The sequence below is a fragment of the Drosophila takahashii genome, chromosome 2R, assembly GCF_030179915.1.
Source record: "Drosophila takahashii strain IR98-3 E-12201 chromosome 2R, DtakHiC1v2, whole genome shotgun sequence".
NCBI lineage: Eukaryota > Metazoa > Arthropoda > Insecta > Diptera > Drosophilidae > Drosophila > Drosophila takahashii.
The window spans coordinates 32032682-33020659 of record NC_091679.1 but is presented as its reverse complement, the minus strand read 5'-3'; the positions used below and the strand labels follow the sequence as shown (position 1 = coordinate 33020659).

At 41.8% G+C, this 987978-nt stretch overlaps 177 protein-coding genes, 13 long non-coding RNA genes, 2 other non-coding genes and 2 pseudogenes across 300 annotated transcripts; 83 read left to right on the top strand and 111 right to left on the bottom strand.

Moving 5' to 3' along the window:
* Positions 1 to 27918: 27918 nt before the first annotated feature.
* Positions 27919 to 38192, bottom strand: inaC (inactivation no afterpotential C). Of its 3 annotated transcripts, XM_070212221.1 has the most exons (13): positions 38176 to 38192; positions 32317 to 32584; positions 30704 to 31029; positions 30509 to 30540; positions 30107 to 30301; positions 29927 to 30055; positions 29710 to 29866; positions 29416 to 29644; positions 28959 to 29356; positions 28695 to 28896; positions 28447 to 28635; positions 28244 to 28384; positions 27919 to 28181 (listed from the first exon to the last, which is right to left on the bottom strand). In XM_070212221.1, exons 3-13 carry the CDS (start codon positions 30991 to 30993, stop codon positions 28029 to 28031), a joined length of 2115 nt encoding a protein of 704 aa, XP_070068322.1. In that variant the 5' UTR covers positions 30994 to 31029; positions 32317 to 32584; positions 38176 to 38192; the 3' UTR covers positions 27919 to 28028. The 3 variants fall into 3 exon arrangements, with proteins under 3 accessions (XP_070068322.1, XP_070068324.1, XP_016999458.3); XM_070212223.1 differs by lacking the exons at positions 30509 to 30540; positions 30704 to 31029 and having other exon boundaries at positions 38176 to 38191; XM_017143969.3 differs by lacking the exons at positions 32317 to 32584; positions 38176 to 38192 and having other exon boundaries at positions 30704 to 31190.
* LOC108060679 (uncharacterized) lies at positions 34197 to 60340 on the top strand. 4 transcript variants are annotated; one of them, XM_017146477.3, is made up of 6 exons: positions 34197 to 34465; positions 35461 to 35990; positions 57731 to 58752; positions 58809 to 59242; positions 59407 to 59498; positions 59858 to 60340. In XM_017146477.3, the coding sequence occupies exons 2-6, from the start codon at positions 35841 to 35843 to the stop codon at positions 59981 to 59983; spliced, it is 1824 nt and encodes a 607-aa protein (XP_017001966.3). In that variant the 5' UTR covers positions 34197 to 34465; positions 35461 to 35840; the 3' UTR covers positions 59984 to 60340. The 4 variants fall into 4 exon arrangements, with proteins under 4 accessions (XP_017001966.3, XP_017001968.3, XP_017001965.3 ...); XM_017146479.3 differs by having other exon boundaries at positions 35420 to 35990; XM_017146476.3 differs by having other exon boundaries at positions 34197 to 34942.
* Positions 49427 to 53854, bottom strand: LOC108060680 (pancreatic lipase-related protein 2). Its single transcript, XM_017146483.3, has 6 exons — positions 53587 to 53854; positions 51299 to 51398; positions 51063 to 51217; positions 50522 to 50992; positions 49941 to 50097; positions 49427 to 49884 (listed from the first exon to the last, which is right to left on the bottom strand). The coding sequence occupies exons 1-6, from the start codon at positions 53636 to 53638 to the stop codon at positions 49632 to 49634; spliced, it is 1188 nt and encodes a 395-aa protein (XP_017001972.2). The 5' UTR covers positions 53639 to 53854; the 3' UTR covers positions 49427 to 49631.
* A 571-nt stretch (positions 60341 to 60911) lies between the features above and the next one.
* Positions 60912 to 62170, bottom strand: LOC108060681 (lysozyme 2). The gene is made up of 3 exons (XM_017146484.3): positions 62026 to 62170; positions 61449 to 61625; positions 60912 to 61395 (listed from the first exon to the last, which is right to left on the bottom strand). Exons 1-3 carry the CDS (start codon positions 62090 to 62092, stop codon positions 61139 to 61141), a joined length of 501 nt encoding a protein of 166 aa, XP_017001973.2. The 5' UTR covers positions 62093 to 62170; the 3' UTR covers positions 60912 to 61138.
* Positions 62162 to 62913, bottom strand: LOC108060683 (lysozyme). Its single transcript, XM_017146486.3, has 2 exons — positions 62596 to 62913; positions 62162 to 62532 (listed from the first exon to the last, which is right to left on the bottom strand). The coding sequence occupies exons 1-2, from the start codon at positions 62837 to 62839 to the stop codon at positions 62297 to 62299; spliced, it is 480 nt and encodes a 159-aa protein (XP_017001975.2). The 5' UTR covers positions 62840 to 62913; the 3' UTR covers positions 62162 to 62296.
* Positions 62914 to 63117: 204 nt separating this feature from the next.
* On the bottom strand, positions 63118 to 63743 carry LOC108060682 (lysozyme). Its single transcript, XM_017146485.3, has 2 exons — positions 63592 to 63743; positions 63118 to 63535 (listed from the first exon to the last, which is right to left on the bottom strand). The coding sequence occupies exons 1-2, from the start codon at positions 63659 to 63661 to the stop codon at positions 63120 to 63122; spliced, it is 486 nt and encodes a 161-aa protein (XP_017001974.1). The 5' UTR covers positions 63662 to 63743; the 3' UTR covers positions 63118 to 63119.
* A 546-nt stretch (positions 63744 to 64289) lies between these two features.
* LOC108060689 (lysozyme) lies at positions 64290 to 66669 on the bottom strand. The gene is made up of 3 exons (XM_017146492.3): positions 66503 to 66669; positions 64732 to 64902; positions 64290 to 64660 (listed from the first exon to the last, which is right to left on the bottom strand). The coding sequence occupies exons 1-3, from the start codon at positions 66582 to 66584 to the stop codon at positions 64428 to 64430; spliced, it is 486 nt and encodes a 161-aa protein (XP_017001981.1). The 5' UTR covers positions 66585 to 66669; the 3' UTR covers positions 64290 to 64427.
* Positions 66670 to 67092: 423 nt separating this feature from the next.
* Positions 67093 to 68013, bottom strand: eEF1beta (elongation factor 1-beta). Its single transcript, XM_017146493.3, has 2 exons — positions 67841 to 68013; positions 67093 to 67731 (listed from the first exon to the last, which is right to left on the bottom strand). Exons 1-2 carry the CDS (start codon positions 67918 to 67920, stop codon positions 67149 to 67151), a joined length of 663 nt encoding a protein of 220 aa, XP_017001982.2. The 5' UTR covers positions 67921 to 68013; the 3' UTR covers positions 67093 to 67148.
* Positions 68014 to 70193: 2180 nt separating this feature from the next.
* Positions 70194 to 76274, top strand: LOC108060650 (phenoloxidase 3-like). Its single transcript, XM_017146436.3, is given in 4 exon segments — positions 70194 to 71177; positions 71245 to 71340; positions 74922 to 75695; positions 75754 to 76274. Coding segments are annotated over 4 exon segments (2085 nt in total). The 3' UTR covers positions 75985 to 76274.
* LOC138912798 (uncharacterized) lies at positions 72490 to 74492 on the bottom strand. Of its 4 annotated transcripts, none has more exons than XR_011418353.1 (4): positions 74203 to 74492; positions 73335 to 73456; positions 73095 to 73264; positions 72490 to 73043 (listed from the first exon to the last, which is right to left on the bottom strand). It is a non-coding gene; the product is annotated as an uncharacterized lncRNA (long non-coding RNA). The 4 variants fall into 4 exon arrangements; XR_011418352.1 differs by having other exon boundaries at positions 72491 to 73043; positions 73335 to 73417; positions 74203 to 74491; XR_011418350.1 differs by having other exon boundaries at positions 72492 to 73043; positions 73095 to 73456; positions 74203 to 74490.
* A 146-nt stretch (positions 76275 to 76420) lies between the features above and the next one.
* Psi (P-element somatic inhibitor) lies at positions 76421 to 81867 on the top strand. Of its 2 annotated transcripts, none has more exons than XM_017146474.3 (8): positions 76421 to 76563; positions 76757 to 76842; positions 76952 to 78088; positions 78300 to 78461; positions 78525 to 79057; positions 79115 to 79376; positions 79433 to 79900; positions 80400 to 81867. In XM_017146474.3, exons 2-7 carry the CDS (start codon positions 76768 to 76770, stop codon positions 79784 to 79786), a joined length of 2523 nt encoding a protein of 840 aa, XP_017001963.3. In that variant the 5' UTR covers positions 76421 to 76563; positions 76757 to 76767; the 3' UTR covers positions 79787 to 79900; positions 80400 to 81867. The 2 variants fall into 2 exon arrangements, with proteins under 2 accessions (XP_017001963.3, XP_017001962.3); XM_017146473.3 differs by having other exon boundaries at positions 80350 to 81867.
* A 2196-nt stretch (positions 81868 to 84063) lies between these two features.
* Positions 84064 to 88799, bottom strand: Dek (protein). Of its 3 annotated transcripts, none has more exons than XM_017146450.3 (11): positions 88704 to 88799; positions 87964 to 88213; positions 86900 to 87381; positions 86418 to 86835; positions 86250 to 86350; positions 86013 to 86189; positions 85764 to 85952; positions 85619 to 85703; positions 85441 to 85562; positions 85229 to 85381; positions 84064 to 85163 (listed from the first exon to the last, which is right to left on the bottom strand). In XM_017146450.3, exons 1-11 carry the CDS (start codon positions 88704 to 88706, stop codon positions 85149 to 85151), a joined length of 1995 nt encoding a protein of 664 aa, XP_017001939.2. In that variant the 5' UTR covers positions 88707 to 88799; the 3' UTR covers positions 84064 to 85148. The 3 variants fall into 3 exon arrangements, with proteins under 3 accessions (XP_017001939.2, XP_017001940.2, XP_017001938.2); XM_017146451.3 differs by lacking the exon at positions 88704 to 88799 and adding an exon at positions 88291 to 88427; XM_017146449.3 differs by lacking the exon at positions 88704 to 88799 and having other exon boundaries at positions 87964 to 88234.
* Positions 88800 to 88899: 100 nt separating this feature from the next.
* Fen1 (flap endonuclease 1) lies at positions 88900 to 90366 on the top strand. Its single transcript, XM_017146456.3, has 2 exons — positions 88900 to 89117; positions 89180 to 90366. The coding sequence occupies exons 1-2, from the start codon at positions 89036 to 89038 to the stop codon at positions 90262 to 90264; spliced, it is 1167 nt and encodes a 388-aa protein (XP_017001945.3). The 5' UTR covers positions 88900 to 89035; the 3' UTR covers positions 90265 to 90366.
* On the bottom strand, positions 90283 to 94363 carry IntS8 (integrator complex subunit 8). The gene is made up of 7 exons (XM_044395805.2): positions 94112 to 94363; positions 93625 to 94050; positions 93450 to 93567; positions 92471 to 93393; positions 91547 to 92411; positions 91027 to 91489; positions 90283 to 90571 (listed from the first exon to the last, which is right to left on the bottom strand). The coding sequence occupies exons 1-7, from the start codon at positions 94224 to 94226 to the stop codon at positions 90452 to 90454; spliced, it is 3030 nt and encodes a 1009-aa protein (XP_044251740.1). The 5' UTR covers positions 94227 to 94363; the 3' UTR covers positions 90283 to 90451.
* A 13311-nt stretch (positions 94364 to 107674) lies between these two features.
* LOC108060670 (amine sulfotransferase-like) lies at positions 107675 to 108587 on the top strand. Its single transcript, XM_044395976.2, has 3 exons — positions 107675 to 108142; positions 108208 to 108271; positions 108329 to 108587. Exons 1-3 carry the CDS (start codon positions 107782 to 107784, stop codon positions 108462 to 108464), a joined length of 561 nt encoding a protein of 186 aa, XP_044251911.1. The 5' UTR covers positions 107675 to 107781; the 3' UTR covers positions 108465 to 108587.
* Positions 108588 to 110638: 2051 nt separating this feature from the next.
* On the top strand, positions 110639 to 112295 carry LOC108060665 (UDP-glucosyltransferase 2-like). The gene has a single exon (XM_017146453.3). It carries the CDS (start codon positions 110639 to 110641, stop codon positions 112202 to 112204), a length of 1566 nt encoding a protein of 521 aa, XP_017001942.2. The 3' UTR covers positions 112205 to 112295.
* Positions 112296 to 113226: 931 nt separating this feature from the next.
* On the top strand, positions 113227 to 114961 carry LOC108060666 (UDP-glucosyltransferase 2-like). The gene has a single exon (XM_017146454.3). It carries the CDS (start codon positions 113239 to 113241, stop codon positions 114880 to 114882), a length of 1644 nt encoding a protein of 547 aa, XP_017001943.3. The 5' UTR covers positions 113227 to 113238; the 3' UTR covers positions 114883 to 114961.
* Positions 114962 to 115653: 692 nt separating this feature from the next.
* On the top strand, positions 115654 to 116925 carry LOC108060669 (luciferin sulfotransferase-like). Of its 2 annotated transcripts, none has more exons than XM_070214090.1 (4): positions 115654 to 116024; positions 116098 to 116591; positions 116662 to 116725; positions 116782 to 116925. In XM_070214090.1, the coding sequence occupies exons 1-4, from the start codon at positions 115699 to 115701 to the stop codon at positions 116915 to 116917; spliced, it is 1020 nt and encodes a 339-aa protein (XP_070070191.1). In that variant the 5' UTR covers positions 115654 to 115698; the 3' UTR covers positions 116918 to 116925. The 2 variants fall into 2 exon arrangements, with proteins under 2 accessions (XP_070070191.1, XP_044251860.2); XM_044395925.2 differs by having other exon boundaries at positions 115658 to 116024; positions 116131 to 116591.
* Positions 116926 to 137819: 20894 nt separating this feature from the next.
* On the bottom strand, positions 137820 to 138765 carry LOC108060698 (uncharacterized). The gene is made up of 3 exons (XM_017146506.3): positions 138616 to 138765; positions 138435 to 138552; positions 137820 to 138369 (listed from the first exon to the last, which is right to left on the bottom strand). The coding sequence occupies exons 1-3, from the start codon at positions 138701 to 138703 to the stop codon at positions 137943 to 137945; spliced, it is 633 nt and encodes a 210-aa protein (XP_017001995.3). The 5' UTR covers positions 138704 to 138765; the 3' UTR covers positions 137820 to 137942.
* A 241-nt stretch (positions 138766 to 139006) lies between these two features.
* Positions 139007 to 140151, bottom strand: LOC108060697 (uncharacterized protein CG45076). Its single transcript, XM_044395964.2, has one exon. The coding sequence runs from the start codon at positions 140060 to 140062 to the stop codon at positions 139115 to 139117; it is 948 nt and encodes a 315-aa protein (XP_044251899.1). The 5' UTR covers positions 140063 to 140151; the 3' UTR covers positions 139007 to 139114.
* Positions 140152 to 140459: 308 nt separating this feature from the next.
* LOC108060699 (venom peptide MmKTx1-like) lies at positions 140460 to 142125 on the top strand. Of its 2 annotated transcripts, none has more exons than XM_017146509.3 (3): positions 140460 to 140593; positions 140654 to 140774; positions 140844 to 142125. In XM_017146509.3, the coding sequence occupies exons 1-3, from the start codon at positions 140503 to 140505 to the stop codon at positions 141157 to 141159; spliced, it is 528 nt and encodes a 175-aa protein (XP_017001998.2). In that variant the 5' UTR covers positions 140460 to 140502; the 3' UTR covers positions 141160 to 142125. The 2 variants fall into 2 exon arrangements, with proteins under 2 accessions (XP_017001998.2, XP_070069944.1); XM_070213843.1 differs by having other exon boundaries at positions 140826 to 140966.
* An 8698-nt stretch (positions 142126 to 150823) lies between these two features.
* On the bottom strand, positions 150824 to 151735 carry LOC108060649 (ficolin-2). The gene is made up of 2 exons (XM_017146435.3): positions 151098 to 151735; positions 150824 to 151036 (listed from the first exon to the last, which is right to left on the bottom strand). The coding sequence occupies exons 1-2, from the start codon at positions 151706 to 151708 to the stop codon at positions 150904 to 150906; spliced, it is 744 nt and encodes a 247-aa protein (XP_017001924.2). The 5' UTR covers positions 151709 to 151735; the 3' UTR covers positions 150824 to 150903.
* A 5581-nt stretch (positions 151736 to 157316) lies between these two features.
* On the bottom strand, positions 157317 to 158851 carry LOC108060658 (uncharacterized). The gene is made up of 2 exons (XR_001770108.3): positions 157651 to 158851; positions 157317 to 157596 (listed from the first exon to the last, which is right to left on the bottom strand). It is a non-coding gene; the product is annotated as an uncharacterized lncRNA (long non-coding RNA).
* Positions 158852 to 170577: 11726 nt separating this feature from the next.
* chn (zinc finger transcriptional factor charlatan) lies at positions 170578 to 192594 on the top strand. Of its 7 annotated transcripts, none has more exons than XM_070212774.1 (7): positions 170578 to 171055; positions 185361 to 185698; positions 185806 to 186281; positions 186735 to 187769; positions 188218 to 188430; positions 188703 to 189026; positions 189692 to 192594. In XM_070212774.1, exons 2-7 carry the CDS (start codon positions 185477 to 185479, stop codon positions 191298 to 191300), a joined length of 3879 nt encoding a protein of 1292 aa, XP_070068875.1. In that variant the 5' UTR covers positions 170578 to 171055; positions 185361 to 185476; the 3' UTR covers positions 191301 to 192594. The 7 variants fall into 7 exon arrangements, with proteins under 7 accessions (XP_070068875.1, XP_017001955.3, XP_070068877.1 ...); XM_017146466.3 differs by having other exon boundaries at positions 188694 to 189026; XM_070212773.1 differs by lacking the exon at positions 170578 to 171055 and adding an exon at positions 176075 to 176415 and having other exon boundaries at positions 188694 to 189026.
* Positions 192446 to 193349, bottom strand: Polr2K (DNA-directed RNA polymerases I, II, and III subunit Rpb12). The gene is made up of 3 exons (XM_070212779.1): positions 193187 to 193349; positions 192969 to 193061; positions 192446 to 192886 (listed from the first exon to the last, which is right to left on the bottom strand). Exons 1-3 carry the CDS (start codon positions 193242 to 193244, stop codon positions 192864 to 192866), a joined length of 174 nt encoding a protein of 57 aa, XP_070068880.1. The 5' UTR covers positions 193245 to 193349; the 3' UTR covers positions 192446 to 192863.
* A 138-nt stretch (positions 193350 to 193487) lies between these two features.
* LOC108060656 (zinc finger protein 117) lies at positions 193488 to 195534 on the bottom strand. The gene has a single exon (XM_017146443.3). The coding sequence runs from the start codon at positions 195475 to 195477 to the stop codon at positions 193591 to 193593; it is 1887 nt and encodes a 628-aa protein (XP_017001932.2). The 5' UTR covers positions 195478 to 195534; the 3' UTR covers positions 193488 to 193590.
* A 94-nt stretch (positions 195535 to 195628) lies between these two features.
* Positions 195629 to 197681, top strand: LOC108060657 (U6 small nuclear RNA (adenine-(43)-N(6))-methyltransferase). The gene is made up of 4 exons (XM_017146444.3): positions 195629 to 195826; positions 195891 to 196101; positions 196154 to 196565; positions 196627 to 197681. Exons 1-4 carry the CDS (start codon positions 195704 to 195706, stop codon positions 196802 to 196804), a joined length of 924 nt encoding a protein of 307 aa, XP_017001933.2. The 5' UTR covers positions 195629 to 195703; the 3' UTR covers positions 196805 to 197681.
* Positions 197682 to 204232: 6551 nt separating this feature from the next.
* On the top strand, positions 204233 to 248118 carry igl (igloo). Of its 3 annotated transcripts, none has more exons than XM_017146500.3 (3): positions 204233 to 205012; positions 231073 to 231270; positions 246583 to 248118. In XM_017146500.3, exons 1-3 carry the CDS (start codon positions 204715 to 204717, stop codon positions 246807 to 246809), a joined length of 723 nt encoding a protein of 240 aa, XP_017001989.1. In that variant the 5' UTR covers positions 204233 to 204714; the 3' UTR covers positions 246810 to 248118. The 3 variants fall into 3 exon arrangements, with proteins under 3 accessions (XP_017001989.1, XP_017001990.1, XP_017001991.1); XM_017146501.2 differs by lacking the exon at positions 246583 to 248118 and adding an exon at positions 213442 to 213582 and having other exon boundaries at positions 231073 to 231154; XM_017146502.3 differs by lacking the exon at positions 204233 to 205012 and adding an exon at positions 214468 to 214643.
* LOC138912547 (uncharacterized) lies at positions 224909 to 226502 on the bottom strand. Its single transcript, XM_070213604.1, has 3 exons — positions 226003 to 226502; positions 225390 to 225531; positions 224909 to 225338 (listed from the first exon to the last, which is right to left on the bottom strand). The coding sequence occupies exons 1-3, from the start codon at positions 226021 to 226023 to the stop codon at positions 225184 to 225186; spliced, it is 318 nt and encodes a 105-aa protein (XP_070069705.1). The 5' UTR covers positions 226024 to 226502; the 3' UTR covers positions 224909 to 225183.
* LOC138912543 (uncharacterized) lies at positions 231570 to 236634 on the bottom strand. Its single transcript, XM_070213598.1, has 2 exons — positions 235387 to 236634; positions 231570 to 235331 (listed from the first exon to the last, which is right to left on the bottom strand). Exons 1-2 carry the CDS (start codon positions 236632 to 236634, stop codon positions 235323 to 235325), a joined length of 1257 nt encoding a protein of 418 aa, XP_070069699.1. The 3' UTR covers positions 231570 to 235322.
* LOC108060696 (uncharacterized) lies at positions 242704 to 243429 on the top strand. Its single transcript, XM_017146504.3, has one exon. It carries the CDS (start codon positions 242784 to 242786, stop codon positions 243405 to 243407), a length of 624 nt encoding a protein of 207 aa, XP_017001993.2. The 5' UTR covers positions 242704 to 242783; the 3' UTR covers positions 243408 to 243429.
* A 2689-nt stretch (positions 248119 to 250807) lies between the features above and the next one.
* Sfp51E (Seminal fluid protein 51E) lies at positions 250808 to 251337 on the bottom strand. The gene is made up of 2 exons (XM_017146445.3): positions 251169 to 251337; positions 250808 to 251083 (listed from the first exon to the last, which is right to left on the bottom strand). Exons 1-2 carry the CDS (start codon positions 251314 to 251316, stop codon positions 250827 to 250829), a joined length of 405 nt encoding a protein of 134 aa, XP_017001934.2. The 5' UTR covers positions 251317 to 251337; the 3' UTR covers positions 250808 to 250826.
* Positions 251338 to 252467: 1130 nt separating this feature from the next.
* LOC108060648 (uncharacterized) lies at positions 252468 to 253223 on the bottom strand. Its single transcript, XM_017146434.3, is given in 2 exon segments — positions 252468 to 252558; positions 252618 to 253223. Coding segments are annotated over 2 exon segments (216 nt in total). The 5' UTR covers positions 252743 to 253223.
* Positions 253224 to 254176: 953 nt separating this feature from the next.
* Positions 254177 to 256044, bottom strand: LOC138912753 (uncharacterized). 6 transcript variants are annotated; one of them, XR_011418312.1, is made up of 5 exons: positions 255759 to 256044; positions 255039 to 255686; positions 254802 to 254985; positions 254560 to 254722; positions 254177 to 254499 (listed from the first exon to the last, which is right to left on the bottom strand). It is a non-coding gene; the product is annotated as an uncharacterized lncRNA (long non-coding RNA). The 6 variants fall into 6 exon arrangements; XR_011418313.1 differs by having other exon boundaries at positions 254802 to 254945; XR_011418310.1 differs by having other exon boundaries at positions 254178 to 254499; positions 254802 to 254945; positions 255035 to 255718; positions 255802 to 256044.
* Positions 256045 to 258286: 2242 nt separating this feature from the next.
* Positions 258287 to 260448, bottom strand: GPHR (golgi pH regulator). The gene is made up of 7 exons (XM_070212674.1): positions 260226 to 260448; positions 259894 to 260164; positions 259610 to 259835; positions 259357 to 259541; positions 259117 to 259298; positions 258871 to 259056; positions 258287 to 258817 (listed from the first exon to the last, which is right to left on the bottom strand). The coding sequence occupies exons 1-7, from the start codon at positions 260265 to 260267 to the stop codon at positions 258542 to 258544; spliced, it is 1368 nt and encodes a 455-aa protein (XP_070068775.1). The 5' UTR covers positions 260268 to 260448; the 3' UTR covers positions 258287 to 258541.
* A 226-nt stretch (positions 260449 to 260674) lies between these two features.
* Positions 260675 to 263703, top strand: LOC108060711 (nischarin). 3 transcript variants are annotated; one of them, XM_017146522.3, is made up of 4 exons: positions 260675 to 261041; positions 261099 to 261332; positions 262243 to 263122; positions 263185 to 263703. In XM_017146522.3, exons 1-4 carry the CDS (start codon positions 260829 to 260831, stop codon positions 263328 to 263330), a joined length of 1473 nt encoding a protein of 490 aa, XP_017002011.2. In that variant the 5' UTR covers positions 260675 to 260828; the 3' UTR covers positions 263331 to 263703. The 3 variants fall into 3 exon arrangements, with proteins under 3 accessions (XP_017002011.2, XP_070068774.1, XP_070068773.1); XM_070212673.1 differs by lacking the exons at positions 260675 to 261041; positions 261099 to 261332 and adding an exon at positions 261353 to 261481; XM_070212672.1 differs by lacking the exons at positions 260675 to 261041; positions 261099 to 261332 and adding an exon at positions 261413 to 261499.
* Positions 261397 to 262193, top strand: LOC108060643 (ankyrin repeat and LEM domain-containing protein 1). Its single transcript, XM_017146429.3, has one exon. It carries the CDS (start codon positions 261397 to 261399, stop codon positions 262174 to 262176), a length of 780 nt encoding a protein of 259 aa, XP_017001918.3. The 3' UTR covers positions 262177 to 262193.
* A 135-nt stretch (positions 263704 to 263838) lies between the features above and the next one.
* On the top strand, positions 263839 to 265635 carry LOC108060647 (uncharacterized). The gene has a single exon (XM_017146432.2). It carries the CDS (start codon positions 263839 to 263841, stop codon positions 265633 to 265635), a length of 1797 nt encoding a protein of 598 aa, XP_017001921.2.
* A 211-nt stretch (positions 265636 to 265846) lies between these two features.
* Positions 265847 to 273148, bottom strand: row (relative of woc). Its single transcript, XM_017146487.3, has 7 exons — positions 272114 to 273148; positions 271750 to 272054; positions 271162 to 271686; positions 271015 to 271105; positions 269621 to 270480; positions 269188 to 269555; positions 265847 to 267158 (listed from the first exon to the last, which is right to left on the bottom strand). The coding sequence occupies exons 1-7, from the start codon at positions 273000 to 273002 to the stop codon at positions 266306 to 266308; spliced, it is 3891 nt and encodes a 1296-aa protein (XP_017001976.3). The 5' UTR covers positions 273003 to 273148; the 3' UTR covers positions 265847 to 266305.
* Positions 267297 to 269179, top strand: Ir51b (Ionotropic receptor 51b). Its single transcript, XM_017146488.3, has one exon. It carries the CDS (start codon positions 267366 to 267368, stop codon positions 269154 to 269156), a length of 1791 nt encoding a protein of 596 aa, XP_017001977.3. The 5' UTR covers positions 267297 to 267365; the 3' UTR covers positions 269157 to 269179.
* A 669-nt stretch (positions 273149 to 273817) lies between the features above and the next one.
* On the bottom strand, positions 273818 to 275240 carry LOC108060652 (lipase 3). The gene is made up of 2 exons (XM_017146438.3): positions 275018 to 275240; positions 273818 to 274962 (listed from the first exon to the last, which is right to left on the bottom strand). The coding sequence occupies exons 1-2, from the start codon at positions 275108 to 275110 to the stop codon at positions 273859 to 273861; spliced, it is 1197 nt and encodes a 398-aa protein (XP_017001927.2). The 5' UTR covers positions 275111 to 275240; the 3' UTR covers positions 273818 to 273858.
* A 438-nt stretch (positions 275241 to 275678) lies between these two features.
* LOC108060655 (protein-L-histidine N-pros-methyltransferase) lies at positions 275679 to 277003 on the top strand. Its single transcript, XM_017146442.3, has 3 exons — positions 275679 to 275857; positions 275914 to 276198; positions 276255 to 277003. The coding sequence occupies exons 1-3, from the start codon at positions 275765 to 275767 to the stop codon at positions 276792 to 276794; spliced, it is 918 nt and encodes a 305-aa protein (XP_017001931.2). The 5' UTR covers positions 275679 to 275764; the 3' UTR covers positions 276795 to 277003.
* Positions 276893 to 279107, bottom strand: LOC108060646 (uncharacterized). Its single transcript, XM_017146431.3, has 2 exons — positions 278998 to 279107; positions 276893 to 278934 (listed from the first exon to the last, which is right to left on the bottom strand). Exon 2 carries the CDS (start codon positions 278914 to 278916, stop codon positions 277501 to 277503), a length of 1416 nt encoding a protein of 471 aa, XP_017001920.3. The 5' UTR covers positions 278917 to 278934; positions 278998 to 279107; the 3' UTR covers positions 276893 to 277500.
* Positions 279108 to 279223: 116 nt separating this feature from the next.
* Positions 279224 to 281097, top strand: Upf3 (UPF3 regulator of nonsense mediated mRNA decay). Its single transcript, XM_017146495.3, has 3 exons — positions 279224 to 279501; positions 279563 to 280681; positions 280738 to 281097. The coding sequence occupies exons 1-3, from the start codon at positions 279409 to 279411 to the stop codon at positions 280984 to 280986; spliced, it is 1461 nt and encodes a 486-aa protein (XP_017001984.2). The 5' UTR covers positions 279224 to 279408; the 3' UTR covers positions 280987 to 281097.
* Positions 280984 to 283720, bottom strand: DNAlig1 (DNA ligase 1). Its single transcript, XM_017146494.3, has 7 exons — positions 283601 to 283720; positions 283479 to 283541; positions 283128 to 283418; positions 282443 to 283075; positions 281764 to 282389; positions 281465 to 281710; positions 280984 to 281409 (listed from the first exon to the last, which is right to left on the bottom strand). Exons 1-7 carry the CDS (start codon positions 283615 to 283617, stop codon positions 281042 to 281044), a joined length of 2244 nt encoding a protein of 747 aa, XP_017001983.2. The 5' UTR covers positions 283618 to 283720; the 3' UTR covers positions 280984 to 281041.
* A 634-nt stretch (positions 283721 to 284354) lies between these two features.
* Positions 284355 to 285607, top strand: DCP1 (decapping protein 1). The gene has a single exon (XM_017146512.3). The coding sequence runs from the start codon at positions 284466 to 284468 to the stop codon at positions 285579 to 285581; it is 1116 nt and encodes a 371-aa protein (XP_017002001.2). The 5' UTR covers positions 284355 to 284465; the 3' UTR covers positions 285582 to 285607.
* A 130-nt stretch (positions 285608 to 285737) lies between these two features.
* Positions 285738 to 287665, bottom strand: LOC108060703 (uncharacterized). Its single transcript, XM_017146513.3, has 4 exons — positions 287507 to 287665; positions 286525 to 286715; positions 286193 to 286470; positions 285738 to 286134 (listed from the first exon to the last, which is right to left on the bottom strand). Exons 1-4 carry the CDS (start codon positions 287553 to 287555, stop codon positions 285870 to 285872), a joined length of 783 nt encoding a protein of 260 aa, XP_017002002.2. The 5' UTR covers positions 287556 to 287665; the 3' UTR covers positions 285738 to 285869.
* Positions 287666 to 288744: 1079 nt separating this feature from the next.
* On the bottom strand, positions 288745 to 289400 carry LOC138912218 (uncharacterized). The gene is made up of 4 exons (XM_070212104.1): positions 289295 to 289400; positions 289063 to 289236; positions 288890 to 289006; positions 288745 to 288753 (listed from the first exon to the last, which is right to left on the bottom strand). Exons 1-4 carry the CDS (start codon positions 289346 to 289348, stop codon positions 288745 to 288747), a joined length of 354 nt encoding a protein of 117 aa, XP_070068205.1. The 5' UTR covers positions 289349 to 289400.
* Positions 289401 to 290016: 616 nt separating this feature from the next.
* On the bottom strand, positions 290017 to 290999 carry LOC138912217 (hemolin-like). The gene is made up of 4 exons (XM_070212103.1): positions 290951 to 290999; positions 290648 to 290841; positions 290315 to 290592; positions 290017 to 290253 (listed from the first exon to the last, which is right to left on the bottom strand). Exons 1-4 carry the CDS (start codon positions 290997 to 290999, stop codon positions 290076 to 290078), a joined length of 699 nt encoding a protein of 232 aa, XP_070068204.1. The 3' UTR covers positions 290017 to 290075.
* A 1938-nt stretch (positions 291000 to 292937) lies between these two features.
* PHDP (Putative homeodomain protein) lies at positions 292938 to 294186 on the top strand. Its single transcript, XM_017146446.3, has 3 exons — positions 292938 to 293211; positions 293300 to 293493; positions 293917 to 294186. The coding sequence occupies exons 1-3, from the start codon at positions 292938 to 292940 to the stop codon at positions 294106 to 294108; spliced, it is 660 nt and encodes a 219-aa protein (XP_017001935.1). The 3' UTR covers positions 294109 to 294186.
* Positions 294187 to 295655: 1469 nt separating this feature from the next.
* LOC108060700 (uncharacterized) lies at positions 295656 to 297360 on the top strand. Its single transcript, XM_017146510.3, has 3 exons — positions 295656 to 295950; positions 296009 to 296348; positions 296612 to 297360. The coding sequence occupies exons 1-3, from the start codon at positions 295748 to 295750 to the stop codon at positions 297287 to 297289; spliced, it is 1221 nt and encodes a 406-aa protein (XP_017001999.2). The 5' UTR covers positions 295656 to 295747; the 3' UTR covers positions 297290 to 297360.
* Positions 297361 to 297413: 53 nt separating this feature from the next.
* Positions 297414 to 299764, bottom strand: TM4SF (Transmembrane 4 superfamily). The gene is made up of 5 exons (XM_017146511.3): positions 299338 to 299764; positions 298491 to 298679; positions 298244 to 298429; positions 297810 to 298010; positions 297414 to 297747 (listed from the first exon to the last, which is right to left on the bottom strand). Exons 1-5 carry the CDS (start codon positions 299401 to 299403, stop codon positions 297529 to 297531), a joined length of 861 nt encoding a protein of 286 aa, XP_017002000.1. The 5' UTR covers positions 299404 to 299764; the 3' UTR covers positions 297414 to 297528.
* Positions 299765 to 300417: 653 nt separating this feature from the next.
* Positions 300418 to 307593, bottom strand: ken (ken and barbie). The gene is made up of 3 exons (XM_017146460.3): positions 307017 to 307593; positions 302797 to 302966; positions 300418 to 302739 (listed from the first exon to the last, which is right to left on the bottom strand). Exons 1-3 carry the CDS (start codon positions 307023 to 307025, stop codon positions 301110 to 301112), a joined length of 1809 nt encoding a protein of 602 aa, XP_017001949.2. The 5' UTR covers positions 307026 to 307593; the 3' UTR covers positions 300418 to 301109.
* A 5768-nt stretch (positions 307594 to 313361) lies between these two features.
* Mtpbeta (mitochondrial trifunctional protein beta subunit) lies at positions 313362 to 315364 on the top strand. The gene is made up of 4 exons (XM_017146461.3): positions 313362 to 313519; positions 313782 to 313941; positions 314006 to 314180; positions 314240 to 315364. Exons 1-4 carry the CDS (start codon positions 313456 to 313458, stop codon positions 315248 to 315250), a joined length of 1410 nt encoding a protein of 469 aa, XP_017001950.3. The 5' UTR covers positions 313362 to 313455; the 3' UTR covers positions 315251 to 315364.
* LOC108060675 (NADH dehydrogenase [ubiquinone] 1 alpha subcomplex assembly factor 3) lies at positions 315284 to 316688 on the bottom strand. Its single transcript, XM_017146465.3, has 3 exons — positions 316309 to 316688; positions 315619 to 315817; positions 315284 to 315566 (listed from the first exon to the last, which is right to left on the bottom strand). Exons 1-3 carry the CDS (start codon positions 316557 to 316559, stop codon positions 315426 to 315428), a joined length of 591 nt encoding a protein of 196 aa, XP_017001954.1. The 5' UTR covers positions 316560 to 316688; the 3' UTR covers positions 315284 to 315425.
* A 22-nt stretch (positions 316689 to 316710) lies between these two features.
* Cpes (Ceramide phosphoethanolamine synthase) lies at positions 316711 to 319270 on the top strand. The gene is made up of 2 exons (XM_017146462.3): positions 316711 to 316978; positions 317835 to 319270. The coding sequence occupies exon 2, from the start codon at positions 317895 to 317897 to the stop codon at positions 319044 to 319046; it is 1152 nt and encodes a 383-aa protein (XP_017001951.2). The 5' UTR covers positions 316711 to 316978; positions 317835 to 317894; the 3' UTR covers positions 319047 to 319270.
* A 625-nt stretch (positions 319271 to 319895) lies between these two features.
* Positions 319896 to 323913, top strand: TBPH (TAR DNA-binding protein-43 homolog). 5 transcript variants are annotated; one of them, XM_017146497.3, is made up of 7 exons: positions 319896 to 320237; positions 321410 to 321661; positions 321723 to 322033; positions 322091 to 322295; positions 322696 to 323330; positions 323390 to 323536; positions 323602 to 323913. In XM_017146497.3, the coding sequence occupies exons 2-7, from the start codon at positions 321421 to 321423 to the stop codon at positions 323671 to 323673; spliced, it is 1611 nt and encodes a 536-aa protein (XP_017001986.1). In that variant the 5' UTR covers positions 319896 to 320237; positions 321410 to 321420; the 3' UTR covers positions 323674 to 323913. The 5 variants fall into 5 exon arrangements, with proteins under 5 accessions (XP_017001986.1, XP_070069240.1, XP_070069241.1 ...); XM_070213139.1 differs by having other exon boundaries at positions 321407 to 321661; XM_070213140.1 differs by having other exon boundaries at positions 319925 to 319979; positions 321407 to 321661.
* Positions 323914 to 324392: 479 nt separating this feature from the next.
* Positions 324393 to 331768, top strand: bgcn (benign gonial cell neoplasm). Its single transcript, XM_017146515.3, has 5 exons — positions 324393 to 326019; positions 328363 to 328716; positions 329281 to 330246; positions 330707 to 331397; positions 331455 to 331768. Exons 1-5 carry the CDS (start codon positions 324525 to 324527, stop codon positions 331588 to 331590), a joined length of 3642 nt encoding a protein of 1213 aa, XP_017002004.3. The 5' UTR covers positions 324393 to 324524; the 3' UTR covers positions 331591 to 331768.
* Positions 327309 to 328315, top strand: Pym (partner of Y14 and mago). Its single transcript, XM_017146516.3, has one exon. It carries the CDS (start codon positions 327439 to 327441, stop codon positions 328003 to 328005), a length of 567 nt encoding a protein of 188 aa, XP_017002005.3. The 5' UTR covers positions 327309 to 327438; the 3' UTR covers positions 328006 to 328315.
* A 218-nt stretch (positions 331769 to 331986) lies between the features above and the next one.
* On the bottom strand, positions 331987 to 333644 carry gbb (glass bottom boat). The gene has a single exon (XM_017146517.3). It carries the CDS (start codon positions 333479 to 333481, stop codon positions 332111 to 332113), a length of 1371 nt encoding a protein of 456 aa, XP_017002006.3. The 5' UTR covers positions 333482 to 333644; the 3' UTR covers positions 331987 to 332110.
* A 659-nt stretch (positions 333645 to 334303) lies between these two features.
* Positions 334304 to 338483, top strand: ytr (U4/U6.U5 small nuclear ribonucleoprotein 27 kDa protein yantar). The gene is made up of 3 exons (XM_017146491.3): positions 334304 to 334445; positions 334504 to 334792; positions 336967 to 338483. Exons 2-3 carry the CDS (start codon positions 334557 to 334559, stop codon positions 337289 to 337291), a joined length of 561 nt encoding a protein of 186 aa, XP_017001980.2. The 5' UTR covers positions 334304 to 334445; positions 334504 to 334556; the 3' UTR covers positions 337292 to 338483.
* Positions 334966 to 336028, top strand: eIF6 (eukaryotic translation initiation factor 6). The gene has a single exon (XM_017146489.3). The coding sequence runs from the start codon at positions 335181 to 335183 to the stop codon at positions 335916 to 335918; it is 738 nt and encodes a 245-aa protein (XP_017001978.1). The 5' UTR covers positions 334966 to 335180; the 3' UTR covers positions 335919 to 336028.
* A 244-nt stretch (positions 338484 to 338727) lies between the features above and the next one.
* On the bottom strand, positions 338728 to 340737 carry LOC108060712 (thioredoxin-related transmembrane protein 1). 2 transcript variants are annotated; one of them, XM_017146523.3, is made up of 4 exons: positions 340407 to 340737; positions 340032 to 340193; positions 339801 to 339975; positions 338728 to 339647 (listed from the first exon to the last, which is right to left on the bottom strand). In XM_017146523.3, exons 1-4 carry the CDS (start codon positions 340577 to 340579, stop codon positions 339159 to 339161), a joined length of 999 nt encoding a protein of 332 aa, XP_017002012.1. In that variant the 5' UTR covers positions 340580 to 340737; the 3' UTR covers positions 338728 to 339158. The 2 variants fall into 2 exon arrangements, with proteins under 2 accessions (XP_017002012.1, XP_017002013.1); XM_017146524.3 differs by having other exon boundaries at positions 338728 to 339626; positions 340407 to 340734.
* A 293-nt stretch (positions 340738 to 341030) lies between these two features.
* On the top strand, positions 341031 to 342306 carry LOC108060709 (synaptosomal-associated protein 29-like). Its single transcript, XM_017146519.3, has 2 exons — positions 341031 to 341398; positions 341471 to 342306. The coding sequence occupies exons 1-2, from the start codon at positions 341131 to 341133 to the stop codon at positions 342058 to 342060; spliced, it is 858 nt and encodes a 285-aa protein (XP_017002008.1). The 5' UTR covers positions 341031 to 341130; the 3' UTR covers positions 342061 to 342306.
* Positions 342286 to 343495, top strand: LOC108060710 (soluble NSF attachment protein 29-like). 2 transcript variants are annotated; one of them, XM_070212653.1, is made up of 3 exons: positions 342286 to 342401; positions 342460 to 342703; positions 342761 to 343495. In XM_070212653.1, exons 2-3 carry the CDS (start codon positions 342469 to 342471, stop codon positions 343318 to 343320), a joined length of 795 nt encoding a protein of 264 aa, XP_070068754.1. In that variant the 5' UTR covers positions 342286 to 342401; positions 342460 to 342468; the 3' UTR covers positions 343321 to 343495. The 2 variants fall into 2 exon arrangements, with proteins under 2 accessions (XP_070068754.1, XP_044251858.1); XM_044395923.2 differs by lacking the exon at positions 342286 to 342401 and having other exon boundaries at positions 342414 to 342703.
* Positions 343496 to 343797: 302 nt separating this feature from the next.
* On the top strand, positions 343798 to 345675 carry shu (shutdown). Its single transcript, XM_017146440.3, has 3 exons — positions 343798 to 343965; positions 344045 to 344792; positions 344849 to 345675. The coding sequence occupies exons 1-3, from the start codon at positions 343907 to 343909 to the stop codon at positions 345404 to 345406; spliced, it is 1365 nt and encodes a 454-aa protein (XP_017001929.2). The 5' UTR covers positions 343798 to 343906; the 3' UTR covers positions 345407 to 345675.
* Positions 345676 to 345682: 7 nt separating this feature from the next.
* Positions 345683 to 346617, bottom strand: LOC123003451 (uncharacterized). Of its 2 annotated transcripts, XM_070212657.1 has the most exons (3): positions 346377 to 346616; positions 345966 to 346284; positions 345683 to 345895 (listed from the first exon to the last, which is right to left on the bottom strand). In XM_070212657.1, exons 2-3 carry the CDS (start codon positions 346111 to 346113, stop codon positions 345702 to 345704), a joined length of 342 nt encoding a protein of 113 aa, XP_070068758.1. In that variant the 5' UTR covers positions 346114 to 346284; positions 346377 to 346616; the 3' UTR covers positions 345683 to 345701. The 2 variants fall into 2 exon arrangements, with proteins under 2 accessions (XP_070068758.1, XP_044251948.2); XM_044396013.2 differs by having other exon boundaries at positions 345966 to 346617.
* Positions 346618 to 347404: 787 nt separating this feature from the next.
* On the bottom strand, positions 347405 to 370018 carry GlyT (Glycine transporter). The gene is made up of 9 exons (XM_044395847.2): positions 369815 to 370018; positions 358175 to 358455; positions 357652 to 357930; positions 353582 to 353735; positions 352722 to 352989; positions 352558 to 352661; positions 352011 to 352377; positions 351742 to 351951; positions 347405 to 351676 (listed from the first exon to the last, which is right to left on the bottom strand). The coding sequence occupies exons 2-9, from the start codon at positions 358440 to 358442 to the stop codon at positions 349898 to 349900; spliced, it is 3429 nt and encodes a 1142-aa protein (XP_044251782.1). The 5' UTR covers positions 358443 to 358455; positions 369815 to 370018; the 3' UTR covers positions 347405 to 349897.
* On the top strand, positions 360487 to 366565 carry LOC108060645 (uncharacterized). The gene is made up of 5 exons (XM_070212656.1): positions 360487 to 360675; positions 365139 to 365327; positions 365406 to 365672; positions 365735 to 365971; positions 366141 to 366565. The coding sequence occupies exons 2-5, from the start codon at positions 365228 to 365230 to the stop codon at positions 366347 to 366349; spliced, it is 813 nt and encodes a 270-aa protein (XP_070068757.1). The 5' UTR covers positions 360487 to 360675; positions 365139 to 365227; the 3' UTR covers positions 366350 to 366565.
* Positions 370019 to 372207: 2189 nt separating the features above from the next.
* LOC138912541 (uncharacterized) lies at positions 372208 to 372615 on the top strand. The gene is made up of 2 exons (XR_011418088.1): positions 372208 to 372394; positions 372448 to 372615. It is a non-coding gene; the product is annotated as an uncharacterized lncRNA (long non-coding RNA).
* A 1113-nt stretch (positions 372616 to 373728) lies between these two features.
* On the top strand, positions 373729 to 380525 carry pippin. Its single transcript, XM_017147482.3, has 5 exons — positions 373729 to 373996; positions 376622 to 376781; positions 377509 to 377647; positions 377715 to 377923; positions 379253 to 380525. Exons 1-5 carry the CDS (start codon positions 373983 to 373985, stop codon positions 380330 to 380332), a joined length of 1602 nt encoding a protein of 533 aa, XP_017002971.2. The 5' UTR covers positions 373729 to 373982; the 3' UTR covers positions 380333 to 380525.
* Positions 380526 to 381073: 548 nt separating this feature from the next.
* On the top strand, positions 381074 to 381805 carry Nxt1 (NTF2-related export protein 1). Its single transcript, XM_017147628.3, has 3 exons — positions 381074 to 381161; positions 381224 to 381310; positions 381381 to 381805. Exons 1-3 carry the CDS (start codon positions 381153 to 381155, stop codon positions 381690 to 381692), a joined length of 408 nt encoding a protein of 135 aa, XP_017003117.3. The 5' UTR covers positions 381074 to 381152; the 3' UTR covers positions 381693 to 381805.
* Positions 381745 to 383842, bottom strand: LOC108061448 (gastrulation defective protein 1 homolog). The gene has a single exon (XM_017147627.3). The coding sequence runs from the start codon at positions 383762 to 383764 to the stop codon at positions 381803 to 381805; it is 1962 nt and encodes a 653-aa protein (XP_017003116.2). The 5' UTR covers positions 383765 to 383842; the 3' UTR covers positions 381745 to 381802.
* A 257-nt stretch (positions 383843 to 384099) lies between these two features.
* Positions 384100 to 386741, top strand: Ssrp (structure specific recognition protein). Its single transcript, XM_017147622.3, has 3 exons — positions 384100 to 384303; positions 384380 to 385960; positions 386016 to 386741. The coding sequence occupies exons 1-3, from the start codon at positions 384250 to 384252 to the stop codon at positions 386583 to 386585; spliced, it is 2205 nt and encodes a 734-aa protein (XP_017003111.2). The 5' UTR covers positions 384100 to 384249; the 3' UTR covers positions 386586 to 386741.
* A 63-nt stretch (positions 386742 to 386804) lies between these two features.
* Positions 386805 to 389109, top strand: LOC108061377 (uncharacterized). The gene is made up of 4 exons (XM_017147497.3): positions 386805 to 386934; positions 386991 to 387146; positions 388618 to 388782; positions 388843 to 389109. The coding sequence occupies exons 1-4, from the start codon at positions 386881 to 386883 to the stop codon at positions 388996 to 388998; spliced, it is 531 nt and encodes a 176-aa protein (XP_017002986.1). The 5' UTR covers positions 386805 to 386880; the 3' UTR covers positions 388999 to 389109.
* On the bottom strand, positions 387216 to 388414 carry LOC108061376 (receptor expression-enhancing protein 1). The gene has a single exon (XM_017147496.3). The coding sequence runs from the start codon at positions 388238 to 388240 to the stop codon at positions 387314 to 387316; it is 927 nt and encodes a 308-aa protein (XP_017002985.3). The 5' UTR covers positions 388241 to 388414; the 3' UTR covers positions 387216 to 387313.
* A 1917-nt stretch (positions 389110 to 391026) lies between the features above and the next one.
* LOC108061384 (uncharacterized) lies at positions 391027 to 391900 on the bottom strand. The gene has a single exon (XM_017147506.3). It carries the CDS (start codon positions 391767 to 391769, stop codon positions 391137 to 391139), a length of 633 nt encoding a protein of 210 aa, XP_017002995.2. The 5' UTR covers positions 391770 to 391900; the 3' UTR covers positions 391027 to 391136.
* Positions 391901 to 394926: 3026 nt separating this feature from the next.
* On the top strand, positions 394927 to 441751 carry sona (sol narae). Of its 5 annotated transcripts, none has more exons than XM_070212492.1 (15): positions 394927 to 395979; positions 401418 to 401538; positions 407500 to 407952; positions 415377 to 415472; positions 426234 to 426363; positions 426871 to 427133; positions 427878 to 427982; positions 434687 to 434829; positions 435843 to 435898; positions 437289 to 437415; positions 437821 to 437985; positions 438043 to 438274; positions 438580 to 438659; positions 439556 to 440499; positions 441612 to 441751. In XM_070212492.1, exons 2-14 carry the CDS (start codon positions 401470 to 401472, stop codon positions 440256 to 440258), a joined length of 2622 nt encoding a protein of 873 aa, XP_070068593.1. In that variant the 5' UTR covers positions 394927 to 395979; positions 401418 to 401469; the 3' UTR covers positions 440259 to 440499; positions 441612 to 441751. The 5 variants fall into 5 exon arrangements, with proteins under 5 accessions (XP_070068593.1, XP_070068590.1, XP_017003025.3 ...); XM_070212489.1 differs by having other exon boundaries at positions 439544 to 440499; XM_017147536.3 differs by having other exon boundaries at positions 438914 to 440499.
* Positions 402331 to 403088, top strand: LOC108061405 (S-phase kinase-associated protein 1). The gene has a single exon (XM_017147543.3). It carries the CDS (start codon positions 402397 to 402399, stop codon positions 402880 to 402882), a length of 486 nt encoding a protein of 161 aa, XP_017003032.2. The 5' UTR covers positions 402331 to 402396; the 3' UTR covers positions 402883 to 403088.
* On the bottom strand, positions 405567 to 407603 carry LOC138912282 (uncharacterized). Its single transcript, XR_011417804.1, has 3 exons — positions 407468 to 407603; positions 406355 to 406539; positions 405567 to 406299 (listed from the first exon to the last, which is right to left on the bottom strand). It is a non-coding gene; the product is annotated as an uncharacterized lncRNA (long non-coding RNA).
* Positions 441752 to 442503: 752 nt separating the features above from the next.
* On the bottom strand, positions 442504 to 443225 carry LOC108061406 (transmembrane protein 14 homolog). Its single transcript, XM_017147544.3, has 2 exons — positions 443070 to 443225; positions 442504 to 443003 (listed from the first exon to the last, which is right to left on the bottom strand). Exons 1-2 carry the CDS (start codon positions 443143 to 443145, stop codon positions 442741 to 442743), a joined length of 339 nt encoding a protein of 112 aa, XP_017003033.2. The 5' UTR covers positions 443146 to 443225; the 3' UTR covers positions 442504 to 442740.
* A 676-nt stretch (positions 443226 to 443901) lies between these two features.
* Positions 443902 to 444417, bottom strand: LOC108061385 (uncharacterized). Its single transcript, XM_017147508.3, has one exon. The coding sequence runs from the start codon at positions 444376 to 444378 to the stop codon at positions 443902 to 443904; it is 477 nt and encodes a 158-aa protein (XP_017002997.2). The 5' UTR covers positions 444379 to 444417.
* Positions 444418 to 446076: 1659 nt separating this feature from the next.
* Positions 446077 to 446544, bottom strand: LOC108061390 (uncharacterized). Its single transcript, XM_017147513.3, has one exon. It carries the CDS (start codon positions 446542 to 446544, stop codon positions 446077 to 446079), a length of 468 nt encoding a protein of 155 aa, XP_017003002.2.
* A 1712-nt stretch (positions 446545 to 448256) lies between these two features.
* On the bottom strand, positions 448257 to 448688 carry LOC108061364 (zinc finger CCHC domain-containing protein 10-like). Its single transcript, XM_017147481.3, has one exon. The coding sequence runs from the start codon at positions 448686 to 448688 to the stop codon at positions 448257 to 448259; it is 432 nt and encodes a 143-aa protein (XP_017002970.3).
* Positions 448689 to 449605: 917 nt separating this feature from the next.
* Positions 449606 to 450055, top strand: LOC108061363 (zinc finger CCHC domain-containing protein 10-like). The gene has a single exon (XM_017147480.3). It carries the CDS (start codon positions 449606 to 449608, stop codon positions 450053 to 450055), a length of 450 nt encoding a protein of 149 aa, XP_017002969.3.
* A 3022-nt stretch (positions 450056 to 453077) lies between these two features.
* LOC138912749 (osteocalcin 2-like) lies at positions 453078 to 453678 on the top strand. Its single transcript, XM_070214043.1, has one exon. The coding sequence runs from the start codon at positions 453121 to 453123 to the stop codon at positions 453628 to 453630; it is 510 nt and encodes a 169-aa protein (XP_070070144.1). The 5' UTR covers positions 453078 to 453120; the 3' UTR covers positions 453631 to 453678.
* Positions 453679 to 455486: 1808 nt separating this feature from the next.
* On the top strand, positions 455487 to 456018 carry LOC108061386 (uncharacterized). The gene has a single exon (XM_017147509.3). It carries the CDS (start codon positions 455515 to 455517, stop codon positions 456016 to 456018), a length of 504 nt encoding a protein of 167 aa, XP_017002998.2. The 5' UTR covers positions 455487 to 455514.
* Positions 456019 to 457960: 1942 nt separating this feature from the next.
* Positions 457961 to 458491, bottom strand: LOC108061392 (uncharacterized). Its single transcript, XM_017147516.3, has one exon. The coding sequence runs from the start codon at positions 458489 to 458491 to the stop codon at positions 457961 to 457963; it is 531 nt and encodes a 176-aa protein (XP_017003005.2).
* A 1433-nt stretch (positions 458492 to 459924) lies between these two features.
* Positions 459925 to 460927, top strand: LOC108061380 (omega-amidase NIT2 pseudogene; annotated as a pseudogene).
* A 2150-nt stretch (positions 460928 to 463077) lies between these two features.
* On the top strand, positions 463078 to 478448 carry egl (Egl_like_exo domain-containing protein). 2 transcript variants are annotated; one of them, XM_070212803.1, is made up of 8 exons: positions 463078 to 463545; positions 465568 to 465857; positions 472399 to 472644; positions 474864 to 476814; positions 476872 to 476970; positions 477032 to 477281; positions 477339 to 477427; positions 477491 to 478448. In XM_070212803.1, exons 2-8 carry the CDS (start codon positions 465692 to 465694, stop codon positions 477702 to 477704), a joined length of 3015 nt encoding a protein of 1004 aa, XP_070068904.1. In that variant the 5' UTR covers positions 463078 to 463545; positions 465568 to 465691; the 3' UTR covers positions 477705 to 478448. The 2 variants fall into 2 exon arrangements, with proteins under 2 accessions (XP_070068904.1, XP_017003060.3); XM_017147571.3 differs by having other exon boundaries at positions 463078 to 463641.
* LOC138912324 (uncharacterized) lies at positions 471752 to 474928 on the bottom strand. Its single transcript, XR_011417846.1, has 3 exons — positions 474788 to 474928; positions 472235 to 472650; positions 471752 to 472177 (listed from the first exon to the last, which is right to left on the bottom strand). It is a non-coding gene; the product is annotated as an uncharacterized lncRNA (long non-coding RNA).
* Positions 478449 to 480517: 2069 nt separating the features above from the next.
* On the bottom strand, positions 480518 to 494406 carry Sesn (Sestrin). Of its 2 annotated transcripts, XM_044396055.2 has the most exons (8): positions 494271 to 494406; positions 486001 to 486186; positions 483488 to 483670; positions 483019 to 483421; positions 482386 to 482704; positions 482138 to 482321; positions 481215 to 481325; positions 480518 to 481138 (listed from the first exon to the last, which is right to left on the bottom strand). In XM_044396055.2, exons 1-8 carry the CDS (start codon positions 494319 to 494321, stop codon positions 481052 to 481054), a joined length of 1524 nt encoding a protein of 507 aa, XP_044251990.1. In that variant the 5' UTR covers positions 494322 to 494406; the 3' UTR covers positions 480518 to 481051. The 2 variants fall into 2 exon arrangements, with proteins under 2 accessions (XP_044251990.1, XP_070069237.1); XM_070213136.1 differs by lacking the exons at positions 482138 to 482321; positions 482386 to 482704.
* Positions 494407 to 494694: 288 nt separating this feature from the next.
* On the bottom strand, positions 494695 to 503907 carry LOC123003470 (uncharacterized). 3 transcript variants are annotated; one of them, XM_044396057.2, is made up of 3 exons: positions 503699 to 503907; positions 502862 to 503097; positions 494695 to 494939 (listed from the first exon to the last, which is right to left on the bottom strand). In XM_044396057.2, the coding sequence occupies exon 3, from the start codon at positions 494854 to 494856 to the stop codon at positions 494695 to 494697; it is 162 nt and encodes a 53-aa protein (XP_044251992.1). In that variant the 5' UTR covers positions 494857 to 494939; positions 502862 to 503097; positions 503699 to 503907. The 3 variants fall into 3 exon arrangements, with proteins under 3 accessions (XP_044251992.1, XP_044251991.1, XP_044251993.1); XM_044396056.2 differs by having other exon boundaries at positions 502862 to 503907; XM_044396058.2 differs by lacking the exons at positions 502862 to 503097; positions 503699 to 503907 and adding an exon at positions 495600 to 495701.
* LOC108061402 (purine nucleoside phosphorylase 1) lies at positions 497296 to 498470 on the top strand. Its single transcript, XM_017147535.3, has one exon. The coding sequence runs from the start codon at positions 497422 to 497424 to the stop codon at positions 498433 to 498435; it is 1014 nt and encodes a 337-aa protein (XP_017003024.2). The 5' UTR covers positions 497296 to 497421; the 3' UTR covers positions 498436 to 498470.
* A 4573-nt stretch (positions 503908 to 508480) lies between the features above and the next one.
* Positions 508481 to 513955, top strand: Alg3 (Alg3, alpha-1,3- mannosyltransferase). Its single transcript, XM_017147580.3, has 2 exons — positions 508481 to 508848; positions 512655 to 513955. Exons 1-2 carry the CDS (start codon positions 508563 to 508565, stop codon positions 513893 to 513895), a joined length of 1527 nt encoding a protein of 508 aa, XP_017003069.3. The 5' UTR covers positions 508481 to 508562; the 3' UTR covers positions 513896 to 513955.
* On the bottom strand, positions 509548 to 511497 carry LOC108061422 (protein tumorous imaginal discs, mitochondrial). 4 transcript variants are annotated; one of them, XM_017147577.3, is made up of 2 exons: positions 510067 to 511497; positions 509548 to 509901 (listed from the first exon to the last, which is right to left on the bottom strand). In XM_017147577.3, the coding sequence occupies exons 1-2, from the start codon at positions 511391 to 511393 to the stop codon at positions 509693 to 509695; spliced, it is 1536 nt and encodes a 511-aa protein (XP_017003066.3). In that variant the 5' UTR covers positions 511394 to 511497; the 3' UTR covers positions 509548 to 509692. The 4 variants fall into 4 exon arrangements, with proteins under 4 accessions (XP_017003066.3, XP_017003067.3, XP_017003065.3 ...); XM_017147578.3 differs by having other exon boundaries at positions 509548 to 509906; positions 510067 to 511496; XM_017147576.3 differs by having other exon boundaries at positions 509548 to 509906; positions 510054 to 511493.
* Positions 513956 to 514588: 633 nt separating the features above from the next.
* l(2)dtl (WD40 domain-containing protein denticleless) lies at positions 514589 to 517504 on the bottom strand. The gene is made up of 2 exons (XM_017147626.3): positions 517310 to 517504; positions 514589 to 517038 (listed from the first exon to the last, which is right to left on the bottom strand). Exons 1-2 carry the CDS (start codon positions 517350 to 517352, stop codon positions 514772 to 514774), a joined length of 2310 nt encoding a protein of 769 aa, XP_017003115.3. The 5' UTR covers positions 517353 to 517504; the 3' UTR covers positions 514589 to 514771.
* Positions 517505 to 518302: 798 nt separating this feature from the next.
* Positions 518303 to 521858, top strand: sigmar (Tumor necrosis factor alpha-induced protein 8-like protein sigmar). 2 transcript variants are annotated; one of them, XM_070213349.1, is made up of 4 exons: positions 518303 to 518556; positions 519949 to 520017; positions 520208 to 520500; positions 520563 to 521858. In XM_070213349.1, the coding sequence occupies exons 2-4, from the start codon at positions 519954 to 519956 to the stop codon at positions 520836 to 520838; spliced, it is 633 nt and encodes a 210-aa protein (XP_070069450.1). In that variant the 5' UTR covers positions 518303 to 518556; positions 519949 to 519953; the 3' UTR covers positions 520839 to 521858. The 2 variants fall into 2 exon arrangements, with proteins under 2 accessions (XP_070069450.1, XP_017003098.2); XM_017147609.3 differs by lacking the exon at positions 519949 to 520017 and having other exon boundaries at positions 518305 to 518556.
* Positions 521859 to 523016: 1158 nt separating this feature from the next.
* LOC108061413 (trypsin-1) lies at positions 523017 to 525098 on the bottom strand. Its single transcript, XM_017147561.3, has 3 exons — positions 524694 to 525098; positions 524426 to 524633; positions 523017 to 523863 (listed from the first exon to the last, which is right to left on the bottom strand). The coding sequence occupies exons 1-3, from the start codon at positions 524944 to 524946 to the stop codon at positions 523245 to 523247; spliced, it is 1080 nt and encodes a 359-aa protein (XP_017003050.2). The 5' UTR covers positions 524947 to 525098; the 3' UTR covers positions 523017 to 523244.
* Positions 525099 to 525141: 43 nt separating this feature from the next.
* Positions 525142 to 530498, bottom strand: MED23 (mediator complex subunit 23). Its single transcript, XM_017147560.3, has 14 exons — positions 530367 to 530498; positions 530214 to 530307; positions 529196 to 530160; positions 529053 to 529139; positions 528795 to 528997; positions 528362 to 528738; positions 528122 to 528296; positions 527575 to 528063; positions 527188 to 527514; positions 526825 to 527131; positions 526621 to 526768; positions 525895 to 526552; positions 525692 to 525832; positions 525142 to 525633 (listed from the first exon to the last, which is right to left on the bottom strand). The coding sequence occupies exons 1-14, from the start codon at positions 530409 to 530411 to the stop codon at positions 525321 to 525323; spliced, it is 4329 nt and encodes a 1442-aa protein (XP_017003049.2). The 5' UTR covers positions 530412 to 530498; the 3' UTR covers positions 525142 to 525320.
* A 215-nt stretch (positions 530499 to 530713) lies between these two features.
* Gmer (GDP-L-fucose synthase-like protein) lies at positions 530714 to 531973 on the top strand. Its single transcript, XM_017147562.3, has 4 exons — positions 530714 to 530914; positions 530972 to 531086; positions 531144 to 531701; positions 531755 to 531973. The coding sequence occupies exons 1-4, from the start codon at positions 530790 to 530792 to the stop codon at positions 531920 to 531922; spliced, it is 966 nt and encodes a 321-aa protein (XP_017003051.3). The 5' UTR covers positions 530714 to 530789; the 3' UTR covers positions 531923 to 531973.
* Positions 531963 to 533021, bottom strand: asrij (OCIA domain-containing protein asrij). 2 transcript variants are annotated; one of them, XM_017147564.3, is made up of 3 exons: positions 532862 to 533021; positions 532310 to 532805; positions 531963 to 532250 (listed from the first exon to the last, which is right to left on the bottom strand). In XM_017147564.3, the coding sequence occupies exons 1-3, from the start codon at positions 532919 to 532921 to the stop codon at positions 532024 to 532026; spliced, it is 783 nt and encodes a 260-aa protein (XP_017003053.2). In that variant the 5' UTR covers positions 532922 to 533021; the 3' UTR covers positions 531963 to 532023. The 2 variants fall into 2 exon arrangements, with proteins under 2 accessions (XP_017003053.2, XP_017003054.2); XM_017147565.3 differs by having other exon boundaries at positions 531963 to 532247.
* A 5146-nt stretch (positions 533022 to 538167) lies between these two features.
* On the top strand, positions 538168 to 541682 carry YME1L (ATP-dependent zinc metalloprotease YME1L). 4 transcript variants are annotated; one of them, XM_017147613.3, is made up of 9 exons: positions 538168 to 538649; positions 538775 to 539178; positions 539242 to 539301; positions 539358 to 539547; positions 539602 to 539694; positions 539809 to 539882; positions 539936 to 540252; positions 540309 to 540699; positions 540767 to 541682. In XM_017147613.3, the coding sequence occupies exons 1-9, from the start codon at positions 538623 to 538625 to the stop codon at positions 541428 to 541430; spliced, it is 2220 nt and encodes a 739-aa protein (XP_017003102.3). In that variant the 5' UTR covers positions 538168 to 538622; the 3' UTR covers positions 541431 to 541682. The 4 variants fall into 4 exon arrangements, with proteins under 4 accessions (XP_017003102.3, XP_017003101.3, XP_017003100.3 ...); XM_017147612.3 differs by having other exon boundaries at positions 539800 to 539882; positions 539939 to 540252; XM_017147611.3 differs by having other exon boundaries at positions 539800 to 539882.
* Positions 541683 to 541951: 269 nt separating this feature from the next.
* On the top strand, positions 541952 to 543423 carry EMC8-9 (ER membrane protein complex subunit 8/9). Its single transcript, XM_017147588.3, has 2 exons — positions 541952 to 542234; positions 542825 to 543423. The coding sequence occupies exons 1-2, from the start codon at positions 542037 to 542039 to the stop codon at positions 543236 to 543238; spliced, it is 612 nt and encodes a 203-aa protein (XP_017003077.2). The 5' UTR covers positions 541952 to 542036; the 3' UTR covers positions 543239 to 543423.
* On the bottom strand, positions 543304 to 551731 carry PIP5K59B (Phosphatidylinositol 4-phosphate 5-kinase 59B). 2 transcript variants are annotated; one of them, XM_017147585.3, is made up of 16 exons: positions 551612 to 551731; positions 551255 to 551289; positions 551013 to 551162; positions 550634 to 550831; positions 550435 to 550577; positions 549851 to 550372; positions 549689 to 549781; positions 549502 to 549634; positions 549106 to 549193; positions 548665 to 548727; positions 548246 to 548332; positions 547603 to 547884; positions 546449 to 546665; positions 544658 to 544830; positions 544482 to 544567; positions 543304 to 544225 (listed from the first exon to the last, which is right to left on the bottom strand). In XM_017147585.3, exons 1-16 carry the CDS (start codon positions 551697 to 551699, stop codon positions 544217 to 544219), a joined length of 2367 nt encoding a protein of 788 aa, XP_017003074.2. In that variant the 5' UTR covers positions 551700 to 551731; the 3' UTR covers positions 543304 to 544216. The 2 variants fall into 2 exon arrangements, with proteins under 2 accessions (XP_017003074.2, XP_044251771.2); XM_044395836.2 differs by lacking the exons at positions 543304 to 544225; positions 544482 to 544567; positions 544658 to 544830; positions 546449 to 546665 and having other exon boundaries at positions 546782 to 547884.
* A 798-nt stretch (positions 551732 to 552529) lies between these two features.
* On the bottom strand, positions 552530 to 555350 carry LOC108061452 (uncharacterized). The gene is made up of 6 exons (XM_017147635.3): positions 555135 to 555350; positions 554877 to 555070; positions 554628 to 554790; positions 553405 to 553513; positions 553153 to 553334; positions 552530 to 552980 (listed from the first exon to the last, which is right to left on the bottom strand). Exons 1-6 carry the CDS (start codon positions 555196 to 555198, stop codon positions 552901 to 552903), a joined length of 792 nt encoding a protein of 263 aa, XP_017003124.1. The 5' UTR covers positions 555199 to 555350; the 3' UTR covers positions 552530 to 552900.
* Positions 555351 to 556354: 1004 nt separating this feature from the next.
* Positions 556355 to 559399, bottom strand: fd59A (forkhead domain 59A). The gene is made up of 2 exons (XM_017147488.3): positions 558571 to 559399; positions 556355 to 557852 (listed from the first exon to the last, which is right to left on the bottom strand). Exons 1-2 carry the CDS (start codon positions 558912 to 558914, stop codon positions 556829 to 556831), a joined length of 1368 nt encoding a protein of 455 aa, XP_017002977.3. The 5' UTR covers positions 558915 to 559399; the 3' UTR covers positions 556355 to 556828.
* An 11960-nt stretch (positions 559400 to 571359) lies between these two features.
* Positions 571360 to 573891, top strand: inaD (inactivation no afterpotential D). Its single transcript, XM_017147603.3, has 8 exons — positions 571360 to 571952; positions 572017 to 572107; positions 572167 to 572522; positions 572641 to 572865; positions 572923 to 573034; positions 573094 to 573233; positions 573292 to 573588; positions 573651 to 573891. The coding sequence occupies exons 1-8, from the start codon at positions 571383 to 571385 to the stop codon at positions 573840 to 573842; spliced, it is 1983 nt and encodes a 660-aa protein (XP_017003092.3). The 5' UTR covers positions 571360 to 571382; the 3' UTR covers positions 573843 to 573891.
* Positions 573892 to 573901: 10 nt separating this feature from the next.
* RpL23 (ribosomal protein L23) lies at positions 573902 to 575593 on the bottom strand. Its single transcript, XM_070213292.1, has 4 exons — positions 575575 to 575593; positions 575458 to 575507; positions 575142 to 575353; positions 573902 to 574155 (listed from the first exon to the last, which is right to left on the bottom strand). The coding sequence occupies exons 2-4, from the start codon at positions 575468 to 575470 to the stop codon at positions 573958 to 573960; spliced, it is 423 nt and encodes a 140-aa protein (XP_070069393.1). The 5' UTR covers positions 575471 to 575507; positions 575575 to 575593; the 3' UTR covers positions 573902 to 573957.
* Positions 575594 to 576987: 1394 nt separating this feature from the next.
* LOC123003447 (uncharacterized) lies at positions 576988 to 577643 on the bottom strand. The gene is made up of 2 exons (XR_006412596.2): positions 577464 to 577643; positions 576988 to 577388 (listed from the first exon to the last, which is right to left on the bottom strand). It is a non-coding gene; the product is annotated as an uncharacterized lncRNA (long non-coding RNA).
* A 2594-nt stretch (positions 577644 to 580237) lies between these two features.
* Positions 580238 to 581005, bottom strand: LOC138912273 (uncharacterized). The gene is made up of 2 exons (XR_011417790.1): positions 580855 to 581005; positions 580238 to 580701 (listed from the first exon to the last, which is right to left on the bottom strand). It is a non-coding gene; the product is annotated as an uncharacterized lncRNA (long non-coding RNA).
* Positions 581006 to 581407: 402 nt separating this feature from the next.
* Positions 581408 to 587590, top strand: LOC108061410 (spatacsin). The gene is made up of 6 exons (XM_017147558.3): positions 581408 to 582687; positions 582861 to 584333; positions 584394 to 585866; positions 585930 to 586987; positions 587047 to 587208; positions 587277 to 587590. The coding sequence occupies exons 1-6, from the start codon at positions 581626 to 581628 to the stop codon at positions 587494 to 587496; spliced, it is 5448 nt and encodes a 1815-aa protein (XP_017003047.3). The 5' UTR covers positions 581408 to 581625; the 3' UTR covers positions 587497 to 587590.
* Positions 587572 to 589463, bottom strand: LOC108061411 (putative inorganic phosphate cotransporter). Its single transcript, XM_017147559.3, has 4 exons — positions 589355 to 589463; positions 588749 to 589294; positions 587863 to 588527; positions 587572 to 587787 (listed from the first exon to the last, which is right to left on the bottom strand). Exons 1-4 carry the CDS (start codon positions 589386 to 589388, stop codon positions 587572 to 587574), a joined length of 1461 nt encoding a protein of 486 aa, XP_017003048.3. The 5' UTR covers positions 589389 to 589463.
* A 1739-nt stretch (positions 589464 to 591202) lies between these two features.
* Positions 591203 to 593139, bottom strand: LOC108061371 (putative inorganic phosphate cotransporter). Its single transcript, XM_017147490.3, has 3 exons — positions 592916 to 593139; positions 591784 to 592857; positions 591203 to 591698 (listed from the first exon to the last, which is right to left on the bottom strand). The coding sequence occupies exons 1-3, from the start codon at positions 593072 to 593074 to the stop codon at positions 591438 to 591440; spliced, it is 1494 nt and encodes a 497-aa protein (XP_017002979.2). The 5' UTR covers positions 593075 to 593139; the 3' UTR covers positions 591203 to 591437.
* Positions 593140 to 594657: 1518 nt separating this feature from the next.
* Positions 594658 to 596672, bottom strand: LOC108061373 (putative inorganic phosphate cotransporter). Its single transcript, XM_017147493.3, has 4 exons — positions 596648 to 596672; positions 596239 to 596375; positions 595111 to 596184; positions 594658 to 595050 (listed from the first exon to the last, which is right to left on the bottom strand). The coding sequence occupies exons 1-4, from the start codon at positions 596670 to 596672 to the stop codon at positions 594811 to 594813; spliced, it is 1476 nt and encodes a 491-aa protein (XP_017002982.2). The 3' UTR covers positions 594658 to 594810.
* Positions 596673 to 597056: 384 nt separating this feature from the next.
* LOC108061361 (putative inorganic phosphate cotransporter) lies at positions 597057 to 598794 on the bottom strand (annotated as a pseudogene).
* Positions 598795 to 599127: 333 nt separating this feature from the next.
* On the bottom strand, positions 599128 to 601130 carry LOC108061383 (putative inorganic phosphate cotransporter). 3 transcript variants are annotated; one of them, XM_017147505.3, is made up of 4 exons: positions 601028 to 601130; positions 600570 to 600706; positions 599442 to 600515; positions 599128 to 599382 (listed from the first exon to the last, which is right to left on the bottom strand). In XM_017147505.3, exons 1-4 carry the CDS (start codon positions 601047 to 601049, stop codon positions 599158 to 599160), a joined length of 1458 nt encoding a protein of 485 aa, XP_017002994.2. In that variant the 5' UTR covers positions 601050 to 601130; the 3' UTR covers positions 599128 to 599157. The 3 variants fall into 3 exon arrangements, with proteins under 3 accessions (XP_017002994.2, XP_070069246.1, XP_070069245.1); XM_070213145.1 differs by lacking the exon at positions 601028 to 601130 and adding an exon at positions 600919 to 600969 and having other exon boundaries at positions 599130 to 599382; XM_070213144.1 differs by lacking the exon at positions 601028 to 601130 and adding an exon at positions 600782 to 600867 and having other exon boundaries at positions 599131 to 599382.
* Positions 601131 to 601783: 653 nt separating this feature from the next.
* Positions 601784 to 664628, bottom strand: LOC108061444 (putative inorganic phosphate cotransporter). Of its 2 annotated transcripts, none has more exons than XM_070214023.1 (4): positions 664469 to 664628; positions 603468 to 603604; positions 602315 to 603406; positions 601784 to 602253 (listed from the first exon to the last, which is right to left on the bottom strand). In XM_070214023.1, exons 2-4 carry the CDS (start codon positions 603597 to 603599, stop codon positions 601957 to 601959), a joined length of 1521 nt encoding a protein of 506 aa, XP_070070124.1. In that variant the 5' UTR covers positions 603600 to 603604; positions 664469 to 664628; the 3' UTR covers positions 601784 to 601956. The 2 variants fall into 2 exon arrangements, with proteins under 2 accessions (XP_070070124.1, XP_017003113.3); XM_017147624.3 differs by lacking the exon at positions 664469 to 664628 and adding an exon at positions 603817 to 604157.
* On the bottom strand, positions 604612 to 607995 carry MFS1 (Major Facilitator Superfamily Transporter 1). Its single transcript, XM_017147625.2, has 4 exons — positions 607885 to 607995; positions 607197 to 607333; positions 606056 to 607138; positions 604612 to 605035 (listed from the first exon to the last, which is right to left on the bottom strand). Exons 1-4 carry the CDS (start codon positions 607904 to 607906, stop codon positions 604757 to 604759), a joined length of 1521 nt encoding a protein of 506 aa, XP_017003114.2. The 5' UTR covers positions 607907 to 607995; the 3' UTR covers positions 604612 to 604756.
* Positions 608357 to 619394, bottom strand: LOC108061450 (arginine kinase). 5 transcript variants are annotated; one of them, XM_017147633.3, is made up of 17 exons: positions 619188 to 619394; positions 618564 to 618724; positions 618191 to 618502; positions 617438 to 617611; positions 617282 to 617373; positions 616909 to 617065; positions 616170 to 616562; positions 614508 to 614687; positions 614109 to 614255; positions 613863 to 614016; positions 613619 to 613776; positions 612802 to 612922; positions 610161 to 610232; positions 609164 to 609697; positions 608839 to 609102; positions 608680 to 608777; positions 608357 to 608625 (listed from the first exon to the last, which is right to left on the bottom strand). In XM_017147633.3, exons 1-17 carry the CDS (start codon positions 619264 to 619266, stop codon positions 608443 to 608445), a joined length of 3279 nt encoding a protein of 1092 aa, XP_017003122.3. In that variant the 5' UTR covers positions 619267 to 619394; the 3' UTR covers positions 608357 to 608442. The 5 variants fall into 5 exon arrangements, with proteins under 5 accessions (XP_017003122.3, XP_017003121.2, XP_070069205.1 ...); XM_070213104.1 differs by lacking the exons at positions 608357 to 608625; positions 608680 to 608777; positions 608839 to 609102; ... (2 more) ...; positions 614508 to 614687; positions 616170 to 616562 and having other exon boundaries at positions 610200 to 610232; positions 619188 to 619389; XM_070213105.1 differs by lacking the exons at positions 608357 to 608625; positions 608680 to 608777; positions 608839 to 609102; ... (6 more) ...; positions 614508 to 614687; positions 616170 to 616562 and adding an exon at positions 616806 to 616841 and having other exon boundaries at positions 619188 to 619384.
* stl (stall) lies at positions 622021 to 633968 on the bottom strand. Its single transcript, XM_017147623.3, has 10 exons — positions 632794 to 633968; positions 629926 to 630004; positions 629160 to 629291; positions 628781 to 629031; positions 626279 to 627123; positions 626096 to 626224; positions 625391 to 625640; positions 624534 to 625329; positions 622302 to 623003; positions 622021 to 622231 (listed from the first exon to the last, which is right to left on the bottom strand). Exons 1-10 carry the CDS (start codon positions 632962 to 632964, stop codon positions 622155 to 622157), a joined length of 3432 nt encoding a protein of 1143 aa, XP_017003112.2. The 5' UTR covers positions 632965 to 633968; the 3' UTR covers positions 622021 to 622154.
* On the top strand, positions 634952 to 638820 carry CycB (Cyclin B). 2 transcript variants are annotated; one of them, XM_017147606.3, is made up of 5 exons: positions 634952 to 635245; positions 635848 to 635993; positions 636052 to 636257; positions 636474 to 637375; positions 637764 to 638820. In XM_017147606.3, the coding sequence occupies exons 1-5, from the start codon at positions 635210 to 635212 to the stop codon at positions 638055 to 638057; spliced, it is 1584 nt and encodes a 527-aa protein (XP_017003095.2). In that variant the 5' UTR covers positions 634952 to 635209; the 3' UTR covers positions 638058 to 638820. The 2 variants fall into 2 exon arrangements, with proteins under 2 accessions (XP_017003095.2, XP_017003094.2); XM_017147605.3 differs by having other exon boundaries at positions 636468 to 637375.
* Positions 640514 to 641120, top strand: LOC138912308 (uncharacterized). The gene is made up of 2 exons (XR_011417834.1): positions 640514 to 640656; positions 640711 to 641120. It is a non-coding gene; the product is annotated as an uncharacterized lncRNA (long non-coding RNA).
* Positions 640744 to 644298, bottom strand: blw (ATP synthase subunit alpha blw, mitochondrial). Its single transcript, XM_017147596.3, has 4 exons — positions 644140 to 644298; positions 642910 to 643490; positions 641502 to 642303; positions 640744 to 641442 (listed from the first exon to the last, which is right to left on the bottom strand). The coding sequence occupies exons 1-4, from the start codon at positions 644203 to 644205 to the stop codon at positions 641233 to 641235; spliced, it is 1659 nt and encodes a 552-aa protein (XP_017003085.1). The 5' UTR covers positions 644206 to 644298; the 3' UTR covers positions 640744 to 641232.
* LOC108062252 (cyclic nucleotide-gated channel rod photoreceptor subunit alpha) lies at positions 648033 to 716451 on the top strand. 5 transcript variants are annotated; one of them, XM_070214020.1, is made up of 11 exons: positions 648033 to 648427; positions 672296 to 672564; positions 693633 to 693987; positions 694836 to 695908; positions 709510 to 709661; positions 709769 to 709910; positions 709990 to 710127; positions 711728 to 711895; positions 712154 to 712397; positions 713096 to 713241; positions 713309 to 716451. In XM_070214020.1, exons 2-11 carry the CDS (start codon positions 672345 to 672347, stop codon positions 713617 to 713619), a joined length of 2949 nt encoding a protein of 982 aa, XP_070070121.1. In that variant the 5' UTR covers positions 648033 to 648427; positions 672296 to 672344; the 3' UTR covers positions 713620 to 716451. The 5 variants fall into 5 exon arrangements, with proteins under 5 accessions (XP_070070121.1, XP_070070122.1, XP_070070120.1 ...); XM_070214021.1 differs by having other exon boundaries at positions 709990 to 710139; positions 712172 to 712397; XM_070214019.1 differs by having other exon boundaries at positions 709990 to 710139; positions 713105 to 713241.
* On the bottom strand, positions 661073 to 661852 carry LOC108061375 (uncharacterized). Its single transcript, XM_017147495.3, has 2 exons — positions 661663 to 661852; positions 661073 to 661606 (listed from the first exon to the last, which is right to left on the bottom strand). The coding sequence occupies exons 1-2, from the start codon at positions 661705 to 661707 to the stop codon at positions 661136 to 661138; spliced, it is 516 nt and encodes a 171-aa protein (XP_017002984.3). The 5' UTR covers positions 661708 to 661852; the 3' UTR covers positions 661073 to 661135.
* On the bottom strand, positions 662964 to 663586 carry LOC108061391 (uncharacterized). The gene is made up of 2 exons (XM_017147514.3): positions 663437 to 663586; positions 662964 to 663380 (listed from the first exon to the last, which is right to left on the bottom strand). Exons 1-2 carry the CDS (start codon positions 663485 to 663487, stop codon positions 663033 to 663035), a joined length of 399 nt encoding a protein of 132 aa, XP_017003003.1. The 5' UTR covers positions 663488 to 663586; the 3' UTR covers positions 662964 to 663032.
* On the bottom strand, positions 687615 to 689187 carry LOC108062253 (trypsin). Its single transcript, XM_017148842.3, has 3 exons — positions 688843 to 689187; positions 688498 to 688774; positions 687615 to 688100 (listed from the first exon to the last, which is right to left on the bottom strand). The coding sequence occupies exons 1-3, from the start codon at positions 689082 to 689084 to the stop codon at positions 687723 to 687725; spliced, it is 897 nt and encodes a 298-aa protein (XP_017004331.2). The 5' UTR covers positions 689085 to 689187; the 3' UTR covers positions 687615 to 687722.
* On the bottom strand, positions 700249 to 700922 carry LOC108062254 (uncharacterized). Its single transcript, XM_017148843.3, has one exon. It carries the CDS (start codon positions 700829 to 700831, stop codon positions 700367 to 700369), a length of 465 nt encoding a protein of 154 aa, XP_017004332.1. The 5' UTR covers positions 700832 to 700922; the 3' UTR covers positions 700249 to 700366.
* A 495-nt stretch (positions 716452 to 716946) lies between the features above and the next one.
* jbug (filamin-type immunoglobulin domains fbug) lies at positions 716947 to 743608 on the top strand. 9 transcript variants are annotated; one of them, XM_070214002.1, is made up of 17 exons: positions 716947 to 717027; positions 720540 to 720847; positions 723175 to 723825; positions 724020 to 724325; positions 724900 to 725636; positions 725702 to 725957; positions 726124 to 726465; positions 726589 to 726786; positions 726948 to 727375; positions 727603 to 728021; positions 734488 to 735499; positions 736079 to 736299; positions 738378 to 738526; positions 739145 to 741242; positions 741299 to 742791; positions 742856 to 743035; positions 743093 to 743608. In XM_070214002.1, the coding sequence occupies exons 2-17, from the start codon at positions 720611 to 720613 to the stop codon at positions 743222 to 743224; spliced, it is 8859 nt and encodes a 2952-aa protein (XP_070070103.1). In that variant the 5' UTR covers positions 716947 to 717027; positions 720540 to 720610; the 3' UTR covers positions 743225 to 743608. The 9 variants fall into 9 exon arrangements, with proteins under 9 accessions (XP_070070103.1, XP_070070104.1, XP_017004324.2 ...); XM_070214003.1 differs by lacking the exon at positions 726124 to 726465; XM_017148830.3 differs by lacking the exon at positions 716947 to 717027 and having other exon boundaries at positions 720395 to 720847.
* Positions 743609 to 743687: 79 nt separating this feature from the next.
* Positions 743688 to 748234, bottom strand: LOC108062250 (cilia- and flagella-associated protein 61). 2 transcript variants are annotated; one of them, XM_017148839.3, is made up of 13 exons: positions 747957 to 748234; positions 747602 to 747901; positions 747244 to 747549; positions 747042 to 747187; positions 746690 to 746985; positions 746285 to 746628; positions 746034 to 746226; positions 745689 to 745972; positions 745400 to 745636; positions 744671 to 745233; positions 744448 to 744611; positions 744148 to 744393; positions 743688 to 744093 (listed from the first exon to the last, which is right to left on the bottom strand). In XM_017148839.3, exons 1-13 carry the CDS (start codon positions 748232 to 748234, stop codon positions 743740 to 743742), a joined length of 3711 nt encoding a protein of 1236 aa, XP_017004328.3. In that variant the 3' UTR covers positions 743688 to 743739. The 2 variants fall into 2 exon arrangements, with proteins under 2 accessions (XP_017004328.3, XP_070070118.1); XM_070214017.1 differs by lacking the exons at positions 747042 to 747187; positions 747244 to 747549; positions 747602 to 747901; positions 747957 to 748234 and having other exon boundaries at positions 746285 to 746605; positions 746690 to 746813.
* A 95-nt stretch (positions 748235 to 748329) lies between these two features.
* On the bottom strand, positions 748330 to 753588 carry LOC108062249 (cilia- and flagella-associated protein 61). Of its 6 annotated transcripts, XM_017148837.3 has the most exons (13): positions 753270 to 753586; positions 752898 to 753212; positions 752500 to 752802; positions 752330 to 752437; positions 751830 to 751957; positions 751497 to 751777; positions 750761 to 751318; positions 750421 to 750704; positions 750028 to 750264; positions 749396 to 749970; positions 749152 to 749315; positions 748628 to 749086; positions 748330 to 748563 (listed from the first exon to the last, which is right to left on the bottom strand). In XM_017148837.3, exons 1-13 carry the CDS (start codon positions 753536 to 753538, stop codon positions 748330 to 748332), a joined length of 3915 nt encoding a protein of 1304 aa, XP_017004326.2. In that variant the 5' UTR covers positions 753539 to 753586. The 6 variants fall into 6 exon arrangements, 3 of the variants coding, with proteins under 3 accessions (XP_017004326.2, XP_070070116.1, XP_070070117.1); XR_011418296.1 differs by lacking the exon at positions 748330 to 748563 and having other exon boundaries at positions 748947 to 749086; positions 749152 to 749346; positions 753270 to 753588; XM_070214015.1 differs by lacking the exons at positions 752500 to 752802; positions 752898 to 753212; positions 753270 to 753586 and having other exon boundaries at positions 752337 to 752430.
* Positions 753589 to 753642: 54 nt separating this feature from the next.
* Positions 753643 to 754766, bottom strand: Obp58d (Odorant-binding protein 58d). Its single transcript, XM_017148836.3, has 3 exons — positions 754325 to 754766; positions 754142 to 754270; positions 753643 to 754088 (listed from the first exon to the last, which is right to left on the bottom strand). The coding sequence occupies exons 1-3, from the start codon at positions 754451 to 754453 to the stop codon at positions 753690 to 753692; spliced, it is 657 nt and encodes a 218-aa protein (XP_017004325.2). The 5' UTR covers positions 754454 to 754766; the 3' UTR covers positions 753643 to 753689.
* Obp58c (Odorant-binding protein 58c) lies at positions 754659 to 755501 on the top strand. The gene is made up of 3 exons (XM_017148829.3): positions 754659 to 754785; positions 754839 to 755187; positions 755247 to 755501. The coding sequence occupies exons 1-3, from the start codon at positions 754744 to 754746 to the stop codon at positions 755453 to 755455; spliced, it is 600 nt and encodes a 199-aa protein (XP_017004318.3). The 5' UTR covers positions 754659 to 754743; the 3' UTR covers positions 755456 to 755501.
* Positions 755502 to 755915: 414 nt separating this feature from the next.
* Positions 755916 to 756796, bottom strand: Obp58b (Odorant-binding protein 58b). Its single transcript, XM_017148827.3, has 3 exons — positions 756660 to 756796; positions 756240 to 756591; positions 755916 to 756182 (listed from the first exon to the last, which is right to left on the bottom strand). Exons 1-3 carry the CDS (start codon positions 756705 to 756707, stop codon positions 755971 to 755973), a joined length of 612 nt encoding a protein of 203 aa, XP_017004316.2. The 5' UTR covers positions 756708 to 756796; the 3' UTR covers positions 755916 to 755970.
* An 85-nt stretch (positions 756797 to 756881) lies between these two features.
* On the top strand, positions 756882 to 760449 carry LOC108062244 (dynein regulatory complex subunit 2). Its single transcript, XM_017148826.3, has 5 exons — positions 756882 to 757168; positions 757232 to 757484; positions 757733 to 757956; positions 759384 to 759962; positions 760022 to 760449. Exons 1-5 carry the CDS (start codon positions 757028 to 757030, stop codon positions 760430 to 760432), a joined length of 1608 nt encoding a protein of 535 aa, XP_017004315.2. The 5' UTR covers positions 756882 to 757027; the 3' UTR covers positions 760433 to 760449.
* Positions 757960 to 759011, bottom strand: Obp59a (Odorant-binding protein 59a). The gene is made up of 2 exons (XM_017148825.3): positions 758619 to 759011; positions 757960 to 758217 (listed from the first exon to the last, which is right to left on the bottom strand). The coding sequence occupies exons 1-2, from the start codon at positions 759009 to 759011 to the stop codon at positions 757969 to 757971; spliced, it is 642 nt and encodes a 213-aa protein (XP_017004314.2). The 3' UTR covers positions 757960 to 757968.
* A 668-nt stretch (positions 760450 to 761117) lies between the features above and the next one.
* Positions 761118 to 770732, top strand: robo1 (roundabout 1). The gene is made up of 18 exons (XM_017148840.3): positions 761118 to 761225; positions 762067 to 762296; positions 762384 to 762505; positions 763230 to 763410; positions 763525 to 763643; positions 763716 to 764169; positions 764236 to 764715; positions 764775 to 764857; positions 764923 to 765083; positions 765147 to 765228; positions 765293 to 765463; positions 765523 to 765615; positions 765684 to 765882; positions 765942 to 766216; positions 766278 to 766569; positions 766713 to 766945; positions 767007 to 767338; positions 767886 to 770732. Exons 2-18 carry the CDS (start codon positions 762146 to 762148, stop codon positions 768649 to 768651), a joined length of 4194 nt encoding a protein of 1397 aa, XP_017004329.2. The 5' UTR covers positions 761118 to 761225; positions 762067 to 762145; the 3' UTR covers positions 768652 to 770732.
* A 4131-nt stretch (positions 770733 to 774863) lies between these two features.
* Positions 774864 to 779041, top strand: Ppa (Partner of paired). Its single transcript, XM_017148844.3, has one exon. The coding sequence runs from the start codon at positions 775186 to 775188 to the stop codon at positions 776803 to 776805; it is 1620 nt and encodes a 539-aa protein (XP_017004333.1). The 5' UTR covers positions 774864 to 775185; the 3' UTR covers positions 776806 to 779041.
* Positions 779042 to 794304: 15263 nt separating this feature from the next.
* Positions 794305 to 797008, bottom strand: RYBP (ring and YY1 binding protein). Of its 2 annotated transcripts, XR_011417943.1 has the most exons (3): positions 796519 to 797008; positions 795141 to 795905; positions 794305 to 795078 (listed from the first exon to the last, which is right to left on the bottom strand). XR_011417943.1 is itself a non-coding variant. In XM_017148845.3 (2 exons), exons 1-2 carry the CDS (start codon positions 796655 to 796657, stop codon positions 795592 to 795594), a joined length of 453 nt encoding a protein of 150 aa, XP_017004334.1. In that variant the 5' UTR covers positions 796658 to 797008; the 3' UTR covers positions 795099 to 795591. The 2 variants fall into 2 exon arrangements, 1 of the variants encoding a protein (XP_017004334.1); XM_017148845.3 differs by lacking the exon at positions 794305 to 795078 and having other exon boundaries at positions 795099 to 795905.
* Positions 797009 to 797817: 809 nt separating this feature from the next.
* LOC108060090 (lipopolysaccharide-induced tumor necrosis factor-alpha factor homolog) lies at positions 797818 to 799198 on the bottom strand. Its single transcript, XM_070213082.1, has 3 exons — positions 798696 to 799198; positions 798503 to 798632; positions 797818 to 798319 (listed from the first exon to the last, which is right to left on the bottom strand). Exons 1-3 carry the CDS (start codon positions 798940 to 798942, stop codon positions 798199 to 798201), a joined length of 498 nt encoding a protein of 165 aa, XP_070069183.1. The 5' UTR covers positions 798943 to 799198; the 3' UTR covers positions 797818 to 798198.
* Positions 799199 to 799622: 424 nt separating this feature from the next.
* LOC108060091 (lipopolysaccharide-induced tumor necrosis factor-alpha factor homolog) lies at positions 799623 to 800916 on the bottom strand. Its single transcript, XM_017145668.3, has 2 exons — positions 800571 to 800916; positions 799623 to 799891 (listed from the first exon to the last, which is right to left on the bottom strand). The coding sequence occupies exons 1-2, from the start codon at positions 800906 to 800908 to the stop codon at positions 799786 to 799788; spliced, it is 444 nt and encodes a 147-aa protein (XP_017001157.3). The 5' UTR covers positions 800909 to 800916; the 3' UTR covers positions 799623 to 799785.
* Positions 800917 to 801137: 221 nt separating this feature from the next.
* LOC108060092 (lipopolysaccharide-induced tumor necrosis factor-alpha factor homolog) lies at positions 801138 to 801724 on the bottom strand. The gene is made up of 3 exons (XM_017145669.3): positions 801560 to 801724; positions 801355 to 801490; positions 801138 to 801278 (listed from the first exon to the last, which is right to left on the bottom strand). Exons 1-3 carry the CDS (start codon positions 801699 to 801701, stop codon positions 801173 to 801175), a joined length of 384 nt encoding a protein of 127 aa, XP_017001158.2. The 5' UTR covers positions 801702 to 801724; the 3' UTR covers positions 801138 to 801172.
* A 526-nt stretch (positions 801725 to 802250) lies between these two features.
* Positions 802251 to 803111, bottom strand: LOC138912682 (uncharacterized). Its single transcript, XR_011418241.1, has 2 exons — positions 802548 to 803111; positions 802251 to 802489 (listed from the first exon to the last, which is right to left on the bottom strand). It is a non-coding gene; the product is annotated as an uncharacterized lncRNA (long non-coding RNA).
* Positions 803112 to 809357: 6246 nt separating this feature from the next.
* LOC108059994 (cell death-inducing p53-target protein 1-like) lies at positions 809358 to 811745 on the bottom strand. Its single transcript, XM_017145492.3, has 3 exons — positions 811576 to 811745; positions 809543 to 809675; positions 809358 to 809483 (listed from the first exon to the last, which is right to left on the bottom strand). Exons 1-3 carry the CDS (start codon positions 811700 to 811702, stop codon positions 809381 to 809383), a joined length of 363 nt encoding a protein of 120 aa, XP_017000981.2. The 5' UTR covers positions 811703 to 811745; the 3' UTR covers positions 809358 to 809380.
* Positions 811746 to 812570: 825 nt separating this feature from the next.
* Positions 812571 to 812988, bottom strand: LOC108059995 (lipopolysaccharide-induced tumor necrosis factor-alpha factor homolog). The gene is made up of 2 exons (XM_017145493.3): positions 812879 to 812988; positions 812571 to 812819 (listed from the first exon to the last, which is right to left on the bottom strand). The coding sequence occupies exons 1-2, from the start codon at positions 812977 to 812979 to the stop codon at positions 812717 to 812719; spliced, it is 204 nt and encodes a 67-aa protein (XP_017000982.3). The 5' UTR covers positions 812980 to 812988; the 3' UTR covers positions 812571 to 812716.
* Positions 812989 to 813763: 775 nt separating this feature from the next.
* Positions 813764 to 814928, bottom strand: LOC108060009 (uncharacterized). Its single transcript, XM_017145508.3, has 3 exons — positions 814671 to 814928; positions 814162 to 814590; positions 813764 to 814103 (listed from the first exon to the last, which is right to left on the bottom strand). Exons 2-3 carry the CDS (start codon positions 814260 to 814262, stop codon positions 814001 to 814003), a joined length of 204 nt encoding a protein of 67 aa, XP_017000997.2. The 5' UTR covers positions 814263 to 814590; positions 814671 to 814928; the 3' UTR covers positions 813764 to 814000.
* Positions 814929 to 816083: 1155 nt separating this feature from the next.
* On the bottom strand, positions 816084 to 816674 carry LOC123003448 (lipopolysaccharide-induced tumor necrosis factor-alpha factor-like). Of its 2 annotated transcripts, none has more exons than XM_070211877.1 (3): positions 816523 to 816674; positions 816300 to 816432; positions 816084 to 816243 (listed from the first exon to the last, which is right to left on the bottom strand). In XM_070211877.1, the coding sequence occupies exons 1-3, from the start codon at positions 816656 to 816658 to the stop codon at positions 816138 to 816140; spliced, it is 375 nt and encodes a 124-aa protein (XP_070067978.1). In that variant the 5' UTR covers positions 816659 to 816674; the 3' UTR covers positions 816084 to 816137. The 2 variants fall into 2 exon arrangements, with proteins under 2 accessions (XP_070067978.1, XP_044251942.1); XM_044396007.2 differs by having other exon boundaries at positions 816538 to 816674.
* Positions 816675 to 817640: 966 nt separating this feature from the next.
* Positions 817641 to 818665, bottom strand: LOC108059999 (cell death-inducing p53-target protein 1). Of its 2 annotated transcripts, none has more exons than XM_017145499.3 (3): positions 818451 to 818665; positions 818041 to 818170; positions 817641 to 817981 (listed from the first exon to the last, which is right to left on the bottom strand). In XM_017145499.3, the coding sequence occupies exons 1-3, from the start codon at positions 818596 to 818598 to the stop codon at positions 817879 to 817881; spliced, it is 381 nt and encodes a 126-aa protein (XP_017000988.2). In that variant the 5' UTR covers positions 818599 to 818665; the 3' UTR covers positions 817641 to 817878. The 2 variants fall into 2 exon arrangements, with proteins under 2 accessions (XP_017000988.2, XP_017000987.2); XM_017145498.2 differs by having other exon boundaries at positions 818041 to 818173; positions 818451 to 818664.
* Positions 818666 to 819385: 720 nt separating this feature from the next.
* LOC108060010 (lipopolysaccharide-induced tumor necrosis factor-alpha factor homolog) lies at positions 819386 to 820744 on the bottom strand. Of its 2 annotated transcripts, XM_070213867.1 has the most exons (3): positions 820634 to 820744; positions 819740 to 819883; positions 819387 to 819617 (listed from the first exon to the last, which is right to left on the bottom strand). In XM_070213867.1, the coding sequence occupies exons 2-3, from the start codon at positions 819868 to 819870 to the stop codon at positions 819515 to 819517; spliced, it is 234 nt and encodes a 77-aa protein (XP_070069968.1). In that variant the 5' UTR covers positions 819871 to 819883; positions 820634 to 820744; the 3' UTR covers positions 819387 to 819514. The 2 variants fall into 2 exon arrangements, with proteins under 2 accessions (XP_017001000.1, XP_070069968.1); XM_017145511.3 differs by lacking the exon at positions 820634 to 820744 and having other exon boundaries at positions 819386 to 819617.
* Positions 820745 to 823866: 3122 nt separating this feature from the next.
* On the bottom strand, positions 823867 to 824250 carry LOC108060011 (lipopolysaccharide-induced tumor necrosis factor-alpha factor homolog). Its single transcript, XM_044395939.1, has 2 exons — positions 824113 to 824250; positions 823867 to 824004 (listed from the first exon to the last, which is right to left on the bottom strand). Exons 1-2 carry the CDS (start codon positions 824241 to 824243, stop codon positions 823902 to 823904), a joined length of 234 nt encoding a protein of 77 aa, XP_044251874.1. The 5' UTR covers positions 824244 to 824250; the 3' UTR covers positions 823867 to 823901.
* Positions 824251 to 825225: 975 nt separating this feature from the next.
* LOC108060098 (lipopolysaccharide-induced tumor necrosis factor-alpha factor homolog) lies at positions 825226 to 826419 on the bottom strand. The gene is made up of 2 exons (XM_017145680.3): positions 825981 to 826419; positions 825226 to 825680 (listed from the first exon to the last, which is right to left on the bottom strand). The coding sequence occupies exons 1-2, from the start codon at positions 826292 to 826294 to the stop codon at positions 825584 to 825586; spliced, it is 411 nt and encodes a 136-aa protein (XP_017001169.2). The 5' UTR covers positions 826295 to 826419; the 3' UTR covers positions 825226 to 825583.
* On the bottom strand, positions 826316 to 827815 carry LOC108060099 (lipopolysaccharide-induced tumor necrosis factor-alpha factor homolog). Its single transcript, XM_017145681.3, has 3 exons — positions 827044 to 827815; positions 826850 to 826978; positions 826316 to 826419 (listed from the first exon to the last, which is right to left on the bottom strand). The coding sequence occupies exons 1-2, from the start codon at positions 827346 to 827348 to the stop codon at positions 826876 to 826878; spliced, it is 408 nt and encodes a 135-aa protein (XP_017001170.1). The 5' UTR covers positions 827349 to 827815; the 3' UTR covers positions 826316 to 826419; positions 826850 to 826875.
* Positions 827816 to 827970: 155 nt separating this feature from the next.
* On the bottom strand, positions 827971 to 829509 carry LOC108060100 (lipopolysaccharide-induced tumor necrosis factor-alpha factor homolog). The gene is made up of 2 exons (XM_017145683.3): positions 828949 to 829509; positions 827971 to 828196 (listed from the first exon to the last, which is right to left on the bottom strand). The coding sequence occupies exons 1-2, from the start codon at positions 829233 to 829235 to the stop codon at positions 828094 to 828096; spliced, it is 390 nt and encodes a 129-aa protein (XP_017001172.1). The 5' UTR covers positions 829236 to 829509; the 3' UTR covers positions 827971 to 828093.
* Positions 829510 to 830958: 1449 nt separating this feature from the next.
* On the top strand, positions 830959 to 832283 carry LOC108059985 (uncharacterized). Its single transcript, XM_017145481.3, has 2 exons — positions 830959 to 831414; positions 832012 to 832283. Exons 1-2 carry the CDS (start codon positions 831053 to 831055, stop codon positions 832121 to 832123), a joined length of 474 nt encoding a protein of 157 aa, XP_017000970.2. The 5' UTR covers positions 830959 to 831052; the 3' UTR covers positions 832124 to 832283.
* Positions 832284 to 832397: 114 nt separating this feature from the next.
* On the top strand, positions 832398 to 832922 carry LOC108059987 (uncharacterized). The gene is made up of 2 exons (XM_017145484.3): positions 832398 to 832647; positions 832716 to 832922. The coding sequence occupies exons 1-2, from the start codon at positions 832403 to 832405 to the stop codon at positions 832834 to 832836; spliced, it is 366 nt and encodes a 121-aa protein (XP_017000973.2). The 5' UTR covers positions 832398 to 832402; the 3' UTR covers positions 832837 to 832922.
* Positions 832923 to 832967: 45 nt separating this feature from the next.
* On the top strand, positions 832968 to 833829 carry LOC108059986 (uncharacterized). Its single transcript, XM_017145483.3, has 2 exons — positions 832968 to 833293; positions 833562 to 833829. Exons 1-2 carry the CDS (start codon positions 833097 to 833099, stop codon positions 833806 to 833808), a joined length of 444 nt encoding a protein of 147 aa, XP_017000972.2. The 5' UTR covers positions 832968 to 833096; the 3' UTR covers positions 833809 to 833829.
* A 308-nt stretch (positions 833830 to 834137) lies between these two features.
* Positions 834138 to 836662, top strand: Cyp6d2 (Cytochrome P450 6d2). The gene is made up of 4 exons (XM_017145478.3): positions 834138 to 834954; positions 835533 to 835978; positions 836040 to 836288; positions 836353 to 836662. Exons 1-4 carry the CDS (start codon positions 834275 to 834277, stop codon positions 836514 to 836516), a joined length of 1539 nt encoding a protein of 512 aa, XP_017000967.3. The 5' UTR covers positions 834138 to 834274; the 3' UTR covers positions 836517 to 836662.
* A 673-nt stretch (positions 836663 to 837335) lies between these two features.
* LOC108059981 (uncharacterized) lies at positions 837336 to 837977 on the top strand. Its single transcript, XM_017145477.3, has 2 exons — positions 837336 to 837685; positions 837745 to 837977. Exons 1-2 carry the CDS (start codon positions 837351 to 837353, stop codon positions 837869 to 837871), a joined length of 462 nt encoding a protein of 153 aa, XP_017000966.2. The 5' UTR covers positions 837336 to 837350; the 3' UTR covers positions 837872 to 837977.
* Positions 837978 to 838268: 291 nt separating this feature from the next.
* LOC108060059 (uncharacterized) lies at positions 838269 to 838853 on the top strand. Its single transcript, XM_017145619.3, has 2 exons — positions 838269 to 838548; positions 838612 to 838853. The coding sequence occupies exons 1-2, from the start codon at positions 838295 to 838297 to the stop codon at positions 838754 to 838756; spliced, it is 399 nt and encodes a 132-aa protein (XP_017001108.2). The 5' UTR covers positions 838269 to 838294; the 3' UTR covers positions 838757 to 838853.
* Positions 838854 to 838933: 80 nt separating this feature from the next.
* Positions 838934 to 839324, top strand: LOC108060060 (uncharacterized). The gene has a single exon (XM_017145620.3). It carries the CDS (start codon positions 838985 to 838987, stop codon positions 839168 to 839170), a length of 186 nt encoding a protein of 61 aa, XP_017001109.2. The 5' UTR covers positions 838934 to 838984; the 3' UTR covers positions 839171 to 839324.
* Positions 839325 to 839497: 173 nt separating this feature from the next.
* LOC108060056 (uncharacterized) lies at positions 839498 to 840085 on the top strand. The gene is made up of 2 exons (XM_044395978.2): positions 839498 to 839712; positions 839783 to 840085. Exons 1-2 carry the CDS (start codon positions 839534 to 839536, stop codon positions 840063 to 840065), a joined length of 462 nt encoding a protein of 153 aa, XP_044251913.1. The 5' UTR covers positions 839498 to 839533; the 3' UTR covers positions 840066 to 840085.
* A 1616-nt stretch (positions 840086 to 841701) lies between these two features.
* Positions 841702 to 842193, top strand: LOC108060057 (uncharacterized). Its single transcript, XM_017145617.3, has one exon. The coding sequence runs from the start codon at positions 841762 to 841764 to the stop codon at positions 842182 to 842184; it is 423 nt and encodes a 140-aa protein (XP_017001106.2). The 5' UTR covers positions 841702 to 841761; the 3' UTR covers positions 842185 to 842193.
* Positions 842193 to 847159, bottom strand: gcl (germ cell-less). Of its 2 annotated transcripts, none has more exons than XM_070212654.1 (4): positions 846954 to 847159; positions 844420 to 844589; positions 843418 to 844365; positions 842193 to 843353 (listed from the first exon to the last, which is right to left on the bottom strand). In XM_070212654.1, the coding sequence occupies exons 2-4, from the start codon at positions 844551 to 844553 to the stop codon at positions 842726 to 842728; spliced, it is 1710 nt and encodes a 569-aa protein (XP_070068755.1). In that variant the 5' UTR covers positions 844554 to 844589; positions 846954 to 847159; the 3' UTR covers positions 842193 to 842725. The 2 variants fall into 2 exon arrangements, with proteins under 2 accessions (XP_070068755.1, XP_017001104.1); XM_017145615.3 differs by having other exon boundaries at positions 844420 to 844577.
* Positions 847160 to 847665: 506 nt separating this feature from the next.
* LOC108060078 (tetraspanning orphan receptor) lies at positions 847666 to 853343 on the top strand. Of its 2 annotated transcripts, none has more exons than XM_017145650.3 (5): positions 847666 to 847819; positions 848042 to 848243; positions 851410 to 851587; positions 851658 to 851796; positions 851865 to 853343. In XM_017145650.3, exons 2-5 carry the CDS (start codon positions 848061 to 848063, stop codon positions 852664 to 852666), a joined length of 1302 nt encoding a protein of 433 aa, XP_017001139.1. In that variant the 5' UTR covers positions 847666 to 847819; positions 848042 to 848060; the 3' UTR covers positions 852667 to 853343. The 2 variants fall into 2 exon arrangements, with proteins under 2 accessions (XP_017001139.1, XP_017001138.1); XM_017145649.3 differs by having other exon boundaries at positions 851410 to 851599.
* Positions 848873 to 851335, top strand: LOC108060077 (kelch-like protein 26). Its single transcript, XM_017145648.3, has one exon. It carries the CDS (start codon positions 849949 to 849951, stop codon positions 851272 to 851274), a length of 1326 nt encoding a protein of 441 aa, XP_017001137.2. The 5' UTR covers positions 848873 to 849948; the 3' UTR covers positions 851275 to 851335.
* A 761-nt stretch (positions 853344 to 854104) lies between the features above and the next one.
* PGRP-SC2 (Peptidoglycan recognition protein SC2) lies at positions 854105 to 854724 on the bottom strand. Its single transcript, XM_017145494.3, has one exon. It carries the CDS (start codon positions 854720 to 854722, stop codon positions 854168 to 854170), a length of 555 nt encoding a protein of 184 aa, XP_017000983.3. The 5' UTR covers positions 854723 to 854724; the 3' UTR covers positions 854105 to 854167.
* Positions 854725 to 858217: 3493 nt separating this feature from the next.
* On the bottom strand, positions 858218 to 858859 carry LOC138912380 (peptidoglycan-recognition protein SC1a-like). The gene has a single exon (XM_070213124.1). The coding sequence runs from the start codon at positions 858815 to 858817 to the stop codon at positions 858260 to 858262; it is 558 nt and encodes a 185-aa protein (XP_070069225.1). The 5' UTR covers positions 858818 to 858859; the 3' UTR covers positions 858218 to 858259.
* Positions 858860 to 859148: 289 nt separating this feature from the next.
* Positions 859149 to 862046, top strand: LOC108059990 (mitochondrial sodium/calcium exchanger protein). The gene is made up of 9 exons (XM_017145487.3): positions 859149 to 859290; positions 859348 to 859379; positions 859439 to 859659; positions 859953 to 860278; positions 860336 to 860410; positions 860469 to 860954; positions 861218 to 861357; positions 861408 to 861642; positions 861751 to 862046. Exons 1-9 carry the CDS (start codon positions 859266 to 859268, stop codon positions 862044 to 862046), a joined length of 1836 nt encoding a protein of 611 aa, XP_017000976.1. The 5' UTR covers positions 859149 to 859265.
* Positions 862047 to 862052: 6 nt separating this feature from the next.
* PGRP-SC1a (Peptidoglycan recognition protein SC1a) lies at positions 862053 to 862726 on the bottom strand. Its single transcript, XM_017145488.3, has one exon. It carries the CDS (start codon positions 862685 to 862687, stop codon positions 862130 to 862132), a length of 558 nt encoding a protein of 185 aa, XP_017000977.2. The 5' UTR covers positions 862688 to 862726; the 3' UTR covers positions 862053 to 862129.
* On the top strand, positions 862722 to 865479 carry LOC108060014 (mitochondrial sodium/calcium exchanger protein). Of its 8 annotated transcripts, none has more exons than XR_011417906.1 (8): positions 862722 to 863139; positions 863204 to 863424; positions 863482 to 863810; positions 863868 to 863942; positions 864003 to 864509; positions 864565 to 864704; positions 864784 to 864992; positions 865045 to 865184. XR_011417906.1 is itself a non-coding variant. In XM_070213120.1 (8 exons), the coding sequence occupies exons 1-8, from the start codon at positions 863065 to 863067 to the stop codon at positions 865326 to 865328; spliced, it is 1857 nt and encodes a 618-aa protein (XP_070069221.1). In that variant the 5' UTR covers positions 862852 to 863064; the 3' UTR covers positions 865329 to 865479. The 8 variants fall into 8 exon arrangements, 5 of the variants coding, with proteins under 5 accessions (XP_070069224.1, XP_070069221.1, XP_044251937.2 ...); XM_070213120.1 differs by having other exon boundaries at positions 862852 to 863139; positions 864758 to 864992; positions 865054 to 865479; XR_011417905.1 differs by having other exon boundaries at positions 862953 to 863139; positions 864003 to 864513; positions 864758 to 864992; positions 865054 to 865193.
* Positions 865480 to 867829: 2350 nt separating this feature from the next.
* Positions 867830 to 870500, bottom strand: LOC108059980 (mitochondrial sodium/calcium exchanger protein). Of its 2 annotated transcripts, XM_017145476.3 has the most exons (7): positions 870138 to 870498; positions 869455 to 869780; positions 869316 to 869390; positions 868776 to 869261; positions 868573 to 868721; positions 868278 to 868512; positions 867830 to 868217 (listed from the first exon to the last, which is right to left on the bottom strand). In XM_017145476.3, exons 1-7 carry the CDS (start codon positions 870428 to 870430, stop codon positions 867922 to 867924), a joined length of 1860 nt encoding a protein of 619 aa, XP_017000965.2. In that variant the 5' UTR covers positions 870431 to 870498; the 3' UTR covers positions 867830 to 867921. The 2 variants fall into 2 exon arrangements, with proteins under 2 accessions (XP_017000965.2, XP_070069211.1); XM_070213110.1 differs by lacking the exons at positions 867830 to 868217; positions 868278 to 868512 and having other exon boundaries at positions 868580 to 868721; positions 868915 to 869261; positions 870138 to 870500.
* Positions 870501 to 870528: 28 nt separating this feature from the next.
* LOC108060007 (CTD nuclear envelope phosphatase 1) lies at positions 870529 to 871709 on the top strand. The gene has a single exon (XM_017145506.3). The coding sequence runs from the start codon at positions 870719 to 870721 to the stop codon at positions 871604 to 871606; it is 888 nt and encodes a 295-aa protein (XP_017000995.2). The 5' UTR covers positions 870529 to 870718; the 3' UTR covers positions 871607 to 871709.
* Positions 871710 to 874005: 2296 nt separating this feature from the next.
* Positions 874006 to 875462, bottom strand: LOC108060096 (hydroxysteroid dehydrogenase-like protein 2). The gene is made up of 4 exons (XM_017145674.3): positions 875221 to 875462; positions 875000 to 875163; positions 874721 to 874934; positions 874006 to 874649 (listed from the first exon to the last, which is right to left on the bottom strand). The coding sequence occupies exons 1-4, from the start codon at positions 875232 to 875234 to the stop codon at positions 874181 to 874183; spliced, it is 861 nt and encodes a 286-aa protein (XP_017001163.2). The 5' UTR covers positions 875235 to 875462; the 3' UTR covers positions 874006 to 874180.
* Positions 875463 to 875863: 401 nt separating this feature from the next.
* LOC108060095 (phenoloxidase-activating factor 2) lies at positions 875864 to 878204 on the bottom strand. Its single transcript, XM_017145672.3, has 2 exons — positions 877440 to 878204; positions 875864 to 876931 (listed from the first exon to the last, which is right to left on the bottom strand). The coding sequence occupies exons 1-2, from the start codon at positions 877947 to 877949 to the stop codon at positions 876056 to 876058; spliced, it is 1386 nt and encodes a 461-aa protein (XP_017001161.3). The 5' UTR covers positions 877950 to 878204; the 3' UTR covers positions 875864 to 876055.
* Positions 878205 to 878317: 113 nt separating this feature from the next.
* LOC138912563 (uncharacterized) lies at positions 878318 to 879656 on the top strand. 2 transcript variants are annotated; one of them, XR_011418111.1, is made up of 3 exons: positions 878318 to 878393; positions 879152 to 879451; positions 879509 to 879656. It is a non-coding gene; the product is annotated as an uncharacterized lncRNA (long non-coding RNA). The 2 variants fall into 2 exon arrangements; XR_011418112.1 differs by having other exon boundaries at positions 878324 to 878393; positions 879143 to 879451.
* A 204-nt stretch (positions 879657 to 879860) lies between these two features.
* Positions 879861 to 882070, top strand: LOC108060086 (phenoloxidase-activating factor 2). Its single transcript, XM_044395830.2, has 3 exons — positions 879861 to 879926; positions 880490 to 880958; positions 881017 to 882070. Exons 2-3 carry the CDS (start codon positions 880503 to 880505, stop codon positions 881890 to 881892), a joined length of 1332 nt encoding a protein of 443 aa, XP_044251765.1. The 5' UTR covers positions 879861 to 879926; positions 880490 to 880502; the 3' UTR covers positions 881893 to 882070.
* A 1004-nt stretch (positions 882071 to 883074) lies between these two features.
* On the top strand, positions 883075 to 885887 carry LOC108060087 (phenoloxidase-activating factor 2-like). Its single transcript, XM_017145662.3, has 3 exons — positions 883075 to 883285; positions 884646 to 884945; positions 885001 to 885887. The coding sequence occupies exons 2-3, from the start codon at positions 884667 to 884669 to the stop codon at positions 885865 to 885867; spliced, it is 1146 nt and encodes a 381-aa protein (XP_017001151.2). The 5' UTR covers positions 883075 to 883285; positions 884646 to 884666; the 3' UTR covers positions 885868 to 885887.
* A 1466-nt stretch (positions 885888 to 887353) lies between these two features.
* On the bottom strand, positions 887354 to 888253 carry Jon44E (Jonah 44E). Its single transcript, XM_017145479.3, has one exon. The coding sequence runs from the start codon at positions 888225 to 888227 to the stop codon at positions 887412 to 887414; it is 816 nt and encodes a 271-aa protein (XP_017000968.2). The 5' UTR covers positions 888228 to 888253; the 3' UTR covers positions 887354 to 887411.
* Positions 888254 to 898451: 10198 nt separating this feature from the next.
* Positions 898452 to 898534, bottom strand: TRNAL-CAG (transfer RNA leucine (anticodon CAG)). Its single transcript has one exon. It is a non-coding gene; the product is annotated as a tRNA-Leu (tRNA).
* Positions 898535 to 899402: 868 nt separating this feature from the next.
* On the bottom strand, positions 899403 to 918376 carry Acsl (Acyl-CoA synthetase long-chain). Of its 9 annotated transcripts, none has more exons than XM_070214189.1 (12): positions 918294 to 918311; positions 917530 to 917566; positions 906990 to 907231; positions 905172 to 905307; positions 903697 to 903759; positions 902873 to 903311; positions 902605 to 902811; positions 901258 to 901732; positions 901023 to 901195; positions 900697 to 900960; positions 900364 to 900639; positions 899403 to 900297 (listed from the first exon to the last, which is right to left on the bottom strand). In XM_070214189.1, the coding sequence occupies exons 3-12, from the start codon at positions 907010 to 907012 to the stop codon at positions 900143 to 900145; spliced, it is 2211 nt and encodes a 736-aa protein (XP_070070290.1). In that variant the 5' UTR covers positions 907013 to 907231; positions 917530 to 917566; positions 918294 to 918311; the 3' UTR covers positions 899403 to 900142. The 9 variants fall into 9 exon arrangements, with proteins under 9 accessions (XP_070070290.1, XP_017001086.1, XP_070070291.1 ...); XM_017145597.3 differs by lacking the exon at positions 918294 to 918311 and adding an exon at positions 917981 to 918094; XM_070214190.1 differs by lacking the exons at positions 917530 to 917566; positions 918294 to 918311 and adding an exon at positions 918359 to 918376.
* LOC108060046 (uncharacterized) lies at positions 901821 to 902563 on the top strand. The gene is made up of 2 exons (XM_017145605.3): positions 901821 to 902259; positions 902314 to 902563. Exons 1-2 carry the CDS (start codon positions 901925 to 901927, stop codon positions 902528 to 902530), a joined length of 552 nt encoding a protein of 183 aa, XP_017001094.2. The 5' UTR covers positions 901821 to 901924; the 3' UTR covers positions 902531 to 902563.
* Positions 904148 to 904579, bottom strand: UQCR-11L (Ubiquinol-cytochrome c reductase 11 kDa subunit-like). Its single transcript, XM_017145606.3, has one exon. The coding sequence runs from the start codon at positions 904474 to 904476 to the stop codon at positions 904216 to 904218; it is 261 nt and encodes an 86-aa protein (XP_017001095.2). The 5' UTR covers positions 904477 to 904579; the 3' UTR covers positions 904148 to 904215.
* Positions 918377 to 921062: 2686 nt separating the features above from the next.
* On the bottom strand, positions 921063 to 937306 carry ptc (protein patched). Its single transcript, XM_017145625.3, has 6 exons — positions 936400 to 937306; positions 926377 to 926930; positions 923874 to 925806; positions 923093 to 923300; positions 922759 to 923030; positions 921063 to 922665 (listed from the first exon to the last, which is right to left on the bottom strand). The coding sequence occupies exons 1-6, from the start codon at positions 936526 to 936528 to the stop codon at positions 921919 to 921921; spliced, it is 3843 nt and encodes a 1280-aa protein (XP_017001114.2). The 5' UTR covers positions 936529 to 937306; the 3' UTR covers positions 921063 to 921918.
* An 18885-nt stretch (positions 937307 to 956191) lies between these two features.
* Positions 956192 to 956817, bottom strand: LOC138912591 (uncharacterized). The gene is made up of 2 exons (XR_011418140.1): positions 956574 to 956817; positions 956192 to 956487 (listed from the first exon to the last, which is right to left on the bottom strand). It is a non-coding gene; the product is annotated as an uncharacterized lncRNA (long non-coding RNA).
* Positions 956818 to 957881: 1064 nt separating this feature from the next.
* On the top strand, positions 957882 to 959509 carry LOC108060083 (zinc finger CCCH domain-containing protein 15 homolog). The gene is made up of 3 exons (XM_017145656.3): positions 957882 to 958049; positions 958189 to 958623; positions 958685 to 959509. The coding sequence occupies exons 1-3, from the start codon at positions 957978 to 957980 to the stop codon at positions 959396 to 959398; spliced, it is 1221 nt and encodes a 406-aa protein (XP_017001145.1). The 5' UTR covers positions 957882 to 957977; the 3' UTR covers positions 959399 to 959509.
* Gle1 (nucleoporin GLE1) lies at positions 959482 to 961802 on the bottom strand. Its single transcript, XM_017145654.3, has one exon. It carries the CDS (start codon positions 961575 to 961577, stop codon positions 959592 to 959594), a length of 1986 nt encoding a protein of 661 aa, XP_017001143.3. The 5' UTR covers positions 961578 to 961802; the 3' UTR covers positions 959482 to 959591.
* A 318-nt stretch (positions 961803 to 962120) lies between these two features.
* Vps25 (vacuolar protein sorting 25) lies at positions 962121 to 963030 on the bottom strand. The gene is made up of 2 exons (XM_017145500.3): positions 962725 to 963030; positions 962121 to 962671 (listed from the first exon to the last, which is right to left on the bottom strand). Exons 1-2 carry the CDS (start codon positions 962772 to 962774, stop codon positions 962197 to 962199), a joined length of 525 nt encoding a protein of 174 aa, XP_017000989.2. The 5' UTR covers positions 962775 to 963030; the 3' UTR covers positions 962121 to 962196.
* A 1435-nt stretch (positions 963031 to 964465) lies between these two features.
* link lies at positions 964466 to 965891 on the bottom strand. The gene has a single exon (XM_017145691.3). It carries the CDS (start codon positions 965669 to 965671, stop codon positions 964523 to 964525), a length of 1149 nt encoding a protein of 382 aa, XP_017001180.3. The 5' UTR covers positions 965672 to 965891; the 3' UTR covers positions 964466 to 964522.
* A 128-nt stretch (positions 965892 to 966019) lies between these two features.
* Roe1 (grpE protein homolog, mitochondrial Roe1) lies at positions 966020 to 967828 on the bottom strand. The gene is made up of 3 exons (XM_017145692.3): positions 967643 to 967828; positions 967217 to 967538; positions 966020 to 966604 (listed from the first exon to the last, which is right to left on the bottom strand). Exons 1-3 carry the CDS (start codon positions 967726 to 967728, stop codon positions 966344 to 966346), a joined length of 669 nt encoding a protein of 222 aa, XP_017001181.2. The 5' UTR covers positions 967729 to 967828; the 3' UTR covers positions 966020 to 966343.
* A 1090-nt stretch (positions 967829 to 968918) lies between these two features.
* Nadk1b (NAD kinase 1b) lies at positions 968919 to 973869 on the top strand. 4 transcript variants are annotated; one of them, XM_017145679.3, is made up of 4 exons: positions 968919 to 969370; positions 972256 to 972573; positions 972635 to 973217; positions 973275 to 973869. In XM_017145679.3, exons 1-4 carry the CDS (start codon positions 969042 to 969044, stop codon positions 973560 to 973562), a joined length of 1518 nt encoding a protein of 505 aa, XP_017001168.3. In that variant the 5' UTR covers positions 968919 to 969041; the 3' UTR covers positions 973563 to 973869. The 4 variants fall into 4 exon arrangements, with proteins under 4 accessions (XP_017001168.3, XP_017001167.1, XP_017001165.1 ...); XM_017145678.3 differs by lacking the exon at positions 968919 to 969370 and adding an exon at positions 969857 to 970161; XM_017145676.3 differs by lacking the exon at positions 968919 to 969370 and adding an exon at positions 970806 to 971547.
* Nadk1a (NAD kinase 1a) lies at positions 973442 to 984555 on the top strand. Of its 5 annotated transcripts, none has more exons than XM_070214128.1 (5): positions 975498 to 975622; positions 979671 to 980075; positions 982423 to 982800; positions 983072 to 983729; positions 983883 to 984555. In XM_070214128.1, exons 2-5 carry the CDS (start codon positions 979750 to 979752, stop codon positions 984168 to 984170), a joined length of 1650 nt encoding a protein of 549 aa, XP_070070229.1. In that variant the 5' UTR covers positions 975498 to 975622; positions 979671 to 979749; the 3' UTR covers positions 984171 to 984555. The 5 variants fall into 5 exon arrangements, with proteins under 5 accessions (XP_070070230.1, XP_017001111.1, XP_070070229.1 ...); XM_017145621.3 differs by lacking the exon at positions 975498 to 975622 and adding an exon at positions 976927 to 977067; XM_070214129.1 differs by lacking the exons at positions 975498 to 975622; positions 979671 to 980075 and adding an exon at positions 973442 to 973565.
* On the bottom strand, positions 975155 to 976503 carry LOC138912801 (uncharacterized). Its single transcript, XR_011418357.1, has 2 exons — positions 976073 to 976503; positions 975155 to 976009 (listed from the first exon to the last, which is right to left on the bottom strand). It is a non-coding gene; the product is annotated as an uncharacterized lncRNA (long non-coding RNA).
* Positions 984556 to 985740: 1185 nt separating the features above from the next.
* Positions 985741 to 985813, top strand: TRNAK-CUU (transfer RNA lysine (anticodon CUU)). The gene has a single exon. It is a non-coding gene; the product is annotated as a tRNA-Lys (tRNA).
* The last annotated feature ends 2165 nt before the right edge of the window (positions 985814 to 987978 follow it).

The window sequence follows — 987978 nt, the reverse complement described above, 5'->3', positions numbered from 1 at the left end:
TATCTTACCTCTGAGGCAATAAGGCTAATCATTTCATTTTAAAAAATTTAAATCCACGTTATCATAAACTTTATTATGATAATAAAATTGATTGGAATACATTTTAAAATACGGGTTCATATGATGTAAACAAAAATAAATAAAAACTTGATATAAGTACCTATCTTAAAAATCTCAAAAGTCCAGCATCACCCTCTTGAACTTAAAATTTGTAATTTATCGCCGTAATTAATGTATTTACCACTCCATTATTTATTGCTAATTTTGCTAGCCCCCGAACTGGAGGATAAGAGATTCGTTCTCGATGTGGGCGGATCTCCGCTTACATCTGCCCAACCGCAACCTTCGGCGCGGTTACCTGTTACCTGTTACGTGCCACATGCCCCCCGCGCTTTTTAGCCATGGTGCCACATCTGATAGCCAAGTGTCACGTTTCGCGGCCCGGCTTAAAATCAAGCTGGGGCGTTGCTACGAAACGAATCGAGAGCGGCTCGACATTTTCGCGGCTAATGCAATAATTATTTATCTGCCAGAGACACGGACAGACCATAAACTATCACAACATTTTCGCTTTTCGGTTAGTCGAGCGATTTAGCTCTAATAGAAATACCAAATATTTGGGCGGGCAAATAAATAACCCCTGCACATGTACGCTCGCCCGAATTGGAGATAAAATATTGTGGTAAATTCCCATTGCCAATTGCTTCGAAAGCCATTTGCCGGTCGACATGTAAATGGGCATGTTGAAAGCCATCGGAATCCGGTTGCATAGATAAAGCGGAATATTGTACAGTAGATAGCTGATAATGTTGGCGTCACTCGGCCAAGTAGATAGTAATTTATGAATAATTTGCTTTAGATATCACAAACACTAGGCAATAAATTTCAATTGCAAGCAGGGCAATTAAAACTCATTGAATTTTTTCTCTGCGGCAAACCATTTTATACATCGTACAGTATTTTTGGGGTAGATAGTTTTTTCCAAGGTTGTTGATTTGGTGAGACCAGAAATATGAAGAATTCGAAATTAGAGAGCATCGTGCAGTCGACTTTCCCCTAATACATTGACTATAATTTTGCCTGACACTTTGCTTCAATTATTCACGACTGGAAATGCAGTTTTATATTTTTTTCACTATGTGCTCGTTAATTAATGCGAACTAGGACAGGAAACACTTTAGTAACACTTTTAAATATTTGAAAAATATTATTTTGGGAAAGACTTGCATGGAATCCGATACAACACAACCCTTTTTTTAAATGCTTCACACATTTTTTTAAAACTTCCGTCTCGGGTGATTGCTTTGAACTTCATTATGCATGTTATTACTCATAAGTTTATTTGTTTTCATGATAACACTTTCCTGCTTCTGGCTTGCTTGAAATAATTTTTAATATTTTAATAATATTTCTCTTTCGAAACTCTTTAATTTGTAAATCATAGGGTACACCAAAGTGCGAATCCTCCTCATTTGTAAACCAATAAATTACACCGACACTTGGCTCATTTCTGAGTATCTTTCCAGTGCACTTAGCCCACATCCGAACACTTTGCCAGAGTCTCATGTGCGGTGGCTGCTGCTAACTCAAACCTGCTAAATCATCATTAAATCGATTCGTATCTTCCAATGGTAATTTCCAACCAGAATCCCATACTTTCACTCGGCTGCTCTGCTTTTTTTCGTTTGTGTTATTTTGCCCTCAGGGCGCCGCTCCGCCTTCGTCTCCGTTTTTGTTATTGCCTCTGCTTGACTGCCCTTGCCGCTTTCCCCGCCATTTTCCGCCTTCGAGAGCTTTGTGCAGCTTTAATTTTCTTTATCAGCGCAAACTGAGCATTTTTCGCACGCACACAAGACACGAAAAACCGGCAGAAACGACAAAAAACAGGCAAATTTCAATTAAAAGCGTGGGCGGTGGTACAAAGGGCGTGTCACTCACGCATAATTGACACAAATTGTGGCAATCAAGCTCGCAATCAAAATAACAAAGCCAATCTTATCGCGCATTTCACATTTCACCACTGATGGTGATTAACGATTTGTTTACTACAAATATTTTAATTTATGCCAACGCGTATTTGTGACGATTTTTCACTACTGCTGGCTATCGTTGATGTGCATAATAAATATTTAAAATATTTCACTGTGGTTGTTTAATAAAAATAGTGATATTGATAACTTTATTATTTACTGATTAACACTTCATTTTCGTTGTTTGGTGAATAATTTAATGTATGCTAATGTGAAAATTGTAATCAAATATGTATAATTCTTTGTTGAAATGCGGAAGAACTAATTGATTGCGTTGCGTTTTTATATTCAAATGTTCCAGCTGTTGTCCAAACAATTGGACTGCCAGTGAGAGTTTACATTCGTTTTTATTTTTACTCTTTTTTCCGGTTATGTTATATTTTTCGGCACTTTTCAATCGGTAGCCCGAAACCGATGGCCCCTTGCCATTTGCCGCAGAAAAGCAACAAAAATAACGCTACCGGCGACCCGATCACTCGAACTTTTGGACTGCCTGCGTACTCGTATCTCTCAGATACAATTCGCGTCTGTCTGCCCCACAAAAGCGATCGCAGTCGCGTCGCAGCCGCTGCTCTTTTGACGGTCGTGAAATCGGCGCAGCCCCACCGATTTGCCGACCGATCAGGCCCACTGTGCAGCCGGCTGCGATTGGTTTTTGTTTGCGTCTTAATTGATCGCGGCGGTGGGGCGGCGGCCGAATGGAAATGCTGATCTATTTGGTGCACGAGGAAAAAAATTCACGAAAATCCACCGTTAATTGCCAGCATTACTTTTAATTACCGCTCGCCGACGGACATAAAGCCGGCGCAATGGTTTTTCGCTTATTTAAATTATACATTTAACGTTTTGTCTTTATAGTGTGTCAACACTTAATTGTATACTGTTGTCACCATTAGGTAGTGTAATTGGATAATATTTCATAATTAGGAAATATGTGTTTCTAGCTTTAAGCGATCAACAAAAAATATAAATCTTAAATTGGTTAAAAACTGATTATAATAAATATGAATTACAGGGCCGTGATATTTTAAATGTTTACAGAACCAAAAAAAAAAGGATTGATATATAATTAAAATCTTAAAATCATAATATAAATGTAATTTTGATTAATACAATTAATTTTAACTATATCCAGATTCCTTTTCCAGGTAGATCGAATTTTACTTTTTCTGTTGAGGGTATTTCCATATCGACTTGGTCCGCATTGTGGCCCCTTCCGTTTTTGTCTGCCTTTGCGAGAATTTATTGCATTTTCTTATTACATTCAATTTGGACTGCTGCCGCACCGCTCCCGCTACAGTGGCGCTGGAACTTGTCCGCCGATCCCTCGAATCCGCGGCTAATTGCGTTTTCCCCCTTTTCCCCACCTGGGTAACAATAAAGCGATTTTAAGTGCTTGTTTTTCGTGCAGTTTTTTTTCGAGTGTGGGCCTCTTTGTTTTCCTTTCGGTTTTCGGCCTCGAACAGATGTGCAAATGCAAATGTATCTCTGCATCTGCATACGTTTCCTCCTCCTCCCACTTCGCTTTTTTCCGCTGGCCGAGTACCAAAAATCCATGAAGTGGTTGTGGCTAAAAAATCAGCATCGGTTGAAATAACAACCTATCCCAATTCGACATTGGAACGTCATCACATGTGGTGATTGTCAAGGTCTGCGCCTAAATAAAAAGGGAATCCCAATCGAAATGCGAAATACATGCAAATGAAATCTCTTTACTCACTGTACTTTTTATCTCCCTGCGCACATTAATTCCCTGGGATCGGGGCAAAGTGTTGGCTGCTGTTTGATAGCTCGGCTTTTTTATGAAGTGCAGATTGCCCAGTTCGCGTGTAGAGTTATCAGCTAAAAAAAAAGCAGCTTCATGTAAATACAAAAAAAGTCGGCTATAAATAATTCAACGAAATTCATTCCGCGTTCCCAATTCGCCTGGGGAAGTGCTCGTACATTCTGGGCGGTTTGTCGTGTATCGAATTGGGGATCGAGGGAATTGGTTTCACTGAGCTCTTTGATTTCGCTCGTAATTTCGTGCTTGCTTCTTTTGGAGACATACTTTTTGGGATGTCGGGCAAAAGCTTTGTCAGGAAGTGGACAGTTGGCAAACATTTACATGGAAATTGTTCAACCAGAAAACGAACAAAACCTAAAACGTCACTTAACATACAGCTCTTATAAATTGCATTAATTAAATGCTTCATTTTAAAGTTTTCTTGCCTGACTAGGCCAAATTTAAAAGTTATAAGAATTTAATGAAAAATTGTTCCGCTTTATTTCGCTTTTGTGAATGTCCAAACTTGTCAGTTGTCAGAAAGTTGGCCCAAACTTTTGGATCGCTGGCACGGCACGACTTTCTCTTATTTAATTGGATGAAAACAGAGGGTGGTGAAATAAAGTTAAAGCAGTGGACTGTTAAATTTTTTAAATACATATTGACGCTTTAAAAAAATATTTGTGCATAAAACATCCTGTAGTTTTTCAAAAGTGGGAATTAAATATTTTTTCATATTCCGTATGTTTATTTTCCTTTAATACATAAATTATAGATTTTTTAATTAAGAAAACATTGTTTTTTAAGCAGAATCACTGTCTATTCTGAGGTGTCCTACTGGAGGATGAACAGATCTGTTCCCCAGTTAAGTTTGGCATGTGTCTCCTCCATCAATGTGCGTGACCTCCACTCACTTTGCCCGTCCGCTCATCCAATTCGCACAATTCGCAGGCATCGGGCACAAAGAGCAAGCGTTGAGGCCACTTGGCCCGGCCAGAAACTGGCTAGAACAATGAGACCCTCATTGGCATGAATGGTTAAAGGGGGTGGCTCAGTGGGCTGAGGTAACAGATGGGTGGGTAGGTGGCCAAGGGGGCGGAGCAGCAACAATCGAACTGCGGGCAACCAAAGGCCGCCGCAGCTTTTGTTGCCATGGGGATGACACTTTGGTGTCCTGTATGTGGCAGCTCCTAGTGCTTTGCCCAGCTGCAAATGCCCGAGAAGATGCTGCTGCCGCTGATAATGAGGAATGAGCCGAGGGTATGGATGAAAGTCGGGTTCCTGGAACAAAGGATAATCAACTGGATGTGGGTCAACTTTGAGCTGGGAACGAACAATGACTGCAAAACATAATTGGAAGTCAGAAAAACCTGAGTATTATAATTAAGCCTTTCCAGGAAATCATCTCTGGTAAAACTCAGGTTTATCTGTTGCCTACTAATGAACTGCCATCAATCATTATCACGGGCTTCCATTTAATCATTATGCCATATTATTTTTATTCAAGTTTAATGTAGTTGGTTATTTTACATAATAATATTGGATTACGATTAAATAATATTAGTTTTAAATTTATATTTTTTAAATGTTTGATATTTAAGTAGAAATTTACTGTTATAAAGCTTTGATAAAAACTAACTGACAGTTTATCTATTGGGATGCCTTTTTTAATTATTCATCTAGGGGCTGTGATTTTCTAAGAAATTCCTCCAATGTCGTAGCTGTATCTGTAAACCCCTAAACTACCTTAAATAGTGGCATTTCGAAAATTAATCTCAGCTTAATCACGGGTTTACCTCTACCTGCTGCCCGCTAATTGACTGCCATCAATCTTAATTCCCCATCGAATGTCCTTTGCCCGATTACGTCTCAATGAGTCGACAGTGAGAGCGATTAAGGATAATATCCCCGCTGTCACTGCTGCAAAGGCATAACAGTGACTGCAATAAGTGGGTTCTCAAACATATGCGGTACACACTTGATCGCCATCAACAAGCTGGATTACAATAAACACACAATAAACACACAATCAATACTTGCACAATCGAAAGGCTGATTGCACACACGCACATTTCCATCGGCCATTTACATTTACATTCTTATTGCATTCCATGGTCAATTGGGTGTTGCAAAGTGGTTACTTCCCCTCATTACAAAACTGAATATTTACTGCATATTTACCCGGACAGATTGGTTTTCGGACGACCTGTAAGGATTTGGGAGCTCCCTTTAAACAAGCAATTTGTATGCAAAGTTTTCCGTTTAAAGCCAGAGATTTGCGCAACAAATTAACGCAAAATAATTTTCATTTAGACCAGGCAAGTGCGGTGGAATGTTAAAGTGCCCCGGACTACGACTTCCCATATTCGTTGGTAACGGATCCCTAGGCATGTTTATGGTCGCCTCTGTCTCCCGACGGTCGTAAAGGATTCAACACGTGGCATCACAGGCCCCACTGGCTGAGGGGCTGAGTAAGCAAAATCCTCATTTATCGTTTGCCAGCTACTAATTTACACTCAAAGCACTCAAAATGGGCTGAGCAGTCGACGACTGTGGTCGTGTAATTAAAATGGAATTGTAGCGCGTGCAAAGGCGCACTAAATGGAGACGAAACGAGACAAATGAGAAATGCCAGGGACTAACTGGGCCACCGGGCGAATACGTAATGCCGAAATGCAGGGACTATCACGTATACGCAGCGTAAACACGCATAAATTTCGAAAAGGGACCCGGAGACATCTGCACTGCTGCGCCGAAAATGAAAGGGACTGCTTTCATTTTCCCTTAATTCAGCTCAGTAGCTTCGATTGAAAGTTCTGTTCCCTGTGGTCAAGTGAAACAGCGCTCTAATTCCATTGCCATTTCCCCAGCAGCGGTCAAAAGTTTCAATGGTTTTTAATTACTTTCGATAGAGTGAAAAAACCAACTCTTCTGAAATAAATAAACCAACCGAAAGTTTGCAGCGGGTTGTGCAAGTGAAATAATGAAATCCCTCAACTTCCAAAGGAATTAAATGGGAGACGAGTTAAAAGGTTGAAAAAGTTTCAACAATTGCGCGTGTTTTTCCTGAAATGTCTTTTTTGCAATTAATCTGTCTTTCTCCGTAAATAAATAAATATATTTGGAAATTTTATTACCCAGCTTGTAATTTTGCTTTTTTAAGACCACAATTGTGTTTAGATTATCTGCATTTATTTCCTCAATATTTGTTAATACCACTATATCAATACCTACATTCATCCGCAAAAGCCCCTGTAGATCTGCTCATATTCAAAACCATCATTTGTGCCACTACAAAAGTAATTAATTAATGTCCTAATTGTGGTCGTTTCTTGGCCAACGGATAGTTAATGTATCCACGTCGTGACCACTGTTTGTAAATGAATTCCAGCTGAACACGCTGGCCAAGATATTATTGACCTTGAATCAGTCAGGTGCTTTAATTACATACGTGTGCAAACGTCAAGTAGTTCAGTGTTAAATTAGGCATATAAATCGGAAGAGAAATTTTGACTTTCAATCAGATTTGAATAAAGTTATGCTAATCGAATATTTGTACTATTTTTTAAGTAGCTAGTTTAACAATTTTCCATAATTCTAGTGTATTATTCACCCATTTGATTGTGTTTTCAATGAATAATTAAATGTTTTCCTGTGCTTTCACAGCTGGCGCAATTCGGGAAAGCGAAAGTCAAAAGCCCCGCAAAGATGCCTAAGCAGAGGCGTAACCATCGCATTGTTTTCATGGCAAATTTCACCTTCACTTTCGACAACGTCCCTCTGTCTGTCTCTGGCATTTGCCTTCATCGGCTCTGCTTTCTTAGCGCTGTTGTTTTTCGCCTCTCGCCTTTGTTATTTTCACTTTCCCTTTTCTTTTCGCCCTGTGTCAAGCGGCAGTTAAACGGCAGTCGAAGCTTTTCCTGTATGAAAAGCGAGGGGTTTCGGCCGAAAAGCGGAGGCTGAAACAAATGCCTAATGCCCGAAAGCAGGCAACACAGCTGTGTGGGTGTTCCAGAACCTCTGTGTGCTTATCCTTGTTTGCATGCCTCTTTGTCTGTCTGCCAGGCCATCCGTCAATATATCCACAAAAAAATTCCGATTCCTTAAAACATTATTTAATGTAAAATAATATATTGAAAATTTAAAAATATATACCCTTTAAAATTTTGCCTACATTTTCCTATGATTCTTAAATAATAAAAATTTATTGATTTTCATAGCATTTCAATTTTTAAATATCTAAATAAAAGTGAAAAGCGTTTCAATCGACATGATAAATTATTTATTAAATACTCCTCATCAATTTATTAAAGTATCAATAAAAATCCCAGTGTATCTTCTCTTGTTAGCTTTCTATCTCTGCGTCAGTTCCGCCTTTTCTTTACAATTTTTTGGCCAGCGTTTAAGAGGAAGGAAAAATTGCCCAAGAGCGGTAATATTTAAGATAAATAAAAATCCAACTCAAATCAAGCAGAAGACAGGAAAACAACGGGAAAATGGCAAAGTAATTAAGTATGCTCCCTGCCCCCGAAAACATTTCTGCATATATATTTACGAAAATCTCTCTTTTCATTTTTACAATATTTTGCACTTAACAGACCGAAACCAACATCGTTGCGGCTGCCATTCTCATTCTCAGCAGACTAATTATGATTATGATGATGCCCACTCATCCGTCCACCGCCCACCGTGACCCCGGGCCTCGATTCGGCTCTTGAATTTCGTTTGGCAGCTGACTGACATGGAATTCGGTGGGTCCTTGCTGGGGGATGTGTAAGGTGGGTGGTTGGGTGGCGAACTGGGCGTAGCTGTCGCATATTTGTTGCACGGCACGTTTATCACATCGTTACCTGTGCGTAAGTGGGTGGGTGGTTCAGTTCGGTAACGGCGGTTGGATGGTTGGGGGGTGGTGCTGCCTGACAAATCAATATCAACAGGCCAAAAATGGTGCTCCGAACTCATTGTCCTGGCGGTTATGCGGTTACGAGGCCCGGATGCTGTGTTGCGGTTTTCACATGTCACATTAGTTGCACAGAAAAAAGGACCTAACTACTATATGGGTAATGTAGCCTCTAAAATGTAAAACCACATTTTTTGGGTGCCTGAAAGTAAACAGGTTATGTTTGTATTTCCGAAACACACTCATCGTATTAATTTAAAATTCAAAATATGGTCAAATTGTATTGATTGGTCTAGCCAAAATTATTTTTTTTAACTGTACACTATTAATTAAAGTCTAAGAGTAAATTCTTGATTTTCCATTTAAGGGATAACACAATTTCCCTAAAAAAAAACTAAATATAAAAAATTAAAAATTCATTGTTTTTAGAGATTAAATGGAATTTTTATATTATTATCTACAATGTCACTCGAATTTTGCGCAAACATCTTAAGATTGTGTATTCGAATGTCGCCTCGCGAACTGGGACAGTTCATTAAACTGCAGGAACCGCCAGATGGGTAAATGGCACGTATCGCATTTCCGCCGCGGTCTAAATTGTGCATATCAATATTTATAGTCGTCGGCCCCCAGCCGCTCCCATTTTCCACCCACTCCCTTAATTCTCTGGATTGCCCTGCAGTATTAACACAAAATCAATAAAACCGTTTTAGAGCTCATTGAATCGTTAAAGGACAAATAACGAACCCAATGACTTATAAATACCAGTACAGGCCAACACTTGGGGACACACACACACACATACACACATACAAACGTATTTCGAAGCATAAACCATTAATCATATATTCGCAACAAAGACAGCATTAAAAATACATCAAAATGCTGGAAAACTCCATAAGCATTTGTATAAACGAGTGTGTATAAACAATTTATTATTGTTCAGTTTTCTGCAGGGGAATTTCCATCGAAGAGATCCCGGGAAAGCCCCGTAATCCTTCTTGGCGACTTCTGATGATGAATGGCTTAGACATGCACGTCCCTCCAATATTCGCTTAATTAAAGCTATTAATTTGTGTCCTCCCATCAATCATGACGGGAGGACGGGACCCTAACTTCTGGCGCCAACTGTGAGCTCCGCTGGAACATCATTAGGTCAGCCATCATCATCGGGGAACCTGTTGATGTTGTAGTGGTTGATGTTCAATATGTTGGAGATGTAGCAGATGCAAGCCCTACAAGGACGAATGGCCCTGAGCAAGGACCTCCTCGAAAGATGCGAAAGTCTTGTTGCTTGAGAAATGTTTTTGGGCTGGGGAAACGGGGGAGGGAAAAGTACAAGTACTATTGTCTTACCTCTTCAGCCTTCGCATCCCTCTTAGTCAACTTTTGTGAGCTTGCCACAAGTTTGTCAGTTCTCCGATAATTGGCATTCGATAAAGCCCTACGATGCATTATAATCTTAATTAAGCTAAGAGGTACACTGAGAAGGAGAAGGATTCACTCGCTGCTATATTTCTTACTACTGAATGTTATAACAATATTTTTCTCGCCTTTAAGAATTTTAAAAAATTCTTTTTTAGCATTTTCGTATTCCACTTGATCTTGGCATTAAAACACCTTGAGTGTTAGTTTGGCGTAAAGATCAAAAAGGAAATCGAGTTGGTTCACCTGGAAACTTAAAGTAGCTTTCATCTCCTGACGGCATTGAAAATCTTACGAGCTGCCTCGTTAGCATCACATTGTTGGGCCATGTGTGGCACCCCCTCAGATCTCACGATTCATGCACCACTCGTGTCGCTAACTCACTTTCCGTACAACACAAACTCGGATACAGATATATAGATACAGATAAAGATACGGATAAATCGAGGGCCTGGCGGAGGAGGAGAAATCAGTCACTCGGCAGTGGCTTCCATTGTCATTATTTATTATGCCAATTTGGCTGTGAGCAACAAGCAGAGCCAACCGGGAAAACGCAGGAAAACCAACAGCTAACTGGGCTAACGCATTTTGGCCTGGTGGAAAATTCGAAAATGATGTTTTCCCTCGTGTCTGTCTTTGGGCGAAGAGGAGGCAGCAAAAAAATTAATAACACAAACGAGGCTGAGAGAACATACATTCAATGAAATGCCTTCGAGCAGCCACTGAAACACATATCGGAAATTCAAATGTTTGCTGATGAAACCGAAAAAAATGGTTGTGAAAGAACAGGGCACAAAGAAAGCTTTTGCACAACAAATTTGCAAATCGTTATCCCTCATCCTTTTTCATTTTTTCAGTTTTTTCATTTTTTTCCCACAAAACCGGCAGCTGCATATGCAACCCGATAGAGGCAAACAAAAGTCAATGCAATCTGTTGGGGCGACAATGGGTTCGGTTTAGTTGTTGGCATAAATCAAATTTATTTTCCATTTTTACCCCGACGCACACAAAAAGCAGCAGAAACTTGAACTTTCTATCGGTCGAAGAAGAGAGGAGAAAGTTCCGAGCTAAATAAATATTGAAGGAGTGAGGAAAACTTTCTCCACTCAAGGATGGGTAAGCAGCAGGCCAAGCAAATCTTGCTCAAACATATTGAATTGAAATGTAAACGCTTCCCGAGATTCCAGTTGCCCAGCTTTTCCCATTTTGATTTATTTAAATCCCCTAAGGATGCTTTTGTGGAGATTTTTCGCAGCTATGGCCATTTGCTAATTAGAAACCAGAATGATGCAATCCTTTCACCTCAATACTCTGCAGAGATAGTTAGGGAAAAACATTTATTTTGAAAGCTTAAATTGGCCAAACTAAGTTTAAAATTTATATACCAACTCTTTACTTTTACTTGAAATAAAATCACATCGAAGGTGTTGAATAGCTGGGTATATTTACCCATTTATAATTGCTTAATTTCCCACCTGAACTTGAGGGTATCTCAAGTGTCGGTTAAGTATCTTCAAGGCCTGAACAAGTGCTTATGTAGATGTGAGTGCGCTCAATAAGACAAATGAATGTGGGGAACGAGGGCTGGGATGTAAGGGATGGGCATGAGGAGGCTCCTGCCAGCCTGTCACCTGTCCATCTGCCCTGTGTTTCCTCCGCCAACAACCCTCCTTTTCCGGCCACCTCTTGAATCCTCCGACAGAGGGTCATTTATAACCAGCCCAAGGCCAGATGCAGGCAACAAAAGTCAGGCGAATCACTTAAAGTGTTTGCCAAACATCCATCCATCCAGCCAACTTTCTGAGATTAAGCAAAACTTTCCAAATGGCCAAGTAATTGGCCCGAAAGAACTCAATCTGGGGCCTCTCAATCGGCGGATCGCAGCGACATCTCATTTCCCTGCGAGGCTCATTATGACGCGATTGGAATTGGAATCGAAATTGAATTTGCCAACCATTAAGCGAGTGTTCCATTTCAGGTTCTTTCCTCGATATTGAACCGCTGTCATCGGCAGAGCGATGAGCACTGGGGATTTGCTTAGCCGCCTGATTGCAGTCGCTCTGTAATCAAATTGCCCGCCACTGTAGCGAGAAACGACGGCTAATGAATGTGAATCCATCTGGATCTGGATTGGGATCCGTATCGGAATCCGAAACTGAATGACTCCTTGAGGAGGAGAAGGCTTTTAGTCAGTGATTCGCCGGATGAAACTATCCCAGCCACCGCACCCATTGAACCCATCAGCAACAGATTGAGGCCCCGATGTCCGAGTTAAAGCAAACTTTGCTTTGGGGTCAAACATCTATCGATCGGGTCCCCGGTCCTTTTTACACTTTGCCGACTTTAAGTGTCCGCCCTTCCCGCTGCCTAAGCGCCGTCGTTGTCCTGCTCGTTATCCTGCCTCCCCGGTCGCTCGCTCCTGACCCTCAGTAATTGCATGGCCCGGACTATTATTATGTGCTAAAAGTGTTATGGCGGGGAACCGTCTGAGGGCTGCAGGAGGACAGCAACAAAGAGCACAGCAGAGCAGCAGCATTAACATTATAAATTGTGCGATGTGCTGGCAACTTAACTGCCAGCCCTACTGAGATAGGGATAAAAGGGAACGGAGCGGAGGAGTCGACCGCCTGTTGGCCTATTTTGCCCTAATGAATCACTTTTCGTCATTAGAACATTGTGAAATTAGCAATCTAAAAATCTTTAAAAAAAAGTCCTGTGGTTTTTATGAGTGTTTAATATACATTTACTCTTAGACTAAATAGTTTTAGGTATAAAAATAATTTAATAACCTTGTCTTTGCTACTTTAATTATTTTTCCATAATTTATAAGGAATTAAAAAAAAATTGTATTCATAAAATATGATTATTAATAGCCCTGCATACTTCTTAATACCCTGTACTTTCGGCCTGGCTGGCATATGTGTGTGCGGGGGCCGGACTCTGCTTTTATCTAGCAATTTCAGGCACTTGATTTGAATTTACGATTGCCGCTTATTACTTTCTTTTCGTGGGTCGACTTCTAGGCTCAACAGTTGCCTGCTGGGATGGGATAGCCCTTCCCCCTGCGAAACCCCAGCAGTCTGGGATTGATTACGAGCCCATAATTACGCATGCTGAGCATGGAGCCGCTGAGCAATGTCCCTGCGCCACATCGGCTGACTTATGGCTTGTGACGGAGCTGATTCACGGCGCATTCCCTTCCATTCCACACCATATTCAGATCCACATCCATCTCGCTCGTGGAGGCTGCAGCATACCTGATTACTTCCCTCACCTGTTTGCTCTCGTCCTTGGCATTATTTAATTGTTCATTTATAAGATAAGGCTGGCGGAATGAGGTCCTGCGCCCTGGAGCTCCTGCCGCACTCGGCAAGTTTGCGCTGAGGTCAGCACAAAACTGTCTATGGCCAAAAAGTAATTAACAAATGTGGCAGGGCCGAGGCAACGACCAAATCTCATTTAGTTCGACACCGAGAGAAAAATTGGCCAAGCAACAATTACCAAGATAGTAATTAAGGTATTTTGTTTTTATATTTTTTTTACACTTAATTAAAAAGCCACTTATTTTCTTTAGTTGATTTTCTCTGGCAATCATCTTTCTAAATATTTTGTTTTGTGACCCTTCACATTTTTAAATGCTAAATAAAATACCAGGGTTTAAATAAAAATAAACTTTTGTACACTTCTTTCTTATTCACTTAAATCAAAATATTTTTCGACAAATGCATGTTTGCTTGTGCGGTTGAATTTGGGGCTTGGAAAGAAGAGTGAAGCTAAAGCTGAGTTGAAAGCATTTCATTTTCATCTCAGCTCTGTTTAGCAGCAACATGAAAGTAGTTTCGGTTAATCCATCGTGCTGCCACTCAAGTGGCCCATATGAATTTATTGATTTTCTTGCCAAAAATATTTTTCTCTCGCCGTTTTCTTGCTGAAATTGTGTGTAAAATTTGTGCGAGCATCCGGTGGAAACGGGGGCAACTTGGGATAAGCATCTGGATATTGACAGGCTGCCAACATTCTTCGTTCGCTCGGTTTCCTCCACTTCCTTGACCTGTCATACACACGCACACCTATCGGCACTGCCGATCCCATCCCAGCTTATTATGCCGATTATTGATTTCATATGTTGCCCACCGAAAGCGGAAGCACTTAAATTCCTGCGGTGCTTCCGTCGAGCAACACGCTTCACGTCACCATCCTGACCACGTGCTCCTTGGGACCCGATTCCCTCGGCGTCCTGGTGGTTTCTCCTCGCCACGGGCCAAAAATCAAGGCTACCATTCGAACTCATTGTCACAGTGCCTTTGAGCATTGATTGGTCTGATTCCTTCCGCCAGGAACCAGAAGCATCGGACTGGATTGGAGAGCTGGGATCGCGGAGGTCCGAGGAGGATGATGCCACATGCGGTGCACCGCAAATGAACATCATGCTGGCAGAAAGCCGGCCAAAAGTTGGCATTGGCAACGCCTTTGGACGCTTCTCACGCTGCTGCCAGGGCAATTGTTTCGGCTCGGAAATGGATTTATGCCACATCCTGGTGATAAGTAAGATAAACTAAGATTAAAATGATGACGATGAGCTTGGAGCTCACATAAGTCAATTTTATAAGCTTACTCCATTTTTTTTTTTTTTTTAGTGTAACTCATTTAATTTTACATTGATCAGCCAAATTAATGGCTATAAAACGTATAGTACAAATAGGAACAAATAACTTGAAAACATAACAGGATGGCGAGTAACAAATCTTATAACTTATAATAGAAAACTAAAGCAACAAATCAAAAACGCATTACTGCTTCAGGACACGTGAGACATGACGTCCTCTTGTAAGCTTACTCCAGCAATAAAATAGTAGGTAACACAAATAATTTCTCTGCTCAAATTACGACATCTAGACATTTTAGTTTCCCATTTTATTTGATTTAAGAATTTAATTAAGTTCTTATGAAAGTTCCTTTACCTTATGGAATATTTATTTATACCTCAACTTCATTAAAAGTATTCTGAGAAATGGCATTAATAAAATCAATTTTAACTGAACTACAGCTAAGACTTTAGATTTTAAATATTGATTCCCTGAAGTTAAGTTTAAGCTTTGTTTGAATAAGATTTGCTTCTGGTCTTCATCTTGTACAATAATTATTTTACACTTGGCTTGGCATCGCTTTTCCCAAGTTGTGGTTTGTGATTCAGTTAGTTTTCCAGGCCCAGCAAGCGTTGGAGAACACTCATTCATACTGACAGGCATTCTTTGAAGTGTTTCCCCCTGGCAATAGTTGGCTTAGCAGCTGTGGCCTCTCCAGTTTTTTCTGGTTCGGTTTTCCTGGTTTTCCCTTCCCCCATTCTCGCTCGGCCTTGAAGCGTTCGGTTTTCGTTTTTCGCTTCCATTTTCCCTTCATTTTTTCCCAGCTCCGACTCTGACTTGACACAAGCTAACATGTTTTGCTTACTAACTGGGCTTGTACGTTGTTGGCCGTTGTTTGCCCACAGCCACACACAAATAACGTGCGGTGGAAACTTGCGTCCTTGTTACGGTGCCTGTCCTTGTGCCACCCACTTCCCCCCTTCCCCTCTGCTTCTGTTTCTGGTTCTCCCTTGCTGGGCCTCATTTTCATTTAATGTTTTACAGTTGAACTGTTGCTTCGTCGAATGCCCGTCTCACTTTCTCCGCCGTTTCCGCTTTCTTTTGCGACCTGCCTCCCAGTTACTCGCTACTCATTTCCGTTTCCGCTCGGCCGAGCTGTTGGCAACCGTTATTGTTGCCTCTTTACCCCGAATCGTGGTATCTCGTTTGGTAGCTGTAGCTGCCACCTGCTCCTTCCGCTTTTCCCTCCGCCTTCCGCCCTTCCCCTTAATTAACTAGAAAGTCATTTAATTTTGGCCCCTTCTTGCAATTATTTATTGCAATATTGCAAGCCCCTTCTTTTCGACAGACCAAAAACATTTTTAATATTATGTCGAACGTTGGCCATGACTGTAAAGATTTCTTATTGATTTTCGCATGGAGCGGGGAAAGTTAAATTTATTCAGTTTTGTTTGCAGTGGGGCTTTTCATTTTGGATCCCAGCACGTTTTCATATACTTCAATTGTTGCTTCCTCGCTGCCAAGGACACACGTATACTCCTTATTGGTGATGGCAACGTGAAAGGAGTTGGACACGATGTGTAATTTAAACTTCGAATTAAATATATTTCTTCACATTTCTATTAACATCATAATTATCTACAATCTTAATGATTCTGTGATAATAAGGATAATTCAGAGGAAAATTTAACTAAAAACAGAAACCAATTTTATTCATCGAAATTTAAAACATGGAAAGAATAAAGAATAGTTTAATGATATTTTAACTCATGAATATAAAGTGCTTCATCGCAAGGGTTTTTCGTGAAAAATTTGATCACGAGCTTTCCTCCAATTCATACACTTGCACACCCACACGCTTGCAGCAGGAAAAAAAACTTTCCTATTTCCGAAAGGAAAACTTTTCCGTTTTTTCAGTGAAAGGTCGTCGCTGGCTGCTGCCGTTTTCGCTTTCAATTGAGCAATTTCTGCTTATAAAAGCCAAGAGAAAAGAGGACGCCAAAAAAAGACAACCGAAATTCCGAATTTGGCTTCAATCACAGCGCCAGCAGCTGAGGCTGCCGTCCCAATTTTTTCACTTCTTCCCTTTGACAGCGACGATGATCAGGATTCATATTCAATTCCGATTTCAGTTGAAAGTTTTTATAGTTGCTGGCAGCGATTTGTTGCGGGAAACTTGGCAATTGCTCTTTAAGCGATTTATGCAGGAAAATTGCAGATTATCCTTGATGGACGTAAACTTTTATCGTATGGATGGGGACAGGAATGGGAAAATTCCAGCATAAACACCTCATACCAGAAGCTTTTCATTGCTTGGGCAATGAGGGAAAATTGGCTCTGGCATACCTTTGGCTTGGGTCAATAAAGGCCCTTTTTTATGGAATTTCCCTGCCATCTCGTGCTAATATTTAAATATTTGCTTTAGCTCTCTTTTCATCTCTGCCTTTCCTTTTGCAATTATGCCAGACAAATAGAGCGATTTTCCCGGTGATTTCCCCCTCCCTTTCATCGAGTATTTGTGTTTGTTTTTACACTTGACCTTTTTGCCACTTCTCGATTTTTGGGCTCGAGCCTTTGGATTATTTGCACGCAACATTTGGCCAGAGTCAGGGATAATTATTTGAATCCAAACTCACTGCTCGGCTAATTCCGTGAGGGATACACTTGGGCACACAATTCCCTGGAAATGCCAGTATGCTTAGTTCCGGCACAACTTTCGTTATATGACATGAATTTTTAATCAAAAGGAACACAATCAACATCAGCAGATGTGGCACGTGTTTCTGTCAGTGGGAGGGGTTAAATGAGAGTTATGTGGCTTATTGGGAAGAGTCGCTTATTCCACTCACTTATTACGCCCACTTTTTCCCCTGCCAAATTACTTATGTGGGTTTCGCATGTCTATTTGAATGTGTCGAAAAAATATGCTAAGGATGTTCCAGTTTTCGTTTTAACGTTAAACAATGTCCTTTCGTAAACATGCAGTTTTGGATTTTTTTAAATATTTTGAGAATATGCTCTGCAGTAAGCTGTATAAAATGTTACTCATATCACGCTTTCAGTGTCTGCCCCTCAGTTTCATATATTTTATTATTATTCACATATATTAGCATTTTTTCCATAAATGTATTCCTCAAAAATTCAACTTTCCTTTGAAATCTAATTTATTTATTTATTCTTTCAATTGGCCAATGACACATTCGAGTTGCCAAACTAACCCTTAAGTTGGGCCATCTGCAAACTGATTTATAGTACCATTATCACTTAATCCCGCCCCAAATCTCCTCAATAGAAGTAAACCAGAACAATTTATTTACCCTCCGCTCATTTGTATGCACTGCACGAAGCACTGACTCAACTCGGTATTCTCCCTGAAGAGATTCCTCGCTCCTTGGGGGAAAACGTACGCGAAATTGAAAAAAATGGTCTAGCTCCGTGTCATTTTTGTCAACGGCAAATTGGCAGCCCGGCTTAAATGAAGTGCACGATGGGGAAGAAGTGATGCGAACTCAAGTGCACGGCAGGGAGTAATTAGGTCCCTGTCCTTGCCCCTGTCAATTTGCAAATAATGCGAATAAACGATTTTCGCGAACGGATCCTTGGAATTTATGGCCAGCAATGCATAATGTGGCATCATCAACGCTGCCGCTTGGCACAGTGGCAATAAACGTCAAACAATTGGCCATTTAAGCGACTGGGAATGCCGGAAAGGCACTCATGTCCATGTTGAAGGCTCCGTTTTTGGTTCGGAAACCTTCTGCCCTCCTGCTGAGCGCCAGAATTTATGTGCATTTTTATTAAACTGTTTAGCTGGAGCTGCTGCCAGGCATATCCACGTTTTTCGGCCCCAGCTGAAGGTCTCAGGCAACCAAAAATATCTTTGTTTTTGCGCTTGATTAGGCTCTTCCGGGGGAAATTAAAAACAAACGTTGTTTATCCTGGATAACCTGATGGAACATTGGAATAACCTGTAAGCCTTAAGTAATTTAAGAGATTATTATAAAATAATTTTACCACGTTTTTCCAACTACTTGAACGAAATAAGGAGTTGTGTTTTGAAATTAAATTAAAAGAGATAAAAAAAGTTAAGATAAGATAAAAGTTTGTAACTGCAAAATATAAAAATTTTTAAGTTTTTATGGTTTCTATTTAGGAGACAACATTTTTTATTTTTGCCGGCTTTTGGGTTTTTTAAAGTTCTTACCTTATGTGTATATTATTTATCAAATAAAAACACCTCTTAACGAGGTAAAAAACTAGTGACGATCGCACCTTCAACGTACAAAAGTTCTGATATCAACATTTGTGACGAAAAATTATTACACTCGTCATTAAATACACTTTCTAATATTTTCTCATTCGGCCCGCCCTAGCATACTATTTTAGCCTTTTTACTTTCATAGGCATTTTCTATTGCAGCGTGCCGAATGAGAAAATATTAGAAAGTCTATTTAATGACGAGTGTAATAATTTTTCGTCACAAATGTTGATATCAGAACTTTTGTACGTTGAATGTGCGATCGTCACTAGTTTTTTACCTCGTTAAGAGGTGTTTTTATTTGATATCAGAAGTTTTTGTTTGTTTACATTTGCTCTCATAGGAGCTAATATATACATTTAAATTAAAATTGGTCAATCATAATTTGTAAGCCATTGTATTTAAACAAATAAAGTTAAAAAGGCGTTTAAGTATTTCAAAATACCTTTTAAACGAGGTTTATCATATGTCGGTACCTTTAGTAGTGCAGAACTTACAAACTAACGAAATTTAGCTATTTTTAGCTTTTTCCCGCTAAAGTAGCGGCTTTTTCCAAAAGTCGTAGAACAAAAGATTCCTATATGGATTTCTTAAGTGCAAATTTACTGATTCCATGACCCTAAAATACAGTTCGGATACCCTCCCACAAAATTCAATACTCAGGGAGCGTTAATTGCTCGAGCTGGCAACAGTGGCTATTTTCGTATAAAAATAACTTTTAAACGTGACTTTTTACAGTAATGTGTTATATACCAAAATTTAAGGAATCTCAAGGGCTATACAGTTTAAGGTTTTAAAAAAAATCGTTAGAGCCGTTTTTGAGAAAAATAAAAAAAAGCTAAAAAAAAAGTTGTAAAAAATTGTCTTTTGTTCATATTTTTTTAACTATTACATTTACACAAATTGCATATAGAAGGCGTTTATAGCATTTAAAAATACCTTTCAAACAAGATGCAGCACAAGTCTGTAGCTTTAGTAGTATAGAAGTTATGGCTTTCCGAATTTTAGCTATTTATAGCAGGGAACGTAACTGTTATAAGTTTTATTTTAAAAATCACACTTTAACAGTTATTTTCTGATTTGTAAAGTAAAACTCAAAGAATAACTGTTATTTTTTGAGTTTTATAATAAAAGTTGACAAATAACAGTTATTCGTCGTGATCAAAATAAAACTCAAACTTGATTTATGGCGATTTTGTGGGTAAACAAAATTTTAACAAAGTATAGGTATAAAGTATGCGCGGTTGCCTTTTTTAACAAATTTTTAGTAAGTTATAAAAAGCACGGGTATTATGTTTTTTTTAATTATTTCATTTTTTCAAAAATGTCAAGGGAATAACTGTTATTCATAAAAATCAAAAAATAACAGTTATTTTTTGAGTTTTATTATAAAAATCAAAAAATAAAAATCATTACGGATTTGTAAACTACAATGGCTAATAAAAATTGTGGTGTATTTAAAAAATTTTTAGGACCCTTCTAAGTGCGTGATTTTTTTGTATGAAAAATTTACAATAACAGTTATTTTCGTTCCCTGATTTATAGCTGTTTTCCCGCTAAACTAGCGAGTTTTTCCAAAAGTGGTAGAAGAAAAGTTTTTTATATCGATGTGATGAACGTCATATCAAATTTTCAAAACATAAAAAACATGTTTTGGACAAACTGACAAACTGACAAACTGACAAACTGACAAACTGACAAACAGAATTAAATTTTCATTTTGGGAAGACGAAGAAAATCTTATTTTTGCTATAACTTTTGAACGGAGCGTCGGATTTCGACAAATGACCCCTCATTCGACGGGTATTTTCAAAAGGAATACAACTAAAACATTGCGAGGGGGCATTTATCCCCACCGGCCCCAACAGCTCCAAATTTCGAAATTTTCACTTTTTTACTTTCACCGCTCTCTCTCCCAAGCCAATTGATTTTCTTAAAGTCTTGGTATGCAATCCTGTTAGTTTTCGCAATACCTTTCGATAGGTGTATTATTCATTATGATCGGACCATCACAGTAGATTTTCATTTCTTCGTGTATATATAGTAGTCGCCTTCGCACACTCTCCTGGTGCGCTTCGTCACTACATGGACTGCCGTCCATAGTGATTGGGAACGAAAATGTTTAATACAATTTGTCCATCATTTGTAGATAGGTCTTCATACAAAAAATTATAAGTTTTAAGACACACTGCATTATTTATAAGAAAGTCTTGTTTTTAATGAAAAGGAATTCCTGGTTCCACAAGCCCTAGCAACCCCGAATCCATGCTCTCTGGAAATCAAAATAAAATGAAAGCTGAGCTTCGAAGGACTTTTCTTTGATGCATGCCATAACTGGAAAGAAGCAGTGCGGAGCGGAGCGGTACACTTTAACCGTTAGGTGGAAGACAATCAGAAGGACACACTCACGCGCACACACACACTGCGCTTTTGAATTGCACTGAAGCGGAACGAGCGCAACGACCGGCAGAGAAAGTAAAAGCTGAAGCGGCAGTGAAAGGGAAAGGATGCGAGAGGTGCGAGAAATGCGGGGGCAGGAGGAAAGCGGAGGAAGCGACCGACTTAAGCGATTTACTTTGTCTATTTTATTGGACAAAAGCCTGCGTCGACGCGCAACAGTTTTATCTCTATCTTTATTTTTATTTTCATTTTCATTGTAGTTTACGGCGCGAGGCAGCGGACTGTGCTGTAAAAGACCCTTACCGCCAGGACCTCGTTTCATCACTTATTATATTATGGCATCGCATCCCCGCTTTCGCGATTTTACTCATTGACCAGATATTAAATATTATTAGATCTTGTGCTCCGGAATTAATAAATAAAATTATATTTTTTAAGTGATCTGTATTAAAGAATTTAAAAAAATTAAAAAGATAGTGTTAATGTAACGTTTTCCAGTTCTTTAAAAGTCATTAAAAAATTAATTGTGAAATATATGTGTTTAAGATTTGCTTTATAACTTTAATTAAATCCGAATTAAAGTTTTATACTTTTTTCTGAAATAAAAACCACAGTGTATTAACTCTCGAGCTTTAGAATTGCTAAAATTTAAACTCGTTTTTCCGTGTAGCTGAGCACTTCTTCAGCTTAAAGGGAGAGTTGTAAAAAATCATGAGTGCTTATGCGAGGAAGCGAAGGCAGAACTTAACATTAAAAATAAATACCCCAATATACATATATTTCGTATGGCACTACTAGATGTCCGTCGAAGGGGGACATTCACCTGTCCCCCACGGAGTGGAATCCATTTGGAGGACGAGAGTCGGAATAATTATTTCATGCGCGCTGTTTGCATTGGGAATAGCCAAACTCCAGTGAACCAAATGGAGAAGGTGGGTGGAAATCGGAAGGACTAGAGCCTGGCCAATATGCATGGCTCTGGCTAGTGTGCGTGAAAGTTTTGTGGTGTAGCCGCAAAATGTTTTTGCTGGGGGCTGTAAAAAAGTTGTAAACTTAAAGTTTTTACCTTTTCGAGACCAGCAAGTTTTTGTATGAAGTTTCTTCTAATGGATCTTAAACATTGGATTCACCCCCTATTGCCGCTACGCCCCTGGATCTCTGATTCTCACTCAACCATCACGTTTGCTCTATAAAAGCAGCTTTCCCCAGCGGGAACATTCCTCTGGAAAATAACATATTTTCAAGAGGTTTCTCCATACAAGCGGAAGGGACAAAACCTCATTCACCCCTTACATTTCTTCCGTCTCTGGTTTCAAAATACACGGGGGTGACACAAAAAGTAAGGGGGAAATGAGGTTTCTATGTGGTTTTCCTAGGGAATTTACATTTTCCCTACACCGTCGCCTGCTGAAAGAAACAGGATTTCCAACACTTTCTGCTAAAAGGAACAGGATTTTCAGCACACAAAGAACCACCTTCTCACTTTCCCGGTGGGTCGCCGTGTGTTTCGTGTATATACGTACATATATGCATACGTTTTCCCTCTTTCTATTTGTGTATTTTGTTTGTGTTTATTAGTCGCCTGTGTGTCTAGAGATTGATGGCATGTGCCAGAGGATTTTTCCCAGCAGATTCGCTTTAAATGGAAATCCACCTTTTCAGAGCTTGTAAAAGTCTTTAACAATATGTATTCACTCTTGTAAGCAAACATTTCTTTATTGTTTTTGGAATTAAACGAGAAAATTTACGGCCCTGTTTAAATATAAGTATATTTGAAAAGTTTTCATTAAAACTTCAACTTTAAAGTCGACACTTGAAGTCGAGTTGGCAAATCACTTAAATACCAAGTAGAATACTTGCAAAAGTAAGCCAATCTTTAAATAACTTTGTTTCATTTTACTGAAATCACAAAAAATACATATTTTTATTACAATTATATTGATACTACTTTCAATGGTTCTCCTTTAATTAACAGTTTTGCTTGGACTTGAAAATAAATTTTGAAATCATTGAATCCCGTTGCTTGAATCATTTTACAAATATTTGAGGAATCAATAAAAGCTTTTTTATTCTTTAGTTTTATAATAATTTAAAAAAGACAGTAATATATTTTTTTCACATTTAAATGTTATTGTGTAAAAGTTTACTGATTTATTTCATGTTTTTATACCCGTTACTCGTAGAGTAAAAGGGTATATTGTATTCGTGCAAAAGTATGTAACAGGGAGAAGGAAGCGTTTCCGACCCCATAAAGTATATATATTGTTGATCAGGATCACTAGCCGAGTCGATCTAGCCATGTCCGTCTGTCCGTCTGTCCGTCTGTCTGTCCGTCTGTCCGTCTGTCCGTCTGTCCGTCTGTCTGTCTGTATGAACGCTGAGATCTCAGAAACTATAAAAGCTAGAAGATTGGCATTTTGCATGCAGATTTTAGGAGTTCCTACGCAGCGCAAGTTTGTTTCAAAATGGTGCCACGCCCCCTCTAACGCCCACAATCGCTAATTTACGATTTTAAAAATTTTAATATTTTGGAAAAGTAAAAATGCAGTTTTATTGTGTTTATCAATACCTATCGAAATGTAGAAGAAATTTTTCAAATCGGACCATTCGTTAAAAAGTTATGCGTGATCAACGTTTTCTATCTCTATCTCCATCACCCTCGCACTCCCTTTACCTGAGTAACGGGTATCTGATAGTCGGGGCACCCGACTATTACGTTCTCTCTTGTTTCTTTCTTCAAAAGCCTGTTTTCAAGTACTTAAGCCATAAAAGCGATCACATCTCGGGAACTGCGGTTGTAAACATTTCACACATCGACGGACTAGCGATCTGGCTCTATTTTTTATAGTGGCTCATTTTAAATTTGTTTTTATTTTGGTACATTTTATTGCGGGTCCCCTGGATTATGTAAATATATAGGTATTTATTTTAGTGCTCGGTTCTGAGCGCTTCCTTTTTTATTTCGCTCATTTCAGCTGTGCGCTTGACTGGGTCCGTAATTTATTTGATTATGGATGGAAATGGGAATGTAACGCCAGCTGGGGAATGTGGAGAAGAAAACTAAATTTCCTCAGCCCGCACTCTAAATCATTGAAGCCAGAAAATGGCTTAAATTGTTGCCTGCACTTTGCATCTGGGCGACTGCCAAATGGCACACAGCTGTGAAATAGCAACACTTCGAAAGGATACGTGAAAGGACGGACAATGACTGGCACACAGAAACACATACCCATAAACGGGGGGCAACAGATTGTTTGTTTAAGTGCTCGAAACTGGCGCCACGTGCAGCTGCCAACAGCTCCACGGGCCATGTTTGCATTTTGAATGAGTTCCCGGGCCGAGGAAGTGCAACAGGAGGAGCTCACCTGCCCACCTGGCCACCTGGGAAGCAGGTTAAATATTTAGCCCGGCCGAGAGACTCACTTAGCTGATAAATCCACGCCGGTTGGCGGCACAACAATGAAATTAGGCGTAAGCGGAATTCATCCGAAGATTACACTTCGCGAGAAAAGTAAAGACAGAAAATTCAATTTATTATCTGAGGTTTCATATATTTATCAGTTTTTGAAATAACTCTTAATAGTGTTGTAATATAGTTTCGATCATTATTTTGTTGCTTCAAACCGCTCATATTAAACTTAAAGATTATTTGTTAAATTTCTATTAATGTAATTAAGGAGCAATATATGTTTATGTTTAAGTTAAATGGTTAATTTCTTATAAATAGTAAGTAATCTAATTAAAAACTACATAAATTCTGAAATATTGCTGATACTCGGAGCTCGCAATTACCAAAACCGAAATATCTTTGCTTATCTTCCTGATACTTTTCGCACAGTGCCTATCTCGTTTACCAGCTTGCAGCTAATTCATGACAATATTCAGCGGCTTTTGTGGCTTTTATGAGCCCAGGCAACGGGCCAAACCATATGCATGTCATTGCCGTCCGTCCGTCCTCCTGGCCCAAATGGCCATCAGCAGCTCATAAGACCGAGGGATTCCGGGCGAGGAGTGGCCAAGTGCCAAAGCAGTTAGTGGCAGCAAAAAAATGTGGCCAACGGTGGGTGGCATTCACATTCATTATGGGTGCTCGGGCGGAAGCGGAAGTAACAGTGTATGAAACAGACAGATAGCGAAGGAATGCGAGAGGGTCCTGGCAAGGAGAAGAAGGACCAAGAGCAGGGGCGAGGACATCGGGCAACCACAGGTATTAGGTGCACGAGAGCAGCACAAAATAGACATGAATAAGAAACGCACTTGCTAAAGCGTAACGATTTCATCGTTATCGCGTTAGGACTGTCAACGCACAGCCCTATATATTTATTGTATATATAAATTTGCATTGAAATTGAGGCAACACAACGGCCAACGAAGTGTGGCAAACAGATTGGCAAGGACCCGGCATAAATAACTTAGCTCAAGGAGTTGATTGTTTTGGGGTAGAAATTGCGGTTGTCTTTGAGTCTTTAATGTTGGCCAATTTGTAAGCCGAACCCATTTAATGGCAGACATTGACAGACTGCTGGAATAAGTTAAAAGGGAATTTCGAGGTCAAGAGTTGAGGCCAATTAGAATGTTTTGCCAGAGATATTTTACAACACAAATAGTTGAAAGGCCTTTCAAAGATTTTATTTGAATAAAATATTCTAGTTTTGTGTATGGTATAGTCATTTATTGATAAGATTATGATGGACTAATGAGCTTATGGGCTAAAAGCAATTGTAACTGTCATCTAAAATTATTCTGGTCTAGAATTATAAAATTATCTGATAGTCAATTAAAAGAGGTAGAACATTTGCCATACAAAAAGCTTTACTAAAACATTGTAACAACATTTTATCAATAAAAAAATATTTAATGACACAGATAAGATTATCATTAAACGCTACATTTAAATTGAGCTGGCAAAGTCTCTGAAATAAATTGACCAACCTATTTACCGAAGTTTTAAATTATAGGGCCAGGGAGTGACACTCGTTTACAACTTAGACTCGAATGTTAAATTATTGGGGTCACTTGGCCGGCACATTTTTCAACTTAAAAAGTCTGATAATAGTTCACACGAAGTTACAAAAAACGCCCAAGGAGGATATTTAAATAATGTATATACCAAAGAAAGGAATCGGGGTCACCAGCAGTTAAAAACCACAAACTTTCGTTCCACCACCCACTTCCCTAATCATCCGCCATTGAATGGCTCATTTTTAGAGCTTTCCTTTCATGCTTATCGAGATCCTAGTCGGCTGATTTATAAGCTGACAATTTAGCCACTCAACGGCATCCTCTTCTTTCGGCCCGGAACCAAGGACACTGTTCATAGCTTCATTATCCGGCGGAGAGAGAGAGAGATCAGCAAGGACATGGACAAACTATGCGAGCCGATGATACTAGCTGCGTTTTATTACGCCGCAAAATATACATCTCCGCCCGTTCGGGCCATTATTTATATTGTGTTAAGCACTTTGGTACATCCTAATGCCTGAGCCAAACTCCAAACGGGGCCAAAACGAAACCAACCAGCGACCAAGGAGCAGAGGCCAAGGACACATGTCGCGGTGATGGTGGCGGTGACGTTGGGACAGGAAGCGCTGATTGGAGATGGATAGAGATAGAGATGGAAATAGTGACAGAAATAGAGGAAGCGCTCCGCAAGGACATCGTCGGCTGCACTGGGCAACCAGCACGGCCAGAGACATTGGAACGTGTCTAAAAGCCGTGAAAAGTGCACGTAAACCCGCAAATTGCCGCTAATAGAGTGCAAACAGTTTCGAGCAGGATGTTGCCTTCGAAGAAGGATGCTGCGATTGGAGGAAATTCATTTAAAGCCAGGGCAGCGGAAAATTGCATTCACCGTGAAATGCTTTTGACAGCCGATTAGATGAGCGCCCCCAAATCGCAAATATCCTGCGAATTCCCGCTCGACGGAATTTCTTATTAAAATATGTCCTTTTGGAGATCCCTTAGACATACTTTCCCTGCCACCGAAAAACTACATAGTTGGCAACCCGTTAAACCGCCTTTCACCCCGTTGAACGATTTTTGAGACAATTTTACGCTTGACACAGTAGATGGATTTGGGCAAATACCTTGTGCAGAAATTTCAGCAAAACCCACATGAGCGGCAACAAGTTTCGCCTTTATGAGTAACTTTTGCTTTCGACATACATAAAGCAAAACTTCAAGCCTGTTGATGAGTTTAGATTTTAACCGAAGTTGGCTAGCTAGCCCGGTGGCAATCTTGAAACTTCCTGACAGGGTTTCCTTGAGTGGTGTACACGCGGCGTATGCGTAACTAATTCAGGTGCTCTCGAGTGGTGAGTTTCCCGAACGTTTCCCCTCCGCGAAAAGAGCAAAAAACACGCATGGTTAGAGAGTGAAAGGGAGAAAGCAGTCAGCTGCTGGTCCGGAACTTTCTCTGTTTTCTTTTACTATCTGGGCTTCACTGGCAATGTTAATGCTAACATTAAAAGAGAAAATAAAGAGCTTTTCCTTAAAAGAGAAAAAGCTCAAAGGAAAATCCTTCCGTGTAGATATAACAATTTAAAAGCAAAGCATTTAAACTTCAAAGCTTTTACATAAACTTTACTAGGCCTCAAGCACAGGACACAACAAATTCAATATGGTAAACTTAAAGCCTCTGGTTCAAAACTTTTTTAGAACACTTTTAAATAATGGTTATGAACTCGGGATTCATGTAGGAGAATCCAATAAAATCATTCTGGTCCAGATTCATCATGAAAAGCTTATCCGTGGGTGTCAAATCCGTTTTCTCCTTGGTAAAGGCATCATCAAAGTTGCTGATGTCCTTGCGGTGTTTCTGAAATATGTCCAAGAATATAATGAAATGATTGTTTAGGGCCAGGTTTAGGTATTGCCTACAATCTTTGGTTTAATGGGTGGCTCCATTTCGCCAGCCTCTGCCTTGTCCCAGTCGATATCCCGGAAGAAAGGATGCGTTGTGATCTCCTGCCTGGCATAGCGTCCTGCGCCCAAACGATTGTTGGGTTTCTTGGTCAGAAACTTTGGAGCAACAAGACATTACAATAATAAGTCATGATAGGTATTCGAAATCCAATACTCACGCTGGTTATTATATCCATGGCCTCTACGCTGAAATGCTTTGGAAACACGGCCTTCTTGTCCTTGATGTTCCTGAATACAGCGTTATCATCATCTCCTTCGAATGGAGCCTGTCCTGCCATGAACTCGAAGAGCAAAACACCGAAGGACCACCAGTCAGCGGCGATGGAGTAGGGATCGTAGCTAACAATCTGGAGTTATAACGAAATTATGGAGTCTTGGCACGAAAGTTTTACAGCAGATTACTAACTTCTGGCGCCATATAGTTGGGAGTGCCACAGAAGGTGCGCGTAGACTGGCGCTCGGTGACGCCCTCCTTGCTCAACCCAAAGTCCACCAGCTTTACATGTCCTTCGCCGTCGAGCAAAATGTTATCCAGCTTCAGATCTCTATAGATAATGTCACGCTCGTGGAGGAAAAATAGGGCAATAGCCACTTCCACTGCATAGAAACTTGAAACAAGAGAATATATTATGGTTTTCCGAAAAGGAAATTCTTTGAAATATAATCTCACATGGCCACGGACTCCTTGAACCTTCCGTACTGCTGCATATGATACATAAGATCGCCACCCTTGCAGTATTCCATTACGAAGAATAAGCGATCCATGGTTTGGAAACAGGAGTGCATGGAAACGAGGAATGGCGGACGACCGGAGAGAGCTAGAATTCTCTTCTCATTCATGGGGAGTTCCATGTCGTCAGTTTGGATAATGACATCCTTTCGCAGGACCTTCACGGCATACAGCTCATCGGTGCCACGACGCTCGGCCAGCAGGACCTTGCCGAAGGATCCCTTGCCAATTGTTTTGACAAAGTTGAAGTCGGCAGCTCGAATCATGTCGCGTTTGCTCATGTTATGCGGCATGTCCTTGTTGTCCATGCGACGCTTTTCATTCGGACGGCGATCGTGCTGGAAGTTAGGGATGTTATTTATGTGGATTATCTGATTAGGATAATAAATTTTCTCACCTTCACTTCATCGCGTAGTCGAGCTATATCGTTGAAGGCATCCACACAGGGTATATTGTAGTGTTCACCCTCCACTTGCGAGAGAAACTTGTACCAGCCATCGACGGGCTCCTTTTGCAGCTCCTCGAGACTGAACGAGAATGAGCCCATAAAGTCATTGCGAGAAGTTCGATCCCAATCCCACACCTCGATGAGCAAACGCTTGTCACGATCCTGCGGTTGCAGTTCACTAATAGTTAAGAAAGTTATTACTAGTTTTGTAAATCGAATACACCTAAGATGCTGCTAATTTACAAAGTAAAGGTCTCATTGAAGACTGGATTTAGGTTCTTCTGAATGGTCTTGGTCTTCTTCTTGGTGCGTCCCGATCGATCCGGATGCATTTGCACTGCCACATAGGGATCGCTGAAGCCATTGGTGTCCATGGGAATAAGGTTGGCCGCCTCTTTGACTGCATTATGAAATTCCCTTTAACCGGGAAGTATGTAAAGCTTAAATCCTAACCACTTACTGTCCACTTTCAAGTTGTTGCCCTTGAGCTCCACGTAGAGCAGTAGTTTGCCTCGCACCTCACTTATATCCGCTCCGCACATCGGAGGCACCGTTTCCTGGCACGACTGGTGCACATTGAGGTTGCAATCTAAAGTACTTGGGTAAATAGAGCTTATAGAGTTTTTATCCCACAACTCACTTTCGCACTTTACACCCTGATGGGCCACTCCATGGAGCAGCAGTCCGCACTCATCGCAGAATGTTGGTGTCGTATAGGTGGTGGAGATCCAGCCGTGCTTCACCTTGGCACAGTCGGCATCGAAGTCCGTGTCCTTTCCAGGACACTTGAACACCACAAACTTGCAGCACTTCTGATGGATGTTGAAGCGGCATTCTGGGGAACCAAAAATGTGGTAAGATCTTATCGCAAAAGAAAAAAAATGCCACAGAAATCTCTTATGATTGTGGATTTGGTGAAATACTTGTTATTAAATTACTTCTTTTTATTTAATGGAAATTTTCGCAATTTGTTCAAAACCAATAGAGATATCTGTGACACCTTTATTATCAATATTGACCGATAATGGACTTTAAAACCTACCCTCGCACTGAAAACCTTGCTTGCCAAAGCCCCTAATCCCGGCACGAATCCGCGAATGCAACAATGCAAAACGGAAGAACAGCGCAGAAAAAGTGAAAGAAAAACAACGAAAAGTGTGTCAGCAACGCGAGCACTAATTAAATTAACGATGGCGATGTAAAAGTGCCAGGAAAAATCGAAATCAGAACTGCTCACCAGATGAAATCCTTGCAGTGGCCGCAGTAAGTCGGATTCTTGAAGAACCGCACTCCGAACCGATGGCCATTAACCATCTCGAGACCCTTACGCTTCATGGCGCCCTTTCGCAATCGATTCTTCATATAGTTGACGATATTCGCCTCGCCCGTGATCTCCAGGAGGTTTCCCGGTCCCTTGGCAGCTCCGGCAGCTCCTCCAGCCGGTGGAGCCTTGGCTCCTTGAGGAGCACTGGGTGCCGAGGAGGGAAGCACAGTGGCTCCCGGTGTGGCAACAGCAGCCGCAGCCATCACAAGATTAAATTAGGGAAATGCACACCGAGTGAACTGAAAAAGCTGACTCAGACCGCACGCTCTCAAGCCCGTCCAACAACTGACCTGGTCGGTCAGGTGGAGACCCCAAAACAAGCCACCGGGCAGCCAACAAAGTGCACACACAAAGTTGAAGGCGAGAAAATGACAAAAAGGTATGAGTACAAGACGCAGAGACCTGGCGACAGCAAAGAATTTCTAAAATGACTAAAATTCTACCCTGTAAACTAAATTGTTATTAGATAAAAATTATATAGCTTTAATAATACAAATAAATACTAGAGTTACTCCGAGTTAATTAGTATATTTAAACCATTTTCATAATGACTTCTAGTTGTAACAGTAATATTACAAAGTCAATGTGGATTTAAAACTGTTTATATACATTACATATTTCTCCTAAGCAAGACAAAGCCGATAAGCCCATAAACTTTTAACTGTTAGCAATAAATAACTAAAAGAAGAGTATATTTGTTTTTCAAGTGATTTAAAGCCATAAAATATGTAAGGTTTTAATATAATAACTTTATTAGAAAACCATTGAACAAGTAGTACGATAAAAAAAAAATAAAGACATCTAAAAAGTCAGTAAATTAGTACCAAATATAGCTGCCAAATACAGCAGTGCAAAATGAATCTGCAATAAATATGAAAACCGAACTTCCTAAGTGATAATTTCGCACATAATATTTATAAAGCACTTAAATGAAATTGCATTATTAAACCCTTTCCATTAAGATTTTAAATATTCAATCATTAATTTTTTTCATAGCTATGTACGCATCAATTAACTATGCTCAATTATGGGACAATTTAACATAATTTCATTGTGCCGTAATTAGTGGGAGATATTTTTATTATAAACAAAAACCAGTAATGTGAACTATAGTATAAACGTAATTGGTGTTTGGTATTTAATATATGGAAAAACTAAAATCATTACTTTTAAAGTTGCATTTATACATACATTTTATAAAAAAACATTGCCAACTCATTATTCTGTTTAATGGCATTAGTTGTGACGACTAACTTGCGCAATAATAATACAATTATAATTGTAAGGAATTCTCAGGTACCCCTTTGGGGTAATCAGCACTTAATATCCCTTGCTCCATGCTGATTCGGTTAGCAGTGCCCCCATCACAAGAGCCTCCCAGGGCAACCCGCTCGATGGCTGCCTGTCAATCGAACGGAGGACCCAAGAACTGGCAACTGAAAGCCCAGAGAGCCAAGAACCCTCGACTGCGAGCCCTTACCAGCGATAAGTGTAAACAGTTTGGGGAAGGTCAAGAAGGTGCTTACCTGGCCAGAAGACAAACATAATCATCATCATCAGAGGCATCGCTCCGGACAACTGCAGTGGTGACGTCAATGCAGGAGGGGCGGGAAAAGTGGGCAAAGGGGGTTTGTGATGTGCGGAAGCTTGTGTGTGACTATTGTCGATTGAGTATTTATACTCTGTGGCAGTTTTGATTAATTTATGCAATTGCAGGCAGGGCAGGTTTTCCGTAAAACCCCCACACCCACAGCTCGCCGCCCCTGAAACCCAGCTGGCTTGTAGTGCATGGGGCTAAAAATAGAAATAGAAAACGCAGAATTGAGCACAAAGTGCACACAGGACACAGAAGGACACACTGGCTGGCAGGGCAAACAAAGTGAAAGCGGTTAGCTGAAATCCAAGCCGAAACAACTCAAAACGCTTGAAGATGGATGAAATGGGTTGGAAAATGCATTTAAGCGGAAATGGAAGAGCTTTGTCAGGGAAAAATGTCATTAGATCCAACAGCAGGTCCAACAGAAAGTCAAATTATCTGCAACTGCAGCGGCACGCGTATCTGTATCTCAGAAGTGCACTCAGTGAGTCGACAAATATGCACTCGGAGATTGCCCAGAACAACTGCACACCTGTCGGTTGAAAAGGGATTGAAGGGGCGAGAGGGGTCTGCAAGCAGCGGGGAATTGCAAATAGATTCCGTTGCCGTGGCAGCTTTGGCTTTCAATTTACGTCATCATTTCCATGGCGTCGCCAAACAATTTTCCCCTCCATTTTTCCCTCCTGGCCGTTTCACAAAAGCAGGCCAAGCCACAAAAGAGCCAGAGAGCCGGCTCTCTCCGTATAACACCTCTTGTTTGGCTTTACTTCCAGTTATTTACTTTGGCTTTTCCCTTATTTTACTTTACTTTACTTTGGTTTCGTTTGCTTTTAGCCTAGTCTCTGTTTTTCGCCATTTCAACATTTGGCAATTCCGCCTGGCTACTTGTTAGCCGACTGTGTTCTTTTTTTTTGACCTGCGCCCTTAACACCTATTGATCTGCTGCGCACCTGTCGTGAGTTACTAACTGTATAACGACCTTTGGAGCAGGGATTTTATGATCGCAACTTGGGGGAAAGTCTTTGGATTCAAGTTTGGATCATTGTAAACCCTTCTTCATTTATAATTTACAAAATAAAAATTAATAAGTAAAGGTTTTTATTTATGTGAAATTTTTGTAATACCAATCTTTAAAGAGAAATCATACAATATACATAATAATGCTTTTAAGGTTTCTTAGTTCAGTATATCGAATTATGTTCAATTAAATGGGTATTTGTTGACACTTTATATTTCTAAATAAAAATTTAATCAAACCCAGCTTTAAGTGTTATAATTATAAACGCAAATTGTAGTTTCACTAAAATTAATTCGTTTTAAATGCATTTTAAATAAATATCAAAACCAAATAAACTTTGGCAAAGAACAATTAAGCAAAATAATTAAAATAAAATTGTCACCCAAATGTGGACATCAGCAAGTGACGATAGATAACATTTTAATAGCCAGCCCCACAAATTGTTCTGCTAAAACGCGCCCAATATCCAAACTATTTGACAATTGTTGTCTCTTCCAAATGCAAATATTCGGCTAAACTGCAAATCACACATACACACATATCGTGGTAAAAACCGCAGCAATTAGCCAAACAAGGGGCAAATGGCCGACCATAATTAACAGTGGCACATAAAGTTGAGCGGACACAATTGTGCGAGCTGACAAAACCGCAACAAAACGGCCAACTGGACAATATCCATTGACCAGTGGGGATGAGCTGGGAAAACTGCCCCCGAACTTTGTGATTTGTTTATACGGCTCTCAGCAGTGTCATGACGTTTGGCCCTGCGAACGGAGAGAGGAAATGAAACAGCAGAGTGACGGACTAAACAACAAATTGGCAACATGCTCGAGGAAGGCGGCGAACGGCGAACGGGTCGTATACGCAATCTGTTATACCAAAAAGTCGCCGGCAAGGGCTGAAGAGCGCCTGCGCCGTCCAGCCAGTGGGAAAACTATCCCAAAAACTGGCTCTGGAAAATCCTTGCAGCCAGTCGCACTCGCAGGCGCTACGGGGAAGGTTGTTCGAAACGGCAGCATACGCCGCGTATACGTAACGTGGAAAAGGACACGATTATTTCGTGAGTCGAGTGAAGGTGTACGGCTGTCTTTTAACAAACACTGCAGTCGCCACCCATTTCCTGATCAATTAGAAAATCAAACTGAACGACTGACTTACCTGTTTCTCGAGCCAAACTTATTCGATTCGTGCAAAAAACGGCTGGCGTAAACAAAACGTGTCCGAGGCACTGGAAGACTATCATCTATCGCTCTGCTCTGCCTGGAAGTTGCGTCAGGCTCACGCAGCTTCCAAAAAGGTTTCGTGGGAAACTGTCGAAGCTGCCCTGCGACATTCACCGTTCTGAGTTGGCCCCAACTGCACGTGGGCCAGCTTTCAGTTTCGGTGACATTTCACCCCGACAAACACCAAAGGCAGACTATATAGAATATACCATAAATAAATTCAAAACGGCAGCCCCTAATCAGAGAGGCAATTTTACCCATCCTCCAGTGCGTGTCGAGCCCTGTGATTCGGCTTTTGTGCAACATTCTACCGTGTAATTGAAATTAATGATCATTGTGTGCGGGTGGCTCTGTAATTCCGGTTCCGCCGTTCGCAAATAACTCTAATGCCTTGCATTGAATCTTAAAAGAATCGCGGCACTCTGCTTTATTAAAGTCTCACCCTGGGGACGAATATCACTCAAAGTTTAGCGAAATTCATCTTGCAAATGTGTGATGTGCGACAGCCAGGTGTGAAATATTGTCCAGGGAAAATAGCGAATGTGTTTTCCTTAGAGAATCAAGTGAGATCCACTCCCCAGGGCACTGATCTATTTATTTATTTGTGTTGGAAAATATATCAATTTGTTTTCACAAGTTTTTTATTTTCTTTTCCTTAATCAAACCAGTATATCAGTTATTTTGTTCCTATGATTTAACTCTATTTTGTTCTCAGAAAACTTTTCTTTTTCCTCATTTAATTTGATTAAAACCAATATGGTTCCTAACTATGCTACATCCCCTTTGGGTAGCATAAAATATAGTTTAATTAAAAACACCCGTTTGCACCCAGATTTGCAATCATCGAACTCCTTTCACAGAATGCAAAATTGATTGCAGCTCATCAGCAGCAATTTAGAAAACAGAAAACAGCATGCGAAGGAAAAAGAAAAGTGTGATGATAGCGACAAGGAAGCCCAATCGACTTTAGTGCCAATAGTGCCGTGCGAAATGCTGTTAGTGCCGTGTTGTTCGTGTTCATGTTGTGATTACATAATGAGACGCTGCTGAAAGTCAAAGTCAAAGGAGAAGTTGCCCAGTCGCCGAGCCAAGAAAGCCAGCAATATCTCAACTTGCCGCAACTAACTCAGCCGAGCCGAAGCAGAGGGAAAACATTCGCAGAAGGACGGGCCATCCATCCGCAGGACCCCGAGGAGCGAAAGGAGCCGGAGGATGCCCTTCGGCCGCAAGTCCCCGCTGGAGGCTCTGGCCCTTCCCGGCGTGATGCTCGCCTACAAGTACAGCCAGTTCCGCCAGCGCCGCCGGGAGGCCGCCAGCCGACGGGTCACCGAGCGCGAACTCTCGGCGCTGCACCATAAAATCGTGAGTACAAATGGCGAGCATCGAAAAACAAAGTCATTTCAACACCCCAGCGGCTGGGTATATTCATTTTTCTTAGCCCCTAAAAAAGGATTCATGATTAGCACTTAAGGGGGTATTTTACGATGTCAGTAATTTTCTCTGACTATCTCTCACTTCCTCTGGCAAAGAAGCTGATATTTTCATATTTTGACATTAAGAAAAAAAAACCGGACTCACCTGATATAGTTTTCTAAATGGTTTACCTTTTTCACGTTAAATATAAAATTGAAGTTGCCTGATACTTGGCTATTTGATTTAAATGTTAACTATAAAATGTTTAAAAAATAATTTAAATTTTTAAAGAAATTGCAAAATGTGTTCCTTAAACCTTTAGGAAAAGGTTATACAAGTTTACATAACATTTTGTTAATAATTATTTTTGAAACACAAAAAATTACATATGAAATTTTCTGTATGTTAAAATATTTTCATTTTCATTAATTTGTATTGGGGTACAAATTGGGTTATCTTTATTTGTTTGATCTACAAATGCAAGTTTTTAAAAATATATACTTTTATTGAAAAAATCAAAAAATTGGAATACAGGGTATTTATCCTTCAGCCTCCGAATTTATTCTTCCTTTTTGTTTATGTACCGGTTTGGTTCTTTCGGCTTCTTCGTTTTCGCCTTCGCCTGCGACCCATAAAACGTAACGCAATAAAAGAAGCGAAACGGAAAAAACAGAGGCGGGCGTTTATCAAAAGCAGGCGAAAGGCGGTCGAAAGTCGGGCATCATTAGCCGCATGGGGCAATGGTAAAACACCCACCCACAAAAAAACACCTCGGCTCTTGAGCCTTTTTAAAGTGCCGCTCTTCCTGCTACTTGTGTTCTGTTTGTTTTGGCTCCGGCCTCTCACATTTACAGCTGGCAAATAGTTATAAAAATAAAAGGCACACACAACACATCAAACACATCAAAACAAGGTGAAGCTCTCGGCTAAGCTCGGCTTGTCATGGCCCGCAAAAGTAGGCAATAAAAAACGCCATAACTTGTACGATAGTTGACATGTGTGTGTCGCTCTAAACTTATTTGCATTTTAAGGGTCAATAAAAAGTGTTCAAGGAAGCAGGAAGGCAGAGTCAAAAGAAAAGTTTTACAATCGAGATTTCTTTGGCCATTTGCCGTAACATTTGGCTATTTTTATGAGATAGATACTTCGATCTTGGCCACAAAAAGAGCAAGATGACCATTAAAGATTGTCATTGCGGATAAGCCCCTAAAATAATTCGGCACAGATTTTAAATAAATGCATTAATCGCCCCACTAGTACTTTGTCCAAAATAGTTAGCATCATTAAGTTTTCCAAGCATATGAACAGCATTATGGTGGAAAATATTAAGTTATAAAACCCAACTCATTTGCATTTGCTACAGGACCGAAATGTGCAACGCGGCCGACTGCAAAGTGCTAAGTTCACTTGGGATTTTACGAGACTTGTTTAAAATTTATGACTTTCAAAGCCATAGACGGCCACGCCCACTTGCCAAACACACTCATACCCAGTCGCCCAAACATCCACACTCTCTTGTCCGCACTTGGGCACTTACATAAGAAGAGCAGCAGCAACAACAATTGCCAAGTGCACAAACAGGGAAAAAATGCTGGCAGTACTAAGCCGGGCTCAACTGTTTTGCATAAAATCTGATGCGTGACTGTAATTTCTCTACGGCGACCTTGAAAAGCAGCTCACACACACTGCCACACACGCACACCAATACCCCGATACATTAGCAAAAATGGGCAAGCACACGAAAAATGCTTTTATGCAACATTAAAATTCACAAAAGCCTGACCAGCCTGCCTTTTGAAAAATACTTTCTCAATTAAATGGCCCTTAGTTGGCAATTTCGCTACCACTTTTGGCTGGCTGAATAGGGAAGTAGGGCTGAAATTCTGAGTCAGAATAATTACATAGAATGTGAACCTTTAAATAAAACCTATCAAAGTGGTAAAACCATTTGAATAAATTAAAAAAACTATTATTTATTCGTGGCCACTTTACAAAATGAAAATATGTCATGGATTCGCAAACTTCATAAATAAATTAAGGTTAATGTTTTCAAACTAAGTCAAGCTTAATAAAATATATTTTCTAGTTTAGTTAAATATTATTTGTTGTTTTCACTCAGTTGAGTGATTACTACCTTGAATTGTAAAGATATAAAACAAGTATATATTTATTTATAATCAGGGACCGTAAATAATCATTATTTGAGATTTTTATTTTAAAAAGACTACTGTGATATTTTGTTTTAAACGTCAAAAATAACGTTCTTTTTACTCTTGTTCACAACGTATATGCATTTCAACAAATTTGGAAAGCAAATTAACTGTTATTTGTTCATGTCTATAAAGTGCATAAAAACCAGTTAAATTGTTGATTAAAACTTGTAAAAACCTCAGTAGGCCTTTTAAAATAAAAATCTCAAATAATGATTATTTACGGTCCCTGTTTATAATTCATTGTAGCTATAAGTTTAAAACTTTTGAATTGTAAAGATAAAAAACAAGTATATATTTATTTGAAATTCACTGTAGCTATAAGTTCAAAACTTTTGGTATCGAGAGGGAATTGGTAGCGCTTGGATATAAATGGATTATTTGTAAAAGACCTTTAAATATATTGTTTAATATTTGTAAATTGGCCATTACCAATCGAAATTTTCCACATTATCAACTGATAATTCGGTATAAAAAGCCGTTCTACTTTCAAACTTAACCAACTGAAATAAGTCAATATGAAGTCCCCTCTGGTTGTCTTGGCCATGATCTGCATCGCAATACAATTACCTTACAGCCCAAAAGGCGGAAAATGATGACCAATGTGCGATACAATTGTAAGACATCAAAACGATGTAATTTACCCCAATAAATTATGAATAAATAAATTTTCTGGCAATTAATTTTCACCAAAAATAGTTTATTCCAATAATTCGATCCAAATAGTTTGGAATCAATTCCAAATAAAAAAGAAGTCAGAAACAAATATGCATATTAAGTAAATGTATCCAAAAAGGAATAAAATAATTAAGTACATTCAAGATAAAAAAAAACAGTTAAAAAATGCATTTAAATTGCACTTTGGACTTTAATTTTACTTGCAACAAAATCAATTTAACGATATAATTAAACTGTAATGAGGTTATATCCATTGCGAATTGGAGTGTTCCACTTTTGCTACAATATAAACCCTTAAACTGCATACTGTTGGAATTTGGAAAAAAAATGGAGCTACCGCTATCCAAAATGAAGTTATCACTGGTTATTCTCTCCATTCTGCTTATACAAATGTGGTGGGGGAAGAAACCAACGAATCAATAATAAAGAAATATTTCAAAAAATCTAGTTTCCTATTAACTTTAATTCAATGTATTTAAAAAGTTCACCTGTTCAGATCAGGACTTCGTAAAAATCTGATATATATCTGTATCGAAATTCGATGGTTATGCCAAATAAGCTACAGATCCTGGTCATAAACATGTTCCAAAGAACCTGACACATACCACAGAAGTATTCCGGCTGAGCCCAGCTAAGCCCATGTAATCCCGCCGAGAAGAGGACCCCGCACTTGTACACCCATGGAAATCCACCCACACAAAGGCGAAACACGCACACTTGGTGTCGTTTCGTAATCCCCAAAAGTATGCAGCGACAAAATTGTCATTTACTCCGTGCTGAGAGGACCGAAAGAAGCGGGACCCGAAAAACGGGGCGCAGAAGCGCGCCTTTCGCGATATGTTATTAATGCAAATACGCATAATATATAACAAGTTGATTAGCTGGGCGCAAGGGGAATACGGCTGGAAATGGGGCGAAAAATGGGACTGGGCTCGAGCAGACAATCCTTTCGGCGGCTAAAAGGAAAATGCTGTCAAAACTAACCCCAGCCCGGAAAAAAAGTCGCGTGACTATCCAACATCAGGGCGAAAAAACACGAAAACTGGAAAACCCAAAGCGAGACCTCAAAGACGGACCCCCAACTGGACATTTTCGGTCAGGCAAGGGAAATAAAATTTATAATTTACTTTGCAGAAAGGACAGCGGGCGGAAGTTGTCACCTGGCGTGGCATTGGAAATAGGTGCAAATTAATGAATCCTCAGTCTGCGGCAAAGGTCAAGCTCTGCCCTTTGGCTGCTATTTTTTTCTTCCCCCTTTTGCTGTGAGCCCAAATTGAAATGTAGCCAAGCTGATACATGATTATTAGCTGCTGCTGCAGTTCCTGCATTTCGAATGCCCTTTGCATTTTTCTCTGTCTCCGTCTCGCTCCCTCCCCAGCTGCCGCTTGACCTCCCGCCAGCCGTCTCTTTCTACGCCCCCCTTCTATCCTTTGTGGGTCTTTAGCAATAAATGACCGCACAATTTGACTTGGCACTTGCAACGTGCACACAAAAATTGGAAAAAAGAAATCCAGCTTAGTCATCCGAATGCCAAAACAGTTGCTTTGGCCGACACTGGTTTTGGGCTTGGCTTTGGTCTACGGGTTCCTTTTGAGGTCCTTCCTAAGTCGCCTTGGCATTGGCTGGCGGTCTTGAATGGGGTGTGGTGTCAGGCTAAATTGAGTGAGTATATTTCGATCCTACATCGTACCACATCGAAGAATATAAAGAAAAGTAGTTATTTAAAACTTATATTGTTTTAAACATTGAATGAAGTTCAGGAAGTTTAGTAATTTTTTGCTATTAAGGATATAGAATAAATACAATATTACTGTAGGTAAATAAAATCCATTGTTCCGAAATTTCATAGCTCCACCAGTTACCAATAGGATTCTTCAGTCGTCATATAGTTACAAAAAATAAATCCTCCTTAGCTATTTGTGTACTAAAAAGACTTTATCTTGTTAATCTATAATTAAAATGTAAATAAAATTAATACAATAAGTTTATTCTAAGATATTTAAGGTTAGAGTAAGATACAAAAAATGTTGAGCTTTTATATCAATTTAAATGAAAGGAAATCCAAAAGAGGGATATACCTTAAGTACCTCCCCTTTTTCGTTGCTCTTTCTTTGTGGTCAGCAACACAAATATTTGCCATTGCATTTTACCACCCGCCCGGAATCGCTTGACCATAAATCAGACACAAAAAGCATTTGAAAGTAATTCCATTTTGAGTGCCCGCTTTCCGAGTGCTCGACATAGCGCCTTGGGTGTCGTTTCGGATCAGTTTGCCTTGCACTAAACCAGCGCCAATCAGAAGCTGTCACTGCCACCTGGCCACCTGGCCACTTGCCCCTTTTGCGCCAGCGATTTCCATGGCTGGACACTTGAAATGAATCATTAAGATCGGGCATTAGTCAATTTGATGGCCTCTGAGCCATTGCCATTTAGCGGGAAATGGTCATTAAAGAGAACGCGGAGGTTCCTGGTTTTGGCACGCAATGCGGGAGCCGGATATCCGCTGGGTGGCTTGGCCCAACTCCCCCTTTCCAAGAAGTAATTGAACTTTTGTGTCGCAGCAGACACGCAACTTTCTGCAGGATAATGGCAAACGACAACGACGCCGTCTCCCTGAAATACATTCAACTTTATATGCGAAAATGTCAGCGAGTGCTTCCTTTGTCGTCTACGAACTTCCGCTTTCTTTTCCCCGCAACTCCTCCCTTGCAATTAGAGTGCATTAAACTTTAGTGTTTACGCATTGGTTTTGTTGTTCCCTTTGTTGCTGCCAGATTTCCTTGGGCCATCACGTGCTGCACCGAAAGAAGGGTTGTTTCCACCCATCCTCCGTCTTTTGGGGCGCGGCCATGCATTAGCGCAGGTCACGCGATGTCTGCACCATTATACTATATGTATACATATATGTACAGGACTAGCTGGAATCAGGGTATCACTATGGACGGCAGTCCATGTAGTGACGAAGCGCACCAGGAGGGTGTGCGAAGGCGACTACTATATATACACGAAGAAATGAAAATCTACTGTGATGGTCCGATCATAATGAATGATACACCTATCGAAAGGTATTGCGAAAACTAACAGGATTGCATACCAAGACTCTAAGAAAATTAATTGGCTTGGGAGAGAGAGCGGTGAAAGTAAAAAAGTGAATATTTCGAAATTTGGAGCTGTTGGGGCCGGTGGGGATAATTGCCCCCTCTCAATGTTTTAGTTGTATTCCTTTTGAAAATACCCGTCGAATGAGGGGTCATTTGTCAAAATCCGACGCTCCGTTCAAAAGTTATAGCCAAAATAAGATTTTCTTCGTCTTCCCAAAATGAAAATTTAATTCTGTTTGTCAGTTTGTCAGTTTGTCAGTTTGTCAGTTTGTCAGTTTGTCAGTTTGTCAGTTTGTCAGTTTGTCAGTTTGTCCAAAACATGTTTTCTAAGTTTTGAAAATTTGATATGACGTTCATCACATCGATATAAAAAACTTTTGTTCTACCACTTTTGGAAAAACTCGCTAGTTTAGCGGGAAAACAGCTATAAGTAGCTAAAATTCGGAAAGCCGTAACTTCTATACTACTAAAGCTACAGACTTGTGCTGCATCTCGTTTGAAAGGTATTTTGAAATGCTATAAACGCCATTTATATGCAACTTGTGTAAATGTAATAGTTAAAAAAATATGAACAAAAGACAATTTTTTAAAACTTTTTTTTTAGCTTTTTTTTATTTTTTTCAAAAACGGCTCTAACGATTTTCTTTAAAACTTTAAACTGTATAGCCCTTGAGATTCCTTAAATTTTGGTATATAACACATTACTGTAAAAAGTCACGTTTAAAAGTTATTTTTATACGAAAATAGCCACTTTTGCAAGCTCGAACTACTAACGCTCCCTGAGTATTGAAATTTGTGTGAGGGTATCCGAACTGTATTTTAGGGTCATGGAATCAGTAAATTTGCACTTAAGTGTTTCATATAGGAATCTTTTGTTCTACGACTTTTGGAAAAAGCCGCTACTTTAGCGGGAAAAAGCTAAAAATAGCTACATTTCGTTAGTTTGTAAGTTCTACACTACTAAAGGTACAGACATGTGCTATACCTCGTTTAAAAGGTATTTTGAAATACTTCAACGCCTTTTTAACTGAATTCGTTAAAATACAATAGTTTAAAAATTATGATTTATGACCAATTTAAATTTAAATGTTTATATTAGCACCTATGAGAGCAAAAGTAAACAAACAAAAACTTCTGATATCAAATAAAAACACCTCTTAACGAGGTAAAAAACTAGTGACGAACGCACCTTCAACATACAAAAGTTCTGATATCAACATTTGTGACGAAAAATTATTACACTCGTCATTAAATAGACTTTCTAATATTTTCTCATTCGGCACGCTGCAATAGAAAATGCCTGTGAAGGGAAAAAGGCTGGAATAGTTTGCTAGGGCGGGCCGAATGAGAAAATATTAGAAAGTCTATTTAATGACGAGTGTAATAATTTTTCGTCACAAATGTTGATATCAGAACTTTTGTATGTTGAAGGTGCGTTCGTCACTAGTTTTTTACCTCGTTAAGAGGTGTTTTTATTTGATATGGTATATTTATAAGGGGGGATTTTTCAATGTACCCAGCAGACGTTTACCTTAATTGCATTGATTGAAGCATTTAGAGTGGCCAGTCGATGTAGAGCACGATACGATATGCATATGTAATTATTTTCGAAGGTTTTTGTAAGTTACACATTAGGATTATAGTTATGTACAGAGGGAATTTTTTGTACAAATTGGAAAAGAATTTAACTTATTTAAAGATTATTAATTTCTGTCATATTACAGTTAACTAATTTAACATAAGCCAACCCCAACAGCAGCATCAGTTTTTAAGGTAATTATACCCTTGCAGAGGGTATTATGACTTCAGTCAGAAGTTTGCAACGCAGTGAAGGAGACGTTTCCGACCCCATAAAGTATATATATTCTTGATCAGCATCACAAGACGAGTCGATCTAGCCATGTCCGTCTGTCCGTCCGTCCGTCTGTCCGTCTGTCCGTCTGTCCGTCTGCCCGTCTGTCTGTTTCTACGCAAACTAGTCTCTCAGTTTTTGAGCTATCGGGACAAAACTTTCGCAAAAGTCTTCTTTCTATTGCAGGTAGTATATATGTCGGAGCCGACCGGATCGGACAACTATATCTTATAGCTCCCATAGGAACAATCGGAAAAAAAAAACTTTAAAAAATTCTAGCTTCGGTGTTTTTTGAAATATTACCTTCTACTTTTGGGGATGTTATTTTTTAAATGTTTCTGAATTTCGAATTAATTATTTAAAAAATCGGACTACTATATCATATAGCTGCCATAGGAACGATCGGAAAATTAATGGAAAAGTAATAGGAAATAAATTCTAGCTTCTTTGGTTTTTATTGTATTATCTTCTACTCTAGGATATGACTCTTTTTAAATATTTCCGAATTTCAATTTTAATTTAATCAAAATCGGACGACTATATCATATAGCTGCCATAGGAACGATCGAAAAATTAATGAGAAATATTAGAAAATTGAACATTTTTGCGATTTGTTAATTAATAGGAATGATCTGCAAGGGTATATAAGCTTCGGCTGGCCGAAGCTAGCTTCCTTTCTTGTTTTCTTCTAAAATTGGTTTATATTTAAGCACACAAAATGGGTTGAGGCCAAAGCACTTTGTTCAATATCCCTGGTCGGTTACACAATCTCACTTACATAGATTTTCCAAACTCTTTGCTTTAACCATTGTCACATTTCATTACGCGCCAGTTGCGATAAGCCCGCAAAAAGTTGTATCCCCTGCCGAGCGGCTTCTATGCCAGAAAGAATAAATAAAAATTCAGGCAAGATAATAAAAAACGGCAGGGACAGCGAAAAATGTGGCAGCAAAAAGTACAATATATCGCAAAGGAGGAACACAGGGGGCGGATGCGAAATTGGAACTGGGCCCATTGCACCAACACAATTGCGAACACACGCACACACAGTGAATCGACCACGCCCACCACCCACCAGCACACACACACAAACTCCCGCCTCGGGCGATGCGTTTCGGTTTTAGCCCAAGGCCAGATTTCAATTAAAATTTATTGTTTGTGCCAAAGCGAAAGCGAAATAAATTGAAATATAATAATAAATTGAAATGCGAGATTTATTTTTAAATGGCGCCCAACGCAATAGTTTTTCTTCGCCCCACACTCATCAGAAACACTCGGTTTTCAACAGTTACTAAATACTCGCCACTCAATAGACCCTTTGCCATGTGTATACATATATTCGTGGGAGAAATCGCTTTACAGCCCAACACTTCATCCGGGAACTCTTCTCAATAAACTGAAAAGGGGAAAAGGGGCGATCCACCACGGCCACTGAACATTAATAAAAGCACAAAAAACAACACAAAAAAAGAGGAAAAACGAAAACAACTTGTTCCACACATGAGCTGCCCTGAAAGCAGCCTGGAAATATAAATAGCCAAAGTGAAACTTTCAAAGGGATTCCCCTCCCTCACAATCGCTGGCTTTTCACCTGCCCAACTGCATTTTTTACCCGCCCCCTCGCCGCCTGTCATTTTGATTTCAATGAGTTTCCATCCGAAAATGGCATCGCTTCGGTTTCACTTTACACGTTTGTGTTAAAAGCCCTAATTACACTCTCAGCAGCTATCCACCTACCTACAACCACCCGCCGCCCACACATCTTGGCCCACATGTGTCTAGTTGGCAAATTTGACACTTTTCTCATAATTTTGTATGGCTGGCAAACAACTATGATGCAGAGAAAAAAAAACGGGATATAGATATGGTTTCTTAAAGAAATTTTAGAGAATCTCTACTTCCATTTAATCTACCAAAAATAATACTATTTTTTGGAAAATTAACTTTATTTTTATAATATTTACTCCAATTTTTCAATACCTTTTTTTACAGTAGTGAAAAATGTATTTAATTAGATAACGTTTTTTTACAAACACCTAAATGCTTAAGATGGTAATAAGAAAATATCAAAAGGCAAAATATCTTTTTTATCAAAGTTTTTAAATATGAAATTTTATTCACCATTTTTTACCTTTTTTCTTTCCGGTGTACTTGAGCCGAGAGTGTCCTGTGCTCCTGTGGTTTTTGTTGCTATTGTGGTGGGGACACAGCAGCTGCAGCCATGGGAGTGTGTTGCCTGTTTGTGTTGGCCAGAGTTTTGCAATTAGCCCCAGAGCCTGACAATTGATGGCAGGCGGAGGATGAGCACTCCGGTGCTCCCTGGAAAGCCATACAAGCATAGATTGCCTGTCCCCAATTAGTTGTCGACAAGCCATTTCTCCCCGCACATACATATTGTTTGATTTGACTTTTATGGTTTATAATTGGTTTTTAATGTGGTCGGCAATTAGCAGCCAGCAGTGGGAACTAGAGGATCTTAAAGATTTAATCCGCCCCATATTGCAATTTTATATCCTTCAGTGGCCGCCATAAAGTTGTCTCCATAAAATCGCTTGATTTATGCTCAGCCATTGAGAAGTGACACGAAGAACATATTAAATGCAATAAATTCACTTAGCGGCAGCATGGGCAAAAAAAAAAAAGGAAACACATATATACACTCAGAAAAACTCACTGACACGTAAACGACGCCTGATATAAATGCAATTTCTCTTCATGACAATATTTTCCCGGCGAGCATGCTTCAAATAAAGAAGTCAAGAGCTGCGGAATGAGGCGGGAAAATGGGTGTTTGGCTGGGAAAATGGTAGGAGAAACGGGCAAGGGGTTGTGGAAAGTAAGGTAGGTGGGTTGTGCACAGCCCTTAATGGAATTGTTGCCTCCTCTTCGCAATTATCGGTGCATGAAAAGGAAAGTGCAGCGGCGCGATAATAAAGAACAACAGTAACATCAGCAGGAAAGTCATATGCCAGCACTTTCCCACAGAATCGTTGAGTTGCAGTGGGCGGAACGAAGGGCGTACAAAGTCCCATATCGATTTAATTAATTTTTCTTTCCCTTAAAGTCTGAAGGATTGAATGGCTGACTGACTGATTGCAGTATGTACGAACATGCAGGCTGTTGTAGGGTATTATGTTTCATGGGGTCACCTACTTTCAGGTGTCAAAGTGCCTGAAGTGGTTTACAAAACAGAGTGGCCAGAAAGTCGGAAAATATATTAAACCAAACACTCACTGAAAATGCGGATAACATATTTATGCATTTTCTCTCTAAAATTTATATTATAATCACCGCACTTGTTGTCCGCTAACGATTTTAATTAAATATTTAATAGTCTAATATGTAATTTCATCATCATTCTTTCATTTTACTCGCCTTTTCTCTTTTATAAATGGCGTGTTTATAGCTATTTTAGATCTTTGTTAGATTAAAGTGCAGACCCCACTCGAAGCTACTGCCCTTTATACACACATGTGTTTAAGTTAGAGCAAACAAGAATAGAGACCAGTCACGGTATTAATAATCAATTCCAACCTCAATCAATCAGCAAGCGCTCATTGACAGCTCCAGGAATTTCTCCTCGAACCCACGATAATCCCCCTTATCCGTATCCCTCCTTTTGGTTGTTCCTTTCCAAACCTCATTAGCCACCGCATTTTTATTGTGAGTCAGCAGCGAGTCGTTCGCACGTGTCTCGCGCAGTTGTCGCCTGGTTTTCCATCCATGGCATGCCTAACAACCATAGAGGGGCGAATTCCGGAACAGGGGCGTCGAGGGGTTAAGCAAGGCTAAGGAGTGTCTTTATTATTGGCCTACTTTACCTGGCCACCCGCCGCGAAAATGTCCATAATTGACAGTCGGACAGAAATGCGCTGGAAATTACGAAGGGAAGTAAGCGAATGCTCAATCACAGTGAATTTATTTGATTGCTCAATAGGTAAATTGAATGGTATTTATATACATTTTCCATGGCATATTGCCGCATTTCTTCTTATTTCTTAACGGAATATTTTCTAAAATACTCAAGCATTATTGGAATACTATAAGGAATATTTAGTTGGCCAATTAATTTGGAAAATATTTACGGCCCATTTAGGCCACCAATCTTAACTAGAAATTCCCATTTGAAGGCTATGATAGAGTCGTAAAAAAGATTAATTTTTACAGCCAATTACTCAAACCTTAAACATCAGTCTAACATGGACTTTCAGCGGGTCTCCTTCCCAACCTGCGCCCCAGGGATTGTGCAACTCTTTATCGATTCGACCGAAACCATTTAGATGTGTCCGCTCATCAAGGCCTGGCGGCCATTAAATATAAATTCGACAGGCACTCGGCCATCTGCAGTTGACCCAAAAAGCCACTCGACTGGGGACCTGTGCCAGGAGGCCCAAAAACTAAAACTCACAAATCATTGAGCGGTTCGAAGTGCAGGCGGTGGTTATCGGCGATGAGTGATGGGGAAATTGCATCTGCATTCGGTGCAGGACGAAAGTCTGGTTCATTAATAATGCAGCCGGCATATGGGGCTTCATTTACCCGAGCGGAGCGCCATTCGCCCTTCCGGCTGGCCACACCAACTTCCACTTCCACATCCACTTCCCGAACTTCCCCAACTTCCGCCGCTCGTTAGGCGATGGCTCGTGAAGTGAGCTCCGACGTTCATTGCACATTATGGCCCATGTCCTGTATGGCTTCTGTTGCTCCTTTCGAGTCCTGTTTTTTCCCTTCTTTTTATTCCAGTCCTTGCATAATTACAGGCGGCGGCTGCAACCCAAGTTAATAAACAATTTGCACTCCATGGAGGGAAGGCGCCTACTTGGCAGCGTATTATTCATTAATTACTTTTTAATTGCACTGGCAATAGCTCAACTTCGAGCCCAATTTTGTTTCGCTTTTTTCGCTCTGTCCTCGGAGCGTATACTTGATATTTCGCTTGGTATACATATATTTCGGGTGTTTCTTTCTAAGGTTTCCCCTTGCGTCATAGGCGTATCCACTTTGCATGTCCCTTTGGCTCGGCAGGGTGTTTTTTTCGGAGGGTTTGGGCCAACTAAATTAAATTACTTGCCTTTTAGAGCGATTGTCATGATGAGTCACGGCTAAATGTGTGCAAATTGAGCCTCCTCTGGTGCCGCCTTTTTTGCTACTTTTTTTTCGGCTATGACGAGGGTTCTGCTGATTGTCGCGTTGCTACCTGAATTTTCAATGATGTTTCACGAGTGGAGAAAATGCAGCTTTAAAAGTTTAAAAAGTGAAAGAGAAAAGTTTATCTTAGCTTCCCTCTCAAATGGCCAATTAAAAGTTAGCTTTAATAATTTTCCCAGCTTGTTATAGCCTGATTATCTTTTCTATAAAAACTAAAGCTAAGAAGTGGAATTCTTTATAAAATCTTTTCTTTGACACTTCTCTAAAAACTTCGGCGTAAATTCAGTTTTAGTTAGCCACTATAACGCCGTCTGCAAAGTCATAGTTGAAAGTCCTTTGGAGCATCTTTTCCAATTTCCTTTTTATCAAAAGATACCCACTTTCAACTATTTATACTTAAGGATATTTATTTAAACGGCTTACAAGCGCCCTGATTACGTGCTAGAAATACTTAAGAGGAAGATCACAAGAACTGTTGCCCACGAGTGCAACATGGGGCTGAATAGCTATAGCTGCCCACATAAATCTCAACCGATGTCGGAGGACGCCCTTGGGAGTGGGGGATGGTAAATCACCCCACGCCGCAACTCGGTAAATTCCATCACGTCAGTGAGAACCTGTCAATGTTGTTGCTCAGCGCGTTGTTGTCCTCGTCCTCGTTGTCCTCGCCGGCTTCTGCTCCCTGCTCCCTTTGGCCCAAAACCCAGCGACTGACAGATGTCTGTCTGGTGGCATTAGGTGGCAATTTGTAGGCAATGGGCAGCCGAGGAGCCAGCGAGACAATTGCCTTCGGCCGGCTGCTCCTTCCAAATGGCTTGGCATCGTTCGTATCCAGAAAGAATTTGCCACGAATCCTGTAAGCAGGGTTATCAGATGGATTTGCAGAGATTCAGCGATTGAGCCAACTCACCTGGGATCCGCCCCCATGCCCATGAAGGCGGGCCCGTTTCCTGGCTCCCGACAGATGCCGAACATTTCGGAGGGCTCGCAACGCTGGGCGGGAAATCCTCGGGGCTGGGCCACACTCTCCACAAAGTACTCCCAAGCACGCTGGTGACTGCAGCCGACTGCAAGGGAAATTTAAATTGTAGATTTGTGATTGGAAAATATATTTTTTACATAAAAAAGTCTACTATTATAAATCTATGTCTCTGGCATCAGGCGGTGCTTTTTAAAAATATAATTCCAACTAAATTAAAGTAAATGTTAAGTAAATCTATTAAAAAATAAAAATAATAATAATAAATATAAACAATATCTTTTCGGATTAAACGGAGGCTCAATTTTAATTTAATTTTTGTTATAAAACGCAATCATTTTGGAAACGTACTTAAATCCTATGTCGTATTTTTTTACAAAAATGTTGTAGTTATATCAATCAAAGAAAGTTTAACACCAATCAACACCAAAAGTCCATGATTAAATTACGAAGTTATATATTTGAATATGAGTGGGTATTTTCTTTCAATATCAATCTCAGCAAGTGCTCACCAATTATTCCCAGCCAGTTATTGGCGATATTCTGCTTGGCGCAGCCCGGCTGCAGGGGTCGTCCCCCATTCGGATAGAAGTCCGCATGACCCATGGCCGCCGGGTTGCCCAGCAGTCCTCCGTCCGTGTGGATGACGTCCACGAATCTGGCATCGCTGGGACTCAGGCGGCGGTTGGAGCTGTTGCCCTCGAAAAGGGGCAGGGCCGGATCGAGGGCCGTTATCCTGGGCAGCTTGATGCCCCACTCCTGCAGCTGTTTGCCAGCGAATCCGGCCACCTCGGCGCCCAGGCTAAAGCCAATCAAGTGGATGTACTTCGCTGGATAGCCCTTGTCCACCAGGAAACGCAGGAACCTGGCCAAATAGCGGGCCGTCACCGGCAGATTCTCGACGGCATTCGAGTACCAGGGCACCGCTGTCATCGCGCTCCAGTCGATGAGGATGACATTGTAGTTGCCCCGCCTCAGAAATGCTGCCAGCGGAAATGAGCGGTCAGGGTGGCTTTTTGACAAAAAAAAAGGAAGTCCTTCATCCCAACTCACCATCCTTTAGCTCCTGGCTGCTCTGCCTTTCGCCGGTGGCCGATTCCGAGAAGCCGTGCAGATAGATGGCCAGCGGGTAATTGAAATTGAAATTGCTCTGCGCCAGCCGGGCATCGTCGCTCAGGTGGAGCAGTTGGGCGGAATTGCGGTTCCGGCTGCAAAAAGGTGGGCCCAATTTTTGATGGCCCCTCAATATGCATGAGCTGGGATCGAAAGGTGGGTCGCCGTTGGCTTACCTGGTGTACAGCATGAACTTTATGTCCTCACGCTCCTTAATCGCACAGCAAGTGGAGCAGGATCCGCGCGGAGCGGCACTGTAGAAAATGGGCGAGCCAGCTGGGCAATAAAAATATGTATTTCGAAACAGGAATTTAATTTATGCAAGAATCAGGAAAGTAAGTGATTGTTTCTTAAATTAAAAGTAATTTTATTGAGGAAAAAAGAAATGAAACCTGAAGCATTAATATTTTCTAACCGAAATTTGATTAATATCTAAGTAAAACATATAAATCACCAATTAATTAAATGTTTGCCAACAAAACGTTGGACATTAAATAACTTCTTACCACATCCGCACAAACTTTGGTCGGAAATCGAAATTTGTCAAGTGGCAAACACGAGCGAATTTATTTAGAGCTTGGAATACAAAACTAATTGATTCATTAGCTTCATTAACTGGCTGGCAACGCGTCGAAATGCCAGGTAGCCATAACCATAACATAACAATAACTATAACCAGCCGTAATAACAGCGACCAAAATCCAAACAAAAACAGTGGCAAAGAAAACGAAACTGAAACTGGCCCAACGAAGAACGACTTGGCCGTGAACTTGAGGGGAGTTAAATGAAATCAAGTGGAATGGTATGTGGCTGTGGTATATGGTATATGGTATATGGGCAACGAATGTACAAGTGGCAGTAGCAGTAGCGGTAGCCCCAAAGACAGCACGTGACGCATACGCCGCGTGTTACGTAGCGGAGGCAAATAAAAACAAGTTTTCATTTCCATCAGGTTTCCGAAGTTCACACGGCCAAGATTTTAATCGGAGTGATGGGTGGGTGGGTGAGTGGGTTGGTTGGAGAGGCAGCACCACTGTCAGTGGGTCAACCACATTCGGATGTCAATGTGGATGGCTTTTTTCGCTCTTTTTGTTTTGCTACACATTTTTATCGGCCGCTGCGAATGCATACGGATAATACACTTGATTAGATGCCAAGTAACAATGACGTTGACCTTAGCCAATGCCGGACTCATTTGCAATTCTGTCCACTTATCACCTTCCGTTTTGTTGGCGGAAAAAATACTATATCAACTTTTAAATGGTCTACTGAGAGTATATTCATTTTTATTGGATCACAGAAATGTCACCTTCTTTAATCTCAAAATAAATCTTTACTTTTAAATAAACAAATTTTAGATCATTAACAATAAAGATCCGATAGACTGAACCGATATCACCACTTCAATAGATTTTATTTAAATTTATTTATTTAAGGACGGTTAAGAATATTTAACAGAAAAAGGGAAAATATTTATTCAGTTCAGCTTTAGTATTAAAACTTCTAACAACAATTGAACTAAAACCATTTAAAATTGCTATCTAAACAATTCACTAATTAAGAGATAAACTGCAAGTTAGAGTATTTCAACTTCGTTTTCCGCAATCTTTTTATGGCTTTAACCATACTCCAAATATTATGTATGTAGCTTAAATATCTTTTATTTATGTAAATATGCTGGCTGCGTTAATTTTTTGCTGCAGAGCGGAAGAGTTTGTCGCGCTTTTCGTGAGGAATGTTCCGTGGTTGTTGCTGGAATTGCCATTTAATATTTTTTCTCGTATTCTTTGTTTTGCTTGGCTCGGCTTTGTTTCCACGTTGTTTTGCGACGTCATGCCGTGCATTTAATTTGTATTTCTTTTTTTTAATTATCGCTCTGCCAGCTTTAATTTAAATGTACGTGCGGCTAGCAGTTAATTAGCGGCTTCAAGCCATGGCGATTGTTATGGTTGCACTAAGAACTTTACGGGTACCGGCTTTATGCTTCTAGCCGAGTGATTCCCCGACTGACATTGAAATCGGTGTGAATTACGCCATTAAGAATGTCGTAAAGTGCGGCGCGTAATGATCTATATGAGTGGTGTAAGGAGATTGGAAGATAAAGAGGGGACTTCACAGTGATATGCGATACGTTGATGATTTGTTTGGCCAGCAAATATCTCTTTTGTTCCCACCCCCAATTTTTCTGGGCAGCCTTCCTTCACGGCTCACTGGCCATCTCAGCTGACTTACCCCAAGACAAATATCGCCGATGGTCAACAATTGAATCTTTTGAGTGCGCGTATCAACAAAGACGTCAGCCTGTTTGGTTTACAAGCCATTCCGCCTTGAACTTATGTGCATAGTGACGCCCCAACCGCCCACTTGGGACACGATTTTCCAGCTGACATTGAGTCAGAATCAATGCTAATGGATGCCACTTTCCGTTTTGGCCTCAGTTTTCAATCGCGATGTCTCAACTCACCCAGCAGAAATGTAAATACGTTGCATAATGTCGAGGTGGCCGGCAACACCATGGCAAATATAATAAATTAGTTTAAATATTGGCTCAAGTTCTGCGGTGATTTGCGTTCAATGAACCGCCGTTTTGGGCGTGCTATTCCAATTCACTTTCGTACGCGAAAATCAACATTCAAATCGGTTTCCGCATTTGTTTTATGTTGTTACTATTGCTGTTTGGCCAAAACAAATCACGATTGCGATCGATAAAGAAAACGCTCTGTTCTCGACGAGCTGCGAATACTGACTGAACGATCGGAACTCCCGATCCGTCGAGCTAGACTCTCTGCCTCAGTCGACGTCGCTGCCGGCGACGCTGGCAATCTGATAAAACAGAATTTGCGAGGCCCTAAAACGAAAGACTCAGGCAACAAACTAAAGCGCGTCGTCTGTAAGCTATATTGCGTTCCGTATTTAAATGAATCAATCAGGCATGCAGAAGAGAGAACGGCTGGGGTCGTAAAATAGTTATCAGTTTCCTGATTGTCGCGCGTCCAACACTACACACCGACCCACCACCACCCACTCCATGCCGGGCATTCGAAATGAGCACCAGCCCACCCAAGTGATCTGTGGCGGGGAAAAGGCAATCGAAAAGTTCAGCCGGATCCATCTGACAGGCGGCTCACCTTGACCAGATGCGACTTTCCGTTTCGATTCACTTATCGCCCCTCGATCGGATCGAACATCCACATCCGACAGCCATAAAGGGGCCGGCACATCTTGAGCAAAAACAAATCGTTATAAATCGTTAGTATAAGCAATCAAGAATATGCCGTTAAATGTTTACCAAGTAAACTTCTGTAAGCATTATTTTGCATTATTTGTTGTTCTAAAAACAATCCCAATTTAAGATAAACGACTGATTTATGCTTTAGAAGTGAGAGGAGACCCTTGGGTTCGTTTTATTTCTGACCAATCCTTTGTGAGTCGGAACTCTTAAGTCTGGTCAGGTCAATTAGCATGGCGCTGATATGTCCATTAATCACACAAAATATAAGCAAAGGAGAAAAGAAGAAAAATAAAAAACTAAGGGCATTTTAACTTCGGTCCAAAGATATCTGAAATACTTTTGTAGCGGGCGTACGATTTCGCGGCTTTTCGCGCTCTCGTCCCAGCTATCGATAAATGCATCACAGTCAGTGGCAGCTAAAGGGGTTTTATAATATTTAATTAAATAGAATTTATTTTTAAAATTTATAACCGATTTATGTTTCTCGAGGTAAGCTAAGATATTGATTTTAAATGAAACTACCAAAGTTTAAAATGAAAATACCCCTCCGATTTTATTTCAGCCATTACCATAGTCGCCAAATCAATCTCCACTCAACCAGAGAACCCTCAGCTGTTTACAAAGACAGTAAGAGATAATTGCATAAAGATTCTTTGGACATTTGTGGTTGCCAATCGAACACTTGATTGATTTGCCGCTGCTTGCATAAGCCACAAAACACCAATTAAATGTATACCTTGCATATGGGCACTTCCAAAATGTCGCTCGGGACATTTGCACACCTTTAAAGTTGAAAAAAAATTGTAAAACAATGGATTTTAATTTTAATTATGGGCTTTTCTTTTCACTCTTCCCAAGCTCTATTTTTGGTAAAAATCTTGATTTTGTACCACTTTTAGTTTTTAAGATATCGGTAAAAAACTGCCGTATTCGCTCGGGACAAAAATAGAAGTGGATTTCGGGGAAGTTTATACAACACCAGAAATTAGCGAATTCTGATGGAATATTTGAATGCGATTTTTTTTAGAATGTTGTTTAAACATGTCGCTGTGAAATGCTTTTGGTTTCACTCAAAAATTCTTTGCCGTTTTTTTTTTATGCAGTTTCAACCACATTCGCTCGGGACATGTCGCTCGGGACATTTTTTCCGACTGTTTTGTAAAGCGGATTTCTTTACCTCTATCTCTCAATTGCTGGATGTTTTGCTTTTAACTTAATAGTTTAGCATGTGAATGAATCATTCAGTACAGAAAAATGTCACATATTAGCATTCCTATAGGATAAATTTACAACAGAACACAGGTCCAAAAAATAACAAAAAAATAGCCAAAAACTGATTTTTGCGTATATTGGTGGGGTTTGTCATAAAAATAATCAAACTATACTCCAAATTTGTAGTTAAGCTCAGTATCCAACTAATTAGAAACTAATATCGGGGCAAAATCATGTGGAAATATGTTTTATTCAAGTTTTAAGGTTTTTGGCTTGGTGGACTTTTTTTTGGAAGTGCCCATATACGTAATTAAACCGCAGAAACCTTCGCTGGCGAACAATTTGCACGACTTTCAAAGTGACATTGAGGAACCATCAAGTGCAAGGGCTTGGGCTTCAACTCAAAACCACATAGTCAAGGAAATCCATAGACAATGTAGGTATTCCAAGTTCTAAATCAAGAACAAATTCAACAGGGGTAGTAACACTTAAAGTTCTGCGAAAAAAGAAAATGGAAATATATAATGCGATAAAGAAATCTTTACAACTTCCTCAAGCCTTGCCAAGTTAATGGCTCGCAAATAATAAATACAATTGGTTTTGCAACAAAGGGAGCAGTACCCAAAAATAGCCATATTAACTATTAATAGCTTAATACGATCGTTAACCAGTTCATTCAATCAGCGCTTAAAAAGCTGCTGAATCACAAAATTAATTAATGGTCAACAATGGGGCAGTTCTTATAAATGGAAAGATTCGAAATCAATAGCAAGTATCATATGTTCAACGATCTGCCAGTCTGAGGTCGAACACCCAAACTGACCTCAGAAGGCGTCTATGCAGATATTAAGATTAATATTTTGAGATACAAACATGCCCAGATACAAAGCAAAAAATAGTTCAGCTCATCATAAATTTGCATAATCACTCGTTGATTCGAAAGGAAATCAGACCGTTAGGCAATGCGTAGATTGCAATCGATGGCTAATTTAGCATTTTACAAATTTCATCTTTATAGCTCAAAGTGTCGGCTGCGAAAGATACTTTGTCTGATCTTTATGGACATGTCAAACCGCTTCTGGCAAAGGCCTTGAACGGTTGCTTCCATAATTTACAGCTAAGTAGCTGTAAATTTAGTTGTTGTCATCACAATAGGCCAAGTTTATAATTTTTCGAAACAGGCTTGGGCAAGGGACTTTCATTAGGGCAGGTGAATACGGACAAAGTTGCTTAAATTAAATTCAGAGCTCATTATTTAAATTAACCGTTTCTAATAATAATCATATGTGATTTTCTTAAAATTAATTAAGAACTCATCAATTACCTAAAAGTGGTTTCGAACTAATTTCAATACTCCATGGGACAACACCGCGGTGTATAATTATATTTTGGATACATTTGAAAAAAATTTGATTGCCTGTCAATTATAGGAAGAAAAACTTTAAGAATCTGTTATTTTAAAATAGTAGAATAGAGTGAGAAGCACTGTTAAAACAAAGTTTTAAGAATTAACGCACACCCGATTTTTGAAAATTTTGTGACTGCTATCGACCGGTTTAAAAAAATGCTAAGCTTGACCGTATCTTTAGCACTTAAACTTTGTAACCAAATTTCTTGTGTTTGTATTTTGTTTTTTATCACGTACTAAAATGTAATTTCCTAAGCCATATTTGTTTAATGACAAATACTTTAAGTAGGACTTCTGCGAGAGTATCTTAATCACCATCAGCTCTTAGACAATTAAAACAAAAGAAGTGAATGTTCTTTTATAACTGGCAGCACAATTAAGTTTTAATAATCCGTTATCATCACTTGCCAGTTTAAATCAGCAGCTGCTAAAAATATTTTTATGCATCAAAATTTACTTAATGCAGTTGGATGTTTTCACTACTTATTCTTTACTACCAAAAAAAGTAATTTCCTTGCTATAAGCTTCTAGGAAAAATGCGAAAATGTGTGATAATGAGCTTATCATCTTAAACACTGTGGGGCTTTAACCATCTTATCTTATTTAATGCTCCTAGCAGCAATTTTTTTGTTTTACACAGCTTTTAACTGAATTACATGTATACTTTATGGCTGAAAATTTGAAAGAAATCTTTAAAAACATTCCTAGACTATTTAAGGGCTGACTAGATTTAATATCTACCAATTTTATTTGCAGGACAAACTGCTGAGCAAACTGGAGGAGGAGAGCGAGCCGGATCCGCCCACCTCGCAGGAGGATGAGTGCGTGATCTGCATCAATGCCCGGGCCACCATGCAGACCTCTCCGTGTGGCCACCGCGTCGTCTGCCGCCGATGCTTTGTGAAGACGATCCAGAGTGCGGTGGCCCAGCGGCTGCTGCCCCTGCGCTGCGTCATCTGCCGGGCGCGGGTGAACCGGCTCACCTCGTCCTCGGGCACCTGGCGCATCCAGGAGTCGGCCAGCAGCTACTCGATGGGCGCCAAGAGCTGGTCCTCGGCCGGAGTGGCCGCCGGCGGGGTGGTGCCCTCGGCCAGCTCCTACTCGATGAACGACGCGCACAGCGGACACCACTCGTTCCACCAGCCCACGTTGCACAAGTCGGCGGTGGGGCGCCACCATTACACGCCCCGCGGATCGACGCCCCATGCGCGGGTCTCCCAGTCGGACAGCCTGTACTCGATGAGCTCGACGGGATCGGCGGCCTCGTCGGCCTCCGGCTACTCGCACTACTCCAAGACGTCTTCCATATCGAGCAACGGTCCCTGCTCACCGGCCCTGCCGCCCGTGGCTTCCAGCTCCAATCACCTGGCCCCTCCCTCGCCCACCACCCACCATCACGCCCACGGTCTGGCCTCGCCCACGCCCTCGGGATCCTCCGGCAGCTCCCTGTCACCGCGGGAAAACGGATCGTCGCACTCGCATTCGCATTCGCATGGTGGTGGCTGCCCGATTGGTTGCTCCGGTGCCGTGCCAAGGAAGCCGCTGCACACGCTGCAAAACAGCTGCTCCACTCCCGTTTCCGGCTCATCCTCCAGCGGAAGTGGAAACGGAGTGGGGGCCAGTGGAATGATGACGCCAACGCACACGTATCCGGGTCGAAGGCACGTGAAGAACCGGCTGATGGACATTCAGAACCGCCTGCCGCCCATCAAGGAGTTCCGCAGTCCGGCCAAGGTTCCGCATCCCTCACCCGTGCACGTCAGCAATCCCCGATTTCGGTGAGTGGAACTCAGGTTTATGGAGTATATATAGTAATCCAATCCATTCCTTGCAGCTACTCCACTTACACAAAGTCCAGCGCCCATGAACTGGCTCCATTGCTGCGGGAGAACGGAGGCTCTCCGCCGCCACGTCGCCCCAGTCCGATGAACATCCAGCTGAGCTGCTCCGCACTGGCCCCGCCCCCCTTGAAGGCGGGCGGGGCAAAGATCTGCCCGCTGACCTCGAAGAACTCGCTGCCCAAAAACGCTTACGTGATGCCCAAGGACAAGAAGCCGCCAGCTTCGGTTCCGCAGGGGAAAACCACTGGTACTGCCTCCTCCTCTTCAAGGAGCTCAACTCCGCAAGGAGCCGGATGCTCGAGGGCCTCGGCAGGATGCGCTGCCTCGAACTCGGGATCAACTGGCTCTGGATCGGCTAGCAATCCCAAGCCCAGTTCAAGCTCTTCCAGTCGCAGTTTTCCGCTCTTCTCCGCCGCCAGCAATCAGAGTGAGTTTTGTATTAACTTTTAGATTTGAGATTGATATAAAAATATAATATTAAAAAATAACTTAAGAAAGATAATATAAATTTTATATATTATTAAAATATCAAAGAAATAGTTCACTTTAGCTTATAACCTGCCTAATAATTCGACACCTTTTCTATTCCAGGAGAGAAGGCTGACAATAAGAAGAACGAGTCCGTTGAGCGCAAGAAAAAGGAGGAAAAGCTCAAGCTGAAGGCTGAGAAGGAAGCCAGAAAGGTGGGTGAAAGTGCAGGGAATTCGGTGAGGCCCGGCTTTCTCTTTGTTTGGAAGATGCATTGTTTTCCCCGCGGAACCCCTGAACCAGGCTGTGCATATTTGTATTGTTTGTAATTGGCCTCGTTCCGTTTTTCCTCCTTTTTTGTTGCCAACTGTTTTGGAAAAGTTTTTCATTAATCGCAGGCGAAGGGACTTCGGAAAGTGGGTGGGAAATGCTGAAGCTTTTGTGCCGGCAGAGCATAAATTTCCAAACTTATGAGCACGGGTGGCTCATAAAGCGCAAGCAATTCCGATTTTCTTGCTTATGATTTCAGCTGCATGCAAAGCAAGTTATTCATTTTGCATTTTCCCCTTTGCAGGAGGAGAAGCGACTGGCCAAGGAGGAGGAGCGTCTGGCCAAGCTGCATGCCAAGGAGGAGAAGAAACGGGGCAAGAAGGAGGCCAAGGAGCTGCTGTTGGCCAACGATGGGAACAGCAAGAAGTGAAGTGACGTCAAGACAAGTGAAGTGAAGTAAAGGAACCCAATTAGCCAGCGAAAGCGCATATTTCCAGTTGCAATTCTAGCCCTAAGACCATCACCAAGTACCCGTGCCTCGAGTACCCGTACTATATCAGAACAGATCGGATCGTATCGAATCAGATCCCCAACTCACACACCTCAACACCCCCACATGAAACGAGCTTGATTGTATTCTAGGATAATAATTTGTCAGTTAGCCATTAATCGTTTCTATAAGTTTCGTACAGAACTGGAAAGGAGCAGAGCCAAATATTATAAAATGAATTTCTTAGAAAAACAGGAACATCGCCATAACATTTTTTTTTCATCTTTAGATCTTAAATCGGTTTTTGATACTTTTTTCATTATTTCAACGAGCGTAAAATCACCTGATTAGTTAGACTGCATTCTTGGCATTATAAGCTTTTTAATACAAGTATGCCAATCCTTTGTATGAATGATAAACTTTTGGCAAGCACTGATTTATTCTTGTTTTAAGCTGAAACTTCCACTTAGTTCTCTTTAGGTTTACTGCCCACTTTCATAACTCTTCACCGTCTAGAGATATGATAAGAATATGATGATATCGCTGCCTTTCGTTCTCAGTCTCAGCTCATCTGTATCATTATCAACTAAAAGGTTGTTGAAACAATTTCAATTTGAACAGAATCTGATAGAAATATCCGTAATAGACCTTCTTACATTCAAGTTTCCGAGTAGTAGTAGACTACCAAACAGGCTACCCCTAAATAGAGAGATCCCCGTCTCGAGATATAGAACCATGACCACTCTAAGGCAAGCCAATGTTAGAGCCAAGCTTTAGCAAACGAAGGCCAGAATCCGGATATATTAATAAATATGTACTACCAGTATGTTAACATGTTGACTAACAAATTACAAAAAGCGAGAGCAAATTAACGTAGTTTTCATATACCCCTCTATATATATTATATATATATATGTATCTTTATCTGTAACTCTAAATCTATAGAATCCATACCTATATATTGGAAACTGTTCAAACGGCAAACATAAGCAATGTTTCGATGTATGTATGTGTATATGTGTTACCAGGATTGTTTTAAAAACAGAAAAAGATATCCCCGCCAAAGGGGGAGCAAAGAAACCAATAAAGAATCAATTATGTTGAAGTCGTCTCCTGCTTTTTGATGATCTTCCCCTCTGCCAATCGCTCCTTGTCCTTTAGGCATCGGTTGAAGGGCTTGGCGAAGAAATAGGGCAACTCCTCCCGGCACTGAAGATTTCCCAGTTTATGGAGAGCTCCAAAGTCCAGGCAATCGATGTGATCGTCTCCATTGCAATCCTGACCATGCTTAAACATATAGTTCTGGACCGTGTTGGCTGCACAGTGGGGCTGATTCACGCAGTTGGTGAAGGCTAATTGAAGGATACTTAAGTTTGGATTTATAAAGTGAAGAGCTTTACCCTACCATCGTCGGAAAGGGCCGTATCTGTGGGCAGTGTTAGTTGGCCCGCCTCCACCCAATAGCCCCAAGTAATCCGGAATATACCGCAGGCCCCATTTACACAAATGGCGGATGCATTGCAGCCACTCATTGTTTCGCACAGACAGTCCAGGCAATCTTCCGTGACGGGTTTGTTTTCCACTAAATACACACAAGAAAACAAAATCTGATAATTTGGATTCAAAATTTGCAAGTTTCTACAAGTTTAATATTTTTTGAGTAAGTAATAATTATTTTTGCACACTAAAAAACAAATAAAATAAATAAATTGTCAAAAATTTTTAAACAATCGACATCTTATTAATATTAAATGAAATTTTAAAAATAATTCCCAGAAAATAATTCCTAACTCAGTGTACGAGAAAAGTAGAAATGGGCGGATGCAACGGCCGGCTTTATAATATAAAGCTATTCCGATAAACTGGCTTCGGTTTACAGCGAAACGTAAATGGATTACCATAATTATAGAGCACTCTCTACTACGTACTACACCTCAATTAGCACAGTGGTTAGCGCACTTGAATAGATCGAAATGACATACCCTCATAGCTGAACCCACTGTCCACCAGAAGCCACAAACAAGTCAAACCGACGAGTAATCGAAGCATATCTGAGCTTTGGATCCGATCGAGAATTGAGAACCCGACCTGTTGCCGCCGTGTTGACCACACAACTGATTTCAGTTGGCTGCCAGCCGCTTGTTTATTAATCAAAATTAACGCCTACATTAGCTATGCAATCTTCGCACATAAATTACGCGGGCTCTTCCTCATAAGTTAGTTACTAAACACTAGTTAGAATGCAATCGAAGATTAGCCGGATTTCTGACGCTTCGCAGCCCGGATAGCGCTACTCAAGCAGCGTTTAAAGGTATCCTCGTAGGTAAAGGGCATTTCGGCTTTGCAGTTAAAAGGACCCATATAATGGATGGCTCCATAATCGTAGCAGTCCTCCGTCTCATCATCGTTACAATCCTGCCCGTATTTCACCATATAACTCTGCAAAGTATCAGCTGCACAGTAAGGATCATTCGCACAGTTGGTAAAAGCTAAAGATGGTATAATAGGAGATTAATGTGTGATATTATTTGGAAGATAATCGTAATGCTTACAACTATCTGTTAAAGGTGAGTCGCCTGGTATGGTCAATCTTCCTGAATCCACCCACTGATCCCAGGTGAGCCTGAAGATGCCACATGCCCCATTCACACACACGGCCGTGGCGTTGCAGCCACTCAAGGCCTCACACATACAAACCAGACACTGTTCTGTAATGGGTTTCGCGTTCTCAGCTTTCACCCAGATCCCACCAATTGTTAGGCCCAGTAACAAAAGCAATATATGTGTATTATGCATAGCTTAGCTGAGATATCTGAATTCACTTCCGATTCGATGCGTTCCGCGATTGTTTAGCAACTGAAATGATTTCAGCGGTGACTACTGAGTTTTATTAAACACTGCACCGAGAACAAGCTCTATCAAAAGTGACTAATTGCTGTAATAGGAAGTGCACCGGTCTAGTTTTAAATCTCAGGTGATTCCCGGAAAATATTTATTTACCAAAGAAATTATTACTTTATTAGCATATATTTTAGGTTGAAAAAACTAAAACTTTAACACATAACGTGAAATAAGTTTATTTAAATCCCTCATCTTCGAATTTCTCGATGCAATTTTCGAACGCCGTCTGGAATTTATAAGGCGGGTCCGCTTGACAGCCATAGGCCCCCAGTTTGTGGATTTTGGCATAATCAAGGCAATCCATCTCACCATCATCATTGCAGTCCTGATTGAACTTCTTCATGTAGTTCTGCACCGAATCAGCGGCGCAGTGCGGATCGTTAGCACAGTTGATAAAGGCCTTTTCCGAGTCGGGTTGGTCCCCATTAATAGTCAGCTTTCCCGCATCCACCCAGTAGGCCCAGGTGATGCGGAAAATGCCGCAGGCCCCCTTTTCCGGACTGGTGCAAATCGCGGTGGCATTGCAACCGCTGATGGCCTCACAAATGCAGGTGAGGCACATCTCTGTTACGGGTTTGTCCAGCACATGACCTGTTCATAAATGAATATTTAGGCATATATCTTAAAAATGTTTAACGAAAACCCACCTTGACCTTGCACTAATGACGGCGACAGCACCAGCAGTAAATAAAGAAAATATCCCAGGAAAATTCTCATCTTCCGGCTGATTAAAGAGCTTGCATCTAACACCTCTGCACTTGGAATTGCAAATGGTACTGCGAATCCGATGAACTGAGTACTTGCCCGGTAAATCCGCCAATCTAGCGGGTAATACCGGTTTCTAGGGCGCATCCAAATCCATACAAACCGATAACGATACCTACCCAGCACAGCTCACCCTTAGTTTTTAAAACCGAACCCGTTAAAATCTTTTATAAGGCTGGATCTAATACAATTTAGGACTTTTAGTGAATCTACAAGAAAAATTAATTTTGTACATGTATATATAATTAACTCTTTGCCAATTTTTTAGTAGGAAGAAATTGTTTAAAAAGAATTATTTAAGTATTTTTTTTTAACTGTCAGCAAAAAGTATGCAATATTCAAGTGTTCACACATTTTATAGCATGCGATAAGGCTGCTGAAAATCATATTGAAATTGTGTAGTTTAAATGTAAATAATAAAACATAATTATTTAGTTGTGCAACACAAAGTATATTATATAAAATCGTTTAACTACTTGCTGAATTTTTAAAATTCTAAGAAAAAGTTGTAACTAACAAAACTTATATTCCCCCTTTAACAGTTTGTATGCAATTATTAAAATTTTAATTAACAACCATGTTTATTCCCTTTTCGTAATGTCATTTATTATCAATCTCAATAGCGCAATCTTAATCGAACTCAAATGCATTGCCATAAATTATTAATTATTACAATATTTAATTTTAATTAGAACATAAATTTAGCAAGATAATGGGATTATTTGCTGTTGCGAACGTCGATATGCTGGAACGAATTGAGGCAGTTGGTCAGCTGCGTCTGGTACTGGTAGCTCAGCTCGCCCTTGCAGCCGTAGCCGCCCAACTTGTGGATAGCAGCAAAGTCGTAGCAATCGATAGCGTTATCATTATTGCAGTCCTGACCGAACTTGGTCATGTAATTCTGGATCGTATTGGCGGCGCAATAAGGATCGTTCACGCAGTTGGCATAGGCTGAGGGAAGATTAATTCAAGATTATATATATATGAAAAATAAAAAATGAAAAGAGTGTTGCAGTACTCACCTTCCTCCGACTGGGGACTCTCGTTGCCCAAGGTCAGCTTGCCGCCGTCAGACCAGTAAGCCCATGTGATGCGAAACAGGCCACAGACTCCGCCGCCACAGTAACGGGTCTGGTTGCATCCACTGATGGCCTCGCAGATGCATCCCAGGCACACATCAGTTACCGGCTTATCTGTTTCGGGGTAAGAGATCATTCAAATCAAATCAGTTCAGTTCAGATTGCTGATTAGCCCCGCGAACGTAAGCAATTCAAAGCAAAAACTCGAATTGTGTCACACATATTTGACCAGATCATGTCATCGCTTTATTTAGAGCATTTGGTAATGTTTTGAATTTTGAGAGTTATAACAAGTTAAAGACTTTGGAATTTCAACAGAGCACAAACAACAAATCAGAACTTAGGAAATACCTACACAACAAGTCTATATCTTACTTATCTTATCGTATTTATTACAGGTATTCGAATAAATCCTAAATTATTATTTGTGTTTTCCCGCTTTAGGCTTCTTCATAAACTTTTAAAAATTCATAAATATAATAAAATAAATCCAAGGAACGAAAAGCAATTCCGATGGTTGCACGCCCATGAACCTGAAATCTGTCAGCCTCACGTCCCCATCTCATTTTTTACCGAACTAGTTTTGCAACTTTCAATGGCAACATTGAAGCATCTCCGTAGAACAAATCCGGCAGGCCGTAGGCGAGGATGAGTCAATAAATTGGCGTTATCAAGACCTTGTTCTTGTAATTAAATTTTGTATTTTTAACGAGTATTGGCACTTTGCAAAGCCGAGAAGATTGGCTAACAATCGAGCACAGCATGCCTTCTAGCCTTTTGCCTCACCCACACACGCGTAAGTCTTGGAGGTTTCTAAGTTCACTGACCTATGCAAAGCAATCTTCTTAAAAATTGGGTCAAGATTAAAAATGGATTTTATACCCTTCTTTCTTCTACATTATTTAAATATTTATTTATTTCATATTTACCCTTTATAAATGGGTTTTCTTTGCCCTGAGATAACCGACACGCAGGCAGAGGTTTTTCCAACTTTTTGCTTATAATCAAACGTCACCGAAGCAAATTGTCACGAAGGTGGGATTTTTATCGGGCTGAACAATAGAGTATCAAATTGCACTACAAAATTCCATTCCGGATTCGGGGAAATTTTGAAACAAAACTACATCCTTTTCACGATTCGATTTGTGTTAATTAGCCAGTTAAACAATTAGTTTATTAAACAGAAATGTTATGAGCTCACTGCAAATTACTCTGAATGATTAATAGATAATTTTCAAAGATACTATTATTAATTTCCGCTTAATGTAATAGGCATACGTATAAAAATCGGAAGTAATTTCAATGGCAACGATACGTTATTGAAAGCCAACGCAGTCAACGGCCCGTGTATCAAATGATAGATGCGCGATTATCAAATCTCAAACCGATCCGAAACCCCCGAGATTCAATGGACGTTTGACGTTTGTCAACTTCCAGATACTTCTTGTATGCAAATGCGAACCAAGACGATGGATGGATAAATGTATCTGGGAAATCCGTTCAAGAACGAAACATGTCTTGGGGCAGAACAAAAGAAACAAACGTCTCTACAATTGCTAATTAATGTTAATGAATGCAGACGATCAGGTATTTGTATTTCGTGTTAAAAGCAAATCTCAGCAAATGCGTAACAAATCCGTCTCGAGAACAATAACAAGAACGGAAATGTTCTCGCCAATATAATATACAATATATTTCGATTTATTTAACTCACCCTGAGCTTGAATGAGAGCCGCGAATCCCAGGCACAATAGAGCGCCGATAGCTAAAGTGCAGCACAGTTTGTTGGCAGCCATTATGAGCAGTACTTTTGTCCGAAAAATATGTTTTAAAATGCAATTTCTAGAAACGCTTCACAGTTTTTGCAACCTGTCTATAGAACCGAACTGTGTCGAGCTGCGCGATCAACTGAGCTGGAATTGTTTGAGCTTGCCTCTTTTGTTGACTCAAGCTCTGAAAGCTCAAAAACGAAAGACTTAAACAGAGAACTTGTGAGAGCCAAATCATAAACTTAAGAGATCCATAACTTGCAATTAAAAGTATGCTTTGTTTTACTGGTTTTTAAAGTTACTTATTTGTAAATTGCTTTCGAGATACTTTATGGTCCTAAATAATAGCTGATTATGAGTTCTTGGATCTTATAAAGCTATTTCAGTATCTAGTTATTGAAGATTTGCCGATTGTAAAATGATGTGCCTCTTAAATCTTTTAGTCCAGTTTTTTAACCTATTTAACTGCATTTATGTTTAAATTTTAAATGAACTTTAAAGTTTTCCAATCATACACACAAGTGAAAACGGCTGATTATTTTCTTAGTTCGCTTTGCTCAAGTTTATTCAAAATATAAAAATCTCAGATGTTTAGATCTTGTTGAAGGCAGCAATGTCGACGGACTGGACAAAGTCCTCGAACTCCTCGATCTTCTCCTGCAGCAGGTCGATGGAGACCTTGTCGTCCTCGATGACGCACATGATCTGCAGCTTGTTGATGCCATAGCCCACGGGGACCAGCTTGGAGGCGCCCCACAGCAGACCGTCCATCTCGATGGTGCGGACATTGTTCTCCATCTCCTTCATGTCGGTCTCGTCATCCCAGGGCTTGACATCGAGCAGCACCGATGACTTGGCGATGAGGGCGGGCTTCTTGGACTTCTTGGCGGCGTAGGCGGCAACGCGCTCCTGCTTGATGCGCTCGGCCTCCTCATCCTCCTCATCGTCGGATCCGAATAGATCCACATCGTCGTCATCGTCGGCGGCTGGCTTGGCAGCCACTGTGGGCTTGCCACCGGCCAGCTGGGGCAGAGGAGCACCGGTCCAGGCGGCGCGCTCGGCGGCCTCGAAGGAGGCGATGTGACGGTACCAACGGGCCACATTCACATTGTCGGCAGAGGGGGCCTTGCCCAGAGCCTCGAACACGGACAGATCGGCCTTGCTGGGTGTGTATCTGGCGGGGTCAGAGGGTAAATCCCATTAATATTTGCTCAAATTAAATAAATCTGCTCTGCCGACGTGGTAAGGCCGTGCCTAACCTCACTTTTGCGCCGCGTGCTTACCCGCTGATGTAGCTGTTGTCGGCCAGGAAGTTGTTCAACTCCTTCAGTCCCTGCGGGGTCTTTACATCACCGAAAGCCATTTTAAATGCGTTTTTTGTGGGGTAAATTCGCGTTTAACAAGTCTGTAGCCGTGCTCTGCGCAACGTTGCCGACGAAAGAAGAACTAGGTGAAACGGTCACTTTGAAGTGAAATCTAAAAATACTAACCCGAATAAGGTATTAAAAAATACCAAACCACAAACTTTCAAAAAATATCAAATAAAAAGGCGCGCTTTTTTAAACCCGTTAATAAAATTTTTTAATTTATTTGCAAATTATAACATTTTTTATAACAAAGTTTGGGTTGTTTTGTGCTTGATCTTTAATACAAAAGTTAAAATTCTGTACAAAGCTCCAATAAATAAATAAATAATTTTAAACTATTTGACTTTCGCGGTAGTAAAGTAAAGTAAAAGAAGGATCCACCAGTTGCACTTCAACTTACTCCTCGTTGTCTAAAAGGGAATAATCATTACAACAATCACAAGTAAACGTTATTACTTTTTAACTTACCCGCAGAATTCTCCGTTTTAGAAAGCAATATCACGCAGATGAGGGGATTAGGTTTATTACTAATGTATTTGGATTTTCCGTCTCTGAACTGAAGATGCTGGAGGCAGTAGTTTGGCCTATTCAGGGTCATGCCGTAATTCTGGCGAACAAAGGTTCCATTCTAAAGATTGAGATACCGATTATTTACTATACTCAATAAGTAAATAAACCTCGAATAAAGTGTAATCATCCAATTTTTCCCGGCTGTCTAGGTAGATCATTTGGTCACAGCGCAATGGCAAATCCCACTGCACGATTAGATCGGTTTTAGAGTGCCTTCTGGACACTAACCCATCGCTGAGAGTCACGATTAAATAAGGATCAATCTGGGTTAGGTCTTCAATGTTCAAGTAGCACACTGCATTATCCTTAATGTAGTTCTCTCGAGGGCAACAAACCCTAGCGCAGGACCTCAGTTTGCACGCACATCCTCTTGTGTGGTTTGCCACCATATCTTTCTGGCCATTAGGCAAAATCCTGTAGTTATATTCACCCGTTAAATGGGCGGGAATGAGAAGGCCCTCGTATAAATATGAACCATTCCAGAGCCGTCGAGCTGCCGAGAGATCTACAGTGCCGAAGAAATCGCAATCCCAAATCTGTGCTCTGGTTTTTTGCACCATTAGCAAGAGAACTGTGACAATAGATCCTAGAAACAGCCTCATTGTATCGCAAATAAGCGACAATTTTAACGAATCCTTAATTAGGTTTAAAAACACAAGAGACTTTAGCTTGTGGGACTGACCACGGCTTCCTTAAGACTGATCCGTGTTTCTACATCAGAATTAATTTCAAATGAATCCAACTAATTGTTTTGTTATTCCGTAAATGAAAATATGAGTCAAAATGACATTATGACGTAGAACAAATCTGTTGAGCAAAAGGAAATGCGTTTTAAAAAAGCAAAAAAATCATTTTTTAGATCTCTAATCCATTACCATTACTGTGAGTCATCGGAAAGGCACCTATATTACTCTCTTACGCTCTTTAATTTTCAAAAAACTTTAGAAGTAATCAGCTCTATTTCTTTGAAATTATAACACAAAATGTACATACATATTTCGTAAGACTAAACCATTTTTTCCAAACGTTTTTCGAAACCGACTTTCAGAAGAAAAGCTAAACCAAACCAAGCTAAAAGCAAACCGTCTTTGGTTGAAAGAGATTTCTGTGAAATCCCCGATTTAGTTTCATTTCCTTCCCAATAGATATTTCCTTTACCCTGGCTATATGAAAAGCGAAGACTTAACGACATCATCATCCTAAAATTTAGAATACAAATACTTAATTTCAAAACGTCATAATTCTCTATGCTTAAACATGTGGTATCAAAAAATCTGTAGCAAAATCAATTTTAAACTGTATGACGAAAATATTAGTCGGATTGGAAATGTCTTCTTTAATCTACAGACTTTAAATGCTTAATTTCCTTTTTGTATTAAACATGTAGCCCCCATCGGAATAAACTGCAAAGGTATATAACCCCCAACTTGCTTCCTTTCTTGTTATCTCTTCTTGTGGTCTCTAAAAAATATTTACAAACATTGTCAATATCATTATTTCAATTATAAATTCTCCGTAACCGCATTAAATCTTCAACTTTCATTGTGGTGGCCACAATCAATTCTTCATTTTTGATTTTGTTTGTGGTCGTTGGGTATAAATAGTTTGGTCCCTTTGTTGGATAATCACAGTAGTGAAGTTTCTGTAGAGAGTATATGTACCCCACCACCACATCCAGCAAGAGTATTATTCAAATGAAATGGCCGACAAAAAGGACCTTCTCCTGCTGTTCGATCATCCCACGGAGCCCGTCTTTATGGACAAGGGTGGCAATGGTACCGTGTTCCAAGTTCCCGACTCCTATGTGACCAATCGGTACAACAAGATCTGGAAGATGATTCAGGGGCGCGTCTGTGGTGGGAATGATAAGTGCGTTCCGGTAAAGGAAATCTCCGTTCCCGATCTCAGTTACCCCATGTCGTTGGGCCGAACCGAACAGTTCTCGCTGTTCCTGAAATCCCACCACCAGATGGCGGGGCGCTTGATCGAAGTCTTTATGAAAATGGAGACTGTGGATGACCTGCTGAGCGTGGCGGTGTATGCCCGGGATCGGGTTAACCCGGTGATGTTTAACTATGCTTTATCGGTGACACTGCTCCATCGACCGGACACCCAGGACCTTATTCCGCCCTCCTTATCGCAAGTTTTTCCGGATCGTTTCATCGACTCGCAGTTGTTTCCTAATATGCGAAGGGAATCGTTCGTGGTTGAGGGCTCCGACTCTTGTGGACCCAAATGTATGTCCGTCAAACATACCGCCTGCGATCTGGATGTGGAACACCGTCTGTGGTACTTTCGCGAGGATGTGGGCATCAACCTGCACCACTGGCACTGGCATCTGGTCTATCCTTTCGAAAGCGCCATCCGCAGCATTGTCGATAAGGATCGCCGTGGCGAGTTGTTCTACTATATGCACCAGCAAATTATTGCCCGCTACAATGCCGAGCGATTGAGTAACCATATGGCCCGGGTTCTTCCGATCCACAATTTAGATGAGCCCATTGCGGAGGGCTACTTTCCAAAGATGCACTCCTCGGTGGCTTGTCGGACCTATCCGCCGCGCTTTGAGAACACCCGGCTGCGGGATGTTCACCGACATGACCAGGAAAGAGTTGGGATCGACGACATAAAGCGTTGGCGGGAACGCATCTATGAGGCCATTCACCAGGGCTACGTTTTGGATGTGAGCTAACTGACCCATTTGTCCTGCTTTATCAGGAGATAATCGACATTTTCTTTAAATTATTTAGGATAATAATAAAAGGATTGTCCTAGACGAAGTGAAGGGAATCGACATCCTGGGCAAGCTGATTGAGGCCTCCGATCTTTCGGTCAACAGGACACTGGTAAAGCTTTAATTTAATCCAAAATAGGTGTTCGGGGAAAAAATAGATTGTAACCTGTACTATCATCAAAAAACATTCAGGTGTGTCCCTGAAAACTCTAACAACCAAAAAGCAACCTCAAAGCAATTGTTGGGTTCCTAGATTTTTTTTTGGGTTGCTTTCAAATGTATATACATTTTCATCGACGTTTTTGTTGATCCATAACAAAGTAGGTTTGTTACGGCTCTTAGAGTGTCAAACTTATGTTTAACTGAATAAATTCGTCAATTCGTTTGGACAACATGTAAGTTAAGTTTAAGTATTTTCTTGCAATCTATGTGCATTTTGCCAACTTTTTAGGGGAAAGCATAGAACTCCAGAACAGGAAGAGTTGCTGGTCCAATTCATGGAGAAGCACCTAGATATAGCCAAAGGTTACACCAGAGGTGACAGGGTAATGGTTACCAAGGCATGGTCTGATCTGGGAGCTTCTCTAAATTCGATTGGCCCGCCCCAAAAAACAGTTGACGAATGGCGTCGGGTATGTACTCGAAGGACTTTATAGTTATAGTTTTGTAATTAAAGATTTAGATTTGGAAAGACTGGAAGCAAAGTATCCGCGCCAAGATTTCAAAAAATAAAAGAGAGCTACATGGTACTGGAGGAGGTCCGTTCAAGTTTGAGGCGCTCACTGCTACGGAAGAAGTAGTGGCCACAGTGAGTGGCCTTTATTCGATGGTAGATGGAGTTCCAGGTGCCAGTACTTTTGGGCTTAAGAGGGCACCTTCAACCAATCCCAATTTGAATGGTAGGAAATAAAACGATCGAAGCATATAGTTTAACACCCACTTCAATTTAGATACCGCTTCACCAGAAGTTCTTGAGGTCGAAGACGAGGAAGCTCCTTGCACTTCCAGCAGCCAGACAGCGTCAAGCTCAAAATGCAAGCAAAGCCGCACAGCAAATGTTCAGCATCTTTTGGAGGAACAAAATAAGATATTTGGGCAAATAGCATCGGAGCTTCGGGTCATCAGTGCTCAACATGAGCGCACTGCTGAAGCAGTCGTTGAAATAGGTAAAATAATGAAGGAACTGGTGGAAGAAAAAAAAAAATTCAATACATTTGCTGACAATTTGCTAAAAAAATTTGATTAAATGATAAAAGCGATTTAGCAGTTTTGCCTATTATTTATTACAAAGTATTAGATTGCTAGGGTGTTCGCAATTTCATCGCGAATTCTGGATTGAGCAGTGTTAGCAATATCTACTGTAATGTCGCCATCCCCGTTGTGATACATATATGGATTGCCCAAAACTTCTTCGGAAAAGTTTTGATCATTGTGGTCAAGGCAAAGATTGTGGAGAGCGCAACAAACATTTACGATTTTTGACACTTTGGTCGGGTGGTACATTAAACAACCTTGAATTGCACGAAATCTGCTTTTAACAACACCAATTGTGCGTTCAACCACATTCCGCGCAGAAGCATGCCTGAGATTAAACACATGTTGCATTGAGTTTGGCCTAGGGTTTCTGTACGGCGTCATTAAAAATGGCTCCAGAGGGTACCCAGAGTCCCCTAGAAGCCAAGCGTTCCGACAGCCTTCATCCCACTTTTGATTTAAGAAGTTTCTGGCCTCAGCAGAATTCCATACAAAAGAATCGTGCGATGCCCCAGGTTTGGACGAGTCGACATATAAAATCCGCATTTCGTAATCGCAAATCTATTAAAATAAGTATGTACAAAAAATTAAATCTTGAGGCATTTAACTTACTATCATAACATTTATACTAAAATATCCTTTACGGTTTAGATACTGGTTTTCGTCTTGACTTGGCTTAATTATTTTAACATGAGTCCCATCAATGCATCCAATAGTTCCGGGAATTCCAAACTTCGTAAAAAAATGCAATTTTGAAGAGGCAATTCGATCCGCTGTTTGCTCTAGTTTTATAAATAGAGGACACAGATGACTTTCTAGAATCGGAAGTATTTTCCACAAAGTTTTGCATACGACTTGTCTTGAGATTGAAATATCAAAGTCCTTTCCAATGACTTTTTGAAATGAGCCGACACCTAAGAATCTAAGTGCAGTAGCTAGTTGCAGGATTGGCGGAATAGAATTTTTGGGAATATCTTCTTGAATCAAGTTAAAAACAAGAGAGAACGCTATAGTCGGGTTGGTGTCCCGACTATCTAATACCCGTCACTCAGCTAAAGGGAGTGCGAACGCTGTGTCGGGTTGGTGTCCCGACTAATAATCGTAACTCAGCTAAAGGGAGTGCGAGGGAGATAGATATATGTTGACAATTTATAAAGCGTATAACTTTTTAATGAATGGTCCGATTTGAAAAATGTCTTCTACATTTCGATAGGTATAAATATACACAACAAAATTGCATTTATACTTCTCGGAAATCTTTAAAGATGTGGGCGCAGGGCCCATTTTAAAATCGTTAGTGGGCGATTGTGGGCGTTAAAGGGGGCGTGGCGCTCGGCTAAAATAAACTTGCGCTGCGTAGGAAGCCAAAGAATATGTGTGGGAAATCTCAACCTTCTAGCTTTTGTAGTTTCTGAGATCTCAGCGTTCATACAGACGGACAGACGGACAGACGGACAGACGGACAGACGGACAGACGGACAGACGGACATGGCTAGATCGACTCGGCTAGTGACCCTGATCAAGAATATATATACTTTATGGGGTCGGAAACGCTTCCTTCTAGCTGTTACATACTTTTGCACGAATCTAGTATACCCTTTTACTCTACGAGTAACGGGTATAATAAAGATGAATGCATTTTTGTCAATGCGGTAGTTGTAACGAAAACTGTAAATTGACAAGCATGTATTTATGTACCACAAGTATAAGCAATACTCACGCTTCATCAGAGGTTGAAAGCGGATTAGATCTATCTCTTAGGCGGCTACGGTTTACTTTCTCCTGCATTAAAGCCCTCCTCCTTTCATCATTTAAGGCTATTATTCCCGCTGCAGGCATTGAAGGTTCTTTGCGCAGTTTTTTCTTTTTCTAAATTTATTTATCAACCAGATGTAGGATTTTTTTTTCTTTTCAAGTACCTGACATTTGAGTTGCTAAAAACAACCGCTTAAAATGTCGGTGTCCCCGAAAAAATTGAGGTTTAAGTTTGCTTTTTGACACGCACTTGTATGAAAAACAACATGAAGCCTACTCAGTTTTATCCGATACATTTGAAATTCTTTTGATCAGCATTTTAAATTAAGCCGCTGAACACATAATCCAATGCAGTTTGTTAAATCTTCTTCAACATTAATTCGAAAAAAGGTTAACGAAGCCTTGGACATTTATGAAAATTATGCAGATATTTGCAAACTCACAAACTGAACCAAATGTAGGAAAAAAAAATACACATTTGAAAGCATCAAAATCAGATTTTAGGGAACCCGACAATTGTTTTTGTGTTGCTTTTGATTGAGTAAACAAGGAAAACAAGGGAGTTTTTTTTTTGTTGTTTGTTGTTTTTGAAAGCAACTCTCTGAAAAAACTCTAGTGTTTTCTGGGACACACCTGATTGTTAAAGTTTTCTTAGTATTATTTATATTTTATCTCAATCCCCAGTATGGTAGCATTCACAATAAGGGACACATTCTGATCGCTTACTGCCACGATCCAGCTAACAAGCATCTGGAGCAAGCTGGTGTGATGGCCGAAACGGCCACCGCCATGCGCGATCCGGTCTTCTACAGGTGGCACGCTTTCATCGACAGCTTGTTCCAGGAGCACAAGCGACTTCTGCCCGCTTATAGCGCGGAGGAGCTCAGCTATCCGGACATCCAGGTGCAGAGCATCAGTGTGGAGAGCCAGGATCAGACCAACCAATTGACCACCTTCTGGCAGGAGTCCGATGTAGACATGTCCCGCGGCATGGACTTTTCGCCCCGCGGAAAGGTCTCTGCTCGATTCACCCACCTGCAGCACCACCCATTCACCTACACCATCAAGGTGGAGAACTCTAGTAAGGACAAACGAAAGGGATTCGTTCGCATCTTCCTGGCCCCAAAGTTGGACGATCGTAATGCTACCATGTCGTTCGAGGAACAGCGTCTGATGATGGTGGAGATGGACAAGTTTGTGATCACCATGCCACCAGGAAGCTCTACGTTTACTCGGAACTCCATAGATTCGAATGTTACCATTCCATTTGAGCGCACTTTCCGCAATCAGGATAGCAATGAAAAAGATGATACAAATTCTCCTGAAAATCTGATAAGCGGATGATAAGCGGACTTCTGCGGATGTGGCTGGCCCCATCACATGCTGGTGCCCAGGGGTCGTCCTGAGGGTCTGAGCTTTAAGCTATTCGTCATGGTTTCCAACTATGACGATGAAAGGGTAGGCTTTCATAGGGATATTACGGACCTATTGATCTTCACTCTTAATTCTCCACCAGGTTGACCAAACAACTCAGTGTGCCTGCGGCGATGCCGCTTCATACTGCGGACTCCACGATAGTCTCTATCCGGATCGAAGGTCCATGGGCTTTCCCTTCGATCGCCAGTCCCGCAAGGGTGTCCGATTATTGGAACACTTCCTTACACCCAACATGGGCACCGTGGAGGTTACCATTACCCATGACAATTGGACCAAAAAGCTTCTGGAAAAGACGACATTACCATCTTAGTCCAGATGGAACTACCCGAACCTACTTTGGAAGTCTACTTTCTATTGCAGATGGAATATCTTCCAGCTATTTCTTATTTCATCATAATTTGTTTAACTCTTATTTCACAACTTTTTGGTTTACATTACTTTTACTTTTGGGAAAGAGACAGACAGACAGACGGACAGACGAACATGGCTAGATGGAGTCGGCTATTCCAGTCAAAGAAGTAGACTTCGAAAAAACGTAAATGAACAAAACGAGATGTCAGTGTACTAAGGCACAAAAATAAAACAAAAATTAAATTTTAAACAGTTTAATTAAATCTCTTCGGATTCTATTGATGTTTGTAATAGATCCTACCGAAATCCTTTATGAAAAGCGAAGGTTCAAACCGTGAGCGAAAACTTGGCTAGGTCGCCGACCCTGGTGCGCAGTGTTACCGTTCACCGAATGCCGTGAAAATCCCGGGGGCGAAAAAACGCCACCAACATAGTTATAATGCTATACAAGTTTTTTGCAGACGCATAATTTTCACCGCAAAGCCGAAAGAAAAGTGCAAAAAGGTGTTAAAAGAGCAGAAAAAGGACAGCTAAACAAGTAAGCAACGAAAGCGTTTGGAAAACGATTGAGAAAAAGTCAAACGGAGCGGTGAAAAACGCGTGAACGCAAGCCGCGGCTTTTGTGAAAAACTCGCTCGCCCCTTACGGCTATTGAATTTTCAACTCGTGCAGGGGCTTCGTTTGGCACAAGAAAAGAGCGTAAATCGAATCGAATTCTATCTACATTGTAGATCACACCGAGATGAGCGAGTTCCAACAACAGGCGGGCATTAATCATTCGCAGGCACTCGCGCAAGCAATCCAGCGTGCCAAGCAGGTGAGTTCTTTCGGTCCCGGGAAAAGAAAGAAGAAGAAGAAGAAGAAGAGCGAGAGGCGGAAGTGTATATGTATGTATTCCCATTTCGATTCCCCTTCGTTTTTCCAAGATTGCGGCCAAGATTCAACCTAGCCAGGGCGGCGCTACAGCGGGCCCCTCACCACCGTCCTCAGGCGGCGGAGCACCCAACTTCAAGCGGCACAACGACGACGGCGACAGCGGCCCCGAGTGCAAGCGCTCCTTCGGCAGTCCCGAGTACGGCAACAACAGCTCCAACATGAGCAGCGGCAGCGGTGGAGGAGGAGGCGGTGGAGGGGGAGGCGGTGGAGGGGGAGGCGGTGGTCCCGGCGGCGCCAGCATCACCCAGGCCATTGCCCAGGCGGCTGCTGTGGCCGCCCGCTTGGCCGCCTCGGCGGGCACTAGCTGCGAGGAGCAGCTTCGACTGCCCGACTCCGTGGCCGGCGCCTTTATGGGCCGCTCCAGCAACGACACCATCACCCACATCCAGGCAGAGTCCGGTGTGAAGGTGCAGGTCATGCAGGATCAGGATCGCGTGATCATGCTGCGCGGCCAGCGGGATACGGTGACCAAGGGTCGCGAAATGATCCAGAGCATGGCCAATCGGGCTGGCGGCGGCCAGGTGGAGGTGCTGCTGACCATCAATATGCCGCCACCGGGTCCCAGCGGCTATCCGCCGTACCAGGAGATCATGATACCGGGCGCCAAGGTGGGCCTGGTCATTGGCAAGGGCGGCGATACGATTAAACAGCTGCAGGAGAAGACCGGCGCCAAGATGATCATCATCCAGGATGGTCCCAACCAGGAGCTGATCAAGCCGCTGCGCATTTCCGGCGAGGCGCAGAAGATCGAGCACGCCAAGCAGATGGTGCTCGACCTGATTGCCCAGAAGGATGCTCAGTCGCAGCAGCAGGGCGGTCGAGGAGGCGGCGGCGGCGGCGGTGGAGGAGGAGGTGGCGGCGGTGGTCCGGGCATGGGATTCAATAACTTCAACAACGGCAACGGCGGTGAGAGCGTCGAGGTCTTTGTGCCCAAAATCGCGGTGGGCGTGGTCATCGGCAAGGGCGGCGACATGATCCGAAAGATCCAAACCGAATGCGGCTGCAAGCTGCAGTTCATCCAGGGAAAGAACGACGAGATGGGCGATCGGAGGTGCGTCATCCAGGGCACTCGGCAGCAGGTCGAGGATGCCAAGCGAACAATTGATGGACTGATTGAGAATGTAATGGTAAGTTGGTAATTTTTCAAAGCAAATCAAATATCAAGCCGTTTTGTTAACCAAACAAACTTTCATCGTTTAAACCAGTTGTAAACTAAATGCTGAATTAATACAACTGATTCAGAGATATTCTTACTAATTTTAAGTCATTTTTGATTTATTTATTATAAACCCTTGAAGATTTCAACACAAAAAACTAAAAACCTTCCTGATTTTATAGCAACGCAACGGCATGAACCGAAACGGCAACGGAGGAGGCGGCGGTGGAGGCAGCCAAGGCGGTGACTCCGGCAACTCGAACTACGGCTATGGATACGGCGTTAATCACGCTCAAGGAGGACGGGAGGAAATCACATTCCTAGTGCCCGCTTCCAAGTGTGGAGTAGGTTCACAGCTAACCACATCAAGTTATCAAACCCTCTAAATGTAACTCCTCCCCCTGTAGATTGTAATTGGTCGCGGTGGTGAGACCATTAAGCTGATCAACCAGCAGTCTGGAGCCCACACCGAAATGGATCGCAATGCCAGCAATCCGCCCAATGAGAAGCTCTTCAAATCCAAGGGCACCACCGATCAGGTGGAGGCAGCCCGCCAAATGATCTCCGAGAAGATAAACATGGAGCTGAACATCATTTCCCGCAAGCCCATCGGCGGCGGTGGAGGTGGTGGTGGCTCCGGCGGCGGTGGTGGTGGAGGCGGAAATTCTGGCGGTGGCCAAAACAACTCGCACCACAGTCAGCAGCAGGGCGGCTATGGCGGCCAGAATCAAATGCAGGGCGGTGATCCCAATTCGGGAGCGGGCTACCAGCAGCAACAGCAGCCGTGGGGCGGACCCTACGGCCAGCAGGGTTGGGATCCGTCCGGTCAGCAGCAACAACAGCAGCAGCAAATGGCCATGGCCAATCAGGGAGGCGGCGCTGCGGCGGGAGGAGCAGCCGCTGGTCAAGATTACTCGGCACAGTGGATAGAGTACTACAAGTAAGCAATAACAGGATAATATTTTTTGTTATACTAAACAATTCATGTCTTACCTAGACAAATGGGATGCCATCGAGAGGCCGAAATGATTGAGCAGCAAATGAAGGCCAAGCAGGGAGGCGGCTCCTCAGGTCCTGGCCAGCCGCAACAGCAGCAGCAATCCCAGCAGCAGCAGCCACAGCAGCAACAATCCCAACAGCAGCAGGGAGGCGCCGGTGGTGCCGGAGGAGCCGACTATAGTGCACAGTGGGCGGAGTACTATCGCAGCGTGGGCAAGATCGAAGAAGCCGAGGCCATCGAAAAGACTTTAAAAAACAAGGTGGGTAAATTATAAAACCCTCAGTAGAAACTCACTAATAAAATCTGATACTTTAGCCACAGAATGGAGCATCGGGTGGCCAGAATAACGCTAGCAATCCCAGCCAGGGCGGTCCCAATCCCGGCCAGCAGCCCAATCCCGCGGCGGCGGCGGCTGCAGCAGCTGCTGCTGCAGCGGCAGCCGGCGGTTATGGCCAAAGCATGACGCCCAGCCAGTACGCACAGTATTCGCAGTATTATGCGGCGGCGGCTGCAGCTGGCGGTCAGCCACAAGGAGCGCCTCAGCCTGGCGGCGGACAGGGCGGTGGTCCGCCGGCTGGCTATCCGGGCGGCTATCCAGGAGCAGGAGGCTACGGCGGTTATCCTGGTGCGCCGGGACAGCAGAAATCGCACAAAAACGACAAACACTGAGGACGCTCGGACGGATCGGGATCGGGAGCGGGGAGGAGATGTATGTGGGAGTGGAAGCGAACACCGAAGTGGAAGATGCTGCGGTCGGAGGACGATGCAGGTGCCTTGCATGGGGTGAGTTCTAAAGTTCCAAGACATCCCCAGTAGTTGTCAGTGGAGTGTGTTTATGGATCGATTTGAATTATATTGCCGCCTTGAATTTTGCTTTACGTATTTTTTGCTTTACCCATCTGCTTGAATAGATTGCTTCAATTTATAAATCAATTTCCCTTCTCTACTTTACAAACATTTTTTTACACAATATATATTCGGGTCAGCATTTTTCAACTAAGCGAATACAAATTTTTATTTTGGGTAAAGACATTGATAAACATCTGTAACAGTTGTTATTGAATTTCCTATCCATTATCTACCATTAGATTGCTTTCAGATGATTATCATTTACGTCCAAATCTAAATTCGTTGGCATATTTGGAAAATGATCTGATCCATTGTTTATAATGACATAATGACCTGTGATATCCTAACCAAATCTTGTTTACCATGCGTAAAACTCTTTGCAGTGATCTATTGTTCTACTATGTCCTATGTCTTTTATCCCCCACAATACTAGCAAATCAGAACAGAAATGCAAGGGCAAATGATTTTTAATTGCAATAACAGCAGCATCAACAACAACAGCAGCGGACAGACAACACACGGCAGAATGGAGGCGAAGATCAGACGAGGACCCAGATCACTCAGCCAATCAATCAATCGGGGAGTGAACATTGAACGTTTAGCTTGTGGCGTCACTCTTTTGCATAAATGTAAATTAATATGATTAACACTGTCTATTATTTGGATATTGCCTATAATTTCTCCACTAGTTTGTAAGCGATTTCCCCGAGAAACTAAGTCTACTTTTACATACTATCTATGCATAAACCCGACCGAATGAAAGATAATGCTCTTGCTGTTTATGATCACCACTTGCACAGACATTTCAACACAAGGGGAAGCTAATTGAATCCGTTTTGGGTGTTTTGTTTCCTTTTTTTGTACACACATCTGCATCTATATCTATCGCATATTTAATTTTGTTCACAGTCAATTCAGGCAAATCAAGTGAGCGCAGACCTGAACAATCAGCTATGGGTGTTTTACTTTTGAAAGACACCAGTCTTGAAAATTCTCAATTGCAATAACTGAAACACTATAATGTTAGTAGCATACGCATATATTTACAGCATTAAATATAACGAACGTTTTTAATACATGAACCCATTTTCACGTACTTAGCTTAGCTTAGATGTAATTAAAAACAATTGAACAAGATATGATCGACATTTACACATGATCAACTATGTCTGCTGATCTGGTAAGATTTCCAAAACTTAATCAACACGTTTATAAAATCTGAGTCGAGTCAGGGACTTGTTTAAAGGTGTTCTTTATCAATTGATCTGACATTTTGCATAACAATATTTTCACCTTTCAGTTCTGGAGACAAATCATTAGCAGTAAGCCGGCAATGAATTGATTTTTAAATTATTCCCTGTTCTATATTTGTACACTTTCAATTTTAAACCTGGTAAAACCATATTTTCAATATTTACCTTTGGACGAACTTTTTATGAGCAGGATTACATGCCTATTTAATATCTATATCACCAAATGCAATCGTAAAGTATGTACTTTCAGAGGCCGCCCTTCAGTCCAGTTCATAACAGAATTACGAAATCAAACCCCAAAACTTTTTCACAAAACAAACATGAAGAAATACAAACCATTTATTGTAAAAGTGTCAAACTTGGTAAGATCGTGTGTTGTTATTACTATATATGAAATTAAACATATTGCAAATCAAACAATGAAAACTTACCCAAATGAATGTAGGTCTACCATAATTTATAATCTTAACTTTGACATATAATCTAAACTAAGTTTTACGTCTCCCCAAATATCTGATTGTTGCAACAGCAGATGAACCATATTGTAACCGTTGTCCGACAAGGCAGGCTCAGATCGGGACACGATCCAGATCCTGATCCGCCCTGCAGTCGGCAAAGCATTGAATAAACATTTAATATACCGTATAATATATCCATATACATATTGCCAGCACAAAGCACTTCGGTGCTTATTGCCCTATTGCGTTTCTATTGATTATATTTATACCCGTTACTTGTATTGGCAGAAGGTAAAGTATATGAATTGTTTCTAAAGTTTCAGTTTCTAAAGCTCGTCTGTTTCTATACTTCCATATTTGGAACTTTAAGGGGGTATTCCTTTTCAGAATCATACAAAATAGCCAAATATTCAGTAGGATAGAAATCTAGAAAGAAAAAACTCTAAAATTAAAATCATATTCAAAAGTTTGAATACTATTATGCGTGAACGAACATCCTTTAAAGTAGTAGCGGGTATCTCACAGTCGGGACTTCGACTGTATCGATCTTACTTGATATATTTTGTCAGCTGTTTATTGCCACATTTGAAAATCGTTTATTGAGCGTATTTTCAGAGGTTCTGGGCCTTGGTCGTGGAAGAGATCTTGGGGATCGGGACGGGCGTTTAACTTTTCCCAGTGATCGGTCGAATGATTGCCACATTAGGTATGCTTTGAACCATATTGGAGTAACATTTTTATATCAAACTGCACATATATTATACCCATAATTGACTATTCTGAATATTCTATATACTATATACTATTCTGTGAAAATGACAATATATATTTATATGTATTTCTAAATATTTTCCTAGCAACAGCAACGATATTTAATTTCCCGAACAGTGCTCCCTATTGATCAATTCAGTGCTGTATATTTGTAAAATATCGTTTCAAGGTATCATTTGCTTGCTATATAAGCGGTTTACATTGGCTCCCAAGCCTATCCTATATTTATAGTGTTCGATTTCGTGTACTATATATTGACTATATATTATAACTCATATAATAAGAGTGTCTCAGGTCTAGTATTAGGAAATTATCCGAGCAATATTTCAATGTTATTACTATGGCAGTTTGAAGAAGTATAGTCCAATTTTACATGGTTGTGGGAAGTCGATTTCCTTTTTTTCATTCTAGCAAAGGTACCCGAGAAAATCCGTGTTCTATCAACAAAGGTAAGTATGTCCTAACCATAAATTATTATTAGTAGTACATTCAATAACCCATTCCGTTGAGCATTTCTTTTGGGTCCAATGTCAAGCCGTTTATTTTGCAATCAAATGATATTTTTGAAATTCACATTTCTGCATACATTTCCATTTATTTGATTTAAATTACGTGCTTTGATCTATTTTCAGGACCAATTGAGAGAAAAGTTCATTACTACTCCTGTATTATCCATATTATGATAAATGTATTTTTGTCCCGAAATTGTCGCAAATGTTTTTTCTTCAATTTTTTTTTATTTACACATATATTATCCATGATGCTTTATTTATTTGTAACAATATATTATATCTGAATCATAACTGACTATCTGTATGTTTCAGCCTTTTATCTGCGTGATAGCTACCAATTTTCCCCGGTCAAAACCTTGACAAATTAGTTTAATCTTCTACTTATAGTAGATTTAAAATCATTTAAATTCAATTAAGTGTATTATAAGTAATACTCTTTAAATGTCACAATTGAACAATTAAATTTTACAAATAAATTTTCCTATCTATCAACACAAAATAATACCTTTATTTGTCGTATTTAAAATGCAGCGTTTCCTCTGTACTAGGAGTGTGTTTTGACGTCCTGATTACCCTAGTATACAAAATTTAATCCATGAAATGTTGTTTCCAAGCCGTGAATGTTAGTTTCGATTAGCGTTGGACATCCAGGATCTAAAAATTCTAGTTTCAGGTTATAGCACAGTACATTTTTTTAGATTTAAGAAATATATTCAGTTTTCATATTTAGGTTTTAGAATTGTTTCACTTCCCGTTCTCAACATTTGGATAACATCAATTGATATTAACCGGAAGCAAATAGGAGTTCAAAGTCATACACTTACGCGTTACTGTAATGTAATTACCTCTTTTTCCGGCAGAAGGGCTTCGCCTCCACGTCCACAATTTTTACCAAACCTCCATCACCAATATTCCAACCCAGTCCAGAATAATAGATTTCTCTTAATTTTTAGCACTTTATTACTGATACACTGCATTCTTTTTTACCCCTTTCGCACTTTGCAACGAATATTTAAAGTTGAACAGAACAGAATAAACTAGAATACACAGTTTAGTTGCCAATGTCTGAGGCTTTACTGATATACTTCATTTAGTGGGTGTAGTTAAGCTGTTTTGTTTTTGATATTTATTTAAGAGTTTACTACAAGAAAACTTACATTGAGATGCGGCTGTGAAAATATTCAACCGGATTTTGTTCTTCTTTTATTTTTCTCTAGCTGGCAATTAAACTTTCGTTTGATATCCAACTTTTTTCTATTCCTTTTTCTCATTTAAAATTAACATACATCTAGTTTTACCTTGTAAATATCTAATATTTATAATATTTAACTTTATTCTTTTTCAATCTTGTGTTTGTTTATTTTACTCACATTTTTGTTGTGAGCTTGTCTCTAGTTAATTAGCCGCGAAACCTTCCTATCCTCAATCACACGGGGCCCGAGCACTTGAGTAAGTTGAAGAGGGTAAGGGATGTGGGATATCGAAATGGGATTACAATTATTTTGGGGAATATCTGCTAATCATTTCAATCACGTCAATCACTAGCTCCGCTTTAGTGTGCCTTAAAATTACTCGCCCAAAAGATGCATTTTTACATTGCCAAAAACGTTTTGCAATCGTGTAAATTTAAAAAGTTTCTTCCATTTTCGTGTGTTTTTGTACTGCTGCCAGTGTGTGAATTTTAGATAATTCCAAGCCTTTATCAACTTTTAATTTCGCTTTTTGTTTATTATTTCTTGTGTCTTAATTTTAAATACATAATTTCTTGTTGAACGTCAAATCAAAATGCACTACAGTTTAGTTTCTTTTTAATCGGATTTTTACAAGTTTCTCTTTTCTTAATTTACACACTTTTTGCAGAGCTGTCGAGAGCACATACCTTCAAGAAAATAGAAAATGATGTGTGTGTACGGTTGGACAAACAAAAAGTTATATATACAAATGAATATATATAAGAATGGATATTCTACTGCCGCTGACGTTAGGATTAAGGTAAACTGTAGATAGCTTTTAGGATAGGAGTACAAATCATTAACTTATAGGACAACTACTAAGAGTTACATTTTGCCCAACGTTGTTCTGTCTTGGCAAACAACATGCTGACTTTGCCGTCGCGGTTTGTTTTTTTTTGTATGTCTACAGAACCTGGACCCTCCCCGTCTCAAAGTGCCTTCATCTCTACTTGGTTTTATGTCGCAATTAACTGGAAAGACAGAAATTAATAGAAATTAAGTAGGGACAAGTAGCATGGGTGTGTCTGTAGCTTACCGCTTTGACTGTGGCCTTAATGAAGTCTTTCTTGTCAGTTAGATCAAAGTCTGGATATTTCGCATACACCTGCTTGCACACTGTTTTCATGGTAATCTCCTCCAGATTGGCTTTATCCAAGATCTCTTTGACATAGCCGCGTATTTGTTCATCCTGTAATTGCAAGTTTGATTAGGCCCTTACATTTTAGATTTTAACTATTGGCTACCGACCGTTGGGAATGCCAGTTTGCCCTTTTTGGTTAGTGGCTCGTCCTCGTCAGATTCATCTTTGTCATCGACATCATCCTCTTCCTCAGAGGACTCTTTCTTTGATTTTTTCGATCGACCGTCGGCTAGGGATTGAAATAATGATTAAATTGCTCGATTTAGTTAGTTTTTATTTATTTACCCTTTCCAGCTGGTTTTGACTTGTTGTTAGCTTTGCTATTTTTCGCAGGCGTAGTGGGCTTCTTACTCTTTTTGGGACGTTCCTCCTTTAAGGCAGGAAAAATAGGTTATAAGACACAAATGGTTGACTCTAATTATAGTCATACCTCGCTTTGATCGCTGCCAAACTCTGAGACCTCCTCCTCCTCTTCATCATCGGATATATCGTCTTCTTCACTATCTGAATCCTTGCGCTTTCGTGAAGCTGCTCCCCGCCCTCTACCCCTTCGTCCTGCTGACGCAGGAGCTGCCGGTCGTCCACGTTTTCCTGCGGAACCACGTTTGCGTTTTGGGACCTGTGGGTTAAGATATGTTTAAACACGAATTTGCTATTATAACTTCATAGAAAAACCTACATCACTATCGGCTTCGGATACTTCGGATTCCTCCTCCTCCTCGGAATCAGAGTTTCTTCGACGACTTTTGCGCGCCGGACGACCACGACTGCCGCGACTTGGGACTTTGCGACCTGCTGCACCAGCACCTCCGCCACCACGACCGCCATCAGAGTCAGAATTGCCGGAGGGATTGTACTGTAAACAGGAGAAAATATATGCAAATCTATTTTTGGTTTCTTGATGAAGAATACTCACATCTGAGCCCGACTCCGAGTCATCATTTCGCCTCCTCTTCGGCACTGCGACTTTCTGCTCGCTTTCCCCAGAGCTGGAGAAATCCACATAAGCGGACATTTCTGCAAGTCGGACATTAAAAATGGTTATATTAAAAAGCACTTTTTAAAAATCTATATATGAACATACTTTTTCCCGCCGTGGAACGCCTGGGACGACCGGTGGAATTGCGAGCCGAGCCTCTGCCTGCGCCGCCGCCCGACTTTCCGGTCTTGCGTTTCTTGTCCTCCTCGCTGGGCGGATCTTCCTCATCCTCGTCCACATCCTCGTCCTCGGGATCTTCTTCCTCCTCGTCGCCCTGCTCCAAGCAGAGCGATTCGTCGGGTTCCATCAGGAATTTGAGCACTCGCAGCACCGTCTCATTCTTGCTGCCCTTGCGATCGAGCGTAAGGATCTCGCAGATGCTGCGCAGACCCTTGTTATCCACCTTTTTGATGGCCTCCAGCTTTTTGTTGTACTCTGCCGAGTCCTTGGCGAACTCAAAGCCGGCAAAGGAACGCAAGTTCTTCTTCACCACATTGTTCTTGCCCTGGGCCCCAAAACAGAGCTGTAAGAGTGGATTGAGATGAATGAAAAATGTTTGGGATAAAGAGGTTTCTGTGTAAGCTTACTGCATGCAAGGTTTGCAGGCCATCCACGCGAGTCTTGTTGATATTCTCGTTGATGCGATCGATCTCGGCCAGGGCCACCACGTTCTCATCATCCTCGGCCACCTCGTTGTTCTTGTCCAAGCCATCGTTCTCGTCTCCGTCAGCGTCTTCGGCATCCTCATCTTCCTCCTCCTCCTCGTCGTCCTCGTCCTCGTCCTTAGCCACCTTACCATTCTTGGCCTTCGGCTCAGGCTTCTTGCTCTTTTCCGATCCGGACTTTGGCTTGGCCTCATCGGTGGCCTCCTTCTTCTTGTCCTCTGCTTCTGGTTTTGATTTCTTTTTCTCACTCTCTGCATCACTGGCCTTCTCATCGTCTTCCTCCGGTTCTTCGCCATCTTCCGTGTTCTCCTCTTCCTTTTCGGAATCTTCGTCCTTCTTGGCGTCCTTACTATTGGATTTCTTTACTGCCGGCGAGGGGGATTTCTCCTTTTTGTCGTCCGCAGCTTAAAATAGGAAGCATTTTTTCAATAATAATAAAAAACATTAGCTTGTAAATACAAAAAAAAATTTTAGAAAAAAAAATATCTTCATGCTTGGGAAGTCCAATGCTAATTGTTTGGAGCGCAAGGAACTATGAAAATTGAAGTTTTGCTGTACCTCGGCATTTACTACGCAGAACCCATTTAAAGGATTTAGCATGAACAATAGCCAAGGAAAGAAATAGAAATAGAAGAGTCCTAAAAGCCCGAAAGAAGAATTCGTTTTGTAAACATTATCGCCCGGAGAGGATTCGAACCACATGCCAACATAGCATAATAAACAAGACCCTGAGAACGACGCTTTAGACCGCAGCGCCACTGCAGAGCTCTCCCAACAAGTAGCCGAAATCCAACAAGAAAGGGGGTGAGAGAAGGAGAGAGCAGAGAGCTTTTCCGAAAAGAGAGCGAGACGAAAAGTTCGGCGGGTTTTTGAAACGCGCGCAAAATAATTTCATGATTTTTGTTTTTCTCTCTCGTTCTTCACACACACACTACTAGACTGGTTGCGGCTGTGTGCGCGTGGCTTTGGTTTTTTTCTTTATTTACCTGCATCCGATTCGGGATTTGAAACGGCCGTTGCGTCTCCTTTGGTTTTTTTATCAGCGACGTCATCAGTGGCGGCGGCAGTGGCGTCGACCTCGGCAGCGGCAGGGGGTTCGGCTGCATCTTTGGGCCCCTTCTCCGACACCCCCTCGACTTTCGCCGCCTCCCCCGCTGCGACCGTTGCGTTTTCCACCTCGCTTACCTTATCGGCGGCATTTTCTTTGGCTGCCGCTTCTGTCGCTTTGCTAGCATCCTTTTGGGGCGGCGACGGCATGAAAAGATACAAAGTCACAGTTGGATTACACTTGCTAATTTTTTGGCGGCCTCTACCATGGATTTCGGTGCGCTTTTTTAATCGCAATATGAGTGTGAGTTTCTTCAGCGATTCGAACGCGAGTTTGTGTATGCGTGTCTTCTCCGCCGAGCGAGCGAGCGAGAGAGGGCGAGAGCGAAACGAGAGAGGCGATAGAAAAAACAACATTGCAAATCTATGAGGCGCAGGCACACGCACTAGTCGTCCCGCTCGCACCCACTCGTTTCGGCATCTCGAGCCACAACGACGCCATGTTTATACACACAACCGAACGGCGGGAGAGAACCGATAGTCGGGCACTTTGCCTCGCGGACAATTTGTTGCGCTCTATTTACACACAAAACACGTTGGCCATCCAGCCGTTTTCCATTCGCCCCGCCGGCACACGCTTTCCGGCGCCTTTTCCCACATTTTCCACCTATTTACATACCATATTTCTAATGGTTTTTCTGTTTTTCCGTCAGCCGACACACATTCAATCTGGCCACAGTGTGTGACCGCGCAATTATACCGTGGCGACTCTAGGAAATATACCAATTGGTCTCTCTGAAAAATACCAAAAATACGGTCTCCTAACGCTAAGTAGCCGTGTTAGCCACCCTCAAACAATCTGGCAGCACTGGTTTCACTATAGCCGGTCACACTAATTGCCAAAAAAAAGCGCGCGGCGTGTTTAGCAAACAAAATTTGGCAATCGCTGGCGTTTGCCTTCAAATAATATTGTTTAATTAATTACAAGTAATCAGGAAACATCCAACCGCCATGGGAATTCTGGGCTTATCCAAGCTCATTGCCGACCTGGCGCCCCAGGCGATTCGCGAAAGCGAGATGAAAAACTTTTTCGGTGCGTCACTGCTCTAAAGTTAAACATAGAATGTAATTCTAATGTATTCCTGAATTTAACAGGTCGCAAGGTGGCCATCGATGCCAGCATGTGCCTGTACCAGTTCCTCATTGCGGTGCGCTCCGAGGGCGCCCAGTTGGCCACCGTGAACGGGGATCCCACGTCCCATCTGATGGGCATGTTCTACCGCACCATCCGATTGCTGGACAACGGAATCAAGCCCGTCTACGTTTTCGACGGCAAGCCGCCGGATCTGAAGTCCGGTGAGCTGGCCAAGCGTGCCGAGCGGCGGGAGGAGGCGGAGAAGGCCCTGAAAGCGGCCACCGATGCCGGAGATGATGCCGGGATCGAGAAGTTCAATCGTAGATTGGTCCGCGTGACCAAGGAGCACGCCAAGGAGGCCAAGGAGCTGCTCTCGCTGATGGGTGTGCCCTATGTGGACGCTCCCTGCGAGGCGGAGGCCCAGTGCGCGGCTCTGGTCAAGGCGGGAAAGGTCTACGCGACCGCAACGGAGGATATGGATGCCCTCACCTTCGGGTCCACGAAACTTCTGCGCTATCTCACCTACAGCGAGGCCCGCAAGATGCCCGTCAAGGAGTTCAGCTACGAGAAGCTCCTAGAAGGTCTCTCGATCAACAGCCGGGAGTTCATTGATCTCTGCATCCTGCTGGGCTGCGACTACTGCGAGAGCATCAAGGGCATCGGACCCAAGCGGGCCATCGAGCTGATCAACAACTACCGGGACATTGAGACGATTCTGGACAACCTGGACACCAGCAAGTACACGGTGCCCGAGAACTGGAACTACAAGGTGGCGAGGGAGCTGTTCATCGAACCGGAGGTGGCCAATGCCGAGGAAATCGATCTCAAGTGGGTGGAGCCGGATGAGGAGGGCCTGGTGAAGTTCCTCTGCGGCGACCGGCAGTTCAGCGAGGAGCGCGTTCGCAACGGCGCCAAGAAGCTGATGAAATCCAAGCAGGCCCAGACGCAGGTGCGACTCGATAGCTTCTTCAAGACCCTGCCCAGCACACCGAACGCCACGAATGCCGCCAAACGGAAGGCCGAGGAGGCCAAGAAGAGCGCCAACAACAAGAAGGCCAAGACCAGCGGAGGCGGCGGCGGGGGGCGTGGCAGGCGACCCAAGTAGAAGATCCAGTGGAAGATCTGAAAAATCGTACAATTCTTTAATCTTAATCTTAAACGTATTTAAAGCCTATGCATATAATAAAATCTACATCTTTGAGCTTAAGGCTAGTTGGTCTGCTTGTGGGTGAGGTTTGGATTTTGGATATTGGATTTTGAATTAGAGTTGGGTCTGTGTGGTTGGGCTGCGACTACAGCAAATACTGTTTGGCCAGGGCGCGCAGGAAGCGGGATTTGCGCACCATGGCGCATTCTCGCTTGATCTCCTCGTTGTTATTCGCATTCAGCTCCAGAGTGCCCATCATAGAGATCTGTTTTGGCGGGAGATAAGAAAGGGTTAGGATTTTTCTAAAAAATTAATAGTACAAATTAGAGCCCTGGGTGAATCATTCAATTTTTGTTTTATCATAGTATGCCATGAAATTTCTGATTTGTTTTGTGTGAAATAAATTGAATGTTTTTCTAATTCATTTCAAATTGAATGAATGAATGAATAATTATTATAAATTTACTAGATTTTTTTGTGCTTCCTTTTGAGAACAAAAAATGGAAAATATTAAACCAATCAATGTTAACTGCTTAGAAAATAAAATTCATGCAGATTCTTCATAAGAAATTGTCTTTTGAAATATTTCGGAATTCAAGCAATTCATTCATTCAATTCTATCAAACTCAAAATTGAAATTCACTCAATTCTATTAAACTCAAAATTTAAAATAATTCCTTGAATCCATTTATGCAGGGCTCTAGTAAAAATATCCCCTACCGCTTCAAGTTTCCGGCTGTGTTCGCCTCTTTTCGCATGCAGATTGACAATGAACTCGAGCAGCGTGGTATCCCAAATACAGCTGTAGTACGCATCCATGGCGTCTGTGAAATTCGACGATTTCTCGCTGAGATTCTTGAACACAATGCCGTAGTCGATCTCCTCGAGGAACTGACACAGAACGGTGGCCTGCATGTGGCAGCCGAGATTGGCGGCGCATCGAATCATCTTGCGGATGACATAGTCGTCGGCCACATTCCTCTGCAGCGGCATGGTGCAGTAATCGGTGCCGGTGACCAGAGCATTAACATAGCAACGCATGGCGGACTCATTGTTGCCGATCGCCAGGTCCAGATCTCCCTTCATTTTCAGCCAGGAAATGGTCTGCGGATAGTAGGATAGAGCCTCGGACAGCAGCCACTGGAGGGTCTCACAGACACTCCGCAAACTGTAGCTGATGGGGCTGAAAAATGGATTGAAATGGTGATTCAAGAACCACTTACTAACAATCCATACTCACTTGTTTATGCTGGTGGGCCACAGCTGCATGTACTCGCAGCTCAAGTCATGGTTGGGGTCGTCCTTCAGGATGTTGTGGATCTTTCCAATCATGGAAATGGCCAGCCCAAAGACGCTCTGGTGGCGCACTCGCTGCAGGAAGGCCTGCAGGGAGCTAATACCGCCCACTCCTGAGGAGCCGCGCTTCGGTACGTTCAAGAACATGCTCAGCATCAGTTCCCAGGCATCGCGACACACCTTCTTGGGACCCTTCATCTTCTCCATTTCTATAAAAGTGGCGGCAAAGGCGAGGGGCAGTTCCAGGGGACCCGCCCGCTTGTCCAGGTAAAGGAGTGGTGGGAATTCCGTCAGGTTAAGCAGCATAATGGCGCAACTCTCTAGGATATCCGGCCGCGGGATCATCGAATCACCCGCCTGCAGGGCTCCCAAGCATTGCTTGCATCTTCCGCCCAGCGACTGCAGATCCAGTGGCTTCTGGTGCCACTCCTCCAGGCATTGTGTTATCTGGATGTGCAGGATTTCCCAGGTGAGCAGCTTGCACATCAGCTGCACATTGGCCGCCATCTCCTGGCGCTGCGTTTCCGACTTTAGGACACTCAGCATGGAGACGGCATCGATGTAGTTGCCTCTTGTGGCCAACTCCCGCGCCTTTCCCAGCAGAACATAGCTGAAGTCTTGCAGAAAGCTCACGGGCATGGCCATAATAAGAGTTTTCAGAGGCTGCGGCACATCCCAACTGGGATTGATGGCCCACAAAGGTTTTCCTGGCGCCGTGCCACAGAGTTTGACCAGCAGAATACGCACTGTATTGGCATTTGTGCAGCTGATCAGTTGTCGTTCGAGGGCGGCCACATCCACTCGATTCACTAGAAAGCGGGAATCAGAAGATTAGATGTATAAGTGAATATAGATTAGACTTCCTTACTCTTTGAGTGGCACATCCAGTCGGAAAGCGAGGCCAGCGAGTTCGTGGGCACCGACGGCGCCGCCTGCAGCATCTGTTCGTCCAAATCCTGCAGTTCATCGGCCGAGAAGAGTCCAAATCCCCGCACAGTTTGCAGTAATTGCCGCGACTGCCCGCCCTGATGCAGCAAACAGTCGATGAGGAAGTGCTTGAGGGCCGCCTGTTCCCTGAGACTGCAGTGCGGCAGCACTTCCTGCAGAGCCTCCACCAGCGGCGGCAGGCAGTCCAGTTCCCTGTACTTTTCAAAGTACTCCACGCTGCCGAAGATGCTGCCCCACTCGAAGATATTTCGCACCACATTCAAGGCGGCCACCTGCAATTGCAGCTGAACTGTTTCCTTTAGAATGCCCGTCGAGAGGGAGCCCTCGATGTCCAGTTCCAGTTGCCGGCGGCTCATCAAGGGGATCTCCCGCGCTCGGTTGTCCAACCGCAGGATGGGCACAATGTCTGCGTAGTTGTTGAGCAGCGATTGCTGGAACTTTTCCAAGAGCGTCTGCTCCTGGGCGCTGATGCCACACGCTTGCAGCAGGCCCTCCAGCTCTGCCGGTCGTATGTGGCAGAAATAGAGCGTCGTCTGTGGCGGAACGGCCTGCAGATTGCTATTGCAGGCGGCGGCCGCTTCGCGGGCCAAAACATACTGCTTGGTGTACAGGTAATATTGGGCCAGTTCATACTGCAGCTGCGCCCTCAGCTCCTGGGGCGTAATCAGGTGCATGAGGTCGTAGTTCTGGCCAGTGCCCAGATCATCGCACTGCAGCGTGACAAAGCTGTCGTAGTGGAACACGTAGAAGGGCTTGGCCGAGCCGCAGAGCTGCTGTAAATACTCGATGGAGGGTTGCGTGGGTGTGTCCAGAAACTGCTGCAGTTGGTCCACAGTTTGGTACCTGAAAGGGGCAATCTCTAGAGCGGGCTGGTCAGGATAAGTGTGTCCACATCTTACATGGTATTTGGAGGACGTGGCGTTTTCAGGGCCTGTTCCTTGATCAGTTGCAGGCGCAGCAGCAGGCGGTGGTAAATGGTCAGGGCGAATCTCGCTGCCCTCTCGTTGCCAGCAGTGGCTGAAAGGATTAACAGAGGTTAAAAAAAGAAAAAGCGTGGCCCAGATATCAACTCACAAATCTTCAGATCAAAGTCACTGGGCAGGGGAATACTCAAAGGACAGCCGTAGCTGATGGTGCACAGGTCGCGCAGCAGGGCCAGCTGCATAATCACAGGCAGGTGCTTCTCCAGCGCATCCAGGTCCCACTTCAGCCAGGTGGCCACCTTGAGCTCCAGGATCTTGAGTGCCAGCTGCTTGCGGGTCAATTGCAGGCCACTCTCCGCGGGTCTCTGTGGACTATGCGGCATGCCCACTCCGCCGGAGGCATTGGGCGCTGTGGGCGGGGTGGTGGCGCCACCACCAACCACGCCGGGAATGGGACCCGCAGGGGGAGGAGGCTGATTTAGGGTCTGCAGGTCGCTGCCGGGCGTAACCACCGATGCCAACGCCGTGTCCGGCGTCATGCTGATGAACTGCATGATCAGCTCCATGGCGCTGGGCTCTGCAAGTGCAGGGGGAAGCATTACGATCTTGGCCTGATTCCACAAGTGATTCGCACTTACCGGGATGCGGCCGCTGCAGGTGCTGCGTTATCTTGTGCGGATCGAGCAGGAACTCGAACCACAGCACCGTTTCGGCGGCCAGCGGCACTGGCTTCGGCTTGAGCGGATCGTCCATGCTAGTCCCGGCCAAAATTCATCTAAATCCAGAAAATCCTATTTTATTTGGCTCTCAACTAGAGGTGGCGAAACATCGATGTTTTTGTACGTTTTGGAAACATCGGTGTTTGGTTTTTGTCTTCGCTGAGATAGAGATGTGCGCCAATATATCAATTGACAAATGGTTCGAGGCCATTTCTGCATGCATCGATAGTGTCTATCGATTGCTTCGACAGGACTTTTTTATTAGTAAGACCATGCTTCATAGGAACTCTGAAAACATCGGGCACACTACAAAAGAATAATAGGGGGATTCCCTAAACTGTTGAATTGCTGAATTGTTGAAAATTCAACAAAAAATTTCAGCAATTAAGGGAACGACCCAAAATAGTTCCTGTTGAATTTTCAAACAGCTGTTATTTGTTGAAAAGTTTCACGGAACTTAAAGCATGTAAAATTTGATTTATTATTGCTATTTACTGTCTAAAAGTGTTACCAAGGTAAGTTGATGTTAAAAAAAGTAATGCGTACTGGTGATACTAAAATGTTACAGAGTTGCCACGACTTTTAAAAAAAGGTGACAACTCTGGCTTTTCAGCAATTCAACAAAATTTTCAACAGTCCCGAGGCTGTTGAATTGCTGAAATTTCTGAAAGTTGACTTTGTATGGAACAGCTGATTAACAGCTGACCAAAATTCAACAATTCAGCAATTCAACAGTTTAGGGAATCCCCCTGCTGGCACATGAATGTTGTATTAATAAATGAGCTGAACCATGTCGTGGAATACCCGCATTGAAAATTATAAAAATTTTGGATATTTGTAGCTTCCCAATTTTAGTTATTATCAGTATTAAATTATCGTTTTGTGAATATTTCTTCCTAACTCAGCTGATCGTTTTAAAGCTCCATCAATTGTTCATTCATATACAATACAAGTCCCTACTGTTTATTTAAAAATGCAATTTCGATTTACGATTTAGGGACAACTTTTATTAAATACGTAGCCGAGCATCGCCACCAATGTATTTTTGGCGCGCGGCAGCCGATCCTGGTTCTCGGGCTGGCGTAGAAAGAGGCAGCTCCTCGTGGTCCTCCACTCCTGGGCCCAGGATACGCCCAACAGCTCCAAGGCGTTCAGAACAAACTTTTCCTCCAGGATCTCGCCCATCAGAACGATGATTAAAAATGTTCAAAAATGTGCCAATGGTATAATAGATTTTGTATTGCTTTTTGAATCCTGCTCTGATCAACCCTGGAATAATAAAAGGTTATTAAATGTACGGTTCTCAATCAGCGAACGTTAACATTTTTTCAGAATACGGTAATGCTTTCTGCGAATTCCAAAATGTTTTAAAACAAACAATTTTTTTTTTTAATTTACTTTCCGTTAAAAAGAAGATTGTGAAGAAAAATTATAATAAGGAATGTTTCCAACAAAAAACCACAGAAAAAGCTATAGTCGGGTGCACCGACTATCAGATACCCGTTACTCAGCTAAAGGGAGTGCGAGAGAGATGGAGATTTAAAACTTTGAATGGGCAGAACTTATTAACAAATGGTCCGATTTGAACAATTGTTTTCTACATTTCGATAGGTATTAGTAAACACAAAAAACTGAATTTTTACTTTTCCGGTGTGGGCGCCAGAACCTTTTAAAATCGTTTAAGGCGATGCTGGGCGTTAGAGGGGGCGTGGACCTCGGCTGAAACAAACTTGCGCTGCGTAGGAAGCCCAAGAATATATTTGGGTAATCCCAACTTTCTAGCTTTTGTAGTTTCTGAGATCTCAGCGTTCAAACTAGAGCCCTGCATGAATGGATTCAATGATCTATTTTGAATGTTTTGAATTTGAATTTGAATTTTGAGTTTAATAGAATTGAATGAATGAATGGCATGAATTCCAAAATAATTCAAACGACCTTTTTTTTTTTAAAGAAGAAAGGGCCATAATTTTGTGATTAAATCTGCATGAATTCTATTTACCACTTTTTTTTCTAAAAAGAAAACAAACAAATTTGGAAAATTCAAAAAATTAAACAAATTATTCATTCATTCATTCAATTCGAAATGAATTAGAACAAGAGAGAACGTTATAGTCGGGTGCCCCGACTATCAGATACCCGTTACTCAGGTAAAGGGAGTGCGAGGGAGATGGAGATATAGATTGAAAACTTTGATCACGCATAACTTTTTAACGAATGGTCTGATTTGAAAAATTTCTTCTACATTTCGATAGGTATTGATAAACACAATAAAACTGCATTTTTAGTTTTCCAAAATATTAAAGTTTTTAAAATCGTATATAAGCGATTGTGGGCGTTAGAGGGGGCGTGGCACCATTTTGAAACAAACTTGCGCTGCGTAGGAACTCCTAAAATCTGCATGCAAAATGCCAATCTTCTAGCTTTTATAGTTTCCGAGATCTCAGCGTTCATACAGACAGACAGACGGACAGACGGACAGACAGACGGACAGACGGACATGGCTAGATCGACTCGGCTAGTGATCCTGATCAAGAATATATATACTTTATGGGGTCGGAAACGCTTCCTTCTCCCTGTTACATACTTTTGCACGAATACAATATACCCTTTTACTCTACGAGTAACGGGTATAAAAATATTCAATTTATTTCACATAGAATTGAATTAAACAAATCAGAAATTTCATGGCATAATATGATAAAACAAAAATTGAATGTATCACGCAGGTCTCTAGTTCATACAGACGGACAGACGGACAGACAGACAGACATGGCTATATCGACTCGGCTAGTGCCCCTAATCAAGAATATATATACTTTATAGGGTCGGAAAACCTTCCTTCTAATTGTTTCATACTTTTGCACGAATACAATATACCCTTTTACTCTACGAGTAACGCGTATAAAAAGTTCTTGGAAAAGTGTTGGTTTAGTGGCCGCAATACGGGAGTTCAAAAAGAATATTAACTTAAAAAATTCTGTTTTTGGCGAATTCCTGTGTTTTGGCGAATAAATAAAAAATATATATATATATTTAGTTTAGTTTTTACAACTCTAAAAAAACTAAATTTAAAGAATTTTAAACAATTTAATTTTTTTAAATTTTAAATTATAAATTCCAGTTATCAGCAGAGTATGACATTTTTATTTTATTTTTCTTGATTGAAATTCCTTTATTTTATCCATCATCTAAATACTAATTAAAACCTTCTTTTATTTGTGCTTGTGAGTTGACACACTTCTCATTTTATCCTATGCCCCATTGGATGTCATAAAATTCTAATTTATATCGCCTTTACACATAAATAAATGGAAATAAAAAAAAACGATCAAAGGGGAGTACCTAATCATTTCATAATGCCTAAGACAGTTTCTGTTGTTGTTCATTAAAAATGTAAAATAGTTTGAAAGACTATTCGAGTAATTTATGCAAATATTTATGTTTGTTGAATATTGAGTCAGGTGCTCTAAAGTTGGGCTATCTCTCTTTTCTGCTGTATTTCGATGTCGACACTGGGAAAAATGTATTACAAAACGATCCATCATATATGGATGGTTTACAATATTTTTTTGGGATTTTTTGTACAGTGTGCTTCTCCCAATTTTATTGTACCCCTTTTTTTAAGAGCCGTCTGGTGGTAAACTTTATGAGCATTTCTTGACTGCATAATCTGAAACTTAAAAAATATTTAACGTTCAATCAGGTGATTTTATGCAAATTACACGTTTCCATTTAATGTGTGTTTATGGCATTTTTCATCTTCTTATGAAGATTTGTTTTTGTCAGGCAGAGTGTTGGGCCCGTCAAATCTTCTATAAAAAATACCAACAGTATAGAATTTTAGAATAAAAATATATTTTATTTCTGGGGTCAAGACGTGCGATAATCTTTTTACTTTGTTGTCTCGCCATTTTTCCTATAATTATGCAATAAATAACGCAACAAAGAGACTTAATTTTCAAACGTTTCTTCTCATAAGAATCGGTACAAATCTTTTTTAGTTGTCTTCTTTTTGTGGAAAATGGGGGCAGAAAGGCGTTTAGGGGAAGGCCCATAAAAACGTCAAATGCGTAAAAGTATTATTCCGATTTTCGTGTTAATATCGTCATAAATTTTAATAATAAATTGACATCGAAAAAGAATAAACCTTTGGCTAAAATTAGCTTTCGCCTTGAAGTCTTAGGGAAATTTTCTCGATATAGCTATAGCTATTCATTCATGGTTTTTTGACGCACCTAAAATTCCTAAGGAAAGATCCGATTTACTTGGCACTTTCAATAGTTTCGAATCAGCTAAATTTCTTATCTCTTCCAGGTTCAAAGTTGCTCGTTGGAATGCGTCTGTTTTGACGATTCGACTTGGGACTATTTAATGGTAGACGTTAGCTAAGTCATTGCTAAATAACACTGATTAGGAGAATGATTTGGGAAGCGAGTCATCCGGGTTATCGTTCAGTTGAAAAATCACTTATAGATTTCGATCAGTTGCGTTTCCAACTTAATTTTGAGGGTTATTTTAGGCTGATATTGGAAAATAAGAATGGTTGATGGTGTGTTTAAGAAGTAATTCCTATGTCGATTGCCTAAAAAAATTCGACAAAAAAGTTCTAATTTAGTTGCTAAGGGAAATGCCATAGGTTGGAGTCTTTCAAATATTTGCATAATATGCCATACTTTGCTCACAAATTAAGGTAAATTTCGGTTCGGCTAGTGGAACACCTCTGGTCGTAGAAAACCAGAAATCTCTTAAAGTTAGTGAGGCTCAAACAAACCGAAAAGAGGGAAACAAAGGCAGAAAACAGCTTTTCGAAGTCTATTGATTGGGTCGTAAATTTGTTTGGTTTTGGGGGTTTCTGGCGCGTCTTTTGTCGGGCTCATTTACATTTTATGCAGGTTGATGTTGAGCTCGTGCCATTCAGAAACATCGATACACACAGGCCCAAGTATTTATGGCTTTGGCCTAGCTATCATTCAATAATCTCCGCATAACTAAGCTGACCTAGTGAAATTTTCCTCTGCGTTCGGGAGGCATCTTCGAAGTTGTGTGAACACTTCGATATGAATATACCTTAATGAGATCTCTGCTAGACCCAATGGTCACACACAAAATATGTATTATGTGAAATACATTTATTTCAAATGGTCTCATGACTTGCGATTACGCATGGAACGAAACTAATACACTTTCAAAACGGTCTTGAAATTAATAAAGCACTTTAACTATATAGCCAATTAAAAAAGAATATTTTAAAAATATTTTGAATTATTTTAAGTTGTATGGTAAGTGTTTGGGGCAAATAACAATATTGCAACAAATATTCCTACATATTGGGTTAATTTAATAAGGGTATTTTCCCGCACTCCTATTTTTTTTAATATCATATATATTATATTGAAACATTTTTGTGAGTTCCTTTCTTTTTTATTTTCTTGCATGGTTCCTCCTCTTCATGATGTTATTAATAATGCCATAAATTAACTAAATTCATTGCTATTGCTAAATCTTTTTACGTACGCACCGCGACACCACGAAGAAAATTTCAACGAAAAATACAAAAAAATTAAAGGAATGGGGAAAAGTTTTCGAAATGTGTGTTTTCTGGCCGAAAGAATTCATGTCTGTCGTCTGCTGGCAGGCGGGATGGAAACAACGACACGAAAATCTTTCAGCAGCAGTTGACACAACCGGACGGACACCTACGCAACTACTTCGTAAAGTCGGGGACGGGCTGATGTTATATTCGGGGGATGTGGTTCGTAGAGCATCTCCCCCAGCTGAAAATTAAAAGAAAATTGTGGCAAGCTTTTCGGCCGCCGTGTCGCCGCTGATGGCTCATGAAATAATGCAAAACCGAATTTTTGGAAGCTCTCCCCCTAATTTCGAGACACGTTTATAAAGAGAAACAAATCATCCAGCCGAACAAGAAATACCCTGCATTTCTAGCCTATAAGAAATTTTTAGGAAAAATCCGAAGTGATTTCATCTCTTCATCTTAGTTGGTTCTGGAAAATCAGCTGTAATTTATCCCTTCTAAGGAACTTTATCTGTTCGAGAAATGTTATCCGGCACTCGAGGATGAATTACATTAGTTAGCTAATATTATAGAATTATGAATTTAGAAATTTTATAAAGTTAGAAGAGCAGTTTTTTCCCATCAAGACGTTTAAGATAAACTAATATCACTCCACTGACCATATGAGTATAAATAGAATATCTTTGTCGCCGCCATGGTTTCTTGCTAACATGTTCTTTGGAAAAGAATTTCAAAATTTGAAGGCATTTTTTTAGAATTTCATCGCTGTCGCCACAATGAGAATTGTTAAATATCCGAAAACAAAGTCATGCACCGGATTGCCCCAGGCTGTTTATTGGAATCATTTACCACGTAATGGCTTCAATAGAGCGTTTTCCATTTGCGACAAATGTGTCACTGAGATGTGTCCCCAAAAATGCTATAGAATTCACGCGGAAATGTGTATCAAAAAAACTGTCAACGTGGCTTAGGTGAAAGAGATTAAAGACTTCTCTCCAAACCTATACACTATACTAATTTAGAAAATATCTTTAGGATAAATGGAAGCGGATTGCTGAGACCTTTTGTAACGAAGACCACTCACACTCAATGAATTTCCATTCATTGAAAGTTTCTTTGGAATCGAATGCTTTTTGTTGATCTCGATGATGATGACGATCATCTTTAGATTGCCAGTCACTTGACTCGGTTTTACCGTTTGCGGCATCATTAATAGCGCCAAAATACACCTTGCCTTGCCAAACAAAATCGAATCCGGAGAGCAAAAGACTCCAACGATCGTGTCTTTTGATGGCCCAGCAATGACACACATTTGTCAAAACGGGTTCACTTCAAAAGATCCCGCGAGAAAGGGAAAGACGAGAGAGAGAGGGGTAGTTTCACAATAAAAGAGATGGGCTGATGAAGGTGCAAGACAAGACGGCAAGGCGACAAGTGAAAGACAAATGTGCGGGTCATCAATTGTCAAACGCTGAACAGGAGGCGATCGTATTGAAAATTTAAAAGTAACAACACACAAAAAAAAATTTTAATACCGCTGATGATGAAATAATAAAATAAATTAAAATTTATCATTAAGGCGACTAACAACATAATACGAATTTATATATTAAATCAAAACAATAGTGCTCGACGACTTTTAAAACTATATTAAGTAAGTATCCTTTAATATTTTAAATTACGTTGACAAATTTTTGTGCCGTGTAAAAACTGCTTCCTAACCCAACCTGATGAATTTCCCGCTGATGGTGTGGAAATTGTTGCACAATTGTTGCTCTCGCCATACATCATCCATCCAAATCCATCGCCTTTCCCCTCCATTTCAGCTTCTTGGCCTTGTTAAGTCACGAGTCTCGGTTTCTTTTTATTTCGGGGAGCCTTCAAGTATTTCGATTGTTCTGTTCGCTTTTTGTTTGCGAGCAAATATTACGCTAGACCCTGAGACTAGGTACCAACTACAATTCATTTAATTCGGAACCCACTGACAAGCCACCCAAAAACATCTGGGGGCAAACAAACGAAGGAGCCAATTTATTTGTTTAATCTTTATTGAAACAGTTGGTTTGGGACAGTTCGGTTCTGTTCCCTTGAGTTAACCCGGCTGTCGATGAACCTGTTCGATCAGAATCTACTATCCAACGTGTATTTTTCAGAAGTGAGTTCAAGTGGCTTACATTTTAGGAATTCGGAAAATGGAATATCGGTTTATTGGTTATTAAAAGGATTTGGAAAAATCAATCTACATCAGCGATTAAAATCAGGGGCTGCAAACACGAGTTATGAGTTACATAAAATTGAAGCCAAAAACTGCGTCCAAAAATACCTCTTGCTCAGTTTGGTTAGGCAAATAAACCATTATTTTAAATGCATTTTATAATAAAAATTAAATTTATGTAATTTTTTAATTTTGTATAAAAATTGATTATAACAATTTTAAGCAAATATTTTTTGAACAAATTGGTAAAACAAGATTTAAAAACAAGATTTATTTAATAATTTCGTTTACTGTTTTGGTTACAGTTTTGATTGGGTTATAACATAAAAAACGGTTACACAAATGGTTGTCAAAAATAAGGCAGTTCGGTTGGCAACGTCAAAGGAGAGAGACGTATGCCGCACGCTCACAAGCCAACAAGTTCATTTTATAATTTGTGTTCTTAAATATATTGATTAAAACTTTGTCAATAAAGACTTTAAACCATCCTGAACAAACGCAGAGGTATTTTTGACAAATCAGAAGTGGGATACGAGCCACATATATCAATAAAATGATATAAAAAGTTGAATTTTATTCACGAAGATAAGATAATGAAGGAATGCAAAAATTGACAAAACGGCAGCGCCAAAACGGGCTAAGCAAAACGGTCAAAGGAAAGAGGTGGCAAAACGGCAATTTTGCAAAACGGCCACACTTTTTAAGAAGCGTCGCTACGAAAAGCGAAAAGACACGGAAAAAGAAAGGAAAAAAAGAAAAAGAAGCACCAAGAGTGGGAAACAGAGAAGACGCCACGGACCACGAAGTTAACTAAAATGTTAGTTAAACTAAGTCAACTTAAGGTTCCCGAACTGGATATTATTCTACGCACGAATAATCTTCCAGTCGTCGGAAACAAATCGGCAAAAATCGACGAACTCACACGGATCTTGGGATGCGACGAAATTGAACGAGATGACTACGAATTGGATACAAATTCGGTACAATCGCAAATTGACGAACTGAAGCAGTTGATGATCAGTTTATCGCAAACTGTTCAGGCCTTGAGTGTTCAACAAGGGGCTTCAACTTCTGGCCAATCTAACGGAAGGAACGCAGAAGCATCACCGGCTGTTGTAGAGCAGCAGAGCCTGGCGAACACGGTAGGCGCACCACCACCAGGTGAAGAACAACGGCACCAACGGATCAGAGAGAGCCCCGAACGCACAGTTTACACTAACGCCATCATCAAGGATGTGATAGGTGTGTTGCCTGAGTATGATCCAGTTAGGGGCAACATAACGTCACAACAGTTTATAAGCAAAACCGAGCAGTTGCAGAGCGTTTACGAATGGAACGATGGGACAGTGTTGTTTGCTGTACAGCACAAAATGAAAGGTGTCGCCAAGGAATGGTTAGATGCACAGTCTGTATTCCAAACGTGGGGACAGTTTAAGAGTTCCCTGTTACTGGATTTTCCAAGCGTGGTGAACACAGCAGATGTTCACAGGGAATTGATGCGGCGCAAAAGAAAGCTCAACGAATCATTCAGCGAGTATTTCTACATCATGATGGCAATTGGAAGAAGAGCAAATATCGATGAGCCATCCATCAATTCGTACATTATTAACGGACTTAACCAAAATGATTGTACGAAGGCTTTGTTGGCCATGAACCTACAAACCTGCTCAGAACTATTCAGGTCTCTGGAGAATATGAAGACAGTGCAAGCGTTGCATCAACAAAGTACTCCTTTTCAGTCTGTGTACATGAAAGGACAAGAGATAGCGGGTGGCGAGGCTAAAGCCAAAGGACCAAAGTGCTTTAACTGTAACCAAATGGGTCACATAGCTGCTAAGTGTCCTGACCCGCAGAAAAAGCCACGCTGTTCAATCTGCTCGAAGATTGGGCATGAAGCAAAAGATTGCAGGGTTAAGGTATCATCGGTCGCTCAAGTAGACGCAGCAATTACTAAAGAGTATCCACCCATAATGAAGACAATTCAGCTCGGAGGAAAAGAGTTTTCTGCATTCGTCGATACTGGCAGCGATCATACCCTTATAAGAGAATCGGCGGTTCCAGATGGATCAATTCGACAGTCATCACTGAAACACTTGCAAGGATTTGGAGGATCAATAGTGGAGACTAAGGAATGTATACTGACTTCGGTAAAGACAGATCGCAGCGAGATGTATGTACGCATTCCTATTGTACCCGATGACGTACTTCCGTACAACGTACTGATGGGCAGAGATTTACTGTGCAAGAAGGACTACGATCAAATCGACAATTCAGGATCGATAATGCTAGCAGTGGAGGAAGAAATCAACTTCAACATAAGCGCCGATATCAATAGTTCCCAGCGCAATGAGGTGACCGATATGTTAAACAGCTATTCAGATTGCTTTGCAGAAGGCCTTTCCAATATTGGCAGATGCAATACCACTGTTATGGACATCGAGGTGACTTCAGCAACTCCGATACTGGGTCGTCGATACCAAGTTGCATTTGCCAAAAGGGATGCACTCCGATCTCAGTTAGAACTTCTACTTAAGCACAATATCATCAGTAAGAGCACCTCACCTCACGCGTCATCGGCTATATTAGTTCCGAAGGCTAATGGAGAGAGTCGCTTGTGCATCGACTACAGAGCGCTCAACGCAGTCACTGTGAAGAAACGATATCCAATGCCAATTGTAGAGGAACAATTAGGAAAGTTGTCTGGAAACACGTACTTTACAACTCTGGACATGACTTCAGGATACTACCAGATTCCTATGGGCCAGGAAAGCAAGAGATTCACGGCATTTATGACTCCGGATGGACTTTACGAGTTTAATGTAATGCCATTTGGCTTGGTAAACGCACCAATGGTATTTCAGGAGGTCATCATGGATTTGTTACGTCAGCTAGAACACCAACGCAACATAATAAGTTATGTAGATGAAGTCATCATTCCATCAAAAACGGTTGAAGAAGGACTTGTCGTTTTAAACGAGTTTCTGCAAGCAATTCGATCGGTTGGACTAACTTTACGTCCATCCAAATGTTCCTTCTTGCAGACTAAGGTCAAATTTTTGGGTCACCTAATAACTGCAAACGGTATTCAGCCAGGAATCGAGAAAACCATATGCATCAGCGATTATGGAACGCCCCAAAACGATGCTGATGTACGCAGATTCCTTGGAATCACTGGATTCTTTCGCAAGTTCGTCAAGGAATACAGCATGATGGCAGCACCTTTAAGTAAGCTTCTGAAGAAAAACCAAGATTTCCTGTGGGAAGCTGAACAAGAAACAGCATTCCGAAACTTGAAGGAGGCTATTGTATCGCAACCTGTATTGACCCTTTACGATCCAGCAAGGCGTCACGAAGTACACACGGATGCAAGCAGCAAAGGAATCGCAGGAGTTCTACTACAAGAAGAAGACGAAGGACTTAGGCCGGTATTCTATTTCAGCAGGCTTTGCTCGGAAGCTGAGAGTCGCTACTCAAGTTATGCACTGGAAGTACTAGCTATCACTGAGTCATTGGAAAGATTCCGCATTTATCTCGTCGGATCCGAGTTCGTAGTGGTGACCGATTGCAATGCTGTGGCAACCCTCAAGGAGTCGACGGCATTACAACCTCCAATCGCACGCTGGTGGCTGAGACTACAAGAATTCGACTTTAAATGCAAACATCGGCCTGGAGAGCAAATGCCTCACGTAGATGGAATGAGTAGGCATCCAGTACTTCCACCAGAGGACAGTTCAATAACCGTGGCAGACAACGTGTTGAAGATAGTTCCCATTGACGAAGATTGGATTTACACGATGCAGATGCAGGATCCAAAAATAAAAGACATCTTCGAGGTTTTTCGTATCAAGGACGCCAGTAACCAATGGAGCCAAATAAAAACCGACTACGTTATCAATAAAAACAGATTGTACCGGAAAACTGATGATGGCAACAAGTTGGTAGTACCCCAAGCAATCAGATGGCGTGTGACCAAGTCCAACCATGATGACGCAGGACATTTTGGAACGGAAAAAACTCTGGAAAGGCTAAGGAAGTATTTCTGGTTCCCAAGGATGCGCGGATACATCAAGTCCTACATTGCGTCATGCCCAGAATGCTGTGTGAATAAGGTAAAAGGTGGAAAATCTGATGGTGAACTACACTTGCAAGAAGTAGTCCCTATTCCGTTCCGATCAATTAACATTGATCACATTGGGCCATTCATCAAAAGTAAAACCGGAAATTGTCACATACTGGTGGTTGTGTGTGCTTTTACGAAATACACCTTTCTAATACCAACACGTAATACAAAAACGACACCTGTAATCAAAGCTTTAAAACAAATTTTTTCCGTTTTTGGGCAACCTGTACGCCTAATTTCGGATAGAGGTACATCGTTCACATCAAAGGAGTTCGACAATTTTATAAATGAAAATGGAATTCAGCACATCAAAACAGCAGTTCGCACGCCCCGCGCTAATGGCCAGGCTGAAAGAATGAATAAAACTTTACTCAGTGCATTAAAAACGAGCACTGCCATCGATAAGGATTGGGATCAAAACTTAGGAAAAATTCAGTGGAGCATGAATACAAACACAAATTCCACTACAAAGTTTACCCCAAATGATCTGGTATTCAACTTCAATCCACGAGATGTGTCCAAAAATCGCCTAATTCAAGCATTAACTCAGGAATACGAACCAGAACTTAATGTTGAATTGAATCGCCAGCAAGCAGAACAAAATATAAAAACGGAGCAGCAAAAATGGAAGATCCGATACGATGCCAAACATATTTCTCCAAAGAAATTCAGTGTGGACGATCTGGTTATGACTGACTTTGTTCCAGCTGCTACAGGAGAGACACATAAATTGGATCCAGCTTTCAAAGGACCTTATATCGTTACTAAGATTCTTGGTAACGACCGATACATAATTGAGGACCTACCAGATTATTCTGTTTCTCAAAGACGATACAGCAACGTAGTATCCATTGATCACATGAAGCCGTGGTGTGCTTTAATCCCAGATCTGGATACCAATGATGACGACTACGATTACTCAACAGAAGACTAACTCTCGTCAGGAAAGGCCGAGTTGTCAAAAATAAGGCAGTTCGGTTGGCAACGTCAAAGGAGAGAGACGTATGCCGCACGCTCACAAGCCAACAAGTTCATTTTATAATTTGTGTTCTTAAATATATTGATTAAAACTTTGTCAATAAAGACTTTAAACCATCCTGAACAAACGCAGAGGTATTTTTGACATGGTTGGATACTCTGCACAAGGCCCTATAAAAGTGGCACAAAGACTCCAAACGCAGCATATGCGACAAAAGACTCGCGAGGCTCTTCCATAATGTACGAATTTAAGACCATTAAGTACTCCCATGTGAGCAGAGCACCGATCCAGGTCCGGTGTAAAGGACCCAATGGGCTTGGACCTGAGTGGATTCCCTTAAAGGAGGATTGGAGCAATCGCTGGTGCACATTATCTATGCAATATACGATGGACTTTGCGAATCGGATCGGGAACTTTAAAACCCGGGAAACTGATGTTTTTTTGGTGTCTTCTGCAAAGACAGGTTCAACATGGATGCTGGAGTTGTCTTGGCTTTTGTTAAATAATCTTGACTACCAGAAAGCTCAGCAAACCTATGGTGGCCTGCGTAGTTCCTATCTTGAGTGAGTACTTAAAAAATCACTCAAAATATTAATATTTGGAGCAATTCATTATCCTTAATAACGCTTGCTAAAAATGTTGGCATTCAGGCGTTGACCCTGAGTGGAAAGCTGATTCAATAGATGCTTGTGAACAAATTCAAGAAAATCCCCGGCTGATCAAGACCCATTTACCAGCGCATATGCTGCCCCGTGAACTTTGGACTCATGGGCGAAAAACTATTTATGTGGCTCGGAATCCAAAGGATGTTATGGTGTCAACATATCACTTCTTTACTGATTTAAGAGAATCTAAATGCACTATGGATGAATTTGTAGATGACTTTGTTGCCGATAAGACTCCATTTTCCTCGTACTGGGAGCACTTGATGGACTTTTATAGGCTGCGCAATGAGAAAAACATTTTCTTTGTTACATACGAGGAAATGAAGCGAGACCTTAAAGATGTGGTTAGGAGGCTATCGCGCTTCTTGGATTTCAAGGATTTAACCGATCTTGAAATGGAAAAACTCTTAAACCACTTAAGTTTTGAGAACATGAAAAGTAAGTATCTGGTAATAATTTTGAGTTTAAAGTATATTCAATTCATTAATGACGTTATGCTTTAGAAAGTCAATTTGGAAACCACAAAAATTTTTTGAATTCTTTTCGTAAAACTTCGGATAATTTTGAGTAAGTTTTTTTTACCACTTGGCAATTTAGAAGTAACTCATATTTCTTTACCTTTAGGTTTCTACGTCGTGGTATTATTGGTTCATACAAAGATGAGTTAAGTGCTGACAACATGGAAAAGATTGATAAAAAGTCCAGCACTTTCTTTGATAAATATGGCATCAGTGAATCCGATATTTTTGGTAGTGTGTAAGCGTAGAGATTGAATAAAAATTCTCCGTAATGAGAAGAAACATGAAAAAGAAAAGAAGTTAACTTGGGTCAGCCGAAGTTTATAACCCCTTGCTGAAACTTTCCTATTAAATTAAAAATTGTAATTAAAGTTTAAATTGAGATTTATTTACAAAAAAATGTTTGCTGTTTTTGTTTTATTTTGACATTACATTTTCGATCCTTCCTCTGGAGCCGATATTCAGAAATATTAAAAAGAAGGTACATATGTATATCCGAAAGTAGAAGAGTTTACGATAATTTTTGTACAATGAATGTCCTATTAATTTTCCTATTGTTCTAGGGCAGCTATATGATATAGTCATAATATTATATAATATATTTAAAATATTTAAAAAATTGTATTCCCAAAAGTAGAAGAAAAAATTTGCAAGCAACACCAAAGCAAATATTTTTTTCCTTTCTAAGAGCCAAGGATCCGCGCATGAATATACCCTTTCACTCTACCACTAACGGGTACAATCACGCTCTAGTCGAGTGTATGTCATTTGTATGTGTTGGAGTACCTTATCGGGCCATGGCCTCATAGGTGGAACGCAATTTTTAGGATGCTTGCAAATTATAATCATTTGAAATCAGACTTTCGCCTTCGCCAATTCTATTCTTGCAGTATGGTCAAGTTGTGCACTTATATTTTGTGAGCGATAATCGTACAACATCTTTATAGATCCATGGCATACTCTCTGGAAACAGAAATTTGACGGTCCTTTATGGTTTCAACCTCTGGTTCCTGCAATTATTGAAATCGAAGGCATTCAGGTGAAGGAGATGCCCGATTCGTTTCCCGAGGATATTGCATTGTTTTTAGTTAAGTCTTCCCAGGGAGCAATCCTTCCCTCGTTTGGCTCTAACATCGGGCTTATAAGAAAACATTGTGTGGATATTGATCATGCTGGGACTCAACCTTTCAGTGGGTACGAGGAACTAATAAATAGTTAAAAAGAGTTTCCATTGTATTTAAAATGATGTCCCGAAAATGACAAATAGGGGATCCTAAATTATCCCCTATAAGTAAAGATACAAGTTTTAAAACTGATCAATAAAAGTATTGTTGTGTTTAAATTCAATATTCCATAATAAGCTAAAATTAAAAAATAGCCTGCTGTTCCAAAATGCAGCAGACTCTGCAGCCACCTCTTTTGCACTTGAGAATAACCCCAAGATAATACATCAAGGCCAGGATATGGTTATAAATTTCTGCCATGCGCTCGTTTCCTAATCTCTGTGTTTAAATTAAAATTTTTTTTTCAGTTTAAGACATCTGCACTTTTACGGCCATGCTATCGGTAACCAATTAGACCTGCAACTTAGCAACAATATTTTCTTTTTATTTCCAGACATCTTTACTTTCATGGCCATGCTATCGGTAAAAAAAAAAAGAGTCTTGCAACTTATCAACAATATAAACAAGAAATAAGAATTCAGTAGACTGCCTCGACCAGATACCCTTTCTTATAAATATTCTGAATAAATATAACTTCTTAGCCAGGGGCGAATCCAGGGCTTTAAAAATGAGTTATACTTTTTGAATAAATTGACCATCTGTGGCAATGTAAACCAATTTAAAAATAATCTGCGGACATTTTCGAAAATATTAATTTTCTAAATTAATTTAAAACAGTTTTTAAAAAGTCAATGGGTACCGACCAAAATTTTATAAAATGTTGTAACTTTCAATGTTTTAGCCGAAATCGCCTTCAGATTGTTTATGATTTGGTTGGTTTCAAGTTATATACTACCTGCAATCAAAATACGACTTTTGCAATAAATTCATCCCGAATGCTTTTAAACTGAGAGACGGTCATGGCTAGCGACTCTTTTAATGAGTAGTGAAGAATAAATATACTTTTAGGGTCAAAAATGTCTCCTTCTCTGCGTTGCAAACTTCTGACTGAAATCATTATACCCTCTGCAGAGGGAATAATTTCGCATGAGTGGGCGAATTGCCAATTTATGATACTTTATGTTCTAATGAACACGTGAATAAAGATAAGGTTATCGTTCAAGATCAAGAGAGACGATTATTTTCTTATTTTTGCAATGGCCAAGTTAACCAATAAATAGTTTGCACCAATCCCGATTCCCACCAGTTTTAATTTGATATTTACCGGAGGAGTTCATGAAAAAAATCATATTATGTTCTCGGTTAACTTCGTTGTTTTATTACTACTCGCAATAGTGGCCTCCACTAACGGAGCCAATATACTGGGGCTCTTTAGCAGTCACAGTCCCTCGCATCTGATAATCCATATGTCGACGGCCAAAGCCTTGGCCGAGGCAGGACATAATGTTACAGTGGTGTCAATGCTGAAGCCCAAGGTAATGCACAAGAACATCCACCTTATTGTGGTTCCGATGAAGCAGGAACAGGAGCTCATTGTGAATAGCCAAATGACCGAAATGGCCGGGCAGAAGAACTCCATTATTAGCACTTTGAATCGATTCCTGAACGGCATGGATGTCTTAATCGATTCCCAGGCTGATCTAGTCTCTGACCCGAGGTTCATGCGCATTTACGAGACCAAATTCGATTTGATGATACTGGGTTACTTCCTCAACGACTTCCAATTGGGAATTGCAGCCAAGCTGAAGGTTCCTGTTATTATTGACTGGATGATTCCGTCCAACAACATGGTTGATCAGTTATTATCTAATCCATCGGAGATCTCTTATGTGCCTAATACAGCCACTTCTGCCGAGCTTCCCATGACCTTCCTAAAACGGGTTGAGAATATGATCAATCACCTGCTTCTCAAGTACTTGGCCTTACAATTCGATTACAAATTGACCCGAATTTATAATGAAATCTTTACGGAAAAAGACATGCCAACCCTGAATGAAATGAGAAGGAATATCTCACTTGCATTTGTCGGCTCCCATTTAAATAGTGAGGGTCCCATTCGACCCCTGGTGCCTGGCATTGTTGAAATTGGAGGTATACAGGTGAAGGACGAGGCGGATCCTCTGCCAAAGGATATTGATCAGTTTCTGAGTAACTCTTCCCAAGGAGCTATCTTCCTCTCATTTGGTTCCAACATCAAGATCTCTTCGGTGAGCACGGAAATTGTCCAGACTCTCTTTAAAGTCTTATCGGGACTGAAATATAACGTTATCTGGAAGTGGGAGGACCTGCAGGACACACCCGGAAATTCATCAAACATTCTCTATAAGAGCTGGCTGCCCCAAGACGATATCTTAGCCCACCCAAAAATAAAACTTTTTATTACACATGCCGGAAAAGGTGGCATTACTGAATCCCAGTATCACGGAGTTCCAATGGTGGCTCTACCCATTTTCGGGGATCAACCCCGAAACGCTGCTCTTATGGAACAATCGGGATATGGCCTGTCCCTCGATTTGCTTTCTATAACGGAAGAAAGTTTCAGGAAAGCCATTACAGAAGTCTTGGAAAATGAAAAGTATAGCCAAGCAGTTAAAAAATTCTCCACCTTGTTCAGGGATCGGCCCCTAACCGCTAAACAGACGGTGGTTTTCTGGACGGAGTACGTCTTGAGGCATCGTGGTGCTTCGAACCTTCAAAGTCCAGCAGTGCACATGAGCTTTATTGAAATACACAACCTGGATATCTACGCTCTTATATTAGCTATCCTGGTCTTGTTTGTCCTCCAACTAGTTGTGTGGGGAAGGCAGCTGGGCAAAGCAAAATTATCAAGGGCAAAAAAAATCAGTAAACTAAGTTAAGGATGCTTGTAGTAGTAAAAATAGATTTAAGAAGAGTAAATGTACAAATAACGCAAATCGCATATCTAATAAATAAGTGTGCTCATTTTTATATTTCTTTTATTTCATGTAATTCATGTCATACCTCATTGTGGGTGCTCTTGACCATGAACACAGAACAAGAAATACAGCTATTATCTCTATTACTCTGTTGAGGAATTTAAAAATTCATCGATTTTTATTATCACCAGAATCTGCATGGCTAGTCCCAACCCTTTAGCTCATTTTGTTCATGAGATCTCGACATTTGTACACAAAGTCGTACAGACAAACATACATGGTTAGATCGATCCTGATCAAGAATATATATATATCTTTTTTCTACGGAATGCCATACCGCGTTGGGTTCGCTTTGGTTAAAATTCCCAATCGAATGGGGGGACTTATCGCCCAAAACACCACTAAAGATACGCGAATGAATATACCCTTTAACTCTACAATTAATCACGCTCTAGTCGAGTGTAAGTTATTTGTATGTGTGGGAGTACCTTATCAGGCTAAACCTCAAGAGTTGGAACCATTTTTTGGGGTTCTTGAAAATTAGAATCAGTTCAAATCAGCATTTCGCCTTCGACAATTCTATTCTTGCAGTATGATCAAGCTGTGTACTTATATTTTGAGTGCGAGAATGGTACAACATCTTTATGGATCCACGGCAAACTCCCAGGAGACAGGACACTTTCAACCCTTTATGTCCCCCCTTAATATACAGGGAAGTGGAATTGGATAACCGAGGCAACATACACAAAGCATCAGGAGCTGTACGTTATCATGACACATCAAACCGAAGGGGTCAAGATATATATCTGAAGTGAAGTGGCAATACTAAAGGACTTTTATTTTCATTACTTATCGTTTCAAAAATTGATCTACTTTTTATACCCTCAACTTTACTTTAGGTATCAATGTAACAGACAAGCAAGTCGTGTAGAATCTTGATTTCCGGCGAAGCTGCGGGTGACCTTGGTAGACGGTGGCAGTCGTCAATATATTGTATGCTAAATACGCCGACTATCATCAGTTTCAATTCAATATTGCGTGGAGAAGTTAACCAAAAACTTTATAAGATGCTCGCGGCTTGCCCACTGATTTTATGGATTCTCGCCGCCGTAGCTTCCACCGATGGTGCAAATATCCTGGGGTTATACAGTGACCTCAGTCCGTCGCATCTGATTATTTACATGTCGACGGCAAATGCTCTCGCCGAAGCAGGACACAATGTGACTGTGGTGTCGATACTTGAACCCAAGGTTGTGTACAAGGATATCCATCTGATAGTGGTGCCTTTGACAAAGGAACAAGAACTCACTTTAGATAACCAAATGTCCAGTATGGCAAAAAGCAAGCATGACGTCATAAGCATCATGTCTCTCCTTCTAAATGATCAGAGTGTAATGGTTAATTCCCAGGCTGATCTTCTCTCTGACTCGAGGTTCCTGCGCATTTACGAGACTAAATTTGATTTGATGATATTGGGCTCTTTCTTCAACGACTTCCAACTGGGAGTAGCAGCCAAGCTGAAGGTTCCTGTTATCATTGACTGGACGACACCGTCCAACATCAGGGTTGATGAGTTTGTCGGTAATCCCTCGGAGATCTCATATGTGCCCAATGAATCTACTTATGCAGCGGTACCGATGAACTTTATTAAACGAGCTGAGAACATGGTCAAACAAATAATTCTCCAGTACTTGACGTTGCTATTTGATTACAAGTTTACACGAATTTATAATAAAATCTTTACGGAAAAAGATATACCGACTCTTAGTGAAATGAGAAAGAATATCTCAGTGGCATTTGTAGGTTCTCATTTAATCACCGACGGCAGTATTCGACCTCTGGTTCCCGCTATCATTGAAGTCGGTGGCATTCACGTCAAGGAGAATCCCGATCCGTTGCCCGAGGATATTGGCCAGTTTTTGGATAAGTCTACGCAGGGAGCAATATTTCTCTCATTGGGCTCGAACGTTAAAAGCCATATGGTGAAGCCAGAAATCGTCAAAACAATGTTTAAAGTCTTATCAGGCCTAAGAGAAAATATTGTCTGGAAATGGGAGGATTTGAAAAACACACCAGGCAATGCCTCAAATATTCTGTACAAGGACTGGCTGCCCCAGGATGATATCCTGGCTCATTCAAACACCAAACTGTTTATCACACATGCCGGAAAGAACAGCATGACCGAATCTCAGTACCACGGAGTTCCAATGGTGGCCATGCCCATGTTTTATGATCAACCTGTAAATGCTGATGTGATGGTGAAATCAGGAAGTGGCGTCGCCATTGATTTCTTTACTCTTACAGAACGCAGTTTCAGAGAAGCCATTAAAGAAGTCTTGGAAAACGCTAAGTACAGGCAAGCAGCTGAAAAACTCTCCGCCCTGTACAGGGATCGACCCCTTACTCCAAAACAGTCAGTTATTTACTGGACGGACTACGTCTTGAGACATCATGGTGCTCCACATATGCAAAGTCCTGCGGTGCATATGAGCATTATTGAGTTACACAATCTGGATATCTACGCTCTATTTCTTTCGGCCATGGTCTTGTTAGTTCTTCTTACCCGACTGATTGGAAAACTCGTGCTAAGCAAGGTGTTTGGCAAAGCCAAAATCTTAATGTCAAAAAAGGAACAGTAAACATAATTGATCATTAAGCCAAGTTTCCTATTTTCTGATGAAATAAATTTTGTAAAATTTTTTGATATATATATTGATTAAAAAACTGACCAGAGGCAATATTGCAATAGGGGAAAATGGGCGATATCTAGTCTATCCATAAGAGAGTTTAATTATTTTAAAATAATTAATTTTTGTGTCGAAGTTGACAGAAGAAATGCAAGAGTCTAGGGCCGTTTTTATCGGCCGTCTATTTAATTTAAAATAGGGTTAAAACTCTGATTTCCCATACGATTTTAAGGTTTCAACCGGCCCTAAGACTCTTTAGGCAGCTTTCTTGTCTGCATGTTTAACGAAAAGTAGATACTAGGTTTAACATTTCTACACTTTTATGTTAAACCCTACTTAAGTTCAGCGGTCGGCAGAGTTTTTCCAAAAGTCGTACAACTAAATTCGAATTTAATAGGTTTTTACATTTTCCTTGCTCCCACGATGGATTTTTACGACGCAAAATATCGTGACGATCGCGACATCAACGATTATGTAAATATCACGCGAAAACAGAGTAAGCAGATGTCTTTGTATACGTCTATATCAACATAATTTAATTCTAATATGACTGGCCCAAAAACACTACTGAACAGTATTATTGTAAGCTTTATCATTAGAATTTTGTTTGTGTCTGTTTCACACGGAAATAGGATTACGATAAGTTTTTTCAATAATCAAAATTAACTTGCAAATTATAATCATTATTACCACAAGGTATCTATAAAAGAGGCAACAAAGACTACATATCAAGCAGTTACAAAAAGAGCCTCGTGAGGTTGTGTCATAATGTACGATTTTAAAACCATTAAGTGTTCCCACATAAGCGAAATACCAATTCAGGTCCGGTGCAAAGGGCCCAATGGGCTTGGCCCTGAGTGGATTCCCTTAAAGGAGGATTGGAGCAATCGCTGGTGCACTTTACCTTTGAATTACACGATGGACTTTGCGAATCGGATCGCGAGCTTTAAGAGCAGGGATACTGATGTTTTCTTGGTGTCTTCTGCAAAGACAGGTTCAACTTGGATGTTGGAGTTGTCCTGGCTTCTGTTAAATAATCTTGACTACCAGAAAGCTCAGCAAAGCTATGGTATGGTGCGCAGCCCCTATCTTGAGTGAGTGGATTTTTGTTTCATACTTCCTGATCTCAACATTTTTGAAAAGATTTCACCAATATATTTGTGAAAGCTATTACCTTAATATAACTTGCTTAAAATGTAGGCATTCAGGAGTGGACTCCATGTGGAAAGCTGATTCAATAGATGCTTGTGAACAAATTCAAGACAATCCCAGGTTGATCAAGTCCCATTTACCAGCGCATATGCTGCCCCGAGAAATTTTCACGCATGGGAGGAAAACTATTTACGTGGCTCGAAATCCAAAGGATGTTGTGGTGTCAACATATCACTTCTTTAGTGATATAAAGTACTGGAAATGCTCTATTGACGAATTTGTAGATGACTTTGTTGCTGATAAGACTCCATTTAGCTCTTACTGGGGGCACTTAGTCGACTTTTATAGGCTGCGCAATGAGAAGAATATTTTCTTTGTTACCTACGAGGAAATGAAGCGAGACCTTAAAGGTGTGGTTAGGAGACTATCTCGTTTCTTAAATTTCAAGGATTTGACCGATAATGAAATGGAAAAACTCTTAAGCCACTTAAGTTTTGAGAACATGAAAAGTAAGTAAACTGCTAATAATTTTGAATGCAAAGTACCTATATTTAATTCTCCAATGTCGTTATGCTTTAGAAAGTCAATTTGGAAACCACAAACATTTTTTGAAAACATTTCATGAAACTACCGATAATTTTGAGTAAGTTTGTGTTTGAGTTTCAGCAATTTGAAAGTAATTTATATTTTTAACATTAGATTTCTACGACGTGGTATTATTGGATCATACAAAGACGAGTTGAGTGCTGACAGCATAAACAAAATTAATACAAAATCCCGCCTCTTTTTTGACAAATATGGCATCATTGAATCCGATATTTTTGGTATTGTGTAAAATAAAAATTTAATAAAAGAAATGTGCAGAAACTTAGTTAATTGGATTTTGTTGAATATTATTATTATAAATGGCTCGTTTCTACATGAGGAACGTACAAATTAATAACTTCATGCGTCATTATTAGGTCATACATTTTTTAAAATATTTTTAAAAGGTTGTGTATTTACTCCATATTCTTTTTTATTAGCAAATAGATAATTAGTAATACTATTTTTCAGGGACCGTAAATAACACTAGTTTACAAAATAATATTCTTGGTGTGCTCCCCAGCAATTGATGGCAAATTCTGTTAGTGCTAGACCCCTAGATCACAAAAATAGCACTTATTTTTTTTTCGATGGCACAGTTTTTTTTAAAGATTTTTTAAAGTTTGAAATGTTAAATTTCGGACTTTTTTCGAATTTTTTCTTATATCTCGGCAGATATCCACTCGGTTGGGCCAGTTTTAGTTTTATTTTAAAGTCAATAGATCAGAGCTTAACTTTGCCATACAGATCAATACGATTGGATGAGTAATGGCAGCGCAGAAGCTCGACAAAGATGAAAAATGTGTTTTTTGGTCGTCTGTAAGTCGGCTGTATATATCGTAAAAACTCGAAATAAATCCGTTGAAAAATCATAATGGGTACAAACTTAAAGTTTACATCCTACTGAATAAAACAAGCCGGATATGGCCCAAATCCATGGAAAACTGGATTTATGGTGGATTTTTAAAGTTCGGATTTTTCCACTTTTTTCGGTTGACAGAGTCCAAATTTAAGATTTATCATAGGCGGCGACATGTAAACAAAAATGAGTGGTGACGGCAGCCGGGTCAAAAAATAGCTAAATTTAAAATCTAGAAAATTATAAAATAAATTTAATTTCTGAAAATTCCTTTAAAAATATAAAATTGCTTGCGTTATGACTGTGAGTATTTTTAACTAAGTACTATCCATTTGGATAGTTCATTCTTTTGAAAAAAGTAACCCTAATTAAAAAATTAAATTCACTTTAATAATTTTCTAGCTTTTAAATATCTGATTTAGCTATTTAGTGACCCGGCTGCCAACACCAATTATTTTTGTTTACATGTCGCCGCCTATGATAAATCTTAAATTTGGACTTTGTCAACCGAAAAAAGTGGAAAAATCCGAACTTTAAAAATCCACCATAAATCCAGTTTTCCATGGATTTGGGCCATATCCGGCTTGTTTTATTCGGTAGGATGTAAACTTTAAGTTTGTACCCATTATGATTTTTCAACGGATTTATTTCGAGTTTTTACGATATATACAGCCGACTTACAGATGACCAAAAAACACATTTTTCCTCTTTGTCGAGCTTCTGCGCTGCCATTACTCATCCAATCGTATTGATCTGTATGGCAAAGTTAAGCTCTGATCTATTGACTTTAAAATAAAACTAAAACTGGCCCAACCGAGTGGATATCTGCCGAGATATAAGAAAAAATTCGAAAAAAGTCCGAAATTTAACATTTCAAACTTTAAAAAACCTTTTAAAAAAAACTGTGCCATCGAAAAAAAATTTAGTGCTATTTTCGTGATCTAGGGGTCTAAATCTAACAGAATTTGCCATCAATTGCTGGGGAGCATTTCGGCTGTAAACTAGTGTAATCATTATTTGAGATTTTTATTTTAAAAGGCCTACTAAGGTTTTTACAAGTTTTAATCAACAATTTAACTGGTTTTTATGCACTTTATAGACATGAACAAATAACAGTTAATTTGCTTTCCAGATTTGTTGAAATGCATATACTTTGTGGACAAGAGTAAAAAGAACATTATTTTTGACGTTTAAAATAAAATATCACAGTAGTCTTTTTAAATTAAAAATCTCAAATAACACTAGTTTACAAAATAATATTCTTGGTGTGCTCCCCAGCAATTGATGGCAAATTCTGTTAGTGTTGGACCCCTAGATCACAAAAATAGGAATTATTTTTTTTTCGATGGCACAGTTTTTTTTTAAAGATTTTTTAAAGTTCGAAATGTTAAATTTCGGACTTTTTTCGAATTTCTTCTTATATTTCGGCAGATATCCACTTGGTTGAGCCAGTTTTAGTTTTATTTTAAAGTCAATAGATCAGAGCTTAACTTTGCCATACAGATCAATATGATTGGATGAGTAATGGCAGCGCAGAAGCTTGACAAAGATGAAAAATGTGTTTTTTGGTCGTCTGTAAGTCGGCTGTATATATCGTAAAAACTCGAAATAAATCCGTTGAAAAATCATAATGGGTACAAACTTAAAGTGTACATCCTACCGAATAGAACAAGCTGGATATGGCCCAAATCCATGGAAAACTGGATTTATGGTGGATTTTTAAAGTTCGGATTTTTCCACTTTTTTCGGTTGACAGAGTCCAAATTTAAGATTTATCATAGGCGGCGTCATGTATACAAAAATGAGTGGTGACGGCAGCCGGATCAAAAAATAGCTAAATTTAAAAGCTAGAAAATTATAAAATAAATTTAATTTCTGAAAATTCCTTTAAAAATATAAAATTGCTTGCGTTATGACTGTGAGTATTTTTAATTAAGTACTATCCATTTGGATAGTTCATTCTTATGAAAAAAGTAACCTTAATTTCAAAAATTAAATTCACTTTAATAATTTTCTAGCTTTTAAATATCTGATTTAGCTATTTAGTGACCCGGCTGCCAACACCAATTATTTTTGTTTACATGTCGCCGCCTATGATAAATCTTAAATTTGGACTCTGTCAACCGAAAAAAGTGGAAAAATCCGAACTTTAAAAATCCACCATAAATCCAGTTTTCCATGGATTTGGGCCATATCCAGCTTGTTCTATTCGGTAGGATGTAAACTTTAAGTTTGTACCCATTATGATTTTTCAACGGATTTATTTCGAGTTTTTACGATATATACAGCCGACTTACAGACGACCAAAAAACACATTTTTCATCTTTGTCAAGCCTCTGCGCTGCCATTACTCATCCAATCATATTAATCTGTATGGCAAAGTTAAGCTCTGATCTATTGACTTCAAAATAAAACTAAAACTGGCTCAACCAAGTGGATATCTGCCGAGATATAAGAAGAAATTCGAAAAAAGTCCGAAATTTAACATTTCAAACTTTAAAAAATCTTTAAAAAAAAACTGTGCCATCGAAAAAAAAATTAGTGCTATTTTCGTGATCTAGGGGTCTAAAACTAACAGAATTTGCCATCAATTGCTGGGGAGCATTTCGGCTGTAAACTAGTGTAATGATTATTTACGGTCCCTGCTATTTTTATAAAAGTTTTTACAAGATGCAACAAGCAATTTTTTGAAAATTTTATAGCGATTTCAGTCACTCTATAAAAATGGTACAAATCTAAAGAAATCTAACATTTTTGGCATCAAAAAAGTTTTCTTAAGAACCACGGAAGGGAACATAAATCAGGTTATATGTTCTTTAGTTGCGGCAGGTTACTTATTAACCAGTTGATCAAAATATTTGAAAATGGGAATTCTTATCTATTAGGTTCCTATCTACCAATCCTGATCTAAAATTTTGTAATATAGCAGTTTTCCCAGGCTTGTTCAGCTATGCCTTTTAACTTAAATTACAAAATTCAAGGGAATAAATATGTGAAAATTTTTTTAATGTTTTGAAGAAAATAAAATTAGATTATATACTTCATCAAATAACTTTAATACATTTCTATGAAAGGTCGCAATGAATAACTTTTTAAATAATATATCTGCTAATTTTAAAAATAAATACATTTTTTCTCAGTCTAACTAAGATTTTTAAGTCAAAGATTATTTTTGTCCCGTTCGTGGCAATAAATAGAAATCAAGACGGAAACTTTCCCGGTCATGCGTTGTCCGTTAAAAATTTAAATAAAACTTAGGCTGACAAAAGAGCAGGTAAGAACAGGTAGTAAAAGCAGCCCCGCCCCACACTTTTGCCAGTCTGTCGTCATATGAATATGTTTGCAGGGAGAGCCGCACTTATTAGTCTGTTAGTCTGTCTGCACTTAAATAAATCCTTCAGCAGGCTCGTCAGAAACTGTTTACCATGAAGAGCGTAAGTGGATTTGACAACTGTCAACTGGTTAGTGGTGTCTTCTCGGTGGATCTGGCTGTGGTTGCCTTTCGCATGCTAATGACTTCGGGAACAGGGATAAGGGGGGTTTATTGGGGAGACATGTTGCACTTGCCACTTGACATTCCTGTCCCTGTCTCCGCTTATTTTCTTGGCTTCTTTCCCCCGGCAACTCCGTCATAATTTGTATTTACCTCATTAAAATCCAATAACGATGGGTGCAGAGAAACAGGATTTGGAGAACTGGAACTAACCTGTTTTTCCTAAAATCCTGTACCTTACAATTCTTTGATTAGTGTTTATTTGATAAAGTTTTCTGTATATTTCAGTAAGTATTTAACTTCGTTTTTATTATTACACTCATAGAAATTTTTACCCTAAATCGCCCTAAAAAACTGACTTTTCGCCCGTGGATTTAGAAAATCGCCCATAAATCGTATCCGCTGGCGATTCGCCCGTGTATTTAGAAAAATTTTCTAAAAAATCCCGATGAAAATTTGGTTTAATTTAGGGTGATTTTTCTTGAAATAAGAAATATTTTCCTGTTTTTAGGGTGATTTGCCCTAATTTTAAGGTGTATTTTTCTAAAATTAAGGGCGAATTTTCTGATTTTATAGGCAAATGCCCTAAAAAATTAGACAAATTAAAAAAAATCGTGTTTGAGCATGCTTAACTGAATTTAGGAAGCATGTTTTTTTTTTAATCGTCTATATTCTGGGACTGCTGCTTTAATTAAACAACACCGGCGGAGGACACCGTTTCATATTATTGTATTGGTGTGTAGCTTATATGGGAGCTGCGTTAAGAGGGGGGCCCGATCTATACAACACAGCCGTTAGAACTGAAAAATCATGTTTGTAAACGAATTAGAGAAATAAATATGAGGAGAAAAAACAACTTACTTTTTTTGGTCGTTGCGAGAATCGAACCCACGACCTCTCGGTTTAGAGTCTAACGTCCTACCGCTGCACCACAGACCCATCGCGCAAGACAACGAACAAACTCTGCAGACATCTTATTTTCTTGAGGTCTACGTTATATTTTGACTAAAGGCAACTAAACCGTATATTTTTTCCTGACGATTGTGACAATTAGTCCCGTTTTCTTGCCAGCAAACACAAAGATGCTTTTAACTCAGAACTCCCATACGTTTTAAAGGTTTAAAGACTACTTTAATTTAAAATTCGGACGAAAAAATGTCCTTAGTATTATAACGTTTACAAAAAAAAAAAATAAATAAAAATCAAGTTGAATCACACAGGGTTCGAACCCACAACCCCACGACCTTAGTCCTCATATAGCAAAGTTGAAAGCGCAAGTGATTAGACCGCTGGGCTACCGAATTTCACACTTTTGGAGTGATTTTTAAGGCGAATCGCCCTTGTATTTAGACAAATGTTAGAAAAAAAATTAGGGCAATTCGCCGTTGGATTTAGAAAAGGTCAAATCGAAGCATATCGAAAAAATCGCCTTAATTATTAGAAAAATAGAAAAATTAACCCTAAAAATATTTTTTTATGGTCACCTGCCTTGAATTTATGGCAAAATTGTCGTGAAAATAGAAAATTTTTCTCAGTTCAAGGGCGAAAATTTTTTTAGGGCAATTTTCTAAAATGTAGAAAATTATTTTTATGAGTGTATTATTTCCACCTAACAGCAAGTGTTTTTGAAAATTGTTTAAGAAATTATAATTAAATTGTTAGTATTGTTGTATTCTAGAGTTTTCAGTTAGTTAGATTTAACTTTAATCTCTCTGTATCTATTAACCATTAACCCCATTCAACCTACAATTTGGCCGGCTTGATCAACTTTGACCCTACTCAAAACACTTTATAGTTCAAAGAATTGGTCACACACACTAACGCTTAATAGACGATCAACAGGTGGCTGGAGTTTGGGAATTTATGAAACTTTTTAATTAGGCCCCGTCTAGAGAACGACTAATGAATCGACTCGAAGCGCACTGGCCATAAATTTTAATTATGCCTGGAGCAGCCGAAAAAGAATATCTCACCGAGAGAGGGGGTTATTTCGGTTTGAAGGACCGCCCGAGTGCCACGGAATTAAATATTCAAAATAGTCAGAAGAAGAATCGTTGGCTGCCCGACTCTCGGGACTCACCGAGCGACTCGTAAATAAGTAGAGTCACAGTCCCAGAGCTCTGATCTGTCGATGATAGTATCGACTGCGATGCGGACCAACGACCTGCTTCTCCCCGATTCTCCAATTGCTCCCCTCTCCACAAATCATGCGTGTCCTGCCTCATGTTCTTCTTTCCACAGCCTAATCTTCCACCTAGACACTTGTCCTAGGCAATGTCTCGAAGGTGTCAAATTACTCCGACCAGGCTGGGTTCCCTCTCCCCATCGCTCCCAGTTATCGGCGATGGGTATATGAGAGGACTCGGATGGGTTTTGGTTTGGGATTATACTCTTCTTGGCTGCGTGAGAAACTCTTTGAGGCCGCGACAGATGTCGAATAAATAATAAGGGAGTGGGTAATCAATAGGCATAACATGGTAAATCCAACATCTTAGGGAAACTACAATTTTGCTAGGACGTTCAGTTCCTTGTAAAAGTACAAATCTAACAAAATGGTAAATTAATATCACACAATTTACAATTGACTTTAAAATGGTGTAGGAAAATGTTATAGCCAAAAAAACATCCTAGTCTAACCAAACTTACTATCCTTGCCCCACTATCCCCTTTTTAACGATTGTCCAATCATATATTTGTGATTCTTTTTCCTTTTACCTCAATCAACCTGTTCTTCCATTTAAACCTTCTCGCATTATTGTTTTCATTACGAAACGTAAATCAAACAATTTGTCCTAAATAAGTCACGTCTGCATATTTAAGTTTCGATCTGCGGATGCCGTCTGCGGTTTGGCTTCATCCCTGGGATTGCGATTCGAAAGGCCTTGTGGTCCATTGTTTGGGCCCTTTTCGAGGCTTTTGCCATCTTTTATTTATGAACTCCGAATCGGCTCCTTGCGGATCCTTTTTTGGACATGTGGCGCGTTCCTCTTGCGGTTTTATTTCCTCTTTTGTCTGTTTGTTTCGGCCTTTGTTATCGAGCGTGTTGCATCTCGGGCGCTTGTAGCTTTTAACCAATTGCCTGGCACTTGGCGGCGGACGTTTTAACAGGCCATAAATCTGCTCGACCTGACCAAAAGACTAGTGGGGCTGACAGCCCAGCTGAGGCACTTAGCCAGTTTGATGACTCAAGCCGTTGCCAATCCATCCATCCATCGATCTGTTAAAACACAAATCAAAAGTTCTGGGAGTTTCACTTGTTCTGACAAAGAAATGCAGATACATTAGGGTGTCTCATATTATCTGGAGCTGGATTTATTTAAACCGTCTAGAATGTTTTGGATACGATATATTATTTTATATTTTAAAAATAGCACGGTTTACATATATAGCATTTGGATTGTTTTTTAATGTTTAAAAAATTTGTTTTACCCTAAATAAAAAATCCAATTAAATGTAAATAAAACTTTTTACCTATGGTTTTGAACAAACACCCAAAGAACTATCTATCTGTGTTCTACTCTCCGCCGTAACTTAATTGTGGATTTCTTCTTCGTTTTCAAACATAAAATCATCCCACCCTTATGCAGATTCATATATATTCATTATGCTGTCAGATTCTGCGGCGCTTCGGTAAGCTTTTTCCTGGCTTTGGCTGGGCTTTTTAGTTCTGCGCGTGCGCGGCGGCGGCTCCCATAAATTTTTCACACCCCATGATTATCGTGCAGATTGGCCATCGTCTGCCGGCCACTTGGGAGAGTCGCAATTTAATAAATACTTAAATAATCTTCAGTGCCAGTGCCAGCTCTTCTTGTTCTTTTCACCCGGTGCAAGACTGTTGCGTGAACTGGAGTTCAAATAAACTCGACTTACGGACCGGTTCCGGGGTCCCGGGAATATTTATGCTTATGAATAAATTCCCGGCTCATTCGCCGCGTATTTGCGATAAGCCAAACGGAATTACTAACCTCTTCTCGTCCATTTTTTCTTCTCTTCCACAGCGTAGCGCCGTTTGGATTTTCTTCATTTGTTTTATCGACGTCGCGCTTGGCAGCCTTTGGGCATTTATCAGCAAAGACCCCCCATTCCTACCGATCGAGTACCCCTTGCTTTCCCGTGGCACTTCGATATTTAAATGGATTTCTGTTCGAAGTTTCTCCGGCTCCGTTGTGGGTCCCAATTGATTTCCAATTTCAGTTGAATTTGTTATCAGTTTTTTTGTTTGGCTTAATTTCAGGGCTTTTGAACAATCTAACAATCTCCAGAGTCAAAGGCAGCATACCAACTTCTCTAAAAAGTTTTTAAGTTTATCCTGATAAAAAGCAGAGAACAACAGGCCAAACAAGAGAAAAATAACTTTGGAAAACTGACCCTTTTCGATCAAGAAATATAATTTAGTTTGTAGATAAATAAAACATTAAATGTCTGATCAATAAAAAAAAATTTTTCCAATGAGGGAAGAACAGTCATTATTGTCCCGTTTTAAATGTAATTTTAGATTTTTTTAAATGAAACTGAAAACTGAGTACCGCCAGTATCCACATTAAGTGCATGCACTTAATTAAAACCATTTATGATGATCCTAGTCCTAGTCTGACATGAACTGTCTGTGTCCACGGAGGCAGCTGTCGGCCGGCGTCATAAGAAGACAACCAAGAACCCTCGCAGATCCAGAACGCTCCGCCGACCCCTCCTGCCCTTCATTATCTCTGTCTGTCTCTTGGTTTGGGGAGCCATTGAAACCCTTTATTTGTTCGCTGCTTTTAAGCAAATTACAGCCTTGCCCTTACCTCAGGTCTCTTGAGCAGGTTGTTCATTCATTTGGCTACCTGCAATGCCACTGGCGACGGTATTATATGGTTCGCATGCAATCGACTCGCTGGAAAGCGATTGTCCAGCATTTGCATAAGTCCCTGCTATTTCTGGAGCGGATCTTGGGGTTTTCTCTTTCCTTGCACTAACATAATCTGCTATAGAACAGGAATTCCAGCATGTCCTAACTAAAATCAACCTAAAACATCTTTCTAACTTATGTACCTTTCTTGATGTTTTGCATGAAAAGTATTAATCAGAAAATAAATAAAAAAATAGTGAGCTATTTTACGGCAAATTAAATCTAATACCCAAAAAAGAAATCAAGCTTTGTCAAACTCAACAAATTAGTGACCCGATCATAACTTTTTTCCTATGCAGCAACAGCAACCGCTTTGGCATGTGCACAAAGTCCAACCAGGGGCCACTGAGGCCAATTGGAGTCGAGCTTGGGGAGCTGGGTCTCGCACACAGCATGTAAATACAAAAACAATTACAGTATTGTACAATATTTTAAGCTTTTACTTAGGAAATACAAAATTTGTCTTAAAATAAATGTTTTTTAATCTTAATCGTCAAGTTAAGTGAAATCTGTTTACCTTATTAATAGAACTCAATGATATTGAAATAAAATTGCATTTGTTAAGAGAGTCATTTAATTTTCATTGCCATGACCTGTAAAAATGCATAATTTATGCCTAATTTGTGAGTTTTCCTCCGTGCTTTCCGAGGAGCAAAAGCCAAAGCCAAATCCCTAGCCTCAGAGTCTCACAGTTAAACGCTTCACCTGTTCGCGCAAGGCGTGTGCTTGGCATGTCTTGCCATGGCCATAACTCTACAACCTGCCCTCCCCCCGCCAAACCACTCCACTCCACTCCTTGATTTTTGAGGCCCCCTTCGCGGGGAGAGGCGTTAGTTATTAAAGCAGCCGAGAGCCAGGTTGCGAGTCTGGCTCGCAAGACGCTTCCTTGCCTGACTGCCGACTGCCGCTCGAAAACTCGTTTCGATTATGAAAATTCCAAGCATTAATAACTCTGTTGCTGTTGCCCTGGCTGCGACTTCGCATATCCCATACGACTTGGTCTTGACTTGGACTCCTCGACGGCGGCAAACTTGCTACAGAATTCTGCGCTATAAATAACAGGCGAAAAAATACAATATAAAAAACAATTTGGCTGTTTGGGCCAGGCCAAAATGCATCATACACTGACCAACGGTAGCTGGCCGCAGTGAGTGAACAATTTTTGTTTAATTTCACTCGCTTTATTTTCCATTTAAAATACACTTGCGGTGGGTTTGTATTCGTTAAGAGTCAGCGGGTTCAAAAGTCTGCTGTTGCCAACAACAACTAGCATGCTAATAATTACAATAACTGCTTGAGCGACTACTACTTAATGGTTACACTAGACAGCAGGAAAAACAAAAATTTTTTACTGAACAAGTGACAAATTTTTACATACTTGGATCGCTTGACATTATTTTGTTTCTTAAAAATAATTTTTAAAAACATGTTTATTAAACCTTTGTTTTCATAAAATTTTAAATATTCATCAAGAGTATCTCACTGCTAACCTTTGTCACAACCTTTTTTATATATCCCCCTTTATATGGGTGTTTAACCTCAACTTACTGGCTGGCTAGTGTTACCATTAACCTGTTGCTTAGATGTTCTTCCACATTCGAGTTAAGGTTCATTGCAATTTCTATGCAAATTTATATAATTTTTAACGTGTTAAACGAATACGTACATAGCCGCAGTTGATGGCTGTTAGGCGACTGAGTTTGCAGCTATGTGTGTATATAATCGTTTGGCATATACATATAGCCAGATGCTATATAGTGAGGGGCGTAGAGTTCACTTATAAAGCAGTTGTCCATGCATATTCATGACCATGCTTGGACCAGCCTCCGGATCATTTTCCTCGCTGCTAATTGCTCAGTGAGCTTGCCAGCGAATCGGGAAAAATATCCGACATATTTCGCTGGAGTGCCCGTAGCCATCAGCTTGTGTCAGGCCAAGATAAAAATTAGTTTAACCACGTTAAGGCTAATTATTCCATTAGTTCGGGAGATACGAGGATGTCGGGGGGAGCGGAAAACGAGCTGGAAAAGTGAACTTTTTTAATTACCAGACTGAACGGACGGGGCCGATTAGCCACACACGCGGGGCACCGCCAGGTGGCGCTAGTGTGGCCCCAATCCATAAATATATCAACATGTATTGGATAACGAATGCAAATTGCAGGCCGGGTTATTAATGCCCGACTTCGTGAAGTATATTTTGCAACAATAATGGAAGTTTTAACTTGAACTATGCCTCCCCATGTAATTGGAATAATCCATTTGAGAACCATTTTACATCGTAAAATCATTTGACAATAATTGTTTTTGAGACCTCCTTTTTTTACTAGAAACAAATTCTTGGCATTCAATCCCTAGTATCAGTTTCCATCATCATCCTAATCTTGATTGCTTTTGCTCTGATAGTCTAGTAACCATCAAGAGGATTAATTACCCTAATAAAGAGTTGTAGATTTTAGTCTACCATTATATGGCTAAGTTTTTCAGTAAATTATCAAATGCGCAAAGATTTTTATGGCTAGATCTTAAATTCCTGCAAATGTCGCCAACAAAATTCGAGTTCTCTTGCGCTAAAAGACGGTCACTTCCCTACAGTTTCCTGCCAGACTTTAAAGCTCAGTGGCTCTGGGAACAATGCTAATTTGATGCACCCCAACGATGCTGAATCAGCGGACCGATGCGCATGCCCATTCCACTTGTAAGTGCAATTCCACACAGAACAATTTTCTCTTAACTTTTTTGAAGTTATACCTTAAAAAGTTGTTTATTTAATTTAAGATTAGATCCGCTTACATCAACAAATTATTTGAAATTATGATAATTTTTAAAGATACAAGAGTAGTCCTTACTTATAATTTTAAATGGTTACATCCCTTTTCTTCCTGTGCACTGTAGACCAACGCTAAAGAGCAGGCGTGCCACAGAACCATGGGTTCGGGACACACAGTAGCTCAGGTGGAGTTTGTAGAGTGAGGCCAGCGTTCAATTACCTGTGGCCGAGAGGCGCTGAGTTAGTTGCGCTAGCTCTATAAACTGGGAACTTGAAACTGGGAGACCCTTCCTTGCGGCATTGTTTCGGCGGCACGAGTCACCAGTCTGGAGAACTCCTTCTTTTGGTTTTACCTGTCGGTGCGGGCAATCAATGCAATCAAGTTGGGCCAGCAGGAAATAGCTTTCATTGCCCTTGATTATGAGCTTGCACTTCGAGTTCCACTTCCCCTTCCCCGGCTTACTACTAGATCAATTTAGATAACGGTTGGGAATTCAATTAAATTCTCTATATAAATTGGGAACAAGTCGTATAATACATATCATTATTTTTACAATGTAAGATTATAAAATTGTTTAGAATGCGTTTAGCATTCAATTAACTTTTGCAAATAAAGATATAGGTTCTAAAGACAAGAGTGAAAATGGAAAAACCTACAGTATGTTCGTAGGACCAAGACCTAGGCAGTTCCTAGAGTAACTACATGTCTTTGCCAAGCTGTGTTATTTTTTACACCACACTTACAAATTATTTAAGCCCAAAGATTCCAGCTTGTCGCTGCCTAAAGTATATAAATGAGCTAGCTGAGAAGATCATTAATGCACAGTTAAAAGCCCGGGGCTCTGGAGAGGCTCGAGTTTCACAAGATCGCAGAGTCAGCAGAGTCGCAAAGGTAACGCCACAATAACCATGTGTGTGTATTGGTTGCATATCTTTTACGAGTTTTGGACCCGGCTAGTTAAGGTTTTGAACCTGTTCTTTCGGCTATAGTTGTCGTAGCCACGCTCCACTCCTGCTGCCCCTTTCGGTATTATTAACGATCATTATGAAGTTTTAACTTAAGTGGTCAATTAACATTTGCATGACTGAAATCGGAATTGGAAATTAGTGTATAACTAATTAATGCACAGAAAAGAGGAAAAATCCGGAGATGAAGAGAGCCGAACTAAAGTTACTTTCCAGCAGCACTCCAGTTACCAATCTTTGGGTATCCAACATGGTAAGTTCATTAGGAGACACCCAAACTGAATGAGTGAGAAACAATCACGTTCAATTTGAGGGGTTATCGAATGCATTTTCGGGAGTTCCCCTTGACTGTGACACAATCAATTAAAAGGGTGACATGGCATGACTTCGCATAAGCCGTTTATGATACTTCCTCCATACCCATACCGAGCCTTCGATATTATTAATATAGCTTGATTGCTTTGTTAGGTCTTAATTGATTTACGCCCATTTGTTGCCCCCTCCTTAACCTTTCAATCCTATCTCGCTGCAGTTCATCGCCTCTAGGCTGCCTTTCTTTCTCCCATTGGTCTCGCTTTTATTATCATGTCAAGGCGTATTATATTACAGCCCGTAATTTATAAATCATGCTCAATATTTTGATTTGAGCTCATTTCCAGTGGCCGGCCACAATCTTTCTACCCCTTCCCATTCAACTGTTACCGTGGAAGATATGATGATTGAAAGACAAACATAGAAAGTGATATATAGTGGGTATAAAAGTTTTTTTTTATTGATAGATTGAAATGTAAAATTAAGAGTACAGTCATTACTTAAAGGTATCTTATTCAATTATTTTTAAGTATTTATTGAAAGAAATTAAGTTTAATTCAATTAAAGCTAATTCAAATCACTAAAGAAATATTTTTGTTAATTTGCAGGCTAAATCCTTTCTTTTTCTTGAGAATAGCCTAATGCCTGAAAAATAATATTTAGGTATATTTCTGGCTGTCCACTTATAGTATCTGCTACCCCTGGACGATTAGATACTCTCCTCACGCACTTGATTAGATACACTCGCCTTGGGGTTTGATTAGATATAATAGCTCTCCTCATAGCATATAAAGTACTTGAACACGGTGACGCTTAGGACTTTTCTTCTTCCGATTTTCAGAGTAGTTGGAACTGCCCAAAGAAAACTTATTTGCGGCCCTTTCCCACCAGTCTTTGGGGAATTTTATTGGCTAAAGCTGATTAGATTTTCAGAGGTCTAGCTGAAGACGGTAAATTTAAAGCCCATCCTATCCCTGTACACTTTTTATTGGTCAGCGTTGATTAGTTTTCCAATCAGTAACAAATAATTAGTGAGCCAAACCCAGGTGAAACGCAGACGGTTGAGGTATCTCACTCCACAAACCCACACCTGACCAACACAAATCAGATGTCGGAGGTGAGATATGCGGCCATATGAAATTAATTTCAACATTTTAGCCCCTAGCCACTGAAAAAATCGATTGTCTAGCTGGGCTGCCTGAAATGGTTTGGCTCCGCGCGACTTTCAACCGATCGTTATTGTTTTTTTGCTCCTATTGAGCTCAAGTGGGGGTGTTCTGGGTCTGTGGTGTGAACGCGACATTATCATGTAGAGCCATGTGGATATCAAGTGTTCTCGTCGCTTTTTCGATTAACACTCGCGCCATCGGCACACCCGGCACTTCTCTTTCAGCGATTCAGCGTCGCTGGGTCGGCGGTGGTTAAGTGTTTCCCTATCAAAACTGGACCCTCTATTGGCCGATTTAAATTGTAGATTGGCCAACACACACTCTGGCATTCAGTTGTTGCTTGTGAAATTGTCACACGATTGCTGACTATGCAGTTTTTATTAGTTTATATGACCGTTAGACTGCTAAGAATGTTCCATGGAATTATGAAATAGTGAAATCTATAGGAGATCCAATGAAATAGACTCCATTCAGGTGGTTTTAAGCACCAATGTTCCTTGATATGTATGATTCATTACTTCAGGTTATATTACTACGAACTTTAAACTGGAATATATTACGGGGTATTTAAAGCAGTGGATCAACTAGTTATGCATTATTCAAGGGGCTTTGACTGGGAGGGGTTTTGTATCCCGTGGATTTAATTGATTTATGCAGCCTTTTATTGAAAGAGTCCGAATGGGTTTATGTTTATGACCCAAGAAGGGAATGGGGAGCCCAAGCTGAAGGTGTACACATTTCATTAGAGTCACTGCTAAGTTCATTAACAGGTGCTATATTCGTTCTGGTTACGTTGGTCGTTCCGCCTTACGGGGATCGTTTCGACCAGGCCAGACCGCGACTAACGCATTTTTCGTTTTCCTGATTAGATTAACCCCCCGCCACCCCAGCGGCCTAGAAACGAGAAACTATACCCACTGGGGCAAGAAACTGTAAAATTTTAAAGCCCTGTAAACGCTTTTACGATCCCTATTCCTTCGTCGCTCGTACAAGTCTCGGGGTTTTGCGTCATATATCTCTGCGTTGTCGGTGGGTCTCTATATAAACACAGAGTTTCTCTCGTGTGTGGGCTTAACCACATATCATATATATTCGTATAAATATAGGCATGCCTGTAACTCTGGACACTCTTGACAATTAAGTCGGTTGTTTGCCAGGTGGCACTCGCTGGAATTTGTATTTGTTTTTCTCTGTTATTACAGACTAAACGGATTGATGTTGTCACTTAAAGAGAGAGATAAAGATGGTTTTGAAAACCTTAAATACAATCTCTGCTTGGGATCAGCTTCCAAGTTCTTATCTTGTCAGGCGGAGTCTTATCAATTACTTTGAATATAAGAAACAAAGTGGATGACTTAAGGGGAAATTAGCTAAGCAGAAATATAGAATTTTTTCGACTTGGTAAAGTTTTATAAAAAAAACGAATAAAATAGATTGAGTATGTGGGGTAATTAATGTATTAGAGATTACAGAATAAAAAAGCTTTACTGTCTGACAGTTATTAATAAGTGATTTATATGATCGTTAACTATATAATGTTAATAACAGTTGATAATAAAAAAATAAAAATAGAAAAGATAATTAAACGGCTCTAATAGCCAATAATAATAATAAAAACTTTCAATTATAAGACATAATTATTCCGAACAATTATTGTTTTGCTTAACTATGTTAAATGCTCAACTTCCTACTAAAGTCCCGGTTTTTTTTAAATCTGTAGTTAATGTCTAACAGGTGCGATAACTTCTCTGTGTATAACTGAAAGTTCCGACCAATTACTCGAGCACATGTCCTCGTATAAATCATATTAACTGAGCTGCGTTTTCCCCGATCACGTTTCGGCGATTTATAAGCATTTAATTGTTTGATTGTGGCAAGCTTTTGCTGAGGTTTCTTATTTCACATTTCTCTAATTTCAAATTATGAGCATTTAACGGCCACGAAAGGGGGAAAAGATGGGAAACGAAACGAACCGAAATGAAACTCAACCAACCTGCTGCTTTGGCTAGTTGACTATAATCGTAAATTTGTGGATATAGAGATGAGGCGGAGGTTTACGGAGAGCTATCATAAAAGAAGACGATTTTTGTCACTAAACGCTGCTGCCGCGATGAAATTAAGAACCAGCGAGCAGCCTCCGAAGCGAGCGGAACCATAAAATATATTCTTTATGCGATCTCTGTTCTTTTCTGGTGTTGTGTGGCTCTCTGTCTTTTTCTATAGTGCTTAGTGGTTACCTGCAAACTCTGTCGGGGTCCGGGAATGGTAAAATAATGGGAATTGGGAACGATCTCGCCTCTCGTTTTTTTAATATTTTTTCAACTGATGTCATCCCAAAACGCGTCGTTCTGCCGCTGCAAAAAATAAGAATTTATGACCAATTTTCTGCCGCTTGTCTCCGCATTATCCACTCTTTTCCTTCCAGCTCCTCTCACGTCCTTCCGATCTTTTTTACTCGACGCACAATTGAAAAACTTGTTTTTTCCTTGGAGTTTTATGATTTGTTTGGTTTTTTTTGTTAGTTGTACTGAAGGTTAAGGACACGGACGACATCTTTACCTGACAGTATTAGAGTTACAAAAACGGATCTAATGCTGCCCGGTAAGATGTGAACAGATGTCCTTGCTAATTAGCAAGTTTTGGTATTCCATTTTGTTGAACTGGTTATTTTTATAATATTTTATAATCTCCTTTTCCAGAGGAAGCTCAAAGTTCTCAGGCAAAAACCTTGGAACATTGGCCCCTTGGCGATAAGAAATTCTTTGCAAGTTTATTTAAATCGTTTTTTTTTTGTTTTTGGTTTGTCGTCGTGCTTTCCGCTTTGTAAATTTAATCCCATAACGAATATTGATTTTTTTCTCTGTTTCCAAGTGGGTTGAAAATGAAACAAAAACAAAGCCAGGCTCCATTAGTTCATTGAAATGTGTGTGCGTGTGTGTGTGCGTTACCCAACAAACTTTAACTTTGAACCGGCGCGCGTGATTTTCCGGAGGAGCGGTTGAGAGGGCGGATGATATACATAACTAAAACGCCTACTTTGACGCAGGGAAAAGCGCAGAAAAAGTTGAACATGTTATTTATAATTAAACTGAAGCTGGCGCCATCCGATAAATGCAATTATTATTGTTACGCGAGATGCACACACACACTATGGCACACTCTTTATCGTGTGGCTGTTATTATTCTTGATGTATTATTTTATTTTATTTTTCTTTTTTCGGCCACCGGAAACATGCACAATAACGCCCGCACACACATGCAGAAATGAGCGCGCAGCGGAGAGCGAGCAAACCGTCACGATCGAGCACCAAAAAAGAATTGAAAGCTGCGGCGCCGGCGAGTGCCGCCGACGGCTGCGCTGCCCCGCGGCTAGAGATGGGAGTGGGCAGCGATGATTTCGGCGCAACACGAACACGCTGCCGACCACGTGTGCTTGAATTTTATTAGGTTGGTATGGGATCATGTTAGTTTACACAACTTGAAAAGTTTTTTGTTTCGTTTGGAGTAGTAGAAGATCTCTTAAAATAATACTTGTGTTTTAAAGTAGATTACTAAACTTTTGTAACAAACAGCGCGAAACTATAACCTAGCGAAGCGAATACCAATTTGAATCTAATCGTGTTTGCGGCACGCGACCATCCCTAGCCGCGATCTTCTGCAACCGCTGACGTCGGCAGCGCTGCTTCAAACATGTTGCATCGGCCGCGCCGCGGTTGCGCTGCCGTTACGTTAACGTGTGATTTGATTTTTAACTGTGACACATTCCTTTGTCGCGTATAATGTAACGGTTTCTCGGCTTCCTTTTTGGCGCTCTGCTTTTTCTCTGCCGCAGCGCTGCCACCACTATTGCTGCTATCAATTAGCCGACCCGCTCCTTCCCTCCCCTACCGCCCTATTCCGCCTCTTCACGCGCCCTCTGCTTTGCTTTCCCGCCTCTTTTTACTTTTAGTGGCTTTCATTGATTAATCAAATTGAAATTGAGCTACGAAAAAGAGGGGCTTGAAAATCTTAAAAGATATGAATATTTTTATTTCTCCGAATTTTAGAGAATTTTGTATTTATTATGGTTTCTTTATAATTTTGATTTTTATGATTGCAGGCTAGACTAATAAACTAAACTTAAAAGGGTCATTTTTATTATATGGGCATAAGTGTGAATGAAACAAATTGTTTATGGTAAAAGTTACTTTTAACATACAATTTAAAAGGCAAACCTAAACCAATCCAATGTCTCACATTTATATTTCTTTCTGAGCAGATGATAAAATTGGTAGTTTTAAAAAACTATATTCACAATTTGGAGAGCTGAAGTAAAATTTGTCCTAGTACGTTTATACGTATTAATCAATCAATCAAGGTCGATATTTTTGAATTTTTCTCTGGTTAAAAAACCCAATCTTTCCAAATTTTTCGTTAATATTTAAGTTTTAGTTTTTATTTAAGTTTAGTTAACAACTGTTACCTTGGCGACTTCGTTTTTCCTTGGCGATCATGACGTGAAGTTTGGCTCCCGTCAACGATTACAGAATTCTTTGTTCTTTTTCGGCTGCGGCTGTTATTAACACATTCGGTTGGCATTGCCTAATTTCAATGTTAATCAATTGTGGAAAATTTGCTTAATTGCCTTTAATTTTTGGGCATACGGCAAATCAGTGAGTCAGCGATCGAGACACGTGTAAAAGTTCTGGGAGCCGGGGCTTTGATTCGCGCGTTTATTTCCTCTATTTTTTCAGTGAAGCTACGATGGGTGAATGATCGGATCCGAATCCGTCGGTGCTGGCAATGTGTGAAACACGCGTAAAGCCCGGTAGGTGTTAAAAATATCGTTTGGCTCCCGATCGGCACACACACACTCGTCACGAATTAGAATTCATTAGAACTTATTTGGAATTTCTCTTAACACTTGACCGAGTTTCGACGTAGGCACTTGTCCGCTCCTCTTGACTTTTGATTTCCTCAAGGGTTCAGGTTTAGCTTTGCTTTATTTACTGATTTCTGTTTGCTTTGTGTTTTTTTTCCATTTTCCTGGAACTTTGCGTCCGTTGGCCCACGAGGCCCACGATCAACTGTGTTCATAATAACGCTCAGATTTGGGGATTTGCTCTGCTCCAAAGTTTTGCCGGCCTTATGCTATATGTTCGACGCGGCGTCGAGCTTGTTGCATCTCGCACAGCTGTTCCCCCGTCTCTCTCTCTCCCGCTCACTCTCGCGGGCCACCACTCTTTTTATTTGTTGTCGCATTTCTATTAGCCATCGCCGGTCGGTAGTGCCGTCCTGCTCTCGGCCACGGCTCACCGGCCTGTTGCGCCTAATCCTGTTGGCATCTCGCTCGCACCGAACATGTTGCAACCGCATGGTTTTTTTTGTCACGTTTCCGCTTACGTGTTTGACTGGTTACGTTACTCCTGACAAAGACGTAAGCCAAGTATGATTTCAGTCTGTTACTGTTTTTTTTAAGAAACTGGATTGTTATTTAGTTCTTTTTAATCATACTGTAATTTCTTTTCCGATTTCCCCACCCCTCTGGCGGGCTGTCCCCAAAATGGACATGTTCACTCAATTAATAAGAGCAGCGCAGCGGCAGAGCAGCCGGTACCCTACACAGAAAATTTCGATTTACTTAGTTTTAAAAATTATACTATACTCTTTTAATCTTACTTAATATGTATGAAAGTTTTTAAAATTTTCAGCTTAAAATACCCAATAAGTAAAGATAGTTAGAACTGTAGTTCTGCGAGATCTTTGACTGAGTACCTGAATTAACCAGTTCGCTGTCAGGATCAAAGTCGCCTCAGGATGTAGGTTTGTATGTAGTAATTATGTGCATATTGGCCGCACCGTAGGGGTCTTTCAGTTACTGTGTTTATACGATGCCGAATTCACGCTATCATTTCACGCTTTCGGCCGATTCGTGCTGTATAAACGCCATTTCGTGAATTCGGCAACACACGAAAGTTGACTATGATTTCAGCCCAAAAGCGTGATTTGATGATATGCAGTATGGTAACTCTGTAAAAAATGATCGACGTTGCCAGATCGCTAGAAATTGAAGGCCTTTTATAGGCTATATCTTTAATCAGTGGTATTAAAAATTAGATATTTTTGCCGGTCCGGCATCCCTATCAGCTGAGAGTGAATAAAAGCATGAATTCTCGGCTGTCGTATAAACAGGGGTTATTTCTATTTCGCGCTTTTAAGAAATCGTGATTGCTATCGTATAAACATAGTAAGTGTCAACTGCAGCCGCACTCACAAATTGTAAGGCTGAAAAAGCTTTCGGGATTTCTGTGGCTCATTTCATTTTTTGTTCGGAGGTTATTCTTGTCTTTCCCGTTTAATGTACATCATGCCGAATCTCTTTTACTCCAGGGTGGAGTGTTCTGGAGAAGGGAACGCTCCCTACCTGCCCAAGCTCTCGCCCAGTCCAAGTCCAATCCCATGCCCATTCCCATACCGAAACTCGCGAGGAGATCTGGTTTTCAATTTTTCTTGTACTTCGTTTTCTTCGCTTTATAATTTTGAAATTTTTTCACTCGGGTTGAAGGACCCGACTGAAACCCTTTTCCTGTTTTTCGAGCCGATTTGCTCGCCAGCGGCGGCTAATTAAAAAAACCAAGAAAAAGTCCAGCAGGGGGAACGAAAATCGAATGAAAACCAGAAATATGCTGGCAAAGATATCACTCCCGATCTGACGTGTGTATATGTGGGTCAGCTTTGCGAGATGTGCACATTGTCGTGTCATTTATTTATGGTCGAAATCTACCAATGTCGAGGCTTAAAATTAATAAATACCACGGGTACTTTCTGCAGTCAAATTTATATGCTGTCTTCACCGAACTTTGAGATCGGAGATCCACCGCCGAACTTAATATTTATATTTTCCTCAGGAAAGTCAGATTCATCAGGTTTGGTAGTGCTTCGTTTGGAGCCTCCTTTTCCTTTGGTGCGGGGCTTTCCGCCTTCAGTCGTAGTAGCCGGAGTAGTAGTAGTTTCCCCAGCAACAGTAGTAGTAGGCGCTTTAGTAGGTTTATCAGCGGATCTTTCTGCCGGAGCACCTCCTCCTTCTCCTGCACCTTCGCCTGTATTACCTTCGCCTGTATCACCTTCTCCTGCTCCTGCATCACCACCAGATCCTGCACCGCAATTCGTCCAAGCGGCACACGTCCAGCAGCATTGCGGAAAATCTACGTCCGTCAAAACAGCCGATTCAACACACTCCGCAAAAGTTGCTGGTATCTGGCAACTGATTGATTTGGATTTGGAAACCTCTCATTTTTACTGATTTCTAATTATTATAATTTCACTTACAAGTGAACAAAAGCATCTCCTTCTTTACTTTGACATGCATAAGCTCCGCAAGTCTTATCATCCTGCTCGATGTCGCCCACAGCCATCTCTGTACCTTTGGGAGATTTGCAGCCGTTCTCTGAAAAAAATTCCAGGGATCCGTATTGATTTTTTGAGCGGTGTTATTAATAGCTTTTCATACGGCCTTTCTCCAGTTTTATGTAGTGCACCAAGGCACTCACGCTGAAGCAACTGATCACCCAGGCAATCGTTACCAGGAGGCACTTCATCTCAGTTGGAGAAATGGATTTACTTTGGGCACTTTTCCTCCTGAATGAACCTTTTATAGCACCCATTAAGTGTTATCCAATCCTATTTCACACCTGCTGATCTCGTTGAGAGTAAGCAGAATTCAGTGTTTATCGGTTCTCTATAACAATGTTTATGTCTTGGGATCAAGAAAGAATCATTGTATATGAACAGTATTGATTCTTAATGGAGAAAAGGTACTAAGGTTCGGGTAATAAGAAAGTTTTCAAATTTCAAAGACAGATATATTTGATTTTAGGTGATTTCTTTATAGAATATCTGTTATATATTTTTAAATAAAATCCAATTAAAACTAAAACTGTGTTTCTAATTACCTGGAATATTTTTAGAAGGCATGGAAGAATTAACTGAACAATTAAAGTAATAAAATTTTAAAAAATATAATATGGTGCGAGGGCGGGACCCGCCCTTTGTTTGGCCTCCACGGCGGCACAGGCTGCCTTGTAAGCCGCCTGCTTGGTCTGCTCGTAGTCGTCGTGGGCACTCAGCAGCTGTTTCTGGAGCAGGGCCATCCGATTGCGAGCGGCTTCCAGGAGCTGCGTCTTGGCGGCCATTTCCTGTTGCGTCCCGAGGGCCACCGTCTGGATATTGACCAGAGCCTCCTTGGCGGTCTTCTGCAGCTCACTGATCGTCTCGAATTGCTGGGTGGCCACTTTCACCGCATCAACTGCGGCATTCATATTGGCCTCCGTGTGGTGGATGGAGTTGGTCTCCTCCTCCACCACGGCATCCGCTTCCTGGACCTCCTGCTCCAGCTGATCGACCATCATCTGCTTGCCCATCAGAGCGGCCTCGGCGGCCTTGGCCGATTGGAAAGCCTTCTCCGCGAGCTCCATCTTAATATGATGGGCTGCCGCCTGGCCAGCCGCCGATTGCGCCTCACTGGCCGCCTTGGCATCCTGGGCAGCTTTCATGGCTATCATCGAGGATTTCTGCTTGGGATCGCCGGGCGTGATGACCGTCTTAATATTGCACTTTGTGTGCACCTCGCAGTCCTTTTCGGAGGGCGTCTTGGACTTAGGATCTGCTCCTGCTCCCGTTCCCGTTCCTGGCAACGCTCCTCCAGTTTCATAAAAAGAAGTTGCACGGTCAGCGGATCTAGCAGTATTTTTAAGAGCAGCTCCACCGGTCCCTGCTCCCTTGATTGCAGCAAAATCGTTGAGAAGCTCACGCGGATTGACCATTCGTTTGTGCAGGCGGCAGTTCCTCTGTGGTTGATCTAGTGAATCACTTGCCTTAACCACAATGTGGCCGGTCGTGCAGTGAAACAGCAGGCGGTGGAACAGCAGGTACATAGCCAAAAATCCTAGCATTCGCATCAAGAATGTTGGGATAAATGGTTTGTTTTTCGATATGGGTTTTATGCGATTAGAGATTGAATTTTAGCTCATAGCTGTCTGTTGATTTTCTTATTAAAATGGATGCCAATATTTGTTGTGCGTATCTCTTTTTCAGATAAATAGTGTTAATGAAATCCTCTATAAAACTAGTCCGTAGATATATAGTCCAGGTATATATAAGAATATCAGTAAAATTTCAGTTACCGTATCAAGTTTCAATTGATAGTACACCCTTTTTGCAAGCCAAAACCCTTTCACTACTAGGAATTTGATGCGACTTTAAGTTTCAATGGAATCCCGGCCTGATGGACAGCTGTTTGGTGCGACTGAATTTAAATATCAATGTGGCTATAAAAGCGAGGATTGTCCCCATACGGTAATTCATTAACTGTTGAATTTGTTAACGGACTAGGCTGGTCATGAATAGTTTTGAGATCGGTCTGATCCTGCTGGGACTCTTTACACCTTATGGACACGGTCTTGTGCATTTCAAGAAACTTGAACCTGGAGGTAGGATATTCGAATATCATATATGATATATCATATCAAATCACCGTTTCGTATTTTTAGCGGAAGGTGGTTGCAAGGGCGTAACGGGAAATGACTTAAAGGTGGGCGAGACGGAAAAGGACGAAAATACGTGCGGAGTTTACGTTTGCCAGAACGATCGGGGTGATGCATTGATCCACTAGTAAGTTTTGTAAACTCGTTCTATCACAACCAAGTGGCTAGTCCAATTGAGATGCTCTCCCTTTCTCAGCTGCCAAATGCCGGCCACTTTTCAGGAGTGCGCCGAGGAAGGAGTTTCCACCGTGCGGCCATTTCCCGAGTGCTGTTGGATCTGTGTAGAATGGCACGATTGCGATGGAGGGGGCGATGATGGGGAAGATGGAAATGCGAACGATGGTGAAGAAAGGGGCTTGGATGGTGGTGACGCAAACGAGGGAGGTGGTGAAGGAAACAAGAAAGGTGGGGAAGGATCAGGGGAAAATGGTGAAGGAAACAAGAAAGATGGGGAAGGAGCAGGGGAGAGTGGAAAAGAAAGCAAAAGAAAATACAAACATAAACTATTCTAGATAATTACTAAAAAATTAGCTAAAAACATAAATAAATAATAAGGAGTAGGTCCTTTGAAATTGGTTAAAATAAAGATAGATACTATCTTAAGATCAATGCCGATCCAGTAAAAACTTGCGACATCTAATCCCCAAAATCAGTGAATCTCCATTGGTACTCCCCCCGTGATTTTCGCCACTCAAGATCCGTCTGCTCCATCCATCGATCGCATCTCACAGATACTAGCTGCATTCTAAAGTGTCTGCGAGTGATGAGCACGCGGCATTTACGGACCCGGACCCATAACAAAGAGAGCACCGAATAGAATATATAGAATGCGACGACAAAGGGAGCGGCACGAGGTGGAAACAAACCATATAGACACGAATTGCTACAAAAATGCCAGCTATGCTAGAAGTAAATGCTAAATCTAAAGGCGCACCGCAAACTGACGGCTAGACAGAGGTGGACACAAACGAATCCGGACGGACCAATCGACTGACTAACTGACGGACGGACGGACGCGGGAGACATATTCGCGGACAAAAGGACAATTGGTCGGACGGAGGGAAAAAATAGTTTTGGGAGCGCCATTTAAGAGGGAATGGAACGTCTTTTCGACGCCGCCGATTCTCGGTTCACATTGTCTCCTCGCCAAAATGTCAGAGTTTTAAAAATAAAAGTTAAATGGAACGCCAAAAAATGTATACAATATCAAAGTTCAGCCATATGCAAGAAGCAAAGTATTTATTAAGGAAATCCACCAAGATTATAAGTTTATTTATATTCAAGCTGATATAGGATTGTACATGACCTTAGTCTGCGCAGTATTCATAAAAAGTTTATAATTTAAAAATGTAAGAAATCAAAATAAAATGTAGTAACTTAAAAATGCCCCTCTTTTTTTGGGACACACTTAAATGCCTCATAATGATTTGTAGTCATCATAATCTAAATATAAATGAAATGTTTCTCTAGTACTTGAATTAGTTGCATTTTCTAGCTCAAAGTTCAGCAGGGTTCAAGAATTGACTACATCTCATTTCTCGATGGGATTCATGCGCTCGAAACATGCTCGATTTTTGGGGAAGGGAGGTGGGGCGAGGATCGGAGGGTTTCAGAGATTAGAGGCTTCACTGTGTGGAAATGAATGATAACGTTGGAAGTCATCGGTTGTCGGGCGATTCGATTGCATAAGTGAGCCAGTGCCTGCCCAACTGTGTCAAATGGCACATAAAGATTCCGATTCTGTCGGTTGAAAAATAACACCAGCTTGCATTGGGTGGATTTTAGGGAATCGATAACACTCACGTCGAGGTCATGTCAACTGATAATCCTCCGAAGGCATCGAAGTCGGGCACGAGCATTTATTTTAAATGCCCTATTAAAATAGAATTTCGAAATGTGATTACGGGTCTTCAAAATTCAATTTGCTTATCGCCTCGGAGGAGGAGAACTGTTGCCTAGAGCGCGGATAATGGGTATGTCAAAGTTCACATTCCCCACCCTCCATGCCAGTAAAGTGCCGAGATAATGGGCAATCTCATTGCCCTGATTAGCCCGAATCGGGAGAACTGTTTCGGGTTTCAATGGAGTGAAACGAACAGTTCCGCAGGCACGGTTTCCAATGGATCCCGACCAACCGCATCGAATCTATTGGAGAAGGATCCCAAACCTTTAAAAATCGAAAAAAAGATACCGTAATACCCTAAACCAATTTTGAACATATTTTTCAAATTATTTTAAATCTGTTAAAGTTAAACTACCATAAAAACATTTTACAAAGTAATTGCAGTAGTTCAAATTTCTTTACTTAGTGTTAACTGTAGCTCTCTATTTTCTAATAGGTTCTGGGTGGTTTCTTGAATATAACCCCATCACTTCAAATTCTGCTGTCAAGCGCAGTTACTCGTTTAGAATCCTCCCTGTCCACATTTCTTGCCCATTATAATGCAATCAATATTCCTATAAGAAAGCGCTCCAATTACACTAGTTTACAAAATAATATTCTTGGTGTGCTCCCCAGCAATTGATGGCAAATTCTGTTAGTGTTGGACCCCTAGATCACAAAAATAGCAATTATTTTTTTTTCGATGGCAAAGTTTTTTTTTAAAGATTTTTTAAAGTTTGAAATGTTAAATTTCGGACTTTTTTCGAATTTCTTCTTATATCTCGGCAGATATCCACTTGGTTGAGCCAGTTTTAGTTTTATTTTAAAGTCAATAGATCAGAGCTTAACTTTGCCATACAGATCAATATGATTGGATGAGTAATGGCAGCGCAGAAGCTTGACAAAGATGAAAAATGTGTTTTTTGGTCGTCTGTAAGTCGGCTGTATATATCGTGAAAACTCGAAATAAATCCGTTGAAAAATCATAATGGGTACAAACTTAAAGTGTACATCCTACCGAATAGAACAAGCTGGATATGGCCCAAATCCATGGAAAACTGGATTTATGGTGGATTTTTAAAGTTCGGATTTTTCCACTTTTTTCGGTTGACAGAGTCCAAATTTAAGATTTATCATAGGCGGCGTCATGTAAACAAAAATGAGTGGTGACGGCAGCCGGATCAAAAAATAGATAAATTTAAAAGCTAGAAAATTATAAAATAAATTTAATTTCTGAAAATTCCTTTAAAAATATAAAATTGCTTGCGTTATGACTGTGAGTATTTTTAATTAAGTACTATCCATTTGGATAGTTCATTCTTATGAAAAAAGTAACCTTAATTTCAAAAATTAAATTCACTTTAATAATTTTCTAGCTTTTAAATATCTGATTTAGCTATTTAGTGACCCGGCTGCCAACACCAATTATTTTTGTTTACATGTCGCCGCCTATGATAAATCTTAAATTTGGACTCTGTCAACCGAAAAAAGTGGAAAAATCCGAACTTTAAAAATCCACCATAAATCCAGTTTTCCATGGATTTGGGCCATATCCAGCTTGTTCTATTCGGTAGGATGTACACTTTAAGTTTGTACCCATTATGATTTTTCAACGGATTTATTTCGAGTTTTTACGATATATACAGCCGACTTACAGACGACCAAAAAACACATTTTTCATCTTTGTCAAGCTTCTGCGCTGCCATTACTCATCCAATCATATTAATCTGTATGGCAAAGTTAAGCTCTGATCTATTGACTTTAAAATAAAACTAAAACTGGCTCAACCAAGTGGATATCCGCCGAGATATAAGAAGAAATTCGAAAAAAGTCCGAAATTTAACATTTTAAACTTTAAAAAATCTTTAAAAAAAAACTGTGCCATCGAAAAAAAAATTAGTGCTATTTTCGTGATCTAGGGGTCTAAAACTAACAGAATTTGCCATCAATTGCTGGGGAGCATTTCGGCTGTAAACTAGTGTTATATGATGTCACAGAGAATCTTGGACTCAACCTGCTGCGCCACCCAGTCAAGTTGTTGGAACGAGATTTTCCTCGACCACTTCAACATCAACTTTACTTCGATCTGCTTTATTTGTGGCTCTCCTTCTCGCAAGTAACGGTCGGGTGACAAGCGTAACGAGATGGGCAGCAGAGGATGCTGGGGAACCGATTTTAATTACACGTAATCTTTATAAATAGAAGCAGCAGGCAGAAGGCAATAACCGGCGAGGATCCTCGGCGATCCAATAAAAAAGAGCAGCACACGAACCCAAGTACAAGTCGAAATCAATGGGTGCACAGAAAAAAATGTTAATCGTTAAACAGAGGTTAATTGAAAATTATAGAAAATAGTTATTTCCTCAATATAAGAAAATATAAAAAATTAATGAATGATTGAATTAAATGAATAAATTTATATTTTGCCTTTTACATGAGCTAATATTACCTAAAAAGTTTTGATACCTATCACAGCTGATTTCCCATTAATTAAAGGGATCCCAAATAATAAACAAATTATATATTCTTTCAGTGTTTGAGCTGTGGAAGGCTGTAAACACAGATACCAGCTCACACAGAAGCCGAGAGCGAGAAATGCCGGGACCAGCCATAAATGAGTAATTGCTGACAACGCTGCAGACCTTGTCCAGTAGCCTTGGCTTCTTGGGTCTTCTTAGCCTCCATCTAAGATGGGTCCAGTGCCATTTTCAGCCAGGACAACAAACCATAAATGTACGCCTAGTCAAACAAAACCCAAAAAGAATTAAGAGCTGCAGATGTACAAGATCGACTAATGCATACCTTAAAATACATGGGATGTAATGTCTTGAAAATAGCAATAGAAATATTTAAAATTCTTGATATAATCTGGCAGTGCAGCTTAATAATTTAATTTTCGACAGGCAACTTGGAATGATTGTAAAGTAATAATTATAGTTCAAATATTTCCGAAAATTTATTCTATAAACTAAGGGAAATTCTTATAGTTTATTATTATTTTGATACAGCCACAAACATTTTAATACAAGTTTTGATAAAATAGTTCAACTTTTGCTTAGCTAATTCGTAGCCGACAAAATGTTCATAAAGTGCCAACAAACAAGCATAATCCCAGCGTTGAGGGTATGCCAATGTAAACATGGTGGAAGTGGTGGAAAAGATGAGTATGCCAGGTATTCAATTACAATGCCCATGTCCCCCACTTTTGCCCCCGTCATGATCTGGCCTCCTCCTTCCCAATCGTCGCAGTCGTCATTCCGAGCCAAACGAAAAGTTCTGCAGAAAAATACTTGGAGTTATGGAGTTTTTGGAGTCGGCTTCCAGGTAAAGATGCCACCAACTCCAGCTCGAATGCATGCCTCTCTAACGGTTTGGGCATTGCGTTAATGATACTTGTTTGTATCGGCATTCGTATTCGTATTCGTATCTGTATCTGGCTTTTGTCTGGTTCTGCGATGCACACGCCTCATGTTGACAAACTCACTTTACAAACAGTAATTTTTCTCGCTTCATTGGCGTCCCGTCTCGTCTGGAAAGCCCCCAGCCCCATGGCCCCCAAATGGCCCCAAGCCCAAACCCTCCCCTCCCCTCAATATATTTTTTCCGTGGTAAAAAGAAGCCTGTAAAGCGAGCGTGCATGCGGTTTGTTGGCCGACTCAAGTCTGCTGCCACTGCCAGTTAAATAAATAGAAAATGAAAAGTACAACTAAAAATATTGTTTGAAAGCCGCAGCGGCGGCAAAAAGCTACTCGTACTCGCACTTGGCATTTTCATTGTCGCTGGCCGATTGTTCCATGTTTGACTTGCTCTACAGTTCGATAGCCAAACGGATCGAGGGGATCGGATCGATGGGTGCGGCCCACTCGATAAGAACACAAATAAAATATGGAAAAATAGAAACTAATTGAAATACACTCTGTGCAGACTGGACACTTTGCTCTTAAATAGGTTTTCTGGTATAAATATATAAAAAAGATAGTGAGTAAGTAGATCTGAAAATCGGTAAATAAAAACTGCAATAGCAGAGATGAATATTTCTTTTGAGTGTTTGTGGACTTGTTTGTTTTTCATTTTACACTTTTATTTTTTGTTTTGTATGCGAGTATGTCAACCGAGGCGGCTGCAAAATCTAGAAAATTACATGCAAGCTGCGACACATTATGCGCGACGCGACAATAATATTTCTATTGGCGAAAAACTTCACACTTAATGTACTCTGCAAAGAGTCGCTGAACAAAAATGACAGAACAACGAAAATAAGAATACTCTTATATATAAGATGTACAATATTTGGTGGCAAATAAAAAATACCTCTTTTCGTACCTAGTTCCGATTTAGGTATATTAAAGTTGTTTTGGTAGTTCCAACTTTAGATTAGCCTGAAATACAAACAAAGTGATGAGGGATATTCTGATTACCAAAACTTAACAACATTTATTTATGGGTTTATTGTGCTGATGATTGTCATGATTCATATTTTTTAATGTAAAGATTTTTATTAAGGAAATAAACGTCATTTTTTAGGCAGGGCTCTAGATTCCAGGAATATACATTATTTCTCGCTTATCACAATGATTATTCAGAGGCTTATATTCTTTTGTGGAAAATTGAAATACCATTTGAGAGGGTGCTACAAAAAAAGGAGCATACAAAATATGGAGCAAACCAAAGTCTAACAGAGAAAACCTCGAAAGTAGTTGCATGTGTGGCACACCCCCGGTTTTTTTTGGAATTGTGGGTGAAGGGGGAGTAGCCCCGGGGGGGCAGGGCCAGCCAGCAGACGGAGACGCCGACTAGTCAACGCTTTAAGGAATATGCCAGCAAATAATTAAAACATATTTAAAAATAGTTTGCCATATGGATGACGACTGCGACGACGACGACGACGCTGAAGATGAGGCCCGGCTGGGTGACGTGGTCAGACCGCCCAAGCCCCAACCCCCAACCCACCGCCCACTGCCCCTCGTACTACCCACCCACCCCACCGATGACAAAGCCAACAAAAAGCAAACAAATATTTGTCTGGCCGTCTACGTCGCTGTGCATTGACCGTACCGCACTTACTACAGACATGCAGATACGCGTACTCGCAGATGCAGATGCATTTGCATCGTAACCAGCTATCTGGGTGCACCCGAAAATCCACTCCCATCCACTCTCTGTTGTTCTCCTCGTGCCTCGTGCCAAGTTCAAAACTGTATGCTTTGCACTTTCAGTTTTTAGTTTTCAGCTTTCAGTTTTCCGCTCCCTTCCCCCCCATTTTCCCTTAGACATTTTTTCCAAAACAAAACCAAACTAAAATCAAATACATTTTCAATTTGTACGTTTTTTTTTCTGTTGGCCAAAAATAGTTGCGCCAGCCGAGCGCTAATGTTATTGCTTTAGTCAAAGTGGCTAAAAAGTATCTGCCAACATGACTGTCTGTGCTTCGTATCTGTATTTCCCTGTTGCGATGCCGCCGAGCAAATTTATTTTCATTTTGATTATATTTTTGGCACTTTTTGTTTGGGTGTGCGAAAAAAACTTACAAATGAAAAGTGTAATATTTTCGACAGCAAACAAATTCCCGTTGTCTGTGTAAAGTTTGTAGGATAATTTATTAAAAGATGCTGCGATCTGGACCAAGCACCAGGAATGTTTTTTTAAGTATAAGCAACTGAAGAGAGTAGATGGACTTGGGACTCAAGATTGAGAAAAACTATCAGTATTAAATAAATAAAAAGTTAGTTATCTATATTCTATGGATTATTTAAAAAATCTTAATATAAAATAAATCTAAATTATTAAATACTAAAGTTTTAAAATCAATAAAAACCGTACCCTTTTAGTAGGAAAAAACTAATCTAATAAATCTAATCAAATTCAAACTCAATTTTTCCGTCAATATCACCTCACTTAGCTTCACTTTGTATTTAATCAATGTCAAATCAAAGTAGAAATACATTGAGCTAATGCCATCGATCAATTATACTTACTAACCACTAAGTGATAAACATACCTACACCTCACCCCTAGAATCCGCACTTTGTGCTGCACTTTGGCGGAAATTCATTTTGAAAACATGCGGCGGCGACATTTGGCGCCACCTCAACTCAGACCCCCATCTCCCAGCCCCCAAAAGGGGCGTAGATCAAAAGGGGAGGCTGGTTTTGTGTATTCGCCGAGCGTAGCGCAAATCGCGGCACTATGTAATGGTCAATAAATTACTTAGACAACGCAGAATTACAAATCGTTTTGATTAGCAATTAAAATGGAAAAAAAAATAAAAAACAAAACCAGCTGAGTCGGAGAATAAAGCTGAGTGCATCTGGGCCAGGCTGGCCGGCAAATCTCTTAATTACTTGGCAGTTTGCACTCGTCGACGGCAACAGGTGCTCTCGGGCAGCGCTTATTAACTCATTATAAAAGCATTTCAGAGCAGTTCGATTCGCCTTTGCTGAAAAGCATTTCAATTGCCTCCGACACTCGCACATTTCGAAATGCGTGCTCAGTTGCTGTTGCTTTTGATTTTGATTTTGCTTTTTCTGCCCTGCCGCCGATCTTGCTGCCGTGTCCGGCTGCTGCGACCTTCAATTGCTCTGCCAGCGAAAAGGGTGACTCAAGCGGGCAATTCGAAAATAATTAGAAATTAAAAAAAAAAGTATAATTTTAACTAACATCTAGTCACCAGAATATCATATTACACATCATCCCCTTTTGAAGAATAAATTGAAATAATATGATGGTACATACAAAATCGGGACTCGAGTTCGAACCCTATACAAGAATTTCATATAGATTTTCAGGAACTACAATTCTAAAATCGGTTCTATCGATTTTAATATGGTACATTAATTTACTAGCTATTGAATTAAATACCTATAAATTTTGGTTATTAAACAATATTAAAATGAATTTTAAATAGTTTATTGAAAAATGTTCCCATGAATTTCTCCCAATTGATCTGCTTAATACATCTAATTGTAAAGATTAATTTGCTTTGTTCACCAAACCAATTTTCAAATAAAAGAACTTATCAATTTCATATTTAATAATTCGACCAATGAAATTCCCATCGCACTGACTCACCCCTCTAAAAATTTCTCAAAGCCCCACGTCTTCTTTCGCTGCTTCTTGCTCTTTTGCCTTATACAAACACTTTGTGAGATGCAAATTTAATTTGCTAAATGATTTTGCCGGGACGGGCAGATATCTGGGAAACTTGTTTTGCGTGAGTATGCAATTAATGCCCGTCAGCCGTATATTCCATCTATCATAATTTTATTTAGTTAATGAGAATTTTTTCCAACGATTCCCCAGTGAGTGTACTTTTATATATGCGATGGCGATGGCGATTCCACGCTTGTGTGGCAGATGCAAATGTCACAAAAGCCTAGTCACGGGGATTGGGATTGAGCTGAGCTTGGTCTCTAACGGGAGGCCCAGACCTTCTGAAAATTCCGTTGCATATCCCAGCAGTCGTGTAACCTTAATCGCAAAGACTGTGAATAATTCCGAGGAAAATTCCTGAGGGAAATTCAACCCAGGGGCTCCAATAACGCATCGATACTTCCGCAGCAAAACGAAAAAATGAAATTAATTTAAAATAAAGTCCCCAACACGAACGGTTCCCACCAACAGTCTCAGACCCAAAAGTGTGGTATATGGCATATCTGTAAGTGCCGACTATCGGGGTTTCGCACACAATGACCGGCGAGCGATATGCGATACATTTGTCATACTCCATACGCCGTGAGCGGGGAAACTGCCGAGATCAGCTGATTCTCCGGGGTCCCGTCCCAACATGAATATGAATGGGCAGAACTTGATATGATATTTCGCCTTTAATTCCTCCACTTGAAAGTTATCCATTGTCCGTCAATTGAGTCATCGTCATTATCCCTGCACCAGAGTCCGGAGGCCCGATAATAAATAACAAAAGCATTTGGGGGCTACGCTGCGGTTATTCTATACACCAGCGGATATACAATACTCCCCAGCAGAACCAGAACTTTGATGAAAAGAGGGCGGGCACAGGAACTGGGTTGCCCGACAAATGTTTCTCATAAACCACAATATGATATGTGCAAACAGAACATGAGAACTTGAACTTGAACGGCGAAACAAATGCGAGGAAAACGTTCTTATCAGCAATATGCCATTTCATCATCAGCAATAATAATATCCCCAACCTTATGGCGATCAAATTGATGGACACGGTAAAGGGGCTTGGCTCTTGTAACTTTAAATAAAACAAAAAATATTTGATTGTAATTTCGCTAATCTTTTTCAGATTTTTATTTAATTACGATCTCATTAGAACTACTAATACATTTTCATTTTTTATAAAGAATTGTTAAAGTCTTTTACAAAATATTCCTTGAACTATAGGGTTTTACAATGGTCGCACCATAATGTTAACAGTCTTGTAGCTATACGAGTATCCCTTCCAATCCCCCCAAACGATTCCAGTGCCAAAGAGATCGGGTGCAGTGTAGTTACCACCCAGATAGGCACCATTGAGATTGCTGCAAAGGATGGGGGGTTATTGTCAGGATCCTAAAGCCAGAGAATGTTTAAAAACCTTACCTGGAAAGGCAATCCTTGTACCACCAGGCTCCCATGTACCTGGCGGCGCAATTGAGGGTGCTATTATCGTTATCCTTGTCAAAGGTGCTGAAGGGCTGGTACAGATGATATCTTAGGCTGTCTCCGGCAGATCCACTGTAGACACCAAGCTGCGTGAGCGAGTAGTTACTGTACACGTTGCCCACATTGAACAGACTGTAGTGGGCATATCGCTTCTCTCCGGCGAAATCAACCATTTGAATATACAGTTCCTGAGGTTCGAGGGCCGTAATCTTGTTCAGATTACTCAGACCGAGGAAGAAGTTTCCCTTGAGGTCTCCGAAACCCGCCTGATAGGAGGTCCAATTGCGGAAGAAGTTCTCCTCGACACTGACCCTTCGCTGGACGACCAACCAACCTTTTCCGGCGATTGTCACATCGCAGTACACTTCGATTACATCATTGCCCACTTGGATCTTCTGAACGCCGCTTTTCTTGGGGTTTAAGGCCTTGCAGGACGATGAATACTTCGACTTGAACGTCTGGATCTCCACATTATCACCTATTTCGGCACTAGCCAAATAAATTAGGCACAGCGAAAACACGCAGAGTACAAAGCAAATGGGTTTCATTTCGTTTGCTCTAATCAACTATGAATTCAGTTGGCTAAGACAGGCCGTTTTATATCACTTGTTTTACCTCTTATCACCTTTGCGAAATAAAGAAGAAGTCTATTGATAAAGCCCTTCTAGATTAAATCGCTTGACGAATCTGCTAGTAACACAATTTTTTGATAGATAAGAAACTAATATAAAAGTGGTTACTCATTTATAGGGGGACTTTTCTTCGGAATATATTATCTGCAATCTCGAAATTCGGACAACGGAAAGTTGTTCGCCGAAACTGATTTGGGCCTCAATTCGAAGTAGCATTTAAAAGCAAAAAAAAATTACCAATAAAAAATGGGAACTTTTCTTTGGAGTAATTTATTGGGTTGTAGTAAAAAATGTCAGGAAATAAAAGCTATGTTAAACGAATTTTTCTAATTATAATTTTATCGGACCTTCATTTAAACAGTTTTAAGGATATTTCCTGTCTGATGGGCACCGTTTAAATAACTGAAAGAGATTATGCTTGAGAATCGTATATGCTCAACGGACTATTAAGATGCAATAATGGTAAAACCAGCAGTCTCATTTTAAGCGTCCAGTTGGATAAGCGAGTAGTTACTGCACATGTTGCCCACGCTGAACAGATCGTAAAAAGCATATCGTGACACTCCAGGTGGATTAAATCGATTATTATTAATTGCCACGTAAAATAATAAGGTTATCATGACTTTCATTTTCATTAATTGAAACTGAGTTTAAGGAGCTTAATAATAGTTATTCAATATCATAGAAGAAATAATTCTAAATGGAGTCTTTTTCAAACAACCATAAACTTGTATAAATTCCATGTTCATATCTTTAAGCAAACAACCAAGTTTCGGTAGAGATCGACTGCTGATATACTCACTTATATTGCCAGGGAATATCATTGTACATATAACATTGCAGACTCGGAAACACTTCGTTCTTAGCGTTACACAAATATTTACGGAGAATCCATTGCCAGAGGGCCACCCATTTCCTGTGTCTTGGCAGTTGGATGCACTTTGGACAAGTGTCAAAAGGTGTCACCGAAGGTGCTACACCACTCCCCCTCCATCCCACTTTTCTTATTATTTTTTTTTTTTTTTGGTTTTTGACAACTTTTGGAATAATGTGACAAGGCCTGTCGGCTACCAAAGTTGGCTTTTTGTCTCAGCAACGCCGCGAGACAGCAACAACCATCGAGAGGTGACAACTCGAACGACAGCAGAAATAAGAGCCACCTACAAAGAGTACACAGAAACCCTACTCCCACTCCTACTGGTTCCTACTCCCATATCCCGTACCCCCGACATATGCCACACCATTATTCCAAGCAACAAACAAACAAACAAATGAACAAATATTTGCCACAAAGAGCGAGGAAGACAAACCCAAGAGGAAGACGACTGGGAGCCTGAAGAACGATAAAATGGCATTTATGATAAATACATAATACTCGATGTTTACCCACTCATTCAGTAACACATATAGAGCACTGAAAGAAAAGTAGGATTCATGTAAAATAGGACATTCTTTTTGTAATTTTAATATAAAGAATAGAAATCTTTACTTTTTATGAGACAAATTTTAACTATTTTTAGAAACTCTGGATTTAATTAGGATCCATCACATTCCTACTTTTCTCAGTGCATGATAAATGGGCTATAGACGTGTTGTCTACGGCATTTGGCACAGCGATCAAGAATGGAGGCGAATGGAGTGGGAACAGGAGTTGGGTAGCCAGAGAAACAGAACAGAATTCAAGTGTCAAAGTGACAAAGTGACAGTTTCGAAATTGATTGCAGCAGCGACCATTGTGTGTGAGTTTGTCTGATAAATAAGGCAGCTTTAAACCGACTTAACCGAGAGCCATTGGGGTTATCTAATAGAGCCAGGCCAGAGATAGACACCCAGATAGCATACCCCTGCTCCATATCAATATCAACTTGTTCAGATGATTGACAGGCGACACGTGGTCAGCTCCCTGGAGTTTAGCCGCTTTCGATTATCGCGATCACGTCGCACCCCTGGCATAAACGATATTTGCCCCATAGACCCGGCCTACCTAGCCCATTTTCAGTTCTACCGATGACAACGGAATATAAATTGGTAATGGAAAATTGCATAAATTCTTGGCATGCCTACGCGTATGAGAAATGAATCGATACCAATCAACCAGACCCGCAACCAAAGCCAGGTAAACCCAGGCAAAGACCAAAAATTATTGAAAGTACGGGACGCCGCCTGTCAAATATCGCCAAACAAATTGACAAAAAGGGGAGTGCGGAACTAACGAACGTTACGAATGGCACAGAACAGGAAAATAAAGGAAATTTATGGTTAGGTCCCCCAACAAGAGCATAAGGTGACCAGGCCGCCCCAAACACCTGGGAGCATACGATACATGAGAAAAAATTATGTTCTATAGCCAAACATCGAGAGCATAATTTTTAAAACAAAGTAGGTTTCAAATTCTAAATATTTAGATTTAAAAACAGATTTAACATGCGAGAAAACGCACCCCATATAATTTAATATTTAAAACTTACAAAACTTATTCTCAACGAATCTAAATATTACCAAGTCTTTGTACACTTAATTTGTTCTCAAATAATCCCAAAATTAAACGCGTGATATAAGCAACTATCGCAGAATTCTATTTTATGTTGAAGTATTTTTTTTTATCGCAGTGCTGGAGTAAATAAATGAAGTGCCATGTGAAAATATTTCACACGTGCTAGGGAAAAAAATTCTCTGTGGGCCACAATTTGCGATTGCGCTGCTCGGTTAGGTCTTGGATTGTTGAATCGCTGGATTGCTGGGCTGTTTAGTGGTTGTTGGGCTATTTGGTCTCCATTAGATACAAATCGGCGGTGCTGTTGCGGTTCATTAATTCCGCGGCGTTTGACAAATGCAGCGCCAGGAAACGACAACCACAAAACCAAGGCGACCGATGGACTGATTTGAATACATCGCTGCCAGCGTTGTGCGGGCCATTTGCATTTTTAAACGATTTTCTCATTTGGGTTCTTTGGTTTTCTGTTTTGTATTTTTTTTTTCGTTTGTTGTTGCTTTTCGAATTTCTTGTTACCGCTTCAATTATGTAAAGAGCGGTCGACATTTTTTTCTTTCGTTTGGGGTCGCCGGATTTCGGGGACTGTAGCCCCCACATTTGAACCCACCGCCGAGTGATGATAAGGGGATTTCGGGTGGGAGATGTGTATGTACTCACATAACTGCACATGTTTCTCTTTCTTTTTTTTTACCACGCCCCGTACATAATTCCCAAATGCCTCAGATGGACGGCGAAAAAATAAAAAAAGGAGCACGACTGCAAAAGACACGGGGGTTATTTATTTGGGGGCAGGGGCTGGTTGTTTCGGTGGCCTGGATAGAGACCCCCAACACTTGCGGGCCCCGCAATGTATGAAAATTAATGTTGGCAATCTGTAAAATCCTGTAAAGCGTAACTCAAACTCGCCACTAAAAAAACACAGAAAAAGACACGCGAATTAATAAGCAACGGGGATGCCCCAGTGATGGGAACTTGGCCAATCGTATCGACGAGGATGTTCTGGTTCTGGTTCATCCATGTTCAAAATTAGCCTTAAAAACTATACGATCACTTCCAGCTTGGGGAAACTTTTAAAACTCTTTCCTCTCTTACTGACATCTTTCTTAATATTTCTTACCCCATTTAAATGCCATCACTAGGCGGGAACTGCCAAAAGCATTTCTTGTTTTATTCATTTATTTTTGTTTGTTGCCAAGCATTAAGTCTATTACAAAGTTTTATTTTTATATGGCGAAACTCTTACAATCCAGGGAATTACTTCTGAGAAAATAGAAGAATATTCTATATGCTCTATAAAATTTATTTTTAATGAGATATTCGGCAGAAATGTTTTGTAGAATTGTAATTTAGTATTTGTAAATTATTTAAAAATGCTTATGTAGCGTTCTATATTTTGGAATAACTCTATACAAAAGAGCGCATTAAAAGTTCGTTGTTGGCCGTCATCAAAGTTTTTGAAAATTTTAATTAAAATTGTGGCCGCGGAAATTTGTGCGCGCTTCGGTGTGGAAGGAAACCCCGTTCCATCGTTCTCCTGGCCGCCTCCTCCGATCCTCCCTGCCCTCCCCCTTCATCCTCATGCAGGCATTGCTGCGCTGCCGCTGCAAGTTGCATGTTGCATGTGTTGCAGGTTTTACAAGACGGGCGACAACGCTTGTTCAACATGCCTGTTTCTCCTTTTCCTCATCTTGCACTCACACTCGCATCCCAACGAAATGATCGACGACGTTGCAAAGTATTAAAGTCAGCGCGACACAATCTGCATATTAAAGGAAAATGAAAAAAATACAGCAACAGCAACTTGTTGCACAAATACCAACGAATGAAGTCAGGGTACAGTGGTGATTCGGGAACGGGAATATTCTTATTTTGCTATTTAAAAAATGTTTAAGAATTATTTTTCGCTATTTTTCTACACCGTACAATTTTTTAGAATTAAGGTTTCATTACTTTATTTCAATTTATTAAAAAAATTGAAATAAAATAATAAAATAAAATAAAATAAATAAAAAAATAGAAATAAGTTCTATACATTCGAATATATGTTTATACAAACATTTTGTTAACTATCTATATAAAACTCGGAAAGAGACCTTTATTTTTCGTCGGACCACGAAAGTTTAACCCAAAATGTTGCTTATATTTTAATAAAATAACAAAAATATTTCAGAAAAATTTAAATATTTTGAAATGTTTCCTTTCGACTTTCCCCTGTAGTTGCGCACATGCAGAAATTAATACACGCCTGACGGGCTCACAATCAAATGAAACGGCCACTGCGAACCGGCCAAGACTGGACGGGATCGGATCGGCGGGTCTGGGGAGGGTATTGTGGGAGAGGGGGACTGGACCCGGCCCAAACCGCTTGCAGGTGTTTGGCCCGGCCTAGAGAACCGGAAGAGACTGGCCCCGGGGACAGGACATTGCTCCCCGGAGCCCCAGCTGATTGGATTAGCTGTGAATTGCGAATTGTGCCAATTCATGCTGCAGTGTGCAATCCGCAAACATTTCATAAGCATTTCATTTGGTTTTATTTCACTTTTCCGTCGCTCACCACGTCTCATATGCATTCTGCTGAACTTTTGCCACAACTTCCGCTGCGGACGACGCAGAGACAAATTCAAATTAAATGTTGCATATGTAACATATGCACAAAAACCCCGTCGCCTTCGCCTTCTCCTTCTGCTGTAAGAAATTTATTGATAGGCTTGGGCCCCAGTTTCAGTACCCAGTTCCTCGGCACTCTACCCCTTGACTCTAAGCCAGTTGTTTGTGTTTCGCATTTTGTTCGGGCTTTACTGCGGCAGTTGCCAGGCAAAGGTCGCCAAAGGTCGCATATTTATGGGGCTGGCTTATGTTTTTTGTAAGTGGAGCAGAAACGAAAACAAGCAAAGTCCAAAGCTCCCCATGCAACGAAAAAATCAGCACATTTCATTTAAGATTATCTATTTTTTAGTACGACACATTATTTTTTTATCCGTTATCGGTGCACCTTTTGTTCAGGAAAAAATTAGAAATTAAATTGGAATCTTGTTTTTCGTTGTAAAATTTTATTTTTTTTATAAAATTCCTGATTTTACGAATATCTTTGAATCCCAGTACTTAACGGTTTTTTTTTATTATTTTTTAAGAAAACAAAGTTTGCTTTAAATTTGATTGTTTAACCCCATGGGCCACATGTCCAAGTGCATCGCTTTTGTCTCTTAAGGTCCCTTTTAAAGCGATTAATAAACTCATAATCAACATAATCGTCATATTCACACCAGCAATCCAGGGCCATAGCAGTGGCAAATAAAAGGAAAAGGACAATCTAAAGCAAAAAACCATAATGTATTGAAAACTTTTCACTGACTTGCCCACTCACCAGTAATTTCATGTTGACTTTAATTTTGGAACTGGCGTGGATTTTGAGGTCTCACTATATTATACCCCACCAAGTCTAAATCTCTTGACCTCGGCACAATCGAGCACGATTAAAATTTAAAATGGGGTTATTCGATTTGTAAAAAAACAACAAAAAATTAAATTGAAAAATTTAAATAATTATTATTATAATCAACATAGTGACTATGAGATTTAAATTAAAATACTGTTGTCCAACGGTTCGCAGTTCGCTGTAACACCTCAAAACGGCTCAAAAAAAAAAAGAAAAATAAAATATATGTTTACAAGCGATAAGAAAAGACACTTGTTAATTTTAATATTGGGAATTTACTTATGAATTCATTTTCAAAATAGCCTGTACTTTAGTTCTTGGAATGTAATTAGCTGTTTAGCAATAATCTCAGTATGGAATAATGGCTAAATGCTGATTCCTTTGGGATCTTTTCAGTTATCCTTTGTCTAAATAGAGAAACCGAAAGCCAAAGATCTCTGTATTTATTCTGGGCGTCGATAGTGAGTCACTGAGGACTGTGCTGGGCTGTCCAAGAAGATTGCCAAGAAGTCGTCAAGGTGGACGGGGGTGGGGGGGGCAAAAGCAAAAGTATCTCGGCATGGCCGGTGACAAGATACAAGTCAAACCGCGTGAGTGATTCAAGTCGAAAGGTATTTTCTCCGTCGCCATTGTGTGTTTGTTGTGCTGATGACGCCGTCGCCACTTTTGCTACTTTTTCCACTTTTGCAAATATGCGAGATCCGAGCTGCAGATGCTGATGCGAGAGAGCAGATACATTTCGGCGTTACAATTTCCGAAATACTTTTCAATAGAATGTCAACAGTTGAAATAGCTGTTGCCGCTGAATAGCAATGTTTTCGGTTTGATTTGTGTAGAGTAGAGTGGTGTAGTGTTGAGTAGTGTATCGTGGTGTTTGGGTCTTTTTATAAATGTATCTCTCAATCTGTGCATCTGTATCTTTTGTAATGCAATTGAACTAAATGTGGCGACTGCGTGTGACATTTTTTCTCCTGCAGCCATAGAAAAACGGCAGCAGCTGTATCTGTATCTGAATCTGAATGTGAATCTGTATCTGTATCTGTAGCCGTAGCTGAAACTGAGGCACCAACTCTGAGGCTGATGGGCATGTACGAGTATCTGTATCTATCAGAGCGTCGCGTCGCTGTTGCTGTCGCTGCCTTGTGGCCAATGTAGCGCAACCATTGATGAAAGCTGAAAGCGACCCAAGAGTTGGTCATTGAACTGGCTATGGCTATCCCCCCACCCATTCTCAATCCCCCCCATCCCCTTCCCTTTTCCCCTGGCTTTTCTGTGATTTTCTTGAAGAAACTAAAGCATTTAAGTAGTTCGATGGGGACAACGGCAAATGGCTCTTTCGCCGCTTATCTGCTCGTTAATTGTTTTGGGTCTTTTTCGATGCTGTCGCTGTTCGTTTTGCTGTCCTCCCCAGAACCGAAACCGTACCAAACCATTCCGAACCGAAGTGAAACAAAAATAAAAATAAATATAAAACGAAATGGGAAAGAAATTTAAATATCTATGCAGTTGGCATCGCTGACATACCCTAGACCAAAAAAAAAAAAAGAAAACTTGGCAACGTTGCGTTTGAAGTGTCAATTTTGAAATGTGACTCGTTTCCAACGACTTTTCGGCTTCTTCTTCCCTTTTCCTTTACTTTTTCTGTTGGCAAACTAACAAAAATGTATGAATAACATTCTGGCGAAATCGGGGTGGGGGGAAGGTGCCCTTTTTTTTCTTTTCTTTTCTTTTAAAGGCGAGTGAAAAGCGGAAACTGAACGCCACATATTCGGGTGGAGTTCAGAAAGCTCGAGGAAAACCTTTGCACTCGATGTTTGCCTAATTCGATGCAACGACGAAATGTTTTAATGCACTGCTCGACGCGAAATCATTTAACATTTCAATGAACAGTGAACTATTCGCCGTTTCTCTCTTCGTTTCTGTTGGCATATCAATTATTCGGCGGCCCAGTATTTTAAAATACATTTCAAAACTCTGCATACGCAATGGGATGGTACCCTACATCTTCGTAGGACCGGGCATATAGGTTATCTTAGAGTTCTTCAGTTTGAAATCTTTTAAGCTAAAAATTACAAACACTATAATAATGGGTACGTGGGTAATGGGTTATGGGTAAGTTTAGTTAAATGATCTTTTTCATAACATTTTAAATATGATTCATTATATTACAGAACTTACTATCTATACATATAGAGGATTCATGGGTATACAAGACCCGAACTCCACTACTCATTGATTCATTGCGGTATTTTGGTTTCATAGCTTTTGGTCGATTGAAAGGCAAGAATCACCCGAAGGTGGGGGGCTCTTTGGGGACCGAGGACAGAGACCTGGAATCCAATGGAACCCAGGGGGACCGACCTGGACTGAGACAAATTTCGATTCCACACCGCGTGAGTGTGCGTTATAAATTGCGTATGCAGGCCCACTTGGTCAGTTTGTGAATACAAATCTACGCGTTTTACATAAGCAACGAGAGGGGCACCCAGCCCCTCTGGATTTATGGTAAATGAGCTGAATGTGTAATCAATTCTAAGCCAGGTTGTCCAAAGTATTTGTGGGCCCTTTTTCTGGCGAACCCGAACCATAATTAAGATTCAATTCAATGCAATTGCAGGGCCATAAAACACGGTCACCAAATTGCATTTTAGGCTAAGAATTGCGTATGCAAAGCGGCAGCTGAACTTGCTGGTTAATAAAACGAAATTGAATTGAATCGAATTGAATTGAATTGCATTGAGCCCCATTTCGAATCGGATTTGCTCCGGTCAAAACGATTGGGAACATGACAGGCCGAATGTAGGTATCTGTATCTCTAACTGACCGAATGTATCTGGCCGAGAAGAGAAGAAAGTTCCGCGGCAATTGTGCTGTGTGCGCTGTGCTAATTGTCTGAATTGATTAGGCCGATTGTCACAAATTGTCATATGATCCAATTGGAATATGAAATGAATAGTTAATGCTTTAATGGGATCGTCATTATAGCGCCGCCGCCGGTCGAGTCAACTTTCGAAAATATGTGGCATTTGGCTACCTCAATTATGTGGCTCCAACTCGTATTAACTTTGCTTCTACGCGGGGCCCCTGAGGTTGGGCACTTGTGGGTTTTCACTTTCACAATATGCTCGCAGATACTCCGCACTCGGATACAGATACTGCTACTAATAGATGGCAGAACAGTCGGTCAATAATAACAACAGTTTTATCTGCAGCTCAAAATGTATCTGTAACTGTGGCTTTGGCTAGAGGTGTGGGAGTTCGACACTAGGTATTTATAGAGTTTTGAAATCATCAAAAAAAGGTGTCGAAAAGTATGCTATAATAAATAAAAAATTTACTTTTGGCACATTTCCTTTGAACTTTCACACTGTAGTATTATCGTAGCATACTTTTAGACACCTTTTTTGACATTTTCTCACTATAAACCCCGTGTCACACCGAACAATTCACATCACGCGCCCATCTCCACTGCTAACAATAACTGCAGCTGTCAACCAGACGTGCGGTTCATTGGCTTCTTGGCTGCATTCGCCACCAATAATAACAACAATAAGCAGCAGAATAAAAGTAATGAAAATACCTAATAGTTGGCTAGTAACTGGGTATCCGAGTATTTGCTTTTTTTCGTGTCCATGAGCCAAGAGAATTATGACCGTGCAAGTTATTAATCATCTACGTGTGACGTTGTAAATGTTTTCTAGCCCCCCTCGCCCATTTTCCTCTGGAGCCCGGGGCGTGAAAGTCATAATAATTTACTCAGCATAGACACATAATTTTTAGCTCTTTAACAAAGCCAAACAAAGAGACAGGGTCAGTTGAACGTATCTGCTGGGCTCATAAAATACTTTTGGCTTTAAAATCAGCCTCAGCACGTGCTCTTCGGCACGCTATGTCCATAAATAACAAATAAATAACTTACTACAAAATGACCAAAAAATGTCCATAAATTGTACTCGACACCAATTAAAAGAAGTCCCATACCTAAGCTATTTAAATTGGACCCTAAATAGTTGTAAAGGCATGCGGCCTATTTACGTGTTGAAATTTTATAAAGAAATATTTTCTAATAATTTTAGATCTATACAAAATCATTTTCTTATATACCAATTAATAGTGTGGTCTTTAATTTTCAACGTATAATCATTATAAAGTGTGTTTCGCTCCGGTAATCATAAAAATGTGTTAAAAATAATAAATGTAAACGGTTTATTTGCAATCAGAAGTAATTGATCTATTTTTAGATTAGAACAAATAATAATCTAGTAACGATTGATACCTGAAACAGGTGGCAATCGAACCACTTGCATTTCGAATGTGACAAATTAGCAATCAGGTGGTAGACTTTTTACCCACTAACCCCCGACATCTGAACAATCCACAAGCTACTGTTGCAGCTGCTTCTTGCCAAGTATCTGAAACCGTATCTAGGCAGCGTCGAGGCAATTAGAATAAATTAAAGAAACAGCTTTTGATACAGGTGAAGTGCGGGGGGAGGTGGAGGGGGCGGGAGGCGAAAAGGTGCCACAGACCACAAAATGTAAATGAAAGAAATACCGAAAAGCCACGAGATACAGATACCAGATATATTGAGCACAAAATCTGAATTCGAACCGTTTGAATCCAAATTGAGGTTTAATTTTCTTTGTTAGGCGAAGGAAATAGAAACAGAAACAAAACCCGTTCTGATTTTGAGATCAGCTAGGTCTCGGTTCTCCAAACCCAAAACTCAAACCCCCCTCCACCCATTCGATTTCCCCTCCTATTAGTTGTTTTTTATAGCGGTCCGCTTTCGTTGGTCACTTTTGTTGACTTAATTTATTGACATTAGTGTTTCTTTTTCCATTTCGTTGTGTATTTTTGATTCCTGCTTTATTTTATTCGATTATAGCTCTTGATTTGCCTTTTATGTAAAAATATTTTCGTGTTCATGCATTCTTGACACAAACACCTGACTCTGTCTAAAACTAAACCGGTTGGCACTTTAGTTCGATTCGCTTTCCTAACAGCTGTTTGGAGCTGGCAGAGTAGTTCGAGATCCCAGATACCAGCGAAGATAAGACTAATGAGATTATGTCCCCCAGATATGATGTTGATTTAGTCATGGACCACAGATAAATATAGATGCAATGGCGAAAGAGATGGTGGAAACGACACTCGTATCATAAATTTATATCCCCAGAGTAATTAATTTTATATGATTCATAAAATTGCACAATGCTTTGATGAAAGCTATCAAATAGCCAATTTCCCTCACCTGATCGCATGTTTTACCAACCACAAACAGTTCGTTTTTCCGTCGTTTTAGTGGGTCTCTATAAATACGCACAGACATAAAACTTTGGGACTTGATAATAAATGTTTTTAGTGTTTATGAAATGAAAACTAAATTTTCTGAGGGAGGGAGAGTTTTGGTAAGTGCCCCGGTGATTGGTTTTTGAAATACCCCTTGCTTTTACAGTTCTCTAATGACTTGTTTTTATCTGTAATAAATAATAGCTTTTTATATGATAGAAAAAATAAATATTTTCATTGGGAAATTAAATTAATTTTTCAACTTGTTTTTCAGGTTTCTGCCGCTTTCATCATACCCCAAAAAAGAGGAACATTTTATAGGAAAAGAATGCAACAAGAGAATCACCTCACCACGCACAACGCCCACATGGCGGCTTTAATAGTTGAGGGAAATTAAAAGTGAAACAAGAAAATGTCAAATTTATTTATATTATAAACTTTACTCACCTCTGGAATTCTGCGCGGCCCCAAAGGCAGGAAACGGCCAAAACTATTCGAGATTTTCGTCCAAACAGCTTTTTCATCTTTGCCTCTGTGGGCTGCTGGTTTTTGTTATTGTTGAAATTATTTCGGTTTGACAATTTATTAGCATAGATTAGTTGCTGGTATTTGTTGTTTTTATGTTTTGCTTTTGTGTATTATTTTAGCTTGATTTTCGTTTATTTGCCAGCGATTTTGATTGTCACAGGAGGGATTTGCACAGTGTTTGCCAGAAGACAGAAGAATCTCTTGAAAAATGTGTCTGGTCTCTGGTCTTCTTTGTGGTGACATAATTAGGCAGCAATTTGCTTGGAATTTGTCAGGATGGATACTTTTTCCTGAGGTTGCTTTTCAAGTTCAGATGGGTCGGCAACTTCGAGTAGTGCACACTGCCTTTCTGGGCTCAGTTCAGCCAGGTGGATCTGCGGCGACTGACTGACATGCTGCCAACTGTCCAGGCACGAAGTCTTTTTCCATCAGGCCCAAGGACTCGTTCAAGTTCCGCATGCAATATAATTTTATTCGCCAAGAGCCCGGGGCAAAAACGATGACGAGTACTTCGGACAGGTTGCGATGGTATGTGGCTGCTTTTCCCGGGGCGGTTTCGACGCCTGCGCACGGAGAATTCAGAGGACTCCCCCCCGATTGCCAACATTTATTTGCATTTGCAATACGGGAAAATTTCCGCATATCATGTTAATCGCCCAGTTACACGCAATTGTTTTACCTGGGCCCAGAAAGTATGTCGCATTTATATTTCCTTTGGCGCTGCGTCGCCCCTGTCGTTTCCTCTATTTAACAGTTGTTTTTGGCAACACCGGGCCTCCTTGGCCGTCCTATCCTTTTGGCCACAAAAAGCACAGCTCTTGGCTGAAATTACCCTATGGCCTGTAATTAATTTTTGGGGCTGGCTTACATTTAAGCACCGCCGAAAACGCATTTGAATTTATTTCGTTTGTCGCGCGTTTTGTTTTGCATATCTTGGCCTTTGAACTCCCCTTTTAGACCAATTTCCTGAAGGCCTTGGCAGGAGTTGTTGACCCTGTGGAAACATGTTCATGTGGATTGCCTGAAAGAAGGCAATGATTTCGGGCTGCCAATATGAATTTATGCAAATCAATTTGCAATGGCGAGGACTCGTAATTGAAAGCCAATTTTCGGGTTTACTATTCGGAATTAGTATGTATTATGCTTAAGTAAGGTGCGTGTTGTTGAAATAAATCATAACTTGTGGGTTTCTGTGACAAATGTCAAAGATAATTGGTTGAAATGGCAAGAAGTTTGCAACAATATGAAATTCCAAACTTCTGAACGGTAATTTAAGTTTTCAACAAATTATAATGTAAGAAAGAAAGAAATAAATCTCAAATGTAAGTTGAATATTAAGAATTATTTTTATACAAAATAAAGTTCTGCAGCGGCAATAAAATATTTAAAAAGTATAATTAAAATAGAAAATATAAATACTATTTTCAGACCAAAATATATGATATAAAATATAAGAAAATATATCAAATAAATTCGAAATAAGTCCCCTGTAGCTATAGCTAAGTTTAAGTTCGTCTGTAAATTTTACATTATAGTCGAACACTTTATAATAATAATAATAATAATAAATTCGAAAAAAAAAGAATATTTTGGCCTTAGTCACAAAATCCTGACTAAAAGGAGGACCATCCAGCCAAAGCCTAGATTACATTGCTCGACATTTTGACTGTTAAATTGTCGTAATTAGTTTAATTAAAGTCAGAGCCGCACAAAAGAATTATAGGCCAGTGTAACTAGTCCATAAAGAGAGCGTCGAATAACGGTCATTAGCGTTGGCTAAGTAAGAGAGATGATGCCGAGTGGCCCATGATTAGCATAAATTGCGTTGGCCTTTCGTGCGGGCGAAATGTGGCCAAAAATTTGGGTCAGCAAATGGATATTCCCTTTACTCGAGGTCCTGGGGGAAATTACGCAGAAAGTGTTGGATGATTTCTCATCCAAGTCGCAGGATTTCTACGTTATGCTGACAGGCCATGTCCTGTGAAGGATGACGTTTTTTCTTTTTTCCACTAAATATATACATTTTTGTGGGCTTTCCGATTCCTTTGTGTGGCTTCGCTGGGTTCCAATTATCGATGGCCTGCCGCGGAGTCTCTCCACTTCCGCTTCCAATTTCAATTCCAACTCCCAACTCAGGCATTAAACGCCTGCGAGTGCAACTCCCAGCTACACAACTTTTTTATTCCATGTCCCAAATTAATTAAGCAGAAGGATAAGATACCCACCATGAGAATGACAGCGAGGACCTGGGCGTGTATGTGTTTGCAATGCAGAGTACTCCAACTGTTGACTCCCTACGCATCATTTAATTACGTTAATTGGCAGCGGGTGGCGGGTCAGTGGGTGGGGCTAGTGGCTTGGCTACTTCGCTAGTTGGCGACGATGACGTTGTCGCCGAGCAGAGTTCAGCTGAATATGAAATTACAGGCGCGAAGTTGACCCTGATGTGCATAGAAACAGCGAAATAGTTGGAAAATAATAAAGGCAAAAATAAAATAATATAACTCAATAACCTAAAAATGTTTTGTAGAATTTGTGGTTAAAAGGTTTTAAAATTCGTTAGATATTCTTGAAGATTGATTTTAATAAGAAATAATTCCATTAATTTTTTCTGAAATTTTTTTTTGTAATATTATTAATATTATTTACAAATTTTACTTATTTTGGTTATAGAATTATTTTGAATCAACATTTTTAATATTTCAGTTGACATTTATTTTGAAAAATTGTAAAATTAGTTAGTAAAAATGTAAAACCGTTGGGCTAAGCAAACTGTTCATAAAAATGGGCAAACAAAATGGCTAACATCCGGAAACCATTTTGCAACATATCTCCTGTAAATCAGCATCCCCTTCTGTGATTTTGGGTACGCTACTGCGCAGCATCCTTGGATGGAAATTCAACCCCCTGCAGCAGAAACACCCTTCTAAAGCACCCAAAATCACCTCAATGGAAGCCCCAACCAGAGAAGGCCATTAAATGCCCCGACTTATGGCCAACGGCAACCGAGTGAGACATTCACGAATTCCTTAGCCACACACAAAATCGTACAAGGCGCAGACAATAAGTTGTGGCCCCCACAGCCACCACCACCCACTGAACCAGCCACCCCCATCCCCTATTCCCCATCAAAGTTGAGCTAAACATTTCTAATTTATTGATGTTTCCGTCGCCGGGAAAGTTCTTGTCCAACTGCCAAATGTCTTTGGCTCTCTTCGTGTCGCTGCTTTTTGCCGTGGAGGCAACACAAATTTATGATGATTAAGAAAAATCACAGAATACTTAGGCAATCTATAGATAGTACGATATATGGCCCTGTCTATGGGCAACGTGTGCGCCTGAATCTCGAATCTCGAATCTCTGTCGCCCATTTTCACTCTCATTCTCATAATTTGTTTGTTGTTTCAAAAATAGACAGCAAGCCAACACGACAAAAAAGAAAAGAAAGGAATGGAACGGAACGGATTTCTGCCTGGGGTGTGTGGGCGGCATTTGGATGGCTCTATATAGTAGGTACTCCTGGATCCGCCCTCGCAGGGATCCATCAATTACACGGCGAACAGCTGGAAATGTAATCAGGCATGGCAGGGCTGGGATTTAGTACCTTCTCGAGCGACATTGGAAATAAGATAAAGAGTTCTCGGATGATTCAGCCGCAATTAAGTTAATGCTCAAAGCATATTCTTTTATTTTTTTGCAACCTTCGCATTCCGTTGCCCATTTCCATTTCCCCTTGAGGAAAGTTGTCAGCAAAACCGAAGGCAGCAACAAAAATTTGTCATTAAAAATGTCAACTGATTTATGTGTACACTGTTGGCCAGCATTTACGGTTCAAGTGTGCGTGAGTTTCCTTAAATATGTGGTATTCCGCAGCTTTGCCTATTTCTTAATGACCCGTGCGAGCGGGGAAACCTATTAAAAGATTTTAGCAACTGACTGAATCAATAAATAACTGAATGGACTGGATTTGGATGAAAACCGAAGGCGACAAACAAAAGACGGCAAACAGAGTTTTTAATTTTTTTCCAGACCGTAAAGTAGGTTTATGGGTAGAAAAACACAAACACGGCAAATGAGTGTAGATAAACTTTAACTACCCTAGACCCAAATGCGGCACGAGCAAATGAAACAAAATGAAACAGAAATAAAAATAAAACAAAACAGGGCAAAATCAACAAACCGAACCGGGCTCAAACCTGCAAATGGAGTTGCCAAAGCGCCCAAGCCACTTATTTCGAACAGATGTCAAACAGTTGCCCCTCTGTTTTGCTTCGGCCCTAAAAAACACCTTCCTCATAAGCATTTAAGGTTTTATTTGGGTGTTAAAAAACCTTGGTTCAGTATCTCTAATGTGAAATGCATTTGTTTAATGTAATAAATTAATAAGTAATATCTGCAGCATTTTAATCTAAATTTATTGTTTAAACCCGTACCTTTTTTCTTATTAATTGAAAGCTGTAAATGCAAAGTTTTTAATTCTCATCTGATATTCGCTAGCCTAAATTTAGCAACCTCCCTTATATTATAAATGGCTTAACAAGCTGATTCCATCTGCCATTTCGATTGATAAAGCTATGAAAGTAGAGTTTCCATGTCATGACTACGATATTCAGTCAAATTGCATGCCAACCGATTTTTATTTAAACGATCCGACTAGCTCTGCTCCATCTCCTCACCCCTAGAAAACCCAATCCCGAAGCCAAAACGTTGACATAGTTTTATCCCCCCTCCCTCCAAAAATAAAAACCTCGCTGGGTAGCTAATTTCGAACACAGTTTTTCAGTTATAGCGGGTTGAATAGAAGCCGCCCCTAATCGCGTTCGCCTCGCTTTGCATGTTCAGCGTGCATATTGGCCAGGACTTTGCAGCAAGGATATAAAAGTAACGAAAAACAACGTCGACTGCCAGTTGTCAACGCATATCCATTTTGGGGCTGGAAAATTCACCCCCCCAAGAACAAAGAACCCCCTCTTGTTTGGCCTGGCCAAATAGCAACAAACGAAGCCAGTTAAGTGTCCCCACTTTTTGGTTTTCCGAGCCACCACCACCACCGCCACTGAGTTTTCCACTGGGTTTTCCGCCGGTTTTAGCCCCCAAACCCACCCTCCATGTCCTCTGGCATACACAAATTTTCAACATTTTCGCTAATATTTCCGCTGCCGTTCATTTTAATGTGAGCCATTTGTTTGTTTTGCTGGTGTGTCGGAAAGTCGCTTCTATGCGGGTCAGTTGGTTTCCTGTCCACTGTGGGTTCTCTTGGGCGGTTCGAGCCACCCCTTTATGTTGCGGCGCTTATCGGCAGTTTGCGGTTTTGTTTTTGTTGATTTAGTGGGGCAGCCTGTTGAACTTTTCGCTCCAGTGCGGCGACACTAGACAGGACACACCCAAGGCCCAAGGGACAGAGGGGCGGTGTCACCCCCTTTGGTACCACCCCACCACCCCGATCCACTCCGCTGTAACCCCTTTTTATTTGAATGGTCATATTTTGTTGGTTGCAGAGAGGGCAAATAATTTTATTAGGTTTCCAGAAATTATTATACCCTTGCAGAGGGAATTATAATTTTAGTCAGGAGCTTGCAACGCAGTGATGGAGAATTTGGCACAAGAAGACTGCAAGAATTTTGTTTCTGTTTTATAAATCGGCACAAGTCCCCAAAAAGCACAAAAAAAAATCAAAAATAAAATCAGCCACCATGTTTCTATGTTCACCATTCCGTTTTTGTTGTTAACTCATCGCTGGTAATTTAACGGACATAATTCAATTAATAATATCGAGTTTAGTCGTATGATTCGACTATCAGATACCCATTACTCAGCTGAAGAACGTGTGAGGGAGACGAATTCAATATACCCTTTTACTCTTTAGATAGCGACATCTATTGTCTTATTAAATGTATAGAAACTCCACTAATGCAATAGCGCCAGCTATCAGAGTCAAACGTCACTAGATAAAGTGGTGCGAAGAACGGCTAAGCAAAGACACGAACCTGACTGTCTTACATTCTACATTACATTCTGTTTACGCGTAGAAAACGTCCTCTACTTTTAACATTTTTTTTTAACAGCTGTTAAACGTCCGCAAAAATGTTAACTTAACAGTTACGTAACAGCGGTGAGGCAAAAAGCATAGGGCACCTTGCTACTCTGTTTGTTCACGAATCACCCTGTGTACCAGTGTGGTTCGAGTATTTGACGCCAAAATTGAATTCAATTTGAATTGATGGCACACCCTGTTAACCAGTTTGGTTCTATGGTTTGGCGCCAAATTTGAACTAAAAGACAATTGGTTGCAAGGAAGAACTTACTGTGCTACAAAATTTGAGCTTTATTTATTTACCTCGTTGGCTACTAGGAAAACTTAATCGCTTTGAATAACCATTTTGGGGTTTGTCCATGCGCGGGTCCACGGGATATGGGGAATAAATAAATCAATAAAAAGAACGTGGTACTCAAAATGTATGCAACAAAAAAATTTGTTCTGAAATTTGTGACGTGCTCGAAATAATTTCCATACTATGCGTTAGAAATTTTCGTTTTTGTTATTGTTTTCCGAGCCCTAGCTGAAACTTAATGTAGGATCTTATTTTGTATCTTATCAATGTATCTTACATACCGATACAGTCTCGATATTCTCTGTCATTATTGGGAGCAACATCTTTTAATCCAAATTTAAAAGGATTTTTTTATAAAAAATATTTTCAAGCTCCTTATTTATACTTCGTACTCAAAGTACCAAAACGCTATACAAAGTCGCAAGGACCTCACTCGTAGCTCATTCCGAATACCGCTAAACTTTTTGTAAATAAACATGGCCGCCAGGGGATGAGTCAACTAGCCGGAGAGTCAGAAATCCGGAAGAGAGAGCGGCCAAAGAGAGCAGGAGACTCACTTGTTATGCGTGGGAGCGTTGCGGAATGCGCGCGCTTTTTGTAATTGTGGAAAGCGGAAAAGCGGAGAGGACCAAGGAGAAGAAGAGGCAGGGGCAGGGCGGCGCAGACAGGAAGCTTTTCCCACAATTGCACAACGTCGGAGCGGTATTATTATTACGCGACAGGCAATCGGCGCGACAACAACAGCAAACTAAGCAACGCATCGCAGGCGCAACAACAGAACTACATATTACAACATATTTACTCGGCAAAAAAAGGGGAGGGACAGGATATTTTCCTCCCACACCCGCCCAGCCACCCCCGAAAAGTGGGTGGCGAAGAATCGCCGTAGGATCCGCTCCTCCGCGACCATTCATTCTGTCACGAAATCTCATTCGGTGTGTGAGTGTTGATGAGGTTAGTTGTGAATCGCGGTCTGTCGACGACAAATCTAAAAACCGAAAAAGTGCATCTTAAAGGTAATTTAACAAATCAGTGAAGTAATTTAATTTCCGGCGGAAGAGAAAAACACAAAAAAACAGTGGTGCCCCGTGAAAAGAGGCGAAAAGTGTTGCATTCTTCGGGGCTCTCCACAAAAAATTGAATTCAATTCAAATCTGGCTGAAATCTCCGCTAACATGTTGGTAAGTACCGGAATAATATATGAAAACTAATCAAAGAAAACTATCTACTAATTGATTTTCCTGGGGGCCTTTGGAAATATTTTCCCAGTCAAGTGATTTATTGATTTTTCCGCAATGCGTTGTGTGTGTGTGTGCGTATCTTTTTCGGTATGCACTTTTTCCAGAGAAACACCCCACTGGGGGCAGCAACCCCCAACTAAAAAGCGCCAACTTCTATTTTTCCATCATCAATACTTCACACAAACACACGCACACAGAGGAATAAAAACAAATGGTATTGGTGTGTGGAGCAGGCGCTCTATGCAACGGTATAGCAACCCCCAAACAATGCACAACCCACCCTCTCTCTCTCGTTTTGAAGGGTATTACTATCCCGCTCTCGCGACAATAGCTCAACTGTTTTGGCATTTGAAAACTAACTGCCCCCGCCGCCCCCTCCCGCTTTTGGTTTTCTCATTTCTGGGTGGGTGGTTGTTTTTCACAGCCGGAGCACATCATAAATTTTGTGTCTATAACAATTTTTGTTATATCCACCCAACCCCCATCGAACCCACCACCCCAAAAACGACCCACACCCCGCATCAAAAAAGTGCAAAGGAATTGTGTTGCACTTTCGAGAGTTCAACTTCCGTTCGTTCACTCTCGCGCTCTCTGGGAAAATAACGGCACAGGCTTGCGCTCTCTCCGAAAAGAGAGAGAGCTGCATTTTCATTTCGATTTTACGGGGGGTTTTTGCATATGGTTTTTTGGGGTTTCGGTTTTTATGCAACATATGCGACTACATATATGTATGCATTATATAATTTGTATTTGATTATTTTGGCTTTGACGAATTCCGTTTGTGGAATGGTGCTTCAAATGGAAACTAAAAATGTATGGTTTTTTGTTGCCACGGGCAATATGGTGAAAATTTGTGGGTGGCAATGTCTGCTGCAGAATGCAAATAACTGCATTCGAGTGCTTTGTACGTGTACATATATATATTTTATACATTTATATATTATATGGAAAATGCAATTTATATGCACTCGAATTGCATTCGCCCGGGATTAAGCCTATATAAATAAATTCTATGTACGGAGTGGGGGGAATGCCGGCAACGGAATTTTGTTTGATGGCGTCTCCATGGATTATATATAGAAATTAGTTGTGTATTTGAAACTGCTTACATAGACTGACAGCTTAATTGCTTTTTACTTGACGACAAAAATTGATTTTAAGCCCGAGTTTAAAGAGGCAAAGCACTGGAAACTGTCAAGAATTGCCATGCACATTCCTTCAGATTGGAAAGTGTGCGATGGAAAACGGATACAAACTATAAATTACCGTCATTTTTGAAAACTAAAAAAACTGTATTAGAAATTATTTTTTAATTAAGAACGTCATAAGAAATGATAGCAAAACCAGTCTCAGTTAATAAACTAATCCTAGTTTAAAATTAATTCCTCCTTTTCGCATCTATGGTGAAATTCACAGACATCTAAAGTTCTTTAAATTTATCATTAAAAACCGAAACCGAATAAAGTAACAAAAAATCAGCGTAGCGATCGTTTGAATTTATTCTTAGCCACAAAATGACTATTTCCTGTTGACTTCATTTCATTCACACTCCCCACGCTGCTGATGATGAGGAAAAAAATCACCCAGGGGCCAAGACCCAGTGACTCACCCGACCGCAAGGCAAGCCAAGCGGAGACTGTACCCAACCCAGTACTGAAACAAACCCAGACTCGAAAACACACACATTTACCTACCCACCCACTCAGACAAAGCGGATTGAAGTTGGGAGTTCGGAGGGAGTTGCGCATGCGTGGCCGTGTCCCACGCCCACTCTCCAAGGGGTGTCTCCACACAGAGAAAAAACATATTTCCTGATCTGTAGGTCAAACGAAATTGCGTTGCAAATCCACTTGACCTGAAAACAGTAAAGGTGAAATATTATGTATAAAATACGATCACTTAAAGTTGAGAAATACAATAATTAGGAAACCATTACCAAAACACTAATATTTTTAGATATTTTCGAAACTCTTATCTGTAAAAAATAGGTAGATCCAAATGTCATCTGTTAATACGCCACTTAACCCCTTATTTTTCTCGGTGCACGTTGGATGTGGGATAGTGCTCGTTTATAGAGGGTGGGTGAGAGCTCTGCAATGGGAACCAGCGATCGCACATCCACCCCGGGGTCCCTAAGTTAAATGAGACGTGACAAAGTGCAAGAATTTCGACCCCTTTGAGAGGGGCAGGCAGATTTCCTCTTTACAAGTGGCGCCCAAAATGGGAAGCCGTATCCCAGCGATGAGACTTTCTCCAAAATGCGAGGAAGGGCTTCGTCTTCAGGGGCAACAGGTTTTGCTGGCCAAAGGAAGCCATGTGCTGCTGTAATTGGCCTGGCTCATTAGGGGGATTGTTGGTTATATCACAGCTTGCACCGGTCCAAGGATGGACTAACGGGTCCACCCAGGCCCAGTGAGCCCTGCCTCCGAAAGAACCTCTCAGGGGGATTCGAGGTGGCCCACATGTTGGCCACTGACGGCTGCTCGCGAACCGGTTCCAGTCCCCAGGCAGCTCCTTTATCCGAGATCATCATCATTGTCATCATCATCATCATCGCTTTGGCCAGCCAGCCACTTCCACTTGAGTGGCAATGAAGGCAAAGTAGGGTGTTCAGGCTGCTCCATTTCGAGGGTTAACCTGTTTGCAGTTGCCCTACGAATGAGGCATGTGGGTTGCAGGGAAAGGCATATTTTAATAGTAATATTTTAGTATTTAATATTTTAATTTTATTCAATCTGTGGGGCCTTAATAAGTACACACAAAAAAGCATGTCACCGTAAAATCGATATGGCCATGTAAATTAAAGGTCATGCAAAACCCAGGTCGTTTTTATATGAAGTACCCTTTTCGACCAGGTCAAATTTACCTGAGGCTAGGACAAATTAAAATTGATCTTAAATAAGGTAAAATTTACCTACGATTCATATCGATTTTTTTTTGGTAATACAGATTAACATAGCAAGAAATTCCCTTGGGACTGTTTGGGGTCACCATACTTTTATAGGTTAGCGCACTTGATGGTCTATTTGGCCGAATGCATCTTCTCCACCTTATGGCACTATATGCATTTTTGCAACCACACATCGGGGGATTTGCAGGAGTTGTTCGATCAAAATCAAAGCAACAACAACCTGGCGACGAAGATGCACTAGAGTCCATTGATTGCCTTTAACTTTCAATTTCATTGACTTTATATAGTTGTCGTTGTTGTTGCACCGGGAGTTTCCCATTTATGAGTCATGCATATTTGCATGGCAATTGTATCAGAGATAGTACAAATTTATAGGCCAGCCAACCAAAGGTTGAATGGCAAGTCTTGAACCCGAAATCGAATTCTGCTATAAATCAGCCCACGCCAAAAATCGGCGGGCAAAGCCACCCAATTGACTCTGTAATGTGGGTGAATGTGTTTATAAATACAGTAAGGCATCTTTTTGGTGAACCATTTGAATTAACTAGCTATATTTTACACTAGTAAATAAAAGAATCACAGTTAATATTTCAAGTTTTCTTTTATTAATAATTTGAAGGTTTTAGATTAAAACACTGCATTCTATGGTTTTTTGGGTTTTAAGAAATCTGAAAACAAAAAATGTATAAAAACATTCAAATCAGAAGACAAGAAATTGTCAAAGAATACTTTAATATCAAATTAAAACTCTTGATTTGATTTCCGGGGTATTCAATTAGTAAAAATTCGGCTTATAGGAGTTAGACTGTGGGTTCATTATGTGTCTACCTGGACCATGTATCGCACGCCCTCCTTCTGGCCATATACCATATAACAAACCCAAAAAGCCTCGGCCCCGCTAATGAACGCAACAGTCGCAGTCGCCTCCTCCTCCACCAGCAACAATAAAAACAACAACGAAAGCAACCCACATGCACGAAGATCATTACCAAGCCGAGCGGCGCATAAAAAAACGTAAGCCAACAACAACAACAGCAAAATCAAGTTGCGCCGTCGCAAACTGACCTGGTCCGAAAATTCTACTCTCAACCAACCACCCTACGCGGCGATCCGCTCTTCACCCCACCTCTCTCTCCCATTCCATTTCCCACTCCCACTCTCGCTCTTGCGCTGCTGCCCACAGTGGGTGATTTTCGCTTCCCGCCAGACAGTGTTTGGTTTTTAATAACAGTACTTGTGACTTGTACAAATTAGTCCAGGATTTTGTTGATTTTTTATAATTAATTTAAGTTATTTTATTGTATATTATAAATTACATGACTTAAAGATTTTGAAATCTTGTCTATGGGGTACGTTTAAATAAGCAAACGTTTAACTGAATCTTCAATATTATTTAATTTAATATTAAATGGTCAAATTATTAATTTAAAATTAATAAAACGATTTTAAAAAACGGAGGATTGGTTAACTTTGGCTCAAATCTCCCACTGTGCGTCGCCGGCCCACACAACTGAAAAAATGAGCGGGTGGCTTGCCTTGCCACGCTGCCGGGGCTCTGCCGACGCCTCTGCTGACGCCGTCGCGCCGCTTGTTTGTTGCAATTTCTCTTTTATGCGATCATTCGTTTGTAAGGTGGCCACTTGCACAGTGGGACCAGCAAATAAATGCGATTTTGTGGTTCTAAATTAAACATATTTTAATATTAATGTCGTTTTATGTTACAAGATAGGTTAAAGTCGAATCAATATGTGAAATAAAAATATTTGTAAAGTTTTTTGAGGCATTATTTAGTCAGCTTATAGTTATAAAATTTAAATATCGCGACTTTGTAGACAGCGCGAAGACAAAATCAGAGTTTTAACCCTACTTTAAATTTAAGAGGCGGACGAGAAAACGGCCCTAACTTGCTTAATCAAAAGGAAACTACGAATTCAAAACCCCATTCCAGTGACATTCGCCCCACTGTGCGCTGCTTTGTGCGTCGGCATTGCCGCCAGAGCCGAGCAGCGCCCGTCGCTGCGCGTCATCGCTTGTTGTCTCCATTCTGTTGGAATTTCTCGTGGTGTGCGGTTCGTTCGCTCTCGCTTCTCCCTCTCTTCGTGCTTGGAACTGACTTTGTGCGGCATTTTCGTGCGAAACGGTGCAACGCGTGGTTTTCCTGCGAATTTTGGCACAAGTTCTTATTAAAATATAGAAAAAACCCTGATTGTGCGTGCTGCATTTCGATTGCAAATCGGCTGTATTAAACAGAAGTGAACAAATTGTGAGGAAAATAGCAACTGTTATCCGGGGAAATAAACACAAGCCGGCTGGAAGGCACAAATCTGAACAGGAGAGCAATGGCCAGAGGGCCAACTGGAAACAACTAACAGTGTTCCAACATAAAAAGGTATAATATGATTGCTTGTGGCTCCAAAATAAGAGGGGATTAATTATTTCCCAGGAACTCTGCTGCATATAATTAATTAACCAGACCCAAAACTCAAAACCGAACCCACACAATCTGCGAGCCATCGAGAAATCACCTCGAAGGCCATGTGCAGAGACAAGCCCAGCAACCCACAGGTAGCTAGGCCCAGAACCGGTTACCCAATTTCCAATTATAAACCAAAAAACACAGCCACTCCAACGCCCCACAAAAAAGAGGAAAAAAGCGGTGGGCACCCCTTTCCTGAAAAAAAGAGACAAAAGATTCCAAATGCGACGCCGCGAGGTGCTCAGAAAAGAAAAGAAATCGAAAGAAACCCAAACCCACCACCACCACCAACAATCCTTGCTCCTACTCCCCCTCCTCGCTCGCCTCCTTGCCTCCTCCCTCATTATCCTACTTTCTTCGCTGCCGCTGCTTATCATCTTCGCACACACACACACTGAGAAATCTGGCCTGCCTTGGAAAGCCGCCTACTCACATGCTCTCTCTCCTATTCGTTCTGCTTTGTCACATGTTCCTCTTCCTTTCCCTTTCACCCTGTTGCGCAGGAGGAGGAAAAAGAAGAGAGGGGAGGGAGAGGGAGGCGACTGACCGTCGCGACGCCCGCTGTTTCAAATGGTGATTTCTTGTAGGTTCTCATTTTGGCGTGGCTTTCGCCCTCTCCCTGTCCCGCTGCTTTATCACTTCGTCTGCCTCTCCCACCCTTTCCTTCGCGTTCTGATGAATTTTTTACACCCACCCATCGATAGCAACTTTTGCATTCAACCTACTCCGCCTCCTCCTTCTTTCCCCCCTCCTCTTTGCCTCTCCCCCTCTTGTCGCTGAGTTGCCGCCCCCACTGACAGTCGCCCTTTATTATTTGCTTGTTTATTATGGACTCATCTTCTTGGCTGGCTCGCCTTCCAAGGAGTTGTCATTGGAACGATCGCTTGGAAAAAGGGTTGCCGTAAGAAAACTAAATATTCCCTTAGGGGGAAATTTAGTTCAACTCACTTACAGTACGATCTCGATAAAATATACATACATACACAGATGATTCAATTGTTTTTCATATTTATTAAGGAAAGAAATTAATTTTGTAAAATCTCAAATTGGAAACATTTTGATTTTATTTCTCTAAAATACTTTTCCTGTTATAAATACTTGTTGATAATGCTGGAGCTAAGAAATTACTAGAACTCTACAGTCATTGAGTCATCTGCCATCTTATTTATGTATGTATTCCCCGACCCCCCCGATTTTTTACTGCCAACCCACGCTTGGCTTCCTCCCCCCGTCGCTTAACTTCGACATTCCCATGGAAAAAGCGACCCCAAAAAAAGGGCAAAAATAAATTACGCACTTCCCGTCGTCGGTGGTAGAGCAATTTCATGCAGCCTAGTAGGGGAGGGAGAAAGAGGGGTTGCGGCGGCGGAGGTACCTGCCCGTGTCGCAAAGAGGGTTGATGCGCTGCACCGATCCCGATCCCGATTCGAAATCCCTAAACCGATCCTATATTCCATTCGAGTCGATGATGCGACCCCAGTTGGCAGAGGGCAGCTTGTGCAGCAATCTCACCGAAAATCACATAGGAATTTCCTGTTACACCCGCCCCCTGGCCAAAAGGCCCCTGCCCCGTTCCCGAAAGTTACCTGCCCTCTCAGTCCTCGCTTACCTGTTTTCTCCCTCCCGCTCTCTACAGCAGCTGTTTGTTTTGCGGCTTTCAAGGTTTCTACTTTTTACCTGTTGGCGTCAGTCAGTTCGATTTGGATTCGGCATCGGCATCGGCGTTCGGAGTTCGTCCCCTTTCGCAGCACAGCCACCCCATTGCGTAGGACTCATTCCGTTTCTTATGTGTACATCTCTCGCTTCTTTGTTCGCTTTGTGGGAGTGGGGTGAATTCGGCGGGGGGAGAGAATACCAGGGGGTGGGGGGTTCGGTAGACTTACTCACATCTTCTTCATTTCTTTTGTTGGCCCAAAACTCGAGCCGAAAATCTTTTGGGCGTCTTGAGTTTTGGTTGGTCTCGTTTTTGCTTTTGTGCCCGGCGATCATCATTATCTCCGTTTCGCTGGCTCATTCTATGGCACCACCACCAACCACTCCTCCTACTACAATTTGCCTAAAAAAACCCCAACCGTTTCGACCGTTTTTCAATATTCAACGCAACAAAAAAAAAAAAAAAACAGAAAATGATGGTGGCAAAGAGGAAGAGCACGACAGACGGCGACGATGTCTGTTTGAAGGTTGTTGTGAAATTTCATTATGGGTCTGGGTCTGTCTCCTCACCTCCACCTCCCACTTCTTCCTCCTGGTACCCGAACTCCTCCCCCACCCCCACCTCCGCCTCCTACTCTTCTGATTGCCTGCTGCTGTGTATGTGGTTGTTGTTATTTTTAAGAGGCGTCCAGCGTCAACATTTCAGCGCGGGGTTTTCAGTTTTGGGTTGGGTTGGGTTGTCTTGGGTATACGTATTGTACATATACATATACGGATAGGCTGGCCCATGGATTGGGTTGGTACGCTATGGTATAGTATGGCATGGGATGGGATATGGGATGATGATGGTGGCGGCAGCAGCTTGGGCTGTGGCATTTCTCGTGTGTAGGTAGGTGGTTTCTCGGAAATCCATTTGTTCATATGATAACCCAAAGAGTACAACACGAAACCCAAATGGCTCTGAGGCGAAGGAAGCGCAGTCATTTGCTGACGACGAGTTAAAGCTTTCAACCCGATCGCCATTCCAAAAGGGGAGGGAGTATGTTGGTGCCCTATAAAGATCAGTATCTCCCATCTATGAAAGATTGTGTGTCATGAATGAAATTAGAATACAGAAGGAATTTATCTTTAGGCCATTACAATCTGTAAATAAACCAAGACAAGAATAATTGATCTATTATTTACGTGCTGAATCTACTAGAAAGTCACACATAAATGCATTACCTCCCTCAAAATTGAGAATACAGATCCATTTATCATGCTCGTCTGTATGTATTCTGGAACCTCCTCCTCCTCCTCCGCTCAAGGATCGCATCCGTTGGTCCGCAACAAAAGCAACAGGATCGGCACTTAAACCCCACTCCACCCCGCAGAAACCATCCCCTCGACCACCCCAACCACCGGCGAACGGCAGCTGCAACCTGCAGCCCAACGGGGCAACCCTAAAAGTGATCTGTACTCTGGGCAGCAGGTTGTTGGTCTGGGTCTGGATTGCAGTTGAGAAAGAAAGAATACGAAAAACCACCCCTGAAAAGGGAATGGAAAACATGGCACAAATTGCTACCCCATGGATGATCGGACACCGAGCACATGTTGCATGCGGCAAAGATTTCACCAGAAAGGAGCAGATCAGGGAGGGTGCAACTGACACTGCTCGGACTTAGGTCTCAGGACCCCGTCCTCAAGACGAAGGACAGGCGAACATGTGCAACGTCTCTGCGCCTGCATTTCTGTATCTTGTGAATGTGTTTTCTTCGTTTTCTCATTTTTTGCTGGCCATTTTATGAGGGCGCGCACCTGCCAACAGCTGCCGCCGCCGCAAAAGATGAGGAAAAAGTAAAGGCGGGCAATCATAGCCAAAAGCTATGGTCGCTGACTCGTTTCTGGGCCTGCCCTTGAAGCAGTCGAACGCCCACCGCCAGCAGATGAACCACCCAAAAAATTGAAGTATGGTATGAGGCAACAAACGAAACCAGCTCCGAAGACTTTGGGCCGAAAGCAATTTGCTTTTGTTGTCTGCTGGCTTGGCCATCCGCCTCAAAAACCTAAAAACAAGCTTAAAGAGAAGACGCCAAAAAAAGTAAGAAAAATAAAGTAGAAACAGCAGCTGCCGTCGCATCGTGGCCACAAAAAGTACCACCTGCCGCCCATATACATGTCGCTGTAGCTGCTGTCCTTTGTTTGCCGCTAGCCCCATTAACCCAAGGATATGCCGCCACCATGGGAATGGAAAAAAGGAAGTGTTGAAAAAAACGTGCTCCTTAAGATACAGTTCTATTTATCAGGGAGAGATGTGAAAGCATTAACTTACATATTAAAGGTGGTAGTGGGCTGGTCTTGAAAGCAAAGTGGTATAAGTAGGACACAGTAGTTTGGTCTTTAAAAAATCTGAAAAGATTTTGGCATTGAACTTCTGACACGAAAAAACAGTTAATAGAAATAATCAAAATCATGACGTTGTTTAACATGGTACTTTAACAATAGAAGAGCTATGGGTTTTTTCTAAGAAACTAAGACGTCTTAGATATTATAGATTTTATGATCGATACAAATTGTCTTTAAATTTAACAACAAGGAACTGATAATACAGTTGTTTTAAAAACCTCTGTTTCAAAGAAACATTGACCCACGCAGCGAATTGGCCAACGAATGCAATCGATGACAACAGCTGCGGCCCACACATGCTTAGCTCACCTCGCCTCATCCCAGCGACCCACCCACTCTCCACCCCGTAACCCCCATAACCCCCCTCTCGAATGCTAGCCACCCAGCTGCGCCTGCGTCGCTGTCGCCGTCGAATTTTGTGATTGTGGGCGTTTAAAGGCGAGGGAAACTGAAATAAACAGTGAGAATACCGTTGGCAGTCGCCGTTGCTTTAGCTTTTGTTGGGGCCTTTGCTGTTCGGTGTTAATTTGGCTCGCATATAAAATCTTCGATTTTATTTCGTTGTCGGTGGAATCGGTTGGATCATTGGGACAGCTGCGGTCAGTTGGATATATGGTGGTGGTGGGCTGTGCTGTGCGGTGGTGCCATGTTGCTAGACACCCACCCACTTTGATGATTAGTTGTTGCTGCCAAATACTAATGGCACAGTGGTTTGGGCTTCTTGCTTTACAACTTAAAAATTACAGAAGTAGTATTACTAATACAATTTTTTAGAATGGTTGTAATAAAATAATTCTGCGAACCTATTTTGTAGGATTTTCTTGAGTGGTGACGTTTTCTGGAAAATTCCCACTCCCAAGCGATTGAATAATTGACCGCTGCACCGGGATGCGAATAACTTCCCCTTGCAGCTCCACCAGTCCCACTGTGCGTCATCGGCCAAAGCGTTTTTTAATAACTGCGTGCTGGTCGCTTGCAAAGTTGGGTTTACCGTGGGGTTTCAGGGGGGTGGGGGTATTTCGAGGAAGAGGGTGGCTCAGCGGAGAGACTGTGGCGTTAACATGTCATTAGCTGGTGGCTTCGTACACTGTTGTTTCTGCCGCTGCTGGTACTCCGCCCCCATCCCGTGGGCCCCCTCCCCCTCCCACCGGAACGCCCCCCTCTGCGGTCGCGCTTGTGGCCTTTCACCGCAACAACAAGTAAATGTTGTGGCTCACCCTGAGCTGCCAGGTCGCCAGATTGCCAGATCGCTTGGCCCAACCCACGGGTGTTAAAAGTTGTACGTATAACTCTACAGACCGACTTCTAAAACTTGCCAAAAAATGCGAATGATAAACAAATTTTAAGGCCAAATCATTTAATCGCAAATCAGAATTTAAAGATTCTTGAAACTGATGGTTATTAATATAATATTTGTAAAAATATGTCAAATATTATTAAGCTCAAAAGTTCAATTTAGGGAATCTGCACTGTAACTGTGTGTTTTGTAATTTGCACTTTGATGACCGCCCTCGAATAGAGGCAATAACTTTTGATTAGCCTAGGCTTTTAGATAATTATTGCAAATACCCAAAAACCCCAAAAAAAGATCCAACAAAAACACCCCACTAGCCCCACAAAAAAAGGGGGAGAGGCTATAATGCGTTTACCGTTAACAGTTGCCCGGCATCTGCGAAAATGCGACATCTGCCAAGTGGAAAAAAGAGGGGGGAGCGGGAGAGAGGGAGAAACGACGATCAAGCGCGCTCTCACTTATTACGTGAGAGCCGAAGCAGCGAAAATTCCCCCAACCGGCATTTTTCAGCTGCCCAACCGGTTTCTCTGCCGCGCTCTCTCGCTCTCACAACTCCCCCAAGTTGGCGTCTGTTTGCACACCCACCACAAATTGGCGTCGACAGCGCTGCCGGCGTCGCTGCCGACGTCCACTTCGACTGATCGCTGTTCTGATGTGCGCGTGGTGTATTTTTGTTGTTGCTCCTCTGTTGTTGTAAATTGATTTTGTTGCTGGCTTGCGCGCCCATTTTCAGCCCACTCCTGTCGTTGTTGTTATTTTTTGTTGGGTTTTTTTTTGCTGCCGTCTGTTATTAGCAAAGCGGATGTTGTTGTTGCTGCCATCAGCAGCAGCAGCAGAAAAAAAAGCAGAAAAGGGGGAGGCACAGCACCCACACGCGCGCTCTTGCTGTTGGCAACGCATGACACTTTCCGCTTTTTTTGTTTTTTATTTTCTATATAGTGTTGTGGCTCGCCCACAACAGTTGACCCCTCGGCGGCGGCTTATCAAATTCAGGGGGCGGCGGTGGGGTGGCGCAAGTTGATAGAAATCTTGGGAGCGGTTGGAAGTGTAACCATATCATCATCAACATTAAGTAAACTCAACATTATTAAAAGGAATAAAAATAATTTTAAAATCGGTTTACAAACTATGGAAAAAACAATCATTATTTTTTGCAAAAATAGATTATTTATTTATTTTAAACATACGGTCATAACAAGAATAGGTATATTCTACTTTTAATCATCCCGAACTCAACATTTTTAAGTCCTAATAGATCAATAGCTAAGAGACGTAATAATTTAATTATTTAAATTTATAATAGAGCTAGGGGAAGTAATTCCTGTATCCTTCGCTTTGTTATTCAAAACTTGCACTTTTCTTCCTCTCGAAACCCCATATCCCAAATGGAGGTTATGGTGCGGCATGATCTTGAGAGCGTGACCAAAGTCAAGCGGCAACCACTACAACGGCAACAACAAAGACTTGCCCTTGGCTTGAGAAACCACACGCAGAGAACTGAGTGAGTGAGGCCAAGCCAGCAGATTAGGGCAGAGCCCCGAGATCCCCGAACCGAACCGAACTGAGCCGCAGCAGAGCCCCAGACCCCCAGACCTCCCGAAACACTCGAACTTAAACAAACAACGAACGCAGCACCAACAACAAGAGGAACAACAACAAACGAACGCCCCCATGGAGGCAGAAAACACCAGCAACACCCCACTGTAAAAAGCACACGAAGCATAAAAATCAAATATGCAAAACTCAGATACGAAATATGAACTGAAAAGAGAAGAAAGAAACAGGCTGTGGATCGGATTGGATTGGATCGGTTCGGATCGTATCGGAACGGATCTCGGGACTGGGAACGGTCGTGGCTGTGTGGGTGTTGGGGTGTTTGGGTGGTGGTCTGGTATTGGTGTTGGTGCGGTGACTTGGTAGCTGGGCGACTTGGGTTGGGGCCACCAGTGGGTGTGTGGGTGGGCGCAGCCGTTGGCGCTGGGCCATAGAACGTGCCCAGGGCCCAGCAGCAAACCAAACAGACGATTTTGTCGCCACAAAGTGGCAGAAAAAAAAACGTTTCTTCTGAAAAAAAGCAGGGCGCAGCAACATGTGGCCAAGAAAAATAAAAACACAGAGAAAAATGTTTGCATTGTTGTGGATTTTCATTAAAATATTTAGTTATTTTGTTAGGATCGTAAAATATTAAACATTTTTTTGGGTAATTTGTAATGTGCTTTAAATTTTAAAAATGTTTAATACATTTTCATTTGAATATTTTTAAAAGGCTTTTATGGTTAGCCTTTTTCCCAGTGCAAAGAAAGAGGGACGTCTATCACAACCCCACACCCTCACAGAACAAAAGCGCCGCCAAAAAAATTGCCGCGATCGTTGGCAATTTGTCTTTCTATGAGGATGATGCTGGGCTAGTGATGAAGATGCTGATGATAAAGCCGTCGGGAGGAAGGCGATCAATGGGTTTTTGGGTTGGTTCGTTAGTTGGGCACGTCAAGGTGGTAAATTTATTAATATATGCAGCTGGGACCCCAAAAAAGAGACGAGTGTGTGAGTCTTTTTGTGCATTAAATAACTTGTTCAGGCGACGAATTTGTCAATTTGATTTCTTTATTAGGTCATTATTTTACATAAGAGGATATTACTTTTATTTCGACAGAAATTAAACACCAAAACATTTACTGGGTTTTATATATACCGAAATTCTGAACAAATTGTGTATATAAAATCTCTATTGACTTCCCGTTTCATTATTTGTTTATTCTTCATTGAAAAGTTCTTAAAAATCAAATCAAAAATTAAGGATTAATTACATTCGAGACCATAAAATTCACGCAACCACTTGAAGTTCAAGTTCTGAACCAAAACGGTTTCCTTGCTTTTGTGACCTGACACCCGACATCGGTGGTCCAAAAAAATCGGAGATTCGTAAACAAAAAGCGCGCTCAAAAGCACTGTCTGGCTGACTCAGCGATGCTGCGCCGACGTCAAATCGAAACCCAAGCCCGAGTTCAAGCCCAATCCCCAACCGAAACCAAAAGCAAAACCCCCCACGCAAGCGCCCCCAAGGCAGACCGGTACCACCCCTTCTCCGCCCGCCACTGCTCCCCCTTTCCCCATAAAATCAGAGTTGGATGTGTCAGCACTCGTTTCCCACAAGTGACGTCGTCGGCGGGAGGCGCTGGGTATTTCGGTACCGGATGTTGCTCTAAGATAGTTGGATTTATTAAATCCCCATTGCACACAAAGTATATTTCGCCAGATGCCTGCTTAGTTTTCAAAATATATAAAATATTTTTAAGGCAAGGAACTGACTTTACAAAAGTGTCTTTTAAAAAATATATTTAAACTTTTTATTATTTATATTTCTGGAAAATTTATTAAATTATTATTTTCTGTTGTCCAAATAATACTTCTTAAGGTCAAGATCTAGGCTTGTACTTTGTTCAAATGGACAGTCGGTTTCTATAAATTCAAAAAAAAAGTTTATCGCATACTCACGTATTTCCGCTCTCTCCCTGCTTTTTTGCAGTTCTCGGCGAGTGGACGTGGAGGCAACAGCAAGAGCAGCAGCCTCCGCCCCCTGAAAGCAGCAGCAGCAGCAGCACGCCCGCTAGCCAAGGCCGACGGCAACGTGAAGCACCTGCAATGGCCACACTAATACCAGTGAACGGCGGCCATCCAGCAGCGAGCGGACAATCCTCCAATGTGGAGGCGACATACGAAGATATGTTCAAGGAAATCACACGCAAATTGTACGGCGAGGAGACCGGAAACGGTTTGCATACGCTCGGCACGCCGGTGGCTCAGGTGGCCACCAGCGGGCCAACGGCGGTGCCCGAGGGCGAGCAGCGATCCTTTACGAACCTGGTAAGTAAAAAAGTGGAAATATGTCTTGATATAATAATTATCTTCTGTAATAATACCTCCTAAAAATGTTGAATTTATTAACAACCCTCTACTTTTCCCCCCTTTAGCAACAACTCGATCGCTCGGCAGCGCCCAGCATTGAATACGAGTCCAGTGGGCCAGGTGCCTCCGGCAACAACGTGGCCACCACCCAGGCCAATGTAATCCAGCAACAACAGCAGCAGCAGCAACAGCAGGCGGAGTCGGGCAACTCCGTGGTGGTGACGGCCAGCAGTGGGGCGACTGTGGTGCCGGCACCCAGTGTGGCGGCCGTCGGTGGCTTCAAGTCCGAGGATCATCTGAGCACCGCCTTCGGGCTGGCGGCCCTGATGCAGAACGGCTTTGCAGCGGGCCAGGCGGGTCTCCTCAAGGCCGGCGAGCAGCAGCAGCGTTGGGCGCAGGACGGATCGGGTTTGGTGGCGGCAGCGACCGCGGAACCGCAACTCGTACAGTGGACCTCGGGCGGAAAGCTCCAGAGCTACGCTCACGTCAACCAACAGCAGCAGCAGCAACAACAGCCGCTTCAGAGCACACCCAAGTCCAAGTAAGAATCTAAAGATTTTATTATAGTTGAATAACCATTAGAGCCCTGCGTGAATCATTCAATTTTTGTTTGATCATATTTGCCATAATATTTCTAATTTGTTTAATTCAATTCTATGTGAAATACATTGAATGTTTTTCTAATTCATTTCAAGTTGAATGAATGAATGATTAATTTTTATAAACAAAAAGTGAAAAATTTTTAACAAATCAATGCTAACTGCTTAGAAAATAAAATTTATGCTGATTTAATCACAAAATTATGGCCATTTCTTCTTCAAAAGAAATTGTCGTTTGATTTATTTCGGAATTCATGCCATTCAAACTCAAAATTCTAATTAAAAAACAAAAAATTCTAAATAATTCATTGAATCTATTCATGCATGGCTCTAGTAACCATTTAAATTTGTTAAAGAGTGTTACTAACTTTATCACTTCATCCATTTACTTTTAGAAAACACCGTCAGGAGCATGCGGCTGAGTTGATTTACGCCAGCCCCTCGACCTCGGCCAATGCGGCTCAGAATCTGGCCCAATCCACACCCACCTCAGCGCCCAGCAACAGCAGTGGCGGCAGCACCAGTTCCTCCGGCGGCGGCGGAGGAGGAGGCGGTCGTAAGAAGGCCGCTCAAGCGGCAGCGGCTGCCGCTGCCGCGAACGGAGTGCACATCCAGAAGCGGTACGCCTGCACCCACTGTCCGTACTCGACGGACCGGCGGGATCTGTACACTCGGCACGAGAACATCCACAAGGACGAGAAGCCCTTCCAGTGCTACGCCTGCCTCAAGCAGTTCAACCGTGCCGATCATGTCAAGAAGCACTTCCTACGCATGCATCGTGAGCTGCAGTACGACATAAACAAGACGCGTCGCCATGTCTCGGCGGGCAGCGGCTCCTCGGGCAGCGGATCCTCCGGCAGTGGATCCCATCACTCCGGCGGACGCGGCAACGTGACCATTAACTCGGCGGGCGTGAACATAGACAATGCCTTCCTGGAGGCCCAACGACATCCCACCTCGACCAGCATGAGCATCGTGGAGACGATCGAGGCGGTGGCCTCGGCAACGGACATGCCGCTGGCGCAGCTCAAGCAGGAGAAAATGGACGACGGCGGCGGCGGAGTGGTCTTGCCCCTGCATGTCGGCGTCATGCAGCAGCCGGTGGCCAGCTCGAGTTCCGGCAGCAGTGGCAGTCATGGCGGCAATGGAAACAACGGTGGCAGCAACAACTCTGGTCTGCTGAAACCGAAGCGCGAGAAGCGCTTCACCTGCTGCTACTGCCCGTGGTCCGGAGCGGACAAGTGGGGACTCAAGCGGCACCTCAACACGCACACAAAGCCCTTCGTCTGCCTGCTCTGCGACTACAAGGCGGCGCGATCCGAGCGCCTGGCCACCCACGTGCTGAAGGTGCACAACAAGCGGGCCTGCAGCAAGTGCTCCTATCTGGCGGACACGCAGGAGGAGTACCAGGCTCACATGAGCGATGTGCAGTAAGTATTTGCTACTATAAGGGGTTCCCTATGTATTACCCTTGCAGGGAAGTGCGAAATAGGTTTTTAGAAAAAAGGATATATATTATAAATATAATCTGCGTATCTTGTCCGTTCCGTTTCGTTTGTCCGTATAAACTGTAATATATGAATATCAAAGTTGTGTGTTAGAAATAGAAGAGTGCCATTTAAATGTGAATATTTTTTTTATTATAAGATACTATCTGTCAAGTTATAGCCTAATCCGATTACCTTCTCTTCCTTCTGCAAGGGTACTTAGAGCTTCGGATGTCCGAATCTAGCCTGTTCCCCCTCATTTGCCCCGGGAATTACGAAAAACTCTAAACAGCTTTTGAACTCTCTTTCGCCCCACTTCTCTCGCCACCCCCAAAAAAAAACCCCCGGACGTTCTCTATATACCTGACCAAATATACCCTGATCTGATCAGTCCGCACGATAATCGGCCGGCGCGCAGCGGCAACGGCAACCAGAGCGGCGGCAGCAGCAGCGGCAATAGCAACGGCAACGGCGGCGGCAATGGCAACAACAATGCCAATGCCGGGGGCCACAGCCACAGCCAGAACCTCAATGTGCTGCGAACCATTGGCAACAGCCTGGTGGCCAACAACCAGCTGAACACCTATGCCGGCAATGCTTTTGGGTAACATTCTCAGACCGCCCTGCCCCATAAAAAAAAAAATATATATATATGAAAACCAAAAACCCCTCCCGAAAACAAAACCAACACAAAACATCCCAAAAAAAAACCAAATAAAAACCCAACCGAGCGCGCACAACGTTCCTAACTCTAGTTACTACCCTCGTTCTCTCGTTCTCTCGACTCTCGATTCCCACGACATCCCAACCATGATCACCACATCTCCACATCACCATCGACCACCACTTCACCACCATTTCGGTTAGCTCGTCCAGTGGCAATGTGGGAAATGCGAATGGAGGCGGCGGTGCCGTAACCATCTACACCACCACCACCAATGAGGGCGTGGCCGGCGGCGGCGGAGGCGGCGGTGGCGGCGGCGGCATTAGCGGCAACATATCCGGCGGCGGACCGCTCCAGGAGATCATCGTGAATCCCTCGTCGATGGTCGGCTGGCGGCTGAGCGCCAACGGGTCGTTGATCCCGCCCCACGATCTGCTCACCGGCGGATTGCCGAACGCAGCCACGCAGAAGCGCGGCTCGGAGCGATTGTTTCAGTACCTCGAGGCCGAGGGCAGCGATCCGGAGGACTATGCGCGGTATTTGCATAACCAACATGCCCCAGTTCCTTTGCCTTTTCGTTGGTTTTCGTTTTTGGTTTCCCTTTTTGCTAATTTAATATATCATGTATTATTATCATGTGTTATTATTATGTCATTATTAAATTTGACATGCAAATGTTAATTTTTTTTAATTTCACAACCAGTTGGTTATTTCTTTGAATCTGAATTTTGGTTCTGATCGCTTGTGTTCTTCCTTACACCCATTTCATATTGTTTACAAATCCCTTTTTTCGAATATTAACTTTTATTTGTTAATTGTTAAGAAATAACTGTTTATTAATCTATCGTTGTGCTTTGTAAGTTCTTTCCAATAATTTTAAATTTCCTCACCGCTTGTTTCATTGTTTTCACTTTATGTTTATTTTGTGAATTTGGTTTCAGATTACACTGTTTGTTAGAAAATATTCTCGCATTTTTCTTAGCAGTGTTTCGATTTATATATTTGTATATATTGGCCTAAAATTGTTTTCTCATTTTGCACTGTTTTGCAATATTTATTGGTTTTTACCCAATTGTTCCCCTGTTTTCACCTTCAATTGCTGTTTATTTGCCACTTGATTTCTTGTCCTTTGTTTAATCACCAATCAATCACAATCAATTCTTAAATAATCTAACCCCTTTCCATTTGCCTATCCTTGCAGTCTGCTGAAAATGGACGCCATTAGTCGCAACACCGCTTCGGTCGCTCAGGATTTTCATAAGGCGGGAGGCGTGCACGAGTTGAAAATACCAGCCAATCATCAACTCCTGTTTAACAATAAACTGCCTTCGCAATGGACGACACGAGAGGCTGCTGCACTGCTGTACAGCCTGAGCAACATGGGCGGCTCCGTTTCCGGTTCCCAGCGCCAGAAGTTCGGCATGCGGGCGCGACAACATTCCACCGGCGAGGATGACGAGAATACACCATCGTCCGCCTCCTCGTCGAGCTTCTCCGGCGATGAGTTCAACATGAGCGCCACATCGCCCCTGAAGCTGTCGCGTCATGCCGTCAAGCTGGAGAAGATGGAGGAGATGGAGGCCAAGGACATGCCCACCAAGGCGATGATGGCAACGGCATTTCTAGAGGCGGCCAACTACGAGCAGACGGCCATCGAGCTGCTGGCCAGCAAACGGAAGATCAAGGTCGAGGACGACGAGAACGACGAGGACCAAGAGAACCAGCAGCAGCATCAGCCACATCAGCAGCAGCAGCGATTGCAGCTTATTAAATCGTCTCCCGCGTACAAATTGAACAACAACAATAGCAACAGCAATAACAACAACAACAACAACTACTACAAGGACAAGTCATCGCACAGAAATGCCGTTCACCATCATCGCCAGGATGATAAGGAGAACAACAAGACCAAGTCGCCAGGATCAGCAGCAGCAGCGAGTGTTGCAGCTGCAGCAGCAACATCGCCTCCCAGCGGCAGCGGCAACAACAGCCAGACACCGTTTCTCACCCAAATGGAGTACCAGAATCTCAATCGCATTGGCACCCAGTTTCAGAACTACGTCAAGGACATTATCAACAAGTACTACGCGGCGGAGACACCTCTGATGCTGGCCGCTGCAGCAGCAGCCTTGCCCACGGCCACGACTACGGGTCAGCAGCAGCAGCAGCAACATCCGGAACTGGATATCGAGAATATGTCGCCCAGCAAGCGGCGTCGTCTGCTCAGCGAAACGGAGGAGTACATCGAGTATCTGCGCAACAAGGAGGATATTACGCTGACCATTGCTCCTAAGGTCCAGGGCCCACCGCCAGTGACGTCTCTGCTCAAGCGCCAGTTGGATCTCAGCACGCCGCGTCGCAGTCCCAAGAAGGCGGCTCCGGCGCACAGCAACAGCGCCTCGAATGCCGCCCGAAAGTCGCTCAACCAGCTGGCCACCCTGCTGCCACTGCTGGCGGATGCGGCCAGCCAGCAGGAGTATCTGGCTGCACCGCTGGACTTCAGCAAGAAGTCCAGCTCGCGCAAGCAGGCCCAGCCCAAGAAGATCCGTCTGACGCCCGAGGCGGTGGTCACATTGCTGAGGGACAAGTATCTCAATCGGATGGTGCGTCAGCGCTTGGGCTGCCTCAAGTGCAACCAGTCGCGAAAGAACAGCTCCATCAGCTTCAACTATCACACGCTGGGATCGCTGGCCCTCCACAAGTACTGGCGACATGGCCAGGAGGGAGCCTCCTCCTCAACGGGGCGACAAAAGCTGCAGGCAGCTCTGCAGAAGAGGATTCGCCGGGGACAGGCGGACAACAAATGCTAATGTGGCCGTGTTGTTTCGGTTCCATTTTTATTCGCTTAAGATTAGAAAATGTTTGCTTGCCATATATGGAATGCATTAGGCATTTGACATTGAAAATCATTTAAAAAATTGCATTTAATTTTTTAAATTTTAAGTTGTGATGTACCTGAAATATGATTTCTCTTAAACAAACAAAAAATACTTAAAAACAAACAAACACAATTCATGCGAACGGTCTCGAAAGCGCTTTTGCAGCCCAGCCGACTGCAAATGAATTTCATTATCTTAGTTGTACAAGTGAGCGCCATCTCACAAACACACCCCACTCACAATTAACATTTACATACGAATATTTAACTATTTAGTAATTTACCTGGAATGAGCATTTATCAAATGTGTCCCAGACCCTGATTTCCTCCATTTGTATTTGTATTCGATTGAATGAAATGTGAAGTAAAAGCTTTAATTTGCCATTTACAAAGCTTCAGTTTAGTTACGAGTAATGATTGCCATCTTTTTACACCTAGCATTTAGTCGTCTAGTTACCTTAGTTTTCGGATTAATTTATGAACTGCAAACGCGAACCTCATCGAACCCTTTGCCTTACTTATCATTTAAGCTTTAACGTGAATATAAATTTAGTTTTAGTTGATTTAGTTACTCTTCGGAGCAGCAGTCACGCCCACAATGCCCACGAAAACAAAATCCATTCTTACGCGAAACGTTTTAAATATGGAAAAACAAACGTCTATAAATATTAACAAAACAACTATATTACTGTACGTGTAGATGTATTCATGATTTTATCAGAAGGAAAAGGAATAGGAAGTCGGCGAGAAGGAAACACAAGAACAACTTACAAAATACTCAAAGAACATGGCTAGAATACAACTTCTTACCACACTGAACAAGAAATATTTGACTGAAAAGTGTCGGGGGAAGATATGGTATATATGAATAAAGGTATAAACAATTTTAGTGTAAAATGTGTGTTTTTGCTAAATGTGGTAAACTAAAAAAAACCGTAAATTTATTACACAAAACTAAACTAAAGCGTAAACGAAGAGAAAATTCTTAAGTAAAGTAAATTTTTGGATGACAAGCCATTTAGACAAAATTTTTGAGACGAAAAAAGACATTTATAAGAAAGGAAACAAAAAAGAACAAACCGAATTACTTTAAATTTTATTTAAGCAATGAAATTTGCAAAAAATAAAAGCTATAATTACAATAACTGTAATGTGAGTGTTTTTAGTTTAAAATTATATATTTCCAAAACATTCAAAATAAAATATAATTAGTTTAAAATATAAAACCAAGTTTTTTAATTAATTTTCTTTGGGTTGGGATCACTTGTTTTAAGCTGTTAAACTGAAATGTGGAAAAGGTTTTAAAAAAGTATACATTTTCAAAAATTTGACAATGTGCGAATTTTTTAACGGCAAGAATTTTACCTTACTTTTAACATTATGAAAGACATCATTTTTGAGTTATAAAAGGACTTTTATTGATAAGCCTTATGGAGTTACAAACTAGTTCCTTAAAAATATTGTTTAGACGGGTGTCGATTACTTTTCAGGGTTTTTAACGGGCATCGAAGACAACAACTGCAAATAAAACGGAAGATTTCATCAGTACAGTTTGAGAGTCATTGGAGGCTTCTGGGGGCAGAAGGAAAGGATTACTTACGACGCTTGGTGCGCTTCTTGTACATGATACGATATCCGCACTCGCGACAACGGATTGGATCCCTGGGCCGCATCTCATTTTCGTGATGGCACTCTAAAAGATAGTAGTAATATATTAATTAAACCTTATTCCAAAACGATTATGTTGCTATTCCGGCAAACCATGTGCCCGCTGAGAAAATGCGTTTTTCTATTGAAGGATATTATCCACCAACTTACCACCGCAAATATACGTCATTGCCGTCTTGACATTGTCCTTGGAGCTAGTTTCCGACATTATTAGTCGATATTATTTAAATAAAACCAAGTTTTCTGTAAAAATGTGTTGTTTTGGAAAACGAATTCTTCTTCTTCGATTTCAGAGGCGTTATTGGTCGAAACCTATCGATACACGATTTTTAAAGTGACAGTGATAAACAAAAAATACTAGTTGACTGTTTTGGTATATATCTGCAGTTTTATTTTACCCGCGTATTTTGAAATCAAGCTAGGATAGATAATTGATTAATTAGAAATGAAATATAAATTATATATTTAACGATATTTTATTGTCAGGTCTTTAAAAGTGCATACCCAAAAAAGGATTTACACGCAGTTACTATGAACTTGCAAAATATATAATATTAGCACTTTCTCCGATCCTTTTTTTTGTACAAAATCAAGTTACGCTTATGTTTAGTAGACTTATAATGCCGTTGCATATTTCCCACAATTGAATTTCCACAGGGTTCGCAAAAAGTAAATTTTTCTGGTTTCTGAAATCTGCAAGCGGTTTTCGATCTGAGCTGTCTATCTTCGGAATTCTCGTTTCTAGATGCCCCATCTTTGTATATTGCAGTACATTCTGAATTTGTTTCCATATCTTGCATATCTGTTGTAGATTGCATTGTTATATTTATATGATTATCGCTTTGAGTGCTTTCCTCACATTTTTCGTGATCTTTTCCTAATTTTAACGAATTATCCTTATGGCTTTGAGATTTCAAGTGTCTCAGGTAATTGCCCTTGGATTTAATGGTAAGATCACAAACTTCGCATTTAATTGTCTGCTTCAAAAGATGCACTGATTTTCGATGGGTTTGCATGGTGCCTTGACTGTAGAAATTCGCTCCGCAGATTTCACAGGTGAAATTTCTCCTGTTTAAATGCTTCTTGTTCAAGTGCTCCGTGAGGAAAAATTTATTTGCAAAGTCTTTTTCACAGATTTCGCATTTTGGTTTGGGCTTTTTCTTGCAGCCACCTCTCGGTGGTCCCCTCAAAAGTCTTTGTTTTTCCCGGTGTTTTTTGACGGCTTCTCTGCATTCCTTGGCGGTGTGAGCTGGGCAACATCGACTCAAGGTGGGAAGTTGGCAAATCAGACACAGATTTTTTCGTGTATGTATTTGAATTATATGCGTTTTAAGGGTAGACCACAATTGGAATCTCCGCGGACAATTTCGACACTTGAAAGGACGATAAAGTAGATTACTGGAAGTTCTAACTCTGCTCTGATGCTTACGCAAGAATTTACGGGTGAGAAAGGTCCTGAAACAGTAGGAGCAGGGAAAAAGCTTAGGTTTTAACCGATGCCTTCTATGCTTAACCATATGCAGCTGATGGCTAAAGGAGAAGCTATATTTCTGATCGCAAAGCGGACACTTGGTGTGCACAGAAGTCTTTCGTTTCTGAACAGGAAGTGTTCTTTCCTTCCTAAAGTAGCATTCTATGTTTTTTGGTACCTGCACCACTATATCCTCAACTGTGTCAGCTGATATTTGCAATTCTTCTCGTTCCCTTGACTTCTGTTTCTCCAGTAACCTTTTGTATCTCTCGTTTTCATAAAGATCTTCAGGATTGGAAGTTATTCCTGTTTTCCTGCTTAAATGAGAGGTTAGTGAGTGCTGCAAGTAAAAGCGTCTATAGCAAATCTGACAGTGAAAGTTGTCCGAATAGCGATGAATCCTTTGGTGATCCTCCACATCCTGCAGCTTTTTCCACGGAAGATGCTCACATTTATGGCAAACGCAACGAAATCCTGGTAAGATTATAGCTGCAAATTTTGGGCGTAGCGCTCCCTGGGCTTCTTGACCTGTCAATTGGCTAACTGCTCGTCTATAGCCAGTGGTCACTGTATCCAGAATATCCCCAAGAGTTTCCAACTGAACTTTTCGGTTTCTGTCTTTAAAAGCATCCAAAATAGCTTGATAATCCTCCTGTAAATCGGCTTTAAAATATTGATTGCTCCAGAAATTATCCCGTAACTGCGCTGCCTGCAGTAAAAGCAACATATCTGAGCTACGAAAGCGCATAATTTTCTGGATATCGTCTCCTTCGGAAAACTGATTGGGAAATTCCGAGCCCAATACGTTTTCCCCATTGAATGCCACGTATTTCTCCGCGAATCCTCGACAGCATTTGCACTTGCAGTTGCAGAAACCGGCGCATCCTTCGGTTTTCTTGTCAATTTGTAGAGCTGGCAAGTCGGCGGTAAAGTCCTTGTAGGTAGTTAAGAGTTTTCCCGGCCAAGACATGAATTTATTGTTTTGTTTACAAAATAAAAAAATCGACAAGTGGTTGTAGGACCAGTCACTGATGCTATAAAGAAACCAAAAAATACTAGATTGCCAATAAAAGTTATCGAAAAAGTGTCATCCTTTGTTTTTGGAACAAGGGCTGCCAGACTGCTGCACTAAACAGCTGTTCGAAATTCGGCGGCATTTAATTTTATAAAGAATTGTAATTGTTTTTAACAAAATCATGGGAAAAACTAAAGGAAACGCCAAAAAATTTGGCATGCATCCGCGCAATGTATTACGCCAGCCGCCTGACTATACCAAATTGGCAATTAAATACAAGGATTTTCGCAAAGAGTGCGAATTGGTGAGTGCGGAATCTTAAGACAGCTAAAAAATCTTAATTTACTTTACGATTTTTATTAAATCAGGAACTCAATGGCAAAGTCTCTGTGAATTTTCGCAATGAAAAGACCTTGCGCGAATTGACCAAAATGCTTTTAAAAGAATACTACGATTTGGATGTGGATTTTGCCCCTGGAAGTTTGGTGCCCACTTTGGCCCTGCGCTTGAATTACATCTTATGGCTCGAGGATCTAATGGAACCCCTGAAATTGCAGGACATAAGGGGTATAGACATAGGTAAGACAGGTTAAGATCTGTTAAAAAGATTTACTTATAGAACTCCATACAGGTTGCGGTTCCTCGTGCATTTATTCCTTGCTGGGAGCCAAGAAAAATGGCTGGCACATGTTGGCGCTGGAATCGAAACCCCAAAACATAGAATACGCCAGGGAGAATGTGAAGAAAAACCAGTTGGAAAACCTCATTGAAGTCTATGCCCAACCAGATAAAATGAGCATATTCAAAAGCTACTTTCAGAAGGATCAGCAAGAGCTGCAGTACCACTTCTGTCTGTGTAATCCACCTTTCTTCGATTCCAACTTGCCAAATCCCTTCGGCGGTAATACCAGGAATCCCGAAAGACGTCCCGCACCGAATAATGCCAGAACTGGAAGCCAGGAGGAACTCACCTGCGAGGGTGGCGAGGTGCAATTTGTGCAACGCATCATAGACGAGAGTCTGGAAAACAAGATGCGCGTGCGGTGAGTCAATCTTGATTACCGCCTGAAATTGAATTAACTTTGGTTTTCCTCGCTGCGCCAGAATCTTCACTACAATGTTGGGCGTCAAGGCCAATGTGCCAAGGATACTGGACTACCTTAAGGAGCGGCAGGTGGCGAGTGTCAGCACCACGGAATTCCATCAGGGACACACCACTCGCTGGGCGGTGGCCTGGAGCTTCCATTCAGAGCCGCTAAGCCAGGAGACAGTGTGTAATTGAGTTACACCTTAGACTTTATGGGGTAACTTTAAGCTGGTTGCAGGTGTGTTGAAGCACAGGTTTTTGTTTTCAGTAGAATTCGTTTAAGTTTCGCGCTTTCATTAAGAAGCTTTCGTAATAACTAACAAAAGAGTGACATAGACAAATCTAGTTCTTAAACACTACAAGAATCAATAAGAACATCTCAATTTTACGTTATTGTAAATTGTTTATTTTATTTTTTAAATAAACAAATCAAAACATTGCAAGCGGAATATAAATTAATTCATATATATTAACCAGTTATTCAGAAAGTGTTGTCTTTCCATTACTGTCTTCATAATATAAATAGAGTTGAGCTACAGGAAGCTGCACAAGCAATTGAACTCTGACCTTCCAGTGCGACTCCGTTCCGTGCTGTCAGAAAGCTTTTGCCCTAAATGGAAATTTGCATGTCAATGGTCACTTTGCCGCCCAGGTCCACGAACGGAAATTATCGTTTCGGTTTTATCATTGACCACAGCTGACCACACACTTCGACAGAAAAAGGCAAACAGAATCAGAAAGGCAACCGAAATGGAGGCAAACACGCGCACTAAGCACAAGTCAGCACACCGGCATTTCCACACCTTTGAGCCGGGGAATTCGGGCGATTCGCTCGTCCGCCATGTGGGATAGCAAATAGCTACTTTTAATTGCTGCCCACGAATGTCCTGGTTTTTCGCGAGGTCTCGCCATGAAAATTCCCATGAATAGACACAGGAAAATTCAAATTAATTGAAGTGGTATCCTCATTTTTTGTTGTTTGGCTTAAATTTGAAAATTAATTATAGAGAAAAATATTATGGTAGAATTATTAACTTCAAGATATTAATTGGCTTATATAATTAAATACAACTAAGCAATGATAAAATGTTTCCATAAAATGAATATTTTGTGATTATTTAATAACAAAATCCTAAAAGGAATTTAGAAAATATTATTTAATTTATTTCAGATTCCTTTCATGAAACTTCTGTAAATTCTTTAAAGGATATCCCGACTCTTAACCCCCGTCGACCACTATGCTCCACTTTTCTTTTGCCTTTTGAGCCATTTCACGACTTGGCTGTTGCTGCCCTTTGTTGGCTTGGTTGCTTTTGTTGTCTTTTATGGCATTTCAACACGTTAAGGTGTAAAGAACAACGTAATTAAAATGCAAGCCGTTGGTTTTTAAGCCCGGAAAGATGGGTGCCCGGCTGCGTCATGCGTTTAGGTGCGGTCTGGTGTGCTTTCTGTTTTCCGTTCATGTTGTGGATTTTGTAGCCACCCGCGCTCCGAAATTAGAAACAAGAGTCAGTGGCGGGCTGCCCTCTCCACTGATTTCGGCTGGGGCCCTAGTTGCCGAGGGACCGTTCTCTAATTTTCCAGCTATTATCTTAATTTTAGGCACCCAAGGCCCCAAGGTAACCCACAGAATTCGACACGTGTTCCTGGGCTTGTCCTGATGTGGTAATTGTTAATTAAAAACGCTTTTTGGCCACGTAGAGAGTGTGTTAAAGGTGCCCCATTAAAGTCATAAAAACCGATACATTCGAGCCGCAGGGTTCGACTCTTTTATTGGACGTCGTTAAATGGTTTAGAAAACATGTTTATGTGGAACCATAACTACAAATATAATGCTTGTCCATGGAATTGAGTTTGTAATACATTTTTAATGATCCCATCGAAGGATTGCTGTGGGGGAAGATAAGTAATTGCTTTGTTTATACACTGCAAAAAGAAAATAAAACGTTTGGTTTCTGATTAAGAAAATCATTTAATTTTGGCTGGAAAATAAATTTTTCATAAATGTACTGACGGAAAATGGATCTTTTTAAATGGTTAGTTTACAAAGGTGTGCATAAAATAAAGCTAGAATACATAATTCATAAAAATTGGATGGTATAATATTGTTGTTTAATAAATAAATATTTTTGTAATTCTTAAAAACGCTATTCTTCGTGCAGAGAGTTTAAAAGGAGTCCTGACATAAGAAGAGATGTTTATTCCATTATTAACCCATTAATGTGGGGGCTAGTTATGCCGCAAAATGGACACGTGTTCGCTAGTTTCCTGTGGGACCTGAAATCTTTGTCAACTTTGTAAAATTCGTACATCAATCAATTGGCCAAAAATCATCCATCAAGCAATCTGAGCGGTGGCTAACCGAAAAGGCAGGAAGCGCGTGTGCCCAAAAAAGTAGGCAATGACCCAACACAAAAAGTCGAACTTAAATCGGAAAGAGTAGGTCTTTAAGAGGGGGTTCGATCGGGGAACTCCGGTTGGAAGTTGGGAGCGAATGGGGGGCCTTTCGTGATGGCACGTAACGAGCTGCCAGACGGCGGCGTCTGTTGCAATTGGCAGCGGGCCGGTCCCGTTTCCCTCTTCTAAATACACGGCTATTGTCGTGTCGCATATGCATGCAGATACATTCACTTAATGCAATGAAAAGCAACCAAAAAGGAACGAATCAAAGGGGATACCAACAGACAATGCAAATGCTCCTATGCGCGTGAGATGGGTTCAGGGGCTGACATAAGGGGGTTATGTCCTCTATAAAAACTAATTCTGTATCTAGTAATATAATAATGATACGGTAAGAAAATATATAAAAAAAAGTTGTTTTGATTATAGGACTTAACAATTGTTGTTAGAGTAATATTTTTTCACCAATGTGGATATAATATTATTAGCAGTAAGCTATTATTTCGGGACGAAAGTATATTTATAAAATCATTAAAAATCAAAAACGAATACCTCCGCTCCGAAACCTCTTCAATTTTATTTCGTTCCAGCCTTTTAATATATACTAATTAATTAATTGGAATATAATTAAATGGGCCTTTTTACCTCGAAATCCCCATCCCTTTACAAACTCTCTCGCACGCCTCTGAGTGAGTGTGTGTCTGCGGTCGATGTCAGTCTGTGTGGGTGCTTCAGTTTTTGTGGCGTGTGTGTCATTCATGTAACCTTTCAATAAACATGCCCGTGTGGGTGAGCGGGCGGTGGGTGGTGGAAGGGGAGTTCACAGGGTAGGTAGGCGTGGCAGGCGGTGCATGCATGCAGCAGGGAGTCGTGTAATTGAACTGCTTATATGTACGGGTCCAGTTGAGTGTGCGGAGCGAACTCTTGAATGTGATTTTAAAGTCAACGTCGAGCACTCCTGACATCCGAACTGTCATTTTTTGGTTTGCCGCTTGTCTGCCAGACAAACCGATCCGATCCGATCCGCCGTGCCCTTGGCCATCTATTGCTGCTCATATTCCCGGTTAATATTGGCTTGGCACTTGGCCAAGAGCTGGGTTATCGGATATGAATGCTGCTAGCCATGCAATGAGTGTGGCTCCTTTAAAGTTGTTGTGACATTCTGCAAGTAAAACCCCTATTATTTCCAATAATAAATGCAAAGTCGAAAGAAATTCACATATGACAGTAACGATACATTTTTAAATCCGACAACAAATAGTGCCTTTCTTAAGCAGACGCTTGAATTTTTTCTGGATTGTAAAAGGCATTTTTATAAACACCATTTAGCAGTGTGTGTTTTTTTTGCCTAGCTTTAGCATGTTTCATCATTAATAACAAGTAATTAATTAAATCACACGTACGGTAGATATTTCATTTCAACGCCTTTTCAACGTTGCGTATGATTAATTGGCATTGTCACGGGAACAGCAAGGAATATCCTTACATATATCATTTCGGTCCTAATTCAATTACCGCTAGCGACTTTCCCTGTTGCCACAAATCAACGCGGCAGATGAAGTCGGCCGGCAAATGAAGGTGACAAAAGACACGCTTCTATCGGCGACATGACATCAGATATTCAGATATGAGGGACGTGAGATAAAGGACGCGGTCAAGGTGAAAAAGTCGAATAAATAATGAGACAGGAATGTGAATAAATTGCTTTGCAAAAAAGTGTCGGCTAGGAAAATAATAACCAACAAAAGAGTGGAAGCGGAGGAGTTAAGCCGCGGAAACGGAATACAGATAAATTACTCGCTAAGTTTCCGCTCTTTTCAAGTACTTTTGAGAATCGGATTCTGCGTCTGCAAAAGCCTAAAGTCTAATATCTCAAGAGCACATAGAGAATTTCGCTTTAAATTTATTTGTTCGCTGTCAGTTTTTCTAGTAGACCTGAAAATTGTTGCGCACCGTTGAACTTCAGACTTGAAAAAGACGCAAAAAAGGACGCGAAAAACTTTCCATTTGGCAGAAGTCCCGGGAGGGAGGCTCACCAGAAAAAAAAGGAGAAAAATAAATAAATAAAATAGACCCGAAGTAAGGAGGCGGCAAATGAGCTGGGAGGAGGCGGAACAAAGAGCAAAGGGCAAGCCAGAGTTCGCAGCCACGCGGCGTATACGTATTTTGCCTGTTTCTTATGCCCATTCACAAAGGAACAAGAAAAACACAAGAAAAATCGAAAAGCCAAACATTTTTATCCGAAAAACAAAGCTATTTATATCTTTTGGGCAACATAATGACCTGGCATTTCTGCTGGCAAATGATGCGCAAAGTTTTCGGGCCTAAGACTCTCGGGCTCTCGAGTATAGAGCCCCGCGTTGTCAGTCATTTTATCAGCCCCCGAAAGGGTTTATGTGTCGCCGGCGCGTTTCTGCCATCATGAAGTAGCAGTCGAGTGCCAAGGGACTTTGGAATTCTCGCCCATGAATTTCGCCACCCGGCTGGGGGCTCTTCTGTTTGCCCCGACATTTTTGGGGTGTGCGAATTCACGCTTTCAAGGATGTTTTTCCATCAGTTTTGGAGCAGCGACAATTTTTGGCACTTGTTTGCCAGAGTGCAACTGCCGAAAAGGAGGCGAGACGGTCGCAGTTGTATGCTGGTCCTTCGCACTTAATTGTTGGCCTTTTTGGCATCCTTCCGGCTAAAGAATTTACCAAACTTTAAAGGAATTGTGGCAAATTTAATTATTTTAAAACGGCAATACTGTTTTTTTTCCAATTTTTGGTCGCTTTTTTATCCAATCAATATTTATTTTTCGTTGTCCTTTTGGTAAATTTATTTTATATATGAATGGAAATTTAGCGGGAATTCACAAAAGCCTTGTTGGAATTTATGTCCATTTTAATTCAATTAATTTGTACAAATTGATTTTACTGTCATGTTCTTTTTTAAGCTTGAATGACGCTTTTGTCAAGGTTTTACTCTCCATGGACATTTAAATTAAATTAAAACTGTCTCTTTTTAATTAATATTTTTTTGTGTTCAAAAAAGAGAAGCATTCAGATATTGGTGCATATTTACCATTGCCATACAGTGAGTTTCTGCTCAATTTGGACTTGTTTATTCTGGCTTTTTATGCCACATTGGCATTGTGAAGCTAATTTGCATATGCTCAGACATCTGCAGCTATATAATAACATATGTATGTGGGTCCCAACCTGCGGCCAACCGAGGGAAGTTTTGATTAAAATTGCCACAAGCTTTACATAAGTAACCCCCACTTTACGATTACTCGTGGCTTGCACTTTAACTAGACTAAACGCACTTTGGCTTTATTATTATGGTTCTACCTTTAGGGTGATTTAAAATAATATACACTCAAAGAATTTTTTACTAGGAACGCAAAAACATAAGAATACATTTTCCTATAAATATCAAAAATTGTTTCTTTAAATTTTTAACTATCTACTGAGATTTTTGCTAATTTAAAACTATTGATGTTGAAATTCCTTACATACTTTTTTTCTATTTGTTTAAAATTATTACTAAAGTTTTGATTTCAAGAAGTGATTTAAGATTTTACTAAGGTTATTAATTTATATATTTTTATTTTAATCATTAATGTACAAATCTCTAAAAAGGGGCTTAGGATGTATAGTGAGAGATGAGGATATAATTAGGCTGCCAAAGAGGGAACTTGAGAGGAATCCCATCCACAATAAAAGCTAACCAATTCATTTGTCTCACGCACACTCTCACAGATATTAGAGCACATTCGGAGTCGAAGAGCCAACTCCCAAAAATAAATACCAACAAGAAAACAGAAAAGGAAGCCAGATGATGACAGCTGAGCTAAAAGAGATGTACAAGCTAGTTGCTTTTATGAATTGGTAGGTATACTTATATGGCTAAAAGGAGCGGCCTGTATTCATTGATATTTTTATGGGCCAGGTTTTTAGCTGGGTAATATTCCTTTTATTTGCATTCCCTTTGGCTGGGCCTTCATTCAGCTGCTTACGCCCGGGTACACGCAATGTGCGCGAGTGTGTGTGTGTGTGCGAGAGTCCTTTGGCCTCCGCTTGTGTGTGTGAGTCTGTGCTTCCATTGGGTGGCCATTGCTTCCTCGATGATGATGCCATTGCCATGGCTGCCTTTGCCGCTCTTCGGATTCTGCTGCCACCGCAACGGTTTCTGCGGCTCCTCTAAGCCACATTGTGCGGACGGCTGTGTGCGTGCGTATCGGTGAGTCGGCTTTGGCTGTCGGTTTGTTTATTTGCGAAAAAGTTCGCAGCCAGAGCTGGCTAACAACAACAGAGGCAGCTGCTGCTGTTGCCGCCTGGCTGAAAGCCACTCTCTTCTGGGGCTCTCTTCTGGTCCTTTACTAATAGCAGTCGTTAAACAGTGTTTACCCTTCTTGTTTATTTTGAAAAGAACATGAGATATAATTAACATAACATAACATATATATTAAATTTAATGTTGTATAATTTAAAAAAAGTATTTAAGAGAATACTCTAGTTTTATTTTTCAAAATTTTCGAGTAAATTGATTAATTTATTTCAGGGACCGTAAATAATCATTATTTGAGTTTTTTATTTTAAAGAGACTTCTGTGATATTTGGTTTTAAACGTCAAAAATAACGTTCTTTTTACTCTTGTCCGCAAAGTATATGCATTTCAACAAATCTGGAAAGCAAATTAACTGTTATTTGTTCATGCCTATAAAGTCCATAAAAACCAGTTAAATTGTTGATTAAAACTTGTAAAAACCTCAGTAGGCCTTTTTAAAATAAAAAAATCTCAAATAATGATTATTTACGGTCCCTGATTTATTTGTCTATTTTTTTCCCCTATAAAGAAGATTGAAAAATGTAGGACATCGTATACATTTGTAGGACATTTTTGAAAACGTAGTACCCATAAATAATACTAAATTACAATATTTGAGGGTTTTTAAAAATATGTATAACAAGATAAATTAAAACTTTAATTACTGATTCTACTTTAAAATCATTTTATGATTTTTACCAAATCTATAAATCCATATTAGACATTCCACTGTGAGTCCTGCGAGAGAGAGAGCTCTCTCTTTCGCTCTCTTGGAGGTCCTGGCTCTCTGTTTCCCTGGGCTTTGCGAGTCGTTGACTGCCGGCTGGCGCGTCGCTGCTTGTTGAGCTCGAAACTCCAGCTCCTGCAGGATACGGGCATTTCGGGGCACTCAGGCATTCGGGGTCCGTGGCATCCGCAGTGAGGACGCGTCGCCGGCGCCGTTCAGTGTCAAAGTCAGTTGTGCCTGAGCTTGTGCCAGAGACAGTCAGTTTCGCTGCGAGTCTGCCATCCAGCTAGTTTCCGCTTCCGGTTCCGTGCGAGTTCTTTGGCCAGTAACCTGTGGTTGTGCACCTTTTTCTAACGACTTTTGTAAACACCCAGCATTTTTGAAGAAACGAGATCCCCAAGCACAACGTATTTTTGTAAACATTTTATGCAAAAAGGTTTCGGCTCGTGAAAGTCAAAGTGCAAATTGGCCCAGAAACAACAAGTATAGTTCATAAACTAGTTTCCAACTCGGCTGTGTGTGTTTGTGTGTGCGAGTGGTGTGTGTGTGCAATTGATTAAACAAAATAGGGGTAACCTAGGCCAACTGGAAGCGAAGAGACCCCACCAAAAGCCGCGGACTAAATTGCCAAAGCCAAAGCCGAAACCGAAATCCAAGATCCAGTGAGATGGGCTGCAACACCAGCCAGGAGCTGAAGACGAAGGATGGCGCCGCCATCGATGCGGTCAGCAATGGCGAACCGGAGCCGAGTGCTCCTCCCTTGGAGGGCGAGTCCTCCAAGTCCTCCGCGGGCAATCATTCAAATCACGCCAAATCAAACTCAATTATCTCCAATGGCGATGCAAAGGCGGCCAACGGGGGCGGCGGATTGGGCGGGGGGAGTGGCAAGTCGGAAGCAACAAATGGCATCGACCGACCCTGCGACAAGGCGGCAATCACGGAGCTCAACGACGATGAGGACGAAGGTAAGGCCCGTTCAATATCCGATTGCCAATACATTCATATTAACACCTATTCAACATTCGGTGCGTGTGTGTGTGTGGATGCACTCGGAAAAAATAGATACCTTAGTACTTGGTTTAAACATGTCCTGAAGAATTCCCACATTTAATTTTTTATTTTTCCATACTAAATGAAATTGAAACTACAAAAATCGTAGACTATAAAAAAAGGTTTGAAGAAGAAGATTCTTAAAATTTTACATAAAATTTCTAAAAAAGTCCAAAATTAATCAATATTTAAAATAAAATGTACAATTTAAAATATTTTTAAAATTAATAAACAATAAAAAAATATATATACTTTAAATTTAAGGTAGAGATTTTTAGACAAAGAATAAAAAATAATTAATATTCTTTTTTTTTCCTATTCACAATTTATTTAAAACATTTAGAAGGTATAGTCATTTTCACACCTTTATTTTTCCGAGTGTGTTGTGTGAGCGGATGAAAGGAAATCCTGTGACCAGGGGCTTTAGTATTATTTACTGTATCAACACGCTGGGCGTACGTCGTTATCGCAGTTGCCTTTTTGCTCGCGCTTTTCCATTTTCCCCAGTTTTCCCCGGTCCCCACGCCTCCCCTGGTTAATGGTGTCGCAAATATGAATTGTTTAACTGTTCACGAGTATATATACAGATATGTATACATTTGTGTGTATACACTGCACTCCATTACGCGCCACTACATCCGCAAGCATTTCTGTGCGCCCAATGGCAAATTTGTGTAAGATCCTTAACTTTGTTAAGTAGCCGCCTCGTTGCCGGCCAGTCGCCTCGGGCTCACTTTTTTTCCTAATGCACGTTAACGTAGTTCATGCTTCTGTTTATGTTATCTAATAAGCCTAGCCGGAATTTTCTTTTATGGCCAGCGATATGGGCAATATCGTAATACAAATTCCACAGCTTTCTTTTTGGGGGCACAAGTTGAGTTTACGACATATGAATCGGTGATAATAACATTTACTTTGGCTAAGAGAAAAGCTGTAAATATTAAAGATGGAACAGAAAATATCCTAAAGAATGTAAGGTAATAGGCATACTATTAGGGCCTGATTATTTAGCGTAAATAATGTTTTTAGAATAATTGAATTTTATTAAAACAACATATGCCCCATTTCACATAATAATATGCACAATATATTATTTTCAGTAGGTTCACCAAAAAGTATGAACCACAACTTTTATTTAAAATTATTTTCAATTTACTTGAAAATTCATTTAAATTATTACCACAATAACTTTTTACTCAACGCAAAACTCGGACGCAAAGTTCGGGTAATGCCATTGGCAAACCTCAAAAAAAAAGAGAGAAGCGAGTGCCCCAAACATTTAATTCATCTTTTTGGGGAACTTTGTGCGGTTTATTTGCTCCTTTTTGAAATAATGAAAATATGAAAAACCAACGAAGCCAAAACGAGAGCACACAGCGTTTCCAGAGAATGACTCATAAATTACCACAGCCAGCTTTCCCTTGTGGCAGGTGCAGCAGCAGTGGCAGTGGCAGTAACTGTTTGTTTAGCCGCCGTTTTCCGCACATTTTCCTGCTCGCCCCGCTTTTCATTTCCCAGTTCCCCGAAGGGAGTGCTGATAAATTGTATAGCGACACTTTATCAATGGCTGGTTGCACGGCAAAAGTTAGCCAGAAAATTTCGTTTCCTGTTAATGCCGCAAATTATGATTATTGCTTAGCAATTTCCCAGCTGCTTGCTGCTTTTAATTTGCGAATATATGTAAGCGTTTTTCACGGCAACTGCTCCCTTTGTTTTCCCCGTAATATTTTACCTAAGGTTTTGCTCAGGTAATTGGGGCTTTAGCGAAAAATCTTCTGGAATATGATGAGTAAAATAATCCTCGGAAGTTGAAGCGTAGTTGGGAAATTGTATAATGAGTTCTTGAAGTCAAGCAGACTTTTCAATATTCAATTTCATTTGGGGTATAGTGTTCCATAAATATTTACCAGCAGTCTTATCTTTTCGCTCTTACCATAAAGTTACTTACTATAAAGTTTAGGCCGCTCTTCAAACTTTTTTGATTTTCCGCGGCAGAGGCATAAAAGAAAAGCGTAATAAAAAGAAACTAAAGAAAAGAGGGGAAACCCAAATCAACCATAAAACTGCCGCTCACTTGCGTCATTTATTTGGCCACCCAGAAGATTTGGTATTACGAACACGTAGGCTGTATTTCAATTTTATTCCGGTTGCCAGTGAAACAAAATTAAAAACATAAATCCGCTAAAGTTTAATTCGAAGCTGCGTTTAGTCATTACACTTTTTTTGCGGCCTGTTAACTAATTAAGAAATGGTGATGACGAGGTTCATTTTATTTCCTTTCGCTTCCCTGTGAACTTGGCCACGCCCAAAGCGGAATTACCTGCGAATTGCGAATGGGCCAGAAAGGACATAAATTGCCAATAAAGATGTCAACTCATGCAAAGTATAAGCCTAAGCAAACAGACACGAGACGAAGGGCGGCGGAACATGCTAAGTCCTTGCAAAGCTCCTCTTCAGATGCCTTTGCCTAATGTGAAAGGCAAATAAGTGCCATCCAGTGTTTGTTGTTCCTGCTAAAGACAAGCAATTAAACTCTGCACACACCCCGACGGGCAATAAGGAATTATCCCTACTTTAAGATGCTCTCTAAAAGATGTTTGAAGTTCAAGTTGTGGGGGAAACATTTAGTTAAGTGTTTGTGTTTAATGATTTGTTTCTTAAAAATGTTTTTTTTTTTATATTTTATTAAGAACCTTAAAACTTTTTACTTTTAATTTTCCATAAAATATTGAAATATTTTTTTAAAACTTATTTTGTAATATTTAATGTTTACGTGATTCTTAAAAATTCGAAGTTGTAATTGTTAAAAAAATCAACTGATTGACTCATTTGGTTAAAGGCAATCGTTTTATTTTAATCTTCTTATTTTACGATCAACAAAAACGTTTCCCCAGGATTTAAATCCATGAAATCAATGTTCTTGAGCTGCTAAAATATTCTATAATCCCTGTATAAGAGTATCAAAATCCGATTTCCCACGCACAAAAGCGGGCATTAGCGGCAGATTAAAAAGACTGCGGGCTCCTTCAAAGACATACGGCAGGGACATAAGCTTAATACTTGCGTTTATAGCGGAAATTTGCATAATTTTAATTAAATTTTTGACAAGACGTGAGGCGTTTTCAATTCCCGCCTGTGGAGTGGTCGTTACATCTTTCACTTTGTTAATTATGTGGCAACTTGTTTGCTGCCCCAAACGTTCTGCTAATGTTCAACTAATTGAGAGTAAATATGGTGTTCTACTTGCCATTGAGCAGTCAATTTGATTTATTGAGCAAATGATTTTCCGTGGAAATACGTATTCTGTTTACACTTGTCGTAAGGTGGGTGCGGCATTTGCTTCATCGGAAAAGGTGGAAAGGTGGTCGTGTTGATGGGGTGCGTGGCTGTTGTCGGTCTAATTAGCGCAATTCCTGTTCCAGGGTGTGCCCTGTTGATAAGCTGTTGGCCAAGAGTGCGGGCAAGGTGTTGGCGTGGCCAAGGGTTAAGCAAGGATTCAATTAGGCAAACAGAATTAATAATAATATTAAAAAATTGTTACTTAAGATTAATTTCTTAAATTCATTTTTAAAATATTTTGCTTTAATGAACATTAATTTTTAAATAACCGGTTTTAGTAATAGCACATTTAAAATTATATTTTATGGTCCTGACATTGTTAATTAATTTATTTTCCCACTAATGAAAATATTTTACTGTTTGTATGACCATCCAAATTATGTTTTAATCGTCTTTGTATCTATCTGAAATATATTTCAATTTCGAGTAAATTTCGATGTAAAACTTTATTTTTCAACGCATTTATTTATTATCCAATCGTTTTGAAGATATAAAAAAACACCTTTGCTCACTAATGAAAATATTTGACTGTTTGTATGACCATCCCAATTATGTTTCAATCGTCTTTGTATCTATCTGAAATATATTTCAATATTGAGGATATAAAACTTTATTTTTCAACGCATTTATTTATTATCCAATCGTTTTAAAGACATAAAAAAACACCTTTTCCTCCTCCATTTTGCGTTGACAGGCTGAAAATCAATAACTATAAAATATTTTCACGCCAAGATATCGAAACTCGTTAAATTTTTCCAGCCAAAAGCATTAAAATTCAAATTTAGCAGAACGTTCACAGTCCATTTGGTTTTCCTGGGCGGTTGGCAAGTCAGCCGTACCAATAACACGTATCCGCCGCGTTGGCCCAACGCATTAATTTCAATTTGACGCTGGCGAGAGAGAGGATTGTTCGGCACGGACGTCCTGGCCTGTCCTGTCCTGGACTAAAAATACTTTTTGGCAATGGCCTTGCCCACAAATATGAATAATATTATATGAGGGCACTGGGGGCGGGGGGAAAGCGGCATATTTACACGAAAGAAATGCATAAAATGGGACACTGGGGCGGCATTAAAGAGCCGGACAAATGCCAGAAATGCGTGCCCGAATGATATTTAATATCTGTGTCCGACTCCAGGATGGCCACAAATTGAAGAAAGCCGGCGCCAAGACAGAGAAAATTATGCATACCACAAATGGCGTGGGATAGCGAGGGGTGGGACAAAAGGGGCACAGGGCCATTAGTGCCCATTTATATGGATGGTGATGTGTGCGGCGGGTCTAATGTCTGCGTGTTTGCCCTGTTAAAATGCCTTTTAAACAGGCGCGCAAAGTATTTCCTAAGCTCTGCAATTTGCGTCGCCTCACCAGCGGAAATGATAAATTGACATTTGCTGAGGCTTCCCGCCCGCTCGCTGACTGGATATCCGGTGCTTCCATCCCACGTCCAACAGTCTAACGGAATAACATCCAACTCTTCGGTTCAGGTTGGGTCGTTATTATTGTCATTGTTCTGTTTTTATTGAAGCGCTTCCGCACTGACTGTTGATGCTCCCTCTGGGATTGGATTGCCGCGGCATTCTTATGCCGCACAGCGTTCCGCAAAAGGATTTCGCTTATTGTACTTCAGCTGTATTTCTCTTCTGAATTCTTAACATCGTTTGGTTTAAGCTGGAATTTGTAGAGTTTTCTAAATATATTTTTAATAATTTTCCAAAATATATTCTTGTTTTTTGCATACCCATTCAGTTATTTATTTTCTTTTATTCAGCCACCCCCCTGCGATTTCCATTTTAAGAAAAAGTAGACAAGCGTAGAATTTGCTTACTCCGACTTTGTGGACTGGCTTATGAATTTCTTATATAGCAATTGATATGCCCACATTATTTATGATGCTTATCGGTGGAGTTTGACACATCTCTCTGCTTTTGTCCTGGCTTTTGTCACTTGATGTAAATGTATGCGCATATAATTTGTATTTGTGCTGATATACATTTCAGGGATATCAGGGCTTTTGAATAAACCAAGAAGAGAAGAGGAGTATATATATACATTTGTACTTTTCTGTGGCCTGTTAGCTGTGAATAATTGGAAACGATTATTTGTTATCGTCTTGCCTATGGAATCGATGCTTTATGGCATGGAAGGGAATTTTTAAAGCCGAATTTATGGTGTCTTGAATTTGGTTCAGCGACCTTATGACTCATCAATTTCGGAAATGGGTAATGTCAAGATAATGTCTTATTTATTCGGGTGATTTCCCAATTTCTAATTAGGCCAAGGCAACCGAAAATAGGCTGATATTTCTTATTTATAGAACTCTTCAAAAACTACCCCCTAACAAATCAGGCACGCAGAGCACAATGAAGAGCCTAACAAATTGGAAAATATTTCTGTGACTGCTCTACTTTTCGTGTGGGAGTGTGTGTGTGTGTCTCAATCAAGAGCACACAACATAAAGGCTAATTGCACAAAGCCAATGCCAGACATCCCCTACTAGCCACATTCCCAACCAAAAACCAAACCGAGCCGAAGCGGTGAAATGGCCCCGAGCAGCCAAACAGGCGACTAATGAAGTGCCATCCATTGTTATCCTCAAACACGATAATGGATATTACGTCCATACGTATATATATATCTCCGTATAATAGCAAATTTAATTAAAAATTGTGTGCTCTGTACTTAACAAGTTGGGTGGCTTCGATGGGCTGGGTGGCGTACGTAACGTATACGTCATGTTTGAACGATATTGGCAGCTGAGCTGTTGCTTCCGCTTACCAAACAACAACGATAACAACCAGGGCGCGGAAATAAGTCAAAGCACTGGGCCACTTTCACGTTCCTTCGCCGCCAAGTTTCCTTGACAAACAAAGCGGAAATTGATTGTATTACCAGCAACAGCAGAGGCAAAAGCAAAAGCAGCAGCAACGACAAGATACGTTGAGGGCAGCAAAGCATAAAGTAGCAATCGAGCATACAACCCCAGTACATGTTTTCGACGCCAGGGACAATAAACGTGGCGCCGATTTACCCTATCAGCCCAAGTTCCTCGTAAGCTGCAAAAGGGACGGGGTCCATAAGTTGGGCATACTTTGGCATGGTTGAGCATTCACAAATTGATGTAAAATTCGATTGGCAACAAAGGTTGTAATCCCCCGAAATGCTTGATGAGCTGATAAGAAGGGGCACATATAATCCCCGATTGCCTGCTGCTCGGATTTAATACCGAAGTTGATTTGTATTTAAACTTGGTTCAGTCTTTTTTACCAAGTTTGCTGAATTAGGATGAATAAGATAAAACACCTAAGCCTAAGTCAAAAATTTAACTAATTTAGAACATGTATTATGGAACTAGTTATCTTCCCTTTTGGGAGTAAAAGTTAGTATAACAGATTTTAAATACCTCATTAAAAATTCAATGAGTATCAGATAGTCTATCAATTTCATCTAAGACTAGTAATTCTTCGTATCCCGTCAGGTTGCCGTTGATTTTCTTTTCTTTTTTGTGCATAGCTCTCTTTATGCAATTAAGTTGATTATGTTTTTGTTGCTCAGCAAATTTGGCTATAATTGCGCCACACAAAAGAGGGTTCAGGACTTCAGCCGCTCGCTTTTTTCGGGGCTGATTAAAAGTTTAGGGAAACAAGTTGAGGCAGGCAGGCCACGCCGTCTGTGCGATGTCTAACTTTGAGTAGACTTTACTTAGTGCTGTCAGTGCTCGAGTGTGTGTGTGTATGTTTCGGTGCACTTGTGTTGGTGCCTTGTCATTGGCAGCCCGGCTCATGCTCATAATGCTTTTATATTCCAGCCGCCGGCATGCACAGGGAAATGAAAACTGTTGGAGCCAAGCTAATTCCATAATGAATTTCTCAAGTCTGGCCGCAGGCAAAACTCGCCTATGTGCACAAGTATATAATTTATAAACACATAATCGATATTGTTTCGAAATTTATTGGTGGCAACGTTGGGGTAATGGCTGTTGGTTGGCCGACAAACTTATTCGGGGATAGAATGGCAGCTAAATGGAAAAGTTTGAATGACCCCAACAGAAAAGCCCCAATTGTGGTCTAATCCACTTAGGAAGAAACCGAAAATAGACAAACGAACAGGGTTTAAAGATTTATTAGAACTAAAAATCACCAAAGAGGTTTCATTTGAATTAATTTTAATAAATCATCTCAAAATATATCTGCCTTATCTGCGTTATTAAGTTGGCATATCCACTTCACAGGTATGCAAACTTTTATTGCCTACTGAGGAACGCACTTATCCCAAGTTTAAGTTTCGCAACTCCACTTGGCAATTCTTTTATGCCATAACTCCACCCCCAAATGCTACTTCACACGGATACAACCCCACAAAAGGCATTCGCAGGCACAAAGTATCTTGACTTCAAGAGCTCACATTTCATTTCGGTAGTTTCCTTATTCTTTCCCCCAGACAAAGCCAAAATAAAACGAAACTTTTCGTTATAACCAGCGACTCGCACTTTATGGCTATTTATATGATTAAAAAGTTGAGTGTGCAGAAAATTAGCTGAAAATTTATGATATTGCCGGGCGTTGATGAGTGGGGCGGAATTCTGGCCAAAGAGAGCTGGGGAAAATTGTGACAAAAGGCACTTCTAATGCGAATGGTCGTCAAGCTGGCAGGGAGTGCGTGTTTCGTTGAAATTGACTTGTATAAACAAATATCGCGTATACGCAACGTTTTCATTTGATACATTTATGATTGCGTGTGTCTTGTCAATGTGAATGTGCAACCGTGTTCGACTTTCACTCTGCTTCAATACACATTTAATTCACCCACTTCATTAGCCTATTCGCTGTCTCTCTTCTGATTGCATAACTTTACATTAATAAATATATACCCAAACCAAAATATTTTTCCATATTATTGATGGCATATTTTAATGGATTTTCTTCTTTCGTATTTATCTCTTAAAAAAACACCCAAAATCTTGATAAATGATTCGAAAAACTAATAATAACCAAAACCGATGAAGAACCGGAGGTGGAGATACACATACCACATCACCATCATCATCATGGCAGCAAAAAATTCCGTCGAAATCCCTTGAAAAATTTGGATCTCGATTTTAAATTCGATGTCAATTCGTTTTAGCCAACAACAAATCCCTCGACTGGTGTGTGATTATCCCAAAATAGCCGCCTTCGTTGTTGTCATTTCAGAGACAACGAATGGAGACTCTAGCGAATAAATGTTTTAGCTAGATATTATTTCTAAGTGTGTTGCTGTTGTTGTTAATGCTTATGCAATTTTTGGTGTTCCTTGTTGATACTAATACAAACCGTTGAACTCCTCGTTAAAGTAGTCGAGAAATAGGCAGTTGTTTCCTATATGAATGCACGTACTTACACCGTTTTCTTAGATTTTCGAATTCTACTAACAATGTATTTTATTCGTAACAATTGGCATGTTTTCACTCTAAAGACTTTCTAAAAAATCCTTCTTTAAAAATTCTAACTAACATTTAAGCTGGCAACACTTTTCCTTACCGAAAAGCTTTTCGATAAGCTTTTTTGTGTTCCTTTCCATAACTAACCAAAGCTTGAAAAAGTTTATATGTCTATCCTATAAAATAAAATCCCTCTATTAGCGCGTTTATTGTTACTTGTGATTTTTTTGTGTGTCTTAGCCTGGCTCTTACTTTTACTTTGACTGATTCAAATTTTATTTGTATATTTTCAGGTAATTATCTGCATTTAACACTTTACCAAAATCAGCATACTACTTGTAAGACCAACAGGTATTTAAAGTCACTCTTTTGGCCTTGATTAAATATGGGGACATTTTGGGGAAAAGCTTTCGAAAGCTAAAAGAGTAGAGCTTTGCGAAATTCACTCAAGGCCTCGATTAATTTCCCACTCAGACCTACTTTCGGCTCGTTTCCCGGAACGTTTTAGTTAACAGTGGCCCAAAGACAACATCGGCCGATGTCGGCCACCCGAACGGTTAACAGGGCCACAAGAATCACGTTTTTAACCAAACCCACTGGCCAAACGAGGCCAGTTTCACAAATCAAGCGGAGCGTTCGGTTCGATAGGTTGCCCCAAAGAAAGTCCAAGCGGAAGTCCTTTCAGCCCAAAAAAGGGAAAGTGCGCGCGAATTTAAATATTAATAGAAAAGAAGCAAGCTATCGGTTTGCCCGTGTTTTGTGCTGAGCCTTTCTGAAGAAAAGCTAAGGTAATTTAAAAAATCTTACATCTATTTTAGAACTTTAAATCAAGGACCGTAAATAATCATTATTTGAGATTTTTATTTTAAAAGGCTTACTGAGGTTTTTACAAGTTTTAATCAACAATTTAACTGGTTTTTATGCACTTTATAGACATGAACAAATAACAGTTAATTTGCTTTCCAGATTTGTTGAAATGCATATACTTTGTGGACAACAGGAAAAAGAACGTGGTTTTTGACGTTTAAATCAAAATATCACAGTAGTCTTTTTAAAATAAAAATCTCAAATAATGATTATTTACGGTCCCTGCTTTAAATTGTAAGTTACTAGAGAATAGAGAATTCAGCATTTTTCTGTTGCTCGCTTAACGACTTTCAGGTGTGCCAAACAGAGGGCATAAAAATCTGAAGCATTCGGATAGTAAAATAAATATTCCTCGGCATCCAGTTGGGTAACACATCTCAGCCGCTAACTCCTGGTGACGCACACCAGTCCTCCGTGCCCATGAATAAACAAAACTTTTGTGTGTTCCGCCTCCGCACCTCTTGGCAGGCCAAAGTCACAGTCCTTTGGCTCCTTCGCTGGTCCCCTATTTTTAACATAAAAATAACATAAAATCTGCCTGGGCTTTGCAATTTTTTCCCTCTTGCGCTGTGTAGTTTGTTTTGAAGTGTCATCATCGGAGGTCGGATGAGTGCGGGCTGGGGCCGAGTAACGACTTAGTTGGATATTGATTTGGTATTTTTATCTTTATCACAGCCATTTGCATCTAATCAGCTTAAAATTGACGCCCAAACTTGGCATATTTGATTTTATTATTATGTACATCAGCATACAATGGTAATTATAGGTTTGCTCGATGGGCTGAGTGAAATATTTATTCAGATTTTCAGCTGTGACCCGATTCGCTTTGTCATTTTTTTGTGCGACCTTAATGATTGAGTGTTGATGCTCTCGGGTGGATTTTCCTTTCGGGCCTTTTAGTCCATTTTTATTTATTTGCAGCTGAGCCGCGCTCTTTTAGCCAAGCGTCCAATTTAATTAAGTGGATGAGAGCAGAAGGGCGGTAAGGATTAAAATGCCAGCAGGCAGAGGAAGTAGAAAGATCCTTTAGGATATTCTTTAATGGATAGGCCAAAAATTGTTGAACCAAAATGTAAAATTTGATTAGTGTCAACAAATTTTAATTTAGTTAGAAACTTTTAAAAATTCTGTTTAATTAAAAATTACTTTTAAAAACTCATAAATAAAATATAATAAACTTAAAACTTGATTTAAAAGTTTTATTAAAACCCTTCCCTTTTTTATGATTTTAAGTCCGTTTTTATAAAAATCTGAGAAATCTCAAGATTTTCATTTTTATCAGAGATAGAAACATATTTTATTTATAAATTTGTTTTATTTATTACACATAATTCTTTAGTTTAAATTTGTTTTAAATGCATATTATTAAATATATTAATAAAAAAAGGAAAATATAAGTACCTTACCAATATAAGAAGCAGGTATTATAAAAAGTTCCCTCATTCCTTAACTTTTCACAGCAAAATATTTCTATCATATTGTGTGATAAAATTGAAATTCCAAAAGGACAACATCCTGTACCCTGAAACTAAGACAAAGTTATTTCAAATACTTGCGCCCCACCACCATTTACGGGATCATCTGCTCCCGTGCATCAGCTGTCCAAACTTTGCAGGAATTTCATTAATGCCTTACTTTGTTGCCCACACCCCGGCGAGAATTGGTTTCAATGTGCGACAAAGTAGAAATTAAATATTCAGATTGGGCCCGTGGCAGCCACGACACAAAATTGTTCTGTGTTAAGGTTCGTCGCACCCGGAGCTGAATGGTATATGGTATATGGGCTTTATATCCCGACGGAGTGCAAACAAACATGCCACATGCAATATGAGCCGCCGTGCGAAACAAAACAAAGCGGAACTCAGGACTCTGCGGATGACACATGACCTACAACGTTTTGTTATTTCGGCTCGGCTCTTTTCACTTTTTATTGTTTGGTGAAATATTTTTATGACTTGCTTTACGTGAGCCCGGCTCGGGATCCCGCCAAGGATATGGGGCTAATGTCGTGCCGCCTCTCTGGCCAATCAATCATTGGCAAGTCCCGCTTAGCGCATAATTTGAAAAAATAAATAAACGAGAGGAGTTATGCAAATGCAGACACGCCAGAGTTCCTGCAACCGAAATGAAATTAAACAAATGTGATGGATGGCAGGGCCTGAAACGGAAATAACATGTAAAAAATGTTTTCCCTCATTGGCACCGTGATAAATGTTTATTAAAAGTACTTCGAATGAGAAACACATTTTTTTCTGAGCTTGTGAGTTGTTGGATAAATCTTTTATGGATGAGTAAAATTGATACCAATATGTTAAAAGCAGACAAGAATTTTATTCTCGACTTTTTCTGACTTAATTGACAGGAATACCTTTTTATTATGAAAATTAATGACTTTTCTCAAGCTTCACTGCAAGCGCCATAAGTTATCATCACTGTCTAAATCTGCTGAAGTATGTACTTTAAAAAAAGCTCTTATCTCACCACATGACTGCTAAATATTTTCCCAATGACAATACCAAAAAAATGTATATCCACAAAGTCCCCTGTCAGAGTTTTGCTGGCCCTGGAGCCCTACACAACTTTAATTTGTTATAATCCACAGGCCTTGAGGCAGCACACAATGCCAGGCTGGATCTGAAGCATTTTAAACCATCTCGCATACAGGACATCCCCTCGCACACACACACTTGTACAGTATAGTATAGCATATACAGAGTTATCAATTTCACAAAAGAAATCATTCAGGCGCATAACAACAAAACAGAGAGGAAAATGGGCGACATGAATGTCCTGGCAGCATTTCATATTCCATATTCCACCCGCCCCTTCTGTTTATACAGATGTCAAGTGACGTATTCGTATCGCCACCCCCATCCCCTTTTGCCTTTTGCATACGGATACAGATACAGATACTCCCACAAGTATGCTACACCCATTTATTCCCAACAAATTGGAAACGTGTTTGCTCGTCTGTTGACACTGACTTTGACTTTTGTGCTGCGCATTCAGTTTGTCATAATTCAATTTCATATATACGTATTCCCCGACAACAGCAGAGGTCGTTTTGTGGCGCACCTTTGTCGTTTCAACTCTGGTTTATTCTGTGGCCACACACTGTTATTTTCAAATCAATGGCCAGCCAACGTACACATTTCACAACTCCGACACGTCATATTATAATGCAAAACTAGTCCAACACTCGTGACAAGTTGTCCATTTCATCGCATACCCATTTATATTCCCATTCTGCTTGCTATCAAGAGGGGGAACTCTTGACTCTGCCACATAATTAATGCCATTGACAAACAGTTATTTTCCTGGCCAACTGCAGGCTGCTCGCAGCCTTCCTTAGTGTGTTTGCCCGTCAATCAGCGCGTTAAATTGTCGCACCACCAGCTGCGTTGCTCATACGCCGCGTGTTCAGGCCAAGTTTTCGGGCCATTCCGCTACAAGAAATCGGGCCGCTTGTGTTGACTTTGCATCTTTGATGGTTAGTTGGGCTTTCATGCCAAGCCCCCGGGCTTCGCATCGCATAAATTTGACTTTCACTTCGGTTTGAGCACAAGTTTGCGACTACTTTGCCATGGTTAGCTGATGAAGTGTTTAATAAGAGTTAAACCACAGATCTGCGACAAGGCTGATAGTCAAAGTTTTACTTCTCAAGTGCAAAGTTTAAATGGAAGCGACACTAAAGAATATTGGTATTTGATTAAAAATAATACAGGTAACTTTTGCAACTTTTCTGATTAGATTTGCTAATCTAGAAACTAAGAGGGGTTGCAAGACTTTTATTCACAGAATATTCTCACTCGAGGTAGGAATATTTATTTGCTCCACATCTGTCAACTGCCCACACAGACCGGGGCTCTTAAGCTCATATCTATTTTAATCCGGGCTGTTCAATTTTCCGAATATCCCGCTCTCTGGCAGGCTGACAGTCCAAATTGTGCTGCTATTAATAAACCCACGAAGGCCGCCTGCTGACCAGGCTGACCAGGACTGCTGGCCTGCAATTTAGTGGAGCACTTTTCACGGCACGCATCGCCAGCTGGGGCAGCAGTGTTGGCCATTTGTCTAACGCTGCGACACCGTATTCAATTAAATATTGAAAGACGTGGCTAATAAATTACCCAACGCAAACGCAAAGGCAAACACAAATGCCGAAGGGCCAGTGAAAGTCCAGAACCGATCCGAAGAAGGTGAATTATTCAGGCCGTGCTCATAAATATAGGCCCACATTAGGGCCAAATCGTTATAGATCTACAAATTGCCTAAATATTTAATGGCAGTGGGTCTGGTTGCGGCACGAGCACTTTTAATGGCTGGCAGTCATCGGGATTGAGTAGCTGAAAAGATTTATACGCACCGTTGACAAGGAACACGCAATTGGAAAGGGGTTGGTTTGCCTTGGTGTTGGTATAAAGGAAATCCCTCTTTTTTCCTGTTTGGCCACATCATAATTCATTTGTTTCGGCCCCCGAACAATGAGGCCCGAAAATGTAATTTCCTAAATCAAACCCAGGCCCATTGTCTGGCGAATTCAAATCGTGTTCTCCGCCGCTGAATCCTGATTCGCAGTCAATAAAATCAAATTTATTTCAGTTAGGGATTTTCGGTCATTAAATGGAATTTGTATGCCGTGAGTTTTCCTGTTTTGAGCTTCGCTGTGCTTCCCCCATTAAGTCATTCCAGTCAGGAAATTGAAAGCGGTGGAGTGTGTGCGTAGGGGAAGATATATCCAAGATGGAAATGTATCTTTTTGGGCATCATTATTATTGTGAAGGGAGAGGGAGGTTTCAAAATGTCGATGTGACAGGCGGTTCAACCTTTATCTACTCGCTTAGGAGGACACAAGGTAAGTCAGTGATCCCATCAATAATTCCTTGGCTATTTCAGGCCGCCTTGAACCAATTTTGTGAGCAGTTTGTAAATCTTTTCCTGGGCCAGCTAATCTCTCCGAAGTCCTTTATCCCCACATGCACTTTCATGCTTTTGCCAAGACATCCTGTCGATACTTTTGACTTCTTGGTTTGACAACATCGACAAACAGCTATTCGTATATGTATACTGTGTATTGGACGGGCCAAAGTTCAAAGTATGCAAAGTCAGTGAGTGGTGAAGCAGCAAAGTTGCCACAGTAACCAACTGCCAGCCAACCCAATCCCGATTTCCCCACCAAAACCAAGATCAGATAAGCTGTCCCGGGGACATTGCATTGGCTGGCATTCAATACAGTTAGTAGGGAGCTCCAGGAGCAGTCCGTCAGTGGCTCAATACACACTCCTCCCGCTCGTCCTGCACGTCCTTCGTCCTTCTTGCCCGTCAGACAGCCAGTCGAGCATGTATTTCCTTCCTTTTCTGCGCTGCAGCGCAGAATTTCCGTTCCAATGCACTCTGATTGAAAGTCTTACGGGCTATGTATATTGGTATTGGTATTGGTATTCGTCTTGCTGTATTGGTGCTCTGCCTGAAGGACCTCCACGCCCAAGAGCCACTCGACTGTGTCGTATTTTTTGCAATTTTAATGTGCAATGACGTAGATGCATGAGCTGATAATGTCGAAACGCCCCCATTTTCGATAAGGCGGCAACTCAAATAAAATTCACAGACAGAAAGGGAAAGCGATTGGGGATAGTGAAACGACCTGGGCAATACCTTACAAGTAATCAGTTACTAAGATTTTACAACTCATTATAATCATAATCTTAAAATGATACTCCAATTATGTTTGTGGCGGATTAACTACTTGGGCTGTGGGGAGTTTTCAGAACCCTTTCTTTGTTGCATACTTTTTTAATACCACATGTCCATATATTTTTTACCCAAACCCTTGGATTCGCGCATGATAAAACTAAACTTTGCATAAACGAGATTAAATATTTTAAAGATTAAATCGTCTTATTAACATAATGTAAGTAACATTATCTCAATTATTCTTCCTACAAAACAATTATCTTAATAAATAATATAAAATATAACAAATTATCAGCTAAAATTCTTTTAATTTACGAAACAAATAAATAAAATACAAATAATTTCAATATTCTTGTTGTAGCCCCAAAAAGACATAGTTAAAATTCCTAGAAATGTTTTGGTGCTATACTTTGCCATTAGCTGTACAATACCCAACGATTTGGGCACTCCAGGTCTCGTCAGCGCCGCCATTGAATGGTGGCGAATATGCCCCTCCAATCGTCAAGTGCATTAAGTGTGTCACTCGGCGATGGCCTCGCCTTTGTGCCCCGGAGAAACCCTTTGTTGCACGTGCAGCGCTGACAATGCAACTGTCCACGAAACCCTTCAGCTGGGACAATGCGAGACAAAACGCTTTTCACTGCTTTTGGCCTTTGTTAATCGGTTTCCCCCAAGAGCTCTTGGCACCTCCCCCCTCCCCCGGCACGTCATCGAATACGAGTTCGAGTATCTAATTAAAACGAGCGCTCTACTTAGACGCTATCAAATGTATCTCTCGCTTTTAAGAAGACTTCAAGGCTGGCTTTGGGTTTTTCGAGAAATTGCTTTCGCTTTAATTGGATTGGGGTCGTTGGTCGTGGGACGCGGATTGCAGATTGCGGGTCGTGTTTATCCAGGACGAAGGACCAAGGGCCAAAGGGCCGCGGGCCAAGGTCCTGAAAATACGAGAATTTACCACCTTCGCTCGGATTTCTTCTCGCATTTATTTGCTTTACGGCATGTTTGTGCTCATAACTGTAAATCCGTTTTTATTATCCGCTTTTAAATTGCGAGAGAGCTCCCGGCCAAAATGCTAGCGAGTCCTTTCTGCGCATACTTTTCAATGTTGTATTTCATTTCGTTATTTCGCCTTTCCTCTGCAAATTGTTGGGGCTACAAATTTGAGGCTCACTATTCTCCCCTTTTGCATATAATCCGAAATACTCAACTACAAAAGGGAGCTCCGAGAATCGCTCCGTCAGCCCACTCCACATCATTGCTATTCGGAGTATTCCTTTTGTTGTCCTACTTTGCCATGTTTGACTTTTACAACACGAACTATTGGGGTGCAGCAAAAATAGCCAACATTCCTTGGAAATATGAAATATGTGGCGTTGGGGGGAAATCATACTGAAAAGCTAGCGAAAGGACCTTGGTTTACGACCCTGATTGGAGTGTGGGAAAATCCCATTTAATTGGAAGGAATTTCGTTAGAACTCAAATGTTCGGGAATGTTTTTAAAATTATTATTTATTTTGATGTCGATTGGTCTGCCAAGAGCAAATATAATGTTTGATTTATTCATTCAAAATTTATTTTATTGATCTTCTGTAAATCCTTTCAATTTTTCAGAAACCTTAAATTTTTATTTATTAATTTTTTAGGTTTTTTAACTTTTAGCACTATCGAATTTAATTTTAGATTGGTTGTTCTATAAATAAATCTCCTTCCAAGCCATTTCTGATCGATTTAAGGCCCATTTCCCATCAAAATTAATCCTTCATCTCAATTATCGTAAGCTCCAGTCGGTTTTAATCTCTCATCCGTGCATATAAGCTCCTTGTTTCTAGCTGTTCGTATTTATAATTAAACCACCGCCACGGGCTGCATATTCTCATTACACTCAAGAACCGCCTCGGGGGGATCAGGAAAAATGTTGTTTGGCAAACAGGCGACTTTCAGATACCTGGCGAAAAATCTCGGAATCTGGAAACGAAAACCAGAGACGCGTGGCTCAGCTGCCCGGGGCTTTAATTGATTTTAATATTTAATTGCGACAACATGGAAATGCAAATATGCTCAGAGAGTTTCGGCATAAAATCAATTTGGCAAACTGCATAATAGAAAGGAAGAGGGGTAGTGCAATCGAATAAATTTCAAATAAGCTTGTACGTCATTCGACATGAACGAATTTGATGTCTACATATATCGCCAGAGAGTCTAACCAATTTGGATATGCATAACAGTCTTAGCCAGAATATGTGATACCATGGCATCCATTAAAATAAATCTAACGACGGGAAAGTCGTTTCCCCACTTGATTTTCCTCGAATTGCCATTTCGGAATTCATTCTCTCGCCCTGCTAAACAACTCGGTTGTCACTTTGCAAACATTTCTGAGTGACAAACAATTTGATAAGCTTCTTTTCAGCTGAGCTGCTTTTTCTCTGTTGACTTTGCCACACAAACAAATACACATAAATACGAATTCCAGCTGGCTTAGAGTTTCCTCTGCAGCTTCTGCAGAATTTAAAGCTTGCTATTTTAGGGCTCATATTTGCTGGACTCTTGAAGAATCCCACCCTTGTTTTGCTAATCAACTACACAAGGAGTCACTGGGTCCTTTGTGTTGTAATCTGCTGTAGTAATTTGTAACAAGTTTTGTGTAAAATTAGTTCCTTGGGCTAGGAACATTTATGTTGCTTACAGTGGGTGGTAAGCTGGAATCTGAAGCTAAGATTTAAAGATCAAAATTAGTTGTTAATGTAACTGTTAATGTAACTGGAAAGTTATAAATAAATCCTCCGATCTTATATACTCACAATAAATTTCAATTTCAAGATTATAATAATGATTAAAGAATCATTTTTCTCGGTGTTACCATTTTGTTGCCTGGTTCCAGCTCTCTAGATCATCGTTATGGCCTGCCACTTTATGTCCGCCGAGCGAGTTGTTGTGGGAACGGTTAGTGTTGTCTATTGATGAGCTTGTTGTTCTTTCATTTCCTCTGCTGCAACAAGCACCGAAATGCCACAAAATGACACTCGAGACCAGGCGTCTCGGTTTCATTTTCACTCAGTGTTTACATTTGCATGTTTGCTCAGGGCCATACCATACCAAACCATCCTGTATATAAGGAGTGCGGGTACAATGTGTTCCGGGGACCTTCGCTTTGGTTATGGCTCTTTTGGGGCAGCCACCAGTTAATTTAATTCAGTATTCCCTTCTCCTGTCTAATTGAGTGGTTGGTCAAGCTTTCTTTGCGCTCGGCGGGGTAAATGGAGGAGATATGTTTAGACCACTTGGACAACGTCTCCTTGGGGTCTGGGTCTCCGAAACAGAGACACACACACGACAAGCTACTTAATTTGAGTCAGCTGGTTTTATGTCATTTATTTTGTGACACTGACAGTGGAATTAGTTCAATTGCGATACGAAGGCAGCTGGATGGCATAGAGAATTATGAGTGTGTATACGAAATGGGGTTAGGCTCTCGACAAGATCTAATAAATTGTCTGAGCTTATTTTGGTTAATGGAAATTATGCAAGAATCGTTTTATCAAGAATACAGAATTTATGGAAGTGCAAATAGTTGTGCGTATAATTATTATAATAATTTTCCAGTTCAATAAACTTTTCTATTTCGTAAAACAAACTTATTGCGACACTTTTCAACTGTCAGATAAAATTCAAAAGCTGACTCTACTTCTCCAACATTCCGCCATTTATTCTGCTCATGAGCCGACAGTTTTGTTAATTTTTACTGACATTTAAATGCGCACACACACACACCCACAAATTAAACACTTCTGCATAACCATAACAATAACCATCGCACTTTGGAACAAATAAAAGGTGACAGCCATAAACAAAAGGGGCAACAGTACACAACAAAAACGAAATCCTTCTGCGTGGGCACAAGTTTAAGTATAAATTACCACAATAAATATAACAAAAACCAAAAACAAAAAACAACAGCCATAATGTGAAGCACTTTGCACAACAACAGCAGTAACAAACAAACAATGCCAGTCAATAGCTCACGCATCAGTGGCAAACAAAAAGGAAAGCGAGGAAACCGGGAAAAGCCAGAAAAGGCAGCGGAAACTGCTGCACAGCAAAATAATGAAAACGAAAAAGCGAATGGGAACGTGGCCAAAGCAGGCAGGAAAAGTAAAAGATTTCCTCGTAAGCATGACGCTTCGTTAAGTTTTTTAATGGCCTGTTTTACGGGCGACCATATATAAAAGGTGAAAATTAATTTTTCGCATGTCAGCATGCAATTAATTGCAAAACTTTACAGGGCTGCGAAAAATAACAGTAATTTTAGCAATACAATAAACAAAAGAAAACCATCGATTTTATTTTTTATTTTAACTGATGTATTAAATTTACGACCAATTCAAAGAAACATATTTTTCAATGTATGAAATAAAATCGAATTTTCCATCTCGATGAAATATAAATAAAAAATCATTTTTAAAATCCTTATATTTCCACAATATTCGTTTCATTTGTAAAGAAAGAATATCCAACATATTTTTATCCAATCAGGATATGATTAAATTGAAAATCCGCTTTTAAGCGCCCTTTAAATTGAATGGCAAACCCGTTTTAATCCTAGTTCCATACTCGGCTCGTTCAATTCATGATTAAAACCCAACTCAATGACCCGCCGTGCTCGAGCATCAAAGGCCTCGAAAATTATTGGACCTCTGACCTGGAACCTGGAGAGAAGCGGGCAGCAAATTGCCATTTGGCATGCTAGCCAAGGCAGTTACCGTTAGCTCAGCATGAACTGTGGCCTTTGCAGAAGCCAAAGGACCACAGGCCGATCCCATTGCACTTGCACTTGGGCTTTATGGTCCTGGTAGCTGGTAGCTTGTTGCTCCTCTTCGCTGCTATCCGCGTCATCGACGTAATAAGTTTCAATTTCAATTGTACTGCACAAAAGGAGGGCAATTCGAGGACCAGATGGCAAGAGATATACATACCCTCATAGAAAGGGAATCCGTTTCGCCCCGTGCAAGTGGATTCTTTATTAATAAATGTAACTTTTGAAGGTCTCTGAAGCCCTGGCGTTCTGGTCCTGCCTTTGGCCACATAGTTTTGCCGAAACTCTTTCTGTTTCTGTATCTGGAAAAAATAAAAGGGTGAATGGGACTGACTGGTGGTGGAACGGAATTTTTCGCCATAGTTTTCCGGCAACTTTTTGTGCTGCGTTGGCTCGCTTTGGTTGTTTTAATTTTGTTGGCGAAAGTTGCTGGCGAATTTTGAGTAGCATTTTAATAATAAATATTGCACACGCTAGCAACTTTTCGTGGAGGCAAGTAAAGTAAAGAGGGAAGCACGCGTGGAGTATTCGGTGTACTGAGTGTTTTCATAAATACACCGGAAATATGCTAATGGAGGAGTGGGCAAAACAGTAACATAAAGCGTAAACACAGCTCAACACATCCGGCATGCTTGCAGACCTCAGATTCAGGCAGTAGTTACACAATGAATATAACAAATGGGTTCTCTAAAAAGATACAAATTTCCATTAATGTTATTAAATATTTTCGCACTCGATTCCGGGAAATCTAATTTTTAAACTGTCAAACTTACAGGAATAGTTTGGACGTTCATAAATTGAATTGTAAAGTTTCCTGCATTGCAGCTAATTCGTCTTCTAATTAGTGCTTTTCCACAGCAGTTGTGAATGTCAGTCAGTGAAAATATTTAATCAAACTTAACAGTTTGGTCAGCGGGTAGTGAAATAAAATTCTGTCCGGCACGTAAGCAAATTGTCAACAAATGGAATTATTTATTTCTCATTCTCTTAAGCGGAACGTGACTAGATTATGGTTCATCGCCGAATTCCCAATTGGGACTTAAACTCAATGGTGTCATCAGCTTGTTCGTCTTCATAATTTTCTCGGTTGCGCCATCTTGCATATCAAATAGTTCAACTTTTCCTTGTCCTTTTCCAGGCCTACGGAGCGTATGCGCAACATTTTACAATTTGAATTTTAAACTGGCAGTGACTGTTGGTCGCCAAATAAAAATTTAAATTTCCATTCCAAATAAAATTAATGATATAGAAATTCATGGTAGTCTTTCCGCAATTTAATCTACGAAAAACAATTAAGGCAGGCAATCAATCGGAGTTATGTGGATAAAAAGATTAACATGAACACAGTGCGAATTGAATTTGAAATATGAATGGCCAACAAAAATGAAGATATAAATTTAAATAGAAATAAATGGTACACTTGGGCGCTTTTATTTTAATTGGATTTTATCGCAGACCATACTCATGAATGATGTTTCCTCATTGCTACCCTTTTTCGCTGCCTTTTCCTACATGTCCTTCATAGAAAGTTGTGGTTGGCCTGAGTTTAATTATGCAAAGCCTGTTCATTATGGGCAATCTGATTGTGAGTGCCAGCAGTCAGTGTTGGTAAGTCACATTTAACTCAGATAAGAGTTCCTAATTTATGATACATTCTGACCGTTTGGGCTCTGCACATAATTTCCTCGGGCTAAGCCTAACAATTAGGTGGGTCCAGTTAAGCAAATCGCACTGCATAAACCAAAATTGTTTATTTCCGCAAGGAGCTAAAATAGAAGAGGCATTTGATTGGGCATGGATAACTTCAATGTAGCAATCGATAAACCACAACTGTTTCGGAGTGGCATAGTGCGGTTTCTCTCCCATTGCGCTGCATTACAATTTATCAGATATTTTGCCATTCCCATTTGTGGTTGCCAGCACGTGCGACAAACATTTCCATTTCGTGAGCCCCCCCGAAGAAGCAACAAACACGAAACTTTCGCCTGATAAATGTTGTCGTTTTACAAAACCGTAATCAACCAAGGTCACGGCCTGAAAACCGTCGGGCGATATTTGCCACGCACACTGAAAATACTATTTAAATGGAAGAAATTAGAGCGCAAACAAACGGACATGGCAGTCGTTCAGAAACAGTCACGGAAATAAATAATATAAATCAACAGACTAAATTATGACTGCACAAAGCACTGGGTGTCTGCTGGATAACAGTTGAATTACAGCTGGCTCAACCAGCCAAGAAAGGTCATAAATAACTAATTTTATTTGTGTGCTATTAATTTGCCACCGAAATATGACATACAAGCATTATAGCAGCCACAAATAGATCATATAAACTCAACTCAAAGGTGTTGGTGTGGTGAGTGAAGCTCATCATCCTCCCAGTCCACATGGTGTAAACGATGGACCTAAGTGACTAGATAAGTGAATGCGAATGGGAAAAAGTTTGCCAAGCTGTATATGAACGTTTAATGGAGATTGTCAAGCTTAAATGGCTGTCAGGGGTGAATGTGGAACCACCTGACAGGCAGTCAGGTTAATGAGTCTTGTGTGGTCATGGGAACCCCAAAAAGTATACCATGAAAATGGCTCGTATTAAAGCTTATGAAGCGTTCTGGGTTGATATTAAATGTGGCTAAGTGATTGATATATTTTTAACTCTTACCCCAATCCAAAAAAATAGGGAAAGAAAACAAATACAACCAGAAGCAAAATTCTGAATTATAAATCTATGAAAATGTCCATGTTGGGCGCCATATTTATGGCCAGGTCTAAAAAACTGTAACGAAAAGAGTTGAGTAAAAGCAAAAATAAATGTAGACTAAACTAATTTTATTCCAACCGCTCACATTACGTCTTATTGTTCGCTTAACTTACACAGTTCAGAAAGGAAATAAGGAAATCTTTATAAATTAAATTGCAAACGGAGAGAAATCCCAGATACTGCCTGCTGTTATGGCTTCGCTGTTTGCCGTTTTGCTTATTTATTTAAGTTCTGGCTCGACTGAGCCCGCTGTTTATGTTGCTAAGGCCAAGAAGCAGCTGGGCCAAGTTTTTCCTGCTGCTCTTCTGCCTGCGGACTCGTGCATAACTCATTCGTTTTAATATTCTCCAGGCATTGTTCACCCTCCGGTTAGCATTTTATTATTTCGTTTTTACGAAAAAACTGGGCCACCTGAGTATACGTTTTAATGCCAAGTAAAATTCAAATAAAATTGCAGCAACCGGCTGACAACCAACAATTTAATTAAAATAATAAATTGTATGTAATTTGCTGCAGGCGATGCCGAGCAGTAGAGATTGAGTTTAAATAGGTACAAGTATTATAGGATGGCTTTTTTGAATTACAAAAAAATTAAAAGAGAAGCCAGAAACTATCAGAGTAATTGCTTTCAGTAAGAAGACAACCACATTCCAGCTGTCCAAGCTTTCACAAAACCGAATGCTGGAATTGCATTAATTAGGAAAGAAAATATTTTTCAGATTCCCAACAGAACAAACGACAATTGTCAACCTGCAGGCATAAGGACGGGGCAAAAGAAAGGAAAATGAACAGGAATAAGAGCCCTCAGCTAATGAATTTTAATTGCGTAAATAACTTACTTGGTCATTGTGGCCCGAACTCGCACTCGAATCCTGCGAAGGAGCTCAGAATGGAGCAGAAATGGGAAAAACCGAGGAGCTTGACAAATTTAATCATATTTTTCCTGCCGGAAGCGGAAATGATTCCGGGTTATGACCTGGAAAATGGCGAATTATGAATGAATTAAGTGGGAAGATGGCGTTACACGTGCCGAGGATTCAGTTCTGTTCCTGGCACCATATTGAGAGTACGTCGTGGGTAATTGGGTGCGTGTTGCGTTTAGTGTCAGGCACTTTATATGCCTGCGAGATTCAGGTGCGAAGGTTCACCCTCATTTGCCACTTGCCGTCTGCGGTTATTCAATTTTAGTTGCCATTGGGACCCTTTGGTATGTTTCTTCTGGCTAAAATTTATTTTTCCGCGGCTGTCAGGTTTAATGAGCCACATGCAAAATTTATTTAATAACCTTGCCGCGCATAATTCACTGCATTTTATAGTCATACTAAAGCCGGGGCCATTAGGCGCCACTTTCGAATGGGCTGTATAAATTTTCATTTTCCCGCTGTTAGTTTCTAATTATAAATTATTGATGTTTTCGTGCTTATTTAAAGCAGAACAAGCGATTAAAAAACAAAATGGAAAACCAATTAAATAAAACAAGGAGGCGGCTGCAAATTAAACCCATAAACAAAACAATGTTTGGCAATTGCATTTGAAATTTACCAGACAAGCATATATTTATTTAAACGCTTTAAATATTTAAACCAATCCTTGTAGGCCTTTAAATTGTTGTGGTTTTGTTTGTTTTATTAAAAATCGTGTAGCCCCTAGAATCTAGTACGCATGTGGCGCAGATGGCAGATTAATAAATCCAATTCAGCGTTAAATTTGCATTTTTTCTCGAGCGGAAAACAAATAAAGATTTTAACGGTTTTGTGGGAATTTATTAAAAAAACGTTCGTGCAATATATATGAGATATTTACGAGGGCCTGAGAGCCCTCAGTTCCCACGCAGGAAGCAAATATGTTTTCACTCGATGCGAATTCGATAAAAGGGAAACCATTCGAAAGCGGAATAATCCTTAAAGCGTAACTAGAACTCAATGCCGTTTGGGCGGCATCTTGATAAGGGGATATTCGATGATTTAATAGCAGGGCCAGCAGAGTGGGCAGCTATTAAAAGCATAGCACTCGCCACTTGACAGCGCAACCTTGCCACACCCTACCGTTAGCACTTATCGCCCACCTCCCACCTCCAACCACCTACCTTCAACCACCGATTGGGGGAGCAACCTTGTGCCAAGCACAAACAACTATTTTTTAGCCACGCTTTCTCTTTTGGCTTCGCTCTGCCTTATTGATAGTGTTTGGCAGGAATAGCATACCGAAAACCGAGAACCGAATACCGAACCGAAAGCCTTACGTGTCAATTTATTATAACTTATTCAAGGCCGCCGGTGTTTTTTTTCTCCTTCGGTATCTGCGTGAAAAATGCCATAAAAAATGAATGCTGACCCAGGCAGTGGGCCACAAAATGGGGGAGGGGAACAGGAACATGCTCACTATATTTCTGTTTATTGCACATAGCCCTCTTCCTCGTCCTCATTGACTTCCTTCCATTTTGCCGGCGAAACTTGGGCTTCAAGTTTATTAGCACAGCAGAATTTGCCCTTTGCTATCGCCCCCTTCGCCCTCCCTTTAAGCCAACTCCTCTGGCAGGGTTCCAAAAAATTCCGAGAGCTCGCTCAACTCGATTCAAAATCGATTGAGTGGCTCAGGGGAGGATATTTGGCCGGGGGAATGCAGGACGACCCCTTTGAAGTTAATTGTTTGAAAGCTGCAACCGAAGTTTTAGGAACTGTCGATGATGTGCCAAAGCAAAAGTTGGCCCGTCATTGAAGCTCGCAACACATGATAGCCTGGCCATAAAACTCATTTCTTTCGATTCGAAGTATACCAAACTTATGTCTCTCTATCATAAGTTTGGTATAATATAAATATTTTAAAGAGAGCCCATCAAGGGGAAAGTCATAAAACTGGGCGACAGTTTTAAATTCCTACTATTGCTTTTTAGAAGCTGATGGCTTAGATTTGGTATTATTTTGAACAACTTTTTATTAAAGAAAATATTTCACAAAGGCAAAGAAAAAATGTTCACATTTACTAAAAAGCAATAAATACCATTGGTATGATATTTTTTCCATTCACCTATGAGCCCCTTATAATTTCTCGTGTCTTTTGTCTCCACTTTTAATTGCAGCAAAAGCCGCAACAAAAATCCAAGCCGTCTTTCGAGGCCACAAAGTAAGAGAAACCATGAAAAAATCGGAAACCAAAACTGTGACCAACAACGGCAGTGCCGCCGGTGCCGCTCCATCGGCAGCAGCCGCCGAGGCAGCCGCATCCGCGGAGCCAACCAAAGCCGAACTAGAGGCTGAATTCGATCCCAACGACAAGGGTAAGTTCCCACGTTACAGTAATAAAAGCCGTGCGAAAGGTGCGGCTGCTGGGGTCCGTGATCTAATAAAAGCCTAAAGCGAAAGTCCCCACACTTTGATAAAAACTCCAGAAGATCTCTAAACTGTGTAAAAAAAAACTATAATAATCTGCAAATGTATACAAAAATATCCTTAAAATAAATGGAAATTGTTATAAATTATTTTTGGCACGGCTTATTATCTCTAAATTTATTTATTTATTTGAACTAAATATTTTTGTTATTTTGTAATGTAGACAGCCGATTTGTGTGCTTCTTGTTTGATGGTCGCAGCAAAAGTGATCTTTATTAAGCAGAACTCTGCACGCTTAGCCTATTTCACAAGGGTTGGGTACATCGTGTGTGTGAGTGAGACAAGTATAGTGTTACTTGGAGTAACAGGGATGTATATATGTACAAATAGTGTGACCTAACTTAAAGTAAGTGTATGTATGTATAAACAGCTGCTTAGGAATATATATGTATGTATATGTATGTGTGTGTAACTTATTGCTACAATTCGGCCATCCTGACCGGAGAGCTCCTGATCTCTTAACTATTTACATTTTGTATCCATGGCCGCATATTTGCTACTGCCCAAACTCCCTTATAAGGAAGCCTAGATTGTTGGAACCCTTCAACATCCTCCAAGACATATCTATCGTTACGCAAAACTTTAGTCACTCTATAAGGGCCTTTAAATTTCGGTATTAATTTTTTAGATACGCCTACATGACAGTCGAAATTTTTTATCATAACTAAATCATCTTTCTCATACTCATTAGGGTTTTTTCTTTTAAGATCTGTACGTAATTTATTATATTCTTGTAACTTTTCAATACTCTTACTGGCTTTCTCTCTTATTATTTCTAAATTTCTACTTTCGCTATCTTTATTTAACTCATCTAATTTCTCTTTTAAGCTATCTATAACTTTTCCCTTCTGAGATACTCCGAACAAAACTTGACTTGGATGTTGATTGATTGACCTTTGCATCGTATTATTAAGTGCGTGTTCCACTGTTTCTAAAACTGTGTCCCAAAACAATCCTTTGTCTGGTTCGGTCAACTTAGCGATCATGGGACCTATGCTTCTATTCACCCTTTCGACTTGCCCATTTGCCTGCGGGGATCCGGTTGCTATCTTTATGTGTTTCACATCGTTTTCCTCTAAAAAGTCATGAAATTCTTTGGACGTGAAGCATGTCCCTCGGTCTGAAATCACACATCTTGGCCTACTATATGACCTGAAATAATTCTTTAATGCTACTATTGCTTCTCTTGACTTTGTGGTTTTTGCCGGATAAAGTCTTACGAATTTTGTGAATGCGTCTATAATTACTAAAACATGTTTGTTAGCTCTACTCTTATCTACCGGACCATAGTGGTCTATGTGTATAACATCAAAGGGAATGCTTACTTTGGGGATATTATGTAGAAAACCTTCATCTTTTCCAGACTTATCAGAATAGGCGATACATTTTAAACAATTATTAATGTGTTGCTTGCATTTTTCACGAACTTTGGGGAACCAGTAACTTTTTGAAATAACTTCTACCATTTTATCTATTCCTACGTGTCCTAACTGATCATGATAACTAAACATAACATGACTCTCCATTTCGTTTGGCACATAAAATAAAAGAGAATCCCTATCCTTTTTCCTGTAAACTATTCCATTGCGCATTTCATAATCCTTAAGTTCTGTCTGTTGAAGTTGCTCTACTATACTTTTTATTTTTTCATCTCTACTTTGACAAATAACTAAGTTTTCCTCAAACGAATTAGAATCAATCGTTAGTATGTGTGTGTTTCTACTAAGTGCATCGACATGTTGCATACGCTTACCGGCTCTATGTTCTAAAGTATAGTCATAATCTTGAAGAAAAAGCGCCCATCGAGCTATTCTTGGGCATAGTTCCTTTTTATTTAACGCGAGAGTAAAAGCACTACAATCTGTAACTATTTTGAATTCTATTCCCTGAAGATATATCCTAAAACGTTTTAACGCGTAAACTACTGCGAGCGTTTCTAGTTCGAAGCTATGGTATTTCGCCTCCACATCTGTCGTGCGTTTTGAAAAATAGAATACTGGGTGAAACTTATTATCTTTCTTTTTCTGCATTAAAATTGAGCCAAAACCTAGGGAGCTAGCATCACAGTGTAGCTCTGTCGGATCTGTTGGGTTATACAACGCCAAAATAGGGGATTCTAAAAGATTTACTTTTAACATCTCAAAACACTCTAACTCTTTTGCACCAAATTCGAACTTTCTGTCCTTTCTCACAAGATCATATAACGGCTTAGCTTTTGTTGAGAAGTCTTTAACGAATCGTCTGAAATAGGAGCACAATCCAAGGAAACTTTGAACTTCATGCGTTTTTGTCGGAATAGGAAAATCTTTAACAGCTTGCATGCCTTTTGAATCTGGTTTAATACCCTCTCCTGATATTATGTATCCTAAATATTTTATTTCACCTTGGAGAAACTCGCACTTGTCTAACCTAAGCTCTAACTTGTTATCTACCAATCGCTTAAATACCTCCGTTAATATTTCTATGTGACTCTTACTATCTTTCGTTGCTATCAAAATATCGTCCATATAAATAAGTACCTTGTCGTCTCTAACTAAATCAGCAAAAATTTTATTCACGAACCTTTGAAAAATTGCAGGGGCGTTTCGTAAGCCAAACGGCATTCTAAGCCATTCATATTGACCCATAGGTGTTGTAAAAGCAGTATATTTAATTGAATCTTCGTGCATGTGCACGTGGAAGAACCCATTTTTAAGATCTAACTTGGTAAAAATAATTTTTTCGGAAAGTTTATCAATAAGGTCGTCTATAAGGGGGGTGGGGTAATTATCTTTCAACATGTTCTTATTTAATGTTCTGTAATCTACGCACATTCTTAACTCTCCAGACTTTTTCTTAACTAGGACTATTGGTGACGCATACTCGGACTCGCTTACTCGAATAATACCGTTTTGAATGTAATCATCTAACAAATTCTGGACTTGACTTTTCTCTGCGTATGATAAACGCCTTGGAGGGTAATTGAACGGTTTAGTATTGTCAAAATTCAGTTTCATTTCCCATTTAACTACAGGTATCTCCGGTCGTTTTGGTTTCGTATAAAACTTATCAAATATGTCTATCAATTTGTTCTTTAAATTAAATTCACACGTATCGCTTATGTTTAACTGATTGCTATCTGTTGGATCAGGATATTCAATTGACATTATTTCTGACTCAAAATTATCGCTGGGCTGACATTTTGCACTCGGACTTAACTCTATCGTTTTGCAAGAATTGCCTAATTTTCGTTTGCTTTCATTACATTGCTCTTTATTTTGGAACTTCAAATTATCTTGACTACACATTTTTACCAATTTAGTACTATCTGTATTCCCATCCGTTTTAATTCTATCGTTATTGTAATCGTGATCATCTCTATTTATAAACCGAACCTTTTTAATAGATTTAACTGCGCGATCATTCCTAACTTCCTTGTTATAACCACTAATATCAATACTCTCATTTAAACAATCATTTTCTATACCGCTATTAATAACACAATCGTTTGTAGTCCAACCAATATTCGAGCGATCATTTTCAACACCACTATCACCGAGGCAGTCATTTTTAAGACTACTATCGTTAGAACTATCATTTTCACAACCACTATCATTTGAGCGATCTTTTTCAACATATCGATCATTTAAACACCTATCATTTTCACAATCATTTGGACAATCATTTTCCCTAACAATCTTAAAGTTACAAATATTCATAAAATCTCTTCCTAAAACAGTACTATATGCCATCGATTTGTTTGCCACAATTAATAAATCAAAATTAAATTTCACTTTATTCATAATAATAAAACAGGATACTTTTCCATATATATCTAAAGGGCTGTGATTTAAGCCAACGTAATTCGTATTATTGTTTTCACTAAACTTAATGCTGTTGCTTCTCAGAATATTTTCAACGCAGGATAACTTTGTAAAACTAATTGGGCTCCCAGAATCGATTAGGCATTCTAAAGACAAACATTGATTACGTTCTGAATTAAAGAAAATTTTAAACGGTCTCACATATTCGTTGTTGGTTATGTTTTTCTTCTCGGTGCAATGGGATACAAGGTGCTCCAGACTTCCGCATCCGTAGCAAGCTCCGTATGCGCGTTTAGGTTTGCGGCAGTCGGCCGCGAAGTGTCCAATGGAGTTACAGTTGAAGCATCTTATAGCGGGTCCGGGTTGGTTTCCGGGTGAAACTTTGGGGCGTCCAGATGCGAAGGATGGTTTTCGCAAAGAAACTTTGGCGAACGCCTGCAACAGCTGTGCAGACGAATTGAAGCAATGCATGTGTGCCTGTTGTCGTAGAAGGGTATCCGGTATTCCTTCGATAATACTGTCGATTAGCTCCTCGTCGTCAATCCGGATGTGCGCAGCCAAAAGTGTTTTGTTGTTGAAATAAGTGGCGAAGTCTTCAGAGTATTGCCACTTTCGCTCCTGAAACTTACGGCGGGACATTATCTTGCTCTCCTTTGAGTGAAAGGCTTCTGCGAGTTGTGTTAAGAGTTCCGGTACTGGTAGGGCGAGCAGATTATCAGAAGAGTGAAACCAAATTTGTGCGCGATCTTTCAGCTTTGACATGACCAGCATGCGAGTCACGTCATCACTCAGATTGTACATTTTGATAATTGCATTAAGTTGTGCGATCCAAGTACTAACTGGTACCTTGTTGTTGGCAGCACCGTCAAAAACTGGAAGCATTTCCTTGACCATGGTCAGCAAAGAATTGTTGTTAGAAAATGCTGTGTTTGATCTGGCAACTTCTGCAACAATATTTCCCGAATCCGATGGGGCAACATTGTTTGGATTTGGTGTGGCAACGCTGTTTTGGAGTTCTGGCAAATTGCTTGTCGAAGATGTGGTCACTCTAATAGATGGCTGACGGCGCGAAACTTCCAACTTGAGCAACTCATTTTCCAATTGGATCATTTCCAAGTGACGCTTCAGAGATTCCAATTCCAGCGAAACTTCTGGAACGTTCATGATATTTGAGACATCGGCGTTGTTGTGGGCATCCAGCGATGAGGTGCCGGCGCCATCTTGTTCTGCTACGTTGTCGGTAGATGTGTTTGGCCTTTCCTCGGATCCAACTTCAGCATCGGATAAATCCTTGGGATCCGGTACTGGGCAAACTCCACGGGCTTCGGGGGGCACGCCATTTAAACGAGCAGCGAGAGTTGCCTTGTTTCCACTTTTTGGCAGCCCAAGCTTTTCTAGCCAGCCCCGAAGTTCTGCTGCTGAATACTCGTCTGCACCGATGATTTCCATGATTTTATTCACTAACTAACAAGTTTCACTAGTGTACTTTTAACTTTTGGTTTTGTTTTTTTTATTGTAGGCAGAGTTTGATATGCGAAAAAAAAATTTTCGCAGTGATCCCACTTCTGAAATTGTAGACAGCCGATTTGTGTGCTTCTTGTTTGATGGTCGCAGCAAAAGTGATCTTTATTAAGCAGAACTCTGCACGCTTAGCCTATTTCACAAGGGTTGGGTACATCGTGTGTGTGAGTGAGACAAGTATAGTGTTACTTGGAGTAACAGGGATGTATATATGTACAAATAGTGTGACCTAACTTAAAGTAAGTGTATGTATGTATAAACAGCTGCTTAGGAATATATATGTATGTATATGTATGTGTGTGTAACTTATTGCTACAGTAATGAATGTTTTTGGTAAATAGCATGAAGCAAGATCAATATAATTTTATAGTTACATTTTATTGGTTAATTTTTGAACAAAGATCATTTTCTTTTACAATATTTTTCTGAGTGCCTCCGAAGGTGTCGCACTTCCGAGATGAAAAGGACAAACTTTCTCGAAAATCGTCTTTGGAGTTTCTGAGCTTCAGCGGCATCTGATCCCGTTGAGCATTGTAGATTCCCCTGCGCACATTGTCGTCGAATCAGCGGGTTTACACAACTTCGGCTTCCAGTTGGGGTTACAAGCTGAAATTACAGTTGGCCCCCGCCTGCCAACCGGAATACAAACTTTCCGTGTTACGCAATATACGAGTATTTTCAGCAAAAATTATTTGTCACTTGGCAACGACTGGCGGGGAAACTTTGTGGCTCCCTGCGAAGGAATAATGATGGGGTTTTTGGTATTGAGATGGGGCTGCATCTGGAGCTGGCGTTGTCAGCCATTGGTTATTTAATCGCTGGCCCAAAAGATCCGCCACGCGCATAAATAATGAAAATCTTGAAGACAGCTTAACCCTATTAAGACGTTTCAGGCGTTGACAGTTTTCTGCTATAATTTGCCTAGGGCACAATGAGTCGAGGGCACAGCCAGGCGAGAAGGAAGTCGTCCCCGGCTCATTAAAAAGTCAGAGGCTGTCATCGGGGCGTATACGCAACCGCATTAGGGACTCTCGGCTCCTCAGCCAGACAACAGTGCTCACGTGTGAGGAGCCGCCTCCACGGGCTTAATTATAGTGCCGGGGTGGGTCTCGAAAGGCGTATCCTTCTTATGTGGCATGCCATTCATACGTACATTTGTGCGACGGCTAATTAGACTCGCCTGAGAACTCAAAGGATGCGATGAGTACGTGAAGAGCCTTTCTCTTTGGCCACCGAGCACATACTCAATTAGAGGCGTTGAATGGAAGTGGCGAGAATGGCTTTCTGGGGGTGAGTTAATTTTGAAATTTGGACCGAATAAGTCCTAATCAGGACCAGCTCATAAATCTCAAATGATTTTTTGGTGGCGTTAGGGATTTTAATAATTCATAGTCATAATCAGGGGGATGATCTAGACTTTCATATATTTAGGTTTTCATTTCTGAGATTAAACTAAACACGGCGAAAGTCTATGTAATATCATTTCACGAGGTACCTAAACTTAAAGTAATTTGTACTAACATTTTTTATTATTTTTCAACAACGCTTTAGCACAAGGAACTTCTTTTTTTTATGAATACAAAAGAGTATATAAAATCCAGAGGACTTCCCAATCAGATTACTGAACTCTTTTGTACTCCATAATTAGATCCACTTCATGGCCTTATCCCATATTTAAACAACACACATGGCAGACACGCCCGGCTTATCCGAAGTAAACCAGTTAGAACTTCATCATTATTCACAGTTATCGCTCGCAGCCAACAACGACAAGCTAATGGTGTTGGCCTAGTTGTAAACTCGCCGTCGGCATATTGCGAAATTGTAAAGCAATAAAAACAACGGCCACAAAGAACTTTGTTAAGTTGGGGGGGGAAAAAAATGAGGCACACACATATGGCCGAGCAAAAGCAATTTCTGAGCCCAAAACTGCGATTTGGCCCATTTGGTATGCAAATGCGGACAAGCACATGCACGTACGAACGCACACAAAGGACACTCTGCATGTGCACGAAAAACGAAATCGAAAGCCATTTAAGGATATTTTCTTGTACGTGTGTGCAGTTTGCATTTCGCATTTCGCATTTGCGGCTTTGCCTGGGGTTTTGACTTACAATCCTTGCCTTTGTGCCGAAAGTGCACAGACCATCCGGAGCCATGTGTATGCGAAGATACAACTCACCTACGCATTTGGCCCAAAGCCTTCCTGACCAATTTGTTTGTGGGTCCTGGTTTCTAGTCCTGTTTTGCCCCCAATTCTGTTTGCATAATCGCGATCCCACTAATTATAGTTCTTGGGCCACACGCCCACCAACAAGTCAGCATTCCGCCGCCCCCCAAAACAGCACTGGGGCTAAAATCCGACCCAAAGAGCATGGTAATTGAACTGCATCCGGATGGTTGTCTGCGTTAATTGTTGGCGGATTCCATTCGATTATGATGAATTATGAACGAACATTAGGCTTGGTTTGCTTAATTTATTGGAAATTCGATATATGTTCGTTGTTGTTTGCCGAAACTTAATTGGATTGCGAGTGCAGTTGATTTATAGAGACTAAAAATACCACTTCGTGGCGTTTTTCCAAATATAGGATAATCTTCACATTCACGGCACATATTTTAATTAATTATAATCAACAGTAAAAGTTGTTATATCTTGAGAGCACATAAGCCCCCTTGTCATCTTGGGGATATCAAAGGCATGACCGTAAATTCATGTGTCATTTTTAAAGACCTGTTCGTGATGTTGCTGCTAGTTCTCCCAGCAGCAACACGACCAGGAGCAACATCAACTACATCAGCAACTGCGATAAAACAGCAGCGCAGCGCGTTCTCCTAATTGGATTTTCGGTTTTAAGCAAGCTTGTAATTCCATTTACACCGCCGGGAGACCCACAAAAAACCAACAATGTCGGGCCAAGCCATTTAAGTATAATGTTAAGTGCTCCCTCCGCCTGTTGTCGGCCGAACAAAAAGGCGGATCCAGAAAAAACATGCGACAAAACAGAAGAAAAAACAAAAATGCGAAACAAAAGGAGAGACGACAGCATTGACATGAAACACGCAATAAGCAGCAAGCCAGCTAAAAACAATGTTTTTGGCCGCTGAATTGGCGATTTTTTGCTAGCCCCAAGAAACCCCGACAAGCATACTATATATATTTAGATATATACAGGTGCTGCCCGCAAAGCAGGTCAAAATAGACAGGAAAATGTGGGAGGCAGGCAGCTTGGACCCCGTATTTATATCGTCCAGTGGCCACAATATGCTTGTATACCTAGTATACCTTTATATATATGGACTTTCACGGGTGACAGGTGGAGGTCAGGTATTTATTTAGCTACTGCTAAACGTTTAGCAAGTGCCGACTTTGTTGGTCCTTTTAAATATTTCAACAATGCTAGCACCTTTTCGTGGCCCTTATCCAACGTGTTTATTGAGGCCCCAATAAAATTCACTTGCTTAATATTTAATTGCCCGTTTGAATGCCATTTGCTTTGCTTGTCGAGGCATGCAAATTTCACCGGAGGCTCACGGTAAACAATTAATAGAGCCACACATTTAAATGTTTTCAAATTACACGGATTCTAAAGTGTGCCACACTAATTTCAATTTCAATCCGTTGAATAATTAACGCATCGCTCTAATCCAGTTAATTATGGCCAGGATTAACTTGAATTCAAGCAAAGTTTTAATGAGTTTTACGGCAAGGTTTGGCCATATTGTATAATCAGCTTTTGTGCAAAGGATTAATATTAATTAAAGTTGTGTTTGAATTTCTGGGCAAGGAGCCCATCTGTATTCGAGTATTGGTGTAAAATACATATTATCCAGAGTTGGTTTAAGTACGTCATAGACAAATTTGCACAAAATCTAGAAAGGTACACAGAGGGGAGAAACCAATAAGTATTTCTCAACGGGTCTGTGTTTGTCCTTCCAGGAGATTTATTTGCCCCAATAACAGCCCCATGGAAATGGGGAAAAACCCTAGAAGATGGAGAAACCCAAAGTGGACGAAAACTGAGCATTGCGGTGGGCAAACCACAAGACTTTGTTCTGTCGGAAATTGAAAAATGGGCTTAGTCCTTATGGCCGCTGGGTCGCAAGCAAGAAGCAAAAGTAGATGGCCAAAAGTGAAATGGCAAAATCTTGGCAACCGCAAAGGCTCCATCTCCGTTTGCGTAGGAAAAGCGTTTGGCTTAAAAATGCCATTTAATGGCTTACTATCGTGCTTCATTTGTCACAATTTGTCGTTATTCGGAAGTGCCCCCGAAAGTAGGCAACGGTAAACAGTGCGTTTGGCATGTGACATTTCGGACGGCCATTTTGCATGATTTAAATCAAAATGGAGTCGCAGCTGTCAGATGTTGCATGACGATGTCCGGTGGCGAAGTGCAAAGCGTCCGGGATGGGTAATTAAAATGTATATTTACGACAGCAACTTAACAACGTAATTATGACAGTGACAAACGCAGGCCCCAACAACACTCTCTGCAAGAAAATGTGGTACACGTAATAAATTACCAAGTTTTTCCGAGATTTCAGGGGATAAGTATTTATGTTGAAATTTATTTACAGCCATTTGTTACTTCCTTTTCCTTACTTACTTTTTAAAACTTCCATAAAAAAATATATAGTGCTGGGCTAAAAACGTCATTCTTGAAGTTTATATTATACGATAAAATTATTCCTTGATTGAAAGTTTTTCTATTGATTTTTCTTTTGCTATTTTGATAATAACACAGGCCAACAGTGTTTTTGGTGCAGCCCTATGGGCATTAAATTGTGTTAATATAGACGGATATAAGCATATCTGCATACTTAGTTTTCGAGTTTAACGGGTGGTATTTGTGCAATCGCGGTTTGAAAAAAGTAGCAACATTTTATATTTTCATTTAAGATATCTTCGAGGGTCTGTGCTCAGTTGTAATAAAACCAATGCCAAAAAATTGCTTAGATGCCCTTCTACATAATTGCATTTAAGGTTCCATCATTATTTGAGTTAATAAAAGCCTATGAGCCATTGAAGTAATTTGTTCACCTCTATTTACAACCAACTTGATGCGGTGAACAGGCTTAAAAAAATACAAGGAAAAATATGTGCCCTAAAATATTTTACATGCATCTAGAGGCGTCTTTTCCCGAATTTTTGAGATAAATCCCACTATTGTACTTCAAAAAATGGAATTTATAGAATTATTTCCGTAAGAATGGGAAAAGTAACAAGTATTTTAGAGTCACTCTTACGTAACGAGTTTGTCGTGATTTTACACAGTAGGCTTTTTAAAGATAACAGTGGCGTCGCCTTAAAATTGTGGTGGGGATTTTTTTTAAGGCATATTAACCCCTTAAAAATATAATTTGTCTATGTTCGGCGCCTACTGCTAACCAAATTGAAAGGCACATTTTTACGAATGTGTCAGATATTTATGTAAAACGGGATTTAAAAATAGTTGTTACTTTTTAAGTTCTTACGGAAAAAATTCTATAAATTCCATCCTTCAACGTACAATGGTCTTATTTGTCTTAAAAATTCGGTGAAAGACGCCTCTAGATGCCTGTAAAATATTTTAGGGCATATATTTTTCCTTGTATTTTTTTAAGCGTGTTCACCGCATCAAGTTGGTTGGGAATAGAGGTGAACAAATTACTTCAATGGCTCATAGGCTGTGATTGACTCAAATTATGATGGAAACTTAAATGCAATAATGTAGAAGGGCATCTAAGCAATTTTTTGGCATAGGTATTATTACAACTGAGCACAGACCCTCGAAGATATCTTAAATCAAAAAATTAAATGTTGCTATTTTTTTCAAATCGCGATTGCCCAAATACCACCCGTTAAACGCTAAAACTAAGTATGCAGATATGCTTATATACGTCTATATTAACATGTTTTAATGCCAATAGGCCTGCACCTTTTAATAAAGTCCATTTTGTTGACCTGTGTAATCTATTCAAGAATCCTTTACATTAAGAGTACACCCTAGGATGCACTGGAATATGTGTCATACGCTTTCTACTTTTGCTATCGCAGAAATTCATTATTACGTTTTATTTTCTGAATCAGTTCCAAAATGCCTGGACAATATACAAACTACCATTACACCCGTTCGATAATGGTGCTGCTGCGCTGCCTGTGGGCCACTTTCTATCTCTGGGCGATGATGCACGCGGCAGCCATCCTGCCGATTCCTCTAGAGCGTTGGGAGGCAAATTTCTGGTCCAAGAAACTGAAGTACATATTGACCTATAAGAGCATGTTTGAGTACAAAATGAAGAACGAGATGTACATCTACGTCATGGTGCTCGTGCTGCTGTACAGTCTGTTCCGCTGTTGCCGTTGCAGCTTCGTTGGAGTCCGATATTTTACGGCAGAAGTGGATAAGCCCCTGGGATATCGTCTCCTGATCTTTAAGACTCCTTACTGTGTGTCCTTCCTCTACTGCTGGGCCTTCAGCATCGCGAGCACAACATGCGCCATTTTTGACGTGGCTCAGCTGGATGAGAGTGGCAAAACCCATATTGTGTTTTGCCAACTGGTCACAGCCCTGATCTTCAAGCTTCTGGTTCTGGCCAATGCCTTCTCGGTCACTCTCCGCATTTGGGGCTACTTGAAGATATTCGAGGCGGAGTCGGCTGAGAATCAACTCATATACCACAATTTCGGCGATCACTTAAATTTATTCTTTCGCGTTTAAAAATCGTTTATTTTAGGCGAAAAATAAAGGTCTGTTAAAAGTTACATTGCTTGAAGGTTACAAATTCTTTGAAGAATCAATTTTTTTTTTATATTTTCCAAACCTAAGTAAGAGCATTCCTGAATACATGCTTTGCAAATCAAAACATCTTGTTTGTTCACCTAGGCTCATTATGTGCGTGTCTGGGACGCCTTTTGTTTATTATTTCTGACACAATTACTAAGCACACGTCACGGATTTGCACTTTCGCTAATGGAACTCACACACACACAGTCGCTTTGTTTTTATTTTCCTTCTGTTTTAATATAAATTTGCATTGTTGCGAGAAATGTGGGTCAAGAGCGTCGAGTCCCCCGCACACAGAGACAAATGCAAATGCGGGGAAAAATGATACACGTGTGCTGCAGTTCCCTGCCGCTGTCCCCACTCAATATTCGCAATAAAAGGATGGCGAAGGACAGGTGAAAAGCGCAGTTGATGTGGCTTATGATTGATTTCATATCCTTTGGGGATTACCGCTCGATGGAAGCTGCCAATTGGGTTATAAAAATAAAACCAAAAGAGCACGAAAAAAACCTTGAATTGAAAGTAGTGTTCGGGAGCATGCAAATTAAGCAAAGTCCGGGGAGAGCGAAAAGCGGACAGCGTGTTAGTCAGTCAATCAGGGCGACGTGACCGATTGCCCCGAAGCTCTGCACATGCAAATCCAAATCCGAATCCCTTGGCCAACATCGGCCAAGGTGTGCAGCCCCGCCCCCCGGGAAGTGCATGCAAGGCCCACACAGAAGCAGTGACATTTTGCCAGAAAGAAAAGCAAACTCAATTTGTATGCCCCGCCAGCAGGCAGAAAATCATGGACACCGAGACTTCAAGCAGATACCAGGACAAACCCAGTTACGCCGAAGCGAAGGCACAGTACTGAAAAAGCAACATGCATGCGGCCTGCTGACAACTTTTCCGACACTGTAGCTCAGATTTTGGACTTATGCGGTCCTGTGACAGGACACGCAGCGTACGTGATCGGCTTTTAACATGTGTTGCATGGCCGGCGACATGTGTAAATCTCTCGCAAAAAAGTTTTCACTAAGAAAAAGCACTACAGAGTAATTGGTGCTACGGAAATGTTACTGCTTTGTGATGGAGTGAGAAATGAGACGATGAGAATGTATACTTATTTTTTCAGCATCTTAGAAAATAAATAAATGTCCAATGGTCGCAGAACAAAAAAAAAATTTTAATGTACTATAAACATAGAATTTTCCACATTGAGTTTGTTTCAGGCGTCTGGCGTCCACACCTTCATAGATTTCAGAAAAGTAATTAGTTGTATTTAAAAACAAGAAACACATATTTTTTCCAAATTCCTTTTTTTGGTGCTATAAAACGCAAGCTTTTCTTAGGGGATTTTTCTATGTGTATTTTTTGGCAGGGCTTTCAAGACCAAAAAAAAACAAAGAGGAAAAGATAACGAATTTTTCTACAGGTAGCAGAAAAACCCTTGGAAAGAGTTACACATTCTATTTGCGGAACTGCCGAGAACAGGTTGATTACTGACCAGGCAGCCGCAGCAGCTCAGCTCGGCTTAGCCAGGCTAACTAGTTGGCCCCTGCAGATCCTGCGTCCCTGTAAATGTCACAGCACGGCTGTTGGCGCTACACAGCTATTTGCACGTCTTGCTGATATTTTTAAATATTTTATAAATAAACATAAATGCAGCAGTGGCGCATGGCACGTGCCGTTCGGCCGGGTCACGTTGCGTAGCCGCCGTGTGTGCGTAATTTGATAAAATAGCACATGCCATAAGTCCTGGCGCAGGACCCTTCGTGGGCCTCTTTCAAATGCTTATCTTGGCCCAACTCCAATTACGCTTAGCGAATTAACACAGGCCCACTTCCCGTTCTGCCCCCTGGAAATATTTGCATGGCCAAGTGGGCTAACTCGGCCCGCAGGCGAACGCGAGATTTCGTAGCGGAAATTGGCCAAGTTAAATGTATGCACTTTCGCAGCGGCAAAATCTCAACAAAAAAGGGAAATTTTAAATGAGAATTTTCTCGGAATTTGCATAAATGCACAAGAGCAATGGGAAAAGATGACAAAACTGGTAGAACGACAGCTGCAATGATGTAATCTTTCCGCTGACAACGCAGAAAAAGCGCGTTCTCGAAAGACTCCCACAAAGCTATGCAAATTTTAATGGTTTTTCCTGTGGTTCCAAGCACACGTATTTCCTGCGCATTTTTACACAATTACTGGCTAATTAGAATGAGCTTGTTCTGGGCAAAAACCCGAGTTAAGGTATGCAGCACGTAGTGGGAGACACGCGTGACTTAACCGCAACCACATGCATCCTGGGCAGCTGGAAGCTTAATTTTGTGGTCAGTTGCCATCCATCTCGCCAGCACTTGGTGTGGATTATACATGCAGGAAATATGCGTCCCGCTGCGCCCCACACTGCGTATACGTAATGAGATTAGCCGGGGAAAACGTGGTCGAAAGCGGCGGATACTAAACACTTTGAAGAGAGCCGGGGGAATAATTCGCTTCGTGATTTCGATTATTTCCCCTTTTTACAAGCAATCTGGGAGCCGTGGAAAAATGATGGCCAGTGCTGGGCTATAAAGTACGAAGCGGCGGTCAGATACACTCAAAAAAAAATTTTAGAAAATCGCCTATGGATTTGCTTTACTGGCGATTTTTTTCTATATTTCTGGAATATTTCTTGAATTTAATGAATTTTGATTAATTGGAAGAAAATTTTCTTTACCAGTAGAAAATTTTTTTATTTTAAAGAAAAAAATCGCCAGTGAAGCAAATCCATAGGCGATTTTCTAAAATTCAGGGCGATTCATTTTCTGAGTGTAGGGAATTTAATAGTGTGGAGGGGAAACTATAACAATAAATTAGAGCGAACACCATACAAACTCTGTTGAAGCCAGCATAAGGACCGGAGCTAATTGAAAAAAGTTTACAACAAATTCAGGGGAATGTTTGAGTATCATCTAAAGTTTCAATTGGCCAAGGAACACCAGACAAGTTTCGGAACTTTTTTATATATATTTCAGTTTTCAGCTTCTTTGTTTCTTTGTTTTTTCGGGGCGTTGGCCAAGTGGCCACTTAAGCGGAACTGGAACACTAATTTACACAAACTATCCGTTTCCATCTCCTTTCGCCGTAGATCTGTGCCACGCTGCTTTGAAGATTCAGTCCACTTTCCGTGGTCACTTGGCACGCAAGCTGGTCAACAAGGATGCGCCCGAGGACGAGGACATCCAGGAGATCACCAAGAAGGTGGCCGAGGAGCTGGACATAGATTTAACCGATCCCGAGCTTAACAAGGCTGCCACCAAGATCCAGGCCTCGTTCCGCGGCCACAAGACCCGCAAGGATGCCAACCCGGAGTAAGGAGCTCGCCAGTGGAATTTTGTTGGTCCTGGCTGAAGCTTAATTGATTAATTAACGCATATGCAAGTGAATAAAAAATTTGGTAAATTGTAAATGTGTAAAAGGCCAGTCGAGATGAGGGCACACAGTTGTAAACTTTTTAGTGAATATATTTTAGCCCCAATGGCAAACCCAAATGATTCTCATAATATTTAAATAAATTAAGTCGAGGGCATAGTTACATTTCGTTTGCAAAGCTTTAATAAATTAATAAAAAGAGATCACATTTTGCGGATAACTATTCGACATAAGATGATATTTACAGAAAAATACCTGCGGCTTGTCTTGTTTAATTACTAACCATTAGAATCGTAATTTGCGTTAGTTAATGTTTAATTAAATCCTACTTCGTTTTTGGACTTTCCCATTAAACCCAAGGCAGTAACTAAACCAAAACGAAAGTAAACTAAAGTTAAATTTTCAAAGAAAAACCTAATGTTACAAAAAGATAAATAAAAGGCACGATGTTCCATAAAATTTATTGTAGGAAAATGCGAAACCAAACAAACCAAAAAGACAAATGCAAGGAAAATGCTGAACAATTTTTGGGAAATCATTTCCATTTTGTCTGGCCAATGCCAAAAGTAAAAAGTAATTGTACCTACATGCGTATGAATATGAATATGAAAATGAAGTAAAAACCAAAGAAACTCAATGTTGTTTCAAATTAAGGCAAATTAGGGGTACCCAAGCAACATGATGCAGCTTCGAGACGTCAACTCAACAATTTTTTCGGCCCACGGGCTCTATATTAACTGAAAGTCAATGAACATGAAGATAACTAATCTGGTGGCACAATTTTCGTTTTTCTACCAAGTGTATTACATATTTGTCTACTTAACAATTGATCCTCGAGAGGGAAACTGAAATACACATATATATATACATACCTATACAAAAGCAAAAGCAAAGAAATGTATTAGAGCGAGTTGAATTGGAAAATATTTTTTTTCGGCCGCGGCTGAGAAAATTGTTACCATGTGGCGAGCAAAGGCCACTAAAGAAATATTTAAAATTCAAATCAATTAACTACAATGAATTAATAACAAGCTAATGCAGATAATTGAAATTATATTAGAGATCAAAGTCAAATTCAAATAAATTGCATAAAATTATTACATTTAAAAAGCAAATGGGTAAAACCAGTTATATGTGGATAAAAGAAAGAAAAAAACCAAATATGAAAGCAAACCATATACAAGCCGAAGAAACCAAAACAAAGAATGTCCCAACTAAATTTTAATTGAGTAATAAAAATAAATACAATAAACAGGCCAAGTCTTGTTATTTTCCATGACTAAATGAGAGGTGAGTAATAAAAATTAAGATTTTATGGAACTGAAAATCTAGCAAAATCTGGTCTTTTGTTAAAATTCGTTAGCCTCAAGAATATACCAATAAAAATCTATCCTACGAATATTTAGAGATTTCAAAGCCCTCGAGAACTAGCACTTAATCTTCATGGCATCATCACATAATCATAACCATTTGCTGCCCAGTTTGGCATTAGTTCTTAGCCATTCTCAACCACTCGCTGCACATGGCCAACATTTAACGATTTTTTGTTGCCACCTCAAGAGGTGGAGGAGAGCTCAACCCACAAAACAGAGGCTTCCTGCGGCGGTGGTGCTGCCACTGTAACTGTCAGTCGTCAAGGACATTTGAACATTTTAAAGGATGGTGGGCCAAAAATACTCAAAAATCACTGCTGGATTTCGCAAGTATTTGCCTCAGAGTTTCGGTTCATTTTGCTGATGGCTCGGGAACCACACTTTTCAGGTGGCCTGCGGCCCACTGTGCCAGTCGACTGACATGAACTTCAGTGACAGTTTTAGCACGAGAAATTTTCATGACAATGACGTTGATGTGGCTGACTCTGACAATACTTGACCTAGATGGGCCTGTGTAAATTCCGTAGTGGAGGTAAGTCCCGGGCACTTGAGACGTCAGAGGGCCAGTAAAGGGACTTTCAGCGCATTATCCTTTGCGCCGGTGTTTACAGTTTGCAGGCGCAGTCAAAGGCATCAAATATTTGAGTTCGCCCTCCCCAAGGAGATGTGAAACATGGCGAAGCGGAAAATTCTCAATGAAATTTCCCCCAAATCCGCGGAGAGTGCATCATCAGAATTTGGTGCCAGTGTAGGTGTGACTTTCAAATTGAACATGCCACCAAAAAGACAGAGAGATAGCGCGGGAAATTTGCATTCCATAGCATGGTGCATGTCAATTGGGAATCCTCGCTCCTCTGGCGCACCACGTGGATGGTCTAAAGTGCTTCGGAGCATTCAGTTAACTGCTGTTTGTGCTGTGCTTTTTTCCTCGCTTTTTTGCGGCGTCACTTCACGGTTCGCAAATATTTCACCCGTTGAATTTATGCGTGCTGAAAGAGAGAAGCCATGCGGCTTGCTGGTGCAACATGGCGTATGCGCAATTTATGAGGCTTTTAAAACAAAGCGTTGTGCAAGTGAACAGCAACACTGAACACTGAACAGTGTTAAAATGGAGCAATCGCTGGTGCATTGAGTGCCCCCTAAAAGGGAAACAAATGTCAGTTTAATAGCAGTTTGCAACGCGTCTTTGACGAGAGCTCAATTTATTGCTGGAACCACTTTATTTGTGTTGGCTGAAGGAAAATGCAATAGAGGTTTTAAAATTTCCTGTTTTTTTTCTCTCCACCCATAAAATCCCACAACAATTCCTTTCATTCACTGCACCCGTACATTTATCGCACATTTGCAGTGGCGCACACATCAACTTTCCATTTCTAAAAACCTCTTTTGCGCGGTGACAGCCGCCAGCAGAGGCAACGCCACCAAATCCGTGCCAAATAAGCAACAAACCCATCCAATCGGCAGCGCCGGATCCCAGCCACTTCCCATCCCATCCCGCATCTGCATCTGCTTTAGCTGCTAAAGTTCGCACCTTTTGTGCAGATTTCAACCGCAAAATACGCCATGGAGACGTAGAGCCCTTGCAAACCCAGAGTGCTTTCAAAATTCGCAATGGTTACGATTATTACCACACAGCTTCTGCCATTTGCAGTTCGTAAATGTTGCCTGCAACTTACTTATTCAATTTATTTCACTATGTCGTGAATTTAATTGTTTATGCCAGCACGTCAAGACGTTTTCTAGAAAGAGGAGAAGACTATGGTACTCAATCTATTACAAAATATGCAGCCTACCTGAAATTAAAGCTTAATTTGGCCATTTCCAGTTTATGAATATGAAAACAAAACCATCTGAATAGCAAAAACTTTTTCTCATTAGTTTACATAAATTTGAAATGAAAACTTTCAAGTGAATAAGGGCTGAGAAAAGTTGTTGTTAAACGAATATCATGTTTGCGCCCAGGTGTCCCACGAAGTTTTGTGTAGATTTATAAAAAGGTTTAAAGGGGACTGACATTTTGATATTCAGAGTTGTAAAAACTATATTGAATTTTTAAAGTAGCACTTTTGGTATTTATTTGTATCCTAGCGTCTTCTTTTAAATTTTAAAATCAGAATAGTTGTCGCTAGTTTAATATTCAGTATGACAATTGTCATTTCTTCGGGCTTTCAATTTGTTGCCCAACAGCCATGACATTCCTTTTGACTTTCAGCTTGTAGACAACTTGTTTTCCATCACTTTTCCCTGTCCCATATTTCTCCCATTGATTGCTGTGGTTCATTATAACAATCGCCGGATAAATTCGCTCTAAGCTGTTTATTGTTCTATCTTTTTTTCAATTTTTGTCTCGCAGTTAAACAAGGTTGGTTAAAATGCTTTTTTGGTTTTTTTTAGGTCCTGATATTTGACTTTATTAAATCATATTAAATCGTAAATTAAAAAAAAAACAATATAACAGCGGATTTTGATTTGTAAACTTTTCTCATAATTGATTTTTAAAATTTTATCATAACATGATAATAGCTTCATAACATGAAGCAATCAAATTTTAAAATCATTAGGAAAAAGCAGGAACTGTCCAACAAACTTAATGCTTTGCTTTTATGAAAATTTGATACTTGGAACCCTTCGGTTCCAAAAACATCGTTTTTTCTGTAGTCTCGGTATTATTTTTTTTCCTGATTGATTCCTTTACACAAAGTTTTCCCAAAGGTAAGGTGCCCTTAGGACATGGAAGTTTCAAGCCACTATGGGTTGAGTTATGATGTGTTTCGGGGTAAAATCCTGAAATAATTTTTCGTAGCTTGACGCACTTTTTCTTCGCTGGAACCCAGTACCTTCCACCTAAAGCGATTTAGTTACGTATTATTATTAAAATACTATAAATATTATATTATCTTATTTAAATACTGATAAATATTATACGTACGTCGACATTTTGGTGGTGCTTCTGTGGCCGGTGCTGCTTCACATTTTTCCCGTTTCGGATTGAAAATAAAACCTTCCTTGCACTGACGAGCCCAACTGAAGGCAAGGAACCCCAGGGCGAGTAGTAAAAATATATAGATTCGATTCATGAGGAATCCCAAATAGAAGTGAAGTTTAGTATTGCGATTTTGGAGACACTTTAGCTATGCCAAATTGCATTGGCTATGGTGGCTATTGCCAGCACACAGACAAATGTTTGAATTTTCAATGGATATTATGATAATATTATAAAAAAAAAACAATTCATAATATAACAATTTTTAATTTTAATTTTATTTAAAGGTAGAAATATTATTTCATATTACTTTTTTTTTCTTTGCTCGGCATTATTAAAATTGTACATTTTGTAAAATATCCAAACATTGAATAAAGTCGCCATGGATCTATAACTCCCCGTAAGAGCTGTCAATCATGGATTTTTGTCATTTTATTTAATTATCGGGCGGAATGAGGCCACATTTGTATGTAGGTACACATGTAATCGGGTTGGGGGTGGGTGGTCTGCATTTTGCATGGCCAGCTTTCCACCTGTCTGTAATTACTTTTACTCAATCCAGAACGGAACGGGGCGGTAAATTTAATTTACCGCTCTATTATCCAATTTGCACACGACAGACGGAAATTCACAGATAATAATAATAAAACTAAAGCGAGGCAAAAAAAATCGATGAGCATTCAAGAATTTTTCATGCACACGTACTGCCGTTTTGCAGATATTTTGACAGGCAATCTTGATTATATTTTGTTGCACTGCTCGCTCGTTTATATTTATTTTTGTGCTGCCTGAATGCATAAATGTAATGAAAATTTGTGTTCTTTCAATGGGCATTGACTGGTCAGCAAACAATTTTCACACAATAGTTGTTTGTTTTCCTTTCATTTCGATGCCTGCTTAAAATAAAGTGGCTTTCAATGATTAATGAAAAGTCTTGAGGGAAGGCCCCGACACGAACCCTTTTCCAACTTCAATATTTCAGGCACTTCTTGAACTTTATAAGAGTTTTGATTGAGGCACAAATTGTTGTCCATTTTGTGTAACCAAAGGCATCGAAACAAGTCAATAAAGGGAAGCCCAAAGAAGCCCAAAAGGTTATTCTACACCATTGCCAGAAGTATCGCTTTGTTTTGCCAGGACAAACCCAACTCAACCCAACAGAATGGCATTTAATTTTTCACACTTTTTGCCTTCTTTTTATTTGTCTGGAAATCCTTTTATTTTCGTAAATGTTATAAATTATGTTTATGCTTTGTGGGCTTTGCCGGGATTAAACTAAAAATTAGTTGTCATTACTTTTAATAGTCTCGCCTCACCTTTTTTATAGTTGTTAATGCTGCAGACCTTAATGGGCTCTTTGGGTTCATTAAGTCCGATAGCATTCTATTGTCTGACTATGAGCCGAAATAATATTTTATACACCTTTTTGTCATTGGGCTCCACTGCTTGCCCGATGGGCATTTCCCACCAGCGGCATTGAAAATCATAATCAATACGACAATCATTGGAGAAAGTTCCATTTCGAGTAATCCGTTCTTTCAGTTTCGTGCCCCACTCGCCACAACTTATCGATTAGCCACGGTATGGGGTCTTTCAGCTCCGAGGCGATTGTCACACAACTGGCAGGTTCCTTCGCTCCAGAGGGAGCAGTAGCAGTAGCCTTCGGAAAGAAAAATGACAAATTATTGCGCCACCACACCTGTGGCAAATCGAAGCGGGCAAAATGAAAATTTGGCCACGAACACATCATTGGCCGCAGGCCCAGTAAAATGATTGCAATGATAAGCTTGGGTTCTGGGATATTTTTTAAAATTTATTGCCTTAACTTAAATTACTCCAAATAAAATCATTTATAACAACAAAAAACTTCCTGATTTGGATTAAATATTTCGCTTTTTTTTCTTGAAGAAAAATACTGAAAAATTACTGTTTGGCTTTCGTTAAACCTTGAATTCTATAATTCATGTGTTCAACTCTAAAGTTTCCAAGTAAAGCCTTCAAATACTGCCCTACTTTTACTATATACGCAACACAGTTATTAATTTAAAGAAAAGGTCGTGCGTTAAGGGGGCGTTCACATGATATTTGCTTAAAAGCTATTTAAAAGGTTCTTCTTTTACTCAAATTCTTTTTTCGAATTTTATTTTATCAATATCAGAACACCTTTTCAGACGGAAGAACCAAAGAAAAAACCGGCACACTTATGAAAGATATTTTTAATTATTTGTACAATTTTCCGCTCACCGCGGAGATGCCGAAATCCCGTCAAAGGCTAAGTTAAACATATCTAAGCCCTTAAAGACTACTCCAGTCTCTTGAGAGATTCCTAATCTTCACGGAATTCGTAAATAAACACCTTCGCAGTGAGAAAACAACTTAAATACCGCTTAATGGGCCTCAGGCAGGCTCGGCGAAAGTCAATTCAATTTGCATAATTTCCATATTAATAGCACTGGATGGCCCCACAAAAGAGATACAAAACTCAACCGATGGAAGTGTCACTTGTTCTCTTCCTCAATCCCCCCCTTCGTCCGCCTCGCTGGCATCCTGAAAGTATCCTGCATATCCTGCCCTGTCGATGGACCATCGTGTAGCCACGGGTTCACACAGACGGAAGGACACAGCCGCTGTTTATGACAGCTCTGATTGAGGCCATCACTGACAGCGTCAGCTGCTCCCTGGAAATGGCCAGTTGGCGGTACAATCACAATCATGGGTTGTTCTTTCGCTAATGGAAAAATGGCTGCAATTTCACTGTAAGAGAAATTAGTGGTCACACAGAAAAAAAAGATATAGTATATTTCAAAGTTGATCACAGTTTGGTCCCCAAACTTCCTAGAAACTTTAAATTGGTTTTGTTTCACTATGAGAAAGTATATTTTGTGGATGTCTGCAATTAAAAATCTAAATGATAAAAATGTATGTTATTTTATTTATTTTTCAAAAAAGCAATATTAATAATACAATTTTTTTATTGATGTTTTCCATTTTGCCTATGCACAAATACTACTAAGCGAAAAATCTCCTTGATGTCTCACCGCTTCCTTCGGTAGTAAAGATGGCTTTTGAGCCCCGTCTAATAAGCTGACAAATTGGCATGCAAATCATAAATCCCCGCAAATACATAGCTCAGCTCAGCAGCCACATTGTGCTCGCTGGGAGGGTAATAAAGCAATCTGCGGAATATTGGGTCGACCAACTACTTGGCACTTTGGTGCTCTTCCTCCGCCAGGACAATCTTGCAGGTGCAGCCAGAGGTGCTGACACACAGTCTCACCTATGACAAACATGCCTTATCAACATTTATGACACTTTTATGGGGCGACGGCACACTTACGTGCCCGTTAAACTTTGGCGTGAGTTCTGCGAAAAGCATTGGAGCGCAAAATGGAGCAATAATCCTCGCAAAGTTTGCAGATAAAAATGCGAGGCTGTGGGAAAGGCACCTGCATCACAAATACCTTCGCTGGGGGTCACTCGTTAATTTCACACGCTGTGTCCTTTTTTATTTCGTATGTTTAAATTGAACGCTCATTTAATTATTACATCGCTATACAGATATTTGCCCCCTGTACTCACCTCACTCACAGTATCAGCAGCATCATGATTATCCACGATGATGGCGCACAGCTGAGTTCTGATGGGGATACAAAAAGTGCCATGTTTCACATACATCAAGGCTGGGCAGCAAAAAACGTTAATACGTTTACAGAAACAGGGTGTCTGCTCAGTATTATAGAATAAATAGGTTTAAAAGCCGTAGCTAATTAGAAATTTTAATGATTTGTCTGTAACTACACTTATATACTTACATACCCCTTAAATCCTTTTAAATATTAATAACCTGGTTAGGAACCCTGTTCGACTGTCAATTTCAATTGCCCTGCTATCATTACCCACGGCCTGGGAACGTTGCAGAACTTTTAAATATTTTATAGAGCAAATAATTTGATTGCGAATCGGCACTGAGTGGTGGTATTTCGTATTCAGCTTTGAAACTTTAAGAGTGGAACGACTAGGTGGATAATCCTCTCATGTCAGGACTAATGAATTCGATATTGCTACCTATACAAGAGACTCTCTTTTCATTTCCTCTGTGGACTGACCATCGCGTCCTTCGGGCATTTATGGCTTTCATCTGGTAATCAATGTAATAATTGCCAAGTGCTTTGATTACTGTGCTGTTGCATTCTCGCCCGTCGGAACCGCTGCTTTAATTATGTGGAGCCGTCCGCTAATGAGTCGCTCAGCTCGTCGATGGGGATGGGTGTCCTAATTAGTTGGTTCGTTGCTAGGTGGGAACACTTGGACCGAGGCAATCGACGCGGTTAAATGGACCAGAGCGAAGGCAAAAGGTTAAATGGATGGCGAACGATGGTCATTAAGCCAGATCCAGTTGACTGCGGATGAGGAAAAAATATCTGATCGAGCTAATGTCGATTTCAACCAATCTTTGCCACTTGTCTATTTAAGAGTTTCAGAAAATGAAGATTTTGCTACAAAAATTATTCAAGAATTTCTTTGTAATAAACTAACCTTTTTTGAACTCAACCAGCTTTGAAACCATTTATCTGCTCACCTGATTAAAGGAAAAAAATACATTTTTTCCAAGCTCCAACAAAATCCCCCACGTGCTCTTATCCCTGGCACATTTATCTCACGGGGAATCGTATGTAAATCTAACTGAAGACCTATTGCATAACTTGTCACAAATTCGTCGGCAATCTGAACAAATGCCGCCTGCTTATGCTAATGTCTTTCTCCTGTCCCGAGGCGAGACTCAGACAGATAACCGCAGTCGGAACAAACGCCAGTTGCTACCTCACGCTAAACCGAAACTGAAACTGAAAGTCAGGCGTTGCGAATCTGACGCAATGCAAGAGAAAAGGTCAAATGTCAAGACGGAAATATGCTAAATATGCATAGGGCCATCAAGAGATGAGGGAAAAGGGGTGGGGGATTTTGTTGGCAATGGATTTTAATTTTAATTATGGGCTTTTCTTTTCACTCTTCCCAAGCTCTATTTTTTGTAAAAATCTTGATTTTGTACCACTTTTAGTTTTTAAGATATCGGTAAAAAACTGCCGTATTCGCTCGGGACAAAAATAGAAGTGGATTTCGGGGAAGTTCATACAACACCAGAAATTAGCGAATTCTGATGGAATATTTTAATGCGATTTTTTTAAGAATGTTGTTCAAACATGTCGCTGTAAAATGCTTTTGGTTTTACTCAAAAATTCTTTGCCGTTTTTTTTGTATGCAGTTTCAACCACATTCGCTCGGGACATGTCGCTCGGGACATTTTTTCCGACTGTTTTGTAAAGCGGATTTCTTTACCTCTATCTCTCAATTGCTGGATGTTTTGCTTTTAACTTAATAGTTTAGTATGTGAATGAAGCATTCAGTACAGAAAAATGTCACATATTAGCATTCCTATAGGATAAATTAACAACAGAAGACAGGTCCAAAAAATAACAAAAAAATAGCCAAAAACTGATTTTTGCGTATATTGGTGGAGTTTGTCATAAAAATAATCAAACTATACTCCAAATTTGTAGTTAAGCTCAGTATCCAACTAATTGGAAACTAATATCGGGGCGAAATCATGTGGAAATATGTTTTATTCAAGTTTCAAGGTTTTTGGCTTGGTGGACTTTTTTTTGGAAGTGCCCATATGTTTCCTGTCAATAAGATCAGCTAGATATATTATATGGGAAAGGATGGAGGGGCAACTTTGGAAACTAGACTTCGGAGACAACCGAAGGTGCAAACAAGGACACTAATTGAATTTATGCTAATTAGCCCACCGTGACTGGGGCATGCAGCGTTAATTATGCCAACGGTGGCATAGGGGGCGTATGCGTAATGTAAGTGAAATTCTAATCAATTGCTCGGCAAATTTGCATAATGGCCATGAAGTCGACCCAGGCCGAGCAAGTGGAGCAGGCCAGCACACATTATCAATCACTAATCGATGAAATCGATAAGGTTAAAAGTAAACACGCAAAAGGGGGGCAAACGGAGCCCCATTTTACCTGCTATTTTCTGTCTAATTAAGCAAAGCGTTGTCTTTTTACCGTGTTTGGTTACCGATTCATTGGGCTTCCAGCTGATTGATTCCCCGCCATATATTGCGCTTTTGACTGCAGTTTTGGGTCCGCAACCTTCTCGGCTTCTCCACACTCGCTTTCTGTCGCCCTTTGGGAACCCTTCAATCATTTTTATTCCATGATTTATTCATCTAGACACTCGAAATGCTTTTCGCTCGGTTGGATCTGCGGCACCCGCAACATTTTAATGGCATTTTTACCCAGCAAATGCGCACATGGTTATATCTTTATCCGGGCGGCCTGGGACCGTAGACAGTTGACAATTTTTATCTTTCTGTGCTGTAACATCTCGTTTTTTCGGGACTTTTAAAAAGTTGCCCATCTTTAATTGTAATTGCAATTTTATGTTGCCGTTTGTCCTGTTCTTTTAAGAGCCCCTAAGTAGCAGGAAATGGAATTGAGCGCTTAAGAAGTTCCTTTAAAAATGGCCTCAGGTGTTAGCGAGTAATGATGGGGAATATTTTTCCAGTAAACCTAGGCCGCACTTCTTAAAGGGCGTTATTATTTAAAAGGAAAACTACATGTAGGTATGTATGAATTACTCATTCATAGCTGATAATATTTAAGTATGCCAACGGGCGGAAAATATTATTTTAAAACAATATTTACATTTATTATTTGTGGTACACAAATTTTCTACCCGTCCCAAACTAGCAGCCCATTACAACTTCCCTCTCTAAGCTTACGCCCACTTAGTTACCCAACAATTCCTTACAGTTTACCTCAAGAAGCTACAGAGCAATATATTGAGTTAGGGGAATGTTGGGAATGAAATATTGTAGTAATTTTAACTGCTCAAATGTTAGGACGTGACTCACTCAACATTGAGCTAACCTTGTTGTGGCAGGCAACTGGTAACCGTAACCTAAAGACCTAAATCAAACAGCTAAAGAGCTTTTTGAAAGCTGGAGTTAGGATATTCGTATAAATTCCCCATATTTTAAGCAGGGAATATTTCCCAGTACTTTTCTAGAGAGTAACAGTTCGTTGCTTTATTTCACTTAAAGAAACATATGTAACTTTGATTTTTGTGCATCGCTATAGAGTTAAATATCTTATTCTGCATTACATACATATATACACACTGGTATGTATATACACGGATTTACATAACTTAAAGCTTGCAATAATTAGGCTAACTGATTCTAAATCAATTCTGCTTATCCTAAAAGAAGAGCTGCAGGGCTCTCCCAAGCGCTCAAGCTTGAATCAGTGCAGATCGGAATCGTCCACGCGAACTGGCTTGCGAGACAGATAGAGAACAATGATGGTGGTCAAAGCACTGACCAGGAATATGACGTCGAACCAACGGTGATAGAAGTTGAAGTGAAGATTTCCTAGAACTTCCGTGATGATCACCCGATACTCGGCTGGCATATTCATGCGCATCAGCAGCACCGAGGAACAGAAGTACATGCCCATGATCTGTCCCAAAATCAGCACGATAATGTTGCTCGACTTGCTCGATGAAATGCGGTAGAAGAACTGTAAGAAGTTAAACTTAGCTTTTGTAAAATCTTAAAATTTTATCAACCCACCTTTGTGAGAGTAAGCAACAAACCCCTTATAGAGGTGACCACAATGCAGCCGACGAGCAGAAATGATATGTGCTGATTCCAAAAGGCAAAGTCTATGTCAAAGCCACACCAATGAATGGCAATCTCTAGGCCACGTGTCACTGGATCCTTGCGACCCACTCTATCGAAGATGATGTTGATGCAACACTAAGATAATAAAGTAGCTATTAGTAAAGGGGAAAAATATTTTATAAATATTTGACATACCATAAATATCTTATAGACACAATAAACACTGAAAAAGTGTCCCAGGACATTGAAATACTTTCCCTTCAACGTTTGAGACCACCTTTGGCGTTCTTCCATGTTTTTCAAGGAACTTAATTCCAAGAAAACAGAGCGTAACAGCTCCTCCAAGCCGTAAACTTCCTGCTTTAACTGATTGATGTCTGAAAGAGTGCATGGCATGAGTAAACAAATATATTTTGTGATTGCATATATAACAACCTTCGCCATTGCTCGTGTTGCGTTGCACTGCCGAGGTTAGCATATCCCAAATTCTAGGTTTGGCTGGATGCAGCTTGTTGTGATTATAGACGGCCAGGGCAATCCTACGCTTCTTGGCCGTCAGCATGTCTACCGTCAGGGCCAATCGTCGCTCGAAGCAGATGATGTCATTTCGAGACACTGGCCTGCCAAAAACGAGAATTAAGTGCATGTCACACAGAGATAAGAGGGAATTTTATAGCAATTCGATTACTTGATGAAGTAGGCCATGCTGGTGTAGGGATAGTTGACGGCACCGAAGCCGGAGAGTATGGCCATTACGGTGACCCCAATCACACTAATCCGGGAAACGCCCTGTTCGATCGTAAAGATGCCATGGGAGGCGCTCAGCAAGGGAAAGGGCTCGCCAATCCGCCACAGTCCGTAGAGAAAGACAAACCAACAGAATGTGGTCAGAATTCTGACCCATCTATCGGAAACTGGAAAGAAAAGCTAAAGTTACAGGCGTCACTTGAGCTTATATAGAGGTCCGCTTACAGAAGGAAATGCTGTGTATCACAGAATAGCAAATGTATATAGGTATCACAGCCGTCGTCATAAGGAGCAGCAACGTGAGGCCCAGTCGCCAATGGAAGTATCTCGAACTGGACTCCAGAACGTCGATGATTTCGAATATGATCAATTCAAACATGGTTATGGACAAGGCGAATGTGGATGAAAAGATCAGCTGAACGGATATGTGGCGTATCTCATAGTGCTTGAAGAGCTCCTTGTTGAAGAAGAGCCAGCCGCCGGCAAAGAATACCATCTGCAATTAAGTAAACAGGAGTTATTCTAACTCCCATATCCAAATTAAGAGTCCCACTTGCCTGCGACACAAACACGATCACACAATCGCCCAGGAAGGCCATTTTTAGGCCTCGTCTCCCTGCAGCTCGGATATGTCAATTACTTTTTAGTTCGCCTGTTTACTGGCATTGCTTAGTTAAACTAATTAACTTAAAGAACGTTCTTTAAAATGCCAACAAGGAAATATAAACAAAAAAGCCGAATGCCCAACAATCGATTATTCGATAGCACTTGAGGACGGGCTGCTGATATACTGAAAATATACCATTTGGTACTTAATTGAAGCGCGAGACAGTGTTGTCAATTTTCCTGTAGCTATATTCTCATAATTCTTATTTACAGCTTATAAAAATAAACTATTTATTATACGGCATATTTTAAATTGATAAGTTAAAACAGGAGATTAAAATAAAAACACCAATTTGGTAATTTCCTTTCGACACAGCCGGTCGTAACTTATTATTGGCTATAGCCAGTTCTAGCTATTTCTCCGTTTTACTTTCTCTCTCGATTTTGGCACCACCACTAGCAACACTGGCTGATTGATGATGTTTATCAATGATTACCTGCTGGATGCGGATCCGGATGCTTGACAAAATCTCAGGGACGCGGAAAGGACAGCAATGGCTTGCTATTATCGCCAGCACGAGGACACCGCGGTGACGATACCGAAGTTCACGAACGAGAACTCCAGCGGGACAACCTACTACGACATCAAGTTGCGAGTGGGCAAGGTGGAGTGGGTGGTGGAGAGGCGCTATAGGGATTTTGCAAGTCTCCACGAGAAGCTGGTCGGGGAGATCTCCATCAGCAAGAAGCTGCTGCCGCCGAAGAAGGTACGCCCCCAAATAATTATGAGGGATCCACTTATGCAAATAATACCCTTTTCCCAGCTGGTCGGGAATAAACAGCCTTCGTTTCTGGAGCAGCGCCGCGAACAGTTGGAAACATATCTCCAGGAACTCCTCATCTACTTCCGGACAGAACTGCCGCGGGCTCTGGCCGAATTCCTGGACTTCAACAAGTACGACATCATATATCTCCTGCAGGATCTTGCCAAGCTGTTCAACGAAAGCGGGGATGCACTGCTCAGCTCCAAGAAGGAGTACAACCTGTCGGCCCTGGAGGTGAGTTGAAAATATATGTAATCCCCTTGAGTTTCTTGTTAAGTTCACGATCCTACACTGAAACATGTCTAAATTATTAGTATTTGGTTTGATCCAAACGAGCCCATTGCAGCTTAGAAATATCTTCGACAGCCTAGTCAATGCTAGAGGTATTAACTATTCGCTGGGTACGCTCCACAGACATCAGACCAACTTCTCTGCAGAGCTGGAAAAGACCATCAATTCCGAAATCAATTTTAAAAAGATCAGTCACCTTGAAAAGTTTGTCCGACAGCATAGTAAATGGTATCGAGATAATGACTGCATCAATCGGCATTACTTCAACTATTTGCTGCTGGATCCTCGAGTTACGAATAAGCTGAGGGAACGAGCTGGTCGTCTTCATCTCATGGATGTTTGGTATACCTTTCTCAGAGCCATTTTCTATGTAGGAAAAGGCAAGGCTACCCGCCCTTATGTTCATTTAAAAAAAGCCCAGAAATTTCTGAATGAAAGCAACAGCATTACGTTAGTTAAGGACCCGAAATTGGCATTAATAGTGTCCATCTGGAGGGCGAATCGTGGGGTCTTGCTAGTCCGAGCTTTCCAAGGGATTTCGTCACAAGATGCGCAAACTCGTGAGGCATCTGTTATTGATGCCCTAAGTATGAATCATCTGACCAACCGGCGGTTGGGTGTTTACTGCGGTCCAGCTCGAAGTAGTTTATCAAGTAAGGAGCGAAAGTATCTGGGAATAGCTTTGCTCCACAAATTGATGTTGAAATTCCTAGCAAGCGAAGAGAAAGAACTTTTTCCGTTGAAGAAAACAAAAACTGAAGAACTCAAAGCTGCAATGGCAGCTTAATATAACTTAAATATATTTTAAAATAGTACAATACTTAATGTTTTTACTTTTACCCTCGATTCGCAGGTCTTTGCCATTAGTGAGCGGCTAAGTCTTCCCTGTCCACCAAACCTGGATCGTGGTGGTAAATACGACTTCTCGCATGTTCTGGACTTTTGCACACAGCTTGTGGCCTTGGTGGTTACCCCGGTCAAGGACAATTGCAGCTATGCCCAGGACTACAACACGGTGGACGTGCCAATCGGTCGCAGTAATATCATTCCGAACAGACTAAACTTCAATCTGAATGCCTTTCGCAATCTCAAGATGCTCAAGTTTTCGGCCTTGTCCACGGAGAACATTGTGGACATCGAGCTTCTGAAGCCCACTCTCCAGACAATCTGTGTGCATAACACAACCATACAAAACATAAACCAAGTGCTGCTGTGCGACAATCTGCACAAGCACTGTGATGTGCCAAGCCTGCTGCCAGAGGCAATCATTGCATCCACCTCCGGTTCTGGTTCCTCCTCCTCGAACGGCAGTGCCTTGGTTAGTGCGGACGCGTGGCAGGAGATAACCGAGCTGGATCTGACTGGCAACCTGCTCACCCAAATCGATGGCAGTGTGAGAACTGCTCCTAAGCTGAAACGCCTAATTCTCGAACAGAATCGTATACGCACCGTCCAGAATCTAGCCGAACTTCCTCACCTTCAGTTGCTTTCGCTGTCCGGAAATCTGATAGCAGAGTGCGTTGACTGGCACCTGACGATGGGAAATCTTGTCACACTGAAGCTGGCTCAGAATAAAATCAAGACCCTAAGTGGTCTGCGGAAGTTGCTTTCTCTGGTCAATCTCGATCTTAGCTCCAATCAAATCGAAGAGCTCGACGAGGTCGATCATGTCGCCAATCTTCCGCTTCTAGAAACTCTACGGCTCACTGGAAATCCACTAGCGGGTAGTGTGGGTAAGTTTTACACGTTTATATTTTGAAATAGTTATTATAAAGAAAATCTCACAACCCTTCAGATTATCGTTCCCGCGTCTTGGCTCGATTCCACGAACGTGCTGCTGAAATATCTCTGGACAATGAGCCTGGTAATCAGCAGGAACTAGATACTGCTTTGGTTTTGTCTGCTCTACTGAAGTCGAAGCAACGACAGCAACAAAAGTGATCCTTCGCAGACTGCAAGGTTCTATATTCCAAAACATCACAAATCTCTTCGTGAAATTTCAAAAGTATTACTGGTTGATTTTTCTTGCGATAACCCCCAATAGCAAATATTCCGTAAAGGTTGTGGACTTTTAAAAATTTCAAAGATTTCGTGCAATGATATTTCCCATGTTTAGCCGTAATTATAATTTATTTTACGTGTTTTGTGTATTTCCATACTTTTTCAAAATAATATAATGTATGAATGTTTAATATTTTTTGTCCACTCGAAGTGCAATAAATCAATGCTCACCTCCAAAAAAAAAATAGTTAAATAAAAAACGTGATTATATATCCTGACAAATCATTGAATAAAATCCTAAATAAAGAAGTAATGCAATATCTTTTTTTCCTTCCTTCTGATCAGTGATAAGGGCAATCAACACTTATTATATTTAATTACTTCAATTATTTACTACCATATAAGTCTGATGCAAGGACTCAATGAAATCATAGCGTAATCAACCACCATGCGCATAACTGTTGTAATCCTCTTGCTGCTTTCTACCCGCGCCCAGTTGCAACTCATCCGAGGAGGTCACAATATGACTTTGGTGAAATCCGTGCTGACAGCCCTTCGCGGCAGGGAGAATTGGAAAAATACCCCCATTTTTTTGGGGGCCAACACGAATTCATATGACCTGAATGGCCTGATGATTTGGCTTCAACTGACAATGGAGGTAACTTGCCACACGGTAGATACAGCTATTCCAGCCCACAAGCAACATCCTCTGGGTTACTATAATATAAATGCGGACAATTCGGTCAGCTTGTTATTTTGCCAAAGCACCCAGGAATTGATTTGGTTCAATGCGGACAAGGGTCTTCGAAGACTACATAGTATTCGTCTAATTGTCGTTTTACCCACCAAACGAAGTGCATCTTACAACGCCATAATGGGCATATTCAGGAGACTATGGCACTTTCAGTTCATCAATGTTCTTGTTCTTCACAGGGATCAGATTTACTCGTACACTCCATATCCGGTAATTCGATTCTTTAAGCTGGATCTTCAATCCGATCCGCTTTTTCCGCCAAGTACAACTGATTTCCAGGGCTATGTGGTATCCACACCAGTGGAGAATGATGTTCCTCGTGTCTTCTTTGTGCGGGATCAGAAGACTGGAAGCAAGCAGATAAGAGGATTTGGATATCGCACATTCGTGGAGTATCTGCATCGTCACAATGCCTCGTTGCATGTGAGTAACCCCCAGCAGGACCATGCGACCAATAGTAGTGTGAATATGGGACGGATGATGCAGCACATAATGGATGGCCAGCTGGAGATATCATTGCATCCTTATGTGGACGTGCCGGAGACAATGGGCGATCACAGCTATCCGTTGCTAGTGGCCACCAATTGCCTAATAGTCCCTGTTCGAAATGAAATATCCCGTCACATGTATCTGCTGCTGCCCCTCAACCAGTGGAGCTGGATTCTTCTGCTCGGATCTGTAATCTACATTAGCGGAGTACTCTACTGGATTCAACCTGGACTGGATCATCGCAGCTGGGATCAGCGGATTGGATTTAACATCCTGGATAGCATCAGCCGAATAATATATATTTGCTCTCCCTCGAGGGTTTACCGCCCATCACTGAGGTATATTCTGGTTTCATTGCAGCTCACTGTTTTGGGATTTGTGGTCACCAACCTGTATAGCATTCAGTTGAGCAGTTTTTTCACCACTTTGGTGGTGGGTGAGCAGGTGGATAGCATGGAGCAGCTTATCCAGCAACAACAAAAAGTTCTGGTCAAACATTACGAAGTCAGTACTCTCCTGCGGCATGTGGAACCCCATTTGGTTGACGGAGTAGCCCGACTTTTGGTGGGCGTAAATGCCAGTGAACAGGTGTCCGCTCTGCTAGGATTCAATCGCAGCTACGCCTACCCCTTCACCCTTGAAAGATGGGAGTTTTTCTCTCTCCAACAGCAATATGCCTTCAAGCCGATCTTTCGCTTCTCATCGGCATGCCTGGGATCCCCGATTATTGGTTATCCGATGCGGAGTAACTGTCACCTGCAATCGTCTCTCAACATATTCATCATGCGGATCCAGGCGGCAGGACTCCTGCAGCACTGGTTCGTCTCCGATTTCAACGATGCCATGCGCGCTGGATACGTTAGACTCCTGGACAACGTCCTGGGATTTCATTCCCTGGATATCGATTCCTTGCGCCTGGGTTGGGCAACCCTTGGATGTGGATGGCTATTGTCCGCTATAATTTTCCTTTGCGAACGCTGGCGGTTTTACCATCGGCACTAATTTATCCAATTCACGTTATAATAATCCAATTATATTTCTATTTAATTCAGCCTGTCAATAAAAATTGAGCATTCCAATTATACCATAATTTGTCATTACCAATTACTAGAAATAGGATGATGATGTAGGCGATAAGTATCAATTAAGCTTGGTCCTTCGAGCACAATATATATTTAATTTTAATTGAAACATCTAATATAAAAGGCTATGGTTTAAGGACAAGTAGATTTATTAAAATTACAATGTATTTGTGTAATTTACAAATGATTAGTTACCAATATCCAAGTGAATTATGTAATGTATAAAAGAGATATTTAAAATGTAAAGATGCAGATCCCATTGTAAAGGAGTTCTTATGCCGCGGTAAACGGATCTCTGCTTACTTTTTCGTGAAAGTACGAAATTCCGGTAGAATAGGCCTTTGTGCAATTGAGATTTCATTCAAGATGGATCATTAATGTCACAAGTACTTAATTAGATGCTATACAATTTTCGTATTTCGTATTGTATTGTTCGTGCCTGGATATTGCATGCTACAGTCAGTTGCAATGTCATTTATGAGTCCGGGATATGGCCAGTGTGCAATCAAATTGTCAGGGATGAACTCCAATTAGTAGTTCTGCCAGTGGAGAGTGTAGTCGCGTGATTTCAGCTTTCCGGGTGGCCTGTATCATTGCGGGTGGTGATGGTGCTGGGCGTGATAGTGCTGCTGCTCGGCGGCGGCCACTGCATCGAACATGGGCGTGTGCACCTCGCCCAGGAACTGGGGCGTCGGCGGAGCATTTGGCTCAGAGAGCTCTCCAATCAGCGGCATGTCGATATCCGTGGCCAGGGAGCTCTGGCCGTAGTTGCTCAGTCCGTAGGGCTGCTGCTGCTGCTGGTGCTGCTGCACCACCGACACTTGTGCGTAATCCGGCGTGGCCTGCACCTGCTGCACCTGGGGATCCAGCATTACGGGAGCAGCCTCCATTTCCCCAAACTGTATGGGCCCACTCTGCTGCACTGGCATGCTCTGATGAACTGGCAGATTCTGCACGGGTTCATGCTCCACTGGCGCCGACAGGTATTCCTGCTGCAGCTCAGCTTGAGGCTCACTCTGCATTTGCTGCTGGTGCTCCACTTCATGATGATGCTGCTGCTGCTGCAACTGATGATCTTCCTGCGGTGGCAACAGGTCGCTGCTCTGGTCCGCAACATCGTCGGCAGCCTCGCTGATCTCGGCACCCTCACCCGAGGTTTCGCCATCGCGTCGAACCAGGCCCAACATGTCTAGCATATTGCGCTTCACGGCATTCTCGCTGGCCGCCTCCAAGCTGGGATAGCAGGTGCTCAGGCCACAGTTGGCCAAGTGCTGAGCCATCTTGTTGCCGTTGCCGGTAGCAAAACCGCAGATGCAGTGCATCTCTTGCGGCATATTCACCTCCATGGCATCCACAAAGTTTCCATTACAATCGACACCATGACGGAATTGAGCTCGCTCGCAACAGGTCTGATAATTGCACTTGACGCAGTGCAGCCAACCGCTAAAAATATAAAAGAAAGTATTTTTAATGAGGGGTTACATACAAGGCTTACAGCAAAACCCTATCTTAAAACTTATTACCTTACCCTTACTAATGAATTTCACCGATAAGACCAATCAGGCTCTATTAAAGCAAATTAAATAAATTACCTGCTGGCTTATAAACCATATCCTTGCCTTCTCACCTGCCATAATCGAGTTGACCACCATGTTCAAAGTGCTAACAATTCTCTTCCTGTTTCTAGTATCACAGCCAACAAGAGGTGCTTACAATGTGTCATTGTTGAAATCTATTCTAAGCTGCATCTCTACTCGGGAGCAGTGGATAAATACCCCAATCTTCGTGGGACACAATACGAAAAGGGAGGATCTAAATGACCTGATTATTTGGCTTCACCAAACAATGGGAGTTACTAGCCTAATGATGAACGCATTTCTCCAACCAGAAAGGCTCAAGCCCCTTGGCCACTTTAGAATGACTAGAAACAATGCCATCGGTTTATTCTTTTGTCATGGTAGACAAGATGTTGTGTGGTTTACTCTGGATAGAAGTCTACAAAAATTGCGTCGCATTCGTCTGATCATCATGCTGCGTTCCCAAAGAAGTGGTTCCCACAAGGCTATTCAATCCATATTCAACACTCTCTGGCAGTTTCAATTCCTCAACGTTCTCGTCCTGCACAAAGATCACATTTACTCCTACACTCCGTATCCTGTGGTGCGTTTTTTCAAGTTGGATATTCATTCGAATCCGCTTTTTCCACCTGCAGCGAGGAATTTCCAGGGATATGTGGTGTCCACTCCAGCGGAGAATGATATTCCAAGAGTATTTCATGTCCAGGAACCTGGCACTGGGCGGAAGACGGTGCGGGGATATGCCTATCGCGCGTTTGTGGAGTATCTGAATCATCATAACGCCTCGCTACACCTCACAAATCCCGACCAGAGTCTTGACCCTACGACTAGTGTGAATATGAGCGGCATTTTGCAGTTAATAATGGACGGACAACTGGAGATCTCCATGCACCCGTACGTAAGCACACCGCAGAGGACAGTCAAGAGTTACCCCTTGGGAATATACAGAAATTGCCTGATTGTGCCAGTGCGAAATGAGATCCCCAGACATATGTACCTCCTGCGACCATTCCATTTGTACAGCTGGTATATTCTGTCGTTCGCAGTTGTATACATCACGGGAATTCTCTATTTGATGAGTCCAAAACCAGGTACTTCCTGGCCCCAGCGCTTGGGTTTGAACTTTCTGGATGCCGTAAGCAAGATCCTCTTCATCAGCTCACCCGTAGTAACTTACAGACCATCGTGGCGCTACTACATGGTTTTCCTACAACTTTCTGTCCTTGGATTCATTACCACAAGTTGGTACAACATTGAGTTGGACAGCTTTTTCACAACCATGGTCGTGGGCGAGCAAGTGAATAGCGTGGAACAGCTCATCCAGCAGCAACAAAAGGTTCTGTCCAAGGAGTATGAAATTAGCACTATTCTGCGCCATGTTGAACCTCGTTTGGTGGACAAAGTGAGTCGGCTTTTGGTGGGGGTAAATGCCAGTGAACAGGTGTCCGCCCTGCTCAGTTTCAATCGCAGCTACGCCTACCCTTTCACCGAAGAACGCTGGCAGTTCTTTGCCATGCAACAGCAGTATGCCTTTAAGCCGATATTTCGCTTCTCAACCGCTTGCCTGGGATCCCCACACATCGGTTATCCAATGCGCATAGACAGCCATTTGGAGTCGACCCTCAACATGTTCATTATGAGGATTCAGGATGCTGGTCTGCTGCAGCACTGGCTGGTCTCCGACTTCAATGATGCCATGCGCGCTGGATATGTGAGATTTCTGGACAATGTCCTGGGCTATCAACCTATTGATGTGAATACTTTGCGACTGGGCTGGTGTGTTTTGGGAATTGGTTGGTTGCTGTCTGCCCTGGTTTTCGCTGTCGAGCGCTGGCATCTTTACCCCTGGCGTCTTTCTGCCTAACTTAGTAAATAAATACAAATTCTATACTCACGTGTAATGCGTCTCCTCGCTGGCGTAATCCGTGTTGCACTCGGCGCAAGTCTTGCCCTCCAGGAAGGCAAAGAATACTGGGCGCTTGTAGGTGGAGAAGGGCGGCTGCTCGCGGTGATGGGTGCGAATCTTTGGCGGCGGAATCAACAGCGAATTGTTGAGCAGGAGACGCACCGGTTTGTTGGTCTTGATCATGCTGACATGATGTTGCACCGCGTGCTGCTTAAGATCACCCTTCTCGAGGAAGGTAAGCGAGCACTTCTGGCAGCGCAGCGAGGGATCTCGCTTGTTGATGTGCTCGTCCAAATGCAGGAAATAGTGTTCGATGCGCAGCTGATTGACAACGCCGCGCTTTGAGAAGTAGAATATCTGAAAAAGAAGGGAATGATTTGAATGAAAACATCAAGAAGGGATTACTAATCAAAGCTACTCACATCCAAGCAATAAGGACACTGCAGGAAGTTCTGGTGCTTGTGGTCGTCATAGAAATGCCTGACCAAATCGCGGTGTGATGACGAACGATAGCCGCAGGAGTGGCACCAATAGGGCAGCTCCAGCGTGCTGTGCGCCTTCTGCAGATGGGCCGTCAGCAGGTGCAGGGAATTGTGACGCTGCTGGCAGATCAGGCAGTAGTACGAGGGAGAGCCCTCGGTCTTCGTCTCGGTTGGATGCATGATCTGATTGTGCTTGGCCAGAACCGATTCGGTGGGGTGCTTTTCCAGGCAGAAGAGGCACTGGAACTGATGCTGCTTGCCCTCGGGCGAGATGTGCGACACCAAGTGGGTCTGCAGTTTCTCATTGGAATCGAAGGAGTCGCCGTTCAGGCATATTGGACACTCCACCGTCTTGGCCAGATTGTTGTGAGCGGTTCGGGGCGTGCTGAATGGAAAGATCTCATAGTACTCGTCCGTGCCATCGCTAATGCCGTAGTAGAGCTCCTCCAGACCCCTAAGATCCTCATCCTCCTTCTTAATGACCAGCGAGACCTTCACATCCTTTTCCCTCGGTTTTTTACCAGGAGTCTTAATGGCAAGTGCCTTGGCTGCCAGTGATTTGGACAGTGCCTTTGATGATGCAGGTCCGGCCTTGGAGGTCGAAGCTTTGTCTCCTTTCGGCTGGTTGGTACTGCCAGGTGGACGACCTGGACCCTTCTTAACTGGCACCTGGGGCGGTGGAGTGTTCAACGAGTTTGGTGGACGGCCACGCTTCGGTCCAGTGGGAATTACATCCTTCTCGCGATCCTTTTCCTTCTTTGGAACCTTGTTGGAGACAACGTAGTCGGCATCGTTGATTGCTGAAAACAAATAAGGAATCGGTTTAAAATGCTGTCTTTTTAAGAGATATACAAATAATTCACGCAGCATTTTCGTCCATTTTTTATGGGAAATCTGGTAGAACAGCTTAATTAGTACTTGCTTTTTTACGTTTTGTCACTCCAAATGAAAAAGTAATTCAAATAAAAACAGTTAATAAATTTCTTGCAAGTTTATTGGTTTTTATCTCACAAGAGATTGCTTTAAAATAAGTTAACACGAATGATGCCAGAGAGTAGAACTTAAATTTTATGTGCGCCATGTGAGTGCATATTGATAATACACTTCACATCCAATGATTGCGTAAATTCACAATTCACACAACACAATCAGAGGACAAAGGCTTTGACCTGAGCTCATCATTTGGCTTCGATTATAAGAATGTAGTTAAACAAAACGAAAACATTTCACTTTGGAGTGAGAAACGCAGGCACTTGCTTAGTGGATTATCATTACGAATTATTCTATTCACTGCCTATATTGAAAACTGGCTAGAAAAGTACGAAAGTACTAACGTTTCTTAAGGCGCTTGGGAGCCGCATTGGCCGGGGTCTCCTTGTAGTTGGCGGGCAGGACACTCCAGTCCTTGAACGGATTGGTGGCGACCTAAACGAAAGAGGCATTAGGTGCTGATTAGATACTTATTTTGATTTTTTATTTACCTGATACAGGCGCTGGGTGATGGTTTCATTGGTGGTAACCCTCGTCTGCTCGGCGATATGTATGATAATATTGTTGAATGCCTGCAAGGCATATGTGCCGAATGATTCCCGCCAGACCAGCTCGTCGAGGAACTGCTGGATCATCTGGCGAGAGAGCAGCGACAGGGTGTTCTGGAACATGCGCGGCACAATCCGTCGCAAGTACTCCATTACCGCTGAGTTGTTGTGCTTGGCCGTGTTGTCGGTGGCTGCTGCCTGAACGATATTCTTGAAGCCCATGCTGAAGAGCGTGATCTTGTCCACGGTCAGATCAATGCAAATGGTGCTGTCCTTGTGCACCCAGCGCGACAGGGGCTCCAGAATGGCCTGGAAACGCTTCTTGTAGTTGCGATCGCCATCGGTGATTGGCTCCACTGCCCGCAGGCGAATGGATTTCTCCGCGTAGTCATAGACGCCAAGAACCTCCACTTTGACCTGCCGCTGGGAGCCGTCCTGTGAGGTGGTTCCCAGGGAAATTACGCCCACCTTGAATTAGTAATAATAAAAACTGTGATTAAAGGCTCTTTTCAAGTGACATGTAATAGTTACCTCGACAAACTTGCCGGGACCGCCCAACTTCTTGCACTTCTGATGCACTGCCAAGGTGCAAATGGCTCTTAGCCAGGTGTAGATGCCCTTGATGTACACACTGTCCACCTTGACCCACTGCACCACATTCTGAATGCTGGTCTGGCAGGCCCAGTGGTAGATCAGCTTCAGCAGGAATGTGGGCGGGTGCTGGGCTCCCTCGAAAATGGAATTGTTGAATACGGACACGAAGCGATAGGGGCAGCAATCGCTGATCCACACATAGCCACCAGTGTAGGGGAACTTGGTTACATCCGAATAAATGCCTAAATAAGAAAAGAATTCAATTAGATTTTATGAGAGTAAGGAATCTTTTACTACTTACCCAGCTTCAGTTCGTTGTTGCGGTGGTTAATGCAGTGCTGCTGAGCGCGGAGCAGTCCCTCCTGGAGCAGCCACTCGCAGAACTTGTTGGGCGTCAGCATGAGCACCAGTTTGACCTTGGAGTCCAGCTTGCTGCGTGTGGCAGCCATGTCCTTGATCTTCAGGAACGGCTTGGCCAGCACCACCAGCGATGGATAGGTCTTGCCCTGCATTTTGTTGTCCTTGCCATCCTTGCCGTCCTTGCTGTCCTTGCTCTCGTCGGTGCTGCCCACCACCAGACCGCCCACCGAATTAACCTCGGCGGGTCGGTAGTTCTTGGGCGGCGACTCGATGTCCGGTTTGGATTCCTTGGGCGATTTGCCGCTGCCCTTGGGCACGGGTGATGACTTGCCGGAGGAGGAGGCTGCAGCAGCCGCTGCACCTGCCTTCTTGCCGGGCTTTGGAGAGGATGCGGCATTGGCCACGGCCACCGCCTTCTTGCCCGCCGACAGGGCCAGTCGCTTGGCCAGCGGCACATCGTCGTCGCCCTCGTCGGAGGACTCCAGGTAGGCGATGTTGGAGGGCTGCCTGGGCGGTCGGCCACGACCACGCCCCGTTCCACTGGCCGGCGCAGTGGGCGTGGGCGGGGGATCCGCTGCCTTGGGAGGCTTCTTGGGCAGCGTGGCCTCCTTGAGCTCCTGCAGCACCTTGCCCTTGAAGGAGTACGCCTGGAAGACCTGGCCGCTGAAGAGCTCCTTGCCCTCGTTGGCGCTCACGGCGCTCTTGAGAGCACCCTTCACCGCGTTGTGCTCGTTGGTGATCTTCTCGTAGTACGCCAACTGAGCCGGCGACAGCTCCTCCACCCAGAACTCCATGTCCAGGGAGATTTCACTTCTCGTTACGCGCGTCATCTTGGAGCTCACGAATACCCGACCACTGGGCCAGCGAGGGCGGTATTTTTCAACAATTTAGCGCCTGAAAGAATTTTTCTTCGCTGCAATTAGCTTTTTTCGCGTGGATGTACCTGCTTGAGTGAGGATGGCATCTATCGATAGTATCGGCTTGGGTCTGGCGTGTGGTATTTATTTAACAATGCCGATAGTATCGAAAAAGTAAACTATACACTTTCTAATTACAAAAAAAAAATATATAAAATTATTAAATGCTTGTGTTAAATTTTAAAAATGCCCATTTAGAGAAATATTATTGGTGCCCGGGAATCTTTAACAATGAGCAATCGAAACATGTGCATAAAATTAAAAGAATGTTATGTTATTTTTTTAATTATAATAAATTATTTATTTTTTCAATGTTTTATTGCACGACTACACTGGATTCATTGACGGAATAGCCCTGTTCGATAAGAGTGCGATAGTACTCAAAAATTATTTACAAGTATCGATGATTAGCACAAGTAATGGCAGCCCTGAAATATGGCGCGTAGTTTAAACATATACGTTTATTGCGTTTTATTTAACTGTACCTAATAAAAGTAAAGAATCAGCTTTGATAATATTTGTAGTGTATTTCCCCTAAAATAAACTTATAAATAATGACACCGGTGGGCAAGTAAAAATTACTAAACAAATACTGTGAAATGGCTAGAGGCTATTTTCGTAGTTTAGTCACGGTGAAGTGTCAGCAATTCAATTTGAATTTATGACCACTCGTAAATTATCGGCTCATTAGCTACCAAAGCCCCCGATTAAGTAGTGACCAGTGGAACTTTTCTATCACATTGTTATGTCGCTTTATTCGAAGCGCACATTATGCATTATTTATGTCGGCAATGACGCGATCATAAAGAATTTCCTTGACATTGAGTCCCCACAGGAAGTCGATGTGGTTCCACTTTTCCTCGGGCAGCCGGTATGCACTTTTGAGGGCACTCGGATTCATGGTGTACCGCAGGCGATCCACGTCGATCAGACTGGCGAAGTAGTCGTTGTCGCTGTAATACAGATAGGTGGGCACCTCGATGCCCTCCACATCGTAGTCCGGCGGGGTCTTGCTGCTGTACTCCTTCTTGTTGCGCGTCGACCCGTAGTCGAATTGCCGGAAGTAGCCGGAATTGTACTCCTGCAGGTAGTGGAAGATCTGGTTGACCGAACAGCCAGCCGGTGTGGTGGCCATAATTTCGGGCAACATGGTTTCGTTAATATACGGCGAGTTCCAGCCGCCCAGGAGGAACAGGGTGTTGGTGCACAGGGCTTGAGTGAATGCCTCATCTTTGCAGACAAGGGCTCCGAAAAGGTTCATAAGCTGCGTGTTCGGCAGGAACTCGGCGCTGCCGAAGAGCTCCACGAAGGCATTGGGCTGACCCAGCAAGGGACCGCCAACCGTGGCCAAGGGACTCTCCATGTTCTCCATCCAGGCCACAGGAGCCAACAAATGGGCCGAACTAATGCGGCTCTTGAAGCGCGGAATCATCGTGTTGAGAACGAAGAACGAGGTGGTCCCCTGAGAGTGACCGACATAAGTCACTGTAGGCTGTCCCGTGCGGTAAAGGACGTAGTCTATCATGGCGGGCAGATCGTAGATCCCTATGTCGTGCCACTCGAAGTTCCAGAACGGTTGCAGCAGCGGCGATTTGGTGGCGTGCTTCTTGGAGTAGGTATTTCCTCTGGCATTACCCATCCACACATCATAGCCCTCTTCGGACAACAAATAAGCCAACCCACTGTGGGGTCCAGCCAGGACCCAATCCGATGAGGAGCACAGCAGTCCGTGCATGAGAAAGACGACCGGACGTGGGCCATCGTAACCAGTGTTTTTGGAGTACGGTATGCGGTGCATGGTCAGGAGATAGCCATCGGAGGTCTGAACCTCGTGCTCCTCGATCTCATAGCCGTGTCCTCTGGCGATGGTGACCTTTAAAGATAGATAGATCTTAGATAGGAAGGACAAAAGTCCTCCTTAAACTTACCGTGGTCACCGAGCTGGCTCGCCCCGCATCCGCAGGCAGGGCAACGGCCAGGCCCAGACTTAAAAGAACCGCAATTAATTGAACCAGCAGCATTTTTTATTCCACAGGTGCAGGTGCTTTGACCACTGACTTGGCCGCCCGTGCCTTTTATATGCCCCCCAGGAACTTGATAAGGATTCCTAGATTTGGCTGGCTAATTTATGGCTGTTTATTTTTGCCTGAAAGTTCGTCTGATTCGACAAGACTGATAGATCGTGTGGGAATTTCGATCCCCGTTGATTTAACTGGCTAGCGGTCAACGGCGATAAGGCTTTCCTATCATTTCGTTAATCTTGATGGCTTATGATTACGTATAATTGCTGTGAGTTTGGGAGCAATTAGTATTTCCTGTTTCTACTCAAGGTGTTCCAATGAACTGGACAAGATTAAACTTTGAATCAGTATGCTAGCACTGACCTTAACTTGTATTATCAGTGAGCAAGAATAGAGTTATTTAATAACTCTTGTAACTCGACTATCAGATACCCGTTATTTTGTTAACCAGTTTGAAAATAAATGTACCTCCAGGTGGCGCCACATTCAGCTGTTCCCAATGCAACCCTGCTAGAACACGCTTTTCAGCCCTGGAAATAAATACCATGAAAAATACCACACACCAGTTCTTCAAACACGAAAAATCACAATCACAATCACAATCCCAATCATAAAATGTAAATAAAAGATAATTAAATTAGAATTTTGTATAAAATGGCTACCTATCGTCCCCGCGGCACTTTGGCCAGAGTGATCCATGCCAAATTTCACAACGACAACTCGCTGGAGGACATAGACACCCGAAAGGTAAACCTCGATTTTGATTTGTGCTGCAGAATCCCATGCATATGGTTCCATTTCAGTGGTACTGCTTGAACCATGAGCTGCCCCCCAGATTCCAGGCCAGATTCGTGCCCCTGGAGCCGGACGCCACCACGGTGAGCTGGCTGGAGCGCACCAAGGCGCTGTCGGCGAACATCTGGACCCACTTGTGGCACGCCCTCGCCAGGTCGATTCTCCAGTTCTTCATGACCCAGACGGACATCAATGGATTCCTGAAGCGCGGCTCCATGTTCATCCTGTCCGAGGACCAGTTCCGCCAGTTGCTGGTGGCGGGAGGCTTTCAACCTGCCAGTGGCGACGAACCGGTAGGAGAAGAATCCTCCATAGATTGTCATTACTCACCCGCTTTCATCTTTCTTAGGTTACGTTACTGGACATTGGAGCCGGCGATGGCGAGATATCGCTGCGAGTGGCCAACACCGTCTCCGAGCTGAGTGGCAGTGCTGGTCTGCGGGTTTTCGCCACCGAAGCCAGTTGGACCATGCGGGACAGGCTGAAGAAGCTCAACTTCAACGTAATCACCGAGATCGAAGGCCTGCAGAACCTCGAGTTAATTCTATGCCTAAACGTGCTGGACCGGTGCTTCGATTCGTTCAAGCTGCTCGAGGACATTCACGTGGCTCTAGCTCCCAATGGCCGAGCCGTGGTCGCATTAGTTCTGCCCTACATGCACTATGTGGAGACCAACACCTCGCATTTACCCCTGCGCCCGCTGCTGGAGAACAACGGACGGCAGGCGTCGTTCGAGGAGGAGGCTGCCCGGTTCATGGAGCTGCTGGAGAACTGCGGCTTCCGCGTGGAGTCCTGGACCAAGGCACCGTACTTGTGCGAGGGCGATCTTCACCAGTCGTTCTACTGGCTAATCGACCTAATCGTTGTCATTTCAAAGAAATCCTTTTAGATCAAAGCTTCCAAGCCCTCTGAAATATTTGTAACCGTTTTCCTCCTAGAGCTAAGTGGCTGCATTGATAAACTGAGCATTTATACTTATTACAAATGTAGGCTATAAATTAGGTAAACAATTTATTCTTAAACAATTACCAAAAATGTAAATGGATAAACATGTTTAAATTAAATGGCGCGAGTTCTAAGCCGCATTCGAAACGAAACCATAGTACTTGTTGTTTTTCTTATAGTCTTGAGTAGTTTGAAGTTATTTCTTTTATACTTCTTAAAGTAGCGAGGTAGCTTAAGTTGTATCGGTTGTCGATATACTTTGTTTAACCTTTAAGTCGCGTGTTCTAAGCCGCATTCCAAGAAAAATAATAATATTGTCAAGTTGTTTTCGGTATTTTCCTATAGCCTTCTGAAGCTTGAAATTAATTGTTTATACTTCTTAAAGTAGCGAGGTAGCTTAAGTTGTAAAACCAGGAACTTCTTAATATCGGTTGTCGATATACTTTGTAAATGTTTTAATTATAAATCGTGAGTTGTAAGTTTTCGGTATTTTCCTATAGCCTTCTGAAGCTTGAAATGAATGTTGTATACTTCTTAAAGTATCTTAAATTGTAAGACCAGAAACTTCTTAATATCGTCATTAGATATAGTCTTTGGTTCTCTTAATTACTTTTAACTAATCATATTATTTAGTCTTTGGTAGTATTTAACTAATACTTTTTGATTCCGGTAAAAACAACCTCCAGGTAGTTATTGACATATACAATCCTTTCAGGATCCAGTGGAGCGGGATTGTGGATTGGTAATATCTCACGATAGGGATTGTCGGTTATGTTGTAGGCCCTCTTAATGTCAATATTATTACTCCTGGCCATCTTATTGATGGCTGTGAAGTCGGACATTGCCTGGAGCTTTGAGATCGACGTATAGCAAATGGGAACACCAAAACTTCGGATAATACTTGAAAGACAATCCTGCCAGTCATCAAGTGTGTCCTTTTTTTGTAAAAAATTGGCAATATTCTGGGTTATAGTCCCAGTGCCGATGAAATCGGGTTGCAGTATAAGAATCAAAGTGGGATCCACATGAAGAATGCTTGAAAATTGGAAGAAAGACAGGGGATAAAAGTGTTTTATCACCTGCTGTTTAGGGAATGAAATTTCGATTTTCCCGAATTGACCAATTGTTTTCCCGATGAAGTGCAACTCCAAGTGGCGAATGTTTGGATACTGCAGAAACAGGAAATTCAAGTGCATATCCTGGAAGTATATTAACGTTTCCTTGGTGGCGCCCACCACGTAAACGATGACAGCTTTATCCGGATGAGGGATCCAGGAAATGTGGGTGAGGGCCAGGCAAAGGCTGCCGATGCCGCTGAAGGAGGAACAGGTGGCGAATAGCTGGTACGATTCCAGATCGGACCAAGGTGTCGGGCTAATCCTCACGTTGGTGGCTTTGCGGAAGGCCTCAATGAGATGGCTCTCCTTAATTCTACATCCTTTGTAGAAGTGCCTGATATTCACAATGCTGTCCAATTGACGGAAAGGAGTTGCGATCATGGCCAGAGTTCGACAATCCTTTGGAGTGTGATATTCCCCGATTAGTTTGTGGTGCTCGGCGGAGCAGAAGGCCACTCCGGCACATCCATCGCAGTCCTGCAAAGCTCCAGTACTGAAGCAGATATCGCAAACGGCGGGTTCCCCCAGAAGTTGATGCTCCCGCGGGAGGAGCGGTCTGCCCAACTTGGTCCACACAAACAGCTTAAGCTGGGAAATGACGAACTGCAGCATTCGGCGATCGGAGATCCTGCCGTGCAGCAGCAGCGGATGATCGATCTTCCTGAACTTCTGCAGATCCCTTAGCACCTGGCAGACGGGTTGGTGTTCCGGACGATCTTTCAGGAGATGGGATACGCTGCAATAACGCTGCATTTTGCATCCCCTGCAAATAACTTTGGGCGGCACACTTTCCTTCTCCAGAAGTTTCTGTAGACTCACAAGGGTTTCTTCTAGGTCATTCGATTTTTCGGTACTACATAGCATAACTTTTTTCCAGATCTTGCCTTCAGTTGAGACGCAAACATGGCATTTGAGGAACGATCCCGAAGGTGGGTTTACCGACATCATATTTAAAGGCGTAAATTCCTAAAAGGCATGTAACTAATACATGTATTAAGCTCTACAATGCGTAATGGTGAATATTCTTACCCAATATTTTTGTTAACTGACTTTTAATTCATCGTATTATGGCATTTTCAGGGCCTCTTGGCCAAACACTTTTCAAAGTTTGACAGAAATAGTGAAATGGTTAAAAAAAGCGCTCGACTAAAATGAACTAGTTCACTGGTTCTTATTTGACAAGTGTTTAAATCTACTGTTGTTTATTGTAACTACGTATCGATTTCGCTGAACATAAACATATCCATTAATTTCCTTTGTTTATTTACAAATATAAGCTTTAAAAATAACCTAAATTATTTAATTTAAAAGCTTTCGAACTCTACTAGTCCCGAACCGAAAGTGCCATCTCTATCGGCTCCACATCATGTTTGCATTTGTCCGCATTTTGGGTTTGTTTTGATTTTGATTCTGCTCTGATAAAAACAAAAGCAACCGAAAATGGCCGAAGCAATGGCCGAGGAAAAGCCAAAGGATAAGCCGCGGGGCAACCGGCGCAAGGACAAGAAGGACAAGACCAGCCAGGTCGTCAAGGTAATCTCTAGATCCTTTGGTTATTCGTGGCTTCCCACTGATTCTCGATCCCCCCAACCAGATTGTGATGCGGCATCTGCCGCCCACCATGACAGAAACCGAGTTCCTGGAACAGGTGGGTCCCCTGCCGGAGAACGACTCCTACTACTACTGCCAGGCGGACTGGTCCCTGGGCCACGAGGCCACCTGTCGCGCCTACATCGACATGTCCCTGAAGGACATCGCCGACGTGCTGCAGTTCCGCGACCGATTCGACGGCTACGTCTTCGTGGACCAGAAGGGCGTCGAGTACATGGCCATCGTGGAGTACGCCCCCTTCCAGTGCTTCCTCAAGAACAAGGCGCGCAACGACGACAGCAAGGTGAACTCAATCGAGAGCGAAGCCCACTACCAGGAGTTCGTCCAGCGGCTGGCCGACGAGCGCGAGGAGGCGAGTCGCGCTGGCGACGTCAAGCTGGACTTCTCCTTCGACCGGCGGGCGGACGAGAAGGTCAAGTCCACACCCCTGCTGCAGTACCTGGCCAACAAGAAGGAGAAGCGCCGCGAGGAGGCGCGCAAGCGGAACGAGGAGAAGCGCAAGCAGCGGGAGGAGCAGAAGCAGGTGCGTCTGGCGGAGCTATCAGATCCCAGCAAAGCCAAGGAAGTTGGAGGTGCTACCGGTGGAGGTGATAACAAGAAGCCTGCCGGCAACAATGCCAAGAAGGATCTCAAGGATCCTCCACCTTCCGCTGCCCAAGGCAACGATCCTTCCAAGACCTCGCGCTCCAAGCGCCGAACTGAGCGCGACCAGCGGCGACGGGAGGAGCACGAACTGCGGAAACTGGCCAAGCGGGATAAGAAAAAGGACGAAGGCCCGCCCAAGCAAGAGAAGGGCAAACAAACCGGTGGAAAGCAGAACAGAAAGCCAGACAAGGACATCGTTATTCTCAAGAAGGAAAACAAACCGGAGCCAAAAGATTACTCCGAATTGCCATCAACTTCAAAGGCAGCTGCCGAAGCCAGGGAAAAAACCAGGACTGAGAACAGCGAGATTCCAGAAGCTGTGAAGACTTTCATACAGGCTGCCAGCGGTCAGAAGGATAAGGAAGCTGGTGCAGCTACCTCCCACGACACAGCTGCCGAGGAAGCCATCAAGGCGGCGCAGTTCCGAGCCTCAGAGGAGCGACGCATCCGCAACAAGGTACGTCTTACAAAATCCCCTATCTTCTACTCTACAAGTTTCATTAAACCAAACAGGATCGCCCCTCGATTGCCATTTACCAACCCAAGGCTCGTGTGCGCATAGGATCAGATGATTTGCCACAAGGTGCAGGTACGGGAAAAGATGGTTCAGATGGCGAGGCTTCGGTGGTCGAAGAGAAGGCGGCCAAGAAAAACAAGCGGTCCAACCGGCGCAACAAATCAAAGCCCAAGGAGGTCAGGGAGAGTCAACAGGAGGATCGACGCGTTTCGAAGTCCTCGGAGAGCAGCAACAGTGTCAAATAGCGATAACGGATTTTATTGTTAAATAAATGTGGTACACATGATTGGAGCAGCAAGGTCAATAGAACTCGTCCTCCAAGTCCATCTGTGTACTCGATTTTTGATTATTCTTAACCTGGTCCTGCGACTGGTACATGTGGGCCACCTGATTGGCGTCCGTTGCATTCTCGCTGTTCTTGTCCTCGCGGATTCGAATGAAGCGGGGGAATCTCAGGGAAATGCCGCGCTCGCCGTCCACAATGCCGATGGCCGCGCGGTGGATCGGGCTGAGGGACAGATCGGCGCACTTGACTTCCCACACCTGGACGGGCTCAAACCAGTGATCCGGCTCCAGGCTGGCGTCGTATCTGTAGTAGGACTTGGCGGCGCTGGTCACGTGCTTGCCCAGGAACTCGGAGTGCGTCTGCAGATCCTCATCGGTGAAGCCTGAAATGGATAGTAAATGATGATTTGCATACAAATTAAAAGTGCACAATCGCACCTGTTCCAATTTTGCATATGCTTTGGTACTCCTCGTTTTCGGTATCATAGCAGGCCAGTAAAAATCCTCCATACGTTCCAGTTCGCCGGCCCTTGCCTTTGTAGCCGCCTATCACCACCAGATCCAGTGAGTCGCCCACATTGGATAGGTAATCCTTCTTCAGTTTTAGCCAATTCCGGGATCTCTTCGCTATCTCATAGGTGGCCTCCTCGTCCAGAGTCTTGACCATAAGACCCTCGCAATTTCCTAGCAAATGTAGCTTTAATTAAACCGTTTTTGGGTGCGAAAATTAGACAAACCTTTGATGGATTCCTCTAGGAACTGCTGCACTTCGTCAATGTCGTTGGTGTCCAGAGCCGTGGCAAACTTCCATTCTCCCTCGACTTCCTGGAAATGCTCCAGCAGGAGTTTGCGACGCTCCGACAAGTTCTTGGTCACCAATGCAGTGCCATTGATGTAGAGGAGATCGAAAATGTAGACGCAGACTTGGACCTTGATTTCCTCGATGTCGACGTTCTTTCGCTTACGCGTGCTAAGCACCTGGAAGGGCAGAATCTGCTTGCGTTCGACATCCCAGGCCACAATTTCGCTGTCTATGATATAGGACTTCACTTCGCCCTTGAGAAGGCCACTGCTCCTGGCAATCAGATCCGGATACTTGGCCGTGTTGTTCTCCGAGTTGCGCGAAAATATGCTGATCTCCCCCTTTTCGTTGCGGTGGATTTGGGCACGCTCTCCATCGTACTTCCACTCGCAGGTGATCTGCATGCCGCCGAATCTTTCGAACACCTCGTGGACGCCCTTGGTGGGCTGGGCGAGCATAGGCCTCAGCGGCATGCCGGGATGCATGGGGCAGCGGTCCTGCAGCTCCTTGATATCGTACTTTAGAATGGCCGGAATGATGATGTCGTAGTTGGGACATTGGCTGAAATAATTAGGTTTATTATAGGTTTATTACATGCAAAAGAATGCCCCCACCTGTATGCCGTTTTCAGCAGCAGTGTGGTCTCTGCTATTTCATCCTTGTAAACCTCTGGCACCTTGCTGGCCTTGCAGTCGTCAATGTGATTCTTTTTGACCAGGCCAATGGCCAAAGCTGTGAGCAGACTCTGCTCGGCAATGCCGATGCGCAGCTTGCCAATCAAGGAGCGGATGAAGAAGCGAGCCTCCGACGATCGGCAGGCCACAAACATATTGTACACCAGATCCATTTTGGACTGGCCGGATATCTTGGCTATTTCGCGCAGCTTCCTGAACACATCCCGGACATTCAGAGGGGCAGGCTGGAACATCATGCGCTGCGAGACGCGCGACTGTTCGGCCACAATGCCCAGATCTCCGATCAGGTGCGTCTGCGATTTGATGTGAGCCAAATTCCGACCAGTGGCCTTGCAAATGGCCTTCATCAAGGTGGTCTCGGCCACGCCCAGCTCCAATCCCTCGTAGGCGGGGGCCAGTTGGTTGATGCTGAGGTAGACACTGGGCACCAGATCCTCCGGACTCACCAGCATCACCGAGCTGAAGAAATTGCTCAGCGTGTCGATCATTTTGAGACGGCCTTTGGTCTCCTCGATTACTTGAAATGTGCGAGCCAAGGCCAAGTAGGGAGTGCTGCAAATGGTTGGTAAGTATGAAAAACATAGGGAAGTTGCTGGTTTCTTACACTTTTTTCTCCTTCCAGTAGGCATTTTTGAGTGGATGGTAGGAATCGGCGGAGGGATCGTAGTTTTCCATATCCTCCTTACTGGCTGAAGTGGAGTTTAGACCTATGGTGGTGACCTTCTTATCGGTTGACTTCTCCTCGACATCCTTTGACTCCTTCTTAACTTCCTTCAATGGGCTTTTCTTATCCTCGGAGTCCACAGACATAGGTTCAACCTTTGCCTTAATTTCCGGGGAGGCACTCTCAGCCTTGATGATGGGTTCATCTGGGAGTTCAGTCTTCGCATCGATCCTGTAGTTAATTAGGGATATTTAAATAAGAAATTGGCAAAGAAACATTCGCACATCTTACTTGGGAACTTTTTTGGGCGGCGATGGACTGTCGGCGGCATCGGATTTCTTCTTGAAGAAGGATCTGAAATAAGGGATTGTCAGATGCGGAATTTATAAACACCATTATTTTCGTATATTTACGTTATGGACTTTTGCATTTTGATTATTAAGCCGCTTTTAAACAAATATAAATTGCAATGCTATTCTATCAGATTTCCCGCCAGTTTTCAGCGATGGGTTGACCACTTACGATATTATCGATATATCGATCACGAAATTGTGCGAATCTTATTGCACATACAATTTTAAATTTTTCTTACAAAATCGTAAAAAAGTTAATTTTATATTAATGAGAATTGGCTAGGGGGATTCCCTAAACTGTTGAATTGCTGAATTGTTGAATTTTGGTCAGCTGTTAATCAGCTGTTCCATACAAAGTCAACTTTCAGAAATTTCAGCAATTCAACAGCCCCGAGGCTGCTGAAAATTTTGTTGAATTGCTGAAAAGCCAGAGTTGTCACCTTTTTTAAAAGTCGTAACATTTTAGTATCATTAGTATGCATTATTTATTTTAAAATCAACTTAGAAGGCATATTTGTGGTTCTTTTTACCTTGGTAACACTTTTAGACAGTAACTAGCAATAATAAATCAAATTTTACATGCTTTAAGTTCCGTGAAACTTTTCAACAAATAACAGCTGTTTGAAAATTCAACAGGAACCATTTTGGGTCGTTCCCTTAGTTGCTGAAATTTTTTGTTGAATTTTCAACAATTCAGCAATTCAACAGTTTAGGGAATCCCCCTGCTATTTGTTGTTAATTATTAGAAATAAGAATTACAAGTAAGATATCGATATTAGTGTGTGCCATCGATACCTCAAGAACAGTGTGACCGCAGCGTTAGCGTCTTAGAATACCAACTTTTGTCAAAAGAGCAGTGAAATTGTTGAATTCACAAATAATTGCAATTCGCAATATCACGGGTATAAAATACGAAACAAATACAATGGCCGACGAAAGCATCACGCGAATGAACCTCTCGGCCATCAAGAAGATCGACCCGTACGCCAAGGAGATCGTGGACTCCTCCTCGCACGTCGCCTTCTACACGTTCAACTCGGCGCAGAACGAGTGGGAAAAGACGGATGTCGAGGGAGCCTTCTTCATATACCACCGCAACGCGGAGCCCTTCCACAGCATCTTCATCAACAACCGACTGAACACCACGTCCTTCGTGGAGCCGATCACCGGCAGCCTGGAGCTGCAGTCGCAGCCGCCGTTCCTGCTCTACCGCAACGAGCGCTCCCGCATCCGCGGCTTTTGGTTCTACAACAGCGAGGAGTGCGACCGCATCAGCGTCCTGGTGAACGGGCTGCTCAAGACCAAGGACCAGGGCACCAATGGCCAGGCCCAGCGCCTCGCCGCCGCCCCCCAGCAGCAGCAGCAGCAGCCCAAGCAGGACAACAGCCAGCCGGCCAGCATATTCAACATGCTGAGCAAGGCGCAGAAGGACTACAATGCCCAGGTGAGCGGCGGCGGCGGGCAGCCGAAGACGCCCTCGGCGGAGAACGTGACGGCCGGCAATGTGCTCAAGTTCTTCGAGTCGGCCAAGCAGGCCACAGCCGAGTCACTGTTTCACCGCGTCCAGCCGCTATCCGTGGACCAGCTGGAGAAGCAGCAGCGGGCAGTCACTCCTGGCGAGGATCTGCTGCCCTCGGCGGGCAGGGACAGCCACGAGAGCCGCCTGTCGCCGTTCCAGAAGGCCCAGCAGCTGAACACCCAGCTCCTCAGTGAGCTGAAGATCGGCAAGAGCTACGCGCCGGCCCAATCGCCAACCGGAGCCCCGTCCTCGTCGGCTCTGATGGCCAACGACGATGCTGGCAAATGCTTGCGCAGACTGCTGGCCGGGGACAAGCCCGGTCCGGCTTTAATGCCGCCCACCATGTTCGATGCGCCCAACAACGGCAACCCGGAGCCCCAGCAGCCCCTCAACTCGACGCAATTCGTCCAGGCCTTCACCTACCTTATCCAGAACGATAAGGAGTTCGCCAACAAGCTGCACAAAGCCTATCTCAACGGCTGTTCCAATCTGCTGCTGGACTCCAGCCCCACATATCAATAAACAGAAATATTCAACATTTCCGAAATTCAGCCCTTCTTTTCTTTTGTTTGCATTGGAGTTCGAGTTCAGACCCATTTAATAATCAAAATGTAATAGCTGCAATCCAACGCGGGATGATGTAGATTTCAAATCTAGAAAATCCGAGAGTTAACTTGGTTGGTTATGTGAAGTAGTCGTATTTATTTACAAAATGGATAACTAAGCCGAAGGGGCGTAGAAAAGGTAGTTGAATGGCAAACAGAATTCAATAAAAATAGTTTTAGTAACAATAAATAACAACGTTTTTATTTAGATTAAGACCTTCAGCTTGGAGAGGAAGTAGTACAGAAAACAAAAGAGCCACAAGTTGAAGTCGAGGTGGCTCACACCCGCCGACGAGGATGTGGCCTCTGTGGTCAGGTTTTTCTCGTATCCCTCGAAGGAAACCACGCACTGGTACGCGTCGGGATCGTCGTCAGTGTCGTAGGCCGCCACAATTGCACTGCCATCGAAGTAACCCTCCTCGTCCTCATCCACCATGTGCTCCCTCTTCACAACATCCTGATCGTTTGCACTGTAGAAAATACTTGGTTAAATACCTATAGTTAACTAGATAAGAGGCATGTCCTTACATGATAGTGATGGTGGGTTTGGGATAGACATTCGTCACCGTGCAATTCAGCTGAGTTTCGTTGTGTATAGTTTTGTGAGACAACTCCAGAGTGTAGTTCCTAAAGTCTATAACCTGGACCCTCTGGTGACTAGTGACAATTTTTAAGGGGGTCTGGACCACGCACTTGTAGTCGCCAGTTGTTCCTATCGTGGGATTAATCAAAGCCAAGGAGCTGTACTGTTTGATTGGTTCCGTTGACGCCTCATAGGTTGCGTCTATTTCGTTCTTAAATTCAGGCTATCATAAAAACAAATATTATTACAAATTCTATATATTTTATTATTAACTCACAATTGCATACGGTGGACTTCCAAGGATCCACTGATATAAGGCACGTTCATCTCTGTACCATTTTACGGTTATGGACTGTGGATTCTCCTCGACTTCAAAATCACAGTCCAAAATTGTGGGTTCCATCTCTTCATTTTGAAGGACTATTATCTTATCTTCGGACTCATCTCTTGTGGGATAGCAAAGCGCATCTAAATTAAAACGAATATTACTTTCTCTAAATTATGACTCACACTATAAAGCTTTTTAAAAAACAAGGTCTATACATTACAGAGTACACAGAATTGTTTGGAATATTATATAGGCAAATCCAAAACACATTTATCACCGCTTGTATTCAAAATATATAGGTACATATCTACATAAATTTTGTCGAAAAGCTTATATTTACGAAAAGCAAAAACGCGAGTGAACAGATGCCTGTTTCGTTTAAAAATAGAAACTAATAACAAACAAAAAGCAAGAAAATTTAAACATTTTTCATTTGGTAGTTTGTCATGTGTGCCAAAATGCGGCGAATTATATATATTTTTTTTAAAGTTAATTTCGCTGGACAGGTTCACTTTTTCACATTTTTTTAAATCTTCAAATGTTTTTTTTTTGTAATATCCTTTTATTTAAAGTTAAAACATCGAAAGACTTTCTTAGCAAAAAGCACTTCTCATTTTTCGCTAGGTCATAATAAATTCACTAAATATCCTTCACGGCTTTAATAATCCCAAAAAGGATAAGAGAATATTCGAAATTCACAGGAGGCAGTTGTTTATATTCCGATTTAATGCACATGTTAACTGAAAACTGTTTTTAGCTATACGTTCGTATTTATAGATATCCGATTTGTCATTATTTTTCTCAAGGTTTGTACGACGGACTTTCGCTGTATTCGCTGTATATTTTCCCGATGAAATGATTTCATTTCTTAATTTAAAAATAGTTCTCTAATGCTTAATACTCGTTACACCGCCACAGGATTGAGCTGTACCTCTCTGGAATAATCCAAATGCAAGAATGACAATGAGTAGGGGATCCATAACGGTCTATTTACACTTCCTCATATATACCACCGCGGCAGATCTGACTTTCACAACCGATCCTAACTCAACCGTCCGCTCTGCATGGTATAACTATAGCAACTGAATGGTTTTGGCCACGGGAGAACCGAGAGCTGTTGGCCAAAGCCACCCAGCGTAACCATGCATATTTGAATTTAGCCGAGATAATGCCGGCACTTCCTCTCTGGCACACGATCTTTCGATCGCTATAGCACTGTAGCCCGTGCCACTTGTACTCTCGGAGAATAATCATCATACGGACATGTGCTAGTGGGTTCGTGTTTGGGTTCGCTTTTGGGGCGATCGCTGTGCAGCTGGCGCAGTAAATAGCCCTGCATGTGTGGGGGTTGGAAAACCTTTCCGCTTCGATACTCTCCGCTGCTCCTAGCTGCCGTTGACTATTTGAAAACCAGTTCGGCTTGACTTTGGCCCACACCTACAACTAGGGACAGTCCAGTTTTTCGACCGTTAAAGGACATGCCATTGCTGACAGGGTGTCGAACCCAGTCCTTAAGGACCTTTTCTTCTTTTCAGTGTCTCCGCAAAAGTGGAGGGGCTGTTGTAACTTTAACCCCTGTAAATATTATGTCTCCATAGCAATAACGATCATTAAAATTCCTGTAATTCTATAGTTCCAGCTTTTTAAATTTTTGAATCGAATTTTTAAATTTTACTTAAAATATTTTCAAAAGGAAGAGCAAATGGCCAAGTAAACGTTGTTGTTTGCTATATTGTTATTTTTTTCAGTAAGAGTATTATGCGTTGAGTTTCTTCTAGGCTTAAGTAGAGGCAGATCCATTCGAGCTTTGTTAAACTGTAATAAGTGTACATGTATCTTGAAAGTAGATTTTTTGTAAGGGCCTGGGTGCTCGTTCCAACTCGTTGATTAACAAAAGAAACAAGAAAGGAAGGTGTCCTCGGCCAGCCGAAGCGTATATACCCTAATAGATCATTCCTATTAACTTAAAAAAACATTAATTAACATTAACTAAAGAATAGCTATATTCCAGAGAAGATGAGAATGCAATGCAAATCAACAAAGATATATTTTTTTCCTATTAATTTCCATTTTCCTTTTCGACCGATTTTCGATTTTAAAAAATTAAAATCGAAATTAAGAAATATTTAAAAAATAATATTCCCAAGGTAATATTTTTTTCCGATCTTTTTATGGGAGCTATAAGATATAAGAAGATTAATTAATTATAATCTTATAAACATAATGTCGAACGTTTAATTTTTTAGCCACTGATCTCTTTTTTTTTGCTTTTTATTGAATCCATAACTTGAAAGAAAAATCTTATAGTCCCCACATATTCGCTGTTTGTAGCATTGGAATCCGAGTATGTGAATCGGAATTGGTAGAAGCCGTGTGGAAACTGTGGAACTAGATCTGCGGGCATATATGAATTTCGTACTATTAATTGTCCCTGAAATCAGGAAATAAGAGTAATGACTTAAATAAAAAACCCAGTAGAATATATACCGAATAGGGACAGGTGTGGTTTATGTTGGAGAATCTTTTCAACAACTTCCACGTCATGACGGCATAGGGAATAAAATTCCTCTTTTCGATCACTTCGCAAAGTCTAACGACCACGTCAACTAAGAATGGTTGGTACTGGTTGCTGTAATCCTTCTTTAGGACCTGAATTCGGGTCTGGCAAAAGAAAAGGCCAATATATCCGATTGCCTGTCGAAATCGAACAATAACTTACCGTTGGGTTTATCATGGTCACAGTCAAATAGGCGTCCAGGTTCGCCTCCGCCATATTCCAATTGATTGCCTTCAAATGACAGGAAATATTTACCACTCTCGCCGGATTTCCTTCGCACTCGACTTTCTTCAACTTGAAAATCAACTGGGATTCCGTCTAACAGACAAGAAAAACATATTTTATTTAGTCCGACTCAAGATCAAGTTAGGAAGTTTACCACTTGCCACAAGAGGCAGCTGCCAAGAAGCACCTGCCACGCAAATATCATTGCTATATCTGGCATCGAGTTTTCAGTAATGAAAAGCTATATCCTCAGCAAGCATTTGTTAAATCGATTGTTAATCTCTTTATAATCGGTAAATTACATTTTTATAACGCAAATCGATTAGTTTTACAAATGAACCGAGCAGTGAAAAAACTACTATTAATGGAGCAATTTCTGAAAGTATGATTATAAATACAAGAAACAAGAGAGAACGCTATAGTCGGGTTGGTGTCCCGACTATCTAATACCCGTCACTCAGCTAAAGGGAGTGCGAGGGAGATGGATAAATAAAATTGTTTTGAATGCGCATAACTTTTTAATGAATGGTCCGATTTGAAAAATGTCTTCTACATTTCGATATGTATAAATATAAACAACAAAATTGCATTTCTACTTCTCGGAAATTTTTTAAGTTGTGGCCGCCAGGCACATTTTAAAATCGTAAGGGGGCGTGGCGCTCGGCTGAAATAAACTTGCGTTGCGTAGGAATGGACCATAATACTTGCATATGAATGCTTATTTTTGATTAAAAGTTAGATCATAAAGTTTTTGGATTTCTTTTTTAAAGAAAACCTGGCATGTATACGATCTAATTCTGGTCTCATAAACATTCACTACGGCAGTGGCATTGAAAGAACCATTCTCGTTTTCCTCTACGTTGTACTCCTCTTTTACAACATCCCCGTTATTAGATCTGAAGGTAGAAAGATAAATAAAAATAGCTGGTTAACTAGAAAAAAATATTATTTTCTTACAGGATCTTTAGGATGGGTTTGGGGTACATGTTGGTCAAGACACACTTTACTTCCGTTCCGTTAGGAATCTTATTGTGGTACTGATCCAACGAATAGTTACTCAGGTCGATGACCTGTATCCTGTGGTAGGTAGAGACCATTTTTGATTCGGTCTGAACCACACACCTGTAATCTCCAGTTGTTTCTATCGTGGGATTAATCAGAGCCAATGAGCTGTACTTTTTATTTGGATCCGAAGAACTCTCGTAGAATGTATCAATGCTGTTCCTAAACTCAAGCTGGCGTAAAAATAGGTTACATTTGTGCTCAATGAATAGAAACTTTTGGACTTACGGTTGTAACTGGAGTAATTCCACGGATCCATTGACTTATGGGTCTGTCATCTTTGTACCATTTTACGACTAGAAACGATGGATTCCCTTCAATATCAAAATCGCATTCCAAAATCGTTGGTCTCTTATCCTCATTTCTACGGAGGTACACAAGCTTGATGTTAGCCGTATCATTTTGAGGAAAGCTTAAGGCATCTGAATAAAATAAATAGGGTTTAAGCACGATTAATTACCGATAAAAAGATGTACATTTGCATATCATTAAAACAATATTTGCGGACCAAACCACATACTAAATATTTACCTATTGGGAATAATCCCATTGCCAGAATAACAAGTAATAATGGATCCATATCGGTCTATTTTCACTATCCTAAATATCAACTAAACAAAAAAGGTGAGTATAAGCGTCTGATCCCCTTGATTTAGCTGTTCCAACTGAATGTTCGACTATACAAACGAGCTTTTTAACCGATCCTATTCTTAGCGATAACAATCCTTCACATTTCAAATTATTTAAATTATAAAAGCCCAAAGCCAATAGCAATGTAATCAAAAAACAAAATACGTAGCATAATGCTTATCGCTATTTAATGAAAACAATACGACCATGGTCGTATGTGCACATATACATTATGTAGCTTTAACATATAAAGCTTATGAGGAATAACAACTAATATAATAACGCAAACCATAAAAAATAAATAAAAGTGTAGATTAAAATGTTTCTTAAACGTAAATAAGTGAACACATATGTATCTACCAACATCAAGAAAGATTTTTTTAAGGCATTGGTACTCGTTCCATCTCGATGATTATGAAAAGAAAAGAGCCTTCACTCTACCATGCAAATGTGTAAATACAATGGATGAAAGCTGATAAGGTCTTTTTTCTATAGTTTTCTATTGTTTATTTTGTATTGTGCATTTGCGTATAACTTTCAATTTATAACCTGCCTTACCAAGTTGACCTCTAAAGGTAAGATTAAGATCTATGTGTAGGTATTAACAAATTTAATTTCACCTTAAACGCCAGAAAAGTCTATACATTTCCATACAAAGTGCTTTATCTCAAACATCAGAAAAAAGTTTCAGTTAACTTAGATAATCCCAAAATAATATAACTTACAATTTTTCATAAGTATTTATCAGTAGTTTATCAGGGCGTCACTATTTCCAACTCAATATTTTCTAAGAGATTCAAAGAAAATTATGAACAACACTAATAAATATCTGGAACCTTACCAAGTTCCAATTCAAAATTAGGGTGTACAAAGATAAGCTTCGGCATAAAGCAAATACAAATTAGTTAAAACTCTGCTTACTGAAATTAACTAATCGAAATAATCCGCAAAGCAAATAATTGTTTCCGAAATAGAGGGTTGCTTTCCTGCCAGTGCTTATAAACAATTTTTCAATCAGCCTAATATTATGAACAAGAAAATATAGTAAGGTGTCTCTTTTTCATTGTGTTAGGTACAACACCATTTGTTTTATCAAATTGTTTCGCAGCTTTAATCGCGAAAGTACATTGCCAGATACCCTTCCCTTTTTCTGGTTCTTTATTAAATTACATTACGATTGTTTATTTATATTTCGTATTTATTTGAAAGTTCCAACCTTTATTGTTAATTTTCCTAATAGATTATTTTTTCATAAATATTTTTAACACTTGTGTAGGGATTTATTTCCTTTACCGTTAGTGGAAAGAACATTCAGAATTCATCCTTGCCGGATAAGCCAATTTAATCTTCTGAGTGTTGCTTTTTGAGGCCTGTGAAAATTGGTGCACTTAAAAAACAACTTTAATGAAGACTGATTTGAAAATTTATTTAATTTGAAGAATATGACAGGTTCAAAGAGGATTTAATAGCAACAGGAGGACAAGAGACGAGAAAGGTTTATATATCACTGAAATTTAAGAAACTAATGATAAGATTTTGGTACATTTTAATAAATAAATGGGCAAAAGATACAATCTTTTGCTGCAGTGCATGACACGCGCCGGAAAGTCGGATTTCCACCCTTATGGCGAGTGGAGCTCGTTAGCACCGCCTCCAAACGCGGAAACGAATGAAATTTTCCGTCCCTTTCTCCCGAGACAAGTGCAGCATCCTTTTTCGTCCTGTAGTTGATACAATCGTAATCGAAGCTTATTTATTCAAGGGCAGTTAAAATTGTGTGTTTCCGCGAGACTATTATCTATAACTATGTGTTTTATTGCCGGATGACTCATTAACGGCCAGTAAAAATTTCAATCAAGTGCTGTGTGTGAATTTACCTTCTGATGCGATGGAATTTTCATTTATCAACAAGGCGAACTTTGACAAAGATTGTATATACAATGCGAATTCCGAGTTCTATAACAATAGTGCCAATGGGGGACTGTCCGTGGCTAATCACATGAATCACTATAATCTAATGATTGACTCCAGCTATAAGCTATGTGCGAACGAGACTGCAATCAGGAGTTCTTTAAACCAGGAATCGAGCTTACTATTTTCCAAAATTACCACAGTTTCGGAATTTTATCCTGGAACTCATAACATTGCATCTTATAATTCGGGTAAAAACTTCCCAAAAATAGTGTTAATTAATAAAAAGAGTTCTCTTATAACATCTTCATTGTATGTCCAATTTTCATCTTTCCGTAGATTTCCATTTAAAGTCTTATGGAGACGATGGTTTGAGTTTGACCGATAAATCAAAACAGAGACGCATTCGAACTACTTTTACATCAAACCAACTAAATGAGCTGGAAAAAATCTTTTTAGAGACCCATTATCCAGATATCTATACTAGAGAAGAGATTGCATCAAAACTACATTTGACCGAAGCCCGAGTTCAGGTATAAATAAAAGAATCGAACACAAAATAATGGTGGAAAAAATGTTGGTTACTAAACGAATTTTGAGAAGGGAATTGGTTTTTGTAAGGATCACATTTGAGTCCATATTGCACTAAAAACACAAAAAATCCCTACTTTAAAAAATTTTTTTTTCAAGCCTGCTAAAACAATTTTTTAGAGCATATTTTAAGGCATATTAAAACAATGTCCTTTCAAACAATAGTTTTCTTTCGCTTATAACACCGTTAAAAAGTAGTTGTTCCATTTGATTGAGTTTCGACAATTTTTTAAAAGCAACCTTTTTACCAACATTAAAAATAATTTTTAAACCCTAATCTCGTTTAACTCTATCAGGTGAACTTTGGGAAAAAGATAAAAACCGAAATACAAAACAGTTGCAATTTTCCTTTCCTTTCATAACAGGTTTGGTTCCAAAACAGAAGAGCAAAATTTCGTAAGCAGGAAAGACATGCCATATACATAATGAAAGACAAGTCTATTAAAATGGATAGCCGAAAGAATGCTGCAGCCGGCTCCAAATATCTAGGTCCATCTCTCAAGGGACCGGGAACCCAGAATGCCCGTCAAATGAAATGCTTATACGATCAAATATAGAATCCACTAATATCTATGTAAATATTAGTATACAATTTGATGAATACACTTATTTTGATATTATTTTTACTAACTATTTTGGAGCGAATTTGCGTTAAATAAATAAGATCTGTGTAACACTATTTTTCTTTTTCTGGGAACCAAAAATCATATCATATGGGACAACTGACTTAGCACCCTTTTGAGGGCTCAGCTGGCTTAATCCGCGGAAAGAAAAACAAGATTCCTAATGGGGGATGAAAGGTCACTATCTACAAGTACCGAATAACACGCCTTTGAAGCGCAAATTGTTATCCTATTATCGGGTGGAAAGTGGGTTGAATCGGTATTAAAGCGTATAATAAGTTGATTGCCGGTATTCTTCGCTTCATTAAATAAATAACTGAGTTATGGAATTGCAACAGGTAAGATTTTGGGCCAAATACTTTTGCAATCTAATTGAATAGAGATATTTCCCACAACGATCAGGACATTTTTATACCCGTTAATCTTAGAGTAAAATGGTACATTGAATTCGTGCAAAAGTATGTAACAGCTAGAAGGAAGCATTTCCGACCCGATAAAGGATATATATTCTTGATCAAGGTAACTAGTCGAGTCGATATAGCCGTCTGTCCGTCTGTATGAACCCTGAGATCTCGAAAACTACAAAAGCTAGAAAGTTGAGATTACCCAAACATATTCTTGGACTTCCTACGCAGCGCAATCTTTATTTCAGCCGAGCGCCACGCCCCCTATAACGCCCACAATCGCCCACAAACGATTTTAAAATGTGTCTGGCGCCCACATTTCTGTACATTTCTACATTTGTAGAAGACATTTTTCAAATCGGATCATTCGTTAAAAAGTTATGCGCGATGAAAGTTTTATACCTCCATCTCCCTCGCACTCCCTTTAGCTGAGTAACGGGTATCTGATAGTCGGGGCATCCGACTCTCTTGTTATAATCTAAATTGCGAGATGCTAGAAATATTTTATTCCTAGGAAGATATGACAGTTTTCCCTTCCTTATTTTTTGGTCGATATTAAAGACTTTCTTTCCTTCTTAATATTGATTACAATTGTTGACATATTACGTTTTCCACAAGCGATTTTAAGATTTTATTGAGCATATTCAATGGCTTCTGAATTATTTATCCCCAGATCCCTCCGTATTTCTTTTTGTTTTTGCAAATGCGGTCTACAGTTTTATTAACAAAATAACTGATTTAAAAAGACCAACAAATCGAATCAATAATCGAAATCGTTGAGATTTTCGTACCAATTTCTTTGAAAGTCTACTCTATCTTTGCTTTATTGTACTTTACGTTATGTTAAAAGATTCCTCATTCCGAGATTATTTTTTTGGCTTGAAAACTTTCTGCAAAATTCGGATAATGGTTTTTTAGATCATAAAACCTCTTTAATTGCATACACAAAAATTAATTTATTTTATTCCATTTGTTTCATTTCCACAGTTTCTATAAAAAGAAAAGGGAATTCACTAAAACACCCTCAACGTTTTTAAAAATGAAAATACCGGCAAATGCGGTATTTTTTGAGAACGCGTTAGAGATTTTCTTGTTCTTCTGGCCAGCTGCATGTTATTTGTTAATCGGCTCGATTATAAAACTTTATGAATTAAAACTAATATTTAACCATGTTGCGATCGAGGATTTCCTGCGCACTTCAACCCAGAAGATTGGTGTCCTACTTCTCGGCGGAATTCAATAAGTTGGCGAACGAGGGACCAGCGAAATTCGCGGCATCCAGCAGTCATGCCGTAACCAATATAGATTTGGACCTGTTTGTCAATCCGGACAATCGGCCCATGGACCTAGTGGATCGACTGCTTAGGCTCAGGTGGGTATTATCCATACTGTAATAACTTGAACCACAAATAATCGACGAACCCCGACAGAAAACAAAAGGAGGCCAGTTTGGTGCCTTTGCTACCGAGTGTTCTGGTCAAGCAACTGGTGGACTCCACAAATCCCCAGGAGGCGATATCGGTGCTGCGTAATCCCACCCAGTACGGCCTGTTCGTGGACCAGTTCTCCGGCTGCTACCTGTTGGACTTCCTCCTCCACAATGGCCACGCCGTGGAGGCGGCTCAGGTGGCCACTATTCTGGTGGACAGGAACTTATGCAACAACGAGTTGATCGAGTCCCTGGCCCTCCAGTCGTTTTGGTCCTTTGCCAAGGACTTCAAGCCCTTTGAGTCCTCGCAAGTTCAACCTCCTGCCAAAAATGCTGAAGTGGTAAGATAAACTAATGTAAGCACATCTTTGATTGCTCTTAAAATTATTTTCTTATAACTTAGTTCGTCGGAAGATTTTTTTTCCTATTTCTTACATCAATATTTAAAACTGATTATAAATCGTCGTTTTTATTTGTAAAATAATTTTGGGCAATAAGTGAGCAATAATAAGCATAATATATCTTGCTATTTTAAATCGAAGTTAAACTACCCATGCCAAATTTATTTACTAACAAATTAACTGATACCTTCATTTTTTACCAGGAAAAAGTTCGCGTGAAGTTCATTCGCAATTACCCCGAAGATGCCAGCGAAAACACCGAGGAAAAGAAACTGGGTCGAGCCATGATTCGATTGGGTTCCGGCGAAGGGTCCTTGAAAGAGCTGAAGCAGAACATTGCCCTACTTGGCTATGTGATATCCGGCCAGGTGGCAGAGGCCTCCAGTTTTCTGACCAAGAACCAAGCTGCTCTCCACAAGGAAACTCTTACCGCGGCCCAAAGTGTACTTGAAAGCCTGAAGTTAGAGGGATCCGAAGAGTTGCTCAAGTCTCTTCAAGAAACTCTTGAGAAGAGTAGCAAGTCCAATGCAATCCAATCGCTACTGGAGAATAGCGTTAAATCCAGCGCCCAGAAGTTTGAACCCAAACTGTTGGCCGACTACGGTGAATCGTATCAGGAGTGGGCCAAGAAGTTTGAGAGCGCTGTTCAGTACCAACTGGAAGCCCAAAGTTTGGCGGAGCGTAAGGCCAGTATTCAGAAGACGCTCAGCGAACTGGAGGAGAAGCGCCAGAATCTCTGGTTCTTCGAGAACAGGGACGACATCGACATTCAGATCTACAAGAAGAAGGTCTACTATCCCAAGCGCTGGTTCGGCAAGAAGAAGAAGCCCAAGGCAGCCGACACCTTCTATGTGCCGCCGAATATTACGCACAACGCTTAACCCCTGACCACAAACAAGTTAGATCCAATTGTTTTTAAGCTTTAATTAAACTACTGGAGAGTTAATCCAAATTCAAATGTTGTTTCTTTTCTCGAACGTTAAATTGTTTAAAATTACCATAACGTAACATTGAGGGTCACAGTTATATTCATTCCATCTCAGTTTACAACATTTTTTTTTATACTTTTTCTTTGGAGTTTCCATAAATTTTGTTTGCAATCTTAAAAGCTAATCGTCTGTCATTTGTGCATGGCCGAGGGCAGAGCAGTTTTTAAAACCCGCTGCCCGGGTGCTGAGGGGGATAGATTGATGGGCGAGGGCATGTCGTGCCTCTTGTCCTGGATAGTTAGGGGCAAGAACTGCTGCTGTTTCTTTTTCCTGTTCATGTTAATGGGATGGGTGTTGTCGTTCTTGCCGAACAGAATGGTCAGGTGGACAGCGCAGAAGATTCCCAGGCTCTATAAAATGTATTAATCATTAGTATCCAAGGATTTGGGTGGAACTTAGTAGCAATTCTCACCTGGAAAATGGCTATAATGGCAGCTCCGAAGGCGGTGATCATCAGGCGGTTTCTGATCTGCTCCGAGACGACGGCCAGGCATCCGCGCTTGTAGTGGGTATCACATGCTGACTCGTAGGCGTGCTCAGGACGCGAGCAGCAGGACCAGGGTAGCGAAAGTCGGCGGTAATCGAGAGGTCCGTCCACGCCGCAGCATTGCAACTAAGTGGGTTTATAGGAAGGTATTTTTAAAGGCCATCGAAACATGAAATTCAGATAGGATGAAAAAATATGAAGGTATTTTATAAGGCCATCGAAACAAGAAATTCAGATATGATTCAAGAACATTATTAAGATTTGTATCACCATACATATCATATCCTTTACATATCACTACATAATCATTTGTTTTTTTCCTATAGGAATACCCCAACTTATAAGCCCTTCACACTCACCTGCGATTGCATCCGATTCCACAAATGTAGGTTATCCACCTTGGTGCGCGAAAACTTGTCCAAGAACTCGACAAAGGAGTCGTCGATGAAGATCTCCACGGAGGTCGGCAGATTCTCCCTCATGGCCAGCGACCAGCCGCAGATGATGAACTGAACACAGATGCAGGCGACCAAAAGGGCAGCAAACTGTGTGATCATACCAAAGGATATACGTTAATATTGACCCAAAAATAAGATACTCCAGTACCATTCCGAGGAGGCAGCGCTTCCGTTGGTTGGTCGCCTGGCAGCCCATCCAGCAGAGGATGAAGGTGACGGGTCCCAGGCAGAGGAGGATCGCGGCCGGGGCCCACAACTTGTTCTGCACAATTCCATAGTAGACCGAGTGTCCCCAGAGCAGGGATGTGCCCAAGAATATCTGCGCAGCTCCAGTTAGCTGCAAAGATTTCGGGAGGCTGCTGTTATCACGGGCAGATGTTTTTCATCTCAAGGCCCGCACTTTCGATGCCGTGTCCTTGGACGGGGCTTTAACTGCACTGTGTGTATTCGGGATGTACGATATACTATATATTACAGATGTTGAGGTCTACTCCCTTTTGACGTCACATGCAAAGAGGAGCCTTATGTGCACGCATGTGTGTGTGTAAGAGTGGGCATATACATACTTAGGCGCAGCTTTAAGTAGCTCAAGGTCACTCCAAGTCGGGACCAAAAACGCAAGTCTATATCCTGTCAGCGGAGTATGATTTATGCATGTATGTATGTACAATGTACACAAAGGGATGTAGAAATGCACTGGGGAATATGTATCAATAATGTTGTCTACACGGAGTAAAAGTACATCACTTGAATGGATTTACATGAAGTACATTTGACATACTTTCGTGAATGAAATAATTCATTTTGTCAGGGGAAAAACAAGAGGGAAGGGTATGTTATTGGATTTATCACAGAGGTGTCTGAAGAAAATGTTTTTTTTGAAATCTCCAGACCCGCACACATTCACACTTATGTGCGTGTAATGTAACCTTATGTAATTTGACAAGCATGTAATTATGCCCCCGTTTGGATGGACAAATACCAATGCAACTTACCGCTAGGAGCACCACATAGCTGTAAACCAAATATTTAAAACATTTTATCTTCTTTGGCAATGCCATCCTTCTCCGTTATCCTTTATCCTCTCTCACGCTATCCCCTTCCCACAATCACTGAACTACCGTTAGTAAACTGAATCCGAATGCGATTGTGTGCATATATGTTGCAGTGGTATTGGGACTCTCAAACTGATGTGGGTAATGTTGATTTTCGATCTGGAGTTGAGTTCTTCGCCCGATTCTTCTTCAGATTCCTATCTTTTGGATGCTCGTCTTTATGCACCACATAGTCGCGGATTGTAACTCGCGTTCCCGACTTATCGGATGCAATTTTTAACTAAAAATAACAGTTAACGTTAACTCCGAGCGACTCGAAATCGTCCGCAGTCGAAAATACGCATTCGACGGTCTGACCAGTTGGCTCCTTGTTTTGTTATACTTCAGCGACCAGCAGTGCGAATATTATCTATAACCGTCGCCTCGGTTGCAATCACGTTTCGATGACAGCGCCACTTGGGCGCCAAAAGTCGTTACTGTTCAAAGGGGGAGTTTAAAAAGGGCGCAAGTCTGTGGTTTTCTTCACACAAAACTTGGTTTAAAGAAGTTAATTACCTAAAAAATTTTTTTAAATGTATACTGATTTCTTTGATAAACAATTACGTAATGATTTGTGGATTGAAATGTTGCTCATAAATGCTTAAACAATTGACTTTAATATAAATCTGTTAATAAAATTTAACTTCCTTTTAAAATAGAAAATATTTGACATTTGAATACATTTTTTATTAAGCCTTGTTAAATACGAACAATTTATAAATTATTAATTATGCGACTAGGGATGCCAACTCAGGCTTTCAATAATACCAAATCAGAAAAAAAATACCCATAAAATACTAAAGTAGTAACGGATTTTCAAGTCGCCAAAATCAAAGTTAAAGCTTTATCTAAAGATTAAATTTAAATTTATTAAAATGTTTTTTTTTTTCGATATAATTAAAAACCTGCTGAAAACAACAATAAAAATTCAACCCTTTATAAATTCACCTTCCCCTATTAAATTTTACACAAAACACAGCATCGGTTTAACATAGAATATATTTCTAAAAAATGGTTGAAAGAGTATAAACAAAACGGAAATGCTTTTCTGATTTTATTACGAGCTTGCGAAATTATACTGTACACTTTACACACTTTAATTGGCGATTTTAGGAGGGAATATGTAAAATCTTAACACAAAATAGTGTAGCAAAAACTATTCAAAATGTAGGTTTAGGTGTAAGGATTAGGTAATGAAGTTCATGTAAAACGGGTTGGAAATACAATAGAAATTAAAATACCTTGCGTATAAACATATGCTTACAAATAAGTGCTCCACTGTGAATGGACCAGCCGCTTAAAAAAGAGTTGGGGGTCGTAGTGGGAGTGGTAGTGGGGTGCATTTGCTTGGATTGGATGTCGAATAAAACTTAAATGAGAAAACAACGTGAGTGGCCACCGGTTCGAGGACGTGGAGCTCCAGGCCGTTGGCGTTGGGTGAAATATGATCGAGCAGAGTCGCGTGAATGTGTTGCGTTGGTAAACTTATGATATAAATTTAGATTTTACATATTTATACAATAGGCAATTAAATCTGCTACTGCTACTATTTAAAATTCAGGTCTCTTTGCAGTTGTCCGTCCGGCGGATCGCCTTGGGATCCCAGTGGATCGTTTCGAATCGGATCGGACAGATGGGATACTCTCGGATGCGAATGCCGAATGCCCGGGACACTATTCGCGCAGATTCTTGGTCAGCAGCAGGTTGTTGTGGTGGCCGGACAGGTGGCGGACGAGCTCCTGGACCGATTCGAAGCACATGGAGCAGAAGCAGCAGCTGTATCGGTTCTCCGTGTCCGCCCCGTTGGTGGTGGTGATGACGTTTCGATGCACGGAGCACAGGTGCTTCAGCAGGTGGGCCTTCTGCTTGAACATGGCCACGCACAGGCGGCAGGCGAACGGCTTTTCGCCCGTGTGGACGCGCAGATGGGTCTTGAGGTTCCAGGACATGCCAAACTGTTTGCCGCAGTACTCGCATCGATACTCCCGCACCGAGGAGGCGTGGGTGTTGCTGCCGCCCAGATTCGATCCCGAACCCGAGGCCGACCCACTGCGCCCCTCCGGATGATCGAGATTTAGGCTGATGTGCGACAGACTAGAGAGTCGCGACTGCAGGTTGGGCATTGCGGACATGGCTGCGTTCTGGTTGGACTGCCACTGGTACACGAACTGGGGGCCCAGGTGCATCGGCATCTCGGGACTCTGGGCTCGATTGCGCTGCGCCTCCAGCAGATGCTTCCTGTCCGGCGTCAGGGTGTCCCCGTTGAGCGCTCCATCCTCCAAATGCGCCAGCATGTTCTTCTCCGATCCGAAGCCCGAAATGGGCGATGTCGTCGACTTGGCCAGGCGCAGTTCCTCCAGCAGACTGTGCGGATACGAGGTGAACGGCTGGTTGTCGCTCTGCGTGTTGTGGAATCCGGGTCGCCGCTTCCGGTGCGGCGTAACCACGTAGTTCTCCGGCGAGCTGTTGATATCCGAGCCATCCGACAGCGGCTTCATCACGTCCTTGTGCGAGTCGAAGAACAGGCCCTTGCGCTTTGTGCTCTCGCTGGCAGTCACGGCCAGATCGATGCCACTGTGTTCGGATCCGGAGCCCAGGGTTCGGCCCGCCGAGTTCTCGTTCTTTGTCCGAAGGTCGAGTGAAAGGTTGACGGGATTTATAGCTGAGCTGCTGCTGTTGTTGTTATTATTATTATTGTTGTTATTGTGGTTGTGGTGGTGGTGCTGATGCTGCTGATGCTGGTGGTTGCTGCTGCTGCTGATGTTGCTGTTGCTGCCGCTGGTTCCGCTAGGCGGGGCATTCGAGAGATTTACAATTTCGTCCGTGTCTTTGTCGCTCTTGTTGTCCTTGTGGGTGCAGTCGTCCTCGTCCTCCTCCTTGTTGTGCCCCCCGCCGCCTCCACTTCGCTCGCATTCGGGCGCACTCTCGCAATTGTCGCCGGAGTTGAAGGCGGACGAGAAGTCGGCCGCGTTGCGCGACTCATCCACGCTGTCCACCTCGTACTTTAGCGTCTGATCCGGCTCCACATTCTGCGGGCTAGTGTACTGCTGCTTTCGCCTGTCCGTCCGCTCCCGCAGACCGCCGCACTTGCTGCTCAGATAGGCGGAATCGGTGGTCTTCCAGCTGTCCGACTTGATCTGCAGCAGCAGCAGCAGGTCGTGCAGGTAGTTCACATCCCGCGAGGTGATGCACGTCTGACCGGAGTACAGAAAGTCCAGCAGGAACTTGAAGTAGGTGGCATTCACGTCGGGAAAGTACACGGTGGTCGAGCAGTCGCTCAAGTGGGTGTCCTCCAGCAGGTTCCTGAAGAATACCCAAGGAGTTAGTTTAATTTAGAGGCTTCAAATCAAGAGGGTTTACCTTATCAGCGGACTGGCGGCCGCCAGGACCAACTTGTGGGCGTGCAGCTTCACTTTGTTCTCGCAGACGATGGTCAGGTCCGCAGGGTGCTCCCCTCTGAAGGCTGCTCCGATTTCTTTGAGTATGCACTCGCCATGCTTGCTGTATTGCAACATCAACATTCTTTGAAACTGCAAGAGGAAGAGCAAGTATGCCGGGGATCGTTAGATTTCTGCTATTTCTTTGGCCCAGATTATGGGTGTCAAATTGCCCAGAGTCCCACATAAACTATAATGTATAAATTCTCTAGTTCCCTATATAGGAAAAAGTGTCTTAAAAAATGCTGATATGAACTTCAGAAGTACGCAAAAAAAAACCGCCGCAGTCGTAAATATCAACTAAAATTCATTTGTGTTAAGATTAAATCTCGTACCATATAATGACCTACGACAAGTTTAGTTATACAAATGTTATCAGTTGTTATTAGTAAGCGAACTTCTAGCACCGATAATGATTTCGAATGTTTTGGACTTAATAAAACAGTCAACAGTGTTTAACAAAAATATAAATATAACATAAATAGTTCTTAAATATCTTAAGAAATAATTTTCTAGAGAGGTAAATGCTTACATATTACAAAGTCATGTGTAGTTTTCAGAAAGTAAATTTTCCTAGCTTATCGAACTTTTTAAAGAACCCTAATTTAGAAAGAATCTAACTTAAAAATGTTGAAATATGATGAATTTGGAAATCAGTATCAGTATGGAGAAAAGTATCTTCAACCGCAACTTATGGAGATGCGCAGACGAAAAGATGAAAGTAATGGGAGTTCAAGAGTTATGGGCGTTATAAAATCCGACTTACGGAAGTTCGAGTTATAGAAGTTGAACCGTTCAACTCTTGTTTGGATATTTACGAATGTATGTGGAGCATGTGGTAAAAGTAAAGCCAGTGAAATAGAAAGTTTTGAATGGGAAGTCTGCATCTGAGTCTGTTACTTTTTTACTTTGGTATTACACAATCTGCCTTTCACCGAAAGTGTCGCCCTCTCTTTCACTCTCTCTACCTTCCTCTTGCCAACGATTGTGTCATACACGCACACAAACACACAACGCTTTGTGTTAGAAAAAGGATCGTGGAAAGATTCGAAAGTGCTTTCCATAACGGTTTAATGCGACACATTACTGGAATTTCAGCATGCGAATGGACGAGTATGTGTGTGCTGGCATTAACAAACTTCCCATAAAGCAATAGTAAATGTTTACTAATCAGGTTTTTAGGTTTTTCTGTACTTGGTGTTTTTGTAATAGTGCAACCCACAATCATCATATGCCTGAGAGTGTGTTTGTGTCTTGTTGGAAAAGATGAAAGCTTCACTTCATAGAGCCCCGCTATGTGGTTGGTTTTGTTGTTGGTGGTGTTGCCTCCAAAAAAGCTTTCCCGCTGTGATGTTTGTTGTTGTTGTTTCTTTTATGCGATGAAATTGTTACACTGAAATTCGCTGGCCTGTGCCATTGTATCGGTGTACACAGGAAGAAATTGTTATACGATATCATAATAATTGATATAAGTTTTTGAATGATATACCAATTAAATTTCAGATGTCAAAGCAAATTATCTTAAACAATTATGTTTAGTGTAATGCATTTTTTTTTATAAGCTCGGGACTTTTTATATTAGGTGAAATTAAAATTTAATTTTTGTCGTATATTGTATTCCGTCAATAATTACTCAAATGGAAAAATGTATTACATGTAATAAAAATCCTATTTTTCGTTAATCAAACTACTTTGATAATTCAAAATTTTAAACTCAAAATAACGTGATAAACCATCTCCCTAATATCGATCCGCCTATTTCTTTCTGTGTATCCGATTGTATCTGTGTAAGGTCTGCGCGCTTCTGTGTGTGTGTAGTGCAATGGGGCTTTTGCAAGTGTGGGTTTATTGGGGGGCCACCATTATTGTATTGTGCAAGAGCATGGCTTGTAAGCTCTTTTTGTGAGTGAGTGTGTGTCTGCATGGCCCCACAAAAAATAATAAACCAAAAAGCGAAGCTAAAGTTCAGCAGCAGCAGATCTCGAAAAAAAGACTTCAGAAAGATAGTCTTGCTTTTTGTTACGCTCCGCTGCTCTCCCCCCCTCGGCTCCACCGCTCTTTTTGCATGGAGACGAAACGAAACGTTCACTTTCAATAAAACTTGAATGACTGGCTTGGCGGAGAGCAAGGGAATGGAAATGGGAATGTTGTATTTTTCATGGGAATGGGAAGCGAAAGCTGAACATGGATCGTTTTTTCGCTTTTTTGCACTGGAGTGGGGGATCTGGTGTGCTCATTCTAACGCTAGATAAATTCCAAAACGGTATTGACAGAACATCTACGTGCATCCATACATATATAGAAGTAAGCATGTATGGATAATTTATGCTTCCACGAATCAGGGCCATTCACTTTCTACAAGTTTTTCAGGGGATTTCGCAACCGCTGGCGACCAAAGCATGACTAAAGATCATTACAACATTCAAGACAATCAAAAGGTGAAAGTTCATGGTAATAATTCCTTAAATTGAAGAAGGGATATGGATATATATTTCTCAACATTTCTCCTCTCTTCGCGAGACCCACACACACATACTGGCAAACTGGAAATGAGAATGAAAGGGACAAAGCAGACGGGGCGAAGGCGATCGCGAGGAGGAGCGAGACAAAACAAAACGCGCTAACTCACAATGCGCGCATAAAATCACCTTTCACAAAAAGCTTTTCTCCTCTCTATGCTTGTGTTCGTCTGTATGTCTAAAGATCGGGGTATAAAGCTAAACAACAAACCAGACACCCAGACATATAGACGGAGAACGCAATCGTTTGTGTATTTCCACACTTTCCGATTTTTGTCGTCGTCATCGTTCCCATGTAATGTAAATGTAGTTTTACAATTACTCTTTCCCCTGTGCATATATGTCCGTATGTATGAATGTAAGATTGTGTGGGATTGCAGATTGCGTGAGTGTTTACGAATATAAAGCACATGTGTCTATTTCCAAGTGGAAGAGAACGGGAACGGGAACTGGAAATGGAACTGGAACCGAACGGATCGCGTCGGATCGAAGGCCTCAAAAGAGAAAGCTACGGGGGTTTTGAAAGTATTATAAGCTCGTAAAAGGTAAAAAGTTAAAAAACAAAAGGGAGCGGGGCGGGCAAACCCGTTTTCCTCCCTCTCTGTCGCTCTCCCGCATTCTCTTCCTTTCTCGCTCTCTCCCGCTCTCTTTCCCCTTTCACGAAAGCTCTCTTGCTGAAAAAGAAGCGAGGGAAAATGGCAAAGAGTCGCCGTCTTTCGTACTTGTTGTAAATGCTACACTCGTAAAAGTGACCCAAATTTGAATTACATAACTCCATAAGCTGGGCGATACGGAGAAAGATAGGAAAGAGGTTTGCTTGGGGCTTGTAATGCGTCAGCTTTGTATTTTACATCTTGGATCGACATCTGCGTTTTAGAATATTTGTAATTCGGAGAAATCAAAGCTTTCACATGTTAGGGGAAAGGGGATTTACTAACAATTACGTTTAAGGTATATTATAAATTTCTTCTACTTAAACAACCTCTTACACCAAAACCCCTCTTGTGGAAAACCTACGCCCATGCCCCTGCTAACAGCATATTTTGTAACATCTGCGCGATCGCCCTGTAACTGTATGTGTGTATGTATGTGCGTGCTTTTTCACCTTCACTCTTATTGGAAAGCAGTTAAGTTGGTCCAATGCGTGTGTGCGTGCGCTAATGTATGTCTTCAAATTTCATGACATGCATACGATCACACAAACACACGGGGAGTATTACGCAGACAAAAGCACGCGATGAAGGTCACTAAGCCTTTCTTGTCTCCAGCGCCTGTTGTTGTTGTACTGCTAATGATGTTCAGTTCATGACGACGAAGATTGGATCGCCACGAACCGAAGCTTCGAAGCGAAGTTTTGGATACGACACAAGCCGTACAAACCGAGCTTGGAATGTTTTCAGTTTTCTGCTTTTCTGTTTTCTGTTTTCTCTACCACTATTAAGTTAGTTTCTGACCTTGGCTGCTTTGTGTGCTTAGGTGCACAAAGAGTTAAAAACACGTATCGTGCACAACAAAAAGACCTAAAACCCAAACCCGAAACCCCAACTTTTTATCTCGGCGATGTTGCAATGCCAGAGATGATGAAAATCTCGGAAAAGCTTGCCCACCAACGCGACTCACTTACCTCTTTCATTAAGTTGGTTATTCAGCAGTTAGTTAATCCCAGGACGAATATAGTCACTTCACTTTGCACTTTCTGTTCTGATCGCTTATTCCCTGCGATCGGCTATATAGTGCATAATGCTCACTGACGGCTTTCGATTTCATTGATCATCGTGTGATTTGTTTATACTTTGGCCAAATCCTATTTTTTTGCAGGAGCGGATATTGAAATTTCTCTTTGGCTTTCCCGCTGCTTCTTCTTCCTCTTCTTTTGCTCTGCGACGCAACGCAAGAAATATCCACCAACACAATGCCAAAGCACACAGACGGGAGGCGCACACTCACAAAAGTTCACTACAACAGCACGACCACAACTACAACAGCAACATTAACTTTAACTAGGTTGAAGTTTTGTTTTTTTCTTTTTGTTTTATTGCGAAATAAAAAACTTGATTGGTAAAACTTTTTCTGGCGCGAGCGCGACTGCGAGTGCGAGCGAGGGGGAGATCCGATCTCTTGCCTCTCTTTCGATTTTCGATTTCAGCTTCTGCTTTTGCTTTTCCACTGCTTTCAGTTTGCGCGCGCGCACGTCCGTTCACTCTGAGCCTTTTTTTTTGACTGCGAGCAGTGCCGCCTTTTCGAAGTGCTCTTTTCGCCGAGAGATCGCGCTGCCGACGCCTCTGCCGCTCGTCGAATATAACCGCTCGCCAGCAAAAACAACCGTCGCTGCCTACAGTGTGTCAGTGAAGTATTTTTCGAGAGAGAGCCGTCAGTTCAGCCGCGTCGGATATTTCCCGCCAAAACTTGAGCTTTCACTAGGGCACGTAATGTATGTGGTAAAGGTAAGCCCTAAAATTTTTAATTTTTAATTTATTTGTTTTATCCCGATGCGACAAGATAGGTCTTATAAATTATTACATCGGTCACTTCTTCCTTTTGAGCTTAAGACATGTTAAAAATATAAATAAGATAAGATATATGTATAATAACCCTACTGAACTTAAGCTTTCACTGAAATCAATGCATTTTTAAGAAAAGGATGTTAATGAATAGTGTACACGAGCTGAAGGCCATAGATTATATTTTACTGATAGATTTGGATCAGAGGACTCGGAATCTCCTGGTGAAAAATATTCAGGTCATGGAAACAACTTTGCCCTCTTATCGGATGAAGACATTGAAAACCCACTCCCTAATGATCGTATAGACACCCAGTCTCCTCCATCGGAGCCCCTAAACTCCTGCCAGCCCCCTGTGACTAGTAAGAGTACAATAACTTCTAGCAATAGTGGTGGAATTTCCCAAAAGTCAAAGGGTATTTCTGGTACTCCTATTCCGTCGTCTAAAGCACCCAAATCTGAACCACGTCCGCCCGCCTTTGTGATAAAGGGTGTTACTGATGTCAAGCAACTTATGAATCTGATCAAGGCCACCACAACCAATATAAGATTTAAGATTACTGGACCTGCTACAGTGAGGGTATCTCCTTTCGATGGTGATACATACAAATTAGTTCAACAACTTTTGTGGAGTAATAATATTCCGTTTAATTCTTGGCAATTGAAAAGTGATCGATCTTTCAGGATTGTCGTCAAAGGCCTACATTCGTCTACGGATCCTGAAGATATTAAAGCTGATTTAGGCGCCGCTGGGCACGTTGTCCGCAATGTTTATAATCCCCCGGGTAAGAACAATGGTCACAGGCCCAATATTTTCTTTGTTGAGCTAGAGTCATCGACAAATAATGTCAAAGTCTATGACATTAAATCATTGGCTTATCAGTCAATTACTATCGTCCCTCCTGAACGCCGAGATGAAGTTGTTAGATGTTATAACTGCCAGGAGTTTGGACACACAAAAACATACTGTTTCATACCTCCCAAATGTGCAAAATGTGGTGGTGATCATGAGTCTCGAAGTCCTGTTTGCCCTGCTACGTCTCAGGATCAATTTAAGTGCATTAATTGCGGTTTTAACCACAGTGCAGGATACCGCAAATGTCCAGCTTTTCTAGAAGCAATTGCTCGTCGCAAATCGGGAACAATAAAAAAACAACCATCAAATAAATTTGTACCTGCCCCTCTTCCTGCCCAAAGTGCTTGGGGCCCAGCTTTACCTTCCCCGGCTATTGGATCTAGCACTTCCAAGCCCATGCAACGCGTTACTGAGCCTCCTCCGCCTAGTGCTGGCTTTGAAATACTTATCTCCCGTATTGACCAGATGATGTCAATGATGTTGAAAATGATGGAACTTCTTATGAACCAGTTTACCGGCAGTTCGCCTTCTGATGCGTCTAAGATCAGGAGACATGTCTAGTTTAGGCATTCGTTTATCATTTTGGAACGCCAATGGTGTCACTGGCAAAAATCTCGAGTTAGAGCACTATCTTACGGCTAATTCAATTGACGTGATGCTAATTAACGAAACGCATTTTAACAGCCGCTCACATTTCAGAATTTTTGGATATGATTTATTGACGGCTAATCATCCCTCTGACCGTCTTCGAGGAGGTGCTGCTATTTTAATCCGCTCTCACTTGCAGTACTCCCCTTACAGTACCAACTCTACTGTAAAATGTCAAACTGCTGCAATTACCTTAAGCACGGACTTGGGAGACATCGTGATTGCTTCTATTTACTGCCCCCCCTCCTTTTTATGGACTGCTCAAGATTTTGGACAACTTTTTAGCGAATTTTCAAACCGTTTTATCATAGCTGGCGACTGGAATGCTCACAATCAATTTTGGGGTTGTATCCGCTCTTCACCCAGAGGTGTTCAGCTTTTAGATTTTATTACGTCTTCAAGTCTGCAAGTCTTAGCTACAGGAGGACCAACTCACTTTCCTTCTGATGCAAGGCGAAATCCAACGGCAATCGATTTTGCTATTTATAAGGGTATCTCGTCCAACTTTCTGACTGTACATGAATCTCATGAACTTAGTTCTGATCACATTCCGCTTGAAATACTTTTATGCGCTTCTACTTCACCCCGACTTACAACACCAAGGCTGCTGTCTCGTCGGGCTAACATTGGACGTTTTAGGGATCACCTTACAATCCTTATTGAGAATGATGAATCTGCTGATCTGAACTGTCCTCTGGATATTGATACAGCTGTTAGTGACCTTACTCTAAAGATTCAATCTGCCGCTGCCGCATCCACTGCTATCGGTAATCGCCCTGCTGTTCCACAGCCAAATAATGCCCTTTCAAACACCAGAGAAACGGCGCTGGTTAGGCAGAAGAGATCACTCCGGCGACGCTGGATGCAAACGCGTCATCCACAAGATTTAGCAATATTTAAAAGAGCTGATACTCTATTAAGAAAAGCACTTTATGATGCTAAGTCCGAATTTTTTGTCCGGAAACTTAGTGCTATCGATCCGGATGCTGATCGAGGCTTTGAACTGTGGAAATGCACTCGCGGGCTTAAACGGCAGCCTCTCCAGAAGTTTCCCTTGCTTCGATCGGACGGTACCTGGGCAAATAAAGATGATGAAATAGCTAAGGAATTCGCTGATTCTTTGGAAGAAAGATTTAAGCCTTTTGATTTGGCCACAGATGAAGAGACTGCTATTACAGAAGCCTTTGATGATGTTCCCTCTGGTCTAGCTTCTCAAATTTTACCTATTGAAGCAGAAGAAGTTAAAGACCAAATAAAGCGACTGAAGATGAACAAAGCCCCTGGCCATGACAGCATTGACGGAAAAGTAGTTAAAGCTTTGCCAGTAGCAGCTATTTCGTTCCTTACGCGTATCTTTAATGCTATGATTGTTCTTTTATATTATCCGGAGCAGTGGAAGCATGCGAATGTTGTTATGATCCCCAAGAAAGGCGTCTCTCCCCGCTGTGCAGATTCTTTTCGGCCTATAAGCCTATTGCCAACCTTCTCTAAGATTTTTGAGCGAATCTTACTAAAAAGGCTTTTTAGTGTTCATGTGTTTCAGAATGCAATTCCAAATCATCAGTTTGGTTTCAGGAGTCTGCATAACGCTGCTGAGCAAATGCATCGGGTTGTCAACCATATCCTTAAAGCATTTGAGGCGAAAAAGTATTGTTGCGCAGTATTCCTAGATGTCAAGCAAGCCTTCGATCGAGTCTGGCACTGTGGCTTGCTCTATAAGCTGAAACCCATTCTTCCCCTGACATACTTTGATCTCCTTCGCTCATTTCTAATTGGTAGAACCTTCCAGGTGGATGTTCGAGGATCCAAATCTGCCTCAAGGCCTATTCTTGCTGGAGTCCCTCAAGGAAGTGTGCTGGGTCCTGTCTTGTATACAATATTCACCTCGGACCTTCCGTCGCCCAGAGGCAGGAATGTTTTAACAGCTACCTATGCAGATGACACAGCATTTCTGGCGACAAGTGCTCTGCGAAGAGAGGCGACAGATATGGTGCAGGACATGCTAAATGAGTTTGAGGCCTGGGCGTCGAGGTGGAACATCGCAGTTAATCCTGCCAAGTCTCAGCATGCCACCTTTTCATTGAACAGGCTGAACACTTATCGCCTAACCTTAGACGGGACTCCAATAAAGCACTCGGACACGGTTAAGTACCTTGGGCTCACTCTGGACAGGCGGCTTACCTGGAAGCAGCACATTGTGGCAACCTGCGCTTCAGTAAGGCAAAAAGCGGGGAAAATGAGATGGCTTCTTCGTCCGGGCAGTGGACTATCGATCACGGCGAAAACCCGGCTCTTCAAAGCAACCTTGATGCCTAGTTTACATTGGGGTATACACTTCTGGGGCACTGCCTGTAACACTTCTATAAAAAGAGTTGAATCCTGCCAATCCAAAATTTTAAGACATATGATAAACGCCCCATATTATACAAGAAACACTACTATTTTTCGAGATCTCAAAATTAATCCTGTTTGTAAATCTATCACCAATTCTGCCACTCGCTACAGATCAAGACTCATCTCCCACACAAACAGACTTGCCCTCACACTTTCCAGACCTATGAACAGAAGAAGACTAAAAAGATTGCACCCATCTGACAATTGGATACTTGGACGGCACGCTTGTGGGAAACTCATTCCAGACTTAGACGCCTAGACTGCAACACTGCTAAACTTTTGTAACCAATCTTTTTATTCACTTTTTGTTAATTTTTATTTTTTTTTCATGGGTGAAAGTGAATTGAGTTTCACATAACACTCTTCAATAAATATTTGTTATGCATATCAAAGATAGATTTGTATCTTAAGTTATCGTTATAAAAAAAAATAAATTAGAGCAATAAAGCCTTTTGTTTTAATATTCACATTAAATAAAATTACTGAGAATAGTTTTCAATTCTGCCACTTGAGTTCTTAGCAAATTATTTTTCTAAATAACAGATCGCTTTAAAAACACACCTGCTTTCTAAAAACATAAAAATACCACTTTTTAAAAGAATATTTAAATTTTTAAATAAAAATCACTTACATACTTTCTAAAATTGAAAATAGAGCCTCATGGTTTTCACATTCCAAAAGATTTCACCTTGATCACCAATAAGTTGCTATCCTTTCATTATTTGCTTTCATTGTGAGTCCTTAACGATCGGTCATTTGAAATGCACACGCCGCCTACATTTGCATCCTACCCTTTACTATCCCATTTTGAAGAACAATCACATTCGTCCTTGAACCTAATTTCTTCCGATGGCAATGAGGCACTCACTGAAACGAATTCGTATGCAAATCATTAGTTTGAGGAAGTAATAAAGATCACAAGGCGTAGGATAGTATACATTAGTTTAAGTTATTTATTATAAACATTAAAACAGCATAGGTTAAACAGTATTGTATTATCTAAAAAAAAGGGTTTTTGAAAGAAAAATTTTTCCTTACCCATTTGCATACAGATCCTTATTCTGTTACAGTTATCATTTACGTTCATTGCGGTTCAAGGTCACTGCTAATGGTTTTCTATTATGGGAAGGGGTATGTGCACAATTCGTAGGTGACGAATGAGCGGGCAGTTGGACATCGTAAACAGTACATTTAATAGGATAATCGAGACGCAGCGAGGGTCAAGGACATTGGAGAAATCTATCCCTTTATGGGTCTTCTTAGACTTAGATTTGAATAGATAAAGGTGAAAAGTATAGAAGAAATAGCAGAAAAAAGAAATAATAAAAAAGGATAAAAGGATAATCCGATACAATATCTTAAGAGGATTTAAAATAAATTTTATATTTTTATTTATATTTTTACTTATATATACATAAATTAAAAAAAATATAATATACAAATTTTCCCTGAAAAATTAGTTTTTTTAAAAAAAGGTTTTCTATTCAAAAATAATCCCTGAAAGGGTATTCAAAACTCCCAAGCTTTTTCACCAAACTTCCGATTGTCGCACTCATTGAATATCGATAGCGCACCGCGGAATCCGGCGTCCACCTCTGGCCAAACAGCTGCAGTCCGAGCAACACCGAGAAAAGCGAGAAAAGAAATCCGAAAACTTTCGCAAAATGAGCCTACAAAATGTCTGCCGCAAGGGTAACGCCTTCAACCTGTTGAACGTTTCCAGGAAAGGTGAGTTTTTTTATAGTAATCCTGTGACCAATGTAATGATCATTACTATATGCTGCACTGGTTGGACTTTGCCTCTGATAATTCATAACGTTTTGTGGCAGCAGCCGCCGATTGAATCTGAAAGGGCCAAAGTCCAAACTCGAAATTGGCAGTGACGTCTTATGGGGGGGGAGAGATAGTAGAATAAGTACATCATGATTAAAAATAAAATGAAATTAGAAAGCACTGAAGGATAATGCCATGTAATAACCCTCTATTGCAGTTCAATGCCGCACTTTGTCGGCCGCTGTGGCGAATCCCCAACCCAAACAGAGAAACGGCCAGAATATTGTCTTGGTCGATGGAGTTCGCACACCTTTCCTGACCTCCGGAACCTCCTATTCCAAGCTGATGCCCCATGAACTGGCCAGGCACTCGCTCCTGTAGGTTTTCTATATCCTGGAGTCCTTAAAAAAAGTAGATTTCCTAACCCAATTAAATCAACAGTTCGTTGCTGCAAAAGAACCGGCTGGACAAGGAGCTCATCGACTACATTGTCTATGGCAGCGTTATCCAGGAGGTCAAGACCTCCAACATTGCCAGGGAGGCAGCCTTGGCAGCCGGGTTCAGCAACAAGACGCCCGCCCACACCGTCACCATGGCCTGCATCAGTTCCAATGCGGTAAGATCACCCTAAATTGTTCTTTAAAGTATATAATCTATATCCCAGAAACATTGCAGGCCATCACCACGGGCATGGGCCTGATTGCCACCAACACTTACGATGTGATTGTGGCCGGCGGCGTGGAGTTCATGTCGGATGTGCCCATCCGTCACTCGCGCAAGATGCGCTCCCTGCTTTTGAGAGCCAACAAGGCCAAGACCCTGGGCCAGCGATTGTCCCTGCTGTCCACCTTCAGGCCCGACTTCTTGGCCCCCGAACTGCCCGCCGTGGCGGAGTTCTCCTCCGGCGAGACCATGGGTCACTCGGCGGATCGCCTGGCCTCGGCCTTCAACGTTTCCCGCAGCGAACAGGATGAGTATGCCCTGCGTTCGCACACTCTGGCCAAGGAGGCCCAGGAGAAGGGCTACTTCACCGATCTGGTGCCGTTCAAGGTGTCTGGAGTGGATCAGATCGTGGACAAGGACAACGGCATACGTGTGTCCACTCCCGAGAGCCTGGCCAAGCTGAGGCCCGCCTTTGTGAAGCCCTACGGCACTGTGACAGCTGCGAATGCATCTTTCCTCACAGACGGTGCCTCCGCTTGCATTATCATGACCGAGGAGAAGGCCAAGCAGCTGGGCCTGAAGCCCAAGGCATATCTGCGCGACTTCCTGTACGTGTCCCAGGATCCCGTGAACCAGCTGCTGCTGGGACCCGCCTACGGAATTCCCAAGCTCCTCAAGAAGTCCGGACTCAGCCTGAAGGATATTGACTCCTGGGAGATCCACGAGGCATTCGCCGGACAGATCGTGGCCAATTTGAAGGCCCTGGACTCGGACTGGTTCTGCAAGACGTACTTGGGCCTCAGCGAGAAGGTCGGCAGCCCCGATCTCTCCAAGTGGAACAACTGGGGCGGCTCCCTGTCCATTGGCCACCCGTTCGCCGCCACCGGAGTCCGCCTCTGCATGCACACGGCCAACCGCCTGGTTCGCGAGGACGGCAAACTGGGAGTGGTTGCCGCCTGTGCGGCTGGTGGGCAGGGCGTGGCCATGCTCATCGAGCGCTATCCCGGCGCCACAGCCGACTGAACGGGGAAATAAAATCGACAAGGAGAGGAAAGTGCAGTTTGACTGCGAGATTGCTAGCTTTTATAAACTTTACAACTATGCCTTTACGAATAAAGAAATCTGAATTTTAGAAAACAGTTTAATTCCTAACAAAGCACCAGCCTTTCAAACAAGCATTAGATGTATCTAAGTAATCCTATTCGGTCTCGTAGAGCTCCTTCTTCCGCAGCTTCGCCTGCAGAATGTCGTTCTCGTTGTAGGTGAGGTGCAGTGGGGGTATCAGCGCGCAGGCCACCATTCGGCTCTCGGCATTCAGGAAGTTAAAGGTGGCACAGGCCTGGAAATAGCTTAAATTAATAGTGATTCTATAAGAGGTTGGTGTTACCTACCTGCTCAGTGCGCAGAACCTCAACGTTTATCTTGTACTTCTTCATGAATTCTATGATTCTTTTGGAGAGAGCCGGCGGCGGCGCTTGGTCACCAATGCCAATGATCAGGACGTCGATTTTGGGTTCCAGAGTGGGAAAGAGGCTCAGACTGTCCTCGTTGATGTCCTCGAAACTATTCACGTTCCACGACAGAACTGATCTGTAAAATAAACATTTTTTAGTGAGAAAAATGTTGTTCAAATTGAGATTTTAGGTAAAGACTGTTGCGCATTTCTGAAAGATTTTAGATAATTTGAAAAATTATAAAACTGTATGTAAGTTTTGAAAGTTTTTGAATTTGTAATTTGTGTTCTTAAAACATGCGATTTTTGTCTAGAGGAGATATTGTATATATTTTACAGCTTTTAATTTCGAGTTAGGAAATAAAATTATTAAAATTTTGAAACCGACTGAAAACAAGCTTATACTTCCTTAATATTACCATTTATTTAAAATTCATTTAAGAAATTTTAAATGAAAATCTATATATTTTCATAGGTTTCTAAGAGAAGTTACTGGCCTTCTACCCAATCTATTCAAAAACTGCATTTTTGAATTTCAAAACCTTAGGGATACCGAATGCTAGAGCATAAATCACATGCACTTGTTTACATAATTGGGCCGCCCATTGCATCCGCCTCTTCCACAAACCTGGGAAAAACGGTAATGGGTCCTATGAGGACCATGTCGTTGTTGAGCCTGAATCCATACTGACTGTACCCGGTGACCATGAGTCCCAGATCCGTCTCGGTGTTGAAAATAGTGACTTTTGTTTTCCCATCGTGGTCGTAGGCCTTGCTGAAGTTTGCCGGGATCGCGTGAAACGGGCGACACAAGGTGCTCCGCGGCAGCAACAGGTGGCGACCTTGCCGACCCGCGGCCCTCAGGGTCCTCGCAATCATGGTCTCGTGTTACAAAAGTAATTAATAGCTATTATTACAACAATTTAAAACTAACAAAATAGACTGAAATTGAAAAGTTTATCAGACCAGCGTGACCGGACTTGTTGAATTTGGTGAAGCCACAGAGTCATCGATAGTTCGGCGGGCCATCTCTACCAGCCGATAGTTCGCGCTGCTTTGGCCACTCTGCTCGGCTATTAATTTACGAAATTTACGAACAATTAACATAAACTTTTACATTTATCCGTGTGTTTTTAGCAATAACTATATATTTATGTGCCGTTGTTGACTACGTCTAAGTGCCACAGTGTCCGCGCGTTGAGCCTCCAACCAGTTGCTCGAAATTCCACAAATCAGAGTGATAAACACTAGAATGTTTTGATACAGTGTATATTCGTGTGCAATGATTCAGCAAGGCGGTGAGTAGAGCCCCTATAGACTCTATAAACTGCAATTGCCCCAGTTATAGGGGGTTCGATCGGCAATTCGGGGCTTATAAATGCCTGATAGTACCAGTACCATATGCCCACTTATCTTACGGTCGCAAGCACACATACGCCTGCACATACACACACCTGATTGATTGGTGCGTGCACGCACACACATGCAGCCAATTAGAAGCCCCGTTAATCGTCATTGGCAGTTAAAAGGTTACTAATAGCAGGTTTAATTCCTAGCGCCTTGCTAAGAGCTTCCGCAAATACCTGCCGATAGTATGTAGATTTAGATAGTGTGCGGGTGGGGTGACCGTTGCTGTGTATGTATGCCTACTTGGGCCGATTTAGTCATCCAATATAGGGCATATTGAGTGGTTTTCACTATTTCGTCACTGCAGTCGCTCCCTAAAATCACCTCGATAAGAATGTTAAGGTGTTGCCATGACTAAGTATTACATATTTTTAATACAGAAGGATTATAGTGTGTACTTTGGTCTTTAAGGCTAGCATCTTATCCAAACTAATTTTTAAAGATTTTTATTTTCAAATACACATCTTGCTAATTGTTCGGTATTTACTATATATACCATCCAATATTGATATACATCTCCCCCTTTCCTCGTTACAGTCGCTCCCTAAAATCACCTCGATAAGATTACATATTTCTAATATAGAAGGATTATATTGAGGTGTTGGAAAGCAATGGTTTTTGTGTACTTTGGTCTTTAAGGCTATCCGAACTAATTTTAGGAAGGGTGTTTTCAAGATTTCCAAATACACATCTTGCTAATTGTATATAGTAAACCATCCAATATTGATATACTTTTCCTCGTTACAGTCGCTCCCTGAAATCACCTCGTTAAGAATTTAGTGTTAAACGCTACCTCAAAGTGTCACCATGATCGGGCCAAGTTCGCAGATCAGCAAGATCCTGCTCACCCTGCTGTTCCTGCTGATCATCTTCTACGTTTTCATGGACGTGGAGCTCTACCTGCGCATCCACAACTACGCCATCGAGCGGAACTACCACACGAATGTCTCCCTGCCCGTTTCCGTGGGTCAGTCCACCTCGGAGTCCGGATCGGGCAGCAGTAGCAGCAGCAGCAGCAGCACGAAACTCCCCACCGCCGCCGCCGACAGGCAGCCGTCCTACGAGGACCACACCTGGATATCCTGTGATATAAACCCGCTCTGTCATATCACCGTCAAGGCCATCTTGCTGGACCACACCAACCATTATCTGTTCGCCCCGCTGGCCACCATGTTCGACAACGTGATTGGCTTCTCGCGCTCCGCCTTCATTACGCCCAACATGATATCGTTTTTCCACGTGGGCGTGGCCTGTCTGGCGGGCAAACTCGTGGCCTCCGACAGCCTGGGCTACCGGCGGCTGGGCGTGCTGCTCTTCCAGATCCGCACCTTCCTGGACGACCTGGACGGGCATGTGGCGCGCGTGCGGAAGCACATACGCGGCGAGCGCTCGGAGATCGGGACATCCGGCTACTATGTGGACGGGCTGTGCGACGGACTCGGCTGCATTGCCCTGCTGCTGGGCATATTCTTTTACCTGAAGAACAATCCGCCGCGCAGGGGCTACTCCATCATACCGATGAGCGACTCGAAGGTGCCGGAGCCCACGATGATGATACCGAAGATGAAGGCCACGACGCGGAAGGTGGCCAAGAACGTTATTAGCTTCACCGGCCAGCTGCTGTTGAGCTCGACGGCGTGGAATCGCTACATAGCCGTCTATCAGAACATGCTGGAGCGCGAGGACGTGAGCAGCGGCCAGTCGCATTGCCAGGACTACATCTTCAAGTCCACCTGGTTCTTCTGCGTCGCCTGGACGTGGCGCATCGTCAATGTCCACGCCCTGCTCCACTGCGTCCTGCTGAGCATCTTCTGCGACAAACTGTGGGACTTTCTGCGCGCGATCCGGTATAGCGGCTATATTATCCTGCTAGTTGCTATCTGCTTAACTGAAATGCACATTCTGGAGGCCCAGAACTACATTTTCAACTCTACGGCGTGCAGTAATATTTCACTGTGATTTTATTAATATTACGAGAGAATACAATAATATTTGTGTAGTGCAAATCAACGATGCCTTTTTTATTGTGTATAAATAATGTATCATAATTGTTAGACTGCTCACGTTAAAGTCGGCACCGCCAATCACTAATATTTCGAAACCAACTAATGCATTTTGTCATTCATGCAAGAGCAAACAAAAACAACTCCAGCTGTAAATAATAAATGTTATTGATTAATAAAGTCTTGGTGTTTTTATGATCTTGAATGTTCAGTGGATTGATATATGGGGTACTGGATGTTATGAAATGTTAATTTATAATTTACGTTGTTTAGTTAAAATCCAGTGAACTTGTTTGGCACTTAAATAATAACAAGATTGTATAGTTTATTTTTGTTTTTTTTCTGAATGCCAATTATATTAAAAATTTATTTAGATTTTCTTTTAAATATGGTTATAAAACTTAACAAATTAAAAAAAAAAGAAATTGTTACTTTGTCCACTTTTTTAGCCTTTATTATTATTTATTTATAATTATACAATTTTAAATTAATTCTAATGTAATTTTACTGCAAGACAGTTACAATATTTACATTTTTCCCAATGATTTCTAGAGAAGACAATATATAAACATAATTAAAAAAAATGATTTAAATATTTTTAATTTGTTACTACAATTATTTTTAAAACAATAGGTATTTATTTTCGTTTATTTTTCTATTTCAAAGCTATGTAGATCCAATGTAAGTCCATCGCGCCATGTAGAAAACCTGTACATAAATAATATCGATTTGATATTAACAATTACATCGATAAATAACCTCGCAAAATATCGGTTCTCTCGGCATCGATGTGTTCACACATCTCTGGCACGCGATACATACAGGAAAATCGAAACTGAAAGGAAAATATGGTTCACTTTTCTAAAGAAAAAATGTTGAAATATCAATTGTAAATATTACCTGTTCTTATTACGCACGGATTGAAAGTGGATGTGCATAAATAGCGTGTGTTGTGTCAAAAAACGAGCGTGGAACGTAAAGTGAATACCTGATTCTGCCTGGGTGAATCTGAGTCGTGTGAAAGAGCGTGCGAGCTAAAATCTGAAAATTCTGAATCTACTTGCCCTGTAAAGAAATCAAGAGTACCAAATACCGTGTGGGAGTGCTGTCAGATATTTAAGTGCAGCATCTAAATCCTATCAATAGTGTAAGAATTGTTGTGTAACCACCTTTTAGGACCATTTGGGTGCAACTGGGTTTTCCACTGTGTCTACCACTCGGCGTGTTTGTGTGTTTGCGGTGTATGCATACATACGTACATATGGGTGTCATACACTGGCAGACATACAGATATCGGGATTTGAAATATACAAACATGTGGGGCTTATGTACCGCCAATTGTCAGGAACTTCGACGTTTTCATTCATTGATTTAACGATTTTTTCCCTGAAGATGTTGGATTCCGATTGTCTATATCACTTAAAAGTATGGAATAATTTCAAATATGTATGCATCATCGGTTGGTTTTTTGTTTTCAATGTATGCGGTCTGTTCTGATTTTTGCTTTCTGGTTTAGAGTTCATTAAAATACTTTCATTTTAGTAAAGTTTTTTTTTAAAGATTCGAGTTAAACTACTGTTTTTTTGATTTCTTCCGTAAAGTTTTTTTTTTAACGATTCGAGTTATAACCTGGGAGATTTTTATTTTAAAAGGCCTACTGAGGTTTTTACAAGTTTTAATCAACAATTTAACTGGTTTTTATGCACTTTATAGACATGAACAAATAACAGTTAATTTGCTTTCCTGATTTGTTGAAATGCATATGCTTTGTGGACAAGAGTAAAAAAAGTGTTATTTTTGACGTTTAAAACCAAATATCACAGTAGTCTTTTAAAATAAAAGTCTCAAATTACTGTTATTTACGGTCCCTGGTTTCGAGTTATAACTATAGATTTAACTACTGTTTTTTGATTTCTTCAGTTACAGCTAGTTACAAATAAGATTAAAGGTCAAAATAGGGAAGGGTTACTAAAAATCTGATAGAATAATAGGAAGATATTATTAATTCCTAATTTATTTGGTTGAGTTATAATTTTTCGGTCAAGTCTTATAGTAAGTGATCATCATATTGAATATTTGACTGAAAACCCTTTTTGTGTTGACTGGAGGTCATTCGAATATTGTGTGTAAAAACTGGTTTCTGAAAACCAAAATGCATCTGGAAAGAACGGATGAGCTGAGTGAGTGCATTTCATGAATGCAGTTATGCAGAATATGTGGGATGCTTCAGTTGATTGAATGATATTGTGGATCATTTCTGAGCGAAGTGTGAGCCCCTTGCGGCGATCGAGATCTCTAACGTCGTGTCATTTCTAGCAGCCCCCTTGGCAATGGATTTCGTTCAAGTTTCGGAGGAGGAGGGTGACGAGCCCATCGAGCTGCCGGCTGAGGAGGATGGCACCCTGCTGCTGTCCACCCTACAGGCCCAGTTTCCCGGCTCCTGCGGTCTCAAGTATCGCAACATGGACACGAAGGCGGTGCGCGGAGTTCGCTCCAACGAGGGCAGACTGTTCCCGCCCAGCGTGGACTCGGGATGGGGAGAGTACCTGTACTTCTGTGTCTTTCCCAAGGGTAAAATTTGATTCTAACAACTTAGAGAAGTATCCCGAATTCATCCCTTAATCCTCCCCAGAAAACAAGCGCAAGAGCGACGATAACTTGGAGAACTCGACGGCCAAGACCAAACGCATCGAGACCCGTCTGCGATGCACTGATCTTATAGTTCTGGGACTGCCCTGGAAGACCACGGAGGAGAGTCTGCGGGAGTACTTTGAGACCTTTGGCGAGGTGCTGATGGCCCAGATCAAGAAGGACACCAAGTCGGGGCAGTCCAAGGGCTTTGGATTCGTGCGCTTTGGGTCTTATGACGCCCAGATGCGCGTCCTCTCCAATCGCCACCTCATCGACGGTCGCTGGTGCGAGGTTAAGGTGCCCAACTCCAAGGTAAGACCTCTAGTGAGTCCCTAAACTGTTCACCAATTAACCATAATGATTTTCCAGGGCATGGGCCACCAGGTGCCTTGCAAGGTCTTCGTGGGCCGCTGCACAGAGGACATTAACTCCGATGACTTGCGCGAGTATTTCTCCAAGTTTGGCGAGGTCACGGATGTGTTTATTCCCCGACCCTTTAGAGCCTTTAGCTTTGTCACCTTTCTCGATCCCGACGTGGCACAGTCCCTGTGCGGAGAGGATCATATAATCAAGGGTGAGTAGTTTAAGGGGGGGGGCTAGGGTCTTTGGCATCAAAAAATCAAGTAACGTTTCGATTTTTTCTTCGTGATTCTTTTTCGTGATTTTTAATTTTTTTTTAATAATTTTTTTTTGCTCTTCTAAAGTTAAAAGTGCGTTTTCACCGAAAAAAAAATTACTTTGGGCTTCAAAACGTGGTTTCGAGAAAAACGCCTAAACCTAAAGCCTTAGAAGTTAGGGTACTAATATTTTAGCATAACTTCTAAAGTTTTTGCCCGATTGACTTAAATTTTTTTTCTTAAGATGTTAATCTACAAAAAAAAAGTTTTTTTTAAATCGTTTTTTTTTGCAAGACCCTACCCCCCTTAAGTTTGAAAAGGGAATATCAGCTAACAAGATATACGTTATTTCCTCAGGTGTTTCGGTGCATGTGTCGAATGCTGCCCCGAAGGCCGAGCAAAACCGGAACCAGCAGGCACAGAGCTACAATTACAACTCGGCCAACAGCTTCGGCATGCACTCCTACCACCCGCAGGGTAACCACATGAACCCCGGGCGCAATGGACACCACAGAGGTAATAACCAACACAGCTCTCACGGCGGTGAGAGCTCAATCATCGCGAATAATCACAGCAACATTGGCACCGCCGGCTACGGCGGCATGGGTGGCAATAATTACGGCGGCAATGCGGGCGGGGGCTATCATAACAATGGCAGCAGCCACTCCAGTGGCGGCAACGCCAATCGCCAGGACCCAGGGACCCAGTACAGCAGTAGGCAGGCGAATTTCCACGGTATGAATCAGCCCCACAACGGCAACGTGGGCGGCAGCAACGGCTGGATGAACCGGGGCCACCTGGACATGCCCAATCTGCAGGCGCTGGGCATCAATTCGCAGGGATCGAGCTCCTCCAACCAGGGCCAGAACATGAGCAACCAGTCGATGCTCAATCTCAACTCCTTGCCGATCAATCCCGCACTGGTCGCTGCCGCCTTGAACCAGTGGAGTCTGGTGGGCAACCAGCTGCAGAATCAAAACCAGGACCAGCAGGCAAGCCTCCACACCTCTATCATTGTTTCAAACAAAAAACTCTTTCAGTTACTTCGCAGGGCGGCAATTTTTTATCGTGGATGGCTCAGAACGGCGGCCACAACAACGCCAACAACTTTGGCGGACGGAAGGGATCGAATAACCCGAACAATCCGGGTGCCAACGGCATGAACAAGGCCGACAACTCCGGCTGTAATGACCAACAGGTATGTAGTTTTAGCTCAGAGCCAAGAAATACATTTAAATGATACATTTACCAATTTACCAACAGAATGGAAACACCGGTTGGTCGAACCAGAGCAGCGGATCTCAAAACTCCGTGGAAAAGTCAAACTTTCTTTAAGGCGGTACCAATAGCACGATGCGGTACCAACTAATGTGGTTAATAATAACTTTGATTTAACCGAAACCTCTGTAGCTTACTTAATTATATATGTATTCTACATTTAAAGAAATTAAGAATTGTATTTAAAATGTAATAGATATTTTGATAATTGTAAGCAATGATGACACTCGATGGATAATAATACAATTTATAGAACCCTCTGCAAAATAAATTCTGCGCCAAAGCTCAATTTAAAAACTTTCTTTTGTTTCGTTTATGCACTACTTAGTTTTGATCAACATTATTAGACCAGTTACTCGTTTTTTATTATTACTTTAAAAGAGTACATTTTTATTAAGAAACTCAGCTGAAAAGAAAATGAATTAATACATTTTTTAGATACATCTGCAGATCTAGACCATTTATTTCATTCAAATACCCACATTTTTCATTCGCTAACAAAAGGAAAAATAATAAAAACCTAAACTCTTCTTTAATTTTTGATCCATATACTAGAATCAATTTCTTTAATTTCCCATTCATTGATTTTTGTATTATAATAGTTTAACGCGTTTATTACTTTTTAGTTTCAATTTATAAATGTATTTTATTTTCGATTAAATTCGTATTTTTTTAAATTTAAAGCATTTTTCTGTGCTTACAATTTTGTTTGAGTGATGTGATGGCAGAGGGAATACCCCTAACGAACAAGCTTCAACTTCAGCGAAAATACAACCCTGCGTGTTCCATTCCACCATTCCATTGTTCATACAAAGCCCGGCAAAAACGGATTTATTTTTCCCGCGACGCGTGAATTACGTCGTATAATTTGCGGAATTTCGTGGCAAACAGATGGTACAGCATCCGAAATGAACAAGATAATCCAGGATAAGTTTATTCCGCAGCAGCTGCTGTACTTTATAGCCGGCCGGCGCTGCTGCCAGCAATTTCCATGCACCTTCCGCTCCAGCGAGCACGAAGCCTTCGACAATTGCGCCCGCTCCTTGGGGCTCCGATCGCAGATAGTCAACACGAATGGGAACAGCTGCGTGAAGATCTACAAGCAGGCATGTCGCCACTACCTGGAGGAGCCCAAGATGCTGACCATGTCCTCGGCGGCCACGATGAATATGTTCACGATGCTGGGCCGCAAGTCCTTCATGGGCAAGGAGGATCTGGAGCTAAGTGCGGATGTGGTGTCCCTGAAGGCCAGTGCCTCGGACATGCCGTCATTGCACCTTCCGCTGCCCGCCATCCGTCCGCCGAATCCTCGCTTCTGGACGGAGGCACAGCGCACTTTCCTGACCACTTTTCCGGGTCACCAACTGCGCTCCGAGATTATGTGGCCATTGTACGCCAATCGGGTTGTGATTCTCAATGCCGATCTCTCGTGGGATAAGGCCCTGTTCCTGCCGCTGCTCATCCTGGACGACTGCCAGACCAAGAAGTCCAATGCCAAGATCATGTGCATCGAGAGCCATGCCATTTTGGCCACCTACAATAGCCAGCGGATGGCCGAGTTCTTTGGCGAGCAGCTGGGCGAGACGGTGGGCATCCAGTTGCCGCACTTCAGCGCCGTCAGCTCAAGCTCCTTCATCATCTTCTCGACGGCCCAGTACTTCCTGCGCTCCCTGGCCAGCCAGAAGTTCCGCAACATCAGCCATTTGGTGGTGAACGATGTTCATCTGCATGATCCCCACACCGATCTGCTCCTAAGCGAGATTCGCTTCGCCTTGAACAGCCACCCGAATCTGCGGGTGGTTCTGCTCTCGCAGATGAGCTGCGCCAAGAAGTTCACCGACTTCTTTGGCGAGGGAACCGAGATAAACAAGATGGAGCAGCAGGAGGTGGGACCGCGCATTTCCTACCTGAACGACCTGCACAGCTGCATTGCTTTGGCCGGAATTCACAAGGGTCCGGACATTTACAAGGAGATCCCGGAGAGCTTTCGCACGCAGAGCCAGCGCAACGAGCAGATGGACAAGTGCCTGCAGGCCTACGGCGAGATGGGCACGGATGCGGCCATTCGTCCATTTTTGTACGCCGTTAACTATGATTTGGTGCCGGTCAACTACCGGCACTCGCAGAACGGCAAGACCGCGGTGCATTTTGCCTCCGAGCTGAACAAGGCCAGTCACCTCCGCCTGCTGCTCTTCATGGGCGCCGATCCGTATATAGTCGATCTGTATCAGCAGAATGCCATCTCTCTGGCCGCCCTGAACGGCAACCACGAGTGCATCGATGTCCTGAACAACTACAGCCTGCATGGCTATGTGGTGAAGAGCGCCAAGCCGGATTTCGTGGACTACGATCTCATCATAGACATCATGTATCTGTTGCGCACGAAACCGGAGTATCCGAAAGGTAAGGTTATGCTAGAAACAGTAGAATTTAGAAGAGATCTTATGTTGATGTTGTAGTATCCTTTTTATACCCGTTACTCGTAGAGTAAAAGGGTATACTAGATTCGTGCAAAAGTATGTAACAGGCAGAAGGAAGCGTTTCCGACCCTATAAACTATATATATTCTTGATCAGGATCACTAGCCGAGTCGATCTAGCCATGTCCGTCTGTCCGTCTGTCCGTCTGTCTGTCTGTCTGTCTGTCCGTCTGTCCGTATGAACGCTGAGATCTCGGAAACTATAAAAGCTAGAAGATTGACACTTTGCATGCAGATTCTAGGAGTTCCTACGCAGCGCAAGTTTGTTTCAAAAGAGTGCCACGCCCCCTCTAACGCCCACAATCCCTTATATACGATTTTAAAAATTTCAATATTTCGGAAAAGTAAAAATGCAGTTTTATGGTGTTTATCAATACCTATCGAAATGTAGAAGAAATTTTTCAAATCGGTCCATTCGTTAAAAAGTTATGCGTGATCAACGTTTTCTATCTCTATCTCCATCTCCCTCGCACTCCCTTTACCTGAGTAACGGGTATCTGATAGTCGGGGCACCCGACTATAACGTTCTCTCTTGTTTTTAGTATAATTAAGATATCTTAAAGGATTTAAATAATATATCTGTAAATGGTTAACTCATCCTTAAAAGTTATCTTTCGAATAGGAATTAGGTAAAATGTAAGCATGCAATTTTTTAAAAATTATTCAGTAATGGAACTGAGCAAAAGTAGTAGTAAACATTAAGATGGCTTACAGGGTTTAAACTATATTTCTGTAATTAGTTGGCTCATTATTCATAGCCTCGACTAGTAATCTTTCGGAAGGGCTTAAGTATAAAGTAAGCATGTAAGGAATTCTTTAAAAATTATTTAGTAACGGAATTGAGCGGAGATCTCATTTAGAAGTTGTAGTATCCCTTTTTAGTTTAATTAAGATGGCTTACAGGTTTTAGTTTATATATCTTTAATAAGTTAACTCATTCTTCATAGCCTCGAATAAGAATTAGGTTTAAAGTGAGCATGCAGGGTATTTTTTCAAAATTATTCAGTAACGGAACTGAGAAAATATCTTAATTAGAAGTTGTAGCATCCTTTTTTAGTATAATGAAGATGGCTTACAGGTTTTTAACTATGTATCTATAATTAGTTGGCTCATTCTTCATAGCCTCGACTGGTAATCTTTCGACTAGGAATTAGGTAAAAAGCATTTAAGGAATTCTTTACAAATTATTCAATAACGGTCACTTCGCGACTCGTTCCGCAAACTTGAAAGCGATAAATGGCGGGAAAACACGCCTCCGCCGCGCTAAAAGTTCCATCCGCAGTGCCAGCTATCGATTAGTATCGCCTGGCGAAAGGGGCATTGTTTTTTATAGAAGCAGCAAGATGAGCACCTATCTACAGAGCAGCGAGGGCAAGTTCATCCCGGCCACCAAGCGGCCGGATGGCACCTGGCGCAAGGCGCGGCGCGTCAAGGACGGCTACGTGCCCCAGGAGGAGGTGCCGCTGTACGAGAGCAAGGGCAAGCAGTTCGTGCAGCAGCGCCAGGCCGGAGTGCCGCCTGGCATGTGTCCCCTGGTGGCCGCCGAGTCCAAGAGGGAGCGCGAGAAGCAGGAGCGGACCAGGGCCAAGAAGCAGGACAAGCAGCCCGGTGTCCTCGTAGTGCCGCCCAGCACGTGTCCGCCGCCAAAAGTCAATCAGCAGCAGGCGCAGCAGGAGCAGATCAACTCGATATCCAAGGCTTTGGAGGACACCCTACGGCTGGAGGGATCTCAGGAGGCTGATCCCGCCAAGCAGCTGAAGAAGCTGCGCAAGAAGATCCGCGAAATCGAGCAGATCGAGAGCAGGATTCAGGCGGGCGAGCAGAAGAAGCTGGACAAGGATCAGCTGGATAAGGTGAAAAAGAAGTCCGAGATCCTGCGGCAAATCAAGGAGTTGGAGCCGCGCTCATAGCCCTAGATCCACTTCACTCAGATACTGCTATATCCTCTTCACCTCGTGAACAAATCAACGACCAGATGTCGCGCCGCCTCTACACAGAAAGAAACGAAAGGAATATGTCTGTTGAATAGTTATATTAGTTGTAGCCGAAGATGTCAAAGCCATTTAGTAATATCGATCTATTTTTATTAATGTGTGTCGTCTGTCTTGAAACCTAGTTTATACGAATGGAGCAGGAGTGCCGCGTTTATTTATGTATAGGTAACTTTGTAAATCAGATTTAATAAACTAAACCCATTTGAAGCGAAAGGTTTTAGAAATACCCACTGAGTTTTAAGGCTCCTGCTCGTCACTCTTCTATCTTTGCAGGCAACATCCTCATCATTTTGCCCAGCTACTACCATCTGGTCAAGCTGAACTACATGATACTGAGCCATTGCTTGACAGGCAGCCTGCAGGAGTGCTCCATCTTCCTCCTGCACGAGAACATGCGCAAGGAGTACATCGACGCCTTGGTCAGTGCGAGCGATGACACCGTGAAGGTGGTCCTGACCACGGACATAATCGAATCGCTGCACCTGAAGGTGCGGTTCAAGTACGAAATAGACACCGCCTGCCGGCTGAACCATATTTACGATAGCACCAGCTACAGCGCGGAGGATCGCTACGAGTGGGTGGGCAAGGATTGCCTCCAGCGACGGGAGTTAATCCTGGATCTCGAAGGTAGGTGCCCGTAGTTGTGTTGGGTAAAATCTGCTCATTTGGGTGAACATGTTCACTTGTTCATTTTTCCCACTCTCTTGTTCTCTCCTTAACTTTCTCACTGGCTCTGAGAAATCAGCTGATTTACTGTAAAACCAAATGCAAAATAAATCCTAAAAGTAAAAAAAAAAATATTTTTTGAGCAAAAAACAGCAAGAGAGCAACTGATCAAGTGAACTAAAAAGATCAAATAAGAGAGCCAAACTGAACAAGTGAACAAAAAAGAGCAAGTAAGAGAGCAAAACTGAACAAGTGAACAAAAAAGAGCAAGTAAGAGAGCCAAACTAAACAAGTGAACAAAAAAGAGCAAGTAAGGGAGCCAAACTAAACAAGTGAACAAAAAGCAGCAAGTGAGCAAAAATGAACAAGAGAACAATAAAGAATAAAGTTCGAAGGAACATGTTCACTCACTCAGTTTAGTGAGCAACTCTTTTTTGTTCATTCACTCTTGTGCAACCCAACACTAACTCGTAGTATCTCCTCGAATCTGGCTAAGGTTTTTCCTATATTCCCCATTCCCCTTAGGTGGCGATGCCCAATGCTTTCGCTTGATCAACAAGGAGGCCTTTGAGGAGCTCGGGGAGACCAGTCAGCCACGCCTGCAAACCATGCCGCTGGACAAGATCTGCCTGACGGTTAAGGTGCTATCGCCCAATATGGTTATTAGCGAATATTTGGGCCTCAGCATCTCACCGCCGCCGCTGATCAATGTGCACCATGCCGTGCAGTTCCTCAAGAAAATAGACGTCCTGGACGAGGCCGAGGATGTGACCTGGCTGGGCTGCCGGCTGGCGGACATTCCGGTGCCCTGCCAGTTTGGACGCATGCTGATCTTTGGCATTTTGCTGCGCTGCCTGGACCCCGTACTCACCATAGTCAGCTCGCTGTCGACGGCCGATCCACTGGGCATTCCCTTCAACGAGGACGTCGATCGCTTGTGGGACAAATTCACCATTTACATACAGAATCGCATCAAGGGCGAGCGTGCCCGCCTGGCCGACAATCAGTTTTCCGACCACTTCATCTTCGTGCGCCTCTTTCAGGAGTGGCAGAGTCGACTGCAGAACAAGATGCCGCAGCTGCATCTCACGGATGAGTATGATTTCGTGCTCAACGGGCTGATGGAACAGCTCAGCTTTACGCGCGCCGAACTGGTGAACTCCCTGCGGGCCTCCAATTTGGTCCACAGCCGTGGTAAGCTGAGCATGCAGTGCCTCAATCAGATGTCCGGCAATTGGCACATGGTCAAAGCTGCGCTGACCGGTGGAATGTATCCCAATATTTGTGCCGTTGATGCTGGGAAACATTGCTTGAAATCCGCCTTCTCCGGCAGTGTTCACCTGCACCCGAATACGGTGCTTCGCGACTTTTTGGAGCCTTTGAACACCTCAGCACTGAACTTTCGCACACCCTGGATTGTTTGCAGCAAGCAGAAGAACCACATCATTTACGCCACCATGGTGGTTCCCCTGGCAGTTGCCTTGTTCGCTGGTATGCTGTTAAGAATTCCAAATTTATTATAACCTAACGTTTATTATACCCGTTACTCGTCCGTCTGTCTGTCTGTATGAACGCTGAGATCTCGGAAACTACAAAAGCTAGAAGGTTGAGATTTCCCACACATATTCTTGGGCTTCCTACGCAGCGCAAGGTTATTTCAGCGGAGCGCAACGCCCCCTCTAACGCCCACAATCGCCCACAAACGATTTTAAAAAGTGTCTGGGGGCCACAAGTTTTAAAAATGTAAAAATGCAATTTTATAGTCTTTATAAATACCTATCATAATGTAGAACACATTTTTTAAATCGGATCATTCATCTAAAAGTTATGCGCAATCAAAATTTTGTATATATCCATCTCCCTTGCACTCCCTTTAGCCGAGTGACGGGTATTAGACAGTCAGGACAACAACCCGACTATAGCGTTCTCTCTTGTGTTCTATTTATTTTAGGTCCTCCACGAATCCGCCTTTCTCAAATATGCGACACCCAGATACTAACAGCCGATCGCAGCGTTAATATCTTCATAGACGAATGGATTTGGATGGTTGTGTCCAAGCCCAATGTGGAGATGATCATGAGAACGCGTCAGTACTTCTTTAGGATGTACCACGAATTGGTAAAAAACTGCGACAAGCAGGAAATGTGGCGCAACGAAGCCGCTCAAAGCTGCCAATACACCGCCTTGACTGAAGCCCTATCGACCATCTTGGAGAGCGAGGAATCTTCTGTCGGCTTCCCCAAGCCTCCGCCCATAAGCTATCTTCCCTCCACTCAGCTGCCAGCCTTGTATCTTCTGAACGTCAATGCCAATTTCAGTTGGAGCCGAGAAATCGAAGAGAACCAGGGATTGTTGCAGTCATCGCAACAACAATTCAATTCGCACTTTATCGAGAGGCAGTTTTTCCTGCTCTACGCGGAGGGCGAATGCGAGGAGTTCCACAAGAAGAGCACTCCGGCTTTTATTGAAAGCGTCCTGGGTAAATTCGCCAGACCCATTGAGTCGCCCAACAGACACATCTTTGTGATCCTGTACAGAAAGGATCCAGAAGTAATGCTCAGCATAAGTCGGGCCAAAACTATCAATGGCGTTTTTACGTTGAAGGAATATTTCCGAAACTCTGTTCCGGTGTATGAAATTTTGTGAGTACCAAGAAAACAATTTAAAGACTATTTGTATCTAATTTACTTTCCTTTCAGAGAGGCTTGTGTGTCGTTAAATGTTAACGTGCCTGTGTTCGATGGTCGCCTAATGTCTTGTCTAATTGACAAACGTGTCGGAAACTTAATTATGGATCTGTTTGCCTTCCGACATCACTGGATTCACAAGCGATAAATATATTATTCCTTGTAAGCGCGCAGTCAGAATCAAAATACTTATGTATAACCGCAAATTTATTGCTGAAAGAAGTCGGATAAATTTGTTTGTGCCTATTATTGTTTTTAAGTGAATGTTGATATCATGCATTTAATGTTTTTCAATGAAGAGACAATCAAAATGAGTATGTAACTAAGCGCTGTGCAACCAAATTGTTCGTTTGCAAGTAATATTGTTTTTACCTGAATGTAGATTTTTTTTAATTATGTATCCTCAAACTTTTTGGTTGAAGTGGAAACCAATCGAAATGATGTGACAATAAAAATCCATGTTTTCCCAATGTATTACCCTAGTTTCTTGTTTTAATTTAAAATTGATTTAAACAAATTAAAGACCCAGTAATTTACACACCCATTTTCAGTTAGGTACAGCGCTGTATATTTCTATAAAAAATATTCGAGATTAGTACAGAGATGGACACAGATACAGATCTACACAGAAACGCTTTATATTGCTTAGCCTAAGTGGTAAATTGAATTCAATGGCACCCGCAGGATTTCACAATCATGTTTCTATACTTTTTCAGGTTGACATTCTCGTCGTTCAGGTGATAGAGAACCGGGAGGGCGCCCAGCCGGGTGGGAGCACAGCAGGGCTTGGGCACCTTCTTGGGCTCCAGGAGGTGGACCAGAGTCTGGACGATCGCATGGTTGGTGGCGTTCATGTGCGCGTTAAGCGGGAAATTGCACTCGCCGCTGCAGTAGAAGGCGCCGTAGCCCTCCGGCGCGATGATCCAGTCGTGCCAGCCCAGATCCTTGAAGTCTATGTAGAGGGTCTGCATCTGGCAGCTGCGCGTGTTCTCCATGGGCTCCAGCAGGGGCACGGTGTTCGGCGAGACGGACTTCTTGCGCTTGCGCGGATGGCTGGCACTCCGCTTGCTCCTGTGGTGGCTGCTGCTGTGCGCCGTCGCCTTGATCAGCTCCGGTCCGCGGAAGAAGCCGATCATGAAGGGCTGGAACTCGTCGTCCACCTTGCGGTGGATCAGTCCAATGTCGTCCAGCTTGACCTCGCGATCGGGCCGATTGACGGCATGGGCTCCGATGTAGATGCCGTGGTTCTCCTTCGACCTGACCAGCCACTCGTGCAGCCCCTCGGTCACGTTCAGCTCCAGCCAGCCCACATAGTCGCCGGTGGTGTTGACCGAGGACAGCGGCTCCATTGTTCCCGTGCCAATGGCATAGACGGTGATGGTGAACTCCCTATTGGCGGTCAGCCACTTGCCCTCGTTGGCATTCTGGTAGAGGCGCAGCTCGGCCATCACCAGGTAGTTGTCGTCGGGCACCTTGGAGACATCGAACCACAGACGCCGGCCGTGCTCGTGACGCAGCTCGTCCACGCTGTGGTGGCGCTTGTTCAGGAACGTCATGATGATGTCGCTCTCGTCGATGGCCCGCTTGTCCAGGTCGGTGATGAAGTTCTTCTGCCGATCGCTTTCGTTCTCCTCCTCCTCCTCCTCGTCGAGATCGGCGCTTCTCCGGGAGCGATGGCTGCCGTAGGAACCCTCATCCTCGTCATGGCTGAGCCCCTCCTCCGCGGTGATGCGGTGATAGACGTCCAGCAGGAACTTGGGCGCCGACTTGCGCAGCGACAACTGGTGGCTGCTCAGGTGCACGGGCCGCTCGGCGATGCCCAGGAACTCGAGGATCTCGTACGAGACGTCCAGCTTGTCGTCCTCGCTGAGCACCCTGTGCATGATCGTCTGATCCCGGCCGTTGTCTATGTAAATCCCCGACTGGGTGGCCTCCACGGCGGGCGGCGTGGTGGCCACGAAAATTAGCAAAACCAGTCCGAGTCCCAGCGAGGCGAGAACTGCAACAGCCTCCGAGGTATTTCGCACAGCAGACAACATATTGAATTGTATTTACGGCTATCTATTGCGCGTTGGCATTCACATGTACAGTAACATTTAATTGCTTATTTCGGGAGTTCCAGCGAACCGCGGGTTCTGAAAATTCTGACGCACTTACGGATTGTTGTGTGTATCTTAATCTTCAAGATGCATTTTCTTCTTGTTTTCAGGGAGTTGGCAGCGCCGTCTCTATCGATCTTTGATCGAACTCCTAGTTATTTAGCAGGTACACCCGCCTGAGACAGCGGAGACACACTCCCTCTGCCAGCCATCGTTGGGCGCGTTCAGCAGAGCAACGTAATACCTGATCACTGATGGATCAGTAATCAGTGATCAAGTTTGTTCTGCTGATAGATTTAATAACGTAAAAGTACAAAAATATATCAAACAGTGTGCGCGCAATTTAAAAAAAATGTTTTTCCTGCCTCCGCAACTGCAGCACTGCTCACAGCTATCGCAGATACATAAAAATAAAAAATGGCTGAACAATTATAAAGAATTCCACCGAATTTATGTCCTTTTTTAAATTAAAGTTTAAAAGTTTAAAAGTTTCGATATTTTATTTAGCTTACTATTTCTATTTTTACGCTACCTGATGCCTGATCACTGATGCAAAATTCTTGCATCATGATTAGTAATAAAGTGCGTTCAGCAGAACTATCGTAAGAAAACCATCAGTGGTCAGGTATCATGTTGTTCTGCTGAACGCGCCCGTTGTTTTCATCGATTTGTCTCCACCTCTAATGCTACCAATTGGTATCGATGTTTTTCGAAATCGAAATCTTAGATGCTTCTCCACCCCTAATGCACATCCCTTGCCTCCTCCTCAACTTTATCTTCATTCTGTTTTCGGCGTCGCGGCGAAATAACGCGCGTTGTTTATTTGCGTTTTAGTTTTAAGTTAGCGCGTTTCTACCCACCGCCGGTGTCGCCCAAATAATGCTAGACACAGCCTAGAGCAACGGTGAGCATGGGGATTCGGAAGGTGCTAACATTACTTAACTTGTACCATCTGCGACCAGGCAAACCAAAACCATCTAGTAATCACAAGCAGAATCGCCACATAAACGGAGAAATGGGCCGCAGCCGGAGTCCCGCCTCGCCGGCGCACAGGAGGCGCGAGAAGGAGCGCTCCGAGCGGAAGAAGCGCAGGGAGCGCCGCTCCCGGGAGCGGGAGGCCATCGGAGTGGCTCCCGCCGGAGCATCAGGAGCAGGAGGCCCCAGTCGCCGTGACCGGGAACGGGATCGCGAGCGGAGTCGCAGCCGTGATCGGGAGCGGGACCGCGATCGAGCGCGGGGCCGGCGTTCTAGGTGAATAACAAAGTGTAGTGTACCAAAAGCCAAGAAGCGATAAGTATAAAACTAGTCACTAAAACGTAGGAATAAGAAATAAGATCAGGCATTTCCACTAGTCCAACCCCCCCGGTAATCCCCACCCAGAACTTGTTTATTTACCCGCAAGTATCGATAGACCCCCTTCGATAGGCAGGCAATCGATGGCTATGCAGCTCTGGCGGCTCAACATAAAAAAAAAAATTACCACGTGAAGCGAAATTGTGCGAATTTCATCACGGCGTTTAAATAGTTTTCCGGCCTTATAAACAAAATCCAGGGGATCCCAACTTACGGGCACAGTCAGCCAGGAAATCCCAGCAGAGCAAGCCACACAGAGAAGAACCTACCGGAACATACAGAGAAAATGGCGCTGCGCGTGCAATTCGAGAACAACGACGACATCGGCGTCTTCACCAAGCTGACAAACACATACGCCCTGGTGGCCATCGGCGGATCCGAGACCTTCTACAGCGCCATCGAGGCGGAGCTGGCCGAGACCATACCGGTGGTGCACGCCAATGTGGGCGGCTGCCGGATCATCGGACGCCTCACCGTGGGCAACCGGAACGGGCTGCTGGTGCCCAACTCCACCACCGACGAGGAGCTGCAGCATCTGCGCAACAGCCTGCCCGATGCTGTCAAGATCCAGCGCGTGGAGGAGCGCCTCTCGGCGCTGGGCAACGTTATCGCCTGCAACGACTATGTGGCTTTGGTCCACCCCGATCTGGACAAGGAGACCGAGGAGATTATCGGCGATGTGCTGAAGGTCGAGGTCTTCCGGCAGACCATCGCGGACAACACGCTAGTGGGCTCGTACACCGTGCTGAGCAACCAGGGCGGCATGGTCCATCCCAAGACGAGCATACAGGACCAGGACGAGCTGTCGTCCCTGCTGCAGGTGCCCCTCGTCGCCGGCACAGTGAACCGGGGAAGCGAAGTCCTCGCCGCCGGCATGGTCGTCAACGACTGGCTCTCCTTCGTGGGCATGAACACAACGGCCACCGAGATCTCGGTGATCGAGAGCGTCTTCAAGCTGAACCAGGCCCAACCGGCCACGGTGACGACCAAGCTGCGAGCAGCCCTCATCGAGGACATGTCCTAGGCGAACTTATCCATCTTTTATACTTGATCTAAGGATTATCTGTTATCTTCTACACAATGTCAGCTAAGAAATACAACACACAAAATTAAAAGAAAGCCCCAGCAGCTGCAGCCATCTATTTTTAAAGGAGAATTGTTAGGTCTTTAACTTAAGCCCCTTGTAAGAAACTACCAAAATCGGGAGATCTTTTTCTATATTATTTGTATCTCATAAAGAAATTCTAAAATTTTGTATAAATATCCAGTTGTTTATACAACACACAAAATTAAAAGAAAGTCCCAGCAGCTGCAGCCATCTATTTTGAAGTGGAAATTGGTTAGGTTATAAGTTTAGGATCATCCAGAGGTCTTAAACTTAAGTTCATTATAAGAAACCCTACCTAAATCGGGAGATCTTAATCTAACTAAATGCGTATATTGATAAATTCATTGTTTTCATAGTAACTTGCAATATTATTCGTATCTCATAACTAAATTTTTGAGTTTTTTCTTCATATCCAGTTGTTTATTAATAGGATTTTCCCTCACAGTGATTATTAAGCGGATTTTGAGCTTCCAATTTATTCTCAAATACCCAGACATAAAGGAAAATTGTTAAGTTAGAGGTTTAGGTTCATTCAAAGGTCTTAAACTTAAACCCCTTATAAAAAAACATTACTAAAATCGGGAGATCTATATATGTTCAAGAACTTTTTATGCTTTCATAGTAACTTCTGCTATATTATTTGTATCTCATAAAGAAATTCTAGAATTTTGTATAAACATCCCCCCTCCCAGTTATTACTTAGCTGGTTTTGAGCTCCCAAATTATTGTCAAATACCCAGACATAACCGAGACCTTTAATGAAGCGAACCGACCGGTTGCAAAGTGTCGTATTTCACTTAATTAAAACTTCAAATTGCACAATCACGTGCACAGGGCCCAAGGTCGCCCCAGTTAATTCCCAGGCTCGTTGCCATTCGAATGCAATTAACTGGTCCTGTCAGTCAGTCAGCAACTGAAACGTATTGAAACTCGCCGCTCACGATGCACAATTCATGATTCACAGATCGCGGTCGAGGGGCGCCGGAGGAGGAGGCGGAAGCAGCGGCGGCAACAGCAGCTCCGGACCATCGACGTCGCGAAGGACGACGAGGAACAATGCGGCCACAGCTGCAGACCGGCCCAAGATCAACGAGGCGGACCTGGAGGGTAAATCACCGGAAGAGGTCGAGATGCTGAAGACAATGGGATTCTGCACGTTCGACACCACCAAAAACAGGAAGGTCGAGGGCAACGATGTCGGAGAAGTGCATGTAATCCTAAAGCGAAAGTACCGCCAGTACATGAATCGCAAGGGTGGCTTCAACAGGCCGCTCGATTTTGTGGCCTAGCAGTCCTTGGGCAGCAGCCATCTCCACATGCTCATCCCTGGCCCAACTAGTTTGCTACGCTTTTTTACTTGTCCGTGCCCAGTCCCAATCCCAATCCCAATTCCGATGGGCAATGGGCAATGGGCGGCGGACGAAGACCTGCAATTTTATGCAATAGACCGGTTTACGAAATTCAGCCAGCTTTTGGCCCCGTCAAAATTTCCACTCATCAAGCAAGTTCTGCAAGAGGACAGCCTCACCACACTCATACCTCAATTAGTTATTTAGTAGTTTAAGCCTGAAGTGCGCCTTTGTTATGGAGTTGGCCCCCCCAGGTTAATTTTACAACAAATATCTGGGGCTGAAAGCAATTCCAACCCCCTTCGGTTGGAGGACATGCTTTCAGCTGCAGTTGACAACGCACGACGATTGCTTTTTGAATATTTCAAAGTAATTAACAATTGTTTTTGTTGACATCTCGCCATTTTGTACGAATACGAATTAACTGAAGCCAGCCTGAAACCGCCTGAAACCGAAATTCACAACAGCTAAATTTTCAAACTCACATACAGACAATTACTTAAAGTATTTGAAAACACACCACAGCCCAAAACGAACTATCCCAATCCTTATCCAATTCCTTATCCCAATAACTACCCAACAAACTTCCTCCATACGCTGCAATAGTACAACTTTTACAACCAAACAATATATATCAAATATATATTTTATATATATAGAAAAAAATAATATACACACACACCACAAGTACCTTATCCCCCGAAAACCCCCCAGAATGAACCTTACAATAGCCATAGCAATTTGTTGAAAGAATAATTATTTGTTTAACAATCAAAATGTTGTAATTAATCCAGTTAATTCCGATTTAAATCACAAGTGCCAACAGATCAGGCAAACCAACGCTGAAGATGAATCACGTTTTTATAGAGATATTTGTATAATCATTTTGTACTCTTTTTATAAGATAGACATCAATATTTGTATGCCGCAACAAGCAAACTATTTTAAGCAACAGCTAACCACTTTTTTTTGCCTTTGGAAGACAATATGTATTTGAAAATTTTAACAATTTCGGCCAAACACCACACACCTTATAACAATTATTTGTAGTTACACCCATTACGAAATTGCAGGGATTTTTGTCTTATTTCATATTCTCTTACAATAAACTGATAATAAATTTGTAAAACCAAATATTACATTGACTCTTATTTATTAAAATTGAAGATGAATAAAATTTCCGAACTGAAAGTGGTATCGAGTTTTATTTTAAAGGAACCATTTATAAATCATTATAAACCATGAACCATTTCAATAAAATATGAAATTAAGTTAAAAATAAAATGACCGCAAAATAGATATTTTCCATTTAATTTTCAAACTCATTTTTTACACCATTTCCGAAATGTTACCCAATTAAGTGAAACACCACCCGCTTTATTTGTTTTTTGTTTATTTTGTAATACGAAAATTTAATACAATTTGCAATTTGATTGAAATACAATTACAAAGAAATGCTTAAGAGAAGATAGATGTGTAAGAAATCGATTTGAACACAAAATACAATGCTTGGCAAAAGAAAGTAAAAGTGTACGACTAAAGTTAAATTTAGTTATTGTTACGCTTGTTATCGCTTAAAGGATTATAATTTTGTTGTACATAATTAAGAAATACATGAGGTGCCGTTTGCTGGCTAGGATTAAGTGGGGGAAACAATCAGTTTTGTGCGCGAAGGCAGAGCAGAGTTAATCTGCTCGAATGATGCTTGGTAAGAGGTTGCGTTTCTCTCGATTCTGTGTGTTAGTCTTTTTGTTGCCGCTTCTGATCGCTAAGGCTGATGATCCACAGGGACTCGACCCGGCTGCACCTAATCGCCCTTGCGTGGCTTGCGCTTGCGCACCTGTTCCGTCTTCTCGGGCGCAGCATCACCGGCCTGCTTGGGCTCCGGCTTCTCCACCTTTTCCGGCTCGCTGTCGGCCTCCTTCTCCTGTGCGGCCAGATCGCCAGCCTGCTCCTCGCTGTCCTCCTCCTCCTCCTCGTCGTCCTCATCTTCCTCGGCCTCCTCGTCGCTCTCCCGCTGCTCATCCTCGTTCTCCTCAGCCTCGCCATCATCCTCGATCTCCTCGGTGGCCAGATCCTCCAGGCCCTCGGTCAGATTGTCCTGCGACTCGGAGAAGCTCTGGCGCTGTGATTTCTTTGGCGGGTAGACAAAGTCCACAAGGCACACGAGCAGCAGTCCCAGAGCGGCGCCCACAAAGATGGTGGCGATGGCGAAGAGGGCGTAGGAGCCCCACGTGGGCAGGCCGTACTCCTCCTGCAGCCGCCCGTTGAAGTCCTTAAAGAGTTTTTGCGTGTGCTATTAGTACATGACCACAACATACAAGACAACAGCAGAGAGTAATGAGTAATGGGCGGCAATCTTTGGGTCAGCGGATCAGCTCCGCTGATAAGCTTCCGCTTATGTCTCATGCAATGAACTGAGGTGATAAATGGGCATGGGTGAACGAACCTTGAGAGTGTGGGACAGCTTGAAGAAGTAGGACAGCACGGACATGTGGATGGTATCGGGCTTCTTCCAGGCGGACAGCGGTTCGATACTCTGCCACTGCTGCTTCTTCACAAAGTACAGGAGGGCATCGCCATCGCGGGCTCCACGATACTGCCGGAACTCGCCATCCTTGACGCTGGAAGGGATTTACATGGGTTAAGCTCTTATGTTGTGTAGAATTTAATGTCTCACTGGTAGATGGTGGGCAGGGCGGTCACAAAGAAGCGTCCGCTAAGCGAGGGCGAGGTGGTCACGTCGATCTTGGCCACCTGAACCTTAACATCCTTGGCCACGCGGGCAAATCGCTCCCAGGTGGGAGCAAGATTCTTGCAGGCCGGGCACCACGGAGCAAAGCTATAAGTACAGTGGAAGAATAGACACGTTTTAAACAGCTGCCAGGGGAATGAGTCATCGTGGCCACAAAGGAATGTCTGGCATTCCAGAGAAAGAGGAAAACCAGCTTGCCGGCTGAGAAAAGCCGGCGCACCACGCCCCTTTCTCGTTACGTCAGGAGCTGTGGGGTTCCACCTGGGTGGGTGGCTTGTAAGGCCCTCCTTTCGCACTCACAATTCGATCATCCACTCGCCCTGGAGCATCAGGTGCCAGTTGTCCTCGTCCAACTCGATTAACTTGCCACCTGGCTGTAATCCTGACTGCGCAGTCGCCGCCGACCGCGCTGTCGCCGCCAGCAGAAGCAGCGCCGCACATGACGCGGCCACAAAGAGCGATGTGCAATGCATGTGGGTGGTGTTTCCTTCGCCCGATGGGTGTCCTGAAACCTCTGACGTTCGGCTGCTACAATTTGCTAAATTAAACTAAAGTTTCCGTCCAATTCAGGGTCCAAAAAGCTACAAAAAACTGCGACGCCTGCTGGAAAATTGATAGAAACGAAACGCTGGTTCGATATCCAACAGGGATGGCAACCTGCTTTTTTTCCGCCAAATATCCGGCAGGGGTATTCGTGGAGATGAGGTAAAATGGCTAGATATCTAAATATTTGTAGTTCTATGTAGAAAAATCTTAATGAGCTAAATACATTTTCAAGAAATTTGTATTTTTTCTAATAGATCCTGGTAAATGCTTCCGTTTTTGTGGCTTGTTAAATTATCCCTGTTTTAAAACTATGTCTAGCTTTTATTAGACATTTTACATCTAGCTACTTTTAGCTACTAATCATGCACCACCCCCATTGCAATCGATAACTTCCAATCAGCGAGCAACAACAAAGAAAATAAAAGTTTATGAAAACACAACAAAATTGAACGATTTGGAAACTTATCTGTCCCAAAAGATGGCCCACAATTATCTGCAGCCCGTGCATGACCACTTCGACGATGTGAATAGATTCGATGACGTGGACGATGAGCTGTTCCTGCAGAACAAGCGAACGGGAGCACCCAAGATGCCGCAGCAGAGGAGCACCAATCCCTTCGAGATGGAGGACGATGACGACGAGGAGATAACCTCGTCGCCATCGGTGGCTGCCCAGCGACTGGCCTACGCGGAGAAACGGAGGGCCATCGAGCAGCGAACTCTGGACTCCACCAACAAGAGCTTGGGTAACCATGGGGGTCAATTGCCAGCCAATTAAGGGGCGTTATCTAAACATGTACCCCATTGAAAACCCACAGGTCTGCTCTACGAAACCCAGGAGGTGGGCAAGGCCACTGCTGTGGAACTGGCCAAGCAGCGGGAGCAGCTGGAAAAGACGTCGCACCAGCTGGACGAGATCAACTCCACGCTGCGCTTCAGCCAGCGTCATCTGACTGGCCTGAAAAGTGTCTTTGGCGGCCTGAAGAACTACCTCTCCGGCAACCGGGATCAGCCCTCCACTGCCGCCGGTTCGCCCACGGCCAGTCAGTCGTCCCAGGAGGCCAATAGCAACATTGATATGGGCGGAGCTTATGGAGGAGCTAGCCCTCCGGCTCCACTTTCACCAGCGGATCGCTACGACAGCCATCCAGTTAGCCAGCTGCGTGGCGATCCCAGCAGCACCTATCAGCCCCAGCGGCAGGCGGCCAATCCCTTCCAGGCCCAGATAGACGCCAATCTGGAGGAGATGTGCAGCAATCTGTCGGTGCTCAAGATGCTGGCCACCGATCTGGGCGGCGAAATCGAGTCGCAGAACGAGCTGCTCGATAATATGAACTACAAAATCGAGGATGTCGACTTGAAGATCCACAAGCAGAACAAGGATATGAGCAAGCTGCTGAAGAAGTGAGGGGCGGAGTCGTCGATACCATTATTTGTTTACAGCATCCCTAGAATAGCCCCTTTGAACATATATATAAATCATAGTCATACCATATCGCAAGATGAGCACCACACAAGGCCATTACGAATGCATTCCTCATTATGTTTCCTAGTTTTTTATTGTTACACACACCAAACGAAAATTCTCTCGGAGTGCTTGTAGTTGGAGAGCGATAAGTGTTCAGTTTTGAATAAAAATTCATATAAAACGGAATAGCTGTCTTGCGGGTAGGGTAATTTGTTTTCTAATGGTCTCGGATACACACAGAACTTCTCTGTTATCTTGGTTTCGAATACAGAATTTCTTAAGTACTTGAAAAAAAGGAATTATTCATTTCGCGGTTTCTATAATTTCTGGAATTTTCAGTCTATTAAGATGGCAGACGACCAATTTGATGACGTGGAAAGGGTGAAGGACGCGGATGATGGCCTATTGCAGCAGATCAAGGAAACTGAAGAATCTACGATATCGCAGCAGGGAAGCAGCAATCCAATTGAAATGCAGGACGAGATAACTTCGAAGCCCTCGGTTGCTGCCCAACTAGTGGCTTTTGCAGAAGAAAAGAGGGACATCGAACAGCGAACTCTTGAATCCACTAACAGGAGCTTGGGTAAATTACGAGTCCAAAATAGAGACATAAAATTAATGTATCCTTTAAAACCTGAAGGTCTGCTCTATGAAAGCCAGGAATTGGGCATGGCCACCGCTGTGGAGCTGTCCAAGCAGCGGGAACAGGTCGAGAATGTTACGCATCAACTGGACGAGATGGACTCCAAGCTGCGCATCAACAAAAAACGAATAAATCGCCTAAAAAGCGTATTTGGCTCCGTGAAGAACTTTCTCTCCGGTAGCAAGAAAAAGCAATTATGTGTTGCTGTTTTGCGACCAGTTAGAAGAGCCTCACAAGATTCCGATATCAACATTGATATGGAAGATAGCCCGTCGTGTAGGTTTTCACCATCGGAGTTCAACGACAATCATTCAGTGAGTCAGCAGAGTGACGATTCTAACAATGGTCAGAAGGCAGATCCTCTCGAGACTCAGATTAAAGCCAATCTGGAGGAAATGAGTACCAATGTGTCGGTGCTCAAGAAGATGGCCACCGATCTGGGTGGCGAAATTGAGTCGCAGAACGAGCTGCTGGATAATACGAAGAACAAAATGGACGATATTGACTTGCAGATCGAACAGCAGACCCAAGAATTGAGCAAGCTGCTAAATAAATGATTGGGGGAAATGCCAATTTATATTCGAATATTTAAAACATTGTCATAATCATAGCATTTCTCATTATGTTTCCCAGTTTTTATTATTCTCCGATTTGATTAACAAACGACTTCTTTGTTATCTTGGCTGCTGACGCAGCATTTGTCAAATACAAATGAATGTATATTTTAAAAGATATTATGACTCATGTCGCTTCTATATGCTTTTTTTGGGTTTTTCACTTCACAGGGTTTGGAATACAGATATTAACTTATTTAAAAAAGAACTAAATCAATGGGAGTTTTTAATTAGAATGTTGTTTTAAAAAAAGTAAAGTACTTTTAGTACGTTATCATATTATAAATGTTATTTATTTGAAATGGCGAAGGTAACAGTATTAAAAGAATCTTTATTTTGAATTTGATAACTACAAATGACAGCTACTTATCGCTGTTGCTAACCTATCGAAAAATCGAAAGCCAAAAGAGCCATCTCTAGAAAGCTCCTGTTCTTTCCAGCACTGCTGAAAAATTCCAAAAGAAAAGCGCCATTTCAGCGATTTTCGGTTAACGCACAATTCATAAACAATACTCGTTTTCTGTGAACTATGGAGGAGTCCTACCATCCCTTTGGCACCCAAATGCTCAAGGAGCCCTTCACCTATTCGTGAGTACCGAGATCGAGATCGAGATCTCCCTGCGACCGTTAGCACGTGGCCTAATCCATGATTTGGCGACTCCTGCAGCGAGCTCGTGGACAAGGGCGTTGAGTTCGAGGTGGACATGGGGCAGCGGAGCAATGGCAGCCATGAATTGGGCCTGGAGAGCGACAGCGACTACGAGGATGCCGAGGATGTGGACAACGAGGCACTGCGTTCACCGTGGACGCAGTCCTTCGACGAGCTGCGTGTCCTGATGAACAGGATCGACGACTACATGTACAAGCGGATCACCCGCGAGGGTCACGTGGAGCGGGAAGTGGTGCCCGAGAAGGCCAGGGTGTCGGTGCGCTACAGCTTCTACTGGGAGGGCAGTGGCGCCCCCTTCGACTCCTCCATGCTGCGCGGCACCAAGTTCGAGTTCGAGACTGGCCAGAAAATGGTGATCGTGGGCCTGGAGTCGGCGGTGCGCACCATGCGTCCCTACGAGCAGGCCGAGTTCATCATCTCCTACAAGCTGCTATTCGGGGAACTGGGCTGTCCGCCGAGGATCAAGCCCAAGGCGGACGGGCTGCTGAAGGTGGAGGTCATTGACTATTCGCTGATAGGCGATGCGGAGGCCATCGATGGGATCGCCAAGGAGGACCGCGACAAGTTCTGTGTGGTCTATCCAAAGGCGCAGGACATGCACCTGCACGGCAAGGATTGCGTGAAGCGCGGGCGCTATCGCGATGCGGCGACATCCTTTGAACGAGCCGTCAACTCCCTCAACTACTGTCGAATGGGCAATGACGAGGAGGAGCGCAGGCAAACCGAACTGTTGATTACCCTGAATGTAGGTATCTTATTAAAGCTATTAACTATTAAGCTAAACATTTTATTTCTTTCCAGCAAAACCTGATGATCGTCTACAACAAGCTGAACAAGCCGCAGCGCTCCTGCATCATGATGAAAGCCCTTCGTCGCCTGACTCTAAACAATCCATCCTGCAAGGCCCTCTTTCTGGAGGGACGCGCCCTGGCTGCTTTGGGCGAATACGACCGGGCTCGAGATGTCTTCCTGCAGGCTCAGGCAAAGCAGCCGGAGAACAAGGAGATCAGCGATGAGATCATCAGCATGAATAAGAGAATCAGCAAGTACAAGGAGGCCAGTCGTGAACTTTGGTCGCGGGCCTTTGCGGCAAAGAAGCCAGAGTCAAGTGGTCCAAAAACGGCAGCTCAGCAGGAGAAGGAAGCCAAGGAACAGCGGTTCAAGGACGAAATCGAAGAATTGATCAACGAGTTCGAGAGCTCTGACGAGAAATCCATGAATTTTTCCCGTAAAATGTTTTCGGACGCGCAGTTTGAAACGATTTGTAATCTGGTCAAAGATCACAATATGAAGCTGACTTTGTCGCCCATTCACGAGGATGTCTTGACTTTGTCGAAGCTGGAAGTCAAGTCAGCTTAAAATTACTGAAGAAATCAGTATTTCATATTGAAGTTTGTATTTCATAACACATTGCAAAGAAATCAAAACATTCCATGAAGGTAAATTAGACCAAGTTAATGAATAACTATAACTTTTGTTGGCTGTCACCAATCTGGAGCCATTTAAATCTTCTTAAAAGAAAGACTATTCTCACAGGTAGATTTTTATTAAAAAACCAAAGCGATATAAGGCTATGTTCTTCCTTAAATATTTTTAGTTATTACCTACAATAAACGTACATTTTGTACGGCAATAAACACAATTCTTAGTTTCCTTAGTTTCCACTTTTCAGATCCAATTCCTTGGCCAACTGACGATGCAGGCACTCCAAGCACGCACATCCTTTGTAATGTTTGAATGTGGGCTCCAGGATATGAACATCCTGCATCTCAATGCTGTTTGAGTCGTATCTGGTAAACGTTTCCGATTTCACGAACTTGCAGCACACGCATACACAAACTAAAATACCTAAGGGTATTAAGAATTAAATATAAATATAAATTAAATATAAAATTCAAGAAGTAGCCGAAATTTTTACATAGTGTGATTAACCATAGGACGAGCATCAGGAGCGGGCAGAAATAACTGCTGACCATGGGCCATTCGCCTTTATTGCTTGTGTTTCCGGCAAAAATACGCCTAACATTTTGCATAAAAGTTTCTGAATTGGATAATACATCCACCATTGCTCTAAAAAATACGATTTTGACTTAAAGCGAAATTAATTATAGTGAACTGGCGCTTTTAATGCTCATCAAACGATTTTAGTTAATCAACTGTCGATGGTTTTAAGTCCATTACTTATTCAGAGCTTCATATATTCCAAACCGCAAGAGATAAATAAACAGTTGTGTCCCCTAAAAGTTGTAAGTTGAGGTAAATGTGTTTTTACAACCACGTAACGACTACCATTTCTATTAATACTATTATTAAAAATCACGAGACTCACTTCCCTTTTCCCATCTTAATTAATAGAAGCCAGACTTTAGTTCATATTTATTTAGTTTTCAATTTGCACAGAATCCATTTCTAACCACCGTGCACCATTTGTAGCCTTCTAATCCTTTTGCACTTGATTTATAAAGGAGACTTCCCAGAAAAATCAAAATAGTATAACTTTTGAACAGCATTTTGTAGCGTTGATGTTCTGTTTGGAGTAATAATTAAAAATGATTAATGTAACTTTTGATTTTTTAAGTAATACACACCTTTGCAAATTAATTTTAACCGGTTTAAATTTATAATCAATTTTAACAGTGGCTAATCGACTCCTGCTTTAATAGACGTTACAAATTGGAAAGCAAATATTACAATGTACTTTTATAAATTAAAAAAAAAAAAAAATGTAAAAAAATAATGATACGGAGGGGATTTGAACCCACACTCTTATGCTTTGTAGTCACACGCCTTACCCCCTGCACCACGGTGCCAGCGCGCTGCGGCTAAATATAACCCGACTTGAATATGGTAGAGAATTCGGTTCTTTGGAATAGGGGGTTGTTGCTTGAAATGAAATTTGAGCAAGACATCAGCGAGTGCGTCCGTGGCGTTCTGCGTTGAGAGACGCGTCGTGTACGAGTTCTCAAACACTTATATGTAAAAAATGCCCCTCTATTTGGCCGGTTTAATTCATTTATAGTTAATACCGTTTATGCATGAGGAGAAGGTAGAGTGAGGAATGGTGGGGATTACGCCTTCGGTGCTCGAATCGGTCTTAAATCCGCGAGATAACTATCATCCTTGTTTCCCTCCACACTTTTTTTATAAAACTATACCTTTTTTTTGTTAAAACCCATAAATATTTATTCACGAATATTGGTTTTCCTTGCTTAATTTTACATTTTAACATTATTTTTTATGATTACTCGTTTAGTTATTGGCATCTGTGGAATATTTGCTTACACGATTAATTTGATATAACATATATTTTTGATTACCAGAACAGCAAAAATGGTATACATCTATTTTAATAAGATATATTGTATAGTTAGCCTCCGGTTTTTGCTTTTTAATTTTGTTCGACGAAATGGGCTGTGACTGTTTGATTTAGCATAGCTCCGATAAATTACTGTGCAGCGATTCAATTCCATCTGAAAATAACTTTTCTGATTACATAACCCAGCAAAGAACTTCTGATTCTTTGAATTCTTTGCAACAGAAAAAGGATTCTCACTGAATATGTAATTTGCAGGAAAACTATAAATGTTTTCCGTTTCGACTGAAAGCATTGCTTAAATTATGACTTCGGTTATCTACTCTTAATTATTTTTTCGCTTAAAATGCATACATTGAATAGATTTCCTGCTCTTTATACTTTATTGGTGATCATGCAGCTGGTGGGTTTTCCGGTTGATGGGCTTAATTTTGGACTATATACTCGTTTTCGGTTTACAGGGATATGAATTGCAATTGTTTGATTACTTGCTTAGTTATTTGGATTTCTATTCAAACATTTTGATCTATTCCGTTAGCATTCCAAAGTTTCATATAAAATTTGAAGCTCCTCTGTTCAATGTTTAAAGTAAACGGTTCTTATCTAATTATTTTTAATGCCCATTGAATAATTTGTTATATTTTAAAATTAAAAATATCGTGTCTGAATTGACAGTTTAAGTTTCTGTGTATTCACTTGCGACTTAAGTTAAATTTGAGCAAATTGCGGCATTACATGTGTTTTTATTCATATCTTTTCGAACAGCCGGTACGTAATTCCCTATCAATATTTATTTGATAATTCTGCTTAGTTTACGTTTTCATTTTCATTTTCATTTTACAGGTACACATCCAGTTTAACTAACAAACATGCAATATTCATGGCATTTTTTATTATTTTGTACACTTAACAAATTAAATTCCGGAAAATTTGAAAAATTCTTTAATGAATATTATTCATTGAATAAAGTTTTATAACATTTTGTACTCCTTTTGTATAGTTTATGTACACTTTTTCTTTAGTAAGAGAACTTTTAAAAACTAAATTTCCCGGCAATTAATCTGTTGAGTTCAGATATCGTTATTTGTTTGATTTAGGTTTCTAGGGTCTAGGTACATATGTATGTATTTAGGCTTGTGTCACAGCTACTGCGCTAAACAATCAACAACAACAAACTCAAATTACAACAATTTCAATTCGCATATTAATATATATTCCTGTTTCCAATTTTTCACTTACGTCTAAAGTATGTTTGACACAAATTGAAAATTACATTGAGCCGGAGCAAATAATTTATCACACATTTTCATGGGTTGAATTAAAAGTTGGGGCTTTCATTGAATGCCCCTAAATTTGTTATAATATAATATCAAAATAAACAGAAAAGCAAAACTAGTAACGCATTTTCTTCAGATTAAATCGCTTCTGAATAAGTGATGTCTTTAATTATCCCAACTAACTACAGGTACAAACACATATAAATATTTACGAATATTATATTTGTTTCTATTCTTGTATATTTTAATATATTTATATAATTTATTTTCAACATGAATACACAACAATGGTTATATAAATTCTAGAAATGTACTTGTAATTATTGTTTTTTTCTGGTTTTCTTGTGAGCATTTTTTCTCCTTATTTGGCTTAGTTTCAATCTACTCCACATACATAAAACACATCTAAATACGTTGCCTTAACTATACAAATGCACACAAATAGGGATTTGATGCAACTTGATTAACATTTAGGTACATGAGTCTCTCGTTAGCACAGAAAACATAGAGTACGGTGAGCACATAGATACATTTTACATTTACAGATTGGGGTTTGCGTTTTCCGGGTGATGTATACTGGCTCTATAAACAAATGTACGCACTTATAAAACGGAAAAATACCTCCGCTCTCCGGTGTTCTTGCCCTCCAAAGTAGTCTTAAGAATATTTGCAGTAAAAAAACCAATCAAATGATCTGTCATTTGTATAAATTGATTAGTTGTAACCTTTGTATATTTGTATATAAATTTATATATTTTTAAAACTCAACGTTTTCCATTGCACTTTCAACATTGCTCTCGAATTACTTGGCGCCAAATCGAATGGGCCTCCAAGGGGATATACACATAAAACTAAACAAACACCAGGAATCCTGTCCTAAATCCTACGTTAACTTGTTCGGTAATTACAATCGAGTCTTTCCGCCATCATTTGAAATAAGGTACTAAGGAACAGCTATCCCACAGTGATGACTGATAAATAGGTACTTTCGCATAGGAAACATGAAGGTTCGATCTCCCATCTCTCTCTCGCGCCCTGACAATCCAAATTAGGTATCTATAAAATATTTGATTTTAGCTTGTGTCCGTTAACATAATTGCCTAATTAAACCCCTTACATTTACAGTTTAAGTGGGTGGCTTAGCTCGTTAGATACACATACATATACTTATAAAAATAGTTTTCGATATTGGGAACAACGCGTTGACCCTTTCTCCTTTGACCTAAATAGATCCTACATGGGGTGGGATCCTAGGTCTTATTACTTCTTAGTTGCTGTTGCTGATGCATTGCCTTTCGTTTTGGCCTGGCTGCCCGATGTTGCTGCCTTCTTGCTGCTGCTGCTTCCTGTTGCTGTTGCAGTCGCTCCTGGTTTTGTAGATGTTGCAGCCTTAGTGGGGCTGGTTGAGCCTGGCTTAATGGCTTTCACTGTTGACTTTGTAGGGCTGGTATCGCTTGGTTTTGTTTTGCCACCTTTCGCCGACTTTGCTGACATGGTGCTGCTGGCCGCGCCCTTTGCGGTCGATGGATTATCTGCCGATGTTGCTACCTTGCCACTGGTCGAAGTGGTGTGTTCGATTGGCTTTGTGTTCGAGGCAGTTTTAGCAGATGTTGCAGTGGCCGCCTGCGTCTTTGATGCTGCTGCTGCTGCCTGCTTTTGGTTAACTGCTGGCTGTCCAATTGCTGTGATATTTATTGCTGCTGTCGAGCCTCCTGCACTCGGTGTGACTTTGCCGTTTGTCACAGCAACACTAACTGTTGCTGTTGTCCCAGTGGCGGTTGCTGGTTGTTTGCCATCCGACTTAAAAGTGGATAAAGGAGCCGTTGGCTTGCTGCCAGAGTCAATATTTGCCTTCGTCACCGATGCCGTTGTAGACTTGGCTGGCTGGGCAGCAGCAACTGGTGTGATTTTTACTGCTTGTGTTATTTTTACGGGAGCAATATTTGCGGTTGTCGCGTCTTTGGTTGCAGCTGCCACACCAACAGCTGATGATATTGTCGTTTTGAGTGGAGCCTTAAGGGGAGCGGTAACATTTGAGGCTGCAGCAACACTTGTTGATATTGTCGTTTTGAGTGGAACTGATTTATCCATTTGCGAAACTTTAGCTGGAGCTCCTGGAGTGGTTTTTAAACCAGCAACTGTTGCTGTTGTAAGTGCAACATTAGCTGGTGGCGTTGTTTTGATGGCAGCAACAGTACTTGATGATATTGTCGTATTAAGTGGAGTCTTGACAGCAGCTATTGTTGTTTTTCCATTCGTCGCAGCAGCAGAAACTGTTGCTCCTAAAGTTGTTGGTGCCACACTGACTGGTGACGATGATTTGATGACAACAGTCGTGTTGCTAGTTGCCGGCGTACCTGCAATAGTTGTTGCTACTATCGCCGAATTGACCTTCATCGGATTCTTTTCCCCGCCGCCCGCAAAGGTGGACATTGTGGTGCACTCACGTCCGCTGTTCTGGGTTCCTGCAGCCAGGACTTTTGTGGTGGCCGATTTGTTATCCTTTTCAGCCGGAATAAGCGGCTGCTTGCTGGGACTAATTTCGGTTGTTGGCGACTTGTGAGTGCCACCGTTCTTGGCACTTGTCTGCAGATTGCTGCTGCTGCCCTGTTTGCCCATTGTTTTGGCATTAATCGGTCTTGGCTTGCCCACAGTTGCCAGTGGCAGGCACTCGACATCCACATCCACGTCCAGGGTCAATTGTTTGTCCTTCTTGTGCTTCGGTGAGGCATCGGCCTCGATGAGGATCTTGGTGTTGGTCACCCCATCGTAATTCTGGCTCTGGTAACGCTCGGCATGCAGATTGACGCAGGGTCTTCCAGCCGGTCCCCACTCGGCGGTGGGCTGCAGCAGGTGCTTGATGCGCTCCCGGAAGCTGAGGTTCTTAGGCGCCCGCCAGATCTCCTGGAAGGCCACCAAAAATATTACCAGCACGGGCAGCAGACCCACGATCCAGCCCACGGCATCCGCCCACATGGGATAGACATAGTGGCCGTACTTGGCCGGCTTGTATTCCACCCAGTTGAAGAACAGAATGAACTGAAAAATATTAAATACAGTTAATAAAAGCTATATAAAACCCATAAATTAGAATGAAAACTCACCAGGAGGGTGGCTGGGGTGATATAGCGCCACATGATGCTCCAGAAAAAGTTCCAGAACCACGACCGCTTGCCAATCATGCCCTGAATGTCATTCAGGAACCGCTGAGATCCATAAATCCAGGCAATTAGAATGCACTCTGAGATGGCGATCAGCAGAACCGACCAATTGGCGGCATATTTGTCCATCAGTTGCAACCAGTACATGCCGGCCTAAGGGATAAGGGATAATATTTAGTGCCTTAGCCAGATTAGATCTCAGAAATACCCACATTAGTGGTGAAGCCCAGGCCGCCGATGTAGCCGAAAATGGCTACCGAGAGGACCACCCAGATCTTGTACTGCCTCAGGTTGGGGAACCGGTCCAAAATGGCCGTGGTCACCGTCTCCATCAGGGCAAACTGCGAGTCCAGTCCTAAGGTCAGGAGCATCACGAAGAACAGAACGGCCCACACGGGCGAGACGGGCAGTCGGGTGACCACCTCCGGATAGACAATAAAGGCCAGACCGGCGCCCTGGTCCACTACCTTCTCCACATCGACGTTCAGTTCGTGGGCCAGGAAGCCAATGATGGAGAAGATCACCAGGCCGGCGAAGAACGAGGTGGCTATGTTGCAGAAGGCCACGATGAGAGAGTCCCTTTAAGAAGATTTTGGCAAGTAAGTCTCTTGTTTTACTGGCTTTCAAAAGATTTATTAATTACTAAAGACTTCTAAACACTTGTAAGCTGATTTCAAATTCTATTGTCTGAGTTTTGCAAGCTAAAAATCCTATTTTCATCACTTTCAGAAACCCACCTGAATAATCTACTTCACTTACTTGTAGCAATTGTTGGAGAATTTGTTGTAGGACGAGAGCGTGATTAAACCTCCCCAGGCCGGGCTCAGTGCAAAGAATATCTGCACCGCAGCATCGCCCCAAACCTGGAAGACAAGAAATTAAGGCCATGTTCTATGGGCAAAAGTTCAGGAGGCAACACCTACCTGGGCATTGGCCAGCTGCTTCCAATCGGGCGTCAGATAGAAGAGAATTCCCGTGCTGGCACCCGGCAGTGTGACACCTCGCACAAAGAGTATTACCAGGACGACGTAGGGAAAGAGGGCCGTGAAGTAGACCACCTTGCCGGAGGACTGGACTCCCTTGCACAGGCAGAGGAACACAATCGCCCAGGCCAGGAAAAGGCAGGCAGCCAGTGACAGCTTAATGCTGCCCGTCTCCTCGATGCCCTTGGACAGTCCGAGCACAAAGTTGCTGCAAAACCAAAGTTCAAATCGAAAATGAGGCTTACAAGAGCAGAGGCAGTGCATATGGATAAAAAAACTAAATACCAGAGTTTAAACTTGAACAGACTTTAAAATAAGTAAGGCCTTACAATATAAAGGTGAACATTTTAAAGAAAATAAAGTCGTTGTATTTAGAGCTTAAACAAATTACATTGTTCAGATAGTATTTGTTAATATTTCAGACATTTATAAAAAGTCCATCAATAGTTACTACTATTATCTCTGCTTGTTTACTATGATTAAGTTTTTATTTTAATTTCATGTTTTCGCAAAGAATTTTTGATTAAACCATAATAAGTATATCACTATTTTGTTCTTTTATTGAGTTTTTGGTACCATGATATTTTGATAATCGACCAAGAAAGTTCCAAATCCTTTTGTTTGTTATCAAAATATAATATAACTCCCAAAGGTTAAAAAATTACAATTTTATGGATTATTCAATCCTAATCCAATCCAATTCTAGATTCCTAACCAGTTTTTATAGAACAAATCGAAAAGTGCAGAGTAATAATAATAATAAAATTAAGATACATATATGCTCCAAAATAGATACCCACTTGAAGTACTCCTCGGCGGGTGGCCGCTTCAGGGCGACGAGGGCCAATGCCGTGATGTTGTTCTCCGCCGCGGAGGTGGCATTGTGGCAGGTGCGAAGGTAGTAGGTGCCATTGGTGGCCTCGCACTGATCCGCCTGGGCGTACGAGAAGCAATCTGGAAGAGAGACTTTGGCTGTCAGCAAGTTGGATCTAGACTGCTACCCCCACTTCCGCTCAATTATGCATAAAAGGCCAAAGAGCATTTTAATATTTATGAACTATTTGTCGGTCGGGCTGTGTAACTTTATTTTCTCCGCATCCGGCAACATAATTAAAAGGACAAAGTAGCAAATCAGGAGGAGAGCACAAAAGGGGCGGCTCTGGCAAACATAAAAAGGGGTCTGCGAAAGTCCATTGGCCAAAAGGGTTGCATAAAAGGTTCTCGAAACTTGTAACTTTTGCTGAGTTGACGGGGAAGGTGGGTGAAAGGTCAATACCAGAGCAATCTGTCTTGGGTTTCTCTTTTAGTAGGGATATTCTTTTACGCTTATAAAGTACATTTCAAGAGCAATTCGGTTTGCTCTGCCCTAATGAGACCCCAGCTTTAACTAAGTGTGTTTTCCTGGAAACTTGCAATAATCGCTCCTCGCGACAAACTGTGGTTACCTGAATTGGTCCGTTTATAAAGTAAATTTCTATGTGCTCTTCCCTAATGAGACCTCAACTTTAACTAAGACCTTATGTTTTCCTAGAAGTCAGCGATAAACTGTGGTTACCTTAATTTGTTCGTTTATAAAGCACATTTCGATGTACTCCTCCCTTAATGAGACCCCAACTGGACCTTATGTTTTCCTGGGAAATCGACAACAACCGTTCCTTGTAGCCAACCAAAACTGTGTTTACCTGAATTTGCCATCAAGGTCAGAGCCAGTTCCGCAATTTCCGTCGAAATTTGCAGATCTGTCTATGACATTTGACTTATGTGTGCTGGGAGTCAGGAAAAAAGTTAGTGAGTGGCTGGGAGACTGTGTCACCGCCAACGTTTTTCACCCAAATAACCGCAAAATGACTAACTGACAGTTGAGTTGAGCTTGCATGAGGATGGGTAAGTGAAAAAAGGACTTTGCCATTGGCAGCACTCAATTATGCTAGAATTCAATGGGCTTTAAAAACATTTTCCTACCCCAATCAACGCTTGTTTATCAGTTTAACTCACCCCAAGTGAAATCCGAATAAAATCACCGTAATTATAGATGAAACTCTCTGCCAGAATTAAGGTTAAATTTCGAGCAGCACCACACGCATTTATCAGAGCAATTCATCAGCTTCATTTTTCGACGGGCAAATAAATTTGAGAACAATTTCGTGTGGCTGCCGGTCGGTTGATGGTTTTGCAAAAAAACTTCAAAGTGTTTACACGCCGTTTAATTTGCCTGTCTGCCTCTGTTTGTATTGCAATTAATTTGATTACACAAACGCACACACAGTGCGTATGTGAATCGTATGAAATGAGTTTTATTTGAAAAAGAAACGAGGACTGCCTAACAAATTCGGGCGGTCTACACATTCAAAGTAAATCCTGGCGAGTGAGAGGGAGTGTGTGTTGTGTATCCTGGTTGGAAAAGGATACACACGCCCCGACTTTCTTATCCAATTTGAGTGGCCTTAAATTTTGTGACCTTTAAGTTTGAGGGCTACTTTTGATGGAACTCGAGAACTTCAGTAATTAAAATACTTATCCTCGGACAATTATCGTGAAAGAAAGCTCATCTACGTTATTAGCCACCATAAATGTCTGGACAAATATTTACTGAAAAAATATAAACACACGAGTAAGTGAAAAGCCAAACAAAGTGCGACATTCAATCCATATCCATGGACAAACAGAGTTAAACACATTTTAATCGTGACACTAAAAGTAAACATTTGTCATCTGAAACAGACGAGGACAAAGGCGGCCAACGAGGTCAGGATGCTGCCAGCTTCGAAAGGCGAATCGAAAAGTGTCAATAAATAAAATCCTTAAGAAATTGCTTGTCTGCCTCTCGCCGTCTCTTTCACTCTCTCTTCCTCTAATACTATATACATAATATTTTCCCCAACCGTACTCAACTTTCCCTCGCTTTGTATCCCGAGAGCTTAGGGAAAAGCCTGGCCCAAGGTTGAATGTCCCACAGCCAACGATTGAGTGTCAAAAACAGTTAAGACATAATTGTTTGTCATTTTAACAATTCCAAGCTGCCGTGTTCGCTACCCAGAAGGTGAAATTTGAGAAACAGACGCGACGGGGGCTTCACAATTTTCTCAATAGCATCCATTATCGATTTCAGGGCTCCCACAAAAATAGCGGAAATGGCATCCAACCTGCGACCTCTGCCTAAGTCTGATTTAATTTCCAAGTCCCTGGCGAAGACGGTGGCTTACCTTGCCTTCCTCTCGCATGAAATCATGGGTATGTAATATGGGGGCAGAAAGGGAGGCGTTGTAAAAGCTTACTTACTAAAATCATATTGAAATAAAATCTCAGGGAAATTTAAAATAGTAGAATATGAATGACTTAGGATTCATGCGAAACTCTGAATATGATATCGTGGGGGGTTTCGCTTCTTTATCTCATGCAAAACTTTCAATGGCATTACACGATGGTCCTTGTTCCATCTAATACACACCCAGTCACTTGAGAATGTGTGTGCGTGAGTGGGCATAGTATATTGCATGTGTTGATGTCCTGACAGTGCTGTTAAGTTGCCAGCCATAAAGTAAGCTAAGAAAATATATGTAAGTAATAAAAAGCCGATCAAAGAATAAGTAAGAAGTTGTATTCCGCAGTTTTAAAGATAGGCCTAGTTTTTAAATTCCCTAAAAATATTTTCAAAAAATATACCTCCTTAAGATAATCATTCTAAGATAACTAAGAATATTTGTGTATTCGGTTTAATATTAGTTCCAACACTTGACCATTTAAGTGACTTTTTCTCGGTCGTATATTAAATTTAATATAGGCTTTGAACTTTGAAAGGGTAGTGAAATACAGAGCTTAAAGCGATTTTTAAATTTAACATGCAGAAGTTAAAAACGGCCCTAAGAAATTTAATTTATGCTGAATGCCGCCCAAAAATGTGTAAAATAAATGGCTGCCATCATTTCTGACCTACATGAAAACTTTTCCACGCTTATCCGGCCAAGAATGAAAATCCACCCGTCGTCTATTGCCAGAATCCGCAAGAGTCGGCGTTCAATGCTCGTTAAAGATTTATGTGTTTCGCGTGGCGGAACGTTTTAAAGTGTCTGTGTGTCTGTTTCCGGACAAGGAAGTCAAAAGCAGCAGAGGAAACGCCTTCCCGGGCACTCATAGGCGAGTCCTTATGAGAACACACAAACGCACAGGAGCTCTCACCTTACAATGTCAAACGAGGCACAAAAACAATTGCCTACTTCAAGGCGCCTAGGATTCCTCCATGCGTTATTGTTCCGCTCCTCCATCTTGTTTATTATTATAATTCTCAGCGAAAGTTTGTTCATACTTTTTATTGTTTGCGTGTGCGTGAAGGTTGGCAGAGAATGTGAATTTTGATGTGCCTCAGGGCCAAATGAATGATGTACTTTTGATCCCCCTGGAATTAGGTTAACTTTAACTATTCGGATATTTCAGAAGCGAACATGTAGAGTTTTTTATTTAAATTTGTTTGCAATGATTTGCAAGTTTCCCTGTAACTTTCCCTGGAAAGCTGTGTGTTTATCTTTGCTTTGGTCCCTGAATCAATTGTCTCCAGGGTCTGCTGGTTACACAACCATTTTCCCCGCCCACTATCTTGCCATTTTCTTAGCCATGTGTTTTCCCAACCGAGCCACGTGCCGCCGATGGACAAAAACAAAAACAAAGCAGGGAGAAAAAAAGAGCAAAATAAAATTCCACTTTTGACAGCTTGCAATTTGCTTAATTTATTACCCGAAAAACGTAACAAAAGATAAGAATCTGGCATCCACTGTCCCCAACTGTAGGTATTTTTTTGCCCTGAGTGTTTTGGCCTATTAATTAATTGGAGCCATCATATTATATACATATTTGTGTCCCCGGGGGATAGACTCACACTTTGTGCTCCAAGCGGGTTCGCAATTCTGCCACGGAAGCACCGGGGCAAACGAGGCGAACATGTAGAAGATGGTCCAGGCGATGATCAGGTTGTAGTAGAGCATCACTATGGCGGATACCAGGATCATGCCGGTTCCCAGTCCTCTGAAGAGCGGGCAGAACCGGCGATAAACGGCCACGGGACCCAGGGCAGCATATTGGCCGAAGGAAAGTTCCATAAACATAAGCGGAAGTCCGGCAATCACCAGCATTATGGTGAAGGGGATGAGAAAGGCTCCTGAAAGGGTTTGTATTTGCATAAAAATATAAATTAGTGTAGGAAAAATAAAATAAACGATATTTCTTAGGATCATATTATATTTGATTTTTAAAATCACTTATAAAGATGCCTAAAAATATGCAGCAATTATTTTAAAACATGAAATATGCTTACTAAGATAAATTTTAAGTATTGTGATATTTTAAATAGCATATTTTTCACTCTAGATAAATATTATTTTATTAACTGTCAGGCTACCAACCTCCTCCGTTGTTGTAGCACAGGTAGGGAAAGCGCCACACATTTCCCAGGCCCACTGAATATCCCAGAAGAGATAGTAGGAAGTCGAAGCGACCCGTCCAGGTGCCACGTTCATGCTCCGATTCTCCAGCACCGCCGGCTCCTTGTCCCGATGCATCCAGTTGAATTAGTGCGGTTCCGGAGGCACAGCCAGTGATTGCCGTCGAGGGACAGACGACGCCTCCTCCTCCACCTCCACCGCCAGCTCCAGATTTACTGCTCTGGCCCATTTTGGTGGCAGTTCTGTGGAAAATGCAAATATTCAAATTTATAAGATAGTTCTTACAGGTGACAACCATTTGGCCAACTGCCAATTTTCACAGCTGGCCAAGAGCTTTTAATTAATGCTATGTAGCATACTGATGGATTATATTGACCTCGATGCCGGCTAAATGGAAACAATAAGGAAAGGTCAAGTGACAAAATCTGCATTTATATTAAATAGGCATTCCAGCAAATGTGTGAAAATAACTTTAAATGCATATTTAAAAGCAAGAATAAATTGGAAATGCTCACATAAATTCCCGACTAATAGGCTAATTAGTTGGAATAGGTTTATATGAGCCACAAATCCAATGGCTTCACTTAATTTCTCCCGGAAAATAGGATACATGTTGAATTTTATATATTCTAGCGATTTTTTATTAGTTTTCAAGGCCACTCCATTCAGTAATATTTGCAATTTCTATTTACGTTTACGTGAGGCCCAGGGTCCTATAGGTACTTTTAATGTTTTTTTTGGTCAACGCTTTTGCAGTTTTTCTACCGGCAATATTTGCACTTTTTATCGATTTTGTTTAAAGCTTTTTTTGATGTCGATTACAGATTTAGTTTGTTGCATATATTGCATTTGCCTTTTCTCATTTTCTCTCCGCTGGCTTAAATAAAATAAAGTGGAGGGGTTTTTGCATTTTATTTTATAACATACTTTAGTATGTATGATTCCCACACGCTAACAGGTTTACTAAATATTCCAATTAAGAAATTGATACAGAAACAATTGCAGCTTTAAAAGTTTTGGTCTGAAAAAATGTATGGAAAATTACTTAATTAACTTATGGGTGTGAATATTTGTATTTTTTATTGAAACAGGAAATTACGTGTAAAATATATATTACATTTCAAACTTAATTAGCATTCTCTAATTAGGTAAATTGTGAAAAATGTTTTTTTTATAAGTGGAGTGAAATAAAAGATAAATATTATTGACAATTTTATTAAATATATAAATTACTTCATTAGTTGAACTATAATTCATAAAATTTAGTTGATTCAAGTCAAGACTTTAAGTTAAACCAGAAAAAAGTTACCAAGAAAAAAATAATGTTTTATCGACTTAAGCCAGCTAATTTAAACTTGAGCCAAGTGCAATGGATTAAGTACCTGCAGGCACCCTTTCTAATTTCCGCTTCTTTAATTAAATACATAGACAGTACTGGTTTTTTTTAGACGGTGCCAACTTTTGCGCCGAGGATAAATGAGTACTCAAGAAAATGACGCGCCGTCAATGGCACTTGATGCTGGGCGCACTCACATTTGTTCACACTCACCCACACTTACAGCCACCCCACCCTATACATGTGTATACTATATAGTCCAACTGCCACACTTTCTGTAGTGGCCATAACATCGTGTGATGGGATATGTGATGAGATGTGAGAGGATTTTCCTGCTTTTCCCCACTGCTTGAGTGTTTTTTTGCCTGGTCACGTTTTTTGTGACATTTTCTTGGCCGAGATGGCGTTGTTTTTTTCATGGCAATTTGTTGACAGCCTCGTAATTAGGCAGTCAAATGTGTATTTAACCAAGTGAGTGTGCCAATGATGCTGTTAAAGTGCCAACGATGATCTCAGATCTCATATCTCAGTGAACCTGTGAAAATGGTTTAAATCGTGGAAAAGACGAGGGAATTTAATCTCCAAGTGGTGAACGCCACAAGGAAAGAGGGGGGAAAACCACAATACCCAATTCCCATTGCCATTTTCAAACAAGGTTGCTCTGCTCCTGCCCTGAATTTTTCATTCTCCCTTTTCTGCGGTCCAGCATTCCGCCTGCAACTATTTCAACCCATTCGCATCCGCAATGCCCGTGGCATTTGCTTAGTAAATAGTTCCAAATGATTCCTCCTGGCCGAAGAATGCGATTCAGCGGCGACAAACAGAAAAAAAACCGAACAAAACAGAAAGGCAAACAAACAAACAGGCGGAGAACTAACTGCAGTACAAATAAACATTTAGCTTTGTGCGAACTTTTTGGAATATTGGCGAAACACAACCGGCTGACAATGAAAAGCGAGAGGTGGCAGGCGGAAGCACTAAAGTTTCCATTGAAAAGGCGTGAAAAGTGCTAGGAAACTTTACCGTCGCTTCGGTCAGGTGAAAACGAAAGCGTTTTGGCGCCCAGAGAAAATCTTTACTATATTTAAAACGGCCGATATTCAAGCAGTCCGACAATTCGAAACACGTGAGTATGCAGCCAAAAAAATAAAATTAATATAATAATAATAAATTTAATAATTTTAACATTGAGTAATTAGAAATTTAATTGGAAGTTTGGTTTTTTTTTCGTTAAAATTAGGTAAGAGAGAAATCAACGTAGGGACCAAAATTACTTCTTAATTAAAATTTTATATTCTAGAAGACTTATTTTGTTATAGTTGCAAATATGTCCAAGGAATTCGCCCGGAATTTTTATTATAATTTTTATCGGTGTACGAGAGAACTGCACAAACAGTTGGAATTTCGGTTCGGTAAATATATGGGTTGGGTGCTGGTGTAGTTTCCCAACTGAAAAGCAAACTTTGACCAACTTACTGTTCAAATTTACGTACGTATGTGACTTGATAGGAGAAACACCCCTAGTTTAGTGCTTTTTGAGTGGAGTTATTTGCGAAATTGAAAGGCGAATGCTTGGTCAATAGATTGTGCTGATGTTTGAGTTCACAGTTGATTACATTTAACTAAACTTTTAATTGAACGAAATGAATAAACACTCACAAATATTAGAGGTGATATTTATTTATAACAAATAGTTATTTTTTTGAGCTTTTTGTTTTATTTGCAAAAATATTTTCAATGTTAATATGGCAAGTACCAAATGAATATTTATTTGTCATTTAGGTTGATAATTCCTGAAATATTATGAACTATTTTTAAAAATACCGAGCAGTTATTATTGATGACCCCGTGTTTTTTTTTTTCTTTTAAGCAATCTTTGACATCTTTTCTATGTCGGCTATGCAAAGCTGATTTTTAAGCAAACACAGAAACGCCCTTTAATAAATTTATTAATTTATACATAAACGGTTTGGCCACGTGTAGTATCAAAAAAAAATTCTAATAAAATGAGAGTTAAACTCTTTTCCTACATTCCACCCCTAATCCCTCCAACTACCCCTCTTTCCCACTTGTTATTTCTCTTGTTTATGTTTGGTGAATTCGAGTGTGAAAATGTTTTCGAGCTTCTGCCGTCGCTCGCTTGTTTACGCCTGATGAGAGCGAAGGGGCGGCGGTGGGTGAGTTGCATTTAACGACCTTGGGAATCTGCATTTCATAATTTTCCCTTTTTTGACATTTTTATGCGAAAGTTAAATTTTCCTGAGCCGGGACCCCAAGGCGAGACAAGGGACCTTCGTCATAGTCATCATGGTAATCATCATTGCCGCCCCATCTGTATTTTCTGTTGTTGCACAAGTCACGGCAATTACGAAGGGGCAAGCTCAGGGCACTTGAACTTGAACCCACGAAGGCTGCCCACAAGCGGCAAACAAAGCGAGTGGCGACCTTCGCCCCTCGGGTGAAAGTGGGTGGATTAGGTTTACGAGAATGGGTGGGCCCCAGGATAGGCCCAGCAAGCACTGCGGGAAAAATATTGTACTTAAATGTACAATACAAAGTCAGCACAACAAGCGCTTGTAAAAAAAATTGGGTGTTAAAATACCAAAAAAGACCTTAAATCTAATGTTTTTAAATAATAAACGATTAACCAATTTTTTAACAACTTTAATTGGCTAAAATATATTTATTTTTCTTTGTAAAGTGGTTATATTTGAGCACATCGTCATGGAAAACTAATAATCTACATAGATTGATGACCTAACACTTTGTCCATTTTTTTGGGTTTCAAATAGTTAAAATTCGGTTGCATAACTGCTTTGGGCATTCGTACAACCGAATTGGGATGATGAATGTCTGAGCGATGGACATGAAAGCCTTGAATAATTATGCAGTAACAAGTGTTGCCTCTTGGAAAAGTGGATGCAAATGAAACCATCGGAAGGAACAAAAAGAGCAGATGCTGCTGGCCCCTTTGTCCGTAGTCGGTCGTTGTCGCTGTTCAATGAATTATTGGTGCTATTTCAAGTGCAATATCGATTATTCAGTTTTGCGGGAGCTGTAGCTACAGCTATAGCTACATACATACATATATGTGACCATCGGCAGAGGCCAATGCACACGCATACAAATTTATCTGGATGCAACGAAGTTGCCTCCATTCCAATGCTTCCCTCGGAAAATGCTTGTGGAAAACAGATTTTCTCCTGCTCCTCGACTCACCTCAGCTCAGCTCAGCTGTGGGTCCTTCGGCTTGCCTCCCTTGGGGTCCTGTACCCCGCATTAAATATTCATCTACTTCGTCATCGTCTGGCGTCCTTCGCTGTCATCGTCCTGGTAATCGCAAATTCAGCGCTAAATCACAATCAAAATGCGCGTAAAGTGGCATTTCAAGTGATTCTCCTCTTTTTTTTATGAATTTCAAATTGCAAATCATTTTGTTGATTAAATTGTTGAAAATGGCAGAGTAAATTTGTATTGCTTGGGGCCACACTTTCTTCGATAGACGGCTAGTACTCAGAGCTTAGGGAAATCAAATACGTGGACTCTAAAAGTAGTGCAGTTTTTCCAGACACTAATTGAACTGAATTTTTAAATATTTTAAGTGGATAACAGGCCGGGTTATATGATGTCAAACGAAATTACCATATAATACAACACCAAAAAAAAAATCTTTGAAACAAAATATTAATTTTGCTCTATTGAATACTTAATATAAAATAAATAATACTGAGGATAAAATGTATATTATTATATAGTAGATTAATGTCACTTTTTTTACTACATCTAGTATATTTTTAACAAACCCTGTAGTACTATAACAGCCACTAGTCACGACTTTAATAATTAAGGGTACACAATTTCTCTATTAGGCTATTTTTAAATTAAATTGCCCTCTTTATCGATTGAAAAATACGCCAACTAAAAGCGTTTGCGTTTTTAGTTGCCTTAAGGACGTCGTTTGCCATTCAGTTTTGAATTTCGAATAGCTGAGTGGAAAAATTAATGCATGAGAGTGAGGCGTGTGAAATATGAATAAACAAGGACGGAGAGAGACATCTGGCTGTTAAGTGAATTATGTCTGCAAATGATTTTTTCTTGTTACCCAGTTTTCGCAGAATTTTCCGTTTTTCCTTTTGCACCTGCACCACCTTTGCATACATTTTCATGGTTTTGAGTGCAGCCGAGTGCCGAGTGTGTTGTGTATGCCGTATGCCTTGTTTTGTTTTTACTTTAAATTTGCAATTTAAATGTAATTTCTCAGGGCAAATGGGTTACTTTTTATTTGGTTTATGACAAATGCACACCCAGGCAAAGTACACAGATTTAATGCTTTCAGACAAGTGGGTGGAATATTGCCGAGGAGGCAAAGTGGGCGGTGGGCAACCATGAAGGGTACGTGCTCGTGTATTAAGTGAGGACATATTGGCAATCCTCGAGTGTTTTTTTTTCCGAAAATGTTCAAGGGTGCCATGGAATCATGTATTCGAAAATGGTATTCTCGATATAATATGATATGATATCATATCATATCCGATATCAGAATCTATTTTGAATTCCAAAATTCATTTAATTTTTAATCCGAGTGGGGGAGCCCCCTTTTGGATCCGAGCATGTTCTGAATCCCAAATAAGTGATGTAATATTTCCATTTTCCGTGGATGTAAAGAGAGTGGCGGGGGAATGGGTAAAATAAGCTTTATACCGATTAGCACTTGCAAAATTTTCATTTGTTATTGTTCCACGGCGATGTCGCCATCTGCTTGCAGCTGTTTTCCCTTCGTTTGTTTTCCCACTTTCGAGTTGTTTATTGCTTGCTGGAAAGCGGAAGAAACCATTAACAAAATGTCTTTTGCGTGGGGCACTCGATGCATTTCTGTCATTGTGGCACTTTTCATTTTATTGGACCAATATGATTGCAATGAGATGTTAAATAAAAGTCAGGATTCCATGTTTGCTGACGCTCAGATAAGAATCCTTCTAATGACTCTTCTGTGTATTGTCGTCCTGATTGTTTTGGGCTTCCTGGGTGAGTCTTCAAGTTAACCATCGTTCTGATCAACTCACACAGCGGATATCTCCGGTATCTTTTGGTTGTCAGGATGTATCTGTTGCTTTTGCCGGATCTCAAAGGCTGTGGAATTGACAGCTGATAGCCTCGATGTCTACGCTCCGCGAACCCAGAGCATCGTGTGGCCCACTTTGCCTCAGGAGACGGCCCGCGTCCTCGAGATGACCTTCCTGCACACGACCAAGGTCAACTGTCTCTGTCACAACTGTCGCATCGCCAGGAATTCACTGTGTTCCGAAAACTGTGGGGTCATCGCACAATGTGCATAGAAATCGTATAACAATCAACTAGATCGTAGAAAGACACACTTTACTGCCTTTATTGTAAGAGACATTTTAGTTAAATACTTTAGATGGTAAAATGTAAGTTAATACTTTTTTATTATTATTAATTGTAATAAAACTGAATTATTCTTAAGATCTTTGTTCGAAAAAGAATAGCAAATGATTATGGAAATAACGTAACTGGTATTTTAACCAGAGGTATTTATATTCAATACAAGATCAACCGACTTTATTCTAGCCCACAAACAGCTGTTCTGTTTATATGTCCCAGTTGTGCTGGAACGTTCTAAGTTTGTTCAGTTGCATTGAAACAATTGGCGGAAAACCATGAGACTGACCGGCCCGGTAAACATGACCAGGTGGATGTTGCTACTGGTCACCTCGATAACCTTTGCTCACCTGGTTAAAGCTGATGAAAACTGTACGGGTAGGTGTAAATTGAAATGCTCCTGTGGGTCGTTTGATAATTTTTTTTAAATTGGTATTTCTATGCATTCCCGGAAAGGTTTGGATTGGCTCGATGAAACGCAGCTGCTGCAAATGCGCGGGAATAATGACAAAAACAATACTCTCGAGAATTTCAGGGATCTGTACTTGTATGCTAATCTTGGGAACAATGAACAATTGGAATTTCCTAGTAAAGATCTAAGGCAATATGGTCGCATTGTCTGTATGGTTATCCTATTACACATTGGCACTATAAGCATGACCAGGTTGCTGCTGGTCACGATAGCCCTTGACCCTTTGGTCAAAGCCGATGAAAACTTTACGGGTAAGTGCACATTGCCATATGATTATTGTTGTTCTATTCGTTTTTCTATGCATTCCGGAAAGATTTTTACTGGCCCAATGAAACGCAGCTCTGGAACGATAGCGAAAACACTAATGGACAGAATTCCACTGAATTATATTTGGATACGCTGGTAGATTCCTCTACTGTTGGCCAGTCCTTTGCCAATACGACCAACAATGGACAAATTGAAACTTCAAGTAAAAATATTGGGCCACATAGGCACTATGCTCGCTTTGTCTTCATGGTTCTCCTGCTACACATTGCCGTAGTGGGAGTCGGTAAGTCAACTTAGTTTTGATTAATCTTTTCGAATTTCATCAAATTCAGACTGAAAATTGGTCTGAAACTTGTGCTAAAAAAGAAAATACTTATATAAATACGAATAGAAATTAGGACACTTTCTAGAAATTATCGATCTTATACGCCTTTCCTCTAAACAAAAATTAGGGATCACCATCTACAGCTGTGTGTACTGCAAATTCAGGACCCTAAAGAGGCGCTCAAGGAGGGAGGCGCAACGGCGCCTGCAAATGACGAACCTGCGGACAGAGCACATTCCCAATTCGCGTGATTGCCCCTGCCACGGATGCATTTTGGCCAGGGAAATGCTGCAGGGTTTGATCATGCAGCAGTTGCAGGAATTGGCGGAATGCTAACATGGATGCTTATCTAGGGCAGAGTTTTTTGACGACATCGATTCAACTGCAAGCGAGCAGATATTAGGAATTCAACTGCACTCTTATGGACCACACTCACAAAAAAAATAGTACAATTTATGTTATTTTTGGATAATATTTAAAATCGTGTTGTGAACTTTTGTAACAAAAATATTTATTTATTTTTAAAAACAGCAACATGAATTCAAATGTAAGTCAATCATTAAAAAATACAATACTATTTTTAATTTTTTTACGTTTACTTCTGAAATTGCATATCTTTAATTTTACAAAGTAATATCCCAATCTCTGTTATTTTCTCAATGAGTTTACGTAGTCTGATTTGATTCTCATGTGTTGCATAAGAGCACTATTTCCTTGAAGGAGCCCTTCGCTTAAATGGACACAAACGCCAATGTAAGCCGCAAACAATTAAGACAGTCGGCCCTTCACATGCACATCCGTATCACTACTTACATCAACGTCCATGGATATTGGCAGTTGCATTGTCAGGGAAATGCAACAACATCTGCGGCGAAGAGATAGTGAGTGAATGGAGCGGGAAGTGTCGGGTTGGGAAAGCTCTTGCTGACATGCACAGGCAGTTTAACAGCTTATTGCTGTAGTCGTGGCTAGCTTTTCTCGGCCCCCTCTCCCATAACACCTTCAGTTTGCTCCTTTCAAAGGTCAGAGTTCATAGCATTTACTGTCGCCGCACATCTAGTTAATCCCGCACGTTTGAATTAATAAATACAGGAACAATGACTTTAACTTTTGCCCCTTTACTAGGCTAGCTATTGAAATGCAGAATCTTTGTTAAAACAGGTATAGAAAAAGTATTAGCTTTATATGACCTGAATATAAACTAAACTCAACATTTAAAAAATATATCAGATTTTCTTGTGCAGCACTTCAGCTCAAAGAATTCACGGGACCTCCGGTAACATTATCAATTTACCACTTGAGCCCTCAACAAGTTTCCCGGCCGATAAGTCAACAGATCCACCACATTGCGTATACGCCGGGGCTGACACAATACACAGGCAAATCCAGCCATCCATCAGAAAACGGCTTTAAGTCTAATGCACTGGATACCACTATGTCAGCGATCATTTTTTTTAGCCAGCTCGCTGAAGTTTTTATTGTTATTTGATTGCGAATTAAATGTACATACATACGAACACAAAAGAAAAGTGCTCGAAGCCAAGCGTATAAAATAACAAATAGCGAGGAAAACGCCAAATAGCACAGAAAAAAGCCCAAAATGCTGGAAAACTGAGTCTGAGCCCTGGCAAACACGCACAAAACACGGACAGGCCAATGCCAAAAGCCCGAACGCGAAGGAAACAACGCACGTTCATGCCGAACAGGAAGGAAGGCACAAGGCACACAGGAAAAGGAACAAAAAGCGACACAAGGATGGGAGAAGGAGGAGGGGGAGGGGGCGGAAGGACCCTAGCAGAGGAAGAAAAGCGCGCGCCAAGGGCAAGGATGCTAAGGTAGCGAGAACAACGAAAACAGCCACAGCAATAACTATAACAAAAGCCACGGCAACTACAGGTGAATTCCCTCAACCAGAACTAGGATTCACGAAATAAAAAAGGTAAAAGACGGTATAATAATTTTCTAAAATGATAATGGATTTTTGAAAATTTTTTGAATTGAAAAATAAATCTAGATGTTTGCCATTTAATAGAATTCACAAAGACGCTGTTGCTTAATAACACCAAAAGTTAATTTAATAACCTTAATTTATTTATTGATTTTGTTTCTGATATTTTCTGCTGGAATCTTCAAACTAATATGTTTATGACAAGGTAGAATTCCAAAAACTGCGAAAAACTAAGAGTAAAATAAAGATTTAATCTTAAAAATTTATTTAAAAATTAATTTGGGTATCGAAAAAATAGGATTTTTTGATACAATAATAATAATACCAATAATTATAATAAAATTATCTTCATAACATTTTAAAATAATATTAACCTAATCTAATCTCTTCAAAAGATCATTTATAGTATAATCTATATTACATTGAAACTAGGGATACACCCCTTATAGAAGCTCGACTGTATAAGAACGAAAAAACTCCAATAACAATGAGGCAAGAAAGCAAAGAAAAAATCCTCAGAAAGGGGCAGAGAAAACTAAGGGCGAAGGAGAGAAAGGGTAGTAGAAGGCAGTAAAAAGTTATCGGGACTCGTGCTGAAGATGCTGCAAGGAGGCCGGGGAAATGGGTGGGGAGATGAACGAGGGACCTCAGCGGGTGGAAGCTGGAATTAATTTTGCGTTCATCCACGCTTGGCTTGAGCAGAGGGCCGGGCAGTGGGATGGGAAGGTCTACGGCTGGAGGCACCACTCTTGGCCAACTTGTGGCAAATATTTGCTCAGCCCGAAGTATCCATTCGGCCCGGAATTGGATGCACCTGATGCCCAGCCAAGCGATTGCATTTGGGAGCGACGGGGAGTGGGCTTACGACATGTACATGCAAATTTATTGAAGAAAATTCCACGATAATGAAAATTACGGTTCCAATCCGGTTTCAATTTTAGCTCAATCTAGGCATAAATTGTGGGCATCATTAAGTAGGTGCCCAAGCAGCAATTCACGTTATACGCACAAGACTTTCCAAGTAAAAAGGACATTTAATCATTTCATATATTTCCGAGAAAGGTTTAATTTCAGAATGAGGATTTCTGGAATTTCCATTCCAACGCTTGTTAAATAAATAAAATGGTTAGAAATTTCTCGGTAAACTTATTTGGCTCAATTTGCTGATTACCAAAATATGATTTCCAAGTAAGCTGAGTTTCAAGAATTAATTAAATAATGCCACCTTTTAACACGTTTATTAGCTAATATTAGCTTCCTAAGGTTCCCTTATCAGCAATTTTGAGAACCTACAATAAGTACGTTTAAACTAAAAACGGCACTTAATTACTTAAAAGTTTGCTTCACTGTGGACTTGAGCTGGATGGATTTCAATTTAAGTCTTGTTGCCAAATCCGGGAAAAGTTTCGCCTCAACCCCAAGGCTTCACTGCCACTCATAGTTTTCCTCCGAAAAAGTATGCTATGGAAAAATGCATTATCAGCGAGTTTTCATGGCCATTTCCTCTGAAGGGAAATCTGATCGTCTGATGGATTTCGGTCTGCAATGCAGGAGCAGACAGGATAACAGGTCGTTAGAATGTCGGGATGTCAGAACGGCCAGTAATTAGGCTACATTAACGGCGAATTAACCAGACAATGCAGTTATCCTGCGCGCAGGATGTTCATGTTACGGGATGCCGCCTAATTGGGCCTGCCAACGGGTCCTGTGGGACCTTGGTTCAGGCTTCGGCTTTAATTGTTTTAAATATTTACTGCCAGGCCTCGAAGGACACTCCCACCAACACACACAGACGCACACCGAGCACACACACAGACAAATACAAATACATGCGTACACTACGCGGGACTTACACAATTAAGAATTTACAATGGGTTTTCCTCTGCCTTCTTCACTTTTCAGCACTTTTGCGAGGATCTTTCTTTTTAGTATTTTTCCAGAACAGATGCCTTTAACCGAAAGTCACACAGTATATTATCTTTTAGCCAGTATCTCTAGTGTTGTTGTTTTGCCTACTCCCGTGAGTGGATCGAAATTTACGGACGCATGGAGCGTCCAATTTGGCGGACAATTTAAAAGCAACTGAAAGTGAAACGGAAGCAGAGCCAGGAAAATCCCGCTGAAAAGCGAATGCGAGTGCGGGTGCGAATTGCGAAGAGTCCGATGTGAAAAGCGAGAGAGAAAAGCCAACGCTTTTCTTTTCGGCATCGTGGAAAGCTCAGCCGTCGAAGCTCTGCCCACGCTCACTTGCCATAAAAGTTTATGGCAGCTGCTGGGCGCTGCTTTTGATTTGCAATTTGATTTACGGCATATTGGAAAGGGAAAATGGGGATCCTGGCGAAAAAAGGCGGTGGTGGTGGTAATTTATTTACGCCACTGTGCAAAAATTTAACGGAAAGTGAGAGGAAGGTCTAGGTAAATTTGTTACCTAATTAATTAATTTCATATAATAAATAAATAAAATAATAAATAAGTCAAGCTCATTATTTACAAAAACTGTTTTTTTTGCAAATATTTTATTATTAATTTTTAAGCCATATTGAAAAAGATTTTTTGAAGAAAAGGTTTCAACCCAGTTTTCACCTAAACAATTACTTTACTTTAAATAAATAAAAAATGTAAAGATAAATTCTTTTGCTTAGCATTTTTTCCAGTGATTCGCTTTCAGTGCATCCGCGAGCTTTTGATTCTTTTTGTGGGTGGTTCGGGGCAGTTAGTGAGCAGTGAATATGTCCTTGAACAATAACTCACTTAATTATCCATTTGCATGCGGCTGCATGTGGGTGTGCTGGTCTGTTGTAAGCGCGGGCTCCGATGAACAATGTGCAGATAGCCAATTAAAATGCGAATTATAATGCAATTGAATGGTTGACAAAATCATAATTCGATTTTAAAAAGGTTGCAATTTGACAATTTTAATTGGGAGACAGAAGGGCTTTTAAGGAAACAATTTAGTTGGCTCTCATTTGCCGCCTGTTTACCTTGTGAGCATCCCTGCTATCGGTCGATAGTTTTCCTCTGATTCGGCTTTTCTTCACCCCCGAAAAGGGGGATAGATCCAATACAACCACATTGAACTGTTAGCCAACCTTCAGGAAAAAAGCTGCCTCGACCTAGACACTGAAACACTGGAGCATTAAAATGGGAGAAAAATCAACGAGAGAAAGAGAGAGCGATTTTCCGACGCTCCGGGCGATACATTGGTTTACGCAAGTGTTTGAGCTTAGCGAAAGGAAACGGAAATGGGAGTGGAAGTGGAAGTGAAAGTGGGCGGGGATAGCGCTTCAGCGGCAACGGGGCGTATGAATGTCGAACAAACGTAAGCCGCTTACGAAAGCTCTCGGAAAAATGGAAATAACAAAGTTTTAAACAGTTTCGTTCCTGGATAGTTTTCACGCAATTTTTGCACCGTTTCCATGTCTCCAACACTCAAAAAATTATTTTTTCTTAAATATAGAAAAAAAAAATTTTTCTGTGCTTCAATAATATATTCTAAAAAGAGGAAAAATTTTCTAATCTTCAGAAAAATTTTCTAATCTTCAAAAAAATTCTGAATTGAACGAGTTTTTTTAGAAAATATTTTCTGAAATACAGAAAAATCAATTTTTTTCTAAATTATAAGGTTTATTTTTCTAATCATCCTTTCTTTTTTTGAGGGTTAAAATCGCCATTGATTTTAGAAAAAAAAAGACTAAACTTTTCTAAAACTAAAAAAAAATTGCCATTAAAATTATAAATATTTCTACATAATAGAAATATTGTTTTTCTAATAACAGAAAAATTTTTTGAAGATTTTTCTAACATTTTGAAAAAAATGTGTGATATTAAGAAATATTTTTCTAGAAAATAAAAAATTTAACCGTATTTGATCGATTTCCTTTCTTATAGACTTTTTAGAAAAGTTTTTTTTAGCCTAAGAAAAAATCGTTATTAATCGAAGAAAATTTCCGGGATTGGTAGCCTAGGGGTCTAACGCGTGCGTGCATGCATATGTTATTCAAGCTTGCGGCTGCAAGAGTGAGTTCAAACCGACGTCGAGACGAAAAACTCGTGGTGTCTTTTTGTTTTTTTTTTAACACTAATAGTTACATATTAATAAAAAAAATGTATTGCATTTCGTTTAAGTTTTTCAAATTTGAAACATTCAATTACTGTTACTATTGAACCATAATAAATAATAAATATATAAATATTAATATTAATCAATAAATATTTAAAAGTAAAATTAAATGATAAACTAAAAGGAATAACCAGAAGAAAGCCAGATCAATTTGAGTAAAAATAGGAGAACAAAATGTGAATAGACTTTGTACAGCGCCTCACGTGATGCTTCCGTGGCGTAGCTAGTAGAGTGCTTGACTGCAAACTGTGAGGCGCGAGCGGTTAGCGGTTCGAATCCCGCGTGCGGCGACCAAGATGTTTTTCTCAAAATAGTAAGTTATTGGGTTTTTATATTTATAATTTGTAATTTGTACACTCATTTCAGTTCCAATTTGAAACCACCCATGTGCTCAATTAAAGGAAATTAAAATAAGGTGACAAACAAGAACGAAAAAAAAAACAACACAAAGGCCGTGGCGTCACAGAAACAACCGGGTATAATTCCGAAGCCCGAAAATAGATTTTTGTATTTTCTGAATTTGAGAAATTTTTTTTTTTATTTAAAAAATATTTGTCTATATTTAAAAAAAACCGTATTTCTATTTTTTAGAAAACCTTTATTTCTAAATTCTAAGAAATAATTTTTTAATTTCTAGCAAAATATTTCTAAATTGCAGACTATTTTTTTTTGATTTTTAGAAAAAACGTCTTTGATTTTAAAAACCTACTTTCTTTAATATAGACAAAATCGCCAGTAAAGCAAATTCATAGGCGATTTTCTAAAACCAAGGGCGATTTCAGTCGATTTTTTTTTTGGGTGAAAGCTGATCCCTGTCCGCCTTTGTTTAGATATATTTTTCTCATTTCCCTGCTCCGCTTATCTTTTCCGCAAATTCACAATTCGCTGCATTTCCGCAGCCTGGCTAAGGGAAATGTTTCCATAGTTGTTCGTGCTATCCTATACCCACCATTGCTGTTGTTGTGCAAGGTTATGAATGAAAAGCTTTTTTTAATTAAGCTTTGGTCGAGCCCTCGGGTCGTTTTCACGATTGCCTTCAATGCTCGTGTCCTTAATGCTCTTTTCACTGAACATTTTCTAATGAGAGAAGTAGGAAAAACATGGGAGAGGTTTCGAGGAAAAGGTAGGTGTATTATCATTTTTAAAATTTATTATATAAATGAACTTCTCCTAGAAAATAATATTTTAATCTTAATACTAAAAACTTTTCCTAAGCCAGCAGTACATTCGAAAGTAACCAAGATTTTGACTTACAGATGTCTATTTTTCATCTTTTCCAGACTTCATAAATCTACTCGACAGATCTACATTCTGGTTTCAGTCTTAGCTAGTAAAAAAAGCTTTGTGAGAAGAGCGCAAGGGAAAGTTAAGGAGAGAGCTGAAATAACTGTTATAGTGCCTTATGGCACGATCAGCTGTGAATTTGGTCAAGCAAAGCAAGAAGCCTTTTTGCAAGCATCCTTCCGAAGCAAGGGCGAGCGAGAGAGACAGCTAAGCGGGCGGTTTGAAGGCGGCATGCAAAAAACAAAGAGAGAGTGAGAGCGCAAAATAAGTGCTACTGCTGTGTGCGTGTTGCGATCGCAGCGTCGATCGCTGCTCATAAATAAAAAGCCGCATCGGAACCACTTTGCCAGCCAGTGTGTTTTTTGTCGCTGCTCCGTGGTCGCTCGCTTTTCTTCCAGTGTTCCCTAGTGTTTTCCCAGAGATCCGCTCCAATCCGATCCGAGCCGAGATTTAAGTGAACCACGCGATCGAGTGCCTTGTTTAACAAATGCATCTGAAGCGGACGCATTAAGTCGCGACTAGTTATATAAAGGGCGCAACAGACAAAAATCGGAAGATTTCCATAAATTAATTCGCCAACTACTTGAACTAATTTGCCTACATTATAGCTGGCCAAAATGAGTGCCGAGAGGTAATATAAAAAGTCAAATCAAAACAAAAACATTGAATATTCGTGCATTTGTGTGAAACACTGTGTCCACTCATCAGCATTTTTTGCGAATTTACTGTCTGGCCAGCTAAAAATACCCCCCTCGACTTTAAACCCCAGCAACCGAAAAACAAGTTTTCGGTTCTCTTCACGCAGTTTTGTGCATTCGTGTTGCTAGGGTTCAGCCAGAAGGTTTTGAAGTACTGCCGATGCGAGATTAGGGACACTTCTTTGGGCCCCCTGTCGATAAGGGGTGTTTCAATGCCAGCTAATTGTCGATTTCCCCAAAAAACTACGAGTCTTATCTATACACCACCAACTGCTAGTCAGATCTGTCTATAAGTTTCGTGTCCAAAGTGCTCTGTGATCAGCGAAGTGGTCCCGAGGGAAAGATTTCCGTTACCTCAGAAATGATAATAAATAATTTGCTTCGCTATATATTAGTTCCAAGGGAAGATTAGATACGGGGGTATTTACCAGACAAAACACGTGTTGATTGAAAACAAAAGTACATTTCTTCGCGTTCAGCTAAATTTATTGACTTGGAATGTGCATTGTTTTGAAATGTGTATGGGCATTATTTTTAGCTTATCAAATCTCACGATGATTTGAAATATTTCTAGGCTGATTACCACATCAATCAACAAACATTTTTCATGCCTTAATTGAATGAAAATTGAATTGCTTCCTTTGGCACTTTAGGTCCTCCATTTTGCATGCATTAAATAGAAATATTGATTGATTTGGAATTACTCATCAGAAGGGGGTGGTGAAATTCTGGTTACTTTTACGCACTTCTTGGAACTTCCCTAATTGGATTGGTTAACCTCACCATTAATTGGCGATAAGCCTAGTGCTTTCGTTTTAAATTACCCTTAACCAGTTACCGAGATTCGTGCTCCTATCTTATCTCGGTTTTTGGCATCTGGCGTGGCAATTAAATTCAGTTTAGTTATTACGTATACGCCGGGTAGGCCGGAACCACCATGCCAACCAGTGATGAAATTAATCCTTGATTGGGTGCTGAACATTGGAGATGGCGCCATCAGCTGACTGAGCTCACCCTCTTTTCCACACCGATTGCCTCAATTAAGCAAAGTCATTTGTTGACTGGCCATTCGATTGGTTGCCACATGCTCCCAGATGATTGTTTTATTCTAGTGTGTGCCGATATGTGCTATAAATTATCTAATTTGTGGTGTCAACAGTGGGTGAGCAGTTCGGTTTATAGAATCCATACAGTCGTGCAGGCGACTTTTTCAATTTACACATCAGCATATTGATGGGTAAATAAAATGACATGGACTTCAGACACGCCGATTGAATGTGATTCGAAAGTTTACTCTAGAAGTTTATGGATCATTAGGAGCTTACTAATATATAAGTATAAATTGAAGATTTCTTAAAGTTAGAGTGCGTTTCATTGTTCGAGTAACTCTAAACCTGTTTGTTTTGGTACATTGAACCGTTGACTTTATCTTTTGTACTTCCTCAATCCATCGCAGACGATTTCTAACAGCGATACTGCCATTTTATTGATATTGTTCATGTCTAGCAATGTGAAATGATTTGTTTTTAAAAAAGTATTGCCAAAATCTGATTGTTTTGACTAACTTTTTAACATGCATATCACGATTAGGCGTCTTATGGAGCTATCAATGCTATGGGTAAGTTTTAGATGTCCAAGGTTTCAAGTTTATAGATCAATGACAATGCTAAGGGGAAGTTAAAAATATTTTAGGCCTATAAATGCCACTTTATTGTATTGTTTTGCAAAAATTTATTTGGTAAACTATGCCAAAAAAATGTTATATTGTGAATATCATTTATAAAAGAAGAAAGTTTTATTCGGTTCATTAAACGTGACTCCAAATTGACCTTGGCAAGCGATAAAAAATACATTAACATTATTTAAGCAGTTGAAAAACCAGCAAAACAAAAGCTTTAAAACGAAAGAGAGAGAGAAAGAGAGGGAGAGCAAAACGCTGTCAGAAAACATTAAAAATCGCAAAATGTTTTTGTTGTTTCTTATGGTTTTCTTATCGTAGCGCCAAAACAAACTCAGCTGGTTTTTAAAAAGTGACGTATTACTGCTCCCGGGCGGTTTGTTATCACTCTAAAAGTTTTTTTGTTTTTGCTATGACTCAACTATAAATTGCCCGGATTAAAGTGCAACGAAATACGGAAAAAGTAACAATGAGAATGCAGGTCGTATTATTTGAGTGGCGTGTGAAAGGGTTGCCCTATAATAGCGATCCGAAACGGTTCCCAAGTGGCCATGAAATTGCCAATAATTGCGGATCGTTAAGCCCATTAAGCTGCAAAAGTGTCGGAGCACCTTGACAATAAATGCACCTAATAATGGAATTTTTTTTATATTTCCCAATATTTGTAGATCACAACTTTTACGGGCCTTAATATTGGTTAGGCAATCTTATCTGGGTGTGAAATCGATATTTTATTATTTTATTACAACTCATTAGCAAAGAAGACTATAATTAATTAGCGCGTTTACCGTTTAGATTATAGTATTGGGTATAAAAATCGCCTCAGTATTATGATTTGATTTCTGATTTCTTACTGAATTTTTTTTTTTCTCCCAAATAGAGATGACGAATACCTCAAATTTGTGCCCCACTCAAAGTCGTATCAAGTGGTTCCAGGAGCTGAGTTTCAGTGCAAACTGGGCAACCACAATTCCAGAAAACTTTCGACCATCGATGAGCAGGATGATGATGTGGCCAATCGGAGGGGTATGATGCACCAGGTGAGTTAACGATGAACATAACAATATAATATAGGTAATATAAATCTTTGTTAGTGATTTCTAATTTCTATAGTCATATTAATTTGTCCTTCAATTAAGTGTGGGTTTTTCCTACTTGATTCCCTTTTTAAAGATCCATATTTATACTTGACAAATATCAAAAGTAGGCTCATAATCTTGTCAGCCGCTTGTCGAACATCGGACATCTCTGAGGTTTCGCTTGTTCGTGCGTGACAGATACTAAATATTCCGTGAAGGACAAAATGATAAGATACGCAATTGAACTTTCTTCGCGGAATGATTAGAAAACGCTTCTGTTCGGGGGCTACATGTGGCGGACATGTGACGGAGCCCCCGGGAATTGAGTGGAATGAAATGGCAGCGAATGACACGAAATGTCATTCAATTTCAGGGTGTCGTCCATGTCCATGGCTGGCGTCACAAATTGAACTATACATAGTAATATTTAGTAATCAATGGGCAGCGGTCACAGATCGTTTGTCACTATCAGCGCAAATCAAAATAAAGTTGTCCGTGATGCAATTGCAACTTCAATTGATGGCAATTGCTTGGCGGTCACCATTGATGATATCGGGCGATTCGATTAAATCAACCCGCGCATGGGCATATAAGAAACCATTAATAAATAGAGCTAAAACAAAGATTTTTCATAGTTATAAATAATAAAAAAAAAGTTTTTTAATCACTCAAATTCCCTTTTATTCAGATTTTGGCCACTTGTGCCGTTCTTTTACTTTCCGCTGGCTGTGGAATGCCCATTGGATTTTCGGCCATCTTGCTGCCCCAATTAATGGATACAAATAGCACTGAGATCCCCATAGATTTGGATACGGGTTCTTGGATCGGTAAGTTTAACTAGATAAATCTTAATTGCAAATGGAAACCCCTTTAACTTTTTCTTTATTCCTTCAGCCAGTGTCCACAGTTTGGCCACTCCTTTTGGTTCCCTGCTTTCGGGACCCTTGGCGGATTATTTGGGCCGCCGCAGGACCCTAATCCTTTCGGTTATTCCCCTCCTGCTGGGCTGGAGCACATTGGCGATTGCCAAGAGCCTCAATGTGGTACTCTTTGCGCGGTTCCTGTGCGGATTTGCAACCGGAATTCTGGGTGGACCCGGACAGGTGAGTGAAAACCCAATGCCACCGGTTCGTTCACACGGAACACACATAATGGCCGAAAAACCCGGAATACTCGGAGCCGTACGTGATTGTCCGAGTGACCCATTAACCGTAATCGGCGGAGCCTTGAACTCCCCACAAATGGGACTCCCGTGGGGAACGCAAAAGAGCAGTCGTGACAGGTCGTAAATTGGCCACTTGACGCTTTGTATTCTATTGTCCCGGCTTCTCTGGTCGGTTCCATTGTGTCTACAGCCGGCGCTGTTTATTTACGAGTATCTTATGGATATGTCCGTGACTTATCTTGCGGCCAAAGTGATAACGATATGGTCGTCGGCGTCATCGCTCCCGGACTTTAAATGGCCAGCGCATCATTTGCATTAGTAAAAGCGAAATAAAAAGCAAAAGCTTTCCGCATTATACAAAGTACGCGTAGTAGTTCCGGATTCTTGACCTTAGTCTATAATAACGTGGATGCGGCTTATGGGGGCTTTTCGGAACGGGTGGAATGGGGGCTTCTGGACATATGGATAGATGAATGGGTGGCTCACGGGTGGGCGTCGACTTGTTGCGCGTGTTCCCCCCGCCAGTTTCGTTTTCATTCATTAATGGGCTCGCTGACTGACGTGATTTACGATTTTATGATTACCATCCAAGAGTTCCCAGAGATTAAGATGTTGATGCCTTTGTGACCCTCAAATATATCAATTTGTTTTGTCGTTTGGCGAAAGTTCTAGCTGGGGTGAGGATTTATCTTGTTTTGGATAAATAAAGGCAATATAATTAAGATGTTTATCCCTTAGTAACTGTTATTTGAAAGTTAGGAAGCTTCAAGAACTAAGTAAAATCTGAATTGGGGAAAGTTCTTCGAACTGATAAGGATAATTATAAATGTTACACACAAAAAAAAGCACGTCGCCGTAAAATCGATAAGTCCAGGTAATTTTCTGGTTATTCCTACTCATATCGTTTTTACCTGAAATATTCATAAAATTTACATTAAATAATATCATTTTACCGAATTCTCTCTCTCGGAGATTCTCTTACTTCGAAAAAGAGCGCAAGAATCAATATGGCGAGCAAAATGACATGAGTGGAAGCGAGAAAGACGTATTCGAAATTCGAACTGACGTACTTCGAAAGCATGTTTAGTATAATGTTTAGTATAAGTTTTGGTCGACCATATCACATTTACCTGGCCCCATATCAAGTTAAAAATGATCTTAAAAAAGGTCAAATTGACCTACGATTCATATCGAGTTTTTTTTGGGTGTACCTCTGATTCAGTTTCTAATAAAAATTAATAAATAATTTTCCTTACCCATTTTCAAGGTCTACATTGCCGAAACTGCGGAGCCCAATTTAAGAAGTCTGCTGATCGGTGCTCCCTACGTGGCCTACTCCTCGGGAATCTTGCTGGTCTACTCCCTGGGGTCCATGATGTACTGGCGGAGCGTGGCCTGGTGCGCCAACATCCTTCCCCTGCTGGCCATGGTGTCCATATCCTGCATCCCAGAGACTCCTGCCTGGCTGCTTCGCAATGGCCATGAGCAGCGCGCCCTGCAGGCACTGTCCTTCCTTCGGGGCAGTGAAATTAGTGCCCAGAACGAGTTGAACGACATGAAGCAGCGATTGGCCAAGGAGCGAGTGACCACCAGGACCAATGAGAACATCTTCCAGCTGTGCTGCCAAAGGGTGGCCATTAAGCCGCTGGTCATCGTGATCGTCTTCTCCCTGCTGCAGATGTTCTCCGGCACCTTCATCGTGATCTTCTACGCCGTCGATATGATTTCGGAATTCGGAGCCGCCTTCGATTCCAAACAGGCGGCAATTGGAACGGCAGTTGTCCGGGTGATTTGCTGCATGATCTTCTGTGTGATCCTGATCTTCGTTCGCCGCCGTAGGATCATGATAGTGTCTGGAATCGGTTCGGGCCTGTTCTGCTTAGTGTTGAGTGTCTACCAGTATGCCAGACACGGTCAGCCCAAAATGTCCTACGACGTTTTGGTAGGAGGCGGTTGCCTCTTGGGTTACATTATCTTCAATACAGCACTGATGGTAATGCCGGGCATCATGATTGGTGAGCTATTCCCGGCCAGGATCCGCGGCAGGACAGCTGGCGGCGTGTTTGCCTCCATGAACGTGGCTCTCTTCATCTTCGCAAAGAAGTTCCCCGCCCTGCAGGCCATGCTCAAAATGCGCGGAGTCTTCCTGGTCTTCGGAGTGTCCAGTTTCCTGCTCACCGCCTTCATGTGCATGTTCCAGCCGGAGACGAAGGGACGCAGCTTGGAGCACATCGAGGACTACTTCAACGGGAACAACTGGCTGTGGTTCCGGAGGGATCGTGGCTATAAGACGGTCAACTTGCAGCCCCTGCAGCCGCTGAAGGAAAATCGGGGGACGGACGCATAATGCGGGGGGTATTAGCATTAAATCAGGTCTTAGCTTAGCTAGTTTTAGCCATACTCGTAGTTCTAGCCGCAGTGCCTCGTAGTCGTTGGACTCGCTCGATTTTCCAGTGCTCCCCAGTTTGGCCACTCAGACAGGGAATCCTCAAATGTTAAGTTTATTAATTCCAATTGTGATCGCTATGCTTTAAATTGAGTGTACCTAATTGTTAAATAAAATTATGATTAGGAATAAAAAAAGTAAAACATTAATCGCATTTTCCTGTTTTGGGGGTTTTAATGGGTGCCAAAAAAATTCAGTCTCAGCGATATTGTCTTTGCCAATAAACCAATCTTAAAGTAAACATAAGCAACCGTTCGAAGGCCCAAATTATTGCTTTCCAAGTTCCAACAAAATTGTATCGGTCAGCATAATTTGATCTTCAGCTTTTATTGTAAACAAAAGTAAGAGTTCTGGAAAATCAAAAAGAAAAGCTTCTGGCCGAGGTTCGTAGAATTAGATTTTGGAATTAAGAAATTAGTTTATTTCGGATTGAAGCTGCGATCGTTCGATGAATAAAGTACAATTTTTAAGTTGTCTTGATGTAATAGTAAGTGAGGTGAGTAAAATAAATAAATTCATTTGGATCCTCAAAAGATTTCAAAAGCACTGTTTTTAAAATAATACAGATTTAAACATTCATGTTTAGGGTATTCATAGAAAATTTTAACGGACATTTATCTTTTCAACCCGGAAAAAATACTGTCATCATCTCTTTGGCGCCTTCGAAGGTTATTTTTTGTACATCCGAGTACAGTCACTCTAATTTGGCGGGAACAACAAAATGAATAGCGTGAGTTGGAAATGTATTAATATTTAATAAATAATATATTAACGAATAATAAAATCTTAAAGGAACTCAAAGCTAAGATTGAAAGCTGCGCTCGCACGGCGGACACCTTCACGCGTCTTTACTACGCCTCCGTGGACAACCGACGCCATGTAAGTTGAGATCCCTGGAATGCCGGCATTTTCGTGGAAAAATGAAATAATGGAATTCGATCCCCTACAGCAAATTGGTCGCCTTTACCTGGACAACGCGACCTTCAGCTGGAATGGAAACGGGGCCACCGGTCGCGAGATGATCGAGCGCTACTTCCTGGAGCTGCCGACGTCCAGCCACCAGATGAACACCCTGGATGCTCAGCCCATTCTCGATCAGGCTGTGGCCAACCAGCTGACCTACCTAATCCTGGCCAGCGGCACCGTCAAGTTTGCCCATCAGCCCGTCCGCAACTTCCAGCAGACCTTCATCGTGACGGCCGAGAACGACAAGTGGAAGATTGCCTCCGACTGCTACCGCCTGCAGGAGGTGATGGTCTGATCTCGAGCGGCCAAAGGATTCCTCATTTGTTATAATTACAGCTAGGCTAAAGTTCTTTAACCGTAACGAGTTTATTCACATTTCTAAGCGCTTATAAATGGATGGACTATCTATTTGTCTGCCTCTGTCTTGGGCTTCTTGGTGGCCGGCTCGTCGGCGGGCAGCTTCTCGGAGAAGATGGCCTTCGGCTGGGTCTGCTTGTAGGCCGGGGCTATCCAGTAGGGATTCTCGGCCGCATCCTTGGCGTACTTCAAGATGGCCTCCCTGGGATCCTGGTCGTCGTCCACCCGCTTGCTCAGGCCAAGGTTGCGGATGACGTAGGAGGAGAGAGTGCCGCCGGAGCTGGCCACTCGGCCGCCCTGACCGCTGGTGATGGGCAGGTCGGGCCGCTTGGACTTTACGGGATCCAAGCGAGCTTTCTCCATCCTCTTGCGCGAGGTGCGCGACTTCTCCTGCCTGAACAGGGGCAGAGCATGCGGCGTGATGATCTGCGAGACTCCCACCATTTCCATGGGCTGCCGCTTGCGATGCGTCTTCACCACGCACAACTTGGCGCCTCGGATGCTGCGCGTTTCGTCGTAGTAGCATTTGATGGTGCCATTGCCGCAGCTCACGAACAGTTGGTTGAGTTTCGGGTGCCACAGGGTCTTCACCACATGCGAGTTGGCCACCGGAATGCGCTGCACTTCCTCGTAGGTCCTGGTGCTGTAGAAATACAGATTGGCCTCCGTCTGACCCTTGGGCAGGGATTCGCCGGTGACCAGCATCCGATCGTCCGGACTGAAGCAGCAGTCTGTGGTGTCGTAGCGGGAGAACAGGTTCGTCCAGGTGTGCAGCGGCTTCTTGAACTGCCGCAGATCCCAGAGCTTCATGGTTTCGTCGTTGCTCCGCGTGGCCAGCTCCTGTCCCTTGTAAGAGAACACAATGGAGGTGATCTCGGAGCCCTTCTGATGCGCATCCCTCACGCAGTGCGTTGTGTTCACGTACATTTTGCGGGTGTCCCAGGTCTGAATGGAACCATCTACACATCCAGCTGCTATCAGTGTGGCGTCCCGGTTGAAGTTGCATGAAGCCGCGTTGGTGCGCAGGCCTCCCTGTGCCCGCGTCTTGATCACCTGCACCTGCTCCTTGGCCTTCAGTCCCTGCCAGATGCGCAGGGTGCCATCCAGGGCTGCGGTCAGGAACTGCTCCCGGTTGAAGGGATGCCAGCAGCCCGAGGTTAGCTGCGCCACGTGACCCTTGGTGCGCGACATGTCCGAGATGTACTGATCGCCCTTGCAGCACTCCAGCTTCTCGAAGCCATCGCGATCGAGCACCTTGGCCTGGGCGTTTCCGGAGATGACCAGGATCATGTCGCCGGTCACGGAGTACTGCAGCGAGCGTATGGGATGGTTCTCGCACGGCTGCAGCTGCCGGAAGCTGCGCATGCCGGAGTCCATGCCGGCAAAGTCCCAGAAGCACATGTCGTAGTCAATGGAGCCGGAGACCAGGCGGGCGCCCGAAGGATCCCCGGCCAGGGCGAGCACAGCCCGGGATCCGTGCTGCATCTGGACCTCGTGGGTGTAGGGTATGCGCTTTACGAGACTCTGCTCGTCGTCCGAATCCTCATCGGAGGAGTCATCGTCGGAATCTTCCTCTTTCGAAGCCTCCTTCGTGGATTTGTCAGTATCTGTGGCTGCAGCTGGAGGTAGCGGACCTATTACGTCCCCCTCCTCCTCGGCCTCCTCCTCCTCCTGCTTAGAATCCTCCCTCTTCTTGTCCAATCCCGGGCGGGTTATCCTGGCCTTTTCAATCTGCTCGTTGATGTCGAACACTTGGGCCGCCTTGCGTCCGAATCCACTGATGCCCATCACCTCCTTCAGGTGCTGGCTCTCCAGGTCCTCGGCCACATCCTCGATCTGCCGAATCATCTGCTGTTTGTCCATCTTCTTGAATCCTCCTCCTCCACTTCCACTGGCTTCTGGGGATTCCTTGGCATCTCCTTCCTCGGCGGTTTCATTGGACTTTGGCTGGGCGGGCGCTTTGTTGATGTTCAGCTGAATTTTCCCGAAGGAGATTTTACCACGTTGCATGGCTTCTTAAGTTGGTGGAATTAATAAATTACAATTTTTTCGACTTGTTCTCTCGGAGGAAATGCGGCTTTTTTTGTAAACAAAGTAATTGTGTGCCCGTTTTACAGATTAAACTCGTATTTGGTATTTTATGGTATTTCCTTAAAAATAATTGTAAAATTTATGAATAAGATTAATATAAAAATAAATAAAATAAAAAAAAAAACGTTAAAAATAACAAAAATTTTTAAATTTTTTAAATCTAAACTAATATTAAGGCCAAAAAATGCTTCAGTATTTTGCCCCCATCAAATATACCGAATATACTGCCAGCTGCAGCCACACTCTGTTTTTGCTGTGTTTTTTGCGGCGTCTAACCTAAAATTAGGCGCGCAGTGTTGTTTTTTTGTCGGCCGGAGTTTTTTGCAAATTGTGGACAATTTCGCAAGGCGGCGTAATTTATTGTTATTCTATTTTGTTACAACGAGCAGCAGCCGAAGCGCAGAATGACGGACTCACTGGAGTACAACGACATAAACGCCGAGATGCGCGGTGTCTTGGTGAGTCGCAAATTCGCCCAGAATCTTGGCACATTTCGTCTGACTGGGATTTTCCCTCCCTTTTTGCACTACGAAGTCTTCGGGACGCCTCAAGCTGACCGACCAGAGCATCATCTTTAAGAACACAAAGACCGGCAAAGTGGAGCAGATCTCGGCGGAGGACATAGACCTGATCAACTCGCAGAAGTTCGTGGGCACCTGGGGACTGCGGGTGTTCACCAAGAGCGGGGTGCTCCACCGCTTCACGGGATTCCGCGACAGCGAGAACGAGAAGCTGGGCAAGTTCATCAAGGATGCCTACCGGCAGGAGATGGTCGAGAAGGAGATGTGCGTCAAGGGCTGGAACTGGGGCACCGCCCGCTTCATGGGCTCCGTTTTGAGCTTCGACAAGGAGTCGAAGACCATCTTCGAGGTGCCCCTGTCGCACGTTTCCCAGTGCGTCACCGGCAAGAACGAGGTGACCCTCGAGTTCCACCAGAACGATGATGCGCCAGTTGGTCTGCTGGAGATGCGGTTTCACATACCCGCCGTGGAGTCGGCCGAGGAGGATCCGGTGGACAAGTTCCACCAGAACGTGATGAGCAAGGCCTCGGTCATCTCGGCCTCCGGAGAGTCCATCGCCATATTCAGGGAGATCCAGATCCTTACGCCTCGCGGTCGCTACGACATCAAGATCTTCTCCACCTTCTTCCAGCTGCACGGCAAGACGTTCGACTACAAGATTCCCATGGACTCGGTGCTGCGGCTCTTCATGCTGCCGCACAAGGACAGTCGGCAAATGTTCTTCGTGCTCTCCCTGGATCCGCCCATCAAGCAAGGACAGACGAGGTATCACTACCTGGTCCTGCTGTTCGCTCCCGATGAGGAGACCACCATTGAGCTGCCCTTCTCCGAGTCCGAGTTGCGCGACAAGTACGAGGGCAAGCTGGAGAAGGAGATCTCCGGGCCGGTCTACGAGGTGATGGGCAAGGTGATGAAGGTGCTGATCGGCCGAAAGATCACCGGACCCGGCAACTTTATCGGACACTCTGGCACGGCGGCCGTGGGCTGCTCCTTTAAGGCCGCAGCTGGTTACTTGTATCCCCTGGAGCGGGGATTCATCTACATCCACAAGCCACCGCTGCATATTCGCTTCGAGGAGATCAGTTCGGTGAACTTTGCCCGCAGCGGCGGCTCCACGCGCTCCTTTGACTTTGAAGTCACGCTCAAAAACGGAACCGTTCACATTTTCTCCTCCATCGAGAAGGAGGAGTACGCCAAGCTCTTCGACTTCATCACACAGAAGAAGTTGCATGTGAGCAACATGGGCAAGGACAAGAGTGGCTACAAGGATGTCGACTTTGGCGACTCGGACAACGAGAACGAGCCGGATGCCTACCTGGCTCGCCTCAAGGCGGAGGCCAGGGAAAAGGAGGAGGACGACGACGATGGCGACGACTCGGATGAGGAGTCCACGGATGAGGACTTCAAGCCCAACGAAAACGAGTCGGACGTGGCCGAGGAGTACGACAGCAATGTGGAGAGCGATTCGGACGACGACAGCGATGCCAGTGGCGGAGGTGGAGATGGTGACAGCGATGCCGCCAAAAAGAAGAAGGAGAAGAAGGCCGAAAAGAAGGAGAAAAAGGAGAAGAAGCACAAGGAGAAGGAGCGAACAGTAAGAGTAAATCATGAATATTCATAGAACAATCTAACATTTCTTTTTTTTCCAGAAAAAAGCCACCAAGAAGAAGGACACCGGCAAACCCAAGAGAGCAACAACCGCCTTTATGCTCTGGCTGAACGACACGCGCGAGAGCATCAAGAAGGAGAACCCCGGCATTAAGGTAACCGAGATTGCCAAAAAGGGCGGCGAGATGTGGAAGGAGCTGAAGGACAAGTCCAAGTGGGAGGAGGCGGCGGCCAAGGACAAGCAGCGCTACCAAGACGAGATGCGCAACTACAAGCCTGAAGCAGGCGGCGGCAGCGACAACGAGAAGGGTGGAAAGGCGACGAAGAAGCGCAAGACAGAGGCTTCTCCGTCGAAAAAAGCAAATTCCTCCGGCAGCGGCTTCAAGAGCAAGGAGTACATTTCCGACGATGATTCCACCAGTTCCGACGACGACAAGGCCAAGTCCAAGGACAATGAGCCCGCCAAGAAGAAAAGTAAACCCACATCCGATGGCGATGCCAAAAAGAAAAAGTCCAAGAGCGAAAGCGAACCGGAGGAGAGCGAGGAGGCCAGCAATGCGAGCGATGAAGATGAGGAGGATGAGGATGAGGAAGATGAGGCCAGTGATTAGGCCCTTCTGAACACAAAACACAACATAATTCCATATACCAGCCTCACACACCCATGCCCCAAATCTAGTTTACATTCGCCTAGTTTAGTTAAGTGCTGCCTGTTGGATACAGACCAATATGTTTTTTTGTTTAATTAAAACTCAACAACAAATCGAGAGCTCAAGTAATTAAACAGAATTGATAATTGCTCATAATGATTGATACTTATCGGTTATTTTTTCGGATGACTTGCTCGCGCAATGGCCAAAATGACGGCATACGTCAGTCGTTAATCGTTTTTCAGAGTCCATAGTTATGGCCACGTTGACGCACCTTTTCCTTTGGATTGGGCTGTGGTACATTTCGCAGGCAAGTAGTCCATTAAGCTGGCTGGGATTATATACCGAACTTTCGCCCCACATCAGGTCCACGGAATTGCCAAATTCACAAACATTGAGTGCCTGAGTGCCGATGAGAACTTTACCAGCATTTCTTTGTGCCGACTGTACGCCGTGAAAAGGGATGTGGTGGAAATGAGTTTGAGGGCCAACATACTACGGTGGCCAAAAGGTCGAGTAGCGGTAAGTTTGAGGCTTATTCCCAGCGGTAGCAACTTAATAACTATCCATTTTAATAAGCAAAACATTCGATTAATTTCTTTAAATTTATATTTTTGAATAACTAAGTAACTAATTGAAGTTTTAAGAACTATAAACATTTTCTATCTGATTGTGCACAAAGTGGGCACTTATAGACGGCGACGGTTGGTCAGCTGACGTTGTTGACGGACTTCCTGGCCATTAGCCTCGATCCTCGCCTTGGCCAGCAGATCCTCAACATCGTCATGGAAGTCCTCCTTCTGAGCGTTCAGCTTTGCTTTGGAGGAAATACCGGTAGCAGACTCATTGTTAGGCGTCTTGGATATTCTCGGTTTGCGTTGATTGCGGCGATTAAGGATTCCAGACGACTCCATTGACATGATGTTCTTCTTTGCCAGATCGTTAACGGATTTATCCAAGTGCAGCTGGGTGGTGGCCTTTGAAATGCCCATCTGAATCTCCTCCGAATCATCGTTCACGAACATCAGGCTGTCCACGGGACTGGAGCCACTGGACAGATTTTGGGCGGATGTGCGAAGAGAGGCGGTAGGCGAATCAGTATCCTCCGAAGCCAGGCCACCAGCTCCTCCTCCAGTGGCGTCCACCAAGTCGTTGGCAGTCACAGGGTCCGGCAGAGAGGTACTCGATCTTGACCAGAGATGGGACATAAAAGGCAGCACTGTGGTTTGACTACGGGCCAAGAGATGAGTCACCGACGAGAAGGCGTCGCTCAGGAGCTTGTCCTTGCCCCTGTGCAGGAAGTGATCGATCTGCTCCTGCCGCTTGGCCAACATCGGACGCAGGATGGCGTCGAATATCCAGACATTGGCTGACGGAGCAGACAGGACGATCCACAAGACTAAAAGGAACTTGGTGGGCATGTAGAGCGGCAGCCACGACAAGAAGATGTCGGCCAGCACCTCGAAGGTGACCAGAAAGGCGTAGACTATCCAGTACTTGGCCCAGGCCAGGAACTCCTCATCCCCGCTGTTGAGTGTCTTGTAGGTGTGCCATGCCGGTCCCAAAGTGCCATAAACGAAGAACAGGAACCTCGATATACAGCTAAAGAAACACATTTCAAGGATAATACTTCTGTCTTGATCTAAATTGTATTGGTCTGCCCGAAAATGTGTTACTTTTACGGCAATTCCGAATTTAATGCATGTGGTAAAAATTTGGCAGCTCACTATCGATGTATGCACAGAAATCTTTTCGTTATAAACTGTGTTGAGGGATCTATAGCTAGATTATAAGTGTAAGGCAAAGCCTGTTATTCGTATGCTATGATATCATAGTAATTTTACAGGTTTTTAAACTTAAAATATTAAACAATAAGTTGAATATAATAAGTAGACATCCGACATTTCGGCAAATCTAATTACCTATAATTTAAAATCCTATTAATTTGTTTTTCTGTTCATATAATAATGATAATATAATGATTTTTCTACAGATGCGCATGCAGTTGTTGAAGAAGGCCAGTGGATACAAGCCTTTTCTATATAATATCTGCCAGTCGGATGTGTGCGAATATCTGGAGAAACGGAATCATCCCTTTATAAATATCATTCTGAACAGTTTCGGCAATAAAACCAATGTAAACAAGTGTCCAATTCCAGTAAGTTGTATTTAAACCTCTTAATCTGTAAAATATTTTCAGTTTTACAAGTTTTTCTAGCCCGAAATTATTTTAGAGCACTTTCGCTTCCCTTTGAAGGTCTTAGATATGATGCCCCTGCCATCTGGAGACTATGGACTATTCACCACCTTCAGTTTCCATCAAAAGGAACTAGCCCAGGTTAAGGTGTATTTCACACTTACCGAATATCGCTAAAGGCACACAAAACACATGACTCGGTTATTTGTAATAAACATCAGTCGCGGTGCAATAAACCAATTAATAAATTTGCCATAAATTTGTTAACTGACCGTTAAAGAGCTTTCCGATTTGATTATCCCTTTTGTAAACGTAATAAACGGATTTTAATTAAAATTATTAATGAGTGCATTTTATTTGAATTTAATATATAGATGGTTCTTACACGTGGGAAATAATTTTGATTATGCGCCTTTGGCTGTTTCAAGGTTAGGATCGTTGGCTTCTGATTCAGATCGATTTTCGGCCGAAATTTCTTTCACACACAGACCCAAAAAGACTCGAAAATACATTATGACCCTGCCCAAAGAGCTGAACGCTCATGACATTTTGGATAGGCATTCAAAAAGCCATCAAGAAAAGGTTCCCATACCATTCACAGAAATTTCGGCAATTGAAACCGAAACTCCGAATCAATTGTAATTGTGTCTAATAAATGAAATGTTGACGGAAATAACGCAGAAAATAATGGAGTGGCAGAGAGGGGAACGTTACGTGTGCGATTGTAAAAGGCAAAAATCACAATTACCAACATGCATGCATAATTAATTTGTGGGTCAATTGCAAAAACTTGAACTTCCATTCAAGTGGCTTTGGCTCTGAGCTCCACTGGGGTGTCATCTTTGGTTTGGCACATCGCCTAGGAAGTAATTTTTTGTGGGATTTCGGGATTTGCATAAATGCCGCCAATTAATTTTGTTATGCAAATTAATGACAATCAATTAGCGATGCGAGACAAAGCCGATTTATTAATTGCACATTATTATTATTGTTGTTTTCTTCTTATTTTTACAAAATATGTAAATGTAAATACTTATTTCGCACTCTGTTGTGTTCTTCTCATTGATGTTTTTTATCGATGCTGACAATGGCAATGCGCGCTTTATCGCTGATTAACCCAAATTTAAATGGAGCTTACCCCAGGCACTCAGTCTGAGAAGTGAGAAAACTTCGGCCAAAGGCTAAGGAACTGCGGTTCAAAGCTAATGACACTTCGATGTGGGTGCAGGCAGCTGATGGAATTATCGTTTAATGTAAATAATTAAGGATTGTACTGGAAGACTCATTGTGCCTGAAAAAATTAGAATTATAAAGATGACAAAATGTAAATGTTATTTTTTAAATTATAATATACCAAACTTTTAAGTTCAAAGCTATTTTTATGACTTAGATAATATAGCTGCAATTTAACAATCACTAAATTATATTTGTTTAAGTATTGAATAAAATAAAAAAAGGTTTGCGTTTCTGGCAATTATTTTAATGCGCTAAACAAATCCCCTTCCTGTTAAACAAAATTAACGCTTATTGTTATTTATTGTTCGGTTTAATCAAATTAAATACAGGAAATTAATAAAGTAATAAATGTTTTTTAAATGATATACTCCTTTATTGGTTCTAACGTCTGTGCTGACCCCCATCGCGATGTTGTTAAAGCCCCAACGAACTGAATCGGATCGCCGAAAGATCATCGATATACAAAATTGAAACAAATTGCTTTACAATGCGGTGACGAATGCGTCATTTACATTGCGGCTGTTATTGCGAATTTGCTGAGTTTCGGATTTTGATCAAGATTAATAGTGTGCTAATTGCATTAAGATTGCTGCCAGCAGCATTCCTCAGAAAGCCGCAACACGCGTTTTCTACTACCGCAGCAAGTTTGTTGCTTCAGTCTTTTGTTTTTATCCCCGCCGTTCTCAATTAATCAGCTGCATCCCCACGAAAAAATCCGTGTAAGTGTTCTGCTTTGCTTTCAACAATTTATCGGACACAATTTTGTTCGCCAATTTGTAATTACAATGTGGGCCATTGGCCAACAAATTGCTACTGATCGGATCGGATCGGATCATCGATTCCTGGCGCCGATCCATGAATCAATTAACAGGCCCCGTCCTCTGGCATTGAACTTTTCTAATTGAAGATTAATGGAAAGTCACGCCGGAATGTCAGCTGCTTCTGTAAACTTCCCAAAAATGAATCACATTTTAGATTTCGGATAATCCGATCAGATCAGATTCCGCATTTAATCAGTGACTTTTGCAAGGGCATAAAAACAAACAATACTAGAGTTCAAGAATTTACACGGTATGACCTTAGTGGATTCTGCTGTTGTATCGACGAGGTGGATATGCTTTCTCTTCTTGATCCCCTATTCTTTGGGATAGATACTCGATGACATTGTGCATTGAATCACGGTCCAGTCTGTCCAAATTGTATGCTTGATGACACCGCTGCTGGCATTGGTCGGCTTGATCCCTTTCGATTTCGGCCATGAGATTGGAAAGCTCTCGCTTTAATAGATGGTCATTCACCCGGGGTCTTTTTATCTGCTCATCCTGATTCTTTGGCATGATTGTTTTCACCAGTTGCGTTTGTATAAGACTGCGGAAAAGATTCCTTCCGAGTGTTTGATGCCAGCGATCACCTTGATCGAAGATTGGCTCTAACATACCCATAATGTAGTTCTTGATTATATTAAATAGCTGATTGGTGCTGTAAGGGGCACTAAACCAGAGGCATATGGACAGGATTAGCTTGAGAGCGCCGTAGAATTTCAGTCCACCTATTAGAAAATCAGTGAAGACACCAAATGCCTGCAGCAGTGCGTAGATCACCCAGTATTTTAGCCAGAGATCGATGAAGTGCCGTTGTCCATGGCCAAAGGCCCTCAAGGTGTTCCAACCGGGAAGGAGAGTTCCATAATATATATATATCAGACGCAACATATGTCCGAATTTTTTAGCAGCTCTTAATGGTAAATACTATAGAATACAAAATAGGGAACTTACAAAAAAAAAGATGAATTTGTTTTCCCTAAATGTATGTTTGATAAGCTTGGAATATGTGAAGGGAATCATTTGGGCAGACGTTTTAGTCAGAGATTGTGGGATTTATGAGTTCTTTATTTGTTAGCCATCAAATTTAATAAGCAATCGGTTCCAGTACTCTGGTTTCCCACTGAAAATGGTTTATAATGATTGTGCTAACATTCCGAAAAAAAACCGAAAGACAATCAAATAATTCCTTGTCACTTCCTAGAGTTGCCTCGCGGAGCAATCAAAAAATCTGCGGCCAGCACTTGGCCATCAGTGGCAACGGTTTAAACCGGGCTAAGTGCCTGGGGGCTTTGCCTGCGGCTTTCGCAAGACCAGGAGCCAAAAACTAAAACCATGGGTATCCGCGTGTGTGCGCCTGTCTTTAAGCCAGCTTTATGCATATTTATAGATTTGTTTGGCCGACTAACAAACCAAAATAAACTAGAAGAGCGGTGGGGAGAAAGAGACCCAGTTTATGGGCCAGATTGTATTAATGGCGGCGCCTTTTTGGCCAAAGCGACGCGAGTGCCGTTGGTCCATTGGGCATTCGGTAGTTGGTAGTCGGTTCGACCTGACATAATGGAAATAATAATATAATCGATTCGGCTGCAATTTTGTTCAACTTGTTCAGCCTGTCTGCCCCTTAAATTTACGAACATTTCTTCAGTTTAAATCGGGACTCTGTTTACTCGCTTCACTTGTTCGATACTCCTTTTTATATTCACCCCATCTTAGTTCAACCAGATTAGTTTTGTTTGTTAGGCTTATTACATCACATAAATAAAGCAAACGTTTGGTTTGACAATTTCGTAAATATTTCGTTGGCGGATTTTAAGATTTCCAAACAAAGTAGCGTGAAGTGTTGAAAATTATGCAAATTTTTTATGGCTTTTCTTTGTTTATATTTGTAGAAATATTCGGGCGAAGAGGCACACATAAATATTGAGCATCCCAGCTGGGATGTATTTTTAAATGGGTTTTTGTTTCTTTTTATGTCTTTTATGTATCATTTGTGTACGTTGACGCCTCGTTAACGGTTGCCATATAGTTTTGTGGGAGAGTAGCGGGGATTCCAAGCTGGATCCGATGATCTGCTAACCTTTTTATCGGAGATTCGTTTCTCAGCTGCGGTTGCCCAACGCTCCATCTTTCTCCACCTCTTTCGGCTTCGGATTTTTGGGTTATCGATGCGGGCAGATTGACATTGACCCTTTGACTTGACACGGATTAATATATATATGTGTGTGGGGATGGGCCACGAAAAACTTATAATTTGATTAATCGCCCAGCTGGGGAATTACACTATCTTCAATGACCCACAGACAGAAAATTTTAGTAAAATGTAACAAAAACATCGACTCATCCAGCCTCTTCCCAGGAAAAAAACTCGTTCAGGGTTCAACAATTTTTGAACCTGACAAAGAGCGAGAACAATTGCTAAAAAGCCAAGAGAAAATGTGTCAAATAATATTTAATGCATGCGATGTCAACTCAAATGCAATGCACTGTGAGAAAGGCAAGACTTGGCCAATAAACCGCGCAAATTTAAGGTAATGTAAACAAATGCAAAGTAATTAACACGAAATCCGCATAAAAGTAATGAGTTCAATTGCCAAAACGAAACCTGTTCGGCAACGCTTAAAGATCGGTGATTAGGGGGAGGCAATGGGATTGGGGGTGCCCATGGGTTGGAATTCACAGCTCATTAATAGATGGGTATCTCTGAGTTCGAGTTAAATGTCGCCTGAAATGTTACACTCAGATATGGGATCTGCATGGGCTGTATGCCGCATGTAAATGAGGTAGATGTATTGTACGGTATTGTGGGTGGGAGGATGAGTCTCGAGATCTCGGATCCCACATCTCGTGTGCCTCCGTTGAGTCATCCGAGAGATCGGTTCATTGCCGTTTCACCCAAAGAGCATTTGATTATCCTGATGATCCACAGCTGCCGGGCTTACGTAGGCGGTTCACTGTGCCCCGATTTTACTCGGAACCCGGCCCATTGAGATCTTCACATCGATCTCTCAATGTGTGACAATTACTTTTTTAATTGGCCCAGTTCGAATGGACCGATTTGATCTTAATATTTTATATGCCTCATATATTCACGTGGGAGTGTAATGAGTTTTTATCAATGCGAACATAAACAATTTCGCAGCCCCACTGCCATTGAACTTGGTGTGAATGAAACGATTTTTTCTAACACTTTTGAAAAATGGGTTTTGTTTGCTTTGTCTTGGATTTGAAGTGGGGAAGTGACTCGAATGGAATTTCAGATTAGATTGCCGAAGTTGGTTAATCATTATAAAGAGATTATGGTATAGAATTTTCAGATTAAGCCTTCAAAGTACATTAGGTCATTGAAATGGTCTGGGAAATGTTGTTGCAACACTAAAGAAACGTATTCTTAAAAATAATCTTTTGAAATCTTACGATTATTGAGTGTATTCTAATAGTTCTATCTTTTTGCTTTCCTACCATAACATATAGAGTAGACATATAGAACCCTCAGCTAATGAGTTTTTTAGTTCGACCTATCGCTGTTATATATCAACCGTTAGACACGGATCACGATTGTTGGAAGATGATTTGTTCTGTAGCCGATTTCCCGTACTAAGTGTCAGCGATGTCAATGCCCAAATGACACCTTCCTAATTAATTTTACATTCGTTTCGCCAATTAAACAATGTCAGATGTTTCAGAATGCTCGTAACATTTTCAATGCGAAGATGCCCGGCTAAAGATTAATTAAAGCGAGTCTTTACAACATTAATCAGGTGGAGGTTTCACTCAAAGAGTCATTCAACGTCGACTGAGATGGAAGTAATAGGTATGTTTAAGACTCACTCAAAAGCTGGCTCAATAGCGAAGCTCGAACTATGGAACGAAAAATGCAAGTGTTTTATGTTTTCGCTTTCGTTGGGGAGCTTTCAAGGCTTTTGGCTTATAGCCAGCAGATCTAGCAGTTCGGTTTTGGCCCCAAAGCTCCGCTCTCGGACCGCCGATAGTGCCATCCCGCTCTGACAGCCAACTTTGGATCGGTTTTGGACTCTGTGGAGCGTTCCAAGCGATCGTTAACTTTAGTGTGCGCCGACCTGTTTCCGTAGACGGCCACAAAAAACCGTCAAAGACATAGCCACCAACTTTTTTGGACTTCGATTTCGATTTCGAGAAACGGTCGCTAAAATAAGTTTTCAAAAAATTCCCAAAAGTGACTGTTAACTAGCTGAAAGAGGAATATCTGTATTCCAGCTCAGTGTCGATCGGCAAGATTGTGACGTCAGCGCAGCTCAAAAGTGCAATTATTCCCCCAACAAAACAAAGCTCAATTTGCAATCTCCCGCCCCGTTTTACCCCGTTTTCGTAATCGCATCGTGCAAAAAGAAAATCAAGAAATTATTAAAAAAGTGAATCTGGGAGTTGGCATCCCGCTCGCACTCCCAGCAACTCGTACCGCTGCAGTCGACGTCGACGTCGCTGTCGCCGCGCTCTTCATTGTTTATGTTTTTTTGTGTTCTTCCCCCCAGAAGGCGGGGAAGTAATAATAAAAGCAATGCGCTCGCAATGAAACGAAATTGAGTGAAAAATAAATTTCGTTTACAAAAAAATCAAGCGAAAATAAAGTAAAAAAATTACAAGCGAATGAGAAGAAAAAATTCACTGCCAAGCAAATTTCACGCCGTATTTAATCTTTGCTCACTGACCGCCTCCAGCTTAATCGCTGCTCGTCTTTCTTTCTGTTCCGTTCGCGATCGCGAGTGTTCTGTGCCCCGATTCTGGATATATAGCTCCGGCTTTAGTCCCAGTAACGGCCACCGATCTAATCCGACCACGATCCATCCCAATCCCATCTTTGATTCATCTCGATTCTCGATTCCACGGGCTGTGTGTTCTGGAGATATCCGCGTCGCGTTTTTTGATTCAGAACAGCACTCGGAACAGAAATCATTGAAGTTTCCCATCCTTAAACTTGAGAAATTCTCAATCACTTCGCATCGATAATGATAGTGCTCTGTGAACGCATATGAAAGTGCTGAAGAAAACTTAAAAATCACATAAAAATCCGTTTGGTTCGCATCTTTTGTTTGGCCAGTGAAGCAAACAGGAACAAACTTAGGTGAGTTCTCAGATAATATTTATAAAAACTTCTACAAAAATTAAAAAACGTGGTGATCGTTTCAAGTGATCAGATTGTTTAAATGACTGCAAAAATTATTTAGTTTTCGTCTTTTTGATCCCTTTTTGAAAGATATGTTTTATTATTATTACCTCATATAACAAAAAAGTTGTTGTGTTGGCTTTTACTAATTTGCAGACAAGTTTTGGGTCATAATTATTACTACATATGTGAGTTTGGTTTTGAACTTGCTAATTGCGGAATCAAGAAAAAAGGAAGTGAAGGAGAAATACGAAAGATATTTAAGAGGGAAAAATGCCGTAAATTGAGGGTCTGTTTTCCCTATAAAATTCCTGAACTGTAAACAAGATTTCTAGAGCAGGATCTTGAGTCTTGGTTGGGGGATATATACGTGTATACGATTGTGTACAAGACTTTTGTCTGGCTTTTAGTTCAGCCCACAAAATGGGCTTGTTTCCCAGTTTTAAGTTCAGTTGAGCTGGTTTTGTTTTATATTTTTGTTTCGCTGAAACAACTTTTCGTGCCGACTTGTTGTTGCTTTTTCGTGGGCTTATTATCTCATTGTTGTTGTGTGAGTTTTGGTTTTTGGTATGTTTTCAGTTGGCTTTTGCGAGCCTCGGATTTTGTAATATTGCTACAGTTATTATTGCCCGCCACGCTTTGCTCTCCGCACTGAATTTTAGTTATTTTTGCTGCAATTATTGCAGTTTTTTGATTTCAACAAAGAGAGTGAGAGGGCGAGAGTGAGAGAAGGCGAGAGCTTTGAGCTTTCGGATCGGCCTTTGTTCGATTATATATCCAATATCCCTCGATTTGCCACTTTCTATGCTATTGGTATTCTTTGGAAGTCTATGCAACAACAGCCCTTGTCTGGGTTTCCCATAAAGAGCCATTTATTTGTGCCATTCGATAGCGATCATTCATCAGATTTCGGAGTTCAGTTCGCTTTCAATTCATCTTTATAAACCGTATTTTATATCTTGGGATCTTTTTTTAGCTTTTTCATTGACATCGACGAAGACGAAACTCGAGTAACCTGTTTGTTTTTATTTTTTATTTGTGTTGTTTCAGTCTCCTAGCCACTCAATTTACTTAGTTGTTGTTGCTATTTCGGTTTGTTTAACATTCATGGAATAGTTTGTCAGGGTAGTCAATGTACTCTGGTTATTTGTTTTTTTATATAGGTACTCAAAAAATGTTTATGATACTAAACATTTTCATTTCATGTAATAATAGTTTTTGCTTAATTTCTTTGAATTTTTGTTAAGTCATGTGACCCCTAATTTAAGCTCAAACTCAGAATAATTTATTAATTAATTTTTTTGTGCACAAAAAGATTAGTGGCTTTCTACGTTTATTTATAAGCGTCTTTTAGCAACAATTTTAAATTAATAACATAATTCATCTTTGTAGCGCTTTATCTATTTATTCTCTACAAAAACCAAAATCCAAAAACATTCGCCAATAAAATTCAAAATCTAACGATTGCGTTACAAAAGGCAATAATCGAAAAAAAAGGCAAATACAATGGAAATAAAGTTAAAAACCCATGGAAAGCATCGCACAAATCGAAGCAAAGTTGAAGTCAAACATTTTAGCCGACGTCTTCTTCAATTTCAATTACAATTTCACTTTCATTTTCATGCGGTTTACGGCTTTTCCGACTTCGACCGCAACGTTGGCTGCGACGCCGACGCAGCACGCAATCAGTGCAAGTGTTTGTTGTTGCTATTGTTAGTTGCATGTTGTAACAGCAGCTGAAAAGAAAAAATTGTAACAAGAGCAGCAATAATTGCAAGAGCAAAAGCCAGAAAATATAAAACAACAGGGGCAAATATTTAATTCCGAAATGCTTTTTCTCGGTTTTTAATAGTAGTTTATAATATTGCATGTTCTTTGGGAATATATTTTCCTTTTTCCTGCGCTTTTTCGCTTGTCATTGCTGCGAACTCATCTTTAAATTTAATTAGTCTCGCATATTACGTATACGCAGTGCTGTTGGGTTTTGCCTCTTCTTCTCCACTGTGGCTTGCATTTTTTCAATATTTGCGCATTTTATAATGGCATTTTAATTAATATCTTGTAGTTGGGGGGACAAGAAAGAAGTCTCTTCAAACTTGTTTTCGGTGATGTATCTGCTTTGATCCCCTCCTCCAGCACATTACGTATACGCACCATGGGTCTGGTCAGGCCTTCGTTGTCTGCAGAACTCTGTTGGATGGTCTTGGCCAACAATCTAATATACATAAATGAATAATATGCTTAGGAACAGATGCCTTAGCACGGCCCTGAAACCAGTTTAGAAGCCATGATCTTCGATGGATTATGTCAGCGAACCTAGAATTCAAATTGGGCTCATTCAAATATTTGTATTTGACATTTGCTCTTCTTTATATCTTTTTGTTCCCCATTAACTCCATTTGCACAGCTGTTTCTTCAGCTCAACGTAGATTGCCGAGCTTTCAGCGGCCGACAGACGACTCAAGGTGCAGGTTCCCAGAGCCAAGCCACATTCATTGTTTTATCATTATAAAACAATGGCCAAAAGATTCGCTCGCCCTTTTCCACACAAAAAAAAAAGAAGAAAAATACACACAAATGCAAAAAGTTCAGGTCACAGACATTTTACGTAATCTCCACCTCCACTTGATCGTTGTCTGCAACTTGCAGCGGAATTGTCGGTGGAATATCAAGAAAAATTTATTATCTCTTGTGCAAAACACAGTTCACAGTTGAACTTTGTTATGTCACATTTTGGCCGATTTATGTGTGATCCAGTTTTTTTAAGTTTCGTCTGCGAAATGGGCTCGCTGCGTCACTCATACGCCATGTGATTCCTGCGTTCTGTGAACCAATGTCACTGGTGGATAGCCAAGCGATAAGTGGGGGAAATGGGTTCATTATCAAGCCGAATGACCAGCTACTGACTCAGGTGCTGACACAGGTTCCGCTCGATGACTATCTTTGCACAGAAGCCACCGAAAAACAACCAGCTGTTTGTCCGACAGTCCGGAGAGAGGTGCTGGCCAACAGCTGTCAATGTCAATTTAAACTAAAGCGCTGACGCCCTCCAAAAAACATCGAGACAACGAGCTTACAACAGACTCGGGCTCAGAGGGTTGTGTCAGCGGATTCATTAAGAAAGCCAAAGCCAAAGGCAAGACTCGGGCAACACACAAAAAATTCCCATAAACCGAAACAGACGCTGACTTTATGGTAAAAGCAAAGGCTACAAAACCCACAAGTAAGAAAAAACGGGGGAAAAAAGTAAAATATATGTGGCCAAGCGGCATAATTATGCGGAAGCTGACAATGCAACTTGCTTTGCTGTCTCCTCGTTTCGGTTTTTGGCGGCTTTTGGCACAATTCCATTTCCATTTCCACACTTTTGGGCCAGCTTCTGTTTGAAATCGGTTGACATTTGATGATGCGTATCTTTTTATTTATCAATGTTTTTTCTTTAGCCCGTAATTATATAAAAATATGAACGGGAATTATGCAAGCCTGAATATAAATCACAAAACAGTTTTGCCATAGCCATAACCTTGAGCTGGCTCAGATTCAGATTTATGCATGCCCACATATGGCAAATGATTCGACCCTAATCGACCTTAATTATGCAAATGATAGACCGAATGGCGTTGCCATCTTGCCTCATAACTGTTTCTCCGATTTGGTCTGATTTGGTGTGTATTGTAAAATATGAATCGGAATATAAACAAGATTATTTGCGGTCACGTTTCGGTTTAATAATTCATAAGTTTTCAGTTTTATTTATGTGCATTGAAAATTTCCTGATAATTTGGCTTGCAGCCACTGCACATTGGTTTTTGGTCTCATTTGAAGCTTTTCAATGCTGTTAATTCGTTTTTGATGTCAGGTGAAAGTCTTACCTTGAAGGTTGCTAAATTGCACTTTCAGTTAACTAGCTGCTTTTCTTATAGATTTATGAGGGTTGTTAGACCTTAGCAGAAGTGCATGCCCTTTGGTCAAGTTGGAGTGGGATTTTATATTTTTTTAAGGCAGCTTTAAGGTGAAACTAATGTTCTTCTATGGCTACTCATTTAAGATAAATAAAATCAGTTTGCTTTCTGAGTCTTTTGATTGTTGGTTAATGCAATATGTAGTTTAAAAAAAACTTAAAAAAGTTAACAAACCTTGCTAACATTTTTGGCCACCAATCAATACTTCACAATTGTTCATTTCGAAAATGGCACTTTCTTTGGACTGACTTACAATTTGTAGCAATCCATGAGTAAATGTTTTGGGGCATTGCCCTTGGGCTGTGTTCCACCCATTTTTGGCAATTGCTTAGCCGAACATTTCATTACGATTGATGATGATTGATTCGCCGGCGAGACTTTCTTCGACTTTAAGTGGGCCACGGCAGATCTTGCAGCATGTTGCATGCAAATTGTGCAAAACCTTCGGGGATATAAAATGTCATGCAATTTGTCGTAAATGCCGCTGAGAAGTTGCAACATGAAATTGCAGCTGCCGCTGTAGCTGCTGTTGTTGCATTTGTTGCCGTTGGTCAGTTCTGTTTGTTTTCTTGGTTGGTTTGTCAAAAGGTTTGGCCATGTTGTTGCCTGGTCGCTGGATGCGATGGATGCTGTTCGCCTCTTGCCACGCATCGCTGCATCATTATTGACAATTAGCCGCCTTCGATGCCGGGCGGATGTGCAACTGCAACAGCAGCAACACAAGCAACAACAACAGCAATCAACAGGGCCGGACAAGATTGTTTTATAGCCTCGGGGCTATGCTTCTTGGCCTTATGCAATAATTAATTACTCAGCCAGCGGGCCAGAAAACTAGGTTTTTCTTTCTACAAAAATAATAGTAAATATTAATTGAAGCAAAAACAAGCGTTAAGCGCTGCCAGTTGCAACAACCGATGCTTACTGTACTTGTCTTACAAACATAATGCCCATTTGAGCATGACCAAGACAGGTTTGTGGGCAGGGAATAATGGTTATGTGGCGATGAGGTGGTAAAACTATTATTTTGGAAATAAATATTTTGCATGCTGCAATTGCGTAGAGATATTGGGAAAGCAAGGGGATATGGTGTAGGATTTTACTGTGTTAACAGAAGGTTAATGAATAATATTATATTAAAAAGTTAAAGTAAAAAGGTCGGGCGCCCACTTCCTTAAAGATTTCGAAAAATTATAAATTACATTTTGTTGTGTTTATTAGTAGTACTATCTATCGAAATTCAGAAAAATTTTTGAACTCGTACCATTCATTAAAAGGTAAATGTACAAATAATGAAATGCAAACAGTTGCTTAGCTGCATGTATATCTCCATCTCCCTCCCACTTTATTTATTTAACGGGTATCGATAGTCGTTTAAGTTAAATTTATTTTAAACCACCTCATTAACTTTTTTTTCCCTTAATTATTTCTTTACAGTTTAAGCATTTTTAAGGATAATATTATCACCCTAGGCGAGCGGTTCAGTAAGATGTCCTCAACATTGGTCCTTATCACAGCGCTCCTCTTGGCCAGCACAATATGCCAGGCACTGCCAGATGTAAGTACCCCTGAAAACCTCCAATGCCAGTGGTTTCGGATCACGTTCAATCGGACACCAAGAACTCATCAATCAATTCAATGCGATATAAATAACCTTTGGGCCCCTATCGTAGTACTTAAAGCCAGCTGTTAACGGTTTAAATAAAAAACCCAACCAGTCAGCGGTTTCATTGTCGTTCGCATTGTGCGTAATTAGCATTTCAAGAAATACAAAAACATTTTTTGTATATTAATTAAATTACAAAACAGAGCGCAGAGTCGAAGAGAGTCGACGTTAGAAATAAAACATTGGCATTGTGCTGGGGCCCGGGTTTCTGAGTGCAATTGTATGGGTCTATCTCATTGAAATACAGCACAGCTTTTGTTTGTTTTCTTGCGCTCGGTTTTGTTTTGAAGAAAAAGCTCGGCCAGCAAAATTATGGCCAAGGTCAGACGTAAAAAGTTCTTGTAATTATTCCAAGTGAATTTCAGTCTGTCTCCCCCCCTTTTTGTTTATTTATATTTTTTATGGCCAACACTTTTTGCTGTCGTTGGTTAATTGTAAGTCGGAAGGCGACTCTCTTTCTCTTTCATTGCCACTCTATTCCGTTGTTGCGGAGGTTATGGTTTAACTTTGACTGAGAAAATGTCATGATTAAAGCTAATCCAAGGTAGATTACATTTAATTTCAACTCCGCTTTGAAAAATACAAAAAATACAATAAAAATACAAAACAATTATTACCGATAATTTTTTTGTTTTCGAAAAAGCTAGTTAAATTATCTCAGACTTTTTAATAGATTAAAGAAGGCCCTGACTTTCCCAGTTGAAGTTCATATTTATTAAAGACCGAATCGACTGCAGATTCGTTTCGAGAATGGTGCGCCTGGAGACCAGAGATGGCCGGATAATTAGGGTGAACCTGGCTCTGCTTGAGCGATCCTTGGTAATCAGTGAAATGTGCCGTTTTGGCCAGGACTCCGAGGGCGAGGATTTCATTCTCCCGCTGCACGGCATTCACAGCGGTGTCCTGCTGAAGATCCTCCTGTGGGCTGAGTACCACAAGGGCCATGAGGAACCCGCCTGGGTGGCCAAAGATGGACCTCTTCCGGCCGAGGAGATCGAGCTCCAAACTTCCGACTGGGACAAGGAGTTCCTGCGGGTAGAGATCAAAAACGTTTACGATCTGATGGAGGGCTCCAATTATCTGGACATCCGTTGGCTGTACAAGCTGTGTGCCCAGAAACTAGTTTTCCACAGCAATCGGGAGCCGGTGGCCCAGTTCAGCAAATGTTCTAAGAAGATCCCATCTTCGATCGAGTGCCAGACCGTCTTTACTGAACAGCCCTTTGAAGAATACTAAATTCACCTTTGATTTATTTCAAATGAAAAATTTATTAATACCAGTTTGGTTATCATAACGATTCAGAAATCAATTCAGATTCACATTCAATATCTAGTCAGGGCTGTATTTATTATTTCGGAAATTTAATCAAACATGAAAATACAAGACACATCTGAATACATAATACAAATATCAAAATATCAGAGACAAAATGTATTATTACAAAGCAATAAATTTCAAAGTCAAACTATCAAATCTTTTTTTCGTTTCTGTAAGCTGCATCATTAAAAATATTTATAAAACTCAAATAATATATTTTATTTATTTATTTTTTAAATCTTTGGAAAATATATATCTTGCTACCACAAAAAAATTTAAAAAAAACTCAAAGAACGATTTTATTCAAAATTTCCTTAAATTATTTTGGTTACTTTAAAATTAGATCATGATTTTTTCGGGTTGATTTTGGAGCAAGTTCGTGTTGGCGAAGACATCGACCCCTTAGCCTTGCCTTAGTCGCATAAATGGCGCTGGCGTACAAAATGTGCCCCATAAACGACTTCGTCTCCGTTTTCCACTGCAATTAAAGTTGACACGCTACACCAACAGCAACAAGAACAACAACAACGTTAAGAAACACAGCAACAACTTTGACGAGGCCCTTCAAATCCCAGCCGAGCATGAAAAAAGTGATGTAAAAAACCAACTCGAGACATGCAAAACACCACGAGAATATCGATTCGGATTCGAATGAGTCAGCAGCGATGGCTGGTTTTGTTTTTACCTTTATATTTTTGGTTTTGTTTTTTATGTGCTGTCAGAAATGCAGAAAAAATATGAGATATCCAAATGTTTGCTGGCCTATCAATTGCCGGCCAAATAAATTAAGCCTTTAATTGTGAAATCAAGAATGGTCTGTGGCACGATTTGTTGTTGTTTCCATGGATCGTTGTCGAATTTTTTTGTTTGCTACTGATCTACTCTTTCGGCTGTTGGCTACGGATTTTCCTGTTCTTTGTCACGGCTTGGGTTTTGGTTTTATTTTATTTGTAATCATTTTGGAGCTTGTGTTCTCGGGTCACGTTCTCCCCGCTGTTTTTCTTTGTGTATTGGTGAGTGCGTGGGGCTATAGGAAAATCAGGGGAATGTCAATGAATGAGTAATTGCTGGTTGATAAAAAGATTATGCAAACGAAATAAATAAATTATGTATTGAAGAGGGAAAATAAGTATAGACTGGGTTGTCATTAAACAGTTTTAAGAATTTTTTATTTAAATTTTTCTGTAGTTCTATATTTTTATGGAAATTTATTTCGTTTTCTTGGCCATTTTTACTAATTTCCTCTTTTATGTAAATTATGAAATATCTTTAAACTTGATATTTTTGTCAATATTCTCTTTGCCATACTCACCGCTATTTGGGAACGAAAAAAAATCACCCCTATTCGCCATTCGCATTAGACACAACCCATGTCGAAGGTGTCGTAACACCCTGAACTTTTCACACTTTGTTAATAAACACAAAATTCCAAAAATGAGTAAAGTAAAAACCTGAAAATTTAACGCCGACAGAAGCGGTTGCTAATTTCCGCCGCCTGTCAGCCGTGGCGACAAGGTCAACACACCCAAATCCAAATCCGAATCCAAGGAAATGGAAGGAAAAGAGACGAACGCCGACGAGTTTGCAATTTGGTGAATATTTAACAATCCGCAACCCAAGCCCAGAAACCAAAAACCAAGCTTTGAAAATCTTAACTTTGGCAAGTGAATAATTTCTTTGTGTTTGACTGACTGCGCGAAAGGTCGAGTGACACTCTTTCGAGCGTCTGCCGCGCTGTTGACTTTGACCGGCTGGGAAAAGAGGGGAAAACAATTGCACAACAAACACTGTTGGCCATAAACAGTGTATTGGCCTCAACCAGAGCCAATTTGAAGCACACTTTTTGCGTTAATATGGCGGCTACACCTTTTACTTTGACTTGACTCTGATTGCACTTGGTCGCCACCGACATCGCCATCGCCACCATCGAAGTCGGATCGTCGTCATGCCGGTTATAGCGTAGTATTGTACACCGCACACCGGGCGTATGAGTAATCTCGCACAATTTCAGTAATTGCCCGCGCACCAGCAGCCCCAGTAAATATCAACCAGCAACCCAGCTAGCCAAATAGCCATACAAATTACGAGCAGCGCCAATTTCACAATATCCGTCATTGCACTCGGCGAAAACCGAAAATAAAATCAAACTTAAGCTTGGACAAATAGCTGGGTAAACAGCAACTTAATGGCAAACTGCCGACCAATCGAATCAAATGACAATTTTAGCCAGGGCTGGATTTGCTTCGGTGGATATCTAGATGTTCTAAAAAATCTATAATTTTCTAAGAGTCTTTAGAAATACGAAACTATCTACAGAGAATCATTAATGCATTATGATTTAATGATTCAATAAAATGACTAATAACCCAGAAGGAATAATGACTATTTTTGAACTAAAGTTCGTAATAAAAATAACACCATGGAAAATCATTGAACTTTTGATTGGCAATAAATAAAAATAATTATAAGTTTCTGAAATTAAATTTTTTTTTCAAATTAATAATAAAAACGATTAGTAGCTATTCTTCAATTCATTTAAAAATATTTTAAAATTACTTTTAAAATCAAACTCATAATTATTCTGCCAACTTTTAAGCCTGGCTGATTATCTACAATTAACTCCCCGCAATTGTGTTATTTTTGTTCAATTTTTCACTTCTTTCAACACCTTTAAGTTGTAATTTCCGATGCTTATCAATGATTTACATAATGTTTTAGTCTTTTTTGGTCTTTTAAGAGCTTTTCCGGCCAAAAAGCTATGAACCCTTGGCAACCCTGGTTCTCTAATCGCCGCTGGTGATCTTGTTCATTGGATGCCGCCTTTTTTGCATAATTCGTAATTGCCGATCGTAGTTTTTTTCTCGCTCATTTGTTTTTAATTGCGATTAATTGGCCACAAGGGCCGGAGAGTTAAGTGTTGATTGGTGTTTGGGTGTGGTCGCTAAGCCAGGAGATTTGCATACAGAGAGCGAGAGCAAGAATAATTATAATTTGCTGCAGGTGCAAAACTTTCCAAATGTGGCCGGCCAAGAGCCCTAAAGCCAGGGATTGCACTCAAATCAACTCGCTTAAGCTCGCCACAATTGCACTCGAGTGGCAAACTCAACGCCTCATCGAAAGAGTAGCCGCTTTGCGTCTGTTTTCCTTTCTCAAGCCTCAGTTTCACTTTCAATGGGGCGACGACGACGACGGCGATGGCAAAAGTTGCTCAATGCGACCCCAAACAGCTGGCTCCTGTTGAAAAAACACGTTTCAAATGAAAGTAAAAACTCTTTGGCATTGTGCCGAGCGTCTGAGCCGATCGTCTGTCTGGTTTTCCTTCTGGCGTTTGTTCACCTGCCGACTTTCCGCTTGGATTTCAATTATAAAAGAATTATTGAGCTCGACTTACGGTTATGCCCGGCAGTGTCATCATCATCATTCGGCACTTCTTTGCCTCGCTTAACTGTAAAAGTGAATCTTGTACTTTGGCCAAGACAACTGGCCAGCTTGTTTACCTTCGTCTTGGTCTGGTTTTTTTCTGTTTCTTGCTTCTTTTTTGGATGTTTTTTTTTTGTCCGGCGCTGTCGTCATTTGCTGTAATTCCATTTCTGACTCATTTTAGACCATTTTGGGTAAAATAAATTCAAGAAATTTGCCTAAATTGCAGACCACTGGCAGCAAGTTCGTTGCCTGAGTCTTTTGTTTTTGCGCCTGCATCTTAGACGTTGTTTAAGGAAATTCTACTCTAGCTTTGACCCTGTAACAGATCTTGTTGGTTGTTGCTGCTGCTGCTGATTGGATTGCAAGTGAGATGCAGACTTAGGAGATAAATAAAACGGAAATGCAGTGGAAGTGCCAACAAAAAAACGAAGAACTTCAGATTGATTGATGTAGAATGTCATTCAGATGTATGTTTAAACTTTAAAGCGGTTCGTGAATGAATTTAAGCTGTTTCATTTATAAAAATAAACTCAAGTTGGAATTTCCAATCCTATCTTTGAGGCTAGGCAGGCTGAATAGAAGAATACAACTATTTATAAGCTCTGACAATAGCACACAGATTAAAAGTCCATTAATAACAATATAAAATTAATTTGATTTTAATTGAAATTCGCAATTATGGCCAACACACAATATGTTTATAAAGAAAAAGTTTACACGCAACTCGGATAAGATTGCTATTCGATATTTGTTTCTGCTTCTTGTTCGATTCGTTTCGTTTCATTCGGAAATACTTAAATACATGTGTGTCTGCGTCTGCGCACAATAAATAAATCTATCAAACGCCGAATTGACCCTGACCCAGTTGGCGAAGATACTCAAAACCCAGCCGAGTTTGGATTTGGCTTTGGCTTTGGATCTGGCTTAGTCGTTAATCTCCAGGCAGCTCTTGAGGGGTCCAATGCAAACACGAACCGGGCAAACACTCGATTATTGCATTGAATTATTGATAATTTTTCAATTATCCACTATCCATCTGACAATTGTTACAATTTGTTGTCATTGCCCATGGGCAACTAACCTGAATTGCTTTGCTCTCTCCCCTTTTTCCAGTTGCACAAACGAATGTCGCCGGAGCAGCTGCAGTCAATCTTCCACGTAGACACCCACGACGCAGTGCCCAGCTATGAGCTCGTCCAGCTCTTGCACCATGAAAACCACAACTACGACCACCAACGGCGGCGGCGGAGCATTGGCGCGGGGCCAAAGGTCAACGCCGCCCTGCCGCCCCACCACGTGAAGAAGGATCTCAGCAAGAATGCCTACTACAGCGAGCTCAAGCACGAGGCCATGGCGTCGGGTGGCAACCACCTGTTCGGGCCGGAAGTGAGTGCCATAAAGTCGCACAACGTGTCCTTCAGCGCCTTCGGCCAGCACCTGAACCTCAGCCTGCGCGCAACCCAAGGACTCTTCAAGGGCGCGCCCCACCAGCTGCGCATGTGGACGGTGGGTAGCGAACCCAACGCTACCCACGGTCTTGACCTCCAGGAGATCGCCCACCAAGAGGTAAGTTTTGTTAATCCTTTAGTTTACTTAGAAATGATGATCCGTAAATTTAAAACGAACTAAAATGTAAGAATGTTTATAACTAGAACATGAAAAGAATAGTTAGGATCACTTTGATTAAAAAAATAAAAATTAAGAAACAAATTTTAAAAATTTTAAATTTAATTTAAAAGAATAAAAGACTTTAAAATGTAGAAGGCTTAATTCTTGCTTTATTCAATCGAATCAAAAAGACAAAATGCTAATAATAACCATAAATGCAATATTAAGCAATTATTTAAAGCAGCGCACCTATTTACAAAGCTTTTAGCAATCTTGTTTTAAAAATTGGTTCCAACTGCATCTTATACGTAATCTAAAACAACGTAACCCTCCTTCATGCCCATTTTAGTTAATATTACATATTCCATTTTAATGTTTGATTGGCCCTTGTATTTATGTCACATGTTTTCCTGCCCTAAATTGGTGTTTTGCCTTACACATTTTCCTTATAAGTCTATCTTTTACTGCACTTTCGTTGGTTACATCATGGCGGGTATCGCGAAAAAATTACTACTATGGTTTTTGTTGCGTTTTGCCTTTGTACGTTTTCTGATTTGTTGATTCGCCACACTTCCGCTTGAGGTAGGCAGATATTTTGTTTCAGCTTTTATCGCGGTTTTATATATTGTTTTGTTTTTATTTTCATTTTAAAATGCTTTGCAATGTCTTATTTTTCTGGCATTTAATTGTTACTGCCTTTGCTTGTAAGACCGCTTTTATTCGTATCTAATCAAAGTTAATTGGCCACGTGATAAAAAGATTTTCTTTTATTTATACCTGCACTTGTGTGCTCGCATTTGATTACATTTCTTTGTTATGCTCGATCATAAGAAAAATAATCACGAACACGTTGGAAAATCTGGCTTGAAGTCAAGGACGGACGGAAATCGGCTTAACAGATTGCCTCCAGTACGTAACAGGTTTAAAGGCTTAACCTTATTTATTTTCTATTTCTTACTTATCATAATGCTAAGCAATTTCGAAGTTCGTGTTTGGATTAGCTTAACAATACAGGTATTAATATTTACTCTTTCCACCCACAAGTTCCAATAAAATTCAGTTAGTTGAGTTGAGCCATGAACGTGACTTCTTTGTAATTACCGATAAGGTTCACTTTCTTTTGGCGTCGAACGCCTTTTCATGGCTTGTTTGTATGTATAATTTAATTTTCCCATTTACCCATTATTCACGTTGCTTTTTTTTGCGGTGGGCGTGTTGCTTTCCTACGAAGTACAATCAATTGATCGCACTTTAAATTACGAGTTTTATATTCGGCGGATATTAACGTTGGCGGGGGAGTGCGGTGGGCAAACACGGCATAATTTTGAATGCAAGACACAGCACTTCGGAAATGAAAGTGAAATGTCATGTCAGACGACAGCCGAAAAAGAAATGAACTCGGCGATGCGAACTCTTATGGCTTTGGACTTTGCCAACTGTGTTTTTGCCTTTTTTGTGATTTATGTGTGATAACTTTAGTTTTTAAGCCCGGCTCTACGAAATGCGGAAAGATTCGTTTGACTTTTCCTTCATTTCTTGGGGGATTTTGTCTTCACTTTTAATTAAAAATGGAATAAGCTGCTGCAGCATTTTTGGGCATTTTCTGCGCAAGATTGAGTAACCCACGCGAAGGCATTTTCCCCTTTGGATCTTGTGACTTGGCAATTATTTTCAGTTCAGTTTTAGTTTTTTTCGGATTTGGACTCATGCCACAAACAAATGGCCTCAAGATATAGACCACATAACTACAACAATTTCAATGTTTTCTATGTCGGATTTTTATTTATTTTTTTTTTTTGGTAATGGCGGCACTTTGTCAGAGACCTTCCAGCAGCAGTCAAAGGAAACGAAAAATGCCATGAAAAAACATTTATTCTAATTTCCGACATTCTGTATCTTTTTTGTGCTTTATTGTTTGGCAACCGCAAAAGTACCGAAAAATAATTTTCCATTGATAGCTGGACCGAAGAATTGACCCCGTTCGGTTTTTTGTTTAAACAAAAACCGTTGAGGCCGAGGGAAAATGTTGCGTTTTTTATTTTCTGATTGAAAGCTAAAAATTAATTTTAAAATAAATGAGTAAAGTGCAATCTCTTTTTGCTTTGCGGTGAAAATTTCTCTGTTTACCCACGATGAAGGTGGAAACCTTGTTTCGCGCTGTTTTTTCCACCCCGATACTCCGAGAGTTTTATAATAAATCCAAGGCATGCCAAGGAATTAAAAGGCAAACACAAGGCGTTGCTCGGCACTCCCACTGCCGCATTCAATCGATGAAGGCGATAGGCCCCACTCAAAGGTCAGTGCAGCCGCAAAATACCAGAAATAAGGCGAAATGAAAACAAAAGTCGCGCAGGTCTCTGAAAAAATGGAAACGGCCGAAAAGGGGAGCGCTAAGTCAAGTAAATGGGACTTTTGTACCAGATGTTGTGGCTAGAAAAAATGGGAAAATTTATTGAAATTTTTAATACAATATTTAATTTAATAGAAGAAGAGAAAAGGGTTGCGCCTAACCAAATATAAACACTTACAAGTGAAAAAAACATATTAGCTATCCTTTTCAATTTCAATTAAATTATAATAACAATTAGGTATAAAAATTCAAATGTTTTCGCCTAACTTCCCTATTGGTTTGGGTATCAAAAAAACAGAAGGCAACTGATCCGGGTTTACTTGAAGTACCCAAGGTAGTTTGATAGCAATCTCCAGACAGTGGACTGTGACCAATTGCTCGTGGATCATGACTGTGGTGAGAAGAACAATCCCCTTTGGCGGAGGCTTGGCCACCTGCCCGTTTGGGACTCGCTGGCTCGACAATTAACATAAAATGGGGCCGCAAAACGAAAGACTTAGGCAACGAACGCGCATTAGCGATTCCACCCCCCCAGTCGCTTTCAATATCTCCCACTAGCCGAAGTGCAGGAAAAACTGAAAGCAAACTAATTAAGTTTTCAAAATGCATTTTTGATGGGTGCTAACGCAAAGTGCATAATTAAAAAATATTGTGTGTGTGCAGTAATGAAACTGTAAAAGCATTTGCTGCATGCCACACATATATGCCACACTGCCGCTGCTGCACTCGTTTCACAAGACGCAAAATTGTATCTTGTCATTGCAAAACGATTCCAACTTGTTGTCGGCGGCGGTGGAGAAGCATGATTAATGAGCTGGCCGATTTGGCAGCTGAATGAATTCGAAATTAGCTCAGTGTGTCCCACTCTCTCTATCTATCTATGTTTTTTAAAGCGCGGGCGATGCAAGTTGCAATTCCGCAAAAATTCAGAAAAATAAAAAAGCCACGAGGGGTAGCAGGAAAACGTTGCGGCTTAGAAAGCAGTTCGGGCTGCATTTCGCTGGCTCTCCCGCTTTTTTTCTTTTCGCGGCTGCAATCGGTTGCATAATGCCGCAAAGTTGTTGCCACGGCCTGACAGTTTCTGTGGTTGTTGTTACGCTCATGTTGCAGTTATTGTTAACGCCGAGCGGCTTGTTGCTTTGTAGCCAGCCACAAGATAGTCGTCATTAGGGCCTAAAAACGAGGAACAAGCTGGCCTATCAAAGAATCAATCCCCTAACAACTCAATGGGTCGCATAATTGGCGGAATAATGGACAAATAATGGCCAGATCCAGCCTTGGCATTGTCTCGATGGCAAAGGCGAACTGCTAACAACAAATCCAGTTCGCCGCGACTCATATACAATGCATAATGGTGCGTAATAAACAAGCTAACTGCCAAAGCAAATCCGAAGTTATTATTATGCGCAGCTCGAAGGCGGCCAATGCGGCGTATGCGTAACGACGCCAAACAAATCAGCGGGCAAACAAACCAGCAAATGGAACGAACCAACACAAAGCGACGCCCACACGTCGTCTAATGCGTTAATTGTCGGTTAACTTGGCTAAATGGCTCGTGGATTTACGGTGCGTACAAAACTGAAAGATTGTGTGGGATTTACGCTCGTATTCCATTTAAAAAGTGCCACTTTCGTTTGCCCGGCAGTTCGAACAATGGCAAATTATCGTCTTTTCGCCAGGTTAAGGGCCTGAGACTAATGCCTTAACCTTTTTCTCGCTTCGGCATCAACGAAACTACCAAAAAAAAGCAACACCAATAGAGTTCAGAGGCTAATTTTCACTTTGCCAAGTTCGCCGCTCCGGGTCATTTGTGTCTTTCTTCTTTCAACTTTTCGGCTTAATTTGCATAACAAAATTGCCAAAGAAAGAGCCAAAGAAAATGGGCTAAAAAGTTTCAGCCAGGAAGTTGTTAAGTCTTGGGGCTTTTACTTTCGTTTTTGGATATTTAGGTGGCAAAGCGTTGAAGTAAGGCATTTGAGGGGCTTGTTTTTAAATGGAAAGGGTTTTCCACACTTTTTTTTTTGCGATCCTTAAGCAAAACTCTTTTTCCTCCTCTACACCCAAAAAAAAATTAATATGAAACAAAGATAGATTTTACGTTAGTGGTATCAATTTTGACTTGATATGCTCGAAATGTAATTTAAGTTGTCACATTATTTCTTCCTCTCTTTTTCGAAGTGAAAAAATCTCCGTGAGAGACAAATCGGTATTGCACGGAAAAAATAATATGCCAGAAATTTACCATGCGCATATCACTTTGACCGCGACGTATTTTTTTTGTGTGTACACAATTTTACAGATACTAAGGCAAAAACAGTCTCCTTTCTTCGACCTTTCTGTGGTCAAACCAAAACCATTCATCTTAAAACATTTTAGGCTGAGTAAGAAAACAAATATAGGCAAAAATCAAAGCAAAACCTTTGGGGCAACCGAGAAATTCGTGGCTTACGTAAGACCAAAGTTGCAGCCAAACAATAAAAAGACACAAAACATTCCGATCAGAGCCTAATCTCAGCAAAGAGATCTGCATAATGTCTTGTAGCCATTTGTAATTAAAAAATTTACGGCGACATAAATAAAAAATTTATATATATATCGAAGTGAAAAAGTCGAAGAAAAAAATGCGCGACAGCTAACAATTTACAATTTGCAAGTCAACTAATTAAAATTGCATTCGAGAGAGGGAATAAGAGAGAACAAAGTGAGTCGAAATGAGAACAGCAATTGTCAATGGGTCCATGTCCATGCAAAGTGGAGTCAAGAGCAAACAGAGCTGTGGAATAAGTGGCCAACTGACAGTTCATAAATACTATATGGCCAAAACACTTGGCCAGGCTCCAAGCGTTGACAACTCGAGTCTCTGAATCGGATTCAGATTCGGATTTGGACTTGGATTTGGATTCGGGCTCTCGGATTCATGGTAGCCGAAATACGTGTGGTGGCGTGGGGGTCGCCACTTGCCACTTGTTGCTTTGAACTTATTTTTCCACAAGGTCGCCGTGTCCGACTAGCGAATACAACAACAAAGCTACAACAACCAACTAGCGACAACGACAGCAACAACGAATTAAGCCATAAATGCCTGCTGCACATGAAAAATTTGAGTCTGCTGACTGTTGTTGCTTTTGCGTGTCCGCACGCTTGGCGGTCAGCTAACCAACTTAAAAAACCTAACTAAAACCCCGCCCCATTCTGGACAGCTCAGTAATTCGATCAGAGCGATAAATAATTGCTCGGTTATAATAAATTTTTGGGAGTTTTCACTAGGGAAAGGATGTTTAAGAACTTAAAAGATTTTATTATAATAAAGTTTAAAATATATGGAAAATATATAAATGGAATAATAATATTTAATATATGGAATATTTTAATAATATTTAATAACAATAATATTAGGATTATTCTTTCAGATTTAGTTAAATTATAATTAATATTAATATGCACATGACAATTATTATTAAACAAATATTTCGTAACCATTTATTTTAAAGGCAAGACTGTCATGAAACTTATTTTTATAGATCTCCTGAACTTGGTTCTTTTAATACCAATCAAATTATTTTAATAAGGCCACATGAAGCACACATATCTAGATTAACTTCTGGCCGACAGCTCTCATCAAGCCAAAGGCCAATGGATTTTGGCACTTGACTCAGTTTAATGCATACGACTACATATACGTACTGCCATTTATTGCTCCGATCAGGCGTACTGCGATTAGTAACTGTATATTTGGACGCGGGCAGTTATGATTTATGCTTGTAATTTGATAGAGTGCCGGCACGACAAGTTTTTTTTTTTTGAGCTTCGGACGCGGTCCAATGCCAAATGCTATGGCCGATGTCAAGTGTCAGATTACATTTATTTCGATATTTATTACAGAACTCAATCCAATTGAATGGAAGTGAATTGAATTGGATTGAATGGTCAGGTTACGCAGCGGCAATTAATTTAATTAGTTTGACCAAAGCGGGACCAAAGATAAGCCGTTGAAATTAAAACTTATGCTAATTCGAGACTAATATCCCCGGGGTATTTGGACAACGGCTGCCTTGAATTGCGAGCACAAGAAAAATCCGAAACGAATGTCTATGTCACAGGACTGAAAAACGGTTGGACACTGAAACTCAAAGACTGAGAAACTAAGAAACTAAATCGAAACTAGAGCAGTTGGCCAAATGTCAGAAGCTTAAGCTTTAAGCCGGGCCAGCAGCACTGTTTTCATGGTCAGTCTAAAGTCTGCCGCGGCACACACGGCGTATGAGTGACGTGCATGCTGAGGCGTCACTTTGGCCCACAACGGGCATAAATCAAAGCTCAGTTTACCGCTACAGCTTCGACTGCCCCACGCTCCTCAAGTTCCTCACTAAGTGCCCGAGTCCTCCTACCTCTGCCACCTTTTTCTGGCCAAACCGTAGTTGCATTTAATTAAATTTACCCGCTAACCACGCGTTTTGTCTTGGTCAACTCAGCTGCGGTGGCCACAAAATATACATTTGTTATACAAAACAACAAAAAGCAAAACGAAAATTGCTTTACATTTTTAGTTATGGCCAGCTGCGGTTTTGGACACTCGTATTTGTTTTACATCTCGTAGAATGTGCGGAATTTAGACCCGTAAAAATGTAAAATGGCTATTTAATTGCATTTTTAAACAAATTATATTTTATCACCGCGGAGCTGTCTTACATTTATTAAAGGCACTGCGAGCATAGATTATGATTAAAAGAAGTTATTAGTTTGGTTAAAAATTAGTTACGGGTATTTTGATATCTATTGCTCATTTTCAATTTATTTTTAATTATCAACATAAATCTCGTCGAATGCTTCTAGTTTAATAACTTTTTCGACAAATTCCCAGACTACGTCATTAATACTACTTTATTAGCTTATCGCTAAATTAGTAATAAGAAATATTTAGCTCTTAATTTTTATACCTCTATAATTAAACCTAATTATTATTGGATCACTTTGGGAATATAATTAGTTGGTTTATAATTCATAATAACATAATTTTTTTCGTCTTTTACAGCATCACAAAAACGAAGTGGGGGAAGTCTTTCAGGACGAGAAAAATATGGCTGCAATCTTGATGCGGCGCCACATGGAAACTGGTGACCTGATAATGGTAAGTGGTCCAAATCTGAGATCAATAGCCCCACCTCCACCCACCTTGCAAGGTCGCCGCGTTGTACTGCAATCAATGAACGTGCCCCAAGAATTTCAATTAGCACAGACCATTAATGCTTGTTCTTGGCGTTGTTCTGTTACCGTTTCTCATTCTGATTGTTTGAGTTCTTTTTCTATTGCTCGTTTTTTTGTTATGACAGACGGCCATTGTTATGGTCAGTTTTGGAGTTGGACATGCCGGCCATGTTAACTGCTGCCTGTCGCACATTTCAATTTGTGTGTCTGTGTGTCGGTGTGCCGGGCATTACAATTAAACGCCCGTGATCGGATATTCAGAACGATGGCGGATAATTTGCGGATTTAGACAATTTCTGCTGATTAAGCATTAATTTATCGCCGCAAAATCGGCAGCTGTAAATGTAAATGGTCAACGCGAAAAGCTGTAGGAAAATTCAGGGTCGACTAATTGATACCTATTTGATTTGCACAATGTGTTTCAAGAATTTTGGATAATTCGTATAATTTTCTAGCAGTTGTAAAGCGTCGGGGAATAAATTATTTTTCCATCGATATCCTTTGTTAGCTCTCATATTTATTAACAGTCCTATATACCCTTTCAATAAATCTCACACCTTTATCGTCGTCGAGCACCTTGGACCAATTTGACAGGAGTGAAAATTGTGATGGCGTATGGGCGATAATTCCAAGATATATTGCATTAGACCATAAATGTTCATTTTGTTAGAACAAATACAATCGTTTAGAAGCTCAGATATGCTTAAAAAACTAGAGACCTTGGCAAATGGTTTGTTTAACCTCAGACCGCAAGAGTAAAGAGAATATTCTTAACCGCTGAATTTAGTACACCTCTTTTCATTCATTAAAACAGCAAATGGCAATTATCATGGCATTTCCTCACCGCCAATAATCAAGGTTGCCATAATTCTCGGGCATTTCAGTTTATGCTTTAATTTAATATCCAATTTTTATTCGGCATTTGCTATTTAACTAGCATCAGATAAATTCTTATGACGTTTAATTTAAAGACAATTGGCAATTAACATTACGCGGGCGGAAATGGAACTCAATATGCAGGAACAAGTTTTGGCATGGAGGAAGTCTGCCTTAATTACCGGCCATTGTGTGTGGGGTCTTTTCTTTTTCACGGCGGTGGAAATTGAAATTGAGATCAGGTTGGTCTTGTGGGAAAAAGAACCGAAAGAATGAAACCTTTTGAGCTTTGCCTGCATGAAGAATTGCACAACCAAATGTCACAATTCAAGCAAATTAATAATCAGCCAGTCAAACGGACAAACAAATAAGCGGCGGAATCGAAAAATGCCCAACAAATATTGGCAGACAATAAGGTCAATAAACAACCATCATAGACAAAAGTCTTGGTGCCCCTCCGCTTCATTCGGGGTCTTTATTTTTGGCAATCTTTTGAGCTTCGCTGACGTCTGCTTGGATTTAATTTGTTAAGCAAAAAGTTGGATAGGAAAAAACAAAAATGTATTTTTGATAATAATTACAGACCAAAGCCAATAAAAGGTCAAACAGCAATGTCTGGCTGGCCCGGTCCGACTTGACCGACTTGTTATGGCCAAGTGCGCCGCTGCACCGGCCGACAAACAGAAAAATTCATAAATAATATGTAGAAAATACTCGGCACACATGTGAGCATGAAAAATGTTTGCTGGCTGACATTTCGAAGCGCAAAAGCCGGCGAAAAGTTTCGCAATTGGCCAAAAAGCAGAGAGACGCAGCTGTGCTGACCAAATCCAATGGGGCTTCCGGCTTCGGTTTTGACCTTAAACGGACGGGCTCTCAAACATCTCGCCATCAAGATGCCGCTGCCAACTTGTAATTAACAAGAAGTCGAAGATGGCTGGATTACGCAAGACTTCTGGCCCGTTTGTTCGGTTCGCCATTCAAACAATGCCGACAAATTGAGAGGCTGACACCTCCACCTCCATCGCCGCGTTTATGGCCACTTAATTAGGCCCACCAAAAGGCTTTTCGACCATAAAAATGTGCGTCTTACTTAAAATAATTGTTGGCGATGACAAAACTCGATGGAAGTATTCAAACTATTTGGCCACAGTGGACTGAAACTGAAATGTTGTTAAAGGCTTTGGAAAACCAGCTATATCAAAGAACAGATCCATAAAGATAGATTTAATTTATAGGCTGTAATGGCTTCAAAAAATGTAATCCCAGGAAAACTGCCACTTGGAGTCACCCATAAAATTATTTACTTATTTCCAACAGAGCTTTTGCCAATCCACTGTATGAAAGACTTAAGACACGAACTGCTTTTAGCCCATTGCAAAACATTTTCCAAGGAAATTTCAAACCCACGTTGTTTTTTGTCGGCGATTTAATTTAATTACAGCTTACTCAAGAGTGGACTTACACGCACTATTTGATCAGATATTCCAACTTTTGTTGTTTCTACAATGGCCTGCCAGCACAAAAAGTTGAACGTGGTCCAATGTTACTTTTTTCTACATAAACTTCATTAGTGAGCTTGGAATTTAAAGGTTCTTCACGAGCCTCGATCAAAACAATTCCCACCATCAGCTGCCAAACGATATCATATTATGTATCCCATAACCAAAGATATTCATCATCAAAGATTGTGTGGGAAACGAAAACCGAAAATCGAATGTGATTTAATGTGTACATGTCAGAGGTTGAAGGTCACCCCGAATGCCCTTAGACAACCTGGACTTGAACATTATTTGTGCCACCCACTGGCAGACGCGGTAATGTATCCACTTTTGACCCAATCAATGTTGACATTGACTCGTAATCCCGCACAGAGAAACATTTACATGCGAATATTAATTTCACGGCCAATTACTCTCGGCATTTGAGGCTTGTTTCTTTGCCCTGCGAATAGTTCCAAAAATTGATGACATCCATTTTGGAGATGGCTAATTAGACTTAGACAATTACCCTAGCCTCCCCTTCTGGAAATTTATCAAAACGAAACGAGCTCAAGGCAGAACCAGACGAGCTAAACAAATTGTACTAATAACACTGCGTTTTGTCTTACTCTTCTTTGCCTTCAGTGTTTACGGTCATTTGTTTATGCACTTGAATAAATAAAGTATTTTTTACGAGGGTCTTTCGGTAACCAAGCTTGATTAATGCTAATTGCGGCCAACGTCAGTCAAATCCAAAAAAAAAAGGCGATGCGTGCGGCCGCTGATGAATTGGATGCAGGTGATGTATGCAGTTGATGCCTGGGTCTCGACTGCTAATTACCCGCTGCTCTGAAAAGTTTGGCCCTGAATCGGAAAACAAATCCACGAAAGCCATGGAGTGCATTTCAGGCACCTTTCATAACGAGAGAGCGGCTTACGTAAGGGCAATTATGCAGCACTCGTGATATGCATCTCTCTATTAATGGGCTTTCAAAAACCTTTGTGTAAGGTGCACAGATAAAGTAAAAGTATCTTTAGTTAGTTGAAAGAAATGTAGCTGTTAGAGGGAATTCGATATAAAATTGTGATTAATTATGGAAAATATTCAATAAAAATACCATTCCATTCCTAAGTAAAATAAAGTTTCTAAAGTAGGTTAGTCGTTAAAAAAGTCTTAAATAAAAAAAACTTTTTAATACACCAGTTTTTGTCAAAATACGATTTTAGCATGCCATTTCAAGTTCGCACCTTAAGTCTTTTGTTTATTAAGTCCTCAATTAAAAAAAAAACATTTCTAGTAATGGTATTTCGATCCCAGTGCTGTATTAACCTTTAGTGTTTTTTTAGTAAATCATCTTTAGATACTACACAATTGCTAAATAGTAATAATATTTAGATATTATCTTCTGGTTTTTGACCTCTTCTGAACTTTATCAGTCACACCTCAGCCACACTCCCCGCTAATGCGATTTGCCCTTTTTTCAAGCCACTTGACATTTGACAGCACTGGAAATATCAATATGTGCACTGCCATTTGAACAAACAGAAAACAGAATTCTGTAAACGGTTAGACAACAACAATGGAAACAACATGCTGAATTATTAGGTAGCACAGGCGACATTTGGACACGGCTCGCAGCATTTTGGCCAACTCTATTAGACGGCAATCGCGGCGTCATCATTAAGCAACGTTCATGTCCAAAGTGCCAAACAAGTTTTTATTCGTCTCAAGAGAGCTTCTTCTTCTCGCTCAACCAAAGTCTTCTCACCTTCCCAACTAATTGCTAGCCTTGATATTTACAAAGAGTTCACTGCATATGTACCTATGAATAAATGTTCGATAGTTGCTCTTCTTGGCGGGAAATTCTATATCTGAATACTTGGCTGACCGCTGATTTGATTTGCATTTGCCGCAACAGCAGCAGCATCATCATCAAGTGTTAAAATTGCACAATTTATGGGCCAAAGTCGGCCTGACATTCAGGCGGGAGAATTGCAATTTATGCGCCAGCGACATTTACAAATGTTATACAATTTGATGGCTATATTCGCTTCGACTTTTGGCTGATTAAAGCCGAAACTTTCAAGCCACTTGATCCGGCTCTGGTCATTGTGCAATGAGTTTTGGCCGGAGCGAAATTAATGCAAAATAGTTTTGCAAATTGCTATGGATACCCCACCCTGAATATATATTCAACGATATATATATTTTTCGGTTTTCGCGGACGACACAACCCCCAACTGACGAGTTTGTTGCCTAAGTCTTTCGGGTTTCGATTTTGGTTACCCGATAGCCGCAAGGAACTCCGAAAGGAAAACTAGAGTGAAACTAAATCGAGTCGACATAACAACGAGCGTGTTGGCAATATTCATAAGTGCCAGACAACTTTGGTTAACAGCTCATATGCAGATCTGTAGATCGGGAAACTATATGTCGGTGGCAAGAGATGGCAGCGTGACACGGTGTTGCCGATTAAAGCAGTGATAGGGAATACAGCAGTTCGAACTTATATATTTTTCATGCTCTTAGTCACTTTTTATTTAATATCACCGAATATTCAAAGTCACAAAAAGTAATAAAAATAATATTTCAATTACCAATTTAACTTTATCAAATATTATGTAAATAATTATTAAACCTATAAACACACGCTATAACACTGCTATCCATCACGATCTCCGCTCCATGAGCTACACGCATGCCCCGAATACAAAGGATTAAATACCGCCAAGTAAACCGTTTTTCAATTATACCCTGCTGCTCGCATTATTTAATCAAAATGCACATTTTTTCCCCGTTTTCCTTTTTTTGGGCTGTGGCTGCAATTTCCTCGTGAAAAATGTTTTTTAATTGGTGCAACGCGGTGTGGCAAGCCGCCAGATGATAACAACATTTCTGGCGGGTGCCGTTCCAAGACTTTGGCCGCATATTGCATTTTAATAAACGGCCATATCGGTTACGTCAAGGCATACACAAAGATATCGGCGATCGGAGTATAGTATTTTTCGGGAAGGGGTAAATGGAAGCTGGGCACGAGTCTGATATTTTCACGCTTAAGATAGTTAAATTGGGCGCCTGCCCGCTGATGGGGATTCAATTTGGGGCTTTAGTGTCCGCCAGGGGATCCAATTTCAATTAAGCGGATTAATCGGCGGCAAATGAAAGGCGACAGTCATTAATCAAGATAGCAGTTTTATTACGAAGAGAAAATAAACCTCTCACGCTTAGAACCTGGATTAGATTGATGGAGTCACTGATTCTTTCGTATATAAACGCCTCACTTAGCTTGTAAAATATTAAAATCCAGATAAGATTGGTAAAGAGATTGATTCTTTGGTATCTGAGTGGTTGTCACACACACCCAAGCCATCAACCTTGAGAGGCCTTCACTTCTGAGACACTTCTAAGTGCAAGGATAACCTGCGATCAGTCACTCAGACCCGATTGTGATGTAGATGTTGATGTCGACTCCACTTGACTTTGACATGCGACTCGAACTTCATTAGGCCAGGTTCATACGCCTGCCTGGCTACCTACCCACTTGGCCATATAGCTCGCTATCTGGCCGAAGTTATTGGAGCGGCAACTTGAAAGATCCTAACCCCAGTTCGCATTGAACTTGCTGCTGCACCAACGCACCAAACATCGCAACAAATTATACCAAAACAAGAGAGAACGCTATAGTCGGGTTGTTGTCCCGACTATCTAATACCCGTCACTCAGCTAAAGGGAGTGCGAACGCTGTGTCGGGTTGGTGTCCCGACTAATAATCGTAACTCAGCTAAAGGGAGTGCGAGGGAGATAGATATATAATTTTTGATTGCGTATAACTTTTTAATGAATGGTCCGATTTGAAAAATGTCTTCTACATTTCGATAGGTATACATATACACAACAAAATTGCATTTATACTTCTCGGAAATCTTTAAAGATGTGGGCGCAGGACCCATTTTAAAATCGTTAGTGGGCGATTGTGGGCGTTAGAGGGGGCGTGGCGCTCGGCTAAAATAAACTTGCGCTGCGTAGAAAGCCAAAGAATAAGTGTGGAAAATCTTAACCTTCTGGCTTTTGTAGTTTCTGAGATCTCAGCGTTCATACAGACGGACAGACGGACAGACGGACAGACGGACAGACGGACATGGCTAGATCGACTCGGCTAGTGACCCTGATCAAGAATATATATACTTTATGGGGTCGGAAACGCTTCCTTCTAGCTGTTACATACTTTTGCACGAATCTAGTATACCCTTTTACTCTACGAGTAACGGGTATAAAAAGTTGGCGAGAAACCGAAAAAGACATGGCTAAGTGCGTTCTAGTGGCAGATACATTTTGTGAGCAAATAAATTTTGATTGCTTGTGATTGCCGTCGAGCGAGATCCGGAGAACCCGAGAACCAAACCGCTGTGTGGGCCAAGTTCTGAAGCTGACCTGACCATGGGCGGTGGCCACTGCTGTTCGGCCGATTTTTATTCTTTTATAATATAAATATTCATTGACCAGCCGCAGCCTCAGATACAGATACAGAATCCGTGTGGCTGAGTGGGCTGCCTGAAGGTGGGTTCGGAATATTTTTAACGAGCTGCTTTATGTAAACAAACTGTTAACACGGCAGGTATCTCTCAGCCGTAATATCTGAGTATTGGTATCCGTTCTTGTTCTCATTGTCGATTCTCGACGTTTGTCGGCGCTGTAGTTTACGACTACATGCACTCGCATTGAACAGCGATCTTAAGAGCCGATTAGATTTAACCTTGACCAAGATGATAACCGAAAAAGCAAGAAAAAAATAAACGAACTACAGAGGGACCCACCTTAACGCATTTCCATTGATGCCGCATCGAAAAGAGCATAATTTGTTATTTTTTCGTATCAAGGTTTTTAGAGCGACTGCTTAGCACTTTAAACTTGCGAGATTTTCATATAAATGATGTCCAAATACGTAAATAATTTTGGTTCCATTTGCATTTGAATTAGTTTTCTGGGGGATCACATTGATAGACAACTTCTTTTCCAGTTAACAGCCATTTTCTGGCCGCTTTGGGCCGTAACACCAGCGAGTTTGGCAAACAGCAATAGTCATGACTTTAATGATGATCGCCGCTCCAACTCCTTCGAATGTTCGTGTCATGAATTTGCACAAATTATGCTAATTTCCCGAAATTACAAACCGCAAAGTGATTTTTTTGTATTGCTTTATTTGCCACTGCTGTGTTTCGGCGTCTGCCAATTTTAGGTATTTGCACATTCAAACGAGCTTTGATGCTCTGGGCTGGCCAAAATAGCAAAAAATACAAAACAAATACGAAAAGGTGTTAATTTTGATTGTAAGTAAATTTTTGGTTCAGTGAACTCTTTTTTCTGCTGTGGCGTGTCACATTATGCAACCGCCGTTTGCTGATTATCTGCGATCATGGTGGAGAAATATTATAAAATGATTTACATTTAATTGAATAAAGGAAGGAGCAAACGAAAATATCATCACAAATCAATCAAGCTCATTGTCGGTTGATTGCAATCGCTGGGCGTTTCTGCAGGTGCCAATCAAAGTTGTCTATCTGTATTTTCTGACAGATACGCGCACTTGTTCGAAATGTGTGAAAGGCCGCCAGAAACCGATGCTGAAAAAGCACCCGTTAGCGTAATTCCAAATCAGCTCTCTGCTTCTGCAGATATAACAATCGTGTTGTGGGTGATTACATAAACAAGACAACCCGAACTCGGACAACTTTATTTTGGACCAGCTGAAAGCAGATACTCGTAGCCAATGTACATTTGGTGTGTAAGCTGCGTGATTTGAAAGCAATTTGCTGTTTTCCCCCCCGGAACCCCATGCTTTTATCCCCCTGCTCCATCTGATATTGAACAACGTGTAATTGGCCTGGCAGCACTTGCCGACAGCCGGAAAATTATAAGGTCTATGATTATCGCAAAAAAATCTGGATCTTAACTTGGGCCAGCAAATGTGGAAGAATTTACTTGAGATTATTACAATTTGTACACCTGAAATAACAACAATTTATTTAAAACAATTATTGTGTCACTAAAAAAACAAAATTCGGTTCGGCTGACACTTAAATAATAAGTTTTTTACCATTTTCAATACATTTTAATTAATGCAATTCATTTAATAGATCCCTTTCTTTTATAGTTTATTTATGGCCAGAGATTCAAAATTCACTTCCTTTCCCCTTTCGACAGATTAACTATTCCCGACTGCGAATAGACAAGTAAAAGCTTTTTATTTTGCCTACAATTAAGAGGCAATTACTCGGCCAAACTTTCAACACTTAAGGCAAGGCAAATAAATCGTACTTAGGTAATTTATTAATTGGCTTTTCGCATAAATCGCGTTCAAGGCAAGGCGTTTGAAAATTACAGCCTATCACTGTGGGGCAGTTACATAACACATGTACCAGAACTCTAACAGCGAGACAAACTTAAGTCGAATAAACAAACGTTAAGTAAGTCTGAAATCAGCACAACATACGCCCAAAATGCCTTGACTAGGTGTTTTTTTTCGCTGGCTTTTCGGTGGAAATGCGGAAAACGCAACCAAAGTGGAACACGAAAAATTTGTTACTGCCACATGCCGAGAAAAATTGCAGCGAGTCGGGTAAATTAAAAGATCTGCCAAATGGCCAATACAACTAAATTCGCAACTAAAATAAATGTTATAGTATTTGTGGCGGCACATACAGAATAAATGATTAACTTAGTGAAAAGTAAAGAAATCGGAGGAAACCAATGAAGTTGTTGGCTCACCTCGTTGACACCTTCTCCGCTGTCAACTGACTTTCAATGTGAATGCCAGGCATTTAACGCGCACATTTATCATACGCACTGTGTGCCAAATCCATTTAAGTGTCGCTAACTCAAATATTGCTCATAATTCAAGTGCCCAGAGCGATGCTGCAACGGGCGAAGAGAGAGGTTGCTCGAACAATTTCCAATCGTACTCGATTTGCATTTACATATGCACAGAGATAAAAGTAGTTATGGTATTATTTAATATTTTACATAGCATTTTGTTATAATTTGCTGAATGATTTTTTTACCCAGAGAAATAAATATAAAAAACGTTAAAAAAACAGAAAATCAGTTAATTTATTTTTTGTCAAAAAAATTTGAATACTTTCAAATGTATACTTTTTTGTATAATTGAAGGTCTGCACATTAAAATTTGAAAAACACCTCATTTCTTTCAGTGCAGCGACTGTTTGGCCCATGTCATCTGTGGCAATTTGTTACTTGGCTTTGCCTGCAATTTGTTTATGGCACATGTCTTTGTTGCTTTTGCTGACATTTAACTGAAGTCGCGTGTGCGAGGACATTGAACTTTGCCGTTTTGTGTTTGTTTGAGTTTTTGGCATTTTCAATAAATGCTCAAATATATATTGAGAGCAAAATCAAGTTCGCTGCCTAAGTCATTTGGTTGCTTAATTTGTAACGTTTTTGTTTCCATTTGCTTTCATGGGAATTTCAGTTGTGCAGTAAGCCTGCATGAATTCCCATAGATTCCAGTTTGTTTAGGCATTAGCTATATATATCTGCGACTGACTCAGCTCAAGAACAATTATAGTTCCATTTCCCTTACACATTTTATGTTAAACATGATCTCAGCTGGTGGCCAGTTATCGCAGTAGCTCAAATGTCCAACCAGCTTGGCTCACTGTTAATATTTTAATTATAGCATTATGGCCGAGACTTAATTAGCCCTGATCACGCCTAGTGCCAAGTGGGTGTTCGTTCGATGATCGATAAACAAAAAGCCAATTAAAACTGAAACGAAATCGTAAGCAAATTGAATCGAAAGCATTTAGGTGTCTTAATGTTCAGTCAATTCAGTCGATTTAGCAGCTAACCTTTCTCAAGGTTACGCCTGCTGGCGCTGTTTTAGTCCAACAATAATTATTGCAATTACAGAGGCGATAAAAACGAACCGAGAGACCGAGAATAGTGTGGAAACATTGCTTATCTAGATCGCAGATTATTTGCATAAAATGTTCAACTATGCAAATTGCAGCTAATTTTTATGACTTGGCCAGCGTCATTCAAACGCAACTCATATTCATATGGCAATTCATACCGTCGAGTGCAGGCCAAGAATGCTGAGTGGAAAAGAGTTCAATAAATTATTTAAATTATCTGCCCGAAATGGAGTTCGCCGGTGTCAGTGGTTTGACAAATGTAGCTAGAAATTTAATGCTATTATGCCTGCTTGTGTTAGTTTTTAGTCAGCTGAAGAATAAATCCCCAAGAATGATATATGTTACTCTGATTAATTATCCCAACTCACTCATTTTAACCTAATTCCCATTTACAGGAGGGCAGCATCGGTCATGATCTGGTCATCAAGCCCTTGCCGCACGAACTGAGTCCCCATCCCGAGGAGTCCCATCACATCATCTACAAGCGCGAGGCTTCTGCCGCAGAAGAGCAACTGAGTGACTTTGGTAAGACAAATTTTGATACAGCCCCATCAATCCACGCCCATGAGAAGCAGGCTACGTTCTTAATGGGCGCATTGACCCATAGAAAGCCATAGAAAACCCCGGCCTAAGCCCATGGCCCATAAATCTCGGGCTAGAGATCGACGTGATGCCGATAGCATTTCCTGCTCAACGAAAAAAAAAGAGAAGATACGCTTATTCACAAAAGCCGAAGAGTTCAATGTAACATTTCGCCCTTCGCCGAATGCATTTACCTCTGCAGTTGTGGTGGCGCCAAAATTCCAGCGATAATCGCTATAAAATTATTTATTTTATGCCTGGTATTTCTCATGTGTCGACTTCTGCCGAAATGCCCCCAAAAATTATTCCCAATACAGTTAAATGCGGCGGCTACCTGACTTCAGCCAGCTTCTTATATCATAATAAAGACATTCCACCACTCGATTTTTGCTTAATTTTCGTTTAATTCGCCGTTTCCGGTTATCTTATTTTTTCGGGCATATAATACAGCCTTCATGGAACCTGATGATCTGCTGGCCAGCGAAAAGCTCGAGAGGTTGCAGCGCCGCCAGCGTCGCAGTCCACGCAGTGCGCCCAGCAGTCCCGATTTCGAGGATCTCAACGACGAGGACGAAGGAGCCCTGGAGACGGAACCTCAAGTGGCCGAGTCCCGGACTCGATCCCGTCGTCAGGCGCCGTACATCATCTATCCCGAGGTCTTGGTTATCGTCGACTACGACGGCTATCGGCTGCATGGCGGCGATAATTTGCAGGTACGTGTGCGTGACAGGGCCAGAAAAAACACAAATACGAAATGGGGAAAAAATGGGGAAAAAAGAAATTAAAAGCCATTGGCTTGAATGAAGTTGTTTCGGCAATTGCAGACAGCTGGAATTGAGTTTAGGATTGTCTCTGCGTGTGTTCGGATTTTCGATACGATACGATACCCGAACCAAACCCAACCCGGAGGGGATTTCAAAGTCTGAGGATTTTGTAAAAGTTGTTTTTTGTTGGTTTCTCGCTGGCTACATGTGTAGATGTTATGCGAGCCGAGACATGTGTTCGTATTGATAGATAGGTCTGGTTGTGAATGAGACTCGAATCCCCAAAGGGGATTATATTGGGGGAATTGCAGATTTATTAAAGCAATACATTTTATTAGAGCAATGGCTGAGGCTTTTGGAAAAGTAACTTAAATAGTTTAAACACTTCTGACTGAACTATAACTCCTTAGCCTAATCCAAACACTCAAGTTTTTGATCAGCACTCAGATATAGTTCTTGATTTGTGGCTTCTTAGATGCCCAAACACATGATATAATTGTTATGCACATCACTCTCGCTCAAGATTTATAAGTCTGCCTATTCTGGGTGCGTTGTAGCTCAAAGAATACCTAGAATACCCGGAGATGCGGCTCAGATGAAAGCCTTATAGAGATGCGAGTACCTGACAAAGACAAACGTGCACTGCGACCAAACTTTAACTGAATTGTAATTTATAAATATCTTATCACCCAGGTCAAGCGTTACTTCATCTCGTTCTGGAACGGAGTCGATCTGCGCTATCGCCTGCTGAAGGGGCCAAGAATACGTATCAGCATTGCCGGCATTATCATTTCGAGGGTAAGTAAATATGGAAAATATTATTTTAGATTATATCACTTAGATTGCCTTTTTTAATGATTTCACAAAAGTCCACTTTTTTATTTGTACATCCGAATCAAGCTCCTTTAAATACCCCTCCAGCCAGGGATCATTACACAATAGCAGCAATTCGACTTTCATTTGGCTAATTGAGTAATCCATTTTGGTAGCTAAGCTTTGACCCCTGGCCAAAATGGGTCTTGCCAATCGGGGCAGCAGCTCTCCTTCACAGTTCGAGCCCAAGTAGCCGCCAGCTAGCCCAACTCGGCCAAGTCAGCTCCAAATGAACTGTCACGATCTGGGAATCTGGCAGGGAAATACTGGCAGCAAAAACATGCAACGCATGCGCTTCGATTCGCTAGAAAAAATGTGGACAATCAATTTGGTTATTTGCTCGGCCGAAGCACACAAAAAGCTGGGACAACAAATTTTAACAAGTTTTTTACTCGTGCGCCTGCTTTGTGAAACTGGCTAAATGTTTTTCTAGAAATTAGCAACCGAAATACTTTATAGGCACGCGAATCGAGCTGGCCAACAAAGTTGGCTTTAACCTTCTGGCACATCCAAGATTTACTGTAATAGTTTATGAAGGCGAATCGGTTTAAGACACTATAAATTGGGTTAAACTGCTTTAAGGTGGCTAAAAGTTAAAATTTTATTACTCAAAAAACCACTTCAAACTGACTTAAGCCAGAAGCTAATTATTTTAGAACCCTAAAAAGAAATACGAGCAATGACCATAAAAATATGGCTTTCGCTTCCTCTTACAGCGACTTGAGCTGTCGTGAGCGATCTCTTTGATGTCTGTTAACATCTTTCACTTATCAACATTCAACTAATTTGATTGCATAAGCGAAAACCATAAAACACTTTGACAACATTATAGCATCGTGGCTTCGTTTTGTCTCAATACTGCGGGCCGAAGAGACCCGACTTTCGGTTAGACTTTCTCACACAAATCAGTTTGGCGTTGGTTCAGGAAGCCATTTGTCGTTTGGCCAAGAGAGAGAGGAGCTGGGAGAGAGGAGCGAGTGCAGTGGGCCAAGAAAGTGGAAAATTGGCACACGAAGGGGGGAGAGTGCCTCGGCTCACCTGCAGCAGCGTCAGTTGCATCAAGCTGGCTGCCCACACGACAACTCCACATCGAGGAGACAACGATGTCGACGGGTTACCCTAAGTACGTCAATTGGCTTTGGCTTTGCTTTTTCGGCTCTGGCGGCGGAGGTAAAAAGTAGAAAAAAAATTATATTCAGACCGCATAAATAATGCAACAGTGCCTGCTGCAACTGCGTGTTGGCCGTGGTTACATAATCTAATGGGCCACGCTAACTGCAGTCGCTGCAGTTGCAGTTGACTCAGATCAGATTTTTTTGGCTGGCCTGCTGTTTTTTTCTTTTCCCCTTTTTGCCCAATTTCACACACACACTCAGTAGACTTCCTCTTCTATGCCCACACACATATACGGGCAATGCGTATCTGGTGGATACAGGTGGAGATACTTTTTGTATCTAAGCATCCGTCGCTAAACATTTTTTCATTTTTTGCGACGCTAATTAATGTTGCTGCAGGCCAGGCGAGAAATGGAAGTCGGGTAATTACTCAGAATGCGAATTGGGCAACAAATTATTGGATACACATATCCGATAAGTCGACGCAATGGAAAAACAAGAAACCCGAACGGATTTATTGGATATTTGCGTCATTTTATCGGAAGAGATTGGTCTGATAAACTGTTTGGTCACCAGAAGCTCGTGCCGATCGCTTTACATATTAAACCATAAAATATGAGTGCGAATTTTGGTTCAAGAAAAAACCCAAACAACTTGACCCCAAAAGCCAATCGTTTATTTCATAAAACAAAAAGCCAGCAAATGCACGAAATCCCAAGTCACATAAATTAATCACCCATTGACAAATAACTAAGAGAATTACTTAGGAGTCGTCGAGATCTACGAGAGTTGTTCAATTAATTGATTTTGGCTGGGAGTCGAAAAATAAATAAATAAGTCGCAACAAAATGACAACAAAACGCTGCAACATTAATAAGCCATAAACTGCGTAACTCAACTGAGTGCGATTGAGGTCCGAAGGCGTTAAGAACCGCAAATCTAGCCTGGTTAAGAGCACTATTTTTTATTCCGCGGAGGCAGAACAATGAGCTGCGACCGAGTGCCAGGCCAGTTACTTTTAAAAGCAAAACTTGGCTAAATCAAAAATTCTAATCGAGTGGCCAGCGCTCAAATTACATTTTGCCAGGGGAATATTAAATGGTTTTTAACTTAGTATGAATGGGTAGGAGAAGGTGTATTAGCTAGAGGAAAAGTTATAAAAATCTCTTTAAATTATTTGATTAGATTTATTGATGGGGAATTAAATGGGGATTGGTTAAAAACTTATGCCAATAAAAATACCCATATATATATATTTAGCAACAGGCCTATAATCCCCTGCGAAACTTAATACTAAGTAACAAGCCGTCGAGCTTTGACATATTTCTCCATGTTCGCCACACGATACGCACCTAATAAATTGCGCATACGCAACGTGGCCGCCGTTGGCCGCCGCTGAAATATGTGTGTGGCGCAAGCGCAGCGCCAATGCGTTCGACACTTGTAGCTAAAACAGAAGGCAGAAATGTGGGGCGAAGACAAAGGGGGCTGGTTGTTTAACTTCTAACGGAAAGTTGCCCGCAATTAATTAAAATGTTAATTAAATGTCACAGATAAAAGTTCAAGTCAAGTCGGTAGCCGACTTAAGCTACCCCCACGCCAATTCCGATACGATACGATCCAATCCGGGCTGATCTGATATATAGTGTTGGCTTTATAAATCTATATCTATGACTTGTTATGATCACCTGCACACAGTGCTATCAGCCCAAGGAATGCCACGCAGTTGATTAATTGATCCGCTTGGGTGGAGCCAAAGAAAAGAGCCGGGTTTCCAGAATTGTGATAATCGAGACCGGGCTATCCCAATTTCAGCGCCAATCGACATTCTCCACTCGCTCTTATCTCGACGACTCTATCTAAAGTGCCACAGAAATGCCAAATAATGCACGAGCGACACACCCAAAAGTCTCGATGCCTTTTCCAGCCAGTTCTCATATTTGCCAGTTGTCATAACAAATTCCTCGGCTAACGAAGCTGGGCCACAAAAGTTCGGGATAGGGCAGGCCAGGTGTTGCCCCCAGGGCACATTTCTCGTACTCGTACTCCCAGACCCATATCCATATCCATATCCATATCCATATCCACATCCACATATGTATAAGCCAGTGGTATATAGAGTGCCGGTAGCCAAAAATGCAAGTGCCAGGCAAACATAAATTGCAATAATGCAAATGGAAACGTGAAGCGAAGCTCGGACAGAGAGCGACAAACAAACAAATAAATAAATAAACAAATGAATGTTCGCCAGCGGCGGTGTTGGAAAAGCCGGAAAAGTCGCCGGGATTTGAGGGGCACTTCAACACTCTAACGGGAAATGGCTTTTATGAAAAATGGTTTAACTGGTTGTGGCTTATATTCCACTGACATACTAACAAGAAATACTTATAGAAATACCATAGAAATATTTAAGATTTATTTCGCAAACAAAAGATAAAATATGAAAATTTCCAAATTAAAGGAGATTTTTCCAAGTTTTTATACCTTTTTGGCTTTACAAAAATAAAACTCCTAAGTCATCAGGGTACACAATTTATAAGGTACCTAAACTTTTTTAATCCCAAAAATATTAGAAATTATACATAGAAATAAGAAAATTAATTTGTGAAGTTAGAGTAGTTAGTGTTTAGTTTCTTTGATGATAGGAAAATCGACATCAGGGTATTGAAAACGAAAATAGCTGGGAATGAAAGTGCAAAGAGATTATAATGATATTTTTGAGAAACTTCTTCATCAGTTCAATATGGTTTCTTGTAGGGTATGGGAAAAGGAAAGGTATCCCCCATATCTTGACCCAAAAGCCTGTCGGCTCTGTGGGTGGTGGCCCGATCCGCCGCCTGTCGCCCAAGTCCGACTTATCCGCTGTGTGGGCGCCGAAAGTCAAAGCGTATGTCATTGGAGGGGGCGGAAGGGTGGTGGCTATAGCTTTTCGGCTTCTTGGGCTGGGTGTGTGTGTCCGAGTGGGTGTGAGCCGCCTTGGTTGTCCACCACCCTGTTGGATTGCTGGATAGTTTAGTGAGCCTTGCGAAATGCTAGAAATTACAGGCAATTGCATTGACAGTTTTTTTTTTGGGACCGCAAGATTTATATGCCCGGCCCAGGGAAAGGAGCTGGAAAACCTGAAAACTGAAAAATTAAATTAAAATATAACATTTTGCTTTTAATTACGCACAAAAGGCTATTGCAAAACTGTCGCGGGGCCTTAGTTTATTTTTAATTTTTGGGGGAAAGGCAAACCGGTCCCGGTTTTAGTGGCTTGGTTGCATTTTAGGTCCTACTGACAGTTTCTTTGATAGTCTTACGTTTTTTTTGGTCCGATTATTTGACAAATGTTTTTTCTTTTTCTTGGATCGTTGGGGTAACCACTTGCATTGTGCAATCTGTAATCAAAGATGTGCCAGGTCATCCATGGTCCAGTGGTTTCGGGAGATTGTGCCTAGACACAATATTTGTCGGTGGTCTACCTCAGTCTGGGCTTTGCTTTTTTCTCTTTCCCATGCCAACTTGTGTGACGTTGATGACCGTGTATCCCATACTGGGAATCACTGAGGTTGAGAGCTGGGCAAAGAAATAAGCCGCAAAACAATTAGTTTGCCTGCTGCCTGGATTAAGGAAGCGGTCTATTGAGTTACGCAACGAAAAACAAACAATAGTTTAAAAGTGTATATCAATATTTACCCATTTCAATTGCTTTTCGCCTTTGAACAAGTTACAATTACAGCTGATCAGCAAACAACTTGAGTGAATCTTCAAGATCTTCAGCTTGAGACAGAGACTGCTCTAATAAACCACTCAAAATGCAATTCAACAATAATTGTTTGTAATTTGGTGGATTCCAATCCAAAGCCAGTTGCCTTTCCCACTTGGCCCAAGGCCGCGGCAATCGAAGCATTTAAAATTCTTGATAGTTTTGTCTGTCGAAAATTGCCGAAAAAAATCAATTCGAATTACTGACTTCTTTCGGGAGAACGACGTGCCCGCACTTTGAAATGATCAATGTGTCAGATCGTCCGAAGAGTTGGACGGGAATGAGGCAGAAACGAAACGGATAGACTTCGAGTGCGGACTTTTAATGTTTATTTAGATTCAGATTCAGATTCAAATTCAGATACAGATACACCCAATCGAGCGGATACGTTTTGCATCTCATTTGGCAATAAACAGATTTCAAAACTGCGGTGTTTCTTGGTTTCCAGATCACTTTGTCAGACTGTGTTCATTTCCTAGACATCTGCTGTCTGTCCGACTAGTTGGTAATTTATCAAAAGTCTTGGCTCCGACTTCGGTGCGCCGGCTTAGGAATAGATACAAGCGAAGCTCAGAGACGGAGTATCTCCGAGATTGTTTTCCAGTTGGCAAATGGCCGCAAATCAAATGTGTCAACCGAGTGCGGTTTGTCACTTAACTTTGGTTTTATCACCTGCACCTCCGGTGGAAACTGGAAGTGGAAACTGCAACTGGTTCGGGCGCACAGATTAGCTCTGGATCCGCATTAACATATTGATTTGCCTAGGGCTCAAAGTGATTGACAATTGTGTTATTTTAATTTATGTAGCTGTCACTTCGGTAAATCTAAAACGCCCCTTCGGTCACGATATTAGCGCTTACGTATCCGTGGATTTACCTGGATTTACGAGTGCTGAAAGTTGCCCTCGGAGGTGCATACGGTGCATACACAGCTGATGAAATTGCCACTGCCACTGCAACTGCAACTGCAGCTCCAATTATGCAACGCACAATTGCAACTGGTTTCCACTGCGGCAGCCTAACAATCAAAAGCAACGAATTTCCAAAGGAAACCCACACGACTTTGACTTTGCTTGGCTTGATCATCATCTGTACACTCAAAAAAACAGTCTTTAAAAGGAAATTACACGCAATTAATATTTTAAATTTGTTTTCTTTTATGAAATAAGCATTATTTCCTAATAATAATCAGATCTCATGAACTTCAACATGAACTATCAACATTTTTGTTGAGTGCAACTAATGATGATCATCTGCTGCATTGGCCTTATCGCTAGGCTCGGTTTTAGCAGCACGTTTTTCACGTTCACTTGATTTCCGTTTCGACTTCGGTTTCCAGCTTCATTTTCACCGACGAATGGGCCATAAATATTTCACTCGAAGCTCTTTTCATTCGCTCAGTCAAATGCCAAATCGGTTGCATCATCGCATTGAAAGCTTCCTTGGGGCGATTTTGTCGAATATTTTGCAATTTTCACTACCTGATGATGGCCTACTGTATTCTAATGTGGGTCGCAGGGTTCAATGGGGCTTTTGGTGGGGACTTTACGAGCCATAAATGTCAGCCCCAGGGATTGAATTTAGCAGAGGCAGAGATTGAAAGGAGGGAATCCAGGTTACCAGTTGATTGCCATAAAAAAGTTAGTTTAAGTTTTGATTAAACATAAACTTGCGTCATAAGCTAATAATATTTTATATGTTTATAAATAAAAAAAAATATTCCAAAAAAAAAACTAATTTTTAACCCTAAAACTCAATCTTTTTCAGGGTCGTGATGCCACTCCCTATCTGGAACGCAATCGAGTGGGTCGGGATGCCATCGATTCGGCTGCTGCCCTCACGGACATGGGAAAATATTTGTTCCGGGAGCGTCGACTACCGGTCTACGACATTGCCGTTGCCATAACCAAGTGAGTGGTCTGGGGAATGGGCCTAGTTACCTCCTTGTGTTTTGTGTTCTCGTTGCAGCATCGACAGCAGACTTCTCCCCACGCGTTTCCCTCTATCTTACCCCTATAATTCCTTATCCACTTTACCAAAGATTTCCCAGAAAATTACCTATATATATAATGTCTACTCGTGTCTAGGTATGATATGTGTCGCAGGCGCAAAGGAGGTCGCTGCACCAAGGGCACAGCGGGTAAAAAGATTTTAAAGAAATTCCAAACAAATCCTAGACTTACCCCCACGACACTCATACATTACACATAGAACACACACCTAGAACAAATGTCATTGCGGGTGTTTAACATACTTTAGTCAGTTCTCGGTTTGCACCTTTTAAGCTACAAACAAACACCTAAAAAACAAAACCCAGTAAAGTGGACTAAAATTGCGTGTGGGTCTTAATAAATTACTACCACAATTACACGACACACATACTCACAAGAAACACCAAAATTACAACATTTGAGCAAAGAAAAAAAGTTAATCTCGAAGCGTTAAACTAATTTGAGTAGCGGATCGGTCCATAAGGCATAAAACCGGTTGATTTATTTAGTATATTGTATCTGCTTAAAGGTCTCATTGGTTGAAGCGAACATTTACATCAAGATTTAGTATTTAATTGTGGTTTATGCGCCTAAATTATTGGATACTCTTTATGGACCAAATAACCCAATTAGTTAAAGTTGAAGGAATATTGGATTTAATTTTAGATATTTTAGTTACTCTAGCCTTCGGATCTCCGAAGATAGGAATATTCTACTTTTCCCCTTGCTCTTGGCTCTAAAAATGCAACCTAGCCCCGCAATATTGGCGCGCAATTACTATTGCCTGATTGCCAATTGGGCAGGTCTACATAATGACAAAACAACTATCGATCAAGCACCGAGAGGAGATAATTGATTAAATGAAGCTGAAAACCCCCGAAAGAAACCAAATCTAAAATTTCTACGCATTTTTGAACAATTTTCGCCCGCAGACTCGATATGTGCCGTCGCACCTCCGCTTATGGCGAATGTAATCGCGGTACCGCAGGTAAAGACCCAACCAATAGCTGGCAATTTGTTAGCCAACATCTGTACAGATAAATGCAAAAAAACAAAAACAAAAAATGATACAAAAAAGAAACACAGAAGTTAAGCAAACGCGTTAAAAATAAATAACATTAAAGGCGGCCACCGCCAAACCCAAAAATGCGTCGCTCCATCATCAACCAAATCAAGCAAATTTAATTGAATTTCATGCACGTCTCTTTGTCTCTATTTTTATCCTCGCTCCCTCTCTCTCTCTGTCCACTGCTGTGCCACCTCTCTCTTTTCTGAGATCTGAAAACTATATCTTTTATATGTACTTCTTTGTGTCGCACGCGCCTTTTGTACAGCAAGAAGAACAAGAACAGGAAATCGGCTGCGCATGCGCCATCTTGGCAAATGCTCTTCAGAACTGTACAGAGTCCTACCTATTTATAAAGAGCCTCTTGAAATCTTTAGTAAAGTCCCAAGAACTTTACTGTCTTACATGACGATTATCATATTGTATATCCTCTTCTACTCTTATCGATTTATTCAATGAACAACTGTTTCAGTTATCGTATGAGCTTTGCAATCTTTTGAAGAGGTGTCTTAAAAAATTGTCTATGTTTTCGCGTACTTTTTAGACACCCTTTCAAGTAGATTTTAATAAAGCCAATACTTGAATATATGCTGTGTGTCTCAACCAAACTATTTTTCACACAAATTGTGTGTCAACTGCATGTAATATATGCATCAATAAACAATGGCTTTCGAAGTTTCCCTTCCTATCTAAATGTGAAATATCAACTCTTCAAAATATATATGTGTAATACCTAACCAAAAATGTATATTCTTTAGTTTCAGCGGCTAAACTAAAAAAAAAATGAAAAGAGCAAGAAAAAACTTACTTAAGAAAGATAAGTTTAAGTAAAGAAACGAATATCTTAAGTTTTTTATTTACTTAAATAATATCAAATTAATAAAAAACGGTTGTGGATTTACTAACATTGGTCTATTTAGAACTACACTTATGCTACCTAATAAACTTTTATGGGCAGTGGACAAACTTAGTCTAAGCGATGGTAATTGTGACTAAATTTACACATTAAATGCACCTACTAATTAATTGCTCTCTCACATCAAATCACATCCACCAAAGCGACCCGCTTCTCCCAGCGGTTACAGTTATTATGTAAAAAAAATATATTACAATGTTTGAAAGTGAAAAAGAGAAACAAATTGCTCAGTTGCGAAAAAAAACATTAGATTTTTCATTTAATAACTGCAACGGCGACGGCGGCTTGGAAAAAATTGTCAACTTCCTGTTGGACAAGAAACAAGAAAGAAAATGCAACTGAGTAAAACAACCCACTAATTGCCTAATTTCGGTCGTGTATTTTCTTTCGGAAAAGGCTTTGCTTACGTCGGTGGCGCATGCGTGGTGAACAAGCGACTGGAGAAGGTGAACAGCGTGGCCATCATCGAAGATACCGGCGGTTTCAGCGGCATCATCGTGGCTGCCCATGAAGTTGGACATCTGTAAGTAAACATCATACCCGGTAAAACAAAAAAAAATTTTTGAAAATATTTTACATTTATTTTTGAAGACTCTTTCATAAATACTTTCCAATTTAAAACTTTGTTATTGTAAAAATGATCAAATTGTGAACTTGTTGATCTGATACCTGGGCTTTTTTTACTTGTCCGTCAAAACGGAACCTTTTTTCCGCACTATTTCCATCAAACTCAAACTATTTAACGCCCCGAATCACCGATTCGAATTTCATTTGGCGCCCAAACTAATAAAAAACATGAATAATTTCCGCTGCTGTAAACTGGTCATTGAAACTCGTTTGCATTTCCGTTTGACATCATTCGGGGTGCAATTAATCAATTAACATTTTTCCCCCCTCAATCAAAATGTGTCCCATGCTCGTTTCTCAGGTTGGGAGCGGTGCATGACGGTTCGCCGCCGCCCAGTTACTTGGGTGGACCAGGTGCCCAGCGGTGCCGCTGGGAGGATGGCTACATCATGTCCGATCTGCGCCACACGGAGCGGGGCTTCAGATGGTCGGCCTGCACGGTGCAGAGCTTCCACCACTTCCTCAAGTGAGTTTTTAATTGGTTTTCTTGCCTTGAAATATGCTGATGATGATGTTTTTCCAGTGGAGATACGGCCACCTGCCTGCACAATGCCCCGCATGAGGACAGCGCCCTGGGTAGATCCCTGCCAGGAACCCTGCTCTCGCTGGACGCCCAGTGCCGCCGGGATCGGGGAACGTATGCCTGCTTCAAGGACGAGCGAGTGTGTGCCCAGCTCTTCTGCTTCGACGCCCAGACGGGATACTGTGTGGCCTACAGACCAGCGGCCGAGGGTTCGGCCTGCGGAAATGGTTACGTAAGTAGTCGGGGAAGTGTTGTGATAGAAATTCTCGTCAACGGACAGCTCCGGGTACAGACAAGCTTATTGTTCTGGGGTGTACTAAATAGAAACAAAAGTCATAATAGTTTTAGACCTCAGAAATGACCATACAATTACTTAACTCATTAAAAAAGAAAGATTTTACAATATTCTTTACAATTCATCTTGAAGGGATCTCTCCCTTGAGCGGACAAAATTTTAATTTAGCCCTCGGTCTACAATTCTTAAGCTTTAACTTTAATGTAACCCCAAATTAACCCACTACCACTTTAATCAATCAGCACTGTCTGGATGGTCGCTGCACACCACTGCCCTCGAACATCATTCCCGATTACGGACACAACTATCGTTTGGTCTACAAGTGAGTACAGTAAAATAGGTAACATAATTAGAAAAAGACTGTTTTTTCAGTAGTTTTGTTGTGTAAGCTAAGAGTTCTCTAATTACTAAAATACACGAAAGACACATAACTTTTGAGTTACAAACAAGTACACAAAAACACTCCGAAAGCAAATTTTTTAATATACAAACCTTTACACCTTTACACACCAATTCGAAACCAAACAACAATACCAACACCAAAAATCACACAACAACCAAACCAAACAACAATAGTAAAATCAACAACAAGAAAGATGCGACCGAGGATATTGAGAGTAGTAGTGAGGAGACCGAGTCCCAGGAGGACGAGAATGAGAGTAATGAGGATCAGGATGAGGGCAACACTAGTAGCGAGGAGCAGGAGGCCAATCAGCAGGACAACAAGATCGAGCAGAGCTCTGCAGCTGTCGCAGCTGCTGTGACGTCGACGACGACAACAACCGTCAAACCCACGACAACCACTGTAAGGACAACAACGACAACAACCACTGCGAGGCCCAAGTCCAAGTCCTTTGGCTATCTGCATCGCAGCCTTCCCGAACGACAGTGGATGCAGGACGATGGTGTGCTGGTCACGACGCGCATCAGCAGCAGCGTCAGCAGCAGCAGCAACTCCAATGGCAACCACAACAACGACCCCTCAGCAACATCAACACCCAAAAGCAGAACAACAACCACACAAACACCGAACCTATTCCAATTCTATACACACGAACTACGCAAACAAATCGAATACTATTTACACATGCTACAGACACAACAACATGCTACCAAATTGCAACCAGAACAACAGCAACAGCAGTCACAACAACAACAGTCGATAGTTGAAATCCCTTTGGTACAAAAACGCCTTACAAATTATAGTGTAACCAGCAGCAGCAGCAGCAGCAACGGGGCAAAGCAACAGCCACCGAGCACCAAGGACGAGAAACAGAGACAGCAGCAGCAGCAACAGCAGCAGCAACACCTTCAGGAGCAGCAGCAACTGCAGGATGGGCTGCCCGATGAGGAGAACGAGGCGACTGCCGGCATTCAGAGCAATGAAGCGATTGAGCGGCAAAAACGTAAGTTCCCCACACCACCCACAGCAGCAACCAGTGCTGCCAAGACAACGGCAGCATCAGCAACACCTGCAACACCCACATCAGCAACAACAACCACCGCCAAACCGATAACAACTTCATCATTCCTCGATGCGTACTTTAAAAAACTGCAAGCCTTGCATGATGGAGGATCGGCCAGTACAACCACCTCTGTATCATCGTCAGTCAGCTCGGCAACATTCAGCAAGCAGCAGCAACAGCAACATGTGCAGCAGCAGCAGCCAGATGGCAGCGCCTTCTTGAAACGTACGCCAAATCGGAGTAGTTTTAAGGCATACAAAACTAGTAGTAGCAGTAGTAGTAACAGCAGTAGTCAGCCACAACAGCAACAATATGCGACAAACTATATTGGCGACACCACAAACAATCTGCCAGCGGTGTTGGACAACAGTAACAGTGTGTCGAGCACCACGGAAACCGCCAAGAAACCCAAAATCAAAACACAAAAACTAATAAGGCGAACACGAGTCATGTAAAGGCGATCCGATGAGAGGCGGCCGAGAACTCTGATACCAACTATCATAAGCTACTTACTACTCACTGCTAGCCAGAAGCTGCTTGAGAAACCGAACATCCAAACGAACCGAAGGCTCCCGCTCCCCAACAACATCAACATACAAAACCACACACACTAAACAAAGCAACACGCATCACACACAAGTAAATGCCAAACCGATCGAAACCGAAACAGATACCGATTCGTTATCCTTGCGTGCGGTAAGCCCAAAACCAATCCAGCATTCAAATCGGGTTCTTAACTCCCTCTAGTAGTCTAAAGCTTTGCCCTAAAGTAGAGCATGGATGCGCGATAGTTTTTAGAAGTATTTTTATCTATTACGCTGCCTGCCCCTTAATAAATAAATATTTAATCCTGGTTGTTGAGTTTGACGAAACGAAATGCAAGTGCTGAACTCATGCGTAATGGTCCATTTAGCTGTAATATGGATTACCCTCGTATTTTAAGCATTTGGCATCTGGCATTATTGCATCGATCACCTTTAATCTCGTAGTGTGGAATCGCATTGATAGCGTTCCAAAGTAGTAGTTCTTGAATCTTAATTTTGGCATGAACTAAGAATAATCTAGTATATCATTTCAGTCCACCCAATTTGAAGCGTAATCATTGTCTCCGAAAGGCAGGCAGAGCTCGGTTAGGACATTCGCATTCACACATCCGCAGACCTCATAAAGCATGCTTAAAGAAAACCTCTCATACCACCTCCTATCGAAATCGACGATCAGAGACCCATCGCTGATTATTTCTTTTTCTGCGCGGTTAATTTCTCGCCTTATTTTCCAAAACTGCATCGAACACTCGCCCCCACACTTAGAAAAAACAATAAAATCGAACTAGAAACAAATTGGCATTGAAACATGCACACACATACCAGCATACAAACATACACGCTCTTTTTCTCACACCACCACACAAGCATACACACTGTTTGAAGGCAAGACCAAAACAAACTATATCAAAACATCTTTAACTGTAGCAATAAGTTATATATTTGATCTACAAGAATGGCATGGAATCAAAGACGCATTCTGCATACTAAAAATAAGACAGCAAAATGGCAAAAGTGAAACAGAGTAATTTGGCAAATGGAAACGCATGGAATGGAACACACGCACATACCACACAACCACCCACGCAATTCAAAATGGCCGGCGTTCGCAAAAATATCTCTTAACTGCATACAAAATAAACCTCCAAGAATAGCTCATTGTTTTTGCACGCCCCACACGAAGTGTATTTTACCATTATCACTAATTTTCTTTGTTTTTCTTTTTTGTTTCCCCCGCTTCCGTTTCGTTTCCGCATTCCGCAGTGGTTAACTGGAAGCTGTTTCCATTCTAGTGAAAGTGCAAGGCAGCAACATTGGGGAACGTTTGGAACTGGCACGCTGACGTCACTGCCATGGAAATTGGAACAAATGTTTGCAGTTAAAAGTGTTTTTAGCTAGAATTTATTACTATTATAATCTGTATGAAACCCTATTGATTTGTTGTTAGTTCTAGCCGCAACTAATTTAAAATATTGTCTGTTAAATGCAACTCAAGCAACAGCGCAAAGTTGTTATGTTCAGTACATGCATATATTATGTAATTTAACTTAATGCAAATTCTTGTAAAATAGTACATATTATTCTGTAAAAAGTTCACCTACACACGCACTTTTGGCAGACAACCTAAATTATTCTTTGATCCACAAATCAATCGAAAGGAAAATTAATAATAATCCCACTTTCCAATGTGATAAACATATATAATTTGTACTCTTTACTTAACAAAATATTTATCATTTTCTGTTAGAAAATTTCTAGAAAGGTTTAGAAGCGTTCATTTACTTACCTTGCCGCACTTTGCCTACAAGAAAACTTAAATTGTTCATTCATTATTGTATTAAATTTGTTAGAAGTCTAAATTAAAACAAAAATCATCACTCTACGTTTACCTAGCCTAATGCTCTTTTTATGCAGCAATAAAAATGTAATAGCTAAGTTTTAGTTGTAGTTAACTGAACATCGTAAAATAAATGAAACTGTAAATTTATCACACACACAAAAGAAACAAAAGCATAATTTAAGAACAAATATATATAAAGAAGATTTATTTGTACAAAATAATGATTTGTCTTTTTATTTGACGGTTTAATATACCTTCCGTGCTATGAAATATTGCAGCGATAACTGCTTTGACTAAAAAATTAAAAAGTATAAGTGTGTTTTCAGTCTAGCAAGATAGTAAAAGCATAGATGATAAAATTTATTCGCAGCCAAGAAGTACAGTTTTTCTTATCGCTAGCTTAGAAAGTGACACAGCGCTAAACCAAAGGTCCAATCACCAAAAAGTAGAAAACTAAATCAAAACAGCAATTAACAAGTTTATGTAAATGAAGTAAGGTATAAAATCTCCTGGCAAGTCCAGCATTTTGGGATCTATGGGATACAAATCCATTTAGGCACCCTTTGTGCCGGTGGGCATTAGATAGCGATTGTAGGTGGCCACATTTTTAACCAAAGCGGCCACGGAGAGCATGCAGACTACTCCGGCGGGCATTAGTTTTCCCGAACGATTCCACCTTGCGCCCATTAATCCGGCCAAGAACAGGGAGGTGCCCAGTTGCAGGAGGGGGCGTGGCGTGTCCTGGGAGTTAAGGTGGGCTCCATAGCCCAGAAGTGCTCCAAAGGCCAGACCGGCACCGAGCGAAGGAATGGAACCTGCAAATGCATGAGGTTGCACAATAGAATGTGGGAACAGATATGATCTAGGGCATCCGAACTCACCCGCCTTCGCGAATCCCACGATTCCTCCGGCGGCCACCGTTGCAGCGTAGACATATCCGAACCAATCCACCGGCATTTCGCTTTATTTTCCTTAAATTACTTGGTAACCTTTGTTTTGGTGGCAATTGTACATATGATATGACCCTTTGGTTATAGCACTATAATCTCCAAATTGAACAGACGAAAATTAAATTATCTGGCATCACTGTTATTTTGTGGCGGTCTTTTCAAACATGGTTCGTTGCATGGCAAAATAAAGATGTAGATCGTTAACACAGATGAGTCGCTCTACAAAACACTTAAATATATTATAATATTAACATGAGCATGAATGATAAAAACATGTTGTAAATAAGTCATAAGAATATTTAGTTTACAGAAAGATAATCAAATTTAATGATTTCTTCAAAAAAACACTATTCTTCATAGTAATTTTAAAGAACTCAATAGATTTGCTTTTTTTACAACAAGGAGTGGTTTATACAAAATCAACTTATCATTAAGGTTGACAAAATCAGAAAGATACAATTTTTGTAGTTATTTGTATATCTAAAATTGTTCGACTTACCAGAGAAACTTAAAGACAGTTGGCATAAAAAATCATTGCCTGTCACACGTAAAGCAGGGGTATTCAATTACATACATAGAACCACATACAGTTACGATTAAAATTATATTCCAGATCACTATAGAACGTCCATGTTATAAAATGGGAATACATATATGGTCACTATAATACCACCCAAAAACTTTTTGAATTTTTTTAATGCAGTTTATTTTATTTTGCCATTTTAATATGTGCTTTGATTTGAAATGGCGATTTTAAAGGACCTTAGAATCGGACCCTGCGTTCACGGGTTCTGATTTGTCGCCTGCGACGACGACTTCCCTGGTTTCCAGTCTGGCGACGCACCTGGTTCTGCTGGCGCTCCCGACGACAACGTCGCAACTGTTTCCTAAGCCTGCGAATCTGGCCTCGCATTCTGGTCGCCTCTTCCTCGGTGACGGAGGACGACGAGCTACTGTCACTAGGAGTGGGGGACGTACTGGGCGAAGTGGACGGTGTGGAAGGACTTGGCGAAGCTGGAGTTGTTGGGGACGTCGACGGTGAGGTGCTTGGAGTGCTAGGAGAAGTCGGAGTGGTTGGAGAGGTGCTTGGAGAGGTGCTTGGAGTGGTTGGAGAAGTGGGCGAAGTTGGAGAAGTAGATGGATCGGTTGGAGTGCTTGGCGAAGCCGGAGTCGATCCTGCGGCGTAGGCAGTCGCAGCAAGGGCCAAAAGGCCGAGGGCGAGGACGAATTGGGAACGCATCTTTAGCTCTGTCTGTCACTTAGTGGAGTACTGTGTATGTTCCGGCTTAAAGTCGAGTTTTTATAGGGGAGATCCCAATTGATCTGGTCTAATTGCTGAATCTGTGTTTGCTCTTCCTCGCCACATGTCAAATATGGCCTGTTGAGGATTCTTTATTTGCTTGCCAAGACAAACAGATTCCATTGTGTATGAGGGGTGAAAAGATGGGGCGATCTTCTTTAAAAGAGCTGAAAGCTAAATATGACTGTGGAAAGTTTCTTTGTATTTATAATTAAACAATAGCGAATTTTTGGATTGGCTGCTACTAACAATGTATTGTTAGCAAGTGTGTAAACACAGGCACCTTAGAAAACAATTAGATGAATAGCTATTGTTTACCCGCTTAAGCTACAAAACCATATTTAAATAACCGCGAGCACTGAGAAAGCTTTCATGAAAGCATGATCTTAAATTCAAGCTTTAATGTAGGCTTCAAATTTTTTTGTGGAGGAGTAAATATCTCAGCTTGTACGTCGCCAAAATTTTCCATTTAAGTTTCCAGTCTCGCCAAATGGTCATTTTTCAAATTTCATAATTTCCATAGTTCATTCAAAAACTGTACTGAATTGAGATTTTCCTTTTTAATTTCGGAACGGAGTCCTGACGTGGTAGTTCTTTTTTTAAATTACTTTAGAGAGCTGTTAAAGGAAAAGTTTAAATTTGTTTAAGTAGTGCTTACAATACAAAAAATCCACATGGAAACCCACTAAAAAGCTATTTATCAAAATTAATATTTTTTAATTTAATATCTTAACTTTTTTTTAAAAAGTTGATAGGTATAGTTGTTATAAAAAGTTAAGATGCTGAAACCCAAAATGTGTATATTTTTGTAACTCTATATTCAAAACCATTTCTTTTCATATCATCATTTTATTTGCTTGTCAATTTAATCGTAATATTTCAGAGAGTCATTTTTCGGTTACTTAACCCCAGCGTTGGCTTCTCCTTTCAGACTCCTCCTTTCTTTCTGCCTCTCTCGATAAATCTCGTGCCGCCTCACCTGGCGTTCTTCCTTGGAGAGGCGTGCTAGATACAGGTGCCAACATTAAGGTTAAGAAATCGAAAAAGGACTTCCGTGAAATCCGCGGTGAAATTGGCAAGCAATTCAAATAAAATGGATATTTGAAATGAAATTTTGGTTGTAGCCCGATTATCTCCACTTTGAACAGACGATAATTAAATTATCTGGTATCACCGTTATTATGTGGCGGTGTTTTCAAACAGGGTTCGTTTCATGGCAAAATATAGTTAACAGCCTTATTTTTGCAATATTTTTGTAGCATAACCGAACGTGATGTTAATCGTTAACATAGAGAAGTAGCTCGACAAAACAGGAATATTTAGTTTACAGGAATATAATCAAATTTAATGATTTCTTCAATAAATTTTGTTTTTTTTACAACATGAAGTGGTTTATACAAAATCAATCATTAAGATTGACAAGATCCGAAAGATAAAATTTTTTGAATTATTTGAATATCCAAAATTGTATGCTCCAGATCACTACAGATAGATAAAGCTCATTCACTATACTTTCGGAGTTGTTATTTTTAGATCAATCGAATAGTACCAGTCAAAAACTTTTTTAGTTTTTTTAATGCAGTTTATTTTATTTTTCCATTTGCTTTTCAATTGCGATTTTAATGAACCTTCAGATCTCTAGAATCGGCCCCAGCGTTCACGGAATCTGCGCTGGAATTGTCGCCTGGGACGACGATTTCTAAGTCTCCAATTTTGGCGACGGTCCTGGCGCTCCCAGCGCTGCACGCGATTCAACCGCCTCCTAAGCCTGTTAATCTGGCCTTCCAATTTGGCCACCTCCTCCTCGGTGGCATAGTTGTCACTAGGAGTGGGGGGCGCACTGGGCGGAGAGGACGGCGTGGAAGGACTCGGCGAAGGTGGAGTCGTTGGTGACGTCGGCGGCGAGGTGCTTGGAGTGCTGGGAGAAGTCGGAGTGCTTGGAGAGGTAGGCGTAGTTGGAGAGGTGGGCGAGGTCGGAGAAGTCGGCGAGGTTGGAGTGGATGGATCGGTTGGTGGGGTGGCACCCGGAGTCGATCCTGCGGCGTAGGCAGTCGCAGCAAGGGCCAAAAGACCGAGGGCGAGGGCGAGGACGAATTGATAACGCATCTTTAGCTCTGTCTGTCACTGAATGGAGTACTGTGTATATTTTGGCTTAAAGTCGAGTTTTTATAGGAGAGATTCCATTTGATCTGGTCTAATTGCTGAATCTGTATTTGCTCTTTACGCCACATGACAAATATGGCTTGTGGAGGATTCTTTATTTGCTTGCCAAGACAAACTAATTTCTTGCTGTATGCGGGGTGAAGAGATGAGGTGATCTTCTTAAAAACAGCTAAAGGCTAAATAGAATTGTGGAAAGTTTCCATGTTTTTTTAATGAAACTATAGCGAATTTTTGGATTAGCTGCTACTTATAATGTATTGATAGCAAGTGTGTAAACACAGGCACCTTGGATATTAATTACATGAGTAGTTATTGTTTATCCGCATCAAACAAAAATATATCGCCCTAACAGTAAACCATATTTATCCACCGCGAACATTGAAGCTTTTTCAGTGAAGATAAAGCTTTTGTGGTAGAAGAATAATTAAATGGCATTATAAAAATTCAAGCTTGAATGTAGGCTTCATCTTTTTTGGCATATTCCCAAAAAACACAAGAAAAAACGCCATAGTCGAGTGCCTCGACCATTAAATACCCGTTATTCCGCTAAACAACTTTAACATAAATATGGCTTCTTTTATGTTTTTTGCGCGCCCTATTTCAAATAATTCAGATTTTGCATTAACATATTGGGAATTATAGTGGCCAGAGGGTGTCATAAAAAGCAAATAGTTAAGTTAATCACGAGTTTGTCGTGATTTCACACAGTAGGTTTTTTAAAGATAACAGTGGCGTAGCCTTAAAATTGTGGGGGGAGATTTGTAATAGACATACTAACCCCTTGAAAATATAATTTTTCGATGTTCGGCGCCTACGGCTAACCAAATTGAAAGGTAAATTTTTACGAATGTGTTACATATTTATGTAAAATGGGATTTAAAAATACTTGTTACTTTTCACGTTCTTACGGAAAAAATTCTATAAATTCCATCCTTCCACGTACAATGGTCTTATTTATCTTAAAAATTCTCTTAGCCACTGTAAAATTTTCACCGGACATCGGGACATTCGAGGCGACAACATCTTGCGGGGCACCCCGCTTTTATAGTTTCCGAGATATCAGAGTTCATCCGGGCAGACAGATAGACTGACGGACATGGCTAGATCGACTCGGCTAATTATCGTGATCAAGAATATATGTGTATACGGTATAGGGTCTGTGCAACACTTTTCCAAATATCTTGCGTATTCCGTGTATATTTTCTTGAGCACATTGAAATTTGTTGTTATTAAAGTACAAATGTTTAAAAACATATTAATAAGGCTATCTACTCCACATTTATTAAAGAAGATTTAATTTTTTCTGATGGCATTTGCCTCAAACAAATATGTAGGATTGGTTGCTGGATCTTGAGACTTCAACAGAAGGTATAGCAATATTACTGTATGTGTTGCTCGTGTTTCAAAGCTGCACATCTTCGTGTAAAAAATTAATTTGTAAGGAATTTTAATTAATTTACAAAATGTAGATACCAATGCTATTTTAAAGCCAAACAAACCACAAAAGATAATAAAGACTTGACTTTTTTCAGTGTAAAATTTATTTTTCTGTTCTAAAACCAGAGAGGACAATACAGTTTCCTTTCATAAAACCATTCTATTGCATTTTCTTAAAAATGTTATCGACAAATTTCCGAAAGTCCTTTTTCGATTACTTAACCCCGACGTTGGCGCCTCTTTCCAGCACGCTTCTCCTGGCGCCTTTCCTTAATCTCCTGACGCCTTGCCCGTCGAGCCCGTCGTGCGGCTTGACGCCTCAGCCTCTGGAGCTTGTGAATCCTTTTCTTCAGTTTTTTCTCTTCCTCGGTGGTGTCGGAGGACGAGGAAGAGGAGTCGTCACTGTCACTGGGAGTGGAGGAGCTACTGCTTGTATCGGTTGAACTGGACGAAGGAGTTGATGTAGCCGGAGTGGTCGTGGAGTTCGAAGTGGAGGCAGGTGTGGTTGTGGTCGAATTGGAGGTTGTGGAGTTTGTTGTTGTGGAATTTGAGGTGGATGAATCGGAAGGTGTGGTTGTGGCAGCAGCGGCATAAGCAGCCACCGCAAGAGCCACAATACCAAAGAAGACCAGGAAGAATTGGATTCGCATCTTGAGCTCTGTCTATCTCTCACTGTACTGAAGTACTGTGCAGACTCCGGCCTGAATTTGAGTATTTATAGGGAAAATGCTAGGTGTTTTGGTCCAACACCTGAATCTGTGCCTGTTCTAAATCTTGGTGTAAATAATATGTCGCACGTGGCGCAGTAGGGTATTTGTTTAAGAAGTCTGGAAATGGCTATGGAAAGTTACTTTCTACATATATTTAGATATTTTAGCATTGGAGTATATTTAGATTTGTTTGCGCTAGTCTAATTTACCAAATGTGCAAACAATGTGTTTTATTATTTGCTATTAAGTAACTCTTAACCAAGCAAAACAGAAGGATTGTTTTAAGAGTTCATAATGACATGACGTTTTCGCCTAAAATACCAATACACATTTATAAAGATATTTGTAATTTGGTCAAAACACAAATCAACTTACAAGGAATGACATTTTTTTTTGAAGATAAGAAGTGGCTTAATAAGTAGGAAATATATTTATGCTGTTGAGGCTCTAAAACTTTTCGCCATATCGATCTCCCAATGAAATTATATGTAAGACATTCGAAGTCATACCATGTATTTTGTAACGAATTGTAATCTATAATTAAGCTGTCACTTTAAGCTTGAGGAAACGCAATTGCTTTTTGTACATATGTATGCACGCTAGACTAACACAAAAAAAAAAAACAAAAAATGGTCCATTGTGTTAATTAACTTTTAGAAACTTTCCACAACCATTTTTAGACTTGTTTAAGAACTGGCGTACTAGGCCACGTGCCGCATATTCTTTACACTTAAATTTAGAACAGGCAGAGATTCAGATATTGTCGTGGTGCACTTAAGTTTTCCCCTATAAATACTCGAATTCAGTCCAGAGTCTGCACAGTACTTCAGTACAGTGAGAGATAGACAGAGCTTAAGATGCGAATCCAATTCTTCCTGGTCTTCTGTGGTATTGTGGCTCTTGCGGTGGCTGCTTATGCCGCTGCTGCCACAACCACACCTACCGATTCATCCACCTCAAATTCCACAACAACAAACTCCACAACCTCCAATTCGACCACGACCACACCTTCCTCTACTTCGAACTCCACGACAACTCCGGCTACATCAACCCCTTCGTCCTCCTCAACCGATACAACCAGTAGCTCCTCCACTCCCAGTGACGACTCCTCTACCTCGACGTCCTCCACCTCCGACAACAGCAAGGAAGTGAAGAGGCTTGAGAAAAAGATTCGCAGGCTTCGGAGGCAGAGGCGCCAGGAAGCACGACAGCTACGACGGGCAAAGCGTCAAGAGAGGCAGCAAGAAAAACGCCACGAGAGGCGCCAGCAGAGGCGTTCTGGAAAGAGGCGCAATCGTCGTGGTTAAGTGATCCAAAAGGATCCTCGGAATTCCACATTTAAATTGACAAACAAATTAAATAAAATGGCAATATGAAATGCAAATTGTTTGAATATGGGGTACCCAAAAAAGATCAAAATTAATTTATTCATTTGGATATCCTTGCAGAGGGTATTATAGTTTCAGTCAGAAGTTTGCAACGCAGTAAAGGAGACGTTTTCGACCACATAATGGATATGAATTTTTCCGAGAATATTTAATAGTTTCCGAGATCTCAGCTTTCATCCGGTCGGAAAGACAGGCAAAGGGGCCATGGCTACATCGGCTCCGATAGTGATCCTGATCAAGAATATATATAGTTTAAAGGGTTGGAAACGCGTCCTTCTACCTGTTACACACTTTTGCACGAATACTCAACGAGTAACGGGTACACAGAGAGAATTCTGACGTTCTCATCTGAGTTGAAAATGTTCTTAAAAATATAAATGCCTTTTTTAAGTTCAAAATGTTCTAAATGTGCTTGAATTAAGTTAAATTGGTTCTTAAAATCTAGTTGAGCTTAGAATGTTCTTGAAATAAGAACGAACTGTTATTATTTTAGCACAGGGTTCTTAAATCAAATCGATTTTGTTCTCAAAAACCACAATCCCTCAAAATGTTCTCAGTTTGAGAACAAAAAGGACTAAAGAATGAACAAAAATTAAGTTGCATTTCAACTTAAAGTGATTCGAAACTCTATTCTCTAATTTTTATGGATTTCCTAGAAAGCGTTAGGATGTTTTCGTTTGACACCTAGCACGCATTAGGCCATTTTCCTTTGCTCCAATACGACCTTTCCATTAGATTTGCCCTTTTCGTCTTATTTATAATTCCCAACTGGGTCTAGCCCTTCATGAACCAAGGCCAAGTCAGATATTGAGACTTAAAGACTTTTTTCTGGCTTAGGTCTTTAATAAACTTCCGCACCTTTATAAGGTGTAGGATGATTTTACTTTTGGAAAAGGTAATTGGACAACTACCTTAATATTACATATAAATTACTTTTGATCCTAAATGACTCTTATCTTTAGCTAAAATTAAATTCAAAATGCTATAGAATTGAGAGCCAAATGTTCTGAAAATATAACAAATGAACTTGTTTTTGTATCCATTTGATTTAAAAATGTTCTTGAATTAAGGACGAAATCAACTTGAAAAAATAATGAAATGAACTCAATGTCGGATTATTAGCTAACACCATTTCGTTCTGATGTTGAGAACATTCAACTCGAAATGAGAACATTTGTGCTTACCCGGTTTTTAAGAACGAATGTTCTTGATTTGAGTGCAATGTTCTTAGTTTGTTTTTCTCTGTGTATAAACAGTATTAACTACATGGTGTAGTTATGATGTAGTGTGAGTTAAGTTATGATGGAACCTTAAATAAAAATCTATAGAATTAATAACATTGACTACCGAATTTTGAAGATAACCTTAGTTAAAACATTAAATGTTTATAATTTTTCTACAATGTACATTAGGGCGATCTATTTTTAAATTTTTAAGGTCCTACTCTCACCCGTTTATACGGTGCGCATAATGCTATTCTAATCAATGTGGCATAGATTTAAACAATTCAGTTGATGTTTTGCTCTCTCTTTTTTTTACCAATTATTCCAACGAAATTCATAATTTGACAAGACAAGAAATGGGAGAACGATTTTTTCGTCTAAATTTGAACTGTTATACATGTCGTATGAGTAATTTTAAAGCATACAAAGTAGAGGTCTGCATGAATGCATTTAAACTGACAAATGAATCACTCATTCTTAAAACTTGTATAAGTTTTTCTGTATTCATTACTTTAAATATGAGTGAATGCAGTACTTGTGACTGTATTGCCAAATACTGTACTCACTTTTCCAGACACAGTACAGTTTATTGTGAATACAGTGTTTTTGGTGTACAATAACTTATTGTACAGTGAATGAAGTTTTCCCAAAATTACAAGGCCTACTGAATTTATAAAATTTTAAAGCTTGCTTATTTCTTTGTAATATTGTAATCTATCCACTAGCAGAATAACTTAAAACCTAATGAAAGAGACGAAGTGTCGTTAGTCATAAAATATTGAGGGATTTATTAATACATTAATCGCTATTTAAGACATTTTCATTAATGCTGTCTATATTGGAGTTTAATTATTTTGTTGACCATGTCTTCAGTCGAAGCAATTTTGTAACGCTTTGCGGAAATTCGATTTTTTGCAATAGAAAACAAGCAAAGAAATAATATCGCACTCGGTATTCGTATTATTAGGCAAATCCATTCTCCGATTTAGCTACCGACAACTCTCACACTTTTTTTTCTACTCAGAGTACAGTACTATACAATAGTAATTGAGACGACACTCATAGTATTTTTCAAATTGAGAAGCATACACATAGTACTAAAAAAGTGTTGCAACTCTAAAATAGTGTACTCAGTTAAAATCGGTATTGTGGGTACTCTGTACAATATTGTATGAGTACACTAAATGTGAGTACCGTATACAGCTGTACAGTACTGTAAGTTTTGAAATTAATACATTCATGCAGGCCTTTAATACAAAGCATAACATACATTTTTTGCTTACTTTAATATACCATGTTAAGGGGTGAGAATAGAATTTCCTTTTTTGGACCGCCCTAATGTACATGTTATGATCGGAAACTAAGTATATACTTAAATACAAATATATAGTTTAATGCTCATGCCTACCCCTTAAAAAAAGGATATATTTTTGTCTAGTCTATCTATGGTTGTTGATCCCTCAACAAATCTTCTGGTTTTTGACCATTGTTTGCACACTTGCTAACAATACACTAGCGCAAACAAATCCAAAAATTCAACAATGCTAAATTAGACAAATATATAGAAAGTAACTTTCCATAGTCATTTCCAGACTTCTTAAGCAAATAAACAACCTGGGCCACGTGCCACTTAAAATGATGAAGAACAGGCACAGATTCAAATATTGGAACACATCACATAGGAGTTTTCCTATAAATACTAAACTTCAAGCTGGAGTCTGTACAGTTCTTTAGTACACTAAGCGATAGACAGAGCTAAAGATGCGATTCCAACTAGTCCTCGTCCTCGGTCTTGTGGCCCTCGTGGCGGCTGCTTATGGCACAGCCACCCCAACCGCATCGTCGACTCCCTCGTCGTCTTCAACTCCCTCGTCGTCCTCAACTCCCTCGTCGTCTTCAACTCCCTCGTCGTCCTCAACTCCCTCGACGTCTTCAACTCCCTCGACGTCTTCAACTCCCTCGACGTCCTCGACGTCCTCAACACCTTCGACCACCTCCACCAGTCCTTCCACCACTTCTTCGACTTCACCAACTACCTCAACCACGCCCACTTCGTCTAGTCCAACCAGTGACGACTCGTCTTCCTCGACCTCCGACGACAGCGAGGAGGTGGACAGGCTGAAGGAAAGGATTCGCAAGCTTCGCAGGGAGAGGCGCCAGGAGAGGCGTCGGGAGAGACGCCAGGAGAGGCGGCAGGAGATTCGTCGAGAGAGGCAGCAAGAAAGGCGCCAGGAGAGGCGTTCTGGAAGGAGGCGCCACCGTCGGGGTTAAGTAATCGGAAGAAAACTCTACAAATCCACGAAGAAATTGTCAAGCAAAATAAATAAAATGGTTATAAGAAACAAAAATTTGAGTATGGGGCTACCACAAGTTTGATATTATGGGTTTTAGCAACTTCAATTTCTTTAACATTATTATCTTACAACTTTTTAGAGGGAAGTGAAGAAACCGAATAGTAATAATTAAGTCGTCCGAAACAATAAACTTCATATGAATTATAATTATAATTTATAATTATAATAATCATATAATTTATAATTTCTTGACGTTTTTTTCATATGAAGTTTTTGGTTTTGGACGACTTTTTGCTCTTATTTGGCAATATAAAGATTGCCTTTTAAATATATATTTTCTTTAGTTTAGCTTAGCTTTTATGTGAACTAAAAGAATTTAAAAGGGTGGTCACTGAACCCTCAGTGGAGTTTGCTAGGCGAACGTGTTTATGTGTTGGCCGTTGCACTTCCCTTTTTGATTTCAAAATAGAACGGACAAGTTGACTTAAAACAAGTGAATAATAAATTGAAGATATCACTATGGACGGCAGTCCATGTAGTGACGAAGCGCACCAGGAGAGTGTGCGAAGGCGACTACTATATATACACGAAGAAATGAAAATCTACTGTGATGGTCCGATCATAATGAATAATACACCTATCGAAAGGTATTGCGAAAACTAACAGGATTGCATACCAAGACTTTAAGAAAATCAATTGGCTTGGGAGAGAGAGCGGTGAAAGTGAAAAAGTGAAAATTTCGACATTTGGAGCTGTTGGGGCCGGTGGGGATAAATGCCCCCTCGCAATGTTTTAGTTGTATTCCTTTTGAAAATACCCGTCGAATGAGGGGTCATTTGTCAAAATCCGACACTCCGTTCAAAAGTTATAGCCAAAATAAGATTTTCTTCTGATATCAGCATTTGTGACGAAAAATTATTACACTCGTCATTAAATAGACTTTCTAATCTTTTCTCATTCGTCACGCTGCAATAAGGGGAAAAAGGCTGGAATAGTTTGCTAGGGCGGGCCGAATGAGAAAAGATTAGAAAGTCTATTTAATGACGAGTGTAATAATTTTTCGTCACAAATGCTGATATCAGAACTTTTGTATGTTGAAGGTGCGGTCGTCACTAGTTTTTTACCTCGTTAAGAGGTGTTTTTATTTGATTTAACTTAAAGTAAACCAATAAGTTGTTCTTATTAAATTATGATATTTGGCTGGCCTTTTTACAACATTGGTCTTAGTGTTCTTAATCGAATTTCATAGAAATAAGTTTATCGTTTGAAATGATTCCATCTTAGCTGTGCTCGCAAGAATATTCGTCGAACAAATTCGACTGGGGATTGCCTACTTGAAATACCCGCTTCTCACTGACCCACAAAAAAAATGTGAAGCCTACATTTAAGCATGAATTTATGATTGTGATTCTTTGAATAAAGCTTTTTTAGTGATCAAAAAGCTTCAGTGCTTGCGGTTATATAAATATAGTTTACTGCCAAGAGATATTTTTGTAGCTCAAGCGGATAAACAATAGCTATTCATCTATTTGTTATCCAAGGTGCCTGTGTTTACACACTTGCTAACAACACATTATAAGTAGCAGCCAATCCAAAAATTCGCTATTGTTTCATTAGAAATACAATTCTATTTAGCCTTTAGCTGTTTTAAAGAAGATCGCCTCATCTTTTCACCCCACATAAATCTGTTTGTCTTGGCAAGCAAATAAAGAATTCTCAACAGGCCATATTTGACATGTGGCGAGGAAGAGCAAACACAGATTCAGCAATTAGACCAGATCAATTGGAATCTTCCCTATAAAAACTCGATTTAAAACCAGAACATACACAGTACTCCACTAAGTGACAGACAGAGCTGAAGATGCGTTCCCAATTCGTCCTGGCCTTCGGTCTTTTGGCCCTTGCTGCGACTGCCTACGCTGTAGGATCGACTCCGGGTGCCGCCACACCAACCGATCCATCGACTTCTCCGACCTCGCCAACTTCTCCGACCTCGCCAACCTCTCCAACCACACCAACTTCGCCCACTTCTCCAACCACTCCAAGCACCTCTCCAACCACTCCGACTTCTCCCAGCACTCCAAGCACCTCGCCGTCGACGTCACCAACGACTCCAGCTTCGCCAAGTCCTTCCACACCGTCCACTTCGCCCAGTACGTCCCCCACTTCTAGTGACAGTAGCTCACCCACCAACGCCGAACTGGAGCAGGAGGTGACCAGGATGGAGGGAGAGATGAGCACGCTTAGGAGGCGGATGCGACGTATGCAGCGTCGGGCAAGTCGGCAGCGTCGCCAGAATAGGGTCCAAGCAAATCGTCGTCGCAGGCGACAGAACCAGCGCAACTCTCGTCAACGCAGGGGCTGATTTAAGGATTGGAAGGCCCTTAATACACTCTATTGAAAACTAAGGCACATAAAATGGCTACAATTGTGAAATAAAATGCTTAAAAAATGCAAATCATTGTTACGAAAATTGTGGTCTTGGATTGAACGCTTGAATCAAGTGCACTAATATTCACAAATTAAGATTGAGAGTTTTTTTAATTAACAGATTGGAAATAATCTTATACTGAGATCTCCTTAAAACCGGAAAGAATGCTTGCATTTCAAATAGGAACGTCGTCATTCGAAAATCCAGGTAAAGTACTTGCTGTTTTGACTCTTAGGGCCGCAGCAATTAACTAACAGCAATTAATTAACAATTTAACTAAAATATAAAGTCATGACTCATGACAGCCTTTTGTAGGGGAGTGTAGGGTAATTTGACGAGTAGGGTAATGTGACGAACTCGTCGAATCTCATATATGACGTCACGCCAAAAATTTCAAATAAATGTAGTCGTCTCCCCTTATCGTGTCGACAATGTATTTACAGTAATATTAATAAGAAGTCCCGTAATTTGTTCGTGAGGTAATTTTCGCTAAAAATGTGGTGCGCAAACTAGCAAACCCATTCAATTTACATGTGTTTCAGCAGTGCCAGAGCAAAGATGAGTGGAAAATAAAATCAGGCAAATATATGCACGTATACATGAGATCTTTATCAACAGTTTTTGGTACATCGCGTTTTTTTCTTTTGCGCCGTTTGAGAGTGACACCGTTTTTGCTCCAAGTCTACCTTGTAGGGTATCGTGACGAACTTTTTGTAGGGTATTGTGACGAACTTTTTTTATTCAAGAATTTTAACTGTTATCGTTGATTATTTGTAAAAAAAATATAATAATACCAGATAACATTTACTGCTGCAGTTTTATTGTTGTTTTTAATAGTGACGTCAGTTTATTGAATTTAAAAAAAAATTTACACTTTGACCATTTTTTTTTTGTAAGTTTCGGTATTATCTTATTACTTTTTTCTTTTCCGTATCGAAAATAACCTTTCCGTAAATAATATTTAAAAAAATGTATTTTTTTGTTTGTAAAAAGGATGGTTTACACCAAACGCTGTGGGATTTGGCTACGTTGAAATTTCAAATCCCAATTTTTTTAGAAATATGCTCAGTAAATGTAAGCAACTTTCTGCTTTTACACTTTTAAAAAATATTGATTTTTGGAGAAGTTACATTAAAGAACAAATCGTTCGTCACCTTACCCTACAACTTTTGAAAGTGCAAAAAAAGTAGGGTTCACGCCAAACGCTGTGGGATTTAGCTGCATTAGAATTTCGAATTTCGAATTTTACAGGGATATGCTCAGAAGATGTAAGCAACTTTCTGCGTTTACACTTTTAAAAAATATTGATTTTTACAAAAGTTACATTCAAAAAACGAATCGTTCGTCACCTTACCCTACACTCCCCTAAATATATTTTTTGTCCCCACTGAATTTTACGCACAAAAAAACTTGACCCGCCTGCCAATAGCAATTATTTTAGTTTACCTGGGATAAAAATTAAATATGGATTCTACCGACCCAAAAATCCACCAAAAATCCTATTTTCCATTAATTTTGGCCCTAACGGGCTTCTTTTATTTGCTCTGTATGGCAAATTAAAGATCTGATCTAGTGACTTTAAAATTAAGTGAAAACTGTCCGAGTTCGGTGGTGTCTAAAATATAATTTTTGTCGATCGATTTGTCTAAAGATCAATAATATTGCGTTGCTAATCTGTGACTGAAATCACAACACCCTCTGCACAGTTATAAAGATTTCTTAAGGAATGTCTGAGACACCTTTAAAAAAGATGTATTAACCCGTTCGAATATTGGTACAACTTTTTTGCTTTTATATAAACATTTTATTTTCATTTGTGATCATTAAATTTAAACTTTTGACTTTCGAATACATTTCCGCAGGGCAAATTTCCTTTTCAACCGCGACGGTTGCGCAGGCGCTGGCGTTGCCTCCTTTCGCGACGCTTCTCGCGCTTCTCGCGCCTCTCACGGCGCTTCTCCCGCTGACGCCTGGCCCGCCGCTTGGCGGCCGCCGACTTCTTGCTGGAGTCCGAGGACGACGAGGTGGAGTCGGTGGGAGTGGAGGTCGAAGAGGTGGTGGGCGAGGTGGACGTAGTCGGTGTGGTCGAAGAGGTCGAGGGCGTTGAAGTCGAACTCGAAGGAGTTGAAGTCGAGCTCGAAGGTGTTGAAGTCGAACTCGAAGGAGTTGAAGTCGAACTCGAACTGGAAGGAGTGGAAGTTGACGAGGAAGACGAGGGAGTGGACGTGGACGAGGAAGACGAGGGTGTGGAAGTTGACGAGGAAGACGAAGGATCTGAAGTTGTCGACGAACTCGAAGGAGTTGAAGTTGAGGAGCTCGAATCGGAACCTGAACTTGTGGTACCTGCGGCATAGGCAGCCGCCACGAGAGCCACAAGACCAAAGGCCAGGACGAATTGGGATCGCATCTTAAGATCTTTCTATCGCTGAGTGAACTGAAGAACTATACCTTCTCTGACTTCCATTCCAGTTTTTATAGGGACCAACGCGAATGCTGTGGTCCATATTGACGATTCTGTGTTTGCTCCAAATCATCATATGCCGCACGTGGCTCAGTAGGGGACTCTTTTGAAAAGTCTGCAGATGGCTGTTCAAAATATCTCTGTTTGCTTAATTGACAATAGAGAAATTGTGGATTTGTTAGATCTAGTTTATTCTTAGCAAGTGTGCAAACATATATTTTTTGCTATTGTGTACAATTTGAGCTATTCTTCCAGCGCCTTAGCAGTTAAACTTATTTAAATAACCGCAAAAAACATATGCTTATTTCACCTTTGCGAGATAGCAATGCCTTGAACAAAGAAGGTTTTTTTTGCGAACTCGGTTCAAAGTTAAAGAAGGTTTTCTTATAATAAATATAATAATATTCTTTATACAAATTGGGAATAAGAATAGTTTTCTTATATATTCTTTCTTCTTATTTGTGCCAACCCGTTGCATTGCTAGCCAATTTAAAAAATTGTTTATTGTGGTGTTGTGGATCAAAGATCAACGAAAATGTGATTACGTGATATATATTGCCAGCCCCTAAGTGTATCACAAAAATGAGGCCTAACAAACAGGGAAACCAATGACATTGTCATATTGTCATTGACATAAAATATTCAATAATTATATATAAAAACATACGTATGTTCCAACAAGAGATAACACATTGATAGACGGAATTGCCTAGATCGGCTCGGTTACTGATCTTGATAAAGGGTCGCTGGTACATACTGAACAAAAACCAGAAATGTGTAAAAACCAAAAGGGGGACGCTATAGTCGAGTGCTCCGACTATCGAGTACCCGTTACTCAGTTAATGGAGTGTGAGAGAGATGTGTATTACTAATTACTAACTAATAACTTACTAATCCAAACCAAATTGCATTTACACTTTTACAAAATATGTGGGAATGTGGGTGGCAGGATTTTTTTATGGTTCTTTAACGCGATTTTGGGGGTTAGAGTGGGCATGCCCTGCGAAAAAGAAGTGATCATAATTCTTAACTATTGACTTTCGAACATAACTTAAAAAGAAAAGTATTAGACTAATACTTGAATAATAGGAAGAAGAATGATTAATATATTAACTTTATAGGGTACAATATACCCCTTTACTCCAAGGTATACAAATGATTTGAATGTGATTTCCAGACCATTGACCAAATTTACGCGTGGTTTAGTTTGTAAGTGAATCTTTTTGCGATAGGGTGTGTTTAGTTCTCACTCCATTAACATTTAATTATTATTATTTTAAAATATAAAACCATTTAATATGAATAAATCAAGCCGATGTAAGCAGTTATGTAGCATTCTGTGACTCTAAAATAATTCAAAATCCCTGAAATAGATATGCGTTTGGCTCTGCTTCAATGGAAGCGGTTAGATAACCGAGTGGACAATATGGAGGTCGTGACCAGAAAAATCGAAGCTGTCATGAAGGATCAAAAGCCGCGATTGATTTGCCTGCCCGAGCACTTCTCCAAAAAATCAGGCTATCACAGAGACCCCGAAACCGTCAAGGATGGATACTGCTCGCAACGACTTTCTGAGCTGGCCAGGAAACATGAAGTTTACATCGTGGGCGGGACCGTGCCAGAGAAGGGCAAGGACGATGCTGTTTACAGTATGTGCACCGTGTGGTCACCCAAGGGTCACCTGGTGGCGAAGTACCGCAAAGTGCACCTCTTCGACGTGAACGTCAAGGGCGGTATTACCTACTCGGAGTCCGCTAGGTTTACGCCGGGCAGTGAGTTCAGCATTTTTGAGGTGGACGGCCATAAAATCGGACTTGGTGTCTGTCACGACATTCGCTTCGAGGAGATGGCTCGCGTATATCGCAATGCGGGCTGCGAGATGATCATCTATCCGTCCGACTTTGCCGTTTACACGGGTCTCATTCACGTGGAACTCCTGCAGCGGTCACGCGCCAATGACAACCAGCTCTTCGTGGTGACCAGCTCACCAGCCAGGGATAATACCGAGAAACACGTTAGCTTTGCCCACTCCATGGTGGTCGATCCCTGGGCCAGGGTTCAGGCGTGTGCCGGCGAGGGCGAGGCTACTGTTGTGACGGACATCGATTTTTCCATGGTGGCGAAAGTGCGCGAGGAACTCCCAATCTACAGGCAACGTCGCCTGGATCTGTATCCGGATCAAGAATATTTAATATGAACTATATATTCGTAAAAGATAAGGGGGTGTCCATATATTACGTAATCACAATTTCGGCGATTTTTGACCCCCCCATGTAATCAATTCTTCATACAAATAAAATTGCTCTAGAGTAATCATTTCGTGAACCCCCCCTTCGCCCCCTAGATGATTACGTAATATATGTTTCAGAACAAATTATTGTATAGGACATACTTCTACGCAATGTTTTGCATAACACTTCACCCAAAAAGAATGGGTCTCAAAATAAGTTTCTTAATAATTAGCTGATTTAAAAATGTCTATTGGTTATAATAAATGCATTTCAAATAAAATGCGTTTTTAACATAAGCAATTTTGTCATTTGTGGGGGATATAAAACATTACATTTGAAACAAACACGTATTAACTTAGATTGTGTTTAAACAAAAAGTCAGAAAACTCTAACTTATAGAAGTTTGAATTTAAGCGTTCTACAATTGCTATGTTTAAAATAAGAAAATATTAAGCTGGGTGACAAAACATAATAGTAGGCGAGCCCTTGTAGATAAGAAGGGCGCTTAAACTGAAAAAAACAATCACTTCATAATCGTTATCTCTTAGACTTTTGATTGAAACTGTTAGAAATTGTGTCATATTAACAACTAAGTATAGTTGCCAAGCGATTTTGCAATCAGTTTAGATTGCCGGGCTTGCCACTCTCGCACTCTGAAATTTCTCACTCCTTTCCTCCTCACAAGGTGCAAGTCTTCCAACAAAAAGAAAAAGAAAGGAAGCTAGCTTCGGCCAGCCGAAGCTTATATACCTATTCCTTCCTATTAGTTTACAAATCGCAAAAATGTTAAATTTCCTATTATTTCTCATTTATTTTCCGATCGTTCCTATGACAGCTATTTAATATAGTAGTTAAATTTTTATCAAATTAAAATCGAAATTCCGAAATATTTAAAAAGAGTCATATCCTAGAGTAGAATAGAATACAATAAAAACCAATGAAGCAATAATTTACTTCCTATTATTTTACCATTAATTTTCCGATCGTTTCTATGGCAGCTATATGATATAGTCATCTGATTTTGAAACAAATTAATTCGAAATTCAAAACTAGATAAAAAATGGTATTTCCAAAAGTTGGAGGTTATATGTTAAAAAACATTCAAGATATATTTTTTTTTATTTTTTTTCTCGCATTTATACCTCTGGGATAGATATGATATAGGCTCGTTCCGACATATATGATTACTAACTGCAAAAGAAAGAATACTTTTGGAAAAGTTTAGCCGGATAGCTTTGCGTAGAAACAGACGGACAGACGGACATGGCTAGATCGACTCGTCTAGTGATGCTGATCAAGAATGTCGGAAACGCCTCCTTCACTGCGTTGCAAACTTCTGACTGAAATCATAATACCCTCTGCAAGGGTATAAAAAGAACAACTTTTTTCTTGCATTCTTTTTGAATACACAAAGTTTTTAACCGAGTGGGACAGGATTTATTTGCGCATGGCTAAGGATCTGAAAATACTCAGAGAGAGTATAAGGAACGACAATCTGTGTTGCGGAAATTAAATAAAATTAGGAACGTGAAGCCGATGAATCGACGAAATGGATTTACTATTAGTTAAAGCAAATTTATTTCATTTAATCAGTTTATAATTCGCTATTATCGCACCCAAAAATATCATTTTATGTAAAAGTATGTAGGTATATTTATTAACTAGATGTTACTGTGCATTTGGCAGTAAAATAACCGAATCGGCTTCTAAGCTCTTAAACTTCACTTTGATTATTTAATCCTTATTCATGAAATCCAACTTTGTTAAATATATTACACTGATAAAAAGTGATTTTACGTAAACATTGTTTTTCTAGTGAGGTGAGTTTAAACAGTTGTTTTTGACAGTAACGTATTTAAATGTAAGGGTGTTTCGATTTATAATTTTAATATTAGTTTAGTTGGGCATCAGTTCTAGATGATTTTACGATGACTTTGTCAGTTGCTTTCAAGGCTTCGAATTTTGTAATAGTATAAGCCAGGAACATATTTTGTTGATGTTTTAAAAAACGGTTAACTTGACATGAAATCTAACAGCGCTGCCACCTGCCATTTTTGGCGCCCATTTTCAAAGATACTCGATAAAATCCGATAAATTAGCATGGTCTCACTAAAATGTACCAAGGGTTAGCCGAGACACAAACTATATTCTGCGTTCATTTTCGCTGGACCGCACTGGTCACACTACGGTTTGACTACGTAACCCAAAACTAGAGGTGGAAGAAACAACGATATTTCTTGCCTGCTAAAACATCGGAAACTTCGATTGCTTCCCAACTCACCGCCCCCGCGATTCCGTTGGGGCTCTGTGTTTGTGTTCGTGTGTTCGCGTTGGCGCTGTCATCATCATATCGCATCGCTCCGTGCCAATTGTATACGTTTTTACCCCGCCAGCGAGTGTGTTTTGTCGCCCGCCGACCGCCCGGAGTTCAAACTTATCGCAAAGTTGCAAAGTGCCTTTAAAACAGTGCAACAAGTGGTTTTTACACTTTTTACAAGCCTTCAAAGTGCCTTACCGTTCACACACACACGCCTAACCTACCTGACCAGAGCGCATACGCATGTGTGTGTGTTACAGCAAAAATACCTAACTGCTTTCGTCGCAGTTTTTCTGCAAGTGTATTGGTTAATTGCGCCGAAAAAATGTTAAGCGGGGAAATTAATTGATGCCTAATTGAATTACGCTAGTGAAATACGAAAAATAAAACAAGTATCTGCCCTGATCGGAAGAGATCTGGTGAGAAATCCCCAACGCGAGGATCTGTATCGCGTATGTGTCAATTCGTTTATTTAAATATAGATTACAAGTGCACTTAAACAAACAGAAAAACAGGGGGAAAAAGAAAAACAAGTGATTAACTGGCTGGTAATTATAATTATAATATAACTGCTCTTTTTTCGCCCTCTCTTTTGCTTTTTGCATATTTCGAGAGCCTCTTTTTCCGCGTTTTCTCTCCGCAGATATTATTTTCCTTGGCTTTTATTGTTTTTACCTTTCTTTAGTCATCGTGCACTAGCTCCCTCCCTCTCTCTTCTAATAAGACTCTTCTTTTATATCGGTATGTCCGAAGTTTCTTGTTTTGCCACCTATACCACGGCACAATACCTGTGTAACACACACACGCACACACATTGTTGATTGGAATGTGTGCTGTTGCTGTTGCTGCCGTTCTCAATACATATTTGTTGTCAACGGTTTTCGCTTATCAATAGAGCAACAATAGCCACCAACACAGCTACACCTGAAATTCTTATTGGCTTCTGCAGCCCTCCTGTTGGATAATAGCAATGAGTGAGGAAATTAATAATGGAAAACAGTGAAGCTGTTTTTTCGCTGGCATTTTCCATTTCCGCTGCACCATCACCATCCACATTTTTAGCTTTCTGTGTCAATCACCTGTTCTGCAGCGCTGGCACTTTTCACATGCCAACCGGCAGAAGCAGCAGAAGCGGCAACAAACAAATTAAAACATGTTATATATAGCCAAAGCCCCGTCGAGGTGCCAACTTTTGATCGCCGATTCCCACCGAATTCCATTCGAAGAGTAGTCCAACGAAATCCCATTGTGCTTAGAGTCGTATTGCTACTAATCCCATGCAAATCCAAGTGGCGCGTTCCCATACAGTCGATCCTCGCTAACTTCGAAATCCTCTCCCATATTACGGATTAATAAACATCATTTAAAAGGCATAAGAATTGTTTATCACTTTTCTAACTGATAATAATCTTATAGCATATTTTTGTATTAACTATTTTTTTATTTTTATTATTTATGTTTATTTAAGGATGTGGATTAAAGTCATGTACGAAATATAAATAAACATAAAATGTTTAATAAATTACTTTAAAATTAGGAAAAATTAAATTTCATAGTGGTTACATATTTTGAGTTTTCCACCGATTTCTTGCCGAGTTTGCGATTTCGAAAATCGCTAGAAAACTCTTCAATGTTAACTTAATGTTAGAAAACGTCCTCTTCTTTTAACATTTTTGTGGAGGACATTTTTAACATCCACAAAAATGTTAACTTAACAGTCACGCTAACAGCGCAGTCAGCTGACCGAGTTCGCCTGTGTTTATAAACAACTGCCATTTGATTTCAAACTCTCGAGCGGCGCGCAAGGATATGCCGCAAGGATACGAAAGTCGCAGACCTCAAGAACGAACTCCTTCGTACGTGTGCCTTCGCCTGATTCTGTGCCTTTCAATTATTCACGAAGGAAAACAAAGTTTATGGCTCTGCAACTCCCCCGCCCACTTTTCCACTCTAGTTTTCCTTTTCGAATATTTTCAACTAGTGCAAGGCGAGCAACAAAAACAATGCAATAACATGAGACAAGTGTCGAGATAGAGAGTGAGCGAGAGAGGCAGAGAAGGAGAGAGCGACAGCAGCCGCTCAAGTGGCAAAGTGCAAATGTATTAAATAAATAAAGAAACGAAACGAAATGAAACTCAAGTGCACAGAAAGAAACATTTAGTTTAATATAAAACTTTAAAAAAATGTTGTCAGTTAAAAAATGTTTAGAGTTTCCATACATATCTTCAATCATTTAAAAGATTATATTTTAAAAATGATTTTTTATTAGCAAACTACATAGTACGACTTAAATCTTCGAGTTAGATAAAATCGAAATATGAAAGTGGAAGTATTTTTTCGCTGTGTGACTAAAATGTGTCTGCGGTTTGGCTAGTTTCTGCCCAGCCTTTCGGCCAGCTTTCTTGGCGCATTGCATAAGTGTTGGCCATTTCACCTCACTTACGCTCTCCCCCTCCTTTCCCGTCTCTCCGCAGATAAGCAGCCCGACGTGACGTACTCGTGTGGATTAATAATTGAGCAGATAGCCGGCAGATAGCGGATAGCAGAGACCAGATAGCAGATAGCAGATATAGGAGATATAGCTGAGCGGCCGGAGCAATGGAGTCCATGGAGTACGAGATGGCACGCAACATGACGCTGCTCTTCTTCCTGGAGCGGCTGCTGGACAAGGGCGAGCCCCGCACCGTCCACGATCTCTCCTGCCAGTTTGGCAACAAGGAGTTCACCAAGGAGATGCGACAAATCGCCGGGGGCAGTCAGTCGGGTAAGTTCAGTTGCAGTAAAACTTTGATAGAGTAAAATATTAGGAGAGACTATACTTTAAATCATATAGGAGATACTTGTAAAGTCCTTCAAAAGACACATACCTTTTATTTTATTCGTCCTAGGGCAAAGGTTAAAAAAAATGTCAATGTCACGGAATAGAAATCTCATAGAATTAAATTAAAAAATGTTTTTTCTTTAAAAAAAATCCATCCCTTTTAGGCAGACTAAAGTTAATTTTTTTCAACCATTAGTAAGTTTTTTATGTATTATTGAAAGAAGTTTTTCTTAAGAGACACTCACTTCTGAAGTTCCGTTTTTAAACTAAACCTAAAAAATACAAGTTTGAGAAAGCGGACCGTAAATACCATCACATTCAATCAGCTCTCATTTAAAATGTTGCCGGCTGAGCCTGGGAAATCGGAAACGTGTGCGGTGGAAAGCAATACTGGATACTGGACTCTTGTTCGGTTATTGAGCATACACATTTGTGCTATTTGTGCACCTGCGGGTCGTTGTTTGTCATAGTCGGCGATTGTGTTGTTGCTCCAGCCTTGTTGCATGTTGCCTTCGAGTGGTCGACGTCCAAGTGCACATGTCATTGCCGTTTCCATTGGCATTTTTCCACTGCCAGCGGGGAGTCTGCGGCAGCGCCGCCCCATTTTCCATCTCCCAGTTGATCTCTCAATGCCAAAACCACAAAAACATGCCAAGGGTTTATCGCTTTTCATTGCAGACGCCAAACTGCAATCGATAATGCACATGTTGTTGTCGGTTTTGGTCTCCCCCCATTTTGCTTTTTTCTGCAAGTGGTATGAGTATTATTTTACAACTGGTCTACGGAAAACATGGAAATAACTTGAGATTCTCAGCATACACGTGTTGTACTTCCATTGACAACCCGGCATATGAGAAACTTCAGGCCACGCTATTTATCAAAATGCACGGTTAACTCGAACGACTAAAAATAGCCGCAATAAAGAACTTTCGGTTTTTATAAATAGGTACCACTTAGCGCGGAGTTGGGAAGGTGCAATGCACTTTCCCTTCGCTAGAGATATGTGAAGACATTTGTTTGATGTTCTCACATGGGAGTGGAGAACAGAGGCGGGAACAGGAAATGGCAAACATTTGTTTACACCGCTCTCCAGGGCTTAATAGCAAATCATTTAGTTGTGGGGAATCATTATAGTCTTTAGTCAACTGGATTATCAAGTAAATTGAATGTACATAATGATCTTAGATTTAAATGCCGAGTGATGTTGGAATTTAAACAAATATTATATTTTGTTTTAAACGTTTTGATACTTTTATAAGTGATTTTCTATAACATTCTGAAGATTTATAAACTCCACTACCCAATTTGTCACATCATATACCTTGACAATAATTGCATTTACTACTTTTGCTTTTCACACTCTTTGACTTCACTAATTGCAACATGGAAACAAACATTTAACAAAATATTTATCGCATATCGCATATTTATCTCTGCCGCCAAGACAAATTGTGTTTACCTCGGGTGAGCAACATTTTCCGCTAAAATAGTTTAATCTATGACTTAAAGAGCCAGTTTTAGTTTTGGAAGTAAGAACGCAATAGAAAAAGTGGGGGTTATTCCGGAAAATATGCGCCAAACACGCAAATCACAGTTGGATTAGGAAAAAAACAGACTATCGAAAATGTTAAGGGGAAATGTCAAGGTCTGGTTTATAAATAGAAAAGCGTCAGATATGCCTGGTTGGATACAGCAAGTCCCTATCAAATATGTGATAAGGAGTTCCAATGGTCAATGGCAGCCCAATTTCACCCAATAATCCCTGTTTTCAACCCACTGGGACTGACCCAAAATCCTATAAACATATTTTATGCCTCTTCAATTTTGTCAACGTGTTGTTTGCCAACTTGTAAGCCGTTAAAGCCTGCTATACCCCTGCGAATGCCGCCCACAATAGACCCATCCAAGTCGCCCATTATGTGGTTTTTGGTCAGAAGCAGAAGCGGAAAGGGGAAAAGGCGGAAACTTTGTAATAGAAAAGTGTCGATTACGTGACAAAAATGTTCAATTGAATTTCAATAAAATTGCATGATATTCTAGAGACTTGAGCACCATATCCATTTGTTGCTTCAATAATAAATGGAGGTGTGTGTGTGCATATTCCCCAGCGATTGATGAGGGTTCTCCACAAAAAAAGCCATTGAGAAAACATTTTTGGGAAATTAACGTCAAGAGCAATTTTCTAGCCGGGGAGAAATTTAAACGCTGCCCAAACTTCTATTGGGTTAGACAAACAGTTTGAAGACTTTGCTGAGCTGTGCCCTCGTTAATGGGAAACTTAAATTTCGCTGCTAATTTAACGGCCAGCAAGAAATAAACACGACCATTTAGCCTCACTTTATCGTTTTGCCATTTTGAGTTGCCAGCGGCTTTGAATAATTGTACAAACAAAATGGGAAAAATAGAAATAAATATACGAAAAAAAACACACACACCAAAACAGGCCAAGCCTTTTGCGAAGGTTTTTTTTCTGCAACTGTTTTTCTGTGTGTGTTTATTTTGTTCGCTTTGCGTAATCGATTGCCAAAGCAAAAACACAAGCAACACAAGCCAAAATTGTCAAAGCAAATGAAATACATACTTGAGCTACACAGAAATCAATTTAAAAACAAGAGGGAACGTTATAGTCGGGTGCCCCGACTATCAGATACCCGTTACTCAGGTAAAGGGAGTGCGAGGGAGATGGAGATAGAGATAGAAAACGTTGATCACGCATAACTTTTTAACGAATGGTCCGATTTGAAAAATTTCTTCTACATTTCGATAGGTATTGATAAACACAATAAAACTGCATTTTTACTTTTCCAAAATATTAAAATTTTTAAAATCGTATATAAGCGATGGTGGGCGTTAGAGGGGGCGTGGCACCATTTTGAAACAAACTTGCGCTGCGTAGGAATTCCTAGAATCTGCATGCAAAATGCCAATCTTCTAGCTTCTATAGTTTCCGAGATCTCAGCGTTCATACGGACAGACGGACAGACAGACAGACAGACAGACGGACAGACGGACAGACGGACATGGCTAGATCGACTCGGCTAGTGATCCTGATCAAGAATATATATACTTTATGGGGTCGGAAACGCTTCCTTCTACCTGTTACATACTTTTGCACGAATCTAGTATACCCTTTTACTCTACGAGTAACGGGTATAACAAGAGAGAACGCTATAGTCGGGTGCCCCGACTATCAGATACCCGTTACTCAGCTAAAGGGAGTGCGAAAGAGATGGAGAAAAACTTTGATCCGCCGTAACTTTTTAACGAATGGTCCGATTTAAAAAATTTCTTCTACATTTCGATAGGTATTGATAAACACAATAAAACTGCATTTTTACTTTTCCAAAATATTGAAATTTTTAAAATCGTATATATGCGATTGTGGGCGTTAGAGGGGGCGTGGCACCCTTTTGAAACAAACTTGCGCTGCGTAGGAACTCCTAGAATCTGCATGCAAAATGTCAATCTTCTAGCTTTTATAGTTTCCGAGATCTCAGCGTTCATACGGACAGACGGACAGACAGACAGGCAGACAGACAGACAGACAGACAGACAGACAGACAGACAGACGGACAGACGGACATGGCTAGATCGACTCGGCTAGTGATCCTGATCAAGAATATATATACTTTATGGGGTCGGAAACGCTTCCTTCTACCTGTTACATACTTTTGCACGAATACAATATACCCTTTTACTCTACGAGTAACGGGTATAACTAACGATTGGATAGAGTTATTCGGCTAAGGACAAAGGCATGTTAAATTTAAAGGAAGCTTTAAACTCTGATTTGCTATACGATTTCAAAATTGAAAACCTACTTTAAATTTATTATACGGATGAGGAAACGGAATATTTGTTATAAAAGAACGGAAATAATTCGTAATGCTGTTGGTCATTTAGCCTGATGACAAATTGATAACAGAACCTTATACCTAAATTTTTTCTGATTATTTATTGAATGATTAGCCGATCGATCTGTCAATGGAAAGCAGCTCCTTTCGCTTGAACCTTCTGCATTTACGTTACGCATTTCAATTTCTGACGTTGTCGTAAATTTAACGATTTTATGTCGGCTGGAGGAAATCCTTTAACGCCTGCCAGCCGGTGCTTCTTAACCCCCGAAACCCCCTTAGCCCAACCAAGCCCCCTCGGAATTCCCAGGCATTGCGTGTGTGCAGCCAAGGTTTTTATGCTTTACTTTTAGTTAACTTTCCGTTTCTCGAGGAAAATGGAAGTCGCATTGATTTTTGACATTAATTGCAAAAGGCGAAACATTTCGTTTATGCTGAAAGTGAATGTGCTGCTCATTACTTGTGAACTTTGTGCCATTTGTTTCTAATTGATTGGTAACTGTTTTGACGTCCTAGATGAGGTGGAACTAATGAGTTCCTAATGAAGTCACGACTCCAAGGAGTCGCCATCCCCCTTTAAGGCTGCCATCTCTCTATTTCCCAACCCCTTGTGTGAGTCATAAAATCCCCGAGTTTACGGCCAGGCATAACCCTTTACCTGGATGTTCACTTACATTTCGATTCACAACATCCCGGGGAAATGTTTTCGTTTTCTTCAATAAGCGGAGAGGCATAAATATACATAAATTTATGGCGAGTGTCCTCGGTGCATTTGAAAATTGCCACCGCAAAAAATGTGTCCAAGTGGGTCGAGCCGTAAAATGTGGCACCCCGACCCCCTCAAACAGGCCGCAACACCTGCTCCACATCCCGAGAAAATCGGTGGTCGGTGGGCGGAAGGTGTAGCCAAAATGGTTTGCTTGCCAAGAATTGCGGCTAAGCACACAGACAAATATTGGCCCGCCAAGTGGCCGACTTGTAGATATTTGCACATTACATTACATATTCGGGCTTCGATAAATATTAATATTGAAATGCCATGAACTTCGATTTGCGGCGTCAGTTGTGCTCCACAAATTTCAATTTCTCTAAGTAAACATAAATGTGAATTACGCTCGAAAGGATTTGCCGCTCTAACCTTTTTTTGGTCCTACGGGGGTGGTGGAAATTACTAGCCATTTGTCAGTTTTGTGGCTCATTTGGCAGCTGGAAAATGGGATAACGAGATGTTTACTCGGGGATTACTTGACGATTGACTTGCCAAATCCGCTGGCAAATGCCTTGCATAATGCCAGTCCGATTCGATTAATCAACGTTCGTTTTCCTTATGCGACTTTACAGTCGAGTTATGTCAAATGCAATTGAATTAATTTATGTCTGGCATTATGAGGCTGAGTTGTGTCTTCCTCGCTGACACGCAACGTCCCCCGTAAAGACCCCTGATCTATCCATCGCAGCGCGTTTGTCTTGTCACGTCATATTACCCAAAACCAAACAATAGTGAGCACAACAGATGGAAATGTGGGCGGTGGGGGTGGCGATACTATGGGACATATGGAGTCGAGACCTCATCGCATTCCTACCAATTGCGGATGATGAGCTGGAAGTGGAAGTGGCAGTGGAGGGTTGGGCTCCGTCAATGGGTGTCCCGTTTTGGGCCGACGGCAGCAGTCAGTCAGTCAGCAAGTACGAGTATGACCTGATTTATCAAATAAATGGTTCGCTAGCTCGCTCGGTCGTTTTGCACGGCTTGAGTGCATTCACTTTTCATTCGGTTGGGCTTACACTGGAACAAATTTTATTTTTATTCTAATAAAAACCACAAAATTACAAAGGCTAGGGATCTATCGTCTTTAGTTCACTGAAGTAACTACACTATCCAGGGAAATATTCAATGAAATGAATAGTTTATTGCTCGTTTTATTGTTTAATCTTTGAATATTGTCGATCTATAATAAAGGTTATTTTATATATACTTTTTAATATTATCAGATGAGAATTCTCATTGAATTTTTTTGTAATTAAAATTAAGTTTCCATAACCATCTGCTACCAAAAATAAATAAACAAAACTACAAATCAAGTCTTTCAGTGCGCACCCACAAAGTCAAAACTCCCACAGTCCTTCCCCCATTCATGTAATTGTAAACTAACTTTGAATCCAGAAACTTTTGCCAACTTTACAAACCAAATCAACAACATAGAAACAGGCAGCAGCACAAAGCACACATGATTATTCATTCGTAGGCATCTACATATGGCACATGCATATGAATGTAAGCCCGTCATTTGATGGTTATGCGATTAAACAATGTTGTTAATTATGGGAATCCAGTCACATGTTTCCCGCTGATATGCACGAGCCAGAGAAAAGTTTTCACAATCCAGTTGTTGGAGTTGAGAGTTGAAACTATGTGGAGACAACCATTATATTCCCGGGAATTCATCGACTACAATAAGTACTTACGCGTCTTGGCGCAATTTCAGAGTTGACACATTGAAAGTAAATTAATTAAGCTGGCGCTGTTGCAACAGTTTTACTGCATTAACCACTCACTCGCAACCCATCGCAGCACCCACTAATGGTCCACCCTAATTATAATTGACGTCTTTTGCTCCCCCGCTTGACAGGTCTGAAGAAATTTCTCGCCCAATACCCGGCAATATTTCTGGTCGACGGTGATTATGTCCAGGTGAACGCCTATCAGCACCATAACGCGGATGACGGCGGCTGCGGGGGCAAGCGGGATTACATCCAAGAGGCTAAAGACTACTTCAAGAACAAGATGCTGCAGTACGGCTCGGCTGCCGAGGTCCCTGTTCGCAGTCTCCTGGGCCACAGGTCGCAGGCGTCGCCGCAAGTGCGCCACATATCGGGTGAGTCTGAAGTGGATAATTGGATAAAAGTTTACAATCACGGTTGCCACTCAAAAAAAGGAAAATTCCTAACTGAGCAAATTGCAATAGACAGTTGTTTTTAAGCAATTTATATGATTTCGTTGTCCATTGTGCCGTGGAAAATAGTTGAACACATCAGAAACCATTTAGCCCCGACTGATTGACATATTTATACCATAAAAAACTTCCTAGAATGTCAACAAAAATCCTACGATCCTACAGAGTTTGGCACTCTCAGTTGCAGACCGAAATGAAAGAGGTTTAACTTAATTATACCAATTTTTATACCCTTGCAGAGGGTATTATGATTTCAGTCAGAAGTTTGCAACGCAGTGAAGGAGACGTTTCCGACCCCATAAAGTATATATATTCTTGATCAGCATCGCATCGAGTCGATATAGCCATGTCCGTCTGTCCGTCTGTCTGTTTCTACGCAAACTAGTCTCTCGGTTTTTGAGCTATCGGGATGAAACTTTCCCAAAAGTCTTTTTTCTATTGCAGGTACACCCAAAAAAAAGTAGTCATCAATATGCCCCTATTTAGGTGTCAATGTGACACTATTGAGTGGAAAAAAATCTTTGATCCGAACGTCATTAAATTGACCCTATTCTGGTGTCACTTTAATACTTTCGAAAATATTAATTTGACCCTTTTTGGTGTCAAAGAGCCACTAGCCGGTGTCATTTTCTTAGTATTAAATAAAATTTGACATTTGCTTGAAAGCTCCTGTAACCATTCTGCCATGGGAAAAATTAATATGGGCATGGCTCAGGGGCCAAGGCGCTAGGTTCTGATATTATTTTGTGCTCGGGGGAACGAGGTTCGAATCCCGCTCGCAACACCATTATTTTTTTTTTTTTATCAGTAATCTAACACAACTTAACATTTTTGTTCTTAAAATGATACATTTGCATTTTAAAAACTTTTTACCTACTCTGATTTATCTGGGTTTCGAACCGGGGACCTCTCGCATCAGAGGCAGACGCCTTACCAACTGGGCCATCGAACCATTTTGCGCGCGAGCGAACTCTTGACAAGTATAAACGAAATCAATACTAGAGTAAAACATCGCCGAACTTCGAACTTCGAAAATCAAAAATGATAATTATTGGGATCGAAGTGAACCTAGTTTTATCAAAATGACACTATTTAGTATCAAATACGATTTTTCTGAAAACGCGGTGTACTTTTGACACTCATTTGGGAGCAAATTGACCCCAAAAATTTGATCCTAGGGGCAGTGTCATTTTAACCCACAGTTATTAAATTGACACTCAGGATTTTTTTTTTGGGTGTAGTATATATGTCGGAACCGACCGGATCGGACAACTATATCTTAAAGCTCCCATAGGAACGATCGGAAAAAAAAAACGTTAAAAAATTCTAGCTTCGGTGTTTTTTCAAGTATTACCTTCTACTCTTGGAAATATTATTTTTCATATATTTCTGAATTTCGAATTAAATATTTTAAAAATCGGATCACTATATCATATAGCTGCCATAGGAACGGTCGAAAAATTAAGAGGAAAACTAATTATATCTTTGTTGATTTTTATTACATTCTCTTCTACTCTGGGATATGACTATTTTTAAATATTTCCGAATTTCGATTTTAGTTTTAAAAAGATCGAACTACTATATCATATAGCTGCCATAGAAACGATCGAAAAATTAATGTAAAATAATAGGAAATTTAACATTTTTGCGATTTGTAAATTAATAGGAATAATCTGCAAGGGTATATAAGCTTCGGCAAGCCGAAGCTAGCTTTCTTTCTTGTTAGTCAATGCAATGGTTGAGCTGTTCAAATCAATTTGGAAACAGAAGCACATTCAAACATCGACATTGGTCGCTTAATTTCTCGCACGTCAACAAAAAATCGTAAGCTCATGAACTACAGAGTTTTACGCTCGCAGTGGCCAACCAAAATGGAAGAGCTTAAACTGAATTATTCCAACTTTTGGTGTATGGTTGAGCCTCACGGCTCTGATAAAATCAATTTTGAAACAAAAGTACATTTAAACATTAGTATTTTTCTTAAAAATTTAAATCTTAAATCCTAATTATTAAATCTTTCTTTATCAAGAAATTTGTAAAAACTTTTAAATTTGTAAAAACTTACTTTGTTTTAGAGGTCTCAACCGCAATTGTACATATTTATCAGAAGACCCCGCTAATTCTCTTCATTTTCCGCCCAGGTCAACACATCAAGGAGTTCACTGACTTTCTGATGAAGCACACGGATACCTTCAAGGTGACGGACGACTATGTGATGCTGGTGGGCTGCGAGAACATGACGGATCTGCCGGCGCGGGATCGCCTCCACCTGCCGCAATCGAACATCGACACCCGGGGAACGCAACAGATGCTCGATTTCTTTGCCCAGTGCATCGAGGTCAAGGGGCCGTTGCTGGTGGATCAACTGTTCCATCTGCTGACCACCAACTTTCCGCAGGACCAGTGGCTGCGCATGTTCAAGACGCCGGGCGATCTGAGCTCGTTTCTCAAGCTCTTTGCGGACTGCTTTCACATACAGGCCAATCTAGTCACGCTGCTGCAGAAGCCTAAGCTCAGCGATACGCACATCCAGCAGGCACAGGCTCAGACGCGGGAGCAGTTCAATGCGCTGAACAATAATAATAGTGCCAGCACTCGAAAGCAGGAATCGGGAACTGGAGTTGGAGGAGGAGCTGGAGGAGTGGGAGCCATCAGTTCGGTGCAGCAGAGATTGCAATCGCCGGCTCTGCGGAGTAATGGTCACACGAACAACAATAACGGAAGCAATGGCAGTAATAATAACAACAACAGCATAGCTTGCCCCAATTTCAAGCTGAATGCGCCCGTTTCGAATGTTATGGGTCAGAGCCAAAGCTTTGGGCAGCCGAAATCGGAGCCAAGCTCTGGCTTCGACAGCTATGTGCCCATGTCGGAGCTGAAGCTGGAGAATCTGTGCGAGAACAACTATCCCAGTGCGAACACCTGCTACGGGCCCATTAATAACTCAGCCCAACAGCAACTGCAGACGCAGCAGCAGCAGCAGCCACTGCAGACGACACAGAATCCGGCCGAGCAGCGGCTGAATAGTGTTAACCAAACCCTCAAGCAACGCATCAACACCTTAGTTATACGGACGCTGGCCGAAAATCTGGAGAAGGATAAGCAATCGCTGGCCAATCAGCAGGTGGGGTCAACTTCCCCGCACGCCAGTCCCGTGCATTCCATTGCCAATTCGAGTTCTAACCAAAATGCCAGTACGGCGGCAAACAACGCCAATAGCAACTCGAGTTCCAATCCGAATCCGAACAATGCCAACCACTCACCTAGTCATAGTTACTTTGTCGGCGACACCTGGAAGATAAAGGTGCTGCAGAACACCACGGTGATAGCGAATGTCAAGCAATCGGTGTTCGTTACCGACATCATACTCAAGTACGCGGCCAAGAACGAGAACATAGTGGTCTCCCTGGACTGCGAGGGCATTAATCTGGGCCTCAAGGGCGAGATCACCTTGATTGAGATCGGAACAACGCGCGGCGAAGCCTTTTTGTTCGATGTGCAATCCTGCCCGGCAATGGTCAGCGATGGAGGTCTTAAGACCGTGCTGGAGCACGACCAGGTGATCAAGGTGATACACGACTGCCGCAACGATGCTGCCAACTTGTACCTGCAGTTTGGCATTCTGCTGCGAAATGTGTTCGACACACAGGCCGCACATGCCATCCTGCAGTATCAGGAGAGCGGCAAGCAGGTCTACAAGGCCAAGTACATATCGCTGAACTCGCTGTGCGAGCAGTACAACGCCCCCTGCAATCCCATTAAGGATCAGCTGAAGCAGATCTACCGAAGGGATCAGAAGTTCTGGGCCAAGCGACCGCTCACGCGGGAAATGATGCTGTACGCAGCGGGAGATGTCCTGGTGCTGATTCACGACCAGTTATTTGGGAATCTGGCACGGCAAATAAAGTCGGAGAATCGAGCCCTATTTTCGGAGCTGTGCACCGAGCAGATACTCATGCAGATCAAGCCCAACGAGGTGAAGATACGCAAGAAGCAGCGAAAGGTCAGCACCGAGGTGTCCGATCTAAAGCAGAAGTTGGCCCAGACCAGCAAGAGCATTGTGCTCTCGAATCGCGAGATACGCCTGCTGCGGTAAGTTAAGCTTTGAGTTCATTTAAGTCATTTATTTAACTTGCTTATAACCCACAGCTATATGGATCTGACTGAGGACGAGAAGGAGCGCCTCAAGGGCTACTACAAGGTGGCCAAAAAGCTGGAGAAAATGGAGTCCGCCGGCAATCCCAACAAGTGGGTTAATTCAATTCCAAAATATCCAAGATCCAACTTTAATTTCTATTTACACCCTCAGAGACCAAAGTGACTCGGAGGATGAGCCAGAGCCAAATGAGAACGACACATTTCCCAGCCTGGATTCGGTGCCCTCGGACAACTCGCTATCCGGCACTTTTTCGCCACGCTTCAGTTCGGAGCCACCCAGTCTCACTGAATCTATGCAAATGCTGGAAGAGATTCTGCAGAACAAGTCCATGGATCGCATAGCACGTATTGATAAGCTGGAGGCCATTCTGACGACTGCCACTTCGCTGCCATGTGAACAAGTAAGTTAATCAAAAACTTTTCAAATGTCAGCTCGATTAATCGTTTTATATCTATAGATTATATCGTCGAATTCCATGCAAGAGCAATTGGGATCGAGCATTGCAACCACCGAGAATCTGCAAATTATTCGCGAAAAATCCAAAAAGTTAGTACCTAGTTTTGTGTAGTGCTCCCTTGAATGATAAATATTTAAATCCTTTACTTACAGCATCAAGAACTGCAATTGCCAGGGCGAGCGCAGTGTGACGCCCATTCTGCGAACGACTGACAAAAGAGTGGTGAAGCTTGTGGATGCCGAATCGCAGACACTGAGCACCGGAGACGTGGTCATCACCAAGATCTTCTTCCAGGACGAGCATGAGCGGGCTAAGGAGGCGGCCCTGCTGAGCAGCTCGCCCACGAAGCGGGTGTCTCCCACATAAACATTTCAACCTTCGAACAATGATTCCTAACAAGCAAAGCGCAGACATATTACGTATTATTATTTTGTTTTTTAATAGTTGAGCGGCTCGACAGTGGGCTTCTCGACGCTTTAACGACTATGCAATAACTTTCATACCCAATTGAGAAGCAATATATTTTGTGCCTAGATGTTGAACATTGCAATAACAATAATATATGATTTACCAATTGTTAATTACTCGCCTCCGGCTCGGATTTTTTTATATATTTCAATCGACGAACCTTGGCGAAGCAGTCTGAATCCCTCTTCTCAGAACATGGACTTGCCACTGAGAATCTTTGCGGAATTCAATGGGGCTTACGAATCACGAGCTGCGCCAAACAATCATTAAAAATGTATCTGTTAATTGACTTGTAGAGCACTCTGCTATTAATTGTAATAATGGAATTTTAATTAAATCCGCCTTGGACCAATGTGTATTAAATCCAAATGAAATTATTAAATGCAATTCAGTTTTCTAGAGGTTTCCTAATATCTTTGTCGCCATATCAAAAGTGAACTTATTGTATTTTAACCATAATACTTTGTAAACCGAATCGATTATTCAACTCAATTTAAGTTTAACCAAACCATCATCTTAAAAATTAACATAAAATTGTGTAGTCAATCTAAGTAAATGAGAATTAATTGTAATGGAAAGAATACTGAAATGGTACGATTATAAATTATATAACTAATTGAATAAAACGTGTATATACCAATATCAAAAGCGTATTTAAGTGACTTGTTTCCAGAAAATAGAGGATTTAGTTTTTTTTTAGGAGCCCCTTTATTAGACACCAAACACCAAGAAGTTAAAAACACTTATAATTTGTGCTTATATACTAGTAATACAAGTAAAAGCGAAGATCAGGTTCTCCAAAGTATAGCAGTTATCCTGATCTATCTATAGAGCATTAATTATGTAGTTGGTAAATAGTATGTTTTTTTCTCATAGTGAATATTCTGGTTTAAATTTTTTAGCCATGTAAAATTAGAGTTACTTTTATTTGTCATTCATTTGGGATTTTAGGTTGGTGCTCTCTTGTCGATTGTGTTCAACCTTCTTATAAATGGAATTGAAAGGTTTATGATTTAGACATGATTAAAGTAGACATTAAGAATCGACGGATACAACAATTTTCAGCTTGCAATTGTTTGATATAAAGTTACATAAATGTGTAAATACTAAATGTAAAACAGTAAATTTGATTTATTTTAAATATTTTTCGTTTTGTATATTTTTGTTTAACTCTATGAAGAGCAAATGCTCATAAATATGACACTCAATATTTAAATTTAACGTGCAATTGCATTTACCTTTTCAAACACACATAATATTAAATTCGATTACTTTTTCTGTGTTTAAACAGCCTTATTGAGCTTTTGTTACTGTAGAACAGTATTGTATAGTATAGTTTTCACCCACAAGTTACACTCACCGTTCCAAAAATGCAAGAACATGTAAAGTGAATTTCGTTAATCAGTGGAGTTGGGAGATATTGCCTAAGCCAAATATATATACTCGTTTTATGTACTTAATTATTTGCAAAGGAATACAAGTATATGTATATATATTTGGTAAAATCACATCTTTGAATTGCCGGAGCTCGCTAGTTATATGTACAATTGGATCTAACTCGCTTGATTGGCCTGTGAACAATTGGAGGTTGCACGATGTATTAAAATCGTTTGCTTGTATAGTTATTTGAAGGTTGTACACTTAGATTTAGATTTAGTAAATTTTACATCTTCACAACCAGAAGCGAACAGAGTAATTATTTCAATATTGCAGTACTAAACAATTTTCTATATTATGCTGGCAAAATGCGAAATATTCCCGCATTCTACAGTTTCTCACGCTTAATACAAAGTCCGAAACGCCACAAAACATTTTGAATTCGTACAATAAATTGAGTTACGTCAGACTATTATATTTAACAAGATCCTTAATAAGCTAGTATAAATTTTCACTTAAATATTTCGATTCGATTTCGGGCGAAACCTGCATCTCGACAAAAATGTCAAATATATCTACATAAATGCAAAAAGGTACTATATGAAACAGTTGATTTCTTTATCTAACCGATGTGCGTACCTCTGCTTAACCAATATTTCAACTTGGAAATGGAAAAGTGGCAAAGAAAGACCAATGAAGCTGAAGGAAATAGATTTAGTAGAGCTGAAGTGATCATCAGTTTTGGCTAATCCAGATGGTTGCCATATTATTTAAAAGCTCTTATAACCTAAGGTAAATATATTTTAAATTCGTACGTTTGTGATTGAATTCTAAGCTTAGCTCTGTGTGTGTATTCATTGATATTTGCCCTTACAGCTTAAATATCGAATTTAAAATCGTGGACATTGTATGCGTTACAATTATTTTAGATGTGGTACACACATTACAGTCATTGTTAGTTTATTTTAAATACTTTTAATATGTTTGCGGTTGAATTCTTAGCTTACCTCTGTGTGTGTATTTATTGATATTTGCCCTTATAGCCCAAATATCGAATTTAAAATCGTGGACATTGAATGCCTTACAAATATTTTAGATGCGATACACACATAACAGTCACTGGTTAGTTTATTTAAAATACTATCAAAATAGACACATATAGTTAGTACTTTATATAGTTATTATCTTTCCAGCAAAAGCTCGACGATTCCATTCACCGTTTAACTATATTTTAAAACGAACTAAAAGTCAAGAGAACGAACTTACTCAAGGGGAAATAAAAGATCATCAACTGAGAATGTCGTTAAGAGCCAAATAACAGAAAAGTCAATTAATTAAAATAAAATAGTTTTTTTATTTCGCTAAAATAATTAAACAAAACATAATACATATGTACAGTGATTATTGCTTGCACATTCACAAAAAGGAAACAGACAGAAAGTTTTGGTTTTGAGTTCAGATTAATTTAACAAACATTTTTTCATTTTTGCATTGTTTTGTACGTTTAATTTGCGTGTTGACTAACCATAGACGCAGACTATTGTAAATTGAGTAGTAAACGTTTCACATTCATTTAATTTAATGGACACCGATATTGAATGACAATTAATTTGCTGTTTGCGTGGGCTAAGCACATCTATTGACATCGAAAAGCATATATTTATTTCTCTCTGTGTTTTTCTGTGTTCTTCGTGTCTTTATAGATCCTCCGGCTTCCGTTTCCGTTTATTTCCTTTCGCTCAATTAATGCGCTCTCAAAATAACAAAATGTTTTATGCATGTATGGGTAATGTATGTGGGTTTGGGTGTTGGTGAGTTGTTTTTGTTGGACGCGTAAAATATATATATTGTTTATTCACTTAATGAGATCAAGTCATATAGCGCATTATCTCGCGCAGAGCATAGAGTAACTCGGCCTGATTACGGGCTTCCATTATCATTAGATTCACATGAACCTGTTGGCCAGATATCAGATAATAACGATTAACGGATGTATAAAAGAACCACGAAGCTTGGGAAAATTCCTCTTACCTTTTCACTGTCCTGCAGCTCGACCAGCACACTATCATAATCCTTGGTTGTAATACGCTCGGGAAAGCAGCAGGCTGTCTTTATAAACATTTTCAAAGGGCGCACGAGGAGCTAAATGAAGGAAGATTAGATATTTAGAAAATTATTTAGAAATTTAAAAAAGAAAGGAAGCTAGCTTCGGCCAACCGAAGCTTATATATCCTTGATCATCATTATATTAACTTACAAAAACATTCAATTTAGATTTACTTGCGTATATGTAACATACAAGAAAATTGTACCTGCTTTCTTGTTATTTTGGCATTAATTTGCTGATCCTTTCAATGGCAGCTATATAATATAGCCGTCAGATTTTTGTTAAATTTAATTCAAAATTTTGAAATGTCAAAGAAAAGCTATATATCAGAGAAGAAGAGAATTTAATAAAAATCAACAAAATTATACAATTTTTTCCCATTAATTTATATTTAATTTTCCAATTGTTCCTGTGGCAGATGTATGATATAATGACCCGATTTCTTAAATCGAAATTTAATTTGAAATTCAGAATTCGTAGAAACGGACAGACAGACGGACGGACAGACGGACATGCCTAGATCGACTCGTCTAGTTATGCTGATCAAGAATGTATATACTTTATGGCGTCGGAAACGTCTCCTTCACTGCGTTACAAACTTCTGAGTAAAATCATTACACCCTCTTCATATGTATAAAAATTATTGTTTTGAAACCACATATGAAATTCCAAGAGTCCAAGAGTAGGCAGTGAAAAAATTGCATTGTGTGTAGGAATTTTATCGGGTGTTCGCCTTCCAAATATAATGCTGCATACTTTTAGACACCTTAAAAAGTCCGTTTTTTCCAATCCTTGGTGACTTCTGGCACTCTAAAGTATAACTATTTTTCTAAAGCTATATTCCTACCTGATTCACTTCACCATAATCATAGTCATCGTGGCGTATGCCGTAGATGCACTGGATATAGTTCCAAATTGCCCGTCGAAACTTGGATGTGTCCACATTCTTGATGCCGCCCATGGTGCAGTAGGTAAGATTGTAGGCTGCCCGAAATTTGGCGTCCAAAAAGGTTCCCACATCGTTGTACAGCCTGATTTGAAATGAAAATATTTTCTTCAGAGCACTTCACTTGCAAACAGCGTGCCATCACTCACCCATCCACCAGCGAGTAGCCGTGATCCTCCCAGGAGTAGTCCTGAATGCGGAACGTGTTGATGCTTTCGGTTCCACGACGGGCAAAGTCCTGGTAAATGAAATTGGCATCGTCGACATAGTGCGATAAATTGGTTGGCACGGCAACCGTCGCCTCCGGAATTACGGCGGCCAACTCAGCGGTCTGCTGCTCCACCTTCTGGAAGCGGCTGCTCAGCTCGGCCTCGCTGCATTCGTCCTGATTTTGGGACAGGACCTTCATGCGCTCCATCAGCGCCTCCACGCTGATGCCGTGCTGCTGCGGCAGTTGTTGGGCCGTGGCTGTAAGTCAATCAAATTAGGCAGGGATTCGAAAGGGCGAAGAAAGTACTCCCCAATGGGCAAAACAACTGTTCAAGCCCAATCGCACTCAGAGAAATAATTGTATTTATACTCTACATTCGCATTAAGAAGCCGGTTTATTTGCGCTAGCTTACAAACGCATTTGTAAACTTTTACCGATATATTACCTTATCGTATCGAATAACAATTACTTATATCTTCAAGATTTTAATAGAAAAATTGTTTTTAAATCCTAAAATATATTTCCACAACTCCTCCAATTATATAACACAGCGACTACGGTGTACACTTACCCAAATATCCGTTGAGGGCCGTTGCATCGGCCCCGGTAGCATTTCCGGAGTCAGGGGCCGTTCCTCCATTGTTGCCCGCAGCGGTTTGGCTATTGTAATCCGGATTTGCATTGTTCAGCGAGATCTCCATTAGAACGGCTTTTCCTTTCTGCGGGTCTGTCGGCGAGGTGGGGGTGATGGTGATGGTGGTGTGGCTGACGGCGGTTGGGTGGCACAGGACTGAGAGCTCGGGGGGCGCCACCACGGCCGGCGGACTCTTCAATTTGGGACTAGACAATCCGTCCAACTTTTGAGTGAGGCCGCAGGAGAACACAAAGGAGGATAGCGAGTGGAAATGCGAGAGCAGGACCATGGCGTGCACCACCTCCGACAGCGACCAGCTGTTCTTTCCCTTGGTCAGCCGCTAAAAATCATGAACATTTTCAGGACTCCCTTTATCGGTTCTCAAAATGAAATATGAAATACACACCTCGATGTGCTCCTTGCGCAGCAGCCAGGGACGATGGGCTAATATTTTATTGATATCGTATATGGCACGTAGTTTGGGGGGTATGAAGTCCAGGCCGCCCAGCCAGGCGCTGTCTCCTCCCTGGTTGATAAACTCCTTCTCGTACCGCTTCACCAGATACGGGCACTGATGTCGGGCGGCAGCCTGGGGTTTTAATAAAAGAAGCCGGGATAAGAACACTTTTATAATTTCACTCAGGGCTTCAAATTTTAATTATTCGTTATACTAACTTTTTACTTTAAATATATTTTATGAAATATATAGGCATTGCCTCAAGGATATATCTGCCATTGGCATTACAACGAAATTCTTTATTAACATTTTTTATATATATATGTACAAAAACATATTTTGTACGACTTTAGTAGAATTCGGGATTAGTTTAAAGTTTAAACTAAACCTAAAATCAATCTTGTACTATCTTTCAATTACTTGAAAAATCATACCATGATACTATTTATATATTGGACATTAAATTGATATTTTTAGAAAATCGTAATTCTGGATTTCTGCACGATAATCGACTTTGGCTAACCATTTTTTGTGCCGTGAGGGAAGGCGGCTCAGGTAGAATTTTTCTAGGCATTACGTAACTTTTTTTGATCTTCTCACCTAACCTTGGCCCCCAGGCCTCAGCCCCCGCACTTCGAGGTGTGAGTCCGCGTGACCCACAAACGAAAATCCCCCAGGGTGCGGGCCCTGGAACCTGGGAGAGATTGACTCCAACTATGCCACCACCTGAATTTGTGCTAAAAATATGTGGAAACTGATTTTGATCGCGGTGCGTGTGTGTGTGTCTATGTTTGTGACCCAAAACAACAAATATTCGGGCATTCAGAGCAAAAGGCCCATTGTTTGTCTTGCGTTTTGCCTATGTGTTCATTTTGTTTTTTGTATTATTTTGTTGTTTGTCATTAATGAGTCTTGGGCAGGCAGCAGGCAGAATCATGGCATCATGGCATATAGCATGCCCTGACATGCCATCGTAAATCTTAAATAATTTTACATTCGCCGAGGCTCGAATCTAGACAAAGGCAGTGCCAGAATCTGCGCTCCTCTGTCGACGACTCTCGGGTGCACTTTCCCGCACAAGAACAAAAAAACAAAATCATAGCCGAAAAAACATCTCAATCTTTTGTGGAAGGCGTTCGCAATCGTTCCCAATTTGCTGGCATGAGTTAGTGTAATGTGTTTATTATTTACCGAGTCGAATGCGGAATGCCAAAGACCCTCGGCCGATATGTCAACTATAAACAGCAAATATATATGTACTTTTTATGGGGTTTACGATTATTGCACACGCACTGAGGTCATAAATTATATTCCGGCGAACAAGAAGCAAACTAATTTGCTCTGAATACGATTGGAAAACTTGTGAAATAATTGATTAATGCGCTTTATGTATTCCAGCATATAGATCTTTCAATTGCAGCTATTAAACTCGAACATTAAAAGGCATCGGCTGCGCAATGCAACGAGCTAAAATCATAAATCAATTTTAATTACTCATTTATTCTTCAATTTTATTACCGAAAATTAGAATTGAAGATCTTAATTATGATTGTAAATGAGTCAGTCAGTGGGAAAAACAATAAAGTTCCATATAAAAAGAATTTGGAAAACTGCCCATAAGATTTTCTTGAAAATATTAAAAAAGTGAACTATAAATTAATTAAATTGAAATTAAGAAATACGAAATACAAGAAAAATAAATATTTTATATAAATAAATACATAAAAGTAAGAGAAAATATTTCTCAATTCCAGGACGATTTCATTAGCAGTCAAAGGCTTAGTAATTAGAAGATAGTCATTAGCATACGACGTTGCAGATGTAAAGCAACAAGTAGCGTCGATAATATCTAGCTGTCGCTTTGAGTTAGCTCAAAGTTCGTATTAAACGTGACCCTAGGACCAACAACTCCAACCAGTTGGCTCACTGCTAAGGATACAGTATCATATTCATTTGCTGTTGGATGCTTCTGCACCTGGATTTAATTATCCTTAATGGTTTTGATATGCCACTGAGAAGAGACATAGGTATAGAAGGGATGAGGAACAGGCCTGTGGAAGTAGGAGATTTGATCTGCCTGTGCAAGACTTTGATATCAATGGTTGTATTGAGTGGTGCATGTTGGTTTACGGGAATTTAATTGTAAACAGAATGCTGAATCCTGGCCTATCATCCTGCACACAGCATTCAAGGTACGTGCTGTGAATAGGTTTGCTAACAAAAGTTCAGCTGGAACAATACGAATTTCGACAGAGCGCCACTGGCATGTCTATTGAAAGCTGTAGGTTCCCATTCACAGCAGTTTATGCCTTCTATTGGGTCAATCAATGACTATTGTTTTTCGCCCAGCATGCCAACCTGATAAATTCAGAAACATGGAAAAACGAAATTTATTGCAGCCAATTGCAGTTCGTTGTATTTTTTATGCCGGTTTCATCTTTAAACTGATTTGATTTACTCACAATTATGGCCAAATAGTATCTGTAGTCGTTAGGCAGCGGACCATCTCCCTTCATAATAAAGTTCTGGGTGCGCAGAAAGTGATCGTGGAACTGGGGATGGTAGCCGATCACCTGGGTGACCTGATCCAAATCATCCAGTTCATCCATCTCAAGGTCAGATGCTCCCGATTTTATTGCTGCGAAACACTGGAAAATACAATCAAATTTGGTTCAATCGTACGTTTTATATTATTTAAAATTTTTTTTTGTAGCACTGGGCTATTGCTTTAAACTTACACTTGCTCTTTAAAAATAAATTTAAATAAATTTAAGTAATTAAATTAATTTAATTACTTCTCGTGCACAATGAAATCTCTGTAACTTGAAATCCCACACGCAAATAATTAAAATTCAAAAGAAGTTTACAACATATGCGTTGCGTATGCGAGTCGTAGTCCTTGCCAGTTGCCAGAGGAAATAAAGCAAATCATGTGAAACTAAATTCCTCATGCTAATTTAACGTCCTGTTCAGAGCAGAAGTAATAATATAAAAACAAGAATGCGAATGGTATGCATGAGTTGGCTTTTATGCCGTTTACAGGCTTCCCTTTTCACAAAATATGCGAATTTTAGTCCCCGATTCTGTTGGGCATCACGTATACGCCCAGCTGCCATGAACATACAAAGGCTCTGCCTCATTTCGGCTCTCAGCAACAGGCGTCACTAATTGCGTTTGAAAGGGACATTTGAGGTCTCTCATTATTAAATGAGGAATTTAACAAACGATCGATAGCTGGTAGCCATGGTAGCCCAACCCTTTTCCAAATTCTCCAAATGCAGTGCAGCTGCCCAAGATAGCAACTTTGGCTTTTCGAAGCACCGGGTTTTGCTAAGGTGCTTTTAAGTTCTATTCATGAATATTGCCATAGTAGCTTATCACATTGGCAACACAAAATGCAGCAAAAGGCCGACAACAAAAGCTTGCATTTATGGTCCGGTATTTAGTTTGCCGATAACAGCAGCAAAATAGGTTTGAAAGCCAGCACGTCGTATACTTGACGACCACTGCTACACACAAAAAAAAAGTATGTAAAATCAACATAGAAAAAATATTATTAATATTCAAAAATGTTTATGTATTTTGTTCTTTTATTTTTTGGGTCTTTGAATAGTATTTAACAAATAAAATAGTAGAAAAGTTATTTACGACATGTTCATGTTTTTGTTGATTTATTCATTTGGCAAAATAATAGTAACATCTCAATTAATATTGTAGCAAAACTATTTTATTTGTTTGCATTTTTTTTGTCTTTAAAACTGATTTGATAATTGATTGATTGATTTGACTCATAATATTTTGGTTGCGATTTCAAATCCCGCTTGAGATGTTTTTTTTTTTTGAAAGTTGATTTCAAGCCATTAGATTTTTCTCTATGAAAATCATTCTCCGACCTTTGTTATGTTGTTATTTAAGTTCTATTCATGAATATTGCCATTGTAGCTTTTCACACTGGCAATGCGAAATGCAGTGAACTACTATATTTGGGCATTTTCTATTTTTTAAGGGTTGGGACAGTTCTTACTATTTAATAGTTGATTTTACATATAGGGTGTTCAATTGCGTAGCAAACTTTGTAAAGTGTAAAAGTGTAAATCAATTCCAACAACAATTTCTGTACAAAATAGTTTTAAAGGCCTACTTTTGAAAACTATTTTGTATAGAAATTGTTGTTGAAATTGATTTACACTTTTACACTTTACAAAGTTTGCAACGCAATTGAACACCCTAATAGTTTTTTTTTTGTGTATATATATAATTGGTTGTTGGCTAGTCCCAGGCCCGATTTTAAATGCTAATTATGAATATCAGGTTTGGTATTAACCTCAGCTTCCACCCACCCACAAAGCAAACAGCCAAATGGGAGATGAGCGATGAGCTATTGAAATTCAAGGTAGGATGCACCCACGCCTGCGTGTTAATTTCACATTTAATCAGATAACTGAACGATTTACTCCGACCGCTCGTATATCATTAAATTCCCCACTAAATGCCATCACTTTCACATAATTAATTAATTCTAATGTCGGAGATGTGTCTTTTGGTAGCCGCCATTCGGGGCACAACAAATGTCGAACAAGGCATAAACAAGAGTAGCGCCATTAATCAATGTGATTTATGTGCGTATATGCAGATCGAGAAACTAAAACTTTGGAACACTAAATCTTACCAATAAGGCCTCAGATCAGATGGGCAGTTACACTTGCTAATTAGAAGGGCGAGAGACGCCGAGATATGCAAATGGCACTGTGTTGACATTTCCATCATTTTATGTTCTCTTTGGGAATCCATAAATATACAAATTGGCACACTCACACCCACGCAATTGGGGAAACCCGTTTGGAAAATAAAAACTAGTTTCTGTGACATACTATAAAGCACTCGGCCGGCCCGATCCCAGTCTCAAACCCAATCCAGTCCGGCAGCCAGCGGCTTTGAACGGAGCTTAGGCCAAGTTTAATGGGCATGTACACTTATAGTGCATATCCATTTCAGAGCCTATACATATACACACACATACATTTATATACTCGTATGTGGCTTTTCACGGTTTTCTTGCTTTCCACCCCCTTTCTATCTCCACTTCTCTGTCGCCTGCGAAACCTGTTCGTCTGCCATGGCGTATACGTGATAATTGAATCGTGCCTCCCAAGCATGTGGGTGCACTTCCCAAAAGCACTCACTTTGTTAGCTTGTAAGTGTATAACCAATGCACTCTGACCTCAAGAAGTGGTTATGGTCTTTAATTTTGGGAATGTGGTATTATAGTTCATTTAGAACGTAGCTAAATACGTTTTATAAAATAAAATAATAATAAAATACTACTATACTACTATACTACTATACTACTATACAAAATAAACTTGTAAACATTTAAATATTGTTCTTTTGTATAAAACTATTATAAAATTTTTTTGTAATCCCGAATAATAATGTCAAAAAGTATGCGATTTCGAAACTAATTTTTTGGCTTGCACCAGTATTTTAAGCATTATTTTCGGGCAGAAAAATATTGAGACTTCAAAACCAACGGCAAATATGACAGGAAACGGAAACCGTTTGAATAATTAGTCGCAAGTAAAAAAAAACTCGAGTTCCCTGAGAGTGATATGGGGGTGTATTCAGCCCATTGAAAGGCCAAACTGAGGCCACTGGCCCCAATCAATCTGCTGCTGGCCGAAGACTTCCCGCGCCAACTGTTAACGTGCGAGATCATGGAGCGTGGCGATTAAAATCAAAGATAATGTAGAACCGCTGAATGCTAATGCTTCCAGTGGGGTGTGAGAAGTGGGAGGCGGAGGCAGAGATGTGCAAAGTGCTCACTGTACGTACGGTGCGACTGGCAATTTGTATCTGCCGGATGCACGAACAAACGCAACTCTTTACGCTCTTCGGCTTATGTTAATTGCCGGCAATTAATTGCTGTAAGCTAATTTTGATTTCCTCCGCTTTTTGCCAGCGCAAACTAAGCCAAATTAATAAATTAGCATAATTAGCCGCGGGAATAACAATAAATTAACTGTAATTTCAACTCCGCCCCAAATGACTCGGGAAATTCATTGTCTTTTGTGGCTCACAAGCGCGGTGAGTGTCAACACGGCCCCCAAACAGATTAAAACAAAAGCTGGTAAACAGGCAAATAAATTAGCATAAATGCTAGAGTGCCAGTGCCAGCGAGTGAGACAGAAACAGTGCAGAGAAAGAGATAGCGATTGAGAGCTCCAAACAATAAGCAAGTAAACAAGTAAAGTGGAAAAAACGTCAGGTGTTATTGAAATGCAAACTAGAAACGACGAAAGCAAACAAAATCTATGAAAGTGCGCTACGTGAAAAAACAATAAATCCAGAAAAAATGTGCAATAAGAATTTACAGAAAGTACAACTTTTTTGGACGTTTTGTGTTTTTATAATTGATTCCCCCATATCCAGTTCAGCCCTATTACAAATTGGACAAAGGAACCGATCCTAAAGTGCAGAAATAGTTCAGATTCCTTACAGCCGCAATGAGCTTCGGTTTTAATTAACTAATATTTAATATATACATATGTATGCATAAGAGCCCTACTAATTTTAAACGTATATGAATTTACTCTTGATAAGATGCTTTGCCTTGCAAAATGGGTCAAATATTCTACCCCTTGGCGACCAGATTGGAATATAGCCAATAAAGCTTATCACTGCCGTACACCTGAGCATTTTACTCATGTGCTCACTAAGCTATATATTTATACACTCACCCAACGCAAAAAATTAAATTATGAGTAAAAAACCAAGTACTTGGTGGTGTGCGTAGATAAAGAGACTTGTCTAGACGTGATAAACTATTTTTTCTATAGTTCATAACATACACGAGCACTTTTCATATGCATATATATATTTGATTTGAACGTGCGCGCAAGTGTGATATTGTTTTTGCAACTAACTCACATATTTAATGCAGTTCGGGTGGATGGAAAATTATAAATGAAACATCTGGTTACTTATATATTATTTTTTAAATAAATGTAATTAAATATGGAAGAAACCCCCTTAATTATAGAATTTAATAGGTTTTATTCTTATCAGAAAATCACTTTATCAAATCAAAGTTCTTTCCTCTGAGATAACCAGATAACCTTAATTTTATAGGGCTACTTTACTTCCTCAAGAACGCAACAAAAGATATTTTTTGTTTTCCTAACCCACGATAATTCATATTTCAGTCTTCAAGTAAGTGTGCGTGTTTTTCTCGGTCAGAGTGGGTGGTGGTACGTGTTTTTCCAACCTCGGATACCTAAATAAAAAAAAATAAAAGCTGTCTGGCACTCGAAGCGACACTTTGTCTGCTGATAAAGTGCAACAACACGACTGGCAAAAGGCAAACAATCATGACAAAGTGTGGCAAATTAGTAGGTCTACATCTACACCAACGTCTGTGTAATACTATATATGTACATCCGTATGTACGCATTGTCTGCAAATTTTGCCTTTGTATTAATAGACCTATATGGTACAGTACTCTGTCTTCAAAAGATAAGAAACCCCTTCCCACAATGCAAATCGCAGAGTGTTGTGAAGACTGAGGAACGAAGAAATAGTTCAGTTAATATAAGATAAATGGGTTAATGAACTCACCAACACGATTCTAAAAATTCGCCGTTCTTTATAATTAGATACTTAATTATAGAAAATATTTTGTTGACATTTATAAACTTGTGCCAAAGATTTATGCGCAAAATACTTTTTAGCTAACTATAAAATTAGCTTTATATTAAGGAACTGTTAACCTGTTTTGTTTTAATCCAAAATTTCAACAAAATCACTTAGAACTCTCTTACTTCCGCTTTTTAAGCTTAGACAAATCAGGATTACTTGCTGGGAGGCGGGTCATCAAAGTGCACTTCTTAATTTGACTGAGTTTTTTTTTATTGAAATCAAACCGCGTCATTCGCTCAGTCACTCAATCAGTCAATTTTGCCACTCAACCAAAGACGAAAGCCTTTTTGGACTCCTGCCAGAGTGGGAATGGCGCACATCTGTTTATTTTGATATTGCTCTCATGCCACGGTGACTGACTGAGTGACTGGCACCAGCACAACCCACATACACAGCACACACCACCCAAAATAAACGCCCACCCACCCACTTTGCCACCCCCTTTAGCCCACTCCCTCCGCTCCCGCGAACTGTGTATTTTTATACAATTTATATTTTCATTGCGTAAATAAAATTCTTTGCCTGCCACAGATGGCTGATGGCCGCGGGCTGTTTACGTTCTTTGTCATTGAGTATCGGGGAATGATAATTGAAATTATTATTATACTTTGATTCCCCTGCAAATGCAGTGCCTGATTAAAGCGCAATCACAGAAAGAAATGTCATATATTATTAAATTCTTTCATTTCAAATAATTCACAAGTCAAAAAAAAAACAAATTTTTATTAATTTCCTGATAATTTGAGAAAACGAAAACATTTTTAACCCATTGTTCTTCTTCTAATAAATTATTCCTTCACTTTATTTTATTTTGCTCAGTAATTGAATTAATTTCAAGTCGCAATTACTCGACATTTGCATCAATTCAATTTTGCTGATTAGCTGACCCAGTTTGACAATCATGTTCGCAATGAAAATAAAATACCAAAGCCGCCAGCTTTAGTGTTATCTATTTTATAGCTCTGGCTGGGTCCACATCTAAGCATATGAGAAATATAACAAAGAGAGTGGAGAAATACACCATTTTCCATGCCTGCTTATCAAAGTCTTATCGAAAGTTTCGCAAAAATTCCATCGTTTTTTCCGTATTAAAAAGTTAGCAACTAATTTTGGTTACCATGTTGTTAATTTACTATTAACCAATCTGACAGCGCTGCTGATTGTTATTTTTCCCTGCATCATATTCTTTTGTTATCAACATTTTTCCAACAAGAATGCAGACAAACTATGCGTTTTTATACCCGTTACTGATACAGTAAAAGGATATGTTGCATTCATCGGAAAGTTTGTAATAAAACTTTACCCCTCGCATAGCAAGTGGTACCACTGACTTCCGGTAGGCGGCGCTGTCGCCAATTTTAAATTTGGTTAAGGGGTAATATACCTTTTTTTTTTAAAAAAAAAACGAAATTTTTTTTTTGCTGAATCCTAAAGTATATCCCCTAGAGAACATCTCCCCAAATTTTCATACAGATCCGAATAATAGTTCGATAGGAAAACAGCGTTTTGACGCGCTCGACTTCAATAGTTGCAACGTCAACGTAAAACTTTGAATGCGTTTATCTCAAAGTCGTGTTTTTCCAAAAGGGCCTTCGCTGTGACCACGATTGCGCAAGAACTATTTGATCGATCTTCTTCAATTTTTTTTTTAAATTATTCGTAATGATTGTGCCGAGTTCGTGAACGATTCAGTTTTTATGCGCCAATTTTAATTTCGCAGATCAGAATATTTTAATACAATTTTTAGAACTTGAAAAATCAACTTTTTGGAAAAATAGTTACTGTATGCAGAAAAAGGGAAATATTCTTAAAAGTAATCGTTCACGAACTGAAAATAATACTATACTAACTAAAAATTTTTGGTTTTTTGATATCAGTTGACCTGCTGGACTTCCATCGTGGTCACCGCAAGACGCTATAAAAAAAAAAGGGTTCGGAAAGAATTGCCATAACTTCGTAAATTATTCATACTTTTTCAAGAACAAAGGCTTGTTGTTTCGATAAGAACATGTACTATCAATAAATAATAACTTCACTGTCATAAAATAATTGCTACACACCAAAAAAAAATTCAAAGTTCCCTCAATTTTTCGCTCAAAAAAGGTATATAACCCCTTAAGAGTAAGCGTTAGTTCTGCTTTTAAAGTTAGCTAACTGAGTAACGGGTATCTAATAGTCGAGGCATTCGACTATTGCGTTATCTTTTGTTCAAATTGCAAATAATGCACATGCAAATATGGATATGATTTCGCTGTCGAGAAAAATACTCTTGCAGCATCCACATTTTTACGTGCGGTTTTAGGTTTTCCTGTCCGGACAAAAGTTAATTATGCTCTTACGGAAAATATTCTCCTACGCAAATGCAAAATCATATATCACATTTCATTGTAGGTAATTAAAAAATAATTTTGGTTGCCCAGGCACAAACATATTTCATTTCATATGCGTTAATTAATACCTCAGTATGACAGACACAAAATGTAATTTTTCACCTTACCTCTTTTGCCAATGCTTGAATTTAATTTCTTGAAATACAATATGCTGCCAAGCCAATTGCAGATGCACTAATTACAAACTATTTAGGAAATAATAGAATTTATCCTGCAGATACTGAGCTAATGTCCAACAACATGTTGTGACCACATTTGTGTTTACTTCATGTCAAATGCGTAAACAGGCATATAAAATGAAGTGCTTTTTGCAAGTTATGGGTTATAAAAGCCAAGAGAGCGGCAGTGAAAAAAATATGCGAACTGCCTAATCAGCAGAAAAAAAACACGTTGAATCAGTATAAAAAAAATATGCTCGAAAAGAAAATTTTGATTTAACAAAAAAACGTTAATTGGCATGAAGTAAATTAATTTTTAAATGGATTTTTACTTCGTTTTCTATATAAATTTGTATAACTTATAAAATTTAAAAAATATTAAATAAATATATATGGTTCCTGAGAGATTAGAGTGGGTATAAAAACAAAAAAGTGGCTGACTCTGACTGTTTCCCAATTGAAAGACAGAGTGGCATGGACCTTACTTACATCTTGAGAGATTTGTCCCATATCCGCGTAGTAATCAACAGCGTAGTACATGAGTCTGCTGGAGAGTACGGGTCCAAGTTGGATGTGGATGTGAAATCGGATTCGGAGGTCGCCGTCAGTCGTTGCAGCTCCGATCGCAGTAAGAGAATAACCAGTTTTCGCCTGGCTCTTTGTTTATGGAGCCACGAAAGTGGAGCAGCCGCCAAACTGGAAATGCACCAAAGGAGGAGGCTCGTCCGCGGATCGCTGGTTTAAAAGTCCAAACCAGATTTTCTTTTCTCGGCGGTTCAGGGTCTCCCTGTGCAACGAATACAGCTGCTTTTGGTTTCGATTTTGTCAGGGCAATTAAAGTGGATTTTTGGGCGAAAATCAGCTATGGCTTTTCTTCTATATCTTCCCAGTATCCTATTTCCAATATCAAATATCAGCCGAGTATCCGAGGTCGCGGATTGTGATTCAAGCACTTGTACGTATGGCTGTGTATCCTCAGTACGTTCTTCTCATCAATAATGGCGATTCCTTGACTGGAGTGACTAAAGCATTGACACTTGGTGCTGTTGATGTTGATCTGGTTTTTGGTTTTCATTTGTCGATTTGAGTTTGGCGATCTTTCCACTCTGCACTTGGCAATTTTTCCGCTTAACTCTCAGTTGGATTTAACTTTGGTAGCTGCGGAAGAGAAAGAGAGAAATGGTCGTTAGCCAATGATCTTTATTAATTACCATATCACAGCTCTATGGCATCGCTTCCCACAGCAACAACTCGTTTCTAGCTCTCCGTCGACTTCAATTAGCATTCAAATGCCAGTCAAAATATTCACTTTTTGTCGCTTTCTTTTTTTTTTGGTTTTATTTTGAGTTTATTTTTTTTGTGGATTTTCTGTGCTGTGTATTTACCAAGCCTCCACAGACAGCGTAAAATCGCGCAATGCCAAAAATAAAAAGCAAACAAAACGCGAACAAAGCAAAAAAATTTGGTAAACAAACTCGGAACTGGGAATGGCCGAAACGAGTTTGCTCCTCTTCCTGGGGCAAGGTGAGAGTCCAGAAAAAAATAAAAAAAAACAAAAAGATAATAACAATAATGGAGCGACGTGGTAAATGAGAAACCGAAATTAATATCAACTGCAAATAGCGCACTTTTTGGCAGGCAGACGCAAAGTGACAAACAAATAGCCCACGGCAAGCCAAACAAAAAAGGAGAAGCGACGGGGAAACAACAAAGAAACATACCCAACAATGGGTACAACAAGCCGAAACAAGGCATTCAGGGTAGTAAAATAAACAAATGGTGGATTGGGTTGGCAAAACAGATGATAGAGTTACAGGCCTGGATAATCTCCTGCGGTTTTTGGCCCCGCATCGAGGCAATCGAGCCATCGTCATCAAAGCGAATTACACAAACGTGACTCTGACATTGTAGGTGGCTGCACTGGAATAACAAAATAACAAACAAATCGGAAAACAAATTAACAAAGGCTGCTTTTGTAACCCAAGCTAGTTGGCGCGCACTCGAATAACATAAACAACGTTACAAAGTTTCCTATTAATAATTTTTTATTATCGACAACGTCATGAGCATACTAAACGCTCCACCGATTCCCCATTCCCTATTCCCCATCACAATTCCAGTCCCTCAAAAGTCAAACGAATCGGCTTCGAACAGCTGGCAACTGAGACAAAGTGTCGGATTTTCACTGGTTTGTCCAACTAATTAGCGAAAATATTGAACCAAACTTCGGCCTAGTCCAGTCTATTCCAGCGCACTCCAGACATTCGGTGCACAGAGAGAAAATACTATCTATAACTGATCAAGAAACTCGTATATTCTCGGAGATTTTTTTTTAAAACTTCTCTTTGTTTAAAATTAAATACTTTTTAATATTATTTAATACCTATTATTTCTCTGTAGACCAATTGAAAATATTTTGAATCCATTTCTCTCACTGTCCCTCCGCTTCAACTCAGTCTAGTCTTGAGTGTCTTGTTTACCGTCGGCTCGGTATGGACATATTTAATTTATCCACTCACACCACTCGCATCGTGAATTATACTATGGATGCTGTAAACGAACTCTGCCGCGCGGTGACATTGAACGGCGTCCACGATACTGCATATACTATACGACGACCGGGGCGTTGACGATGTGCCGCCATGCGTATGAGCGTTATTATCACGTATACGCATGGTAAACATGGTAAACAGCTTTTTTCTCCCCCTTTGTGGGCGCAACGTGGGCGTGGCTGACCGAAAATCACTCGTTGCTTTCGCGTTAATAATTAAATTTACCTTGTACTCTCTACGAAGGCTTAAGGATTCTGATTGAATTAACAAAATAACACAAATATGGGTATGTGTATTTGCAAAAAAATTATTGTCTTTTTTTTTGATTTTACAATAAATATTTTTAATTGGCAAAGAATAGTAGCAAACGGGGCTTGCAATGAATGTTGGTCTGCATAACTCTTACTCTGCATAACTTTACTCCGCATAACTCATACTGCTCCTCATTACTTTAATTAAATATTTGACTCTACCCTTTGCAAACCTTTTCAACTATTTACAGCTGGATATCAAAATGCATTCAGAAGTCATGGCGGGCCTTTGTGACTTTGACTTTCAGCCAGACTCTGGCTTTTTGTTGTCCAGCCATATCACAGTCACACCTCGCCTTTGTCCGATGATTTTAAAACGAAGTTATAAAAAAAAACAGAATTTCATGGACAAAGAGAAAAATCTGCCACCTACTTCTGATTACAATTGAAAAGTTTAATGTTTTGCAAAGGCTTTAATCATGTATAGTAAGCTAGTTCTACAGGCAATTCAGTAAAAATGTATGGAGTTTTTCTAGTAATTATTTCTTATTAATTATTTTCACTACAGATCACAAAATCTAAAAATATCTAATACACAAAAATATATTTTAACGTGGAATGATAAACCTGTTATCAAATAAGATTATCCTTGAATTTAAAACACCTCTATAGTTAAAATCCGATTCATTTCTGCTTTCCCCCGTTTATTACTTAAAATATAGCTGTGCTCTAAAACTCATCTTTTGTTTATTTTCTTTAACATTTCTTTGGTAGCTGCTGTAAAATTTGAAGTGTTTGCTTCTCCCGCCTCCTTGGTGACCGCAATTCGCAATCAGCATGTGTAACCGGGACTGCTGCGAGGCCAGGTCTCCGATTGCCAAGCGAATGGCGGCCCGGCGGCTCTTGCAACTGGAGGAGGAGGAGCGCCGGAAGCCCAAGCTGGTAATCCCGACGCCACAGAGCCTTTTCTATCCCTTCGAGGAAGTCGAGGCCATGGCCAACTACATCATCGACGTCAGTCACATCCGTCCGAAGTACGGCTTGATTTGCGGTAGCTTCTTGGGCTTGTTAATCTCCCTGGTGGAGGAGCCCGTGGTCATTCCCTACGAGGACATCCCCAACTTCCCAGCCGGCCTGGAACCGGACTGCAACTTTGTGGTGGGCACTGTGATGGGTGCCCCCATCATGGCGATTGCCAATCGGTTCCACGTCTGCGATGGCTACAATCTGGCCACCTGTTCGCTGCCCGTTCGCGTGATGCAGTTGTGCGGGGTCAAGACCATCATGCTGACCTCCGAGGCAGCCGCTGTCAATGTGGACTTCGCCCTGGGCGACATAATGCTGATCGCCGACCACATCAACATAGTGGGCATGATGCACCAGACATCGCTGGAGGGTCCCAGTGATCCGCGCTTCGGCAGCCGATTCTTCTCGATGGTCAATGCCTACGATAAGGGTCTGTTGGCAAAGGCCCTCGAGATTGGCAAGCGGATGGGCATCCATCAGTTCCTGCACCAAGGGGTTTTCGCCTGCCTGGGAGGTCCTGTGCTCGAGACCCTGGCCGAGGAACGAATGCTGCGGACGATGCAAGTGGAGGCAGTGGGATTGTCCCTGGTGCCCGAGGTCATAGCCGCCCATCATGGTGGGCTGAAAGTTCTCGCCTTTGTGATTATCAGTTCGGTGGCAAACGAAAGGGAAAGCGAGGAAAAGGAAAAGCAAAATGACAGGGATATGGAGGGCAGAGTGGAAAAGGACGAGGCACCCGAATCCTTGGAGGTATCACCGCTAAGGCTGCAGGCCTGTTCCGATTTGATCGGTCGAATGCTCTACTCTATGCACCATGAGCTCTGACGTTCGAAAATAGATTTCTTGAAGCCCCCGCCTGATTTGTTGTATTTTTTGTGTGGTGTTGCCAACGCGGAAATAGCGACAGGTGCAGCTGTTGCCGCAAATTTCACAGGGAAGAGTTGTCGCGAGGGGGAGGTGTAAAATGCGAGATTTTAGATAGGAAATGTGAGGTGCGAGTGTGCCTGGTGTCAGCCTGTCTAACGGTCGCCCCAAATGGCTGGCAATAAAAAGCTCAGAGTGCTCGTATCGGAGCACACTGACCGTATACGTAATGCGCCCGCTTTGGTGCCCGAAATGTACAGTGTACAGTCGCCATCTGTAAAATACATTTTATGGCAATTAGCTAGAAATGAAACCCGAACTACTTTGTTGCTTTGGGCCAACACGTTTGTTTGAGACAGCGAAGGAGATACGAAAAGTGTGTAAATTCTTTTATTTAATTAAAATGTATTTATTTATTACGAATAAAAAATTGGATAATAATTTAGGTAAGTAACCTGAACACACAGAAATACCTGCTGGTCTATTTCTCTTTTAATTAATACCTTTAATTGGTAATTTAGAAGGTAATCTTTTTAGTATTTATTCACAATGGTTATTTTCATAATCTGTCAAATCAACTTATCGCCAATTAATTCACAAATAAATACCACAAAAGTGGTAAAATGTTTCGCTCCTTTATTTGGCCAATGCCTTTTGTCAACCATTTGGTTATTTCATTTATCCGTAATGCTCCCTCCAACCAACTTGCCAACGCTTAGCCCTATTCTGTAATGACAATTACAAACTTGCGCACCGACTTCTTCTTTGTTCGTCATTGTTGCTAATTTTATTATTTGCCATTGTGGCGAGGCGATGCGATGCGATGACGAGCAACGTTTGTGCTCGCTTATTGACGCTGATTGTTCAGATATAAGTGCATATATATATGGTAGGGGGAGGGGACGAATATATAGAGATAGCCACGAGCTGTTTGCCTTGCGATTTGTGTGTTACGTTTGCTCGTTGTGCGCTGCTGTTTTCTGTTTTCAGCTGTGCGATCATGCGGCTAGAAAGCGAGATTTTCCCCGGCTTGCACCGATTTCCCCCGATTTCGTCCGATTTCCCCCGATTCAGATTCGGCTTGTGGCATTACGCTAATGAGTTTGTTGCGGCCAGTTCGTTGACCCCACGGGCTGTGCTTATTTTCAATAAGCGTTGGAAAATTGAATGCAATTTGCCACCAGTTCTGACTGCGTTATATCTGTATCGCTCTATATGTACATTGTACGTATAGAATGCGGTTCTGTGGGCCAGTTCAGTGCACTGGCATTACAATTTAATTTTAAATATCAAAAGCATTTGGGGCATTTGTGCGTGAATATCGGCGTGCCAACAATTGCGCTGCCTGCTGATTCACCGATGCATATCTGCATCTCAGCGATACAAAGATGCCGAGATACGTAGGTACATAGATGCAGTGCATAGTTCTGGCATTTCAATTGACGCTGGGTGCAACATCTGGCCGTTATTTTGACAATTTAATCGTCAACAAGTATCTGACGCAATTTAAATGGCAAGCAGATGCCGACCATTCTGCGAGAAGTGCTCAATGCTCAATGCTCAATCAACTGACACTGCAAACAAATGCTAATTATAATGCCAAGAGGTGTCAGTAATCTCTACAAAATCCATCTGGGATTGTTGAAAGATATTTTCCCTTAAAATAATTTATTAAAATAGTTTAATATCAATTTATAAATATTTTAGACCAGACAAACCGTCATTTCATTTGCGTCTCATTTGATTCAATTATTTTCATGACAAATAAATCAATCACCAATTATTCCGCAAAAATAGGAATTCTATTTTCGCACACAAAATTACATTTACTATAAAATTATTATTCAATTGTAATGCGAATTGATAACTCCTGCATTTGTTACACAATTTTTGCTTGTTGCTAGGTCACTTCTGCATACGGCTTCTAATCATCTGCCACCATAAACAATATTTAAAGATTAGATTTTTTCATATATTAACTTGACTTAAGTCGATCCAATCAATTTTTATTAAGTCTGCTGATATAAACTGGGGGTTGTTTGTGCTGTTTGGGAAATCCAGGTATTGTCAGCAAACGAAGTGATTATTAAGAAACCCTGAGTAACAAACTTCGAAACCCCTTACATTAAATGTAAAAAATTAAAAACGAAGCAAAGAGGAAATCCGTAAGATGTGGAACCAACTAATATGCCCTTAGTTCGGAAGCGTAGGAAAAATGGCATGGAAGTTACTCAGTTTGTGTGTGACTACTTGTAATAAGGAAAAGTAGAAAATTGCACAAAATAAACGGCAGTCCGAGTAAGCCAGACTGTGTTGCAGTTGCCAGTGTTGCTGTTGCACTTGTTGTTGCTGCTGTTTGCCGTTGAGAGTTCAGTAACCTCGCATTGCGCCCATAGAAGTGACGATAATTTTAGCAGCAGTCGTATTGTAAGTAGTGCACATAAAACAGATAATAGTATTGTTACAATAATTATATCTTTTTATGTAAATACAAATTTCATGTCATTCGAATTAATTAATGTAAAAAATATATAAATTACTTAATAAAATAAAATAATTTGTATGGTTTTATATCTGTAGATAATTGTATTTTTATATTTTTTTTAATAACCTTTAAATAACTAATGTGAAAAGCATATTGAATAAATAATGCGAGTGGTCACAGGTAATTGCAAAGCTCTTTCCTGTTGTTCCCAAACCAAAAGGACCTTTTCAGGCGATTTGGCAAACCGTTTCAGTTGTTTTTGCCGCTCGAAAGCCGCTTAAAATTGATTGCAACATTGAAGGGGAGCACATATCAATTGGCCTCTCTATCGGGGGTTCAAGTGATTTCCCATCACACACTCACATGCTCACATACTAACGCTGCCAGCAATCTTAATGCGCCTGACAACAGCGAAACAAACAACAGCAACAGCGGCGAGCCGCGAGCAACAGTTGTTCGAGTGCACTGTGTGCGTGAGTATCTGTGTGCCGCGCGGTCGTGTGTGTAGGAGTATCTGTGTGCGAGTCGCAACGACATAGCAACCATTTATCATAATTGCCATTAACTGTCGGCCATTCCTCAATTCTTTTCGGCCCGTAGCATTGCGTATTCGCCGGGATGGCACAAAAAAAAGTGTAATTCACTTCCGAGCAGGGGTTTTATTTTTAAAGGCTTAGCACATTCTTCTTTTCCCTTGTTTTTGCATTTTACATTTCGCATTCATGTCGCTGTAATTAATTGATTCATCAGTGGCTATTGTGTAACTGTAACAATGGGCGTTGAAGACAGCAAAAAACAAGGTTCTGAACGTTTCATTTAAAACTCACTAACCAGCCACGGGTAAAAGTTAAAAAAGATGCTTAATAAGTCGAGTGATTGCCCAGATATGTGGGTCTTAAGGCCCGATAAGAGGAAGATGCTCGGCCAAGAACAACAAGAGCATGATGAAATAGCCGCGACAGGCGAGTAATGAAAACGGCAAACAAGCGGAGGCAACAAAGTGAATAAATGCCTTCAGCAATTCACCAAAAACTGCTGTGTGAAGCACCGCAGTGGGTCGAAAAGAGATGGAGAACCGCTCACCGAACGAACGGAGCTGCCCAATTTAGATTCCCGTGCGGTAGGTCAAGTGCCAATTTCCACAGCTCGAATTTGTGTGGCAAAGGCAAATCAAATGCTGTAAAATTGAATCAGAAGCACTCGACCCTCAGTCTGCTTTCCATTTGATTCCATTTCCTTAGTTCTCAGCCGAGCCGAATTGTGTGTTTCGCCCTGAAACCTGTTGCTGGCATGACAGCCTGTCAATCAGAAAAGTCCCTGGCCACAGCCAGAAAAAAAAGAAATGGTAAGAGGAATTGGCCAACTGCAGACAGCACATATGGATTCTACCTCAGCTTTGCGGGGATTTCCATGGTAGGTACTGCGAAATATTGCTAGAAAATTGAAGCAGCATCGAAAGTTAGGCTGCGAACCAAACCCACAATTCTACACAGGAAGAAGCTAGTTCCTCTTTAAGTGTGAAAATCGCTCTGAAATCTCTAGCGGTTTGAAATCTTGGCACAAGGAAAGTCTTACGGATAAATTCAAGAAAATTCCGAAAGACGATTTTTATTCGAAAATATAGTTACAATTTTGTGTTAGAGCAACGACAGGTAAATTAATAAATGGAACATTTTCGTTCTGTGCTATCGCCTTTTCGCAAACATTTCTGGTTCTGGTCAAGGCCTAATGGAACCGCACGTGTTGTCCTGAAAGCCTCTTACCGGAATCTTTGTCCTTAAAAGGACTTTTTTCATGTACAGGCTCGGGAAGGGATTAGAAAACTTTTGAAAAATGCATTCCCATTAGGAATATATAGAGGAATGCACAAGATACTTCATTGGGTTCGAATCAAAGACTTACCCTTTGCTCTCCGGAATAAAACTCTCTTCATTTGCTTGACAGCTCTAATTGTAATCTCTTTAATTGCGGTTCATTTGTTCAGGAGACTTAGTGCACAACACCGTTACTTTTCTTTTTTTGTTAGTCTTTCAAATCGTCGCTTTGGCGAGTTCTTTCATTCTACGCTCTCTCCTCTCCTCAGACAACACATAAAATGCAGCCACTAATTCTGGTTCCGAACATAGGAAGCAAAAATACTGTAGATGAAATATTGTTTTGATCAAAATAACGCTTTCGCAACGAAAAACCACACGAAATAAGTAGTCGGGCGAGTGTGAGAAGACATGCGTTTTTCGCCCGATTTCATAAATATAATTCTTGATTTACGCTCTCGCCTGCTCATTAATAATATGGTGTCCATCCCCATTACGATTACCCCAAAAAACCTAAAGAAAAAAACTGAGCTTGCATTTGGCGCGAAAAAATAGACAACAGCAAGCACACAGATAACAATAATAGTTTATATTTAAATTTGAACCGCAGCGGCAGCAACAACAATGGCCAGCATCGTTTAATTTGTTTACGCGGCTCGGGTTCGTTGTTATTCGTCTATGAGGCCAATCTAATTTATGCTCTTGCCTTGTTGTTGTTTCACTTTTGGTTTTGATTTTTTAGTGTTTGTGTTTTTTTTTGCCTCTTTGGCAGTTGCTTTTGCAAGAAATTTCTGTAGTAATTTTCCATGCAATAACAATGATTTTCGGTTTTTGTTCAGTTTTTATTTTTATTTTAGGCGCTATCTTTATCTTTGCCGCCTGCATTTATTTTTTCCCCGTGTTAGCACGAGACGATGAAAATTACCAGAACGGACGCATAAATAAAAACGAACAAATGAAGGAAATAAAAACTAAAAACGGTTATCCGAAATTTTTCGGAGTTTCCTATTTTCCCGCGATCTTCCGCTGCGAGTGGGAGGAGGTATCGGCCGTTATTATCGGGTTTTCTGTCCGCTGCTCGGTGCGCGCTAGCTAGCCGGACAACTGAACGCGGCCAGCGAAAAACTTCAACTGAATCCGAACCGAAACGAGCGGAGCAACCGAAATACGCTGCCCATACAGCTGATATCGCAGCCCCAATGCAACAACAACAGCTGACGACGGCGGAGAGCCGAAGAGCACTCGGCACACTGGGGGAAACTTTGGGTGTGTTCTAAAGAAAGAAATAAATTGTTGAGTTAATAAATTTTGAAATTAATAAATCTAATTGGTTTAAAAAACACGATAAGTATGCTATAAAATATTTTTAGTAGGGAAGCCTATTCCTTATTCGATGTTCAAAGCATACTTTCAGATACCTTTATCGGTGATTATTTATTCTAAAATATATTTGGATAGGTTTGTAAAAAAATTAAAAATTAGATTGTTTCTTTATCCAAATACATTGACTACTTGTCTTTGTTTCTTCACAAAATTATTGATTGATTTTAAATTTTATCAAAATTTATATTTGACTTAATCTTAATCTGATTTAAGTTTGGTTTTCTCGTTTTCCTCTGTGTAAGCTTATTACGAGCAACAGAGCGAAAGGGAGAGAGTGCTGGAGACCCAGTGTGTGGGACAGAGGAAGCATGCATAGCAGCAACAGGCAAAAGCAGTTAATTGGGCTGGCGGGGGCGGGACGGTGGGAGTGGCGCAGTAGGCGCATGAGAGACGTTCGCTTTGACTCTTTGTTGCTGCTGATTTGCTGCATCTATTTTGTTGCCGTTGTCAAGGGTTACATTGCATGCCAAGTGCGCTACAAAAAAATATGATCAAGATGCGTTACGCTATAAAAAATAGAAATATTGCATTTAACTTAATTATGGGCTAAAAATTAAATTTTAAAATTGTACAAGACTTAAAGTTATTAATAAAATTTTTTTTTATTTCAACTCATCCAAAATTTGTTGTCTTTTTTAAGTACATTTAAGTTTGGAAAAACTCAAAAAAATCTAAAATCATTTATAAAGGTGTCCAAAAGTAGGCAACGAAATACTTTTTGCGATTTTATTTTTCACTGCATATTCTTAGACCCCCATAATTTATTGCCATGACAACGTAAACTGTTCCACAGAATTTGGTATTTTATCAACTTGATCTCCTCAGTTAGTTTCAGCATTATTACTTCCCAAAAAATGAGTAGTATTATTATGCTTATCTTTTTGTCCCCGCTACAGAGTATCCTGAGTTCATATAGACTGAATCAAAATATACAGTTGTTTTCTGTGTTTGCCCTTTCTTCTTTTGATTTTTATTTTTTGTCCAACATATGTGGAAAGCACTGGCACAGGCAACAGCAACAGCCAACAGCAGCAACAATAACAACCATTGACAACGAAGCGACAAATGCGACGCTTCAAATGATTGAACTCTTAAATGGCTGAGGCCTATAAAAACTGGGTGTGAGTGTGTGCGTCGCAGTGCCTTTGGATGCAAATGTGTACTTTGTTATCAACACTTCTTTCTTGTGCGCCCTCCTATCCCGCCCCCTCCCCCCTCGCCCCTTTATGCAGCGTTGGGCCCATCGAAATAGTCAACATTGGCGGGCTCTCAAAGCAAACAGTTTACAGTCAAGACCCGGTAACGCAAACTAGAATAGTTCGGCGTAAGAATATTTAGATCGGGGGAAAAGTAAAATGAAGTGTGGTATTCAAAAAGTTAAAAATGATTAACAATTTTACCGATAATCGAATCATAATTCACATTAAGCGTTTTAAAAGCTAAATATTACGAACCAAAAAGTATAATTGTATAAATTTAAAAATATGCACCTGTAATAAAACCTTTAAAGATTTCTCTGGTATAATATGCAACCTCGATAACATTAAGGAACATTTTATAAAGACAAATAGTTTGATTCAAACTATAATTTACCGAATATTTACTGTACTTGAAGCTCGGCAGAAAGATTTCATAGAGACATGGCCCTGGCTTTGTTTACTCTATGAAGACATTTTCCGGCTCTAGACTCTCCGTATCTGCATCGCCCCCCTTTCTTTCTCTGAAAGTATCCAGCGAATTGCAATAAGTGGCGGCGATAAATAAAGTGCCCGTCCCCATTTTTATTTTATAGCTAAATCGTGAGACAATAAAATGCTAAGGCAATGAATGCGATGGGAAGTGAAATTAATAAGCACTCGAGTGCAAAGTACTGTTCGCCACTATTATAGGCCGAATGCTGGGGATTTGCATTAAAGTAGGGGGGGAAATGCTTATCAGTAATGGGAGCAACAGCAGCAGCGAGCTGATAACAGGGCCGATACCGAAATACTTGCGATGTCGACGTGTGCGTGCCTGTAGATTATTATTATTATTGATTAATAAACAATTTTCTCACTCACACAGAAAATAGCTAATAGCTAAAAGCTAGAGGCTGTAGATATGTACGGTATGTTTATGAGTACATATGTATGTATGTGTAAAGGCGACGCGACCGATAAGGAATGACCGATTTAGTTCTATAGTTCATATAGCGATAGCTAACATCAGACTCGATTGACCCACAAAGATGGGGCGACAAACACCAAAGGCATTCTTATGTTCACACTTATTATTGTACTAGGGTCTAAGAAAATACTCTGAGATCATTTCAAATAGCAAAAAAGGATGATTTGCCAAATTACAAACGGCGACGCTAGAACAAGAAATTTTTCTGTTTGAATTCCACATATATGTTCCTATATTTGGACAAGAAAATGTATAATCGTACAAATACTTAAAATCTCTTCCTAAAAATATTTTCTTTAATATTTAAATGCAATTTATTAAAAAGCTAAAAAATAATTATTTTACCTAGATATCAGCTTTTATATTAAACGCAACTCAGATTCCATTTTCAAAACTTATTTATTGCATTTAAATAATAACGGAAACCAGAGTAAATTCGTACGATTTTGTAAAAACTGCTATGACAGGTACAATAATATTTTAGTTCTGAAATTAATTGTACTGACTAAGTGAAGATAAAGAAAAAACAAACAATTATCCGCGGAAGGATTTAATTTTTATTTGGCAGTTAAATTACAAAATCACATAAAATATTTGTAGTTGTATTTTTGGGAAAAAATATCGTTGGCAAAAAATGGGTTATTGCAGGGGCGAACACAGGGGTGTTAAGACCTCACTCTCGGGTAAAATTCAAAAAATTCCGATTCGCAAAGAACCTTCGGCTAAATTCCTGTAAATCGTTGGGTTTTTATGTTTCTATTTTTCCCTTTTCGAATAATTGGTGGCATATCAGGGCCAATTTGTCCTTTTTTTGGAGCAAACACGTTCCAGAGGACACACTAAATGAATCACGAATCGCGGAAAAAAACGGGAAACGGATACAAGGCCGGAAGTCGGGGAAAAATTCGCATCCATGGCCTGACATTTAATTGCCTGGGGTTCAGTGGTGAGTTGATCGGTTGCAACCCGATAAACAAGCTGTGTTTGCATGAACATACCGACGACCCTTTCACCTGGATTGAGTTACAGCTCTGGCCCTTAGAAAAACCATCCTGAAACCGCCAGAGCCACCCGAAATCCCACCGACCACCACCCACTGTTTGCCAATCCGATGACGACAACGATGACCGTTAATCTGCCTCGCAGATTGGCCAGGTGCTGATTGCTTTTTTACCTGTTGCGTATTCCCACCTGCAATTCCGATATCCCCGCCGCTGGGATTGCGACCAAATAGAAGCATTCAATGCATTTGAATTCACCTAATTAGTTCATGTAGGTTTATGTAGTTCATGTTATGCTTTAATCGCCGCCGGCGTTTTACGTCCATCAGATTCAGAAACAGTCCGCTATAGAAATTGTAAATGCTAATTGGTTGTGGAAGGCAAGGGCAGGGAACCTTGAAATTGTTAAATTTTGAAAAGTTTCAGGCAAATTGCAATGCTAAACTTAAATAAAAATTAAGATAATTAAGATTTTAATCATATTAGAGTTTGGCTTAAAATGGGGTTTGGAGTAGTGTGTTCTTCTGTGACTTGGCCAAAAATAGTGAAAAGTCAAAAGCACATACTTTTTATAAACAGCGAAAAGTTAAAAAATTATTCCACGAAACTTTCTGACAAACTTTGAAAAATTAATTCTTGTTGCCAGTTCTTACATTGATTTTCCATGGTTTTTTAAAGTTTAACGACGAAGCCCCAGAATAATTTTATTAGTGAACGCGCAGCACATAAACTTGTCTTTTCTGACCTAAAGCGCAAAGGTTACTCCTCTTCTGAATAATTCACGGTTATATCATTATACAGAGCTAGTCTCAAGAACGCTTCTTAGTCAGAGATACGAATTGGCAGCTTCTTGAGATCATTCTCTAAAAAACAGTTTTCAGGTTAAGCATTGAACCGAAGGAAGGGACGGCTTTTATGGACATCAAGGTAGGTTTAAAAAGAAACTATGATAATTTTACTTTTTTAACTACCATTTAGTTTTGGAAATTCATTTTTCGCTAGCATTACTTTTAAGGACTCTAATGAGTAATATTTTCAGGGACTTTAATTTTTTTATGCACCCGGAAATGGTGGCGCCATTCGTGTCTGCTTTAGGTACTATCAATTTAAGTGCCCGAGCAATCGATAGCATTCAACGTTCCAATTGGACTGCTATCGATAAGAGGCGCAACAGCTGATTTTGATAGTTGCGTTCGTTTTGAGTTGAATTTTAGTTAATTTACGCCGGTTATCACTGAAATGGCCCCACCAAAGGCCGCCAGCCAGCGACAGGCGGTGCGGCGCAAGAAGTCCGGCACCCTGGTGGACTCCATCCTGGACAAGTACCTCAATGTGCGGTTCTTCAAGTACCTGGTGCTGGAGCCGGCCGCCCTGCCCATAGTTGGGCTTTTCGTGCTCCTCGCGGAGGCGGTGATCAACGTGGTGGTCATCCAGAGGGTTCCCTACACGGAGATCGACTGGGTGGCCTACATGCAGGAGTGCGAGGGTTTCCTCAACGGCACCACCAACTACGCCCTGCTCCGCGGTAAGTTTCCCTTCCCTTTTTCTTCGGTTTCGGGTTTATTTTTAGCGACAGGTGACCCCATTCTGGGCTTCCTTTCCCGGCACCTGCTCTTGTTTACTTTGTCAGGCGATCATGCTGTTAAACTTTCTTATTGGAAAAGGTTTAGGGCACAATATTCCCACTTTTCTGGTTTATTGCTTGAAGTTTAACAAAGAAATACATCTATATACTAATGGTTTATCTTAAAATTTGAGATATAATATATAACATAAACTCAGAAGCAATATAGAAAATGGTATTTAGAAGTCTAACAAAGAAATAAATCTATATACTAATGGTTTTTCTTAAAATTTGAGATAATATATAACATAAACTCAGAAACTTAATATTTCTTGAATACGTTTTTTATTTACAATTAATTCTCAATTTCTTAAATTTTGTGACAAAATATAACATTAACTCTGGAGCAATAAAGAAATTTGTATTTAAACTCAATACTTCATTAGTTTGAAGAAAACTTGGTATTTTGAAATAGAAAATAAAAAATATTCACAAGTACCATACTTTTGTTTTTCTAATAGATACTAGTTTTTTTATGTCTTTTTCTTTAAAAACTATAAATTTCATTACTCATAATTTTAAACGTCCAAAATGGCAAAGTTGTCTCTTGGCACAACAAATCTGAAAACCAAAACTAAATTTCAATAGAAAAAGTTTCAATTAAAATTGCTCGAATGACGGTCAATTTGGTTTATTCATCTCGAACCAACTCGTATTTGGAATACACTCCCTCGGTTCCCGCCCCTCGCTTAGATTAGCAACAATAACGTGCGTTAACTTAGACACTAACAAACAGAATCGACTGTCAGTTGAACATGGACTTGATTTTGTTTATGAAGCCTCCGCCGTCGCCTTGTCCGGATCCGGATCCGCCGCCTTCTTTCGCTTTGGTTTCGTGTTCCGTCCGCTGGTCTTTGCCTTTGCCTTCTGTTTCTGCTGCTGCTCCTTCTCCTTCTCCTGGCTTGGAGGATCGATCTTCTCCTGCTGCAGCTGCTCCTGATGCCTCACTCGCTCCTGCGCTGCAACGAGAGATGGGGGAAAGAAAAGAGAGAACACCATCATTTAACATAGCTCGCACATAAAACGCACGTATATTTCAACTACGAATTCAAGCTCCAAGCTCCTTTCATTCAGAGATTGCATTGGTAGATCTGGAGATTATTTACGTTGCTTTCTTACTGCCATCTTTGCGATTCGTGATGCCGTGGATCTGGCCCGGAGTGTCCTCCTCCAGCTCGGCGTACGCCTCGATGAGGGCCAGTCGCTGCTTGTCCAGCTTCCTGCCCGACGGCACCGCGATCTTGATGTGCACGTAGTGATCGCCGTGCCCGTGGGCGTTCACCCGCTTCAGGCCCTTGCCGCGCAGCCTGATCTTGTGGTGGGACGAGGTCCCCGGCTCCACGTTGATCCACTGGTCCTCGTAGACGCCCTGCACGCGCACCGTGCCGCCGAGCACCGACTGGGCCAGCGAGATGGCCGCATCGGTGTGCACGTCGGCGCCCTCGCGGCGGAAGTAGTCGCTGCGCTCCACGCGGAAGGTGACGAACAGCTCCTTGCTGCCCACCTGCATGCGCACCGTCTGCCCGTTCTCGATGCCCGCCGGCACCGGAACGGTGACCTTGCGCCGCTGCACGGTGCGTCCCTTGCCCTCGCACTCGCTGCACGGATACTTGATGTGCTGCCGCGTTCCCTGGCAGTAGCGGCAGGTGGAGCGCATGACGAAGGGGCCCGTGGACACCGTTTCGAAGCCGGTGCCGTTGCAGTACTGACAGCGACCCGGTTTCGTGCCCGGCTCGCACTTGGAGCCGGCGCACTTGGGGCACTGGTCGACCACATTGACGTTCACATCCTTGTTGACGCCGCGCGCCGCCTGGGCGAAGGTCAGGTCCATCACCATCTCCTGGGCCTGGCCGAAACCGAACTTGGAGTCGGCGAAGTCGTCGAAGCTGTTCGTCCGGAAGTTGTTGCCCTCGCCGAAGATCTTGCGGAACAGCTCCTCGGGATCGATGGTCGAGCGGAACTGCCAGTTCTGCGAGAAGCCCTCGGGCCCGAAGCCACCTCCTCCGCCGCCGGGGAAACCGCCGCCCTGGCGGCCCATATTCTCCGCCGTCTGGCCGTAGGTGTCGTACTCACGGCGCTTCTGCTCGTCGCTGAGCACCTCGTAGGCCTCGGAGACCTCCTGGAACTTGCGGCCCGCGTCCGGATCCTCCTTGTTCGTATCGGGATGGTACTTCTTGGCCAGCTGGTAGTAGGCCTTCTTGATGTCCTTGCCGTTGGCGTTCTTGGCCACGCCCAGCGTCGTGTAGTAGTCCTTGGCCAGGAGGCGGCGCGTGGTGTGCAGGCGGCGTTCTTGCGATGGATTTCCTGCGCTCCTCGTCGGTTTCCATGCGCTGGAGAGGCTTCGGCAGGCGATGGCACTGGGCGTGGAGCACGCGGTGGCCGCCAGGTAGCTGCGCACCGCCGGCAGGTGCCGAAATACGAATAAATTTTTACACGAAATCATCATTTTTCCATAAAAGTATCAGTTTTTCAGCTAACATGCCGTAACCTCCATGCTGCCCTACGAATGCTTCTCTCTCGCTCGCTCCTTCGCTCGGTGTTCCGTTCCCGTTGACGTTTTGACAGTCGCCCCGCAACGCGGCCCGTTACGTCAGTCGAACAGCTGATTTTGAATTTGAATGGCCAACGGCTAAAAGTGACTGAATTTAAAATATATTTTAGTTGATTTTCTAAAATTATTACTGGATAAGCCCGTTTTAAATTGTTTTTTTAATTTTTACTGGCTAACTACCATTTCAAAACAATGTTAATATTCATACATATCTCAGAACTTTTCTGTTTATTTTTCAAAATTATTACTGGTTTATTATCCCCAGTTTATCCCCAAAACCTTTTCCTTCGATTTAATTATATTTTGTCATTCTGTATTTTCAATAATTAATTTTAAAAATGTATGTCATTAGATTTAAGAACTAATTTTGTTCGAATATAAAATTGTTTATCCGTTGTGACTAGCGTTGTAATTTGTAAGTTATACAATTTATAGCTTTAGGAAGCCAAAACAATAAATAATACTAATATTTCCATTAAAATTTGTACATGTATTTAAGATATTTTCTACTATTTATACCCGTTACTCGTAGAGTAAAAGGGTATACTAGATTCGTGCAAAAGTATGTAACAGCTAGAAGGAAGCGTTTCCGACCCCATAAAGTATACATATTCTTGATCAGGGTCACTAGCCGAGTCGATCTAGCCATGTCCGTCTGTCCGTCTGTATGAACGCTGAGATCTCAGAAACTACAAAAGCTAGAAGGTTGAGATTTCCCACACATATTCTTTGGCTTCCTACGCAGCGCAAGTTTATTTTAGCCGAGCGCCACGCCCCCTCTAACGCCCACAATCGCCCACTAACGATTTTAAAATGGGTCCTGCGCCCACATCTTTAAAGATTTCCGAGAAGTATAAATGCAATTTTGTTGTGTATATTTATACCTATCGAAATGTAGAAGACATTTTTCAAATCGGACCATTCATTAAAAAGTTATACGATTTATAAATTGTCAACATATATCTATCTCCCTCGCACTCCCTTTAGCTGAGTTACGATTATTAGTCGGGACACCAACCCGACTATAGCGTTCTCTCTTGTTTTCCTAATAATTCCAATATTTATTTATTTCAAGTCTTTTCTACTTATTTTCTTTAAGTATTACTAACTTAAATCGTTTAAATATATTATTTAAATATATTTCCTTATTTTCTAGGTGACACTGGACCTCTGGTTTATCCCGCCGCCTTCGTTTACATCTACTCGGCTCTCTACTATGTGACCTCCCACGGAACGAATGTCCGCCTGGCGCAGTACATCTTCGCCGGGATCTACCTGCTCCAGCTAGCCCTGGTGCTGCGGTTATACGCGAAGAGCAGGAAGGTGCCGCCCTACGTCCTGGTGCTCAGTGCCTTCACCTCGTACCGCATCCACTCGATCTACGTGTTGCGTCTCTTCAACGATCCGGTGGCCGTGCTGCTGCTCTACGCCGCCCTCAATCTCTTCCTGGATCGCCGATGGAATCTCGGTAGCATTTTCTTTAGCCTGGCGGTGGGCGTTAAGATGAACATCCTGCTGTTTGCTCCGGCTCTACTCCTCTTCTATCTGGCCAATCTGGGACTCCTAAAGACGATCCTGCAGTTGGCCGTTTGTGGAGGGATCCAAGTGCTGCTGGGAGCTCCCTTTCTGCTCACCCACCCGGTGGAGTATCTCCGTGGGAGCTTCGATTTGGGCCGTATCTTCGAGCACAAGTGGACGGTGAACTATAGGTTTTTGAGTAGAGAGCTCTTCGAGAACCGATCCCTCCACCTTTCCCTGCTGGGCCTCCATCTGCTGCTCCTCGTGGCCTTTGCCAAGCCCACCTGGACCTTCTTCCAGAGCTACGTGCGCCTGCGCCGCATTGAGGATCAGCTGCAGCCGCAAATAGAGCAGCAGAATCGAGAGGTGAAGGCCCAGAAGAAGGCCAAGAAAGCGGAGAAGCACCAGGATCAGAAGAAGTTCACCTCCGAACAGCAGTCCTTCCTGAAGGCCTTCGAAAGGAGCCTGCAAAAGGCGTCGGGAGCGAAGGCAGCTGCAGCTCCTGTCCAAACAGAACCAGAACGCTATGGCATCCACTTTGATCGCTGCACTCAGCTGGCCCTGCTGCCCTTCTTCCTGGCCAACCTGGTGGGCATTGCCTGCTCCCGATCGCTGCACTATCAGTTCTACGTCTGGTACTTCCACTCGCTGCCCTATTTGGCTTGGTCCACGCCGTACTCGCTGGGCGTGCGCTGCCTCATCCTGGGACTCATCGAGTACTGCTGGAACACCTATCCCAGCACGAACTTCTCCAGCGCTGCCCTGCACTTCAGCCACATCGTCTTGCTGGCGGGAGTGGCCAAGCAGCTCATCCAGACCATGCGATTGAACAATGCGGCCAAAAAGGAGCAGCTGGAACAGCAGAAGAAGGTTCAGTAGGCGGAGGAACTTTCTAGCCACGTGTGCCACTTGAAAACATATTGATTATGCCAAAAAATAAAAAGTACTTACACTAAATATCAGCTAGTTTTTATATAGGATAATAATTATGGGTAGACCTCGGATTTTGCATACTTGCATATTTTTATAGGATAAAGATAGATCAATTCCGAAAACACCAAAGATCGTTTCAATAAAAATATAGTTTAAAATTAATGGAATATTTTATTTTTTTTTGCATAAAATGCATATGCATAAAATATGCAAAATATAAAATAAACTCAACTATTCAAGATTGACCATTTCATAGCCAACCTAATTTACCCGAAGAAAATTGTTTGTTCCTTTTCGTCATTTCTGAGATATCTAATTTTTTCACAAATTAAAGGAAACCCTATTTATATTTCCAACGAGTAGGCGAGAAGGGGGAAAAATAGTAAAAGGGGCAGAATAGTTTTTGGCCCTATCGGCCAAACTGCTCGTTTAAATTGCTCGCCGTGTTTACTGAAGGTTCCTTGGAATGCCAGAGGTCTGCATTAAAAATTTGAGCCTCCAGTTGTTCGCATATATTTTGCATATTTCCGATATTCATTCGAATTTATTACATTTGAAAAATATGACCTAGAAATTTAGGTAAAAATCCGAGGTCTAGTTATGCGTAATGTGTACAAATAATTTTATTACCAAGGCATGTTGAAAATTGATTTACTTTTATTTGGGTACGTTAGTCTTTTTCGTATGGGCGCTGTACAAACGGCGGTGAGTTGGTTACCAACAACCTACTATCTACATAAAATAACTTAAACAATGTCCGCTTAAAACTACAAGAGCAATAATGGTGCTGTGATTTTCCCATTGAATGTAAAAAGAAGAAAGTCAATCGCTGCCCACAGCCGCCGTGGTGGGCGTACGCAGGCTGAGGGGCGTGGCAGCGGCGACAGTCACCGTCGCCGGTGGATTGGGTGAGGATGGAGCCGCCGTCGTCGCTTCCTCCGCCGGCACACTGCTGCTCCTCTGGATGCTAAAGAATCGCAGGAGCGTCGTCTCGCTGTTTCTCCTACTGGAGGTTGGTGTTCTTGGCTGGGAATGGGAATGGGAGGAGCTGCCGGCCGGTGTACCGCCACCGCCGCCATCCGTGTGCGAGATGCGCCTGCGGGGCGTGGCCTGCAACCGGGGACTGCACTCGGATTGCCGCAGACTCTGGAGACGCGGAGAGGCCAAGACATCCGCCTGCTGCTCCTCGCTTATCTTATCGCTTAGCGTCACATGGGCCCGGCCACTCATCAGCTTCTGCTTGCGGATATTCGTCAGCCAGTCCACCTTCTCCTTGGCCTTCCGCTTGGGCGACATGATGCCCAGGTGGGGGGCCTCGCCATCCAGCACGTAGTTGGGCAGGTTGGAGGTGGGCGAGTAGATGATGGCGGAGATGGGCGGTGGGTTGGCTGCCTCAGCCGACGCCGCTGCGGCTGCTGCTGCTGCTGAAGTCGTCGGTGGGGAGGTGTACATGTGGTTTACATTCTCACTCAGCGGAGAATGACCTGGCGTGCTGAGGAGCTTGTGCAGTGGCGACACATCTTCCGCCGCCGAGTTCTCCTTCTGCCGTTTGCTTGGCGAGGCGTCCTCTTCGTTTATGGGCTGCAGTTGAATGTGGCGGCAAGTCGTTTCCTGGCTAGAGGGTCCAAAGAGCCGCCTGCCGCGAGACTCCAACGGTTTGGCTCGCTTCTGCGGCTGCTCTGTGGCCTCCGTCTCCGGATTAGCTACACCCAGCATTTCCAGAAACGATCGTTTCGTAGTCGTCGTCTTTTCCACAGAGCCGGGTGTGCGTTCATTTTGATCCATCAGCCGCTTCAGCGAACGCGGCGTGGACTCCAGATCTCGCAGATTGTACTTGTGATTGCCACTCGAAGGACCGCATGACTTCTTGCCGAATTCCCTCACGTAGGAGGCAGTTCCCCGGTACTTTTCCGCACGCTCCGCCTCGCTGAGCCCCTCCAGATCGGGTCCAATGCGCCAGATCTTGTGACGCGCATCATCGCTGCACGTGACAATGGGGCAGTCGTGACTGGAGCCCCAGGCCACACAGGTCACTTCGACTGTATGGCCAGCTAAAGCCACCAGCGGCTCCTCCGCATGCTCCAGATTCCAGATGTAGGCTCGCTCATCGCTGCTGCCGCTCAGCAGATACTTTCCATCCGGGCTGAGGCACGATTTGATGTAGAACGTCGAGTTCAGCAGGCCCTTGTAGCAGGCCAGCGGTCGCGGCGAGTAGGAGGCCAGGTTGTAGCAATAGATGGTGTTGTCCATGCAATTCGCATACAGCTTCGTGCCCGCGGCGTCCACAATGAGGTTGGTGAATCCCCGGAAGGTGGAGTGGCCGGCGTAGGGCAGCTTGTGCCTGGGCAGCGGCTCCTTCTTGTAGGCCGTGTAGTTGCGCCGCAGGTCCCACACCTTGATCACTCCATCGCCGGCGCCGCAGGAGATGAGCGTGTCGTTATCCTGGAAGGCCAAACCGGTGATGCTGCTCGACGTGGTGCCGCCTGCCATTTTGGGCGTGCGTGTGCGCTGCTTTCGCTGCGAAACCGGAGTGCCCGGCCCGCCCGTGTGGCCGCTGTAGATGCAGTTGTCCACGCGCGAGGTGAGGTCCATGTTGAGATTGGCCCTGATGTCCCAGATGAGAATGGCGCCGTCGCGACCGCCGGTGGCGAAGACAGCGGGATCGGTGCGCTTGAAGGCGGCCGATTTCACGGACCGCGTGTGGCCCACATAGGAGTTAAGGCCACGGATCCCGGAGCCCGCCACCTCCCACAGGCGGGCCGTGTGATCGCCCGAGGCGGAGACGAAGCGCATCTGGCCGGGAGCCCATTCCAGATCGAAAACGGCATTGTAGTGGCACTGCGGACCCACCAGGGACTGCTCCTCCGGCTGCTGGTTGCGCTGCGTGGTGTCCTGCAGCGTGATCTTGCCGTCCTCGTTGGCAATCGCCAGGATGTGCCGATAGCCATCGCAGTTGGCGAACTTGGCCGAGAAGATCGGCGGCTCCGGATTGAAGTCCGGGCAGTAGTTGGCCGGCGCAATGCCCCGCCAGCTGTCCTCCTTGGCCACGGAAAGGCGACGCAGGGCAAAGTCGTAGGTCCTCTCGTTGGCTGCAAAAACGGGAGGGGACAAGCGTGAAATTAGTGCCGTGGCTATGGCATAGTTTTTCGCGGATTTTCTGCTAGATCAGCAGTTTCCAAGGGAACTACTTGTGGGGTTTCTCAACCCCCTCACTGATCCTCTGTGAGAATATGCATATATCACTGATATTCTGGCATTTAAACCAGACAAACACCTTGAACCCTTTTTGAAATCAACACCTCGGCTCGCAGGAAATTCGAGCGCCAAAAGTGAGATTCTCCCGCCAAGCGATTAACTCACCGTATCCGTGCTCCCTGGCCCGCAACTTGTTGTATATGTTCATCGTGCAACCCGCTCGGCGACTGCTCCTCGAATTCCGCGTTTTCAACTATATTAATTGCTATTTCCTTTGAAATAAAACAACCTACGAAGCATCGAAAATATTTTTCAACGACGCAGCTGGGACCTTTTTGCAGTGTGACCGTGCGCGGGTAAGCGGAAGATGCCTTTTGGAGCGAAAACTCATTCGAGAACCGCCAAAAATCAAAAGCGGTATGTTTTAATTTTAAATAAATAATTCAAATAATGCACTAGGGGGATTCCCTAAACTGTTGAATTGCTGAATTGTTGAAAATTCAACAAAAAATTTCAGCAATTAAGGGAACGACCCAAAATGGTTCCTGTTGAATTTTTAAACAGCTGTTATTTGTTGAAAAATTTCACGGAATTTAAAGCATGTAAAATTTGATTTATTATTGCTAGTTACTGTCTAAAAGTGTTACCAAGGTAAAAAGAACCACAAATATGCATTCTGAGTTGATTTTAAAATAAATAATGCGTACTGGTGATACTAAAATGTTACAGAGTTGCCACGACTTTTAAAAAAAGGTGACAACTCTGGCTTTTCAGCAATTCAACAAAATTTTCAGCAGCCCCGAGGCTGATGAATTGCTGAAATTTCTGAAAGTTGACTTTGTATGGAACAGCTGATTAACACCTGACCAAAATTCAACAATTCAGCAATTCAACAGTTTAGGGAATCCCCCTACTCTTTTATAAAAGAAAACTATACTTCATTTTTATTTTTAATTATAGTCTTATTTTGTACAATTTTATATTTTTTTTATTGTCTACTTTTTAAGTTCTGTACATTACAATATGATGCATTTCAAGTATTGCAATAAAAAAATAAAACTAATGAAAACAATTAAAAATATATTTTTAAATAGCTGCTTTAAAAATACCAAGAACTTACATCTTTCCCAGTTTGTGATTTCGCGATTACACTCTCCATGGTCACACTGGCTGCGCTCATATCTTGTTTTTTGTTGCTGTTCGCTGACTTGTTTTATGTTTAATCGAAGTTGCTCATAAATTTCGCAGCAAATCGCCATCAATTTGCGCATTTAAATGCAGCCGCCCCTTTTTAGTTGCTTGTGCTAGGAATTGGAATCGCAGACAGGTCGTTGGATACACACACACACACACACGGGCAGAGCAAAGGGAGCCAAGGATACAATTCAAGGACTGCAGCAACAAAAACACAGGTGAGCGGGCAGAGCGCCAAAGTCGGATTCTATTCCTGTTTTCAGGGGGAGGGCGAAATATGCCTGTTGCAATCAATAACACCCAGAAGGCAAAGAAACCCCCTTTGGGAAAACGGAACACGCAAATGCAGGAACCCCAAAACTTTGTTGGTAAACTGAGGAGGTCGAATGAAGTTGGCTCACAGAGAAACTCAAGTGCCCAGTTGTTTTGGCTGTAGCGAACTTCCGCATACCACCGTTGTCCTTGGAGGCACACCCCCTTTTTTCGAAGGATAGGCCTCCGTTTTATTGCACTTTGCGTGACCTTAACCATTTGGAGCGGTTCGTGTCATGACACGGTTATATGCTAGACGTTATCTAGCTGGAACTGGAATTCACTTAGTTAAATTAGTAGCCAGGGATGCCTAGTTCTAGTTCTAGTTCTAGCTAATACATACGCATATGTATCTGCATGAACTCCGCTGACCCACCGCCAATCCAATGGATTGCTGGCCCGGTCTAGACTCCTTGTTTGGACAGTTGGAAAAGCTGCCGCATTTCCATTTAAGGCTCCCACACGTACGACACGCGCCACGAAGCCGTTAGAACGACCTTATAAATACGGCTAGAGAAGAACAGTTGGTCATCCATTATTTATAAGGTCGAACCTCCTTATATCGTACTGAATTCGGATTTAGCTTGTACTAACAACAGTGAGTTATGATAACCCCAATTCGTCTTTCCGAGAATTTTTTCTTTATGATTTTATTGTAAGAACGGGTTGTGACGAGTGTACGATAACGAATTTCAATTTTTGTACTCGGAACATTCTATTCTATTTAGTTTTTGATCATAATTTTATTCATACTGTTTTATAAATATGTTATGTTTTTATTTTAGGACTAAAGGTAGGCCTGTTTTATTACCCACTCCATTCCTCCTTATATCGTACTGACTTTGAATTTAGTTTGTACTAACAACAGTGAGTTATGATAACCCCAATTCGTCTTTCCGAGAATTTTTTCTTAATGATTAAACTGCCGTTTTTATTGTAAGAAAGGGGTTGTGACGAGTGTACGATAACGGATTCCAATTTTTATACTTCTATTTTGATTTTGTTCATAATTTTATTCATGCTGATTTATAAATATACAAAGTTTAAATTAAAAAGTCTGTTTAGTTTAAAACTTGTTATACTACTTAAAAACAAATGACTCATCCTAGCTAAAGGTAGGCCTGTTTTATTACCCACTCCACTTGAAACACAATGGAACACAAAGAAACAGGGTTTCTTTATCTAGAGATACCGTGCTGATGAACGTTGCCCAATCATTCATGTTACTATATCTATATCTGTAATTCCCTTATCAATGCTTGCAACTGGAATCGGTGTAATATATGTGTGATATATAGCAACGATGTCGGTGGCCGGTCTTCGACAATGTCTGCTGCTCTGGAGCGTCGACTACTGGAACTTGGAAGGTAAAGCGCTGAAAAGTGCGGAGCTGCTTTTCTTTTCAGTTGCCAGTATTCAGTATCCAGTTTTCAGTTGTTTCTCCGTTTTGTTTGGTTGCTCGATTTGCTTGAATTGCTCCACCACAATGCTTTCGTCAATGAATATGCAGCGATAATAATGCCTGAATCTCAATCGCACCCCTCCCTTCCGCTTTAGTCATGGCTGACAATGTCTTCAAGTCGCACGATATCGGCCTGCGGGCGCAGAAGAAAATCCTCTCACGCATGGCCACCAAAAACATTGCGAAGGCCTTCATCGACGGGACAACGGCCTCGCTGCTGGACAACCTGTACAGGCTCTGCAAGATGCACACCGGCAACAAGGCCAAGGCGGAGAAGCTGATCAAGAACATCATCAAGATCGTGATCAAGATCGGTGTTCTCCACCGTAACAATCAGTTCAGCGAGGAGGAGTTGCAGAAGGCGGAGAACTTTAAGAGAAAGTTTCAGGTGAGATCTAAAAACAAATACTAATCCATAAGCAGATAATGACTTATAAATTTTACTTTCAGAACACCCAGCTCTCCATCATATCATTCTACGAAGTGGACTTTACGTTCGACCTGGCCTACCTGCAAAAGTCCATAGCCGAGTCGCAGATGGCCCTCAAGTCGATTGTGCAGCCGCATCTCACAGAGAAATCTCTGGGCCGCATCGACGAGGTGTTCGATTTCTTTGGCGAGGAGGCGCTGCTGGAAACGGCTTTCCGATCGGACTCCCCCTACCGCGAGGTGATGGGAAAGATCGTGGCCGACATTAATGCCGCCATGGAAACGGGGGATATCTGAGGAGATCCGGCAAACGAACTGAGCTGTCATTGCGTGCTATGAACGAAAGGCTATCTATCGAAACCAAAAACGCAGCCAGTAGCTAGTTGCAAATGGAAAATGCTTGCTTAAGAGCTCACCCACCAACACCAAAATACAAAATCTAGATATAGCTATAGGAACAGCAACGACAGTGGGGGAAAGGCTGCGAAAAATGGAAAAAGACATGTGTTTAAACAAGAGTTTAGTTTAGTTTAACTAGTGATATACCATTGACAACAATATCAAAAGTGTAAAGACGTCCGTATTGATTATTTTGATGACAACGTTAACATTTGTGTACTCAAGGTCTATATAGTATAGGAAGAACCAAATGCATTTCGCCAAAGGAATTCACCAAACGGAAATTGTAAACTCGAGCAAAATGCTTTTATTGGTCTGTAAGTCGTTGATCGTGTGTGTGAAACTAACTTTATATGTGTAAGTCTAGGTGTTAAATGGTAAATACTTCAGCACATAAGCAATTACTAGTGGTCAACTTTTTGATACTCCAAAACTCGCTGTATCCTATCGCAATTACCTGTACGCATATGTGCCCCACAGACACCGTCTTAGTCAGACTTCTACGTACTTAACTGATCGTTGCTGATCGAAATCACCTAATACCTAACTCACCCGCAAGCGTTAGTCAAATGCTAAGTTGGTTATGCTAAGTTGTCACCAGAACCTGTTTACCCTTCGACTCCTTTTGTCTGAGAGCCAGCTCCGCACATCTATTTGTATTTCTCTATGTATTCCAAGCCTCAAAGGGGTCGATAACCTTAAGCATTATTTATGATACTCCCACAATGATATTCCAAGTACCCGAGACATATCGAAACTATCTAAAAGAAAACGAAGCTAAGGGGACAATAAGTTGTTTGAATTTTTCTAAAACTTCTGGTTCAAGCGGGGAAGCACAATTTTAGTCGTTTAGATTTTAAATATTTATTTGTTTACCAACAAAACTATGTTGACTATAAAAATAAAAGCAACAATTACCAAAAAGTCATAGTTTCTCTTACTAAATCTGCTTTTTATTCGATTACCTTCTCGCAGACAGTATGTGGTGTCTCAGAGCCTTGGATGCCTTTTTATTAAAGTATGTATCGTCCAAAAATTAAGATTAAATATACTTATAAGAATGAGACTTTCTAGTATGTTTTTGTATTATTTTTCCAGTACAAATATCCATGCAGAGGTAATCTGCACAAACACAAATTAATCAATCCATTAATATATCTTAAAAAAAACTTTTAAATCAAACACAGGTTTTTTTTTGACGGAAAAAATACTGTTAAAACAGTAGTACCCTTCGGGCATTGGAATGACAACAGTCAATCTATGATCCAGATAGCTAATTGGTAACTTTTCTACATAAACGTCATGCTGCAATATGAATGAGACGAGTATTAAAGTTTAATTACTCATTAGGATTGCTTTAAAGCTTACATTGTAAGGGCAACTGTGGTTAATATTTGAATATGGAGCAAACATGTCATAGAAGAAGGATAAGAACTGATTCTGATTTCCCTTAAGGAATTTACAGGCGTCGGCAGTAAAATCGTAAAGAAAGGGCTTATATCCACTCAGTCTCTTAAGAACTCGCACTCTTACCTTAAATTTAAAATAAAAGTAACTTTTTAGAATACTTTCATTAAAACTAAGTGTGGATGAATTCATACCGTTACATTATTAACTGGGAATTTGTGAAACTTTAGCCTTACTGTCATGTACTTATAAGTCCGGTTCACAGACTTTAAGAAGCAGTCGCCGTTATCCATGAATTCTGTGTCCAAGGAAGTACAGTTTAAGTTGGTAAACTCGAACTTGCAATATACCTAAAAACTTTTCAGATTAAATACGGGTTTTTACACCTTCGAATAGACTAGTTACCACTGGGAATAATAATATTATAACCAACACGGCTGTCCATCTAAACGCGGCCATGGCTCAATAGTTTTTAAAAAGCCCATACTGATGTTTCTCACTACTCTTTACACGACGCAAAATGGTCATAATTCCAATTAAGATTAGAGGGTCAGATAATACAGACATAATACAGTGTTAGTCGGGTCCAATAATTCATCTAATAATTTGTATAAAACTCCACAAATAATGTAATTTGAAATTTAAAAAAAAGCATATTACTTTAATACAAAACAGAGGATTGGTACAGAAAAAAAGGTATTGGAAGTTAACTACATAACATATTTGTAAAGGGCCTTATATACTACTTTTTTGTGGCCCCTTTTGAAAAATATTTGGCCATTGTTTTAAAATATTTTTTTATTTTTAGAATATTTTTGTTTGGCACTGGCTTAGTTTAAGAGAGATTATTAGTTGGTAATTAAATGGTCGTTAATTTTATAGATAGATTTACAGCTACTAATTGCCCCACACAATACTCTCGATCCAGTCCGTAAAAAGGTGCACTTTGGTGTAGACACTCGGCAGCCCTTGGGAACCACAAACCAATCCGTAAGAGACGATGCCGATCACTTGCTTTAAGCACGGATAGAGCGGATGCTGCACGAAGATGGGACCGCCGGAGTCGCCGTTGCAGGTGTCCGCTTCACTGGTCATTGACCCTGCGCAGAACTGGGTGCGCGTCTCGATGCTAAAGCGCAGGCGCTTCTGGCACTCCTCGTCGGTGAATCGCTGCAGACTGACCTTCAGAAGGTGAGAGGACTTCACGCCCTCCGCGGTGAATCCCCAGCCGGCGGTGGTCACCTGAGCGTTCTCGTTGCCGCTGCTGGGCGGCAGACAGACTGCCGCAACATGGTCATTAAACACAGCCTCCCGATCTAGTTCCACCAGAGCAATGTCGTTTTTGAAGCCACCTTCGTCCTCATTGTCACTGTCATAGCCCGGATGCACCACGTAGTTGACCACCCGAAAGTCCTGAACGTCGGCATCATCGGTAGTACTGTTATAGTCCAAGTCCCCCAGGCGAACTACAAACTTTGGCGAATCGAAATTGGGGTCCAACCGTTCGGCCTTTAATCTAGTTTAGTTTTCAAATGATTTTCAAATGAGTCATAGATAAAAACAAGAGAGAACGCTATAGTCGTATATAGTTGGTGTCCCGACTATCTGATACCCGTCACTCGGCTAAAGGGAGTGCGAGGGAGATGAATATATATTATTTTTTTGATTGCGTATAACTTTTTAATGAATTGCCCGATTTAAAAAATGTCTAAAATATACACAACAAAATTGCATTTATACTTCTCGGAAATCTTTAAAGATGTGGGCGCCAGACACATTTTAAAATCGTTAATGGGCGATTGTGGGCGTTAGAGAGGGCGTGGCGATCGGCTGAAATAAACTTGCGCTGCGTAGGAAGCCCAAGAATATGCGTGGGAAATCTCAACTTTCTAACTTTTGTAGTTTCCGAGATCTCAGCGTTCATACGGACGGACAGACAGACGGAAATGGCTATATCGACTTGGCTAGTGACCCTGATTAAGAATTTAATTTTATAGGGTCGGAAACGCTTCCTTCTCCCTGTTACATACTTTTTACTCTACGAGTAACGGGTACAATTACTAGTAAGATCTACTTACTCGTCCGTCTCCAGGCAATGGGCTGCTGTCAGAATGAATCTGGGATGCACCACAGCACCACCGCAGTCCCAACTGATTTCGGATTTGTTGAATCGATGGGTGCCGATCAGGGCCATGAAGGGGAATTCCCGACCAGACGCCTTTGTGCCGCCCACGATGAAAGGCGTGGAGCGACAGGCAGTTCTCCCCTCATTGTACTGCTTGCACTCTGAAAAATGTAGCATGAAAACGTGTATAATGGAAGGAAATCATTGCAATCTTCCCTTACGCTTCTCAAAAGGCCTCGTCTGCTCGACAGGTTTTCGATTCTGGTGATCCAGCGGTATGGGACAGCATACAATATCGTTAAACTCGTCACAGTACTTGACTTCCGATCCAATCAGGTGCTGGTTGTAGAATATCACTGGACAGTCGGTGGGGGTCAGGTCCTTGCATTCGCCGGTGCCATTGTCACAATATTCGGCCACCACGCCGACCGAAACAATCAGCAACAGCCACTGACTTCTGGAGAACGCTTGCATTGCAATGCTTTGTGCGCACAACTGAGAACGGCTGACCAGATCCACTACCTCAGCTCAGCAGCGACGAGCTTTAAGTTTAGACGAGTTCTCCCAGAATCACAGACTCCCAAAATGACTCATTGATCTAAGCTTTCGATTGAAGATGTTGTCAGGAGCAGATCTGTATACCCACTGATAACTAATAACATAAATGGATAATTTCTTAAAATGTTTCTTAGTTTCTCGCTAAACAGATCTGAGAACGGTTTACACATTACATGGAACTTGGACTTACGTAATTACTCGATGATTAATGCAAAAAACCGGTACAATATAAATACTACTTTTAAATTAAGCTTATGTTTTACATATGTCTGATTGCAGTCTGCGTAAGTCTAGTTATGTCGCATGTTTTGCATATGCTGATGTTGCTGCTGCTGCTGCATATGTTGCATGTACATTTGTTGCTGCTGTTGGTTGAGTTGCTGCTGTTGTTGCAGGCTACCACCGCTGCCCAGTGGAACGCTGGTTGTTTGCACCGCATTCACCTGTTGCTGCTGCAGTTGCATTTGCTGCTGCTGTTGTTGTTGTTGTTGCTGCTGCTGTTGTTGTTGCTGCTGATGTTGTTGCTGCGGCTGCTGCTGATGTTGTGGTTGCAGGGGCGATTGTGTTTGACTTGTTATTGCATTATTGTTGGCACTGTCGGTGCTAAAAGTATTAAATGTTAATTAGACCTGTGCCAGCTCTCATTTCATTATGTTCTCACCTCTTTTCCGAGTGAATATCCTCCAAGTTGAGATGGGTTATGAACCTTAGGCGCATTTGCAGCAATGGTCGTAGCCGCTTGATGATGGCCTCCGATTCGTTTTTGATAATATTACCCACATGTATATATTTAATGTGGTAGCTAAAAGGGATACCGAAATATTAGGTCATTCCTTATTGATTAAATTATATTATTTAACTCACAGGAAATCGCATATCTGGTCCATGTAAAGCAGTGGCTTTGGACCATGCTGCTTGTCAACAATCTCCAGGATCTCATATAACAATACGGCAATACCAGCCACTGCATTCGGTTTCTCCAGTTCAATTCGCTGCAGGAAGGGTCCAAACACGTGGCACAGGTACAGCAGCTGCTGCTCGGTTCGCACACACGGCTTAAGTTTCTCCTTAAGGTACCTGGTCATGGCGGCCAGCTTAAAAGCGCCCATGTGATGGAACACCGAGTGAGCTACTGCCAACACCACGGCGTAGGTTTTCTCCAGCATCGCCTCGCGCACTGTCTTAAAGTTGAACAACTCGAAGGCATTGAATCTGTAGGTCCAATTAAGCATATTGGGCGTATTCAGCATTTCCTGCAGGCGATCGTATATGCCACTCCAGTAGGGCTCTGGTAAGGCGGCCAGAACAATGCCCACGGCATTGATGTAGCTGTGGATATCCTTCTGCGGAATGACCGCATATCCGCTGACTATCACATCAATAAGATTGCTGGCAACCAAAGAGGGTGCCACAGGCAGACCCAGGAGCTCCACGCAGGTCACATAGAGCGCATGGGTGGGGGCATTCGGGAACTCATTAAAACGCCAGTCGGTGGAGTAGAATACATTCTTTCCACTAATGGCTGCAACAAAAAGTGTCAAGTGTCAAGTGTCAATATTGAGACACACTTTACACCATCCTTTAACTCACTGTCTGCCAGACGCCTGATCAAACTCATGTAGTAACTCAGTTCGGGGGTCCACAGCGAGTCTTGGTTTTGCAGGTAGACCTTATACGGCTCACTAACACTCCAGTTGGACGGACGAATCTCACTAAAGGCGCTGGTAATAGCGCCCACCTAAAAAATTACAATAAATTAATAAAAAGCTAAACCGCGTTGAGAACAACTCTTACCAATTTTTTCTTTAAAGCGGGCCGATCTCTTAAGATTCGTTCATAATAATGCAGAGTGTTGTAGAGGTACGTTATTGGTCTATCATGAAACTTGTAGAGTATGCTCAGATGATCCAAAATGAAGCCCAGAATTTGATGAACATTCGTGATGGTGAGCTCGATAAATCTATGGACCACCACATCCAGAACGGGCAGGAATCGCAGACAGACATTGCTGAAGTACACGGGCAGCGGAATCTGCGAGGCAGACTCGTCCAAGGCGAACTTCTCTGGATATTTTTGGTGGAACGACAAGTGCTTGTCCTGCCTAGGGAAGTAAATTACTATTACTATAATGATCTCCTAAAAAAATGAAGCACCCACCAGTTGCTCTGTTTCCAGTGATCGGGATTGTTGTCCTTGCAGAACTCCTGAACGCGATTTCTTAGCTCACTTGCCTTTAGCAGCAGCAACTGAATTATAAGGAAGCAGACTTGCGCCTCGTTTCCCTCGTGGGTTCGCAGAGCAAGGCAAAGGACAACGCGATCGATGGTCACTACATTGAACTTCCAGATCATGTTATTGATAGTGTCCACGCACTTGTGAATGAAGTCACGGCCATCCGAGGAGCTAGCCACCTCGGCCACCAGATAATCGCAGAATTTGCGCAGGTGAGTAGACAAGGCTCTAGCGCTAATGCCCTCCAGGATTCTGTAAGTAAATTAAAAATGTAGGGAATATAAAAAATAATAAAATCTAAATGCAACGCACTTGTAAGCCACTGGGCTTATGTTCTCCGTCTCCCAAATTATCTTGAACAGGAGGCAAAGGAATAAGGGGTTGGTAGTTGGTCGCAGGAAGTGCGCGATGATGTCGTTCTCGTTCGTCATCGACGTCCACGTGCGGTACTCCTCCTCGACGGCCTTCTTAAGCTGCTGCTTGTTCTCTGGCGGTTGGTTATTTTGTGTAAAATATTCATTTAAGGCGGTCGGAAAGCAGGCCAGCGATTGCATTGGCCACGAGTGCGGCGTGTGCTGAATAATGTTGGCCAGAAAGTCCTTGCACCAGCCCTGCATCTCATCGCCGCCGCCGTGGACATGCATGGAACGAGCTAGCGTAAGGATGAGGACGCGGTTCAGCTCCTCGCTCTCATTCGATGCCACCGCTCCGGGGGATTTGTCGTTGAAGTAACGCGAAAACTGAGGCTGGAACTCCGCTGATCCAATGCTGGTGATCAGTCGTAAAGCAGTAGATTCAAAACTGAGGGAAAAGGAGATTAGCAATCTCTATATATTTACTTGGCATACTTAAAGCTTACCAAAGATTCAGTTGCATCTTGTTTGTTTGCGGCACGGAGGACAAAGAGTGAAGCAGGGACAGCAATTGAACTCGGTAGTGGGTGGGCACATGGTGTAGGCGGTACGAGAACATCTCCATTAAGGTGTGCAGCATGGCCCACGCATGGTTCTTAAACACAGTGGGCATCAGTTGGCCTTATAATCAGAATAGAAGTAGATTAGATCATGAATCCTCATAAATGATTACTGCCTAGACTCACTTAGAAATCCCTTGATGCCCAGCGACTCTATTTCTGTGTAGACCAAAAGTCTGGCATATGTTTCCAGTAGCGCCGCCGCCGGAACTTGGCCTTTGGTTTGGGCCTGCTTTAGCATCTGAGTTACGAAGCTGTGGATTAGCGACATTTTGCTGTGCACAGTCAGGCTGTCCAGCACCGTGACCGAGAAAGTTACGGCTGGTATTTGACCGCCATTCGGAGATTTGGAAGTGCCATTCAGAGCATCCAGCAGTAGGCCCATGGGTCGTCCAAAGTACTCCTGATTCGTGGAATATGCATTGCAGATGAGAATGATGCGGAAGTCGTTGCCCAGAGTCATGTTCATCATGGTGTTGGGCGTGACCAGGTGCTGCAGGAAGCTAATTAAATACACCAGTTAATGTTTAAACAAATAGTAGGGAAAATAGGACTTTACTCATAATGGTTTTTCAGCGCAATGGGCAGCGGTCGGGTGATGTTCATATTCTCCACTCGCGCCTTCTTCATCAGGTGGATCCACACACAAATGGGGGCCATGTGACGGACCATCGAGGATTTATTGATGTCCGGCAGCTTAAGGGGCTCCAGCTCGGGATAGAGGAGGTCAAACAACCTGAAGACGGGCAGGAAATTGGTGATCTAAGGGGAAAAGTCATTATAAGTGGTTTAGCTAGAACGGCAATTATTCTCCTACTGGATTCTTTTGAATGCTGCCCGAGATGAACTGCAGAAGGATCCACATCAGCTGGTCGCGTCCCTTGCGGAGCTCCAGCTTCGAAAGCTAATGGGATACAACATTAAATAAGAGATTGCCTTGCAAATACTAGATCATCCTACCTTTTCGTGCAGCGCCAACACAATGTGCATAAAGCTCACAAACTGGAAGAGCACAAAGTAGATGAGCTGTGAGGAGAGATGCAGCCACACCCACTCGTAGGGCGTTATTTGCTCATCGGAGGAGTTGAAGCCACTGCCCGCAGTGGCGTCATTCGCCTCGGTCATTTCCATGGCCTGGACAATCAGGTTGACCAGCTGCTCCTCCAGGGCATTGTAGCGCTGCTTCTGGTGCTTCTGCAGGTTCAGCATCTGCGAGACCATCTCCCGCGAGTAGGGCTGCTCCAGAACGTACCGCAGCAGCGGCTTCTGCTCCTCGAGAAGCTCTGGCTCGTAGGGCAGGCTGCCCTTGAAGTTAAACTTGAGCGTGTTGTGGTCCAGCCGCCAGGAGTTCATCATGTGATCCGCGTAGCCAAAGTGCTCCACGATGGGCAGCATACTGGCATGACCGATGATCGAGACCATTTGGGCCGTGGTGCGGAACTCCTCGACAAAGTCGGTCATCAGCCGGTTGAGCTTCCAGTGGTAGGGAAACGGACGCATAATCTCGTTGGCAATGAAGTAGGCGGGCAGCAGGCAGTTGTTGCGGTCGAAGATGAAGCGCAGGATGTCCTCGACGGCCAGCAGCTGCGGCATGTAGGTGACGTTGACGTTGAGGGGGAACCACTGCGCCTTGTCGCGGCACACCTTCATGATCTCGCGCACGCCCTTGTAGTCCACCTGGACGATCACGCGCTTGATCAGCCGGAAGCTCTCGATCCAGAAGGTCCGGTGCTCGAAGTCCAGTTTCTCGCACATCAGCACCTTGTCGCAGAGCATCCTGGCGGTGATGACGTGGGCGTCCACCAGCTTGGCCAGTGCCGCCATCAGCACCTTGATGTGGTAACCCGAGGCGCCGGCTGCTCGCAGCAGGTAGAGCCGGAGTACCTGCTCCCGGTTCTCCTGGGCCACGTTCCCGAAGGCGGTGACTGGAACAGATGATGGTTACTAAAAATGCAATCCTGGCTAGCGGTTCACTTACCCAAATCATTGGCGAAACTGGTGGCTCGCTCCTGCTCGCCATTCTGCTTGAAAACAATGACGCTCACGAACGCCTCGTCAATGGAGTCCACCTTCTGCAAAGAGGGGAATACGTTAATTGGGAAGAGGTTTTCCGGATTTTCCTGGTACGCACCAAAAACTCGTTGACGGTGTCTATAACTTGGGTTTGTATATCCATTTAAATTGTTTTTCGCATTTCCGACACCGCATAAACAAAATCGCGTCTCGTCTCTTCTTCTTCTCAGTGCTGACGCGGAGAAATACACTGAAAAACACAAATAGTAAAAATAGCTAACTAAAAATTAAAAAATTAAGATATTATGAAATTACTTAATAACTCATTTGGTTTTTGGTTCAACTAAATAATTTTAAATTATTTTTCTTCTTATAAAATAAAAACCTAACGCAAATCAAAATTATTTCCAGAAATCCCGCTAACACTTAGCTAGAAACAAGCAGATATAGCAGCACTTACCAACCGGCGAATGCACAAACTGGTCACACTGAGCGGCAGATAACAAACTAGTTGATTTATCCGTGGAATCGCACAAAAACAATGAAGAAAGTGCTGGTCACAGGTGGAACCGGCCTCGTAGGCAAGGCCCTGGAGGCGGTGATTAAGGAGCAGGCCCCAGCGGATGAGCAGTGGTACTTTGCCGGCTCCAAGGACGCGGATTTGACGTGAGTTAATAGGAAACACACCGATCCAAACAGAACTGTAAACAAAGGTCTCCCCAGAAATCTGGCAGCCACGCAGGCACTCTTCGCCCAGGAGAACCCCACCCATGTCATCCACCTGGCCGCCATGGTAGGCGGTCTGTTCCACAACATGAACAACAACCTGGACTTTCTGGTGAGCTACGCAGCACATGAATCCGAACCGAAATCATAAATTTCCAATCCCCATTAGCGCAACAACCTGCTCATCAACGACAATGTCCTGCAAACGGCACACGAACAGGGCTGCAGCAAGGTCGTCTCCTGCTTGTCCACCTGCATTTTCCCGGACAAAACCAGCTACCCCATAGATGAGACCATGGTGCACAACGGGCCGCCGCACCCCTCCAACTATGGTTACTCCTACGCCAAGCGACTGATAGACGTGCAGAACCACGCCTACCACGATAAATACGGCCGGCTGTACAGCTCGGTGATTCCGTGCAACATTTTCGGTCCGCACGACAACTACAAGCCCGAGGTGAGCCACGTGATTCCGGGCATGATCAATCGGATGCACCAGCTAATCGCCGAGCAACCGGAAGTGCCGGAAAGCGAAAAGGTATTCACGGTCTTCGGCAGCGGCAAGCCACTGCGTCAGTTTGTCTACTCTCTGGATCTGGCCGAGCTGATGATCTGGGTGCTCCGCCACTACGACAGCGTGGAGCCCATCATCCTGAGCGTAGACGAAGCCCAGGAGGTGACCATCTTCGAGGTGGCCCAGGCCATTGCCAAGGCATTTAACTTTAAGGTGATTCCTTAAGATTTATAGGATATCCAAAGCCTAAACCTTGCTTATTCCAGGGAAAACTGGTCTGTGATACGACCAAAGCGGATGGTCAGTACAAGAAGACGGCGTCCAATGCCAAGCTGCGCTCCCTGCTGCCGGACTACGCATTTACAGACTTCGAAACGGCCATCGCAACGTCGGTGAAGTGGTACAAAGACAACTACGAACAGGCCAGAAAGTAATTCCATACGGCAGCCCCAACAAATGTAAATAGATGCCGTCTTTCCACAGAACTTTATGCACGTTTTATGTCCAACAAAATAACAATGATCGGTGTGGGAGCTCAGTCGGTCCAGGAGTCGCCGTATTGGTTCTTTCGGCCAGCGGGCTCACTTCGTGCTGGCTCCACGGGCCTCGGCTGAACGGCAGCTGGAGGCTCATAGGGCTTCGAGTAGGGACTCTGCTGGTGCTTCGAGTACTCCTCGCGGTTCCTCCGCCGCAGATCCTCGTACGACTGACCCGGTTTGGCCGGCTCCAAGGGCAGATCCGTGTCCAGCAACGAACTAGCTGCTGGAAGGGAAATGAAAGCTTAGAAACAGCTTAAAACCCAAGGGAATCTATGAGCTCACAGTCCAGAGTGGGCCGGTAGATGTCGTCCAGGCCGGACATAGTGGGACGCGACTCCGTGTCCAGGTTGAGGGCAGTGCTCCTCGCCGGCTGGAATGCCTCATCGCTGTACACGTCCGCCGACGACGAGCTGGGCGAGAAGGGGGCCAGGGTGAAGGCCCGGCCCAGGTTCTCGTCCGGCGTGATGGTGCTGATGACGCCGCCGCCCTGCCTTCGCTGACGCAGCAGCTCGCCCAGGTGGGAGTTGGGCAGCCGCATGATCTTCTCGGCACACTTCTGCTGGTAGCTGAACTTGCCCACAAAGTAGCCCAGGATGACGCCCATCACCACCTTGGGCACGGCGCCGTACTTGCCGTGTCCCTGGAGGTAGCCGTTCTTGACGCCAAAGTAGGCCAGCAGACCGAGTCCCGTGCCGAAGGGAAGACTCCGCTGGAAGAATGACTCTGTGTTGCACTCACGTAATGCCCTCACCTCCTCGGCGGAAAACTGGTAGTCGGCCTGAAAACGGTGTAAACAAAGCTGTAGCAGGAGTTCAAAGCCAATCAAGCACTCACCAGTGGGTGGGGGGCGTGCTGCGGAAGCTGTCGCGAGCCATCGTTCAGCGGGGAGTCCATGCTGATACAATTTAATCGGGGATTTGTGAAATGTTTAATGTATAACCGGCGAAGCCGATTGCCAACCCTGGTCGCCGGCGAAACAGCCCTGCCCTGCACTCTTAGTGATGGTCAATCCTAACGATTGTTTCGATAGTCCAAAAGTCTTTTAAATTCAAGTACCTTTTATTAATTTATTTTTAAAACCTAATGCCCTCTGCTCATTATGGACGCGTCGCGTTTGCATCCATTTACCGCTTAACGCGCCCAAATCCCATACAAAACTTGTAGGCGAGGGATGAGGAGGGGAGGGTGGAAATTTGTCGCGTTACAGGGCTGGAAAGTGAAATTTGTGGTATATTTAAGCAGTATTAACCAGGCATGAACATTTTCTGGACCCGAAACTGATAAGAGGCTGATAAGAAGCGGGAAATATTAAAACCATTTATTGTTGATATTTACATGAACTTAATTTCGTATAGATTGGTATTTGATATATGATATATGCCAAATGATCTGGCAATAGTTCAGAATTCCGAGGATGATCCAAGCGCATAAAGAGCAGTAGCAGTTCGTTTATCCAATGGAATGGCTCGGCTAGAAAGGATCGGAAGCGAAATATTGGTCGTTGCAGCGCAGCCACATGGGCTTCCCTGTCTTCATGATCTTGACGTTTGCTTCGCGTGCGCCATTCGTCCATTAAGGCGACCTCCTGGTTAGACCGTAGATGGCCATTCCATATTCAAATGACACACGTTGACAGGCGACTGCTGGAAAAGGGCACATCTCCCTCTTTCTTGCGCACAATGTTCTTGTAGGCATTTCTGCCCCGTATCAGATTCTGTTCAGTGACGTGCCGCCTCAGAAGCTACTGCTGTCGCGGGTCGTGTCAAAGAATTAATTAAATGACTGTTCAGATCTATATATATGAACGCCTTCTGCAGCAGATCCTTTTGCTTTCTGCCGTAATAAATGCTCAAGCAGCGTAACGTGGGATGTTGTTGCTTTCATCATTGCAGCAATTTTTCCACGCTGTTCAAATGCTGTTCTGCGATTACAATTATCAATAACAAATTATTTAAATCCATTGTTTACTTCAGCTCGCAAATGACAATAGCACAACAGCTGTTTTCAGACGCGTTTGCCAATGGAAACACCTCACGTCCGCCTATCGCGTTGCCAATCGAAAATACACAAAAATACCGAAAAAACCGCATAGTGGAAAAATGCCTTAATACTCACATCGACGAAAGCACGGCGGTACTCAGATGAGCTAAGAAAAAGTAAGGAAATAACCGATTTAATGGGAGAATTTCGATGAACGCTGTGTGCCAATAACAAATTAAAAATGGAAAGAAATACCCAAAAACCACTGTAAAAACGCCTGCAAGAGTTGGCAACAGCAAAATTAAAGCTTGGTGGTTACAGGTGTTCAACATTTTGTAATATTTCAAAATTGGCGCCAATTGATTAGTTTGCTTTTTGTCAGCCCTGCTGATTTACAATAATACCATGCTACATGCATTGCGGGTGAACTCTGAAAACTTTGGTCACACTACAAAGAATAATATTTCTCTACTAGTGAAACTGTCGCTCATATACGGTCCGCTCTCGTAACGATTTGATTAAAAGTTTGTCCTGATCCGAAGTTAAATAGATTTAAATTAAATAAAAATTTGCTTTCTCCCTATTTTATATGAACATATAAATTTAAAAAATAATTTAAAATTTAAACATATAATTTAACATATAATTTAAAAACTTAATAGATTTATTTATATAAAGCTAGCTTACAGCGTAAAACTATGAGCTAACTGAGAAGGCTTGAAGAGCACTAGCAACAAAGACTATCGGCTCGACTGTAAATTTTATTGAGACAATTTTCTTAAATGGTATGGATAAAAGATAAATCGCAAAATTTGTTGGAACTCTGCCATTTTGAAGAAAAACATTAAATATAAGTCATTTTAGAATTAATGATTTTGGCATTTTATCACAGGTTTAAATCTAAGCGTATGACGCCTTAAGGTTATCCGAGTATTGCCAAGTATTGCCTTATACTGTTTATCTTTGCTCGCCATTTGTGGCACCTAAATTGGTTCCTCGGCGACACCACCACGTATGGTGGACCATAGATAATTTTTGAAATGAATATAATTATTAATGTAACGAATCATTTGGCTTCGATGGTAATGGAAGTATTAAGGACGCACGCGCAAAGGTGCACCTTGTTTTTTGTCGGTGGTGTGGGGTGGTGATTTTGTCCTTCTGTCTCCACTCTTTATTCATTTCCACAAAAAATATCAACGACAAGAATTATATAGAGGAAGAATAATCGCAAACAGATACGCAGACAGGCAGAGCAAGTTTTTGGTTTTTTGGATGGCATCTGGTCCGGGTTCTGTTTCAGGATGCTTGGTGTGGTAATAATTATTAATTACAACCTTGCCGTAAAATTTTTTCGACATTTTCCAAAACACATGACTATGAGGACATGAGGATGCTTTCGATTAACGCGAATTAAATCAACAACAATAAATTTGGAGCAATTGTAGTTCTTCGCATCGAGCCCAATGCGGCTGGAGCTTGGCTGATGGCCGACACCGCCGAGGGCGTCTTCAGATTTTTTTTCGAGTTCGATAGGGCCGAGCCTTTTTTTTATATTGGTGGACGTACTGGGCCTGGGGGAACTGAGTCGCCTTCTAACATTCTTGGCGACTATGGCGGACGGGAAGAAGCCCAGAGTGCTTCCGGCGTCCTCCTTTAATCACAACCACAGTCCAGCACAGGGTCTGGATCTGGAGCTGGTCGAGGAGTTCGTTGCCGAGCAGTAGCTGAGCGCGTACTTCCTGGGCCAACATTTCAATGACGTAAAAGTAAAAAATATATCAAACTGTGCGCGCAATTATAAAAAAATATTTTTTCTGTCCCCGCAACTGCAGCACTGCTTTTTTTTACGCTACCTGATCACTGATCATGATGAAAGAATTTTGGCGTAAGAAAAAGCAGTGCTGCAGTTGCGTTGACAGGAAAAATATTTTTGATCCTTGATCATGATGCAAGAATTTTGCATCAGTGATCATGTGCGTTCAGCACAACTATAGTTATAACTGCCGTTGTCGGATTAAATCGGACTTGGATTTGAGACAGATCGTACAGAAAGTCAAACGAATTATGTTTTCGGATGGCTGACTGTCGACCGGCAGTTAATAAAAATAATAATTGGCACTTATCTGCTGGATCAATTCGGCTCGAATGTATCAAAAAATGAACGTGGGGGGCGTTGCAAGTGTTCGTCTATTGAAGGCAGCTTCGTCGGCGTTGCGGCTGTTGCACGTAGCCGGGTGGCAAGCTGTGGAAACACTTGACGATCGCGAAGCGCGAGAGAAATGAGAACACAATGGACTTTTCGGTAATAGCGCGGACCGGCCGGGCGATGTATTTCAATGCGGTTGACAATGAGAACTTATAAACTAATTGCTTTTAATATTGTTTGATGGGTTATGACTCGAATGTTCCTTTTATCTTAATTAAAAGACATATTGTGCGAATTAAAATTCGTCGCAATTGGAGGTCATCATTGAATATGGTTTCTTGCCTTGCATAAAATAATCTCATTCTTGTTTGGATATTAGTGACGAGTTCTTTAAAGGTTTTTTCCAAGATTTCGGTGATTGCATACAAAAAATTGGGAACAATTAAGTTCTGACGCATAATCAGAGCGGCTTCTTCGTATGCCAATAATTGGTTCTTTATGGTACTATGTGTGTAATTAATGTTCAATATAGCCAGCTCCGAAATTATTCTGATTTTATTCACAGTTATTCCGCGTCCTGTATTCCTCACGAACGTATCCAAAAATTGGTGGTTAATTATACCTGCTGAACGCATTGCGTCCTTCAGGTGTTTTTTATCCACAATGTGGGGAACGCTTACTATCGTTTTGAACCCAACATTGACTTTATTGTCGGTTACAAATGCGACTAATTTGGAATATTTGCCGTGGTGAATAATGGCGTCTATAGCATTATTGTAGTCCCTAGCCACATCAAGTGTTTTGGCTCCATGGGTCTTTAGTACCAGTTGAATTGAAATGATGTGTGACGAATTACCACACACATAAAAGTATGCCCGACCGTTATCCAATACTTCATCGTCTAACATTTCTAATCAGTGGCGGATCCAGGATTTTTTTGTGGGGGGTGATATCAGAACAATTTTTTTGTTGCATACTTTTTGAATACCAAAATTTCTTTTATTTTTCACCCGAGTGGGGGGTGATATATCACCCATATCACCCCCCGTGGATCCGCGCATGTTTCTAATGTTGTGTCGACGAAACCGTTAATTTGGTCGTTGAAAACCGCACGAATTAGCGCCACCTTTTTTTTCACTACGTACTCTTCACTTTTTCTTCACTTGTCACTGTACCGCTTGGCTTGGAATAAAGAGCTCTTGGAACGTTGGATAACACAAATGCCCTAAAAGATCTCGTGCATAAAGCCCCTTTTGCGGGCTATGTACGAGAAATGCTGGAATGCGCGGGAATTAAATAAATATGTATGGAAGTATACATGTAATATATATGTAATATATGGATGTAATATATGTGGAATATGTAATATGTATAATGTACAATATAAGATGTGGAGTATATAGGTAATCAAGATGGCGGAAAATTTTTATTTTAAATTTTGCCGGCGGGTATGTGTTGTGAATTTTCGATTTATTGTGGACTGTATTTGGATTTGGATTTTGAATTATGTATGCAAATATTTGTCACAGCGGATATACAATAAAAAAATCAGTATCAGTATTTGTGGGTCTAAATTGGCGGAACACTTAATTTTTCGGTTCCCTTTTTGTGGGAAATTAATTTGAATTTAATTTTGGAATTTAATTTATTTTTCACTGTTCACTGACTTTTCTTTCTCACTGTACGCTTGACTTTTTATTGCACACTTTAATTTGGATTAATATTTTGTAATTTCTTCGATTTAATTTTGGATGTATTTTTACTGGATGTACGGCCAAATGTGAATATGAAACTTGTACATCAATATGCACAAGAAAAGGATTTGGACAATTCCAATTGAAAATGGTAGAAAACATGAATGACGTTAAAATGACAATAAAAACATAACTTTCTAACATAACGTAAACTTTTCAAAGGAAAGAGTTCCGGAACGTTTCTATCACAACAAGACGGGGTATGCCAAGATTTGTTTAAACAAAGTAAGCTGATGTCATGTTGTAAACTAAAAAAATGTTTATATTTTTGTAGAAGTCAACATGCTTTTTTGTTCCCAAAATTTAATTAAAGTGTTGTCCTCAGAGTTCCTTTATTATTCGTTAGATAAATAGCTTAGTGTATGGAAAACCCCGATCCAGTCAACCAATAACCAAACTATCGGCGACATTGACTGGTCCACTGGCTTTTGAGATATACACCAAGTTTAAACTCGAATCAAGCTGAAAATCGTAGTCACCAATCAACACACAGAAAAACTTTTCAAAATTGGCCGTAGAACACGAAGACCTCGTGAGGGTTCGGAAGTTGCGCACCACTAGGGGGCTGCCACCTGTTTTTGAAATCAGCGGGGCCTGCCAACCCGATTTACATTATGACATTTTCGCTGTCAAGTAAAGTTACAGCTGTGTCGTCTGCTGGCCGCGATCCCGAGCCCGTTGTTGTAATTAACTGAAATTTGTACTTTTGGCAATGTTCTCCACCACCACACACTCCGTGGTAAGTCGCGCCCAACGGCCGCCCATTGATCCGCCCGCCTGACTGACTGCTCTCCTCTCAATCTCTCCATCTCCCACTCTCCACTTGGCCTGCTTGGAATCGGGGTGCCTCGGATGCGATGATAGCCCTACCTGTACCTCGGCAACTTTAGCAGAAAGCCGCACTACTACTCCGTGAATCGGACCAAGCTGCATGTAAGCGCCAATGCGACGCGCCTGTCCAAGTCCAAGTCCACCTCCGCGTCCAACCGGAGTCATGACCTCGTGCTGGACCTGAGGAACCTGCTCAGTCGCTCGGGCGCCAGCCTGCAGGGCATGGTGGAGAGGGCGGCACGACTGAACGGCATTCTCGACCGGCAGCTGGTCAACGAGGTGCTGGCCAAGGTGACCAGCATCCTGCCCGCCATGCGCGACGTCCGCGTCACGCTGGAGGAGCCGGCCACACAGTTCGGTCGTGTCCAGCTGCAAAATTATCAGTTCGAAGTTTCGCTAACCGGAGCAGCAGGTGCCCCGCCCACGGGCGCCAATGTGTACGTATGCCGAGTTTACCTTTGGAAGGTAATCCTCCAGTTAATCCCGGTTCGCTCTTTCAGCCAGGTGATTCCAACCACAACGCAAGGTCTTCTACGCCCGCTCTTCTCCCAGCAGCAACTGTGAGTGCACGGAACTAATTTACTAGCTATGGCTAAAGTTCAGTTCTCCCATACAGTAAACACATACGTGGCTTTAAGACGGATCGATCCATTGAGGCGGAGCAGAAGCGCAATCCCACAATGACTTCCCGGCTGAAGAATGCCCTGGCCAACTCACCGCAGCGGCTGGAGGGCGACACATCCATCCAGGCTGAGAAGCTGAGACGGTTGCTGGCCAAATCCGATGACCATGGATACAATAATTCTGTAGGATAACGCTACCTGTATATTTGTAAGCCTTACTGATGTTTTTCACTGCAGGAGAACCTGAAGATTGCCTTTGCCGAGGGCTACTTGGCCGCCGCCAACGCTGAAGATTCTCCTAAGTCCGGTAAAACTATGAAGTATCTTAAGGTAAGATTTCCTATTAGTTTCGCCTTAGTTCTCAGCAATTTTAAGACCGTAGAAGACCCTTGTCTTCTTCAGTGTTTTAAGTAATTCCTAGTAATTGTCACGCAGACTTTGCAGACTCTCGTCGTAGTCGTCGTTTTCCTGGGCATATTCCTGAGCTTCTTCACCACCTCCAACGGATCCGTCTTTCGGTGAGCCTCCACGTCACTTTCCTTACCGCTCGTCTGATTAGTTATTCTTCCAGCAGCATCCAACTGGGCAATCAGGTCGAGGTGGATCCCGAGGAGATCAACGTCACCTTCGAAGATGTCAAGGGCTGCGACGAGGCCAAGCAGGAGCTGAAGGAGGTGGTCGAGTTCCTGAAGAGTCCCGAGAAGTTCTCGAATTTGGGCGGCAAGCTGCCAAAGGGAGTGCTCTTGGTTGGTCCCCCGGGAACGGGCAAAACTCTGCTGGCCCGTGCCGTCGCCGGTGAGGCCAAAGTTCCCTTCTTCCATGCCGCCGGACCGGAATTCGACGAAGTGCTCGTTGGTCAGGGTGCCAGGCGAGTGCGCGATTTGTTCAGTAAGTGGATAATCATAGCCCTGATTTTCCAAATTAACATAACTATTCCTTTGCAGAGGCAGCAAAGGCCCGTGCCCCTTGTGTGATCTTTATCGATGAAATCGACTCGGTGGGCGCCAAGCGAACCAACTCGGTGTTGCATCCCTATGCCAATCAGACCATCAATCAGCTGCTCTCCGAAATGGATGGCTTCCATCAGAACGCCGGCGTCATCGTTTTGGGAGCCACAAACCGCCGCGACGACTTAGATCAGGCTCTGCTGCGTCCCGGTCGCTTCGATGTGGAGGTCATGGTCTCCACGCCCGACTTTACAGGTCGCAAGGAGATTTTGGGACTATATCTGACAAAGATTTTGCACGACGAAATCGATCTGGACATGCTGGCGCGTGGCACCTCTGGTTTTACAGGAGCCGACCTGGAGAACATGATCAACCAGGCAGCATTGAGGTGAGAAATCACTCTCCCTAAAACATTTTCTATTCAATTTAATTATATTAACTTATAATTTCCGCAGGGCCGCCATCGACGGCGCCGAAACCGTGAGCATGAAGCATTTGGAGACGGCACGAGACAAAGTACTTATGGGACCCGAGCGAAAGGCTCGTTTGCCGGACGAGGAGGCCAACACCATAACCGCTTACCACGAGGGCGGCCACGCAATTGTGGCCTTCTACACAAAGGAGTCGCATCCGCTGCACAAGGTGACCATTATGCCCCGCGGACCCTCCCTCGGACACACCGCCTACATACCGGAGAAGGAGCGCTACCATGTCACAAAGGCGCAGCTGCTGGCCATGATGGACACGATGATGGGCGGCCGTGCGGCGGAGGAACTGGTCTTCGGAGCGGACAAGATCACATCGGGAGCCAGCAGCGATCTCAAGCAGGCCACCTCGATTGCCACGCACATGGTCAGGGATTGGGGTATGTCCGATAAGGTGGGTCTGCGCACCATTGAGGCGGCAAAGGGCCTGGGCACCGGCGACACCCTCGGCCCCAACACCATCGAGGCCGTGGACGCGGAGATCAAGCGCATCCTCAGCGACAGCTACGAACGGGCGAAGGCCATCCTGCGGAAACACACCAAGGAGCACAAGGCGCTCGCGGAGGCGCTGCTCAAGTACGAGACGCTGGATGCCGACGACATCAAGGCAATACTGAACGAGAGCCAGACGTAGTCCCCCTTCGGGTGGTGGATGGATTGAGGATCCAGTGGGAAGACCAAGTGGTCGTCCATCGGACATTCAGCTGAACTGCTAAATATTTTTTAGTTACGATATATAAAAAGAATGGATAAAGAGCCAAGCAAGAGCGAGACGCAGACGGACAGTTAAGAAATAAAATGTTACACATATTTAGTTATGTTTTCCATCATCCACTTTAGTATTAAATATTAGTTTGAGTAATAAATTGAATTGAAGTCAAACCAACTTGAATTGCGCGCCAATCGAAATATATGTAGTGTGGCCAGATTGCAGAAACTATAAGCAAAACAATAAAAAATGTATTTTAAAATGATTAGTTTGATTAAAAAAATCGTTTGAAGTTAACAAAGCTGGCAAAGAAAACAAAGAAGTTTAATGAATTGTATAATATTTAGTGGAACCCATTTTCCTTTGTGGAATCCATTTAGTTGAAAGCTCAATGGGGCTCAGGTCTAGTATTTTCAATGGTATTTTTAAAGTACGTGGTTTATTTTAACGGTTGCAGCGCTGCCCTACTAATTGTCGAATTCCAATTCATGTTTTTTTTTGCGGAGTAAATTAAGTTAATATTCAGAGAAAATGTGCGACTACAAGATTTCGGAGCGGGCCTATACCAAGCTGATATTCCACGCGGCCAAGTATCCACACCAGGCGGTCAACGGACTGCTGCTGGCCGAGAAGACCTCGAAGGGCTCCCTGGTGGAAATCGTGGATGCGATTCCCCTTTTCCACCAGTGCCTCCATGTCACCCCCATGGCGGAGGTGGCCCTCATGCAGGTAATTGCCAATTGCCGGCTTTAAAAGAACCGACGAACTCGAATCCGGTCAGCAATGTTACGCAGAAGTACTTGGTGCCATACACATGTATTTAAAATATCCATTATCACGTACCCTTAACTAGGTCCCCGTTCTCTAGTTTGAGATAGGAACACCTTTTATGAAATCCAATCCAATGTACATAATTTATCTGACATACTTAATTTAAGTTCCATAAGGCTCAGTTGAAAAATGCAGGATATTTCCTTTAAGAACTCATTCTACGATAATTTATTTACCTTTATTTGAATTTCATCTTTTAATTACCTATTATTGACCATTTGTAGTAACCTTCTCCTATAAATATTGATCCAAGAATACCTACGTATACTTTCTTGATTTTAAATGTACCTTGTACCCCACGATGCTAAAACAATTGTATGACTACAAATTATGATATCAACTTAAGTAAACTATTTCCACTATTCACCTATCGAGTTAGCTACTACCCAGGTAAACGAAAATCCCGAAAATATTTAGCAAAATGTAGATTAGCAATTTTTTATTTTTTAAAATAAATATTTAAATTACCTTTCCACTCTCCCCTTCAGATTGATGCGTACGCCGAACGCGAGGGACTGGTGATCGGCGGCTACTACACTGCGCCGGAGAACTTCTACGACAATCAGGTGGACAAGACGCCGGCCGCCAAGATTGCGGACAAGATCCAGGAGAACTTCAAGAACGCCTGCTTTGCGGTGGTGGACAACAAGCTGATGACGCTGCAGCACGATCGTGCCGCCGTCCAGGTCTACAGCTGCGCCGGGGACTCCGGATCCCGGTGGACGAAGGCCAAGTACACGCTGTCGCAGTCGTCGCAAACCTTGGAGGGCGTATCGCTGCTGTTGAAGCGCGGAGCCATGCGCGATTTGGTGGACTTTGATAACCATCTGGACAACCCGGAGAACGACTGGACCAACGACTTCCTGAACCAGTCGCTCAACGACCTGCAGAAACTGTACTAGTCGCCCGTTTTTAACGTACGTTTGTTTTAGTCTAGCAAATTCGCATTCGAGGGAACACGCCGGAATTTCAACCTTGCAATTTAATTTATTGTAATTACATTTGGATTTCAGTAATCTTTAGAATAATGCATATAAGTTAAATAACATTCAACTAATTAATAAATAATCAATTCTTTCATCATGTATGAGTCGAATGTTGTCCGCAGTCCGTGTCCGTCCGTTGGTGTATGTAATATCCTTTTGTGAGTCATGTTCCGTTCTATGTTTTTTGTGTTGAGTAAACCTAAGCGCGTTACAATTATCGTTAATAAATACAGATGAATAATATGTATATAATTTTGCTCTTGGTTTGTCTGGCTTTTGTAAATTGAAATATTTTACAATAATATTGTAATATCGCGATTGCTGATTATACATAGGTATACATAATACGTACTTATGTGGATATATCGGAGATCGAAAGTATCGCAAAAACGTTTATTCATATAATTTCAGTGTATTGTATATTTCCATATTATCTGATCGAACGCATAACGAACTCTTTACACCGTACACTAAATGTATGGGGGATTGGGTCGGGGATAACGGATCTCGGATCTCCAACTGGATGCCATCCTGCGCACTTTACTCGTATTTGATTTGCCATTTATTTGCTTTATGCTTCTTTAGTTCTGTATATGGGGAGTATGCTCTTGTGTCGTGTATAATATCATTTGCAGTGTTGTTTAATGTCTTTGATGGGTAGTTTTCACCCCGATGTCCGCTGGAAGGGATGGGCTGGTGTGGGTGTGGACATGGCATGGGAATCTGTTCTACGTGGGCGCCTTTTGATTATATCCTAGCTATACAAGTGCGCCTGAACACGCAAGCATAATCGGTATGTAAGAGTATGAGGCATTTCTTGCTCGGACTCTGACTCTGTTCACATCGTGATATATCTGGGTTGGTGTGTCTTGTGTTCCGTCATCACATGCTATGTTAGTTGATCTATAAGAATGCAATAGAGAAGTTGAGGATCAGCGAGAAGTCGGGTGGGAATGCAGAGTGAAGAACACCCAACGGGAAAATGGTTTGCAATTTGGAAAGGTCTCAAAATGTACGATTTTACACGGGCGTGTGCAACTATCTTTGTGGTGCGGTAATGTGATGTTATGTGTGTGTCGTGGGTGCAGCGGGATCGGGACGTTTCTGTGTGTGCTTGGGTAGATATTGGTATCTAGAGTGGGCCTCCTCTGATATTTACCATTCCCGCGGACAGAGAGTTGATGGCATCTTCCACCGTCGGCTTGTGTCGATCGATTTTAGATGAGTTTATGGGCGAGAAGTTGTCTACGATTGCAAGCGTGAACGAATACACATATACAGATAGATATAGAAACACAAAAAGCGATTTCAAAGCAAATCTCAAGTGCCAATTACCGAGATCACCACTCGAACTGGAGTCCGTAAAACTGGGTGTGCCCTCTGTCCATGTGGGAGTGGAGCCCTCACCTGAAGCGGGCGGTGTCCAGGCCAATCCGCCGCGGGAACCGTACTGGCTGCTCGAAGAGGTGTCCACCGCTAGCAATGTGTCCAGATGAACTTCAGAGACGCTGGAAATAAAATTGTTTTGGTTAAGAGAAATATGGTTAAATTATGGTTATTAATTCAAAGGTTAAGAGGTTTAAAATTAAAAAGCCTTAGCTCTAAGAATAAAAGTTAATTTAAATCTAGGTTGTATTAAACAACAGAATTTTCTTATGAAACTCCACCAAGGAAATAGTTTGATTTTAGTTCCGTTTTCTCGTCCGTTTGTTAAATTTAAAGTAAGGTTAAAACCTTAAAATCGTATTGGAAACCAGAGTTTTAACCCTACTTTAAATTTAACAGGCGGACGAGAAAACTGACCTTAAAAGGTTAAAAGGAGGTTAAAAACAAGAGAGAACGCTATAATCGAGTGCCTCGACTATTAGATACCCGTTACTCAGCTAAACAACTTAATAGAAATATGCCTCCTTTTTTGTTTTTCGAAGCTGGAATTAGCTCCCGTTTTTTACCCAGGGAACTCCACGTGGAGGCCTTCTAAAACTTTCAATTCTGCCTAGCACATCTTCCGTCTCTCTCTAGCGCAGGTGAATGCACTTGTGAAAAACGAATACGAGCAAAAAGAGACAAAATGCGCGCCCTTTTCAAATAATTTAAAATTTGCAATAACATATTGTGAATTAGTGTGACCACAGAAAAAAAGGACAAAAAGTTCAAATTAACCATCTGAATAGATGGCGCTATTGTATATTGAATTGAGCCATCTACCCCAAGATATTGGTACTACTGGCCATGAAAGGCGGAAATGTAGGCGCTAGACAGGTTTAAGCGTTAAATGGGTTTTGCGGGCGTTAGAGTGGGCGTGGCAAACTTTTACTTGGCCAATCGATATGTATTGACGAAACAAATACATATCAGTTACTATTTTCATAATAGCTTCAAAACTGTGGGCGATAGAGAGGGCTAGTGGGCGTTAGAGGGGGCGTGGCACCTTTTTGAAATAAACTTGCGCTGCGTAGGAACTCCCAGAATCTGCATGCAAAATGCCAATCTTCTAGCTTTTATAGTTTCCGAGATCTCAGCGTTCATACGGACAGACGGACAGACAGACAGACGGACAGACGGACAGACGGACATGGCTAGATCGACTCGGCTAGTGATCCTGATCAAGAATATATATACTTTATGGGGTCGGAAACGCTTCCTTCTACCTGTTACATACTTTTGCACGAATACAATATACCCTTTTACTCTACGAGTAACGGGTATAATTAAAAGGCCATAGCTCTAAAAATAAAAGTTAATTTAAATCTAGGTTGTATTAAACAACAGGATTTTCTTATGAAACTCCACCGAGGAAAAAATTTAATTTTACTATTTACAAAATAATCAACAGAAAAGTATTATTTAGTAAAAGCTTATTTCTCAATGTCGTGTTAAGGTTATAGCTATCTGTTAGTTAAATTACATTGTTGGGTAAAGCTTAGTATTTTCTTCAATTGAAAGCAAACGAAACGAAAATTTCTTGAACAACATTTTGTATGGAGATTGTCAGGCTTAAGACAAATTCGTTTTCTCAATGTGAGGATAATTTACAAAACTGGCAAATTTAACTAGAACATTGCCCTTCCGTTAGATAAAACCTAACATGATATTGACAATCCTAGTACCTCCAAGACATCTTACCTCACGATGTCCTCCTTGTAAGAGCCTCGATAGGCGGGTCCAATGTTCATCTTGCGATCCAGGTAGTAGGACTGCTGCTGCTGCTGCGACTGCTGGTGGTGGTGGTGATGATGATGGGACCGGCGCCCTATCGACGAGGTGCTGTTCTTGTTCGAGCTGTCCTCGGAGATGTCGTCAAAGGCGGGGGGAGGAGTCGAGCTGCATGAGGGCGTTGTGCCTAGCGATACAATGATCAGAGCAAAATATACAACGGAATGAGTACAGATATCTATATAGTTTTTGGGGTTATGAGCTTGTGTGATGGTTTTGGTTAAGCGAGGTGCAAGCGAGAAGCTACTCCCGTCCTGGTCCGCGTCCCGTCGATCCCTGGGTTCCCTCGCTCTCCGGGATCGTGGAGGGCGCTGCCTTGGGCGCCCGCCTCTTGGCCCGTCTCGCCGGATGTGAGGGAGGTTTCTCCGCCAGCTCTACTTCATCCAGGGGATCGGTGAGCTTGGGCAGTGGCCTCTTGGGGCGATGCGTCGCCTCCAGCTCCCGTTTCACCTCCAGAAACGCACTGACCGACTGCAGCAGATTGTCCTCCTCCGGCTGGTTCTCACAATCATCGCCACCGAGCGCCAAGTCCACGTAGTGAAAGTAGCGCTTCCGCCTCTGCTGCCGCTCCAGCTTCTCCTGAATCCCGCGCCTGGGCGAACGCTGGCTGGGAATACTGCCCGAGGATCGGGATCGTCCGGTTCGATAGCTCTCCGCTCTGATCGGCGGAAAGTTCCGGACAATGGAGCCCACCGACGAGCGTTCGCTGCGGGCCACAAAGCTGTTTTGCCGCTGGAAGATGTCCACGTGGTTGAGCAGCCTCGGCTGCTGGCGCCGGAAACTGCTCTCCGATCGAGCCGTGGAGTAGGCGGAGTGCATCGAATCCCGGCGCCGCAGCGATGAGCTCCTCAGTAGAGCAACCACAGGCAACTCTGGCAAGGGAGCAGATGGAATACCACTGTTGGGGGCATCGAAGAGGTCGTGCAGCTCCAGCCAATCCTGGACATTGCTGGGCGAACGACGATCTCCGAAGCGCGGCCTGCCCTCGTTCGCTGGCACCTGCAGGGTGTGAGTGGTGTGTGCTGGTGCCGGGTTGGGATTAGTGGTTCTGTGCGGTTCTGTACCTGGTGTCGTCCGATCCTGGGCATCGCGGCGCCTGGGGGAGCCACGCGGTGGCACTGGCGGAGGCACCCGCGTCTTCAGATTACTGGCCGCCGGAGTCCGCTGCTTGACGGGCGGAGGTGCCCGCTCACTGGTGCCACTGCCGCTGGCTGGACCGAGGGCACTAGCTCCTCCTCCTCCGGCGCCTCCTCCTCCTGCCGCTCCCGCTGGCGTTGGCTCGGTGGTGGGCGGCTTGGCTGGCTGGTGAATCTTGCCACTACTGTGCGAGTGGGAGGTGTGAACCGCTGGGGATAGGAAGGATAAGCATTAGCATACACACAAAAAAAGCATGTTACCGTAAAATCGATATGGCCATGTAAAACCCATATCGTTTTTACATGAAATACTCTTTTTGACCAGGTTAAATTTACCTGGCCCCATATCAAATTAAAATTGATCTTAAATAATGTAAAATTTACCTACGTTTCATATCGATTTTTTTTGGGTGTAATAAGTAAATAAGTGAAGTATGAATAAAAAAGAAGCGCGAATTCATCAGCTTAAATCATTGAATCTGAAGAATTCGCGTCTTGTTTTTATGATTTTAATGATATAGGAACGTCGTTGCTCTTAATTATAATTATATTTTCAGGTATCGCAACTTACGCCTCGTGGCCACCTCGTTGTCGCTGTCGATGGAGCGCTGAATGGCCTTCGAAAGACTTTTTCTCTTCGAAGGCGAATGTTTAAGCGCTGGAAAAATCAAGCAAAACCATTTATTAGTTAAGGGTCGCTTTAATAAGATTAAAAATTAAGATTCAAAAAGCATAGCACTTTGAAAGCAACTATGCGAAGCCGAGAGCAATACGGTTGCCGGGATGCCAAGGAGGCCAGGATTGTGAGGTCAACTAACGTGAGATTGAGAGGCATGCTTTGGCGTCCGTTTCGAAATCATATAAAACCAAGTGGTGAATACAAAACATCGTTAATAAACTCTATAAAATACTCGTTAGGAAAGGTGTAAGTAAAACTCAAGTGAGAGATAATCAAAATTTTAAAGACATCGACCATTAGTTTTTGTTTACCTATATAGCTGGTTACCAAGGTACGAAATTTTCTGTGATTCCCTTTGATCTCTGGGAGATCCACTATATGCGTACGTAAGTGTGGGGTGAATGCATTCGAGACATGGTCAAAAAGAAAGCAGAGAACAGAGCGGTTTGTTGGTGGATATTGATATTCGATATTGATGTCGAGAGATCGCTTCGGATCGGCGTCTACTCAGGCCAAGTGTACCATATTGCATTTTTGCAGCACATCAATCGATTAACCAAAATTAGCAAGCTACGAGTGTCTAAATGGTGTTCGGTGTGTGAATGTGAATGGTGTGTATATTTTGTGTTTTTGGCTAAGAGTCTACTCAAAAATGTCTGGAACCGGAAGTGCTTGCATAACTCGGCCAACTGCACACAAAAATGCCTTACAGTACGAGTACTTAGCCCGACTTCCACGACCGGTCCACTTACGGGATGGTATCTTGCGGAACACGGTCTTGGCCATGAAGTTTTGGAATCTTTGAGCATAGAACGAGGGTCTGCAGACCGATACGGTTTCCTAGAAGAGAATGAGTTATAGTTAAGATTAGTTGGGGATGGAATTTAGAATTTAGGAAGACCCAAAAACTGTTATGCAGGGACAATTTCTCAATGTCATGTTTCTTGTGCTCTTGAGTTAATTAGCATTTTCGGAAACATTGAGAAAAACCATTTTCTGTTTCGAACAATTTAACCTGCTGTTAATTATCTCTGACAGATAAATAACTACAACCTTATCCTGACATTGAGAAATCGGAACTCAATAATAGATGTTTTAAGATACAAAATCCTAGGAATATAAAATTCCCTAAGCCTTATCTTCCTCACCCCATCGTGTATGATGCTTTTGAATGTGTGCTCCAGTTTCTTCTTTAGCCTGTAGGACTGCAGAATATCGATAATGCCGATATAGAGCAGCAGGCGTTCGCCTTTCTCACTCCTCGCTGGAATTCCACCAGGTCTGCAAAGTGATATCGTTAGATTTTTGGAAAATGTAGATATAGAAAACACTCACGGTACATCCTCCTCGTCGTCTATGGGCTCGCTCTCCGCCTGAATGCTCTCCATGGCCGTGGAATGGGCCACCAGTCGCTGTCGATTCACGGACCTGTACGCCGCACTGGGTTAGCTCTTTAGATTGCTCTGAGGGATTAACTGAAGCTACCGGGATACTCACTTATTTCTACTGATGCCCGTGGCCGCATCCCGATCCTTGCCATCGCCATCCAGTCCGTCCAGCGGATCGTCCACATCCACGTCGGAGTCCTCGGCCAGTGGAGCTCTCAGTGGTTTCCTCTGCTCACTCTGCTTCTCCTTCATCGCCACGTCCAGATTATGGACACCGAGGAGCAGGGAGTAGTCCATGATCTTGAAGGACTCCAGCACCGTGCAGTCGCGCTGAATGGTCTTTATCAGTGCGGAGTAGGTCTCGGCCTCCAGGAATATGCCGTTCGGATGCTGCTCCATGAAGTCGAGGTCCTTGTACGTGGGTGACTTCTTCGAGCGCTCCGCCTTGTTGGCCTTGCGCTTGAACGTGGAGCCCTTGAGGTCGTATTTTAAGTGCATCCTCACGGACGAGGGCAGCAGATTGTTCATGACCACCAGGCGAATATTTTTGGCATTGCTCGTCTGCAGGCAGTACAATCCGAAGAACTTTGGCAATAGCGTGCGCGGATTTTGATTTAGATTCATATAGTAACTGAAAATGTGATTATGGATTGTAGTCTTTTTTCTACGGAGGAAATGTTAAGGGTCACCTACCCAGGCAGTAGTTTCTGTAAGAATTCGCCCTCTTTGTGTTGCACCGTCTTGATGATGAACTCGTCGTCGGTTGTCAGGTAGAATATAGAGCCGGAAGCACCAGGATTGGACAGTTCCCTCAACGGGGACGTGCACATGGACATCTGTAAGAGTTATCTGTCAGATTCTTGCGGCTTATAACAAACATATTATCAATTACCATAAAATCATCTGGCTGGATGCCAAAAAGATCCCGAAAGTAACGAAAAGCAATGGGCGCGTAGATCTTGTATCGGAACTCGCTGTAGTGGTGGGCAGGTGTAAGGCTAGAACCCTCTGGCGGAAAGGTGATGCTCTCGATTTCCCAGAAGTCCATCATAAGTAGATCACGCTTCGGCTTGGAGGCTAGACTGCCGACCTGTAAATATAGTTAAAGGGATTTTAGAGCAATAATCATTTTAAATAAATTAACAATTGCGAATATTTATTGGATAAACATAAAGATAGAAGATACCAGCTATCTGAAATCACTTGAAAATCATAAAAACTAATTTTAAAATTAAAACAATCTGATAGAAAAATAAGAATATATATCTTACTGTGTGCTGGATTCCCAGTTGAATGGAGCCCATGATCTGCGACGTCTGGATCTTCTTGTACGTAATCTCGCCGCCCTCGCCGACGCGTCTGTGGCCAATCTTGCGCTCCTTGTCCGCCTTGCTGGCCGCGCGGTTCGGTCGGTTGCCCAGCTGTTCGATGAGTGAGATGGGGGGGTGGGTAAGTAATTGACCCGATTAGTTTTGAATTGAAGTGACCTCGAGGCCAAGGCGGATGTACTTACGTCGGGCGATGAGTTTCCCACATGGTCGTTGGAGGCTAAGGAAAGACGGGTGGACAGAGTTTATTATTAGGAGGAGTCATGTTTAATTCAGGCCATGACGCAGTCGCCTGGTCAATCACCGAAACTTGAACTTGGACAGGCGACTGGACAACTTTCTTTTGTTATCAATCCGAAAATATAAATATGAACCGATGGAAAAGCGGGGGTGGCTTCCCATTCACATTCACGCTTTTCCCTTCACGCGAGACACATGCGCCAGGGGCACTTCCATTCGCCAGTCATTGATTTTTTTTTTTTTCAACGCTGGGGAAAATGAGGTGACGGTGGTCGACGGGTTCGACTGTGGATAATAGTTACCATTGCTGGGCTCCCCCAGTTTGGCCTGCGACGCGGAGGAGCTGTCCATGTCGATGGTGTTGATGGTGTCGCCATCTCCGGAGGCCATCGTGCTCCTCCAGGTGTCCTGTTCGTAACTCTTCCGTCTCTTCCGTCGAGGGCTCCACTAGGACATGCTTCTTGGCTGGTTTATTTGGTCTATTCGAGGGGTGACTTCACGTTTTCCGATCTTCGGGGATTATCCAATCAATCAAAACTAACTGAGGGGCAGGAACCTTGGCTTTCGTCTGGCGTCAACGGTTTCGCTGTCTACGATGATGGTGATGTTGATGGCTCCTCTGCCACTGCTGTCATTTTCACTGCATACTCATAGGCACACTGGAAGGCCTGGAAGGTCGGCCGTTCTGGAAGGGTGTGCGCAGGAACGCGCGCAGGGTTGCATTCACAGGGAGTCTAAAGTGCGGAGCTTCCGCAGTATTTTTAGATCCGCGAAGAATTTGAAATATTTGTGAATTTTTGTAATTTTGTATTTACAATGTCTTAATGATTTTGTCTTCATAAATTATTATTTAATTTTTATATTTTATTATACAAACTTACTCTCAGATCAATTATGATTCACGGTTTTCTTAAATCACAAAAATACGGACACTATAGCAGATTTTTAGGAAATATCTCCAATGGATGGCTGTCCTTCACAGTTCGTATTGAATGTTTGACCCGTTTACAATCACCGTGAATGCAAGAGAATTTTCATCCAATTTTAAATAACTATGCTCTATTTGATTTTACCCACATTAATTTTGGAAAATGTTAAACTTATAAATCGTGCTATTATTTATTAATTAGTTGTTTTGAATTTAATCTCGAATTAATAATTTTACAATAAATATACATTTTTTAATTTTTTTGAAGCAAAGGAAAACAACGACGAAGGCGGTTGGTTTAATGCACTTTTCTTTTCGGTTTTTATTAGCGTTTCCGTACTCATTTAGATCTATACATCATATATAACTATAATATATATTTTATTTATTTGGTAAATATATGAATACAAGAATTTCTTGTTATGTGTTACTGTTGTCGTATTAGTTTTTATGGGTTCGTTTGCTTACGCATTGTGGTGTTTGTTTCTGTTTTGTGTTTCATTATCCTTACAATTACATGCATGTACAAAATAAGCGCTTTTTTTAAAAATACCGCAAAAAATTACGTTTATCCGTTAAAAGTCTATTAAAAATTAAAGAGTATCAAAGTTTCTAGTCCAAACTTAAAAACAAATATAGCCTACATTGAAGGACACTACCAAACTAACTGCTTAGAGCTAAGGATGCTATGGACATGACTACGGCGACCGTTGTCCACTTGCGTTGTATAGTTGAGGCCTTATCTGGAAGGTAGAAAAATATTGCAAAATCAGTACATATTATTTATTAATTAAATAATTCTAAGAATTATTTCTCGATTTAACCGAAACTTAACCTCGAGTTAGCTAGAGTCTTTATAACTGGGTAAAGTACCAGCAAAGGGAAATGTTATCATTAAATCGTACCTGTACTTACCATAGAATATAGTCTCCCGGCGCTTGGTGTAGTTGGTGCCAACCAGGTAGAAAGCACAGGTGATCGGGGTGGGGGACTCGAGCTGATCTCTAGGAATGCGGGTGCGTACGGTCATGCTGTAGAGGCCACTGGGGTCCTGGTCCAACTGCGTCAGTACCGAATCCAGTGTGTGGGTGTCAAACCTGCAAAGGGCAGTGATTGAATCCTGGTACTATTCAATTTCACCGGCCACAAAAGCTAGGCTCATCTTACATGACCGACACTTTGGGTTGCGGAAATACGTGCTGGACCACACACATAATGTCCACCTCCATACGCGAGCCGCTCATCCGCGCTTCCAGCATGAAATCCGACTCAGGAACTGTCGGCATTGGACGGTGGTGCAGAGTGGTGCAGAGTGGAACAGAGTGTGGCAGAGCCGGCAGACAGGAGCCAAAAAAACACAAAGTCGTGAGAATTAATCAAGTGTCAAACTAAACAACGAATGCAAAACAACACAAAACAAAACAGTGTCCCAAAGAAAAGCACAAAACAGCACAAACAAGCCATGGTTCCGGACACCGCAGAGACTGCCACCTGACACGCATGCAAATATGAAAGCGAATCACACGTGCCACACAGACGGGGCCCCACACCTGCACCGGAAGAAAAAAGGGTCAGCCCGCAGACTGGCAAGGATTGAACTTAATTGAGCTCTCATAAACCTAATAAAATACACTTGGAATAAGAACACTTAAAACCACTTCAGAGAAAATTCTTATTCCTATCTAAATGAAATATTGAGCAGGTTAAGTTTCCAATCAAATCCTACAGCTTTATAAACCTGTTGGGTTAACACATATTAATTATAACTTATAAATGACATGGGACTATTTTTCACAGAAAATTCCCATTTAAAGAAAATTGATTCTTAAACTATCATATGTTCAATAAAAAAAAAATTGCATTATTTATCAATTTTAACAGATTTTTTACATTAACAAAACGTTCCCAGTTTTAAATACAAAATTTAACTGAATTACCCTTTTCTCACTTGAAGCTTCTTAAATAAATATTGCTGACGCATTGGGACAGAGTAAAAAAACCCGATTGGGCTAACTGATATTAATTAGAATTTATAAATGACATGGACGTTTTTCTTGCAGTCCTAACAAACCAAAAAAGGCCCATTGCTAGGGTCCACAAAAGGCTAATGGGGAAAAATAATAAAAGGAGAGCGTATTAAGGTAAGGCTTTCTTGGCTTTTGCAAATGGCTTTAAAGTACATAAATCATAATTTTGTCTCCCTGTGTAAACACCGACCCAAACACCTATGCAAACACAAGGGGGCCGAATCAAGATGGGGGGAGGTGGGCAGGTGGGCGGGCAGGTCACCCGCCAGAACCACCACCTTAGACCTCTTACCAACCCCCATCCCCCACCGCACATCTTTCGACGCCGATCCTTTTCCTTTTCGCTGTGGTCGTGACACCCACCGATTATTTGCAAGCGGGCACTCCGCTTATCCGTCGACTCAAAGGTCTGCACCGCACAGGTATACTCCCCCGTCATGTTCCAGTCGGGATTCTTTATCGATATAACACCGGGACTGCCTTTCATACTGAATATCTTGGTGTCTATCTTCGACTTCATGAAGCCCTGCAAGTCGCAAGAATAAGACAAAGACACGGCGCAATGTTCGATTAATCTTAATTAATTGGCGACAGCGACCCCGGATGACTCACCATGGCGAACCCCTTGACCGAGGGTATCCATTGGTAGATGGAGTGGTTGTTGAACAGCCACTTCAGAACGAATCCCTGCTCGCCTGGCCCGATCTCCACCTCGCAGTCGAGGACCAGAGGATCGGGTTCGTGGTCGCGGAAGAGCGTGTAGGTGCGTGGCACCCGCAGGTTGGTGATGCGCACCGAATGGGTAACTGGGGGTTAAGTTGGGGTTAAACTTGTAGCGTTTTTTTGGAGTTTTTTAGAAGCAGATCTCACCCGAGAGTAACGTCAGCACGGCTAAAAGCGTAGCACACAGCCCACGCCCCCGCCAGCCCGCCATTAGGCTGACTACTTTGCGACCTGGTCCACGGCTTTCTCTCCTGGACACTCCAGCTTCAGCTCCAGTTGCTCCTGATCCTGATCCTTCCGTTCGTTGTGTGTGTGTGTGGCAGTTAATACTTGTTTGGTTGGACGTTAATACTTATCGTTGCGTACTTTGCTTTCGCAAACTTTTAAATGAATAATTGGGGGTATTTAATTTCGGTTGCACTCATTATCACCAATCTCATCACAGCAGCAGCAGCGGAAGCAGGGGGATGGGATGCTTTTTCCTGGGGATACGGGCACTGACTGGTGGAAAACTTTTCTCGGCCCGCTGAACTCAGCACCTCAGCCGCAGCAGCTCCTTGCAGGACATCTCGGTCTGCAAGTCGCAACTATTGCAATCTCCCTTTATGGCCCGGGCCATTTAAAGTTTTGCCCACATAGACCACTTTTTGTTAGAGAAAAATCGACTTTTTGCAGCCCACATAGGTACATATCCTATAACCGTGTGACTGAGATTGCGATAGTGTGTGCACTAGTGTGTGCCTGTGTGCGATTGGAGTCCGCGGGGGCGAACTGTGCCAAAAAAGGAGTTCGTACTCTCGGCGTAGCGCGTGAGTTCTGCTGGCGACTACGGATACCAATAGTTGGAGTTGGTATCTTCCATGGCACACACTGTTGTCGTTGTTGTGGCCGCTTCCAGGCGCAGCTTTTAATGTTTTAACACTGGAAAACAACGGAGAGTGGAGCTTTCATTTGGTAGAGCGGCGCTCGATGGCGTCCTATGGCCAAAGAACTTCGTCCTGCGCCAAATCAGCTGAGCGACGACCAATGCGCAGGCGCTAAAGCGGAACTGATTTCCAGTCAGGGGTGCCATATCATATTTTAACTGCGCGCTACATTCAAATTGTTTAAATTTTTGATTTATAAAATTGATATGATATTTTCAATTTCTCACTATAAGCACCTCAATTATTATTATTTTAATTTAGTTTAAACTGCAAATAAGATTAAATAAAATTTTAATGTTTGTTCCAACACAAACTGAAGATTAAGGATTAACAGAAACACTTTCTAAAACTTATCTTATCTGTATCTTAAGTACTTACCACTCAAATATAGCAGCTCCAATTCCTAATTGCAATGCAAACTATTGTTATGTTGTTGTTTATTCAATTTTCAATAACATCAGCAAAATTCTTAGTCTAATTTATAGTTAATAGTGTTCCTCTTGCTTGGATGTGTTACAGTTACACGCACACACACGCACACTTACACATGATTAGTACTTGCATGATAGATATAGATAGGTCCAGAGTCCAGACATCCGGATCTCTAGAATTCGCGTTAAAAGTATGCTATAAATGTGCAATGCATCAGATTTACATAGATATACGCGCCGATATATGTTTAGTACGTAAGTGGACTGGCAACTATAGCGTTGGCTTTGATTTGGTCGCATTTAAAAACTCGTGTGCTGGCTCCTACATCCTACAGATACACCAACTGATCACTACTTGCTGCTCGGATTTCTGGATTTTCGGGGATGAGTGGTGGTGGGGGAGTGGGGGAGGTGAAGTGTTAAAACGTGCTTAGATCAAAACTGAAATCACCATTCAATGGACTGTACACAAGAGAATCGACACCTAGTCGCTGGCCTCCTCCTGGCTGGCACTGCGATGCAGGTGGTGGCCAATCAGGGTCTCGATGCGGAAGTCCTTGGCGCTGCTCTGCTTGCTGGTCCTCAGCATTAGGGGCTCACTCTCGAAACGTGTCCTCGGACTGGTTCTGTCCGCCGCCTCTGCACTCTCGAAGATCAGCACCTCGGGCGGCGCATCCAGGCGATTGGTGCAGGCACTGTCCACCGAATCCGAGATATGTGAATCCTCCTGCTCATTGCCGCTCTCCACGTCGATCTTGTCCTCGCAGGAGTCGTCGTCGCCCTCCGCCTCCGCATCCGCATCGGCCTCTGTGTCCGCATCGTCGTTGTACACATTGAGATCCATGTAGCCACCGCTTGAAAGTCTATCTGCGTAATCCCTGTGGCTGGAAATACCCGCTGCACTGGCCACAGTCGCCGCATCGAAGGCGTAGGGGCTTTTGTACTTGGTGGCTCTGCTGCCCTCCGACTGACCCACACTACCTCCTCCTCCAGAGCCACTGCTGTGCGGCAGTGCATCCAGAGCATCCACTCCTCGACCGCGATTGATGAAGGGCAGCCGGTCGAACTTGTCACCCGACTGACTTCCCTGGTAAAAGGATGCCTCCGCGTTGGCAAAGAAGTTAAACTTCTTGTCCGCCCGTAGAGCGGAGTCAAAGACATCCGCCGGGTTGTGAACCACATCGAAATCCCGGCTGCCATTGAAATTGGGCACATTAAAGTGCACCGGAACGAGGGGCACGGGCTTGCGGATCCAGAACGGAGACAGCGTGCCAAAGACCGCCGGAAAGGAGAAGCGCTGCATGGTGGGAGCTCGTTTGTATCGCTTCCGGCGCCGCAGGAAACTGCCGTTGTCGAACATGTCCTCCGCCAGCGGGTCCAGCGTCCAGAAGTTTCCCTTCCCCGGATTCCCTGGCTCACGGGGCACCTTTATGAAGCAGTCGTTCAGGCTGAGATTGTGCCGGATCGAGTTCTGCCAGGCGGGGAACTTGTCTTTGTAGTATGGGAAGCTATAATTAAATTAGATAGTACATTTAGAACCCTTACTTTAATTTTTATAAGCTTTTTGACCTGCTCAAGATTTTTAGCAATATAACTCAAATAGAACTGACCAAATAACTATATGTTGGATCCACGAAACTACAATAATAAGATCACTTTTTAATATTTATTTCCAAACAACTATACATTTACATCTACACAAAAAATATACAGTTTAGAGCTCCCCAAAATCTTTTAAATATGTCTTTGTTACATTTTTTATCAGTCACAAGTTGTGTTACATGCGAGTATACATAAACTTTTATTTAATTTACTTGTCTTTCTTCTAATATTAATGTTTTTGTATTTTCCTGGTCAATGTTTGGTAGCATAACGCGGAGAGAAATTAATTACGGTTTTTTTATAACCCGAAAAGATTCTTTTTAAGTAAGCTGGCAAACATTTAAGAAAATAATTCAATAAGGCAATTGTACCTGGAGCAAAAAAATAGTTTTAAAGGTACAAAACTTAAAGGATTTTTACATGGGTATCTTTTATCTTTCAAATATGGTTATTGCTTATAAATTCAAAGTTTATGGCATTCTCATCAATACAAAAAATCAAACTGGTATGGTAAAAAAGTAATCGTAAAGTTATCGTAAAGGATTTTTTGACCTCTCAAGTTGGCTTTTTTGTTTAATGTTGAGATTAGACTATGAAACACCAAAGTTTTTGAGGTCCACTCACCGCGACATGATGAAGTCACAGATTCCGCTGAGCGTAAGCTTCTTGTGCGGCGACTGAAGAATGGCCATGGTGATGAGGGCGATGTAGGAGTAGGGTGGCTTCACCAATGGACCGCCGGTGGAACCGTCCCCAACGCCGCCGGAACTACTTCCGCCGATGGCCGACGGCTCAATGTCGCTGTCATCGCAGCCCATGGACATGGCATCTGCGGCGGCGGCGCGCGAGGAGGCACTGCATCCGATTCCGTTGCCGCCGGAGGAGCCGCCTCTGGAGCTTTTGATGAGCGGCGGCGAGAGGGAAACACTGTCGTGCAGAGTGTGCATGGGATCCGTGCTGGTGTGCATTCTTGCGGGTGTTCACTGAAGTCTATTGGAGTTGAAATTCTCTTTTAACTTAATTTAGAGGACGCAACACTGTGTTATTTGACTATTTTGCTCAGGAACTGTGTTCGTTTTGGCGCTTCACTAGCTTCACTTGGCATTTGCTTTTGCATTTAAATATACGTATGTAAATTTTGATTTCTATCTTTGGTTTTTTCTACCGTTATCCTTCACCGTTAACCGTTAACTACTGTCACTGGCGATTCCGTTTCCGTTTTGGCTCTTGGGCAAACTGTACATATGGCCAGCAGAGGAATGGAATGTGAAAAGTGGCAACTTGACTGAGCGCGTCCGTCGTCGTGTCCGTTGAGGGCGGAATCCGCTGGCCAAATGTTAACTGAATCGCAACGAAAACGAAAATCTTCTCGCCCAAAATGTTTTTCTACATAACTCAAACATTTATTTATGAAAAACCGCTGCCATTGCCGCTGCCGCTGACGTTTCCCTGAGCTTTTGTGTCGCCGTTGCTGTGTTTTCGTATCTCGAATAACTGTGATTCTACTGCCGACGTCGGCGTCGAAGCCGACGCAGCATCCTGGCAGCGGAAGAGAGGGATAGAGAGAGATAGAGCCAAGCTAACCCTCTCTCTCTAACGGGGGATGAGACGATATCCTGCGAACCAATCTATGGCGCCCTCGCTCTTGCCATCCCACTCTCTCTCACTCTCGTGAGAGTGTGTGTGTGAGTGGGCACAAAATGGTGGAGTGTGCTGCCCGTAAATGTGATATTTGTGTTTTCCTCTCTCCAAACGGCGGCAAATTGGCAGCGACTGCAGAAGCCAACATCCACGGGGGTGGGGGGGATAAACATTTTGCGCAAATTTAGATACCTTTTGCCGCTTTGACGTCGTGGCTCTTAATAATGTTTCATTATGTCAGCCACATGGAGGCGGGCGTCCTCCTCCTTCTCTTTCTCTCTTCTCCCTCTCCCTTTCATTCCCTCCGCTCCTCTGCCCCAAATGTTATGCTTCAAATGTTGGCATTTTTATGTGCGAATGTTTTTCTAACCGTATGTCGACGTTTCTTGGTTTCTCTCGGTTTCGCATTCCCATTCCCGCTCTCCATCCCTATACACAGAAAGAAAAATGTATGGGTCTTAATGAGCCATTTAATTATTGAGGAGTTCTTTGAGGTTTGAGTTTGACTAGTTTTATTGACATTTTGTGAATTAAATACATTTTTCATATAGGCAATATAAAAAAGTTTAGTATTTTAATTAATTTTGCATTATTAACATTACACCCAGAAAAATTATGGACAACATTTTAGGTCATGCATAGCCTAAAACATTTTAAATGGACTAAAAGTTCCTTTTTAGGTCTGGTACTGCCTAAAAATTTAAATTTTTGGTATATTTGCCCTACTATTTAGGTCCCGTATAGCCTAATATTTTAGGTCAGCGTGGGCCTTAAAAATAATGCCTTTTACCTAAATAAATTTGCACGGAACTCTGATACCGTTTTGGCGACGCTATAATTCCCAACCAGTTATAGCGCGGCTTGCATGGTAACCCACTTCGATCGTTGAATAAGACAGCGATTTCACTGCTGAACTGTGAAGCCTCCTCGCTCCTTTTTGTGTGTTGGCATAATGACGACTTCTTGAAGACTATGCCCGACATTGACCCCGAGTTAGCTATAAACTTTTCTGTATTTACTTTATAATATTATAAAATTTTGGATAGGGGTTTTCTCATATTTTTAGGCAGCCAATTACCTAAAATCTAGGCCAAAAATTACCCCCATTTTAGGCCTTTAATGGCCTAACATTTTAGGTCACGGTATCCTAAATTTTAGGCCATTCAAGGACTTAGCTCCAGTTTTAGGCCAATTTTACCTAAATTCTAGGCCATTTTTTGACATTTTAGGTCATTTTTTTTCCTGGGTGTATGTTGATTTAACTAAAAAAAAAACGTGTTCTTTTTGCAGCATCGTTGTTTGTTTTCTTATTTATTTATTAACGTTGTGAAATGAAATTAATGTGGTCAAAAATTATTAATGGTTTTTTTAGGGAGTGAATTAATAAAATATAATTGTCAGCCAACCAATGGGATAAAAAAATATTTAATGCTAACCACTAACAAAAAAACATGTATTGAGTTTTTCTATGTGCCCATTTTTTTTTTTGGGGTGTGTAAGTGAGAGGGAATTAAATGCGCCATTTTTGCCAACATCCTAAACACAATGGGGGATACAAGAGTAAGAGAGAGAGAGGGTGATGAAGGGGGCTCGAGGGGGAGCAGACTGTACATGTGTTTGCTGCATTTGTACTTGTATCCAAGTGAGTTTTGTATTATTTCTCTTTTTCATTTTCGCTGTTTTTGTTCTCCAGTTGTTAGACATTGTTGTTGTTTCTGCTGTTGTTGTTCGGCATTCAGTGTTTGGAGCCTTCCCTTTTCAAATTAAACATTCAGTAGTCACTTTTATTTGTTGTACTTTGTTCAAATTAGTTTTCCAGTTTTGCGGAAGTTACTCACACACACACACCCCCACACACCCACACAGAGCGACATGGAAACAGACACAAGCACAATAATGGCCGCCATTTTCGCTTTCAGGACAATATTGATATCGCTTCTTCTACTCTTGGCATCGTTTTCATTATTCTATTTCAGCTTTGCCACCCCAAATCTCCCATTTTCCATTTCCCTCGCCCCCTTTTCCGCACTGTTACACTTACGAATCAATGATTTTTTGGCCAGATTTTTAGGGGCGTGGCATCGCCAATCGGTATGTATCTTTATCCCCGCTTAGTAGTGTTGGTATTATCAAGGGGGCGGATAAATAGAAGGGGGTACATACATATATGGGGGACTTTTCGGAACTGTCTGTTGAGCAATTTAGATACGAAAATTTATTGCGGCTTTCCTTTGTCTTTTTTATGAGCAAACAGAAGATTTTATGGCTGCCAACCGAAATGGTTCGGACAAAAATGTAATCAACTTTTCCGGGGCACACATGAACTCTGCAAACATCTGAGAACATTATTAACAGGTAAGTCCGTTGTATGGATCTAACGAAATGTTACCAAGCCTCAATCAAATCAAGTGAGAAACCTAAACGTATGTTTATAAACATCTTTACAAGTTACATCGGAATTTCACCAAAAGAGAATTCTGCTTCACCACTGAATATGTCTCTTTAATACCTTTTAAAATTGTTTTAAAACAAAATAAAAGTAGAGAAAATGAATAATTTGTTCAGTTATGAACGATTTCTTTTATTCACTTGATCAGGACTTAAGTACACCTTTAACAATTAATAAAGGTAATATAATATACATAAGTAGATTTGAATCCATCCTTTTAAATTATATAAGTTTTTTTAACTGATAGTTAACTTTAAATTATTTATATTTTCCTTAATTCAGACTTCAGTCACCACAAATAATCAATAACGCTATTGGTAGAATGTTTCAAATCTTTAGAAATATTATCGGTTCTTATCGTTATCCTTAATCCCTCCCCTCAGCAGTTCCTTCTTATATATCAAAAATATTTGCTCTTTCAATCCACTTTTCATTACTCATCCGTGTGTTCAATAGTTTCCATGGCAATTAAACGATTCCGACTAGTTTCACCCCCCAACCCGCCCACCACTATCCTGCGCCAATCCGTGGCCAAAGCCGTATCCATGTCCCCTGACAGACTACGGTTAATCACCGCTTAAGCACAGCATGAGTCCGGGTGAAGGACGAAGGACCCTGGCGGCCAGTTGAGCGTAAGGAAGCGGTGCACTGAAGCTTTCGCAGGGGAACAATTAACTTATGGCCAAACAATAACGCCCAGGAATGCACGCTGACAGGAACCAGCCACCAGGAGCACATCCTGCTCAGCTCCAGCTTCAGGTTTTCGTACATCCATACGCACACATCCTTCGTCCTCATCCCGGGTTGCAGCAACAGCGGCATGATCCAGCAATAATCCCTCTTTTGTCAGCAAATTTATTGCACACAAACAAACGACCAAAGGATATGCCGAGCGGATAAATCGGAGTGCTCAAACGGGAGGGGAGATTCGGATTCGGGATTGGGATTGGTCTTTGGCTTGGATGAGCGCAGACTTTTGACAATACAAATTTTTATTGCGAAATCTGCAAAAGGCAAATAAAAGATTTGACACTTGAATTGCTTTGACTGCAAGGATTCGGCGGCAAGGACAATCACTTCTTTTGGCACAAACAAAAGCGACAGTTGCCAGCCCCAAACGATGTCCCGTCTTCTACGCTCTACACTCGGAAAAACAGTTTAAGTCAATGACGAATAAACTAGCTAGGTACCTTAGTCTAATACATATATATACTGAGATATTATTTTTTATTTTTCTATAGTTGGGCATTCTTTCTTTTCATTTTATTGAGAGCTAAAAAATATTTTAATAAATTGGTAGTAAAAAATATAATATTTGTGAGGGTAAACACGTAATTAAATGTAGTGTATTTAAGCGAAGTGCCGCTCCTGTAAGGGGATATTACTAATTCTTCTTTTGAGCAACGCTTACATGGCTAACTTTCCCCAAGTGTACATCATAGAATGGGGATCCCCCACTAATTTGCGCTTGAGCTGCCGCATCCTGTCGCATCCTGCATCGATGCTCGGGCATCTGGCTGGCTGAGGCACCTGCTGGATGGCAAAGGCAAACACTTGAGGCCCCATAAGAAGTTCTTCGAGATGTCGAGGGATGGCAGGTATAATAGCTTCACTTCTTATGTCATTATTAAATCTTTGAAGTATCTGAAGCGCAGAAAACGAGGCGCAAGGCTCTGGTCATGAGAGATACACATACAGGCACTTGAATACTTGAGTGACGCTCAATTTGATGGACAAGGACGTCGGGAATCAGCCAGCAAACCACCCCAGGATTGCCGGGACAATGGGAAAAATCACAGCAGGCAGCGAACGAATTGCACAACTGCAGCCGCAAATTTTGTTTCAGGATCTCCAACCTGCCAACAAGTGGCAAGCACAACAATGGATTCGATTTAACCAACCTCCCGCCCCTCCGACTCTCAGTCCTCTGGACGAGCCGGAATATTTCACGCTCGATTTATCCCGGTTGATTTTTTCCAGAGGGTTGGGACCGAACAGCAAGTGCCACACACCAATGTTTCGTGGCTCATTTCATTCAGTTTTGTTCATTTGATGTGGATGTGGCTGCGGATGATGATGATGATGGTGGTGGTGATGCCATTGCCTAAGCCTCTTGTTTGGCGGCAATAAAAATCGAGAACCGTGTGCCTAAGCCTCCTCAGGAACCCATCCCCCTCTTCCCTGCACACAGGATGTCAATTTCTCAATTCATAAATAAAACGCAAAGCCCTTTCAATGTGTCAGCACAAGTGTGGAAATTACTGGGCGGGTGGAAATGTGGAATTGTGGAAAAAGTGGAAAAGTGGGCATCGCTGTTATTGTTGTTTATTTGCTGATGGATCTGCCTGAGCCACCTATAACCACAGCCGCAGCCAAAGGATTTCCGTACATCACCCCCTTATCGCCGTGCCTTTTCCTCTCAATTTTGAATTGCTCTGCATCCTCGAGGAACTCAACTGGGTACTTGGATCGCATTAAGTTGATTTATTATGCAGCGCAGAATTCAATTAAGTGGGATGATTGTCACTTGTCCGTATGCCACGAAAGCAAAACTCTCTGAATATGGGATTGGTTTCCCACTTTGCCTCTTGCTCTCTTAACTGTTGGGGCGTGGCAGCAATTTGGACAGTTGGTAATAACCATCTCGGATACTGATCCGCTCCCCACCCGTGGTTTTCCCCCTTTTCCCCTTTTTGCAACGCGGTCACGCACAAGCCGTGAACGATAATCGTTTATTTGTTTTGGTTTCGAGGATTATGAAGTCAAAATGAGAAGGGATTTTCTATAATTTGTTCGGGTTGATTGAACTCTAAATCTTGCAAAAGTTAAATAAAATCAGTGGTGACGGTAGAGCATCTGCTATAGTTTTTTAGAGAAATAACTATCTCTTGTTATTGAATAACTGGTAGGGAAATTAATATTTTTATTAAAGATAAATGCATTCTCAAATAAATCATTAACAGGAACTGCAAGTCAACAGAGCGTATACGCAATACTCCGTTTTCTCCAATCGGTTTCCAATACCTCTCTTTGAAATCACGGGAAATCTTCATTACTTGCTCATCCGTAAGCATGGCAACAGTCCACAAAAGGAATAACACATCACACCCAGCGCCTCTTGAGCGAAACGAGTTTAAATCAAACCAAAAAGAATCAAATAGTGAAAAGTTTCGAAAGGAAAATAAGAGGATGGTGCTAAACACGCCTAATAAGTTGTTCGGGGGCACGTGTGGCACGTGGATGAGTCCTTTGTGGATGTGCATGGGTGTCGGGTAATTCACACTTCCTGCCAGGACATCATCGCACGGGGTGGGAAAGCGGAGTGCCGCTCGGGGAATTTCATTAAATAATCGTTAGTGTAAATCAATTTGATAGATCAAAGCTATGTGGGCGACATGGCGACAAATGAAAAGAAAATAGAGGACACAATGCCCGGATATGGATACGGCGATTCCCGTAATACCAACCTTCGATGGATGCTGGCCATGGATATTACCAATTTGCGCTGCAAATAAAATGCGAACAATAAATATTTGCCTGCACTGATGAGGATATCACAAACAAGTTAACACGTGGCCGAAGGACCGCGAAGTGCGAACACGTGCGGGACGGTGTCGAGGGGCTATCAGTGTCCAAAATCAACAATATTGAATGTGCAATCTTCTGGGCCAGGAGCACGAGCTGGGGAAAGAGACAATTTGTGAGACGATTTAATTGCTGAGGATGATCATAATTTCTTTCAGAAATAAATAGAATAGTTTTTATGTATAAATAAATATTAATATTACCTATTAAACTATTTTGGTATTAAATAAAATAATAACTTGATCTTTGAACTTAAAAAACCAATTATATTTATATTTATGATGTTTTTAAAATCTACAAAAAGAGCACAAACTGAGCAGTGGACAAATAAAGAATGGCTTGTTTATAGACGTTGATACAAAATATAATAGGAAACATTTTTGGGCGCGCTTAACAAAATTCCGAAAAATCCTTTCTAAAAAAACGATATACATTATATCAACTGTACGCTTAAGGGAATAAAAAGTCGATATAAGTTTTGAATGTTGCTCTCAAAAGAATATATATATTTTTAAAATAATATATATATAAAATATAGCATTTTAATGGTGCATAAAAAAGTAAATTAAATATTTCACAAACGATATAGTTTACTTAATAACTTCAAGAATATTTTAATCGGCTCTGATTTTCCTCGAATTAGAATTTTACTTTGTTTCCTTGTTTTATATTTTTCCCTGCGCCATTCGCCATACGAAACCGGGCAAATCTTTTTTCCCATAATCGCATTAGGTCGCCAGCCGGATGAGCACTAAATCAAAATCGTCAGCCACTACCCACTCAATAAAAGCCGGCGAAAGCACCCATCCAGCCATTTGATTGTCATTGTCCTTCAGCTGGAGTACAAGCGTTTGAAATTTAATTTAACGCATTTACATGCAGCTTAAGATCTCCGGCTCGGCCTCGGGCCATGGTAAACAAATCAAATGTATTTAGAGGAGTGAACCGAGCCCAACTCAAACAAAGGGAAGCGAATGAAATTTCGAGTCCGGTGAGAAGAAGGAGGAGGAATTTGCGGATCGGATCGGATAGGAGGGTGGTTCGGCTCGGTTCGCCCGCTTCGAGCGAGTTGAAAAACTCAATATTTGAATAACTTACTACCGTGTGGAGAGCAAACTTTCAAGTGAAGACCGAGGACAGTGGCGGGTCGCAAAAGGACAATTATTTGCTTACGCGTTGTCATTCAAATTGAGTTTTAATGTTGGGCGGCGCGCGTAATCCAGTAAATCCCATTCCCGTTCTGTCCCGGTTCTCAGATGCAAGTGAACGGATTCCTGGCGGCCATGTGGGCACCATTATTTGCTCTATCACGTTCACGTACTAAAAGTTATGAGGACATTATATGTACAGCCGTAGTAAACACAAATATCTATAATCTTTATGCCCTCCCCCCGCGGGCATTCCGTGCGTCATTCCGGCCGAGTTGGAAGTTCGGAGTTCAGAGTGTTCGAACTCGAACTGAGTACACATGTACGGGCGTAATTGTTTGCCGATGTCCTTAAATGTCGTGAGAATATTCAGTTGGTTGGCCTTTGTTTTGTGTATCTTAGGAGGAGAATGCCTGTTGCGCCCCTTGATACCGATTATAAGTTTCAAAATGTGTTGTCAATGAATTTCAATGATCAACTAATCGTTATTATATAGATACTCTATTTTAACTACGGAAATAATCTGTGATCGGAATCGTTTTCCTAAAAAATCCACAGATTTAAGAACTTTAGTGCCAAAAAGTCTTATAAAGCTGTTTATCTAGTTCTATAAAATTACATTTTCATAAAATCTTGTTTATGCTATTTCTGACATAATTGTAATTTTTATCTAGTTCTATAAAATTACATTTTCATAAAATCTTGTTTATGCTATTTCTGACATAATTGTAATTTTTATACCCTTGTAGAGGGTATTATAATTTCAGTCAGATGTTTGCAACGCAGTGAAGGAGACGTTTCCGACCACATAAAGTATATATATTCTTGATCAGCACCAATAGCCGAGTCTATCTAGCCATGTCCGTCTGTCCGTCTGTCCGTTTCTATGCGAACTAGTCTCTCAGTTTTAAAGCTATCGCGATGAAACTTTCCCAAAAGTCTTCTTTCTATTGCAGGTAGTACATATGTCGGAGCCAGCCGGATCGGACCACTATATCTTAAGGCTCCCATAGGAATATTCAAACATATCTAAGAAAATTCATTGTTACTTTGTAGGAAGTAGGCGTTTTAATTCTTGACTACTTAAAAACAAAATTCAAAAATAGAAACGCTGAATCTGGAATCCCTGGAACTGCAACGAGTGAGTATTACTTTATCTGCAAGGGTATATAAGCTTCGGATGGCCGAAGGTAGCTTCCTTTCTTGTTCAATATATTTTTACCTAAATTATACCTTTCGAAACAAATAAATACAGCCTTTATAAAAAGTTGTACAAAAAATTATTTTTTAATATTGAAATTATTTTTTTAAGTTATTTTCATTTTGGTCCTGAGAACCTATTTATCTTTTGGAAGTATTTTACAATATATTTCAAAAACTTTTTATTAATATAACGGTTTCAGCCAGAAAAAAAAACAAAAACTCAGCTCATCTTAACCGAAATTAGACCGCTTTTAGTATTAGAAGTACGGTAAAACTCACCAAAGTGCAATTATTTCGAATTAAATTAAAAGTCGACGGTTAAGTATGAGAAAATGGTTGGCTTAACGAGAGCTTTCAATTAATGTTACCAACAAATCTGTCGGCAGCTGCAACTGCATAGTGAAACCTAGTCCCTTCTCACTTGAGGATTTGTGGTTTTCCATATTACCCAGTCCCCTGGTTACTGAACAATTTCCATATTATTCCAAATCCGAATCGTTGCCTCAAGTGTTTTTGCGCAAAAAACTGTAATTTTTATTCATTTCCAGGACGCAGTCTGAAGTGCCTGCTAAACGATTATTAGCAATTTGATATAACTGCATGTAAGTACAACACGAGAACAAGTCAACAACGGATTCGCCTACACACACACCCACGCACGTGCGGCCACTTACATAAGAGGATGTCTGTGTGGGTGTGTGTGCGACAGCTAACAGTGGAAAATCACTTCAGTTAACTAAATCCTCGCAACAACCATGCGCCGACTGCGACGCAGCAGCGCAGCTTCCTCAGAGAGAGCGAAAGAGAGGGGGAGAGAGAGAGAACAGCCAAAAAGGACACTGCCAAAAGCAGCCATTACGGGGGGCGTGGCTGAGCCAAGAGAGCCAATCAGAAGGCGAGGTCCTGCGAGCAGAGGCGTCGACAGCAGCAGAGGCTGCATAACGACGAAGGGGGGATGCAGGACGAAACCAAAAAGGAGGCGGGAGAGTTAAGCTCATTGCCATATTTTCGCTATGCTCTCTTTTGAATTTACTTTACTAACAAAACATGACTGTTGGGAGGCAAAAAGGAAATTGTTTTATCAAATGGGTTTCCTTACGCTTTTTTATTATGAAATTAATTTCCAACATCGTTTCGCAGTCGTTGACGTTCCACTTCCCCACATCTCCACTCGTTGGCCATTTTCCAGTCGCACTCCTCCCCCCTTTCACCATTTTTCCCTCCCGCCTTTGAGCATGTGTTTACTCTAGTTTTCCTTTGGAGCTGCCTTAGCGTTCCTACTTTCGTTTCATTTCGTTCGAGCATTTAATGGAAATGTTTGCATAGCCATCTTCCCCTCTTCCGTTCCTTTCCTTTCCCTTCTCTTCGCCCCCCTCCGTTTTGTTTTTTCCCCCACTCCTCTGGCAAAGGCATTATTATGCAAATCTTGATTATGAATTTAAGCTCGGCAGACAAATTAAATTCATTTGCCACTCGAATGGCAGAGATCCTCAAACTTTTATTTGATTACCTTTGCCTTCATTTAGCTATAAAGTTCAAAATGAAACGTAGTAAAAATAAAATTTATAAAATAATGAAACTGAAACTGTTGCCTACATTTTGGGGCAATAATGTCAAGATTTTGAAAGTTTTTTATTTAGTAGTTTTCTTGGGACCAAAAAATTAAATTGTTTGTTTTAGTCTAGAAAATTAATTTCTTATCTCGGTTCACGACAATTAAAAATGTATTCTAACTAATTTTTTCAGCCATAGCTATTAGGCCTTAAGCCAGCTACGGGTATTTATAGAAAAATATAAATCGATCTCCGATCCCAATATTCAACATTGCAACATTTTGTTCCACAATTTTGTATTATTTGTATAGCCAATAGACAAGCATTTGCGTAGCTAAGAGTATGTGTGACATATGTTATTTAGTTGTAAGTGCAATGAAAGAAAAAGATAAAATCGATGGGCATTTCTGGTCAACACTTGATGGGCTTCTCCTCGCGGAGTGTTGAGTTCAGCATTGGCCAAATCGCAACAACAAATTAATAACTTGATAGGGGCAATAAAGGCACTTGAGTACAACCTTATCCCTTGTCGCCTTCATACCTGCGGATGTAACCCATATTTTGACCGTCTTGGGGGAGCTCCGTAATATGTGAGTGGTGTCATAACAGACAGTGAAAGTTACTCAATGCAATGGAAGCACCTCCGGCAAATCGATAGCACTGAACTGCAAGGGTATCAATTAAGAAGTCTTTCAATAAATGTAACAATAAAAAAAAAAAATTAACCACTAAACCATTCAACGTAATAAAAATCATTTTATTCTATTCCGAATTTTTTTAATTTTCGGAGAAATGGCACTAAATGGCCAGGTAAAACCAGCTAGAACCAGGTGGTTTTCTCTGCCCTCTTTTAAGCCAAACCATGCAGACCAGTGTAATCGATACGAAAATCATACTCAAAATAGAATGGCCACTAAGTCAGTTAGCAAGAATGTTCGCCCGCTAATTGTAAAATCAGTTTAGGCGCACTTTTCAATGGACTCAAATCGGGCGCTGCCAACGCGGAATATTCACAAATAAGAAATTATTAAAAAAAATTGATTTATAAACTTTTAATTGATTTTTTGCGTTTAATGTCCGGTCAGTGAGGCGTGAGTTTGGCTTGGATTACAAAGCAGTCGATCCCAACCTGAGAGGATGGTTCAGTTCCTGGGAAAACAGAGCGCCGCTGGTGGTCAGTGTCCATTATGTGATTTCATGACCAACTGCTAATCAAATTTGCAGCTAATCCGGAGGGAACATGACCTTGATGGAGGATTTAATGATCTATAAACGGAATACTTCTTGGATATAAATAATAATTTTTAAGATTTCAGAAATACATGTTTATGACTCAAAAAAATTTTTTTTTTATATTAAAATTTTATTTCTAGCCTAATTCTTTTTTCATTATAAATAAATAAAATTTTGTTAATTTTTTTTTGTTAGCATAAATTTTATCGATTTTCAAGGTGCAAAAAAAGGGTCAAAACATTTTTAAAAATAAAATCAGTAAGAATATTTTACTTTTTTTTATTGCATAGCATAGCATTGTTTAGTTTCAATTCAATTTAATTCAACTATTTTGATTTATTTTATTTTTTGAAAATTAAATGTGATTGTAACCCAGCCGACACATTCTGATCAAAAAAGGAGTTAAAAATCAACTTTTTAGAGTCGGCCGTTAAAAAAAAATGGTCCTTTCTTCTTCTAAAAAGTTATAAGGCGTCACTGTGCGAAAGTTATTTTGTTAAAACGAATTTTGTTCATAAGAACGATTTAAATGCTATATTTGGATTATGAACAGGACATCTTTTTTAATTTTTCTAATTTATTTTTTTTTAAACCACTTATATTCCATTCGCAGAACTAATTCACATGGTGACGCTGGACAAGACGGGCAAAAAGTCCTTCGGCATCTGCATAGTGCGCGGAGAGGTTAAGGACTCGCCCAACACCAAGACCACCGGCATCTTCATCAAGGGCATTGTGCCTGACAGTCCGGCGCACCTGTGTGGTCGCCTCAAGGTGGGCGATCGCATCCTCTCGCTCAACGGAAAGGATGTACGCAACTCCACTGAGCAGGCGGTCATCGATCTCATCAAGGAGGCAGACTTCAAGATCGACCTGGAGATCCAGACATTCGACAAGAGCGATGACCAGCAGGCAAAGTCAGATCCGCGGAGCAATGGCTACATGCAGGCCAAGAACAAGTTCAACCAGGAGCAGACCCCCAGCAACAATGCGTCCGGAGGTCAGGGAATGGGCCAAGGTCAGACTCAGGGTCAGGGCATGGGTATGGGTGGCATGAACCGGCAGCAAACGATGCAGAAGCGAAATACCACATTCACGGCTTCGATGCGTCAAAAGCACAGCAACTATGCTGATGAGGATGACGAGGATACCCGCGACATGACCGGTCGCATTCGCACGGAGTCAGGCTATGAGGTGGGTTAACTTATACTCCATTAAATTTCCAAGTCAGCATACATGACTAATAACCCTCCTTTAGATTGATCGCGCCTCCGCCGGTAACTGCAAACTAAACAAGCAGGAGAAGGATCGCGACAAGGAGCAGGAAGATGACTTTGGCTACACGATGGGTAAGCATCCTCTGGCCATAAAATCCTATATTCACACAGCACGTAAATGCCATTCCCAGCTAAGATCAACAAGCGGTACAACATGATGAAGGACCTGCGTAGAATCGAGGTCCAGCGCGATCCCAGCAAGCCACTAGGACTCGCCCTCGCTGGGCACAAGGATCGCCAGAAGATGGCCTGCTTCGTGGCCGGCGTGGATCCCAATGGAGTTTTGGCCAGTGTGGATATCAAGCCGGGCGACGAGATCGTCGAGGTGAACGGCAATGTGCTGAAGAATCGCTGCCACTTGAACGCCTCCGCGGTGTTCAAGAACGTGGATGGAGACAAGCTGGTGATGGTCACCTCCAGACGCAAGCCCAACGACGAGGGCATGTGCGTAAAGCCCATCAAAAAGTTCCCCTCCTCGTCTGATGAGGTATGATATTATAAATTGTATAAATGATAATTTTTCTCAAATATTTACCTGATATAATAATTAATTAAGTAAGTAAATTAGGTTCTCCTCTGATTGAGTGTTCTTCTCCTTTCCACAGACCAAGTTCATCTTCGACCAGTTCCCGAAGGCGCGCACGGTACAGGTGCGCAAGGAGGGATTCCTGGGCATCATGGTCATCTATGGCAAGCACGCCGAAGTGGGCAACGGCATTTTCATCTCGGATCTGAGAGAGGGCTCGAATGCCGAGTTGGCGGGCGTTAAAGTTGGCGACATGCTGTTGGCCGTTAATCAAGATGTAACACTGGAATCCAACTACGATGATGTGAGTCTTGAAACTATCTAATCCAATAGTTTTTATCCCTTGACTTCTTGACCTTAGGCAACTGGACTGCTAAAACGAGCCGAGGGCGTTGTGACCATGATTCTATTGACTCTCAAGAGCGAGGAGTCCATCAGGGCCGACAAGGAGGCGGAGGAGAAAAAGAAAGAGGGTGAGCATTGGCTTTAAGAAAGGTCATCTAGACAACTCTTTAAGCCTGATAACCCACAGAGGCCAAGAAAGAGGAGGAGAAGCCTCAGGAACCCGCCACAGCCGAGATCAAGCCCAACAAGAAGATTCTCATTGAGTTGAAGGTGGAGAAGAAGCCGCTGGGCGTAATTGTCTGCGGCGGCAAGAACAACCATGTCACGGTGGGATTTCTTCGTTTTGACAATAATTTAAATAAATACCTAAACTTAATCTTGACAGACTGGCTGTGTGATTACCCACATTTATCCGGAAGGAGTAGTGGCAGCCGACAAGCGACTGAAGATCTTCGACCATATTTGCGATGTGAATGGTAATGCAACCCACGTGGGCGCCATGACGACACTGAAGGTCCATCAGCTGTTCCACACCACATACGAGAAGACGGTCAACTTGACGGTCTACCGCGCCGATCCGCCGGAGCTGGAAAAGTTCAACGTGGACTTTATGAAGAAACCCGGGAAGGAGCTGGGCCTCTCGCTGTCGCCCAACGAACTTGGATGCACCATTGCGGACGTAGTACGTATTTGACATGAACAAGCAACTAGTATCTCATCACTGAGATTGCTTTCTTTGTATAGATACAAGGACAGTACCCGGAGATCGACAACAAACTGCAACGCGGCGATATTATAACCAAGTTCAATGGCGACTCGCTAGAGGGCCTCACGTTCCAGGTGTGCTACGCCTTGTTCAAGGGAGCCAACGGCAAGATATCGATGGAGGTGACCCGGCCCAAGCCCACTCTGCGCACCGAGGCACCCAAGGCCTAGAGACGATCCTCCTCCTCCGATTTCGAAGCAGTGTAGCATTCAATAAAACGATCCGAAAGTTCTAATTCAAAACAATCTTGTTTTCCGTTCTGGGTTTATTTGAAAAGGAAACTCCTTAGGCTATAGAGCTTGCATTGGATGCGATACGGGGCCACAGATCAGCGCATTCCTTGGCCACGGGACCAGTGATGGCCGAGCCCTTCATTTCGCCCTTGTTGTTCACTATCACCCCGGCATTGTCCTCAAAGTATATAAACACCCCGTCCCTCCTCCTGAACGGTTTGCGCTGCCGAATCACCACGGCAGGCATGACCTGAAAATAGAAGGAGATATGAATTAGTTATTTTGTCATAGAGTGAGATCTAAAGAAAGGTTAGGAAAAAATTATTAGCTAACCAAAGTTAGTTAAATAATTTCAGTTGATAGTGTTTCTTAAATGATAATTTTCTGGTAAATCCAATTAATTTTGATTAAACAACAAAAATGTAATATTTTCATGGGTAAGAGACATTTTGTGGCACGATAAATTAAGACTACAGTTTAAGCCATGAAAATGTACGGGAATTCAGAGCTTATGCCTACTTTAGATGAGTAAAAGGCCCTGAAAAGTGGTATGCTTTTTTGTCTCATAAAAATATTAATTTAAATTATCGTAAATTTACTAACTTATAGCATTCTAAAATATAAAGCAAAAAAACAAAACATTATATTTAACTTTTAATTTACTATTTGTAATCATTGATTAAAAAAATATATATAAAAGTGAGGCAAAAACGTGTTTTTAAGAGATAAGCTATCTATGCCGGCAAAATAACATGTGGAAGATACTATAGGTGAACATTTTTATTAAAGGAAAATAATAAGCTGTCCATACTACCCTATAAATTACTTAAATATTTAACAAAAATAAATAACAATTTGTAATACTAGAAACAATTAGATGAAAGATTTTATTTCTGAACAGTTTTGTAAATTCAAATAAAAAACTAAAAATGTTGGCATTTAGCCATATGAAAATCTGGCCGGTAAAAATAATAATAAATCAAAGGAAAATATGTTTAAAAAACAACCTTATTTTACGCTCTAATCATAGATAGCAGTTAAATAAATTTAAGTTAGTTGAGATAGTTGCTAGATTAATTTCTTTCATTCAAAAACAAAGCAAATTTCATTCACGAAAAAGCACAAAAACAAAGTGGGAAAAAACGTGTTCACTAGGTGGGTTGTTGGCTCGTAGCACGCCTAATGGCTAGCGGGTTTTGGGTATACTAAATTTGCAATCCCCGGAACGACACTCACCTTTTTCCGGAGCTCGGGCTTTCCCTTCTTGACGGTGGCCACGAACATGTCGCCGACGCCAGCGGCGGGCAGACGGTTCAGGCGACCGCGAATTCCGTGCACGGCGATCACGTACAGGTTCTTGGCTCCGGTGTTGTCGGCACAGTTCATCACGGCGCCCACGGGCAAACCGAGGGAGATGCGGAACTTGCCTCCCGCGGTACCTCCACGTCCTAAATGGAGACACAGAAACACACAAATTAGTCTGGTACTCTCCACCACTCGGCGGCGTCACATTTTTCACGCCTCAACCGCACGTTCCGAATCGGATTTTTACCTCTCTTCGACATTTTGCTGCTCGCGGGCTGGTTATTCCAAGATTATTCGCTAGTTTGCCAATGGGATGGTTCAGTTATTAGCATTAAGAAAAACGTGGAGAATTTATTCTACTTACTTCGCCGGAAACGAAAACGAAAAGGAGGGAAATACGGTGTGACCGGGCGTCTACCGTCAAAATATACCGCGAAATATCGACAAAATAACCTAATTATAACCAAGAATATGTGGGAAATGGAGGATAGCTTGGCTAGAAATCTAGCGTAGACTCAAACCGTCTTCGTTTCTGGGCAAAAGAAAACAAGTTGGCACGGCTGGTCATTCTAATGGCTTGTTCACACCACGCACCGCAGCATAATCAGCGTTTAAAAGTAAAAACGGGCCAAAATTGTCTTACGTGTGCTCAAAATAATTATACCCGTTACTCGTAGAGTAAAAGGGTATATTAGATTCGTGCACAAGTATGTAACAGGTAGAAGGAAGCGTTTCCGACCCTATAAACTATATATATTCTTGATCAAGATCACTAGCCGAGTCGATCTAGCCATGTCCGTCTGTCCGTCCGTATGTCTGTCCGTTTCTACGCAAACTAGTCTCTCAGTTTTGAAGCTATCTGCTTGAAACTTTCCCAAAAGTCTTCTTTCTATTGCAAGTATAAGTCGGAACCGACCGGATCGGACAACTATATCTTATATAGGAAAGATAAAAAAAAAGTTAAAAAATTCTAGCTTCGGTTTTTTTTAAAGTATTACCTTCTACTCTTGGGGATATTAAATTTTAAATATTTCTGAATTTCGAATTAAATATTTAAAAAATCGGACGACTATATCATATAGCTGCCATAGGAACGATAGGAAAATGAATGGGAAAGTAATAGGAAATAAATTTGAGCTTCTTTGCTTTTTATTGTATTCTCTTCTACTCTAGGACATGGCTCTTTTTGAATGTTACCGAATTTTAATTTTATAGCTTATAGCTGCCATACACTCAGAAAATGAATCGCCCTGAATTTTAGAAAATCGCCTATGGATTTGCTTCACTGGCGATTTTTTTCTTTAAAATAAAAAAATTTTCTACTGGTAAAGAAAATTTTCTTCCAATTAATCAAAATTCATTAAATTCAAGAAATATTCCAGAAATATAGAAAAAAATCGCCAGTAAAGCAAATCCATAGGCGATTTTCTAAAATTTTTTTTTGAGTGTAGGAACGATCGAAAAAATAATGGGAAATTATTTTGAAACAAATTATAGCTCCGTTGGTTTCTATTGTATTCTATTCTACTCTAGGATATGATTTTTTTTAATATATCCAAATTTCTAATTAAATTTTACAAAAATCGGACGACTATATTATATAGATGCCATAGGGAAGGATAGAAAAAATAATGTTAAAATAATACGAAATTTAATATTTTTGTGATTTGTAAGTTAATAGGAATGATCTGCAAGCGTATATAAGCTTCGGCTGGCCGAAGCTAGCTTCCTTCATTGTTTTATAATAAAATTTCTAGTTTTGTACTCCTGCGAAATATATTTTTTTTGCTTTAAAAATTGGTTTTTTATTTGTTGTGAATTGTGTTACATTTTTATTGCGGATTTAAACAGAGTATCTATATTATTATCCTTTTGCTCCTTGTACTGGCGCTTGATGGCAGGACACAACGGCATGGGACACTTCTCCGCCTGACACTTTACAGCATGATAGCAGCAGAGGGCGGCCACTTTTCTGCAATGATGGCACGTTTTTTTGCTCTGACAGTTCTTCCAGTGCTGCAGGAGGCGTTTTATGGTCTTGCAAGAGGGTCGAGGGCAGTTTTTGCATTGGGAAGCGTGAATCAACGAGTGGATACATTTGTCATAAAATATTCTCCGTTGCTGGTGAGCCGAGGCGTGATAGGCTTTAGAAATCCCGTTTGCCATATTTTGCAGTTCCTTAAAATCAAACAGAATTAAAAATGTTACGGTCGATTGAATTTTTTTTTAAATGTATTTAAATTAAATACTAACCACCAATAATTGTAGCCAAAATCAACAATTGTTACTGAACGTTTTTAAAGTCCGTATCGTCTACGCTTGTTGAATTCTGAATTGAAACTGAATTCCTTTCTTCAAGTCCTGACTTGGGATACTATTGTGAAATGTTTTTTACGGCCTGGACAGGGATCAAACTGCTACCTGAGCGGATCAAACAACACCACATGTAAGCGATACCATTTTGGGTTAGACACGCTTGTGTATTTGTTTAGCACAGCGTCCTTTTAGGATTTTAGATATTTATGGTTCTTGAGTATAGATTGCAGAGTCTAGACTCTAGAGTCTATGTACATAGATAAGTACATATGTACATGAACGGAGCTCATAAAATTGAGTAGTTTATGGCCGGTTTGACTGGGGCTCATGTGGTGGGCATTTCAGAGAAATCTACGTAACATTAGTTGCATCCTGAAGTCCTGCCGTCCCTGTAACCAAAAATTCATCAGTAAATCATCGAATTTAATAATTTAATAATCCTCAGTGAGGAAATAATGTATTCAAACGTTTTTCAAATTTTCTTTCCACCTATGTATTTACCCCAGTCAATAATGTGCCCAAGAAATTAGGAATTTATGAATTGGTGTACAAATATTAAACCGCCGTGTGGGACATAATTTTTTTTTCCAATTTATTACAGTCATATAGACCTTGTTTTTATGCTTACACATAACAAAAGGTTACCAAGCATAATTAAGATTATTTTTTAATGTGTAATCTCTCCTGGCCTGCAGCAACTCCCGCTCAGCCTTCAGTCAGTTGGTTTATCAGTTCGTGGCACTAGCTAAAACCTCACAGTTGGAAATCTTATTGTTTTTCTGCTCGAGAATAAGTTTAATCTTCGCGCAAAACCAAACGGGACACTCCTTCTCCACACAATGTTTTGCGTGATAGCAGCAGACTATTATGAAGTGATTGCAGAGGGTGCAACCTCCCTTCGCCTTGCGCCGACACTCCTCCACATGATGAATCACGCGCTTCATCTTGTTGCACTTGGTCAGAACGCAGTAGTAGCATTTCCTGGCGTGGTCCAAAGACTGGATAACGTTCTCGATATCCGAATGTCTCTCGTGGATCCTTCCGCGTTGCGCCCGAGCTGAGTCTCGATAGCCGTGAGAAACCCCGTCTGCCATAGTTTTTGGAACCTTAAAATTAAAGAGAATAAGATAGATACTCATATGTATTAAATGATGGTCCATTGGATATTCAATATTGCATTTCCCGTTGGTGTTTTCATAACATTAAATGCTAACCAAAATAACATGCTAACATCAACCAATTCTACAATAAATATGCTTTATGACTCATGCGAAGAACTTTTTTGGTGAGCATCAGAATAGAAATTGCGTTTCACAAATTTTGTTCGGTATGTACAATGTACATTGTACATATGTACATTAGGGTGGACTTCTTTAAGGTCAACTGAGCTCAGCATCTTAAATGGTAGGTTTCTGTGTCCAATAAATTTATGCGAAAACAGAAAAATTTTATTTCATCGTTTAGGCGGTGCGCAATGGCCCTAAAGTTTCGCTAAAAATTAAGTGTAAAACTAGGAATTTACCCCATTTCATTTCTTGTCAGATTTTAACATGTCAACTTTTTGGTTTCGCTCAAATAACAGAGTCAAGTAGAAGTTTATTTCAGAAATATTAACAGTTGGACGTAGCCTAGCCAGTAGAGCTTCTGTCTCCGAACAAATAGGACCGAGTTCGATCCCCGGCTCACCATTTATTTTTATGACTCACAATAAAATAGAGATTCTATTTTACAATTTTGAAGATTAACTATCACTTTTGCGTTCGCCAATAAAAATTTTCGTCAAAGGATACAACGATATTGACTCTTATTTTTCACAGACCGTAATATTTATAAGTTGTACTCTAAAAATCCTTGATTATTCGTTATTATTGTTATTTTTAAGTTGTAATTGTCTCTTAGGGACTCGAATTTTATCAACAACTTCATCCCTTGTTAAAAAGCTCTGGAAAGTGATTAAGATACTTTTTAAAATACTGTCAAAGTATAAAATTAAGTCTACGGCATCTAGATGAATCTGAAATATGCGTTATAAACTTTAAACCCGTTGCGCACCGCCTAGAACTAATTATTTTTTACTTTTTCTTTTTTTAATGGATTAAGGATACAAAAAGGCTATATATGAAGGGGTGAAAGCATGGCCTTAGAAATTTCATACAAAATAAGTCCACCCTAATGTACATACAATGTACTTACTTGTAAAGGAAATGAGATTTTATTTCATAAATTGTTGAAAATAATTGGAGCAGCCGTGTATGACTCAGATTTTTTTTATGAGAATAAATTCTTATATTGAGAACCGCACTTTTAAGTGGTCCACAGTCAACTAATTCAAAAATGCCCCTAAGTCAAGCTTTTTGTCATATGCCATATTCTCCTTATCTTTTTCTTTTGCTTACTTTTTTCTGATATTTTTTTTGCGCTCTTAAAGTTGACTTTTTTTTCAATTTCATCTGCTTATCAGTTCTATCCATGGTGGAACTATACAAGGTGATCTCGTCGCGAGAGCTGCCCTCTTTTGAGGACGTTATTTGTGTCAGTCTCTATCTAGCTATCTCATTCTATCGCCTAAGAGAGACAGAGAGGTAAACATATTTAACGTCCTCAGCAGAGCTGACGAGACCACCTTGTATAGTTCCACCATGGTTCTATCAAAAATGTATAATTTAGGCAGAAACATGGATGTATCCTCAAGTACTGTAGACAAAGGAAAATCAGTAGATCATTAAAAAACGTACGTTTTATTTATGAATTGCCTTATTGGCAATAAATATAATATTTATTCCGTGGGAATAGTAGTCAACTGAGTGAGATGTATTTACATATACGGCATTACACAATATTCTTATTTTGTGGCTGCTTGGTTTTCTGCTTAATACGATACTTAATGTTGGCGCAAAACGGCATGGGACACTTATTCTCCTGGCAACTTTTTGAGTGATAGCAGCAGAGGGCAATGAGTTGCTTGCATAGGGAGCATCCTCCAATCGTCCCGCGCTGACACTTCTTCGAGTGCTGCACCACGCGCTTCATCTTGTTGCATTTGGTCAGGATGCAGTTGGAGCATTGTACGGTGCACATCAATGACTGGATACAACTTTCGATCGACTTCATGCGTTGCGCGCGAGCTGCGTCTTCATAGCCGTGAGAAACCCCGTTTGCCATTATTTTTGGATTCCTATAATTAAAGATAATAAACGATATTTACTGTTCAATTTATTTATTTTAAATTCAAAGTATTTGCAACACAGAATGCTTCTATGACTCATGCACAGAGCATCAGAATAACAATAAGAACATGTGTAATTGCGTTTCAAACACTTGTACTTACGCACAAAATCAGATTTATTTTTAAGAATTGGTTAAAATGCTTTGATCCACAGTTTTTGAGCCGGATTTATTCTATGAAAATAGGTAGATATTTAATACCGCCTTTTTGAGTGGCAGTCTCATTATCTTTGTTTGCTAAGTATTACTGCATGCTAGAGTGTGCGAAACATATGTTGTTTTCAAGACATACTCATACATAATAACCTGTTTCCACTGGTACGACCAGCTGATCCAAGTTTCTTGACCATTAAAATGTCACGCAATGAAACAAAGTTAAAAAAGTTAATAAAATTTTATTTTAATTTAGTTCTTTCTTTATCCATGCTACTACAAAGACTTGATTAAATAAAATTAATTAAAAAAACAAACGGGATACTCTATAACTTATAAGTTACAAGGCAATTAATATATTTTAACCTTTTTGTTGTGTTCAGGGAATCTGATCAGTTGCATACTGAAAATTATTGGGAGATTAATCTATGTATTTTGATGATAATATTTCTTTGAATTGTATTTTTTATTTTATTTTCTCCTTGCTCCAGTTCACTTGAGGAGCTCACTAACTTTTGCGCTCACTGTACTCGGAACTAGTTCAGCTGCATACATCTATGTATGCTCCCTGGAAGAAGAAGCACAGAACCAGCTGTTTCTTCGCTATTATCAACTGTTGATTGCATTGCATTGTTCGAGTCACTTCGCCCATTCGGAGGCGAGACAAAGAGATGTGAAAAGGCCCGCAGAACATTCCAAAACCTGAACTCCGCCCACCAAAATGCATTCCGCCCAGGCGCAGGCTCAGGCCCGCGATAAGATATTCAAGAATTGGAGGGGGATCAGCGAGGTGACCATCATCAAGGAGGTGGCCACCAAGGGCGAGCACATCGACCTGTGCATCGAGTACTGGGCGCAGAAGAGGAAGATCCCCGTCCCGGAGTACCGCCACTACTTCTACGACGTGGTGCAGGCCTATGTGCAGCGCCTGCTCTCCGAGCGACTCGTTTGCAAGGCGGAGGATGTGATCCGAAATGTGGACCGGGATGTCAAGTGCTTCTTCTTCCAGTTCGCCTGCGAGTGCCAGGACGAGGAGTTGTGTGAATTTGTGCTGGATCACCTACGCAGTCGGGAGCCCTTGATGTACGAGCAGGAGGAGCCAGTGCTCGCCTATCACTGGTCCCTCGTCCAGCAGCTACGGGAGTGCGGCTCCCTGGTGGCCAAGCACCGGGCGCAGCTGCCCCGTGTCCACATAGAAGCCTTGATGACTCTACCGGAGGACGCACTCCAATTGCTCCTCGTCGAACTGTACTTCGCCAATGGCAATGAATCTCTGCTGGGCTCGCTGTCCAAGAAAATGGTCTGGCAACACTTGGTGGATAGTGACCAACAGGCGGAGCTCCAACGCTGGTGTCGCTGCCAGGAGGAGGGTTTCGAGGCCCAGGAAGAGCTGACTCCTTTGGAACAAAGCTTTGCCGCCTGGAAAATAGATGACACAATGTACGAGTACGCCCTGGAGCAACTGCAGCAGCCCGGCGAAGTGCTGAGAAACTTCTTTGCCCGCGCGGGATACTTTTTCACCGATGAGTCCGGGGACATTCCAACTCTGCTGCGTCGCCTTTGCACCATGGAGTGCTTGGGAAAGCACGCTGATCTCCTCAGCCGTCAGCCTCTGGCTAAATATCTGCTGGATCGCGGCCAATACCCGCTGCTTCTCATGGAATGTGTGCCTGTCGCCGCGCTGGAACAGCTGGCCGGCACTGAGACCCACCAGGAATCCCTCATCAACCTAATCGTCGATTTAAAAACATATTCGCTGACCGAGAATGAGGGATTCGAGTTGGTAAGCTAAATATTTTTCTAATATTAAGTCGAAAAAAATCAGGAATGTGGTTGATTCATTATAATTTACACATATTCCAAGTTTGGTTTTTTTGATAATCTATATTTATAATCCTCAACTATTCTTCTATTATGCCTTACAATCTTCGATTACTCATTTCAATATTCTTTCAGATTTCCAAGAGCGTCCAGGCGTACTTGGAAAAAACTCATGATACAGCCGACTCCTTTGAGGGGCATCCGCTGCTCACCTTCTACGACTTTCTGGGTCAGGAGCCAAGTGTCCGCTCGCTGGAGGGATTTCTCGCCTCTACAAACTTGGGTCGGGTGCCCTATCTCAAATCTTTGATTGCTCGTTTCGATCACGGACCGACGAGCGGCAGTTCCAACTTGCCCACAGCCCACGATCTTTTCCTGAAGTTTAAGCAGGTGAATCTACCACTTTTGGCCACCGCTGGGCATGGTGAGCTGGTCAGCTTTTCAAATGCGCGTCTCTGTCAGCGATATGCCAGGAAATCTCAACTGAATTACACCCATTATCTGAAACAGCAGAGAAGCGCTTATGCCGTGTATTACCTGATCACCGAGCAACTGCAGCTTTATGGTCAGATCACAAAGACGCAGCTTTTCCACGCCTGTGAGACGGTTACCCAGATGGCACTGCAGCATGCTGGGGATGAGGAGCTGGTAACCCATTGCGTTGCTTGCTGCGAGATGCTGGGCTTCGATACCCAGCAACTAAGGAGTTTTCTACTGCTCCAGAGGATGTTACCAAAGCCCCGAAGCGGAGAAAGTTACTCGGAGTCACTGGCTGAGTGGGATCGGGATTTAGTGCAACACCTGGAGGCAAATCCCAAAGAATTCCCCTTAGAACTATATCAATCCCTGATGCGACTGGCTGTCAGGGATACTCCTGGAAAACTTCCAGTAGCTTTGCTCGAATACTACGCCTCCAGAAATGACTGGTGGCACTTGCTCCTCATCTTTCAATACTTCGATCTTCCGTTAAGTGAACTCAAGAAGCTCTTGCCGCACTTTAAATCCTCCCCAATCGGTGTGCATCTGCTGCGCGCCTTGAGTTTCGAATCCTCTGGCGATCGCCAGCACAAAAGAAGCTTCCAAAGACCGCCACGTCGGAGCGGGGAAATGCAAACGAATTCCTCGCAGGAAACGATGACCAACTCTTCGCACAGTTCGAACCAAGATTCCAGCATGCAGCAGCTCCAGAGGAATACGGATCAGTCGTTGTGCACTCTGCTAACTCACACAGCTCGACAGGATATATTTGCCATTATACTGTGCAGCACCAATAGTCTGCCAGATGAAATTATTCCCAGCACAGCAAAGTTTCTGGAGATGATGGTGGGCAATACGCCGCACTGCAGTAGCATCAATCTCTTGAGGCACTGCATCCGACAGGAGCTGCCTATCCTGGCTGTGCTGGCGGTCGCACTTAGCGAGCAGAACCGCGATTGGTGCTGGATCGTTTGGCTATCGGTGACCAGTGGTCAGTGGAGTAATCAACTGCCGGAGGCCTCCAAGGTGCGAGAGGAGAATCGATCGGATTGGGTGTGGTCTGTCATCCGAGGGGCTGTAGCTGGTGGACATGTGAACGCCCTCCTGCATAGCCTAGAAATCTTTCAGCCCGTGGGTATACATATTGTAAATTACTATTCGTTATAATTTAGCCATTAATTCCCTTTTTAGGAGTGCAAGTTTACACATCTGTGCCGCTTTCTTCAGCTGACAGCGCACCAGGAGGACTTCAGCGATGCCACAATCGTTGAGCTACGCCAGTTCTTCTTTAGCTGGAGCCAGAATTCAGTCACTCTGCCCCTTTGCGGTGCTCTGCCCAGAAAGCAAGTGATGCAACGCTCCATTGGCTTGCTGATCATCCAACTACAGTCCAATTTTGACTGCATACTGCAGCAGCAGCGATTCCTTGACTGCATCTGTCGCTCGGATGTGGGCGATATTTGTGATCTGCTTGATTTCTGTCTACTACATAAAGTTTTCGGTGTAGCCGCCACCTGGCTGCGCGAACTATCCATTGATCTGGAGCAGCTGGTGAAGAAGGATAGCTTAGAGTACAGACGACTGGTGGATGCCCTCACAGAAGCTCGAGCCTACGAGGAAGCTCTGCAATTGGCCACCTTGCTGCAGTTGCCGTTAAGTGATATTGTTTATCGCAAATGGATGGCGGAGCTGGAAGCGGGAGAATTAAGACCCCATCAGGAGTATGAAAAGGAGATTCAACAGCACGCTCTAGCACCCGCCATTCTAGTGAACTTCCTGTTGCAAGCCGCTTCCTCGGTCAGTCAAGTCGGTCTGCGACGATACGAGCTGCTTCAGAGTACGCTGGGTGTGATCAAGCAGCATCATCTGTTCCCCAATGAATCCTTTGATCGAGATCAGATTGAGTATGATATGGTTTTGTGCTATCTGCAACTGCCGGAGGACCAGCTCTCTCAGTTGTCCATTTACCACTCGGAGTATTTTGAGCAAATCATGCTTCAAGAGCGCTGCGTGCTATATAAATCCTTCTCGGAACTCAAGGAACTGGCCGGAATTGATGACCTCAGCATATCCGATAAAACTAGGCTTACCCCGGAGATGGAAGCCAGACTCATGACTTTATTAAACACGCTTTTGGACAAGGGCGACATTGTAGAGGCACTGCGTCTTCAGGAGCTCTTCGAATTCCGGCCGAACGACCTTAGATTTATTGTGTTTGCGATGGCACTGGCCGAAGGCATGACCAGCATTAGTAATCTGTCAAGCAAGGAACGCCAGCTGCTCGGCGAAATTGAGAAGAGTGCGTTTCCAAAGTTTAATCGAATCACTCTAAACCAAAATGTGGTGTCGCGTTGGGACAGTGATCTTTCTGATAGCTGCTCGGATTCTGTGGCCATGGAGTTTGAAGAGATCCCCTCCAAGGAGAAGCAGCAGACGCTGGACACTTTGCTGGGCATCGGATCAAAGTTGAAATACGGCGTGGAGCTCGGCAGACGTATTGTTCTCGCCTATAGGGCAGCCATGTATCTGGACAAGGAGTACTTGGATGTGCTGCGCACCAAGGATGCTGGTATCCTTTTAAAAAGCGCCGCTGCCGAGGATTGCCTGCAGCGTCTGCTGGTGGTCAGTGATATACAAATATCAACGCGTATGACACCAAAAGAAGTGAGTTTTTGTAATCTTTTCGCATTGCAATCGTTTTATAATCTGTCTTCTTCACACTAACAGATTGCCGAGTGTATAGCCCTGGAGCTGACCACCTGTATTGTACGTCCCCGGTTCTATATTTTCAACGCCAGAGATCAGCCAAGAAATGCTTTGAGGAACGCTGATCTCTGGGGACACAGCATCGATAGAGATTTCCACTTGTTCCTAGAACTGGCTCCCAATTCAACCATGTTGGGTAATTGTTTGCTCGAGTATTGTGATGCCCTAAAGACCTATCGCCGCTACCAGGAGGGAAAGGTATTCGAGGAGACCGAAGCCTTCGAGAATCTTTCCAAGGTTATAAAACTCTATGGGTTGCCTACGCCTTCCCCTACGGGAACATTGTCGGGCATTCCCCAGGTGCTGTCCCACAAAAAGCAAAACCAAATCTACGTTGAGCTGTTGATTAAGGCCCACCTGTGTTTCGTGCACGAGTGCTCCATGGAAGGCATTGTGAGTGTGCTCCAGAAAGCTAAAGTCCTCAATGGGAAGCTGGCCCAGGCGAAATCCTGGTCGCTGATTGTTCGGATGCTGATTGGGATAGCACGTTACCGTGAGATGTTCTACTGCTTCGATTCCCTGATTGAGAACGAGCAGTTCGAGTCTTTGTTGGGACAGTTCGATGAGGATCAGAAGGGCGGACTTCGGCAGGCTATCCTTAGCTACCTAAGAGAATACCAACCAAAGAATGGGAAGGAATTGCTGCGCCTGGCGGCCCTGCACTTCCTCATGTACAAGGAGTTGGCGGAGATGTGGACCACGGAAGCCCAAGAGATAGTAATTAAAATCCAAACACTCGCCGAACAGTCCAACAAGCTGAAATGCTCTCTGGAGGTGCAAACACTTTTGCAGCAGGCCTTGGAAAATTACACACACGCTACGGAGAACTATTTGTTGGACAACAAGCTTTTGCTGGCGCAGCAGAGTGTTTCCCGCGCGGAGCTGATGGCCATGCAGCTGGATCTCTGCAACAAGGCACTGGAAAAGCGGCACAACAATAACTCCAACCATATGTGCGTCAGCGTCATTGGAGTGCGGTCAAGGGAACAGTTTCGGGAATTGGTGAACAGCCATCTGAGGTATGATATATCTGAAGTTGATATAATGTACAAATGGTGTTTACATTTTTTAATTTCAGCGTCCCACAAACACTGATTCTTGGTCGAGCCTATGGTTATGATATTAACTGGAGCGAGGCCATCTTGTCCCAATTTGTAGTGCTTCAAGTAGGCAACTATCTGCAGGAATATCTGTGCCATCAACGTATCAATGACGATGTGATTGAACAGGTGGTCAAGGGGTAAGAATGTATAGTATTCCCCTTGCTTCTCTATATTAACATCCTCTGTATCATTTTTATTTTCGTAGTTACTTGCTGCATACCCAAAGTAGTGCCACAAGTTCTAAACAGGAGGAGTCGCTGATCCAACTAGTGGAACTAATAAAATCGGTGATTCTCAAATACAAGTTGGCTTCGATTTTGGGCTTCAAGTCCATCGTCATGTCCCTGATCAACGAATCCCCAGTTTATTATCTCAGAGATACAAACTTCGGTCGCAGCGAATTCCACACGGCAGGGGATACGTGACATATATACCAATGTGATTTTAAATTGTTTTTATATAACAAATTTAGCACTGAATACGTTACAACAAATATACAATTACAAATAGTTAAACTTTTCAACAAATAGCGGTTCATCGGTTGCTGTGGAAATTGTGGCTGTTGTTTTTTGTGATGCTTCAGTTGCGGTGTCTTTGGACACGGGATCATTCCATGACTGGACAGTCATCCGACCGAAGATCACATAGAACAAGTTGCCTAGGAATAGAACCGCAGAGATGCCAAGGAAAACAATACGCCATTGCGTGCGATCCGACTGAAAATGTAGTTAAGTATACAAGTTAAACAATGAAACTTTATAACTTTCCACTTCAACTTTTGTATTACTTACCTCATTGGTGACCGTCAGTCCAATAATGATGGGTGATATCACCCCAGCCGCAGACATCAAGGTGTTGCTAATCCCAAAGAGCAGTCCGGCAAAGTTTGGCGACAAGTCCACGTGGTTGAGGGAGCTACCAATAGCCTGTCCGGAAATGGCGGCTGTTGCTGCGACCAGACAGCACATGCTGCCCACAACATTCTTCTCGCTGACGTAGGATAGAGTAACAAGGGCTACGGCCGGAGTCCAGGTGGCAAATGAATTGATGGTCTTGCGCAGGATGGGCAACGAAATGTCCCGACGTCGGGTCAAATATTCAGCCAGGAAGATAAACCCGTAGGACGACATAAGCATGACGACGAAGGGCAGAGCGGAGAGCAGGGCATTAACCGCAATACTGTAGTGGAAAATGCCATGGATGTAGCGCGGAATCTGTTGCATCAGCGTGTAGAAGCTGCATGCCTGACTCATCTTACAGAAAGCCAATACGATAAAGGGACGTGAGGTGAGGATTTTGAGCCAGGGCACTGGAGGAGTCTCTCCCCGATTCACCTGACTCTGCTCCATTGCCAGTTGAATGTGTTTGCGCTCCGCCAGTGAAATAAATCTGCACTCAGAAGGGCTGTTGGCACCGTAACGCATAAAAAGAAGGCACCACACAATTCCCAAGTATCCTGTGGGTTGAAATAAAGATCGATAAATATATCAGCAATTGCCAATGAAACGTGATTTATTATTATGAACCATTAACCAGCTATTATGGTTACCCTCTTCTTACAATATCCTCTTTTCTATCTATATAAATTGCCTAAAAAATTTCTGTATTGCTTGAATATTTTTTGTTGGTCTGTACTCCCCATTTATTTTAAGCACAAATTTAAATTTTTAAACTCACCTGGCACATAGAAGGTGCTGGGCCAACCAAGCGGCGAAGCAGACAAAACGCCACTCAAAGCGAATCCAATTATGGTGCCGCAATCCAAGCCCGTCGTCATGACGCCGCCCAAGCGGTTTGCCTCCTTCTTGGGGCACCACTTGGCCAGATGGGTGTACAGGCAGGGCCACATTCCTCCCATGACGAGTCCCTGGACGAAACGGACGCAGAAGAGCAGCTGCCAGCCGCCCCAGGCCAAGGCGAAGGGCGTGGCGATGCTGAGTAGAGCGGTCAGGAACATGATGGCCAGCAGCAGCATCTTGGCTCCGAAGCGACTCGAGAGATAGCCACTCATCATTTGGGTGCAGCACGAGCCCCAAAAGGGGCTACTAATGGTGTACGACTTCTGCTGCTCAGTCAGCCGATATTCTGGATAATTCGGGTTACTGCTGTTGGCATTCGTGAAGGCCACAATGGCCACGCTCATGTTGAATCGCTGGGCCACGGTCAAGGTGGCGCATGCGAAGAGGAACAGCACCTGCAGGTGACGAATGCCCCATTTGGGAGCTGCGAAAACAAAAGACTTTGACAGCGAACTTGACGCGAATATCGAAATATCCAGCTCACTTTTCACCACCAGGTTGAATGATTTTATCGTCATTGCAAAGCGCAACAACCACTGCGACCGCCTCAAATCATCGAACTGGCAATTTAAAGATTGGCGACGCACGTTAATATGTAGCTGCAACTAGCTATGCTGCGAAACTAGTTTACCCGCCAAATCGGCAAACAGGCTTCACCGAAACTTGAATTCTTGCCGCGTGCCGCTGAAAACGATGCAGCCGAGTTCTAAGCTTATATGTTGGGGTAATCTGCATAAGACTGCAATGAAAGTGAGTCCAGATAACAGAGGACGCAAAAGAAAAGCAAGCTCTGGGTTACACTAGATTGTAATGCTCGCAACAATATAAAAGAAATACAAAAAATTAAAAAAAATATATTCAAATTCAACTTTCAAACTGTTTTCAAAAGCAGAAAAATAAGAAAAATAAAAAAAAAGAGGCGATATTGGTTCTATCTTATAATGTTAGATCTAGCGTAGTTTCTAAATATAACCCAGATAAAATAAAGATTCAACAAAAATTAAACTATTGTAAAGAATTAAAACTTAATCTGTCCTTGGACCTTAGAATCATAAAGCTATTTGTTCATTCAACTGTGCTTCAATAGAAATAGAAACATAGCCTACTTTTCGTCTGATCTAGGCAAAAAAAAAACGTATTACATCTTCACAAATAAGATAAAATTTATCTGAACATTTATGAATGCTCTTAAAATAAATTTTTATTAATTTTTCGATTGATTTGCTTTTTATATTTCCGTTTTCCACTTATGACTTTCCGTTCTAGAAATATCGACATCAACTACTTCAATTGCACTTCGGTGACTAAGATATAGGGAAAATATGAAAAGATTTAAGAACTTGAAATATTACTCCCGAAAGATTTAAGAAGGAAAACAAATCATTTGTCGTAATTTTTAAGCATTTAGATGCTTATCTCATAAGCAGTAGTCAATCATTTTGGTTTATTGACAGTTTTACAAGCTAGTGAGAAGCTATTCTATTTCTATTCCGCGCCCCAATAATTCACCGTCTCGTGGGAGCCAAACGTGGGTATAAAAACAAACAATAACAATGACGGGTGCGAATTGTTCCTGCCGCGGTGGCTGGCGTTAAGTTCTTATCAGAGAGCAAATATACCGCCGGCAGTCGGCCAGGCACTTTATATCAATCGCCAGAGCTAATTACAATCACTTTGGTTCCGGGGCATTAGACTGCTTTTTTTATCAAATGACAAAGCGATCGTTAGGCGATAATTACTGCTGAATTAGCCGCTGATAAGATAAGGCGGAGGGACCTTACTCAACTTAAAAGTAGGCCGGTCTCAGACAGGGATTCCACGATCTTTAATTGCCCATTGATCATAGTACTACTTACGTTACAACCAAAGGTACATAGTTTGTGACTTCTCAACCAACTGAGATATATAGCAACTCACAAATCCGTGAAAATACAGTTAGGAAGCAATAAAACTGTTCCTTATCCATTAGCAAAAACTTAAAATAGAGTCGCGTAACTAGAAAGCCGTTGAAAAGGAGGCTGGACCGATGTAGAGCACACAAAGCTGCCACCCACCATAGATTCCATTCAACAGATATCTCATTGCGAGCCACGAGCAACTAGTTCAAATAGAGCAAAGTACAAAGAGCGGAGAAACAAGTCAACAGTTTATTTCTAAGTATCACAATCCATATATCATATATTCACAAACAGCTGTGTCAAATGTTTTTGAACCCATCGAAAGGGAGGCAGTGCAAAGCACTCAGCCTAAGCTTTGGGCCATTGACAATTGGTCGCATGAGCCCCAATCCAAAATAAATATGAGTGCTTATATACATTTATAAGATAAATTAACTGATTAGATTGCGCCTGCCGATCGGGCTCTTCCTCGATTCGAGTGCCGAAATCACGAGCGATTGGTAACAACAAAGCGATTCAATTGAAAATAATTTACTTAAGCCTTAGCGCTACGGTCACGCCTTATAAATAGAATAAATATAAATTACAGCCTACTTATGTCTTAATACTGATTAACAAAAGCAATTGTTCTTTGGCGGGCACTTTGGCGTCCAGCACTTCCTCCACAAATCACTCGATGGCTTTGGCCGTATACCTTTCGGGCCAACTGATTTGCTGCTCCAGAACGGGATCGATGGGTGGTGCGATCTCTGCGGGCGTGGGTGTACTTTTCTCCTTTTCGCAGGCTGTTTCCGCATCCTTTGGCTGCAGGAAGTCATCGGCATCCCAGGGCTGCGCCTTGGCGGTTCCCCAAATGATGAAGACAACATTGCCCACAAAGAATATGACTGCTGCCAGTCCAAAGACGATCTGCCATTGCCCGCGATTGTGCTGCGAAATTGGGAAATATTTATTAGTATTGTTTTTGATTTGGTTTTGGGTTTTTCTGTATATTTTTCTTCGACGGTTGACTCACCTTATCGGCCACGATCTCGCCAGCAATCAGTGGTGTGAGGATGGGAATAACATTCGCCACCGTATTGCTCAGGCCAATCAATATGCCAGCATGATTGGGTGACAGATCGATGGAATTCAGGGAACTGCCAATTGTGGCCCCACTATTCACGCCCACCGACACGGTCATCAGTACGATGGCCAGGTTTTTGTTTTCCTCGCTGAGAAATCCAATGCCAATGAGGGCGGCGGCCGGGATCCAAAAGGAGAGCGTGTTGAACAGCTTGCGCACGGAGGTCAGCGAAAGGATCTTCTTCTTCAGCAGGACATCGGCAGCCACCAAATAGACGTAGGACAACAGCCACATGGCCAAGAAAGGTAGCGATGAGAAGACCGCATTGCTCTGGATCTCCATGTTGAGCACACCATTCATGTAGGAAGGAATCTCGGCCTGCAGGGTGCTCAATCCGTAGGTTTCGGCACACCGGGTGACCAGCAAGGCGAGGAAGGGCACCGAGGTCCAGATTGCCTTCCAGGGAATGGGAATCGTGCGTTCGTGGAAGTCCTCATTGTGCTCCAGCGAGGATTCAATGTACTTGCACTCGGCCTCGCCAACGAAACGCGATTCGGTGGCATTGTTGGAGGCGAATATCAGCCAGAGGAAGCACCAGGCGGCGCACAGAGATCCGGAGACATAGGAAATGCCCGGCCAGCCCATCGCTCCCTTGGCGATCATGCCACTGATGAACATGGCCAGCACGGTGCCGCAATCCGTGCCCGTGTAGCTGAAGGCGCCCAGGCGATTGCGCTCCTCCGGCGGTGACCACATGGCCAGGTGTTCCGTGACGCAGGGGAAGATTACGCCCTGGAACAGACCCTGCAGGATGCGGATGGCGCAGAACACCTGCCAGCCACCCCAGGTAAGGCACCAAGGGGTCATCAGGCTGAAGACGGCGGTGCCACAGCTGGCCACAAAGAGGACCACCTTGGCGCCATAGCGACGACACAGGAAGCTGCCGGGACAAAGGGTCAGGATGTAGCCCCAGTAGAAGCTGGAGAGAATGTACGACTTTTGTTTCTCCGTCCATTCGAATTCCTGGAAACCAGCCACGTCAGCTAGGAGTTAATCACTCGTTAATCTATTAAAAACTCACCGGAAAATTAGGATTCGTGGTGGCCGCATTGGTCATGGCCACAATGGCCACACTCACGTTCAGACGGGCGATGTGCATTACAGTGAGGCCTAGGAAGAGCAGAAACGACTGCAGATGCCGAACGCCCAGGCGAGGGCCCTTCGATGGTTTATGGGTCATGATGATAGTCCGAGAAGATAGCCCACGGGGAACACTTTGTTTGCGGGTTAACCCGAGGTCTGCACTCCTAGATTGGTAGAACGGTTCTAAGCCCAAACGCCATTGTATTGCCAACATTTATACGACAAGCGAAAGCTTTGAGAGCTTCGGCCGGAACTCTCACCGATATCATTCACATCTACCTCTGTTTGCCCGGGGACTCGCAGGTGAGTCCCCAGAGAGATGGTTCGGTCGCAAACAAGATCGGAGCCACTTTGACGCAACTCCTCGTTCCAGAAGCCGACAACTGACGTATCCGATCCATTGTGCTACTCGTATTCGCCAGCGGACTGAGAAAGCATATGCATATGTTCCTACGTATTATCAGTAAATATTGATGGATTTACACAAAGTGGTAGCTAAAAAACACACACACCCAACACTCCATTTTGCCAGAGACGTGTTTATTTGCCCAAAAGATTTATGGCACGATTATCAACTAACGTTTTTGTTCAGCAGACCTCAAAACGTATTGAAATTAAATCCGAGCCGCCGAAAGCTTAAAACGGAAAGCGGAAAGAGGCAAACTTTACTCGCCACTTGAAGAAACCAAGAGCAGCCATAAATGAATGATTTTATTTATTTTTCGGAATATTATTCTTTATGGCCTTAATCTCGGCGAAACAATGGAACGCGCCTGATAAGCGATGCTACCAGTTAAATAAATAATCAACGAATCGATAATGTACCGAGCAGCCACACGGCCAAAGTATTTATAATGTTTATGTCAATTTATAGAGCTTTATTAAATTAAAGAAAACTCTAATCTAAGCCAAACTAATGCCTTGGTTTTACAATCTCAAGTGATTCCCCTTGCCACTGAGTGTGTTATGAGCTAAAGCTACATGGACTTGTCTTTAGATTACCAGGGCTTTCATTATCTTCTCAGGGACTCGAAAGCTTTTTCAGGTTTTCAGTGATCGTAGAAGAGGAATCGGAAATTGGGCTTTCATTAATGGCGCTAGCTTTGGGGAGCTGTGCTAAATTGTAAACAAATTTTACTGCTGCTTCTATAAAATAAAACGTTCATTGTAACCCATCAGTCTATTGGAAAAGTAAGTTATTATGAATTATAGAAATATAGGTCGCTGCTAACTTTATTTTTAAAAGAGGAGTGATGGAACAAGTGGTCTTATTTGCACATCTGGATACTGGTTTTGTAATATTTGATTAAATTTCAAAATCGCAAAACTGCAAAGCTTTTTATACATTACAGACTAGAATTAGACTTGTCAAGTATAAAGAAACTGTACAGAGAAATATGCACAAAAGATATTGCTTGCGTTAAGGAATATAAGTAAACTGCGGGGTTCCCACTTAAAACTCTTTAATTACAACTATATGTCTAGGTATATTATGGCAAAAGCCCTGTTCTCAAAGCTGATTAGCTCTTGAGACATTGTAATCGTAAGTTGAAATAATTAAGGCAAATGCTTATAGCATTTAAACACAAGGAATGTTTTCTATATTTGTACCTATTTTTAATATTGGTTATCTCTTGTGATTTATAGACTGCTGAATTGGAAGACTAGATTATTTTTAATTACCCGTGCTTGTATATCAATAACAATTTTTTTATTCAGAACATAGCTAATACAAATTAAATACATATTATTTTATTATTTGTTTTACCGTACATTACTTAAACCTACCCAGACTTGTCAATTTAATTTCGGCTTAAAAGAAAAATGATTTTACTATCTATTTGTCGCATTCGAAGTGTCTTTGATTTTTTCGTTGATCTTTAAGGAAAGTTCCTCTTTAGGTTTCTCCTGGCTGGCTGGCCCATTGGCAAGCTCAGGTTCCTTAATTTGCAGATAGTCTTCGGCATCCCAGGGCTGAGTAACAGCAGTTCCAAAGACGAGGTAAATACAGTTGCCCACGAAAAAGATTACGGAGGCAATGATGAACACGATCTGCCACTCAGTCCGATCAGTCTGAAAAGAATGATGCAAATAAATAGATTAAATAAATTACTTATTGTTATTAATACTCACATTATCCTCTACAACCCAACCAACCACCAAAGGTGTGACTATGGGCACAAAATTCGCAGCTGTATTCACAATGCCCATCAGAATGCTGGCATGATTTTCCGATAGATCGATGGTGTTTAGAACACTTCCAATGGTCTGTGCACTATTTACGCCCACACTGATGGTCATCAGTGCAATTGCATAGTTCTTTTGATCCTTATCCAGGAAGCCAATGCCGATCAAAGTGGCGGCCGGAATCCAGAAGGCTATCGAGTTGTAGGTTTTCCGCAGCACTGTCAGGGTAACCGAGTTCTTGCTCAGAAGAACATCGGCCGTGATCAGGTAAATATACGACATGCACCACATGGCCAGGAATGGAAGTGCCGAAAAGAACGCATTGCTCTTCATGTCCATGTCGAGGACTCCGTTCATGTAGGCTGGAATCTCGGCCTGCAGAGTGCTGAGTCCCCAGTTTTCGCTACATCGTACTATCAGCAGGGCCAGGAAAGGAGCCGAGGTCCAAATCGCCTTCCACGGAATGGGGATAAAGGTCGTGTGGTACTTTTCATTATGCTTCAGCGACGACTCAATATAGTGAAGTTCCTTTTCGCCTATAAATCGGGATTCAGTGGGATCGTTGGCTGCAAAAAGGAACCACAAGGCACACCACAGAAAAGCTACTCCAGCCGAGACATACGAAATTCCAGGCCATCCCAGCGAGCTCTTGGCTATCATTCCACTCAAGAACATGGCACTCACATTGCCGCACTCGATTCCCGTGTGGCTAAGAGCCCCCAGGCGATTTCTCTCCGCCGGCGGTGACCACTTGGCCAAGTGCTGGTGAATGCAGGGGAACACCACACCCTGCGCCAATCCCATGATCACCCTGATTCCGCAGTAAGCCTGCCATTCGCCAAATCCAATAAACAAGGGTGTCAAAGTACTGCAAACTCCGGACCCGAAGACACCCCAGAACATAACACTCTTTACGCCAAACCGCTTGCAGAGATAGCCCCCCAGGAACTGGGTGAAGATATAGCCCCAAAAGAAGCTGGAGAGTATATACGATTTCTGCGCCTCCGTCCAGTCGTATTCCTGCGGAACGGTAAGAGATTAGGGGTATTTCTTTGTGATAGTCCGTGATCTTACGGGAAAGTCCGGATTCGTGGTTTCCGCATTCGTCATCGCCACCACCGACACGCCCACATTCAATCGGCCTATGAACATAATAGTTATGTTGAGGAAGATCAGTAGGGCCTGGACATGTCGCATTCCCACTATGGGTCCTGCAACAAAACGAAAAAACTGGTATTATCGCGCGTACTTCCTGCCTGCAAGCGGTTCGGCAAATAAATCTGAATGGCTCTTGAGACATCGTTATCGTCGCCATAATTGGAGTGATTTATGACCACTCAATGGGCTTGCGGGTAACCCGGGAATTTTTCAGGCGGAGGGCAAGGTCTGAATTCTGAAGGGCGTATGAAGTGTGTTAAGATCGTGGGAAGCCGTTCCATTCACAAATTCTAATCCGAACCGAAGGATCTAATATTACACACACCATTGTCATTTGCCTCGGCCGACATTTTTGATTGGATCACTACTTAAAATCGACTGATCCGAAGCACTGTAGGAATTAAAGTGAATGGGTGCAGTAACATAATGTTGATTTAAATCCAAATCGAATAAGCCGATAAGGCGTATTTCGCTTATCTAAAACGCCATCAGGCGATAAAGTCAAACCACGGGCAAATTTTAACATCTGCTGACGCGTTTTAAAGGAAAAAAGTTTCACTTTTAACGATGAGGCTTGATTTACTGACCTCCAATATCTTATCAATTAAGATATTCATTCCAAATTCAACTCCATTAATCATATGAAAAGTGCATAGTCATTATAGAGTACTATAAGTACTTTTAAAGAATATTTATTATTATTGTGTTACTTAGGGATAGACACCATATCTGTATTATCTTTTAAGGGGGACCGAAAGATCTTTAGCATCATTCGCAGCTTTATGGATAACTGGTTTTATAGCCATCTCGGGTTCCTTCAACTGAAGGTAGTCTTCGGCATCCCAGGGCTGGGAAATTGCCGTGCCAAAGATCAAAAATACGCAGTTCCCAAAAAAGAACATTACCGAGGCGATTATATATACGATCTGCCACTCCGAGCGATTTGTCTGAAATATACATGAATTGGAGTGCTAATTTAGAAAAAGATACTGGCAAAAACTTACATCATCCACAACGATAAAGCCGACGAGCAGGGGAGTGAATATGGTCACCAAACACGAAGCTGTATTCACGATTCCCATGAGGATACTGGCATGATTTGGTGATAGATCGATCGTGTTCAAAGAGGAACCGATAGTAGCACCACTGTTCACACCCAGACTGATGGTCATCAGGGCAATGGCCCAATTCTTCTGTTCCACGTCCAGAAATCCAATTCCAATCAAAGTCCCACAAGGAATCCAGAAGGCCAGCGAGTTGAAGGTCTTCCTCAGTGCCGTTAAACTCAGCCTATTTCCGGCGAGCAAAACATCGGCGGTAATCATGTAGACATACGACATAACCCACATGGCCAAAAACGGTAACGCCGAGAAGAATGCAGTGCTTTTCATGTCCATATCAAGAACACCGTTCATGTAGGCTGGAATCTCGGCCTGCAGGGTACTTAAACCCCACATCCCGGTACAACGGATCACCAAAAGAGCTAGGAATGGAGCCGAGGTCCAAATCGCCTTCCAGGGAATGGGGATAATGGTCTTATGGTACGTTTCATTGTGCTTCAGCGACGACTCAATATAGTAAAGTTCTTTTTCCCCCACAAATCTGGATTCAGTGGGATTGTTGGCTGCGAGGACGAACCACAAGGCACACCACAAGAAAGCCACTCCAGCCGAGACGTAAGAAATTCCTGGCCATCCCAAAGAACTCTTGGCTATCATTCCACTTAGGAACATGGCACTCATATTTCCACACTCGCATCCAGAGTAGCTGAGAGCTCCCAAGCGACTTCTCTCCGCCGGCGGTGACCAACGTGCCAGGTGCTGGTGAATGCAGGGAAACACCACTCCCTGCGCCAATCCCATGATCACCCTGATTCCACAGTATGCCTGCCATTCGCCAAATCCAATAAACAAGGGTGTCAAAGTACTGCAGACTCCGGATCCAAAGACACCCCAGAACATAACACTCTTCACGCCAAACCGCTTGCAGAGATAGCCCCCCAGGAACTGGGTCAAGATATAGCCCCAAAAAAAGCTGGATAGTATGTACGATTTCTCCGCCTCCGTCCAGTCGTATTCCTGCGGAACGGTAAGAGATTAGGGGTATTTCTTATCTATCTTCTTTATAGTCCGTGATCTTACCGGAAAGTCTGGGTTCGTGGTTTCCGCATGACGACATCGCCACTACAGACACGCCCACATTCAGGCGGCCTATGAACATAACGGTTATGTTAAGGAAGATCAGTAAGATCTGGACATGTCGCATTCCCACTAAGGGTCCTGCAACAAAAAAAATACTCGAGTTATCGAAAGATCGAAATTACTTCCTAGAAGTTGAGAAGCAGGTGGATATACTATTTAAGATACACGAGAAAAATACCCTCGGGAGAGAATAGGTATGTGATCTGAATTCCATTAACATCCAAGAGAATGAGTTAATTTAACACACACCTTTATTAATTTCTTCCGACATATTCGATTTGATCAGAAAAAATTGCCGCCACTTTTAATCGACCGATCCGGAGAACTGAAGGAAATAAATTGACCGAGTGATTTAAATACAGATTGAATCGTGATTAGGTAAGCTCGTCTGCGATTTAGCCTTATCACATCTTGTTATTTTAGATAACCATACATGGCTTATCGTATGTTTGGCCTATTTAAAACAACACTAATTGATAAGTTCAAGGCTTTTAAAAATTGTTAAGTAATCTCCTTGAGAAAACAATTGTACAAATGCTATTTTGGTATTTACCAATTAAGATATTGATTTAAGACGTAAGTCAATAAATATGTAAATATATACATGTAAATGTTTTTGTCATGGATATCGTTTCTATCCATCCAGCGGGTCCACCGTAGTTTTTGTAATTTCATCAATATTTTTGTTTGCTCCATGGATAGCTGGTTTTATTGCGAGTTCGGGTTCCTTTAACTGAAGATAGTCCTCAGCATCCCAGGGCTGAGAAACAGCCGTGCCGAAAAACAAGAACACGCAGTTTCCAAGAAAGAATAGTACTGAGGCGATTATAAATACTATCTGCCACTCTGAGCGATTTGTCTGAAAAGCAAATGATAAGTGATAAATTAAATTAAAGAAATGTTTACACCAAAACTTACATCATCCTCAACGATTAGACCCACTACAAGAGGAGTCACTATGGGCACCACATTTGCAGCTGTATTCACGATTCCCATGAGGATGCTGGCATGATTCGGTGACAGATCGATGGTGTTCAGGGAGGTACCAATTGTCGCTCCACTGTTCACACCCACACTGATGGTCATCAGGACAATGGCCCAGTTCTTCTGATTCTGGTCCAGAAATCCTATTCCAATCAATGTGGCACAAGGAATCCAGAAGGCCATCGAGTTGAAGGTCTTTCGCAGTGCCGTTAAACTTAGCCTATTTCCGGCGAGCAAAACATCGGCGGTAATCAGGTAAACATACGACATAAACCACATGGCCAAAAACGGTAGCGCCGAAAAGAATGCATTGCTTTTCATGTCCATATCGAGAACCCCGTTCATGTACGTTGGGATCTCGGCCTGCAGGGTACTCAGACCCCAGGTCTCGCAGCAGCGGGCCACCAAAAGGGCCAGGAATGGAGCCGAGGTCCAGATGGCCCGCCAGGGAATGGGAATGATGGTCTTGTGATAGTCCTCGTTGTGCTTCAGGGACGTTTCGATGTACTCCAGTTCCGCCTCGCCGATGTAACGAGATTCCACTGCATTGTTGGCGGCGAAAAGGAACCAAAAGACGCACCATGCGAAGGCCACTCCAGCGGAGACGTAGGATATTCCTGGCCAGCCAATTGGGCTCTTCGCTATCATTCCACTCAGGAACATGGCGCACACGTTGCCGCACTCGATTCCCGTGTGACTGAGAGCGCCCAGGCGATTCCTCTCCGCCGGCGGTGACCATCTGGCCAAGTGCTGATGGATGCAGGGAAAGATCAGTCCTTGGGCAAGGCCCATCAGCACTCGAATGCCGCAATACGCCTGCCATCCGCCGAAGCTGATGAAGAGTGGCGTTAGAGCGCTGAAGACTCCCGACGCGAAGGATCCCCAGAGCATGACACTCTTGACTCCAAAGCGCTTGCATAAATATCCCCCCAGGAACTGGGTGAAAATGTAGCCCCAAAAGAAGCTGGATATTATATAGGACTTTTGTGTCAAGCTCCAGTCGTATTCCTGGGATTCAAAAACTTGTAAGCTAAAGGTTATCGCATTGCACAGAGTACTTACTGGAAAATTGGGATTGGTGGACTCGGCATTGGTCATGGCCACTACGGATACTCCCACATTTAGGCGGCCGATATACAAACACGTGATGTTGAGAAAAATCAGCAAGGTCTGGACGTGTCGCATTCCCAGCATGGGTCCTGTAATCAACCATTGAACATAGTTATTATCGCGTAAAGTTTATGAATTATCGAAAATTCTCATGAAATCGAAACCTGCTAAGTATGTTATGTTTATAGGCACTTTTCAAGAACGAACGGTTAAAGTCCATTAGGTCCACCTGTATAGAATCAACACTTTACGCGCAGTTCAGTTTCAGATTCAACTTGTATATATTTTCTTTTTCTTTAACCTTATTCATATAGATTAGAAAAACACAAAGAATATTAAATTGACGTTTCTTCACTCTTCCCTTGATATTCAACTCCTTGCACTTGCAATAATGTCTTTTTTGTCCTTACCTTTATTTACTTCAGCTGTCATCCTTGAAGTGCTAATTTAAAATTGACCCTCCGTCGTCCGAAATCGTACACCAATTGAACTCGAGTGAACTGTGGGAGTACCACACCCAGGGACGATTTTAATCATACGAGAGTTGTTAATCAACTTTTAGTTAATCAGTCAGATTATTCTGTGATAAGGCCCTACGCGTGCGTATTAACACAAAGAGTTCATGTTATGGATTAAGAGAGCGTGGCACGCGATTAGGATCATAAACGAGTTAAAATAGGAATGTTGGTTATTGTGATTATTCTAAGATTAGTCAATCTAATTTGCAGTAGTACAAATATACTACTGCCCATAAATAGCCAAAACCCGTATTCAAACCAGTTTGGGCCATTACATTTAAAGAAAAACTGACCTTAGTTAATAACCGTGTTTAGGGTCCTGAAAAGCCGCAAACCAAATCTAAGAAGCATAACAACTCAAAGGTCAGAACTATTAGTACTACTCGGCAATATTATCTTCAGTAACAATGTTCCCACGTATTTATCTAAACAATACCTGTTACGCCTTCTTCCCTTATCAAAGTTCAATTTACTGTTGGTTAAAACACATGTCAACTTAATTGGAGAACCAATCGATCTTAGTTTCACATGACATATACGTCAACTACTTGCTTGTTTACGATCAGAACTCCCAATGCTTCTCATAGTAATCAGTGTTCATTGATAACGAAGAGATATATTTTCGAAAGGTAATTCAACAAGGTCGTTGTGTTATTCACTTATAGTTTCTATATTTACATCTTAAAATACTCATTGGGAAGACAAATGACTTATTTATAGCTATTGTATTAAAGACTCTTGATAAAAAAGAGCTCCGGGCCAGCCGTGAGTAAAATGCTAAGGGGTTTTCGAGTTATAGTTAGTTCGATTTTCCCATGATCTCAAATATCGTTCCTGCTAGGATTCTCCTCGTTTACGTCGCTTTCGTTGGGTTCCTTGCTCTCTAAACCAGCTTCACTCTCCTTTCGCTTCGCTTCCTCCAATTTCTCACTCTGCTTCGCTTCCAAAGCCTTGGCACTTCCCTCTTCTTGTAGATTTGGGGATCTTTGCTTGTCCATAAAGTCGGGTGCATCCCAAGGCTGATTAACCATCTGACCAAAGGCTAAATAGATTATGTTGCCCACAAAGAAGATGACGGCGGATATGATGAATACAATTTGCCACTGTTCGCGATCGTGCTGTTAAATAATGTAATATTATCATTATATTTTTGGTTAAAAAAATAATATTAGAACTCACATCATCCTTGACAATGATTCCCACAAGGAGTGGCGTTAGGATAGGCACAACGTTAGCAGCCGTATTAATAATTCCCATAAGAATGCCAGCATGGTTCGGTGACAAGTCGATGGTGTTTATGGTACTGCCGATTGTGGAACCAGCGTTGATTCCCACATTCGCGCACATCAGAACCACAGCCAACGTTTTCTGTGTGCTATCCAAGAAGCTGACTCCGATCAGCGCAGCCGCGGGCACAAAGAAGGCTATCGAGTTCACTCCCTTGCGTATCCCAGTGATGGACATAATGCCCCTGGTCAGCAGGATATCCGCAATGATCAGGTAAACAAAGGCCATAATCCAGGAGGTTAGATAAGGCAAAGCCGAGTAAAGGGCATTTTTCTTCATGTCCATCAGCAGGACTCCATTCATATAGGCGGGCATCTCGGTTTGGAGGGTGGAATATCCCCATGACTGACAGCATCTGGTGATCATCAAGGCCCAGAAAGGCACCGAGGTCCAAATCGCCTTCCACGGAACCGGAATTCTTCCAGTCGCCTTCTCCTCGGCCTCCTCCGCCTTGCGACTGGAGTTGATCGATGTCTCAATATAGTTCAGTTCCGCTTCGCTGATAAATTTAGACTCCCTGGGGGTGTTGGCTCCGAAAATCCACCAGATGATGCACCAGAAAATCCCAACACCACAGGACACGTAGAAGATTCCGGGCCAACCAGCGCTTGAGGCTGCCAGTAATCCACTGGCAAACATGGCCACCAGAGTTCCGCAATCAATGCCCGTATTGGCCAGGGCTCCCAGTCGATTCCTCTCGTTCACCGGACACCAGTTGGCCAAGTGGGCGTGGATGCAGGGAAACAGGAAGCCCTGGAAGAGACCCATGGACATCCGAATGGCGCAATAAGCCTGCCAGCCACCCCAGGAAACACACCAGGGGGGAAGAAGAGCCAGGAGAGCCGATCCGATGGTGGACACAAACATGGTGATCCTGGCTCCATAGCGCCTGCACAGCCATCCGCCCAGAAATTGCGTTAATATGTAGCCCCAGAAGAAGCTGGAGAGGATGTACGACCGCTCCATTTCGTTCCAATCGTACTCCTGCCGAAAATCAGATAGCTAGTTAACTAAATTGCATGGCAGTAAACCCCTTCAAACTTACCGGAAAGTTTGGGTTAGTATTCTCGGCATTTGTCATTGCCACAACCGCCACTCCAGCATTGAACTTGGCCATATAGTTGACCACAATCGACAGAAACAGCAAAAAGGCCTGCAAATGTCGCTGGCCAATCATTGGACCTGAATAAAGGGGGAAAATAATAAGATCTTTAGTGGGACTGAATTGAATTAAATTTCTTAAAAAGCCAACAAATAACTAAAATTTAGCACCCAAAACTTCATTTTGTTATAAGGTTTTAGTACTGCTAAAATGTTCCCTTGCTTGAAGGACCAAAAAAACCACTAGTACTTAGTTTTTAGGTCTTGAGATCCTTTTAGGACCTTTCACTAACCCGTATTTATTTCCGCCGTCATATCCGCACTGCTTTCAGTTGTACCGCACACGCTAGAGATCCAAATTATACTCAACTACTAACCTGCAGCCAGATCGCTTTACACCTTCCATTTTATTGGAGAGCTAATCGCAACCGCCGTCAGTTTTCAAGTGATACCCGCTTAATGGACACCAAATCAGAGCACTTCACAAACACGATATTGATAAGGAAAAAGGCAACAATGGAAGTGAGAATTTATACTGGCGAAGCGGAGCGATAGCGGTTCCACAACGGACCACTGATAGCGTCAGACGAGTGGTTTTGAAGGCGGTGGGTGGTACGGCGCTTGAAATCCGGATGCGATACTGATGGAAAGGGAAAGGCCCCCTTAAAGTCTGTCGTATAACTCTTAAGACGTCATTGATTTTCCACACTCGACTGTTGTCCGGCAGAGCGGCCTTATCTACTCAACCTCTTCAGTGGCAGAGGCTTAAGTTTAATCTTATCATCGGTCATGGCCAATTATCTGCATCACGCATACCCGTGGTATCCTTCAGACGTTAACTGGAAACCCCATCCCCCAATACTTTCGAAAGATAAAGAGTGAAGCACCTCGACTGATAGCGAAAGTTCAAATCAATCAGGGCGCCAGGCACGAGCGGCTAATCGGAGACCTTTCATACACTTCTTGTGTTTTGACTATGTAACTATTATACTACAAAGAAAATAATAGCAATGAGATAATAGGCTCGTGCACATATCATCTGTTTTTGCCTAAAAAAGCTGCAAGAATCCGTATTTAATGCGTTATAGTATTTTTTCATAAGATTTTATATTTATAACTTATGTTACCTAATAGGAATACATGTTGATTGTATTTATAAAAAACTTTTGTCAAAAAAGTTTCGGACCAGCCTTGAGTAAAAAATGTTTGTATCGATCTTTAGATCCCAAGATCTCACAGCTCATCTTTCAGATCATTATTTTTGGGTTCCTTGCTCTCTAAGCCAGCTTCACTTTCCTTACGCTTTTCTTCCTCCAATTTCTCGCTCTGCTTTGCTTCCAGAGCCTTGGAATTTCCCTCTTCTTGTAGATTGGCCGAGCGTTGCTTGTCCAAAAAGTCGGGTGCATCCCATGGTTGACTAACCATCTGACCGAAAGCGAGATAGATAATGTCACCCACGACAAAGATCACTGCGGATATGATGAACACCATTTGCCACTGCTCACGATCGTGCTGGAAATAAACAAATTTGAGAACTATGAGTTATACGAACTACTTGTTGGAAGGGTATTAAATATTTGTGAAGTAGAATGTAAAAAGTTGAATTAGGTCATTTACACCGAATTCTGGATCACGGTTAAATAAAGCATATGTTCTCGGTAAGGATCATTAGTATTAGCTAGAACATTTAGATTCTATAGAATAATTAAATATTTTTAAGGTGACCATTTTTTATACCCTTGCAGAGGGTATTATGATTTCAGTCAGAAGTTTGCAACGCAGTGAAGGAGACGTTTCCGACCCCATAAAGTATATATATTCTTGATCAGCATCACTAGACGAGTCGATCTAGCTATGTCCGTCTGTCCGTCTGTCCGTCCGTCTGTCCGTCCGTCTGTCCGTCTGTCTGTTTCTACGCAAACTAGTCTCTCAGTTTTTGAGCTATCGGGATGAAACTTTACCAAAAGTGTTCTTTCTATTGCAGGTAGTATATATGTCGGAACCAACCGGATCGGACAACTATATTTTATAGCTCCCATAGGAAGGATCGGAAAAGAAAACGTTAAAAAAATTCTAGCTTCGGTGTTTTTTGAAATATTACCTTCTACTTTTGGGGATGTTATTTTTTAAATATTTCTGAATTTCGAATTAAATATTTAAAAAATCGGACTACTATATCATATAGCTGCCATAGGAACGATCGGTAAATTAATGGAAAAGTAATAGGAAATAAATTCTAGCTTCTTTGGTTTTTATTGTATTATCTTCTACTCTAGGATATGACTCTTTTTAAATATTTCCGAATTTCAATTTTAATTTGATCAAAATCGGACGACTATATCATATAGCTGCCATAGGAACGATCGGAATATTAATGAGAAATATAAGCTTTGGCTGGCCGAAGCTAGCTTCCTTTCTTGTTTTAAAAAGTTTTTGTCTTACATTTTTCTACGGTAAGGGATATAATTTAGATGGTAAAATCATGTACAGGTAATTATACCTGTTACTTGTAGAGCAATTATTCATACTCACATTATCTTTAACCATAATTCCCACGAGGAGGGGCGTTATAATGGGTATAACGTTTGACGCCGTATTAGCGATTCCCATTAAAATACCAGCATGGTTCGGTGACAAGTCGATGGTGTTTATGGTACTGCCAATTGTGGAACCAGCGTTGATTCCCACATTGGTGCACATCAGCACCACTGCCAGGGTCTTCTGGTCGCTGTCCAGGAAGCCGACTCCAATCAGCGCAGCCGCGGGCACAAAGAACGCAATCGAATTTATAGTCTTGCGAATGCCAGTGATGGACATAATGCCCCTGGTCAGCAGGATATCGGCGATGACCAGGTAGACGACCGCCATCACCCACGAGGCGAAGTAGGGCAACGCCGAATAAAGGGCGTTTTTCTTCATGTCCATCAGCAGGACACCATTCATGTAGGCAGGCATCTCGGTCTGGAGGGTGGAGAATCCCCATGACTGACAGCATTTGGTGATCATGTAGGCCCAGAAAGGCACCGAGGTCCAGATGGCCTTCCAAGGAACCGGAATGGCACCGGCTTGTGACTCCTTCGCCTTGTGACTGGAGCTAATTGAATCCTCAATGTAGATACGTTCCGCATCGCTAATTAACTTGCATTCCCCGGGAGTGTCGGCTCCAAGGAACCACCACATAATGCACCAAAAAAATCCCACACCACTCGATACGTAGAAGATTCCGGGCCAGCCGATGCTGGAGGCAGCAATCAATCCACTGGCAAACATGGATACCAGGGTTCCGCAGTCAATGCCCATGTTGGCCAGGGCTCCCAGCCGATTTCGCTCGTTCACCGGACACCAGTTGGCCAAGTGGGCGTGGATGCAGGGGAACACGAAGCCCTGGAACAGTCCCATTGCCATCCGGAGGCCACAGTAGGCCTGCCAGCCACCCCAGGAAACACACCAAGGCACCAGAACAACCAGCACTGCTGATCCCAAGGTTGATGCAAACATGGTGATCCTTGCTCCATAGCGCCTGCACAGCCATCCGCCCAGAAATTGCGTTAATATGTAGCCCCAAAAGAAGCTGGAGAGGATGTAGGAGCGCTCCATTTCGTTCCAATCGTACTCCTGGCAAAATTCAAGGAATTTATTGAATGCTTTTCGGAACACCCCTTTTCAGACTTACTGGAAAGTCTGGGTTGGTATTTTCGGCATCGGTCATCGCCACAACCGCCACTCCAGCATTAAACTTGGTCATGAAATTCACCGTGATCGCCGAGAAGAGAAGAAAGGCCTGCAAATGACGCTGGCCAAGCACCGGACCTATTCGATTGTAAATAAATCATATAAGTATCACACTCTAGCACAAAGTAATCCACATCGATGGGCGGGTTTCATCACATGTGTATTTCTAGGAAAACGGTTGACCACTTAAGTCAAAGATTTAAGACGCCTTACGATATGATTAAGTAATTGAATGATTTCAATAGCCCTTCAAGATAATTAGATTTCAATTAAGAGCACGGTTTTGGGCGTTAGAATGAAGTATGCAATCGAGTTGGAAATTATATAATAGCTTGTGATAAAAAATTAACCTATAAGACATTACACAATAACTTTTTAAAATTATATAATCGAAAAACAGTTGCCACGTTGCAAAATGAAGAATTAAGTTTACCGAAAATATTCTTATCAACATGCTAATATTATAGAAAGTACTAAACGTATTTAAATGTTACCAAAGAATATTATTTATTTAATAAATATTGCATTTTTCATTAAATTTTTTAAATTTTAAAAGTCCATCACGAGTGTTTTTCTGTCATGTGTTTAACTTTAACTTGGATCCTTAAAATATTTTAAGGACAACTAACCCTTATTGATTTCCGCTGTCATATCCGCACTACTTTAAATTGTACCGCACACGCTTAAGATTTAAATACAACTCAACTATTCAAATGCAAACAGGTCGCTTTACACCTTCTATTTTATTGAAGAGCCATGCGAAACCGTCATCAGCTTTCAAGTAAAACCCGCTTAATGAACAGCAAATCAGGGCACTTCATAAAAAAGATATTGATAATGAAAATAATAACATGAAACCGATGGTTTGTACTTATAAATAGGAGCGATAGCGGTTCCACTACGGATAAGCGGGCATGCAGACAACGAATGGCTTTTAAGGTGCTAAGGCGCATGTAATCCGGATGTGATCGAAATACAGTGGCGCCTTAAAGCATTCGTAATTGGTACATAGGGTTGCTCTGCGCGAATTCTTCAGTATATTTATGGCAATGCTTACCTCTCACTGGAAACTCCATACTCGCCACCCATGATAGCGAATGATAGCGTATTTCTATTTACTTGTACTTTATTTGACTATATAACGGCTTAGAGTACTCTAGACTATACATATTGCTTAACCCGTTCCCTCAGCGGCTCTCCTCCTCCTCCTCCTGCAGGCGTAGAATATCCGCTTTGTTGATGAAGTAATAGCTTGGCTGTCGTCCTTTTAGGTCCTTGGCGGTCCGCTTGGCCCCGTTCTGGATCAAAATCCGACTAACACTCTCCAGCGCGTTGGTTCCCATGGCATAGTGCAAAACAGTGCGCTCCAACTGGGGATGGGAAAAGCTTAGAACTGGATTTAAAATTCTCGTAAATATACTCACATTATCGGGGATTTTTAGAGCCTCAGGACAGATTTTCACCAAGCGCTGAACCATTTCCTCGGACTCCTTTAGCACAGCTATGTGCAAGGCGGTACGACCTGGTGTTTTGATTAAGATAATATCAAGATAATCTCTTCAAGACAGCTCCTCTTTTCTTACCATAATAATTCTTGGTCTTAATCAACCACTTGGCATTGGCAACATCGGTCAGCTCCAACACGCGTTCCATGTTGTTATCCCTGATCATCTGATGGAGTTCTTCGCGAGCCTCTTCCAGGCCCCGAAGATTGGCCAAGAACTCGCCGAGAGCTTCATTTTGTCGCGATTGCACCACATCTACAATGGACTGACCGCTTTCGTCTTCGATGTCTAAAATATGATCGTAGCCTTGCAGAGCGAGCTGTTCGAAGGGTTCCACGTCACCTGGTTCAGAAAGAGAGTTATATATATAGCCTATAAGGAGAACAACCTATAGTTAACCTACCTATAACAGCCTGAGCCAGGACATATCGATCGATCTCGGCGGCATTGTTGGGCTGATTTGCTTGGAGCGAGACATCCCTGGCGGTTCGGTACAGCTCATCCCGGTAGGTGATGTCAATGCCCGACTCCTCGATTAGAGTGTAGAGAGCTCCCCGCCGATGGGAGCGGGCACAGGCGAAATGCAGCATACTCTGGCCGTGCTCATCCCGCTCCTCCATATGCTGAACCGCCAGCGCTCCTTCCGCATCCTCCTCCTCGACCAACGATCGTGCGTCCTGTTCGATGAGATCCGTAGGACCTGGACCATTTCGAGTGCTGGCCATCCTCTGACTAGAGCTGGCATTCGACTTGACCAACGCCAGGGTGGAGGTGGAACTGGTACTGGCCTTGCTGCTACCCGAGTGGACCTGCACCTCGGTCATTGGCTTGCGATCGCCCATAAAGTGCTGGAGGTAGTTGGTCAGGTAGGCCACGGGATCTTTGGGTCGCTTGTTGGCTATCTCGGTGAGGGCCTTAATCAGAGGATCGGCGAGAGCTAAAAAGAGAGAGTTTGTAAGTGATAAATGTATTTTAAATCATCTATTATAACCTAGGGATAATCTAAGTATTTAAGTTTAATAGAAAATTCTCTTTAAAGGCAACCCAAGTTAATAATACTCACAAAAAAATTTGCTTGGTAAAATTGACCAACAAAGATAGTTACGTAACTATTAAAATAGTTACGTGTATTTTGTTTTTGCTTTGGGTTTGTGTCTTTGCTAATTGTGTGTATTTTGTTGTTGTGAAATGACTATTTACTTAGTAGAATTGACAATTTTGCTGATTGGGGCCTGTTTGACAATTATTACAGTTGATTTTACCAAGTTTTTTTTTGTGTGTAGGCCTAGCAAGTGAAGAACTAATTTTTCAGATAACAATTTTCCATTTTGTGAGCTTTGCTTAGTAATTCTTATCTTAAATGAGTTTTTTAACAACCTGCAAAACTCCAGAATACTTACAATTAGCCAGATATTTGCCCTGCTCGGTCTTGAAGATGGGATTGGCCTGAAAGCTCACTGGCTGCGCCTGACCTGTGTGGAAAACAAGCTGGATTAGTCACTCCAAAGGGCCACGATATCTGCGGTCACATTCAGTGGATCGAGTCCCAGTAATCTATGTACACAAAGCGAGAAGGGGGAGCATTTTTTCTGGCACGGGAATCAGGGGTAAACAAACGAAGATGAGGATGCCGATGGTGGAACTCAAGAGACTTTGCAAATCATATTAAAATCGTGACAGGATCACAGTCTTCGAGAAAGACACGTTTACGGATACGGCTATGTAGGTGTAACTCAAGGCGGAACTTACGATTGCGGATTAACTTTAAACGCAGCGTAAGCGGAGGAGGTTTAAGCTGAGGGCACGGGTATCGATCGGATTTAGTATAAGCATTTAGAGTTCAGTGTGCTGAGGTATTCTTTTCTTTTCTATATATACATTGAGCTGGCCCTTAGACCTTCCTTCTAGTTACGATCCACAATGCTGTTCTTCTTGCGCTTGAAGATCTTCACCAGCATGGTGGCAATGTGCTTGGAGTTCGTGAGCGACATGTCCTTTTCCAGTGACAGGATATTGGTGACTGCAGTGCAGTAGTCCTGGAACAGGACATATTCCACCACTCCCATGCTCTGCATATTCACAAGGCGCACGGTAAGTTTCGACAGGCGATTGGTCACCATACTCAAACCCCGCACGGAGCACAAGTGCCGCAGGTTGTCCATCTCCTTCATCAGATTGGTCAACTTAACGATGGTGGTCATCTTGAGGCCAGTGCCCAGGTAACTGGGCCTCGACTGGAGGTAGCCCAGGAGGTAGCTCTCCTTAAAGTGCAGCTGCGTTTCCAGATACGAGATGGCCCTGCCCACTCTCGTATAGGCAGCTCCCATATCGGCTGGTTCCTTGCTGCTGCTGGTGGAGATGATTCTCAAGTGCTCCTGGCAATTCAACCACACTGCCAAATTGTTGGCTGAATTAACAAAAACACCCCTGCCGTAAGGCCAAAGGGCTCCATTGAAGGCCGTCGATTCGGCAGCCTGCACCAGATCCTGGGTGTCGAGTAGGGGAATCATCAGGCCCAGACTGCTTAGCATCATCGTGACCTCCGAATCGGCCTCCAAGAGCTCGGTCATCGTGTAGTAGTTGCCCGAATCCGTTTCGCCAATGGCGTCGGCAAAGTGCGTGGTGAATATCTTGCTCATCATCAGACGCTCCGCCTGCTCCAGCTGGCCAATGGTCAGGTTCAAGGGCAGTTCCAGCTGATCCAGATTCCTGGACACCTCGACCAGACAACGGGTGACCAGCAGGGATTCATCGTCAAAGACAAAGGCAGCCGTATTGAGTCGCTCCCCATTGTCCATTGGGAAGTAGGCCAGTCGAGGTTGCGGCTTGAAATCCGCATCGATACTCAGGCAATGCATATCCTTCAGCAGCGGCACCAGGAACTCCTGGAACACCACAAACACATCGAAATCTGGCGCTATAATCCCGCTATTGATGTCCTCCTCCAGGTGGCGAGCCTTCGAGGTCTTCCGCATCGCAGGCCACAAAACGTCGAAGAGATTGTGATCGAGTCGGGTTTGGCGTCGCTTGATTTTGTCGTAGACGCCGCGCTTCAGAAATCGGCTCAGATAGCTGGTCACCGAAAGCTGCAGTGAGGAGGCGCTCAGGGGCTTGCGATGCGATAGAGCCGATGCCGTCGTACCGCTCAGCAGTTTGCCCGATTCCGAAATGACGCTGTAGCAGCGCTCCAGGGTCCTCGAGATCTCGCCGTCCTGCAACTCCCGCCGGGCACTGTGCAGATCGTCGGGAACTGCCCATGGATTTCATGGATTTCGTGGATTTCCGGAGCAGCAAAGGTTATAATGGTTTTTTTTTTTGACGTTTATCAATCAACACACGCACACACCAAAGCGTAGACAAAGACACAGAGGTACACAGATACGAACACCGAGATCATGATGGATACGAATGAAGGGATTGTGGGGTGATTGAGAGGTGATTGAGAGTAAAAAGGCGCAGGTGCTGGAGGCGGGAAGGGGATTGTTGTGCCTACATACCAAAGATCTCATCAATATTGCCGATGATTTCGTTGAAAAACTCATTGCGATTTCCCTCCATTTTAGCGGACCTTAATCGAGTGCGCGGAGTATCCAACACGTATACGCAGTGTGTGCACTAGGCGACTGAAAATCGATGACTGACTTGGCCCAAGCTCGCGCCGAGTTCAGTTAGCCCCTAGTTTATAGTTCCCAACTCCGACCACGCCCCCTCCCTCCCCCTGGTGGCACACACTCACACACACACACACCCACAGCCGGATGTTTGACTTGGCAAAACAAATGTATTTAATTATTTCGGTTTACCCACGATACGCGTGTGGGTGTGTGTATGTATGTTCGTGTGTGGGCAGCGAAAGCGAGTGTGAAAACAAAAACGCCACTAAAGCCACAGACAAAGCAAAGCGGCATGTAGCGGTATCCTGGGGAATGGGGTGGTGAATTGGGTGGCTTGATGTGGGTGGTGGTGCTGGTGAACGGTCAAGTTGGAACGCTTGAAAACAGCTGCCGGTGGCCCACGGTGGCTCACCCATGGTCTCCTTACCCTGGTCGTTGAGCAACTGGTTCTCCAGTTCCTCCGCCCCGAAAATATTGAGCAGCTCGGTGTAGTTGAGAATGTTTTTCGCCTTGTCCTTGTCCAGGTAAAACTCGGCTGAGTGGCCCAGCTGCGTGTGTTTGGTTATTGAATTTTAAATCAAACTCGGTTTATTATTTATTTTTGGGCTAATCACGAATTTATGGCATATTGATTACTGTAGCGGTGCAGCAGACATTTGAAAGTCAAGTGGGACCTTGGCCCACTTTTCAGTTCGGTTTTGTGGTGAGTAATTTAAAAACAATTTCCATTTGTCATTTGAAATTTCATTGGGCGACTCTACAGCTGCCTTTACTCACAAGGAATGGCTCGGTTCTATTTATTATTACTATACGATTGGGTTTTCTCTTCAAACTACTGTATTATTGGTTCAATTTGGGAAAATTGACACACTCAAAAAAAGGAGATACAGTTTTTAAGTTCATAATACAATACATTATAAAGTTTTTTAAGTAAATGTATAGCAATATTTATTGCATATTAAATATTGCATAAATGGAAAATTACAGGAATCTTTTCCAACTTTTAGCAAGACTTTCAAAATTACCCAATAAGTAGATCATACGAAATCATTTCCTAGAAGTTTGAAGAAATTTATAACAAGGAATATCACGAAATCTACTGATTCCTGAGAACCGAATGATAAGTGTTTCTGGGGTTTTTAAATCCAACAATCCACCAAAAAATCATTGTGAATTTTTACAGCACCCCGCAAAATATTACTGCATATTTTGTAACCCCAAGTACTACAAATATTACTACTCACCTTGTCCAGTGCTTTTGGATTGGCGCCCAACTGCAGGAGCATGTTGTAGAAGTGGCCGTTGTCCTTAATTGTGGCTGCGTAATGAAGCGCCGTTCGCCCGTCATTATCCGTAATGGTCATGGTCTCCGGAAAACGCGACGCCAGGTAGCGAACGATATCTGAATCGCGGATGGGAGGGGGGCGGATGGGGGGAACCAATCATATAAATAGAAGTACAAATCGGCGGAGGAACTTGCAAACCTACCCGTGTGGCCGAAGAGGACGGCCACGTGCAGCGGCGTGGAGCCGTTGGGCGATATGTCGTTCTTTGCAATGGCAAACTTCCGGCGATCCAGAGCCTGCTGCAGTGCCAGCAAACCTCCGTCACGTGCCGCGTCGTGCACGCGATGTATTTTCTCCTGCCGATGGGAAAGTGGGAAATATGATGCATGCCGTAATTAGTGCGCCAGAAAGTGGCTCTTCCTTCCTTCCGTTCCCTCGGTTAGCTTACCATATAGCTGGGTACGTTGTTGAGAAAGGCCTGTATTTCCGGTTCCTGCGACTTTAGGCCCACCAGACTGCCGCCCTCGCCATTCAGCACAATCTCGGCCAGCTGCTCCAAGTCTCCGGACTCCACGATCCGCTTGATGCGTTCGTCCTGCGGAAAAACGAGAGAGCAACATCTCCAATGAGATGGCGATAGTGATGCTTGCGATACAAGGACAACGTGGTGCATTATCGAAAGCGCTAAGGGTGATGGAGTAGAGATGATACTGGGCGTAAAAGGAACTCGATGGTTTGCATTATGGGTGACTCAGGTGCAAACCCAAAAACAAGCCAGGTGAGCCAGCAACAGAGGGCGATAGTTATAGATATAGATAGGCAGATAGAAACGGTTAGCATGGTATACTTCATCAACTGCAGTTTGAGACTGAACTGTAAAATCCTCGGGGGCACCTTGCACAAAGCCCTCGATGGCCATGGCCGATGTCAGGGACTCGGTGCCGTCGTCCTCCGGCGCTGCTGCTCCACCTCCTGGCCGCTGATCCTCCGGCGGCGCTCCTCCTCTGCTGTCCGACGCTACAACATCCTGTTCAAATTTATTTCACCACTTAAGAATTTATGTTTATTTCTTTGGACTGTGATAACTGGACATGGCTACAAGGTGCAGAGTCACATAAATACATTAAACATGGTTACATTTACGTTTTTTACAAGGACTAAGTGCTGCTACGGGTGACAATGCCAGTTCTGAACCCCTATAAAATAAGAATTAAGCCATAAACCATTTAAATTAATTGGCCTGTCAAGCAATCTAAATTAACTCGTTCGAAAGTCCACGTATGGCGTATACGCAATATCACGCATACGCCTCGTTTGCCCAGTTTTTTTTATTGAAATGCAGCTGAAAATAGTTATTATAACTGCCATAAACACCGCCCACCAGTATCTTTAACAAATCGCAGGGGGAAATGCAATATATGGTATATTTGCCATGTATCAAATATCAAATATCTAATGCCTGCAACTGTTTTGACGTTTGCATGTTCAGTTCCCATTCGGACCCACCAACAACTGGATGCCTCTGACAGTTGAGAACCGACTCCGCACCCGACTCAACCTCAACCTCAGTTCAGTCTCAACCTCCCATTCAGTCTCCCAGTCGAAATGTCAGGCGGGCGAAAGTGAAAGCGAGCGACTTGGCCTGCACATATGAATGTAGGTACTCTATATATATCGGTCGGAGTGAGTGCATTATTATAAAGTCTATCTGTGGGTAAACAGCTGCTGATTTCAGCCAATCGATAGGCACAAATTGGGGGCAGACACTGGCATTGATTCGATCTAAGGCAATGGCACACACAAGTGAAACTGAAAGGGAAACAACGGATGCGGAAACGGAAATGGAAACAAACACACGGATTACGGGTTACGGATTACGGGTTACGGATAACGGATTGTTGGGCAGGTCTGCTCTGTTCGGGGTGTGCAATAGAAAAACGATAAACAAAAGACACAAGTTGCAGGTTTTGCATTCCATTTTTAATTGGTTACTGTTACTATATTGGCTACGGCTAGATATATTGTTATTCAAACTGTATTTCGAAAGAGGGGCACATAACACTTGCTTTACAAAAGATATATCGTATATATGGTAGGTATGTATGTATATGTATAGAGATATATAAAGAATTTCACTATTCGGTTCGGTTATTTCATTATCTAAGCGGGCTTATGTTGAAGTTGATTGCTAAAGTTTCGCATTTTGCTGCTGATTGGGTTGCGGCTGAAGTTGAAGTTGCTGTTGCTGTGGCTCTTGCAGTGGTAAAACAAATTAGTATGAATGGAATTTGAGTGCCTGCTGCAGCTGATTGATAAGGGTATTACTTTTTTGGAATTTTTAGCTTATTTTCTTTGTTTTTTTTTTTGGATTTTTGATTTTTGCGTTGCTTTTCATTTTACAGGTTCACATATTGAAGAGGGGGGTAAATGGGTTGAGCGAACGGCACACACAATAAACGTGAATAAACTACAAAACGTTCGAGGACACTTAGAGCACGCCCATCTGTACCTCATCGTCGTCATCGTTGTCGTTCTCCGATTCGGCTTCCTTCTCTTCGTCCCCGGCGGACATGGCGGCCACTTCCGGTTCCGCTCCGTTCTCTTCGGGGCTCTCCGGCTCATCCACCGCCTCCTCAGCAGCAGCAGGTGCTGCCTCCTCCTCCTCCTCCGGTTCCCCTTCAGTCTTTTTGTTTCCTTCGATCTCACCATCGGCAGCAGACTCCTCGGGTGGCTTCTCCTCCTCCGGGGCCTCACCATGATCTCCGCCATTCTCTACGATCGCCGCTTCTCCTCCTCCTTCACCACCTCCTTCTCCTTCGTCCTGCCCAACTCCGTTTCCTTCAGCCTCCTCCTCCTCCTCTCCGCCTCCTCCTGCATCTGCGCTTACAGCTCTTGCAATATTCTGTAAAAGTAAACAATTGTCGACTGATTGCTTTCCAAGTGATTCAACAGTTTCCGACTACGGTCCTTCGATCTCAGCCTATGTATATGTACAGCAATTGGGGGATTCTTGGGGGCACTAAACAAAAAGCGCAGCGAGTGCCGCCGAGAGAAAGGTGAAAGGGAAAGGCTCTCGCCGACAATGGCTTACTTTCACAGAGTCTCCGACCCCCAAAAAGAAGCTAAGTAATTTAATTGCGAAAAACACCGAAAGCCATTTTCAAAACGTGCAAGCAAACCGCTAGCCATTGAAAGCCAAAAAAGGAAAATGGGAAAACTAAAGTAGGGAAAGAGGCGGGATTACTTACCTCGGTCTCGCTTTCTTCGCCATCGCCGTCGCCATCGCCATTGATCGTGTTGAATGTAGCCGGCGTTTCCGGTCGGCGCTGCAATGGCGAGACGACTTCCGCTTCCGGCTCCACATCCGCCTTGGACAGATCGTCATCGTCGTCATTGGCACTCGTACTGCGATTTCAAAATGCAAAAGAATCTCTCTCAAAGCCATGCCCCATACGAAAAAAAAAACCAACACAAACACCAAAAACACAGAAATCATAAAAAGGTAGCGCAGCACTTAGCCAGCAAAAGGCAGCCAAACCTAGGGCTAATTTTCGGGGTCTAAGACCCACCAAGCGGTCAGCCTGATACCTGATGACTCCATCCATTCGCCCACCCACTTACCCATCGTTGGTGTCCAGCTCCGAGGTGTTCTCAAGGCTGTCGTCAAGCGATTTGCGACCGTTCACGGACGGCGCCACCTTGATGTCCAGTTTCTTGTGAGGAGAAGAGGGAGTTGGTTTGGTTTGGCTTGGTTTTGGTGAAAGACAATCCACTCACCTTGGAGCCGGCATCTCCACCCGCTCCGTTGTCCACCGCGCCACTGTCATCGCTCAAGGCCTCCCAATCGGTGGCGCTGTCGGGGGAGACGCGCGGCGCATCCGGCACATAAACCAGGAAGGCGCGCTCGATTTCGTGCGGCTTGTGGCGGTAGTACGAGGGAGTTTTCATTTTCTGAAATTGCCGCAATGAATCATTTTAATTGCTGGCCGAACAAAAATACCAAACAAAAGCCACCATCTAGAAACCACTCTATACACATCGATTTCTGGTCAAAAGTTAATTACTTAATATATAGTTCTTGAAACTTTAGCCTTATAACCAGGTTTGTAATAGAAATTGTCTATAATAAATTTTGCCAAAAATCAAGTAACTCAAGTAAATCAAGCAAAAACTTAAAAACTTCTATTGATGGAAAACACATTTTCGGAAACTCTTGCTTTTAAAAATATGAATCTTTTCTAATAAATATAACCACAGTTTACGGCAATATTCAATACTTATATCCTCTTAGTAAATGTTCAAAATGATGTCGGTCTAAAAAAAATTGTTTTTATACCAAAGAAATAACCACGTTAATTTTCAGCAATTACCAATAATAATTCCTTTTGGAAGTAATATCGGTTTCGGTTCCCTAAAAGAACCCCCGAGTCCTACCAACTAAAATAGGGTTATTAAAATAACCTTAAATGACCCTAATTTGTGTCCTACAAAACCACCTTCGATTCAAAAAAAACCCTGCAACCCACTCACATAATCGACGGCCTCCTCATCGCAGCCCGCTTGAGTGAGCAGCGTGTAGCACCTCATGTTGTTCTTGGCACTGGCGGCCCAGTGGAGCGCCGTCTTCCCGGTGATGTCCGTCTCGTGGGCGCCTTCGGGCCAAATGCCCACCAGATACTCGAGGATCTTGGTGTGGCCCAGCCCGGCGGCCTTGTGGATAATGTTGAGGCCGTTGCCATCCTTGCAGGTGACCAGTGCGTGGGGAACCGGCGGCTCCAGCTGTGCCTGAACGGTCTCCAGATTGTTGTCGATTACCGCCTGATGCAGATCCTTGATGGCATTCTGTTGTATACATTTTATGTATCACCTTGGGTGTTAAACAGGTATTATAGTTCCTGCTCACCATGACATGGGGAACGGCGGCCAGGAAGCGCTTCACACGCCCATTGTTGCTGGCCTGCTGACTGAGGCGGTTGCCCATGCCCGCCCACAAAATGCGCGTCAGCTTGCCAATGTCCTTCTCGTGGATCCAGATCCGAATGGTGGATAACTTCACCGAGAAATCTATTAGCCGAGAAATGGAAATTGAAAACGTGGAAATTAATTTTGCCGCCCCCCAAAACCCAGAAGCCAGGAGTCAAGTCCCACGATCCGCGACCCGATTGCGATTTCCAATTCATTTTCGCCCTCGTTCGTGCTAGCATGCAATTTGCCGAAAAAAGCCAAGAAAAGCCGAAACTGAAAACTAAATTAAAACGAAAATAAAATGCAATGAATGTTCAAGTTTGTGACTCCGGCTTCAGCCCGCTTAAAGTGGCATTAGTGGAAACTTGAGACAATTTCCGCCGGGCGAAAAGGGGAAAACTTTGCCAACTTGAAATGCTTCAAGGTCGGCGCCAAACTTTTTCGCACTGCCGAAGTGGGTAACGCCCCCTCTGCCGCCCCGTTAAATTAAAGATTCAGTGAGGCAGTTGGAAATCAAACACCTGGATGTGAAATTCAACACCATCCATTCACAAATACGCACCTTCGTTATCGCGACGCTTGCGTCCATTTTGTCCACCCGCCTGTCCATTCATCGGCATGACTGCAATGGGAGCAAACATCCTGGCTTAGATTCGATATGTTGGGAATTGAGATTAGGGATTACCAAAATGTATAGTTAAATTTGTGGCTATGTGACGAGTTCAAGGAATTACAGTACCCCGCCTACTTGCCTTTCGATTAATTTCTCCCTGCTTACTAGCTGTTTCTATTTTTTGCGTCTGGCCAGCTTGAGTCGCGTTGGCCAACTAATTCTTGTTGGCCGCAACGAAAGGTGTTGAATTCGGGCTTCTCGGTGTGTTGTGGTCAAAGCGAAATGGTCGCAAGGAGGAATAATTGCGTCCTGTTCGCGCACTTTCAACTTCAGACATGAATAAATAACTCTTGGATGTGTTTGTGGTGTGTTATATAAAGCAAAAGAGTCAACATTTTCACTAGAGTTCCACCAAAACAAATATGTGGAAATAGAAATGCCATTTGACTGATTCGAGCTTGATTTGCATTCCTTGGGGAAAAATTCTACGGTATTTCGATGGCAAAGTATAAGTTAAATTCTTCCAAATTTCCATTTAGATTTTACCTTAAGTGGCGAGGTCTTCTTTATTATCTTTGAATAGAAATGGAAGAATTTCCATTGCATACTTTTCTCTAAGGAAAAATTGCTTCTTATATGTGAAAATGCCGAGGTCTTCCATTAGCATTCCTTGAAAAACCAAGCATACTTTCAGGAGACTTCCTCTACCACGGGAAATTGTTAGCCAGAACCTTTCCGTTTATTTTCTTAGCCCTTACGCCCACATAGCTCATGTGTCAAGGTCTTCTGCTCCATCTATTTTTGGGCCGAAACACCTTGAGGAATTTTTCCGACTGCCTTTCGAGCGGTGACATGTAAATTAGTTGGCCGCAGTGAATCATTAAATTTCCATTCCACTCACACACACGATTGAGTGGCAATAAAAACCGCTCGAAAGTGCCACGGAAATGGCGCATTAGTGTTTGCCACTTAATGTGGCAATCAACCGCGCGGATCCCCTGGCATTGTAACTTGTTGAGCTGACACCCTTAACGGCACGCAATATGCAAATTTTGGCCACACAAAACACAGAACTTCTCAGCACCTTTCCTTGGCGTGTTGTCACCACAATTTCCCTCAATTAGGATGAATGAATATGAATGTATTCACTTCGTACTCACCTTTGGGTGGCGATGAATGGTAGTAGAGTCCCTGAAACCTCCTTCGCCTCTTCGGAGGCATAGTTTGCTAGTGTTTTGAGAACTTTTTGTTGTACTTTAATCCAGTGAGTTACTAGAGTCCGCGACTCTGCACATCTCCCCAGTCGTGATTCATGGGCTATATCCGTTCACTTGGCACTGAAAAGGATGGGTTTCTGAAATTCCAAAGTCCCAGCGCTGGATGAACCGTTGTCCTGACGAGTTCAACGACGTCTGAATGGACAATTGCACCTGCCCAGCTGGACTGACCAGTTGTTGGGCTCCTTGCGTGTGTGCATATTCAATGGAAAGCCCGGGAAATCGGGGACAAAGTGGGGCTTGGACTGGGGGCGTCACTGAGAGTCACAACCTGTGTGTCTCACATGCGGGTTCTATGTTTTATTTATTTGCTTTACAATTTGCCAGGACCTGTTTTTGCACTACGCCTGAACCAGGACATTGCCTGCTGCAGGGTTAGTGCCCAAAAAAAAAAGAAACACGTTGAAAACAAACCAATTAGCTGCGAAACGAATCGATTTTTCGAATTCGAATGGCCATATTATCGGAATGGGAGCACAAAGTAGTGCCCATTGTACATGAAGGAGGTACAGGTCAAAGCGTCCTGCCCCAAGGTCCTTGAGAGAAAGACAGCACGTGCTGCTCGAAGCCCTATTGATGAGTAATTCCACTACAATATATACTAAATATATGTAGTACGCACTTGCGTGTGGTCAAAAATTTAAGACCAACTTGACACAGTTTCCCAGGAGAGCTGCGTGAGTAGCTTCCAAGGTTTTTCGTCACTCCTGTCCCTAACCCAAAAAAAAGAAGCCGCTGACCCAAATTTTAATTTGTCCCAGAGGGGCCTTGAAAATGTCTAAGCCAATTAGGCGGAGGTTAAAACTAATTGCCTGGTTATATGTGTCTTCAATTAAATATTTTTGATGGCACTTCACATGAGTCTATAAACGATCTAGGCATTATTTATGGGACTCTAGAGTTGCATTTAACTTGGCAGGATGTCACAGCCCGAAGGAAAAGTCACAGGTCATCTGGACACAAATCACCAATCACAAATCACACGGCGTTTGCAACACACTTCACTTTTCCAACTTCAGATTTTTCCGACGCTTTCCGCGCTTGGCTTTTCCTTCTATTTTTTTCGGTCCTTCGTTTTTTTCGTTTCGATTCGATTTGCACGGCGCGCGCTTTCCCTGCAGACTGCGGCATATTCAGCGTTTCGTAGGTGTTTTATCTAATTTTTCCCCTCACGCACACCACTGCCAGTCGTCGTGTTTTTTGTGTGTGTTCGAATGTTTGGCTGATTGCTGTTACCCTTTTTGGTATCGAGTATTGGTAACTGCTGCCATCGCTTGCATGCGAACGCCAAAAAAAAGAGAGCCCCATACAAATATTGCCGAAGGAGGAAAATCGCTTGATTGGTTTGAAGTGTAGGCGATATTGAAAAGTGAAGGCGGGTCCCGGTCCCCGCAAACGAATTTTCAATTTCAATTTCACTATCATTATCCGTCAATGTTTTTTGCATTGCAATTAAGTAACCGAATGACATCCATTAAATTCCTAACATTAAAAACCATTACGAATATAATATAATATTTATCTCCTTATCGTTTATTATTTCATATATACTTCAAAGGCAGTTTTTTTGGCCAGCCTTGAACTTAAGCTAGCTTAGAACTTAATCGACTAAGGGAATTGTGGCCAGGAAGCTATTGGGCTATAGGCTTTTGCTACTCAGTTCGTCTGCGGAGACGTGAATGGGTTGGGTGAATTCGATGTGTTCGGCGGAGACATCTAAGGAATAATTAAGGAATATATTTATATAAGTTTGTATTTATGGCAAAAAGTAGTATAAAGTAGTTACCCAAAGGTGTTTGTTTAAGGTTCACAGTGCTTTGTATCTCCGTTAAGTTGAGCAAATCATTGAAGGGCAAACTTCTTTTCCGGCGCGTCCTCAGTTGGCCCAAACTGATGTGGGTTTTCTCCAGCGGCATATCATCGTCGCCAAATTCCAGGCACTTGCCGTATACGCAATATCTTTTGCCCACCGGCGAACAGCGAGTGCCGGGCGGAAAGTGTCCATTGCGGCCGTTGACCAGGTAGTACCGGTACTTAATGAACTCGTCCTGACAGCCCACACGGCAGCTGCGATCCGGCTCATCGATGCTGGCGGAGATCTGGGCCCCATGACCGGATAATCCCCGCACCTTCTGGCGATATCGTGCGCAGGTTTGCTCGGCAAACTCAGCTGCCGTCTGCAAACGTTCGCAGGGCTGAATGCGATACGAGCAGAGCTGGATGCTCTCCACCCCAGTCAGCCGCGAAGTGACTCCCTGGACACCCTTGGAGTCCGTCATGCAGTTGGAGTGGCAGCCGGGATGCACAACCCACTCGGATTCCGATGATGAGCTGCGATCGAGGGCGATCAGTGAGGCGGAGGCCGGTGGCGGAGGTCGCGATATCTCCGGTGGATATGGATACGGCTTGTGATAGGTCCTCCTCTTGTACGGCGATGGTGGGGAACTGATATGGTTGCCTTGGCCATACGAAGGACGTTTTGCCACCTCTATCGGATTAAAGAAAAATTTTATTAATATTATTTTTCTCTGAACAGAAATGAAGGTTAATTTAATATTTTTATACCCTTGCAGAGGGTATTATGATTTCAGTCAGAAGTTTGCAACGCAGTGAAGGAGACGTTTCCGACCCCATAAAGTATATATATTCTTGATCAGCATCACTAGACGAGTCGATCTAGCCATGTCCGTCTGTCCGTCCGTCTGTCCGTCCGTTTCTACGCAAACTAGTCTCTCAGTTTTCAAGCTATCGGGATAAAACTTTCCCAAAAGTCTTCTTTCTATTGCAGGTAGTATATAAGTCGGAACGAGCCGGATCGGACAACTATATCATATAGCTCTCATAGGAACAATCGGGAAAAAAAATGTAAAAAAATTATATCTTGGGTGTTTTTGAACCTATAACATCCTACTTTTGGAAATGTAATTTTTTATCTAATTCTGAATTTCGAATAAAATTTTTTCAAAATCGGACGACTATATCATATAGCTGCCATAGGAACGATAGGAAAATTAATGAGAAATAATAGGAAACTTACCATTTTTGCGATTTGTAAATTAATAGGAAGTATCTGCAAGGGTATATAAGATTCGGCTGTCCGAAGCTAGCTTCCTTTCTTGTTATACCCGTTACTCGTAGAGTAAAAGGGTATACTAGATTCGTGCAAAAGTATGTAACAGCTAGAAGGAAGCGTTTCCGACCCCATAAAGTATATATATTCTTGATCAGGGTCACTAGCCGAGTCGATCTAGCCATGTCCGTCTGTCCGTCTGTCCGTCTGTCCGTCTGTCTGTCTGTCCGTCTGTCCGTCTGTATGAACGCTGAGATCTCAGAAACTACAAAAGCTAGAAGGTTGAGATTTTCCACGCATATTCTTGGGCTTCCTACGCAGCGCAAGTTTATTTTAGCCGAGCGCCACGCCCCCTCTAACGCCCACAATCGCCCACTAACGATTTTAAAATGGGTCCTGCGCCCACATCTTTAAAGATTTCCGAAAAGTATAAATGCAATTTTGTTGTGTATATTTATACCTATCGAAATGTAGAAGACATTTTTCAAATCGGACGATTCATTAAAAAGTTATACGCAATCAAAAATTATATATCTATCTCCCTCGCACTCCCTTTAGCTGAGTTACGATTATTAGTCGGGACACCAACCCGACACAGCGTTCGCACTCCCTTTAGCTGAGTGACGGGTATTAGATAGTCGGGACAACAACCCGACTATAGCGTTCTCTCTTGTTTTAAGATCATTTTGATATGAATAAAGATTTTATTTGAAATGTCTCCTTTACTGCGTTGCAAACTTCTGACTGAAATCATAATACCCTCTGCAAGGGTTAAAAATACTATATTTGGTATTTTAAACCAGTATTTTTATATCTCTTATGAAATGATGAAATAACAAGTTGATATGCTTGAATCATAAATTTGACATTAATAGTATCATTTTGTAGGAATGACTCTATTTCATATCGATTTTTTTTCTGTGTACGTTAAGCAATCAAATTCCTTACCATTCTCATAGTGATTTTTGGATGGTTTTCCCTCCTGCCTCTCGGCATATCGCTGGCTGGTCGACTGCTGCCTGCTCTCCTGATCCGAGGAGTCCCTCGTCGGCCGCACTGACCTCGCCTCGCAGAAGCTGCCGTCCATCCTGAAGAAGTTCGAGGTGGCATTGTCGCAGGAGAACCGCTCACATCTTCCTGAAATGCAGTAGGTAATATCCTCCGGATTGTGTTGCTTCGACTGGCAGGTGGTGCCATCGGGAAAGGTCCAACGCCGCGACTTGGTGCCATTGGTCTTGGTGCGGCAGAAGATCTTGCACGAGGCGTCCAGGGTGCTGCTCAACTGCTGGCCTTCGCCGGTGAGATCGGGATCCGACTTCCGCGCCTGCATGCACACCTGGCTGGCAAAGTCGCCGATCGTCTGCACCGGCACCTTGTGGCATTGCGGCGAGTTGCAGGTCACGAATCGCCTATCCCGGCCAATGCAGCGCGAGGGAAAGTTCAGGCAGCTCCGGTTGAAGGTTCGCAGTCCGGTGCTGCCCTCCAGGAGGCGGCGTGACTGTCCGTACAGGCAGCCCGACTCACAGGCACTCGGCTCGCTCCATTCGCCCCAATTCGAGGGTGAACCGGGCAGCTCGTTTCCCAGCAAATTATAGTCGTTCTGCTGAGGAGCTATGCGGTTCGGCTCGTGTCTGAAGATTTTCTCGTGCGTGGCCTCGGGCACGTTTTCGGGCGGCCAGGACTTGAGGGCTGAGTAGCTGCCCTGCCTGGTGGAACGAGCCTCACAGGAGCCACCGCGGCACCACTAAAATCAATATAAATATAAATATTTAAATATTTATATTAGAGTTACAATATATAATTACCATATTAGCTCCACACTCGGTGCCCTCCAGGGCAGGATGCGAGGTCCAGGGCAGTCCATCCTGGCGGCAGTGGAGATCCCGACAGATTTCCATCTTGCTCTGGCTGCTGGCCTGCATGAAGTTCTTACCGAAGCGCAACATGCACTGCTGATTGGCATTGAATCGCTCGCCAGGCAGACGACCACCGGCAGTGTGATCCCAAGGACCCACGAACTGATCTCGATCGAAGAGGCACTCGGCCTGGGGGTCCCTATAAAAATTATGAAGAATTAACAACAACTGATAAAAAGTAAATGGAATAGTAAAAATACATATCTGCATATAAAAAAAAATAATATTTAATACAAAACAATTTAAAATGCATTGTTCAAGGCAGAAAATATTAGGTACGATATTTAATAATTTTTTATTTAATAAAAAGTTGAAATTGAAATCAAAGCCAAAAATCTTTAAATAAATTTGACTTCCTAAATGTAATATTTTCTTGTTTAAAATTTATTAATAACGTATAGAATAAAAATCAAAGGGAAAATACAGTGGTCGTCACAATTATTTTGACAGATTTTAAAGTTAAATCTTCAATTAAGTTTAAATGACACAACAATGTTCTTAACCCATTAAGACCCTTCAGTTTTTATCCCTTTTTTTTAAATCCAAAATTCTTTGAAATACTTATTTATAAATCTTAGTATCCACTCCACTTACGTTAAGAAATTCTCGAGGTAGGTGCGCGAGCACTTGGACCAGGTGACCTTGCCACTTCCTAACTTGGGCGACATGATGTGCATGGTGGGATCACAGCTAATCTCCTTGGCATCGTGCCTCATTCCCAAACTGAAAGATAGAGACGTTAAATCAGATCCTTTTCCGTATTAAGAAACCACCTACTTGTGTCCGATTTCGTGGGCCACCACAAAGACGCTCTCGAAGTGCTTGGCCTCGTTGATGGTGCAGGAGTAGATGGAGGTGCACATGCCCTTGACCGTGGCCATGCCCACCACCTGGCTGTTGGCCTTGCCCTTCTCGTAGGTAACCAGGTCGAGACCGGTGAGGACGAGGGCATGGTCGTAGTGCAGGGGATCGGCATCGGAGAAGGGGTTCAGTTTCTCCTGCCACTTGCAGAAGCTGTTGAGGTAATTCTCCACATCCCTCGAACGAACCAGGCCCGGCGGATCCCAGGACTTCCAGATCTCCAGGCGTTTGAGCACAAAGTTTATGCGGCGACCCAGGGTGGGATGATGGTACAGCAACTGGACCCCGTTGATCATGGCCAGCAGAAAGCTGACCACCTTGCTCTCCGTGTTGGTGGGGAAATTGCGCTGCATGTGGGCATAGAGATCGCTGTCCACAAAGATGGCCGTTTCGATGAAGAGCTCCTCCGGAATGTCCGACCAGCGGTTGCGCGGAGGATCCCCAATAAAGCGACGCCTGCGTTGATGATGGGGATGATGAGAATGATGATGATGTCGTGGCTGGAAGCGCAATCTCAGCGGGGACTGCGCCTGAGTCTGGGCCCGCAGTCGCCGGCGCGGTTCGTTGAACTCCTCCGCATCGGGCTCGAACTGCAGCTGGCTGTCGTCTAACGGTGGCGCCGTTCGCCTTGACGACGCCCCACTGTAGCCGCCGCCGCTCTTGTCCACTCTCGCTTGGTAGAGCACATGCGTCCCAGTGCCAAAGCGCGCGGGTAGCGGATGGATCACCAGGTCACTGCCATTCTGCTGGAAAACGCCGCGCTGCGGGGATCGAGGCGTGAAAAATTAATAAGCGGCGGGAAAGGCAAACACCCAATCTCGGTAAAGAAAACACAAGCTGCACTCATTAAAATGTGCTACAAATTGAACAGTAAATAGTATTTTAGATTTAATATCTGCTTTGAATCAGACAAAATTACAGAAACAGTATGTTTTGTTAAAAGAAAAAATAGTAAATAAATACAAAATATTATATTTAAGGATTGGCAATGGATGTTATCATTATTATTGAAGAAAAATTATTCAAATATGGTAATAAATTATAAATCCCAAATCATAATTAAATCATAAATTAAAAAAATAATTTCTAATTTTAAGGGCATTTTTTCTAGATTTTCAGTGTGATTTTAGTTCATGGTAACCATTTTCTACATTTAAGAAAAACTTCCTAGATTTGAGAAAAACTTTCTTGACTTAAGAAAAATTTCCTTAGATTTAGAAATAACTTTCTTGTATTTAGAAAAAATAAATTTTTAGGGCGATTTTCAAAAATTTAGGATTAAATTTATTTTGAGTGTAAAGTACAATTATTAAGTTTTGTTAAAAGGTCAAATTATTTAAAGGGCTTTTAATTTATTTTGTCATGATTCAGAGATTTTTGGCATACACCGAGAAAAAAAACCGTTCTCATCGATGTTGATTTTAGTATTTTCGATCACAAAACCTAGCCGAGATCGAAAATACTAAAATCAACATCGATGTCATCTCGGTTTTGAGAATGGTTTTTGAGTATGTGTGCTATCGATATCGAGATGACGTCTTCTCGGTTTCAACATCGAATCGATGTCGATTTTAAGATACAAATTGAATAAGAAGAAGAAAAAAAAATAATTGAGGAATCGGGAATTTTGCCTCTTGCACCCCCTCCTGTCCCCGTCGGTGTTGTTGTTGGTTCCCCCCGTTTCACAACTTATTTTTCTTTCCTTTATTTAAACACATGGATGACGTCACACTATACTATGTTCGTATATAAGAACACATTTAGTTTCAAATTTTAACTGAAACATTAACTGAAATTATTATATAATTAACAAATGATAAATATAAAATTCAAATAACTTACTATCTTGGGAAAAACACCTTTGGTCGGTCGTGGGAATCGAACCCGTTGCCTCACAGTTTGCAGTCAAACACTCTACCAGCTGCGCCATGGAAGCATCACATGAGGCGCTGTACAAAGTTCAATCACATTTTGTTCTCTTGGGTTCTTGGTTTTTACTCTTATTAAGCCATTATTTGTGTTAGATTAACAAAATCCTAATATTAATATTAATGAGTAAAAAAAAAAAAACGCAAAGAATTTCCGCCTCGACGCGGGACTGAACACACACTTCCGACTATACGCTTACAAAACATATAATCCGCACGCTTTAGTCCCCTAGGCTACCGATATCAAGAAGCATGACTGCCCGATAGCTACAAGAGAGGAATTCGGCCCTTTTCCTCTCATTTTTTCGATGTCTTTTCCTCACGTCCCTCTTCCACAACATAAAAACTGAGATTGACTTTGACTGGGAATACTAGAATCAACACTGCTTTCATCTTGATATCAAGAAGAAAAAAGTGAGAATACGAATACTAAAATCAAGATCGGTCGATGTTGATTTTTTTCGTTCTCAATTTTTCTGGGTGTACTTACCACGTTGCCGGGCTCGCAGAGATCTAGGGCAGCCGCTGGACTCCGGTAGAAGCATCGCTCCAGGCGCTTGAGGAGCTGCGGGGAGTGCTCTACGAACTGCGTTCCATTCTCGGTGCGGCGGATGAAGATGAAGGCGTCGTCGATTAGCTGCGGCGACTGTTGCAGCTGCAACCGGGCCTCCACTGCATCCCCATCCTCTCCAGCCTCCTCCCCTGGCTCCTCCCCCCTCTCCGCCGGCGGCACCTCGTCATCTGCCGAATGCATTTGAATTAATTAAACTGTTCGCATAATGACCGCAACTGGAGCAGCACGAAATGCTCTCTGGATTTGGATTTTTCGATTTGGATGCGGTACGGGAAACTTGGGCTATTCCATTCACCTTGTATTGGCAGGCTGCGGCGTTGACGTCGCTTTTGGGTGATCCCCTCCTGCTCCAGCTGTGCTCCATCTTGGGGACTCCCCTCCTGCTGCTCCTGCTGCTGGGCCAAGTGCACGAGTTTGAATTCGGGCGCTGCCAGGTAAACAAACAACATAAATGCCTGTCACGGATCAATGCCAACAACTGCGCAGATTTCCACGCCCCCTATAGACCCCCCTTCCCTATAAAGCACCACCTTTCAATTAACAGTTCAAGTTTAGCATTCATTGATTGCAGTTGTTGATGTTTGGGCTCCCAGCTTAATGACACGTTGTCATTGATTATGGGTCATGGCTAAAAGAACTCACCCACTCAGAAAAAAGTTGTTGACCCAACTTATCCTTAGATTATTAAGGAAATAATTAAGGTTCTAAGTGCCATATCTTACAAAAATGAATACAGATGTATTGAAAATGTAGTAGAAAAGTTAAAAAATGATTACAAACAATTATTATAAACTTTCCTTTTGGTAATTGGAATATTTAACTAAACTAGTTCTTATTCTTTTCCTAAGAACACCTAGAGGTATGATGGTTTATGATGATAGAGAAAAGATTTGGTAAAGATAAATTCTTAGTTTAAATTGCCAGGTTCGTAATATCACATTTCTCAACGGACGGTTAGTTATTGAGTCTAGAAGTCGGTCACAAAACAGTATTACATATTTCTCCGGCACTGGGTCAGAGTTAAGAATCTTTTCGAGCCAGTGCCTGGGGCCAACACTTACCCTCTTCCGGAGATCGTGAGCCAAAGATCAGCGCCATCTCGTGCTCCCTCAGATGGCCCAACAGAGTGTTCTCGTCCAGCTGCAGTGGATGGGAAAATGGGAAAAGAGAAAGATGTTTAATATGCAAAGCGGAAAGTGTAACATCGCCAGCAAAGCGTTAAACAGACCAAAACAGATGCGAGCACCCACGGAGAAGGGTTTTCTCAAGTTCCCCCCCAAAAAAAAAATACTTTCTCTGCCAGACAATGGAAAATTTGTACCTCAAAAGAAAACCCCAATTAGGCAGTCCAAACAGCTGTGCTGCAGCCTATGGGGTCACCAGATCGTCGGGTGGAAAGGTTAGTGCTGCACTAAAAATTTATTTTTACATTTATACGAGATACATATATCTTGTCCGATTTTTTGGTGCGTGCGCCTGTTTGCACGATTATTTAATTTAATTTGTTGTAACAGTTTCCATTCGGCTTTATTTGGCTTTTGTGGAAAAGCGCGTTGCAGCCGGCGAAGCGTGAAGAGCGTTGCGGCTCTTCGGATCGAAACTCCGCCTCTGCGAGGAGAAGGTGTTACAAATTGCCGTTGTGGCGAATGTTTATTATCAACATTGTAATGCTGCGCCAAGGGGGCGTGGCTGGTCGTTAGCCGCCCAGGGATATCAGATGAAGGTGTGCTGAATTTATTTGGAGACACTTTTATGTGGTATCTAATTTGTGTTTAAACAAACTAATATAACAAAATCATAAATTGTTAAATAGAATATGTAAGTGAACCAAAGAAAATAAATTATTTCCAATCTATTGAATTTTAAAAATATTACTAAGATGAGTTTTTTATTAATACTTTCGGAATTATGAAAATTAAACTTTTGGACTAGAATTAAAACAACATAATGTAAATTTTATAAATTTTTAAATGCAAGTAGAATTAAAGTACACAGTACACATTTCAGAATTTATATTATTTGGTTTTAAATCAATGTCACTCATTTATACTTCATTTGATAAATTTTTAAGAAGTTGAAGTGAAAGCAATTTAATCGGATGTACTTGATTAGATCATATTGTTAATATTTAATTCACTCAAAATTATTTGTAGATAAAACTGTATTACAATCAGTTGGAAAAAAGTTATAGAAGCTCTTTATATTTAGGCGACCCCTTGCTCAAGCTGGGGCCATTTTCGATCTCCGGTCTTACTTAACTCTCCGAAAATCTTTTCGCTGAACTTTACCACAGCCAAACAATGTTCAATGAAATAGACATTAATTGGCTGCAAGGGCAACAGCACAAAAAGAGCAAATCAACATGAAAGAGTCGGCGATTGCCGGAAAAGCCCCCAAACAAATAGCAACAATAACCGATGACAAAACCGAGAGACAGAGAGAGGAGGGAAAAGCGGAAAATGCAGGCACATATGCTATGCTCACTGTAATCGCTCGCCAAGCTGATTATGTGATGAAATTTTGCGTGACCCGTGGGCACAATGAGCAAAAAAAAACAGAGAAGAGAAGAGAAAAATAAGGGTAAAATGGCGAAAACTAGAAACCAACACGTGAAAATTATATCACAGAAAATTGTCTTCGGGCCAATTTGAGAGACTAAAGGAGTGCGAATGTAACAATGCAAATAAAATGGGGGGAAAATCACGTAATCAGCAGCGTAACCAAGCCAGTGATTCTAGACTCTATAGAGTTTTGCTTCGGAGGGTCAATAACTTGGCTAAAAGCAACGCGAGGGAGCCGCCGCCTGTCACTCGAATGTTTTGTGAGTCTGGGAAATGGTCGAGAATTCGGAGGCAGCTGCATTGGCCAGCTGCTCGCAAGATTGTTTGCAATTCCCTGTAATCGTGTGATGAATTCCTGAAACACCGAAAGAGACGCTGCGACGCCAGGCAAAGCTCAAATTAAAGGCAAATGGAATCTGGGAAAAGTGGGGAAAAAAGGGGAAACCAGAAGTCACGAGTGTAATTCGACAAGTTGTCGCCTTGTTCGCCACAGCTAACGTTTATTGGGTTAAAGCTCTCGGATTACCAAAACATATCGCAACGCCCATTTCTGCAGAGGTCATTCAACGCCCCGCGTACTTCTCAACCTCCCCATTTTCCCCCGCTGGAACTTCCAGTCATTTTTTTGCTTAGCTTTTCAAACTCTACTTGAGTCAGACAATATGTTTCTCGGTTTTTTCTTTTTCGCGTACATGTTCTGTCTATACGGCGATTTTTTATGCTCTTTATTGGTCACTTGACGCATACGTAGATGGATGATCACCTGTTTTTGTAAATGGGTTAATCGTATGACATTCAAGCACGCTTACACTTGAAAAATATGCAATAGTGCATCTTTAAATAGTAATTGCACTTGGGTAAATATTTATTACATTACTTGATAGCTTGTAAATATTACTTTGATTTATTAGTTTACAAAAAAAATGGTTAATGGTATTGTAAGCATATGAAGTGTTTTCTTTCTAAATATAAAAAATAATATTTTATTTTCATTTCATATTTTAATAATTAGGTAAAATCTTGTTTCCAATTTATTATTACAAGGCAATTGCTTAGGTTTTTATTTTATACAATAAATTATGATTTTTCTAGTGCACTTTTTTTCTTTGTGTGATTGCTCAGATAAGTGAATATCACATATCATTAGACAATGAGGCCATTAACAGAAGTTTTGATTGATATCCTGACTCACCTCAAGCAAAAGCTTGGAACAAAGATGAAGTCTTGTTATGATTAATGCTTGGGGTAACAGAAATAAAGTAATAAAGGTATTCTAAAAGACTTGCACATATTTTAGTTGTAAATAATGAAGAATTATATCTCTAACCTCGCGACAATGCGCAATCATTGATCGATATCGGGACTCACCTCAATGCCATTGTATTGCAAGCTCCTCTTGCGACGCAGCTCAATGCTTACGGATTTGGGATTGGATGCGGAGGAGGAGGAGGCGGTGGCATCGATTAGCAGCCACAAGGTGGTCAAAACAATTAAAGCCAAACGACGGTGCCGATTAGATCCAATTGCTGAGACAGTCATAACGATGCGTTGATGATGACGGCAGAGGCGTTTTGTTTTTTTTTTTTTGGTTTTGTCGTTTTCTGGGACTTTGCTGCTGTTTTCTGCTGGCTATTGTAATGCTGCTTCGAATAGACTAATCGCTCTTTGTTGCTCTGTTGCAACAACCACGCGACGATTGTTGCATAAATTGCAAATATATTATTCCTCAGGCTGCCAAACCGATTTCGGTACTTTGCGTCATAATTTTTTGTTGCCTGGCTCCTCGAAATTACATTTTCCAGCTGCGAAAATCGAGGGTGGAAAACTCGAAGCACCCGATTTCTCGAGGGAGAGAGACAGGGAGAGAGGGAGGAAAAGTGAAGGCACGATCGTGTGCGCGGCTCCAACTTTTACGGCGGTTAATTTAACTGTTTATGCACTAATTAATTGCCCAGGCATTGCATTACGAGTCATTTGTTGTGGGCCACTTTTCGCACTCAATCTTATTTTCTTTTTTTTATTTTCAGTACTTTAGTTTGTTGCCTAAGTTCTTCCTTATTGATCGACACTCGAGATAAGGCGAAAAGGGGGTGCTTGAAAACTAATTTATTGGCCGACGCTGACTGCCATTCTCATTCTCGATTGCCAATATATAATGCCAGTCTTTTGTTTTCACATTTAAACGCACTTATTTTTATTTAAACGCCAGCGCACAATTAAGCAGCCAGCAACCAACAACAACACACACGGCGCCCATATAGATCATCGTCTCTGGAGCATAACGATCTTCTGGTTTTATGTCCATAGCCGAAATGAATTTTATATTTTTACTCTATCGCAGCGCGACATGCGAATCGCTAAATCACCCCGTAATCTGACCGTTTTTGGGGCTACGAGTGCTTAAAATGATTTAGTGGAGGTTAAATCGATCGAAGGACTCCTTTTTTTTCAGGGGGGCCAGAGGCGAAAGAGACGGCTGGTGGCGCGCAGAAAGAGACGGCGAGAGCGAGGCAACCACTCGCGACGGCGGCACTTTTGCGAATGAAATGTGAAAATCACGGAAAACTTGAGCTCGCGATCGTGTCGTTTGGCGCTTCATTCTCGTTCGGCTTTTCGGCTGGAGTTCGCGAGCACAAACAAACTCATAAATATATGCTAATGAGCCAGAGCGCCGGAAGAAGAGAAGAAGAATGCTCCAACCGTTAAGACGGAGCAAAGGGCTAAAAACCAAAAAAAAAAAACAACAAAAAAGAAGCTAAAATCTGAGGCGATTGTTTTGTGGTCAAGTGCTTGAAAATGATGGAGCAGACGAAAACTTGACACTGATCATCAGCAAAAAAGGCTGAGGAGAGGCAAGAATTATGCTGCATTTCCGCTGCGGAGTTTCGATGTTCTGCGGCCTGTGGCAGCAGGAAATCTTAAATCAGCGAATGCAAATCGGTGGGGCACAAAAACAAACCGAACACACGGCCAATTGAAGTGATCAACTTTTAATTGATGCAATCAATGGCTGATGCAACGGTCAAAGTGACGAGCGGCAGTCAAAGATGTGTCTTAATTAACCTCTAGAAATTTGTATTTTAATAAAGATGGATGTGAAGTGCATTTCGTATTAACTTTTTACATAAATCTTGGCTAGTTGAAGTTGTAATATCAAATCAACTGTAATTTAGCTGTTGAATGAATTTCGAATTTAAATTTGAATTTAATGGGCAGCATTGTTTCAGTCGTTGTTATCGATAATATACGATAATAACATTGTGAGGAGGGTGTCTCGGCTAAGTTAGCAAGTACACCCTTATCGATAATAAACAGTAATAAATTATGAGGTTGGTGCCTTGGCTAAGTTAGCGAATACACCCTCCGCGCATTTATTTTATGGCGCCAATGTGGCAGAAAAGGGAAACAATTTCTGACATGGCTGACAATTGGTAATTGATATAGATACTATCGTGATGATCTAGAAACATCGATAGCCGGGGCACAATCGATGGCTAGATTATTTCACATCCCTAACCTATCCACTTTTCAATTTTCAAATTCAAACTGCAGCTTGGCTTCGCATCGTCGCAGAGCTCGATCAGGTTTTCGGAGAATTGACTAAATCTCAGCAACTCTCGACTTGGAAATTGTACATTACAACTTAAATATTCGGACAACAAAATCAATATCTAAACTAAAACCCGCGTTCAATTAAAAGAAACGCGATCCAAGAAGTCTAAATCAGCCAAGCGTCTGCTGATCTGTGTTACTTGTGTTTGTATAAATAAAAGAAATAATCAAAATGGTGGGCACAACCCTGAAAATGCGCGGCGATGAGGTGAGTTTTCCCCAAGATATTAACATTTACCGGGAATCCGTAGTTAAGATAATAGAAAAGTTCTAAAAGTAGCGGGTTCATCATGATAGCGACGCCATTGCAGCGTGGGCAAGAATACATAGGCGAAGGGGAAGCGGGGAGAAAGAAGAAGGAGAGGAGAAGAGAGCGCGTGAAAGAGGGGGTGAAAAGTGCCGTTTGTCCTAGGACTTTGTTGTTGTGGCTGTAATTCCTGCAATCACGTTTTTGGCGCAATTTTCTAGTTGCGGTACTTCTACCGCTAATTATCGCCCTCCACTCCTTGTTTTTGTACAAATCGAAAAGGAGTTAAATCGGGGATAGCACTTGCGGTTCTTTTCCTAAAATGGCCGTCGTGAAAAAATATAATTTCATAATCTTTGAAGATTGTAATAAAATATGGATGAATCATTGCTTCCATAGTTAAATAAAGTAACAATAGCTTATTAGTTGGTAATAACTAAAATTCTTAACAAATGATTAAGAAATGTTCTTAAATTATATGAGATGCAAATACATTTTTTTTATTAACCTATGTATACCATTTATATTATTTTAATTTTATTTATAATTTTATTTTCATCCAGAACGCTTCGGAGAATTTCAAGCAAGTGCAACTGAAGAAATTGACGGTGCCTTCGCAGGAGGTGACAACAAAACGCGCTGCTTTGGGAGATTTGCAAAATCGCGGTCTAAATCGCGCCATTGCTGCGAAAGATGCGGCACAGAAAGAGTGAGTGTAAAGAAAATGTAGGTCTTAAATTCCAATCATACTCATGCTTTCATGGCAGCTCCAAGGATCTCAAGCTCACAGACGCCCTGCGCAATGCCAAGGCTCGAGTGGACACCCACTGGAAGAAAACGGCCCTGGGAACCAGCACAAATGGCAATACAGCCGCTCCGCCCAAGGCCAACGAGGGGGGTGTGTCGGCCTTTTTGCGATCGAATTCGGTGCGCACTCGCGTTCCGGCCAAGACGACTGTAGAACCTGTTAAGAGTAAGTAAATCTCTATAAAATATTCCATACCAAAACTAAATAACTTGGAAAAAAATCATTTAAAAACTAATATTTGGATAAATATCTTGTAGAAACATTTATACCATTTTCCTGCAGTTTATGACGCATTTTTTCAAATCTTATTACACTTAAAAAAAAATTATGATCTTAAAATACTTATAATTTTGTATCATCTCTTCAAATCCTAAGTTACAGTAAAAGCCAGTTCCAACGAGAATGCCAACGAGCCCGCCTTGAAACGCGAGGACAGTAATCTGTCCAAGAAATCGCTGACCAAGCTCCGCGCTGCCCTGGCCAAGCCCGTGATGGGAGTGTCCGGGATTCGCCGGGAGCCAGTAGCTGTGGCCCGCAAGGAGACGGAGATCAAGGCCAAGGAAATTCTGGAAGTCAAGAAGGAGGTGACGGAGGCCAAAAAGGAAGCGACCAGGATGCCCCTGATCAAGGCCAGCAGTGTGGTCACCACGACCACATCCACGCTGCCCACCACCATGTCCCTCTCGAGCAAACGCCTGGCCGGGATCGAGGACATCGATGCCAACGACAAGGAGAACCTGGTTCTGGTCTCCGAATATGTGAACGACATCTACGACTATTTGTACCAGGTGGAGCTGCAGCAGCCCATACACAAGGACCACTTGGCCGGCCAGAAGGAGGTGTCGCACAAGATGCGGGCCGTGCTGATCGACTGGATCAACGAGGTCCACCTGCAGTTCCATCTGGCCGCAGAGACCTTCCAGCTGGCGGTGGCCATTATCGATCGCTATCTGCAAGTGGTCAAGGACACCAAGCGCACCTACTTGCAGCTGGTGGGCGTGACGGCTCTCTTCATTGCCACCAAGTACGAGGAGCTCTTCCCGCCGGCCATCGGTGACTTTGTCTTCATCACCGATGACACCTACACCGCGCGGCAGATCCGCCAGATGGAGCTGCAGATCTTCAAGGCCATCGACTGCAATCTGTCGCGTCCGCTGCCGATTCACTTCTTGAGGCGGTACTCGAAGGCTGCCGGCGCTGAGGACGAGCACCACGCGATGTCCAAGTACTTTATTGAGCTGGCTTCCGTGGAATACGACATGGCCTGCTACAGGCCATCGGAGGTGAGTTTATATATATATGTTATATATATAAAATTAAAAATTATATACCCTTTTTATAAATATTTTCTTTTCCGTAAAATAATATATAAATAATATTTTATAATTAAAATCCATAATTTAAAAGTGCATTTAAGTAATTTTAAAGTTTTATAAATTTAGCTATGTTCAATTTATTGATAATATTTATATTTCAGTAATTTTAATATTTAGTTTTCCGTAAAATAATATATAAATAATATTTTATAAATAAAATTCATAATTTAAAAGGGCATTTCAGTAATTTTAAAGTTTTATAAATTTAGCTATGTTCGATTTATTGATAGTATTTATATTTTTTCCTTCTTTGCTAAATTCTTACAAATTTCTACTATTCCATATCCACCTACAGATTGCAGCTGCTTCGCTGTTCCTCTCGCTGCACTTGCTCAATGGAAACTACCGGGCTGGCACGGGCTTCAACGACCGCCACTGGACGCCCACTCTGACCTACTACTCGCGCTACTCGGCCGCCCACTTGCGACCCATTACGCGGCAGATCGCCAAGCTGGCCCGGGATGCTCCGCAGGCCAAGCTGAAGGCCATCTACAGCAAGTACCAGGGCAGCAAGTTCCAGAAGATCGCGCTCCGAACGGAGCTGACCGGCGCGCTGATGGACTCGATCGTGGGCAGCCTGAGGAAATAGAGCCGGAGGACGCAGACACAACTAGTTTAGTTTAATTTGTTTTCATTTTTTAAATTTGTAGCGTATTCAATATTCTGTTCGTTTCGTGTTCGTTACAAAATGCGTATAGTATCGGTATTCGCATAGCTATCTATCATCATCGTCATAAGCAATCACCCCCTACACTTACACATCGTATTCTGCTGGAGTCCCTTGAGCACTTTTCGACCGCTGCCAAGAGCTGGCTCCGGCACCTTTGCACCTGGAGCACAAGTTGAACGCGAGCCGGCCGCTGGGAGTGAGTTCCGCCGGTAAGACCAGGTACCGGACCAAGTTGGAGCCCGCCTGCTCCTCCCGCTGGGACAGCTTCTCAGTGGGGAGCGAGCGGCGGAGCGGTGGACACCGAGAGAGAGTGGGCAACGAGTTCATTTGCTGGCCGAACACATCGGCGTTGTCTCTCCAAGAACTATATTTTATAATCACATCCTCTACTCTTATTTGTATTTACTTTTTAGCTTTGATAGGAAATTATTCGCTCTGTGCATTATGAATAAATCCAAAAAACGTGCAAAAATATTTCCGTATCCCAAAAATATAACGAGGATTAGACTATTTGTAATTTATGTCATGTATTTCACCACAACCATACAAAAAAACACCCTAAGCTAGTTCTATTGTTTACTTATAGATAAGCAATAATTAAGAAACATTTTTAACCCACTTTGTTTCCGAAACTGTCTGAACAATACATAGCAAATAAAGATTTGTGTAATTTTATAAAAAAGAGAGTGTTTCTTTTGGGATTTTAGTTACGCTTAGAGATCTGGTCAATCATTATTTTCTATTTCATTTTAAAATTACTTAGAGCTACATATTGCGATTTGACAGCTGATGAGTGTGGGAAACTTTCCAGAACCCTGAAAAATTAGGGACCAGACAGACAGCGATGAATATAGACCCTTTGCCAGGGACAGAATTGCCTGTGTCCTTTTGTCCTGCATCCTTATCAATCCTGAATACACAAAAAACACATTTGTATGTACAAGAATATACCCTACACATATACATATGGACGGCACCCTGGGGAAGGTCACCTTCCCGATCGCAGGTCAGTTACTTATCTTTCTCTTCCGCCTCTCCCCTTCCTTCTTCCCATTTTCACGCTCCTTTTTCGGTTTTTCTGTTCCCTGTTCCATGGGCAACGGTAATTGCCCAGCACATTGCCAGCACCGCACGAGGTGGTGAGTGTGCGTGTCGCTTTCAGACTGTCGTGTATGTGGGTGTCTATCTCACTTTCCTCTTGTACAGTGCTCACTAGGTAAATTGGCTCGATTTCTAAATATTTCTAAAAAATGTTTACTCTAAATATTTAATATAGCACTTTGTATTTATAATACAAAAGCCCTTATCAGTCATATTACTTACTTTATACCGACAAAATAAATTTAAAAGACAACATGCTTTATAATGACTTTATCACTAGACATCTGAGTATAGACATTTGCTCAAGCTTTAATCTAATTTAGAATTTTGGAAAACTATTATCTCTCAACGAGTGTTTAAAATTAATTAAAATATCACGCTTAGAACATTATTGAACTTAAGATTATAATATATTATAGTGTTTAGAATACCTTAAACCTTAAAGCTTTATAGGCTAATATTTGCTATAGTTTCAGGTCTATAATACCTAGCAAATAATAAAAATAAATAATTTTCCACCTAAATAATCGTTATAAATCAGGGCGTTCACTTCTTAGAACGAGCACTGTATTTGGCCTGCTGGATTTGCTGTGCGCCTGTTCGAAATTTAAGTTTGACGGTTTTATGGCTCTCATTAATTTTTGTTTACGGTAATAAAAAGAAAGTAATTTTTCATGCCGCCCCCTTTGTCCCCCCTTTTGGCACATTTTATGTTGGCTGCCACTGGCAATCGGCGTCATAAAAACTTCAGGCCGTATAAATCGGGTTTACAGTTTTTGGGTCTTGGGCCCCTGTTTTTTTTTGGGGAACTTCTTGCTTTCGTTTCTGGCTTGCTGTTAACGAAATATGCACAGCACGAACCACTCGAACCACCGGGTTCTTTTTATTTAATCCTGTTCCTGGGAGTGCAGCCAGTCATTCAGGTAACTTAGCGAGGGGTCGATAATTCGCACAAAGGTCAGGGGGTTACGGGTAGGCAAAAGGACGAGGTGAGAAGAGGACATCTGCTCGTCGTCTGTGGGATCAGCTGAGCGCCAGAACCAAGATTAGTTCGGAAACCCCCTGTTGGTGACAGGATCTTTATTATGCAAAAGATTAGGACCTGATTACCAAAATATTCGGATAACGCTTACGCAGCAGAATCAATATTGCTAAATCTTAATATTCTTTGGAAATATTGGGAAAATATACGAAATATCTCGGAAGTTAACATCTTAAAAAGCCTACAAAACCATTGGGATATAGTAGTCAGATAAAGTTTTTAAATATTTGTACGAACATATAAATTACAACGATACAAAGCTTTTACACTGTACAAATAATTTCGTTAAAAAAGGTCATGTTAATATAGCTGATCAAGATTTCATATCCCTTACTGGACCAAATACTACTTATTCAAGATGTTCCCAATGATACGGTAAATTTAAAGGACATTCAAAATCTGAACTAAAATTTAATTAATTTAATATAGGCAATCCCCAGCAATGAAGAAACATCTTGCTCATTTAGAGTATAATTTAGTATCGTTTTTAATTCATCATCGTTTCACAATCATCCTCAGACATTATTTCGACTATTCTCGATTACAATATTTAAAATATTGATTACACATTAAAGGTAGAAGAACAACGGGGATTATCTATCGTTTAGGAGGTTGGAGGAACCGCATGGATATTTCGCTGAAATTCGAAACTGGATCCGGCTGGGAAACGCTGTCCAGTCCGCCGCCTGCGCCTGCTCTCTCTCTCCCAAGATTTTGCGGCATGACGGCGCAGGACCACGGAATAGAAGCGATCCTGGCGGGATACGTAGGAAAACATGAATGTGCAAAGGAGTTTTCTCTTGTTTTTGTTGTATAATTTCTGTTTATCTTAAGCTTTAGGTTGTTATTTTTTCTTCTTGTTGATGGCGCGCAGCGATGGCAGCATTGTTCGAACCATCTAGGATGTTAATTGCATGCGGCTGCTCTACTTTTTCGTCGTTCTGCTGATGCTTAACCCTGGAAGGTGGACAAGAACTTGGCAACAATGTCCTTCAGCTTGGCATCGGACGCCTCCGAGATCGCACCGTCCTTGGCGATGGTGTCGAGCAGAGCCTGCTCGGAGGTCTTGATGTGCTGCAAGAACTCCTTCTCGAACTTGGTGATCTTGGCGGGATCCATCTTGTCCAGATGACCGCGCACACCGCAGTAGATGACAGCGACCTGGTGGATTGGGTGGAGCATTAGTGGTTTTATTACCGGGACTCCCTTCTCTTACGTACCTGATCCTCAATGGCCATGGGCACGTACTGTCCCTGCTTGAGCAGCTCAGTGAGGCGCACACCACGGTTCAGCAGCTGCTGGGTGGCGGCATCCAGATCGGAACCGAACTGGGCGAAGGCAGCGACCTCACGGTACTGGGCCAACTCCAGCTTCATGGAACCGGCGACCTGCTTCATGGCCTTGGTCTGGGCAGCGGAGCCCACACGGGACACGGACAGACCGACGTTGATGGCAGGGCGGATACCCTTGTAGAACAGCTCGGTCTCCAAGAAGATCTGTCCATCGGTGATCGAGATGACGTTGGTTGGAATGTAGGCGGACACATCTCCAGCCTGGGTCTCGATCACGGGCAGGGCAGTCAGGGAGCCACCTCCCATGGCAGGCGACATCTTGGCGGCACGCTCAAGCAGACGCGAATGCAGGTAGAACACATCGCCGGGGTAGGCCTCGCGACCTGGGGGACGACGCAGCAGCAGGGACATCTGACGGTAGGCCACAGCCTGCTTGGACAAATCGTCGTAGATGATCAGGGCGTGCTTGCCCTTGTCGCGGAAGTACTCGCCCATGGCGCATCCGGAGTAGGGGGCCAAGTACTGCAGGGGAGCAGCATCGGAGGCGGTGGCGGACACAATCACGGTGTAGCCCATGGCGCCGGAGTCGGTCAGACGCTTCACGATCTGGGCGACGGTGGAACGCTTCTGGCCAATGGCGACGTAGATGCAGTACAGCTTCTTCGACTCGTCCTGGGCCTCGTTGAAGCGCTTCTGGTTGATGATGGTGTCGATGGCCAGAGCGGTCTTACTGCAGGTGAAATAGAGGAATTGTTTGGTTAAAGTTGGTTGAAAAAAGTTCACTCGGTCATTATTATAAAATGATTTTTAGCTACTGTACATATTTTAAATTACGATATTATTTTTTATAAATATTTCTATTAAATGTAACAGTTTTCTGCTTGTGCTTTTTAAAGTAATTAAACAAAAATATTATAACTGACATTTTTCAAACCATATGATAGTAAAATTATTGAGCAATGGTGTTCAAAATTATATTATAGAACCCTAATTTGCTTTACAATAAGGACAATAATCCTTTGCTTTGGTATTGAGTTAGGCAATCAAATCAAATCCCTTCAAATCTGCAAATCCTATGTATTTAAATTTAAGCTTTTAATTTTTAATAGAGTCAAAGTAAAGACTAAGATTAGATCTATATCAGACCTACAAGTAAACTCGTTTACTATGAACTATAAAATTCGTACTTAGTCAACAGTAAATTACTACCTATGGTTTTAATTATGTTGTTTGAAAATGAACATATAAATTTAACTGTTATTCCCAATTTATATTTTGAGTTTAGCCCGGGAAATGGGATTATTAAGTTATAGTTAGAAAATCCCTATCGTCTTACCCGGTCTGACGATCGCCAATGATCAGCTCACGCTGTCCACGGCCGATGGGCACCAGCGAGTCGACGGCCTTGATGCCGGTCTGCATGGGCTCCCTCACGGACACACGGGGGATGATGCCGGGGGCCTTGATGCCGACACGGAAACGGTCCTTGGTGTTGATGGCGCCCTTGCCGTCGATGGCATTTCCCAGGGCATCGACGACGCGACCCAGCAGCTCATCGCCGACGGGCACATCCACGATGGCGCCGGTACGCTTGACGATATCGCCCTGCTTGATCAGCTTGTCGTTACCGAAGACCACCACGCCGACGTTGTCGGGCTCCAAGTTGAGGGCCATGCCCTTCAGGCCGGAGGAGAACTCCACCATCTCATCGGCCTGGATGTTGTTCAGGCCGTACACACGGGCGATACCGTCACCGATGCTCAGCACACGGCCGGTCTCCTCCAGGTCGGCCTTGGGGGCGACGCCCAGGATGCGCTCCTCCAGGATGTTGGAGATCTCGGCGCTGCGCTGCGAGCTGGCCACATGGAACTTGCGGGCAGCAAGGGTGGCGGCGGGATAGGCGGCTTTGCAGGCGACCTGTGCGAAAAAAAGAGGGTAATCCATATGATTATGCGAGATTATGTAAGGTGTGTGTGGGGCACATCGCAGTTGGATAATCACAGGGGGCAGGGTATGCCCTAAGCACCTTCTCTCCAGCTCTCCACGGATCTTAAGTAGCTGCAAACGCCTTTTGCAGGGTATCTGTCTGTCGGTGCATCCCCACTTTGCATTCTATTCCACCTTCACCACTTGCTTGACACCCGCACCTAACCTCAAAATTGGTCTCCACCGCATCTCCCCCTACATCGAAATTATGTAATCTGACCACAAAAACAAAGAGTATTTAACGTTTTTCACACACTTTTGCCGTCCAATTGGCCAGGCAATTGGATTTTCTTACGGAAATTCTGGCTCGCACTGATTATGTAACCCTGACAACCCACAAATTTCAGCGGCCGCTTTGTAAGTTGCCGCATTGCGTAACACGAATGGTCGCTAGAAAAGCAGGGAAATCCAATTTAAAGGCTTCCTAGGGGTCCAGAGAATCTCTATCCATTGTTTTGTCAAGCTCTGGCGCACGCGATCCACTAATTTTTGCAAAATACCCCATCGATTCGGTTATGTATGACATCTTTTTTGCCAACTTTTTCCGGGCGTATTATGGCCGGAATTTCGGGGGTTATACCTGGTTGGCAGCCTTGGGCAGGTTACGGGCGACCGAGGACGCCAGGCGGGCGGAAATAATCGACATTTTGTATGCTTTTTAACTTTTCGCCGCAGAAGTAATTGTACAATTCCTACACCAACTCCTCTCCACACTCGTAGTACTTTTCACAAGATGGTTGCTGGCCTGACGTTAGAGGTGGAGAAACATCGATGGAAACATCGATGCATCGATGTTTTTTTGGACCATCGATGTTTTTAGGGCCATCACTGTTCAAAGAAAAATGAACGTTAAAGAATTGTAATAGGGTACATTTCTGTACCGTTGCAGAGGGAAAAATGATTTCAGTCAGATGTTTGCAACGCAGTGAAGGAGAGGTTTCCGACCCAATAAAGAATATATATATATATATATAACCGACCGGATCGGACAACTATATCTTATAGCTCACATAGGAAGGATCAGAAAAAAAACATAAAACGTAACGTAGCTTCGGTGTTTTTTTGAAATGTTATCTTCTACTCTTGGGAATATAATTTTTTAAATATTTCTGAATTTCGAATAAAAATTTTAAAAAATTGGATCACTATATCATTTAGCTGCCATACGAATTGTCGGAAAATAATAGGAAATTAATAGGAAAAAAAATATATTTTCCTTGATTTTTATTACATTCCCGTATTTTCTGGGATATAGCTTTTCTTTAACATTTCAAAACTTCGAATTAAATTATAAACACCAAAATTTGGAGGATCAAAAAATGAAAGCCAAAATAATACGAAAGCAGCTAAAATGAACATTGTTTTAGCATATACGCAATTAAATCTAAATGTAATGTTTTTGTTAGTTAAGAGGAAAGATCTGCAAGAGTATATAAGCTTCGGTTGGCCGCTAGCTTCCTTTCTTGTTCGTATTATGATAATTATAATGTTTAATTATTTGCTTGAATCTATAGGGAATGGTTTTGGTGGTGTAGGCGCGACGCTGCTTAAGCTATAAACGACGGATAAATAAAAAAACCATTGAGATTTATTTATTATAACATTTATATTATAACATTTTCTAAAAAAATTTCCAAACATCGATGTTTTATTCGATGTTTTTTGAAAAACATCGATGTCTGCAAACATCGATGTTTCTGCGGTCACACTGGGCTGTTCTGGTCACCCTTAGCGATGGCAGTCCATGCGATAGTTTTTGCTTTTCTGTTTACATAATTCACGCTAAACATTTTTTTTATTATTTTGATTTTAAATTTATTAGTGATATAATACTCACAAGCTACAACATTTTATTTAATAAAAACTTAATAATAAATAAATATGATGTATGGTGTTGTCTTCCTCAGATATAATAATAATAATAATTTATTTGGGGTGTCACAGAAAGCTTTTCCAAGCAAAATCAGAAAGCTTGGAAGATAATCAAAATATGTATAGATTTAGGAATATATGAATAGGGTTAACCGTTATTATTTGGTAGTTCTTCATTGGGTGTCTGAGAGACACCTTAAAATTAAAAGAATTATATCTATGTTAATTTTTATTACATGCTCTTCTTCACTGGTATATAGCCATTCTTTAACATTTTAAAATTTCGAATTCAATTTATCAAAATTCGGACGTCTATATTATATATATATAGGGGAGAGTGGGGGAATTTCGTCAGCATTTTTTCAAAGCTATTTTGTGTCCATCTTGAGACACGTTATCATATTTCTATTTTTATTGTTGAATGCGGTTAGCACCAAGCTTTAAAATGTGACATTCCCCTATTTTTTTTTATTACCTTGGTGATTTATAAAAAATTAAAAAGTAAAACCAATATACTGGGGCAATCTCGACACACAGGGGGGTAAAATCACCACACCACCAGGGCAATTTCGTCACCTGAAAAATGTAGGGAGTTAACGCCTGTAAATATGCTACACTGATCAAGCGTACCATTTTTGTTGACGTCATATATTTGTTGCTGCTGCTGGTAGTCTGTTCGTTAGCCAGCTCGTCAAATATAAAAATTATGTATTTAAAATAGGTGCGAATTTACCCTTAGCGTAGGGTGGCGAAATTTCCCCAGACAGTACTTTTTTAGAAATAATTATTTTTCTTCCGAAATTAGGCGCGAAGTTAAAAATCACTGACGCAGAAATGCACATTATAGCACTGTGTATTATATAAAAAATCGTGTATCTTATTCCTTTTGAATTGTGGCATACAGAAAAAATTTTGTCGAGAACTAAATGTAGCTTTTGAACTGTTAAAACACATTTAATATTATAGCTTAATTATCTTGGCCTTCTGTGCAAAACAAATGCATTGGTTGTGTCTGGCCGTCTTGAAGGTCTAAAACAAAAAAATTATATATTTTTACGACTTATGGATTCCGAGATATTGCAGGTGACGAAATTGCCCCTGTGACGAAATTCCCCCACTCTCCCCTATATATATATAATATATAGCCCCCTTAGGAAGGATAAAAAAAATAATGCCAAAATAATAAAAGTAGGCAGTGAAAAGCTGTTTAGGCCCCCAAAAACTTGAGGAACCGCAACCAACACTTATAGATTTTCGTGGGAATTTACTTTCTCAAACTTTTCCCCGAATGTGTTTTTCGGAACACTTTCAAAATATCCTCTAGATGGCCGAGTTATTAAAACGGTCTGTTCATTTTGTAGACTTTCGAGCGTTTCATTGTTGCGCCGCCTCGCTCTCTCCTTGTGTGCGGGAGAGTGGGTGGCGGTGGGCTGGAAAGCGCCTGCACGAGAGCTTGAACGCAGAGAGAGCGCGGCGAGAAAGTCTACACACGAGAGAAGAAGAGGAAGCACAGGAAGCTGTGCGCGCGAGCGAACGAAAGCAAAAAGGACCTCTTTTTTTTAGTAATAAAGCGTGAAAGCATCCAGCCGCTCGCTCACGCAGCTTCACTTCGTCGCTTCAGTCTGAGCTTGTGCGGTCCTGTGAACACAACGCGGCGGTATAACGGTACATCGGCATTAAACGGTACATAACGGTACAGCGGGTGAAAGCTGGGCGCTAGGTGCCAAATGTAGGGGAAAATTGCATGTGCCATTAATGTGAATTTGTGCGAGGATAAGCCCGCTGGACTCTCGCCTCCTCCGGCCGCCCAACCAGCCAGCTGCTTTTTTCGGGGCCATTAAAAATATTCCAATTTCTGGCCACGTGTTATCCGGTTTTTGGTTAATTTTTTTTTAATTTTTGGAAATCAACGATTATTATGCAAATTATCGCAACAACAGAGACTTGGGCATCCAGCATCCAATCTCCAAAAAACATATAAAAAAAGAAGAACACTCTGAAACTGGAAGCGCTTCTTGGCGATTCTTCTTGGCTTTTCGTTTTTATATTTTTGGTTGCTGCTCCTGCTGCTGCTGCACACAGACAATGACAGAAATTTGTCATCACACACAGACAAACGCACGCACGGAGAGCGTAGAACAAAGGCAACGGGAAAAAGATAAATAAGCTAAGGAGAAGGGAGTGCGAGTGGGAGAGGAAGACGAAGAGAAAGAGGAAGCAGGGGAGTGTGTGGTCCTCCGTCTCACTCGGGCACGGGCACTTGACTGAACATTAAACTCTCTAGTTTTTTGCAAAGATGGAGATTTTGGACCGTTATCCTTGCCGGCAGCCGCATATCGTCGGCATCTACAACAGGCTCCTGCTCCGCATCCAGCTGTAAAATCCGCATTCGCATCCCACATCCGCTATTCGCCATTCGCCATTCGCCATCCGCCTTCCGCCATCCGCAATTTTTGACAGCTGTCAGCGTGAACGTACGTGTGTGTGCGTGTGTGCTGGCACAGTTATTTCCACTTGGCGGCAAGGTCAGCGCGACATGCAAATTGAAAAGCGCCGCACGGGCAAGAACAAAGGCCAAAGGATGCGTAGCAACAACAGCAACATCATCTACGGGAGAAAAAACAAAAACAACAGCAGCAACATCGACTAACGAAAATGTTTGAGAAATATGTCGCCACATATGTGCGCGCGTGTGAGCAAGTGAAATTAAAATTCCCGCATGCCTAATGAATTCGCCCGCTCGTTCGCCATCCCTCTCCCACAACCGTAATGCGTGTGTGTACCAGTGTGTGTGCGTGTGTGTCGCTGACTTCGGAATGACAACAAAAACAACAACTAAAGCAGCGACAACTAAAACAATGGATTGCTAAGCTGTCTTAGAAAAAAATATATAAAAAGGAGAGTCAAAGAGAAAGAGAAAGTGGACGAAAGAGAGAGAGAGCGAGTGAGAGGTGAAGAAAAAACGAAAGCAAAAGTGAAACTTGCAGCGAAGAAAGGTGAGTAAAAAGTTAGCAAAGCCCAAAAAAGTATGCCACAAATTGTCATTTATTAAAATCTTTTTGCTTTTTCACCAAACAAAATAAGGATAATATCATTTTGAAAGTATATTTTAAAATAAGTTAAAGCTTCCAACCATTAAAAAACTCTTTGGAAACTAGCATATACCAGAATTTATCTTTCGGTGATGATTCCGAATTAATTACGAATTTGTATTCGTATTCATAATATTAAATTGAGGATTGTGGCAATTATATAATTTTGAGAAAAACCTAATTCACATAATTGTGGTTGCACATCCCACATCTCCCCACCTTCTATCTGCCATCAACTGTTTTCCCATTCATCAAAACCAAAAGTTGCAAGTGCAAACCCACAAACAACACACACAGACACAAATGTATGCAAATTTAGCCAAATCAAATTGCAATTGCGGCTGCAACACAAACACACTTGCAAAACTTAAATAATGGAAAATAGTGTAGCTTATCTAAAGGATGAACTAGTACATACACTATCTAGATTTTGGTAAACGAATGAAGTTTAATATCTAAACGAAATCCTGTTGACAAAGAAGTATTCTTCCAAAAAAAATGTTTATCTAAGTTAAATACGATAAAACAATAAAAATAAAGTGAGAAGATCTAAGTTATTGGGTTTTACTTATATTTATGTAAAAAATGATTCATTTACATTTTCAAAGCATACGAAAAAATCGTTAGGCAAACATTAAATTGTCGTTTCATACTTAGTTAAAACTTTTCTCTTTTCAATTTGATTTACTTTGATACTTTGACACAACATTGATGACCATTTTTGTTGATATTTTTTGCTGTTTCACGACCTAAACTTTATCGATTACAAGTTATGGTCTTATGGTTTTCAACCTCACTGAATATACAATATTTAGAAATAAAGTCATTACCATCTGGGGTCGAGGGTCTCCCCAAAAAGGAAAACCAATTAAAATTATTTGTGGCGTCAAAGGCAAATGGCAAAGAATGCGGCGATGCGAAATGGAAACGAAGCGAAATGGAAACGAACAGAACAGTAGAGAAATGAAATGGAATGGAGAGATGTGAATGGGCCCTCAGCTTCCTCGTAAATAATGCGGGCATTAGAAAGGACTCTCGTAGGCCCCGCAGTCGAATCCACCCACTATTCAAGCCTCCAGTCTCGAGACCCGCCCATCCGACCAGTTTTGTGAGCCAACTTCTTGTTGGTCCATTGCAGCGGGGCATAAAAATGTTAATTTATGTTCGCTGCGCCTCACAGTTTGCATACTTTTTCGGGGATTTTTTTTATAATGCCACCGGTCCTGGTGCTCATTTTCGTTTTGGGGAAAATTTTCGTTGAACACATAAAAAAGATTTCTGTGCTCTTCATTCAGTCTCCTTTTTTTGTTTTTTTAATTTTTGTTTGCTGTTTTCGGCAGATAAACTGTTTTTGTGCTGTTGCCACTGGTGCTTTGAATGAAACGTGACTGTCTCCCGAAATATGCGAAACAGTTGCCAAGCCTTGGGTTTTTTTTTTACGTTTCCCCTGACTCAAATCGAGTTTCAGCGCTATAGAGATGAGTTTTAGCTGCAGCACAATTAACGAGCTGGCATTAATGTGGAAAAAAGGATTCCACCGATTTCATGCGATTCTCGGGGGCAAGATTGCAAGGCATGCGTGCGTGAACATTTAATTAAAGCGACTTATTAAGTATGTAAATTTCCGCAAATGATTAATTTGCATATTTATGAGACTAAAATGAGCAGGATAGGGTGTGTCAGACAACTAAAGCAAAACAACAGCAACACCAACGGAACAGAACAGAACAGAACAGAAGACGTCGGCAACTGTCAATAATAATCAGGCAGGAACGTGAAGGGGATGTTGAGATGGAATGAAATGATGGGGCGGCCAACAGGGGGGGTGGAAAAAACAACGACGGCTGTAATAACAATTTGAAATTGAAATTATGAATTTAACATGACAGCAAACGATGCGCGCAAGTTTTATGGCTTTTAACTGCAGCTTAAGGAGTTTACTTACGCCGGCTAATTATGCGTAAGACGAAACGCGACAAACGTCAAGAAAAGCTGGGCTTTGTGGGGGAATTCTCTAGAGAGATTGCTTGGCAGGGCTGCTTAAAATCAGGCAACAGCTGCTCGAGTTACACAGAATTTAATTCTCAGCTCTAGCTTTAAAGAAAATTAAGTTGATTTAAGAAGACAGTACAAAAAGAAAAACTTGGCAATTATAAAGCGAAAAGAAACCTTAACTAAACTGCTTTTTAATTGATTTTGGTCGATTTTCTCTTAACAAAGTTTTGAATAGGTATCAATCATTTCTGGGGACAGTTTTAGTTTCTCACCCGCTTCCTTTTCTATATTGCCCACAAACCTTTCCTCTGGCCACTAATTAATCATAGAGCAACGGCGACGCACTTGCGCTGCCCTTTCCGTCGTATTCCAATTAAGTGCACTTCTTCGTTTTCACCTGGGTCCCTGTACGTGTAAACTGAAAGGAAATTTCTGTAAATAGTTAACAAAATTTTGTAACTTAATTGAGCGACTTTGTAGCCGCAAATAAAAAGTGTAAGAAAATAAAAAATAAGATATATAAATTTCAGACTATTTAATTTAATACTCCCGATTTTAACTCAATGCCAAAGAAATTATTCTACATTGATTTTTTAACCGAACTTCACTTGGGTGATACCAATACAAATTGCATAATTGAAATACAATTGAAATATTCTTACTCAAACATCTATAAAATGAAAGGTGAACTTGGGAACTATTCAATCGATAGACAAATTTTGCAGTTCTGATGATTTTGATATTGATGCTGGATTTTTTCTCAGTGGAGGAGTGGTCTACGACGTGCTCCAATTAGCGTGGATGGCCACGTTGGAGTCCTCCTTCCGCCCCATCTCTCCAACTCTCCCGTCAGCCACTGAAAAGCAGGCACTCAACGCCCTGGACCTTTCACCCGATTTCTCCGTGTCCGGGCCAAAAATTGCGGATCCGTGGAATTCCCACACACACTCACTTGTACACCTGAAAGCGTGGCCGCTTTTCGTGTCAATCAATGGCAATAACGAAAAACAGCAACAATTCGGTCTTTTTGATGCTCCTGTTGGCCACTAATTCTTATTGGACGTCACACTCGACAGCATTTCACATTTTGCTACAGTAGCTTTTCCTCCATTTTCTCGCATTAAGCCTCTTACGCAATCTTCCGTTTTTCTCTGTCTGCCTGCGTTCGTTTGTTTGTGTGTGTTTGTGTGTAGCGCTGCCTAATTAAAATTCTCCCAACCTCATTTTCTGGTTCCTCTCCATCGTCCTCGTCATCATTCTGCGATTCTGTGAAAGTCAACAATTTTTAATTTGCCAAACAAACTGTATATAATTAATTAAAGTTTAACGTGGGCGTCACAAATGAAAAAGTAGCCTTATAAGTGCCCCAAACCCCTCTCCCTTTCCCACCCCCTCGCAACCCTGCAATCTTTGGACAATGTTCCCATTTTGTTGTTACCCGCTTCTGCATTCTCATTTTGTTTTAATATGCAAAGTCAACAACATTCTGTGTCAGCCAAAGGGCAAAATCAACACAGCTACAGTACATACAAACATATATTTGTATGTACGAACTGCGTACTATATAAGGAGTGCCAGCGATGGGGACGAACCAGTTGACTGCCCAGTGGCCGCATTAGCCAAAGGAGACGAAACGAGACTCGTGAGGATGGATGTCAACTGGCCAACTGACCAGTCTAATGGACCAGATTGCGTCGGTGTGTGCACTCAGAGAAACAATTCCACGTGGAGTACTATTTTATTTGTAATGTATAGCATGGAACAGCATCTAGGCTCGATTTCAGGTCCAGTGCCCCGAAAATTAAAGTATTAAAAACTTGTCTTAATGCTGGTCAGTAACATATGCTTTTTTGTTGGAAATATAAAATAGTTTTCTTCCAAAAAATCTAAACGTGGTATATTTGTATCATCTAAAAAACATTATAAAATATAACTAAATGGGCTTTTCGAAAAAGGAAAATATTCTTGATTCCTATTATCTGGTTTTATCTGAGGTTCTATTTAAGGCAGGTCTGAAAATAATTTAAACAGTTTTTCTCGGTGTTTTTGTGTGTGTAAAGCGAGTAGAAATATGCGTAGAGGAATGTGGGCAGATGCAATTGGCAAATAATGGTTGCCAGCAGCAGCTCTAAAATTCCATTCAAAACTGGACCCTCGCACAAAGCATAAAGCAGGTGTAAACAGGCATGAAAACACTTCGTGAGTCAAGGAGAAATTCAAAGCAATCTCAGGTTTTAGGCATTAGTAAAATTATAGTTTCGGCCCTTTGTCATTGGTTAAATATTATCACCCAAAATGGTTGACTCGGTCGGGCAAATCCTTAAGAAGCATCATAATTGTAGTTTGCATTGTTGATTAAACTATCTAAGAATTACAATTTATTTTTAAATGCTTTCCCTAAGCTTCATGAAACTCCATAAAACATATTTATATTGTATATCATATTAATTTTTCCTATGATGTGCAATTTTCCTATTATAACGCAATTGATACATATTAATTGAATTGGTTTTAGCTTCAGTTAAATTCTATTTGTGGCCTTTGTGCGCCAGATGGGCTTAAATTTCATCCGTAATTTAGAACATTACATCAGCATCTCGTGTGGAAAGCGTTGCAGTTTGTTAACGCCTTTTGCTGGCCAAGTGATTTGCATTTACTCAATTGCGTTGAATGGAAAATTGAATTTGCCGCAATATTTGCTTAATCTTACATTCATACAGACTCACTCGCAAATGCAATGCCTATAAGGCTATGTGGGTGGTGGTGGAGCGGTGGGTGGTTTTGGTGGGCGGCCATAACATTTGCGTGTGCATCTGAGTTGGGGTTCGTGTCATTGACAGTTTGCCGTCAATCAGTTGTCGTTGTCATGGCTGTTGTTGTTGTCGATTCCCCAGCGATGCGCCCACAACTGTGTATATGTGTGTAATCGCATTCGATTGTAGGCCATGTATTTGTCTCTGTATCTTCGACTGCATTATGACAAAGACAATATGTAAATATGCTTTTAATTGGTTTGTAATTATTATTGCTGCGGCTGTTGTTCTGCTGTTGTCGATTTCAAGTGGTTTGAGGTGTTTCAACCTCATTGTTTGTTGGTTTAATAATTTGTGAATTAATTTCAATAAGCTGAAAACTGCTAAAATGTATGAAAAAACCTTTATTTCGACATTGGCAAAGACACTATATGGATACATGGATTCGGTTTCAATATAACCTAAACTCAAGAATTATATATATAATTAGTTTGATGTTAACTTCCGATACTATTCTACAATTTGTAAAAATATAATCACGCCCAAACGATAACCATTATATTGCCGTAATGTAAGCCACACATTCTTCAAATTACCATGTTAATCCCTTGAAGTGAATGCATAAAGTTATATATATGTATGTGCTACAATCCTTAAAAATATATAAACCATCTCTGCACTTTTATCGATTTAATTTGAGCGTTAATTAACGGTACAATAATATTCCAGGGCCAATCATGGGGTATATTTTTTCGAATGCTCGTTACGCAGTTTCGGCCATTAATTTCTCCCCACGCGCACACACATAAATTTGCAATTAAATGCCACACAGCAGCCAGAAGCTCAGGAAGCAATGAAAAATCGTTGCCTACTTTTGCGGGCACTTATCAGCTTTGGCTTTTGGCTCAGATCGCGATTTGCGACATTTACCATTCAGCATTCGCCTTTTGCCATTTGAATTTGTTTTGTGGTCGACGTGAGGCTCGTAAAAAGCAAGAACGCATAAAATGCAAAAGCAAAAGCTGCGTAAAATTGAGCTTCAAGCAGTTGAGGGGGCATGGCGAAAACAAATCAAAACCACGTGCAGTTGAAAGTTTGAAAACTCTGAACACAGATGTGAATCCAGATAGAGAACGAAAACTCTGTCTCTCCTGCTCGCTTTTCCGTTTTTCCGCTTTCCCGTGTGACGCACCACATCTCGAAGCTGGCTCTGAACTGGTTTCGTTGCCCTCAATGCAATCACAATAAAAACCGCACGCATACGCACAATTTTCATTATAATAAAACTGCGCATAAATATCTAAATGAGCAATAAAAGTGTTTTATGTGCAATGCGACGACAACGATTCTACGACTCTACGACATCGACATCGACATCTCGACACCGCCGATGATGTGGGAGAAAAGCATAAAAGCAGCAGCTGCTGGATTCAAAGGCAAAAGATATGTGAAATAGCAAAGGACTCTAACTTTTATACACACACACATTCACACACGGCTGTGATTGGCAGACATTTTGCAGATATCAAAAGGGAACACGAAACTTGACCTTACTCCAACTTTGACTCTGACACTTTTCACTCGATATGCGTTTTGAAATTTACTACATATACATATTTGAATAGGCATTAGGGTGTCCCAATTGCTAAAACTCCTTTTTTTTTCAAATATTAGAATACATAGGAATTCTATTTTAGAAAAGTGGTCTTAAACCAAAAAAAATGTTTACCAAAATTACTTAAGAGTTCTTTAAGTTTTTGAGTTTAGCGAGAAAAAATTTAAGAGATTTTCGGACATATTGGTCCACCCTATATAATATTTTTGCATGAAAATACCAAAAATATGAACAAGTACCGTAAAGTTTTTAAAAGCAATGACAGCCAGAGCAAACTGACAGAGGCAGCCCGGGTATCGATGGTTATTCTGGGGCATTACATATGTCTGAAATATTTAAAAGCATCTGCGTGCCCGTGTGTGTGCGACACTATAATAAAAACAAAATATTAAAATGTCAGAATATGTTTTCTTTTAGCTGATAGAAATAAATATTTTTTGCGTGTGCCCATATTCGCACCGAAAACGATAAAATGGCAGTTGAAATGCCAAAAAGCAAATTGACAGGCCAACGATGAAACTGATGCAAACGGGCGTTGCTGTGAATTTTTAAGGAAGTGTGCCAAGAGGAATTACTGTGGGTGAATTATTTTTAAAGGCATTTAAAGTTTCCTTCTTTTTCTCAAACATCCGTGTACTCATTTTCACTCCTTTGCGTTCGCCCTTTGGCACTCCTTAAGATTAATTTATATAAATGTCGTTAAATGCCATTACGCAGCAAATTCGTTTGTGAATATTTCCTGGGCATGTGTGTATAAATATGTGCTGCTGCATCGGTGGAAATTTTTGCCAACGCTTAATTTCCCAGCATGCGAAGTAAATTGCCAGACAGTTGATTAATGCATTTTATGGACAGGTGCCTCGCGGCAGCCTCGAATGAAACAGATTACTTAATGACTGCGCGCCCTACCAGGCGTATACGCAATGTTAATGAAATTTTACACAAGTGCGTGTGTGTGAGCGGTGTGCGTTCTGAAAAAAAGTTAATTTGCATTGCAATAAGAAACTTGTAAGCTCGGAAGCAAACTGCACAACAATGCCAACAAATTGAGATGTCAGGGGTGGTTGTGGAGGCTCGAAGGATGTGCTATAAAAACAATTTGCTCTTTGAGAGGAAGAAAGGATGGAAAACCGGTGGACACACTGCTGCGAGGCGCGCTAAATAACTGAGGAGAAATCGCTGGCCTATGGCAGTCGTCATAGGCAGTGCGACCTGTCAGTTGCAGGCGGCCTGTTGTCGCAGTTGTTGTTGCCCGGCGGCCATGTAAAAATATGGCACACGTTGCGTATACGTCATATACACGTACGAAGAAGAGTGAGCAAGCAAACATACATACACGGACAAAAATTTATGAAAATTGTAACAAAAATATCAAGACTGAAAAATTAATAAAAAAATTAATAATTAAATTACTTTCGTTGTAACAAAAAATTAAAAACATTTTTTTTCTTATTGTAGGAACTAAATTTTTTTAAAAAATGTTTTGCTTTCTATGCTAAAGCATGTAATGTTAATTTTTTTCTCTGTAAACTCAGCAGAGATGTGAAAAATGTTGGCAGCTCCGAGGGAAATTGAGAAACTGACGGGGGAACGAGCCTAGAGAATGAAAATGGAAAACAGGAGCAGCAGCAGAAGAGGAAATGTCGTGAGTGAGTGAGTCTGTTGGAGGGGAGTGTACGCGTATGAGTGTGTGTGTGTGAGTGCGTGTATGTTTAAGTGTGCATGTGTTTGCGTGTTTGCGGAGAGTGGGCGGGCGGCAAGATGGTGGGGGCGTAGGTGGGCCAACGACATGAGCCGTGACGTTAGGCTCATTTATTTATTATTTCCTCAGATTGAAGCACTATCAATAACCAAGTGCAAACAAGACGAGAAGAAAGAGCCCCACACACACACAGAGAAACACAAAAGCACCGAATTTGTGGGAAGCATCTGGCTGGGGAACGAATTTTTGGGGTTTGGTTTTATCAACTTTACAGCCTTTCTGGTTGGCCTTGTTTATAGATCCATTCCCGAAAAATCTGAGAGCATCTGGAGGCGTATAAATATGGATACTCACTTTACAACTTGATTGAGTTCCGTTCGCCCAAGGATACAGGACTTTTTAACTTGTATTAAAGTACTAATTAACTAAATTGGTCATAATACACTTACAATCACAAATAGACTCACAATAATTCTCATTTACATTTTAGAGATCCCAGCACCGGATTTCCCCCTTTAAACAGGATAATTTTTAGCGCAACTCTGTTTTGTTATCTCTGTGAACTGTTTGCATAAATCAAAACTCTTTACATTTTCCCGTCCTGCCGTTGTGTATACGGTTTCCCATGTGTGCCATTCATTTAGATGTGCATTCACTTTTTGTCATATTTTTTTCGGATGGCCGGAATCATGATTTAGTGCCGCCACTAGCCGCTGTTTGGGCTGTTCTGGGCTTAATGATGTCAATCGGCGCGTGCCCTGGCTTTAAACTAAGGCCGCATATTTGCCAAGTTTATTTGGGCAGAAAAAAACCAAAGGGGACAGGGGGCCCGCACACTCATCATAAATGTGAATGAGATACGAGCACGGGCGTCTGTGAAAGGTAACATGGAAAACCAATCGCAGGGCTGGACGCATATTTCAAGACCCATCTCCAAAAAAGGTTCACAAGTGCGCTGATATGCGGAGAGATGCTTGCCAAAAAATTACATGGACCATTGGTCAGCGGCAGCAACAACAGCAGAAATGGGCCACCAGCATCATGGCCCGCAGCAACCCTTAAACAACATGCTACCCCTTGGCCCACACTGCCCCGCCCACTTTGTCGCCCCCATACACACACACACTCGTATATTCAGAAAAGAGAAAAAAACACCTTTGATGTATGTAATTTTGTTACCATTTTTTATGCCTCTCATTCCGATGTTTTGTTTCGTCCACTTTTTGGCCATAATGCAGAGCGGTTTTTTGTGTGCGTAGATACAATTGGGGTCAAAGCAACAGCGAATCAGTGTTATTACTATTATGTTTATAAATTGTTAGCCCGGCTTTTTTATTTCTTCAGTTTATTTATCAGAAATAAAGATTTCGCTAGTTCCTAAAGTTAAACCGATACAAGCACAGATATCGATTTTTTTATTTAATTTAAATTTAAATTTAATTGTTTCCAGTCTCTTAAATAATTTATTTTATAATCTTCACGCCTTATTAACATTATAAAGAGGCTTTAAAAATATCAATAATTTGCATGCGGTGTTACGGCTTTTAGGTTTTATCCCAGTACCGCTACTATTTTGACCCCAGCTGTGTGTGTTTGTGTGCGCCCCTCTGCAAGTGTGTGTGACACAGAAAGCCAGTTGTGCGAGGTGCGAAGCTGTGACGTAAGCAGCGAGCCAAAGCAGCGGAGGACTGGCCATCAAATTGGGTTACCCCCCAAAAAAAAAAAAGAAAAAACAAAAATGTGAATGAGGAAAGGGCGGCGGGATGATACATTTTTTCAGTGGCTTCTGCCGCCACAAGGGAAATGAGATTTGCGCCTCGGAGTGTCAGTTTCAGAAGCGGAGGAAAAAATAAGGATTCGGGAGAAGCAAACTGGATTTCAGGTGGAAAGACACGCATATGTAATACATTCAAACGTACATATGCCCAATAAAAAAGTCCTGGTGATTGAGTTTATAGTCGGATAGCGCTTGAAATTCATTTTCTTTCATAAATACTTCGTACGACTTTTTGCCATTCGACCCAACTAATTGGCCATCAACAGAAAAGAAAGTTGAAAACTTTGTCGCCCAGAGGAAAACTTTAGACTAAGATGAAGTCGTTTATTGACTTTTTCCCACAGATAGGCAGGGAATTTACTTGAGACTAATTGAATTACTGGAAAATTGTCATCGACTAAAGTGTGTTGTGCAGTCATCGAATAATTATTATTTTTAGCAGGAGACGGCCTGTGACCTTCGCTCCCAAGAAGAGGAATCTTAATTACATTGAACTAAATTATGAAGAGCGCACAGTTCACTTAATAAGTATTTGCCCGCCGACAGCAGAAGCGACAGCGATTGGCACAATTCCCACAAGCTGACAAACTCATCAAAAATTTCACAGCCACTTGGGAAGGCAGAAAAGCGCAAAATTTTTATTGTGTTTTCATTAGAGGCGCGCAAGTGGTCAAAAGGCTGCACTTAAAACAAATGCTTAAAAATTTCCGCACAAAAATTAGGAAACCTGGAAAATTTCTTAGAAATGAAATATTTTTAATCATTAAACAAGAGAGAACGCTATAGTCAGGTGCCCCGACAATCCGATAACTATTACTCAGCTGAAGGTAGTGCGAGGGAGATGGAGACACGAAACTTTGATCGGGCATAACATTTTAAGGAATTGTCCGATTTGTTTTTTTTTTCATTTTATTTTATTTATTTTATTTCATTTAATTTTTAAAACCTTTCTGTTATTACTCGCAAGATTTTGAGAAAATTATTTGAGGGTCTGCCACTCCACAGATGACTATTACATGGTCTTATGAGTTAGATAACATTTTCCTGAGTGTATCGAGTAAAGGAAAGCAAACCACCGTCGCCTAGGACACTTTTAAGGGGCGTGACCACCAGGCGGGAATTGAAGTGGGTGTGGAAACTTTGAACAACTTTGACCAAACACCCGGACACGCGCGAGAAATGTGCAAAAGGAGCTGAGAAGGACGGCGCAAAGGAACCTAATGAACAAATGAACAACGCACAGATAGAGATATGTATCTCTCTTTGCATATACAGTGTGTATATATTTACATACAGATGGTCGAACACTTTTTGGGGGGAAATGGATGGGGGGAAATACTTTAATCTCAAGGGCACGTTTCCGGAAATAAATAAATAAAGCTCCACGGAAGAAAGCAAAGCAAGGAAAAATGTTGTTCTGCTCATAAAGCAGAAACGGAGAAGAAAAGCTCTTCGGCATAGAAACTCTTGACATAAGCTAGGGAAATGAAATTCTTTAAAATTTTAATGATTCAAAATATTTGCACGCTGAACTCGTCATATTTTTCATCTTGAAGTTTTGTTGTTTTATGTGGCCAGCACTTGATTTTAATTAATAATTTAAACAAGGCACAGTTGTTTCGTCGACCCGAGGGAAAATAAAACTTTATCTTGGATGACCAACTTGAAATTAAATTCAATCAGACATAGCAAAGCAGTAAAACCGGTGAATATGAAATATTCTTCACGGATGGGTAAATAAAATTGTACTTTCTGCGTCTGCTTTCATTAAAGATACACTTTTTTTCTTATGGACTAAAATTGTTATACCCGTTACTCGTAGAGTAAAAGGGTATATTGTATTCGTGCAAAAGGATGTAACAGCTACGATTATAGTCGGGACACCAACCCGAGTACAGCGTTCGCACTCCCTTTAGCTGAGTGACGGGTATTAGATAGTCGTGACACCAACCCGACTATAGCGTTCTCTCTTGTTTTTCTTTTGTATTTAGCCTAACGAAAATTCAAGTTGTTAATTATACATTAAGGCAGTGAAAAACTTAATTTGCTGCGAGTTCCTGCTGAGTTTGTAATTAAAAAGAGAACTTTTTGTTTTGCCAAGTCATCGATAAATCAAAGTGAAACAAGAGATGAACCCCGCTTTTCTCCTAATTTTCCTTATCCACAGAACCAAATCGCAGCTCGACAGCTGACGACAGCTGATTGATGATCCGCAAAATTACAAATTACACACAAATGTTATCCGAGGCAGGAATTTGGCAGATAAAAATTGCAGACCCAGCAAACACACGCCATCCAATTCACTTAAGGCGTTGCACCTTATTTGCTTTCACCCAAATTAATGAAATTGATTGATTATGTTTTTTTAAAGAACTTAACGGGGCCACAATTAAAATGATAAGTGTTTCATAATGACAAAATTTTGAATGGTTCGGAGGGTTTTCATATTTAGAAAAGGCGTCCAAAAGTTCATCAGACTGCCTGTGGTCGTGGGAAATTGAACAGCAGTTGCTTCGCACAACTCTCCCTATTTTCCCAGGACAAACAGTGAAAATGCTTTTTGAAAATATCAAATTTCCGCTTCCATTGAACGCAGCTTGCGATGCCTGTCAAAATGCGGTGAAAATGCTTAGAAAATAAATTTATCAATGGGGAAGTTTGTAAATGATAAGCATCGGAAAGGCTATTTATAAAAAAAAACCTCGTTATCGGCCATCGTATTTTAATAGCTTTGAAAATTTTTTAGTTTGTTGCTTGAACACTGAAAAATTTATTGTTCATTGAATGTTGATAATGCATGGTCATATAAATGGGGGTCCATTTCGAAGCGCTTTAAACGCTCGTAGAACTGCCCAAAAAAGAAACCTTCCAACTGGTAGATCTTGAATACTCTGTAGAATCCCACGTGTGAGAACTTGTTGTTGAATACCCAGATACAATGGTTCGGCATGTGCGAAATAATCCTATGTCTTCCACGTTGATCGAGATCGCAGGGCAGGTGCATGGTATGCTGGTCAAAGGGCATCGTCACAACCAATTCCCTTTTGTCACGTTTAATATGACGAATAGCAGTAGTGGCAGAGGGTTTTTCTGCTTCCTCCAACTTTTCCAGAGTCATGAGATCAGTGGAGTTTGCCTTCACATCGATTGCAGTTGCGTTTAACTTCTTTTCGATAGCAGTCTTATTTTGGCCAATACATTTTCCAGCAAGCGTTCTTGAGTATCCTTTAGATGGTATAGACTGCGAATTTACTTTATTTAATAGATCTTGCGACTGTCATAACTAGAGTTTCTTACCAATACAATTAGAAAGACTAACAGACAATTTATAAGCGGGTTCATAATCACAGAAGGTTAATTTTATGTTTTTATGTTTTTTTTTTAAATTTTTGTCAAATACTAAAAATTTTTGTCCAATTGACAAGAAACAATTGACAACAAACTACCAGCTGCTTAAAATACTCGATCATAATTATTTTTTCCTACGTTACTACACTCGCATAGTCCCAGGTGTGCGGATCCATCTCAAAACGCCTCAAGCGCTCATGGTACTGACCAAACATGAAGGCCTCCAGCTGATAGGTTTTATAATAGCGATAAAAATTCTCCGTGGCAAATTTGTTGTTGAACACCCAAGTGCAGTAGGAGGGGAGTACTGAAGCAATCTTTCTGATAGCTCCTAGGTCCACATCGCATGGTAAATGATTGGTCTCAAAGTCAAAAGGCTCAGATGTACGTTTTTCACGTACTACATGCCTTACGATTGTCGTCGGATTGGACGATATTATTTTCATGGGCGCTGCCTTTGGTTTCGCTAAATCTGTGGAGTTTACTCTTCCAACAACAAGTGTGGTATTTCTCTGAGTCCCATTTTGGTTGGTCAATGCGTCACTTTTAATCTGCGGTAATTTCACTTCACTTGGGGGAATAGCTCGGGCAGTTCCACGCGGAAGCTGTTACAATTTATGTTACCATAGAATCAATCACGCAATTCATTCTTACCGAGCACACCACCACCATCAACGTTAATAATACTAAATTTAGTTTTAAAATCATGGTAATAAGGTGAAATAAAAATTAAAATATAATAAAATACAAACTGTAAAGTTAAATTGTTATCAGGGGAAGTTATGAAGGGAAAGTCGAGGCCTCCTCAAAATGCATAAAATACCAATAACGTCCATTTGAAATGCAACATTACAGATTATATATATTTGAAAAATAAAATGTTTAGGGCCGTTTTCTCGTCCGTTTGGTATATTTAAAGAAGGGTTAAAACCTTGAAATCGTACACACAAAAAAAAAAAACTTGGTAAAATCAACTGTAATAATTGTCAAACAGGCCCCAACCAGCAAAATTGTCAATTCTACTAAGTAAATAGTCATTTCATAACAACAAAATACACACAATTAGCAAAGACACACTATTTTAATAGTTACGTAACTATCTTTGTTGGTCAATTTTACCAAGCAAATTTGTTTGTGTGTATGGGAAATAAGAGTTTAAAGCTACCTTTAACGAAATAACTTGCTATTGAAGGCCATTTTTGTAATGCAATAAAACGATTTCCCCCCTTCCTTAAATCTTTCAACATTGCTAACCAGAAAAGACGTAGAATTTATTTATTGAATCTTAAACAGATTTAATATTATTGTAATGCTTTTTTCTACATGTTGTAATCGTAGATATGAGGTTCGAATTCATAACGCTTTAGGCGCTCGTAATACTGGCCAAAGAAAAAGGCTTCCAACTGATAAGTCTTGTAGATGCGAAAGTGTCCTTCGCTCAAGTACCGGTTGTTGTAGACCCAAATACAATGGTTGGGAAAGGCATGCACATAGCTCTGCCTGCCCCTCGAATCCATGTCACAAGGGCTATGCTTCGTGTGAAAGTCCAAGGGCATTTCCGGAATCCCCACTGGGCCACTGCGATAAATATGTTGTACGATGATCGGGGAAGGCCTTTCATTCTCTCTTCCGAGGCCCACTGATCTGGCAACTATTTCCTCCGGCATCTTAGGTTTGTAAGTGCTATGTTTTAAAACCCATTCAACTATTTCATGTTACTCACCAGAACAGCGCAAGAAACAAACAAAAAAGTGAAATATTTTATTAACTGCATTCTTGATTTTGTAGGTGTGTATTGTACAGATCTTGTAAATGATGTGTGCTAGGTTTCAAATAGATTTATAGAGCAAAGCCATCTACAATATAGAACCGTCTGTAAAATAGATGAATATGAAAATTATTTTAAGAACAGAAATATTTGGCTAAATTCGTGGATGAAAATAAAATAGAATATTATTAGGAATTCAATTTACAAATAAACGTTTAAGCGTTAGCTTCGTATGAAAACTACAAAATCCTTGGAGCAGCCATAACAACGATGAATCCAAATGGGAATGGCCAACCGCTGACAGCTGAAAGGATGTCGGGATATTAGAGAGGGAACGGCGATACACGAGCCAAGTCGAGCAGCATTTCAAGTGTGAAAATAATATGACAGCAGTAATCAAGGCGCTGATGGCAGAACTAACCTCTCACACATACTCCCCATATTGATTTCAAGCTGAAAGGCTGCAGGAAATGGGCAAAAATATCTGGCGGAAATGTTGAGCGAAACAGGGACCTCCCTGCTGCCAGGCCAGAGGGAGTTGGGATGGGCTGAATGTTAACACATGTCACTGGGCCATAATTGCAAGGGGGGCTAAGAAGGGAAGAGAAGCGAATTTCTAGCTAGAGCCCAAGCAAAATGAATGACAATTGTTTTGACACGCATGTTTTGACATTCAGAGAGAGACAGTGATAGGGCAGCAAACTGACACACCATATGCACTGAATGAGAGCGAGGAAGAGCACTCGATGGACGATGGGAGATAGATGTATGACCCACACTTGCAACTTAATTGAATTTCAAAGTCGGATTTCAGAGTTGGGTTTATTTGAAAATCGTTGTACCTCACATCCTTTTCCTGGAGCTTGTTGACATGCAACTCTATTAGGCCAAAGCGTCAGGTTAAAGCAAATATTAATGCTAACAAGAAAGGAAGCTACCTTCGGCCAGCCGAAGCTTATATACCCTTGTAGATAAAAGAATACTCACTCGGTGCAGTTCCAGGGATTCCAGATTCAGCGTTTCGATTTATTTCAATTTTGTTTTTAAGTAGTCAAGAATCAAAACGCCTACTTCCTACAAAGTTACAATGAATTTTCTTATATTTGATTGGGAGCCTTAAGATATAGTGGTCCGATCCGGCTGGCTCCGACATATGTACTACCTGCAATAGAAAGAAGACCTTCGGGAAAGTTTCATCGCGATAGCTTTAAAACTGAGAGACTAGTTCGCATAGAAACGGACAGACGGACAGACGGACAGACGGACAGACGGACAGACGGACAGACGGACAGACGGACATGGCTAGATAGACTCGGCTATTGGTGCTGATCAAGGATATATATACTTTATGTGGTCGGAAACGTCTCCTTCACTGCGTTGCAAACATCTGACTGAAATTATAATACCCTCTACAAGGGTATAAAAATACATGAGTTGTATTTGCAAACTATAAATGGAAACGAGTGCAGCATGCAGTATGTCGAAATTCGGAATTTTTACGATTTTCATGTATTATTAATCCTAGCCGTATCATAATTCCATGCTTTAAACCAGGTACTGTAATCATTATAAGTGAAAAAATAAAAATTACCATTTAATGATTATTTGTAAGCGAAAAAAAATATCGCTCTGAAATAATGACTATTATGTGAACGATATTATTTCGCTTAAAATTATCACTCAACGTGCGATTGCAGCCGTTCTGTACGAAATTTTATAAAGATTTAAATTTGTGCTTGTATGTAGAACCACGGAGCACATTTTGAGTTAATAAAATAAGGTGTTTTCTTTGTAAAAACTTTTAAAAACGCGGTTATTAGTTTACAAGAGGTGTGCATAAATATAAAAGGTTGAAGCAACCTTAGGACTTTATGTCATTTATATACTAGCAAAACGACTTAACAAGATGTTATGAACTATTCCACATAGATCCAACCAACCTGGGTGTTAGTGTGTTTGTCCTCCGTGCTGTAAACACGAGTTTTTATACCCTTGTAGAGGGTATTATAATTTCAGTCAGATGTTTGCAACGCAGTGAAGGAGACGTTTCCGACCACATAAAGTATATATATTCTTGATCAGCACCAATAGACGAGTCTATCTAGCCATGTCCGTCTGTCCGTCTGTCCGTCTGTCCGTCTGTCCGTCTGTCCGTCTGTCCGTCTGTCCGTTTCTATGCGAACTAGTCTCTCAGTTTTAAAGCTATCGCGATGAAACTTTCCCGAAGGTCTTCTTTCTATTGCAGGTAGTACATATGTCGGAGCCAGCCGGATCGGACCACTATATCTTAAGGCTCCCAAACAAATATAAGAAAATTCATTGTAACTTTGTAGGAAGTAGGCGTTTTGATTCTTGACTACTTAAAAACAAAATTGAAATAAATCGAAACGCTGAATCTGGAATCCCTGGAACTGCACCGAGTGAGTATTCTTTTATCTACAAGGGTATATAAGCTTCGGCTGGCCGAAGGTAGCTCCCTTTCTTGTTTTCTTATACAAAAGTCAACCGTTTTTTAAGCGGTTAATACACAGAAAATGTATTTTTTTCTTAGCTGGATATGTGCTTTGTGGTTTTAGCTACAAGTGCACATTTAAATAATTCAATCACATTTTAAGTGATATTTTAAGCCAAATAATATCGCTCACAAAAGAATTATTATTTCTAAGCGATATTTTTTTTCGCTTACAAAATAATCATAAAATATTGATTTTTATTTTTTACTCAAAAAAAAAATCATTATTTTCGGTCCCTGCTTTAAACACATTCAATTAAGCATTTATAAATTTCTCTGAGTTTGAGTATAAATTCTGTTGCCTGTATATCTTGTGGCTTTTGGCTAACCAGGGGTCGTCGAGGAAGATGACAACTGGCACCACACCTACTGCCATCTTCCTGGAAACGCTAAATGCCTTAACTGTTAATTTTGCGTCCAATTAAGCTCAGCAATTTTCGAGGGTCCAAAAGCGATATCTGCTTATGACATCTCGAAACCCATCTTAAACTCGACCTCAACCTCAAAAACCCCGAAAACCAAGCTCTTCGAGCATCGCGAACGTTTAGACTGCGAGTGCTGGATACATGGAATGCAAATATTTCCCCAGTGAATTGTGTGTACCTGCTGGAGATGCAATTTCTGAGCAAATGGGGCGCTTAATTAAAGCCAAGCACAAGGGGCCTACAGGTTGGTATGAGGGCCTGTCAGTCACTCAAAGGCAGAGACGAAGGACGAAAGATTGACGATTGCTGAGGTGCACAGGTAGCTGATGAATGTGTCTGGCTGACATTTTGGCAATGGCAGTTCCCATGGTTATAACTGCGTTCCAAGGAGTACCAGTGATAATTATACTTATTCTCTTTAATGGGCTTAATAGCTATTAATAATAGCCTATTATTTTATTTTATTTTATTAAAGTTAATAGTTTTATTTAACATCTTTGAAGCATTAAATTATTTTCAACGTATCTAAATAACATTAGTCAAATATACGGGTTTTACCAGCTCTTCTAATTATGTCATAGGCCTCTAAATTAATTGTGATATTATCTCGTATATGGGGGCTGTTAAACCATGCTGGTTGCAAGGTTTCCTATATGCTATGCTATAACTCTGAGCGCATATGTGTGTGACGCAAATGCATTTGGCCAGGATTATATTCTGTGTTTCGTTGGCGATAAACCTCGATACCGGCCGAAGTTGCATACCGGCGTGGCAATAACTTGTCGCTGTCACTTTTCCTCCTGCAGCCCGGTTGCGACTATAAGCGCATTCCATCTTCGACTTTGCCAATAAAGTGAAATATCCTTCCACAATCTCTTCTTTCACGAATGTGCCAACCCCTCGCCATTCCAGTGCTTTACACTCCTTCGTGGCTGCTGCTGCGCTGGCACATATTTTCGCCTGCTGTGCCAGCAAATTTGTTGCATGACTCCTACACTGAGAAAATTAATAAATATCTTTGAGGAAAATAATTGGAATGTTAAATATGTATGTTACTAAAGAAATCCTTTGAATTCCTTATATTGGTAAATTCATTGTCTTAAATATATCGCAAATGATAGCCAATATAATAATGTTACCTAAATTTTCGAAAATGTGATGTAGACGTAGGTGTTTTTTCTGTGAAAACTATAACTGCCTCTGAAGCTGTAGCTTTAGCTGAAGCTGCAACTGAATGTGGAGCCACACACAAGCCTGGCATTTCTGTTCCCTTTCTTTACAGCAAGTTGTTTTTCATTTTCATTTAGTTTTTCCTTTTTTCCGCTTTTCGCACGAAGCGCCGCGACCCTTTTGTTTATTTGCGCTCTGTCGAATCACAAAAACTGTAGCGCCATCAGTGTTGGTTTGGGGCCAAAGGGTTGGATAAATGATACGAGGGGCGGAAGGGTGGAAAACTGGATGTGGGCACCTTGCACAAAGGCGAAGGCAGCAACGTTGCGACGAACTAAAGCGCAGCTAACAAAATGTTTATATGCCACAGGGTCTCAGCCAGAGATGGTAAAGATACCGTTTTTTTCATAGCAAAGGTACAAAAAACATGCCAACTACGTAGGTAGTATGGAAATATGTATACCGGGACCTAAAAAATACTTTAAAAAGCGTACACAATTTTATTTTCATTTAAATTATATTTTCGAATTTTATCGCTTTCTAGATTTTGTTGTACCCATGTAAGATAAAAAGTACCTTGTTATGACACAAGATAAAACTGAAGCTCCCCCAACTCAAAGCGGGAGAAAATGGGTGGTTTTGGGGGGTTGAAGGGGTGGTGCCGCTGGCTTACTGCTCACGTATGTGCAGTTATAAATTGCAGTTCGTGCGCCACGTTTGCCGGGTTACAAAGATGCAGGGGAAGATCCACTGCGTTCACAAAGAAAAGGTGGCTCCATGGATTTAGCCCAGTGTGTTTTTGTTAGTGGCGCAAAAGGGTTAAAAGGGAGTGCAAAAGTTATGCAAGAGGGGCGAACTAAATGTTGCAGTAATAGAATTACCAAAATACCAAGAGCTTGGCGATTATTAAATAGTTCTGCAGCCACATTTGGAAACCCTACGAAATTAAACTCATTTGAAAATGGCCAAATGTCGTATTAAATTGCTCTATTATATAGTTTGTGGCTACAAGGGTGTTAGCGGATAATTGCAGCAATAAAATGGGCACAACAAGAAAAAAATGTAAATTGGTTTAAGATTAAAGTGCAATAATAACACGGAAATAAAATAAAGGAAATATTCCAATAAAATCGTTGCTGGCATTAGTGGTGTGGCCGAGGAGGATCAAGTGCAGTTGCATTAATTTGCATTGAAAATGCGGCAACGAGTCGATGCTGAAATAATTGCACAAAAGCGGTTCCATTGAAATGGGGATGGGATGGTCGTGGGATATTGATAGCCCAGACAGACGGGGCGATTCGGAATCTAGTCCAATGCAAATGGCGAATTATTGGCGAGCTTTATTTGCTTAGGCATTAAAAGCGATTTTCAACTTTATTTAACCCCAATTTTGATACTCGTGTGTTGTGTTACACAACATGTTGCCGCTTGGCTTCACTTGATCTCGGCTGATTTGTAAATGTAAAACAGGAAATTCGCTGATTATTTTGCTTATCTGCTGTGTAATTAGTATAATGGGAGAGTGTTTTACAAAAGCAGTGAGGGGATGAAATAAAAAATTATAGTTTGGACTTTAAAATTTGAAAAGTAGATACATTTCAAATGAAAAATTGATATAGATTGAGTAGCGGATATTTTCGGTTTAGGCGCGGCTTTTAAGGTTTTAGAAAATATAAATAAATTAAATCGGCTTGGTCGCTTAATTAGCGCTTTAGTCGTCAGTGAAAATGGAGCTTCCCTTTATGAATAAGTTTTCCCTCCATATTCCCTAGAAATGGGCAATTAGGGGCGTCAATTGTGGTCGGTGTTTGCGTGGAGTGAGATCGTGTTCCATCAACTGGACCATGGCAACTTGTCAGCGTTTCCGTCGCATCACCCACATCGTCCTGTTCGTCCTTTTCGTCCTCGATGCTGTCACATTCGTGTGACAAATGCGCACTTGGCTTAATCAGATGGAATATGCCCTTGCCGCGAGGGTATAATCACTTTCACGAGCAGCTCTGTGCGTATGATGGCATGCTTTTTTCGTAGAGTAATCCCCTTTTTCTGTTGGCGCAGAATCGCGACTCTTGCCTCTAATTAGTAGCCTTTTTTCGTTCGCTTCCCAGTCTTCCACTTTATCCCGCAAATGTTTTTGAGCGCGAGATTGATGGTGATTCATTTTTTATGCACGAAGCTGTCTGTCCCTTGCAATGTGATCCGGACAAATGGACGGGGGGCCAGTGGGTTCTGGTTCTTGGCGATTATTTCGAGGGGGATTGCATTAATTAGCTAAAAACAAAAGCTTGTTATTTCTTGCTGACGCTGCTCGAATCGCACAAAAGGCCATTAAATGCTGTCAGCTTTGGCAAAAACAATTCTGACACGAAAATTGGATTCGTTTATATGCATTTTCAATTGTATTTGCCCACCTATACATATTATATTTATAAAGTCTACATGCATAACAATATGGGCTAAAGTTCCAATGGGAATAGTGTGAAAATTGTTTTTCACCTTCGATAGCTGCGAATTACCATATTTTCATAGCAAACGAAAAAGGGAATGCGGCACGTGAGATGCCTGGGGGGGCAGAAATGCAATTTTTACCTCGCATTTTGGGTTACTTTGCAGCCAAAGCTCGAAAAGATGCTAAAAATTGCAACGGAATTGCAAATGCTGTTGACACTTGCACAATGCAAACAATTGCCCCAGCTATCAGCTTTTTCCTCACCCTCTTTCTTTTGTCCTGTCATAAAATGTCCCCTCTCTCTTTTTGGGATGTGAAAGTTTTGAGTTTGGGTTTCCCAGGCAATTTTCATGTTTACGTAGGTTTTGGCAACACTTGATTGCCTTTTGGGCTTTGCCCAAGGAGAACGGAACACTGGATAGGTGCCAGGAAGTTTCGCACCACATCCTAATAATTTCACTCGCCTTTGCATAATCCTGGGAATAGAGCATGAAAAAATTATAGGTGACGTGCATTTGAGATCGATTTTGAAATGGGATTATTATATTATTATATTACTTGGATGGGACTTGATATAAAATAAATTAAAGGCAAGAGTATAAGCTTAATCCATTGAGTGTTGGATAAATGTCTGCTTACCTGTTCCTGGGTATTTGCCAATATTTTGATCGCCTCACCATAATCATGGGTTAGATGTATGGGAACCGGATGTGTATTAAGTCAAGCACAAGTTCTTAAGCATCTACCCATATCCGATTTTTCTCGTCTGTGTTTGTGCAGCATCTGCAGCCAGTCCCCTCCACATCCGCATACGATTGGCTTGCAGGCTGCGGCTCATAAATCATATTTGTATTTGGATCTCGTTCGCCAACCCCCCGCTCAACCCAATTTCCTCTGAGTTTTCCCGCAGCGACGACAACATTCAATCAAAATGCTGCAAAATCCCACAAATTTGTTATTCGTCACGTATCCAAAGGGAAAGTTGAATGTGTGTAACTGTGTTTTTCATTTTCTATTTTTTTCATCGAAAGAGCGGGGTATTACGTATACGCCCAGTCAAAAGGCGTTTACGAAAAGAGTTTAAAGCCAGCGCGCGGGCATTTAAAGTGGCGTAATATGTAAATATCGCCATAGAATAATATGCATTACCCATTCCGCTGGCGAGGACTCCCTGCGAAGCCAACATATGCCGTACATTTGCCAGCAAGACAACTTATCAAGTTTACACTCAACTGAATATTTAGAGTCGCTGTTGAGTTGAGTTTCCCCCATTTCGTTCGGTTTTCTCGCACTTTCCTTCTGCGCACTGCTTATTAAATATTAAAACGATAAGGAAAAGGCAAGGGAAGGGTCTCCTTTTTTGGTTTTTGGTGTGTATGCATTGGGCCTTGTGTTCGCCCCTGTTCATGTCTGTCATTTGCTTTTGCTTGGCTTTTTTTTCGTCCTAGCGGCTTTAGCCTGAAATCTGGAAAAAAAAAACAAAATTGTCATAGAGCACTGAGTGCTTTTAGTCGGCTGTTGGCTCTATCATATTTAATCACGATTCATTAGTTGAAGTTTATGTAATTTTTGCAAAGAATATTAACAAAATAAGCATAAAACTATAGTTTTGTTTAAACAAGGATAATTAATGAGTTTTTTGTTACAATATAATTCTTTAGTTGCATTAATAAAAAAAAATATCTTTCATGTGCATATACATATCATTTAATATTATTTGGTAATATTTTCTTTAAAAATAAACAACGACCAATTTATCTGCATCTTGTTTTTTTGTGTGCTTTGTGATTGACGTTAAAATCGATGGTAAACGGTCTTTTCATGGGATTTTAGTTTGGTGCTTAAGCCATTAATCGCAGTGTCATTACCCTATCCCCTTCATATGCTAATATTCCCAATCATATTTTCCATGTCGCAATCATTTTCTGCTCTCCTTTCAGCTTGTTGTGTGTTGTTCTGTGGCATTTCTTTGGCCCTGATTGCAAGCATTTGCATAATTTAAGAAGCTCTCCGTCTGCGTGTCTGCTGTCTTGAGCTGGCAAAGCATGAAAATGAAAATGAAAATTCCAAGCCCTCTCTCTCCGCCGACTTGCTGTGCAGAAATTATCATATCTTTTGAAGCTCTGTTCTAAATTATTAACGAAATAAATAGCAAAGGCAGCCAGGGCGCCCGAGCGCCATGGGAATATTGAAAAAGTTTCGCATTTCCATTTACCATTTACAATTTTTTCGATATTTTTTCGTCGTATTTTTTGCAGGAGCTGTGAGCAGGGAAGCGGCGGCGGTTAAGCAACGACAATCGGGGGCATGTCCACAGCCAAAAGGCTGGTGCTCTCGCTACGTGGACGCAAGAACTCGCAGGGCAACTCGGCGACCTCATCCACTCGCCTGGTATCCGCCGGCACATCGCCCGGCCATGAGCTGGACGAAATAGCGGTGGTCTCGGGCACCGGATCCAGCAGTCACCACTTCTCCTATGGCGGCTGCCTCGCCACCGGCGATGCGCCTCTGCCGCGCTACTCAACAGGTGAGTGAGCCCTCGACTCTTCGACTCTCCCACCCCCCCAACTCTCCTATTCCGACCACTAAGCGCGAGAATCTAGCACCTGAACTGCAGTTAAGTAAGAAGTCACAAAGAAATGTAGACCCACCACCAATTACCAACCACCACCACCTGCAACACCACCGTGACCTTTGTGAAACCCCCAATGAACCTGCTCTGCATGCCGTTAGAAGTGTTCTGCTCATCTCATTTACACTGAGGGCAACCGGTTAGCTTTTACTACTAAATACCTACCTGCTAGGCTTAGCAAATCATAATGACTGAATTGCAGTTTCTAGAATATCGGTCTTAAGATCCCTTTAGCTTAAAACGATATAAGTTCTGTTTTCGAGAATTATAAAAGATGTTTTTTGGAGCGAGATCAAAATTTGTTATTCTATATGTTTTTCAGTTTCACAATTAATTTAAGCACTAAAAATAATCGCATCTATTTTGCCTTAAATTCGTGGCATATTGAACGTGACTTTCAAGTCTTTTAAGAGCTTAGAAATAGTGGTATTATTCCTTTTTTATTGCTTTATGCACTTATTGACTTTTTAAGAATTGTTCAATATTTGGACTAGATTAATGCAGAGCACATAGAGTTTAAAATGGCTGGCGACTTTATTGGATTCTCCTGTTTTTTATTTAGTATTTGGACAGTTGAATAGCATTTTTTATTGGATCTTCTTAAATTCTAACCTAACCAGTTGACAAAGACATCTCTATTCTCGCCGATCCAACAGTGCTTACAACTGTAGAATGCAGATTCAGGGCTTGGGCCCTGCTAAATTATGGAAATCTGGGGCCTAATGAAAGCGATGAAGATTTGATTTGACAAAAGCGCCTTAGCGAACACAGAGGCAAGGGCCAAAAGCAAACAAATAACAAACCATCTTGGCCAACCTAATGGCAGCTGTTGTTGGCTCTGCAGAATAAATCAATCAAATGACAAATATGCTTAGGCAATTGTCAAGCCAAGTGGCTGCTGCTTGGGTTTTGGCCTAATTTCCTGCGGAGGCTGCGGTCGCCAGTTGGTTGACGTCTGAGTGTGTGTGTGCTTGTGTTGTTTTAGCCAAAGCCACATGAGCGACGCGAGTCCTTCGTTAGTTTCCTTGTCACATTTTATAGGCCGCATATGTGGCAAGCGATTCTCCTCTCGCCTGGCTCCTGGCTCCTGGCACGTTCCTTGTCCTGGCTTACAGTTAATTTTGAGTGAAATTCAATTTATCATTGAGCGGGGCATAAATCCGCATTTGGGCCACTTTGGCTCGTCACGGGCACAGACTTTTCGCAGCTTAGATTTATTTCGGTCGATTCTGTTCTGGTTTTCCCACGACACTGGCAAACTGCCTTCAATTTGTCAGCGATGAAACTTTTCCTCACATACTCAGTATAGTATTCGCCGTGCATTTAATGGGACTTGGTGTGCAGCACCAGTGCTGCCATCACTCAGCTTGAAAAACAGGACAGATAAGCCACAAAAAACAGGGAAAAAAGGACAAAAAATTTAAGAAAAGGACAAAAAAAAGGACAAAAGTAAATGTGCCTACATTTTTCTGTTTTTACCAATGGGTTATATATTTACTTAATATAAATGGATTTTAAATAAAATTTAATGATCTACTGCGCCCGACTCACAACCTTCTTTGTTTGATAATTTACCATGGTAAATTTTTGTGCGTATACGTAATAATCTAAAATTATTATAATAATTAATGCATTTCAAGTAACTATATTCGTAATAGAAAAAATTAAATATCTGCGTCAAACCCGAAAAAGAGTCGTTCAAATCTGAATTTTTTTTCTGACAAAAAAGCAGAGAGTAAAAATTAAGAAAAAGTGCTTTCCTCTTTTTTTTGCTACAGAAAAAATCGTACTATAAAGAAAATCCATCGACTGCTTTACGTCTCTTTGATAATTTGTAAAAAGAATTATATTTTAAGTGCCGAACTGTAAGAATGATGGTTAACAAGGCATTTTAGCAAATAAAAACAGGTTTATACACTTTCGACTAGCAAAAATAACACTCTAAACCTTTTTTTTGAAAAAAGGATAGATTTCCGGATAGGGGATGTTTGAAATTTTTTCCGGATAAAGCCGTTAAAAAAAGGACAGATCTGTCCGGAAAGAGGACAAAATGGCAGCACTGTGCAGCACATCGGGCATTTAGTGGAAGTTCTTTTGTTTATTGCCCAGAAATGTAATCGACATTTATCGCCTATTCCTTGACTTTAATATCTGCCCATGCTTTAACGCTTTTCGAGTAAGGAAAGCCATACGTAGTAGTATGTAGATAGATACAAAGTGAGTTGAAACCGAAGCGTACAAAAACATGAGCAAAAAAGTTTTCAGCAACTTTTGCCATATTTTTCCACAGCCCCAAATGCTTTCGACAATTTTTAGTACATTGCTCTTGGACAACCCCCTCCCCGGATTCTTCATACATACGTATGTTTTTGTGTGTGACAAAGGCAATTTTCAGCAGAGCTTTGATCAAAGTTTCGGGCGGGCCCTAGCATCAGTAAATTAAATTTGACTTACACACAAAAATCGGCATAAAATACAAGGGGAACAAGTAAATAAATAAATCCACAGCATAAATTCTAGCTATATGTCATTGGCAAGCACGAGCTTAGCTTAAATCGATATGCGCAGCTCCTAAAAGCAGGGAAAATTGAATTTGCCTGAACAATTCATTCGCCTACTTCTGTGGGCTAAATGATCAATGGGGCTGAATAGCTTTTATATGTCTATTAGATGGCCAGATAAAACGCTTTTCATATCCATCTGGTCCGTTGTGTGTGTGTTTGATGGTATTTTTGATTTTTTCGCCGATGAATGCCTTTGTTCGAGTCACGTTTAACTGGAAAAAGCCAAAGGATTTAGCCATCAACAGTGGCCAATGGCCAGACTACTGCGGCTCTTTGTCTCTCTTTCCGTTTCTCTATTGTCTCTTGTTTTGTATCCTGCAATAATTGAGCTTAGAGGGTCTTATGGCAGCTGCATCATTGATTTGCCACCCCTCAGGTCTCAGGGGGTCACCCCCTTTTTTCTCACCGCCGCCTGGCCGTCCAAGTTTTCGGAAAAGTTTCTCCGTTCGTTTTTCTTTCCATTTTATTTCGTTGGATTTTTGCTTTTAGCCCAAACTCAAACCCGAAAAAGACTTCACTGCCAGACATAGTTGAGTCGCAGCAAAACTTTTTCCATTTGCCAACAGAGTTCACTTTCAGAGCGAACGAATGGGCAAGGCGAGTGGTGCTGGGGGTATACGACAATTTTAAAGTCTCCCGCTCGCACTTGCAGCAGGCAAAATTGCGCATGTATAATTAGTTTTATTTACCACCTGGCACACAAATTTTAATTAGAATTTATGCGTCCTTCTCCAGTGGCCTCCGCTGGGCTACCGCCCACTGCTAATCCTTTGGCTGCCGCCTCCGCCGCCGCTTTCGGTGCAACTTCTCCTTTGTCTTGTAAGCCGTCTTTGGCAGTAAGGAATTTCCTGCTGGCCAAGGGTTTAACTTCAGCTAAAACGCTGAGCACTGAGCAAATATCTAGTTTGAAACTAAAATAGTTATACGGTTATAAATTATTTTCTATTTTATTTATTTTACTTAGCACTTCATTTACATAGCAGTTTATCTAGAATGTAAATGTAAAAGTTGGCTTACAATTTTAAGTCTCACGGAATTTTTTAAAATATTTTTATACCCTTGTAGAGGGTATTATAATTTCAGTCAGATGTTTGCAACGCAGTGAAGGAGACGTTTTCGACCACATAAAGTATATATATTCTTGATCAGCACCAATAGCCGAGTCTATCTAGCCATGTCCGTCTGTCCGCCTGTCCGTTTCTATGCGAACTAGTCTCTCAGTTTTAAAGCTATCGCGATGAAACTTTCCCGAAAGTCTTCTTTCTATTGCAGGTAGTACATATGTCTGAGCGAGCCGGATCGCACCACTATATCTTAAGGCTCCCATAGGAATATTCAAACAAATATAAGAAAATTCATTGTAACTTTGTAGGAAGTAGGCGTTTTGATTCTTGACTACTTAAAAACAAAATTTAAATAAATAGAAACGCTGAATCTGGAATCTCTGGAACTGCACCGAGTGAGCATTACTTTATCTGCAAGGGTATATAAACTTCGGCTGGCCGAAGGTAGCTTCCTTTCTTGTTTTATTATACCCGTTACTCGTAGAGTAAAAGGGTATACTAGATTCGTGCAAAAGTATGTAACAGCTAGAAGGAAGCGTTTCCGACCCCATAAAGTATATATATTCTTGATCAGGGTCACTAGCCGAGTCGATCTAGCCATGTCCGTCTGTCCGTCTGTCTGTCTGTCCGTCTGTATGAACGCTGAGATCTCAGAAACTACAAAAGCTAGAAGGTTGAGATTTCCCACACATATTCTTTGGCTTCCTACGCAGCGCAAGTTTATTTTAGCCGAGCGCCACGCCTCCTCTAACGCCCACAATCGCCCACTAACGATTTTAAAATGGGTCCTGTGCCCACATCTTTAAAGATTTCCGAGAAGTATAAATGCAATTTAGTTGTGTATAAATATACCTATCGAAATGTAGAAGACATTTTTCAAATCGGACCATTCATTAAAAAGTTAAACGCAATCAAAAATTATATATCTATCTCCCTCGCACACCCTTTAGCTGAGTTACGATTATTAGTCAAGACACCAACCCGACACAGCGTTCGCACTCCCTTTAGCTGAGTGACGGGTATTAGATAGTCGGGACAACAACCCGACTATAGCGTTCTCTCTTGTTTTTTATTATGTACCTTATACATATATTTAATAATATTTTTTTTATTAAATATCACTAATTTTTTTCTTTTTCAAACTTCGAATACAAACATTTTTTGAAACTGTAAATCAGCTTTTCACCCAGCTGAACTTTAGTTGTTGGCCATATGTAATTCGAGTAGTTTCAATTATAAAAGCAATTTGCCAGAGGACGGCAGAGTTTCGATTACAATAACCGTTTTAGCTTACCAATAGCCTGGCTTAGGATATATACGGGCCAGGGGTATAGATTACCATACCCTATGAACTATTCATCCGGCGGCGCAGAGTGAGTCTCAAATTTGGCAACACAGGGAATGCAAAAATAGTTGCCGCCACTTCAGGATGCCACAGTGTTGCAGTGTTGCTTGCCATTTTAATTGCCATCTGAGGAGGTATGGCAGCCACGTTGCGTATACGCCACGTTGAGTTGTCCACATTGTTGCCGCGAAGTGCTGGGGATAACTTTGGGAGCGGCGACTGCGTGCAACACAAAGGGCCACTTAAAGTTGGCACACAGGCGCTTTCACAAGAGGGGATTTGCTTTGAACGAAACGAGAATGCGAATGAGATGGATGAGAAGGAGGAGGAGGAACAGAGTGGGTTTAAAGGTCGGCGCCAATGCCGTAGTCTGTAATGCAATTACAAATGCAGGTGGAGCTGGAATCCAGCATCAGCGGGCGCTGCATTAGTTGGCATCCAGCCAGGTGTCATCCAAAGGGCGCTCGAGTCCGCCGGTGGAGTCCCACTCCAATCTTCCTTTCGCTCATCTGAAATGGTTGACTTATCAACTAAAGTGCCGCATTAAAAAGGAGCAAAAATAAAAGGATGAGCAAAGGAAATAGCAAAGCGCTTCGCCCTTTGCACATTTGCAGGGCCATTGAGTTCTTCTGCTGCCCCCTTCCCTGTTCCGCCCGCCACCTCGTTATCCTTCGAGTCCTGTCGAGTGGGCATGGTGCAGACAAAGGGCATTAGAAATGGTCAGCTAAGAAGATATGCAAATGATCTGCAGCTGGGAGCGTGTGCGACTTAAGTTGAGTGCCTAGCCGCCTGGGAAGAAGTTTAAGCTAAAATGATTAAATTGTTATCTACTTAAGTAAACTATTTATTGTTATGCTAGCATCTTTGAGAAATTATAATAATAATAAGCACCCTACCAAAAAGTATTTCGGAAGATAAAATTTATTTTACATTTCTTATTTCCATAGCAACAATGCATTTGTATCTTTTTCGTCCAAACAATATTATTCATACGCCCAGTTAGCCACACACATTTTGCTTGATGTACCTGTAAATGCGATAGTTAAGGCTTAAGCCGCATCACCCATACGCAACGTTGCCCATACATGACTGTAATGTGTCAAGTGACAAACTTATTGTAACAGAGGGATCTTTTAGTCTGTTGTTTGTTGTGTTTTTTGAGAGTTATTTACTCAAATGTGTAAGCTTTAATAAAAGGCCAACTAAAGTTTTGCCAATGGAACTTTTAAATGCAAATGAAAGTGTTAAAACGACCGCACTCGCCCACACATGAAAGCACAGACACAAACACAGACACACAGAGTGGCAGACATCAAACATTAAGCACTTAAGGCCATGAATTTGATTCTGGTCGAGAGGGCGAAGGACAGACAGCAAACCGAGTCGCAGGGACAGAGATCATGCGGCGACATGTCAGGCATATCAATCACTTGCCCTCTGCCGTTTCGCCGGGCATAAACCTATTATTTTTCAACCGCAACTCCCCCCTCGCACTCGCTAAGCCTGCTCAGTGGTTCTACTCATGTTTTTGCCAACTCCGCAGCGGCGATGATAATTCGGTCAGTTCTGTCTGTTCCGACTTAGTCGCATGTACATATGTATGTGTGTAAGTCGGTATGTGGGCCAGTTGTCAGGATTAACTTGCAGGGGATTAACAGTGCCAGTGACCGCAGACAGAAACGGAGACAGGGCCAAAGTCAAAATTGGGGCCAGCAAGCGTTGCAAGGAGCCAAACCAAAAATCTCCTTAATGTCTGACCTTTTGCTGCTCTAAAGCGGTCCTACATTATTGCACAGAGAAAAACATTTAAAGGCGAGTGGATAAAGTCAAAAGATACCACTTAGACAAACAACGTACTCCCAAAAAAATGTAAATGAAACTATGATCGGTTTGATTTTATGTGATATCAAGTAAAAACGATATGGGTATGCAATACCAGAATTTTACCATTAGCACATAAATTTGAATGCGACGTTTTTTTGTGTGTAGTGTACAGAAATAAATCAACATTTCATAAAAGCTCTAATTTATAGAATAAATTACCATTATATTAAAACATTTATCAATACAAATAAGCACAAATGAAAACAAACAAATCAAAATTAAATTAAAACAATATTATTGAAATATTATATTAATATTTGCGAAGCTATTTACCACACAAATTAAGAGATTTTTTTCGCTGTGCGCAAATACGATACATAATATTCACGTTTACACCCACAGCTTGAGGCTGTGCCCAGCTTTTTTTAAAGGAGCAATTTGCTGCTGAATTTATGTGGTAATTACCACAACGGTCGCGCTGCAGCAAATTAAGTTTTGCCAGCTGGCAGCGAGGAGCACGACACGAGACATTTTGCTGGCCAACTAAGCGGATTACAACTTTATACTTGGCTCTCGGTCTGCCTTCCCTCATTTTCGCTATCCCCTGAATTTTCTGTTTTTCGGGCTTTTTGGTCTGCGGCGAAATTTGCCTTTTTACAATGCGATAAGCGGAATTTGGAAGCCAACGGAATAGCAAAAAAGTATGTGGGTGAAGGAGAAGCTCAACCGCAGTAGCAGTTTGATCACGTAGTGCCTTAAAGTTGAATTTGGCAAAGAGGAAAATGAAGAAGCGCTTGGCCGGACTGCAGCCTAATCGCATTTCTGCTGCCAATCAGAAGAATTAGTGCCGGGCCAAGTGAAAGCGTGAAAAGTGCGCTTATAAAGTGTTAAAAAAAAATAAAAAAAAAGCTGACCCATTCCTGACCATGCATGATATGATTTTCACGTTTCCCACCCAACGTTTATGGCCACAATCGAGTTACGAGCCAAATGAACTGCGGGCTCTCGCTTACATAACTGTCCACCACCCAACGAAGTCAAGTAAAAGTTTTGCTCGAGAAAATTATGATATGAAAATTACAAAATGAAGTCGGGTTTTATCTTCTCCGTCTGCGAATTGAACAATAAAAAGTTCAAAGTATTTTGATGATCCCTTTGAAAGGGAATTTCGTTATAAACCAATATGCCAGCAAAGCGGGAGCAGAAATGGCTTGACATTAAATTCAATGCGATTAGGTCAGACATACAAGCTGAGATATCTGAGTAAAGGGACAAGTGGCTGCAGAGGGGAGCGATTGAAACATCGAGAAACATATAGTATTGGGGCAAGAAGCCACTATTGATTGATAGCATTCGGAGCCATCCTCTGATGTGTGTGCACTTAAATTTGATATCCTTTGTGAGGAGAATAAATAGCTCTGCAGGACTCTGCCTCGAGTGCTGGCCCGGCCCCTACCCATAATATAGGTTCGTTAAGCTTTTTGCGCTTTGTCCTGTCTCCTGATCGTCCTGGTCCTTAATGCTCGGGCCCTCAGACTCGGAAAGGGGGGTAAACTCCATGTGACCCAAATAGGTTTCGTTTTAGGGCTTAATGGCATAATGACGGCAGCACTGCTGCAACATCAACAACAACACCCAGAATCTCGAGTCAAAGCAAACATGCGACCAAAAATTTGGAACAATTTCCCCGACGATTTTCCCTCCTTTCCTTTCGTCCTTCAATCGAGCACTTTAAAAAGTTGCCACAAAATGAAATTGAAAAGTCAATACAATGTAATTGTTGCCCCGCTCCCCAAAAAAAAATGTGTTGTCCTTTTGCCACAGCCAGCGACGATGTTCATTCAATTTGTTTGTAATTTTTTAACAATTTAACAGTTAAAAAACAAACCAAACAAGGAAAAAAGGCAAAAAAGGAGATGAAAAAGTCGAAAATAAACTTTTGCACCCAGAAAATACACAAAAATATGTGTATGTTTGTATTTAAACCGGTAAAGGGGCAAGATGGGGAGGAAAAGGGACAGCATGAAAATGGTGGTCCAAAGCAAATACAATTATGCGGAGCAACAACAACAAAACAACAGTGCTAAGCAAATACTCGCCACGCCCACCCAAAAACGCCCCCTTAAAAAGCCGCGTGCTTAGAATGTGTAATTCATTTGAAAGTTTCACAACCATTCTCGCGATGTTCTGTCGATAGAAATTAATTTAACTTTCGGCTCGGTCAGGGAGTGGACTGCCCCCCTCCCCCTGCCACCCACACCCCCTGTACATCATGCGGAAAAGGGTCAGCAAGGTCACGGCCCCGAGTGTTGGATGTGCATTTCGATCAATTAACATTTCCACAAGCGGCTTACAGGCTTCTTAATGCGATTAATGCATAAAATTCACTTAGCCAGAAACCCTTTAAAGGGCGGAATTTCTCCGATTTCAAAAGGAACATTCCAATGGACCTTTCCTACACGTTGAAACTAAGTAATATAAATAATCTGATTAGTAAATTGTCAATTGGCATTTTGAATGCTCAAAAACTATGGAGTCCAAAGATGTGGAGATAGACAAGTACCTTTTAAAATATTTGTAATTTTTTAAGATACAAAAACATAATTAAATAAAAGATAGGAACATTGCTTTTTAATATTCATTGAAAAGGCGGTCTACAAATTGCACTTACTGTTATGCAACAGACAAATTTACAATTTTATGAAAAAACGCTGGTCTTTCTCTCGGTGCACTAAATCTCCATTTGCGGCCGTCTGTTTGTCTGGCAAAAGTTTTAATTATAGTTGCAGGATCTGTTGTTGCATGGAATGCTCATATCCCCCAGCCAAGATGCTGTGTCGGAAATTGCAACTTGAAGCGGTTTTAGCTTAATTTGACTTGCACAGCACACAGACTCACACATGTATATATTCACACAGTCATATCCTTTATGCGTATGTATCAGAGCAGGGATAAGAGCCAAAACATTTTTGGCATAAACGCCCAGAACTGCCGAAACAATGAAGTACGACCAGTAGTGCCAGCTCGAAGAGGGTTGGCGTACTACGCAGAAAGCAAATGCATGCAACGCCGGGGCACATGCAATGCTTATGCAGCAGTAATAATAGTAGCCGTAATAACAGAATAACAACTGTGTTTGCAAATTTTTAAAAAAACGAGACTAGATGCTTTTTTAGACAGCATGCCAAGAGATTATTATGCAGAAACATCGAAAACAAAATATAAAATTTTACTAAAATATTTTTAATAATATTCATTTTTACAACTTTAGCTTTAAAATAACAATTCTATGATTACAAATACAATAGAGAAAGCATCGAAAAACGTTTTTAAATAAAGTCGAATTATGTACAAAATTTCCACTTTATTTTTACAATTTGTTCATGATTATAGATGATGATATAAAAAAGAATGCTTCAAACTAGTTTTCAGCCTAACATCCGCCAACGGATAAGTTTTATAAATTATAAAATATGAAACATAGAAAGCTGTAAAAAGTTTTTCCAGCTAAATTAAAAAAAAAAAACTTTTTTATTGAGACCACTTAAAATGTATAAATAAACTTCACCAAACCTAAACCCTAACGAGAGTGCAACGCCTGATTGTGCTACGGCTGTAAAAACAAGAAAATTCCACTCCGCATTCCTCCACATTTCCCCCATGTGGTTTTTACCCACAACGCACACACCAGTCATTCGGCTGAGAAACGGAGGAAAACCTTAACGGCAAAGCTGCATTTTGGTGAATTATTGATTTGTGGCTGTGGTGTAAGATAAAGAGCTGCGCCATCTGCTGCTGCAGCAGTCGAGCTAATTGAAGTGTAGCTCCAGTCCGAGAGCCAAATGAAAGTGCTTAAACGGCAAACATTTTTCGGACAGAGTTTCCGCCGGAGAGTTCTACGGATAGCAGCAATTATGCCATTGCAGGAGTCCAAATTGAATCTGCTCATTGCGATTCGGCCCCCTCTTCGCCATTTGCATAATCAGCTGGCGGAAAATGTTCATTGCATACGCACGGGGCCAGAGAGCAGAATGAATTTGTGGGCGCATATTACGCATACGCCTAGTTGGCGCAAATTGCCCCATTGGCTTCTGTTTTATCGCTGGCAAAAATTAAAATCTAAGCTCAAAGTTTTTCCTTGCCCTCTTCACAGTGTTTGTGTCTGCGGCTTTGTCCTAATCACATCACGTGCGGCTGTCTTGTCTCACATTACACACTTTCCTGTAGCTCTACACTCGACGAAAATGTGATAAGAAAATACAATAGTTTCAGGAGGTGCTTTAACGAATTCTGATTTAATTTGGTTGAAAAGAACAGGAAATGGTTTGAAAATTAAACTACTTTTTTCGGAATTTTAAGTTATATTTAAAGACATTTATTTAGCAAGGTACAAATTTAATTACGCAGAAATATTTAAAAATATTTTTGAAAGTACCTAGAAGTATGTTATAATTTATTAAAATTACGACAAAAACACCATGCTTAAGAGCATACTTTTACAAATACTTTTTAGTGGTTTTGAAACTGCTTTTTTGAATTAAATATCTTTTGTTTGCCAAGTGTAAGGGTAAACACACACACACACGCATGAATATGTGTATGCAACTAACTTTGTGGCCAAAATTACAGGCCATGTGCTGGGCTGAGCCGGGCTGTTGGTCTGGCGTTGTCTGCTTTTGGCATTTGTCGCAATTGCCGTTAACTGCCAGCGCGTGTTGCCTGCCAACGTTTCATTATCAAAGCCGAGTTTGCCACTAAGCACGTCGTAAACAATAAGCTGGTCCCCTCAGTTTTCGCTTTTGGCCCTGGTGGCCCACGCTTATTACTTTCGTCCCATTACGGGGACATGGTCACAGGACATGGAACATGGTAGGATGGAGCTTGGAGCAGGGACAACGGCCTCTGGACAGCTTTATGGCATGCATACGCATATGGATAAATACATATAAATTCTGCTTAAAATCGTTTAATATGCCGCATTGTCAGCTGGGCTCTGTGTGTGTGAGGAGAAGGCCCAAATAATTACCATTATAATTTCAATTTGCTGCTTCTTTTTGATGTTTGCGAGAAACGCCGGCGGACATAGAGCTACATTTTCCGCTCTACCCCTCTGGTTGTAATAAATTCCACGGTTTTGCGGAAATTCCAGATAAATTCATCTTGCCTTTGTCTAGCATGTTTTATGCCAGACTAGATTGTAGACATTTCTTATCTAATTTTAATTTCAGTGTAGTGCCTGCAATTGACATTTCACTCGCAACAGACTGCTAAGTGCTCGCACTCTAATTTAAATTAAACTAATTTGTAAATCTTAAACACACACACACAGAGAGAAGCAGAGAGGACTTTCTTTTGTGTGTCTATGTATCTGTTTGCCCTCCACATGCCCTTGTGTATATTTTTAACCCAAATCCATTAGAGAAGTTACTCAAGAATCCTTTAGATATTTATGTGCTGTGAGCGCTGTCTTAACCCCCAGCACACACACACACTTGCAGTGGCATCTGCAGATGCAGATACAGATACGTTCGCAGATACAGTTGCATTTTAAGATACAGATACAGATGCCAGTGCAGTTGCTTAGCTGAGAGATTCTGGGCGGGAGAACTGAGCACAGCAGAGGTCACATCAAGTAAATAGCAACGTCGTCGAGGCAAACAAATACGCAAACATTTCTAAGACTGCTAAGCTCATAACGAAATGCACTTACACTCGAGAACAAGCTCCCTACACACACACAAATATGTGTTGGGTGACCATAGTTCCCTCCTGGATTTTTCCGTGCTAAACATGCTAGCAGTGAGAAAAAATTTGTTTTTTTTTAAATTTGGTTATTACCATCTTCCACCAAAAAAAAATTCAATAGAACTAATTTAGTTCTATTTTAATTTAAAAAATTGTATATAAACTTGTTAAATATTCGAAAATGTATAGGATAATAATTTAAGAATAACGTCAATAAAAAAATGTGCTAACTTTGTATGAAATAATGTGGGTACCTTAAGTTTCCATTTTTCATTTTTCTCCGTGTATCAAATATCAAGTATACGCCAAGTGGGACGAGCGACAAGCGACCGTGGGAGCTCATCTTCCATTCGCGTTGACGTCCCGGGACAATGTCAATGAAACCGCGAGGCACGGTCGCCTTTCAGCTGGCTTAGCCACCGCTCAGCGGTATACTAATGCTTATGGTCCCCAATCGCAGGATCGGGATGAGATGGGAACGGGGATGGAGGCAGGGATCGGGATCGGAAAACTGCCCAAAAAGATGCTGAACGATTGTACAGCTGGCCAAAATGTAATTAACTGCATATTCCCTGGGAAATGAAGATATTCGGATGCGGGCAGCCGCCAGTGCTTGTCACTCAATTTCAGTGTGGCACCCGCATTCCACACACATCCTGGCGTGCAAACTTGCTTGCCTTCGTTCTGTCCTCCTTGCATCCATGCATCCTCGCCTCTGCCCTCATGTCCGCGCATATTAAAAGTTTAATGTAAATGTAATGAGTGCCAGCGCATGCAAATGAACAGTTTGGCTTTGGGCCCCCTGTGCCACGCCCCTCTGATCCGCTCACCACCTCACGCTTTTTATTGCTTTTGCGGTTGCAGCAGCAGCTGTGTGGCATCCATGTTGCTGCACTGCTAATGAGTTGAGTCACTTAAATACATTGAAAGCGCTGCAAAATTTAAAATACATTTAGCGGCGTTATTCGAAGGGGATTCTCCCACAAGCGCAAACCGTGATTTTAATAAAAAAGAGCTGCTACTAATTGTTCCATTAGGAATTTATTAAAAATTTATGGTTACCTTTATGTGAAAACCATTAGTGTGGATTGATTGCTTGGTTATGTAAAATAACTACTATTTAAACTAAACAACCCCCTGAAGTGTAATTAAGTACCTTTACAATAAATTAAATTCAGAAAATAATTGAAAATATACAGAAGAACTCGTTTAAAATTCCAAAATAATTTAATTGCCTTAATCGAACAATAAAAGATATGATAAAAATGGGATCAAAAATTTAATTCCTTAAAGATTTCATTAGGAATCTCCCTACACAGATCATTCACAACTTAGACTATCGTTTATTAAAACACCGGAAACATCTTGTGGAGTTTCTATCGCTATTGCTTGACCATCTGATGTTTCCGCCGTGAGAACTTCCACAATTTCGACAGCTTACACTCTTGTCAACTTGGGACGGCGAGCGTTAATTGAATTGGCTTCTTCTTCGGCGATGGTGTCACATCTGCTCCATTTGTTCCATTTGCTGTATAGATTCTGGGCCAGATGTTACACCTGGCCAGGCCTACACACATATATAGATTCGCATCGCATCGCTTACACGCACGTGCGCACAACTACATAGGCAGTGGCACCTTAATACGCATTCATGCATGCAAAACGCCGAGTACGAGTGCCTGGATGAGATCCCTAGCCATTTGGAAAGGGGGATGGGCATGAGTTTTGGGTAATGCGATGGTGGCAATGAGTCCCAATGAGTCGCAATGATGTCGGCGCCTCGCACAGTTTCTCAGTTTCCCCAGTTTCCTTTGCTGCCTCGCAAAAAAGGGGGTTTAATTAAATGAAGTCGTTTGCATTAATGTCGTCATTACGCATTTGCCCATGGAGCTCTTTGGCCGAACGAAACAAAAAAAAAAAGAAATGAGGGCAAGATGCACAAAATTCATTACTTAAATGGAGAGCAGGTGCCTGGCCTTTGTTGTCTGCTGAGGAGCGTAAGCTTTGGATTCGTATACCCATCGCCAGACATTATGAACGCCATCCTACGAAATGAGGAAACCAGGGGAGAGCTCTTCGCACCCAAATTCAATTCTCGCTCGCATCAAACGTTTCCATTCACTCTGGCCAGCCAGTATCGAATTTCCCACTTTCATTTCACAGCTCTGGAAAATCAGGTTTTAAGTGCTTCATTGGCTCTTTTTTGAGGTTAGAGGGGCTGCCATGTCAATTAAAGCCATGGACGCGGCACTCGTCCGAGCTTTGTGCCAATTAGGAGTGGACAAGGACTGTTGGCAGGATATCTGGCAGGTGCCAGTGGTAACCGAGCTGTCCATGTCACTAATCTAACGCAAGTGCTACCCTAGAAATGCCTTTTCCAACCGAATTTTAAACGGGAAAGTCTCTGAAAAACATTGCCACATTTATTATTCAATCCAAATACAAAGTACTTTCACTAATTTTTTAAAAATCATCAAGTCTTTTAGTTTTTAAATCTGTAGTTCAAATAATTTAGCGTTCTATGACTGCTTCAACTGACCTGAGCAACAGGAAGTTCAATAGGAATATGACGAATGGTGCCGGCCTAATGCTGCTGGTTAAGCCAAAGGCCGTTTCTCTGATCCACTGAACATTGCTGTACACGTCCGTATAGACGGATGGTTTATTATTGCAGCCGCAGCCAATCGGATAGGCGACTATGCCGACAATCACCCTTCCATCAATTAGGGGGGATCCGATGTCGCCGCTGCAGGGATCACCGTCCATGGTCAAATTATACTTCCCGGCACACATCATTCCAACCCTGTAGTGTCGGAAATGCGCTTTACACACCTCGTTATCCAGGAGGGACACTTCCAATTGATATATTCTCACCGCCAAAGGTCCACCCTAGAGCAATGAAAAGGAAAAAAAACAAGAGAGAACGCTATATTGGAGTAACTCGACTATCAAGTACCTGTTACTCAGCTGAATGAGAGGGATTGAAATATGCAAGCAGCAAAGCTTGAATTTGGCGCTATGTAGCAAAAAAGGACTTATTTTAAAATTTTCTTTTACATAGGTATTAATAAACACAACAAAATGGCATTTACAATTTTACAAAATCTGTAAAGATGTAACTTGTATAGTTTCTAAGATCTCATCGTTAATACGGACAAACGGACAGTTTTCCTGATCAAGAATAAATTGCTACTTCTAACATACTTTGCAATTAATACAATATATCTTTTTTACTCTACGAGTAACGGGTATAAATATGGAATACGTTACAGCGTTGGTTGTTTACCCTGTACAATCTTCCCCAGCCGAGAACCGAGTGATTAAAGCCGGCTTTCGGTGATGCACTTGGGAGATGAAGGAATCCAATTCGTGGGTGGTTCAGGGGCATTTTCTCCTGAAGTTGCATTAGCGCCATGTTCCAGGTGTTGTACATAGTGAAGTTCTTTGGAACGAAGATCTTCTCCACAGGAGTGCAGATAGTTTTGCCAACGATATATCGCAATCGATGCGGGGATCCGGCCACCACCAATAGCCATCGGGCCTTGTACATAATCTTGGTTTGGCTATAGGGTTAGGGGGACTAGGATAAGAGATTCTCGGTCTCCGATAACGAGGTAACTACGCTACCTACCCCATGACACAGTGGGCGGCGGTTATCACCCAGCGCGGAGATAAGAGACCACCCCCACAATAGTGATTGTCGCCAAAATACTTGTTCGGCGTTCTCGATCTGATGGAGACCACGTATTTGGCCAGCTCGACGGTCTCGTCCCCGAAAAACTCGGGCGAGGATATACGCTTCATCCGATGCGCTCCACTACAGATCAGCATCATCAATACTAATATGGCTACATTATGGCCTTTCACCGCCATATAAAAGTGGAAATTTATAAAATTTAAATACTCTTATCAAATTTTAGATAAATGTTGATGGATACCGATAAGGTATGGTGTTTATGTGGTTATGCGAGCTGAGTGATTTATTCGTCAGCAAACCAAGAGGAAAATAAAATGTTCGAAATGTCATTCTTTAAATGGTATTTGCTATTCCATATTATTATTTTAAATACATTTGTATCCCCCATATTTTGTTTTATGTGCTATGATAATGATTCTTCTTCTCCTGGAGGCGTTTGAAGTTGGATTTTGCCTAATGTTTTTATGGCTCGACTTCCTTCTTGTGTCGTTTAAGTTTCCATTTCCACTTTGAGCCGCGCTTTGATCCACCCTACCGCACCACCCCTTTTCCTTTTCCTTTTCGTTTCGTTTCTCGGCCGCGTGTTTGTGTAGGGCTCAAGTGTGTTTAAGTAAAGTTTGCTCGCCAACTTTTGTCAAAGTATTTTGTGCTCTCAAATATTTTCATTTGCCAAGGCAGCTGCACCAAATAATTGAGGTTTAGTTTTTGTCCGAAATTCCCCCGAATGCCGCCTTTCCCTCAGGTTTTTTCTTTGCTTGTTGGGGACATCGGTTTGGTTTGGTTTCGCTGGGCAGGGAAAAAGCAACCGAAGCCGAACCAACTTGTGATGATTTGCGGCAAGCAAATTTATTGACAATTCATGGCTCGTGGTTATGGCCAGGAACCCAAACCCAGAAGTGTCTCGCTGTGTGAGTGAGGCCGTTCAAGCGTTTTGTTGAACTTTTGCGCAAGTTTGTCGCAAGTTTCCGTTTCCGGCTGGCAGGCCATGACAAAGTGCCGCACATTAAGCTGAAGATTTTTCATTTTTCTTCGCTCTATCTCACTCAGCCGCTTTTCCTTTGCCTTGCCCTTCTCTTTTTCCTTTTCCCTGTTTTTGTTATCACCGAGGCCGCAGCCAAGACAAACCAAAAAGCGCAAAAGTTTAAATTAATGACACTCAACTATTAGCAAAATTAAATAGTGCCAAGATTATGTCTGCAAACTTGGAATGCGGTCAGGGACAAGGATGGGTTTCCACCCTCCTCCTCCTCTCTCCCTCTCTCTCTCTCATTGTGTATAAATATATATGTATGCGACTTGGGCCAGGAAACGGCCCAATTTGCGGTGACAGCGCCTGAAAGTGGGCAACAGGCTTGTAAATTGCCAATGACGCAATTCTCGTGCATTGACGTTGTTTGCGTGTAGGTCCGAAACTTTTACTAGACATTGAAATGCACTCTGGCAAACAAAGTTTGTGCGAAACAACTAAGATCAAACAAGTGTGCCGGCTTCAATCAAGTTTCGATCTAAAGATTGTCCATTACATTGACTTTAACCATTTAAGGACACTCAGAAATTAAATTTGGCTTAAATGCAATTAAAATTTCCCATAAATTCAAGTTAGAAATAAATTAGCGACACCCACATTTCCTCTTTAAACAGAAGGATTCCTTCAGTAAAAGTCCGTTGCAACAATTAGGAATATCCTTTTACAAGCCACTTTCCGGTTTGCAGTTCAAATGGCAGACAACTCACTTGTGAAATTTAATAACAGCTTAGTAAATCATAAATTGTTAGATTTACCTTTCGGCTCCACAGTTTATTGTTCTCTATTTTGTAACATAATACACTTACATTTTACCCTAAACATCGCTTCCGTAAGAGGATTAAAAGTAGTGTATTAGCTTGAAAAACTTTACGTGTAGTGAGAGCTCAGGAATTTATTAATAATGCATTCGGAGCTAAATAACATTTATTTTTCCGGCTCGCCAACCGCAAAAGTATCTCAACGAAGGGCGTGGATGACATGGAATTAGTTAATAAATAAACGCGGTCAAGTTGATTTGTATGTTGCCATTAAGCGCGAATTAATTAGAAATTATTGCCCGGCGAGGAAAGTGGAAATTCATGTTAGAGGAGCCCAGAAGGTGAGAAAAGGAAGGGAGCAGGGGAAATGGAAATGGCAGGTGGGCCAAAGTAATTGACAATTTTTGCATTTCACTGGCGACAGAACGCGAGGCGATAGACACTCCTCCACTCGTGGGCCATCTATTCAGCATCATTGTTTGGTGGCCTAATTGAATTACGCTGGCCAGAAGCTGAGCAATAATTAAAAGCGGTCTGCCAATAATCAATGGCCAGGCACTCAGCTGGAGTCAGGTATCCTTGTCTCGCAGTATCCTTGTATCTTTGTATCCTGGAGGTGGAAGAGGGGGAGAGCAGCAGGCGGAGGTCGTAATAGAAATAAATTGGCGCCGCACGCAGTTCGCTGGCGACATCGCCGATACAGATACAGATACAAATATCTAGAAGCCAACCGTCCTGGCCACTGTCTGGCCATTCGGCTGTCAAGTGGCACTTGAGCCAGTCTTTTGGCCAGGAGCTTGTGGGCCAATCTGTTTCGAGTCCAGAGTGCAGACCCCTTGCGTGTGGCAGCTCATGAATTTCGAAGTGCCAGTTGCCAGGCAGCTGGTTAAAAGTAATGAAGCTCCTTCAGCGTGTGTGCCTTCCTCAACGTCTTCATATCACTTTATTTCTTTTTTTGTGTTGCATGCTCTATTTAGGCGCACGTAATTAAATCCAACTTTATTAGCACATTTCTGGGTACTCGAATCGTTGATAGAGCAACTTTGGTGCGAAGGTAACTCAGTCATCACCTTACATCCGAAAGTTAATTTTTGCATGCAAGTAGTACACAGAGAAAATTGTTCTCTCATAAAAATAATTATAGCATTATTTTTGCGTTTCTAAATTTATGAAATTTAGAACAACTTTTAGACATCTTAAGTATTATTTTTCCAGATTAATTTTAAATACTTTAAATATAAGAACCTGTTACTTAGTACACCACTTTTTCTCTGTGTACAAGTCAAGTCCTGGTAAGAGTTAATTAATTAGAGACCCAAATTCCTACAAGTCCTTGCTATACGATTACCCGTGCTCTTATAAATCTCGTTGTTGTTCCTTGTTGAATGCTGTTGCTATCTAATAACGTTATTGCAGTTGAGTTGTTGTTAAAGACCAACACTTTCGACACCACCACCACCAACCAGCAAACCACCTGTAGCCACCAAAAAAAAAACCACCACCAAACCACCAAAACCAATCCTATCTCACTCGTTCTTATTGTGATTTATTCGCTCATTTCTGTGTGTGTGTCTGTGCCTTAAAACCCCATCCACTCGCTCTAGAAAAAATAAAAAAGAAAAAATGTTATTAATGCAGAATTTGCAATTAATTAAACTCTATACTCTTGATCACATTTCTCGTGCTCTTTCCATTCGAACATAAATCAATGCGAAACCAATTGCAAATTAATCGACGAAAATCAAACAACAAAAACCGGCAAACAATTGCAGCTGCCACACCCAGTTTGAGGCGTGCAACGGCCATAGATGGCGATGCAGATGCAGATGCAGATGGCAATGACAACGAAAACCATGTCGATGGTTATGGCGATGCCAACGATGATGATGATGCTGATGGCGACGATGATGAACGATGGCTGAGGGCTGCGGCTCAGAAGGCTCAAACTCAGGCTTATGCCGCTCACAATGACAGGCTGCAGACCAAAACAACAGTAGCCATACGTCAAAACAACAGATGCAACAATAGCAATAGCAAAAGCAACTACAGTGCAACAACAGCAGGAACATCTCAGTCAAATATTGGCCAAGGATTAGCGCCAAGGGCCAGCTTTCCGGAGATAATGCAGCCACGCCTCTCGCTCAACGGGCTGCTCAACCCCTCGCTGATGCCCTCGCCCCGCCCCCTCTATCGGGATCACAGCTCGAGGTCAATCAACCCACTGACCGCCTATGAGCAGCAGATGGCCGAGCTGGATGGCAGCTTCTATGCGAGCAACGCCGGATATTTGGGCGCCGGAATGGGCGGAAGTGCGGGCGGTGGAACCACCTGTACTAATCTCACGGTGGGCGGTGGTTCGACTGGACTTTCAGCGGGTGGCAGCGGTGCAAAGGCGGGTGGTGCTGGTGGTGGTGGAATGGCATCGCAAGGGGGCGGCGGAGGTGGTGGTGGTGGTGGTGCCGCCATTCACACAACCGAACTCTCGATCACACCCACAATGGCCGGCGATGAGCAGTTCATCGATCTGGGGAGCCTGCGTCGCTTCTCGATCGATCGCCAGAGCTTTCTCGGTAAGGCCACGTGATCCCAGCTCCCTTAAAGTAAAAGCACAAATATTTCAACAGTTAACAGCAATTTTGTGGCAGAAAAAGGAAGATCTATTAACACATTTGTACATTTTTTTAATATTTTATTAAATGTCCGATACCAAATATTTTATTCCTGGTTGTATTAAAAAATGCTCTTAACAGACTTCAAATTAAACTGGACAAAATTGTTGTGATTTTTTAAAGAACTGAATCAAACCATTCGAAAATTCACACTTTGATTTATCCCCACAGATTGACACACCCAACTGATCAATAAAATGTTCTTCTATCTCCAAACACCTTAAAATAAACCTTAATATTTATAACTCTTTATTTCGTTCTTACCCACAGATCTAGGACCAAAGTTTGGCATGACCCAGCCGAAATTCGGGCAGAGTGTCTCGCAACAAGGTTTCTTCACTTCGCACGACAGCCTGGCCACACCATGCGCCTCCAGGGCCTCCAACTCGCACATGGCCACCGTAAGCACTGCCTCCGAAATGGATCTTCTGCACAACAAGCAACGCAACAAGTCGCGGGGTCGCCTGAAAGCGGCTGCCAGCGGCGATCAGCCGCTCCTGGGCACCTGGAATCGATCCACCGGCCGCGGCTCGCAGGATAACACACTGGCCGGCGGCGGAGCCACCAGCTTGGCCATGGGCGGCCACAACCAGTACGGTGGCAACTACTGCAACGGCACAGATCGGTGGGTATTGCATTCTCTATGTAGCAAATAATCACATTTGACTCGATATCAATCAATGGAAATCAATATCTTAAATAGGTTTTGAATGATCGAATGATTTGGGATTTGTTAACCTATTAGGATTGGAATTTCATGATCTTACCCATGATAAACATTGTCAATTCTATGACTTCCTTCTTTAAATTCTTAATAATTTACATCCAGCAAATAAACTTAATTTTAATTTATCCTATTTATACCCGTTACTCGTAGAGTAAAAGGGTATATTGTATTCGTGCAAAAGTATGTAACAGCTAGAAGGAGGCGTTTCCGACCCCATAAAGTATATCTAGCCATGTCCGTCTGTCCGTCTGTATGAACGCTGAGATCTCGGAAACTACAAAAGCTAGAAGGTTGAGATTTTCAACACATATTCTTGGGCTTCCTACGCAGCGCAAGTTTATTTCAGCCGAGCGCCACGCCCCCTCTAACGCCCACAATCGCTCACTAACAATTTTAAAATGTGCCTGGCGCCCACACCTTTAAAGATTTCCGAGAAGCATAAATGCAATTTTTTTGTGTATATTTATACCTATCGAAATGTAGAAGACATTTTTCAAATCGGACCATTCGTTAAAAAGTTATACGCAATCAAAAAATGTTATATATTCATCTCCCTCGCACTCCCTTTAGCCTAGTGACGGTATTAGATAGTATTAGATAGTCGGGACAACAACCCGACTATAACGGTTTCTCTTGTTTTATAATCAAATGTTAGCTATTTTTAAGACAGTTAAAATCACTTAGCTTTATAATTGAACTTCTAAATATCACCAGGTTTTAACCCGATTTCTATCCCCTTCCCTTAGCTACCCGCGCTCCCGATCGCAGCAGCAGGGGCACCACAATGCCGCCCAGCAGGCGCATCACCCCTACCAGCTGCAACACTCGGCCTCCACGGTGTCGCACCACCCGCACGCACACGGTCCACCCTCGCAGGGCGGAGGGCCTGGTGGTCCGGGACCTCCCCATGGCGGCGGCCATCCGCATCACACGCACCACGGTGGCGCCGGCGGCGGAGGCGGTGGCGGGCCAGGATCGCACGGCGGGCAGCCGCACCACCAGAAGCCACGGCGAACGGCCTCGCAAAGGATTCGAGCGGCGACGGCGGCCCGGAAGCTGCACTTCGTCTTCGATCCGGCGGGGCGACTGTGCTACTACTGGTCCATGGTCGTGTCCATGGCCTTCCTGTACAACTTCTGGGTGATAATCTACCGCTTCGCCTTCCAGGAGATCAACCGGCGCACGATCGCCATCTGGTTCTGCCTGGACTACCTGTCCGACTTCCTGTATCTGATCGATATACTGTTCCACTTTCGCACCGGCTACCTGGAGGACGGGGTGCTGCAGACGGACGCCCTGAAGCTGCGCACCCACTACATGAACTCGACGATCTTCTACATCGACTGCCTGTGCCTGCTGCCGCTGGACTTCCTCTATCTGTCCATCGGCTTCAACTCGATCCTGCGCAGCTTCCGGCTGGTGAAGATCTACCGCTTCTGGGCCTTCATGGATCGCACCGAGCGGCACACGAACTACCCAAATCTGTTCCGGAGCACGGCCCTCATCCACTACCTGCTTGTGATATTCCATTGGAACGGCTGTCTCTACCACATCATCCACAAGAACAATGGATTTGGATCGCGCAACTGGGTCTACCACGACTCGGAGTCGGCGGACGTGGTCAAGCAGTATCTGCAGAGCTACTACTGGTGCACCCTGGCCCTGACCACCATCGGGGATCTGCCCAAGCCGCGGTCCAAGGGGGAGTACGTCTTCGTGATCCTGCAGCTGCTCTTCGGCCTCATGCTCTTTGCCACGGTCTTGGGACACGTGGCCAACATTGTGACGTCAGTGAGTGCAGCCCGAAAGGAATTTCAAGGTGAGTGCGATTTCAAATAATATCTAATGCAATCACATTTCGGTTGAAAATTTGTGCGTGAACCGCTAATAGTATATTGTGCGTGTTACGGCAGAGCACAGGCAGAGAAAAATTGAATGAAGTGTAGGACCACCATTTTATGACACTCTTATCTCATATTTCATCCACCGAAAATCAAAACATTATACATAAAACCATTCAAAAATTAAAATTCCTGATAAAATCCTAAATATATTACAACTTTTAATGCAACGGAAACAATTGTGCCGCAAAACAAGAAGGATTTCCTCAACAATAACCAATATAATATAACTTCCTATTTTATTCAAGGAAAATCAAGCCATTATTCATAATGTGTTAAGCAGACCATTCATAGATTCAAATTTTCTATAAAATCCTTAAATAAATTACGACCCTCTATGCAATGGAAACAAGGATTTGCTCAACAATATGCATAGCATATAAACATTCAATGCCCTGAATACTATGCCAAGTACTTAGCCTGATTAATTGCTGTTTTTGTTGTGTGCAAAGAAAGGAAAAATCTCTGATTGATGTTTTACTATTTAAAGTCCCCGCTTAGAAATCTTCAGTACTATTCTAGCGCAATAAATTGGCATATAAATAAAGCTGACAGGAAAAGCTTGGAAAATATTAAAAATTCCACCCAGCTTATCACCGGAATTCCAGCTCTGGACTTTCCCCTGCGCCAAACCCATATTAATGCAAATAAGAAAAGTGAACGTCGACAATAGAGGCGAAGGTATTTGCCAGCGAATTGACAAAAACTGACCAAACTTGTTGCTTGTAGTTGTCCTGACAACTGAACGAGGACCTTGCAGGATATGAATGTGGACGAGGAAGAAAGGCAACGGGACAACAATGGGCAAATGCCCTCGTACTTATCCTTAAGCTGCGTTGTCTGAAAAGGGGAATGTATATGATTGTGCGGGTTGGAAGCTGTGCCATCTAGGCCAATTTTATGCAAAATATTGAAATCTGGCGCTGCTATGGCAATGAGATGATGCGATGTCCTGGTCGGAGAGCCCGTAATGCCCGTTGTGGCATACAAAGAGCTCTCGAAGGAGCCGAAGGACTCGTGGAGGCATCTCTCGTAGGCTCAGTTGGGCGTATGGCCATTAGCTAAATGAACTCGTTTACTCGGCCGGGCCATAAATAACTGGACGAAATGCAAGAGCAATCCAAGTCAGCTAAGTGGAAAATGCCAAGTGAAAGGCATGGAAGGACTGGCCTAGGACTACACTGAAAAAATGTCTTTGTAATTGTGTGTACAATTCTAGTTGCCTTTCAAAGTGTTTTTCTGAGACACAAGACCACAATTAAAATTAAATGTTAAATTGCTTTTTTTTCAAATACGATTTCCAGCCACAAATGATTAATTAAAAAGTGTTTTAAAAAAATCAAAATTAGCTTTAATCCTAATCCTAATTTCGGTTTTACTAAAGAGTCAAAATCTGCCAAGTGGGCCACCCCTGTTCCGAAGGTCCGATTTTCATCGAACTTTTTTACTTTTCCGGTTTACAACGAAAATATAAGAACTTCATTTGAACGGTTTTGCGAAATTTTGAGTTTTACCGGAGTTATAGGGGTCAAAACATGGCATTTTTGTCACTTTTTCGAAAAAGTTGCACTCAGTCATTAATTCATAGCTTCGGAACGGTTAGAGATATCTTTATGATGTTTTCACTAATCGCTCAAGAATTATTATGGCTTTCCATAAAAAAATTTAAAAAAAAATTAAAAATTTTTTTTCTTAAAAATAAATCAACATTTTTTTTTAGTTTTTATTTTTTTCAGTGTTCTTCACCAGCTATAGAATTTAAAACCATTTGAAAATGAAGTTTGATTCATTACGAAAAAGATCAAAAAAAAAAAAAGAGTGGCCCGGCCAAAGGTTTTTCGCAATATCGATTTGAAGAAGGGCGCACAGCGGTTTCCCATACAAAAACGGCTTGCTCGTGAAAACTGGCTGGTCAACACATGCCGTAGCGAGCGTAGCGTCAGCTGTCAATGGGGGACTTTTTGCCGTTTTGTATGGGAAACCGCTGTGCGCCCTTCTTCAAATCGATATTGCGAAAAACCTTTGGCCGGGCCACTCTTTTTTTTTTTTTGATCTTTTTCGTAATGAATCAAACTTCATTTTCAAATGGTTTTAAACTCTATAGCTGGTGAAGAACACTGAAAAAAATAAAAACTAAAAAAAAATGTTGACTTATTTTTAAGAAAAAAAATTTTTAATTTTTTTTTACATTTTTTTATGGAAAGCCATAATAATTCTTGAGCGATTAGTGAAAACATCATTAAGATATCTCTAACCGTTCGGAAGTTATGAAAAAATGACTGAGAGCAACTTTTTCGAAAAAGTGACAAAAATGCCATGTTTTGACCCCTATAACTCCGGTAAAACTCAAAATTTCGCAAAACCGTTCAAATGAAGTTCTTAAGCTAAGTACACACAATGCAAACAATTTGCAGCAAGTTGATTTGCAAGTCAAATTTGCACGTATAAACACTAGTGCAACCATTTTGCTGCAAACAAAAAACTTGCAAAATTTGTTTGCAGCCATATTTTTTGCTTGTCGTCTGTATACATTATTTTACAGTTATCTTGGTTGCGTCAGTTGCTTGCTTGTTTGCATGTGCTGTTTGCTAGTAGTCGCAATATTGCAGCAAGCAAGGCAACATGTGGGATCGCGACCAGACTATAAAAATAAGCATAAGAAGCAAAATGCTTATCACGAAATTGCTGAAAAATTAGACAAAAGTGATGATGAAATAAAAACCAAAAAATCATCATTTGCGTACTCAATTTTTGCAAGAGGTGCGCAAAGTGAAGCAGACGGTACATCGGACAACTATACCATGGATGTTTTACGATGCGCTTAAATTTATTAAAAATGACGACGGAAATGATTATAAAAATCAAAATTTGGTAAGTAGTACAATTTATTGAACATTTCGTAGTATTTACTTATTTTATATTTGTTTATATTGTCATGACCCTTCATTATCAGGCGAAACAAAAACATTTTTAAATTCTTTACGGATATCTTTTGCTTCAGTAGATGAATGAACGAAATATAAATAACGAAATAGAAACGTGTAGACACTAACGCAAAAATACAGAACGAAATAGAAATAACACAGAAAATACAAAACAACGGAACTTGCAAATGAGTGTCACTCGCAAGCACTGCAAGCAAAAATTGAAAATACGTGTAGACACTAACGCAATATATTGCACGAAATAGCCGTGCAAAAGTTTGCATGCAAAAGAAAAATTTATTGAAGCAAGAAATTTTCTTGCAATATTTGCATAGGTGTAAACATTTGTGCAAACTTTTGCTACAAATTATTTTCAACTTGCTGCAAATTGTTTGCATCGTGTGTACTTAGCTTTATATTTTCGTTGTGAACCGGAAAAGTAAAAAAGTTCGATGAAAATCGGACCTTCGGAACAGGGGTGGCCCACTTGGCAGATTTTGACTCTAAACCAATTTGTAACCAGTACCAGAGATTGCTAAAAATTAGATTGGAATTGGAAAAAACGATTAGTAATGATCAATGAAACGTAGTCTTTTTCCGAGTGCACAAGTCAAGAGGAAAGACGCATTAGAGGAAGCGGAAACGAGAATAAGAAGAAGCGGCAGCGTTGGGCATCATTTCTTGCTTTCATTAAGAGCAGCGTCAGCTGAAAAATATTAAAGCCACTCTCGACGACAACGAGTCAAGGTGGTTTCGGTGGCCTCCTGCCAGCAGGGAGCAAACAAAGCACAATTGGACGCCGGTGGGCGTATCTGAAGGGGGGCGTGGCACCTTGAATTCAGCTGGCCAAGCTCCTTCTTCTCCGACTTCTGCCTCTAGTCCTTTTCCTCTAAGCCCCGCCTGCAGCTGCCGGCCAACTGGCAGCTGACTTGTTTACACAACACTTTGCATGTGTGTGTTTGTGTGTGAGGCAATTGCACATGTGTCCATGTGTCCATGTCCATGTCCTGCCAGGGGAGGAGGAGTGGGAGTGGCAGGGGCGGAGTCGCAGGGATATGGCAAAGTCAGCAAGCAAAGCTCTGGCGGCTTAATGGACGAAACGTGCTGTTGAATTAATTTCTGGCTTTATGCTCTGCATTTTTTCCTTTCCGTTTTCCATTCAGCCGTCTTCGGTTTTTTGCATGCAGACAGAAATATACTTCAAAGCATCAGATTTCAATTTGTAGCTAAAAATCAGACCGCATTCAAATTTAAATATCAATATGAAATGTAAACTCCTATAATAAAGCAATATTTATACACAAAGGTAATTTTATGAAGTGGTTCCAATAAGACCTCAGATAACATTCAAATTTAAAAGTATTGTTCTCTGTGTTTACATTTTATATGTGATGTTCTTTTTCGGTACTTTTGCCCTCGGAAAACATTTAAATTTTTTATTGCGAACCAAGTTTATATGGGGCTATGCATAAAGCTAATAAAATCGCGCAGGCTTATGCGCCCATCGCCATCCATATCGACTGCACGGCAGATATCCTTGATTTCCTCATCGGTTACGACTTCGCCCATGATGAGCATGATCGCACGCACATCCTGGCCGCTGACGTAACCGTCGTGATCGCGATCGATGAGGTTAAAGGTGCGGCCCAGGGTGTCATCGTGATCCACAAGGGCCATTCGGGGTGCCAACATCCTCATAAACTGTGACAAATCCAGTTCTTGCCCCTCCCTCTCAGCCACCGAACGGATGAGATCGTAGAGCTCCGCTTCAGTGATCTCGTGACCCACTGAAATCAAAGCCAAACGCATCTCAGTCGCCGAAAGGGTGCCATTTGAGTCGAGATCGAATCTATCGAAGGCATCCTTCAGCTCTTCGACCTGTTCATTCGTCAGCTCAATGGCCGAAAAAGAAGGCATACCCCAAAAGCAATTCAGGAAAATTGTATAAAAAAGAGAGAAAAAATACAGAAAAAACCGATGTGTATAGAAACTGACAATCAACTCAACTCAACCGAACTCAAACTCTGTTCTCGATGGCTAATAAAACACTTAGGCAAGCAATTGTTGGTGTTGCGGTCGCAAACTTTTCCGGAATAATAATGCATCATATATAGCGAAGGAAAAGCGAGGAAAGGAGAGATGCTGAAGCATGCAGCGTTTGGAGAACCATCCATCAATTTGTCAATTCAGCGCTTGCCTTTGAGTGGCCGGCCATGGGACAGGAATGATGTTGGATGATGATGATGATGGGCAGTAGTTGTGCAGGAGTGCTGGCCATAAAAAATCAAGCAGGCTGGGATGGCGAAGGAAATACAAATAATAAATTGAATAGATGCTCCCACACTCGTCAACATGAAAGGACTTCAGATAAGGCTAATCCTTTTCTTGCTTTGAGGGCATATTGAGAGGGAAATCAATGCAAAATCCTTAGTGATTGCATTGATTGTTACAAAATTTAAATTTGAACAATCAACAGTCTAAAATAAGTGACGTCAAAAATTGGTTGATCTGAAAAAGGTGGTATACAAGAACCATGTTCTTTTCATTTTGGTCCTTCGAGCCGGATAAAAGGCGATTTCATTTTAGAGATATTTTTTTGTTATTAGACTAGGTTTAATAATTTTTTTCCTTAAAAATAATACAAATAAGTAAGAAATCACTAAGCATATTTATCATATCATAGCGCTTTTCTAATGCTTTTTCGCTTGACTTTAACAAATGCTCGGGCTAAGCTCCCCTTTGTTCTCGGAGGACGGGAAGCCAATGACTTGTCAAGGATTTCCAGGCTTAGCAAATAAGTTTGCCGGCAGCCCATTTGATTCATTCAACTTTGAGGCCTGCTCTTGTTGCTCGCATTTCCCCCGAGAGACTTTCAGCCGAGATGATAGGCAAATGAAATGTTGTCGCCGTCCCACATGACGAATGATTAATGACACGAATGATACATTTCTCCCGGGCCAAATTCAAAAACCACGAGCCAGTCAAAAGTTTAAACTTAATTTGAACTGAAAGCAGGCACTTTTTCAGTCGGTGTCACGGTCCCTCGTTGCAAATTGCGCTAGTCAGAGCTCAGAGCTCAGATCTCGGAGCTTAGTGGGGGGATACTGTTTGCAAAGTGACTGAGTCCCGGGGTCTTCTTCTGCTACATTAGCCTACATCCTCCGCTCTACAACCTACATCCTACATCCTACTCAGGATTCCTCTGATGCAGCAACAACTTGTGCTTGTGTATTTGCTTAAGCCGAGGTCGCTTTGCTGTTTCCTTCCGCCGCTTTTCCACTTTTCCACTTTCCCGCCGAGGAAAAGGGGGTGGCGAGAAAATTGATTTTGAAATAGTTGGTCTGCCTTTTTAAATTTGATTGACGTTATTACATTACATAACATCGCACACTAAGAGGAAAGAGGAAAGGCGAAGCAGCTGGCTTAAGTTATTCATCCATTTGGCCCCTACTTAGGGGTTGGGGGAGGGTTAGGCGGTGGGTGGTTTAGAGGACAACAACAAGTGGAAAACTGTCATTATATTTGAGTTATTGATGGTTCTTTTTTTCAAAATCATTTTGCAACAATGTTGCCACTACCCAAGCACACACACACGCACATATAGAATTTTTTAGCCACACGCTGACAGGCTCTACACCCCCTACCTCCACCACCCCCTACCAACACACACACACACACTGTTACATTCACGCTTAGTTAAACGCATGGCTGTGGCTTGTTAACGCCGACAAGCGCAAAAGTTTGCCGTTCACCGAATGCTTGCGATAATCGACAAGCTCTCACATACTCGACCGATTGCACTGAGAGAAAATGTTACTAAACTTCCAGAAAGTCAATATGTAATCCCGTCTAAATGTGCGATTATAAAGTGATATATAAGTGATATAAAGCATAGCGAATCAAATCTTTAAAACTTAGAATTTCCGGAATCAGCATGAATGTCATTTCAAAAATTAATAAAAATCCCTTCATTTTTCTTAAGTCACATACAAAACCTTTTTTAAACGTCATCATTATGATAATCACAGTATAGTAGAAAAAATAATAGCTCCTAATTTAATCAGGTGAATAATATTTTTACAAATATTTACAAATCAAAAACACAAGACTAAAATGGTCTATGTTCTTTCAGTGCAGAAAACACACAGTGGCAAGCAACCTGCTCGCTTTCAGGACATTCTTTGAATTGAGGCTGTGTATTGAATTTTACCCTGTTTTGGCAACTGTCCAAATACCATTTCAAAAACTGACATTTAAAATTATGGAAATTCAGCCGCCCATATCTCTGCCCCTACACCCCCCTCCCCGAGGCACCATTATGTAATTGTTATTGTAAATAGTTTTATGCAAATTTTCCCGCTGTCAGCAAAACTGTCAACGGACCTTGATTGATGCATGCCGACAGTTTGCATATGAATCATCGCTCTTCTGACTGTGTGTGTGTATAAAAGTGTTTCTGTGTCCAATTTCATTTCTTGCTGTATTTAGTTTTTAAATATTTATGGCATTATTTTTCCTCTGCTCACTCTGCAGTGCGAAGCGAACGCACTCAGTCTTCATTTACAATTAACGTCTGTTTGGCTTGGTTTGGCCGGACTTGGCTTTTGGCCTCGCAATTAAAACAATTTACGCGCTCAATTTAAGCCAGCGCAAACAAACATGAATGGTGGCCAAAGGAGCTGAGCTGCTTGGTGTTGCAGCTAGCTGAGCTCCGAGGAGAAGATTTGTAGTGCTTTAGCCAAGCGCTTTCGACTTGGTAAATGCATAATGGACAAAGTGTTGTTGCCTTCTCTTGGTTTTGCTTTTGTTTTTGCGGCTGCTGCTGCTGGCCCACAATGGTGGCGCTAAAAATAGCAACGAGGCGAAGTGACGAAAAGCAAACGAACTAAGCCAAGAGCGCGCGTCAGCCATTCGACATTGGCCCGGTCCAGGCGATATCCTCACCTTACACTGAGTCCAAGGACTTAATGCATTTGGAAGTTTTCAGACTAATTCCCATTTTTTTTGGAGAACTTAATTAAAGTTCTTATAATCCAGAATATCTGAATTAAGATTATATCAAGAATTAATAAATATCCTTACAGTTTTTTTAAGTAATTCACAAAACCTTTTTGAAGGTCATACCAGTATAATTGAAATATCCTTTGTTCCTACCTAATAATTTAATCAACGATTAAATTATAAAAATCTTCTGGATAAAAAACAAAGAGAGAATTTAAACCTAAAAGATCATGGATTCTTATCAGTCTACATACTGATATTAAATGTATTTTTCCAGTGCAAGTTTCATCCTTCTCTATGAAAACTGTCCTGAAATGCCAGGATCTGTCAAAGGACGATTGTCATACCTTTCCAGGGTATCGATTTCTTCGATTAAGCCAGCTTCTTTTGGGCCGTACCTCTTTCTTTTTTTTTCTGTCCCACTTCTGCCCCCCTTTTGCCTTTTTTAAGAGGGGAAGTGGGCGGGTGAAAGGGGGATGTCCATTATCCACTTTAAGTTGCCCGCCCTTGCTGCGTGTGTGTGTGTGTGAGTGTCCTGGTCTCCTTTCTGCATGGGTATATGTGTTCAGCTTGGTTTGTGTTTGTTGTTCGTTTCGCTGTTTGCTTTTGCTTGCCACAGCAATGTCCTATGTTTGTGTGAGTTTATGTTTGCTTCTGGTTATGCCCCACAGTTGTAACCGCGCGCGTGTGTGTGTGTGTCTGTAAGTGTGCTTGTGTGGGGATATATGTATATGTATATGCGGATTCCAATCAATATCGTAGACGCAGTCGCCGCTGGTGGCCGCTTTTGCCCATTAAGCTGCATGTACACCAACTTACTGTCGTATTTTTAGAACATGCCAGTTGTTGTTCTTCTTCCTCTCGATTTTTTCCCGCTCCCCGCTTGTTTTTTTCCCGTTGTATTACGCCATGTAGCTGCTCTTTAAGGGCAAAGCATTCCATTATCCTTGAATGGCGAATTTCCCAAGGATTTCAGCATTCAGCTTTCAGCTCCTGATGCAGCTGGCATGCGCATTGTTATTGCAAACTGCTGGCGCTCCGAGGTGCTCGCCGCATTTATTTTTAGTTACCGCCTGAATAAATCCATCCCCAGCACTTCATCCGACCATCAGCCTTGCCCAGCTCAGCTCAGCTCCTCTCGCCACATGGCGGCCATTGTTTGGTGCTCCACTCCAGTCCAGTGCATCCCATCCCCTTCCATTCCAGCCAACAGAATCAACAGCGGAGGTAAATGCATAATTAAGGTGCAAAAATCAGAGGCCGAATGCATTTGGCTTGAAATTAAATCTGCACTATTCAAAGGAAATTCGTATATCTCCGGACTTTGGTTGTAACATTTCAGAGGGAGAGGAATAGCTTTTGAGGGGAGGTTGGAAACCACTAGTAACGGTGAGATACAAGATAAAGCTAAGATATTAGGTTGCATTCTCCTGCTTTACTTGAAAGTTATTGTTGGAATTTTGTAAGAAAATCCATGATTTTAATTAACCAGAGATAAGTTTAAAATGGAAATGCATTTGGCTAATTCTGCAACATATCGCCTACAAAATGTTACAAGTTAATTACTAATACCTACAACTTACTAATGCAAGATACCTTTGTAATTGCTCAAAAGTATGCAATGAAAATGAATATTTCGTTGAAGCAAGAGTTACAGCTTTAAAGCATCTTAACCTGTGAATTGAAATGCATCCTTGGCAAACCCAACCACAAGAAGAAGGCTGAAGCGTCGACACCCTGGTGATCTCTGGACAAGAGGACGCCATCAAACCCGCGTCCTGAGACAGTAATGTAGAACTGTCAATGTTATAAAATTGTTCTTTCCACACTCATGTTATGTTTCCAGTTATTTGTTTCTATGTTCTAAATTATGCGTTTTATAACCATTAAGTTGGTTGATCAACGCTATAAATAAAAATATGCTATATAATCCAAAAAAAAAAAAAAAAAAAAAAAAAAAAAATGTGAATTGAAATGGTTTTTCCAAAGCCATTTTCTTTTATCCCCACCCCTTTATCAAAGCCAAATCCATGATATTTGTTTTCTGTATTTGGAACATGCCAGTCGAAACGGCAGGTGGCGAAAGTGCAGACCATTACTTCTCCTTCACTTTGAATTGCGGCAAGTACACTGTGCACTCGCACTCGGGTGATAATCGCAGACAATTCCTTCGATTCCTGTGCGCATTCAGTAAATGCCAGAGCGTTTTTTCCCATCTCCCATCAGGGGCCATTGTTCTGCCTCCAGTCCTCAGTCTCCGGGTCTCCGGGTCTCCAGGTCCCCGAGCACAACTTCCGTCTTTGGCATAACACATCAGCTTGACTCTTAAGTGGTTTCTAGTTAGTTTGCAATTTTCACTTGGCTAGAACACCCCACAATTCTGCTTATTTCTTTTTTTATTTTCATCTTTCTGAATGCATGTGTTGTTGGGGGCGTTGTTTTTGTGTGTGTGTGGCGGTTTTATGAAAAGACTGTGGCCCAGGAAGAGCAAGTTTTTGTCACGCATATTTGCTGTTTGTATGTGATCCCCCCTTTGTTCGGTAGGGAAACCTGCTGCAGCAGTTTCGTTGCGAGACAATGGCCTGAACTTTTGCAACCAGATTTCTTTTGCAGACACTCACACCCACACTCGCATATCAGCCACTAGAGACCACCGCCTACCACCTTTGAGAAGCGACTTTTGTGTGCAGTTGATCCTTCGGCGGCAATTGTCCTCGCCTGTCAGTCGAGAGACAAAAGTCGAGTCAAAACAGTAAATGTAATTATTGGGAAACGGCAGCGCTTAGTTTGAGGTGACACTGCCACACAGCCACGACCCAGGAAAAGAAGAACCACCATTCGCCATTGAAAATTGCAACAGAAGCAGATCAAAGTTCGCCGGGGGCAACTGTAGACGAAGCAGAGCATAAAATGAAAAATAAATAAGAAATAAGCAGAATGCTGAAGCCAAATGCACTTTTCCCCTTCTTTTTGGCCAAACGCAGCCAAGTGACTTGAGGGCAAAAAATGGCAAATTAAATTTTGCTCGCAAAATGCAACGAAATGGAAGAGGAGAGCGGAGGTCGGTGAGGAGAAAGGAAACAGGACGAAACGTAGCCAAACGAAACAGGACGGAAGAAACAGGATAAGCTCTGTTCAGCCACAGAGCAAGCAAAGGAATTAAAGCTCGAGTAATTTCTAAAAACACCAAAAACCATCAGGAGACAGAAAACTGAAACCCGGGCTCCGAAAAAACACAGACAGGAAAAGAGTCTATCGAGAGCAACCGCAATTACTGAGCCAACCGCAGAAAATACGAGCCAAAAGCAAAAGAGCTCAGTGCTCTATTTGTTTATTTTCGCCGGCTGCCATAGGATATGCAATTAATATTTAGATTGATTTTCAATTGTAACAAAAACCCGCAAAGGACGTGCCAGCAGCCCGGGGTTGGAAATTGTGTGGAAATTTCAACGGGCGGCGGGCGTTGGATGCATTCAAGCAGCGCCGCAATAAAAATCGTTGTAATTTTGCATGGCTCTCGTATCACTGAAATGTTGGAAATGGCGAAATGGAGCAGGATCGGGGGAAATATAAAAAAAACGGAGGGCTGGCTACGTGTGTGCGCCATTTCTATCGTCATCTATATCCGATATGTGTAATGGCTGCCAAGAGGCAGACACTGTCATTCAATAATCTTTCACTTTGCCCGGCCTGTGCCGCAAAAAGTATTCGAAAAGTAGGACACGAACATGAGTAAACCAAGCGGAAAACGTAATCCAGAAAATAAAGCTCCATTCGAGATTATTTACGTTTTAAATGAAAATTTCCGAGTCTGACTATTTCGGTTTCCAGCTAATTTAAGTAATCATGTAAATAATTAATAAAAGGTTTTTATTGAATTTATTAAAGCTCAATTCCATATTATTTTGGATTTAATTAAATTGTATTGCCATTAAAGGTATTTATGGTTAAATTAATAGAGCTTGTAAAATATATTTATTCCTTGATTCATGGAAATACAAATGTTAATTTTGTAAAATTTACCAGAGCTTTTTTCTCTTTAAAGTTGAACATTTTGCATAGTTTAATTTAAGTTAAGATTAAAGTTGAATGCACTTCCAGGGCAAGCTGTTGGGTTATATCTCAGCTATGAGTTATTACAATTTCATTCACCTATTGGAAAAAATTCTATTTCCATTACCCCATTACCATTGATCCCCTAGCTCCAATCTTAGGAGACAAGCGAGCTGAAATTTGAGTTGGACAACAAAAGACATTTGACAATTGAGAGATGACAAATGACCAACAGGGAAAACTTGAGCTTTGGGGTTGGGTTGGGGCGGCAGGAGAGCTGACGATTGATTGCATTATAGATGATGTCGTTGCTGGCCACGCCCCCTCTGGACTTTTAGCCCGGTAACAGGGTATTTATTTGTATTCAATCTGTTTGCCTGTTTGTCAGTTGGTTTTCAAATGTTTGCACGAGCAAACACAAAAGACGCAGCACTCAGTTGAGTTCAGTTCGGTTGGGTTCTACCTGCTGCTCCGCCCACTCGCCATTTTCATTCCCCTTTGGCAAGCGCCGACAAATTGTGTCAATATTTGTTACCACTGACGAGCCAAGAGATTTAATTTCCTCTTATCGACTGGGGATGACTCGCTGTGGATTGCCGGAGTGGGAAACTAAAAACAAAAGCCAGTTGTCATCAATATTGCTCAAACAGAGTCCAGTTCCCAAGCCATCTCCCTGTCCGGTCATATGGACTGACCCACGTCCCCACAGATATGGCCAATCGACCGAACATCGCTCATTGTTAAGCTGCAACTGCACCACTACGGCACTACTAAACCACCGATAAAAGTGGTTAGCTCCTTTGAGCGCTCCACTCCAACAGAAGGTATTGTTAATTGCCGGCTAAACACAAGATGGGTTTTGCTTGGAAGGCTGCTCTTAACTTGAAGCAATCAATATCGAGCATACGCCAGGTGGGCCACATAGAACTTATATCTGCCGGACAGCTAAAAGCCTTATATTACAAATTTATGCAGACCGTCTTGATTGAACGATTAGGGGATAAGTCCAGAGTACAATGGTACAAATATCTGAATTTTTGTATTAAGAAAGGAAAGAAACAAACAAATTAAAATATTATCAAATAATATATTAAGATTTTATGTGAAATCGTCTATTAGAAATCTAAATGCAACTGGAAATAGTAATTAACTAGAATTTAAATAAAATCTACTCAGGACGAAAGCATTAAAAACGTGGAAAATATTTGTCTAACTAAAAACAGTTTCTTAGAAAAGTGTGTAAAATTTATAAAGATTTGCAGAGAAGTATTCTTGAAATATTCACCTTAACATACAATTTTTGTGAAAAGAACTCCTGGCAACGGAAGACAAGATACCTTTTTTCCTTCTATGGAAAAACCTTTGCTGACCATCGTCATTCCATCGGCATACCATTGTACAAGCCCCTAATTTCCACGCACTTTGTATGCCCGTCGCGTATCAATTTCCAGGAAAATCCTTAGCAAATACAAATAAAACATTTTCCTTTCTTGTTGCCTCCCTCTTCTAATTTTTTTGGGTTTTTCTTTTTCGTGTCTCAGCCAAGCTGGATGGCGTGAAGACGTACATGCGGATGCGACGTGTGCCGAATCATCTGCAGGTGAAGGTCATCAAATGGTTCGATTACCTGTGGCTTACGCAAAAATGCTCGGACGAGGAGCGCGCCGTGTCCTGTCTTCCTGATAAATTAAAGGTAAGTACACGCCGGAACACGATTTGTCCATTACTAAAGGCCAAATCTCATCCCCATTCCATTCCCGCTGCTGCTGCTGCTGCTGCTGCCCTTCGTCATCCCGGCAGGCTGAAATAGCAATTAACGTCCATTTAGATACACTTAAGCGGGTGGAGATTTTCCAAAACACCGAGGCCGGATTCCTGTGCGAACTGGTTCTGCGCCTGAGGCCCGTGCTCTTCTCGCCCGGCGACTATATCTGCAGAAAGGGTGAGTCCCTAAGCCTAAGGCCAATTGTTTCGGAATCCTCAATAGTTTTTTGTGCTCCAATTGGAATCGCCCCATTTAGGCGAGGTGGGCAAGGAGATGTACATTGTGAATCGAGGACGATTGCAGGTGGTGGCCGACAATGGAAAGACGGTGATGGCCTCCCTGAAGGCTGGTTCCTATTTTGGCGAGATTAGTATACTCAATATGGGCACCGCAGGTAAAGAACTTGGTAAATATCCCGTTTTAGTGCGACAGGCGGAACAATAGCGATAACGTAACTACTACAACAACCTTCCAACCCCCTAAAAGCCCAGAAAAAAATAGAAAAATTTAAAAATCTATTAATCAACAGACACACTCACACACTCTAGAAAGCATACAACGTATCGGTGTCTATGTGTGGAATGTAATTGTCTAAAATTGTGCAACTAAGTGTTAAATGGAGTCCCCCGATCCCACCGAGCAACATACATACATATATAGTTTAGAGAAATCCCGCAGCACATATGTAACCAACTAGCCGAGCACTCGAATCAATTTTAATAGAATTTGCATTTTAATTTATTAATACCATAAGGGGAAATACAATTTTCGTTCGTTTTTTGTTTCGGTTTCGATCATTTTTTGCAAGTTTAAATTGTTCAATTTTGTTTTTTGCGCCCGCCCTTAGAGTATGCAACGAATTTTTATTGCTCACCGTTTTCACAGGGTTGAAAAATTAATGAATGTCAAATGCAATTATTGCACCTGCATGCACTCACACGGGTCTCTCGCATTCATTGTTCTCGACATTTTTATTATAGGCATATATATTCGGAAAAAAGGGATGCAATAATTGTGGTTGCGAAGCGGAAAAAATAATTTACTGCACTTTATGGAGCTTTAAGGTCGCGTAACAGTTGGCCAGCCAAGTGTAAAACCCTTTAGTTTCCTTCAGTTCATCATAATCAACGCGATTGTGCGCCATCCAAATGCATGTGCGATATCTGTTCGTCGCATTCTCGAAGGTGTGTGCCATCTAATTAAGTTTGCGAAGCAGCAAGAGTGGCGAAAGCAACTCAATTTGCAGGCAAAAGTTAAGGAGGTGGCCCAAAAGTTTTGCACTAAATCCCCCCGAGCACCATACACCCAGCAATTAGAGACGGCGAAATCGAATTGTCTAAAGTTCTTTGTGTTTCTGCATGATTTAAGCATTATTCTGGTCTGGTTCCATTCGTATGCGCTCAAGGGTGAGAAGTGCCTACAGGAATTTGGCACCGAAACGCAATTTCTTACGCTAGTTAGTCGCTCTCTGTCTCTACTTTAATCTCTCTGTCTCTCTCTCTCTCTCTCCATATACAACATATATTTATCTATATTTGTCTCTGAGTCGATGTTGTTGTTGTATTGCTTTGCCTGGACGTAATTTAAACGTTTCTCCACACGTAATTGTATTGCGAGTTGTGTAATTTCAATTAAGTATACGACCCGTTAACACAAGCTACTCCTTCGAAGCGATTCTTCTTGCTGGCGAGTGGCCACCAGAAATGCATATACCGAATTTGGATATAAAGGTTTTAATCAGAACATCTTTTCCGTTGATCCCATTCAATATTTACTTCCTATTTTCCCCCAACATCCATGTTGTGTGGCATGCAATTTTAATGTCTTTGTGCGCCCAAGTCAACAAGAAGAATCGACAGACACACACTGACTTGAGAAACACAGACTCACACAGACCCACTCCGGGAAATGCTTCTTTGCAAGACCATTAAACTTTTCTCTTTGCGTTGGCAAACATTTGCTTTGCCAACTTTCCCGATGCGAAACAAAAACAGGCAACCGACGCACAGCCAGCGTTCGCTCGGTGGGATACAGCGACCTCTTCGTCCTGAGCAAGAAGGACATGTGGGACGTGCTGAAGGAGTATCCGGCGGCGCGTGTTCGTCTGGAGTCGATAGCCGTCAAGCGATTGGAGAAGTACAAGAAGGCCCCGCTGGAGAAAGGTGAGGCACTTGTCTTATTTATCCACCCAACCTCCCTCCTCCCTGCTGTGCCCCAACCCCACAACATCCAGAAAACCAACAGAATCCCCGCCCAAATACAAATACCACTCGAAATTCAAAGATACCCATACGAATACGAATACGATTGCCCCAGAATAACACGATTCGATTGTTTTCGCCTTCCGTTCCGTCTCTCCTTCCTTTCATTTTTCGTTCTTATCGATTTCCTTTGTGAACGATTTTGATTTTAAAACACAGTCAAATACTTTAATGTAGTTGCCATGGGCCGCTGTCAATCGACGCCGGGCTTGGTCGAGAGCTGCGGCCGCACCTCTCTGGAGGAGATGTGGCTGCCGCCGGCGACGGTGATGCACCACCACCAGGCGCTCCAGCAGCAACAGCAGCAGCAGCAGCTGCAGCAGCCATACCAGGCGGCCCAGCAGCAGCACCTGCCACATCGTCAGGAGTCGACGCAAACCTCCTCTCAGACGCACGGGTACAGGTGAGCTTAACGTCAATAAAAGCGGTCAAAGTAATGGCACAGCCTTCAAGTGGGGCAATTGTGGATGCTGGCTTTTGCTGGGGCCTTTAACAAGTTTGCAACCTAGCGGGATATTTGAACTACTACAAAAATGATTTTATAAGAACTTTTTCAATGAGAAATATGTACAATGTATTATTCTTACATAACTCTTTAAGGAATTGTACAGACCAAAAACTAATAGGTTCATTTATAGCATATAAAGGATCAACTGCTTTTAAGGGCCGTTTTCTCGTCCGTTTGTTAAATTTAAAGTTGTGTTGAAACCTTGAAATCGTATGGGAAATCAGAGTTTTAACCCTACTTTAAATTTAACAGGCGGACGAGAAAACGGCCCTAAGTATATCGTACGAGTGTAGCACACTTTTCGGCAACTAAAAATTGTCAAGAATGTTCTAAAGCCGATTCTTTGCAATCATTTCATACATAATATTATAACTCTTTTTTAAGAAATCCTACCTTTGAGTTAGTATTAGTATTCCTGTTAATTTCCAAAGGTAATTTCTTAAATGCAAATAAAATCTTTAAAAGTTCTTGAGTCTTTCCACAGAAAATATTTATATTTAACGAATTGTTCTTATCTGAGCTATTATTTTGACCGCACTATACCCTGCTTTCCCTTTAAACTTACTTACTTATCTTACGTATAATCCCTGCAGTCCACGTAGTTATGCCGATCGCTTGGTCCGGGCCACTGACTCCCCCAGATCGGTTAGCCCCAGTGCCCATGGATCCGAGGAACGACCACGTAGTCGAACGACTTCACATCACTCGATAAGACCGCAATCTCAGCCCAGCCACACGGGTAAGCACCCATCACATGTAAAATCTTATAAAAGAATGTACCGTAACCATATAATCCCCATTTTTAGGTCACATTTGCGACTCCAGTTCGCACCTGGAGTGCTACGGAGCTGGTGTGGGCGGGGCTGGTGGTGGAACCACGCCCCTTTTGGGCTCCCACGAAGTTCTCGAGGATGAGATCAAGAGGCTGAGGGAACGACTGCATACGGTGGAATCGGAGAATCAGGCCCTCAATACGAAGCTCTCGCAGCAGCAATGGGATCTGGAGAATCGACTGGCCGAGATCGAGATGCAGATCTGCGGAGTGTCGTCCACATCCAGCGTGGATCCCGAGAACGAGACGGAGGAGCTGGAACGGAACAGAGAGAGTATCATATAACACGGGAGCGTGCTGCCCCATCAGGCGATCGGTATGGTGTACATATCATGTTCCTCATGATTCCACGATCATCATTGATCATCTGAACAACTGACTGCATCCGGCGATCGGGCGATTTGGATCATTAAACCGCATCATATCGCATCTATCTCGCATCTCGCTTCCCCAATCTCCCACTCTCTATCTGTCTCGTATTTGTGTTTCTCCCTGTCTCTTTCACTCACTGTGTTTTTGTATTTGTGTGTATGTGTGTTATGCATGCAATCCAAATTGCCTTACTAACGAAAAAACAAAAAATCAAATAAAAAATAAACATAACCAGGAGCAGCAACAGCTATACAGCAGCAGGAGGATCGGAGGAATCAGGAGAATCAGAATCAGGATCAGGAGGATCACGGGCGGCCAATCGAAAGTGAAATGGCGACTCAGACCTGTGCCAAATACTTTTCGCTCTAGAGAGCCATAACGAGAGAGATAGAGAGGGGAGGACAGGGCGTCAGATGTGAAGCCCCCCAGATGAAGATGTGCAATTAATATCTCTTATGATCCCGCAACACCAAAAGTAAATGCAAAAAGCCAATAATGGCACTGCCAAAGAATATTCTCTGTACATAGAAATGGAAGAAATTCAGATCAAAATATACGCAAAACGATTGTAATTGATTTAGTTGTGCACAAGCGATCGGAGAAGCTTTAGTAGATAATCCGAGAGAACTCTTTCCAGAACCCCTAAGAACTTGTTACCCAAACACTTACACTTTTTCCATACTAAGCTCAGAAATAGATTGAGATTTACATAGATATCATTAGGCCTAGACGCTCTTCGCTCCTTTTAATGGTTACTAAACCAAACCGAAACGGGTATTCGAATTCCCATTGTAAATACTTTCGCTCTAGGAACTCAATTAGCATTATGGTCAATGACATAAGTATGGATCATCTGAAAAAATAACTAAAAGATTACTTTAACTCATGGGTGTAACAAATGAATCGTATATCTATTGTAATATTTGCTAATTGTAATTCGAAAAACAAAAATTTACTAGATGTGTATATGGGAAACGATTTACTTTACAACTGAAAATAATGCATAAACAATTTATGGACAACTAAGTGAATATTTGCAAAATATTTGTACTATTGGAAAAGAACTGCCAGAGCATACACCACACACTCGAAAAACTATATTAATAATAATAATAAACATAAAGAAAACTCAAAGAAAACGCTAAGGACATTAAACTATTAATACAACCAATATTAATGAGTAGATATGTCAAAGAGAAAACACTTTTAATGCAATATTATATTGTACTACTGTCGTATATAGTATCTACATTATACATGATCTACATTACACTTGATATGGTAAAAATTTAAAGGTCTAAATGTATTTAAATTTAGTTAGTTGCCCCAAAAGCCAAAAACAATGCTGAAGATCGTAGTTGAGACAAAAAAAACCAAGATTAATTTAGGCAAGAGGGTTCTGTAGCAGAACACAGAACGCAGTTCACGAATCCCCATAATATGGGGCCTGCGATAAAGAAGAAACAAAAGATTTAGCTGTAATTCTAGTTATACCTAGTTATACCATTAGATGTGTACCAGAGAAGACCAAAAAAAGATCGAATCTCGATCGATTAAGAAAATTGTTCAGTGTCAACTCCCCAAATATTGAAAACCACAAGCTGAGTTGATAAGGAAATCTATTAATTCTAACTCGAATAAGAACCTAAACCTTACAGAATGAGCAGGCGTTTGAGCCAGGATACGTTTGAGTATCTGCCGAGAAAACGGAAACTGGAACGAAACTCATTTCATGCCAACAATATAAAGGCCAAAAACTTAAGCTCAAATTTTGTTAGGATTTTTCTTAGATTTTTATCGAGGTTAACTTATTTTCCTTTTTCTAGAAAACAAATAGAAGGAAATTCTTTTTTCGTATTTTTCAACCTAATTACTTTTTGGAATATCATATAACGGATTAAAAATTAATTAATAATTACAATAAACATTAAATGGGGTTTCATCTAAGACAAAGCTTATACCGAACAAGAAAAGTGTTGAACGAGAACTTTTAAGGGTTTATCGTATTTTTGATTCCTTAGTTAGCCAATTATTGCCAAGGTTAAAGTTGAATAATATAACTAAATTAAATTACATTTTTATGGCTTATTAGCACGCTTATCGCAGGGCGGAGGCTCTGTCCCCTGTTAGTATTATTCCCTCTGATTTCTTCAATGTTTTCCGTTAGAGCCCGTATAGACATATATCTATTTGTTATTGAACGTAAAATACAAGGAACTACATCGATTCGGTTGTGTTGTTGACGCCAGGTGAAGGAGGAATAGTTGGCGAGTTTGAATGGCTTACATAATAATAATTTTAAAATTATTTGATGCATTGAGATCTATGAAAGAAAGAAAACAAAACAAAAGAAGAACATTTATAGCTTTATTTTTACTATAAATTAATTAATTAATTTATAAGGACTAAAAAGTAAATTAATTCAGCATTAACTTCATAGCAAAAACACAGAGAAACACCAAAGTTCTCAGATCATCGGGCGAGAAAAGGCATTTTTAAAATCGGTCACTATAAATCAGATCAGATCAGACAAGGCCCCGATTTGCAGCAGGTAAATCGAGCTTATCGTGCGAGAGAGTTTCAAAGCCGTTTACATTGCTGAACCACTCTAAAATCTGAAAAGGGTAAAAAAGAAAACCAAAACAAATGGAATTATAAAATAAAAACGGCAACCAAAACCAGAAAGAAAAACTGAAATACAAATAAAATCAAAACAAAACAAAAAAAATTCTTAATACATGAAAATCGTGCGTTTCGTTTTGCTTCGGGGGGCCGATATCACAATATCCATCGACTCATCCATCCACTTAGGCCAACAATCGGTCGATCGGTCGATTGCGACTGCAACTGCAACTGCATGTCGTAATCAATGGGATCTGAGAAAAAGCCGCAAAATTGTTCAATTACAAAGGCCGAAACCACACACTCATCGGATTGCCGACGCCTGCAATTAACGAGCTGGTTGAGTAGTCGAGTCCATTAGGCCAACACTCTCGAGTCTCGAGAACCAACTTACCGCTTTGCTAGGCGGAAACGTGGCACCTGAGCGAATTGGGGGCCCAAAACAAAAGCGCCAACAAAGCGGGTAAGCAAAACAAGCCGAGATCGGGCCAAAAACGATGACGTCGCTGGATTCCAATTCAAAACTTCCAGTGCAGAGAAGCCATGGATCGGGGAGCGGAGCTGGAGCTTTTGGCCCGATCGCTTCGACTTAATTCTGCTGCCAATTTCAGTCGTTGTGAGCAACTCGTGCGCGCTGGACGTGTTTTGTTTAAGAGTCTTATTAACGTTTTTTTCCCCTCTCGAAGGCGAAACCGAAGTGTAAGCAACAAGTGCCAAAAGGGAAACAAAACAAAAACCAGGCAATCGTACACTCATCCATATATACCTACACATATTTGTGCTGTGTGCCGTGCAGTGTGTGTGTGCTACTCCCCCCGACTTTTTAATAACTTCTGATGCCGTCGTCTAACGCTAACGTTAACTACATATTTCGTTTTTTTTTATGAATCTTCATGTGTTTCGCTGTGAGTCTATTTCTCTGTATTTCTCTTTGGCTTCGAACCCAGAGACTTGCGTGCCGAGCGCTGTTCTAATTTTGAGCTGCTGCTTAAATTAGAGGGGCATATATATTCATATAGTTTCGTGCGGAATTTGTGCTAAACACGTGAACGGGCCTCGAGGCGTGTGAATCGGAAGGAAAAGCAACAAAAACTTGGCCACCAGCAGCATAAATACCAAAAGTCGCAGTTATAAGATATTCAGATTCAGATATCTGGCCTAGCCCATTGCATAATAGGCGAATGCGAGGGGAAGCAAAAACAAAAACACAAAAAAACTAAAACTTAAACCGAAAGCGAATCTGAATCTTAGTCGGAGTTTGCGTCTGAATCTGAATCTGGTTTTTCCGCTGGCGCTGTTCGATTGGTTTTTAAACTGGCTAAAACCCATTTTCAATTGTAATTGCTGCGGCTTTTAGGCGAATAAACGAGGCAGAGTAATGAGCAAAAATTAAAAAACAAAAGAACATACACTGGTATGAGTATGTATATAAGCCAAGAAGGTTTGGCTTGGCTGCGCTTTGGCGACGCCTAACGGCATTAATCAAAAGACTGAAGACACAAACTTGGCAGCGCCTCAAAGAATACGTATGTGTGAGCACATCGCTTGGAGTGTTTTCTATTTATGACGAACCGCCATAAAAATGCTGCCAAAAATAAACGCTCGTTTGCCATAGAAGCGTGCGCTAATAGGCCATCATTTAACTTTGAGGCGTGGCCCTCAGCCGCTGGGCTGAGTGTTACAATCGCATTTGGCCAACAGGAAATGGAATATGTAATATCATAAGGCAAACGAATAGCCCTCTCCTTGTCGTTGGGGTTCATTCGCTTTAAGGAGGAAATGCCAATGAAACTAGTTTAATTTCATTCTGCTGTTAAAAATGGTATATAAAATGGTAGTGCTTTGGCAGGCGATCCCTACAGCTTTTGGCAGTGGTACAAATCACATTATCTCAACGAGTAGCAGAAACTATAAAACTAAGATAAATCAGTAACGAGAATAGAGTTAAGGTTTTAAAGTCAGCATGGGAAAAATATCAAAATCATATCAGCCGAGTTAATCCCCTACAGTCTCCATTCATTTTTCACAGATTCTACGAATGAAGAGCTTTCCGTAGTAAATTCCGTACCCATCCATCACCATAATTATGGGCTCCAGTTAATCTCATATATTTCAAAGTTAATGACGTTGTTACAGAACATTTAACCAAATATATATTCCCACAGCCGAGATCTAAACAGAGTTGTAGCTAGGCGGCCACTACAGAATCATTGAGAAATCAATGGCCATTTGGTACACGGTTTTGGCACAAATCAAACTTGAAATCGCACCCACGTCTAGAACGAGGCGTTGAACCAAAGCCATGTGGGTGGCAGTCGCGATGACGACGACTACGAGATTTTGCTGGTCGTGTGGGTTGGCAAGGCAAAAAAAAACGAATATATATTCGGACAGCAAACAAATCGAAAAGTGTAAAAAATGCCAGACACCTACGTGCACATCGCATTCTGTGATATAGATACACCGATATTTGCCAGGGCAAAGTCATGATATTTTGGCCATTACGTAATGCCCTAAACTAGGTGTGCTATCTGGCTAGCTGGCCCTCTTCTACCAATTTAAGTCACGACAACACTTTCGATATTTGCTCGCTGACCAACTGAGTAAACTAAGGAGCGGATTGGTCATTCCCATTCGCATTCCCATTCCGCTTGCCAATACCATTATCATTACCATTCCCATGACCTTGCCTCGAGCTGAATATATAGAACTCGGTGAGGGGCTCATTCCACTCCAGTGGCGAGTTGCGAGTGCAACTAATTAGGTTCATTGCCAATGTCAAGTGTCAGTAAATGACATCAGCCGCGGGATCACTCATAAGTTGGAGGAGCAATTCATTTATTTCCACTTTTTGCTGTCCCCGCCAGTTAATTTATTCCATTCAAGCAACGCAGTTTTGTTACTGAGAAAAAACAACAATGCGATCCTCATTTGTCATCTCTGTTTATAATAAATTTAAGTACATTTGATGTAATAGCGGAGTTAAATAAAAAGACCTTAAGGTTAAAGATGGTATCAGCCTGTATTTAAGTCAAATAAAGACAGATTAATGTAATTAATTAATGGGAAATAGATAATTGATATTACAAGGTGTGCTTTCAATGATTCTATCACCCATTTTGGTAACATTTTCTCGCTCTGTACTCTCTCGCAGGGGCGTTCGAAAAATGTTCAAGCCACAACTCATCGCTGTGCTCGGCAAGTGATGAGTGATGTCATCTCACAGTTGTTTACCTCTCCGAATTCGAAAAGTGTTTGTCAATAAATAGTATTTCTATTTGTATTCGAAAATCTGCATACCAGCCTCGCTCAGCTCAGAACTGGACATGCTATGATATATGCACATATCGGTTGGAAACGCAACCGGATTTCCTATAATTAAGTTGGTTAGACAGTCTTTTGACGCCTCGTTGTCTTTGGCGACACGGTGTGGAAAAATGCCAAAAAGGCCAACAAAAAGCGATGGACTGACAGACAACGGCCAACTTTCGGTTTGCGCAAATTGTTAGGGTAAAAGTGCGACAAGTGAAAACGGGCAAACAATTGACAATTGATCGTGGCAGATTTCATTACTGTGATTACGGCCATTATCATCGGCGGAGCGGCGGCTCCCACGTTTACACACATGTTGGCCTTCTAGCGTGGCGTTTGTGAAAGACTTGCTCAAACATCCACAGCCAGTCAGTCTTTCAGTACTGCCCACCAGATCTGCTCGCTTTTGCCGCGGCGAAATTCCAAACTAAGTGATTTCTGTTATTTTTCAGACTCTTTTTTTTTGCTTTTGTTATTTTTTGTTTTATTACTTTTTTGTTATTTTTGTATTCAATTTTCCTTTTCGCCCGCTTCGTTTTGGCTTGGAAGCGACGAAACCAGTTTTGCTTTATAGCCAGATTCAGAGATATTCGCACACACACCACACTCATATAGTCACTGGCGAAACCCCCCCGCATTTTGGTTTTTTTTTCTCCTTGTGCTCTCTGGAGCTTTGAGCTTTGGCCATGACGTCATCGTTTGTTTTGGCCAGGCCAAGAGAGCCGCAGCCGCTGAGATCGAGCCAGGGAAAAACAATTCCAGTTCGCTTCGAGCAGCGAGCGTGTGCAAACGAAACTAAAACCGATACTGAAACTGAAACCGAAACCGAAACTAAACCCACTCGCGATCCGATCAATAGTAAATTCTTTTGTCCCCTCTTCCACCCATTTCCCGACCAGTGTTTCAACGCGAGTTACACCTGTACATATGTGCGAGTCGCAGGTGAAGTGCAGTGACGTGCAGTGAGAAGATGGACGTCAAGGACATTAAGGGCGCCAAGGTGACGCACGCGGGGCTGTTGAAGCACAACTCCGATGGCAGCACCGAAACGCAGAAGATCACCCACGCGGGCCTGGTGGCCCGCAGTCCCGAGGGCACCGCCGCCAAGGGCATGAACATCCGGGGCAACGAGGACCTGTGGGTGGAGATCCAGGCGAACACATTCCGCAACTGGGTCAACGAGCACTTGCGCGAGACGGGAATGCAGGTGAGTTCCTAAGCTATAGCTACAGATACATACAATCCCCTGGTACTCCCTTATGTAACACTTTCTAACCGACTGAATGCCTGCCGACTGAATGTCTGATCGATCAAGCGCGAAAAACAATTACCCAATCAATGGGCCGGCTTCGTTGAATACGGAATTCGTAGAACCAGCGATGAAGCAGGGCCTTAGAATGCTTGGATAAGTGAAATAGAAAACGTTTTAGATCGGAATTTTATCTAGGAAGTGAGCTATACTATCAAATCACAATAGGTTTTAAAAATTAGAATTAGAAATAATATAAACAAATAGGTCATACCTTTAAAAATTTCGCAAGTGTTTTAAGAATAAGTTTTAAAGAAGCTTAAAAACTTTGATAAACATTACAACCTTTTAATTACTTGCGATATAAAGGAAATAGAATAAAACTAAGAGGAACTTGTATTATTTTTAAATATAAATACCAAATGCAAATCTCTCTTAAATCAAGGTCTTTCGAATCCCTCGCTAAATATGAACATATAACGAACTCTGGGGCAGGTGACAGAACCCGTAATAAATATCAATCCCCATCATAAACTGGGCCTGCGAGCTCTTCCGCGAGTTGCCTTAAATGGCCGGGCTCATAAAACTCGGCTCAGCGCCCACGCAGAGCAGCAACTTCAATGGCAAGTGGCAGCGGCGATTACAATTACAATAATTCCAAGAGTACTCACACGGATTTGCGTACGGCAACAATGCATTTCGTTTGTCCAGGGACTTTTGAACTGTCACTCATCGGATTTTCTCACACGCACCGCACTGAGCGACCTGAAGCGACCATATTTGGCCGGTTGAATGCCAAGGCCGACGCATCGAATGCCCATTACCAGTTACAATACTCAAAACACAAAACAAGCTAAAGCTTTTGTCCGCAATCTTGCCCAGTTTTGTGTATAATTTTCGTGTTTTTTTATGGTTGGGCCAGAAACGAATGCGATGAGCAAGGCTGAAGACCCCAGTAAACAGCGCTAATTGAGAGCCAGGCCGAAATGACCTGGCTAGCTGCTTCATATTTGGGTCACCAAACCATAACGAGTCACCAATGTTTGCGCTTTTTGCGCTGTTTACAATTCTAGTTCATGCGTAAATGTGAGACAAATAAGATGGCAATCAACTTTGTATGACAAGTGCAGGCACAATTACACAGAGACAAAATCTTAAAGGTAATTTTTGTGGGGCCCCTACCCTAAGTAATTTGCCAATGTCACTTTGAATTTTAAATGATTGAGCTCGTTGTGTATATAATTTAATAAACTCACTCAAATGTTTGTTCCATAACGTCTTTTTAGAATGACAATACATTTTTTTGTTGATATGTAGGAGTACTTCGCATGCAAATAAAAATGCACGTAAAAGTGGGGGACTATTCTGTCAAATGCAACTCCCTGCGAAACCCAAGTTCATATCGTAAAAGCAGAGGCATCTGAAAAATTTAAAGGTTGTGCCGCGCAGAATAACAGCAAACGACAAATAACAACCTGCGGCAGCTTGTTAGGGAGATGTGGCGCAACTATGTGCGAGATTTTTATGGCATCCAATGAATACTTTCCTAGGCACAAACAAACAGCAACAGACACGCGATTGTCTCCGTACCCAGCTCTCCAGCTCTCCAGCTCTCCAGCTCGCCAGTTTTTCAGTTCCCCCGCCGAATGCTGAATGCTGACAGTCGCCAGATAAAAAGCTTTATGTCAAATGCTTAAAATCGCGTACAATTGGTTGCACCCGGGCGGAGAAAGCCGCTCAGTTCCGAGCAGCGAACCTGTGTTGGGCTCCCATGTTCCGAGATTCGAGCACCGAGCTGCGAGCTCCGAGTTCCGAACAGGCGGCTTACCTTGAAAAGTGGGACACCAGTTGGCGGAAGGGGCGTTGATTGCTCATTAGGAGGGCTGCCTGTCAAGCGGCCTTCTTGCATATGAACGAACATGGGAGGGCGTTTCGCACGTTTGCTAATCTCTGTTGGGGACTACAAATATACATTTAGCTACTTTATAATACCAGAAGATAGAAAAATCTATGATATTTATTAAAAACTGTAGTTGTCATAGTCAAATTAAGACCCTTAAAAAATAGAGAGCTTCAAGAAATGTATATAATTACCCGAAAACCCGAAAAAGTTTATACCAAAAAATACAAATAATCTAAAAAATGATCGTGAATCAGTTTACCGAGCTAATTTAAATTTTGTAAATTATTTAATAATCTCGTAGGTATTTTTATTTCCCACCTTTTTCCCATTACTGTTCCTAATGATACAGCAAAGTTAATGCAAATTTCCATTGTTGTTTCAGGTTCATGACTGGGCCACGGATTTCTGCGATGGCACTTGCCTGTGTGCTCTCGTCGAGAACCTGCAGACGCGTCCACTGAAGCCGTCGTGGAATCGCAGACCCGCCAACCAGCATCATTATCTGGAGAACGCCACCACGGCGCTGAAGTCCATCGAGGCGGATCACATCAAGCTGGTGAACATCGGCAATGTGGACATCGTCAATGGGAACATCAAGCTGATCCTGGGCCTGATCTGGTCCCTGATCGTGCGCTATCAGATCGGTCGCAGCAAGTTCCCGCCGCGCAAGCTGATGCTGGCCTGGCTGCAGGCCGCCCTGCCGGACTGCCGAATCACCAACCTGACCACCGACTGGAACAGCGGCGTCAACCTGGCCGCCCTGCTGGACTACTGCCAGCCGGGCCTGTTCCCGCACTGGCGCAGCCTCGATCCCAACCAGAGTGTGCGCAACTGCACCCAGACCATGGACCTGGCGCAGCGCGAGTTCGGAGTGCCGAAGGTCCTGGAACCGGAGTACCTGGCCTCGCCCTGGCTGGACGAGCTGTCGGGCATGACGTACCTCTCGTACTTCATGAAACCCGGCGGACCGGGCTACAATGCCACCATGCGCTGGGTGAACACGCAGGTCAAGGATCCCGTGAAGAACTTTACGGTGAGTCCCTGATAATCCCTTAACATTACCGTTGTCGGTTAAATATTCCATTAAAGTATGGCTTTTGAGTTCCATAAAAATAAATTCAGCTTACATGTGTAAAAAGTGCAGAAACGAAACATAAATAATTATTACACCGTATCCTTTGGCCGCCATTAAGAAGCTTACGAATTAATTGCGATTTATAATTGCAGACCGATTGGAACGACGGGCGCGTAATGTGCGAAATAATTAAGGGACTCGGTGGCTCGGCGCCGGCACCGGAAAAGCTCAGCACCGATCCGTTTCACTACGAGAACAATATTCGCAAGGCGGTGGACGCAGGTGCCCGGCTGGGCGTCCAGCCCATCCTGACGGCCAAGGACATGGCCAACCCGGAAGTGGAGCACCTGGGCATCATGGCCTACGCGGCCCACCTGCAGTGGGTGCCGCCAAGGCCGCCGCTATCCGACCTGGTCAACGTCTACCTGGAGAGCACATCCGGTCGGGTGGGCGAACCGGTGAGTGCAGCATGAATATATATATATACTACTACAATTGCGATCAGAAAAATAGTACATCTAGAACAAGTACAAAATTTTCCTTTTAATTGTTAAAGTCGAGACACTTTTATATCGTGAAATTTTACAACTTTACGACCAATGGCCGATTTCTCAATGTCATGTTAAGGTTTAAGTTGGTTATCTGCAGTTAGTTAACTGAAAGACAACCTAAAGTTAAATTCTTTGGAAAAAACTAGTTCTTTTTCTCAATTTGATACTAACTTTTTGAACTTTTGTAGATTGTTTCCGAAAAAAGCTTTTATCATCTTAATATTTTATAGGTACAAGTGGATCCTTATTTATTTTTGGTAGCTGGCAGTTTAAAATTTTAAATTAGATATTTTAATTATTTACGTTCACATACCCAATCTCTCTTAAGTTAAACTTTTTAGGAATTGCTTCAAAACCAAGGGCCTTTACTTCACTTGAACGGTCCTATTATTCTGATTATTCGATTGTATAAGTACACACATTTGCAACTCGTGAGTGCCATGTGCAGTTCGTAAATGTTTAATGTCCGTTTCACACGCAGACCCACTTCCGCATCGACGTCATGTCCCGGGACATAAGCCTCAGTTCGGTGCGCTGCCACGTGGTTCCTCCGTCCGGCCAACCAGGACAGCCCGTGCGCCTGAATGCCCACGGCGAGGGAGTCTTTGTGCCGGAGCGCTATGGGATGCACGAGATTGTGGTGGAGATCGGCGAGGACAGCCTGGGCGGACACTTCTTCCGGGCGCTGCCACGTCTGCTTCAGGTGGCGCCGCCGGGCATGGCGCCCTGTGCCCTGGGCAGCCTCGTCGAGGTGCTGGTCAATGCCACCGGGGCCCCGAAGACGGAGGACATCCTGGTCACGGCCGTCTCGCCCACGGGCATTTCGCACAACTGCCCGCTGAAGAAGATCGACGAGGGACACAGTGCCATATTCAAGCCGGACGAGGCGGGCATCTGGGAGATAGCCATCACGTACCAGGGCCGCCACATCCAGGGAGGACCCTTCACCTGTGCCGTGTTCGATGCATCGGGGGTCTCGGTTCATGGCCTGGATGGAGCCATGCCGCTGAGGGCTCATACCTTCGAGGTGGATGCACGCGGTGTGGGCGTTTCGGGGGAACTGCACGTGGACATTGTGCATGACAAGCACTCGCTGGTCTGCTCCGTGGAGAAGATCGTGGAGAACAAGTACCGGGTTACCTTCATGCCCAGGCAGAATGGCAAGTACCGGGTTTACATCTACTTCAATGGCTACGATGTCAAGGGTTCCCCATTTATGTGAGTAGATCTTGAATTTTGTTGTTTAAATTTGTTAAACCGAAACTTAATCCTAACTTAACCAGCATGCGCGTGGGCACCAAGGGAAGATCGGGCAAAACGCGCAGCAGTCCGCTGCATGATAGCAAACACCGCTCGGAGAGCCCCTCGATGCACTTCATCTCCACCACGAACGCCCGGCATAATGACTACCGGAACTCCTCCTTATCGAGGCACAACACGGCCGAGCGAACCAACAGCTACTCGCCGCAGTATTCGCCCAAGTTGGACACCACCGACTATCACAGTTCGAGTTCCAGGTACTATAAGCGGGAGAGCGAGGTGAGTCAAGGTCACGGGGCACAGAGGGCATGCGGCATGGGATTTTCTTCCTCATCACCCAGACAACCCATCAAAATTGAATGTTTTGGCTAACACACATACACCCAACCACCCACCCAATCCTGTCCCCAAACACACACACCACACTGAAAACTACCTTCGACAGGAGAACCAGCCGCCAGCTCCTCCACCACTGAGTGGCTCGCCCACGGTCAAGTATCTTAACTCGGCCGATCTGTACACGGAAAGCCTGAACGGACGACGTGACTCGAAGACCTCGAACGGCAGCTCCACGAAGAACGACTACTACTACGACAAGGAGAACGAGCTGTACAGCCAGAGGCGGGGCGTTACCAAGACCAAGTTGACGCCGCCGCGCGAGGAGCGCGAGGTGACCTCCACCAATACGAGCAGCACCACCAGCAGCTTCCAGCAGCGCCAACAGCACCAGCTGGCCACCAGTACCCTGACCAGATCGCTTAGTCCAATACCTAGTCCCACACTCAATGTAACTAAATTTTTGTTCTTTCGATTTGCTATCCCCCGAAACTAGAGATTAACTCTTGTCTGCTTTGTGTGAATTTCCTTGGTGTCAAACACTTGGTAACAATTTGTTGTGCATATTTTACAGACCCGCTCCAGCGAGCTGCACACCCACAGCCCGTTGACCATCAAGACGTCCAATCAGTACGAGAGCTCTACGCGAAATATCACCAGCAGTCCAAGACACGCCTCCGTTTCGCCCGTGCAACGTTACTCGCCGAATAGCGCCTACATTTCCACGGCCACCCACCGGATGGGAAGTCCTTTGACCAGTCCGGTGAGCAAGGTAAATTTATATTCTTTTTGAGACTTTAAAATCTCTTAAATTTTGAAATAACCTAAAAAGGTGTCTAAAAGTATGCTACAATTTATTTTGCATTTTTACAGCATACTTTTAGACACCTTTATAAGACATTTCTCAACTAATCCCCGCGTTTGCTTCCCCAGAATGGCTACGAGTCGCGAACTGTGGAAAAGTCCTCGACCTACAAGTCCACCTCGAACTATGTGACCGACTCGAATGTTCGCGCCAGTCCCTCGCTGTACGGAACTGCCGAGCGACTGCGTCGAACTGGATCGCCGGAGCCGCGCATCGACCACTCCTCCAATGTGAGGGTGTCCTCGATGAAACCGGCTTCCGCCAGGCGGGACAGCTGGGACGTTATCAACAAGACGAAGCACATGCTCTCGCACAATTCGCTCGAATCGCTGGCGAACATGACCGAGAAGCAGCTGAACACGGAACTACAGTACAACCGGCCGGATTTGGACCACGAGACGCACCGGAACACCCAGTACAACAAGTTCGCCCTGCATAAACAGCAGCAGCAGTCGGACTATCGCCGGGATTCCCCCGACGATGGAGAGCGCTACAAGTAAGTATCGCTATAAGAATAGGAACTAGTTTACGAAACCACTAAAATCCTTTTAAATATCTCTAAAAGTATGCTGTGAATTTATACATTTGTTGCGGTCTTTAAGATTTAAAAATATATTGTTACATATTTTTAGGCACTTTCTAAAGAGATTTTAGGAAACAAAGGTTTTCTTCTATTTTTTTATTAATATTTAAAATTTGCTTTATTTCAAACCTTTTTTGCAGACCCAGTGCCATTACAGTCAAGTCACATTCGAACAACACGTATACGGACAAATCCGGTGGATATACTAAAACCGTAAAGGAGTCCAGCGAGCATGTGGTTACCGAGAGCAATGGGCACGGACCTTCTCCTGGTTACGGCTACAGCTCACTGTCCAGATTTCGACCCATAGACAGCAACGCCACTGGTGCCAGGGCCATTAGGGTGCAGGATATCCCGAACGGCTCCATTGGACGACCCGTCGAGTTCGAGATCGATGGCTCGAAGGCGGGCTCCGGCAACCTGGAGATCCTGGTCAACGGCGGGCGTGTCACCTCCTCGGTCCGCTCGCTGGGAGGTCAGAGGTTCATCGCCAGCTTCACGCCCCACGAACACGGAACGCACACGGTGCAGATCACTTTCAATGGCGAAACAGTTCCAGGTGAGTCTCGAGTTCGAGCATCACCCGATATGTGGGTGAGATAAGTGTTTTAGTTACGAATAAAGGCATCTTACTTGACACCACATATTTTGGCCATAATCTTGGATAGGAATAGATTACTCGTTCTTCTATTCTACTACTCTACATATGAAAGGGTATTTCGTTTTTCATATTTATCTTGTTTTTATAACAACAGAAATATTTCAAAAATTTCGATTGCTCTGATTTTTTCTGATAAACAATGGTTTACATGTTATAAATGCCTTTAAAGATGCACTTGATAAGAAAAAAAAATTACTTTTTGTGTATTACTCATTTATTTTGATGACCTTTTGGGGCGGTTTTTTAATATTATACATTTTGTGTTAAAGAGATGGTATTAGGGTTGACTTCCTGGTATGATTTTTAACAGTTTTTGAATAGGTATCCCGACACTGTGCGGCGAATTCGCGGCATGTGCTTGGCTCTCTGAGTTTCCCGCAGCCGCAGACTCTCAGTGGCTCTCACCTGAGCTCACCTGTGCTCACCTGACGCGATCTCACCGAGAATTACGCTCAGCAATCGGCTTACCTGCTTGACGGGTTTTCGGACCGATGGTTGAGGGCGCTCCCATCGAGAGTCGCGTTGGCAGTCGAAGATCGCGCTCCAAACGAAACTGACACGTCGGCGGCATCGCAGTTAACAGATCCCCACAGATCGGATCGCAAAAGGCCAGGAAAATTGGCAAGAAAAACGGACTGAAATTGTGATTGTGGCTAGCGGAGAATCGGATAAAAGTGAAGAATTGTGTGTTGAACGCGAAACAAGAACCCCACGCGTAAACAAAATAACAGTTGGCTAAAGAACACGGAGCTCTTCTTTTGGGCTCCCGGAATGTGAAGCGAATCGAAAAGATTCCGTGTCTGAGATTTCTAAGCCAAAGAAATATGCTAATATTCGGCCCTCCACTCTCTGTTTTTTTCGGGGTCTCTTGTGCGAACGAAAACCAGTTTAATGAACCTTTAAGCTGGAAATATTTCAGCTCGAAGCTCGCAGTGTGCGGGGTTTTTTGTTTCTTCAGTGGCTAAAGGCTATGTGTTTTGGCTAAGCCGAATCAATAATGCAAAGAAAACTGTCTCCGCATTGCAATGCAATTTGTATTAGCCATTTTCGCAGTGACAAAGGGGGCAGCCATCTTGGTTTGCCAACTGCTACTTGCACTCTTGGCCAAGCCGAGCCGATCCAAGCTGAGATACAGATACAGATACGCGATACGCGCTGCAGTTGTATGTGGTTCAAGGCGCACTTGTTGCATGCCAGTCCATTGTGTGTACATACATATATCTGGCTATATCTCGCGGCCCAGGCGGAAATCAAAGTGGCAGCAAGAAAACCGATTTCCCCCTGCCGATTTCGATTTCCTACCTGAATGCTGCTCCTGCTTTTGCAGCCGAAAACCCAAAACCCGTTGGGATAGGTTGTCAGTCAGGTATGCGGAGGGCGCGACAGGTATGCGCCAGATCTCCGGCTGAGATTGCGATTTCTTGGCCACGTCGGCCACTTTCCACCGATTTTAAAGCTCACGAATATGTATGTACATAAATTCGGTTGATTAAAGTTTAAGCATCGTGAGCAAACATTTCGATTTCGTTTGGCTCCGTTTCGTTTCTTTTTTGTTTAACAATAAGTGACGGCCACACCTCTCTCTTCGATTTTGTAGCCTCCTTTACCCGCTTTTACTTTGCTTTTGGCCATTTCCGCTCAGCATATTGGCACACATTCCCACTTCCAGCGCTCGGCTGTTTGGGGATTTTTATGAGCCACCGCCATTCAAAGTGAAACTGCCTGCCCGTCTGTCTGTCTGGGTTGTGCATAATTTAATAACGAAAATTGTCGAAAAGCAGCAGCATTAACTGGTTTTCGACGCGCCCCCTATGCCTCACATCCCCCATAACTTATACCCCCAACCCCACAGAGAGCTGGAGTTCAACTCGAGTGATTATAAATACTTAAAAGCAAACGTAGTTAAACCAAAGTGTCGCCGGTGTCGTGGTAAAACGCGATTAAAACGTGCGCCGAGTCGTGGTCGTGCCGCGATGTCATTTTGTGCAACGCTCCGCAAATTCTTATAAGCGTTTTCGCTTAATCGTTGTCTTGCCTTGTTGAAATTTAGATTGGCAGCGCATAAGCTTACACATAAATAAATAATTTACAACCCGCTGACATAATCGCTACACGAAATAATAATAATAACAACCTCTTTCAAGTTCAGACGTGCCGCCAGCGATTGTGATTTGATTCAACGGCAAAAGAACAAAGGTCCACGCGCGTTTGCAGCATCAGATTTAGATTCCGCAGCAATCTAGCACTGTCAACAGCACCGGTCTGCAGTCTCCAGTCTCCAGCCACAAAAACGTAAATCTTCCTTTGTAACAGACGAAAAATAGTTTGGTGTAACGGTCAGGTTCAGATTCGGGTTCGGATTCAGAATCAGACTTTAGCGACAGCTGCAGGCCATCTAACGGGCTTCTGCGGCGAGTCACGTAACCGCAGGCAAACAAACAACACACATACAGGTGCCCTGCACTGAGCCAAAAACTGTGAATTACAAGTAACTTAAAAATTCTGGATTCGAAAAAATGAAAAAAAAATGATTTTGTGATTAGTTGACTTTGATTTTATCACCTTGAGAGCTTGGAAGCTTAATTATTATCGCTCTGCAGAGATTTCTTGTATACAAGAAGTTTATAAATACAACAAGGTTATATTTTCTTAAGATAAGGAATTTTTTAACTTATTGAAGTTAACAAATAAACAGAAAGCTTTCTTGGGATTGGGCACTTTAAGGTTGAGGAAAACTAAGGATACCAAAGATATTAAATTATTGCAAATATTATAAGAATTAAGAGATGGATGTGTGCAATCTAAAATAGAGAATGTATAAACTTTGTGTTGTATACCATTTTTCTCTTCTGTATTTTCCTAATAAATAGTTAATTTCCCAAAGATATTTCCCAGTGTGTGTCTACAGTAGATGCCTATGCAGATTGAATAACAGCGTTAGATGCTGAATAGCTGCACTTGTTCTCCGACCATCAGGCAACAACTCAGCGCTGCGATTAGCACTCCAGCTGGGAAACCGGCCAGAAAAGCGTCAGAAAGGCAGCTTTTCAGTTGGTCGAAGTGCAGTTGCTCTTGCCAATTGCCACTAGCAATTTGCAACTTGCCTAGCAGCGACAGCAACCAGCCAACTGGCAACTTGCAACATTGTCCGGGGAAGTCGACTGACTTTCAACTGGGTGCGTTGGACTCTTTGGATCGGGCTTTGGCGGTCGGCTAACTGTAACTTTTTGCATAGCCGCTGGCCATGAGCAGAGTTATGAGAATGCGATAACTGATTAATGATGGCCCCAATTGGTACAATACCGAAAACAAACAGCCAGAAACAGTTACGAAAACTGTTCGACCCAAAGTGCTATGATGGGAAGTGTCTTTCTAGTGAGAGATTTTCACAGCTTGGGCAAATAAAAAAGACACTTTGTCTGTGTTTTTTTGTCGAAGTTCAGAGAAGGGAAGTTTCCCAGGGAAAGACAAGTCGCGCGTTAAGCGATTCAACTGGCGGGAACCCGAAACGAAGCGAGTTTTGAGCTATGACACACAGCTACAGCTCGATTTTTTTTCCATCGAACTGGCGACTGACCGTTTCAGCAATTTTCATGGAAAGCCATAAAAACAGCCATACAGCAGCAACTGCAAACGAGCACTAAAAGGAAAAGTGCAACAATTGCTAAAAGAGAAATGCATGGAAAGTTGCAAACAAAAGTAAATTTGAGCGCCGGGCAACAAACACAGAAAGCACGGAAAAAACTGCAAAAAAATAAACCAAAACCAACCGTGTCCAATAAAAATGCCGGGAGATGTGAGATGCGAGTGCCAACAAATAAGCGAACATTTAACGAGCCAATTGCCAATGGCTCTAGCATCGCAAATTGGCATCCCAGCCACTCGATTGCGGCTCCTCCGAGCGATTTAATGATGCTTTCGGGCTCATTTCGAAACATTCCTGAACAAAATCATGTCGCTCGAACCGTAATGTAGGCTGCCGCAAATACTGACGAAAGCTCATGCACAGATACGCAGCTCTAGATCCAGATACAGACTCAGATTCAGATGCAGAGCCACAGATACGCACTTGTCGGCGGCAACCAGGCGGCACAGATTGAGATTGCGACAATTATAATGAGACGCAGCGAGAAACAATGCAAAGTCGCAGCGGAAACCTTGTCGGCTAAGGAATGCGAGGTTGGGTTGTACAGTTTTGGGGAGATATAAAATAAATCAACAAGTGAAGCTTTTTCTTAAGAGAAAACTTTAGACTATCTACTCTATAAATAACTAGTTACCCTAAAATTCAGGCAATTCAACTTGGTATTAATAAATTAGGGGAGAGTGGGGGAATTTCGTCAGCATTTTTTCAAAGCTTTTTTTTGTCCATCTTGAGACACGTTATCATATTTATATTTTTATTGTTGAATGCGGTTAGCACCAAGCTTTAAAATGTGACATTCCCCTATTTTTATACCCGTTACTCGTAGAGTAAAAGGGTATACTAGATTCGTGCAAAAGTATGTAACAGCTAGAAGGAAGCGTTTCCGACCCCATAAAGTATATATATTCTTGATCAGGGTCACTAGCCGAGTCGATCTAGCCATGTCCGTCTGTCCGTCTGTCCGTCTGTCCGTCTGTCCGTCTGTATGAACGCTGAGATCTCAGAAACTACAAAAGCTAGAAGGTTGAGATTTCCCACACATATTCTTTGGCTTCCTACGCAGCGCAAGTTTATTTTAGCCGAGCGCCACGCCCCCTCTAACGCCCACAATCGCCCACTAACGATTTTAAAATGGGTCCTGCGCCCACATCTTTAAAGATTTCCGAGAAGTATAAATGCAATTTTGTTGTGTATATTTATACCTATCGAAATGTAGAAGACATTTTTCAAATCGGACCATTCATTAAAAAGTTATACGCTTTATAAATTGTCAACATATATCTATCTCCCTCGCACTCCCTTTAGCTGAGTTACGATTATTAGTCGGGACACCAACCCGACACAGCGTTCGCACTCCCTTTAGCGGAGTGACGGGTATTAGATAGTCGGGACACCAACCCGACTATAGCGTTCTCTCTTGTTTTAATTAGCTTGGTGATTTATAAAAAAATAAAATGTAAAACCAATATACTGGGGCAATCTCACCACACAGGGGGGTAAAATCACCACACAACTGGGGAAATTTCGTCACCTGAAAAATGTAGGGAGTTTAACGCCTGAAAATATGCTACACTGATCAAGCGTACAATTTTTGTTGACGTCCTATATTTGTTGCTGCTGCTGGTAGTCTGTTCGTTAGCCAGCTCGTCAAATATAAAAATATGTATTTAAAATAGGTGCGAATTTACCCTTAGCGTAGGGTGGCGAAATTTCCCCAGACCGTGCTTTTTTAGAAATAATTATTTTTCTTGCGAAATTAGGCGCGAAGTTAAAAATCACTGACGCAGAAATGCACATTATAGCACTGTGCATTATATAAAAAATCGTGTATCTTATTCCTTTTGAATTGTGGCATACAGAAAAAATTTCGTCGAGAACTAAATGTAGCTTTTGAACTGTTAAAACACATTTAATATTATAGCTTAATTATCTTGGCCTTCTGTGCAAAACAAATGCATTGGTCGTGTCTGGCCGTCTTGAAGGACTAAAACAAAAAAATTATATATTTTTACGACTGATGGATTCCGAGATATTGCAGGTGACGAAATTGCCCCTGTGACGAAATTCCCCCACTCTCCCCTATATGAATCATTTAGTTTCAGTAAGAACTTGCCATTTAAATTGAACATGAATTCTATAAGAAGGTTTCTCCTATTAAACTTGGAATATGTATTTATAATCTCTCAAAGTCTTAATGAGATGGAAATATAAATAAAATATGGAACAAACCAAATAATTTACCTCCTATCCAATAGCTATATTTTTCGTTCCTATAAATTACCACAGATGCAATTGCAAGCTCTACTTTCTGGGTCAAAAATTGTTAGTTCTTTAAGTTTTACAGTTATTTTTCAGAACCTGTCATTTCTCTTTAACTTGACCTAATAATTTGTCTAACGTTAAGCAGATGCAAAGAACTCTAATCTCTGAAAATGTGGAGCAGTTTTTGCACTAGTATCTTTTGAGTTGATTATCTTAATGGTGATGCCAATCATGATTGAATGTGGAGCATGACGGGTTATCATTCTCAAAGTGTTTGACCCACCCGCTGGGGCATCCATATCAATTACCAGAGCTGCAGGTGGTTTTGTGGGTCAACTATCGTTATTTGCCAGTCGTTTCGTTAAGTTGTCTGCTTTAAAATGGCTATTTTCCCAAGCAATCTCCATTGTTTGCCACTGACTAACTAATCGATTTGTTTGTCCTTCTCACTTACAGGTTCACCGTGGCACGCTGAAATCATGTCCTCACCCGGCCTGACCGCTCTGGGCGAATCCACTCGCCTGGTACCCGCCAATACGCCGGCGGTTTTTGAGATACTGCCGCCTCCTGGACAAAGCCTGAGTAAGGGCGAGTGCGTGGCAACGGTTTTGACCCCTAGCAAGTCGAAGCTGAACGCCAGAGTCACCCACGAGGCGGCAAATGGTGCCGCTCGCATCGAGTTCGTGCCCACCGAGGTGGGCACCCATGTGATCGATGCGTCGATCAACGGCACGAAGATCGCTGGCGGCCCGCTGATCGCCAAGGTCTACGACTCCAGCCTGATCCAGGTGACGGAGGTGAATGGCGGCGTGGTCGGCCAGCCGTGCCAGTTCCGCGTGGACGCCAGCGCCGCCGGCGAGGGCCAGCTGGAGATATCCATCAACGAGGGCGAGGTGCCCAATCATGTCCAGGTAGTGGGCGGCGGTCGGTGCCTGGTCTCCTTCACGCCGGAGCAGGCCAAGTCCCATTTGATTGACATCAAGTTCAATGGCGAAACGGTGCGCGGCTGTCCCTTCGTCTGCGCGGTGGCGGACACCTCGCGAGTGCTCCTGAATCTCTCCAATCTGGAGCTGATCCCGGTCAACCGGCCCTCCTCCTTTCACATCACCGTGAGCGGAGGCGGGGCCGCCGAGCTGGCCGTCAGTGTGCGCGGTCCCCAGGGCGAGTTGCCCGTCCGGGTGACCGGAGATATCCACGCTGGCTTCACCGCCGAGTTCACGCCCACCACGGTCGGCGGTCATTCGATTAATGTGGAGTACAACGGCTTCGCCGTCCAGGGCACCCCCTTCCTGGCCAAGTCCTACGACGCCAGCAAGGTGGTGGTGGGCAGTGTCTCGCGGGGAACCATGGGCCGACCGGTGCAGTTCACCGTGGATGCCGGCGATGCCGGTGAGGGCAATCTGGAGATAACGATTTCGGCCAAGGGACAGAACATTCCCACGCAGGTGCATCCGCAAGGCAGTGCAAGGTGAGTGTTGATTGGCTTAACCTGTTCAAAGTATTTTACTTTATTTTATTTGTTGAGAGTCTAAATGTATTTTCATTGTGAGGAAGACAATCTTTCTAGTTTACTCTTTCTTTTTAATTTAATTGAGCCCCGATTTTCATTTTTCTTATTACTATAATTACTGCAGCTATTATAATTTCTGTAATTTTCTGAACAATTAAGTATAGCCATTAAAAAATAAATATATCAGGTAGAAGAAAGTGTTTCCAAGCCTCACAAGTCCGGTGAGAGTAAGCGAACTATAAAAGCTGGATTAATGGGATTTATTTTTAAAAAATATCATAATTATTATGTTGTTTACACACTAGATTCCTTTCCCCACCAAAATCCCTTATTAATACAAAACTATAATACAAACAGAACATTTAGTAGCAATTTTAATGAGAGTTTTTACATATAGATTAAGTAAGAGGTATCTCATAGTCGGGTCACTCGACTAAAGAGTACTTTTCGCCTTTTGCCTTGCATGTAAGATATGTAAAATTAAATTTTTATATGCATTTCGTTTTAATCTCAATATGTTTTTCCTCCCGCTTGCAGATTTTCCGTTTCGTTTGTGCCCACGGAGTCGTGCGAGCACACGATCAACGTGTCATTCAACAAAATGCCCGTGCCCGGCTGTCCGATTACGGTCGGCATCAGTGGGGGCGTGGCCGGGCCGCAGGTGTCCCTCGGAGGCCCGGGACCAGTGCATCAGACCAATTCTTTTGTAATCAATCACAATGGCGGCCGTTTGGAGGACATCGAGGTGAACGTGGAAGGTATGTAGGCAGTGATGGCCAGCAGTGCCCCTGTGCTCCTTGGCCCAAATCGACCTCCTGTTAACCACAAGTCATCTGTTTGTGTGGGGCTATCCAACCCCCATGTATCCCCCTTCATTGGCCCCATATTTATGTGTTTTATTGCATTTATTGGTTTTAGTCTTAAGGCTCGTAATTTAATTGCTCGTTTTGCTAAATGTTTGTGTTCGCCAAGCGTATTATTCGATTTGATCCATTTGCATACACATACCTGTATCTGGTAGCAGTAACCGTATCTGCATCTGTAATTTGTATCTTCAACTCGTATCTGTATCCGCATCGCACCCACTGTCTCACCTCACGCACACAAAGACTTGTACAGGCAATTTGTATGAGCGGAAATCGTTGTGGAAACTCCCAAGCATGCCGCACCCCCACATTTCACCGCCCCCTTTCACCAGACCAACCCACATGTGGTTGACGTCTCCAGCTGAATCTAAGAATCCAAAGACAAGGTGCTGCACCTAGAGAGTGGATTTATGAGATGCGCAGCCAAGTCGTGTAGTTTGTGCGTGCTTGTGTAATTATAGAGCCCATTTATCATTTGCTTGTACAGTCGAACTTCGTTAACAGGAAAAACCTCTTTTAAGAGCTTTAGATTTCGATATATTTTTATTTATATTTAAGGGCTAGTACTCAACCCAACAAAAAGTCGTCCAAAACAAGAACTTCATATGAAACAAAATTTTTTGACGTTGTTTTTCATATGAAGTTTTTTGTTTTGGACGACTTTTTGTTGGGTTGAGTACTAAGCCTTAACATATACTCAAAATATGGGGTAATAGTTTGCTTATAATAAATACCTCTATTTATTTAACCTTTAAGCCATAACGTATGAAAGTGTAAAGTTCCATTAAGCTTAATATTTAACTTGGATAATATTATCTATAGAGTGCATTCAGATGTTTCGATTCATGATGGGGAAGTTCGACTGTACTACCTTGAGTGATAGGATTCAATGCTTTTGCTTTGGGTATTTAGAAGTAGATGCAAAAGAGCAAGATGTGGAATTAAAGTTTCCATAGATACCATTCAGTTGCTATTACTCATGTAGTTCAAGCCTATTCCTTGTGTGTTTTGTGTGCATTACTTGTGATTGTGTTTGTCCCTTGTTTGTAATTATATGTCCTTTTTGTAATAATGTTGCTCACTTTTGTATCTGTATTATATTTCAGGACGGCGAAATCTCTTGTACTAGACTATATATATAAATATATGCATATACTTATATTACCTATACTATTAATTGGGGGAGTAGTCTCCGTGCTCTCCCCCATACATACATATATATACTATTTACCAGGTGTATATATACTCGCTAACCGTCCGAACCACAAAATAACCCCAGAAAGAGTCTCCCATGAGGGAGACTCAATGCCAACACAATAACAAAATGAAGTATTTACTAATGTCCGATTGTTTACTAATTTGTTTCATACTGATTAATGTGTAGAATTACTCGAATAAAAATAATAAAAGAAATGGTTTAAAACAAACTCGCATAGGTTGTATATCCAGCAGGCTCCTTCACAGCGTTCTGTTTGCAGTGTACAGATCCACTTGGGATTACTCGTATATTATATCTATTTTCTACTGTCTCTGACCCTTGCCACATCTCCGTTTACTAACCGTTTCTGGCACACTCAATGCAACAATCAATCAAAACTAACCGCACTCCAAGTAAATGACTCGAACTAATCTCAGAAATACAACTAACCGCAAGACACCCCTGACTACCAAACACCAAAACATTTTAAGCCTTTAAACTTACTAATCGAGTGAACATTTTTCCAAATTTTTTCGCTTCATCCGCGACTGAAAACTAAACACTAACCCAACACACATCTGACCCAATCGAATCGTTGCCCAATTATCGAATTTCAACAAAACAAACAAACGAAATCAATCTCAAACTCGTTTCCGGCCGCGTCGCAACTGAAAATCAAAATGAAAATCAAACCAAACACACAATAATTAATCAATACTAAAATCGAATACGAAATGATAAACAAAACCAACGCAAATCGCTGCCGAATCAGGACCCGCTGGCCAGTCGGTTCCGGCGCAAGTGCATCAGTCGGCCGACGGCGTCTTCAAGGCGGAGTTCGTGCCCCGAGTCGTGGGCGAGCATCGAGTGAATGTCACGGTCAACGGATTGGCCACCGCCGGAAGTCCCTATGCGGCCAAGGTGAGTGCAGGGGATTTAATATACTAAAATTAATATTTATTGAATGTATGAATAAACTAAAAAAAATATGCTACATATGCTTTAAAAAGTCCTTCGGTTTAGTTATGGGGTAGAAACTAGATTTTATAGCTTAGTAAACTTGCAGATTTATTGCAAATTCAGTAGGTACTTACTAAGTACTACTTAGGTCATAAAACGGCAACGTAATTTTCAGAATGCCTGTTAAAAGGTTTAGATTCGATTTTTCTCTACTTTGATAAAAAATGGAATTTTTTTTTATTTTCATTTATTTATTTGATTTATTATCCCGTATAATGTCTTTTTGATTAACATCGGTCACTTTGTACAATAGTACAAATAAATACCTACATATCAAATTAGAAAAGCTTTTTTGGAATGCCTAAAGTTTAAAATAAATATCAATTGATTTAATTGTAATTTCCAAATACAAAAAATAAGCAAATCAATGAAAGACGTAATAATCTATACCTACGAGGCGTAAAATAAAATGAATTATAATTTAAACTAGGTAAGACATTAACCTTCTTAGTGAAAAATGGACAAGCCTTAATATATTCCTCCCTTAACTTATATTCACCAAAATGCTTCTCATCCCAGGTCTACGATGTCAGCGCCATCAAGGTGAAGAATGTGAGCAGTGGCACAGTGGGCAAGGCAGTCACCTTCCTGGTGGAGACATCCCAGGCGGGACCCGGAAACTTGGAGGTGACCGTCAACGGCGGCAGGGTACCGACCTCCGCCCAGGCTCAGGGTCAGCACACCTACGCGATCAGCTTCACACCGCGCGAGGCTGAGAGTCACACGGTGGAGCTGCGCTTCAATAGCCAAGATGTTCCGGGCTCCCCGTTCACATGCCGCGTGGCAGCAGCCGCCCGCATTCAGTCCCCCGAAACGATGGACAAGGTCAGCGTGGGTCGGCTGTTTGAGTTCGTGGTGGAGTCGGACACCAAGCCCACTGTCGAGGTACTGGGCCCGGCCAGACGAAGTGTGCCCGTCAAGATCGACCCCTTGGGTTCGGCCACCCTGGGCTACAACGTCAAGTTCGAGCCCATGGAGGTGGGCGACCACTCGGTGGAGGTTCGTCTGCCCGGCGGTGGCCACGTGGAGGGCAGCCCCTTCCTGCTGAAGGCCTACTCCGCCGAGAAGGTCATCGTCACCGACATCCGTGCCGGCGTGGTCAACAAGAGTGTTAGTTTTGGGATCAATGCCTCGCAGGCGGGAGCCGGCAACCTGGAGATCATAGTGGCCGTTAACGGCAAGAACGTGCCGAACTTTGTCCAATCCGAGGGCAATGCCCGGTTCAAGGTGAACTTTAAGCCCACGGAGGCGGCCACCCACTCGCTGTCGGTGCGATTCAATGGACATCCGGTGCCGGGCTCGCCATTCAGCTGTCACATCGCCGCTGCAGCGGCTTCTCCCTCGATGGGACGACTACCCAGGGCCATGGCCATGGGTGAGTGCCTGAAGCAAGCGGCCGTCAAAATGGACAACACCTTCGAACTGGAGGGCTTCGAGGGCGTGGAGCCGCAGATATTTGTGACCTCGCCGTCGGGCGATAACGAGCACTGCCAGTTGAGTCAGCACGATGGAGGCAGTTACTCGGCCTCGTTTCGCCCAACCACCGTGGGTCGTCACCTGATCAGCGTGACTGCCAATGATCAGCACATCAACGGATCCCCCTTTAGTTGCAATGTCTTCGATGTCTCGAGGGTGAGCATCAGTGGCCTGGAGCAGCAGTACGGACCGGCCAACCTGGGTGTCCCCGTGACCTTCAGTGTGGACGCGGCGGGAGCTGGCGAAGGAACCCTCGAGCTGGTCGTCTCCACGGACAGCAGCACCGTCAAGGCCGAGGTGGTGGCCTGTGCCCGCGGCCTCTACGATGTGACCTTTGTGCCCCAGAGCACCGAACCGCACTACGTGAACATCACCTTCAACGAGGTGGCCGTGGACGGAAGTCCATTCCGCGTGGACATCCAGCAGCACACGCAGCACATTCAGATTGGCAGCTTAGCAGCCATTGATTTCCCAGCCGATGATCAGATCGTTGAGATCTTCTCGCCGGATCAGAAGTCGGTGCCGTATTCGATCAACAGGCAGACGGCGGAGTTCCGGACCCACATGACCGGGAACTACACGTTGCGGTTTATAGATCGCGAGACCCGTCAGCACATTGGATCGCGCACCCTGTGCGTCTTTGATCCCACCCTGGTGAAGATCACCGAGGTGAGTGAGGCCTTCTGCCACCGGCCTGCCAGCATCGGGGTGTCCCTGAACGAAGCGGGTCAGGGAGATCTTTCGGCTTTGGTGCGTTGTGGAGCCACCGAAGTGCCGCACACCATCCGCGGACCCAGCAAGAACGGAGTCTACGAGATTGTTTACCAGCCCACGCGTGTGGCTCCCCACAAGATCAGCATCCTGTTCAACGAAGTGCCCATCTCGCTGAAGCCCCTGGAGATCGGTGTTCTGCCCGCGAGTGCCGGCAAGGAGATCAGCGTCAGTGGACTGGGATTGTATCAGTCGCGAGTGGGCAAGACCACGTCGTTTGCCATTGACACGGTGAAGAGGCCGGCCAGGGAGTTCGATGTGGTGGTGTCGGGACCAGGTGGTCAGGCTCTGCCAGTGCGATGCTATCAGACGAAGAACGGACATTTGCAGGCGGAGTTTACCATCAACAAGCCGGGACAGTGTGTGATTGGTGAGTAATACTCAGGGATATTCCAGTTCATCTATCTAATCTGTATATTTCAACAGAGGTGCTGCACCAATCGAAGCCCCTGCCGGGTAGTCCCTTCACCTGCGAGTCCTTCGACAGCAGCAAGGTTACCACCCAGGGGGTCACCAAGGAACCGCTGGCCCTTCACAGTCCCAACAGTTTCACCGTTCGCACGGACAATGCCGGAACCGCCGAACTGGAGGCCTTTGCCATATCGCCCAGCAATCAGAGCCTTCCCGTTTTGATAGCCGAGCAGTCGGAGGGCGTCTACAACGTGGAGTTTGTGCCCTCGCAGCCGGGCAATTACAAGTTGACCCTGATGTACGGCGGAGAGACGATTCCCAGCTCGCCGCTTAACTTCACCGCCTCCTCCAGCGGCGTAAGGAACGACGCCCGGGCCGCTGGCCATGGACTGGAGGTGTGCCACCGGAACAAGGAGGCCTCCTTCGTGGTCTACTGCCCCATTGCGCCGAATGTCCAGATCGAGCGACTGGACGAGTATGGCGAGCGGATAGAGCCCAAGATCAAGGCGCTGGGCAACAACGAGTGGCGCATCTCGTACACCATTCTCTCCGTGGGCAAGTACGAGATCCGAGCCAGCTGTCCGAACAGGGGAAGCTTTCCGGGATCTCCGTGGCACATCAGCTGCGTGGAGTCCAACAAGGTCACGCCCGTGGGTGGCTGGGGCACTTTGGTGGATCACGATGGCCGTTTGATTCTGCCCGCCCGCATCATCTTCGATGTGGAGAATGCGGGTCCGGGTAAGCTGGTCTGCAGCATCGATGGCATCGAAATACCGGTGGACAAAATGGTAGACGGCAAGATGTGCCTGAACATCACGGGCGAGAATCTGGCTGCCGGCGAACATGATTTGGACCTGACTTGGAGCGGTCTGACCATCACCCAGTGCCCGAGGAGTGCCTTTGTGACGGGTCAACAGGCGGCGGATAAGGTGCAGCTCATGGGTCGTGGTTTGGCTGCAGCTCAGGCTGGAGAGGCGGCTCACTTCACCATCGACGCCTCGAATGCGCCGGCCGGCAGACCCGAGGTGATCCTCACCAGCCAGGACAACACTTCGCTGCCAGTGAGCCTGTCGCAGCCGAGGCCCTCGGAGAACATCTGGATGGCCTCTTACACTCCCCTGAAATCCACAACCGGCACTCTAAATCTGTCCGTCAAGTGGAACGGTCGCTTGGTCAAGGGATGTCCGTTGACGGTGGCCGTTGGCTCCTCGATGGATGCCTCGAAGGTCATAGCCTCCGGCGAGGGACTGCGTCATGGGATAGTCGGCAAGGACATCAAGTCCTGGATAGACACCAGGAGAGCAGGACCCGGCGAACTGACCGCCCACTGCGCCGGCGTACGCAAGGTGGCCTATTGCGAGCTGTACGACCATGGCGATGCCACATTCACCCTGAACATTAAGCCTCAGGAACCGGGTCGTCACCTGTTGACCATTAAATATGGTGGACAAAATGTGCCGGGTTCTCCGTTCGCACTGAAAGTGGCCGGAGCACCGGATGCCAGTAAAGTGGGTTGACATCATAATCTCTTTAGAAATGATTCCTTTACCATAAATCCTATTTTATCCCTAGGTCCGCGTCTATGGTCCTGGTATCGAGCATGGCGTGTTGGCCACCTTCCAGTCGCGCTTCATCTGCGACACTCGAGGTGCTGGAGCTGGTCAGTTGACCGTTCGGGTTCGGGGACCCAAAGGAGCTTTCCGCGTGGAGATGCAGCGAGAGAGTCAGAAGGATCGCACCATACTCTGCAAAGTGAGTTCTAAAAGTATAGCATTTGAATTACCGCTTACCATATCATATAATTTCCAGTACGATCCAACCGAACCGGGCGACTATCGCGTCGAGGTGAAATGGGCTGGAGAATTTGTGCCCGGATCGCCCTTCCCGGTCATGATCTTCGACACCGAGGAGGAGTTACGAAGGTACTTGCAGGGCATATGAGGCCAGCTCAACCACCATGTCATCGTCTTCCCCAGTGGCCTCAGCCCCCTGTCCATTAGCCGTGATCAAACGCGGCGACGAGCCCCAACTTGTTCGCCTCTCTAGCCGGAGAGGAGGTCTGGAAATCCAACCCCCTGTAGTATATATAATTAAGCTAACCACGAGACCTAAAGCGTAAAATGTTATACTAATCGAAACTAGCTAACTTAAACACAGAATGAGCCGAATAACTAAATCTCTAGGTTAATCCCAAACGAAAGCTTCCGCTTTTGACTATTTATAGTTTTAATATGTTGAGCAATGTAAAAACTTGCAATTGGTTTAATTATTTAGCATTGTATGCAATACAGAAATACACCATTAATTAAATACCTGAGTTCATTTTATTATTTTGGGCATTTGAATTTATTGTCAATTATCCAGTCTAAACTCTAAACTCTCCAGATCTTAATTTTATTTTGTATTAAAAACACATATTGGAATATTGAAGTATGGAAAAACTGAAGAGAACCAAATCATAGATTGAAAACACCCCAGTCCTCTGGCAAAGCAAACTCATGGGTGAAATCCTTGCGATACGTTCGTACAAAATCGATTACATTTTCCTCCAGCCTCTGCCGCTGGGTGGTTTCCAAACTGCTCCTGGCGTTATTAGCATCCTTGTTGTTCATCAGCAGCATGGCCAGCAGGAGTCGGCGGTTCTTCAGCTGCAGATCCTCGAATCTATCGTGCATCAGGAGCTCTGTCCACGGTTGTTGAAAGAAGTCCAAGAAGTTGCTTATCCAGCCGGACTGAAAACGACCACGCAAATCATTGAGCAGCATAGCGTGCTTGCCGCAAAAGTACTCCATGAAGTAAAGTCGTTTCGGCTGAGGAATCATTCAAATTATTTGACTATCCAAATAACCGAAATAACATCATACCTTTTTGGTGACGCAGACAATCTCGATGACAATCAATTTTCTGTTGAGTCGTATGCGGCAGAAATCTCCATTCTCGTAGGTAGTCATGCTATCCGAAAAATCGATGGGAAGTTGACCTATAAGCAGGGACTTTGGTTGAGTGAACTTGGTGATCTGATAGCCCATTGGCAGAATGCCCGTGAACATAAATGGCCTCGAGTACCGCGACTGCATCACAATCTTAATCATATTCAATTCGTAAGCAATCTAAGGAGCCAAAGAACTAAAAGCTGTTGATAGAAAATCTATAGATGGACTCACCTTTTCGGCCATTTCTTGCGGACTGGTAAAGGAGTACTGGAAGTTGGGCTGGGGCAACATGACGATATACCTACCTCCGGCAAATATGTTGCGATCATTGGTGGCATAACGTGCGTTAACCACAATCTTCCGGTCACGCATCTCAATTCCTGCTTCAGAAAGAACTGAAAAAGGCCGAGGAATATACATTTAATGAATACAACTATTTTTGTATGCCTCTCACCAGTTTCCAACGCCGTACTTAAGGAATTGCAATTGTAGTTGATGAAGAGATCGCAATCCAATATGATCTTTTTCCTACTTGGATGCACCGCAAACTCCACTTGCTCGATGTACATATTGTCTTGGCTCAGAATAAATTGGCTGTAGTTGGTGGACAAGTGAATCGTGATACCCAGATCGGCTACCATTTCCAGGATGATCGGATCCAGGCGAGAGTCCACTTCAGGATTGCCCAGCTCCTCCATAACCCTCGGCACGTGGGGCTGCACATATGTGATGTTCTGGGCAGTGCAGCCATGTGTGACCAAAAAGTGAAGGCACTCGTAGAGGGCCAAATGATAGCCATAGACTATAATGTTGTAGTGTTCCATTGACTCGATCATGTCCCGCACCTTGTGATAGAAAATAATCCTGTCCAGGCGATGGTTGTTGACTATATAGTTTATGGGCATTGGAAACCCCTTGAATTCCTTGTCCTGAAAGCCGAACCTTGTGGCAGCAAACAGGACAAGCTTCTCGTAGTACAGACTGCAGCCGTCCGTTAGCTCCAGCAACCTTGCCTGTCTGGAAATTACAATAAAAGAAAATCACTATGTTTTCAAACTAATCTTTTTTGTCATATTAGACCATACTCTTATAAAAAAAATAAAAAAAACGCGAATTCTTCAGAGGAGAGTGGGTAAAATCGAATATAAATAACTACGTTCTTTAAGCTCCAGGAGTCACTCACCTATTTATACTTTTAAGAGTTCCAGGAACAAATCGCACCCAATGCCTCACATCCATTCGCTGCATTACATCCCTAACAAAGGGGTTTACGTTTCCGGTGTCCACATAGCAGTTTCTACCATTCGCGCAGTAGCTGCAGGAAAATTCACAATCGTATGCCGATTCCAGAACTCCGTGACCCACCACCACTGTGACGTCCACCATGGGCAGGCAGTTGTACTTTTTGTAATTAACCATACTGATGGGGATATGATGGGAAAAGGTATTTAATATAAAGGTATAAATCTTACTCTTGAGAATTCCAGGCGAAGATGATGGTCCGCAAAAAGGCGAGGCAAGTGTGCGACAAGCCCACGATGACCAGGGAATTCTTTACACCCATGTGCATGGTGGGCTGCAGGTTGTGGCAAAAGAGACGCAGTCTACTTCTGCAAATATCCATATTGGAAACGCGGGAAGCCTTTGATACCCGTCGCTGGGGCGAGAAGCACTTGTAATTGAAGAGGTTCTTCTTCATGCGGCGCGGTTCCACTGGCATCATGTTGTACATCAGATCGTTGGGCAGCGAGATTCCCTACAAATCGGAAGACAACTTTTGAAATACATCAAACTTTTGAAGAGGCAGCAGAACAAACATTGTAGTAGTGTATGTAATATAGTTCACGGTAGTTATCGTACAAGGCCACCGTGCGAAGGATGGGATTGCACCACATCTGGAAGAAGGGGTGTAGCCTAAACATCACAATCTCTCCACGATTGTGCGTCAGCGAGAACTGATCGCGTGGCATCATAAGCACCTTGCTTAGGTCATCATATATCAAAAAGGGACTAAAGGTGTCATATAGATTAGTTAGATATATTAAGTAAGTACCATTGCTAGACCCACCATAGAATCAGAAAGCCCACCAATGGGCAGTCGGTGTGCTTCTTGGATTGACCACAGCGAATGGTGAAGCAGGTGAAATCAGTCATAGGTTTCTCGAGGATTTCCTCAATGATATCATCGAAAATGCCCAGAACCTCCTGTGTATAATCGTCGAGTCGATTTCCAGCACTTGGCTCATCATCTAAATAGGTGTCTCTTTTGCGGGTCTGCGAGCTTATCATGGTTCTGATCTCATCAATCTCCTGTCTCTCGAAGCGCTGCACACGGAGCTCCCCGAACAAAGTACTTCGATGGGCAACGAACATATTTTCAGACACGGAGCTACTTGGACGATGAGAAACAGGCTGGAGAATAGGATAGGAATTTCCAGTATAGGTTTTTGAAACTACGCCCTTTTCCACTCACCAAAAAGAACCGCAGCAGTTCCCGCTGGCAAGGACTCGTAGACACGGTGGCCGGCACCATGGTCACACAGTAATCGTGATCCGGAAAGGCACTGAACATGGCCGACAAGGAGTAGAATGTGTACTCAAAGCGCACCAGTGGATGCAACTGGAACATCTTGAGCAGGAATCCATTGGACGCCTTTCCCAGGTACTGCAATCGATTTTCGCTGTGCGAATGCTCGCCAGGTGGCAAATCGAAAGCGATCTCCAGCTTGTCTTGATGGGCTTTCAAGTAGTAGTGAGCCTTACGGAGTTCTAATTTTTTGTGATTTTTTTAACAATTATTAATGCTAGTTCTTGCCATTACTCACCATCATAGATATGCTTATACTTTCTGAATAAAACATTCTTTGCTTCATCTTCTCCAGCTTGGTTTATCTTACTCCCTTGTGTTTTGCATATTGCATCCATTTGCGACTTGGTGTACAGCTCCTTGTACGACTTTTGCTCCACTGAGCTATACAAATAAAGCTTTTAAAATAATACCCTTGTTCTTTTATCTTAATAACTAACAGCACATCCAAATGCACACGAGCGTGCTTTACACCCGGTGTGTATCGCGCCAAATTGCCCAGGCGTTCCAGGTGAAAGTTTGTGGCCAGCTTTTCGATATCTATTGAATCCGATAGCCACATTAAGCCGGCACCCTTGACGTTATCCGCAATCTCCTCCTCAAACTCGGCTATTATAATTTTGTCCTTGTCATCAGACCCTTCCTGATTCAGCAGATGCTCGGCAATGTAGAAGTCACCGTGCTTTCTCCGCAGTTCCGGATCCTCGGAATCTATCATCTCGACAATATCGTCATTGTCCTCGGGTCTGTGAAGAAAGAGAAGTGGAGCTTGGATAAAGATTCCTGGAACCAACTCACAGCGCTTTGCGAAAGTTGATAACTGGCATGATATTCAGGCGAAGGATCACGATGACAGCGGGCAGATGCCTTTGCTCGCTGACTTTGGAGTACTTTGGGTAATAGGTCTTTCCAAAAGCCTGAATGGCATCATACTCCCCTGATGGGCAATCCGGGGGCTTGACCACCAGTATGTAGTTGACCAAGTGCTCGTTGTAAAAGACCTCCAAGAGGATATTTTTGAGAATATTTGGCTGGCCCTCCTTGCAGATGAAGAAGTTGAAAAATATGGAATTGAGCAGCGTGATGGGAAGATCTAGGCTTTTTTGGGGAGTTGCATCATCTAGTCTCATTAAGATACTCGTAATCTACCTACCAAAACCTCGCACTTAGCCAGTGGAGCCAGAGATCGTTGCTTAGCACCGGAATATTTGGATGGTTAGCGAATTCGCTGTAGGCCAGCAATAGATGAAACTCCTGTTTGTTGTAGACCAACAGACGTTGCGCCTGATTCCTGAAGAACAACGTTTCCAGCGGCGGCGTGGCCTTCGCCCCAAAGTGCCAAGTGTTTTTGGCCTCATAGAGATCCTCTATGCGTCGCAGATCCCGAAATCCCGCTGTGACAATTAAAATATTATCTTGAGGGCTGGGCATTGTTAAACAAATTTAGTTGAACGTGTATTTGAGTTGGAGCACTACTGCACAAGGAAATCGGAAAGTACAGAAACGGACTGCTTTGCTTCGGAAAACTAAGTGTCTGTCGAGTCTGAAGACGCATCATTCTCTTCATCCTCCTCCGTCTCCACAAAACGTTCCAAGTCGAGCACATCCAATTTAAGAAAATCCTCGGGAAGGGCAAATGGATGGCGAAAGTCCCGTCGATGCTCCCGGAGGAAAGAGAGGAGCTTGAGCTCCAAGTAGCGCTTGTTGAGCGTGTAGAAATCCATATCGGTTACATCCCCTAAAGCTCCACGATCAGCTCGCTGAAAGGAAACGAAGAAATATGGTACAAGTTTGGTCATTAACCCACTGATGAACAAAACCCACCGATAGCGCGGAAGTGGCCATGGGACTAAGCATTTCTTTATTCTCCGCCTGAAGGTCCTGGAAGCTCTCATGCATGATCAACTGAGTCCAGGGCTCTTGAAAATACTTTAGAAAATTGTGAATCGTGTGGGCCTTGTAGCGCGACTTGAGTTTGTTCAGAAGCAACTCGTGCTTGCCACAAAAGTGCAGCAGGAAGTCCAAATGGCACTCCATTTTAGTCACAACCACGATCTCCTCTACCAACATATGAGTGGATAATCCTACGCGGCAGAAGGTTTTATTCTTATACGTGGTCAAATTGCAATTGGCCATGACATTCAAATGCGATTGGAGATATCTCCGCGGCATGGTGATTTTTGTGATGAAGTATCGCATCGGGAGAATGGCCTGAAAGAGCAGAGGTTCCGAGAATCGATCCTCAAAATCTTTCTGGATGACAATGCCCAAATAGTGTAACATCTAAAGAGCAAAGGGATCAGACTTATTAGAATATTTGTAGGTCGTTCAGATGATGGCTACCTTACCTTACGGGCCAACTCCCGTTCACTGACAAACCTGTACTGGTAATTAGGCGTCCTTCGGATCTTGACAAATGTGCCCACTGCATAGATATCAGGATCGTTGGTCTGGTATTGCTCGTTTACCAGGATATCATTGCCATCCAGTTCGATGTTGGCAGCCCTTAGCCCTTAAGAAGATGTAATGAGAATTATATAAAGCTTAAAACCATCTCATAATATGTTCCATTTTCATTTTAGAGGTACTCACAGTGTTTGTGCCTATGGTGGAGGTGTCCCTCCTCGAAGGAGATGAAAAGGTCACATTCGAAAGTCGCCTGCCTTCGACTGGGAAAATGCTGAAATATCACCTCCATAATGAAGTCCGACGATTTGTGCAGGTTGTAGTGGTGAAAGTCGTAGTCCATAAAGATCGAGACGCCCTTATCCGCAAGGATATCGTCCAGGATGAGCTGAAGGTTTTTGTCCCAGTAGGGATTCTTTTCCTTCTCATCCGCCGCCTTGCCGGTGAAGCGATGAGGCTGGACAAAAATCATACGCGAGCAATCGACCCCGTGGCCAATCAAAAAGGCAATGCACTCATAGGTGTACAAATTGGCACCGTATACCAGGACCAAGTAGGTTCGTGGCATCTCCTCCAGGAGAGCCCGTACCTTGTAGAAGAGCAGGAACTTGTTCAGGCGGTAGTTGATCTCGACGAGGTTGCTGGGCAGGTGTGCGTTCATCGGCATTTCGGGAGAACGAAGTTCAAACATCCGGTCACACATCAGCATTAGGGTATCGTAGTGAATCTCGCAGGACTCGAGCTTCACGACCTTTTTCTCTCTGTGCATTGAAAGGTAATAGCTAATCGGTGGGTAATATAATATAGAGCTATCCTACCTATTAATCTGCTGCACCAAACCGGGCACAAAGTGCACCCAGTGCCGCAGGTCCATGCGCAAACAACAATCCCGTACAAAGCAGGATTGGTTCTGGTAGGAAAGATAGCATCCAAGAGAGCTTGTGCAATAGGGACATTTGAAAAGATTGTCGTATTCCGCCTCCACGATACCCGCCCTGCAAATAACGGTCACTTGAAGTCGACTCAAACAGGTGAAGTTCTCCGAGTTCTTGTGGCTGAGAAGAAGAAAGAATATTATTAAAAAGAACCAGAGTTTATAAAGAAAAGAAAGCAAAATCGATTTGGACCATTCATTAAAAAGTTATGAGCCCACTAAGTTGCGTGCCTGCAAGCAGTGCAAGCAGTTTTATTAGCAGTCAAACATAACTCACTCCCTGCTATTCCACTGGAACACTAGCTGTCGCAGAAAGGCCTTCGTCACTGCACTGAAACCGATTATGACCAGTTTCCTGCTGTTGGTGAACCACTTAACCGGATTCAGTTTGTGCCGGTAAATGATCAGATAGTCCTTGGAGAAATTGGGAACTGGCAGGTGCAACTGGCTCATCGGCTTCTTCAGATCCGCGCTGGCTTCGGAGTAAACCGGAGCCTTCTTAACGGGCTTCGGCTCTATAACCATCATCATTTTCTTCAGATCGTTGCTGTACTTATAACCCTGCAGATTATATTTTTCTGATATTTAGAACTAAATGCAACACCCAAATAGCTTACTTCAAAGGCACTGATAAAGTAAAAGTCGTAAAAGTTGGTCTTTCTGGCCAAATCCCTGAATATCAGATCGGCGCTGACCAAGAAGAGTGGATGCAATCGCAGAGATATGATCTCGGCCCGTCGTCCATTTAAGTGATTGTCGTGCCTGGGCAGGTGGTAGTGATCGAAGAGCTTGTCATGGCTGTGGAACTGTCGAAGCACCACAAACCCGATCGAAGTGTTCTCCTTGGCCGATCTCGTGGAGTTTCCACACCGGATCGTGAACATCGCGTACTCACTGAACTCGTTCTCCAGCACATCCTTCATTATTGCATCCAGCACATGAAGCTCATGATCCAACTCCGCCCGTTCGTTTACCTTGGAGCAGTACGAGAAGCTACTGGTGCTAGATTCGGGGGAATTCTCCTCACTTTTCAAGTTTCCCAGGGCCATTTTGTGCACCACGGAAACATCTTCCTTTGCCAGCTTGTACAGGCTAATCTCCCCAAAGATGGTACTCCGATGGGTTATGTACACATCGTCGAGGTCGCACACATTACTTGGTCGTGAGACCACTGGCTGGGGTAAATAAAAAAAATGATATAAATAAATAAATTAAATAAATAAATAAATAATTAAATAAATAAAAAAGGATTTAATGAACCAGATGTAACTTATCTGTATAGAGTTTAGTATTATATTAAAGACTTTCAGTTAATAAAATATTTAACATTTTCAGTAGTGCAACCCAGTTTACCATAAAGTACTGCAACAATTCCATTAAGCTCTTGCTGGCCTTGTTCTTCGAGGTTATCAGCATCATGCAATAGTCCCTCTCCGGATAAGCGCAGAACATGGCTACCAATGCGTTGAAGAGGCGGGGCAGGGGAAAGTCCTGTCGGGCCACCAAACACTTCAGGATGAATACGTTGGAGGCCGCCTCCATGGCTGCCTGACCTGCAGGCTCCAGTCCGGCGGGATATATGAAGTTTATCACGTTGTGCTCGTGCCGCAAATAGTACTCGGGGCTGTGAAGTTCTAGGTGGAAATAATCTATGCAATGAGCCTTGGGCTTAGCTGTATAACTCACTCTCAAGGATGTACTTGAACTTGGAGTACAGGCATTCACGCATGTAAAACTTGTTTTCGCTCGCAGCGACCGTATCGTCAATTGTGCCACCAATGGAGCTTACCTTCAATTTACCCACGCTGGCCACGCTGTTGAAAAGAAAGATTATAGGATTACAGGATTTAAGTTCCTCCTCATTGAGGAGAAATGTGAAAGAAAATTAGTTTTTAGAGATTTTGTAAAAGTGTAAACGGCATTTGGATGTGTTTATTCATACCTATCGAAATGTAGAAGAAAATTTTAAAATCGGATTATTCATTAAAAAGTTATAAGCAAATAATGGAATGCAAGCAGTGCAAGCAGTCCTTTTACTGCTTTCTTAACTTTATCCTTTTAGCCTTAGCTTAGTAAGGGGTATCTGATAGTCGAGGTGTTCAACTATAGTGTTCTCTCTTTTTTCTGGCTTTCCAAACTGTTTAATATCTGGTTTGCTGTCTTCTTTGATAAAATTGTTATCCCACCTCATACCGCTGTCAACCTTCTGCAGTCCTCCCAAAATGGTCACGGCATCCAAGTCGTCCAGGGCATCTGTGGTGAACATGCTGGCCTCTGCTCTTCGCTGGACAGAGCTGCAGGATATATTTTCTGATAAGAAAGTATGTTCTCCTCTAACTTAATCGTAATAACTTACGACACCGTAATAGTCTCATAGTGGAACGACTGTCTATCGACGGGCTTCACCAGGTTGCCCAATTGCTCCACCTCGTAGTTACACACATAGAACATAATATCTATATCCGTGCTCAGCCACAGGAAGAGGGCCATCTCGGTCTCCTGGCACTGGTTGGTTGTCTCAGCCACAACGAGCAGGCTCTTCTTGGCATCGGCATCCTGTCGCATCACCTCCTCGGCAATATAGAATTCGCCCAGCTCCTCTCGCAGTTCGGGCATCTCGACTGATTGGAGTTCAATTATATCATCATTGTCCTCGGGGCTTTATTGAAGATTAAATTAAAGTTATTATATAAAATTAAAAAGCTTAGATACCATTTTTATGTAATTGTTTTTCAAAATTATAACACATCTTACAGTGCCTTTCGGTAAGAAATCCTCGGCAGTAGATCGAACCTTTGCACAATATATAATGACTGCGTGTTAGAGTTCTTATCCGTGCTAAACTCCTGAGGGTAAATCACCTGGGCTATTTTTTCCAAATCATCGTAACTCTCAACGAAATGGGAGGGTTGTCGCACATACGGAGGCCTTACTGCGATCAGATACCACACCCTGTTTTCCCTGTACAGCACCTCCTTCACGATTTCTACGAGAACCGCTGATGCCTCACTCTTGTAGATGCAAAAGTTGAAGAACAAAGCATTCAGCCAGCTGATAGACAATGTTAAGCTAATGGAATAAGATATTTATCTACCACATTATATATAGATCGTATTCATTAGATACCAGTATCTCACGCACAGCCACTCCAGCCAGCAATCCGTGGGCAGGGCGGTGATGGAGGGATAGTTCCGGAATTCGGCGTAGGCCACCAATTTAGAGGATTGCCTGCAGGTGGCCAACATCCTGTAGGTCTGATAGGAATGGAACAGGGTGTCCTTGCCCCGAAACTTGGGACGGATATTGCCGAACCACTTGACACCCGGCGATCGGATCAGCTTGTTAATCCCATCCAGGTCCGCCACTTCAGCCAGGCGAACATCAAAGTCATTCATCAGTGCGAGTACTTGGTGTATAATGTGTGATTAAAACAAAAAGACATACTGTGTTTGCATGCCTCATGTTTGCGATAAATCAACAGGGTAAATAAATCGCTTTACCACTTTTGATTTTATTTGAATTAACTATACATTAAGTAAGCCCTTTTTATAAAGGACTCTTTGTGGGCAGCGTTATTCCGTCAATTAGGTAGCACTTGGCTTTGGCATCCTCGCACAGGTCCTTCGTTCCCGCCTTCTCGCTGCCCTCCCAGCGGAAGTAGGGGCACTCGTGTTTCTGGTGGTAGTCGCTCATGCACAGGAATACCATTAGTAGGTAGGGACGACAGGCGTTCTTTAGAAGAACCTTTGCCCCGGGACTGGCCTTTAGAAGATTATAAACTCCCACTGCATCCTTTCGGCAGAAGTCATACATTTCTATGTGGTATTCCTTCTCCTTTGGTCGATCCGCATACATCTTTTCTGCGTCCAGCTTTACCATCTTCATGTTAATGGTATCGCTCTTGCCGATGTACTTCTTTTGCTTGTACAGGCACTCCACAAAGCACTAGAAGCAGTAGAAAATTAAGCTTATATCCTTAGAAAAATATTTATACCCACCGATAGAAACCTCAGGGTCTTGCCAATGTCGCTATCTCCATCCGCTGGTAATTTCGGCGAGTGTATAACGAAACACTTGACCATATCCTCTTCGTCTCCTATATAAAGTTCGGAGCAACAGCCATCCCTCTAAGATCAAGTTAAATCGAAACTTATTTCTTAAGATTTCCCAATTCAACTCACCTTATTGTTGCATTTATCCTCAGTCAAATCGCTTTCAGAACTGGAAACAATGGCCGTTTCTTCGGCATCCTGGGCCCTTGAAAAGGTCAGCAGTATTAAAAACGTCCAACAACAACTTAACTTGACCATCGCTTCTAGAATATTATGTATTTTCCACTGCCATAATATTTATAAAATCATGCGACCTCATTATTTGAATAAATCAATTTAAATCCAAATTGGATTGCTTAATTAAATGTAACAAATGTCTGTTGTAATGGCTGGAATTAAATGAGCGGAAAAAGAGAATATATTTTCCGACAGTTTGATGGCTAGACATTTGTTAAATTGATGGCGATTTCCTGTATTAATTTAAACGATATAGGTGGACACTATATAAGTAGTTGAAATTAGCTCGTTTTTGCAGAAACGGCGGAGCAATGAAGACCACAGTTCTGTTGAGTTTTTTCAGCCTCATTTGGGTGAGTTCCTTGGCTGACACAAAGCCATCTTTATTACTTACATTTACTTTTAGTTTGCTGACGGAATCAAAATCGATTGCGAAAACACGGAGGCAATCAATGAAGAGCACATCCATTATTGCTGCAAACATCCCGATGGACACAACGATATAATAGAGAGCTGTGCCAAGGAACACAACTTCATGGTGCCGAATCAAAACGAGGAGGCATTGGTAGACATCACAGCGGATCGGGCAATCCGAGGCACTTGTTTCGGCAAATGTGTCTTCAGCAAACTGAATCTCATGAAGGACAACGCCTTGGACATGGAAGCTGTGAGGAAATATTTCACTGCAAAGTTCCCCGACGATCCGGAATATGCCAAGGAAATGATCAACGCCTTCGATCACTGTCACGGCAAGAGTGTGTATCAGATATTTATTTAAGAAGTAGTTCACTTACTGTTTGATCTTCCCAAAAAGGTGAGGAGAATACCGTCATGTTCCTGTCGAAGCCCCTCTTCAAGCAGATGTCCGACCAGATGTGCGAGCCCAAGTCCAGCGTCGTTCTGGCCTGTGTGATCCGTCAGTTCTTCCACAACTGCCCGGCGGATCGATGGTCCAAGACCAAGGAGTGCGAGGACACCTTGGCCTTCAGCAAGAAGTGCCAGAACTCGCTGGCTACTCTGTAAAAATGTTCTATAAGGGATTTTGCCAATAAAGATCATACAATTTAAATTTATTGGTATTTAAATGAATTTGTTATTTAATTTAAAGGGAATTATTTTTAAAATTATAACACAGATACATAAAATGGAACTTCTTTCCTGATTCTACGAATCCTTTATACTTTACCATAATATGTAGGTGCTCCTGAGTAAAGGTCCCATACGAATTATGTTCCAAAATCATTATTAATGAAACCCCTAATTAAGCCTTTTAAATCCCAATCAAATTAAGTTACAATGAAAATTTGTTATTACGTAAGTAAGGTAAACTGAAAATCCCATAGACACATCCAGCTTTCAAATTCTCTTACAAAATATTAGAACTGCTTGTAATGTGTCTCTACCGTATCGTCTTTGCGGGGGACTTTAGGCATTAAGTCAGGATTGCCAGTAAAACCTCAACATGATTATACAAAAATCGCAATTAATTAGTCATATTTTAATGATTTTTGAAGGACTATTTTAGAATATAATAATCATTACATTGTTGTCAGCACATCCTTGCACTTCTTGGCAAAGGCCAAAGTTTCCGCGCACTCCGTTGTGTTCGACCATCGACTCTTGGGGCAGTTGTGAAAGAAGTTGTAAATAACGCAGGACATGATAATACTGGAGGTTGGTTTACAGAACTTGGCGGTGGCAAAGGTTCTAACAATTGGCAGCGACAGAAAGTGTTCCGTGGCAGTTTCGGCTAAAATGAATGATTGCAATTTGAATTCTAAACATCTTGACACAAAATTAAACTCACTTTTCGAGTGGCATCTCTCGTAGGCATTCAGCATTTCAGTTTCGTATTCGGGATCCGTTGAGTGGTACCTTTTGTAGTAGGAACGCACTTTGTCCATATCCAGGGTGTTATTCTCCATCAGATTGTAATGATCGAAGACGCATTTGGCCCAGCAGGTGCCGACCATCGCCTGGTCCACCGTCACGTCCTCGATGGCCTCCTCATCGGGACTTGGCAGTCCAAAGTTGGTCTTCTTGGCACACATTTCGGTAACTTCATTGTGACCATCGGGATGTTGGCAGCAGTGGTGAATGTTCTCCTCGTGAACAGTCTCCGTGTGTCGGCAGTGAACCCGAATGGCTAAGGATCCATCCTGAAAAGCAATAGAGATAATATAATATATATAATATTTACTAGTTTCCCTGTAAATAAAATACACACCAAAAGCTGCGATAGAATCACACAAATCACAATGGCAGTTCTCAGCATGATGACAGCGAATTGCCAGCCATTTCACCTCCGCTTTATATGTCAAACGGTTCCCCTTTGATGGACAGCCCTAATGGCGTTTTGCAATGTTCCGCATTAATTTAATTCGCATCCATTATTATGGCAACAAACCTGGCGACGGAAAGCTAAATTATGGAGTGGGTACTGGTGGGCTAGTGATTCTTGTCATGGCAACGCCGGCAATCAATTTGTTATTTGTTATTTTCCGAGGCGCGGCTTTCGCTCGCTTAATTAGTCAGAGATTGGCCTTTGAAATTTGATAAGCTGATTTTTGGGAAGCAGAAAAAAGAAACAAAATCATGGGCAAAAAGGGTAAAGGAAAAGGCAACAAATTGGCCAAAATGTCCGAAGAGGAGCGTGCCCGGTATTTGCAAATGAGGGCCGATATGGAGGAGGAGACGAGACGTCGGAAAATGCAGCTCATTTCCATGTACATGAAGGTATCATTCCCTGAATATGAAACGAAAAAAACCATATCTTAGATCTATTTTTCTTTTGATTAGAACAAACTGAAAAGGGAGGATGCCTTTGGACGCCTGAACATGGCTAAAATAAACCAGGAGTGGCGCAGCATTTTGCGCCAGGTGAAAATTCAAGAGCTGCGACGCGAGATTGTCGATGTGGAATCCTTCTTTCAGGAGGCTCTTAAACGCAAGGACCAGGTGATCCACCGGCTCATTGCCCACATTGAATCCACCGAGGACATGTATGCCAATCTGCAGCAGTCGCATATGGAGAATATCACCAAAATCGTCGGTAGGTTCGGGGTCCTACAAAATAATATCATAATCAGTAAAAAACATTTTTGGTGGTTTTCATTAAAATTATAATTTTTTCAAAGATAAAGTATATATTAAGAATCGAAACCTCGTAACTAATACCACAAATGTGATATCTATAAAAGTGGAGTATTTCTATGTACATTATTAACAACGAATGTGTAAGAATGTAAACCCTTAAAACTAACTCTTTTTATCCCACATTCTCCTTATATCTAACCTAAGACACCCATAGAAGTCGCATCGAGTTCTTCCGCGGGATCTACGAGGACGACAAGCAGGCGGTGCTAAGCCAGTGGGAGCAGGACTCCGCAGGATTCAAGGAGATGCATGCCCAGAAGCAACAGCAACTGGAGTGCGTCTTTTACCAGCTGGAGGAGAGCACCGATGGCGGGATTCGTGACAACCACGAGCGCTTCCTTGACCGCTGCGAGGACCTAAAAAGTGGGGTATGTTTGATCCTAGTTGAAGAGCATGTTGCCGTGCTCCCCCCAATCCTCGCACTGCGCCTTCGCGTACTCCGACATGCACTTGACCAGTTCCCGGGACACCGAGCACTTGTTGTGCCGGCCCCTTCCCCCGATGCTCTCCAAGTACCGGAAGCACTGCTGCACGGTGTCCGTGAAGAAGTTGCGCAGCTCCCGATCCCGAAGGTCCTTGGTCAGCAGATAGCTCACCTTGCGCCGGTCGGGCATCCCATTGCCGTCCACCTGTGAAAAAAAGAAGGAAAAACTGTAGTAAATCAATTGTCTTCATATTTAATCCGCTTTGAATTTCATCTTTTGCGGTGTTTTATAATTTTAAATCTTTAATTGGATAATGAAACTATTTTTCATTAAATTATGAAGGACTAGCATTCTAACTAAAATTTTCTACATTGATTTCAATAATTTTCAATTAAATAATTTTATTTAATTTGTTTTATGGATTTTATGGATTTTGATTCAAATAATAAATATTAAGATATTAATTTTTTAGTTTCCATTTTTAATTATTCAAGGGATTCGTAAAAGGTTGATATATAAAGGATCCCCTGCTGCAATGGCTTGTTTTTTAATTTCAAAACAAGTTCTGGCATTCAAATTACGATTTTGGTTGGGGAACCACATACCATATTCATCTCCTCGAAAAAGCACTGGGCCAAACACTGACCTCCATCGCTGCTTGTGTTGTTCCTGCTGTCCGATGGCCTGAGACCCCTCCTCTGCCTTCGGTTGCCAAAGACGTCTCCTCTGTTGCCTTGATTTCGATCCCTATCCTGCTCTTCATCCTGACCTCTTTCGTAATCGAATCCATAGCTGTTTCCTTGCCTGCCCTGCCCTCCTCCTCCTCCTCCTCTTCCCACTTCTCGTCCTCGATCCTCGCTGTCGTCCTGCCGATGCATGCACCCTCGTACGGTTCTCTTGAGCTCCCCCTCGCTTAATCCCTCCTGGGATCGGCACTTCAGCCCGGAAATGGAGCAGGACCAGCAGGTCAGAATCAGCAGTACAATGAACAGGCGCATCTCGGCAACTGAATGGGGGAGCAGTTGGGCCAACATTATTTATAGTTTGGGAGAGTGATATCCCAAATTACAAAGTGACTGACATACAATGTCGCGAATCAATCTTCATTTTCCAATTGCGTGCCGTACTACGAAAGGTGTCATTAATTGACCTTTAAAAAAATTTAAAGTTATGTCGCATTATACATTTTATTAGATTATAAGAAAATTAAATTTCAATAAATGGATAAATATTAGATAAATATTTTGAAAATGTTTTACGAGTTTAACATAAATCTTGGAGAGATATTACCTCTAATTTATTTATATTATTCGTTGATATTACAAAATAACCTATATTCTAATTGAAATAACTATTTTTCCGCTTTCCAGATGCAACTGCAGCTGGAGCAGATCACCTCCCGGGGTGAGGCCAAATTGGAGAAGCTGTGGCAGGAGTACCAGGGTGTTCTAGCGGGCTACTGTCAGCACATCGAGGGCTTCTACTCGGAGTACGTGGATCTCAAGCAGCGGGATGAGGAGGCCGCCTTCCAGATCAGCCAACAGACCCACGAAATCGAGCACCTGGTGGACCAATTGGCCAATTTGCGTCTGGTCTCCGAGGAGTTCTATGTGAAGCAGCAGGGGCAACTGGACCAGCGGCAGGCGATCAAACAGCAGCTGACGGAGCGCCTGAGGGAGCTGCGCACCTGTGTGGAGCAGGAGGTGTCCCGGGATCACCAGGCCTTCAAGCTGATGTCCGTGGAGAGTTACAATGCCCTGGAGTCGCTGCAGGAAACGGTTGGCAAGGGCGAGACTTTGGTCCAGCTGTCGGCGGTCTGTGCCAAGATGGAAACGCAGCGAGAGAGGATGTTTCAGCTGCCGGAAATATCAAAGGAGATAATCGAGATACGCGAAATAGAGGCTCAAGATAATGGGGCTATCTCCGATCCAGCCACAGATCTCCTAAAGGTGGGTTAGGATTTAAATGAGTGAAATTCAAAATACATATTTATAATCCTTGTTTCCAGGACGAGGTCGCCGTGGTGCCCCAAATGGAGACCTTCTGGCGGCGGGTCAACAACGTGGCCGTGGACGTGGCCTGCCTGAAGCAGCAAAAGCGCCGCCTGGAGGCGGAAAACAGCCAGCTGAAGGCGCAGCTGCAGGAATACCTGGTCAATTTGAACATCGCCCACGGCTCCAACAGCCACGTCCACAGCTATCTGGCCCGGCGGCCCAAGAGCATGTCCGTGGACCGAGTGGCGCGCCTGCAGCTGCAGCCGAAGCTGGTGAAGAGTGCCCTGCCCGCTGGCCGCCGCCCACCAGCGACCACTCCGCCCACTTTCCACTTTCACCAGGGACGAAATCGAGTGCCCGCCTTCGATGCCAATTTCTCCAATGTGGTACGCTCAAGGACCCTGGTCCGGGGTAGGATTGATTGATTAAAAATCGTAATCTTATAATTTAAACAACATATTGATTTGGAAAATATTGTAATTGTAACAAACACTTTACATATTTTTTAATTTATGCTACACAATATATAAATATAAAAAGTAAATAAGTAAAAATATAAAAGACATAAAATAAGGTTTTTTAATATTAATTAAAATGAATTGCCCGCGAACAAACATTTAAAATTCAAGCAGTGACTCCGAACAGAGCTGCCATATCACCGAAAAGAAGTGGTGTTTTGGTATTTTTCAGTATTTTTAATCGGACTACCCGCGCCTTCCACTCAACCAACAGTACCGTTGCGCCCTGCACTTATGAACTATCTGCATACTACAATTTTTATATTTACTTCGGGATATATTTAAAAATGTGCTTTTTATAAAACATCTCGAAAAATGTTGCTTAAAAAACCGTCGGCAAACCGTCCAACCTCCAACTTTAAAATAGCAAATTTCGGAGTAGTTATCGAAGAGCCTGGCGGGTAATTCGAATTTTTCAGTTATTTCTTTTATTTTTAACAATATGCGCTTTAAAGAAGTATTCTTTTTGTAATTTCTAAGAAAAACATAAATTAAACTTAAAACTTATTGGAAAATAAGCAAAATAAGTCAAATAAAATTCGATAATTACTATCGAAATGTAGTGTATGCACCCAGCCCTGGTCGTTCGTTGCGCTCTCAGATTTCCACAGACACGACCCACGTCCAATTGAGTTTTCACTGCGCCGTGAATCGAATTAAAAACGCAGGAAAATAGTTAATTTGCAGCAGCTAAATTAGAGTAAGTTTAGTCATGAAGAAACTGGGATAAGAACGCGAACTTAGTGCATAGTTAAGTCAAGTTTTCGGGCATCGAAAAGTGCAGCTGCTGCGGATGTAACTCAAATATTACAAGGAGTTATAGATACAACACTCTGTTATAGATACAACAACAAGCGGAACGGGGGGAAGTCCCAGGAACGGCAGGCGGTGCGAGCGAGAGGGAAAGAGGAGTGAGTGCGAGTGAGAGTGAGAGGGCGGAGTGGCAGTGGGTTCTTGTTCTTGTAATTTTACCAAAAAGAAATTTCGTTCGGGAAATGTGGAAAATGTGCGCGAGGAGAGCTGATGGAGAAAACAACCCCGAAAAGCGAGCAATCGACGAATAAATACCAACAAAACTTACACTGCGCGGCTGATTAATCAAAAACCAAAAGGGAAAATCAAAAACTAACGAAAAACGAATTAAAAAAGCGTTATAAAGAAAGTGTGAGAACGTGAAATCAAAACTCCAAATCAGAATTTGGATTGTAAATTTTCGGGGCTGGTCGCGTTGCGTTTCGAATGGGAGATAAACACAAAGAGAGATAAATACGGAAATAAAATTAATGGAAAACCAGCATAGACACACAGATATGTGGGTGTGAGTGAGTGTGCGTGTGTGTGCTTATCGCATGGAAATGCAGGCGTAAGTGGAGCAGGCGAGAAATAATTTCGGAATTTCGGGACAGATAAAAAGCCCAAGTAAACCCCGCAAAGTCCCGCTATAATGGCGCTATAGCGCCTGCCACGCCTAACGAGCGAATCATCCTAACAGCTGCCCACATTTCGTTAACCCCCCCATTTCGATATATCATCCATCCTAGGACCCAAAAACAACGCCAAAATGATACCCGCTGCCTTGGGTCATCTGTAGAGTCGTCATCGCAACAGCACCACCATACAATGCATCCCATGTATTCCGAAAACCACGCCATCGCCTGGAGCACGAGCACCACTATTAACCCATCGCACAGCCGGAGCGGCAGGATGCGGCTCCTGCCCGCCTGGCTGCTCCTCGTCCTGGTGGCCAGCAGCGGCCTGCCAGCAGTCAGAGGTAAAGCTCGAAACCCTTCGAAGGAATCTTATATGCTGGCCAAATCGCTCACCCATATCCCCAATGTCCCCTTAAAACTTTTTACAGGCCAGTACCAATCGCCGCGCATCATCGAGCATCCCACGGATTTGGTCGTCAAGAAGAATGAGCCCGCCACACTCAACTGCAAAGTGGAGGGCAAGCCGGAACCCACCATCGAGTGGTTTAAGGTACCTAAAAAAATACTAACTCCAAACTATAGCCATAGAACTACACGGATAATAGTTTTGGTTTAATCCAATTGGGCAGCTTAAATATATACATTTAATCTATACTTTATTTCAAAGGTTTTGGACCTAATAATATTTCCAAATTTGAGACGCAATTCATTGGAATATAGCATACATATCAAATTGATAAGCCAATATGTAGTCGAAAAATTTGTGTTTCATTAAGTGGATTTTCCACAGAAATTACAAATATTTTAAAATTAACCATGAATGTACAGCCAAAAAAAAAACACAATTTCAAATCAAATTTTACGTACAGCGCCTTTTTTATTTTTCATATTTTTTTCCGAATAACAATATTAGCACTATCTGTGGGTAAATCCTGCAAGAAGTTGCACCCAAATTAGATTTATTTTTAGAAGTTTTATTATTTTAGAGTAATAAAAACTTTAACATTAAATAAATAATATTTATAAACATACAAAAATAATTTTTACACATTTTCAAAGCAACCACTTTCGTAGACCTCACTTTCAAAATAGTATACATATGTTTTTATTATTTCTGTAACATTTTTACATTTAGCAGTAAGTTAAAATATTTTAAATGGAAGTACTTTAATATTTACGAAATATTACACAAGATAGTTGTAGTTTTTTTAAGTGTAACCTTCAAAACCTTACCAAATCGTAACGTAATTCCCCCCGTATTATTGCATTTTCAGGATGGCGAACCCGTCAGCACCAACGAAAAGAAGTCGCACCGCGTCCAGTTCAAGGACGGCGCCCTGTTCTTCTACAGGACGATGCAGGGCAAGAAGGAGCAGGACGGCGGAGAGTACTGGTGCGTGGCCAAGAACCGAGTGGGCCAGGCCGTTAGTCGCCATGCCTCGCTCCAGATAGCTGGTAAGTTAGTCCGCCACTCCAGTCTGCAACTTGTCTGCCCACACGCTTGCACGCTTTGTCTCTGATTATTTTGTGATTTGTTTCTTTTTTTTCTGTCTTAATTTTCCTCGCCAGTTTTGCGCGACGATTTTCGCGTGGAGCCCAAAGACACGCGAGTGGCCAAAGGCGAGACGGCTCTGTTGGAGTGTGGGCCGCCCAAAGGCATTCCAGAGCCAACGCTGATTTGGATAAAGGTGGGTACCAGAAACTAGACTCCGAAAATCGTTCCAAGCTCAGTGGATAAACCGCTTTTTGTGTGCTCCCAGGATGGCGTTCCCTTGGACGACCTGAAAGCCATGTCTTTTGGCGCCAGCTCCCGTGTTCGAATCGTGGACGGTGGCAACCTGCTCATCAGCAATGTGGAGCCCATCGACGAGGGCAACTACAAGTGTATCGCCCAGAATCTGGTGGGCACTCGGGAGTCCAGCTACGCCAAGTTGATTGTCCAGGTCAAGCCGTACTTTATGAAGGAGCCCAAGGATCAGGTGATGCTCTACGGCCAGACGGCCACCTTCCACTGCTCCGTGGGCGGCGATCCACCGCCGAAAGTGCTGTGGAAGAAGGAGGAGGGCAATATTCCGGTGTCCAGGGCTCGAATCCTGCACGATGAGAAGAGTCTGGAGCTAACTAACATAACGCCCAGCGATGAGGGCACCTACGTCTGCGAGGCGCACAACAATGTGGGTCAGATCAGCGCCCGGGCTTCGCTCACAGTGCATGGTACGATCTAATTCTATTTGTCAACTCATCAAATAACCATTTAAAATCAAATCCACTTCCTTAAAGCTCCTCCAAACTTCACCAGTCGACCGAGTAACAAGAAAGTGGGACTCAATGGCGTTGTCCAGCTGCCCTGCGTGGCTTCCGGCAACCCACCGCCCTCTGTTTTCTGGACCAAGGAGGGAGTATCCACCCTCATGTTCCCGAACAGCTCCCACGGCAGGCAGCATGTGGCTGCCGATGGAACCCTGCAGATCACAGATGTGCGGCAGGAGGACGAGGGCTTCTATGTGTGCTCCGCTTTCAGTGTCGTAGATTCCTCCACGGTGCGAGTTTTCCTGCAGGTCAGCTCGGTGGATGAGCGTCCGCCGCCTATTATTCAAATAGGACCTGCCAATCAGACGCTGCCCAAAGGATCGGTGGCCACATTGCCCTGCCGAGCCACTGGAAATCCCACTCCTCGTATCAAGTGGTTCCACAACGGACTTGCCGTGCAAACTGGCAATCGTTACAGCATTATTCAAGGCAGCTCACTAAGAGTGGATGGTAAAATATATACAAAATATTCTGTCTTACCATGTGTTAACTTTTGTTTCCTCTTTTAGATCTTCAACTTGGTGACTCTGGAACATACACCTGTACGGCATCTGGGGAACGAGGAGAGACATCCTGGGCAGCCACACTTACGGTGGGTTAAACAATATAACCCTCTTGAAACTACCTGCTAATCAATAAAAACATCTGCTCTTTTAGGTCGAAAAAGCTGGCTCTACATCCCTTCATCGGGCAGCTGATCCCAGCACCTACCCTGCTCCTCCGGGCACACCCAAAGTCCTGAACGTCAGCCGCACCAGCATTAGTCTTCGCTGGGCCAAAAGCCAAGAGAAAACCGGGGCTGTTGGTCCAATAATTGGGTGAGTTTAGGCGGCACACCCATTCGATGAGATCATCATTATATTTTCAATTTTGAATTGCAGATATACCGTGGAGTACTTCAGTCCGAATTTGCAAACTGGTTGGATTGTGGCTGCCCATCGAGTGGGCGACACTCAAGTCACTGTAAGAAAAGCTCTAAATAACTCATTTACGTGTTGACTAATATTTTCTTTGAATTTCATGCAAGATTTCGGATCTCAAACCGGGCACTTCGTATGTCTTTCTCGTGAGGGCTGAGAATACGCAGGGTGTATCTGTACCCTCGGGCTTATCGAATGCCATTAAAACGATTGAGGAGGATTTCGATGCAGCTTCTGCCAACGATTTGTCAGCAGCTCGCACTTTGCTGACTGGAAAGGTTAGTTTATATAATGGCTAAAATAAAAATAATCCTAACATGAGTATTTTTTTGAACAGTCCGTGGAGCTATTAGATGCCTCATCTATTAATGCCAGTGCCGTGCGCTTGGAATGGATGCTGCACGTGAGTGCGGATGAGAAATATGTAGAGGTAAGCCCCATCGTTTATATAAGCTTTTACCAAAACCAATCCTAATTTTTCGTTACCTTACTTTCCAGGGCCTTCGCATACATTATAAGGATGTTAGTTTATCATCGGCACAGTATCACTCGATCACTGTTTTGGATGCCTCTGCAGAATCGTTTGTGGTGGGAAACCTTAAAAAGTACACCAAGTATGAGTTCTTTCTCACACCCTTCTTTGAGACCATCGAAGGGCAGCCCAGCAACTCCAAGATGGCCCTCACCTATGAAGATGGTAAGAACTAGGAAGATTAGCTAAATATTCAGTATTTATATACTCTCTATATATTACAGTACCCTCTGCCCCGCCGGACAACATTCAGATCGGGATGTACAACCAGACCGCAGGATGGGTGCGTTGGACTCCGCCACCCAGCCAGCACCACAATGGCAACCTGTATGGCTACAAGATCGAGGTCAGTGCCGGGAACACCATGAAGGTTCTCGCCAATATGACCCTTAACGCCACCACCACATCTGTGCTGCTGAACAACCTAACCACTGGAGCTGTGTACAGTGTGCGCTTGAACTCGTTCACCAAGGCAGGAGATGGGCCCTACTCCAAACCGGTTAGTTAATTTACTTCTAAGTTTTCTTTTGGCCACTTCCTGAAACCCTTCGCTTCCACAGATATCGCTCTTCATGGACCCCACCCATCATGTGCATCCGCCACGCGCCCATCCCAGCGGCACCCACGATGGCCGCCATGAGGGCCAGGATCTCACGTACCACAGCAATGGGAACTTACCCACCGGCGACATCAATCCCACCACTCATAAAAAGACCACTGATTACCTATCTGGGCCCTGGCTAATGGTCCTGGTCTGCATAGTCCTCCTAGTCCTGGTAATTTCGGCGGCAATATCAATGGTTTACTTCAAGAGAAAGCATCAAATGACCAAGGAACTGGGACACTTGAGTGGTAAGTGTAACCTTTCAAATGAATAGTGTATTTTAAATATGAAAAATGTTCAAGAGATTCATCTTCTTTAAATTTAAGTAAGGTTTCTAAATGTATATAGTTATTTTCTAATTATTTTCTATAATTTTTTTATAAATTCTCAGTGGTCAGCGACAACGAAATAACCGCACTGAACATCAACAGCAAGGAGAGCCTGTGGATAGACCATAGTCGTGGCTGGCGAACAGCAGATACGGACAAGGATTCCGGATTGAGTGAATCCAAGTTACTGTCCCACGTGAACAGCAGCCAATCCAACTACAATAACTCCGATGGGGGAACGGACTATGCCGAAGTGGACACTCGAAACCTTACCACCTTTTACAACTGTCGCAAGGTAAGGGTTATACGAGTATTTCTTTTACAAAATATATACTTACTAGAACTTACTCTTGCAGAGCCCCGATAATCCCACGCCCTATGCCACCACCATGATCATTGGCACCTCCTCCAGTGAGACCTGCACCAAGGCGACCTCGTTGAGCGCTGACAAGGACTCGGGTACCCATTCGCCATATTCCGATGCATTTGTCGGCCAGGCACCAGCGGTTCCGGTTGTGAAATCCAACTATCTGCAGTATCCGGTTGAGCCGATCAACTGGTCCGAGTTCCTACCCCCACCACCGGAACATCCACCGCCGTCCTCGACATACGGATATGCCCAGGGATCCCCGGAATCATCGCGGAAGAGCTCCAAGAGCGCAGGCTCAGGCATTTCCACCAACCAGAGGTAAGATTTTCATTCAGATTAGAGCCCTGCATGAATGAATTCAATGAATTATTTTGAATTTTTTCTTTTATTTGAATGAATTACTTCCAATGTTGAGTTTAAATTAATGAATTGGGTTTTTAAGTTTAATAGAATTGAATGAATAATGGCACGAATTCCGAAATAATTCAAACGTCAATTTTTTTTAAGAAGAAAGGGCCATAATATTATGTTTAAAGGCCGTTTTCTCGTTTAACAAACGGACGAGAAAACGGCCCTAAATATGCCTGAATATTATTTACTATGCAGTTAACATTGATATGTTAAAAAATTTCTGAAAAGAAAGCACAAAATAATCTGGCAAATTCAAAAAATTCATAAAAATTATTCATTCATTTATTCAATTCGAAGTGAATTAGAAAAACATTCTATTTATTTCGCATAGAATTGAATTAAACCAATCAGAAATTTCATGGCAAAACATGGTAAAATAAAAAATGAATTATTCACGCAGGGCTCTAATTCTGATTTAGTTGAAAATGTACTCAACACTTCCACTTCATTGCAGCATTCTGAACGCCTCCATACACAGCAGCTCCTCGGGCGGCTTCTCCGCCTGGGGAGTTTCGCCGCAATACGCCGTCGCCTGTCCCCCGGAGAACGTGTACAGCAATCCGCTGTCGGCGGTGGCTGGCGGCAACCAGAACCGCTACCAGATCACGCCCACCAGCCAGCATCCGCCGCAGCTGCCGCCCTACTTTGCCACCGCGGCTCCGGCGGTGGGCGGTGTGATGCCGCCCAACCACCTGCCATTCGCCACCCAGCGCCATGCGGCCAGTGAGTACCAGGCCGGATTGAATGCGGCGCGCTGTGCCCAGAGCCGTGCCTGCAACAGCTGCGATGCCCTGGCCACGCCCTCGCCCATGCAGCCCCCACCGCCAGTTCCCGTTCCCGTTCCCGAGGGCTGGTACCAGCCGGTGCATGCGATGCACCCCACCTCCTCCAGCCACCAGATCTACCAGTGCTCCTCCGAGTGCTCGGATCACTCGAGGACCTCGCAGGGTCACAAGCGGCAGCTGCAGCTGGAGGAGCACGGCGGCAGTGGCAAGCAGCGCGGCGGACACCACCGGCGACGGGCTCCGGCGGTGCAGCCGGCGTGCCTGGAGAGCGAGAACGAGAACATGCTGGCGGAGTACGAGCAGCGCCAGTACACCAGCGACTGCTGCAACAGTTCCCGCGAGGGCGACACCTGCTCCTGCAGCGAGGGATCCTGCCTGTACGCCGAGGCGGGCGAGCCGGCGCCCCGTCAAATGACTGCTAAGAACAACACCTAAGGAAGAAGTATTTGGGATTAGTATTAAAGATAGCATCTAGTCTAACTCTTCATTCATATCGAACTGGAAGTCAGTCTGCGGACTGTCTGAACTCAAAGTTTCTGCATCAACTATCGAAAGCGGATAGCTGATGCCTCGACTCCACTGCAACAAGCCTCTTGTAAATGTTAAACCGTAAATTCAACCAGAAATGCTATATTTGAATTGTATTTAAAAAAAAAGGAAATTCAGAAGTCAAAAACAGATAATGAGAAAACATGTTGCAGTGAAATCTTGGGTATTAGACTCAGATACACAAAACCACACTTGTCACAATCATGGGGGCATTGTGCAGCTTTAGCAATTACGAATTTTCCATTATCACATCTACCAGCGTAGAGACTCATAGACAGGCACAGTGCTCCCCCATCCATGCACCACAGAAATGTTGCCCCGAAATGGGGAAACGAAATACCTTTGTACTTAAGAGACGCGAATGCTGTACGATAGATATTGCTTGAGACAGTAATCACTTAATAGCAGGGATCTGTGTCCCAGCAGAACTTCATTAAAATACGTACTCAAAGGAACTTATAGAGGAAGATAAACCAGATCAGGCCATAGCAAGTACACACAAACAAAAAACATAAGAAAAGGGTGACTCACGACGTAGGTAGTTAGAACCAAAGTACACATATTTGTACAGCATGTTTTGGGGCTTTCGAATCGGTCCTAGTCAATAGGCTTGATAGCGATACAATAACGATACTGATTACGATATACTTGTATGCAAAACTCTTTCATATCTACGATCACAATCGAGCATTTGTCTCCGACTCGAACTCGTGGGAAGTTGAGCGAGTAGAGTTTGGGGGACAAGTGGAACGGCAGTTGCAATGTTTAATGGTTAGTGCTTTTCTATAACAAGGAATAATATACTTCATTGACCCAGTGAATATATATCTATACATACATACTAAACGACACACTACACAACTACTTACATAGCATTTAGACGAGTTGGGGAGCTGCATACGGCCAACAGAACAAACCCCAGTTGTCCGTTCCGTTGTCCTGTCCCTGTGCAGATCCCTCCATGACACAATGTTTTCTACAATCTAGCATTTTGAAGAAAGTCTAAAATGTACCTGTGATATAACCCCATTATACATTATAGTATTTTAATCATTTTTTATATTTATGGTTTTCTGATTTCGAGTCGCGTTTTTTGTTCATTCTGTTCGAACAACGAGGAATGTTTGTTGGAAGTCCCCACGCAGACAGAGTTTTTTTTGGGAGAGTATATAGCATAATTTAGGATCTTAGGCACGTACCACATTAGAAATGCAAAATGAATATATCATCAAATCAAATCGAATCGAAGCGGCGGAGAGAAACGCTCAGAGAGTTCGGCTCGCCGAAGGGGCCCAAGCACTTCTCTACTAAACCCCCGATCGTGAGTTGAATCGGGAAAAGTGGGGAAGGGAGAGGTGCTTCGAGCCGAGTATAGAGCCGTGGATATACGCAATATCCATGGGGACTAGAGTCAACGAATCGTTTAAACAATACTAAACACATATGCATTACATTTACCTATATAGAGATCATATAGCACCTAGAACCGCGCATGTATCAAATCAAATCAAAATATGCTTTAGCATACACTCACACAAAAACCACTTCCTTGCTAGCCGCCCCAGATCGGCCCGGCATGTACATATATATATTATATATATACAACATACTCCTAATCCTAATATCGAATCCAACTTGCTTGAGTTGAACTGCCCTTCCGTAGCCATATACATATAGAAAAAGCATAGTTGGGTCTGGGTTTTAATAATTAGCATCTAGTTTCTAGAGTTGTGTAACGGGAGTATTTTAAAGTCATAGCGTAAACGAATTTTAAGAACGAACAGAACCCCTAAAACGAATCGGACATTTAGTTTTTAGTGCGTAATGCCATAAATGAACATTTTTCAAAAGCAAAATAATAACTGACATTTACTTACGATATAAATACTATATCTAGATATATACATATAGCATTTAAAATTACATAAACAATAAAGGAACATTTTACATATATGTGGAAAAACTAAGTCTTTCGTTTTGGAATAATCGTTGATGGATATGTCGGATCAAAAGATCTTTCTTTCTTATAATCTGTAGGATATCTTTTTGTATCCTAAGGGTTTCAGTTACTTCAATTGGCCTTTCCTGGTAACACTTCATTTTTTAGTTGACCAGTTCCTTTCCTGTAACGGTCTTTGATGGCTTTGTGGATATCTACATACTTCGCCAGAAATCTCCTTGAGTTGCAGCGGAACTTTGCACTTGAGACAACGACAACCCTTGAGATTATTCCATGACCTCTCAATCCGGTTTCAGTTTACATCGCTCTGCCTGCTCATGTGAATGTGGAAGTGGAAGTCGTTCCGAGAGCTGGACAAGTGTTAATTCCCAACGGGACACTATAAATTCTTATATCCTCTTCCCATATGAAACCACTTGAAGCTGGAGGATACGCCCAAGGATCGGCAATTGGCTGTTTTCGTCGAAATGAGGACTTAAAAAGATGGTTTTAAGATCCAAGATTAGATTGGGGGTGTATGATTTAGAAATGTGTTTTTTTTTTTTTTTTCTTAAGTTATTTAATAGGAAAATCATTTTTTATTTTTATGAGGGCAAGTTCTTTGATCACATTTGTTTAAAGCGATCAAAAGCAAATAATGTGATGTACTGAAACCAATCTGTCACAGCATGAGGTCGTTTCTGATGCCGGTGTTTAAAATCCCACCGCTATGCACTCGCTGACACCCTTTTCTCTGGCAAGAGGTCATATCAAAGGAGAGATGGAATCTGGAAGAGATGCGGGCAGACCACAAATTGGTCAAAGTTGGCGATAGCATCAATTGGACTTGATGGCGGCGCCTTTTGTATTGTTTGTCCCTCCCTTAGTTGGCACACTGGCAACTCACTCAATCCGGATGTATCTGAATCTCCAACTTGGTGTTGAAATGCAATGCCTCCGCTAATACTTTAATTTCAGTTCTAACATCAACATTTCTAGTTTATAACAAATTGGAAAGGTAAATATAACTTTTCAGGTTTTATACTTTCCGGGATCTCGACGTCCTTATGGACATGACTCGATCGACTCGGCTAGTGATACTTCATTCAATCGTCCCCACTTCCTTCTACTTGTAAAATACTTTTCATTGAAATACTTTTCAATAACTTTTCCTCCATTAGTATCAACAATAGACGTTATACTAATTATAATGAAAATAATATTTACATTATCCTTTCCGAAAATGCTTTTCAAGATAATTAAAGAGGAATAATAAATTGTATAGTAGTAATACCGTAAAACATTTTATTATATGCATTACATATCAATTGGATATCTCGAACGACGGCTGCAACTTCATTTGACTTTAAATTTACTGCAATGAAGTTCTGAACATGGCTTAATCAATTATTTAGGGGAAATGTGGAGTTAAGACATAAATTGGCAGATGTGCCCATTCTCGAATGTGCATACTCAGATTAATCTGGCATCTTGTATCTGCTGCCCGCAGATAAGACAAGTAGCTATGCAGATTGAATTCGCTGGGCTGGGCCAAACATCGGCTTGTGGACTGTCTGCGTGGGCCTCTTCCCTCCGCCCCGCCCCGGCAGCCCTGCCTCAACCTCGTCTGCCCACGGAGATTGCATTTGGCCCGTTTGCACTGCGACTGCGTGTTGCACCTTTTCCGCTGGCTTATGCTTCTACCTGTGATGCCCAGCGGCAGCTTTAATGATCGTGATCATAGTACGCAACGCGCAAAAAAGAAAAGAAAATGAGAAGAAGACCCAAGATGACGAGGGAGAGCCGGCCCAGCCGAAAACCAATCGATTATTATATGTGCCGCACTATATTTCTGAGTCGGCGACGGAGGACTGTAGCCGATGCAGAGTTCCAGCGAAGAGATTATTTTTTTTTCGATGGCCGCCTTGACACGTCCAAAAGACTGATAGAGGGAGAGATTGGCCCTTTTTGGCCAAACCGGTTTGACAGGTAGAAGAGGCATAAGACGCGGCCGAGAGGCCCGGAGGTTGGAGGGACGCACGCCTTGCCCTTCTGCCCGCCAGGATAATGACTGTACGGCTGCGAGAGTCCTCGGCAGGAGGCCCATGAAATCAACGTAGGCTCTTTTCCATGCACTGAGATAAAAAGTCTTAGCAAGCGGTAAATGGATATTATGATTGAACAATTCACCTGGTAAAAGTTGTATTTGGTTACTTTAAAACGTTGCCTTAAAGGGTAATAGATAGATATTCTATGATATTCCACGGGGGTGATATATCACCCCCCACAAAAAATTTGTTCTGATATCACCCCCACAACAAAATCCTAGATCCGCCTCTGGATATTAACATACAATTTTTTAAATAAATTTACAAAATAGAGTTTATACATTTTCAATAGATTTTGAAAAACAATGGAGAAATCAAGTTCTTGTTTAACCATACATATTTACATCCGAAATTAACTCCCTCAAAGATAGCAGTAAACTTGTTTAGTTTTAAAAAATGTACCTATGTATGTATACTTTAAAAAAAAGTTGTACATAACCCAAGTTGTTAGATATTTTGTACCCTGAATAAAAGTAACATTCGGTTTGCTATAAACTAAATCCTTTAGAAAAACGCTGTTACATACTTTTTTTAAATGTTTAACCAGTCCAAACTCTATCACTTAACTTTATTAAACTCTCATGTTGGAAACTGTCCTATCGGAATGTTAAATTTTATGTTATTTATCATCAAACGTTTTTGATAAGGGATTCCCCTTTAATGAACATAATTTTTGCTTAGTGTAGTAATCCCTCTTCAACATCTTCAGCTCCAGGATGCTGATATCGATGTCTGGATGTTTGAGGGTGCGGGTGTGAGCGTTTCGGGGTCAGGTAGCAGCTCAGATTTTCCCATGTCCTAGGGCCTTTTCCTCCATTTCGATCCTGTCCCTTTTCTTCTATTTTTTTAGAAGGCAAAGAAGACGTCGGCGTTTTCCTTTTTTAGGGGGCAAATGCACAAGAGAGAGTGCATGGCTTTCCTAGTATCAATAACAATGCCAGTTCGCTATTGTTGTGCCATCCGTTGGATTTGTGCATCCCAATCTGTTTCTGTTTCTGTGTGCGGCAACGTATTTTTTCTTCTTTTTGGAGTTATCGTTAATATTTTCCTGGAAACCGGGATTGTGTTGTTGTTGCGTTCGCAGGTAGCGATCGCACTCACACAGATGCGTTAGAGGGAGAGCGAAGAGAAGGAGGAGGAGGGGCGAGGAAGAAAGACAGAGAGAGAGAGAGAAGACAGGTACCTGCTCGACTTCGGAATGCAGCGGCAGCAGAAACAACAAATGCGTCGGAGTTTGGCATTGAGTTTGGCTCAGCGGGTAAAGAATAACCTGAAACATGGAGCAAACCAAAAGATAAATCCAAGCCTGGTCTTATAACCAGCATTAGTCTCTCCCTTGCATAGGCTCTCTCTATGTTTCTCTCCAGCGGTTTGGGTATCTCAAGTCAGTGATGAGAGTGCTGACAAGACTGAAAACGGTTTTAAAACAAGAAGGGAAGCTTACGTTATCGAAAATATATTCTTATATCTATAGCAGGGGTGGCTTAAAGAAAACACAAACTCATGTCGCTATTATAAGCAAAAAAGAAAGCTTGGCTTGCAAAGTTTAGGCAAACAATCGATTGTATGCTATAATAACAGCAGAATGAATATGAGGTCCCGATATATCCTCCTCTATCATAATAAAGATCAAATTTCTGAAATAATATTCAACTGTTTAGAAATAGAGATACATACCTATGCAGTAGTAAATTATTTTAGGAAATTATATTTATTACGCATTAAATATGATTACGATTCAAAACCAATATCCCCAGAATACGTTTAAAACTTTTTACCTCATATTAACTACATTTTGTACCACCCACACCTTAAACCTAGCCTTAAACAAGCCAAACTAGCTATAAACCGCCGTTGACTCAGCATTCAGAGAGAGCCCACGAGAGAGAGCGCACAAAGAGAGTAAGCGAGAGAAAGCGCACTTTGCTACCTGCTCCGAGCAAGCGACCTTATTGCTGAATACGCTCAGATAAAACTAATCCTCCCTCGCTCTCTCTGCCGCCGCGTGTCTCTCTCGCAACTCAAGCTAAAAGCAAGGCGCCTTGGCGTTGCGAGTTAAGTTTTTCATCGTCGTCCGGTTCGCGCACATCGCTTCTGTCTCGGCCGCAAAACGCAGAAACAAATAAGAGACCCACTGGGACTTGGGACTACCGATTACCGACAGCGACTTCCACTAAAGCAAAACCAAAACCACCCGACACAGTGCTCTCGAGTTACGGTGAACAGCGCGAGTGAACAGCCACAGTGAACCCCCACTAGTCTTCAACCAAGCATACAAACAGTAAAATGCAGCGTGTATAGAATAAGCGAGCGCCAGAGTAGATCCAAAGTAGCAGTCAAGCGAATAGCCAAGTGAAAAAGCAAGCGGAGGACATGGCCACCAACACGGAACTGCTGCCCTTCCACCACCAGACGATCGCGGTGTTGAACAATCTGAATAGCCACTGTGGCGGATCCGGGAGCAATGGGGCGGCCACCAGCGGCGGAGCAGCGGGGGCGGCCATCAGCGGAGGCGGAGGAGCGCCCAGCTGGGCCATGGACGAACTCTATCAACAGACTGAGCTGCCCGGCCTGACGCGAACCGGGGCCACCACCACCCACCACCACCTGCTGCGCTTCACGCCCTACGCCCTGCACCACCGACCGCCGCACCACCAGCTGCAGACGCTGCCCCCGGCCTTGTACTTGCAGCATGCCGCAGCAGCGGCGGCGGCGGCAGCAGCAGCAGCGGCCCACGCACAGCACCACCACCACCATCATCACCACCTACCGCACAGGCCCGCCTCGCCGGAGAGTCCGCCGCCGGTGGAGGGCACCCACATCAGCAATCTGTTCCCCGAGCTCCTCGAGCAGATCTTCGAGCACCTACCCGTGAGGGATTTGGGCCGGGCCGCGCAGGTCTGTAGCGCCTGGCGGGACGCGGCCTATGCCAAGAGCGTCTGGAAGGGCGTCGAGGCCAAGCTGCACCTGAAGCGCTCCAGTCCGAGTCTCTTCAACTGCCTGGTCAAGCGGGGCATCAAGAAGGTGCAGATCCTCTCGCTGCGCCGTTCGCTCAAGGACCTGGTCCTGGGCGTTCCCGCCCTGACCTCGCTGAACCTGAGCGGCTGCTTCAACGTGGCGGACATGAATCTGGGCCACGCCTTCAGCGTGGACCTGCCGAACCTCAAGACCCTGGACCTCTCGCTGTGCAAACAGATCACGGACACGAGTCTGGGGCGGATCGCCCAGCATCTGAGGAACCTGGAGACCCTGGAACTGGGCGGCTGCTGCAACATCACCAACACCGGCCTGCTGCTCATCGCGTGGGGCCTGAAGAAGCTGAAGCACCTCAATCTGCGATCCTGCTGGCACATCAGCGACCAGGGCATCGGTCACCTGGCCGGATTCTCGCGGGAAACGGCCGAGGGCAACCTGCAGCTGGAGTACCTGGGACTGCAGGACTGCCAGCGGCTGAGCGACGAGGCTCTGGGCCACATTGCCCAGGGTCTGACCTCGCTGAAGTCGATCAACCTGAGCTTCTGCGTCTCGGTGACGGACAGCGGACTGAAGCACCTGGCCCGCATGCCCAAGCTGGAGCAACTGAATCTGCGCTCCTGCGACAATATCTCGGATATCGGAATGGCCTACCTCACCGAGGGCGGCAGCGGGATCAACTCGCTGGACGTTAGCTTCTGCGACAAGATCAGCGATCAGGCCCTGACGCACATTGCCCAGGGACTCTACCGACTGCGATCGCTGTCCCTCAACCAGTGTCAGATCACCGATCACGGCATGCTGAAGATCGCCAAGGCGCTGCACGAGCTGGAGAACCTGAATATCGGACAGTGCAGCCGGATTACGGACAAGGGCCTGCAAACACTGGCCGAGGATCTGACCAATCTCAAGACCATCGATCTCTACGGCTGCACGCAACTCAGCTCCAAGGGCATCGACATCATCATGAAGCTGCCCAAGCTGCAGAAGCTCAATTTGGGCCTCTGGCTGGTCAGGTGATGCGTCCACCACGATTGCAACGCCTGTGCGGCGGAGGAGGCCGCTCGCGGCTCTTATAATTCCCAACCATAGATTCCGGGCGGGAAAGAGAGGGCGAGAGACAGGATGGATAGGCGGTGCAGGCGGGGCAGAAGCAGACAAGATACACTGAGAACTCATAGCTTTCGTTTGCCATACCACACGCTGTACTACATTTTTTTCGTACGAATCGAGAAACGAGCAGAGAGGCACAAAAAACCCCAGCAACAACAAAAAGCAAACAATGAGGCACACACTCAAGCACACACACACACGCAAGCGAGCAAGGCGAGCGGGCGGAGTTGGGGCAAGAGGGACAGAGACAGACGGCGTCAGGGAGAGAGTGCTGCAAGCTCAGCTTGATTCTAGCTAGGTAAACTTTAGTAGGGGGGTTGAAAAATTATTCTGAGCAACATCAAGAGTTCGGTTCTTGAAAACCTTTTTACACGACCTTAGTTTTTATCACATTTTTTTCTTTCGACCAGATGCTGTAAACACCAGTATAAGGTGTTGAACCATCAGAAGTAAAACTTTTCATCTTTTTCTATTCTTAACACACCAAACTTAGATGAAAACTCAGCTTGTGTAAAAAGGTTAGAGCCAACAATTTCATTTGTTTCGAAATCAATATTTTTAAAATGATTTAAAAATATCAAATTTCTTGTAAAACTTCAATTAGATAGCCTTCCCGCTAAATCTAGCTAGTTTCCGGCTGAGGAAAACACAACACTTTCCATGGAGCTCGCTCTGCTGCGTTGTGTTTTGTTGTGCCGAGCTCCTAGGGGGCCAGAGCGAGAGGGGAGATGCCGCTGGCGTCGGCTTACACGCACGCAGCGATAAAAAAAATAAAAAAGAGAAAAAGAAACAGCAGGCAGGCACAACAACAACTGCAGCTATGGCCGACAGCAACAAAGTGCATGGCGATGGAGACGCGCGATAAGGAGTATGAGAGGGGGAGGGGGGAGCGAGGCGAGTGGGCAGCACACATACAGACCCATGCACGCATGTGTGTGTGTGCAATGCAGGCCGCAGTTAAGCAGATGCAAATAAATTTAAATAGTTTATTTTAATTCACGCTTCGGCTACAAAAGCCAGCGTCCTCCATTGCCACAGCAACAACAACAACAACCACATGAACGATAAAAACAACAAAGAAAATAAGAAAAAATAGAGGGAGTGTGGGGGGAATTAAAGCTCTGGCGACTTGCGACTTGACTCTCCGCTCTTTTGGCGCTCCGCTCTCCACCGCATTTTTCTCGCTTTGTGCTGTGTGCTCCCTTTTTGTATTTTTTGTGTTTGTATCTTTTTTGTTTTTGTGCCTCGGCGTTTCTTCTCGTCTTCGTTGCGAATTTGTTTAGTACAGCGTCGTTAGTTATGCCGTTTAATTTAGTTGATTAAAGCGTAAACGTAAAAAAGTAACGAAAACTTAAGCAAAACAATGTTAATAGTAGACACTTAATGAAAATGCGTAAACTTAATTCCTAGCTCTTAACATTTGTCAAGCCACAATTAGTCAAATAATGAAAAAGAGGGGAGAATAACCATTAACACAAGTTATAAAAACATAAAAAAATCAACCTTGTTTCATAGCAAAAACTCACCCAAACACACGTACACACACAAAACACAAACGTTAAAGAAAATTCTGTAAATTTTTTATTGTTTAATTTATAAGTAAGCAAGCGAAAAAGAGAAGATAACGATTGAAAAGAATACGCGGATTAATTCTTTTTTCTATTGTGATATAAAATGTATTGTATAAAAAGGAAAACATAAACACAAGCAAACAAAAATTAATGCTAAAACAACAATTACGTAATTTTATTTAAGCAGCGGCAAGCGGAAAAAAGCGAGGATTAAATTAAATAAATTAAATCTAAATAAATATGTACAATGTTATGTTAAGTCTGGATTATTCCTACGATTCTCTGTTTTTCGATTAGTTAAATGAGCCCGATTCGATTCGATTTTGTTGAACTGCAATATACCGAATGCCTTAATATTCCTTTTGCAAGCTATATTATTAACTATGTTGATTCTGAAAACCCCCTGAGTTTCGATTGTGAGTTTTCTCTAGATCTAAGTTATTTCGACAATTGATATTTCTGTTTTAGGAGGCGAAACCCCCAAAAAATTTGAACGATACGATGACGTTGGCGATGCTAAAGATGAAGAAGGAGAGAAAATAAATTAAATATGTATAAAAATCAAAAACAAATGCCAGCGATTTTATTGATTGCACTGGGAACTCTGCTGTTTATCTTGCTTCTCGGCAAGTGCGTGAATGTAAATGTTTTGTGGGAAATTTATTTTATTCGTGTGTGTTTCTCTGCATTTTGTAATGAACAAAGGGCCCAGCACTAATGCAATTGCAATGAAATGTGCAGCCAGCCAGAGATGCAGATGCCTATGTATAAATATACATACATACGCACAACCAGATATATAGCAAATGCGGTTATGCAACGCACACACACACACGCACACTCGACCGCCTATATACTGCAATTATTTATATTGCCTGCATTATGTATAAGCATTGATGCATTTACAAACACTTGCATTTATACGCACACATAGGCGCAGCTCCATATCCCTGTGTACACATAACGGTTTTACTTGCTTGCTAACTGCTTAAATTTGCATTAAATGTGCGTATGCATCAAGAGCCTGTGTGTGCGTGATTATGTACACAAAAACGCACACTTACAAAGGTACATACATATGTATGCGTACATGGGGAAAACCACCCAATCGGAAATTTTATTCAATCGCTGGAACCCCAAAATTAAAGCTTTAAATAGCTCCGAGCAGATTTGTCCCCGACCAGAAACTCGGATTCGCAATTTAATGCAAAGATCCGATTTGCCAAGAGGTTTTATTGATGATGGTCTGCCATCCGAGGAATCTCCACTTGGTTTCCCACTCTTATTGTTGAGAAGTTGAGAATAAAGAATGTCTTCAATTGCAGTTTAATTCCTCGAAGTATAAAGGATACTTCATTAGAAGATGAGAAATCCTGGCAGGTTTGTGTTAAAACAATTGGCTCATCGATGCTAAAGGGTTATATCAAAGTTACGTTCTTTGGGGATATGGTATAGAAGAATAGTAATTCATTGGGGTGTTATGGATACACATACGTAGTTTCGGATTACTTACACTCAAAATAAATTTTACCCTAAATTTTAGAAAATCGCCATTAAAATTTCTTTTTTCTAAATACAAGAAAGGTTTTCCTAAATCTAAGGAAATTTTTCTAAAATCAAGAAAGTTTTTCTTAAATCAAGGAAGTTTTTCTTAAATGTAGAAAATGGTTACCATGAACTAAAATCGCCCTAAAAACTAGAAAAAATGCCCTTAAAATTAGAAATTATTTTATAAAAAATAGAAAGGCAAACGAAAATAATAAAATATTTTGGCCGCACCTTTTCTAAATATGAGTGCCCTAACCCTAAAATTAAGCTAACCCTTAATAATAGAAATGTGAAATAATAGAAATAATAGAAATATGCACTGGAAAAGTTCATATCCCAAGTAACTTAGTTCCTAATCTCAAAAACCGATAACTTTTTCTAATCCATTAAATAAATTCAGACTTGGAAAATCCCTTGTAGACCCCTTAGCCCTTATTCGGTGCCATGTAAATCCCGGAAAAAGGTTGGGTATTTCTAGTGTTATAAGCGGGACTGAGCCGCCCGTTTAAGTTAGTTTTACTTAAAATTCAACTCACAAAACCTGACTTAAGCTCTCGGCGACCGCCCCATTCCTCTATGCTTTCCTAGTCGAGACCTGAATCGGTGTGGTCTCCATCGCAGTCTCAGTTTCAGTTTCTATTTCTGTTTTTGTTTTTGTTTCTGTTAGTGCCTCAGCTGCGACTGCGATTGCGACTGAACAGCGGAAAATGCGACTGGACCTGGGAGCTCGGTCGTGTGCCGGGCAAAATGTTGTTTAACCAACATTTGCATTCTATGAATTTTGAATTTTCTGAAACCGAAACGCAGCCGTAAGAAAGCGTCGAGTCACGACAACAACGACTATACGCTATGGGCTATCCGACGGTTCCGGGGTTCCGGGATCCAGGCCCTCGGTTCCACGTTTCTGGGGTCCATGGGCCTGATGTCAGACTTTTCGACTTGCCTACTGCTTATCTTATCAATGCGTCGACGTAGGCAAACAAACGGAGCCACCCCCCAACGGGCAACCACCCACCGAACGAACGGGCCTCATCACTTATCGGTCATGGTGGGTGGGAGGGTTTTTCGATGGGGGGTTTTGGGTACAAGATTCCGGGGAGCTGCCATTGCATTTGCGTCGTTCAGAGGGGACAGCTGCAATTGTTACACGGAAAAAGGCAAAACAATGGCTTGTCATTCAAATATGTTTCTTAATATTTTCATTTTCATCAGAAACTTTTTTAAACTTTGCTCAAGGGTTGCTTTTTTCATTTTATTTGGAATTAGGCTTTGAGAATTATGCCCAAAAACTTACTTGAAAACCTTATGAAATAACTAAAGAAACATAACCCCTTTTATCTTTCATAGAAAGAAAAGAGGTTTAAATCACAATTTTTTTCTTAAACCCAATATTCGAAATTAATTTGTGTTAAATTTTTTTTCGAAATCGTGTCTCTATTTTTCCTGTGCGTGGGGCCTTCTTAAGGGGGGCCTCATTAGCATGGCCGTGGCAGTGAAAGCCGTCGAGGGGGGATCCTGTGTGCCGTGTCCCGAGTCTAACTCCCATTTATCAGCATTTTCCACACACTCGCCATGAGACGAATTCCAAAATCGATTCGACGTTGCTGCTGTGCTTTGCCCATGTTGCTGCTCCTGCCACTGCTGCTTAAACTTGGCCGTAATGTCGCACAGGGAGTTTGAGACTCGACGGCAGTCTGGCATCCAAATGTGTTCCTTCCACACACACAGGGAAGCGGCACGCACACACACACACAGTCGAGGGGAGAGGACTTCGTCGAGCAACCCTTCGCACATTTCCATTCCGGTCCCTTTCGCTGCGATTCGTTCGGTCTAGCGCTTTGAATTCAAACCCCCGTTTTTTCAAAGGACTAACTTCAAATGCCGAAAATAAATGCCCCCCTCCTCCTCCCCCCCTGCCTTTGCTCCCTCTTCGCCAAGGGAAATGCATTCAGCGTACATAAAAAAGTAGAAGGAACGAAGAAATTTTAATCCACAACGGACCCCTATGTGTGTCCCCTGGATACCCATGGGTGTGTGCGAGTGTGTTGGTGTGTGCGTGTCATGGATACACACACATTTCGTGAATGCCGCCCAAGGTGACCAAGGAAGGATATCCAAGGCACCACCATTAGCTCTGCTAGCTAGACTACAGCTATAGCACCACCATCTGCAATCGCGACAAGGTTATCACAGCAGCCACACACTCACGAATCTACCTGCTCTCGAGCAACGGATGTGGATGCTGCATGCCAGGGATCGTTTGGCGTGGAATGTGGAAACAGGTGTCCTTGAACCGAGAGCAGGAAGCATTCGATGACTAATCTGGCCGCGGTGATATAGAGTTTCCCTGGGAAATCTCAGTCAAGTGGCAAAGGCCGTTTCCCAGAGCAGCTTGATGTTTTCGAGATACAATTTAGGTATATAAAAATTACTAAACTATCTTTATAGTAGGTACGTTTGTTAAAATGCTAACTTACAAAGTCCAAAACTTATAATATTTTCTTATTTATTGACATTATTGGATTCATATAAAATGTGTAATATCTATTTATGAATGTTAGACAGTAGTCCTACGTTAGTCCTTTGTTATTCTAATACTTCTACAATTTTCCAGTTAAAGATATTTTTATTGAACCGAAAAACCTAGTATTAAAGACTATGCATTTTAAAGCAAACATCAAATTCGACTTAAATAATAGAGAAATTAGAGAGTTTCGATTTTAAACCCGCATTCCTTCTTTTGAGGAAAGGGAAAATAGTGAAGCTATCGGCGGTGGAATGTCAGCAAAACGGCAACATCAGTATGACAAGCAACAACAACATGAAGAACAGCAGCGAATGTGAAACAAGCGCTGAGATACAGATACAAAACACTTATTTTTAATTTCGATGAATCACCATCGGTTTGGTTCAGTTCGCTTTGGGTTCGGTTTTGGTTTTGGTGTTTTGGTACGGTTTGGTTTGGTTTGGCTGAAATGAAATTCAGCGACGTCGCCGATGACTGCATGCCTCGGAAGACAGAAGACAGAAGAGACGGGAGACAGGAGAACGGAAAATTGGGGGAGCGGAGAACGCAGAACGGAGAACGGAAAGCCGAGAACAGGCGACAAAGGCACACAGAGAGACGACGCAAAACAAACTGAAAGAATGCACAAAGAGCAGACGACGATCGGTACTGGCAACGAATCGAAACGAAACGTATAGAAAAATGTTAAAAAAAAACTGGGGGAATACATACATATATCCCCAGTTGAGGGCCCCAACCCCTCCGGCATTCCAGAAACCCTAAGCCCGTTGACAGAGATAAGGGGTTATCGTAGCCCTCAACGTTCCTATGTAGGTGGGTTCAGCCTCCTCGCCCGCTGGAAATTCTATACTTTTCGTTGTCTGCCGGAGACCCCCTGAAGTCCCCGGACACCCATTCTTTACCCCTTCGGCGCATCACGTGGTCTTCTACAGTATAAGCGTAGAATTTAACCAGGTTCTGCAAAGGAGGTGTTCCAAAATAAAGTGGAATTACGGTTTAATAGGTATCATGCGCTTAGAAAACATTCTAATAAAAGCGAAAAAAAAGTTCTTCTTTGGTTTTATTGAAATGTTACGCAGAGAAAAATATACGTTTTAGGTGCCGTTTTCTTGTAAAAACGTTTTAAAAATATAAATAAAACGTATCAAAAATCCAACGTAAAATATAATTTAGCGATTTACTTTTTAAAATGTTTCACCCCTTATTTTGAACCTAACATTTTTGATAATTTTTTCTGCGTATGGTTCATATTGCATTAAATCTAAACTTGAATTTTAATGTTTTTTTTTAGCATTTCCGCTGCGTTGAAACTTATAGTATTTGGCACACTTTAAACCTAAAAGATCTTGAAGCGAAGGAGGTGTTGTGTATAAATAAACAGTATAGTATATAAACATTCCAAATACGAAGCTCTGCTGATTTCAAAATTGTGCTGATGCTGATGCCGCTGCTTTCAACCCTGTTTATTGAGAAACCATTCTTTTGCCGAGTGCCCGCCTTTGAGGAATATCGCAGGCAGGCAGCATCCTTTTGTCCGAAAGAGAATAGAATGGCAGCGGAAGTGCTTTGTCGCCATTGATGTGACAACGACTTCCGCCGCCTCAGCCTGACCTGGGCAGCCAGGCTTTTTCGTTGGCTTGGACTGCTCGCAAATATTGATTATTCGAGATTGCGTGCCATATGGGCTATACTATAGACTTTGGGCTATGGAGAGGTGAGGAGTTGCCAGGGGGTGACTAAGTCACCGACAACGGCGCACATCAAAGGCTTCGTCAAAGTTCTCATTCTGGGCTGACGTTGCCGTTGTTGCTGTGCTGTCGTCATTTGCATTTTGGCGGGTTCCCAATGAGAAGCGAACGAAGGTCTCTCAAATTGATTGTGAGCCGCAAAACCTGAGAAAGACCTTTGCATATGCATGTCAAAAGTTGTCCGGTGCTCGCCATTGTAGTTGCATGTTGCTGCTGTTGTTGTTGCATGTTGCTGCTGCTGGTGCTGCTGGTGTTGCTGCTGTTGCTCTTGCTGTTGCCAATATTGCTGCTTCGCCTGTTGCTTGGCTTCGCCTGGCAGCCGGGTTTCTGTGTCAGCCACCTGCCAGGCTGCCTGCCTGATCCGCCTTAGGATCTCTGCGACTCGTTTTAACCCCTCGAACCGCCTCTGCCCCCCAAGTGTCCCCCAATCCGCTCCTGTTAATTGCAAAGGCCGAACGAAGCCACGCCCCGAAATGAATATTAAAATGTGTTGCAATATATGCGAATAGCACATAAATAAGTGAAAACCGTTGGTCACCGCAGCCAGGAGACAGGATAGCACTTCCTTTAAACCGCAGTATTATCATCGGAAAGGGAACAACTGCAGCTGAATTTTTTAATGCCATTTTAGATGCTCTGAGTATGCAAAAAAATATACGAAGGATAATAATGATTTATAAAGAACCAAAATGATAAGCTGCAAAGTTGTTAGGGCTTTGGTTTATCAAAAAAGTAAATGAGAATGGCCCATTTTGGCTTATGGGAAAATTCGAGAAGCTTAATTATTACAACAGTGCCATGGCCATAATTGCATTGTTTTGGCAAAGTGATGAATGACAGTGTTTGTAATGAAAAACTCACCTTTCCGACAACTAAAAGCATTAAAACTACATTAGAAATTATGAAACTAAATATTCGTGTTTGAATTTGGTTCCTTGCTTCTATTTATTCAATTTAAACTGTTTGTTTTATTGGGAAATTGCTGTCTGCCTCCTGCCGATGGCTTAGTTAGGGTATTACTTTAGCATAAAAATAGGCAACCAAATCAAATGTAACCAAATCATTATCCGCAGCCACACAAAAATGATGTGCGTGCAACAAAAATGCAATCGGAATCGGAATTGCTGATGGCGATGTGGCGATTGTGTTGCTGTTGCTGCTGCTGCCGTTGATGGAGTTGCCGTTGCCGTTGCAGTTGCAGCTATTGCTGCTGCAGTTTGTTCAGTACATGGTCGGAATATATTGTATATGCTTAATGGTGGGCGGCGGGGCGTGTGCGTGTGCCTTTCGGTTGGGTTGGGGCTGTTTTGGGGTTGCATTTGGTGGACAGGAAACTTGATAAGTTGCCCAGCACAAAGGAAATGCATGAAATGTGCATGGAATGCACTGTCTATGTGGCTGTGCGTCTGTGTGTTTCTCTGCAGATAATTGCAATGTTTGATTATCTCATGCCAGCCCCGAAATGTAGGCAATGAATAATTGATGTTGTATCCCAAGTGTTTATTTTTCAAATTGCAGTTTTCAAATTCCCAAATTATTCTGATACTTCCGTAGATCACCTTAAGTTCAATTTTATTTACCCATTTTTATGGCTTTTGTGCCCTTTTTGAGCTGCTTAACTTTAGCACGACCGTTGTGTTTTCAAAACGTATTTCAAGCTCATTCAGCAACTGAGAGATACATTCAGCAGGCCCACACACAGATACTACTCACCAATACCTGCGGCAAGAGGAGAGAATTCTGCTCTCCCCACTCTCGCTCTCGCTCTCTCTGCCTCTCTGTCTCTCGACTACACTACACTACCCACCACTGGGTTGAAAGGAGCGAAGTTGGAGGGGGCAAATCCGCACCAGAAAGTATCTCAATCGCTCGACCCGCGCGCATCCACTCGATTTTCTCCCTTCTTGGCGGGGCGATCGGCGCCAGAAAGTTTCGAGTTCGCTACCAATGCCTCTTCGGGTAGCATTTATACGGGACATTTTGGTGGCGGACGCGCCATAAAGTAGCGGATTCTTTTATCTGCCGTCTGCCTGCGATGAAATTCATCGATTTTCAGATACTTTTCGGGGCGGCGCGCCAGCAAGTATGGGGAAATGTCAAACGCTCGATGGCGTGGCGGCGAATTCGCTACTTGATGGCTGCCTCAAATGGGCGCTGCGCCCCCCGCCCCGCCCCCCGGAGCCGTAGATGTTGTAGCTGTAGCTGTAGATGTATCCGTAGCTATAGCCATATAGCTATTGCTGGAGCTGCTGGCCGTCTTGCCTGGCCGCCTTGCCTTCAGTTGCCTTTGCCGTTGCCGCTGCCTTCCCTCCATGTTGCTCCATTCTGCCAGGGCTGCGTTGCCGTATTCTGTATGGAACTCTATATATATAGTGCTTACAACTATATAGCATCCCAACTATATTCCTACCTACTTATCTTACTTCGTATCATATGCTTAAACATCGTAATACTAGCGAAATCTAGACGAACGTTAAACTTGGAAAATAAACATATAAAAATAATATTCTAATAATATGTTTTCATATAAATCGAGAGATTTATATGAGTATTTCTAAGAAACTAGAATCTATAGTTCTCCAAACTATTGTCCTACACTCAGAAAAAAAATCGCCCTAAATTTTAGAAAATCGCCATACTTTGAAAATCGCCTTGAAATTCAGAAAATATTTCTATTTTTCAGAAATATTTTTCCTCTTGTTCTCCACTTTTAGAAAAATTTTCTGTTATTCAGAAATTTTTCTTTCAAACTAAGAAAAAATCGCCTTACATTTTAGGAAATTGGCCCAATCGGTAGCCTAGGGGTCTAATGCGAGCGGATTATTTGTTTTCTACGCTTATATTCGGAAGCGTGTGTTCGATCCCACGTCGAGGCGGACATTTTTTGCGTCTTTTTTTTTTTTTTTTTGCGCATTAAAATGTATACTTTAATACAAATAAGGATTTAGGTAAGCTAACACACACATAATGGATAAATAAGAGTATAAACCTAGAACCCAAGAGAACAGAATGAGAATGTACTTTGTACAGCGCCTCTCGTGATGCTTCCCTGGCGCAGCTAGTAGAGTGTTTGACTGCAAACTGTGAGGTAAGGGGTTCGATTCCCGCGAGCGACCAAAATGTTTTTCTCAAGATAGTAAGTTATTTGATTTTTATGTTTATCATTAATAAATAATATAATAATTTCAGTTATTATTTCAGTTACAATTTAGGATTAAAAGTCTGTTTGTGTACAAGCATCGTGACGTCATCCATGTGTTTAAAAAGAGGAGAGAAAAATAAGTTGAGAAACGAGAACCCCAACAACAACACCCCACACCGACAGAGAGGGATGGAGTCGGCATAACTCCCGATTCCCCGATTTTTTTTTTCTTCTTCTTATTCAATTTTGCAAAAACTAACCCTAAATTTTAGAAATTTTTTTTCTAATTTTTAGAAATATTTTTTCTAAAAGGCAAGGCGAGCTGCCTTTGGCTTAAAAAGTATGGCGATTTTCTAAAATTCAGGGCGATTTTTTTTCTGAGTGTACCTATTTTGTACTTTGTACTCCCCCGGGAGTTTCATACGCTTTTCTCCAGGGGGAGGGGCCGCATTCTTATCGGTCCTCCGTCAGCTGTACAAACCGAAAAATATCATTTAATTTTCGGTGTTCCCTGATAAGGAAGCAAACTTGGCTCCGATCGCAGATAGGCGCTGATTCGCTTTCCGAATGACCCATTTCCAAGTTGAACGATGGTCAAAACTGTCTCAAAATAGAGCAGCCAATGATCGATTGAGTGAAAATCATGATGGGTAATCAATCGTAAAATAAATACTATGCAAAATAGAAAATATATTAATATAATATAGCAGATCTTTTCACCTATATATGCTGTATATCTGGAACAATGGATTGTGTTGTAAGAAAATAATTTACTCATACACTCATAAAAATAATTTTCTACATTTTAGAAAATTGCCCTAAACAAATTTTCGCCCTTGAACTGAGAAAAATTTTCTATTTTCACGACAATTTTGCCATAAATTCAAGGCAGGTGACCATAAAAAAATATTTTTAGGGTTAATTTTTCTATTTTTCTAATAATTAGGGCGATTTTTTCGATTTGCTTCGATTTGACCTTTTCTAAATCCAACGGCGAATTGCCCTAATTTTTTTTCTAAAATTTGTCTAAATACAAGGGCGATTCGCCTTAAAAATCACTCCAAAAGTGTGAAATTCGGTAGCCCAGCGGTCTAATTACTTGCGCTTTCAACTTTGCTATATGAGGACTAAGGTCGTGGGGTTGTGGGTTCGAACCCTGTGTGATTCAACTTGATTTTTATTTATTTTTTTTTTTTTGTAAACGTTATAATACTAAGGACATTTTTTCGTCCGAATTTTAAATTAAAGTAGTCTTTAAACCTTAAAAACGTATGTGAGTTCTGAGTTAAAAGCATCTTTGTGTTTGCTGGCAAGAAAACGGGACTAATTGTCACAATCGTCAGGAAAAAATATACGGTTTAGTTGCCTTTAGTCAAAATATAACGAAGACCTCAAGAAAATAAGATGTCTGCAGAGTTTGTTCGTTGTCTTGCGCGATGGGTCTGTGGTGCAGCGGTAGGACGCTAGACTCTAAACCGAGAGGTCGTGGGTTCGATTCTCGCAACGACCAAAAAAAGTAAGTTGTTTTTTCTCCTCATATTTATTTCCCTAATTCGTTTACAAACATGATTTTTCAGTTCTAACGGCTGTGTTGAATAGATCGGGCCCCCCTCTTAACGCAGCTTCCATATAAGCTACACACCAATACAATAATATGAAACGGTGTCCTCCGCCGGTGTTGTTTAATTAAAGCAGCAGTCCCAGAATATAGACGATTAAAAAAAAAACATGCTTCCCAAATTCAGTTAAGCATGCTCAAACACGATTTTTTTTAATTTGTCTAATTTTTTAGGGCATTTGCCTATAAAATCAGAAAATTTGCCCTTAATTTTAGAAAAATACACCTTAAAATTAGGGCAAATCACCCTAAAAACAGGAAAATATTTCTTATTTCAAGAAAATTCACCCTAAATTAAACCAAATTTCCATCGGGATTTTTTAGAAAATTTTTCTAAATACACGGGCGAATCGCCAGCGGATACGATTTATGGGCGATTTTCTAAATCCACGGGCGAAAAGTCAGTTTTTTATTCACTCTTCAAGTTCCCGGAACTGCTAGTTAGCTTCCCCGGGGTCGCCCCGTGATATATCTATAAATAAAGCCCCCCCATCGAAGTTGGTTCAGCTGTTCGTGGAATCCCAACTTTGGGGACCAACCTTCGCGGGTGTCTTTTTTTCGTAGAGAATACTCCAATATTTGTTCGCATATTTCGGAACTGCTGCAGCCCTGGAATCTTTGGCTGTTTGTGCTGCGCTGTCGCCTGGCAAGTATTTTTCTTTCTTGGACTTGGACACATAGCGTTCGTCCGTGAATTTTCTTCCCCGTCAGCAGCTGCAAATACAGGGTGCCCCACCGATCGCTTTCGTACCCCCCTCCCCCTCTTTAACCCTACCCTTTAAAACAAGCAGACGAACTTCGCCCCAAGGCTGGGTCTTCGTCTCTCCACTTCTCTGGTTTCCCAGCACGCAGCGGGAAAAAGCAACAAAAATATTGTTTTTTCTCTCGAGTTGCTCGTGGCCCTGTATTCCGAAAATATATGTATGTGTGTGTGGGCCAACTGAGCGTGTGTGCGTGCAAGTGTGCGAGAGTTTAAGCTTAAAGCTATTGTACACTTGGTGTGTCGTGTCTGCCTCCCCCTCCACCTCTCCGCCCCCTGCCTTTCTTCTTCGACCGCCCCAGCTCTTCTTCGTCCTCTCCTTCGTCCTCGTCCTCGGCGGCCTGTCGCTGTCCTTTCAGCCAGAGCCAGCGAGCAGCCAGGCAGGATGGAGCGGCTTAGTGGTCCTGGGTAACCTGACGGAGAGATACCCTTTTCGAATTGGAAAGGATATAACCTTTTTTAAGGGATCAATGTGTTTTGTGTTACTACTATCTATAAAGAAACACAGAATATCGCAGAGATTTGAAAACACTAAAACTGGTATCTAAAAGTATGTTGTAAAATACATAAAATAAAACGTGGAATACTTTTAGACACCTTTCAAATTAATTTTTAGTCGCTATAGATTTTTGTGCATCATCTTTATTTATGTTATAAAGTATAATAAAGTTAATATCAAAAATGAATTGGGAATTAAATATTTGAGTATCACTACTGAAAACTTCTACTACAAATAAGTTACGAAGAAATTAGTATTTTCATTAAGTTATAGTTAAACTAAAATAGTGTTTAATTATGAAAATTGAAAGTTATAACGATTGATAATCATATAATATTGGTGTAGTGGGTCTATTAATTATAAAAATGCATTTTCTGGTTTTCAAAATCGATTGTTTCTAAATGTTAATTTACGTTATACATATCTAGTTTCTATCTCTATCTCTATATCTATCCATATAAATAAATTATAGAGATAGATATCCTTAGATATCCTTAAAGCCATTTCGACTCAATTTTAAATGTGAGACGTTCTTCATCGATATGTTGAGTTACCCTTGTAGATTAGGGTGTCGCACTAACGTTGCCTTTGCTGTTGCCAGTGTCGCCATCACCATCGCCATCGTAGTCATCGTAGCCAGCTGCCTCTGCCCTGCCACGCCCCCCGCCCCGCGCCACAGCCCCCGCCCCCAGTTTCCATTTGGTGTCTCTGGGTTCTTCTGTCTCTGGTCCTACGCTTTTGCCAACGCATTTTTGTTTTGTTTAGAGCGCAAGTTATGCGGGCGCCAAGGAGGAGAATTCGAGAACCGGGAGCCGAGGATGGAAGAGATGCAGATGGGTGGGCAGATGGGGAATACCTCTTGGTACTCGACACATGCCGACAGGTATCGAAAATGTTACCCAAAATGCAGCTCAGCGCGTTCGCAGGGAAAAAGGTAAAGGTAAAGTACAAAAAACTGAGCAAACGGAAGAATTGAAGCTGGCGTTAAAAGTTTGTAGGCAAAGTTGTTCTTTAAGCTGACTTCACCTGACGTCAGACAGCACGCCGGAAGAGCCAGCCGAGCAATCACACCACCCCAAAGGGGGCCCAAGTCCACCCCCTAAGGCCACCCCGGGTTTTTCCCCGGCACACGCACCTTTACACATTTTTCCACTTCCCTTTCATTCCTCCGCCGGGCTCGGGACTCCGGGCTCCGGCTCTCGGGCCAAATGAAAAATTGCACACGCGGGAATTTGATTTTAACATGAGAAATAAACACAATGAAGTTGACGGCCCAAACGGGCAGGGCCAGAGGCGTTCCAGGGGGGTCTAAGGGGTGCGAGGGGCGTCCAAAGGACCCGAGGGGGTGATGGTGACACTGCGATTGTCGCACATTCTTCGCTCTTCGAGAAACTTTAATTTTTAACTTTAATTAAGGAAAGAAGCGTTTGTCACTTGCTACTTGTAACTTTATGGGTCAGGGTTTCTTGAAATCTATCAATGAATAAATATTGAAAGGCTATTTAAATTTGTATAATATTGTTAGGAATAAGTTGAACATTTAGCTGGGGAATAAAAGTATTAATTTGACTTTAAGTTTGTGAACAGGTGCTTAAATTTATTTATTAAATTTATTTTAATTTATTATCAGCGCATTTTTAATTATTCCAAGGATACGAGAATGCCATTCCAATTAGTAAAGATTTATTTGACAGACTGTAATGGGTGACGACCGATAATTTCTTGGTGCATGAAATTCGACGTGCTGTGGCACATTTGAAACAGATAAGCGGCAGCAAATGTTCCCATCCCCTCCGCCATCCCCTTTTCGAATCCTTTCGCCACCCCTTTTGGATAGATTGTGTTCTACGTTGGTCGCATTCCTTGCCTAATGCTGGAATTTCAATTTTAAAGACCAACTTGATTACCAGGAGGGGGTGAGGCGCACAGAGGGTAGTTCCACCATTGTCTCTCGCATGAGTTGGCCCAAAGTTACTCGCAGGGATCAAAGTGACATAAGTTTGCCATTCGCTGCCATCTTCAGATGTTCTAGATGTAGCGTAGCTGTATCTTCATCTTTGGCTCCAATTTATTTAATGCCTGCAGAAAGTTTTTAATGTAATTAAAATGGCTAAAGCCTAAAGAGTGTTTAAAACCGAGAGCTATCGCAGCTTTAAGGGGATTCCCCCGCTCGGCGTTGGTTATCTAACACCCACACACACACGTACTGATTCCGACACACGTGCGCGTTGTGCCATAAAGTGCTCAAGTTACTTGCGGGGATTACCAGTCCCACATCCTCGGCGCCACCCCCTAATCCTGCGCCCTCACTTCACTTATTTTCCAGGCGATCCTCCGTCCGGCCGGACAACGCGGCGTATGCGTCATGCGAATGCCCAGTAGGAGCCAGGAGTTTTTAACATTTTCCAAATGCTGCAACGCTGATTTTGCTTTTATTTTTCTCGCTCCTCCAAGCAAAACGAGAATTTCCAACTACACACAAGGACGAAGGACGAGGAACGGTTGGGTGGCACAGGATGTGCGGACGGTCGCACAGATGAGTCGGAAGCACGGACAAACAAACGGATAAGAAGGCGGAGGGCCACGAAGGACGAACGACGAAAGGACGAAGGCGAGGAGGAGCTGGAGACGGAGATGGAGCCAAAGGACGAAGCGCACATGGAAGATAAGCGCACAGAGTGTGGCGCTGATAACGCAGGTCCTGCTGCCTGCTGCCGCCTGTGGGCCAAACTAGAGGGATGGAAAATGGGGGAGGTCCTGTGAATTTTAACATTTTAGAGAAAATACGAACGGCAGAATTTCGAACGCCGAGCTAGAAGTCTGAAGCGAATTGCGCGAGGGCTGCGACTGGGTGGGCGATGTGGGAGGAATTGTCTGTGAGTGTACGTACGTAACTACAGTCAAGCTTCGTTAAGTATATTTTTCTTTTTTTTGAGTAGTTTTTATTTTGGGGGAAGGCTAAACAATTTTATTTCCCTTTTTTAATTATTTAACCCTATTTCTTGAAGGTTACAATTTTGTATCAAAAGAAAAAAAAAATTAAAAAATATATCTTGATTTTCAATCGATTTTTGTTTTTTTAATAACTTATACACATACATTGTTTATTAATTATTTCATGTTAAAAACATGTTATTGTAATAAGGAAACCATTTATTCAAAAACATTCACAACAAAAAAATTTTAAAAAAATATTTAAATTTATAATGGGTTTTTTTTAGGATTTCTTAATCAGTGATAATTTAACTTATATAGTTTTTGAACTATTTTGAGTTTATTTCATTTAAAATTGTCAGGATTTTAATTTTTAATAAGTTATATATTTCCGGAAAGCACAAGAATATTTTTTTCTATAGATATGCATGCATGCATTCAAAATGCGACAGATGGCGGTTGAGTTAGGCAAGTTTTACTGTGGCTGCATAGCTGGAACAAAACAATTTGTAATTTATTTGCGAAGCGTGCGATGTGCTCCGGCTCTGTGCGAAAAGTTGAGGCAGCTGCCAAAGGCGTAGCCATCGACCAGAGACAGTGACTCCGGCTCCAGCTCCTTCTCCTTCTCCGAGTGGAGCTCCTGCTCCCGTTTTCCGTGCATCTGAAACCGAAACTCTGGCAGAAGCGCTGCTCTGATCCGAGGCCCGAAAACTCGAGGCCGGGAGCACGCGTAAGCAGATACTCAGATAGAGATACAGATGGTGCTCCCCCCTCGTCGAGAACACAGAGCTAGGCACACACACACATTGCGAGGCGGGGAGTGGGGTTGGGGCAACGCGTGGGTGGTCCGGGGTCCTGGGGAATGGGTGGATGTACTGGCATCCAGGCAGGGTGGGTCTCTCTGCTCCTTTGCTCTTTAAAGACCTTTAAAGTTTAAGCCGAATGTCAGCCATAAAAAGAATCAAAAATAAAAGTTGGCAACAAAAGTTTAGCAAGTCGGATAAGCTCAAATAAAAAATATTAAACTCAACTGTTGAGGGCAGGAGAAGACAACGCCGATTTGGAATAGCATTTTAGAAATTTATTTAATGTATTTTATAATGCTTTAAAAGTTTATGCTTTACAATTGGAATTCAAGTTTTAACTATCCGTGTGGTTGTGTGTGAGTGCGGCTTTAATTGCTTTTGCATAAGTTTTGTCTTTTTCTTTGTCGTTGCTGTTGATTAATGCTCAACGGGCCAAGCATTTGGAATACAAACTGTTCATATTAATTGTAAATGTTTACGATAATCCAAATTGAAGTTTGTCTATTGGAAGTTATTCTTTGACTACGTTCGGCAGTTTTGAGGAGTGTGTGTGAGTGTTTCGTGTGGCTAAACAATCTATCTCAAAATACAAATATCAAGCACTTTATAAACCATTATATCCGTTATCCAATATTAAATACAATCGTTCATATCAAAATTCTTGTTTTTCTTTGTTTGTTTGTTCGCTAAGTAATTATTGCTATGGTGGAAGAGCGTTTAAGCTCTGCTAAGTACAAAATTCTCATCTTGCGAGTTCGAGTATCGTCTATTGTTTGCTGGAAGGACGTCCTTCCTGGTTGAAAATTGAAATCAAAATCGGACTCGGGCTGGGTGCGTGTACGGGCGCCTATATATCTGGTTGGTAACGCTTAATCAGTCTTGTATACAAACGAATTAAAATTAGCAAATTGTCTACAACCAAGCTACGTGGCTCTCTCCTCCCTACTCTTCGTTGTCAGGCAGCATTTTCTAGTGTAAAAAACAGGGGATAGTTTATAATAGTTAAACAAACCATTGGAGATGGGCGCTGCTAGTGGAACATTGAGATTAGCTTGCACTTAGTTAAACCATATTTTAATCGACACTTACAAAACAAATGATATCTTTGTTGAACATGTACACGGCGGTTACACACAGGTGCCTTTTCATCAATAAATTAGGAATTAGAATTAGAGTAGCAGAATTAAATTACAACTAAAATTACGATACGAGACAGAGATATTCAGGGAACTCTTGCATCGCTATTTACAGGGTTTAGCGCATTTAAAGATTGGATTTGGAGAGCGTCGTGTAAATGCAATCGACTCGCCGTCGCTTCGCTTGCTTCGCCAACTTGGCCTGGGCTGGAAGTCATGAAATTGTGGGGCGTGGCTTTCGGGGCTTGTATGTGGCCTAATACTTGGTAACTTAAACGGATTTCGATTTACAATTGTTATCGCCAGGGGCCTAACACTTAGAATTTACAACTCGTAACAGGGGACCGGGAACCGTGGCTTAGAATATCGGGGAGCTGGGCGTGCGGGAGCCTGGAGTGCCTCCTCTAACTCCGGCTGTCGTTGCTTTCGCTGAAGCTCTGCTCGCTGGACTCGCGCCGGCTGCTCACCGGCTTGGCCTTGTACTCTGTGATGAACACGGTCACCGAGTTGACCGTCACCTCGCGCGTCTGCGCCGTCGATCGGTCCACGTTCTTCAACCGGGCCGGGTAGCGTTTATGCCGCTGCCGGTCGTGCCCGCTGCCATGCCGCGACCCGGAGGCGGACTTTCCGTTGGGCATGTTGGCGCTGGCGCCCGGCAAAGTGGCGGCCTGCTGGGCGACTAGCGCTGAGTTCAGGCGCGGCTTGCGCGTGGATGTTCCTGATGATAAGGGGTACGAAATGTTAGTGAGTTACTTTGTAATTTCCAATTAGTCAGGCACGTTTCGGTTTTCGCTTTTACATAATAAGAGATTGGTCGTTTACCATATCACATTTTGTTACGTTAACAAAGTTTTACGAGTGAATCAATTTAATTATCATTTTTAAGCGAGAATTAATAAGAATTAAATAAAGAATTTATAAAAAATTAAGCTATTCTTCATATTTTGAAGATATTTAATAGCAGTTTATTAAAAAATATGATTAAATCGTAGCTTTTTATCATTATTGATTGATCATAAACATTTTTAAAAAATATCAATAAATATAAAAAAAGTTTAAAATAGCTAGAAATATAATAATGTTTACAATCGCTACAGTTCATAGTTTTTTTTTATGATTTCAGTATTTACAAAGTAGTTTATCTAACAGATACCCTATCCATCTATCATATCTATTAATGTTTACATAAATAAAGATATGTTTTTTTGAATAGAATAGAATAGAAAGTTCAATAGTCGATCGAGAAGACGAAAACCGGAACGCGTGCCAGGCAATCTGGGGAATCTTGGGGATTCGGAAACGAAATCGGATTCGGAATCGGGGTCACTCACCTTTCCGCACGTCGCACATGCGACACTTGAAGGCCTCCGCCGAGTTTCTATATGTGCAGACGCTGCAGTCCCAGAAGTTCTCCTCGATCACCTTTGCCTGCCGCTTTTGTCGTCGCACCGGCGAGGATTTCTTGTCCATAATATACGTGGAGAGGAGAAACGCCTGGGCGCTGCTGTGCTGGGAAAACAACAATCCAAATCCAGTCCAGTCCCACGAAGAAGAAGAAGCAGCTGAAAATGCCCGACTTTTCCCTCTGCCGCTGCCTCTGCCCGCCCCTTCTGCTGCTGCTGCGCTGCTGCCTGTGATGTTTTGCTGCTGTGCGACCACCTTTGCCACGCCCACGAACACACGGTGGCCTCAGTGGAGATTCGCTGCGTTTTTGGCACGCATTTGTTGCTTAATTTGCGCGATTTAGGTGGCTTTTTGTTGTGAAAAAATTGCAATTGTCTTTTTGGTGTGTTTTTAGCAGTGCTGCCAGGTCAGCCATTTAGTGGCTATTTCTAGCTTTTAATAGCTGGAATAGCTAGCTTTTTTGGATGGATAAATATCGATGGAAACATCGGTGCATCGATAACACATCGATATATTGTTGTTCCTCCAGTACTAATAAATAATGGCGAAATTGCAAGGGAAGAGCCGTTTGATGGTACACCCTGAGCCTTTGGCGCCATTATTGAATTGAATTTGAAGTGAATGACAAATGATGGCAAAAAGAACTAATTGTTTATTCAGTAGTAGCAGTATAAATATTAATTATGGTTTAAATGTAAGGAATATTTTGAAAAATCACAAACTAATTTCAGAATATTACGACAATTTGATACTTAGATTCATTTTGATGTCAAACGAAGAAATAGATTTTAGCAGGGACCGTAAATAATCATTATTTGAGATTTTTATTTTAAAAAGACTACTGTGATATTTTGTTTTAAACGTCAAAAATAACGTTCTTTTTACTCTTGTCCACAAAGTATGTATATGCATTTCAACAAATTTGGAAAGCAAATGAACTGTTATTTGTTCATGTCTATAAAGTGCATAAAAACCAATTAAATTGTTGATTAAAACTTGTAAAAACCTCAGTAGGCATTTTAAAATAAAAATCTCAAATAATGATTATTTACGGTCCCTGGATTTTAGGCATTACTTATCGATCCGATTAACTATATCATAGTGACCTATGATTTAAATAACATTTAATTCGTTATTCTGAAATATTAAAAACGTGAAATTCCCAAGAATCTATTATTTTTCCTATTATTACTATGGGAGCTAGGCGCCAAAATAATATTGATTTGCAATTTTTGTATTTGTTTCTTTTTTTATCTTTTTATTGTCAAGCCAAGCGAATCTTCCACCTACGCCTTTATTTTTACTAGCCAGCCAAAGCCAAAGGCCAGCTGCTCAGCAACAAAGGCGAAGGTGAGCGGTTTTGCCTATGTCTATTATAGTGTTTATTATTTTTAAATGGAAATCTCTTTTTACAGAAACATAGTAGAGGCTAAAAAATAATAATAGATGCCCATATTTTCTTTACCTTTAGTTTTTCTTTAACGCTTTGCGTTTTACACAAGTGCTTCTGTGATATCTTAATTTATTCGCTGGCAAACATCAGCTGATTTTTGTTTGCATACAACTTTTAACTGATCTATTTTCTTAGCCCCCGTATCGCAGTCTTATCACGAGTTTATCCCTTTTGGATTATAGGCTCCCAGGAAGGTGTTACATTTGCGACAATAGTGATTTCCTGTGCGGCAACTGTTCATGCAATAGGGGACAAAACAGGCACAGCAGCAAAATCTAAAAAAAGAATATAAAAGAACATTTAAACATAGATTCTATATTTCTAGTTTTTAAGCAATTAAAATGAACTTTAGAGTAAGTTAAAAACATTTTATGAAGACAAGCAGACACTTTGAAAGGTTTTTCCAAACAGGTATTAAAGTATATTTTTGCTAACCTTCAAGAGAAACCACAACTCACCCTACTAAGCAGAGAAGACCTGCTACCATGTGGGTCCTAGAGTTGGCCGTGTGTGTCATCCTGGTGGTCTTGTTGGCACCGCAGGCGGGACAAAGAACCCTACTTCGATTGGGACCCAAGTGCAGGGTGTCTGCAACAGCGGAAAGTGACGTCAGGAGAGCTTTATGCCAAAACTACCGAGTAAACTACCAACCTACTGGCACCACTGTAGGCGGCTGTGGTGCTGGCTGCTCGACAACGACCACTGGCGGTGGTGCTGGGGCAATTGCTGGTGCGGAAACCACTGGAACCACCGGAACAGACACAGCCATATCGTACGATGGAGGAGCCTCCAGGGGCAGGCCCATGGGATTGCCCAACTCCCTCGTTGGCGTCGGCGAGGGGGCACTCGGGGTGTTGAAATCCACCTGCGGATAAAGCATGGCTCGCTTCTGATCCATCTTTGAATGCCGTACAAAGCCCTAGTTTTAGTGCGAAGTTCAACGTCTCTTTTTATTCGATTTGTAATGAGTAAGAGATTCCGGTTCCCGTTCAGCAGACGAGTGTGTTTACTTTGCGTATTTACAACTAGACGGCGTCTTTTGCACTTCGATCGCCGCTCACAACTGCCAGCGGATTCGGATTTGGATCCAGGTAAAGATTCAGTTTCGGAATCCCAATCAAGTTTTTTGGCTCAGATCGGAGCGAGCTTGAAAAAGCTCCCCAGACCAGCAGATTGAGCAATCATTTTCGGCCTGTTGCGTTGCAAAACCGAAAGTATCTCTCGAATAATGTTTACCGAGCTTTATCTAATGCACACAATGAGTTTCATTGTTTATCCAAGGTATCTCACGTCGGAGAATAGGATGTCCGATAAGTATACTTATAGCAGATAGTAGTATGTCGCTAATTAAGTAAGCTTTTGGTAACTAAAAGATTGAGTTATCAAAGCGCCCTTGAATGTCATATTATAAAATGCAAAAACTCTAATAATTCTAAAAATAAGAGCAAGAGCTTTTTACAATTAAATAGTAAGCCAAATTATAGTCTTAATAAACTAAAATTAACATGGCTTTATTAATTAAGATTTTAGGAACCTGTTTTACTTTTAAAATAATTTTCATTTATCTGGAACATTATTATAAGAAAGAATTGGTTAAATATTAAAGCTTTTGAAACCCACTTTCAAGTGCGAAATACATTCTTTTGGTTCGGCTTGCTTGTTGCAGGCCATTTATTAACTAATCATTTGAAGAAAATGTGTACAAATGGGCAGAGAGCCCAGACAAAAACTCCTTAGTTGCTCACTTACGATCGTAGGTGCCCAAATAACGATCGCACATGCCACAGTAGTGATTCGTGTTCATGCAACTGGAAATGCAATACGGCAGGCACACACAGCAGTACAACCTGTAAGAAGAGAAAAAAACCGACAAAATGAGTCATACATAAGTGGAACTTGCACAGAAAACTTTTCATTTTCTACTGCGGTTTATTGTAATGTTTTAAACAAACAATTTATAAATAGGTTTTAATTAAAAGTATTTTAAATTTCATATTTATTCTTCTGGGATATAAATATTACGGAATGTTTTTACACATATTAAAGTTACTTAATTAATAACAAACATAGAATATTATAATTCAATGTTAAAAGCCAACCGTTCAAATAGATGGCTATTCATATCAATAGTATCATTGATAAGAAAGAATATCAAAATAGTGTACGCCAAACAACATTTTATGTATTTTTTTATCAGTCAGATAAACTTTTTCGCTAGAGTTCTTTGATGATTGTAGTGACATAGTTACTTTTTTTACCAACATATTTTGAAAATATCTCATAATTATAAAACTTAATGAGCCACAATAAAAATATTTTGTAATTAATATGGAGAATTTTAAATTGAAATTAACCTTACAGCGCTCAAGAATCTAACTAAATTATTAAGTTTTGCAAGATTCACTTTACCAACTTGTTACTTTCATAACAAATTTTAGGAATATCTAATGAGAAAGGTGGTTACCTACCCATTAAGCTCGAGTGGCCAACACATTATATTTAAATTATCTTTTTCTGGATACTTACTGGAACAGGCACAATATCAGGGCGATCAGATGGGTGCGCGAATTGGGTCTGTAGGAGACCCGAGTGCGGGCGTAATTGTGGCAATGCGGGCACTGCACGTCCATGGGTTCCGGGCCGTAGGGCGAACCAGGCACCACGACTACCGTGTGCTGGGTGGTGACCGAAGCTGGTCTGTCTGGAGTTGGTCCCGTGGTCTCGGCCGGAATGGAGGTGGCCTGGTCGTAGCTCGGTGGCGCTGGCGGCAGGAGCTGCTGGTGCTCTGCAGGTTGGGACTGTAGCACCGCAGCCTCGGATCCCTTGGGTTTCTCCAAGGGTGCAGCTGGATAGACGGGCTCCATATTGTTGCCTTTGCACTGGGTGTGTGAATCGCTGGGAAATGACTCAAGGGAGCGCCGCGGAAAGAAAAAAGTGCTTGGTATCGTATCGCGTATTCTTATCAAGTAAAGCCAAAAGCTCGCCGGCCCGATTGTTTACCCCATTAGGTGTCGACACCTGACCAAAAATGTTCGCTTTCATAAATGACTCGTGGGTTTGCTGTTGAGGGTGTGATCGGTTCGATTTGGTTCGGTTCGGTTGGTTCTATTTATTTCGTGGGGCATTTACTAATCGCTGTTGTAAACGCCGACGAACTTGTTGCAATTGCCGCAGAAGTGATTTGCATTCATGCAGCTGGTGGCGCAGTAAGGCAGGCAGGCACAACACCAGAGGCTGTTTGGTATTTTCCATTAAAGATAAGATAAGTTGGAGGAGCTCGGGAGTCTGGAGATGAAGATGGGGATCTTACCCAACTATGCAGAGAATGGCGGCCATGCAATGCGTTTTCACACTGGGCGAATACTCCACGCGGGTCAATTTCTGGACATGACAGTGCGGACAGGTGATGAAGGTAGGATCGGGACCCACGGGCAATACGGCTTGATCTGTATATGAAATATATTATTACATGTATAAAATATATCATTACTAATTTTCCCGTAATCAAAACCCACGTTGTATGATCACCACGGGCGGAGGTGCCGTCGTGTGAACCACTCGAATTGGCGCCTGCACATGCACCACTTGCTCGTAACTCGGTGGTGGCATCTGATGGGGATACCCTGTTGGCCCCGCCGGCGGTTGGTTGTACTGCATCTTCGTTTCACCACCAATTTCGAACTGAAACCGAGTACAACTCTCGCGTTTTACTGCCGCTGCGATGTCTACCAAAGCTCTTTTTTAAGCTTTTTACCTTGTTTGCATTTAGCTATATTATATTTGTACTTATGCGGTCAAACAACTTAATTTGTTGAAAACGAAAGCGCTTTTCCACCTGAAGAAATTCTTTTTCTTTCCTAATAGTCTATGGATAGAAGATAGGTGTTTTATAAAAGCACTCTTTTACTTTTAGTTCTATACCCTTAAAGAGGTAATGGCTTTTGCCAGCGGTAGATCCTTTGTATTCGGTTGACTCTTCACATGAAGAGGATATCGTCGGGGATTTGGCGGACGTGACTGCATAAACACTTAAGAGTTCTTAGTAATTTTTCGACTTTGAATGGATATATTATATTTATAAGCTGTAGAAACACTAAAACCCTCTCGTGTTTCACGAATTTATTTTGAATACTTGCAAAAAATGACATTTTGTCGTGTGCAGCAATACATGTTAAATCTTGATAAGAATAATAAGCTGTTGCGAAGTGCCGGTATTCCATTTTATTTTATTTTATTTGCACATACACAAATGTTTCATCAGAAAAATACTAATTGTTCGATTTTAAAATTACAATATATGACGATATTACATTTTTATTTTGTAAACATGTATTCAAAATTGAATTATCTCTATGCCTCTAAGACTTAAGCCTAACACTAATAGGGCTATTTTTTAATGACAAATAATTTACTTAGTCATCGGTTTACCACAGCAACAGAGGGTTCTGAAATACAATAAATTTGAAAATCTGCTTTTTGGCCAAATTTATATCTTCAACATACCGCACATTAAACCATATTCGTTTACTCCAAGATAACTTTAAATCCTCCGAATCGATAGATCTCTTGGATGGGTTTCTCTTCTGTTCAGCTTTCGAATTTGTCTTTGGTTCCGACAAACTTCTGTAAACCTCCGTCGATCGCCTTTTAAAAACTGTTCTGTTCCTGAGCGACATCTTTTTAAAACTGAGCTCAACTCAATAGCTACAGATTTGCGCTCAAAACTCGTCTCCCGAATTTAATAGGAATTCCAAGCTGATAAGCTCCGACTGTTATCAATAATTTCTTAATTAGCTTTTCGCTATATTTATTACTCATACATAATTCTGAGCTGCAGCGAAATGTCAATATTGAAATCGAAAGCGCCTTTTTTAAAAAAATATATATTTTTTATGAAAATTCAAGTTTGTTATTTAGTATCAACTGAAGCCTAGTAATAGTTATAGATTCTCCTATAGGAGAATCAATTTCTTGTGTGTATATACACTTGGCAATTTTTTTTAACATATAAGTATCAACCATTTATATACTGAGTTTTTTCCCGTCAAATGACTAACAAATATTAAAAAAAATCAATATAAAAAACTATATTAAATGGTGAACAAAACTCTGGAAACTCTAAATATTTTATCAAAGCAAAAAAGTATGCAACAATTTTTACAAACTAAGCGGCGTATGCTTAATATTTGAAGCACGCATCTTAATTATTACTCACGACTCTTTCCACTTTCTATTGATTTCAATAAATGAGAGTTACCTGTTTATTTATTTTTTTAAACGTTTTTGTTCTTATTCTGAATAGAGTTGGTATGGTCCGAAACCCAAAATTACAAGAGGAAATTTGCTATTTGCGCTAGGAAGTTTTTTTTTATAAATATTTTTAATTATATGATGGACGTTGATGCACTACGAGCAGTACAAACAAGTGGCCCAACGATACCAAGCACGTGCTTGTTACGCGCGGGACCCTTTATCAATTAGGGCAAAAATGCGAGTTCGCGAGGAAAAGACATGAAACCAAATACTACAAATACTACAACTAAGATTGAAGCAAATGAGATAAAATTTTAGTTTTCAATACGGGGATAGATGTTGAAGTGCAAATTAAATGATAAAGATTGTTATAATTTTTACATAGAACACGAAAAGGCTCATGCAGAGTAAAATTTGATGTACATCGAGGCAAATTAAGAGGGTAATAATTTCGTGTTAGTCTAACGGGAACATTAAAAGTTAAACGGTTTACCAGTTCTACGGAATCAATATCACCTCTTATAAGATTTTGCATAAAAATAGTACCAAGCATTATTCTACGGTTTTCAAGTGTAGGTAAATTAAGCAATAGTAATCTACTCTGGTAGGAAGGTAGCCTTACGTTTTGATCCCAGTTCAAACTACGAAGGGCAAAAAGAAGAAATTTTTTTTGCACCGACTCAATACGGTCGATGTGCACTTGATATTGTGGGCTCCAAACTGAAGAACAATATTCTAAAATAGGACGGACAAGGGAGGTAAATAATAATCTGGTTGTATAAGGGTCATCAAATTCCTTTGACCAACGCTTTATAAACCCAAAAACACTCATAGCTTTATTGACAGTGGCCATTATGTGGCAATCAAATTTAAGTTTTGGGTCGAGAAGAACACCTAAATCGTTAATTGAATATATACGGTCGAGTGGTGTATTTTGAAGAGAATAACTAACAAACGTAGGAGTGCCCCTGTAAAAAGTCATAACGTTGCATTTAAGGCAGTTCAGATTTAAAAGGTTGTACTCACACCATCCCTGAAAACAATCAATATCTGACTGTAAGTTGAAACCGGACCCTACATCTTTATATGATAAACAAAGCTTAACATCGTCAGCGTACATTAGTACACGAGAATGAGCTACGATAGAGGGAAGATCGTTAATAAACAAAGTAAACAGCAAAGGGCCTAAATGACTACCTTGAGGAACTCCAGATGTCACGTTGATCATTTTAGAAACAGCGCTCTTAAATATAACCCTCTGAGTCCTACCATTCAAGTAACTTGAAATCCAAGTTAATAGATTACATGGGAACCCAAGCTGATCTAATTTGAATAAAAGGAGAGAGTGGTTAACAGAGTCAAAGGCCTTACTAAAATCTGTATATATAACGTCAGTCTGCATGTTATTCTTATATCCATTTATTACAATAGATGATAGTTCAAGAAGGTTGGTGGTGGTCGATCTTCGCTTAACAAAACCATGCTGACACGGTGATATTAGCGAGGAACATAAATGCTGCAAATGAGAAGTAATAATACACTCAGAAAATGAATCGCCCTGAATTTTAGAAAATCGCCTATGGATTTGCTTCACTGGCGATTTTTTTCTTTAAAATAAAAAAATTTTCTACTGGTAAAGAAAATTTTCTTCCAATTAATCAAAATTCATTAAATTCAAGAAATATTCCAGAAATATAGAAAAAAATCGCCAGTAAAGCAAATCCATAGGCGATTTTCTAAAATTTTTTTTTGAGTGTACATTCAAATGCTTTAGGAATTGCCGACAATTTAGAAATGCCTCTATAATTCTGAGCATCCGCCTTCGCACCCTTTTTGTGGAGTGGAATAATGAAAGAGTCCTTCCAGATAGTTGGAAAAACTGATGATGAAATAGACAAATGAAAAAGTTTAAGAATCGGTTTACAAATGGTTGAAGCACAAAACTTAAGCACACTCCCAGGGAGTCCATCAGGACCGGGAGAATACGTTGGCGTTGTTGTTGCTAAATCCTTTAAAAGAGAACTTTCGGTAATTACAGGGGTAAAAATACAATTAGCCCTATTTAAGTGGTTAGGGTAGGTAGGGTTTGACCAAGCAGCCGAACTATAAGTAGTTTGGAAAAACTCGGCAAATAAATCCGCAATTTCAGAATCCGACGATGCCTCTTTTGAGTTTAAACGTACCGATGAAGGCAATGCCGAAGACTTACGCTTGGCATTAACGAAGTTATAAAACTGCTTCGGATCATTTGAAAACTCGAATTTACATCGATTTAAATACATGGAATAGCAATGACTGTTGAGAACATTAAAATCTGAACGAGCCACAACATATTTCGCAAAATCAGATGGCTTTCCCGTTTTTTTATACTTTTTATAAGTGTTGGATTTAAGATTTTTAAGTCTTTGAAGCTCATTGTTAAACCAAGGAGGCCTGTTTAGCTTCGGAGGAAGACTGTCAGGTACGCATTCGTCAAAGAAAGTGTTTAAAACGCTATAGAAAAGTTCAATTGCACTGTCAATATCCATGCAATTGTACAAATCAGTCCAATTATATTGAGAAATCATGTAGTTTAGTTTATTATAGTCACATTTACGAAAGCATCTCCTTTTAGTTTGAGGAACTAAAGGAGAAAGGGTATCAGTACAGGGGAGGCCAATTGTCAATTCCAAAGTTGGATGATATTGGTCTTCAGGTACAACAAGTGCGTCAATTCTAGCTACAGTGACTTCATGCGGATCTAAAACAAAGACTAGATCTAATTGTCTATTTAATGAATTTCGTATAAAGCTTACTTGCTGTAACGATAATTCTAAAAGGCCATCCACAAAATCATGGGCGGATAAAGGAGTAGCGACAAGTGAGTCAGTGGGAAGAGACCAAGAGATATTTGGGAGATTAAAGTCACCCAAAACAATCAAAAGGTCTCTGTTAGAAAGAAAGGATAGAACAGATTTAATAGCAGACAGATGGTGCTCATAAATTAGTAAATCAGAGCCAGGAGGAATATAAGAGCAGGTTACAAAAATAGATAAGGATTGAATGGAAACTTTGACACTAACAAATTCAATATCGTTAGGGATATGAATGTTAAGCCTCTCCGATGTTAAACTAGAGGTAACGGCAATCAGAACACCACCCCCCCTACGCGGGGAGCGATCGGTCCTGTAGGTGTTAAAGTTCATTGACAAAACTTCAGAGTCAGATATCTCTGGTTTCAGCCAAGTCTCCGTAAAAGCCAAAATATCTTCAGTAAATGCAGAGGAGTCAGCATAAAGCTTTGGTAGCTTCATATTTAGTCCTCTAACATTTTGATAAGCCAAAAATAAACCTGTTAGTTTTTTGGCACAGTGGAAGGCCTATTATTAGGCACAGTGGAAAGCCGATTATTAGGCACAGTGGGAGGCCTGTTATTTGTTCTCGGTTTATTGGGAACAAATTCTTTTATTACCAAATCATCATTAAGCCAAAAGCTTTCAGAAAGTAGTACATTAAACACATCAGGCGGAGCAAATATTTTAAAAGAAGATATCCTACGGGCGTACGAAAATCGAAATTGTTCAACTTCAATGTCCTCGGATGGGAATTTTTCACGTATGAATTCCATAACATCCTCAGATTTGGTATCCGGGGTAAATCTAGAAACAAACAATTGCTTCCTATGTGGAACAACTGAAAGTTTCTTACGCCCCCCAGCAGCAGTCTGAACCTCACTCGGCTGGGACCCAGAAGCGGTTCCTACTGTACCTACGGTCAGCACCGACTTCTGTAGCTCAGGTTGGCATCCAGAAACAGGGTCACCTCCGGAACTGGCTGTTACCATAGGCACAGGTGGCTCGCTTACCCCTGTACCGACCGGAACTGCTGCAGCTACCGAGTTCAATGTTTTGTTATGTTTCACGGTCTTATTAACCGCCCCTGAGCTGGCTTTTTTCCGTTTAGGCGACTCAGTTAATAATAATTTCTTATTATTAAATTGGTCGCAAACTGAGTTGAACCCGTCATTGAGCTGTGTGAAAACTCGTGAAAGGTTTAATAGTCCGTCTCGAGTCTGCCTCATAAAGCTGCTCATTTCGACTGTCATTTCCTTGCAGGACTCACATGCCCACATGAGACCGGTACGCATTTCAATGAAGTCTTTAACTCTGCCAGTAAATCCTGCACATTTGACGTGCATGACCGAATCGCAGAGCCAGCAGATAATAAAAGAATCTTTGGTTGACATCGGAAGAGCACAACTTTTCTTCATACAGATAAGGGCCATTTTATAGGAAAAAAAGATTATTCGAAGATATAGAAAATAAAATGTGGAAAATATACCTCGAGTAAATTTGGCACTGGGATCAAATTCCAAAACCGCAAAAAACACAAAACACAAAAGTATAAGAGCGCGAGATCGCGAATTAAGTCGAGAGCAAGAGAGCGCGAGAGAAAAAGTGTTCAATCGACTGAGCGTGGCTTGTGCGGCACCAACAACAAAACGAACGAACAGTTACAATGTAAAGCGAGAGAGAGAGACTATGAGAAAAGCACCCAAGAGTCTACAAGAAATTTGGCAGGTTCCGAGAGAGCGAAATTACAGTTAAAATAGAGCGGAATAGAGAGAGAGAAAAAGAGAGAGAATACAAGAGCAAATTTAGAGAGCGCAAAATAACACCAACAAAGCCAAGATATTAAACAAATCTAATGGAAATTGTTAAAATAACTAAAACCACATACCCGTTAAACAGGGAGATCTATTTAAAACACTAACGCGATTGTTAGGCAAACTTTGTTAGATGCTAAACACAAAACACTTGCGTAAAAAATCACAAAAATAAATCAAAAACTCAGAGCACAGGTAAACACAACCGTTCACAAGCGACGCTAAATCGATTATCGATTATATACAGTGAGTCACATTAATATTCGGTTTTTTTTTTTTGTCAACTTCAAACGTGAATAAAAAGTTTGAAACTAATAAAACAAAAAATCAAATAATGCAGAAATAAAGCTTATTTTATTACCTTTTCATAGATATATATATGTTATTACTTTTTTTAAAATTTAACTGAGAAACATGCATAAACGAAAGAAAAGCCGAATATTGGGGCCACATTAATATTCGGTTTTCCCTTTTTGTACTAAAAATCAAAAAAATTATTTAGGAAGTAAACTAAATTTGACATTTGAAATGCTAGCCATTATTGTCTATGGTATCGTTTAAATATTTTGGCATACTTAAAACTTTTTTTTTTGCCTATTCTGGGCCAGTTTTTCCAACCTAAAAAAAGGATGTACGGGATAATGTCAAAAAAGTTTGCAAAGGTACAACAAATTCTCGATTTTTTTTTTTTAATTTATGGTTAAACCCTTAGTCTTTAACTAGAAATCAGTTTCAGCGCAATCCATTAATCACACCAAAAAAAATGGATGGGTACAAAAGCAGAGTCGCTCGAAAATTAATTTTTCCTTAAGTTTTGTATGGAATCAAGCAGCAAAACGCTTCTTCTGAGCGACTCCGTTTTGTACCCATCCATTTTTTTTGGTGTGATTAATGGATTGCGCTGAAACTGATTTCTAGTTAAAGACTAAGGGTTTAACCATAAATTAAAAAAAAAAAATCGAGAATTTGTTGTACCTTTGCAAACTTTTTTGACATTATCCCGTACATCCTTTTTTTAGGTTGGAAAAACTGGCCCAGAATAGGCAAAAAAAAAAGTTTTAAGTATGCCAAAATATTTAAACGATACCATAGACAATAATGGCTAGCATTTCAAATGTCAAATTTAGTTTACTTCCTAAATAATTTTTTTGATTTTTAGTACAAAAAGGGAAAACCGAATATTAATGTGGCCCCAATATTCGGCTTTTCTTTCGTTTATGCATGTTTCTCAGTTAAATTTTAAAAAAAGTAATAACATATATATATCTATGAAAAGGTAATAAAATAAGCTTTATTTCTGCATTATTTGATTTTTTGTTTTATTAGTTTCAAACTTTTTATTCACGTTTGAAGTTGACAAAAAAAAAAAACCGAATATTAATGCGACTCACTGTAAATTAAAAGGTTCCTGGATATATTGCTTTTTAGGATGCATTTCTTAGTTCTTGAATGTTCCCACGTAGGCTCCACAGTTACTGCAGGTGTGTTTGGCCGACTGGCAGGAGTCCTTGCAGTATGGGATGCAACAGCAGCAAATACCACTATAAGAAAAGATTAGTTCAATTATGATAATGTTCAAACTAAAGGATGAATTACATACCCAATCATGCAGATTAGAAGGGCCAGCAAATGAGTCTTGGTACTTGGCTCAAACTCGACCCTCGTTTGCCTACGAGCGCCGCAACTCGGGCAGGTGGCCATTGATGGAACATTTCCAAGCACATTTGGGGGTGCTAAAATATTAAGTAGAAAATTCGTTTGTAATCATTTTTAATAATTTTCTCATTCAATCAAAATTTGTTCTAAGATATTTTTTTGTATATCAATAGCACATGTAGCTTTAAAGGAACCCAAACAGAAATATCTTTAATTTCCACTTAGAGAGCACTATATCACTATGGACGGCAGTCCATGTAGTGACGAAGCGCACCAGGAGAGTGTGCGAAGGCGACTACTATATATACACGAAGAAATGAAAATCTACTGTGATGGTCCGATCATAATGAATGATACACCTATCGAAAGGTATTGCAAAAACTAACAGGATTGCATACCAAGACTCTAAGAAAATCAATTTGCTTGGGAGAGAGAGCGGTGAAAGTGAAAAAGTGAAAATTTCGAAATTTGGAGCTGTTGGGGCCGGTGGGGATAATTGCCCCCTCGCAATATTTTACTTGTATTCCTTTTGAAAATACCCGTCGAATGAGGGGTCGTTTGTCAAAATCCGACGCTCCGTTCAAAAGTTATAGCCAAAATAAGATTTTCTTCGTCTTCCCAAAATGAAAATTTAATTCTGTTTGTCAGTTTGTCAGTTTGTCAGTTTGTCAGTTTGTCCAAAACATGTTTTTTAAGTTTTGAAAATTTTATATGACGTTCATCACATCGATATAAAAAACTTTTGTTCTACCACTTTTGGAAAAACTCGCTAGTTTAGCGGGAAAACAGCTATAAATAGCTAAAAATCGGAAAGCCGTAACTTCTATACTACTAAAGCTACAGACTTGTGCTGCATCTCGTTTGAAAGGTAATTTTAAATGCTATAAACGCCTTCTATATGCAATTTGTGTAAATGTAATAATTAAAAAAATATGAACAAAAGACAATTTTTTAAAACTTTTTTTTTAGCTTTTTTTTATTTTTCTCAAAAACGGCTCTAACGATTTTCCTTAAAACCTTAAACTGTATAGCCCTTGAGATTCCTTAAATTTTGGTATATAACACATTACTGTAAAAAGTCACGTTTAAAAGTTATTTTTATACGAAAATAGCCACTTTTGCCAGCTCGAACAATTAACGCTCCCTGAGTATTGAATTTTGTGGGAGGGTATCCGAACTGTATTTTAGGGTCATGGAATCAGTAAATTTGCACTTAAGAGTTCCATATAGGAATCTTTTGTTCTACGACTTTTAAAAAAAGCCGCTACTTTAGCGGGAAAAAGCTAAAAATAGCTAAATTTCGTTAGTTTGTAAGTTCTACACTACTAAAGGTACAGACATGTGCTATACCTCGTTTAAAAGGTATTTTGAAATACTTCAACGCCTTTTTAACTTAATTTGTTAAAATACAATAGTTTAAAAATTATGATTGACCAATTTAAATTTAAATGTATATATTAGCTCCTATGAGAGCAAATGTAAACAAACAAAAACTTCTGATATCAAATAAAAACACCTCTTAACGAGGTAAAAAACTAGTGACGACCGCACCTTCAACATACAAAAGTTCTGATATCAACATTTGTGACGAAAAATTATTACACTCGTCATTAAATAGACTTTCTAATATTTTCTCATTCGGCACGCTGCAATAGAAAATGCCTGTGAAGGGAAAAATGCTGGAATAGTTTGCTAGGGCGGGCCGAATGAGAAAATATTAGAAAGTCTATTTAATGACGAGTGTAATAATTTTTCGTCACAAATGTTGATATCAGAACTTTTGTATGTTGAAGGTGCGGTCGTCACTAGTTTTTTACCTCGTTAAGAGGTGTTTTTATTTGATACATACATACATATCTTGTATTATTCATATAAATAGTAAGAATTCTTGAAACGCTTTCTGATTTTCCCAAGAGTTCTTAACACTTATCAAAAAGTAATGGCCAAATGGTAAATGGGCAAGTATTTTATATTTACCCTGCATGATCAGCGGCTGTGCCGGTGGTTGCTGATTTAAATTTGGATAAATTTGCTGCGCGTTGTCATAACTGGGTGGGGCGTTGGGAGCGTATGGCTGCCGGTCCAATGGAATATTCTTCTCCATTCCTATCTATACTGAATTCCGACCGATGTGCTTCGCGTTCCGATTCAACCACTAAACTAAAGGGAACAAAATTTGTTTCGAGTATCTGAGTTTATGCTTTTCATCTGAGAGAGGCAAGCCTTGATCATGACAAGAATTTTTATACATTTTAACGTCATGCTATTTCTTTTCCCCGCACGGCAGAGAGTTTATGCTTTTTTTTTTAATTAAATGTTTTCAAAATATTTAAACGTGAAGTATACGGGACCCAAAGTCAGCAGTATGCTTAAGAAACTTAAAGTGTTTATGTACAATAAGAGTACTCATTCTTTCAGCTCAAAAATTAACATATAAAATTATTTTACACCTTTAAAAGACACAGAAGTTGTTTTATTTAGTGAAATCCCCAGACGGGTCGGAAACACATCCTTCCTAACAGGTAGTTAAATACTTTTTTTTACTACGAGTAAAAATCAAACTCGTTTTCTGAGCACCGATATGCATTTCTTGAATCTTGCGATGCTTTAAAAACGAATGCGACGATTACTTGAAACTTTAAAAACATAATTAAACGATTTATATAACGAACAAGTCATCGTAGTGACGAATCGCACCGGGAGTGTGCGCAAGGAGACTACTAAGTATGGCCGCTGCAATACAAAATGCCTGTAAAGCTGTGCGATTTTAAGGAAGCGTGCCGAATGATGAAGCACAAAATATGATATTAGAACATTTGAAATTGATGGTGCGATCGTCAATTTTTTTTATCTCGAAGTGTTTTAGTTTGTATTTGATAGGGTCATAAAAGTAGGCAACGATTTTTACGATTTGAACGCCGTATACTTAATATTTAAAGCACACGTACTTACTCATAACACAAACGGCTCACAAGAAGAAGTGAGCAAAAAAGTTAATTACCTTATTTTTTTAATAAGGTTTTATTTATTCTTGTGTATACTGAATATAGTTATTTTCATAGTTTTTGACGATGAAATATAAAACTTTTGGTCGATCTTTGTTTTTAGGATTGGACTCCTAGTTCTTGAATGTTCCCACGTAGGCTCCACAACTACTGCAGGTGTGTTTGGCCGACTGGCAGGAGTCCTTGCAGTATGGGATGCAGCAACAGCAAATACCACTAGAGAAGAAGATTTGTTCAGTTAGAAAAAGGATCAAACAATAGAATTAATTACATACCCAATCATGCAGATTAGAAGGGCCAGCAAATGAGTCTTGGTACTTGGCTCAAACTCGACCCTCGTTTGCCTACGCTCACCGCAACTCGGGCACGTGGCCATAGATGGAACATTTCCTAGAACATTTGCTATAAATAACGAATAGAAAATAAGTTGTATACAATTTTTTTTAACAAAATCAATCGGGAATCGAAGAATTGGACAGATTAAATCACATGTCTGGGGTCGGCTTAAAAAATAGCACGGAAAAATAAGATAATTGTTTAATACTCCATTAGTGTTCGAACTTCCCAATTTTTTAGTACTTGCACTTTAGAAACGGGTTTTTCATACTTACACATTTTTCTATATTTGTTTTGTTCCGGCAGATGTGCTTCACGGTTAGCCTCAGTCAACAAACTAAAAGAATCAAAAATCTGAAAGAATCGGGCCTTGATAATGACAAACATGGGCGGATCCACGGGGGTATTTGGGGGATAAGTACCACCACACTCCCCTCCATTTCTGGGTCGTATAATAATAAGAAATTTGGTGCTCATATATCATGCAACTAAAAATTGGTTTTAAAAACACCCCGAGAACTAAATACTAGATCCGCCACTGATGACAAGAGCTTATATCTACTGGATCGTGAAACTATTTTTAGGTGTATGAGAGGGACGGGATATTTAAGGGTGTTAAGTTTTTCACCGAGCAAAGCATAGAAACAGTTTTGCTTTCAAATAAATAATATTAAAAAAATAAAAACGTTAAGTACATGTGATCCATGCAAGCGATTAGACCCAACCAAAATCATTGATAGGAGCGTAAAAGGAGCGTGTTTAATGGGTTTTCATTTTTGGAAAACTGTATTCAAATATTAAGAATAAAAGTACATGTCCATAAAGTTACCACAATATATATAATACATTTATATACTATGTAGAATGTGTTTTTATTTGAAACCTTTTTTTGAAATTTCAGAGCTTCTTAATTGTTCGCTGTTTTGTATATGTGCGGTGCAGTTTCAAAGCTTCTCTAGTTGAAAAGCTTTTTTGTTGCAAACACAAAGTGCAACAGCTGACTGAAATCTAGCCACTGCAATGCGAAATAGTGACTTATTTGTTATTTACAACAAATACACTTAGTGTAGACTGTGAAAATCGCCTTTCCATCCGCACGATCGGCAATTGAAGACAGTTTCATAAATTCCTACTCCACAATATCGACGGCAGCAGCAAAGAGCGCTTAAAAGAAAGAAAATCTTATTCGATTTAAAAAAAAAAAGTGGAATTTATTACTTACCAGAAATCCATCTTTAACTTCTTCATTCGTGATATAGCCAAGTACCTCTTCCTCATCATAGCTCTTGAATCGCAGTTGGGACATCTTAAATCTTCCGACATTTCTTTAAGTTTTGCAAGCGTCGAATGTCGTTATTACAATGCAATTCAGTTGTGTGTGGCGGCTGCATGTTGCTATTGTTATTGTGTGACTCATTGGATGAATTCTCTTGAACATTATGCTTATCAAGAGAAGAGAGGGTTTTCTCGGAAAAGTTCGAATTCGCTGATGCTGCGCAAATCTTTTACTCACGTATATGTATGCAGATCATTGTTTGATTTAAACCGTAAGCAAAATAATTAGAAAAAAATGTTTTAAAATCTGTATTGTATCAATATCAAATGCACTATTTATTTAGTTTAGTTTGATCTTTTTAATGTACAAGTTTTGCTGTAAAAGAATCCCAAATGTTTTATTTTTTAATGTACATATGAATTTCTGTAGGTAGATTTGGGAAACAATTTAATTACCAATATCTCACCACGCATCCTCTACAGCGTTTCCATATTTGGAAGTCTTCAGAGCTCATCGTATTCAGTGCGACTTTTTGTAGACATTTATAACAATCCTTACGATCAACGAAATTATTTCGGTTTGCAACAGGCTGATATTTTTGGGGCGGTTGTGGAAGAGGTGGAGGAGTGGGTACTCCTTGGAATTTACCCTGATGTTTAATTTCTTTATCGGATTCAATTTTTTCCATTCTGCTGTGGTGCGTAACCAACTTGATACTGAACTTATTGCGCTTTGCATTCCCCTGCATCATAATACTTACGGATTGATAGTCGAGTATGGTGAAATAACCCATTTGGAAGACTGGAAAAACCACAGAAAATGACTCACTCTTTATAGATTTGCAATGCAATCCGGATTGTCGGATGCTAAACTATTTTTAGTTGCAGACAAGTGAAGTGTTATCAATAGGCCAGGAAAAGCAAGTTTAAAAGCATCTCCGGTAGTCTAAGTCAACGTTTTAATTATTGGGAAATACAAATCAAGCAACCAACACGTTATGAACTGTTTAAAACCGGCTCGTTACAAATGCTTAGAGAAGCAAACGTAAACCATAATGTTTTTAAAAGGGATTTTCCCCAAGAGCTTGAAATTATTAAACATGTACCTATATTACGAAAGAAGAAAAATAATTGCCGTTTTATTAATAAAAATATTAAAATATTATGAAAATAAAATAGATAACTCGTCCTGAGTCTTAGGTATTAAATATAGATTTAAACCAAAGTTTGTTTTCACAAATACAACAATCATCAGAACCGTAAATTCCCTGCTTATTTATATATGTAACACAGTTCGAGACTCCGATTCTCAGTTCCACGAATTGCCAGCGATAAGTTTGTTTACTTAATTATTTATAAAATTATTATACATACGCTCCGTGTACAATGTACATACAAGACAAATTACGTACATACCTAGTGTGGATGAAGTTCATTGTTTATCTTTGAACAATTAAAAAGAGGTTGTTGAAAATTAACGAGACTATTATGACGTCATGCCCAAAAAACTTTAATGGCAATTGAGTCAAAAAAAATTCCGCAACAATATTATTATTATTATTTAATATTAATTGTTATTTAGACCACAATTAATATTAAAGAAAGAATAAAATTTAATTTAAACATTTTCTAGAATCGGCTTACATGACGAAACCTTCTAAGAAAAATGTCAATTTTTATCCACATTTTAATTTTAGCTACCAAAAAATACTTTCAGATTTATGCTTCCAAAGTGTTAATTTATTTAATTTGCAGGATAAACTGTGACAGGTGTCAGTGTCAGATCAATAAAGGAATGGTGGAAATCTGTTTGGGATTCATAGATTTGTCGTCCTGTATGACATACATTTTAATATGGTTAAGCAAGTTAAATATCCTTTTTTGAGATTCATCTTTGCAATATTTGGTTTTCGGAACAGATTTCTAGTTTTTGTATGTTCCCACATAGGCCCCACAGTTACTGCAGGTGTGTTTTGCCGACTGGCATGAGTCGCTGCAGTAGGGAATGCAGCAGCAGCATAAAATACCCCTAAAAACAGGATTAGTATTATGATCAAACTAAAGGATCAAACATGATTTACATACCCCAGCAAGCAGATAAGAAAGGCCAGCAAATGAGTTTTGGTATTTGGCTCGAATTCGATCTTCGTTTCCCTACGAACTCCGCAACTTGGGCAAGTAGCCATAGATGGAACGGCACCCAAAACATTAGGAGGAGCTGGAAATCCAATTAAATTGTAAGAATGGTCAAAATCCATAAGGTTTAAGTTAATGTAAATTTATAATTTATTTTTTATTCAGTAATTACTCTGTATAATCTGACGCTGAGCAAATATCACTGGCTGTGTCTGTTTGAAATTGGAGTAGTCCTGGGTGCTGTTATAACTGAGCGGTTCCTGGGGCGCCTGGGTTTGCTGATGGTCGTCCTTAAGATTCCTCTCCATAGTTCGCTTTATTTATTTCAGACCGATGTGCTACGCGCTCGAATTCAGGCAGGCGACTGAAGTGAGCTCCATAGATGGACCTAAAATACGTTTCATTTGCCATTTTTCTAATTGGCGAAATTGGTGATAATTTTGTACAGCCTTCGATGGTCAATGAAGCAATTTCCGACAAATGCTCACTGTTTATAATACATTTTTTAAATGGGTTTATTATGCAACTATTCCATCTTGTAGAGGAACGGGTTGCCAACTTTAATTTACGTGGGATAAAATTTAAATCAAATATAGGATGAGATTTTAGGTCAGCTCATGTAAAGCTCCAGTGTACATTTCAACCAAAACATTTACCAAAGAGATCATTAGCACTGATAATAATTGTAGGACAATTTTCAATAATATATAAGTTGTGCTTAGATGGTCGACTCCTGATCAAGAATCAAAACAAACAAAGACCAAACAGTATGAATTGTTTTAGAATCATAAATAAACTAATTTAACCTAAATTGTTTTGTGCTTGACATGATGTATAAGACCATGTTAATGCTTTATGGTTGAACAATGGAAAATAGGGGATTAATCTCTCGGTTGTGGACGAGGTGGAGGAGTGGGTACTCCTTGGAATATACCCTGATGTTTACTTTCTTTATCGGATTCAATTTTTTCCATTCTGCTGTGGTGCGTAACCAACTCGATACTGTACTTATTGCGCTTTGCATTTTCCCTGTATCATAATACATACGGATTGATAGTCGAGTATGGTGAAATAACATATCCGGACCACAGAAAATGACTCACGCTTTATAGATTTGCATTGCAATCCGGATTGTCGGATGCTAAACTATTTTTAGTTGCAGACAAGTGAAGTGTTATCAATAGGCCAGGAAAAGCAAGTTTGAAAGCATCTCCGGTAGTCTAAGTCTAAGTAGGTATGTTTATTTATTTTAATTGAAGTGAAAAATTATGTATTAAAGACTTTATCCGATTTTGGATGTGTTTATTTATTTTTTTAAATTTAATGTAAAAATATGCATTGAGGCTGCTTCACAATATACACTGGGATAGTGTTAACAGCCCTATTATGTGTACATCGGTGTGTTAAATCGGAGTTCGAAGATCAATAAAGAAGTGTTGAAGATCCATTAGGAATACATAGTTTGTGTACCAGTATATTTTTCACATTTTATGACGTCATAAATTTGCTTGGTTTTCGAATAGGATTTCTAGTTCTTGTAGGTTCCCACATAGGCTCCGCAGCTACTGCAGGTGTGTTTGGCCGACTGGCAAGAGTCGGTGCAGTAGGGAATGCAGCAGCAGCAGATTCCCCTAAAACACAGGATCAGAATTAGTCTCATTGGCTGAAGGAGCAGACACGATATACATACCCCAACATGCAGATAAGAAGGGCCAGCAAATGGGTTTTGGTACTTGGCTCGAACTCGACCTTCGTTTGCCGACGGACTCCGCAACTGGGACACGTAGCCATAGATGGAACGCCACCCAAGACATTGGGGGGTGCTAGAAAAAAGTTTTTATAAATATTACGTATAACGAATTTTGATAATGCTCTTATCATATTTTATAGAATATATTTTTGCACTCAAAGTATAAATAAACTGTGGGTTTTATTTAAAGAATGCTTTTTTTCGCGAATGTTTTTCGTCATTAATTTATATACACACATTTTTCCAATGTTAATATAGTCTCCATATCGCTCTGGACTTAACTTTAGTAATATCCGTATAGATTCCGTATCTGTGTACTGTGAAGTCCTTAAAAATACATTTATATTTACCCTGCATAATCTGAGGCTGTGTCAAAATCACCGGCTGAGGCTGATTCAAGTTGGGATAGACCTGGGTGTTGTCATAACTGGGCGGTGCCTGAGCAACATAGGGTTGCTGCTGCTGTTGCTGCTGGTCGTACGGAAAATTCTTCTCCATTATTCGCTTTATTTACTTCCGACCGAGGTGCTACGCGTTCGAGTTCAGGCAGACGACTAAAGCGCGCTCCACAGACGGGACCTAAAATTTCATTTGCGATGTGGGGAATTTTTTGTAGCCTACGATGTGCTCACTAAGCAATTTCCGACGTATGCTCTGGATCGATTAGAATATTTGTCCAGAAACCGGGTGCAACTGACTGAATAAAGCATGCATATTCTTCCAACTTCATCATAATATTTGTAACAGTTTTAGGCGTAAAAAAACGTAACTGTAATTTATAATTGTTAAAAAAATAATATTTTTTGTTATTTAAAAGTTTGATTTCATTTATAAATTTGGGTCCTTGTTTTAACCATTGCATAACTTTAATCCTTTTTACTTTCACAATAAAATGTCTTATTTTATCTGATCCTTGAACTTTTACCGTATAGAAAGGTATTACTGTAGCTCTTAAAAGGGCCATTTCCCCTGCGAACTATTTGGATTCCCTTAAACATTAAGTGACGTGAGCTGTGAATGATGTCCTGGCATTCCAATTAATTTTCCTCTATTAGGCTGCACTTAAGGGATATCATTATGTGACTCATTTATAAATTGACGATAATCAACTTAAAGTTTCATAATATTTTCATTTACCTAAAGATGTAGGTTTAATTTTAGAGAGATGCAATGCATAATTATCCATCCAAACCAAATAAGAGTCATTAGTTTCTTCCTTGAATCTTTTTATTGCTGTGCTAAGGATACAAAAGCTTAAGTTGGTACTACAATGATTTGCGTGTTAACAAATTATTGTGTATTGAAAAATGTGAGAGAGGTAACAACGGAGTAAAAATACAATGGTTCGGATTGCATTTCATCACGGCTGCTGGCCGCAGGCCACGGAAAAGCAAAGACTTCCGCCGGAAGTTTCTTAACGCTCGTAGGTGCCAATGTAAGCGTTGCAAGATGGACAGTGATGGTTCGCGTTCCGGGCACAGTTGGTGCAGTAAAGGCAGCCAGCACAGGGCCAGCAGCTGTAAAATAGGAAAATATACCTTCATTACAACATTTCGATTTGAACTAGCCAATAAGACAAGTATTTAATTAGCCTTTTGATTTGTGTGATAAAAACTTTATCTGTGAGATCACAGCTTACCAAGTGAGGCACATGATCAGTGCTATGATGTGCGTCTTGGTGGAGGCCTTCGGCTCTATGCGGGTGGTAACCTGCTGGCGGCAACTGGGACAGACCACGTTGCAGGGCTCCGGACCAACGGGAGTGGACATTTTTCTGGCAGCACTGCGGAAAAACGAACAGGAAACTTTAATAACTCTGATATTGATTGCTGCACCGACCTTGAAAACTTCGCGTGCCGTTGGTACATAAGCATTAAAATTAAATTAGTTGTGTGATGGAGAATTTAATTGTATACCCGCCATGCAAACAAGCTGTGATCAGCCTTATCTCCCGTTGATTGTTCCACTGTTTCGTTCAATTTCTTTTTAGGGTTGTGTTGTGAGTGTGTGAGGTCATCTTTGTGGCCCGCAGAAGCCGAAAGTGTGGATAGCCATGTGGCAAACTGTCTGTCGATGTCGTCATCGCAGAAATCGCGTCTCTCTTTGCCCTATTCAACCCCCAATTCATCCATCATCTCCCTGCGCCCTCGAGGTACTTGCCCAATTTGTTTACGCGGCGGTCTGACCCTGCCCAAAATCAACACAATCTATTCTATTTATATTCACACTTTTTCCAACCATAGCATAGTATCATCACTAAGCTGAGGGTGCGTCCGGCGCCAGTGATTAATACTCCCCCTGGACCCACCTGTGGCCCTGCGTGCTTTTCCTCAGTTTTCCCCAAACTTATTTTCAAGGAGCGCCCAAAGAGCGGTAATCATCTCGAAGGCGTTGTCCGGTTTACCCAGAGAAATATACAATTTGAGTCGACTTCTTTATAAGAACTTAACTGAACTTGACTTTGAAAATCCGTTGCACATATTTGTCCCAATATTACGCGCTCTGAATTTTAAATTTTTGGCGGTTTACTTACAGAATGTGTTCTACGTCGTCGAAATAAATGTGTCAAGCTCGAACAGAAACTCGTATTTATTAGCAAGCCCAAAACGTATTGCGCACTGATGGAGCTGTGAATTTGTTCTGTGGAAAGAAATTCTGCGCGCGTTGAATTTTCAAACTATTGTTTTGTTGCTTCCTGTTCCTGCCACATGTTGCTGCAGCAATGTTGCTAGCTAAGCGAGATCTTATAAATAAATTAAGTTAGTGGTGACCCACCAGAAAAGTGAGAAGGTGGTTCTTAAAGTGTTAGAAATCCTGTTTCTTTTGGAAGGTTCTGTTCTTTTTAGCAGGCAAACGTTTAAGGAAAATGCAAATTTCTTTGGAAAATTATCTAATAACCTCATTCACCCCTCACTTTTTGTGTCCCCCGTGTATTTTGAAACCAGAGATGGAAGAAATGTAAGGGGTGATTGAGGTTTTGTCATTTCCGTTTGTTTGGAGAATCCTTATGAAAATAACATATTTTCCACATGCATTTCAGAAGTAAAAATCCAAAACGTCTCATAGGAGGCATAATAATGCTGATTAGTTGAGACGATCATCAGTACTAGGACTCTATTTTAGTGAAACAGCTATATTAAACCAGATGAGCAATTACATACAGTTTGCAAAAGGAAAAATGTCAGAAATTCTTTTTTAAATGGGTAATGCACATGCAATTACTAGATTTTTAAAATGTTTTCTTTTGGAATATTGTTTATTAAACAATTATCTTTCCGACTGCATCAAAACAATTTCAAATTTCACATTAAAACACCCTAAAACAAGAAAGGAAGCTACCTTCGGCCAGCCGAAGCTTATATACCCTTGTAGATAAAAGAATGCTCACTCGGTGCAGTTCCAGGGATTCCAGATTCAGATTACAATGAATTTTCTTAAATTTGTTTGAATACTCCTATGAAAGCCTTAAGATATAGTGGTCCGATCCAGATTTCTCCGACATATGTACTACCTGCAATAGAGAGAAGACTTTCGGGAAAGTTTCATCGCGATAGCTTTAAAACTGAGAGACTAGTTCGCATAGAAACGGACAGACGGACAGACAGACAGACGGACAGACGGACATGGCTAAATAGACTCGGCTATTGGTGCTGATCAAGAATATATATACTTTATGTGGTCGGAAACGTCTCCTTCACTGCGTTGCAAACATCTGAGTGAAATTATAATATTATTATAATATACAAGGGTATAAAAAACAAGAAAAACAAAAAAATGGCAAATATTCGGCTGTCAATTAATGGTTTTCAAAATGCAAAGAATTGTTTATAAAGTACTTATAAAGTATGTGTGGTTAAATAAAAACTTGATTTCCCACTTATTTTTAAAAATCTACTGAAAATGTAAAAACTCAATTTTTCAAATATATTTAAAAATTCTATGTTAATATCCCATTGAACATCTATTACCCTTTGAGGGCATACACCGCTTGCTAAGACTTTTTATCTCAGTGCAAAATCAACATTTCATGGGCCTCCTTTCGAAGACTCTACAAGCCGTATAGTCATTATCCTGGCGGGTAGAAGGCCGCGTCTTAATCCTCTTTTACCTGTTAAACCGGTTTGGCAAAATCTCTCTTTCTATCAGTCTTTTGGACACACACACATACGTATAATATTCGATTGGTTTTCGGTTGGGCTGCCTCTCCCTCGTCATTATACCCGTTACTCGTAGAGTAAAAGGTTATATTGTATTAGTGCAAAAGTATGTAACAGCTAGAAGGAAGCGTTTCCGACCCCATAAAGTACATATATTCTTGATCAGGATCACTAGCCGAGTCGATCTAGCCATGTCCGTCTGTCCGTCTGTCCGTCTGTCTGTCCGTCTGTCCGTCTGTCCGTCTGTCTGTCTGTATGAACGCTGAGATCTCAGAAACTATAAAAGCTAGAAGATTGGCATTTTGCATGCAGATTTTAGGAGTTCCTACGCAGCGCAAGTTTGTTTCAAAACGGTGCCACGCCCCCTCTAACGCCCACAATCGCTTATTTACGATTTTAAAAATTTTAATATTTTGGAAAAGTAAAAATGCAGTTTTATTGTGTTTATCAATACCTATCGAAATGTAGAAGAAATTTTTCAAATCGGACCATTCGTTAAAAAGTTATGCGTGATCAACGGTTTCTATCTCTATCTCCATCTCCCTCGCACTCCCTTTACCTGAGTAACGGGTATCTGATAGTCGGGGCACCCGACCATAACGTTCTCTCTTGTTTAGTGTTAATAAATACCTATCAAAATTAAGAAGACATTTTCAAATCGGACCATTCATTTAAAAGTTATGCACAATCAAAATTGTTTATACATATATCCTTCTCCCTTGCAGTCCCTTTAGCCGAGTGACGGGTATAAGATAGTCGGGACACCAACCCGACTATAGCGTTCTCTCTTGTTTTCTATTATTTTTTGAGCATTGCGTATTTTGATCACAATCATTAAAGCTGCCTCTGGGGATCACAGGTAGAAGCATTACGCAGCGAAAAAGGTGCAACGCGCAGTGTAAAAGACACAAATCCAATCTCCGTGGGCAGATTAAGATGAGGCAGGGCAGCCGGGCGGGTCGGAGTGAAGACCCGCCCAGCCCAGCGAAATAAATCTGCATACCTACTTGTTTTATCTGCGGGCAGCAGATACAAGATGCCAGATTTTGATCCGACATAGCCATGTCCATCAGAAACTATTCCAAAATGAAGGACTTAATTTTTCCACATAAATGTAAATAGTTCCTTTATTGTTTATGTAATTTTAAATGCTATATGTATATATCTAGATATAGTATTTATATCGTAAGTAAATGTCAGTTATTATTTTGCTTTTAAAAAATGTTCGTTTATGGCATTACGCACTAAAAACTAAATGTCCGATTCGTTTTAGGGGTTCGGTTCGTTCTTAAAATTCATTTACGCTATAACTTTAAAATACTCCCGTTACACAACTCTAGAAACTAGATGCTAATTATTAAAACCCAGACCCAACTATGCTTTTTCTATATGTATATGGCTACGGAAGGGCAGTTCAACTCAAGCAAGTTGGATTCGATATTATGATTAGGAGTATGTTGTATATATTTAATATATATATATGTACATGCCGGGCCGATCTGGGTCTGCTAGTGCAAAGTGCTGCACTTAAGGGATATTGTTATGTATCTCATTTATGATTTGACACAAATCAACTTACAGTTTTATTATGATTTAATTTACTTAAAAATATAGGTTTTAGAGAGATGGAATGACGGAAGTTTCTTATCGCTCGTAGGTGCCAATGTAAGCGTTGCAAGATGGACAGTGATGGTTCGCGTTCCGGGCACATTTGGTGCAGTAGAGGCAGCAAGCACAGGGCCAGCAGCTGGAAAGCGTTATTATTATTACAAGGTCTTTTTAGCCAATGAGATAAGTATTTAATGAGCATTTTGATTTGTTTGATAAAAACTTTATCTGAGAAATCACAGCTTACCAAGTGAAGCACATGATCAGCGCTAGGATGTGCGTCTTGGTGGTGGCCCTCGGCTTAACACGGGTGGTAACCTCTTGGCGGCAACTGGGACAATTTACTTTGCAGGGAACCGGACCAACGGGAGGGGACATTTTTCTGCCAGCACTGCGGAAAACGAACAGGAAACTTTAATAACATAGATATTGATTGCTGTACCGATGCATAAGCATTCAATTTAAATTACATTAAATTTGAGTCGACTTCTTTATAAGTACTTTACTCAACTTGACATTGAAAATCCGTTGCACATATTTGTACCAATATTACGCGCTCTGAATTTTTAATTTTTGGCCGTATACTTACAGAGTGGGTTCTACGTGGTCGAAATAAATGTGTTAAACTCGAACAGAAACTCGTATTTAATAGCAAGCCCACAACGTATTGCGCACTGATGAAGCTGTGAATTTGATCTGTGGAAAAGGATTCTGCGCTCGTTGAATTTTGAAATTGTTGCTTTGTCTTTGTTGCTTCCTGTTCCTGCCACATGTTGCTGCAGCAATGTTGCTAGCAGATGCGTTTGTGTGAGTGCGAGCAGCCGCCGGAAAAGTGAGACGGTGGTTCTTAGAGTATTGGAAGTCCTTTTCCTTTTGGCGGGCAGTGTTAGAAGTCCTGTTCCTTTTAGCAGGCAACGGTGTAGGGAAAATGCAAATTCCTTTGAAAAATCATCTAGAAACCCTGAACGCTGCCTGCCATCACTGATTTAAATGGTCAAATTACGAATTCAATTTGGTATAAATCTTAAACCAGGATTGGATTGTGCGGTTAAATACAATTTAGTCTAGCATACTCTTTTACACAATGTGAATTGGAAACTGTTCAGAAATAAAAATCCATTCTGTGGATTGAAACCAGATGAGCAATTACATAGATGATCTCTTGGTCAGTATAAACTCTCCTAACATAATTTGTATTTATGATTCTTTTGTACATAAGTAGAATGTTTGCATAGAAACGGACAGACGGACATGGCTAGATGGGGTATAGGTGCAAGGGTATAATAAGGTAGAAGTTTTTTTTTTTTTTAAATTGATCTTTAATGAATACTATGTATAATAAAATAAAAATAATTTGTCATGCCGTTAAAACAGATAAAGTTTGGCTTCTTTATTTTCCAGAAAAAGATTCAGCCAACTGTTGCCAGATCCGCAACAAAACTGTGTATATATACAAAGAAAATTCATTTTATGGGAATCCCAGAAATTGCTTCGCTTGGCAAAGCTTTATTTGCTTATCTATTCTCTCTTTAAGTTTCGCATACAGAGTCGTTTGAAGAGTGTACATATGAATGTATGTATGTTTGGTAAGTGTTAGTATGATAAAGGCACCGCTTCTTGTTGGTGTCTCCACATTAGGACATATATATGCTTAGTTATATACGAATATGAAAATAATGGTGTACATATGAAATCGGCGAGTGTTTTCGCTGGCGTCTTCAAAACGATCCCAAACAGGCGTTGCAGTTGGGGCAGAACTGGGAGGTCTTGTAGCAGCAGTTGCAGCAGCAAGGGGCGCAGACGCAGGGCCAGCAACTGTGGGATAAAGGGGAGAGAATGGGCTATATTGTTTACCAAGCACGATCGACGATTACTCAGTACACTTCCTGCGAAATGTATGTATACGAAACAACTGCGGCCACAAAAAAAGCACAACGAAATAACTGGCGATTGGTCAGGCAAAAAAGGGTTTTAACATATTTTTGGAGCTATTTTTATGGCCACAGTTGTAACTACTCAATCAGGTGTCGCAGTAATCTTTTCCAACTAAAATCCGTTACGGTTCTCACGTAAGAGAGAATTCTATGACACCACCGTATATAAAGATTTACTTACAGGAACAGGCAGAGGAACGCCGCCAGGCAATAGGTCTTTCCGGTAGGATGGTGCTCCACTCGAACGCGAATCCGGGCGTTGCAATGGGGACATATCATTCCCTGGCCGGGAGTGTCCACCAAAACAGTAGTCTGGTGATGGATCACGCTCACCGGCTGCGGTGGTGGTGGTGACATCGGCTCCATCTGAGAGGCCTGGGGAACCTGCGGGTAGAGCTGGTGCGACGGCGACTGGTGCAGGTCCATCTCGGCCGGAGGAGCGGTGGCGAAGTCATCCGAATAGGGCGGCGGCGAGTCCACGCGCTTGTAGTCCATTGTAGATAGGAAATATTTCGACGACGACTGAACCGGCAGTGCTTACAGTTAAAAATTCTCTTCTGAATGTTTGCCAACTGCAAACGGCTACTCCTACTGAAAGCTCCCGAAGTGCATGTGCTTTGCTTTCGGCGAAAACAAAAGAAAGAAAAAAAAAAGTTTAAACTTCGCGTTCGGCAGTGTGAGCGAGCGAGACAACTATACGATCGCAGTAGGTTGCACATATCGATTAGTTATCGCTATTGGGATTACATCGATAAGAGCTACCGAAATTCGAACTCGAAGAAACAGACAAACTCTTATCAGTTAAGAAGATACAAAACGTGAGGATCAACCTATTAGGTCTTTCGTATCTCCAAATCTTACTTATTTCTTAAAATTGTCTTATTTGGTATACCTTTACAGGTAAAGGTTTAACAAAAATCCTAATCAACCCTAATTCACCAACGACTATTAATCCGGCTTGCCCAAAATAAATTTAAATTCATTTCTTAAAGATACATTTTCTAATATATTTAAAGTCTCAAATAAGACTCTGTACATGTAAATGCTTACTGGCAGTGCAAAATAGCTCGATCACTTCAAATGCTGTAGCTTCCTATGTGGCATCCACAGTTGGGGCAGTAGTGCTGGACACTCTTGCAGTAGTTTATGAAGTAGGGCAGGCACACGAAGGGCCAGCAGCTAAGGGATCAAGGGTTTCCAATTAGTATATCTATATGTGGGGGGTATCCGGACGCTCCACTCACCAGCAGACATACAAGGTCAGGGCGCACAGGTGGGTTTTGCGGGTGGGGGCCGTGACCAGACTGGTTGTGACCTCACCCCTGCAGGACGGGCACCTCACCCTCATCTTCTGGCAGCCAACAGTTAGCGGCAGTGCGCCCGCCCCCACTCCGTTCAGGGTGTAAATGGGTATCTGGGTCACCACCACCCCACAGTCTGAGTCCGGCTGAGGGGCTGGGGCTACGGTCACCATTTCCGTGTCTGGAACCGTGCTCACCCATGTGCTGTTCATGTTTACCGCGGAGCATGCACTGAACTCACCGGCCATTTAATGACAACACTGCTCTATCGCACTTGTTATCTTTTCTGACTAATCGACAGGTACTTTTTAACCGAAACAGCTATGACGATATGGCGAGTTATAAAAAAAGAGTTGGCATTTGCAGCACTTAATCGATTGACATTGGCTCCAGTAACTCCATACACTTTAATGACTAACAATTCGATAGCTAAGGTACCAGAAGAGTTAGGTTACCTAGACATCTTATATGGCTTTCAAAAAATCCTTGAAAATGAGACTTCTTGGTGGTTACCACTTTTTTGACAAAATAATCCATTTATACTTGTTCTTTTATTGGAGCCATTAAACTTAGCTAAGCGTTATAAATATACTGATTGTATAATAGTCATCAGGCTGTTGCCAATGGTTTATCATCATCATCGATCTAAAATGTTAGGCTGCATTAAGTCCTTTTTAATTTTAAATGCCTGCACCTAATACTTTCACTAGCTGATAAAAATGAAATGGTGGCATTGAACTTTCCAAAGTTTGTTTAACATTATTCAGCTATTTAGGGAGTGCTGTGGACATTTTATGACCCACACGAGTGATTTAGCTTCCACAGTAATTAGACCAAGTTAGCAAACCAAGCTGGCTTATCGCATTTCCCTTTTCCTGTTTGAATCTCATGTTTAATGTGTGACGGTCGTACAAGTATATTTACAGTTAAATTTCGTTGCAATATGACGCTAATGTGTAGGGTTCTCTAAAGGTAGATATGTGTAAGAAGAAATTAGTTCTCGTAGGTGCCGATGTAGGCGCTGCAGTTGGGACAGTAGTGATTGGCATTCTGGCAGGAATCCATGCAGTAGGGAAGACAAACGCAAGGCCAGCAACTGTGGATGGAGATTAGAAGAGATCGATTAGATAAGTTCGGGGATTTAATCGATTAGTCAGAGCACTAATTCCTATTGGCCTATACAACGCCCTAAGGCCGACGTCTACAGCCAATTTCATTCAGTTTGCTTGTTTTTAGCCCCCATTGCAGGCAGCTAGCTTTGTTATCTGACTCAACTCCAGCCGTCCCAGTTGAGATAACATTGTTTTCAAGTATGGCCTACACAGACGACGCCTCACACGCAATACCTATAGAAACTTATTGTACTTTCCAGGCGATAAGAGGGCGCAAGTGTTGCATGGGCGTAGCTTTTTTATTCTCAGGCAAAGAAAACTCTGACAACCTGTCTTGACAAACAGGTAATGAAATATGTTGGCTTAGGAAGATAATAAAATATATCTAAAAATACTCTAGTTATTTCTATGTTTGCAATAAAATATTATTGACGATTATTATCCTGAATGATTTTTGTAAAAATTTCTTCAAATACTGAATAATAAAGGTTGTGATATTATATATGGAGTATCGCTTGATCTTTGGAGGCATACAAATTTTAATCTGTAGATGTTGCGGTAGATCTTAAATAAGGGACGAAATAAAAGTTTCATCAAATACTGAATTATAGCTATAAAATAAATTTTGTGATACTAATTATAGATTATTTCTTGATCTTTTCGGGCATATAACACTAACTCAGTAGATGGTAAGTTTAGATAGATAGTTACGATAGCTACGAATTGAATCACTAACATGAATAGGCACAGGATGAGGGCCCAGCAGTGCGTCCTTCCAGAGGGAGTGGCCTTCACGGTGGTCAGGACTTCGGCGTGGCAGGAGGGGCAGCAGATGCGAGTGGGCCCATTGCCGATGGGCACCAGGTTGGAGGTCGTGGTGGTCTGGATGATCACTGTGGAAGATTGCGGTGGCCTTGGCATCGGTGGATATAGCGGTGGCTGGGTGGGACCACCGGGTTGATAGGTCTGTGCCGGCGTGAATCCAGGCTGCTCACTGTACGGCGGAGGCTGTTTGCTGTCCATAATTCTGAATTATTTGTTCTTAAGAGAGTCTGGATATACCGATCGAACTGAAACTGAACCGATCGCTTTGCTGGCTGGCGTAGCACTGAAGACCGAACTGAAACTGGAGCTCCGGCATTACTTCAACGATGGGTATCGCTATCTTATCGCTACGTTGTGATAGCTTCTATACAACGGGGGTTTCTGTCGAACTCATAAAGGGATATCTTTTTTATTGTGCACTTGATTTAGTGAGCGACTGCGATGCTCCTCTAAATAGGTGACAGATGACTCACTTATTTGATAACACTTGCAATATATATAATGGCGATGAATAAGCTCCAAACGCTTTAACAACATGGAATGTATGGAAAATGAAATTACGTGTATTTGGTTAAGAGACATAATGTCAGGAGAGAGTGTAAACAAATAAAGGTTGTCGACTCGTGCTCTCTCATTTTAATATTTGCACTTTAATCATATTAGCAAGTGCGTGATTCGATTGGACATAGTACTGTACCGGTTTTTGCATCACCATTCCATTTCTCCAGCCTACGTTTAAGATCTAAAGTAATGCACCTGTTGTTTTCTTTTATTTAATAGGGCTATTCACCTGTTACTTGATTTTTATAAACGCGAAACACATACAAATACAATTACAATTTAAGTGATATTTCAACTTTTTAATCAATGTTACTAAAGTTACTATAAAAAGTGGTCATGACTTTTCTTTCTTTCAAATCTTTGCATTGTTCAACGAACTGAACCGAACATTTGTGATCCTAACAATTGTGTTTCTTGTTTTGTTAACAGATTTTTATACCCTTGTAGAGGGTATTATAATTTCAGTCAGATGTTTGCAACGCAGTGAAGGAGACGTTTCCGACCACATAAAGTATATATATTCTTGATCAGCACCAATAGCCGAGTCTATCTAGCCATGTCCGTCTGTCCGTCTGTCCGTCTGTCCGTCTGTCCGTTTCTATGCGAACTAGTCTCTCAGTTTTAAAGCTATCGCGATGAAACTTTCCCGAAGGTCTTCTTTCTATTGCAGGTAGTACATATGTCGGAGCCAGCCGGATCGGACCACTATATCTTAAGGCTCCCAATCAAATATAAGAAAATTCATTGTAACTTTGTAGGAAGTAGGCGTTTTGATTCTTGACTACTTAAAAACAAAATTGAAATAAATCGAAGCGCTGAATCTGGAATCCCTGGAACTGCACCGAGTGAGTATTCTTTTATCTACAAGGGTATATAAGCTTCGGCTGGCCGAAGGTAGCTTCCTTTCTTGTTTTTTTTCAAAAAGTGATCAATATAAGCACTCATTAATTCTGGTGAATAAATATAAAAAACCAGAGGGATCGCTACAGTTGAGTGCCTCGACTAACAGATACCGGTTACTTAACAAACACGAAGCAAAATCCCATTTACACTTCTAAAATAAATCAATTTTTCCACAAAGCGATAGTTTGCCATATCGGTGCTCAATGGGTTAAACTAACTATATTTGAAACGGTTTTTTATGGGAAAAGCTGTTTTAGCCACCCACTCGGCGAAAGCTTTGGGGAAGCTTTCCTTCATGGGCTCCACGTTCAAGTGCAGCCGTTAACATCGCAGCCATGGAAATAGTGTTAGGCAAATACGGGGGCTTGACAAAACAGATGAACAACTGGTTTGGCTAACAGCCCCTCTCAACCCTTATATATTCCCCTGCTCTGCCTTTCTTGCCAAACGATAACTGTTTGACTTATGTTTTTTATGGTTTCAATGTTTCAATTGTAAAATAACCCAATTTATAGGCAAATAGAAATCCCAAGTCGAGTCAGTTCAACAACATGAGTCGCCAGCTGAAGTTCCATCTGCAAGCTCCCGACGACGAGGTGTTCCCAGCGGATCTGGTTGAGATAAACCTGAACCCCAACTGCGGCCAGGTCAAGCAGAAGTCAGCCCAGGCTCTGGACCAACTGCTTCTGGCCACTCCCCCCCACAGAGGCTATCCCTATGGCTATGCGGAGGACTCGGAGCCGGAGACCTACTTCTGCCGCAAGAGCAACTCCACCGGCCAACTGGCCGATAAGGTATCTCCACCTCCACCAGCGGCCACCAATATCAGTTGCCTGCGCCAGATGTACTGTCCGGAGTGCCACGAGAGACTCCACGAGCAGGGAGTCCGACTGGAGCGACTCCTGACCATGTGGTGAGTGATAGACAGCAAATATGTTAATTTTATAACAAAAATAAATTTTAAATTTGCCTACTTACAATTCCATAATAAACCCATCATGTTCGGTTAAAAGTTTTCGTTAAATATAATTAGAAGAATAGATAATAACCATTACTAACGCAAAGGAATTTTAGATATTATTCTTTGTTGGTATTTAGGGAGAACCAAGAGAACGAAGCATTATAACTAACCATTTACGTTTAATATGAATGCCATCATATTGTTATTGGATTGTTAATATTTTAATAGTTAGTAAATCGTATTAAAAATTTAATTTCATTGATGGTCAACTTAAATCAGATTTTATCAATTATCAGATTTCAATAAATTTTAATTTTAATTTAAGATCTAATTGTCTACCTGCAAAAAGTGTTTTGTGATTTTTCTTACGATAAATTCAAATCAGTAAAAGTTTCTGAAAGTTAATTAAATAAACTGTGTTAAGTATTTAAAAAAATTAAATTTTTCTATGCCGTAATAAAATAAAAAGAGGTTTTGAAAATGTTATTCTTATTAGTGACTTACTGAGTCCGTTTTTTATCCTTATTAATTCCCTATTACTTCTTCCAGCTGCTTTGCCTTCCTGCCCATTTATCCCTGCTGCCCGAGACGCTCGGCCAACGACTGCAAGGTCATCTGTGGCAAGTGTGGATACCTATTGGGGGCATGGAAAAGACAATGAGGCGAGGGGAGGGCGTGGGGAAGGGGGGATTTGGAGTGGGTGCTCCGCACTTAATTATTTGTTTTGTATAGTTTTAAGCACTCTTTTGTTGACCTTGCGGCGAGTGATGAGCGCTGAGACTGAGTAGCCGAGTGCCAAAAAATTGTTGATTTCTGCATTATTCTCTCAGTGTTTCTCTTAGGTCAGATCTCTTTGTTAGGTAGTTCTCTTTGTTTTTCGCTTCACTGCTGGGGAAAAGAATTTGCCAAAATGTTTGGCATTTAGCGCTGGCCAGTCGCAATGTCTCGGGGGAACGACTTGGATGCGGATCTGGAGGTGGATCTCCAGGGGGGGGATGGCCACTCGGTGGCCACCACAATCACGTTGGAGGAGCGTCCGGGCAAGCCTCAGGTGCGATTCTTCAGTATTGGACCCAGTAGCTACCAAGTGCGGTGTCCGATGTGCCAGCAAAATTCCAAAACGGAGACCGTGGAGATGACGGGAGCCTTGGGCCAGCTGAGCTGCCTTCTGTCCGCTCTGTCCTGGTAGGATATTCGAAAACTCCGGATATATTCCGCTCCAAAGGATTAACGTTTGTCATCTCAATTTCCAGTTGCTTTCCCATTTTCGCCCTGACCTTCGTCTACTCCTGTCTCCAGAGCCGCCTCAAGTCGAAACGTGTGTTCTGCAGCCGATGCGGCGGTCACCTGGGCTTCCACTGGCGTCCCACTTAGCTGGACGGACCACCACTTAGTTAGCTCTCGAAAATCAACGCGAATGATCTATAAATAAACCGGCAGCTGTTGTCAAATTTTTTAATAAGTTACTTGAATTTATTCGATCATCACTCAGGCGGTGCCTCCAAAAAGTATGTATCTCTCCCACTCTCTGGCGCGCTCTTAGCTCGTTTGATTGTGATGTAGACACGAATGCAGACGGGGATACATTATGCGAATGTTCTTGGCTCTTGAGTTAGTTGCTCATTCGCTTCGAAATGGCCAGCACCGAGAGTCTGGATGGCAGTGCCTTCGAGGGCGACATCTCGGCCGTGCCGCAGGTGGGTCACCTGACCACCGAGCCCCAGGAGTTGGAGTGCCCGGCCTGCCAGGAGTTGCAGGTTACCCGTGTTAAACCGGAGGCGGTGACCGTTCTACAGAAGATTGCCTGCTCGCTAAATGTGCTCCTCTGTTGGTATGTTCAAGTACCGAATCGGTTATTATAATATTACAAGTGATAAATATAATCAAATTCGAACTGTAGTATATATAGTATACTTATTAATTTTATTAGATCATTTTTAATTATCTCAAAATCGATCTAGCTGTGACTTTATACAAAGATTGCGAATTCATTTCTATAAAAAACACCTCTTTGTTTACAAAATATAGTTTGAATATACATATAAGGCCAGTCTTAACACGTGCTCTTTTAAACATATTTTAATATTATTATTATTTAGCAATCCCATTCGCTGGAAGGGTCGTCATGATGTCAATCACTATTGCAGCTCCTGTGGCTGCTTCATTGGACGCGACATCACTCTAAGTTGGTACAAGAGGACTCTCTTCCGCCTTCAGAGGGGCGAGGTGGAGGACAATGGACGCTGGCAGAGATTCCGCAAGGTGGAGAAGGAGGAGCTCGACGAGAAGAAGCTGGGTAGACAGCGCAAGGCTTTAGAATCGAAACGTTCGAATGAGAATTATTAAATAAATTACTTAAGAAATATATTCACATGTCTTTATTCTTGTTATGGCTACCCATGAAATATTTGTAAAATATTATAAAATCTATAAAACGCCTTAAATTAACAAATTTTATTTAAATCAATTTCAAACAAGTTAATAATTTTGTTATCAACAGGTAGTCTTTTTGCTCTTTCTCAGCCCTGTTCCCTGAATAGTCGAAAGCTTCTTCCAGCTGAGAAGTCAATTGTTTAGCTGGAAGAGAACGTATGCCTGAAAAAGCGTCGAGATCGCAGTTCGTTATTTGCTTTGGTTGGTTGTTCGCAATGCTTATCGGCTGGCTCTATGTCTATATAAAACCGAGTCCCAGCCAGTAGAATTTTGCAGTTTGAGAAGAGTACATCGAGGAGTTTGAAAAGATTTCACCATCAAAAGAAATAGGAATTTTTTAAATCCCAAAAATTGCAGCTTCACTTTATAGCGTATCAATATGTGGGCAATTGTTTTGCTGATCCTATCCCTGGGCCTGCTGTACAAATATGTGAGGCGTCACTATACTCACTGGCAAAGATTGGGAGTGGACGAGGAGATGGCGATAATCCCCTTTGGAGTAATGGATACTGTAATGAAACGAGAACGCAGTTTGGGAATGGCTTTAGGCGACATATACGCCCGGCACGAAGGCAAAATAGTTGGAATATACATGATGAATAAGAGGAGTATTCTAGTCCGAGATGCCCAATTGGCTCGCCAAATCATGACCAGTGATTTCGCTAGTTTCCACGATCGCGGAGTGTATGTGGACGAGGAAAAGGATCCGCTGTCCGCCAATCTCTTCAACCTCAGAGGTGCATCGTGGCGAAATCTCCGTCACAAACTCACTCCATCGTTCTCCTCTGGGAGAATAAAGGGCATGTTCGGAACGATCGATGATGTGGGTGACAAATTAGTGCAGCACTTGGAGACAGTTCTGGACGAGAATGACGAAGTGGAGATCAAGGATGTGATGACCACTTATGCGGTCGACATCATAGGTTCGGTGATTTTCGGCCTGGAGATAGACAGCTTTAGTAATCCGAAGAACGAGTTCCGTGAGATAAGCAGCTCAACGGCTAAGGATGAGTCTCTGCTGCTCAAGATCCACAATATGTCCATGTTTATATGTCCACCGTGAGTACACACAAAAAAAAAACTTGGTAAAATCAACTGTAATAATTGTCAAACAGGCCCCAACCAGCTAAATTGTCAATTCTACTAAGTAAATAGTCATTTCACAACAACAAAATACACACAATTAGCAAAGACACAAACCCAAAGCAAAAACAAAATACACGTAACTATTTTAATAGTTACGTAACTATCTTTGTTGGTCAATTTTACCAAGCAAATTTTTTTGTGTGTACGAAAATTTCGTTTTACCCAATACATATTGCATTGAAAAATTCATAAAATTTAATACCCAGAGCAGCATCTATATTTAGATGCTAGCTTTAGTACTTCTGCACCAAAAAGCAATAAATGAAGTGCGCTTTTCAGAATGCCTTAAATAAACTAGCAAAAATAGAAATAATAAAATTGATCTGAATTGAAAATAATTTAAAATCATTTTACACCAAATTGTGAAATTCGATACAATAAAACATAATTAAATTGCCTAAAAAAATTAATTACCTAAAATTGTGAAATTCAGTAAAAATGGAACAGGATAAATCTGAACCGAATTAATATTATTAAATTACACCTATTAGAATTGCCAAGCTGATGAACCGTTTGGGCTACGAGAGTCGTATTTTGACATCCCTCCGAGATATGATGAAACGCACCATCGAGTTCCGGGAGCAGCACAATGTCGTCCGTAAGGATATGCTGCAGCTGCTGATCCGGTTGCGAAATACAGGCAAAATCGGCGAAGACGACGACCAAGTATGGGACGTGGAAACTGCACAGGAACAGCTCAAGTCAATGTCGATTGAGAAGATTGCCGCCCAGGCTTTTCTATTCTACGTGGCTGGTTCTGAATCCACAGCAGCCGCTTCCGCTTTTACTCTCTATGAGTTGTCCATGTATCCGGAGCTTTTAAAGGAGGCGCGGGAAGAGGTGGATGCAGTGCTTCGGAAGCACAACCTGAAGCCCAAGGATAAGTTCACCTACGAGGCAGTGCAAGACTTAAAGTTTTTGGACCTCTGCATCATGGGTAACTAAATGTTAGCTTCTGATTAATTAACTTTGATCTTATGGTACAATATTGTTTACAGAAACCATTCGGAAGTACCCCGGCCTGCCATTCCTCAATCGAGAGTGCACCGAAGATTATCCTGTACCCGGTACCAACCACATTATAACCAAGGGAACCCCCATCCTGATCTCGCTCTTTGGCATCCAACGTGATCCGGCTTATTTCCCCAATCCCAATGGCTATGATCCCCATCGATTTGATGCGGATACCATGGATTACGATCAGGCAGCTTATATGCCGTTTGGAGAGGGTCCCAGGCACTGCATAGGTAAGTACCGATTTTACTAGTGATATGTAATGTTAACGTGGTCTATTAACATGATTTATTTCAGCTCTTCGCATGGGCAAAGTTAACTCCAAAGTTGCGGTGGCCAAGGTGTTGGCCAATTTCGATCTCATTCAGTCTCCCCGCAAGGAAGTTAAGTTCCGCTTCGATGCCGCCCCTGTTTTGGTTACCAAAGAGCCTCTAAAACTTCGTTTGACCAAGAGAAAATAAATCACAAAGGATATCTCCGGTCCTACAACTTCATATTTCAAAAATCGATATAATGCTTTATTGTTTTGTTCATTTAAATTAAATTTAAAAAAAAGTTAAATTTTTATTATTTCTTTCTACTTTGACATTGTACGTATATTTTACACATTATAATTTAAAAAATAATTACTTTCTGTTTAATTTTCTAGCTCCAATAAACCATTAAATTTATCTGCGTTTTTTTAAAGCTTCAAAGCTCTCTTTAAAAATTCTCTCTTCTCAGCTCTAAATCGGGAAAAAATGCTAGCAAAGCGAAGCCAAACATAAACAATAAACCTAAACCAAAACATAAACATAAACATTCATAAGCATCAGCTGGTTTTACCGGTAAACGTGTTTATTATTATGAAAATAATACACTAATCAGCAAAACTATGTAACTGCATAAAAAATGAATAATATTTGTTATGCATTCCAAATATTTGAGAAGGTATGTATGTATATTCTTTTTTATGTTCAGTATAAAGGTACATCTTTCAATATTTGTGATTTGCATTTTGAAGTATCAAATATTAGGAATTTCGAGACGTTTTCCATGTGGTTTATGTGGGTTAGATCTATATGTTGGGTAAATAAACATTCGCCAAACGTTTGGCTGTCGATCTGGTTCTGGTTGAGGGGCCACACCGAATGAGTATTCCCTGAATAGCTGCTGATGACATCATAGCTCCATGGTCATGTACAAATTCTTCTCTACAGTGGAGGAGTCTTCTCTCTTTGAGGTTCTCTTTGGGATTTGCTCTCTGTCGCCGCTGAGTTTCGCTTGTTCTGGCGGAGATCAGATAGTCAGTTACCATGGAGCAGCATCAGCAGGTGGAGAGGTTGCGGGTGAGATTGGTGCCCGCTGGAACGGCGGAGGAGCGTGCCAGGAATATCATAGCCAATGTGGTGCTGGAGGACGGTCTGGTGCCGTTCATAGACGACCATGAGGCGGAGAAGGTGACCCTGATCGCACAGGACTCTGCTGCCCCAGCATCCGCCTCCAGCCAGCAGCCACGCCTCCGTTACTATGCTGTAGGACCCTCCACCTACAAGTTACTCTGCCCCCTGTGTCGCGAGAGAAGCGAAGCGGCTGTGATGAGGGCAGCCAGTTGCAAGGATGCCAGCTTCTGTCTGAGTCTGCTTTCCTGGTAAGGGTTTGACCCATCAGGGATCTGGAAATTATACCACCCATCTTCCCTCCTTGCAGCATCTTTCCGCTCTTTTGGATCTGCTGCGTGTGCACCTGGTGCGGTTGCAATCGGGAATGGACCACCAAGGGCGTTTATTGCAGCTCGTGCGGCGGCAAAGTGGGAATCCAGCGCAAGGCCAAATAGGCCATTCAATGGACCAATTAAAATGATATTAATGCCAAATATTTCTCGGTTTTATTTTATAATTCTATTACGCATCTAACTCAATTAAAGACCCACCGTAAATCAATTCTCGGCGTGCTCTTGTTTTGCTCTTCCAGAACGAATACTCTTCGCTACACTGGGAAAATAAAAGTATACTACACTATAGTAAAATATTTACTGTTCTATTTACCCTTAAAAGTTACTTCTAGAGGTTTGAAAAAGGTTTGGTTTTTAGGAATATACCTTTTCTAAATGTAAAGAGAGTTCTGTTGGGTGATATTAGCTACATTTATTTCTCTGAGCACTGAGGCACTCCGATTTCTCTGTGTGCACTCCGTCGCTCTTTTGAGTAGCCAAACAGGTTGCCTTCTTGTTCGATTCAGTTTCGATTGTTGAGCGATCATGACGACATCGCTGCCGGAGAAGGAAACGGAGCAAGAGGTCCGGGAGCGGGAGGCCAAGGCTCTGGAGGATCGGAAGGAGCGGAAGATCTACGAGAACTTTGCCACGCCCCTGGCGGGCACTTTCCTCAACCTCCCACGCGAGCCTGTGGAGATCAAGTGCCCCGCCTGCGGAATCAAGGATCTGAGTGTGGTGCAGAATGATCTCAAGTGGTGGGCCAGTGAACTTAACCGCATTGTGGGCTGTCTTTTTGTGTAGGCTATACAAATTTTATAATATTAGTGGGAAAATCTATAACTTATTGAATCTTATTGCAGGAGCTTTTGTTGTTGCTGCTGCTTCAATTACTATGTGCCCTGCAAGCAAACCGACCGAAGTCATTACTGCGGCAACTGTGGTTGCTACTTTGGACGCTCTATGAAGAGGAGGGAACCACTTAAATTAAAGGCAACCACCGCCTAGTCAGCATAGTTCGCACATTTTCTGATATATTTCTGAACACCCAAACACCCACCCACTGAAAAACCATCAAAACAAAAATAAAACTCAAATGATCACATTCCTTCTCTTCTCTTCCCTCTCGGCGGATTTTCTCTTTTGGGGCTGTTTGATCACTTTATAGATCTAATTTCTCTTTGCTCGCCTCAGTCTTCGTTCGTTTTTGAAACAGTCAACATCTGGCAGTCCGACATGGCTCAGGATCCGCAAGCACTTTACTTTGCCGTCGGTCCCGGACCCAACGAGATCACCTGTCCCTATTGCAGGACCAAGGCCAAGACCCGCGTGGTGCGATCCTGGCTGCGTTGCTGCACCAAGAGGCACCACTGTGGTGCCTGCGGGGAGTACCTGGGCGTATACCGCCGGCCACAACTGTAAAGGATATCCGATCTATTTATCATCACAAGGATGTTGAAAAATATTGTGCTGGATGTTATAATAAACAATAAAAACTATTTTTAACAGTTACAAATAATATGTAATTCTTATCAAATTTTTTCTATTTTTCTCTTAAATAAAATGTTTGACACACCAAAAGGAATTTTGTAATAAAGAGAGAGAATGATTTATAAGATTCGATGCGTTGATTTAATTACCAGACCAACGCCTCACCTAAAGAGATATATCGGAAAAGAGAGACAGCGGTGGCTGGAAATCTCCGATTCTAATATTCCCCTCTAGTGATCTCTTTAAATTTGTATCTACTTTCAGTCACCGATCATTCTCGCTAGAATTCACACCATGACCGTAGACGAACCGCAAATTGTGGCCATTAGTGTCAGTCACAAACAACAAGTGGGATACCTAAAGGATGAGCCCACATGGATTCATTGTCCTTCGTGTGAAAAGTATGGAACCAGTGTGGTGCAACTGGAGGTGGTAACTTGCCTACAGAGATTTCTGGGATTCACAAAGCTTTGGTTTGCTATCTCATTGAAATTAAAATTTTAATTTGTATTTTAAATGGTATCTTGCCTTTCCTTCTGGTAGTAAAAAATGGCCCGGACGTCAGGACATTAACCACTACTGCTCGCACTGTGGTTGCTTTATTGGAAGATTCGTGGACATCAGCTGCATGGAACGGTGTCTTTCAAGATCAGCTCGTAAACAGGCGGCTGTGGATGATATGACTCTGAAAACACGCCCAAATGATTGCGCTGAAAGGGCCCAGAAGTCCAGGGAGAAAGTGCTGGCCAATAGGGAAAAGAAAAGGGCAGAAAAAGCTGCCAAGGAACTGGAAAAATCTCAAACACAAATAGCAGTGCACCAATGATCAAGAGGTTTTTGTATTTACTGTGGAAAGCTCTATACAAAGCTCTCTAGACTATGTCGCTGATAATTAAAAAAAAAAAATTAACAAATATAAAATTAACCACATTGATCAAATAAATTTAATTAAAGTTTTGAATCCATAGTTTTACATTTTCCGAGTCCTAGACGATTGCATTCTTCTACATTTTCGGTTATTAAGAACTGTTTTTTGATAAATGTCTTTGTAATGACAAAAAATCGACCAAAATTAAATGTTCTATGTTCTATTAATTCCTGACAAGCGTTATCAAAATAGTAATCATATTTAAATGTAAGAAACTTGATTCTAGCTTCGTAACAAGAATTCTTTAAGGGACCATCTATACGGTTTTTCTTAGTAATTCCGATAATCTCATCCTTACTTACTTATTTATAAAGAAACGAGTGTAATCGATTAGCGCGTCAAAATACTGGAAAGTATGACCATTAAGTTTTAATGAACAAGAATTTACAAATAAATGGATAAAGCAACGGATTGCTGGAAGAAAAATTCCAAGGAAACTCGCAAAAGACTATAAAAACGCAACCCAGCAGTCGACATAATATATTGTTGTTTAACAACTGTAAGTAACTGGCAGTATGCGAAACTTCTTAGTTCTTCTCATTTTCGCTCTTGTTTGGGAAAACGGCCGCACAAGGCAAATGGTGAGTTTGTTTTATAAACCCTATAATGGCAACATGCTTACATTTCATTAATAATAATAGATTCCAAATGTAATGGAGCAGAGCGTGGAAGGTGACCTAATGGAGTCAGATATTTCTGATTCAGATACAGATTATGGAAATTTTTTCTACAATAACGAAGAACAAAATTGTGTATCTGATGTGGGTGAAAGACAGTTTTATGAAATGGAATCGAATTTAAATGAAACTAAGATGGAGCTGAATGATTTAGAGCATGAATATAATGAAGTGGAGGAGATTAAACCTAATTTCAAGAAGATTGGTACGAAGTATTACCACATTGAGAACAAAGAAAAACTTGTCTGGTTCTTGGCATTGGATAAATGTCAGCAAATGAACGCTAGCCTGGTTAGTCTTCAAAACTTCGAGGAGTGGAACTCTTTAAAAATGCATTTGCAGCGAAACAAAAGCTACTGGCTAGACATTAGGACTGAGACCTCACTTGTTTCAGAAACTAATAGAGAGAGACCCCAATTCCTCATGTTTACTCCACATCTTTATTCGGCGAGGGACTCGTGCGACAAGTGCCTCGAATTGGAAACACAATCTGAGCATTTAATGAACGATGTGGACTGCTTTAAAGAAAACTATTATGTTTGCGAAATTAGCTTGAACCTCAACCCTGATCTTCCCCCAATATTGTAGGGACGGAAACAGAAAGCTTTTGGTAAAATGTGTAAATTCAATACATAAAACTTCACCAATAAAATGTTGTCTCAGAATATAATATTTTCGCTCTTAATTAAAAATAATTTTTTTAACCCGATAAAAAATACAGAAATTTGAAAACAAAAACGGTTTTTTTTTTCATTATTTTGCCTAATGGAATGAAACAATTATATTTTCTTGTAACAGGCATCTTTTTGCATCTTGTTTTGATCATCCTTGCTTCCATTTTTTCAAATTCGTACTATGAAAGTATAGTCAAATATTTACCGAACAATATTCAGATATTTTCAAAATTGTTGCCTAAAATGGGACGTTCTGAGAAAAAAAGTGTGGAGATGTCGGCATCTTTCTGTCATATCTCCAAGGCGACGTCAATCAGTAGACATTCGATAGTGAATGGCAATGGACGCAATCCATTCTTCTGGTTTCTGGCCCACTTTCGAAAAAGTTTCAAAGTCTGGCTTCGCCACTTGCCCCTGGGACAAGTAACTCTAATGGCAAGCTGGTTGTGGGGATCAATGAGCCCGTCTGAAAAGAAACCCTTTGTTACTGCTGCCCGAAGGTTTACCTACACGTATCGATCGCGAAGCAAAAAGGTCAACTGGGTGCTGGCGAAACTGAGGGAATCCGCTACTGGAGCCGAATGCCAAACGCAAACCCCGTGGATATTGATGAACGGCATCAAATCCTGGCAGCAATGCGTGCTAAACGATGTAATATTTATTTAGACCGAAGCTTTGGCTGTTTGAATTAATATTAATTTTTAATAAATGATCACTCAGGACAAGTTACTGTGCTTACATGTAGCGATTAAAAACGTGTTAATGACAGTAATTAAATATATGCATTGAACTTGCAGGATTCGAAGACGCTTAAATCATAGTTTCTTTGCTGCGTTTTCTTTTACTTATCAATCAATCTTAGAACTCTGAATTTACAAACTATATGCAACATCTACATTGTGCGAGGGCACTGGAGCGTGCGTCTACTCATAACAAGTAGATGACGTTAAGCGTTATTACAAGATACTAGTAATGTAAACGATATACAAAAATATAGATCCGCGCATACCAACACGATCGTGGATATGCTCTTGCTCAATGTACAAACGTCTAGATCAGATCGATCAGCCGCAGCTAATCGCGATGGCGAAAAACGAATATACAAATATAACTACAACGAGTCCCGGCCGCAGCGGGTAAATGAACAAAAAATGGTGGTAGTGGTGGTATTGGTACTGGTTTTGGTGGACTGCTTCGATGATCATGCTCAGCACGCCAGTTGGCCGCAGATACCGTCCGTCTCACTGCCCGGCCAAACGATCCTCGGCCGCGGAGCCGGCGAGGATGGCGTCGAGGGCTCCGAGTCGCCAATGAAGACTGCCGAGTCATCGGCACTGGACGGGGTTAGCGGTCGTTCGCTGTTCGCTCCGATCTCCGAAATTGGTATGGACAACGACGTGGTCGCCTCCTCGCTAAGCGGCACAATCTCCTTGAAGCTCTGATTCGGCGGCATCACCACCAGCATGTTTATAGAGATTAGCAGTGGGTGCACCAGCTTGGGGTCAAGCACCATCAGCGGTACCTCCTCATTCTTCTCGAGGCTCAGGGAGCAAATCTCGGACGTTTGAGTGAAGACCGGCTGCCGCTGAGCGTTTATCGAGGTCACCGTGGTGCGGACCATGAACTTGCGCTTCGTCTGCAGGCTAAGCACACGCTCGTGCTCGTGCCGATGGTGGCGACGAATGTTCAGTCTGCGCGAGTCCATGATCAGTATGAGATCCATGCCGAAGTTGAAGCCCGTCCAGCGCCACTTCTGGTAGCCAGGCTCGAGCAACATGCGACCACAGCGCATGCAACTCTCGAAGAACTGCTCGTCGTCCAGCTGCTGAGGGCTGCTGTATGGAATAAAATTCAAAAATAAATTACTAATGAAGTAGGAAAGGCTTACCAGAGACTTACCAGTCCTCCTGCCCGTGATCGATCCGCAGTAGGGCGTCCCAGTGGTTGTGGATGTGCCGATAGAGCCACTCCTTGGGTATAATGTTGTCATTATAGATGATCTTCAGATCCATGTAGTGGTTGGTCAGGTACTGGGTGCGCAGCTTCTGGAAGACCTTGACGTACGGCTGGCCCTCGGGTGTGGCCAGGAAGGAGCGCTCCTCCATACGGCTGGTGAAGTACGTCCACTGGACGACATCTCCGCTGGGGGTGTGCGTCTCCACGCCGGCATTTACCAATCGTTCCTGGGCCTTCACCGCTTCCGCCCGTTGCACAGGGTCCTCTGGATCGTAGTCGGGATGCAGGCACAGGAACATCCATGTGCGCAGCAGTGTGTAGAGGGAGAACTCCGTCTGCATCACGTACAAATCGGGACTGGCGGTCAGCGCACTCATCAGCTCGATGGAGATGTGCCTCAGCAGGTTCGGCTGTTTACTGTAGATGCTCAGCAGGTTGATCTGGAACCACTGGAAGGTGGACTTCTTCACACCGACCACACCGTATTGGCAGGCGGCCTCGTAGTACTGGATGGCTGTCTCCGGACTGATGTTATCCACCATCACCTCGGCACACTTGTCGATGATCCCGTCCAAGTGGAATAGCGTCGCCGTGGCCAGGACCGAGATCACATCCGCCGACTCAATCTCGATCTCATCGGAGTACATCGATCCAAAGACAGCATCCAGGCTGGCCACGGTGATCCGCTCGTCGAGGATCGCGATCTGAATGAAATTCTGCTGCGCCTCCCGCCAGCTCCCGTTGAACATGGTGTAGAAGTAGGGACTCTGGCTCAGGTAGACCTTGTGCAGGTGCCACACCTTATCCAGAGCCATAACAGCCACATCCGAGTTCTTTTCCTCCTTGAAGAGCGCCTTGTATATGTACTGCGTGGTGGTGAGGAGCTTTTTCCTGCAAGAACATATTTTATAATGGTTGCATCTATGTAAAATGTTAGCCACTCACTTCTTGGGCTGCGTGGTGTCCAGCTGGGCCTGCTCATCCTTGCCCAGCGAGGAGTCCGTGCTTCGCTTCCGCTTCCGCCGGTTGCTAAACACCTCCGCAACATTCATTTGCATGGAGCCCACGATCTGACCCATGGCTCAGCACAGGATTGACACGGTCTGAAAGGACAGCTGTTGTTACAAAAACATTTGTTTATATTTCGTTTTTCGTAGGAGATTTGGGTCAACGACAGAGGCAGGGGGCCCTTTATCGATCTGACAGGTTGCGTGCTGATAGTGCCCCCAAATGGAACCGGTTGACCCACTTTCGTTCCGCCAAACTGTAACACCAGCCGCTGTAACGGTGGGGAAACCTTTCCCGGGTGGGCGAACACTTTTGAGTGGGTGACATTTTGGGCCCTAAACCCAATGGAAAGCTCATCCATTCATCAACGATGGTGATGTTAGCACTCCTCTGAGCCGCGATTAGTCAGTTGTAATGAAATCCCCCCTCAAGAAGGGTCGGAAAACTTGAAAAGCATTGCTAGATTGCAACTGATAAATTTTTGATGTTTGCTTAAGTAATTACACGACTTAACTGCCTAAAAAAATGTTGTAAATATCACTGCATGAGTCAGAAATATAGACATTTTGCTTACTCATCAGATTCTATGTAATTAAAATTGGTATAATCAAACTCTATTGGTATAATATAACAATATATTAAACTCTGAGTTAATAAAACTATCGCCGATATTTAAAGTGCAATGTAAGTAAACTTTAAAAGTAGTAAGTAGGAAATGCCCGTAGCCCCAAGACAACTTCAAAACGGCCTTATGTACGTGAACCGCACTGTAGTCACGAACTTATTTTGGTAGTATCAAAGGGGGCGGGTCTCTATAATTAGAATGAGATCAAACGAGATCGATTCCATGTGCGTGTTTATGCTTTGTTTATGCTTTGCCGCCAATTGCTGGAGCTGGACGAGCTGTTGTAACCATGTCAAGGCCGCGACGGAAGCTACTATACATTATTGTTGCTGCTGCCCATTAACAACAAGCGAACGCTTTCGTCACCTCATTGATATGGACGACCAGACAGCCAGGCCCGATAATACTCGTGCGATGATTATCTATTCGGATTCAGGCTCATCTTAAAGTAATGATTGTTGAGTTCAGTTGGGGAAAGGTGGCTTGGGGGTCCGCCAGCAGATGGCGGGTTTGTTTTGGTGTGGCGCAGTTCCGAAAACAAAAGTAAACTATTCAAAACCGGTTCCATCAGCGTGTATTTCTTATAAGACCAAAACAAGACGATTGCAGCGCTTTAAATTACGTCACCAGTTGAAGCCAGAGAGCAAAGAGAGTAAGAGCTAGAGAGAGGAACAAACTAAAGGGGGTTGGGACCGGAGACCACCAAATAGAGGCGAACATCCAAGTATAACTCGATTTTCCACAAGTCGTTATTCGAAAATTAAAGGAAAATTGCGTAGATAATAAACCGTATAAAAATGTATCCAAGCATTACTTTTAATATTATACTACTCTGTGGTCACGTAAATTTAATATTATTATTTGTTAATAAAAACTTTTGTTCATAACATAGTATTGTTTCAAAACTTTCTTTGAATATGAGCAAGCAAACGATAAGTAAACTTGCTTAACATGTATCTTTTAAAACTAGTTTAAACTTTGTCAAAATAACTAGGTCTTTGTTTCGGAGAGGTTGAAGATACTGTTAGCCATCAGGTAGATCTATTGAAAAGTCGAGTTTCCTTGGTTAAGGTTTCAAGAAGAAATAAATCTTACTACAGCTATCGTTCACATGGAAGTGCTACTGTAAAAAGATGTACATATAGAAGCATGATATCACCCAGAGATAGTATTTATTTATAAAATAGGCCGATTGTGACATTTTTTTTACACTAAATATATATTTTGAGAACGAAAAAAAAAAATTAATGTTGCCCAAGGAGTTAACGGCTAAATAACGTGGGTGATCGTCGAAAGAAGCCAACAAGCATGGGCGGAGACTCGAACTCGCGTACGCATTTTCGTAGGGAATTCCAGTCGCTTTAGACGACAGAGCCACCGCAGCTAGAAAATTGGGAACGGCTGAGTTCGAAGATGTGTGTTTGTTGCGGGGTAACTCGTTTGGTAAACATGCAGATAAGGCCAAAAGCCCCTCACTCTGATTTATGGAAGGGACATCAGCTGATTGGCAGCGCAAAAGCATGTTTATTCGCACTATTTACCATTGGCTGTTGTTTGGCCCTGATAACAGCGCGTTTACAGATACGAAAAACGGACCACCGAACCGAACCACCAACTTTCTCACACTTTTCTCTCCCCATTTTCCTGGCTGCGGAGTGCAGTTAATCTGAAGCTATAAATAGCAAACAAAAGTGAATTCGGTGGGTGACGTAGTTGGGAAAAGCAGAAGGGGGAGGGATGGAAAACGCTGAAGAGCGAGGGAGAAGGAACCGAGAGCGAGCGCTAATGAACGACGCAAAACTGAAGGAAGCAAGGTACACAAAGGGAGCTGATAAACGAAACTTACTGTAAATGTGCAGTTGCAGTCCCGTAACTTTATGTAACTGCACTTGCACTCCACGTCCACCAGCTTGGTTACAAAAAATAAAATAAACACCGAATAAAATGTTGCGCGAGCGTGTGTAAGCGTGCGATTTAAACCATTTCAATTCCGTCCGCTGGCAAATTAATCTCTGTTTTGCTGCACTTCAGATTGCTCTCCAAAACCATTAGGTATGGACAATAGTCGATAACACTACAGGTTTCTTGACTCTCAGTGCTGCCAATTTAGGTGTTTTCCCACTAGATTTGGCAGGTACGGAACAAACTAAAAAATAGCAGTTAGCGGGAATTATAGCCCCATTCCAAATAAAATTTGCTTTATTGAACTTGTCAACTCATGTATTTTTTTTACTATGCCACATGGAGCAACACATAATGCAATGCATTTTGTTAAATCTTCCTCAAATTTAATTCGAAAAAAGGTTACCGAAGTTTTATTTTTCCAAAGTTTTAATAATTGCCTTAGAATCTTTGTAAAATGTATTCTTTTTTTCTGTAACATTTAATTTAAAAATAGAATGGTTAAAAATAAAAAAAAACATTTTGTAAATAACATTTTTTCTCGAGTAATTTTTAATTGAAGAACAAGAAATAATTAACGAACTGGTAGTAAATTCACCAATTGGGCTCGCATAAACGAGCCCAGTGTTGCAAAACGACCACGCTCACTAAACATCTTCTCGTGGTATTTTCCCACAAGACGAATATTAATGTTTTGGAGTTTTCTGTGCTGCGCAGCAGTTAAATTAACTTGAACACATCGAAAGCGAAAAAAGTCAAGCTGCGGATATATATAAAAATCGAGCGGTTGCATCGGCCCCCAGATCGAAGGTACGTCCACTGACTACAACATAAACAGTGGGCGAATTGCTGCAGTGAAAGGTCAAAGTGGCAGCCGTGAAAAGTGGCACACAGCTCCAAATGTATACACTCAGATGCACCCACACACGCAAGCACACACGCACACACGGCCGGGGGGAGGGGAGGAATAAAAACACCCACAGTATCTGATTGTTTCTGCACCCGTTATCGTTATCGCTTTCCTTTTCGCAGTCGCTGTTTGGGGCGTGCAATGTTCAGGATCCACTTCAAAATGGGTCCGTCTCGCAACAACCAGCTGCACAGCAACAACAACAACAACAACAATGCGGCCGCCGGAAGTAGCAGCACCGGAAACCGTCACCTGAAGGAGTTCACCTGCTGCTTCGGCCTGCATGTCCACACGGCCACCTTGATGATCGGATTGTGGCACTTGGTAAGTGCATCGAGAATACCCTTTGACCTTTTGCTGCAGGTGTACATCCAGTGACACCCACGCCTGCAATCCGGCGAAAACTCTTGACCCTGCTCAGTGTCACGCAGGGGAAAAATCAATCGGCCAATGACTGCCAAACTTTGCGGTTTGTAGGCGAGCAGCCAACTCTGCACTTTCCCCGCCTGTGACGTCAATGGGGGGGCTGATTGGCCGCTGCTGCGTCAGCTGTTCAAATTGAACCACAATAGTCGGGGGTTTACGGCATCGCCGCTGCGGAAGTTTCCAAATCCCGCGTCCATTGTCCGAAACTAACCTTTCATAAGCCCCTGATTTCGCATAAGCAATTGCGGCACTGGAAAAAATAATAAAAACTGTGCACCATAGCAAAGTTACTGCATATGTGCATATATGGGGAATAACAAAGAGTTCATCATGAAATATTTTTATTAAATACACTGCTTAACTTTTAACTTAATTTGAAAACTTAGTTTAACTTTCATAGCTAGAACTTTACTATAAAATCAAAAATAATCAAAAATACTTCCAGAAATAAAAAAAAATAATATCCAAAGAACATTTTAATAGGTCAACAATTATCATAGACTTTAGACTTTATCAAAGTTCCCAAGTTTGTGGTTTCTTTTTCTACAAATTCTAGATAATTGACTGCTTGGTAGGGATTACTTGACCCCGATAACGTCTTCGTGGCTATGACACATTCTTTGAATGAGAAACTACCAACCAAGAGTGTTTCTCTCAGTGCACTTACTGTTCGTGTGCTCGATAATCCGCCCCCTACAACTTTCATCATGCATTTCGCCTCTGATACCTGGTGTTTATTGCGGCTCAGGTCACGTTTGCAGCAGCAAACTCCGTCACATGAGTTGCCTCGGTAATTACGGTTTGGACAGCACTGGGGCTATCTGCCCTAATCTGGCCAATCTCAAGGGTTCCTTTGTTTACGTTTTGTAGATAGGCACAGCGTTAGAGGCCCGCAAAAACAAAGCAATTCCAGAAATCGATGGTTTAGTTGACTCATCCGCAGAGTGACAATGAAAGTTGATACACCAATGGCTGCAGATAAGATGCGGCTCACTGCAGATTACATTTCGCACCGATGAATAATTAAGCGAAAGATGGCAAACTGCCGCATCTAAGGTCGAGGCGTCATCATAGTACAGCCTTCAACCTGAGATACTCAGATACTTAGATACCGAATCGGATATCCAAACGCGACCATATGAGCAAACAGCAACAAGATATGTACATATTTTCATGAGCGATTCGGTTATTTTTAACAACTACACGTACTGGACAGATGATGCGAAAATATTTACTCTTCTGGGGGTTTACTCTTGCTTTTCGGTGTATATCTTTCTTCTGGAGCAGCCTTCTGAAGTGGCCTGCCATAAATCCGAGAATTGTTAATTCAGCTGTCATCTGGAAGCACACAGGTTGCAAATCAAATCGGGCGAAGCTCCCTTATCTATTCCGACCAGGCTTATCGTGATGCGCGGACCCACACACCTGCTAAACGCACTTGAAATACTTTTAGATGTTGAGATATCTCTGAATTCCCCACTCGTGATCCTTGCGAACTAACTCAGAACTTGTGGAATAATTCTCTAGCCACACACAATTCCCCACATTGCTCATTTCCGATGAAAGCGCTTCCGGCGGAAGGCGTCAGCCAGATTCAAATGCAATGCCCCAAGCAGACGACACAGATCCTGAAGACGATTCGAGTTGCGACTTTACCACTGGTTCAAAAGAGACGGAGGAAAGCGAGGCGGCCGAGGAGAAAGAAGGGGACCAGGTGACGGATGATGTCCTCGAGTATCTGCACAACAATCCTACGGCCTTCAATCGATCTTCCTCCGCTGTGCTGAGCATACAGGCCGGCGTCTTCAACACTGTCAACGAGCGCAGTTTGTCCTCTATGGGCTACTCGACGGCGAATTCGTTGAAGAAACCGTTGGAAACCAGTAAATTACTTGATGGGAAGACCAATCTGTACCAGGAGGTGGTCAGCCTTGTCAAACGGCGAGCTCAGACCAATTCAGAGGTCAGCATCGGAAAGAGTCGGCACCCCGTGCATCTAATGGCCTTGCAGAGCTTCTCGCGAATGTTTCGCGACATCAGCAACGACTTGAGCGTGGAGCTGCCTGAGGAGAAGATTACGCCTCGCTCCTTCTGCCTCATCTACGACTGGATGATCGAGGACAGGCCGATCCTACCTCGCCTCGGTCTTCTGGAAGTTCTCCAAGCTGCCACTTTCTTGCAGATTCCGCAGTTAATCAGCCAATGCCAGTATTGTCTGCAGAATGGCTTCAAGGAGGACTCCGCGGCGATTCTGTACTTTGAGGCTAAGATCCTCAAGCTGGAGCAGACCCACTGGGAGTTCCTAATGCGCGTCTCCAAGTTTTTTCTCACTCTGGTGGCCTCCAAAGAGTTCCTGCGTCTCCCGCTGAACCCATTCCTCATGCTGATCAGGTCCAGCCGCATTGGGGTCAATACAGAGCTGGAGGTCTTCATGGCCGCTGCTCGCTGGCTTAGCCACCACTGGCCCCAAAGACAACGAAACCTAACCGCTGTTGCGGGCAGCATTCGTTTCGGACTGATCCAGCCTTGGTTGCTCATCCGATTGCAGAAGCCGGATGTCACCGCCGTGGAAGTGAGGCGAATTGTAACGCAGCCCGAGGTGCGACAAGCCATTCACGATGGCATCGCATACACCACCACGCGACTTTTCTACGGAGCAGATCGCGAGGCGTTCATGCAGCATTTGCACAAGACGAGTGTCGAGCCACCCGTGCAACGTTGCTGGATATTCGACCGAAAGTGCCGTCATCACCATCGCTTGCAATGCAAGTTCACGCTTGACCTAACGTACGAGACGTTCGTGGAGTACCTGAACTATCTGCAAACCCAGCACCGGGACTACTGGCAATCTATGGAACTCGTAGAGACCAGCAATGTGTGCTTCAATTGTCAGGCCAAAAGGTTGGATCGAACTAAAGCCATTAGTTGAGTTTAGATGTTGGTTGTAAAAATTGTGAAATATATCTTGATACTTATGTCTTACTCAGAAATTGTATAGTTTATTTTGTTATATGACTAGTTATTATAATAACTATCTCATTTTAAACGTTAATTTTACTTTCAGTTTTTGAACATTTTGGCCTTGAGTGTTCTGGCCGTCATATGGCGCAATCCCGAGATGATGGACGAACTGGAAGGCGGCACCCACGACTACACCGTGGATCTGAGTGCTCCGGCCCTACCTACTCCACTAAGCAAGGTCGAACCGCCGTACGCCTACCGTGACCACTCCTTCAACTATCGTAAGCGTTACCGTAAGCAGTGGAGAGAGTTCCTTTAGCAACGCATTCAAATTGATTTATCCCTTTGCAGAGAACTTTGACATGGGCGGCTTGGTATGCACCTGCATGATAGCCATAACGCTGATGATGATCTATGGCACCATCAAGGGAAAGCCCTCGCACCTGTTGCCGTTCTTTTGCCTGCAGTTGTTTGACTTCGCCATTACCACGTAAGATTAGGGATACAGAAGTTTGTACAGATTTAAAGCTAAAGCATATATTCTCTTCCGATTGACAGTCTTACCGCCGCTGGATATCTGTGCTACCTGCAGGCCATCCACAGCATCATTGCCGAGTCGCACCGCTTGCCATGGCGCGAGAAGCTGCTGGAGCTGCCGCCTGAGGAGCTGGTTGTGGTGGTCCTCGTCGTCTTCATTTGCATTGTTTTTCTCAAGGCCTATTGCATTGGAATCGTTTGGCGCTGCTACAAGTACTTGACTCTCCGCCAGCAACACGTTCGCACTTTGTTCCCCTTCCTGGAGCCGCCGACTGGAGTCCACAGTGTGGGTGGAACCTTTGGTGCCGAGGAACGCTCCTACTCCACGCTGTTGCCCAATTACGATGAAGCGATTGCCCAATACTTGAAGCAGGCACCACCGCCATCGTACCAGGTGGCCATGTCCAATTACGAGGAGGCAGAGGACGCTGCGGCTGAAGGGGCAGAGGTCAATCCCTCGGTGGCCCCGCTTTTCGTCGCCCTTGGAGCAGCCACCACCGCGAATGCAGCCTCTAACACGGATGACAACATGGATAACAACAACGATCAACCCAACAATAACAACACCATGCACGTTAACGCCAATACGCCACCAATGCGTCGGAGCGATGCCGCTGTTAGCGTCAATGTTGAGGATGATGAGTATGACGACCTGGAGGTGATCGACGCTGGCGTGGATGTAATCGGAGGCATTCCACCGCCTCCGCCCTACAACGACGTGGCCGATGCCCAGGTGCAGGTGCCATCGCAGTCGCCGCTTCACCACCAACAACCCAACATCCCGGGACAAGTGTTTTGCGGACGCGACGAGAGCCAGGCCTAAGTTGTAGCTTGGATTAGTTTTGCTTCTCATGGCGAGTGGGTTGTGATCATCGGTGACCACCCCTCCCCACATCCTCTTCTTGCCCAGATGATCTGGTTTCTGGTCTTTCATCTCATAGCTATCATTCCCAGGCACACATACATGGTCTAAAAGGTTGCTTCAATGTATTGATCAGTGTTTTTAGAGAAACGAAACGAAAACAAGTTTCCGCTTTTAGCCGTCGCTCATTATTGTTGTTTAACGTACAATTAAGATGCTCTAGTTGCTGCTCATTTAGTAGACAAACAAGCATTAAAACCAAAAAACATTTTGCGATGCTGGCGAGGAAAGCCTCAATTCCTTTTCGGCCGCATCTGACCCGAACGTAGCTGCAACAATCTGTTAGAACGTTTTTATTTGGCCCGAATTAGCCTGAGCATTTCGGATAGTGTAGGCCCAAGTAGTTGTTACCAGAGAGTGTCGCTGGCATTGTAGACACCTTTACGATGTTCTTTGTTTTAAGCTATCTTGTAAGACTATGCATATTGAATACCGAGTACTGAACTAACAGCACAGGCAGACATAATCCATTAATTATGATGATATTATCAGCAACAGTAACGTTTTATGTGTGTAAAATATCTAAATGTATACTGTGTCTAAATATGCAGAGATATTCGAATAAACATTAGATTATATTTATTTTGTGTTTTGGTTTTCATTTGAACAGCCCTTTTGATGGTCTATTCGGAATGAGTGATATTCGATCGAAAGGTTTTTTAACCTAAGAGATTTATATGCAGGCGCGGATCCAGGGAAATGGAAAATTAATGAGCCATAATTTTGCACAGATCCGCCGCTGGCTATGGAGAAATGGCGGAAAAGTTAGATGTAAGCTGTTGGGCCCAGTTTGTTTCAGAACTTAAGCATGGTTGCGATCTTGTTAAAAATGGATTCATACAATTTAAATCCGAAGCACCGTTCAAAAGATAATATAAAAAATTGAATTTTTAGTTTTTTCCTTAATGATTGTACAAATCGTTCTTATAAAAATTTTTATAACAATTTTAGGTTTGTCAAACACTTGTACATATATTACTGTTTTGTAAAAAACATTTTTATTTTGATTAAAATGTTACGGTGCACGATTTTCCTTCTTTGCCTTATTTTGCCAATTTTTAAAAGAATCTATGTTTACATAATGTAGCTATTCTTGAACGTACATCCTTCTTAAGTTTAAACAGGAGAATCCCAACATCATCTAACTTAGAGAAAGCTCTTATTTCTTTAATGCTTATCATCTTATTTTCCTTGATATTCAGTGACAGAAAAGTACCTTTCTGAAAATTTCCGATCATTAAGCTGGGCTGCGATGACTAAGCCATTAACAATAAGCTAGGTCAATCCCTAGAAATAAATCCCCTGGAGAAAAAATACCCGAGATTATGTTGTGTGCGATTGTAATTTTAAGACATTAATTGAATTGTTTTTTTTTTACATTTTTCAAAGAGCACTTCTGCGCTTAGGCCTTCCAGTTGGACCAGGTGCGGATCTCGTTCCAGATGTTGGTGCCGGGGCACTCGGTGGAGCCCACCTGGCGATGTCCGTAGAGGGTGTATCCGGAAACGATTTGGCCGCGGGAGACGGCGTCGGAGAGCAGGCCCTTGGCGGCGGAGATCTGGGCAGAGGTGAGGGTGTTGGTGTTATAGTTGCCCAGGAAGGAGATGCCGATGGACTTGGAGTTCCAGTTGGTGGCGTGGGCACCCATCACGTTCCAGCCACGTCCCTCGTAGACATTGCCGTCTCCGCCGATCAGGAAGTTGTAGCCGATATCGGCCCAGCCCAGGGAGTCCATGTGGTAGGCCTGGATGTTCTTCAGCTGGGTGATGCAGGCGGCCTTGGTGGAGCAGTAGTTGCCGGCGGTGTGGTGGATCACGGCGTAGCTCAGGGAGCTGGCCAGCGTGGTCTTGCTGGTGGCCGAACGGCCGCCCCACTCCGACTTGGAGACGATGGTCACGCCGAGGACGGCCTGGGCGCAGAAGAGGACTGCCAGAAGGACGAGAGCTTTGTTTGCCATGGTTGTGGATCGATTGTGTGGCCTGTCGTGCGATCGGGCCTTTTATACCGCTCGGCATAGCTTATCGCCTGCAAGACGATCCCTCGCTCGGGCTGTGAACCGGGTCGTGTGCTTCCATCTGATAGGAGGGCTATCTGCTGACCAGATCCTGATACCGCGATGACGACGGACCAATCACGCTTCTAATCAGACCAAGTGGCATTAATTAATTTGTCTAAGAGGTGGCTATATATTGTGCTGCATAGCCCCCTATCATAACATTGCGAATTTCCAGATTTATTATCGCTTTACTTTATCATTTTTAAAAGCTTTTTTAAGATTTATTACGTGGGATTTTATTACATTTTTAATAATCTATAGAAAGCAATATATGGATGATATTTAAACGGTTACAGGCCAGTCCAGTGTTTTGCAAACTTTAAGAGCTTGGGAGTAGGATAAGGATTGCATCGCATTGATTTTAGTGATCATTTAAAGATTCTAGTTACACAACTTCTGTAGCAGAGGGATCTTGTTAGACCGACTCGCCTAGTTATTCTGATCAGGAATACATATACTTAACTATTTACTTACAATTTTTACCCGTCGACTATGCGAGTATAATTAACTGCAGTAACTGAAAGCTTGACCACTATTTCCTTGCTGAGCTTTTATTGTTGTGGAAATAATTATGGAAAGTAAATATAAAATACAATTAAATTGGAGACACGTCCTTGGATAAAAGTTTGAAAAATTCGAAATGAAAATCTAAGTAAGGAATTATAGTGTTTATAGGTATTTATGGAAAAGGATAACACGTTCCTTGATAAATTTTCCATAAATTCGAAATTAAAAGCTTAGAAAGGACGACTCAAGCTTTTTTAGAAAGTAGATAAATTTTTCAAAAGCGTCCAAGCTTAAAGGCAGTGTCGTAAAAGTATACGCATACATGTACTATACATTGAACATAGGCCCTGAAAAATAAAAAGTAAAATCATTATTTTATTTATTGTAAGTTACAATTTGTAACTGACGTTAGAGGACGATTATTAAATACAAAATATCTTATTAATTTTTAGATTTGTATGAATATATATTTAAATGGCTAAAACGGCAGCACTGAAGCTCACATTTTGCGTAGCATCGTACGATTGAACTAAAAGTTTATTAATAAATAGTTTCAGTTATTTTTTTGATTTCTAATCGAAACCGATGTGGCGGTTTCCCATTTAAATTTATATGTGGTTTTAAAGTTATAAGTACTTTAAGTGGCTGATATGAATGAATGAAAGACACGAACCAAAATATTGTTTAATCAGCGACGCAAAAAATGGTCACTTAATTGCTGATTAGATTATTGATCGTTGGCATCACTTGTATGTCATACGCCCCAATTTCAAATACGATCCACAAGATAAGTGCTCTAAAATTCTCTTTGTCCCCTTTGTCATGACGGGATCCAAAAAACTTATTGATAAAGCAATATAAGGAGTCATTGTGGCAAATAAAGCATAAAAGTAGACAACAAGAATAACACATCATTTACAAAAAAAAAATCGGAAGAATATGGAACTGATATTGTTTCATATAAATTTTTCCATAACAAAATGGTATGATTTCATATCAATATGGTACAAAATCATTTGTTCGGAAATATCATTTTGATATGAAAACAGATGGGCCGAAATTGATATGAAACAAGAGAGAACGCTATAGTCGGGTTGGTGTCCCGACTATTTAATACCCGTCACTCAGCTAAAGCGAACGCTGTACTCGGGTTGGTGTCCCGACTAATAATCGTAACTTAGCTAAAGGGAGTGCGAGGGAGATAGATATATATTGACAATTTTGAATGCGTATAACTTTTTAATGAATGGTCTGATCTAAAAAATGTCTTCTACATTTCGATAGGTATAAATATACACAACAAAATTGAATTTATACTTCTCGGAAATCTTTAAAGATGTGGGCGCAGGACCCATTTTAAAATCGTTAGTGGGCGATTGTGGTCGTTAGAGGGGGCGTGGCGCTCGGCTAAAATAAACTTGCGCTGCGTAGGAAGCCAAAGAATATGTGTGGGAAATCTCAACCTTCTAGCTTTTGTAGTTGCTGAGATCTCAGCGTTCATACAGACAGACAGACGGACAGACAGACGGACAGACGGACAGACGGACAGACGGACAGACGGACAGACGGACAGACGGACATGGCTATATCGACTCGGCTAGTGACCCTGATCAAGAATATATATACTTTATGGGGTCGGAAACGCTTCCTTGTAGCTGTTACATACTTTTGCACGAATCTAGTATACCCTTTTACTCTACGAGTAACGGGTATAAAAATACCCGATGGATGATTATTTTTGGTATTTCTTTTCTCTGTGTACCAAGAAATGATTGAACTAGCAGGATCACAATCAACTTATAAGAACTTTGATTATATTAAACTAAATTAAATCACTAAACGAATAAATAGTTCTCACTAAAAAAATCCTGTTTTCTAAAAACATGATTGACAACATAGTCCGACGTGGCTAGATCGGTAAGTGATCGGTAAGTGATCCTGAACAAGGATACTTAGAGTCGTACCCTGCGAGTTTCGGGTATAATTACCGCAGTACCAGGCTCTATTTGGCTCCTTATCTTATAAACAAACAGCTACACCTAAAACTTGTAACTTTTTAATTCAATAGTCAATTGGCCAATTGATATAAAGGGGATTTTTTTTTTATCAGCCACGAGCTTCCACAGCTGACTTGTAGAAATTTCCCTTTCCAATAATCGCAACTGGCAGATGAACTCGTAAATCTTGTTAAGTAGCTGGCAATCACGGAAATAAAAATACTGTAATAATCTGAAAGTCGCCGGAGGAGATCCTGGACAGCAAGGTGAGTGGGGTGGGGCTGGAACCACTTGGCCCAGCCAATCTACTTTGTCCAGCCATCCGAGTGCCACCAAGTGGTTTTCCCTGTGGCAGGAAGGAGGTGAGTCTCGAAACTGAAAGCTTAAGCAAGTTATTAAGCACAAAAACAACTGAAACTCATTCAGAACGACTTTGTTAACGAGGATGTCGTTAATGAGACTGCGGTCCAAGTGGCGGATAGTCCGCTTTGGTCAGCGACCGATTGAGGACTTTCCCGCTGCTTTGACTGTAGTAATTGTCGCAGTCCAGTTTTGAAAGTTAATTTAAAAATTTGTATGCAAGCATTTCTGTTGCATTGAACTAAAGTTGCCCAAGTTCAGCACAAGAGTCTGGACGACTCGACTTAATGATATTCTGCAAGTTTGCCCGGCACACATCCTCCTTTTTCTATAAATTTGAAAAGTTTTCGTAAATGTTGCCAATGAATACTTTGACAGCTCGAACGTGAGAGTTCGGCTGCAAAACGAAGATGGATAATGGGAGCAGGAGCAGGAGTTTGGAATTGTATTTATCCTTTGTCCGTCACTTAAAAGACGGCATTCGAAATACGAATCAATCTACGCCAGATCACCCAGAGAATGGAATTCGAAATGATTTTTTTAAACAATTTTATTCATGTCACCAAGATGCTATCTAACCAGACCAGTGGGACCAGCCGCGGATCTCGTTCCAGATGTGGGTGCCGGGGCACTCGGTGGCGCTGACCTGGCGATGGCCGTACAGGATGTAGCCGGAGCTGAGCTGGCCACGGTTGACCGCATCGTTGAGCAGCTGCTGGGCGGCGGAGATCATGTTCGGCTCCAGGGTGTCCCAGTTGTAGTTGCCCAGGAAGCTGATGCCAATGCTGTAGGGGTTCCACTCGGCGGCGTGGGCGCCCATGTTGTTCCAGCCACGTCCCTCGTAGACGTTGCCGTCTCCGCCGATCAGGAAGTTGTAGCCGATGTCGGGCCAGCCCAGGGAGTCCATGTGGTAGTTCTGGACGCCCTGCAGCACGGCGTTGCACTGGGCACGGGTCTCGCAGTAGGAGCCGGCGGTGTGGTGGATGATGGCGTAGCTCAGGTAGTTGCCCAGGGCCACGGTCCACTTGGCGCCGCGACCACCCCAGGCCGACTTGGGAATGACGTAGACGCCCTGGGCCAGGTACTGGCTGCAGACCAGGACGGCGAGGAGGAGAGCCACTTTGGAAACCATGATTACCAGCTGTAATAGTTGACGATCGCTTGATGGAGAACATAGCCTGGAGGAGGCGCTTTTATAGCAAACTGCCGTCGAAAATCGCATCTTATCGGGGTCGTATATAACTGATTTACAACGCTAATCGATGGCACTTGCCCAGATTCGTGTTGGGGGAAGCACCTTGCCAAGAGCTTCGTCACAATCGGCTGATTTTGATTTATTCGATCGGCCATTCCGGTAGGTCCTTATCAAGTCTGGTAGTTCGGCTCGCGCATAATTTTCCGTTTACAGCAATGGGTCCTCTAAAAAATGTAAGTCATCCATTCAGAAATGGTAATCCTATGCTAAATGAGTAAAAAATTGTATTCGAGTTAGTTGTTCAATGCATGTCAGGCCATCTTTTACGTTTGAAACAATATATTCCAAAGGACAAATAGCTTTTTAGCCACGATATCTTCTAAGAATGTCGACGAATGCGAGCACCTATAGTAAGTAGGATGTCCTGCTGGTTAATTTTCGTATTGGACTAACACACTCCCACACAGCCTTTAATAATTATAGCAATTTTATGGAGAACGTGAGTATGGTTAACTATAAATGATATACTGGTATCTTCATGGGATCAACCTGAAACAGGTGAGCTGTTTGCTCGTGATGGATCTCCATTTTACGCATCGTTGTCACATGGCTAAACATATCTCGGACTGCAGATATATTACCTATTTGTTTAACTATTACGTGATGATGTACTGTACCTTCGAAATCAACAATAAGATGACTGAAATATCGGTGATGTTGCTGTTTGCACTGATCTACTGCATTTTCCTGTGCATCCTCTACAAATGCGTCAACAACTAGTGAGTTCCACCCAAAAAAAAAACGATATGAAACGTAGCTCGATTTTACATTATTTAAGATCAATTAGAATTTAATATGTGGCCAGGTAAATTTGACCTGGTCGATATAGGTTTTGCAGGACTTGAAATTTACATGGCCATATCGATTTTACGGGAACATGCTTATATTTTTGGGTGTAGGGCACACGTCAATTGTTCTCTGTGTCGCTATCCGCACTAAACCCGAGCTAATCTAAATGCAAATTATTTTCGCCTTTTTTATGAGTTAAATTGCTAAATTCCAAACCGTGCAGCCTAACATCAACGCTCAAGATCGCTGCTCAAAAGTTTCGGATAAACGAGTACATGGCGGGCGTAATGCTCGTGGGCGTGGCTAATTCAACTCCCGATCTTCTGGTCAACCGTTCGCCAGTCAGAGATACGTCCCTAGCCTTCAACACGGCCATGGCCAACGCCCTAACTGTCATTTGCTTGAGCGGAGGAGCGGTGTGCTTCATTCGTCCTTTCAGGATGAATGGTACAAGTGTCTTCCGGGATCTTCTCTTTCTCTTGCTCGCCATAGAGTTGGTACGACTTATAATAGCTGATATTTCCTACAAGCCATGGGTAAAGGGTGCTTGTAAGTTAACTCTGTTCAATGGATTGCCAGTATATATTCCTAGTTAACCTCTTCCAGTGTTTATTGGTATATACCCACTATACCTGCTTATCAATATAGGCGATGTCCTTCTTCAACGACACACAATAAAAAGTGAGTATGAGGCCATTATCCTTTTTTAATATTTAATATTTTATTTTAATTGTTACAGAACTGCGAAAGGAAATTGAACACATGAGGCACATACCATCATCCCATCGCCACGATCGCGAATTGGCTGACAAAATTATTCTTTTAAATGGTCTGGAGGAGGACGATGAGATCCAAATCTTTGAATCGAAAGTATTTCACAAGAGATCTTTTGACGCAGGGTTTTTTGTCACACCCAAGCCACTTATTCGACACAAGGGAGTCGACGCGGAAACCAACCGAACCATTCTCCACAGCAAGTCGAATCCAAAGAATCTTTTCCTATTCCGCGACTTTTTCCATACGATCAATCCCATTAACTCAGAGCAGTGGGCCGTCAGTGGTAGATGTTCACGTATTGCACTAGTCGTCACAGCCCCAGTTAGTTTCATGCTAAAGTTGCTCATCCCATTTGTGGACATCACAAAGGCCAAGCATGGATGGAGCAAGTTATTGAACTGCCTTCAACTCATATTAACCCCTTTTGTGATCATAACACTAGTTGAAAGTAAGTACACGTTTAGCATATTGTTATGAGTGTAAAAGTCTTGAGAGATTTTCAGGATCAGAAACTTAATAATTTCTAATTTAATTCAGAAATTTTTATTACAATAATATAACTTTAATAACATACAATCTTAGTCTCTAAGAGTTATTATCTAATTAAAAATTATTAGAAAATTATTAAATTTAAATACTCGCATTTAAAAACCCTTGCTAATATAAAAATATATTTGACTTCTTAAATCTTAATAATGATCTGCCTTTTAGCTAGTGTAACCGACAACTACAAGGATTGGTATAACCTACCCAAGTTCACAATGGCTTTTTGGTCCTTATTGGTAACGACACCCTTGGCCATTATTGTATTTTTGCACTCTCGCACTGACATCCCGCCGTTCTACCATATGGTAAGATTACCGCAGTGTCAAAGCCCTTAAAAAATGGATTACGCCCTTAGGGTTATTGCGTGCTTACTCTATGTGTCGTGATTATTCTCACGTGGATTTGTGCCTGGGAAATGGATGTACTGATATCCATAATTGGCATTGTCTTTAAGCTGACGCCTCCCTTTATGACCATCACCTTCAACACGATGTCTTCTGCAATGGCAGACTTTATATCCTACTTGCATCTCGCCGAACACGGCTATGGAAAAATGGCCTTTGGCGCCATAATTGGCGGTTCAGTTTTCAGTGAGTAGAGCTCTAGGCGTTCCTTCCTACTTTTATCTAAAACCTTTCAAGGAAAAGTCAAACCTAAATTCATGAAATTGTATTGATATAAGATCATCTCTCCCGCAGACATCGTTGTCAACATTGCCGCCGAATTGATGCTGGCGAAAACGTTCAACCACCACGGTCAAAAGGAAATCTTTGGGAATGAGGGCTTCACCATCTACTTGTTCCTGGTGATAACCATTATAACCACCATGTGGTGGTGCCTGACCTTCGACTTCGTTGCGCGTCGATCCGCTGGAGTGTTCCTGTGGTGCATCTTCATACTGTTTATCATTTACTCGACTGCCATTGAATTTCGGTGGATCCATGGTTTCGAAGACAATGTGCACATTGAGGTGGTTCAAATAACTCAAAGCTGAATCAAATATTGTTCTATAGACAAAAGACATTATTTCTTTGCGTGTACAATTTATTGATTGGGGTTCATGCGAAGGTCAAGGACCTAGCCAGACCAGTGGGACCAGCCGCGGATCTCGTTCCAGATGTGGGTGCCGGGGCACTCGGTGGCGCTGACCTGGCGATGGCCGTACAGGATGTAGCCGGAGCTGAGCTGGCCACGGTTGACCGCATCGTTGAGCAGCTGCTGGGCGGCGGAGATCATGTTCGGCTCCAGGGTGTCCCAGTTGTAGTTGCCCAGGAAGCTGATGCCAATGCTGTAGGGGTTCCACTCGGCGGCGTGGGCGCCCATGTTGTTCCAGCCACGTCCCTCGTAGACGTTGCCGTCTCCGCCGATCAGGAAGTTGTAGCCGATGTCGGGCCAGCCCAGGGAGTCCATGTGGTAGTTCTGGACGCCCTGCAGCACGGCGTTGCACTGGGCACGGGTCTCGCAGTAGGAGCCGGCGGTGTGGTGGATGATGGCGTAGCCCAGGTAGTTGCCCAGGGCCACGGTCCACTTGGCGCCGCGACCACCCCACTCCGACTTGGGGATGACATAGACGCCCTGGGCCAGGTACTGGCTGCAGACCAGGACGGCGAGGAGGAGAGCCACTTTGGAAACCATGATTACCAGCTGTAATAGTTGACGATCGCTTGATGGAGAACGTAGGTCGGTGGTGGCGCTTATATAGCTACCCGCCATCCAAATGCTATGGCATCTTATCGGCTGGCTAATGGCTGATTTACAGCTCTCCTCAGTGGCACATGCTTAGATTCGTATTAGGGGAAGACCCTCGGCTAGAACCCCGCCAATCTTCTCATGTTGATTTATTCCACATTCTCTAGAGTTGGTTCCTTTAAATAACTTCTTTATCAACGGGCTCCAGTCGACACTTTGGCTGGCCAATATTTTCTAGAAAATATGCAATCAAAAAGTGGGATGTTCGATTTCCGTCAGCACGAAACATAATTAAATAGACTTGGAGCAGGGAAATCAATACCATGGGAGTGCGCAAGAGAAGTCTTAGCTTGAACCTAACAGAACTGGACTACGAATTTCATTACTTTATTAAGAATGTAAGGTTGTTTAGATATTTGAAAGTGTATCTATTGATAATAATTTATAAAATAATATTTATAGATGAGTTGCAGGGCGATGATGAGACTTCCCTATTCGTATCGTTGCAAGATGGCCACCCAAGTCGTTGACTGCGAACGGATCATCAACTTCTTCAATTACTTCAGGATGATGTACTGTTCCATTGACATTGATGACAAGACGACAGAGGTCCTGTTCATGCTTCTATTTGCGCTGATTTGTGTGGCCTTCCTGTGGCTAATGTCCTTCAGCATTGGCACCTAGTAAGTTCCTGGATATATACTTTATTTTTCACCTGATGAATATTTTAGAACCCACAGCTTTTCGCCAGTCCTCAAGATAATCTCGCTGAAGCTGCACATGAATGAGTACCTGGCGGGCGTTACCCTGCTGGCATTCGGCAACTGTAGTCCCGAAATAATTGCCAACTTCATGCCCGTGAGGGCGGATGCACCGCTCTTCACCATAGCCGTGGGCAATGCTCTGGCCATCATTCTGCTGGCCGGCGGAACCGTGTGTTTTTTAAGGCCCTTCAAAATGAACGGACATTGCATTCTTCGCGATCTTTTATTCCTGCTGCTGGGCGTTGAGGTCCTGCGATATGTGATGATAACAAGGCAAGGAGCAGTAGTCTTGGGGGAAGCAATCGGTAGGGCTAAGTATCAAATTTCATGAAACCTAACTGATCTTTGATATTTTCCTTTAGTGCTGTTCCTAATTTACGTTCTCTATGTGGCCGTTAATGTAGCCGATGTGGTTATATTACGTTTCTACATGAAAAGTAAGTGTTATTATAAAATTCTCGGTTTTCCAAGAGCAACTAATCTTATTTACTATTCAGAACTTCGTAAGGAAGTGGACTATCTGGGGAATCTGACTCCTCCACCGACGAAAGAATTGCGGGAAAAGCTGCGGAGACTGGCTTCAATGGAAGAGGAGGATGACATAGGAATCAATGACACAACGAAGTATCGTCGGTCCAGGGATTCGGGCACCCACTTCTCCGATACGACGAGTAGCGGCTACTTTGTCACCCCCCGACCGGAAAAACGATCCGAGAACGTTGACTACGAGGCCAATCGCACGAATCTGCATAATGCGGAAAATCCCAAAAACCTCCTGCTGTTCACCGAGTTCCTCCAGTCCCTGAACCCCATCGATGGGGAGGCCTGGCAGCTGGGTGGCAGCTGCAATCGGTTGTACTTGATTGTCCGGTGCCCCCTGGTATTCGTACTGCTGCTCTTCATTCCTGTGGTGGACTACGAGAAGGACAAGCATGGTTGGAGCAAGTTGCTCAACTGCACGCAGATTGTGACTAATCCGTTTGTGGTCATTACCCTGGTGCATTGTAGGTATGCGTAGGCGTAGGTCTGATCTGATCTCTAAATCCTGGTGACCTTCAGCTGCGATTACCAGTGTCTATCACACCTGGTACATAACCCTCGACATCAGCTTTTCGATGTGGTCGCCCTGCCTAACAGTTCCGCTGGCCATAGTGATCTTCTGGCATTCGCGGACGGACGTACCGCCGTTCTATCACCACGTAAGGAGTCTTAAACTATCACCTCTTTCACTTATCTTACCCTTCTCTCCCAGCTGTTTATCATCCTCACCTTTTTCAGTTCCATGGTGACCCTCTGGGTGACTGTCACCGAACTGGAGGTGCTCTCCGAGATCGTGGGCATTGTTTTCGACCTATCCGAGACCTTCATGGCGGTCACCTTTGAGGCCGTTTCGAATGCCACCCCCGATATTATAGCCAATTCCCAGCTGGCCATGCAGGGTTACGGGCGAATGGCCTTCGCCGCCATTATTGGAGGACCAGTTTTTGGTAAATCATTTATCGCTTTATTGATTACCTATTGATTTCGTATGCATTTCAGCGGTTTTAGTTACCATGAGCGTGGCCTTCATCTTCAATCACAGGGTTCGCGAGGCGGGAGCCAATTCGTGGGTGTACGGCGATCTAGGTCAAAACTGCTATATTTTCTTGGTCATAACCATCGTGACCACGTTGTGGTGGAGTGTAACATTCGACTTTTACGCCCGACGATCCGCCGGAGTTTTCCTGTGGCTCATTTATTTCCTATTCCTCATCTATGCAGTTTTCGTGGAGTGGGAAGTTGTGCATGCATTTTCCAGAGATGAATATATTGACCCAATATGATTTGGTAATTGTTTATGTTCGATTTGATTATGGAAAAAAAGTTCAAAACATTAAACAACTTTTTTCTGGATTCTAAACTAACATAAAAATATTTTTTATTGCGAGTACTTGCACATAACTATGCTTTGACTTTTTACTTCAACCGACGTTCTGACTAATTAAGTTAATGAAGCACCTTGATTAAAACATTGCCAAGGGAAATGCTTTCGAAAGGCGTCGGCATGGAAACAAAATAACTGACAGCGGTCCATTGAAATGCAGCTCCAGTTTCACTGCATAAAAAGCGTATCGCATAACTAAGGAAAGCTGATGGCAAGGATGGGCAAAGCTACTCGTTAATTAGGATTAAAATGACTGGAGGTTGGTGTCCTGTCAGCGTTCAAGGGGCAAGTGATTTGTGCAACAATGATACCAGTATTAGCTCAGACGAATGACTTTGTGAATGAACTAAAGTAATTGATCAGCGATGAGACACTGACTAACTGATTCAATGCATTTAAAAGGATTCTTTGCTTGAACATGGAGCATATTTAAAGCACTAGTTATTAAGCCAAGCAAGATTCTCAATTGTATATGACAATCATTTGTTTTTATAAAAAACCTACTTTAAATTTCTTGTAATTTGAAAATTGTTGGTATTCGGTGCACCGCCCAAGTCAACATTATTATTGACTGCAGATGTAAATATCACTTGATTCCGGCTATTACGCCAAATGCAGCTGAAACATAACCATCAGATTTAAGTACAATTGCATAAACAAGAAGTGCTGGCCCAAGTATGGGGAAAAAGAACGGAGCGAAAGCCAACTTGCAGCTCCAACTTCTAAGGCAAATGGCACGCAGAATTCCGGCAGCAATAAAAGCACTCAACTTCCCTTAGACTTCCTGTCTATCTGTCCATCCGTCCATCCGTCCATCCGCCAGACCCTCTATCTGTGCACTTAATGTGACATGTTTTTGCAACAGCTTTGGTTTCTCCTTTCGCCACTCGAGATTCCGATTCCCCGGGCCGAAGCGAAGCTCCATGGCCATGAGATTTGATGCATTTTGCTTGTTACCAAATTGTTTTGCATTTTCCTTCACGTTTTTACATAGACTCGCAGTCCCGAATTGAATGCAAAAACGAGAGGAGGAAGTCCTTTTTTCTATGCAATTGGCTTGGTCTTGCCATGATTCGGTGTGAAAGTCATCAAATATTTAAGGCACAAGTGCGGAATCGCATCCAGATTGCCAGTGATGGTTCATGCAAGAAGGAAAATTGATTTCGGAAGATGTGTCATTGGGATAGTTTTCATGGCAAGTTCTAGCATTAAATGGGTATTTAATTCTGTACCATTTGATTGCTGAAAAGCTCTTCTCGGTATCAGTAGTTCTTGTTATTATTTTTTTTTGTAGATTAATTTCGACCGACAGGCCTCCGTTTGCGTGTTCATTTCGTATCGCTCATGAATGAATTTATTTATAGTGATGTGCCTGATTATCGACATTAATAGTCATAAATTTTGTTTTGCCTTAAGAACGTGCGAGAAATATACGATTATTAATTTTACAAATCATTGTGTGAAATAGAAAGTAATCTATGGTTGACATCTTGTTTCTTGCCACTAAATTATGTCCAGTTGTTATTATTATTATTTCTTCCTCGCAAGAAGACCAAAAGTTGCTCACAAACTATTTACAAAATCCCAAGGAAACGAGAAAACCTCATCATTTCTTAATAAACAAAAAAATACCAAGAAGATTGCAAACATATTTCACGTCGCAGTTCGCAACCAGCTATTTCCGCAGTAAAACTTTGCACTGCAGTTGTCAGTTGGTTAAATGGGAAATATTTCAGGCCAGCGAGGGCAACATTTATTTATGGACCGGAGTACACACCATATTAAATAGCTTGAAAAGGAAGATTTATGCCTGGAGACGGTCTGCAGCGCTGGACGCGGCTAATACTGCTAGCCATAAATTGCCGCTTAGCATTATAACTCAATTAGCCGGCGGATGGGTTGCGTATACGCCAGGTTGTCCAGATGCAGCAGCAGAAACAGTTACATTTACAGCTGTATTAGTGAATTATGCAAGCCCTAATTAATGTCAAGCGGCAGGAGAGAGCCCCAGTTTCTGTTTGTTGTAGTTGTTCCTGTAGACATTGTAGGTCACTTCCCGCCCAAGTCTCTTAATCCGCTGGGCGTGGCTGTGTGCACTTGTTGTGGCCTAATGAATCGGCTGCCAGGAGTCTTGCCTTCGTGTCTGCGGCTTTCCTGCAATTAGCGCCGACTCACATTTGACTTAGCCCCCTTGTCATCGTAGAGGTGTGAAGAGCCGCTTGAAGGCAACACGTCGTATGCGCAATCCTATGGCTGAGTCCTTATAATGAAGATACCGCTCGACTACAACAAATCATAATGCAATTGCTGAACTTATTAGAAATCATTATTTAACAATTTTACTAATAAAAGTCTGCCGAAATGTTTAAAATATATTACTATGGTGCGATGGTTATACTTTAATTTTATTTCATCCTTTTCATTATTTTTTAAACTTTAAAAATATTTTATTTATTCATTAATAAAATACCCAGAATTTATATTTTTGCCTCCTAGATATCTCCGAAAGCGGCTTGAAGTGGCATGTCCTCAGAAAACGAATGTATGACTTTCTTATGGATTAGGATAGCAAAAAGCAAGTAGACACCGTAGAAGACGATACAAAAGATACCGACGGATCGTCTAGCGAAAAAGCCCAGCGTTGTGGACCAGAGAAGTGTTAGAAATAGTCCCAAATTTAGAAAAATAAAAGCATTTCCACCATAATTGCCCTGTTGGCTTATGTTCGTGACCTTGAAGCCAACTAGGTTTCGGACATGCAGCACAGTGCTCGCGGATAAGACGACGGCTGTAGGATTATATGTTATTAAAGGTAATGTAACTGATGGATAATCTGGTGAATACCCACTGAAGAAAGGTCCTCCGATGGCCGAGGCATAGGCCATCTTCGGATAGCCGTGCATGGCCATTGCGATGTTGGCGATTAGGGGACCCAGGCTGCCCGTACAAGCCTTCACCGTGGCGCCCATAAAGTCGTCTTCGACCTCCAATATATGTCCAAGCACCTCCAGGACCTTGTCTATTTCCGTGGCGCAAATAAAGATCATAAACATGGAGCCAGTCAAATTCATTACGGTAAACACCTGTGATTGTAAGTCAGCAGGAATTTTATTCCCCGATAATATTGCACGTTTGTGTCTCACCGAATGGTAAAATGGTGGCACATCGGTTCGGGATTGGAAAAACATAAAAATGGCTATTGGCATGGTTATGGGAAGGGAGTAAAGTCCGTATATGTACTCCTTCGTTATGGCAACGTACCACAACGAGTTGCCCCTAGAGCTCAACAAAGCTGGCGGAAAGGGGAAAAAATAATTAGGTACTAAGTGAGGGAAAAGCAGCTCACCTTTGATGACTATAATGGACATGGCCGGATTTAGCATTACCTGAAGGCAATTCAGGAGCTTGTTCCAGCCATGTTTGTCCATTTCGTAGTCCACCAGGGGGATGTAGATGATGCACAGGATTACGCCCGGCGTTCTTACCAACATTATGGCCCGCTCGATCATGTTGGCTTTTCGCCACTTCTCGCACGTAATGGGTCTTATGGCCAAGTAGAAGTCCCTGCATATTCCAAAATTCTTTCCCTGCGCCCTGTTATGCTTCACATTCCGGGTTACTTTTTTGTCGACGCTTACGCGAGTGTTTCGGGCCATTCGCAAGGTCGTGTACCGCATCTTGTTAATGTTCGGACCCGAGTTTTTCTTCTCGAATATCTCCACTTCTATATCGCGGGTATAAATCTCCTGCTGTTTCTCCAGTTCGCTCAGTTTCTTTCTCTTCACCGGGGTCATTTCCCCTTCCAACAGCGCATCGATTTGGGCATTTGTTGCTAGGAAATTATGCTAAAAATATTCTTTTACATAACTATAAATGAAAAACTTACAGATTAAGGCCCTCCGGATAAGATATACATCCACCACATTCACAAATATGTAAAAAATGTATATAAGAGACAGACCTAAAAGACCAAGATGCATTTTACAAAAAATCCTTAAGTATAATAAGGTAAGGCAAACACTTGCATATGAATTCCGACTCGGAAACTTGCTGACCGGTTTCCAGAAAGTATTGAAGCATCATCGATCCGAGGATAAGGAACAAAATGTCCCGAACACTCTCGTAGGCATTCATCTTGAAGGGAAACATGTAGCAGATTAGCCCCCCCGAAACCATGGACACAAACAGGGCGGCGGCCAGACTATTGGCAAAAACGGGCACATCCGCCTTAACACTGGCCAGGTTGGAGAACAGGTCGGCGGAGCTGTTTCCAAAGGCCAACAAGGTCACGCCCGCGACGTGCTCGTTCATGCGGAGGATCCTTGATACGGCCTTCAGAGCTGGACTGTAGCTGAAAGTGCAAAAAAACAATATAATTAATATTTAAAAAAATAAATAAAAACAGGGAAATGTTTTCTACTAGTACCTAGTACCTAGGTATGTAATTGTATCCTAGCACCTCTTTAGACTCTTAAGTTTAGAGGCTAATTATTTGAAAAATGAAGTAAATTTATTATACAATAAAAAGTGTACAAAAACTTTTGAATTTGGTGAGCTAAAATCTAACAAATAGTATAGTTAGTTTCTCAGTTTTCCTTATTTTTTAGTCAAATAATAAAAAGTTAAACTTTTTTTTGCGGTTTAAGTTGTGGAAGTTAGACTGCTGATGGCCTCTATGAATAACGATATTCAAATATCCTATACTCACTAATTGTTGCATACGTGGATCAGTAGGAGCAGTATCACAAAGCAGAACGCCAAGAACAATGTGAGGAAGATCAGCTGCTCGAAGTCATTCACGCAATTCAGATCGCAGGCCATGATCCTCATGTAGGGCACCACATTGGTGCTCCGATTGCAGTCCTTGGCCTTCTTCACAAAGGCACACCGCTCCTCGAAGGGAAAGGAGTTGGCCGCGAAGCAACTGACCTTGTCCCAGAAGCTATCGAACTCATCGTCCAAGCCGTTGCGCACATAGAACTCGGGGTTCTTGGTTTCCATTTCAGTGTTGTGTGTGTGGAAAAATCGAAAACTTGAAAACAACTGACATGATTTTCAGGGTTTTCACCTCTTCGATAGAAAAAATATTATAAAAATGTAATTAAACGTAGACAACCCCTGCACTCACTGACACTTCCCCGTTCGGTTTATTACACCAGCAAATCTCGAAAATTGACTCCAAAGTAAGGCCAAGGACATTTGCTATGTAAGAAAGTGAGCCCGTGCCAACCAGCCACCGCCTGTTGCATCGCTCTGTGGCATCGAATTGGAAAGGACTCCCGTTGCAAGATGGTCAGCCAGCTGCCCGCGCAGTCCGCACATCTAGTCAAGCTCGCTCCCTCCGGCCAGGTGGCCGTCGCCGTGGTCGGCAACCTCCAGCGATCGAGTTCGAACTCCGGCCAGCGGAGGCTCCTCTCGATCCTGCTCGCCAGCGACCTGGGCGCCTACATAAGACGACTGTTGGCCCATGTGGCGCGGCGGATCTATGCGCTCCTTCGCCCCCAGCTGGGGCTCTCCTACAAGGATGTGCCCGTGTCCCCGGTCCTGGCACAAACACTGGCCCAGGTGGGCCGCAAAACCCTGATCCTCGACCTGGACGAGACTCTGGTGCACTCCTGCTACAGCGATCCGGATACACACGACAACGTGGGCTGCAACCAGCTGCCCGAAGGCGCCCAGCCCGACTATGTGCTCAGCGTATCGATCGAGGGTCTCGAGCCGATCTCCTTTCGGGTCTTCAAGCGGCCGCATGTCGACGAGTTCCTGGCCTTTGTGTCCAAGTGGTACGACCTGGTGATCTACACGGCCAGCCTAGAGGTGTACGCCGCCCAGGTGGTGGACCTTCTGGATGCGGGACGAGGAATGATGCCGCGCCGCTTCTACCGGCAGCACTGCCGCGCCTCCACGCCCCTGATATCCAAGGATCTCACGCTGGTCAATCCGGACATGAGCGGCACCTTGATCATCGACAACTCGCCGTACGCGTACCGCGATTTTCCGGACAACGCGGTGCCCATCAAGACGTTCATCTACGATCCCGACGACACGGAACTGCTGAAGCTGCTGCCCTTCCTCGACGCCCTGCGCTTCACCAAGGACGTTCGATCGATTCTCGGCCGGCGCGTTGTCCGCTCCACCCTTGTGCGCTCCACGGTTTCATCGTATTCCACCCGGTAAAGCGAGCCGACTGCAGCCTGACTTGTTGAAAGTATCAAAAACTGGCGGTTACGTCTGTAAAAATCAAGCAGCAATAAATAAAGCCGACTCCATGTATTTGTATATGCCTAGAATAGTTCATTACTGTTCATAGTTTTGAAAATGAAAAACATTTATTTTATTTTTTTTAATTTTTAAATCAGTATGAAAGCGAAAGAAGCATATTTATTTTTGCAAAAAAGAACTAATACTATTTTATAAGTATGGGGGTTTTACAACAAAAATTGGTAATTTAATTATATTAACTTTATGTTTTCTAAAGCTCATATAAAACTTCCTACTACCCGACTAGTTCACAGAAATACTGTCACAATTACTATAGATTAAAAAGAATTTTATTCCTGCATTGTTTTCGCTTGCATTCTGAGAGCCACCAAATAAAATGATAATTATAAGCATAGTTGTGTATTAATATTAATTGCCCTAATGTTAGCTGTTTATGCTTTAATCAAGCGAAGCCAGTTGAGACACGGCAAAAAGCAGCACCATATGGACCAACCACCTCCGCACATGTGCATTGGATTGCTCATACGCCAGGTGGCCCGGCTGGGTTTTTTGTGATTTCCGTGTGTGTTAGCAGAAGTTCGGCGAACAGCGGCTGCATGCAAATGCAGAAGCGTAATGATGTTGCGGCTTTTTGACTTTACACGGCCACAGAGAAAGCCACAGCTCTGAGCCACCTGATGCCATCCTGAAATCCTGCCATCCTGCCACCCAGTAAAGTTGCGAAAGTTTAAATTGAATTCTTAATTATTGCGCACACGGGGCTGCAATTTTAATGCACACATTTTTGGGGCCAGGGCGGACGAAAATGTTTAGATAATAATTCAGTTTTCCTGCAAATTGTCAAATGCGCACGCAGAGAGTCACATGATAATTTTATTTTCCCCCTTTTTTTTGCGGATCAAAGAGATTCATGCCGGGCCCTGGCTGATTTATGTGAACGTGAGCCGGGCAAATTTTGATTTGTAGCTCCATAAAATGTTTCAGCTGGCAGACGAGCAAAACGAGCCGAATTCCATGAAACAGTAGCTGCGGCAGAGTCTCTGTTATTGAAATCCAGCAGATAACTTGGCGCAGGAGCGGACAGAACACAGTTTCAGTGGCAGTCAACGGTGCGTATGAGCAATCAGTCAGCCAGTCAGTGAGTCAGTTAGCTACCGATATCTGAATTTTTTATGCTTCGCCTAGTGTGAATTTGCCGTAGGTCCGAGGCAAACTTTAAAATCCGGAACTTTAAGTGGTCAAGGGGGCGTAAATTCAGCCTTAAAAGGTAAATTTGAAAAATTTTAAACTCTACAAGTTCTTTAAGTAACAATGCATCTCAGCAAGATGTACATTTCACCTAATGGCCACTGTTTTTCCTAGCTTCCGGTCTCTTTTACCCTGCGGTTTAAATTATTCTTGCCGTCCCTCTGGTCTTCTTGTTTGCCCTGCCTAATTTGCTTATTAGCCGGAAAATGTGGTAACTTGCAAATCGAGAAAAAGTGCCTGACTAATTAACTTTTTGCATTGCAAATGAATCTAAGCTTCAGTCAAAATAAACAAACCAAAGAGCCCGGTCGTAAACTATATGTAGTCCATTCTAATTGACTGTGAGTCACTGGAAATAGTTGATTGTTCGCCGAGGTTTTTTCAACTTGGCCCCAGAACAATTAACAATGCAAATTGGTGCGGCGAGGCGGCAGGGAGGCTAGTGAATTCATTTAGCCCTCAAACCGAAACCTACGTCGTTCGGTAAACCCCCTTGCAATCGCAATCGGCGGCTTAAGCTGCACATAAATCTTGCACTAAACGGCAGGAGAACTTTCACCTGCTCCGCCATAAATTTTCATTTCCAATTCTACCACTCAATATGGCTTAAGCGCACGACTATTCAGTGACAGAGCTTTTGTTAGGAAGAACACGGTAAGTGGGTACCATTTCGATGGCTTTGGTTTTGATTGTCTACCCATGTCGATCAAAATAAAGCAATACGTTTAGATACGCTAACAACTTTAACAGGGAAATAACACAGGGACTTTAAAAACAGAATAGTTGCATGTAATAAAGAAGAGATGGGAATATACGCACTCATATCTTACAATGTCACATGAATTACTTTTGCGTTTTATTTTTATTTTAATAATTTTTTGTATAGTTTATCAAATTATTTAAACAAAACTATATAAATGGGCTGTAATTTCAAAGGAAATGTATGAATCCATAATCATAATCCAAAATCTGTTCGATGTAGCTTCATAAAATTGTAAACTCCTTATTCAAACTTCCTGTAAACTTCATGATTTGAAAAAAAAGTATGCGTACTTTAAATCGGCTAATAAGACAAGTGTTTTGAAAATGTATGTTAGTATTGACGGTTTAACAGTTTATAAATATTTTCCCTTTATATGTAGGCTAAGGACCTTTATTTACTTAATCCAAATACAAATATATATATCCAAATGTTTTTATCAGACCATAAGTAAACATATGCACAATGTGCATTGCACATAGATACATAAGCAGTTATAAATCAGCAACTTCAGAATGGCCTTACAGTTTGGCCGAGGGGCCAGCTTCGTCCAGGAAAATATCCGTAGACAACAAGTGAATATTCTCCGGATAGCAAGCGTACTTGGCGAGGTCCCTGACGCCCACGTCCCTCAGCACCTCGTCGTCCACAAAGAAGTTGCCAGTGTACTCCCTGGAGTCGCGGCAGAATATAGCGTAGGCCGCATCGGCCATTATCTCGGGCTTCCGGGAGTACAGGGCCCCCTCCGAGCCGTGGAGCATCTCGACGGCCGCCGTGGCGATGGTGGTGCGTGGCCACAGAGCGTTTACGGCCACGCCCTGGGCGCGGAACTCCTCCGCCATGCCCAGCACGCACATGGACATCCCGTACTTGGCGATGGTGTAGGCGGTGTGGTTGGCGAACCACTTGGCACTCATGTTCAGCGGCGGCGCAAGGTTCAGAATGTGAGGGTTCTCGCTGCGCAGCAGATAAGGCAGGCAAGTCTTTGATCTGTGGAGTTTGATCGGACATATATATGTATATACAAATTGGTTTGCATTGGAAAAGATTAGGGGCCTTACACTAGGAAGGTTCCCCTGGTGTTGATGTTCTGCATCAGATCGTAGCGCTTCATCTCCGTGTCCAGGGTGCCCGTAATGGAGATGGCACTGGCGTTGTTCACCACGATGTCGATGCCCCCGAACTTGGCCACCGCCGCCTCCACGGCCTGCTGCACCTGCCGCTCGTCGCGCACGTCCACGATGCAGGGCAGGGCTCGACCCCCGGCCTTCTCGACTGCAAAGTCAGGGAGCAAAGGTCAAGGAGGGTGCAAAGGCAACGTTGGCTCGACGGTCACTTACTCTCCTCCGCAGCCGTGTATATGGTGCCGGGCAGCTTGGGATGAGGCTCTGCCGTCTTGGCTGCTATGACCACATTGGCTCCATCGCGGGCCGCCTTGAGGGCGATGGCCTTGCCGATTCCCCGGGAGGCGCCGGTGATGAACAGGGTCTTTCCCTTCAGTTTTCTGGGGACAAAGAGAGTGGTTAAGGCACCTGGCTCTCTCCTTCTGGCCAAGACTCACCCGGTGTTCTTCATGCTGACTCTGGCTGCCGATCCCAACTGCTGGTCCGGAGTTCAGTGCTCACCCTAATGATTGGGCTAATCACACAACTACCTGTTTACACTAATCTCACTCACCAAATGCTAGATAATAGTGATGGAACATTTCAATATTTAGTTTCTGTACTCTGAAGGTGGGATACTTTTAGCCGGATTTCATTGGCAATCACTTTTATACAAGCTGCTTAATGTAAAAACCAATAGCTGGAGATTTTTATTAAAGAAAATCGTAATGCTATCATTATCAAGGTACCTATCTTTATCTCCATAAGGCACATCGATATTTTAACGACATATCGATATTTATGGATCTGTGCGATACGTCCATAACAATGGCGCCAGCCGGTTTTAACGGGTTAATTACAAAAGATTGTTGGAAGGAATCGTAATTTTCAGATATTCTAAAAATCTATTATGTTTTTGCCAAAAATGTTTAAACCCTAAAGTGTGATTCTTGGAAATCTTAAATTCGTTAGCCTTATTGTCCAATAAAACTAAATTTGTACCCAATTCGAAATATTTTTTTCGCAATCCGGACCCCAAAATGCGAATTCAGTAATCCATTTTATCGATTTTGGAAAACACGCAAAAATATAGTAAGCGACTTTTTCAAAATACACCAGGGATTGATCCTGACCATGGTAAGGTTTTTATTATATCTGGAAGTAACTTTATGATGCTTTAAATTATAACTGTGATTTACAAAAGCAATGCACCTTCTCTTCAAAAACCAAAAAAGTACCGTTATTACTTTAGATTAATTTTATTTGAGATTTTGTTTAAAGCTTACTAGTTAGTTAACCAAGCGCACTTAATGGGAACCCGCTCTTAACCACCTTCCGATCGATCCAGTTCCTCAGGTAGGGCACATTCGTGTAGACCCCGGGCACATCCTTTTCGCCGCATTGGATGCCCCAGGATACGATGCCCACCAGCTGATAGCGATCCCTTTGGCCGGGCAATGTGCAAAACAATGGAGATCCCCCATCGTAGTTGCAGGTGTCCTTGCCCTTCTCCCCACCGGCACAAAGGAAACTTGCATGGAGTTTATAGCGACGCCCGAGGATCGTCCGGCGCAACAATCGCTGGCAGGATCCGTGCTCCACCACCGGAAGTTCGATGCGTTTCAGCAGATGTTCCATTGTGAGGGACGTGAAGGTCTTGTGCCCCCACCCGGTGGCCACGCAGTGGGCATTCCGCAATTCCTCCTCCAGTCGAGGCGTCTCCGCCTGCGACAGGCAGATGGGCTGGATGTGCGGGGCCAGGTGAAATGGTTGCTCCAGCACCACCAACGCTATGTCGTTGTAAACGGTCTGACTGGAGAAATCCTCGTGGCGGTGTATCTCGCTGATAGGACGCATCTGATGGGGAAGCAGCTCGGCCTGGCTATTGAGGTCCCACTCACCTGCCCGCACCACCATCGTGTCCTCACTGTGGTTGGCCACGTTGTGGGCACTGGTCAGCACCAGCTGCGGGTGGATTAGGGCGCCGCCGCAGATGTACTTGCCCTCCATGTCCAGGAGGACCACCATCCAGGGGAACTCGGCGAAGACAGACTCCCCATTGTTGTACCCATCCAGCTGGTAGTACAGCCCGTTGGGATTGCTGTAGCCGCAGCCCTCTGAGCGGAAGTCCTTCACGTTGCGCTGCATGGGATTCTGACCCTCCTCTATCTAAATGCAAATAGTAATATAATAAATCAATCAAATTAAGGTTTTACAACCAAAGAGGTAAAGGCTCGAAATTAAATTTAACTTTCACTAGCAAACAGAAAAGTATTAAGAACAAGTCAAAACTTTTTTAACATCTTTACTTAAAACTTTGGTATAGTTTACATTTTCAAAAAGAAAGAAGTTAATATAATAAAGAATTTTACTTCATGCCTATATAAGTTTTACTTTATGTGAATAAACCAATAAAAAGAAACAGAGAATAACAATAAAACCCCACATTTCTTCAAACGAAATCAAAAGCTACAATTATCTATGAATTATACTTGGTTCTCGAAGTGACCTTACTTTCTACTACAATAAAAGCACTATCAGTTTTCATTTCCAAAGGCACACTGCCTAACAAGAAATATTTCAAATGTTTTTTGTTAAAGTTCCAATGATCACTAGAAAATGCTTTAGTAATTTAAGTAAAGTTTTGATTTTCTCGTTATCCAATATATATTTTTACCTGATCGGCTACGGGACAGCACTCCTCCACGGATCGGCAGCCAAAGTTGCTGTCGTCATTTATACGCGGCTTGATGATGTAGCGACCATCCTCGTTGACCACTCCGGTGGTGCAGAGGTGGCGGGGCACACATTCCCGCCGCACCCCACAGCTTTTGTAGCCCTCATCGGTCTCCTTGGCGACCACTGGCTTCTCCTTCGCTGCGGCCGCGGCCTCCAGGTGGCTTTCCGAAGAGCCCCAGGGATTTTCCCGTTGCTGATTGCGGTACTCGATTTCGGCCTCATGGGCGTCAAAGCTCTCCACCTGCTCCTTATCGCAACAAACTAGGCCGCGGCCGCAGCTTTTGTCCAGTATTCGCTTGACCAGTACTTCCTTACCGGAGTCATCGGTCTCATCGCACCTTTTCTTGCTAATGCAGATCTCGTGGCTCTCGCAGATGTCGCTCGCAAGAGCCACCGATTTGAGGGAAATCAGTGCCAGACTGATCAGCAGCGCAAACTCCACATTCATAGCGATGGATGGAATGGGAAAAAACCGCACTCATTCACACAGTTCAATTGCGACAAACAGTAAGAAGCACACAATCGGTGATAGATCAGAACCAATCCGAGTCACCCCTTCAATTTTCATGTAGATCAATGCGCAATATATTTTGAATTACGTTCGAGAGCCGCGACACGTTTTCGACTGACTGTGCCCTCGGAACGGAACGATCGGCTGAATGATCGGATCGAGAGACTCTCCGGAGATTTATAAAAAAATCTTGATTTATTTTTCTCACACTCACAGATTTGATTTTTCGATTCTCTTCCGAGCTGCAGTTCTCAGAAACCAGCAAGCCGGTTCTATAAATATTTTGAATTTAACTCTAGACGTTCAGTCGACTTTTTAATACCCAAGCTATAGGAGTAACTTCGGTTCGGATATTAGTACTAACTGTTAATAAACTAACAGGTATATAAGCAATGCGACTATTTATTTTCTTAACATCCGAATGCATATTAGCTTTGTGGAGTAAGCAATAAGATTGTCTTCGGCTCGGTGATATATAATAATATATAGAATATATAGTATATATAATATATAGTATATACTGTATTTCAGGTTCCAACAATACATACAAATATGTAACTTACAAATATCAAAAAAATATATATTAGGAAGTATAATACATAATGTTTTTGTAGAAAGTTTTTCCGTTACCTGATATTCTGAATAGCGACAATGAGTCGTTCACTAATCAAATTGATCAAATGGAACAGGTTGATCACAGCATGGTTTCTCATGCTGAACCTTGATCCTGAATTGGAAAAAAGTTTTTTTGGTAAAAACATTAATAACTTTTTAAACCTTTGTAGTCTTTTTCTTTCATTGCAATATTCTTTAATGATTGATACCCCTAACTAATATAGGCAACCTGTTTTAAAAATAATTAAGTTTTCATTTTGTTTTTCTTTATAATCGATTTACATTGGAATAGCTGGAGAAAAGCAAACCACATTCTCTTTCCCTGCAGGCCTCTCTGTTCCTCACTTTCTCAGAATCTCGCTTACAAGTTTTATAAATACTTCGAGTTCAACTCTAGGCGATTCATTCGACTTTATAAAATCCAAGCTGTAAGATTGTCTAAACTAAACTTAACAAATTATGGTGTAATGTATTGCCAATAAGACCAGATCTTTCTAAAAACAAAAACCTTGAAGTATTTTTAGATTGCTTAAAAATATCTGCAAATCTCGAAATCCTGAAAAGAAATAATGAAACGTTCACCGATCAGATGGAGCTGGATGATCGCAGCATTGTTTCTTCTGTTCCTTGTTCCCGAATTAGAGGCCACAGGTACAGGAGACCAAAACGAATACGAAACCTGCGCTCCTAACAAGAAGTGCGTGCCTAGAAATCTATGTAGCGAAGGAGTAGTTAAAGTTTCCTTATCCGAGTTGGTTGATCCAAGAGTGACGTACGTGGATAACGAATGCAGTGCGCTTTTCCTTTGTTGTTCTGTGGATAAGGTATATCAACAAATACGTTCTTATTAAAGACTTCAATAACTTTTTGTATCCTTTCAGATAGAGTCCATATCCTTAGGAGCTCAAATCGAGTCTCCTTGAAAGGGTTAACAAGATTTTTTAAGATTAATTCCAAAAATGTAAATACATACCGAATGGTTCATGTAAAATTATATTGCCCTTCCCCAACACTTCGAAATAAATGTTATATATATCAAATAAGTGGGTTTCCATTTTATTTACAGGGTCATTCTTATGATCGTAGGTTCACAGAATAAATCAGAGAATAAATCAGAATTGGGAAAAGCCTAATTCTCTCTTCCTCTCAATGCATTAGTCTTTCGATCTCCGCCTCTTATAATCTCTCAAGCAGGTTCTATAAATGTTTTGATTTTAACTCTAGCCGATCAGTCGACATTGTGATTCACAAGCCATAAGATTGCTTTCGGATCGGTAACATCTACTTACTAATCTCCATGTAGGTATATAATGCCAATATCCGCATATATAAGTGCATTAGTTGTAAGCTATAAATATAGCGTGAGGGCAGTAGCTGATAATAAAACAGTTTCAATGGAAATGAATTTGAATTTACATAAAAATCGATTTTGTTGAAGTTCTGTTTGAGCAACTTTATGTAAAAGTGTTTGTGAAAACTGAATATTGCCAGGTAAAATTAATTGAATCTTTCATTATATTACAAAAACAAGGTGTTAACAAAGTGATTAACATATATAGAAAAAAGTCTTTAATAGCAATTTAAAATCAATCAATGTGCATACAAAATCTTATATTTGAAATGGCTATTACAACGCGTTTGCGATCTATGAAACCAAACAAATTATAAAACAAAGATATTTAAATAATTATTCATGAGCAATATAAGGACTTAAATATTTAATAATTGATGTGTTCTTAATTAAATTAAGAGTGCACATGAAAGCACATCAATGACGCCTGATAACCTCCATTGTGCATTGTTTGAGATTAGGGTTCCACTTATCTCTAGCTCTCTGTTCGATCTGATCTTTGCTCTGCCAGTTCCCCTACAACGATGATGAGCTGGCTGATCTCAGTGGGGCTGCTCCTGCTGGTCCTTAGTCCCAGCTCGGAGGCCCAGGACACAGTTTCGAAGATGTGCCGCTCGGACGAACTGTGCACTTCGGTGAAGCGATGCGAGGACTCCGACGATTCCGGGGGCATGGCTATTGGTCCGCGCAGTTCCCGCAGTTGCGGCGATAGAAGGGTCTGCTGCGAAACGGCCCAGCTGGAGAGCTGGGACAGATCGCAGAGCTCGAAGAGCCGAGCCGTCTCCTCCTCGATCCGGGACAAGGTCTCCTCGCTGGAGCCGCCGCCGAACGAGAGTTGCGGCCTGAACATGGAGTGCGTGCCCAGGAAGCTCTGTCGCGACCACGTCATCAACGACTCCGGAATAGACCTGATCAATCCCAGGATCAGCACGATTCCGTGCAGCAAGTCCTTGTACCGCTGCTGCGCGGTGGACGAACAGGTGGGCTTAGTTCGAAATCTGAAACTGAAATCCTTGATAACCTCCTGCCAAATTCCAGGTGGACGAATCTGAAAGTCCGTACGTGGCGAAGCTGGCCGACTTTAAGTACAAGAACTGTGGCTACAGCAATCCCCAGGGTCTGATCCCCGACAACGACAAGTTCAACTATACGGAGGACGTCTCCATCTTCGGCGAGTTCCCCTGGATGGTGGGCATCTTCACCGGGCGGCAGTCGTTCCTCTGCGGCGGCACCCTGATCCATCCGCGGCTGGTCATCACCTCGTCGCACAACGTGATCAACGAGACGGTGGACACCCTGGTGGCCCGGGTCGGAGACTGGGATCTGAATGGCCTCAACGAGCCGTTCCCGCACCAGGGCAGCCGTATCAAGGAGATCATCATGCACCCGGAATTCGATCAGAAGCGTCTGTTCAACGACATCGCCCTGCTGCTCCTGGACGAGCCCATCGTCCTGGCTCCGCACATCCAGCCGCTGTGCCTGCCGCCTCCCGAGTCGCCGGAGCTGATCAACCAGCTGCTCTCGGCCACCTGCTACTCCACCGGCTGGGGAGCCAAGCAGGCGGACAGTGATAAGCTGGAGAACGTGCTCAAGCGGCTCAACCTGCCGGTGGTGGAGCACGACGAGTGCCAGGCGAGGCTGAGGAACACCCGAGTGTCCACTCGCTTCCGCCTGCGCCCCAGCTTCATGTGTGCCGGCGGCGATGGCAAGGACACCTGCAAGGGTGACGGCGGCTCACCGCTCTTCTGCACCATGCCCGGCGAACGGGATCGCTACCAGCTGGTGGGCATCGTGTCCTGGGGCGTCGAGTGCGGCGTCGAGGACATTCCCGCCGTGTACACCAATGTGCCGTACTTGCGCAGCTGGATCGATGAGAAAATCAGAGGACTAGGGATCACATTGCAGGCGCAATGAGCTAAGAAATCACTGTTCAAATTGAAAATTTAAAATAAAGAACTTTTATAATATGCGACCTTAAACCATTTTAACAGGAATAAGATATCAAGATTGTCTTTAAAAACTTGATATTGCTTTTTAAGAAAAATGATTTTACCTTTAACTAAATAAATACGCATTCTTACGTTGTTTGAAAGGTTTTTTGGTTTGAGATTATTTCTGTCAAGTTTTCAAACTTATTACTAAATATGTAATTAAATTACTATATTGTTGGCAGTCACAATCGCTCTTTTCCTTTAATTACCTCCTTAGAACTAAACGCCACGTTCCTTAATAAATTGTTTCGAACTCTTTACAAACATTAACAGCTATCGTACATCTTCATATCCGCTATTTATCCGTGACACACGAAACAAGTTTTATAAATATTTCAAGCTCAACTCTGGGCGATTCAGTCGACTTTGTAAAATCCAAGCTGTAAGGTTGTCTTAGGATCATATATTAGTACGCACAAACTAGCTGGTATTATAAGTGCATTTGATTAACCTAAAACTGCATCATTACAATTAATATTGTAATGTATGTATATTAATACTAGGTACATACTGTTTTAATCAAAATTATGATGCCAATAAGACCAGATCTTTCTTGATATCCTGAAAACAAATAATGAGCCGTTCACTGATCAGATGGAGCTGGATGATCGCGGCCTTCTTTCTTTTGCTGAAGCTTGTTCCCGAAATGGAGGCCACAGGGACAGGAGACCAAAACGAATACGAGACCTGCGCTCTTAACAAAAAGTTCGTGCCTATAAATCTATGTAGCGCAGGCGTAGATAAAGTTTCCACATCCGAGTTGATTTATTGAAGAGTCATATACGTGGATAACGGATGCAGTGCGCTTTTCCTCTGTTGTTCTATGAATAAGGTTATACCAACAAATACTTTCTCTTTAAAGACTTCAATAACTTGTTGTACCTTTGCAGATAGAGTCCATATCCCTAGGAGCTCAAATCGAGTCTCCTTATAAGGGATAACGAGATTAATAGATCATTAATTCGAATACCGACTGGTTCGTGTAAAATTGTATTGCCCTTCACAAACTCTTCAAAATATATGTAATATATTTATAAAATAACTTGGCTTCCATTTTGTTCACAGGGTCATTCTTTTGATCACAGGTTTAGGAAATAATTCAGTAGATATGCGTTGCGATGGCAGAATTGGGAAAAGCCAAACTCTCTCTTTCTCTCAGTGCATTAATCTTTCGATCTCCGCCTCTCATAATCTCTCAAGCAGGTTCTATAAATGTTTTGATTTTAACTCTAGCCGATCAGTCGACATTGTGATTCACAAGCAATACCATTGCCTTTGGATCGGTAGCATCTATACTTAATAACATCCATAAGCATGTAGGTATATTATACCAATATATACGCCGACATATCCGCATACATAAGTGCATTAGTTGTAAGCTATAAATGTAGCGTGAAGCCAGTAGCTGATAATAAAACAGTTTCAATGGAATTGAATCTGAATTTACATAAAAATCGATTTTGTTGAAGTTCCGTTTGAGCAAGTTGATAAAAAAGTGTTTGTAAAAACTGAAAAATTATTGCCACACACAAAAAAAAAACTTGGTAAAATCAACTGTAATAATTGTCAAACAGGCCCCAACCAGCAAAATTGTCATCATTGTAATGATTTTTATTTTTTGATTTTTATAATAAAACTCAAAAAATAACTGTTATTTTTTGATTTTTATGTATAACAGTTATTCCCTTGACATTTTTGAAAAAATGAAATAATTAAAAAAAACATGATACCCGTGCTTTTTATAACTTACTAAAAATTTGTTAAAAAAGGCAACCGCGCATATTTTATACCTATATTTTTTTAAAATTTTGTTTACCCACAAAATCGCCATAAATAAAATTTGAGTTTTATTTTTGATCACGACGAATAACTGTTATTTGTCAACTTTTATTATAAAACTCAAAAAATAACAGTTATTCTTTGAGTTTTACTTTACAAATCAGAAAATAACAGTTAAAGTGTGATTTTTAAAATAAAACTTATAACAGTTACGTTCCCTGGTAAATAGTCACTTTCACAACAACAAATACACACAATAAGCAAGGACACAAACCCAAAGCAAAAACAAAATACACGTAACTATTTTAATAGTTACGTAACTATCTTTGTTGGTCAATTTTACCAAGAAAATTTTTTTGTGTGCAGATAAAATGAATTGAATCTTTATTATATTACAAAAACAAAGTGTTTACCTACTCTTATAAAAAAAACACCAAAGAATTCCTTTTAAATCTAGAATTTTCTTTATTGAATTTTTGTTAGAGACGACCTCACCTTTGTTTCAAGAAATGTTTTTTAAAGGCACCATTAAAACAAGAACAAATATTTCTTGAACCAAGAAATTAAATTTTCTAACTACAAGAAATGGTTTTTTAGAAAGCCACCATTAAAACAAGGAAAATATTTCTTGAAACAAGAAATGCGATTTTTGTTTCAAAGGTAGGCCGATTCAATAGCGAGATTTCTAAAATTTTGAAATTAATTTTTATGAGTGTAATGACCAACATATATAAAAATGGTCTTAAAACTTAAAACTAAAACTAATGGTTTAAAACTTGTTTGAAATCTATGAATCCAAACAAATTACAAATAAATAATTATTTAGGAGCAATCTAAGGATTATGATATTTTATAATTGATTTGTTTTTAATTAATAAAGAGTGCACATGAAAATAGTTTCCCAGTTTCCCTACAGCGATGATGAGCTGGCTAATCTCAGCGGGGCTGTTCCTCTTGGTCCTTAGTCCTGGCTCGAAGGCCCAAGACACAGTTTCGAAAATGTGCAGCTCGGACGAACTGTGTACCTCGGTGAAGCGATGCAAGGACTCCGAAGATTCCGGGCTCATGGCTATTGGTCCGCGCATTTACCGCATTTGCGGCGACCAAAGGGTCTGCTGCGAAACGGCCCAGCTAGAGAGCTGGGACAGATCGCAGAGCTCGAAGAACCGAGCCGTCTCCTCCTCGATCCAAGACAAGGTCTTAGTTCGAAATCTTAAACTGAAATCATTGATAACCTCCTGCCAAATTCCAGGTGGATGAATCTAAAAGTCGGTATGCGTCGAACTTCAAGTACAAGAACTGCGGCTACAGCGATCCCCGGGGTCTGATTCCCCACAACGACAGGTTCAACCCTCCTGAGGACGTCTCCTTTTTTGGCGAGTTTCCCTGGATGGTGGCCATCTTCACCGTGCGGCAGTCGTTCCTTTGCGGCGGCACCCTGATCCATCCGCGGCTGGTCATATCCTCCTCGCACAACGTGATCAACGAGCTGGTGGACACCCTGGTGGCCCGGGTCGGAGATTGGGATCTGAATGGCCTCAACGAGCAGTTCCCGCACCAGAGCAGGCGTATCAAGGAGATTATCATGCACCCGGAATTCGATCAGAAGCGTCTGTTCAACGACATCGCCCTGCTGCTCCTGGACGAGCCCATTGTCCTGGCTCCGCACATCCAGCCGCTGTGCCTGCCGCCTCCCGAGTCGCCGGAGCTGATCAACCAGCTGCTCTCGGCCACCTGCTACTCCACCGGCTGGGGAGCCAAGCAGGCGGACAGCGATAAGCTGGAGAACGTGCTCAAGCGGCTCAACCTGCCGGTGGTGGAGCACGACGAGTGCCAGGCGATGTTAAGGAACACCCGAGTTTCCAATAGCTTCCGCCTGGGCCCCAGCTTTATGTGTGCCGGCGGCAATGGCAAGGACCCCTGCAAGGGTGACGGCGGCTCACCGCTCTTCTGTACAATGCCTGGGGAACGGGATCGCTACCGGCTGCTGGGCATCGTGTCCTGGAGCGTCGAGTGCGGCGTCGAGGACATTCCCGCCGTGTACACCAATGTGCCGTACCTGCGCAGCTGGATCGATGAGAGGATCAGAGAATTCGGGATCACATTGCAGGCGCAATGAGCTGGAAAATTGCTGACCTTAAACCAAGAATAAGTTTAAAAACTGTTTGTTAAAACTTAACATTACTTTTTCTGAATAATGATTATACTTTTAACTAAATAAATATTTATTGATATTTTTTCCGTCAAGTTTTCAACCTAATTACTAAGAATGTAATTAAATTGTTGGCAGCCACAATCGCTCTTTTTCTTAGTAAAAACGGAATACCTCTTTAGAGCGAAACGCCACCTTCCTTAATAAATTGTTTCGAACTCTTATCATTTACAAACATTATCCGCTATCGCACATCTTCTATATGCGCTATTTATCCGTGCCACACGGAACTAAATCGCCGGGATAGTTTTCCATCCAGGCACTTAACTCGAGCGTACCTCCAAGTCACTCGATTTATTGCAATCCTTGAACAAAAGGAGCACGGCGATGGGAAATACGAGCCAAGGAGCACAGCGTCTTCATCCCGGCAGCTTATAAATAGTCGAGCCATGGCAGATGGCTCTGCAGACTATCCGCCATTTCACACCCACCTCCATCTGTGCCCCACTTTTGCATCGCGGCAATGGAACCAAATTAACCAGGAGGCAAACGGGGATGGGAACACAAGAGAAACAACACTTCGCATGGCCGAAAATTGAGAAATTACACGCTGGGCCGGGCAAATGGCTGAGCGAATTGATTTTCGGGCTACCCTGCTGTTCCTCCTCTGGCCCCTCCACATCCCCCACTTCCGGCTCTTCGGTTTCTTGGCCCGGAGCAGGGCCAAAAACTCATTTCTCAAGTAAATTGTTTAAACAGTTTTTGCTTTGTTTTACGTTCCTGTAATTTATTGGCCTTTTTTACGGCCCTCGCGTTTGATATTGATTTTGTGCTGCAATTTAGCGAATAAGAAATGCAGTTTCTATAGGTTAGATTAGTAAAATATCCCTTAAATATATATAAAAATAAAAATAAATTCGAACAATAAAATAATTTATAAAATAAATAGGGTTGAAGAGGGTATAACCTTCTATAGTTCTCAAATCTATCGGTCTCAAGATCCTCCTAAAGTTTTCGACTCTTAACAAATTTTTTACACAAGCTCATCACTACACACCGCTAATACTTTATCACTATTTTGATCGTCACTGTTGTAAATATTAATTTAAATAACAAGCAACTTTCTTATAAAGGTGTTCAGATTAGATATGGAAAACGAATCATGACCGCAAAACAAAGACTACAATGGTGGCATGTTTTAAAAATCTCTGATCACAGCTTGTAAACAAACAAATTTGTAAGCATGGTCATATATTTAATTTTACTTCCAGTACTTAAAGCCAAAGTATCGCTTTTGCCTGCTTATCGGTTAGAATAACTAAAGTACTGATTTTATATTTATAGGGCTGCTTCTTTATCTGCGATCTGAACTGAAATACTTTAACTTTTAATTGAACGTCCCACTTAATAATACAAGATCATTTAGGTTTTCAAAATAAAAAGAATACCCCTATATAGTTCTTACAAACTGTATTTGGTTTTTATAAGATTGCTTTATTTCATTCTAGTTTTTAGTAGGAAATGCCGGTGTGGTCGCGGATCCAGTCCAGGTAGCCGGTGACGCGAGTGAAGCCAGCTGGCCTGCCGGCGGTGCATCCCTCCCCGCTGCCAAAGGACACGATGCCCACGATGCGGTTGCCTTCGTGGAGGACCAAGGGGCCGCCGGAGTCGCCGCTGCAGGAGGACTTGCCGCCATCGGTGTTGATGCAGATGGTGTTGTCCGTGACGTAGTTGCCGCCGTAGTAGTTGCGGCAGTCGTTGTTGTCCATGATCGGCACGTCCACGCAGTTCAGGTAGTTGGACATGCCGCTGTCGTTGTTGGTCAGTCCCCAGCCAGAGGCGACGGCCCACCAGCCGGAGAAGCTGTTGTAGCGATCGTTGTAGCTGGGCAGCTCCACCTTGTTGACCAGGCTCCAGAAGTCGACGTGCGGGATGCGGATGAGGGCGATGTCGTTGTTCAGGAAGTCGTTCCAGTCGGGATGCTGGATCATGTCGCTGCGGCTCACCCAGTGGGTGTACTGGGCCTCGTGCCGGAAGCTGGCTCCGAAGTAGATGAGCACATGGCTGGCGCTGTTCGTGCAGTGGGCGGCGGTCAGCACCCAGGTGTTGCCGATGATGGAGCCGCTGCACCAGTAGCCGCCGTCGTTGAAGCTCAGGCCCACAATGTAGGGCACCTTGCCCTCGTAGGCTGGGTAGCCGTTGGTGATGCGACCCTCGATCTTGCCGGGGCGGGGCATGTCCTTCACGGCCACCGCCTTGGCGGGCTCGGCGGGGAGGACACTGGCGGAGGCCACGGCCAGGCAGGCTAGGAATACAAACAGCTTCATGTTGGTCAATCAACTGGTTAGTCTCGGCCCACAACGCCCTCTTTATAAGGCCGCCTTATCGCCGCCCAGCGGAAGTCCATTAAGCTTTTGTTCGGTCTCGTAAATCTTGGTTATTTTGCACTTTCGAGAAGCGCCGAAAAGTATTAGATAAGCTATCAGCTCCGATTTACACGCGCCAATAACTCAAAGAATCTTTTACTCAGGGGTTTTTATGTTTTTAAATATAAATATTTGATTTAAGGGATGATTGTCAATTTAACTTATATGTTTACGAGTCAAGGATTGATTTATGACATTTGTTTTATTCTTGATATGGAGATTTAATCATTAAATTAAGATTTATATAGGATATCTTAATACATTTTAAATTAGAGTCAACCTAAAAGAGAACCTGAGACTGTATGATAATACATTTCCTTCATCTTGAAATTAGCCCTCAAACAATGTGGTTCTGGTCATTTATCTGTGCAAGCTGAGATCAATTTACGCCTGATTGGCTTTCCTTTTGCAAGCAGGGCGCAATCAAATATTTGCCAAATTGATAATCATTTAATTATAACAAAGCATAATGCGAAATGCAACTGCTAGCAGCAAATGTATCTCGGATAGCAGAAGGGTTGGTGGGGTTACTGTGGAAACTGGTACTGTGCATGTTTGAGGGATTGTGTTGCAATGTGTGTCTGCAATTGTGTTGCATACTTTGAGGCACAGTTCCTTGCCATCTGTCCTTTCATTATCCTTCCCTTCCCCATCCACCGAGCCAGCCATCAAATTACAAATGATGTAGTGCCCAGGGGAAAATGGAGGGACAGGATGGACTGGGGAGCTCTGCAGCTTTGTGGCCAGTAAACGGAAATAGAAACAGCTGCAAATGGCAGTTAGCTCGGTTCCCAGCCGCATATACATATGCAGATATGCTCGTTATGCATATAGGTTTGTTTCGATGTGGGAGAAAAAAGCATTCCACTAATGTCCCACGCACGCGCTCGCACTCTACAGCATGAACAATTGACACTGGCTAATTGCCGTGGAAGGTCCGCCAAATGCGCCATAACCATGTTATTCGGATACCCTGTTCAGGAAGGGCCGTATGTGCAGCCAGGAAACTCAAACTAATGTCCAGCCACCGGAAGGCAGGGCCAGGAAATTGGGATGGGAAGTACCGATTCGGCGGAGTTAATTGTATTTGCTAACCAGTTAATGCATTATAAAATCTTATTCAATTTTAAATGTATTTTAATTTTAACTTTATGCTTATATTTTCCATGGAACTAACTATGAAACTATGAACTATAAAATTAAACTTCCGGTTAATGTACTATACATATGTATTATAAAATTACTATATAAATTCTAAATATTTAAAACAAATTTAATAAAATGCATAAAATACGTTTCTTGAGTTTTTCTTAATGTCGAATCATAATAACACTCACCTGAAAAGGGCCAAAAGAAAAGCACATAAACCAAGGATAATAGCATCAAACCCTTTGAAGATCAACAAAATCCGGCCACTAAAAGGTACTCTATTAGTCGATGAATTAACCAACTAAACCCATTCCGCTCGAATGTAGTCGCGCTAATTAACAGCCCGAGAATAAATTACGGGCATGCACATTTGCAAAAATCCGAAGCGTACGAGTGTCATGACCGGAGGGACTGGGACTGGGACTGGCACAAAAATGGGATGATGTCCGGTTTGAAACAATTAAATGCATGCCCGCGCAGCCCACTGGGAGGTCCACGCTGCGTATACGCAACACGGAGTATGGAAAATTAGCTGCACTCTCGGTCCCACTCGGATTCGCATTCGGCATTTCCATGCGACATGTTGTCAGCGTTTTAGACAATTTGTTATGCAAATTGCTTATTAACTTTATGACCGACACGGCCAGCTCCACTTGGCCGCCCCAAACATTTTGAATTGTCAATTAGCTGTGGCGGCCAAAAACCCGACCCCTAGTTAACCCGATTCCCACCTGCCAAAAACAGAGCGAGATGACTCCTAAATAAAGTTTCGGGCATTATTTAAACATTGGCCCGTCCAGTTTTATGTCATTTTATGGCCACCTGCCTGCCGCGGACTGCCATTAAATGGACATAAAATTGCCCTGGCTTCGATATTAATTTATGTCCTGCTTCCAACACTGCTGCAGTTCCTCCTCCTCCTGTTTCAGTTCCTGCTAAAACTCCTGCTCCTTTTACCTGCTAATGACATTGGCTCGCTATCGACAGTGGCCTTTAACTTAATTGAAAAATTTCATTTTGTTCCTGCTAAATGGCGGTGAGCTGTTATTTATGGCTTTCGCTGGGAGCCTGGCCAAATAGCCATCGACCCTTCCCCATACCAATCCCTTCCTGATCCCCATCCACCGCTTGCCTGGCATGATTTGTTTAGTTTCACTTTAATGATGTTTTCCATAGTTCGCGAAAAATTCAGTTTTCCTTTTAAAGGTAAAATTATTTTGTTTGCATTAATTTAACATAATATGGTCGTTTTTTTTACGAATCCTTTCGACAGGTTTTTAAGTTAGTTAGTTTTTATTTAAGGTTAGGTTTCTTATAAATTAAAGACTGTTTTGGTTTTATCTATACCTATCTAGTATTCAGATTTTTTTTAAATATTATAACGAGACATATAACAAATGAAGTGGCAAGAACCATTTCGTTGCTGGTTGTTCGGTTTTTTGGCCCTTACATATTGCCAGCTCTATCTCCATGAAAAAATGAATATTTGGCTGGCTGGAACCAAGCTGCAGCTACCCTTCCTTTGTTCGATTCTAAGCTACTTAAACTTCAATGTAGCTATAGCATTCACATCCATGGCTCAGAACGTGATCGAAACATTTTATCGAAGAAGGAATCAAATGGCTTTGTGCTCTCGCTCATAAATCACACCTGAGTGAAGAGTGATAGGGACGGTGCTATTCTATTCTACACACAAAAAAAAACTTGGTAAAATCAACTGTAATAATTGTCAAACAGGCCCCAACCAGCAAAATTGTCAATTCTACTAAGTAAATAGTCATTCCACAACAACAAAATACACACAACTAGCAAAGACACAAACCCAAAGCAAAAACAAAATACACGTAACTATTTTAATAGTTACGTAACTATCTTTGTTGGTAAATTTTACCAAGCAAATTTTTTTGTGTGTACTGCACTTTCGAGTCGATTCCTTTGTCCAGTTATAAGATTGACTGAATAAGGGGAAATAGCGGAAGACAAAAAGCCAAACTAATTAATTTTATTTAAAGTATCCAGTCTGCCTACTAAAAATGTAACCAACTGAGTTCAGTGCACACAAAAAAATTTGCTTGGTAAAATTGACCAACAAAGATAGTTACGTAACTATTAAAATAGTTACGTGTATTTTGATTTTGCTTTGGGTTTGTGTCTTTGCTAATTGTGTGTATTTTGTTGTTGTGAAATGACTATTAACTTAGTAGAATTGACCATTTTGCTGGTTGGGGCCTGTTTGACAATTATTACAGTTGATTTTACCAAGTTTTTTTTTTGTGTGTGTGTACATTGAATCCTTTTAAGGGATTTTTGATTAAACAAGCTACTCATTTAAGGAAATACAAAATACAATCGTCAAACTTCTGAAATGTTTTTTGGTAACAGAACGCTGTTCAACTTTTCTATACTAAACATCGATTTCAGCCATTTTTCGGTTGTTCTTCGGGTATCTTGCCATTTCTTGGATATTTCCCTCCAAACATAAACTTTTACTCCAGTTTCCGTTTTAATTTGTTAGATGAAAATCCACAGCAACTCGAGATGTTGTCTTCTGGAAGCCTGGAAGCTACAAAATTGGGCAGTTAGTTGAAATGTCTCGGCATTAGCGCACATAAGTATGCAACAGCTAGCAACTACAAAGTAGCACAAGCCCTAAATACTTTTGGCTATCTGCTGCCCTCCTTTTCCTCTATTGGTGATGGTGCATTTGGCCACATTTGCAGGTCCTGTTCCCCTTGCATTGTTGCTATTGTGTGTGTGTCCTGGGTCCTGTGCTGCGCTCCTTTAGCGCAATCGTGTCTCGGACATGAATTACGTTTACCGACAATTAATTTCAAGTGAAAATGTGCTAAAACTTTTAATTGGGCAGCCAAGTGGCTGGCAGGCGAGCAGCAAGGGATGCAGAGCGGGACAGTGAGCAAACGTGGCAGCCATAAAAATGTCGACAACATGCCTGGAAAATGCTTCGTTCCACAAATTTCGCTGCAGGTGCTCTTAAACGGAAAAACTTAAAGCTTAAAGGCCAAACATCGCGCCACCATCAAGCCATATTATACCAAAATATGTCAAAATAAACTGTTATAATATACCTAAATAAAATCCTCTAGAGAAGTTAATAAAAAAACAATTGAACAAAAACTTTAAAGTTAAAAAAGTTCTTAATAAATACATATTTATGATTTTTATGAATTATTTAAAGATCTAAAAAAAAATATTGAAATAATAAACTTTATGAAATGTATTTCATTTCAGATGCTGCCAGAAAACGCACTTTCGCCGCTTGAGTAATCAAAACAGACAGGCTCAGTTTGTGACGGACATTGAAATATGTGCGAGAAGACAGTCAGCTAATTATGTCAATTAAACGTTTGTGCCCGACGTTTGTCGGTCGTGACACTTAACCAACTCGCTATGACAGGCATGGACCACTGGATGTCAAAAGGATGCAATAACTGGAAAATCATCCCCAGCATCAGTACACCATTAAAAATTATAATATTTAAAAAACAATTTAACAATTTGGTTAAGTAAACAAATCATTTACAATATGCCTAGAATTAAATACTTTATTTAATCTGATAACCTCAAGATAAGAAAATAAGGTTTGTTATCATCGGTAGGTATTGAATCTTGATATAACTTTTTGTACTTACATTATGTAATAATTACTTTAGAACTTTAAAAAATTATTAAAATATTTTTCATGATATTGATAAAATGGATTATATTTTTACTGTGCATTTGCTTTTCCATAGATGACACACAACACGGGACATGGGAATGACGTCTGACCGTGTGAGTGTGTGACTGCGTGTGAAGGACATAATATGCAAATAACTTTTGAACAACATTCAGTTCATTCAATTCAGTTTCACAATGGAAGAAGGCAAAAAATAGGTCAGGGTCGCATTGGTTCTATGGGGAATACTCAAGCATTAAGTAGACCAATTCGCTCGACCAAAAATTCCAGATGCACACAAATTCACCGGTGAAACTGCTATCTACAAAAATCAACTCACGTACAGTCGTTGTACTAGTTATTTGAACAAAACAAACAGACACACACATTTAGACCGCAGCCCGAAATGTGCACTTTTCCAAATGGCATTGGAAAAACCCGAAAAGGAAGACAAAGCTGGCAAAGAGGAAAAGTGAGGCCAGAGGACAGGTAGAAATCTGTACAAACAACAAACAACATACGCCCAAGCTCTCGTAACAATAACAATTCAATCAAATGTTCGCCCTGTTTCGTCTATGGAAATCTTCGAATGGAAACAAACAACAATACACGTGTGAAGAGTGAGGAGGGGGACCATGGGGAGAGATGTTTTGATTAAAATTAGTTGAGTTTTAAACAGAAGCGAGAGCTTTCCTCTCACTCCTTAAACGCTCTCAGTGAGATTGCGCAGTATAAAGTGTCCTAACTTTACCGTTTAGTTCCTGAGATAAAAGGAGAGTGGAATCGTTGGCAGATAGGAATAGGGGAGAAAAGTGTGCGATGTTTTCCGAGGGAATATAAAATATAAATCTAAATGAATCATAATATTTACAAATTTAATCATTAAAATATTTTTGATTTTTCTGTTCTCTATTAACTTCACCTAATATGTATTTTATTTAAATTTAGCCACCCGCCTTTATTTTAAATCAAATAAAAACACCTCTTAACGAGGTAAAAAACTAGTGACGATCGCACCTTCAACATACAAAAGTTCTGATATCAACATTTGTGACGAAAAATTATTACACTCGTCATTAAATACACTTTCTAATATTTTCTCTTTCAGCCCGCCCTAGCATACTATTTTAGCCTTTTTACCTTCATAGGCATTTTCTATTGCTGCGTGCCGAATGAGAAAATCTTAGAAAGTGTATTTAATGACGAGTGTAATAATTTTTCGTCACAAATGTTGATATCAGAACTTTTGTATGTTGAAGGTGCGATCGTCACTAGTTTTTTACCTCGTTAAGAGGTGTTTTTATTTGATATCAGAAGTTTTTGTTTGTTTACATTTGCTCTCATAGGAGCTAATATATACATTTAAATTTAAATTGGTCAATCATAATTTGTAAGCCATTGTATTTAAACAAATTAAGTTAAAAACCGTTTAAGTATTTCAAAATACCTTTTAAACGAGGTATAGCACATGTCTGTAGCTTCAGTAGTGTAGAACTTACAAACTAACGAAATTTAGCTATTTCTAGCTTTTTTTCCGCTAAAGCAGCGGGTTTTTCCAAAAGTCGTAAAACAAAAGTTTCCTATTTGGAACTCCTTAAAACAATTGAAATGATTCTATGACCCTAAAATACAGTTCGGATACCCTCACACAAAATTCAATACTCAGGAAGCATTAGTTGTTCGAGCTGGCAAAAGTGGCTATTTTCGTTTCTGAAAAACTTTTAAACGCGATTTTTTACATAAACATGATATATACCAAAATTTAAGGAATCTCAAGGGCTATACAGTTTAAAGTTGTAAGGAAAATCGTTAGAGCCGTTTTTGAGAAAATTAAAAAAAAGCTAAAAAAAAAGTTTAAACAAATTTTCTTTTGTTCATATCTTTTTAACTATTACATTTACACAAATTACATATAGAAGGCGTTTATAGCATTTAAAAATACCTTTCAAACGAGATGCAGCACAAGTCTGTAGCTTTAGTAGTATAGAAGTTACGGCTTTCCGAATTTTAGCTATTTATAGCTGTTTTCCCGCTAAACTAGCGGGTTTTTCCAAAAGTGGTAGAACAAAGGTTTTTTATATCGATGTGATGAACGTCATATCAAATTTTCAGAACTTAAAAAACATATTTTGGACAAACTGACAAACTGACAAACAGAATTAAATTTTCATTTTGGGAAGAAGAAGAAAATCTTATTTTGGCTATAACTTTTGAACGGAGCGTCGGATTTTGACAAATGACCCCTCATTCGACGGGTATTTTCAAAAGGAATACAACTAAAACATTGCGAAGGGGCATTTATACCCACCGGCCCCAACAGCTCCAAATTTCGAAATTTTCACTTTTTCACTTTCACCGCTCTCTCTCCCAAGCCAATTGATTTTCTTAAAGTCTTGGTATGCAATCCTTTAAGTTTCTGCAATACCTTTCGATTGGTGTATTACTCATTACGATCGGACTATCACAGCAGATTTTCAATTTTGCGGCTATATAATAGTAGTCGCCTTCGCACACTCTCCTGGTGCGCTTCGTCACTACATGGACTGCCGTCCATAGTGATTCTACTAAGGACTAAAAGTACCGCCCCTCAAGGTACATTATATACGATTTCAATCCTGATTTTCAAATTACAATTTTAGCAGATTGCATGATGGAAATCTAGATCATGAACACAACTCACATGGTCTTTAAAATCCAAGAAATTACACCTTTGTATCCAAATCCAAGCACTAGATAACGGCACATTGATAGGATAGCTTACAGAGAAAGTTGTTCAATTTGCTGTTAAGTTTTCTAGCCAGCAACACGTGCGGTGTTTTGTTGTCGTTCAAATAGCTATATACTGCAAGTGATGCTTATCAAATGGCGTTTGTTGCTAAAAAAGGGGAGTACCCCCTGACTCATTCCTCGGGTGCAAAGCGTGTGCATTTTCACAGCCGTTTGAATTTGCCAACATTCCCGAAATGTGCAACATGGCGTAAAGAATTCTTGTTAAGCGCAGCAGTTGCACCCATCCCGGCCGAAAAACTAAATATATACAGGCACAGGCAACTGTGACATAATATATTTTTATAATAATAATTTTTATCATTAATTAAAGCACAAAAACAGCAACAGATAAACATCAAAACTAAATAATTCAGTAAATAAATAATTGTACCTAATTGATGCACTTTAGGCTCAATAAAAGTGCTAGCCTGCACACCTGTTCGTTTTTTTTTATCCAGGATAATTCTTAATTAAATTTTAAAGTATATAGAATTGATACAACCAAATAAAAATTGGAATTTATAACATGAAATATCAAGAACACTTACCCTCAAAGAGTGCTTTCAATGCCATCAAACTGGAAATACTGCACGGTGAAAGTCTAGAGCACGGAGTCCACTTTCACTTCGAAGGACACGGGAACAGCAACACACTGACATAGACGGGTTGTCAGTCCCAGTCCGTCAACCAATGTTCGCTGAAGCGCAAAGCGGAAATCAGACGCCATATCGGACGGAAATGTTCGACAAGACTCGTGCGGAAATGGAAAGCTGGGCAAAAGTATTGAGATTACAAAATTGACTAGATGAATATCCAAACAAACAAATATGCTCTCCAATTGCTGCAGGCCAATAAAACGCAGTCAGTGCACTGCCCATTGTTCGGCTATCATTCCAAACAGAGATGTAACCCAAGTCAGTAGAGAGAACATCCCAATCGATTTCGAATTTGCAGTAAAAATGCAAATTCCTGATACGGGGAATGTGGCATGAGAGGTCAGAGCCCCTCCCAGATGCAAATTCCATGCGACTAAGTTTCGTTTTGTCAAATGCATCAAACAGAGGAAAACAAGGAATCACGGAGCATACGCAAATGACACAGCTGCATTTCCACTTGTAGATACATTTGCAGTTGCAATTTCAGTTGCAGATACAGATACTCATGTTTCGTTTTGGATTTAGCTTGGGATCCGTTTGAAATGTATTTTCAATCCCTCTACATACATTTACGATAAGCGTATGTCTCAGATTTGTATTGACATTTAAACATTTGTCTTTCACTTTGACTTTTATGATTACATTTTAATTTCAATTGTAATAAAATCTCCTAAATTTTGGAAACACATCTACATAATTTTTCACAAATTGGCAAATTAGATATTATCGATTTTTATTTGTATCTGAAAATATCTTATGCGTTTGTTGACCCATTAGAAGGCACTCAATCCGATTCGCATCTTGGTAGACGACGTCAGCAGCGACGTTTTTATCTGCAACTTCTCGCCCTCCTTAGAGATGTCATCCAAAATCCATTGAGCGTGACGTATGAGTATGAAATTCTTTGGGGTTTCGTGTGGAATATTTTGCTCCTCATTCCCTATCTCCTCTCTGTCAGTCAGACATGGTCTATTAATTTTATTAGTGTCATTGCATACAGCAAGTCTTGGAATTCTGAATCCCCTTTGCTGAGAAGTCGCTTTTTTTGTGGTGGAAATTCTCATTTAGTTTCCTGCTATTCTTGAGTGGGTTGCGCAAAAAAGTGCAGTAAATTTCCAAGACCACAAAAAATGTCCAAGCCATTATATTTATATACTCAGAAAAGTTTCTCTGCAAGGAACTCTTTTTCGCTCAGGTTGCAGCTTTGACCCAAAAATACTGCCGTATAATCTCTTCTCGCCCAGCAGAATTTAGTAACACTTATATTTTATGATTTATTTGTTGCATTAGTGAATGTCGTCGGCAGCAGGTCCTGGCGGCCACTTCAGAATGTCTGGGGCAGTCCCGAGTGCCTAAAGGTATTCAACGCTAGCCTGTTTTATTAATGGCCAAAAACTATTCGTCTAGAATTGTTACCAGATTTTTAAAGTTTACTTCCTTAAAAGGGGATAATTATCGTTGTCGCTTACATTCGAAAGTAGCATTCGGTAGATGTCCCCAATTGCTCCACGTTTCAACAGCAGGACATTAACGATTCCTTGTTTTGTTAGTTCTTTAAAAATGCTCAAAGTCATACGAGTAACCAAACAGAGACGCGGGCGCAAACAAACACGGCACAGTGGGGCAATGGCACTACAGTAAACACTGCGCGAGTGGAACGCAGCCAGGCGTGCTAATTGTGTCATTTACATTGGCAAACAAGTGCGAGCGAACAAGTCAAAGGCTCAAACAAATTAATGCGGCTGAGCGCATCTGCCGAGCTCTTTGCACAGTGCAATTAACGGCGACCGAGGAGCTGGCAAGATATGTAAATAATTAATTTAAGGGATCTCCGGTCAGAGGTAAAAATAAATAATGAAGTGAAAAAAAAAATCTTGTCAGAAGTGGGATTCGAACCCACGCCTACAGAGTAGACTACGACCTGAACGTAGCGCCTTAGACCACTCGGCCATCCTGACTTGTTCGTAACTCGCCCCAAACACCATGACATTTCTGTGCTAATTGATCTAGCCGAAAGCTCCAGCAAAAGTTCTAAAAAAGCTTACTGACCACTGATCGATAGCTAAATCGATACTTATCGGAAATTCAAAACCGAAAACCCGTTTTCCAAATCAATATTCAAGTTTACCGCTCAAGTAAAACTAGAAAATAGTTTTGTTTATTGTTTATCCAGTATTTCATACGATCAAAAATATAATAATGCGTTGATACTTATTTGTAATAATTGTCTTACATCTTTATTTACTTGCAACTCGTTTCTTTATTATTACAATAATGTATTTTATCAGCGTGATAAGTGTTCAATTTCGAAATCGGAGATACGAGAGCCATACGCCTTCCCTCGTCATTTTATAGAATTCGAAAATGTGTGTTTTTTTTATCTGTTTTATTAAGAAACGTAACGTTTCCACAAAAAATTGCTAAACGTTTCCTAAATATACATAGTTTAACTAAAAATATGACTACAATTTATTAAAAAAGTTCTTGCACATCTAAAACAAATGTTTTTAGTTTTTAGATCTTTAATTTAGGCTTTTTTGTTGGCCTTCTAGTGTTTTCCATTGTTTTTATATTTTGGTACTAAGTCTTTCATTTGTTGCATTTTAATTTTGACTTTTCTCGTTACGTGTTTGACATAATATATTTAATAAAATTTATATGATGATTTTTCTTTAACTAAATTGAGCTAAAATATATTTTACATTTGCCTTTGTAACCTTTTTTGCCTTTGTGTAATTAAAAATAATTTTTGGATGGTTCCATTTGTGTTTAGATGCATTTCTTCTGAGCCAAAAATAAGCAATTGCCAGGGAAATTCTTACGCTCTTCACTTTTCAGTTGTTGCTTTTAATTCATAATCAAGTCGCTTTCTTTTCTTCTTTCTACATTTCATTACTTCAAGAATTCCATACATTAAACTTAGCATAAAGAAGTACACTAAATATTAGATTTATTATACACATATATGCATTTATATAGACGTGTGTATATATCGTATGTACATAATTAATAGGCAACCACTTAAGCTTAATATAAAAATAAGTATTTTTTATGCAATATTCATTTGCCACAAAATGTACTAAAAACCGAAAACTGTACAGTTTACAATATTCATTCTCATCATCGGCAATCAGTTATTATATCTTTATCATTGTCAATCTGTTCAACGGCATTCTAAGCACATACACAGCGCATTTCCAAACCAAACCCAGCTGCAGCTATCTAGCAACAAAACTTCAACGAACTGTATTTATTAGGATGAGAAACGAGTGATTTTCAAAATTCTAGCAAATAAAAGGAAACAAAACCAAAAGGCAAATAAGAACTTTTTGTCTTTACATGCACAATATTACTAATCGTTTTCTCGTGTGTTTTGCTCGGCTTTCAGATCTTTTAGGACTTAAGCTAGGTTGGTTTTGGATTTGGTATGCATGCTAATGCCGTGTGGGGTGCTACTAAATCGCCATTAGTACACACTAGCTTCATTGCTGCTGCTCCACTAATGTAGTTGTCTCCATGTTGTTGTCGTTGCTGAATCGTATACCTCTCGTTTAGTACATTGACTTTCATGAGGCGTACATGCGGTTAATATCGTGCTGATATCTGTCCTGGATATCCTTGCGCTTCAGCTTGAAGGCGGCCGTTACCAGTCCCATGTCCGGAGACCAAACCTCCTTGCACAATGTGATAGCGGCGGGCACCTCGAACTTTTGCAATTTGCCTGCAAGAAATAAACAATTCGAAATTGGTACTTTCGAAATATATTTAATACACCATAATAACTCACATTTCCGCGCATGTTCAGCAATTTCCTTGAGTATAGCCTTCTCGATGATGGGCGATGAGCACAGCTCTTCGTAGGTCTTGTCGCCAAGTCCATGCTTCTGTGCCAGCTCCTCCAGATGATTTTGGTTGGGGACGACCAGCGCCACTGTGAACTGCTTTGTGGGATCTCCGTATACGCAAATGTTCTCGATAATTCCGCACGTCTTCAACTCTGATTCAACCTTGCCGAGGGAAACATATTCGCCGGCCTGCAGCTTAACCAGATCCTTCTTACGATCTGCAGAAAGCGAATAATCAGAAATGGAACAAAATACATTTCTTTAAACAAATTTACCTATAATCTTAAGTACGCCATCAGCTTGTATTTCGCCAATGTCGCCGGTTTTGAACCATCTGTGGCCGTCCTCCTCGAAGAAATCCTCGTTGGTCTTGCCGGGCAGCTTGTAGTAGCCCTGGGAGACACACTCGCCGCCGATGAGAACCTCGCCCTGGGGATACGGCTTGTTTGTGACGCGGTAGTTGCCTTCCTCCCAGTTGACCAGACGGATGTCGCAGACAGTCAAGGGTCCTCCAGTGCGTCCATAGGTCATATCACGGTCTTAAGTTGGGTGGCAGTCAATTAGTATATTGTAACGATAAGCCCTATCTGCAATCACTTACAATCCATTACTGTGGCTCCGGACGTGGTTTCCGTGAGACCATAGCCCTGAATCAGCTCCAAGCACAGGCAGGTCTTGATTTGCTCATGGGTATCGGCTGACAGAGGCGCCCCACCGGACATGATAATGCGCACTTTGCCGCCCATCAGCTTGGCCACCTTCTTGAACACCAATCTGCAAATGTATGAATAGTTTTAGTTACCAACTCGAGACCGTGATAAGCGTACTCTTCTTACTTGTCAATAAGCGGCGTCTTGTAGCCCCGCTGCACCCACTTGACTTTGTACTGGTAAAGGAATTTGAAGAGCGATTTCCTGAACGCCGAGCCCGAGTTGACCTTGTCGTTGATGCCCTTGGAGATGCGATCGAGTATCAGCGGCACCGAAGTCATGCAGGTGGGCTTCAGCACGGTGGCATCGCCCTTGCAGCCGCGTCGGATCTTGCTGCTAGTGTCGATCAGGGTCAGCGGGGTCGAGTAGCCAATGGGCACGCCGGTCATCAGGCACACACTCTCCGCAACCAGTTCGAAAACGTGAGCCAGGGGCAGGAAGCCGATCAGAACATCGTCCGGGTAGATGGGAACCATGTCAACGAAGCCCTTCATCGTGGCAATGCAGTTCTTGTGGGACAGCAGGACGCCCTTCGGTGTGCCAGTGGAGCCGGAAGTGTACATGATGATGGCAATGTCGTCGCCCTTGGGTGGCACGTTCTCTATAAGAATCAAAACAAAATTGAGGATTAATAAGAGTAAGCAATCATTGCATTCTCAACCAAACAGAGCACGCTATCCCCATCATGTCACCTTTCTCATATTTATATCAAGTACCGAATCATTTCGGTATAGGAGAAAAATTGTTTCAAAATTGTGTAGGGTAATATTTTAAATTAAAGACACGAATCAGAATGGCTGAAGTCCTGGAAGAATTCATCACCCTCACACCCTTGACTTGTGTGCAACAGTGCAACGCTTTACTAGGCGCCACATCAGGGAAACCGAGAAGCTGTTCTGTATTTTTCACTCTTTTTGGCGTATACTGCGGAGTTCTCGTCTTTCGCGCCTATCGAACGTATTCCTCGAAACAGGGAGGAGATGGTGAAAAGATATCGGAAGGAGTTACATTGGAGGCAAAAGCGGATGATCTGAACTTGGAACCAGGTCCCAGCCCAGTGAAAGAATTTGCAGAGCAAGCGAAGCCGATCCTGTTGCAGCCCGTCGAGTTTTCCAGCACTGACATGAGGTGAGAAAAGTCACGTGCCTTAAGATTCTCTGATATATTCGACCTCTTATACAGATGGCGCTATAGCCACCAACTGCCTGACGCAAGTCTTATGCAAGAATCAGATAGTGGTGAAGAAGTAACTCAAGATGACGAAACGCTGAGTAATGTGGGGGATAATAAAGATGAGGACGAGCCCGCCACAGTGTCAGTGGCCACATCGACATCGGGGGCAAGGTCTCGGGTGCACGAGGATGGAGAACATACCGAGGCAACATTATTTCCGGTGTGATGGCTCAATGACAAATTTATCATTTGATCGAGAATAAAATAAATCATTTTTTAACTCCCCCCCTTAGCACATACCAAATTTGCTGTCCTGTCCTGTCTTCACAACCTGGCTGAATGGCAAGATCTTGACGCCGTCCTTGAAGCCAGTGGTCTCTGTCTTTTGCAGCTGATCCTCGATATATATTATGGTCTTCACCAGCGGGCACTTGTCCAGCAGAGTCTTGAACTTGGGCAGCAGATCGTGCGAGGTGATAACCGTGGTGACTTCCGTTTCGGTGATGCCTGGCAAAAGATTCGAGTGTTATTTCGGGAACGCAATCATGATTATGAGCATTCTACTCACAGTGGGCCACTCCATCATCGCCCAATGTGGCATAGACGGTGACAATGGGCATGGCCTGCTTGAAGCATCCGTGGGCAGCGATCATCCACTCGGCGCGAGTCTCGGCAAAGATGACAATGTTCTCGCGCGGTTTCTGGCCCAGTTCCCGCAGACCGCGTCCGAAATTAGCCGCCGTACGCTCCGCTTCGGTGAACGTCTTCCACTTGTAGTCGCCCAGGTTGTACTTCTTGAAGACGCGTCCGTTCTGCTGCACCTCGTCCTCCTCGCTGAGGATCTGGCGGGTGCCCAGGCAGCGCTTCGACGTGTACGTCTTGGCCACATAGTTGAAGACCTTCTCCAGCGTGTCGATGTTCTCCTGCAGCATCTTCACGTGGACATCACGCGGCGGATCCGTAGTCCGGTAGGTCAGCTCATTGTCATCGTTCTTCACGATCTTTGCCTGGAAAATGTGCAAAATCGAGGCGATTAGTTTAACGTTCTGTCAGAGGTTGCGATTCGAAAATAACGCCAGATTAGGGGAGGGACCACAAAGTAGAGTCGACAGAGAGATAACGGACATGTGAGTTTTTGAGGGTTTGTTGAGGTGAGGGCCATAACTCAGGAGATCATGTTTCGTTGACCAACACCAAAAAGAGTCTCCAAACAGGGGATTCAACTCTGGGTACGATCACCAGTCCTTGGAACATTTATTGTGCGTGTGTGGTGTGTTTTTATGTGTGTGTGTGTGGTATGGGGGTGCCCCAATGTGTATTTGTGTAGTGTGTGTATGTTCCATAACAGATAGTATTATTAAATTAATAAAAACACATTTGCAAAAGTTAAACCTCTATGTCATCCGGCGCGTACTTGGACTCATCGACCAACATTTTCTGGTTAATGGGCTTGGCCTGTAGAGGAAGGAGGAGTTGAGATATGCGATGAGAAGCTGGTTTAGCCAAAGTATCGAATAAAGATTTGCTAATGCCCTCTATGATACCATTTTACCCTTTGTTATTTATGATCCCTCAGCCATCAGGATTTCACTTTAAGCAATTTATAATTTTAAAAGTCTACAGAAAGTTGCACTTAACATTTATGATGCAAGCGGTTTTAGTTTTCGACGTTAACGTAACCGTAACCCATAAACCTTATCAGCCCACTGAAAAGGCCAACCAAAAACCGCTCCATTTAGATAGTGAAAAATCAGATAAAAAAGTTCCTCAGCTGGGGCTTTTTCTAAACAAGTTGTAGCCGGAAATATTTTGGTTCTCATGCAATTCAATTAATTCCATGGGATCGTTTATTTAATTGCCAATTTTATTTTAATACTGTGCATGCTTTGATAATTATCCTTGAATTTTTCGTTACTTGAGTTTTTTGAAAAGACTGTGAGCAACGCAATGGTCCAATTCACCAACGAAGTCAAACAGTTCCTCCATGCAAGTTTCAGTTGTTTTGGACTTGGCATTTACACGATCATTGCACTCTTGATACTTCTTGTATAAGGAGTCGATATGACCCTTTTTCTGGCATTTCTCCCTAAGGGCTGCTTGCGGATCAACTAATTCCTCTTCGTCGTCACCGGCTTTAATGACAGGCAGCGAAAACCAGCTCTTAAATGCCATATTTAAAGTTTAAAAAAAAATGACGAATTTATTTTCCGAGAATTGTTTCCAGTTAACTCTTATTTAGAATTGCTTCTATCAGTTTTCGACTGACAGCTAACACTAACTTTGCTAACTATATAACATCTTCCTGTTTTTTAACATCTAACAAGCACATCCATTGTTTCCCCTGCGCGATTCCCTTATCAGGACCACCTGCGTTGTCTATATGGCCTGACAATCAGTGCAATTATTCCTAATATTCGCGGAATAACAAAGCAAAGCGAAAGCAAGAACATCGCTTGGGGTAATTGTCGTATAATAAAGCGAATCTCTGATAAAGACAAAGAGATAGTGGAAAAAGTGGACCTGGTCAATAAATCAAAAGTCGTCATGCACATTGATAGGAAAAAGAAATGAAACTAGGGGCACCTGGTATAGGAAATTAAATGTGGAAAAAACTAAATCAAGCTGATAAGCAAGGGTGCAGTTTTGAAAAGAAATATATATATACGAAACTAAAGCATGCGATTGTAGCTAAGTAGCCAGGTCTCTGTACTTTGGAACGGCCAGTGCAAAGTCGAAAGTATTTCAACTACACGATTCTAGAGATAGTTACAGCCGTCGCACTGATTGGCCGCCGCGTAAGTGAGGGGCTTTTTCCATATATTTCCACTAGCAAAGAGTTACTCCGGATCCCTGGTCCGAGCACTCACCTTCACGCGACGCGAGTCCTGCCGGCGTTTCCAGGGTTTCTGCAGCACCAAGTAGACCGGCAGCGTGATGATGTCGTACATGAAGGCGATCGCCTTGATCGCGCCAATAGCGCTCTGCACCCAAAAGCTGTCCATTCTGGAAAGACAATGAAAAATACAAATTAGTGGCCAATTGGTATGCAAATTTCAGCAGGGAAGAACTATTGGTTTCCACGCCCCGGTTGTCTGTTCAAACGATTCCTCCATTGCACCCACCCATCCACTCGTTGTAGCGCCGTCGCAAGCCGAAAACCAACTGATATCACCACCTGCCGCTGCTGCCACTGTTAGTTAGCAGGTCTTGAAAGTCCGCCAACGGAAAGGGGTAGACACTCTCACGCTCAGTTCAGTTCAGTCCGATTCTCGGTGCTCAGAAAACGCTTTTCAAACGGGCGATAGGGAATAGGCGATAGCAAGTGGAGAGCACTGGGGGTGTTCGGCTTTTTATCAGCTAGAGATTGGTTAGCCGTAACGAGCCGAAGTCCGAATCGCAAGTAATAACTCACCCTCAAGGGGCCCGAGTAATTCGCCATTGTAATGAACTAAAACTTGAGTGTATGTCTGGTACTCGTCTGGACCCTTCTCGTACGTCTGGTTTCTTATCGACGACCTGAAACCAATCTACAACTAGATTGACTAACAAGTACCCTATAAAACGTGTCACAAATCAAGGATATCTGCAATATTTCATTAATCATCGAGTAATCTTTACGATGGGAAATACTTCTCAAAATTTGTACCTGATTTGTGGGTCGTTCTGCCTTACATTTTTACGTTAAAAACTTTTATTTTCTGTTATAACAACAAACAGTTAACTGAGCTATTTCTTCTCCTACCTTATCTCTAATTTATTTTTGTACTTATCAACACCCGAAAATATCCCACAAATTTGTCAGCAAATCTCACTTTCTTTGCAATTCCATTAATATTGCCGCCATGATGTCGCTTTTTTATCACGTTATTTATAATTGCATTTAGACAAAAAACGCATGCCAAATATTTTTAAATTTTGATTTCTCATTAAAAATTTGACCGCTTGCCACCAGAACACTAGATAAACTTATTATCGCAATGCTAAATTAATTAAAATCGTACGAGTTTCATTTTAAAGTACTGTAAGGCAAAGGCCTTTTACTAGGAACTTCGCTTATCCATAATTGATAATCGCTCGTGGCTGGATTAATTTAAAAACCAGTTACTAACATAGAAAGCTAGAAGCAAGTTATCTTTGGAAAGGAGTCATGCTGAGATTCACATTTATTTATAAATAAATAAAGCAAATATAATATACTGCTAGTGGTACATAGAAATATGTGAGCGATCCCAACCTGTGGCACTTTTTATAATCCGTAGTGAAAAATGTAGTAAAGACTGCACACTTGATAAAGAAATTGTGTGTGAGTGGTGGCCTGATAAGCAAATCGAACACCAGCCTTGAACTTGGATTGCGCAAGTGGGCATGACGTCAATTTCCCGGTTGCAGTATTTCACAGGAAATATTTCAAATCACTTTGTTAAAGCAAAATTATTTTATTTTATTTCTAGCTCGATTACTTGAATACGCAAATTTGTAATAGAAAACTCTTCATTTGATTTCAAATAACTATAAGTCTTCAGGATAGTGTTTCTAGATGAAATAAGTTGCATTATTATAACACTATTCTCCTTATTCAAAGAACCCACAACCAAAAGCTAACAATAACATATGTATGTACTAATGGAATACACGAAAAGCAAGCATTTAATTAAACAGACGCTTTATCAAATATATATACTTACTGCGCATCATCTTCGATGAACATCTTGCCGTTTGTTTTTTATTTGTCCGATATTTTAATTGAATGGATTATCTTGATGGGTGGTGGGAATAGGTGAGGTGCGAGAGGGTTAACGCTCTCTTTATGTGGGGGATATCCTCCAAAAGAGCTTAGCTCTGATTGAACGAACAAACAATGGATGCAACAATAAAACGATGACGTCAGGTGTCCCTCTCCAGATGTTGTTCTGTTTGTTGTTTTCACCTGCAACCGGAAAGAGAACGAATATATGCATTTATGTAGTGAAAATGAGATAAGACAACAAAATGGGGGAAATACAAAAATACGAGGAAAGCGTGAAAGTTTGCATAATTGCATAAAACCGTAACCAAATGTGTGTGTGATGACATAATAACAAAACAGAAAACCAAAACTTCTCTGTTAAGATATCATTTATTTAAATAATATCTTGGTACAGAAAATATTTCCCTTTTCCACTCTTAAATTAGATAATAATAATCAAATCAAGCGTAAATATTATTTCAATTAGGTAACATCCTGACCTTCTTAGATATTATAATCAAAATAAAAATTAAAGCCCAAACAAGTTTTGGTTACGTATTTGGTTTTCCTGGATATTTGCCAGAGAACCAAAATGCTGATAATAAGAACATGAAAAACGATTAAAGATGATATCAACAAAGAAAGAGTATATGTATATAGAGCAAAATTAAAATTAGACGGGCTGTTTAAAGTGAAAAGCAAGAGAGGTGATTGCGTAATCGGGTTCTCTAGCTCTCACATTCACTCTCTCTGTCTCTCTTAGTTCGCCCATTAGTGAAGGTAGATAAACATTGGTATAGGTCGGGGACATCAATAGAAACTATACAAATTCGTTGGCATTAATTTACACAACTTACGAAAGAATGTTTTGGCGCTTTTTTTCTTATTTATGAACAAAATGGCCAAAGTCCGACCGAACAAGGTTTATCCGTTCTGAAAGCAGATATCAAATGGATTCCTTAGAATCTGCCGTCACTGATAAACAACGAAGAGCCCTCCATTTCAAGGCGCCCAAAGTTCGTTTCTTATGCAATCTCTCGAAACTCACAAATCATGTGATATGCGAGTGGTATAAAAGGGTATACAAATGTGAAACTTCAGTTCAGTCTGCTTCGGTGGAGTGCATTGAACTGAACCCAAAATACAGATCTTCTGGTCGGTTATCCCTCGTACCCCAGTCATATGGGAAAAACTCGGAGCAGAAGAGTCGAAACCGTAAACGTTGGGAATACGTGTTTTGTTTGCAAAGAAAGAGAATATGAAAACATAACGAAGGCTGCAAAAACAACACCATTCGGTATTTAAATATTATATAGGCAAAAAGAAAAAGACAGTTTGCAAACAGTCGGCACAGTGGTTGAAAAATGGTTTATACAGTTGAAAAAAATCGACTTTTCTTTAGAAAGATCTCCAACGTATGAAAGAACGCTTCTATATCGCAGACCAACTAACTTGCTTTTGATAATAAAGATTATAATCTTTATATAACGTGTTTTATAATTATTAGACTTATAGAGGTTTAGAGCTAGGATTGCTCGAGTTATAAATATTAAACTGCTTATATTTGGCCTTTAACTATTAACAAATTCAAACTAAAATCTTTTTCTATTATGTAAGCTTTTTTTGCGCTTTAAATCTTTTTCCGACCACACTCAGAAAATGAATCGCCCTGAATTTTAGAAAATCGCCTATGGATTTGCTTCACTGGCGATTTTTTTCTTTAAAATAAAAAAATTTTCTACTGGTAAAGAAAATTTTCTTCCAATTAATCAAAATTCATTAAATTCAAGAAATATTCCAGAAATATAGAAAAAAATCGCCAGTAAAGCAAATCCATGGGCGATTTTCTAAAATTTTTTTTTGAGTGCACCACTGTGCAAAGTTCAAAGCGCTCGTGTGGCGCAAAACATAGGCGAAAGTTGTTTAGCTGCCGTTGTAGCTTAATGAATGAAAATTAAATGAAAAAAAATATTAAATCGTTTAGCGTTACATTATGGGTCGGTACAATAATTTCCACAGTTCACCAATGTGATATTCGGATCTTGAACCCCGGGTCAGGGTTCAAACTCAATGTACACAAAAAGAAACGAGATCGCCGAGAATGGCGTGCTAGAAACAAAGGTTATGCCAAGCATTCTCTCTAACTAAGCAATCATGCTCTGGTTGAAAACAATAAGGAAATTGTGCGCATTAAGCCTGTGATTACTGTAATCCGTACTTTGGACGCGACACGCCCCCACACCGCCCCTCTGGCCAGCAGTGTGCGATGTCGCACATGTGAAAAAATTATGGCGGTTGTGCCTAAATAAGCACTACTCTGAAAACTGATTGAATCAGATCCGATTCGTAAGCCTTGGGGTTATAAAACACACACACCCGGCGTATGCGTAATGTCTTACAACGATCGCAGAAGGTCAACAGCCATCAGAAAACCTTTAGGATAAAACAAACTCTTTGCGTTAGCCGCTAAAAATTGCACTTCATTTTATTTTTTATTTAAAAATTTTATTTAAAGGTTTTAAGAATGCATGTTACGATCCAATAAAGATGAATTGATATACTTAAAATGTCATTTTCGAAATGTTGTGATGGTTGAAATTGCATTATACACTCATAAAAATAATTTTCTACATTTTAGAAAATCGCCCTAAAAAAATTTTCGCCCTTGAACTGAGAAAAATTTTCTATTTTCACGACAAATTTGCCATAAATTCAAGGCAGGTGACCATAAAAAAATATTTTTAGGGTTAATTTTTCTATTTTTCTAATATTTAGGGCGATTTTTTTCGATTTGCTTCGTTTTGACCTTTTCTAAATCCAACGGCGAATTGCCCTAATTTTTTTTCTAAAATTTTTCTAAATACAAGGGCGATTCGCCTTAAAAATCACTCCAAAAGTGTGAAATTCGGTAGCCCAGCGGTCTAATCACTTGCGCTTTCAACTTTGCTATATGAGGACTAAGGTCGTGGGGTTGTGGGTTCGAACCCTGTGTGATTCAACTTGATTTTTATGTTTTTTTTTTTTTTGTAAACATTATAATACTGAGGACATTTTTTCGTCCGAATTTTAAATTAAAGTAGTCTTTAAACCTTAAAAATGTATGGGAGTTCTGAGTTAAAAGCATACTTTGTGTTGCGGGCAAGAAAACGGGACTAATTGTCACAGTCGTCAGGAAAAAAAATATACGGTTTAGTTGCCTTTAGTCAAAATATAACGTAGACCTCAAGAAAATAAGATGTCTGCAGAGTTTGTTCGTTGTCTTGCGCGATGGGTCTGTGGTGCAGCGGTAGGACGTTAGACTCTAAACCGAGAGGTCGTGGGTTCGATTCTCGCAACGACCAAAAAAAGTAAGTTGTTTTTTCTCCTCATATTTATTTCCCTAATTCGTTTACAAACATGATTTTTCAGTTCTAACGGCTGTGTTGTATAGATCGGGCCCCCCTCTTAACGCAGCTCCCATATAAGCTACACACCAATACAATAATATGAAACGGTGTCCTCCGCCGGTGTTGTTTAATTAAAGCAGCAGTCCCAGAATATAGACGATTAAAAAAAAAACATGCTTCCCAAATTCAGTTAAGCATGCTCAAACACGATTTTTTTTAATTTGTCTAATTTTTTAGGGCATTTGCCTATAAAATCAGAAAATTCGCCCTTAATTTTAGCAAATCACCCTAAAAACAGGAAAATATTTCTTATTTCAAGAAAAATCACCCTAAATTAAACCAAATTTCCATCGGGATTTTTTAGAAAATTTTTCTAAATACACGGGCGAATCGCCAGCGGATACGATTTATGGGCGATTTTCTAAATCCACGGGCGAAAAGTCAGTTTTTTAGGGCGATTTAGGGTAAAAATTTCTATGAGTGTAATTAGATATTTGTAAGGTAAACAATAGAGTAAACGCACGCTAATAACGGAAATTACGGTTCAATAAAAGTTTAAAAATTGATAAACGTTATGGTTCAGTTAAAATGCACTTTCTGAAGTAAGAGTTTCAGCAAATAACAAATTTAATTACTGGCATGTGTATAAAGATTATCTGATTACCTTAGGCACTTAAAAATATCAAAAGGGGTTCACATGTACGAGTTCAAATCTACACATTTTTGTTAAAATTCAATTTCAGTTAATCATCATTTATAGCCAGCATTAAGCTGATTACACAATGCAAACTGTTTCTAATTTTAGGGTGAAACTCGCTTAATTGCTTCTAATAGAACAAAGGCACAAACCTTGTATTAATTACAACTGACAACGCTAGGTGCTTGTAACTGTTTTTCTCTACTGCTGTGGTGCTAAAATACACAAGCTCTTTCCGTTTTCGTATTGATTGCTATTATTATTTGCGTACATTGCACGACAGACTGCAACCGGCTGAAAGGCATTGTTTAAACGAGCACGTTGTGCTTGATTAAATCAGAAAATACACCTGGAGTCGCCGCGAAAATAAAGAGTATAAAGTAGAGCAAACCTCGAACTTGAAACAACTTTTGTGCTGGTGTTTACAAACTGTTATTTTTGCTGACGCCAATGGAATTGCAACTTCGCAAAAACGGAAAAGTAAAACAAAATGAGCTGTCAAAGTCCAAGATCGCTTTTTGCTCCAAGCTCGGGCATTACGAAATCGCCGAGCAATGCCAAAACTAAAGCGTTCTACATTAATTGTATAGAATGGCAACAAAGAGAAAACTTCAACTCGTAAAGAACACGTCACCAGAAATGCCTTAGACATAAACGTGTCCACTAACGGACGTCATTTGTGTTTTTCATACAAATATTTCGTATATTTCACTTTGTTGTGCGAAGTTGCGCAGCAGAAAATAAACGAGTGACTCAACTTTTACCTTTTTTTGTTTGTTTCGTGAAATACTTTCTCAGCTCTAGTTTTAGCCACCTGTATTGATCGATTCTCCCTCGATCAGCTGCTACATTGTTTACAATTGAAAACGCCACTCTGTACATATAGCGCTTGCATAAATATTACTTGAACTTTGGTCAAGGTGTCGCTTTTAAATGGGAAATAGTAACGGGAACTGATTGCCTTGACATTGGAAGAGGGGGCAGGCGGTCGAAAGAAGTGAAAATGTGAGAACGCGACATTACTCTGCCCGCTGCGAGTGCGCATAATGCAAAATTTAAATTAAATTGCAACATTTGATTCATTTATTTCCATGCAGGCGACATTACGTGAGTGTCTGCTATATCTCCGTCTGTCCCGCTCCCTCGAGCGGTCGTTCTCGGGCGAATAATGGGGTAACAAAATCATCGTATGACTGTGTCAAAGTCCAAAATAAAAATACTTTTTTTTTGCAGTCGCAGTACACACATAAAAACGAGAAAAATTGCTCAAACGAGATTGAAATAAAGACAACAACAATACTACACAGAACAAAATTAATTTAAGATAACATGAGAACAAATGTGAATACGTATATTTTCCGATTAAAGCGTCTTATGTAATTAAGTTACATTATCTTAGACGACTAATCTAATAGATTAGATAAGATACCATTTATTCGAAAAATCACTTCAGAACTGATGCTTAAAATCCAGATTCCAAGCCAGTAACTTAAGATCTTAAACTTATAGTAAAGAATTTAAATTTAAAATGAAAACTCTAGAATCCAGAGGCAGTTATACAAAAATGTTCCCTGTGTGGTTTCAGAGGCATCAGCAAGTGAGAACAACATTTGCACGGGGCGTTGAATATTTCATTGAATGAAAATGAGCCACAGAGAAAGAGAAACAAACATGCCAAACAAACAACAACCGAGTGACCGTGTGTGTGGGTGTGTTTTGGAGGCGAACTGAAAATAAATTTGATTACCGCCTCGGAGAAAGAGAGAAAGGAGAGAGAGATCTACACCCACCCACACACCCGCAGAGAGAAAGAAAGATCGGCGAACTCTCTTTTGCACTCGCTCACTTCGCATGAATGCTCGGGATATTTATGTAAATCGGTGTGTGTGTGAAAGTAAGGCAGCCGCGTAGCGCTAAAATAAATGACCTAGACAAGCGAGTACTTATCTTTAGAGTGACCATCAACCGCGAGCACGTGCTCGAGTGAAATTTTCCAGAGGAAAACAAACTTTGGCAATGATCGCGAGAGGTGGGGGCAGTAGGCAAAGTCAAAAGCCCGGTTTAATCGAAGCGGTACTGCGCGAAAACCGGTTAGAAAATCTACCAAAGTCATGACTAAAACAAACACAAATAATGCTCATACGATCCAGGGGCTTAGATCGAAGGGGCTTTTACTACCTCTTTTATTACCGGTATTCAGTTCCCCCTGCTTTCCAAGCCACTGCCACTGAAAGTAAGAAAAAAGCGACTTGTTTTCTAAACCTGCCGCTTGCCAAACACAGAACTTTATTAAGCCGCAAACAAGGTACAAAATTTGGTTGGCATGCCAACCAGAAATAGAAACGGGAACCAAAACATCGTTTCAAGAAATTAAAGCGTTTACGAATTAAACACTATGAAAAAATATATGAAAGGTGAATTTGATAATATTAAACAATATGGAATTCGAAAACAATAACACCAAAATATATATTTGATCATTAGAAGTCACCCCAAAAGTCATTTAATTCAATTTAAATCTGCCGTTACATAAATAACAAAGCGAACATTTTTATACCCGTTACTCGTAGAGTAAAAGGGTATACTAGATTCGTGCAAAAGTATGTAACAGGTAGAAGGAAGCGTTTCCGACCCTATAAACTATATATATTCTTGATCAGGATCACTAGCCGAGTCGATCTAGCCATGTCCGTCTGTCCGTCTGTCCGTCTGTCTGTCCGTCTGTCTGTCTGTATGAACGCTGAGATCTCGGAAACTATAAAAGCTAGAAGATTGACATTTTGCATGCAGATTCTAGGAGTTCCTACGCAGCGCAAGTTTGTTTCAAAAGGGTGCCACGCCCCCTCTAACGCCCACAATCGCTAATATACGATTTAAAAAATTTCAATATTTCGGAAAAGTAAAAATTCAGTTTTGTGGTGTTTATCAATACCTATCGAAATGTAGAAGAAATTTTTTAAATCGGACCATTCGTTAAAAAGTTACGGCGGATCAAAGTTTTTATCTCCTCCTTCGCACTTCCTTTAGCTGAGTAACGGGTATCTGATAGTCGGGGCACCCGACTATAGCGTTCTCTCTTGTTAAGAGTAGATTTGTAGCGCAATCTGCAGCTGTTGCATCGGACAAACCGAAAAAATAACGGTAAAGCTAAGCTGTTGAAGGGCTGGCAAGCTGCCAAAACGGGGGTTGGGCAACAGGCCGATTACAGATTGTCATTACAATTCGAAATCCAGGGGCGGCTAAGGGCAGGCGGTGGGCGGAGTAGGGGGCATCAGTCGCCCAGACATCGCGTGACTATTTTTGACTCTACGCCCGATGAGACAAAGAATATAGGGAAAGGAAAATGAGATTCAGCCACTGCAGCTGCACAGTAAAAATTAAGGGGGCTATCAAATTACAACACGTTTTTTAAATATATATTTTTTTTATATTTGGAAAGTGAACTTGACTTGATAACTTTATATCTAATAATGGAAAGTTTAATTTTAAACTAAAATCAATATTGTTTTGAGTAATTAAAAATGTTTTTAAATAATTAAAAGGTACATACAGATCGTAAAAATGACAAACAGTGGATAGTCTACTGCCGTTAGGGACTTTGATTCCAACTTTATTTATATTTTTCTACAAACAACTGTAGTTTCATCTTTGTAAAAATACTACCACCACATCTTATAGTTCAGTGTGGCAATGGGAAAAGTCACGAGGCGCTGGGCAAAAGAATCGACGAAGAGGGGGGTGGCATTATGGGGTTGTTGGGTGGCAAAGCGGCAAGCACTGTGGCACGTTTTTCCTTCGATATACCAGCTGAAAATCGTATGAGTTTCAGGGGAAATGTTGCCGCCGTGAGCTTAAAACAAAGTACAAGAATAATGCGGCGAAGAGAGAGCGAGAGACTTTGAGAGCCGGCTGCATGTGAGTGTGAGAGTACTGTACTGCACTCTGGCTTCAGCGCGGAGAGCGAGTGAGCGAGAGAGAAAGCAGGGGCAGAGAGCCAGGGGCAAAGTGTAAAAAGGTCAAAGAGCAAATTGTTTACATGAGGCAACCGCAAATGAGAGACGGGCGGAAAACTGGGCGGTCTGGCCATGAATGAAAGCTGAGACCGGCAAACGTGGCCCGCCCACGAGGTGAACATTTTCCGTGTGGGAGGGAGTCGTTGCAGGTGGTGGAACAATGGCCATTTCAACACCCACTTGAAATTCTTCCGCTTTTAAATTCCAATAAGATGGGTTTAACTAGGTGCCTTAAAATATAAATACGGTTGTACTCTTTCAAAGTCCAATTAATCTAGCTAACTTTAGAGGACATAGAAGTTCTGCAATACTCAAACAAATTATTGTTGAACATGGTCGTTCGATTGTAACTAAAAAGGAAATCAACAATCATTCCAAAGAATATCTCAATAGTTAATTTCCTCAATTCAATAACCCTAAAAGCCGTACCTCTTGAATTCTCAATATAGATTAAATTTAGTTTCGATTACCTTTTCAATAACTCAATGACATTTATAAGATGGTAAATAAAATTAACACTTAAAAATTAAATGGATTTGTAATATGAGGACAAAGTACCCTTCAAATTTGGTTTAACTTTAAGGGCCGTTTTCTCGTTCTTTTGTTAATTTTAAAGTAGGGATAAAACAATGATTTCTTACACGATTTCAAGGTTTTAACCCTACTTTAAATTTAACAAACGGACGAGAAAACGGCCCTAAGAGCCTTCTAAATCTATCAAATTTTTAAAACAAAAAGTTACAAATTTTAACTCTTATTTAAAATTACTCATATTAAGTATGATTTTAAAGCTACATATATATTTAAGTTTAACTAGAATCACGAATCATTACATTTTGGCTTAAAGGGACTTCATTTAAAGCAAGTTTTAGTACTATTTTGTTACATTACACTATTGAAATTATCACTTAACACTTTTCTTAAAACCAACTTTATCAGATAAAGCTTCACTGGCTGTAACGTTTTAGTGCCAGGGCCTACATTTTTTAGATCCTACCTTTACACCGACCTATGAACGTAGGCACTTCAACTTGCTTATCGCGGGTCTATCTGATCCGGCTGAACTTTTGAATCGCTCCCAGTTTGATGTACGGCTTTAATGTGCCCCCGCCTAGAGAGGAACTACTACCGGCAACAGGGATGTGAGCGTTATTTCGATTATTAAGTGCTTCCACCTCGGCTGTCTGAGGCGCGTTTCCGGCCAGAAGTAGAAGCCGCGCCCTAGAAACAAAAGCGTGGCATGAAAAGTGCAACCCACCCACAAACTGGCTCTCCCACTCCCCCACCACCCACCGCCCACTGCTCAGCTGGTCGCGAGGTATTGAAAACAGATGACACACGGCGCCCACAAAGATAAAACTCGCATGATTTTCAGTTGGTATAACAAGCCGAGACAAAGAGAGAGATATATCCAGGGTGCGAGCGAGAGGGAGGGGGAGAGATAAGAGCGAGTTTGCGCAGAGCACGTTACAAGAAAATTACACGTGCAAGCCAAGTAGGGGAAATCCACCAAGAGAGCGAAGGACAGAGAGGGAGAGAGCGAGCAAGTGAGATATTTTGTTTATGTGCGTAGGTTTATAATGGAATGGGACCCTTCTGTTCGCATCTAATTACAATTTAAACTGCCTTGGGAAAGAATGCAATTAACAGGTTAAAAATAACGGTAAGGCAGTCGTAAAATACAGTCAAGCCTCAACAAGTCGAATTGTTTGAACTTTCGGTTCAGAGCGATTAAAGATAATGTAATACAACTTAAGCTTTTTAAAGTCCAATGAAATTTTTGATTACATTAAATACTTCCGCGTTACTGGACTTTAAGCAGACATTTTTCAAATCCCATTATAAACTGAAGTTCATTTGTTTATTTGTAAGGTCAAAGCGTAAATGAAAATTCAAAAATTAAACAGAAAATATTGTAAAGTAGGTAAATATTTTCTAATATTTACAAACACAATTTTAGGCGCAATCAAAAATCATGTGGTATTAAACAAAAATACAGAGTACACTTGATTAAGAAATTATTTAAAGTTATCTTTGTTAAGGGAAAATGAAACATACTTTTTCAGAGATTTTTAATGTGTCATTTAAAGGGATTTTTTTTTTATTGTTTTTCGAGTAAAACGAAGATGCCCGACTGTAATCCAGTGGCGAAAGCCAAACAAATCAATAAACAAACGGCAAACAAAATAAGTCTGGGCTGCCAATGGCAACCAATTGCATAAGGAAAGTGCACTTGGGCTTGCACCAGCCCTAAGGCTTTTAAATTGGGTCAAGAGAGAGGGGGAATGTTGACTCCTGGCCAAGAAAATTTATTGGGTAAATACTCGTACATAGATAAGGTGGCGTGACATCCTCGAAAAAGGAAGGGAAGCCGGCGAAAGAGAGAACCAAGTCCTGACTTACCTAGGGATTTGTGTTTCAGAGAGCTTTATTCTCAGTTCTAGACGGCGGAGGCGGGATTTTGGTGGGCGCACATGCAACGATTATCAAAATAAAATACAGAAATCAGCCAATGGATCACGGATCGAAACAAATCACCGATTATATAAAATGACGTTTTGCCAATAAGAACGCACGCACACACACGCACGCAAACGCACACGTAATACCAGCATAAAATAAAATGTTGCGTTGGCGTCAGCACGCTTTTCCGTTTCTCTTCTATATCTACTTGTTCTCGGAACTCTCGGAATTTTCTTTTTAGATAGTCTACGGTGCGCTTTAATTGATAAAACTTTCGCAAAACTTTCACAAAACTGCACAAATGCTCACTGGCACTCACACACACAGGCAGGGCAGCGTCGCACGTGTGTGCGTGTTTATCACGCCACTCGGAAATCACTTTTCTACTTACACACACTCTGAGTAGTATTTTAAATTGCGTTTTATTGTTTTTTTAGTGACTTTTGGTTTTGCTTAGATTGGCGCCCGCACAAAAGATATAAATCCGGGCACAACGTTCTCAAATCACGTTAAGTTTGCGTATGCGCTATTTTTCGACGTCGCTTGCCACGAGAATATTTTCTTTCTCCTTCGCCGCTGCTCTCTCTCAAATGCCGATGATGACTCTCCTTTCTGTGTGTGTTGTTCTGGCCTTTTCAATCAATTCCTATTGCCCTATTGCAATTGATTTGTGTTTTCAATGCACCGGCTGCATATTTACTCACGTCATGCCACCAACAGTTGCACCGTTGAGTTTACCCCTCTTTTTTTAGCGGTTTTGCAGACTTACTTTTCGAAGACTATACTATTTGCATTTTGAGCAGTGGTGGAACATGGATCGATGTTTATTAGATACTATCGATAGTACAACCGTTGGTCATACTAAAATGTACCCAGGGTTAGCAGACACAAAACACGGGAATATGGGCACAGTAATAGGGTCTTCCCACAGAGCTCCATCTACCATCCGTTGATCGGTTTTGCCGTTCCGAAAATTTCCTTGTTAGTCCGCCATCCAATTTTGACTAGGGATGTCGAAAATATATCAAAATATCAATATATCGATATTTTTTACGAAAAAATAAATATTTTTATCGTGATATTTTTTTTGAATAATTATCATATATCATCGATTTTTTTTTTCACATGTTTTTGATAATTTTAAGTGATTTCACTTTTCATCGGGACAAGAAAAATTACATATGGGACGCTCCATATCAACCCGGCCACCCCCCTTTTTTTTTAATTTTCTATGTGGAAAGTACCACATTGACTGCAAAGCCCCTTGCTTCCAATATTTTACCTCATACCCATTTTTTCAATGTTACCACTCTTTCGCCGTATAATCGCGTAAAAAAGAAAACACAAAATCATTTTTATCCTGCGAACGAAAGAAACAATTGGCATGGTTCAAAATCAGAAAAACCTGTCTTTCCATAGCCGGTTACGAGAAAAATAATAGATTTTATTAGACCGTAGATGACCAAGCGATAGCGTTTTTAAAGTCTAAAAGTAGGATTTCGTCCAAAGGGCCAGTCTGCAAAAATACCATTATATTTTTCTCAGAAAGCCCCATATTTAACGGATTTTATGCCACTGATTTCAAAGTGGGATCTCTCTTGAGGAATTAGCTATGAATTCTTTTGTACGTTTTTGTAGTAGTTAACTGTCAGAAAAAGCTAATAAGTAATATAAAATAATCGTATATGCTTTGGAAAAAATTAACAAATCAAAGAAAAGAATTCATAGCTAATTCCTCAAGAGAGATCCCACTTTGAAACCAGTGGCATAAAATCCGTTAAAACTCGGGCCTTTTGAGAAAAATATAATGGTATTTTTGCAGACTGGCCCTTTAGACGAAATCCTACTTTTAGACTTTAAAAACGCTATCGTTTGGTCATCTACGGTCTTAAAAAATCTATTATTTTTCTCGTAATCGGCCATCGAAAGACAGATTTTTCTGCTTTTGAACTATGCTGATTGTGCCTTTCGTTCGCAGGTTAAAAATGATTTTGTGTTTTCCTTTCAGCGCGAATATACGGCGAAAGAGTGGTAACATTGAAAAAATGGGTATGAGGTAAAATATTGGAAGCAAGGGGCTTTGCAATCAATGTGGTACTGTCCACATACAAAAAAAATCAAAAAAGGGGGTGGCCGGGTTGATATGGAACGTCCCATATGTGAAAAATGATATTTTTCGGCAAGTGAAAATGCATAGCATAGCATTAAGAATTCAAGAAAAAAAAGCGCGGGAAATACTAGATTTTAATATTATAAGTAAAAACATTAATTAATAAATATAAACTAAAAATTATAAAAATATAATTTAAGATCGTATGTGGGTTAATGTTTAGTGGTTATTTCTTATGCAGCTTAAAATTAAAAAAAAAAATAATAAAACGAAAATATCAAAAATATCTGATATATAGATATTTTTTTTCTGATATATCAAATATCATTTTGATTTTTTGTTTAAATATAAAATATCATCGATACGATATTTTTAAATATTTCGACATCCCTAATTTTGACGGACTTTGACGGGCTCTTTTATGCGATAGTTAGACGATGTTTTCTCCGTGCAACTCTGAATTCTTCCTCTTGACTGTGAAAGGGTTAGCCGAGACACAAATCACGGGAATATGGGCACACTAAAATTTCCAGGCTATGGTTTGCGGCTCGGCTAACATTGGGTACATTTTAGTATGACCGTGTTTAGTTATCGGAACTTATCGAGTATTTTTGAAAATGGGCGCGAAAATGTTCCAAGCAACCGGTTTTTGTCTCGGCTAAGTAAGCGAGGACTCTTGAATGTTAACTTAATGGTAAGAAAACATGCTCATGTATTTAACATGTTGTTATTTAACATTAAACTTGTTATTTAACACTCTGGCCACAGGGCTTTATATGCATTCAATTAGACTTTTTGTGCGATTTCTGACAACGATTTTCTGCTCATAAATATAAATTGTAATAGGAATAAAAATATAAAATTAATTGCTGGTTAAAAAATAAATCAATACTTATTTCGAACCATAAAAGTTTGGGCATTTATGTGTCCATTCTATTGCCAATAATACTATTTGGACTTATTGGCATTTCGAGTTACAGAAGTGCAACTCAACTGGTTTTTATTCGTTAAAAGGAATATGCAGGTTAAAAAAACGGTTTTTGCCTATATCAAGTATATATAAGTATTCTTGATCAGGATCTTTTTTTTTACAATTTGTAAACAATTTGCGTGGGTGAAAAACATCCAACAAACAAGCATATCAAATAAATGTTTTGGCGTTAAAGTTTATTACTTATACGCACTGTTGCCTTTAGTGAACAATTTTTTGTTTAACATTTCACATTTCATGAAAAATATATTTTTTGTTTATAAGTAAATTAATTTAAAACCAAAAACTATAAAAAAATAAATGTTACATATTGGAAAAAACATCCTTGTACCTGTTACCATTTACCACTCATTGGAATAAAAAACGCATGAATTTCGCTTTTAAAAAACTGTATAATATATATTTTTATTTAAAAAAGACAGTCAGTCTTTGTGCAACAAATGTACATGGATAAATGCCGCGTTTACAATCGATCCTCGCTTCGTTTTCCATTTAGTTTATACTCTCGTTTTATTTTGGTTGTAAGTACCTTTTTTAGGGGAGGAGGGATTTCTCTTGTGTTTGATTAAGTAATAGTAAATTATTTTTTTCATTTCATTTCGTTTCTTTCGTTTCCGTTTAAGCGATACTATTTTGGTTCAAGTCCTTGTGTTTTATGTACATATTTAAACTAAATTACGAGCTACAAATTACTAGTTTGTGTGGTTTTTTTGTGTGGGTGAATCTCGCTTTGAATTATATATGTAAGTACAGTGTGTTTGTGTGTGTTTGAGTGTGGCGTGTGTTACAATAAATATCTATAAGTTTAAGTATCCTTACGATCTAAGATACATACATACAAAGCTGCTAGGCAGAAGGGGCGGCGGGGCGTGGGGGAGGGGAGGTGGAAGGGGAAGGCAGCTGCTACAAATACCGGACTCCGGGAAATTAACTAACATGCATACACATATACATACACACAGGTCTGCTGCAGTTTTCTACTTTTCAAGGATTTCTTTCGATTTTAATTTAGGCTTTAACAGATTTCTTCAAATTTGTTTTAATTTTTTGTAGTAAATTTTAAGATTGATAAATTTAAAAATATTTTTTCATGGCATCCAAGAAAGTGGAATCCCCAACAGACCCGCTGGACAAATCGATTATACAGATACAATTAGGGTTACGCTTACGGCTTAGGCTAAACTCTACAGATACAGATAGCTTATGGCTACAGGAACTAGTGCTAGTGCTAACTCGTAAAGTTGTAGCTGCGCACCGCCCGACCGGGCGTCACCAGCTCCACCTTGATGTTGGCCGTGGCCGTCACCTTGGTGGTGTTGCTGTCCGAGTGCGTCGTCTCCACCGTCACCTCCGGCTGCACCACGATGCTCTGCAGCTCCGGCGGATAGGCCGCCGCAAATGGGGGCGGCGGCTGCTGCTGCTGGGCGGCGGCCTTGTGGTAGGCGGGGGGCGGGGCCGCGTAGGAGGAGGGCCGCGACTCCCGCGGCTGGTAGCTCCAGTCGTTGGGCATCTGGATGGACGAGTTGCTGGACTTCCACGACTGCGGCTCCTCGGTGATGGTGGTCAGCGATGGATCATTGACGTCCTTGTGGTGATGATGGTGCGACTTCTGGCAGCTGCCTCGCGAGGATCTCGATCCCTGCACCACATACGACTTGCCCGATCTCTTGCTGCTGCGCACGGGCAGCGGCGAGGGCGTGGATATCCTGTCCGGATGCTCCAGCGGCACCAGCTCCGCCTCCGGGCCCAGCATGCTGAGGAGGATGGGGAAGACCACCAGGCTGTTGCAGGCGCCCACGCACAGCACCACCAGCAGGAGCCAGCAGAAGTGCCGGATGACGAACTCAAAGGGCGAGGTGGAGAGCATGAAGACGGCCACGCCGGAGGTCAGCATTCCATGGACCAGCGGACCCAGGGACATCTGCATGCTCAGCTGCACGCGGCGCTGTCGATTGCCCACGGAGGTCATGAAGCCCTGAAAAAATAAGAAAGATAAGTTAATAAGAAATTCTTAGGATTTTAAAATTAAGGTAAATATATATTAATTTGATTCAAGGACGCAACTCACCAGTGATATCAGCACATTGAAGCACAGCATCATGCCCACGCTGAGAATGAGTATGACTGCTGGAATGGCCGACAGTTTGATGCCCAGTAGGGTCATCGCTCCGAAGATCTGGGCCAGCGAGGCCAGAACGCTGAGGATCACCAGGACGGCGGCCCAAACGGAGAGCAGGAGCAGGGAGACCAGCACCAAGGCGGCCAGGAGAACGCAGGCCAGGATCATGGCCAGCGAGGAGCGCAGGGTCATGTACTGCTCCCAGAAGATGAATGGAATGCCTAAGGATTAGGAAATACAAAATTAGATCGTGCCAACTTTCGAGGATCATTTGTAGACTCACCCGATGGATAGTTGGGTAGGCCGAAGCCCTCGAACTTGACGCTCAGATCGCGAATATGACCTATCAGGGTCTTGATCTGCGAGGTGTCCGTCAGGCCGTGCAGGTAGAAGGGCATCTGGGCGTAGACCAGCGGCAGGCTCTTGGGTATCTTAAGGTCGTATTCGTTGGGTTGGTGAAAATACTGGCGCGGTTCCGGATACAGTTTGCCCTGTAAAAGTGTAATATCATAAGTTAGTTATACTAATATATACACAGAAAAAAAATGGACAAAAGATCAGATTGATATGTGCAGGTCAATTTGATATTTTTGCATGATAAAGTTTTCATATAATTTTGATATCAATTATGTTTATCTTATTTTAATTTAATTTTTTAAATGATATGATAAAATATCATGCTGATATGCTTGAATCATAAATTTGACATAAATCATATCGGCATTTTATTGATATGAAATAAGGTAGAATTGACCCTATTTCATATCGAATTTTGTGTCTAAGATCAAGTTATTCTAATCATTTTACATTATTTGTTCAAAAATACCTAATCTGGTTTTTTATATGATATGATAAAATATCATGCTGATATGCTTGAATCATTAATTTGACATAAATCATATCGGCTTTTAATTGATATGAAATAAGATAGAATTGATCCTATTTCATATAGAATTTGGTTTCTAGGTTCTCTAATTGCAGTAAATGTACTTAAAATTTGTAGTTAAGTCAATGAAGATCGCCTATTTAAGATTAATGTTAAATAAACCTATAAAGAGACCCACCTGAGAGGCTCCGAAGGCGAAGACATCGTTGGTGGCCCAGGCCGAAAGATAGTTGTAGAAGGCCCGCTGGTTGATGATGCCATCGCTGTTGACCAGCCGATTGGTCAGCACCAGCTCCTTGTCCACCGGATTGTCGACGTGGCCCGTCTGCACGATGAGCTTGTAGGCCAGGATGGCGTCGCTGCTGGCGTTGGGGAACCAGCACTCCTTGGTCAGCCGTCCGTCGCGGATCTCCTCGTCGAAGATCTTCTGCAGGTTGCCCAGCCACTCGCTGAAGAGCAGCAGCCAGAAGTCCGGCAGTCCTCCGTTGTCGTTCTTGATCACATGCGGCACCCGGACGAAGGAGTCGTGGTAGTCCCGCAGCAGCTGCTGCTGCGTGGGATACTCAAAGTTGCCCTGAGTCACGGCGTACATGCTGTAGAAGCCGAAGAGCCGTGTCTGGGCATCCAGGAACTTGTGCTCGTTGCTGTCCTTCGGCACCAGGTCGATGATGTCCAGGCCGTCCTGCAGGCGCGTCGAGGCGTACAGGCTGGAGATGAGCGCGGCCAGGAAGCCCACCACCGTGAGGAACTTCACCCAGCTGCGCATGAGGAAGGGAGTGTAGTGGGCAAAGGCAAAGTTGGCCAGCGAGAAGGAGGCCAAAGAGTTGCTACTTCCCTGCCCAGAAGCCCTCTGTTCCAGCAGAGGATTCTGGCTGGGCAGCGGCACTCTTCCTGGGCTGCAACCCTTCGGATGCCTGGATGCCCCGCGTCCGTTGTTGTTGTGGTTGAGCGGCAGCACCGGCGGAGCCATCTTGGGCTGCTCCTTCCACACCGGAAAGCAGCAGCAGAAGATGTCCGCCCTGCCGGCGGTGCGCCTGCGCAGATCCAGCGAGATCATGGCCGGGAAAACCAGCAGAGCAGCCGCCAAATTAGAGCACATGACGATGGCAGCCTGCAGGCAGAAGACCTTCAGGGCAGGAACAGGAATAAAGGCCGCGGCAAAGAAGGAGCCCGCCGTGCTGCAGGCGCTGAAGAGGATGCTTGGTCCCACCTTCTTGAGGATCAGCTTGGTCTGCTCCCGCCGATTGCTCTCCGCATAGGCAGCTGTCAGCATGAAGATGTGATCCACGCCCAGTCCGAGGGCCAAGAAGGGAACCACCTGGGTGCTGGCCGCATTGAAGACGATGCCCAGCAGGGCGCTCAAACCCAAACCGGCGGCGGTACTAAAGCACATGAGCAGGACTCCGGCCACGCCCACGCTGCTCTGCCCACGGACGGGATCGCGCCAGCGAAGGAGTGTGCAGAAGGCATACAGAACGGTCACAGCCACGCCGATCACAATGGACAGGGCGCTGGGATGCGAGAACTTGGCCAGGATGTCATCCAAAGCCGCCGAACTGAACACATAGATGTCGTAGTTGGTGGCAATCCTCGACTGCTTGCGCAGCAGCTGCTCCACCTCCCGCGAGAAGTTGCGCTGCCAGGCGTTCAGCACCTCCGCGGCCTTCTCCTGCGTCCAGCCGAGGTGGTGCACCTTGTAGTTGTCCTGCCACTGGTCGTACATCTCCTTCTCGGTCATCAGCTGCACCACCGACTGCAGGGCCCGGGCCTTCCGTAGGTGACCGCTGCGGTTCCTCTTCGCCCCGCCCACGATCAGCTCCTCCGGCCAGTGCATGTGCTTCGCCGCATATCCATAACATCCGCCCGAAAGGATGGCTCCCACATCCGGCGGCTGGCTACTGTTCTTGTTGGGCGCCGTGTCCGGGCAACTCGGATTCAGGGGATTCAGGCAGGGCTTCTCCATGTAGCCACTGCCAATGGCCGCCCGCTTCATGTACTGCTCCACGGTCTCGAAGTCGAAGCTGATCTTCTCCTCGGACATCTTCTGCTTCATGTATTGCATCACCGAGGCGGGATTCAGGGTGGTCCACAGGAGGCGCTGGTTGAGGCCTCTGTAGGGGGAGGATTGGTAAAATTATATATTAGTTGGTGAAGAAGGATTAAAACTATCCAATTTGGAAGAAATAATAAGGTAAGTATAGGAAGAGTTGAAATATTTAAACTATGATAAAAGCTAATCTTAAATGACCTTCTAAAGATTAGAATTTCAAAATAAATACATGATAAGATAAAAAGGTGTTTAGCCTCAAAGAAAATAAGATACAGATCAGAAGATAGGCTATCAACGATAAAATAATAAAAAAAATGACTACAAAAATACAATTAAAACAAGAGATATGGTAAATTTAACCTGAGGTTAGGATTGCCTTAACTAAGGCAATTAGAAGTATAATTGAAAAAAGTCTAATAAGTGATTAGATAATTGAAATTTAGCAAAATTAACCTAAGGTTAAGTACAAGTTAAATACCCAAAGACTGAATAGGTAATTATATAAACAGGATTTAGTAAGATTAACCTGAGGTTAAGTTTGAATTAGATACCTTACGTAAGAAAGTCAAGACTAAAAATTTGGAAGGGAAAAGCTTAACCGGCAGTTAAGTTACAATAGTGAAGCACTTACGGTATGACGACTGCCGACTCCGGTCCCAAGAGCTGGCTTCCCTCCCAGAAACAGTCCAGCGGCGTGATGATCGAGCACGGGATGAGGTGGCGCAGGATCTGCTCGATGTAGTAGATGCCCTCGAAGGAGGGCGTGCTCGGCATGTTGCACATGTCGCGCAGCCCCCACTCGGTGTCGTACAGGTGCACCTTGACGGCGGTGGCCTTGACCAGCACCTCCAGGTGGGCGAGCAGCGCCTGCGGATGGAGGACCGAGGCATTGGGGTCGTGGGTCGTCTGGATGAGCAGCTGGTGCGTGGCCGACTCGTCCTCGCCGATCGTCTTCTGTGTGTAGGCCAGCTCCGCCTCCAGCCGGCCGCCCTCCTGGATCCACAGCTGGTGCACCTTGGAGTGGATCTGGGCGCTCTTCAGGCCGACGCAGAAGGTGCTCAGCACCAGGATCGCCACGAACAGGACCTTGCCCGCGTGCTTCTGCACGGAACTGCCGAGTGTTTCGAGGTGGGACTGGAATACTGATCGCAGATAGATCGCCGTCCTGCTGCCACGCGCCTTGCCCTGCAAAATGGAGTGGAAAACGGAATACGTTTAGTTTTTGAAATACATTTATTTTAGATTTCCCCCACTGTCTCTGCCCTGCCATAAATAACGCATTAAAATTATAACGAAACAGCGTGTGGCCATATAATTTATATGTGCGGCTACCAACCCATGGGTGTGGATTTCAGATTTGAAGGGGTAGAAAATATACAAACTATATTACATTTTATATTATGCTGATTTTTGTATCTGAAATGGTTTGTGAATTGCTCGAATTCTTTGGAATTTGACTCACCCCCCATCGCTACGTCCATGCTTCCAGTACGGGACCCCACCCAAAGCATCGATCCCAGATCCAGAACCCCATGGAACCACAAAAACAACACAAGACACCGCTGTCGTCATTGGCGGGCCGAAAAAAAAGGCGAACCTATAATCGCCTGCTTGGGCAATTGGATCGATCGCTGCTCAGGCTTTGGGCCTGGCCCGAACTCGGCTCCACTCCGCTCCTTCCTGGCCAACAACCTCCATTTTCGTGCTTTTTTCTCCATTCTCCAGCTGCTGCAGCGCTGCACGGAAATTGAACCCCTTTCCCAACAAAAAAAAAATACAAGAACCATGAAAAAAAAAATAATAATGAGGCTCGCGCTAACGCTAACGTCTCAATCGAAGTTTTAGTCCAACAATCAGACAAACAGTGGGACTAGGTTCTATTCAACGGAAGTTAAAATATTAAAAAAATAAGAAAATTAATAAAAAAAAACTTTCAATACTAAAAAATCTTTAATAAATCCTGAATAATACATTTTTAAAAAGGGATTACTTCCTGAATATTTAATCATTTTAAAAGTGAAAACCCCCATTGATCCCACTGTGCAGCAACTGTGGCGCACCCAGCCAAGTCGGGAATTGAGGCATCCAAATAACGCATTCCACACAGACCCAAACTCGAATCTTCTCGAAGTTGGGCTCTTCGTTCTGGAGTCTTCTCGCTGCGCCCGCCTTTTATAGCTTTTCACAGATTTTTCCCGGCCCAAGTCAGGTTGTGGCCAATATAAGAAGCGGGGAAAAAGCTAAGGCACTCCGAAATGGCTTTATTGTTTGGTCTTTTGATCGTTTTACGACTACCGTTAAGATAGAGCGGGAGTCACTCGTAAATAATCCACCGCTTAATGTCTTTGTTTGCTTAGGATCATGGGGGTATACCTTCTTATAGGATACGATCCCTTCCGATTACCGGACTTCCTGCTGCTTGTTTATGCAGACCCAGTTGGCTGCACACATTTCCGCAATGCTCTTGCTCAGAAAATGAAACATCAAACGCGGCGCGCTCAACTTTGTCGCCATTAATTAAGTCGTTGGCGGCACATCCACTTTGAGACTGCCTGCGGCGACCTGTTCGTGGAATTTTTCCATCATTTTTCCCCCGTCCAAGGTGCGCAAACAAAAGATGCACAAAATTCTAGGAACCTCTCCCTGCCACACAAACATTGTTGCTCTTCTTGTTGGCCCCTTGGGGCGGCAGGGCCTAAAAATAAGCTTAATCTAGATTTGGCCGGCATTCCAGTGGCTTGCAAACTGTGTGCGAGTGTGTGTGGCTCAAAATTGAGCCATCAACGCTTGTCAGCAGCCGTCTCTTTCGCTCCGTTCAAGCCGTCTCTTTCGGTCCCTCGTAAAACATGCTGCTCCTCGAGCTGTGTGACATATCATCAATCTTAAGCTGTTTTTGCCTTGCGTGCCTCTTTCATATTTCCTTTTGTCTTTCAGTTCAGTTTATCTTTTTTTTTTTTTCGCCCACCCCCGCAGCTCTCGTTCGCTGTGAGGAAATGTCACGCATTGATTTATGATCCTGCCCGGGGTTTCCTAGGCTGCATTTCCAAATGAAAATGTTACTTTAGTTCTTTGTACTTGCTTTTGTTGCTGCTGTTGCGACAGCTTCATTAGAAATGCGCACACACAGCCTCCTTAATCCGCTGCCCAGAAACGGATAAATGAAGACAAGCTCAAGACCCCGGTCCCATGACGAATGGGTTCGAGAGAGACGGCAAGACGGTGGCCGAAAAAGACGACAACAGTTGGGAACAGCAGGTGCAGGTAGAGCGGAGATCTTGGGTAGAAATGTAGCAGGGGTACACGGTGAAAAATCTAGGTTATTAGCTTGATATTAACAGGTTAATTCAATATATTATATCATCGGATATAATATTTATTATGATTTAATGAGATATTCACAATATCAACCAAAAACTGAAATCTTTCCTGCCAGTTGAACTCGAACCCTGGACACCCATGAATCAGAAAAAAAAATATACACAAGATAAAAAAAAAGTAATACCCACATTTCCTGGTTAAACAATCCCCAAAGTCAAAGCTTTCTTCAAAATAAAACAAAATATGGTATGTTTAGAGTTCCTCTGTTCTCTTCTGTAAACAATCTCGAAATCTTCGCATCACGCATCAATCAATCAAAAGATCCGACACATCAACTGGCGGGGCAAAAAACAAAAATCGAATTTCCTGGGGGCCCCCCACAGCGCTTGACTACTTAATTACACGGCCCGCTTCGGGAACCACTCTAAATATGAAAAACAAAAAACAAAAAAAAACTTTTCCATGCCATTTGGAAATCTGAAAACCACTTGAGCCTCGGCTCGTATATGGTGCGTTGGGCCATAAAATATGAGCGCACCCAGTTATGCCGCAATAAAAATCGAATGCAAAACCACAAAAAAAAACATTTTTAGCATAAAATGAAATTCAATATGGCAGACCACCCAGACACCTCGCATATGAATAGGGCATCTATAGAATTATGTATATGGACAGGCGATTCCATTGCGAACCAAATTTATGGCTTGGATTAAGCGAGCGCGTGAATCATTTGCGGGGAATCTTCGGAGATCTTTCGATCTCGGCTTAAGGGATTACTGCTCTATATATGGGATCTCTGACTCGCAGCTTTCCCATGTTTCTCACGTAAGCGTGTGCCATAAAACTTGTAGCTACCATAAAAGTTATATGCCACTTGATAACGTTTTTGAATACGAAATCTCGTGCATTGCCACATCCGATCTTGCGTATACCTCTTGGCTTATACCCATTATTTTATTTTTTATTTTTCCCATCTCGCCCGCCTGGCATTTAAATGGAACTCTGTTTTTATTTTCACATGCCATTCACACAGCTGCGGAGGCTGTCAAACAAAATAGCTAAGGAAATGGATATACTGCGTCACCGCTGGGACGATTTAATGTTTATTTTTAGCAGGGATACGGAATTCTTTATTATTTCGCTCTAAACAATTTACCCGACCGTTTAGGAAAGGACCACACACATTTGCTTGGCCGGCCGGGCTGCGAAATAAAAGTAAATTGATTTCGAGGCAATTAAAAATGAGGCCCAACCGAATGTGAAACCGTTGAATGCAAATTCTCGTTGCCGCCAATTTATGGCGCCCCCAAAACGTGACTAGCAAACCGTCTGCCGCATTTATTACCATTTTATGCTCTTTATTTTTTGCACCGAGCCCGAAAAAAGATACATTTGCATGGACGTAAAACAAAATCGTTAAAAAAAAGGTTTGAAGGTCACAGTGCGGCTCAGGTGAGCGGCCAGGCAGACGGTTTACAGTTAACTGCAGAAGCGCCAGGTGCAAAAAGCACACCGAGGACCACCGACATAGCTCCCTGATTATTTTCCCCTTTCTCTCTCGCTCGGCGGCAGACGACTGCCTGTCAGGAAAGTTTTGTAATCACTTCGATTTCAACTGAAGTAAAGCAAAGTAAAGTTCACCTGCCCTGCGATCTGGAGAGGCCGTAACAATTTTAATTTCTTTATTATTTCGTCTGAAAATCGAAAACGCAGCCTACCTGACCGCCGGCATTCACAGGTACACACGCACTCCACTCCACTGCCGATCGTTTCTGTTTGGTATCGTATCGTATCGGATCGTTTCGAGCTCGAGTTCGAGTTCGCGTCCGTTCAGCGGAGTCTTGCCCGTCCATCCGTGGGCCTCTGTCCGTTAACTGCTTTTTCAGTGAATTCCGTGATTATTGCTTGAATGTTTCTTTCCGGTATTCGCTCTCTGTCACTGTGTCTCCGCAGTATACCTTTTTTGTTTCTGGCTCTAGGTCTTGATCGTAAGTAAGCCCCTCTCTGGGGTTTCGGGTTTTTGGGCCTGGGTTCGGTTCGGGCATGCTATAGGTATAGGTATATGGGTATATGGGTACGGGCCGCGTGCTGTGTGGTCGAGTTAATGTCTTCATAATTCTCCTGATTTTTCTTCTCTCTCTCTGTCGGGCCGTTGTTATGTCTTGCTTCGCCGAGACCTCAGACTGATGAAGACAATAACAGTTTTATGTGCGGCTCGTCTCCCGTCCAAAGTCGTTGCCGTCCCGTCCCTAATGAAGCCCAAGCTGTGGCCGTCTGTACAACAGCATTTCGTGTTTTTTTCTTGCTTTATTTTCATTTTTTCCCTCACTTTTTGTGTGTGAGTCTGTTTTTTTTCGGGTGAGTTCCAGTTCCCCGCGCCAGCTGCAGATGGCAGATCAAGTCAAGTCGGCCACGTTGGTGCGTTGAGTGTGTGTGAGGCCCCGGCAGATGAAGCTGTCAAATGTGGGATCACCGTGTGGGAGTTATGTGGGCCATTGGGTTCGTTCGTTCGTTCGTTCGGGGGGAATGAGTTCAAGCCCCGGATAATGGGTCAAAGGATTATGTAACGCGGACTGCTGGGTTGTGCATGAATGGGGTGAAGCGACCCATGGGATCCGATTAATACTATTAGAATTATAAGATATATCACATCTATAGCAACTTTAAATCCAGCTTCCATTTAGGAATTATAATATTTTTGATGAGAAAAGACTTTACAGATTATTATCTTAAGTGCTCTTTGAATTTCCATAGACATACATATTTAAAATATCCTTGTCAGGGAAATGACTTTTCCCAGAAGTGGACAATTTCTAGGCGTACACACCTTATCTTGTTTTGCTTTCAACACGCCCAGCATGTCAAATTACAGTTAACTTGTTAAGCACTTCCTCTCTTCGCCGTCGAGGCCTCATTCCCTCCTCGTAACCCTAAGCCGGAAACGCCCGTAGGCGTGAGATATCTTCATCGACATTGTTCTGCGGCCTTCTGGGAAGCGAAAACCGATCGATGGATCTATGGCTACCCTCCTGAAAGGGAATAGCAATTTATGCAGGTATCTCACCGCTCCCTATCTTTGTCACTCCTCGGGGGAGTTTGCTCAAGGATTACCATCCACTCTCCACTTGAGATCCAGACTCACCCCCGCCTTTGCTTTCGGTCCACTGCCTTTGATCTTTCCTTTCCGTCCTCATTTTTTCTTTTTTTTTTTTTTGGTATTTCGTGTTCGTAAATATTTCCCAAGTATTTAATTGTATATTTCTGAGCTGTATTTTATTTGTGGTGGGGCCCTATAACTATCTGAACTCCCTCCGCCACTTGGAAATATCAAATAACAAATATTGATCACGAGTGTGACAATGATTTATTTGCCTTACACCTACCGCGCTCGAGATCTTATCAACCAGATAACGATCTGAAAATTATAATATTTGACTTACGGTCTGAAAGTCAATAGGCAATGTTATCTGGAATAGGTTGGGGTCTTGCTTAAATATTTAAGTTACCAACGGTGTTGATTTAAAAAGAGAAGAGGAGCGCTGGGTGTCCTAAAAAACTTGATTTTCAGAGACAAAACCTACGAGATAAGGAATGCCTATCTTATACTGCTATTATATTGTTAGCTTATTTTCATAAAAATTTATATTAAGATAACTTTTGAAAACATTCTACGGTAACCGAAAAACGAGGATTGTATATGAAACCAAATCTTTATGCTGGTTCTTTAAAAATTGTTCATTCCCAACCCATAAAATGTGCTATCCCCACCAGCTGCAATTTTCTTGTTTACCCCAATAATTAAGATGCTCCCGCTTATTGTCAATTTCAAAGTTTGTGCCTATGAGCTACTGGTTTTTGTTTTTTGAAGATGTTTTCCTCTTAGGTTTTTGCCATGTCAATTTGATAAATGTTTGCCCCTTGTCTGTGTGGATGCCACAAATATTTGTGTTTGTGTTTGTTTTTCGTGAGCAGTTGTGAAAAAAGCGAATCGGACATGGGATCGCCGGACATCTCCCGGCATGACTAAACAAATTTATTGCCCACTGGCAGCGAAGACTTCTTCAAAATGCCGCCAATGTTGCTCAACTTCCTGTGCAAAGTGTGTGCGTTTCAGTACGAGTGTGTTTGCCTTACAATTGGCACAGCAAACGGGGAAAAGATAGTTGAGGCAGGGAGATTGGGGAGGGGAGAGACAAGCGATTTCATTCATGAATTCATATGTATCTTATAGATACAACGAGCGTCGGCTCGAGTACATGGCCTGCATCGATAGTGCGGCATTGCCATAAATGAGATTTCAGCTTGTGTGATTTTCAGTCGCCGAAGTAAGGGTAAATAATAAATAAATATCGATGGACAGGCAGAGTGGTTGGTTAAATGCAGCTATGGAATACTCTAAGTCAAAATTGAAAGATACAAATATGGGATGATTTGTGGTGCACACATGCAAACACATCTCCGAAAGTAAAAATAGAAGAAAGTGTTTTCTTTGTAAATGCATTTGATTTATGGAGGAATCCGTAAACAGAATCCACAAATTCCCGAGAGTACGATATTATGTTCTATATCATATGTTTGAGTCCCATAATATACATTCGAAATAAATCCTAAATTCACCTTCTGACACACGTTGGGCGCCAATTATTTTTCAGATTCTATGTGTCGAAAGTCTAAAGCGTAACTTTTTAAGATTTTAATTTAAAGCTTGACTATCTAAGACAATAAATAACAGAATAAAACGTCGAACTTCATCATCAATTCGTTGTACCCCCTAGGAGATCATATTCGTTGAGTAAGTAATTCTCAGCTTCATTTGGCATTCATATCATGAATGAAAACGTCATCCTCTCAAAGACAACGCAGACCTCCCAGCAGCAAAAAAAGAAGACATTTTTTCCAGAGAAGTAAATAAACAAAAGTAATAATAATAATCGCATTGGGTAATTTGCATAGTCGCCAAAAAAAGGAGAAGCAAACGCACTGCGATCCCTCGCCAGCTTCGTTAGACGATTTTAATGTCTTAATATATTTCGTTAAATTGAGTCATTAAAATAAATCGCCATCGACGATGATGATGACGACGACGACGACCACAAAAGACGCTGACGATGTCGGCGCCATCACGATCGATCGTTTGCCACAACTTTCCAGAGGAGTTCAGGATGGGGCAGAGTCAAAAGCACGTTACAACCGAGCCCCGAGAGACTTTACGAGAAATAATTGAGATGCACACACACACAAAAGAGGGGGGCAAAAACAAGAGGAAAACCAACTCAAAAGGGGAAAAGTGGGGGAAAAGGGGAACAACAACAGAGCAAGACACGCCACGCGGTCGCCAAGGAACTGCATCTGAAACTGCAACAATGATGAAGACATCAAGCTGTAAAAAGCATCAGAGAACCAGCGAGAAAACTTGAGGCGGTCCACACAGAAAAATAGGGATAGTTTGAAATTTGTGTATTACCTTTTAAGCATTTAAAAGTATGTTTATAAATCTTTTTTTGAGACATAAGAAAATTTATATTATTAAAAAATTTCCAGTATGATTTTTATTTTAACAACAATCTGGCATAAATAAATATTGGTTTATTTTTCAGTGCAGTGGCAAACAGTTTGACAGCCACTGCTTAGGCACAGGCAGCAAAAACAAAACGCGTGCGTCAGTGAAATTTTTCCCTTGCCTCGATATTTTTTTTCCGCTTTTTGGGCCACCCGCATTCGGTGGCCCGAACCAAACCCGAAAAACGATCTCTGCCTGCTTCATTTGCATCGGTGGCAATAACAACAGCAAACAGAAATGCTTTTGGCAACGACAATGGGTATAATGATTGTTTACTGTTCTTTTTGGGTTAGAAAACTGTTTGAGCTACGACACATGGATACTCTTCCAAAAACTTTAGATTGATTTACTTATGAAAGTATTAAAGTCATCGAAATTATTTACATTATTAAGTTATAAATAACTTATTTAAGTGACTTCCGAAATATTTAATATTTAAAGTAATCAAGTGATAGTGTCAATAAACAAATTGTTTTCAAATTATGTAGATTGCGCATTACGTCACGCATGCTTCTAATCAATCTGCGAAGAAAGAGCCGCCGCACAACTCGTATCAAAGAGCATCTGAGAAATGTTGGGGCTTCGAAGAGGGGTCTTTGGGGAGTGGGGCAGGGACAGGGGGTGGGCAATGGCAGTCCAGCCAGCAGCAGCACGTACGAAATGACTCTCGCGGAGACCTCGGCGCCCACCCATGTTGGACGGGCACACACACAGATACAAACCAACACCAACTCAGGGCAAGTTGTTGCTGGCGTTGTTTATTTTTTTTTGCTGCGGCTGCTAAAGCTTTTTGTGCCTTTTGCCTTTTCGGCTGCTTTCCACTACTGGATCTCCTGCTGCTGCCGCCTTTTCGCCCAGTCTTTTCTGCCGTTTTCTGCCTTGCTGTTTTTGGCGCTCGCTGCAGTTGCAGTTGTTATTGTTTCTGTTTGCGGTCAGGCCAACTCTGCACAGTAGCGCCAAAGTAATGAAGTTGTCTGTGGATATGTCCGTCTGGGATCGAATCGCTTCGGCGGGTCTCGATCGCGGTATCGAGTACGAGTGCGAGTACGAGAGTCCTGCTGTGTGTCTGCCCATCTGAGCATAGCGAAAATACTTGTGGATTGATGGGAATACACAGGGGAAAATTGTTAAATTTTTCAAGCTAAAAACTCTTTTTGCATTCGATCGTCCCATAAACAAATGTCTATATATAGAGCTAAATCCTCCACGCTTTTTAGATTTCAAGAATGAAATAACAAAATTAGCATATAAGCCGATTGGCCACATAATGGGCATAGATTTTAGCTAATCACTGTAATTAATAGGCTGCCTAGCAAAACCAACATCAGACAACTCTATTAACCAGAGAATCTGGCAAAAAGAAAACGAAACGAAATGAAATGAAATCGAAACGACGATGGTAAAGAAGACATCGACAACGAAAAAATGCGAAAATTATTGCGAGAGATATTGGCAATAAAATTTATTGAAATCTGTCCCGGCGACTTAATGGCCGCATTAAACAAAAACCGCTGCGCTTCGGCTTTACAGTCGAACTTGGTTTTATGTGTTGGGACTGAAGGAATACTTAAAACTCTGGTAAAAAAATTACAGAATACTCTTCAAGATTAATGCATTAAAAGTATTTAACAAAGTAAATGATTATAATAAATATATGGACCAAAAGTCGTACCCTACCAAGACGTATAAATGTAATAAACTGAATATCACAGTAAAGATCTGTCATAAGGGTTGGTTCTTTTTAGGGGACCTCCACTGTAGGGGACTTCCACTCACCTTATCTATCTGATCGAGCGCCACTTGGGCGTCCACCCAACTTGTGCGTATGTAAAGATCCGAGAATAATTTCTCATCGACCACATCGCCGTGTGTGTCCGGAACGCGTGGGAGGCTGTCGCGGTCCATTATGGTTATGTTTATAGCCGGATTCCGAACGGAATCGAGTGCTGCAGATGTGCAGGGGAATCGGAATCGGAATCGGTGTTCTTTCTACAGTGCCTGCCGTTTGTCTGCGTCCGGGAACTGAGACTTGGGAGGCAGTCTGCAGATTGTTCGTGGACTTTCTGTTCGATTAATTGTTATTGGGATCTCGTATTTTGTTTGTCTGCATTTTGCACTGCACTCTGCATTTTCTACGTTTTTTATTTTTTATGAAGAAGAGACGGTCTCTCTCCCGCTCGCTCTCTCTCGCTCTCGCACGCTGTGTATCTGAGCTCTCTTTGTGTTGTTTGGTTTTGTTGTGATTGCTGGCTTCGCTTTTGCTGGTTTTTTCTTCGACGATTTAAACGCGGTTTTCGGGTTTTATCTTCGACACAATTTGTTGGGGGAATTTGACAGAATTTTCACACATCATTTACACATGGAAAAGCGACAGGCGGACGCCTCACGTTTTCGGTTTTCTCTCTCGCCTTTCGCTCTTTTACCTTTACTTTACTTTACACTTTGCGACGCACACACACTCAAACACTGGTAGGCTGGCTGACATTTGTTGTTGCCTGGCATTTAATCCATGAACTTCGCCTCGCATCCGTGAGATACAATATCTTGGCTTTTCCACGAGTTCTGTGCTATTTATCTGGCTGCTAAACCACACACCGAAAGTGCCAGTAGTCGAAAATACAAGTACTTCAAGTCGTCGCGCTCCGCACTCACAACCGTTTCGTTCGAGGATCGCACGCAGTCTGAGAGATGTATCTGTATCTCGTGGATGCGGCACGCCAGCCCAGCCAGGCCAACAACTTCATTAGGCGAGCCGAGCGCACGCCACTCTCTCCCTCTCTCCCTTTGCGCATGTGTGCGTGGGCGACCCATTCACAGACGCGTTCTCCTCTCCCAATGTCTGCCTCTCTCTTGAAACGTCTGCGGCCATTTTGGTTTGAGTACGCTCTCGCGAGGGCTGATCGAACGGTTGTCCAACACCAAAAATACCGAGGGGTGTTCATAAAGTATTTGTGAAAAATACCAACTCTGATTTTCAGTGGTTAATGCCTACTTTAAAATTAACACTTACGAGAAAACGGTCCTTTAAAAAAAAAGTAGATCAAAATATGTGTTATAGAGATACTTTGGGTTAACTTTAGTTTTAAACAATACTTGTATTGTTGACAAATCCATGAGATCTTAGGCGATTCAATGTTTTATGGTTGTCGATTTGTAGTTTTAAAACAGTTAAATGTATTTGGTTAAAAAATGGTCAATTTAATCTATAGTTATGGAAAAATGTAACCTAAAAATGTTTTATTGTCTCGGTATTTGTCTAAATTGCTTATTTCGAAGTAAAATATTTATTAAGCTACCCTCCCTCTAACATTCACTGCACAACTCGCTAATTTCTATTGTTGTTATTCGCGTGCCATTATTTTTAATTTTCGCAAAGACCACCCAAAGTGCTTTCGGCTGCTGCTTTTTTGTGTTGTTGCCACGGTGGTTTATTTTTATTGCAGTGTGGACCACCCAAAAACACATTTGTTGCTGCCTTCATTAAACTGAAACCGCCGAGCGTTGTGGGTGGTCGCGCCACGCCACCCCACCCCGCCCCATTCCTCTGCCGACGCCGGCCTTCAGCGTCAGCAGCGCAGCCCACTGGAGCTTTCATTTCTGTTTGTGTGAGTGAGTTTGTTTGCGGGGAGCGCGTGCGTGGCAGGCTGTCCTCGTGTGTGTGTGTTCGTGCCGCGAACTGTTGGCAAATTTGTTAGCTTTACATTGCTCGTGTTGTTGGTTTTATGGCTGTTGCTGCTGCCCCATGCGATGATGTCTGTTTTTGCATGTTCCCGATGCTAAATTATGAGCGGCAGGATGTTTTTGCTTCTCCCTTGCCTTTGTTTTTGCAGCATCTTCGCCCCATGAATCTTAAATATTCCAGAGGTTGAGTTGTGCATGTGTATGTGCTAGGACCACACAAGTAGTGTTGTTTTTGCCGGCAAATTAAATCGAGGAAAAAATTATATGTTCATTAGAAAAAAAATGGTGGAATTTTCACTTTAAAAATGCACAAGTAAAAAAAATTGCTCAGTTTTCGGAAAATAATTTAAAAACTCAAACTAGAAAACCAATAAAAAAGACAGTTAAAACTATATTAAAAAAAACAAATTGTGATCTTGTATAAGAGGAAATTCAAGATACAAATAAACCAGTGGATAATTTTAGTTTATTCAATAGAACTTAAATAGATCTTCTGAATTTATGAATGAAATGCAATTGGTGCTTGTGTTTCTCCCACTTCCGTGATTTTCCCTTTCCAACTGAGGCAACGACAACAAAATAAACAAATAAAAAACTCTTTAAAACGACCGCAAAAATTGGCGCTCGAATCTTCAACTCCATCGAAATTCAAATTCAAATTCGAATGCAACTGCAGCGTCATGGTGTTCCTCCTTCTCGCTCACACACTTTGGGGAAGAAAGATATGGAGAGGGGGATATGGATGTGGATGTGGACCCACCACCGAGCGGGCTATTATAATCGAAAAACAACAACTCTCTCTCTCTAACTCGCTCACCTGAACTAACGTTGCATCCATGTGTTTTGCTCTCTTTTCAAGCTCACCCGCTCTTTCTTCCCCCTCTCAGTCTATCTCTTTCACTCTGCGTGTGGCACATTTTGGCGACATGGGCGGCATTTTTTTTTCCAACATGCATATTTTAGCTTTAGTCCTCTCCCGATCTCCCAAGATTGCGCCATCTTTGGCTGGCTCTCGAGTTTTTGCTCTCAATGACTTGCAGTTTGTTTTGCTTTCGCTCAATTCGCCTGCAGCTCCAATTCCCCAAGAGAGATAAAGAGGGAGAGAGAGCGATGCTCACACACACGCGTGCACAAGCTGCGCCTGTGTGGCGGCAGCTGCCAATGGACCACCAACGAAGCTCAGTTCGCTTTGAGAGCTTCATTTGCCGTTTCGTTGGGAGTTGGCGGATGGCGGTGGGGAGAGCCGGAGAGTCGGAGAGACGAGGAGAAAGATGGGGAGAAACAGAGGGGGAGGCGGAAACAATGTGGTTGTTGCTTTTGCTTTTATGGCTGGAGTTGAAGTTTGGATCTCTTCTTTGCCCGCCTGGAAGCAGCTTTTTATTGGGGTTGAACCACACTCGAAATCATTTATTTTTCTAAAAAAAAATGTATTACTCTGTGTTCGAATATTAAATGCCCTATTACTAAAATGTTGCCTGCTTGGAGGCGCAATATTATAATACAGGGACCAACTTCAACCTTTAACATTTTGGGTTTCATGAGTCAAGTGTCTCGAGTTATACAATTTTAAAATAAATATGACATGTTTGTTTTCCAAAATTTCCAGCAGATGGCGAATTTTTATCGATAAGACTTTAGTTATAATTTTATTAAAATACTTTAACATCGCTTGGCGATAAATGTGAGTGATTCTGTTCTGTTGGTCTTGCTTAATAGCCCGTTGCTTAAGCTGGCTTCTAACCCTGATCTCCTCGCTCCACTCTCCCATCTCTTTCGCTCCTTCGGCGACTTTAACGACAGGCTGTTTGTTTTTAATCGTATAATGTCTTAATTTATAGTGCAGCGTTGCCTAGACCTCAACTTGATACACAATCCCCACGTCCCCCCGACCGATCTCCATGGCAATGCAATTGCATTTGTCATTGGCCTATAGCGCCATTAACATTACCCAGCTGGTTGTATTCCTGTGGATCCCCCTTTTTCCCTACCGCAACCCATTCACAAAGTCGCATTGGAAAAAATGATGATCATCTTGCACTGAATGTAATAAAATCACGTGTATTTTATTGTTCCAATAAACCTTCTATTTTAAGATATTCTTCTATGTTAATTCTTCTGATTAATTTGTTATTATTTATTATAATAATTTAGTTTAGTTATATCATGCTACAATTAATTACAAAACCCTTATAGCAATTAAAATTTCTTTCGGTGTACTTCTCTCTCCGCCACTTAAAGTTTAACTGCATTTGCAGTCGCGGAGTGCAAGCAATTTTTATGGCTAAATGTTGACGTCGCTGCTGCATTATTGCGGTGCATTTAATGTAATAATTACTATTTGCCACCGGTAATACGTAGGCCCGCGATTCCGAATCCCCAGCGACATGGCGTGTGTGGTTCGCTCGGCTCCTTTTCCCCCGATGCCCCGACGTCCCGATGCCTGCGGTTTGGGTCTGCGCTTGGGTTTGGGTTAACTCGTTATCTTGGCGTCGGCTTTTGCGGTTGGGTCTGCGATCTGGGGGACCGGACTGGGTCTGGAACTTGGCTCGGATCGGATCGGATCGGTTCGTTTGTTCATGTAATCAACCGCCCCGACCAACGGCAACTGGCGACCGGCAACCGACATCATCAACTGAGGAACTGGGGAACTGAGCAGTCTGCCCCCGCCCCCTCGACGGTGTGTGGCTTTTCCAGCTTCTTGTGTGGTCCTGTCAGGCTTTCAGCTCTGCTTCTCCCAATGCACTATGCAAAAAAATGTGCAAAAAGTTTTTAGCGCTATAATTACAGTTCATTTTAAATGTTATAAAAATATTTACAAAAAAATATAAAGTTTTTCTATCCAAACGGTTTTATGAGTGAACAAATCTCTTAATAAAGCTTCGTAACTATTGCTCTAATCCAGCGGTCGGCAGCGCCCTATTAAGTGAGCATAGGGTTTTGTTCTGCCGACGCGCTGCTCTCACATGTATAACGTACAACAGCGGTCTGCACACACACATCGATGAGCTGCCCAGTGAAAATTACTCACACAAATATAAAACAAAATGTCAACGTATGTGTGTGCCGACCGCTGCTCTAATCATAAGAATATTCTTAAAATTTAGGAGTAAGAATTAGGAATCAAAGAATTTAGAATAAGAAATCAAATAAAAACGTATTTTGGCAAACCGAATATAAATATAAATTCTAAAATAAGAAAATAACAAAAAATTAATGTTTTTTCGAAGTGTACATGTCCCAACCTCTTCGTCTCATTTAACCTCCATCTACGACTGTTTTGGTATTGGATTTTGTTTTCGATAAGTTTGATTTTTTTTTTGCGGTACGGTTACGGATCGATGGGTTTTTGGTTATCATTCGGCGAACCCACGCGTGGCGACATTTCCACCAGAAGTTTATTTCAGCTGGAATGGAAAGTGCCTTGTGGGTGGCCCCTCAGTTTTTGGAAGTTAGTTGGCAAACAATTTATAAAACTTAAGGCGTTTTAATTGATAAATAAATATCTTCTCCTTTTTTTTTAATATTAAGTTAGTTCTGTGTTGCGCTTTATATTACGAAGATTATTCGGAGACCACATATTAAGATGAACAAACTGACCATAACAATGGTCTTTTCGATTCCGATTTCTTCGCGATGCCGGCTGCAAATCCCCAACCCATTAATTCCCTCGTAATCCCCACTCCACCGACATCAGTTAAGCTCATCGCATAACCCTTTTTGAAGTCGGATGTGTTAATGTGACTGCAACGACGATAACAACAATGAGAGACGTTTGGCAGAGGGCGAAGGAGGCGAGCCAACAACAAGCTTAAGATAGATATAAGAGTAAGGCGATAAGCCCGGAACGTCAGTGGGTCTGTCTGTCGTCGTTGTCGAATCCCCGGAGATTGGAGATATATCCGGGGAACCAGAGGGCGGGGCCGGGCAAGGGGGTGGCCAAGGTGGAGGCGAGGAATGTTGACGAAGCATGCGTTTTGCGTTGGCTGTCAAATTAATTTCGTTCGCTGCTCCGACTGCGATTACGGCGACCATGACGACACTGCGACTGCGTGGGCGTTATGCGCTGAGCCTTATTGCCCTGCACCGCCGCAACCACTGGCGGAAATTTACATAAATACGTTGCTGGTCAAAACAATAGTAAACCTCAATAGTAATAAAGCCTTTTTTTAATATTTTCAAAAATCTGAAAAATCAAAAAGGTTAAATAATTAAATGTATTACAACTTCTTTTGAAAAATACGTATTAAAAACGTATATTTCATTTTAAATTATAGATCATATTTTTCCATGCAAAATGTATAGTTATCGTCTAATGATTAAAATTAAAAATTCATTTTTATAGTTAGTCACTTAGAATTGACATGTTACCTATGATAATTAAATTTTACTTATTATGTATTCACCAATAAGTGGACTCCTTTAAATTTCAATAATAATTTAATTCTTTTTTCAAAACCCGATTCTTTAAACATTTTTATTTTGCCCGTAACTGTCCAGTTACTATATCTCTGTAGACGCATGCATAATTTGGACTTTGACAATGGTCACAGGCGGGTACCGTGGGCCATCCTTAGCATACTTAAGACTGGTGAAATGTGAAATGCCCCCCGCACCCCCTCTCTACAGAATTTGCCACAAAAGCCACGAAGAACAGACGCGACGCCCCCTCAGCTGGGAATTCGTGGAATGACTGCACAAATCGTTACCTGGGTGGTCTCCAACTCGATTCGATTCGACTCCACTCGGCCCAGGTTCGACTTAACACACTGGGAAAAAAGTTTTTTTATTTAGCAAAATTGTTTTGTTATTTAAATACTGACATTATTATAAAGTTTTCATGTAGTTTAACTAAATCCATGCGCGGATCAATGGAAGGGTGATATGGGTGATACATCACCCCCACTCGGGTAAAAAATTAAAGGAATTTTGGTATTCAAAGAGTATGCAGCAAAAAAATTTTTCTGATATCACCCCCACAAGAAAATCCTAGATCCGCCACTGACTAAATCTCTTGGAATTTCGATTTTTATATGATTAAACTAAGCACTAAATATTGATTGTGAATATGACATTTAAATTAATATTAACCTCTTTTTTTCTTTGTGTACCAGTTCGACTTGGAGACTGGTGACTCGCCCGGTGGTTTATGAGGCACGTGCGCTGGCGTTCGCTGCTCATTGAGTTGCTTATTTACGGCCCGAAGGTATGCCTCGTTACTCCCCAACCCCCCTGGCCATTTAACCCCCTTAACCCCACAGCGGTGCCCCATCCTACGGCCCCGTCTTTATTTACACTGCCGTGAAGTGAAGTGAAGTAATAAGAGTAGGTACTGTGTGTGTGAACCCAACTAATTGAAAGTTGAACTTGTGGGGAATATATGAGACATGGACTGGAGTTTGTATGGTTCCAACCGTGAGTGGGTGGCACTAATGGCTAGCAGAGAAAAAATTTAACTTTCTTGCAGGATGATAAAAAAGGAAAGAAGGTTGGTTAACAAACCTCAAACCTCGATAGAGTACTTTCGAAAGTCTATCGAAGAAATACACCTGGCTAGTGCACCTAGACGACGATCACCCAGGTGCAATCGAAAATCCCAACTACCCAAACTACTTTTCCCACTGCTTAATACGATCAATTAGGCAAATGCCCGGCAGAGTCGTAAAAACCTAACATTGAGCTGGCTTCGGGCCAAGATTGGGATTGAGATTCGGATTCAGATTCGGATTCAGAGTAAAACCCAGGACCGTCATAACTCAACGACACTTCACGTGGCCTGCGGAGCTGCGTTGACAACTCAACTTGTTTGGGCCGACATATCTGGCCAGATACGATCGCTGCGGATCGGCCGGGCTGGGACCACCAGGCAGTCAAATGTAAGCCTAACCACAGGCCCGCTTTTTACGACTCTAACTCAAACTCCAACTCAAACTCGAGCTAGAGCTCGGATCAAATGAAAATCTCTTTCGAATTGATTTGCAGCGACTGCAGAGCCAGTCGGCCGAGTCCAGCTGTGCGGCTGTCGCTTTTGTGGAAAAGGTAGAAACGTTTCAATCGCTCCGGCCCGGCAAATGAAAATTGAACTGAAACTGGAAATGGAAATGAAAATGGAAATGGACCCCGACCTGACGTGACGCTGGCCCTGCGACCGTATATCATTTGTTTACATTGTATTGAGTTGTTAGCCCGCCGCCCGCTGCCCTCAGCCCTCAGCCAGCGTTTTAATTGATCCAGGGGCGGGGGTCGCCGGGAGGACCGCACACGTCGCCCTGTATCGGGTCTTGATAAGCCCAACAATGTCTCTCGGTCGTCGCAGTCGGGGTCAGGCGTGGGCCGTCATTCCTTCCTGCTTTTGCCAGCACTACACCCAGAAAAATACCTAATTTCAATGCTAAGTAAAATCAAACTCATTTTGGAATTTTTTTAATCATCTAATAACTTAGTGACTGTCTGATTTCATATCCATTGGACCGTAGAAAACCAATATAGTACGATATATGAGATATGTAGAGCTAGTGCTTTTACAGATTTTACTAAAGTCTTTTAGAAACGTAAGACAAAATACCACTTTTTTAATGATAATAAAGATCTTCGGTGAGAAACCTTCTTACTTGATAATTTTTAAAACAATTATAAATAGAATGATACAATTTAATGGCCAATATAATGAAACAAATACGAATTCACCCAAATTAGAAATAAGACGTCAATTGGATAAAAAGCGTAAGACGAATTGAAAGCTTTCTCATCTTACTTTTAAATTTTCTGTGTCACTCTCGATTGAAACATTTTTCTGGGTGTACAGAGGACTTTATTTATAAGCTTCAATGTGCCGGAAGTTTCCGATTAGCCCGCTCTAGGCGTGTGCCCATTTATCAAATAAAGTAGAGACAGCACACTGGGTAAGAATCGAAATTTCCAGTTAATAACTTGATCGACTACGAAATGCGGGCTGAACTTTCTGGGGTTCTATATACAATTTCACTACTGCGGTAGGTAGAAACTGGAAATGCTAAAAGAAAAGAAGAAACGTTAAGAGCGCGCGTTAAACCTCTTAAGTTCCCATTCAGCTTTGACAGTTCTCCTAATGTATTGTGGCCAGGGCTGCGCTTCCTCTATTCAGAAGACCGAAAACGCACAGAGACAACAGATACGAAGACTCGAGACGCCTTTGTTTGGGAACCCACCGGGGAATTCGTCTTGAGAATCTATTTGTTTGTTGTCGCACTCGGTGTAATGATCTGCGTTTGTCATTCCGAAAGGTTAACTAAACACGGACTCCCATGCATTGCGTGGGAGTAGATGCTGCAAAAGGGGCGGGGACGCGGAGGAGGGAGTTCCGACGAACAGATGTTTCAGCAGAAGTGACAAAGTGCCTTTAACGTTTACCCAGGAATCTTTCACTTTTTATGAAATTCATTACGAATGACAAACAGTCGTGGAAAAGAGAAGGTACCTTGCATATACAAGTCATTATAACAGTGTTTCTTTATTTTTATCAATAGTTTCTTCTTTCTATTTTTAAAATCCCTATTTTTAAAGTTATCTAAAATAATAAAATGCAAAATAAATATTGTAAAAACTTTATTTTTAACTTAAAATGCTATACAAATTCTTGTGTACCAGAATTTGCTCGACTTTATGTGTTATCCACAAAGAAAGCATCAGCTTTGTCATTACAAAGCCAAATATAATTTTGGGATCTCACCTAGGGTTTTGTCAAAAATTCAGTTCAATTCGTTCAGTCAATGCTGGGTTACGAATAGGTTGTACAACAGAAAAAGTCGAGATTTACGAGATCAGTGAGGAGAAAAGAATTCGTTCTACCTTCCGAGAACATTGCTTGTTTCAGTTGCCAGCCATGATGATGATGATGTTGGCCCGTCTCCGAAGGAGGTCTGAACCCATAACTCATCATTAATAACCGAACCTAAATAAGACGTTTTATTGTTGTAAACCAAATTGAATTCCCGCTGCGAGAGTCGGGAAGAGAAAGAGATCAGAGCGGGCTGAGCCCGTAGATTATCGATGCGAGTGTCCAGATATCTCCTTTTCAGGTGTTACACGTTGTCGGCACTGGACCAAAGGAATAAGACATCAAAGGAACTAGAAACTGAGGACGGAGGACGGTTGTTATTATTGTTATTATTATTATTGTTGTCTCCGCTCACACTTCCTACACCCGGGGCAATGTCATAATTAAAACAATTTCGGGCTCCCGTACCGTCCATCCTACCCACTACCTACTACATACATATAATCTGATTTGCTGGGAATTCTTCTCGCTGGATTTGCTTTTTTTGCGCAAGTGCAAAAGTCGCTAGAGATCAAAGTCAAAGTCGATGTCGAAGCCATCTCGCCTCGGGCGTTAATCTGGCGTATACGGCTTCTGTTACCTGTTGTCGTTGTCTCAACTCATCTCATCCTCAGCCTCATCTCATTTCATCTCATCTGCCGGCTGATCTGCTGTCGGATCTGCGGTCCGTCCTCTGTCGTCGTATCTCGGACCCTCTTCTTACAACAGTTTCCGTAATTCCGTAAAAGCGATTTGTATTCTTCTTTTGGCTGGAGCGATTCTGCGAAACTAATTGATTATTTTGCTTTTTTGCTGCCGGCAACGGAAGACAAGTTAATTTTCTCACACCTTTTTCTACGAATTAATTTGTTTTGTCGGGGTGATTTCAATGGTGATTTCGGTTAATCAAGCTGGGTTCTCTGATTGCAGTTAATCGTAAGATGTTTTGATCGAAGATTTCGCTGGAAAAACTATACAAATCTCTTCATTACATTTAAATCTAACAGGTGTTTATGGTCTTTGATGATTGTATTACCGTTTATTGATTTATGTTTAAGTCAGTTAAAGATAAAGTTCAGTAAATTTTAAGAGTTACAAGCCCATTAAAGTTTATATATTGTTTCATGTGCTTTTATAGTAAGACAAAATTATAGAGAAAAGTTCTAACCCTTTTCTCATCCTCATATTAAGGTAAAAGTGGTTTTTAAAATGCTACTATTAAAAACTACCTTTAGTTTTTTATAAACCATTGATAAGCGAATGTTATTTCTGCACATTTCTTGCTGACTTATAAATAAATTCTTCAAAGAAAACCCTGCTAATTCTGGCATCTTTTAAAGAGTAAATTTGCTTCCGAGTTTCTGCTGAAAAAACAAACAATTTGGGTAGCAAATTACCAAGGCAAATATTTGCTTAAAAAAGATACACAAAGCAATTCCCGAGATTTGGCTGATTCACGGGCCCCCCAAGTAAATATGATTATGCGCCCAATTTAACGAGGACAAGGCAAATCTTTCGCTTCTCCTAACCCATTAAAATAGTTGGCGGGGGAAAGGAAACGTCCGCTGCGATGAGGGAAACTTTTCGAGGGACCACCACGAATTAACCTACCTACAAATTATGTTGGTATGGCTAGAAGAGATTCCCAGATCGGGGTCCGAAACTGACAGACATACAGACATCCGGATTGGTGTAGATCGTTCAGATATGCTCGCATGTATATATACAGACATACCCACAACATGTGCTGCCAGCATTGAATAACCCGAACGAAAACACAGGAAAAAACTCTGCGGTCGCCTTACATTTATTGATTTCATCGCAACAACATCGCCGGCGCAGAAAAGTGGAGAAGACCCGGGAAGATTCGGGACGAAGACGGACGAGGACGGACGAAGACTGGCCAGGGAAGCTGGGGCAAACGGGTCTTCTGGCTCTGCTGCGCATCGCATTAAGCGTAGAACAGTGGCAGCCGCACAGCCCAGAGGGATTTACCCCACACCCATCAACATTTCAACTTAATTCCTTTTTTGAGTCGCTTTCTGTCAGGCCCGAAGATGAAGATGCCCCACGGTTGGCATAGGCGACTGTTTGGAAGAGCTTCGAGTGCTCATGAATGGAAGCGTATAATCCAAAATTTAAATTTAAAAATATCTACAAAAATAAAATTTTTTGAATGTCTAAAATTCTTATAAAAGTTAGTAACGTTTTCTAGTAAAACATTACTTTACTTTTTTTACGTGGGTACAATTGGTGTCTAAACTAAAAAAGTATGAAACTAAAATAACCCTTCTAATACCCTTAAAATAAAACGAATTTATTAAACTAATATTATTTGCTTTTATAAAAATTGGAAGATTATATCATAGATCTGATACGGATTTATTACAAACGTAAATAAGAATCAGCTTTTTAAAGTTTTCATATCAGAAAAGTTATCATATTTCTGTTGCAAATTTTAATGATTTTAAAAAATAAAAGTTTTAAAATAAGAGGCTTGTATTCTAAAAGCAGATCATTGCTCTAGTCTTTCTGGCCGAAATCATGGGGCCTTGATATTTGCGTTGCTGATTGCCAAGGTGCTGCCTGCGATTGCCGCGTATGCCATGAATTTGTTCCACTATACGTGCAATCATGTTGCCAGAGTCCAACTCCGCAGCTCTGTGACTCTGGACCTGGAGATGGACCTGGACTTGGACCTGGCTCCTGGGATGCCTCCATACCCAAAGCCATACCCCAACCCACAGCCAGCATGCATACATTTGTTTGTGTGTAAGTCGGTAGCTCCGTATTGAGTCGTTGACGTTACATGAACTTTGGCTACGGTTCAATTCGGGCCGAGACCGAGACCACTTTACGATGCCATCGCGAGGGGAGGCTCTTAAGCGGCTTAGGGGAACTTCGCTTTACATTTTACAGGATCACACTGGCCATGACCATGCCTGGTTGGCTTGATGCGATCGGGCTGACATATCGTTCAGGGAAGACATAAAGTTTCTCAACTTCTTTTCGGGCATTTGGAGATGTCAGTTTCGTTTTCGTTGGAATCGGTGCATGGAGAAAGAGGACTACCTTTTGCTACAATTTTATAAATGAATATTTTGGATTTTATTATAATCCATTACCTTTGGAGATCACTGTTGTTCCTATAGCCAATAATAAGAATAAAATAATCTTTGATTAAATTCCTAAAACTATCACCAAACTTTTATAATAACTTGATAATTTATAATTAATATATTGAACACCTAAGGAACAAAGCGTATCCCATAGCCTTATAAAGGCAATCCCTTAATTTCTTATAATTTCATCACCTTTAAAGCCTTGAGGAAAATGTATAAGCCGATGGAAATTCTCACGACAGTGCCACATAATCCTGCACACCTAATCCAATCAGAGGTGAGTAGGAAATGCAGCCTTCGGCATCGGTTATCGCCTTAGTTACGGCCACCCGCATGAGACGTCATCAGAGTGGATTTATGTAGCACCCTACCAATGTCCAATGCCCAATACCCAAGCCATTAGTCTGTCTTGGCAATTATCAACGCCGTGGTGGATGACTCACGTATGACACTCAAGTCATAATGGAAATGGAGAAGGCACTTAGCCAACGGCCGAATGGCTTTTACGGCCAACACCGTTCGGGCCAAATTTAGACATTATCCGGGGAATCCGAGAGAGACATTCGGATCATTGTTTGTTCAACTGCTTTGCGGTTGTGTGAATGCGTATAATTCCGTTTTATGGCTCCTGTGCACCACCATCATCATCATCATCATCATCAGCAGCTGCGACCACATCCACCTCCCACTCCGATCATATAGCCACATTCCTGATGGAACGGACCTCAAAGGGAGATGAGAGCCAGAGCCCCACCCCGACTACATAAAATTGTATTTAGTCATGCTACATCACTTTGTAATAATTTTCATTTTGGCGCTTGCTTTGATCTTCAGCCGCTTTCCGTGTGTGAGGCCTCCGGCCCTGCAGCCCCACCTCAGACCCGACCCGCCACTTGGCCATAATCTCTGGACCAAAACTGCCACCGTGCGGCGTTCGTCGAGCTGCGTTCAAATTTTCTGAAATTATGAAGTCAGCCGAATCCGAGTCCGAGCGCCAAGTTTGTTTTTTCATCTTTTGTGTTGATTTTTTCCCCACTTTTTTGCATTTTTTCCCATTGGCGGACCGTGCACTTTGATTGAGCAATCATCAATTGGGCATGAACCAAACGATTTGCGGTGAGTGCAAAAGAATTGCCAACGTCTTGTAAAGGCGTAATCGATATTTTGGATTGGAATCAGCCATGCAAATCTTCTTTTTCTGGAAGTGGAGGCCATAGAACAATATTACATGGCTTTAAGTAGAGATTTAAACAAGGAACCGTAAATCTATTGATTGATTAAAAATAACTGAGACCTGGGACATCAATATTCAAACTTCCCCACACCAATGGCTTATATATGACCCTAGCCCTTGAGATCCTTTACCCAACTCCCGCCCCGATCCGCTGCCCCACATGGTTTCTGTTTACCCACAAGTCTGTCACGGCTAACAATTCGGAAAATTGTTGACATGCAAATGGCAACGAGCCATGTAAACTGACCAGCGAAGTGAGCAGCAGCTCATATATCACCGTGTAGGCAGTTGACCGACCGTTTTCCCTATAAATAGCACGTGTTGGCTGTGTGTTTGACCTTAGCACGATTTCCAAGTGCAATGATTTCTTTGGAAATAGCATAGGATCTGGTTTTATGGACTCGACTAACTGCTGTGACCTTGTTTTTTCCCCTCCTAAATGTTTTTGTTCCTTCGTTTCTGGGCGTTTTATAGCTGTTGACGCTGGCAATTAACATGGCAAGCGTTCTTTACGTGGATATTTGGAGACATTCGAGAAAAGTCGTACGATTTTAAAAGAAAGAGCCATGTAAAATTCAAATATTTTTGGGTCTCCTTAGGGTCGGCAAGAACATGTTTTTTAAACCTCAAGATTTTATCCTGTTCAGATAGTAATAAATGGATAATAAACACAAAAGTTCTTAAATTCCAAGCAATTCCAAAATATAATTTCGTAAATTCACTTACCCAAAAGTATGCTGCAGTTTCTTATAGAATGGGATTCGTCCTCCCAAATTGTAATGTATAAATTTTAATGAAATTGGAACAATAGTATTTTATTTCAGTGTTCCGAAAAATAAATTGAAGTACCCTGCAACCGCTATACGATTATTGTTTGAAATTTGCATCCCAACCAAGTGCTCGCCTCGAGTTAAGAGAGCAATTAATTATGGCCATTGGGCACGGGCAATATGTGTGACAGCCATGAAACACGAGCGAGGAGGACCAGGCTTCAGAAACAGAAACTGGAAATGGACATGGGATCCGGGATCTGGAACCTCGGACCAGGGACCTGGGATCGGGGATCTGCGACGGGACCACACGCATCGTGTGTGACGGCGATAAAAATCACAGCATGTTGCAAACAGCCCATTGACGTCCTCTTCGGCCGGCCGTTAATGCTGTTGTTGGGCAAATCTTTTGACAGTTGTGTTGAAGCATAAAGATGCCAAAAGCAACAACATAAAGCCGCCAAGTGCGTATCCGAAGCGTCTGGGGCACTCGGAGCCACGAAAAGCGCATCAATCAAACGAACCGCCAAGCGATCCCCATACCCCATATACCATACCATACCCCATATACATACGGATAGCAATAGCCATACCCACACGCTCGCGTTCGATCAATCATTTATTATGGCATCGCTGATGGCGGCCCCAACGTTGGTGGCCCCCGCCCGAAAAAAAATTCAAAACAACCCATAGGCACACACAAAATAAGAAAGAAAATACTTGGAAAATATAGCTAATTTTCTATGGGCTATATAAATTCGTTTTTAGTTTCTATTTTCGAGGGGGGCGGACAGTTAATTTTGAGCACGAAAAGCAATTGTATCGCAAGGCTGTCAGATCCACTTATACGATCGAAGTTGATGGGCAGGCGACGCATAATGGGGCATATGGCTTGCTATAATGGTTGTGGAAAAAAATAATTTAAATTAATCGTACCCTTTATGATTAGTTTTTATTATTAAAAAATTTTTAAATGGTTTTGGAATCCTACAAATGTTATTTATTTCTTTAAATAAATGTGGATTTATTAAATAATTTTTAATTACTCAAAAAAATATAAGATGACAAATTGAAAAAAAAATTTTTTGCCTACCATTTTATTTAACAAAAAGAGGGGAATGGTATAGTCTGAAAATATTGGGATTTTGAGCATTTTTCTAACATTAAAATTTTTTTATTTAAAGGTAGTGTTAGCGTATATAATTATATTATATGGATTGCAAGAATTTTACGTTCCAATAAAGTTAATAACTTAATTAATCTGAATAAAGATCTACATAAAATTTATGATACGTATTCAGAATGAATTCGAGCCCCTACTACTTGCTGCTTCCCTCGTTATCATCAATTTAAATGACAGAGCCAGAAAGATGAGATATGATTAATCTTCCGCGACAGCATTCGAATTGCTTAATATTCCCCAGACCCATTTATTTAATTGACATTTCGCGGTTGCCTTATCGCGCCCAGTCAATGAAATAAACATTTTAATTCTAATTAAATTTCGTTGGAATTAATTGCAGCCCGTACGAATAAAGACACGAAACGGGGCCCCAAAGCGAAACGACGAGTCACAAAAGAATAAAAAGAGAACAAATCACGCGAGCTTGGACCGCCCAAGTGGTTTTTTCTTCGTTGGTGGCCACATCCACTTCCCCAATCAGTCGACAACGAAAATTTAGTTGTTTAGTTGTTGCTGTTTCGGTTTCTGTTGCTGTTTCTGTTCTGTTTGCTGTGGCTCTTTATCGCCGCCATAAATATGGAGATTTTTCATTAGCGATTTCCGTTTCCGATTTATCTTAATGGCCAGCTGGCTGTTGTTGTTTTGGTTGTTGTAATTAAGAAGAGCTACCGTTTGATGCTTTGGCAAAACATTTATATTGCAGCAAGCTGAAACCACCGAGCCTCCAACCACCAAACCGGCAAACCACCATACAAACCACGACGGACATGGCTCCGAAGAAGAGCTTCGTGTGTGGTCTTTTATCAGGCTTTTGGCCAATGAAAGCGGCTATTAAGTCTTGGCCAGCCAACTGGCAACTTGGGTGGCAACATGCCATTCACCAATCACACATACACAGAGACACGGAGAAAAAATGCATAATTTTGCATTATTATCATTTTTATTCCTCAATTTAAATCTTAATTTATTTTCTTTACAAACTATGTTGTTTTATGTTTTTTAGTTGTTATAATAAAATGAAAAATTATCTTACATCCTTAGAGATTTTAACTTCAATACGATTGTAAAATAAATTATTTAAGGAACAAGTTTGACTTACAGAGAATTCGATTTATTAAGGAAGGAGTTCTAAATGTATATATTTTCAAAATTTCTTAACTCGTGTTTTTGCAAGTAAGTGAATTTAAGAAAATAGGTATTATATTTTCCAAAAACTTAGTAATATGACTCATATTATATGAGCAATTTGTAATTTTCATTACTTAACATCCATTTTTCATTATTGGTCGGTTGCTTAAAATTATTTTTTTTACAATATCATAACCTTAATACATTTATGATTTTATACGATGATATCATAACCTGTCACTGATAGCGAAAAAATCATATTTCTAGTGATTTTATTTCTCAGTGTAGTCCCGTCTGTCGGCGGCGCCGCACAAAAAAGAAAGCGCGTGCAACGGGCAAAAAAAACCCAACCGACCGGAACTTCAACTGGCGCTATATGCAATTATACGACTCCGACTGTTTCTGTGTCTGCGGCAAACAGTAGCAGCATTTGCCTTTTGCCAAAGATTGACAGCAGAAACTAAGCTTGGGATGGAGACGCCGAGACCACCGTGAAGTCCGAATGCCTCCGATGTCTGGGGGATACACAGATATGTATATATACGTGTGTATTCCCGATCTGAGATGCTCCCAGTTGCTTGTCGCCACGCCGTTGCGTTATATTGTCAAAAGTAACATGTTGCTGCTGTTGCCTGTGTTGTTGCTGCTGTTGCTCCCCTTTTGTTACGCCTGCAACTTGCAACTTGCATCTTGTTTTTTGATCTCGGCGCTGTAAATTACACGCCCAGCAGCCGCAAACAATTGCTGTTGGTTGTTCGGTGTTCCCAGTGATGGTGATGCAAATTATTGCTATCTATCTTGCTGTCAACAACACAATAATTGTTGCCAACATTTGATGCTGCTGCCGTTCCTTGTCATAATTTTATTGCTGCCGCCGGGCAAGTTCTAAGTTGGTTGGGCCAATTACAGTGGGGCACAGTTTTAAGGAACGAGAGAAACCAAGAAATCTTCAAACTACTGAACTATCTTTCATATAAGTGTAAATTTAATTCTATTTTATTTCGCATTTCCTTTTGTAAGTTGAAACAAAGGTTTTTCTTTGGTACTTAAAAAAAAATGCACACTTTCAAAATGAAAATAAACATTATTAGGTATCAGTTAAAGCAAATTAAAAAATTTTGAAATATTTTAAAAATTATATTAAATTTAAAACATGAAATAATATATAATATTATAATATTCGTAGATATTTTGATCAGTTATTTTTGATAATTTTCCAAATGCTAATAAATTGTAGGTACACCTAAATTAAAATTAGTAATACTTGAATTGTGATTTTATTTTAAGAATTTAAATATTCAGTTTTTTGTGATAACAAGGAACAAGTGAACAAAAAAATTTAATCTTTTGAGGGTATATTATTGCCCAATTTTTTGCTGATGAATGTAAGCTTAGTCTCAAAACCCATTCGCATAGCCAAGCCCAACCCAAAATAAGAGTATAATTTCGCTTTCCTCGGAACGATAATAAAAAGTCAAGCTTTACGAACTTTTTGCGCACTAGGATCGTCGGGTTCCTAGAAAACCGAAAATGCCGAATCGCGGCATAAAGACAGGGGCAAATAATGCCCCACGATCGGGGACCACACACACACACGACCGCCCAGGAGCGCAAAGAAGAAAGAACATAAGAACGACGGAGCGGCAAGAAAAACAAATAATTGCTAATTTTATGCTCGAATAAATGAGCGCGAGTGAGCAGCAGACGAAGGATCAAAAAATGGGCGCCCCACCATTCGGGCGGCATAAATTAGTGCGAGCGAGACAGCCGACCCGAGACGTCACGCACTATCAAACGAGAAAATGATCAATGGGGGCACATGCAGCGCACTCACTCGCACTCGAAAGCAGAAGGGAGGGAGAGAACAGGCCGGCTAATATGGACCACCCAAGAGGATGACGACGAATTAAGGGCCACCCACGAAGATACACGCCGCTGCTCTCTCGCTCGTTTCTGCATGTGTGTTGGTGAGTATGGGGGTCCACGGAGAGAAATAAGATCATAATGAAGATTAAACTGGTAGGTATTTATCATTTGAAATATTCATCTCAAAGTTATATAAATGTTTAAATTGTGATCTATAAATATAAGTTAAGATCAGATAGAATTTATCTCAGGAAGAATACATTTTTATTATTTAATTTATTCAAGAATGCCCACATAGCAGAAAGTAGAAAATAAGAAATGATCGACAGCATTTTTTTGTGGCTTTCGTTTTTTTCAGTGCCTTAAAGTCCTTTGGAAATAATTTCACCGCATCGGCTACAAAGGGGAATTAGAGCACATAATTGAAATATGTACAACTTGAACATGTGCGCTGAAGTGGACTCAAACTAATATTAATAAAACAAAAGGGGCAGGAACAGGTCCCATAAAGTACACCCAAAAAAAAATGATCATAGAAAGTAAACTATTTCTACATTAAAAGTAAACTATTGAGTGTCAAAAATTTCTCGATACTCTGAGTATTAAACTAATGGACTTCGAAAGTATAAAAATGAAACTTTCGAAGTTGTCAAGTTTAAACTAACGAGTATACAGTTTATACTCACTCAGTGTACTGAAATTCAGGCTGCTAGTTTATTTTGTATACTATTTAGTATAATGCCAGTATAACTATTATACCCCCCGTATTAAAGAGACAAAATTTAAAAAATGTTGTTTTGTACTTTTCATATATTATAAAACATATTTTTTACATTTTTATAAATTACTGAAGGTAATTTTTAATTTAACGAATAATATATATACAATACATGTACAAAATATGTACGTATGTATGCATATTTGGGCAAATGCCGTTTTACCGCTTATGTCGCTGATCATCTCCAGAGTGAACGCCGTCCAGATGAATAACAAATCTTGGTCGAGGACGCTGATATTGAAGTTAACATTGCGCTGGCCGCGGTCAGAAAAAATGCAAGCCAATTGCAAGATCTTTAGTTTCCCGGCATCTGGAGCGCAGTTCAAGGTGGTGTCAGTAAAAGGAAAAGAATTTACTCATTAGTTATGCACTAAGACACAATTTAAATGTACTTACATTTCAAATAAGCCCAAAATAAGCAAATATTAAAATTGTTTACAAGCAATTTTCACAAACAAACCTTAAACAGACCGCAGCGTCGTTTACAAAATACACTAATGTCAAACCATTAAAATACTAACGCGTCAAATATCATTAAAAAGCGGTAACACTTTTTCTGTTCGAAATGTCCAGGTTCCAAACCAGAGCATCCTGGCTTCACACCAGGAACGAAAACCGAAAACTTCGGTATAGAAATTAAACTCAGGACATAAACCTAACACTATTTAGTCTTAACTTAACACTATTGAGTCTGCTCCTTACATTATTTAGTTTTGAATTAATACTGACAGTTTGATACTAGCTGTAGTATACTTTTAATACAACGCTCATTAACTATAAACTTTCGGATTTTTTTTTGGGTGTAATCAATAAAATAGGAGGAAATACAAAAACAACATATGTACACACAAAAAAAAACTTGGTAAAATCAACTGTAATAATTGTCAAACAGGCCCCAACCAGCAAAATTGTCAATTCTACTAAGTAAAATAGTCATTTCACAGCAACAAAATACACACAATTAGCAAAGACACAAACCCAAAGCAAAAACAAAATACACGTAACTATTTTAATAGTTACGTAACTATCTTTGTTGGTCAATTTTACCAAGCAAATTTTTTTGTGTGTAGGTACATTAAATAGAAAGAGCGTAATGTTTTATATCAGCGGTCGGCAGCGCCCTATTAAGTGAGCATACGGTTTTGTTCTGCCGGCGCGCTGCTCGCACACGTATAACGTAGAACAGCGGTCTGCACACACACATCGATGAGCTGCCCAGTGCAAATTACTCACACAAATATAAAACAAAATGTCAACGTATGTGTGTGCCGACCGCTGTTTTATATCAACAGAACAGAGGTTTTATAAGATTTATTTTATTAAAAATACAATATACCCTTTTACTCTACGAGTAACGAGTGCTAAATACGATGATTTTAATCACAAGGATTGACGCTTTTTCAATATTTTTGAATAAAGGCGCGCAACATTAATGGTGATGCCAGATATTAAAATATTTTTAATTTGTGCTACGAACCAATCCCAAGTTTCCCACTACACGCTTAGTTAAGTTATCCACCATCAATTAGGGTTGCCCATTATTTTTCTTATTGTCTATTTTAAAAATGTTTGTTCTTAAAAAAAAATTGTCAGAAAATATATAAATTAAATACAGATATTTTAAAACCATTATTACAAAAATAATATCTACAAAAATATTTATTTTTTCGAAAAGTATCGATACTTTGATATTTTTGTATAGATTTCCCATCTCTACTCGTGGGCCAGCGTGGTTGCAAAACCTTTGGTTCGACTTTATTCCTGGATTTGATTTGATAAATTCCCGTATCCCGCCCCAAGATGCCCCCGAAGAAGGCGCCGCCAGGTCCCAGCAAGAAGACGGAGCAGAAGAAGAAGGAGAAAGTCATTGAGGTAGGCCGAAAGTCCGGGACAGCCGCTGGGTGAAAGCCCTCTCCCCCCGCCGCCGGCTGATCAAGTGATGTGGAAACCCGGCGGGTAGCAATTCAATATGATCCACTGACCTGAACATCCCATGTTATCCCCTCGGCAGGACAAGACCTTCGGGCTGAAGAACAAGAAGGGCAACAAGCAGCAGAAGTTCATCCAGCAGGTGCAGAAGCAGGTGCAGTCCGGCGGCCAGCATCCCCGCCAGGATGGCGACAAGCGCAAGGAGGAGAAGGACAAGAAGCTGGCCGAGCAGCGCGAGATGGCCCTGCTCTTCAAGCCGGTGCAGACGCAGAAGGTGGACAAGGGCACCGATCCCAAGTCGGTGGTCTGCGCCTTCTTCAAGCAGGGCCTCTGCACGAAGGGCGACAAGTGCAAGTTCTCCCACGATTTGTCGCTGGAGAACAAGGTCGAGAAGCGCTCCATTTACGTGGACATGCGCGACGAGGACGATCCGATGACCAACTGGGACGACGCCAAGCTCAAGGAGGTGGTCGAGAAGAAGAGCTCCGGCGAGAAGCAGCGTCCCACCACGGACATTGTGGGTTAAAGCCTGATTATAGCTCTTTGGCTTTCCAAACTAACTACTATCTCTCCCTTAGATCTGCAAGTTCTTCCTGGAGGCCGTGGAGAAGTCCAAGTACGGCTGGTTCTGGGAGTGCCCCAATGGCGGCAAGTGCATCTACCGGCACGCCCTGCCCGCCGGTTATGTGCTGAAGCGCGACAAGAAGAAGGAGGAGAAGGTCACGGAAATCTCGCTGGTCGATCTGATCGAGAAGGAGCGCGCCGCTTTGGGTCCCAACCAGACGCGCGTCACCCTGGAGTCCTTCCTCGCCTGGAAGAAGCGCAAGCTGTCCGAGAAGAAGGCCAAGCTGGTGGCTGAGGAGGAGCGCAAGAAGAACGACTTCAGCAAGGGCAAACAGTTCGGCATCTCGGGTCGCGAGATGTTCAGCTTCAATCCCGATTTGGTCGACGATGGGCCAATGGAGGAGGGCGATGCCGCCTTCGATATCTACAAGCGCGAGGACGACGACGACGAGAATGTGTTCGAGTTCAAGGAACTCGATCTGGCCGCCCTGTCGCTGGCCGCCAAGGAGGTGGACGGCTCGGGCACCATTGCCTCCACCAATCGACTGCTGGATCAGGCGGAGGAGGCAGCCAAAACCGCCGCAGCCGAGGAGGCAGCGGCCGGCGAGGATGGCCCCTCGTCGTCGTCTGCACCCGCCAACGATGCCGCCCCCATCAACAAGGATCTCTTTGTCGATCTGGCCGGCGAACTGGATGACTTGGATCTGGAGGACGAGGACGATGACTAGACCTCCGCCACTGTAGTTTGTTTGAAATGAGTTCATAAAATGATTTCTGCCTTTTAGCTACCCTCAATCAATAAAGTTGTGGCTTTCAATTGTTGCATTTCTGGAAAAAGACTCGTTGTATGCAGTTTATTAACTAGGTAAGGGTTACGAACATTGAAATTACTAAACAAAACAAACTAAATTAAGGCTACGACTACCAAAAACCGGGCGGCAAGACTCCGACAGCCTGTGGAATCTGGCGCTCGCGCAGGAACTTGGCCAGGAGCATCTCCAGCCGCGTCTTGGGACCGCCTTCGTCGTAGGCCGCCAGCTGTGGCACGTAGATGTTTTGAATGTACAGCAGCAGCTTCACGAACTGCTTGCCGTACGTTCGCCACAGCTCGAAGCCAAGGGTCTGCAGGATCTCCATGATCAGAGTGGCGCTGATGTCGGGCAGTGGCTTCACATTGACCATGTGCGCCAGCCAGAGCCATCCCTCCTCCAGCTCGAAGCACGGTTCACTGCCGGCTGCCTTGCGTCCCTCGGTGATAATCACTGCGGCATACAGCCGAGCTATTCCCGACTGGCGCTTGAGGAACATATCGGGCTTCTCCAGCTCGTTCTTCTCGGTCAGCCGATAACCGATGCTCCTTAGGTACGCCTCCGCCGTCTGTCCCTGCTGCTGGGGCACCACGTAGGGCACCAGGAAGGGCGACTCCTTGTACATGTATGCCAGAAAGACCTTGCCGAAATCGGGCAGCAGCTTCCAGAAGGTGACGATCACCGAGGCGAAGGGAAAGGCCGCCTGCGGATTGCTCGAAATGGCTGTTTCCGTTTGGCTGACAAACTTCTTGGCCATCAGCAGCATGCAATAGTCGCGGGCGAGCGGATGATCGTTAATGGTGATTGTGGAACCGTTCATCACCTTTATTGGCTGGCCCGCGAAGAAGCTGTACAGCTTGTCAAAGTTCTGAGCCAAATGCTGCGGACTTACGGCCGAGATGGCGTTGAGGGGCAGGTTGATGGCTCGCTGGCAGCCAGTGCGGTAAGCCTTGAGCGACTCGTCCGTTTGCAGCGGCTTCACTGCATCCACCTTGGCCTGGTACAGCGAGAGTATGTCGTTGTAGAACTTCAGTCTATCCGGATGCACACAATTGGCTGTGCTGGCTTGTGGCACTTGCTCCTGGGCTTTCGGCTCCGTTGGTGCGGGAACTTTGGCTGCCTCCGTCTCGGCCAGCTGCTGTTGCTGCTTCTCCCTGGCCTCCAACTCCTCCCTCTCCAGGCGCTGACGCTCCGCCTCCTCCGCCTGCTGCTTTTGCCGCTCCTCCTCGAGCTTCTTGGCCGCCTCCATTTGCAGCTGCTGCTGTATTTGTTCCGAGAACTCGGCCAGCTGCTTGATTATGTCCAGCTCCAGGACGTCCAGGCTGCGGCAGTACTCCTCCGCCTTGATAATGGAGCAGAGGAACTGGCTCTGCATCTCGCAGTTGCCCTTCTTTACGCTGCTCACGAGCTGTTCGAATTTCTGGCCGAGTTCCTTGAGCTGTGTGTTTTGCGTGGAGCACACCTGCACTGTTTCCTTGTCCAGTGAGAGGAGTATCCGGGCGATGCCCTCGTACTTATGGTTGAAGCGCCTCTGGCAGCGGGACACGCCCTCCAGGGCCAGTTTGTGGAGCTTCTGGTCGGTCTGCTGGCGCAGGATCAACTGCTCCCGCTGCTGGGCCTCCAGTTGGGCAGCTGTGAGCTGGTCGGCCTGCTGTATGAGCTGCATTTCCCTCCGTTCCCGCAGCGCCTTCTGCTGCAACAGATCGCGCTGGCGCTCCTCCTCCTTGTGCTGGGAATCCCGCGCGAGACGAAGGGCGTCCTGTTTGTCCTTAAGCGCTTTTAGTTGCTGGCGCACGCACCTTTTGCCCTCGGCGGCCAGCTCCCGTCGCACAATGCTGGCATTAATGGCCTGTGCGTCGGGAAAGCAGGAAATGCTGGGCTCCGAATCGATTGTAACAGGCAGGTGCAGTTCCTCCTTGGCAGCTGGCAGCTCCTCCGGCAGTGGGGATGCCTCTGGTGTGCTCCTACTGCCCGCCACCCACAGGGGCTCCCGATCCTCGCCCAGCGTCCTGCCCTTGCACTCCTTGGACGCCAGGGCAGCGTGATGCAGCGTCGCTTTGACCTTTAGCCAGTCGAGTGCCCGCATCATGTCATCCATGTTCTGCAGTGATCTTTAGCTTGTGTTTATATAAAAAACAATTTGTCTCTGAATTTCACTCCAATTTCTCAAAAAGATGCGCTAGGGCTGCCAACTCTTTTTCTTCTCTTTCGCATTCCGCGCGGGCAAGCAGAGTCCGCTATTGTGAATGGTTCACGAAATATGGTCATACTTTGTTTTTGAAAAATATAAAAAATATTTCAACTAGAAAAATATTTGTAACCCTTTAATGCACGGACCGTAAATAAGCGATATTTGAGATTTTTATTATAAATGGCCTACTGAGATTTGTACAAGTTTTAATCAACAGTTTGACTGGTTTTTATGCACTTTATAGACATAAACAAATAAAAGTTTATTTGCTTTCCAGATTTTTTTACATGCATATACTTTGTGGACAAGAGTTAAAAGAACGTTATTTTTGACGTTTAAAACAAAATATCGCAGTAGTCTTTTTAAAATAAAAATCTTCCTGCTTTAATGTCACTTATCTTAACTAAAGGGATCTCCGTTTCCTTTTCCAAGATAAAATGAAGATCGCTGTTAAATTTACATTCATTTACTCTTCAATAAAGGGAAACATAATTCGCAGGACAAAGTTAACAAATACAATGGACACTTAGAAGAACTTGACGCCGTGGCTGCCGTCCATCTCGATTAGCTCGCACCGACCCTTCTCCTCCAGCAACCGGAGGGCGCTGAGCAGCACCGCCTCGTCCACGCCGTGAAAGTCCAGCTGGGCGGTACTCTCGCCGGCGGCGATCTCGTACAGCGTGCAGATGGTGTTCGTCTGGCCGGTTTCCTGCACCCAGTCGTAGACCATGTTGCCGTACTCCTCGAGGGTGAACCAGTAGACCTGCCACTCCTGGCGGCGCTTGTCCAGCGGATTCGCATGCCCCGTCTGCTCCAGTTCGGCCAGAATGGCCAGGACGAGCTCCGGCGAGAGGCGGCGCTTCAAAGATTCGTTGTGGAACAGCGGGGAGTTCTGGTCCCCAATGCTGAGCGTAAACCTATTCGTGTGCCTGAGGTATTTGAGAAACAGATCTGTCCAGACCTTCAGCTGCTGCTGTCTGGTTTCTTCGTGGGGCTGTAATCTACAAGACCTGCGATTATCCAACTGCTGGTTAATATTCTACTTGGTACTCACGTGAAGAAGGGGGGGAAAGTGTACTCCCAGGGCCATTGGAAATCCGTCATTTTGACTACGAAATGCACATTTGTTTTGTCAATAAAGACTATTACTCATATACAAAAATCGTATTTTTTCAGAGTGACCGCGTTATTAGGAGTCAGTCAGCTGTGTTTGTTGACAATCGAAAAGTAAACAAACCAAAAGTAAGAAGTTAATTTTAAGTTGTTTATTTAACATAGGGAAAGAAACTTTGGGGTTTATTTATTTGAATTCATATATTATTGTCTGAATTGGTTTCCCGATTTCTTCCTTATCGAACTTCACCTTAGGAAGTTGGCAACGCGATTTAATTTTCTGGCTATAAAACGCTAGTTTAGCTTTTTTACGAGTGGACAGCCCTAAATACACCTCTGATGGTTAGGCATATTTTTGGTCACCGTAAAAGGTCACACTGCTGACGTCACTTTAATTTTTTACTTCGCTCGAGCAAAATCGTTATATTTTTCGTGGAGATGTGCACTTATCTCTCACTTTCTAGAACCACGTGTTGTCCTATGCACGCTCAACTGCCCATTTTTCAGGGTAATTGAGTGCTATTTTTAAGGACATATAAAGAACCCACAGACAATCTTACCAAATGCCTGACTTTTTCATTAGTTTTGCATTTCATTTAAATTGTCAAACAAATAAAAAGATATTTTCCATTCCATTTGATAATACTTTGTGTGTCCTATGCACGCTCAATTGCCCCCTTTTCAAGGTAATTGAGTGCTATTTTTAAGGACATATAGGAAACCCACGGACAATCTTACCAAATGCCTGACTATTTCATTGGTTTTGCATTTCATTTAAATTGTCAAACAGTTTAAAAGAATAAAGATTTTTCCCCATTTAATACAATTTTGTTTTGTCCTATGCACGCTCACTTGCCCATTTTTCAGGGCAATTGAGTGCTATTTTTAAGGACATATAGAAATTCCATCAACAATCATACCACATGCTTTGCTGATTTTGTGGCTTTGCATTTTATTTAAATTGTTGAACAAATACATATTAAATTATTAAAGTTCTAAGCGCTTCAGCAACTTTTTAACGGTGGCAATATTTACAAAAATGCTTCTGTTATGCAAGAATCGCAAGAAAAATTAGGTAGTATTTAATAACGTGTTGGCTCACATCTTTGATAAAGTCTCCGCGTTTTGAGGTACTTCCACAGTTTAAATTATTAAATTAACAACTATGTTCGAGTGTAACCTTTTGCTAAGAATTGTGGCATTTCACATTTCTTTATGAAAAAATAAAAAAATTAAAAAATTTCGGCCTCGACTCTGTAGTCTATTCCAGTACAAAGTACAAAATTTTAGAAAATAAATAAAATAAAATTTGAAAAAAAATTATTTATATATATTTTTGAGTTGGTTTATTATATCTTTTGAATCAAGGGTAATTTTAATATAATTCAACTACGGTACTATAGGTAACAACAAATCGACCAACTTTTCTAATATATAAATTTGTCTGTAAAGCCCTTAGAATTATTTAGAATTTCGAATTATTTTTTGTTTCATTAAAGTTAATACATTCTAGAATTATTACTGCCCCATATAAACCCTTTCAAATGATTTCAGTTGATATAAACGTAATACAAATTTAGCTTTACTTAACTCCTCCCCTATAATTATAGTCAATCATTCCTGAGCTGAGAACATAAAAACCATAAAAAAATAGCAATATAAAAAGATATACAAAAATAGTTTGTTTATAGGAAATTTATTTTCTTTGAAATGGTATTAAGACTAGTTGCACATTTGGCCTACTTAAGGGCCTGGGAAGCCTCGATCAGTCGCTGGAGGTCGTCGTTCTTGGTCAGTGCGTTCTGGACGGCCTTGAGCACCTGGGAGTTCATGGCCTGGGTTTGTTCCGGGCTCAGTGCCAGGGTGCTCAACCGCTTGGCCAGCTCCGCCAGCTTGGGTTGCCGCTCCAGGAAGCTTTCTACGACCTCTAGCGGGATATTGGCCATTTTGGCGATCTGCTGGACGTGTGGAGGCAAGGATGAGTATGTGACCGCCACCGCTTCCTCGTGCCTTTTGGGCGTATTGAGATGTGGCTTGGGTGCCGGTGTGCTGCTGCTGCGGGGCACTTCAATCGGCTTGATGGTGGGCAAAGCCACTGGTCTTAACGGAATGGGATAGTGATAGGGCAGCGGTTGCCTGACCAAGATGGGGCGCATAGGTTGCTTCGTACTCCTCGCTAGAGGAGCCACAAAAACGGGTTGGAACGCACCGGTTGGCGGAGCGATAAACGGAGGAGATGGCGTGGTAATGGCCTGACCTGACCACGGATTGTACTGCTCCATAAGGTCACCGATGCGCTTCATTAGGCTTACTTCAGAACTGGGAGCTGCGGTCGTTGGCTTCTCCTGAGGCATCTCAAAATAGCTGGCATTGTCCATGGTATTGTCATCTTCGTCATCGTCATCAGCCGCCTCCTTGACCTCCGCCACATTCTCCTCCTCCGCCGCCTCCTCGAAGTTCAATGTGTCCAGATACTGTTTCATCAGCGCCAGACCTTCTTCAGAACCGGCCAAATTGCGTACATAATCGATGGTTTCCCTCACGTTATCCGTGCCAATCATTGCGCCCAGCTCCTCAATGCTGGGTATATTTTTCAGGCCCAGCTTGTTGTGAGCTATATCCAGAAGATCAGCTGGATAGTCAGAACTTGGAGCCTCTGTGGTGGTCGTAGTTGTCGTAGGTACATTAGGTTTAATAAGTTTATAAACCGGCATGTTGAAGTACAAGGCATTCTGTAGTTTGGAGTCCAGCCTGGGTGGAAATTTTCTATTGATGTCCACTATAATAGCACTGTCCTGGCCGTAGAACAGTGGACGCATTGCCACTCTAGCGTGGATGCACTGCATCATGGCCAACGACCAGAGAAAACGCATAAACACGCCAATCATTCCGTTCACTTCAAATGTTTAAGGACAACTAACCAACAGAGCTCGAAAATCTTTCGAAATATAAATGCATCTCGAGCTAGAATCTTGTATTTCTCTGAATTCCTGGGTGAGCGCTACCTGCTGGGCCATAGAAAAACTCGATTTTCCATTGAATTTCCCACCTACGCGACGAACAGGAATGTGATTACCCTTCGCTACCTGGATTTTGTTGACAAAAGAAATGGTTTTTCTCGAGGGTTTCACATTTCGAAGGGGATCGAAAGCGGGGAAAATGAAAGAAATCAGAAGGAGGCCTACACAAACAGGATTACTTGAGGTTTCTACGACCCAAACGAAAACTCCGCTTCATTTCAACAAACTAACACATGTTTTATTATCGTAATTAAACCTTAAAGTGGAACACTCGATGGCAACGCGTGTGGTACAAATTGTGGTCATCGAATCCAGTCACAGATCTCTTAGAAACTAGGAGGAATTTTAAATTCGCAAGCGCTGCCCGAAGGATGCATTTGAGGATAGGCTGTATTTACACGGGGTTTACGTACATGAATTTTGCAGTGGAAAACAAATTGCAAATAACCGAGAGCGAGGCCATGTAAATTGGAGGTTCCTTCTTGGGGGAATTCGGGGGGGACTGGGAATTTCGCACGCCGCTGGGCAGCCGCTTGGCTATCAACACTTGGACACGCCCACCAAGGCGGGCCGTATGCAACGCTCATGCAGTTTGTAGCCCAGTTTGGTCACCTCCACCACGGTGTTGGCCTCGACGGTCTTGTCCTCCTTCTGGAACAGAGCCTCGTGCTGGTTGGGGTCGAACTTCTGGTTGATGGGATCCAGGGGTTCCAGGCCATGTCGCTTGAACACTTGCAGCAGCGAGGCGCGAGTCATGGTGAGGCCCTCGTACAGGTTCTTCAAGTCAGCGTTGCCGCTGAGCTGTAAACAAGTTGGGGATTAATAAAGGGTGTCTTTGGAATGGTGCTAAAATCTATCTAGATTCTGAATCTGAATGAAATTTGAGGAATATTATTAACCCCATTAACTTTATATTATACATTGCTTGGTGTAATTTAAGTGAAAAGGTAAACAAAACTCATTCTATAATAGTATAATATACTTTTAAATAGATTGTGGGAAAGTGAAAACGATTTGTATACATCTTTCGGAAATGTTTGCGTAAATTCATTTTACTATAATGATATGTACATTAGAGGTTTCTATTTGTATGGTATCTTTAATTTAACTTTAAACTGACTGATTGACCAACGTATTAATTCATAAGTTTCTAAAACCTAGAACGCTAAGATATAATAATAATAAAATATACAGGGAATTCTAATTGGGAAGATGGGAACCACTTTTGACTTTCGAAATTGTCTTAAATATGATGTATACAAATCCAAAGGTTAAAAAGACTAAGAATGCAGTTGAGAAAAATATTCAGATCTTTAAGTAAGAATTTCTAGAAATGGGAATAGGTTATCTCAACCCTCCAAGGCCTTACAAAATTAGTGTTTCTCTAAGAAAATCCTGAATTAAAAGCTGTACCTTATCCTTGGGCACCGCCTGCGTGGCATGGCCCAGGGTGTCCGCCACTTCGAGCAGGTCCTTGCAGAAGCTCTGGATGCCGAAGATCTTGGCGTCGCTGATCTGCTTGTTCAGTCGGTTGCGCATGTTCTCGCTGTCGGCGAGGGACCGCTTGTACTTGTCCAGCAGCTCGGCGTTCTGTTCCTTGGCGGCGGCCAGATCCTTGGTGAGCTTCTCCACTTCTGGCGAGGCTGCGGGCGTTTTCTGCTCCGCCGCTCCTGCCGCCGCCTCTTCCGGCTGCTTTTCTGTGCTGTACAGCCGCTGATGGGACACACGAAGGGCGCTGTGGAGGGGGTGGGTGGGCAATGTTAGAATTACGTGCAATTGCCGACAAGCGTGCGGCCTCATTACGTCACAGAAAAGAGGAAGCAATGCGGATGGATTTACCTCAGGTTCTGGGCCGTGACCGATGACCTCAGCTGGACGAGACGCCGGCCAAACATCTGCAGGGGAAGTGCCGCCTTCGCTGCCATTGTGGTTCGCTTTTTTATTTATACGTTTACACGTTAAATAAACTTAATTCGTTTTTGACGTAAAATCGTCGGCTGTAGAGATGGAACCACAATCGATGCTTGTTCGATGCTATCGATACTGTCATCGATAATTTTTAACAGAGTGATTAACAGCGAATTTACAGCATTTCAATGTCAAAAACTAGTACAGATAAGAAACAAGTAAAATAATAACACTTTGTTACATAAAAAATGTATCATAAACAAAAGATAATTACTCTTTAAGGACTTTTACTAATTTGCCAAAAAGTATTCTCCATAAAATAGATAAAATACGGGTGTAAAACATTAGAAAGTTCTGTTTATTTGTCATTTATATTATAGAGTATAATTTTGGGCAATTGGTAAAAGTCCTTAAAGAGCACTTTTCCTTTGTTTATGGTTATGTCGCAATTCAATTATTTCTCCTTTAAAAACCTCTAATATTTATTTTGAGTTTGGAGTTCGAAAAATAAAGAGTGTCCCTTTTAAAAAATTTTAACAGCAATACAAACCATGAATCCGTTTAACTGATATACCCCAATTTCAGCGTTTTTTGAACTTTGAGGTCCTTCTGCTAAGTATCCTGGCGTCAGGGAACTTTTTGGAAAACGCAGTTTAACTTGGGATTTCGTAACGAATTCAAGTATATAATATCCATCAAGGTAAATTTAAAAATTAAGTGTAATTAACGAAATAATACAATTTTACTAAAATTTTTAAATTGTATCAGCTACGTGTAAAATTTCAAATCTCTCGCAGTAACCAAATATTTACAATTTAACTCTTTTCTCTATATTTTCCTGTTTTTACTATTTAATACATTTTAAATCCGGACCTTGCAAATTTTTAGACGCAAAAGCAACAGAAGAAGTGCAAATGAATAACCCGGAAGTCACAAGTGTACTGAGAATAGCGACGGTAAAGTGTTGGATTCCTACTGATGGAGATGGAGTAAAACTGCCCCAAAAGATTTAACCTTGGTCATAAATTGAATTTTAAAATAGCAAAATATTTCTTATATAAAATGGACAAACGGAATATTTAAATGAAAACCAGTGAATCAAACAAATTCGCAGGTCCACTTAAAAATCCAAGCATCGGTGTTAATGCAAAAATGGGCCTATTTTCTTGGCGCTACCTTCGGACATATATTATTAAGAACGCGCCGCCGGCTATTAATCCACGCATAGCTTATAAATCGGTCTCAGCCCGATCGACCACGCCCCGGGGCCGTCAAAATATGGACCGCTCGAAAAAGTTGCTCTGGAAATGTAAATATCGGGAGGCTCTTAATGAATTCAAAGTACGAGTACGAGTGGGGCGGGCACAGCAGCCAGGTATTACATATGCGCATGCATTGTATATATTTTGGAAAACGAAGCTCGAAAAGGCATTTAGTTGTATCTCGCCACCGGAACAACGAGGTTCTCGTCGAATCTAAGCTTTATCTTACAAAGATGCGTGAGGAGGATTTGCAATTGGCCCGCCAAATGGTGGCAAATAGTTCGGTGTCCAGTTCCTTGGAGGAGGAGAACGATGGAGCCACAGGAACATCGCCGGGGAACTCACCCAAACCGCTGAGAAGAGTCCTGGATTTGAGCGAGAGGCGTAAGCAATTTAGGTGAGTTTTAAAATCTTCATGTTTTAAATATAAAAACGAAAAGTTTCAACTTTGCTATACAAATGTAAGAAAACTTAAAAAAAGAAAGAATTAACTGATATGATATTTGTATAAAGATACACTAAAAATATTTTTTTTTACAATTTCATCAGTTGCTCATATCTAATATTTGTATATTGTTTTTAAGTGGTTCTAAAAATAAACAGCAAACCTTTTGTTTGTGATGTTAAAGGCACTTACAAATCACGTACAATTTAGGCTGAAAATAAACATTGTTTTCACGTGCCTGACTAATTTGCAATGCCAAAAGCATTCCTTTGTCAAAAGTAAATATGAATGACGAACGCTGTTGTGAGTGACGATGGTGTTTGCGGGTTTTCAAAGTGCGCGCCTTACTCTCACGATAGACCAAAACATCGATACTATCGATGATAACCTGTCAGTAAGACAGTTCTAGCTGGCTGCTACAACACTTTGGGCAGTTTTTTTGCATTATTAAAAATCGGTTAATATCTGCGCGAAGTGCTGCATAAAATATAACAACAAGAGAGCCGGATTCCTGCTAAAGGGGTACAGATGGTGACCCTGATCTTTCCGGGAACCTAGAGCAGACATAGAAAGATGCCCGCGCCGGTGGACAGCAACACCGCCGATAACCAGGCATTTTTCTGCACCGAAAGGGACGCCGCTGCAGATGGAGGGCATCTGTTGCATGCCCCAGGAACGGCGGATGGGGCAACTGCGTCCACCTCGGCTCCGGGATTGGGAGACGGCCTCAGCAGCTGGTGGTGGTAGGTCATAATCACCTGCCCGAATTTGTAATCATGCAGTTTTGCATACATATGTATGTACACACATCTCTTATCGTCCTCCCATCCCTCATGCAACTACAGTGATGGATACATGAATAGGTCTAGGTTGATTTTAAATGATTGTTTTTATTTAATTTATTTTGTAATGTGATTTGATTTATTTCTTAATTAGTCAATTATAAGTTAAATGAAAATTGGAAACTTGAATTACATTTCAAATAGTTGTACTAAAAATTTGTTTGATGAAACTAGATATCATAACAAAATTTTCCATCAAACGATACAAAATTTAAATGATAAGAGGCATTATTTTAAGGATAGATACACTCCCTATAACGACTTTCTTATCAAAGTTGAATGTATTATTGACTAATCAATTTATACGAAAGAAATTGAAAAGCGATTTTGGTCTATAAATGGATCCATGAACTGCTCCATTTTTGACGAATCAATTCGTTGTGATATCTTCGATATTATCAATTGAACTGTTAATTGACCGCCAAGGCCTCTGCGCCTGCGCTCTGGCATAGCCATATGGTTCTGGGAACGGGGAACTGTTGATGGCGGAGAGTAAAAAGCCCAGTTCGTTTCGGACCAACCTTGTCAGCTCGGCTGCTCAGTTGCTGCTCGCACACGCGATCGCCCGGTTGACACTTTCAGGGCCCTCGGTCGTTTTATTGCCTCCAATTTTCCGGCCAGCTGTGCGTAGTAATCAAGCGGAAACTCGGTGGAAAATATACCCGTCTTTTACCAAAAGTCAAAGTCAACACAAAAGAGACATTTTCCCTACGCTCGCCACCAGCTTAATGCATTTCTAATTACCAGTTTTGTCCCCCTTGCGCTGATAAAACACTTTCTCTTTTACGGCTGGCACATTTTTGGGCCCATATTTTGTTGGCTCATCGATGAAAAGTGCGTGGGCGTGTTATTTTTGAAACGAACAATTTGTTGTGAAAACAAAACTAACCTTGGTCCCTTTTTCGCCGTCCAAAACAATGCGGTCTGACTGCATTCCAAAAAATCAAAGAGTACTAAACTGCAGTCCAAAGATATATTTTGACTAGTTTGAAAGCGATTTTGGAGACCGAAAATGGCCTGCCTGTCGGACATTGATTTGGCCACCTTGCACGAGAATCGCTTGGACCAGCGGTGGCACTGCGGATTGCCCAACAGCGAGCATATATACCATCCGCACCAGGAGGGATTCAGTCCCATGACGCGACTCTGTCTGGAGCGGAATATGCAGAAGATGGTGCAGCGCGACCTCAACGGCAACTGTCTGGAACGGGGACGGTCCCGAGATAATCGAGATAATGCCAATGGATTGGCGTCAGGTGGGAAACGCAGACGATCCGGCACCTGGCCGTAAGTGGACAAGCAGCTGAGAATGTTCTCCTAGCGATAAGATTGCATGCGAAAAGCTGGAATTTGTAAGCCAAATCAGTGGCACGATGGCGCAATAGGGTGCACAGGAAAAAATGTGGTCAGCAGACATGGTTTCTATTCAATTCTGAATGTTTTTTAAAGGGAAATCTGAGAATTCAAGCCAATTTATTAATAAGTTGTTTCTGAGAGACTATAAATTTGATTTGTTCCTGGTAAGACTTTTACTTTTTTCTCAGTGTGTTTACGAATGCAAGCAGGAAGGGGAATCTTCGATGCAGTTCTCTTGAATCCTATCACTTAATTTTCTCTTCATTTCTCTATGCTTTTTTTGTCGCCATTTGCATAAGGTTGATTTACAGTTGGTTTGATTTAGTCTGCGACTTGAAAAGGTAGTGATAGCCAGACAGATTTTTCAAAACCCTTAAATAAGTAAAAAAAAATTAAGAAATGTTTCCCTTGCGACCTGAGCAGGAGCAGGCGGTTGCCTCGTTTCCGCTTCATAGTTCCTTGAGTATCGAAGAGTTCAATAATGTCAAGTGGGAGGATATAAACGATTGCAATAACAACTGCATTCAGGTGGAGCCAGCTTTAAGGCCGCAAACCAAGCGTCATTTACTAAGGTCTTGAAAGAGTTACTCAACATTCCCTATCCATATTAATTGTTCTCGTTTCTCGCACTCTTTTCAGGCGCACTCGAAGTTTGAATGCCCCCTCGCCTGTCCAACAATTCGGACCATGTGGACGCATAATGAAGAACTCGGCAATGGTGATGCAGATCCAGGATCCGGCCAGTCAGCGTTTGACCTGGTACAAGCCTCCACTCACCGTTCTGGTGATCAAGAAGGTCAGCGACGCCTCGGTGCTGGCGCCGTTTGTCCAACTCGTGGACTGGCTGCTGCAGGAGAAGAACATGGTGGTCTGGGTGGAGTCGGCTGTCTTGGAAGATGCTCAGCTCAACGAAAATGTTCGGTTCAAGGTTATACGCGATAAGCTGGTCACTTTCAAGTAAGTCTGTTCTTGTGAAAACTGGTGAAATAGATTAGTAACTTAAACTTTTATCCCTTAGAGATGGCCGCGATGACCTGACCGACCGTATCGACTTCATAGTCTGTCTTGGAGGCGATGGCACTCTGCTGTATGCCTCCCTGCTCTTCCAGCAATCGGTTCCCCCCGTCATGGCCTTCCATTTGGGCTCGCTGGGCTTCCTGACGCCCTTCCGCTTCGACAACTTCCAGGAGCAGCTCACAAGTGTCCTCGAGGGACACGCTGCTCTGACTCTCCGCAGTCGTCTACGCTGTGTGATGCATCGCAGGAGCGATAGAAAGCACGAGGAGAAGACCCAGGAGGTCGATCCGGATGGAGATGCCCGACCAGCGGCCAACAGCATCCTGGTACTCAACGAAGTGGTGATTGATCGAGGTCCCTCGCCGTACCTAAGCAATATCGATTTGTTCCTGGACGGCAAGTACATAACGTCGGTGCAGGGTGATGGCCTGATTGTGTCTACGCCCACGGGAAGCACGGCATATGCGGCAGCAGCCGGTGCCTCCATGATCCATCCCTCCGTGCCGGCCATAATGGTGACTCCCATTTGCCCGCACTCGCTGAGCTTCCGGCCCATTGTGGTGCCAGCAGGAGTGGAGCTGAAGGTGGGTTGCAAACATACACACAAGCAGATCCCCTGGTAACATGAACATACCTTTCAGATATCAGTTTCCCCCGAAAGTCGCAACACCTCGTGGGTCAGCTTCGATGGACGCAACAGGCAGGAGCTCTTCCACGGCGACAGCCTCCGCGTGACCACCTCTATTTATCCCGTGCCCTGCATCTGCGCCCAGGATCAGATATCCGACTGGTTCGCCTCTCTCGCCGACGGACTGCACTGGAATGTGCGCAAGCGTCAGAAGTGCCTGGACGAGCTGTCGGATCTCACCGCTTCCGGATCCGAGGATACGCTGGACGAGATCGAGAATATGAAATTGTATGATGTGTAGTGCGTAAGTCCCATTTGCTAATCGTAACTGTAGGTTACTGTAGGCTTTCAGATGTAGTCTTAGTTATCGGCCCTTTATTTAGTGTGTAATTTTTTAGTATTTTGCAAGTATCTGTTTCGAACAAATTGATTATGCACATTTCGTCAAATGTAAAAGAAAAGTTTTATAGTTTTTACTCTTTGTAATCAATATGCTCTTAGAAAGGGTATATAATATTAAGCAATACTGAAATATTGTACATTTCTGCTAGATAAATATAAATGCTGTTAGTAAAACCTAATAAATTGTTTTTAAAACGATTTCTGAATCATTGAAAATTTGTCATCAAATTTAAATAAATTTATAATATTAATTATTGTAAATCAAACTTGTACAGGCAAACGGATGGAATGTTTTATTACCTTTGACCAAATGTAGCTTTAACATTACGTTCTGCTGTAGATTAATACTGATTGCAAACTGATTGAAATGTGTTCTCCAACTTTGCCTTGTATATTTCACATTAGTCTAGTGCAAGCACACCTTGCAATATAGATTACTTAGACTGGTTTTACAGCGCCTCTCCCAGGCCACTTGTTGCATGTTGCTCACCTCGCGGCTGTCTTTCGATTGGATTGGATTGGGGCTTCACGTGGTTGCCACGCACTTGGGCCTGTCAAAAAAATTAGTTTGCATCGATTTGGGTGCGAATCGAAAGTGTAGCTATAGCCGAAACTAAGGCTTTATGTTTGCCAGATGTTTGCGCCCTCAGGCGTACAAGCAATGTTCATTACACGGCTAAATCTAAAATCTTGTGCCATTGTTCGTTCGCTCGATCGTGTTTTTGCCTTTTTTGCCCGCCGAATTCAAGGTGTGCGCCGTTTTTTGCGTGTGCGTGCGACAGGTGTGCGGTGCGTGCCTATCTGGTCGTGTGAATTGCATAAAATCTCGCTGTAGTTGATGCCGAGCGTTGCCAGCGAACGGTTGTGATTTAATTGTGCTTAATTGCGTTGGGAAGTGAACATATTCGAAATGAATCCCGAAGATATGCAGCGGGCGCGGGAAATTGTCGATGGAGAGGCCTCAACGCCTGGAAGTTCGCCAGCCCCGCTGAGAAAGCCGCTGCCCATTACTTTGCTGGAAAAACGCACTCAGTTTCGGTGAGTTAGGAGTAGATGTCCTTGAACTTCCATTTAACTTTGTAGAATTTTTAAATTTGATCTGGGTTCTGTTAATCCTTAATATTCAAAAAAATATACGCAAAATATTTTATTTAAAGGAACTTTTGACTGAATCTTTAAATCTAAGAATATCTGAATTGTGAATTTTTTTAAATATTGGGTTAACAAGTTATAACTCGTTAATTGTACTATGTATTTTGTAAATATAAGGCAAATGTTCCCTTATATTATTATTAAAATGTTAAAAAACTGTAAAGTGGCACAGTATTCGCCTTTTTATAAGCATCAGCATATATTTAATTTTCGCGCCTTAGTGTGACCGCACACCAGCTTTTGTGCCCCTTTTTTCCGTCCAGTGACTGCGGTATTTTCCCCTTTGCGCGCGACGGTATATTCACTCTGACGTGAAATGGTGCAAGTAAAAAACAAATAACATGGACCCGTTGGAACTGGCGTGCTCGAAATCGCAAATCAGCAGCTAGTAAGCGCTGGATTAAAACCGGGAAGTTGCCAATTAGCAGTGGGAGTCGCTGGCCAGTGCATCGCGTTAGTGGGTCAAGTCGAGGCCAACACAACACTCACACTTGCGCGCACACACAGGTGCGCAGGCACACGAAAACACACACAGACAAGGGACCAGTCCAACACAATGACGTCCTCCTACAACAACATCCCGGTCAACCCAACAACCACCCCCTCGCCCGCCCAAACGGTTCCGAAGGCCACCGGCTCCTCCGTGGGGTCCTCCTCGAATTCCAATGGATCGTACTACGACGACCACGACAATCAGCTGCTCCATGTGAACAGCGGGCGACAGGGAAGCGCTGCAGCATCCTCGGCACCGGGACCTGGCATAAATAACGGCACCGCCAGCGATGACCTCCAGATGCGGTGGTGGTGGTAAGTCGGCTGCACAGTGGGGCCAACACTTATAATAGATGAATCATACATGAGAAAGTTCCCTAAATTGGCACACTCATACTTTGTAAAAAAAAACAATTCTCAATTTTGTTAGGAATGTTTTAAAAATTAATTGATTATAAATCAATTAGAAATCTTCCTAAAAGTTGTTCATATTTTTGGTTATAAAAACGATTCTATGTGGGATATCTTTATTTACATATATGAAAAAAGTAGATTCAATTGCTTTTATGTGATTGAAATATATATTTCTTTTTAATTCCTTTCTAAAAAAAAGTCCAGTACTTACAAAAGTTGGGCTTACCACCCAATTATAAAACATTGATAGATTTCGGTAAGACTCCGTCGAGTAATTAATCTTTAAATCTTTAAGAAATTAATTTTTTTTCGAATCAAATATTTAAAATAAAAAAGTTAATTAACCTTTACCAGATTTAAGGGGATTTTTGCTGACACTTGCCGACAGCTAAGTTAATTTCGTTTTCAGGGGTTCTAAGTTATTTTCAAATTATTTAAGCGAAATTTCAACCTATTAATTTAATCATTTTCAGTTATTTTCCAACTGCTCCCTATTCAAAGCTGGCAGCACTGTTGCGTAAAACAAAGGAAATGTTATAATATAGCTGGCAATCAATTAGAGCCAGGCCGGAAAATGCTTGGCTCACAAGTGGCCCACACATGTTGTATTTATATTTTCTAGTGAAATTGTAACTACTGTTAACACGTGTGACTAATGTGTGACATGTGCCAGATGTAGGCAACAGAAATCGATTTCCTTCGCTGAATTGCAATTTTTACATCACGTGTAATTTCATTAATAAGAGCAATTTATTTGAAAAGTTTTTAAAGACTTCGATGGGTTATTCAAATCCGTCTTAATGACGCTGTAAATATATTTTTAGTTTAAATCAACTGTTAGGCATCTAATTCGGTTTTTTTTATAGCTCTGTTAGTTGATTTATTGCTTTATGCTTGGTTATTGGGCTGATTCCGTTCATCAATCATGCTTTTTAGGAATTAAATATCAGCAATTAAACAGCCACTGGCCGCTCATTACATTTACATAACAGAGAGACAGAGAGCACCTGTTGCCTTCATATTTCTCTTCGATCGCGACGCGTGGCTTCGCTCAGCTGTTTTTTACCAGCGATGTCCGGAGAAAACCCGCCAAGCGATCGCCGTTCATTGTTTACAATCGCTCGGCTCGCGTACTTTTATTTTCGAATCGGAATCGCGCACAAATCGTCCAATTTAATCACATTTTTGGCGTCCCAGCTCAGTTATCGCATGTTCACCGGACAGCACAGTCGTGTTCGCTCTCTGTCGCACCTTTAACTCACCTGTACCGCCGTCGATCGTCGATTGTCGAGCGGTTTTCGTTTCGAGTCGGTCGTTTACCTGCTGCTTACCGCCGATCGCTGCTGGTCAGTTTCAACTTTAAAGCTTCGCCTTGGCTCGCGCTTGTGCTAAAAAGAAAATAAAACAGATTATATAACGTGTAATTAGAGTACTTTGTTGCCAGCCACTGGCTAACATTTTCTAGCGCAGACATGACTTGGCATTTCTGGGGTCTGAGCCCCAGCCCACTTTCGATTTCCTTCTATGGTCAGTCAGCTGGCTATCCGTCAATCCGTCAATCTATTGCCTCGAACATCGATAGGACTCTTCTAGAGGTTTCTCTACTAAAACTAACTTCTCAAGAATTTAAGGTCAACGTTTTATAAATCATAACTTTTATAAATCTGGTTTTCTGAAACTACAGGTTTATCTCCCTAATTTGCATAAATTAGTGTCGTTAAGTGCAACTATGTACATGAATTGCAGTAATTTATAAAAGTGCAATTGTACTTTCAAGTTAATTCATTAATTCTATTTTCTTGTAAAGTTTCATCCCATTGTTGAAACTAGAACTCCATACCTTTTATAGAATAGCTTTGACTCACTTAAAAAACAATATTTGAGGAGTGTTGCTAGCTGTTAAAGATAAATTAACAAGGGGTTAATTGTTTATGTAAACTAATTTGCGTGTGTGCTTTGTGGTACAAAGTTTGTACACACAACTGAAAGTCCTCAAATGTTTATAGTAGTCAGCTTTAAAATTAAATTTAAATCAGCTTATTGCTTTTGGGTAAGGAAATCATGGACCAACTTAAATACCTAGCCATCTGGAAAAAGCTGTTTGAATTTAAGTACAAAGTCAGAGAGCTGTTTTTTTTATTTTACCTACTAAAAGTTGTGATCTATTCTAATGAGTAAAATTTAATAACAAACAAAGGTTGCACAAGTACTGTACGAGTTCAAATATAATACCTGCAGTTGCAACTTTAATACCTATGTACGAATTGTTGACGAAAGGCGTCATTTGAATTATATCATGGAAACGCTAGCTGACATGTAGGCACGTTGTGGCCAGGTGGCCCTGCTGATCCGTAGGTGCAGTTCTCTTGTCCACTTTCCGATCCATTCAATGATAATCACTAAACTTAGTTGATGCCACTGCGCATTTCGCTGTTAAGCTCGTCCGTTTATTGATTAATTAATTTGTGCCTGTCGCTTATTTATTTCAATTTTCTTTGTGCCCATAAGTCATTTATAATTCGCTTTATGTTCTCGTCTATTGTCATAGTCCGATTACTACGGATGTAACCGGCGACTGCGAGGGGGTGGTGGATTTTGCCTTCCTTTGTTTATATTACAGAAACATTTTCAATGACTTGTATGCACTTACTTGTTGCTTCCTGATCTGGGTAAAAATAGAAGACAGGGAAGATTTTGGATCACGCGATGCAATGATTTTTGTTATGCAATACATTCAATTAGAATTCCAAATGGGAGAGATCACTCAATTGTAACGAGTGCTAAAACCAATTATATTTTCGCGAGAAGGGGTTGAACAATTTATATTATATTTGTGAAGTAGAAAAATATATTCCTCTAAATAATACAGTTTATATTATACAAAATTGGAATTATCAATATGACTTCTTCTTTAACGATAAATGTTAAACTTATCAGAGTTCTTGCTTGTACTTCAAATGAATTTTTGCAATTCCACAAAGACCTCTAAAAGTACTTCCCCTTTCTGTTAAGTTGCCCACCTTATCAGCCACTCAACAGAATCTTCATGTGACCTCTGTTAATGAACTGTTGATTGGGCACTTTCGGAAAGAAACCGAAATGATTGAGATCTTCAAGCTCATTACACACGCTGGTCACGATTTCTAGATTAATGGCTGGCGATACTGTTATGTCCAAGTAGGTTGCTTTTCGAGAGAGCTGCAGAGAAGTCTTTATAATTATGGTCTAAGTGGTTTTTTTGTTTTTGGCTTATTAAAAGATTGTTGACCTTTGCGTTGGGCATTCACGAAAAAACCAAATTTAATTATATTTTTCGTTATAAAGCTAACTGTGGTTGTTTAGTACGTCCAAGTTACTTTTTCGTGCGGCTCTGCCAGCGGATTTCTTGCCAATTGATTTATACTTGACATCGTTATGTGGCTAAGCAGGCGATAAAAGTTGGCCAAGTCCAACGCCGCCAACCCCCCGCCGAGGGAAGCTGGCCAATGACGCATATTAGGCCTTGTCCCGCTCCTTTCTAGCCGTCGCCAGCTCCCTCAATTTCGATGGCTCTTGCGTCAAAGCCGGAACTACGTTTCTGGTCCGTTAGGTTGGCCAGAAAAAAAAGCAACCAAAACAAACTATTTGATTGCTAATAACAAATTTATTTTGCACAAATTTCAAAAGAAACCAAAACCGGTTCAAATCCAAAAAACCAAAACTGATCGTTTTTGTTTATCAACTTTTACCACGCGCCAAAGCAGTTACCTTTTTATATCCCACAAAAATGTGTTGCATTCTTTAGTTACCACAGTGTTTAACTTTGTTAACACCTCCCAGCGGAAGGGAGCAAGGTTAATGTTATTTACCATTGGCTCGAATCAGGGCCATTTCAAGGGTGTGGGGCTACGCACAACGTCCAAGAAATGCCAAGCGAAATGTGTAGTTAATTTTCCCAACCCAATTTCAGTGGAAAAATGTTTTAACCACACGAATAACGAATCTCCAGTGAATTTTTGAGTGATATTTGGTAATCAAAAGACTTGACTATGACGTGCCTGTCGGACATTGACTTGGCCACCCTGCACCAGCATCGTCTGGAGGAGCGCTTCAGCTATAAGTTGGCTTGGAGTGGCACTGGCCACCAGCAGACCCAGTACAATGATCTCCTCGTGCGGCACAATGCCTCGCTTAAGCGCCAGAGAATAATCCAGCACAAGGCCAATGTGGCCAGCACAAAGGCAAAGGATCAGTCCGCGACTAGTGGAAGCTGCTTGGCCACCAGCCAGGATATCACTCTGGCCAAATCCGAAGAAGAACCTGATGACGGCTACTTCGATTCCACGACTCGACGCAGGCGTAGTGGCACTTGGCCGTAAGTAATCCCAACTAAACCAACCCAAAAACAAGCCAAATTCTGATAAGCTAAAGAAACTGATTAAAGCACACTGTCAAAAAAAAGGTTTAACCCAACCAAAAAAAAAAACAATTTAAATAAAAAATTAATTAAAAAACCCTTTTAAATAAACAGTATTTTAAAAACGAGCCAAAAAAAAAATCACAATAAAACCATTAAATAATTCCACATGACGTATTTTTCCCTCAGTGGGGTTATCTGAAAGTTATCAGGTACTCGAACATTTGTACGCGGCATGCTCCGATAAGAAGTGCCGCTTTGTAATCAAGTGTTTACCATGTCGTTGCCGCCTATCAGGTGTCGAAAGTGTGGTGTGCATTTAGGCGCTTATTGTTTACACAGATCAATCAGTTAATTATATACCTCGAACTTAGTATCAATTTCACAACTGATATTCGCCTATCAGCATGAGTGAGCTAACTATTTTATCAGTACATCAGCTTTTACGGCCTGTACTTGGCTTAAAAAAAAACAGTTTTCTCAGTTTATTAATACAAGCAAAAAAGTCCTTGACCTTTCTGCATAGTTCAGCATTTGTGGCGTGTCTTGTTTTTCATTTTTTTGGCCACTTAGAAAACGAGTTTGTTAACACCTCGCGTTTTGGTACTACGATGGCGCCGTCTGTTAATTTATGTGTAGATTTTTTCTTCACAAGCTACTATTTTTTTACAGTTTGTTTGGAAGAACTTGAGACGTCAGTTAGGTTTGAAATCCGTGCCAGTTTGTGCTTGGCGCCGGCCATAAACCAAAGGCAACAGGTAAATGTATTGAAATATATTCGAATCGGAACGAAATCGGTGTGACAGTCGTCGTGCCGAAATCCAAAGGTGTGCAGGTCAGGTGGCTTTAACCGCATTTGCATGGCTTGTCTGGACGGCAAACCGATTATATAGTAGGCCCCTCATTATCGCCTGCGGGAAAATTGAAAATGATTCGGATTTCGGACTTACAGAAAGTCAATGATTTTAGGAATTTTAAGCAACGTCATGCTGACGTCTCATGCATATCTGCCTGAGAATTAAAAAATGCTTACTTAAGTCGTTTGTTTCCCTCACCGAACTTTCAGTTTAGTCGGTTTCTAGTAGCGGTCGAGTAGGTGCGTTTAGCGGACATTCACTGTAAAACATGTCGCGTAAGTGAATGAATGAATCTGAATTTTCCCCGAAGTCATTATCATGATTAAACCAATGGGGAACAAGATCACCTTCTGTCAACACATCTTCCTGAATCAGAACATATGCGTCACCTGAACGTAATTCCCTCGCGCTGCTCCTTTCGGCGAACTTTTTTTATCGAGTGAGTCAGAACCCTGTGTTCGAGGACAATGGAACTAGCTCTGTGATCGATGGTTCTGGGTGAAGGCATCAGTTAAGAGACTAATGAGGGGATATTTAATTTAGTGTACATCCTTTATTAAAAAAAATCGTGACACGACTCGTTAATTTACTTTCACTTTAGTCCTCCATTAATTGGTTAAGAAATTTAATTTTAAAAGAAAAGGCTAAGAGTTGTATATCTTTCAGTAATATACATATTTCACACGTTTTAGCAAACATTTGGAAAGCTAAAAGCTGCCCATGCATCCCACTGTTCTTTATCCACGGTGCCCATGGTTCAGTGGTCCAGTTCTGCCTAGTCTATCTTACGGCTCATTTGGCTCATCTCTGCTCTCTACGCTCTCTTTGTGTCTCTTTGTGCTGAGTCATCTCGTATTAGCACATCAATCAAACCCGTTAACAGCACCCCCGCACTCACACACTCGCACGCACAGAGTTCAACAGCAGCAATGCTCTCCCACATTTCCGCTCTCTTGGCCGCTCTTTCATATCACACTTCACTCTCTGCTAGCATGTGCAATTCCTGTTTGTTTGGACCGCAGATTCAACAAGTTTATTTGCGCTGCTACGTGTTGTTGTAATGAAAACAGAAATATAAATTCGTTATATACATATAGGTACCTTTATTTTGTGTTTTCGAACACCAAATTGGCCTGTCAGTGATTTTGTAACCTTCGAACGAGCAGCAGTCGCGCTCGCATCGAAAATTCCAACAAGTTTTGGTGTTCAGTACTACTAAGGGGACTATATAAAGGGCGTGACCATCCATAATAGCTCAGAATTTGGCGTTATGCATCACCAAAAGTTGAGATTAGCTTCGGGCCTGCAGCGCCAGATTTCCGAGGTTGAGGAGCAACAACAGGTGACCCCAGTGGCGCCCGATCCACGTATTCTGAGGTGTATTTTTAGTGGTAAACATCCTCTGTACACCTTTTCTTTAACGCAAATTTTCTCTTGATCTCTTTCAGGCGCACTAGAAGTCTGAATGCTCCGTCGCCATTCCAGCAATTCGGGCCATGTGGTCGCATTATGAAGAACTCTGCCATGGTGATGCAGATTCAGGATCCGGCCAGCCAGCGTTTGACCTGGTACAAGCCCCCACTTACCGTCTTGGTGATCAAGAAGAAGGACTCTCAGGTCCTGCTGCCCTTCGTCCAGTTGGTCGAGTGGCTGGTGAACGAGAAGCACATGGTCGTCTGGGTGGAGTCCGCCGTCCTCGAGGACAAGCTCCTTCGCGATGACGTCAAGCTGGAGCAGGAGAGCTCCAAGTTCCGGCAGGTCCACGGCGACTACGCCGGAGTTAGGGCGCGTTTCCTGGCACTGCGCGAAAAGCTGGTGACCTTCAAGTGAGTGGAAAATAATTAAAACTTGTAATTACTTTGTATATCTGGTTGGCTTCATAGTCTTAGCTGTTCTAGGCACATGTGTTTAATAACGAAAGAGGGTTTCATTACGCAACTAAGAGCTTGAAGTGTTTGATAATTAAATTTTAATTATAATTATAAGTATAGGGGTTTAGTTCCAGCTGGGTAAAAAAATGCACATTTAGTAAATTTAGAGAATTTTTAATTTAATGTGTTTTTTAAAGTACTCACTTTATAATATTTAATCCCGCAGAGATGGACGCGATGACCTGACCGATCGGATTGACTTCATCGTCTGCTTGGGAGGCGATGGCACTCTGCTGTATGCCTCCCAGCTGTTCCAGCAGTCGGTGCCACCGGTGATGGCCTTCTATCTGGGCTCCCTCGGTTTCCTCACGCCCTTCCAGTGTGACAATTTCCAGGAGCAGGTGACTAATGTCCTGGAAGGCCATGCGGCCCTGACGCTTCGCAGTCGTCTGCGCTGCTCCATCCACCGCAAGGGCGAACGTCGCAAGGAGTCCCTTCTGCCCGCCGTGGGTGGCAATCTCCTGAAGCCCAGCCTGCATAGGCAGCTCAACTACGTGGAGCTCAACAACGGACAAACAGGGAAAGCCGGGTGCAACAACAATAATTGCCCGAACAACAGCATCCTGGTACTGAACGAGGTGGTGATCAACCGCGGACCCTCGCCGTATCTGAGCAACATTGACATCTTCTTGGACGGCAAGTACATCACGTCGGTGCAGGGTGACGGGCTTATAGTATCGACGCCCACTGGGAGCACGGCATATGCGGCAGCAGCCGGTGCCTCCATGATCCATCCCTCCGTGCCGGCCATTTTGGTAACGCCCATCTGCCCGCACTCGCTGAGCTTCAGACCCATTGTAGTTCCCGCCGGAGTAGAGCTTAAGGTGAGTTTGAAAACCATTAAAGAATAGAACTAGTAAATGCTTAGGTAAAAGAAACCTATGTATTCACCATCTTATGTGATTGTTAAATCACTGGTATCAGCCATTAGGAATATAAACAATTCCCTTACTAATAGCTTCCCTTTGATTTTGCAGATATCCATTTCGCCTGATAGCCGCAACACCTCACGCGTCTCCTTCGACGGACGCAACGATCAGGAGCTGAACCATGGCGACAGCCTGCGGGTGACCACCTCCATCTATCCCGTGCCCAGCATTTGCTCCCAGGATCAAATCTCCGATTGGTTCGACTCCCTCGCCGAGGGTCTGCACTGGAATGTGCGCAAGCGCCAGAAGTGCCTCGATGAGCTGTCGGACCTGACCGCTTCTGGTTCAGAGGACACGCTCGATGAGTTTGACAATCTGAAGATCTACGATGCGTAGTGGTAGCCAGCCCAATCCCCCGAAACCCCCATTCGCAGTTTGTTAGCGTGGCCAATTAGCCTAGTTGTAGTCCTAGTTCTTAGGGTTTGCTTGTGTGCAATTTCATAGACTTAGTTATGTAGCTAAAATACTCTGTTGTACAATACACATGATAAGTCGCTTGGTTGAAATGTTAAATGTTAATCGATTACGATCGCAATGTTTGTTTAAGCTAGGCAAATTCCGTTGATGCTTGTGAACAAAAAAAAAATCGCTTAGGCTTAGCTCTTAAGTTTTTATTATTACGTAACATACGATTAATTGCGTCGAGTGCTAAATACTTAAGCTGACTCGCGTTATCTGTACAATTCGATGGAGGTAATAAAAACTGTATTATTTACTTAAAGCGCCACAAAATCCATTTCACTTGTATTTTTGTAGCTTTGCGCCCGTGCAACAGGCAAATAAAAATGCAATTAACTAGATAAGCAAGGGGTGGGATGTTCAGAGCAGTAGCAATCCACAGGGACACTTAAGAGGGAAAAGCTTCTAAAGACGGAGAATTAATGGCCAGGCAATTGGTCAATGTCTAACGAGCTGACTGGAAAGATGGATGGTGCGAGAAAGGAGTGCGAATTAATCATAAAATGACTTTTATTCTAGGCTTGTAGCGGATTTAGTACGGCCTTCAGATTAAAACAAAGTTAATCTTTAAAGTGGTCTTGCTTTCTGAATATTTCTATGTAAGGCCTGAAAGTATGCCCGGGTTTCTCGCTTCCACCATTGTGAATGATTATGATATTTCAGTTGGTCAAAAAAGTTTCTTTCTGACAATTTCCTAAGTGTAAAAGCCTCGCCATAAATCAAAAGCATAAAATAAAAGCTGGCAATAAATGTGTGACTAGAAGTGTTCTATGCCACCGCACCCCTTAAATGTGAGTGTGTGTACGTGCGAAGTGCGTTTATTATCAATTTTCACGCTTTTCCTCGGAGTTTTCCCCTGCACACTCGTCGAGCAACAAGTGAAGAGCCGAATGATTTCCACAGCTTCCTTCCGCTTCGGGCTTTTCCTCTGACTGGCGGATAAAGGCAATGCGTGTTATCCGAGCCCCCCGATTGGTCGTCCTTGGCCACGCCTCCTTCTCGGACACTGCGCAGGACTCGTCATCTGACTCATTTATATGCAAGTTGTTCTAAGCGAAATAAATGCCTTAAAGTACATTAATTTAATTTTTTTATTAGTTGGCCGTCTTTTATGGTTTGCTCCATATTCTGGTTTAATCCGCTTAATAGGGTAAAAATATTCAAATGTCACCCAATTCAGATTTGCAGACTAAAATGGAATAGGTTTAAGAATTTAAGTACCATCAAGTGGTATATATTTAACATAGATCATTCCATCAAGTATTTCCTAAAATGTTATTTAGATATTTCTAAGTAACATTCCCTTTTTAGAGGTTTTCTTTTCAAAGTTTCAAAAACTTATAAATAGATAAACTATTTATAGATTCTTTTCCATAGTTCTCTTCTCAAAAATGGTATAAATGATAGCGTATTCTTTAGATGTTATCTGCCGGGGAGGTGTGCAAGTGCCCGGCTAGCTCAGTCGGTAGAGCATGAGACTCTTAATCTCAGGGTCGTGGGTTCGAGCCCCACGTTGGGCGAAATCATTTTTTTATTATTTTTTTATATTTACTTTTTTTTATCCAGGTTTTCTTGAATCTTTGATCAGAAAACAACTGAAAAAATACTTTTTCATAGTAAAGAAATACATTTCTTTCAAATAAGAGCTCGTCCAAAGCATATTCATAAGGTCTCTGCCCACTTAATTTAGTAATTTAATAATGTAAGTTATTTGCGCTTAATTCAAAATCCCTTCACCATTCACTTTCACTGGCGAAGACAATAAAAACCCCTTCAGCATAGTCAGCGCCATTTCATTTTGCCGCAAAATAAAAACGCAATAATAAATTCAAAATATTTACGGAATTTTCTAATGAAGTCGGGCTCATTCTCCGCTAAGACAAATGCCGGGCGGATAAGGCGAACACAACTATGCAGAAGCAGGATGCGAAAGCAGCTTCAGAAGCTGCTAAAGATGATGTGGCACGTGTTGATATTCCAATTGAATGCCACCAAATATGCGACACCCCCACAGGAGTCGGAGCATCACTCCCAGTCCCTGGGGAAATGGGAAATATCTCCATCACAGGCATACATACCCACAAGAGTCGGGTGACATTTGAACTTTGACTGGGGGATACTGGCACTCGTCCTTTTAAATAGATTTCACAAATGCTAATGACAGCTCAAGCTCGAGGACTGTGTGTAGCGTTTCAAACAAAAGGAAATTAAACATTTGCGGCCGAATGGGTTTTCCGGTTTCTATTTTTCCCTCTGGTTTTTTTTTCGGTTGTGATAAAAACTTGACCACAGAGGCCAGAGATTTCCATCGGAATGACCCGCATCAGTTTTTGAGCCACTTTGTCATCGATTTAACCCCCAGCATACGAAGTTAAGCTGTCATATGTGGCAAATTCAATTTGTCAGGCCCGAAAATCGAAATGGGCCTTTTAGTCCCATTTTAATCCTCTCGCAAAAGCATTCCTGCATTCATTGTATTATTTAATGCCATCAGTCCTGGTCGATTTCTAGTCCATTAACTTTGAAGTTATTTTGGCGTCGCCACTTTAACACTTCAATGGAACTCTCCACCTTTTTTTATGGCTCCATTGTAGTTGTTGCCCGCCAATGCTTTTTTCCCCGATTTTCCATCGAAGAGTTCCACACAAAAGCATGTGTTTGAAATCGATTTGCGAGTAGCACGGTTTCTTATTGGTTTTGTGTTTCTTTTTAGGTCCAGGAAAATTTAATCGTTTTGAGAAAATCAATTAAAGATTTTTAACATAATGCTTTTAAAAAAAAAGGATTGATTTAAACAGGTATGTTATATTTTAAAAATATATTTATATTACAATAATTTTATCGGAGCTTTCCAAATGGTTCATAGATTCATAGGTTCACATATTATGCAAAATACTTCACATCATTTAGTAATTTTTGTGTCCACATCACATTCATGTACATAAATTACCCTATTATCTCAAATTAAATTTGATAAGTTTTCTCCAGATTTTTAAGCATCTTTAAGATCGGTTTCTTGATGAATCAAGGTCATCCCCCTGCTCGTTTTCGACCGGTCAATGTGTTTATGTTTCTATATCGGCATCCACTCTTTACATTTTATTTCGTCTCGTTGTGGATGCCAGGTATAATATCTCGACTTCTATATGCAAATTTGAGACCCTAGACGTGATCGCAAAGCTACACCATCATCGTTAAAGCCTATAAATATTTCTGGGCCCGTCCTCCGACTGCGATACCTGCCTTTTTCCCAATCTTCGTCTCAGTCGCGTGTCGTTTTCCAATCGCAGCGGTCTTTGTATCTCCGCATCCGTATCTTTATCTGACTTTTGCCTTTGTCGCGTGTCTCATCCGGCTGGCTGCATAAATTTACAGCCGTTTAAATGGATTAATTGAAAAAGCCTACGAGTAAGTGGAACTTTTCAGGTTCACCTCGAAAATCCATCAGGTGGTTTCAGTGTACGTATACACATTCTGTCTGCCGGCAACGAAATTCCACCGGAAATTGGTTAAATCAGTGCAACAACACGTTTGAGCTCACATTTACCCTAAGGCCAATGTCCTGGGGTATATGCAACACACCTGTTACACCTTGGTCTAACAAGAAAACGTAAATTGTGACCTCGTTATGGCAAACATATAGAAAGTAATGGTGATATGTGACTTAACTTAAAGATGGTAATAT

What these genes read in the sequence shown, in the direction of transcription:
- inaC (XM_070212221.1), bottom strand. Translation starts at nt 30,993, where the DNA reads ATGGCTGCGGCTGCTGTTGCCACACCGGGAGCCACTGTGCTTCCCTCC. An exon ending in TTCAATGAGACCTTTACTTT is followed by an intron (nt 29,645 to 29,709) that starts GTAAATTAGCAG and finishes CTTAACTATTAG; the next exon opens with TGAACTGCAACCGCAGGATC. An exon ending in GACTACGCGATGAAGTGAAG is followed by an intron (nt 29,357 to 29,415) that starts GTGAGAAAATTT and finishes CCTAACTTCCAG; the next exon opens with CACGATCGCCGTCCGAATGA.
- LOC108060679 (XM_017146477.3), top strand. Translation starts at nt 35,841, where the DNA reads ATGCCCTTCGGCCGCAAGTCCCCGCTGGAGGCTCTGGCCCTTCCCGGC. An exon ending in CGGCGCTGCACCATAAAATC is followed by an intron (nt 35,991 to 57,730) that starts GTGAGTACAAAT and finishes TTTTATTTGCAG; the next exon opens with GACAAACTGCTGAGCAAACT. An exon ending in GTCAGCAATCCCCGATTTCG is followed by an intron (nt 58,753 to 58,808) that starts GTGAGTGGAACT and finishes CATTCCTTGCAG; the next exon opens with CTACTCCACTTACACAAAGT.
- LOC108060680 (XM_017146483.3), bottom strand. Translation starts at nt 53,638, where the DNA reads ATGGTGTTGCCGGCCACCTCGACATTATGCAACGTATTTACATTTCTG. An exon ending in CGTATTTACATTTCTGCTGG is followed by an intron (nt 51,399 to 53,586) that starts GTGAGTTGAGAC and finishes TTTATTGCCCAG; the next exon opens with CTGGCTCGCCCATTTTCTAC. An exon ending in AAGTTCATGCTGTACACCAG is followed by an intron (nt 51,218 to 51,298) that starts GTAAGCCAACGG and finishes ACCTTTTTGCAG; the next exon opens with CCGGAACCGCAATTCCGCCC.
- LOC108060681 (XM_017146484.3), bottom strand. Translation starts at nt 62,092, where the DNA reads ATGCTTCGATTACTCGTCGGTTTGACTTGTTTGTGGCTTCTGGTGGAC. An exon ending in CAGTGGGTTCAGCTATGAGG is followed by an intron (nt 61,626 to 62,025) that starts GTATGTCATTTC and finishes GTGTGTATTTAG; the next exon opens with TGGAAAACAAACCCGTCACG. An exon ending in TACGGCCCTTTCCGACGATG is followed by an intron (nt 61,396 to 61,448) that starts GTAGGGTAAAGC and finishes TCCTTCAATTAG; the next exon opens with CCTTCACCAACTGCGTGAAT.
- LOC108060683 (XM_017146486.3), bottom strand. Translation starts at nt 62,839, where the DNA reads ATGCATAATACACATATATTGCTTTTGTTACTGGGCCTAACAATTGGT. An exon ending in CTCACCTTTAACAGATAGTT is followed by an intron (nt 62,533 to 62,595) that starts GTAAGCATTACG and finishes TACCATCTTTAG; the next exon opens with CTTTTACCAACTGTGCGAAT.
- LOC108060682 (XM_017146485.3), bottom strand. Translation starts at nt 63,661, where the DNA reads ATGAGAATTTTCCTGGGATATTTTCTTTATTTACTGCTGGTGCTGTCG. An exon ending in GTCATTAGTGCAAGGTCAAG is followed by an intron (nt 63,536 to 63,591) that starts GTGGGTTTTCGT and finishes ATTTATGAACAG; the next exon opens with GTCATGTGCTGGACAAACCC.
- LOC108060689 (XM_017146492.3), bottom strand. Translation starts at nt 66,584, where the DNA reads ATGGCTGCCAACAAACTGTGCTGCACTTTAGCTATCGGCGCTCTATTG. An exon ending in GGCTCTCATTCAAGCTCAGG is followed by an intron (nt 64,903 to 66,502) that starts GTGAGTTAAATA and finishes ACCCCGAAACAG; the next exon opens with ATAAGCCGGTAACTGATGTG. An exon ending in GAGTCCCCAGTCGGAGGAAG is followed by an intron (nt 64,661 to 64,731) that starts GTGAGTACTGCA and finishes ATCTTCCCTCAG; the next exon opens with CCTATGCCAACTGCGTGAAC.
- eEF1beta (XM_017146493.3), bottom strand. Translation starts at nt 67,920, where the DNA reads ATGGCTTTCGGTGATGTAAAGACCCCGCAGGGACTGAAGGAGTTGAAC. An exon ending in GACAACAGCTACATCAGCGG is followed by an intron (nt 67,732 to 67,840) that starts GTAAGCACGCGG and finishes TGACCCCGCCAG; the next exon opens with ATACACACCCAGCAAGGCCG.
- Psi (XM_017146474.3), top strand. Translation starts at nt 76,768, where the DNA reads ATGAGCGAGTTCCAACAACAGGCGGGCATTAATCATTCGCAGGCACTC. An exon ending in CAATCCAGCGTGCCAAGCAG is followed by an intron (nt 76,843 to 76,951) that starts GTGAGTTCTTTC and finishes CGTTTTTCCAAG; the next exon opens with ATTGCGGCCAAGATTCAACC. An exon ending in CAGTGGATAGAGTACTACAA is followed by an intron (nt 79,058 to 79,114) that starts GTAAGCAATAAC and finishes TGTCTTACCTAG; the next exon opens with ACAAATGGGATGCCATCGAG.
- Dek (XM_017146449.3), bottom strand. Translation starts at nt 88,234, where the DNA reads ATGCCGTCGCCGCCCCAAAAGGATGCTAGCAAAGCGACAGAAGCGGCA. An exon ending in GCCTGCAAACCTTGCATGCA is followed by an intron (nt 86,836 to 86,899) that starts GTAAGCTTACAC and finishes CCACTCTTACAG; the next exon opens with CTCTGTTTTGGGGCCCAGGG. An exon ending in ACTCGGAGTCGGGCTCAGAT is followed by an intron (nt 86,190 to 86,249) that starts GTGAGTATTCTT and finishes TCCTGTTTACAG; the next exon opens with TACAATCCCTCCGGCAATTC.
- Fen1 (XM_017146456.3), top strand. Translation starts at nt 89,036, where the DNA reads ATGGGAATTCTGGGCTTATCCAAGCTCATTGCCGACCTGGCGCCCCAG. An exon ending in CGAGATGAAAAACTTTTTCG is followed by an intron (nt 89,118 to 89,179) that starts GTGCGTCACTGC and finishes TGAATTTAACAG; the next exon opens with GTCGCAAGGTGGCCATCGAT.
- IntS8 (XM_044395805.2), bottom strand. Translation starts at nt 94,226, where the DNA reads ATGGACGATCCGCTCAAGCCGAAGCCAGTGCCGCTGGCCGCCGAAACG. An exon ending in CCACGTCCTCCAAATACCAT is followed by an intron (nt 93,394 to 93,449) that starts GTAAGATGTGGA and finishes TGCCCCTTTCAG; the next exon opens with GTACCAAACTGTGGACCAAC. An exon ending in TGGCCCACCAGCATAAACAA is followed by an intron (nt 91,490 to 91,546) that starts GTGAGTATGGAT and finishes TCCATTTTTCAG; the next exon opens with CCCCATCAGCTACAGTTTGC.
- LOC108060670 (XM_044395976.2), top strand. Translation starts at nt 107,782, where the DNA reads ATGCTGCCCCGTGAACTTTGGACTCATGGGCGAAAAACTATTTATGTG. An exon ending in AAGTTTTGAGAACATGAAAA is followed by an intron (nt 108,143 to 108,207) that starts GTAAGTATCTGG and finishes GTTATGCTTTAG; the next exon opens with AAAGTCAATTTGGAAACCAC. An exon ending in AAAACTTCGGATAATTTTGA is followed by an intron (nt 108,272 to 108,328) that starts GTAAGTTTTTTT and finishes CTTTACCTTTAG; the next exon opens with GTTTCTACGTCGTGGTATTA.
- LOC108060665 (XM_017146453.3), top strand. Translation starts at nt 110,639, where the DNA reads ATGTTCTCGGTTAACTTCGTTGTTTTATTACTACTCGCAATAGTGGCC.
- LOC108060666 (XM_017146454.3), top strand. Translation starts at nt 113,239, where the DNA reads ATGCTAAATACGCCGACTATCATCAGTTTCAATTCAATATTGCGTGGA.
- LOC108060669 (XM_070214090.1), top strand. Translation starts at nt 115,699, where the DNA reads ATGTACGATTTTAAAACCATTAAGTGTTCCCACATAAGCGAAATACCA. An exon ending in AAGTTTTGAGAACATGAAAA is followed by an intron (nt 116,592 to 116,661) that starts GTAAGTAAACTG and finishes GTTATGCTTTAG; the next exon opens with AAAGTCAATTTGGAAACCAC. An exon ending in GAAACTACCGATAATTTTGA is followed by an intron (nt 116,726 to 116,781) that starts GTAAGTTTGTGT and finishes TTTTAACATTAG; the next exon opens with ATTTCTACGACGTGGTATTA.
- LOC108060698 (XM_017146506.3), bottom strand. Translation starts at nt 138,703, where the DNA reads ATGAAGTGCCTCCTGGTAACGATTGCCTGGGTGATCAGTTGCTTCAGC. An exon ending in CATAAAACTGGAGAAAGGCC is followed by an intron (nt 138,553 to 138,615) that starts GTATGAAAAGCT and finishes AATTTTTTTCAG; the next exon opens with AGAACGGCTGCAAATCTCCC. An exon ending in GGAGATGCTTTTGTTCACTT is followed by an intron (nt 138,370 to 138,434) that starts GTAAGTGAAATT and finishes CAAATCAATCAG; the next exon opens with TTGCCAGATACCAGCAACTT.
- LOC108060697 (XM_044395964.2), bottom strand. Translation starts at nt 140,062, where the DNA reads ATGCGAATGCTAGGATTTTTGGCTATGTACCTGCTGTTCCACCGCCTG.
- LOC108060699 (XM_017146509.3), top strand. Translation starts at nt 140,503, where the DNA reads ATGAATAGTTTTGAGATCGGTCTGATCCTGCTGGGACTCTTTACACCT. An exon ending in CAAGAAACTTGAACCTGGAG is followed by an intron (nt 140,594 to 140,653) that starts GTAGGATATTCG and finishes TCGTATTTTTAG; the next exon opens with CGGAAGGTGGTTGCAAGGGC. An exon ending in GGTGATGCATTGATCCACTA is followed by an intron (nt 140,775 to 140,843) that starts GTAAGTTTTGTA and finishes TCCCTTTCTCAG; the next exon opens with CTGCCAAATGCCGGCCACTT.
- LOC108060649 (XM_017146435.3), bottom strand. Translation starts at nt 151,708, where the DNA reads ATGAAACCCATTTGCTTTGTACTCTGCGTGTTTTCGCTGTGCCTAATT. An exon ending in TACAAGGATTGCCTTTCCAG is followed by an intron (nt 151,037 to 151,097) that starts GTAAGGTTTTTA and finishes CATCCTTTGCAG; the next exon opens with CAATCTCAATGGTGCCTATC.
- chn (XM_017146466.3), top strand. Translation starts at nt 185,477, where the DNA reads ATGGCCACACTAATACCAGTGAACGGCGGCCATCCAGCAGCGAGCGGA. An exon ending in CAGAGCACACCCAAGTCCAA is followed by an intron (nt 186,282 to 186,734) that starts GTAAGAATCTAA and finishes ATTTACTTTTAG; the next exon opens with AAAACACCGTCAGGAGCATG. An exon ending in TATGCCGGCAATGCTTTTGG is followed by an intron (nt 188,431 to 188,693) that starts GTAACATTCTCA and finishes CATTTCGGTTAG; the next exon opens with CTCGTCCAGTGGCAATGTGG.
- Polr2K (XM_070212779.1), bottom strand. Translation starts at nt 193,244, where the DNA reads ATGTCGGAAACTAGCTCCAAGGACAATGTCAAGACGGCAATGACGTAT. An exon ending in AATGACGTATATTTGCGGTG is followed by an intron (nt 193,062 to 193,186) that starts GTAAGTTGGTGG and finishes ACTATCTTTTAG; the next exon opens with AGTGCCATCACGAAAATGAG. An exon ending in CAAGAAGCGCACCAAGCGTC is followed by an intron (nt 192,887 to 192,968) that starts GTAAGTAATCCT and finishes TTTTATTTGCAG; the next exon opens with TTGTTGTCTTCGATGCCCGT.
- LOC108060656 (XM_017146443.3), bottom strand. Translation starts at nt 195,477, where the DNA reads ATGTCTTGGCCGGGAAAACTCTTAACTACCTACAAGGACTTTACCGCC.
- LOC108060657 (XM_017146444.3), top strand. Translation starts at nt 195,704, where the DNA reads ATGGGAAAAACTAAAGGAAACGCCAAAAAATTTGGCATGCATCCGCGC. An exon ending in CATAAGGGGTATAGACATAG is followed by an intron (nt 196,102 to 196,153) that starts GTAAGACAGGTT and finishes AACTCCATACAG; the next exon opens with GTTGCGGTTCCTCGTGCATT. An exon ending in GAAAACAAGATGCGCGTGCG is followed by an intron (nt 196,566 to 196,626) that starts GTGAGTCAATCT and finishes TCGCTGCGCCAG; the next exon opens with AATCTTCACTACAATGTTGG.
- igl (XM_017146500.3), top strand. Translation starts at nt 204,715, where the DNA reads ATGGGCTGCAACACCAGCCAGGAGCTGAAGACGAAGGATGGCGCCGCC. An exon ending in CAACGACGATGAGGACGAAG is followed by an intron (nt 205,013 to 231,072) that starts GTAAGGCCCGTT and finishes TTTTAATTGCAG; the next exon opens with CAAAAGCCGCAACAAAAATC. An exon ending in ATTCGATCCCAACGACAAGG is followed by an intron (nt 231,271 to 246,582) that starts GTAAGTTCCCAC and finishes CTTTCGCCGTAG; the next exon opens with ATCTGTGCCACGCTGCTTTG.
- LOC138912547 (XM_070213604.1), bottom strand. Translation starts at nt 226,023, where the DNA reads ATGAACGTCCAAACTATTCCT. An exon ending in TGAACGTCCAAACTATTCCT is followed by an intron (nt 225,532 to 226,002) that starts GTAAGTTTGACA and finishes TATTTTTTCCAG; the next exon opens with ATACAGAAACAGAAAGAGTT. An exon ending in CGGATTCCCTTTCTATGAGG is followed by an intron (nt 225,339 to 225,389) that starts GTATGTATATCT and finishes CCTTTTGTGCAG; the next exon opens with TACAATTGAAATTGAAACTT.
- LOC138912543 (XM_070213598.1), bottom strand. Translation starts at nt 236,634, where the DNA reads ATGGAAATCATCGGTGCAGACGAGTATTCAGCAGCAGAACTTCGGGGC.
- LOC108060696 (XM_017146504.3), top strand. Translation starts at nt 242,784, where the DNA reads ATGCCTGGACAATATACAAACTACCATTACACCCGTTCGATAATGGTG.
- Sfp51E (XM_017146445.3), bottom strand. Translation starts at nt 251,316, where the DNA reads ATGAATCGAATCTATATATTTTTACTACTCGCCCTGGGGTTCCTTGCC. An exon ending in AGCACCACCAAAATGTCGAC is followed by an intron (nt 251,084 to 251,168) that starts GTACGTATAATA and finishes AAATCGCTTTAG; the next exon opens with GTGGAAGGTACTGGGTTCCA.
- GPHR (XM_070212674.1), bottom strand. Translation starts at nt 260,267, where the DNA reads ATGGCCTTCCTGGGCGATTGTGTGATCGTGTTTGTGTCGCAG. An exon ending in CAACACGAGCAATGGCGAAG is followed by an intron (nt 259,299 to 259,356) that starts GTTGTTATATAT and finishes GCACTCTTTCAG; the next exon opens with ACATCAATCAGTTAAAGCAG. An exon ending in GTGTCTATAAGATATTTATG is followed by an intron (nt 259,057 to 259,116) that starts GTATGTCAAATA and finishes TTATTATCTTAG; the next exon opens with TGTTGCATCAACATCATCTT.
- LOC108060711 (XM_017146522.3), top strand. Translation starts at nt 260,829, where the DNA reads ATGGCTTGCTATTATCGCCAGCACGAGGACACCGCGGTGACGATACCG. An exon ending in AGCTGCTGCCGCCGAAGAAG is followed by an intron (nt 261,042 to 261,098) that starts GTACGCCCCCAA and finishes CCCTTTTCCCAG; the next exon opens with CTGGTCGGGAATAAACAGCC. An exon ending in ACAACCTGTCGGCCCTGGAG is followed by an intron (nt 261,333 to 262,242) that starts GTGAGTTGAAAA and finishes CTCGATTCGCAG; the next exon opens with GTCTTTGCCATTAGTGAGCG.
- LOC108060643 (XM_017146429.3), top strand. Translation starts at nt 261,397, where the DNA reads ATGTCTAAATTATTAGTATTTGGTTTGATCCAAACGAGCCCATTGCAG.
- LOC108060647 (XM_017146432.2), top strand. Translation starts at nt 263,839, where the DNA reads ATGCGCATAACTGTTGTAATCCTCTTGCTGCTTTCTACCCGCGCCCAG.
- Ir51b (XM_017146488.3), top strand. Translation starts at nt 267,366, where the DNA reads ATGTTCAAAGTGCTAACAATTCTCTTCCTGTTTCTAGTATCACAGCCA.
- row (XM_017146487.3), bottom strand. Translation starts at nt 273,002, where the DNA reads ATGACGCGCGTAACGAGAAGTGAAATCTCCCTGGACATGGAGTTCTGG. An exon ending in TCACCCAGCGCCTGTATCAG is followed by an intron (nt 271,106 to 271,161) that starts GTAAATAAAAAA and finishes TCTTTCGTTTAG; the next exon opens with GTCGCCACCAATCCGTTCAA. An exon ending in TCCCAAGCGCCTTAAGAAAC is followed by an intron (nt 270,481 to 271,014) that starts GTTAGTACTTTC and finishes ATTTGTTTTCAG; the next exon opens with CAATCAACGATGCCGACTAC.
- LOC108060652 (XM_017146438.3), bottom strand. Translation starts at nt 275,110, where the DNA reads ATGCTGCTGGTTCAATTAATTGCGGTTCTTTTAAGTCTGGGCCTGGCC. An exon ending in GAGCCAGCTCGGTGACCACG is followed by an intron (nt 274,963 to 275,017) that starts GTAAGTTTAAGG and finishes CTATCTTTAAAG; the next exon opens with GTCACCATCGCCAGAGGACA.
- LOC108060655 (XM_017146442.3), top strand. Translation starts at nt 275,765, where the DNA reads ATGGCTACCTATCGTCCCCGCGGCACTTTGGCCAGAGTGATCCATGCC. An exon ending in AGGACATAGACACCCGAAAG is followed by an intron (nt 275,858 to 275,913) that starts GTAAACCTCGAT and finishes GTTCCATTTCAG; the next exon opens with TGGTACTGCTTGAACCATGA. An exon ending in CTGCCAGTGGCGACGAACCG is followed by an intron (nt 276,199 to 276,254) that starts GTAGGAGAAGAA and finishes CATCTTTCTTAG; the next exon opens with GTTACGTTACTGGACATTGG.
- LOC108060646 (XM_017146431.3), bottom strand. Translation starts at nt 278,916, where the DNA reads ATGATGTCGGTAAACCCACCTTCGGGATCGTTCCTCAAATGCCATGTT.
- Upf3 (XM_017146495.3), top strand. Translation starts at nt 279,409, where the DNA reads ATGGCCGAAGCAATGGCCGAGGAAAAGCCAAAGGATAAGCCGCGGGGC. An exon ending in AGACCAGCCAGGTCGTCAAG is followed by an intron (nt 279,502 to 279,562) that starts GTAATCTCTAGA and finishes CCCCCCAACCAG; the next exon opens with ATTGTGATGCGGCATCTGCC. An exon ending in AGCGACGCATCCGCAACAAG is followed by an intron (nt 280,682 to 280,737) that starts GTACGTCTTACA and finishes TAAACCAAACAG; the next exon opens with GATCGCCCCTCGATTGCCAT.
- DNAlig1 (XM_017146494.3), bottom strand. An exon ending in TACTGGAAGGAGAAAAAAGT is followed by an intron (nt 283,076 to 283,127) that starts GTAAGAAACCAG and finishes AACCATTTGCAG; the next exon opens with CACTCCCTACTTGGCCTTGG. An exon ending in CATATGCAAAATTGGAACAG is followed by an intron (nt 281,410 to 281,464) that starts GTGCGATTGTGC and finishes TATCCATTTCAG; the next exon opens with GCTTCACCGATGAGGATCTG.
- DCP1 (XM_017146512.3), top strand. Translation starts at nt 284,466, where the DNA reads ATGGCCGACGAAAGCATCACGCGAATGAACCTCTCGGCCATCAAGAAG.
- LOC108060703 (XM_017146513.3), bottom strand. Translation starts at nt 287,555, where the DNA reads ATGGATCCCCTACTCATTGTCATTCTTGCATTTGGATTATTCCAGAGA. An exon ending in ATTTGGATTATTCCAGAGAG is followed by an intron (nt 286,716 to 287,506) that starts GTACAGCTCAAT and finishes GTTTTAATTTAG; the next exon opens with ATGCGCTTTGCTATCCCACA. An exon ending in GAAGTCCACCGTATGCAATT is followed by an intron (nt 286,471 to 286,524) that starts GTGAGTTAATAA and finishes TTTTTATGATAG; the next exon opens with CCTGAATTTAAGAACGAAAT.
- LOC138912218 (XM_070212104.1), bottom strand. Translation starts at nt 289,348, where the DNA reads ATGGCGGAGGCGAACCTGGACGCCTATTTGACTGTGACCATGATAAAC. An exon ending in TGACCATGATAAACCCAACG is followed by an intron (nt 289,237 to 289,294) that starts GTAAGTTATTGT and finishes TTCTTTTGCCAG; the next exon opens with ACCCGAATTCAGGTCCTAAA. An exon ending in ACCACACCTGTCCCTATTCG is followed by an intron (nt 289,007 to 289,062) that starts GTATATATTCTA and finishes TCCTGATTTCAG; the next exon opens with GGACAATTAATAGTACGAAA.
- LOC138912217 (XM_070212103.1), bottom strand. Translation starts at nt 290,999, where the DNA reads ATGGATCCATTATTACTTGTTATTCTGGCAATGGGATTATTCCCAATA. An exon ending in GAATTACTCCAGTTACAACC is followed by an intron (nt 290,593 to 290,647) that starts GTAAGTCCAAAA and finishes TTTTTACGCCAG; the next exon opens with CTTGAGTTTAGGAACAGCAT. An exon ending in AAACCCATCCTAAAGATCCT is followed by an intron (nt 290,254 to 290,314) that starts GTAAGAAAATAA and finishes TTCTACCTTCAG; the next exon opens with ATCTAATAACGGGGATGTTG.
- PHDP (XM_017146446.3), top strand. Translation starts at nt 292,938, where the DNA reads ATGGAATTTTCATTTATCAACAAGGCGAACTTTGACAAAGATTGTATA. An exon ending in CATTGCATCTTATAATTCGG is followed by an intron (nt 293,212 to 293,299) that starts GTAAAAACTTCC and finishes ATCTTTCCGTAG; the next exon opens with ATTTCCATTTAAAGTCTTAT. An exon ending in TGACCGAAGCCCGAGTTCAG is followed by an intron (nt 293,494 to 293,916) that starts GTATAAATAAAA and finishes CTTTCATAACAG; the next exon opens with GTTTGGTTCCAAAACAGAAG.
- LOC108060700 (XM_017146510.3), top strand. Translation starts at nt 295,748, where the DNA reads ATGTTGCGATCGAGGATTTCCTGCGCACTTCAACCCAGAAGATTGGTG. An exon ending in GATCGACTGCTTAGGCTCAG is followed by an intron (nt 295,951 to 296,008) that starts GTGGGTATTATC and finishes GAACCCCGACAG; the next exon opens with AAAACAAAAGGAGGCCAGTT. An exon ending in CTGCCAAAAATGCTGAAGTG is followed by an intron (nt 296,349 to 296,611) that starts GTAAGATAAACT and finishes ATTTTTTACCAG; the next exon opens with GAAAAAGTTCGCGTGAAGTT.
- TM4SF (XM_017146511.3), bottom strand. Translation starts at nt 299,403, where the DNA reads ATGGCATTGCCAAAGAAGATAAAATGTTTTAAATATTTGGTTTACAGC. An exon ending in GCTATGTGGTGCTCCTAGCG is followed by an intron (nt 298,680 to 299,337) that starts GTAAGTTGCATT and finishes AAATCTTTGCAG; the next exon opens with CTAACTGGAGCTGCGCAGAT. An exon ending in GGAATCGGATGCAATCGCAG is followed by an intron (nt 298,011 to 298,243) that starts GTGAGTGTGAAG and finishes AAACCCACTTAG; the next exon opens with TTGCAATGCTGCGGCGTGGA.
- ken (XM_017146460.3), bottom strand. An exon ending in GCCGCCAGTCCGCTGATAAG is followed by an intron (nt 302,740 to 302,796) that starts GTAAACCCTCTT and finishes GGTATTCTTCAG; the next exon opens with GAACCTGCTGGAGGACACCC.
- Mtpbeta (XM_017146461.3), top strand. Translation starts at nt 313,456, where the DNA reads ATGAGCCTACAAAATGTCTGCCGCAAGGGTAACGCCTTCAACCTGTTG. An exon ending in CTGGCCAGGCACTCGCTCCT is followed by an intron (nt 313,942 to 314,005) that starts GTAGGTTTTCTA and finishes TTAAATCAACAG; the next exon opens with TTCGTTGCTGCAAAAGAACC. An exon ending in CCTGCATCAGTTCCAATGCG is followed by an intron (nt 314,181 to 314,239) that starts GTAAGATCACCC and finishes GAAACATTGCAG; the next exon opens with GCCATCACCACGGGCATGGG.
- LOC108060675 (XM_017146465.3), bottom strand. Translation starts at nt 316,559, where the DNA reads ATGATTGCGAGGACCCTGAGGGCCGCGGGTCGGCAAGGTCGCCACCTG. An exon ending in CCCATTACCGTTTTTCCCAG is followed by an intron (nt 315,818 to 316,308) that starts GTTTGTGGAAGA and finishes TTTATTTTACAG; the next exon opens with ATCAGTTCTGTCGTGGAACG. An exon ending in AGGTTCTGCGCACTGAGCAG is followed by an intron (nt 315,567 to 315,618) that starts GTAGGTAACACC and finishes AGCTATTTCCAG; the next exon opens with GCCTGTGCCACCTTTAACTT.
- Cpes (XM_017146462.3), top strand. Translation starts at nt 317,895, where the DNA reads ATGATCGGGCCAAGTTCGCAGATCAGCAAGATCCTGCTCACCCTGCTG.
- TBPH (XM_070213137.1), top strand. Translation starts at nt 321,243, where the DNA reads ATGCATCTGGAAAGAACGGATGAGCTGA. An exon ending in GGAAAGAACGGATGAGCTGA is followed by an intron (nt 321,271 to 321,406) that starts GTGAGTGCATTT and finishes TGTCATTTCTAG; the next exon opens with CAGCCCCCTTGGCAATGGAT. An exon ending in CCGGCTGTAATGACCAACAG is followed by an intron (nt 323,537 to 323,601) that starts GTATGTAGTTTT and finishes ATTTACCAACAG; the next exon opens with AATGGAAACACCGGTTGGTC.
- bgcn (XM_017146515.3), top strand. Translation starts at nt 324,525, where the DNA reads ATGAACAAGATAATCCAGGATAAGTTTATTCCGCAGCAGCTGCTGTAC. An exon ending in GAAACCGGAGTATCCGAAAG is followed by an intron (nt 326,020 to 328,362) that starts GTAAGGTTATGC and finishes CTATCTTTGCAG; the next exon opens with GCAACATCCTCATCATTTTG. An exon ending in GTTAATCCTGGATCTCGAAG is followed by an intron (nt 328,717 to 329,280) that starts GTAGGTGCCCGT and finishes CATTCCCCTTAG; the next exon opens with GTGGCGATGCCCAATGCTTT.
- Pym (XM_017146516.3), top strand. Translation starts at nt 327,439, where the DNA reads ATGAGCACCTATCTACAGAGCAGCGAGGGCAAGTTCATCCCGGCCACC.
- gbb (XM_017146517.3), bottom strand. Translation starts at nt 333,481, where the DNA reads ATGTTGTCTGCTGTGCGAAATACCTCGGAGGCTGTTGCAGTTCTCGCC.
- ytr (XM_017146491.3), top strand. Translation starts at nt 334,557, where the DNA reads ATGGGCCGCAGCCGGAGTCCCGCCTCGCCGGCGCACAGGAGGCGCGAG. An exon ending in GCGCGGGGCCGGCGTTCTAG is followed by an intron (nt 334,793 to 336,966) that starts GTGAATAACAAA and finishes CATGATTCACAG; the next exon opens with ATCGCGGTCGAGGGGCGCCG.
- eIF6 (XM_017146489.3), top strand. Translation starts at nt 335,181, where the DNA reads ATGGCGCTGCGCGTGCAATTCGAGAACAACGACGACATCGGCGTCTTC.
- LOC108060712 (XM_017146523.3), bottom strand. Translation starts at nt 340,579, where the DNA reads ATGCATTGCACATCGCTCTTTGTGGCCGCGTCATGTGCGGCGCTGCTT. An exon ending in GGCGAGTGGATGATCGAATT is followed by an intron (nt 340,194 to 340,406) that starts GTGAGTGCGAAA and finishes CTGTACTTATAG; the next exon opens with CTTTGCTCCGTGGTGCCCGG. An exon ending in AGCTGTCCCACACTCTCAAG is followed by an intron (nt 339,648 to 339,800) that starts GTTCGTTCACCC and finishes ATGTACTAATAG; the next exon opens with CACACGCAAAAACTCTTTAA.
- LOC108060709 (XM_017146519.3), top strand. Translation starts at nt 341,131, where the DNA reads ATGGCCCACAATTATCTGCAGCCCGTGCATGACCACTTCGACGATGTG. An exon ending in CTCCACCAACAAGAGCTTGG is followed by an intron (nt 341,399 to 341,470) that starts GTAACCATGGGG and finishes GAAAACCCACAG; the next exon opens with GTCTGCTCTACGAAACCCAG.
- LOC108060710 (XM_070212653.1), top strand. Translation starts at nt 342,469, where the DNA reads ATGGCAGACGACCAATTTGATGACGTGGAAAGGGTGAAGGACGCGGAT. An exon ending in ATCCACTAACAGGAGCTTGG is followed by an intron (nt 342,704 to 342,760) that starts GTAAATTACGAG and finishes TAAAACCTGAAG; the next exon opens with GTCTGCTCTATGAAAGCCAG.
- shu (XM_017146440.3), top strand. Translation starts at nt 343,907, where the DNA reads ATGGAGGAGTCCTACCATCCCTTTGGCACCCAAATGCTCAAGGAGCCC. An exon ending in AAGGAGCCCTTCACCTATTC is followed by an intron (nt 343,966 to 344,044) that starts GTGAGTACCGAG and finishes CGACTCCTGCAG; the next exon opens with CGAGCTCGTGGACAAGGGCG. An exon ending in AACTGTTGATTACCCTGAAT is followed by an intron (nt 344,793 to 344,848) that starts GTAGGTATCTTA and finishes ATTTCTTTCCAG; the next exon opens with CAAAACCTGATGATCGTCTA.
- LOC123003451 (XM_044396013.2), bottom strand. Translation starts at nt 346,113, where the DNA reads ATGGTGGATGTATTATCCAATTCAGAAACTTTTATGCAAAATGTTAGG. An exon ending in CCTATGGTTAATCACACTAT is followed by an intron (nt 345,896 to 345,965) that starts GTAAAAATTTCG and finishes TAATACCCTTAG; the next exon opens with GTATTTTAGTTTGTGTATGC.
- GlyT (XM_044395847.2), bottom strand. Translation starts at nt 358,442, where the DNA reads ATGGGCCAGAGCAGTAAATCTGGAGCTGGCGGTGGAGGTGGAGGAGGA. An exon ending in ACCCGCTTGGAGCACAAAGT is followed by an intron (nt 353,736 to 357,651) that starts GTGAGTCTATCC and finishes TCTCTCTTCCAG; the next exon opens with ATTGCTTCTCGTACGCCCAG. An exon ending in TTCTCCAACAATTGCTACAA is followed by an intron (nt 352,378 to 352,557) that starts GTAAGTGAAGTA and finishes ATCTTCTTAAAG; the next exon opens with GGACTCTCTCATCGTGGCCT.
- LOC108060645 (XM_070212656.1), top strand. Translation starts at nt 365,228, where the DNA reads ATGAGACTGACCGGCCCGGTAAACATGACCAGGTGGATGTTGCTACTG. An exon ending in AGCTGATGAAAACTGTACGG is followed by an intron (nt 365,328 to 365,405) that starts GTAGGTGTAAAT and finishes ATTCCCGGAAAG; the next exon opens with GTTTGGATTGGCTCGATGAA. An exon ending in CATTGCCGTAGTGGGAGTCG is followed by an intron (nt 365,972 to 366,140) that starts GTAAGTCAACTT and finishes AACAAAAATTAG; the next exon opens with GGATCACCATCTACAGCTGT.
- pippin (XM_017147482.3), top strand. An exon ending in GGATACGGGTTCTTGGATCG is followed by an intron (nt 377,648 to 377,714) that starts GTAAGTTTAACT and finishes TTATTCCTTCAG; the next exon opens with CCAGTGTCCACAGTTTGGCC. An exon ending in TTCTGGGTGGACCCGGACAG is followed by an intron (nt 377,924 to 379,252) that starts GTGAGTGAAAAC and finishes CCCATTTTCAAG; the next exon opens with GTCTACATTGCCGAAACTGC.
- Nxt1 (XM_017147628.3), top strand. An exon ending in CCGTGGACAACCGACGCCAT is followed by an intron (nt 381,311 to 381,380) that starts GTAAGTTGAGAT and finishes GATCCCCTACAG; the next exon opens with CAAATTGGTCGCCTTTACCT.
- LOC108061448 (XM_017147627.3), bottom strand. Translation starts at nt 383,764, where the DNA reads ATGCAACGTGGTAAAATCTCCTTCGGGAAAATTCAGCTGAACATCAAC.
- Ssrp (XM_017147622.3), top strand. Translation starts at nt 384,250, where the DNA reads ATGACGGACTCACTGGAGTACAACGACATAAACGCCGAGATGCGCGGT. An exon ending in CCGAGATGCGCGGTGTCTTG is followed by an intron (nt 384,304 to 384,379) that starts GTGAGTCGCAAA and finishes TGCACTACGAAG; the next exon opens with TCTTCGGGACGCCTCAAGCT. An exon ending in ACAAGGAGAAGGAGCGAACA is followed by an intron (nt 385,961 to 386,015) that starts GTAAGAGTAAAT and finishes TTTTTTTTCCAG; the next exon opens with AAAAAAGCCACCAAGAAGAA.
- LOC108061377 (XM_017147497.3), top strand. Translation starts at nt 386,881, where the DNA reads ATGGCCACGTTGACGCACCTTTTCCTTTGGATTGGGCTGTGGTACATT. An exon ending in GGCCAAAAGGTCGAGTAGCG is followed by an intron (nt 387,147 to 388,617) that starts GTAAGTTTGAGG and finishes ATTTTTCTACAG; the next exon opens with ATGCGCATGCAGTTGTTGAA. An exon ending in TAAACAAGTGTCCAATTCCA is followed by an intron (nt 388,783 to 388,842) that starts GTAAGTTGTATT and finishes AAGTTTTTCTAG; the next exon opens with CCCGAAATTATTTTAGAGCA.
- LOC108061376 (XM_017147496.3), bottom strand. Translation starts at nt 388,240, where the DNA reads ATGTGTTTCTTTAGCTGTATATCGAGGTTCCTGTTCTTCGTTTATGGC.
- LOC108061384 (XM_017147506.3), bottom strand. Translation starts at nt 391,769, where the DNA reads ATGTTGCGTCTGATATATATATATTATGGAACTCTCCTTCCCGGTTGG.
- sona (XM_017147536.3), top strand. Translation starts at nt 401,470, where the DNA reads ATGTCCTCAACATTGGTCCTTATCACAGCGCTCCTCTTGGCCAGCACA. An exon ending in AGGAGATCGCCCACCAAGAG is followed by an intron (nt 407,953 to 415,376) that starts GTAAGTTTTGTT and finishes CGTCTTTTACAG; the next exon opens with CATCACAAAAACGAAGTGGG. An exon ending in GCCCATGAAGTTGGACATCT is followed by an intron (nt 437,416 to 437,820) that starts GTAAGTAAACAT and finishes CTCGTTTCTCAG; the next exon opens with GTTGGGAGCGGTGCATGACG.
- LOC108061405 (XM_017147543.3), top strand. Translation starts at nt 402,397, where the DNA reads ATGGTGCGCCTGGAGACCAGAGATGGCCGGATAATTAGGGTGAACCTG.
- LOC108061406 (XM_017147544.3), bottom strand. Translation starts at nt 443,145, where the DNA reads ATGCCGGTGGATTGGTTCGGATATGTCTACGCTGCAACGGTGGCCGCC. An exon ending in CGTGGGATTCGCGAAGGCGG is followed by an intron (nt 443,004 to 443,069) that starts GTGAGTTCGGAT and finishes ATGCATTTGCAG; the next exon opens with GTTCCATTCCTTCGCTCGGT.
- LOC108061385 (XM_017147508.3), bottom strand. Translation starts at nt 444,378, where the DNA reads ATGCGTTCCCAATTCGTCCTCGCCCTCGGCCTTTTGGCCCTTGCTGCG.
- LOC108061390 (XM_017147513.3), bottom strand. Translation starts at nt 446,544, where the DNA reads ATGCGTTATCAATTCGTCCTCGCCCTCGCCCTCGGTCTTTTGGCCCTT.
- LOC108061364 (XM_017147481.3), bottom strand. Translation starts at nt 448,688, where the DNA reads ATGCGAATCCAATTCTTCCTGGTCTTCTTTGGTATTGTGGCTCTTGCG.
- LOC108061363 (XM_017147480.3), top strand. Translation starts at nt 449,606, where the DNA reads ATGCGAATCCAATTCTTCCTGGTCTTCTGTGGTATTGTGGCTCTTGCG.
- LOC138912749 (XM_070214043.1), top strand. Translation starts at nt 453,121, where the DNA reads ATGCGATTCCAACTAGTCCTCGTCCTCGGTCTTGTGGCCCTCGTGGCG.
- LOC108061386 (XM_017147509.3), top strand. Translation starts at nt 455,515, where the DNA reads ATGCGTTCCCAATTCGTCCTGGCCTTCGGTCTTTTGGCCCTTGCTGCG.
- LOC108061392 (XM_017147516.3), bottom strand. Translation starts at nt 458,491, where the DNA reads ATGCGATCCCAATTCGTCCTGGCCTTTGGTCTTGTGGCTCTCGTGGCG.
- egl (XM_070212803.1), top strand. Translation starts at nt 465,692, where the DNA reads ATGGAGTCCATGGAGTACGAGATGGCACGCAACATGACGCTGCTCTTC. An exon ending in CTTCGCTGCCATGTGAACAA is followed by an intron (nt 477,282 to 477,338) that starts GTAAGTTAATCA and finishes TTATATCTATAG; the next exon opens with ATTATATCGTCGAATTCCAT. An exon ending in ATTCGCGAAAAATCCAAAAA is followed by an intron (nt 477,428 to 477,490) that starts GTTAGTACCTAG and finishes CTTTACTTACAG; the next exon opens with CATCAAGAACTGCAATTGCC.
- Sesn (XM_044396055.2), bottom strand. Translation starts at nt 494,321, where the DNA reads ATGTACTACGCTGTTGATTACTACGCGGATATGGGACAAATCTCTCAA. An exon ending in GGCCCTCAACGGATATTTGG is followed by an intron (nt 482,705 to 483,018) that starts GTAAGTGTACAC and finishes ATTGACTTACAG; the next exon opens with CCACGGCCCAACAACTGCCG. An exon ending in GGCTACTCGCTGGTGGATGG is followed by an intron (nt 482,322 to 482,385) that starts GTGAGTGATGGC and finishes ATTTCAAATCAG; the next exon opens with GCTGTACAACGATGTGGGAA.
- LOC123003470 (XM_044396056.2), bottom strand. Translation starts at nt 494,856, where the DNA reads ATGAAAACCAAAAACCAGATCAACATCAACAGCACCAAGTGTCAATGC.
- LOC108061402 (XM_017147535.3), top strand. Translation starts at nt 497,422, where the DNA reads ATGTGTAACCGGGACTGCTGCGAGGCCAGGTCTCCGATTGCCAAGCGA.
- Alg3 (XM_017147580.3), top strand. Translation starts at nt 508,563, where the DNA reads ATGGCCCCACCAAAGGCCGCCAGCCAGCGACAGGCGGTGCGGCGCAAG. An exon ending in CAACTACGCCCTGCTCCGCG is followed by an intron (nt 508,849 to 512,654) that starts GTAAGTTTCCCT and finishes CTTATTTTCTAG; the next exon opens with GTGACACTGGACCTCTGGTT.
- LOC108061422 (XM_017147576.3), bottom strand. Translation starts at nt 511,393, where the DNA reads ATGATGATTTCGTGTAAAAATTTATTCGTATTTCGGCACCTGCCGGCG. An exon ending in GATGGCAGTAAGAAAGCAAC is followed by an intron (nt 509,907 to 510,053) that starts GTAAATAATCTC and finishes CTCTCGTTGCAG; the next exon opens with CGCAGGAGCGAGTGAGGCAT.
- sigmar (XM_070213349.1), top strand. Translation starts at nt 519,954, where the DNA reads ATGTCGGTGGCCGGTCTTCGACAATGTCTGCTGCTCTGGAGCGTCGAC. An exon ending in CGACTACTGGAACTTGGAAG is followed by an intron (nt 520,018 to 520,207) that starts GTAAAGCGCTGA and finishes CTTCCGCTTTAG; the next exon opens with TCATGGCTGACAATGTCTTC. An exon ending in ACTTTAAGAGAAAGTTTCAG is followed by an intron (nt 520,501 to 520,562) that starts GTGAGATCTAAA and finishes TTTTACTTTCAG; the next exon opens with AACACCCAGCTCTCCATCAT.
- LOC108061413 (XM_017147561.3), bottom strand. Translation starts at nt 524,946, where the DNA reads ATGCAAGCGTTCTCCAGAAGTCAGTGGCTGTTGCTGATTGTTTCGGTC. An exon ending in GACGAGGCCTTTTGAGAAGC is followed by an intron (nt 524,634 to 524,693) that starts GTAAGGGAAGAT and finishes TACATTTTTCAG; the next exon opens with AGTGCAAGCAGTACAATGAG. An exon ending in CATTGCCTGGAGACGGACGA is followed by an intron (nt 523,864 to 524,425) that starts GTAAGTAGATCT and finishes AAACTAAACTAG; the next exon opens with ATTAAAGGCCGAACGGTTGG.
- MED23 (XM_017147560.3), bottom strand. Translation starts at nt 530,411, where the DNA reads ATGGATATACAAACCCAAGTTATAGACACCGTCAACGAGTTTTTG. An exon ending in ATAAGCCCAGTGGCTTACAA is followed by an intron (nt 527,515 to 527,574) that starts GTGCGTTGCATT and finishes ATTTACTTACAG; the next exon opens with AATCCTGGAGGGCATTAGCG. An exon ending in GACCAGATATGCGATTTCCT is followed by an intron (nt 525,833 to 525,894) that starts GTGAGTTAAATA and finishes TATCCCTTTTAG; the next exon opens with CTACCACATTAAATATATAC.
- Gmer (XM_017147562.3), top strand. Translation starts at nt 530,790, where the DNA reads ATGAAGAAAGTGCTGGTCACAGGTGGAACCGGCCTCGTAGGCAAGGCC. An exon ending in TCCAAGGACGCGGATTTGAC is followed by an intron (nt 530,915 to 530,971) that starts GTGAGTTAATAG and finishes AGGTCTCCCCAG; the next exon opens with AAATCTGGCAGCCACGCAGG. An exon ending in CCAAGGCATTTAACTTTAAG is followed by an intron (nt 531,702 to 531,754) that starts GTGATTCCTTAA and finishes TGCTTATTCCAG; the next exon opens with GGAAAACTGGTCTGTGATAC.
- asrij (XM_017147564.3), bottom strand. Translation starts at nt 532,921, where the DNA reads ATGGACTCCCCGCTGAACGATGGCTCGCGACAGCTTCCGCAGCACGCC. An exon ending in AGCACGCCCCCCACCCACTG is followed by an intron (nt 532,806 to 532,861) that starts GTGAGTGCTTGA and finishes CACCGTTTTCAG; the next exon opens with GCCGACTACCAGTTTTCCGC. An exon ending in CTACCGGCCCACTCTGGACT is followed by an intron (nt 532,251 to 532,309) that starts GTGAGCTCATAG and finishes TTTCCCTTCCAG; the next exon opens with CAGCTAGTTCGTTGCTGGAC.
- YME1L (XM_017147611.3), top strand. Translation starts at nt 538,623, where the DNA reads ATGTTCTCCACCACCACACACTCCGTG. An exon ending in ACCATGGATACAATAATTCT is followed by an intron (nt 539,548 to 539,601) that starts GTAGGATAACGC and finishes TTTTCACTGCAG; the next exon opens with GAGAACCTGAAGATTGCCTT. An exon ending in TCCAACGGATCCGTCTTTCG is followed by an intron (nt 539,883 to 539,935) that starts GTGAGCCTCCAC and finishes TTATTCTTCCAG; the next exon opens with CAGCATCCAACTGGGCAATC.
- EMC8-9 (XM_017147588.3), top strand. Translation starts at nt 542,037, where the DNA reads ATGTGCGACTACAAGATTTCGGAGCGGGCCTATACCAAGCTGATATTC. An exon ending in CGGAGGTGGCCCTCATGCAG is followed by an intron (nt 542,235 to 542,824) that starts GTAATTGCCAAT and finishes TCTCCCCTTCAG; the next exon opens with ATTGATGCGTACGCCGAACG.
- PIP5K59B (XM_044395836.2), bottom strand. Translation starts at nt 551,699, where the DNA reads ATGGCCTCCGGAGATGGCGACACCATCAACACCATCGACATGGACAGC. An exon ending in ACGGGCATCAGTAGAAATAA is followed by an intron (nt 549,782 to 549,850) that starts GTGAGTATCCCG and finishes TGCGGCGTACAG; the next exon opens with GTCCGTGAATCGACAGCGAC. An exon ending in GTTCCGCAAGATACCATCCC is followed by an intron (nt 548,728 to 549,105) that starts GTAAGTGGACCG and finishes GTACGCATATAG; the next exon opens with TGGATCTCCCAGAGATCAAA.
- LOC108061452 (XM_017147635.3), bottom strand. Translation starts at nt 555,198, where the DNA reads ATGGCGGGCTGGCGGGGGCGTGGGCTGTGTGCTACGCTTTTAGCCGTG. An exon ending in CGTGCTGACGTTACTCTCGG is followed by an intron (nt 555,071 to 555,134) that starts GTGAGATCTGCT and finishes CTTAACCCCCAG; the next exon opens with TTACCCATTCGGTGCGCATC. An exon ending in CGGTCAAGGGGTTCGCCATG is followed by an intron (nt 554,791 to 554,876) that starts GTGAGTCATCCG and finishes TGCGACTTGCAG; the next exon opens with GGCTTCATGAAGTCGAAGAT.
- fd59A (XM_017147488.3), bottom strand. Translation starts at nt 558,914, where the DNA reads ATGCACACCAGCACGGATCCCATGCACACTCTGCACGACAGTGTTTCC. An exon ending in TGTGACTTCATCATGTCGCG is followed by an intron (nt 557,853 to 558,570) that starts GTGAGTGGACCT and finishes ATTTAATTATAG; the next exon opens with CTTCCCATACTACAAAGACA.
- inaD (XM_017147603.3), top strand. Translation starts at nt 571,383, where the DNA reads ATGGTGACGCTGGACAAGACGGGCAAAAAGTCCTTCGGCATCTGCATA. An exon ending in TGACTTTGGCTACACGATGG is followed by an intron (nt 572,108 to 572,166) that starts GTAAGCATCCTC and finishes TGCCATTCCCAG; the next exon opens with CTAAGATCAACAAGCGGTAC. An exon ending in GGAGGAGAAAAAGAAAGAGG is followed by an intron (nt 573,035 to 573,093) that starts GTGAGCATTGGC and finishes GATAACCCACAG; the next exon opens with AGGCCAAGAAAGAGGAGGAG.
- RpL23 (XM_070213292.1), bottom strand. An exon ending in AGCCCGAGCTCCGGAAAAAG is followed by an intron (nt 574,156 to 575,141) that starts GTGAGTGTCGTT and finishes TTCTATTTTCAG; the next exon opens with GTCATGCCTGCCGTGGTGAT.
- LOC108061410 (XM_017147558.3), top strand. Translation starts at nt 581,626, where the DNA reads ATGCATTCCGCCCAGGCGCAGGCTCAGGCCCGCGATAAGATATTCAAG. An exon ending in CGCGTATGACACCAAAAGAA is followed by an intron (nt 585,867 to 585,929) that starts GTGAGTTTTTGT and finishes TCACACTAACAG; the next exon opens with ATTGCCGAGTGTATAGCCCT. An exon ending in TTGGTGAACAGCCATCTGAG is followed by an intron (nt 586,988 to 587,046) that starts GTATGATATATC and finishes TTTTAATTTCAG; the next exon opens with CGTCCCACAAACACTGATTC.
- LOC108061411 (XM_017147559.3), bottom strand. Translation starts at nt 589,388, where the DNA reads ATGACGATAAAATCATTCAACCTGGTGGTGAAAA. An exon ending in CAGCACCTTCTATGTGCCAG is followed by an intron (nt 588,528 to 588,748) that starts GTGAGTTTAAAA and finishes TTCAACCCACAG; the next exon opens with GATACTTGGGAATTGTGTGG. An exon ending in GACTGACGGTCACCAATGAG is followed by an intron (nt 587,788 to 587,862) that starts GTAAGTAATACA and finishes CTACATTTTCAG; the next exon opens with TCGGATCGCACGCAATGGCG.
- LOC108061371 (XM_017147490.3), bottom strand. Translation starts at nt 593,074, where the DNA reads ATGACCCATAAACCATCGAAGGGCCCTCGCCTGGGCGTTCGGCATCTG. An exon ending in CCACGAATCCTAATTTTCCG is followed by an intron (nt 592,858 to 592,915) that starts GTGAGTTTTTAA and finishes GCTGGTTTCCAG; the next exon opens with GAATTCGAATGGACGGAGAA. An exon ending in GCGAGATCGTGGCCGATAAG is followed by an intron (nt 591,699 to 591,783) that starts GTGAGTCAACCG and finishes CCAATTTCGCAG; the next exon opens with CACAATCGCGGGCAATGGCA.
- LOC108061373 (XM_017147493.3), bottom strand. Translation starts at nt 596,672, where the DNA reads ATGTCGGCCGAGGCAAATGACAATG. An exon ending in GGCCGAGGCAAATGACAATG is followed by an intron (nt 596,376 to 596,647) that starts GTGTGTGTAATA and finishes GTTTTGTTGCAG; the next exon opens with GACCCATAGTGGGAATGCGA. An exon ending in CCACGAATCCGGACTTTCCC is followed by an intron (nt 596,185 to 596,238) that starts GTAAGATCACGG and finishes ACCGTTCCGCAG; the next exon opens with GAATACGACTGGACGGAGGC.
- LOC108061383 (XM_017147505.3), bottom strand. Translation starts at nt 601,049, where the DNA reads ATGACAGCTGAAGTAAATAAAG. An exon ending in GACAGCTGAAGTAAATAAAG is followed by an intron (nt 600,707 to 601,027) that starts GTAAGGACAAAA and finishes GGTTGATTACAG; the next exon opens with GACCCATGCTGGGAATGCGA. An exon ending in CCACCAATCCCAATTTTCCA is followed by an intron (nt 600,516 to 600,569) that starts GTAAGTACTCTG and finishes TTTGAATCCCAG; the next exon opens with GAATACGACTGGAGCTTGAC.
- LOC108061444 (XM_017147624.3), bottom strand. Translation starts at nt 603,838, where the DNA reads ATGACGGCGGAAATAAATACGG. An exon ending in ATACTAACCCAAACTTTCCG is followed by an intron (nt 603,407 to 603,467) that starts GTAAGTTTGAAG and finishes GATTTTCGGCAG; the next exon opens with GAGTACGATTGGAACGAAAT. An exon ending in GAATCATTGTCAAGGATGAT is followed by an intron (nt 602,254 to 602,314) that starts GTGAGTTCTAAT and finishes ATTATTTAACAG; the next exon opens with CACGATCGCGAACAGTGGCA.
- MFS1 (XM_017147625.2), bottom strand. Translation starts at nt 607,906, where the DNA reads ATGACAGCGGAAATCAATAAGG. An exon ending in GACAGCGGAAATCAATAAGG is followed by an intron (nt 607,334 to 607,884) that starts GTTAGTTGTCCT and finishes ACAATCGAATAG; the next exon opens with GTCCGGTGCTTGGCCAGCGT. An exon ending in GAATTATGGTTAAAGATAAT is followed by an intron (nt 605,036 to 606,055) that starts GTGAGTATGAAT and finishes GTTTATTTCCAG; the next exon opens with CACGATCGTGAGCAGTGGCA.
- LOC108061450 (XM_017147633.3), bottom strand. Translation starts at nt 619,266, where the DNA reads ATGTTTGCTCCCATTGCAGTCATGCCGATGAATGGACAGGCGGGTGGA. An exon ending in ACAACGTACCCAGCTATATG is followed by an intron (nt 614,017 to 614,108) that starts GTAAGCTAACCG and finishes TCCCATCGGCAG; the next exon opens with GAGAAAATACATCGCGTGCA. An exon ending in TAAGACCAAGAATTATTATG is followed by an intron (nt 608,778 to 608,838) that starts GTAAGAAAAGAG and finishes TCAAAACACCAG; the next exon opens with GTCGTACCGCCTTGCACATA.
- stl (XM_017147623.3), bottom strand. Translation starts at nt 632,964, where the DNA reads ATGACTGTCTCAGCAATTGGATCTAATCGGCACCGTCGTTTGGCTTTA. An exon ending in CTCACGATCTCCGGAAGAGG is followed by an intron (nt 629,292 to 629,925) that starts GTAAGTGTTGGC and finishes TTTACCTGGCAG; the next exon opens with CGCCCGAATTCAAACTCGTG. An exon ending in CCGAGTGTGGAGCTAATATG is followed by an intron (nt 625,330 to 625,390) that starts GTAATTATATAT and finishes TATTGATTTTAG; the next exon opens with TGGTGCCGCGGTGGCTCCTG.
- CycB (XM_017147605.3), top strand. Translation starts at nt 635,210, where the DNA reads ATGGTGGGCACAACCCTGAAAATGCGCGGCGATGAG. An exon ending in TGAAAATGCGCGGCGATGAG is followed by an intron (nt 635,246 to 635,847) that starts GTGAGTTTTCCC and finishes ATTTTCATCCAG; the next exon opens with AACGCTTCGGAGAATTTCAA. An exon ending in CCTGCTACAGGCCATCGGAG is followed by an intron (nt 637,376 to 637,763) that starts GTGAGTTTATAT and finishes ATCCACCTACAG; the next exon opens with ATTGCAGCTGCTTCGCTGTT.
- blw (XM_017147596.3), bottom strand. Translation starts at nt 644,205, where the DNA reads ATGTCGATTATTTCCGCCCGCCTGGCGTCCTCGGTCGCCCGTAACCTG. An exon ending in TGCCCAAGGCTGCCAACCAG is followed by an intron (nt 643,491 to 644,139) that starts GTATAACCCCCG and finishes TTTTTCGCACAG; the next exon opens with GTCGCCTGCAAAGCCGCCTA. An exon ending in CCATGGCCATTGAGGATCAG is followed by an intron (nt 641,443 to 641,501) that starts GTACGTAAGAGA and finishes CCAATCCACCAG; the next exon opens with GTCGCTGTCATCTACTGCGG.
- LOC108061375 (XM_017147495.3), bottom strand. Translation starts at nt 661,707, where the DNA reads ATGAACCCGCTTATAAATTGTCTGTTAGTCTTTCTAATTGTATTG. An exon ending in TAGTCTTTCTAATTGTATTG is followed by an intron (nt 661,607 to 661,662) that starts GTAAGAAACTCT and finishes GTAAATTCGCAG; the next exon opens with TCTATACCATCTAAAGGATA.
- LOC108061391 (XM_017147514.3), bottom strand. Translation starts at nt 663,487, where the DNA reads ATGCAGTTAATAAAATATTTCACTTTTTTGTTTGTTTCTTGCGCTGTT. An exon ending in TTGTTTCTTGCGCTGTTCTG is followed by an intron (nt 663,381 to 663,436) that starts GTGAGTAACATG and finishes TACAAACCTAAG; the next exon opens with ATGCCGGAGGAAATAGTTGC.
- LOC108062252 (XM_070214018.1), top strand. Translation starts at nt 672,345, where the DNA reads ATGTCCACAGCCAAAAGGCTGGTGCTCTCGCTACGTGGACGCAAGAAC. An exon ending in CACCGCAGGTAAAGAACTTG is followed by an intron (nt 710,140 to 711,727) that starts GTAAATATCCCG and finishes AAACAAAAACAG; the next exon opens with GCAACCGACGCACAGCCAGC. An exon ending in TCTCAGACGCACGGGTACAG is followed by an intron (nt 712,398 to 713,095) that starts GTGAGCTTAACG and finishes TAATCCCTGCAG; the next exon opens with TCCACGTAGTTATGCCGATC.
- LOC108062253 (XM_017148842.3), bottom strand. Translation starts at nt 689,084, where the DNA reads ATGGCGGTGAAAGGCCATAATGTAGCCATATTAGTATTGATGATGCTG. An exon ending in GCCGCCCACTGTGTCATGGG is followed by an intron (nt 688,775 to 688,842) that starts GTAGGTAGCGTA and finishes CTAACCCTATAG; the next exon opens with CCAAACCAAGATTATGTACA. An exon ending in GCTGGGGAAGATTGTACAGG is followed by an intron (nt 688,101 to 688,497) that starts GTAAACAACCAA and finishes TCATTGCTCTAG; the next exon opens with GGTGGACCTTTGGCGGTGAG.
- LOC108062254 (XM_017148843.3), bottom strand. Translation starts at nt 700,831, where the DNA reads ATGCCTTCTTTTTCGGCCATTGAGCTGACGAATGAACAGGTCGAAGAG.
- jbug (XM_070214002.1), top strand. Translation starts at nt 720,611, where the DNA reads ATGGACGTCAAGGACATTAAGGGCGCCAAGGTGACGCACGCGGGGCTG. An exon ending in GAGCACCGGATGCCAGTAAA is followed by an intron (nt 742,792 to 742,855) that starts GTGGGTTGACAT and finishes TTTTATCCCTAG; the next exon opens with GTCCGCGTCTATGGTCCTGG. An exon ending in ATCGCACCATACTCTGCAAA is followed by an intron (nt 743,036 to 743,092) that starts GTGAGTTCTAAA and finishes TATAATTTCCAG; the next exon opens with TACGATCCAACCGAACCGGG.
- LOC108062250 (XM_017148839.3), bottom strand. Translation starts at nt 748,234, where the DNA reads ATGCCCAGCCCTCAAGATAATATTTTAATTGTCACAGCGGGATTTCGG. An exon ending in GTATAAGCATATCTATGATG is followed by an intron (nt 746,986 to 747,041) that starts GTGAGTAATGGC and finishes ACAAAAAATTAG; the next exon opens with AACTCCGTAAGGCTCACTAC. An exon ending in AAGTACGGCGTTGGAAACTG is followed by an intron (nt 744,612 to 744,670) that starts GTGAGAGGCATA and finishes GGCCTTTTTCAG; the next exon opens with TTCTTTCTGAAGCAGGAATT.
- LOC108062249 (XM_017148837.3), bottom strand. Translation starts at nt 753,538, where the DNA reads ATGAATGACTTTGATGTTCGCCTGGCTGAAGTGGCGGACCTGGATGGG. An exon ending in ATTTCTTACCGAAAGGCACT is followed by an intron (nt 752,803 to 752,897) that starts GTAAGATGTGTT and finishes TCTTCAATAAAG; the next exon opens with CCCCGAGGACAATGATGATA. An exon ending in TGGCCACTTCCGCGCTATCG is followed by an intron (nt 748,564 to 748,627) that starts GTGGGTTTTGTT and finishes GTTTCCTTTCAG; the next exon opens with CGAGCTGATCGTGGAGCTTT.
- Obp58d (XM_017148836.3), bottom strand. Translation starts at nt 754,453, where the DNA reads ATGGTCAAGTTAAGTTGTTGTTGGACGTTTTTAATACTGCTGACCTTT. An exon ending in AGGATAAATGCAACAATAAG is followed by an intron (nt 754,271 to 754,324) that starts GTGAGTTGAATT and finishes ACTTGATCTTAG; the next exon opens with AGGGATGGCTGTTGCTCCGA. An exon ending in AGACCCTGAGGTTTCTATCG is followed by an intron (nt 754,089 to 754,141) that starts GTGGGTATAAAT and finishes TACTGCTTCTAG; the next exon opens with TGCTTTGTGGAGTGCCTGTA.
- Obp58c (XM_017148829.3), top strand. Translation starts at nt 754,744, where the DNA reads ATGAAGACCACAGTTCTGTTGAGTTTTTTCAGCCTCATTTGG. An exon ending in GTTTTTTCAGCCTCATTTGG is followed by an intron (nt 754,786 to 754,838) that starts GTGAGTTCCTTG and finishes ATTTACTTTTAG; the next exon opens with TTTGCTGACGGAATCAAAAT. An exon ending in CGATCACTGTCACGGCAAGA is followed by an intron (nt 755,188 to 755,246) that starts GTGTGTATCAGA and finishes CTTCCCAAAAAG; the next exon opens with GTGAGGAGAATACCGTCATG.
- Obp58b (XM_017148827.3), bottom strand. Translation starts at nt 756,707, where the DNA reads ATGCTGAGAACTGCCATTGTGATTTGTGTGATTCTATCGCAGCTTTTG. An exon ending in TGATTCTATCGCAGCTTTTG is followed by an intron (nt 756,592 to 756,659) that starts GTGTGTATTTTA and finishes ATTGCTTTTCAG; the next exon opens with GATGGATCCTTAGCCATTCG. An exon ending in CGAGAGATGCCACTCGAAAA is followed by an intron (nt 756,183 to 756,239) that starts GTGAGTTTAATT and finishes CATTCATTTTAG; the next exon opens with CCGAAACTGCCACGGAACAC.
- LOC108062244 (XM_017148826.3), top strand. Translation starts at nt 757,028, where the DNA reads ATGGGCAAAAAGGGTAAAGGAAAAGGCAACAAATTGGCCAAAATGTCC. An exon ending in GAATATCACCAAAATCGTCG is followed by an intron (nt 757,485 to 757,732) that starts GTAGGTTCGGGG and finishes ATCTAACCTAAG; the next exon opens with ACACCCATAGAAGTCGCATC. An exon ending in CAGCCACAGATCTCCTAAAG is followed by an intron (nt 759,963 to 760,021) that starts GTGGGTTAGGAT and finishes CCTTGTTTCCAG; the next exon opens with GACGAGGTCGCCGTGGTGCC.
- Obp59a (XM_017148825.3), bottom strand. Translation starts at nt 759,011, where the DNA reads ATGCGCCTGTTCATTGTACTGCTGATTCTGACCTGCTGGTCCTGCTCC. An exon ending in TTTTCGAGGAGATGAATATG is followed by an intron (nt 758,218 to 758,618) that starts GTATGTGGTTCC and finishes TTTTTTTCACAG; the next exon opens with GTGGACGGCAATGGGATGCC.
- robo1 (XM_017148840.3), top strand. Translation starts at nt 762,146, where the DNA reads ATGCATCCCATGTATTCCGAAAACCACGCCATCGCCTGGAGCACGAGC. An exon ending in TGCCTCGCTCCAGATAGCTG is followed by an intron (nt 763,411 to 763,524) that starts GTAAGTTAGTCC and finishes TTTCCTCGCCAG; the next exon opens with TTTTGCGCGACGATTTTCGC. An exon ending in GCACTTTGCTGACTGGAAAG is followed by an intron (nt 765,464 to 765,522) that starts GTTAGTTTATAT and finishes TTTTTTGAACAG; the next exon opens with TCCGTGGAGCTATTAGATGC.
- Ppa (XM_017148844.3), top strand. Translation starts at nt 775,186, where the DNA reads ATGGCCACCAACACGGAACTGCTGCCCTTCCACCACCAGACGATCGCG.
- RYBP (XM_017148845.3), bottom strand. Translation starts at nt 796,657, where the DNA reads ATGGACAAGAAATCCTCGCCGGTGCGACGACAAAAGCGGCAGGCAAAG. An exon ending in CATGTGCGACGTGCGGAAAG is followed by an intron (nt 795,906 to 796,518) that starts GTGAGTGACCCC and finishes CCTTATCATCAG; the next exon opens with GAACATCCACGCGCAAGCCG.
- LOC108060090 (XM_070213082.1), bottom strand. Translation starts at nt 798,942, where the DNA reads ATGGATCAGAAGCGAGCCATGCTTTATCCGCAGGTGGATTTCAACACC. An exon ending in GCCTACAGTGGTGCCAGTAG is followed by an intron (nt 798,633 to 798,695) that starts GTTGGTAGTTTA and finishes CCGCTGTTGCAG; the next exon opens with ACACCCTGCACTTGGGTCCC. An exon ending in GGTCTTCTCTGCTTAGTAGG is followed by an intron (nt 798,320 to 798,502) that starts GTGAGTTGTGGT and finishes TTCTTTTTTTAG; the next exon opens with ATTTTGCTGCTGTGCCTGTT.
- LOC108060091 (XM_017145668.3), bottom strand. Translation starts at nt 800,908, where the DNA reads ATGGAGCCCGTCTATCCAGCTGCACCCTTGGAGAAACCCAAGGGATCC. An exon ending in CTGATATTGTGCCTGTTCCA is followed by an intron (nt 799,892 to 800,570) that starts GTAAGTATCCAG and finishes CTCTTCTTACAG; the next exon opens with GTTGTACTGCTGTGTGTGCC.
- LOC108060092 (XM_017145669.3), bottom strand. Translation starts at nt 801,701, where the DNA reads ATGCAGTACAACCAACCGCCGGCGGGGCCAACAGGGTATCCCCATCAG. An exon ending in GCCCGTGGTGATCATACAAC is followed by an intron (nt 801,491 to 801,559) that starts GTGGGTTTTGAT and finishes TTTCATATACAG; the next exon opens with ATCAAGCCGTATTGCCCGTG. An exon ending in GCCATTCTCTGCATAGTTGG is followed by an intron (nt 801,279 to 801,354) that starts GTAAGATCCCCA and finishes AATACCAAACAG; the next exon opens with CCTCTGGTGTTGTGCCTGCC.
- LOC108059994 (XM_017145492.3), bottom strand. Translation starts at nt 811,702, where the DNA reads ATGGAGAAGAATATTCCATTGGACCGGCAGCCATACGCTCCCAACGCC. An exon ending in ACAGCCGCTGATCATGCAGG is followed by an intron (nt 809,676 to 811,575) that starts GTAAATATAAAA and finishes TTAATATTTTAG; the next exon opens with CACCCCCAAATGTGCTTGGA. An exon ending in CTTCTAATCTGCATGATTGG is followed by an intron (nt 809,484 to 809,542) that starts GTATGTAATTCA and finishes CTTTTCTTATAG; the next exon opens with TGGTATTTGCTGCTGTTGCA.
- LOC108059995 (XM_017145493.3), bottom strand. Translation starts at nt 812,979, where the DNA reads ATGGCCACGTGCCCGAGTTGCGGTGAGCGTAGGCAAACGAGGGTCGAG. An exon ending in CTTCTAATCTGCATGATTGG is followed by an intron (nt 812,820 to 812,878) that starts GTATGTAATTAA and finishes CTTCTTCTCTAG; the next exon opens with TGGTATTTGCTGTTGCTGCA.
- LOC108060009 (XM_017145508.3), bottom strand. Translation starts at nt 814,262, where the DNA reads ATGTCGGAAGATTTAAGATGTCCCAACTGCGATTCAAGAGCTATGATG. An exon ending in AAGTTAAAGATGGATTTCTG is followed by an intron (nt 814,104 to 814,161) that starts GTAAGTAATAAA and finishes CTTTCTTTTAAG; the next exon opens with CGCTCTTTGCTGCTGCCGTC.
- LOC123003448 (XM_070211877.1), bottom strand. Translation starts at nt 816,658, where the DNA reads ATGGAGAGGAATCTTAAGGACGACCATCAGCAAACCCAGGCGCCCCAG. An exon ending in TCAGCGTCAGATTATACAGA is followed by an intron (nt 816,433 to 816,522) that starts GTAATTACTGAA and finishes TTGGATTTCCAG; the next exon opens with CTCCTCCTAATGTTTTGGGT. An exon ending in TTTCTTATCTGCTTGCTGGG is followed by an intron (nt 816,244 to 816,299) that starts GTATGTAAATCA and finishes TCCTGTTTTTAG; the next exon opens with GGGTATTTTATGCTGCTGCT.
- LOC108059999 (XM_017145498.2), bottom strand. Translation starts at nt 818,598, where the DNA reads ATGGAGAAGAATTTTCCGTACGACCAGCAGCAACAGCAGCAGCAACCC. An exon ending in ACAGCCTCAGATTATGCAGG is followed by an intron (nt 818,174 to 818,450) that starts GTAAATATAAAT and finishes ACTTTTTTCTAG; the next exon opens with CACCCCCCAATGTCTTGGGT. An exon ending in CTTCTTATCTGCATGTTGGG is followed by an intron (nt 817,982 to 818,040) that starts GTATGTATATCG and finishes CCTGTGTTTTAG; the next exon opens with GGGAATCTGCTGCTGCTGCA.
- LOC108060010 (XM_070213867.1), bottom strand. Translation starts at nt 819,870, where the DNA reads ATGTCCACTCCCGTTGGTCCGGAGCCCTGCAACGTGGTCTGTCCCAGT. An exon ending in CTGATCATGTGCCTCACTTG is followed by an intron (nt 819,618 to 819,739) that starts GTAAGCTGTGAT and finishes CCTATTTTACAG; the next exon opens with CTGCTGGCCCTGTGCTGGCT.
- LOC108060011 (XM_044395939.1), bottom strand. Translation starts at nt 824,243, where the DNA reads ATGTCCCCTCCCGTTGGTCCGGTTCCCTGCAAAGTAAATTGTCCCAGT. An exon ending in CTGATCATGTGCTTCACTTG is followed by an intron (nt 824,005 to 824,112) that starts GTAAGCTGTGAT and finishes AACGCTTTCCAG; the next exon opens with CTGCTGGCCCTGTGCTTGCT.
- LOC108060098 (XM_017145680.3), bottom strand. Translation starts at nt 826,294, where the DNA reads ATGGACTACAAGCGCGTGGACTCGCCGCCGCCCTATTCGGATGACTTC. An exon ending in GCGTTCCTCTGCCTGTTCCT is followed by an intron (nt 825,681 to 825,980) that starts GTAAGTAAATCT and finishes TTTATCCCACAG; the next exon opens with TTGCTGGCCCTGCGTCTGCG.
- LOC108060099 (XM_017145681.3), bottom strand. Translation starts at nt 827,348, where the DNA reads ATGGCCGGTGAGTTCAGTGCATGCTCCGCGGTAAACATGAACAGCACA. An exon ending in CTGACCTTGTATGTCTGCTG is followed by an intron (nt 826,979 to 827,043) that starts GTGAGTGGAGCG and finishes TTGATCCCTTAG; the next exon opens with CTGCTGGCCCTTCGTGTGCC.
- LOC108060100 (XM_017145683.3), bottom strand. Translation starts at nt 829,235, where the DNA reads ATGGACAGCAAACAGCCTCCGCCGTACAGTGAGCAGCCTGGATTCACG. An exon ending in CTCATCCTGTGCCTATTCAT is followed by an intron (nt 828,197 to 828,948) that starts GTTAGTGATTCA and finishes CTCCATCCACAG; the next exon opens with TTGCTGGCCTTGCGTTTGTC.
- LOC108059985 (XM_017145481.3), top strand. Translation starts at nt 831,053, where the DNA reads ATGAGTCGCCAGCTGAAGTTCCATCTGCAAGCTCCCGACGACGAGGTG. An exon ending in GAGCGACTCCTGACCATGTG is followed by an intron (nt 831,415 to 832,011) that starts GTGAGTGATAGA and finishes TACTTCTTCCAG; the next exon opens with CTGCTTTGCCTTCCTGCCCA.
- LOC108059987 (XM_017145484.3), top strand. Translation starts at nt 832,403, where the DNA reads ATGTCTCGGGGGAACGACTTGGATGCGGATCTGGAGGTGGATCTCCAG. An exon ending in CTTCTGTCCGCTCTGTCCTG is followed by an intron (nt 832,648 to 832,715) that starts GTAGGATATTCG and finishes CTCAATTTCCAG; the next exon opens with TTGCTTTCCCATTTTCGCCC.
- LOC108059986 (XM_017145483.3), top strand. Translation starts at nt 833,097, where the DNA reads ATGGCCAGCACCGAGAGTCTGGATGGCAGTGCCTTCGAGGGCGACATC. An exon ending in CTAAATGTGCTCCTCTGTTG is followed by an intron (nt 833,294 to 833,561) that starts GTATGTTCAAGT and finishes ATTATTATTTAG; the next exon opens with CAATCCCATTCGCTGGAAGG.
- Cyp6d2 (XM_017145478.3), top strand. Translation starts at nt 834,275, where the DNA reads ATGTGGGCAATTGTTTTGCTGATCCTATCCCTGGGCCTGCTGTACAAA. An exon ending in TTTGGACCTCTGCATCATGG is followed by an intron (nt 835,979 to 836,039) that starts GTAACTAAATGT and finishes TATTGTTTACAG; the next exon opens with AAACCATTCGGAAGTACCCC. An exon ending in GGGTCCCAGGCACTGCATAG is followed by an intron (nt 836,289 to 836,352) that starts GTAAGTACCGAT and finishes GATTTATTTCAG; the next exon opens with CTCTTCGCATGGGCAAAGTT.
- LOC108059981 (XM_017145477.3), top strand. Translation starts at nt 837,351, where the DNA reads ATGGAGCAGCATCAGCAGGTGGAGAGGTTGCGGGTGAGATTGGTGCCC. An exon ending in TGTCTGAGTCTGCTTTCCTG is followed by an intron (nt 837,686 to 837,744) that starts GTAAGGGTTTGA and finishes CCCTCCTTGCAG; the next exon opens with CATCTTTCCGCTCTTTTGGA.
- LOC108060059 (XM_017145619.3), top strand. Translation starts at nt 838,295, where the DNA reads ATGACGACATCGCTGCCGGAGAAGGAAACGGAGCAAGAGGTCCGGGAG. An exon ending in ATTGTGGGCTGTCTTTTTGT is followed by an intron (nt 838,549 to 838,611) that starts GTAGGCTATACA and finishes ATCTTATTGCAG; the next exon opens with GAGCTTTTGTTGTTGCTGCT.
- LOC108060060 (XM_017145620.3), top strand. Translation starts at nt 838,985, where the DNA reads ATGGCTCAGGATCCGCAAGCACTTTACTTTGCCGTCGGTCCCGGACCC.
- LOC108060056 (XM_044395978.2), top strand. Translation starts at nt 839,534, where the DNA reads ATGACCGTAGACGAACCGCAAATTGTGGCCATTAGTGTCAGTCACAAA. An exon ending in CTGGGATTCACAAAGCTTTG is followed by an intron (nt 839,713 to 839,782) that starts GTTTGCTATCTC and finishes TCCTTCTGGTAG; the next exon opens with TAAAAAATGGCCCGGACGTC.
- LOC108060057 (XM_017145617.3), top strand. Translation starts at nt 841,762, where the DNA reads ATGGGACGTTCTGAGAAAAAAAGTGTGGAGATGTCGGCATCTTTCTGT.
- gcl (XM_070212654.1), bottom strand. Translation starts at nt 844,553, where the DNA reads ATGGGTCAGATCGTGGGCTCCATGCAAATGAATGTTGCGGAGGTGTTT. An exon ending in GACACCACGCAGCCCAAGAA is followed by an intron (nt 844,366 to 844,419) that starts GTGAGTGGCTAA and finishes ATGTTCTTGCAG; the next exon opens with GAAAAAGCTCCTCACCACCA. An exon ending in GATCACGGGCAGGAGGACTG is followed by an intron (nt 843,354 to 843,417) that starts GTAAGTCTCTGG and finishes TATTCCATACAG; the next exon opens with CAGCCCTCAGCAGCTGGACG.
- LOC108060078 (XM_017145649.3), top strand. Translation starts at nt 848,061, where the DNA reads ATGTTCAGGATCCACTTCAAAATGGGTCCGTCTCGCAACAACCAGCTG. An exon ending in TGATCGGATTGTGGCACTTG is followed by an intron (nt 848,244 to 851,409) that starts GTAAGTGCATCG and finishes TTTTACTTTCAG; the next exon opens with TTTTTGAACATTTTGGCCTT. An exon ending in TTTGACTTCGCCATTACCAC is followed by an intron (nt 851,797 to 851,864) that starts GTAAGATTAGGG and finishes TCCGATTGACAG; the next exon opens with TCTTACCGCCGCTGGATATC.
- LOC108060077 (XM_017145648.3), top strand. Translation starts at nt 849,949, where the DNA reads ATGCCCCAAGCAGACGACACAGATCCTGAAGACGATTCGAGTTGCGAC.
- PGRP-SC2 (XM_017145494.3), bottom strand. Translation starts at nt 854,722, where the DNA reads ATGGCAAACAAAGCTCTCGTCCTTCTGGCAGTCCTCTTCTGCGCCCAG.
- LOC138912380 (XM_070213124.1), bottom strand. Translation starts at nt 858,817, where the DNA reads ATGGTTTCCAAAGTGGCTCTCCTCCTCGCCGTCCTGGTCTGCAGCCAG.
- LOC108059990 (XM_017145487.3), top strand. Translation starts at nt 859,266, where the DNA reads ATGTCGACGAATGCGAGCACCTATA. An exon ending in GCCATGGGTAAAGGGTGCTT is followed by an intron (nt 860,279 to 860,335) that starts GTAAGTTAACTC and finishes AACCTCTTCCAG; the next exon opens with TGTTTATTGGTATATACCCA. An exon ending in AATTGGCGGTTCAGTTTTCA is followed by an intron (nt 861,643 to 861,750) that starts GTGAGTAGAGCT and finishes TCTCTCCCGCAG; the next exon opens with ACATCGTTGTCAACATTGCC.
- PGRP-SC1a (XM_017145488.3), bottom strand. Translation starts at nt 862,687, where the DNA reads ATGGTTTCCAAAGTGGCTCTCCTCCTCGCCGTCCTGGTCTGCAGCCAG.
- LOC108060014 (XM_044396002.2), top strand. Translation starts at nt 863,065, where the DNA reads ATGGGAGTGCGCAAGAGAAGTCTTAGCTTGAACCTAACAGAACTGGAC. An exon ending in AGTCTTGGGGGAAGCAATCG is followed by an intron (nt 863,811 to 863,867) that starts GTAGGGCTAAGT and finishes ATTTTCCTTTAG; the next exon opens with TGCTGTTCCTAATTTACGTT. An exon ending in ATTACGTTTCTACATGAAAA is followed by an intron (nt 863,943 to 864,002) that starts GTAAGTGTTATT and finishes TTTACTATTCAG; the next exon opens with AACTTCGTAAGGAAGTGGAC.
- LOC108059980 (XM_017145476.3), bottom strand. Translation starts at nt 870,430, where the DNA reads ATGGAAACCAAGAACCCCGAGTTCTATGTGCGCAACGGCTTGGACGAT. An exon ending in TTCCGAGTCGGAATTCATAT is followed by an intron (nt 869,391 to 869,454) that starts GCAAGTGTTTGC and finishes TTGGTCTTTTAG; the next exon opens with GTCTGTCTCTTATATACATT. An exon ending in GTCCATTATAGTCATCAAAG is followed by an intron (nt 868,722 to 868,775) that starts GTGAGCTGCTTT and finishes CCTTTCCGCCAG; the next exon opens with CTTTGTTGAGCTCTAGGGGC.
- LOC108060007 (XM_017145506.3), top strand. Translation starts at nt 870,719, where the DNA reads ATGGTCAGCCAGCTGCCCGCGCAGTCCGCACATCTAGTCAAGCTCGCT.
- LOC108060096 (XM_017145674.3), bottom strand. An exon ending in ATACACGGCTGCGGAGGAGA is followed by an intron (nt 874,935 to 874,999) that starts GTAAGTGACCGT and finishes CTGACTTTGCAG; the next exon opens with TCGAGAAGGCCGGGGGTCGA. An exon ending in ACCAGGGGAACCTTCCTAGT is followed by an intron (nt 874,650 to 874,720) that starts GTAAGGCCCCTA and finishes CAAACTCCACAG; the next exon opens with ATCAAAGACTTGCCTGCCTT.
- LOC108060095 (XM_017145672.3), bottom strand. Translation starts at nt 877,949, where the DNA reads ATGAATGTGGAGTTTGCGCTGCTGATCAGTCTGGCACTGATTTCCCTC. An exon ending in GCTGTCCCGTAGCCGATCAG is followed by an intron (nt 876,932 to 877,439) that starts GTAAAAATATAT and finishes ATTTGCATTTAG; the next exon opens with ATAGAGGAGGGTCAGAATCC.
- LOC108060086 (XM_044395830.2), top strand. Translation starts at nt 880,503, where the DNA reads ATGATGAGCTGGCTGATCTCAGTGGGGCTGCTCCTGCTGGTCCTTAGT. An exon ending in GCTGCGCGGTGGACGAACAG is followed by an intron (nt 880,959 to 881,016) that starts GTGGGCTTAGTT and finishes GCCAAATTCCAG; the next exon opens with GTGGACGAATCTGAAAGTCC.
- LOC108060087 (XM_017145662.3), top strand. Translation starts at nt 884,667, where the DNA reads ATGATGAGCTGGCTAATCTCAGCGGGGCTGTTCCTCTTGGTCCTTAGT. An exon ending in CCTCCTCGATCCAAGACAAG is followed by an intron (nt 884,946 to 885,000) that starts GTCTTAGTTCGA and finishes GCCAAATTCCAG; the next exon opens with GTGGATGAATCTAAAAGTCG.
- Jon44E (XM_017145479.3), bottom strand. Translation starts at nt 888,227, where the DNA reads ATGAAGCTGTTTGTATTCCTAGCCTGCCTGGCCGTGGCCTCCGCCAGT.
- LOC108060046 (XM_017145605.3), top strand. Translation starts at nt 901,925, where the DNA reads ATGGCTGAAGTCCTGGAAGAATTCATCACCCTCACACCCTTGACTTGT. An exon ending in TTTTCCAGCACTGACATGAG is followed by an intron (nt 902,260 to 902,313) that starts GTGAGAAAAGTC and finishes CCTCTTATACAG; the next exon opens with ATGGCGCTATAGCCACCAAC.
- UQCR-11L (XM_017145606.3), bottom strand. Translation starts at nt 904,476, where the DNA reads ATGGCATTTAAGAGCTGGTTTTCGCTGCCTGTCATTAAAGCCGGTGAC.
- Acsl (XM_070214188.1), bottom strand. Translation starts at nt 906,148, where the DNA reads ATGGCGGCAATATTAATGGAATTGCAAAGAAA. An exon ending in TTAATGGAATTGCAAAGAAA is followed by an intron (nt 905,308 to 906,116) that starts GTGAGATTTGCT and finishes TTGTCTTTCCAG; the next exon opens with AATGGACAGCTTTTGGGTGC. An exon ending in TGGCGTACTTAAGATTATAG is followed by an intron (nt 900,640 to 900,696) that starts GTAAATTTGTTT and finishes CGCTTTCTGCAG; the next exon opens with ATCGTAAGAAGGATCTGGTT.
- ptc (XM_017145625.3), bottom strand. Translation starts at nt 936,528, where the DNA reads ATGGACCGCGACAGCCTCCCACGCGTTCCGGACACACACGGCGATGTG. An exon ending in CCTACCCAACTATCCATCGG is followed by an intron (nt 923,031 to 923,092) that starts GTGAGTCTACAA and finishes CCTAATCCTTAG; the next exon opens with GCATTCCATTCATCTTCTGG. An exon ending in TCAATGTGCTGATATCACTG is followed by an intron (nt 922,666 to 922,758) that starts GTGAGTTGCGTC and finishes TTATTTTTTCAG; the next exon opens with GGCTTCATGACCTCCGTGGG.
- LOC108060083 (XM_017145656.3), top strand. Translation starts at nt 957,978, where the DNA reads ATGCCCCCGAAGAAGGCGCCGCCAGGTCCCAGCAAGAAGACGGAGCAG. An exon ending in AGAAGGAGAAAGTCATTGAG is followed by an intron (nt 958,050 to 958,188) that starts GTAGGCCGAAAG and finishes TCCCCTCGGCAG; the next exon opens with GACAAGACCTTCGGGCTGAA. An exon ending in AGCGTCCCACCACGGACATT is followed by an intron (nt 958,624 to 958,684) that starts GTGGGTTAAAGC and finishes TCTCTCCCTTAG; the next exon opens with ATCTGCAAGTTCTTCCTGGA.
- Gle1 (XM_017145654.3), bottom strand. Translation starts at nt 961,577, where the DNA reads ATGGATGACATGATGCGGGCACTCGACTGGCTAAAGGTCAAAGCGACG.
- Vps25 (XM_017145500.3), bottom strand. Translation starts at nt 962,774, where the DNA reads ATGACGGATTTCCAATGGCCCTGGGAGTACACTTTCCCCCCCTTCTTC. An exon ending in ACTTTCCCCCCCTTCTTCAC is followed by an intron (nt 962,672 to 962,724) that starts GTGAGTACCAAG and finishes CAGGTCTTGTAG; the next exon opens with ATTACAGCCCCACGAAGAAA.
- link (XM_017145691.3), bottom strand. Translation starts at nt 965,671, where the DNA reads ATGATTGGCGTGTTTATGCGTTTTCTCTGGTCGTTGGCCATGATGCAG.
- Roe1 (XM_017145692.3), bottom strand. Translation starts at nt 967,728, where the DNA reads ATGGCAGCGAAGGCGGCACTTCCCCTGCAGATGTTTGGCCGGCGTCTC. An exon ending in GTCACGGCCCAGAACCTGAG is followed by an intron (nt 967,539 to 967,642) that starts GTAAATCCATCC and finishes CCCCCTCCACAG; the next exon opens with CGCCCTTCGTGTGTCCCATC. An exon ending in AGGCGGTGCCCAAGGATAAG is followed by an intron (nt 966,605 to 967,216) that starts GTACAGCTTTTA and finishes ACTTGTTTACAG; the next exon opens with CTCAGCGGCAACGCTGACTT.
- Nadk1b (XM_017145679.3), top strand. Translation starts at nt 969,042, where the DNA reads ATGAATTCAAAGTACGAGTACGAGTGGGGCGGGCACAGCAGCCAGGTA. An exon ending in GAGAGGCGTAAGCAATTTAG is followed by an intron (nt 969,371 to 972,255) that starts GTGAGTTTTAAA and finishes CACTCTTTTCAG; the next exon opens with GCGCACTCGAAGTTTGAATG. An exon ending in CAGCAGGAGTGGAGCTGAAG is followed by an intron (nt 973,218 to 973,274) that starts GTGGGTTGCAAA and finishes CATACCTTTCAG; the next exon opens with ATATCAGTTTCCCCCGAAAG.
- Nadk1a (XM_070214128.1), top strand. Translation starts at nt 979,750, where the DNA reads ATGACGTGCCTGTCGGACATTGACTTGGCCACCCTGCACCAGCATCGT. An exon ending in GAAAAGCTGGTGACCTTCAA is followed by an intron (nt 982,801 to 983,071) that starts GTGAGTGGAAAA and finishes TTAATCCCGCAG; the next exon opens with AGATGGACGCGATGACCTGA. An exon ending in CCGCCGGAGTAGAGCTTAAG is followed by an intron (nt 983,730 to 983,882) that starts GTGAGTTTGAAA and finishes TTGATTTTGCAG; the next exon opens with ATATCCATTTCGCCTGATAG.